Here is a 1,153,433-nt window from a genome sequence, read left to right on the forward strand (position 1 = left end):
TGCCTTTACCCACATTGCTTGAAATAAATAGGGTAGAGGTAGGTGGAACTCAAATTAAAGGTCACCTGTCTCCCTACAAAATAAAATTGACATCTTGAGGCAATGTCCTCTTGGAAGACATAGGAGGGTCTAAAATTTTTATTCAGCCTAAAACTTTTATTCAAAAAAACTTAACTTACTCTTGAGAGCTGCATTATCTCTCTGCAATACTACTTTAATCAGATGGGAAAATAGGTGATTTCCCAGTGTGGGTGATTCCAAGTTTTTAAGGCAAAACACAACTATTTGCATTTGAACCTGAAAACCTCCCAGTGGATCACTGGAACTATAGCAATACTTTACTGAGGCATAGACCACTTACAGACTGCTGTACTCTGAGTACCAGGAAAAAGGCAAAAGAAGTTTTGAGCTGCATAGATAGAGGTCAAGGATTCTACAGAGTAAAACTTATGAAATTTGCCATTAGGACAACCTCTGAACTGCTGTTAACTCTAATTCTACATGCATCTAACACACTTGCTGATATAATGCTTAGGTCACAGAACCTACAACAGAAGCAGAAAAGTTAGAATTAGAAGGTCAAGAAAAGGAAGAACCCAGGGCAGGCACCCTAATAAGAGGTGCCATTTATTTCTTGCATTCCATATGCCTTCATATATATTTTCTGTAATCCTGATAATCCTAAAAGGTAAATGCTATTCTTCCATTTTACATGTGAAAGACATCTGTCCTTAGAGTTTGAGTAACATGCCTGACACTCTACAACACACCCAGACCTGGGTAGGGATCCTCGCTGAGTACAAATCACAGAGGTCAATGTTTACATCTATACATTACAGCATTTTTCTTCCTCCCAAATGGGCTTCTCATCAAAAATTATTTAGAAACAAAATATATAGACAGGGTCTTGAGATAAAAAATATCATGCATTCAATACTTAAATGTTGTGACTCCATAAATTCTAATTACCAAAATAAAAGATATTCATTAAAATGTGTTCATTCTTTCTATCCGAACTTTTTTTGTTGCATCTTCCCTCATAGAAGGAATTCAGAGAAAAGCTATTTAAATAAAGAATCAGATTATTTTAATGAAGCCATGTTTTTAAAAGGCTGCTTTTATTTTAACTAATTAGGTATATTTCAGAATTAGGTCAGAAATAATTCCTCTCCAAAGACAACAAAACTAGAATTTCTAGAGTTCATTAAGGAGAGGGTAACAGCCTCCAGTAAGATGCTTTGGAGAAAAGATAGGTGAGTGGCCCAAGGGGATCTAAGCTTCCTTTGAAAATCCCTCAAACAAGAGCACGCAGGAGTGAGGCACAGGGGAGGGGGTAACATGGAGGGGGGGATGGCTGTGTGGGCTTATTTCTCTTTTTAAGGAAAAAAATTCTCTTTTAGTGGCTATTTTCCTTCCTTGTGTCTCAGGAAACCACTAGTCATTTCTAAGTCCTCTGCTTCCCAAACCCCTTCCCTTCTCCCCATCCTCTTCCTCTCCTCCACCTCCCCTCCCCTTTCCTTCTCTTTCTCCTCCCCTCCTACCTCTTCTAACTTGTTCTTTTCATTCCCTTCCTCCATTCTTTTATTTTTTGTACATTTTTCTCTTCGTTTCTATTTCTTCTTTCCTTTTGTTCCACTGTTTTCTTGACATCTTTATTATTTAAGGAAATACTCCAAAGAACAATGCTTTCCTCCTAAATATCACCTCATCCTAGAGTTTGGCCAGACCTTAAAGAAGGGTCCCTGAGCTGCCTTCTCCTCTCCTCACAGAAATAAGAATTTCATCATGGAACCACAGGTTATCTGCTTTCATCTTATAACAGTCTAGCATAAAATTCATCTTTATCCTTCAAGACTACAGACTGTACATTTCAAATATAATGACCTCCTCTATAAATGTAGCAAATTCAACTCTTGTTTTCGCAAAGAATCTCAAAAGCACAAATAACTAATATATGTAGCTAAATTTCTGTAAGCTCAATGAGGGCAGGGACCATGTTGTTCCTTTTATGTATTTATTTCTCTGACCATTATATATGCAGAGTCTACACTATATCAGGCACGTAGAAGACCATCCATATTTAGGCTAAAAGAATGAATGAGTGCAAAATTCTATAATTTGACCATCTAAAATTCTTAATTCAGACCAAAACACTAAAGAAGTTTTAAACCAGAAGAACTTGGATAATCGTTCTGAAAAGGAATTGATCTTTTGTTTTATTTATTGTTTTTTGCTCTTTATTTTAATGGAAGAATCTAAAGGGTAAAAATTATACATAATAAAATTTTGCTTAACCAGAGAATGGGAATATGTACTTAATTGTACTTTTGGGGGAAAAGAGGAATGTAAAAGACAAAAAGCAAATAGAGAGATATTGAAAAAAAAATCTGAACTCTGAGGAGGTTTTGAAATCAATATGCAAACCAACTCCTACTCCAATATGCATCTATATCCAGAGATCACTGACTAATGCACAGGGAGGTAAAATCTCCATAGCTCCACAGCTAAGTTGCCTGCTCTAAAGAATTTCCCCTTCTCTGCTGTGTGCATGTATGTACATGCACTGCCTTGCTGACTGACTACATGAATATGAGTGTGTCTCTTTGTCAAACGAATATCAAAATCCTCACCTTACATTACCTTTCTCTATTTTAAGAGGGTTTTTCCCCAGCCCTATCTCTCTGAATCCACCCAGAAAAGTACACAAATCTAAAAGAAGAAGATGCTTGCTGGCTGTGAAATCTCCAAGTCAAAGAGAATAATGATCAATATTTCTTTTCTTGTCCTCAGGAATGAACAGAAAACCAGCACAGTGGTATAGTACCTGCTTGCTAGTTTTCATAAAAATAAAATCATAGAGGGAAAAGACACTTGAATCTATCTGCCAATAAGTTCACAAACAGCTACAGAAAAAAGTTACTACAAGTGTTAACATGAAGAAATAAGATAATTTGACTAGGGAAGCAATTGGTTTAAAGGTAAAATAAAAGGACCTCTTGAATTCATAAATACATAAAAATATATTCTTTTTTTCTTTTTAAATCATTAAAGCTAGTACTGTAAACAGAAAAGAGAACAAAGTTTTATTAAAGTTTGCTTTGAATAACACTGCAATGAACATGGAGCAGATATCTCCTTCAGAGAGTGATTTCATTTTTTTCCAATAAATACCCATGATGGGAATTGCTGGATCATATGGTAGTTCTATTCTTAACTTTTTTGAGGAGCCTCCATACTCTTTTCCATAGTGGCTGCACCAATTTACATTCCCACCAACAGTGCACGAGGGTTCCCTTTTCTCCATATCCTTGCCAACACTTGTTATTTGGGTTTTTTCTTTTTTTTTTTTTTTTTTTTTTCATTGGGATTTTGATTTGCATTTCCCTGTTAGTGATGTTGAGCATCTTTTCATGGGTCTGTTGGCCATCTCTATGTCTTTCTTGTTTGGAAAAAGATCTCTTCAGGTCCTCTGCTCATGTTTTCTTCTTTGTTTTTTAAACATCTTTATTGGAGTAAAATTGCCTTACAGTGGTGTGTTAGTTTCTGCTGTATAAGAAAGTGAATCAGCTATACATATACATATATCCCATTATCTCCTCCCTCTTGCATCTCCCTCCAGCCCTCCCCATCCACCAATCTAGATGGACATAAAGCACTGAGCTAATCATCCTGTGCTTTGCAGCTGCTTCCTACTAGCTATCTATTTTATATTTGGTAGTGTATATATATCCATGCAACTGCCACGCTCTCACTTTGTCCCAGCTTACCCTTCCCCCTCCCCATGTCCTCAAATCCATTCATTACATCTGTGTCTTTATTCCTATCCTGCCCTTAGGTTCTTCAGAACCATTTTTTGTTTTGTTTTTAGATTCTGTATATATGTGTTAGCATACGGTACTTGTTTTTCTCTTTCTGACTTACTTCACTCTGTATGACAGACTCTAGGTCCATCTATCTCACTACAAATAACTCAATTTTGTTTCTTTTCTTTTCATTGTTGAGTAATATTCCATTGTATATATGTACCACATCTTCTTAATCCATTCATTTGTTGAGGGACACTTAGGTTGCTTCCATGGCCTGGCTATTCGAAATAGTGCTGTAATGAACATTGTGGTACATGATTCTTTTTGAATTATGGTTTTCTCCAGGTATATGGCAAGTAGTAGGGTTGCTGGGTCATATGGTAGTGCTATTATTAGTTTTTTACGGAACCTTCATACTGTTCTCCATAGTGGCTCTATCAATTTACATTCCCACCATCAGTGCAAGAGGGTTCCCTGTTCTCCACACCCTCTCAAGCATTAATGTTTGTAGATTTTATGATGATGGCCAATCTGACCGGTGTGAGATGATATCTCATTGTAGTTTTGATTTGCATTTCTCTAATGATTAATGATGTTGAGCATTCTTTCATGTGTTTGTTGGCAATCTGTATATCTTCTTTGGAGAAATTTCCATTTAGGTCTTCTGCCCATTTTTGCATTGGGTTGTTTGTTTTTTTGTTATTGAGTGCATGAGTTGCTTATAAATTTTGGAGATTAATCCTTTGTCAGTTGCTTCATTTGCAAATATTTTCTCCCATTCTGAGGGTTGTCTTTTGGTGTTGTTTATGGTATCCTTTGCTGTGCAAAAGCTTTGAAGTTTCATTAGGTCCCATTTGTTTATTTTTATTTTTATTTCCATTTCTCTAGGAGATGGGTCAAAAAGGATCTTGCTGTGATTGATGTCATAGAGTGTTCTGCCTATGTTTTCCTCTAAGAGTTTGATAGTGTCTGGCCTTACATTTAGGTCTTTAACCCATTTTGAGTTTATTTTTGTGTGTGGTGTTAGGGAGTGTTCTAATTTCATACTTTTACATGTAGCTGTCCAGTTTTCCCAGCACCACTTATTGAAGAGGCTGTCTTTTCTCCACTGTATATCCTTCCCTCCTTTATCAAAGATAAGGTGACCATATGTGTGTGGGTTTATCTCTGGGCTTTCTATCCTGTTCCATGGATCTATATTTCTGTTTTTGTGCCAGTACCATACTGTCTTGATTACTGTAGCCTTGTAGTATAGTCTGAAGTCAGGGAGCCTGATTCCTCCAGCTCCATTTTTCATTCTCAAGATTGCTTTGGCTATTGGGGTTCTTTTGTGTTTCCATACAAATTGTGAAATTTTTTGTTCTAGTTCTGTAAAAAATGCCAGTGGTAATTTGATAGGGATAGCATTGAATCTGTAGATTGCTTTGGGTAGTAGAGTCATTTTCACAATGTTGATTCTTCCAATCCAAGAACATGGTATATCTCTCCAGCTATTTGTATCATCTTTAATTTCTATCATCAGTGTCTTATAGTTTTCTGCATACCGGTCTTTTGTCTCCTTAGGTAGGTTTATTCCTAGATATTTTATTCTTTTTGTTGCAATGGTAAATGGGAGTGTTTTCTTCATTTCACTCTCAGATTTTTCATCATTAGTGTATAAGAATGCCAGAGATTTCTGTGCATTAACTTTGTATCCTGCAACTTTACCAACTTCATTGATTAGCTCTAGTAGTTTTCTGGTAGCATCCTTAGTATTCTCTATGTATAGTATCATGTCATCTGCAAACAGTGACAGCTTTACTTCTTCTTTTCCTATTTGGATTCCTTTTATTTCTTTTCCTTCTCTGATTGCTGTGGCTAGAACTTCCAAAACTATGTTGAATAAGAGTGGTGAGAGTGGGCAACCTTGTCTTGTTCCTGATCTTAGTGGAAATGGTTTCAGTTTTTCACCATTGAGAACTATGCTGGCTGTGGGTTTGTCATATATGGCCTTTATTATGTTGAGGAAAGTTCCCTCTATGCCTACTTTCTGCAGGGTTTTTATCATAAATGAGTGTTGAATTTTGTCAAAAGCTTTCTCTGCATCTATTGAGATGATCATATGGTTTTTCTCCTTCAGTTTGTTGATATGGTGTATCACGTTGATTGATTTGCGTATATTGAAGAATCCTTGCATTCCTGGAATAAACCCCACTTAATCATGATGTATGATCCTTTTAATGTGCTGTTGGATTCTGTTTGCTAATATTTTGTTGAGGATTTTTGCATCTATGTTCATCAGTGATATTGGCCTGTAGTTTTCTTTCTTTGTGACATCTTTGTCTGGTTTTGGTATCAGGGTGATGGTGGCCTCGTAGAATGAGTTTGGGAGTGTTCCTCTCTCTGCTATCTTTTGGAAGAGTTTGAGAAGGATTGGTATTAGGTCTTCTCTAAATGTTTGATAGATTTCGCCTGTGAAGCCATCTGGTCCTGGGCTTTTGTTTGTTGGAAGATTTTTAATCACAGTTTCAATTTCAGTGCTTGTGATTGGTCTGTTCGTATTTTCTATTTCTTCCTGGTTCAGTCCCGGCAGGTTGTGCATTTCTAAGAATTTGTCCATTTCTTCCAGGTTGTCCATTTTATTGGCATACAGTTGCTTGTAGCAATCTCTAATAATCTTTTGTATTTCTGCAGTGTCAGTTGTTACATCTCCTTTTTCATTTCTAATTCTATTGATTTGAGTCTTTTCCCTTTTATTCTTGATGAGTCTGGCTAATGGTCTATCAATTTTGTTTATCTTCTCAAAGAACCAGCTTTTAGTTTTATTGATCTTTGCTATTGTTTCCTTCATTTCTTCTTCATTTATTTCTGATCTGATCTTTATGATTTCTTTCCTTCTGCTAAGTTCGGGGGTTTTTTGTTCTTTCTCTAATTGCTTTAAGTGCAAAGTTAGGTTGTTTCTTTGAGATGTTTCCTGTTTCTTAAGGTATGATTGTATTGCTATAAACTTGCCTCTTAAAACTGCTTTTGCTGTATCACATAGGTTTTGGGTCATTATGTCTCCATTGCCATTTGTTTCTAAGTAGTTTTTGATTTCCTCTTTGATTTCTTCAGTGATCACTTCGTTATTAAGTAGTGTATTGTTTAGCCTCCATGTGTTTGTATTTCTTACAGATCTTTTCCTGTAATTGATATCTAGTCTCATAGCGTTGTGGTCGGAAAAGATACTTGATACGATTTCAATCTTCTTAAATTTGCCAAGGCTAGATTTGTGACCCAATATATGATCTATCCTGGAGAATGTTCCATGAGCACTTGAGAAAAATGTGTATTCTGTTGTTTTTGGATGGAATGTCCTATAAATATCAATTAAGTCCATCTTGTGTAATGTATCATTTAAAGCTTGTGTTTCCTTATTTATTTTCATTTTGGATGATCTGTCCATTGGTGAAAGTGGGGTGTTAAAGTCCCCTACTATAATTGTGTTACTGTCGATTTCCCCTTTTAAGGCTGTTGCCTTATGTGTTGAGGTGCTCGTATGTTGGGTGCATAAATATTTACAATTGTTATATCTTCTTCATGGATTGATCCCTTGATGATCATGTAGTGTCCTTCTTTGTCTCTTGTAATAGTTTTTATTTTAAAGTCTATTTTGTCTGATATGAGAATTGCTACTCCAGCTTTCTTCTGATTTCCATTTGCATGGAATATCTTTTTCCATCCTCTTACTTTCAGTCTGTATGTGTCCCTAGGTTTGAAGTGGGTATCTTGTAGACAGCATTTATATGGGTCATGTTTTTGTATCCATTCAGCCAGTCTGTGTCTTTTGGTGGGAGCATTTAATCCATTTACATTTAAGGTAATTATTGATATGTATGTTCCTATTACCATTTACTTAATTGTTTCAGGTTTGGTCTTGTACGTCTTTTCCTTCTCTTGTGTTTCTTGCCTAGGCAAGTTCCTTTAGCATTTCTTGTAAAGCTGGTTTGGTGGTGCTGAACTCTCTCAGCTTTTGCTTGTCTGTAAAGGTTTTAATTTCTCCATCAAATCTGAATGAGATCCTTGCTGGGTAGAGTAATCTTGGTTGTACGTTTTTTTCCTTCATCACTTTAAATATGTCCTGCCACTCCCTTCTGGCTTGTAGAGTTTCTGCTGAAAGATCAGCTGTTAACCTTATGGGGATTCCCTTGTGTGTTATTTGTTGTTTTTCCCTTGCTGCTTTTAATATGTTTTCTTTGTATTTAATTTTTGACAGTTTGATTATTATGTTTCTTGGTGTGTTTATCCTTGGGTTTATCCTGTATGTGACTCTCTGTGCTTCCTGGACTTGGTTGACTATTTCCTTTCCTATATTAGGGAAGTTTTCAACTATAATCTCTTCAAATATTTTCTCAGTCCCTTTCTTTTTCTCTTCTTCTTCTGGGACCCCTATAATTCAAATGTTGGTGTGTTGAATGTTGTCCCAGAGGTCTCTGAGACTGTCCTCAGTTCTTTTCATTCTTTTTTCTTTCTTCTGCTCTGCAGTAGTTATTTCCACTATTTTATCTTCCAGGTCACTTATCCGTCCTTCTGCCCCAGTTATTCTGCTATTGATCCCATCTAGAGTAGTTTTCATTTCATTTATTGTGTTGCTCATCATTGCTTGCTTCCCCTTTATTTTTTCTAGGTCCTTGTTAACTGTTTCTTGCAATTTGTCTATTCTATTTCCAAAATTTTGAATCATCCTTACTATCATTATTTTGAATTCTTTTTCAGGTAGACTGCCTCTTTCCTCTTCATTTGTTAGGTCTGGTGTGTTTTTATCTTGCTCCTTCATCTGCTGTGTGTTTTTCTGTCTTCTCATTTTGCTTATCTTACTGTGTTTGGGGTCTCCTTTTTGCAGGCTGCAGGTTCGTAGTTCCCTCTGTTTTTGGTGGCTGTTCCCAGTGGCTGAGGTTGGTTCAGTGGGTTTAGTCGGTTTCCTGGTTGGGGGGACTAGTGCCTCTGTTCTGGTGGATGAGGCTGGATCTTGTCTTTCTGGTGGGCAGGTCCACGTCTGGTGGTGTGTTTGGGGATGTTGGTAGCCTTATTATGATTTTAGGCAGCCTCTCTGCTAATGGATGGGGCTGTAGACCTGTCTTGCTCTTTGTTGGGGATAGGGTGTCCAGCACTGTTCATTGCTGGTCCTTGAGTGAAGCTGGGTCTTGGTGTTGAGATGGTGATCTCTGGGAGATTTTCGCCGTTTGATATTACATGAGCTGGGAGGTCTCTTGTGGACCAGTGTCCTGAGGTTGGTTCTCCCACCTCAGAGATACAGCCTTGACACCTGGCTGGAGTGCCAAGATCCTTTAATCCACATGGCTCAAAATAAAAGGGAGAAGAAAATAGAAAGGAAAGAAAGGAAGGAAGGAAGGAGGGAGGGAGGGAAGGAAGGGAGGAAGAAGGAAGGAAGGAAGGAAGGAAGGGAGGAAGGAAGGAAGGAAGGTGGAGAGGAAGAAAGGGAGGAAGGAAGAGAGGAAGGGAGGAAGGAAGGGAGGAAAGAAGGGGGGAAAGAAGGAAGAAAGGACGGAAGGAGGGAAGAAAGGAAGGAAGAGATGAAGAAAGAAAGGGAGAAGACAAAATAAAGTAGGATAAAATATCATTATTAAAATAAAAATAATTATTAAGAAGAAAAATTTCTATTAAAAAAAACAGAAAAACGGGTCTGTCTAACCCTAGGACAAATGGTGAAAGCAAAGCTATACAGACAAAATCTCACACAGCAGCACACACATACACACTCACAAAAAGAAAAAAAGGGGAAAATAATAGTATATCTTGTTCCCAAATTCCACCTCCTCAACCTGGGATGATTTGTTGTCTATTCAGGTTTTCCACAGATGCAGGGCACTTAAAGTGAATTGTGGAGCTTTAATCCGCCGCTTCTGAGGCTGCTGGGAGAGAGCTCCCCCTCTCCTCTTTGTTCGCACAGCTCCTGGGGTTCAGCTTTGGACTTGGCTCCGCCTCTGTGTGTAGGCCGTCCGAGGGCGTCTGCCGTTCGCTCAGACAGGACGGGGTTAAAGGAGCAGTTGATTTGGGGTCTCCAGCTCACTCAGGCTAGGGGGAGGGAGTGGCACGGGTGCGGTGCGTGTCCGCGGCAGCAGTGGCCGACGTGACGCTGGACCGGCCCAAGGCACACCGCACGTTCTCCCAGGGAAGCTGTCCCTGAATCCTGGGACCCAGGCATTGGCGGGCTGCACGGGCTCCCGGGAGGGGAGGTGTGGAGAGTGACCTGTGCTCACACACAGGCCTCTTGGTGGTGGCAGCAGCAACCTTAGCGTCCCACACCCGTCTCTACTGTCTGTGCCGACAGCCGCGGCTTGCGCCCGTTTCTGGAGCTCCTTTACGTGGTGCTCTTAATCCCCTCTCCTCGCACCCAAGGAAGCAAAGAGGCAAGAAAAAGTCTCTTGTCTCTTCGGCAGCTCCGCACCCATTTCTGGGACTCCTTTAAGTGGTACACTTAATCCCCTCTCCTCATGCTCCAGGAAGCAAAGAGGGAAGAAAAGGTCTCTTGCCTCTTTGGCAGCTCCAGACTTCTCCCGGACTCCCTCCCCGCCAGCCGTGGCGCACTACACCTTCAGGCTGTTTTCACTCTGCCAACTCCAGACCTTTCCCTGGGATCCGACTGCAGTCCGAGCCTCAGCTCCCGGCCCTCGCCCGCTCCGGCGGGGGAGCAGACAAGCCTCTCGGGCTGGTCAGTGCCGGTCGGCACCTATCCTCTGCGGGAATCTCTGGGCTTTGCCGTCCGCACCCTGTGGCTGCACTGTCCTCCGCGGCTCCGGAGCTTCCCCCCTCCGCCACCCGCAGTCTCTGCCCACGAAGGGGCTTCTAGTGTGTGGGAGTCTTTCCGCCTTCACGGCTCCCTCCCACTGGTGTAGGTCCTGTCCCTATTCTTTGTCTCTGTTTATTCTTTTTTCTTTTGCCCTACCCAGGTATATGGGGAGTTTCTTGCCTTTTGGGAGGTCTGAGGTCTTCTGCCAGCGTTCGGTGGGTGTTCTGTCTTCATTTCTTTTCATTCTTTTTTCTTTATTCTGCTCTGCAGTAGTTATTTCCACTTTTATCTTCCTGGTGACCTATCCCTTCTTCTGCCTCAGTTATTCTGCTATTGACGACTTCTAGAGAATGTTTAATTTCATTTATTGTGTTGTTAATCATTGTTTGTTTGCTCTTTAGTTCTTCTTGGTCCTTATTAAACGTTTCTTGTATTTTCTCCATTCTATTTCCAAAATTTTTGATCATCTTTGCTATCATTACCCTGAATTATTTTTCAGTTTGACTGCCTATTTCTTCTTCATTTGTTTGGTCTGGTGGCTTTTTACATTGCTCCTTCATCTGCTGCATATTTCTTTGTCTTCTCATTTTGTTTAACTTACTGTGTTGGGGGTCCCCTTTTTGCAGGCTATAGGTTCGTAATTACCGTTGTTTATGGTGTCTGCCACCAGTTGGTAAAGTTGTTTCAGTGTGTTGTGTAAGGTTCCTGGTGGAGAGGGCTGGTCCCTGTGTTCTGTGGGATGAGGCTGGATCTTGTCTGTCTGGTGAGCAGGACTGTGTCCAGTGGTGTGTTTTGGGGTGTCTGTGTACTTATTATGATTTTAGGCAGCCTCTCTGCTAATGGGTGGTGTTGTGTTCCTGTCTTGCTCATTGTTTGGCATAGGGTGTCCAGCAATGTAGCTTGCTGGTTGTTGAGTGGTGTTGGGTCTTAGCATTGGAATGGAGATCTCAGGGAGTGCTTTCCCTGTTTGATATTATGTGGGGCCAGGAGGTCTCTGGTGGACCTATGTCCTGAAATTGGCTCTCTCACCTCAGAGTCTCAGGCCTGACACCCAGCTGGGCACCAAGACCCTGTCAGCCACAAGGCTCAGAAGGAAAGGGAGATAAAAAAAAATGAAAGAAAGAAAGAAGAAGAATAAAAGAAAATAAGTTATTAAAATAAAAAATAAAAAAATTATTACAATTTTTAAAAGTAATTTAAAAAATGAAAAAGGGAAAGTAGAGAGCAACCAAACCAAAAATCAAATCCACCAATGATAACTAGCACTAAAAACTATACTAAAAAAAAAGGAAAGAAAAAAATAAAAGACAGACGGAACCCTAGGGTAAATTATAAAAGCGAAGCTATACAGACAAAAGCACAAAAAAGCATACACATACACACTCACAAAAATAGAAAAAGAAAATATATATATATATATAAAGGAAGAGAGCAACCAAATCAATAAACAAATCTACCAATGATAATAAGCTCTAAATACTGAACTACGATAAACATAAAACCAGAACAAATTAGATGCAGAAAGTAAACCCCAAGTCTACAGTTGCTCCCAAAGTCCACTGCCTCAATTTTGGGATAATTCATTGTCTGTTCTGGTATTCCAGATATGCAAGATACATCAGGTTGATTGTGAAGACTTAATCCGCTGCTCCTGAGGCTGCTGGGAGAGATTTCTCTTTCTCTTCTTTGTTCACACAGTTCCTGGGGTTCAGCTTTGGATTTGGCCCTGCCTCTGCGTGTATGTCACCTGAGGGTGTCTGTTCCCACCCAGACAGGATGGGGTTAAAGGAGCAGCTGATTAGGGGGTTCTGTCTTACTCGGGCTGGGGGGAGGGAGGGGTATGGATGTGGGGTGAGCCTGCAGCGGCAGAGGCTGGCATGACATTGCAGCAGCCTCAGGCATGCTGCGCATTCTCCTGGGGAAGTTGTCCCTGGATCACGGGACCCTGGCAGTGGTGGACTGCACAGGCTCTGGGATGGGAGGTATGGATGGTGACCTGTGTTTGCACACAGGCTTCTTGGTGGATGAAGCAGCAGCCTTAGCGTTTCATGCCTCTTGGGTTCACGCTGATAGCTGTGGGTAGTGCCCATCTCTGGAGTACATTTAGGCGGTGCTTTGAATCCCCCATCCTCACGCACCCTGAAACAATGGTCTCTTGCCTCTTAGGCAGTTCCAGACTTTTTTCCAGACTCCCTCCTGGCTAACTGTGGTACACTAGCTCCCTTCAGGCTGTGTTCACGCCACCAACTGCAGTCCTCTCCCTGGGATCTGAACTCTGAAGCCTGAGCCTCAGCTCCCAACCCCCACTCAGACAAGCCTCTCAGGCTGGTGAGTGCTGGCTGGCACTGATCCTCTGTGCAGGAATCTCTCTACTTTTCCTTCTGCACCCCTGTTGCTGCACTCTCCTCCATGGCTCCGAAGCTTCCCCCCCACCCACACCCCATTTCCCCCAGTGAAGAGGCTTCCTAGTGTGTGGAAACTTTTCCTCCTTCACAGCTCCCTCCCAGAGGTGCAGGTCCCATCCTTATTCTTTTGTCTCTGTTTTTCCTTTTTTCTTTTACCCTACCCAGGTACGTGGGGAGTTTCTTGCCTTTTGGGAAGTCTGAGGTCTTCTGCCAGCATTCAATAGGTGTTCTGTAGGCGTTGTTCCACGTGTACATGTGTTTTTGATGTATTTGTGAGGAGGAAGTTGATCTCCACGTCTTACTCCTCCACCATCTTGAAAGTCCCCCTCTGCCTATGTTTTTAATCAGATTGATTTTTAGCTATTGAGTTGTGTGAGTTCCTTATATATTTTGGATATTAACACCTTATCAGATAGATGGTTTGCAGTATATACATGTATCAAATCATCACATTGTACAGCTTAAAATTATACAATGTTACATGTCAATTATATTTTAATAAAGCTGGAAAAAAACAAGAATAAATTTAGGGTGCATAGGCTCTGGAACTCTAGATGCACTCATACGTTTTTAAGTCCATGAAATACTTAATATTTTCTGTTTCAATATCTTTCCCTATAAATATAGATCATCATATTAGCCCATTTAAACAGTTGATCTGAGACCTGGATAAGGAGCCCACTGTGAGGAATCTGAGCCCTTTGAGGCCAGAGAGCTCTTTTCTGTCATTGCCACAGGCAACACCATTTCCTGGTACCATGTTCAGTGTTCTTTCCAAACCTAGTGATTTTGTTTCACTAACTTTAAGGGGAAAGGGCCAAATGAGAATAATCACTTAGCTTTTAAGAGAGCCAATGCAGTCATTTTATTAAAAATTAAACTGTAACCACCTTTACTCAAATTGAGTTCTGTTAGTCATGTATTGAGATGATGTCTTTTCTCTGAGTAACTCAGGAGCTGTGAAAGTGAGCTCCAGAAATGGAATTCAAATTTAGTTTAAAATACAACAGAAGACTGAATGAATGAAAATCAGAGAAGAGGAAGAGGAGTGTAAAAAGTGGAATAGCTGCCTGTTGTGCCCAAGACACCAACACCCAGTATTAAAGGGATTCTGCAGCTCTGGCTAGTCCCTGCTCTGATATAGGGCACTGGATCCCAGATAAAGTCTTCAGGAAGCCTTGTTCTTGGGATTTTAGGACCTGGGACCCACAATATGCAGGAAGTATGTTCCCCTCCTTGGAAAGTATGGTAGTCCTATACCAAGGGCTACCAATAAAAAACCCTCTAAACAGTAAAAGGGCCCCACCACATATTGGAGCTTGCAGCAGAGATTGTCAGTGGCCCCTCAGCCCAGGCTCTCTTTGCTCTGGAGTATTACATTCCCAATTTTTAGTTATACAAATAGCTGTACTGCATAATGATTGTAGTTTTCAGCCTCTTTTCCACCTGCGGGTTGAAATGCAGTGAAATCTTTTGATAAAATTCAGTAATGTGAGGGGGAAAAAAAGGTTTCTAATTTACTAGTTTCTTAGTAAATTAGAAATAAAAAGGAACTTCCTTAATATAACAGAAGGTATCTTTAAAAATAAAATTCCTACAATAAATATTATACTTAAAGGTAAAATTTTTGAATATTTCTCTTTGGGATAAGGAATGAGAAGAGAATGCATGAGAGTACCACTTCTGTTCGATCCTGAACTGGAAGGTCTAGTGATCACTAAAAGGCAAAGCAATAAAAAAATTTTTAAGTTATTCAGGTTGGAAAGGAAGAAACAAAATTACCGCTATTCACAAATGATACATTGATGTGTATAAAAATTCCAAGAATTATGAGGTAAACTATTAATGTTAATAATAGGGCTGGGCAAAGTCCCAGAATTAAAAGTCAGTATATGAAATAAACCATATTTTCAGACAACAGAATCAAACAGAAAATGAAATCTTTAAAAAGATACCATTTATAAGCATATCAACAAATATAAAGTACTGGGAATAAATCTAACAAAAACATGCAAGATTTCTACAGGGGAAATTTTAAAACCTTACTGAAAATACTAAAATAGAATTAAATAAATAGAGAAAATACTTTGTTCATAGAAAGGAAGACAATATTACAAAAGTATAAATTCTTCCCAGATTAATTTATAAATTCAATGCAATCTCAATCCAAATACTAACTACTTGTATGCATGCATGCATGTGTGTATGTATGTGATTTCACAAGTTGTTTTCAAAAAATTTACAAAAATGTAAAAGACCCAAACTAGCCAAAGCACTCCTCAAAATAAATAAAAAAGTGGAAGAATTTGACAGGAAGCTTCCTTATAAAGCTCTGATAATCAAAACAATGTTTATTGATAAGATATAAACAAAAAGATTAATGGAACAGAATAGATACCTGGAAACAGTCCCATGTGAATGTAATTTATAATAGATGTGGCATTCAGAGCACTGAGAAAACGAATTTTTTTAAAAAACTTAATAGACTTTTTTTTAAGCAGCTTTAGGTTTATAGAAAATTGAGCAGAGTGTACAGAACAGAGTTCCCAAATATCCTCACTGCACCCTCCAATTTCCCCTATTATTTACATCTTGTAATTGTAACATTTGTTGCAATTAATGTGACAATACTAATATACTATTAACTAAATTTCACACTTTACATGAGGGCTCACGCTTTGTGTTGCACATTTTTAATGTGTTTTGACAAGTGTATAATGACATGTGTCAATCAATTCTGTATCATACAGAATAGTTTCACTGACTTAAAAATCCCCTGTGCTCTGCCTGTTCATCCTTCCCTCTCTCCTAACCCCAACTCCTGGCAACCACTTGTCTTTTTTCTTAATTGAGGCATAGTTAATTTACAATTTTGTGTTAGTTTCAAATGCACAGCAGTCACTCAGTTATATATATACACATATATATATACATCCTTTTATTTTTCAGATTCTTTTCCATTATAGATTATTACAAGATATTGAGTATAGTTTCCTGTGCTATACAGTAGATCCTTGTTGATTATCTATGTTATATACAGTACTGTATATATGTTAATCCCAAACTCTGAATTTTTCTCACCCCCATCCCCTTTAGTAACTGTTAAGTTTGTTTTCTATGTCTGTGAGTCTATTTTTGTTTTGTAAATAAGTTCATTTGTATCATTTTTTTCAGATTCCATATATAAGTAATATCATATGATATTTGCCTTCTCTGTCTGACTTACTGCACTTCATATGATAATCTCTAAGTCTATCCATGTTGCTACAAACGGCATTATTTCCTTTTTTTTTTTGACTGTGTAATTTTAACCACAGGTCTTTTTAATGAAAAACATACTTTCAAATAAATGGCTTCAGGACAATTAACTATACATAGGTAAAATTTTTTTTAATTCAGTCTTTACCTCACCCCAAATACAAAATCAATCACAGATGGATTAAAAATCTAAATGTATAAGCCAAAACTATAAAGTTTTAGAGAAGAATATAAGAGAATATCTTTATAACCTTGTGGTGTAGATAGACTTCATAAAGAAGATACAAAAGCACCAACTGTAAAGGAAAGCATGATAAATTTGACATTAAAATTAAGACATCTGTTCATCAAATGACATAAAAAGAGTGAAAAGATAAGTCATAAAGTGGGGGAAGAAAAATGTTTGCAGCAATATAACCAAAAAAGAACTACTAACATATATATATAGAAGATATAGAGAGCTATAAATCAATCTCCCAAAAGACAAAAAAAAAAAAAATACACAAAAACGTTCATAGTCACATTTTTCATAGTGGCAAAAAACTAAAAACAATTATAAACCCATTAACAGAATGAATAAATTGTGCTATACTCATACAATGGAGTACTACAACACTAAAAATAAGTTAGGTACAGAGGTCCACAGAAATATGGACGTCTCAAAATATGTTGCAGAAAATCATAAAAGTACATATAGCATAATTCTGTTTATATAAAATCCAGAAACAGGCAAAAGTTAACTCTAAAGTTTAGGAATACATAAAGAAATGGAGAGAAAAGTTTACTATAAAAATCATGGCAGCAGTTATCTTTAAGAGGGGAGTAGATTGTCACTAGGAAAGGATGCACTAAGGGTTTATGGAAAACCATTAGTGATCTATTTCTGGAAGTGTCTGTTCACTTTAGAAACATTTATAAGGTAGTTAATATATGTTTTATACATTTATTTGTATTGTGTTTCATTAAAAATGTTAATATTTAAAATGTGAGTTTAAAATAAAACCACCTAGGATGGAGTCAAGATGACGGACTCGGAGGACACGGAATTCATGTCTACGCTCAACTAGGGCACCTACCAGGCATCAGTGGGGGACCACGGACACCTAATGGGATGGGAGGAACCCGCAGTGACCAGCTTGTGGGATCTTGGTTCCAGGCCAGAGGTCAGGCCCAAGTTCCTGTGGTGTGAGCTCCAAGTCAAAACCACTGGATTAACAGAGAACCTCAGACACCAGGGACTATTAATCAGAGTGAGGCCTCCCAGAGGTCCTATTCTCAGCACCAAGACCCGAATCTATCCAAGTGCCTGCAAACTCCAGTGCTGGACGCCTCAGGCCAAACAACCAGTAAGAAAGGAACACAGCCACACCCATAAAAAAAGAGAGAGAGAGAGAGAAATGACAAAAAAATATGTTACAGAAGAAGGAGCAAGGTAAAAACCTATAAAACCAAATAAATGAAGACGAAATAGGCAACCAACCTGAAAAAGAACTCAGAGTAATAATAGTAAAGATGATCCAAAATCTCGGACACAGAATGGAGAAAATGCAAGAAACATTTAACAAGGATGTAGAAGAGATAAAGGGAAAACAAACAGTGATGAACAACAGAATAACTGAAATTTAAAATACTCTAGAAAGAATCAATAACAGAATAACTGAGGTAGAAGAACAGATAAGTGAGCTGGAAGATAAACTGGTGAAAATAATTGCCAGGGAGCAGAATAAAGAAAAAAGAATGAAAAGAATTGAGGACAGGCTCAGGGACCTCTGGGACAACATTAAATGCACCAACATTTGAATTATAGGGATCCCAGAAGAAGAAGAGAAAAAGAAAGTCTCTGAAAAACTATTTGAAGAGATTATAGTTGAACACTTCCCTAACATGGGAAAAGAAATAGTTACTCCAGTCCACGAAGCACAGAGAGTACCATACAGGATAAACCCAAAGAGAAACACGCTGAGAAACATATTAATCAAACTATCAAAAATTAAATACAAAGAAAAAGTATTAAAAGCAACAAGGGAAAAGCACCAAATAATATACAAGGGAATCCCCATAACGTTAACAGCTGATCTTTCAGCAGAAACTCTGCAAGCCAGAAGGGAGTGGAAGGATATATTTAAAGTGATGAAAGGGAAAAACCTACATCCAAGATTACTCCACCCAACAAGGATCTCATTCAGATTCAAGGAGAAATTAAAACCTTTACAGACAAGCAAAAGTTAAGAGAATTCAGCACCACCAAACCAGCTTTACAACAAATGCCAAAGGAATTTCTCTAGGCAGGAAACACAAGAGAAGGAAAAGATCTACAATAACAAACCCAAAACAATTAAGAAAATGGTAATAGGAACATACATATTGATAATTACCATAAATATAAATGGATTAAATGCTCCAACCAAAAGACATAGACTGGCTGAATGGATACAAAAATAAGACCCATATATATGCTGTCTACAAGAGTCCCACTTCAGTCTAGGGACACATACAGACTGAATGTGAGAGAATGGAAAAAGATATTTCATGCAAATGGAAATCAAAAGAGAGCTGGAGTAGCAACTCTCATATCAGACAAAACAGACTTTAAAATAAAGACTATTACAAGAGACAAAAAAGGACACTACATAATGATCAAGGGATCAATCCAGGATGATACAACATTTGTAAATACTTATGCACCGAACATAGGAGCACCTCATTGCATAGGCAAATGCTAACAGCCATAAAAGGGGAAATTGAGAGTAACACAATCACAGTAGGGGATTTAACACCCCACTTTCACAGATGGACAGATTATCCAAAATGAAAATAAATAAGGAAACACAAGCTTTAAGTGACACATTAAACAAGAATGACTTAATTGCTATTTATAGAACATTACATCCAAAAACAACAGAATACAGTTTCTTCTCAAGTGCTCATGGAACACTCTCCAGGATAGATAATACCTTGGGTCACAAATCTAGCCATGGTAAATCTAAGAAAATTGAAATCTTATCAAGTATCTTTTCCAACCACAATGCTATGAGACTAGATGTCAATTACAGGAAAGAAAATTATAAAAACTACAGTTACAGGGAGGACAAACAATACACTACTGAATAACCAGGAGATAACTGAAGAAATCAAAGAGGAAATTTTAAAATACCTAGAAAGAAATGACCCAAAACCTATGGGATGCAGCAAAAGCAGTTCTAAGAGGGAGGTTTATAGCAATACAATCCCATGTCAAGAAACAAGAAAAATCTCAAATAAACAACCTAACGTTACCCCTAAAGCAATTAGAGAAAGAAGAACAAGAAAACCCCAAAGTTAGCAGAAGGAAAGAAATCATAAAGATCAGATCAGAAATAAATGATAAACAAATGAAGGAAGCCATTGCAAAGAGCAATAAAACTAAAAGCTGTTTCTTTGAGAAGATAAACAAAATGGATAAACCATTCACCAGACTCATCAAGAAAAAAAGGGAGAAGACTCAAATCAACAGAATTAGAAATGAAAAAGGAGAAATAACAACTCACTGCAGAAATATAAAGGATCATGAGAGATTATTACAGGCAACTATATGTCAATAAAAATGACAACCTGGACGAAATGGACAAATTCTTAGAAAAGTACAACCTTCCAAGATTGAACCAGGAAGAAATAGAAAATGTAAACAGACCAATCACAAGCACTGCAATTGTAACTGTGATTAAAGATCTTCCAACAGACAAAAGCCCATGACCAGATGGCTTCACAGGTGAATTCTATCAAACATTTAGAGAAGAACTAACATCTATCCTTCTCAAATTCTTTCAAAGTAGAGTACAGGGAGGAACACTTCCCAACTCATTCTATGAGGCCACCATCACCCTGATACCAAAACCAGACAAAGATGTCACAAAAAAGAAAACTACAAGCCAATATCATTGATGAACAGAGATGCAAAAATCCTCAACACAATACTAGGAAACAGAATCCAGCAGCACATTAAAAGGATCATACACCATGATCAACTGGGGTTTATCCCAGGAATGCAAGGATCCTTCAATATATGTAAATTAACCAATGTGATACATCCTATTAACAAATTGAAGAATGAAAACCATACAATCATCTCAATATATGCAGAAAAAGCTTTCAACAAAATTCTACACCCATTTATGAAAAAAACTCTCCAGAAAGTAGGCATAGAGAGAATTTACCTCAACATAATAAAGGCCATATATGACAAACCCACAGCCAACATTGTTCTCAATGGTGAAAACCTGAAACCATTTCCTCTAAGATCAGGAATAAGACTAGGTTGCCCACTCTCAGCACTATTATTCAACATAGTTTTGGAAGTTTTAGCCACAGGAATCAGAGAAGAAAAAGAAATAAAAGGAACCCAAATCGGAAAAGAAGTAAAACTGGCACTGTTTGCAGATGACATGACTCTATACATAGAGAATCCTAAAGATGCCAGCAGAAAACTGCTAGAGCTAATCAATGAATCTGGTAAAGTAGCAGGACACAAAATTAATTGTACAGAAATCTCTTGCATTCCTATACACTACTGATGAAGAATCTGAAAGAGAAATTAAGGAAACACTCCTATTTACCATTGCAACAAAAAGAATAAAATACCTGGGAATAGACCTACCTAAGGAGACAAAAGAACTGTATGCAGAAAACTATAAGACACTGATGAAAGAAATTAAAGATGATGCATACAGATGGAGAGACATACCATGTTCTTGGATTGGAGGAATCAACATTGTGAAACTGACTATACTATCCAAAGCAATCTACAGATTCAGGGAAATCCCTATCAACCTACCAATATCATTTTTCACAGAACTAGAACAAAAAAGTCCACAATTTGTATGGAAACAAAAGTCACCAAATAAAATGGAGCTGAAGGAATCAGACTCCATGAATTCAGACTATACTACAAAGCTACAATAATCAAGACAATATGGTACTGGCACAAAAACAGAAATATAGATCAATGGAACAGGATAGAAAGCCCAGAGATAAACCCATGCACATATGGTCACCTTATCTTTGATAAAGGAGACAATAGTATACAATGGAGAAAAGACAGTCTCTTCAATAAGTGGTGCTGGGAAAACTGGACAGCTACATGTAAAAGAATGAAATTAAAACATTTCCTAAAACCATACACAAAAATAAACTCAAAATGGTTTAAGACCTAAATGTAAGGCCAGACACTATCAAACTCTTAGAGGAAAACATAGGCAGAACACTCTAGGACATAAATCACAGCAAGATCCTTTTGACCCACCTCCTAGAGAAATGGAAATAAAAACAAAAATAAACAAATGGAACCTAATGAAACTTAAAAGCTTTTGCACAATAAAGCAAACCTTAAACAAGACGAAAAGACAAGCCTCAGAATAGGAGAAATTATTTGCAGATGAAACAACTGACAAAGGATTAATCTCCAAAATATGCAAGCAGCTCATGCAGCTCTATTTCAAAAAAACAAACAATCCAATCTAAAAATGGGCAGAAGACCTAAATAGACATTTCTCCAAAGAAGATATACTGATTGCCAACAAACACATGAAAGGATGCTCAACATCACTAATCATTAGTGAAATGTAAATCAAAACTACAATGAGGTATCACTTCACACCAGTCAGAATGGCCACCATCAAGATATCTACAAACAGTAAATGCTGGAGAGGGTGTGGAGAAAAGGGAACCCTCTTGCACTCTTGGTGGGAAATTAAATTGATAAAGCCACTATGGAGAACAGTATGGAGGTTCCTTTAAAAACTAAAAATAGAACTACCATACGACCCAGCAATCCCACTACTGGGCATATACCCTGAGAAAACCAAAATTCAAAAAACGTCATGTACCACATGTTCACTGCAGCTCTATTTACAATAGCCAGGACATGGAAGCAACCTAACTGTCCACTGACAGATGAATGCATAAAGAAGATGTGGCACATATATACAATGGAATATTACCCAGCCATAAAAAGAAACAAAATTGTGTTATTTGTAGTGAGGTGGATGGACCTAGAGTCTGTCATACAGAGTGAAGTAAGTCAGAACGAGCAAAAACTACCATATGCTAACATGTATATATGGAATCAAAAAAAAAAAAAGTTTCTGATTAACCTAGGGGCAGAACAGGAATAAAGATGCAGATGTAGAGAATGGACTTGAGGACATGGGGAGGGGGATGGGCAAGCTGGGACAAAGTGAGAGGGTAGCATTAACTTATACACACTACCAAATTTAAAATAGATAGCTAGTGGGAAGAAGCTGCATAGCACAAGAAATCAGCTCAGTGCTTTGTGACCACCTAGAGCAGTGGGATAGGGAGGCTGGGAGGGAGACACAAGAGGGATGGGATATGGGGTCATATGTATGCATATGGCTGATTCACTTGTTGTGCAGCAGAAAGTAGCACAACACTGTGAAGCAATTATACTCCAATTAAGATATTTTTAAAAATTAAAAAATAAAAGAATGACACTATGAAAATAAATAAATAAATAAAATAAAGGCATCTAATTCTCACCCTTCTCACTTCACTTCTTTAATACATACATAAATAGGGGACAAGGGATAGCTCTTTTTTTTTTTTTTTCTTTTTTTTTTGCGTTACACGGGCCTCTCACTGTCGCGGCCTCTCCCGTTGCGGAGCACAGGCTCTGGACGCGCAGGCTCAGCGGCCATGGCTCACGGTCCCAGCCGCTCCGCGGCATGTGGGATCCTCCCAGACCGGGGCATGAACCCGTGTCCCCTGCATCAGCAGGCGGACTCTCAACCACTGCGCTACCAGGGAAGCCCAGCGGGATAGCTCTTCTTTAGAACAAAATTCCAATTAATGAATTCAGAAGGGAGAGAGTGATGTCATCGACATGGTTTAATTGTTTTCCATCCCCATCCCTCATAGAAGATCAACTTTGACAATGACCCACAGATCAGTGTGCTTTTGTCAGAGACTGGGTGTCTAGCAGAAACGTTCTAGCACACTGTTGGAGCAAAAAATCCAAGAATGGATGCATTGAATAGGGTAAGAAGAGCAGTTTCATTTTGTGCATGTTACCCCTCCCCTCCAAGGCAGCACTGCCCAGTGTCAAATTCTTCCACAGGGAAAGTGAGAGCATAGTGAGTGACTGTCTGGCTTCCCCGGCCCTGTGGGCCACTCCCCAAGAGGAGTGGCCAACCCAGGACACTGGGTTTCACCCAACCCAGGACGCTGAGGTGATTGGCATGACTGAGGGGTTGGGGGAAGCTTGGAGCACAGCAAGCAGGACTTGGAACTCATTAAAGGGCTGCAGATTCTACTCACCACATTGTAGACTCCATCAGGAAGCCCATTCATAAACCACTTTGGATACCTTTCCTGCAGACTCCTCCAACTGGCCCATAGGCATTCCCAGTGTTCCACATACCTCACCCACACTCATATGGCCAGCTCTCTGCATAAGCCTGCATGGACTGTGAGTATGAGCCTTTGCAGATGGCTTGAAAACACACACACAAAGCCAACACACCTCTGCAGCATTGGGAGAAGGCACACAGACTTGAGCACTTGATGGCACTTCTCCAAGGAAAACAGAAGAGAGGTTCTCAGCATTCAACCTGGCTTTGCAGGATCAAGAGAAGGCATACAGTCTTAAGAATAACCCAAGAGGGAGGGATAGGTGTGGAGTGGGTACATCCCATCCATAGAAAAGTTCTGAAAAACCCTCAGAATCCCTAGTTGGGCTGACTTGTGAAGGTATTTCTCTCCTGAAGTCAGTGAGTAAAAGCTGGAGTAGGTGATTCCTTCTTCAAATTCAAAGACAGCAATGCAAGACTTCAAGGAACACACACACAAAAATAAAGGAAACGTGGTACCATCAAAGGAATAGAATAATTTTCTAGTAGTCCTCCACAAATAAATTGGAGATCTATGAATTTTCTGATCAAGAATTCAAAACAACTGTTTTAAGGAAGCTCAATCAGCTATAAGAAAACACTGACAGTTCAATGAAACCAGGTAAACAATAATGAATAAAATGAGAATTTCAGCAAAGAGAAATCATATAAAAGAACCAAACAGAAATTCTGGACCTGAAGAATACAGTGAATGACATTAAATATAGGCCATTGTGAGTGTCAACACCAGACTTGATCAAGCAGAAGATAGAATCTCTGAACTTAAAGGCAAGTCATTTGAAATAATCCATTCAGAGAAGAAAAAGAAGAATCAAAAGTAATGAAAAAGAGACTATGAAATGTATGGGATACCATCAAGAGATCTGATGTATGAATTATGGGGGTCCCATAAAGAAAAGAGAGAGAAAAAGTGGCAGAAACCTTATTTAAAGAAGTAATGGCTGAGAAGTTCCCAAATCTGGGGAGAGAATTGGACATGAAGATACATGATACTCAAAAATCCCTAAACAGGTTCAACCTAAAAAGGTTTATACTGAGACACATTATTATTTTAAAATTTATTTTATTCAAGTATAGTTGATTACAATGTTATATTAATTTCTACAGCAAAAGATTCATATATATATATATTCTTTTTCATGAGCTTTTCCATTATGGTTTGTGACAGGATATTGAATATAGTTCTCTGTGCTATACAGTTGGACCTTGTTGTTTATCTATTCTCTGTATAATAGTTTGCAGCTGCTAATCCCAAACCCCCAATCCATCCCTCTCCCACCCCCCTCTCCCCCTTGGCAACTACAAGTCTGTTCTCTATGTCTGTGAGTCTGTTTCATAGATAAGTTCATTTGTGTCACATTTTAGATTCCACATATAAGTGATATCATATGGTATTTGTCTTTCTTCTTCTGACTTACTTCACTTAGTATGATAATCTCTAAACCCATCCATGTTGCTACAAATGGCATTTCATTCTATTTTATGGCTGAGTAGTATTCTATTGTATATATGTATGACATCTTCTTTATCCATTCATCTCTTTATGGACACTTAGATTTTTTTCATGTCTTGACTGTTGTGAATAGTACTGCTATGAACATAGGGGCGCATGTTCTTTTTGAATTATAGTTTTGTACAGATATATGCCCAGGAGTGGGATTGCTGGATAATATGGCAACTCTATTTTTAGTTTTTTGAGGAACCTCCATACTGTTTTCCACAGTGGCTGCACTAATTTACATTCCCACAAACAGTGTAGGAGGGTTCCCTGTTCTTCGTACCGTCTCCAGCATTTGTTTTTTGTCTACTTTTCAATGATGGTCCTTCTGACCAGTGTGATGTGGTACTTCATTGTAGTTTTGATTTGCATTTCTCTAATAATTAGCAATGTTGAGCATCTTTTCATGTGCTCGCTGACCATCTGTATGTCTTCTTTGGAGAAATATCTATTTAGGTCTTCTGCCCATTTTTGATTGGGTTATTTGTTTTCTGTTGAATTATATGAGCTGTTTGTATATTTTGGAAATTAAGCCCTTGTCGGTTGCATCGTTTGCAAATATTTTCTCCCAGTCTGTAGGTTGTCTTTTTATTTTGTTCCTGGTTTCTTTTGCTGTACAAAAACTTGTAAGTTTGATTAGGTCCTATTTGTTTGTTTTTGCTTTTATTTCTACTGTCTAGGGAGACTGACCTAAGAAAACATTGGTACGATTTATGTCAGAAAATGTTTTGCCCATGTTCTCTTCTAGGAATTTTATGGTAACATGTCTTATATTTAAGTTATTAAGCCATTTTGAGTTTATTTTTCATACACAAAATATAATGAGAAAGTAGTCAAATCATGCCACTACAGAAAGTCATCAAATCACAAAAGAAGATAGCAAAAGAAGAACAAAGGAACTACAAAAAACTCAGAAAACAATAAGATGGTATTAGTAAGTCCTTACCTATAAATAATTACTTTAAATGTATGATCACTGAAATATTATTTAAAATAGCCAAATATGGAAACAACCTGTGTCCACTGATAGATCAATGGATAAAGAAGTTCTTTTTGATTTAAGGTCATGGAGATATTTTCCTACACCCTCTACCCAATATCCCCAACCCCATCCTGGATGATTTTGAAATAAATCTGAGACATATCATGAAATCCATAAATATTTTAGTATATATCTCCAAAAGAATAAGGAATCTTAAAAAAGATAAATCCACAATACCATTATCAAGCCGAAAAAGGTAAAAATAACTCATTAATATTATCAAGTAAAGCAGCAGCTTATTTCTGAGTAGAAATGATTAGAACCGAATGTGGTAATGGTCTTAAGAAAAGAACTAATGAGCTGTGGGAGTTCAGGGAAGTAGGGGTGGGGGTGGGGTGGGTAGTTTCCAGCATTAAATAACAACTTACCCCAGGGGAAAGGATTATGTTTAGGACATCTTACAACTGTTTGTTTTCAGCTTTTCTCGGAAAAGTGGTTCTGAAATAGTACACAGGGGGAAGTCCCTCTTCTACATCGAATACTTGTGGATATTGTGTTCTTTCCCTTAGTAAGTAGGAAATAACAGAGACAGGGATTCAGTTAACAGCAAGGAAGTTGTATGTTTACAATTTAGACAAATTCTGAGCATTCAAAGCCAAATTCTAATAATTCCAATATGGAGCTTATCTTCATATTCATCTTCCCAGTTGAAAGTATTCTCTTTCCCCTGGTTTAAAATTTTATCTCTAGCCATTGAGGGTATCTTTAAATTGCTTGCTTGAGACAAGGCTGTCTGGAATCATGTATTACCAAAATATACCAAACATTTTCCCATGCCTTCCAGTCTCTCTTTAGTGTTTCCAAAAGATGTATTCAGGTCAGGTCTAGCACTAAAATTTAATATCTAAAGATAGGTGAGAGGATTTTTTTAAATATAATTTTCACCTTTTAGGAAGTCAGAATGCATGAGGTTAGAAAGCAAAATTTTTAAAAAAAACAAATAAAAAACCCATTCCAGTAAATAATGATAGTATTGGATTATAACCTATAGAATAAAAATTCATGAATCCATATTGATATAAATAATCAAGTAAGTAAATAAATGGGGTAGAAGGGAGAGCTCCTCCTTGCAGCAGAATCCCAATGAATAAACATAAAAGGAATGATATAAATAGAAAATCACCTTTAGGTGATCATTATAATAATACTTTTTGCAAAGAAAACCATTGGTAGATGTTAAAATTGTTGGGTGACATAATGAAAAATAGAATATTTGCAGAGTCTCTAAGTATCTCACTGTATATTACTTAATTACAAAGGGAAAAAGAGTAACTTTACAGTGGAGAACCATGGCAGGATTCTGGTTAACCAAGGTTAGCATCATCAATAATAAAATATACTAGCATCATAAACTCTCAACATGATGTTCCTAGAAGGGACAAACATTTCTATGTTATTCTTATTCAAAATATGTAACTTTAAAGAGGGATAGTTTTCAACATACTGACCAATACATCTCAAAATTGTCAAGGTTATGAAAAACAGGAAATACTGAGGAACTATCACAGATTGGAGGAGACCAAGGGCACATGACAGCTAAATGCAACATGAAATCCTGGATTGGATCCTGAAATAATAAAAGAACAGCAGTGAGAAAACTGGGAAATCCGAATAAGGTCTGTATATTAAATGCATCATTGTGCCAATATTAGTTTTCTGGTTTTGATAATTGTACCATAGTTATGTAAGAAGTTAACATTGGGAAAAACTCAATGGGAAGTTTTTGTGCTATTTTTGCAACTTTTCTTTAAATATAAAATTGTTTCAAAATAAAAAGTTAAACATTAAGGGGAAAAAAAACTCTTCCAATAGTACACAAGTATATCCTGGCTTCGGTGAATCCATTTACAAACATCTCACCCTTTGGGTGGCTGGGCTGGGCTGGGCCATATTAGAACAGAGGAAATTTTTTTTTTTTTGATTAACATCTTTATTGGAGTATAATTACTTTACAATGTTGTGTTAGTTTCTGCTGTATAACAAAGTGAATCAGCTATATGTATACATATATCTGTACATGCCCTCCCTCTTACGTCTCCCTCCCACCCTCCCTATCCCACCCCTCTAGGTGGTCACAAAGCACGGAGCTGATCTCCCTGTGCTATGTGGCTGCTTCCCACTAGCTATCTATTTTACATCTGGTAGTGTATATATGTCCATGCCACTCTCTCACTTCGTCCCAGCTTCCCCTTCCCCCTCCCTGTGTCCTCAAGTCCATTCTCTATGTCTGCATCTTTATTCCTGTCCTGCTCCTAGGTTCATCAGAACCTTTTTTTTTTTTAGATTCTATACATACATGTTAGCATAGGGTATTTTTTTGCTCTTTCTTACCTCACTCTGTACGACAGACTCTAGGTCCATCCACCTCACTACGAATAACTCAATTTCATTTCTTTTTATGGCTGAGTAATATTCCATTGTATATATGTGCCACATCTTCTTTATCCCTTCATCTGTTGATGGACCCCTAGGTTGTTTTCATGTCCTGGCTATTGTAAATAGTGCTGCAATGAACATTGTGGTACATGACTCTTTTGGAATTATAGTTTTCTCAGGGTATATGCCCAGTAGTGGGATTGCTGGGTCATATGGTAATTCTATTTTTAGTTTTTTGAGGAACCTCCATACTGTTCTCCATAGTGGCTGTATCAATTTACATTCCCACCAAGAGTGCAAGAGGGTTCCCTTTTCTCCACATCCTCTCCAGCATTTATTGTTTGTAGATTTTTTGGTGATGGCCATACTGGCTGGTGTGAGGTGATACCTCATTGCAGTTTTGATTTGCATTTCTCTAATGATTAGTGATGTTGAGCATCCTTTCATGTGTTTGTTGGCAATCTGTATATCTTCTTTGGAGAAATGTCTATTTAGATCTTCTGCCCATTTTTGGACTGGGTTGTTTGTTTTTTTGATATTGAGCTGCATGAGCTGCTTGTGTATTTTGGAGATTAGTCCTTTGTCAGTTGCTTCATCTGCAAATATTTTGTCCCATTCTGAGGGTTGTCTTGTTTGTGGTTTCCTTTGCTGTGCAAAAGCTTTTAAGTTTCATCAGGTCCCATTTGTTTATTTTTGTTTTTATTTCCATTTCTCTAGGAGGTGGGTCAAAAAAGATCTTGCTGTGATTTATGTCATAGAGTAGAACAGAGGAAATTTGCTCTGCACAGCAAGGCATTTTCTTGGAGATCTCTAACTCACTAAGTGCTATGAAGCCCTCAGAACAAGAAACAGAATAGTAAATGTTGGGAAATGTTTCTTTTATGCTCCACGCAGGGTTTAGAGCACCTCTGGGAGTAGTTTTTGTTTTTTTTCAAATAGTTGGAGACATAAGGAGCCATTCTTAGGCATGACTGTGGACTAGAGGAAGCATTCTATGCCATAGGCAGACTTCTCTTTCTGGTCCCTGACTCTTTTGTTTTCTTTTTAAAAAATTTTTATTGGAGTACAGTTGATTTACAATGTTGTGTTAATTTCAGATATACAGCAGAGTGAATCACTTATACATGTACATATGTCCACTCTTTTTTTTTTAAGATTCCTTCCCGATATAGGCCATTATAGAGTATTGAGTAGAGTTCTCTGTGCTATACAGCAGCTTCTTATTAGTTATCTATCTTAACCTTGAGCATCTTGCTCATCTCTTGCTCTTCCCTCCATCCTACTCTTAAAACACTCCCTGGACACTAACCTCTGAAGTAAAAGTAAAGCAAGCAAAAGTCAGAAAAAAAATCTCATAAAACACACATACATGAGTGTATGCATGTGTGTCTGTAGTTTAGGCAGTTCTAATGCCATCAATATCCAAACTTCTACTTCTGCATCCACAGGGGATCAGCAAAACTGCAGTCATGTAAGTTTGTACCTGCTGCTGTAGTGTCTCCCTTTCTGCCCCTTTTCTCTTTAAATGGCATACAACTCATCTGCCATTTCCATTTTACACAACTAACTCTTCCCTGCTTTGCTTTCACATCCATTGCTAAAGAAGAAAGAGATCCAATAGCTTAATTATATTGACAAAATGTCTGTCACACTAATATAACGTTCCTTTCCTTTCATGGACAGCCTGAATATTTAAGGGCTTGGGAAATTACACTTCAGGCCAAAACTGATGCCAAGCCTTACACTGACCCCCATGAGCAGGAGGAAATACTCCTGACCCCACCAATATATTGAGGTACGGGCATGACTTTCAGGTCGACTGCCTTGGAATGAGACCTCTGACTTAGAAAGTTCATGAGGAAGTCTCCCAACAAAGCTTTGTGCCACCCTGAACCCTCACAGCCATGGTTGAGTCTGGGAGACAATTTGATCTGCTTCTGTGGACTGTCCAATTTAGATGTGTGAATCATCCAAAGAAAGCCCTATATACTCATCCCCACTGCTTTCAGCCTTGTTCACTAGTGCTGTCTCTGGGGATGGCATATGTGGAAACAATATCAGGAGATCCCCCTATCTTACTAATTGATAAAAAGGTATTTGAGAACAAAGACTGAGATTGCTATGACTACTGATTTTTTAATAGTTCAATCTTTATCATGCATTTTTGACCTCCCTACTCTTCTTCCCCCTACCACTGTTGTTACAATAGTATGGTTAATCTACAGTCCTTATTAGAATTTCACCAGTTATCCCATTACTGTCCTTTTCCTATTCCAGAATCGAATCCAGGATCCACATTGGATGTAGTTATGTCTCCTTGGCCTCCTCCAATCTCCAAATACCTTTGAGTGCTCTCTTTCCTTCAACCCCAGCAAGATTGTAATTTACAAAGCTGAGTTTCATTGACTGTTAGCACGGCACGGACCAGTGGAGTCTATACAACAAGCTGCCATGCTGCAGATGAACATGGAGCTGTCATGCTGGACTGCTTTGCTTCTTGCACGTCTCCACTTTGCCTAATAGGAGAGCTCTGAAATCAAGGAGGTCTGGGGACTTAGACCAAAATTTCAAGCTATAAGCACAAGGTAGTTTTGAAGTCTCATGATTAATCTTTAAAGTTTCCAGGGGTTTTATATTTTACTCAAAATTCTGCATATTTATTTTTAATTCAGAAAGAATTCTTCCTTAAATTTTATAACAAAATTAACATGCCAGGAAGTTTTACCATGTTTATTCCCTGACTTGAAATGTTCATTGTTAATCCCTGCATACTTCAGTCTGAGACGCTCAAACAACGTCATTTTACCATTTCAAAAGTATGACTGGATTACACAAGCCATCACAACTAAATGCTGGTGTCCAGCCACCACCTACAACAGTCCCTATAGGCGAATGCCTTCCAAGTTGCAAACAACTGACTTACAAATTTTGGCTCACAATCTACTTATAAGTTGGGAACTGTTTGTTCTAATACAATATCTTTGCCACAGGGTATGTCATCACAACAAATGTTTCTTTTAATTTCTGTGAAAATGCACCACTTCTTCAAGTTATATGTTGATTTTTTTTTTTTCCTCTAGATATCAAATGACCTTCAAGCAGAGTTTCCCAGTATGACTATCTAGTTGGGAAAACAGTCTGACAACAACAAAAAGAAGATACGTGAAAAAGCAAGATTGAACAGATCTCATTTATAAGCAAGGGCCTTTGATTCTGTACTCTGTCCTTCAGCTTCAGAATTCAATTTTCCTACTCAATTTTCTGCTGTTCAAATGATGCAGTCATTTCGTTGCTTGGATATAGATGGTAGGCTCCAGCTCTGAAAGCAACAAAGTTGGTGAAAATCTCACAGGAAGCCAAGCTCTTCTTTGTCTTTTGTCAAGGCCCTTTGTAGTTTCAAAATGATCAAAAACGAGTGCAGGTGAAAAGCAAACACTGCAGTAAGTGAAGCAAAGGGCAAGCCCTGGAAATTTTATTCTCCTTGGAAGACAGGTTTTGCTGAAGGGACAGTTGTGGGGGTGTATTGTACCCTTGAGGTCACTGGAGTTGAATTTTGAACTTCCCAGACTCATTTTAGAATTGGGTCAATGCTGTTCTTGGTTCTTGGCTATGGGAAACTTCTGTCAGAGGGGATGTCTTTTCTTCCCCTTAAATGATTTTTTTTTCTAATCCTGCTGCTTCCCCCTCCTTCAGGTATCATGCTTGAAGAGAGTGACATCATCTCTGTGGCAGTGCTTTCCGGGTTCCTTACAGATGGAGGTAATTGCAGATGGAAAACATACCACAGGAGGAGACTACCGGTGACCATGAGAATTTAAAAGCTGGCATGTGTAGATCATAATGCTCTCTGAAAAATCTGACTTCCTGAGTAACTTTCAGTTCTTTCAAGATGGAATGTTCTCTCTCTTCACTTATGATTTGGGATAATTGGATGCCTTAAGGGAGCCTTGAGACGTATTGTATTGAAAGAGCCTCGCCTGTGTGCCTGACTCATGCCAAAATAGAAGTAGATTAAACTTCATGTCACTGGCATCAAATTTCTAGCCTCTGAGAGTTTATCTTTTATATTAGGGGTCTGCAAACTACAGCCCTTCAGCCAGATCTGGCCCATGGCCTTGTGCGTTTTTTTGTTGTTATTTAGCCTACCGGTTAAGATTTTTTTTAATACTTTTAAATGGTTGCGGAAAAACAAAAGAAGAAAAATATTTTGTGACACATGAAACTTACTTGAAATTCAGATTTAAGTGTACATGAATATAATTTTATTGGAAACACACCCATGCCCATTCACTTACGTATGGCTTTTGGCTGCTTTCGTGTAACAACTTCAGAGTTGAGTAGTTGCAATAGAAACCATGTGGCCTGCAAAACTTAAAATATTAACTATTTGGCCCCTTTTGGGAAAACTTTGTCAACCCTTGTTCCATATCCACTGAGAATTCGCTTTCGCTCAGTGATGTGCAGCAAGAAGGTGGGCATGTCTGGGGCAGGGGACACACATAAGGGAGTGGGGGGCAGGCCAGGGGAAGCATGAGGAGCTTTAGAAGACACGCTTGCCAGTGTCAACGGCTGTCCGCAGCTAAAGCTCCTCTTTGCTTTGCTCTAAAGAATTTTATGCATATTTTTAATAAAGGAACAAAGATCCCAGTAAAAGTTGGATAAATTAGGATACAGAAAAGGAGAGAATAGCTGTCTCTGTACCATAGTCATGTATTTTTCTCACTCTGACTCTTACTGTCTGCCTCACTATCTTTTGTGGTTCCTCTTGAAATGAGAATTGTAAGAGGAGGAAGAGGAAGAGAGACAGAAAGAGAGAAAGAATTTTAGATAAAAGCAGAGGACTCAGGTAATTGAGTAAAGGACAAAGGAGCCATCAAAGTGAGAATGGTAGAGATAAAGATTATGGAGTTGTGAGAAGGGCCTTGCAAAAAAGTTCTGAGCCATGGATGGTGCCATCCTCTATTCCTGCTACAAATTAAGCTTTCTAAGAGGAGGCCATAGAGACCTTATTAATTGATTGATTGACTGGAATAAAGATCAAGAAAATAAGGATGTAGAAAGAGGGTGGAAGTGAGGCATGGCATCAAAAATTAATTTTGCTAGCTGTTTTGTGATAAAAAGCAGGTTTTTTTTAATGTTGCCATTGGACTCTAGATTCAAATAAAAGTTTGTACATGAGCCTACTATATAGATGAGATAAAGATGGACCAGCAGGGACTTAAGCTGGCCTGACCTCCAGCCACGCACACTCCTCTCCCTTCATGAGGGATTTCACGGCGCGTGCGCGCGCGTGTTCTCTCTCTCTCTCCCAAGAATAATCACCACTTTCTCATTTGAGGGTGTGGGAGGGGTCGTGCTGACGTTATGGGAGTCATTTTGAATCTAGTTAACAGGAAGAGGGAGGACATAAACATGCGTTTGCAGTCTTTGTCCACACTGGACTTGTATAACTGCCATAAAGTGGTTTGCAGTTTGGTAATCACGCAGATAAATTCACAGCTCACACATTTTTAAACTATGTTGTAATTTTCCCATGAAACCCAAAAACACTAAGGAAAGGGTTAGCTTATGATGCATATGAAGCAGACGTAGGTTTATTTCATTTGGTGTTGGGCAACTTTTTAGGTCATCAGACACCTAGAAGAAGAGGACCATTAATCCCTAATTTTAAAATAACAGCATTAGCAGCACAGGGACTACCAAGCCCTGGAGTGAACAGGACTCGTTGTAACCTTAATCCATGGCAGATTTAGATTTATAAAGGCATTTGCCATTTGTATTGAACAGGTCAGTGTGAACAATTAAGGATCAATTTGTTGACAAATGTGCCAAGATAACAATTGGTCTTCCTTTTAAGAGTTTTCCATCCTTTTTCATTCTGTGGCACACAGGTCAACTTGTTAGAAGACCAGAAGACATGGAGTTTTCTGCACTCTCCTTGCCATTTACTTGTTCAGACCACACAAACCAACCACATTAGAAAACACACACACATGTGCCAAGAACGCCTCCCTCTCTCTCCATCACATTTGTAGCCACCTTTTCCTAATGGAGCATGGAATTCCATAACCTCAGGGAACATTGGGACTACTTCAAAACACTCCCAAATGTTCTAGAAAATGGATTTGGACCTCGCTTATTATTTTGCCTTGAGAAATGCATTACCAACATTTGTGCTCAAAGAGGTTGTTCTACTACCCTGAAACATTGACTTGGAAATAAATGTACAGTGAGGAACAGACAACTGAAGCCCTCTACCCCTCCAGCCTCACCTCTTCCCTGTGGTTAAAGGAAGCATTATACTTCCCATGAGCTCTACCCCAAAATCAACAGGAAGAAAAACGTTAAGCACAGAATATGAATTATCTACTATTTGTGATTTATGAATTATCTACTATTTACATAATAAGACTCCCCTAAGGATCCCATTAACATTTAATGAATTTCAAAGGACAACCACATGGATAGACAACCACATGGATAGGCAGGCAACCTTCTGGGTAGGCAGATATCTAAATCAACAGATGTTCAAGTGAACATAGGGAATCACAGCCTCATGCTGAAAATAGGACCTCTATAATTCAGCTTCAGTGTGGGCTAAAATCATGGAGTCCACAGAAGGCTCTCCTAAATAATTCAGTCAGGATGATCATTAATGACTTGTAGGGCTTATGGTCTCTGAATAACAGTTCTTTGTGAAAGGCAGAAGTTGGAGGGAAATGTTATTGCTCTTACATAGGTTGTTAAACTTGAACAAAAATATAAGAAGTAATATCAGCATGAAACGACTGTTTTTCTTGTGCAGAAACTCTTATCAAAATCAAAAGCTTACTTTGGAGCAGTAATAAATCTGCTCCTGATTTGCTCCGCCCAGAGTTTGAACAGTTATCAGATGATTATGCCTCAAATAGATTTTCAGAGTTCCATTTCCCTGTACCAAACAGCAAAGAGATATGTCATGCTCCACTACTTAACTGAGCATCCTGTTCCTATATGAAAGCTTAAGAAGGTCGGAGAAATTTAGAAAGATTAAATGCATTATGACTCTGGAAATAAATTGTTAGGGCAGAGAAATGCTTGAAAACCTCATGACTCTTTTGCATTAATGTCTAGTTTAGAGGTTGTATGGGGTAGGAGAGTTGAGTGTTTGAGGAGGAAGAGTTGAATGTGGAGGAAGGAAGAAAGCCATAATGTACAGAGTTTAATGATGGTGGGTTATTACTTGACAGTAAGTTTGAAATGGTTCCAAAGAACAGTAAATGAAAAGGCTAATGTGGGAAAGGTTTGACATTATTAGTGAACATGGTGACTGATTGGAGGCTTCCTCCAGGAGGACCTAGACAATACACTGGCTTTAAAAGCAGACCTGAGTGTTGCACAGATGAAGGGAGCTCAAGCTTAAAGAGGTCTTTACAATTTTCAGTAATTACTAGGCAGAAAGACTCATAATCCACAGGACAATGATATTTTTGTAGCCTGTAGGAGGACAGCAACTCACAGTGCTGTAGCAAGGTAGAAAATGCAGAAAGAGGCTAAGCAAAGTGCAGAAGGCAGCGAATTCAAATTCAAAGTAATCACAACTCCAGTAGCTGTGTGTTGCTCTCTGGTAATGTCTCCAATAGTCAACTGATAGTCAAGTTTTTATGGAATATAAACCATAGACCCACTACAGAGCAAGGTGCTATGAGACAAAAGCCCAAGGGTTTAAGGTCTAGCTCAGAACAGACAGCCATTTAATGAACCAAAATGTATATAATATCAGATTATGTGTATGTGATACTAATAATTTGAAGTTCAGAATAAATATAATAAAGTGTCAATTATTGCTATAGAAAGAAAATGGGCTGAGTTCACCAGGGAAGGCTTTAAGAGAAGTAATTTAGGAGAGATTTCTCAAGAATGGAAGCAGTGGTTCAATACCCCTTCCTTTAATTTTGATTTTGAAACATAATGGTCTTCATTTCTGTTGCCCACATTGTAATAAAAGCCTAACCTAATGGTGTGACTCTAAGAATGGGAACTGCAGACAGTATAAGGATGTAAGCTTTGTGCGGCTGTGAGATAAATATTTCACTTGGATGCAATTTGCAGTTTTTATGCATATAGCTTTCCTGAGAGTGTGATTGAAATTAGAAAATCTAGAAGAGAGAGGGAGAGGTCTATTCTCAGAGAACAAAAAAATTCTAAAATTCTTTTTGTACAGAAAGAATACTGCAGCTTCTTAACCCCTGAATGTCATACATTTTGAATATGTATGACAAAAAAATTAAACATTAATAATGTGCAATGAAAATTAATTTTATAAATGTATTTATTACCTCAAATTCTAGTTTTCTTACTTTAACTGAAGTCATGTTTAATAAAAAGAAAAAAATTTTAATGAAGAAAAATGGAACACCTGATGGTAGTTTGCAAAAGATGGAAAGGAGATTATGATGATAACTTTGGTAATGTTCTAGAAATTATTTTTAATAGACTTGATTTTTTTAAGACTTTATTATTTTAGAACAGTTTTAAGTTCACACAAAATTGAGGAGAAGGTACAGAGATTTCTCATATGTCCTTGCCCTACACCTGCAGAGCCTCCCCACTAAAAACATCCCCCACTGAAGCAGCACATTTGTTACAATTGATGAACCTACATCGACACATCATAATTCCCCAAAGTCCACAGTTTACCTTAGGGCTGTCTTTTGGTGTCACACGTTCTATGGATTTGGACAAATGTATAATGACACATATCTATCATTATAGTACCATACAGAGTATTTTCCTGCCCTAAAAATCCTCCGTGCTTCAGCTATTCACTCTCCTCTCCTCCAACCCCTGATAACCACTGATATTTTTACTGCCTCCATTGTTTTCCCTTTTCTAGGATGTCATATGGTTGGAATCATACAGTATATAGCCTTTTCAGATTGGCTCCTTTTACTTAATAATATGCATTTAAGATTCTTCCATGTCTTTTTAGTACTTAATAGCTCATTTTTTTCAGTAGACTGTGGTGAGTAATAAAATACTGTCACCAGGCAAAATCCTGCAAAACCCACTTCAGGCAGAAAAAAAAAAAAAAGATAGCCTTAATTACCAGAGCTCAGACACAGTCCAGTGTTAGCAATACAGAAAGGATCTACAGTTGAGTCAGTCAGAAGCATCAGCTTTCAATGCAGTAAAAAGAGTCAAATAACAAGTCAAACAAGCTGGCTGATTCCAAGTCCACAGGTGAGGTGACAGACAACATGAAAAAGGAGTGAAGGAATAGAAATGGCAGGCAGATCCTAGTACCCTCTCTTCTAGGAGACCTCACAACTTCTCTGTTGCTTTCATCACTACGCCTTCAAGAGATGGCGTTCATAAGTTCTGCTTTCATTCTGTCCACTGTTCAAATCTCATAATGCCACCTTATCTGTTCCTCTTGTACAACTATCCTGCAACGAAAGAATCACATTCAGGGCATTGGTGGCCAGAACAACTGGTAGAAGACTCCTGTTAAATCCAAGTCTTCCTTGCTCTCCTCTTGACTTTTACAGTAAATGTCCAAACAACTGTCAATACCTCCTATGTGGTTTGTAGAGGTCACACATGGCTGTCCTTCCTATGGATCTGCCTATAGGTTCTCATAAGTCATGACTTCTACTTATATCTCTCAGAGACAAGTTTTTCCTGTCTCATGGCCACCATCTTACATAGATCACTAGGGTAGAGCCCATTAATAACAGGAACTATTTTCTTATTTAAATTTTCATGACAAACATCTAACTGCCCAGAACATAGTAAGTTCTAGATGCCAAATACATGTTTCTTGACTGACTGAATGACGTTTTCTTCTGTTACTTTAGCTTTAAAGAAATCAGTTTTCAGTGGCTTTCTTCTCCAGCTCCATTAACAGCCTTCACACTTAAATAATTAGCTGTTGCCTTGGGTCTTGGGAAGGAGAAACAACTTCCAGACCCTGGCTATTAATTTAGGAGGATTCATATTAGATACAGAATTAGTGTCATGCTTGATTCAGCCTTTCATGTCTTGAAACATGCCTCAGGCCACATCTGAATGCACCCAAATGCAGCAGGAATTCTAGAGCTGTGCTGAATCTTGGTGACGGCCATCAGCAGAGGAGAACACACAAAGTACATAATCTCATGCTAGACACTGTGAGGGTGAACAGAGCACGAAGAAAGCTACACGAAGCCCTTGAAATGTCTATACTCATAGGGATAAGCCAGACATGCAAACATATCGAAAGTTCGAGCAAGGTTTTGAGCTCCCCAAAAGTTTGATAGTCAACTGATCTTAGTTCTATAACTGAATAGGGACAACTATGCAAGTAATAAAGGACCAGCATCTACAGTTGTCCCTACCTTTTCCCTAATATGTTCCCAATCCCTATTCACCCATCCACCTTAAATCATTTTAATTTTTACTATCACCCAACGCACACACATACATACACACTTTCCCCAATTGCCCAACTATATACTAATCTCTCTTGACTAAAGTGTGAAAAAAATTATTTTCTTCTAATTTAGTCAAACTAATGTGAAAGTTTTTAAAAGAAAACTTTATGGGAAAAGAACTAAGTGAACACAAAACAAAACAAAGAGGGTAGAAACAGATGAATTTCACAGAAACATATGTATACGAGCCAAATTTAACTCAGTTTAGTACATTTAACAGGTTAGATTGGCTGGCCCCAATTTCCTTCATTTCATGAGGAGAGAATCCTCCCAGCACCGACCATATTTGCACATCAATAGTAATTTCTTTGACTAGGCCTCACTCAGTGATACAGGCACCCCCATCAATGCTCCCTCCAGAAGATGATTTGCAATGGCTGCATGTCCTCCCATCAAAAACAAAACAAAACAAAAAAACACTGAAAACAAAACAAAAATAAAGTACACATTTTTGTAACTCCATTCACCACCAAACTTCTTGAAAAACAAAGCTAAACTCACTGCCTTCCCTCCATTTGACCCCCTGCCAGTCATCTTTATCCCACTGCACTTTGCCTCCTTCCTCTAGCACTTCTCTAGAGCTGTTCCCAGAAGGTCTGAAGCAACCTCCTGATTGCCAAACCCAATTCCCAGTTCTCTAGACTTGTTGTTTGACCCTGTTGGCCAACTCTTCATTCTTGGACCTCTTTTCCCTCGTTTCTGTAATCGTTCTGGTTAAAATCCTACCAGATAATGTTTGTGTTTGTTAGTTTCAAAATTGACTTGAAATGGCTGATAAATAATATGAGTTTCTATTACATGCTCTCTTTCTACCACTCTGGCCATTCTCTTTGTTTCTTTCTCTGTCTCTCTTTCTGTCTGTCTCTCTCCCTGGTAGTAACTTTGTGTTTACCTATTTCTTAGATGTAGTTATTTATTCTGCTTTTATCTGCACCAGTTCCCCACTTCTCCCACAAAATTTCTTCTACTTCTGTAGCTCCAACTGTCACTTAATGAGCAGAAGCCTTCTTAACTGACCTCATAAACCCTTTATTCTTGCTCCTGTTTCCCACTGTCTGCTGTCTACTGCTACCTTCCCTGATGGGCTTTACCCTTGGCCTGGAGGGGTGAATAGAGAGGGCAGTCTACACACCCCTTTTGCAGCCACAGGTCTTTGCATTTTAAAAGTTTACTGACTCTTTAATGCATACTTTGAATTATACCACTTTGATCTCCTCAGTCAGTATTCATCAGTCCTTCCTATAAAGCATCCTGACCCTGCATTACCCTTGTCTTTTAAGATCTCTCATAGTATGTCATGCAAATTACTAGATTATAAACTCTCTGAAGATGGAAATCAATCTTGAATACTTGTATTTGCTTAGTAAAGTGCCTTGCATTAATTCATTCACAGGTTCACTTAGTTTTAGCAAGTAGTATTCATTGACCACCTATTCATGCGAGAGACATTTTGGGCATTGGAAGTACAGTGGTGGGTAAGACAGATACAGTCCCTACCCTCAAGAGACTAGTTCAAGAAAACAGCCATATAAAGGAAACAGGCTAATTGCCGAGAGTAGCAAGTACTATGAAGAAAAGAATGTAATGAGATAGAGACTGCTGGGACTAACTTTATACATGAAATTCAGGAAGGCTTTCTGACATCCGAGCTGAGATCTAAGTAAGAACAAGCAAGCCACACACACACACACACACACACACACACACACACACACACACACACACACAAATCCTGAGAAATAACATTCCAGATAAAGGGAATAACAAGATTAGAACAGAGAGGTAAGGAGGAGGGAGATTGTGTAGGACTACGTAGTCCTTGAAAAGGATTTTGCATTTATTTTTAATTCAGTGGGAAAATATGAGAGTATTAATCAGAAAAGTGATGTGAATTCCAGTTTTAAAGTTCAGATTTATTTTTAATAAAATGGGAATATATAGGAGGATACAAATCAGAGAAATGATGTGATCTGAATTCCAGTTCTGGTTACTATGTGAGGAGCAAACTGAAGAGTGGACATAGGAGATTAGGTAAGAGGTGACACAGGAGTCCAGGTGAGGAACAATGGTGATTTGTATTAGTTTGGGACTTAGGAGACGGTGGAAATGGTTATATTTGTGATAGATTTTAGAGTTTGCTTTAACAGGATTTGAGTTAAACAAGATGGAGACTGAGAGAATTATCACTCAGTAGTTACTTAATAAAGGTTTGTTGATTGCCTCATGGCTGATGACTTCAAGTACTTCCAAGGTAAATGATCTTCTAAGATCCTACAAGTATGGTTTAACAGTACAAAAGAGAAAAGTTAGCCAGAAATATATATATGATTCCTACCAAGGGAAGAAGTGGTATTTCAATTCCAGCCTAAGTCCAAATGCCACAACCCCTACCCCCATTCCCACCACATTTTTCTATATTTCTCAGGAAAATAATTAAGCTTTTTTAAGTGGATTTAAAGGAAATGTAGAATGAAATCTGTGAATATGTATATGTAGAGCTATCTGCCTTTGTCTTTGGGCAGGTCTTTTTATGTTTCTAAGCACACAAAAGACCTCAGACTCTGTAAATGAATTGACAGTTTAACCTGAATCATTTAAAGGATCATTTGAGGATGATAAGAAGAAACTTTGCTTTGACCAGCTCATAAATGCACTTTTAGTAGTTCTTTAAAGTTGTGAGAGTTTTCTCTACAAATGAACAATTTTTATATAAGTTATTTTAAGAATCTCCTAAATGGCTCCCAGCATGTCTGTTGTCACAAGGATAAAATAAAAATGCTTAGAGGGAAAATTTTAGTGACTTGAAAAAACACTTAAATAAGAGTTCAATCTGTAGTAGTTTTCAAAGCTCACCAGGCCTACAAATATGCTTCTGGCCAAGTTTGCCCTGACTCTTCCTGCAGTAACTAAGCATGCCTCTGTTCTCTTAGGCACCTTCAATTCCAATGATGTATATATGTATCTAAGTATGTATGCATGTAGCTGTCTAACTGACTTTATGGAGTTTTTTAAAAAACAATTTTAGGTTTACAAAAGAATTGCAAAATTTTACAGAATTTCTATATACCATTCCCCCAGTTTTCTCTAATGCTTACATTTTACATAACCATAGAATATTTATGAAAACTAAGGAATTAATCTTGGTATGATTAATAAACAGAGCTAATTGAGATTTTACCAGTTTTTTTTTTTTTTTTCCATTGACTCTCCTTTGTCTATACCGTGGGATCCTAAATTATACTTAAATCAGCAAAACTCCAGCCCCACAGGCCAAATCTGGCCAACTTTCTGGTTTTGTAAATAAAGTTTTTATTGGGATACATCCATGATCATTTATTTCCTTATTATCGCTGTCTACTTTTACACTAAAATGATGGTGATGAATAGATGTAACAAAGACTATATATGGCCTACAAAGCCTAAAATATTTACTATCTGTCTCTCTACAAAAAAGTTTGCCCACCCCTGATTTAGATGTAATGTCTCCTGGTCTCCTCCAATCTATGACAGTATCTTAGTCTTCTCTTATGTTGCATGACCTTGACACCTTTGAAGAGTACTGGTCAATTCTTTTTTTTTTTTTTTTTTTTTTTTTTTTTGCGGTACGCGGGCCTCTCACTGTTGTGGCCCCTCCCGTTGCGGAGCACAGGCTCCGGACGCATAGGCTCAGCGGCCATGGCTCACGGGCCCAGCCTCTCCGTGGCATGTGGGATCTTCCCGGACCAGGGCACAAACCCACGTCCCCTGCATCGGCAGGTGGACTCCCAACCGCTGCGCCACCAGGGAAGCCCTGGTCAATTCTTTTTAAGAATATTCCTCAACTTGGGTTTGTCTAATGTTTCTTATAATTACCTTGAGACTATGTATAATCGGGAAGGCTACCATAGGGGTGATGTGCCCTTCTCAGGGTTTCATATCAGGGATCATGATAGCTATTAATATTGGGGATATTAACCTTGATCATCTGGCTAAGGTGGTAACTTACAAAATAGTAATTTTCCTTTGTAATTACTAAATATTTTGAAAGAGATATTTTGAGATTATGCAAAAAAAACCTGGGTTTTTTTTTTACTTAATAAGAATTTTATTTTGATCTCATTTTATAGGTTGAAGAATGCTTCATCTGATATAAAACAACTGGTTAAAAGTGAAACACACTTGGATATTACTGCTGATCTCAGAAAGAAACTCCATGGGGCTAAGAAAGAAAAATTAGAAATAACAGCTAAGCACAATGCAGAGGTAGAATTTATTTTCTTCTCAAATAATGTTAAAAGTAGGGTTTGATTAGTTTAGATTCATTTCATATTAGAAAATCTTTGTTTTAACATTTATCGCTATAACATTCTTGTGTTTAAAAAGGGAATTATAATAAAACAGATGGTTTTTAAAATACAGTGGAATTGTATAGGAGTATTAAATTAGAAATTTAATCAACTATTATGTTTTTTGGTATGTTGTCTTAATTTTATTTTAATTAGTGTTATACTTGATCAGAAGTGTTAACTGATGAATGCATTTGGTGACTAAGGGATTTGTAAATTAGACATTTTGGACAAAAAATCCTGTTTTGATTAAACCTTAGTCAATAGACTTAAGCAAACATAATGGACTTGCCGACAGCAATTCTTAGTATGCTATTCTAATGGTGATTTTTTTATTTCCTTCATTCCTTTTACATGTATTAATTGTACTTCTTCTGTAAGGAAGAGCTGTCACTTCTAGGTCATTTATTTATTTATATATGTATTAGTATGAACTCATGGATATTTATTTTATTTTATTTATTTTATTCTTTGAGTTATATTTTTTTTTTTACTCAAGCTGTTCTAAATTTGGCCATTGGGAACTTTTTTAGAATTCTAAAACTGTGCCCTTTTGATATGCCGCAATTCTTTTGCACGTGTGTGTGTGTGTGTGTGTGTGTGTGTGTGTGTGCGCGCGCTTCCTTTATTTCAGACACCACAAGATGCTCAAGCTAATCTTGTGTTTTCCCTGACTCAGTCCTGGACTAAACCAGTTTCCCAAGGAGCTCTGGTTGCTTTTATTGGAGAATGACATTTAGAAAATAAGTTCTGGGTGTGAGCTGTGCTCATTGCTACTGGGATATCACTATTCTAGCCACTCTCAGTGGATAAAGCTAATATATTAACTCATTTATTTATTTACCTATTTATCTGTATACATATTTAAAAACAAACATGAGTCCATTTTGATGCCTCTGACACCAATCCACCTCTATAGGGTTTATTCTACTTTCCTCCTCTCCTCATTTGTAACTTCTTTCTCTGAAAGTGAGAAACCTGGCTCTTATTATCTATAACATATACACTTAATTATCAACTGTAGTATTAAAAAAAAGAAGTTTCAGAATTCCCACCTATATCCTTGTGAGAAATAAATTTTCCACCTATAGTGAAATGTTTGTATACACTTATCTTTAGACTTACAGTGTTCAGTCAAAACACTGTTCCCCAAAATTATTTTGGTCAGCTCCTTTCCTTCCATCTCTTTCTTTTGGTTTTGTGATTTATCTGTTGTATTTTGTTGGTTAGAAGCAAGTCACAGGGCTCCCCTGGTGGCGCAGTGGTTGGGAATCTGCCTGCCAGTGCAGGGGACATGGGTTCAAGCCCTGGTCCGGGAAGATTCCACATGCCCCAGAGCAAATAAGCCTGGGTGCCACAACTACTGAGCCTGCGCTCTAGAGCTTGCGCGCCACAACTACTGAGCCCACGAGCCACAACTACTGCAGCCCACGTGCCTGGAGCCGTGCTCCACAGCAAGAGAAGCCAGGACAATGAGAAGCCCACGCACCACAACAAAGAGTAGCCCCCACTCACCTCAACTAGAGAAAGCCCGTGCACAGCAATAAAGACCCAACACAGCCAAATATAAAAACAAATAAATAAATTAATTTAAAAAAAAAAAAAAAAGAAGCAAGTCACAGTTCCCACCCTCTAGGGAATAAGACACCCAAGGACAAAGTGTTTCTTGTGGATTCCTCTAGTTTCCATCCAAATAGCTCCACAGATTTTATTATTAGGTCATGCTTGTGTTTCATTGGTTAATCATTTTTTTAGAAATTTATTCCGCTTGATAATAGAAAATCAAAATGACTGCACTGTAGCACGGACATCCAGTCATTTCAACTCTTTTGACAACTGAGGCATTTCCCTAGACAGTTGCCTTGACTTGGCTAAAACTGACTCAGGAACTTCCATGGAGACAAAGCCCAGGAGGCCATAAGTGTCCTCCTATAGCAGATAAACTCTGCTTAGGTCTTTCCTTTAATATCAATTCCTTCTCAGGTCAAACCGAGAGAAAATAGAAGGCAGGTGTTCTAAGAACAGCTGTCTGATTTTTATGCAGCTTACATTTTTTTCCTGGGCCACATTTGGTTCACTTAGGTATTGGATACATGAACTAAAACTAATTTTTTGTAGTCATAATATATAAGCTAGAACCATGATGAAGTTCAATATGCATACTTTCCACATTATACTTTAGGATAGATGTGGCTGTCCCTAAACTTGTTTGTCTCTCCCAGTCCTTGTAGGAAAACATATGCAAAGCATTTGAGGATTATTGCCAAGTAGAATTGGGACCCTGCTTGAACGAAATGAAGAACAAATCCCCTTAGCGAAGGCAGTAGGCTCACCATGAACCGAGCAAACCAAGGAATCATGCCTTGCCTTGGGGTGGAACAGAAGAGGGAGGAGGTTTATTTGCCCATTAAACCTGAAGTAGGTTTAAATGATTTAGGGGAAGCTATTAAACATCAAGTCTGCCATTAGATAAAAAGCGTCACTGCTATAATTTGCTGCATAGAGACCCAGTAAGGGTAACTCTGAGAGGTCCACTCACTCACTGATCTCACACGAGGCCCGTGACCAACTCTGGGTTCAGCCCTGCACTTTGAAGGGTATGAAAGAAATGTAAGAGAAGACCCTGCCATCAAAGGACTTGGGAGACTCACCATCTACTTTCTTCATGGTCTGCCACCATATGGTGATAAGGAATAACCTTGATTAGAAGGCACAGCCTCTGTGAAAGACCAGCAGGGTTAACTGTAAGTAGAGTCTGAATCTTTGCATATTTTTAAAGTGGAATATACATGGAAATTAAGGTAAGTCAGTGCTGCTTAGGACAGTCAAGATGGCTGAGGCAAAGGAAGAAAAGAAATACAGACAGACCCTTTGACTGCTGACAGTTTTTGAAGGTATATGAACCAAACAGCACATGAACCAAAAGAGCCCTTATGTTCTACTTTCAAGTAGAAACAAATCTGGCACTGAAGTTGAGGCAAGTGAAAATTTCCCAAGATCAAACAGCTGAAAAAGTGGCACTGGATCGAGAGACACTCTGAGTGTTTTTTAATGTATTTTCAGCTGTTTGAATTCTCGATTGGAATGAAAGACACAAGAGTGAAAAATCTTAGAGCTGCAAAAATGCTAAAAGGAGAAAGGAATAATCGGCTGCTACCATCTTCGTCCTTAACATCGCTCACATGGACTCCTACAACAGCCAACTACCTGTACTGTCCATTTTCACTTTTGCAACAATTCACCCTTCACACAGCCTTCAAAACAATCCTTTAAAAACGTACATTTCTCCCTGCTAACAAACTTTCAAATAGCTTTCCATTACACTTTAATGGCTTGTCTTCTTCATCTTCATCTAATTCCATGGCTGTCCTTTCTCATTATGCTCCAGTCACACTGGACTTTTTAATTCATTCCCAGAACACCGAAAGCTTTTTGCTTTACAGTTCCTTCTGTGTGTACCGTTCTCTCTTCAGCTCTTCATACCTGCTCATCTTTTAGCTTAAGTGTTATTTCCAGAGGGAAGGTTTCCTTGCCTAGACTCTAAGTAGCCTCCTCAGGGTACTCTGTACCATAACACCCCATTTATTGACTCCCAGAAAATATTCCAAATTGTAATTATTTAATTTATACATTTTTATATTACATTGTTATCTTTCTCCTCCATTAACCAATGGAGAGGTGCTGCCCAACAGAAGCTGTGACATTTGGTAGAGGAATGCAGCCTCTGTCCCAGCTGAGGCCTGGTAGAAAGGGAACAGGGTGAGTAAATACACCACCACCACCACCCCACTCCTCATTCCTTCTCATCTTTTACCGGTTCCTTTTGACAGCCAGACCAGGGGGCAAGAGAAACTGGCCAATGCAGTCTATAGAGGTTGGCTTTCTGGGACACATAGTGGGACAGAGAAGGGCTGAGGGGCAAATGGAGCTGACTACCCAGCACATAGTCTGAAAATAGAACAAAGTGAATTTAATGGGAATTCAAGAAGAAAAGTATAGAGCATACTGTGCAAAGTCTGTGATCAAAGAAACAACAGGAAAATAAAATATTTCCTGAACTGAAGAAAGATTTGAGTCTATGGATCAAAATACTCATCAAAGAACAGAAATGCAAAGGCTTTAAAAAATGTGCTATCCATACTGAGCCTGTGCTCTAGAGCCTGTGAGCCACAACTACTGAGCCCGTGTGCCGCAACTACTGAAGCCCGCGCACCTAGAGCCCGTGCTCCACAATGAGAGAAGCCACTTCAATGAGAAGCCTGCGCACCGCAGCGAAGAGTAGCCCCCGCTCGCTGCAACTAGAGAAAGCCCACGTGCAGCAACGAAGACCCAACACAGCCAAAAATAAATAAATAAATAAATAATGTGCTATCCAGATACCATCCCTTAAAACATTACTTAAAAATATGCTAGAGGGCTTCCCTGGTGGCGCAGTGGTTGAGAGTCCGCCTGCTGATGCAGGGTTCACTGGTTCGTACCCTGGTCCGGGAAGATCCCGCATGCCGCAGAGCGGCTAGGCCCGTGAGCCACGGCCGCTAAGCCTGCGCGTCCGGAGCCTGCGCTCCACAACGGAGGAGGCCACAACAGTGAGAGGCCCGTGTACGGAAAAAAAAAAAAAAAAAAAAAAAATTGCTAGAGCTATCCAAGAGATGAAATTAAATAAAGAACTCAAGAATGAGGAAAATAAATGAACTGTGGATAAACATTAAAACTCACAAACCAGAGACTTAAAAAATATCAATAAGTCATTTTTAAATTGTTCAAAAATTCCAATGCAAATATTAAAAATAAACTTGTAAAACATAAGAATTTTATCAAATAGATTCTCAATTTGAAATAATAGATGTCAATAAAACTGAGAAATTGAGAGAGGAAGAAAAGAGGAAAATTATTTTACAAATGTGTCATTGGAAACCATTGCATTCTTAGTATTAATAATCACAGAAAAATAGATCTAATTTTTCTAATAAAAATAATTCCAAAGAGGGTATCTTAGAAATCAATTGAATAAAAAGAAAAAAACATAATCAAATACCAGAGTAAAAAATAACCTCTAAGAAGCATTAATGCAGAAAGACATACATAATCCTAAGCAAAACTGGGTTGACACTCTCTATTGAAAAACAAAGACTAATGGGTTTGTCAGATTCCATCTTATGGTCTTTGAAAAGAAAGGCTTAGAAGTGTAACATAAAGATTTAAATTAAAAAGATAGCTTTAGGTAAGTGTAAAAAAATAAGCAAAAAACATTGTGACCATTTTATTATAAGAAACAACCTAGAATTCAAGCCTAAAAGGCTTGATTAAGTGGAGAAATGTCAACACTTTATATTGATTCAAGGTATCCCAAAGAAGAGATTATAATCATGAAACTTTGTGGAGCAAATATCAGGTCATTGAAATATACAAAGAAGTGATTGGAAAAGAGAAGTCCTTGAAAAAATACTTTAGTGGGAGACTTAAGCAGACCACTTTGAAATACAAAGAAAAAATGACATAGTGGATTTAAACAATATAAGTACTAAAGATGCTCTATAAATTAGATTAAATGCTATAATTTGAGAATACATGTTAGAGTAAACATTATTTCTAGTTTAAAAAAGAATTAACAATGTTAATACTAGTTAGCGAATATGAGTTTAGTTCCGTTTCAGGCCAGCCACCATGCCAAGGGTTTTTTGGCATCTATCAATCTCATTTAATCCCCACAATAATACAATGAGATGGACATTATTAAACCTATTTAAAGAGGCAGAAACTGAAGCTTAAAGAAATTATCTAATCTGTGTCCCCAAAATCACTATTGTAGTGGGAAAAACAGAATTCTAACTCCAGCGTGTGTGATTCAGAGCTTCCTCCTAACCACTTTAATATACTCTTTCCCAGAATATTTCATTCTAATTAGAAGACGCTGATCAGGGCATATTCTCTGAGAGAATATGAAAATTAGAAATTAAACTTCAATAAAAGATAGTTTTAAAAGCTCTCTTAATTAATCTTTGTTTGGGTCAAAAAGAAGCCCAGAACAAGCTAATGACTCTGAAAACGCTACATTAAAATAATATATGAGAAGCCCCCAATAAATTTATAGCCTTAAATTATTTTATTCTTAAAAACAAGAGAACAAATAAATGAATTATGCACTTAATTCCAGAATTTAGGAGGAGGAGGAGAAGCAGAAGGGGAGTGCAAAAAACATACCTGAGGACAGAAATTAATTAATTATGAAATAGGGTTTTTTTTGCGGCACGCGGGCCTCTCACTGTTGTGGCCTCTCCCGTTGCGGAGCACAGGCTCCGGACGCGCAGGCTCAGCGGCCATGGCTCACGGGCCCAGCCGCTCCGCTTCACGTGGGATCCTCCCGGACCAGGGCAGGAACCCGTGTTCCTTGCATTGGCAGGCAGACTCCCAACCACTGTGCCACCAGGGAAGCCCAGAAAAGAGTTTTTTAAAGTGAGAGATAATTGATATGAAGTACAAGTGCTGCATACACACACACACACACACACACACACACACACACACAATGAAACAAAATTTTCAGGAAACAAAGTTTAAACTTACTATGTGATACACTCTGATGTTTCCAGTTTCTTTAACAGCTTTGTTGAGGTATAATCAATAAATAATAAACTACACATATTTAAAGTATACAGTTTAATAAGTTCTGAAATATGTGTACCCTTGTGGAGCCATCAACAGAATCAAGATAATGAAAATATCCAATATTATCAAAAGTTTTCTCATGCCCTTTTGTTATCCCTTCCTCTCACCGGCCATCCTTCCCCCCATCCACAGAAAACCACTGATAGGCTTTCTGCCACAACAGATTAGTTTTCATTTTCTAAATTTTTCTAAACATGGACTCATGAAGTATGCACTTTTTGACCTGGCTTCTTTCCCTGCTTATGTAATCATTCTGAGAGTTATCTATGTTGTTGTATATGTCAGTAGTTCAATCTTTTTGTTTTTAATATTCCATTGTATGGATATACCACAATTTGTGTATTCATTAACATGCTGGTATGGATTGGGGTTGTTTCCAGTTTGAGTCAATTACAAATATGGATGACGGCTGGGAGGGGAATTGGAATCAAGAACCGTTTTTCTCCTTAATATAATTGTGACTATATGTCAGGAATGAGTCAGGAGAGAGCAAAAATTAATAGCAGGAGAGAAGGGAGACAGTAATGTCCTGAGTGAGGCGACATGGAATCTTGTGCACGAGAAGGAAGTCTGGCTTTAGTAGGAGTGGGAAATTGATTGATCATGACAGGTGTACGTGGGCAGATGCTGGAAGGTGGATAGGTGTGGTGGCAGCGGTGGTGGAGGTTGGGTCTGTGGTAGCTTTTTTCTGATTACTTCAATTTTCTTGGTGAACTAAGAAGCAAGGTCACAGCTAAAAGAGGATGGAGAAGAGGAGTTGGAGGTTTGAGAGGAGATGAGAGATATGAAATAATGATCTGAAATTGTATGCCCTGGTATATAATTGGTAAGTCATTCTGAATGGGCTCAGACGGGTAGGATAGTAGCATTAGTCAGAAAATTAAACAGCTACAAACTTAAGCATTATTCACCCAGAAAAATACGGGCATGCCTGAACACATTGCTCACAAAACTCAAATCCTGACAGTTCTCCTTTATGACTTAACATCAGACATTGAGTTACACCTGTTCTCTGTGCTTCCCTTTCATTACAACACTTCACTTTGGGGTTGAGAAGTGTTAAGCCAATTTCCTTTTAGCCGCTTGCCATTTTGCTATTAGTTACTGTTTAACAAGACCCATATCAGTCATGTGGCACCTCCAGGGACGGGGTGGATATGTGTGTTTCTGGCAAGATAGGAGCTTGTTTCTTCTGTTTCCTTTTAATTCTTTGTTTTGACCAGGAAAAAAAAGCAACAACCGAAAACCTACGTTTCGCTGCTTCATTTTGGTGATGGTGTATCAAAAGGAGACCATCCACATAAACTGAGATATCTCAGTTTTGTTTCATAGGCACCTTTGCCAAATTAAAATCTGGGTTATTTCCCCTCATGGGTAAAAGAAAAGAAAATGATATTTTCAGGTCTGGCTTACTGCATCCATAACAAGAAGGAGCAATGTTCTTAAAGAACATGAAAGCACCTCTATTCCAGTTGCCACTGTGGAAAAAATAAGAAGGAAATACTGAGCTTTACGGAATTCGTTTTGATCATTCAACATGTTTTCAATATGATGCTAAATTTGATTTTTAAAGAAATAATAAACATGCAATGGCAGGTCCATTGGGCAAAATTTTGGCTTGAACTTGAAGTGGATGATAAGACAGGAATAACAGATGGGGAGAGAACACATGAGCAGAGAAATTTTATAAACTAAATCCTGGGCTCAGTGGTTTTGGGAACTCTCAGTGCTTTGACTATTTAAATATTAACTTCACTTTTCAGTGTCCTATTTTTTGTCTGATAATAACAAGTGGGGGATGAGCAAGTTATTCAACAACATTCTGTTACAGTCCAAAATGCCAGAAAATCCATTCAAGGCTTCCTGTAGTATACAACTATAGGAATAAATGAATAAAACTGAAGAGACCTCTGAGGAGGAAATTGTATGATTGTATCATTGTGCCACCTGACCTATACAACAATACTCTGCTCACATGGCATCAATTTGCTGATGCAAACATGAAATTGTGTATTTTACATGGAAATTGTATATTTTCAACCTCAGGATAGGTACGAGATGCCAATCCTTCAAAGACAACAAATAATTTATATCGTACGGCACATAGGAGACTTTCCATCTGGATGATTCTCTGATTTTTGAATGCTTTTGAAGTGACTATTTCTAGATCCAAATACATTTATCTCAGATATTATCATTATTATAGATTGCTAGCATTATCAGACTAGAAACTTTAGGATGAGTGCAGCGGAGGAAATCAGAGACCTATCACCCAAATACTATTACTTGAATTAGAATTTATAATAAGGAACACTAATTTAAATTTTGTAGGATATAAGCCTTTTTTTAAAGCTTTGGGTGAATTCAGTTGCATTTTTATATATAGTTTACAGCTATCCATTTGTTTTAAATTATGATGTCTTGGTTTTGAGATTTCATCATGGTTTTAAACTTAGATATACCCCCCAACAGGAGCGCAGGACACCCATTCATCAAAGCTATAAACGACATTTTTCTTTTGTTGCCATACATACTCTATTTTAAGGTAGAGGGAGTAATAGACATTTAAGAACGTTTCAGAAGACTTGGCATACCTGATCAACATGTGCAGAGGCTTGCACCCTACACTGCATATAAATTTTTTCAGACTGTGTTTTGGTAGGAGCTTATCAAGATTAGCTATAGAGTAAAAGAATGTTACAGCAGGAAGGAACCCCAGAGAGGGTCTAGGGCTGGAGGCCAACTCACCCTGCTTGTTTTATAAATTCTCCTGGAGAAGTTAAAAGACTTGCCCAATGTTACATTAATGTGTAGCATGGCCCCCATCTTCTATTATGTAGGACATTTAGGAAAGATGTAACATGTGTACATAAAAGTTCAGAATGGGGTCAGACTAACGCACACTAAAATCCCTGCTAAACTGTTAGCTAGCTATGTAACCTTGAGCAAATTACTCATCCTTTCTAAAACCCAGCTTCTGTATCTTAAATTAGAGATAATAAAAAACATAACACATAGGGTTGTAATGTGAATTATGTGAGGTAATCAATTTAATAGGTCATTGCACATAGAAAATAATAACACAGGAAAGATATAAATCCATTATGCTCAAATTCCTGATGGTATTATAATACATAGTGAAAATAATCATTTCTAAATGGCTTAAAAATTAAATTTGACTGGAGTTTTATCAAGAAATTCTTCATACTATTTAAATTATATTCATGAATCTCACTAGTTGCATAGGGTATTATAATGAACCCAGGGCACTTATGCACCCAAAGTGCCTGTATAAAACCAAGACACTTTGAAGGAGGTCTGTGTAAGTGAGAAAGTGGATGATCTTACTTACCCATCTGCAGGGAAAATGAACATATTACAGATACATACATACATGGCTGAAAAATGTAAGTAAACTCGTCCTCTTGATTTATCCTTTTTCATTAATTGCATCTGAATCTGATCATATTAAAATCAGATTTTGACATCCTCAAGGAATAAGTTATCATTTTAAGCAGAGACAAATGTGAGAAAAATTCTATATGATACTCTAATTCTTTAGAATCTGATGGATCCAGTGGTTTGATCTGCATGTAAGAGCTCTGAACCTGATCATCAAACATATTTTTGCAAAGTATAGCCAGTGAGATGCCAATCAACAGTGATGGCCAACTGGCATCGAAGTAACTCTTTTTGGCTGAAAAGCAAATTGTACTTGGGTCAGAGAGAAAGCCAAGTCCCTGAAGATTCTCTCACAGCATTGTAAACAGTAATAGCTCCACTGTTCAGATAAAGGGCATCTTGCTCAAGGCCTCCTTGTAAGTAAGTAACCTAAAACACATTCAGACATCAATGACTCTTGTTGGAACAAATTTTAAGCAGTGCCTAAAAGTTCTTTAAAAATGTACTTAAGGGCTTCCCTGGTGGCACAGTGGTTGAGAGTCCGCCTGCCGATGCAGGGCACACAGGTTCGTGCCCCGGTCCGGGAAGATCCCACATGCCACGGAGCAGCTGGGCCCGTGAGCCATGGCCACTGAGCCTGAGCGTCGGGAGCCTGTGCTCCACAATGGGAGAGGCCACACAGTGAGAGGCCTGCATACCGCAAAAAAAAAAAAAAAAAAAAAAAAGTACTTAAAAGTCAAAAGAACTTTTATCTCTATTGCAAATTGAGGGTCCACTTAATTCAAATGCTGTATCATCTCAAGTTATCTAAGAAGCTGAAGGCAAGATGGAATTGCACCTGTGTAAAGAGAGAAGGAAAGAAGGATGATGATGTATTGAATAGGAAGAGCTTCAGACTATACTACAGCTCTGACACTGCATCATTCAGGTCGATGGGGAGCCACAAAGCAGAGACTGCCCTTTAGAAGAGTCTGGTGTTGGGCAGAAATGGCCCAGCCCTAGTAGCCAGTCACTGGCTGGGTGAAGCCTGAAGAAAGGGTGGCCTTGACATGAACATTATGGCGGATCCAAAGGTTGGGCCTCTGGAGGTTGTCTGCCAACGCCAGTACTTGCACAAAGTTCTCTGGAAGGGAGATCTGAGCATTTCCATGACTGCCACAGATGCCTTCCTAAAATAATATCCACAAGGGTTCTCCAAATGGGTTCCTTAAAAAGACAGGAGGGTTAGATAAGAATGATTGAAACAAGAATTATATGCATTTTACTATATATGACATTATATAGAATGAAATATAGATAATAGCTGGGGTTCAGGTATTAACTTCCATTAACTTCTAGTTTCTGTACATAAGCATTGGTAAAACCTTTGGCCTTGCATGGCTTAAGCAACTGCTTCTGTGGTAAGTTCAGGTTTCCTTATTAACTATTTTATGGCTCAGGTTTCTTTTATCTGAGTTTCATGCAATTCTAGGTTGAAATGGCTTTTCCATCAAATAATTGACCATACTACCAGTATACTAGAAAATGATCAGTCTCAACTGTTCTTTCATTAATTCTGACTTTGTGCACTTTGAATAGCTTAATGACTCTTCTTTATTTCAAAAAACCTAAAAAGTGTTCTTCCTTCTTCGACAGTCATTGTTACGTGGGAATGATAATTTCACATATAAGATCCTTCACAGCGAGAGGAGATTGTTTCAAGATGGTGGAGTAGAAGGACGTGCTCTCACTCCCTCTTGCAAGAGCTCTGGAATCACAACGAACTGCTGAACAATCATTGACAGGAAGACACTGGAACTCACCAAAAAAGATACCCCACATCCAAAGACAAAGGAGAAGCCACAATGAGACGGTAGGAGGGGTGCAATCACAATAAAATCAAATCCCATAACTGCTGGGTGGGTGACTCACAAACTGGAGAACAATTATACACAGAATTCCATCTACTGGAGTGAAGGTTCTGAGCCCCATGTCAGGCTTCCCAACCTGAGGGGTCCAACAATGGGAGGAGCAATTCCTAGAGAATCAGACTTTGAAGGCTAGCAGGATTTGATTACAGGACTTCGACAGGACTGGGGGAAACAGAGACTCCACTCTTGGAGGGCACACACAAAGTAGTGTGTGCATCGCGACCTAGGGGAAGGAGCAGTGACCCCATAGGAGACTGAAACAGACCTACATGCTAGTGTTGGAGGGTTTCCTGCAGAGGTGGGGTGTGGCTATGCCTCACCATGAGGACAAGGACACTGGCAGCAGAAGTTCTGGGAAGTACTCCTTGGCGTGATCCCTCCCAGAGTCCACCATTAGCCCCACCAAAGATCCCGGGTAGGCTTCAGTCTTGGGTCACCTCAGGCCAAACAACCAACAGGGAGAGAGCCCAGCCCCACCCATCAGCAGACAAGCAGATTAAAGTTTTACTCAGCTCTGCCCACCAGAGCAACAGCCAGGTCTAACAACCACCAGTCCCTCCCATCAGGAAACTTACACAAGCCTCTTAGACAGCCTAATCCAAAAGAGGGCAGACAGCAGGAGCAAGAAGAACTACAATCCTGCAGCCTGTGGAACAAAAACCAGATTCACAGAAACATAGACAAGATGAAAAGGCAGAGGGCTATGTACCAGATGAAGGAACAAGATAAAACCCCAGAAAAACAACTAAACAAAGTGGCGATAGGCAACCTTCCAGAAAAAGAATTCAGGATAATGATAGTGAAGATGATCCTGGACCTCGGAAAAAGAATGGAGGCAAACATTCGGAAGATGAAAGAAATGTTTAACAAATACCTAGAAAAATTAAAGAACAAATAGAGATGAACAATAGAATAACTGAAATTAAAAATACACTAGAAGGAATCAATAGCAGAATAACTGAGGCAGAAGAACGGATAAGTGACCTGGAAGAGAGAATAGTGGAATTCACTGCTGCGGAACAGAATAAAGAAAAAAGAATGAAAAGAAATGAAGAAATCCTAAGAGACCTCTGGAACAATATTAAACGCAACAACATTCACATTATAGGGGTCCCAGAAGGAGAAGAGAGAAAGGACCTGAGAAGATATTTGAAGCAATTATAGTCGAAAACTTCCCTAACATGGGAAAGGAAATAGCCATCCAAGTCCAGGATGTGCAGAGAATCCCATACAGGATAAACCCAAGGAGAAACATGCCAAGACACATAGTAATCAAATTGACAAAAATTAAAGAAAAAGAAAAATTATTGAAAGCAGCAAAGGAAAAACAACAAATAATATACAAGGGAACTCCCATAAGGTTAAAAGCTGATTTCTCAGCAGAAACTCTAACGGCAGAAGGGAGTGGCATGATATACTTAAAGTGATGAAAGGGAAGAAGAACCTACAACCAAGATTACTCTACCCAGCAAGGATCTCATTCAGATTCGATGGAGAAATCAAAAGCTTTACAGACAAGCAAAAGCTGAGAGAATTCAGTACCACCAAACCAGCTCTACAACAAGTGCTATAGGAGTTTCTCTAAGTGAGAAACACAAGAGAAGAAAAGTACCTACAAAAACAAACCCAAAACAATTAAGAAAATGGTAATAGGAACATATATATTGATAATTACCTTAAATATGAATGGATTAAATGCTCAAACCAAAAGACACAGGCTCACTGAATGGATACAAAAACAAGACCCATACATATGCTGTCTACAAGAGACCCACTTCAGACCTAGGGACACATACAGAATGAAAGTGAGGGGATGGAAAAAGATATTCCATGCAAATGGAAATCAAAAGAAAGCTGGAGTAGCAATACTCATTTCAGATAAAATAGACTTTAAAATAAAGAATGTTACAAGAGACAAGGAAGGACACTACATAATGATCAAGGGGTCAATCCAAGAAGAAAATATAACAATTTTAAATATATGTGCACCCAGCATAGGAGCACCTCAATACATAAGGCAACTGCTAACAGCTATAAAAGAGGAAATCGACAGTTAACACAATAATAGTGGGGGACTTTAACACCTCACTTACACCAATGGACAGATCATCCAAACAGAAAATTAATAAGGAAGCACAAGTTTTAAATGACACAACAGACCAGATAGATTTAATTGATATTTATAGGACATTCCATCAAAAAGGGCAGATTACACTTTCTTCTCAAGTGTGCATGGTACATTCTCCAGGATAGATCACATCTTGGGTCACAAATCAAGCCTCAGTAAATTTAAGAAAATTGAAATCCTATCAAACATTTCTTCTGACCACATCGCTGTGAGATTAGAAATCAATCACAGGGAAAAAACGTAAAAAACACAAACACATGGAGACTAAACAATACGTTACTAAATAACAAAGAGATCACTGAAGAAATCAAAGAAGAAATAAAAAAATACCTAGAGACAAATGACAATGAAAACATGACAATCCAAAACCTATGAATGCAGCAAAAGTAGTTCTAAGAGGGAAGTTTATAGCAATACAATCCTACCTCAAGAAACAACAAACATTTCAAATAAACAATCTAACCTTACACCTAAAAGAACTAGAGAAAGAAGAACAAACAAAACCCAAAATTAGTAGACAGAAAGAAATCCTAAAGATCAGAGCAGAAATAAATGAAATAAAAACAAAGAAAACAATAGCAGAGATCAATAAAACTAAAAGCTGGTTCTTTGAGTAGATAAACAAAATTGATAAACCATTAGCCAGACTCATCAAGAAAAAGAGGGAGAGCACAGAAATTATTAAAATTAGAAATGAAAAATGAGAAGTTACAGCAGACACCAAAGAAATACAAAGCATCCTAAGAGACTACTACAAGCAACTCTATGCCAATAAAATGGACAACCTGGAAGAACTGGACAAATCCTGAGAAAGGTATAACCTTCCAAGACTGAACCAGGAAGAAATAGAAAATATGAACAGACCAATCACAAGTAATGAAATTGAAACTGTGATTAAAAATCTTCCAACAAACAAAAGTCTAACACCAGATGGCTTCACAGGTGAATTCTATCAAACATTTAGAGAAGCGCTAACACCCATCCTTCTCAAACTCTTGCAAAAAAATGCAGAGGAAGGAACACTTCCAAACTCATTCTATGAGGCCACCATCACCCTGATACCAAAATCAGACAAAGATACTACAAAAAAGAAAATTACAGACCAATATCACTGATGAATATAGATGCAAAAATCCTCAACAAAATACTAGCAAACAGAATCCAACAACAAATTAAAAGGATCATACACCATGATCAAGTGGGATTTGTCCCAGGGATGCAAGGATTCTTCAATATATACAAATCAATCAATGTGATACACCATATTAACAAATTAAAGAAGAAAAACCATATGACCATCTCAACAGATGCAGAAAAAGATTTTGACAAAATTCAACACCCATTTATGATAACATAATAAAGGCCATATACAACAAACCCAGAGCAAACATCATTCTCAATGGTGAAAAACTGAAAGCATTTCCTCTAAGATCAGGAAGAAGACAAGGATGTCCACTGTCACCACTATTATTCAACATAGTTTTGGAAGTCCTAGCCATGGCAGAGAAGAAAAAGAAATAAAAGGAATACAAATTGGAAAAGAAGTAAAATTGTCACTGTTTGTAGATGACATGATACTATACATAGAGAATACTAAAGATGCTACCAGAAAACTACTAGAGCTAATCAATGAATCTGGTAAAGTTGCAGTGTACAAAATTAATGCACAGAAATCTCTTGCATTCCTATACACTAATGATGAAAAATCTGAAAGAGAAATTAAGGAAACACTCCCATTTACCATTGCAACAAAAAGAATAAAATACCTAGGAATAAACCTACCTAGGGAGACAGAAGACCTATATGCAGAAAACTATAAGACACTGATGAACGAAATTAAGGATGATACAAACAGATGGAGAGATATACCATGTTCTTGGATTGGAAGAATCAGTATTGTGAAAATGACTATACTACCCAAAGCAATCTACAGATTCAGTGCAATCCCTATCAAATTACCAATGGCATTTTTTACAGAACTGGAAGAAAAATATCTTCAAATTTATATGGAGACACAAAAGACCCTGAATAGCAAAAGCAGTCTTGAGGGAAAAAAACGGAGCTGGAGGAATCAGGCTCCTGGACTTCAGACTATACTACAAAGCTACAGTAATCAAGACAATATGGTACTGGCACATAAACAGAAATATAGATCAATGGAACAGGATTGAAAGCCCAGAGATAAACCCATGCACCTGTGGTCAACTAATCTATGACAAAGGAAGCAAGGATATACAATGGAGAAAAGACAGTCTCTTCAATAAGTCGTGCTGGGAGAACTGGACAGCTACATGTAAAAGAATGAAATTAGAACACTTCCTAACACCATACAAAAAAGTAAACTCAAAATGGATTAGAGACCTAAATGTAAGACTGAACACTATAAAACTCTTCGAGGAAAACATAGGAAGAACACTCTTTGACATAAATCACAGCAAGATCTTTTTTTTTTTTTTTTTGTGGTACATGGGCCTCTCACTCTTGTGGCCTCTCCTGTTGCGGAGCACAGGCTCCAGACCCTCAGGCTTAGCAGCCATGGTTCACGGGCCCAGCCACTCTGTGGCATGTGGAATCTTCCCGGACTGGGGCACGAACCTGTGTCCCCTGCATCGGCAGGCGGACTCCCAACCACTGTGCAACCAGGGAAGCCCGCAAGATCTTTTTAGATCCACCTCCTAGAGTAATGGAAATAAAAACAAAAATAAACAAATGGGACCTAATGAAACTTAAAAGTTTTTGCACAGCAAAATTAACTACAAACAAAACGAAAAGACAACCTTCAGAATGGGAGAAAATATTTGCAAACGAATCATCGGACAAAGGATTAATCTCCAAAATACATAAACAGCTCATGCAGCTCAATATTAAAAAAACAAACAACCCAATTGAAAAATGGGCAGAAGACCTAAATAGACATTTCTCCAAAGAAGACATGCAGATGGCCAAGAAGCACATGAATAGCTGCTCAACATCACTAATTATTAGAGAAATGCAAATCAAAACTGTAATGTGGTATCACCTCACACTGGCTAGAATGGGCATCATCAGAAAATCTACAAACAACAAATGCTGGAGAAGGTGTGGAGAAAAAGGAACCTTCTTGCACTGTTGGTAGGAATGTAAATTGATAGAGCCACTATGGAGAACAGTATGGAGGTTCCTTAAAAAACTAAAAATAGAATTACCATATGACCCAGCAATCCAATTACTGGGCATATATCCAGAGAAAACCATAATTTAAAAAGACACGTGCACCCCAATGTTCATTGCAACACTATTTAAAATAGCCAGGACATGGAGGCAACCTAAATGCCCATCGTCAGATGAATGGATTAAGAAGATGTGGTACATATGTACAGTGGAATATTACTCAGCCATAAAAAGGAATGAAATTGGGTCATTTGTAGAGATGTGGATCGATCTAGAGACTGTCATACAGATTGAAATAAATCAAAGAGGAAAACAAATACGTATATTAACACATATATATGGAACCTAGAAAAATGGTACACATGAACCAGTTTGCAGGGCAGAAATGGAGACACAGATGCAGAAAACAAACATATGGCCACCAAGGGGGGAAAGTGGTGGGGAGGGGGTGGTGTGATGTGATGAACTGGGAGATTGTGATTGACATATATACACTAATATGTATAAAATGGATAACTAATAAGAACCTGCTGTATAAAAAAATAAATAAAATATAATTCAAAAAAAAAAAAGGGGGGGCTTCCCTGATGGCGCAGTGGTTGAGAGTCCACCTGCCAATGCAAAGGACATGGGTTCATGCCCCGGTCCGGGAAGATCCCACATGCCGCGGAGCGGCTGGGCCCGTGAGCCATGGCTGCTGAGCCTGTGCGTCCGGTGCTGTGCTCCGCAACGGGAGAGGCCACAACAGAGAGAGGCCTGCGTACCGCAAAAAAAAAGATCCTTCACCGCGCTACTCTTTCTGAGCTGCCTCTGTTGTTTTACACTGGGAAGATAGGGCAGCAAGACAGTGGAGTAGGTTTTATGTCTCCGGGTTTTTGGAAGAAAAGTAACTTTACGGATTGAATCTGAGAAGAAACAAACCATTGTCTGTTAGGATTTGCTCTGTACAACACTGCTAAACCTCTCACTGCAATGACCCAGAAGTGTTTCCACCAGTTTCATAACTTCTAAATCTAAACTACACTAACATCATCCCCAGGCCTGACCAGACCAGCCTCTTTTCTGGCATAGTTAGAATTTCTATTTTTAAAAGAATCATCTCCAGCTTCTAACTAAAACCTTTCATTTGGGTAGAAATGTAAGTATCACAAAGCACATCATATGCAGAGCATTCAAGCAGAAAAGCTATCATGTCTTCTTTGAAATCCACCAGGGAGCAAGAATTACAGAGTTTTTCCTTAGTAAATTCTGTGACCAGATAAATTAACAAAGTACAGATTACCTCCTGAGCTAAACTATTTTTCATGATAGCATAATCCAACCTTAACCTAGGATGTGCCAAGAAGTCTAACAACTCCTCCCCAGGAAAGAATGTACGTCTCTCCCCTGACTTGTGCGGAGACCATAATCTGCTGGGCACAGAGATGGAGTGCCAGCACTCAGAAGAAATAAAAGAAACTGATTATAGTGGGAGCTGGAATGAGTGACCAGCCTTATCCCACTGTGAACTCTTCCTTTCTTCAGAATATACAAATAAGTTGGGTCTGTATTAAGCCTACGGGAAGGGAGGCCTTATGGGGATTTTTAACATAACCATCATTCTCTGTGAGTCATTTTTGCTTAGATGGTTTTAAGACCTCTCAAGAAAGTTGGGTTAATAACGATGCCAATTTTTTTTTCCTTTTTTTTTGTTTTACATCTTTATTGGAGTGTAATTGCTTTACAATGTTGTGTTAGTTTTTGCTGTATAACAAAGCGAATCAGCTATATGTATACATATATCCCCATATCTCCTCCCTCTTGCATCTCCCTGTCTCCCTCCCACCCCTCTAGGTGGTCACAAAGCTCCAAGCTGATCTCCCTGTGCTATGGATCTGCTTCCCATTAGCTATCTATTTTACATTTGGTGGTGTATATATGTCAGTGTTACTCTCTCACCAAATTTTAATGTAAACAATTCTTATTGAAAGTAAAACTCTCTAATCTATTGCTTTGTATTGTTAATGGAAGACAGTTTTCAACCTTAGTCTGAGTCAAAAATAGTTGACTTAGTTCGGCTATACTACCTGTTTCTTAAACCAAAGCAGTTGTATTACTTTCACCTTTTAAAAAAATTACAGTTGTCTTTTCTCACTGAAAAAAAATCTAAAAGATCAAAACTATATAAAGACTGAATTTGTGAAAGTTTTAAACTCACTAGAAAATTCAAACAGTACACAATACTTTATGAAATACAGAGTGAATATTCGCCTTTCCCCACTTGCCCTTTCCCATATCCCCTCTCTAGGGGTAACCCAGATCTTTTGCTATGCATTTTTACAAAACTTGGTTCATACTTTAGTTTTCTGCAACTATTTTTATTTAATAATAGATCACTAACAGCAGCCCATATCAATGAAGACTGGTCTATCTCATTCTTTGTATATTTGCATCCCACTACATTGTATAAACTTTTGATTTAATTGATTATACTAAGGAGTATTTTGTCATCAGATTGTCTCTATTGCTATTAAATATGGAATAAATATCGTTGTCCATATGTCTTTTTACTCAGGTAGACGTTACTGTTGGACAATCCCAGAAGTAGAATCGATGGTTCAAAGGGTATGCAGAATTTAAATTTTTATATATGTTGCCAAATTGTCTTTTGAAAATGTTACTAACCATACATGACCATCATTATATGGGAGTGTGCCTTTCCTCATGTACTTGACATTCTAGATGTTATCTCTTTTTTAAATTTAATTTTAATTTTATATTGCGGTATAGTTGACTTACAATGTTTTGTTAGTTTCAGTTGTACAGAAAAGTGGTTAAGTTATACATATACATATATCCATTCTTTTTCAGATTCTTTTCCCATATAGGTTATTATAGAATATTGAGTAGAGTTCTCTGTGCTATACAATAGGTCCTTATTGATTATCTATTTTATCAATCTTTTTGATGTGCTAATTCCCCATTTGGAAATCACTGAAAACGTTATTACCTTCAGAGACAAATTTCCAAATATGGAAATGCGATTTTATTTATTCCAACATTCTAAGTTTGAGAAAGATTTGGATGCATATTTTATATACCAAAAACTAAGAGGTGGAGTAAGTGACTACACTAAGGAGACCTACGCATCAGCAGCTAAGAATCCTTTCTCCCATTTGGTGGTCCCCAAATTGATAAGAATTAAACCAGTGGTGGTGATCCCCAAGTTACTTTCAAGGTTTCAATCTTTCCAACTTTTCAAGATTGAGTGTAATGAGGTGAAATATCATAGGCTTTGAAGTCAGTTAGAACTGAGATCAAATCTCTACTCTCATTCTGAGTAAGTGAATGAATGCTCTCTTGGTTGGGTTTCCTCAAATAAAAAGTGGTGGTATTTGGGCTTATCTCAAGGCAGAGTTAACTATGTAAGGTAATAAATAGCCTGTGATGAGCAAATGGATAAATATGACTATGTAGAAATTAAATGTCTTTTCATAGAAACAATATACCGTTTTACCAAAACAATATACCAAAGTCAAAAGATAAACAATAGAGCTTCCCTGGTGGCGCAGTGGTTGAGAATCCGACTGCCGATGCGGGGGGCGCGGGTTCGTGCCCCGGTCCGGGAAGATCTCACATGCCGTGGAGCGGCTGGGCCCGTGAGCCATGGCCGCTGAGCCTGCGCGTCCGGAGCCTGCGCTCCTTAGCGGGAGAGGCCGCGACAGTGAAAGGCCCGCGTACCGCAAAAAAAAAAAAAAAAAAAAAAAGATAAACAATATAGAATCGTTTTTAAATTGCCTTCGTTCGTATAATTTAGCAAAATTTTGTGAGTTTATAAGTATATACCTCTAAAAGTGGAATTTCTGGGTAAAAGAATACATGCATTTAACACTTTTATCAACATGCCAAATGATCCTGAAAATCGATTTTGCCTATTTACAGTCTTAATCGACATTGAATAAGAATGTCTTTGTCCCCACACCCTAATAGTGCATATTATTAACATGTTTTATCTTTTCCAGTATGATAGATTAAAAAAAAGTTTTTTATTGTTTTGATTTACACTTCTAGCAGTGAATAAATTTGAGCACCTTTTCATATGTTTATAATTATTTTAATTTTTCTATTAATTGTCTCTTCTTAATTATCTTTGAAATGTTTATTTTTCTATTGGGTAATTTGCCTATTTTTTATTTTATTAATTTTTTTTGCGGTACGCGGGCCTCTCACTGTTGTGGCCTCTCCCGTTGCGGAGCACAGGCTCCAGATGCGCAGGCTCAGCAGCCATGGCTCACGGGCCCAGCCGCTCCGCGGCATGTGGGATCCTCCCGGACCGGGGCACGAACCCGTGTGCCCTGCATCGGCAGGCGGACTCTCACCCACTGCGCCACCAGGGAAGCCCTTGTCTATTTTTTTGAAATCAGTTTTTAAGACCTCTTTATAGGTTAATTAAGTCTTTCTTCTGTCTTATCTGTTGCAAATAAATTTTCATTCTATATTCTTTTGTGTTCATTTTTTTACCATGGAAATATGTTATGTTTTAAAATTAAAATTCTAGAATATATGTAAACATATATTACATTATCATGTATCTATATCTGTGTATAATCACTTTCTTCTAATGCAAAATATACATTACCCATAATAAAGCCAGATAGGAAACATGAAATACCAAATTCCTGCCCACGGAGTGAAACTATGTTAACCCAATTTTATCTCACAGTGATCTGCAGCTCAGTTTTGTATCTATATAGAGAGATTAATGAAAATGGGAATATAAGTGAACTTATACTTGGCACACAATCTCCTTCAAAATATGGAATTCTTGGGGAAAACCATAAATTAAGCAACTACTTTGTTTTAAAAATTATAACCACTTAATTCATCCCTGTGAATGTGTAAATAGTTTCTCATAAATTAATTTGTGGCTCATCTTAAATAAATATTTGAATTTTGACAAGACCGTTCTACAAACGAAGCCTTAACCAAAAGAAGAGATTTTGACATTGGAATTGCATGCCCAGAAAGACAAATCTGGGGTACAGCACTGTGAGAAGACAGTGGGGAATTTTATCAGAGAAACTTTGATGACCTTGATTCATGCCACAAAAATTGGGCTGCTGATTCCACCAGTCGTATTATGACCACTTTCAATAACTGAAAGTTACTAATGCTGTTTATTTCTGCAAACTTATTTCTGGAGAGTGCTCTAAAGGGGAAAAAAACAGGCTCTATGTTGCGTTTTGATGATTTTCATTTTGGAATCAACACCCATCAGACATGCAAATGTGGTTTAAAATGTTTATTAACTTTTTCGTGAGTTATAAACATAAGTGAAACAGTCGATGTATTTACAGTAAACCTAATAAACCTCCAGATAAGGCAGTAGTTAGGTCAATCTTTTACTTCAAGTAATCCCATGAAAGCTGAGAATTGTAAATAAATCTCAAATATCTTATTCATTTTGTTTTTTGTTTATCTGGATGGATTTTGCTCAAACCCTGGGACACATAGTTCCACAGATTAAGATTTTTATGAACTGTGAGTGCAATTACAATTTTAAATACCAGCATTCGCACATCTAAGATATTACTAAATTAAAATAACTTTGAACCAAAACTTTCTGTGGTCGCTATGAAATAAATACTTTATGTTCTTACAATTAAATTTTACCAATGCCTTTGAGTTAAAAAGGAGTTAAAGATGAGTGTGAGATTGCCTCTAATTTCTGGCAGCATTTTCCCACTTTGGTATCTGCACATGTATTCTCGGAGGGAAAGAATGTCCCTCAGTCTAGTCTCATACAACATCACTAATACATCATCCAGTCCACTATGTTAAGTCCCTGTATGATGACCTTCAGGAACAACGTCTTGTATGTTTTGGTTTCAGAAGAAAATGCACTTCTAAGCAATTCTTGGCTTTCACCCTATGGAAAGTATACATCTTATAATGGATCACGTTTTCTTATTTCGTATGGTCACAAAGAAACTCAGAGCCAAAACTGTGGCCCACTTCTAGCAAATGAACAGGATGTTATAATATGCATTTCAAGAGCTAACTATCCTTGCCTGTTATCTTAGTTTTATACTCTATTTTTCTTCCATTCCCATTTTCTTGTTTATTTATTCATATTTATGGCTGATATATTTCTCCAGAAGGCACCTCAAATCCTCTTTTAGAAGATGGGGGCTAGGAAAATATTAAACAAATAGATATAAATAAGGCAAATAAATAATAAAATAGATAATAAGGCATATAGACAGAATAAAAACTATTATTATATATAAAAATTATATAATAAATTGAGAGGTATTACCTCATCTCACATCGTACAATGGACGTGTTTCTAGAATGTTGCTTGTGAATCAAATTATTTTAAAGTGAATTATACATTTAATCTACTAGAGGAGCTAGTAGAATGGCATTATGAAATTCCATTCAAGCATTTCATAAAGCACAGAATTTTAGTATCATATGAATACTCAACTTCTGATATAGATGAGGTTTTTGTTATGCAGATTCAGGTTTTATGTTCCCTGATTTAAAAGAAAACTATTTACATGGGGCTTCCCTGGTGGCGCAGTGGTTGGGTGTCTGCCTGCTGATGCAGGGGACACGGGTTCGTGGCCCGGTCCGGGAAGATCCCACATGCCGCGGAGCGGCTGGGCCCGTTAGCCATGGCCGCTGGGCCTGCGCGTCCGGAGCCTGTGGTCCGCAACAGGAGAGGCCACAACAGGGAGAGGCCCACGTACCACACACACACAAAAAAAAAAGGAAAAAAAGAAAAGTATTTACAAATGGAGTATAACCTTTAAAAGTTGTGAATCACTATGTTTTACACACGAAGCATAATATTGTAAATCAACTATACCTCAATTTTAAAAAAAGAAAACTAGAGTGTAAAACTGTAAGAGTCCTTGTTCTTTCATTCCCCCTACTCCCTCCCACTTTCTAAAATTTTTCACTCCATAGAGGATTAAATTAATAATTTAATGTAATTTTTCCATATAATTAAAAAAATTAATATTCATATCAACTATATATTATATATAGAGAGAGATTGGTGGAAAAATTTTAAGTTTTCTGTGGTCTGCTGGTTTAAAAACAGAAGATAGACAAAATGGTTGGTGTGGATAACTGGAGAAGCTGCAGAGGAGTCCCAAGAACGGACTTGACCCAGAAAGGCTCTGGGTTCCCATCCAACTCCTTTAACTATCTAATTGCATGACTTGGTCCAGTTGCTTTACTTCTTTAACCAGCTTCCACACTGATAGAGGATAATCACACCTTCTTCATGGGACTGCGGTGAGGAAAAATTGACATAATTGCTGTGAATGTGCTTGGAATACTCTATGGTGTTAGGAAAACGTAGGAGAAAAAAATTTATGAAGCAAATTTAATTTCAACAGACATTCTGATTTATTATTTGCCTACAACAGTTGAGACCTATTTGACTTAGCTCTCAAATTCTTTTATCCAAGATATTATGAGTTCCTCTGGTTAATACATCTCAGCCTTCACCTGGTTCGGCAAGTGCTGCAGAGGGCCAGTGACCTTGAGTAAAGTTCTGTTACCCTGCAAGCCCTCTCTCTCCTCAAGGAGTTCTCCAGCAGTTCCTCCCCTCACCTGATCTTTCCTGGTTTCACTGGGTAGACAATGGGTGGTAGGCAGGTCTGTTCCTTTCGTATGCAAAGCATTCAGTATTCTTCCTCTTGGGTTTTCATTATGCCCTGGAGAAGTCTGATTAGCAAACTAGATTGATAGTTTATTTAGTAGTTGGAAATACTCTGTGTGCCTAATTTCTATAAAAATTGCTACGAAAAACTTTTTCATACCTGCTCAGATCCCTTTCTCATTCACATCTTTTTTTGCTTTTATAGTTCCACCTCTTTTCAAAATAAAGAGGATAGAAGGAAAGAACCAAGTAATATGTGAAGATAAAAAATAGGAAAGGATTGAATGTGAAAGAAAAGAAGGGATGGAAATGCCCTGATCACGGTAAGCTTGCTAAATTCACTTCCTTGGAGTGTAGGCTGGGTGACAACAGATGGAAGTTGGATCAGAGCTGGGGGCTCCCACCACATCTACTGGACTTCAAGGCTTCTGCCATTTCCATTACTCCAGAACACCTAGTTGGAAGCTCATGGCCCTCCTCTATCTTGTGGTGACCATAGTGGGATTGAATTTGATACTGGGAACAGCAATTTATGAAGGATTTTGATGAACTGTGGTGTATACTAAGGTGGAGGTCCAGCATGGTGTAGGGTCTGGAAACCTCATCACATGAGAAGTAGTGGGAAGACCTGCGTGTGTTTGGCCTGGAGGAGAGGTAACTTACGGTGAGACATGTGGAACGTGTGTCTCGTGAAAAAAAGCAAATTTAAATTTCTAATTTTTCCCTATGTGCTCTAGAGATAGAATCAGCTATAAATAATAGAATAGCAGATTCTGGCTAAAGTACACTTAACAAATGGTGCAGTCACAAAATGGAACTTGGTTCCCAATGAGGGAACTAATGGGTTACTCATCGATATAATTATCCAGACAGAAGCTGGAAGACCATCTATCAGATGCTTTTTAAAAACAAGCTTTTGGGCTTCCCTGGTGGCGCAGTGGTTGAGAGTCCGCCTGCCAATGCAGGGGACGCGGGTTCGTGTCCCAGTCTGGGAAGATCCCACGTGCTGCGAAGCGGCTGGGCCGGTGAGCCATGGCTGCTGAGCCTACGTGTCCGGAGCCTGTGTGCCGCAACAGTGAGAGGCCCACGTAACGCAAAAAAAATAATAAAAACAAGCTTTTGCATTTCGTGGGAGGATAGAGAAAATAATCTCAAAATATTTAAAATTAAAAAAAAAAATTTTTACACTTAAGTCATTTAAAGGGGAACATCCATTCACCAGTCTCTGTTGAGACCTATCTTGTTTGGCTCCTTTCCACCCACTGGCTGCACATGGACGGCATTGCCCAGGTCCTGAGCTTTTCTGGGGGTGGTTCTGAGTCCACTAGAGAGAGTCCAGGCAATCATATTCCTTTTAGTTTTTAAGAGCTCTGAATCGAAGTACCTATTTTTTGAAATTCATAAAATAAATGGTGATTTTAAGTTTAATTCTGGCTCTGGGACCTCCTCATAAGTCTTGGCTAAGACTTTCCAGATCATGAAATAGTTTTTCCCCTGTTGCCTTTCAATAGAGGAAAGAAAAGATAAATACATTCCTCAGCTGTTTTCTTCCCTTCATGATTCCCCTGCCATCCTCTCAACCAAGGCAATTGAGGGTGGGGGCTGGGGACAGGGGTGGGGAGAGTCAAGGGTGCTCTTCCAGGGTGTTCACAGCATCACACGCTCAACTCCACAATATGCTGCTGAGTCCTGGGCAAGGAGGGAATTCCCAGCATTCTTCCACCTGTTACCTGGCTTTCCTGAAACCCTTATCCTGCTAAGTTTCCTTTGAGCAGCACTTCAGTGATTTAGCTATTTATTATGTTTATTATTGTTCACTGTCTCTCCCAAATAGAATGTAAGCCCCATGAGGGCAAGGTCTTTGTGAACATGCCATGTAAGTTTTGTTCCCTGAGGCATCTTACATTCATAGAACAAATCTGTCATGGTGCAGGCTCTTCAACATTTGTCAAAAGAACCCAGTGGATTCAGTGTTAGTTTTCCAAAATCCTTTAAAGTAGGTGTGCTTTATTTCTAGAATCTTACTAATTTTGCCAGTAAATATTGTATTAGTTTGGATCCCCCAGGAAAACAGGACCAATAGGAGTTTGAGAGACTACAGCAGTAATCCAGGTGAAAACTGTGGTGGTTTGGACCAGATGTTAGGCATGGAGGGGTCAGGAAGTGACCCGATTTTGAATGTGGAGTGTGAGAAAATGTGGAGGATGGCAGTTCAGAGCTCTGTATAAAGATCTGGGTTTGAGATACAAATTTGGAAGTTCTACATTTTCATTCACTGTGGTTAAGCATTCATTGGGCATCATACCATTTGCTGGGCACCAACGTAGACATTTGAGGTACAGATACTCAGAATATATAGTGCCTCCCTCAGAGGTCTCATAATTAATGGGAAAAGTAGACATATTAGTAAAAACTGAAATATTTAATACAAGTAGCTATAAAGACCCGTGAGGATGCAGATGCAGGGATAGTTAATTAATTAATTCCACCTTTGGGAAAAGCCAGGCACTAAACGATTGAGCTGGAATTTGAAGGTTAAGGAGAATTTCCCTATATGGTCAAAGTAGGGTATTCCAGGCAGCGGGAAAGAAATGGTAAGTACAGTTTCACATTTCATAAGGTAAATGTACTCTGGCATGCCTTAACTTGTAGTAAATTAGTTAATTCAGTACCTGATACATTTTCCCTCATAATCTGGAAAATATAAAGAGGCAAATACTACTATAGACCTATACATGATCATATATGAGATCAGAGGATCTCTATTCATGGGGCTTAAAAAGGACTGCCTTTCATGTAAGTTGCAAATTTATGTCTGGTTCCATAATTTTTTATATTAACCAATGTTTTCTGTGCATGATGACCTTTCTCCCAAAGACAGAGCAGTCAGCTTCCCTGTCTCACAGAATGAAGGCTCCAGATGAACCCAGAGGAAGAAAGAAGGTAATCTTTCTTTGCTAAGCATGGCCCTGAAATCATCTCAGGCATAAACAATAGAACTTAGAAAATATTTTGTGAGTCCCTCTGGCACCTGCTAGAAGATTCTCTGAGCTTGAGGGTGAGCGGGGCGAGTAAGAATGAGAAGGCACAGAAGGGATATAAAGAAAGAATCTGGCAGTGTCAGAGTCTGAAAGGCCAAACTGGAAGTTCATCTCAGAAGGAGTGGAGTCAACATTCGTGGGCTGCCTGGTCTCCACTCCTGCCAGTGCCGCCCTTTCAGGCAGCCTGGCAGTACTGACCACCCAGCAGGTGTTCTGCCTGCCTGTGCCCTAATCTCTCTTTATGTGGGCAATTCCCCTTTTAAAAACTCCAGACAGGGCTTCCCTGGTGGTGCAGTGGTTGAGAGTCCGCCTACCGATGCAGGGGACGCGGGTCCGTGCCCCGGTCCGGGAGGATCCCACGTGCCGCGGAGCGGCTGGGCCCGTGAGCCGTGGCCGCTGAACCTGTGCATCCGGAGCCTGTGCTCCGCAACGGGAGAGGCCACAACAGTGAGTGGCCCGCGTACCGCAAAAGAAAAACAAAAACAAAACAACTCCAGACATTGGTAAGCACTCCTACTGCTCTAGCAAAGCATGGAACCCCAGAAATCAAGGGATTAGGGGTGGTTCTTAGGGAAAAGAAGCCTCATTATATTTGAGTGGGATACAGCTAGAGCAGGACCAGGTCAAGATCAACACCCATCCTGCCTCCTGCCTCAGGATGGGACAGTGTGGTCCGCACCCCTACTAGAATCCTTCCCCCTCCTTTCATTCTGGGCATCTTTGCCTCGAACAGTTGGGTTGTTGAGCCACAGCTGAGCACCAGAAAACACTGTAGGGAACAGAATTTTCCACTTCTTTGACTCCTTTAAAAAGAAGGGTATCTTATGTGACATCTGCTGCCCGAAGTCTTTGGTACTATGCTGCTTCCTAAGTCTTGGCCTCCCTGTACTATTTTCCATGCCCTAGGGATTTTTTATTCTAGTGCTAAGAAGTTTGGTTTCTTTAAGTTGTTGCTTAAACATTTCTCTCTGGGTATAAATTTGGCTTTGTGTCTGGGAACCCTGTAAAAAAAGGTCATTTAGTAAGCCGAATCTGTTAAATAAATGACGTTACAACTGGCTGTCAGTAATAAAGTAAATAGTGAAAAGATAGCATGATGGGCTGCTCCGTCAGATCTCAGACAACCTGGAACTGGACTTTTGAACTTTCTACTTAGAAAAGCATGTGGTGACTGGGAGTTTGATGCTTTAACAAAATGACAGGCTTATGCAGAACGATACCGACTTTCTGAAGCACTTTGACAGCTTCTTCTCTTTCTTTTCCCTGCAGTGGGATGAGGTGGGCAGGCCCGTATTTGACAGATGTCCAGCGCAAGACGTTTAAAAACCACGTTCCCTAGGTCACACACAAGTACAGTTCTCAGGCCGAGGTCTGTCTGGACACCCTGCTTTCCCTGTGCTCCAGTTTCTGGACATATCCCTATTCTAACATGCCTCGTGTCCTTGGTAAATTACTTCATCTCTCTTGCCTCCTTTTTCTAACCTCTGAAGTAAGGTCCTTTAACTATCTTTTCACCATGCCCCAGGGAGCAGGAGTTTGGAAATTGGTTGCAGGTGTAAAGAGGCAATGTTTGGTTTGCCAATTACGCTTTTCAAGCTGTCTTGTCCGTTTCCCCCCGCCCCCATTCCAGCAGAAAGCTAACCTTTCTGTAAGCGTTCCCTTGAATGTGTTGACTGCATTTAGGTTCTTTTAGGTCCTGCCTTCTTTTTGGGAACAGGGGTGGGCGGAGAGGAAGGAAGTGTCCTGCAACTACCAATATTTTCCTCTAGTAGGAGCCGCGCAGCCCAGATGAGAGTGACACGCACCAACTCCAACTCCTCGCCGGGGAACGCTTCATCCCAGTTCCGCGGAGTGCTCGGCCCGAACTGCGCTCGGCGCCTCCCCAGCGGGGCTCGAACCAACCGCCCTGAGCTCCCGCTTCCCCTGCTGCGGCAGCCCGGGTCCCGAGGGCGGCGGGCCGGGCGCGGTGTGACCCCTAGTGAACGGCGCCCGCCGGTTCTCACCCCTCCCCTCCCCTCCCCTCCCATCTTCCCTTCCCGTTTCACCCCTCCCCTCCCCCTCCCCAAGCCTGACAGCCCGGGAGCTGCCAAGCAGGGCGCAGCCATGGGAAGAGGAGGCGGTCTAGGGAGCGGCGGCGGCGGCAGCGGCGGCTGCTGCAGCGGCGGCGGCGGCAGCTGCTGCTGCTGAGCCGAGGCAGCGGCGAGGACCCCGGGCTGGAGCCGCGCAGGCCGGAGGGCCCCGCGCCCTCGGCCCCAGCGCGGCCGCGAACCGCGCTCTCTCTCCGGAGGCGAGGCTCGGAGGTACTGGAAGGGAGCTCCGAAATCGGGCTCTTATTTTCCCCATGTTGTGTCGGGGGGCCTGGGACGCCAGTTGTTTATGAAAGTGGGGATCTGTCTTATGTATTTACACGGGTAATTTTTGTCCTGGTGACTTGGGGGTTGGCACTGTTCCCCTCCTCTTCACCAAGAAGTTGTTTTCTGCTGGTGGGTAGTTGTAACCCGATCCACGCTCTGGAAGTGTGCGTGTGTGTATGTGTAAGTTGGTGGGGGCGTCAGGGAGTTGGGGGTGACAGGCGAACCATCCCACGCTGGCGCCTGCTCCCACCCGCGTTTGCGGTGCCTGGAGGGGCTTCCTCCGAAGCCAGTTTTGTTAAACTCTTAGAAGTTTTGCGACTGTTTCTGTTTGACATCATCAGCCAGCCGGGCTGGGACAGGAACTGCTGGGGCTTCGCTGCTAAGCGGGAAGAGGTCCCCGGCTGCACCGCGGGAGGAGAGGGGAGGTTGTTCGCTGTGCGCCTCTACACCGCGCGCTCCTTCCCAAAGCGCACCACCCTTGCGCGTTTCTGCGGACTGCAGCCGCGCATTGGCACCGGCGGAGCTGGGGTCAGTTAGAGTCACGGCCACCAGTCCCCATGAGCTGGGGTGGGTGGAGATCGTGGCGAGCCGAACTCCTCCAGCCCTGAACACACTCGTGGTGATGAAATCAACCAGGCTTAAAGTTTTGACAGAACTGCCCGAGGCAAGAGAGCCGCGCGGGTGAGTTGGGGTAGCGACAGGTCTGGGGAGAAGACTCTGGCGGCGCGCAGAGGGTGCTGGGCAGGGTCACCCACTTGCGGGTGCACAGGGAAGTCTGTTTTGGGGTGAGTGCTTTATATATGAGCCGGAGCGGGGGGTACGCCTGCTGGGGCCATGCTGTGGGAGTGGGTGGCCCGGTGCAGGGTCAGTGGGCTGAATGGGTGTACGTGCGCGCGGTCTGTGTGCGCGCGTGTGTGCGCCTGGGGGGGGCGTGTCGGAGCCTGAGCCAGTAGGGTGTGCAGGGGGGTTGAGGGGAGGAGGCCAGAGAGGTGCCGCCCGCCTGTTTGTGCCGCCAGGAGACCTTGGAAGGGACAGGGAAAGGTAACGGGAGGCCAGAGGGTTGGGAAGTCGCAGGAGTTTCTGTACAGGATTTAAGTACCACGGACTTTAAAATACTAATCCCTTTGCCTTCGAAACCCTGGAGGTGGAGGTTTCTGGAGCTCTCAGGAGACCTGCATAGGAGGACGGAGGGTCTAGGAGACGTGTGAATGTGTGGGTCCAGAAGCCCGGAGACACGGACCCAGGTTGGATCCGTGGATCTGAAATTCCCAGGGTACTGTTGTGCACAGCCTCTGGGGTGAATAGACTCCCTTGTGTGTGTGCTTGGGAAGGCACTCATCTTTCCTCACCTGAGCAGGTGGTGTCATCTTGGAAGTCCTCTCTGGGATGCCAGGGTACAGACCTTGGAGGTCTATAGTATTGAAACATTTCCAGAAATTAAAATGCTGGTTAGGAACGAAATAAAATGATTTAGTAGACAGAGTTGTTGGTTCCATCTTTTCTGTGATTGAGGATTCTTTTTCCTCTAGAGAAAAACAAAGCTCAGTGTTCCCAGATTAGATTTCAAGGGGTCTGGCCATTTGTGGTTTCCCTTTAGATGGACTTTAGATGGAGCTGGAAGGATGTGTTTTAAGCCCAGAGATCACTGGAAGACATTTTTTAAAAGTATGTCAATAATGAAAATAACTTCTATATTTTAGTGTGTTCACATGCGTCCATACAAACCGTCACTTTTTCTTCTTAAGAAAGAAAACCCTATAATATCTGTGGTAATGACAAATAATATGAGTATTCAAATCACATAATCACTTTCTGAATCTTGAATTGATAAGAACTGAAGTGTGGGAAGGCTGAAGGTCAGACCTTTGCTAATTGGGTAAACAAGGCAACACAGGATGTCTTTTTGGCAAGTGATTTTTTTCAACCCGGGTCAATATAATGTAAACAATACACCCAATAACATGGTTGATGAGTATGATCACCGACTTTACAGGTAACTCCCCACTGGGGCAAGAACTTCCACTTCAGTAGCCCTCCATGTTAGTGGGCCAGCTTACCTCTCCTTGGAGTAATCAGATGGAAATCTTGCTTCCTCACTAGCCAGTCCATTCTAGGAGAGATTTATGTTTAGACAGTTCTGCTGGTACTGAATCAACATTTTCTTTTGCTTGCTGGCTTAGTATTAAGTGGCTGGAACCACACACAATGAATCTAATCTCTCTTCCCTTTAAGTGCTGTATTGGAAAACAAACAGTATACTCCTTCTTCCTGAACTCTTTTTTTGCCTGTTCTTGGAGCTGTTCCTCACCCACTGAGGGGTGCCACCCTTTTCTGCCCTGACCGGTAGGCCCTCGAGTCCACATTCTCTCCATCCCTCCTAATGTACGTCATTGAAAACATAGATGTGAAATCCTTAGTCCTGGACTTTCTATATCTGTTAAGTCAGCTTAATATTCATGAGCTGTTTTAGCCATCTCATTACACTGTTCACGAATTTCAAACCTGTAAACAACTCATTCTTTTCAGATTATTAATCATCCACAGTCAAAACATTATGATAATAGTTTCAGAACATTTTTTCATGCCTGAACTCCCAATAAATCTGTGGAAAGTATAATACTGTGCAGGTAAATAGAATTCTACATGCAGTGAAGACAGCTACCTAATTTCTTACTATCAAGGAATACCAAGCCCCAGAACAGCAGAAGTAGAATGTTCTGAAGGCAAGCAAATTGCAATTGCATGTTACAGACAGGTAGAGGCTACATTGTGGGGTATTCTTTTCATGGGCCTCATTGTGTCTGCTTCCGCGAGCATGAGTCAGTACTAGCAATCAGCATTTATTGAAGGCTTGTTCTATCCAAGTCCTAGACACTATGCCATCTGGCCCTAAATGAGGTGAGAGTACATCAGACGGAAAGGCTTCTTCAGGCAACTGGGATTTAAGGTATACATACAGGACATGAACTGAGTCAACAACCTCATCTTCCTCTGGAGGTAAATGCTTGCCAATGCTGCAAGGAAGTCTAGAGCAGGTATATCTGGCCATCAGCCCTAAGGGAGTTCCCTGATGCTTCTCACTTACCAAGTCCTCCCTTGGAGTAAGGAAGCAAAGCTGGTATATACAGGACACACAGGGGAGAGGGTGTGGTTCAAAGGCAACCACTTTGGGACGCATCAGAGCTCAGTTTGAGTCTGAGCTTTACCACCAACATGCAAATTAACTCCTCTGAGACTCACTTTTCTCCTCTGTGAGAATTCTGATGCCTACTGCCTGGGGCTGAGGCATTTCCACACAAAGTTTGTAGCATTTATGGCCTGTACTCCGCATTAGACACCTATTTGTTATGATTGATTTCTCTTTTGTGTATCCGTCTGAGGCTTCTTGACTAAATTATGAGTTTCCCAGCCGAGAATCTGACACAGATGAGAATCTTCTGTCTTCCTGCAGGAAATGTTTATGGTTGACATGATGACAGTGTTGTTTATTTCAGCAAGTCTGGATGTGAAAGAGATGACCCTCTCTTCTTGGCAAAGAGAGAAAACCAACCTGTGATATAGACTGACATCTGGGCCTATCAGAAGGCCCTACTGTGTGCACTAACCTTCAGTCAGGACAAGGGGCCAATGAGAGTCCTGTGCTCTTAGATGAAATTGTCCGTGCTGTCCCCCTCGTGTGTGTGTGTATGTGTGTGTGTGTGTGTGTCTGTGTTTGCAGTAAGAGTTGTCACTCATCCCCCTTGCATATTACTTTTGCTTCTTTGCTTTATTCTGTTCTCATATAAAGGGAGGAAATAATCAATGATAAAGTACAGAAATCGATATCACTACTCCCTACCTCATATCCACCCTCCCCCTGCCAAAAAAAAATTATAGTAGACCCACTGATAAGTATTTGGACATATAAGTTCTAAACCAAAGTTCAACTTTGATATAAGAAACCTGCAAGTTAGGATCGCATCATGTGAAATAATAGTAAACTAGGGTGTCAGGAAACCTGGGTCCCCTCTGAGCTCTGCCTCTAACAGGCTTTGTAATTGTTGCAAACTACTGAATTTCTTGGGTTTCATATTTCTTACACATTAATAACAAATAAACAACAACAAAAAAAGAGGAGTAAACAAAATGACCTCTTGGGATTCTTTTCAGGGCTATGTTTGAATCCATCAAATTATTGAATTTCTCTCTTCTCTCAGCTCTTTTGGGGCTTTGCTTGAATGTCTGCGGGAACACCTATTTCATTCATTTTCAGTTTCATGGTGTTTTTACATATCTGTCTTCCTTGCTAGGCTGTGGGTTTTTCAAGAGCAGAAAATAAATTTTATTCATTTTTATATTTTTCCACTCTGCTGAATGCTGTAAACATAGCAGTTGTGGGAAGAGTGTTAATTGAATTAATGTGGGCTGCTTTGGACAGTCAAGCTATAATGTATATCACTTTGTTAACAATACACAACAATTTTGAACATAAGCATCAGGAAATAGTGTTTGCTGATTCTTTTCCTTTACCATTATTATTTTTTTTAATCAATGAAGTAAAACAGATAAAAATGTAATCACATCTGTGCTTCTAGCTCCCATTCTAAACAATAACAGCTCATCATGGTCTGATGCAGGAGGTCTTTCTGAAGTAGTTTCTTTTCTTTTGTTGTTGTTTTTGCTTTGAGCTAAAGAAAATTCCATGATAAGTATCAGACTCTTAAAAGAAGGATGACAGAGAGGGTCATTGTTTAGTCTCAACTTCTTTGTTGGGTGTTTCTCATTACCTTTTAATATAGGTAAATGAAGCCTTAGGTCAGGCACAAATTTCACTTACTCATGATTCATAGGAAGGCAGTGATTTTTGTCAGAAATTGTTGGACTGTGTCTTTTTAATTAGCATCTCAACTTACCTTCAAATATTCCATTCCAAAATCAGTAGGTAATTCCTTCTACAGAGTCCGTAAAACTGCCAGATGTGTTTACTGCTCTGATTAGGGCTTGTGTCTTTTGTTATTGACTAGACCTCAGTCAGTTTTCTTTAGAAGAATATCATTATAATCCCAGTGAATTATTCTTCTTATATTGTGAATTCGTTTAAACATAAACAAGTCTATCCCCAGCTGGCTGGGCTTCTAAGTGGAAAGTGTATCCTAGGGAAAACACTCACTTCATGGAGATTTGGCGCTGGTGGTAGAAGGCACCCTGGTAAATCCCTCAGTCAGCACTAGAACCAAAAGGGCTTTTGCAAATTGAACAGGTGCTTTGATGTATTTATCTATGGTGGACAGCCTGCTCTGCTAGACATTTGCTATAATAACTCCTTGATTGTATCCTCAGTTGTTTATCAAATGAAACATTTAAAGTAGTATATAATTAAAAACCTTAAAAGAGGCGTCCCTCTCTGTTCCTTTTATCATAGTAAGCATCACATCCCTCTTTTTTATCTTTGAGTGGCCATATAAAAAAAAAAGTAGAGTGAGACCATTACAAAACAGAGTCTTACATAGTTCTCTCCCCATGCTGATTAAAATAGAAGATGCTACCGTGATGCAGAAGATAGCTCATCTCAAGTTTGATGACGGCTGATGAGCCTTCAGTCAGACTGCCAATTTTGATTGCTATCGGTGAGGAAATCAGCCTTTGTCCTTGGTCAGGATGATGGCATATGATCTTACTTCACCCCATCAGCTGCTTCTTTGGACATCTTCAAGCTATGTTATCGTTATCCCAGAAAACCTCAATTTGGTAAAGCAAAGTAAAGAAGAGCCTTGAAAAGCATATGTGAAGGAGAAATAGATTCCTAAAAACAAAACCTCTCTACAGTGGCTTCTTCCCAAAGGAGTAGAAGAAAATACCAGAATCCCTGGACAAGATGATGATGACTGAAGAAAAGACACCATTTTTATACCTAGCAAATCTGAAATAGTAAAGAAAGAGCGGCAAAATGAAGAGGAAGGATTTCTTTCCTATCAGCAGTCAGTGTAGTGTCTTATTTCCGATAGGGACATTGGCAAAACAGTACTCTGCTTGTCATAGAATAAACATTCAATAAATATTTTATTAATGACATTAGTATGTAATAAAACACAGAGAAATTGAATTGTTGACAAGAAGTATGTGGAGAGTTGGGGACAAAGGGATGTGGATAGGGTCGGTGATAACTAGGTTCTAAGCTCGTAATGCAAATTTGTTATATTTCTCCTTAGATTAATGATGGCACCCAAACCTGATGACCAAGTTTCCAAAGTGGATCTTGTTCAGGGCCTTGGAAACATCTAGAAGTTTTTAATATTTGAAGCAAGACGGAGACATTTTGAATTTTTCTGTAGGACTCAGTAGGACTGGGGAGACACATCCAGTTTTCCAGCTCAGCATTCCATTGAAGGGATATCCTGTAACCTCCTTTCTCATTGCATAGTCCAGAGTTTTTCTTTAAACCTTCATGATTCCACTGGACCCCGTTCCTGCTTGAACTCCTAATTTGTTGATGAAAATTTGGTGAGGTGAGATTTCTATAATTTTGGGAATTCTCTGTCTTTGATATACATTTTATTTTAAAAAAAACAACTTTTGACTGTGGGAAACTTTACATAAACAAAGTAAAGAAAATAGTATTTTGAGCCTCAGGTACCCATTACTCAGCTTCCAGAGTCATCAGTATTTTGCTAATCTTCTTTCATCTTTCTACCGTGCCCCTGAATATTTTAAAGCAGCCTCAGACATCTTGTCCTTTCCTTTTGTAGATGTAAATATTATACTTCAGGATGCATATCTAACAAGTAAGCCTCCTATTTTTAATAACTGCATGGTCTGTATTTTATGGAGGCTAGAGAGATAATACTTTATGAAAGGACATTATCCTCTTCAGGCCTGACTCTGTGATATGATGGAGGTGTGATTGTGTGTGTGTGTGTACACACGCATTTATACACATACGCATCCATGTAGGACTGGTCCTCTTTTGTAATTCAGGCCCCAGCTCAAATGTCACCTTCTCAAAAGGACTTCTCTGACCCCTAGCTAGAGTAACCTTTCCCCAACTAGGTCATGCTATCGTATAACACTGTTTTAGCACTTACCACTATCTAATATTATCTTATTTATTAATTTCTTTTTCTATTTTTTGTCCATCTCCACCAACAAAAATGTAAGCTCCCTAATAGTAGAGACCTTTTCTGTTCACTTTATATCCCATAGAAAATCCTTCATAAGTTTTGGTTGAATGAATGCATTTTAATAGTTAATGGAAGTTTTGTTAGCATTCTTCCAAAAATTTATTTTTCTTCCACACATCCAAAAATGCATGACTTTCACGTGCCAATTCCTAGTGTATTTATAATTTGGTGAGATTTCCTCATGGTATGGAGTGAGGGACCAAAGATAATCCGGGATAGTTATAATATCTCTCCATAAATCTCCTTAAACTGATATATTCAATAGACACTTCACTTGGTCAGGAAATATAGTTATAAGTAGCATCTCGTTTTGGATTTCTCCCGGAAGAAAACCGTAACACAAGGATTCAGATAAAAGTTTATTTGAGAAAGTGAAAAAAGGAAGCGAAAGGAGACAATAAAGGGTGTGTTATGAAGCAAGTTACCGTCATTGGCAACTGGAGTTTGTCATCTTCCTGGAGAGATTTTGGGAGCCCAGGCAAAACACACACCTGAGCCCTCTCACTCAAGGTTGAAAGAGTTTGAATAATTTACCCACCAACTTCCATCAGTCGCTAATTCCTGGTCACTAACATTCAGGAGGGCAGAGCAATCTCGAGATGCAAGAGAGAACCTTCAGGCAGAGAAATACAGGTGCTGGCAGTTAGAAATTAGGCAATGTGCCCTATTAGGGGTAAGACGGCATGGTTGGGGAAGGGACAGGCATCTTACATTGGATAACACAATATGATTTTTTTAAATAAACCTTTATTTCTCCACTTGCCCATCCCCTATCCTTGGTGCCTTTTGATGGGCATGCAGTCTTTGACAAAACTGTATTATGAAACATGCATGGTATATTTCTTAGTAAGCTGGATTAACTGTCAGCCTTGGATCCTTGGAACATTTTCAGAGCCTAACTAACAATTGTAAAACCTATTATCTTGATATACACATACATTGACCATAAAGCTCATCAGAAAGTTACCCCATGCTCTAATAATAAAGTTTTGATCCAGGGCCAATTATAGGCTTGGAAGCAAAGCACCTCTGTAGAGCAGGCATTGATATCGTGTAATAATTCAAATATTTTATTATTTTATAATGTGTTTAAGTCTGGATAGTTAACCTCCATTTCTCAGTCTTTCCATAGTTACTATCCTTTTTTTTTGCATATTACATGAAGGATATGGAATATTCAGTGAAGTCTTTGACTGATCTTTATACTTTCAGTAGTCCAACTGAAATTACCCTTGGTTGCCTTGGAACTTGGGGCATAAAATTCAGAAGAAATTTTTATAAATTATTCAAGCTTTGACTCTGGGAAGATAAACAACATGGATATCTAGTCTAACCAATGCTTAAATTCCTCTAACCTCTAATTCTAAATTCAGAAAAGAATAGGCCTTAAGGTTTTTTGTTAATTTTTGTTTGGATTACAAGTTGTTGGAAGCTTAGAGTTAGTATCTAATAACACAATCTATGTAAAACACAAATTGTTGGCTCAGAATGAGATCTAACTTCTAAGATACAAAGGGACAATCGTGTAAAAATGGTCTTTGTTTTCTTAGGAGGAATAAACAGGGATTGACTGAAAGGTAATCCCTTCAGATTCTAATGTTTAAAGCATTGCACATTTTTAAAGGAGAAAAAGCATTACCTTTCAGATCACATGTATAAAACTCTTTACTTAAATGGCTCCCTTAGGTTGGCATGGTTTTAAACCATGACCTTCAATCAAATGGTCAAAGGACCATTTGACCTTTGACCTTTGGGTTTGTGATACAGGCACAATCTGTTAATGCAGATTTACAAACTGTGGTCCAGCAAGCCCCCCTCAGGGCCCTTGGTGTGTCCAGAGCAGAGGGCCAAGCTGGCTGCACTGCATGCTTCCCACCTGCAGAGTGCCGTGCTTTCATCTGTTGTATACACAACACTTCTGAGAACATTTAAGTTGAAGGAACAGTCTCTGTTCTTTAAAAAGCAGGCAAACAAAAATATTTAAACCGTTATATATTTCCTTATTTTGTTTAGCCTGCTTTTCTGACCACTTCTCTTTAGGAAGCCCTTGGGTTTCTAGAGGAAAAACTAGCTTTTCTATGTCTAACTTCAGATTTACTTTGGTAACAGTGAGATTGTAAGCTCCTACAGGGCAAAGGACTGTGTATTCTTTACTCGATGGGCACTCAGTAGATTGCTTCACCAATAACTGTTGTATGGGCAACATTAAGGAAGTGCTTACTATTACCAGGGGCTATTCCAAGGCCTCTTTTCATGTTATGTTATTTAATTTCACACAAAACCCCCATGAGCCACCTGATTCTGCATTTGGTGAAACTATGACATAGGGAAGTTAAATTTATGCAAGGACCCACAGCTGTAAGTAGCACAGTCAAGATTCAAACACAGCTCTTCCTAATTCCAAATGTGGCCAACTCCCATGCTTCTAGCCACTGCCTATGTGGTAGTTTTAAAAATGTCCACAAATTCTTTGACACTCTTTCCACCAAGCGGTGGAGTCCAGGTTTCCCTCCCTTGGAGTGGGGGGCTGGACTTAGTGACTCATTTCTAATGAACAGAATAATGTAGAAGTGAAGATGTGCAACTTCAGAGACTAAATCATTCAAAGGCACTGTGGCTTCTGTCTTGGTTGCTCTGTCTTTTGGACCGTTCACGCTGGGGGAAACCAACAGCCATGTTTTGAGCTGCAGTATGGAGAGGCCCACAAGGAAAGAAAGTGAGGGAGTCCCGTGGCCAGTGTGGAATGAAGAGCTCAGGCCCCCAACCCAATAGCCAATGTGAAACCCAATCCTCTTGACAGAAGCCACCATAAGAGTGACCTTGGAGGTGGAGCCTTCAGCACCAGTCCAGCCTCAGAAGGACTGCAGTCCCTTCCCCGCCAACAACTTGACTGCAACCTTGTGAAAGACCCTGAGCCAGAATCACCCAGCGAAGCCTCTTCTAGGTCCCTGCCCCTAGACTGTAAGATAATAAATGCTTGTTGTTTTAAACTGCTAAATTTTGAGTTAACTTGTTATGCAGTAATAGATAGCGAAGGCAGCCTAACACTGCCTTGATCATTAAAAAAATAAATTGTCTTAATTTTATTAAATCTTAAATTTTGAAATACTGATCCAGCAAGGGGAAATTTTCCAGAAAAAAACAGCTGCCGAATATGGGTAGTAAAATATTAATGCCCCGTTAACATAATAGTTATAATGACTTCCCTGGGATTTGGGATTTTGTAATTCAAAGGACAACTGCCTTAAAAGTCCATGATTTAAAAGGAAGAGTATTAATAATAACCACATTGTTGAAGAGAGCATTTTGAACTTTTAAAAAATTCTTATGGGAAAACTCAGGAAGTATTTTGTTTGGTAAGTTATCACTCAAAATCTTAAATTGTCGAGAGCACGCTTGCACTTCACATTATTTAAAGAGGGATATAAAACAAAGTTGAATTTTAACCTCTTCCCTAGTGATTTCACTCAAGTTTTCAAAGGGGGTCCTAAAAGCTCATAGGTCAAGCCGTGTCTTGGTTTGCTCTGCCTGACAAATTGAATTAACTCTGCTTTATGGCCACTTGCAGTTTAATAAATTACTTGGACTTTGATTAATATCTTTTGAGCTTAAGCCCAAGAATTTGTATAAGACTTTGGGACATAGTACTGTAAACTTATTTAAAGATGGACTCTGAGAGCTGGAAGGGATAGGTTAGTGTTGGTTTCAGTACATGTATAGGTTCTGAATTTGGAGCATTTTAAGATCCTTATGGAAGATCCTAAATTATTTGCCTTTTTAAAAAGTATGTGAAAGTGATTTTTTTCTTATGTATCTACAAAGTAAGTGATTTAAGTAAGTTAAGGAATTCATTCATGAAGTGGATATGGCTAGTTCTTGTTTGGTTTTCAGAATGAATATAGATAGAGATACTGGTTTTCCTTCCCTGCGTTGGAGAACACAGATCAGACCCTGCTAGTCCTTCCCTTTCAATGTTTTTTCCTCCATGCAGCCTATACCCTGAAAAAGTATTTAAAAAATACTTTTTATGTTGAACTGGACTTGAAAGTTTATGCTTGACCTTGATTCTGGGTTTGTGCTGCAGGGGAGGATAAAGATGAATATTGATAGCTGAGTATAAAGACCCATCATTACTATAATTCATTCATTCAGTCACTCACAAACCACTCCTTAATTCAGTCTATTCTTTGCCCAGCAGAGCAGGAGACTAGGTGCTAGAATACTATCATATGGTAAGCAACTCAGACATAGCCTCTGCCTCACAGGAGTTCATGGTCTAGAATGGAGGAGGACATTAACCAAATATAATTAAAAACAGTTTTAAGTACTATGGAATAAAAGTATAAGGAGACAAGATTCAGGTTGGGGCTTGGTGGTTAGGGAAGGCTTTCAAAAGAAGATATTTGAAATCTAAAGGAGTAGAAGTAAGAACAACAGTCAGTGTGGCCAGAGCCCAGAGAGCAAGGAGCATGGCCTAAGAAGAGGCCAGAGAAGTAAGCAGGGACTGTATCTCACATGGTCTTGCAGGCCGCATGGTAGTCTCTATCAATAGAAAGGGAAATAGAAAACCATTGAAGGTTTTTGAAGCAAAATAGTGACACAATCAGGTTTGCATTTGAAGGAGGTCACTTTGCTTTATAATGAAGAATGGATAGAGGAGGAGTGGACAGAGGTGTTCAGGGAGATGTATTCTGAATCTGTTGGAGGCCAGAGGTGTTAGTAGCATGGGCCAGAGTGGTGGTGATAAAGATGGGGAGAAGTGGAGAGATTTATTGTTACTTATGGTTAATAGATATACCACTTATTTATGAAGGAAAGTAGACTGGACTTCGCGCTGTCTTGGATATGATTGTGTGAGGGACGCCATGGAAAACTCCCCGGTATTTGGCTTCTTCAGGGGAACGGGGAACACTGGAGGGAGACCAGGCATAGGTTAGGAGAAAGTAGTTTGGTTTGGGGCCATTTTCAGTTGGAGGCCTTTTTAAGACATCGGTAAGGAGATTCCGTGTGGTCTTGGTCCTGGATCAGAGGTGTCTGGAGATATAAATTTGGAAGTCAGGGGTTTAGACATAGTATTGAAGCCACAAAGGTATCACTCTTAGCTCACAGAGTGAAAATGGAGTGAGAGAAGAAAGCATAGCTCTGAGCCATGAGGAATCCCAACATTTAAAAGCCACGTGGGGCTTCCCTGGTGGCGCAGTGGTTGAGAGTCCGCCTGCCGATGCAGGGGACGCGGGTTCGTGCCCCGGTCCGGGAAGATCCCACATGCCGCAGAGCGGCTGGGCCCGTGAGCCATGGTCGCTGAGCCTGCGTGTCCGGAGCCTGTGCTCCGCAACGAGAGAGGCCACAACAGTGAAAGGCCCGCGTACCGCAAAAAAAAAAAAAAAAAAAAAAGAAAAGAAAAAAGATATGCATTAAAAGCCACGTGGAGGAAAAGCTGACAAATAAGAATGAAAAGTGTGACAGAGAAGATGCTAGAGTGTCATCTCAGAGGCCAGGGAAAGAGAATCATTTAAGATGCTGCTGAGGGGTGAAGTAAAAAGGGCCCTGTAAGTGTCCTTTGGGTTAGTAAAATGATGTCTGGAAGGACTTCAGGGAGAGCTGGGCTGGTGTAATGATGGAGCCAGAGGACAGAATGAAGCGTCATGGGGGTGTGGGGAGTGAACAAAGTGACACAGTGGATAGAGATAGCTCAAGACATTTGGCTCTGGAGGGGAACAAAAGGATGGAGCTTTAACTAGAGGAGGAAATAGCATTAAGGGAGAGGTTTCTAAAGTTAGGAGACCCAAGCTTATCTAAGGGTAGATGGGAAAGAGCAATGGGGCGGATGAGGGTTGAAGCAAGAGAAAGGGTGGGTAATCAATCGTGCAGGATTCCCAAGAAGCTAGAAGGGGTTCCACTCTGAGGACAGCTGGAGGAATCAGAGAGGAGAGAGGAGAGAGGATTCCTTCCCTTCTGCACTAGGAGGGAAGAAGGGAAGGGTGCAGATGCCCAGGTGTGGTAGCTGCAAGTTAAAGGCGTCTCTATGAAATGGCTTCTTTGAAAAGTACCTGAATGGGAGAGAGAAAGGGATGGCATCCTGGCAAAGAAAGGAAGTAGTTTCAGATTTTTGAGGCGGACAGAGAAAGCTTGAATATATGAAAGGGAGTAAATTAGTGAAGCTTAGTAGGATCCCTAGTCATTTCTTGAAGGCCCAGTTGAGGCTGATGTTCAGAAATTCATGGTGATACAGTGTTAAAAGAATTATAAAGTATTTGATGCTTACTGGAGGCATTCAGCCATTGCCAAGCACAGGGAAAGTGGGATCATCTAGGCCCTAAGGTTTTGTCAAAGAGCTGTGATGAAAAGATGGCATCAGCAAGGGAGTCTCTGAAATGATCAACCAGGAATCTAAGCTGGTTAAGAAAAATAAGTTAAGACAGGAGAGAGAGAGAGTAGAAGTCAGAGTAGTTGATTAAATGTGATAGAAGAATAAAGGTCAGTGATCCGAACAGGATGCTGCACCCCAGAAGAAAGAAATTTGAATCTTTAAGAGTGGGGCCCATAGATGATTTAAAGCTCAGTGGTGATTCCAGTGCTTTTTTTTTTTTAAGGAATATAAGGATGTAGTGTAAATAAAAACAAAACAGGAATATGACGAAGTGATTGTTATTAAGCCCATAATGATAAAAGATACTAGCAGTGTGAAATCAAGATGAAGACACAATTAGAGAAAGCAGTCAAAAAAAGTGTGCCTTGGGGCTTCCCTGGTGGCGCAGCGGTTGAGAGTCCGCCTGCCGATTCAGGGGACGCGGGTTCGTGCCCCGGTCCGGGAAGATCCCACATGCCGCGGAGCGGCTGGGCCCGTGAGCCATGGCCGCTGAGCCTGCGCGTCCGGAGCCTGTGCTCCGCAACGGGAGAGGCCACAACAGTGAGAGGCCCGTGTACCGCAAAAAAACAAAAAACAAACAAACAAACAAAAAAGTGTGCCTTTAAAATAAAACAAAAACTCTAAAACCATATGCATTTCCTTCTTCACAGATTGAAGTCATAGGTCTTGCCCTCTTGCGCATTCTCTTTGATGTTAGAAGTCCACAGCAAAGAAGGAATAATTATTATAGGGAAGCTAGTACAATTCAGGACAAATTATCTGGTGTTTGGGGATTTGACTGATGAAAACAGGGACTAGAAACATGGTAATTATTTGTTCACTACAGTCTCTTTGGAGGGACAGCACTTTGGCCTACTTGGCATGGGAGGGTGTCAGTCTGGCTGCAGAGGTCTGAATGTGAGGCTTGGGTTCCTATATGGGGCCTGCTTGGCCTTCAGTTAGCCTAGGTCCTTGGACTCAGTGGCTCTATCATGGTGCACTCACCTTGCAATGGTGTCAGAATTTTATTAATTGAAATCACATATGAAAGTATAATACATTCATTTTTTTCCTGGAATTCAGTAATAAGGATCGTCACTGCCACATTTTTTCAGTTCAGACAACTCACTTCTGTTCTCTACATATTAAATAGAATTTTATTAATTGAAATCACATATGAAAGTATAATACATTCATTTTTTTCCTGGAATTCAGTAATAAGGATCGTCACTGCCACATTTTTTCAGTTCAGACAACTCACTTCTGTTCTCTACATATTAAATAGAAGGTAATGGTATAGTTAACGTCTAGCTAATTGGAGTGCTTATGAAATGTACAGGGCTCATAGGCATAACGACTGCCTAAGAAAGCCCAGCAAATCTAGCTAGATACTCCTACCCCCAGCCCATAGCCCTTATCTGTCATTCCATAAATTTCATGTCAAGGGCATTTTCTAGAGAAGATGATCATAAGGAGATTCAGGTAGACCTGAAGTAGGTTGTGAAAACTCTGGCATGTTTCACTACGGTATTAGGGTTCTCTGGGGAAACAGAACAAATAGGATGTGCATGTATATAGGAGATTTATTTCAAGGAATTAGCTCACACAGTTATGGAAGCTAGCGAGTACAAAATTTGCAGGGCAGGCTGGAGCCCAGGAGCAGAGCTGAAGTTGCACTTCAGATTCAAAAGCTGTCTGTTGCAGAATTCCCTCTTAACTCTGGGAAGTCAGTCTTTTGTTTCATTCAGGGCATCAGCTGGTTCGATGAGTCCACCCACCTTCTGGAAGGCAATCTGCTTAAAGTCTACTGATTTAAATGTTAATCTCATCCAAAAACCCTCCGAATAGTGTTTGACCATGTATCTGGGTACCGTGGCCCAGTCAGGTGGACGCATAAAATTAACCTGACACCAAAGCGGATTATAGCACTGTCTTCTCTGGATTCAACAGTAACAAAAAATACTCAATCTAATTAATCATTTGTCAAGTGCTTCATATACGGCAGGTGCTATGTAGAACATAAACATTACACTACAAGCTGGGTTTGGTCTTTGCTGGGAATCAGGAGCATTTTGCTGTATGTATTTTTTGGCACTTCGGTCTTATAACACTTAGCTCTGGGCAGACTAGAAAGCACACAGACTGCTCAATGCCAGTGACAAGAGACTTTATAATGATGTGTTTGAAGCCAAAGCTTTGTGAAGCAAGACACCACAAGCAGTTAATAGATTTCCATTTGACAGTAGCTGTAAACGTTAATCACAAGAATCACTACAGTGGTCAGCTCATACACTGGTTGAAGCAGAAGCCACAGCCGTAGAAGCCCTTACTTAGCCTCCTTTAGCTCCATCTCACCGTTGCCAAAGCATCTTAAATAACTGTTGTTCTGACCACTCATGCTCTCAAAAATCATCTTATTAGCCTAAGGATTGATCTTCAGATTCCTTAGCCTGGTATTCGTAGCCCTGTGATGTTACCCCAGCCTACTTATCCATCTGGATTTTCTGCCGAGCTTCAAGCTGAACTGCTTCTTTGCCCTCAGAATATCTCATTTGTTTCTGCCCAGCAATTTTGTTCATGTTGTTCCTCCACAGTGGCCCTTCTCTCTATTTTTTGCAGCCTCTCATTCTACTCATCCTTTGAGGTGCAGCTCAAAGGCCACAATGTCAAACTCCTGCTCCATTTCCAGCCACAAGCTCCCTTGTCCCTTTTCCCTGGCACTTCATTGGCGTGTTTATTAAGACCCTCACACTTTCTCTCACTTGAGTTTCTCATGGGCATTTCCTTCCTGCATATGGCATGTATTCAGGGTCGAAGTCTGCAGCTTCCCCGGCCGGTAGCCTCACTACAGTGCCTTGCAGATGATGAGCGTTCTGCTCTGTGAGATCTTGTCGAGAAAAATCAAAATAAGGGACCTAATATGTAAAATGTCATTATGATTTACATTAAATTCATCAAGGAAAGAATTTTGGTTGATTTTTTTTTTTTTTGCATATCCTCCACAGCAATGTGCTGGGCCATAGTGGGCATTCAGTAATTAGTAATTGATGGATTTATTCTCTGTGTGATAAAGGTATTTTGGATGCATTCAGACTAAAGTAGAATTGATGATACAGGTTTCAAAAGGTAACATTATTGCTGATGCACATTAAGAGGGCACTATGGTATCTTTTACAGTCCAGCAAATAGAATAATGAGTCAGTCATGAGTCAGAATCATTGATGGCATTATGCCACCATCAAGCTCTAAAGGACTGGCGCTGTTGTTGATAGAAAATACCCCACTCTTGAGAGCACCCAAAGCTAGCTTTCTGTACTGAACTAACAGTGTGAGTGTGTTCTTTTGCTGGGGAAATAGACGTGGTGGTCCAGTCATCGTTGTGGTTTTTAAAATTTTTTTCATTGATAAACTTGATATGACTGTGATTTTCTGTTTCCTCCATCTCTGGTGGTGAGTTTTCTGAAGATATTCTTGATTTCTCCTGATTTAAATCACAGCAAAAGAGACCTAGGTAAATCTCAAGAGAGACTGCCTATGACATCTGACTTGAAAAGTCAATCAACATTGACTTTTATGTCATACATTATGTTGAATAAGGAGGGTCTGACTCAAGCTCAGTGTGGTTTAGAGAAGAGAGCATATTTGTGTTTGTTGGTTTGTTTTCATGTATTTTAAGGTCCTTATTGAGATATAATTGACTAATAACATTGTGCAAGCTTACAGTATACACTGCGATGATCTGATATATGTACACACATTGTGAAATGGTTACCACATGAATGTTAGTTAACACATCCATCACTTCACGTAGTTACTGTTTTGTGTGTGGTGAGAACATTTAAGATCTATTCTCTTAGCAGATTTCAAGTGTACAGTACAGTATTGTTAACTATAGTCACCATGCTGTACCTTAGGTCTCTAGGACGTATGCATCTTATAACTGAAAGTTTACACCCTTTTGACAAATATCTCCCAGTTTCACTCAACTCCGAACCCCTCTAGCCACCATCCTCCTTTGTTTTTATGAGTTCGCTTTCTTTAGATTCTACAGGTAAGTGAGATTGTCCAGTATTTTTCGTTCACGGGAGAGACTCATAATGGAGCAGTTGAAGCCAAAGCACTGATAAGCAGAACAGTCACAAATACCAGTAGGCTCACCGTGAGTGGAGCCCTAGTTGTCACAGGAGGCGGAACCGCCCGGACAACCACTTTTGTCTGCTTATCCGCACAGGTGGGGCAGCAGCGGTCAGTTGAACTCAGCAAACCTGGGTTCCATACTGTGTGCCTGCATGAGCCAGGCACCAGGGAAGCGATGAAGAGCAGACGCGGGCTTTGGCAGCACACAGCCTAGAGGCATTTAATTACATTCACAACTAACCCCATGGGAGGCAGGAGAGGTGGAGGAAACTGAGACCTGTGGTCCCGGAGCCTCAGGGAAGGCTTCTCAGAAGATATGCCTTTTGAGCCCATTCTTGAAAAGCACCCCTCCCCCACCCCGTAGAGAAAAGGGGAAGGGGAGTTCTTAAAGGGACAGCTCATACTCATGGAACTGTAAAAGAAGATGGTGTGTTAGGGAAATTTGAGAAGTGGTTTGAGGTGGCTGAACCAGAGGATATTTGAGGGTAGGTGAAGGGAAATGAGGCTGGAAAAGTCGGTAGGATTCATACGTAGCGTCAGGGATCTTGGACTTTTTCTGGGTCCCAGTAGGTAGCTGCCCTAGAATTTCTTATGTAGGTAAGTGACATGATCAGATTTGTTATTTTAGAAATAAACCCATGGGTAAGCAGTCAGATCCATTCCACCTGCCTTCACTAATCAAGGTTGTTTGAAGACTTGCCTGTCCTCCAAGCGGCACCTAGCCTAAACAGTTAGATGTTTGCCAGAGTTATTTTCCAGGAACTTGGAGTCAGCAACATCTATTTTGAGCTGAGCTGGTTAAGACTGGATCGGACCACCGACCCTGGGCATGCTTAATTGTCTGCTCCGTGACCTTTTGACATCGGAGGACCGAAAAAAAAACGCTACCCTTCAAAGGTGCAGAGACCTGTTGCCTAGTTACGCCCGTGCAGAAGGATGATTCCCGCACCTTTTTCCAATCACCTTCCCCCATGCCTCCCACGCCTCAGACCACTCGGCTTCTTCATTCGTGCCCCATAAATACTCCAAGCCCCCTTGCCTTCAGGGAGGCGGATTTGAGATTTGTTCTCCCATCTCCTCGCTTGGCTGCTTTGTTAATCAACCCTCTCTTTGCTGCAAACCTCTCGTTGCCTCAGCGTTTTGGTTTGCTGTGCGTCGGGGCAAGACGAACCTGGTTCAGTGACAGACAGCTCACTATGAAGAAGAAAGATGGTTGGATTGCACTGACTGACAGGGCAGAGGTGTATTTTTTTAAATAACAAACCAATAACTTGTCTTACTCTTGCACAATGAGTAGGATTTTGCCAGCATCTTCATAGGGTGAAAGGAAGCCTGGTATTTATCACCAAATCTTTTGAGGTAAATATAAAACAATGCTATATTCCATTTTTTGAGGCCAGTTATCCACTACAGTGTGTGAAAAGGAATAAAAGTGCAGACAGACAAGGGATTGCGGTGGTTCTGTGTCAGGGAGTCAAGAAACCAGACAGGATATTTAAGCTATGGCTATTGGAGTTGGCAAGGGTTCAGCTCCAGAAAAAATAAATATTCTGAGTTAGTGGTGGTGATGAAAGTGACGTAAATAGAGTGGTCTGTTCCTTTTTGTGCTGTTTAGGGAAAGGAAGCTTTAAACCTAATGAGATGGGCTCTTGTGAACAGCTTATTCCTTCTGTTTGCAGCTCTTTACTATTTACAGCTCTTTGTCAACAGTGATCTAAGGATCTTCCCCTTAGATAGTTGAGACCTCATAATTTGTTTCCTCTGAAATGTTTCTATCAGTGACATTGCTCTGTAGAAAATTGATTTTTGAGCTTTTAGGGAACTTTATTCCCAATTTATTTGGGAATAGAACTTTGATGAAAATCATGAAGTCGTTTATTGATCAAGTGTTTATGCAGTGGTGAGGGAGGGACTGACCAATCCTTTGCCTTCGTGGAGTTTACAATCCAATGCAAATGTTGCATGATAGTCACTAGACTTCGTTTTTGATGCTGCAGTCCTCTTTCTCCTAACACGTCTCCTGAGGAAGCAGTTGAAACTTTACAGATTATATATATTGGAGCCCAAACTCCGGTTCATTGGCAAAAAAAAGTAGCATTTATATTAGAGTTTTGCTAACAGCATGTTGGTAAAAAACCGTGTTCTTTCTCTCCTGCTAGCTGCAGGTTGCTTTAGTCTTTGGGCCACTATTTCCTCATCTGTAGAATTCATAGGTTAGACCAGATTAGTAGTTTTCAACTCTAGCTGCTGATTAGAATCACCTGAAAGCTTATCCTTGCCCAGGTGAATCAGAATTGCCAATTGGAAGAGGAGGTAGATGTGTATTTTTAAAGCTCCCAGGTGATTCTTTTTTTTTTTTTTTTTTTTTTTTTAATCAGGGCTGAAATTCACCGGATTAGGTTGGAGGTCCCAACTGGAATTCTATAGGTGAGTTTTCTATGCATGTGGGTATGGAGCTTAATAATCTTTTAAATTAGTTGTCAACATAAAAAAACTCCAGTTTGTCTTGGAAAAATGGAAAGATTGGGCAACAGTTGGGCTTAAAATTCTGAGTGGTAAAAATTCAACAAAGTAAACCCCAGTTTCTACGTGGCCCACTTCGTTTATTTGTGTTACCTTCCTGGCCCTTGAAAGACATTTTCATTTGAATTAGATGGTCTCTAAAGTCTCAAATTATTTAAATTGTGTGTTTCCAAAGCAGGGAAACTAGTGCAAATAAATGGCACCTTTATCCATAAGCTGGTTGTTATATTAAATCAAAGGGAACTTAATCTTTGAAGATGGAAAAATCCCAGAGTCCAGTGGAAGGAGAGAGAGTGGCATTCAGGGCAGAACTCTACGTGCTACTATGTACAGGACACCTGCTGGGGGCAAGAGGGAGGGGGAGGAAGGGGATTAATTCACCTTCCTGGGATTTTTAATGAAGCTGTCCCCTTCTTTTTCATTCTTTCTTGTTTGAGAGCTGGTTCATTAGTTGGGATGTGACTGGCACTCCCAAGGGAGCAGAGAGGCAATTATCAGAGATTTTACTCACTTTCCTGTGAGCCTTTTGCTGCAGAAGCCTCTTGAGGATCTCACTCTCCTTTGGCTTCCTTGTGGCTCCTTGCTGTGTCTGCCTGAGAGCAAATACCTGGGCGGAAGGACTGATTTGTATGGCTTATTGGTAGCTGCCTATCGTGAGATTTAAGTGGGTGTATTTGAATTAATAGGATTTTAGTTTTTACAGATTGAAAATATGTACTTGGTTTGTGAAAAACCTCTTGCCCAAACTGAATAATCCTTAAAAAAATTTTTTTTCACTAGGAGTGATGGTGCTTAAGAGTATAAACTGGTAAAGAGAAGTAAATAAGCCATAGAGATCTAATGCACATCACAGTGAATATAGACAATTCTATTGTACTATAATTGTGTAATGTGATAAATATCACTATTAGCAATCATATACAAATATATAAATGTATCAAAGTAATCTGCTGTACACCTATGATATATGTTGTATATGGTGACAGTAATAGAAAGTAGCATTTAACTATCTGCCAGAAGTGTTCCAGGTACTTTTCATAAATATCCAATTTATTCCTCACAACTCTCCTATGAACTAGATGTTGTTATTATTCCTGTTTTATAGATGAGGAACAATGAGGCTCAAAGCCAGTTATTTGATTTCCCATATATCAGAGCTATGTTAAGTGAGATCCATTAACCTGTATAACCAGACGTCTGTTAGCAGTTTTTGGTAAATTCAAATGTGTATTGGTTTTGACAAAGACAAGGCACACTGTTGTATATTAAATATCAAGCAAATTATTTATTATCCACATGACCCTGGGAGACAGTGCCCCAGTCTCCTTGCTAGAAAAAGATGGTAATATATACCTGACCTCAGTCCATAGGGATATTTCCAGGATCAAATGTGATAATGAACGAAATGTATTTCATCAACTCTAGAAATTGCCCATGTGTATTTTAAGTAGGATGTATTCACTGTGATGCAGAATATGAGATGAACATTCTTTTGTTAAAGAATTGTTGATTGTTAAAAACAGCAATCTGTGGAGATTTTTCCATTTGAGGGATTTAATCCCATTAAAGATTTTTATATTGACTAGACAATGACAATTTGTCTCTGAAACCCAGGCTGAAAGTTGATTTTGTTTTCCTACTGGTTGCCTGCGGGGTCCCCTTCCACGCTGTCTAGAGGGAACTGCCGCTAAGCTCTCTTCAGTGTGAATGGGTAATGTGATGGCTTAATTTCTCTTGTTGAAGCCATGTCTATTCTTCGGTGCTGAAAGGTTGCTTGTATGTACTCAATCTCTGCAATAAGTTGACACATGATGTGAATCTGCCCTTTATATAGCTCATGCTTAAGTTGACACATGACGTGACTCTGCCCCTATACAGCTCATACTAACATGTGAGGGAAAGATTAGTTGGGAGCAGGAGGATAATGGGGGCACAATGTCTCTTGTCTATTAAGTAATTTAAATAATAAGTTGAGCCTTTCATTGTTTATGTGTGGTTGTGTGCTTGTCATAACTAATTATCTTGTTGCAAAAATAGCAGCCTTTAAAAGTAAAAAGCTGAAAACGGGTCCATACTCCTAGGTCTCCGTCCCTGTGAGAGTGTGTGCACATATAGTATGTATACGCCTGTGTGTCTATGCATATGCATACATGCATAAAAATATGAATATGTACGTGGTGTGTGTGCGCGTACTTACTATAACTAGTGCTATATATAATTACTGTAGTGAATTCAACAATGACAACAGGAAATATAATCTTCTCCAGTAAATGCTTTAGCTGCCCAAGAAACTTTTTTGTTTTTCATATTGTAGGATAAAATAAACATTTATTTTAAAACAATTTTCTCATAACATTCTGTTTGGCACATACAAAACCAATATTAACTCTGAGTAATCTTATGAAAATAGTGAAGGATAAATGCTGAGTTCTATAATCTCTTCTCTATTTAAAGACTTATAAAAACTCCTAAATTTTTTTTTTTGAAATTAGTATGTTTTGTGAAGTTTATGTTGGTTTCAAGATAATTTTAAGTCTCTTAAAGGTTACTTATTAATACAAGTTTTATCTTGTTTAAACTCAGTTAATGAAAATTTCTGCTTAAAGGAGAGGGATTTTACTTCCAACCTCTTTAGTAATGTCTAACTTGAAAAAAAAAAGCCAAACTAGAAGCTCTATAAACCACACCACCAAATGCCTGTTTTTTGACATTAATAAATTAGGCTTTTGACTATATCCAACATAATAAATTATCTACTTGTTAATACTTCTGTTTCAAAAGCTAAATGCCAGTTGTCATTACTGTGTGTTTTAAAGGTTTTTACTAAACTTTTGCTCCCTGGTGTGAATGTGGACAGGGGAATTGACATAATATTCGTTAAAAATTCCAATAGTTTCATATATTATGAGCCTGTAGGCAAGGTAAAGAAGAAATTGAAAGACTAAGGAGTATGGCAGTAACACAGTGAGATGGATGGACTACTTCTTTGTGTTTGCTGGCTGGGCTAGAGATTGATGAGTAAGTTCCATTGTCTTAACACGCTAATGATGATCTAGCTTTTTGGAGTTCAAACTACTACATCTCCCACTTTGAGAGAACAGCTTGATAAGCAGACCAGTCATGGACGTTTGAGACCTCTATTCAAATCCTACTCTTATCACTTCCTACCCACATGATATGTATGGACTATATGTGTCCCCCCAAAATCCATATGTTGAAGTCCTAATCCCCAGTGTGACTGTATTTGGAAATAGGGCCTGTGTGGAGGTGATAAAGGTCAAATGAGGTCATAAGGGTGGGGCCCTAACCCAATAGGGCTGGTGACCTTATAAGAAGAGGAAGAGACACCAGAGCTCTCTCTCTGACACCTGAGGGACATAGTGGGAAGGCAGCCATCTGCAAGACAGAGTTCTCACCAGGAACAGAATTGGCTAGCACCTTGGCCTTGGACTTCCAGCCTCCAGAACTGTGAGAAATAACTTTCTGTTGTTTAAGCCACCTAGTCTGTGGTATTTTGTGTGGCAGCCAAGCAGACTAAAATACCACCACCATATAAGCAGATACTTAAATTTAGTAGATAGGTAAGTAAGTTACTTAAAATTTCAGATTCTGGCTCTACCATTTACTAGCCATATAAGCACATTACTTTTTTCTTCAACCTTGCAAAATGGTTTTGTTGTGAGGTTTAAGCTTTGTTTGGCTGACAGGCAGGTTGGCTGGATGAATTTTGCCATCTCCCTCATTCTCTCTGTTCACCACATTTGGTGACAGCAACCTTTTTCTAAATTTAGACCTCATTATTTCATTATCTGCATAAAATTCTTTGGTTGTTCCTCAGTGTTCTTAGAATAAATCTTTACCATTTTCCTCCAAGCCATGTGGTCTGGCACCTGTTTACCTCTTCAGCTTCATATTACAACCCTCCTTTTTGGCAGTGGCCACATCTATCTTCTTTCGGGTCCTTAGACTCTGCACCTCACTATGCTCCCCACTGTGTCCCCCTTATGTAATGACTGTCAGTTCAATTGTCATTTCTTTAGGGAGGCCTTTCCTCCGTATCCTTGACTGGCTATATGTTTATCTCTATGATTACTTAATTCACGTTTGTCTTTCCCCCAGCAGCATGAGGGTGGGACTGTGTGTGTCTGGTTCCAACTCTGCCTTCAGCACCTAGCTCAGTGTTGGCGTCATCACCAGAGCTGTCTGAGTATTTATGGAAGGGAACATGAAGAAAGGAAAAGAAATGCATGAAGATCTCATCCAGGGAAAGTGAGGTGCAAACATCAAACCTTAGGGAGGTGGGGTGCTAGCAGAAGAGACTGGTGGGAACCAGCTGAAGAGTGGAAAAGCACAGGCGATGAGTCTTAGCTTCTTCAAGACTTTGCCTCTGGCATACCACCCGCAACTCAGACACCTAAGCGGTTAAAGAAATAATCCTTCTGGTACGCAGGCTTCCTCTTTTTGTCAGAGGCCTGGGACCCAGGGACCAAGAGCTGCCTAATAAGAGGTAAATTCTGATGAAACTGTTCAGGGCCATATTTTGGAAATCAGATCTTAAAAATGAGTGGTTGAGCTTCCCTGGTGGCGCAGTGGTTAAGAATCCGCCTCCCATTGCAAGAGACACGGGTTCGAGCCCTGGTCCGGGAAGATCCCACATGCCACGGAGCAACTAAGCCCGTGCACCACAACTCCTGAGCCTGTGCTCTAGAGCCTGCGAGCCACAACTACTGAGCCTGTGAGCCACAATTGTTGAAGCCTATGCACTTAGAGTCCGTGCTCCACAACAAGAGAAGCCACCACCATGAGAAGCGCACCACGACGAAGAGTAGCCCCCGCTTACCGCAACTAGAGGAAGCCCACACACAGCAACAAAGGCCCAACACAGCGTCCCCCCCCAAAAAAAAAAAGAGTGGTCAGTCTAATGCTCACCTTTCCAATCCAAACACACTGACTTGAACGAAGAAACTGGGAATTACTGTGTATAGGGCTTATTTGAATTGTTGGTTTTCTCTTGTCAGTCTGTTACAGGTCATAGCTCTGTTTCTGTCGTTAGAATGATTTCAGTGTTTCAACCTGGACTCTCTGAGTCATAAGTATTTAGCATGACCATGGGAATTATGAAGTCGCTTACTAAAATGAAGCTAAATTAAAATAATACTTGGTTGGGATTTTTTTTTTTTTTACTTTTGCACCCAATAAAGATGTAAGGGAGGAGACTTTAAATTTTTAATAATTTTATTAATTCAGATATAAATTTAAGCTATTTTGTCATAATATGTAAACTAGTTTCCCCCATAGTAGACCTATTTTCTAATAGGTAATGAGATTCCCAAATATTTGCCTTGTGTAAGGTTACAGTCAATTCCTTATTATTGAGAGCAGGTTTCTTCCTTTGTGTCTGGCTTATTGTGGTTATGAGACTGAGTACTTTGTTTTAGATATTTGACGACAAAAGTGTGTTTAAGAACACATGTGTATATATAGTGAGGCCCTCAAATCCGAAAAGGATAGAAGGGTGAAATGCCAACACTTCCTATTGTATAGTTTTTTGTTAGGGAGGTGTAGCTATTCACAAAACACGTTTCTGAAATGGAAAACTAGAATGTGCTAAACATAGCATCTAACTTAAGCTTTTGAAAAACAAAGAAATTTCCAGAAAATAACTCATGATTACTTAGTTTCAATATTACACTGATAACTGTTTAAAGACTACCTTATAAAAAAGTAAGGGGAAAAGTCATGATTTTAAATGATTTATTTAACCTTTTCCTTATTTAATTTATAATAAAATTACTGTCATCTCTGTAAACATTTATATAATAATGTTTCATTTACTTTTCCATTAAAAATTACTAAAATAGGGGCTTCCCTGGTGGCGCAGTGGTTGCGAGTCCTCCTGCCGTTGCAGGGGACACAGATTAGTGTCCCGGTCCGGGAAGATCCCACAAGCCGCGGAGCGGCTGGGCCCGTGAGCCATGGCCGCTGAGCCTGCGCATCCGGAGCCTGTGCTCCGCAACGGGAGAGGCCACAATAGTGAGAGGCCCGCGTACCGCAAAAAAATAAATAAATAAAAAACAAAAATAAATTACTAAAATAAAGAAGGAGTCCTGGTGAATGAGAGATAAGTATTTCTTGGTAGAAAGCTAATCAAGTCCTGCTATAAATGTATATTTAGAGAGAAGCACAGTAGACAAGCTTAATGACTTAGTCAATGATATGACTTCAGGGAAAATGTTCTTATGCCATATTGGCCATATCTTTTAATACTTGCATTGAAAATAAAATTACATTCCAAGATAATGAGGATTGTAGAATTTGACAATCGTTTTTTTAAATCCTACATTGATTAACAGCAGTATAAACATACATTTTTTGGTTAAATCTGAGCTTTTTCTTAAACTAAAATCTTAGTTTAAACTAAAATATTTTCCTGGAAGTTTTCCACATGGGATAGTCATCTTTCTGGAAATACGAAATAAAGGAGAGGTGGTTGGCTGGAACACAAACCTCTTCAGAGACTTTTCAGCCTATAGCTGTAATTTATATATTTTATCCTATTTATCATAGAGTTTTTAAAGAATATTTTAAAAGTAATTTAGTATTTTTATCCCATTGATTTATTTTTTTAAACAAGGAAAAAATTTGCTCATAGCACATTCAGAGCTAATACTAGATTCCAGGTCTTTGACTTCTGATGCAGTTTGCCTTCATCGTCTGCTACCTGCTGTTGGCTACTTGTCCTCGGAGTTCCTCAGGAATCTGCATTGGTGTTTATTGAGAATTAATGATGTGCCAGCACTGCTGTGGGTGTCCAGGTTCTAATAATGAATAGAGTTGACATTCTGACTCAAATTAGCTTTCTCTCCTTGTTCCAATGGAAACTGCCCCTTTGCTTCATCTGCAGCATTGAGTTGCAAGTTTCTTTTTACTTTGGAAGTTTTAGAGAACGAGAGTGGGGCTCTCATCAGAAACACCTGTGTGAAAAGCTCAGCTGCCTCGTGTGAATGAGGTCTCTGGAAGGTGATAGATGACGCAGGTAAGAATGCAGGTAAAATATGGACCTAGTCAAGAGAAAGGAACAAAGCAAGTGTGAAGCAGAGGGAAAGCAGGAGGGTCATGACCACGTTCTGTGGTTGTGTGCTGACAGGCTGAAGGAAGAGCAGACCAGGGATGTCTCAGCCACGTTGCCTCAGTTTTGCCAAGTGTATGATGGGGTCAAAGAGGGTTGAACTAGGCGATTCCTAGAGTCCTTGGCAGAGGTAATATTCTCAGTTATGAGTGTCTATACACACACACAATGCACTTGCTAATGTCTGTCATTATGAGCATCTTCTGTCTTCTCCACTACAAGTAAAATAATCTGATTTTTCTTTCCAGACTAGAAGTAACTAGGTCATAGTGACCCAAGTGAGTAAATTAAGCAGACTGAAAAGGTACACTAGGTACACTGGGATGTACTTATTTGGGGGAAAATGATGAAAAAATGAAGCAGGAAAAGATTCTCTTTCCAGGAATAATTGTTCCCTGTTGCCAATTGAGCAACTTTGTGACCTTCTTGAAAATAGAGAATTCTGTAAATAGTGCTGGGACAGTAGGTGCTGTGTGACACAGAGCCTAAGTTAGATATGGTGAAAAGGAATGGAATTATGTTGGTTAATAATGAGCACCTGAATTAAAAGCAGAACAGCTGGGTCCAGAGGCAGCTGTCAGGTTGGCAAAGCCAGAGGAGTAACTTTGGACAGTGTTTTTCTTATACTGAATGTAATGATTTTTAGGAACAGGTTTCTTGAAAATATGTCTGTAAATGTTGGATAAGGTAAATTTCAATATGAACTTTTGAAGTCTATAAATGCAATCATTTAATTCTGACTTTATGACAAATTAAATGCTAGTTCCAAATAACTTTGTTCTAGAAAGAGGCCTCTCTTATCCTGGGAAAGGGGCAGTTTTGGAAGTTTGAGACAAGATAAATATTGCCTGTTGTCTTCTAACAAATTACTCTCCCCCTTTTCATTGGGAGAGGTTGGTCCAGGGAACTTATGATAGCCTGATGGGAAGAGTGGGAAAAGGAAGATATTCCATATATGTATGATCTGTGAACGGTTGGTGAAGGAGGTAAGGTGGTGGGAGGGTGTTGTCTTAACCCATTTGGGCTGCTGTCACAGAACCACAGGCCCAGTGGCTTATAAATAATAAACTTCTCACAGTTCTGTAGGCTGGGAAGTCCAAGATCAAGGAGCTGGCAAGTTCTCTTCCTGGTTCCTAGGCAGCCATCTCCTTTCTTTGTCCTCAGGTAGCAGAAGGGGCCAGGGAGCTCTATGGGGTCTCCTTCGTGTGGGCATTGATCCTACTCGTGGGGGTTCCATGCTCCTGACCTTATCACCTCTCAAAGGCCTCGCCCCCAAATACAATCATATTGGGCATTCGGTTTCAGTATTTGAATTTGAGGGGAACACAAACATTCAGTCTGCAGCAGGTGAATTGTACCTGTTGGGATTTTCACGGCAAGCTTTTGAAATGGGAGAGATGGTTAAAATTATCTCTACTTTACAGATAAGGAGATTGAGGCTTAGACCTATTCACGTCTAGTATGGTCTACTTTGACAGACCAATCCATTATCTGTCTCAGCCTATACTGAAGGAGATGCCAGAGAGAGAGAGAGAGAGAGAAAGGAGTCTCACGGTGGCAGGGAAAGGGCCCACGTTCTCCTTGCCAGTACTTCTGCCACCCTTGCCTCTGCCAGCCAGGTCCAAGCACCTTGTCTTAGAGCCTCACGAGACCTTCCCCTCTGGCCAGTATTCAGGCATCTTCCTAGAACCCTCATTCCCCTGACAATAGGAACAGCCAGACTCGCAGGCCCAGTGCAGCACCGAGAGGAGGCTCCCTGGACCCAGAGACCCAGGACATCCTTAGACGTGATTCCTCTGATCTCAGCGTCACCCGCAGAACTGAGAAATAGACCTGTTGGTACCAGAACATAAGCATAAGCTGTGTTTGAGTTCCAAGTTTGGACTTTACCTGGGCTGTTGCTTCATCTTCTAGCTGTTTACAGATTTTTTTTTCAGTGTGAGTTACTTTCTGGAAAGTTCCCAGAAAGTAACTGGGAAAGTATTCAGCGGGGACGAATATTCCTTTTGTCTTTCAGAAAAGCATGTTGAGAGTTAGCCTGTCTCAACAACCTAATAGTCTCACCTCCTAAATGGGGGTGGGGAGGAGTATGTGTGTGTGTGTAAATGCATACATGCGTAAACATATATGCATGTATATTGCTTATTTGCTCAAAACCATGTCTTACAATTAACTGCTCTTTCTTTTCATCTAATATATCAGAAGAATATTTCAATTAGCAAAATATGAGAATCCAGGGCTTCCCTGGTGGCTCAGTGGTTGAGAGTCCGCCTGCCGAGGCAGGGGACACGGGTTCGTGCCCCGGTCCGGGAGGATCCCACGTGCTGCGGAGCGGCTGGGCCCGTGAGCCATGGCCGCTGAGCCTGCGCGTCCGGAGCCTGTGCTCCGCAACGGGAGAGGCCACAATAGAGAGAGGCCCGCGCACCGCAAAAAAAAAGAGAATCCAAATTCATATTTGTATTCCCAACAGATTTCCTTCAGAATCTGGTGGGTCATTCCACCTATAACTGTAGTAGGATGCAGATGTTCTATTTGTATCCCATTGCTGCCTCATTCAAATGAAATGTGAGTTTTGGTCATTCCAAAGCCCATCAGTGCCTTCCTGATGATTAGAGCTAATCACCATACACTCCTTTCAGACCTAAACTTTCTAGAGAGGAAGCCTTAACTTTGAGACGAGTTTGCCACAGACCTTAGTCCTAGACTGAAAGATCTCGCCTTCTGTGAGGTTCATTGTAAAACAGAAACGTCCCCTGCCCCTTAGGGCTCTGGTTTCAAGTAGTTCTGCGTATCTCTTATTCAGCTGAAGGAATACTGAATTCAGTTTGAATCTAAATTTGGAGTAAAAAAATACCACTCAGTAGAGCTGCTTCTGTGACCATTTTGCCTTCCAACTTGCATTTCCTTCTTTGCCTATCACCCCACATTCTTGAGGAGTTTGTTTATAGCTTTTGTGGACTGGCTTTAATTATTTTTCAAAAATTCATTGCATCGAACCTATTAGGATAATGCACTGAGAATATCTATTGAGCTCCAGCAGACTCACTGGGAATGTGTGTGGGGAGAAGCCTGGAGCAAGGTAGCAGGTCCTGAGATTGCTTATTTGTGAGGTTAGGAGTTTCTGTTTATACTTTTGTAAGCTGCCTGCAAATATTTGAGGACCTTTCTGTCCCTACCTTCAACTGGGCCGGTGCTCAGCTCTGGAATAGTCTGCATCTTGATGTTTTTCCTAGGAAATGTGTTTTCCCTTTTCCCTCAGATTCCTGGTGCCCGGTGTAGCCCTTTTTTGATTTGCTCTTGTTCTGGCAATAGGTCAACTGGCTCTCATGGTCCTTAACATTTTGGGTAAATACTTCCAACAGTGGTGACTGGAAGGAATCCAAATCAATTCAAGGCATTTGCATCCACTCTATGTTTAAGGAGTTGGATCTTAGTGATATTTTTTCCGTTGGTTAGTGACTTAAGAAATATGACTGAAAGGAGAAGCTACTATCTGAAGAACTAATGGAAAATCAAGCAAAATTCACTTATTATGTAAGGAGTGTGGTCAGTGACCTTCCTTACTACCCAAATGTTGTGCCGTTGGATCATGTGTAGAGAGTATGGAATTGCAGGTAAGTGCGCATATGGAAGAAGCAGACTGCCTAGGTTCAAAGCCCAGCTCCACCACTTGCTAGCTATACAGTCCCTGGCTGTATTAGTTAACCTTTCTGTCCCTCAGTCTAGTTTTCCTGAGGATTAAATGAATTAATATTTGTTAAGTGCCTGGAACTATGCCTGGTCCATTGTATGTACTCCATGTCTGTGTTTAAATACTTGATGTTGGGATTGTTGTTCAGATGGAGGAGACAAGGGTCTTGAGAGGCTCTCACATGTTTCTAACGTAACAGAGTCAGTCAGTGGTGGAGACAAGAATACTTTCATTGCCCAGTGTCCTAGTGGAGAACTATAGCTCTTAAGAGTGCTGTGGGGAATGAAATACCCTGATGAAAACCAATCAACATTATTAAAGGGAGGGTGGGAGCATGGGAACTAATGATTTATTTATCCAGTGGCTTAGTCAATAAGTAATCATTTAGTGCTTACTATGGGCCTTTGGCACTATGTTAACATTGTGGAGATAATGATACAAATATAAAAGAGATTTATAGAACATTTACTTAACCTGGGCAAGATGTCTTTTTTTTTTTTTTTTAGGGCTGGTGACCATTCCACTGATGACTCTCTTGTCTTAAATTATAGGACAACTTCTGTGTATAGCATGGTACAGAATAGCATTTAGCTATTCTAATGGTATAGCATTTAGCAGAATTTGAAGATGAGTTTGCTGACCTTAGGTTGGAAAACTGCAAAAGGTCAATAGATGGATTATGATGGGATTCCATCCTTTAAACATCTATTGGAAGAGGATCATTGTAAGATGCTTTAACTACTTTTGGAGACATGATATTCTCTTCTTAGAGAACCTAGTTTAAAGAATGTTCTTGTTTTAAATGTAATTGGACATGAGCTTAATTTGAACCAAGAGTTTGGCCTATTCCAAACCCCCCGCATTAGCGCAACTGTGGATTGTACAAATGCTGTTGCACAAAAATAGAGGTATCTGGTACAAATATGCATAGTCAGACCACATCTAGGTTAATGGTTTCAGATATAGGTGAAATGCTTTAAGAAGGATATTGAGGACATTGAGAAGGCGGTGCCAGAAGAGTGAAAGGGCAAGAAACCATGCCAAATGGTTAACAGTATAAAGAGAATTAGCTGCCTCAGTGGAACTTGATATGTTGTTCATAAGGGTTAAAAGGACTGTCATTGTGGAGTAAGAAGAGGAGGGTTATTCTTTTTTTTTAAATTCTACTGAAGTATAGTTGATTTACAGTGTTAATTTGTGCTGTACAGCAAAGTGATTCAGTTATACATATATATATATATTCTTTTCTCATTATCGTTTGCCACAGGATATTTCATATAGTTCCCTGTGCTGTACAGTAGGACCTTGTGGTTTATCCATTCTATGTATAATAGTTTGCCTCTGCTAATCCCAAACTCCCAATCCTTCTCTCCTCCATCCCCCTTCCCCATCCCCTTTGGCGACCACAAGTCTGTTCTCTATGTCTGTGAGCCTGTTACTGTTTCATAGATATGTTCATTTGTGTCATATTTTAGATTCCACATGTAAGTGATATCATATGGTATTTGTCTTTCTCTTTCTGTCTTACTTCACTTAGTATGATAATTTCTAGATCTATCCATGTTGCTGCAAATGGCATTATTTCATTCTTTTTATGGCTGAGTAATGTTCATGTGTATATATATATGTGTATATATATATATATATATATATATATATATATATATATATATATTCCACAGAAGAGGGTTATTCTCGGCTCTTCCAGAGTAGGAGTGATAGATGAGGGACTAAGGCCTAGAAGTGGAAAAATATAAGGAAGATTTTCTGAACATTAAAATCAGACTCCAAGGAAATGGCCTGCCATATAAGCAGGGGATCTCTGAGAGTAGATCTCTTCATTTACAGCCAGACGAACAAGCTTCTGAGCCCTGGGGACTAGAGTTCTACTCCTGTATGGGAGGTTCAACCAGATCACCTCGGAGGTTCTGTACATTCTAAGTATCTGAAATATAAGTGATTTCATGACTCGGATGTCACCTCCAGTGCTGCCCTTACGCTGGTTACTCTGAATACTGTTAAAAGTCAGTGTGTGACTAAAGACTGGATGAATTGCTGTGACCATCAGCATGATTTTTGCCATATAAGCAGTTGAGGCTAAGAGTGAAACAGTTCCTTTAAGCGGGAGAGGTATGAATGTCGTAAAGATCAGATTTCTCTGTGGCTGGAAAGAATTTGCTTTCTGGGTCTTATTGGATACATCGTAGGTCATAACCAGAACCTAATGAGGTGTATTGCACCACGTGCATTCTGAAGATGAGGGCATATTCTTGGGCAGAGCTCAGAAAGCTGGTAAATGGACTAGAATGTTCTACTGAAACATGTCTGCCCACCAGCGTTGCTTCTGAGAGGGCCTGTCTTCTGACTGTGGAAGTGCCTGGTCTAGGGGGCGATGTGCTCCAGCTGCTGTCAGGGAGAGCCAGTCACTTACTGGGTGTAGCCAGGACTGGACCTTTGTAAGACACCTTCTGTGGGAGGTGTTGCAGATAGCCCCGGAAGCAGGCAGAGGTCTTTGGCAAGTTATTTCTGAAGGAAGCATTATTTCTCTGACCTGAGCTGAGAACTGCAATAAAAGATCCTCTTTGAACTTAAGTTCCTGTTTTTTTAAGAGTGAAGTGAATTTTGATCACTAAAGGTAACCTTCTGTGAAGGAGAACATTATGGTAGTATGAACCCTATTGGATGCTCAGACAAGACCATGAAGGAGGTGTGAGTAGTATTTTGAGGGCTGAGATCCTGTATTTTTAGGAACAATATTTTAATTTTCTACAATTTTTTTCACTTTTTGACTTTGATTTATTATTTCTCTTTTGAGAATTTAAGTCTTTCTCAGGGTTAAGGGGAACCAGTAAAGAGAGTTAGGCTTATTCTTGGACTGGAATTTCCCCCTCGGTGGGCTGTAATGCAGGCAGCGGAGATTGAGGGTACGAGCAGGGGCAGGTATGGTGTGATGCTGTAGAAACTGAAGGCTCAGCGCCCCTCACTTGTTGCACAAGCCCCTTCCAAAGTCCTGGGAGGGATCCTAGCAATGTGTTGTCATGGTCGTTTTTTTGGTAAACACTGCAAAATATAATGTATTTCAACCATAATTGATTAAAGTCACTCCCTCCTTCCAATTCAACTTTCCCTCCTTTGTGCTTGCCTTCGGGTGGGTGGCACTGAAGTGATTTGATCATGGGCATTTTTGTATATGTAATTGGGTGTTTTTTTTAAAAAAAAAGGGTCCTCCAAGTTGTGTAAGTTTCAGGCATTACAAGCATGGATCTTCGCCTGGGTTAGGAATGCAGTGAGTAACGAATCAGAAATTACCTCTGTAGCAGAGTTAGCCAAAACGTCAGAGATGTGAGTAAAAGTGAACTGGGATCTGTATTCCTCTCTGACAGTGGGAAACAGAGCTATTTTTCCCTCATCTTTAAGGTCTGTTTTGAATAGGAATGTCCTTTGCATGGTATAATTTTATGTATTTTGGTTAAGAGAAATACATCAGATTAAATATTAAAAATCATGGGCTTCCCTGGTGGCGCAGTGGTTGAGAGTCCGCCTGCCGATGCAGGGGACGCGGGTTTGTGTCCTGGTCCGGGAAGATCCCACATGCCGCGGAGCGGCTGGGCCCGTGAGCCATGGCCGCTGAGCCTGCGCGTCTGGAGCCTGTGCTCCGCAACGGGAGAGGCCACAGCGGTGCATGGCCCGCGTACCGCAAAAAAAAAAAAAAAAAAAAAAAAAAAAAAAAAAAAAAAATTAAAAATCATGAATTCTTAAAAGTAGTGCAAATCGACAATGAGTTAAATATGAAAATAATGAGAAACTGCTGATAGAAGAGAGAAGTTGTTTAACTGTATTCTCCTTTTTCCCCTGCTACTTTACATAATTATAAAACCTTTTCCTAAAGTTCCCATCTGAGGGAGAAATACGGCCAACAGAAATTCAGCCGAAATTGGAGGCAATTTACAGTGCTTCAGGGTACTGTCTCTGATAGGCTGTCAGTGGAATCCTGTGAGGCGAGGGTCTCTTTTCTGGCTGCTTCCTATCTCTCCTCATACACTTGTGGTTCTTGTTAGCATTCATACTTACTCTCTTTTTAATTGTCCGAGTACACAGTTTGCAAATGAGAAGTCTGTCCAAGGAGCCTGAGCTTGGTGAATAAAGGCTCCTTTCAGCCCCATCTGTGAGTTTATGAACTCTGTGAGATCTTAAAGATGTATTTTATTTGGACATGTAAAAAGTTTCTTCATAACATTCAAAATAAATATCTTATTGACAGTGATAAAGATTATTGAGGAAAGGGGTAATCATTCATGATATCAGCTGCTTCCCAAATGATACCTAGTTAATATGTTCGGGAAGGGAACCAAATCTCAAAGTGATGCCCATTTAATGAGGCCAAGTGATGTAGCAAGAACTGGGAAAAACTTACAAACGGAAGGCAGTCTTAGCTGGTGTCTAAAACGGTATCATTAACATAAAGACAGGTCGAGCAGCTGTTTGATCAGTTCACCCAGATCTGAACTCTCAAAATTGAAACACTGCCATTCTGTCAGAGCGCTGTCAGAAAAATGATTAAAAACCAACAATTGTAATTGTTGGCTATATTGTAATCCTGGGCTATATTCCAGGGGTAGGATTTGACTCCGATTTTTATCTTGTGTTTAGAACCGGCAGTGGCTGTCTCTGTGCTCAGCACAGCATAGGTGCTTAATACCTGCCGGCAGCATGTAGGCTGATTAATGGTGGTAAAGGCATATCCTAAACACCCTGCGCTGGGGAGTTCGTGGCCCTTTGGAGTTTTCATGCTGTGGACATCCTTAAAGATCCCAGAAAAGGCATCTTTATAGACAGGTATGTGACTCATTCCATGGGAACTCAGAACTCAGTGAAATGCCGTTCTTTGGACTAAACTTTCAAGACTCCTCATGTACATGGTATACAATTCATTAACTGAAAATATGATTCATACTTCACCTTAAGTAGGGTCACAGGTGTCTACTGTTAGGATGCCCTTTTAGTCTGGTAGTGTGGATGGTTTGCAGAAGTTGTAAAAAAGTGATCAGAAATAAACACTTTGCAGAAGAGGGAGGTTTGATTTTTGTGATTGATCAGCCTGTTGCCTTAGTCCTGGGATCATGAAATCTGATCAGAATGAAAAGATGCTTTCTTTGTGTTCTCTGCCAGAAATACACAGCCTGCTTCTCTTCTGCCTTAAATGTAAACCATGCTGCCCCGAGGAGAGCTCAGAACTGCTTTTAAATTCAAGGGGACAACTGCTTTCTGCTCACTCAGGTCCTCTGAGGCCTGATCCAAGACAGGAAAAGGGTGCTTGGCAGGGGCTCTTTACCAGAGATTCAATATACGAATTTTACTATGAGAATGAAAAGTTGGCCCACTTATAAAAGGTTAATCAAAAGTTCACTGTAGGGTGTTCTTCCTTTCCTCTGATGGAATCAATTTAAATTCTGGCCTCTGAGCAGCAAGGTTTATTTTTCGAAGAGGCAAGCAACGTTCTGCCGAGTGGCCCTAGAAATGCCTGTAATCTCATGGCAGGAATATGGAAAATGGAAAGGTTAGACACTCCGAGGACAATTGACATCCCTGGTTCTTTTACCTTAAAGACAGCCAGGGAGATTTCTGAGATAAGCCTTTACCCAAATTTCAGTATTTATGAACTGTTGATAAAATTACACCATCAAATTTGCCCATTATTTTCAGGCTGCTGAAAGTTGTTCGAAAAACATCAGTCTTAGAGCTAGAAAAAGATCTATCCCTCTGTCATCAATCTAGCATCTGCAAATCCACGCTGGGCTGTTCCATTCCCAGGCTTTCTCACTCTACCTGTATGGTCTCCATCTGTTGAATTTTCTCACTCCTTAGGGTCTAGCTCAACTGCACCTTCAACATGAAGCCTTCCCTGTTGTCCTTGTTTAGAATTAGTTGCTAATTCTTCATTGTTCTTGAAGCATTCTATATATTATCAATACCCTTATCATAGCCTTTACCATAATATGCTGTGTACTTGTATACATATCATTTTCCCCCTGCCTTGTTGTTTGAATAAACGAATGCTAGGTCCAACTTTACAGAAGAGAAAAATGACCTCTGAAGATGTTTCATAACTTGCCCGGGACCACACAGAGTTATGGGTTTCACTGAGTCTGAGTTTTGTTCCAGTATATTTTCTCCCCAATTTTAATGCAGATAAACCTTTTCTCTTTTGCTTAATTTGATTCATTCTATACATACACACATGCATATGTAAATACACATCATGCACACATATATAAAACATATAAACAGTCCCTTTATTATATTAAAGCTGTCTTTCCAGGGCCCTAGCTGGTTATGTGAAGATCAGAATGGAGTTTTACATAGACTCATTATTACCATGTAGGGAAATTACACTTAGAAGCAGCTCACGAGAAGACTGCTAATTCGGAAAGGTATGCTAACTAGCTTCACGTGGGCCTGGTACAACTCAGCTAGCTTTTCACTAATTCCTCACCTCCATCCTACATTCCTCCCTGCAGCTGATCTAACTCGCCAGCCCTGAAGTCCTGGACCCACACTCTTGTTCTCAGCAGATGATGTGGTTTACTGCTTTAACTGAGATGATGTAGGTCAGGGGTTCTCAGACTTTAATATGTTTAAAAATCACATGGTGGGCTTTCTTATAACGTAGCTTCCTGGGCCTTAGCCCCAGAGATTCTGATTCGGTTGGTCAGGGTGGGGCTCCTGAATTTGCTTTTTCTAATAAACTCGCAGGTGCTACCAGAGGACCACACTTTGAGAACCCTGATTTAGTCCATCTTATATGATAGGGTATCTTCTCCAATACAAAACCTCTCTCAATTTTTATCCTTCCTCTGTTCTCCGAATTCTGACCCACAGAAGGTTTATTCTCTTCTCAAGCTGCACCTTTTCCCCACCAGTGTTTATTCCACCTCCTTTTGTCTGTTTCAGGACCTTGCTCCAGCATTTAACCCATCTGTCTTTGTGCATCTTTTACATCATCCACTCCGTTGCCTTTACTCCTCTACTACTTTACTAACAAAACTGCTTAAATTTCCTCTCTCAGGTGTACTGTTTAAGGTACACTCGACCCTTGAACAAAATGGGTTTGAACTATACAGGTCTTCTCATACTCAGATGTTCTTCAATAGTATTGATAGGCACTGCAGTACTACACGATTCATGATTGGTTGAATCCATGGATATGAAGGAACCGCAGACACAGAGTGCCAACTACAAGTTATACTCAGGTTTTCAACTGTGTGCGGAGTCGGCACCCTTAACTCCCACCTTGTTCAAGGATCAGCTGTGCATAGCTGCGTCTAATGATTATAAACAAATTAATATTTCTGTAAGAATACATGACCATTTTAGTTGTCTAGGAACGGTAATTTGGCTGGCAGACAGCAGAATTAAGCCAAGTTTATTTTTTTTAATGGAGGTAGATGGAAGAGACTAATGACACGTCACAAAAGAGAGTGAACTTGAACCTCCCGGTATCCTAATGAAGGATGGTCCCTCTAGGTATTCAAACAGCACACTTGGTTCAGCGACCCGAATTTGCTCCCCTCTGAGGCATTGCGGTACAGGTGTGCCAGGCAGAGGGTCTCCTGCCTCCCGTAAGCAGTTAGAGGTGGGATCACTGAGGACTAAGTGTACTTTGGAAATTTCACAGTGAACTACTTTGCATTCTCATTGTTCTCCTTACTTCAGAACTTTGCTTAAGGATGCTTTGTCCATTCTAACAATCATCACTTACACTTTTCATTTGTGTTATCACTTCGTTAACCTTGACTATGAATTATAAGCATAGCCAGTCATACTTAGGTGACTCATTTCTAGCTGTGTTCTTAATATTAACTCTTTCCTAATTCAATATTGTCGTTCTTTGGAATACTGAGGAATCAGATAAAACATGTATGTAAGACAAGTAAAAGAAATGGAAACTTTTCTGCTTTATTTTCTAAAGCTGGTTATCTTCCTGTAACACATGCAACTTTATTTGTTCATATGTAACTCTACACTATTTTAAATTATCTGAGAGAAACCTAGGGAAACACTGTCTCCTATCTAAGGTGTATATTCCTTGACAGACCATATATTTTATTCCTTTCGGATCCTTAATAATATTTTAATACAGGGCTCTAAACTTAATCAGTGACAGTTGAATGAATGAATGGTAGTCATGAGTGAAATAATGTAAGCCTCCAACTTTATCCTTCAAATGTCTCACTTGTTTTAATTCAAGGGATGCTCTTAAAAAGATGTTTGATGGCACAATAGTGCCCAAATTTTCCCTCTTTTCTCTGCATGGTTTATAAAAGTACTTTGCTTTTATTATTTAATAGTTTGGTGTATTTTTTTTACTCAAAAAGATTGGTTCTAAAGCATCACTTAACAAATCTGCAGAAAGCAGTCTTCTGCTTACTGATATCCTTAACAGGCTTAACAATTCAGGATCAATGTTCTTCTTTTAAATATGCTATTAGTATTGTGACATCGATTTTCTTCAGAAAATTTCATACAGTTAGACTATCATTTTTCATGGTGAATTTCAGTAATCAAAATCCCAAAACTGAACTCTCTTCCCATTGCTCCCTAAAGGGCCAAAGTGATTCTGGATTCTAAGAACTGTGGAAAGGTTCTCTTTCCACAGTGGAGCAGTTTTATCAAGTAGTGGAGCAGTTTTATCAAATAGAAATCATCATGAGTTTTTTAGTGTATTGGTTTATTGTATGGGAAACATTTTCTATGTCTAGTTCATTGGCAATCGACTATGTTATTTTTAACTTAAGACTTGGCGAAGGGATTTAGCCTGAGAAAAGCTCTATCTTCTGTGGTTATTTTGGACATCTAGTTTAATTTCCTTGGACCTCAGTTTCCAAATTGGCTCAATAAAGAATATGCCTACCTGTCACTATGCAGTTCATCAGTAGGATTAAAATGAGTAGAGATCATGAAATACAGCACCAATTAAAAAAAGACCATTATCGGTCAGATTACAAAATTGCTACAAATCAACACAGATGACCCACCATAAGGCCAGATTCCTAGATGTGGGTTCTTGAGACAGTGGGCCAGATTTGTCCCTCACTCTTCCATGACACTCACCCAAAAGACTTGTCAAATAAGAGGCAAATGCCATTTGTCCTTTGGTGTAGGAAGACTCTGAGTTATTTATTCTATCCGTTAACCCGTAGGCAGAATTGTATTTAAAACACTAGTACAGATTTACTGCCTATATAATTTAAGGCCCCTGCAAATGAAGCCTAGACTGTTGATATTTGTCAATGGTTCTGAACACTTGCATATCCTTTTCTGTCAAAATTTAACTTAAAACTTTCTGATTTATCTTGTCCACAGTAGAAATTGAGAACAAATGCTCATCTTTTTTATATAAAATTTTTTAGATATAAATAACATATAACATATTAGTTTCAGGTGTATAACATAATGATTTGATATTTGTATATGTTGTGAAATGATCACCACAATAACTAGCTAACATCCATCACCATATATAGTTACAAAACATTTTTTCTTGGGGTGAAAACTTGTAAGATCTACTCTCTTAGCAACTTTCAAATATACAATGCAGTATTAGCTATATTCACTATGCTGCACACTACATTCCTATGACTTATACCTAGAAGTTTGTGCTTTGTAACCCCCTTCACCATTTTGTGTCTCCCACCCTGCCCTGGCCCCCACCTACTTCTGACAACTGCCAATCTATTCTCTGTATCCATGAGCTCAGGGTTTTTAGTTACTTAGTTTTGTTTTGTTTAGATGCCACATATAAGTGAGATCACATGGTGTTAATCTTTCTCTGTCTGACTCATTTCACTTAGCGTAATGCTCTCAGGATCCATCTGTGTTGTTGCAAGTGGCAAGATTTCATTTTTTATGGCTGAATAATATTCCATCGTGTATATATGTACCACATTTTCTTTATCCGTTCATCTATTAATGGATGCTTAGGTTGCTTCCATATCTTAGCTATTGTAAATAATCCTGCAGTGAACTTGGGGATGCATTTATCTTTCTGAGTTAGTGTTTTAATTTTCTTTGGATATAAATATCCAGAAGTGGAACTGCTGGATCGTATGGTAGCTCTGTTTTTAATTTTTTGAGGAAGCTCCGTAATGGTTTCAGTAGTGGCTGCCCCAATTTACATTCCCACCAACAGTACACGAGGGTTTCCTTTTCTTCACATCCTTGCCAACACTTGTTATTTCTTGTCATTTTGATAATAACCATTCTAACAGCTGTGAGGTGATCTCATTGTAGTTTTGATTTGTGTGTCCCAGCTGATTAGTGATGTTGAGTGCTTTATCATGTACCTGTTGGTCATCTGTAGGTCTTATTTGGAAAAATGTCTATTCAGATCCTCTGCCCATTTTTAAATCGAATTGGTTTGTGCTTTTGTTTTTTTGCTGTTGAGTTGTATGAGTTCTTTATATATTGGGGGTATTGACCCCTTATCAGATATGATTTGCAAATATTTTCTCACATTCAGTAGGTTGTCTTTTCATTTTGTTGATGGTTTCTTTTGCTGTGCAGAAGCTTCTTAATGTGATGTGGTCTTACTTATTTGTTTTTTGCTTTTGTTTCCTTTGCTTTGGTGCCAAATCCAAAAAATCTTCACCAAGACCTGTGTCAAGGAGCTTATCACCTATATTTTCTTGAAGTTTTATGGTTTCAGGTCTTAAACTCATGTCTTTAATCCATGTTGGGTTAATTTTTGCGTATGGTGTAAGATAGTGGTCCTGTTCTATTCTTTGTATTTGGTGTTAGGGAGTGTTCTAATTTCATTCTTCTACATGTACCTGTCCAGTTTTCCCAGCACCATTTATTTAAGAAACTGTCCTTTCCCCAGGGTGCATTCTTGGCTCCTTTGTTGTAAACTAATTAACCATATATATGTGGGTTTATTTCTGGGCTTTCTATTCTGCTCTGTTGATCAGTGTGTCTGTTTTATGCCCATACCATACTGTTTTGATTGCTGCAGCATTGTAATACAGTTTGAAATCAGAGCATGGTGCCTCCAGCCTTGTTCATTCTTCTCAAGAATGCTTTGGCTATTAGGGATCTTTTATGGTTCCATACAAATTTTAGGATCATTTATTCTATTTCTGTGAAAAATGCCATGGAATTTTGATAGAGACTGCATTGTAGCTGTATATTGTTTTGGATAGTAGGGACATTTTGACAATATTCTTCCAATCCGTGAGCGTGGACTATCTTTCTATTGTGTCTTCAGTGTCTTTCATCAGTGTCTTATAGTTTTCTGTGTACAGGTCTGTAAAACCTCCTAATGTGCTTTGATTTCTGCCTCCTACTACCCACCACAATGTGCACAGCCAGTCTACTCACCCGTCTATGAGTCTGCCTATGCTCCGGCTCCTGCCTTCTTTTCTTCAAGCTTTGTTAGCCTAGTTTTATTTGGTTTCCTCATATAAAGTATTCTCTAAATCTACTATGAACTCTAAAGTACTAAACTCAAAGTAATAATGACATCACATTTATCAAAACACCATGCTAAATTTTTTTTTTTTTTTTTTTTTTGTGGTACGCAGGCCTCTCACTGTCGTGGCCTCTCCCGTCGCGGAGCACAGGCTCCGGACGCGCAGGCTCAGCGGCCATGGCTCACGGGCCCAGCCGCTCTGCGGCATGTGGGATCTTCCCGGACCGGGGCACGAACCCGCGTCCCCTGCATCGGCAGGTGGATTCTCAACCACTGCGCCACCAGGGAAGCCCCACCATGCTAAATTTATATGTTCATTTAATCCACATAACAATCTATAAAGTAGGGATTTGGACTCCCCTTTTGTAGGGGGGGAACAGAGGTCCAGAAAACAAGTAACATGTTCAAAGTTACTAATTAGTAAATGGCTTTGCATGGGCCTGGGTTCAAATTCACAGCTATTTTAAAACCTACACTTTTAACTACTGTGCACACAATTACTATATACTCCTATTTGCTCTCCAACTATAATGTAACACCTTATTCACGTTTCATCTCCTTTCTATTCTTTTTTTTTTTAACTTGGCAAAATTTGGGTGTATTGGTTTCTGAGTTCTTTAGTGCAATTAATATTGAAGACCCACCACCTATTTCATATTTTATGTAATAAATCCTTTTGTGTACATATTTTATCTTCCTAATGTAAGTTTGTGGAGGAGAGAAACAACAAGTTGATCATTTGGGGACTCTCCATTGAGCCAAGCACATGCATACCTGACCCAAATTAATCCTCATCTTCTTCATCACTACAGCTAATATTTGGGAGGTGCTCACCAGGTACAAAACATTTGCATGGATTATCTCAGTTAATCCTCAGGATAACCCTGTAAAGTAGATAATTATCCCCAAAGTTAAGAAAACTTGTTCAAGTTCATTCAGTTACTACATGGTAGAGCTTGAGTCTAACACCAAATTCCACATGCTTAACTACCCCATTTCCCTGTTTCTTTCAATGGAATTTGGGGTTCTACCTACTTCCGGTTCCTTCCATCACCATCTGTTCTCTTTGCTTCCTTGTCCTGTCCTCTCTCCTTCTCACTTCTTGTCCTATCCATCACCTCCCATCTGCTCCATCTTCTCCGCCTTCCCCTTCCTTTCTCAAATTTGTTCTTCCTTGGTCCCATCCCACCTGCCCAGTGCCCTCCCAGCACCCTCCCAGCTCATTTACCTGGCCTTCTTTTCATTTTTTTAACCAGCTATCTTTAAAACAAACAAATAACACCTTCAAGCCTGATAATGAACCCTCTACTTCTCTTAGCCATGTCTGATTCTAACCACATAAGATAATTAGCTAGGTGAAAACAGAAGAATATGGGATTGAAATAAAGAAAGATCTCCTTACTTTTTCTGTTAGAAACCTAAATGAGTGACTGTAATGCCTTGATCTCCATAATTTCTAAGTAGCTAAATATAGGGTACCACACACACACACAGATACACACGCAATTGTTTTATGCATTGACTGCCATTTTGCTGAGAAGCATATTTTTGGCAATGCAACAACAAAATAACTTTTGAGTTATCATAGAGAGGCACAGATAGGCTTGCCTCTATTGTGTAGAGAGTTGCTTTGGAAATCATCATGCATTGATATAAATTATCATTGGAGTTTCATTTGGATGTCTGGGCTTAAGCATTTTGCTATTCTCTCCAATTTCAAAAGTTATGGCCATTCGTCCTCATAAATAAGACTTGAAAAATAGGACAAAGCCATAAAATAAACATTTGAGAGCAGTGTTGAATGTGCCCAGCTGAATAAACCGCCCCTCTATTTAGCTTTGAACTCTAAACCTCACTGAGATACCTTCCCCCCCCCCTTTTTTTTTTCCTCTCTAAAGAAGAGAAGACAAAAACTAAGCATACTATAGATTCTAAAGAAAAATATACCAGGAACATTTTGCTAAGAGATAGTTCCACATGGAAAAGTACAAAAAATGGGCAAGTACTTGCAACTGACCAGTAGAACTTGGAAGAGTAAACATGAAATGAACTTCTTAGTCTGTGGAATGGTTTGGAGAAGTTTTGACTACTGAGATGGTCAGAGATCCAGTCTTTACTCAGATACTGGAATGGCTCACGTGGTACCCTGTGGCTTCTACTTTTTTTTCAGAAGGATTAGGTGGTGTGCTTCCTAAGACCACATTTACTCTCAGTAATGGGATCACCACATGAATTATGAGTGCTGTGTACCAATGCATAGAAGGAGCTTACTAATTTCTCAAAATTGCACAGGCTATAACTATAACCCTGGCCTAGAAATCTGAGCTAGCTTGACAAAACTATGTTTTGCCATTGAATCCACCTGGCTATATTTGCATTTGTGATAGCTGGGGTGGCCTTGATTGGCATATGCCACTTTGCCATGCCCAGGGCTCTGAATGCAAAATGCAAGGCCAGCAAAGTTTGGTCAGGTGAGCTGTGCTCCACAGATGTGGCTGCCCTAGCAAACAGCCTTAATCCAGCGCCCAGTATCTTGCCTGGCCATGGTATATCATGGCTATGACAGATTTGTTTCTTTAAAAAAAAAAGTAATCTTCCATGCTTTTGCTTTTTAAGAAATAGAGTGCCCTCCATCCCCTACCAAAAGCAATATGGTAGTATCTATTTGTATCTCATCTTGTAATTGCATAGATTCAAAACTCACAATTACAAACATGTTTCCTGAAATGACTCCAGACTATAAAACGTGATGATACCACAACCTGTAAATCGGGGGGGGGGGGGGGGTGCTACTTTGACTGTGTTTTTTAATCATCAGAAAAATCTAACAATTGAAGAGAAGTGAAGGTTTTAATTTTGAAGTGAGCCTGGCACTTGAGAAGAAACACATAAATTTTTCTTGTGGGGGAAAAATGGAAGTTCCATTTTGGACACTGCAAATGACATTACCAGCTGTTGTCATAATATTTCTAACAGCCAGAAGGATTAATTCCAGGCCCGGCAAGCTCATTGGATGAGCAGAAACAGCCATGGAAGTAAACACTGGTACTTATACTCTGACATCATGAAATTAGGCAGGAGGCCTCTGTGGAATTGGATATCTAGCCAACAGTGGATTATCATGCCTGTGGATCATTGCCTTTATGGATTATCTGCAGAAATTTGAATCCCAAATTGCTTTCTTCTGCCTCTTGGCCCTCTATCTCTATAGTGTTATACTCAGGAAATGCTATCTCATTTGAATGTAACCCTTCCATGAATGTGCATTAAGTACTCAGAGTATAAACTGAGGACACTGAGAGGTGTAAGATACAGGCCTGGTTTTAAAGCATTTACTTTCACTTCAGAAATAGAGGCAATGAGCAGAGTAGGCCTGGATTCATACCCTAGTTCTATTGAAGTGTGACCTTGGGCCCATGACTTCAATTTCCTGAAGCTGTTTCCTTTTCTATAAAATATGGACGTAATACCATGTTGCAGAGTTCTTTTGAGAATTAGAAATGTTTATACAATCCCTAGATCACTACATAGTGGCTGTTTTTCCAGAACAGACATACTTTTTTGTATATATTCTACAAGGGAGAATATGGAAAGTGCTAAATGAGGAGAGTCAGATTTCCCCAGGCCCTTCAGGAGGCAGGAGGCAGGAGGCAGGAGGCATGGATGAGGAGGTCTGCCCTCCAAGGCGTGGGCTCATGCCAGGGCTGGGCATGTGGGTGGGACTTCACTCCCCAGGTGGAGGGAGAGGACATTCCTGGCAGCAGGTGTGGGTCACACTAAGGCATGAAGACAGGAATGCATGTGGTATTTTCAAGACAAAAGATTAGGACGTTTAGGTAAGACTTGAGACCTTGAACAGCAAGCGAACTAGGGCTTCACAGAAGAGTGACCTCCAGCTGCAGGAAAAGAAAAACCACACATCCTCTTTTCTCCCCTGCCTCTCCTCTTGCCCTACAGCATATTCAGGCAATTCTGGCTTTTCCTTGTGCTGTTGCTGTAAGCAATTTTGAAGAAGGCAGAGCTGTAAAAAGGATCACTTTTATGTCTGCAATTGTATGGCCACTGTGAAGCCTGTAGCTTTGCCCTTCAGACTACTGGATGGTGCCTCTGTAATGATCAGGCGAAAGGCGGATTGAGTTTAAAAGACCAGCAAATCCCTGTAGTGGATATTAGTGGGGGGGGGGGGGGGGGAGTGGCTAATACTGAAGAATGGAGGATTAGGGTAGAGAAAAGTGAAATATGGGCAAGGGACTGCTTATGATTCAGGTTTAAGCCATTAAATTGCTCTATTAATCAATATATCTGATGTGTGTAGCTAAAAACTGACTGTGGTCTCTTTCTGTTGTTGGTCCTTCCTGAGACCAGGAGTGCATGTTCAGGGAGATGCAGATGGGCTTTCTGTGCTATAGGCAGAAATAGAGGTGAACCCAAGGAAGGGGCTGTGGAGAGGGCTGTGGCTCTACTTGATGTAAGGTTATGCTTATATGTAGAAGAGTGATTTTAAACAAGTAATTAATGGTAAATTATGAACTAACATTTGCAGATGTTAATTATAATCCGGATTTTCTTTCTGCTGCTCATTTGGAAAAAAAAATCTTTGGAGGAATATATTTGGAGTGGTTATGTATTAGGGAACACATCTTGGTGTCACAGCTTAAAGGTACGGCTTTACACCTGGGGAAATATGAAAAGGCGTATTTTCTGTGCATTCAAATTCAAGATAAGGGAACCAAAAATTCTGTTGCCTGGGTAAAGGTTTTGAGCAGTAAATGGGGATTTGGCAGACAAGGGGCAAAAATTAACTTAAAGCACAGATAAGCCTACACAAGTATTTAAAGGGTGGAGGCATCAAAGAATGTAAGAAATAGTTTAGATCACCACAAATAAAGGGATGGAATGTGTAATGGGAGATCCAATGCCTGCTGTCAGGAAAGTCATGTTATTGTGTAAAAACGCCATTATTTGGTACATTTAAGATAAAAGGGAAATGGTGTTTTCAAAAGGTTAGTGCTCACCCCCCTGCCCTCCATGAGTGCTTGGGGGTTTACTAGTTTGAGTGATTCTGTAAGGCAGAAAACGGGTGTTTGCTGCCAAGTGTGTCAGTGGAGGTGGGGGGATAGAAGACTTACTGTGTTAAATGAAAGCCATCGCTTAGAATAAAGCTGGCCTTTCTTTACAACAGAGAAGGAATTTGGTATATCATATTATTGGGAAAAGTGTTCTTTTAATAGTAGACTCTTAAAATTTTGCTTATCAAGTACATTTTTTAATTTTATTGGAGTATAGTTGATTAACAATGTTGTGTTCGTTTCAGGTTTTCAAGTGTTTTTTTAGATGACTGCCAAAATATTTAAACATTCTCAAGCTCTGATTTAAAAAAAAAAAAAAAAAAAAGACTAGAAACCTGTTTCTTTAGAGGGTTACGTGCCTAAAAATCACTTTTTGTATTTACATGGATTGATAAGCTACATCATTTCAGACCTTTCTATATGACTTTCTAAGAGGACTGTGGTATCTGAAAATGATTTTGTGGTGGGATCTAACTCATAATTAGAAGCATCATGCATTATCTGTTATTACTGAGATGCATGTACAGTGATAGCAGAAAAGAAAGTAACATTTTAGGGTCTACTGGTGCTCATAAATTTAGTGCAAAAGAGATATTTCTAAAAGCGTTGCTTTTGTGTACTACATATGCCCAATTAACAGTTTTACACACACTACATACATGTATTAGGCTTGAACTATTTCTTCCAACTTGCATTTGCCAAGAGACTATGATAATATCAGTAAAAGACAACCAGGGTGGACAAATTTTCATTATCTTGCCTATTGCACAGTCATTCTGGAACTCTTCCATCATGGTTTTTTGGCTGAGGTAGGCCTAGCTCTCTAGAGGTCAACGAACATGGCTTTACGTAATCAACGTGGGGAGGTCATTTAAGAGACTGACACTGAGCTCTCAGAGGGCAGAAAGTGAACCTTCAAGTCTCTTGGGAATATTCCTTACTTCAGCAGGGAATAGGAGCTCTAATGGATGCTTGAGAGACTCTAAGTCCCATAGGACGGCATATACTTAATTCTACTTGTCACGGCCAAACTTGCCACAAACCCTGTAACTGAAGTATTTTAGGAAGTCAAAAGGAACGACACGGACTAAATGGAACATCAAAACCAAGACCGAACCTTAAGGCTCTCTGGCTGACATTCCACTTCTCTTCCTGTTGGAACTATTGGCAACCATGCCGTGGCTGATTGGAAGTGGCAGGATGGTCATTTTCAGGGAGAAGGAAGAGATCATACATAAGCTCTTGCTTCCCGGTTCTCCCTCTTGCTGGGTACTAGTAATGTAGTAATGTAGCTCTATTCAAACTCCTAATATCTAGAAACTGACCCTCATTATTCAAGACTTGTTAGGGGAAAAAAATGTCTCCTTATGTCCTCTCTTGTCTAAAACTCCTCCAGTACCATCGAGCATGGATGGATATACATGAAAGTGGCAGAGTCCAGGAGACATACCATCCACGTAACTAATCTAGAATCGGACACCTTTGCTTGGCACTCCGGCTTCTGGAAATTGGCTGTGAGGCAGTCACAGACATCTCTGTACCTTCAAGCACAGCTTAGCCTGAATGGGGGGATAAGTAAGAAAGCTAACTGACTTGAATATAACTATGTAGAGCAAGCTGATCCTTGGGTAGATGACCTCCTCCCCCAGAACTTCAAAATCTAAAGGAGAATCTTCTTAATGTTGGATATTTATTTCTGCTCACTGTCCTTTATAGACGAGCGAATTACACTGTAAAAATGTGTTTTTTTCTGGAGCGATGCTTGGCTATCAGAGCCAGACATGTAAGTGGTTGGAATTAAGTTTCCGATTTCACATCCCCCTTAGATAGGTGATGGAAGCTCCCATTCCTTCGTGTTTCTGTTTCTGAATATGTGCCGTCTCACAGAGACAATATGCTAGCATCTACATTTTATTGTTTTCACATGTATGGAACTAAGTGACACATTTAACTAAGTCACATGCCTTCCAATTCTGCCCCCCTCCTCCTGCTTTTTTTGAGGAGGACGGAGATGTTTATAAGGTACTTGTTGCTTTTATAGACAAGCAAGAAAGAGAAGGGAAGATAATAGCTAGAAGGAAGGTGTGCCCATGACACATTCAGTTCACTCCATCTACCTCATAAGTATTTATAGAATGTTCTAGGCACCTTGCATGTAATGAGAGATGTGCACACAGAAAAAGAATACAGCAGTAGACTCCTTTGAGAGTGACATGGTATGGCTGAAGAGTAAGAGTTGTCTTCCCTACCCCCCTGAGAGACTTATGTATTAGCTAATTTTTTCCACCAATATTACAGTCATCTTACCTGTTGCTTGCCGGCCTAGTGGGCTATTAATATCGGTTACTCTATTTATTAACATGTTTTCCTTACGTTGTTCATCCTGTATTAAACATAACCACCACCACCACCACCCCGCCCGCCCTGTCACCATCTCTTGTTTTTCCTCTGGACAGCCTTTTGTCACTGCCCTGTTACTGCGAGATCAGAAAAAAAAGTACTGGCCTCAAAATTAGCCCAACCCTGACATATGAGGTAGTATGTTCATTTGGATTGGCGTAGAGAGCTATTCGTGTAGGTAACTGAAGCTTGTGTACGTATCTTCAAATTTCAGGAAGAAACTCTTGCAGTAGAGGAAGCATGAAAGCCTTAGCTTGTAGTGATCTGATGGAGGTGGAGCTCAGGAATCTCGGAGGTAGTTAGCTCTATATGTTTTCATTCTGCTGGAGATGATGGTGAATGTTTCATCTCTTGCTGCAAGTTAGTTTTGGGGCAGAAGCTTTCCTGAAGATGATGTCAATCCTATCCGCGCTCCCCTTCACCACATACCCAGATAAACTCTTGACAGCAGCTCTGCCTGCTAAGTCACCAGTAATTCTATGAATTATGTCGAGTAGCCCTGATCCTTTGGGAACGCCCTTCTTTTTATTAAGGAAAAAACAGAAAGGAAGAAAAAGCTGCCGGAATCTGGCTGGCTGTGACTTAGCCCTTGATAAAGAGATATTGCAGATTGAGAGGGTGCCAGGCTGCTCCTGTGACTCACCTCTTCTCTTGTCAAGACCAGCTGAGGCAACACAGTTGGAAGCCTCCCTGCTTTGTGAAGAGGTACTTTGCGTTGGAAGGGGAAGCATAAGCACAAACATAATTAGGCTTTCTGAGCAGGGGGAATTAGTTCTTTGTGACCAGTGAATGATTTCTGCCATTTCAGGTCAAGAGTATTGTCAGCTAATTGAATATACGGGGCTTTGTCATTTCCAATGCCTTGTTCTCTTTGAAGGTCACCTAGCAAACAAGACCAGTTGTTTGTTTGTTTTCTTAAAGTCTTGATGCAGACCTGATGACATGCAGAAAGCTTAAGGCCGGACACGTTGGATACATCTGTACTGAGATGAAAGGTCTGGAGCTGTGCCTGATTGGGGCATCCAAGTGGAGATCCGTGCGTTGCATTGTAGGTAGGAGCCTAGTTCCCGGAAGTCGAGGTGGTATTTGGTCTGTGGATTTGTGTGGGGTGTGCCTCGTCCAGCAGAATGCTGACTACAATTGCTGAAGGACAGATTGCCTTCAGGACAACTGGCACCTGTGGAGGGCTGAATAGCCAGGGTTACCAGTGCCCTGACCAAAAAAACCGCATATATTCTCATCCGTCATTTTCATCCTTAATTTACCCCTTAGTTGAGTCATTGATCCCAGTGCAGGGCGTATTACTTTTCACATTTCATCTTATTCAACATAGTTTCTTCCTGACTTCACTGATGTCACCTGTCGTGCCGAAAACCCAGGGCTCCATGGCTCAGTGGTAACCTTTCAAAGCAGCTTTCGTTAGACTGGAACTGGGTCATCTAACTGGGCTTAGTGTTCAAGCCAGCTTTTAAGAGCATAAATCTTTAGTTTCACCTCTTAGATGATGGATTGTCCTGGGAATTTTAATCCAAAGCCTTCAATTTTCAGATAGAACTGTTGCGGTCCACAGTGGTTCACTGACCCTCGAGGCTTGCTCAGTGACTAGTTGTGGGCCTGAGATGGAAACCTAGCGCTCTTGGGACAGTCACGTGAACATACCATACGGCCTTTCACTCTGTGTGTATAGACGTTCCATACTTCCCTCCGCTGAGGATTTCCTTCTCACCCTCCAATCCTGAGACCTTTGGGTGTGATTTTTCTTCCTCCTTATGCTTCCTACCCTGAGCTTGTCAGCACGCGTTGGGAAACACTGGAGGGGGTTATAGAGGGTTATACTTCATTGCTGAGAGTATGTGAGTGACATTCAAGAAGTTCATTCATTAAGTAACTAAGTTGCAGGTTATCCCAGCACTTCCCAGGCCTATCTTTTAGGAACAAGAACAGTTTACTCCCCCACTTGAAGTTCCCCTAAACTCTCCCCTTAAGCTTTAAAACGGCTTCGGAAGGAGGAAGAAACTATGCATGTACATGCAGGTGAAATACCAATAAATGTAGAAATTCCTCCTTGCCTGACGTCTTATTTTTAAGCCCTAGAATGTCTTTCCTTCAAACTTTTATAAAGTTCTTGTTATATAAAGTTTTCAACATTTACAAAATTAGGCAGAATAGTTCAGTGAACTTCAAATAGCTATTACCCAGCTTCAATAGTAGCAACTCATGGCAATCTTATTTCATCTCTGCCCCACCTAATTTCCACCTCCCATATTATTTGGAAGCAAATCCAGACATCATTTCGTTTCATTCATTAGTATATATCAGTATACGTCTCTAAAAGATAAGAATTTTTTCCTTTTTCCCCGGATTTATTGAGGTGTAATTGATAAAATTGTGAGAAAGAGTGTGCGTTGTGATAATTTGATATGTGTACCTTGTAAAAGAATTCCTCCATCTAGTTAATTTATCTATCACCTCATTTATTTAAAAGATTGCATTTTAAGGTGTATTCATAATACCATTATTATATTTAAGATTAACAGTAATTCTTTAACTCATTGAATATTCATATACTGTTCAAATTACAATTATCTCACACATGTCATAATTTTTGATAGTTTGAGTCAGGCTCCAAATTACATATTGCAGTTGGTTATAAGTCTTTTAAATCCCTTTTAATCTGTAGGTTCAAAATCTCTCTCCTTCTCTCTCCCCCTGTCTCTATCTGCAATTTATTGGTTGAAGAAACTGAATTGTTTGTTCCAGAGAGTTCACTACAGCCTGGATTTTGCCGACTGCTTCCCTATGGTGTTGTCTTTTGAGATGTTTTTCTCCCCATGGTATCTCTTGAGATGTTTTTCTGTCTTCTTTATTTTCTATAAATTGGTAATTGTATCTGAAAGTTGTATTACATTTTCTCAAGAAAATGGAAAAAATACATACTGACATGCGCTGGAAGGTGGAGTGGAGTTGTTGGTGTGAGGTGCTAGCTTTTGGTATGTGGAGTAGGAATGCTGGGTGAACTCGGGGAAACATGATGGCCGAGAGCATAGATGCTGGAGCCAGACTGTCTGGGTTCCAGTTTCAGCTTTGTTGCGCCTTAGCTGTGTAGCTCTGGAAATATTACTTCTTTGTGACTCAGTTGCCTCATCTTTTCAATGAGAACAATAATAGGACCTACCTCACGGAGTTGAGGATCAAGAAGGTCAACGTGTGTATAAATAACATGCTTAGAACTTTGCCATGATGTAAGTATTTCATAAATGTTGGCTGTTATTTATGAAAGAAGTTTGAATGGAGTTCAGGGCAAGGAGAGTAGTGAAACAAAAGTACATTTCTAGGAGACAGTAACAGCCACAGAAGAGCGAAAAGATCAGCCTTCCTGAAAGCTGTGCCAGGCCTGATGATCCTCCTCTGACTAATTTTTCTCCAGTGCATTCCCTGTTTTCCTCACTTTCTCCACGTCTCACCCCACATAGGTTATTTTCATCATATGAACACTTTGCACATGAGTAAGGAAGAAAGCAGAGCAATGACAGCAGCGCCAAGCGGTGCTGGGACCAGGAGTGAGGGGGCCTCGGAGGTTTGGAGGGCATCTGTTTGGGTCTTGTGTTCTACTCCTGCCTCAACCTCTTACCTCCTATCTGCTGCTTGTCCTACTTTTGTCCTTGCAGAGCCAAAGGCTGAAATTCTTGCTGGTATTTCCCATCTACTCCTAATGGTTCCCTGACCTTTGTATGGAACCCCCATGCTGTAGTCTACAGATTATTTTATGCACTTGAATTTATTTATCTTAACCCTCTGTGCAATCAGATGGTGTTCTCTGCCTTTCCTTATCACAATTTGCATTAATCTTGGAACATTTGAGTCTGTGGCTTTGCATGATAGGCAGTGTCTCATGTTGTGGGAATGTCTGCCTCTGCCCTCTCCTTCCCTTTCCTCTGTTGGTTTTACTTCAAGTCCTCTGGCTTGTTTCAAGGTAATGATTATTGGTGAGAGAGGCTTACGTCTCCCCAAATGTTTCTTCTCTGGTTTTGCATGGTTCCAGTGTCCTTTGAGGCAGAGACTGCCAAACTTTTGGCAAAAAGAGGCCACCTGCTTTTTGAATGTGATTTAATTGGAACACAGCCACGTCCATTCCTTTCCATGTTATCAGTGGCTGGGTTTTCATTACAGCAGCAGAGCTGAGTAGTTGCAACGGAAACCGTATGGACCACAAAGCCGAAAATATTTACACTCTGGCCCTTGCCAATAAAAGTGTGCTGATGTCTGCTTTAGAGAAAAGGAAGTTACCAGACTCAGGTCTGGATGCCAAGAAACTGCTGGTTAGAACGGAGAAACTGTGGAATTCTATAATTTTTTTTCTTTTTTTTTAACATCTTTATTGGAGTATAACTGCTTTACAATGGTGTGTTAGTTTCTGCTGTATAACAAAGTGAATCAGCCACACATATACATATATCCCCATATCCCCTCCTTCTTGTGTCTCCCTCCCACCCTCCCTATCCCACCTCTCTAGGTGGTCACAAAGCACTGAGCTGATCTCCCTGTGCTATGTGGCTACTTCCCGCTAGCTATTGGTTTTACATTTGGTAACGTATATATGTCAGTGCTGCTCTCTCACTTTGTCTCAGCTTACCCTTCCCCCTCCCTATGTCCTCAAGTCCATTCTCTAGTAGATCTGCATCTTTATTCTGGTCCTGCACCTAGGTTCTTCATGACCATTTTGGGTTTTTTTTAGATACCATATATATGTGTTAGCATACGGTGTTTGTTTTTCTCTTTCTGACTTACTTCACTCTGTATGACAGACTCTAGGTCCATCCACCTCACTACAAATAACTCAGTTTCGTTTCTTTCTATTACTGAGTAATATTCCATTGTATATATGTGCCACATCTTCTTTATCCATTCATCTGTCGATGGACACTTAAGGTTGCTTCTATGTCCTGGCTATTGTAAATAGAGCTGCAATGAACATTGTGGTACATGACTCTTTTTTTTTTTTTTTTTTTTTTGCGGTACGCTGGCCTCTCACTGTTGTGGCCTCTCCCGTTGCAGAGCACAGGCTCCGGACGCGCAGGCTCAGTGGCCATGGCTCACGGGCCTAGCCGCTCCGCGGCATGAACCCGTGTCCTCTGCATCGGCAGGCAGACTCTCAACCAGTGCGCCACCAGGGAAGCCCCATGACTCTTTCTGAATTATGGTTTTCTCAGGGTATATGCCCAGTAGTGGGATTGCTGTGTCGTATGGTAGTTCTATTTTTAGTTTTTCAAGGAACCTCCGTACTGTTCTCCATAGTGGCTGTATCAATTTTTATTCCCACCAACAGTGCAAGAGTGTTCCCTTTTCTCCACACCCTCTCCAGCATTTATTGTTTATAGATTTTTTGATGATGGCCATTCTGACCAGTGCGAGGTGATATCTCATTGTAGTTTTGATTTGCATTTCTCTAATGATTAGTGATGTTGAGCATCCTTTCATGTGTTTGTTGGCAATCTGCATATCTTCTTTGGAGAAACATCTATTTAGGTATTCTGCCCATTTCAGTTTTGTTTTTTGGGTTCTTGGTTTTTGATTTTATGGGGATCTTTTTTAAAAAAATTTATTTATTTTTTTATACGGCAGGTTCTTATTAGTCATCCATTTTATACAAATCAGTGTATACATGTCAATCCCAATCTCCTAATTCATCACAACACCCCACCATCCCCCCACCCCCCCACCGCTTTCCCCCCCTTGGTGTCCATACGTTTTTTCTCTACTTCTGTGTCTCAATTTCTGCCCTGCAAACCGGTTCATTTGTACCATTTTCTAGGTTCCACATATATGCATTAATATATGGTATTTGTTTTTCTCTTTCTGACTTACTTCACTCTATATGACAGTCTCTAGATGCATCCACTCTCTACAGATGACCCAATTTTGTTCCTTTTTATGGCTGAGTAATATTCCATTATATATATATATGTACCACATCTTCTTTATCCATTCATCTGTCGGTGGGCATTTAGGTTGCTTCCATGACCTGGCTATTGTAAATAGTGCTGCAGTGAACATTGGAATGCATGTATCTTTTTGAATTATGGTTTTCTCTGGGTATATGCCCAGTAGTGGAATTGCTGGGTCATATGGTAATTCTATTTTTAGTTTTTTAAGGAACCTCCATACTGTTCTCCATAGTGGCAGTATCAATTTACATTCCCACCAACAGTGCAAGAGGGTTCCCTTTTCTCCACACCCTCTCCAGCATTTATTGTTTCTAGATTTTTTTGATGATGGCCATTCTGACTGGTGTGAGGTGATATCTCACTGTAGTTTTGATTTGCATTTCTCCAATGATTAGTGATGTTCAGCATCCTTTCATGTGTTTGTTGGCAATCTGCATTTCTTCCTTGGAGAAATGTCTATTTAGGTCATCTGCCCATTTTTGGATTGGGTTGTTTGTTGATTTGATATTGAGCTGCATGAGCTGCTTGTAAATTTTGGAGATTAATCCTTTGTCAGTTGCTTCATTTGCAAATATTTTCTCCCATTCTGAGGGTTGCCTTTTCGTCTTGTTTATGGTTTCCTTTCCTGTGCAAAAGCTTTGAAGTTTCATTAGGTCCCATTTGTTTATTTTTGTTTTTATTTCCATTTCTCTAGGAGGTGGGTCAAAAAGAATCTTGCTGTGATTTATGTCATAGAGTGTTCTGCCTATGTTTTCCTCTAAAAGTTTTATAGTGTCTGGCCTTACATTTAGGTCTTTAATCCATTTTGAGTTAATTTTTGTGTATGGTGTTAGAGAGTGTTCTAATTTCATTCTTCTATATTTAGCTATCCAGTTTTACCAGCACCACTTATTGAAGAGGCTGTCTTTTCTCCACTGTATATTCTTGCCTCTTTTATCAAAGATAAGATGACCATATGTGTGGGGGTTTATCTCTGGGCTTTCAATCCTGTTCCATGGATCTATATTTCTGTTTTTGTGCCAGTACCATACTGTCTTGATTTCTGTAGCTTTGTAGTATAATCTAAAGTCCAGGAGCCTGATTCCTCCAGCTCCATTTTTCTTTCTCAAGATTGCTTTGGCTCTTCGGGGTCTTTTGTGTTTCCATACAAATTGTGAAGTTTTTTTGTTCTAATTCTGTGAAAAAATGCCACTGCTAGTTTGATAAGGATTGCATTGAATCTGTAGATTGCTTTGGGTAGTATAGTCATTTTCACAATGTTGATTCTTCCAATCCAAGAACATGGTATATCTCTCCATCTGTTTGTATCATCTTTAATTTCTTTCATCAGTGTCTTATAGTTTTTGCATACAGGTCTTTTGTCTCCTTAGGTAGGTTTTATTGCTAGGTATTTTATTCTTTTTGTTGCAGTGGTAAATGGGAGTGTTTTCTTAATTTCACTCTCAGATTTTTCATCATTAGTGTATATGAATGCCAGAGATTTCTGTGCATTAATTTTGTATCCTGCTACTTTACCACATTCATTGATTAGCTCTAGTAGTTTTCTGGTATCATCTTTAGGATTCTCTATGTATAGTATCATGTCATCTGCAAACAGTGACAGCTTTACTTTTTCTTTTCCAATTTGGATTCCTTTTATTTCTTTTTCTTCTCTGATTGCTGTGGCTAAAACTTCCAAAACCATGTTGAATAATACTGGTGGGAGTGGACAACCTTGCCTAGTTCCTGATTTTAGTGGAAATGATTTCAGTTTTTCACCATTGAGGACGATGTTGGCTGTGAGTTTGTCGTATATGGCCTTTATTCTGTTGAGGTAAGTTCCCTCTATGCCTACTTTCTGGAGGGTTTTTTATCATAAATGGGTGTTGAATTTTGTCAAAAGCTTTTTCTGCATCTGTTGAGATCATATGGTTTTTCTCCTTCGATTTGTTAATCTGGTGTATCACATTGATTAATTTGTGTATACTGAAGAATCCTTGCATTCCTGGGATAAACCTCACTTGATCATGGTGTATGATCCTTTTAAAGTGATGTTGGATCCTGTTTGCTAGTGTTTTGTTGAGGATTTTTGCATCTATGTTCATCAGTGATATTGGCCTGTAGTTTTCTTTCTTTGTGACATCTTTGTCTGGTTTTGGTATCAGAGTGATGGTGGCCTCATAGAATGAGAGTGGGAGTGTTTCTCCCTCTACTATATTTTGGAAGATTTTGAGAAGGGTAGGTGTTAGCTCTTCTCTAAATGTTTGATGGAGTTCACCTGTGAAGCCCTCTTGTTCTGGGCTTTTGTTTGCTGGAAAGTTTTTTTTGTTTTGTTTTGGTTTGGTTTGTTTTGGTGGTACGCGGGCCTCTCACTGCTGTGGCCTCTCCCTTTGCGGAGCACAGGCTCCGGACGCGCAGGCTCAGCGGCCATGGCTCACGGGCCCAGCTGCTCCACGGCATGTGGGAACTTCCCGGACCGGGGCACGAACCCGTGTCCCCTGCGTCCGCAGGCGGATTCTCAACCACTGCGCCACCAGGGAAGCCCATGTTGGAAAGTTTTTAATCACAGTTTCACTTTCAGTGCTTGTGATTGGTCTATACATATTTTCTATTTCTTCTCAGAAGGTTGTGCATTTCTAAGAATTTGTCCATTTCTTCCAGGTTGTCCATTTTATTGGCATATAGTTGCTTGTAGTAATCACTCATGATCCTTTGTATTTCTGCAGTGTCAGTTGTTACTTCTTTTTCATTTGATTCTATTGATTGGAGTCTTTTCCCTTTTTTTCTTGTTGAGTCTGGCTAATGTTTTTTCCATTTTGTTTATCCTCTCAAAGAACCAGCTTTTAATTTTATTGATCTTTGCAATCATTTCCTTCATTTCATTTTCATTTATTTCTGATCTGATTGTTATGATTTCTTTCCTTCTGCTAACTTTGGGGTTATTTGTTCTTCTTTCTCTAATTGCTTTAGGTGTAAGGTCAGGTTGTTTATTTGAGTTGATTCTTGTCTCTTAAGGTAGGATTGTATTGATATAAACTTCTCTGTTAGAACTGCTCTTGCTGCATCCCATAGGTTTTCGGTCACTGTGTTTTCATTGTCATTTGTTTCTAGGTATTTTTTGATTTCCTCTTTGATTTCTTCAGTGATCTCTTGGTTATTAAGTAGTGTATTGTTTAGCCTCCATGTGTTTGTATTTTGTACAGATTCTTTCCTGTAATTTATATCTAGTCTCATAGCATTGTGGTCAGAAAAGATACTTGATATGATTTCAGTTTTCTTAAATTTACCAAGTTTTGACTTGTAACCCAAGATATGGTCTATCCTGGAGAATGTTCCATGAGTACTTGAGAAGAAAGTATATTCTGTTGTTTTTGGATGGAATGTCCTATAAATATCAGTTAATTCCTTCTTGTTAAATGTATCATTTAAAGCTTGTGTTTCCTTATTTAATTTCATTTTGGATGCTCTGTCCATTGGTGAAAGTGGGGTGTTAAAGTCCCCTACTATGATTGTGTTACTGTCAATTCTGCCTTTTATCACTGTTAACATTTGCCTTATGTATCGAGGTGCTCTTATGTTGGGTGCATAAATATTTACAATTGTGCTATCTTCTTCTTGGATTGATCCCTTGATCATTATGTACTGTGCTTCTTTGTCTCTTGTAATAGTCTTTGTTTTAAAGTCTATTTTGTCTGATATGAGAATTGATACTCCAGCTTTCTTTTGATTTCCATTTGCATAGAATATCTTTTTCCATCCACTAACTTTCAGTCTGTATGTGTCCCTAGGTCTGACATGGGTCTCTTGTAAACAGCATATATACAGGTCTTGTTTTTGTATACATTCAGCCAGTCTGTGTCTTTTGATTGGAGCATTTAATCCATTTACACTTAAGGTAATTATTGATATGTATGTTCCTATTACCGTTTTCTTAATTGTTTTGGGTTTGTTCTTGTAGGTCTTTTCCTTCTCTTGTGTTTGCTGCCTAAAGAAGTTCCTTTAGCATTTGTTGTAAAGCTGGTTTGGTGGTGCTGAATCCTCTTAGTTTTGCTTGTCTGTAAAGGTTTTAATTTCTCCATCGAATCTGAATGAGATCCTTGCTTGGTAGAGTAATCTTGGTTGTAGGTTTTTCCTTTTCATCACTTTAAATATGTCCTGCCACTCCTTTCTGGCTTGCAGAGTTTCTGCTGAAAGATCAGCTGTTAACCTTATGGGGATTCCCTTATGTGTTATTTGTTGTTTTTCCCTTGGTACTTTAATATTTTTTCTTTGTACTTAATTTTTGATAGTTTGACTAATATGTGTCTTGGCATGTTTCTCCTTGGATTTATCCTGTATGGGATTCTCTGCACTTCCTAGAGTTGATTAACTATTTCCTTTCCCATATTAGGGAAGTTTTCAACTATAATCTCTTCAAATATTTTCTCAGTCTCTTTCTCTTTTACTTCTGGGACCCCTATAATTTGAATGTTTGTGTGTTTAATATTGTTCCAGAGGTCTCTGAGGCTGTCCTCAATTCTTTTCATTCTTTTTTCTTTATTCTGCTCTGCAGTAGTTATTTCTACCATTTTATCTTCCAGGTCACTTCTACGTTCTTCTGCCTCAGTTATTCTGCTAATTGATTCCTTGTAGAGAATTTTTAATTTCATTTATTGTGTTGTTCATCATTGTTTGCTCTTTACTTCTTCTAGGTCCTTATTAAACGTTTCTTGTATTTTCTCCATTCTATTTCCAAGATTTTGGATCATCTTTACTATCATTATTCTGAATTCTTTTTCAGGTAGGCTGCCTATTTCCTCTTCATTTTTTAGGTCAGGTGGGTTTTTATCTTGCTCCTTCATCTGCTATGTGTTTTCCTGTCTTCTGATTTTGCTTATCTTACTATGTTTGGGGTCTCCTTTTTACAGGCTGCAGGTTCGTAGTTCCCACTGTTTTTGGTGTCTGCCCCAAGTGGCTAAGGTTGTTTCAGTGTGTTGTGTAGGCTTCCTGGTGGAAAGGACTAGTGCCTGTGTTCTGGTAGATGAGGCTGGATATTGTCTTTCTGGTGGGCAGTTCCACGTCTCGTGGTGTGTTTTGGGGTGTCTGTGACCTTATTATGATTTTAGGCATCCTCTCTGCCAAGGGGTGGGGCTGTGTTCCTGTCTTGCTAGTTGTTTGGCATAGGGTGTCCAGCACTGTAGCTTGCTGGTCATTGAGTGGAGCTGAGTCTTGGTGTTGAGATGGAGATCTCTGGAAGATTTTCACCATTTGGTTTACATGGAGCTGGGAGGTCTCTGGTGGACCAGTGTCCTGATCTCGGCTCTCCCACCTCAGAGGAACAGGCCTGATGCCTGGTCAGAGCACCAAGACTGTGTCATCAGCACAGCTCATAACAAAAGGGAGAAGAAAAGAAAGAAAGAAAAATAAAGTAAAATAAAGTAATTAAAATAAAAAATAATTATTAAATAATATTTTTTAAGCTATTAAAAAAAAGAAAGAAGAGAGCAACCAAACCAAAAAAGAAATCCACCAATGATAACAAGTGCTAAAAACGATACTAAAAAAACAAAAAGCAAAAAACCAGACAGACAAAACCCTAGGACAAATGGTAAAAGCAAAGCTATACAGACAAAATCACACCCAGAAGCATACACATACACAGTCACAAAAAGAGAAAAAGGAAAAAGTATATATATATATATCATTGCTCCCAAAGTCCACCTCAATTTGGGATGATTTGTTGTCTATTCAGGTATTCCACTGATGCAGGGTACATCAAGTTGATTGTGGAGGTTTAATCCGCTGCTCCTGAGGCTGCTGAGAGAAATTTCCCTTTCTCTTCTTTGTTCGCACAGCTCCCAGGGTACAGCTTTGGGTTTGGGTTTGGCCCTGCCTCTGCGTGTCAGTCCCCTGAGGGTGTCTGCGGGGGGAGGTGTACGGATGTGGGGCGAGCCTGCGGCAGCAGAGGCCAGCATGACGTTGCTCCAGCTTGAGGTGCACCGTGCGTTCTCCCGGGGAAGTTGTCCCTGGATCATGGGATCCTGGCAGTGGCGGACTGCACAGGCTCCTCTGGCACCCCGAAACAGTGCTCTCTTGCCTCTTAGGCAGGTCCAGGCTTTTTCCTGGACTCCCTCCCAGCTAGCCGTGGTGCACTAACCCCTTCAGGCTGTGTTCACGCCACCAGTCCTCTCCCTGGGATCCGACCGAAGCCCGAGCCTCAGCTCCCAGCCCCTGCCCACTCCAGCGGGTGAGCAGACAAGCCTCTCAGGCTGGTGAGTGCTGGTCGGCACTGATCCGCTGTGCGGGAATCTCTCCACTTTGCCCTCTGCACCCCTGTGGCTGTGCTCTCCTCCACGGCTCTGAAGCTCCCCCGCTCCGCCACCCGCAGTCTCCGCCCACGAAGGGGCTTCTAGTGTGTGGGAACCTTTCCTCCTTCACGGCTCCCTCCCACTGGTGCAGGTCCCGTCCCTATTCTTTTGTCTCTGTTTATTCTTTTACTTTTGCCCTACCCAGGTACTTGGGGAGTTTCTTGCCTTTTGGGAGGTCTGAGGTCTTCTGCCAGTGTTCAGGAGGTGTTCTGTAGGAGTTGTTCCACGTGTAGATTTATTTCTGATGTATTTGTGGGGAGGAAGGAGATCTCCGCGTCTTACTCTTCCACCATTTTCAAGCTCCTCTATAATTTTTTGTAAAGTGGAAAACACTGGAAAAGTCACTATTCACTGGTGACTCGCATGCACATCAGTGTCAAAATAATGCATGTGCTTGTAGTTGTGAGGAGGAATGGCAGGTCCCCCCTTGGTGTCAGGTATTCAGGCCCTGAAGTCATAAATGGATTGTTCTTCTTTGCTTTTCCATTTTGCCATGATTTCCTGGGGGACAAATGTCTTGGGCTGTAAGGGGATTTAGGAAACTTCCTTATGGTTGCTGTATCTCAGATACTCTTAGGTTCCCTACTGAGCCAGGCCACACCTTCCCTCTACTTCAGCCTGGCAAGGCCCCATCTGCTACTTACCTTGGTTTCCTGCTACTCACCTTGAAGGGAATCTCATTTGCCTGGAGTTTTGTTTACTCAGTAGTATCTGTGCCAGTTGACACCAAGTCAAATGACACTTCACACTTTATACAGAGGCCCGCTTTGAAAGTGTCAGCCAGTAGCAAGCAAGAATGGCTTACTTTCTCCTTGATTCTGGAGATCTGATTAGAAGGGAGAAAGGAATGATTTATTTGTTGACTGGATTAACCAGTTTATATTAGTTACTGTGAAGCAATTTTGCACACATTATCTCATTTAAATCCCCATAAAGACATTGCAAGGGAAGTAATATAATCCTTCAGAAAACTGAGACTCAGAAAAATTAAGTAAATTGCAAAGTTCCCATGCCAAAAGTATCATAGTCTCTATTAGCAAATAGCATCAGCTTCTTCTAGCTTTCTAATCCATAATCCTTACCATGTTGCCTTCTTCCTCATGCTCACAAAATAGCTGCAGGAGATCCAGGCACCATGTTTCAAAGCAAGAATTTGAAGGGTGAAGGATAGAAGGTAAATGGAGAATCCAGCCAAGGTTGTTATCTTCTTAGATGTCCTACTTGGTGACTTCAACTTATATCTCATTAGTCAGCATCATAAGGCCATTCCTTTCTGCAAGGGAAGAACCTGGAAAATGTGGAGGTTTTTGGTTTGTTTCAAGCTGAGCACATTGACAACCCCATAAAAATGTGTTCTATAGGTACGGAAGTAGGGGAGAATTGTTATTAAATAGGCAATTTACAGTTTCTTTTTCAAGGGGTCATTCTCATGCATGGAAAGGTTGAAAATCTCTGGTCCAAACTCTTACTGATCTTGCTTTCCCTTGTTTCCAGTGAATTTGATAAAAGTTATTATCCCTCTTTAATCTCCTGGTATGAGATAGATCCAGTGGACAGAATGATTTCCTTCTGGCTTCCATGGTAAAACATGGCACATGCCAGTGAGGAGTGGTGACTGCTTGATGTCTTCAGACAACTGTTGGGAAGGGTGGTGACACTCCAGGTCTCCTAGCCACTTACTGTATTGGCAACATGTGTCTCTGTAGACCAGCTAGCAGTTCCTTTGGTAAGGCCCTGGGGAGACCACTAGGAACCACTGGATCACATCAGCTTGGCAGAGACAGCTGTGGCATACGCCGGAGTGCTAGGTGAGGTGGGGAATGTCTGGCACCCCCCAGATGACTACTGTTCAGTCAGCAGTAACCTGTATCTTCCAGTCACCATTCCTGTGGCTCTTTGTTGACTGTCCCCAAGCTCCAAGCCTGGGTGAGGCCTACTGAGGTATAAGGAGAAGGGATAGTGATGCCTCCAAAATGTAGACACTCATGTGGCAGTTTGCACCTTGAAAAGGAAGCAGTTATGAGATGCCTAAGTCCTTGCCCCACACCTGGCTGCCCACACACAAAGTTGGGGGTTTTTTTTGTTTGTTTGTTTGTCTTTGGCTGCCAGGCATAGAGCCTCAAGAGAACAGTGTGTCCTAAAAAACAAGAATTTCAGCTTGCAAAGGAGAACAGAATCCACCCTGCTTGTCAGCTCAGGAGCTGGACTTGCTTTTTGCCCTCTGCAGAGGGGCCTAAAACTTAGCTGAAGAGCTGTGATTGGACCCATTTTCGAGAGGGGATGTTTAAAACAGAATGCCAGAAGCATAATGGAATACAGAGGTCACAAACTTGGAAAGCCTATGGCATCTTGGCAGGTAACAGAAACGTGTGAAGTGCACCAGTTGCTCACAGGCAAGCACATGACCCTTCTAGAAAAATTGTCACCACCCAGGAATACTGGTTCTAACTCCCCCCTCCCTCCATGTCTCTCTCCTCCTTCCTTCCTTTTTTCCTTTCTTCTTCCCTTTTTCCTCTTTTTTATTCCCTTCCCTTCCCTGAGAAGACATAAATTTGGAATTTCATGCACAGAACCCAAATTGTTGACAACCGGGGTTGCCCCTAGCTCCTCTGGCTCCTTTTTCCAAATTAGAAAATGGCATCCCTTCCTTCATGCCGGTGCACATGGCTATGTAAGTCAAGTGGGGCCTGGATTTTGCTTGCCCCATGGCTGAGCCTTTGCGCCAGGCACAAGCTGCCTAACTTCAGACAGCGACTCCAAAGTTACATATGTTATGTGAGTCAAGCAAAACATATCTATGGGCCACACTTAGCCCACAGGCTATCGTTTTGCAGCCTCTGGAGTTGTGGTTAAAACAAAGCTCTGGGGTCAGACTGTCTGGCTTCAAATCTGGGTTCTGTCATTTAGGCAAATTATTCAGTGTCTCTCTGCCTCAGCCTCCCGTGTCCGTGAAATGGGGATAAATACTTGGACCTATATTGTAGGGTTGTTATGAGGATGGAATTAAATAATGCATGAAAAGCACTTAACCACTCAGAGCATGGTTAATAGTCAGCACTTGATTAGTTAATATAAAAAAAATCGTAAAACACTGAGTTTGCACATTTACTGGCTTATCTCTGCAAGTCCAGATTCGTTGGCGAGTTCACAGCCTATGAAATGGGTGAGAGAGTGCATGTCAGACCTTCTTGATTTCTTTCTATTTCTTCAGGAAATGCTCACCCTCTATGTCTGGTGACTTTGAAGGCAGGGAGCTCAAAATAGCAAGCTTCACTTAACTACTAAGGCCATAAGAACTTCAGTGAAGTAAACACTTCGCTTGAACCACTGTTTCTGTCTCAGTGCATAAAGCAATTACAGGGATTAACAACTGACATCCATAACAATGATATCTTAAAACCATTAAGAGAAGATTAAATTAATTGAGGTATCATCTGTTGCAAAAGGCAAAGGTATGTGGGATCATTTTAGAATAATTTACACTGAAAGCAGTTTAAAAGTGGTAGAGCTTAAAGTGGCAAACGCTCAGTTATTGAATTCATCTTCTAAACTGGCTCATGCTCTAGGGGGTGGGACGGCAAAGCCAAGACTCCATCATTAAAAACTGTCCTGGTGGGTGTGCATCCAACATGCATCAGGCTCTGCATAAAAGATTGATTCTCATCCCTGAGACTGTACTGGAGGGAGGGTTAACTCAGCACTTATTGTAGTGAATCTGTGGTTGGCTGCAAGGATTTGGGATGAAGTGAGACTACACCCAAACAGTGTTGCTCTGGGAGTTCCAATCATATCAAAGAGTTAAATCTTTTATAAAGAAGTGGTAACCTGAAGTCAGGGAATCTGATTCCCAGAGAACATCATAATTCCAAAGACACACGCACCCCAGTGTTCACTGCAGCACTGTTTACAATAGCCAGGTCATGGAAGCTACCTACATGCCCATCGACAGACGAGTGGATAAAGAAGATGTGGTACATAGATACAATGGAATATTACTCAGCCATAAAAAGGAATGAAACTGGGTCATTTGTAGAGATGTGGATGGACCTAGAGACTGTCACACAGAGTGAAGTAAGTCAGAAAGAGAAAAACAAATATCGTATATTAACGCATATATGTAGAATCTAGAAAAATGGTACAGATGAACTGGTTTGCAAGGCAGAACTAGAGACACAGATGTAGAGAACAAATGTACGGACACCAAGGGGGAAGAGCAGGGTAGGCAGGTGGTGGGGGGGTGAATTGGGAGATCGGGATTGACATATATACATTATTATGTATAAAATAGATAACTAATAAGAACTTGCTGTTTAAAAAATAAATAAAATTTTTTTTAAAAGTGACAACCTATCAACTTACTTTGAAACATACTCAGGAAAGGGCATCCAGGAAACAATTTAGTGCAGCCTGCTTCTACATTAACTTTTCTCTCACTGCATTAATATCTGAGCTTCCCCTAAACACTCATTTAAGCCCTAAATGAGTATGAAGAATGTCCATGAGACTTGAAAAATAACAAGGGTTGCCCCAAGAATTTAACTCTTACTTGCCTAACTTGGCTGGGCTACCATCCATCTAAAGCTTCTCTCTCTAGACTTGGGTTTCTCCAACTTGGCATTATTGATGTTTTAGGTCAGATACGTCCTTAGTGTGGAGGCTGCTTTGCCTCCATGATAGGACATTTAGCAGTGTCCCTGGTCTTTTCACACTAGATGCCAGCAACACACCTCCCCCCAACATGAGACAACCAAAAATGTCCCTGACCTTGTCAGATGCCACCCAAGGGAGAAAATCTTCCTGGTTGAGAACCACTGCTCTAGACTAAGAAAAGTGGCAAGAATTTGTAAACTCAACAGCTTTTTGTGTGTGGTTTTTAACTGACCAAAAAAAAAAAAAAAAAAAAAAGGCCCTGAAGACAAAGTTTACAAAATAGGGCAAGCTCTACTGACAGAATGCTTCAAGAGGGATCCTGTAATCACCGTGTTTGGCAAATGGGTGATTTTGCTAAGACTCACAGCAGCTTTTCCATATGTCATGTTAATGCTAGCAAACTGACCAGTCTAGAAGGACGTGTCATCATGGACACGTCCTTAAAGTATTTGTCCAGACTTCTTTTTTTTCTTTTTTTTAACATCTTTTTTGGAGTATAATTGCTTCACAATGGTGTGTTAGCCTCTGCCGTACAACAAAGCGAATCAGTTACACACATACATATGTTCCCATATCTCTTCCCTCTTACGTCTCACTCCCTCCCCCCCTCCCTATCCCACCCCTCTAGGTGGTCACAAACCACCGAGCTGATCTCCCTGTGCCATGCGGCTGCTTCCAACTAGCTATCCATTCTACGTTTGGTAGTGTGTATATGTCCATGCCACTCTCTCACTTCATCACAGCTTACCCTTCCCCCTCCCCATATCCTCAAGGCCATGCTCTAGTAAGTCTGTGTTTTATTCCCGTCCTACCCCTAGTCTCTTCATGACATTTTTCCTTTTTTCTTAGATTCCATATATATGTGTTAGCATACAGTATTTGTTTTTCTCCTTCTGAGTTACTTCACTCTGTATGACAGACTCCGGGTCCGTCCACCTCACTACAAATAACTCAGTTTCATTTCTTTTTATGGCTGAGTAATATTCCATTGTATATATGTGCCACATCTTCTTTATCCATTCATCTGTTGATGGACACTTAGGTTGCTTACATGTCCTGGCTATTGTAAATAGAGCTGCAATGAACATTTTGGTACATGATTCTTTTTGAATTATGGTTTTCTCAAGGTATATGCCCAGTAGTGGGATTGCTGGGTCATATGGTAGTTCTATTTTTAGTTTTTTAAGGAACCTCCATACTGTTCTCCATAGTGGCTGTATCAATTTACATTCCCACAGCAGTGCAAGAGTGTTCTCTTTTCTCCACACACTCTCCAGCATTTATTGTTTCTAGATTTTTTGATGATGGCCATTCTGACCGGTGTGAGACGATATCTCATTATAGTTTTGATTTGCATTTCTCTAATGATTAATGATGTTGAGCATTCTTTCATGTGTTTGTTGGCAATCTGCATATCTTCTTTGAAGAAATGTCTGTTTAGGTCTTCTGCCCATTTTTGGATTGGGTCGTTTGGTTTTTTGTTATTGAGCTGCATGAGTTGCTTATAAATTTTGGAGATTAATCCTTTGTCAGTTGCTTCATTTGCAACAATTTTCTCCCATTCTGAGGGTTGTTTTTTGGTTTTGTTTATGGTATCCTTTGCTGTGCAAAGGCTTTTAAGTTTAATTAGGTCCCATTTGTTTATTTTTGTTTTTCTTTCCATTTCTCTAGGAGGTGGGTCAAAAAGGATCTTGCTGTGATTTATGTCATAGAGTGTTCTGCCTATGTTTTCCTCTAAGAGTTTGATAGTGTCTGGCCTTACATTTAGGTCTTTAACCCATTTTGAGTTTATTTTTGTGTGTGGTGTTAGGGAGTGTTCTAATTTCATACTTTTACAGGTAGCTGTCCAGTTTTCCCAGCACCACTTATTGAAGAGGCTGTCTTTTCTCCACTGTATATTCTTGCCTCCTTTATGAAAGATAAGGTGACCATATGTGTGTGGGTTTATCTCTGGGCTTTCTATCCTGTTCCATGGATCTATATTTCTGTTTTTGTGCCAGTACCATACTGTCTTGATTACTGTAGCTATGTAGTATAGTCTGAAGTCAGGGAGCCTGATTCCTCCAGCTCCATTTTTCATTCTCAAGATTGCTTTGGCTCTGCCGGGTCTCTTGTGTTTCCATACAAATTGTGAAATTTTTTGTTCTAGTTCTGTAAAAAATGCCAGTGATAGTTTGATAGGGATTACATTGAATCTGTAGATTGCTTTGGGTAGTAGAGTCATTTTCACAATGCTGATTCTTCCTATCCAAGAACATGGTATATCTCTCCATCTATTTGTATCATCTTTAACTTCTTTCATCAGTGTCTTATAATTTTCTGCATACAGGTCTTTTGTCTCCTTAGGTAGTTTTATTCCTAAGTATTTTATTCTTTTTGTTGCAGTGGTAAATGGGAGTGTTTTCTTAATTTCACTCTCAGATTTTTCATCATTAGTGTATATGAATGCCAGAGATTTCTGTGCATTAATTTGGTATCCTGCTACTTTACCACATTCATTGATTAGCTCTAGTAGTTTTCTGGTAGTATCCTTAGGGTTCTCTATGTATAGTATCATGTCATCTGCAAACAGTGACAGCTTTACTTCTTCTTTTCCAATTTGGATTCCTTTTATTTCTTTTTCTTCTCTGATTGCTGTGGCTAGAACTTCCAAAACTATGTTGTATAAGAGTGGTGAGAGTGGGCAACCTTGTCTTGTTCCTGATCTTAGTGGAAATGGTTTCAGTTTTTCACCATTGAGGATGATGTTGGCTGTGGGTTTGTCATATATGACCTTTATTATGTTGAGGAAAGTTCCCTTTATGCCTACTTTCTGGGGGGTTTTATCATAAATGGGTGTTGAATTTTGTCAATAGCTTTCTCTGCATCTATTGAGATGATCATATGGTTTTTCTCCTTCAGTTTGTTGATATGGTGTATCACGTTGATTGATTTGCATATATTGAAGAATTGCATTCCTGGGATAAACCCCACTTGATCATGGTGTATGATCCTTTTAATGTGCTGTTGGATTCTGTTTCCTAGTATTTTGTTGAGGATTTTTGCATCTGTGTTCATCAGTGATATTGGCCTGTAGTTTTCTTTGTATGTGACTTTTTTGTTTGGTTTTGGTATCAGGGTGATGGTGGCCTCATAGAATGAGTTTGGGAGTGTTCCTCCCTCTGCTATCTTTTGGAAGAGTTTGAGAAGGATAGGTGTTAGCTCTTCTCTAAATGTTTGATAGATTTCGCCTGTGAAGCCATCTGGTCCTGGGCTTTTGTTTGTTGGAAGATTTTTAATCACAGTTTCAATTACAGTGCTTGTGATTGGTCTGTTCATATTTTCTATTTCTTCCTGGTTCAGTCTTGGCAGTTTGTGCATTTGTAAGAATTTGTCCATTTCATCCAGGTTTTCCATTGTATTGGCATACAGTTGCTTGTAGTAATCTCTAATAATCTTTTGTATTTCTACAGTGTCCATTGTTATTTCTCCTTTTTCATATCTAATTCTGTTGATTTGAGTCTTGTCCCTTTTTTTCTTGATGAGTCTAGCTAATGGTTTATCAATTTTATCTTCTCAAAGAACCAGCTTTTAGTTTTGTTGATCTTTGCTATCATTTTCTTCCTTTCTTTTTCATTTATTTCTGATCTGATCTTTATGATTTCTTTCCTTCTGCTAAATTTGGGTTTTCAGACTTCTTACAAACAGGACTGTTGCTTGTCCATTGGTGCATGTGTATAAAAACTCAGCAGGTGGGAGTAAGATTCATAAAAGCAGGATCTCAGATCTTCAAGTCTGCTTCTCATGTTTTATAGGACAAGACACTGAGGTGCTGGGAATAGAGTTTGTAGCAAAATTTATGATAAGTCTCAGTGATTCAGACACTAAGCTGAAATTTTCAACAATGTAGGCACAGAACAATATAGGTGCAAAATTATTACTGAGTAAAATCTCATAATTATACTCTTATGGCAACTTTCAAGATTTTAGGAATAAGTAAGAGAAACCACAGACAAAATTTTAAATGTTTTCCAGTTGAAGGCTCAGAAAATTAAGGATGCCATCAATGTACATTTTGCTTCAGGATTCAGAAGCTTCTATTTCTTTTTATACCACATGATTGCATAATGTCGATCAATTGGAAATGGAGGATTTCCATTAATTTGTGTTCTCATACTTGAACACTATGCCTACTAAATAAATTATTTGAAACTTGAATAATGGTTCATAATTGATTTGTGCTTAAGTCAGACCAAATATTCTCACTATCTCTCTTCCTATCTCCATGCAGCATTATCTTCACCCATATTATAATGTTAACATAAGGTGATATGAATGAATTCATCCCACTGGTACAGGATACCCATCGCTGTATCCAAATTTCTTTTACTAATTGGAGGAGACCGCTAATTGTGTATTTTAAACTCAGGTTTTTTTTTTTTAAACATCTAGCATTCATGTTTTCCACATGTGTTCAGTTCCTGATCTAAGGAAGAAACAGTAAGCCAGGAAAATGATCAGATTCAGGGGGTGTTTAACTGGAAGAGGAGACCATGACAAGAAACATACAGTGTGTTCTGGTACGTGGGAGTTTTGATTACAAGGTGTACCCTTGCTGCTTGGTGTGGTACCTTGGGCTCTGCCTAACTTTAGTTTGTGATTACCAAGGTCTCTGTAACAGAACTCTCCAGGTCAGGTATAGATCTAATATTTCTCATGCCATGTTCCAAGTATCTGCTTGTGCCCAAGCAATAAAAGGAAATCTTCCTACCATGACATGAGTCTAAATGTTATCGAAAGACTTGAGGAAATGCCTTTGACCTTGTTTTGACTCAGGAGGATGGTCTCATTCAGAAATGGATATGGTGTCAAAATATGAAATGTACTGGTATAATAAGCATATGATTTGCTGTAAAAAATAATTGTTTGGATGGCAGAGATACAATCTATTCTAGATTTTTAAGGAGTAAAGTGGCTAAAAGAGATGTATTTTTACCTAAAACATGGTAGACTACACTGTCACATCTTGGCAATGATGTGAAATGAAGACTGTTAATACATTTAACAAATATTTATGGAAAGCCTGTTACTAACAGTGAGTTAGTCACTGTTATAGGTAGCAGAGATTCCACAAAGAACAAAGTGCTTTCTTACATTTAGTGAAGGGAAACAGTAAGTAAACAAATATATGATGTCAGGTAGAGATGAGTGCCAACGGGAAAAACAAAACAGGGTAAGCGGATAGGTGGAGCAGGATAGGGCCAAGGGGTTAGTATTTTATATGGGATAGTCAGGGGAATGCCTCCCTATAAGGTGACATTTGCCCAGTGAACTGAAGGAAACAGAACAGAGCCTTGTGGCTCTCTGGGGGAAGATATCAGAAACTGTTATAAATGTTCCAACAGGAAATTTATTAGGACTGAGAAAGGGCAGGTCTATCTGTGCTTAGAATGAAAGGGAATGCGATAAAAGAAAAGGGGGAGCTTTAGTAAAGCATTATGTCTATGTTAAACATATACACTGAATGTGTACACAGCAGTGATTGGAAAAACCATAAAATTGGATTATGTGTTTGCAAATCTCTTACATGTTTTAAAATGAGACCCATAGCTCTGTTAAACATCATGGTCATTTGTTTTAGCTGAGTTGTAATGAACATGGGATTGTCTTTTGGAGTTACCCTGCAAAGCTTAGACTAAATCAGAAAGCAGTAGTTCGGATACATTGCCCAGGCTGGATGATATTATTAATCTGGGCTGGGAAGTAACACAACCTGTTTGAGGCTGACTACGGGTCCTGTTCCAATTCACTAGATTTTGTGCCCTTTCTTTAGTGGGAAGTGAGCTTGCCTTGCCAGGCAGGAGGGAAGAAGGGGCTCAGTTTCAAGGAGGAAATGCAGAAGAGTTGAATATAGGTAAAGAGCCCATGTTACCTGAGCCTCCTACCCCAGTCTTCAGTATGAGCAATACGTTCTTCTAAAGAATGTGAAATCTCCAGGCCAGGGCAAGGATGCTGAGGACTTCAATTGCAGCACCTTCCCAAGAGAGTCTTTTGGAAATTCTTATCTTATATTCTGGGTCTGTATCTCAAAAGGGCCTTCATCCTCTTTGTTTTTGTTTTTTTTTTAAACTTTTTACTTTATATTGGAGTATAGTTGATTAACAGTGTTGTGTTAGTTTCAGGTGTACAACAAAGTGATTCAGTTATACATATACATGTATCTATTCTTTTTCAAACTCTTTTCCCAATTAGGTTGTTACAGAATATTGAGCAGAGTTCCCTGTGCTATACAATAGGTCCCTGTTGGTTATCCATTTTATTTTTTTTAACTTTTTATTTTATACTGGAGTATAGCCAATTAACAATGTTGTGATAGTTTCAGGTGCACAGCAAAGCAACTCAGCCATACATATACATGTATCCATTCTCCCTCAGACTCCCCTCCCATCCAGGCTGCCACATAACATTGAGCAGAGCTCCCTATAATGTACAGTAGGTCCTTTTTGGTTATCCATTTTAAATATAGCAGTGTGCACCTGTCAATCCCAAACTCCCTAACTATCCCTCCCCACCCTCTGTAACCATAAGTTCATTCTCTAAGCGAGTCTGTTTCTGTTCTATAAATAAGCTCGTTTGTAGCATTTCTTTTAGATTCTGCACCTAAGTGATATATGATATTTCTTTGTCTGATTTACTTCACTCATTATGACAATCTCTAGGTCCATCCATGTTGCTGCAAATGGCGTTATTTCATTCTTTTTATGGCTGAGTAATATTCCATTGTATATATGTATCACATCTTCATTATCCATTCTTCTGTCGATGGACATTTAGGTTGCTTCCATGTCTTGTCTATTGTAAACAGCACTGCAATGAACATTGGGGTGTATGTGTCCTTCTGGACCATGTTTTTCTCTGGGTATATGCCCAGGATTGGGATTGCAGGATCATATGGTAGCTCTCTTTTTAGTTTCTTAGGGAACCTCCATACTGCTCTCCATAGTGGCTGCCCCAATTTACATTCCCACCAACAGTGTAGGAGTGTTCCCTTCTCTCCACACCCTCCCCAGCATTTATTGTTTGTGGATTTTTTGATGATAGCCATTGTGACTGGTGTGAAATAATATCTCATTGTACTTTTGTTTTTCATTTATCTAATAATTAGTGATGTTGAGAATATTTTCATGTGCCTCTTGGCCATCTGTATGTCTTCTTTGGAGAAATGTCTGTTTAGGTCTTTTGCCCAATTTTTGATTGGGTTGTTTGTTTTGATGATATTAAGCTGCATGAGCTGTTTGTAAATTTTGGAGAATAATCCCTTGTTGGTCACATCATTTGCAAATATTTTCTCCCATTCTGTGGGTTGTCTTTTCATTTTGTTTATGGTTTCCTTTGCTGTGCAAAAGGTTTTGAGTTTAATTAGGTCCCATATGCTTATTTTTGTTTTTATTTCCATTGCTCTGGGAGACAGATCGAAAAAGATATTGCTGAGATTTATGTCAGAGAGTGTTCTGCCTATGTTTTTTCTAAGAGTTTTATAGTGTACAGTCTCATATTATCTGAAGAGATGCAGGAAAAGCTTTTGACAGAGCTCAACACTGATTTATGATAAAAACTCTCCAGAAAGTGGGCATAGAGGGAACATATCTCAACATAATAAAGGCCTTATACGACAAACCTACAGCAAACATCATACTCAACAGTGAAAAGCTAAAAGCATTTCCTCTAAGATCAGGAACAAGACAAGGATGTCCACTCTCACCACTTTTAATCAATATAGTTTTGGAAGTCTTAGCTATGGCAATCAGAGAAGAAAAAGAAGTAAAAGGAATCTAAATTAGAAAAGAAGAAGTAAAACTGTCACTGTTTGCAGATGACATGATACTATACACAGAAGATCCTAAAGGTGTTATTAGAAAACTACTAGAGCTCATCAATGAATTTGGTAAAGTTGCATGTTACAAAATTAATACACAGAAATCTTGTGCACTTCTATACACTAACAACAAAAGATCAGAAAGAGAAATTCAAGAAACAATCCCATTTACCATTGCATCAAAAAGAATAAAATTCCTAGGAATAAACCTACCTAAGGAGACCAAAGACTTGTACTCTGAAAACGATAAGATGCTAATGATAGAAATCGAATATGACACAAACAGATGGAAAGATATACCATGTTCTTGGATTGGAAAAATCAATATTGTCAAAATGGTTAAAATACCAGAGGCAATCTACAGATTCAGTGCAATCCCTATCAAATTACCAATGGCATTTTTCACAGAACTAAAACAAAAAATCTTAAAATTAGTATGGAGACACAAAGGACCCCAAATAACCAAAACAATATTGAGAAAGAAAAACGGAGCTGGAGGAATCAGGCTTCCTGACTGCAGACTATACTACAAAGCTATAGTCATCAAAACAGTATGGTGCTGGCACAAAAATAAAAATATAGATCAATGGAACAGGATAGAAAGCCCAGAAGTAAACCCATGCACCTATGGTCAATTAATCCATGACAAAGGAGGCAAGACTATATAATGGAGGAAAGACAATCTCTTCAATAAACAGTGCTGGGAAAACTGGATAGCTTCATGTAAAAAAAAATGAAATTAGAACATTCTTTAACACCATACACAAAAATAAACTCAAAATGGATTCATCCTCTTTAAACATGAAAAGCAAAGAGACATTAGTTAGCCCTGCCCCTTTCAGCTAAGAATTGCTCAGGTTTTTGAATGTTAACATGAAACGGGGTCACCTGTACCAGTTGGAAGAGGTTTCCCTGTTTTCAAGGACAGTCGATTTCACCTATATGCCTCTCAGGCTTTCTCTGCCCTGAGGCATTTTGAGCATGTGTGTTGGGAGTCGTTGACTGTTAAAGAAAGGAGGACTGGTCTTCCCTGGTGGCGCGGTGGTTGGGAGTCCGCCTGCCGATGCAGGGGACACGGATTCGTGCCCCGGTCCAGGAGGATCCCATGTGCTGCGGAGCGGCTGGGCCTGTGAGCCATGGCCGCTGAGCCTGCGCATCCGGAGCCTGTGCTCCGCGGTGGGGGAGGCCACAGCAGTGAGAGGCCCGCGTACCGCAAAAAAAAAAAAAAAAAAAAAAAAAAAAAAAAAAAAAAGATAGGAGGACTTTCTTTAACAGTCAACAGCTGTTGACTAGAAGGAGAAGGAGACCAGCATAGGACCAGCAGGAGAAGATGTGCTAGAATTCTGCTTTTTAGAGCTGATGAGAATTTCTGTTCAAGCCCAATCTTTGGACTGATGAATCAAGAGTGATTAAAAAAGCACAGAAGCATTTTCTAAAAGGGATGACATCCCAGGACAGGTCATTACTTGAGCAATATCATCCACAGTTTGCTCATTTCAAGTACTTCAGTACTTATGGTTTTTTGCTTTTACAAGTCATAATTCTTTTAAAGTGGTGTCATATACTTGGCAAACATCTTTTGAGCGTCTACCCAGAGCTCAGTCTTGTGCCATGCATATTCAAAAGAAATAAGTAACATTGTCCTTGCTCTTGTGGAATTAATAGTTTTGTTAAAAAGGTAAGACTTCCAGCAAAAACAATCCAAGAAGGAGCAAGTGAAAAGCCAAGTAGGAGACATTAGGTCAATGAGAAGAATCCAGACTTTGGAATCAGGCAGCCCTGCGTTTGACTCAGAGCTCTGACTGTGACCAAAAGTGTGCCTCTGTGAGACTCTCTTATCCTGTGTGGTCCTCGGCTTCCTCTTCTGTAAAATGGGACAATAGTACCTATTACACCATTGTGTTGGATTGCTACAGTGACTCAGTAATACTATATATAAAGCAATTAGTGCCTGGAACATAGTAAGCACTTGCTATATTATTATTATTACTATTATTATTATTTTATTAATCGGACAAATAATTAGGTCTGTGTTCTAGTTTTGATTCTGTGGTTATTTAGAGAGCTTTGATAAGTCACTTAACTTTGTCACACCATCTGTATAGATCATCTCTAAAACTAAGGGACTAGTCTCTATACAATATATTTACCTCCAAAATTCATGGTATTTTGAACTGAAATGTAGTGAGCAGAAGCCTCAATGGATGCTTCTCCTTCTTCATACTTATACTAGTGCTAACAATATAACATCCACATTGACTGAGAACTTGCTCTGGAGCAGAAGCCATGACGAGATCTTCATGTTCTTTGTTATTCACTCCATGTGACACATTCAATGAGATGGATAACCTTGTCCTGTTTCCTAGATTCTAAGCCACATTTTATCCAGTTTAATATTTTTGAAGTCAGGATACACTGTGTAATTGATACATATAATTGATACCGTGGTAATGTTTTTCTATTTTTTCTTTCCCAAAGGTCATTTCTAAGTGAGATGTGGCATCTCATAACTGATGAAATCCTTGAAACATGGGAAATGAATATTTTTTCCAATATTTTGGATGATAAAAATGGGGCTTAGCAAAGTTAACTTACATTAATGAAAGTAAGAAAGGCCAAGCTAGCATTTGACTAAGGTTTTTCTGGTTTTGCTCACTCTACCATACTTCTTGGGAGCAAAAGATTAAACAAGTTGCAAATATATAATCCTTTGTTCACCTCATTTTTCATAGAAAAATAATGTTTGATCATCCCTAGATTGAGCCATAGATTGCCTGTTTATTCTAGCCAGACTTCATAGACTGTCTTGTGCAATGTAATGTTGACGTCTGTTGGCTGTTGACATCATTGGTGACATTGGTCAGTCTGAAGAGTTACTTTCCTTTAGATAAGAACCTATTGGACTCATAGATCTTTATAAGAATTCTCACCCTGACCTGAGTTCACCTGGGTGATACCAGCAGATTTTTCCCTAGACTTTCAGGATCCTGGGTCCTTACAAGGAATTGGAGATGTAGTCATTAGTAGTTGATTATTAAGCAAATTCATTGAAAATTAACAGCAGTATTCTTTGACCTCAGCCTTTATAGCCACACTGCTAATCTTCAGTAAATATAAGATTGTATTACTAATCTATTGACTTTTAGCACAAATTAGCTATCAAATGGGCCAGTTGTTACTGTTAACCTTTTTTTTTTTTTGAAGTATATTAAAATTCTTATTTCCGGTGTTTCTTTCTCTGGAACACAATCTTAGGGCCTTTTTTTTTTTTTTTTTTTTTTTTTTTTTGTGGTACGTGGGCCTCTCACTGTTGTGGCCTCTCCCGTTGCGGAGCACAGGCTCCGGACGCGCAGGCTCAGTGGCCATGGCTCACGGGCCCAGCCGCTCCGCGGCATGTGGGATCTTCCCAGACCAGGGCACGAACCCGTGTCCCCTGCATCGGCAGGCAGATTCTCAACCACTGCGCCACCACGGAAGCCCATGGGCCTCTTATTAGGCTAGGAGAACCTCCCAAACAATCTTATTAAGCTGATTAATTATATCAAATCAGCTCTGGCATCAAAATGGTTACTGTTTCAGAGTCACAGTCAATAGAAAAAGACTTCAACAAAAGTGACCACTAGCCTTTGTAAGTATCCTTTGATTTGAGAAGTGAAACTTTTATTGAAAAAAGCAATTTGCAGACGTTTCCCTGTTACCTGTTATGTTATTCTGAGGTTCTTACAGTGGAGTGCTGTCCTACCTTTAACAGGAGATAGGTGTTAGCATATTCACCTAGACTGAATGAATGAATATATTATATGTTTGGGATTTGCCTTTCCTTCCTCTGGTCTAGCAGCTTCAGCACCAAAGTATAGTTGTAAAATTACACATGGTGGAATCTGAAATGATATATGTGTCAGTCTGGGTCCCAGCAAGAAACAGAATCTAACTCAGAAGTTTCAAGAGACTTGGATAAGGGGAGATGCAGGAAGCATGGGTGGGGTTAACGTCACCAACGAGCCATACTGGGTCACTCAGACCCAAGCCACAGGGAGGCTGTTACCACCCCTAGACCTGAAGCAGCAGTGGGAAGAAACTGTATTACTATCATTCTGGGAGGAGGGGCCACATGATAGAAGCAAGGGTCCTGTAGGGACAGGCTCTGCCAGCGAACCGGGATTGTGGGGAAGTCATCCCCAGCCTCTCTTTCAACCTTCTAATCTCTGTTGTTCAAATGCAGTGGGGAGTCAGCCAGGAAGGGAGCCTGGAGATTCAGCCCACAGCAGACCAGCCTCCTGAGGTGCAGGAAAGAGAAAACCTAGAACAGATCCGCTAGGTGAGAGGAACCAAATAGAAAATAACCAGCCCAGATGGGAAATGCTAGTTTAGAGCCCACAAACTGCCAAAAAAGAATGGTATATTCAGGGCTTCCCTGGTGGTGCAGTGGTTAAGAATCTGCCTGCCAAGGCAGGGTACATGGGTTCGAGCTCTGATCCGGGAAGATACCACATGCCGTGGAGCAACTAAGCCCGTGCACCACAACTACTGAGCCTGTGCTCCAGAGCCCATGAACCACAACTACTGAGCCGTGTGCCACAACTACTGAAGCCCACGTGCCTAGAGCCCATGCTCCACAACAAGAGAAGCCACCACAATGAGAAGCCCACACACCACGACGAAGAGTAGCCTTCGCTCACCACAACTAGAGAAAGCCTGTGCGCAGCAATGCAGACCCAACACAGCCAAAAATAAATAAGTAAAATAAATTAAGGAAAAAAAAGGCAGATTCAAGGAATTCAGGGCCCTGACCTCATTTGATCTTGGGTTAGCGTCCGCTTTCTGAAACTTTCTTTCAAATACACTTGGAATCACCTGACAGCAGCCAGAATTGCTGGTCATTTTGGTCTGTCCCAGTCTCATCACTCAGGTCTACATGTGGTTGTAGGATCTAGAGGGCTGGTCCCATAGCTTGCTGATGGAAAATAGGAGAAAAGAGAAAAATGGGAAAGTCATTGAGAATTTCTGCAGGAAATATAATAACTAAAGGATAGAATAGGAGTGGCAAGGAAGCCCGGAGGAGTCATGAGCGTGAAAACGACCTGCAAATGATTCCACAGCCCTTTGGCCACGTTCTGTCCCCATTCTCGCCAGCCTCCACTGTCTTCTGGAGCCCTCGTTGCAGGGCAGGGTTGGTGGACTCTTTATTATAAATAGTGGACCCCAAGAGATGACTGTTCTCAGTACGAATAGTCATATTACCTATCTTACACATCTCCCAACAGAAAGTTAGTGTGTGGAGTTACTGTTGCTTCACCAGCTTGAAAGGGAAAAATAATATTTTAAAAAGAAGGGGCAGAAGATATCACGGTGTGATGAAATGTATATGTGTGCATTGTCATTTGCTATATGACAATTGCTTAAAGCCTATACTGGTTAATTTTCCGCTAGCAGCTGACAAGAAATAAACATCCTTACCCCACGCCTATTCCGCTGCTCTTGCCTTAGGCCTTTCTGGGTCGCTAAAACTAAATGCCACAGACTAGGTGGCTTACAAATGACAGATATGTACTACTCACAGTTCTCAGGCTGGAAGTCTGAGATCAGGGTGCCAGCGTGGTCGGGTGAGAGCCGTCTTCCAGGTCGCAGACTTCCTTCTCGTTGTATCCGCACGTGGTGGAAGGGGCCATGGAACTCTCTGGGGACTCTGTAAGAGCACTAATGCCATTTATGAGGGCTGCACCCTCAGGATCTAATCACCTCCCGTAGGCCCCACTACCTAGTACCATCACCTTTGGGTGTTAAGATTTCAGCATATGAATTTGGTGTGGGAAGCAGGGGACACAAACTTTCAGACCATCGCAGTTTATTATAATCTTTTGTACTTCTCTTGCTTTATCATACTTTTGTCTGGCAACATCCCAGCCCAGACTAAATCTAACTCTCCACCTACACCAGGCCTGTGCCTGAGAGCCAAATATGACTGGAGAAAATGTACACCATGAGGACTGGTTCATATTAAATGCAAGCCACTAACCTCACTGAGCCCTTTGTACAACTGGCAATGCCCCCATTTTCCCTGGTGCATTCACTTTCCTACCCGTCTAAACAACTGTTTCACACCTTCTCCTCTCTCCTCGAGCCCCTCACACTTACTTCTCACATCCTACCTCTGTGCAGATAACCTTTCTTCCTGTTTTCCTGCAAACAGACCCCAGAGGCTCCCACCACATCTACTTACCACCCAGAATCAGTGCCCATAGGCTGTGCCTTCCTCCTGTGTTATCAGAACTTCTGAGACAAACCACTTCACCTGACACCTGCTTTTTCTCCTGCCTTCTACTTACGGACATTACCCCTGCAATTCTCCCTCTTCTCTCTTGTATTTATTTTCTCTCTCCGCTGGATCATTCAATCACCATAAAAGCATGCTGTAACGTCCCAATCTTATTATAAAAGATAAACATGCAGTTGTTGATCCTGTGTCTTTCTTTAGGCACCCCCCTCATTTTTCTATCCTTTTCAACAAAACTCCCTGGGAAAGTTGTCCATACTCCATTGACTGTGGTGGGACAGAATATGGAAACTGTGTTTAGCTGCTGGGACAGTTGCTTGCCCTCTCCCGGTTGCTAAATTCAGTAGCATGTGCTCAATCCTCATCTCCTTTGACCTGTTGGATCACCCACACTTCTCTACTTGGTGTCTAGGGCACTGCAGTTTTCTAGTTTTCCTCACACCTCACAGGTCTTCCTTGTAAACTCTTTGCTATTTTTGCTCATCACCCCAACCCCTGACTGTTAGAATGACCCAGAACCAGGCTTCAGGTCTATTCTTGCACCCCTCTACCACAATAAGTACTCCTCTGCTTCCATTCCAAGAGTCCAAGCTCTTGTGCTAGGAATTAAAAACTAAGTCCAAGGCTTTGTAGATATTGTCCTGTGCTCCAGCTGCAAGTGGGTTGCTGGAAAAATCAATATTTGATGAAAATTTGAATACATTTACTCTGATGGTTTTATATAATATCTGTACACTGAAAAGTTCCAAACTAATCTCCCCTGAGCTTTGGACATGTCTATTTCACTACCTAGTTGAAATCTCCACTTGAATACTTTATAGGCACTCAAAACTGACCTCACCAAAACAGAATTGACCACTGTTTGGTGACCCCTCCATCCTTTAGTTGCTTAGGCTGAAAAATATTGGAATCCTCTTGGCTCCTTTCTTTCCCAAAGCCAACTCATCAGCAAATCCTAAGCATCTCACTCCATCGTCACTGCTACCTTCCTGGTCCAAGGCCCCACCCTCTCTCCCCTGACTGTTGCAAAGGACTCTCACTGGTCTGTCGGCTTCCCACTTGCTCACCCTCTCTCTCGCCATCGCTCCATGGTCTATTTTCAGCGCATCAGGTCATCTCATGCCTCTGCTTAAAGTCCTCCAGTGCCGTCCCATTTCCTGTGTCCTACAAGGCCCTTTGTGATCTGGTTCCCTATAATCCTTGACTTCACCTGGGCAGATGTTTCTGCTATAACAGTATGTGTGTCCTGTAAAACTTCGTGTTCTGCAAAATGTACTAAAAAAAAAAGCAAAAACCAAAAAAACCCCAGGGCTTATGGAAAAGTAGGATTAGAGTGGACCTCTCCTATCTTCTACAACTTAAAAGCCCCTGCACTAACCAGAGATAGCTTGGGAGAGCTGCACGGTTGGGAGGGGGCACATTTCTGGGGAGACAGCACTGGTGCAGGTGTTCATTCTCTCAAATGGAGCTGAAATCACTCCAGCCTGTGCAGCAGCCAACCTGAGGCCTTTCTCCTTTCCTGCTAAGATTAGAATTCTACTCCTGCTATTCTGGCTCCTTTTGCCTAGGGGAAAAAAAAAAACATGTTTCTGTGTTACACCAACATTTATCCTACTGTTTGGCAATAGCCTATGAACTAATTGCTGTTATAGAAACGCACGTTGTAACAGAACAGCTTGTCCTGACTTACTTTCTGTCATCTTGGCTCTTCCTCCAGTGGGTCAGGAAAGCACCCACCTAGAGGCTTTTGAGCTTGTTCTTCTTGTCACCTGGCATGGCCTCCCTCCAAAATGCTCGTGGATTTCTTCATCTCTTTCAAACCTTTAATGTTTCCTTCATAGTGGCAGCTTCCCTGACAGCCCGTTTAAGAGTACAACACCCCTCTCTCCCCACCGCATCCAGCCCCCACATTCTCTCCCGCACGTCATTGTTTATTTTTCTCCTTGATGCTTATCATCTGATATATATGACTCACCTCTTGCCTGATCCACATCCATGAATAGTTAAGCTCTGGGAGGGCAAGGATTGTGGGGTGTTTATTTTATTTGCTTCCTTGGTTTTCCTCTGCTACATCTTCAGTGCCTTGAACACGGGCCAGCGCCAGCGTGTGAAAGCAAGGCATTTCAAAAACGTTGACTGAATGAACGAAATTCGAACTCCTTTAGAATTCATCTGAATTTCCTTCTAGCCTAGACAATAGTCCATCTGACTTTATTTCTTTTCTGATGTTGTTTATGTGCTTGTGTGTGTATATGACAGGGAGAGTGGCTTTTCTCAAACCTGGTTTCATGTGTTCTTTGGTGTGCATCAGACTTGCATGTTGTTTCATACCCACCACAGTGCCCCTAGGGAGGTTCTAACATTTAAAGCTTTGATACTTCAGGAATTTATTATAAGGGGTGTGCTGGAAAAAGTCATGGTGCAGGCTGTATGTATCTTTTTGTACCCCTCTACCAATGGAAGCACTCCTTATCCCCCTTCAGGAGTCCAAGCTCTCATGATAACAATTAAAAATTAAGTTCATAGGTTTTTCAGATATTAGCTAGCCTGTGCTCTAGCTGCTAGTGCATTGCTGTAAAATTAATTTTTGATGGGAATTTGAATCTGTTACCTCTATACCCACTACCAGTCTTGGTGTATGGTTAAAAAAATAGGTCATTCTCATACTCCACAGTGATGGCTGGGGGCACAGGTTTGTGTAAATGTTAAGAAAGGGCAGGGAGATGGTGACTGACTCCCTCTGGTGCTGGGCAAGGCTTCACGAGGGTGGTGATGAGAGCAGGTGCTGGTTGAGGTGAGTTGGGGGGAGGGTAATAAGTGCGGGGGTTCTCAAGGCAGAGAGTGGTGGAGGTGGATCCAGGGATCAACATGTTAAAAGGCACCGAAATGGACAGGTTCCAGTGTGTTCAGGGACTAGTATGGTGAATCATTAGGCATGGGGGGTGGGGGGAGTATAGGAAATGCTGAGGAGAGAGGTAGCCCCATGTGCCATAAAGAGTTTGAACTTGACCCAACTAGGGAGCTATCAAAGTTTTAGGTAATACACCTTCCCATTCCTCACCTTTCCCAACCAATCCGTGGCTTCTCAAAACTGTCAGCTTTAAGCTTATGTTGCTGCGATCTATCAATATTCTGCATTTTTTATAGCAAAACTTAACTATATTCAAATCCTTTAGGACCCTGCACTTGACTAGCAGGTTGCCCATTGAAAACTAGATTATAGGCTATGAATTAATAGAAGTAATGGCACACGTAGACACCCTGTAACATTTTTTTGACTTGGATTAAAAGCTTTGACACATCGTCTTTCTCAGATCTGTCTTAGGTTCCTTCTACCAGCTCTGATCCACTTCTCAACTTGTGGCGGTGTCACCCCCCCGCCCACCACAAACATTTTTGAACACCCTGAAGTTCTTACTTTGGTGTCCTGAACTCATGGCTCTGGGAGAAAAAAAAAAAAAAAATGTTTTAATGATCAAGGAAATAAGGTTGAATTAGATCCTTTGTGAGGTTCATGATGAAAACAATACCCTGCTGTAAGCCGAGCCTCAGATCTGCCATTGACAGGTTGGGTATTACTGACAAGTCCCTCCACATTTCTGAATCTCAGTAGACTTACGTAGCCAAATTTCCATAATGAAATGATTACTAGAGACCTGATGCTTTAACCCCCCCCACCCCCAAAATGTACCCCTTTGGTGAGGTTTCAACTTTGGATGGGTAGTTATTTGGGGGGGAAATGCCCCACTCAGCCTCTTAAGTCATTTTTCCTAAGGCTGGAATGAGAAGTACACAGCTCCCTGTGCAGTCTCCAAATGACTGTGGATTATCCAGCCTCTAGTCCTCTCCCTCCCACATGGAGGCCAGCTATCTTTGGCCACTTCACAGCTTATTAGCGGCCCAACCAGAGGCCAGGGAGAGGAAATGGATGAGATGAAGCTTAAGTGTGTCACATTGGTTCTTTCTTAGCAGCTCTGATAAAAGGCTTAGCAGGATGAGGTTAAAACTTGATTAAAGAGGTTTGGGGATTATCTGTGACATTGGCTTATGTATGTTACCTTCCTCCTTTCCCCTCTTCCCTTTTTCCCTTCCAGTAATTAAGCATGAGTCGGCTGCAAGCATTAATGAGGCCAATATAAAAATTCTTTACTGTAGGCTCTTGAAAAAAATTATTTTTACTTACAGGAAAATCAAAATAAAACTTACTTTGCTCAGAATGTCATTTTTTCCTAGTCAAAATCAGGCAAGTTCTTGAACCAGAACTGTGACTAAATATAGTAAAAGATTTGCTTAAGTCAAAAGATGCACCTTACACCTATGTTTTAAATCCTGCATGCAGAAATTTGACTGCTTACAAGTGGGTTCTGGGTGCAGGTCCCCAAACAAGATTTGTTCTGCAAATTTCCCATGAGCGAGGTCACCTCTTTGGATAGGCAGACCCAGAGATTTCATACGCAGGAGATAAATTCACACTATATTCCTTGGAGGAATCTCTAGCCTTGCCTCTCTGACAACTAGGCCTCTCTTTGCTTCTGTTAGAATTTATGATCCTCAAAAAAGTTTTCTCTGGGTTTATGCAAACTCCCAGCTATCCATGATTATGGACATAAATGGCTCTAGATGCAAGAAGAAAGAAATGATTAAGAAATAGAAGGATACTCTGAGGCCAACATTAGTGAAGAAACCACAGAACCAATTTCTGGATTTAAGAAATAGAGGTCAAAGATTAGGGCACGACCCGGAGGGAGGGCTAGGGCATTGAAAAGCCTGGGATCTCTGGTGAGGTAATGTCCAGGCCTGCCCCTGGAACTCTGCCGTGGTGGGGACATTGGTAAAGATCTGTGGTCATTGCAGAATGAGAAGGAAGGATGGAAGGAAAAGACTGTGGGAGGGTCAGTGGAGGGTCCCCACAGTAGCATGACCCCAGTTCCATTTGATGAAGGAGCTTTGTAAGGTTTCCTGTGTTTCCAACATCTGAAAGAAGATTAGGACTTTAAGGACCAATAAGACACTCCATTTCACTGGGAGTTCGTGACAGCTCAAAGGAGGAAGAGTGATGGGGGCAGGTGATGGGCCAGCGAAGTCTGAAAGCCAACAGTCTCATAAAAGGTGGCCAGGAGAGGGCAGTCACCTTTTATGAAGAGCACAACTGAAGTTGCAAAGAGTGCTACTTCTACCACAAAGTCATAAAGCACGAGGCAGGTTTTCCCAAGATGCAATATCTTACACATTGGTAGGCACTTGATATATGTTTGCTAAATACACACTGGCTGCTGCTTTTCCCAGATCTCATCAGAGTTCCATAGAGACCTTGAACCTGGTTCCTTCCAGAAAACCAAACAATGACACTACAGGGAAATGATTGCAAGTCCAGAAAGCAGTTTTGCCTTCTAGTAAAAACAGTTTTCTTTTCTTTGCAGTTTATTTTGGCATAGGCTAGTGTCTCCTTCATGGCAGATGGCTACTGTTTACAACTGTTGTTATCATGTTTTTCCTTTCTCGTCTTCCAGTATACTCTATTCCTGCTGTTAATACTATCAGTTTACTAATGGAACCCACTTTATAAAGCTGCTGCATTTTTCGTTGTCCATGGGATCAGTGTTATCATGCTCTGTGTTGTCTGTGTAGCATTGGCTTCTAACTAACCAGGGAGTTAGTTGTTCAGAGGAAAGAAGTGTGAAGGTGGACAGAGGCTGAGGACTAACTTAATGATTTCCTCCATTTGGCAGTAAGGCTTAATTAAGATCCCAGTTTCTCTCTGTTGGATTCAGTCTGTGACCTGCTGGAACACAGTCTTGAATTAACACTGGGTGGATATAAAAACAGTAAGCTAAGAAATTTGAGCTTCACTGGACTGTAGCTGTTTGTTTAGCTGGAGAAAATTTAGTGGGTGGTCCAGCCTTCACAACCAGTAAGAACAGAGTTGAGTTGAACCAGCTTTGGTGAAGGAGGGCAGTAGCAGCCCTTCCATTTCTTTCATTTTATCGCAGCCTAGAAATTAGTTCATTAAGTAGGTTGATCTTGTAGGAATTCATATTTTAGCTTTGTCTCCATCAAATTGTTTAGTTTAAACCTAAGAGCTCTGCCCATCGAAAGCTCTTCCTGATCCATGAAATGAATGACAATAATGAATGTTAATAGAAACAAAGGCTTGATTTGGCTTATTTTTGGAGGGGATACAGAGAATAACTGTGACATTATAGAGTAGCTTTTTGTTATTTACTTTTTGATTCTTCATTTGAGTCATGATAACCTCTAACTGGTATTTGTTTCTGACTTTTGTCATTGTGCTTCCCACACGGGAGATGCAAAAGGCCTGAAGTTGGCTCACTTGAGACATAAAACCTTAATAAACCTCCCCATTAATTACCACCTTCATTACTGCCTTTAAAGTGAGGGTTTGTTAGAGCAGCAGAGATTAATTTCTTCTGGATCATTGCTACTCTGCTACTTAGAGCCTGAAAACAGTTCATCTTTATCATCGACACTTAAGCCAAAAATCACTTAAAAGGCAGTATGGCACAGTGGTGGAGGGCTCACATGGGCTAACTGGGATCTTGGTTTGGCTACTTCCAAGCTATGTAACCTTGGGCTTCAGGGACGCTTCTGCTAAGTACAGTGGTTGCAGAGTTTCTTCACAGAGCTGTGAAATGAGGTAATATATGTAAAGAGCTTAGAACAGTGTCTCACTCCGTAGGGAAAATAGGGGAGAAACAGTGAGAGGAAAGGAGACAAGGCAGTGAGGGATGGGGGCGCGGGGAAGAGAAAGTTAAAGAAAAAGTGGAAGAATCTCAAATGTAGGGGCTTCCCTGGTGGCGCAGTGGTTGAAAGTCCGCCTGCCGATGCAGGGGATGAGGGTTCGTGCCCCGGTCTGGGAAGATCCCACATGCCGAGGAGCGGCTGGGCCCGTGAGCCATGGCCGCTGAGCCTGCGCGTCCTGAGCCTGTGCTCCGCAACGGGAGAGGCCACAGCAGTGAGAGGGCCGCATACCGCAAAAAAAAAAAAAAAAAAAAAGAATCTCAAATGTAAAATGGCTGTTTTTTGATTTTTTGCAAGAAGAGATATATAGGTATGTTCATATGACTTTGAAAACCTTGGTGCACATCAGCAAGAGACTGGAGCTTATATTGAAGCAGAGGTGTAGACCTGTGTGACTTACGTCCTGGCCAATTGCCTGGTGTCCCCTGTGGTCAGATTGGTCCCTATTGGCACAAAGGATTTTATGGACAGGTAGTTGGGGCAAACTTTGAAACCTGGTTGTTTGCACTTGTTTGCCAGAATGTGTAATTATTTACTGGTGTTTGCTAAAGATGTCAGTTTAGCTTTTTTGGCAGAGACAGGATTAAGTTTAATATTTGGAAGCATCTTCTTCAGTTGTCCTGGCTTTTGTTACTGCCCTTAGTTTGGCATGTAGCAACCGAACCTACTGGTTAGCTCATTAGACATTAGACATTTGTTATTTAGAAATGTATCTTCTCAAAGCAAAAAAACAACCCTTTATCATGTTCCCTCTAAGAAGACAGTAACTGTGAGTTTCGTATCAATGGACTAATTGGGGGGTTGAGAAAATAAGTTTTGGAAAGACAGTAGTAACTTGAGAATTTTCCTCAGATGGAGGTTTCCTTTTTAAAACCTGAACTGAGCTTTATCAAAACAAGATTTGAACTTTGAAATAAGGTCAGACTACCCAATTAGAATCTCCAGGAGGGCAGGTATGTGTCTGTGCGGTTTATGACTACATCTCTGGGCCTGTATCATTACCCAGGTCATAGTAGGCACTTAATAAAAGCTGAATGAATAAGTACAGTATCTAAATTAGCATGGCTGTCCCTTGGAATAAGGGAATTAAGTCAAAGGGGAATATGTCATTATTCTTTATGGTCAGGGCCTATTTTGTCTGTTCCAATTAAAAGGAGAAAAATGTGATATAAAGGAAACAAAGCCAAATGCTCTATATTTCTATTGCGTTTGACATCTGCAATAAGTTTTAGGTTAATTTCCCAAATCCTGTTGTATCGAGATTGTCATATTTCTTAGTGGTGTATTGTTCATTCCAACTTATAGTGCAATTATTGCTGCCATTCTGAGTCGATATATGTTTTACGTTATTAAAATGGCATGTCTTCTGAGCATTTGTCATGTATTCCAAACACTTGCATAATTTCTCTTGGTGTTGTGCCCTATTGCCATTGCAGAGTCTAAGGACCAAATGAGGTCTGTTCTTTTCCTGATATTCTTTTGACCACTTTTAGAATATGCCAAGTCCATTCACACAGCTAAGTGGCTCAGTGCTCTGTTTTCTCAGATTAGATTATCCACCAGCTGGAAGTTTAGACATTAAAAACAATGGCTGTGATCCTTTCCCTTCTTTGCCTTCCCTTCTCTTTCTTTCCCTAAAATTGGCCTCTTGATTCCATTATACTAATAATTAGTAGTAGTAATAGTCTTATATTAATAAATTGGTAATTATTTTTATAAACAGCCTTATGATAATTAATAGTGTATGTATGTACACACACATATACAGAGGCGAGAGAGTGATTGGTAGATACTTTGGCTATTATATGAAATGCTAAAATTTCTGGTTAAACAAGTTTTGTGGGCGTGTTTGTTGTCATTTGTTCCCTTCGCAACTCAAATAACCTCGTGTTCTTGGGATGCAGAGAAAACATGCTCAGGAAACAGAGCCTCCTTTTCCCCTGTTGGTAGGGAAGACATATGCGAAAGGCGCGAAGGGATGTGTTTTCAGTAGCCAGGGCTCTGCGAGAAATAACACTGGTAGAGAAAAAGGCTCAAAGGGAAGTAAAAGCTTACTTTCTCCTGGCAGAATAGCCTCGTCCTCATCAGCTCTTCCCCTGCCTCGGAGGCACGTTTGGAATGACCCAAGTAGAGCGCCTGGCTTTTCTGCTCAGAGTTAGCTAGCCTTTGGCTTGCCATCTTCCCCTTCCAAGTGTGAGCAGGACATCTCTGACCCTTCCTGCCATTCACACACTCAGCCTAGATGAATAAGTCCCATCTGAGGGGGGCAGGGAGTCTTGGCATTCACAGGGAACCAAAATGATATCTGATCTCCCCACTGGAGAAAAGTGAGAAAAAATAATTCTTTGGGACTCTGAAAATATAAACACAAATAGAAAATTAAAAGTGGAGAATCCACGTGGAGTCGATAAAAAGGGCTAAACTCTCTGTTGGTCATGTGACTTGTTCTTGGCATTCAAGGATCCAGAGGCTCTAGTGGTCTAATCTGGAGAGAGTCACTAACTCGCTGTGTCACCTTGGCAAATTGGTTGGTCTCCTTGTGCTGTAGTCTTCCGTCCAGCTGCTGGAGGGGATGAAAGCAAGACCTCACTGAAACCAGATGCTGCCTCTCTGAAAGGCTTTCAGCAATAAATAATATCATATATACTTTGTTCCTGGCAGCAAGTGCTGAACTGTTGTAACCCCCTGTTTTCACTTGCTTCTAAGATTCTGGAAATTTCTCCTTTGGGCTTGAATTTTTCCATGCTTGTCCTCAGCCCAAAGCTTTTTGGAAAGTTTGACCAAAATTTCACTTAGCTGTTTTTCCTGAATGATGGGAGAATGAGGGCAATGCATTGTTTTTCTTCAGCTCATGAAATAAATTTCCATTTTTGCCTGGTATATGTCAGAAAAATAGCAGAACTGCTCCATTTAAAGTGTTTAGAAAAGAATCATGGGATGGTAAAGAATGCCTGCAGAAGATAGTTTTAGGTTGCTGAGTGTATCCCTTTGTGTTTTAACAAGACCACACATAATCGGGACACACATGAAAAGCTCTAGTTTAGTTTTTTTTTTTTTTTTTTTTTTGGCGGTATGCGGGCCTCTCACTGTTGTGGCCTCTCCCGTTGTGGAGCACAGGCTCCGGACGCGCAGGCTCAGCGGCCACGGCTCACGGGCCCAGCCGCTCTGCGACATGTGGGATCTTCCCGGACCGGGGCACGAACCCGTGTCCCCTGCATCGGCAGGCGGACTCTCAACCACTGCGCCACCAGGGAAGCCCTCTAGTTTAGTTTTAAAGATGGCCGAAGAGGAAGATTATACATATTCTCTCAGTAACCCATCCCCAGTTAATTACCAAGAGGCAGCTGCAGCTACCATCAGTTGTCATCCTTCTTGACCACTTGCTCCATGTCTACGTGGTTCCTAAAGACTTCATGATTATGTACCGGCACTGACCCCCTTGTCTACATTTTGAATAAAGTTGACCGTGTCTTTCAGGTGGGCTTCAAAGACACCTTCTCTGATCATCAAACTGGGTCATGCATTTCTTCATAGCACTTGCAACATAATTACAGACATGTGTAATGACTTCGGTTGTGCTTCCCCACGAGACCCATAGCGCCATTATGGCAGAGCCCACGTCTCTCTTACTCATTGTCTCTGGAGCACTTAGCTTAGTGCCGGGCATATGGTAGACACTCATTGCTGGATGAATTAAATGACTCTGGATACAACTGTTCTTACTGGAACTTGTTCACAGATTTGTCCAAACATGCACGCGTGCATTTGGCAAGCATCGTTATCTACTTTATGCCAAGCATTGCTGGGAATCTGTTTGTCCTTTGGTAGGTAGCACAGGAGTTCTTAAGGATTTATTACTTATACACCAAAACAATTATATTATTTGGGTACCAATACTATACCTGCAATTGGAATATTGGGCTAAAAATGTCCAAGCCGACCCAGGGAATTTATTATTTACTGAGCATCTGTTGTGTGCCAGGCACGGTATTAGGTACTGAAAAGAGAATGATTGGTAAGACACAGTCTCTGCCAGGAAGTCACTTGTAGGTTAACAGTACCAAGAAGACAAATCCTGAAATAACTATTACCCAAGATGGAATATAATAGAGTCAGGTGGGACTTAAAAGCATGAGAGATCACTTTGCCACAAGATACCTTGTGATCTCGTGCATGTCTCCTGAAGAATCAGGAAAAGCTTTTTGGTGTTCCGATATGGCCGGAGGTCCGGTGAGGACAGACAGTTAGTTGCACTTCCTCTCACGGCCACATGCAGCACTGCTTAACTCTACCAGCTTTGCACTCTCTGTGCCTTCAACCATGAGAAACAGGTCCGATCTATCCATACTGAAAAACAAACTGGAATGAAGCTCAGGCTCTTGCCGTCAAGGTCATTATTGTATGCATAAGACCCCCAAGACCTCTTTATGCTTTGTACAAGCCTGGGTACGTTTTTGTGTCTATCTTTCCTTGTTTCACCCCAAGTTTGAAGAACACATGGCAGAGACCTGAGTGTCTGCAGTTATAGGTGATTTGACTTGAGGACAAGCATCTCACTAAGCTCCAGCCACACTGACTTTCCTTACGTTCCCTAACCCACCAAGCTAACTATCCCCTTGTCTGGAACACTTTGCCCTCAGATTTTGGCACTGCTGGCTCCTCTTGTTGTTCTGGTCTCAGCTCAACCGAAAGGTCTTCTGTGATCCCAGTTACATGAGTAACCTCTCCTACCCCTGTTTCCATTTACTCTCTATCACATCATCCTATTATGCTTGTTTTATAGCAGTTACCCCATCTGATGTTTTTTCACTTGTTTACTTTTTTTTTTTTTTAGTTTTTTTTTTTTTTTTTTTAGCGGTACGCAGGCCTCTCACTGCTGTGGCCTCCCTTGTCGCGGAGCACAGGCTCCGGACGCGCAGGCTCAGCGGCCATGGCTCACGGGCCCAGCCGCTCCGCGGCATGTGGGATCCTCTCGGACCGGGGCACGAACCCGTGTCCCCTGCATCGGCAAGCGGACTCCCAACCACTGCGCCACCAGGGAAGCCCCACTTGTTTACTTTTCATTTTAAATTTCCCTCATTAGAATTCTCAATTCCATGAAATAGGAGACTTTTACTGTTGATTTAATGTGTCCTGCAAAGTGTGTGGTATGTTACAGGTAGTCAGACACAACTTATTGAATGACTAATTGAATGCATGAATGGTCAGAGGCTGAGGGAAGTGGTCAAGAGTCCTGTCATGCTCTTTGCCTGAAGAAAACCTCTTGCAAGAATGTCAGCTGATCTTCAGGTGCCTTTGCCTTGGCGCCAATGCAAACCTTCTCTCTACTTGCCCATCAGTAGACACTAGGAACATATATTTCCATCCTTTTCAGATTAAAGGATGGCATCTCTGATATAGGCTCCCTTTGGTCTCTACTGTGAAGCTGCAGTTGCTGAGACCAGTATCTTTCAGAATTTAGTCCGTATTTCTTATTCTAGCCTTTCTGGTCATCTGATGGGCTGGCTTCCAGGTATAATTTAGAATGTTGCTTCAGTGTTGTAAAGCTATTTATGCTATAGATCTTCTCTGAAACTTTTCCAACACATCTTAATAACTTTACAGTTTCTCTTGCTAATGCTTTTTATCTGCCAGAGAGCCTGTCTAGTTAAAAATCAGATCACTGAAGACACCTCGGGCACACGTTTTTCGTAATACTTAGGCTGATTTTGTTTTAAATTGTTTTTGCTTTGCTGCGAAAGCCTAAAGGATGAGGAAAACAAACTGACTTCTCTTTTTTAAAAGAGAAGATGTTATTTGGGTTGAGAGTTCTAGTTATATAAAATGTATTTCTCTAGTTCTTAACTGAATCAAAAATGAAGCAAACAGACAATTTGGGGAAATAGTTCGGGATGAACAGGCTTTGACATATTCATGGGTTCTCTCAGCTATTTTTAAATGATTTTGAAAGACTTATTTGCATTCTACAAATTAAAGATTTTAGCCCAAAGGAAAGACTAACGTCATGATTTTTTTCAGCTTGACCTTTTAGGGTGTTACGCATTTATAAGCAGGAGTTTTCGAAGGGGGAACATAGATGGGACCTTTGTACAAAGTCAGTGGGCCAAAAGAAACACTCCATTGTTCCATAGTTTTGTGTTGCACATGGGAAAGCATCCCAAGCATTATGCCATTAAGGTGACCCAGATTACCAGATTTGTAAGAAAAGGCCAGTGGTCAGTTGAGCCACTTTGTGTGTAAAGGGTGGTGCATGTTGACTGCCAAATTTCTTTCGACACAAGGAAAAAAAAATTCATATATCAAAAAATTATTTTTTCTCATCCATTATGTAAGAAATTTATGCACGTTAGCACTTACCAGAAGAAATGGCACAGATACTTTCTGCTTTCAGCAGTTTGTTGAAATATCTTGATCAAAGGCATTTTCAACTTGAAGCTTGAAAGTGACAATGTAAATACAGATAAGTTCAGTTTTAACAGATGGGTCTTTGCATCACCTTACCACTTTGTTTTTTTTTTTTTTTTTTTTTTTTACTCTGGCGATACTATTAGCCATGGAGATCAACAGAAAACTGCTAAAGGTAAAAACCTTTTTCTCTGATCTTGAAATGACAAGTCAAAAAGCACCCCTCCCAGCACCCCGCCGACCCGCTGCAACTACTCCTAGCTCATCCTGAAGAAGAGCATGGTGTCTAATCATCACTGTTCTCTGCTGCCAGGGTGGGTTGCCATTGTGGGTGCTGGTTGGACCACTTTTCTCACTCATAAGGTTCTTCCTTCTGTTTTAAGAAAGAGTATCAAACCCCAAAGATGCGTGCACCTTGTGATGAAGTGGTTAGCTATGCTTCTATTCAACCAAGGCTCATTAACTAGAGGAGAAAAAGAACATTTTATTAGGGCCTCTAATTTTCCAGGCATTATGCAAGATAATAGAGGAGGCATAGATGAGGTCTTGCTTTTAAAGTCTTAGATCTCTTTCCCTTTGGGCACTGGGGAATGAGAAGGCAGAGCTGAAAAGCTCTGGATGATTTTCAAATTTATTTGGTTCTGTAAAGCAGATGATCACATTTGTCAGGCACCCTTTCCAATATTAAACAGTGTCAGTTTAACACCAAATATATTTACTAAGTCTCTACCGCCCTAAGGAAACTTCTAGTTTGATAAAGAAAAGACCGCTTGCAGCTCACTGTCAGACAGGCTGTGATAAACTGAGTAAAGAGTGACAAAGAAAGTACAGTGGAGCTTCAGAGCACAGAAAGATCCCACCTGATTCAGTGCCTGAGGAAAACTTTCTGAAGGAAGAGACAGGAAAGCTTGGTAAGTCGCATTACAAGGTGAAAAGAGCTGAAATACGGAGAGAAGGGAAAATAGAGGGCACTCCAGGTAGTAGAGAATGTATGGATTAAAAGTTGGGGCATATCCACATAGCAAATTGAATGAAGTTGAGTGTAGAGTGTAACTTGAAAGACAGACCAGGGCCAGTTTGGATGGGGCCCTGATTGCCAGCCAAGGACTCAGAGCCCAAGCATGGGAAGTCATTAAAGAATACTAAACAAGAAAATGTCATGTTCAGAGATGGACTTTGGATTCCTGGCAGCAAAGTGCATGATGGATTGGAGACAAGAGTCAGAAAACAGGGGGACCAATGAGGAGTATGTGGTGGTTAATGGTCTTTAAAATGAGCAGAGGCAGATCCACTCTAGGTTATGATCACAACAAAACCCCTTCACAGAGTAGTGTCTTCCAAAGGGGTAGGATCTGTCTAGGACAAAAATTAAGTGGAACATCCAATGGAGATTCACTGTAATGGGATTTAGTCAGGGTGGTCTAAATGTGGAATTAGGAGCAATATCTAATGATGTTACAGATCAGCCAGCAGATAAATACTGTAAGACATATATCCATCAGTACAAATCTCCCTTTAGTTGTGAAAGTCCTGGCCATCTCATTATTCTCTGCGGCATTAAAGATTTCAGTGCTGTGTGCCTCAACCAGCAGTAAAGGCAGCTTTGGCCCATTTCCCATTGTTCTACAACTGCAAAGAAGTCTGAGTCTGGAAGGTAAATCTGTCCGGCCAGTTTCGAGTTGTGTCAAACTCGAAAAACTGTCAAACTGCATGAAAGTGGATGTTCCACACCATGCACGCCTGAAGCTTGCTGTCTCAGACACAGCTTTAACCCTTCGGTGGGTCACTTAGTTCCTGCTTGGTTGAGGCTTCAGCAGGTTTCAGATCTAGAAATAGCCTACTTGCCTAAGGTGGGCTTTTGAAATATATTTACTCTTGTCATCCCTTCCATCCCTAGGATATAAGATCTATGACTTCTTTTGGATCTATGATTTCTTTTGCATCTATGATTTTTAAATATTCCATTATTAACTAAAAATGGAGACAAAAATCCATTCTTGGGACCAGAAGAAAAATGAACAAATGAAGGGACCGTTCATCTTTCCTAACTTTTATTATGCCAGCCCCGTCTTCTTCATCTGAAACAATTTAAGTGTAGAATTAGCACTAAAGAGAGTGTGTGAACTTGTTCTCTTTTGAACGCTAGCTACAACCTCCAACACAAATTAAAATTCTAATGGAAGAAGAAAAATTGTCATGTAGTTTTTCAGTTTTAGAAATATCTGACAAACTGTGAGGCTTATGAGGAAGACTCAGACAGTCAAACATTCAGGAATGCATGGGAGCACTTAACTCTGAAATTATTGTCCTGAAAGAAAAAGTCCATGACAAAATCATTCACATTGCCAATTTAGTTAAAAGGGCAACATGAGCCATGGGTGGAACTCAGCGGCAACTAGGGTGTTCTCATTCATTGCCTACTCTGCCTTTTTGCTTTAAAGTGGGAATCACAGAAGAACTCAAAGAATAAAAATGTTTTTACATTTTCAAGGGAAGAAAAGTAATTGGAAGTAAACTCATAGGACTTTAAAATTTTCTAGATACTGGTACAACTCAGTCGGGGCTCGGAAATGACTACTAGCACCAAATCTTTTTTTTTTTTTTTTTTTTTTTTTGCTGTACGCAGTCCTCTCACTGTTGTGGCCTCTCCCGTTGCGGAGCACAGGCTCCGGACGCGCAGGCTCAGCGGCCATGGCTCACGGGCCCAGCCGCTCCGCGGCATGTGGGATCCTCCCAGACCGGGGCACGAACCCGTTGTCCCCTGCATCGGCAGGCGGACTCTCAACCACTGCGCCACCAGGGAAGCCCGCACCAAATCTTTTAATGTGCAAGACGTGCCAGTTTTGCAAAAGCTGTGTCATACTCAGCAATAGATTGTTGGCACAAACTAAGTTACCTATTCTCCTGGTTTTTTGCCTCTTTCAATAAGAACAGCTAAATAGAGTTTCTAGAGCTGCAGCTGAAGCTCCTCTGACCAACTTTTTGGAAACATCCTTGTGAAGGGCGCTACCCTAAGACGTGCAGATAAAATATATAAGGGAAACACTTCTGCATCCATCGAAATATACATAGAAGCCTATTGGGGATAATTGTATTATTTCTTAAAAATAAAATCAAGGAAACTAACAACTTTCTTAGGCTATTCTCTGCAGTCATTTGAGGCATCGAGCATGGTATTCTGGTGCATCTGCACTTAGGAGCAGAGATGACCACAGATGTATGAAGTTCACCCTGGATCACTACCTCCTGTACAGGGCTTCTGCCTGTGCTGTCCTTTTATGGTTCCTATATTATTATGATGATGTTTCTCAACCAACTGAATCACATAGTAGTATGTGAAATATTTTGATTCTTGTTTTAATGGGTATTCGCTAGCAAGTTTCCCAATGGTCCACTTGAGTGAAATGAACCAGCCCTTTCAAATAGCCATTAGTTACAATTCAGGGAGACAAAACAAGACCCCCTGTCCAGCTTACTGAGATCTTCTCCTGTATGTGTAACTTCCAGGAAGAGAGATTGAGAACCCTTTATTAATCATTACACCCCTAAATCAGATAGTTTTTCACTGGAGTACTGAAGCACTCAAATGAGCATCCTTCTTGAAGGCTAGTGAGGAATACAGCTTTCTGTGCTTTCATCAGCCTCTGCTGGCACCAGACCTCTCAGAAGCCTTGTGACACAGGACCTGGCCTGTGCAGCGTCACATGTGATTTGCTTTTCTTCTTGGAAGGTCCACTCTGTGGCTTTTCTCTGGAATCTGGGAAGAAAATGTTTCTCAGCCTGGAGACTGGGATTGAGAAAGCTCCCCTTCCTCCTCATACAAGTCGGCTAAGGGGTAAGTGGGATGGATGTGAGGGTGACAGTCATGGGTTCAGTGACTTGAACCTACCTGAGTATTCCAGCCCCCCCCCAGTGTTGTCACAGGGATGGATACCCTTTGTGTGGAAAGTCATCAGAACCTCTCTAGCTTTCCATCTGTGTAATACTTAATGAGCTTGTCACTTTTGACTCTGGGCAGGGATGTAGATTTGGGGCTCTCTGACTTACTTTGTTTTATATTGTTATTTTCTTAATGTACTAGGGATGCTACAGTACATGCCCACGTACCTGCCACCCATCAAATGTAAACATTTTTCCCATACCTGCTTCATAGCTGTTGTTTGTAAAGAAACAAACTGTCCAAGTAAATGTGAAGTCCCCAGTTTTACCTTCCCCAGTCTTACCCTGCTCTCTCCCACTCCACAGGATACAACTGTCATGTATTGGCAGTTGCACAATCCTGTTTTTTATACGTTTAAATTTTACTACACATATGAAACATGTTTATTACATATAATTATGCAAATATTATTATGCAAATATTTATTATTACATATAAATATGCAAATTATTTGCATATTTTTCAAGTACTTTTTTTTTTTTTTTTTTTTTTTTTACTTTAGGGGTGGGATGTGGTACTCTGGCAATTGCTACTTTTACTACCAAACATTTTGTTTTTAGAACTTGTTATAGTACCCTAGTTCGTTTGTTTAAATTGCTGTATGTTACTTCATTCATGAAACTATCGCTATTTATCCATTCTCACACTGATTGGAATTTGAATTGATTCAGTTGTTTTACCGAAATAAGTAATACTGAAATAAATATCCCCTAGGACATCTCCCCTAGGACATATGTGATAGAGCTTTTCTGGAGCACATATCAGTGGGTTTGTCATGTCATAGGGTATGTGCATTTTTGTGTCTGAGATATTGCCAAATTGCTCTCCAAATTGCACAACCAGTTTATACTAGTACCAGCAATATGTGAGAACCCTCACTTGCCCAGGTCCCTGCCAGCACTTGATTATTATCAGATTTATTTGTTAGTGGATGGATATGAATCATTGTTTTAATTTTCATGACTCATTATTTATGAAATTGAACATCATTTTTTACAGGGCCATTTGGATTTCCTCTTCTCTAACTTATCTATTCCTACTCTTTGTCCATTCGTTTGTCTGTTCTCGCCATTGATTTATAGAAACGTGTGTATATGTGTGATCCTAATGTATATGTAGCGTAGTATATGTTTATATTTTATAATATACATTCATATATATGTAACTAATCCTTTGTTGTACATGTGGAAAATTTTGCCTCATCTCTTGATTGCATGGTAATTTTTTAACTTTTTATTTTATATTGGAGTCTAGTTGATTAACAATGTTGTGTTAGTTTCAGGTGTACAGCAAAGTGATTCAGTTATACATATACATGTATGTATTCTTTTTCAAATTCGTTTCCCATTTAGATTGTTACACAATACTGAGCAAAGTTCCCTGTGCTATGCAGCAGGTCCTTGTTGGTTATCCTTTTTAAGTATACCAGCGTGTACATGTCAATCCCAAACTTGACATCTTTTAGCACAAACAACTTTAAATTTTTGATGTAGTTAAATTTCTTTTATTCTGCTTTTTGTGCCTTGCTTAAGAAATCATTTTCTCTTCCATGGTTATATTTTATAATAATTCCTCCTATACTCTAAAGTGTTTTAAATTACTTCTGCAAGTTTTGTTTTACAAATGTAGACTTTTAATTTATGTGGAGTTAATGAGTTAGCGTATGGTGTGAAGCATGAATCTTTTCTTCCCATATGAAAAACTTGTCCCAACAGCATTTACTGAAAAGCCCCATTCTTTCTCCATTGTTTTTACTGTCTTCTCTGTTGTATACTAAGATCCCATGTATGCTTTGGACTTTTCTATATATGCTTTTCTCATATATGCTTTTTTTTCTGTTGATCTCAACTTCCCTATCCTTACAAGATACCATGCCATGTAAATACTATGCCTTTATAATAAGCATTTGTATGTTGTACTTCATTATAGTGAGAGTACTTCAGAAATTTCACTTGAAGTATGCTACTAGGTATAGTTTTGGGGATGACCTATTTTTTTGTCAGATTAAGAGAACTGTTCTCTAAGTCTAGTTTATTAAGAGAATTTATTATAAATAAGTATAAATTATTAATAGTGGTCTTCTGCATGTTAGAGTAACCATTTGATTGCCTCTTTTAGATTATTAATGCTGAAGATCATATTGATCTTTCTGATAATATATTGACCTTTCTGATAATGAACTATCCTTGCATTTCTTACTTTTGTATGTATTACTATGTCTTTTTTGTTTTGTTTTGTTTTTTAAAGTCTTAAAACATATTTTGGTAGACTTGCTTTTTATGGGTATTGATTTAAATAATTACTTTTCAGAAATGTTTCTTTGAAAAGCTAAACATGCAAAGGTTTGCCTTTCATTTTATTTCAAATATAGCCATTACCTAGGAAAAGGGATTCTCCATTGTCTGCCTGTTGAGAATGAAAACATCCCCAGAACATAAGCCTAAAACATCTCCTTTTCCTATTTTTTAAACTCTGTGAAGACTGTCTCTTTTCTAAGAGTTGTGATCAGGCTCAGCTTCTCTCTCCCTTCCTAGGCTCTCTGGTGGGGTGTGACACCCCTCAGCCCTCCCTGGTGTGGGTCCCAGCACCACCCACTGATTTTTTTTGTTGTTTGTTTTTTTGCGGTACGCGGGCCTCTCACTGTTGTGGCCTCTCCCGTTGCGGAGCACAGGCTCCGGACACGCAGGCTCAGCGGCCATGGCTCACGGGCCCAGATGCTTCTCGGCATGTGGGATCTTCCCGGACCGGGGCACGAACCCGTGTCCCCTGCATCGGTAGGCGGACTCTCAACCACTGTGCCACCAGGGAAGCCCAACCCGCTGATTTGTTAAGGCAGCAGAAGCTGCAATGACCACATCGTCAGTGCTCACCACATGCCCCCGTATTCACATACCCCTCAGTCAGGCCGCTCACTCCCGCATCAAGCACCATTAGTGTTCCCATTTCACATGCATCATCTATCCTTCTAACAAAGTAGAAAATCTAGTACATTTTAGTTGTCCTTTGAGATGTCTACTATCTCCCATATCTTTATTGCCTAAATTTATTTTCATCTTTTTTGATCAATAGGAAATGTGGTCAGTATTGTTTTTACAAGCAATATTTAGTTGAATTAGCCATCAGATTTTATCTTTTTTTCTCACCATTTATTTATTTATCTAATAAATCCTTAATGCATGCCCTCTATTGGCCTGCCATGGTTATAGGTACTTGGAGATACAGCAGTGAACAGATAGTCAAAGTCCCTGAACTCATATAGTTGATATTCTAGTAAGAGGAGAGAGAAAAAACATAAACAACTAGTTATATAATAAAGACAAGTGCTATGGAGAAAAATAAGAGCATAAGGGTTATTACTGATGTAGGTTATCAGGAAAGAGCTCACAGATAAAGTGATATTTGAATGGATACTTGAAGGAAGTCTGGGAGGAAAGTACCCTATGACGGGAAAACAGCATATGCTGCCTGGGGGCAGCAAGAAACATCAGAGTCCAGTGTGTTGGAGCAGAATGAGCAAAAAAGTATGGTGGTCAATGGTGGCAGAGATAGTGGGTAAGAGCGGGGGTGAGGGTGGAGGGAAATCCAGTAAGACTTTCAGACCATTGTAAGCTCTTTGGCATTTACTCTAAGTGAGATGGGATACCATCAGAGGGTCTTGAACAAAGAATTGATATGTTCTTGTTTTAGTGAGATCAAGATCTTGTGTTGGTGGCTTATGTATTTGGAGATAAGGAGATTCAAGACCAGAAGCATGTAGACCAATTAAGAAGTTATTATCATAATCCAGATGAGAAATGTTGGTGGCTTGATTGAGGGAGATAAAGATGGGGATGGTAAGAAGTGATCCCATTCTGGATATAATTTGAAGGTATATAGGATTCGTTGATGGATTGATCAGGGGTATGAGTAAAAGGCCTGAGAATCTGGAAGGATGAGGGTGATACTGCTGCAATGACCAAGACTACAGAATGAGCGGGTTAGGAGGGTAAAAACCAGAAGTTTGGTTATAGATTTATAAGTTTGAGATTCCTATCAAACATCCAAGGGTATTATTAGTCATTGGATATATGAGCCTGTAGTTCAAGAAGAGATTTGAATTGAAGTTATGTATTTGGAGAACATAATCATAGATGATGTTAATGTCATAACGTTGAATGAGGTCACCTAGGGAGTAAGTGTAGATAGGGAAAAGAGGAGAGGAGAGGTAGGGAATATACTTAGGGGTATTCCAATGTTATATGGTTGAGAAAATGAAGAGGACACAGCAAAATAGACCAAGATAAAGAGCCCAGTAGGGTGGAAGAATCAATGGAGAATGGTGTCCAAATATCAAACTAAGATAGTATTTCAAAGAGTAGGCCACTGTGTCATATGTTGTTAACAGGTCAAATGACATGGTTAAGAAATAGCTACTAGATTTAGCAATATATAATAGAAGTCATTCGAGACCAGGACACAATGTATTTAATAGGAGTGGTGGGGAATGGAGTCTGATTTCAATGGGCTTAAGAAAATAGACAAAAATGAATTGGAAATAAAAATATAATGCAATTCCTTCAAAAAGTTTTACTTTAAAGGGAAGCAGAGAAATGGGTCAATAGCTACAGTATAACGAGTAATTGGAAGAGGATCTTTTTGTTTTAAGAGACAAAAACTTCAGCATTTATTTAAGATTTTTGTCTTCTTGCAAAATAGCTCCTATGGTAATTATTTAAATTAGAATCTTTAGATAGTAAACTCTCAGTTTTCATACACCTCCTACCGTGTCCCCACCCACACAGAAGACTTAGGGAGAGCTTAGCTGGGTATCAAATTCTGAATAGATGGTTATTTCTCTACCACTTTAAAGGTTTTAATTTGTGTCCTGGCATCTGTTGTTGCTGAGAGAAAATCTTCTACCTGTCCATTTGAGTTTCTTACTAGGTAATCTGCCTCTTATTTAAAGTAACTTTTAAAGATTTTTTCTTTGTCCTGATGCCCTAGAGTGGATTTACTTTTCATTTATACTACTCAATGATTATATTTGCTTTTAATCTGAAAACTCACTTCATTCTTTAATTTTATAAAATTATCCATAATAACCTTTTCCAAAACTTATTTTTTGCAGTTGAGTTAAATTGTCTTGTTCTGGAACTCCCATCATATGTATATTGGAGCTTCTCAATCAGCCCTCCTTGGCTTGTAATTGCTCTTTCACATTTTCCAGTACTACTGTTTTAATTTTAAAAAATAATAAACCTACCATTGAAGTATTTGACACAGAGGAGGAAGTACAAAGTGTAAACTTGCACATTGGCTGCACTCCTGGCCCTTGTTATTTTTTAAAGTTATTTTTAAGGTTAATACACTGTATCATGCAGCTGGTTCAAAATCAAGGATTAAAAGCCTAAGCGTAGTCTGATATCAGCCTGGCAAAATCAAGCTGATTGAAATATTCTCTCCCATTTTCTCTTCTTGCTACACCTTCATCCCTAGAGAATAACTAGGAAGCTTTCCCTTAAAAAAAAAATGTAAAAGAGCAGAAATAAAAAAGGTAGGAGCTCCAACAAAGAAAGGAACTCAATAAAAGGAGGGAGGGCATATATAGATAATTCACATTAAATGTTTCAAAGAATTGACCTCACTCATTTTCAAATAACTGTCAATTAAAACAGTGGAAGATCATTTTTACCCATCAAATTAGCAATGATGGGAGGAAAAGAAAATTTTTGCTGACAATTGTATGCTGATGTAAAAGTTCACTGCTGGTCTAGTCTGAGTCTAAATTAGGACAGTTTGAAAGCACTGAGTGATATCTATCAAAAACCTCATAAATGTTTTACCCCTTTTCATGCAGCAACATTGTTTTGGGGAATCAACCATTAGGCAATACATGGAAATACAGGCCAAATCCCCTCCCTGCCAAGGGATGTTTATTGTACCATTATTTATGATATTTAAAAATTAGAAGCAGTCTATATCAATGGGCTACAAACTTTTTTGACTACTATCCACAGTAAGAAATAATAGGGTCTTCATCGTGAGCCAATAGTCATACACGTACATTAAAAAAATTTCAGGTGACCAAACCACCCATTCCATTCCATTTATCTTAGTCTCTTTGGGCTGCTATAACAGAAATATCATAAACTCAATGGCTTATAAACAACAAAAGTTTATTTCTCACAGTTCTGGAGGCTGGGAAGTCCAAGATCAAGGCGCCAGCAGATTCAGCGTCTGGTGAGAGCCCACTTCCTGGTTCACTGACAGCTGTCTTTCTGCTGTGTCCTCACATGGCGGGAAGGTGGAGAAAGCTCTCTGGAACTATGAGGGCTCTGAGCTAATCACCTCAAGGCCCCCACCTCCATATACCATCGCACTGGGGATTAGATTTCAACATATGAATTTGAGTGGAGGGGGACAAATGTTTGGTCCATAGCACCATTCCATTACATTCACTTAAACAAATTGACGAGCAAAGCTGGATTTAACCCACTAAATTGACTCCACAGTCTAATTATAGGTTAACACTCAGTTTGAAAAGCACTGGCACCTAAATAAGCATATGATGGAATATTATTGAATGCATCCATTACATTTTATGTTCAGTTTTTTATTTTGGTTTTGCTTTGGGGTTGGGTGGGGATTATGCCCTTTCAGCCAGCAACAGAGAGGATGTTTCCATGTAACTCCATCTAATGAGGTCTTACTATAATGATACCAGATCTCTGTTGCTGTGCCCAGTCATCCTCCTGTGTCTCTCTCGCAATACGTCATGGATCCTTCATGGATTCTTCATGATGTCCCCAAGCTCTCCCTCCTCTTACTTGTAACCTTTCCAAGCAGATAGACTCTGCCTGGGTCAGTCACCCAACATTTAATTTCAAGCATTTATTATTGGTCTGCCATTGGTATTGGGACTTCATTCTCAATCTAATCAGTTAATACTGGCTGACCCAGGTTGATTTCATTTGAATCAACAAAGAAGTGCTAAAAGCTGCATTTCCTAGAAAAAGTGGGAATCTAATTGGCAGATATTTGAGACGCTAATGTTAAATGCAAAAAGAAAAATAAAAAGCAACTTTTTTGCATTGGGCCCGTTTTCAACTTTTTTTTTAAGAAACTCTCTTAGAAGGAGAGTGACAGAAAAGGAATCTAGAATTTGTTTTACATTATGTTAATACTTATCAAATTTCTACAAAACAAGTATTGTAGATTTATAATCAGAAAAAATAATCAGAATTGGCTCCGGGGAAAAGGATCATGTTGCAAACCAGCATCATGTACTACTCTTGATTTATCTCATGCTCTTTGTTTAAATATCTAAATATGAAGTCTCTATGAATAAAATTCTGTTTGAAGCAGAAAGCCCCCTGTTTGTCCTACTAACACCATTTCAGAATACATTGCTCAGTTTACAGCCTGGTTTGGGAGGGCTGGGTACAAAGACCTAGAAAGATCCTTTCCCTAAGGCCCTACACTTCCCTACTCTTTATGTAACCGTTATTTATTGCCTGTTTTTATTTATTCAATAAATCCCCCAATAACTTGACATTTGGAAATTTGGTTTGGGATAGGATTGGACAGAGTATCACCTGTTTTCTATAATAGACCAAAATATCATTTGTCTGTTCAGGATGGGCATTTCTGTGGGCCCTAATAATTCCCTAAATAAAACTACTCACAAATTCTAAAGTTCTAAATACTTTTGGTCCTAGCACACTAGGATTCATAACTCTCTTAGAAAAGGAAGGAGTATCTCTTAAGGCCCATAAAAAAAAATCCAGATCAAAATGTCATGTGCTCGGGTAAATTTTCTTTCTTTTTAGGTATTGAGGATAAAATTTCAACTTATGCTATTACATGTCTTGTGTGATTACTCTTTCCCACTTCTTTTCAGTTGAGCCTGAAAAATTAGGTGAAACAAAATGTTGCTTTCAAGAATAAGCTAGAAAGATCTGGGCTGCCTGGTCAAAAAACCACTGACTAGTTGGTCCATTACCAGTGTTTTAAACAAGCTCATTATGTGAGATCCCACTTCATAGTGAGTTCCAGAAATGTTCCACAGATTTAGGTGCCCTCATCCATGTGTTTGGTGATCCAGACCATCAGGCCAGTGGGAGTGGAGAAGGGGAGGAACAAGGCAAGTCATTTGAATGTTTTATTCAGAGGGATGCGATGATCATATTTGTTTCAAAATGTAATTTTTGTGTGAACAATGGATTGGAGGAAGCCCAAGTGAGTGTTAAGAGGCCATTTCTAAGGTCTAAGTGAGAGATCATGGCTAGGACTTGGCAGTAGCAGTAGAGAAGATAAAGGGAGAGGAATGAAGTCAAAAGATACTGAAGGAGGTAAGGCTGATGGATGAAATGGGGGCAGAAGAGGTAGAGAAACTATCCAGGTAACTCCTAGATTTCTGGTTTGTGTTGCAGACTCTAGAGGAAAACAAGGTTTGCGGATGAGTTATCTATGGACCCCTGAGTTTAGCTTTGGAAACATCTGTCAGAGAGGCTGTTTCTACACATCCAAAATAAACCACCAGCTCACAGTCAGTGAGTCTCACATCTAGTCGTTGTTAACTCCTCTGTTCGAATGAACGTTCCCCTGTGAGGGTTCTTTATGTTAAAGGGCTTCGTGTGTGTCGCATGTCACAGAATGGTTCACTGCACACAAACACAGGAAGGCCAGCCAGGCAGAGAGAGTCTTTTAGGCCTTGCTAATTCCTACTGTGGTCATCAATCATGAACAGTCTTCTTTTGTGGGAAGCATGGACAGGACTGTTGGTCACACAGGAGTAATAGTCACGTAGCCCTGTGTGTGTACCGCAGCTCAACCCACACTCAGTGATGGGAATCATTGCGATTGTTCTAACCCGTGAGAAGCTACAAGAAATCTGGTGAAGCTGCAGAGCCAGAGAGCAGTGTTTCTGTTCCTCAGGTTGCTCGCGTATGCAATTTACTAAATGGTTAGTGTTTTGAGCTTTTTCTTTGGTTTGGGGTAATTTTTCTTAGACCTACTTCTCTCTACTACAAGGTAACTAGAAAGAAACAAACCCCACATAATCTAAGTGCTGTGTCCTCCTGCCCGATCTACCAAAATATCCTACAATGAATGTGTAGATGGTGCTAACAGTTTTCTAGTCAACTACTTTGTGCCACTGATACTATGATTAAACATTTAAAGTTAAGTATGTTAGGATTTCCAATGGGCACTAATGTTTTAAAATTCAGTCACTTATCCTTCATTGAACAAATATGCAACCTTCTATACTCTGGGCACTTGAGATACTTCAGTAAGAGACCAGTAAACACTATGATGGGCACCTCTGCCCTCCTGGAGCTTCCCTTCTTGAACTCCTTAGTCGTGGGATTAGATTCAAATAAGCCTGTCACTTTTTTCAGCCCTTCCAGTTCATAGCCTTTGTCAGTTTCTAGCACGTGGCCTTCTCAGCTGGCCTGGCTGGCTCCATGGTGATGGGTCTCATGAGACTCCAGCCCAGGCCTGGCCTTCACTTCAGTTGGCAGAGCCCAGAAAAGCACTGGGCAAAGGTCAGGGGATTCGTTATGTGAGACAGTGGGCTGTGTGTGTGTGTGTGTGTGTGTGTGTGTGTGTGTGTGTGTGAGAGAGAGAGAGAGAGAGAGAGAGAGAGAGAGAGAGAGAGAGAGAGAGAGAGATTGGGAGGGAGGAAATGTAATTGATTTGGGGAGGATTTTGCGAAGGTTTATATAGGAAAGCAGCATGACCAAGAATCTAACGTGCCAAGCGGTAACCAAGAAGCATTTACCGTATTCCTCCTTCACCCCCCACCCTCTCCTCCAGTTTTAACCAAATTAGTACAGTGTGGTCTGCTTGCATACATGACTGAATGAAAAAGGAAATTTTAAAGTTCTTGCCATAAAGCCTGGAGGAAACCATACAAAAATCCAGCCTCTATTTCAGGAATATCTGCCGGACTGATGGCTAGTGTTTCCCTTCTTGTTCACTTTGATTAAAAGGCTGAGAGTCAGGTCTCTCTCTTTTTTTTTTTTTAACCTTCCTTGTGAGCTTTTTAGATGTAAAACTACAACTTGGCTTAGCTGGTTGCTTTCCTTCTCCTCCCACCTCATTCTTTCCTCTTCTGGCTTCATTTCTCCCTGCTCCCTCCTTGCTCTCCTCCTCTGCTCTTCTCCCTCTACTCTGAGCGAAACTTCTTTCTCTTGTCCTGCAGCTTATAAAATACTCTGATTAGGCAAAGTCTCCGACTGCCTTCCTCCCTGTCTGATCACCATTAAGATATAATTTGGCTCTTTGAAGTCCATTTTCTGTGCATATAAGAATCTGGTACATTTTGAGAAAGTCGACAGAGATAATAATTGCACTCAGGAGACATTTCAGGGTTTTAATTCTGGCCTATGTTTTACATTTCAACAGTCAGTTTATATTTTAGAAGAGTATCGTAAAGAAGAAGTGACACCACAATTGCATGTTTGTTTTGCATTTTATTTCAGGTTTTCTAAAGTCTTGGGGATTGTCAGCACATTGAAGAAAAGGAAAATAAGACTTAGTCTTTTTGTATTTTTAGCCGTATATCTTGGCTGGTTTACTCCGATGTTTCGTGTTCCTTCCTGCATACCTGATTAAAGCTATCCCATGGCGCCTGATGTGATGGGAAACATCACTTATTCTATCTCGTTAAAAAGCATTCAGCTGAACTTTCAACAGAAGGACGTGTTCTACTCCCTTAAAACATCGATTTTAAGGTCAAGGGGTCTCTGTTCGTTTCTGCAACAATTCATTTCAAGCTGAGCGTGTTAGGTACTGTGAGGTAGTAGGGGATACAGAGGTGACCCTCAGGGGAGAGATAAGAAAGTAGTGGGCATCTCACGATGCTATGATGGAGGTTTGGCAAGGAGAGAGGAGGGGCACCCAACTGCCCCCGGTAGGGAGTGGAGGTCGTTGCTCGAAACACATTTAAGTTGAAGTGACCTTGAGCTGAGTCTTCGGAAATGAGTGGAAGAGATGTACAAAGTGGGACGAGGACGGGAGGCAGAGGGGCCGAATGTGTGAACAGCCTGGACCCTTCTGAGAAGATTTCTCCATGGACAGAGGAAAGGGGGAGGTTTGGAGAGATGGTGGAAGATAGGCATGGAAAGGTGAAGGAGGCCAGATCAGCTCACACAGGGCTGGAGGCACCTTGTTAAGGGTTTGTCACCTATACTGGACAGTTTGAAACAGAGGCTGCCGAGCTGCAGTTGAAGGAGATAACTGTGGTGTCAGTGTGGAGAATAGATTTTTGCAAGGTTCTAACCAGGATTATTCTCGGAAATTTAGGCTCAGCTTGGTCCAGACTTGAGGGCTGGTTGTGAGTAAATTTCGTTTCTGGGTTATTCCAGGGCTTCTTGTCCTACTTCAGAGAAGGTGGCCAGGGGAGCTCAGCTCCTGTGGCGCTGGGGAAGGCCAGGAGAGCCCGGCCCACCTCATGTCCGCACTTGTTAGGATTTGTCGGTACTGAATGCCTAACGATAAATGACATTAGATGTGACAGCACGTGTGAGCCTTTTTGCTCCTTGAAAATAGAGTGACAGGTTGAAGACGATGGGGAGTACTGAAAAACCCACTGGACTGGGGACGGGAGGCCTGGATGCTTCTCCCAGCTCGGCTGTAACCACCAGTGGAATCTTGTACACGTCACTTCATCCCTCTAGCCTTGGCTCACCTCATCCGTAACGTGAGACCTTTATGGTAACATGGTCATTAGGGCCCCCTCCAGCCGCCGGGCTCTCTGATTGTGATTCTGTCTCCCCAGTGGTCCCCCCCCGACCCCCAACCTCAGGCTTCCAGACATTCTGATTAATAGAGAAACTAGGAAAGCCATTTATTTAAACTACGTTGCAGTTTAAAGAATATCATCCAGTGAGCATGGGAGATAACTTTCGAAGGGAAAAAATTGTGATCCGTGTTTGTCCTATGCAGATGGTAAAAGGGAAGCAGAAAGCCACCTGCACGCAACTTCCTTCTTTTGCTCTTGACTTTTTCTGCTTTGTCCCTCCTGCAAAAGTAGAGAGGAGATTGGCTGGGGATTCTGAGGGGACTGAGGGTAAGACACTGACGGGAAAGGCTGACCTATGGGAACCTGAGTTCTCCTGCCTTCCAGAGCAGCAGTGCAGCCTTTATTTGGCACGAGCAGCCATGCGGGCAGATCCTCGGTAGAATTTTGAGTAACTGTGACCTTCTTTGCCTCTGTGAAAATCTCTTGCACCTGTATCCAGCGCTCTCGGGTTATATAGGCCCATCCCCCAACCTCTAAATTACCCTCTGCTCTCTTTTACCCAAACTAACTTCTCCCAAAGCTGAATGATGATGTGGATGTTCTTGAGGTGGGGAAAGAACTTCTAATGCCTCTGACCTACCTTACACCCACTAATATTCCCTCCCACCCCCTGCCAAACACACACACACACACACACACACACACACACACACTGCACATATCTCTTCACTCATCATATCCTGCAAGGCATTTTGGTGGGAGTGGTCGCGGAGTGATTAAACAGATGAGGAAGGTCTGTGTCTTGCCCTGAGGAGACCGACAGCAGCACAGGCACTGAGGACTCATTTATTCCACATACAGGGATTCGTTACCTTGCGACTTCCGTGTCGGGGCACATTTTATAGCAGAGGAATGAACAAGTCAGTCTCGGGGGAGTGTGGAAGGCTTCATGGAGGTAGTGATATTGGAGCATGCTTTTGTAGAGCAGATAACTTGGGGGCTTGTCCGGCAGCAGCCTTGAAGGTAAAGGAATAGAGGCCACGAAGGAGGATGTTTTAAGTCTAGAGAAGTGCGGTGAGCATTGGGGGAGGAGGAGATGCATTCCAGAGAGAATTCCGAGGTTGGATCACCCCCTCATGGTGACTAGTGACACATGATGGGTTGGGAGTAACAGGTAACCGGGGAGCCCTAATCTCATTAAACACGTTAGAAAATGTATGAGATGAAGCTGTTTGTTCATGCGGTGGGGACTGGGGGCAGGTAGGAGATGTGAGTTCCTTCCGTTTAGACAGGCATTACACGCTTATGGGTATCCAGGTGACTATCTCCCTGTGTCGGAGGCACCTGCCCTCTGGTTCTTAAACATTTACACGATGCTCTGAGTAAGCTGCCACCTTGGCGATTGCCTGTAGCTTCTCTTCTCCATTTGGAAGTAGAGTTTTGACTGGTAACATGATCACACGTGATTGAAAGTGGAAAAATTCATCTGAATCACTTTGCAGTTTGATGGGAAGACGGATGTTTTATAACTGCTCTCCAAGATGTGAAATAACTGATTTCTCTCCAACAGAATGCAGTGAAAAGCATTTTCGTGTCTGTTCCCCTTGACTTCTGCATAGGTGGACAATCTTCTGGAATCAATAGCAGTTCAGGGTTTGGCTCCGCCTGCTTTTTCCAGCCCTCCTCCACCAGCCCACTGATTTAGGAGAAACACGGCCAGGTCACTGAGTTACAGGTTCCAGAGTTATGCTGTGGTGGTCCCTTAGGGTGGTAAACATAAGGCTCCTGGGAATTGAACATTTAATTCAGGAGGACTGAAAACAAGCTCTCCTGAGCCAAGATGTTAGATTTACAGGGAAATGTAAAGGTAGCCCGTCCTTCTCCCTTCCACGTGACCTTTTCCTCCATAAATACATTCTCCTTGTCCTAATCTTCTCCTGACCCTAGTCTTTCATAGATTTTGACCTTGATTTTGATTTACCTTCACATTGACACATTGTCTGTTTTTAATTTCCTGTCTGACCTGAGGTTAAGATGAGAAGCAAGGCCAGCAAACTGATTTAGACAGGATCTCTCAGGCTTTCTCACTTTCCCTGGGATCAACTTGTGTCCAGATTTATGTGTTCGAAAATAAATTGCATCAACTGACCCAGAGGTGATTAGACTCTAGGGGCTCAATTTACACTAGCTCACCTCGTGAGATGGGCCAATATACCAGAATGCCAATACATTTGTTTATTCTCTATTTCAGCTGTGAAGCAGTTTCATTTCAGCTGGTTATTGTATTAGTTTTCCAGAAAGAGAGCCCAGAAAACAAGAATCAGAAGGTCATGTGGCAATTGTAGAGTCGCAGTGCAGGGAACTGTGTGGCCCTCAAGGGAGAGCATCAGCCCGCCCTGAAAGATTATTGTACCTGTCTCTGTATTGGGACATTCTCGTTGGTCCCAAGTAATTGGATGAGACAAAGTCATGAATTATTTTTTTCAGCATTCTTCATCAAACACTAATTGATTAGATTATCTCTTAAGTCCCTTCTGCCTCCAAATTTCTGTGCTCTGCTAAAAATCCCCTCTCCTTATGGCAACATTTCAGTCATGGCTGGATAGTTGTGTTCCCGATTGATGTTTAAGAAGTCAACCTCAGGCTCTATAACAGGCTTTTAAAGACTGTATTCATTTTCTATTGCTTCTAAAACAGATTACCTTAAATTTAGAGACTTATAAAAACCCATTTATTAGCTCACCGTTCTGTAAGTGAGAAGTCTGGACACAGGCTGGTGTAACTGGATTCTCTGCTCAGAGTTCACAAGGCTGAAATCAAACTGTCACTAGGGCTGCATTACCCTCAGGAGGTCCTGGGAATGAATTTGCTTCCAAGTTCATTCAGGTTGTTGACCAAATTCAGTTCCCTGCTGTGGTAGGACTGTCACCCCCATTTCCTTGCTAACTGTCAGCTGGGAGCCCATTTTTGCCCCTGGAGTCTGCCTGCACTGCATCTCATGCTTCCTATATGGCCCCTCCAGCAACAGCAGGATAAGTCCCTCTCGAGTTTCTAACCTCTCTGACTTCCCCTTCTGCACATCTCACTGGCAAACCTCCTCTCCTGCTTTTACAGACTAATGTGATTACATTTAATCACCCAGACAATCCAGAATAATCTCCCTATTTTAAAGTCAGTTGATTAGTAACCTTAATTACATCTGCGAAGTCCCACCAGAGCAATACCTAGGTTAATGTTTGAATAACCAGAGAAGATAATCTGGGGGCAGGGGGGACCTCTTTAGCATTCTGCCTATCCAGTCTCATCAGCAACGTTTTGAAATGATGTCTTGTCTTTATTGGAGCGATCATATCTGTGGATGACTGGTTTCATCTATTTACACATATTCTTTTTATTTGCAATTTCATAGGATAATATATTCTGATCCTACCTTCATATCTCAGCATTTCAACCCCTTGGCTTAGAAGGTTCTGTGTTACAAAAAGTACATTTATTGGTTGGCTAAATGGGGGAGAATGATGTTTTTCTCTCCCCCTCACCCAGCTGAGGCTGCTTGGGGCAGATGGGCTCTATTCTCACAGATTTCAAAATCATAGCAAATTTGATTTGCATTAGGTCCGTGATTCTCAGTTTACCTGTGGTAAAGCCAGGGCATTTGTTTGTAAGGTCTAATACACAACCAAGGCTGAGAACTATTGATATGCTCCCAACACACTATTTTGGAAATAAGGAGGCTGAGGGTGAGAAATGATTCACTTCAAGCCCCATACCTAGTGACAAATCTGGTGCTAGGGTTATGGTTTAATTATTTATAGAGTTCAGTGCTCAGTAATTATATGCAAAATGAGTGTTAAGGTCTGGAAGTCCCTGCTTCTCGCTTCAGTAGCAAAATTCTTTCTAGGACTTTAAGAAACTATTAGACCTTGCAAAATAAGTTTCAAGGTCTCTTCTCAGCGGTTTGGTCTGCTCACGAGCAATAATAAACACAGATACATTCTGCACTAGCCAGGAGCTGGATGCATGGACCTCCCCAGTCTCAGTGTCTCAGAGCTGCACCATCCAATGGGGTGGCCACTCACTGCCCATGGCTCTTGAGCCTTTTAAATGTGGCTGGTGCCAGTTGTGACGTGCTGTGAGTGTGAGATACACAACAGATTCAAAGACTTATTATGAAAAAAGAGTGTATGAAATACTTCAATACTTTTCATACTTACTGCATGATGAAGTGATAATATTTTGTATATATTGAGTTAAATAGGGTGTATAATTAAAATTTATTTCTTAATACGGTTACTGGGAAATTTAAAATTACACATACGACTGGCATCTGTGGCTGGCATTATATTTCGGTGAGACATTTCTCTTCCTGAGAACATGTTCTATTAAAGCAGTTAACAATGTATGGTCCACGCCACGCTATTACACCTTCTGTGATCTTGAAGAGTGAAGTGGTGTATTGTAAACTTCCTGGCGATGAGACGTGACATTGATCTGCCCCGTGTTTGCCATCTATCTGGCAGCCAGTCAGTCTGGCCAAATAGACTTCTTTCTATTTATAATATAGGCTCAAAGGAGGAGAGGGGAGGCCCCCGTGTCATTGAAAGGGCACACTTCATACCTCTTAAGTAATGTACCCGAAAGTAGACCAAGTGCTCTTGGAGGCTCTAAGACAGAGAGATGAATATCCCTTAAACAATTCTGCTCCTAAGGAAACTGCAATGTCAGCATTTATGAATTATCACTGTCCTTGACAGGCCCAAAGTACTGGAAGTACTGTGGTGCCTACCCTTGCCCATAATGCAAATCCAGATTTTCCTCTCTCTCTTTTTCTTGTTCTCTGTAGTTTGGCCTGCCTCACTGGTACTCTACTTGTGTGTTTAGTCGACCCAGTGTAGCATTTTCAAAGAAGCATGGGAAGGCAAAGGCAAAGACAGGCAGGCCTTGGAGATGGTTCCAATCCCGACCCAGAAGTATTCCATCTCAGTTTGCGGGATCCCCTTAACTTCTCAAAGCTCCTCTAAACTTTCATTTCCTCAATTTTAAAATGAGGGTCTCTTGCAAGGAATGAATGAGGTAATAAGGCACTCAGCACACTTATTCCTTGGCAGATTTTGGAGAGGACATCTACTCTGTGCAGCCCAGGGCTAGCTGCTGGGGATAAAAGAGTGAGTGACACACAGCTACTGCCCCCAGTTTGCTCGCAGCTAGAGGAGGAGAAAGACAAGGAGGCCAGCAGCATCAGGACAGGAGAAGTCCTCTCTCCCTGGCAGCTGTTCATTACGTTGCACTGCGCGGGGTTTGGCATATCACGAAAGTCTGGTACGGTGTGTAGGTGAGGGGACAGACCCACAGTCATGAAGTGACTGCCCGAGCCGCCACATCAGGTGATGCTGGGCTGTGTCCAGGGCACAGGATTGCTGACTCCTTCTCTAGCAATGCTTTTCCCAGGAGAGCACATTGCCTCACTCTTGGTTTCCCAACTTGTTTACCCTAAAAGAACAACTTCACCACTTTGGACTTGATAAAAGGAACAAAAGAGTTTCTTCCAACTTTTGCTCGATATATAATCTGGGCATGTGAGTGACTCCTTCAGTACTTGGAGTTATTATAGTAATCATTGTCAGGTTATAATCTCATCAAGATACTGAATGTTTTTGTTACCTGAAAACTTCCTTCTGTGAGATCTTCAACAGCTCATCTATTTCCTGTTAAATCAGGTAAAACAAAGCCTATACTTCCATCTGAGAGTCTTGGAAGAAACTCCAACATCTTCAACTTTGTTTAAGGTACATTCTCCGTGTTCTATGTGATCTGTCACAGTAATAAAATATTAGATCATTTAAAAAAAAAAGAGCCACTTGTGGAAAGAGAGATAGCAGAAATCCAGTAAGAGGTTTGCTTTTTCAAATTCTATTTTGGAAAACAATGACTTGGTAGGTGCAATTCTGTAAGATATAAAAAGGAACAGAACATATTGTTCAAATAAGCACCCACCTATGCAATTGATTTACTCTTCCATGTAAGAGTTACACCTGCATCATGCATCAGTGAATGCACCAGGTGAATCAGGCTGGGTGAGTTTGGTCTAGCTTTGTGGCGAGGTGTTTCAAAGTGCCACTGGGTCCTACTGATTTCAAACAGAATGCCCCATGCACCAAGGAAGGCCCACTCCCAACGGAATGCCCACGCATATACCAAGATAGGAGAAGCACCAAGCATTTGGTGTTGAAATGGGCCTTATTCTTTCACTCCCTGGAAAGGAAGAGGTGGAGACCCAGGCTCCTGTAACCCAGCTGCCTTCTCTGTTCTCACAGGAAGAGTCCTGACTTCAAACCAAGCCTCTTAGTGTTGGAATTTTTCTACCCAATTGTCAGCTCTAGAAACCCACGACTCACGAAACAAGTGATCTGGACCCAGTAACAGCAGCGTATAATTTTCTTACAGTAGATGAGATAGTGATTAGGGGAAAAATCAGCCTCTGGATTATTCCCCCACACTTGGGCCTCCAGGTAGAAAGTGTGCAATTTGCCTGTACAACTAAGCAGAAGTGATCAGCATTCCTGCCTTATCCTGGGAGATGTACACATTACATTATGATGATCCTTCCCCTCCCCTGGACTCTCATGTGATGTAAGTGCTTGATTGAAGAGTGGAGTCTCACGTATTGTGGCTGATTGCTTTACCATGTCCCTAGACTTCCTTTCCAGGACATACAATGAGGGCCCCATTCCCAATCCCATGGAAACCTAAAACGGTCTATTTAATCACTAGTATCAGGAAGTGTAATAAATAGCTAGTATTGATATACGCAGAGGGCAGGCCAAGTGCTTTGAATCAACATCTCATTCAGTTGCCTCCTGATTTTCCCATGAAAAGAGGAATAATATTATCGTCTCCATATTAGAGATGAGTAACCTGAGGTTTGGTAAAGCCAGGATTTGAACCTGATCCACAACTTGTGCCCTGAACCCCTAAGCTCACCCTCTCTATAGGTGAAGAGCAAGAATAACATCTGAGGTAGAGTCTGATGGTAATTTCTATAGACCTGGGAAAGTATCTATCAATGATTATTAACTAAATGTGACCATCTGACAGTGGAACAGATGGCATCAAATGAAATCAAGTGTCCAGGGTTCACTCAGTAGCACTGTCTCCTACCTCTTGTGTCAATGTCAGCAGATTGTTTAATCTTTTACCTGTTACCTCACCTGGAGCCTAGAGAATATCATTTACTTCCCCAGCTGGTGGTGTGCTGGGTCTAGCTCATACTGGCTTGTGAATCCACATTCAGTGATGTCAGTGATCCAGTGAATCCGTGTTAAGTGACTTGGTAGCTTAAAATCAGCCTTGGTGGAGGTATTTATACCACAGAGATTGGCAAATGCTACAAATCACGGCCCTTTTAAAATTATTATTCCAGAGAGACAATTGTTAAATATTAATACACCACTGGCTGTGACTCAAAGAGAGATACAATGTGAATTGTCACATTCTAAAGGTAAACAAAGGCACACTGGGTACCCTAAAAAAAACTTCTATAAATATAGTCTTACCTAAGTCTTCCGTGAATCTTTTATCCCCATCATTCTGCATTTGGGAAGACCTCTGAAAACATAACCATAATGATTTTATATGTCACTACAAATATACAGTTTTATTTTGTGTATTGTTTTTGTTATGAAAACAAATATGCTGCTGTAATAGTCTATTTCTGAACGCAGATACAAACAGATAAGCCATAAAGTGTATATATAAATGTTGTCAATTAGAAATATAAAATATAATGCCATGTATGTAATTTAAAATTCTCTAGTAGTCACATTTTTTAAAAAAGGGGGATATTCATTTTTAATATTTTATTCAGCAACCCCAATTACGATTTTAACGTATAGTCAACATAAACGTTATTGAAATATTTTGCAGCCTTTTTTGTACCAAGCCTTCAAAATACATGTATATTTTATACTTACAGCACATCTCAATTTAGATCCTAACTTTTCATCAGAAATACTTGATCTGTACTTAGATTTTATAAAATGTTCAGCTGAAGAAGTTTTACATACCCAATCTGTTCTTAATATACTTAATTAAATATTTAATTAAAATATTTAGTTAAAATTAAGTAAAATTTAGCTTATTTAATTCCTCAGTTGCACTAACCACGCTTCAAGCACTCAGTAGTTATAGGTGTGACTGGTAGTAGCCGAACTGGTCAGCACAGGTGACCATATATGCTCTATTTTTTGTTTTTTTAGAAAAATGGAGATGTATTATATATACCACTCCCAAAGTTTTTTTTTCCCCTCATACCGTACACATTTAAACTACTTTCCCATCCTATATTCCCCACTGGATCCCTGCGAGGAGAGAAATCTCAGCGAGAGTAATGATATCAATAATGTCTGTGAATTTCTTCTCCCTCACTGCTAGGAAGGAGATAAATTGACCTAAGGCATTTTGTGTCTGACCAATTTTCAAATGACCACCACCAAAAAGTGAATAATAACATGAACTCCAGATACAAACTGTTCAAATAAATGCCTGCAGCTAACTAGATTGGATCATTTCAAATACCCTTTTGGAGAGCCTCTTCCTTTTTCAGTGCTGAGTTCTTAGAAAAGCTTCATCAGGAAATCAATGAGATTCAGTTTTGCAATATTTCATTAGTAATCAACACTAGCATTAGAAAGTACACATTTATTAGGTTATCTACCTGGAGTCTTGGTTTTGCAATATAAACAATTCTGCTTCTGTTGGGGTTTTTAAAATCAGCTCTCTCTCTTTCCATAGCAGAATCACTAGATCAGTAAAACAGACATTTGAGAAAACTTATTTCTGATCAGTTCAGCTGTCATTTTGATATTCTTTGTTACTTGGCCATAACAGAACTACAAGCTCCTAAATCTATTATTTTACTCCTCCCACTTATTAAAATGCTAACAGCATACTTTTAAGGATGCTTTTGACCATTTTCCTTTTAAGTACTTGATACAGAGATCAGAGAATCAGAGGGTGTAGGTGGTTTTGGGTGGTGGTTCGTTTTGTCTCTGACAAATTACTAACCAGATATGATCACATTTTTTCCTGTATGGCTTCATATACTTTTTAATGTTACTTTTTTTTTTTTTCCTTGCGGTACGCGGGCCTCTCACTGTTGTGGCCTCTCCCGTTGCGGAGCACAGGCTCCGGACGCGCAGGCTCAGCGGCCGTGGCTCACGGGCCCAGCCGCTCCGCGGCATGTGGGATCCTCCCGGACCGGGGCACGAACCCACGTCTCCTGTATCGGCAGGCCGGCAGGCAGACTCTCAACCACTGCGCCACCAGGGAAGCCCTAATGTTACTTTTAATAAAGATGACGTGGGGCTCGTCGTTTCTGTGTAGATATCTCTGAAATCCAGTAGTGATTTCTCTCTCAATGGTTTTGATTGCTTTTCTATTCTCCAGTGTGCCTTGTACAGTGCTAGCAGCCACTGGTAGTTCAACAGATACGTGCTAATTTTAAATTAAAGAGAATGGAACCAATGGCTTTCTTTGCCTGGAGTTGGTTTTAACATGTTGGGAAAAAGTAGTGTATTTAATCTCCATCGCTTCTCATGTGTTTATGGACTATTTTATAGCCAAGGAACAAAAGTATATCATTGGCCTCACTGTGATTTGGAGGCCTCCTGTGCTGCGCAGTTTACAGAATTAAAACTCACACCAGCTGGGTCACAGGGCTTTTCAAATGGCTCTCCCTTGAGGAAGGGGGGAGCCGGCAAAATGCCTCAGGCTCGTTGAGATCCCAATGGTGTGAGTTCCCTTCTGCAAAAATAGAAGCTCCTCCTTCCCCCACCCCAGTGAACATCACGCCATGTGGCTATGGCCAAAGAATGCATAAATATCATTAGAAATTTAGAGAGGGATTTTCCCTAGGAAAATGCTGCGAACTTTAAAAACCCAGTAGACTAAGGTACAGTTTAATAGATTCCTCTGAACAATGCCTGCCTCTAGTTAGATTATTATATCAGGAAAAGGAAATAAAGGGATTTTCTCCTGCTCACATCTGGCACATCACTGACAGATTAAAGTTCCAAACTTTGTGTGTTGGCACTCTGTCCTCTCCCAGGGACATTTTATCTCCTCCAGAACCTAATAAAAGAGGACCTTCTCATCTAGAAGCTGCCATGCAGCGCCCTGCATCGTTGAAGGGGAAAGCTTACAGTCAAATCGGCCCAGGCCAATGAACGTTCTGTTCATGTGATGGCACTAAAGAGAGTTCACTATGGGGGTGCAAGGAGAGGGGGGAGTGCGAAGGGGGCCGCTTTCGGAGCCATCCCCACTGAGCCAGCAACAGTGGACTGGGAGTGTTAGTCTCTAAGGAAACCCTTAGCCCTTACTGAATCCAGCCACATTGCTTTATCCTCTTCTCTGTTCGCACCCCTAGTTAGGGCCTTAGAGTTGTGAGTCCCTATGCCCTGCTCTCATTGGCAGTGACTGTTCTCTTCTATGTGGGAGGATGGCCGTTTTAAATACCTCCTTTTCTGCTGTGGGAGTGTGCAAACAGGTTTCTGGTTAATTTTGCTTTGGGGACTCTGATTTGTTTTGGGAGATAGAATGTATTCTGTGGAGATGTGTTTGGCTCATAAAGACACTGTTGCAATAATCAGTTCCTCATTGGGGAGAAGCGAAGTTCATTTGTAGGCAGCAGCTTCCAAAAGATTGGGGATGGGAGGGCGCCAGCTACGATTCATCTGAAGCAAAATTCACTTGTCTCTGGCACCTGCCAAGTCTCTGAGGATTTCGAAGAGGTAACTTCGAAACCAGGGGAAGCACCCTTCTGAGAAATGCAAACCTGTTCAGATCCTTATTCAGCTGGGGAGCATACAGTGTGGCCTGGGAATGGGATTCACTGTTACAACCCAGCATCAGGAGATCCTGTGGCAGAGGAGGGAGGCTTCTTTACCCGACACATGGTGTGTTGAGAGATGGCAAGTCAGTCTAGCACTATGTACAGAATCCAGTTCCTCAGTGCTTTTCCTCCCTAAAAAAATACTTGTAAGACAGAATTTAAAAGGAAATATCCAGTTACCCAGAGGATAGCATTTTCAGCCTGTAACGTATTTGTTTTTAGCCTTTTCATGTATTTCTGCTGTAGACTTCAAACTATGATTACAATGGCCTGTTCACTTAGGCGTAAAGGACCTTGGGAGAGATGCTCAGTGAAAGTAGCTGAGGATGATGCAAGGCCATGAGCCCAGAGCCTTCCAGGTTAAGAATTTAGAACATGGGTGTTATAATAACCACAACTCACGTTAGTGTGAACTCTCACCGTTGGCAAAGTGTGTTCATCTACGCCGTCACACTCAGTCCTATGAATGACCCCATGGGGCGGTGTTACGTGGGGCATCCTCACGCGTGTAGGCTACACCTGGATATTCAGACGCAGGGGGAGAGTCCATTCACCTAGAGATGTCTTCTTAGAATTTTTTAACAACGTTAGAATCATATAGAATTTTTAAAATGATGCATCATCCACTGTCTAGAAATGAAAGTGTGGAGTGTGAGACATTTACTACCTATTCAGAATTACACAACCATTACCCGGACCACAGCGTTCCACTATCCGTGAAAAGAAACATTTGTGTTCATCGTTTCAGTTTGATTAGGGGTAGCAGAAGGGCTACTTGATTATTGTCAAGAATGTACAGTAATAAAAATAAGTCCAATACAGGCACTGGTGGAGCAGCTCCCAGTATGATGAGCAGATTTGCCTGAGTGACTTGTAAAGTACCGTAATTTCATGGAAATATTGCAGCTAAGCTTTAAAGTAGTTGGCGTTAGTCTTCAGATGTAGCAACAGCTCTCCAAAGGGCAGTCTGCTGAGTTCATTTTAAGCCAGCCAAAATGGTCTCTTTAGAGATCCAGGAGGTGGACACCTGGTTTATTTATTCCCAAGAAGCTTCATTTCCTCCAGGTAAAGGTGTGTGCTGGCTGAGGCGTGCTGATCTGCTCCCCCATTCATCAAACCGAAGGCTTCAAGGTGTGGCCACACTTGGGATTCCAAATGGCTAGCCCAGCCACAAACTGACTCTTCTTAGAGTCTGAGGTGTTCACATTCCTGGGCCTTTCAGAGACCACATTCCTTCTGAAACCCGCAGGATACCAGGTGTCCTAGGGGAGGCCACCTAGGAAGCACCAGTGTTTTGTTTTCTTTTGCTTCTCACCCCCTTACTGCTGCCTTCTGGTTAAACCTCCTTAGGATGGCTCATTAGCACAGTGTTTTGAGTGTTAATTGAGCTCTTTTGTTCCCTGGGACACACACTGGAGGAGGTTTTACTACTACTGAAGTGGGTTGTTTTGTTTTCCCTTTTATGGGCAGTCCAGCTCAAGGCCCCTTGCTTGGTGATACTGCTGAAGTTTCTATTTCCAGATCAGATTAAAGGAACCACACTGGCCCTGTTATGGAAGCAATGCCTGGGGGTCATTTCTTGTGTGGTGGTCCTATGGCTGCCGGGCAGGATGTGAAAATCTCCAGTGTCCATGTTATTTCCTGAGGCAGGCACCCAGCGGAAGTAGAATTTATTACAACCTGCTGTTTGCTCTCATGAAAAGTATGACAACGTGAGACTCTAGGGCAGTGAAAGACTTAACAAAGATTCCTTCTAGAGCTGCTGTGCATGTCAACTCATTCATAATTTAGCCAGTCTTTAAACAACTTTTAATGAAAACAGTCTGCTTTTAATTGCTTAGCTTTATCTTATTCCTCTTTGTATGATTGCAGGTCCTACAGGTATGGATCTCTGGCAGCTGCTGTTGACCTTGGCAGTGGCGGGCTCAAGTGATGCTTTTTCTGGGAGTCAAGGTGAGTTCTGCTTTTCCATTCCCACCCGCAGTGTTTTGAAACCACACTGAACTTTTATTTGTTAAATCTAAGTTCTTTGGATGATGTAATTAGAAGAGGTAAGTTTTAAGTAGCAGTAAATAGAAAACCTGTTGTAGCTTTAAAATCACAAACCAGGAGGACGTTTCTGGGGATGTTTTTAGGAGGAAAACAGTAGTCAGCTTTGGCAACTGATGTTTCGACGTCAAAAATAAATGCTGCACATCACGCTGAGGGCATTTCTGGTGAAGGCAAGCTAGGTCTCTTGGTCCTCAGGCTCTGGGAGAGAGACTGAAATTGCACTGAAGGATTATTAACGTACTGGTCACTCAGCTCGTCTGTGACTAAGGATATCATCGCCTTTTTCCAGAGCTCAGAATTAAGTCCTCTTAATCATATTCTCTGAGAGTGGAAATTGCAGATTTCAAATCAATTTTACCTCTTACTCTATGGGTGATTACCATTTGGCTAAATCTGAAGGAGGAAACACCCGAAATAGTTGGATAATATACTCAAAGTCACGAGTTTCCTTGGCCATCTCTGTAATTCTCCCTCCCTCTTTATACCCTCTTCCTATTGGAAGAGTTGCCATATATTCAGACTTAGGTCTCATACAGCAATAACTGGAACAGGAGAGAAATGAAAGGGAATGAAAAGTATTTTTCTGCCCAGAAAGAAAACTGTGCTCGTAACGAGGGTGGGAGACGTTTTAAAATATCATCTTGAGTACTTGATTGTTTTTCTTGCTTGAGCTTGAACAAAGGAAAGAAATCATCATTTCTCCTATTCTGTGATACCACAGTCACTTGTTGCTTTAAGAGCGGCCAACTCCCCTACTTACCAGGCAACTCATCTTGGAAAACACAGTTTAGCAGCAGAAGTAGTGCCTTAAAATGTCCTCCCTGACCTTCGAGCCAAAAATAAATCCCTAGTAGTGAGCTGCTGAGGGCAACCAGAGTAACTGAGAAAACAAAAAGTGTAAAATATGTTATTTTATCTCCTAAAACAATTTTAAAATATTTATAGGAAAGAAGTCATAATTGTTTGAAATATTTTGGGGTCTCTCTGGTGTTATAATGTCAACATTTTGCAAGTCAAACATGGAGGGAATTGCAGGCTCCATGTCAGCAGCTTTTCCCATGGCTGGTTTTAGACCCTGGGTCTGAGCCAAAGAATTACAGCTGAGATCCTCTGCTATTCCAAAGTCATGGTGGTTACGTCTCTACTTTCTTCATTAAGGTGACTTTCACTCCACTGGGCAAGGCTCGAGGAATTTAAAAGACTTGTGAAATGAAAAGTATGGCAAAGGAAATCTTTAAAGAAAATTTAAAATGTATCCCCAGCTAAAAGACTAGAGCTCAAGTTACATTTTTGACCTAGAGAGTCTGCAAAGAGCACCTATTTCAACTGCTTTGACATTTTTAGCAAGCCTTTAACTTCATAGAGGAAACAAAACCATTAGCTGGTTTTATATTTGCTTTTTTTTTTTTTTTTTTTTTGCTTTTTGATAGTTTGTGTTTGCTTTGTTTATTTGGCGGGAGCAGAGCATAAGAAAATGCAACGGTTTATAGTAAATACAAATCACATAGTTTAACATTACTTACACATACTAAGTAATTTAGCAAAGGAAAAAAATTTCTTCTTTTCTTTTTCTTAGTAGGCTAATCAAAATTCCTTTGGAATATGTGGCTACTCCAAAATTCTTACCTTAAAATGGCCTGGGGATTGTTAAGGACGCAGTATGATGTTTATATAAGAAGGTGCAGATGAGCATGTTTGAACACGAGCGTGTGTGTGTGTTTGCTGGCGCTGGCCATTTATCCGATGAGTTCGGCCAGAGTGATCTCCTGATATGACATGGATTGAAGCTCAGATGACATTCATGGGCCATGTGTTTCTTTTTCTGCCAGGTCTGGATTGTACCCAAATCATTTTATTTTTATTTTCTCTCCCATTGTATGAGGCAGACTAAAAATGTTAAGAGAGGACTTAAAAAAAAAAAAAAAAAGATGCTACTGTAGTTTCACCAGCCATTCATTGAATTAAGTTTAGTCAGTGCAAGAGGTGGCACTGCTGAGGAAAGAAACTGGGAAGCATCTCGGGGAGAAAAGCTGCCCAGGAGCTGGGAGGAGATGACAGATCTGCATGCCTGAGGAATGTTGGCACTTGAAGCCTTGAGCAGGGCTCTTCTTGCTTAGGCAGATGAGCAATTTAAAATATGCTGGCCCTAAAAGGATTTTTTTATTAAGTCTAATTGCCCTCTTGGAAATTTAATGAGAACTAAGCATCGAACAGTGCCACCATTGTATTAGCTAAAGTGTTGTAATTGATGCTGTCTGTTTGTCTTTCATCCTTAATATTAATTAGTCTTTACATCTGATCCTCAAGGCAGGTTACATACTCTCAAGGAGAATTTCTTTCTTTTTTCTTTTTTTTCTGGATGTACCACAGTTTATTTAATTTTTTAAATTAAAATATAGTTGATTTACAATATTACATTAGTTTCAGGTGTACAGCCTAGTGACTCGGTACTTTTATAGATTATATTCCATTCCAAGTTATTACAAAATGATGGCTATAATTCCCCATGCTGTAGAATATATCCGTTTGGCTTATCTATTTTATATATAGTAGTTAGTACCTCTTAATCCCATACCCCTATCTTGCCCCTCTTCCCTCCCCTCTCCCCGCTGGTAACTACTATTTCGTTCTCTGTATCTGTGAGTCTGTTTCTCTTTTGCTATATACCTTTGTTTGTTTTATTTTTTAGATTTCACAAATAAGTGATATCACACAGTATTTGTCTTTCTCTGACTTTTTTCATTAAGCATAATACCCTCCAGGTCCATCCACGTTGCTGCAAATGGCAGAATTTCGTTCTTTTTTATGGCTGAGTAATATTCCATTGTGCATATATACCATATCCTTTTTATCAGTTTGTCTGTTGATGGACACTTGGGTTGCTTCCATGTCTTGGCTATTGTAAATAGTGCTGCTATGAACACCGGGGTGCATGTGTCTTTTCAAATTAGTGTTTTCATTTTTTCTGGATATATACCTAGGAGTGGAGTTGATGGATCATACGGTAGTTCTATTTTTAGTTTTTTGAAGAACTGCCATACTGTTTTCCATAGTGGCTTCCCACCAACAGTGTAGAAGTGTTCTCAGGAAGAATTTCTTATTCCAAAATCAGGAATGAGCAACAACGTTTCATTTTCAGAGGGCTTCACAGGGTTGAACTGTCAACTGGTTGCATCAAAACTGCTGCTCCTGGGCTTCCCTGGTAGCACAGTGGTTGGGAATCTGCCTGCCAATGCAGGGGACACGGGTTCAAGCCCTGGTCCGGGAAGATCCCACATGCCGCAGAGCAACTAAGCCCGTGCACCACAGCTACTGAGCCTGGACTCCAGAGCCCAGGAGTCACAACTACTGAGTCCATGAGCCTAGAGCCCGTGCTCCGCAACAAGAGAAGCCACCGCAATGAGAAGCCTGCGCACCACAACGAAGAATAGCCCCCGCTTGCCACAACTAGAGAAAGCCTGTGCGCAGCAACGAAGACCCAATGCAGCCAAGAATGAGTAAAAATAAAAATTAATTAATTAAAAAAGAAACTGCTGCTTCTGCAAAGATAATTTTAATGAGAAATGTGCGTAAAGACTTAATGGATACAAATATTCTTCTGAGGAGCGCCTGTTATACGTTGTTATACCTCTCCTATTTCTGTTGGTCCACAAGTGAGCATCCTCTTTGACCTCAGCAGTGTAAGGTGGGGGGAGGCTAGTCCCGACCTGAAGAAGTTCAGTCTAGTTAGGATATGAGGAACTTCTAGAAATTAATGAGAGACTGTATAGTTTTAAGGTCTAGATTGTGTGATGAATACAGATGGCCAAGATGCTCTAAAAAAGGCTAAATTAAGGTGGCCTGGAATCGTTAATTCAACAAATTCAATGTACAGATATTTCTTTAGAGCTTTCCATTTTTAAAGATTGAAATTACGGCTATGAGGAAAACAGTGATTCTTCCCTCAAGGAATTTATCATGACTTAAGAGATCAGGAATATGTTTAAAGAATTACTGTATGAGGCAGAATGTATTAACTATGGAAATAGTGGCCTGCACTACACTCTTCAAGAGGAGTGAAGAGAGGAGAGTCACCTCAGGGTGTGGTGAAGCAGAGGGAACTTCACAGGGGAGGTTGGTGTTATTCCAGCAGATTTTAGAATACTGGGTTAAGACTTTGAAAGGCCTAAAAGAGCAGGGAGTGGCTGCAGGAATAGCATGTGTGATAAAGGAACAACATAAAAGACGTGCACAGGTGTAGATATGAGGTGTACGCAGAGAACAATTCAGCCAGTCGCTGGGTTTACACTATGTATGGGGCACTGTGCTAGGAGTGAGTGGTTCTATTTCACACACACACAGCATCCAACAGAGGTCTTTTGAGCACTTACTTCGTGGAAGGCGTACAATTAATTTGGCCAGAGTGCATGGTACATGAGCACTGTGTTTGTAATTATTCCCTTTGGATGTAAACTTAGGTCAGTGAACTCGAGTTAAATTACAGAAGGTCTAGAGATGGCAAAAGCTTCATGGAAAAGACAAATCTTGCTGGGTCTTGAAGGATGGGTAGTATTTTGGAGAGGAAGCGAGTCATAGTTCTTAAAGTTGTAGGCCAGGTAAGAGGTTCATGATTGTACTGTGTGTGTGTGTGTGCACGTGTGTGTGTGATATTTATATAAAACATATACAGGGAATTCCCTGGAGGTCTAGTGGTTAGGATTCCGCGCTTTCACTGCCAGGGCCTGGGTCTGATCCCTGGTCGGGGAACCAAGATCCCGCAAGCCACATGGCGCAGCCGAAAAAAAACTATTTGTGTGTAATATATGTGTGTGTGTATACATGGCATGGTTTGCAGGCAAAGCACATAATTAGTATCTTATCACTCTAAATATCATTCCATACCGGTCAAGATAAAAAAATTACACTAGGAGTGAGAGGCCATGTCCCAAAGGAACCAGGATCCCCCAAATAATGTTCTTTGTATACCTTTGAACATTTTTCATAAACTTATGCAAACACACACAGCACTTATGTGAAAGAAAAGACACCTCTATTCTCATTGCTAACAGATAGGAAATAATGACACAGTGGCAGGAACATTTTATTTTTTTTAAATAAACCTTACACTTTCATGCCCCTTTGCTGGTAAAGCTCCACAGAGCCCTAAGAGCTCAGGACATAACAGGATATATTTCAAGCAAGTATTAGAGTCATGGCTGTAGTTGGTAAACAGTGAAGCGTGAGCCTGTTAAAAATGTTCTGAAGCAGGAACAATGCACACTTTCCTTGAACGCACACTGGCAGTGAGGGAGAAAGCCATAGAGCTTACGATTACTGCTGTCTTTACTTCAAGAGGCAAGAAGAAATCTTAGTCTCTTCTAGTGCCATGGACATTAGTAGACCTACATCACCTGGTCTTCCTGGTGTCACAGATGCTATGACGCCAGAGTTCAGGTCATAGCAGGCCAGGCGACGGAGCTTCTGGTCTCGTCTACCTGGATGATGACAATGGAAGATATGCATAGACCTTTGTGTGTGATGAGGACTTTTAGCAAGTTTTTATCGAGCACGTTTATGTTTGTTTTTGTTTTGTTTTGTTTTTTTGCGGTACGCGGGCCTCTCACTGCTGTGGCCTCTCCCGTTGCGGAGCATAGGCTCCAGACGCGCGGGCTCAGCAGCCATGGCTCACGGGCCCAGCCGCTGCGCGGCACGTGGGATCTTCCCGGACCGGGGCACGAACCTGCGGCGTCCCCTGCATCGGCAGGCGGACTCTCAACCACTGCGCCACCAGGGAAGCCCTCGAGCACGTTTATGGATTCAAGGATGAATTTTGAATTTATGTTTCTACCTTTAAGGAGCTCATGGTTTATAGAAGAGAAGACAGATAAGTAAACCTAATTTAATCATGGCTCCCTAAGGTTATTAAAGAGTTTTAAGCAGGGTAATAATACTGTTAGATTGTCTTTTGGAAATACAGCCGGTAATCAAGTCAAAGTGTATTGGAGAGCAATGAATGCGGAGGAAGATGGTTGTAATAGGTTAGGAGAGACGACGCAGGTGTGCCAGTGGTGGCTAAAACAAAATAGATGGACTATAGACAGATGTTGCAAAGTACTCAGAGTCCAATTACATGTGGCTTTTTTCCAGTTACATGTTATCAACATCAGCAGTGACTCACTTTTAATAGAGTGAAGCCCTGGAACACAGCTCAGCCTGTTAGCAGTGAAGTGATACTGGAATGGAGCAGCTCTGTGGAGGGGGAAACACTGAGACTGATGACAGCAGAGTATCTAAGCAAACTTTCTTTCGTGCCATTTCCCAGAACCCCTCCTGCCTGTGCCCAGCCCAGGTCCCACGGCTGTCTGCTCCCCTCTGCAGTGTGTCTGTGCTATGGCTTGGTCACTGTGGCCTGAGGGTCCACAGCGGGGACAAAGGCCTGACTCCATACCGATGTGGTCTCTGCACATTCATGACTCAATCCCGAGACCTTGACATACCCCCAGATATTTGATCCTCCCTAGAATATGTACTTTTCTCATGGAATGCAATAAAATATACGCAGGATGAGTCAAGGGCAGCATAGTTACGCACTGAGCAGAATCTGGGAGGTCGGCGAGGCTTACACAGTAGCTACGTGACTCACCTCTGTGAAGCAGCTGGAAGTGTGAGTGATGAGGTTTGTGCCTCAGCTAATTAGTATTAAAAGGACTGGGACCACCCAAGAATAGCCTGAACCTTGAACGTTCAGGTCACACATGCCAATGATGAGCCATACTTCCAGTCTTCTACCTTAGATTACAGGACAGTCATCCGCCAACCATTACAGGACAAGAGCCCGTCCTGGTGTGCAAAATGTCTCCACACCACTTTGGTTCAGTAGCCTCAACTAGGGCTTCTGTTATGGGAGGATAGGAACGGGGTTGACGGAATGTGTTTGTGTGCTGCCGGCCACCAGCTCTTGTTCATTGACACGCCTGGGTTTCTGCCTCTAGTGGAAGCTAACCCAAGTTTAACTGTGCAGAAGTCCACACTGGCTTGGACTGGCCCGGCCAGCCTCTCCCTGCCTGATAGCCTCCACAACTAGGGCCCCAGGGTCCCTCAATCACCCAGCATCTTTTCCCTAGGAAAACCCTCTCAGGAAGAACCTGTGGGTGGTGGTTTTCTTCTCACCCTGATTTTTTAAGTCCGTGTGTTACTTTGGTTTAGTTTAAACCCTTAACCTTGAACTCGATGATATAGAATTCTAGGCGTTTCAGAGCCACCCGCAAAGGCATCTTCGGGGCCTATCCCCTGCTCCTCGTAACTGCCTGCTAGACATAGTTATGGATGTCTAACTTGTCATCAGGCAGAGTCACCAGCAGCCACAGCCCAAGGACCACCATCAGTTTTCACAAGCAGCAGGCATCAGGGTCCCATTTGGGCTCTTCCAGAAACACTCACAGGCTGTCAGCAGTGTCATCCCTCAGACTCAGAGCGAAGCTTCCTCCTCCTCTGTAGTTAGCAGCATACGGGTGGTGATGATGTGTGACATAAACACACTTTGAAATCGGATGCAACTGATCGTACAGAGAGGATTCCGTGGCGCCCCATCTGGCCGGCACCGCACAGACCGGGAGGCCCAGGGGCCTGGAGCACTTCTTCAACCTCAGCTGCAGATCAGTCTTCTGTGGTCTGTATTTCCCAAATTCGTCCAAAATGAATCCACAATATTTCGTCAGATCCATCTATCAGGAATCTCTTTCTGTTTCTGTCACAACGTACCAGCCTTAAGCCTTAACCTTAACTAATTACAGTGTCTGTGTTACAGCTCCACAGCAGGGTTGCAGGTATTAAGAGTGCGGAGGCGCGTGTCCCAACCACGGAGGGGATATTTCAGGATGTTGTTTGTTGTTTTAGAAGCTTTCCACAAGATGCAGGACACAGGGATGGACAGAAGGGCAACCAGTGGTGGAGGATCAGGAGTTTGGGGAGGTGACACTTGTTTTGTGTCTCTCTTCTAAACGAAGTCATCGTGACGTCTGTGTTTTAAGTCACTAAGCCTGACTTCCTGAAAAGCTCTTATTGAGGAATAGAAAGACCTAGATTAACTTCTGTGCATACCATGGCCATATATGCCTGTCAAACTTGTGTTTATGTAGCCATTATAGGTGTGAAATCCAGACAAATTCTGGATTGAGCTTGAAATATACACAATTTGTTTTCGAACGATTGACAGAATGACCACTGCATACTCTGTGTAATAAATAGTTATGGATTAAAACTCACTAGACCGGGCTTCCCTGGTGGTGCAGTGGTTGGGAGTCCGCCTGCCAATGCAGGGGACACGGGTTCGTGCCCCGGTCCGGGAAGATCCCACATGCCGTGGAGCGGCTGGGCCCGTGAGCCATGGCCGCTGAGCCTGCACATCCGGAGCCTGTGCTCCGCAACGGGAGAGGCCACAAGAGTGAGAGGCCCGTGTACCACACACACACAAAAAATCTCACTAGACCTGAAAATTCATGGAGGATGTTTTGTTCACCCCTGTATCCCCTCCTCTACCATTCTGACACATGGAGTAGATCTTCATTTTATTTAAGGGAATCAACATCTAAATCCTGACCTGGAACTTTCCCAGTAATTGTCTACAATTGTCACTAATGCTCTGTTATGTCCAGCCTTAACCAGGGCAGAGGCTGGATTTGGACCCCCTTCCAGAAGAAAGTGTCTGGAAATAGCTGTGCAACTGTCGAAGCTATTCTCCAAGAAGCCCCAAGTATCCCTGTGCCCTACCTGAAGCCCTGATTTGTGGCCTTTCCCTGTGGATGGAATACTCATTTTCCCGCTATATACTTCAGTTGCACCCAGGGTCAGAACTTTGCCCAACACACCAATGCCTGGGAGCCTGATGCCTTTATAAGTCTTGCCAACCTTTTCCTAGGTGACTGGACTCTGTACCCCATGCACCAGCTACCAGCCAACATTCTGCATTGAATAAACCAGTCACCCGGGGCTTCCCTGGTGGCGCAGTGGTTGAGGGTCCGCCTGCCGATGCGGGGGACGCGGGTTCGTGCCCCGGTCCAGGAGGATCCTGCATGCAGTGGAGCGGCTGGGCCCGTGAGCCATGGCCACTGAGCCTGTGCGTCCGGAGCCTGCGCTTCGCAGCAGGAGGGGCCACAGCGGTGAGAGGCCCGTGTACCACAAAAAAACAAACCAGTCACCCAGCACCTACCCCTGACACCACCTTTATCTGTGCCCCACCTACCTGATTAAATCTCCTCAAATATTGACAGAGAGGTATAATGAGGCCTGCAGATTCCAAATTCAAGTTTTCTCTGCCCCTTCAGACATTGAACTTTAGATTACGAAAGACCATGACTAGGGATCTTATGGAGCTAGATCAGTTTTCCCAGCCTCATCCCTTAAATATCAGATTTTTCCAGTTTCCAATGAGAGCCCATCTTGAAGTATGAAACTCTCAAAATTAAATCAGGTATATGATAACATCCTTAATTTCTTCATCCATGAATATGGAAAAAAGTTGTATTTTGTGTGATCTAATCTTTAGTAAAATCTTGCAAATTTGTAAAAGGAGAAATAACGTTCAGAATATTTGACTTGTGGATAGCTGTGTGTTATTAAGTATTAATAGATTTACATTAGTGGAGATTGAATTGGTGATGTTTACCATGCCTGGCTTCCCCCTAACTGAGAGCTCAGTTTTTTAGGAAAGGACCGTTTTGTGGCTGTGTAACATTCAGGACCAGTCCTCCTTCCTCCGCTACCCAACCAGTGGGCCAGCTGCTTCCTTGTTTGAAGCAAGAAGCACCATGCTTTATTTTTATTTTTTTTATTTTTTATTTTTTTAAAGAGAGCAGGGCAGTCAGGGAAGCGGAGGAACCAGTCAAAGAGCCCTGCCCCATGTCAGGGCACAGTTGGGCCAGATTAGCTTGTGAGGTGGAGAATGCAGTGAAGTACCGAGGTGCTGTGCTCAGACAGCCCAGGCCAAGTTTACGAACTGGTTTGTGATTGTGCCCGGCTTCCCTTGTGAGCCGTGCCAGCACCATAGTCTCTGGGTGTTTGCTCTGAACTTCATAAGCATGGCTGACTAGCTCTCTCTCCCTTTGTAGCTATCACTAAGCCTGACTTCCTGGAAAGCTCTTATCGAGGAATAGAAAGACCTAGATTAACTTCTGTGCATACCATGGCCATATATGCGTGTCAAACTTGTGTTTATATAGCCATTATAGGTGTGAAAGGCAAAAGTGTAGCTACTCCCAAGTGTGACCTGTCTTGTCTTATTTCTATGGATGGGTACTAAAAGCCTGTATTTTTTTTTTTTTTTCCTCAACCACTGCGCCACCAGGGAAGCCCTAAAAGCCTGTATTTTTATGTCTTAAAATCTTACCTGAAGGAAAAAATATTAAAGACAAAAGGATATGTAGCACTTTCATTAACATGAGATGTTTCTAAAATGAAACTATCCCCTAACTGTCAAATTTGGGCAGAGGGTGATTTCTCCAACATGTTGGTTGAGAGTGGGTTGCTACAGACCCAAAGTCAGAAGCCTTTGACGTGGCGGAGAGTCAATGGATGCCTTAAAGCAGAAGGTAGAAGGAAGAGGCTGAAATTCCAGGCTGAAATGAGGGCACCGTGGCCGTCACTGAGCCCACAGTAGGTATTCAATAAATACCATGTAGATTACTGATTGATTTCTGCAGTTAGTTGCTAGGAGCCCAGTTTGATCTGCACTTGATTTGGTTATACACAGTGTCCCTCTGGTTCTGTGATCTTGCCCTTGGCTGTCACTTCTTTGGGGCAGCAGCAATCAGCCAGAGGCTTAGACCATCAGAGGGTAAAGGGGGCCTGTGAAGAAACTCTGGAGGATGAGGAGAGAGGCTGGTCAGATGGCCTTGGCTGGTACTCAGAGAACATACAGAGATGCTTAGGGAGTAGGACCAGTAAGCAAGTCTCTGCACCAGTCATATCTGATTCCTGCTTCCATCTTCTCTGCCATTGTGAGGAGAAGCAGTCTAGATTGGGGATTTTAGAGCATTGATCTTGAACTTTGTCAGAATTGGATTTGGATCCCAGCTCTATCATTAATGAGTTGTGTGATTTTTATTTAGGTCGAGTTCCCCAGAAGCTATATGCTGAGACAAGGGTTCAAATGAAAGTGAATTATTAGAAAAATATTCTGGGGGAAAACTGACAGGGAGTAGGGAAATGAGACAGGGAAAAGGCTGAAAAAGAAAATTAAAAAACAAGCAAGAATGCAATGTCAAGTGCTATCCCACGGCGGGGTGGATGGTGGGGATGGTATCTGGCTTGGTCCCCTCTAGAAGTAGTGCTTCAAGTTGTCCAGAACAGCCTTCAGTTGATGGTTAAGGGCGACCCTTGGAGGTCATAAATTCCTAGACACTATCAGCTCTCCAAGTGCAGGTCAAGATGGTTCCAGGTGCCGACAGAGACACAGGTGCTGGGTGTTGGGAGTGAAAGCACACAGCGTGTCCATGTGCACATAAATGGTTATGGGATCTATATCAGCAGAGCACTGACAGCATGTACTACAAAGGCATTCGTAGTTTCTTACACTTTCTGAGCCTCAGTTTTCTCCTCTGTTAAGTGGGAGGAAAAGAACTTGTTTAAAACCATCAAGGAGGTAACAATAGTAAAGCACCTGCTGAGATGACACAGGAAAAGCGCGTAAGTAGTCAACAACTGGTAACTCTTATTGGCCTCAGGTTGAGTTACTCCAAACCCTGAGGCCTTAAATAAACATGCAAACTAAACAGACATGTAGAATTTGAATTATAACAATATATGCCTAAAAGGAGCAGTTCAGTTGCACAAGAAAGTTTTGGAAGCTAAAGATAATTTTAATAATGACTCCAGAAAACTGTCTAGAGGAGGATTCTAATGTTTAAAATGCTTTCAACAATAGAACTAAGGCGTGATGGCATAAACTTTTAGGAAACAGGACACTGTTCTATATTTATAGTTGTAACAATGAATGCTCAGAGGATAAGTGTGATAAAAACCTTCGTGCTCTAGTTCTTATACTTTTAATAAAATTGAATCTGATCAATCCAGCAAGTGGGTCTGGAGTGAGTTGACTCTGATGCTGGGAGTGACAGTGGGCAAGTCAGTTGAGTTCAACGAGCGTTCTTTGAGCATTTGCCAAATGGCAGACACGAGACCAAGAGGAATGAGGCAGAGTTTCCCAGGTTCGTCCCCAGGTGAACTGGGGATGTAGGGAGAGAGAATTAAAACCAGTTCATTGCAAGAAAAATAGAAGCATTTCAGGGATCCAATTTTAAGTACTTTATACTTGTAACCTTGGTTAATTCCCACAGCAATGGTTAAGAGGAAAGTTCCATTATTACCCTGCTTTAGGTAAGGACACCAAGAATAGTTATGTAACTAGTTTACATAACTAGCGAAGGCCAACGTGAGAGTCCAATCCAGGCAGTCTGACCCCAGAGTGCATGCTACACTGCCTCACGTGTCCTAGGATTTCCGTGGTACCTAACTATGTGTAGTACTCACCTCTGCAGGAATTTCAGCTGAACTCTGGAAGTTGCATTTGTTTCACTTACTCAGCCAAGGTCAAGAATCATAGTTATGTCAAAGCAACAGGAGGTGATTCCATGAACTCCTTCTCTAAATCCTTTGAGATTCACATTCATTAAGTTTAATGTAGTACTTTGACTTTTAATGTTGACCTCATTATTTCATATATCAGTATTGATACTTATATATACTTATATACAAATGTAAAACTTATGATGAGGCATGGGTAGTTTCCTCAAAGAGAATGGGCATCTCTTCCCGAGGTCATATCAGTAGCCAAAGTTTGTGGGGACAGGTGCCATCTCTTCTCCTTCGAAAAAAATCCTTGAAAGGTACATCCTGGGCCACCGGGCAACCCCTTCTGGTACTGTGCAGCCCTGTTATGTGTACAGGACTCTCCCTGCATTGTTCTAAGGAGGTTCAAGAACTGTCTTATGAAATCAACTCTGGGTTTTCTCTTCTGATCACTCCTGGATTCTCCACGAATGCAGAAGCTGTCAAAGTAAAGGAAAGCCAACTACTAACATGCCTAGAGAATTATTCTACTACACACACTCACTATTATAGGATGTACTTTTGCCTGTTTCTAAGATGGTACCTCCTTACCCAAAGCTTTTCCCATCGTCACTGTATTAACATTTCCTATTTTGTACACAGGACTTGTGTTGGTATAACATTGTTCCTATACCATTTTCTGATAAGATTTGTCCATACAAATCAGTGGACGTGAAACCAAGCTTATATGAACAAGAGTCTTCCATTCACTGGAATTTATTTTTGTGTTGCCCTTTTAAGGTAAAGGGGCACATTGTCAGAAAAGAAAACTGTACCAAGAAATTATTTTAAAACAAATTTGGAGAATCTTTCTTGCCATCAGTGATCTCACCTTATGGTGTGATGAGAAAAAAACATCAACCAATCACCAGCTCTGGGTTATGAGTCCAATTGCATCAGTAATCAGTTCTGTGATTATGGGCAAAAGCTGTTAATTTCTATAAACTCAGTTGCTGACATATGAATAAAACTTTTCAGAAAGAAAAAATCAAATCTGTCCCTCTCAACTCCAAAATTATTTTTTCTATTATTTCTTAGATACAGATGTAGTACCCAGCTAGGGATTCCTTCATGCCAAGCCCTGTCTGAAGATCTTTGTGATAGACTTTCTTCTCCTGAGCTTTTTTTTTTTTTTTTTTTTAATTAGTGACTAGAGTGAGGACAAGGAAGGCAGACTCACCAAATCTACAGATGATGCAAAGCCAAAGATAGCTAATGTGCTGAAGCACAGACATAGGATTCAAGATATCCTGACAGCCTCAGTAGTGGGCCAAAAACTGCAAGATAAAATTTGAAAGGGATAAACGTAAAGGCCTGTGTTTAGGTTTTATAAAGTCATAAATGAAGTGACAGTCCTGGCTCACAGCAAGTCCTCTGTAAAAGACTTGAAGTTATTTAGCTCATTGCAAATATATAATTTAACTCACCTGTTACAGTGTAGCTACCAAAGTAAGATAGCTCAGGCTGCCTTAATAGAAACAAGAGGGTCTAGAACAAGTAAACTCTGGACTTGTTCAGAGTCCAACTCTGGACTCTGCACTGGCCACAACATGTCTAGAATAATCTGGTGAGTTCCAGATATCGAGATTTAAGAAAGATATTGGTAAACCAGAACAAAATAATCTTAATGGTGAAAACTCTTGAAATCACACAAAAGGAACTGGAGATGTTTAGTCTGAGGGTGAGGGGCAATGGCAAGGTATTTGTTTTAAAAATGTATCTTGTTGATGAGGGCTTTAATCAACTGTGTTTAGAAAGCATGGAGAAATAATATACCAAAAATGTAGACTTTGGGAACCAAACATGTGCATGAATGAGTTTCAGTTCTGTAAGTTTCAACTCTGTGACTGAGTAATTTCTCAGCGTATCCGTTTCCCATCTTGAAATAGGGGTAATAATATCTTGCTCAGAAAGCCATCCATGAAAGTTAGATGAGCTGGCACGTTAAGTAATCTGGCATAGTTATTGGTAAGAGTTAGGTATTTTTGTGAAGGCTAATCTCTTCTTTGTTTACCTTCCCTTCAAGAGGGGAAGAAGGAGAACAGTTAGGTTGCTTTTCCAGAAAGTATTCTACGCCTACTGCAACTATCCCAAAGTAGGATGAGTTGCTAAGTCAGACAGGGCCGGGGTTACAGTCTGGGAGGACAGCGCTGACCTGCCAAGGCACTCTGGTGCCCTGCTCTTGTCCCCCACTCTCGTCCAAACACAGCTTCGTGTAATAATTTTGATTTTACACAGTAAGTTTCCAGGTATGATTTCGTGTGAATGAATAGTTCAGGAAAATTTTTTAAAGGCAGAGAATCAGTGGATAAGATGATCCCTGAGAAGCCTTTGTTCTCCCTGTTCTCTACACGTCTGTGTTGTTGGGATTGATACTCACTAGAACATGCACAATCCTGCTGGAGATGGAGTTAGAAAAGACCGAGATGTGTTACTCCACTACACTTATGAAGCTAGGGAATCATTTTTGTAGGTTATAGAAAGAAACATAATTCAGTTGTGACAAACAAAACGAATTGCTAGTCCCCTCTTTATAATTCTCTTATCACTGCGGCACTGTGATTTCCTGCTCCAGTGCCCCCCTCCCCACCGGCAAGTCATGTATGATTTTCTCAAAGGCAAAAGGTGGAATTAAGTTGCCAGTATTTCGACACTGGGTTTTCTTTTAAACAGCTGATAATTAAATCCACCTAGCTCTCTCTAGCTATCCTTCTAGGAGCTTTAATCACAAGAAGCAGGCGAACTCATAAATGTTCCAAGACAGCTTAGACAGCAAAATTATTCTTCTTGAAATGCATGAAAGTACCCAGGTGCTTCCAAGCTATGCCCAAGAGCCTTCTCTAAAAGAACATGGTGGGCAAATGAAACGTTCATCCTGGGTCAGCAGTTGGGAATCAAACCACGAACTTGCTATTCCCATACTTTCTGGTTAGTTTGTATATTTTTGAGTAAGGTGACTGAATGCAAGGAGTAGTTTAACGTGGTACACTGAGTGATTTCTTACAGGACATACTTAGTCAGAAAAATATGTCAGACAGGAGCTCACAGAACATAGGGTTACAATAGTTTTAGAGATAGAAGGCCTGGATGAGGGTTTCTCATTCTTGACAATATTGACATTTCAGGTCAGATAAATTTTTATGGTGGAAGCTGTCCTGTGCACTGTAACATGTTAGCAGCATCTGTGACCTCTAGGTACTAGGTGGTACCCTCCACCCTCAGTTGTAAGAAGCAGAACATCTCCAGACATTGCTAAGTGTTCCCTGGGTGAGGGGGCACTGGGGGTGAGAAATGACCCCCAGTTGAGAACCACTGCCCTAGATCTGGTGATTGCATGTTGACCTGACCGTGCCAAGGGTTGCAGGGGTCAAATCAGACAAAGCGTGTTTATAGACTTTTAAAAGTAAAAAAAAAAAAAAAAAATGTATACATATAGTTACTATGCAGCCCTTATCTTTTCACTGGTTCATTTGTTCATTCATTCATGCTAAGATTTTTTTGAACCAGGTGGTGGACGCCCTTAAATAAATAAACCTTGAGAGGCTGAAAGGTGTGCCGAGTAAACAAAGAACTTAGAAGAGAAAGAGCAATCGTGTGAGACATCCCATAGTGAATGTATGCATATAACATGCGCAAAATGTTATGGGAGCCCCAAGGAAGGAAGGGCTGCCTTTGACCCAAACCATAGAAAACCAGTTGGACTACACAGCTGAAGCTCTGTAATAACAATTACCATTTGACTAATTGTGACTAATTCTCCTTCACACAACGACAAATATTCATGCAGCTTTGCCAGGAGTGTCTAAGGTGTGTGCTGACGGTGTTCAGCACTGATTAAGGTATTAATCAATTTTTAGGTCTGCACCTGGGTATGAAATCTGAATGAGCATCTTAATTGAAGTTGTTACAGACACCTGTTATTTTCACCTTTTTTTCATACCTGCTCCAATGATAGCAAACAAACAACAAAATAGACAAAAATTCCAGCCCAGATTTCCTGAAGTAGAGCCACAAATATCTGACCCTAGAGAATAACACAGGAAGCTCAGTCCTGAGTATATTCTTCAAATGGACCTCGATCAGTTCATTTGAGGTCTGTTGATTCAAGAAGAACCATTCCTAGAATCATAAACACCTGTTTAAAGCTCTAAATCTGACATAGCATATTTTAGATAGAAATATGTCTGCCTGAGTAATTACCTGCTAGTACCATGGAGATAGGGTTGACCATTATGAAAGTATCAGAATTTCCAAACTTTGTTCCAGAATGTTCTGCATTAAATATTCATTAACAAGGAAACTCCATATAAAAGCTGGTGTGCCCTCTGGAGCCACATTTACATTAAAGCCTGTCCTGCCTTTACACCTCCCCTGCAATTTTGCCTATTCTGTGTTGCAGATGTACCCACAGGTTGACTAGAGCAAGAGTTGCTAGCTTTAGCATGAGCTGCCCTAATGGTTTTGAGTCACATTTGTTTGGGAAGACCACACTTAAAGCCTGTCACTCGTGCTTGTTTATGGGGAATGCAACAACTTTGCTATCAGCTAACAAATCCCCATGAATGCACAGCTACATCCGAGTGCTTCCGACAAATGCTCCCTGTCAGTTCTCCCTCGACAGCTTCGAGCATTAAAGTCTAGTGAAGTAAACTGGGAGACATCCATGAGCATTTAGTAGTAGAAGCCTGGTGGAGTGTGGGAACTGCAAAGCCAGCTGTTGAAAGCAATGTAATTGGTGTGAGATTACATTTCATCAGCCTTAAGACCTGCCTTTTACCACCAGAGAAATCAGTCTCCACGTTTAAGGTCACATCAATATGGAACATTCTGCATACTGCGCTGTCTGTCACGTGCCTTTAGAATACCCATGCCGTGCTGTTTTTTAAGCATTACAAGCGAAACAAACAGCTGACAGGTGGGTCCTGTGGTACATTCAGAATCCCTGTGAAAACTCCCCCAGCACTGTATCTTTAAATCTCAACTTGATTATATTTATGAGAAAGACATATACTGTGTACAGCATAAGCATGTATCGATAGCCCTTATTTGATGACTCATTGTAAAAACCAAGCCTGTATTATGATTTTTTTTGTGTGTGTGTGTGGTACGCGGGCCTCTCACTGTTGTGGCCTCTCCCGTTGTGGAGCGCAGGCTCCGGACGCACAGGCTCAGCGGCCATGGCTCACGGGCCCAGCCGCTCCGCGGCATGTGGGATCTTCCCGGACCGGGGCACGAACCCGTGTCCCCCGCATCGGCAGGCGGATTCTCAACCACTGCGCCACCAGGGAAGCCCATGTATTATCATTTTTAAATCAGGAATTGATTGGATATATTCATGTCTTATCTCTGGATTGTACTGTCTCTAGCTTCCCTCACTTGAAAAAAACTTGCTTTTCGTAAAATTACCAGGAATTGATTCAACACATATTTTTTATTGTAAATTAACTATACGTCAATGAAAAATGGTTTTAAAAAAACAAATATTTTTGTGCACCTACTATATGCCAGGTACTATTCCAGGTGCCTGGAATGCTTTTGTGAACAAGAAATGTAAAAAAAATCCTGCTGCCATGGAGCTTTCCTTAGCAGGATGTGTATGTGTTTTGAAGAGGCTGTGTGGGTAGGTGAGGCAGATGATAGCCTATAAAAATAATAATTAAATTATTTGAATAATTATAACCACTCCATTTGTTCCTCATCGGAGTGTAACCAAAAGTTGATCTTGAAATATTTGTATCTGAATCGCCTAAGTTTTCAATGTAAGGGGCCAGTTCAAAATAATTTGACACTAAACATGTCCTCATGGTCTGTCTGGAAGCGTCAACACGCACCCTCTCTGTTTACTGATGAGAAAGCCCAGGCCCAGAGAGGGTAAATGACCTTCCCAAAGTCCCAGTAATCTTCAGCAGGGGCAGGGCCGAGATGCAGACTCCTGGTCTGGTGTGCATTCCTCCACAACTCAGCCTTTGACAGCAAGCAACCTGGTTAGCAGAATCTCTTTGTTTCTTTTTTTGTTTGTTTGTTTGTTTTTCTGAACCAGTGATTTTCTTTAATACGACAGGTAGTTCCATTGAGTTAAATATAAAAATCCCGGGCTTCCCTGGTGGCACAGTGGTTGAGAGTCCGCCTGCCGATGCAGGGGGCATGGGTTCGTGCCCCGGTCCGGGAAGATCCCACATGCCGCGGAGCGGCTGGGCCCGTGAGCCATGGCCGCTGAGCCTGCGCGTCCGGAGCCTGTGCTCCGCAACGGGAGAGGCCACGACAGGGAGAGGCCCGCCTACCGCAAAAAAAAAAAAAAAAAATTCCTTTGCCTATTAAATTTTCATATTATATTTCTTCACTGGTCATACATTCGGTATTTATTTTTTTATGGTAATAGAGGTTTTTTTAAACTTTTTATTTTATATGACAGTACAGTTGAGTAACAATGTTGTGTTAGTTTCAGGTGGAATCTATTTGAAAATCTGTTTTGAAATGTCGCAAAAGTTAAAACGTCTTAAGATACATGACAGGGCTTCCCTGGTGGCGCAGTGGTTGAGAATCCGCCTGCCGATGCAGGGGATACGGGTTCGTGCCCCGGTCCGGGAAGATCCCACATGCCGCGGAGCGGCTGGGCCCGTGAGCCATGGCCGCTGAGCCTGCGCATCCGGAGCCTGTGCCCCGCAACGGGAGAGGCCACAACAGTGAGAGGCCCGCATACCACAAAAAAAAAAAAAAGAAAAAAAAAAGATACATGACAAGTGGCAGCCTCACGGCAGAGTGGTCAGTACCAGAAAGGAGATTTTCAGGTGAATGAATTGGGTCGAGACAAGACCCTGATGGAATCACTCTGCTCTCCGCCATGGCAGGCCAGCTGCGGAAGCATAACCTCCGATCCTTGCACCCTCGTTCGTCTCTCTCACTCATAAACCACCACTGCCCATTCTCCTCCTATTTCCTGGAGCACCAGAAGACATGGCTAGGGATGGGTCTCTGGCCTTGCCACCGCAGCTTTCTCTTATTCCTGTCTCCATTCCTGTTCTGCATATACCTTGGACTTGGCCGTCATTCTTAGAGCTCCACTAAATCATTTGTTGAAAAGATTGTTTATAAATCCAGGTTAAGAACAGAATTGAAGAGGCACTGGAAGTAGTCATGTACTGGAATAAACTGAAGTCAGCAGTCATGGCTCCTAGACCTACCATTCTAGGTGGCCTTGCTAGAACTTGGTTTTCCTAACTATACATGGGGTTTTTAAATCTTCCTCTGGACAGGCTTGCTGCGAGGATTAAAAGGTTAAGGGAGATTGTGTCTGTAATAACTCTGAAAACTGTAACTTGCAATCCATATTCTAGCAATTTCAGTTACTTCTGCCCCTTCTTTCTCTGAAGACAAGTTGCTAGAGGGATAGACAATTTTACCATTATTTTGAAGGTTGCTTTGGGTATATTTTATGTTAGTGAAATTAGTCTTCTGAGAGTTGGAAGAGACCTCAGACACCCTTATGAGGCCAACCTTGGCTGTTAGTCAGAATAAGCTAGGTGTTTTTTGCAAAATACAGATTCATAAGCTCCATACCCAGAGATTCTGATGCAGAAGGCTGAGAGTGATGTCCTGGAGTTGTCTGTTTTCATGTTGTGTGTGTGTGTGTGTGTGTGTGTGTGTGTGTGTGTGTGTGTTTTAGGAAAACTCCAAACATGAATCTGAAGATTAGCTGGTTTGGAAAACCTTGCCCCAGCTTCCTCTAACGCTGAGCTCTTTCTCCTTCCGTCCCTGGCTTCACTTAGCAATGGAAAACCACTAATCACTCAGTCTCTCATCTTTTCCACTCAGTTGACTTGCCCCCTTGCAGCCCCCATTACTCGGCACCCCACCTTGACAGCTGCTCTTGCCAAGCTCTGACATTGAGCCATTTGGACGTCCTCTCCCTTCCACCTGCTGCCCTCTAGTGGAGGTGCCGACAAGCAGCGAAATGTTTAAATGGGAGCCACCAGGAGTTGGCCAGTCTGAGCTGGCAAGTCCCCAAGGGGATAAACACAGACCACAGCTATGAGAGGAATCATTAGGATAGCCTCAAGCTCATGGGACACTGTTTGCACATGACTTACATTTAGAGCAGAGCTTTATAAAGATCCTGGCATCTCTTTATGGGTTTCCCCCCACCCCAGGTTTCAGAAATCTACCTGGAACAGATTACCCTTGGGATATTTTTGCTTCCTTGTCCCCCTTTTCTAATATCATTTACCCAAATTCCACCTCTTGCAGAAGAAGTTGGTTCCTCCCTACCTCCCCAAACCTTTGGATTTTTTTAATTTTGCAAAAAATGAAAGGGTATTTTTTTTTAAAAAATCCTTACGCTTTAGAAACTTCTAGTCACCAGATTAAAGGGGCAGACGTGAACTCAGCATTAAGTGTAAGGGACACTTAGGCACTTGTGCACACCTTGCATCCCTCCAGGACCCTGTGAGGTATATGTGGTCATCCTAATTACCCAGGAGGCACTGAGGTTAAGAGAGTTTGAGGGGGTTGTGGTATGTCACCCAGCAAGGGGAAAAGCTAGAACCAGAACCCTGGTCTGGCTGACGGTGTGCACCCATGTGTTCCTTTAATATGCTCGCTACCTCCATGCAGTGATTGCTTAGTCTTCTACTTAGTAACACAGAAATAATAACTTTCATGGTAAATGATATTAAATCTCATGGTACTATGTTCATAGTAAAATCATTCTTTTCCTTTAATGAATGTTTAATAATCAGTGTATCTCTGCACAGTCCTCAGTTCCTCATGTTAATACTCTTGCATCTAGAATTATTTAGGAAAGGAATTTGGCAGGTCGGTGAGTTTGGGTAGGAGATGAGGACAGCAAAAACCATAGAACTGTTGGAAATTTGAGACTGGATATCACAGGGCAGATGCCATAGACCCTTGCAAGCTTTGGTGAAACTAAATAGTTACCTGTATTAACCAGCAGAGCAGAACTCAGACGCCAGACACCGACATAAACTCTGCACGTGTGTGTGTGTGTGTGTGTGTGTGTGTGTGCGTGTGCGCGCGCGTCTCCATCCATCTCCCACAGGACCCTGCGTGATTGCTATAGCAGCATGAATGTACCCTTTTTGTGGTGGGTTTTCACTCTTCTTTTATCCTTGATTGTCAATATATTGGTGAGTGATTTTTTATTAATTTTTTTCTTAAGGAACATAAACAATAGGTTTCACTTGGCTTATTTTTCTTACTATTGTATACCATTATTACTGTAATACTGTCATGCAATCTATTTAACGTCTTAACTGGAATATGTGTACACACACACACACACACACACGCACGCCTGAACTGCCTTTTCCCCTGTAATGATATAAAATACAGCTCTGTGTAGATAAGAGAATTGGTATGAGTCCCAAACCCACCCTTTACTCTGTGTGTGAACAGCATACTATGGAAAGAACAGTGCTTAGGATCTGGATTCCAGTTGCCTACCCTCCTGCCATTTTAAAACTTCGTTACTTTGGCCAGGTGAGTGAAATGAGCCTTGTAAAACCAGGATTATATTACATATAATCAATTGAGCGGGCTCGTCTGAAGGATTCCTCAGGGTCTTTCCAACTGTATGAGCTGTACCTTCATTTGTGCTGTAGTTGAAGCCCCTGAAGGGTTAAATGGAAATCGTGTGAATTAAAATTAAGTAGCCATCGGTTGAATCTGTTTTTCCACCAGCTTGTAAGAATGATGCCTTGCCTTCCCTACTCAGCTAGAGGATTCCTTGGATCTGCTTTTCTCCTTTGTGGTTTTTCTAGTTCATATGTAGCGTACAAGCAAACACTAAACTGGCATAGTCAAAAGGATTATAGGGCTTCCCTGGTGGCGCAGTGGTTGAGAATCCGCCTGCCGATGCAGGGGTCACGGGTTCGTGCCCTGGTCCGGGAAGATCCCACATGCCGCGGAGCAACTAAGCCCGTGAGCCATGGCCGCTGAGCCTGCGTGTCCGGAGCCTGTGCTCCGCAACGGGAGAGGCCACAGCAGTGAGAGGCCCGCGTACCACAAAAAAAAAAAAAAAAAAAAAAAAAAAAAAGGATTATAGATTAAGCCTTTTATAAAACAAATATGTCTCTGTAAATAACGACATCTCCTTTGTAATTGAATTTTATTTTATTGTGAGTTCAGGTTTTCTGGTGGAGGGCACATCTGGCTAGACAGCTGGAGGCTGAGCTCCAGGCAGTGGGTCATCGTCCAAACCCCACCCCTGGAATGTTCCATATGGCTTTCTGTGCTTCCTTCCTACAGCTGAGCACTGATGAGCTGGCAGGGTGTGAGGAGGAAAGCCAACGCACCCTCCTGAACTCATGCTGCACCTTTTCTAGTTTGTTACTGTTCTCATAGCTTGCTTATTGGAGAGCAAAATTTAAAAATAAAAAACTTTATTCCCCAAATTTGGACCCTTTGAAGTTGCAGGATTTCAGGGAAAAACCATGTCTTTATTTTTTGCTGAATAAAATACTAAATAAATGTACAAATGTCATCCCTACAACAAACGTGAAAGAAAAGTGGAAGGTGGTTAATGAGGTTGAAAGAGAGAGGATGCTCTCTCTCTCTAAGCTTGCGGTGCTGACCTGCCCAGTGCCACAGAGGCTGCGTGACACAGAGCCCATCAAACAGAGAGTGGTGCAGAGAACAGAGTGGATTTGAATCCTCCCTCTACCACACGTTGTGTGACCTCAGGGAAGTTACTTTGCCTCTCTGTGCCTCCGTTTTCTCATGTAAGAGAGGATAATAGTACTGCCTAGAATACAGGGCTATCGTGAGCATTAAATAAGTTAATACATGTAAAGAACTGAAAACCTATCTAGCACATAAGCGCCCAATAGACATAAAGTCTTATTGTTATAAAACTAAAGAAAGAGAACCCAGAAGTCATACGGTTTGGTGGGATATTGGTAATGTTTTCCTTTCTTCCTCTTCCTCTTCCTCTGCCTTCTCTGACCCCACTTTCCTCACCTCCCAATCCACCCTGCCTCCTATTTCTCTTCCTCCCAACTTAAGAATTTTTCAGCAAAAATGTTTAGAAGAAAAGAAGATGTGTGTGCTTTGGAGGGCAGGAAGCTTTTTGATAATCAGGTGTACCTTTCAGCTAAAGTGGCTGCATCCAGCAGTAATGGGCTTTATGGCAACAGAAAGCTTATTTCCTAAGAAATGGGTTTAACTTTTTGATTGGCTCAATGACAAAAATAGGACAGCTGGACTCAGGGCTCTAAAGGATGAACATTAAGGACGTGTCACTATGCTTTTAGGAGAGACATTTACTCTGCAAAGCCCACTTCTCTTACTTCACAAGGGTTTGGGTTTCGTTGCTGTATTGTGTACAGGTGATACTCAAGCACTATGAGTATCAAAATCAAAGAGCAGAGTTATCCCTCAGGCTATCAGTGCCTGTGGTGTGTCTCTCCTGAGTCACAGGTCTTCACCCCTCCTCACCAGGGCTCTGCTGACCTCAAAGGGCCCTTCTTACCAGGCCATGAAGTACATCTGAGCCAGAGGGCTGGGATTCTAGCCAAAGCTGAATGAAGGTGCAAAATGTATGACTAAATAAAGCCCAAACATGTGGCACTGGGTATCGCAGATAAGTTTGTTGGAGAAATAGTTTATAAATAACATGGAAAGGGGAAAGGGAAGAGGGTCAAAATATTGAGTTGCTGTCTGATACTTGAGGAACAACATTTCTAATACTGAACCCAAAAGTGATAACACGCTAAAAAAAAAAAAAAAGGGCTCCCTGGATAAATTAACTCCATATGGGCTTCTGTTTTCTTATCAAGATGTTTGTAAGTTTGGCAGTAAGCGTTTTAAAACAGGATTGCTTTTATTCGGAATACATTGGAAAACGTGTATAGTTTCAAAACAATTGAATGAGAACAAGACAAAGCAAGAAAAACAACCCCCATGAAGGCGTCATGCTTTTCTGAGCATGGTCTAAGGCTGGGAAACTGGAATATTTAGGGATCTTATTAAAATGGTTTCCTTCTCCTCCAAATAAAGCAGCATCACAGGAGGATGGATGGACTAAAGACAGAAGGAATGAGGGAAAAAGGAGATCAGTAACTTGGGAAAGTTTTCATTTTCTTTCCCCCCTTCTGTTTTTGGTCTTGTTTTGTTTTTCTCTTGTCAAAGCCAGAAGGGATCCGAATTCTGGTCCAGAACTCCCAAGACCAGAGGGTCAGGGAAAGCGACTCAGCTGCTGGAAGCTGTGATCTTATCACTAGTCTAAACCCCTCCTCCTTCCTCCCTGGGAACCTTGTGCAAACACAACTGCCTGGTCTTCCTGTTTAGTGGCAAAGGTTTTGCTCCCTTCTCTTTTTATTTGGGAATGTGAACTTTGGGGGTTATCCTTTGCTGCTGTTTGTTGGTTTGTTTTTTTTTTTTAAGAAACAGAGACTTGACTTGTTCTTCTCACAGACCCTTTCCCTGGCACAGGAAGACCACAGCTAACTGAAGAACAAGATGAGATGCTTAGACAAATGGGGCCGCATGCCTCCCCCTGGGGCTGGACCATGTTCCCCGCTCACCATCACCTCTTCTCCCCACCTTACCCCACCTCCATCTCCACCATACCTTGTGGTTATGTGTCTACCCCTTACTGTGAGTTATAATCTCCCAGAAGGGTAACCCATTAGCTCAGGGCCAGTCTTCTGAGAAGTGAATGAACTTGTCTTTTTCTCCTTGCCTGGATATCTGCCTTTGCCAGAGAGGACTGAATCAGAGAGAGTAAGATTTTCAGTGTTAAAGTGTGTATTGTTTAAAATTGTATTAATTTGCTGTCTGCTTTGAATCTCGTTTTCAAAATCAAAATGATACCTTGAGTCAGATCCTACTGATGCAGCTTCCAGGGAGTGAGAGAAACTTCTGTAAGAGCACAGGCTTTGCCAGCTGGAGGTCAGGCAGTGATGCAGGCTGCTAAGGAGTGCGCTGTACTTTTGCAAGAGAATTTCCAATTCAAACTTGGTACTTTACCTTTTCTCCAAATTAATTTTGGAGAATTTTAGTTCATTTTAGTCCATTAGTTGAATCTAATGGAGGTCTGGTAGGTTGGAAACCCTGTCCTTCTTTTTTCCTCCGGAACAGAATTACCAATTTTCTTTCAGGACTTAATAAATCCATATGCATGCTCTCCACTTATGGGGATTCTTCTACCAAAGCCTTTATAGCAAAACCAAATCCAAAACCTTGCAACCTACCCATGAAGGTCATGACCCAAGCTATTCAGAATTCTGCAATTCACTTCTTGGGTTATTTGTTTAACCATCAGTGAATTCACTTATTGTTATAATTTTCAGGCTACAGTAATAGATTTTACTCACAACATATCACGAGAGATTGTGTCCCTTGTCTCACTGAAATTGAGAAACATTTGATGAACAACACTCTCCTAAACAACAGTCAGATAATCCTTCTGAAAGGAAATGAAGTACATTTCCTATAATGATTTGTTCTTAGTGAATCCATGCTGGTTCCAAGTGACCCGTGGTTTCCTTTCTGGATACTTAGAAACTAACAGTTCATTCTAGAATGTTGCTGGGGATTGAAGTTAAAGGTATAGGTTAAGAATCTGTCCTTTTAACTTATTTGAATATTGGGATATCTCCTATTATTTTCCTCTGAAAACCCTCAGAAATGAACTCACTGTTAGCTTGGGGATTATGCTTATTGTTCCATTAGCTTTAGACTTCAATTAACTACATTTAGTCTGTACTCTCCAGTCCCTTGACTGAGAAGAAGAAAATTCTATAAGTGTTTCCCTTTCCTTTCCCTTTCTTCTCTCAGTTAAATCATCTGTTCTTGTTGTTTTCATAGTAGTGGGTTGGCCAAAAAGTGTGTTCGGGTTTTTACGTTACCTCTTACGAAAAAACCCGAAGACACTTTTTGACCTACCCAATATTTTAGTTTTGTGAGAAGAGAGAAAATGTATCTCAGTTTAGAGCTTTACCTTTTAAGCGTAAAAGTTCTGAACTATCAATTATTGGATCAGCTTTTTAAAAAAAATGATCGGTAGTCTCCCCCTCTCTCTCTTTATCTGTGTACACATATACGTACAAATATATGTGTATATATATATGTACTTGTGGGGGTTTTTTTTAGTATTAACTTGGCTCTTTCAGTACATCCTGAGTATTTAAAGATCATTTGTGCTGCATGTGAGAGGACTGAGAGTCTACCCATGCATGAGGTGAATTTAAGGTGGAGATGATTCCTTTGAGTTATTATTCCTAGAATAAGTACCAAGTCCCAAAATTATAATCTAAACATAGCAAATCATCAGATTTGGTACCAATAGTTGGCAAGATGCAGTGAAACCCAAGACCATTAAGTTCAGGTGGAGAGGGATGGTGGTGAGAAATTCAGAGCTGGAGAAGGCCAGCTGGAGGGGAAAACACGTGAATGGCTCTGGGCCCCTAGGGGTCAGCAGGAGGTCAGTGGGAAGTTGGGAAAGGGAAAGGCAACATTAACCAGTTATTTCATTCATTCATTTGTCAATGTTTATTGGGAGCATGCCTGGCATCGTCCTAGTTTCCCTGAAAAGGGTGAGGGAGACACAAAATAAGAAAGTGAGAATAATGAGGAACAGTCGCCCTCCGCCTTCGATTACAGCTGGCCAGTCCATAGACGCTTTTCTGTTCTGAACACACAGCCAAGCACTTAAAGTAATAAGCTACAGACAACTTCTACTTTAACACATAATGCTTCAAAATAATGAAAAGGATCCCCGAAGAGTCTATCTGTAACCATTTAAAGAGGCTAAAGATTAAAATCAGAAAGGAAAGAGAGGTGTTTCTGTGAGGAAAGTTTTTAAGACTAGAGTTTTCTACTCAGCTACTAAACACGATGCTTTTTCGTTTTCTTCCTTCCTTTGCATATTGACTTTTAGTGTGGGGAGGACTGCTGTGTTGGCAGCATGATAGAGATGTGATCAGGGAAGTGGAAACACAAATTCAATATTTGAGAGCTACTGTCCCCTGAAAGCAACCACAGAGCATCAGATCTTGCCACATATTCAGATTGCAAACCAACCGCAGAATGCCAAAAAGTTTTCTCCTAGAACCAATTACCCCTGGGTTTTTGCTACTTAAATTCTGTTGTGGGAAATGTAACTATAAACCAGCATTAAAAATAGGTAATCTTGATATTAAGAAACACTGTTACTCATAACAATAAGTACATGCATTGACATTCTAACCAGTGACACCTCATGGGTTTCTAGGATCAGAAACCCAGTATGTATGCCTAGAACTGACCAGGCTGTTCACAGGGAGAATGGGAGTGAAATGAGTCCTTGCCTTCCCTATTGGATTTCTTTATACAGCTGTGTGTGTTTTGCCAGGACTACGGTTGATTTCTCTGCTGTAAGCCTAGCAACTTGTTTTTCAGTTCAGCACAGTAAAATCTGAGCAGAAGAGAACTCCCTGTTGGCCACCCACCTCACAGTCTCTAAAAGGGAACTCTGTGTGGAAGCATTCCACATTAGGCAAATGTACAGTTCTGCAATCAAAATGAAAAACACTTGAGCTGAATCATCTACGTTAGCTATGGCTTCCAACCCTTATTTAAAAGAATGCGGGGAACCCTGCAAATTTAAGGGAATTGGCAGGCGAGGAAACAGCTGTAACATTGTCATAGGTTTTCTGTGGGAGCTGTGCAGGCTATGGACAGCACTTAGGATGCCCAGAAATGGGGCAGACCTTCTGCGTTAGGTCAAAGGAGCGCCAGCAACTCCAGTCAGGAGTGAACTTTTGACCCCATTGGAGGCAAATGGCTCTCGTGGACCTTGTTCTGTCATTTCCCAGACTAGTTTTCTCCTTCAGAACCAGCGGGTAGGATCTTTGGCTTTTGAATCGTTCCACTTTCATCACAAGTTAGAGGTTCTTACAGCTGCAGCTGAAGGGAGGGGTGATGGGGCTTGAGAACTGTGATTTCCCACTATCCCTCAGTGTCTGCCATCTTCCCCCAGGTGGGAAAATCATGTCAAGACTGCTGCACTAAATCTCAGATGTGCTCTCTAGGGAGAACGTGCAGTTGGCAGCGTTGTTTTCGGCGTCTGAATCCTCCACAGCTCTCTTTGAGACTCCCTCTTTCTTGTCTCCTATCCGCCCCATGCCCATCCTACACCCTCCCACTGTCCCTGCCACCAGGACATCCCTCTGCTATCCCTAACAGGCCTGCCCTCCCAAAAGAGCTCCAGACTTTGGCCTTTTTCTCTTCCATCTCGAAACCTATTTACATGTGCCCCCAACCGATGGCCCATGGGAAAATCATAAAATAATTTATGCTGGGATGTTTGACCAGCTGAGTATTCTGAATGTGACAGCTCTCTCAGGGGTATATGCATTTTAATAGGGGGCCATGATTCATCCAGATGCATAAATCTCTAATGGTACAATTTCTATTCTCCAGCACCAGCTGGTATGGACATCTTGGTCACCCAGGGGATTCTTCCCTCAGTCCCTCAGGTCATACTCAGCAAGTGAATACATTACCCAGCTCCCCATATTTTCTTTTTAAAGATATAGAGTTTAGTTGTTATGTCTTTGAAAACATTTATCTCCACTCCTTTGCCAAAATTCATTGAAATCAGTGAAAATTAAAAAGAGGTATTTTACTGCAGTGTATTTCCGGTTGTTAAACCAAGTCTCCAGTTGAACTGAAGATATCCCTTGACACTCTTACCTGTAGATTTGTAAAACTTCAGAAAACTTCTGTTAACCAGATAATTTGAAGCAATGCAAGGTGGATGAATTGGTAGAGAGATTGCTTAGTCTGGTTAGTTAGAAAAGAGCAGGAGTTGCCCTCTAGAAGCCAACAGTCCAAAAGAAATGATTTCCATGATTCTCCATGAAGGCCAAGCAGTTTCCAAGTGGAAAATCTGGCTTCTACCCTTAAACTTCTGCTATAAGCTCCTAGTTTAGAAGCGAAGAATAATGAGGACATCATTATTATGAAGATGCTAGTTAAGTTTGCAAACATTATTTATTGTTACAAAACAATAGATACTGTAAAGACATTTATAGATATGAATATTGGACTTAAATTTTCAGCCGTGTGATTCCATGTTATTTCCTTGGTTGCAAATGCATAGTGTCAGTTACATATCAATCTACATAGCATCTAGCAATGTGCTTTTAAAGTAGGCTTTAGTAAATACTTATTTAATGAGTTGCTACAGTTTTGGTTTTTGTTTTATTTTGCTTTTTTTATTATTTTTTATTGGAGTATAGTTGATTTACAATGTTGTGTTAGTTTCTACTGAACAGCAAAGTGAATCAGTCATACCTATACATACATCTACTCTTTTTTAGACTCTTTTCCCATATAGGTCATTACAGAGTATTGAGTAGAGTTCCCTGTGCTATACAGTAGGTCCTTATTAGTTACCTATTTTATATATAGTAGTATGTATATGTCAATCCCAATCTCCTTCCCCTCCCCTTTCCCCCTTGGTAACCATACATTTGTTTTCTACATCTGTGACTCTACTTCTGTTTTGTAAATAAGTTCATTTGTACCATTTTTTTAGATGCTACATGTAAGTGATATTATATGATGTTTGTCCTTCTCTGTCTGACTTAACTCAGTATGACAATCTTTATTTGCCCTAGGAAGCAGGGTAAAGCCAAGGGAAGCTGTCTCTTAGAAGCTCTTATATATCAATATTGATGTCAAAATAACTACTTTTGCATAAGCAAACACATTCAACTGATTGGGTGAACATTCTGTATCTCTGTGGATATATATTGGTTTATGTATGTGGCCGCGCCTGTATTCAAGGTGCTGAGCACTGGGCAGCTGAAGAAGTCCAAGGCACTCTTCCTTCAATCTTTCTTGCCTAATTGGATCCTGGACTTTACCTTGGTAGAGCTACCTCCTAAGGAGGTCACCTGTGCTTAAAGGGCCGCGAAAGGAGCATCCCTGCCGAGGGTATTTCTGAAGGTGACGTGCTGGCATGTCATGCCTGGGCCTAGAATTTCAAGTGAGGCCCTGAGGAAAGTCACACACATTTTCCACTTGTGGAGGAATTCCTTTTGCTGGAAAGAGAAGGTGATTTCAGAGACTTGATCCAAACCTTGCTTCCTCTTCCGAATTGAGTAGGCTCATTACCATTCTTGAGGCTCTGAAATAGTGACAGATGTTCTTAATTGGGAATTCAGCTGCTGGTTTCTGAAGCAGAGCTTTGAAATTCAGGGTTGAGAAGGGCGCCAGGCAATAGAGAAGCCTAGACCAAGGGGTCGTTTCTCGAGGCCAGCTTTCCTCCTCCCACCACCTCCCAGATTGCACCTGACTCATCCTTAGAAAAACAAACAAACAAAAACCTTGCAGTCCCCAAACGACATGTTTCTATTTAAAACCCTTGCTGCTGGGGAATTTTCCTATGTATCTAACCTAAATTTCTCTTCACGAATGATAAACATTTTTCCAGAATTTTGTCAACCTTTCGTCAGCATCTTGCCATGAAAATATCTTACCTCTATTTATATTCTATCACTTTAGCTTTCTTTCCTTCTAGATCATAAATTGCCAGACTTTTCAAATGTGATCCCCATGTAGTGTCAATTTCTACAGGCCTCACATCTCCACATTACTTATTGAAATATTAGGCAGTCCTTGGAGTTGACATGGATTCTTGGATCCAATTCCCGGGATCACTCTCATTCCCATACAGGTTAATGCCATCCTTAAATAACCCTAAACCTTGTCATCATTTCTTGTAGCTCATCTCTCACGTGCTTTCCTTTCATCTTTTTTAACATGTAAAGACTAACATTGCATATATTGTTAAAGTAATGTCATGACCGGTGCTATCGGATAAGGCTGAAGTTTTCCCCCAAGCCACCTCCGTGGTAGCAATGCCAGCGACGGATTCCCTTTAGAGCAGCGGTCCCCAACCTTTTCGGCACCAGGAACTGGTTTCGTGGAAGACAGGTTTTCCACGGACAGGGGGTGGGGGGTAGTGGGGGGCTGACGGAAGGATGGCTCGGGCGGTAACGCTCGCTCACCCGCAGCTCACCGCCTGCTGTGCGGCCCGGTTGCTAACAGGCTGCGGACTGCTCCTGGCCCGCGGTCCGGGGGTTGGGGACCCCTGCTTTAGAAAGATCACTTTAGTAACAGTAGGTCCTAGAGCACACACATTGTAACTTTATAAACACCTCTCTTTTCTTACTTGGTAACCTACTTAGTAGAACGGCAGTTCCCACAGCTTTGTGTCTCCCGACCCTCCAAATTATTGGACGCCGAAGAGCTTTTGTGTATGGGGTTTTATTGATATTTACTGTGTAAGAAATTAAATCCAAGAAATATTTAAACCACCACATAGCCATTAGAGCGATGATAGCATCACATATCAGGTAGCCTCTGGAAGACTCCACAGTACACTCATGAAAGAGACAAACAATAGTTTAGTATTATTATAATGATAATTTTGACTTTGTGAACCCACCAACATAGGCTATTTTCATGACACATTTCCCTAGAAAATTACAATCTAAGGCCCCAAATAAATACTAAAAAAATGATGCTGAATTCTGATTTAATGAAGCTTCCTGCAGTAATTCTAAATTTAAAAAAAAAGATTACATAGAAGCCAAGATGATTCATTAGCCACTTGGCAGTGCCTACTCGATTATCTTACTACCTGTGCTGGGGAATTGCTTTAGCTGAAGAAGCAGGCCTATGAAATGATTTACTGTAATCTTAGCAATGATGTAGATCACACTGTTCTCTTTTATTATTACCCATTGGACAAATGCTGAATGCTATAGTAAAAACTCTGCTTCTACTCAGAATCTGGTGTATGTTTATCTAATGGCCACTGTAAATCTCACAACTGTGCTTTCTGCTCCGCTTTGGCCACCAGGAAGACAAGAGCTGAAAATCCAACTTATTTACTATTCAGGGCCCTATGGCATTATTACTATATGGAATTTTCCCTGAAATTATCTTATTCCTTAGATCTTGTGTTTGCTTTGCTCTGATTTATTTTTCTTAATATGTTTCATTGTTTATTTGTTTAATTTCCAATGGGAATGAGTGAAAAACTGAGAAAGATGTGGATCCAGTTTAGAGGCACTTTTGGTGTACATAGAGTGAATGCAGACTAAGTAGGGTGAGGGGTTTAAAGTTCCCTTAATGAAATGGATCTTAAGTGGAGCTTAGGAGGAAAAGGAAGTGGGTTGCTGGAGACGCAGGTGTTTTACGTGTGAAATTGTCAGTAAGGAAGATGCAGCTGTAGAATGAGTGAGTGATATCCTGAGGGCAGTAAGGAGACCTGTCTGCCTGTGGTACCAGAGCTGATTGCCTTATTATGTTTTCATTTGATTGAAGAGACAGCTGAGGATTGGAACTGTGGAAAAGTCAAGTAACAGTTTCCTGTTAGGGAAGGATTCTAAAATAAATAAGAAGGTAGAGAATTAAAGGCCAAGAGGCCAATTAAGAGAAAGTTCTGATGGTGTATATATAAAATTAGAAAGGGCTAGCTAAACCTAAGTATGGAAGAAGCAGGTGAGAGTACAAAAAAGAATCAGTGCATTGTAGCCAGCTTTTGTCACCTGGTAGAGTTAACATTAATTCACTACTTATTGACTTCTCACCAGGTCTGCTTTATCCATCACTGTGTACACAGCCTACCACGGTATATAGCACATAGTAGGTGCCTCATAAATGTTCTTAAACGAATGAAGTAGGTCCCTACCTCCAAGGAAAATGAAAGGAAACAGGTGAATAAATAAAGTCAAATATGTCTGAATTGCTCTGAGAAGGTCTTATAAAACAAGGAAAAGCAGCAATCACAGCACAAAGGCTGGAGCAGAAGTCCATGGGGAGAGGGCAGTAGAAGCAGATGTGCAACTCCTGCATTGCCTTTTCACATTCTGGGGCAGCACATACAGTCTTGCAGAGCCCTTGGGCCGTGGGAGGTTGTTTTTTGTGTGTGTTTTTTTTTTTTAACATCTTTATTGGAGTATAATTGCTTTACAATGGTGTGTTAGTTTCTGCTTTACAACAAAGTGAATCAGTTATACATATACATATGTTCCCATATCTCTTCCCTCTTGCGTCTCCCTCCCTCCCACCCTCCCTATCCCACCCCTCTAGGTGGTCACAAACGACCTAGCTGACCTCCCTGTGCTATGAGGCTGCTTCCCACTAGCTATCCGCCCTACGTTTGGTAGTATATATCTGTCCATGCCACTCTCTCACTTCATCACAGCTTACCCTTCCCCCTCCCCATATCCTCAAGGCCATGCTCTAGTAGGTCTGTGTTTTATTCCCGTCCTACCCCTAGTCTCTTCATGACATTTTTTTTCCCTTAGATTCCATATATATGTGTTAGCATACGGTATTTGTTTTTCTCCTTCTGACTTACTTCACTCTGTATGACAGACTCCAGGTCTATCCAACTCATTACAAATAACTCAGTTTCATTTCTTTTTATGGCTGAGTAATATTCCATTATATATATATGTGCCACATCTTCTTGATCCATTCATCTGTCGATGGACACTTAGGTTGCTTCCATGTCCTGGCTATTGTAAATAGAGCTGCAATGAACATTGTGGTCCATGACTCTAAGTCACCTGATGAGTGAAGCACTGGCTCCTCCCCTGGTGTGATCAGGAGCCAGAGTACAGTAGAAATATATGTTGGAACCTTGGCTCCAGCCTAATCCTGCCGGCTTAGTGTTTGTGGCTGCAGGGAGCACTGGCTTCTGTTCTGGCGTGATCAGGTGTCTGAGCTCTAGGCCTTCATGTTGAATAGAACTGATTGCCCTAAGCATCAGGTAAGAACTCTTGCAGAGCTTTGCAGGAAGCCAGCTCCTTTTCTTGGAGGCCAGCTTGCAGGGAGATCAGTCTTGAGCAAATGAGTCCTTCACTCTCAGCTCACCAGCCTGATTGAAAGGGTGGCCTTTAAGCATTGCAGCCCACGCTGCCAGTAACCTGTTCCACTGCAACCTGTAATACTTGTGCGGCTGGTCAGTGACGTCACCGTAGGACACTGTGAAGGACGTTTAGAAAAGGGTGACCACTCCAGGCTGTTAACTGGGCTCAGTCAAGGTAGATTGGCAAGGACTGTTTGCAGTGGAATGCTGATAAATGTTGAACAACTGCTCTTGGTGGTGGGGAAAGAGAGAGAGGGGACACAGTGAACTGTAGTATTTGCTGACTTCTGTGGTGTAAATACTCCTCCCCATGGCCAGTTTCAAGCTACCAGGGTGACCGAAAGTAGCATTGGGAAGAGAGGCACAGCAGTCCGCATTATATAGTATTTCCACCAGACAAATGCGACAGACAAATAACTTCAAGATCATAGAGTGTAATTAAATGTAGTGAACTAATTATGAAGTGATGGGTTTTAAGTCTTGATTACATTTGTTTTCAATATAATTTGTTTAATCTTAAGTTATCATTTAACTTTTAATAGTGCCTGTGTTTAATAACTAGCTCACACAATTCCTGAAAATGTGACTACCAGCTCACTCCCATGAACTGATAAGAGCTGACTCCAGCACACCACTAGGCGAGAACAATCTGGAAGAAGTACTTTGCCCTGCCAAGAGAGGTGTTGACACTGGCATCCATGGTTCCTGTGCAGGGGCGGGGAGAGACGAATAACTCGGTCCTGCAGCACTGCTCCCACGTCTCTTCCAATGGCCAGGGAAACTATCATTCTGTAAGAAGAGTGAGTCGTCCTGAATGGCTTGCTTAGCTTCAGGTCCTGGTATCCGTGGTTGATAGTTTCATTTACTGGATGGTGCAATGCCACGGGTTTGCCAGGAGGCTGGGAGGCCCTGACAGCAGAAGGATGATGTTAGGAGATATTGGAATGATTGCCATAGCCACCTGCGCCATGTCCAGTACTAAGTGGGAAACCTGATGACAGTTCACAACGACTCCACAAAAAAACTTGACACAACCCGGGTAACAGTGTTTTTTTGTTTGTTTTTTTGTTTTATTAATTTACTTATTTGGGGCTGCGTTGGGTCTTCATTGCAGTGCGCGGGCTTCTCATTGCGGTGGCTTCTCTTGTTGCAGAGCACAGGCCCTAGGCACATGGGCTGCAGTAGTTGTGGCTCGCGGGCTCAGTAGTTGTGGCTCGGGGTCTAGAGCGCAGGCTCCGTAGTTGTGGCGCACGGGCTTAGTTGCTCTGCGGCCTGTGGGATCTTCCTGGACTAGGGCTCGAACCCGTGTCCCCTGCATTGGCAGGGGGATTCTTAACCACTGTATCACCAGGGAAGTCCCTGTTTTCTGGGGCATTTTTTTTTTTTTTGAGGGATTTAAGTGTAAGATAGTCAGTGTGCAGAAATGAAGAAGAAATCATTATAGCTCTGAAATGGGTCAAAGAAAAGTAAAGAAGGAAGGTTTGAATAGGGTCTTTAATGGTGACTGGAGAAGACTGATCACTGAAGTGGGAGGGAAAGATTACAGAGTGGGTGTTCTTTGGCAGAGGAAACAAGGCAGACAGAGCCTAGGAATGTGAAGGCACAGAGAGTGTTTCTCTATTGCCCAGGAACCTACTTGGGTACCTGGGCAGGGGGCTGTTGTGGTCTGAATACTTATGTGCCCCTGAAATTCAGATATTGACCTTCAAATCCCCAAGACAATGGTATTAGGACGTGGGCCTTTGGGGGGTGACTAGGTCATGAGGCAGAGCCCTCACGATTGGGATTAATGCCCTTAAGAGAGGCCCCCACAGTGCCCCCTCACCCTGAGTAGAAATAAGAGTGGTCGAGGGGTTCAGGGCCCAGGTGGTCAAGGGCATTTTTATGTCATGCTGAAGAGTTTCAAGTTTTTTCCTTTAGTAATAGAAAGACCTTAGAATAAGCAGAGGACTGAAAGAATTAGGTATGTGTTTTTGAAAGAATTCTGGAGACAGCCTCGGGCACCACTCTGTTACCTGGGGATCATGGGTAAAATTTCCCCAGTCAGTGGACAGGCTGCTGGGTACTGCTGGAGGCTTTCTGTCAGGGCTTGGCCCTAACCTGTTCTTAAAGGGAATGTTTGCTCACTGCCAAAACAGTAGTCTTCATATCTAAAATTATTCTCCTCCTCTCCAAAAGGTAAATTAGAAAAGCAATGTACCTTTAGTCAAGAGAATTAATCTTTCATCATTTAAGTAGCTGTTCACAGCAGCTACTTAAGTTTTAAAGACAATTTGATGCACGTAAATGGCTCTAAGCCCCCGGAGCTCTCTTTATGCTTGCATCTTGAATTTATTGGACCCATCTTCTGCCAGTAATTCTAGAATTTTCTTTGTCCTGTTGTCTTCAAGAAATATATTTCTGTAAATCTGGATTGAAAACTTGGAAAAATACACATAGCTGAAGCCTCTTAAAACCTTTATTTTTTTAAAGAAAAATTACTTGAGTACATCTTAAAAGGAAAAACTTAAGAAAGTAGGTATGTCAACGGAGTGTGCAGACATGAATGTGCAATATGAAAAGTATGTGTAGGCAGGAGCATCTGGAGAGCTCTTCTTCATTTCAAATCAGATTATCTGGCTCAGTTTCAAAGCTCTGGGTTACTCAGTTTTGCAGTTGGAAAAACAATGTAAAGTTGAGTTATGGAGCTGTCTGTGTGACCACTGCCAGGGGCAGTGAATGAAGCTATTCTGTTAAGAGATCAATAGCTTTAGTGCAGACTGGGTCAGTGTCACATTCCTCACTGGACATAGTGACTATCTGAGATGGGTTTTCGGTTAAGCTCCTTGACCCCAGCCTGGTCTTCTGCCTTGGGGCATAAACTGAAGTGTTTCCACATTTCCACAGATGTCAGATCAGGCAGGAATTAGAAAAGCCAGCCAGCCACCAAACATCCTACTGGAGTTGGCCTCCGAGGGTGATGTGGACCAGAGCTTGAATCGCAAAGCCCACAAACTGATGTCCCTAAGCCAGATGTTTTATGTCACCCAGGCAGCATTTCTGTAAAGTCAAATTGGTTGGTATCATTTAAAATCTGGAGGATTAAACAAAAAAAACAATTTTTATTTCTGGCTTTTCTTTGACTAATTGGACAAGTCTGGACCTGCATTGTTAAAACAGTTGTCTGGAACTAAGTAGCCCTTGCCCCTCTCAGCTGGGGCAAACATTCTCTACTTGTCCACCCTACCCACCACCCCCCTTCCTCCAGTCTGCTTGAGACATTTTTGCTACCCACATAGCTTCAATAGGCCAAGGTCATATTTTTAAAAGATTGAATAACAGGTATTACATGGGCGGTCAGATATCAGTCAGAAAGAACCAGGCTTGAGCACCAGGACAGAATCCTAGAACATGACTGTGCTAGGCTGGACACTACCCGTTTAGTAACTGGATCATAAAAAGGTTCAGGAAATCCCAGGGAAGGAACTGGGGAGGCAGTTTGGGGAGTGGGACCCTCAGGAGCTTGTGTTTGTAGCTTTTTACCAACTAGCATGGAAGTACGGCCTGTTTATTAAGAGCACTCCTTAATCAATACCTGTGGAAGAGAGAGAAAGGAAACAAGAACAGCAGAGCAGGAAAGGGGCAGCATGAAGGTCTTTGTGATGACGGAATCTCTATCTTGACTGCAGTGATGGTTACCCGAATCTTCATATGTGACAAAATGACACAGAACTCTACATATACCCTGTACCAATGTCAGTTTCCTGGGTTTGATATTCTCCCATAATTATGTAAGATGTAACTACCTTGGGGGCGTAGGTGAGGGATACAGAGGATCTTTCTGTATTATCTTTGCAACTTCTTGTGAATCCATAATTATTTCAAAAGTTAAAATCAAACAAACAAAAGGGGGAAAAAGGAAGGGGGCAGAGCAGGAAGTTGAGCTGTGGAACAGGCCCAGGGACAGCCTCAGCTGACCCCATGGGGAGCTCAGGAGCTGGATGGCCCTTCATAATTGTTTCCCATGAGGGCAAGATAACCTGTCCTTTCTGCGCCAACACAGATCACTCAGTGAACGTGGGAAGGGTCTTGCCCTTGGTGGAGGCTGCCCTCTACCGCCGAGGCAGTCCCTAGAGGGGCTGAGAACTGAAGGCTGTTGGCCTAGAGCACCTCCAGCACCTGGTCCTTCATTGAAGGGGTCTGGACAGCACTCTGCAGTGGCCCCCATGACCAGCAGCTGTACCAGTGACCACAGATGAATATCAACCCTGCCTCTAGGCACAGGTTGTGACCCTGTCCTACATGGTACCCACGGCTGTGCCTAAGTTCTTTGGACTGATTCAGAATCAAGCAAGTTCTGGCCTAAGAGAGCAGTTTGATGCCATAATACTCTTTACCCCCTTTACTAACTTATCATTTAGTCACTACAGAAATTTTTTCATCTTCACATAGTATTAGATCATCAAACTGTTACCAGTCTGTGTCCAGAAATCTGAATCAACTCTTATTATATCTTATTGTAACCTCAAAAAAGAATGCTTTTTGAGAAGGACCAGAATCTTTCTTCTTTTAATGTCTTCCCTTTTCTCTCCCCCAGACCTCTAACTCTACTGTGTTAACCATACAAGGAATAATCAGATGTCTTTAGCTCTGGTTTGTACAATTGCTGGTGCAGCTTTTTACTTTTATTGATTTCATTTTGATCTATTCATGAAGATTGTTGATCCAGGCATTTGAAAAAACTCACTTCATTGCAAAAGGGATGTTAGGGACCTTGACCCAATAATAGATATATTTTTCTAAGTGGCTCTGAAGCAGTTGCCCCAAAGAACAAATTACAGTCCCAAACACATCATAGGTTTGTTATTTTCCAAAATCTCATTAAAGAGTTAATGCAAGTGGAATTTTCTTACTACTCCCCTACCTTCTCTCATCCCTGATGGGATTAATGTCATTAACTGCTAAAGTCTAATCTGATTTATTACAATTTTGTATTAAAGATACATAATGTAATTGCCCTTAGATGCCAAATACTAAGGAACTTGTTACTATATTTAGTTGTGCTAGTTCTTATCCTTCCTATCTTTCATTCAGCTTTTTATTCCTCTCATGAACATTTAATGAAAACTTACGTGTTAAAGGTGGTTTTTAATAGGATTTGTACCCCCAAAATGTTCTGTTTCTTGTCTTAAATTTTGAAAGAGGGAAAGAAACAAGCAAAGTATAAAAATAAGTCTGGGATTTATTAATAGTTAACTATGTCCTTAAACTCCAACTAGGTGTTCCATATTCTGCTAAGAGCTAGGAAGGATACAGCCATAAAAATGCTTACTCTGAGAGAGTGTACAGTCTAATCAGGAAGAAAAGACTGACACATATAAAAGCAAAATAACAAGGCACCATAATAAGTTGCTGAATGCTACTGTAGTATGTAAGTGATGGTAGAATTCAGAAAACTGAAAGGGGACAGGGTAGATAGGAGTTGGTCAAGAAGACTGCATGGGAGAGAAGGAACTCACTTTGAGTATTAACGAAGGGGGTGGGATGTGGAGAGAGAAATGGAAGAGACTCATTCCAGTATAGTAACACTATTAGAGGCACAGAAAGGTGAAAATAGCAGAGGCTTGATATTGATAAGAACTTACTGTTAACTTTCTCCTAAGAATTTCGAGTGTTGAAAACAACCAACACCTCCGTCTACTTTCAAGATTTCCTAGCAAAGTGAAAGAGGCAAATATTTTTTATTGTTTTACAACTGAGGTTATTGACTTTCTCGATTACAGTTTGGGCTGATTCTAATTACCTGCTTCTAACCTAGAAGAGTCAAGGAATTAGGCGTTCAGCATCAGAAGATGAAAATCTGTATTTTCTGGCAATGTGAACATGAGCAAATTGTTTAATCTGGTGAACCCTGGTTTTCTCACCTAGGAGTGGAAATGAGAGCCTCATTTATAGTTACTGGGTTATTGTGGCTATTAAATTATATCCAAAAGTGTGGAAATTCTTTTTAAACTATTAAACAATACAAATGCTAGTGTTTTTGTTACTCTCTCCACTAGACCACACTTTTATGTCACGGATTTAGATTCTTTTCATTAAAAAGTTAAGCGCAATGTTTTTTGTTTTAAAGATGAATTTGGTTTTTTTTAAAAATTTTGTTCAATTTTTATACAATTTTTGAAGGTTATAATCCATTTACAGTTATTCAAAATATTGGCTATATTCCCCACGTTGTACAATACATCCTATCTTACACCCAATAGTTGGTACTTCCCAACTCCTATATGCCCCTCCCCCCACCCCCACAGGCCACCACTAGTTTGTTCTCTACATCTGTGAGTCTGCTGCTTTTTTGTTATATTCACTAGTTTGTTGTATTTTTTAGATTCCACATATAAGTGATATCATGCAGTATCTGTCATTCTCTAACTTATTTCACTTAGCATAATGCCCTCCAAGTCCATCCGTGTTGCTGCAAATGGCAAAATTTCATTCTTCTTTATGGCTGAGTAGTATTCCATTGTGTATATGTACCACATCTTCTTTATCCATTCATCTGTTGATGGACACTTAGGATGCTTTCATATCTTGGCAATTGTAAATAATGTTACTATGAGCATTGGGGTGCGTGTATCTTTTCAAATTAGTGTTTTTGGTTTTTTGGATATATACCAGGAATGGAATTGCTGGGTCAGATGGTAGTTCTATTTTTAGTTTTTTGAGAAGCCTCCATACTGTTTTCCACAATGGCTGCAACAATTTACATTCCCACCAACAGTATATGAGGGTTCCCTTTTCTCCACATCTTTGCTAACATTTGTTATTTGTGTTCTTTTGCTGATAGCCATTCTGACAGGTGTGATGTGATATCTCATTGTGGTTTTGATTTGCATTTCCCTGTTGATTAGTGATGTTGAGCATATTTTCATGTGCCTGTTGGCCATCATCTGAATTTTCTCTTTGGAAAAATGTCTATTCAGGTCTTCTGCCTTTTAACTGGATTGTTTTTTTGATGTTGAGTTGTATGAGCTGTTTATATATATTGGATATTAATCCATTATCAGTCATATCATTTGCAGATATTTTCCCCCACTTATTAGGTTGTCTTTTTGTTGATGGTTTCCTTTGCTGTGCAAAAGCTTTTAAGTCTAATTAGGGAACATTTGTTTATTTTTGCTTTTATTTACTTTAGGAGATGGAACCAAAAAAATATTGCTGTGTTTTATGTCAGATAGAGTTGTGCCTATGTTTTTCTCTAGGACAATAGTATCTGGTCATACATTTCGGTCTTTAATCCATTTTGAGTTTATTTTTGTATATGCTGTTAGAGAATGTTCTTATTACAGTCTTTTACATGTAGCCATCCAGTTTTCCCAGCACCACTTATTGAAGAGGCTGTCTTTTCTCCATTGTATATTCTTGCCTCCTTTGTCACAGATTAACTGACCATAAGTGCCTGGGTTTATTTCTGGACTCTCTATCCTGTTCCATTGATCTATGTGTCTGTTTTTTTGCCAATGCTGTAGCACAAAAACAGATTACTGTAGCTTTGTAGTATACTCTGAAGTCAGAGGGTGTGATTCCTCCAGCTCTGTTCTTCTTTCTCAAGATGATTTTGGCTATTCGGGGTCTTTTGTGTTTCCATACAAATTTTTTACACTACCAGTAGCAACCGTCAGGCTGCCATGATATTTATTTAGTAAGGCTCAACTAGTATTTTTTTAATTTTATTTATTTTTTTAAACTTTTTATTTTATATTGGAGTATAGTTGATTAACAATGTTCTGTTAGTTTCAGGTGAACAGCAAGGTGATTCAGTTATACACATACATGTATCTATTCTTTTTCAAATTCTTTTCCCATTTAGGTTGCTACATAATATTGAGCAGATTTCCCTGTGCTATACAGTATGTCCTTGTTGGTTATCCATTTTAAATATAGCAGTGTGTACATGTCAGTCCCAAACTCCCTAACTTTTAGGTTGTTACATAATATTGAGCAGATTTCCCTGTGCTATACAGTACGTCCTTGTTGGTTATCCATTTTAAATGTAGCAGGGTGTACATGTCAATCCCAAACTCCCTAACTAGTATTTTTTAATGAAAAAGCATAGAACAGAAGAGTAAGATATATATTGCACTCTTTAGTATGGAAGATTATATAATTTATAGTAATGGTAGATATCATTTAGTGACACACAGAGACATAAGTTATGTATATGTGGGTCAAATGTATATTTGTGGATTGTTGTCAAAAATTGAAAGCCCTAGTTATACTACAGTACTGAAAATACAAAATATTCAGTCCTCATTTTTTTTAAGCGATGTATTTTATTAATTTATTAATTTATTTATTTATTTTTGGCTGTGTTGGGTCTGTTTCTGAGCGAGGGCTTTCTCTAGTTGCGGCAAGCGGGGGCCACTCTTCATCACGGTGTGCGGGCCTCTCACTATCGTGGCCTCTCTTGTTGTGGAGCACAGGCTCCAGATGCGCAGGCTCAGTAGTTGTGACTCACAGGCCTAGTTGCTCTGCGGCATGTGGGATCTTCCCAGACCAGGGCTTGAACCTGCGTCCCCTGCATTGGCAGGCAGAGTCTCAACCACTGTGCCACCAGGGAAGCCCAGTCTCATTTTTTTTTGATTCTTCAAGTTAAACCAAAAAAAATTAGATTTCAGAGATAAGTTACACTATGTAAAGAACATGAGATTATGATGAAATAGAGCGTGGTACTACATATTCTGCATTTTTTCTTACGCCTGTTGCTGAAACTCAAATTCTACCTTCACTTCTTCTACCCAGTATAGAAAGTAAAGGGTTGCTTCATTTGTTTCCATTAAAATCTACATGCCTAGAACCCATCCTGCACTATGTTTTCTGGAAGCTATTTTTTTTTCCTATTCTTTTTCTTTCTTTTTTTTTATTGGAGTAAAATTGCTTAACAATATTGTGTTAGTTTCTGCTGTACAGTGAAGTGAATCAGCTATAAGTATACATATATCCCCTCCCTCTTGGACCTCCATACCCATCTAGGTTATCACAGAGCACTGAGCTGAGCTCCCTGTGCTATACAGCAGGTTCCCACTAGCTAACTATTTTAAACATGGTAGTGTATTTATGTCAAACCTAATCTCCCAATTTGTCACACCCTCCACTTCCCCCCTCCCCGTGTCCACATGTCCATTCTCTACGACTACATCTCTATTCCTGCGCTACAAACAGGTTATCTGTATCATTTTTCTAGATTCCGCATAAATGCATCAATATACGATATTTGTTTTTCTCTCTAACTTACTTCCTCTGTAAGACAGACTCTAAGTCCATCCACATCTCTAAGAATGACCCAATTTCAATCCTTTTTATGGCTGAGTCATATTCCGTTATGTATATGTACCACATCTTCTTTATCCATTCATCTATTGTTGGACATTTAGGTTGTTTCTGTGTCCTGGCTATTGTAAATAGTGCTGCAGTGAACATTGAGGTACATGTGTCCTTTTGAATTATGGTTTTCTCTGGGTATATGCCCACTAGTGAGATTGCTGGTCATATGGTAGTTCTATTTTTAGTTTTATAAGGAACCTCCATACTGTTCTCCATAGTGGCTGTATCAATTTACATTCCCACCAACAGTGCAAAAGGGTTCCCTTTTCTCCACACCTTCTCCAGCATTTATTGTTTGTAGATTTTTTGATGATGGCCATTCCGACAGGTGTGAGGTAATACCTCATTGTAGTTTTGATTTTCATTCCTCTACTAATTAGAGATGTTGAGCATCTTTTTCACGTGCCTCTTAGCCATCTGTAGCCTTCTTTGGTGAAATGTCTATTTAGGTCTTCCGCCCATTTTTTAATTGGGTTGTTTGGTTTTTTTGATATTGAGGTCCATGAGCTGTTTATATATTTTGGAGATTAATCCTTTGTCCATTGCTTCATTTGCTAATATTTTCTTCCATTCTGAGGGTTGTCTTTTCATCTTGTTTATGGTTTCCTTTGCTGTACAAAAGCTTTTAAGCTTAATTAGGTCCCATTTGTTTATTTTTGTTTTTATTTTCATTACTCTGGGAGGTGGGTCAAAAAAGAGCTTGCTGTGGTTTATATCAAAGAGTGTTTTTCCTATGTTTTCCTCTAAGAGTTTTATAGTGTCTGGTCTTACATTTAGGTCTTTAATCCATTTTGAGTTTATTTTTGTGTGTGGTGTTAGGGAGTGTTCTAATTTCATTCTTTTACAGTAGCTGTCCAGTTTTCCCAGCACCACTTACTGAAGAGGCTGTCTTTTCTCCATTGTATGTTCTTGCCTCCTTTGTCATAAATTAGGTGACCATATGTGCATGGGTTTATCTCTGGGCTTTCTATCCTGTAACATTGATCTATATTTCTGTTTTTGTGCCAGTATTATACTGTCTTGATCACTGTAGCTTTGTAGTATAGTGTGAAGTCAGGGAGCCTGATTCCTCCAGCTCCATTTTCGTTCTCAAGATTGCTTTGGCTATTCAGAGTCTTTCGTGTTTCCATACAAAATGTAAAATTTTTTGTTCTAATTCTGTGAAGAGTTCCTTTGGTAGTTTGATAGGTATTGCATTGAATCTGTAGATTGCTTTGGGTAGTAGAGTCATTTTCACAATATTGATTCTTCCAATCCAAGAACATGGTATATTTCTCCATCTGTTTATGTCATTTTTGATTTCTTTCATCAGTCTTTCATAGTTTTCTGAGTACAAGTCTTTTGTCACCTTAGGTAGTTTTATCCTTAGGTATTTTATTCTTTTTGATGTGATGATAAATGGGATTGTTTCCTTAATTTCTCTTTCCGAATTTTTGTTGTTATTGTATCCTTACCAAATTCATTGATTAGTTCTAGTAGTTTTCTGGTGACATCTTTAGGATCTTCTATGTATAGTATCATGTCATCTGCAAACAGTGACAGTTTTACTTCTTCTTTTCCAATTTGTATTCCTTTTATTTCTTTTCCTTCTCTGATTGCCATGGCTAGGACTTCCAAAACTATGTTGAATAATAGTGGTGAGAGTGGACATCCTTGTCTTATTCCTGATCTTAGAGGAAATGCTTTCAGTTTTTCACCATTGAGAATGATGTTTGCTGTGGGTTTGTCATATATGGCCTTTTTTATGTTGAGGTAGGTTCCCTCTGTGCCCATTTTCTAGAGAATTTTTACCATAAATGGGTGTTGAATTTTGTCAAAAGCTTTTTCTGCATCTATTGAGTTGATCATATGGTTTTTATTCCTTAATTTGTTAATATGATGTATCACATTGATTGATTTTCATATATTAAATAATCCTTGCATTCTCGGGATATATCCCAGTTGATCATGGTGTATGATCCTTTTAATGTGCTGTTGGATCCTGTTAGCTAGTATCTTGTTGAGGATTTTTGCGTCTATATTCATCAGTGATATTGGTCTGTAAGTTTCTTTTTTTGCAATGTCTTTGTCTGGTTTTGGTATCAGAGTGATGGTGCCCTTGTAGAACTCCTCAGCAATTTTTTGGAAGAGTTTGAGGAGGATGGGTGTTAGCTCTTCTCTAAATGTTTGATAAAATTCACCTGTGAAGCCATCTGGTCCAGGACTTGTTTGTTGGAAGATTTTTAATTACAGTTTCAATAAATACTTGTTACTTGTTATAGGTCTGTTTATATTTTCTAATCCTTCCTGTTTCAGTCTTGGAAAATTGTACCTTTCCAAGAATTTGTCCATTTCTTCGTGGTTGTCCATTTTATTGGCATATAGTTGTTTGTAGTAGTCTCTTATAATCCTTTGTATTTCTGCGGTGTCAGTTGTGATTTCTCCTTTTTCATTTCTAATTTTATGGATTTGCGTCCTCTCCCTCTTTTTTTTTTTGAGTCTGGCTAATAGTTTATCAATTTTGTTTATCTTTTCAAAGAACCAACTTTTAGTTTTATTGATGTTTGCTATTGTTTTCTTCATTTCTACTTCATTTATTTCTGCTCTGATCTTTATGATTTCTTTCCTTCTACTGACTTTGGGTTTTCTTTGTTCTTCCTTCTCTATTTGCTTCAGGCATAAGGTTGGATTGTTTGAGATTTTTCTTGTTTCTTGAGGTGAGATTGAATTGCTATAAACTTCCCTCTTAGAACTGCTTTTGCTGCATCCCATAGGTTTTGGGTTGTGATGTTTTCATTGTCATTTGTTTCAATGTATTGTTTTATGTCTTCTTTGATTTCTTCAGTGATCTCTTGGTTATTAAGTACTGTATTGTTTAGCCTCCATGTGTTTGTTTTTTTAACAGATTTTTTCCTGTAATTGATATCTAGTCTCATAGCATTGTGATCAGAAATGATACTTGATACGATTTCAATTTTTGTAAATTTACCAAGACTTGATTTATGACCCAAGATATGATCTATCCTGGAGAATGTTCCATGAGCGCTTGAGAAGAAAGTGTATTCTGTTGTTTCTGGATGGAATGTCCTATAAATATCAATTAAGTCCCTCTTGTTTAATGTATCATTTAAAGCTTGTGTTTCCTTTTTTATTTTCATTTTGGGTGATCTGTCCCTTGGTGAAAGTGGAGTGTTTAAGTCCCCTACTATTATTGTGTTACTGTCAATTTCCCCTTTTATGGTTGTTAGCATTTTCCTAACGTATTGAGGTGCTCCTATGTTGGGTGCATAAATATTTACAATTGTTGTATCTTCTTGGATTGATCCCTTGATCATTATGTAGTGTCCTTTCTTGTCTCTTATAACATTCTTTATTTTAAAGTCTACTTTATCTGATATGAGTATTGCTACTCCAGCTTTCTTTTGATTTCCATTTGCATGGAATATCTTTTTCTATCCCTTCACTTTCAGTCTGTATGTGTCCCTAGGTCTGAAGTGGGTCTCTTGTAGACAGCATATATATGGGTCTTGTGTTTGTATCCATTCAGACAGGCTGTGTCTTTTGGTTGGAGCATTTAATCCATTTATATTCAAGGTTATTATCGATATGTATGTTCCTATTACCATTTTCTTAATTGTTTGGGGTTTGTTTTTGTGGGTCTTTTTCTTCTCTTGTGTTTCCTGCCTAGAGAAGTTCCTTTAGCATTTGTTGTAAAGGTGGTTTGGTGGTGCCAAATTCTCTTAGCTTTTGCTTGTCTGTAAAGCTTTTGATTTCTCTGTTGAATGTGAATGAGATCCTTGCTGGGTAGAGTAGTCTTGGTTGTAGGTTTTTCTCTTTCATCACTTTAAGTGTATCTTGCCACTCCCTTCTGGCCTGCAGAATTTCTGCTGCAAATCAGCTGATAACCTTATGGGGATTACTTTATATGTTTTTTTTTGCTTTTCCCTTGCTGCTTTTAATATTTTTTCCTTGAATTTGATTTTTGTTAGTTTGATTAATATGTATCTTGGTGTGTTTCTCCTAGTGTTTTTCCTGTATGGGACTCTCTGCACTTCCTGGACTTGGTTGACTATTTCCTTTCCCACATTAGGGAAGTTTTCCACTATAATCTCTCTGAATATTTTCTCAGACATTTTCTTTTTCTCTTCTTCTTCTGGGACCCCTATAATTCAAATGTTGGTGCTTTTAGTGTTGTGCCAGAGGCCCCTGAGATAGTCTTCAATTCTTTTCATTCTTTTTTTTTTATTTTGCTCCTCGGCAGTTATTTCCACCATTCTATCTTCCAGCTCACTTACTCGTGCTTCTGCCTCAGTTATTTTGTTATTGATTCCTTCTAGTGTATTTTTCATTTCAGTTATTTTGCTGTTCATTTCTGTGTTTGTTCTTTGGTTCTTCTAGATCTTTGTTAAACATTTCTTGTATTTTCTCAATCTGTGCCTCCATTCTGTTTCTGAGATTCTGGATCATCTTTACTATCATTACTCTGAATTCTTTTTCAGGTAGGTTGCTATTTCCTCTTCATTTATTTGGTCTTGTAGGTTTTTACCTTGTTCCTTTATCTGTGACATATTTTTTTGTCATATCTTTGTTTTGTTCTTTTTTTTGGTGGGTGGGATTATGTTTCTGTCTTACTGGGTTTTGGCCTGAGGCTTCCAGCACTGGAGTTTGTAGGCTCTTTGGTAGAGCTGGGTCTTGGTGCTGAGATGAGGACCTCTGAGAGACCTCACTCCGATGAATATTCCCCTGGAGTCTGAGGTTCTCAGTTAGTCCAGTGGTTCGGACTCAGAGCTCCCACTGCAGGAGCTCAGGCCCGACCCCCAGCTGGTGAACCAAGATCCCAGAAGCCATGTTGGGTTCAGAAAAAGAAGAAAAGGAGCAGAACAATAACAAAGAGTAAAAATATAAGATTAGAAAACTAACTGATATGTTAGAAAGAATTAAAAAATAAAAATATAGATGAAACAACAACTGGAAGGTAAACCAGAACCACAATAGTAAAAAAGAGGAGAAAAAAAAAAACCCAAAAAGGCCTTGGCTGTGGGGCAGGGCTTAGGCAGGGGCGGTGTTTCAGCAGTTGTCAGGGCCTATACTTAGGACCCACAGGGCTGGAGAAGGCCCTGGGGGTGGTGGGGGGTGGGGCTTAGGCTCAAGGTAGCAGGACAGGCCCAGGAGTGCCTCTGGCCTTAGAGCATGGAGGACCAGGTCCAGGACCCCAGCAGGCTCACTGGGCCCAAGTGGGCAGGGGATATGCTTGGCATGTCCCCCACCATCCTCCAATCCCAGAGGGCCCCTCCCCATTGGCCTCTCTTCTTCCCCCCACTCCCTCCCTCCTACGCCTCTAGGACCAACACAGCCCATAGGGGGCCTTGGAGGGCAGGGGACCTGGCCTGGGAGCCCAGCAGGCTTTCTGGGGCTGAGTGGGTCAGGGAAATGCCTACCACATCTCCCCTGATTCTCAGATCCTGGAGGGTGCGCCCCCACCATGGCCTCTCCTCCTCTTCCCCCCTCTTCCCTCCCTCCTTCCCATGTTCCTAGGACCCATGAGGCTGGAAGGGGCCCCAGAGGATGGAGGACCAGGCCCAGGAGCCCAGCAGGCTTCCTGGGGCTCAAGTTGGCGGCAGAAACACCCACCGTGCCTCCCCTGATCCTCTGGTCCCAGATGACCCCTCCCACCCACCTCTCTTCTTCTTCCCCTGCCTCCCTCCTATGCCCCTAGGACCAACTTGGCTGGGAGGGGGCCTCGGAGGGTGGGGGACCCAGCCCAGGAGCCCAGCAGGGTTCGCGGGGAGGATTGGGCAGGGCAAATGGTAGGTGCGCTCCCCCTAATCCTCCAAGCCCCCAAGGGTTCCTCCAGGTATGGGAACCCCTCCCCCCTCCCATACACCCCTCAGGGGCTCCAGTCCTATCTAGCCTCCACTTCTCCTCCCCCTCACTCCCCATCACATCCTACATGGTCTCTCAAGGGTTCCTCCCATCTCCTTGGGCATCAAGTTCCCCCACCAGTGTCCAGCAGGCTCCCTAGTTGTGGGGGGACAAGAACTCTGCATCCTCCCCTACCGCCATCTTGACTCTGCCCTCCCAAAAGTGGTTTTTCCATTTTTGGGAAGCTTTTAAGTTGCTTATTTTTGAAAACTCTCAATCAGAATTGTGGAATCAAACAATAAAACTCAGTATATATAGAAATCCATTTTATCAGTCTAGGTCCAGGGAGGAAAGAGATGGCATATGCAAAGAGTCTAACTAGAGATAGTGTAATGATGTGTATCTTTACAAAAGAGTCCACAGAGTTAAAGAAACCAATTCATGGTGAAGGACCCAGAACTAGCAATAGCTGAGAGTTCAATGCAATCCTTTACTGCCCCGTATCTACATGAGCAAGGGGAGAAAACAGCATTCTAGATCCCAGGTGGGACACAGAGTAGTAGGAGAGGAGCCATGTGACCAGAGCTGTCATGGTGGAACACAGTCTTTGCCAGAAACAGAGAGAAACACAGAGGGGGACTTTAAAATTATTTTTGATGCAAATAACAGAATATCCCGTAAATAGTGGCTCCAGCCATATGGACATTTACTGTTTACTTAAATTTAGAAGTGGTCTCGGGTTTGGTTAGGCAGGTTAAGGATGTCATCAGGCTTTTCTTGGGTTTCTGCTCCACCCCTAGTGTGATGGCTTTTTGGCTTCATGATCGTCACTGCCTAATGGCCAGACAATAGCTAAAACTCCAGACATCACATACATATTCAAGGCTTGAAGATAGAAGAGGTAATGGTGTCAGCAAGCTCTTCTTTTGCACCTTGTCCATTTTTTAAGGCATCTAAAGGTTTTCCAGAAGTCTTCAGCCAACTTGCACATAATTCTCTTTAGTCAGAAGTCTTTCACCTGCCACCTCCAGTTGCAAAGGATGTCATAAGTGTGAACATCTGGCAAAGGTGTATGGGATATCTTAACTGGTTTAGACTAATCCCAATAAAGCCATGAGTTGGGGTAATTTGGTTCCTAACTGTTGGGTAACCATCCAATGGTGTCTGCCCACAGGAACTTCTTTTTTTTCACACGTGGCTTGCTGGAATTGTAATTGGATTGCATTGAACCTATAGATCAATTTAGAAAAAATCGATAACAATATTGAGTCTTCCAATTTATGAACATGGAATATCTGTCCATTTACTGAGGTCATCTTTAATTTTTCTCTAGATAAGTTTTATAGTTTTCAGTGTCAAGGTCTTGCACACCTTTCAATAGATTTATTCCTAGGTAATTTAATGTTTTTCATGCAGTTACAAATAGTATTGTGTTTTTTTTTAATTTATGAAATTTATTTTCTTACATAAATTATGTATTTCTCTGGGCAGACAGCCTTCACCTTATTGCACTAATAGCACATCTGTAATACCAAGCTACAGGACAAGTCTTAACAAAGTCTGTATTCAATGCAGCACTTGTCTACCAGGCACTATAGAGGAGGATGAGGAAAAGCCAGGATCCAGCTCAGGTGAAGAAGGGGGAGGGGGCAATGTGTCTCCGCTCTGACAGTTGGTTTTCTCCCGGGAAGGGGAACATTCAAAGTTATGTCTGGATTCTGGAAGTGGGAGGAGATCTTGGAGGCTGAGAAGCCCAATGCAACACTGCAGCTCGGCTCCACAGGAACTTCTTAAAAGAACCCAAGGTAAAGAATAAAGTGCCCTGATTGAGTTCATAGGCACAACAGCTTCTAGATCACAGGTTCAAAGAAGGAAATAAATTAGTAGGTTAGAAGTTCACACAATTGGCCAGATTCATTTCTGTTCTATTGTAAAAACAGTCATTTTTTGCTTTCTCGAGATTAATGCTTTTCAGATAGCATTTGAAATCTCAATCTCCTTTTCTGTAATTCAAAATCACCTTTAACATCTGTGTTTTGTTTAGGCCAGTGACTAAGAAAAACCTTGGAAGACGAAGTGGCCTTAGTGATTGTCACTAAAATACAAACATAGCTTTAAATAGTAAAGCAGGAGGCATGAAAGCTCTTCCAGGGCTCTCAGGAGGGCCCTTGAATGGCAGGAAGTGGAATATTGTAAGTGTGTGATAGGAGTTACTCTTCTTTTTTTATTCATGTGGCAATGGCGGGGAAAGAAAATTCTAAAGCGAGAAGACCAGACATAAATCATAAGAATGTAGAGGAAATGAGAGGACAGCATGTTCAAGGGGAAAATGAAAAGTAAAAGAGCAGTCCTGAATGCCAAGATTAGCTATGTTCTCCCAGCCACTAGGTCCTCCTTGGCAAGCACCCCACTGGCAATGAGGCTAACCTGAGCCTGAACCCCTCTAGTCCTTGAGCCTCACTTTTCATTTCAAAGCTTGACAACCTCTTTACCCGGAGCACACACACCACTCTTAGGAGAAGAAACAAAGCTAAGTGGCTCATAAGCTCATGATACAATGTTTTGGGATCTCTGCAGCAGCTTGCTAGTGGCTGACCGGTTGAAATTTATTTTTCTCAAGCTGTTGTGATTCTGGGAATGTAAGGTTTGGCTGCTCGGTTAGCCTGAGTTTTCTGAGATGCAGACCTTGTGCAAGGGATTTACTGGGAGATTAGATATGCAAGAGATTTATGAGAGGAAATGCTTGTGAGGAAAAAGGGGGAAGGAACTAGAGGGGACTGGGAGAGCTGCAGACTACAATGCAGTTCTGAACCCTGTGAAAAAGAAATACGTGAAGGAAGGAATGAAAAAAGGGAAGGAGGGAGAGAAGGACGAGAGGGAGAGAGGAAGGAAGGGAGGAAAGAAAGAAAAGAGGGAGGAAGGGAGGGAGGGAGGAAAGGCCTTAGACAGCAGTACAAGGCTAGGAAAGTTTTGGCAAAGCCAACACAGGGAGTCTTCAAGCCAAAGCCACCTGACAGAGGAATCCCCCCGTTCCAGAAATGGGCCTGTCATTGCATCTTTGTCGTGCTAAGTCATTGGCTGGATGGGTTTCAGAGCACAGCAACTGAGGGCATAGGCCAGTTATGCTTTCTGCAGTAGATCTGGGAGATGGATTTTTATGGCCACCGAAACCTTTCAGGAGCAACAGGTTGTACAAGCAGAATTTGGAGATGGGTTATCTTTCAGATGAAGAAATACATTGATGAAGGCCCTTTATTAACTATTAGATTCATTTTCAATATCCATATTCAACAGTCATCTCATTTCTTCCCTCAAAGAATTTTCAATGCTTTTTCCTTAGCTTTACATATGTGATCTTATACCCCAGGTTTTCTGAAACAGTCCTTTTACAGATTGTCCCGCTGGCCCAGCATCTAAATAATAAAGTCCAAGTTTCCTTAGCTTGGAGTTCAGTCTCCCAAAATCTAGTCCCAGCCCACCTTCCAACCTTAATTATATACCATTTCACTTTACCTTGTATTTCAACTCTTCTGAAACATTTGCTGTGTCCTAAATGATTCTCGTTTATCCACTGTTATCGCTTTGCTCAAATTATTTTTTCAACTAGAATTTATTCATAGCATATGTTTAGTGTGCCCTTCCCATGGGCTGAGCCCTAGATTTAGAACTAGATATAATGTTAGGGAACAAAACAGGTGTGGTATATACCCTCTTGGAACTTTGAATCTAGTGGAGGAGCAACAGATAATCAGCTCAATAGACAAATACATGCTTGCAAATCATGTAAGAGTGTCAGAAGTAAAAGAACAGGATACTCTGACAGAGAATTAGAGAAGGGTTCTATTTTGATAGAGTGGTCAGAGCAGAGATGGCATTTAAGCTGAAATTTGAATGATGATAAACATGTAGTTACATAAAGAACTTAGTCTTTGTAGGTACAAATTCCATCATCTTCAAGATATTGCCATGGTCTTCATGAAGTCTTTCCTGACCCTCTTCATCAGATTTTTCAACCATTTTAGCCCTTTGTTATGTACATCTTGCATACATTTTATATATATATATATATATATATATATATATATAATATACACATACATTATATATATATAATGTTGTAGGTCATACTATATTTTTATGTTTGCCTCATCTTTCCTATCAGACTATAATAAGCTTTTTGAAGTTTTGAGAACTCATCTGATTTCTTTCTGTCTCTGTATCTAGCATGGTATTTAGGATAACACTTGTTGCAGCCAACAAACACTTCGTGAATGAACGAACAGTGTCCCCCCCCCTTTGCAAGTTTCCCCTTTCTGACATTTATATGAATTCTAAAAGGACATGGAGACTTCATACAGCAGTTGAAAAATGCCCTTCACCTAGTCAGAGAGTTCTGAACTTCAACCAGAAGCAAATCTGTAGCAGTTAAGACCCTTTCTGTTGAGGCAAATGCACTATAGATTCTTTCAGGATAGGATTTTGTAAGTTTATCATTTATTTGAAAATCCATTATTATATACACCAAGTTTTAGAAAGAAAGTCTGGCTAAATAGTAAATCAGTTACTATTTTGAAACAGCTCTTCAGTAGGTAGTTACCACTGGCTGCTAGAATTTAACAGGTTGTTTGAATATATCAACCTACCGTGTGTGTTCAGATACAATCTCACCTTACAAATGAGTAGCCTCTGACTTACAGATCAGTTCATGTAGATATAGATTTTTACCGTTGTTATAATTTTTTCCCTGTCTTCACAGAAACAAAGGATATAAACAAAGAGAAGGAACATGATGTATTTTTGACTGGCTACCATCTCAGATCTTCATTTCAAAGTTTATCTGGAGAAACACTTTTCTTTGTTATGGACCTTTCCCCTGTATGAGGAGTATTTTAATGATGTCATATTCTTTTCCTACAGGAAACTCCAACTATAGGCAAACTTTCATTAAGGCAAGAACTTCAATTTTCACATTGTGCCTTGAAAGTCCAGTATAGAAATGTTCCTCATCCTAAATTCAATGTCATTATATCCAATTTTACTCGCACAAAAGTTGCTTATAGTAGAAAACTTGAAAAGATGTGTGCCAGCATTAACCCAGACCTAGAGAGACCATACATATTATTTTAAAAGGACAAAATGAGTGTCACTCACTCAGCTTCTGTACCGGTTTTTGTCACCTAAATAGTTTCCAGAAACAAGGGTTTAGGACACCTTTGGGGACCAGAAATGAATCAACATCAAATTAACTTTTTTTTCTGCCTCTAAACACTGAATGCATTTTAATACCTGCCAGATTTAAAAAAAAATTTTATTGGAGTATATTTGCTTTACAATGTTGTATTAGTTTCTACTGTACAGCAAAGTGAATCAGCTATATGTATACATATATCCCCTCTTTTTTGGATTTCATTCCCACTTCAGTCACCACAGAGCACTGAGTAGAGTTTCTTGTGCTGTACAGTAGGTTCTCATTAGTTATCTATTACATAGTATCAATAGTGTATATATGTCAACCCCAATCTCCCAATTCATTCCACCCCTCTTGCCCCTTGGTGTCTATATGTTTGTTCTCTACGTCTGTGTTTCTATTTATGCTTTGTAAATAAGATTGTCTATACCAATTTTTTCAGATTCCACATATATGCGTTAATATATGATATTTGTCTTTCTCTGACTTACTTCACTTTGTATGACAGTCTCTAGGTCCATCCATGTCTCTACAAATGACCCAATTTCATTGCTTTTTATGGCTGAGTACTATTCCATTGTATATATGTACCACATCTTCTTTATCCATTCTTCTATTTTTGGACATTTAGGTTGCTTCCATATCCTGGCTATTGTGAATAGTGCTGCAATGAACATTGGGGTACATGTGTCTTTTTGAATTATGGTTTTTGCAGGGTATATGCCCAGTAGTGGAACTGCTGGGTCATATGGTAGTTCTATTTTTAGTTTTTTAAGGAACCTCAATACTGCTCTCCATAGCGGCTGTATCAATTTACATTCCCACCAACAGCGCAAGAGGATTGACCCTATATTTCAAAATCTCCATTCTGTAGTAAATACTAGAAATTCTACCCAGTATGCAACTTTGTTCATCTCCTGGCAAGAGGTACTTGTTGCCACTACTTTTGAACCACTTTGAAATTCATTCCTATCCCTATTACATCACTATCTCCCATTCTCTCAGCTTCAGTCCTCACACACATGCAATTCAAATTGCCTAGGTTAAGGTTATAGTTTTCAGAACAGCGGAAAAAAGTTTCATTTAACCAGTTAGTCCGATACATATGTATATCTGTATCTGTTCCTTCATTTTTACTTGTCATTAAAATGTTATCTATAAAGAGAGAACCTGTAAATGATAGCTTTTTAAGTAGAAAGAAAGCCATTAAAATGAATATATAAAATGTGCACCAGTTTAAATCTGTTGTATTAATTTATAACTCATACTTCTGTTTGTGATTTTGAATATCTCCATGCCCTGAGCCTTGCATGGAACAGAGGAATAACATGGCAGAGGAATGACAGATCAGGAGTCAGTGAGCATGGCACAGTGGAAAGTCCCTTACAGACAAGGCTGGAGACCTAGCTTATATTTTCAGTCCAACTAACTAGTTATGTGGTTTTGAGCAGTCCCTTAACCACTCTGGGACCCAGTTATTTCATCTCTAAAATTATGGCCTATTTAACAGATCCATTCCAACTTCAGCCTTCAGTCCTTTTATTTTGTTTTATTTGTTCCTTTCATTCACTGCTGTCAGATCCTGGTGATGATCCAACTGAAAGAATTCACAGACAAACATTCAAAGAAATACCAGCTAGACCGTGGGGTTTAAGTGTATGAGCTCTAGAGCCTCTGCCTGGCTTGGTTCCGGTAGTTACTACCTTGTGATTTGGGGTGAGTTACTCACCCAACGCTGTGCTTCACTATTCATATCTTTAAAATGATGGTAATAAGAGCACTTGCACCACAGCTTCGTAAGATTGTTTCAGGAATTAAAAGGGATCATTTTTGTAAAGTGTATAACATGGTGCATGGCTCATGGAAAGTGGTTATTAGCTATCAGCTAGTATTATTGTTCCATATTAAATATCTATGTGCCCATGGCACTGTGCAGAGGGAAGCCACAGTATATCCCCATTTCTGCCTATTGTGAATTTAAAATTTCCAAAATGCCAAAGTTCTCATCCAGGGAGGTGATGTGTGGAAATGCAGTAAAGAAATCATTTATTTTTATGATTTTGTTATTTGGCTGAAGGAGGAAATGTTGTACTCAGCTGTCATGAGAAATTATTATCCTGAATGAAGGCTGGAGAACAAGAGCCTAGAGGTAGAGATAAGAATAGTAAAGGAGGCGACAGGAATGGGAAGATACTTTTACTAAGAGTCACAAATGGTGATAATAGTCTCTAAATTCTTAGTGTGTTGGGGTTTTTTTGGCTGCATTGGGTCTTCGTTGCTGTGCACAGGCTTTCTCTGGTTGTGGCGAGCAGGGCTACCCTTCATTGCAGTGCGCGGGCTTCTCACTGTGGTGGCTTCTCTTGTTGTGGAGCACGGGCTCTAGGCACGCAGGCTTCAGTAGTTGTGGCAGGTGGGCTCAGTAGTTGTGGCTCACGGGCTCCAGAGCGCAGGCTCAGTAGTTGTGGTGCACCCTCTTAGTTGCTCCACGGCATGTGGGATCTTCCCGGACCAGGGCTCGAACCCGTGTCCCCTGCATTGGCAGGCAGATTCTTAACCACTGCGCCACCAGGGAAGCCCCAGTGTGTTGGTTTTAATATGGCTATTTCTGAGGTACCAGAGAAACAGTAGCTTATCTGCTTGCTTTTGGACAGGCTGACTGAAAATTCATCAAATTTAGGTATTTAATTTTTTAAAAAGTCTGGGATATGTACGTACAGAATTAGCTCTTCTGCCTCAACAATGAATGAATACCTCTAAGTCTCACTACAAAAACAGTTTTGGAGCAAAACATCAGTATGCGTTTCCATAGTGTTGTGATTTAAGGAAATGCGAAAAAAAATAAATAAATAAGCATTCCACTTGAGTCTCTGGGAAGATGAGCTATGTCATTGAATTGACCTAAAGTCACAGGCGTAATATTTCTCAGAAATGGCCTGCTATGAAAGCCATTTAATTTTGTCATAACATTAATAGTTTTCACAATGATTGGTGATCTGCCACACATGGAGCATAAGTATTAGAAACTCTTTGCAACTGTTTCTGATTCCTTCACAAGACATAGCCCCAAAAGATAAAGATAAAACTCTTTTCTGGCACTGATTTTTAAAAATTTAAAAAGCATTCGTTGGATAGAGGCCAAGCATTTATAATGACTTTGACTTAATTGTGCAGTGTCAGATGGTGATTCCATCAGGCAGTATTAACTGACAAGGAATCATGGGAAGAATGGAAGAGACCATACTGAGGATTCTATTGGCTAACGACTGGGTTCTCGTTTCTGGACCAGGGAATCTCTGAGGTCATGTAATTTATTGCTCAAATATTTTCCTGATGTTAACTGACTAGGTGGTGTTATTTTTGCTATTTGTTTTAGATTTTTAATAGTACTATACAACTTGTGGCCGTTTAAAGTAATTTCAGCTCAAGACATTTGACTGAATGAAGATTCAGGAAGCTGTTTATCCTTAGAACTGCACTTGCTCTCAGAGTAAGAACTGCACCTTCCAGGGGAGATTTCCTTCTGACTCTAGAGTCCAGAGCCTCGCAAACATGTTGTCTGCAGTGGCCCCTAGTCAGAAATTCTTAGCCTATCCAGCATGCAGTGCAGCCCCTGAAGTCTCCCCTACTATTGGTGTAAGATTGGGATCTAGACCTTCTGCAAATTAAGCCTCATTTAGTCACAAAATGCAGGGATTCATTTCCAAATTGTTCTTCCAGAGGAGAAATTAGTTTCTTTAAGTACATAATATGACTATGCCTCTTGGCATTTCTCTTTCTCCAACTTCTACCTAGCCATCCTCCAGGGTCCACTTCAAGTCCTACTTCCTGCATGTAGGTTTCGCAGTTTGTTCCAGCTTTCAGTGGTCTCGACCACATCACTGCTCTGGTTAGTTACTCATCAGGCAACGCTTGGGGAAAGGCCCTCTAGCAATGCTTTGCTAATACTGACTCATCCTTGCTGTTGTTCCACGGTAGGCATGTTCCTATCTGGCTCCTCCAACAAGCTGTAATCTATTCGAGCATATGGGGATTTGTCTAATACTTTTACTTCTCACAGCACTTGCGTCTTATATTGCTAAATCTATGATAACTAATTGGACACATAACAGCCACTTGATAAATGTTTTTAAGAAATGAGCAAACCAAGTATTTCTTGGTAGTACTCTATACCAGGTACCGCTATGGAAAGATATGTAATTTGGAGAGCATCATTTCAAAAGCGGGAAGTTTATCACTCGTAAATAATTTCAGGTATTTGATTTTGACATTATCCTGAAGACATAAAATTGCCTTAAAAACAGCTACTTGAAAGTGGACAAAAGTAGAAATGAATGAATGAGTGAATGACATACCTAAAGGCCATGAAATGTGGAAATGATTTTTTTTTTAAGTTAACCTGATCTGTTTTTCTTCTCTAATCTCGACTGTGGGTGAAGAGTGGGGAAGAATTTTTTTTTTTTTTTTTTCGGTATGCGGGCCTCTCACTGCTGTGGCCTCTCCCATTGCGGAGCACAGGCTCCGGACGTGCAGGCTCAGCGGCCATGACTCACGGGCCCAGCCGCTCTGCGGCATGTGGGATCTTCCCGGACCGGGGCACGAACCCGTGTCCCCTGCATCTGCAGGAGGACTCTCAACCAGTGTGCCACCAGGGAAGCCCAGGAAGAATTTTTAACAGGCAAATATTCCTGATCCTTGGCTCTTAACGTTAGGGACAGTAGGAAGGTAATACCTGCTTGGAAAATAAACTGGCGCTGCAAAGTGTAAATGATTGGGCCAACTGTAAATTTTATAGGCCAGGTAGAATTTTTACAAGTCTAATGATTTTTGAAAACTACTTGTACCCTGGCTCAAAAGACGTTTTTCTTGCTGCCAGTAGTAAGCAGTCAGTAAGCTGTGTTTGGGACCTGGACCAAAATGCTGGCCTTTCATCTCTCAAATTAAAGCTTACTGATCCGAGCTCAGAAGTCCCTCCATACACAATTTAGTAAAATTAGCAGCATAAATATGGAACCAGAACACAAATGTGTCTTGTTCCCTCCAGAAGGAAAATGTGAAGTCTCTTCTCATTGGAAGTCTATTGATTACCTAATCCCAGATGTCGTGACACAGTTTTCATCCAAGTGTTGAAGAAGAGACAGAAGCCCCTTCTAAAAGCTTAATTTTCATTACTCGTTTGGAAGGGATTTTTCAGGGCCTATAAGACATGCAAGGATTATGCCGTGTGTTTGAGAAATGGAAAAGCAAAAAAGGGAGGAAAAATCATTTAGACAAGTGCTTCTCAAACTTTAAGGAGCATATGAATCACCTGCGGAACTTGTTCAAATGCAGATTCTTATTCTGAAGGTCTAGGGTGGGGCCTGAGAATCTGCATTTCGAACAAGCCCCCAGGGGCCCCTGATGCTGCCAGCACACAGACTGCACACTGCTTTGAGTAGCAAGCTCTACAGGACAAAGAGAATGTTTTTTACAAGGAGCACAAATTACAATTCTAGGTTACAATTCCAAGGAATTAATGACTAAAAAATGCTGCCTTTCAACACTCCTGTGACACAACAAGAATGGAAGGTGAACACAAGCCATTTACCATTTCAAATGGGGCAGGAGCATTATTGATGCATTAATCTGTCTTTTGTTCCAGCTCCCATTCCAAAGGCAGCCAAGATTTCTTTTTCTCTTTGCCCCAGGGGATTTTGCAGGTGTAGAACAGGCCTTCTCTTCCTAGGTTTGTTTTACAAATGTTGGAGAGAGAAGTGAGCATCTCTGGAGTTAAGGAGAGTTGGGACCCAAAGACAAGAAAGAGAAAGACAATGCATACTTGTTTTGTAAATGTTTATCTCTGTGTAAGACCTCCAAAGACCCTCCCTTGACCCAGGAGTAGGAAATAGAGCTATTTCCTATAGAAATAGCTGAAATTGAATATCCCGAGAACTTAGTAAGAACTGAGGAGGCCCCGAGTTGGACTCAAATTAGTCTTAGAGAAGTACGGTAATGCGGCATTCTTTGCACCCCAATGACTTTGCCAAAAATTTATACCTGCTTCACATGAAATCTATACCTAGGCAGTTTATAAGAATATGCCCTCATTACAAATAACTCAGTTTCATTTCTTTTTATGGCTGAGTAATATTCCATTGTATATATGTGCCACATCTTGTAATGAGGTGGATAGACCTGGAGTCTGTCATACAGAGTGAAGTAAGTCAGAAGGATAAAAACAAATACTGTATGCTAACACATATATATGGAATCTAAAAAAAAAATGTCATGAAGAGATTAGTGGTAGGATGGGAATAAAACTCAGACCTACTAGAGCATGGGCTTGAGGATATGGGGAGGGGGAAGGGTAAGCTGTGACGATGTGAGAGAGTGGCAGGGACATATACACACTACCAAATGTAAATTAGATAGTTAGTGGGAAGCTGCAGCATAGCACAGGGAGTTCACCTCTGTGCTTTGTGACCACCTAGAGGGGTGGGATAGGGAGGGTGGGAGGGAGGTTGACAAAAGAGGGAAGAGTTATGGGAACATATGTATATGTATAACTGATTCACTTTGTTGTAAGGGAGAAACTAACACACTATTGTAAAACAGTTATACTCAAATAAAGATGTTTAAAAAAAAAAAAGAAGAATATGCCCTTAAGGTTTTGTAAACTCCACAGCAAAATATGCTAACGAGAAAATAAGGATATTTTTGTGCACATACACTGATACAAAGCTGTTAACAGAAATGAATAGAGGAGACAGAAATAACCCACCATGTAAACTTGAACCTTTGCTTGTAGTATGCATTCAGTACATAACGCTGTCACTTTTGATATTTACTTAGGTTAACACATTGCATACTCCCCAGAAACTGTTTTTCCATCCAGCTTACGGCTTTGTTGGTTGAGTTCTACAGGAAAAGGAGATTTAACTGTCTAAGATTTCGTTTATTTTCCAAATTCATTCCCTAGCTTTTTCATATCATAGTCTAATTTCTTCTGCTCATTAAAGAAATTGGACTACTTTTAAAAAGTCATAAAACAGTTATTGTCTTGGGCATTTTTAAGCAGATTGATGCTATTGAGATAGGACAGCCATAGACTATAATCTTCGTGAGGGCAGGGATAGATATTTCAATGTTGTGTCCTTAGAGCTTTGAGTCATGCCAGCCGCATAGTAGATATGAAGTTATCAGTTGTTATTTGCGTTATTTTAGTCCACTGCTGGAAGCACCTCATAAATTTTCAGGTAACTGTACAGATAGCCTCTGAAATATCATTTCGATCAAATATTTTGGTTTTGAATTTCTAAATGTTTTGCCAGAGGCTTTTTGATCGGTGGTTTCTGCAAAGAAGCTAGTAAATGCTGCCCAGTGGGCAGACTTGGGCCTCCTGCTTCCCCTCTGGTCAAAGCAGCCCTACTCTAAAATGAACACACTGAGTCTTTACTGTCAGAACGAGGTTATTCTATGACGTGAAAGTGTCCGAAATCTTCTAGAACCTTTCCAACATGGCATTAAAGGAGCCTTGCCTCAAGAGGAAAGGGGGATTTGACATGGCCAACTTTGCAGGGGGAAGGGAACATTTAATAGAAATTTATTACCATATTTTTATTTCTCAAGAAGTTAAAACTTCTCAAAACAGACATTCATGTTCATTTTTGGACCCTTCTGGGTTTAAAGTCTCAGCTGATATAAATTTTTGATCATTCATGTGTTTTAGTACGTAATGGTCATGAGGGTGGGGGTAGTCCTGAAGAAGAGGTCACTGAACCAAAGGAGGGAAGCAAGGGGGGTGGTCCTTAGGAGACTTGGCAAGAGATGTGGAAAAGGAAACTTTCACATAGAAATCAAGCCATGTAGAGAAAGCCTTATTTTGTCAAGGTCTTCTGAACAAGTAAGAACAATAGAGAATAATGGATATGTTCTCAGTCCCTTCAGAGGTCATTCCTGGGCCATTGCAAGAGCCCCTTGGATTCCCCAATCCCTCAGGCATGCAGCTGAAGAGCCCAGTTTCCTAAAACAGCCCTTTTGTCCTATCACGCTCTAGTTCAAGAATCTTAGTGGTTCACATTGCCAAATGCTTCAAGTCTGTGTTTTGAGGCCATCTGACTCTCTACACTAAATGTCCAACTTTTCCCCCATCTCCTCCCAGACACACTCCCCGTCATGGCTGTATCTGTCCTTCGCAATGCTCCTCTGAGCCAGTCTTGCCCTTTTATCATTGCCCTGGGCATGTTATTTCCCTCACCTGCCCATCTATCTGCATCCTCCATTCTACAAGCCTTCAAAATGAATTCCAGTCCCATCACTGTCATATAAATTATCAAGCTACTCCTCATTGGGCCACTCTCTCACTTCCCAAAGTCCTTGTGCATCAGCAAGTTGTAACCATTTTAGCCCTTAGGAGCCTCAGGCAGCATCTGGTCTGTTAGTTTTGCTCCCGGACCAGAAGAACATTTCTAAGCCCAGGAATTTCAACTACTTTTCCTTAGCGCACAGAACCTAGCAAAGAGCTAGGCATTTAGGCAATGCTCCCTGTAAATGTGTTGACTGAAATGATGATGCATAATCAGTTTGCCATCTCAATATTTTTCATTTTCAAAGAATGGATTTAGGGAAGACATTTTCAGACAATATGGACATGTCATCCGTTACCTTTATAACGTGCTGCCGGTTATGAATAATAAACATTGTGGTTAAGCTCAAGAAATAGAGGAGGTTACCTGTTCACACTGCACTCTAAAAGTAGAAATTTGAAAAAATAAACATATACTTAGTGGGTTTTAATTAAAGAAAATTATGTGATTATCAATTTTAATATGTCTAAAATATACCAGTTTGTGCCAATCTACTGTAAGAAGGTGTCCAAGGAGGGAGAACAATGTAAATTATTTCCAAGAGCTTTGGGTAGATTCTAATTATTGGGAATAAGTGTTACAAATAGTTCACATTCCAGCGTGACTTGAAGAACATGTTTGGAGCCTCCGTGTTCTCTAACGCTGTTATGCTACTCGTTTATCACATACACTTGGGTCACATTTTCCTGTGTGGAGAGATTATCCTAATGATAGTAACTGTATACAAATAGTTTACATTCCATGTTCCTCCTTAGCAGTCTTTTCAAGAAAAATCACTGATGGAGAACGTCAGTGGCCAGTTCAAGGGGAGAGGTGAAATGTCAAAAATTGTCAGAAGGGAGCCAATTATCAAGGAAGGTTTTGGGAAGGAGGGGTGTTCTCGGGGGAGTTGGAGATTTTTGCTTAGGGAGGGAAGGATGGAAACTTTCAGCAGAAGAGGATAAAGAGAAAAAGGTAAAGGAGAAAGAAAAGAGAACACAGGCTGACGATCGTAGGGCCGCCGTCTTGACTGAAGCGTGTTTGCGTTAATAAGTTGTGGGAAAGAAGTTAGAGAAAAGCAGTGCCTTCTGAAGAAACGTTTTGAATGTTGAGCTGCAGAATTTGGACTTAATCCAGTAAGCAAGAGGGTGACATTTGAGTCCATCAGCAGGGGCGAGGCAGGGTGAAAATGGTATTTTAGGAAGATTAATCCAACATTGTGCAAAGAATAGACTGGAATCCCTGCTCAGGGCAGAGATAACAGGAAGCTTTGGAATAAGGCATGGGTGAAGAAATGAGGCTTCGTCAGGGAAGTGGAAGTTGGAAAGAAAGGGAGTAGCCTGGGAAACACATAATGGAAGGAAAGAACCAATGGCATGTTCTGACAACTGGTAGAAAAAATGAGAAATCGTAGACAAATCCAAAATTTTAAGTCCAAGTCCAAGAAAACAGTGATGATGCCATTTCTGGAGACCGGGAAAAGATATTAGCCAATCTTTAGAATACCAACTATTTGCATTCAAAGATTCTGCCTGCTTTTATGCCCTCCTAAGCAAATTAGCAACCATTTATTTGTTGCTAATTGTCAGGAATTTTCATAGGGTTTCCAGGAAAATATTTACAGATACATCTACAGATTTTAAATCTGTTGCAGATAAGGCAACAAGCAAAAAGTAGATAAAGTCCCCATTATTACCGGGACAAGGGGTTCGTTCATGCATTTATCCATTCAACAGATATTTATAAAATGCCTACTCTGTGCTGGGAAAGTAGATCCTTGCTTTTGTCAGGACTTATATTCTAGTGGAGTGAAGATAGGAAAATAGAGAAGAATACAAATAAATGAATTCAACACAAAGATAAATAAAGGCTATGAAGAAAATAAAACATAGTGATGTCCTACAAGTGACTTGGGAATGACTCCTTTCGATTATTTGGTCAGAGAAAGCATCCCTGAGAAGATACCATTTGAGCTGAAGCCTAAGCCAATCACACAAAATCATGTGGGTACTAAGAATAGCGGGAGTTGAGTCTGAATAAGATCAGCAAGTTTCAGGGCTGGGGCATAACGGTAAGAAGACGTTGGCACAAGGAGAAAGAAAGGGAAGCAGGGGCCACTCTTGGAATATACTAGCCAGGATCAGGAGCAAGGGACAGGAAGCATAATGCAAATTGACTTAAGTAATAAAAAAAGTAATTCATATAATTAGAAAAACAGAGTTGGTGCGGGCTGTGGATCGGCTAAATCCAGTGGCTTCAAATTCATTTTCCAAAAGATGTCTTTGCCTGGGGTGGTGGTGTGATGAATTGGGAGATTGGGATTGACGTGTATACACTGATGTGTATAAAATGGATGACTAATAAGAACCTGCTGTATAAAAAATAAATTAAAATTGCCCAAGTTGGTAAAATTCCAAAAAAACCCCGATGTCTTTGCCCTCTCAGTTGTATCAGCTGCATGTTCAGGTTTGGGGTAAAATAGGTAAAGCAAGGAGACTGTGGCATTCTGTAAATTTTTTCCCTTAAATTTTCTAGAATCCCCCCCAGTAAGCTTCCCTTTGGGTCACATCCTCTTTCTTGAACTTCAGAAAAGGATGGGAATAACCCTCTGTCCAATTATACCTACTCTTGGAGCTGGGGTTGGGTTGGCTTCCCTTGAGGCACATGAGCTGCTTGGGGAGGAGTGGTTACCTGAACAAAATCACATTTCTGTTGAGAAGGAAGGAGGAAGGCAGTCTGGGTAGACAACCAGCCGTGTTTACTACACAAGAGATCTTGGTGGTCATTATAAGGAGTTTGGGCTTTAGTCTGATTACATGGGAAATCATGGAGAATTTTAGTGAAGTATCATGATCTGATTTATGCTTTTAAAAGGTCACCCTGTTTAGTGTTTCAATAGTTAATTGAAGGGGGCCAAAAGTAGAAGTAAGAAGACCAGTTAGGAAGCTATTTGATAGTCTAGGCAAGAGGTGTTGGGAACTTGGGCTATAATAATAGCAAAGGAGAAGGAGAGAAGTGAATTGAGATGGAACTGACATAATTTGTCAGTGGGTTAAATAAGGGAATATGAGTGAGGGAGACTGAAGAAATGAAGATGGCCTATAGGGTTTTGGATTAAGTACCAGCGTGGATGGTGAAATAATTTACAGAGATAGTGAAGAGTTGACAAGGAGCGGGTTCATCAGGGATTACTTGAGAGTTGTGTGTTAAGATCGAGATACCTATTGGATATCTAGTGAAGAGGCCAAAGAGGCTGAGTCGAGCCTGGAGTTCAATGGAGAGGTTCAGGCTAAAGATGGAAATTTGGAACCATCAGCATATAGTGATGTTTAAAGCCTTGAGACTTGATGAGATTCCCCTTTCAGGGCGGATGGGGACAGAAAAGCTAGGGGAGTGAAGAGTCTGTGACACTACAATATTTAGGGGAAAAGCAGAGGAAGAGAAGCCAGCAAAGGTGAGCAAGAAAGAACAGCCAGTGAGGTAAAAGGGAAACCAGACAAATTTGGCATCATGGAAGCTAGGCAAAGAGCATGTCTTTAAAAGGCAATGGTCTGCTGAGACAAACGCATCTGAAAAGTTGAGTCATATAAGGAAAGAGGAGAGACCATAGAATTTGAAAAGAAAAGGTTTAGTGGAGGGGAAGGGTCAGAAACACAGCTGAAGAGGATTATTCAAAAGAGAAGAAAATAGGAAGTGGAGTCCATCATTCAGGCAGGGCTTCAAAGATCTGGGAACAGGAAAGATGCTTCTTGGGAGCACAACTCCTAATGACTCAAAAATGAGTGTTGGGCAGATACCCTGAGAAAACCGTAATTCAGAAAGAGTCATGTACCAAAATGTTCATTGCAGCTCTATTTACAATAGCCAGGACATGGAAGCAACCTAAGTGTCCATCGACAGATGAATGGATAAAGAAGATGTGGCACATATATACAATGGAATATTACTCAGTCATAAAAAGAAACGAAACTGAGTTATTTGTAATGAGGTGGATAGACCTGGAGTCTGTCATACAGAGTGAAGTAAGTCAGAAGGAGAAAAACAAATACCGTATGCTAACACATATATATGGAATCTAAGAAAAAAAAATGTCATGAAGAGCCTAGGGGTAGGACGGGAATAAAACACAGACCTACTAGAGCATGGACTTGAGGATATGGGGAGGGGGAAGGGTAAGCTGTGACAAGGTGAGAGAGTGGCATGGACATATATACACTACCAAACGTAGGGTGGATAGCTAGTGGGAAGCAGCTGCATGGCACAGGGAGATCAGCTAGATGGTTTGTGACCACCTAGAGGGGTGGGATAGGGAGGGTGGGAGGGAGGGAGGTGCAAGAGGGAAGAGATATGGGAACATGTGTATATATATAACTGATTCACTTTGTTGTAAAGCAGAAACTAACACACCATTGTAAAACAGTTATACTCCAATAAAGATGTTTAAAAAAAATGAGTGTACTTTCCAGATAAGTTTTTTAAATTGTTTTTTGATGTTATTCTTTAGAAAGAGAAATGTCCTGTTGTAGATTTCATTTGCAATTACATTGGTGGCCCAACCATTTCTGGCTTCTCTAGATCCCTTTTCCCTACATGCTCTTTCCACTGAAAAGAAACTAGGCCATTCAGATTTTTCCAATTTAGAGCAGGGGACTAATAGCAGACAAGACTGAGGTAGGATCTGTATAGCCATACAGATTATTTTGGGTGCTCTTCAGTTTCACTAGCTGCTGCTTAGAAGTTCATTAAATATATATATAAATAAAATGTAAATTAAATATAAATTATATATATTACATACATATAATACATGTTATATATATATTTGCATTTGCTACAGATTTCCTAAACTTGAACTGTATAGAGTCCCAGATCCTCCTTTGTCCCATCTACCCAAAGGTGTCTTTCTCAGCCTTTTTAACTTATATCTACCAGAAAGTAGAGCAGGGCAGAAGTTGTGTGGGAGTCCTGCCCCTCTCCTTCCCCCTCACCTCCTGGCCTCAGCACAGTAAAAACTCTGTGCAGAACTTGGCTCACTGCTGCTTTTCCCACCTTCAATCAGGGAACACTTAAAGCCATACAGTGTCCCTGTCCCGCCAGAAAGCCTATGGGCAGGGCACCCCTTCAGGCTGACACAGAGGCATACTGTGCAAGGAAGAAATTAACACAACATTGTAAATCAACTATACTTTAATAAAATTTAAAAAAAAATTTTTAAGTTAAAAAAAAATCTCTGGCACATAGTGTTTATGAGTACAGTACAGTTAACCGAGAGCAGTTAACGGCATTTATGTATGTCACTCATCGGACAGTTATGTCCTATGCTGATTCTTGCACTATTTAGTTTGTGCTTATATATCTGCCCCCTCAATTAGATTACAAGTCCTTTCAAAGTAGGAACCACATTTTATCCTTTCCAACCCTTTCCATATATGGCCAGAGCAATGGCCACATATGGATGATCAATAAGGCTTTTGATTTTTTTTCTTTATGTCATATTGTCACCACACTACACATAATTCCAGCAAGGAATCAAAGCTTATATTTTAGACTATAAGACTTTGCCTGCTCTGTAGATACAAAGAAATGGATTTCCTTCTCAGTTGAAACATATTCCTTCCAGAAAAATGTCAAAAATTTTTTTCACACCCAGTATAATTTTCTGCTTTAAATTGTTGTTATGTGATTTGATGGACTTTTTTGACTCTAATTTTAACTGTCCATTTTGGAAATTCTGAAGTTAGAGTTAGGGTTAAGATTCAGTGTCCATAAGGGTTGCTTCTCACTGGAGCCAAAACTACAGAAGGCACAACAAAAAGGACAAAGTTCAAAAAAGTAAGCTTCGGGTACCTTTCTGCCAAGGTACGTGTCTAGAGGGTTGTCACCTTATCCATCTCCATTCACTTTTTGGTAGAGCTTCTATTTTCTGCTGCAAAATAATTTTTGGAGCTGGTTGCATGTTAGCTACAGAGTTTCAATAATTTCTTTCCAAAACTGGGCTTCAGAAAGTGAATCTAAAAATTTTGAGTCAAGTATCTGAGAGAAGCTGTGTCAAACTTTTATGTTTCTTTTACCATATAAAATTGTGACAAATATATCTATAAAGTGTGCATGACCTTCCACTAAGAACCTTTGTTAACCAAAAAAACCTGTAATCTCATAGATATCAATCAAAAGGCCAGCTAGCCATCATACTACAGATATTAATGGAGGGCCTAATATGTGCAGAGTTGGGAAGGATAAAATGTGGTTCCTACTTTGAAGGGACTTGTAATCTAATTGAGGGGAACAAATATATAAACACAAACTAAACAGTGCAAGAATCAGCATAGGACATAACTGTCCGATGAGTGACATACATAAATGCCGTTAACTGCTCTCGGTTAACTGTACTGTACTCATAAACGCTATGTGCCAGAGATTTTTTTTTACTTAAAAAAATTTCCTTTAAATTTTATTAAAGTATAGTTGATTTACAAGGTTGTGTTAATTTCTGCTGTACAGCAAAGTGGCTCAGTTATACATATATATATTCTTTTCCATTATGGTTTATCAGAGGATATTGAATACAGGTACCTGTGCTGTACAGTAGGACCTTGTTGTTTATCCATCCTACATATCAGTGGTCCCCAACCTTTTTGGTACCGGGGACCGGTTTCATGGAAGACACTTTTTCCACAGACCGGGGCGGGGGTGTTGGGGGAATGGTTCAGGTGGTAATGCGAGCGATGAAGCTTCACTCGCTGGCCTGCTGCTCCCCTCCTGCTGCGTGGCCCAGTTCCTAACAGGCCACGGACTGGTAGCGGTCCACGGCCCACGGGTTGGGGGACCCGTGCTCTATATACTAGCTTACATCTGCCAATCCCAAACTCCCAATCTTTCCCTCCCCACCGCACCCCACCCCCTTGGCAACCACAAGTCTGTTCTCCATGTCTGTGAGTCTGTTTCTGTTTCATAGACATGTTCATTTGTGTCATAGTTTAGATTCCACATACAAGGGATATCATGTGGTGTTCGCCTGACTCTTTCTGACTTACTTCACTTAGTATGATAACCTCCAGGTACATCCGTATAGCTGCAAATGGTATTATTTAATTCTTTTTTTTTTTATTGTGCCAGACGTTCCGTGAAGTACTTTATATATATATCAGTTTCATTTTCTGAACGATTATCCCCACTCCATAGATGGGAATTACCTCTGATCTTCTCCCCATTCTGGAGAAAACAAGGAGAATGATATAAGGTGAGCAAAGACCTAGAATCAGGAATGTGCCAGATGGCAAACAGATGCATTGGTCAGGGGCTAAGGATCCATTTAGGGGAATAGAGAGAAATGAACCTTGGGCCCTATGGTAGTCTGTTCACCACCATATGCCAATGCCTAGTATAGTGCCTTATGCATAATAGGTGCTTGATAAATATGTCTTGTACAAACGAATGGCCCTCTGGCTTGTGTCTGTAACCCAGACCCAGTACAGTGGGATAAGTGTAATTAGTGCATTAAAGCCATACACCAAAGAGCCTCGGGACCCAATGCCAACACCTCCCAATTCCCAACTGTTACAGTGAAGGATTCAAGTGGGAAGGACACACATGATGAGACAGGTGTGACAGCGATAGTAGCTCCAACTCACTGGGGTCCCTTTCACGGAACCTGACATGGTGACATAGTGAGCAGTCCACACGTCCTTACCATGGCCTGCAAGACAGTGCAAGATCTGGCCCCTGGCACCCCGTGACCTCAAATGCTTCTTCTCGCCTCTCCCTCCCCCTGTTCCTTCTCTCCCCTTGCGCCTCCCACACCGACCTCCTTTCCAGCCCCTGGTCCCACCTTAGGGCCTACACTCTTTCGTGCTGCTTCCAAGTCTCTGATAGCTCCTCTCCCCACATCTCAGTGCCCTCCCCTGCTACCTGGCATCACCCGTTGGCTTACCTGTTTCCCTCTGCACACAGCAGACTGTACACCCGGAAAGGCAGACCTCCTCCACGCTCCTCACCGTTGTATCCCCGGCGTCGAGGACAGCGCCTGGCACCTCAGTGCCTCTCAAATACCTACTTCCCAAGAGAATAGGCTTTTGTTCGAGAAATGTTCCATGGAAATTGATAAGTGGAGCTTGGGAACAAGAGGCAGAGAGGCAGCTCAGACCAACCTGTCTATAAAAGGTGCCTCTGCCCAGAGAGCGGAAGACACAGCTTTAAACCTCTGACGAAGTACATGCCTGCCTAGGACACCTTCACCGTGCTGTGCTTCTGAAACGCTGCCTGGTCTCAACAAGGAGATCCATGAATTTGCCACATCAGCTGATCCCCAGGACTTAAAAGACCTTACTGCCAGCCTCAGCCTAGTAAATGGGCACGGACTACACACCTCGCTCTCAAAACACTGACCCTCTGCTGTAGCCAAAACCAAGCAAATGCATCTATCCAGGTGACAGGAAGGCAGGTGAGGAAGTTGAACGATCCCACGTTCATTAGTTCTTCTCCTCACTGAGCACTATTAAGGGGCTCAATACCATGAAAATGAGTTGAAATGCACTGACTTTGCCTCAAGTTTGAGCATTCACGGTCCCAGCAGGACACTTGTCATCTAATACTTTAGAATCTTCTTTTGTGCCAGTTGAGACTCCAGAGACCACAAAATGCCTGCTAAATTCAAAGCGATATGAGTAAAGTCCTGGTGCCTCACAGCGTTTCTCGAAAGACTTCCCAGTGAGATGCTCAGTAATTCGACACATGTATGTTGAGCACTCAGTATATTGAAGGAGCCGTGCTAATGATGTGGTGGGTCAGAAGGAGGAGACGGGGTCCTTGCCTTCAAACGTCCAGCTTATCATTCATTGGACAGGTCAGAAAACTGAGATACCAGGCAGGGAATAAGAAATGCCATGGTCCAGCTATTGTGTGAAAGCACAAAGGATGGAGAGATGGATCCCATCTGGGAGAACATTTTAAAATGCATCATGGAGGAGAAGACACACTCATCTTGAAAGCTGAATGGAATTTTCACAGACTTAGACGGCAGAAAGCCTTGACTTGGAGCGCTCACCAAATTTTATGGTGTAAGTATTCCCGCTGTGGCTGATTTCAAATTAATGACATCATGTCACTGAACACAGCTGGGAAGAGGTGCCAGCTCCGGCACATCATCTATGAGTCACCATCTGAGCTTTGTTAAAACGTCTGACTCTACTGCTTTAATGAGTGGATTCACAGGTATTAAAAACATCTAAGACAACATTATAGACGAAGAGACACCTCTGCCCTTTTCCCTCCACCTCAGTCTGACCTTTGAATACTCTGTCTCTCCTTCCGGTCCCAGTCCTATCCCTCTGCCTAGCCACCTAGGACTGATAGTGGTCCAGTGCCAACCTGGGTTCTGTTTGCTTCTCTTAGCAGGGCTGTGATTCCCCTGGGCTCCTGCTGTCACATGGCACAGAGGGGTGGCTTTCCGCCTGTTGCCTGGTGTTGACACCCTTGCTGTCCTCCATAATGAGAAGCAGCTTTAAGTGCCGCTAGCTGCGCAGGGTGTTTCACTGTTCTTGTAGCAGTTGGAAGGGAAAGCCAGAGGGATTGCCGGGAAGCTTTGCTGAAGGAAGATGCAAGCCAGCTGAGACCCAGCATGCATATTAACTGCTCCTTTTCGTACTTTTTTTTTTTTAAAGCACCCCCCCCCCGGTGTGTTCTCCTTAAGTCACTGCACCCCTAACTGGCCTTATCACTCAAAGAGCTACGTTTGAAAAGTCAGGCCCTAGTTTCTGTCTTTAATTGCAAGCAGATGTCCTCGGTATGTGCATAAACTTGTGTCAGGAGGATTTTTTTTTTTTTTAACTCACCAAGGAGAGCACTGCCAGACAGGAAAGGAATATGTGAAGCTTCAAGTTGTTAGGAAACTTCCACATTTGTCCACTAAGCCAGAGGTAGACCTGCGGGAAAAGAAGGTCTTTATGATTTCTCATTGCACATTGATTCTTCTTACCTCGAGGCCCAGCTACTCTCTAAAAGCATTTACAGCAAAATATGGCTGCTGCAGATTTAGTTCAGCATCTGCTTCATTTCATGACACCAGTTTCTCCTCCAAAATTGTTGTAGATTGTTTGTGAAGCAGCTTTTTTCGCATTAAAAGGTGTTTGAAACCACCAGCATCATTTCACAGCTCCTTTTTTTGTTTGTTTCAATTATCTTATGTAATGTGCTCTATGATTTACTGTTCAAGTTAGAAGAAACACATTCCCTAGTGGAGATCTGGGGAGGTAATGCTGTCTGAAAGATTCAGAGATTTCCTGTTCAGATTACACAGGCTTCTTTAGAGCTGCCAAGAGCCACAATGTGTAGGAGATAATACATTTTATTTCAGGAGAAACTATGGATGGAAATTCAATTTAGCCAGTGAGCCACAAAAGAAACGAACTTCCAGCTTAGAATTGTCACTGCACTCAGGCCCAGGACTTGGTGTGCCAAGGGGTAGCCATGACCAAGATGACCTCTGCAGCCCCAGGACCTGCTGTGTAGATATCACTCGATGACAGAGCAAAAGGAAGAGGCCTGGCTGCCAGGGTGTTGCAAGTCCTACCTGGTTCCTCGTGAACTGACCCCTGAGGGGTATTTCCGCCCAGAGCCTCAACAACCTGGCCCCATCGGTATAACTTGCCAGAATGTTTGCAGCATTCAAGTAAATCAAGTTGCGCAAGTCATGAACACCAGCTGTGGACACTTAGTGGGGGACCCCCTAGAAGGGGAACCCCACAGAGGACCCAGTGACTGGTCAGAGCAAGAAAGTAGTGGCCAGTGAACAGTTTTCCAAACGTGTCATGTCATAGGCATCACCTGGCTGGGGGATGGAGCGTGCAGGGTAAGCATATAGATTCTCAGGACTTTGCCAACATATAGATTGACCAGGGCCCTAGAGATTCAGATTCTGTAGAGCTGGCGCAGGGCCTTGGGATCTGTATGTTTAACAAATGCCACAGTTAAATCAACTATACTTCAGTAAATGAATGAATGAATGAATGAATGAATGCCACAGTAGGTCTTGATGGTCAGACAAGTTCGGGAAACAGTAGAGTGGGGTGGAGTCAGAATCTGACTCCAGTTCCAATTTGGCCTCTGCCATATAATTGGTGGGTGGCCTCAGGCAAGTTATTTCTTTGAGCCTCAGATCCCTCATTCATACAATGTAACTAATAAGATCCACTTCAGAGGGTTGTTGTGAGAATAAAAATGGAAAAAATCATCAAACGTCCTGAAGTGTGTGCCTGGTACATTTTAAGGGCACAATGAATGTGAGATGTAAACACCTCACACACATTTTTTGACTTTGCTATCAGCCAGCCCCTTCAGAGGCAGCAGGACGCTCTGGGGCATGGCATTCGTATGACCAGACAGTGAGCTTGAACTTCAGCCTTATTGCAAGGAGGCTGCATATCTGGAGGAGATATGGACTTTAAATGGAAGACTCTTCCGTGATGGTGATCATAGTTTGATAGAGAAAAAAGGACAGAAAGAAAAAAGTGGGTCTGGAAAGAGCTTTGAGGTTGAAATCTGAGCTGGGAACATTTTGGAATATGCACAAGGATAAATACACTTCAAAAAGGCAGGAAAAGTAGTCAGGCAAACTTGAGATTTACAAGGAAAGACAATTTGCTGAGAATAAACAATTTTTCTTTGATCCCCTTTTAGTTCGAAAGCCAACGTTTAAAGCATTTGTAATTCATCTACCTCATTTCTTTAGCAAGCCTTATTTTTCTACAAGGTGCCACGCCCTGTGCTTCTAACAGAGGTTACAAAGGTAAAAGCAATACCCATCTCAAGAAACTGGCCGTGTGTCATAGGGCACAGGAAAATAAGCAGTTACAGCAAAGGGTGTAAGAATGGTTTCTAGGGCTGTTGGGTGGAGGACAGCTTACCTGCCTGAGGGAGAAAGCAAAACCTCTCCGTGGAAGACTTTTTTTTCCAGCTTTATTGAGATAAAATTAACATAAAATACTGTGCAAGTTTGTGTACAGCACAATGATTTGATACATGTATATACTGTAAAATGATTACTGCAATCAGAGGAAGTCTTACAATAGAGATTTCATGACAGTTACATCATCATTATCATTATAGGAACCATAAGCTAATAATGATAACAATAGCTGACATTAACCAATGCTTACTTTATGGCAGATGCCCTGTGAGGCCCTTTACGTTATCTCCTGTCATGTAAAATTGTTGCCATATGCAGTATCTTGGTTTACCTACTTGCGTTTGCACTGTGTATTCGTGGCTGGTTCTAATGCCATTACTGCACAGCTGGTAAGTAACAGTACTCACCAGAACATAGATCCTCCCATACTAGCTTTCCTACTGATATAATAGGGAATTCACCAATTTACAAGAACTGGAATTGACGGCATTTAGACCCAGGCAGATTACCATCCCCGATGCCACTGACCCTACTTCCCCAAAGTCCCACTGAACGCATCCAGCCTGTGCAGGAGGACCTGAATAGAGTGGGTCCTGCTGGGCTTAGGGCAGCATCCTGTCCTCATATGTGCAAAGCCCTAAGCTCACAAAGTCTAGTGTAAAAACATTGTCAGATTCTTTGTTGGAAAAGATAGGCTCTTACTTTCAGGGTAGTGGTAGCAATAATAACAGTGACAATAATAATAACAATAAGAATATCTAACATTGGGCTTCCTTGGTGGCGTAGTGGTTGAGAATCCGCCTGCCGATGCAGGGGACACGGGTTCGTGCCCTGATCCGGGAAGATCCCACATGCCGCGGAGCGGCTGGCCCCATGAGCCATGGCCCCACTGAGCCTGCGCGTCCGGGGCCTGTGCTCCGCAACGGGAGAGGCCACAACAGTGAGAGGCCCGCGTACCGTAAAAAAAGAAAAAAAAAAGAATATCTAACATTTACCAAGCACTTAGTATATTGCATATTTAATATATTGCATGTATTAACTGACTTAAACCTCACATGTGTAGATAACTGCACCTGTCCCCACGTTATGGACAGAAACTGAGGTCCAGTTGTGTGCCATAGTTGGGAAGCTGAACACAAGGCTGGAGATAAGTAGGAGAAGATAGATTGCAGTTCGTTCTTAGGCAGGTCCATCATGAGAAGGTCCGCCTCAAGGCACTGCGAAGTACTGCTTCTCCAGTGTTTCAGGATCACAGTTAAGTTCTTTATTTATTTATTTATGTTTGGCTGCACCGTGCAGCATGCGGGATCTTCGTTACACAACCAGGGAGCAAACCCGTGCCCCCTGCAGTGGAAGCGTGGATTCTTAACCTCTGGACCACCACGGAAGTCCCACAATTAAGTTCTTTGGAAAGACCATTCCCAATATGCCCGTGACCTCGCCACACATCCTAGGTCAGCTCTGCTCCACCCGCTCCCTACAGATCATGGCTCTTTACATGCCTCGTTGTGTCTTATCCCTGTCTTTATGCAGTGCTTGCCTTGGCTCCAACTCCCCTTTCCCTTCCTTTTCATTTCTTACTTATCCCAAATTCAGCGCCTGTCCAAGGGGTCACCTTCCCCGGGAAGCTTGTCGGGACTCGTTAAGGGCTACCACATTGCTCCTCCGATGCTGACCAATCCTTCATTCATAGATCCTTGCCCGGAAATAGTGGGCTCACCAAGGCCAGGGGCTGTAGCTAATTCATTTTATAATGCCAGCATTTCAAAGCTCCCACAGGATATACTGGAGCTGTGATTCTCTGCTTATGGTCACCCTTCATGTGTTTTCCTCCATCGCTCGGCACTTCTAGGCAGTGAGGACAGCTTGGACACTAAAATTGACAACAGAGGGTGACATCTCCATCTGCTAAGATGGCACAGTTTTGCTCATTGTGCTTGATTTGTAAGTCAGCACCCTCTCGGCACTGGCGTAAATCTGTGGTTCTTCCCCAAGAATGCCATTTGTTCCTTTTATGCCTTGATTCATCACATACTGTGGAGGGTGTTAGCTGAGTAAGACTTTCTGCTTCATGAACATGTTGCCAAATACACCATAAGGAGGAAAGCACCAGACATCTGTCTGCAAAGAGATCAAAATCCTGGTTTGGGAAGAGTCAGGGGTGGCCAGTGCTCCCCAAGCATTTCCGGGCCTGAGGTTTGGCTCTGTGGGCTCCTTGGGGCCTCATAACTGATGCCCACACTCCATATCGGTCATCATTCTGGAGAAATTCGTCAACTTTCTTGCTGATCTGAGCCTGGAAACTGGTGTCTGTTTACTCACTTTCAAGCTGAAAATTGAGACAAACCTGCTGGATAATTTTGACAAAAATAACACATATGATTGCGTGTCATCCCATGATTGACTTAATTTTCCTCTTTTTTTTTTTGAGCTATCAGAACTTTCTCAAGGCATATACAGTTTTCAGTGAAATAGGTCATTTACAGTTGGAAGTTATACAAACTTGCCAAACCTTGACCAAAAATAACGTTCTGGTGCCCAATTTAGGGCAAGGGTTAATAAAGTGTTCTCTGATTTGTAGTAAGGGATTAAAGGCAGGGGTTGGGGTCTAGACAATGGTAATAATAAAGACTAAGGATATCAAGACAGTGAGTAGACTTGAGAGGATTTTCATAAAATGCAGTTTTCCTTTCTGGTCACGTTAAAATCAATGTGTAGTACATTATATCTACTCTAGGGAAACGTGTATTCCATTTGCTTTCTGTCATAATTCTTTATTGTATTTGGGAGTAAATGAGCTTCTACAGATGAAGTTAATATTAAAATTTAGAGAGAGACTGAAAAGAAACCCTTCCAGAGCTAACAGTCACACAGAATTTAAAATATTAATTCACCAAAGCCCCCCAAACCCAACTTCACTTGGAAGAACATTCTCACTGCTATGCCCACGCTGCAAAAACTTTCAAGCGTTAGAATTCTGCAGCATTTAGTGAAAGGATCTTAACTTCCTCTGTTAGGTTCTGTATTCTGAACTTCAGACCCGACAGCTGCTTCCTAGTGGTTAGCCAGGTGGGAGGAGTTGGTAAAAAAGCACATTAAAAAGTGGATCAGGACAGACGGACAGGATTCACCCTCCCTGAAATTCAGGGAGATGGGTGTGGGCCAGCTCACTGCCCGTGCACCTTCATTTTCTTCCTCTTCCTCTTTTCATAGCAAAGAAAGATTTCTTAGCACTGTTACTGTGGGTTTCTATTGAGGACCAAAAGCATCAGCAGCTTTGCTGCTTTGAGGTAATGCTCTGTGTTTGCTGTGGGCCTGGACCAAACTGCCTCTCTAGTAACCCACGGATAGCCTGATGGGATGGAAAGAATCTTGGAGACACCGCCTTCTCCACCAAGCCCAGATAACAGTTACAATACTTTTGTAGCTGAGGTGTTTACAGTTCAACGCATTTCAACAGTTCAATGATAACGACATTGATCATTTTCCATTTTTCCTGTTTTTAATGCAACGTAATACTAGTACCAATAAAATTAAAACTGCTTTTATAATAGATGACTCATTGCCATCTTGTGTCCTAAAGTTCTGTCCCCCTCTTGTCCAACTTCTCACTTCCCCCTCATTCCTTCCCTATTCCCAGGGTTGCTCAAATGTTTATTTCTAAGAATAAACGCTTTTGACTGAACTGTTTTTAATACTCTTTTTAAAAAGAATTTATGTTCCTCCTTGTTTTCACAAGCAAGACTTAAGTTTGGACTCAAATGTTGTAGGAAGGCAATTTTTCATCCTTCCTGACTGTGTCCAGGCATGAGACCAGAGGCAACTAAGACCAGAAGGTTTCCATTTGCTCTGAACACTTAGGAGTTCTTTATAGAGGGTAGGTGCAATTTTAGTTTGAAAAAGAAAGAAAGAAAAAGGAGAGAATTGTTGTGAGGTTGGGCCTGGTCACATTTTGACATTTGAAAATGAGATTGTAACAAAGTCACATTACACATCAGACCACTTTTTATAGGTCTAACTAATGGTTTTCTTCTCTTTCTGTTCCAGCCACACCAGCTATCCTTGTCAGAACATCTCAGAGTCTGCAGAGAGTTCATCCAGGCCTAGAGACAAGTAAGAATTTCACTCCCTTTTCTGCCTTCAATGATATTGTCCAGGTTTTACTGTAATTCAAGCTACTGTTCTTTCCCTATTTTATTTGGGATATGGTAAATGGATGAATGACTGACTGAAATTGCATGGGCAAACTAACAAAGTTTTTTTTCAGAATTTCTTTTTCAACTTTTCTGCAAGGCTGCTTCTTCCCCCCCCCCCCCGCCTTTTTTTAATTGAACGAAAGATTCTTTAAATTCCAAAGTTCTTTACAATTTTCAAGTTTCATGCAAATGATTTCATATAATCCCATAATAACCCTTTATTTCCTCTACCCCTGTTTTGCCCCTCCCTCCTTCCCTCGCCCCGCTGGTAACCACTAGTTTATTCTCTATATCTGTGAGTCTGCTTCTTTTCTGTTTTATTCATTAGTTTGTTTATTTTTCTGGATTCCACATATAAGTGATATCATACAGTGTTTGTCTTTTGCTGTCTGACTTATTTCACTTAGCATAATATCCTCCAAGTCCATCCATGTTGCTGCAAATGGCAAAATTTCATTCTTTTTATGGCTGAGTAGTATCCCATTGTACATATAACACATCTTCTCTGTCCATTCACCTGTTGACGGACACGTAGGTTGCTTCCATACCTTGGCAATTGTAAACAATGCTGCTGTGAACATTGGGGTGAGTATATCTTTTCAAATTAGTGTTTTTGTTTTTTGCGGATATATACCCAGGAGTGGAATTGCTGGGTCATATGGTAGTCCTAGTTCTGGTTTTTTGAGAAACCTCCATACTGTTTTCCACAGTGGCTGCGCCAATTTACATTCTCACCAACAGTGTAGGAGGATTCCCCTTTCTCAACATCCTCGCCAGCATTTGTTATTTGTGTTCTTTTTGATGTTAGCTATTCTGCCAGGTGTGAGGTGATATCTCATTGTGGTTTTGGTTTGTATTTGCCTGATGATTATCAGTGTTGAGCAATGTTTCATGTGCCTGTTAGCCATCCGCATTTCCTCTTTGGAAGAAAAGACTGCTTCTTTATTTTTCTAATAAGCTTATCCTTAGAGGTTAAGTAAGGCCAAATTAATGCAAAGAAAAAAAGACATAAAATAACATATTGTGGGCCAACAATCAGTTTACTGAGTTTAGGAATCTGTGTTTTTGTTTTATAAGTCCTGTATTGTATTGCATTGTCATTATTATTTTGAGATATTTCTTTACCTGTGATCACATTACCAGACAAATTCAACCAAATCGCCTTGGGCTCTGAAATTCTGTCCACTGCCCCGTGACAGCATTTACCTCACAACATCTCCATGCATGTGTTCATACCATGTGCAGGACTCAGTGAGTTGTGTGCGCTGCACAAATTCATTAATTATGTTGCAATTAATTAAGGCAAAGCCTATGTTTTCTGCTTCTTCTAAATCCCTCACGTGACCTAAAAAAGCTCGTGATCACATAGTAGGCACCTTCAGTTAAATTCTAAGGATGGATTTTCTTTTCCTCAATTGAAGTATATGCTCGAGTCCACATTATAAAACAAAGGAAGGGAATTTAGTGTCACCTGAAAATGGCAGAGTCCTTTTCTTTCTTTTTTTTTTTTTTATAAATTTTAATTTATTTATTTATCTTTGCTGTGTTGGGTCTTCATTTCTGTGCGAGGGCTTTCTCTAGTTGTGGCGAGCGGGGGCCACTCTTCATCGCGGTGCGCGGGCCTCTCACTATCGCGGCCTCTCCTGTTGCAGAGCACAGACTCCAGACGCGCAGGCTCAGTAGTTGTGGCTCACGGGCCCAGTTGTTCCGCGGCATGTGGGATCCTCCCAGACCAGGGCTTGAATGTTCACCGTGTACCCAGCATTAGCAGGCAGATTCTCAACCGCTGAGCCACCAGGGAAGCCCCAAGAGTCCTTTTCTAATAGGCAATGTAAACATCACTTTTCTTGGAGGTGACTGAAAGGGAGGGTTGGTGCTGTTCTTAACAAACGTCATCAATTCATCAGTTGTGCCAGACCGCGAACTCTACAACCCTCCTGTTTTAGAATCAACTGACATGTTAATCTGCTCCCTAATTAATGGGAGGGGTTGTAGAAAGACTAGCTGTTGCTTATGTTTGGGGTATCCCAGCCAGTATATTCCTAAGCCTTCACTCAGCAGATAATGTGACCTACTGCTGCTTTCTGTAAGGAAGTAAGAAGGAATCAGTTAAGAATGGTTTACTAATGGTGCATATGCTCCAGCCCACACTGGAACCCTCCCCAACACGCCGCCACAATACACGGCCCTTCACTTGCCCGCAAAGTGGTGGTAAGATTTCCGCAAGCCATTTTCTTTGTCAAGTCATGGGGTCTGAGGAGCTTAAGCTTTGGGCCTTGTTGAAATAACAACCTCTGAGTATGGCAGATGTGTTGAAAAAATTGCTACCAGTCATTTGGCATATGTTGATTTTCTGTCCTTGTGAAAAACAAGAATAATAGCTATTACCCTTCATCTGTGGCACGTCACACAGACACTGAGGTCCCCACGCAAGGAAGAAACCTATCCTTCCAGCTTCTCCTTATCTGAAGTTACACGCCCTCTGTCTCAGGACTGATTGGATAAAATACCCCACATCAACGGATATGTCTGTATCACGGGGCACCTTCCACAGTGCACTCACTAGGACACATGGCCACCTTTATCATCCAAGCATCTCACTGAGATGCAACAGACCCTAATGCTCCCATAGCCTCACTGTGTCACTGTGGACACAGTCACTGTCTCACAAACGTTTAGCTCCCTGCCATGCACCCAGCACTAGCCAGCTCTACACCTTGAGGAAGAAAGAAATGTGTAAGATATTGTCCTGACCTCAGAGAGGTCATATTCCCCCTAAGGAGATAGTTTTTTACACAAAAAGCTAGTGCTCAAGATCTGTCAATTCACAATTGTAATGTATACATTTCCTGTGTGCACTTTTCTGAATTCTCAGATTCAAAGCGAAACCTTGTGGAAGAAAAATAAACAAACCCTCCCAGAGTGAATCCTAGACAGAACCGTCCAAACGTAAATCAAGGCCACCACCTTTCTGCAGACCACCTTTACTTTACACTTGGGCTACCACAATAACCCTTTAGTAGCTGTCTCGCTCCTCTCTCCTTCCACACCCCACCCTGTCTCTCCTTCCTTGTATCCAGCTTCCTCTGCCAATAAGGATTTTCAGAATCCAACATATCCCTCTGCTCTACATAACCCTAACTATCTTTACTACGTTCCCCACTACCTACATTTTAAACTGCAGTCCTATCCCAAGACACTCAAATCCACCATCTGTCATCTGACCCCAGCTTGTAAGTCTAGACTACCCACTCCTCCCCAGGAACACTATGCTTTCCCTCCTCTGGGACTTTGCTCGTGCCGTCCCATCTTGCAGAACTATCATCCTTCCGCCTCACCCAGCATTCTGGAAATATAAATCCTGCCCATACTTTAAGGTTCAGCCAAAACGCTTTGACCCTTGGCCTGAAGCAGTTCCTCCCTCCTCTGTGTGTGTCTTTGAGAGAGGTCACACGATTTCATATCACTCTGAGGGGTTATATTACACACTGCTTTGGAGTGTGGTTATTTGCATATTTCTCTGATCTCCCTATCTGGATTAGGAGCAGCTGTGTCTCATTCAGACTTGTATAACTCACAGTACCTCAGGTGGTACCTTGAGCATTGTAAGTAATAAATGATATTGCAAATAAATTAAGTAAATGGAAGTATCCTTAATAGCTCCCTGGCTACCCACGCTTTGGCACTCTTATCACGGAGCCTCTTGGCTCGCGGCGGGGGGGGGGGGGGGGGGGGGGGGCATTCGTGGAGGAACAGATCCCACCACCTGTGTTAATTGCCCATTAATCACCTTCAATGTTGCTAAATCATAGGAATCAAATGGTTTATACTCAGAGGATAGCTTCCTTACAGGCAAAGGATACCCTAGGGCAACAGCAGATGAGGGGAGTGCACTGACGGGAGACTGGAGAGCCCAGGTGTAGGCCTCTTCGTCCTCTCCCTGCGCAGACACCCTGTGTCTCCGGGTCTGGAACCACTACCCGTGTGCCTGCCGAGCACCTTGGCACCAGGAAGCCCAAAGTCTGCTCGTGACGGAGTTTCCTAGAGTGGGCTCGTCATGTAGGCGCACCCTAGCTATGTGGACAGTCTTACCATCAGCCCCCAGTTCCACTGAATTTAGGTGCAAATCATAAATTTAATTATATTGCTAAGCAGCATTGACAAGCTGACATATTCTGCCCTGAAACAACTCAGGGACCCGTGACTACAGCACATCATTTATCTTTAGTGAACACAGTCTATACATAGCATTGCCAAGCATCAGTAACTCTGGAAAAAAAAGCACGCGGTCAAACCAGACCAGCTAAAATTAACCCATGCCATGTGCCACCTAACGAATTGCCCATTGGGGCTTCCCTGGTGGCGCAATGGTTGGGAGTCTGCCTGCCGATGCAGGGGACACGGGTTCGTGCCCCGGTCTGGGAAGATCCCACATGCCGCGGAGCGGCTGGGCCCGTGAGCCATGGCCGCTGAGCCTGCGCGTCCGGAGCCTGTGCTCCGCGACAGGAGAGGCCACAGCAGTGAGAGGCCCGCGTACTGAAAAAAAAATAATAATAATAATTGCCCATTGCGCTCATCTCCTTCTCTTGCCCACCAAAAAGTATCTGTCGCAGCTTCTAAGGCCTCGGGGCTTTGCTTTCTGCGTGCTTTTTGCGTGGACCTAATCCATGTGAATAGGTGTTTGTGTGGTAATGGGCACAATATGCCTTCTGCAGAGAACAGGCGTGAGAAATACTTTCTGGAAACAAAGAGCTATTTTTAAAAGTCCCATGAGGACTTTTTAGCCCATATGCGTGGGTAGCAGCATACTTCACCTATTCACAGGCTTAACTATGAGCAAAAACCCACGTATAGGATAAGAAGGATATTGACGGAGTTTACAGTTTAAAGAGGTAGGCATCTTTGTATACTTTAAAGAAGTAATGGTGCAAACTTACTACAAAGAAAGCTGCTTTCAGTTGTGGGAGAGAGTGATTAGGATGGTGAGAATCTTCTAGAGAAAAGCAAAACTGTTAGTTTTGCTAAAAGCAAAATTGTTAGTGCCCCTGAAGAAGGCAGGCTCCTGAGTTAGGCTGCTGTGGTCCCATGTGCCTTGTTTTTCCAGTAATTTCATTTCTCTCTCACAGTTGGTTTTTGGCAGAGGAGTTGATGATCGTATGGGCCAAATACTTAAGACTTACTAAACACATAGAGAAATTATTAAAAGTTTGCACATCATTCTGAGGGGGATTTTTCCTGTCATTTTTTTAAAGCCATACCTTTTCACTGCATTTGTCACGTATTACTATGAAAGTGTAAATTGTGTGATCAATGGCATTTCCACCTCAAAATAAAATGAATATCCAACTGCAGAAAAATACTGAAGTTTCACTGACTGGTGTCTGGAGCATAAATTGGTCCAAGATTTTATGAAAACAGACATCCTAAGCATAAACATCCATGACTGAGGTCAGAATGCAGTTTTGAAAGAATCCCCAAAGATTATCATATTAGATGGGCACAGAAATGAATTGCTTAAATTTTTATAAGTTCACCAACAACTTCCTTTACAATGGTGAGTTACTTTTCAATAAAGACACTTATAGGAGACAAAAATGTAATATAGTAACTGTCACTTTGCTTGTTGGGGGTCCTTACTGCACATTCTTAGCTGGACTCCTGTCCTAGCCTCCTAATTTTTCTTCCCTACCTCCTATTTTTTCCCTTTCCCAAGCCATCCTACCCTGTGCTTCCACATTCATTCTTGCCTACCTTTGATCCAGTGATTCTTCATCATCTTCAGTAGCTCCCCACTGTTTCCTAAAGTATGAATAAACTCATCTCTCTGGCATTTAAGAAGGCCCACAACATGGATCCTATGTACCTTTCTAGCCTCATCTCGCTTATGTACTACGTACACCCATGTTTATGTCCCCTGAATTCTTGCTTCATTATAGCCACTCATAATGACCCCTTTGTCAGAAATTCCCTCTTCTTACCTCCCAGGTGAGAACAATCCTTCAAGGATTTTTGTCTTTAAGGCGTAGTTCAAATATCGCCTTATCCACAAAGCTTTTCCCAGTTCCCCCAAGAGAATGCACAGTTCCATCTTAGAATCTCTGAAGCCCTTTCTTTCTCCCTCTCTAGGAGAGGTAGGATATAGCACAGTACTTGAAGAACTCAGCCTCTGCAGCAAGACAGCTTTGGTTCAAGTCCCAGTTCTATTATTTACTTCCTGCATGACCTTACCTAAGTTTCATGATCTCTCTGTACCTTAGTTCTGTGTTGTTTTGTTTTACTTCTAAAATAAAGATGCTAGGACTTCCCTGGTGGTCCAGCGGTTGAGACTCTGTGCTCCCAATGCAGGGGGCCCGGGTTCGATCCCTGGTCGGGGAACTAGATCCCGCATGCCTCAAAGAAGATCTTACATGTGCCAATGAAGATCCCACGTGTTGCAACTAAGACCTGGCATAGCCAAATAAATAAATAAATAAATAAATAAAATAAAATAAAATAAAGATGCTAATAGTACCTACCTCATAAAATTGTGGTGAGAATTAAAAGTGTTGATACGTTTAAAGTAGTTAGGATAGTACCTGATCCCATGGTGTTTATTGTATTCTCTTGTGGCTCTTATTTATATTCCAACAAGAATTAGAATTGAACTGTATGAAATTTCCCATATTCAACTCTGTTTTGGACCATCATATCATTATGTCATTTGTTTCAACCTAATGGAGACTCTTATGTGCTTTCTATTCCCTCTAATAGACTGTACTATTCCTAAGGATAAGGGCTATATCTTTTACATCCTTGTATCTTAAAGTACCTGGTAAGGACCTGGCAAATGCCGAGCGTTTAACAAACAGTGGATTTTGCATGCACACGAAAAAAATTCAAAAAATAGAAGCCAAGTTTTCCCCCCAGTATCTTAAGTATTCTTTGGCTACCATAGAGTACCTTTATGTCCTCCAGCAGTCATTTATGAAAGGAGAGAGATTAAAATATGCAGCAGGAGACATTTCTCTCGTCCATTACTAATATACTTACAGTCTTTCCCCAAAGCCTTCCACAGAACCTTAGCTTCAGGTCATGGGACCAGTGTCATGGTCTAGTCTTGAGGTGTGTCCCAGCATGTTTCTGCGTCATCACTGTGCTATACTGTGGGCACCTCAGCTGCCAAGGGAATAGTAGCCCCCCTCCTGCCTGTGACCCATCCCTGCCCCTGTAAGAGCCGAATGACCCTCTCAGCTTTAATCATTCTTTTTCATCAGATATTTTCAACCTTAAGGGCTTATTAACTGACAGGACAGCTAAACTAAGCACAAGCTGACTCTACATGTAAAAGAAACACAACATAAGGGAAGTGTGTCCGTGCAGGAATGGCATCTTAGAGAGAACGTGCAGCCTTTATTGGTTACAAAGCACTTGAGCTTTGGACACGCATTAGAGAGCAGTACTGGGAGCTGACATCGAAGCTGACAGTGAATTCTGTACAGTCTGCTGTTTATAAACAACTCAGCAAATGATTCAGTACGTAAACACACATTATTATGATCACTTTTTTTTTTTTTTTTTTTTTTGCGGTACGCGGGCCTCTCACCGCCGTGGCCTCTCCCGTTGCGGAGCACAGGCTCCGGACGCGCGGGCTCAGCGGCCACGGCTCACGGGCCCAGCCGCCCCGCGGCACGTGGGATCTTCCCGGACCGGAGCACGAACCCGTGTCCCCTTCATCGGCAGGTGGACTCTCAACCACTGCGCCACCAGGGAAGCCCGTGATCCCTTTGAAGGAAACGGTACTTATGTTGGCTCCCTCTTGCACCCAAACTAGTGGTAGCCCATCCTGACTCACAGACAGCGCTAATATCCTGATAATGCCAAGCATCCTGCAAAGACTGTTTATCCCCCTTCCTTGCTTCTCTGAGGTTGGAGGAAGACTGGTAGAATTATGCACTTTATATAAGAAGAAACAGAGGTGGAGACAAAACAGCTTTCCTAAGTCTCTTTAACAGACCAACAAGAAAGTAAAGAAGGTACCGTCAGTGCGATCGATGCTTTGTATCTGCTCCTAGATGAGCAAAATAAAGTGTAGATGATACATGTTATTGATGATTCAAATAACAGTGTTTAGTATCTCAAAATAGGGACTTGATAGTGACTTTTTCCAGGCAGAAATACTCAGATAGTGCCTGCTATTAGTTTCCCAGTGGCAGTGCTTCATTATACACTCCCTGCCTTCACATATAATCGTTGGGAGGTAAGGATTCTTTGTAAGATAAATATTAGGTCTTAACTTTTTTATCCTCCTCAACTCCCAGCAATTTGCTGAGCCATAATCAGTGGTGAGTAGATATTTCCCACCGAGTTTATGAGAGACCTGTTCTCTGTGCCTGTGCTCACACCAGCATTAGTGAACGTCTGGAGGGGGGGAGTGAGACCACAGCTCAAGGTCAGCCTCCTCGAGCCCCTGCAGGTCCTTTCTGATTGTCAACGTATGTCAGGGTTGTCTGTTTATTCTGGAACCCAAACAGTAAGAAAAGAGTTAGAAATCTGTGGGCATATACCTCAGAAAGCCTTGACTGTAAAAGTGAGGAACATTTTTTTTTTGAAGTCTGAGAAGGATGGTTAAGCATCTCTCTAAAAATTCCAGTGGGCCTGTGTGTACTCTACATACCCATTTCTAGTATGGTTTCTCTTCCAAAGCATAACACACATTTTTCAGGGGTGAAATCCAAGACAAACATTCTTTCACCCTAGGTGACCCCAGTGGGTGGTGAACTCTTTTTAGTGACTGGGAAGTTAAAGCATCCCGAAGTTGATTGTGACCTTTGAGTTCCAGACTGCAGCCCTGACGGCTTGCTTAGCTCTACAGCTTCAAAACCAACTCTGTAATCACTGCTCTCAAGAGGACTCTGGCTTCTGCACACAGAAGCCTCTCTAGGGAGAGACAGAGGCTAGGCTCTGTCATTCCAGAAAAGCCTAGGCTCTGTCGTTCCAGAAAGGCCTTTGTTCATACCAGCTCCTACTTGTGACACACAATTTTTCAGAAAATGTGCACTTTGGCACTAAGGAAAAAACCTTGAATTCATCATACAGGTGTGCCCTGATTTTAATACAGATTCATCCATGCACTGAGAAAGCAGACTACACACCATATTTATTAAAAGATTTATGGAATTCAAACATAGGTACCATTGAGTAGAAGTTCAAATAACAGTGTACCTTATGGCAAATATATGCAATATATATTTAAACCAAAAATAAGAGATGATGAATTATTAAATAAAGACCTTACACTTAGAAAATAGGTTATACAACTTTCAAAGCGCTTTTAAATATATATAATTTATAGGAAATCGATTTGCATGTAATCCACAATATGATACAAAATCAACTACTTTTTTTTAAGGTCAACAATTGTTTGAACCAGGGGTTGGCAAACTATTGTCCTCAGTTGTTTTGTAAGTAAAGTTTTATTGCAACACAACCAGATCTATTTGTTTCAGATTGTTTATGGCTGCTTGGGGATACAATGTCAGAGCTGGGTAGCTAAAACGTGGGTCCGCAAGCCTGAAATATTTACTATCTGGCCCTTGAAGCAAAAGTATGTCAACCCCTGTTATAAACAGAAAAGGATTGTTTTTATAAAAAAGGTCTTTTATGGAACTAGTCATCATGTTTGTATTGGTTGTTGTCTTTTAATCTCCTATAGAAAATTATTTTCAGTTGGTAACTGACATAAATGAGAATTCAGGATTCACTTTATGAATTTCCTTCACAGTCAACTCTTCTGAAATACATTCTATTGCAAAGTAAGATTAACAGTATCTGCTAATCAGTGTGGACTTGTACATTTTTATTATTATTGGTATTCCACCAAATGAAAGCTGAGCATCTGTAAATGCTTGGTGATGGATTGAACGGGCAATAATTTGCAACTAAACTGTCTGAGATATGTCATCATTATCACATAATATTTATCTTATGAGGAGTTACAGTCAGTGTAACACACAGCTCCAGTCTGAGGGCAGACTTGACTTTACAGGTTTGTGGATCATCCATAAACCAACTGCTGCCACTGAATTCATGCTGAAGAATAAAGACAGAAGACTCTCCTTTTAGGAAATTGTGCACTCATAAACCAGAAACCTCACAACATTGTAGTAGATGTTACCGTTCAGATGAATGGCCTTTGTGTGTCCTCAAGATGTTCTCAAGTAACATTCATGTCTTTACTGCTACAGGTTATATTTTCATTTTCATATGTTATGGAAAAGCAGCCTTTAGCTCTTCTTTTTTCTCACTTAATATTCCTTAGTAAATAGAATTTTAACACTACAAATTTGGATTCATTGGAGAGCAAATATTTGCAGGAGTGGGTCTGTGCACCTGTCACTGTGAAGCTCCTGCCAAGCAAACTCTGGAGAAATGGAGAAACACCTGGATAGCATCCTTACTGCGACAGAAGCTCTTCTTTTTCTGAATTCCAAAAGCGTTTGAAGTTGTGCGTCTTTTGCATTGAAGTCAAGTGGCTTCTGTACATACGGTAGCTTCCTTTCAGTTGTAAATTCTCAGAGGGAGAGGACTTAGTCTTCCCTCATCTTTATATGCTCTCCTCCCTTCCTCCGCAACATAAACAGGGCCTGATACAAAATGGGGGCTTACTGTTGGTTAAATGAATGCCACATGAGTTCCAGGAATGACTTGAGAGCAAATGCAGAAGGGAAGTGGAGGTGCAGGTGGGCGTTAGCTTAGATTTCATGGTGTTTTGAGTTTGACATCCTCTCCACAACACTAAGACTACTACTGAGGAGAATTGTTTCCTGAATCTGAGAGCAGCAGATGCATTTCCTCTTCTGCCATTTTTCTTTCTCATGGGGAAAAGTAGACAAGAAGGTCCTACAAAAAGTATTGGAGGTGTTTGTTCTTATCAGACACTAGTGATTGTGGCAAATTCTGTTATTGGTTTCAGTTGGTGTCCCAGGCTATGTGATGAGGACTTTGGAGTCTGGGGGGCTGGAGACCCTGTGTTGGTCCTGTGTGTGTGCACCTGGCATACAGCTGACATGCTGTGAGCTCTGATTTATCCATTTGTCAGTGGAGATATTAACATCTGTCTCAAATGGTCATTGTGAGGAGCAGATAGGTACATAGGAAAATTCCTGGCACAAAGTAGGTATGGAATAAATATTAGATGCTTGATTATTTTTACTTTTGCTGCTGCTACTACCGCTGTTACTCCTCCTGAAAAAGTAGTAGTAGTCTGGGTTGCTGGAAGCATCCTACCCACGTCCTCAGCCCACTCACCAGAGCTTATCTCCTGTTTATATTTTCTGGGAGGATAAGAAGGATGCTGGATCTAGTCGAATATATCTCATATTTGAGTAGTATATTTTTAAATTAATTTGCATTGGAGTATAGTTGATTTACAATGTGGTGTTAGTTTCTGCTGTACAGCAAAGTGAGTCAGTTATACATATACACATATCCACTCTTTTTTAGATTCTAACCCCATATAGGTCATTACAGAGTGTTGAGTAGAATTTCCTGTGCTATACAGTAGGTTCTTATTAGTTAACCTGTTTTATATATAGTAATGTATTATGTCAATCCCCATCTCCCAATTTATCCCTCCCCTCCCCCTTTCCCCCTTGGTAACCATAAGTTCGTTTTCTACATCTGTGATTCTATTTCTGTTTTGTAAAGAGGTTCATTTGTACCATTTTTTTAGATTCCACATATAAGCAATATCATATGATGTTTGTCTTTCTCTGGCTGACTTACTTCACTCAGTATGACAATCTCTAGGTCCATCCATGTCATTGCAAATGACATTATTTTGTTCTTTTTAATAACTGAGTACTATTGCATTGTATATTTGTGCCACATCTTCTTTATCCATTCCTCCATCGATGGACATTTAGGTTGCTTCCATATCCTGGCTATTGTAAATAGTGCTGCAGGGAAGATTGGGGTACATGTATCTTCTCGAATTATGGTTTTTCTCTGGATATATTCCCAGGAGTGGGATTGCTGGATCATATGGTAGCTCTATTTTGAATAATTTATTTTTTAAGGAAGTAAAATTCTCATAGACTCCAGAGAATGCCTGTACAGACCAGTTTGAGGAAAATTGATTTTAAAAATAAATTGTAATGTTGGAGATATTTCTTTTCGTCGTCACTTATCTCTGCCAAAAGAACAAAACTTAATTTCGTATCCCAAAAGACCCTTGTTTGAGAAGCCCTGCTTTCATGTTCTGCTATAAGCACATCAACCTGGACTATAGGTCAGGCTGGCCCTTTAGAGCTGAGGAAGCAGGGAGCACTTACTGAAAGGGAGGGACTGAGAGGCTTGCCAGACTCCATATGTGCAGAGGATGAGACATGGGTACCAGGCAAGAAAGATGGACGTCGCAACGAGGAGCTGGTAGGCAAGAGGGGGAAGGAGCAGCCTGGAAGCTGACTTCATTGCTTCAGTGTCTTGCCTCAGGGCTGTCCAGAGGCAGCATTAGATCAAATGTTTCCCACAGTACTTGGCACCTAGTAGAATGTTGTTCCCTTTCCTTCCTCTTTCCCCTGAAAAAGACTGTCCTTAGCTATAGAAGCAATGAAGCTGCATAGACAGCTAAAAGGTGTGCCATTAAAACAAACTTTTTCTACTTTTCCAAAGAGCAACTTTACCCCCTACTGGACTAAACTCAGACCCAAGCTTCCTTCTCTGAGCTTTTAGAACATTTAGTGCCTGGGGAGTCATTTGGCAATAATCGAGTACTGTTTTACTGCTAGGATTCTTTTATATGTATACATTTATAAGGCCCTGGAGTCCCTAACTTAAAATTTGTTTTTGCTTCAGAAGTTCGGCTGTAAGGAGGCTCTCCAAATCAAGTGTAACAGCCGCAACAAATAATATATTAACTAGTGGCTAAGTACCCATCTAGGCTGTGATAGCCTGTTTGGCTTGGGTGGTAGGTGAACTGTGGCTGGTTCCTAGAGCTGGGTCAGGAGCTCTGTGGTTTGTACGGTGAAGGAATGTCTCCTTCACCATCTCATCCTGCCCTCACCACCCCTACCCTCTGTCTTCCCCTTCACCACACTTCACCACTTACTGGGTGAAGAACCAGCTAGGGCAAAAATTCTGAAATTTTTCTTTGGTACCTTACGCCAAGTTTAGTTTTTGACTGGATAATCTTGATTAAACCATGAGTGAATAACCTCCTAGACTAGACTAGGGTCTAGTCAGCCTCAGTGTGAGAAGTTGTCAAACCAGAAAACCAGAGTAGCATGCATCAACTCCTTCCTGTCTCGCAAACCTCTCCTTGCGGAGGTATTTTTAGGAGCAGGTGCCTTATTTATTAGTCATTAGATTTGACAGGACTAGAGAGACATCCCCCACTCCTTTTTTTTCTTTTTTTTACATCTTTATTGGAGTATAATTACTTTACATTGTTGTGTTAGTTGTTGCAGTATAACAACAGCAGTGAATAAGTAAATAAGTTATACACATACATATATCCCCATATCTCTTCCCTCTTGTGTCTCCCTCCCACCCTCCCTATCCCACCCTTCTAGGTGGTCACAAAGCACCGAGCTCATCTCCCTGTGCTATGTGGTTGCTTCCCACTAGCTATCTATTTTACATTTGGTAGTGTATATATGTCCACGCCACTCTCTCACTTCCCAGCTTACACTTCCCCATGTCCTTAAGTGCATTCTCTACGTCTGTGTCTTTATTCCTGTTCTGCCCCTAGGTTCTTCACAACCATTTTTTTTTAGATCCCCTATATATGTGTTAGCATACGGTATTTGTTTTTCTCTTTCTAACTTACTTCACTCTGTATGACAGACTCTAGGTCCATCCACCTCACTACAAATAACTCAATTTCGTTTCTTTTTACAGCTGACTAATATTCCATTCTATATATGTGCCACATCTTCTTTATCCATTCATCTGTTGATGGACGCTTAGGTTGCTTCCATGTCCTGGCTATCGTAAATAGAGCTGCAATGAACATTGTGATACATGACTATTTTTGAATTATGGTTTTCTCAGGGTATATGCCCAGTAGTGGGATTGCTGGGTCATATGGTAGTTCTATTTTTAGTTTTTTAAGGAACCTCCATACTGTTCTCCATATTGGCTGTATCAATTTACATTCCCACCAACAGTGCAAGAGGGTTCCCTTTTCTCCACACCCACTCCAGCATTTATTGTTTGTAGATTTTTTGATGATGGCCATACTGACTGGTGTGAGGTGATACCTCATTGTAGTTTTGATTTGCATTTCTCTAATAATTACTGATGATGAGCAGCTTTTCATGTGCTTCTTGGCCATCTGTTTATCTTCTTTGGAAAAATGACTACTTAGGTCTTCTGCCTATTTTTCAATTGGCTTGTTTGCTTTTTTGATGTTGAGCTGAATGAGCTGCTTGTATATTTTGTAGATTAATCCATTGTCAGTTGCTTCACTTGCAAATAGTTTCTCCCATTTGAGGGTTGTCTTTTGGTCTTGTTTATGGTTTCCTTTGCTATGCAAAAGCTTTTCAGTTTCATTAGGTCCCATTTGTTTATTTTTGTTTTTATTTCCATTTCTCTAGGAGGTGGGTCAAAAAGGATCTTGCTGTGATTTATGTCAAAGATGATTCTGCCTTTGTTTGCCTCTAAGAGTTTTATAGTGTCTGGCCTTACGATTAGGTCTTTAATCAATTTTGAGCTTATTTTTGTGTATGGTGTTAAGGAGTGTTCTAATTTCATTTTTTACATGTAGCTGTCCAGTTTTCCCAGCACCACTTATTGAAGAGACTGTGTTTCCTCCATTGTATATCCTTGCCTCCTTTGTCATAGATTATTTGACCATAGGTGCATGGGTTTATCTCTGGGCTTTCTATCTTGTTCCATTGATGGATATTTCTGTTTTTGTTCCAGTACCATATTGTCTTGATTACTGTAGCTTTGCAGTATAGTCTGAAGTCAGGGAGTCTGATTCCTCCAGCTCCGTTTTTTTCCCTCAAGACTGCTTTGGCTATTCGGGGTCTTTTGTGTCTCCATACAAATTTTAAGATTTTTTTTGTTCTAGTTCTGTAAAAAATTCCACTGGTAATTTGATAGGGATTGCGTTGAATCTGTAGATTGCTTTGGGTAGTATAGTCATTTTCACAATGTTGATTCTTCCAATCCAAGAGCATGGTATATCTCTCCATCTGTTTGTATCATCTTTAATTTCTTTCATCAGTGTCTTATACTTTTCTGCATACAGGTCTTTGGTCTCCTTAAGTAGGTTTATTCGTAGGTATTTTATTCTCTTTGTTGCAGTGGTAAATGGGATTGTTTCCTTAATTTCTCTTTCAGATTTTTCAACATTAGTGTATAGGATTGCAAGAAATGTCTCTGCATTAATTTTGTATCCTACAACTTTACCAAACTCATTGATTAGCTCTAGTGGTTTTCTGGTAGCATCTTTAGGATTCTCTATGTATAGTATCATGTCATCTGCAAACAGCGACAGTTTTACTTCTTCTTTTCCAATTTGGATTCCTTTTATTTCTTTTTCATCTCTGATTGCTGTGGCTAAAACTTCCAAAACTATGTTGAATAATAGTGGTGAGAGTGGGCAACCTTGTCATGTTCCTGATCTTAGTGGACATGGTTTCAGTTTTTCACCATTGAGAACAATGTTGGCTGTTGGTTTGTCATATATGGCCTTTATTATGTTGAAGTACGTTCCCTCTGTGCCTACTTTCTGGAGAGTTTTTATCATAAATGGGTGTTCAGTTTTGTCAAAAGCTTTTTCTGCATCTATTGAGCATATCACATGGTTTTTATCCTTCAATTTGTTAATGTGCATCACATTGATTGATTTGTGTATATTGAAGAATCCTTACATTCCTGGGATAAATCCCACTTGATCGTGGTGTATGATCCTTTTAATGTGGCGCTGGATTCTGTTTGCTAGTATTTTGTTGAGGATTTTTGCATCTATTTTCATCAGTGATATTGGCCTGTAGTTTTCTTTTTTTGTGATATCTTCGTCTGGTTTTGGTATCAGAGTGATGGTGGCCTCGTAAAATGAGTTGGGAGTGTTCCTCCCTCTACTATATTTTGTAAGAGTTTGAGAGGATAGGTGTTAACTCTTCTCTAAATGTTTGATAGAATTCACCTGTGAATCCACTGGTCCTGATTCTTTGTTGGAAGATTTTTAATCACAGTTTCAATTTCAATGCTTTTGATTGGTCTGTTTGTATTTTCTATTTCTTCCTGGTTCAGTCTTGGAAGGTTGTGCATTTCTAAGAATTTGTCCATTTCTTCCAGGTTGTCCATTTTATTGGCATATAGTTGCTTGTAGTAATCTCTCATGATCCTTTGTATTTCTGCAGTGTCAGTTGTTACTTCTCCTTTTTCATTGCTAATTCTGTTGATTTTAGTCTTCTCCCTTTTTTTCTTGATGAGTCTGACTAATGGTTTATCAATTTTGTTTATCTTCTCAAAGAACCAGCTTTTAGTTTTATTGATCTTTGCTCTTGTTTCCATCATTTCTTTTTCATTTATTTCTGCTCTAATCTTTATGATTTCTTTCCTCTGCTAACTTTGGGGGGGTTTTGTTCTTCTTCCTCTAATTGCTTTAAGTGTAAGATTAGGTTGTTTATTTGAGATTTTTCTTGTTTCTTGAGATAGGATTTTTCTTGTTTCTTGAGGTAGGATAAACTTCCCTCTTAGAGCTGCTTTTGCTGCATCCCGTAGGTTTGGGGTTATCATTTTTTCATTGTCATTAGTCTCTAGGTATTTTTTGATTTCCTCTTTGATTTCTTCTGTGATCTCTTGGTTATTTAGTAGCATATTGTTTAGCCTCCATGTGTTTGTAATTTTTACAGTTATTTTCCTATAATTGATATCTAGTCTTATAGCCTCGTGGTTGAAAATGGTACTTTTTAATGTGTCATTTAAAGCTTCTGTTTCCTTATTCATTTTCATTTTGTTTGCTCTGTCCATTGGTGAAAGTGGGATGTTAAAGTCCCCTACTATTTTGGTGTTACTGTCGATTTCCCCTTTTATGGCTGTTAACATTTGCCTTATGTACTGAGGTGATCCTATGTTGGGTGCCTAAATATTTACAATTGTTATATCTTCTTCTTGGATTGATCCCTTGATCATTATGTAGTGTTCTTCCTTGTCTCTTATAATATTCTTTATTTTAAAGTCTATTTTGTCTGATATGAGAATTGCTACTCCAGCTTTCTTTTGATTTCCATTTGCATGGAATATCTTTTTCCATCCCCTCACTTTCAGTCTGTATGTGTCCCTAGGTCTGAAGTGGGTCTCTTGTAGACAGCATATGGGTCTTGTTTTTGTATCCATTCAGCCAGTCTATGTCTTTTGGTTGGAGCATTTAATCCATTTACATTTAAGGTAGTTATCAATATGTATGTTCCTATTACCATTTTCTTAATTGTTTTGAGTTTGTTTTTGTAGGTCTTTTCCTTCTCTTGTGTTTCCTGCCTAGAGAAGTTCCTTTAGCATTTGTTGTAAAGGTGGTTTGGTGGTGCTGAATTCTCTTAGCCTTTGCTTGTCTGTAAAGGTTTTAATTTTTCCATCAAATCTGAATGAGATCCTTTCTGGGTAGAGTAATTTTGGTTTTAGGTTTTTCCCTTTCATCACTTTAAATATGTCCTCCCACTCCCTTCTGGCTTGCAGAGTTTCTGCTGCAAGATCAGCTGTTAACCTTATGGGGATTCCCTTGTATGTTATTTGTTGCTTTTCCCTTGCTGCTTTTAATATTTTTTCTTTGGATTTAATTTTTGATAGTTTGCTTAATATGTGTCTTGGTGTGTTTCTCCTTGGATTTATCTCGTATGGGACTCTGTGCTTCTTGGACTTGATTGACTATTTCCTTTCCCATATTAGGAAAGTTTTCAACAATAATCTCTTCAAATATTTTCTCAGTCCCTTTCTTTTTCTCTTCCTCTTCTGGGACCCCTATAATCTAAATGTTGATGCATTTAACATTGTCCCAGAGGTTTCTGAGAATATCCTCAATTCTTTTCATTCTTTCTTCTGCTCTGCGGTAGTTATTTCCACTATTTTATCTTCCATTCTTATTCGTCTTCTTCCTCAGTTATTCTGCTATTGATTCCTTCTAGAGAATTTTTAATTTAATTTATTGTGCTATTCATCATATTTGTTTGCTCTTTGTCTCTTCTAGGTCCTTGTTAAACGTCTCTTGCATTTTCTCCATTTTATTTCCAAGGTTTCGGATATCTTTACTATCATTTCTCTGGATTCTTTTTCAGATAGACTGCATATTTCTTCTTTATTTGTTTGGCCCGGTGGGTTTTTACCTTGCTCATTCATCTGCTGCGTATTTATCTGTCTTCTCATTTTGCTTAACTTACTGTGTTTGGGTCTCCTTTTCGCAGGCTGCAGGTTCATAGTTCCTGTTGTTTTTGGTGTCTGCCCCCAGTGGGTAAGGTTGGTTCAGTGGCTTGTGTAGGCTTCCTGGTGGAAGGGATTGGTGCCTGTGTTCTGGTGGATGAGGCTGGATCTTGTCTTTCTGGTGGGCAGGACCTCATCTGGTGGTGTGTTTTGGGGTGTCTGTGAACTTAGTATGATTTTAGGCATCCTCTCTGCTAATGGGTGGGGTTGTGTTTCTGTCTTGCTAGTTGTTTGGCATGGGGTGTCCAGCCCTGGAGCTTGCTGGTCATTGAGTCGAGCTGGGTCTTAGCATTGAGACGGAGATCTCTGGGAGAGCTCTTGCCAATTGATATTACGTGGGGCCAGGAGGTCTCTGGTGTAATGTGGACAGCTTTGACCTTAATTTATATCCTGCTCAATTGGTTCTAGTAAGGTAGCATCTGCTTCAGAAAAGGGCTTCAGATCAGCACAGACTCTTAGCACTGTGCCTTTATGTTTTCTAGAGAAGACTGTGTGTATTTTTTTTAAGCCATTGGAACATAATCAGAGTCCATGTTAACTTGCTTCCCAAAGAATTTTACCAGGATATGGATAGCCTGGTGTCAGGACTTACTGAAGCTCAAGTTCTTTTGTCTCAACACAGAAGGAATTCAGGGTGAGGCAAAGTGGCAGGCAAAGACTGAGTTCATTAGCACAGGAACCACCACCACCACCCCCACTCCTTTTGGAGAAACTAAGAAGGAAGAAGTACATCACAAACATCCAGGGAGGCTAGACGCTAAAATGAGAACAATTTGGAAAAGAAAGAAGATGTTTTCAGATGAATAGAAGCTGGGGATGAAAGAAGCAGCCTTCTCAGGCAGCTGAGGAAAAGAAGGAAACTGAGTCTGGAAGATTAGAAGTGAATTAGAATGATTTGAAGTTGTAGGAGACCAAGATTTCTCAAGGTATCAAAAGAAAGGAAGCTCAGCCTTGTTCAGGCTGCAAAATGAAAGCTCCCTTCAAGTGAGATCCATATGGCTAATTTGACAAGCACTGATTTTCCTCTCTTCCCTTTGAACCCATAATTACTTCCTTCTACTCACATAGCCTTGACCATCATCACCACCTATAAAAAACTACTTCCAGTTACTACTTAAAGGATAACCCAAAAGCATTTTCTTTAGGACTACTTTCTCTGAAAAACAGACTTGGAGGTAAAGGGCAGGAGGCTTTATTGGTCCATTCAGAGTCACAGCAAGAGGCTAAATCCTATAGGATGTCAATATAACCAGGTCAACCCCAGTGATCCTAAAGTGGTGGTTCTTGGTGTATATGCCCATCAAAATCATCTGTGGACATTTTCAGTAAATACAAATGCCACCTACCTCAGATCTACTGAATCAATCTTCATTGATTCAGGCATATTGTATTCATTTCCTAGGACTGCTATGTAGCAAATTACCATAAGCCTAGTGGCTTAAAACAACAGAAATTTAATCTATCACAGTCATGGAAGCCAGAAGTCAAAAATCAAGGTGATGTTAGTGTTGATAGCTTCTGGGTGCTCTGAGAGAGAATTTGTTCCTGTTTCTCTCCTAGCTTCTGGAAACTGCTAGCAATCGTTGGTGTTCCTTGGTTTGTAGATTTAACACTTCAATCCCTATCTCCATTTTCACATTGCCTTCTTCCTGTGTCTCTGTGTCTGTTCTTCCTTTCTTTTTTCTTTCTCTTATAAGGACACACATCATTGACTTTAGAGCCCTAATCCAGTATAACCTCATCTTGAGATCCTTACCTTAATTACATCTGCAAAGACCTTTTTTCCAACTAAGGGCACATTCAGAGGTACCACAGGTTAGGACTTGGGCATATCTTTGGAGAATATAATTTAACCCAATATAGATATGTATTTTTAATGTTGAAGTATGGTTGAATTACAATATTGTGTTAGTTTCCAGTGTACAGCAAAGTGATTCAGAGATGGATGATAGATAGATAGATATAGAGATATTCTTTTTCAGATTTTTTTCCACTATAGGTTATTGCAAGATATTGAATATAGTTCCCTGTGCTATACAGTAGGACCTTGTTGTTTATTTTATATGAAATAGTTATACATACTTTTTTAAAAATTTCCTCCACAGATATTCTTCACACACCCCTGAAAAGAACTCTGACCTTAACTTTTTAGCCTACCATGTCTCCAGTGCTTGGGAAATGTTGGAACATGCAAAGTTAAACAAGCTTCTTTATCACAGAACCACTCAGAGTCTCTAATCTGTTTGGGTGCATTGTGAATATCCAAGAGAAATAAAAGAACCACAGCAGTTTCTGAAAATAGTTGACCAGGGAACTTCTTTTCAAGGGATTACCTGTTGCTACTCCAGTGGCCACTAGTGTTCAAAGGAGCACAGGTGGCTAGTGATTGTGGCACTTCTGCAGCTGTGCTCAATGCTGAGGGCATGGTGTGGGTCTAGCACGTGAGTCTACCACAGCGTTCAAACATTTAGATTATGGATGTCTGTACTGACCCTCCCCCAAGTATGTGTGAATCCTTTGTTAAATATCCAAAAGGATTTCCCTAGACAATTGGTATATGTGCATGGATTTTTAGAAGTCATCTAGTCTTGAGTCTTGCTTTCAGCCATTTTTATGGAAGGAGCCTGGTAAAATAGTAGGGTGATAGAGTGGAGAAAAGGGGAATGGAAAGGGGAAAGGTAGCCAAGATTACACAGTATGCTTTTTTTTCTGAAAACAGCTCAGAATAGCTGAAAAAAGACGAAATTACTTCATCATTTCTATTCTTATAATTACAGTCCCTTAAAAATGGCATCAAAACATGAATGACGGGCTTCCCTGGTGGCACAGTGGTTGAGAGTCTGCCTGCCAATGCAGGGGACACGAGTTTGTGCCCCAGTCCGGGAAGTTCCCACGTGCCGTGGAGCGGCTGGGCCTGTGAGCCATGGCCGCTGAGCCTGCGCGTCCGGAGCCTGTGCTCCGCAACGGGAGAGGCCACAACAGTGAGAGGCCCGCGTACCACAAAAACAAACAAACAAAAAAAACGTGAATGACATCAGTAAGTTCATAATGATACTTTTTTTTTTTTTTTTTTTTTTTTTTTTTTTTTTGTGGTATGCGGGCCTCACTGTTGTGGCCTCTCCCGTTGTGGAGCACAGGCTCCAGACGCTCAGGCTCAGCGGCCATGGCTCACGGGCCCAGCCGCTCCGCGGCATGTGGGATCTTCCCAGACCGGGGCACGAACCCGTGTCCCCTGCATCGGCAGGCGGATTCTCAACCACTGCGCCACCAGGGAAGCCCCATAATGATACTTTTTAAAAAATGATCACCTTTGGAGGTTACTAGGACCTCTACTCATTATTATAAAAACTGATACATCAGGGAAATAATCAAGCAATTACCTTGAATTTTTGTATGAATTGCATTTCAGGGTGAAGGAAAGTTGTTTTCTTTTGGTTGTTATTGTTCTTTATACAGACATACTTAGCTAATAAATGCAGATGAAATGGCAGGATTAGAGAAATCACCAGTTTAGAAGTCCTAATGACATAGTCATTTAGACAAGATCATCAGTGAATGATAAAAATATGTAGGTATGCTGTATTCTAGGTGAATCAGGCTGACAACATTTTGAACACAGATCAGTCTTGTCATCATATGACATAATATGTCCCTGATACAGCAGTTCATAGCTACCCATGGCCGATTCTTTCCATGAGAGGTGAACAGAATCAAATTAAGCCTCTGGGTCTACTGCCAGTTTATAGGAAATAACAGGTCAAGAGGGATATTTTAAATGACTCTTTGAGAATTCAGTAAGCTAAAGGAAACTATCTTCAACCAAAACAATGATGTAATAAAAAAAAAAAAGGAGAAAGGAAGTATCATGGATTTGGACAGACTTGAGACATTGCATGGACCTAGTTTGTATCCTGATTCAAACAAATAGACAAAAGAAAATATTTGAGCTATTTTGGGAAATTTGAGCATAGACTGGATATTAGATGATATTTATGGATCATTATTAATTTATTAGGTGTGATATTGGATTATTGTTTTAAATGAGAGAGTCCTGGGCTTCCCTGGTGGCTCAGTGGTTGAGAGTCCACCTGCCAATGCAGGGGACACGGGTTCGTGCCCCGGTCTGGGAAGATCCCACATGCCGCGGAGGAGCTAGACCTGTGAGCCATGGCTGCTGAGCCTGCGCGTCCGGAGCCTGTGCTCCGCGATGGGAGAGGCCACAACAGTGAGAGGCCCATGTACCACAAAAAAAAAAAAGAGAGAGAGAGAGAGAGTCCTTAGCTTTTAAAGATACGTATGTATGTAGTTATGGGTAAAAGCAGATGATTAAAAAAAATAGGTTAAGAAAGTACAAAACAGGATAGGTCAAATGCTGATAATTGTTGAAGCTGGGTGAGGAACATATAGTGGTTCATTAAACTGTGCTGTCTGTTTTTGTGTATATTTGCAAATTCCATAATAAATATCGAGTAATCCCTCATGAACAGACGATCTCAGTCCCCACCCCCAGGATAGCACAATTCACATCCCCAATGGAAACCATGAATTAGCTTTACTGGTGACCAGAATTCCATCTATGAAAAGTGGAAAAGTCTTTATATGAACACATTAGTTTAGAAAATTGCTATGGGAAAACCAGAAAATGTGGAGTTCTAACTAACTAGACATGAGTTGTGTTGAAGTGTGTGGTCCTGAACGGTTCATGTTGAAAGATGATACCCTCTTTTCAAGTGGCAAGGAAAACAACTTGTCTAGAATTTAAGACTATGGCTCTAGGTCATATTTGAACTCAATTTGGGCTGAAGATTTCATTGCTGCTGTTACCTACCATGATGAATTTGCTTGCACTCAAGCTCTGCTATAGGTCTAATGTTGGTGCAAGCAATTTCCTAGAACTGAAGTCACATTATAGTGAACAGTGCTGTGTCCCTGTAGAGATTCCAAGATGATGTGACAATGGAGTATTTACATTCTGCCCCCTTGGATTAGCCTCTTACCGCTCCTAAAACAAGAAAGAAAGAAAGAAAGAAAGATAACGAATAGGCTTTTGATTAAATCACAAACCAAAAAGAGAGGACAGAAGAGGGAACCAGTTAGTTGCAATTTTCTAAATGCAGGCTTTTTCTTTTTCTTTTTCTTTTTTTTTTGCGGTACGCGGGCCTCTCACTGTTGTGGCCTCTCCCGTTGCGGAGCACAGGCTCCGGACGCGCAGGCCCAGCGGCCACGGCTCACGGGCCCAGCAGCTCCACGGCACGTGGAATCTTCCCAGACCGGGGCACGAACCCATGTCCCCTGCATCGGCAGGCGGGCTCTCAACCACTGCGCCACCAGGGAAGCCCCCAGGCTTTTTCTTATTTCTACTTCCCAGCTATCTATTCTTGAAGGTCCAACTTTAAGGCTTGCCATTTTCAAGCCTACAGGAAATGTCTGAAATATGGCCACCCCTGTCCTTGTCCATGCCACTCGGCCTACTTCCTCTCCACTCCTGCCCTGCTGTCCCAGGTCAGGGGCTTAGAGGCTGAGAGCACTGCAGAAAGCATAGTCATTCAAGCCCATATAAACAGAAGGAAATCTAAGTGATAACCAGAAATAATGGAATTTCATTTCAAAAACTGTTCAGTTCCCTTAGTGTTGCTGAATGATTTCCAAGAGGCTTGACTTCAGCTGTTGGATGTCTCAGAACCCAGGAGAGGAATCATTTGCACCATAGGCATCTGCTTGTTGGCCTAAAAGCTATCAAAATTGATTCATAATTTAGCTCGCTCTAAAAAGAAAAGGAAACCCCGTATACTTGAGAAGTAATTCCTAAAATATAAACATGAGACACGTACCTAGACATGTCTTCCCACCAGGCCATCCTTTGTGGTTTCCCACAATGTTATCGCCTACTCCTCCTTCCCCCAAGGTTCCATGGAGCAGGAAAAGTCAAAGAATGTCAAGGTTTTATGAAATATTTTCAACCAGAGGCTTTAGGCAAGCCAATGAGAGGTGTACTGGAGATGAAGTATCCATCTCTACCCCATCAATGTCAGAGAGCTGGAGGGTGTTCTCTCTTAGCTGATTACAAATGAACCCAGCACATCTAACCCCAGGCTGTTCCACTCATTTATCATTTCTCTCTTTGCCAGACCGAATACATGCCCATATGTCAAGAAAATGGTGGCTTTCAGTCTATAGTGGACTGGCACTTTGTCATGCAAGCTAATATGGGTGAGTCTACATCACCCAGAGTAAAAGTAAAAGCTTTCTGATACATGCACGCCAGTGATCATAGCAGCACTGTTTACAATAGCCAAGACATGGAAGCAAACTAAGTGTCCGTCAACAGATGAATGGATAAAGAAGATGTGTGGTGTATGTGCATGCGTGTGCGTGCGCACACACACAATGGGATATTCCTCGGCCATAAAAAAGAATGAAATATTGCAGTTTGCAACAATATGGGTGAACGAAGAGATTATCATACTAAATGAAGTAAGTCAGACAGAGAAAGACAAATATTATATGATATCACTTATATGTGTAATCTAAAAAATAATACGAATGAATCTACTTACAAAACAAAAACAGACTCACAAACATAGAGAACAAACTTATGGTTACCAAAGGGGAAGTGGGGGTGGAGGGATAAATTAGGAGTATGGGATTAACAGATACACACCACTGTGTGTAAAATAAACAAGGATTTACTGTATAGCAGAGGGAGCTATAATCAATATCTTGTAGTAGCCTGTAATGTAAAATAATCTGAAAAAAGAATATACATATGTGTGTATACACATATATATTTATATATATATATGTATAACTGAATCACTTTGCTGTACACCTGAAACTAACACAATTTTGTAAATCAACTATAGGTCAATGAAAAAAAAAAAGTAAAAGCTTTCTTTTTATTCACCTGGGTAAATAAGCAAAAGACAGATCTGAAATACATTAGAGTTCCAAGAGAACAGAGATTTCTGCTCTGTTCCTTGCTGTGTACTTGGCACCTGGAACTAGCCCGTAGTGGACATGAATGAAATATCCATCCAGAAAGGAATGGATGGTCCTGCAGGACAGAAGTTCCCTGTGCTTAGATGAGTCATTATCTTACAGGCTCAGAGGCACGATGTCAGTCCTGCAAACTGACCTGAGGTGCATGGGGATGTCCTGCCACAAGGCAGATCAACTGAGGGCATCCTGAGAGCCCACAGTGGCCGCCAGCATGCTAACCTCCATTCCCTTACCCATCCTAGATTTTCAAATGAGGAGTCATTGTGGTAAGCAGACTGGGAATCATGTCTCCCATACTTTCTCATATTGGGGTTTGGGGGCTTCATTTTCTTTTTTGGCTTCTCGGTATCTGAAATTGTTCAGAGAAGCATATTAAACCATGACTCTTCCATTATCATGCATTTCTGTTACCAACAGAGGAGGTAAATGAGTCACTTAAAATGAAACAATTCCATTCTCTTTAGTACGCTATAAACATAGCCTTAGCTTTGTAATTATAGTAGTTGGGTGATGCTGCTGAGAAAATGGTATAATTATAACATTACGGTTGAGAATCATCTGAGTAGAAAACACTGAGCTGCACTGTGCAAAGTTTAAGATGGGATTATGGTCCTTTTTCAATATGAATAAGACTAATTAGCCAACTGCCACTGAGAGCTTTGTAGTGTGATATTAATCGTGTAGTAAAATCAAGAGCCAAAGTAAAACTGAAGGGAAAACCTCATTCTCATATGTTCCTAGGAGTCTTCCATGCAAGTGTAATGCAGAGCAGAGAAGCTCACCAACTGGAAGGAAGCAGAGAGAAAGATCACAGAAAGCTAGCCTAGAAAAATCAGCACTCGAGCTTGTTTTTCCCTTTTCCCTCCTGGCAAAGGGGCCTTACATTAAGGCATATCAAGTACCCCAAAGTTGTATTTCCTTGAATATAGCTTTTAGAGTTTTTACTTTAAAATTTTGAAATATGTTTTATTTCCCTGAGTGTGGCTTTCTTTCCCTTTAATAGACTTGTTCAGTAGTCCTAGATTTTATGCTACCATAAATTAAAGAAGATCAGGTGTTCTGTATCCTAACTGGGGGGGGTTGATGACACTGTGTGCATTTGTCAAATCGTTGAAGTATAAATTTAAATTTGTGTTTTCACTGCGTATAAAGTTTATCTCAATTTTTTTTAATTAAAAAAAATTTTTTTTAAGAACAGAGATTTCCAGCAACAAGAAATATAAACAAGTAGGAAGAGCATAGTCAGAAAACCAGGCCTAGAGTAGCTGCCCCAGCACGTGAAAGTCCTGGACCTCTTGAGGCTCTTACCTTTATTTTCAAAAATAGGAATATTTATATTTAGACTCTCGCCTTTATAGGGGTGTGACTTTATATAGGGTGTGACCACATTGCTTGCAAGTGTTCTAGGACTCTGTAAACCATACGGGTTTCTCAAAGGAGAAGAAATTGTGGGCTGCTCCAAGCAGTGAAACAGGGTGGCAGAGACTCTGTCATGGAACCAGACTCTCCGGTTAATTTCTCCCATGAAGGAGGACATAGCCAGCAGTGCAAGGAGTTTGTGGACATGTGTGTATATGTTTTGGAGGAGGAAAAGGGAAATAATTTGTCTTCCTGGCTTCATGTCTATTCCTGGCTTTTCCTAGAGCCTTATTCCTCTCTTTACCCAAAGCCTCAGAACAGGGACTTTTTTTTTTTTTTTTTTTTTGCGGTATGCGGGCCTCTCACAGCTGCAGCCTCTCCCGTTGCGGAGCACAGGCTCCGGACGCACAGGCTCAGCGGCCATGGCTCACGGGCCCAGCCGCTCCGCGGCATGTGGGATCCTCCCAGACCAGGGCACGAACCCGCGACCCCTGCATCGGCAGGCGGACTCTCAACCACTGCGCCACCAGGGAAGCCCAGAACAGGGACTTTTCACTCTCCTTTGTTAATAAACATCAGAAAGCTGACATTTTGCTTAGCTTTGTCTTACCCTACGTCCTTAGTATGACTGTTCTAAATTAATAATAATAGTAATATTATATCGTATGTACTATACATTATATACTGTGTATATTATAGTGTATATATAGTATATAGTGTATACTATATTATATACTATATACTATAATATATAATAGTAACTATTATTGTTACTATTGTTATTACTGAGAGAAATTAAAATGGTAATAGAAATGGATAGAAATACTTCCCGAACCTGACTGGCAGCTTGTATGGCAACTGGCTACAGATTTGGGTTGTTTCAGACTTTGCTTGTTTTTGTAGCATCCTCAACAAACTTAGGACAACCTGGAATGCCTTTAGCCCTTAAGATCCTGTCTCTTAAACCTGACCAAATATCTTGTTCTTGGAATCAGTAATGATCATCTTTTCCTGAGAGGTTCAGAAAGCACAAGTGATTTTCCTAAAACTTCCATCAAATGAGAGGAGTATTTGAAAAATGAAACTGAAAGGAACGGTCCTCTGAGAAGCCTGCCCAAGCGCTTGGACTCTGAGGCAGGCAGTCGTGGCTGGAATTCTGACACTGCTACTTCCTAGCTGTGGGATTTTGGACAAATCACTTCACCTCTGAGCCTTAAGCTGCTGATCTGTAAACAAAGATAAATGCTACCTGCTTTATAAGCATGCATAAAAATTTCCACTGAACATGATGTTGGTTTCCTTCCTTCTTCTATCCAGCTATGAAAATATGTGGTTTAGGAAGTCATGAACATTTCATTAACACAAGGGAAAAGTATATAAATATACCAAGCCCAAGTTCTGACATCCTTGAGAACATTTTTTTAAAGGGGCGCTAATTTGGAATGTTATCAATGAAATAAGGAATATTTGTAAAATAATAACGGTAATTAATTAAAACAAATAAACAAAATACTTTAATTAATGAATCTGGGAAAAATAAACTGAAGGTAAATATTCAGAAAAAGAGGAAATTATCAAAGCAGTAAGATACAGGGCACCTGATATTTGCAAAGTAATAGAAGCCTTAAAACCCCATTAATGAGTAGACAAAGCCAAAAAGACTGGTTCTCTTTGAAGGGCTTTTGAAAACTAACATCTGGAAAATTATGGTCTACTCCCTGGGCCTTATTTCCCACTCTGGAAAAGCAACCTCCTCCTGCACAAAATGAACAGCCAGGAGATGAAATGATTTATCAGAAGCTGTGAACATAATTAAATCCGAAAAGCATGATCCTGAGCATGGAGTGGAGGTGATTTCTGCAGAGATTTTGAAACTAAAGTAGCTCAATACAAGGATTTGGTTTGACTGCTATAAAGCAGTGTGACAGGTTGAAAAAATGGAGAATGTTCTGAATATCCTGTTTACTTTGGTGGTGAGCCAGCCAGCCATTCAGGGGAGAAACCAGAGTCCTTTTCTTTAAGAAATGTAGGTTTCAGTTGGAAGAAAAAAATAGAAAGGTAGATTCCAGCCTTCAACCTAGTGAATTGGGAATATTAACTGAGCACCTATTATGAGCATAAAACTATCTTAAATGACCTAGGGAGTGAATGTTTAGGGGGCCAGGGGTTAGAAAGAGAGAAGACATGGCCCTTGGACCTGAAGCCTTACAATTTATTTGAGGGCTTTTTGTCCCCATTTTCCTTACACCATGATGTTATTCAAAGTCATACAAGAGGCCACATAAATTTACTGGGGATAATATTACAGAGAGCAACAGTGACACTTAAATGCTTCCATTATATTCACTTCCCCAGTTATCTGTAGTTGCCTGGGGAAATTGCAAGCAAGGACAGGAAAATGCCAGTACCAGCCAGTTCCAGATAATGAAATTATTTGCTCCAAAAACTTTCACTGTATTACTAAATTAGATTGGTTCGGACTAAAACGTAATAGGACTGATTTTATGTGACTCATGAATTAATTTAACTCTAAAGATAATTCCCAAGGAAGAGTTTTAAAAGTCCTTTGAGTAGTAACAACCTCATTGGGATTTATTTAAAACTTCCCAAGGTACTCACTTTTAAAGATAATGTTATTTAAATATATGAATGCCAGCATAATGATTAAAATGGTAAGTTTTATTACTTTGTAATCACATCAAGTGCTAATAGCTGAAATAAAATATGTGAGATTACTGAATGTGATGATAATATATGGAATATAGAAATCTTTTTTATGAAGCACACGATTGCTGTAATTGTAGTTGTCCTTTTGGGACCCTGAACCAGATGCCCCAAGTAAGTGGGTAACATAGCCTTTATCCTGAGCACCTTTCCAAGCATTGTAAATTCGTGAGTGCAGGTAGCCACTGTCAGCCTACAGCTATCAACTCCAAGGTGATTGTAAATGGTTAGAAGTCTTCTTTAGGATGAAATGACTTAGTATCTAACCTGCTCCATAGGGACTTTGCTGGAACAAAGTGGAGTTGTCAAATAGGGGAAAGAGATCAAGGAATAGGGTTTTCCTGATTTCTCCATCCTAGTAAAAAGGGTCCTGCATGGGTAGTAAGGATCCCTAGAGTGATTCTGGGAGACTTTCATGAATGTTGCCAAGGCTTGGGCTTCCTATGCTTGAATCCCAAAGAAACCACACTGCTCACGTGTTCCCCTAAAGTGTGTCTGGTTCACATCTGAGAGGCAAAGTCTCTATTTTATGATGGTTTTGTCCCAAGTAACCTTCAGACTCCACCCAGCCACATCTCTAATCTTTCCATGGCCTTCCATCATCTTGCACACTATAAGAGGGGTTAGTGAACCTCCAGGTTCTCAAGGCTGGACCAGATTTTGAGTGGATACCCTGTGCAGTGTTGAGAGTGAAACAGAAAACTTGGTGCATGGTAGCCTTTTATCAGTAGGGAATTGAGACGAGCTGGCCAGGGGCCCCAAATTAGTAGACACACGTGGACCAAGAGACACACCTCTCTCTCAGCTGGGCCATAGTATATCCTGGAGCTATGAGAAGTGGGAGAGATGTACTCCTTAGAGTGACATGCTGAACTGTTCTGTCTCTCCTTTCTCTTCTCCGTTTCCATTTATTCTCTCTCTCTCAACTGTCCAGCAAATGTGTTTACTCAAAACCTTTTTCTAGACTGATATTATCAAGCCAGAGATGGATGGTAGTTTTGTATTAAAAGGGAAAGTTGTATAAGCTGATTTCATTTGGTGGGACTTCTGCTATATTCTCAACTTAAGCATTATGTCCCAGTAGAAGTATTTTTAAAGTGTGCCTTTCAACCTGATAGTATATTTGCCTCAGCCATGAATTAAAGTCTTGATTTTAAAAGATTAACCCAGGGGCTTCCCTGGTGGCGCAGTGGTTGAGAATCCGCCTGCCGATGCAGGAGACACGGGTTCGTGCCCTGGTCCGGGAAGATCCCACATGCCGCGGAGCAGCTAGGCCCGTGAGCCATGGCCGCTGGGCCTGCGCGTCCGGAGCCTGTGCTCCGCAACGGGAGAGGCCACAACAGTGAGAGGCCCGCATACCGCAAAAAAAAAAAAAAAAGATTAACCCAAAAAACTACAAAAGAAAAAGGCACTGTTTTAAGTTCTATAAATGACCAATATATTTAACTATTTGGAGGCATCATTCAGTTGTGTTTGTTTTTGTTTAGGATCATTGTATAGTGTGCTGATGCACAGCTTTCAAATTACAAGTCATAAACCAAGAATTGTTGGCCAGAGGAAAGTTTAAAAATTAGAATCTGGTCAACTCTCTGCCACAAGAATTAAGTAAAATGTTGCACACATCCCACTCCTTATACCAAACAGACAAGATGAAAGTACTAGATTTTGTAGCACAGGTAGTTGTGACAACTATAGGGAATTCTGAACTTTCAGACTTCAAATTCTGAACTCAAGTTTTTTTACCTTAAAAAATAAAATATGGTCTTTAAAAGTAGGTCTTTAAAAATGATGACACTGCTACAGCATGAATTTTCAAAATTACAGTCTGTGTATGGTGGGTATGGCTACCGTGTCAGATGGGGTCTCTGGTCGAATGAGTGCCTGCTTTTAAAGACCATGTTCTTATTCCTTCTTTTTCTTACCCTATGATTTCACTGACCTAAATGGGTTTTACTACAGTTCATGTCACAGAGGCCAAAATGGGTTATTAAAATGGGTTATTGCGTTAAGAAGAAATTGAGATATTATTTTCGTTCATAAAACACTAGCAAAGTTACTATTTGATGCAGAATTGTAAGGAAGGTTTGTAATCATTGAAAGGAGCCAAAAAAAGAAAAAAACAGATTGTTTACAGTTCCAGTGTTGAAGACATCCATCATCAGACTTACTACCTGGAAACACTTCATTAACAAACACTTTACGTAGTTAAAATCATGAGTAATTCTCATAACAATCCTGCTATTATCCTTAGGTAATGGATGAGGAGACTGCACGGGAGAATAAGTGACTTGCTCGAAGCACGAGAGCTGCGACTCAAACCCAGTCATCCTGACTCAGGCCCCCTTGCTCATGACCACTGTTCTGTGCTGCCTCTGTATATTGTCTTGATGTAGAAGTCTTCTTCTAGAATAACGGGAAGTAGTGATATAAAGAGATTGAGAGTATGGGCTTGGAAATAGGACTTCCTGGGCATGGTGCTTCCCATCTCTGGGTCAAAGTTTTCCTCTCTTTACCATGGGATACCATCAGTCCCCATCTCATAGTACTTGTTGGAAGGATTAAATGAGATAATACACAAAAAGCTCTGAGTACAAGGCCTGACAGATGACCTGTTCAAGAGCTAACAATAAGTATTAGCTCTTGTTATCATAATAAATGTATTAACATCAACCTTAGTATGTGTATTACGGTAGCCAAATTTCCTGGGTGAAAGATGATTAGCATTTATTAAAGAGGCACTTTTTAGAATTTATCTCACAAAAATTCAGTAAGATAACTCTTCCATTCCCATTTCACTGAATTTGAGAACACTCAGACCACAGGAAAATATATTATTTTCTAAAATCAAATAAGCAAGGATTCAAACTCAGAGAACACAGGCCCCAAAGCCTCAGCTCCTTCTACCACCCTTGTCTTGTTCTAAACCCCAGGTTTCTTCAGTCAGTCCTTAACATTGATCAAAAACACCAATGCAGGGCTTCCCTGGTGGCGCAGTGGTTGAGAGTCCGCCTGCCGTTGCAGGGGACACGGGTTCGTGCCCCGGTCTGGGAAGATCCCACATGCCGCGGAGTGGCTGGGCCCGTGAGCCATGGCCGCTGAGCCTGCGCTTCCGGAGCCTGTGCTCTGCAGCGGGAGAGGCCCGCGTACTGCAAAAAAAAAAAAAAAAAAAAAAAAAAAAAAAAAAAAAAAAAAAAAAAACAACACCAATGCAAAACAGAGGCAATAGGAAAACAGAGAAAAGAGAGAAAAATTAATATTACGCTTGTAAAGTTACATCAGGGACATGGTAACAAATGTAGTACAGCTGTATTGGCTCACTGGATAACAACCGTGCTGCTCTGTGCTAAGACCTGTCTGAGCCCATAAATTAAGTTACATAAATAATTACGATATGGTGAGAGACCACCCAGGAAATCTTGGTTGATATAGGAAGTGTCAGCTGTGGCTCCTAATTGAGAGCTATTGCTTCTTGAATCAGTGCCGAACCATTGCTCCAGGGGGATAGTAAGTCTGCTCTGTCCATGGAAGATGTGAAACTCAACAGCTGACCCGAACCTTTGTCAATGTTGACGATCCTGTAAATTTCTCGTAAGACAGGAACTCCACGTTCCAGTTCAAACCAAGTGAATATTTCCTGTTTGTTGACCTACAACTTCAAGAGTGCTAAGTCATCAGTTTAGAGAGATTCCTTTACTCCCCTTTGCTGTAAGGGTTATTACAGTTCTATTAAATGGTCATAGGGAATGCCTGCATATTTCCTTTTCGCCAGATACACTAGTCTTTCCCTCTTTTTTCCTATCTCCTCTATAGTTTTACTTTTTCTCTCATCTGTTTACTAATGGTACCCTGAATTTTAGAACCAGAAGGGTAGTGGCACAAAGGCAGTGGAAAATGTACTGGTTGTGAATTTCAGAGATCTGATGCAAATCCCACCTCTGCGTTATATTAGATGAATGAATTTAGATAAGACTTTTAACCTCTCAAAGTCTTACATTCCCATTTATAAACTGCGGATAATACTGACTGCCTTCTGTGGTTGCCTTGAGCATTAAATGTATGTGTTTCTGGAACATAGTTGTATGCAGTAAGTGTTAGCTGAATCTGTCCTAGTGCCCTTGCCTCCCATGTGGGCAAAGACACATCTCAAAAGACCCCAAAGAGAGTTCCCTCTTCAAAGTGAAGATTTACAGTCTCTCCTTAAATGTAGCCATTCTTGTGTTTCATTTTCTTTATGAGCCAGAAGTGGTCTTGTATCTTACTGAAGTTCATAACATGAATATAATACTGTCTTTGAAAGGAAGGCCCTAAATGACCTCAGGCCAGCAGGAAAACCTCTGATCTTGTCTTTTCTCCCTTTGTGGTTACCAGACAACACATTCTGCCTGAGAGGTGAGACCCAAAAGTACACAAATCAACTAGGGGAATCAAAAATAGTGATTCCTAAGCCCCTCTCAGAGAATTGGTCAAGGGTGGGGCTCTGAAACTTAGATGTTTCTCAAGGTCCCCAGGTGGAGAGCATACTGGTCCCCCAGAGCCACTTTATACCTTCTGCAGCAGGATTTATGCAGACCGTTGATTGCAGCTCCACAAAGAAAAGGGAGCCAACATGGAGAAGACCACTGGGGCCTTGGAAATGCCTCATCTGGGAGGGAAACTCCCCTTGTGTCTGCCCCAGAATGCCAGACGATTTTCTCTGTGACCACATCAACCTTTTATTTCTAAGCCATTCCTCATTCTCCTGTGCAGTTCAAAATACTGAATATATTTTTAGTAATTCTCTTGCTTATGAGAGTTCATTTGACAAGATTAATTATTGGAATAAACAGTTTATCCTGTAGTATCTTTCTGCTCTAATATCTGGGTCCTTCCTTTGCATATAGTTGCATTTTATCTGATGGGCAGATGCCTTCTCTTTAATATTCCTTGTACCTTTGTGCTTCCAACAGAGAATTCTTTAAGGATAAAGGCACTTGGAGAGCTGTAAGAGGATAAGGCCTAGTTGTCTGCCCTGGACCTGTGTACCTAAATGTGTACCTGAGAAGTTAAACCCAAAGAAGGGATGAAAGCAGAATAGAAAGAAATGGAAAGAGTTTGGATATCAAGAATTTAAAAAATTAATGCTGTGTATTAACCTTAGTAGTCCGTAAGCTTCTGGCTTCATTTTGTTCATTCACCTGTAAAGCGATTATGCTCAAGTCATAGGTCACTGAAGTTTGGATTCTGTATCCCATTAGTAAAATAATTTTTGAACAGGCTCACAAAATACATGTCTACATATTTGTAAATTATGTATGTACAGTGTTCTATTTTGTTCTAAAACATACATAAAAATATAAATTTTAAAGTCTTAAGTTAAACCAAGAAATATTATAAAATATTTTAATGTTTGATAGAACAAAATACTTCCCGCAATGTGTTTGAAGAAGTTTACTTCTTCTGGAGGAGGAAGTCTTCATTTAACAGTTTGTGAAACACAGTTTGAAGGTTGGGTCTATGCTACATTTATTTCAATATTTTGTTCTAATGACAATCTCAGTCTCGTATCTGAAAAGTGTGAGATATACACCAAGTTAGATGTTAAAAAAAAATGAAGAGTAGTTGTAGAAGGTGTAAATCTATATTTCAAATAATGTTTAGGATAATTTCCTATTTTGGAAATCAGCTTCCTATCAAATTTGAATAGAGCTATTCCGTGGGTAAGAAAAGCATCAGCTCAGCCATTGCCTTTTTGTTGACTTGGGCTGGCATTATTAGAATTACCTTCAATAAGAGATTTCTTTACATGAATATTTTTTTTCTTCAGTTTTTTTTATTGAAGTAGAGTTGACCTACAATGCTGTGCCAATGTCTGCTGTACAGCAAAGTGACTCAGTTATACACAAAAATAGACATTCTTCTTTTTATATTCTTTTCCATTATGGTTTATCACAGGATATTGAGTATAGTTCCCTGTGCTATACATCGGGACCTTAGTGTTTTTCCATTCTAAATGTAATAGTTTGCATCTACCAACCCCAAACTCCCAAAACATCCCTCTCCCTGCCCCCCACCCCCTGGGCAAACACAAATATGTTCTCTTTGTCCTATGAGTCTGTTTCTGTTTTGTAGATAGGTTCATTTGTGCCATATTTTAGATTCCACACGTAAGTGATGTCATTAACATGAATATTTTAAGTCGTTTGTTTACTACGTCATGATTAAGCCACCATAATATTAGTTTAATCTGTTTATCCACTAAATCAGCCATGTAGAACCTGTAAAAAAGGAAAAAACTGCTCTAACATGTTAAAAGAAGAGACAAGTAAAGGGCCGACTCACCAACTCTCTGAATTGTCCCTGCCCCACTCCTCCTGCAGAATTCCTCTCATAGCAAATGTGACATGTGACTCTGACACAAGCTGAATGAAGGTTCCATGTGACTCTCCATGTTCATTATTAGTAAACCTTAATTTCCATGTTAGATAAACAATGCATATTAATAAAAGCTTTAGTGTGTTCTTTTCATTCCCGATGGATTATTTTACATGGTCCATTTTGAAGACGATAACTTAGAGAATCTTTTAGTCCTCTTGGTGTTATGTAGCCTCTAATTTTTCTTAATTTCAAATACCTCTGCTGCCAGTCTTTATAGCCTGCTTTTGTTAGTAGACATTTCCGTCCTGTGCATCCTAACGGTTATATCCTGCGACATCTCTTCCCAGACCTGTCTTTTCACTACTGTACATCCCCTAGCCTCTGATTATTGCTCTGCCTCTGATGGCCAGAGAAAAGATTCTGGAAATATATAAAATATTGTCCTACCTGGCAAAAGTCAATGGTTGTACAGTTCAACGTTGCAGCAATTCACCACAATTTTTAGCACCCTACTATGTGTAAGAAGGAACCTCGGTGAAAAACATACAAGAACCACAACTTCAAGGATGTTGGAAAGCATGCAGGAGCTTAGTGCTTATGGACTTGCACTTTATTCAGGCAAATTTAGACCCAATCTGTGTGTAGTTTCATTTTGTTTTCAATTTCCTAGTTAACTGACTATAAACCTGGATACCTATTTGCTGCCATCTAGTGTAATAAAGTAGGTTAATTATGCATGGAATTCTGAACTCATTACATGGTTGAATGTTAGTCCTTAAAATACTTCTTCATTTTGGTTCCTTAAAAGCTTTCAAAGTGCCTAATCAGTGACCTATTTTTCTTATCACTGGGACCCTGGACTTGGTCTTAATATTGTCATAGAGTCTAGGGAACAGAATCAAGCTTGGTTCACTCTATAAATGTGACACTTTGAAATTGGGTGGGGCCTCAGAGGTTGGTAGGTGTGAAGGAAATACCTGATAATCGTCATCAGGAGGCCGTCATGTTTAGTGACCATGATTTTTACTTCATGGAGGCAGTGGAACACGTAGCCTGGCTTCTTACCAGCTGTGTGACCTTGGCCAATTCATTTCTCTTCTTTTGAACATCATTTCCTTTGTCTGTAAAGTGAAATGGTGGGCCTAGCTGACTGTCAAGGTCTCTTCCAGCTCTCAGAGTATGTGACTGCATATAAACTATCTTCTATTCGGTATTGTCAAAGTCATGTTCCCAGAATTCTTTTATGTCTGAAATAAATGCTGCTTCTCTAATTCTTCTATATGTTTATCTATCTTTTGGGTTATGGTTAGAAGTGAGTGGAAATCTTGACTTGGAAGAGAGACGGAAGCAAATGTGGACCATGAGTGTATGCCCTTTATTCTCAAGAGTTGCCAATGGAATGTTGTCCACCAGTGGATATACAGATACTCCCCAATATGCATCTAATCTCCTCTCTTACCTCACAATGACAACTTTAGAAGTATAACACTTGTTATAAATGATCAACTTCCTAAACTGCACCCCCATTTTTTCTCTCTCCTTTCCCATCAGAACTTTTCTATGAAGGATTCTAGGTCTTTTGTAACTCATACCAGTCTTACGTTTCTTTATGAAGTTCATTATAGCTACTACAGTATATCCTAAAATGTTTTATTTTTGGACCATTTCATATGTGTAAATCTTATTTCCCCAGCCAGACTGAAAACTTCACAGAGGCAGGGACTATCATTAGTTTCTCATTTCCATGAGGGGATCTGGCACTGCTGTTCAGGGATACATATGGTTCTGATTATAAGGATGCTTTTCCTATTTGCTTTATATAAATGAGGGTAAAGGGTGAAGTACAAGGCCTTCTCAAACCACGTACAGGACAGTTAATCTCTAAGCTGTAGTCTCTACAAGCTATCTAACAGCTCATAGAAGCTGATAAATCTCTAAGCCTAATGCCAAAAAAGCAACCTCACCATAAAGAGAAGACCAAAATAAAACTGAAAGAGACAGTGCAGCATATGAGGAAAACCGTTTTGCAATGAGAAAAATCTGGATTCGGATCCCAGCTGTGCTACTCACTGGTTTGTTTTTTTGGCTGACAATGATTTACCTTTTCTGAAGTTAAGCTTCCTCATCTATAATATGAAGGTTATCATACTCTTATACAACATTCCTCACAGAAGAGTTGTCAAGATGAGACGAGAAACATAGGGCAAGAACTTAGCACATAGTAGGAGCTCAATTAATGGTAGTCAGAAAGAACTTTTATTCATTACGTGAAATGCTTTTTCTTATATACACTAAAAATTATTCAATTTAAATGTAAGTATGCAATTTCAATATAATCAGGGCATTTGTAACTGAGGTGCTAAAATGAGTGGTACATTCCCACAGAGCAGAGGTTCTTACCAGGGATGATTCTCTCTCCCAGGGGACATTTGGCAATAGCTAGAGACATTTTGGTAATCACAGCTGAGCAAGAAGGGAGCGCTGCTGGCATCTAGTGGGTGGAGACTAGCAGTGATGCTGTGCATCCCACGGGGATGCTAAACATCCTGCACAGGATAACCCCCTCAACAAAGAAGTAGCTGGTCCAGAATATCAACAGTGCTGAGGCTGAGAAACCCTGCCGTAGAACCTAGAGAGCCCATTACTTCTGACATAAATTTGGTTTGCATTTGAGACTGCCTGGATGCGTGAATAAGAAGGTAGCTTCCACTTCGGTGGATTCTGCATAGATTTTCCTAGTCCTAAATATCTTTTTGTGTGAACCATTTCGGTGTTTCAGATTCTCATTATGCACCATAATTTTAGGCTAAATCATTACAATGTATAAAGCCCTGTTATATTTCAAAAATGTCCTTGGAACTCAACAGATGAAGGAGTAAGGATCTACTAATCCGCATGAATAAAAACTATGAGAGCTTCGTATGCAATTTTAAATTTGGTGAGTTCGTTCTCTGTAATAATGGTGCTGGTTCTTTGTTGAAAATCAGTCCTGTGCCAGGTACTTTATGTAAATATTCTGATTTAATTTTCAGCAACTGTGTAGGTACTTTGCTTTCATTTTACACATGGGAAAACTGGGGCTTAGAAACTTTATGTAATATTTCTAGCAAGCTGCACATCTGAGATTCAAACCTAAATCCAGCTGGCCTTCAAGCCTGAGCTCTTTGTACTTGCCCCTATCCACCAAGGGTCTAAGATTGGAAACAGGGGTGGGTGTGTTTTAGAGGAAATAAGGTAGGAGAGAAACTTTTATATAGATTAAGGGGCTCTGCACTGGAAGGTTAGATTGGGTCTCCTGCTGAGGGGCCCTTGAGTATCCATGAACTAGGTGAAAACTCCTAGCTTTCTCAGGACCGTGCACCAGAGAGAATGGATTCGTTGAAATGGGGGTTACCTCTATACCTCAATTTATACAATTTGCCAATTTAGCAACTTTTTTTTAGGTCTTTCGTGTTTCAGCCTGATACAGTACATTTTCCAAATTCTTCCTTTTTAACTAAATATGTTTTTCCTTTGCAATCAGTTCTACCATCTAAACAAGTACTGTCAAATAGAAATATGACAGCTACATAGGAAATTTTAAATTTTCTATTAACCATATTAAAAGAGTAAAGAAATAGGTAAAACTGTTTATAATATATCTTATTTAGCCCAATATATTTGAAATATTATAATTTCAACACATAATCAATCTAATAAAAATGGTATTGTGATATTTTACATTATTTTTTCATAATCTTCAAAATCCAGTGTGTATTTTACATTTACAGCACACTTGGGATGCTAAATTTTCAGAGGAATGAAATGTAGTCCTACTGAAACAAAGTTATATTGAAGGAAAAATTTTTTTGCTTTTACTTTTAAATTGAAATTAATTAAAATTGAATAAAATTTAAAACTAGATTTCTTGGTTGCAGTACCCCATTTCAAGTGCTCGATATCCATGTGATGCTAGCGGATACTGTATTGGACAACACCACTAAATTCTTGCCTCTCAGAACGTGGTCACCAGAAGCAGCATTAGTAGCATGTGGGAACTTGTCAAAAGTGCAAAATCTCAGGCCCTACCAACTGAACCTGCATTTGAACAAGATTGCCAGGTGATGTCTATACGTATTAAAGTTTGAAAAGCATCTCTCTGAAAAACCACAGATTGCTCCAACAAAGAGTCCAGAAAGAGGGAATAAATGAAGAGCTATGAGAGCTTAGGAAATTCGCTACAGGAGCAATGCCAGGGCTTCGCATGATGTGTTCTGCTGAGAGGTTGTAGTTTCCCACAAAGGCAGCCATGGCTGTTCTACTGTGTGGACTGACACAGGCCATCCTGGAGCCTGGAGCTGGCTCCGCTCCCAAGATCTATGGCACAGAATCTAACACTAACTTCCATGACTCCCACAATTAAGGCAGCTGTACTCTCAATGCCATATATGCTTAAAACTGCAACTTTAGAGCCCCTGAAACACAGCTGCAAGCATATGTTTCTGCTCTACACAGTGGAATTTACGGCTGGACCTTCTTGGGAGACCCCAGGAGGACCACCCCCAGAGGGGCTTGCGCTGTCTACCACACTGCCACCGCTGAGAGCCAACATAGACACACTCAACAGCCCCATTACTTGGCGGTTGATCTAGTTCCCCTCGGAGACTCAGTGCATGCTGCTTTGCCTCGCTAACCCTTATTTGGTTTGTTTTTCACAGGACTCGGCATTTGAGGGGCCTTTCAATACATTTGCTTAAGGAATTTATTATACTAATCTAACATAGAAGCTCATTCAGTAGTTATCGACCCTGGTTGCCATTAGCACCTGGGGCATTTAAAAAAAATACCAGGGCTTCCCTGGTGGCGCAGTGGTTGAGAATCCGCCTGCCGATGCAGGAGACACGGGTTCGTGCCCTGGTCCGGGAAGATCCCACATGCCGCGGAGCAACTAAGCCCGTGAGCCATGGCCGCTGAGCCTGTGCGTCCGGAGCCTGTGCTCCGCAACGGGAGAGGCCACAACAGTGAGAGGCCCGCATACCGCAAAAAAAATAAAATAAAATAATAAAAAATAAAAAAAATACCAATGCCCAGGCATAATCCGAGTCTTTTTTGTTTTTTTCACTCCATACATTGAGAGTAGTGTTTATTTTTTTCAAAGATATAATTGACATAACACTGTATAGGCATCACCTAATCTAATTAAATTAGATCTCTGGAATTTAGTTTGTTAAAGATCCCAAGGTGATTCTATGTGCAGCCCAAGCTGAGAACCACGGGTCCAATTTGAAAGAGCCCTTAACTGGCAGTCAGGTGCCTTAAGTCAATGCTTCTCAATCTTTAATGTGCCTACGGATAACCTGGGAGCTTGTTAGAATGTAGATTGTGATTCAGCATGTAGGAAGGTAAATAAACCTAACCCTGTGTACGGATGTGTCCCCAGTGGCATTTGGTTGGTGACTATGCTCAGCCGTTTTCCATCGCAGCAAACTAGGATAAGTTCAATCACTCTCTCCTTACTCCTCTTTGAAGCCTTCCTCTATCTCCACCCTCAACTCTTAGTAATCACAACTTTCTTTGATTTCCTAAAGCAGTTATGATCTTTATTTGAGCTCTCTTTTATTGTTAGCTACTTCTCATATGCACATGCATCATTTCCGGTACTACTTACAGTTCTTCAAGGGCAGAATCCATGTGTCATGTTATTTTTATAATTCCCACAACACCTGAAAGAGTGCCTTACACATAATAGGTGCTGCAAATATGCTTCTTGATTAGTGGAATATCTATGTGAAAGTCTCTTAAAAATCCCAAAGGACTTTAAAATGCAAGATGTTTTTCTTTGTGGAGCAGAAAAAAAAAGTTCAGATGGGCAAGGTGATAGAGGAGATTAGAGATTTCAATTTTTGTGTTAGCTTTCTTCATTCTGGCTGCATGTTTGCATTTTGGAGAACTACTTTGTAATTTAATGGTTTTAATTATTTCTTTGGAAGAGGACATTATTCACATCTTAGACCAGGTAATTCTTTGCTCTGGGGACTGTCCTGTGCATTGTGGGATGTTTCACAGCATCTCTGGCCTCTACCTGCTAAACGCCCATGTCATCCCTCCCCGAGCCATGACAATCAAATATGTCTCCAGCAAACAGCTGCCGGGAAGGAAACTCATCCCTGGTTAAGAATCCTTGGTTTAGAAGAATGAAGTATGACACAGCTGCCTTACTGCAGCAGTAAATACCTTTAAAAATTAACACACACACACACACACACACACACACACACACACACACACATACACACAAAAGAGTGACAAGCTGTGTTCCTGAGAAACATGTATAAGTACTTACAGAAAAATGTTTTCTCATTGCATTTTGGAAGCCATGGCTATGTATACCATATTTATCTTTGCATGTGTCATATTAGTCATTCTTTAATGGAAGTAGAAATATATACATGAAACATTTTAAAAATCTGAATATACACTTAAGAATTCAAACATGTGGTGGGAGTAATTTCACCAAGCAAGAAAATGTACACAGAGCAAAAGTTATTAGGAAAGAATGACCAGGCTGATTCTCTCTCAGGGAGCTGGCCCAGCCTCTTCATATAAAATAGTCTGTCTGCTGTGCCATCATCCTTGGACTGAATATACTGTTTCAGCAAGTGATGATGTTAAGCTGAAGCCTGGCACACCAACAGGCGTTCAATGATTGTTTATTGGGCCTCCCTGGTGGTACAGTGGTTAAGAATCCGCCTGCCGATTCAGAGGACACAGGTTCGAACCCTGGTCTGGGAAGATCCCACATGCCACGGAGCAACTAAGCCAGTACACCACAACTACTGAGCTTGTGCTCAAGACCCTGCGAGCCACAACTACTGAGCTGGCTTGCCACAACTACTGAAGCCCACACACCTAGAACCCATGCTCTGCAACAAGAGAAGCCACCTTCATGAGAGGCCTGCGCACTGCAACGAAGAGTTATCCCCCGCTCGCTGCAACTAAAAAGAAAGCCCGTGTGCAGCAACGAGACCCAAGGCAGCCAAAAATACATAAATAAATAAACAAATATGATTGTTTGTTGAATAAATGAACAAATGAATGAATGCATGTTGAATGTGCCTATGAATCTAAAACTAAGAAGCTTTGGCGTGCTTATTACAAAAGACCCTGTTTTGTGGCATTTGAAACTCCAAACCTTAGAAATGAAATTACATAGAAGACTATATCATCATCAGTGAGAATGAAATGGCCTCGACAAAATTACAAGACAAGGAAAATAAAGGCTCATTCATCAGTTGGTTTCTTCTGGCGATAGAAGGCTCCCCTGAGACTTTAGGAGGTTCATGTTTTTCATGACAAAGATTTGACTTCGGCAAACCATGGCTATACTTTTAGGCTTGGATGATAATATCCCCACATGTACTTTTTCCTCCCGTTCCTGGCGAACTTGCATGGGAGACCCAGACAAGAGGCTCCAGTGGTGGGAACAAGCAGGATGCCTTCTGGGCTCAGAGGGGAAACGATGATATAAGTCCGTGGTTCTTGAATTCTGCTATACTTCAAAATCACTGGGGAACTTTGAAAAATCCCATGCCCAGGGAACTAAATTGGTGATTCCATAAATTACCAATGAAAGTAGAATCTCAAAGGCTAGAACTCAGGCATTGGTATTTTTTTCTATTTCCCCAGGAGATTCCAGCATATCATGTGTTAATTTTGTCTAGAGCTCCTCTGCCAGCTACTGATTTTCAGGAATTTGGATCATTTCATTGAAAAGAACCTGACAACATCATTCACAAGTGCTTCGGTTAAGTTTCATTTAGGACATTTTCATATGATGGAGGGAGCCAGTAGTGTCTTTTGTGCAGTGAGTTACAATTCCCTATTCTATGACAGCGGTGTGCCTAAATTAATGAAAGGGATCCTTAAATTGAAAAAGTGACTGTCCAATAGAGGATAAGAAGAAATAAGACTTAAGTTATATGTATAAATTTTAGTGTTAAGTATAATTTCTTGCTTTATACATTTTAGATCATGTTCTTACTGAGATAAAATTCACATAAGATAAAATTTGCCATTTTAACCATTTTAAAGTAGCTTTTAGTGTATTCACAATGTTGTGCAGCCATCACTACTACCTAATTCAAGAATATGTCCATCACTTCTACATAAAACCCTATACCCATTACTAGTGACTCCCAATTTCCCTCCCCCTCATTCCCTAGCAACTACTAATCTACTCTCAATCATAATGGATTTGTCAATGCTGGAAGTTCTATTCAAATGGAATAATATAATATGTGGCCTTTTTTGTCTGGCTTTTTTCACTTAATAAGATATTTTCAAGGTTATAGCATGTATCAATACTTTATTTCTTTTTATGGCTGACAAATATTCTATTACATGATTATACTACATTTTGTGTATTATCCTCTCATCAGGTGATGAACAGTTGGGTTGTTTCCACTTTTTTATTATTATGAATAATGAAGCTATGAATATAATTGTACGAGTTTTTATGTGAGCCTATGTTTTCAATTCTCTTGTGTACCTACCTAGGACCAGAATTGCTGGGTCATGTGGTAACTCTGTGTTTAACTTTTGAGGAATGATTAAACTGTTTTTCTACAGCAGCTCTATCAGTTTACATTCCTACCGGAGGCTCCAATTACTCCACATCTTCTTGCTTTATATTTTAATTATTTGATTATTATCTAGGATGGCCCTTACCTTAACCAAACAGAAAATAAATCTTACTAAATTTAATGCTAATTATTTATTTGACCTCTCAAAACCATGATATACAGAATACTTTTTTCTTGAATAATGAAACTATGGCAGTTCTGTTTCCTGAGTCAGTTATCCTGCAGGGCAGTAAATGCGTGTCTTTGAGGTGATGCTTCTGTTTCCGTCTTCCAGTAGGCTACCCTGTTGGAACTCAGGGCTGCTGGAGCTGCCTTGGTACATCCCCCCTCTAGCCAGAGAAAAGAACACCAAGGAAAATAGTGCCCACACCCTTCCACCCAAGAAGCCCTATTAGTAGTCACAACAGTTTTAAGAGAATTGATGGAAGAAGAGAGAAAAATCTTAGATCAGATAGGAAAGTATATGATCATTCTGTCCAAGAGGATTCAGTGAAATAAAGTGAAAGCACTAAGTAAGCTAAATGCACCAGATAAATGCTGTGGAGAAGAAAGGAAAGATGATTGATTAATGCCCCTGAATGTTCAAAACTAGGATTAATTATGTTCAGCTGCAGCTATTTAAGAAGATAAGTAAATATATTTTATAATGAAAATGTTCCGTGAAAACTTAACTAAAACAACAAATCAAGTTTTGGTGGAAAGATAAATGCTTAAATGCTAATAGAACTGCATGTACAGCTCTATGCACAACATTTCCTGATGTTGCCATACAGATGAGCTATCCATAGAGGCTGCATCAAGTTAAGTTCCCTGCCAGACCACATGTGCTGCAAATGCTCTTCCAAGACACTGCAAAGTTCACTTGATTTGACATTCATCTTAAAGTAACGATGTGTTTACTAAGCCTTTATTTTAGTCAACCTTACAATGTTTTAAATGCACCAAGAATCCATTTTTAAAGCATACTAGAGTTTAATTTAAAATAATAAAAAAGAAAGAAATGAGTAGTTCAGGGGAGATCTTGTGAATTCTTGTTCCCAACTCTAAGCCATTAAGTGCCTAAGCAGAAGATTTTACAGCTCTGCCTTCTTCAATTCCACAGAGAACCATAAAGGAAATCAACTGTGAGGGTGAATTCCTTATATTCAGTATTGTCCAATACAAAATACTTATTAAATTCTTTGCCAATTTCCAACATTAAAGCTTTTTTTGCCAATAGTTTTATGAACTAAGTAGTTGCAGTTTCATAACCACTTGGCAATTCCATAGGTTAAAAAAAATAGCCTACCAGACTTTTAAAAGATGTGTTCTTTGAATATATTATCTATAAGGCAAGTTACTTTTTTTTTTTTTATTTTGCGGTACGCGGGCCTCTCACTGTTGCGGCCTCTCCCGTCGTGGAGCACAGGCTTCGGACGCGCAGGCCCAGCGGCCACGGCCCACGGGCCCAGCCGCTCCGCGGCACGTGGGATCCTCCCAGACCGGGGCACGAACCCACGTCCCCTGCATCAGCAGGCGGGCTCCCAACCACTGCGCCACCAGGGAAGCCCAAGGCAAGTTACTTTTGACAAGGGTGATCAACTAGGAAGTTTACAGATTTCTTTTACCATATTTTGACATGCCAGCATCCATCAAGGACAAGACCTTTGGTGAAAGGGGGTGTAAGATGCTCTAAGGTAAAGGAATCACTGAATTCCTGAAGCTCTTCCAATAGAAAAGTGCTTTGGAAATGACAAGTGTACTTAGGAGGAGGATGCGTGGCCTCAAAGCAGAGCTTCATAAGGGAGGACTCTTCGTAAGGAAGCTGGGCAAGGGGTTCTTGCCCCTCCGCCTAAGTGTTTACAAGCACTGTGCAAACCGCAGTGCCCCTCAGTCCAGAACTTGGTCCCTAGGAAGCCCCAAGAAATATTTAGGCTTTACAAAAAAAATAAAAGGTAGCATTTTAGACATACAGTTCAACCACTTGGCCCATTCCGTTTATTTATTTATGAAGTTCAGTTATCTATTCTATAAAATTGTTTTCTTTAGTATGTCTTTGCAAATTTTAATTCTTAATCCTATTAAGGACTATTGTTTTGTTTTCTTTCCTTTCCTTACTGTTTGTCTGTGCTGCCCAACGCAAAAGGAGATTCTCAACTGGTTGTGTTCAGGTAGACTTTGGTCAGAGGGCAAGGTTGTCTCTTCACAAGGTATTAAGTCCCTAGCCTCTCTGTTCAGGGGTGATAGCAACTGGCCAGGACTGTGGATAGCAGTTGATCCACACGACGGGCTGCAGTGGAAGCTGTACATTTAAGGTCAAATGGCTGCTGAGCGCCTTCCCCTCCACGACCTGGAGCTCTCGGAAGAAGTTGGTCCTTTCCCCGCAAAGACTCCTTTCCTTCCAGCCTTCCCCTCCCACTTCAATTGCTCCTCTTCTTCCTTCTCTTCTAACCCCAAACCCCCAAGCACACGTTGGGAACTTGTATGTGATTTCATTTGGCTTTTGTTTCTGCTTTGTCATGAGTTGAGGATAGAAAAAGCATGACTGGTGAGAGAACTGAGGGTAAGAAGGCAGATGACTATCTCAGTATGTAACAGCTGTTCGACGTCTGTGTACGGCCCGGGAAGATCATGTTCCTCCAAGGGGAGAGCCACTGGGCAGGAAAGGAGGCCCAGCCAATCTGGCTGACAAAATCAGGCACGGTCACTGTCACAGGCGATGTGCTGCGACCAGCGGCACCTCCCAGCACCTGTGATGCTGTCCCTCTGTCGTCGTAGGTTTGAACATAACATCATTCCATTGACTTTTCAAAACTTGAATTTGATAAAACTCTCTTCAAGATTTCTAAATAATAATTTCAGTAGGGGGCTTCCCTGGTGGCGCAGTGGTTGAGAATCCGCCTGTCGATGCAGGGGACACGAGTTCGTGCCCCGGTCCGGGAGGATCCCACATGCCGCGGAGCGGCTGGGCCCGTGAGCCATGGCCGCTGAGCCTGCGCTTCCGGAGCCTGCGCTTCCGGAGCCTGTGCTCCGCAACGGGAGAGGCCACAGCAGTGAGAGGCCCGCGTACAGCAAAAAAAAAAAAAAAAAAAAAAAATTTCAGTAGGAATATCAGTTTAACTTATTCTTAGTTAGTTCATATTACCAGTTTATAGCCCATCAGAAATTTGGGCAGGTTTAGCATTTAGAGGTATCATTTCACACATATATTTAAAATATCTCTTAGTTCTCCAAGCATTCTTCGTGAACAATTATTGTACTCTTTTAAGGTCATAATTAATTCATATCCTTCCCACACCCTTCAGAATCTGGCTCAAAGGAGGTCACTCTTGATCTGCAGCTCTGCTAGAACTGATCAGAGAACCTAATAATGTGGAAAGCTAACTTTGCAGTGCTTACGTATAACTTTATTTCTCTACATCAGCGGCTCTCAACCTGGGCTACCTATTGTTTAAAAAAATCTCAATGCCCAGGCTGCACCCCTGACAGATTGGGTCAAGCCTCTGGGAGTAGACCAAGGCATCAGTATCTTCTTAAAACTCCTCAGTTGATTCCTATGTGCAGTCACAGTTAGGAAATGCTGCTCTTAGGGCTTGCCAGGTTACAGATTTCTGAGAGTTTAGTTAAGAGCACATTTGAGCTTGTTATCTTTCCTTCCTGGGAATTTCTTGAGAAGCAGTAGAGAATTGTCTAACAGAAAGCTACTATTTTTTTTTTTTTTACTAGTGCTAAGAGTTTAGACGAAATCACAAGGATTTGTGTTTTAATCCCACCTCTGCAAACAACAACAATATAAACACAGGCAACTCACTTAACTTCTCTGAACCCTAGTTTCACCCATGTCTAAGTGGAAATAGTACCCACCTTCTAGAACTGTTAGCAGTATTAAAGGAGATTACATAAATATTCAACATGATGTAATAATATGTAGCATGATGTATGAAGCATAGTAATGATAACAAAGTAAATATGTCACTACAATCCTTCTTTTCAAAATGAAAGCTCCAAAGAGAGAATAAACGTGAATCCCAAGGTTATTGTCAAGATTTGTGAATGATGATCAGTGCTAACACATTAACATTTCTTCAGGATGTGGGACCACTTGAATGGAATACTCATTTCTCTTAGAATTACTTTAGGGCCAAAGGTGATTTCTCTTGTCCATTGAAACATTCTTTTAAGAGATGTTTTTAAGAGTGTACTACTCTGTCTGTAGGTTTAGGCTAAAAAAACATCACAAGAGAGTAGGAAGTATTTGTAGTTTGGAAATGACTGTGTGTGGCTCATCAGAGAGGACCTCAGAGTGTATGGTAACCATTTATTGCCTTCATAGTGAGACACAAAACAAGTTTCTACTGGGATTTTCAGATGTAATAGACAGGTGCTCATTTTAAGGTTAGACCAGTACCTCTCAGACTTGGAAAACCTGAGCATGGCTCTAAGGAGCTGGACTTGAGGAAGGTTGAATGTCTTCAGCCACAGTGATAATAGCTAAAGCAGGAGGTGTCTGAGAAAGAGGGAAGCAGCCAGTTGTATTACAGTCCTTCTTGCCTCCACAAGAGAAGTTACCCACTTTCCCACACTCACTGTGACATATCCCATTTGCTAAGAAAAGTGGTTTATGTCATTCTTAAACACTGCTCTGAAGTTCTGCTATATATTGAATTTGTTTATTATATCAATATATCAACAGCATTCAGATATTTACTATGGTTACTATTTTTCCCTATCCATCCTCTAAATTAATCCATCAGCTGGGTCCTCTGCCTCAGATTCTCTCACAAGCCTGCACTCAAAGTGCCAGCGAGGGCCGTGGTCTCATCCAAAGTCTGAAATGGGGAAGGATCGGTTTCCATGCTCACTTTCACGGTTGTTTCCCAGGACTCAGTTCTTGGACGGTTGTTAGACTGAGGGCCTCAACGTCTTGCTGGTTGCGGACCAGAGGCCACCCTCCATTCTTTGCCCTGTGGTTCTCACTAACATGGCAGCTTGCTTCAGCAAAACCAGCAAGAGACTAAGTCAGCTAGCAAGACAGAAGTCACAATCTTTTGTAACCTAATCACAGATGTGACATCCCCTCAATGCTATCATATTCCATAGGTTCGAGGCAAGTTACTCAAGGGGAGGAAACATTCAAGGTTGTGGATAGGGATCCTTCAAGGAGGATTCAAGGAGGCAGGGATCCTTGGGGCCATCTGAGAGGCTGTCTGCTACAGCACCTAGCAGCACATACCCAGCCATAAAAGAAAGAAGGAAGGAAGGAGAGAAGGAGGGTGCAAGGAAGGAGAAAGCAAGGAGGAAGATAGGGAAAGGAAGGCAGGCAACGAAAGACAGACATTAAAAAAGACAAAAAAAGTAGCTTTGCTGCACTGCGCCTACATTGGGATTCCTCTGTGGGCATGTATTTCATCACATTAGCACCACAACCATGAATTTCCTATTTCTTATTTAGAATACAGGATAATATGGGGCTTTCTATATATCTGGAGTTAAAAGGAAACAGAATAAACAAGAATAGTAAGTTTAAGCAAGCGAAATGTGTTTCAAATTAATTCTTTTTAAGTTTTTTTTTTTTCCCCCAGCTAGCAAAGTTTTTTTTTCCCCTTCATGTTTCAACTTTTCAGATTAGGTTTATTATTCTTGCCATTATGTGGCAGGGTTATTTCACAGGGAATATAGGAACCTGGATGGTGTTTGCATTTGGTGTTCTTTGGTGGTTTGGGCTCCAATGCCAAAATTATGTTTTGATTCTGTAGATCGTTATTAGTGGTTGTATATGTCACTTAATTGTAAAAGTGAAGTTGTAAAGTACCTTGGATCTCATCTATTCCAGGCTCTCTATTGAGAAAACTGAGGTCCAAATGACTTGAGAAGTTCAAGGCTAAATAGTGTCAGAGCTGGGACTACATCACAAATCTCTCAATTTGAAATCTGGTGTATTTCCTCTTCTCACATTCTGTGCAAAACAAACCAGAAAGTGCCATCCTCCCCTCAGCCCTGCAGGCGTTAAAACATGTTAGTTGTGGTTTAAATGTGGTTTATTTAGCACTGATTTTCTGGAAGGATCTAAAAGATAGTACTTCCAGTGCTTCAGCTAATAGAAAAAGGAACTTTTCCAGGAACTCTACTGTATAATAGATGCTTGCCTAAAGAAACACACACCTTTTTCATTTGTAATAGATCACACAGGCTCCAGTGCTTCAGTGCCCTGAGTGGGTTCATAAACATTGACCACAGTCTCCAAAATGGCCATGGCAGTCAGAAGAACAATGAAAATTGATACACAGAAATTGGTTTTACCTCAGACCAGCTGCACATTCATTCGTAGATGCAGAGGAGTTTGGCTAATATCCTAACACACAGGAGTCTTTCTCCACTTCCCAAATTAGAATTGACACGTATATATATGCACAAGTTGTTGAAAGTAGGTCTCTACTTAATGATACCTATTTAATGGGTTTACTGGCTGAATCTTTTAAAAGAATGCGACTTTTTCTCAAACATCTGTAAAAAGAGAGAAGCCTCTGTGGTTCTCTGGGGCCCACCTGGTACCAACGCAGCCATCCATGGTGGGCAGCTGCCACCATGCACGTTGCTGGGCACACTTCAGGTGCCTGCCTGGGTTTCTCAGAAGTCGGGTGAGGACCCTCAGCCCCTGTGCAGGTGCAGCCTAGAAGTTCAGTGGCATTAACACCTCCAGGGCAGCCCTCCACCGATGGGAGTTGGTGGATAAATGCCCTGGGCTCCCATCATTGTCGAGGACCCAGGGAAGGCACACTCTTCACAGCTTCTCAGAGGGACCTCTGTGGGGTTGGACCCCCGTCAGCCACTACGGGCACAAGCCGAAGAGCGTACACTTTTTTTTTTTTTTTTTTTTTTTTTTTTTTTGCCGTATGCGGGCCTCTCACTGTTGTGGTCTCTCCCGTTGTGGAGCACAGGCTCCGGACGCGCAGGCTCAGCGGCCATGGCTCACGGGCTTAGTTGCTCCGCGGCACGTGGGATCTTCCCGGACCAGGGCACGAACCCGTGTCTCCTGCATCGGCAGGCGGATTCTCAACCACTGCGCCACCAGGGAAGCCCGAGCGTACACTTTGTTAGCTGTTTTCCACTCCCCACGTCCCTCTTTCCCTTTCCTGGGGTCACCCTCCAAATGAACTACCTGTGCCCAAATCCTCATCTCTAGCTCTGGTTTCTTAAACAGGCCCCAAGAAATAATGTTGGAAATAAAGACAAAACGGTTTGTCGCTGGAATCGGGGCTGACAGAGAAATAACTGGCAAACCGCAGTTCTGTAGCTGTGACCCAGGAAAAAAGCATTTCTAGAAGAAGTGGTTGTTCGTGACCGCTTTAAGTATGTGTTTCATTAGGACCATCGGTTACCCTCCCGATATCACGCCTTGCCTTTTCTTTTTATTCTGCAGATTCTTCCGGGAAGCCTAAATTCACCAAGTGCCGTTCACCTGAACTAGAGACGTTTTCATGCCACTGGACAGATGGGGTTCATCATGGTTTGCAGAGCCCGGGATCCATACAGCTGTTCTATATCAGAAGGTGCAGGCTTCATGCCTTTCTGACTTCTCTCTTCCACGGATTTCTCATTAAAACGTATTGAGTCACATGCAGTGGTAGGATCGGAAATAATCTATTTTGATGACCTAAATCTACTCACCCATTCATTTATTCAAAAATAGTAATTAAGCCCTTACTCTCTGTTGGGTACCATGTTAGGCCCTGGAGATACAGTAGTGATTACAAAAAGATAAAAGTCCCTGGTCTCATGGAGATTTGTTTCCAGTGGGGGAAGACAGACAAAAAAAATTTCTAATTAAAATATTAAATGTCAGCTGGCAACATGGTTAAGAAAAGTAAAGCCAGAGAGAGTGTTAGCACTGTGTAAATATATGCATGTGCTTGAGAGTGTCTGAGGATGAGCGTGTGAAGGTATGAGTGAGCATGTTTGTGAGTGCAAGAATGTGTGTGAGTGTGTAAAAGTGGGTGCAAGTGTGACTGCATGAATGTGGGAAGGTGGGTGAGTATGCACGTGTGATATGTGTGAGAGTGTGGGGGGGTGTGGTTGTGCATGAGTGTCTGTATGTGTAAATGTGCGTGAGCATATGGGAGAGGGAACAAAGTGAGTGTGTGTGTATGTCAGGAGCTCAGGCGACATCTTAAATGAGGAGGTCATCGGAGGCCTCTCTGTGGTGCATTATGGCGGAGACATAAATGAGGTGAGAGAGGCCATGTGAGTATCTGGGGGAAGGACTGTCCAGACCGAGGAAATTGCAAGTGCAAAGGCCCTGAGGCCAATGTGGCAGGTTGGAAGAAAGCAGGAGGCTGGATGGTACAAGGTGGAAGACAGGGAGAGTAATGGGGGAGAAGTCAGGGGGTTAGCAGGGCCAAACTGAGACAAACAAGCCTTGCAGGCCACAGCACAGCCTACTTTCTCTGTGGTGGGAAGCCATAGGGGATTTTTAAACTTTTTTAAAGATGTGTGTTTTGAAAGACTGGTTCCTATGTAGAAAATAGACTGTGTCCCTGTTAAATTAGTTACATTCAGTGAGGGACTGTGATACTTCTCTCTTCCATTTTTACTGGTGGTCCTGTAAAATCGCAGGGGAAGAGTGAAACAAAGATCTTTCAGCATAATCACCACCCGAGTCGTTTATTTCTTACCCCTCACCTGGCACGATTTCCATTTCTGTTTACTCTCATGTTGTACCTTTTTGCTTTTAGAATTTTAGGCTCAAACGCTCTGTCATCTCCTCTTTTCCACCCAACCCCCAGGGAAGGCCTAAGCCAAGATGCAGGATTAGTGGAGACCCCTGATCTGGTGGTGGTGGGCATCAGTCCAAGGATGGTGCTGTCAGTCCCCCAGAGGAGCTGGGAAAGGAAAGGTAGAGGCAGCAGGCAGTTAGGGCATGAGCTCAGGGCCAACCATCTCGCATTTCAGCCTGGCTCTGGCCCTCGCTCACCGCTCACCGAGTGATGGTGGGCAGATTAGCCAGTCTGTCAACAATTCAGCGCCTCATTTGCAAAATGGAGATAACAGGCCTTGCCACATGGCTTCTTGTGAGGGTTCTGTTAACTCAGCCATGAAAAACACTTATCACGGTGCTTGGTGACAAGCATAGTAAGTACTGAATAAATGGTAGCTGCTATTCTTATTATTGGTAGCGTGATAATAATTGAAAATAATTATAGAATTCTAATTGCTGGGCTACAAAAGTGATTTTTGATTCTTTACTGCCTACGACTATTGGTGTGCTCTAAGACCATTTGTAATGCAGAGCTGGATGCTTAATTTGCAAGTAAATACTTCGAATGAGCAACGAGGACTGGCCTTAGTCACCTTCCAGGTGTGTGAGAGGTCTCTCAGGTGTACCCCAAAGGGCACACAAAGATGAGATGGTTGGGCACCAAATGTACTTTTTTTTCCCAGCAAGGCTGATACTGCAGAGAGGTAGGGGCCGGTTGACAAAGCTGATGTGTATACATACGTTTGGACAGGAAGCTAAAATGTCTGGTAACACTTTTGAACATCTTCTCAAATGATTGTTAAATGAAGAGAGCTTTAGTAGGTTCAATTTTCATACTTGTGCTTCAGCAACTTAGAGCTCAATCAAAACAAAATAAGTTATTCATACTGGCACAATTAACTAACATGAAGAGAGAAATAGCAGTTGGGCCCACTTTATGAAAACAGATTTTCACCACCCTAATAGTCACCAGATTTGAACCCGAGCAAAAAGATCCAAAAGGATGCAGGCTTCACAAATATATATTTGTCCCTTACCCTCATCCAGCAGGGCCTCATACCTTTGCCTCCAGGCCTTCTCTGCACAGCCCACGCTTTGCAGCATCCCTAGTCCAGACCCAGCCCTGTGCCAGTAGAGATGCCACTGAAAGTGTGACGAGGTGGGGGGAAAGTCTTGGATCTATTCAGAAAGACATCGTCAATTATTGTCCTAGTAGAGTTTGGGATCCCAGGGGAAGAAACTGTCACATCCTCAAACCCCCTAAGTACAACCTCATAATTAGGGCCCACCAAGCTGGCAAAATCAGTGTTTTGTGTTTTCTCTATAAGCATTTAACTATTTTGAATATCTTAGCCAAAATAACATGAGCGCCCAGCCTGGTTTCTCTGGAAAGGGGAGAATTCAATTAATTAGGAGTATCAGGAATATACATTATCAGGACTGCACCACTTAGAGTACAAATGTGTTGCCTTCATGTTTCCCACTTACGCAAAGAGGAAAATACAAATGCATTTTCTGACTCTTGTCATTGTTTCTTAGAATTCAGTTCCCAGGCAACTCCTGGGACTATAGAATCGTGACTCCCCATCCCTGATACAGAGATGAAACTGTGACATGATGTCATCCAGAACCGGAGCACTGGAGGAGGGGAGGAGCAGGAGGGGGCTGATGCACTCCCGGCCTGGCCTTGGTAGCTAAAGCACAAGGGAGTCTAAACACGTCAGGCCCAGAGGACGGGCCCAGAGGCAGCTGCAGGCTTGGCTGGCTCTGCTCCTGGCCAGGTGAGCTGGGGGAAGAGGCAGCCAATTCAGAACAGTCTGTGCCACCCTGTGATGGAGACCGTGCCCAATTCAGCCTCTGAGCTTGGAGGGGACCCAGCAAGGATGCAAATCACAGGCCTGGCAAAAAGAGGCTCTGGGAGCCTGTCAGCATGCTCTGCTCTCAGCCTTTTGCCTGCAGATGGCTCGTTTGCAAAGAAGTGGGCTTGTGAAGACTCAGTCTCAAAGATTATCTTTCCCCCAACCCCACCAAACCCCCTCCCCAAATTACCCTGGCTTTTGAAAAGAAAGTGTCCTTTCCATGCAAGGTGGTGGGGGAAATTAGAAAGGAGAAAGAGCAGTTTTACTTTCTTTTCTTTTTTTAAAGAAAATGTTTAATTTTAAGCCTAAAACGCATGATCTGGAGATAATGAAAACAGTTGCCCTTAGAACATAAATGATGTTTTTTTTTTTTTTTTTTTTATTTCTCTTCCAAGCATCTCTTCTGCTCTTTATTCTGATTTTTATTGATAGGCTCTTTCTATAGTTCTCACCTCTATGTCACAAGCCAGTCTGGGAGCAAACCTAAAGCACTTAAGTGTGGGGAGTAGCTTCCATAAGCGGGCTTTGGTCATCTGTAGAGAAATTCAGCCCAGTGAAGGCAGTCAACAGAGCATCTGTTTTGCGATTCCATTTGTTTTTTTTTCTCCAAATTTAATAGTTTAAAAAGAAGTGTTAAATAGGTATTTAAAATAAAATTCAACTTCAGTTCATGAGGGAGGGGGCTGCGAGTTGTGTTTTGAACTAGCTCTTCCTGATCCATTGTGCTTAAGATAAGTGCTTTAAGTTGTTTGCTCCGTGGAGCTAATGGGTTGGGGACAATCTAAACAGTGTTTTTCATGCAGTCCCCATGGGGACCAGGGTGCTGACAAGCCAAAGTTGAGAAACTGTGTGAAATACACAGAGCTCACCTCCCTATGACAAATCCAGACCTGCCAAGCACTGGCCTACATCTTTAGAATGTTTTAATACTAACTTTAATACCGTCAGTTATGCTAAATACATTTGATAGGTCCTTTACTATTATATGGAAGCCTCCTTTCCTGGGCAATCTCTTAAACCATTCTCTTTACTATACTCTTATTTTGTTTGAAAGCCACGATCAAATAAACCATACTATAGTTCAGTGACCCACCTATCGATATTTCTTTTTTAACTTTTTCCTATGCTAAACACGTACACACAGTACACACGGTTCTTACTTCTACCCTCTACCCAGTTAATTTTCCCATCGGAGATGAATCTCCCTCTCCTCCAAGGGTATGCAGCTTTGAAGAGTCTCAACCAGAAATTAAGCAACAGTTCACCGTCCATGATAACCCCAAGTTCTTTCCAACAGCTGATGAACAGCTGTCTCAAGGACCCCCTGATATTACACAAGTTTCCTCCTAGTGCCAAACAGACCAGCTTGGGAAACAGCTGTAAAGAAGGAAACATGTGTCTTCTCCCAGCTCTTCATCCTGCCTTCCCACAGCCTGCAGGGTCCTTGTTGCCCACTGCTGCCCAGCACCCGCCCCCTGGGGTGATGCTCACAGACGTCCACAGTCTGGCCCGCCAGCCCCAAGCGCCTCAGCCGACACAAGGTCATTCCTACCCCCTTCTCCCTCAGCCACAGATTACCTGGCTTTATGTCTCCTTGACTTATAAACCCCCTTCTCGGCCGATAGCCTAGTGAAGAGTAAGTAAATAATCAATTACCCCACCTAAGGAGCAATTCTAATTTAAGAAAGTTTTTCCCAATTATTCCATTGCCTTCTGTTCCCTCTCTTCCTTTCCCCATTGCCACCTATTAAACTTTTACCCATCTTCAAGATTGCTAAAAACACCACCTCCACCTTGAAGCCTTCCATGAACAGCCAGAGCAATCATTCCCTCTTCTAACTCCAGTGAGTACTATGTGTAAACACTTAGCCACACTGCTTTGTAATACAGTTTCTCGGTCATTCCCCTGAGGCAGGAGTAATTCACATGAATCCCGCGTAGTATCTGGCACAGCGTTTTATATATAATCAATGCTTATGAAATATTAGCATACTGAATAAAGGAGACAAAAAAAGAAAGTACTCGGATGGTAATTTCTGAGTTGTCTTCTAGCCTGAAGGTAGTGATCAAGTCTTATTAATCATTATAGCCACACAGTGCTAGTGCCAGCTATAATGCTTACATACTGCTTGCATTGGAGACACCCAATGATGGCTTGCTGAATTCACTCATTCAGTCAGGCAAGCAGATGGAAAATGGGAGGAGAGCTGTGTCACATTGTCTCACATGTTTGCTCAGTTCCAGCTGGGATGGACTTGAGTCTGAGCGATCTTTTGATTGCTCTGCATTTTTGTTCAGGTCCCCTTAGCAGCTGATCAGGGAATATCCTTTCCCCAAACTGACGTCCTCCCACAGTGAACTTCCTGGCATCTCTTTTTTCTTCGACACACATCCTGCTGTTGTTCTAAGTCATCTGGGTAAATGATGCTTTCTGTAGAGTGGGATAGAGGTGAATAACTCTATGGTAGCATTTAAATATGGAGATGTAGCTTTCCTGATTTCTTCCGTGTTCTCCATGTATCCATCTATCCTTCATGACTTGTTTTGTTTGTTCTTATCTGATCCAAGATATAGGAAAAGATGAACTTGTTCTCTGTAGAGAAACCAAAAAGGAACTGATAGGCAAACACATTGATTCAGTTCAGCCCATTTTTGTTTTCCTTTTTTTGATATTATAATTAAATGTCCATTTCTATTTACAAAATGGAGAAGCAAAATGCTTTCTCAGTTTGGAGAATTTTTTTTTAAATTTCTGGGTTCGTGGCTTTTGTCTCTTTTATGAGTAGAGGGGAAAATCCTAGGACTTCCCATGTTTCTTAAAGGTTACCTGGATGTCCAGCATGTTTGAAATGTTCCCGTGGCTCTTCATGTAATTAAGGGAAAAAAATCAGGAGAATGGGCGGGAGTTCAAGGCAACAGGAAACCGTCCCCCACAAACAATGGACAGCTCTGGGGAGATGGACACAGGATGCAGCAGTTCAGAGTAGGGCGGTAGCCAGTTTTCCACTTCAGGGCCCCCCAGATCTCAATGTCGCTCAGCCTGCAGAACACCATCAATGTGCTGCCTCAGTTTCTTCCACCATAAGTTGGGGGAATACCCGGGTTTAAAGACTCAGCTATTGGGCTTCCCTGGTGGCGCAGTGGTTGAGAGCCCGCCTGCCGATGCAGGGGACACGGGTTCGTGCCCCGGTCCGGGAAGATCCCACGTGCCGCGGAGCGGCTGGGCCCGTGAGCCATGGCCGCTGAGCCTGCGCGTCCGGAGCCTGTGCTCCGCAACGGGAGAGGCCACAACAGTGAGAGGCCCGCGTACCGCAAGAAAAATAAAAAAATAAAAATAAAAATAAATAAATAAAGACTCAGCTCTTCTCTGGGAATCTCTATAGTTTGGGGGTTGACTCTCTGCAGTATTTTAATAAAGGAACATTTTTAAACCTTTATAAGCCTGAGAACCTTCATCTACAGGATGCGGATAATGAAGCGCCTACCAATAAATCACTTCATTTAGGAGCTTGCACATTATACGCAGTCAGTGAAGGAATGCTGTTAGTATAGGCAGAAGTACCAAATGGCCTTCCATCAGCCTACAGACACTGATCATCAACCCACAGATGTGCTACTTCCTGGAAACGGTGCCACTGAGATACTTGCTTATAACATATCTGTGTCCCAGTTTATTGACTGCCAAGCACCTTGCTTTGGCTTAAGCCGTGGCATGATTTGGGGGAAACAATTCATCCTTTTTTACCCTCCATTTCAGGAGCACTCAAGAATGGACTCAAGAATGGAAGGAATGCCCCGATTACGTCTCTGCTGGAGCAAACAGCTGTTACTTTAATTCATCTTATACCTCCATTTGGATCCCCTACTGTATCAAGCTAACTAGCAATGGTGACCCTGTGGATCAAAAGTGTTTCTCTGTTGAGGAAATAGGTAAATCACAGGTTTGTGTTTTATTTGACATGGCTTTAGATTAAATAAGTGGGGAAGGCTGCAAAGTCCAAGTGTATGCAAATAGGAAGACTGTGTCATTGCACTCTGTGGAGGGATGGAAGTCTCCTTTACAGTGCCTGAGATCAGCTGGTGAACAAGGGAGAGGACAGAGGGGGCTGGGGTGGGCTCTAACATGAAAAAACTCTGGCAGTAAATGTTGTAAAGAAAAGAATAGGAGTCTTATGGAGTCTTTTCCTTGAGAAGGTCTCTAAAGCTGGATTGTAGTCTTGTGTGCCACTGCAAGGGACAAACTAAATGCACTCTTAAGATTCCTTCTCTCCTGATGATTTGGTGTGATTATTATATTCTGACCTACTGAAATACATTGGCCTTGGTCTCTGTCATTGCTATAATAAATGCCTAGATTTTCTTTACCACAAGGCATAATCATTCTGGAACTTTACATTGACAGAACAGCCAAAATCAGTTGAAAGACATGTTTATGAGATCTCAAAACAAACACTGGAGGTAATCAACTCAATGAACGAAGTGAAAGATCCAAGCAGCTTATCCCTTGCTCATCATGTGGACACAGGGGAAATGAAACAAAACAAACAACCATAATTGGAATATTCATGTTTATACTATAATAGTATAAACAGCTAAATAGAAAGAATCAAAGAAGGACCATGAGTAGCTGACATTGGTGCCTCAGATGTATCCACAAAGCTCATTTGTTGCTTATAGGAATTCCTTGGAGCCTCTCTCAGATGTGTCGTTCTTGTGTGTGGTTTCCCAGGCATCAGCAGACCGGAAGAGACAGAGAGAGTGTGGGTAGAAGTTGCGGATGGAAACAAGTAAATCTGATAGCCTGACTTTGAGGGAGAAGATTGAGAAAACTGTACCAAGCAGAAAAGAGAACCCAATTATATTATAGAGGAACTATTCGTACATATGCCCTAACGTCAATAGATGTAGCTGTCTAGTGGCTAAATGGGTAGTAGAAAGACTACTGTGTCAAGACCTGTGTTCTAACCCTGTCCCTGCCAAGAGCCAGCCCCACTCGTTTACCTGGCTGACTTTCACTGAGTGCCTGCCATGAGCCGGGCACTGTGCTGGGTGTGTTGGCTACAGAACGAGTGAGACGCAGTCAAGTAGGGAAACCAGGCAGGTTAACAAGTAACTGTGATACAGCACAATAGGTGCCGGACTCAAGGTGTGTGGGAGGCACAGCAAGCCAAGGTTGCGGCCAGAGGCGTGAATGATTGACTGGGCCTGAGGGATGAGAAAGGGCTGCACAGAGATGGTGACTAGTTCAGTTACTTCTTAAAGCATCAGCAGGAGTCACCAGTTATACAAGATGGACTGTGTCTTCCAACAGCGACTAAGTTCCAGAAGTGACAAACAGCACAGAATGTTCCCAGACTCGGGAGCAGTTTGGCAGGCCTGACTCGCTGGCCAGAGAAATCATCAGTTGATCTTGTGTACCCCACAGAGGAATTTGGACTTTACCTTACTGCCCAGGGGTACATTTGAAGATGCTTAAGCAGGGAAACGACCTCGGGATATTTATTGCTAACACTTACAAAGCATTTCCCATAGATCGGGTAGGATAACTGTGTGGGATAGGTTCTATTATAATCCCCATTTTACAGATGCTGAAACTGATCCGCAAAGCAGGGGATCAATGACTAGCTCAAGGTCAGACAGCTGGTAGGCAGAGCTGAGATTTGAACCTAAGCAGCATAGCTCCAGAGCCCATGCTCTTGACCTCAAAGCCACACAGCGTGGTACTATTGTCTCAGGGAAATTTATCGTGCTGCAGTGTAGAGGGTAGATTGGAACAGCACAGACTAGAGGTACAGGGATTGGAAGACTTTGTGATAATCAAGGCAAAGATGATGACAGGCAGAGTTACCATGAAAGCAGGGAGGGAGGGAGCTGAGAGTGAGAGACAACAAAGAACCGAGGTGAACCTAGATCTGAAGATGACAGTCACAGCCTCAGCTTCCTCATGTATTATGAATGTATTCTACCAGACCTCATACGGCTCGTCTTCGGATTTAAAGTCACATATTACTTAGGCATTTGTCATTCATTCAGTTTATTCAGCCAATCTTTGAGTCTCTTCCTTGGACCACAGGCAGTGTTCTAGGGCCTGGGGACAGAAAACATCTGCCCTAGTGGGACATTTTCCCAGTGAGGGTGGAAGGAGACCATGCTGGGAAGAGAGATAACATCGGGAGGGAGAAAAGCACGCTGGAGAGGTTGCAATGGTAGCGTTATCAGACGTGGCTTCACGGAGACGGCGACACTTGAGTAAAGAAGGAAATGAGAGAACAGTCACATGTCTACCTGAGGGAAGAGGGCACAGGAAGGGTCAAGATCCTGAAGCGGGAGCATGTCTTTGCTCTCTCAAGGGACAGCATGGGGGTAGTGAGGGGAGACACAGAGAGCGAGGAGGAGTGTGGTCATAGACCAGATCCCAGAGGTCAGAGGGTCAAAGCTAAGGTACCCTTTAAGCCATTGTGTGACTTTGGCTTTCATCTGGAGTGAGATAGGAAGCCTTTGGAAGGCTTTAAATGATGAGTGATATGACCACCATGTCCAGAGTATTGAGGGCTGTGTTGAGAATAGACTGAAGGGGGACAAGAGAGGAGACAAGAGACTAGTTGGGAAGCTAATGCAGCAAAAAAAAAAAAAAAGATAATGGCTAGGACCAGGTTAGAGCCATGCAGGTGATGAGAAGTGGGTGGATTGGGGGAATATCTTGAAAGTACAGCTGACAGAATGTGGGATGGTGAAAAAACAGATGAGTCTGGGAAGAGTTGACCATTTTTATCCTGAGCAACTGGAGGAATGGAGTCACCATTAACAGAACCAGGGAAGGTAGAAGAGGAGCAAGCTTCAGGCAGAAGACTTGCCTTTGAATGCATTCAGTTTCAGATGCTTTTCAAACATCTCAGAGTGTTTCTCACACCGTAATGTGTCACCTAGGGAACCTAGAAAAAGGCATAAAAGTAAGGAAGAGGTTATTATTATGCCATAACGGTGGTACTGAGCCTTCTCAAAAAGGACCCTGTTCTATATCCTCTATTTAAAGTAGACAGGAAGATTTGTAAGATGCAACATGAGTAATAAGTTTGAGAAAATTTTGCATTAAAAACATTTTTATAGGGTTTCCCTGGTGGCGCAGTGGTTGAGAGTCCGCCCGCCGATGCAGGGGACACGGGTTCGTGCCCCGGTCCAGGAGGATCCCACGTGCTGCGGAGTGGCTGGGCCCGTGAGCCATGGCCGCTGAGCCTGTGCGTCCAGAGCCTGTGCTCGGCAACGGGATAGGCCACAACAGTGAGAAGCCCGCGTACCACAAAACAAAACACAACAAAACAAAACAAAAAAACATTTTTATAGTTCAGTCATATAAAGGGTTAAGCTTTGGTTTTCAGAATTCGTCAGTCCCCAAGAAATCCAGAAAGATGAGGTATAACTGTCATGATGTGGGTAGCTTAGCTATTTTGCAAATCCCTTCAATTTAATTTCCAAAATGTGGTAATGATTAGTCAAATTGGGACTTTCTCATTTTTTAGAAAGTAGTATCCACTCCACAGTGGTCAGTAGCATGCAGTTAAGTAAAACACAGAAAACACTGATTCATTACCATTTGAGAGAGCAGTGTAGTGCCTTCATTTTATATCTGAAGAAATGATCACATGTGGCTAAGAAGACAAGCTAAGGAGTATTTACTGAGTGTTTGGAAGGACTGTACGTCTGTAGCCGTACAGAAATGGCAAAGACAAGAAATGAGAAAGAAAATAAGAAAGATCTTGCCCCAGGTCACATACAGCTTGGAAGAAAAAAGATTTCTCCACCCCTAGTTCCAAAACAGCAACATGTTTAAATACCATAGATCTTTCTGACTCTCTCTTCCTTCAGTTTTGAGTTAAAGTGAATTCCTTTGCCAAAATCCCGAAGTATTCATCCTATCAGAGCCAAAAGAAGTGTAAAACATGGCAAATCTTTTTTTTATGGCAAATCTTTAAGAATAGCTACAGATCAGATTTTAAACTCAAAAAGAAGTTTTTTATAGGGGCTTTTTTTAAAAGTTAAAAACAGATCATCCTTAATTTAAAAAATGATTCACTTTGTTGTAAAGCAGAAACTAACACAGCATTGTAAACCAATTATACTCCAATAAAGATGTTAAAAAAAAAATGATACTCTCCCATAAAGTAGAAATGTTGGAAGAATTAAGTGTATGAATAATAAAAATGTATAAAGTAACAGTCTCTTCGGAAGAAAGCATTCCACTAATATCGAGCTGTGTCTGTGTACTAATTCTCTGTTGAAATGCCCAGTGCAACCAGATCCACCCATTGGCCTCAACTGGACTTTACTGAACATCAGTTTAACAGGGATTCATGCAGATATCCAAGTGAGATGGGAACCGCCACCAAATGCAGATGTTCAGAAGGGATGGATAGTCCTGGAGTATGAACTGCAATACAAAGAAGTAAATGAGACCCAGTGGAAAATGGTAAGATATCATTACATCTCACACTTAAAAATCCTTTGACTTTTCTTCTTTGTAGTTTAACAACCCCCTCTCATTTATAGACTCCCTTTTGACTTAATACCACATGCCATGCTGTATGCTCTCTAATTTCTTATTTGAGAAAAAGATATAATCAGTAAAATATCATCTTGGAATTCTTTAAGACAGCAAATGCTAACATGGAGTTTTATACAGAAACCTATGGAAGGAAAGGAAAACTATATTTCCCCAGTCATCATTGGTATCCAGTTGAACTTTAGAACAATATCGTGTACTCTAGCCACTTAGCTGCCTTTGAGGATGTGGCTACACATGGCAAGGGTTATGATCAAGGTCAACAGTGAGCTGTAGCTAAATATTCTCCCATGATTTTAGTTGCTACTCTTCACCAGACCCCCATTAAAATAAGTTCTTGAGTGACTCCAGGAGGGAAACAGAGGGGGAGGGAATTGATCCCCTAGAGGTTTCAGAAGGATGTTTTGTTACATACCTCAAGGGAGACTCAAGCTAAGAGGTTTTTATGTAAGCAAGTGGCATGGTACTGGTTGACCTCTGAACCCCACACTTCCTTGCCAAGTGTATGGGAACTGGGCACTCCCATAAAGTCCACATGGCACACAACAAGAAGAAACCAGGATTATCATGCTGCTCCCAATGTAACCAAATCTAAATCAGTCTAGCCACAGCCACAGGCCTGGCCAAGCCAAGTGGTTTCTGGCTGGTCACCAGGTCGTGCCCAGCAGCCCGGCACAGCCTCACTCCCAGAATTTTGAGAAACCGGGCCCTGTCTATTCAGTGAACTGCTGAGAAAGAAGCCAGTTTTGTCATTAGAGGAAAGTTGAGTTTAGAGCAGCTGTGCACAGTTAAATATTGGGCTTTGGGCTTCCCTGGTGGCGCAGTGGTTGGGAGTCTGCCTGCCGATGCGGGGGACACGGGTTTGTGCCCCGGTCCGGGAAGATCCCACATGCCGCGGAGCAGCCGGGCCCGTGAGCCATGGCCACTGAGCCTGCGCGTCCGGGGCCTGTGCTCCGCAACGGGAGAGGCCACAGCAGTGAGAGGCCCGTGTACCGCCAAAAAAAAAAAAAAATATATATATATATATATATATATATATATATATAGGGCTTAAAGGTTCTGTTTGCGGAATCATTTTAATTTAGATATCTGTTCCATAACTTGGTGCAGAAAAGCTTGGCTGGATGCTGAGTCAAACGACGCGTTCTAAATTCAAGCTTCAGTCAAACATTTGTTCAGCAACCAGGTATCAAAATAACTACCGTGCACAAGGCACGGTGCTAGGCACCACGGGGCAGCAGTTCCCAAAGTGTAAACTTTGGACCCCTGAGGGTCCCTGGGTCCCTTTCAGGGAGTCCACAAGCTCAAGACTATTTTCATAATAATACTAGAATGTTCTTTCCTTTTTTCACCGTGTCGAGATTTACACGGATGGTACAAACGCAATGGTGGAAACACTACTGCTACCTTAGCACAAATCAAGGCAATAATTCCAAATCGTACCGACAGTCACTGTTTTCTTTACCACCGTGCACTCACAGTTAAGAGGCGGTGAGCAGGGCTGGGAGGAGGGAGTTTCACATAAGAATGTCCTCGATGACGCTGCATATATTATTAATTTTATTAAATCACGACTTCTGAGTATGTAGCTTTTTAATCTTCTGTGTGACACACGGGAAGTACACGTAAAGCACTGCAGCTGCATACTGAGGTGTGGTTGGTTATCTTGAGAAAAGGCATTTAAACACCTGAGTTGCCTGCTAGAACTAGCTGCTTTTTGCTTGGAATACCATTTTTACTTTGAAAGAATAACTGATAAACAGCAGGATGGTTTTTCATATTTGAGTTGGCAAACACCTGGCAACATTTCTTGAAAAAGTGAACTTAACACTTAAGAAAAACAATTGACAGTATTTGTTGCCAATGAGAAAATTTGAGCTTTCAAGTTTAAATTCGAATTTTGGAAAACTTGCCATCTGCAGCTGTGAGCTTGATAGCTTCCCCAACCTTTGAAGATCTCCTAATGAGATCAATGGTGATACAAGCAAAAGTGAGGTATTTTTAATATTGTACAGTGAAATGTGTGAACATTTAGAAAATCTGCATAACTCAGTGAACAATATTTTCCAAATGACCAGTACATACTGTAACCAAAACCACACATGGGGAAATGTTCCATTCAAAGTACTAGATGGAATGGTGGATTTTAATATAATGAAGTGTGAAAGATTCATTGATAGAGTTTCAGATTCCACATTGCAACTAACCTTTAAGAAAATACCACTTACTGAGTTTTTTTTGTTGGTGTTAAAGAAGAATAGATACAATTATCTGAAAAGAGTATTAAAATATCTCTTCCGTTTCCTCACTATATATATCTGTGAGACCAAGTTTTATTTATGCACCTCAACCAAAACAACACATCCTAGCAGTTTTAATTCAGAGACAGTTGTAAAAATACAGCCATTAAGCCAGATATTAAAGAGATTTACAAAAAATGTAAAACAATGTCATTTTTCTCACTATAATTTTATTGTTTCAGAAAGTACAATAATTTTATTAAAACATGTTAACATAAAATATTATTTTAATTTTGAAATTAGTATTTTTTAAATTCTCATTTTCAGTTTCTAGTATGGTAAATAACCCCAAAAACCAAAATCTTTAGGATTCTCAATCATTTTTAAGAGTGTGGAGGAGACCTAAAACAAAGAAAGTTTGGCAACCTAGAAAAAGCAAAGATGTAAATCAGAACATTAGCACACAAATTGAGTGCTGATAGTTTGAACACAGAAAGTCCAGGGCCTGTAGTTCTGTCCCAGCCGAGGCACCGATAGGAATCGTGCATTCTGAGCCAGGTGCGTGGGAGCATGGGACTCGGTCGACCATTCAGGGCTGCATCCCAACTTGGCTTTGCGGCACTTTTCATTGCACCCCTGCTAAATCTCATCAGATAGTCCAAAGGGGTCAATTAACTTTTACTTTACTTACCTTTTATAAATGAAGTTACAAATTCATGATATTTATAAGTTTGGTAATTTGCAAGGTATCTCAGAATTGTCATGAGTATCAAGGGCCCATCTATAAGAACTGACCTGTCTTGAAGAACTTACATTCTACTTGGTTATGAGAACAAGAGGCATAAGCATAAAAAGAAGAGAGGGTTGTAAGTCAAGGGGGAAAAGGCTAATGTTTGTTGCTTGTATCAGGAATTCATGTTACATTTGACAATATTGAATTTGGTATTACTATGCCCATTTTTAATTTATTAAACACATTTTGAATATAAAAATAATTCTAATGACCATGTAGTTGCTTACAACTATTTACCTGCTAAACCAAGTTAAAAATTTGTTGGTTGTTTTTTTTTTTTTTTCTAAGACTTAATGGGTGGCTTAGAATTATCCACAATGTGTTGGCCATCTCTTGAGTACCCACTATATACCTGGTATTGTGCTGGGCTTTGGAAATGTAAAGAAAGTGAAGGCATCGTTTGCTCCCAGGGAATTTGCAGTATAATATAGAAATTAGAGCAATGAATGAAAAGAAGTAATATGTGTACTACCTGGTAGGATGGAGTAGGGATAATTGCCAGAAGAGGCTTCTTAGAATATCAGCAATACTTGCACTGAGCATTAGGCAAGAATAGGCTTTCCCTCATAGGAAGGTGGCAGGGATCAGGCCAGGTATTAGGAGCCCTGTGAGCAAATTTGAGTTTGGTGTGGCTGGTGTGAAAGGGTGAGGGAAGATGGAGAGGGGGCTATGGGTCGAATGGCCGAGGGTCCCTTTTTGGTTTTGTTATTAATGAAATCTGTAAAGAAATAGTACTGGTGACAGTGACAGAGAAATGAGGGCTTCAAGAATGAAAACATAGGTTTTTTAAAATAGTTTAAGAAAAATAATAAAATGAATTTAATATTCAGAAGCATTTTAGGTGTACAAATATTCCATATATTAAGCATCTATAAAAGATGCAAACTAACCACTCTGTGTACGTAGGAGAAAAAAAGAGGTACTTTGTGAGTAGAAACTAACTGAGGTGAAGGGAAATTTGTTTTAGAAGCTGAAGGCCCAGGCTCTGACTTAATAAAACAAATTATGAGAATCTTATTTATGTGAAAAACCCATGCTGTTGAAGAAGAGAATGTTCCTAATTTTCTATAAACAGGAACAAGATGTTCTACCCAAAAACACAACAAAAGCTCATATTGGATACCTGCTTTGAATATTTGACTTGGAGGAAAACACCATCATTAGTTGTGCCTTACCTCTTTGATAGCAACATGTCTTAAAGGTCTAATAGCCTCACCTACCCTTCCCTGGGAAGGTAAAGGAACATCCTGGCCTTCAGGGTTGTGGAATCCTGATGGCTGTTACCAAAGGCCTCCAGTGACTTTTCTTCACAAATTTTGAATAGCAAACTATTTTGAGGTGACTTTAAGCCTTCTAGAGCAAGCTGATAGAATTGTTTGAAAGTTTAATTAAGACAACTATGATTTTTCTAGGACACTTTCCAATTCTGTGATCATATGAATGACTACCCAGGATTTCCAAAGAACAGATACAGATGTAGGAAATATGTTTGTTTCTTTCTGTTCTGATGTCTTTATGTTAAGAATGTAATATCCCAAAGGGCAGGCAATGTATCTGTAATCTTTATAATTCTGCCATTCACTATAATAATTCTATTATCCTTTGATCTTAGTAGAATATCTGACAGCTTAATGCAAAGATATAGCTGCATTTCTTTAAACAAGTCTATCATATCTTTGTGTTTATACCAAAATAAATTTGAAGACTACTACCCATTTAACAAAATGATTCTTTTTTTTTTAACCATTTTTTAATTGAAGTATAGTTAATTTACAGTGTTGTGTTACTAAGTTATTTGCCTCGATCTTTCTCTAAATAGCAAACTCCACCAGCACATTTTAAAACATTGCCTACTTTACAGAAATTCATTTTGAATACAAATGTAGAAACATCTCATAGAGCTTATTGCATTGAGTTGTTGACTCTCTAACCAGTAAGTTTTCTATTTTGTCTTGAAAGATGGACCCTGTATTGTCAACATCAGTTCCAGTGTACTCATTGAGACTGGATAAGGAGTATGAAGTGCGTGTGAGATCCAGACAACGAAACTCTGAAAAATATGGCGAGTTCAGTGAGGTGCTCTTTGTAACACTTCCTCAGATGAGACCATTTGCATGTGAAGAAGGTAAACCTAAGACATTAAGTTGGAAGCCAACATGGTTTTTGTCAATATACAGGGATTGTTAGGGTGTTGTCCAGGTCAAGATACGTTAGCATCAATTGTCAGGATGAGGGACCTTGAGTTCACTGCCTGTAACAGGTACTCTCCATTACAAAAGAGGAAGGAGGATTTCATTTTTGAATTATTCAGGAAAAGACATGGGGTAGGTGCACGTTAAAGAGCCGAAGATACACTAAGCTATTGATGGAGGGCGTGGGGTGTCTCTGGATAACAGAATTTCAGGTGATTCTTTTCTTCATATCTTTATTTCCTTGTTTCTATATTTCTAATATTTTCTATGAGTTTGTTTTGCACTTATAATCAGAAAAAAAATGTTTTTCAAATACACAGTGAAGAAATTCTGAATCTGGATGGATGGCTATCTATGTGGCATCTTAGAGAATGCCTAATATTGAGTCAGCATAAGTAGTCAATGGCAGGTGTTTATTGGTTTTAGAAAGTTTGGGTGTGGCTTTTACCTGGAGGAGGGCTTAATAAATCGTGTGCTAGATACGCTCAAGAGTGACAAGGAATATTTGAAGATCCTATATAAAAGAAATATAAACATATAGTTTAAAGAAATGAGACCTATGAATTCAGAATAAAAGAATTTAAATTTTTGGATACAGAAATAAAGAAGGCTGCTTAACAATGAATAGTAAGTGTATAGAGTATTGTCACTCCCAAATGGGAACTGGCTATAACTCATCCCCATTAAAAACTGAAGGTTTACAGATGCCACATGAGGGTCTGAGGTTTGTTAACGAAACAATCACAAGCTACAGAAAAATTAAATTTATATTTCTGCACTTACGGTACATGTAGAATCCGTGATACTATATAACACAAATGAAAATGTCTATAGCACCATCTTTTCTAAGCTCTACTCAACAAGCTTGTTTCAAATGATACTTGATACAGTGAAATTCAGGTTAAAAGCACATTTGCCACATGCCCTTTAAGCTTATTGTGACGGCATTTAATTCCTTAACAAAAACATTTTTTAAACAAGGTTTTCCTTCTCTGTTAAAAAAGAAAAAAAAATTAAACTCTCGCTTTATATTACGTTCCTGAGTATCTCATTGATATAAAATTATAGGTACCACAAGATACAAAAAAAACGATATTCTCTCTCCCACTAATTCTTTATAATATGCATAACATCTCCCTTGGGGCTTTTACTAACTGAATAAGAAAATTTTAAAAAGAATATTACAGCATAAAGGCCTACTTTTAATAAAGCAACGTGGGTGCTTCCCTGGTGGCGCAGTGGTTGAGAGTCCGCCTGCCGATGCAGGGGACACGGGTTCGTGCCCCGGTCCGGGAGGATCCCACGTGTCGCGGAGCGGCTGGGCCCGTGAGCCATGGCCGCTGAGCCTGCGCGTCCGGAGCCTGTGCTCCGCAACGGGAGAGGCCACGACAGTGAGAGGCCCCCGTACCGAAAAAAAATAAAATAAATAAAGCAACGTTAAGGTAAATTCCACCTTAAAAGCAGTCAACCTCTGCCACTGTGGCACTTGTGCTTGAGAAATGAAATAGAAGTTTTACAGACTCCCACGAATTTGCTACAAATTATACTAAAATCTAAAGATGGGAGTCTTAGTACTGATCTTCTGTCAAACAATATTTTTTTAAGCAGAAAATGTATGCCCTGCATGTCTAAAAAGTTTCAGTAATGATTCAAAAGTAAAAGTGCCCCCATCTTTTTCATGGATCCTCAATCTGGAGGATAAAAAATATCACCACACCTTTAAAAAAAAAAAGAACCAAGTGGACATTATTTAGGAAAAGTAGTATATTAACAGGCATCAATGTTTCCTAGAGCTGAAGCTTTTTTTTTTTTTTTTTTTTTTTTTCCGGTACGCGGGCCTCTCACTGTTGTGGCCTCTCCCGTTGCGGAGCACAGGCTGCGGACGCGCAGGCTCAGCGGCCATGGCTCACGGGCCCAGCCGCTCCGCGGCACGTGGGATCTTCCCGGACCAGGGCACGAACCCGTATCTCCTGCATCGGCAGGCGGATTCTCAACCACTGCGCCACCAGGGAAGCCCGAGCTGAAGCATTTTAATGACATACCCTGAATACATAAGATGCTTAAAGCAGTTTGTTTGTATAAACATGGATTGTGCTTAAACTGTATGCTGTTTCTTCACTTTGATTTTCTTTTTCTGGTACATGAAAGGATCTGAAGAAGTGGATAGAGGTGTTCTTGGAACAGAAAATACTCCTAAGTCATTGCACTCTATTTCAGTGGTTATCAAATGAAATCACTGACTCTACTAGATGAATACAAATTAGGAAATTTTTTAATGTGGAACAGGAGAGTGAAATGTAAACTTCAACTATTCATAGTTCTGTGAGTGAGATGTTGTTCTTCTGTTTTTCAGATTTCCGGTTTCCATGGTTCTTATTTATTATCTTTGGAATATTTGGACTAATGGTGACATTATTTTTATTCTTATCTTCTAAACAACAAAGGTAACTAAGTGTGATATAACATACTTTGATATGTTTTTGCCAGTTATTTAGCACACATACATGTTTCCATTTATTGTTTGATGTTTCCTTTTGTGAATCATGAGTGAAGTATTTCAACCCAGTGAAACGTTATCTCCAGTTATACATTTAACATTTTGTTGTGTTCATCACAGAGACATCACAGGTCTCAGTTCTACCTGGAAAGTTGCATAGGACATTAAGAGGCTGAGGCTAGTGTCTATACACCTTGTGATATGTACCTCATCAAAGTTCTGAAAAAATTGGCTCATTTATTCCAGGACCGTAAGGCAGCAGTGAGGCTTTGGCTAAGTCTGACACAGTCCTAATGTAAGAGGAAATTTAAGTGGTAAACTAAGGCCACCTAGATAATTCAATCTAATAAAACCTTTTCTGACTTCATATGATGACGATTTTAAGTAAATTTGGGTTTTATTGAAATTGCTTGGATAGTTATGATTTGGTATTTCATCTGCTTTTGTCAACACAGATAAAATTCTAAGCTTGAAGAGATTCCAGTCTGCATTCTCTTGCAGTCAAAAGGCAGGTTCCAGTTACTATTCTGCCACTGCTGTTTAATCTCATTTGAGTCCCTTAACCTCTCTAGGCCTCCATGTTCTCATGGCTAATTTGAGGGTGTTGGATTATATGACCTTTAAATTTCCCTTAAGCTGTAAAGACTAATTATTCTATTTTCATTCTTGAAAGAAACTCAGTACAGACTACAGGAACTTTTAATACAAAACATAGGAAAAGTTACTGGTACTTGTCACCAGTTTTCTTACATTTAGAATATTCTTTTTTTTTTTTTTAACATCTTTAATCGGAGTATAATTGCTTTACAATGGTGTGTTAGTTTCTGCTGTATAACAAAGTGAATCAGCTATACATATGTCCCCATATCCCCTCCCTCTTGCATCTCCCTCCCACCCTCCCTATCCCACCCCTCTAGGTGGTCACAAAGCACTAAGCTGATCTCCCTGTGCTATGCGGCGGCTGCTTCCCACTAGCTATCTGTTTTACATTTGGTAGTGTATATATGTCCATGCCACTCTGTCACTTCGTCCCAGCTTACCCTTCCCCCTCCCCATGTCCTCAAGTCCATTCTCTACGTCTGCATCTTTATTCCTGTCCTGCCCCTAGGTTCTTCAGAACCTTTTTTTTTTTCCTTTTAGATTCCATATATATGTGTTAGCATACGGTATTTGTTTTTCTCCTTCTGACTTACTTCACTCTGTAGGACAGTCTCTAGGTCCATCCACCTCACTACAAATAACTCAATTTTATGTCTTTTATGGCTGAGTAATAGTCCATTGTATATATGTGCCACATTGTCTTTATCCATTCATCTGTTGATGGACACTTAGGTTGCTTCCATGTCCTGGCTATTGTAAATAGAGCTGCAATGAACATTGTGGTACATGACTTTTTTTGAATTATGGTTTTCTCAGGGTATATGCCCAGTAGTGGGATTACTGGGTCATATGGTAGTTTAGAATATTCTTTAAGTCCCAAGGGTTAATCTTGCCCCTTCTCCGAGAATTAGGGTAGCTAACACTCTGTTTGCCTGGGACTTTCCTGGTTTTAGCACTGAAAGTCCTGTGTCCAGGCAAACCAAGACAGTTGGTTACTCTACCTAGAACTAAAGACAAGTCTCCAGGTGAAGCCAAGATGCATCTACAAATCAAAATAGCATCTATGTGAATATATTTTAAAAGCTTTTTAATTTGTATTTTGAAGCTGTATAGCATTTATAAACATCAAAATAGAATTTCAGTAGAGAGAAGAATTCTCAGAATTCTAGAGTTCCAGAGTGTCAAGCATGCTAGAAGTCTCCAAGTGAATATAGGAAGGGTTATTTTAGAAGTTTCATCTCCAATTTTATAATGTAAGCTCAGGAGAAAACAAAATTCGCTCTGTAGAATTTTATTTTCTATCTAACTTTCTAGCAACATTACTATCTTAGAAACACAAGTATTATAAAGCAGGATAACACACTTTTCAATTGGGGGGGTAGTTAGTAAATAAGTAAATAATTGTTTAGGATTTTAAGTAATTTATATATTTAAACAAAGCCAACAGCAAAGGAGCCAAATTATTCTGTTGATTAATTTGAATTCACTGATCTGTACAGTTAGGCGATGGGCTAATTTATGTGTACCTGCAGTAGATAAACCCACTATGTACATAATGGAATTTACTTTTAACATTAGTTGTCAATTTCAAGTCATCATGAAGACCAAGCAAATTTGTTATGTTGCTTAAAATTACATTAGTTAACAATATTTGGAAGAAAAAATAATCCTCCAAACAAGTAGAATTTCAAAGGAAATATATTAACCTTTGTCTAAAAGAGTGTTTTCTATGAATAATGATGTTCTTAACTGTGACGCTTGGTCAAAATCACCAAATTGGGAAACATTTTGGAAATCTATTTGTACTGCCAAATTTCCTGTTCTAAATTAAGTTTTCCATGGAAAACAATTAACCTTTCTTTTTTCATGTACCCATGAAAATCCTTATCATTGTCTAAATTTCCATGTTCTAGTGAAAGTAGGAAAGGAAATGGTAGAAAATAGCTGACAGCAAGTATGGAAAGAACAATTAAAATGAAACTCAAAGAATGGGGTGCTATGCCAGTTTACCCCAGAACTTCAGGACTGTAAAGGACATCAGGTGCTCTTTGTCTTTGCTTGAGGTTTTGTTAGTTCACAAACCAAGCCACTGCTCCCTTTCTTAGTCCAGATCATTAAGTCAACTCTAGCAAAATTTATAGTGTAATTTGGATTTGAATAAAATGATAGAAAACTCAGAAACGTAGTTTCATGCCAGTTTATCTTTATACTCTGTGGCTCCCACCATATGACCTACTCCAGCCTTCAAGCTATGACTAATCTGGGAAGAAATAACTGAATCAACATAAAACAGAAGTGACAGACTGGCAACCTGAAAGCCAAATTCAGCCCGCAGATCCATGTTTTGTTGTTTTATGTTCTTTTGATTTTGGAGTAAAGGTTTTCCTGCAAAGTGTTTGTAAGATAGGGAATTTTCACACAAAAATCCAGATTACTAGATTATCTTTAAAAACAGAGATCTAGTGAAACTGGGCTGATAGTCCTGCATGGCAACATGTGCTGAAGCACAGGACCAACAACCACCCCATTTGCAAAGGGCATATGTTCTCTGTCACCATTCCCATCCCTCCCTGTGACTTTGTACCAGGCCCGCTATATTCAGTTGCATGACTGGCTTGGGTCCTGCAAGCTGCAGGGTCTGCCACCCTGGCCTAAAGTCAACCACAACTCCTAGAAAGCTATCAACAAGTACCTAAATGCATCATCCTCTTCAAAAAAAAAAAAAAAGAGGCACCCATACAAAGACAAAGTAAAGCGTTAGACATTTAGGAAACTTTGCCTCCTGTAACTGGGGTTTTGTTGCATTTTTCTATGTGTTTGAACCTGTGACTATTCATTTAGAAATGCAGAACCAAGTTAACCCATCAGCGTGACAGAAGGCAAAGGGCCCAGGTTTTGGAGTCAGCTGCTTTGGATTTGAGCACCAGCTGAGCCAAGTATTAGTGCGTGATTTGAACATGTTCCTTAAATATCTAAATTTTTCCACAGATAATGTCTTCTGCCTCCCTGGTAGTGGTAAGGATTAAATGAAATGTTTAGTGCAAGGGTTGACAAAGTTGTTTTAAAAATGACCAAACAGTAAATTTTTAGGCTTTCTGGGCTATGCAATCTCTGTCACCACTACTCAGCTCTGCCACTGTAGCATGAAAGCAGCCATAGATTATATGCAAACTATTTTACATAGATAATATGTAAAATGAACATGACCATGTTCCAATAAAACTTTATTTACAAAAACAGAGTGCAGACCACATTTGGCCCATAGACCATAATTTGATGACCCAGAGTTTAGTGCAAGATACATCTCACAGTGGTTTATCAGAAGCATTCAAAAATGGTAGCAGTTATTAATAACATGAATTTTTTCTATAACTTCTATTCATCAGTAACAATTTAACACTGTCCCACAGAGTAAACCTAGTGGAGTCTACTCAAACACAATTTACAAAATGGAATTTGGCTTATTCCTTGGATTATGTAAAAAGGTGGTGGAAACATTCAAAAAATGTTCATTCACACTAAGTAGAATATCAGCTGATACCCAAAAATCAGATTGGAATGGATAATCTCTGAGCTTTATTCCAGAGCCACAATGTTTTTTCCTTTTTTCTTTTAATTGGAGTATAATTGCTTTACAATGTTGTGTTAGTTTCTCCTGTACAGTGAAGTGAATCAGCTCTATGTGTATATATATCCCCCCCCCTTGGACCTCCCACCCATCCAGGTAATCACAGAGCACTGAGCTGAGCTCCCCGTGCTATACAGCAGGCTCCCACTAGCTATCTATTTTACACATAGTAGTATATTTATGTCAAACCTAATCTCCCAATTCATCGCACCCTCCCCTTCCCCACTGTGTCCACACGTCCATTCTCCATGTCTGCCTTTCTATTCCTGCTCTGTAGATAGGTTCATCTGTACCATTTTTCTAGATTCCACTTATATGCATTAATATACATATTTGTTTTTCTCTTTCTGACTTACTTCACTATGTATGACAGACTCTAGGTCCATCCACATCTCTACAAATGACCCAGTTTTGTTCCCTTTTATGGATGAGTAATATTGTATATATGTACCACATCTTCTTTATCCATTTGTCTGTCATTGGACATTTAGGTTGTTTCCATGTCCTGGCTATTGTAAATAGTGCTGCAATGAACATTGTGATACATGAATCTTTTTGAATTATGGTTTTCTCAGGGTATATGCCCAGTAGTGGGATTGCTGGAGCATATGGTTGTTATATTTTTCATTTTTTAAGGAACCTCCATGCTTTTCTCCATAGTGGCTGTACCAATTTACATTCCCACCAACAGTACAAGAGGGTTCCCTTTTCTCCACACCCTCTCCAGCATTTATTGTTTGTAGATATGTGATGATGGCCATTCTTACTGGTGTGAGGTGATACCTCATTGTAGTTTTGATTTGCATTTCTCTAATAATTAGTGATGCTGAGCAGCTTATCATGTGCCTCTTGGCCATCTGTATGTCTTTGCTGAAATGTCTGTTCAGGTCTTCTGCCCATTTTTTGATTGGGTTGTCTTTTTGATATTGAGCTGCATGAGCTGTTTGTATATTTCAGAGATTAATTCTTTGTCCATTGCTTCATTTGCAAATATTTTCTCCCATTCTGTGGGTTGTCTTTTTGTCTTATTTATGGTTTCCTTTTGTGCAAAAGCTTTTAAGTTTCATTAGGTCCCATTTGTTTATTTTTGTTTTTATTTTCATTACCCTAGAAGGTGGGTCATAAAAGATCTTGCTGTGATTTATGTCAAAGAGTGTTCTGCCTGTGTTTTCCTCTAAGGGTTTTATAGTGTCAGGTCTTGCATTTAGGTCTTTAATCCATTTTGAGTTTATTTTTGTGTATGGTGTTAGGGAGTGTTCTTATTTCACTCTCTTTTTACATGTAGTTGTCCAGTTTTCCCAGCACCATTTATTGAAGAGGCTGTCTTGTCTCCATTTTGCCTCCTTTGTCATAGATTAGGTGACCATAGGTGCATGGGTTTATCTCTGGGCTTTCTATCCTGTACCATTGATCTATATTTCTGTTTTTGTGCTAGTACCATACGTCTTGATTACTGTAACTTTGTAGTAGAGTCTGAAGTCAGGGAGCCTGATTCCTCCAGCTCTGTTTTTCATTCTCAATATTGCTTTGGCTAGTCGGGGTCTTTTATGCTTCCACACAAATTGTATAATTTTTTTGTTCTAATTCTGTGAAAAATGCCATTGGTAATTTGACAGAGATTGCACTGAACCTGTAGATTGCTTTGGGTAGTATAGTCATTTTCACAGTATTGATTCTTCCAATCCAGAAGCATGGTATATCTCTCCATCTGTTTGTGTCATCTTTGATTTCTTTCATCAGTGTTTTATAGTAAAATCTGAGCTTTATTCCACAGCCACCATGTTGACTTTAAAACAAAAACTCGTTACACTATTAATGAAATAGATAAATGATTTACTCAAATTTATTCAAGAAATGGTTTATTGAGCACCTTCTTTGTGCCAGGAATTGTTCTAAGTGCTGGGGATACAATCAGGCACAAGACAAGCAGGATAGATATTGAAATGAATTATGGTCAAAAAGTAACTTAAATATTTGGAACAGAAATTTTAAGTGCATCAGACTTGTGTATACAAATCCATACTGATTAGAGATAGTTCAAATTTAGTCTGTCGTAACTGAAATGAACTGTGCAATAACACCCTGGTTAATGAGATTGCCTTGGATAATCTTATAATTCATGTGGATTTGTGGTATGAACTTATACGAACCCACCCCTTTTTAAGGGTACAGATAATGTTGGCTCCACATGGATTGGCTCTTTCTCCTCCCCTTCCCTTCCTCTACAAATTACAGGTGTATATTAAAATTACCTCCCTTATAACTGACATGGAAATTGGCTTCAGATGGAATTAAATTTCTAACTTCCAATACTAAGACTGTCTATCAATAAGACATTATGAAAGAAAAGTTATAAGAAAACTGCATTTTACTTAAATTGGTTTCAGATGAGGGTTTTTTGTTGTTTTTTTGTTTTTTTTTCTTCTATAGTTTTGCCTTGTCATTTACTGCTTAATGCTTTCCTCCTCTTTCTCAGATTATACTTATTCCAAATTTTCTGTTACTTTATATTAGTAATACTGTCAATATTTTATTTCTGTCTCTTGAAATGAGAATGTATAACTGACATCAAAACAAAATTTTGTTTTCAAGGATTAAGATGTTGATTCTACCCCCAGTTCCGGTTCCAAAAATTAAAGGAATTGATCCAGATCTCCTCAAGGTAATTAATAAATTATCTAAGTTATACATAACACTAATTAAATGATACCTGAAGAATAATGTCTTATGTTGAGACCTTTTGCAAGCTATATGTATTACATTTTATTTTTTGTATTCCTTCTGGTAAAAAGTTTTTAAATAATACATCTCAAAATCATGAGAATGTCTTATGTATTTAAAAGTTCTTTACTACTGGACCAAGATGGCAGAGTAGTAGAATGTGAAGCTCACTGCCTCACACAAATACATCAAAAACACATCTACATGTGGAACAATTCTCACAGAATATCTACTGAACGCTGGCAGAAGACATCGGACCTCTAAAAAGGCAAGAAAATCTCTATGTAACCAGGTAGGACAAAAGAAAAAAAAAAAGAAAGGAACTGGGAAGGGACCTGCACCCCTTGGGAGGGAGCTGTGAAAGAGGAAAGATGCTTGCACCCTGGGAAGTCCCCTCACCGTCATGGAGATCAGCCAGGACAGAGTGGGAGTTTTAGAACTCCTACTTAGAATGCAGGAACCTGTTTTGCAGCAGCTAGAATGGAGAGAGACATGCAGACAGTCAGTGCCACCGCTCGGCACTCCCCGGCCGGAGACACACATCCACCAGTGTGGGCAGGGACTGGGTGCTGAAGCTCAGTCTTCAGAGATTAGACCCAGGGAGAGGACTCAGGTGGTGGGCTGTGCAGAAAGAGCCTGAAGGGGCTGAAGTTTTGTGCAACTGCACCAGTGGATGTACACAGAGGAAGCCTGGGCTACCTTAGAGGCCAGGTACCATTGTTTGGGTGGTGTGCGAGAGGAGAGGCAAGGCCTGCCATTGCAGCCTTTCTCCCTGCACGTGCTCTTAGGTGGCGGGACACTGCCTACACAAGCTACAGGAGTGATCACAAGCCACCACCACCCCCAACCCCCATGCTTTAAGAGCTGTCATGAGCTACCACCACCACCCTCGCAGACTCCAGGAGGAGTTGTGAGCCACCTCTGCTCCCACTGTGTGCTCCAGGGATGCGCATGAGCTGCTACCGCCACAGAGAATGCCAGGACCAGGCACCACATCTGCACATGCCCTATCAAGAGAACAACATACTAAAAACAGCCCTTGCACCAAAATATTAAATCCACACAAACTACACAGGGACACTCCCACATATAAATAGCCCTTCAAGACCATAGTAGATCATTGTTTCTCCTAAACTCACAGAATAAGAGAAATATAAGGTAAAATGAAGAAGCAGAGGAACCACTCCGTAAGAAGACCAAGAGAATTCCCCTGAAAGAACAATGAAACAGACCTCTTCACTCTAATAGACACCGATTTCAAAAAGGAGATAATGAAAATACTGAAGGAATTAAGAAATGCTATTGACAGAAATGCAGAGTACTATAAAAAGGAACTATAAACTATAAAAAGGAACCAAAAAAATTTTAAAACTCATTTGCCAAGATGAAAACTGAACTAAAGGCAATGAATAGCAGAATGAATAATACATAAAAATGAGTAAATGACCTGGAAGATAGAATAATGGAAATCACCCAATCAAGACAGCAGACAGAAAGCCAAATGAAAAAAATAATGAAAGCAATATAAGAGACCTATGGGATAATACAAAGCATGCCAATCTATGCCTAATAGAGGCCCCAGAATGGGAAGAAAGAGAAAAGGATATTGAAAATGTATTTGGGAAGCTGCAAAGTTCCCAAACATAAAGAAAGAAACATATCCAGGTACAGGAAGCACAGAGTGTCCCAAACAAGGTAAAACCAAACAGACCTACACCAAGATTATAATTAAAATGCAAAAGTTAAAGAGAGGATTCTAAAGGCAGCAAGAGAAAAAGTTAATTACAAGGGAACCCCCATAAGGCTATCAACTGATTTCTGTACAGAAACTTTGCAGGCAGAAGGAAATGGCAAGATACATTCAAAGTCCTGAAGGGGAAAAAACTGCAACCTAGGGTACTCTACCCAGCAAGATTATTATTTACAATAGAAGGAGCGAGAAAGGATTTCTTAGATAAGCAAAAACTAAAAGAATACAGCAATACTAAAACTATCCTAAAGGAAATATTGAAAGGTCTTCTGTAAATAGAAAAGTAAAAATATATAGGAAAGAGAAAATCACAATTGGAAAGAAAATCACCTAAATAAGCCAGTACACGGATTTTTTTTAAAAATCAAAATAAATTTCTGTGAAATTTATGATAACCACAGTGAACAGCAAAAGGATGAACATGAAGATGTAAAAGAGGACATCAAAATCATATAATGTGGGGGAGAAGAGTAAGAAAGTAGATTTTTTAAATCATTTCCTAGAATGTGTTTGAGCCTATATGATTACCCAGTCTAAGGCAAGTATCAATACCTATAGGATGGGGTTTACATACTTGAGAAACAAGGTAACCACAAATCAAAAACATACAATAGACTCATAAAAACCAAAAAGAAGAGAAGTACAATACAAAAGAAAATCATCAAACCACAAAAGGGAAAAACAAAAAGAAAAAAGGGACAAATAAGAAATAAAAAATCAACAGGAAAGCAAGACTTAAAATAGCAATAAATACATATCTATCAATAATTACCTTAATGTCAATGGACTAAATGCTCCAATCAAAAGACACAGAGAGGAAGATTGGATTAAAAAAACAAGAGCCTACAATATGCTGCCTACAAGAGACCCACTTTAGAGCAAAGGACACAGATTGAAAGTGAGGAGATGGAAAAAGATATTTCATGCAAATGGAAATGACAAAGTGGAGATCGCAATACACATATCAGACAGAACAGACTTTAAAACAAAGGCCATAAAGAAAAATAAAGAAGGACACTTTTACACTCGTCAACATATATGCACCTAATATAGGAGCACCCAAATACATAAAACAAATACTAACAGACATAAAAGGAGAAATTGACAGGAATACAATAATAGTAGGAGACTTTAACACCCCACTCACATCAGTGCACAGATCTTCTAGAAAGAAAATAAGGCAACAAAGATCCTAAATGATACAATAGAACAGTTAGACCTAATTGATATTTTTAGGACATTACATCCAAAAAAACAGAATATACATTCTTTTCGAGTGCACATGGAACATTCTCTAGGATTGACCACATACTAGGGTACAAAACAGACCTCAGCAAACTTAAGAGTATAGAAATTATCTCAAGCATCTTTTCTGACCACAGCAGCATGAAACTAGAAATCAACCACAGAAAAAGAAAATGACTATTAAACAATATGCTACTAAAAAAATGGTTACCAAACAATATGCTACTAAAAAAACAATCAGTCAACAATGAAATCAAAGAGTAAATTTTAAAATACCTTGAGAAAAATTACCATGGAAACACCACTGTACAAAACCTATGGGATGCAGCAAAAGCAGTTCTTAGAGGGGAGTTCATAGTGATACAGGCCTTCCTCAAAAAAACAAGAAAAGTCTCAGATAAACAACCTAATCTACCACTTAAAAGAAGTAGAAAAAGAACAAACAGAACCTAAAATCAGCAGAAGGATGGAAATAATCAAGATCAGAGAGGAAATAAATAAAATAGTGATTAAAAAAATCAATAAAACCAAGAGCTGGTTCTTTGAAAGGGTAAACAAGATTGACAAACCTCTGGCCAGGCTCACCAAGAAGAAAAGAGAGAGAACCCAAGTAAACAAAATAAGAAATGAAAAAGGAGACATAACAACTGATACCACAGTCATACAAAAACCATAAGGGAACACTATGACCAATTACAACTCAACAAATTCAACAACCTAGAAGAAAAGCACAAGTTTCTAGAAATATACAGCCCACCAAAATTGAATCAACAAGAAGTAGATAATTTGAACAGACCAATCATTAGAGGTGAAATAGAATATGTAATTAACTCCCTACAAACAAAAGTCCAGGACCAGATGGCTTCAAAGGCAAATTCTACCAAACATACAAAGAAGAACTCACACCAGTCCTTCTCAAACTCTTCCAAAGAATTGAAGAGGAGGGAACACTCCCAAAGACATTCTATGAAGCCATCATCACCCTGATACCAAAACCAGACAAAGACACCACCAAGAAAGAAAATTACAGGCCAATATCTTTGATGAGTATAAATGCAAAAATTCTCAACAAAATATTAGCAAACAAAATCCAACAACACATCGGGCTTCCCTGGTGGCGCAGTGGTTGAGAATCCGCCTGCCGATGCAGGAGACACGGGTTCGTGCCCTGGTCCGGGAAGATCCCACATGCCGCGGAGCAACTAAGCCCGTGAGCCATGGCCGCTGAGCCTGTGCGTCCGGAGCCTGTGCTCCGCAACGGGAGAGGCCACAACAGTGAGAGGCCCGCATACCGCAAAAAAAAAAAAAAAAAAAAAAAAAAAAAAAAAAAATCCAACAACACATAAAAAAAATCATACACCGTGACCAAGAGTCATCCCAAGTTCACAAGCATGGTTCAGCATACACAAATCAATGTGATACATCACATAAACAAAAAAGACAAAAACCACATGATCATCTCAAAAGATGCAGAAATAGCATTTGACAAAATTCCACATCCATTCATGATAAAAACTCTTACCAAAGTGGATACACAGGGAACATATCTCAACATAATAAAAGATATTTATGACAAACCCACAGCCAATATAATACTCAATGGTGAAAAGCTGAAAGACTTCCCACTAAAATCTGGAACAAGACAAGGATGCCCACTCTTACCTCTTCTATTTAACATAGTATTGGAAGTCCTAGCCACAGCAATCAGACAAGAAATAAAAAGTATCCAAATTGGAAGGGAAGAGGCAAAATTGTCATTACATGCAGATGACATGATACTATATAGACAACCCTAAAGAATCCACACAAAAACTACTAGAAATGATAAATTCAGCAAGGTAGCAGGATACAAGATTAACATATAGAAACTGGTTGCATTTCTTTACACTAACAATGGAATATCAGAAAGGGAATGTAAACATTATTTAAAATCTCACCCCAAAATATAAAATATGCTTAAGACTAAACCTGACTGTGGAGGTAAAAGACTTATATGCTGAGAACTATAAAACATTAATAAAGGAAACTGAAGGTGAGTCAAAGAAATGGAAAGATATCCCATACTCATGGATTGGAAGAATTAACATTGTTAAAATGGTCATACAGCCCAAAGCAAACTACAGATTTAATGCAGTCCCTATCAAATTACCCATGACATTTTTCACAGAACTAGAATAATCCTAAAATTTATATGGAACCATTAAAGACCCAGAACTGCTAAAGCAATCCTGAAGAAAAAGAACAAAGCAGGAGGCATAACCCTCCCAGACTTCAGACAATACTACAAAGCTACACAGGTATTGGCACAAAAACAGACATACAGGTCAATGAAACAGAATAGAGAGCCCAGAAATAAACCCACACACCTATAGTCAATCTTCAACAAAGGAGGCAAGAATATACAATAGGAAAAAGACAGTCTCTTCAAGTGGTGCTGGGAAAGTTGGACAGTCATATGGAAATCAATGAAGTTAGAACATACCCTCTCACCATACATAAAAATAAACTCACAGTGGCTTAAAGACTTAAGACATTATACCACAAAACTCCTATGACAGATCATAGGCAAAACATTCTCTGATATAAATCATACCAATGTTTTCTTAAGTCAGTCTCCCAAAGCAATAGAAATAAAAACAAAATGAAACAAATGGGACCTAATCAAACTTACCAGCTTTTGCACAGCAAAAGAAACCATAAACAAAGAGACAGCCTACAGAATGGGAGAAAGTATTTGCAAACAATGAGACCAATAAGGGCTTTATTTCCAAAATATACAAATAGCTCATACAACTCAACAAAAAAACAGACAACCCAATTGAAAAACGGGCAGAAGACCTAAATGGACATTTCTCCAAAGAAGAAATACAAATGGCCAATAGGCACATGAAAATATGCTCAACATTGCTAATTACTAGAGAAATGCAAATCAAAACTACAATGAGGTACCACCTCACACCAGTCAGAATGGCCATCATTAAAAACTCTACAAATAACAGATGCTGGAGAGGGTGTGGAGAAAGGGGAACACTCCTACACTGTTGGAATGTAAGTTGGTATACAGCCTCTATGGAAAACAGTGTAGAGGTTCCTCAGAAAACTAAAAATAGAATTACCATATGATCCAGCAATCCCACTCCTAGGCATATATCTAGACAAAACTCTAATCCAAAAAGATACATGCACCCCTATGTTCACAGCAGCACTATTCACAATAGCCAAGACATAGAAACAACCTAAATGCCCATCAACAGATGAATGGATAAAGAAGATGTGGTACATATATACAATGGAATACTACTCAGCCATAAAAAAAGAATGAAATAATGCCATTTGCAGCAACATGGATGCAACTAGAGATTATCATACTAAGTGAAGTAAGTCATAAAGAGAAAGACAAATACCATACGGTATCACTTATATGTGGAATCTAAAATATGACACAAATGAACGTATCTACGTATGAAACAAAAACAGACTCACAGACATAGAGAACAGACTTGTGGTTGCTGAGGGGGTTGGGGGAGTGATGGAGTGGGAGGTTGAGGTTAGCAGATATAAGCTATTATATTTGGAATGGATAAACAACAACATCCTGCTGTATAGCATGGAGAACTATGTTTGGTATTCTGTGATGAACCGTAATAGAAAAGAATTTTAAATAAGAAAGAAAGAAAAGTTCTTCACTAATGTATTTGTTATATGGTTTTGTTACTAATTAGTCTCTGAATGTTATTTATTATATCACTTAATTGTTGTGAGTTTCTTTTCATAGATCTTCATTTTCTATTTCCTAGGAAGGAAAATTAGAAGAGGTGAACACAATCTTAGCCATTCATGACAACTATAAACACGAATTCTACAATGATGACTCTTGGGTTGAATTTATTGAGCTAGATATTGATGACCCCGATGAAAAGACTGAAGGATCAGACACAGACAGACTTCTAAACAATGACCATGAAAAATCACTTAATATCCTTGGGGCAAAGGATGACGACTCTGGACGTACCAGCTGTTATGAACCTGACATTCTGGAGACTGATTTCAATGCCAGTGACATGTGTGATGGTACCTCAGAGGTTGCTCAGCCACAAAGGTTAAAAGGGGAAGCAGATCACTTGTGCCTTGACCAGAAGAATCTAAATAACTCACCTTCTAATGATGCTGCCCCTGCTAGCCAGCAGCCCAGTGTTATCCTAGGAGAGGAAAACAAACCAAGATCACTTCTTACTGGCGGAACTGAGTCAACTCATCAAGCTGGCCATACACAGCAGCAGCTCAGCAATCCAAGTTCATTGGCAAACATCGACTTTTATGCCCAGGTAAGTGACATTACACCAGCAGGGAGTGTGGTCCTTTCCCCGGGCCAAAAGAATAAGGCTGGGATCTCCCAGTGTGACATGCATCCAGAAGTGGTCTCACCCTGCCAAGCAAACTTCATCATGGACAACGCCTACTTCTGTGAGGCAGATGCTAAAAAGTGCATCGCCCTGGCCCCTCATGTTGAGGCTGAATCACATGTAGAGCCAAGCTTTAACCAGGAAGACATTTACATCACCACGGAAAGCCTTACCACTACTGCTGGGAGGTCTGGGACAGCAGAACGTGTTCTAAGCCCTGAGATGCCTGTCCCAGACTATACCTCCATTCATATAGTACAGTCTCCACAGGGCCTCGTACTCAATGCAACTGCCCTGCCCTTGCCTGACAAAGAGTTTCTCTCGTCATGTGGCTACGTGAGCACAGACCAACTGAACAAAATCATGCCATAGCTTTTCTTCGATTTCCCATGAGCTACATATTTAATGAGCTACCTATTTACTCTAGCAAAGAGTTGGCTAGGGCATGAATGCTTAAACCAAAACAATGTTTAAACCTTTTTTGGGGGGGTGGGAGTTGAGGGTGGGGGATACGGATTCTAAATGGCTTTTCCTGAAATGTTGAAACATGATATTAAAGAAAAAGAAGAAGAACCCTTCATCAGATAGATATTCTTATTGTGAATTGTAAATATTTTAAAGAATTGTCTCAAAGACTGTTTAGTGGCAGTGATTGTCTTGTTATTGTGGGTGTTAATTTTGTGCTACTAAGCATTGAATGGCTATGTTTTTTAATCTATAGTTAATCATGCTTTTTGAAAAAGCGAAAAATCAGGTGGCTTTTGCAGTTCAGGACGATTGAATGCAAATCACAGCACAGGCTAATTTTTTTTTAATAATTGGGAACTAAAATTATAGGTAAGAAGACAAGAAATAGTTTGGATATGTAAAACATTTATTTTGACATAAAATGGATAAAGCTATTTTTAATAATTTACACTTTAAGCATGGCTGTTTTCTATTACACTGTACACGGTGTACTGTAGCTCATGCTGACCCATCTAAAGAATGTAGTAACTGCAGTCTAAAGCTGGTTTAATGCTTTGGTCAACGCACCTGAAGAAAAACTAGTTTTTTACAAGGCCCTTTTTATACCTCCTAAAACTCTTTAAATGATTCTAAAATGATTGTAGTTAGCTGCATTATTGGAATGTGTTCATCTTATCTGAATTTGTAAACAGATATTTGTTAATTTAGAAAACTTTAAAATGTTTGCACAGGTCAACTTATCAGGAACCAAAAAAAAAAAAAAAACAACCCACACAACACAAATGAACAAAAAGCCTTTTCTTACCCAAGTTTTGGTTCATGTCAGAGCACTGCATACTAAGAGAATAGAAATCATACCTGGTTCCTATTGACCCAGAATGCTTAATCACTGCAGTGCACAGGGAAGGAGTTTCTTAGTGCACTCAGATCATGAGAGTCAAGCCTTAGAACCTCGGCCACAATGTCTCTTAGTTCATATTTACCTAAGGAAGGAATAGGTACAAGAAGCATTTTGTAAGTTGAAGCTGGTCGAAGTAAAGTTAACCAGATCATGGAATAAAAGTTCAAGAAAAAGGTTTCTCTTTCACGGCCTATAGCCAGACACATACTCATTATTCACGGTAGCAAAAAGAGAAAAAACAAGATTTTAAATCCCCAAGATAACTAAAAAATTTATTTAAACCCATAGCAGAAACTTTCTTCCTCACCAAATCTTTTATAGGATTTATGAAGTTTCATCATTTTTTACTTCCCCTCTGAGTGGATTGGCCTTAAAGTGGGTAGTCAGAAGAAAAAGAAGGGGCCTGAGTAAATTATAAGTTATTGTTCAATATCTTAATAACCTAAACATCATTCATAGGAGCATTGGGATTGCTCCTCAAAAGCTTTGTCAAAAAGAGAAGACTCATCTCACTCAAGAATGCTTCTCACTTAAGTATTTTTTAAAGCTTAATAAAACTTTAAAGTTAGCTTTAACTTAAATAGTATTTGCCATACCTTTTTAGGAAACAAGCTTAATGGTTGGTTGGCAATTTTAAATTCCCTCTTTCTTGCAGGAAGGACAGTGAAAAGCTAGAATTGGGTGTTTAAAGTTCAGCATGTTACTTTGTAATAGATGTTTAATAGATTTTCTGCTACCCTGCTGCTACAGTTTTCTCTAAGAGCTACATAATTTAGTTTCGTAGACAGTTCCATCAATGTAGAACCTAATTCAACTTAAAACTGTGTGTTTGGGAAAACTATCTTACTATTTCACAATAGGCTGACAACATTTCTATAGCCAAAAATAGCTAAATACCTCAATCGGTCTCCGAATGTCATTTTGGTACTTTGCTGGCCACACAAGCCATTATTCACTAGTATGACTAGTTGTGTCCTGCAGTTTATATTTAACTTTCTTTATGTCTGTGGATTTTTTTTCCTTCAAAGTTTAATAAATTTATTTTCTTGGATTTGTGATGGTATGCTTCTATTGTCAAACACCCACAGAAAAAGCATCCTAAATCAGACTGCATATTCAGCTCTTCTCCTTGTAAGGGGAGCATAGCACAGTTGGTTTAAACACAGTAGTAATGTATGTAAAGATTTTTGTTCTGTGCTGAAATATAGAGCAGAGGAGACAGCTCCTTCCCCCCCACTTTTTGTTTTTTTTGAATAAACACGAGCCCAGCTCAAAAATATCCTGCTGGCTTGCCTGGACTCTTAGAGCCATATTTTGGATGCATCAAAGCATGCATGATGCATGTGGGGGTGTTTGTGAAGTGGGGAGAGCTTGGGCATGTTGCCTAGAAAGAGGGGAGGGGTAAACAGCTCTCCCTCTACCATTCACACATTACAACAAGTCAGTTTGTCAGACTAGCTCCTTGTCATAATGGGAAGCCAATAAGAAGTCAAGGCTGGGAGGGAAGCTGGTTAGGTAGGTTGTGTAGGAGCCTAAGAGCAGTAAAGCCATGAAGCAGAGATTCCCCCATTGGAGGCTCCAGCTCCAAGAAGGGTGCAATCATGATAAAATCAAATCCCATCCCCACCAGGTGGGCAGCGCACAAACTGGAAAATAATTGTATCACAGAGGTTCTCCTACAGGAGTGAAAGTTGTGAGTCCCACGTCAGGCTACCCAGGCTGGGGGTCTGGCATTGGGAAAAGGAGCCCCAAGAGCACCTGGCTTTGAAGGCCAGCAGGGTTTGACTGCAAGACTTCCACAGAACTGGGGGAGGCAGAAATTCCACGCTTGGAGGGCACACACAAGGTCTCATGAGCACCAGGACACAGGGGGAAAAGAGTGACCTCAAAAGACCCTGGGCCAGACCTACCTGCTGGTATTGGAGGGTCTCCTGCAGAGGGCGGTGTGGGTGTGTGAGGGGGTGGCTGTGACTCACTGTGTGGATAAAGACACTGGTGGCGGTAGTTCTGGGTAGTACTCATTGGCGTAAGCCCTCCTGGAGGCCACCATTTTCTCACCAAGACCTGGCCCCACCCAACAGCCCATAGGTTCTAGTGCTGGGATGCCTCAGACCAAAAGACCAACAGGGTGGGAACACAGCCCCACCCATCAGCAAACAGGCTGCCTAAAGTCTTCCTAAGCCCACAGCTGGCCACTAAACACACCCATTAACACAGCCGTGCCCACAGGAGGGACAAGACACAGCTCCGCCCACCAGTGGGCTGGAACCAGTCCCTCTCACCAGGAAACCAGCAAAAGCCCCTTAGACCAGCCTCATCCACAAGGGGGCAGACAGCAGAAGCAACAAGAACTACAACCCTGCAACCTGTGGAATGGAAACCACAATCACAGAAAGACAAAATGAGACAGGAGAAGACTATATCCGAGAGAAAGGGACAAGATAAAATCCCAGAAGAACTTAGTGGAGACAGGGAATCTACCCAAGAAAGAATTCAGAGTAATGATAGTAAGGATGATGCAAGATCTCAGAAAAAGATAAAGGCAAAGACCAGGAAGATACAAGAAATATTTAATAAAGACCTAAAAGAACTAAAGAACAAACAGATGAACAATACAACAACTGAAATGAAAAATACACTAAAAGTAATCAATAGTAGAATAAATACAGCAGAAGAATGTATAAGTGAACTGGAAGACAAAATGGTGGAAATCACTGCTGTGAAACAGAATAAAGAAGAATGAAAAGAAATGAGGACAATCTAAGAGACCTCTGAGACAACATTAAATGCACCAACATTCACATTATAGGAGTCCCAGAAGGAGAAGGTAGAGAGAAAGAACCTGAGTAAATATTTGAATAGACAATAGCTGAAAAATATCCTAACATGGAAAAGGAAAGTGTAACCCAAGTGCAGGAAGCACAGAGAGTCCCACAGGCAGGATAAACCCAAGGAGGAACATGCTGGGACACAGAGTAATCAAACTGACAAAAATTAAAGACAGAAGCAAGAAGAACTACAATGCTGCAGCCTGTGGAACAAAAACCACATTCACAGAAAGATAGACAAGATAAAATCTCAGAGGGCTATGTACCAGATGAAGGAACAAGATAAAACCCCAGAAAAACAACTAAATGAAGTGGAGATAGGCAACCTTCCAGAAAAAGAATTCAGAATAATGATAGTGAAGATGATCCAGGACCTCGGAAAAAGAATGGAGGCAAAGATTGAGAAGATGCAAGAAATGTTTAACAAAGACCTAGAAGAATTAAAGAACAAACAGAGATGAACAATACAATAACTGAAATGAAAACTACACTAGAAGGAATCAATAGCAGAATAACTGAGGGAGAAGAACAGATAAGTGACCTGGAAGACAGAATGGTGGAATTCACAACTGCGGAACAGAATAAAGAAAAAACAATGAAAAGAAATGAAGACAGCCTAAGAGACCTTTGGGACAATATTAAGCACAACAACATTCACGTTATAGGGGTCCCAGAAGAAGAGAGAGAGAAAGGACCAGAGAAAATATTTGAAGAGATTATAGTTGAAAACTTCCCTAACATGGGAAAGGAAATAGCCACCCAACTCCAGGAAGTGCAGCGAGTCCTATACAGGATAAACCCAAGGAGAAACACACCGAGACACATAGTAATCAAACTGGCAAAAATTAAAGACAGAGAAAAATTACTGAAGGCAGCAAGGGAAAAATGACAAATAACATACAAGGGAACTCCCACATAAGGTTAACAACTGATTTCTCAGCAGACACTCTACAAGCCAGAAGGGAGTGGCATTATATACTTAAAATGATGAAAGGGAAGAACCTACAACCAAGATTACCCTACCCAGCAAGGATCTCATTCAGATTCAATGAAGAAATCAAAAGCTTTACAGAAAAGTAAAAGCTAAGAGAATCCAGCACCACCAAAACAGCTCTACAACAAATGCTAATGGAACTTCTCTAAGTGGGAAACACAAGAGAAGAAAAGGAACAACAAAAACAAACCCAGAACAATTAAGAAAATGGTCATAGGAACATACATATCAATAATAACCTTAAACATGAATGGATTAAATGCTCCCACCAAAATACAGAGGCTTGCTGAATGGATACAAAAACAAGACCCATATATATGCTGTATACAAGAGACCCACTTCTGACCTAGGGACACGTACAGACTGAAAGTGAGGGGATGGAAAAAGATATTCCATGCAAATGGAAATCAAAAGAAAGCTGGAGTAGCAATACTCATATCAGATAAAATAGATTTTAAAATAAAGAATGTTACAAGAGACAAGGAAGGACACTACATAATGATCAAGGGATCAATCCAAGAAGAAGATATAACAATTATAAACATATATGCACCCAACATAGGAGGCCTTCAATACATAAGGCAACTGCTAACAGCTATAAAAGAGAAAATCAACAGTAACACAATAGTGGGAGACTTTAACACCTCACCTACACCAATGGACAGATCATCCAAAATGAAAATAAATAAGGAAACAGAAGCTTTAAATGACACAATAGACCAGATAGATTTAATTGATATTTATAGGACATTGCATCCAAAAACAGCAGATTACACTTTCTTCTCAAGTGCGGACAGAACATTCTCCAGGATAGATCACATCTTGGGTAACAAATCAAGCCTCAGTAAATTTAAGAAAATTGAAATCATATCAAGCATCTTTTCTAACCACAACACTATGAGATTAGAAATGAATTACAGGGAGAAAAACATTAAAAACACAAACACATGGAGGCTAAACAATACATTACTAAATAACCAAGAGATCACTGAAGAAATCAAAGAGGAAATCAAAACATACCTAGAGACAGGGCTTCTCTGGTGGCGCAGTGGTTGGGAGTCCACCTGCCGATGCAGGGGACGCAGGTTCATGCCCCACTCCAGGAGGGTCTCATGTGCCGCAGAGCGGCTGGGCCCATGGGCCATGGCAGCTGAGCCTGCGCATCCAGAGCCTGTGCTCCACAGTGGGAGAGGCCACAGCAGTGAGAGGCCCACATACTGGGGGGAAAAAAAAAAAAAAAAAACTAGAGACAAATGACAATGAAAACACGACGATCCAAAACCTATGGGATGCAGCAAAAGCAGTTCTAAGAGGAAAGTTTATAGCTATACAAGCCTACCTCAAGAAACAAGAAAAATCTAAAATAAACAATCTAACCTTACACCTAAAGGAACTAGAGAAAGAAGAACAAACAAAAAAGTTAGCAGAAGGAAAGAAATCATAAAGATCAGAGCAGAAATAAATGAAATAGAAACAAAGAAAACAATAGCAAAGATCAATGAAACTAAAAGCTGGTTCTTTGAGAAGATAAACAAAATTGATAAACCATTAGCCAGACTCATCAAGAAAAAGAGGGAGAGGACTCAAATCAATAACATTAGAAATGAAAAAGGAGAAGTTACCACAGACACCACAGAAATACAAAGCATCCTAAGAGACTACTACAAGCAACTCTATGCTAATAAAATGGACAACCTGGAAAAAATGGACAAAATCTTAGAAAGGTATAACCTTCAAAGACTGAGCCAGGAAGAAATAGAAAATATGAACAGACCAATCACAAGTAATGAAATTTAAACTGTGATTTAAAATCTTCCAACAAACAACAAAAGTCCAGGAACAGATGGCTTCATGGGTGAATTCTATCAAACATTTAGAGAAGAGCTAACACCTATCCTTCTCAAACTCTTCCAAAAAATTGCAGAGGAATGAACACTCCCAAACTCATTCTATAAGGCCACCATCACTCTGATACCAAATCCAGTCAAAGATACTACAAAAAAAGAAAATTACAGACCAATATCACTGACGAATATAGATGCAAAACTCCTCAACAAAATACTAGCAAACAGAATCCAACAACACATTAAAAGGATCATACACCATGATCAAGTGGGATTTATCCCAGGGATGCAAGTATGCTTCAATATATGCAAATCAATCAATGTGATACACCATATTAACAAAGTGAAGAATAAAAACAATATGATCATCTCAATAGATGCAGAAAAAGCTTTTGACAAAATTCAACATCCATTTATGATAAAAGCTTTCCAGAAAGTGGGCATAGAGGGAAGCTACCTCAACATAATAAAAGCCATATATGACAAACTCACAGCCAACATTCTCAATGATGAAAAACTGAAAGCAGTTCCTCTAAGATCAGAAACAAGACAAGGATGTCCACTCTCACCACTATTATTCAACATAGTTTTGGAAGTCCTAGCCATGGCAATCAGAGAAGAAAAAGAAATAAAAGGAATACAAATTGGAAAAGAAGAAGTAAAACTGTCACTGTTCTCAGATGACATGATACTATACATCGAAAATCCTAAAAAATGCCACCAGAAAACTACTAGAGCTAATCAATGAATTTAGTAAAGTAGCAGGATACAAAATTAACGCACAGAAATCTCTTGCATTCCTATACACTAATGATGGAAAATCTGAAAGAGAAATTAAGGAAACACTCCCATTTACCACTGCAACAAAAAGAATAAAATACCTAGGAATAAACCTACCTAGGGAGACAAAAGATCTGTATGCAGAAAAAAAAAAAAAAAAAGACAAAGTGAAAATACTAAAAGCAACAAAGGAAAAGAAGCAAATAACATACAAGGGAACTTCCATATGGTTATCAGCTGATTTTTCAGCAAAAACATTACAGGCCAGAAAGGAGTGGCACCATATATTTAAAGTGATGAAAGGGAAGAACCTACAACCAAAAATACATTAGCCAGCAAGGCTCTTGTGCAGATTTGATGGAGAAATCAAAAGCTTTACAAAAATGAGAAGCTAAGAGAATTCAACACCACCAGACCAGACTAGCTTTGCAACAAATGCTAAAGGATCTTCTCTAGGTGAAAAAGAAAAGGCCACAACTAAAAACAAGAATATTACAAAAGTAAAAGCTCACCGGTAAAGGCAAATATAAAGGTAGGAAATCATCCACACAAAAAATATGATATCAAAACCAGCAATCATGAGAAGAGGAGAGTACAAATGCAGGATATTGGAAATGCATTTGAAATTAAAAGACTGGCAACATAAAACAATATCCTTTATATATAGACTGCTATATCAAAACCTCATGGTAACCACAAACCAAAAATCTACAATAGATACACAAACAACAAAAGAATAAGGAATAAAAACACAACAGTAAATTTAGCCATCAGATCACAAAAGAGAAGAGAAGAGGAAAGGAAGGGAAAAGACCTACAAAGACAAATACAAAACAATTAACAAAATGGCAATAAGAACATACATATCAATAATTACGTTAAATGTAAATGGATTAAATGCTCCAACCAAAAGTCACAGACTAGCTGAATGGATACAAAAACAAGACCCATTTATATGCTGTCTACAAGAGACCCACTCCAGACCTAAGAACACATACAGACAATGAGAGGGGATGGAAAAAGGTATTCATTACAAATGGAAATCAAAAGAAAGCTGGTGTAACTATACTCATCTCAGACAAAATAGACTTTAAAAACTCTTGCAAGAGACAAAAGACACTATGTAATGATCAAGGGATCAACCCAAGAAGATATAAAAATTGTAAGTATATATGCACCCAACATAGCAGCACCTCAATATATAAGGCAAATACTAACAACCATAAAAGGAGAAATCAACAGTAACACAATAATAGTGGGGGACTTTAAAACCCCACTTTCATCAATAGATCATCCAGACAGAAAATCAATAAGGAAACACAGGCCTTAAAGGACACATTAGACCAGATGGACTTAATATTTATAGAGCATTCCCTCTAAAAGGAGAATACACATTCTTTTCAAGTACACATGGAACATTCTCCAGGATTGATCACATGCTAGGACACAAAACAAGCCTTAGTAAATTTAAGTAAATTGAAATCATATCAACCATCTTTCTGACAACAACACTATGAGATTAGAAATGAACTACAAGAAAAAAACTGTAAAAAACACAAACATGTGGAGGCTAAACAATATGCTACTAAATAACCAATGGCTCACTGAAGAAATCAAAGAGGAAATCAAAAAATACCTACAGACAAATGAAAATGAAAACACAATGATTTAAAACGTATGGGACACAGAAAAAGCAGTTCTAAGACAAAAGTTTACAGCAATACAATCTTACCTCAGGAAGCAAGAAAAATCCCAAATAAACAATCTAATTTAACACCTAAAGGAACTAGAGAAAGAAAAACAAACAAAACCCAAAGTTAGTAGAAGGAAAGAAATCATAAAGAACACAGAATAAATAAATGAAAAACAGACAAGGAAAACAATAGCAAAGATCAATAAAACTAAAATTTTGCTCTTTGAGAAGATAAACAAAATTGATAAACCATTAGCCAGACTCAGAGGGAGAGGATTCAAATCAATAAAATTAGAAATGAAAAAGGAGAAGTTACAACAGACACTGCAGAAATACAAAGCATCACAAGAGAATACTACAAGCAACTCTACGCCAATAAAATGGACAACCTGGAAGAAACTCCTAGAAAGGTATAACGTTCCAAGACTGAACCACGAAGAAATAGAAAATATGAACAGACCAATCACAAGTAATGAAATTGAAACTGTGATTAAAAATCTTCCAACAAACAAAAGTCTAAGACCAGATGGTTTCACAGGTGAATTCTATCAACCATGTACAGAAAAACTAACACCCATCCTCCTCAAACACTTCAAAAATATTTCAGAGGGAGGAATACACCCAAACTCATTCTACAAGGCCACCATCACCCTGATACCAAAGCCAAACAAAGATGTCACAAAAAAGAGAATTACAGACCAATATCATTGATGAATATAGATTCAAAAATCCTCAACAAAATACGAGCAAACAGAAGCCAACAACACATAAAAAGGATCATGCAACATGATCAAGTGAGATTTATCCCAAGATGCAAGGATTCTTCAATATATGCAAATCAATCAATGTGACATTCCATATTAACAAATTGAAGAATAAAAACCATATGATGATCTCAATAGATGCAGAAAAAGCTTTTGACAAAGTTCAACACCTATTTATGATAAAAACTCTCCTGAAATGGGCATAGTGGGAACCTACCTCAACATAACAAAGGCCATATATGACAAACCCATAGCAAACATCATTCTTAATAGTGAAAAACTGAAAGCATTTCTGCTAAGATCAGGAACAAGACAAGGATGTCCATGCTCACCACTATTATTCAACATAGTTTTGGAAGTCATAGTCACAGCAGTTAGAGAAGTAAAAGGAATACAAATTGGAAAAGAAGAAGTAAAGCTGTCACTGCACATGACACGATACTATACATAGAAAATCCTAAAGATGCCACCAGAAAACTACTAAAGCTAATCAATCAATTTGGTAAAGTTGCAGGATACAAAATTAATGCACAGAAATCTCTTGCATTCCTATACACTAATGATGAAAAATCTGAGAGTGAAATTAAGGAAACACTCGCATTTACCATTGCAACAAAAAGAATAAAATACCTAGGGATAAAACTACCTAAGGAGGCAAAAGACCTGTATGCAGAAAACTATAAGATGCTGATGAAAGAAATTGAAGATGATACAAACAGATGGAAAGATATACCATGTTCTTGGATTGGAAGGATCAATACTGTGAAAATGACTATACTACCCAAAGCAACCTACGGATTCAATGCAATCCCTATCAAATTACCAATGGCATTTTTCACAGAACTAGAAAAAAAAAACTTAAAATCTGTATGGAGACACAAAAGATGCCAAATAGCCAAAGCAATATTGAGGGGGAAAAAAAAAAAACCAGAGCTGGAGGAATCAGACTCCCTGACTTAAGATTATACTGCAAAGCTACAGTAATCGAGACAGTACAGAATGGGAACAAAAACAGAAATATAGATCAATGGAACAGGATAGAAAGCTCAGAGATAAACCCATGCAGATATGGTCATCTAATTTATGACAAAGGAGGCAAGAACATAAAATGGAGAAAAGACAGTCTCTTCAATAAGTTGTGCTCAGAAAACTGGACAGCTACATGTAAAAGAATGAAATTAGAACACTCCCTAACCCCATGCACAAAAATAAAATGGATTAAAGACATAAACGTAACACCCAACACTGTAAAACTCTTAGAGGAAAACGTAGGAAGAACACTCTTGGACATAAATCACAGCAAGATCTTATTTGACCCACCTCCTAGAGTAATGAAAATGAAAACAAAAATAAACAAACATGACCTAATGAAAGTTAATAGCTTTTGCACAGCAAAGGAAACCATAAAGAAGATGAAAAGCCAGCCCTCAGAATGGGAGAAAATATTTGCAAACAAAGCAATGGACAAAGGATTAATCTGCAAAATATACAAACAGCTCATGCATCTCAATATTAAAAAAACAAAAACCCAATCAAAACATGGGTAGAAGACCTAAATTGACATTTCTCCAAAGAAGATATACAGATTGCAACAAACACAGGAAAAGATGCTCAACATCACTAATCATTAGAGAAATGCAAATCAAAACCACAATGAGGTATCACCTCACATCAGTCAGAATGGCCATCATCAAAAAATTGACAAACAGTAAATGCTGGAGAGGGTGTGGAGAAAAGGGAACCCTCATACACTGCTGGTGGGAATGTAAGTTGATACAACCACTATGGGGAACAGTATGGAGCTTCTTTAAACAACTAAAAATAGAACTACCATATGACCCAGCAATCCCACTACTGGGCATATACCCTGAGAAAACCATAATTCAATAAGGGTCATGTACCACAATGTTCATTGCAGCACTATTTAGAATAGCCATGACATGGAAGCAACCTAAGTGTCCATCGACAGATGAGTGGATAAAGAAGATGTGGCACATATATACAATGGAATATTACTCAGCCATAAAGAGAAACGAAAGTGAGTTATTTGTAGTGAAGTGGATGGACCTAGAGTGTGTCATACAGAGTGAAGTAAATCTGAAACAGAAAAACAAATACTGTACGCTAACACATATATATGGAATCTAAAAAAAAAAAAAAGGTTCTGAAGAACCTAGGGGCAGGACAGGAATAAAGACACAGACATAGAGAATGGACTTGAGGACACGGGAAGGGAGAAGGGTAAGCTGGGACGAAGTGAGAAAGTAACATTGACATATATATACTACCAAATGTAAAATAGATAGCCAGTGGGAAGCAGCTGCATAGCACAGGGAGGTTAGCTCAGTGCTTTGTGACCACCTAGAGGGGTGGGATAAGGAGGGTAGGAGGGAGATGCAAGAGGCAGGGGATATGGGGATATACATATGCATATAGCTGATTCACTTTGTTATACAGCAGAAACTAACACAACATTGGAAAGCAATTATACTCCAATAAAGATACTAAAAAAAAAAAAAAAATGACACATGCACCCCAATGTCATTGCAACACTATTTACAATAGCCAGGTCATGGAACGAATGCATAAAGAAGATGTGGTACATATATACAGTGGAATATTACTCAGCCATAAAAAGGAATGAAATTGGGTCATTTGTAGACATGTGGATGGACCTAGACACTGTCATACAGAGTGAAGTAAGTCAGAAAGAGAAAAACAAATATCATATATTAATGCATACTTGTGGAATCTAGAGAAATGCTACAGATGAACCGGTGTGCAAGGCAGAAATAGAGACACAGATATAGAGAAAAAAATGTATGGACACTAAGGGAGGAAAGTGGGGGTGATAAATTAGGAGATTGGGACTAACATATATACACTAATATGTATAAAATAGTTAACTAATGAGAACCTGCTGTATAGCACAGGGAAGTCCACTTCTCTGTACAGTAGAAACTAACACAAAATTGTAAAACAACTGTACCCTGATTCAAAAAAAAAAATGAAATAGAGACAAAGAAAACATTAGCAAAGATCAATGAAACTAAAAGCTGGTTCTTTGAAAAAGTAAACAAAATTGATGAACCTTTAGCCAGACTCATCAAGGAAAAAAGGGAGAGGGCTCAAATCAATAAAATTAGAAATGAAAAAGGAGAAATTACAATGGACATTACTGAAGTGCAAAGGATCATAAGAGATTACTACAAGCAAATATATGCCAATAAAATGTACAACACAGAAGAAATGGACAAATTCTTATAATCTCTCAGTAGTGAACCAGGAAGAAATAGAAAATATGAACAATTACCAGTATTGAAATTGAATCAGTGATTTCAAAATTTCCAGCAAATAAAGGTCAAGGACCAGATGGCTTCACAGTTGACTCTATCAAATATTTAGAGAAGAGTAAACACCTATCCTTCTGAAACCTTTCCAAAACTTTGCAGAGAAAGGAACACTCCCAAACTCATTCTATGTGGCAACCATCACCCTGATACCAAAACCAGACAAAGATACCACAAAAAAAGAAAATTATGGGTCAATATCACTGGTGAACATAGACACAAAAATCCTCCACAAAATAGTAGCAAACTAAATCTAACAATACATTAAAATGACCATACACCACGATCAAGTGGAATTTATCCCAGGGATGCAAGGATTTTTCAATATCCCCAAGTAAATCAGTGTGACACACCACATTAACAATTTGACAAATATGACCACATGATCATTTCAGTAGATGCAGAAAAAGCTTTTGACAAAATTCAACACCTATTTATGATAAAAACTCTCCATTAAGTGCACATAGAAGGAACATACCTCAACATAATAAAGGCCATATATGACAGACGTACAGCTAAGATCATACTCAACTGTAAAAAGCTAAAAGGATTTTCTCTAGGATCACGAACAAGCCAAGGATGTCCACCCTTGTCACTGTTATTCAACATAGTTTTGGATGTTCTAGCCACAGCAGTCAGAGAAGAAAAAGAAATAAAAGGAATCCAAATTGGTAAAGAAGAAGTAAAACTGTCACTGTTTGCAGATGACATGATACTATACACAGAGAATCCTAAAGATGCTACCAAAAAACTACTAGAACTCATCAGTGAATTCAGTAAAGTTGTAGGATATGAAATTAATACACAAAAATCTGTTGCATTTCTATACACTAACAATGAAAGGTCAGAAAGAGAAATTAAAGAAACAATCCCATTTACCACTGCATCAAAAAGAATTAAATACCTAGGAATAAAACTACCTAAGGAGGCAAAAGACCTGTATGCAGAAAACTATAAGATGCTGATGAAAGAAATTGAAGATGATGCAGACAGATGGAAAGATATACTGTGTTCTTGGATTGGAAGAATCAATACTGTGAAAATGACTATATTACCCAAAGCAATCTACAGATTCAATGCAATCCCTAGCAAACTACCAATGGCATTTTTCACAGAACTAGAACAGAAAATCATAAAATTTGTATGGAGACCCAAAAGACCCTGAGTAGCAAAAGCAATCTTGAGAAAGAAAAATGCAGCTGGAGGAAAGAAGCTTCCTGAGTTCATGCTATATTACAAAGCTACAGTCATGAAAACAGTATGGTACTGGCACAAAAACAGAAATATAGATCAATAGAACAGGATAGAAACACCAAAAATAAACCCACACACTTATGGCCTATTAATCTACAACAAAGAGGCAAGACTATACAATGGAAAAAAGAGTCTCTTCAATAAATTCTGTGGGGAAAACTGGACAGCTACATGTAAAAGAATGAAATTAGAACTTTCTCTAACACAATACACATAAAATAAACTCAAAATTGATTAAAGACCTAAATGTAAGGCTGCATACTACAAAACTCTTAGAGGAAAACACAGGCAGAACACTCTGACATAAATCACTACAACATCTTTTTCGATCTGTCTCCTACAGTAATGGAAATAAAAACAAAAATAAACAAATGGGACCTAATTAAACTCAAAATCTTTTGCACAACAAAGAAAACTATAAACAAAATGAAAGGACAACCCATGGAATGGGAGAAAATATTTGCAAACGATGCAACTGACAAGGGATTAATCTCCAAAATTTACAAACAGCTCGTGCAGCTCAATATCAAAACAAAAAACAAATAGCCCAATCAAAAAATGGGCAGAAGACCTAAATAGACATTTCTCCAAAGAAGACATACAGATGGCCAAGAGGCATATGAAAAGATTCTCATCATCAATAATTATTAGAGAAATGCAAATCAAAACTACAATGAGGTATCACCTCACACCAGTCAGAATGGCCATAACCAAAAAATCTACAAACAATAAATGCTGGGGAGGGTGTGGAGAAAAGGGAACCCTCCTACACTGTTGGTGGGAATGTAAATTGGTACAGCCACTATGGAGAACAGTATGGAGGCTCCTTAAAAATTTAAAAATAGAGCTACAATATGATCCAGAAATCCCATTACTGAGCATATATCTGGAGAAAACCAAAATCAAAGGGATGCATGCACCTCAATGTTCATTGCAGCACTATTTACAATAGCGAAGACATGGAAGCAACCTAAATGTCCATCAACAGATGAGTAAAGAAGATGTGGTACATATATACAATGGAATATTACTTGGCCATAAAAAAAGAATGAAATAATGCCATTTGAAGCAACATGGATGGGCCTAGAGATTATCATACTCAGTGAAGTAAGTCAGGCAGAGAAAGACAAATATCATATATCACTTATATGCAGAATCTTAAAAAAAATGATACAAATGAACCTATTTACAAAAAAGAAACAGATTCACAGACATAGAAAACATACTTATGGTTACCAAAGGGGAAAGGTAGGGAGGGAGGGATAATTTGGGAGTTTGGGATTGATATATACACACTATTATAATTAAAATTGATAACCAACAAGAACATACTGTGTAGCACAGGGAACTCTGCTCAATATTCTGTAATATCCTAAATGGGAAAATAATTTGAAGAATAATAAATATATGTATATGTACAACTGAATCACTTTGCTGTACACCTGAAACTAACACAACATTGTAAATCAACTATAGTCCAATATAAAATAAAAATTAAAAAACAAAATTTCTCCACCTGCTGCCTTCTGCTCTTTGAGCAGCCATTATCTAAAAGAACCATGGGTGAAGCCTTAGGTTTTCCTACTTCCTTATTTAGAAATATGGTTTGGAAAATCATGTCTCATTTGTCCCTAAGATACTGGAACATATACTGCCTTAACATTTACAAAACAAAAGGTCATATTTGAAGCACCAGATATTTTTTACATGCACAGGACTCAGCCTTATGAGATGACAGGCTTATCATTCACATTGGACGCTTCAAGGATCAGGAGTGAAGGGAAAGGCAGGACTCTTACTTCCATGTATCGGAAAAGCATGATCCTTTCTATTTCAGAAGGTTAATGTCATGTTAATCTTCTGAAAGATTAATCAAGATGGCGACACATGTGTTCCTGTATTTTAAATTCTTAATGGTTCTATCAAAACATGCTAAAACTGAAATCTAGTGTTATAATATTTTCATATTTACAGCATTTTATAACAAAATACTAAATGTCTTTGCATGTTCCCTGTTTAGGGTAAGAAATGGAAAAAGGTAGAAGTTACTCGAATCCAAACTCTAGTTGGAATCCAAGATAATATATCATTTGCCCAATCTCCTTGCTAGCTTAATATTTAAGGGCTGTGTGTAAAGGGCATAGCTTCTGAATAAGAATTTGACCTTTGGTTAAGCTCTGTTCCCTTGGAAATCAAAGAATATTATGTCAACTATGTTACACAAGTAAAATTGCTCATGGTTTAAATGACCTGACTGGTAAATTGCATCTGGGTAAGGAGAAACTCTAGATGTCCAGAGATAAACCATGCTTTGGACTTGAGCATGGTGACTCTTTGAGTACATCCCATATGGGGACACTAAAAGCTATGCCTGTGGAGTTGTAATAAGAGCTATTGGCTCCAGTGGAACATAGAGATTCCAAGCCTGGGGGAACTCCTTTACCTGCCCAATATGAGTTCCCTGCCCTTGCACTTGAGCGTCACTTGGCAGAGGAGAGGAAAGAAAATACTGGACAGCTATGTCAATGATTGTGTAGACTGCTACATGGACTGTTGCTACAACTATGACTGTAAAACAGAAAGCCTGATACTGCCTTGTCTTACAGTCTCATCAGTAGACTGGGGCCAAGTGTGGTCTGTAGTCATCTGGGGAATGTTTACTTGAACTTAAGATCCCCTTGTGGAGGTATCAAGAGACATTTGCCATATAGAATAGAATAGAGTTTGTGCTTTCCCATCTCTATGTTTTTGTTCCTGCCTCTTCCTCCACCTGAAAAGCTCCCATCTACCAACTCTGCCTGTCGAACTTTCCCTCATCCTTCATGGCCCAGCTCAAACAATTCCTTCATGCAGCCCCCTTGATCTCCTCCAGCCTTGAGTGATCATTCCCTCCTCTGAACCACTTCTAATGGTGTTTATTACACTCTAGTTTTTAGCTCACCTAACAACTTGCCTAGGATGGGCTTGCCAACATGTTTTCTGGGGCATACCTGTTTCCTGAAATGTTCTTAAATGAATGATTCTGTAGTCAATTTGGAAAACACTTCATACTACATTTCCCTCTGGGAAAGCCAGAGTACAAACTGACATTTTAAAGCTTCTACTGTTAAAGAAATCTATTTAAATTTAACACATTTTCCAATTTATTCAACAATGGAAAATATAATGGTAAAGGAGTACACATCATTGGGTCTATTAGCACTTGGGGAAAGCTGCTCTAAGAAGAGTAACTAGCAAGCCTAGCACAAAATAAAGTTATAATAAATTTCAGGTAAATGTGAATCTGAACAACGCATATTTGAGGCCATAAAACTTATCAATAAAACTTCCTAAGAAATAAAAGGTTGCAGCTGCATGATTAAAATAACCACAGATCCTTCTCAACTCAGGTACGTTACCTTTTTTCCCATATGAAATGACATTTTTCTAAGGTCTTGGAGGTCTTAGAGCATTCATTGTCTTCTCTGTGGCATTGACTTTCTATCTCCTTGCTGAAAAAGAAGACTGAATTTCCCCCCTTCAGCTGGAAGACTAGCTGAGGAGGATTAACACATGGAACTTACCAACAGTAACAAATTCTCAGTCTCAGTACATTTAGTTTACTGTGAAATCTGAGTGTTAACAACACTGAGTAATGCTTATATCACTCTTCATGAAGAGCATATTTTACTGGGAAGCTACAGAATAATGTGTATATTATTATTTGAACAAAAATAACTCACTCCTTACTTTTATCTTCTGAGTTAAAAAAAAAATAAAAAATCACCCAGACGGAACTTCAAGCACAATAGATTTTTCACATTAAGAGATGTTACCAGCATTTTCTCTAAGGATGAAATAATTTGTCAGGAAATTGTAATGCACTTTGGCTTTTCCAGAAGATTTTCCAAAAGTTCAAAGTAGAAAGATTTTTATTATTAGCTTTCCTTTAGATGATACAATATGATAAAAAAAAATTGCATAGCGTTTTAATTTTATGAAGTACTTTCATATGTATTATTTCATTTAAACATAAATCTGTAAGCAACTCAGACATTATTTCTAACATTTTACACGGCTCAGAAAATCTAAGAGTTTTTCCCAAAGTTAATTAATAAGTGTTGGAGCCAGGACAAAACCATAGACCTTCTGACTAGTCCAGTATTCTAAAAACAGTGTAGGATGTAACATTCCTTGATAGGGCAAAAGCTTCTGATCTTATTAAGTGTGGAGAAATGGAAAAATGTTTTATAGTGTCCATGAATCCAAAGAATCACCTGCTAGAGATAAAAGTTTTTTTCTGATAAACATTTACTAGCACACCACTGCTTAACAACCAGTTCAGGGAGATGAGGGGCGGGGGTAGGAGAGAGTCCAGATTTGTAGTATTTGCAAATTTCTGTGGTGTAAAGATTCCCAATGTAACTGATTTTAAGCCATCAGTGCTTCATCACTGAACACAAAGTCAGAAAGATTGCACAATCAGCTCCCGTGATACAGTTGAAACCAGATCCAGCACACCACTGAGTCTACATAACCTGATAATTCCATCTAATGGACAATATTTTTCATAAAGGATAGACAGAATTTCTAGAATTTATTAAGCACTTATATGCCAGACACTTTTCTAAACACTTTACATACATGAGCTTATTTTATCCTCACAACAATCTGATGATGGAAATTCTATTATTCCCAGCTTAGTGATGTGGAAACTGAGGAATATAGTTCATTAACCATGAAAAAAGTCACAAAATTAATATTAGAGTCAGGATGCAAACACAAGAACTCCAACTCCAGAAAGGAGCTAGAAGAATTAATAGAACTGCCATGTGATCCAGTAGTGCCACTTCTGGAATTAAAAACAGGATCACAAAGAGATATGTGCACTCTCATGTTTATTGCAACATTATTCACTATAACCAAGATATGAAAACAAACCAAGTGTCCATTGATGGATGAATGGATAAAGGAAATGTGGGATAAAGAAACAGATACACAGCAGGCTTGCACTAGATCTAGGACAAACAACAGAGAAAGGGGTACCACCTTGGGCTGTTGCTGAGCAGAACCACGGATGCCTACATAGGCAGTGCCTAGGTCCTCTGTGAACACATAGTCCACAATTCTTTCAGCAACCACCTCTACTGGGGCTGGGCATGCACTCAATGGCAATGGAGCCTGATCAAATCTGACCCTCAAGGTTTCTACCTCAACAGCTGGAGAGCAGACCCCATCCCTGACAGGGCAGGGACAGCCACAATGCAAAGAGAAAACCTTGCCTCACATCCTGCACAGGCTTTAAATCCACCAACACCAATCAAAGGGATAACGGCCAGCACACTCTGAGGAACGATGTGGCTGGCATCCATACCAAAACCAGCCCTCACACCAAAAACACTGAATGCATGCAATCTACATAGGGATGCTACCACATAAAACCACCCTTTTAAGGCCACAGGAGGTAACTGCTTCTCCTAAATCCATAGAGTCAGAGAAAGTAAGTAACCTGAAAAGGCAGAACTACTCCCAATTAAAAGGATAAGAGAAATCACCTGAAAGAATGAAACAGACCTCACCGCCCTACTAGAATCTGAGTTCAAAAAAGGAGGTAATAGAAATACTAAAGGAATTAAGAAAGATTATCAACAGAAATGCAAATTACTGTAACAAGGAACTAGAAGAAAATAAAGGTGAACCAATCTAAAATAGAAAATTCAATTGCCAAAATAAAAATCAGTCTACAAACAATGAATACCAGACTAAATGACGCAGAAGAACAAACAAGTGATCTGGAAGACAGAATAATGGAAATCACCTAAATAGAACAGCAGACAGAAATACAAATGAAAAAACAAAATGAAAGCAACATATGAGATATATGGGGTAATATAAAGCATGTCAACCTATGCATGATAGGGGTTCCCAAAGGAGAGAAGAGAGAGAAGGGAATCTAAAATGTATTTGAAGAAATTATGGCTGAAAACTTCCCAAACCTAAACAAAGAAACAGATATCCAGGTTCATGAAGCACAGAGGGTCCCAAACAAGATGAACCCAAACAGACCAACATCAAGACATATAGTTAAAATGGCAAAAGTTAAAGATAAAGAGCATTCTAAAGGCAGCAAGAGAAAAACAGAGTCAGTTTCAAGGGGACTCCCATAAGGCTATCAGGTGATTTCTCTGCAGAACCTTTATAGGCCAGAAGGGAGTGACATGATATATTCAAAGTCCTGAAAGGGAAAAATCTGCAGCCTAGAAGAGTCTACCCAGCAAGATTATCACTTAGAATAGAAGGAGAGATAAAGAATTTCTCAGACAAGCAAAAACCAAAAGAAATCAGCAAAATTAAAGCTACCCTAAAAGAAATATTGAAGGATCTTCTCTAAATAAAAAAAGGAGCAAGAATTTGTAGGAAAAGGAAAATTACAATAGGAAAGGCAAATATACAAAATGATTGAAAATCACTTAAATAAACTAGTATATAGAATAAACTAGCAATAGAATAAAAAAACAAAAACATTTTATAAAAGCAATGACTACAATTAACAGTAAATGATAAGCATGAAGATGTAAAATAGGACATCAAAATCACGAGATGTGGGAGAGAGGAGTATAAAAATGTAGATCTTTTAGACTGTGTTTGAACTTGTATGACTATCAGTTTAAAGCAAGTAGACATAGTTATGGGTCAACACACTTGAACTCCAGGGTACCCACAAATCAAAAACATACAATAGATTCCGAAAAGCCAAAAAGAAAGGAACTCAAGCATACTACAAAAGAAAATCAAACTATAAAAGAAAAATTTCAAACCACAAAGGGAAAAACACAAAGAAGAAATGAACAAAGAAGAACTACAGAAACAACTGGAAAACAAAGTTTAAAATGGCAATAACTACATACCTATCAATAATCATTTTAAATGTCAATGGACTAAATGCTCCAATCAAAAGACATAGAGTGGCAGATTGGATTAAAAAAAAAAAAAAACAAGGACCTACAATATGCTGCCTAGAAGAGACTCAACTTCAGGGTGAAAGACACACAGACCAAAAGTGAGGGGATGGAAAAATATTTCATGAAAATGGAAACAACAAGAAAGTGGGAGTAGCAATACTCATATCAGACAAAAAGACTTTAAAACAAACACTATAAAGAAGGACAAAGAAGGGCATTATCTAATAATAAAGGGATCAATACAAGAAGAAGATATTACACTTGCGAACATATATGCACCCAATATAGGAGCACCTAAATGCATAAAATAAATACTAACAGACATAAAGGGAGAAATGGACAATAATATAATAATAGTAGGAAACTTTAACACCCCACTGATATCAATGGACAGATCATCCAGAAAATCTATAAGGCAACAGAGATCCTAAATGACACAATAGACAATTTGGACTTGATGTCTACACTACAGTACAACTGAAACAACAGAATACACATTATTATGAAGTATGCATGGAACTTTCTCAAGAAGAGACCACATACCAGGTCACAAAACAAGCCACAACAAATTTAAGACAGAAATTATTTAAAGCAACTTTTCTGACCACAACAGTATGAAATTATAAATCAATCACAGAAAAGAAAGTGGGAAAATAATGAACACATGGAGATGAAACAACATGCTACTAAAAAACCAATGGGTCAATGAAGAAACAAAAGAAGGATTCAGAAAAAATCAAGGCAAACAAAAATGAAAACACAACCTACAAAATCTATGGGATACAGCAAAAGTAGTTGTTAACAGGGAAGTTCACAATGATACGGGCCTTCCTCAATAAAGAAGAAAGATCTCAAACAACATAACCTACTGCCAAAAAGAATTTGAAAAAAAAAAAAAAAAAAAAACCCAGTCAGAAGAAAGGAAATAAAGATCAGAGACAAGATAGAGATGAAAAAAAAAATAATAGAAGAGATCAATAAAACTAAGAGCTGTTTTTTTAAAAAGAAACAAAAATTAACAAACCTCTAGCCAGGCTCACCAAGAAGAAAAGTGAGAGGACCCAAACAAACAAAATAAGAAATGAAAGAGGAGAAACAACAAAAACTGATACCACATAAATACAAAAAAATCATAAGAGAATACTATGAAGTTATGTTCCAACAAGTTGGACAACTTAGAAGAAATGGACAAGTTTCTAGAAACAGAGCCTGCCAAAACAGAGTCAAGAAGAAACAGATAATTTGAACAGACTTGATCACTAGAAGTGAAACAGAATCTGTAATTTTAAAAAACTTCCTCAAAACAGAAGTCCAGGACCAGACAGCTTCACTGTGGAATTCTACCAAACATGTAAAGAACTTATAGGTATCCTGCTCAAACTGTTCCAAAAAATTGAAGAGGTGGGGACACTCCCAAAGACATTCTATAAAGCCACAATCACACTTATACAAAAACAAGACAAAGACACTACAATAAAAGAAAATTACAGGCCACTGTCTTTGATGAACATAGAAGAAAAATCCTTAACAAAATTTAGCAAATCAAATCCAACAATACAAAAAAAGAGCATACACCACGATCAAGCTGAACTGATTACAGAGTTGCAAGGAAGGTTCAATATATGCAAATCAATATGATGCACAACATTAACAAAAAGTAAAGCCACATGATCATTTCAATAGACATAGAAAAGGCATTTGAAAAAATTCAACATTCATTCATGATAAAATGCTCACAAAAGCGAGCATAGAGGTTACATATCTCAACATAACAAAAGCCATCTATAACACACCCACAGCCAACATAATACTCAGTGATGAAAAGCTGAAAGCCTTCCTGATAAATTCAGGAACGAGACAAGGATACTCATTTTCACCACTTCTATTCAACATAGTATTGGAATTCCTAGCCACAGCAGTCAGACAAGAAAAAAAAGGTATACAAATTGGAAGAGGTTAAACTGTCACTATTTGCAGATAATATGATACCTGATATAGAGAACCGTAAAGTCTGCACACAAAAACTGTTGGAATAAATGAATTCAGCAAGATAGCAGGATACAAGATTAATATACAGAAATCTGTTGCACTTCTTTACACCAACAAAATACAAGAAAGTTTTTTTAAAAAATCCCATTTAAAGTTGCATCAAAAAAAAAAAAAAACTAGCAATAAACTTAACCAAGGAGGTGAAAAATCTATGCAGTGAAAACCATAAAACATTGATAAAGGAAATTGAAGATGATTCAAAGAAATGAAAGATATTCCATGCTCTTGGATTGGAAGAATATTGTTAAAATGGCCATAATACTCAAAGCAATCTACAGACTTGATAACCCTATCAAAATACCCATGACATTTTCCAAAAAAATTAGAATAATCCTAAAAATTATATGGAACCACAAAAGATCCAGGATGGCCAAAGCAATACTGAGGATAAAGAACAAAGTTGGAGGCATAACCCTTCCAGAGTTCAGACTATACTACAAAGCTACAGTAATCAAAACAGAATGGTACTGACACAAAAACAGACATATAGATCAATGGTACAGAATAGAGAGCCCAGAAATAAACTCATGCACCTATGGTCAATTAATCTATGACAAAGGAGACAAAGCATACAAGGGAGAAAAGACAGTCTCTTCAACAAGTGGTGTTGGGAAAGCTGAACAGCTACATGTAAATCAACAAAATCTGAACATTCCCTCACACCATATACAAAAATAAACTCCAAATGGTTTGAAGACCTAAATATAAGACATAACACCATAAAACTGCTAGAAGAGAACACAGGTAAAACATTCCTGGACATAAATGTAGCAAAAGAAAAGAAAAAATAAGCAAATGGGATCTAATCAAACTTAAAAGCCTTTGCACAGCAAAGGAAACAAACAACAAAATGAAAAGACAACCTACAGAATGGTAGAAAATATTTGCAAATGATGCAACCAACAAGGGTTAATGTCCAAACTATACAAACAGCTCATACAACTAAACATTTTTTAAAAAATCAGGCTGGAAGAGAGAAGATGGCAGAAGAGTAAGACACGCAGATCACCTTCCTCCTCACAGATACATCAGAAATACATCTACACGTGGAACTTCTCCTATAGAACACCCACTGAATGCTGGCAGAAGACCTCAGACCTCCAAAATGGCAAGAAACACCCCACGTACCTGGGTAGGGCAAAGGAAAAAAGAATAAACAGAGACAAAAGAATAGGGATGGGACCTGCACCAGTGGGAGGGAGCTGGGAAGGAGGAAAGGTCTCCACACACTAGAAGCCCCTTCGTGGGCAGAGACTGCTGGTGGCAGAGATGGAAGCTTCAGAGCCACGGAGGAGAGCGCAGCAACAGGGGTGCAGAGGGCGAAGCAGAGAGATTCCCTCACAGACGATCGGTGCCAACCGGCACTCACCAGCCCGAGAGGCTTGTCTGCTCACCCGCCGGGGCGGGCGGGGCTGGGAACTGAGTCTCGGGCTTCAGTCAGATCCCAGGGAGAAGTCTGGAGTTGGCAGCGTGAAAACAGCCTGAAGGGGTTAGTGCACCATGGCTAGCCAGGAGGGAGTCTGGGAGAAGTCTAGAGCTGCCAAAGAGGCAAGAGACCTCTTCTTCCCTCTTTGCTTCCTGGTGCGTGAGGAGAGGGGTTTAAGTGCACCGCTTAAAGGAGCTCCAGAGACAGGCACGGAGGTGCCGAAGATACAGGAGACTTTTTCTTGCCTCTTGTTTCCTGGTGCGCGAGGAGAGGGGTTTAAGCATGCCACTTAAAGGAACTCCAGAAACGGGCGCGGAGCTGCCGAAGAGACAGAGGACTTTTTCTTGCCTCTTTACTTGCTGGTGCGAGAGGAGAGGGGATTAAGCGCACCACGTAAAGGAGCTCCAGAAATGGGCACGGAGCTGCTAAAGAGACAGGAGACTTTTTCTTGCCTCTATGCTTCCAAGGGGCACGAAGAGAGGGGATTAAGAGCACCGCGAAAAGGAGCTCCAGAAATGGGCGTGAGCCACGGCTCTCGGCGCGGACACCAGAGACGGGTGTGGGACGCTACAGTTGCTGCTGCCGCCACCAAGAGGCCTGTGTGCGAGCACAGGTCACTCTCCACACCTCCCCTCCCGGGAGCCTGTGCAGCCCGCCACTGCCAGGGTCCCGGGATCCAGGGAGAGCTTCCCCGGGAGAACGCACGGCGCACCTCGGGCTGGTGCAGCATCACGCTGGCCTCTGCCGCCACGGGCTTGCCCCACATCCATAAACCTCCCTCCCCCCAGCCTGTGCCAGAATCCCCGAATCAGCTGCTCCTTTAACCTCGTCCTGTCTGAGCAAAGAGCAGACGCCCTTGGATGACCTACGTGCAGAGGCGGGGCTAAGTCCAAAGCTGAACCCCAGGAGCTGTGCAAACAAAGAGGAGTGGGGGAGGTCTCTCCCAGCAGCCTCAGAAGCAGCGGATTAAAGCTCTACAATCAACTTGAAGTGCCCTGCATCTGTGGAAAACCTGAAGAGACAGCGAAATGTCCCAAGGTGAAGAGGTGGATTTTGGGAGCAAGATATACTATTATTTTCCCCTTTTTTTCTTTTTGTGAGTGTGTATGTGTGTGCTGCTGGGTGAGATTTTGTCTGTATAGCTTTGTTTTCACCATTTGTCCTAGGATTCTGACCGACCTGTTTTTTTTTATAAAATTTTTCTTAATAATTATTTTTTATTTTAATAACTATATTTTATCATACTTTATTGTGTCTTCTTCTTTCCTTTCTTCCTTCCTTCCTTTCTTCCCTTTCTTCCTTCCTCCTTCTTTCCTCCCTTCCTTCCTTCCTCCCTTCCTTCCTCTCTTCCTTCCTTCCTTTCTTGCTTTCTTCCTTCCTTCATTTCTTCCTTCCTTCCTCGCTCCCTCCATTCCTTCCTTCATTCCTTTCTTTCTTTCCTTTCTATTTTTTCTCCCTTTTATTTTGAGCCGTGTGGATTAAAGTCTCTTGGCGCTGCAGCCAGGCATCAGGGCTGTGTCTCTGAGGTGGGAAAACCAACCACAGGACAGTAGTCCACAAGAGACCTCCCAGCTCCATGTAATATCAAATTGTAAAAATCTCCCAGAGATCTCCATCTCAACACCAAGACCCAGCTTCACTCAAGGACCAGCAACGTACAGTGCTGGACACCCTATGCACAACAAATAGCAAGATATGACTACAGCCCCATCCATTAGCAGAGAGGCTGCCTAAAATCATAATAAGGCTACCAACATCCCAAAACACACCACCAGAAGTGGACCTGCACACCAGAAAGACAAGATCCAGCCTCATCCACCAGAACATAGGCACTAGTCCCCCCAACCAGGAAACCTACTCAACCCACTGAACCAACCTTAGCCACTGGAGACAGTCACCAAAAACAATGGGAACTACGAACATGCAGACTGAAAATAGGAGACCCCAAACACAGCAAGCAAAATGAAAAGAGAGAAAAACACACAGCAGATGAAGGAGCAAGGTAAAAACACACCAGACCTAACAAATGAAGAGGAAATAGGCAGTCTACCTGAAAAAGAATTCAGAGTAATGATAGTAAAGATGATCCAAAATCTTGGAAATAGAATAGACAAATTACAAGAAACATTTAACAAGGACCTAGAAGAAATAAAGAGGAAGCAAGCAACGATACACAACACAATAAATGAAATTAAAAATACTCTAGATGGGATCAATAGCAGAATAACTGAGGCAGAAGAATGGATAAGTGACCTGGAAGATAAAATAGTGGAAAGAACTACTGCAGAGCAGAATAAAGAAAAAAGAATGAAAAGAACTGAGGACAGGCTCAGAGACCTCTGGGACAACATTTAACGCACCAACATTCGAATTATAGGGGTCCCAGAAGAGGAAGAGAAAAAGAAAGGGACTGAGAAAGTATTTGAAGAGATTCTAGTTGACAACTTCCCTAATATAGGAAAGGAAATAGTCAATCAAGTCCAGGAAGCACAGAGAGTCCCATACAGGATAAACCCAAGGAGAAACATGCCAAGACACATAATAATCAAACTGTCAAAAATTAAATACAAAGAAAACATATTAAAAGCAGCAAGGGAAAAACAACAAATAACACACAAAGGAATCCCCATAAGGTTAACATCTGATCTTTCAGCAGAAACTCTACAAGCCAGAAGGGAGTAGCAGGACATATTTAAAGTGATGAAGGAAGAAAACCTACAATCAAGGTTACTCTACCCAGCAAGGATCTCATTCAGATTTGATGGAGAAATTAAAACCTTTACAGACAAGCAAAAGCTGAGAGAGTCCAGCACCACCAAACGAGCTTGACAACAAATGCTAAAGGAACTTCTCTAGGCAGGAAACACAAGAGAAGGAAAAGACCTACAAGAACAAACCCAAAACAATTAAGTAAATGGTAATAGGAACATACATATCGATAATTACCTAAAATGTAAATGGATTAAATGCTCCCACCAAAAGACACAGACTGGCTGAATGGATACAAAAACAAGAACCATATATATGCTGTCTACAAGAGACCCACTTCAGACCTAGGGACACATACAGACTGAAAGTGAGGGGATGGAAAAAGATATTCCATGCAAATGGAAATCAGAAGAAAGCTGGAGTAGCAATTCTCATATACAAAATAGACTTTAAAAACTATTATAAGAGACAAAGAAAGACACTACATAATGATCAAGGGATCGATCCATGGAGAAGATATAACAATTTAAATATTTATACACCCAACATAGGAGGACCTCAATACATAAGGCAAATACTAACAGCCATAAAAAGGGAAATCGACAGTAACACAATCATAGTAGGGGACTTCAACACCCCACTTTCACCAATGGACAGATCATTCAAAATGAAAATAAATAAGGAAACACAAGCTTTAAATGATACATTACACAAGATGGATTTACTTGATATTTATAGGACAGTCCACCCAAAAACAAACAGAATACACATTTTTCTCAAGTGCTCATGGAACATTCTCCAGGATATATCATATATTGGGTCACCAATCTAGCCTTGGCAAATTTAAGAAAATTGAAATCGTATCAAGTATCTTTTCTGACCACAATGCTATGAGACTAGATATCAATTACAGGAAAAGATCTGTAAAAACTACAAACACATGGAGGCTAAACAATACACTACTTAATAACGAAGTGATCACTGAAGAAATCAAAGAGGAAATAAAAAAAGACTTAGAAACAAATGACAATGGAGACACGACGACCCAAAACCTATGAGATGCAGCAAAAGCAGTTCTAAGAGGGAAGTTTATAGCAATACAATCATACCTTAAGAAACAGGAAACATCTTGAATAAACAACCTAACTTTGCGATTAGAGAAAGAAGAACAAAAAACTAAAGCGATTAGAGAAAGAAGAACAAAAAACCCCCAAATTTAGCAGAAGCAAAGAAATCATAAAGATCACGTCAAAAATAAACGAAAAAGAAATGAAGGAAACGATAGCAAAGATCAATAAAAGTAAAAGCTGGTTCTTTGAGAAGATAAATAAAATTGATAAACCATTAGCCAGACTCAAAGGGAAAAAAGGTAGAAGACTCAAATCAATAGAATTAGAAATGAAAAAGGAGATGTAACAACTGACACTGCAGAAATACAAAAGATTATCAGAGATTATTACAAGCAACTCTATGCCAATAAAATGGACAACCTGGAAGAAATGGACAAATTCTTAGAAATGCACAACCTGCCGAGACTGAACCAGGAAGAAATAGAAAATATGAACAGAACAATCACAAGCACTGAAATTGAAACTGTGATTAAAAATCTTCCAACAAAGAAAAGCCCAGGACCAGATGGCTTCACAGGCAAATTCTATCAAACATTTAGAGAAGAGCTAACACCTATCCTTCTCAAACTCTTGCAAAAGATAGCAGAAGGAGGAACACTCCCAAATTCATTCTATGAGGCCACCATCACCCTGATACCAAAACCAGACAAAGACGTCACAAAGAAAGAAAACTATAGGCCAATATCACTGATGAACATAGATGCAAAAATCCTCAACAAAATACTAGCAAAAGAATCCAACAGCACATTAAAAGGATCATACACCAAGATCAAGTGGGGTTTATCCCAGGAATGCAAGGATTCTTCAATATACACAAATCAATCAATGTGATACACCATATCAACAAACTGAAGGAGAAAAATCATATGATCATCTCAATAGATGCAGAGAAAGCTTTTGACAAAATTCAACACCCATTTATGATAAAAACCCTCCAGAAAGTAGGCATAGAAGGAACTTACCTCAACATAATAAAGGCCATATATGACAAACCCACAGCCAACATCATCCTCAATGGTGAAAAACTGAAACCATTTCCACTAAGATCAGGAACAAGACAAGGTTGCTCACTCTCACCACTCTTATTCAACATAGCTTTGGAAGTTCTAGCCACAGCAATCAGAGAAAAAAAGAAATAAAAGGAATCCAAATGGGAAAAGAAGTAAAGCTGTCACTGTTTGCAGATGACATGATACTATACATAGAGAATACTAAGGATGCTACCAGAAAACTACTAGAGCTAATCAATGAACGTGGTAAAGTAGCAGGATACAAAATTAATGCACAGAAATCTCTGGCATTCTTATACACTAATGAGGAAAAAACTGAGAGTGAAATTAAGAAAACACTCCCATTTACCATTGCAAAAAAATAAATAAAATATCTAGGAATAAACATACCTAAGTAGACAAAAGAACTGTATGCAGAAAACTATAGGACGCTGATGAAAGAAATTACAGATGATACAAATGGGTGGAGAAATATACCACGTTCTTGGATTGGAAGAATCAACATTGTGAAAATGACTCTACTACCCAAAGCAATCTACAGGTTCAATGCAATCCCTGTCAAACTACCACTGGCATTTTTTATAGAACTAGAACAAAAAAATTCACAATTTGTATGGAAACACAAATGACCCCAAATAGCCAAAACAATCTTGAGAAAGAAAAACTGAGCTGGAGGAATCAGGCTCCTCGATTTCAGACTATACTACAAAGCCACAGTAATCAAGACAGTATGGTAATGGCACAACAACAGAAATATAGATCAATGGAACAGGATAGAAAGCCCAGAGATAAACCCACACACATATGGTCACCTTATCTTTGATAAAGGAGGAAAGGATATACAGTGGAGAAAAGACAGCCTCTTCAATAAGTGGTGCTGGGAAAGCTGGACAGCTACATGTAAAAGTATGAAATTAGAACACTCCCTAACACCATACACAAAGATAAACTCAAAATGGGTTAAAGACCTAAATGTAAGGCCAGACACTATCAAACTCTTAGAGGAAAACGTAAGCAGAACAGTCTATGACATAAATCACAGCAAGATCATTTTGACCCACCTCCTACAGAAATGGAAATAAAAACAAAAATAAACAAATGGGACCTAATGAAACTTAAAAGCTTTTGCACAGCAAAGGATACCATAAACAAGACCAAAAGACAACCCTCAGAATGGGAGAAAATATTTGCACATGAAGCAACTGCCAAAGGATTAATATCCCAAATTTATAAGCAACACATGCAGCTCAATAACAAAAAAAGAAACAACCCAATCCAAAAATGGGCAGAAGAACTAAATAGACATTTCTCCAAGGAAGATATACAGATTGCCAACAAACACATGAAAGAATGCTCAACATCATTAATCATTAGAGAAATGCAAATCAAAACTACAATGAGATATCATCTCACACTGGTCAGAACGGCCATCATCAAAAACTCTAGAAACAATATATGCTGGAGAAGGTGTGGAGAAAAGGGAACACTCTTGCACTGCTGGTGGGAATGTAAATTGATAGAGCCACTATGGAGAACAGTATGGAGGTTCCTTAAAAAACTAAAAATACAACTACCATATGACCTCACAATCCCACTACTGGGCATATACCCTGAGAAAACCATAATTCAAAAGGAGTCATGTAAGGCTTTCCTGGTGGCGCAATGGTTGAAAATCTGCCTGCCAATGCAGGAGACATGGGTTCATGCCCTGGTCTGGCAAGATCCCACATGCTGTGGAACAACCAAGCCCGTGAACCACAATTACTGAGCCTGCGTGTCTGGAGCCTGTTCTCCGCAACAAGAAAGGCCGCAATAGTGAGAGGCCCACGCACCGCAATGAAGAGTGGCCCTTGCTTGCGAGAACTAGAGAAAGCCCTCACACAGAAACGAAGACCCAACACAGTTAAAAATAAATAAATAAATAATTTTTTTTTTTTTAAAAAAGGAGTCATGTACCAAAATGTTCATTACAGCTCTATTTACAATAGCCAGGACATGGAAGCAACCTAGGTGTCCATCAACAGATGAATGGATAAAGAAGATGTGGCACATATATACAATGGAATATTACTCAGCCATAAAAAGAAATGAAACTGAGTTATTTGTAATAAGGTGGATATACCTGGAGTCTGTCATACAGAGTGAAGTAAGTCAGAAGGAGAAAAACAAATACCGTATGCTAACACATATATATGGAATCTAAGAAAAAAATGTCATGAAGAGATTAGTGGTAGGACAGGAGTAAAACACAGACCTACTAGAGCATGGACTTAAGTATATGGGGAGGGGGAAGGGTAAGCTGGGACAAAGTGAGAGAGTGGCATGGACATACAAACCCTTCCAAATGTAAAATAGATAGCTAGTGGGAAGCAGCCGCATAGCACAGGGAGATCAGCTCAGTGCTTTGTGACCACATAGAGGGGTGGGATAGGGAGGGTGGGAGGGAGGGAGATGCAAGAGGGAAGAGATATGGGAGCATATGTATATGTATAACTGATTCACTTTGTTGTAAAGCAGAAACTAACACACCATTGTAAAACAGTTATACTCCAATAAAGATGTTAAAAAATATCAAAAAATGGAAAGAACTGGGTTGGACCTTCCTGCTGATCTTGGAGAGTCTGCAGGAGAAGCAGGAGGCAACTGCAGCTCAACCTCAGAACATAGATGCTGTAGGCAGCAGTTGTTGGGAGCTCCTTCTACCACATGGACAATGATACTAGCAAGCACCATTGTGGAATCCTCCTCTAGCTTATTAGCACAAAGACATGGTCCCACCCAACAACCTGTAGGTGCCGGTGCTGGGATGTCTGAGGCCAAGCAACTAATGAGTGGGTTCACAGCCCCACTCATCAGGGACTGGCTGCCTTAAGATCCCCTGAGCCCACAGCCACCTCTAGACATCACCCTGCCACCCACCAGAGGGCCCAGGATACAGCTCCACCCACCAGTGAGCAGGTACCAGTCCAAGAATACCCTGGGCCCAAGCCCTGCCCTTAAGGGAGCCTGTGCTAGCCTCTGGACCAACCTCACCCACCAGGGGGCAGACACCAGCCTCAAGAAACCCAGAATCCTACAGCCTGTGGAATCAGCCTGCCCATCAGCAGGCCAGATTCTGTCCTGAGACTAGCTGGGCCCTGGCCCTGCCTACTAGCAGGCCAACAAGCTTCAGGACACCCTGAACTCCAGACCCAACTGTGTCAGAAACTACCCTGCTCCACTAGCAATCCAACACCAGCTCTGGGGTCCCTGGGTTTTGCAACCAAACTCCAGGACCTGGCTCTAACCCCAGGACTTGGCTTCACCCACCAGTGGGTAGGCAACACCCTGAGTCTTCTAGAACCTGACTCAGCCCAGCAGTGAGCCAGCACAAGACCTGGGGCCCCCTGGGGTTCCATAGTCAGCTTCTTCCTGTCCTGGTCCCACCAACCAGTGGCTGGCAGTCTCTGGATAAGGTAGGGCCTGGCAATCAACCTGACCAGGGGCCAACCAACCCTACCAGAATCCCATATAGTAAGCCCACCACAACATAAAGACCCCTCAAGCCCTCATAGAGGAAGCATCTAGAGCCTATAGTTTGGGCTATGAGTAGGTAATATGCTACTTGGATACACAGTATGTTTCCTACAAAAGACCACTTCTCCAAGGTTCAGAAATATAACCAACCTACCAGATACATAAAAATAAAAACAGCAACTTAGGCAAAATGAGGGGACAGAGAAACAGGTTCCAAACAAAGAAACATGTTCCAAACAAAGGAACAAGATAAAACCCCAGAAGAACTAAGTGAAGTGGAGATAGGCAATCCACCCAAGGAGGAGTTCAGGACAGTGATCATAAAGATGATCAAAGGACTCAGGAGAAGAATGGATGCACAGAGTGAGAAGTTAGTTTTTAACAAAGAGTAGAAAATATAAAGAACAACCAAATGAAGAATACAATAATTGAAATAAAAATACACTAGAAGAAATGAACAGTAAACCAAATGATACAAAGGAGTGGAATAGCTGGAAGACAGCAGTGGAAATCACTAATGTTGAACAGAAAAAAAAAAAGAATGAAAAGAAATGAGGACAGTTTAAAAGACCTCTGGGACAAGAGCCAGCACACTAATATTCACATTATAGGGGTCCCAGAAGGAGAAGTGAAAAAGGTGCTGATAACTTATTTGAAGACATAATAGTTGAAAACTTCCTTAACCTGGAAAAGGAAACAGTCACCCAAGTCCAGGAAGTGCAGAGAGTCCCATGCAGGATTAACCCAGAGAGAAAGAGACCAAGACAAATTATCTTTAATTTTGTCATTTTAATTACACAGAGAGAATATTAAAAGCAGCAAGGCAAAAGCAACAAACAACATACAAGGGAACTCCCATAAGGCTATCAGCTGACTTTTCAACAGAAACGCTGCAGGACAGAAGGGAGTGGCACAATATATTTAAAGTGATGAAAGGGAACAACATACTACCAAGAATATTCTACCCAGCAAAGCTCTCCAGATTTGATGATGAGATCAAAAGCTTTACAAACAAGCAAAAGCTAAACGAGTTCAGCACCACCAAATCAGCTTTACAACAAATGTTAAAGGAACTTTTCTAGGCAAAAAAGAAAAGGACACAACCAAAAACAAGAAAATTACAAAATGAAAAAGCTCACTGGTAAAGATAAACATAGGGTAACAGGTAGGAAATTATCCATGCACAAAACTAGTGGAAGGTTAAAAGACAAAAGTAGTAAAATCATCTATATCCACAATAAGAATTTAAAGGATACACAAAACAATTAGATGTAAAATGTGATATCAAAAATAGTAATCATGAGGGGAGGACAATACAAATGCAGGGTTTTTTAATGCATTGGAAATTAAGAGATCAACAACTTTAAAAAATCACGTATATAAATTGCTATACAAAAACCCCATGGTAACCACAAACCAAAAATCTGTAATATATATAGACACAAAAAGAAAAAGGAATCTAAACATAACACTAAAGATAGTCAACAAAATCACAAGAGAACAAAAGAAGAAAAGGAAAAAAGACCTATAAAAACAATCCCTTAATAAACTGGCAATAAAGGGGCTTCCCTCGTGGCGCAGTGGTTGCGAATCCGCCTGCCGACGCAGGGAACCCGGGTTCGTGCCCCGGTCTGGGAAGATCCCACATGACGTGGAGCGGCTGGGCCCGTGAGCCCATGGCCGCTGAGCCCGTGCATCCGGAGCCTGTGCTCTGAAACGGGAGAGGCCACAACAGTGAGAGGCCCGCGTACCACAAAAAAAAATTTTTTTAAATAAATAAATAAATAAAATAAACTGGCAATAAAAACATACATACAATAAATACCTTCAACATAAATGGAGTTAATGCTCCAATCAAAGGACACAGAGTGGCTGAATGGATACAAAAACAAGACCCATATATATGCTGCTTACAAGAGACTTACTTCAGATCTAAAGATAAACACAGACTGAAAGTGAGAGGATAGGGAAAGGTATTCCATGCAAATGGAAATCAAAAGAAAGCTGAGGTAGCAATACTTATATCAGACAAAATAGACTTTAAAGTAAAGACTGTTACAAGAGACAAAGGAGGATATTATATAATGATGAAGGGATCAACCCAAGAAGAAAATATAATTGTAAATATATATGCACCCAACATAGGAGCACCTAAAAACATAAAGCAAATATTAACAGACATAAAGGGGAAATATACAATAACAAAATAATAGTGGGGGACTTTAACACCCCACTTATGTCAATGGACAAATCATTCAGACAAAAAAATCAATAAAGAAACACTAGCTTTAAATGACACCTTAGACCAAATGGACTTAACTGACATATATAGAGAATTTCATCTGAAAGCAGCAGAATACACATTTCTTTTCAAGTGTACATGGAATGTTCTCCAGGACAGATCACATGTTAGACCACAAAAGAAGCACTGGTAAATTTACTAAAATTGAAATCTTATCAAGCATCTTTTCTGACCACAACTCTGTGAGATTATAAATCAACTACAAGAAAAAAGACTGCAAAAAGCACAAACACATGGAGGCTAACCAATATGCTACTAAACAACTAATGGCTTATGGAAGAAATCAAAGAAGAAATCAAAAAATACCTGGAGATAAAAGAAAATGAAAACACGACAATCCAAAACCTATGAGATGCAGCAAAAGCGGTTCTAAGAGGAAAGATTATAAGTGATACAAGCTTACTTCAGGAAACAAGAAAAATCTCAAATAAACAATCTAACCTTACTCCTAAAGGAACTAAAGAAAGAAGAACAAACAAAACCCAAAATTAGCAGAAGGAAAGAAATCATAAAGATCAGAGCAGAAGTTAATGAAATAGAGACTAAAAGAACAACTGAAAAGGTCAATGAAACTAAAAGATTCTTTGAAAAGATAAACAAAGTTGATAAACCTTTAGCCAGACTCAGCAAGAAAAAAAAAAAAGGAGAGGGCCCAAATCAAAATCAAGAATGAAAAAGGAGGGCTTCCCTGGTGGTGCAGTGGTTGAGAATCCGCCTGCCAATGCAGGGCACACGGGTTCGTGCCCCGGTCCGGGAAGATCCCACATGCCGCGTAGCGGCTGGGCCCGTGAGCCATGGCTGCTGAGCCTGCGCGTCCAGAGCCTGTGCTCCGCAACGGGAGAGGCCACAACAGCGAGAGGCCCGCGTACCACAAAAAAAAAAAAAAAAAAAAAAAAAGAATGAAAAAGGAGAACTTACAATGGACACCACAGAAATACAAAGGATCATAAGAGACTATTAAGAACAACAATACACCAATAAAATGGACAACCTAGTTGTCCAATTACCAGTACTGAAATTGAATCAGTAATTTAAAAACTCCCAACAAACAGAAGTCCAGGACCATATGTCTTCACAGTTGAATTCTACCAAACATTTAGAGAAGAGTTAACACCTATCCTTCTGAAAATCTTCCTAAAAAAATGCAGAAGGAACAATTCTGAAGTCATTCTATGAGGCCACAAACATCCTGATAACAAAACCAGACAGATATCACACAAAAAAAGAACATTACAGGCCAATATCACTGATGAACGTAGATGCAAAAACCCTCAACAAAATACTAGCAAACTAAATCGAACAATACATTACAAGGTTCATATACCATGAATAAGCAGGATTTATCCAAAGGAAGCAAGGATTTTTCAATATCTGCAAACCAATATGATATACCACATCAATAAATTGAAGAATAAAAACCATAAATCATCTCAATAGATGCAGAAAAGCTCTTGACGAAATTCAACATCCATTTAAGATTAAAATTTCCAGAAAATGGACACAGAGGGAGCATACCTCAACATAATAACGACCACATATGACAAACACACAGCTAACATCATACTCAGTGATGAAAAGCTGAAAGCATTCCCTCTAAGATCAGGAACAAGACAAGGATGCCTGCTCTCACCACTTTTATTCAACATAGTATTTGAAGTCCTACCCACAGCAAGCATACAAGAAAAAAATAAAAGGAATTCAAATTAGAAAGAAAGAAGTAAAACTGTCACTGTTTGCAGATGACATGAAACTATACATAGAAAACCCTGAAGATGCCACCAGAAAACTACTAGAGCTCACCAGTGAATTCAGTAATGTTGCAGGATACAAAATTTATACGCAGAAATCTGTTCCATTTCTACACAATAGCAACAAAGTATCAGAAAAAGAAATTAAGGGAAAAAATCCCATTTACCATTGCATCAAAAAGCATAAAATATCTAGGAATAAACGTACCTAAAGAGGTAAAAGACCTGTACTCAAACTATAAGACACTGATGAAAGAAACTGAAAATGACACAAACAGATAGAAAGATATACCATGTTCAGGGATTGGAAGAATTAATATTCTTAAAATGACCATACTACCCTAGGCAATCTACAGATTTAATGCAATCTCTATCAAAATACCAATGGCATTTTCTACAGAATTAGAACAAACAATTTTAAAATTTGCATGGAACACAAAAGACCCTGAATTGTCAAACCAATCTTGAGAAAGAAGGACAGAGCTGAAGGAATCATGCTCCCTGACCTCAGACTATACTACAAAGCTATAGTAATCAAAACAGTATGATACTGGCAAAAAACAGACACATAGATCAATGGAACACAATAGAGAGTCCAGAAATAAACCTACACACTTATGGTCAATCTATGACAAATGAGGCAAGAATATACAATGAAAGAAAAACATTCTCGTCAACAAGTGGTGCTGGGAAAACTTACCAGCTGTATGTAAAAGAATTAAATTAAAACATGCTTTAACACCATATACAAAAATGAACTCAACATGGATTAAACACATAAATGTTAAGACTGGAAGCCATAAAAATCCTAGAAGAAACCATAGGCAGGACACTCTGACCTAAATCTTAGCAATATTTTTTTGGATCTGTCTCCTAAAGCAAAGGAAATAAAAGCAAAATTTAAAAATGTTACCTAATTAGACTTAAAAGCTTTTGCACAGTAAAAGAAACCATTGACAAAACAAAAAGGTAACCTACTTAATGGGAGAAAATATTTGCTAATGAAATGAGTGATAAGGGCTTTATATCCAAAATATATAAACAGCTCATACAGCTCAACATCAAAAAAAAAAACCCAATTAAAAAATGGGCAGAAGACATGAGTAGACATTTTTCCAAATGAAAATGAAACGATGCTCAACATCATTACAATAAATGAAAATCAAAACCACAATAAGATATCACCTCACACCTGGTAGAATGGCTATCATCAAAAAGAACACAAATAACAAACGTTGGTGAGAAGGTAGAGAAAAGGGAACCCTTGTACACTGTTGGTTGGTCCAGCCACTGTGGAAAACAGTATGGCAGTATCTCAAATAACTAAAAATAGAACTACCATAGGACCCAATAATTCCACTCCTGGGTATATATCCAAAATATATATATATAAAACACTAATTCAAAAAGATACATGCACCCCAATGTTCACAGCAGCATTATTTACAATTGCCAAGATATGGAAGCAACCTATATGTCCATCAACTGACAAATGGATAAGGAAAATGTCTGTACATATACATATACACACACACAATGGAATACTACTCAGCCATAAAAACAAGGCTGGAGAGGATGTGGAGAAATAGGAACCCTGGTACACTGTTGGTGGGAGTGTTAATTAGTGTGACCACTGTGAAAACACTATGGAGGTTCCTTAAAAAACTAAAAACAGAGCTACCACATGATCCAGCAATCCCACTCCTGGGTATATGTCTGAAAAAAATGAAAACTCTAATTTGAAAAGATACATGTCCTCCAATGTTCATAGCAGCACTATTTATAATAGCCAAGACATGGAAACAACCCAACTGCCCATTAACTGACAACTGACTTCAGATGTCACACACACACACACACACACACACACACACACACACACACACACAGTGGCATATTACTCAGCCATAAAAAAAGAAATATTGCCATTTGCAGCAACATGGATGGATCTAGAGAATATTATACTTAGTGAAGTTAGACAAAGAAAGACATATATTGTATGATATCACTTATACATGGAATCTAAATAATACAGATGAATCTATATACAAAACAGAAACATAGAGAACAAACTTATGGTTACCAAAGTAGGGGAAGGGTCATATTAGGAGTGTGGGATTAACAGATGCAAACTACTATACACAAAATAGATAATCAACAAGGGTTTAATGTATAACAAAGGGAACTATATTCAATATCTTGCAATAACCTATAATGGAAAAAAGTCTGAAAATACATATTATATATAATATACACATTATACTCATTTTGCCATACATCTGAAACACAATATTGAAAATCAGCTATACTCCAATTAAAAGAAGAAAAACTATGAGGTAGATAGATACATGATAGATATTGATAAATAACACATTGGAATATTACTCAGCCTCAGTAAAGAAATACTGCCAACATGAATGGAGGTGGAAGACATTACACTAAGCAAAGAAAGGCAGACACATAAAGAGAAGTACTGCATGATCTCACTTATATGTAAAATCTAAAATAGTCAAACTCACAGAAGCAGAGAGTCCAGTGGTAGTTTTCCAGGGGTGGGAGGGCAGGAGAAATATGATGATGTTGATGAAAGGATACAAAGTTCCAGTTATGCAAGATGAATAATTTCTGGAGATCTGATATACAGCATAGTGACAATAGTTAATACTATATTGTATACTTGTAATTTGTTGAGGATTAAATCCCCTTCCCACCGCCACACACACAAAATGGTAACTATGTAGACACACACAAAATGGTAACTATGTAGAAGTAATATATATGTTATATATCGACTGAAGAAAAATGCACAACCTAAAAGTTATGAGTTATGTTTTATGCTGGGACCTTACTGAGGACTATAGCTAGGGAGGCAGCCTCTCAGATAGCTCTAAGGAACTGTTCTGGAGAGGTAAGGGAGGAGCCAAGATATATAGGAGTTTTTATTGGGAAAAAAAACAAAAACAAAAAAACATGTAGTCCAACATCAAGAGATTACTACTAATTACAAAAAAAATAAAAACCCAGAAATCTCAAGTTAAGGATTTTAGTACTTTTTTAGGTATGGAAAGATGCAAGATTCTGGGCTCTTGGAAATTATACCTTAGATATGAATCTTATCTGGGGCCAGTATCCTATTTTTCTCCATTGTGAATTCCACTCAGGGTGCACTGTCAGAGGCAGCTGCAGTGGCTGATGGCAGAGGCAACATTTGTTGTTTACTGAAATGACAGGCAACATTTTTTTTGTCCATAATTAGCATGATTGTGGTGATCATTTCATAATGTATATGTATATCAAGACATCAAGCTGTATATCTTAAATATATACAATTTTATATGTCAATGATATCTCAACAAAGCTGTTAAAAAAAATTAAAGGAAATTATTTCAAGGAATCCTGGTCAGACATGTGTTCCCCAGGAATGCAAATATCAGCTATTTTTTGAGAAAAGATAGAAGAACTTGTGACAAGAACTGAAGGTTTCGAAAATGTGATTTTTACTTCAAAATTACAAATAATTCCTATCCCTTTATTCAATCCAAAGTTGCATCCAAGGCCTTTTTGACCCAAATTCCCACCACTTTTCTCTTTCTCCATAAAGAGCAAGCCTATTTAATGTTCTCTCTCTTCCCTCCTTCTCTCCATCAGTGTTTCGGCTGCTTGCTGCCACTGTTACTGTGACATTTGTATTTCTACTTCTTTACTCCACTATATCCCTGAACCACCATCATCTGTGGAGTCTTCCACTTTTCTTCCCTCTATTTTCATATTTATTCCTTAATTTTTTTCCCCTTATACATCCTGTTGATTCTACAGCAGCCTTGGATCTCAATCTCATGCAGAAAATCTGGACTTCAGAGACAGAGCCAGACCACTAGAGTTCCTTCTGCCAGGAAATAACTGTTCAGAATGTAGGGGATATAATTATCAAGAGAGATGACTCGGCTCTTCTTGGCTGTTTCCATGATCGTTCACTGCTCTAAGTTTCTTCTTCACCGTCAGATTTTTTTTTTTACTTGTTTTTTCTGTCTATATTTAGAGTGACTGAAATTTCTTGTAGTAACTGGAACACTAGTTTCTATATAATTTCAGTTTTACTGTAAAAGAAGTGACAGAGGATAAACCCTTGATTAACTAGAATGCCCAAGGAATGGAATGCTTGATTATACTTTTTGTTGAACATTACTAAATATCTTAGCCCACTTCTCTGAAGTCTCATAAAGCATCAAGCTCATTACTCTGGTTTTCAACTTAAATTGTGCTGACTCTATGCTCATAGATGCAAGTGGTCTACTTAACATATGTATCCTGGAAGTCTTATAAATTACTGTCATTTATGACAATACCTAGCATCTAAAGGTGCAAGTTCAAAATTAGCACTTTTTAAAAGAGTATTTGGCAATATGTGTCTCGAGCCTTGACAACATTCATAAACTGTATAGTAATCACACATCTAGGAATTTAATTATAGGACTAATTAGAGATATATCCAAAAATTATGTGCCTAAATGTCACACATATTTTGGAAAATTAGAACATTATCCTCCAACATTAGATATATTTTGATATATCCATAAAATAGAATGCCATACAAACATTAAAATTTATAATTTTAAGGGATAGGAAATGCTCATAAGAGAAAAGGTGAACATATAAAGCAATATAATCATTATGATCTAAATTGGGTAAAATACACATATATGTACATAAGTACTTTTGTGTAGGTATGTGTGCGATATAGAAGATTTATGGTATATACATCAAAATGTTAATAATGGTTATCTCTGGCAGGTAGGAATATGGGTGTTTAAATTCCCTAATTTTTACTTTGATGTAATTTCCTACATTGTCTGTAATCAAATTTTATTATTTTAAGATTATAAAATAATACATAACATTTTCTATTGAAATTTAATCCTATCATCTAACTTTCTCTGAAAGGCAAAATGCAGGGAAATGAACTTGAGTTCTAGCCTGTGGTCTTTTGCTCAATCAACATTTTCACATTTTTTTGTTCCCATTATTTTTTTTTAACTTTCTTTGAAATTTTATATGCACAAGCTTATTTGAATTATTGCCTTCACTTATATGACCAGTGCTTTGAAGGGTAAAAACCAAGTTATTGCACAATTTGGGATTTTTCAGCAGCTTCAGTTATTGGGATTCTCAGGACAATCATTGGCACACAAATCTTTAATTATTCACAATACAGGAAACGTTTATAAAATGAAAATGTCATCAATAGCCCGGCTCAGGAATCAGACCTAGAAGTCTGAAATACCCATTAATCTATTCTTTTATTAGCATACTCAATTCCACTACTTTAGTTCAGGCTCTGGTTATCTCAGTACTTCACTCTCCTAAATTGTCCCACTGTTTACATCCAATTAGGAAAGCTACATTTTACCTAATTTGAAAGAGGATCATTTCTGAAAAAAAAAGGCAGTAAATGGAAAAATAAGTCAAACTTCTTTCCATGGCAAATATTTTATGCTCTTTCATAATAGCAATATACTCAGCCTTTGCTGCATAAAATATCCCTCCAAAACTTAATGGCTTAAAACAATAATCATTTATTAGTTCACAAGTCAGGAGGTTGGGCTTTTTAGCTGGGCCTAGCTGGGCAGTTTTTCTGCCTGTCTCAGCTAGGCTCACTCATCAACTGTCAGCTGATAGATTGGCTAGGGCTGGATGGTCTAAATGGACCTGTTTACCTGTTGGGCAATTGGTAGGCTGTTGGCTGGAGAGCCTCAGTCTCTTCCACATGACCTCTGTAGCAGGGTAGCTGAGGCCTGTTCACATGGTAGAAGTGGAAAAAGATGAGTGAAAGGTACAAAACCTCTTAAAGCCTGGAAAATCTCACATTCCTTCTTCTGCAGTATATGAAGGCCAATCTAAATGAAAAGAATGGGGAAACAGACCTACCTCTTGAAGGCAGGAGCTCCAGTGGATTTTTGGCCATTTTTTATCTACTACACTATGTGATGGATCTTAGTACATACATTAAAAAGTAAGGAAGCAAGAAGCAAAAGAAGTCACATTCTTGGCTACCAAGCCAGGCTCCAACAATGACCCAATAATTTTTATTAACTCTTGTTTTTCCTCAGAGGTATTCATCTAGTGATCCCTCCCCTGTAATCCTGTCCTATTCCTGGAGCTCTGGCTCTCATTATCTATATTCCTCTTTTTACTTCCTGGCACAGCCCAAGAGAAAAGTTCTGATTAGGTTGGGTAGTCTCAATCCATGTAGATCATCCCTATCTGGCAGCATTCTCACACTAGATCATCTCCAGAAGGTGGTGGCCTGTTTAAAATTTTCTGATTCTCAAGGGGGAGAGGAGGAGAGAGTCAGCAAGAACTCCCTGCAAAAAGGGCAAGCCAGAATCACCTGCTGACATCATTTTTTAATTATGCAGCATGAAAATCTCTTACCATCCCTCTACAAGAGGCTCAAACCTATAAGAATTACCTCCACTGTAAAATCTTCTCCAGCTTCCACAGGCAGAATCAGTGGCTCCCACCTCTGTGGTCTTATGTTATCTCAATTTTTGGACTAGTTACATTTTATAGTAATAGTGGACAGAGCACTGGGGAATATAGACACCATTATAGGAACATTTCCAGCAGGCAAAATGGGCTCATACTGAAGTTTCCCAGAAGGTTGCCTCATGCAGTGTTTACCTCTATTAAAAAAAAAAAAAAAAATTCAGGGATTTCCCTGGCAGTCCAGTGGTTAGAACTCCACACTGCCACTGCAGGTGGTGTGGGTTCAATCGCTGGTCAGGGAACTAAGATCCCACATGGCATATGGCATGGCCAAAAAAAAAAAAAAAATTCAACTGAGTAAATTTTAAACAGCTTATTGGCTTTATTCAATGATTCATGAAATAGGCAGCATCCAATCTAGGATACAGAAAGGAGCACTGAGGACCTGTACAGAATGAAAGACTTTTATAGGCAGAAAGCAGCAGGAAAAACGAAGTTATACTAAACATAAAAGAGGGTTGGTTATCACAAGGTTTCTTTCCTTTAGGGGATGGCAGGAGTCTATCAGGCAGGTTACCTAACTAGCGCTCATCAGGCAATTCCTGACTGGTTTAAGATTCGATTTCTGGAGAGCCAAAACTGTAATTAAGTCTGAGTTTGGTAATATGTAGCTTAGCATAAGTGACTATTTTGGGTCTGTGGTTTTTAACACCTCTGAAGGCCTTAAACTATAATTATTGACTAAGCCTCATAGTCCTCATAATGCTGGCAAGAGACAAGTCCTATTACACAGTTAAATTAGTTAAACAAGGAGGCCTTTAGTGGAGCTTCAAGATGGCAGAAGAGTAAGACGTGGAGATCACCTTCCTCCCCACAGATACATCAGAAATACATCTACATGTGGAACAACTCCTACAGAACACCTACTGAACGCTGGCAGAAGACCTCAGACCTCCCAAAAGGAAAGGAAACTCCCCCACGTACCTGGGTAGGGCAGAAGAAAAAAGAAAAAACAGAGACAAAAGAATAGGGAAGGGACCTGCACCAGGGGGAGAGAGCTGTGAAAGAGGAAAGTTCCCACACACTAGAAGTCCATTCCCGGGTGGAGACTGCGGGTGGCAGAGGGGGAAGCTTCAGAGCCACGGAGCAGAGCGCAGCAACAAGGGTGCGGAGGGCAAAACGGAGAGATTCCCACACAGAGGATCGGTGCCGACCAGCACTCACCAGCCCGAGAGGCTTGTCTGCTCACCTGCCGGGACGGGCGGGGTCTGGGAGCTGAGGCTCGGGCTTCGGTCAGAAACCGGGAGAGGACTGGAGTTGGCGGCGTGAACACAGCCTGAAGGGGTTAGTGCACCACGGCTAGCCGGGAGGGAGTCTGGGAAAAAGTCTGGAGCTGCCGAAGACTCAACAGACTTTTTCTTGCCTCTTTGTTTCTTGGTGTGCAAGGAGAGGGGATTAAGAGCGCTGCTTAAAGGAGCTCCAGAGATGGGCGCGAGCTGCAGCTATCGCAGACCCCAGAGACTGGCATAAAATGCTAAGGCTGCTGCCGCAGCCACCAAGAAGCCTGTGTGCAAGCACAGATCACTATCCATGCCTCCCCTCCCGGGAGCCTGTGCAGCCCGCCTCCACCAGGGTCCCGTGATACAGGGACAACTTCCCTGGGAGAACGCACGGCGGCGCCTCAGGCTGGTGCAACGTCACGCTGACCTCTGCCGCCGCAGGCTCGCCCCACATCCATATCCCTCCCTCTGGCCGGCCTGAGTGAGCCAGAGCTCCCGAATCAGCTGCCCCTTTACCCCGTCCTGTCTGAACGAAGAACAGATGCCCTCAGGCGACCTACACACAGAGGCGGGTACAAATCCAAAGCTGAACCCCAGAACCTGTGCAAACAAAGAAGAGAAAGGGAAATCTCTCCCAGCAGCCTCAGGAGCAGGGGATTAAATCTCCACAATCAACGTGATGTACCCTGCATCAGTGGAATACCTGAATAGACAACAAATGATCCCAAACTGAGGAGGTGGACTTTGGGAGCAGCGATATATATATTTTTTCCCTTTTTCTCTTTTTGTGACTGTGTATGTGTATGGTCCTGTGTGTGATTTTGTCTGTATATCTCAGCTTTTACCATTTGCCCTAGGGTTCTATCTGTCCGGGGTTTTTGTTTGTTTGTTTTTAGTATAGTTTTAGCACTTATTATCATTGGCGGACTTGGTTTTTCATTTGGTTACTCTCATCTTTTTTTTTTTTAGTACTTCTTAAACATTTTTTAATAATAATTTTTTATTTTAATAACTTTATTTTATTTTACCTTCTTCTTTCCTTCTTACTTTCTTTCTTTTTCTCCCTTTTATTCTGAGCTGTCTGGATCACAGGCTCTTGGCGCTCCAGCCAGGTGTCAGGGCTGTGCCTCAGAGGTGGGAGAGCCAAGTTCAGGACATTGGTCCACAAGAGACCTCCCAGCTCCACATAATATCAAATGGCAAAAATCTCCCAGAGATCTCCATCTCAACGCCAAGACCCAGCTCCACTCAATGACCAGCAAACTACAGTGCTGGACACCCTATGTCAAACAACTAGCAAGACAGGAACACAACCCCATCCATTAGCAGAGAGGCTGCCTAAAATCATAATAAGGCTGCAAACACACCACCAGACGTGGACCTGCCCACCACAAAGACAAAATCCAGCCTCATCCACCAGAACACAGGCACTAGTCCCCTCCAACAGGAAGCCTACACAACCCACTGAACCAACCTTACCCACTGGGAGAAGACACCATAAACAATGGGAACTACGAACCTGCAGCCTGCAAAGAGGAGACCCCAAACACAGTATGTTAAGCAAAATGAGAAGACAGAGAAACACACAGCAGATGAAGGAGCAAGGTAAAAACCCACCACACCTAACAAATGAAGAGGAAATAGGCAGTCTACCTGAAAAATAATTCAGAATAATGATAGTAAAGATGATCCACAATCTTGGAAAAACAATGGAGAAAATACAAGAAATGTTTAACAAGGACCTAGAAGAACTAAAGGGCAAACAAACAGTGATGAACAACACATTAAATGAAATTTAAAATTCTCTAGAAAGGATGAATAGCAGGATAACTGAGGCAGAAGAACGGATAAGTGACCTGGAAGATGAAACAGTGGAAATAACTACTGTAGAGAAGAATAAAGAAAAAAGAATGAAAAGAATTGAGGAGAGGCTCAGAGACCTCTGGGACAACATTAAATGCACCAATATCCGAATTATAGGGGTCCCACAAGAAGAAGAGAAAAACAAAGGGACTGACAAAATATTTGAAAACATTACAGTTGAAAACTTCCCTAATATGGAAAAGGAAATACTTAATAACTCCAAAGCACATAGTCCCATACAGTATAAATCCAAGGAGAAACACACCAAGAAACATATTAATCAAACTATCAAAAATTAAATACAAGAAAAAATATTAAAAGCAGCAAGGGAAAAACAACACATAAGGGAATCCCCATAAGGTTAACAGCTGATCTTTCAGCAGAAATTCTGCAAGCCAGAAGGGAGTGGCAGGACATATTTAAAGTGATGAAGGGAAAAAACCTACAACCAAATTGCTCTACCCAGCAAGGATCTCATTCAGATTTGACGGAGAAATTAAAACCTTTACAGACAAGCAAAAGCTAAGAGAATTCAGCACCACCAAACCACCTTTACAACAAATGCTAAAGGAACTTCTCTAGGCAAGAAACACAAGAGAAGGAAAAGACCTACAAGAACCCAAAACAATTAAGAAAATGGTAATAGGAACATACATATCAATAACTACCTTAAATGTAAATAGATTAAATGCTCCAACCAAAAGACATACACTGGCTGAATGGTTACCAAAAAAAAAAAAAAAAAAACCCATATATGCTGTCTACAAGAGACCCACTTCAGACCTAGGGAAACATACAGACTGAAAGTGAGGGGATGGAAAAAGATATTCCATGCAAATGGAAATCAAAAGAAAGCTGGAGTAGCAACTCTCATATCAGACAAAATAGACTTTAAAACAAAGACTATTACAAGAGACAAAGAAGGACACTACATAATGATCAAGGGAACAATCCAAGAAGAAGATATAACAACTGTAAATATTTATGTACCCAACATAGGAGCACCTCAATACATTAGGAAAATACTAACAGCTGTAAAAGGGGAAATTGACAGAAACACAGTCATAGTAGAGGACATTAACACCCCACTTTCACCAATGGACAGATCATCCAAAATGAAAATATATAAGGAAACACAAGCTTTAAATGATACATTACACAAGATGGACTTAATTGATATTTATAGGACATTCCATCCCAAAACAACACAATACACTTTCTTCTCAAGTGCTCATGGAACATTCTCTAGGATAGATCACATCTTGGGTCACAAATCAAGCTTGGGTAAATTTAAGAAAACTCAAATTGTATCAAGTATTTTTTCTGACTACAACACTATGAGACTAGATATCAAATACAGGAAAAAATCTGTAAAAAATACAAACACATGGACGCTAAACAATACACTACTTAATAAGCAAGAAATCACTGAAGAAATAAAAGAGGAAATTTAAAAATACTTAGAAAAAAATGACAATGGAGACAAGACAACCCAAAACCTATGGTATGCAGCAAAAGCAGTTCTAAGAGGGAAGTTTATAGCAATACAATCCTACCTTAAGAAACAGGAAACATCTCAAATAAATGACCTAAACTTGCACCTAAAGCAATTTGAGAAATAAGAACAAAAAAACCTCAAAGTTACCAGAAGGAAAGAAATCATAAAGATCAGATCAGAAATAAATGAAAAAGAAATGAAGGAAACGACAGATAAGATCAATAAAACTAAAAGCTGGTTCTTTGAGAAGATAAACAAAATTGATAAACCATTAGCCAGACTCAACAAGAAAAAAAGGGAGAAGACTCAAATCAACAGAATTAGACATGAAAAAGGAGAAGTAACAAATGACACTGCAGAAATACAAAGGATCATGAGATTACTACAAGCAACTCTATGCCAATAAAATGGACAAACTGGAAGAAATGGACAAATTCTTAGAAATGCACACCTGCCAAGACTGAACCAGGAAGAAATAGAAAATATGAACACACCAATCACAAGCACTGAAATTGAAACTGTGATTAAAAATCTTCCAACAAAGAAAAGCCCAGGACCAGATGGCTTCACAGGCAAATTCTATCAAACATTTAGAGAAGAGCTAACAGCTATCCTTCTCAAACTCTTCCAAAAGATAGCAGAGAGGAACACTCCCAAACTCATTCTACGAGGCCACCATCACCCTGATACCAAAACCAGACAAAGATGTTGCAAAGAAAGAAAACTACAGGCCAATATCACTGATGAACATAGATGCAAAAATCCTCAACAAAATACTACCAAACAGAATCCAGCAGCACATTAAAAGGATCATACAACATGATCAAGTGGGGTTTATTCCAGGAATGCAAGGATTCTTCAATATATGCAAATCAATCAACGTGATACAACATATCAACAAACGGAAGGAGAAAAACCATATGATCATCTCAATAGATGCAGAAAAAGCTTTTGACAAAATTCAACACCCATTTATGATAAAAACCCTGCAGAAAGTAGGCATAGAGGGAACTTTCCTCAACATAAAAAGGCCATATATGACAAACCCACAGCCAGCATCGTTCTCAATGGTGAAAAACTGAAACCATTTCCACTAAGATCAGGAACAAGACAAGGTTGCCCACTCTCACCACTCTTATTCAACATAGCTTTGGAAGTTCTAGCCACAGCAATCAGAGAAGAATAAGAAATAAAAGGAATCCAAATCAGAAAAGAAGAAGTAAAGCTGTCACTGTTTTGCAGATGACACGATACTATACATACAGAATCCTAAAGATGCTACCAGAAAACTACTAGAGCTAATCAATGAATGTGGTAAAGTAGCAGGATACAAAATTAATACACAGAAATCTCTGACATTCTTATACACTAATGATGAAAAATCTGAGAGTGAAATTAAGAACACACTCCCATTTACCATTGCAAAAAAAGAATAAAATATCTGGGAATAAAGCTACCTAAGGAGACAAAAGATCTGTATGCAGAAAACTATAAGACGCTGATGAAAGAAATTACAGATGTTACAAATAGATGGAGAGATATACCACGTTCTTGGATTGGAAGAATGAACAGTGTGAAAATGACTCTACTACCCAAAGCAATCTACAGATTCAATGCTATCCCTATCAAACTACCACTGGCATTTTTTATAGAACTAGAACAAAAAATTTCATAATTTGTATGGAAACACAAAAGACCCCGAATAGCCAAAGCAATGTTGAGAAACAAAAACAGAGCTAGAGGAATCAGGCTCCCTGACTTCAGACTATATTACAAGACTACAGTAATCAAGACAGTATGGTACTGGCACAAAAACAGAAATATAGATCCATGGAACAGAATAGAAAGCCCAGAGATAAACCCACACACATATGGTCACCTTGTCCTTGATAAAGGAGGGAAGGATATACAGTGGAGAAAAGACAGCCTCTTCAATAAGTGGTGCTGGGAAAACTGGACAGCTACATGTAAAAGTATGAAATTAGAACACTCCCTAACACCATACACAAAGATAAACTCAGAATAGGTTAAAGACCTAAATGCAAGGCCAGACACTATCAAACTCTTAGAGGAAAACATAGGCAGAACACTCTATGACACAAATCACAGCAAGATCCTTTTTGACCCACCTCCTAAAGAAATGGAAAGGAAAACAAAAATAAACAAATGGGACCTAATGAAACTTCAAAGCTTTTTCACAGCAAAGGAAACCATAAACAAGACCGAAAGACAACCCTCAGAATCTGAGAATATATTTGCAAATGAAGCCACTGACAAAGGATTAATCTCCAAGATTTACAAGCAGCTCATGCAGCTCAATAATAAAAAAAAAAAAAAACCAATCCAAAAATGGGCAGAAGACCTAAATAGAGTTTTCTCCAAAGAAGATACAGATTGCCAACAAACACATGAAAGAATGCTCAACATCATTAATCATTAGAGAAATGCAAATCAAAACTATAATAAGATATCATCTCACACTAGTCAGAATGGCCATCATCAAAAAATCTAGAAACAATAAATGTTGGAGAGGGTGTGGAGAGAAGGGAACCCTCTAGCACTGTTGGTGGGAATGTAAATTGATACAGCCACTATAGAGAACAGTATGGAGGTTCCTTAAAAAACTAAAAACATAACTACCGTGTGACCCAGCAATCCCACTACTAGGCATATACCCTGAGAAAACCATAATTCAAAAAGAGTCATGTACCACAATGTTCATTGCAGCTCTATTTACAATAGCTAGGACATGGAAGCAACCCATGTGTCCAACAACAAATGAATGGATAAAGAAGATGTGGCACATATATACAATGGAATATTACTCAGCCATAAAAAGTAACAAAATCGAGATATTTGCAGTGAGGTGGATGGACCTAGAGTCTGTTATACAGAGTGAAGTAAGTCAGAAATTGAAAAACAAATATCATATGCTAATACATATATAGAGAATCTAAAAATAAAAAAAAAATGGTCATGAAGAGCCTAGGGGCAAGATGGGAATAAAGACGTAGACCTACTAGAGAATGAACTTGAAGCTACGGGAAGGGGGAAGGGTAAGCTGGGACGAAGTGAGAGAGTGGCAAGGACATATATACACTACCAAATGTAAAATAGATAGCTAGCGGGAAGCAGCCGCATAACACAGGGAGATCAGCTCTGTGCTTTGTGACCACCTAGAGGGGTGGGATAGGGAGGGTGGGAGGGAGGGAGGGAGACGGAAAAGAGAAGAGATATGGGGATATATGTATATGTATAACTTTGTTATAAAGCAGAAACTAACACACCATTGTAAACAATTATCCTCCAGTAAAGATGTCAAAAAAAAAATTCATGGCATGTAAGAGAAATAAATAAATGCTGTAATAAAAATGAAAAAAAAAAGGACGCCTTTAGATGACGTGGCTCTAATGCCACAGCAGCCTATGCAAGCAGTCCAAAACCTAAGCCTATAAATGCCTCAAGGTTATAAAATTGTAAGCTATGGACAACCAATCAGAAGTAGCCAAGTAGGCTTTAAGCTTTAGTCAATTTCCTTGCTTTGCTTCTGCCTTTTCTCTGTAAAAGTCTCTCCCCAGCTCTTGTTGATGGAGAACTCCTAACCACCTCCCATCTGGAGCTGCCCAATTTGAACTGATTTTTGCTCACAAACTCTTAAAATTTTTAATATGTCTCGGTTTGTCTTTTTAACAACACCAAAGCAACCTCAGAAGTTAATGATTGCCTAAGGTCACATATAAGGGCAAAGACTTATATCCCAATAAGATATTTCTGAGTGATTCTCAGATGGGCTCAACTGAAAGATGACTTACTAGTCTTTAGTTTCATTATGCTACTATTCTGACTGGCATTCCCACTAAGTCTAAAATAATGGACTACAGACAGTCCCTGACTCAGGATGGTTCAACTTAAGATTCTTGGATTTTCTGATGGTGTAAAACTGATACATATTCCATAAAAACCATTTTTCAAATTTTGTTCTTGTCCCTGGCTAGTGATATGTGGTATGATACCCTCTTATGATGCTGGGCAGAAGAAGCGAGTCACAGCTCCCCGCCACACATGCAATCTCAAGAACAAACAGCCAATACTCTTACAACACTCTAGTTTTTCACTTTCAATACAGTGTTCAATAAATTACACAAGATAGGCAACATATTATAAAATAGGTTTTGTGTTGGATGATTTTGCCCAACTTTAGGCTGATATAAGTGTCTGAGTGCTGTCAACTGAAAAAAACAACGCACAGCACGAGGGTTGTGAGTTAAGTTTTATATGGGACGGAATGAGGACTATAGCCTGGGAGACAGCCTCTCAGATAGCTCTGACAAACTGCTTGGAAGAGGTCGCGGGGGAGATCAGTATACATGTGATTTTAGTGAAGACAGACACGTTCAATCTAGCGCACATTTTGGCAGGATCTTGCTGCTAGCCACAAGAAGCGTGCTGCTAGTCACGAGGAACAGATATCTGTTAACGATTTTAGTGTTTTTCTAGATATGAGAAGATGCAAGAACTTGGGCTCATAAAAATCTTCTCCTGAAGATATCGAACTATCTGAAGGCCTGTTCCGCCACTTCTTCCCAGAGCACAGAGTGTCTCATTCCTGATCTCCACCCTGAACTCCTTTCAGGGTGTACCGAAGGTCAGCAACTGCAGTGGCTAGCGACTTCATTCTTATAGAAAAAGATAGCTAGCGACAATTTTTAGTTGGCAGTGCCCCTCATGGTCATAAATTTGACGATGGCTTGGGAGGCATTTCATGACCATTTTGTCCCACAGTGCATGGAATGTTCACTCCTAGGTCAGGCAAGGATTTCATTGATACCCCTCAATGTGCTGTTACTGGACTAGGCCCTATAACTGTAGCCAAAAGCCTCTGGACCACCTGTCTTACGAGTCCGTTACGGTCCTAGAAATGATTCCCTCTTGTTGCTTCTTCCCATATTGAGTTACTATTACAATCATTGTTCTTATACAGAACTATATGTCTGGTCAACTGCTTCAAGTCACTTAGTCACCATTTTATCAGAGGTTCATTCACACATTTGGTAATATAAGAAACAACAATCTTGTAAAATAAGCAGAATACAAGCAATCTAGCTAGTAGTATTAGTAAGGTCATAAGTAAGAATTGTCGTAAGTAAGAATTTAAGCCAAGAACTTCCATTAGGTGCGACCCAGTATATCTCCAGGTCATTTGACTTAGTCTGTTCTGTACCAATTCTTATCTTTAAGGGAAGTGATATATAGGCTTATTCATAAGGCACCCAGCCCAATTTCCTAGTGTTATTAAGCTGGTAATCCTTAGTATGGTTTAATTGTTCCCAACATAAGGGGGGGTGCTTAAAAATTATAGCCTGATGTTAGCCATATAAATCCAGTGCACAACTGAGGGAAGTTACATTCTTTGGCTGAAAATTTGCTGGTTGCTCTGATTGAATTTGAGTACCTTTAAAAGAAAATTTATATTTTTGGTGATGGTTAGAGCAAGTCTGATTGATTGGCCAAGTGAGGGAGTCCCAGGAAAGAAATACATTTGGTTTGTAAGCAAAAGTGTGAGCAATTATCAAAGTAATTGGTATACAGGCCTGGTCCATCATCTTAGGTAAGCTGTCTACTTCAGATGTAGTCTTCTTCTCAGCCTGGCCTGGTAGTTTCTCCTCTGTTTAAGCATCGCTTTTAAGATGATTTTGAGGTCAGCAGTCCTCTCCATAGGCCAGTCCAATGCAAGGGGTCAATTCCCTTAGTTTTACTGTTAATGAACTGGTTAAAAGTACCTGATATGGGGCTTCCCTGGGGCTTCCCTGGTGGCGCAGTGGTTGAGAATCCGCCTGCCGATGCAGGGGACACGGGTTCGTGCCCCGGTCCGGGAGGATCCCACATGCCGCGGAGCGGCTGGGCCCGTGAGCCATGGCTGCTGAGCCTGCGCGTCCGTCCGGAGCCTGTGCTCCGCAACGGGAGAGGCCACAGCAGTGAGAGGCCCGCATACCGCAAAAAAAAAAAAAAAAAAAAAGTACCTGATAAGGGTCCTTCCATTTAGGTTGGAGATAGTCCTTTAAATGACGTCTTTTCCAGTATGCATAATCTCCTGGTTGCAAGTCATGGGGGCATCTTATCTTTTCTTTGTTTTCCCTTGGGAAGTCAGGATTTATTAAAAGCATCAAGCTCCAGGGCTTTTTTTTTTTTTTTTTTTTTTACCAAATACCTTTAAAAATGTTTTTTTGTATCCCCACAAAAATCCTTATCATTTAAAACCAGATATTCAAATTACATGGCTAACATTTTTAGCTAATCAACTCTTCAGTACTGATCCTAGAAAACACCCTTCAGTGGATCTTTGAATAATGGAGATTCAGCCACTGATACGAGTGGTGTAGGTAGTCACACCTTTAACGTTCAAGCCACAAGCTGTGACGTTTGGAAGGGGTGAGGTCTACTGTCCTGCATTATCAGAATTTGTCATATTTTCAGTGCTACTGGGTTGCACGTTATCTGCGAGGTTGTGTGCATGCTCAAGAAATAAATATTTCAGTGCACTTAATTCCTTAGCAATTTTTTTTTGCTTCCAACCATTCATTCTCTTCCTTGAGCTGATTCACTCTCTGCAGCGTATCCTGCACTCTCTGCTTGCTTTTCAACAGGCTCTTTTTCACCTCCATGTTGTTCCTCTCCCTGCGCTGAAGATACTCGTCACCGTTGTGATCCACGGGCAAACTTTTTTTCCTCTGCTTGCTTGGAGGGACAGCTTTGCCTCCGCCCCCAGGGCCAGCGGGCCCCAGCTGGGGAACCTGCTGTAAACCGCTGGCGTGAGCCTGAGTGTGGATGACACTTATTCCGTTTACTCCCGAGGTACTGTTCTGCTGCGATACCTTGCTCATCTGGGCATGCTCCCTCGACAACACAGAACAAGTAGAAATGAGGACAAGGTGATCAATGGTTTCCACACTAAACTGCCAAGAAATCAGCACATGTACCTGAACCCCTGAGGGTACTGCCCATCTGTGTTGGAAGAACAGATTCTCCTTCCCCTCAAACACGCATTTCCATCCTCTCCATCTAGACACCTCTGCTGGCAATTTTCCTTACTGTGTTCCCTCCAAGCATGCTAAGGAAACACTTTATGTTTTGCCCTCCTCTGTTCTGTTCAGCTCGTGGGTGCCGCACGTTCCTCCAACCTGTGTTCAACAGTCAACGGCGCCTCCAGCCCGCCGGGCCCCCAAGCGGCCTCCACTCCGGGCGGCCCCCCGCGGCGCAGCCCGACCCGACCCAGGCCTCGCAGCCCGCGAGTCAGCAAGGAGGAGTGATGGTTATGAAACAGGCAGCCTCTGCCGGTTCCACAGCCGCCACCCGCTTCCCCTTCCCGCCAGGCCGCGTGCTCCAGGAGCATCTTATCTTCAAAGATAGATTACTGAGGTAAACTTCAGAAACAAACTTAGAGTGTCCTTAAAATAATTCAATTAAACTTTACAATAATGTAACAGCAAGAAGCTACTGGGAAGTGAGTCTTAGTAAATACAGACCTCAACTAACAAAACTATAATGTCCACTGAAACGATCTTTTTCTCTCTAAAATTACCCTCATTTCTACAAAATATAGCCAAAAGAAGACTAATTTGTTTGCAAACTAAGTCTGGTTTCAATAAACTTGGCCTGATGATTTATACAAGTGTAATGGATCACTTGTAATTGTAAAAGCCAATTTTAAAGTTGGCTTGCTGGAACTTTAAGGAATCTCAAATTTTTAAAAGGCCTTTCAAGGGTAGGAAAGTTATGCCAAGGGCTTGTCACGGATTTTGCCTTGGAAAATTTTGAGTGAATCTCTCCCTTTTCAAGGTCCTCAAAATACCTTGAGATTCCTGCACCTGTTAGGAGGTGGCCTTCCTAATTTACCTGATAAACCTGATGGTAATCCAAGAGTTTCCAGTCTCTGGAGGGATCAGGTAGCGAGAAAGGATATGTTTCAATTCTGCTTACAAAGGTATAATTTACTAAATTGATGTAAGTCATAATTAGCTTAAGGGGAAGGGTTTCTTATAGCTGGAAAAATAAAGATTAAAAGCCAATAATATTTCAGACAGAAGCCATAAAAAATTATAACCATATTCACCAGTTCACTCTCTCATGTAACTAATCCTTTTTGTTAAGTTTTATGAATCCAAGAGCTTTTCCATTAGAATTCTTTAATTTCTTACCCATCAGCAGTATAATCTGAAAGTTATCAGAAGCCTGCACTTGTCAAAAAGTGCATATTCTTGCTATGAATATTCTTGAAGAGGAAGCATTTTTGCAAGGCCATCAGAGTAAAACAATAACTGTCTATGATCGACAAGACTTAAGGCGCGGTTAAAGACCTAATTACAATTCCATTGACAAAGAAACTTGGTTACTGCTACGACATAAAACATTTTAAGATAACTAGAATTATGACTGATAATACTTTACCAAGGTCTACTGATTTTTAGGAATTCCATATAGTTTCTAGAATATCTATATTAATAACATTTACCCATACAATATAACCTAAGATTTATTACTCATTTGACAATGCTTCTCATGTAATTTAACGTACCAAATGAACCTAATTAGCTTAATATCTCTCTTTGGGAGGTTTCAGGAACCCTTTTGGCGCATCCCCAAAGTTAGCTAGAGGTCAAAGGAACTTCACTGGAATTTGATTTGGGAAGTTTGTCAAAAAATGTCAGAAAGGTTTTAAAACACTTGGTCAAATAGGACCATAGATCACTGTGAAACAATGCATATTCACTTAAGCAATGTGACAAAAGATTTCAAAGAAAAATACAGATCACTTAAAAGATAAACTTTAAAAGGTAAAGAAACTTAATTTCTGTTATAAAAGCAGCTCAATAGTCTAAAAAAAAACTTTGTTTTCTTAACAGAAAGAAAACTGAACTCCAGTCTTGCATCGGCCTACTTTTAATAACAATTCATTTACTTAATCAAATTTATTCTAAGCTTAGCCAATCCTGACCTTGCACAAAACTCTTTTCTCGGGGTCCCTTTCCACAAACTTTCCATAACTTTCTGTATCAGTATTAGTTTGTCTCTTATTTTTTCCCCATGCAGAAACAACCATCTCTAGGACAAAATTACTTTCTTTTCCCTTAACAAAATGCAATTCTATTCTTCATACCTTCTTTTACTGAAAACCCACATCCTACTTTGCTACTGTATACTGAAATATTTCCCTAAGTATTTCTGGTAGCTTTAATTACATATTTAAACTAGAACACTCAACTCTTCAAAACCTTAATTTCTAGTGAAAACTAAGGAGCAAGCAAATATGAACTGTCTTTTATGTTAGTATTCTGTAGATTGGCAAACATAAATACTAATAATAATTTCTAAAAATAGGTGCTTTCTTATAGAAAATCTCATTGTGGCACCAAACATATTTATTAATAGTCTCAAATATCTTTAGTTTCCCTGTAAATAGAAGCCAATGTTTAGTAATTAGTGTTTCAGTACCTCATTTTATTTGGGAATGACCTAGCTATTCAATAAACTTTCCTCATTTAAATTAGCACAACTCTAAAATGTCAAGTTACCAAATATCTGGAGAGATTATTTTTAAGTAGACATTCCTAAAACATAATTACTCCTAAGACATTTACCCAAAAGCTCTTACCTCATTTACATTTTTTTAAATAAAAATCATACCAAGTTTTTTCTTGCTGACAAATCTGCAACACATATAAGATCTTATTTGACTTCTATTAAACCTAGATAGAGTAAAAGTATTATACTTAATATTGATGATTCTAAAGACATGTCTATACTAATTAAATTGACAAACTTTAATACCAGGTATTAACAATGAATATTTCCCAGTTCATGTGAACCTGAAATTCATTCTGGCAGTTTCCTTTTATATTTCTGAGAATTCATATAAGCACTTAATTTCCTTTAAGCCAATTAAGTAGAGCTCATTTACAGATTAATTTTGATAATACCAACCAAAGGTAAAGACATATTTATAATGCACACGTAGACATAGAAAGACACAAGCAGAGGTCTCAACTTCGCTTTAAAATTTAGTCATGAATTAGGCATTACAATATAAAACTCATTCGTTTATAAATAACATGGAATAAGTTAAATTTGAAAAGCCCTCTTCTCCCCCACCCCTTTATTTCCCTCAGTCTCAGGAATTACAGTAGTCTAGGTAAGTATTCCTGAGAACCCCGGTAGAACATTTACATCTCAAGGCACTGGGAGAGAAAAGCAAGTTTTCCTAGAAGGACTTGTTCCCTCAGGGTCAGAATTCTGGAAAGGTGTTTTATCATGCCGGCTTTCTCTAACAACTGTGTCTGCTATAAAGAGTCCACTTTGGCCATTTTCCGGGCAAAGATTCTCCTTTAAGGCCCAATTAGGTAAGTGCTTGTAAGAGTAAGTTTTGTTTATAAACTTGGCTGGGGTGTTGGTCAGAGGCTGGCTTTCTGACACCCCTTGTCTCTGTTTGAGAGCTCTAGTTCCCATCTTAAAGTTGAATCTGTTGGGGACAGAATCTACTAATGAGATTGTGGGTGGGCCAGCGTGCTGCTTGCGAGCTTAACTCCTCTAGGCGCCACTCTTAGAGTCATCGCAGCCCCCTTATGTCTCGGTTTCTCCCTTTGGTCGTCTAAGACCACCGTTGGTACTCGGGTCATCGAATGGCCAATTCTTATACATAATCCCTGGATGAGCACGTCTTTTAATTAATAGGCAGGTTGCCCTGTGGGACCACTGCACAGTGTGAAGATCCTGCCTCCACCATTCCCATACATTTCTCAGTTTCCTGAGAAAGTCTTAACTGACCGAAAGCAGTCTTATCCTCCTTCTTCAGAGCAAAGCTCTCATGTAATACCTTCACTTTTATCCCGACAAATTCAGTAAGGCAGCCAAATTGAGGAGAGGTGTCAGATCAGCCTTCTACCTAACCACTCAGCCCAGACAGCTCAGTGTCTTTCAACAGGGTGGGTGCCTTCCCTAGTATCTTTCAGCTGGGTGGGCACACCCCTCAACAGTGTCTTTCACCCGAGGGGCCAAGTACTGTTACCTACTGCCAGATAAAGCTCAGGATATCAACCAATGTGGGAGAGCCAAGGGCCAGGGAGGAGAGACTCACCCAAATTCTTCTAGACTCTCTGAGGGAGGTGAATGGGCACAAGAGGCCTCTGCTGGTACCACACTCTGGTTCCTTGTAGAGTTCAGGCGAAGGAGAGAAAGACTGCTCTGGGTCCCTTCATTAGTTGCCAAACTGTTGACTGAAAAAAAAAAAAAAAAAAAAAAAAAAGCAAGCACAACATGAGCTTAAGGTTTATTTGGACAAAATGAGGACTATAGCCCGGGAGACAACCCCTCAGATAGTTCCGAGGAACTGCCCTGGAAGAGGTGGGAGCGTGGTCAGTGTATAATTTTAGTGAAGGGGGATACGTGCAGTCAAGCATACATTCTGGTAGAATGTTGCTAGTCACAAGAAGGTTGCTGCTAGTCGCAAGGGGCAGACGTCTGTTAATGACTTTAGTGTTCTTCTATGTATGAGAAGATGCAAGAATGCGGGCTCATAAAATCTTCTGCTGAAAGTATTTATCAAAAGCCGTGTCCTGCCAGTTTTTCCCAGAGCACAGAGCGCCTCATTCCTCATCTCCCTGAACTCCTTTCAGGGCGTGCTGAAAGGCAGCAACTGCAGTGGCTAGTGACTTGATTCTTAGAACCAGAGTGCAGGTGAAACTTTTTAGCTGTCAGCATCTTTAAGGTAGACTAGGCTAAGCTATGATGTTTAGTAGGTGTGTGAAATGCATTTTCAATTCAGGAATTTGTTTTATTTACAGTGAGTTCATTGGGATATAACCCCACCGTAAGTCGAGGAAGATCTGTATTTTCTTTTAGATCAGTATCAGAAATATAACTCACTGACTTGTAGATAACTCCTTACAAACAAGGAATTTCAGTTTTGATAAACATAGTACCCTTTCTAGAGTCAGAAAATCAATTGTTAGCCTGTTAATACTGTTGGGAAGGAAAACTTTTCCATTCTACCCTTCTAGGTTCTGTGGCTGACTTAAGAACTAAACTGGCATCACAGAAAAACAGGAGAAAAGCACTATTTTAATTATGTACTTACACACAGGAGCATTCCAAAGACGTGAGACTCAAAAGGCAGCCAGACAACTGAGGCTTATATAACATCCTGACCTAATGAAAGTGATAAAGGTCTGCGTTTCAAAGGGAGAGAAGGCAATTCACGGGAAGGTGAAAAGAGGAAATGAAATATTTGCCAAACAAACGTTGCCTTGCCTTGTAGGTAAGCACCTCAGGTGACTGTTATCTCTGGTAATAACTCTGTTCCTAGTACAGGCCCCCTTTCTAATGTAAATTACTCTTACAAAAGGGTAACTTCTACTGGTTTTAGAGCTTCTCCTGTGTCTGCAGTTTCTCAAAATAATCAGCTCAAAATAATCCTTATGCCAAAGCAGCATAATTTGGGGTGGCATATTCTGCTACCCTTCAACGTTTTACTTCCTTTAATAGCGCTGCAGGGAGAAACTAGTTTTTCAAAAATAGAGGAAGTGGAACAAAAAGAATAGAATGTATTTTCCTAAAAACAATTATTTCAATGGTGTGACACAATTCGGTGGTCTTCTCATTGGCATGTTGTAGCTTTTTGAGATTGAGCATTCAAGTAATTTAACATACTTGCATAAAATTAGGTTTTAAAATTCAGTTGAAAAATAGCATGAAGTCTCAGGTTGGGTTCTGCAGGATGCAAAGTTTAGCATGCAGAATATTTATTAGGGAGCGCCCTAGGGACCAGCATCTGTGGCAGGGAGGAGAAGGAAGCAGGAGTGGGCAGAACAAGAAGTGAAGGTTCAATGCAGGCCAAGAAAGCCTCGTCTCCCCTGCCCCCGTCCCCAGAGTTACAGACTAGTCAACAGTGTCCTGAACTGTCCTAAGATATCCAGGCCTTCGTACCCCTGATCGGTTAGGTGAGAGTATAAATTACCATAGCCATCCTAGAGATCAATTTAGCAGTATTTAGTGGAACTGGGTAGGCACACATCCTGCAACTTACCAGTACTACTTGTGTGTTCTTCAGAGAAACTCCTCTATAGGTTTACAAGGGAGGAATGGTATAACAGAGAATTGGAGTCTGTTGTCCATCATCAAGGAACTACGTAAACCAAATGGGGTGGAGGCATATGACAATCCTATTCAGTGGTCAGAAACAATGAACTAGATGATGATAGCAAATATTTAGTTAACTACTAGGGAATGATAATACTAGCTAACATCACTTACTGTTTGCCATGCCCTTTGTTTATCTGCACCACCTTTATTCAACCCAATGCTCCATTGTCGTATTCCTAAATGTGGACACTGAGGTATTGAGAGGTGAAGTAATTTGTTCAAGATCACATAGCTAAAAAGTGGCAGAACCAGGGTTTAAATGGAGAAATCCTAGTTTTGAGAGGTCATGCTTTTACCACTATCTCAAGTGTAGACTTTGGGGACAAAATGTTGAATGTGAAAAAGAGAGAGACAAAACAAGAGCTAGCACATAATACTCTATGTAAATGTAAGGCACACCTAATACATAAATTACACCATATCTTTGAATGATACATACCTTGCCAAGGATTTATGTTAATCACTTTAGAGTAGCAGTCTTTGATGGAAGAAGGGAAATAGAAGCAGGAAGATGAAGGGGAAAAGATATAAAAAGAGGAAAAGGGGGCTTCCCTGGTGGTGCAGTGGTTGAGAGTCTACCTGCCAATGCATGGGACGCGGGTTCGTGCCCCGGTCTGGGAAGATCCCACCTACCGCGGAGCGGCTGGGCCCGTGAGCCATGGCCGCTGAGCCTGCGCGTCCGGAGCCTGTGCTCCGCAACGGGAGAGGCCACAGCAGAGAGAGGCCCGCGTACCGCAAAAAAAAAAAAAAAAAAAAAGAGGAAAAGGGCCTAGCATGCATCACTGATGCTGTGCTATAAACTGATTATGACTAAGAGAACTCCCTTCACTTGGGGCCCAAAGCAAGCAAAAAAGTTACAGTAAAACTTCAGATCTGATCAGGTCTCAATTTACCTGATAAAAAACATGTGTCATTTCTTCTGCGATAACTTACAAAATCCCGTAAAAAGGATACAAGACATAGGTCACTTCCACCTTACTCTCAATGTCCAGCCATATAGTTCCTTGAACACCTTGTGCCTTCCCGGGCCATCTTCCTTCAGCCTGAACGTCTGCTCCTCCCCTCACCAGCTTGGCTACATTCTGCTCATCCTTCAGATCTCAGCTGAAACATGCTTTTTACAGGAAGTTCTTTCCTTGAGCCCCAGACCAGGTTAGCTCTTCACAGCACTTACTTTTATTGTGTAGTTATTTGTGCCGTTCTGTTTTCACGTCTTTCTCCCGCCTAATATGAGGGCATGTGTTTTATTTCCTGTGTTCACTATCTCTAAGCCCAGCAGGGTATTTAGCATGTATTACACACTCAATATTAAATGAATAAATTCAAGTTGTAGTTTATAACAATGGCCACACATTTTTTGATGCTTATCCCTTGAAGAGATAGAAATCTATTTCCATGCTTTGAAACTGGTGGGTTTGTGACTGCTTCAAACAACACTATGTGCTAGAAGTGACACTGTATGGTTTTGAACACTAAGTCACAAAAGGTGATACACCTTCCTCCCAGCTCTCCTGGGACACTCCTTTTGGAAAAGCCCACTACCACATAAGAACTCTGACAACACTGACACCACCGTGCAGGAGACATCATGTGTAGGCACTCTAGACAATAGTAGCAGCTAAGCCCAGCCTTCCAGCCACCACTGTCAGGAAGCCAGAAGAGCAGGGACAGCATCTTTTGCCCTGCACACCAGCCTATCCAACAGTTGGGTACCATGGAATAACTTCAATTGAAGATACAAGAAACAAAAGAATTGCTTGGCCAAGCCCTGTCCAAATTTCTGATCTACTGATTATGTGAACTATACTAAAAGGGTTGGTGTGAGTATCACTAAGTTTGGGGGTAGCTTGTTTTGCAGCAATAGCAACTGGACCATCCAGAAACTGGAGGAGAGATAAAGAAACCCTGAATACTGAGATAGCATGTATACGCCAGGTGAACAGTACAACAAGGTTATACATACACAGTACAGCTGCACATATTCTGGTAATATTTTTAAAAACAAAGAATCCTACAGTTATCCGGGATTTCAGGTATACATCTGTCCCCTGCATTATAGGATGTACCTTTGGTTTCCAGATACTAATTCTAATAAGGTCTTCAGTCATTGCGAAAACCCAAAAACATCCTTACACATTTGAACAATGCACAAATAAGACTGACTTCTCACAGACTCTTCATGAATTAAAGTACATTCCTTCTATAACCACAAACATTTGAAAAAGAAATTACAAGAGCATCACAGGATAGAGTTTTTAGGCCACATTAATCAAAAGCTCTATTCTAGTTTTTGAAACTTTTCAACTTTGTTTTAAAAACTTAGAATTTAAAAATTGTACCAGTGTCCTAGGGGTAGGACGGGAATAAAACACAGACCTACTAGAGCATGGCCTTGAGGATATGGGGAGGGGTGAGGGTAAGCTGTAACGAAGTGAGAGAGTGGCGTGGACATATATACACTACCAAACGTAGGGTGGATAGCTAATGGGAAGCAGCTGCAGAGCACAGGGAGATCAGCTCGGTGGTTTGTGACCACCTAGAGGGGTGGGATAGGGAGGGTGGGAGGGAGGGAGACGCAAGAGGGAAGAGATATGGGAACATATGTATATGTATAACTGATTCACTTTGTTGTAAAGCAGAAACTAACACACCATTGTAAAGCAATTATACTCCAATAAAGATGTTAAAAAAAAAAACTGATCATAAAAGTGAAAAATAAATTGTACCAGCGAAGTTGGGTTTAATCAGTGTATGGGTTCAGAATTACAGGCTCAGGGGGCTCCCTCTGGAAGATGAAGAGGGAGGAAAAAAAATGTCTCCACCATCATTGAGGATTTTTTATGTTTCTGGAGGTCTCAAATCCTGGTAATTTTCCTCTCAACTCAAACTTAGGAAAATATTGCTACTACATAGCTTGGTATTCTAAACTAGTGAGATTACAGAGCCATCAGAAGGTTCTGTAAAGAAAATCTCATTGCCATCACAATGAGGATGGGATGACAGAATTCAAGCTTTTTATCCAAAATTGAGGCAGTCAGCAACTCTGATAGAGTTCTCTACATAGCATTATGCATAGCGTAATAGTTTACATTATCACAGCTTTTATCAGGACTCTTTGTCAGATAATCTGTCTCAGCTATAATCTAGTTATTTAGCTATAAAATATAGCTATATTTTAGTTATTTTAGCCTTATTTAGGGATATTTTCAAATTAACTTTTAATTTTGCTTGATAATTTCAAAAGTTATAATGGACTAGATCTCTAAAGATGGGACTGAAAATGGTGGAAGTTAAAAGGATAAGTATCTTGGTTTATTACTGTCTTACTATGCAGAATGGAGGCCCCCCAAATCCACCCCCATCAGGAATTTTAATAGTTGATTTGCTGATGCTCCCTATATCAAATAATGGCATCAGCAAATATGATGATCCAAGTTACAAAATATCTAAGCCCCAAATGTCCACTCTGACTTCCAGATACCCTCTCCATCACCAAATTCCACCACCAAAATTCAACTTCTACAAAAGGGAACACTCCTACACTGTTGTTGGAAATATAGATTGGTGCAGCCACTATTGAAAACAGTATGAAGATTCCTCAAAAAGCTAAAAATAGGAATACCATATGATCCAGCAATTCTACTCCTGGGTATATATCTGAAGATGAAAACACTAACTCAAAAAGATACATGCACCCCAGTGTTATAGCAGCATTTACTATAGCCAAGACATGGAAGCAACCTAAGTATCCATCAACAGACAAATAAAGATGTGATATATATACACAGTGGAGTGTTACTCAGCCATAAAGAATAAAGTTTTGCCATTTACAATATGGCTAGTCACGGAGGGTTTTATGCTTAGTGAAATAAGTCAGAGAAAGACAAAATACTATAGGTTATCACTTGTATGTGAACTCAAAATGAGTGTATATAATGAAACAGAAATGGACTCACAGATCTAGCAAACAAACTAGTGGTTGCCAGTAGGGAGAGGGAAGAGGGGAGAGGCAAGATAGGGGTAGGGGATTGAGAGGTACAAACTGCTATATATAAAATAGGCTACAAAGATACACTGCAACACAGGGAATATGGCCAACATTTTATAATAACTTTAAGTAGAATATAACCTAAGAATTTGAGTCACTGTGTTGTATAACTAATATTGTAAATCAACTATACTTCAAGTAAAAAAACAATAAGAATTCAACTGCTACATATCCCTTATTTTTTTTGAAGAGTTCAGACTTTTCTTGTCTGATTTCCCAACTTCAACTTCTTCCATAAGTTTTGGCCTCGCCAGAATTATCTTTCTAGAACATAGGTATGATCATGCCAATCCTTTGGCATCCACATGTCTTAACCAAAATTACCGTTATGTTCCTTAGCTTGGTATTCAAAGCTCATCACAAACTTGTCCCAGGCTCTAGACTGTTGCAGAGTTTCAGGTTAGGCATTTCTAATTCTTATCTCAGTCTAGAGCCAACCCCTTAATCAAAACTGAGTTTTAACTTTGGAATATTGATGGCCCATGTGGATTTTATTTTTAATGAATTGACTTAGTGGTCTTTAGTGGTCTTACCCTGCCTTGTGTGCTAACTCTCCCTGACTCCATCAAATCTAACCAACAGAAAGTGTCAGGGGAGGAGGCTTGGCTCTAAACAAAGAAATTTGGAATAACTAAATTCACTGGTATCCTTCTGAAGAGCTCGCTGACAGGCACAGTATTTTCTGAGCTCGTTTTAAAGTATTGTTTACACTGGTCTATGGCTATAAAACTGATTGTGAAACTGATCGTGACAAAGCCCAAGAGAGACTGGAAGATGGCTTGCGTTCCTCCCAGGAGATTGTGCAATGCTTGGAGAAGTCACCAGGGGGCGCTGCACCTCCCTCCACCTCTGCATCTCAAGCATTCCCAGCACACAGCTAGACCCTAAACTTTCAAGACAAAAAAAGAGGAGCTAGAAAAAGGTAAAAATCCCCATGGCAAGAATGCAGGAGTGGAAGGCAGGCCAGCTGCATGGGTGTGTGACCTGTGTACAAGCCCAAGGCTCCACATACAAAAGGGTCTGTCCTTGGTTTAATGCTCTGTTCTGCCTTGAAATTTAGTTTTTGGGCAAGGGCTCCACAATTTATGTAGGCAGTTCTGGTCTGAGGGTTTGGAGGCTGGCACTTCAAGCCATATCTAACCTTCCCTAAGGAAGGATTTGATGTTGGATTTTCTTCAACTTTTTACAACCCAGGTCCAGTCATAAAAACCTATCCCATTTCCCCCTAAAATTGGTTATATGATATTGTTGGGCTGCACCCCACAGGCCTGCAAGCCTTGTTGCCCAGCCTCGAGACCAAGGAAAGAGCCTGGAAACAGCAACACAGACTATCAACAGTTTATTGGATAGAGAATCTTACCAATCTGAAGCAGAAGCTCCTGGAATAATACCCCACTGTGTATGGCAGACACCAGGAAGGACACAGCAGCAATCTTCGCTACTCGGGGAGAAGGAGGATACCGTTTACAGGTGAAATTGAAGTCCGTTTGGCTCATCAGTTACCAAGGAAACCAGCGGCTGGGACAGTGGGCAGTTACTGATTAAGCCCTATAATTAAGAGGATTGGATAGTCTTGTGAGGGATTTATAGAGAGCAAGAGAACAGTCATCGTGAGCGGCCTTACGATACACTCCACCCCTACGTACCCTGCATAACCCTTACAATTTGGCCGGCCCCTCTTCCACGATATCCCTGGGGTCAGGTATGTAGAGGTACACAGCAACAAAATACCACAAATGCAATACAAACAATAGCAGCTACAGAGTATCAAGTGTAAGATACCTAGTATGATAAAAATAGTGATTCTCCAGGAGGTGGGAAAATTCTGGAGCCAGGCACCTGGCATGCAGGACAGGAAAGAGGCGTCTTCAGTCGTCCCCACGTAGTCATATTAGCCGGGTCAATTTTTCATGGCATCTCACTGCTCATCCAGCAATCAGACTCACTTTGCAGCGAGACCACCATTGTCACCTAGTCCTCCAACAGACTAGGGATGGAACGTGAGATGTTGGACAGACACCATACAGGGGAGATCATGACCCTTAAGCCAATTACAAGCAGTAACGGCATTCTGAGAAAATACCACCCCTGCCTCTGGTTTTGTCCTGGCCTGCAGTGCCACACCGCCTGTCCACCCTCAGTCTCCACAGCCGGTGCCGAGGACTGGAGACCACATATGTAAACAGACCACAGTGTTAATGTGATAGTACCTCTCTCCAGTAAGGGACCCAGATCACTTTAGTAGTTTTGGGTGTGGCCAGGTAGAAAGACAAGTGAGATCTGTAAGTCCCTTTCTAATCCTATTCAGCAAACCCAAACCACTGGGCTTTACCTGCCAGTCCCAGGGCCATTTTATAGTGTGTTCCCCTGGCGGGCGGGGGGAGCTGTGGGAGGGATAGTGAGCGGTGTAGATCCTGCAGCAACGGTGAAAGTGAGTTATTGTCCTGACCGATAGTTGACCACCAAAGGACCATTGCCTAGTTGCCTCTGGGTTAACATGGCGTAGCCACTGGCTTGTTCAGTTATAGCTCACAGGGCTTGAATTATCTTCCCCGTCCACACGTGGAGAGAGCAGGTTTCCAACTCGATAGTTGTGTAAGTAGTCCACTCACCCTTTCTGCTAGCCCGGCTGCAGTGGGGATGTAGGGCAGGTGGAAAGGCCAGTGTGTCATCTTTATCGTTCCATGCCTGAACTTCATGGCTGGTAAAGTGGGTTCCTTGGTGGCTATTGAAGTCCATGGGATCCCATACATCACGCACAGCTGTTATAGATCCCCAACTAGTGGTTTTATTGAGTTGCTGGTGACTTGGGTAGGCCTTTTGTAATGTCTGCCAGCTGTTGTAACATTGTAGACCACATGTAGCTGCTGCCCCATCACACTATCTTCACTCTTCCCCCTTCCATAGCTCAGAGCAGAAGCCCAAGGGTACTCTTTTCTTACTTTGCCATTGTCACAGGCCCAAACCAAACCTTTCTGGTTAACTGGCCGCATCCAATTCACAAGCCTGTCCCTGGGTTAATATCCCTAATGCCTGTGTCTGTAATTGTTTAGGTTATGCTTATCTTACCCTACCAGATAACACCCAAGTATTTGATAGATAATCCAAGTCCTTGCATTTTGTCTGTATTCACCAGCCAGCCCCATGCAGTCAGACGAGCCACAAGTGCAGGGCTGCCTTTTATTTATTTATTTATTTTTTTCCGGTACGCTGGCTTCTCACTGCTGTGGCCTCTCCCATTGTGGAGCACACGCTCCGGACGCGCAGGCTCAGCGGCCATGGCTCACGGGCCCAGCCGCTCCGCGGCATGTGGGATCTTCCCAGACCGGGGCACGAACCCATGTCCCCTGCATCAGCAGGCGGACTCTCAACCACTGCGCCACCAGGGAAGCCCAGGGCTGCTACTTTTAAAACTAGAAAGAAACGCTGAGGTTAATGGGATATCATCAATATGGTGGAAGAGAAAGACATCTCTCATGGTAGTCAGCTGCCTCTGCTCTGAAGGGAGCTGCTCTTCATCTCTATCCTGTGGGTTAAGGACCTTTATGACCTCACCCCCATCTTCCTCTTCTTCAGTGCTCTCAGTAGGTCCCACACCTTGGGAGCCCAATTTGGATGGGCCATGACCATCTGGACTCTACACCCCTTCCTCAAGGACAGCCACCACAGGGCCCCACTTGCTAGTGGACAGCCATACCAGGGTTCCCCCTGCAACTTTCCATTCCCCGTTCTTATTTCCTGACATCTTGGTGCTCATGGGGGTCTCTTTGGTCTCCTGGCTGGCTCGTCAGTTGTTGGGCTGCACCTCACAGAACTACAAGCCCTGTAGTTGCCAGACTTGAGACCAAAGAAAAACGCTGGAAATAGCAACAGAAACATCAACAGTTCATTGGATAGGTAATCTTACCAGTTTGAAGCAAAAGGTCACGGAGCTACACTGTGTAGGGCAAGTAACTGCAAGAACATTTACTACTGCAGGGAGGAGGAGGAGGCTACCATTTATAGGGGCAAGTGACGTCAGGTTGGCTCATCAGTTACCAGGGAAACCAGCAGCTGGCATGGGGGCAGGCACGTAGGCAGTTACCGATTAAGCCCTATAATTAAGAAGACTGGATAGTCATGTGAGTGAAGGAGGGTCTGGTCGAGCAGGGAATGCATGGAGAGTAAGAGAAGAGTCATCTTGAATGGCCTGACCATACAGCTATTTTGCCAGTGTTCATTTTATTGTACCACTTGCTAACCCTGGGCAGCTGGTTGTCTGTGATTTTCTGTGCTTCCTTCAGTGACCAAAAGGATCCAGGTGGAATTTACCTCCTTTTATTTCCCATGTGGTTATTTTCCCATTCTTTTCTTTTTTGGGCAATATTATTTTTTAATATTTCTCAGCAGTGATGATGGAATAGGCTTTATTGTTGGGAGCTGGTTTTGAGTGTTTGGGCCTAAAGATTCATATGAAGAGGTTGGTGCCTTCTGCCCAGCAGCTTAGAGGTGCTTAACCCTTCAGCTGAGTCTGTGAGCCCATTACAACTTAGGTTTCTGAGTATTTCTGGTTCCTAAAGCTGAAATGAGTCTTTTTGATTCTCAGTGGTATTTTATTTCCCACTGTTGTCTTATTTGCCCCAAATAAGACAACTTTCTCAAAGCACAAGGCTTTGAGAAAGTTCAACATATTTTGGCAAATAAATAACGCAGCTCCTGATGGAGACCTGATTGCAAAGTGAAATCACACCGTGGGATCCAGAGCAGCCGATAAAGGGGTCAAGGCACAGGTTGTCACTTCTTCCTGTCTGACCTAGATTCTCTCTTTAAAATCCTAATATAAACTCTGTAGGGATTACGATATCAGTTTAAATGGAACTGGAAATCACCTTTCTGCAGCAATGTCATTAAGAAGTGGACACGAAGTGTTCTTAATTCATGCCATGGAGCTGAGGAGACAGTGTCGGGAAGCAAACTGAGAATCATGCAGTGTCATAGGAAGCCAATGGATAAATTAGTTTGTAGGAGATATAATGATATTAAAATACTATATCCCCTTAAATCATTTCAAACTATATGCACAATTGCTTTGCAATCAAATTGTTATTGATGCTTCTTGGTAAAGATGGGAGATAATAAACAGATCACAGAATCTCACCATATTATAAGCTAGTAAGATGAACAACAACAAAAAAGAATAGATGAAGGCAGTCAAAAAGTTCACAACAACAAGAATGAGACAAGAGAAAAGCCATGACCTTGTGTCATAAATTTAGAAGATGACAACCTAGAGAAGAAACAGAGGAGGGTTAGTGAGGGCTCTTCTCCCCGCCCTCCCCTCCTGCAAGCATCACTGTTGAGTCAGAAAAGTCCTGAGACTTCTGCTTCTAACTATGGAGAGAAATAGGCTAATTAAATGTTCTTACTGTCTTGTGATTAGGGAAGGGTGGGGGAGTAGGAAAAGCTACCGAGTAGATGGAGGAAATGGGAAAACCTGGACTGAGCCTCTGGTAGAACACAGGTTCCCAGAGCTCCAGGCCAAGTCTGAGAAAGAATCTATGTCATAAAAATATCTACCATGAAGTAGAAGAAGCTCTTATTAAAGGGGTGAACTCCATTCTAAAGATTTAACACAATCTCAGAGGAGAGAGCAGAGTATTTTTCCAGGAACAGCTGCAAACATTTATCTGAGTTGTTTTCACATTCAAGATACAGGAAAGTGGCTAGACCTCAATTCCCAGTCTTCAGGTAGAATTCAGAGGCAGGGTAGATTAATGACTAATTTAAGGCACAATATGAAATTTATATTTGAATTTACATTAATAGATATAATAGAAATTACTTTTCTTCAACCTCCATAGAGCCAAAAGCCTCTCTCTTAACCTAGCCATGAAATTCAAAGAGTGAAAAGTGCCCTAAAACCCAGGAAGATGAGAACCAACTCCCTTCTCAGTGGTGAGTGCCATGAGGCATTCTGATGGGAGATCCAGAGATCACTGAGAGATTAGTGGAAAAAAAAAAATGTAAGAACACGACAGTGGATCAGGGAGAGTGAGCATTAAGAAGAAAGTGGGCAGAGAAGGAAGGAAGGGAGTGAAATCTCCAAGGAGCCCCATCAAAGGTAGGGCAGGCTCTGCCTGGACCACCACAGCACAGCCAAGTTAAGGGGCGCCAGCTGGGGCAGAGTTTGAGTGCCAATCTATCAGGAAATAGAACAAGATGAAGAAAACCACCCAGAACTCCTCTTCCAGACAACCATGTATGGTTGGAAGAAACGTTTTGATAACTTGTGTCAAAAGATAAACTGAGGCATATTAAAAAGTTTAAGGGTTTATTTGCACAGAAATAGATTCCAATCAAGCATCACCAAACCACAGCGATTAGGAGCGCTCCACCGATGGGAGCCAGGAGAAAGACTTATATAGACCAAGTGTGGAGGCAAAAGAAATTAATTATTTGATTGCCTGTAGCTTAAAGCCTAGTCAGCTGTTTGTGACTGATTGTCCTAAGCATTTTGATTTTGTAACCTTGAGGCATTTACAGGCTTAAATCTTGGTTTGCTTACGTAAGCCCCCGGTACATTGGCGACACATCGGTCTAAGAGCTTCCTTGTTTAATTATTTTAACGCTTGTTTGGGGTGGGGATTGAGAACTCCTAAAAGATGGTCCCAAAGGAGAGGAGGTCAGGTTAAGAGAGTGACTGAATATTTGGGGCCAGGCTGGGAGTGCTCAGGACATACATGGAGGAAAGACAGTGACCTTTTAAGCTAAGAAGTGGCTTTTCACTCTCTCAGCTTAAAAATGAGATTCAAAAGCTTCAGCTGAGATTGCAAATACTTCCTGAACTTCACCAAGAACCTGAAATGCAACTTTGCAGAAAATTAGTAGAGGAGGGTATTTACCACTTGCAAATAAAGAAAAAAAATAACTTCCCAAACTGTATGAAAACATCAGCTGAATACTTATCCAGGGGGATGGCTGAAGACCTGGAAAAAGAATGAGAAAGAATGACTTCCTTCTATCAAGGGCAGATTATCTCTAGTGAGAAAAAACTCAAGAAAAATGGTTGGCAGCTCTGTCAACTGAAAGCTCAAAGAGCTAAGGTGCGGTGGGGTGGGGGATCATAATAGACAAAATTGGTGGAAACAGAGTTTAAATTCCAGCTTTTTCCAAGTGGCCCTTTTGCCCCTGCAGTTCACAAATAGTCCTGGGCAGAGGCCCAAAAGGATCAGGAGAACCGCTGGATAATCAAATCTCAATAAAAAGGGTAACAGTGTGAGGACCCAAGGAGCCAGGGGTCATGCAGGGTTTTTGTTTTGTTTTGTTTTGTTTTATCACCTAGTCTTTATTCTTTTCTTTTTATCATCTTTATTGGAGTATAATTGTTTTATGGTGTGTTAGTTACTGCTGTATAACAGTACTGTATATATACTGTATATGTTAGTACTGCTGTATAACAAAATGAATCAGCTATACGTATACATATATCCCCATATCTCCTCCCTCTTGCGTCTCCCTCCCACCCTCCCTATCCCACCCCTCTAGGTGGTCACAAAGCACCGAGCTGTTCTCCCTGTGCTATATAGCTGCTTCCCACTAGCTATCTATTTGACATTTGGTAGTGTATATAGGACATGCAGGTTTGATTCAGCTTTCACAGAAGGGACCCCTGAACATCCACAGCCACAACAGGGCATCTAACTGTGTTTTCTCTTTTAAAAAATAATTTTATTTCTTTATAGTTTAACTGCGGTTATTTAACTGATGCTAGTTTTGCTTTTATTGAGGTTTGATAGAATTATATTCCCCCCACAAAATGTTTTGTGAGTAATTAATGCTTATGAACATCTTATTTCAACTACCCTGAACACTCTAGAATTTAAATATAATTATAAATATAGGGACTTCCCTAGTGGTCCCGTGGTAAAGAATCTGCCTTCCAATGTAGGGGACGCAGGTTCAACCCCTGGTAAGGGAATTAGGATCCCACATGCTGCAGGGCAACTAAGCCCACGCACCACAACTACTAAGCTCAAGCGCCTCAACTAGAGCCCGTGTGCCACAAACTACAGAGCCCACGTGCCCTGGAGCCTGCGCGCCACAACCAGAAAAGAGAAAACCCCACGCCACAACTAGACAGAAGCCCGCGCACCACAACGAAAGATCCCGCATGCCACAACTAAGACCCAACGCAGACAAAAATAAATAAATAATAAATAAATTTTTTAAAAAATTATAAGTATAATTATGGCATTCTGAATGAATAATCCAAAATTGAAGTTTTATGTGACCAGGTGGAGTCATTTTAAATAATAAAGACCATTTTTATAGGTTATGAGGATGTTATTTAAAATACGTAAAAGTCATTTAATTTACCTCAATAAGTTTCATTACTCTTTTTTTTTTTTTTTTTTTTTTTTTGCGGTATGCGGGCCTCTCACTGTTGTGGCCTCTCCCGTTGCGGAGCACAGGCTCCGGACGCACAGGCTCAGCGGCCATGGCTCACGGGCTTAGTTGCTCCGCGGCATGTGGGATCCTCCCGGACCAGGGCACGAACCCGTGTCTCCTGCATCGGCAGGCGGATTCTCAACCACTGCGCCACCAGGGAAGCCCCAGTTTCATTACTCTTAAAAGCAATATGCACAACCACCACAATACTGGAGCTAAACTTTTTATGGTTTAGCCCTAAATTTACAGATTTAGAGGAGTTGACATTTTGTGAACATTTGCATTTTATTTTGCAATTTCGTTTTAATCTTTGTTATTTTGTTCAGGATACTCTATGTTGTTTAATGTTTCTAAACTTTATGTAGTCAATATGAAAGTTTTCTCTTTAAAAAATTAACCTGGTTACTTGTTTTATATAATATGTACAATTAATGTGTTCCAGAATTTCATTTATAATTCAATCGTTGAGTAGTCTGAATGCATTTTTCAGTAGAAACACTGTCAGATTCCATGATTAAGCATACCTATGCTATATAAGCATACCTATAGCATACCTATACAAGCCTGTTTAAACCTCAGTGCAACTGAAATGCTATACATTCGAGGTGAAGTAGTAGATTCCGTGCACTACCTGGTTAAGAAACTATCTTAAAAGTATCTTTCATCTCATGTTTGACAAGAACATTTACCTAGCAGAGGATGAGGAAGCAGAGGGAGGTTTGTGTGAGAAGGATGAAGAGGACTCCCAGAAAATTCCAAGGGCTTCAGAGTTGGTGGTTCTGGTTCCCAACTTTATATTTTCTTTTTTGTGGGTCACACTGCATTTATTAGCCAAGACTAAGTTCATTTTGGTAACATACAAATGAACCTAAGAGAGAAAGAGAGAGAGAGATGTCTTAAAGTTACTGGGCACAAGTTGAGTATAGTAGAAAGGAGTTGTTAAAGAGACTGTGAGAAGGCAATTATCTGAGGATTTACTGAACCATGACAAATGAAATGGTGAAGAAAAGAGGAGGAATTTTACTGAGGGTTGAGACACATAGAGTAAAATCTTGATTTTTTTCAGACCTGACTAGGCTTCTTTTTCCAGAAGAATGTAATATCTCCAATGTTTATAGTTACCCTGCTTGCCCTATATTGCCTATTTATAGATCTAGTTTCAATTCATTAGTTTTTCGCTTTTTTGTTTTGTTTTTTACTCAAGAATCCTTTCTGGAGATCCTAATGGCAAGGCTGCTAATGACTCCCTTCTTAGAAGGCAGAGGGTGGAGGAAGTCCAAATTAGCTCTGTTTTTGTTTCTTAACATCTTTATTGGAGTATAATTGCTTTACAATGTTGTGTTAGATTCTGCTGTATAACACAGTGAATCAGCTATATGTATACATATATCCCCGTATCCCCATCCTCTTGTGTCTCCCTCCCACCCTCCCTATCCCACCCCTCTAGGTGGTCACAAAGCAACGAGCTGATCTCCCTGTGCTATGCGGCTGCTTCCCACTAGCTATCTATTTTACATTTGGTAGTTTATATATGTCCATGCCACTCTTTCACTTCGTCCCAGCTTACCCTTCCCCCTCCCAGTGTCCTCAAGTCCATTCTCTATGTCTGTGTCTTTATTCCTGTCCTGCCCCTAGGTTCTTCAGAACCTTCTCTTTTTTGTAGATTCCATATATATGGGTTAGCATACGGTTTTTGATTTTCTCTTTCTGATTTACTTCACTCTGTATGACAGACTCTAGGTCCATCTACCTCACTACAAATAACTCAATTTTGCTTCATTTTATGGCTGAGTAATATTCCATTGTATATATGTGCCACATCTTCTTTACCCATTCATCTGTTGATGGACACTTAGGTTGCTTCCATATCCTGGCTATTGTAAAAGTGCTTCAGTGAACATTGTGGTACATGATTCTTTGAATTATGGTTTTCTCAGGGTATGTGCCCAGTAGTGGGATTGCTAGATCATATGGTAATTCTATTTTTAGCTTTTTAAGGAACCTCCATACTATTCTCCATAGTGGCTGTATCAATTTACATTCCCACCAACAGTGCCAAGATGGTCCCCTTTTCTCCACACCCTCTCTAGCATTAATTGTTAGTAGATTTTTTGATGATGGCCATTGTGACTGGTGTGAGGTGATATCTGATTGTAGGGGGGTTTTTTTTGGGGGGGGCGGTATGCAGGCCTCTCACTGTTGTGGCCTCTCCTGTTGCGGAGCACAGGCTCCAGACGCCCAGGCTCAGCGACCATGGCTCATGGGCCCAGCCACTCCGCGGCATGTGGGATCTTCCCGGACCGGGGCACGAACCCGTGTCCCCTGCATCGGCAGGCAGATTCTCAACCACTGCGCCACCAGGGAAGCCCCTGATTGTAGTTTTGATTTGCATTTCTCTGATGATTAGTGGTGTTGAGCATCTTTTCATGTGTTTGTTGGCAATCTGTATATCTTCTTTGGAGAAATATCTGTTTAGGTCTTCTGCCCATTTTTGGATTTGTTTGTTTGTTTTTTTGATATTGAGCCCCATGAGCTGCTTGTATATTTTGGAGATTAATCCTTGGTCAGTTGCTTCATTTGCAAATATTTTCTCCCATTCTGAGGGTTGTCTTTTTGTCTTGTTTATTATTGTTTCCTTTGCTGTGCAAAAGCTTTTAAGTTTCATTGGGTCCCATTTGTTTATTTTTGTTTTTATTTCCATTCCTCAGGAGGTGGGTCAAAAAGGATCTTGCTGTGAGCTGTGTCATAGAGTGTTCTGCCTAAGTTTTCCTCTAAGAGTTTTGTAGCGTCTGACCTTACATTTAGGTCTTTAACCCATTTTGAGTTTATTTTTGTGTATGGAGTTACGAAGTGTTCTCGTTTCATTCTTTTACATGTAGCTGTCCAGTTTTCCCAGCACCACTTATTGAGGAGGCTGTCTTTTCTCCATTGGATATTCTTGCCTCCTTTATCAAAGATAAGGTGACCATATGTGCATGGATTTATCTCTGGGCTTTCTATCCTGTTCCATTGATCTATTTTCTGTTTTTGTGCCATTACCATACTGTCTTGATTACTGTGGCTTTGTAGTATAGTCTGAAGTCGAGGAGCCTGATTCCTCCAGCTCAGTTTTTCTTTCTCAAGATTGTTTTGGCTATTTGGGGTCGTTTGTGTTTCCATGCAAATTGTGAAATTTTATGTTCTAGTTCTGTGAAAACTGCCATTGGTAGTTTGATAGGGATTGCATTGAATCTGTAGAATGCTTTGGGTAGTATACTCATTTGCGCAATGTTGATTCTTCCAATCCAAGAACATGGTATATCTCTCTATCTCTTTGTATCTTCTTTAATTTCTTTCATCAGTGTCTTATAGTTTTCTGCATACAGATCTTTTGTCTCCTTAGGTAGATGTATTCCTAGGTGTTTTATTCTTTTTGTTGCAATGGTAAGTGGGAGTGTTTCCTTAATTTCACTTTCAGATTTTTCATCATTGATGTATAGGAATGCAAAAGATTTCTGTGTATTAATTTTGTATCCTGCTACTTTACCAAATTCACTGATTAGCACTAGTAGTTTTCTGGTAGCATCTTTAGGATTATCTATGTATAGTATCATGTCATCTGCAAACAGTGACAGTTTTACTTCTTCTTTTCTGATTTGGATTCCTTTCATTTCTTTTTCTTCTCTGATTGCAGTGGCTAAAACTTACAAACCTATGTTGAATAATAGCAGTGAGAGTGGGCAACCTTGTCTTGTTCCTGATCTTAGTGGAAATGGTTTCAGTTTTTCACCATTGAGAATGATGTTGGCTGTGGGTTTGTCATATATGGCCTTTATTATGTTGAGGTAGGTTCCCTGTATACCTACTTTCTGGAGAGTTTTTATCATAAATGTGTACTGAATTTTGTCAAAAGCTTTTTCTGCATCTATCGAGATTATCATATGGTTTTTATCTTTCAGTTTGTTAATATGGTGTATCACATTGATTGATTTGTGTATACTGAAGAATCCTTGCATTCCTGGGATAAACCCCACTTGATCATGGTGTATGATCCTTTTAAAGTGCTGTTGGATTCTGTTTGATAGTATTTTGTTGAGGATTTTTGCATCTATGTTCATCAGTGATATTGCTCTGTAGTTTTCTTTTTTTGTGACATCTTCATCTGTTTTTGGTATCAGGCTGATGGTGGCCTTGTAGAATGAGTTTGGGAGTGTTCCTCCCTCTGCTACATTCTGGAAGAGTTTGAGAAGGATCGGTGTTTGCTCTTCTCTAAATGTTTGATACAATTCATCTGTGAAGCCATCTGGTCCTGGGCTTTTGTTTGTTGGAAGATTTTTAATCACAGTTTCAATTTCAGTGCTTGTGACTGGTCTGTTTATATTTTCTATTTCTTCCTGGTTCAGTCTTGGAAAGTTGTGGTTTTCTAAGAATTTGTCCATTTCTTCCAGGTTGTCCATTTTATTGGCATAGAGTTGCTTGTAGTAATCTCTCATGATCCTTTGTATTTCTGTAGTGTCAGTTGTTACTTCTTTTTCATTTCTAATTCTGTTGATTTGAGTCTTCTGCCTTTTTTCTTGATGAGTCTGGCTAATGGTTTATCAATTTTGTTTTTCTTCTCAAAGAACCAGCTTTTAGTTTTATTGATCTTTGCTACTGTTTCCTTCATTTCTTTTTCCTTTATTTCTACTCTGATCTTTATGATTTCTTTCCTTCTGCTAACTTTTGGGGTTTATTGTTCTTCTTTCTCTAATTGTTTTAGGTGTAATGTTAGGTTGTTTACTTGAGATTTTTCTTGTTTCTTGTGGTAGGATTGTATTGCTCTAAACTTCCCTCTTAGAACTGCTTTTGCTGCATCCCATAGGTTTTTGGTCATTGTGTTTTCATTGTCATTTGTTTCTAGGTATTTCCTCTTTGATTTCTTCAGTGATCTCTTTGTTATTTAGTAGCATATTGTTTAGCCTCCATGTGTTTGTAATATATATCTAGTCTCATGGCATTGTGGTTGGAAAAGATACGTGATACAATTTCAATTTCCTTAAATTTACTAAGGCTTGATTTGTGACCCATAATATGATCTATGCACGGCTCTATGTTCCATGAACACTTGAAAAGAAAGTGTATCTGTTGTTTTTGGATGCAATGTCCTATAAATATCAATTGTCTGTCTTGTTTAATGTGTCATTTAAAGCTTGTGTTTCATATTTATTTTCATTTTGGATGATCTGTCCATTGGTGAAAGTGGGGTGTTAAAGTCCCCTACTATGATTGTGTTACTGTCGATTTCCCTTTTTATGGCTGTTAGCATTTGCCTTATGTATTGAGGTACTCCTAGGTTGGGTGCATAAATATTTACAATTGTTATATCTTCTTCTTGGATCGATCCCTTGATCATTATGTAGTATCCTTCTTTGTCTCTTGTAATAGTCTTTATTTTAAAGTCTATTTTGTCTGATATGAGAATTGCTACTCCAGCTTTCTTTTGATTTCCATTTGCATGGAATATCATTTTCCATCCCCTCACTTTCAGTCTGTATGTGTCCATAGGTCTGAAGTGGGTCTCTTGTAGACAGCATATATATGGGTCTTGTTTCTGTATGCATTCAGCCAGTCTTTGTCTTTTGGTTGGAGCATTTAATCCATTTACATTTAAGATAATTCTCGATATGTATGTTCCTATTAACATTTTCTTAATTGTTTTGGGTTTGTTTTTATAGATCTTTTCCTTCTCTTGAACTTCCTGCCTAGAGAAGCTCCTTTAGCATTTGTTGTAAAGCTGGTTTGGTGGTGCTGAATTCTCTTAACTTTTGCTTATCTGTAAAGGTTTTAATTTATCCATCAAATCTGAATGAGATCCTTGCTGGGTAGAGTAATCTTGGTTGTAGGTTTTTCCCTTCATCAGTTTAAATATGTCCTGCCACTCCCTTCTGGCTTGCAGAGTTTCTGCTGAAAAATCAGTTGTTAACTTTATGGGGATTCCCTTGTATGTTATTTGTTGCTTTTCCCTTGCTGCTTCTAATATGTTTTCTTTGTATTTAATTTTTGATAGCTTGATTAATATGTGTCTTGGCATGTTTCTCCTTGGATTTATCCTGTATGGGACTCTCTGCCCTTCCTGGACTTGATTGACTATTTCCTTTCCCATATTAGGGAAGTTTTCAACTATAATCTCTTTGAATATTTTCTTGGACTCTTTCTTTGTCTCTTCTTCTGTGACCCATATAATTTGAATGTTGGTGCATTTATTGTTGTCCCAGAAGTCTCTGAGACTGTCCTCAATTCTTTTCATTCTTTTTTCTTTATTCTGCTCTGTGGTAGTTATTTCCACTATTTTATCTTCCAGGTCACTTATCCCTTCTTCTGCCTCAGTTATTCTGCTATTGATTCCTTCTAGAGAATGTTTAATTTCATTTATTGTGTTGTTCATCATTGTTTGTTTGCTCTTTAATTATTCTAGATCCTTGTTAAATGTTTCTTGTATTTTCTCCATTCTATTTCCAAGATTTTGGATCATCTTTACTATCATTACTCTAAATTCTTTTTCAGGTATACTCCCTTTTTCCTCCTCATTTGTTCAGTCTGGTGGGTTTTTACCTTGCTCCTTTTTTGGCTGCATATTTCTCTGTCTTCTCTTTTTTTTTTTCTTTTGCGGTACACGGGCCTCTCACTGCTGTGGCTTCTCCCACTGCAGAGCACAGGCTCCAGACGCGCAGGCCCAGCGGCCATGGCTCATGGGCCCAGCCGCTCCGTGTCACGTGGGATACTCCCGGACCGGGGCATGAACCCGCATCCCCTGTATCGGCAGGCAGACTCCCAACCACTGCACCACCAGGGAAGCCCTCATTTTGTTTAACTTACTGTGTTTGGGGCCTCCTCTTCACAGCCTGCAGGTTCATAGTTCCCATTGTTTTTGGTGTCTGCTCCTAGTGGGTGAGGTTGGTTCAGTGACTTGTGTAGGCTTCCTGGTGGAGGGGACTGGTGCCTGTGTTCTGGTGAGTGGGGCTGGAAATTATCTTTCTGATGGGTAGGGCCGCATCCGGTGGTGTGTTTTGGGGTGTCTGTGGACTTAGTATGATTTTAGGCAGCCTCTTTGCTAATGGGTGTGGTTGAGTTCCTGTCTTGTTAGTTGTTTGGCATGGGGCATCCAGCACTGGAGTTTGTTGGCTGTTGGGTGGAGCTGGGTGTTAGCATTGAGAAGGAGATGCATGGAAAAGCTCTCACCGATCGATATTATGTGGGGCCGGGAGGTCTCTGGTGGTCCAATGTCCTGAACTCGGCTCTCCCACCTGAGGCTCAGGCCTGACACCAGGCCAGAGCACAATGACCCTGTCAGCCACATGGCTGGATCCACATCAGAGGAGCAAGGAATAGAAGGGGATTCCTCAGAGCTAAAAGCCTCACTGTTGGCCTCCTGGCTGGGTCTCTGCAACACTTAATCCCTTATATCATAAGCTGATGGCAAGTCCAAAGCATTGCTCTCCTCTGACTAGCTTCCTGAGTTGCCATAGTATACCCTGCAACAGCAGCCACCTCGAACCAGAAGCCTAGCTCTGTTTTAAGAATCAACTGAGTCTTCATTTTCTCCATTTCTTTTTAATATTGCTTGATTATTTACAACTGCCTAGGAGGATACTTATGCCCCTTTACCTGGATCAGTTAAACTAGGAGTTACCTCAAAAGACATTTCATTCTGCTAACCACTATTAGAACTAATGACCAAATTTCAATTTTTCTTACACAAAAATCATTTGGCAGATGTCTTCCAAGTTTGGATTTAAACTTGGACTTAAACTTAACTATTATATGCATCAGGCCATGTATCCCCTTTACTTAAGTATGCATTCTACAACTATTTTATTTTGACAGGTATACCTAAAGATAGTTATTGGGTTTTTGGGGGGGGGTTTTGAAAAATGGCTGCAATTATTGCCTTTCCTGTATTCACCCTGTTTGCAACTCCTGCCATCAGGAGGTGGAGTCTGTCCCTTCACCACTTGAATCTGGGTGGTCTTGTAATGAACTTTTCCCAACAAAATGGTGAGGAAGTGGTTGGGGGCAGTGTTGAGCCTCACCTGCTAGAGAGCTTTGCATGCCTCTGCTTCCTCTCTTGAAATCCTGACACTCCCTGAGAACAAGACTGTTCAAGCCTGCTTGAGGATGAGAGACCAAGTGACAGAATGAAAAGCCATCCCAACTCACATCCCAAGATGAGAGAGCTCAATCAAGACCAGCAAAGCCACTTACACCACTTACTTAATCCACAGTTGAACACAGGTACATAAGGGAACCCAGGCAAGACTAGAAAAATTACTCCCTAAGCCAACTCTAAATTTCTGACCTGAAATAGCATTAGCTAAATAAATGGTTGTTTCAAACCACTAAGTTTTAGAGTAGTTTATTACACAACAATAGCTTATTGATTCAGGAACTAACACTGTTCATTGGTTCATTAATCCATTTAACAAATACTTCTGGCATACTCTAAGCCTGCCTTGATAAGATATAATATCTCATTTTAGCTCTTCTACAATCTTCAGAAGTTTGTTCCCATTTGAAAATTATGAAACTAAGGGGAAGAGAGATAAACTGAGTTGCCTAGAATCACACAGCTCATAGGTGTGGATCCAGGATTGAAGCTAGGTATGCCTAAAAGTCTGTTTATTCCCTCTAGCCCCAACCGAGTAATCACTAAGAAGGTATGTTATGAAAAAGTTGATTTCTCTGGGAGCAAAGGAATATTTTAGACCCAAATCATTAAACTCATGCTACATTATGATATCAAAGTAATCATGGATCATTTGTTTATGTACTTGTACAGACTTAAAACTGTATTTTGAGAAAAAATCTGACTTCTCCTGAGAGTACCCCATAGTCACCTCCAAGTAACTATGGAAGACCAAGCCACTAAGACGTGGCTAGATTCCTTAATTTTCATGGAAATATGTCACCCTTACCATAAGCTCACTGTCTAAAGTATACTGACTTCTTCTTAATAAATTAAATAGAATACTTGTACTTTCTGTCCTCAACCAAAAATACAAATTCTGCCCAGTTAGCTATATGATCCTACTTTTAACAGAAGCCTGTTTAGAGATGGAATATTTACATATATAAGGCTGATTGTTTCAAGAAAAGTAGTCCAAGTATTCCATGGTTTAGGATTTATCCTGGGATCGTGTCCAAATTCCTCTCTCTACATGAGGATGGATGGAGGTGAGTCCAACATAGTTTCATAGCGTCATAGACCTGGTGCCCAGGGTATCTTTTACCCAATTACTGCAGGCAATGCTGAGAACCAGGGAGCCACAGAACTGGGACCTGAAGTTGCAACTGAAACCAGGACAATATGGTTCAATAGCAGATATTGAAATAAGGGAATCAGATAAACACAGAGATAAGAGCAGGAAGAAGTGTGCCAAGAGAGCAAGCAGGAGGTTTAAAAAAAAGAAAGAAAAAAAAAAGCAACCCTAGTATTTATCTGTTGCCCACAGCTAACATTTTGATGTACCACTGAGGTCTCGCTTTCACCTTATCTGCTCTGAGACACTTCCAGACCACTATACTTAAAGCAACTCCTGTTCACTTTTTAAATCAACATCATGGATTTTTGTTCCTTTCCTTGCACTTATTATAATTTTTATTTATCCTTTATTTATTTGTTGATTATCTATCTCTGTCTCTACACTGTAGGTCCTCTGGGGTCAGGGACCATGTCTGTTTTGTTCATTTCTAGTGTTCTCACAGATCCCCAAACAAGATTGGTGTTCAACATGTATTTTTTGAATAAATAGATGGGTAAGTGCTGATGGTCTTAAAAAAGCAGTCCTGTGAGACCATAAGCTCCAAAGCAGAAGGAGAATGTCTTATTTGTCTTGCTCTCCTTAGCACCTAGACCCTCAGTAGCTGGTACCTTGCAAGTACTTAAATATTTAGGAATCAATTAATAAATGCTGTTGTTTGTAACCTGGAAAAACATCAATGTATCATTCATCTTAAGATACTTACATACACAAATCAGGGGCTTCTAATTATTTTCAGTTGTGTAGGTGCATATGCGTCTATTTTTCCAAATCAAGGTACTTTTTAATGGATTCTAACATTACTTTCTTTACACTCCCTTTGTTAGTACGGCATAGTAACATAAGTTATTTCTCTTTTACAGTTTTCCAGGCAGTTTCTGAGCAAATGTTCAATGAGTCCATTCTGTTTCTCAATCAGATGGTATTTGATGAATAAAACTGTGAATACAACTGTGAAGACATTCCCTTTTTAAAGATGAAATCATGGGAAGCTCATATAGTTTCTCATTGACAGATATATCTCGAATTCACTAGGATTCTTTCCAAAAAATGCTAACACCTATAAATTGGAAGAGACGCTTATGACTCATTTCAAACTAGAAAACTCAAGCTAAATTTTCATGATTTATTTCTGGTATGTTGATTCATTTATTTATTCTGACTATGCTGGCACTATGGAGAAATACACACACACACACACACACACACACACACACACACAAACACACACACACACGATTTCTTTCTCCAAGGAGCAGATAATGCAACAGGAGAGAAGGAGAGATAAGATAATTCAATTCAAACAGCCCTAACAAATGCCAAAGAAGTCCAGCATGGTCCAAAGTGTAATAAAAGCATAGAGGGCTTCCCTGGTGGCGCAGTGGTTGAGAGTCCTCCTGCTGATGCAGGGGACACGGGTTCATGCACTGGTCCGGGAAGATCCCACATGCCGCGGAGCGGCTGGGCCCGTGAGCCATGGCTGCTGAGCCTGCGCGTCCGGAGCCGGTGCTCCACAACAGGAGAGGCCACAACAGTGAGAGGCCCGCGTACCGCAAAAACAAAAAAAAAAAACAGATATTAAATAAAATAAAAGCATAGAGCAAGGAAAAGTAGGTCATGTTGATTGATATGATCACTGAATGTATCATGGAGAAGGCAGCATTTTAGGTTGATCTTAAAATGCGCTTAAGTAGCCTATTATGATACAAGTGACATAGAACATTATTTATATATATATATATATATATATATACATATATATATACACACTAATTGGATAAAACCAGCAATTTGAAAGGCCATTTTCAATATCCCTATGTGTTGTTACTAATGTCAAGGAAAGCCTCCTTGGGTAGCCAGAAGTTTCATCTCTTGAAAGATCTTTAAAAATTAAATTATGTGTGTGTGTCCGTGTGAATTTTGTGAAATTAATGAGGTAATAAACATGAAAAAATGATATTTTCAAAACGTTTTGATGAGCAATGTCTTATCATAAGACTAGTTTAAAAATCTTAAAATTTTATCTCTGTTATTTAGTCTACCTCTCTTATTTTTAAATGAAAAACAAAAAAAAAGACTTGGGAAGTCCAACCTTCCCAAATTACTAACAGGTTAGCAACATGAAGAGGATTTCCCCCCTCCACCCTGCCACATTTCCCACTTTCATCTAGTTCTCTTGCCACCATGCTAAAATACCTTTCAAATAATAAAGTACAAATTATCCTATTATAGTTTACATTTTTCTGCATGCCAAATTTTGGGTTTCATAGAAAAATCAAATTAAGGAAAATAAATCTCTCATCTCCTACTCAAAAAAAAAAAACAGAAGTAGATAAGGCAAAGTTGGCAGTGGATATACTTTCAAACAGTCATTGAAAAAAATATTTAATTATAATAATTAATATATTTAACACTTACCTTATGCCAGGAAGTGCATTATGCACTTATAAAATGCATCATTTCATTTAAACATTGCAACAGCCCTATGAAGTAGACATTAAATTAATGTCTATTTTACAGGCAAAGAAGCTGAAGCACGTATAATTTAGAACTTGCCCATGATCACCCAGTTGGTAAATAAAAGAGTTGCAGGTTGGATCCACGCAGAACCCATGCCCTTAACCACTAAGCTACCAAGACAAAACTCTGTAGAAGAGAGATCATATCCATTAACTGACTCTGGACTGCACAGAATGCATTGTATCCACGTTTTCATCTCCATCACCTAGCATAGTGTCTGGTACTTTATAAGCCTACTTTATGTTGCTAGAATAAATATGGATTATTATGTATTCAATAGTGCTGACTCATTAATCAAAACTTAACCCAATGTGATTTATTCTTTGCTCAGGAAATAATTATTTATCTGACAGTCACTAAGTGTTGAATCATATTCTAGAAACTACATGAAAATACCTAAGAAGCCCAAGGAGGTAAGGCTGAAGGAGGTGAGGCTGGAGGAGGGGCCCCAGGGCAGAGCACAGGTGGGACCAGGAGAAGGGCGGGCCCATTGTTGGGGGAACCCGCTTCCAGGGGAAGGGACAGTAGTCAGGGGCGGACCAGCACCGGGAGGAAGCTGCGCGGGGGAAGACTGAGGGAACTGTGGGAGACAGCAGGTACGCTCCAGACCTCTCGTGGGCGGGTTCGGAATTCCCTTTTCCGTGAATATTCTTTACTTAACACCTCCTCACAGTCTCCTGGTTCAGAACAGAGTGCTGACCCAGCCATTTCTCCCACGCCTGAGGATGCTGGTCCTGCTGTAGAGTTGGACTCCTAAGGACAGCAGGATGCGAGTGGAGGAAACTGGAATCCCCGGGCCTCAGGACTGAGGGTGAATTCACGCAGGGTGGCGAGGAGCGGGGGTGGGGAGATAACACAAGCCTGTCGTTGGGCTGCTGCGGGCCGGCCTGAGCAGGGTAGGGGCGAGGGTAAGGCGGCGACACAGGAGAAGGGCACGGAAGGAAATGGGGCCGCCACCCACTGTGCCGATGGTTGAATTTGGGGCTGTGGAGGTCACAAGTCAGTCCCTGCTTCTCACCAAGAATTGACGATCCCTGAATCACCAGCTTGTCACCTAGTTCACTGGGCAAGAAGACCATACAGACTGAAAAGATCTTGACCTTGTCCTTCGTACATCGGAGGAGGGGCAATGAAGACACTTAGAAACAATCAGATGGCTTGGCCAGTGTGACAAAAGGAATAGCATGTGATAACAGCCAGTGGAATGTTAATGATGATTTTATAAGGATGGTTTTATAATATTAGTGATGGTTTTAAAACACCTCAAGGGTCTCATTAGCGGGGAGGAGTTGGGAGAAAATCAAGCTCAAATTAAAATACGTTTAGTTCAGGAGCCACGTTCTGAGACAAAACCCTAGTAAAACCTTTTTCATATAAAACGTTAGGAACTACAGGACTTCCCTGGTGGCGCAGTGGTTAAGAATCCGCCTGCTAATGCAGGGGACACGGGTTCAAGCCCTGGTCCGGGAAGATCCCACATGCAGCGGAGCAATTAAGCCTGTGTGTCACAACTACTGAAGTCTGTGCTCCTAGAGCCCCAGCTGCGCAAGGGAAGGCCCCGCTCGCTGCAAGTGTGCAGCAACAAAGACCCAACACAGCCAAAAATAAATAATTTAAAATAAATAAATTTAAAAATAATAGTACAATGTTAGGAACTACAAAGAAGACATACAGATGGCCAGTAGGCACATGAAAAGATGCTCAACATCACTAATTATTAGAGAAATGCAAATCAAAACTTCAGTGAGGTATCACCTCACACCAGTCAGAATGGCCATCATTAAAAAGTCTACAAGTAAAAAATGCTGAAGAGGTTGTGGAGAAAAGGGAACGCTCCTACACTGTTGGAGGGAATGTATGGTGCAGCCACTATGGAAAACAGTGTGGCGGTTCCTCAGAAAACTAAAAACAATTACCATATGATCCAGCAATCCCACTCCTGGACATAAACCCAGACAAAACTATAATTCAAAAAGACACATGCACCCCTATGTTCATTGCAGCACTATTTACAATAGCCAAAACATGGAAACAACCTAAATGTCCATCAACAGATGAATGGATAAAGATGTGGAACATAAATGCAATGGAATGCTACTCAGCCATACAAAAGAACCAAATAATGCCATTTGCAGCAACATGGATGCAACTAGAGATTATCATACTAAGTGAAGGAAGTCAGAAAGAGAAAGATAAATACCATATGATATCACTTGTATGTGGAATCTAAAATATAGCATAAATGAACCTATCTAGAAAACAAAAACAGACTCACAGACATAGAGAACAGACTTGTGGTTGCCAAGAGCGGGGGGCGGGGGGGTAAAATGAAATGTTAAGAACTAAAAAAAAAAGTTGAGAGGGAGGATTTACATCATTAACTACTTCAGATTATCCTATAGATCAAAACAGTATACAGCTCAAAAACAGTATATCAAATCATAATGATTTCTAAACTTTACCCCAAAAGGAATTTTACTGCATTTATCATGGGTTGCTATTACATTTAGTCTCCTGTCTTAAGGATCAAGTTTTAACTATTGAAGAGTTTTACTAGTATATGTGATACAGAGGATAATAATTCAATAAATTGAAAATACACAGCTAAAATTCAGATTGAAAACCACTAATAGTTGTTAATGCAATATAAAAAGAGGAAGGAAATTGTATTTCTTTATGAAGTAACAAATTGTCAAGCAATATCTATGTTTTGGTGTACCTCATTTTAAACAATATATCCCCAAAATTACTTTGAGTAATTACTTTAGGAATTTTACTTACCTTTACTTTGGACTACTTGTCACTGCCACTTTCACACACCAGGCATTGGCACATGCCCTTTCCTCAGTCTAGATTACCTAAATTTCAAATTTGTATTTTCTCCTTCCTCTTTGCTAGAGAAAAGTCTAAAGACAAGTATTTCATACTTTTAGATTATATTAATCCTGATTCTTCTAGACACTCTCCCATCCTCAAATGTAAATACTTACTGTTTTGCAAAAGTCAATTTCTCCATCTTAACTAAATGAGTTTACCTCTGGAATTCTGCAGAATTTCTTGTGATTGGTTCCATAGAACTAAAACTGAAACTCATTCTTCACTTCAACAGTTAGTTGGCTATAACCCAAAGTATTTTTATACAAAATAAGAGAATAGAAATACTTAGTGATTGCTTTGAGCATATTAATTTCCTTATGTCCTTTATTTACCAAACAAGTTACCATATAAAATATGAAAAATATTCAATAATTGTATTGTCTACTCAGGCTGCTATAACAAAATACTATAGCTGAGTGGCTTAAACAAGAGAAATTTATTTTCTCATAGTTCTGGAAGCTGGGAAGTCCAAAATTAAGGTGCCAGCAGGCTTGATAGCTCATGAGGGCTCTCTCCTTGGGTTTCAGACAACCACCATCTCACTGTGTGCTCACAAGGCCTATCCTCAGTGTGAACATGTGGAGAGAGAACAAGAGCACTCTCTCTCTTCCTCTTCTTATAAGGCCATAGTCCCATTAGATTAGGGCCCCACCTTTATGACTTCATTCCTTAATTATCCTTAATTAACCTTAATTATCACCTAAAGATTCTATCTCCAAATACACTCACAGTGGAGTTTAGAGCTTCAACATAGAGACGCAAGAGGGAAGAGATAATGGGAACATATGTATATGTATAACTGATTCACTTTGTTGTAAAGCAGAAACTAACACACCATTGTAAAGCAATTATACTCCAATAAAGAAGTTTAAAAAAAAAAAAGAATTTTGGAGGTGACACAGTTCAATTCGTAGCAACAGGCAGACTACCAAGAAATGCAGCAAAAAATATTTGTGGCATGATAATTAAATATTATAAACATCTTAAATTGAGAATACCTATATTTAAAAGTCATGCATCAGATTTAGTAATGCATCAAATTTTAAGTACAGCCATACTGATGGCAAACAGATGAGTGTTGAACAGTGGCATAATTTGTTTTTTGTGTAATAGGGACAAATAATTTCTACATATGCACATATCATTGCATTAATTTTAGATTGGTTTAGAGAAAACTTGGCTGGTGTGGGTGTGGAGAGGAGTGGAGAAGCCTTAATTCATTTGATCATGGTTCATACTGGGGGTATAATAAAAATTCTCTGAGTGCAATGGAGCTCAAGTAGGTACTCCATGAGTGGAGTACAGAAACTTTAGTATTTGAGCTATTGCCACTATTATATGCTTTGTATATTGTTTGTTTGTTTGTTTTAACACTATCTACTCTTCATTAGTTTAGATATGAATCAAAGCAGTGAAGGATGTATGAAAAAGATTAGCAATGTGAATATTGACAAACTTATAAATGACTTCTCACAGATAGAAAAGGTATGTAATGATATCAAACAGTTGTAGAATATAAGGAAAAGTGGAACAGATTTTGCCAATGGAGGGAGTTGGGAAGAAAAAAAATGTACAAAAAAATAAGCAAGGTAAAAATAATGGAAATGAATTTTGCTAAGACACTCCCTCATTTTTAAAATCTGTATTTAAAATGTTGTTTTGGCTCATTTATACTAATACATCAAAATGTTTTGGGGGCAAGGGAATGAATAATCGATACACTTTTGCTAAACTTAAAGGGGAAATACATGTGTAAGTACCCAGGATGTCCATAAATTCAAGAATGGTTTAGTAAGAATTGAAGTAGACTCAATCCTCAATCTCTTGCCATTATGACTAACTCTTAATTTTTTTAGTCTTTCCTATTTTATTTGTTCACTTTTTCTTCTCTTTTGCCTAAAAGCAGACTTGTTTAAAGTCCCCCTCCCCAACTCTGGACAAATTACATGGAAGACCATACCCACAAGTATATATTAGGCTTTTTCTCTCCTCCTCAGTCTGGGAGAGGAGTAGGAATAGCTGTTGAGAAATGTAGATGGATAAATTAAAGACTTGGGAGGTGGATTTGTGAAACAGGAATAGGAGCGGGAATAATACCTACTTCTATTTTCTCTCCTTTTCTTATCATCCTTCTCTATTCCTTCTTTTCCTCTGTACAATGTAGTACTGCCATAATGAAAGAATTTTCATGACGATGGGTATTTTGAGATAACATGGGCTTTTTTTTCAACAATGAACTTGGGTTTTCTTAACCAAGTGATTCTGACCAAAGTAAGAGAAAGAGAAGGAAATAAGCACTTTGGTGGGAGAGGAATTTGTACAAGGTATTTGAAGATTAATTTGGAATTAGCTCTTATATTCTTAGACATTTTAAATAAGTAATATTGTTCACTTTTTGATGTATAATGGTATTGTGATTGTATTTTTGAGTCATCTCTTAGAGATGCATATAAATGATAATATTTATGGATGGAATAATATAATGTCAAGTAGTTGCTCTGAGATAAATTCAAAAGTGGTGAGACTAGGGGTTGGGTAGAGGTATAGATGATACAGGACAGGTCATGAATTGATGATTTTTGAAGGTGCTTGAAGGATACATGGCAGCTATTACACTATTCACAAAGATATCAAAGAGATATGTTCAAGAATATTTATTCATTGTCTATAATAGCAAAAAAGTGGGAACAGCACAAATTTTCCTCAATAGGGAACTATTTAAATAAATTATATTCATGAATGAAACAATGCAGCTGTTAAAAAGAATGAGGTAGACCTTTATGTGCTTATGTGACATCATCTTCAAGAAAATAGTACTAAGTGGAACATCCAAGGTACAGAACAGAGTATAATATGACGCTTTCCTATAGTTGTATAGTCATAAAATATTTTGGAAAAATTTATAAGGAATTATCATTCGAAGGACTGGAGGTTGAATAGTCGGAAAGAAGGAGGTTCAAATTAGATCATAATTTTACTTTTTATAACTTTTCATAAGTGTTCATCTGTTTTAACTTTTTACCATGTTACTCTTTAAATTGAAGATAAATTAGAAAGTTGGCTTATTTAAAAATATATGCCAGGCTTAATTATTAGACTCTCGGGTATTAAATGGTTTGTATTTTCATTAGTCTTCATATCCTTAGGTTAAAAAAAAAATCAAAACAGCAGCATTGATTTAGTGATAATATGTATTCTGTTTCTTCTATAGAGGATGATAGAAAACAGTGGAAAGAACAATATACTGGATATGCAGTTGGAAAAAGCTAACTGTTTGTTGAAAGTAATGCAAACAAAGGAGGTCGCAATTAAAGAAGGTTAGTTCTTTGCTGCCTACAGAAATAGTAATTCTAATGAGTGTGCTTTTTGCTGTAACAGTGATTTTACATTTGTAAAATATTTTAAATTCACATAGAACTTTCCAGACTATCATTTCATTTTATCCTTAATATAAACCTGAAAGACAGATAGGACTGGTATTACTATTCCACCTCAGTAATGAAGAAACATGAACAAAAGAAGGTAATCTGTCTGAGTCCAGTCAGCTAAGAAATGGCGAATCCAGGGACTTCCCTGCATTTGGCGGTCCAGTGGTTAAGACTTCGCCTTCCAACGCAGGGTGTGCAGGTTCTATCCCTGGTCGGGGAGCTAAGGTCCTACATGCCTCGCAGCCAAAAAACCAAAAACATAAAACAGAAGCAATATTGTAACAAATTCAATAGGCTTTTTAAAAAAATGGTCTACATCAAAAAAACTTAAAAAAAGAAATGGCAAATCCAAGGCTCAGTCCAGGTCTTCAAACACATGGAAAAAGTACAGTTGAATTCCTGCCTCACAATTACACCAGAAGAAATGTCAGATGGGTCAAAAATTTTAGTGTGAAAAATGGGCTGTCCTAGTCTGAAGCTCTCCCCTCGCTTCTTGGACGTCCACACCATGTGCTCTGCTCAGCTCCCAGCAGCCGCCATCCCCACTGCCTCCTTGCTCTACATCTTCTCTGTGCACCCGTTAGCCCTCAGGGAGCCTAGGAGCCTGGGCACCCAGCCTGGCACGGTGCTACTCATTGAGAAAGCGGCATTGCTCTGCGGCACAAAGGTCTGAGACTGCACTCAGATGAACCAGCAGTGGCAACTTTGCCCCAGGCCTGGTAGTGCTGGGCTTCCCATGCAACCAGTTCCAGGCATCCGGAGAACACCAAGTACCAAGAGACCCTGAATTCCCTCAAGCTCATCAGAGATGGTCACGCTTTTCCAGAAGTGTGTGATGAACGGCACGCAGATGCACCTGCTTTGCGCATTCCTGTGGAAGGCCTTGCCCTAGCCCGCTGACAACCACTGTTTTCAACAGATTCCAAGCTCATCACCTGGGCTCTGTGTGTGGCAAAGATGTTGCCTGGAAGTTAGAGAAGTTCCCCAAAGGTGCGTCTGTGCCCAGCATGGAAGCCCTGCTGTCCCAGGAGGCCAGCTGAGCCTAGGGCTCCCCTCCTACCTCTGCTGCTTGCCAGTCACAGCGCTGCCCTCTGTGGGGGTCTCATCCATAAGGTATTTCCTCTACACCTGCGTGCAGAAGCCGCCTGATAACCAGGAAGATCCCCCTAGACGGATGCTAGTCCTTTCCATCCCAGCCTTCCCTTTGCCAGACCGAGGGTCCTTACTAACAAAGAGTTGGGCATCAGAAAAAGAAAAAAAGAAGAAGAAGCTGTATACATATAATTCCTCACTACGTCAACTGAGAGGGCATAAAAATCAGTAGGAACAAACGAACCTAGCACCAAGATCTTGGTTTCTAATACCATCTTATAATAAAAGGAACCAGGGTTCCTTGAAGAAATGGTTGATTCTAAAACTGGGGGAAGAAATATATAAGATGAGCCTAAAGCATCTTGTAGTACCAGAAAATAAGAAAGTGCTCAAAAAGAAAAAAAAAAAAAATTCCACAATGATAGGGGTATGTTAAAGGGATAAAGGACCCAAGTGAAAAAGTTCTCAATAACCAAAGCTGGAACAATTTGAGCAACAAAATAGATAAGGTAGTATTGGATTATAACTCAAAGTATATAATAAATATCCATGAGTACATACTGATAAAAATAAATGATTAAATAAATAAATAAATGGGGGTGAAGAGATAAATCTCTGCAGAATTCCAAATAACTTATATAAGTGTCTTGGCCTCAAGGAAGTATATCATAACACCCCACTCATCAGGTGTGGGCTGTGTATAGTGACTTTCTTCACTATAGGGAAACATACAGAATGGAAAAGGAGGTGGTGGAGAGTTAACTATATAGTGGAAAAATCTGACATACACGACCTAAGGCAAGTAATCAAGGTCAACTTGGTGTAATGTTGATAGTATGTACCTTTGTTATGATGTGATGAAAATGGCACTTCACCTCTATGTTCTTCCCCCCCGTAACTTCATCTAATCATGAGATAAGCATCAGACAGATTCACATAGAGGGACATGCTACAAAATACCTGGCCAGTACTCTGCAAAACTGTTAAGGTCATCAAAAACAAGAAAACTCTGAGAAACTATCACAGCAAAGGACACAAGGACACAAGGAAGACATGACATCTAAATGTAATGTGGTATTGTGGATGAAATCGTAGAACAGAAAAAGGACATTAGGTAAAAATTAAGAAAATCAGAATAAAGAATAGCTTTTAGTTAATAATAGTGTATCAACATTGGTTCATTAATTATAGAAAACATACTGTACTAAAAGTAAGATGTTAATAACAGGGGAAACCAGGTATAGAATATTTGGCAACTCTCTGTAATATCTTCCCAATTTTTCTGTACATATAAAACTGCTCTAAAAAATTAAGTTAACTAAAGGTCAAAATATGAAGCCACAAAAAAAAAACTGGAAGAGAATATAGGGGGTTTTGTTTTTATGTTTTTAAGAACTGAGAAAGTCTTTCCAAGAGTGACATCTATCAGTGGATATCTGGTTAAATAAATTATGGTATGATGGTATGTTTATTTAATGAAATACTATGTAACTGATAAAAAAAAGAAGTACCTTTATATGATATAACATAATCTCCCACATATAGTAAATGAAAGCAACAATGTACACAACAGTATATTATCATTTTTATAAAAATATATCTTAATGCACACACAAACACCCTCTCCCCTATATGTTTGTATATCTCCGGAAAGATAAACAATGTCCCGGTAACAGTGCTTGCTTTGAGGGCAGGGAAACTGTTTAGTTTGGGGTCAGAGATTGGCGAGACAGTCACTTTTCACTAAACTTGTGTTTCATGTGTATGTATTACTTGAAAAACATAATCAAATACTTCTTTAAAATTCAGTTATACTTATTCTAAATCTAATAGCCTTTTTGCTGAATAATATGCAGTAGAAGTGAAAGAACAAGTGAGAATGATATCTTAGAAAGCAAAATGTGTACTAATTCACTTAGAGAGGAAGAACAAACTACATATAATGATTGGACTTGTTCAACAATAAAGAATGATATCTTGATATTTTATTTTCTTCACTTGATACCAGGTAAACAATGTCTTTGCCAGCTCAAGATGGTATAATATCGATATTGAGGATCATATACTATTAAAAAAAACCTTTTCATACATAATTGTATTTAATATTTACAACTGCTTTATGAAATAGATATTAATGCCCAAATTGTTTGTTAATGATAGAGCCTAAATGTGACCTCAAAATAATCACTGACTTACTGAATTATACAGTATAAGCAGTAGCTTAATATTCTGAGCTCTAGTTTTTAAAAATTGGATAGGATAGTATACTTCAAATTACACTGTAAAGTCCAACAGAAATGATAATGCAGGTAAAGATTTGCAAAGAGAATTAAAAGCTATTATTCTAAAATAATGAATGGTATTCTATTGATACCTTTTGAAGAATTCCTTATTGAGCCAGTTTCCTTTGTTTTAAAAAAAAAAGTGTGTTGAGAGAGCCACCTTGTGTTCTAAATTTGAAAATACACATTTTGGGAACATTCAGTATACTTTCAGTTTCAGGGCTCTGTTTTCAATTTGCTGATTACTGAGGTACCATATTTCATAAATGCTGGATTCATGCTTTTTTTTTTTTTTTTTTTTTTTTGTGGTACGCGGGCCTCTCGCTGTTGTGGCATCTCTCGTTGCGGAGCACAGGCTCCAGACGCGCAGGCTCAGCGGCCATGGCTCACGGGCCCAGCCGCTCTGCGGCATGTGGGATCTTCCCGGACCGGGGCATGAACCCGCGTCCCCTGCATCGGCAGGCGGACTCTCAACCACTGCGCCACCAGGGAAGCCCTGGATTCATGCTTTTAAACGCACAAAGACAAGTGATGGCAGGATCTATGCCTCCATTTTTAATTGTAGCAGCTAACACAGTACCATACATGAAGTAGGTAATGTTAGTTGTCACTTAACCATCATTCTATTACTGGGAAACAGCAAGAGAAAAAAAATGGATGATGGTGGGAACTTTGTCTGAGTTGGTGGTGGGGAAGTTAGAGGGGGAATGGGGAGGAGAAGAACCTTATACTTGCATAAAGATTTTAACTTCTACAAAATACTTTCATTTCTATTAGTGTAGTTGAAAAAAGTACATGGAGACTGAGTGCAGGACCTCTAACTGAAAGGTGAAGTTTTGAATTCTCCCCTCACAGTACTGGTTCTTTCACTTAATAAATACAAAAACTATTGAACACCTATGAAATAGTTACCACTTTAGAAGCAAGGAATATCAAAATGAATATCTTTACCTGAAAGAGTTCACTGTCTAGTGGGAGAAACCACAAATAACTAAAATGTAATGTGAACAATGGAGAAAAGCAATATATACAAATTGTTATGGAACACAGAGGAGAGGAATAGTAACAACAACAATAACAATGTTGAATATTTGAGAGTGAATTAGAAAGTATATTTTTTCATTTGTTTGTCAAAACAGTCTAATATTTGAGAATAGTAGCTTAGCCAGAGTGTCATAGCTACAAAGTAAAGAAAACTCTAACCTGGTTCCTCTGATTCCAAATTTCATGGTTTCATCAGCATTTCCTACAATTCCTGAGGAAGTACTGAATTAAGAGCACAGGATTTGAAATGCGAAAAACCTATGTTCAAAACTAGACCTTCCATATACTGTGGAATCTTTGTTAAGTAACCAGACCTCTATGGGTGACTTCCTCCCTTTGCAAAATCACAGTAATTATACCAACTTCTCAATATCAGATGGAATACTGATTATGATGTTTATAATGTACTTAGTGTAGTGCCTGGCAGGGTAAACATTCAATAATAGTACTTTATTATACCTAGACAATTTTTATTGTTAGACACAAATGTGGTATTTAATATTTAACCATCAAAACAGATACCCAACTAAAATGGAAACGAGTCAGTGTGTCACACTAATGCATAGTGCCTGAATATCGGCCGTGGGATTCTAAAACAGAAAGAGCATAAGGTTCAATATTTATTAGCTGTTAAGCCAAGCACATAAGAATGAAATTGCAGGCTTCCCTGGTGGTGCAGTGGTTGGGAGTCCGCCTGCTCATGCAGGGGACGCGGGTCCGTGCCCCGGACCGGGAGGATCCCGCATGCTGCGGAGCGGTTGGGCCCGTGAGCCATGGCCGCTGAGCCTGCGCGTCCGGAGCCTGTGCTCCGCAACGGGAGAGGCCACAACAGTGAGAGGCCCAGGTACCGCAAAAAAAAAAAAAAAAAAAAAAAAAAAAGAATGAAATTGCCCTAATCTTTCTTTTTAAAAATATTGTTATCTTTATGAAGTTTTCATCATTATATAATTAGCTAGTATAATTATAAACTTAAACTAGTACAACCTGGGTTTCTCAAATTTATAGTAAAAATGTGATAGCAATAACTATCACGGAGTCTGTCTCTGGCTCTGTTCTTGCCCTCTTTCCAGGGCCTCCCACCTACTCAACTTACTCTGAAGAAGTGGTCTTGCGCCGGTCTTCTTGGTGGTAGTAAAGTAGTTAGAATCATTGACTTTGGTGCTGGACTGCTGGAGTTCATGTTGTAGCTCTACCATCTACTATTTATAACTCTGGATAATTTGCTAAACTTCTGCGTATCAATTTCCTCATATGTAAAATGAGGCAAATACTGGGACCAATGTCATAGTGTTAAGAGGGTTAAATGATTTAATATTTGCAAAGCACTTTGAATATCAATACAATATTATTTTCACACCACAGTTTCTCCACTTATTCCTTTCTTACTATGATATTGCCTGTCAATAAATCAATCACTTAACAAATATTTATGGAAAGACTATTATGGACCACAACTGTTCTAAGTACTAGGGAGAAATAGTAAACAAAAAAGAAAATAGTCCCTGCTATCCTGGAGCTTACGGCCAAGTGGACTGATTAAAGTTACAGAAGTTTCCACCACTGTTGCTACCATCAGCTGTTGCTGGTGATAACCAAGGGTATACTGAAAGCTTATATGCACATGTCAGGGCACTAATGCTTGCAAAGGAGGTTCCATCTCCCATTATGCAAGAAGACATTGGCACCAAAGTTGCTGATGCCTTGTAACTCAGCACATTGAGTTTTTACTCCTTTTATTGCTACTCCCTTGCTCTAGGACTCAGGCAAAGACGACAGGTTAGAGGACAGTGAGGAAGAAAAGCATTATCTTCTCCCAAATGACACCTCATCAGCTCTATTTTTGAACAGAACTTAATGTTCCTTGACTCTCTTTCCTTAGAATGTTCTTTTATGGAAAATTCACTTGGATACACACCTCATAGTTCTCCAGACATGTCCAAATGTGCCTTACTTCTACGGCAGATGTTGCTAAGTCACATGGTGGGGAATCCCTACAAACTGGGTTTATCGTGCCTTAGAAAACTCATTACTAAATCCTGGAGTGCATTTGACTTAAAGAGTGCTTAAAAAGTATTTATTATATAAATTATTTTGAGATATCTGGTTGCTTTATTAGGTCTCATAATTGTCAATTAAATATTATTTTAAGTATCTCAACTTTGAGATAATAATTCCAAAATGAAAGCAAATAATATTCAAATAAATTTATCTTTTATGTTTTAGAATGTGCTACTCTTCATAATATGATAAAAGGGCTACAACAGACCATTGAATATCAACATAATTTGAAAGGTAAGTTAGAAAAAAAAGTGAAATCTAAAAAAATATGATATATTTAAGCACCTTTAAGAAGAGTTTTGGGCTTCCCTGGTGGCGCAGTGTTGAGAATCCGCCTGCCAATGCAAGGGACACGGGTTCATGCACCGGTCCGGGAAGATCCCACATGCCACGGAGCAGCTGGGCCCGTGAGCCATGGCCACTGAGCCTGTGCGTCCGGAGCCTGTGCTCCGCAATGGGAGAGGCCACAACAGTGAGAGGCCTGCATACCACAAAAAAAAAAAAAAAAAAAAAAAAAATAGAGAGTTTTCATAAACAAAACGAAAAGACAACCCTCAGAATGGGAGGAAATATTTGCAAATGAAGCAACTGACAAAGGATTAATCTCCAAAATTTACAAGCAGCTCGTTGCAGCTCAATATCAAAAAAACAAACAACCCAGTCCAAAAATGGGCAGAAGACCTAAATAGACATTTCTCCAAAGAAGATATCCAGATTGCCAACAAACACATGAAAGAATGCTCAACATCACTAATCATTAGAGAAATGCAAATCAAAACTACAATGAGGTATCACCTCACACCAGTCAAAATATCTAGAAACAATAAATGCTGGAGAGGGTGTGGAGAAAAGGGAACACTCTTGCACTGTTGGTGGGAATGTAAATTGATACAGCCACTATGGAGAACAGTATGGAGGTTCCTTAAAAAACTAAAAACAGAACTACCATACGACCCAGCAATCCCACTACTGGGCATATACCCTGAGAAAAGCATAATTCAAAAAGAGTCATGTACCACAATGTTCATTGCAGCTCTGTTTACAATTGCCTTGACATGGAAGCAATCTAAGTGTCCATCGACAGATGAATGGATAAAGATGTGACACATATATACAATGGAATATTACTCAGCCATAAAAAGAAACAAAATTGAGTTATTTGCAGTGAGGTGAATGGACCTAGAGTCTGTCATACAGAGTGAAGTAAATCAGAAAGAGAAAAACAAATACCGTATGCTAACACATATATAGGGAATCAAAAAAAAAAAGGTTCTGAAGAACCTAGGGGCAGGACAGGAATAAAGACGGATATGTAGAGAAGGGACTTGAGGACGTGGGGAGGGGGAAGGGTAAGCTGGGACGAAGTGAGAGAGTGGCATGGACTTATATATACTACCAAATGTGAAATAGATAGCTAGTGGGAAGCAGCCGCATAGCACAGGGAGATCAGCTCAGTGCTTTGTGACCACCTAGAGGGGTGGGATAGGGAGGGTGGGAGGGAGACACAAGAGGGAGGAGATATGGGGATATATGTATATGTATAGCTGATTCACTTTGTTATGAAGCAGAAACTAACACACCATTGTGAAGCAATTATACTCCAATAAAGATGTTTAAAAAAAAAGAATAGAGTTATTACATCTCTGACAGCAAATTTCTCTTAATTTGGTCTTGTTAAGTTCGTCAGCTAAGGGCTGGACTCCTTACTACTTAATAATACTTCCTAAATAATTGTGAACTAAGAAATGTCATGCTGAACAGAACAATTCAGTCATATCCTGACAAGGACATCAGGGTTTTATAATTGATTATAATAATTCCATTACTTTTGAAAGGTTAGAAGTATATTTATCCTCAGTAGTATTCTTGGTCTAATAACCCTGTGTTCAGTTTTGAAAGATGGGTATTACTAGTAATCACATGATGAGTATTCTATTCAAACTTCAGTGATAGTTTAGTTTACATTTTAATTTTTGTCATAAACTAAGGCTATGTTTGTGTAAATGAAGCCAACACATTCAGCTTATCTTATTTTTGCTAGTCATGCTAACCCAATCAATAGGCCTACCATTTACAAAATGAAGCAACCTAGTGTTTTGTCCTGTTCTGATTTAGCTACAGTGCAGTTTTAGTGGGATGTTCCTCTTCTATATTGGAGTTTAGACTAAATTGCCTCCAAGGTCTCTTCCAACATAAAACTCACATCAAACAGGAATTTTTCATCTTAGTCCTCTGCTTTTATCACAAAGAAACAACTTTACATATGTAGGTGAGATACAGTGGTGATCTTATATGCTATTTATTTGATTTGACATGTTATTCCTTATAGTCTTTATAATATTCTAATTGAGATGTATCTTTTTTAAAGAATTATTATTAGTTCTTACTTTTTCCCCATCGCTCTCCCTTAAAATATTTCCTTAAGTGTTGATGAAACAAATATAGAAATTGTATAAGAAGACTTCACACTTACATTGTCAAACAGCATCTGCAGTACATAAAGGACTCATTTCCATATTAATACATCACTAAAGCTATTCTGGAGATCAAGAAGGGTGATAGGTAGGGAACCATACCATCTCCAATATCTTTTCTTTTGGTTAATTCCTGCAGACGTCTGATCGCCATTTGTCCATTAGATTTTCACTTTACTTGGTTCTAGCATTCTGCTCATTTTTTCCCAGCATTTGATCCCCATCCCACACCTGGTTTGGGCTTTCATTTGTCCATCTCAATGCTGATGGCTCAGAACAACCACTTTTAAAAAACTGTGTATGTTCAAAATCCTTTACAGGATTCAAATGGTATTTAACGCTTTCCAGTATTTTGTTCAAATAAAACATCTACCAGAAATTAATGTTAAATACTTTGAAGTCCCAGAAACTCAATTATAATTCAAAAATGAATATGTTAAATGTTATTTCTTTGTCAGAGGAAATCAAATATCAACCAATGGTCAAGAGCACCATCTTTTCACAGATATGGTAGTACAAATTTTTTAATAACCCATTTCTGAAAATAGATATCCTATGCTGTCTCTCAGGAAGAAATAGCGATTCATTGATTTCTTTTTTCCAGTGTTTCTACAGGCCTTGGTTGGGGCAAAGTGATAGATGAACTACCTGTCTTTCTTCTCTTTCATCCATTTGATTTTCAAGATTGTATGGTTAATTTGCTTATCTAGGCTACAGTGGTTACAAATGTCTGCCTCCCGAGAAAGTATTTCCTCTTCTTAATAAAAACCTGATTTTTTTCTTCTGACATCCATTCTTCATCCACACAATCATATGCCTCAGTGGAAGCTAATTACACCCCAACTCCAACAGAGGGCTACTGGAATAATTTTCCTCTCTTCCAAAAAAATGTTTTCTTCTAGTTGTTGATAAGTCTGCATATAATGCCTGAAATTGTTGCAGACTCTTTGCTTTCAGCTTGAAAATTATGACAGCTTGAGGATAGCAGGAAGAAAAGACTAAAAAGACATGGTTTCTTGACAGCATTATTGAACTAGTGAATCAACTACCCTCTAGGCTTAAGAGTTTCTTCTACCACTGTAAGAGAAATGATACCTCCCTTTACTCTCATCCATCAATCTTTTCAGTAGGGGCTTATGGGCTATGTAAAAGATGATCCATTGAGATGCAGAAAGAAAACAATGAAATTCCTATTTACATTTATTTTTATCTAAAAATCAAGGCAAATAATTTGATGAAAATTTAATAGTGGAATGTTATTCCTTACTCTTTCTGTATGTCAGTTATGCATCATTTATAATGCACAAGATTCCTCTTCTCCCAAGGAGAGTGGGAGTTCTAAAACTAAACAGTTGCATCTTTATTTTTTCTCCAGTCTCAGTGTATTGACATGGAGTACAGTTTACATGTACCTGGTTAAGAGGGTTTATATATTATATTAGCTACTTATGATCAAACTAATCCTTTCAAAATACACAGTAGCTTTAAGAAATAAAACACATTTGACAGTAATACTAATAACACAAACAGTCAAGAATAAGAAAGTAGCAGAGCTGTTACTTGCTACCCTTGTACAAGTTCATCAGACATATTAAAAAGTTAAAAATTATGAAAATCTATCATACCTGATGAAATGTCAGCCAATGGTAGCCAAGTAACTGCCTTTGGGAGAAAATTAATCTATAGCAAGACTGTTTTCAAATGAATATTTGGAAATGGTTCTATCATTAAGTGATTTGGGAGCCGAAAGTGTCAACTTTAAATATTCTCACCTGGGCTTCCCTGGTGGCGCAGTGGTTGAGAATCCGCCTGCCGATGCAGGAGACACGGGTTCGTGCCCGGGTCCGGGAAGATCCCACATGCCGCGGAGCGGCTGGGCCCGTGAGCCATGGCCTCTGAGCCTGTGCGTCGGGAGCCTGTGCTCCGCAACGGGAGAGGCCACAACAGTGAGAGGCCCGCGTACCACAAAAAAAATAAATAAATAAATATTCTCACCTGCATATTAAATTTGGCATAGAAATGCTAAATTCAATAAAAATTTTTCAATGATTCTCAGTGATTTTGAACCCTTTCATTAAATGTTTGTTTGTTTGTTTTTAAAAATCTTTAGAGAGGCTTATAAAAACAACAAAGAAGATGGATTTTGACAAAATTTCAAAAACAATCACTTTTGCATAATTGGTGTTTGGGATTGAAAAACGAATACAGTAGGTCCTCCATATCTGCAGGCCCTGCATCCATGGGTTCAACCAACCTAGGTAGAAAATACTTGAAAAAATAATTCAGAAAGTTCCAAAAAAGCAAAACTTGAATTTGCCAAGGGCTAATAGCTATTTACATAGCATTTACATTGTATTAGGCATTATAAGTAATCTAGAGATAAAAAATATACAGAAGGATATGCATAGGTTATATGCAAATATTATGCCATTTTATATAAGAGATCTGAGTATCCATGAATTTTGGTACCCACAGGGAGTCCTGGAACCAATCCCCCACGGGTACGCAGGAATGACTGTATTGTGATTTAGTAAGCGCAGCCAGTGATGAGTTTATTCCATTAAAACCAAGTATCAAAACAATCTGAATAAGAAAACCAGACTTTGAAGAGTTAAATCAACATTGTAAAAACTATTGATGCATTTTCAGTTCCATTGTTTCACTAAAATGTAAATAATAATAATGATTCAATAATTTTAAAATTTTATAACAGTACTTTAAATAATATTAGAATAAATTAACATTTTTCCTCTTTAGTTCACCTTTTTTACTCCTATTTTATCTGTTTTAAGAGTTATATACAATTAGAAAATAGTATATATATATACACATATATGTTATAAATAACTAAACATGAATTGGGATGTACACGCTCATCTTTTTTTAAATAAATTTATTTAATATTTTTTTCATTTTGGCCTCATTGGGCCTTCGTTGCTGCATGCGGGCTTTCTCTAGTTGTGGCGAGCGGGGCTACTCTTTGTTGCAGTGCATGAGCTTCTCATTGCGGTGGCTTCTCTTGCTGCAGAGCACAGGCTCTAGGTGAGCAGGCTTTGGTAGTTGTGGCACACGGGCTCAGTAGTTGTGGCTCGTGGGCTCTAGAGCACAGGCTCAGTAGTTGTGGTGCACGGGCTTAGTTGCTCTGCGGTATGTGGGATCTTCCGCACCAGGGCTCGAACCTGTGTCTCCTGCATTGTCAGGTGGATTCTTAACCACTGCACCACCAGGGAAGCCCATGCTCGTTATTTTTATTAAGAGGGCATACAATTATAAGAGTTTGGAGACTATTAGTTTAGAACACGTCAGCTGTTTGTCACTACTTTTTAGATTTTGTTATTTATCTTGGTCAGTCTGTTCCCTCCTAACATCCTACCAGTTATATATGACATAGTGGTTGGTCCCCCTTACCTAGGTAGTAAACCTTTTATGGCAATACCATTGGAATTTCATAGCTTAAGGGAAAACGTGAGCCTCTCATTCTCATGAGTGATTGGATGATCAAGTTAAATATATTTTTTGAGATGTTCTCATTGTCAAGGACCAAAGAAGTTCTTCCTTTAATTACTGCTAACCTGACACCAAGAAGGAAAGTCATGAAACAATATTTAGTGAATTGCATCTGATATGCTATCAGGGTGGAGAGAGGCAAAAGCCCATCATGCAGGTTATGCACAAGTGTTGGCAGCCCTTTATACTATGGACTTTTTTTTCTTGTTACTTGATTACCCTATCCTCTGCTCCTCAACTTTAGTCTTTATACCTCAAAGAATGAATTCATCCTATCTTTGAAGTAATACGTGTTTAGAGTTCAGGATATGAACACAGAAATAGACTGATTCATCACAATATATCAAATGATAGGAATATTTCTTATATTATTGTATATTATTCTATATACTGGTTTAGGAAAGAAACTTCCGTAACTCATTATATGAAAGATGGTGACATTATGCCTTTTGATTTATGACCAGTGACTACTAATACCAGGGCAAAAAAAAAAAAGACTTGGAGGTTTTTCTCCATTAGAGGAGAATTATCACCATATAACCAGTCCCAGATCAATTGAATTTCAGGAATTTAAACACATGGGTGGTAAAAAAAGAAGAGAAAAGAGAGAGACACATGAAATCAGCTGCAAATATGGGGCACCTCCAAATTCAGTAGAATTTAAACTTATTTTTGCCAGTTACCTCTAGATAATTTCTTATAACTTAATATTGCTTTTTTCCTATCTAAACTGAGTTTGAATAACTTGAATTTATTTAGGACCTTATACTCTAACAGGTAAGTTTTAAGGAACACACTGTTATGTACAGTGCAACTTACCTATACAAAATTGTACTAAACAAAATGATTTAGTCAAAACTGATCACTGATCAGAATGTTTAAAAAGGGGCAATAGCACATATTTAGTGCTATTCTATAAGAGAATTATCTGAGAAAGTAGGCTAATCCATGATCAGCTACTTCTTAAGAAAAAAGTATTGCTAAAATTAAAAGTAGTTTGAAAAGTGTAGAAATACTTCTTTCAACATAATTGTGAAAAATACATCCTTGGAAAGAATAAAATAGATTCTAGACATAGACCCCAATATTTGCTAGTGTAATGTATGACACAAGGAATATTTCAATTTATTGGAAAAAGAATGGCATTTTAAAGTACGGTGCTGGCCTAACTAGCTTACCATCTGGAAAGCTTTCCCACCACATCAAAAATAAATTCCAGATGGATTAAAAAAAAACTTTAGTGTAAAAACAACAATGAAAACTTAAAAGAAAATCCAGGAAAAATGTACAACCTGGAGCTGAGGGATATCATCTTAACCAATCTGGGAACCTCAGATACCATATAAAGAAAAAAAAGACCTAACAGACTTTCTTAACATCAATGTAACAAAAGCACAGACAACAATGTAAAAAGAACTTTGCTTGTTATTTGTCACACAAAAGTCAAAAAGCCAATAATTTATTTGAAAAAGTATTTTCAAATACCAATGTAGTTTATATCTGCAATACGGAGAGCTCTACAAATTGATTAGCAGAGATAAAGAGAATTTTTAAATGGGCAAAAGATAGGAGTAAAAATATGGAAATGTGTATGTGTGTGCATATGTATGATCCAGAGGTTAAGAACATGGAGAAAAACACAGAAGGTTACACAATTACACCAGGGGTGTGGAGGCAATGGGAAAAAAAGAGGGAGAAGAAGAAGGCAGAAAGAAAGAGAATGGAAGAGTTCCCTAAAAGTATCTCAGCATGTATGATACGACCCTATTTACGTAAAATTATTTAAATGTATGTACAAAAATGCAAAGAAAAATTATAGACTTGAAGGAAGGTCCATTTTTAAGAAATAAGTTTTTTTGCAAAGTAATATATATGGTACAATTTTATACTGTTAAAAACAAATAAAACCAGTACAAATGTGTGGTATGTTTATATATAATGGTATAAACTGGGAGAAAAATAGAGAAGGGATACAGACCAGGCTGTTAACATTGATAGCTTCAGTAAGGTGAGTGGATAGGGGACGTGTATAGAGATGATTAGCTTTCCTTTACAGTTGCTTCACTTACTAAAAGAAGCAAGTATACTTTTATAAATTGGAAAACATCGAATACCTTTTCTTTCATTTTTCAGTGATGGATACTTCAGCAATTCCAATAGATACAAGAGATATTTGTTGCCTAGTTAGCACAATCTCTTTATACTGAATGGTGAGGCACTAGAGGATTTCCCACTAAGATTAGGAACAAGGCAAGGAAATCCTCTCTTACCACTCCTTTTCACCATTGTGTTGGAAGTTCTAGCTAATACACTAAGACAAGAAAAGGAAATAAAAGGCATACAGATTGGGAAGGAAGAAATAAAACTTTTTTCAAAAATGACATCATTATCTACATGGAAAATCTAAAATATTCAACAAAAAAATCTTCTAGAACTAAGTGATTATAGCAAGGTTGTGCTATACAAGATTAATATACAAAAGTCAATTGTTTTCCTATATACTAGCAATGAACAAGTGGAATTTGAAATTTAAAACACAATATTTGGGGCTTCCCTGGTGGTGCAGTGGTTAAGAATCCACCTGCCAGTGCAGGGGACATGGGTTCAAGCCCTGGTCTGGAAAGATCCCACATACCGTGGAGCAACTAAGCCCATGCACCACAACTACTGAGCCTGCACTCTAGAGCCTCTGAGCCACAACTACTGAAGCCTGCATGCCTAGAGCTCATCTCTGCAACAAGAGAAGCCACCGCAATTAGAAGCCCGTGCACCACAACGAAGAGCAGCCCCCGCTCACCACAACTAGAGGAAGCCTGTGCACAGCAATGAAGACCCAACACAGCCAAAAATAAATAAATAAAATAAAGAAATTTTTTAAATTAAAAAATAAAAATAAAACACGATACTATTTACATTAGCACCTCCCAAAATGAAATACTTAGGTATAAATCTAACAAAATATGTATAAGATATATATAAGAAAAACTACAAAACTTTGATACAGTAAGTCAAAGAAGAACAAAATAAATAAAGAGATAGTCCATGTTCATGGATAGGAAGAGTCAATATTGTCAAGATGTCAGTTCTTTCCAACTTGTTCTATAGATTCAAAGTGATTCCAATCAATATCCCAGCAAGTTACTTTGTGAATATGACAAACAGAGTATGAATAATGCAGAACTTGGAATTATTGTTATCCAGGTCTAATGTCTCATTCAGCCCTGTCAGTGATCCCAGTTGGGCACTGAACTCAAGTCCTGACCTCTATCTCACACTGATTCCCAGTTCCAGTCCTGGCTCCAATCCTACTTCTGGCCTAATTTTAGCTCTGAACACCTTTAATGTCTGGCTCAGGTAGAGATCCTGACTCTATTTTGAACTCTCACCACACACTATACCAGGATTGGCTCTTTCCTGATCTAAGTATATCTGATTTTCCTAAAAACACCTAGAGGTTAACAAGAGTGAATACAGAAAACTGGGAAGCACCACTCCTTCTCCATCATCCTTCATCAAGAGAAACATTTTGGTTATATACAAAAAATGTCAATTATGATAGGTGTGAAACAGTAGGACAAATTAAAGATGCAAAACTACATTTTAATTAATTTCATTTTTTCTTATTTAAGTTTCACATGGAAAGGCATTATATAAATACAACTGTGGTACTTAATAATGTTGCTGAAAGCTAAAACCTCCCTTTCTTTCTAGCTTAGGATATCACTCTTCTCTTTTGACAGTAGTTTTGTTTCCCTCACCAACTCTGCAATACAAACTATATTAATCCTCAAATACAGATCAATCCAACCATAAACTGTTTTACTTGCATTGCTACAACTACTGAAGGCTATTGGTGAAAAATCATACACTGCAGACTCCTTTTAATTTTTGAGTCCCAGTATCACTTATACCCCTAATTTATCTTGGCTTTTTAAATTTTCATCCTTTAAGCCCCCAACTTTAAATGTTTCTTTCTCTTTCAACCTACGTTACTTCCTACATCACAGAAAAAATGAAAGCTGTCAGGTATAAACTACCTCATTTCCTGTCATCTACCACCCCTTCTTCCCACTGCACTTCCTCCAACGTATTCATACGCAGGCATATCCTTATTTCCTTCTTCTTTAGCTTAGAAAAAAGAAAATCCTTCTTCTCATCCAAAGTTTATTTCTCCGCATGGGTTTAACTCTCATCTCTCTTCACCTCTCTCTTCTGGGATGTTGCATCTTCGGTTGTCTCTTCTTTTCTCTCTTTCATTTCCCTCTTTCTATTGGCCATTCTACTCAGCACTTAAACAACTCAGATCTCTCCCATCTTTTCAACAAACAAGACAAAGTTTTCTTGACTTTGGGTTTACTCCCTCCAATTACCCTCACTCTTTCCTTTTACAATCGAATCTCAAGGGAATAGTCTGCATTCACTATCTCCATTTCCTGACCTTCACCTAGTCTTCAACTTAGAAAAATTGAACATCTCCCAAAGTTTTCAGATTCAAAGTTCTTTCATTTTATCTTTTTACTGCATATATTGCCATTGATTATAACCCCCTTAAACTCTCTTTTCTTAGTAACACCCTCACCTGCGTCTCTGGACACTTCTTCTTAGTCTTCTTTATAGGATAGTCTTCCTTTGGCCACCTCTAAATGTTGCTCAGCCTACGAGAAATATTCTCCTGGATACCTCAAGCATTTCAAGTTTGGCGTGGTAAAGATCTAGATTCATCACTTCACTCCTAAAAATCTTCCCCTTTTAATTTTTCCCAAACCAATGAACAGTTTTCAACCACTCAAATCAGAAACCTAGAAGGCAAACGTTCCCTTTTCTCTTTTGCCTCTGCTATCCAATCAGTCACTAAGTCTCCTGTTAATTCTATCATCTAAATAGTTATCTTTATTTTCCTTTTGTCTCCTACTGCCAGTGACCTAATTTAGGCTCCTGTTATTTCTTACTTGATCTATTGTTACTGATATCCATTCCTCTGTGGTCAACCCCCACCCCCATTCATCCTCTGCACTGCCGGATAATCTTTTTAACATGTAACTAATCATTTCACTTCACTGTGTTCAAAATTCTTTGATGGTTCTGTAACCTATAAAATAAAATTCAAAGTTATTCATATAGAATATGTCTACCTCCTATTAGGCTACATCTCCAACCTATTTAACACATTCTCCTTACAATTTACACTCCAACAACACTGTATTTGAATTGTAATTTTCCCAAATGTGCTATATTCACTCAAGCCCAAAATCTTCTGTGCAGTTTTCTGTATCTGGAACACATTCCTCATTTAAGTCTCAGCTCAAGTGGTTCCTCTTCTACAAATCCTTTCCTGACTTCAAGCTGACCTAAGCTTTTCTTCCACAACTCCCCACCATATTTCAGACACACTACCATTACAGAGCAATTATCATAGCATATCATAACTATTTACACATCTGTCTCACCACTAGGCTGTAAGTTCTTTTTTACTTTTCGGTACTCGGGCCTCTCACTGTTGTGGCCTCTCCCGTTGCGGAGCACAGGCTCCGGACGCGCAGGCTCAGCGGCCATGGCTCACGGGCCCAGCCGCTCCGCGGCATGTGGGATCCTCCCAGACCGGGGCACAAACCCGTGTCCCCTGCACCGGCAAGCGGATTCTCAACCACTGCACCACCAGGGAAGCCCAAGGCTGTAAGTTCTTTGAGGAGAAATAATATTTTTGTTTCATCATTCCCAATGTCATGCACAGAGCCTGGTGTGTAGTTGATGCTGTATGCATGTGTTGAATACATACGTGAATGGAAACTTGAACTGTTAAACATATTCCCATATTAATTAAAAAGTTCTATATATTAGGATATTCATTGATGTTTTTTACACAGGTGAAAATGAACAACTAAAAAGAAATGCTGATCTTATGAAAGAAAAGTTAAAAACTCATGAACAGGTGAGTTTGTGTGTCTTCATATTCAATCAGATCCCTGTGGAGCATTGTCTTCCCAAATTAGAAAAAAAAAAGTAGTTTTTTTGATTAATAAAGACAGCCAAAATTTTTAGAGTAAATATATATGGGAGTGCCAGAATTTTTAATAAATAAAATTTTTTTAGAAAATACAAGTTTTGAGGACCCTTGGCTTTTTACAGACTATAATGCACTAACATATAACTTGCATTACTTTTTCTTTCTAACAAAAAGGGATGCAATAATTTTGCCATATATTTTTACATTATGTTAATAGACTTTTTACTGTAGAATATACTCAACTAGCACTTTAAAACTTTTTTATAATACAGTGAATGAGTCTTCAATATTTATGATTTGAGTAATTTATTGCAATTTTATTGTACCATCTAAATGAAGACAGCATTTTATGTGGATCACCAATTAATTTTCTCCCAAGGGCTAACATACCCTCTGCTATGTTTTCTTCTCTCCCATAAGAACAGTGCCATGATGGCAATTATAGAACATAAAACACAGTACCTAGAACATAAAAGGTCCTCAGTAAATGTAAGTTCCCACCCCTCTGCCGTTTGGGAAGTTTATTATGCTAATTTTTTCTCATCTCCTAAGAGCCAATATGTCAAACTCTGGCAGATCTAAGATTTCCAAAACTCAGCTTGGATCTGTATACAGCTTAGAACTTCAACTTGAAGGATCATCTCTATTTCAATCTGGTTCTTCACTTGAGGAGCCTTTGAAGAAATACGGGCTAATTCTATAACCCTTCCAGGGCTTCTGGGAAATACTCAGGAGTAATGAATGGCATCTGACTGTGCTCTTGGAAAATTTAGCTTCTCATCACCAATTCTGAAATATCTCTGGATTATATCCCATCCTTTATTTTTCCTTTCCTCTGTTTCCTTTATTTTTCCAACATTTTCATATCTTGCCTCTAGAGTTCAACAATAAATGTGAAGTCAGGGTGTAACTGGGACAGAGCAAAAGGGGGGAGATTTTTGCCTCTTTTCTCTTCTAAAATGCCAAGTCATAGAATACTGCTTTATCTAGAATACTATGAATTTTCAGAGGGATGGGAATTACAGAGAAAACTCCATGATCCAAGATTCTCAACTTATTAATCACTGTCCAAAGCAAACTAAAGATTACCTCAATCCAATGAAAATTCTCTAGTACAAAACCTCCAGGCACATCCAAAACATATGGAGAATCACTCCCTAGAAACAAACTTAGGAGTTACTTAACGGCCATATTTATGGAATATGTTAAGAATTATTAAGTTTTATAAGAACAAGAGTATAACCAGAAGCTGTCCCTTGGAATTTAAAGTTCCCAGAAATCAAATGAAAAGAAGGCAACCAAGAATAACTTGTTGGAACTTTGTCCTCTTAAAAAGAAGAAAGGATTGGACTCCTTGGGGCTGACACAGGCTAAACTAGGGGAGAAGAACCTAATGAGATACAGCCTGGCCCCAGCCCAGACATTTAGGATAGCCTTATGCCTCCAGGCTGCAGTGAAAATCCTGGGGCTTACCAAATTAATGGCAACATTTCAGGTGGCAAAGTCAATGCGGAAAAGATACACAGATTTGTCTCTTGTGGTTTCCCCGGGCAGCAACTGCTTTAATGCAACCATCCGAGTCAGGAGTAGTTTATGAAAGGCACTCTATAGTTGCCCATCTAGAAATCTAGATACAAATACAGCAAAAATAGCAGTTTATGAGATTGACCCCTTTAGTCACCTGCCCAGCTTTAATCAAAGGCAATGGTTGGATATGTTCAGCCATTCCTGCAAGTTGCCTGGCAAAAAAAAGTAGTCCAAGTAGGACTCCTGACTATATCCCCTTGAATTTTTGATAATCTAGAGGAGCTATTCACTGGGTCTAGGCTAAGAACCTCTGGCTTAATTCTTATTTGCACTCTCATTCATTCAAAATATATATATTAAGGGATATACACTAGGAGTTAGGAATACAACCGTGAGTAAAAACAAAGTCCCTGCTTTTATGGTGTTTAGAGAATTTTCTGGGCCTCTTGCCTTGATCGTTGTCTCTTTCTTACTATCCCACCTCACTTTTATTCTTCCTGCTTTCCTTTTCTCCTGCCTGTGAGTGGTTTCTCTATGTAGAAACATACCTCTGGAAAAATTGTAAATTTTATCTTTGGAGGATTTCTCTCTCAATACCTCTCTCAATGCCATTCTCCGTATTAGCATAATAAATCACTTCTATGCTTCAACAACCTAAGAAACTAACCTCAGGAGGCTGTTGAGCACTTCTCAAACCACAAATTCATCCTTCTTTAGCCTCCCCATAAAACTAGCCCTTACCTAGGCAATGCTTAACCTCCTTCTAGGAATTAGGAATGTTTATATAATTTTCAGAAACAGAAATTCAGCCCACATTCAAAGGTATTCATCCTACATTAGGGTAAGCTCACAGGCCATCAAACAGTTTAAAATATAGCTTTGGTGCTTTTTTGACATATTTTAATGCTGTCATGGCATTTATTCATACAATTAAACAAAATATTTTGAGCATCTATGATATGCTCTTAATATAGTGATGAGGATTCAGAGGCAAAGATAAAAAATCATTGTCTCTAGATGGTCTCTATCTACTTGGACCAGAAATTGGTCCTTCTCAAAGCTGAGCATTCAAACAATGAACAATATCTTTCCCCTCTAGATATGATTATATACCAAAAATTAATATAAACTTTGAAAATTTCATCTTTCTAATTAATCAAAAGTTGTCTACACATACTCAAATTGAAGGATGAATGTATATTTTAATCTTTAGGAATATAAGGATAGTATTGCCAAACTTATGAGTGAAATGAAAATCAAAGAGGAGGGACATAAGACAGAACTAACAAAACTTTATCAAGATATGCAGAAAAAAGGTAAGTTTTTTATTTTTAATTTACTGAATTCTAAGATGCCATAGGGCTTCCCTGGTGGCACAGTGGTTGAGAGTCCGCCTGCTGACGCAGGGCACACGGGTTTGTGCCCCGGTCCGGGAAGATCCCACATGCCGCGGAGCGGCTGGGCCCGTGGGCCATGGCCACTGAGCCTGCACGTCCAGAGCCTATGTTCCCCAAGGGGAGAGGCCACAACAGTGAGAGGCCCGCGTACCGGGGAAAAAAAAAAAAAAAAAAAAAAAAGATGCCATAAAACAATTTACACAGATATATATATATTACTTTTTTCAGTAATTGCTAGTATTCTGAATAAACATTGCCTTGACACATTTGAATTTAGTTTTTGTTCCTTTCTATATATTTATGTGATATAAATTATAACATTTAGAAATTGGACTCATGGAGTTTGCACTTAACATTATTTAATGTGAAATAGTTAATATCATTGTAAAATTAATATAAAATGTATAGTTAACTTTGATATTTATATACTCAGCATATTGAATATAATTTCACTAATGAAATATTCTTCCTTCAGCAAAGTCTCATGAAATTATGTTGAGTTAACTGGTTTCATAAAGGTATTAAAAACTTTCTTAATGAGACTAGATGCACACCATATGCAAAAATTAACTTGAAATGGATGATAAGTCTGAATGTAAACCTACATCTATAAGACAACTAGAAGAAAGCATAGAAGATAATCTTTGTGACCCTGAGTTAGCCACAATTTCTTAGAAAGAAACAAAAAATAAAGGAAGAAAGTTCTAAATTGAACTTCTTCAAAACTATTAACTTCTGTCCTTCAACACTGTTAAGAAAATGAAAAGACAGGCCACAGACAGGAAGATAATACTTACAAATGCATAGCTGATAAAGGACTTATGTCCAAAATCTATGAAGAACTCTTATAACTCAATAAGAAGTCAAACAACCCTGTAAGGAAATGGGCAAAATATTTGGACACTTCCCCAGAGAAATACGGATGAAAAGTAAGCACATGAAAACACGTTCAACATAATTGGTTAATAGGGAAATGCAAATTAAAACCACAATAAGATACCACATTGCACCTTTTAGAACTGCTAAAATCTTTTATAAAACTATCAATACCAAGTGTTGGTGAGGATGTGAAGCTATTGTAACCCTCATAAATTACTAGTGGGACTACAGAATTATACAGTCATTTTAGAAAAGAGTTTTGCAGTTTCTTTGGGTTCTCTGAGAAGCAGATGCCTAGACAGAATTAGACATTCAAGAGGTTTGTTAATGCAAACATCTGTGAGGGTAGATAGGGAGGGAACTGGGGGAGATGGGGTTAGCCATGGGTTTATGATACAGGTCTAACCTCTGTGAAGAAGAGAAGAAAGGAAGGTGTGTTGGGCGGGAGAAGTCTTAGACTGTCACACACTTATAAGAAAGTTTCAGCAAAGTTGGGCCAAATTTGCCCATCAACCAAGTTCTGCAACTCTCAGGAACAAGTCTGCCTTAGTGTCCCTGCCAAGTTCAGTCACTGGCTAGGAGCAGCTCTTGGGAATCATGACCTCAGCATAAACATGGTCATGAAGACAATGAGCCAATTATGTTCCCTGAAGTTGGAGATCTGAAAGATGCATTTTCATGGCCACAGCTGTCCCCTCCTTATACTGCACACACCTACTTCTCCATAGGAGTTCGGGTAGCAGGTCCTCCATGGTTCTTGTGGATGTTTCTTCCTCAGGAGAAACCTAGAAGAGGGATTGTTGAAATGTTCTTCCTCCTAGGGACCTAACCATGTCTTTTCAGCCAGCAGGTTCTAGACCAAAAACGTGGTTCAGACTGGGGAACTGAGCAAAGGATAATAATTTTTAACTGGGGCATGTACCCTCAGTCTCCTGTTCCTCCATTTGGATTCTTTTGTACTAGGTGTTAAGCAGCTTGGCTGCTCATCTATTAACTAACTCTACAACTCTCGAAAATCAAGCCCCTTTGGCCGCTCTCTGACCTTCCTGCTCATTATGATAATTGTGGCCTCCTGGTTTTTGGCAGTTAAGCACCATCATCTGGCTTCTACAACTTGGTGGGGGAGGGGGGACACCATCCCCATAGATATTAATAAGCCCAACTTTATACTCACCTCTTCTGTCAGCCCGAGCTTGCAGATGAGAGCGACCATTGAACTTCTTGGTGGTGCTGGTTTTTCTCTCACCAGCACATTCCTTGTGGTCTTGGTTAATAGTGTGTCTTCTGGGCCCTCCTAAGGAACATAATCTTTTGCTGAGTTATCTTGTCTCACATAACGTATCCACTCAAGCATGCCAACTTTTGAGAGCCTCCTTATGCCTTTCTCTACAATCTGCCAAGGCATCTCAGGTATTCCCACTTCACTCAGCTTTGACCAGTGCTTTCTCTAGAGATCTAAGGCTACTCTGTAACAGAGTTTGTCCCATATCCTAGGTCCCTGCTAGGGTATTATGTCCCCTGTCCCTAAGAGTATCTTCAAGTCAATGAATTCTTGCTTACCTAGTCTTACTTTCAGTCTTCTTCTATCCAGCACCCTCAAAGTCCATTCTCAAGGGTATTCACATGGCTCTTTCCAATACAACCTAGCTAATTCTTGCAGCTCTCTGGGGTATAATCACTTTCCCCCCTTATCAGCCCCAGCACTCCCCCAACCAGGTTATACGGCGCTTTAACCCTAGTTATTGGCCTAGCAGCCAAAAGAGGAGGGAAGGGCATCTTCCGAGAGGAGCCTCTGCAGCATCTTTCATCAGCTAGGTTAGTGCTAGTTCTTAATAGGAAAAAGTAGGTCTGAAATTTCTGAGCATTTAGGGGAATTGTCACAGCCAGCATCCTCACAGGTGTTTATCCAGATGCTCCTGTCCTATTTTTCAGGATCTTAGGTGTTCCCAACTAGGACCCTGATCTAGCATAGCAGACCTGTTTTGGCTGAACATTTCAACATCTCTGGAGTTCTGCAACTTTAACGATTAGATTTTCTGTTGCTCAGCTCTACCTGCTCTTCCACTAGAGTTGGTGAGAGCCTGTTTGTAAGCTACCAAAGGGTCCCTCTGGCTCTCACACCTATTCTTTTTGTTTTGTTTTGTTTGTTTTCCTTTTCTCTTTTTTTTTGAATTTTTTTTTATACAGCAGGTTCTTATTAGTTACCTATTTTATACATATTAGTGTATATATCAATCCCAATCTCCCAATTCATCACACCACCACCATCGCCCCCCCGCACCCCTGGTGTCCATACGTTTGTTCTCTACATCTGTGTCTCTATTTCTGCCCTGCAAACCCATTCATCTGTACCATTTTTCTAGATTCCACATATATGCATTAATATACGATATTTGTTTTTCTCTTTCTGACTTAGTTTACTCTTCATGACAGTCTCTAGGTCCATCCACATCTCTGCAAATGCCCCAATTTCGTTCCTTTTTATGGCTGAGTAATATACCATTGTATATATGTACCACATCTTCTTTATCCATTCGTCTGTCAGTGGGCATTTAGGTTGTTTCCATGACCTGGCTATTGTAAATAGTGCTGCAATGAACATTAGGGTGCATGTGTGTTTTTGAATTACGGTTTTCTCTGGGTATATGCCCAGTAGTGGGATTGCTGTGTCATATGGTAATTCTACTTTTAGTTTTTTAAGGAACCTCCATACCGTTCTCCATAGTGGCTGTATCAATTTACATTCCCACCAACAGTGCAAGAGGGTTCCCTTTTCTCCACACCCTCTCCAGCATTTGTTGTTTGTAGATTTTCTGATGATGCCCATTCTAACCGGTGTGAGGTGATACCTCATTGTAGTTATGATTTGCGTTTCTCTAATAATTAGCCACACCTATTCTTTAAATCTTTAAATTCTTGTTAACAGCTGTTTCTCATTATCCCTCAGTAGGACGTCAATTTAATTTAGCAGTAACTCCAACTCTACTGCCTTTGTGGGCATAGTTTCCCTCTATCTTTCAAATGCCTGAACTATTACACCTGCAAGGCATTCACCTCCACCAGGACATTTCCCCCAGATTACTTCTGGTGAAATCTTCAGCAATCAGACCCCCATTGTGTACTAGGAACTACCAGTACTCCATATACCACAAATGATGGCTTCCTCATTTCTTACAAAGCAGTAAGTGCCCCATCATACCTGTTTTCTTGTGCTAGCTCAGGTCCTCCAAGGAGCCGACAAGATGGGAGTAGACAGTCAAAGAAATTTATTGGACAAAATGCTTATGAAGGGAAATGGTGAGGGAGCCAGAAAAAGCTGATGTAGTTCTAGAGTCATCCTGTAATTTGAGGCCCTCTCTAACTAGGAACCCAGGATTTGTGTCCCTCTTTAACCACTAAATCTCCTATTTATTCTCTAGGCATTTAGAGAATATTATTCTCTAGATATTTAAGAGTACAAATTAGTTTATTCATTCAAAAGCATTCAATGGGCAACCTTTGCATCGCAAGCATTTTTCAGGGGCTTGTTAAAAATATATAAAAGCTACCCTGCATGTAAACAGTTTCTAAAATACATGTTTTTATTAATAAATTCTACTTTCTTGTAGATTGTTTAAAATTCAAAAAAAAATCTTTTTAAGATTTTTGAAATGTTAAGATGAATTTATGTTTTTATGCAGTTGAATTAAGTGAAGAAAAGAATAAAGAACTGATAGAGAAAAAGGAGGTGGAAATTTCAGAGTTAAATGCAAAGTTAAGAACTCAAGAAAAGGAAAAACAAAGTGAAATAATCAAACTACAGCTAGAGGTAAGTGTTTAAGGCTCTGCTAGATTTGAGGATGCATCCCTTAGTCTAGGCCATACTTTGGTTATTTGTCATCAGAGTGAGATAAATTTCAGGATTAGAAACAACCCTGTGAGAGGGCTTCACACATGCTCATTCTTCATCCATCACATGCAATGCTTAAACCTTGTACAGTACAACTGTTAGCTACACTGCCTTTCAGCACTTGGCCTCAAGGTGGGACTCTTCAGTCATTCAAAAGGTCCTGATTTCCAGAAAGGGTATTTTCCTCTGACAGCAGAGACAGATAACTCATATTACCTGCATTTTACAGCTGAGTCTATGCAGCCTTTTTAGGACTACCATTCCAGCTGTAGGGAGAGTGTTTCTAATCCTTAACATTACTCTCTCCTCAGCAGAAATTGTGGAACCCTGGTGAACTAACTGGAAATTTCTTTTTCTTTATTTAAAATAAAAAGAGAGGAGACGGCTTAAAGATGGCGGAAGAGTAAGACGCGGAGATCTCCTTCCTCCTCACAGAGACATCAGAAATACATCTACACGTGGAACTTCTCCTATAGAACACCCACCGAACGCTGGCAGAAGACCTCAGACCTCCAAAAAGGCAAGAAACTCCCCACATATCCGGGTAGGGCAAAAGAAAAAAGAATAAACAGGGACAAAAGAATAGGGACGGGACCTACGCCAGTGGGAGGGAGCCGTGAAGGAGGAAAGACTCCCACACACTAGAGGCCCCTTCGCGGGCGGAGACTGCGGGCGCCGGAGGGGGAAGCTCCGGAGCCGCGGAGGAGAGCGCAGCCACAGGGTGCGGAGGGCAAAGCGGAGAGATTCCCGCAGAGGATTGGGTCCGACCGGCACTCACCAGTCCGAGAGGCTTCTCTGCTCGCCTGCCGGGGCGGGCGGGGCCGGGAGCTGAGGCTCGGGCTTCAGTCGGATCCCAGGGAAAGGTCTGGAATTGGCAGAGTGAAGACAGCTTGAAGGGGGCTAGTGTGCCACGGCTGGCCGGGAGGGAGTTCGGGAGAAGTCTGGAGCTGCCGAAGAGGCAAGAGACCTTTTCCTCCCTCTTTGCTGCCTGGGCGCGAGTAGAGGGGATTAAGTGCGCCGCTTGAAGGAGCCCCAGGGGCGGGCGCGGAGCTGCCGAAGAGACAAGAGACTTTTTCTTGCCTCTTTGCTTCCTCGGGTGTGAGGTGAGGGGATTAAGAGCACCGTGTAGAGGAACTCCAGAAACGGGCACGAGCCGCGTCTGTCGGCACGGACAGTAGAGACGGGTGTCGGACGCTAAGGTTGCTGCTGCCACCACCAAGAGGCCTGTGTGCGAGCGCAGGTCACTCTCCACACGGGCCCTCCCGGGAGCCCGTGCAGTCCGCCACTGCCGGGGTCCCGGGATCCAGGGACAGCTTCCCCGGGAGAACGCACGGCGCGCCTTGGGCCTGTGCAGCGTCACGCCGGCCTCTGCCGCCGCGGACTCGCCCCGCCCCCGTGCCACTCCCTCCCCCCAGCCTGAGTGAGCTGGAGCCCCCGAATCAACTGCTCCTTTAACATCGTCCTGTCTGAGCGAAGGGCAGTCGCACTCGGACAACCTACATGCAGAGGCGGGACCAAGTCCAAAGCTGAACCCCAGGAGCTGTGCGAACAGAGAGGAGAGGGGGCGGTCTCTCCCAGCAGCCTCAGAAGCGGTGGATTAAAGCTCCACAATCAACTTTAAGTGCCCTGCAGCTGTTGAAAACCTGAATAGACAACGAATCATCCCAAGTTGAGGAGGTGGACTTTGGGAGCAAGATATACTACTTTTTTCCCTTTTTTTTTCTTTTTGTGAGTGTGTATGTGTGTGCTGCTGTGTGAGATTTTGTCTGTATAGCTTTGCTTTCACCATTTGTCCTAGGGTTAGACCGACCCATTTTTCTGTTTTTTTTTTTTTTTTTTAAGGAAATTTTTCTTCTTAATAATTATTTTTTATTTTAATAACTATACTTTATACTACTCTGTCTTCTACCTTTCTTTCTTCCTTTCTTCCTTCCTTTCTTCCCTCCTTCCCTCCTTTCTCCCTTCCTTCCCCTTCTTTCCTCCCTTCCTCTCTTCCTTCCTCCCTTTCTTCCTCTGCACCTTCCTTCCTTCCTTTCTTGCTTCCTTCCTTCATTTCTTCCTTCCTTTCTTCCTTCCTTCCCTCCCTCCCTCCTTCCTTCCTTTTCTTTCCTTTCTATTTATTCTACCTTTTATTTTGAGCCGTGTGGATTAAAGGCTCTTGGCGCCCCAGCCAGGCACCAGGGCGGTGTCCCTGAGGTGGGAGAACCAACCTCAAGACACTAGTCCACAAGAGACCTCCCAGCTCCACGTAATCTCAGACGGCGAAAATCTCCCAGAGATCTCCATCTCAACACCAAGACCCAGCTTCAATCAAGGACCAGCAAAGAACAGTGCTGGACACCCTATCCCCAACAAAAAGCAAGACAGGTCTACAGCCCCATCCATTAGCAGAGAGGCTGCCTAAAATCATAATAAGGTAACCAACATCCCCAAACACACCACCAGACGAGGACCTGCCCATCAGAAAGACAAGATCCAGCCTCATCCACCAGAACAGAGGCACTAGTCCCCCCAACCAGGGAATCTACTCAACCCACTGAACCAACCTTAGCCACTGGGGACAGCCACCAAAAACAACAGGAACTACGAACCTGCAGCGTGCAAAAAGGAGACCCCAAACACAGTAAGATAAGCGAAATGAGAAGACAGAGAAACACACAACAGATGAAGGAGCAAGATAAAAACATACCAGACCTAACAGATGAAGAGGTAATAGCCAATCTACCTGAAAGAGAATTTAGAATAATGATGGTGAAGATGATGCAAAATCTTGGAAATAGAATGGACAATTTGCAAGAAACAGTTAACAGGGACCTAGAAGAAATAAAGAGGAAGCAAGAAACGATGAGCAACACAATAAATGAAATTAAAAATACTCTAGATGGGATCAATAGCAGAATAACTGAGGCAGAAGGACGGATAAGTGACCTGGAAGATAAAATAGTGGAAATAACTACTGCAGAACAGAAGAAAGAAAAAAGAATGAAAAGAACTGAGGACAGTCTCAGAGACCTCTGGGACAACATTAAACGCACCAACATTCGAATTATAGGGGTCCCAGAAGAAGAAGAGAAAAAGAAAGGGACTGAGAAAATATTTGAAGAGATTATAGTTGAAAACTTCCCTAATATAGGAAAGGAAATAATCAATCAAGTCCAGGAAGCACAGAGAGTTCCATACAGGATAAACCCAAAGAGAAACACGCCAAGACACATAATAATCAAACTGTCAAAAATTAAATACAAAGAAAACATATTAAAAGCAGCAAGGGAAAAACAACAAATAACGCACAAGGGAATCCCCATCAGATTGACATCTGATCTTTCAGCAGAAACTCTACAAGCCAGAAGGGAGTGGCAGGACATATTTAAAGTGATGAAGGAAAAAAACCTACAACCAAGATTACTCTACCCAGCAAGGATCTCATTCAGATTTGATGGAGAAATTAAAACCTTTACAGACAAGCAAAAGCTGAGAGAGTTCAGCACCACCAAACCAGCTCTACAACAAATCCTAAAGGAACTTCTCTAGGCAAGAAACACAAGAGAGGGAAAAGACCTACAAGAACAACCCGAAACAATTAAGTAAATGGCAATAGGAACATACATATCGATAATTACCTTAAATGTAAATGGATTAAATGCTCCCACCAAAAGACACAGACTGGCTGAATGGATACAAAAACAAGACCCATATATATGCTGTCTACAAGAGACCCACTTCACACCTAGGGACACATACAGACTGAAAGTAAGGGGATGGAAAAAGATATTCCATGCAAATGGAAATCAGAAGAAAGCTGGAGTAGCAATTCTCATATCAGACAAAATAGACTTTAAAATAAAGACTATTACAAGAGACAAAGAAGGACACTACATAATGATCAAGGGATCGATCCATGAAGAAGATATAACAATTGTAAATATTTATGCACCCAACATAGGAGCACCTCAATACATAAGGCAAATACTAACAGCCTTAAAAGGGGAAATCGACAGTAACACAATTATAATGGGGGACTTTAACACCCCACTTTCACCAATGGACAGATCATCCAAAATGAAAATAAATAAGGAAACACAAGCTTTAAATGATACATTACACAAGATGGACTTAATTGATATTTATAGGACATTCCATCCAAAAACAACAGAATACACATTTTTCTCAAGTGCTCATGGAACATTCTCCAGGATTGATCATATATTGGGTCACAAATCTAGCCTTGGCAAATTTAAGAAAATTGAAATCATATCAAGTATCTTTTCCGACCACAATGCTATGAGACTAGATATCAATTATAGGAAAAGATCTGTAAAAAATACAAACACATGGAGGCTAAACAATACACTACTTAATAACGAAGTGATCACTGAAGAAATCAAAGAGGAAATCAAAAAATACTTAGAAACAAATGACAATGGAGACACAACGACCCAAAACCTATGGGATACAGCAAAAGCAGTTCTAAGAGGCAAGTTTATAGCAATACAATCATACCTTAAGAAACAGGAAACATCTCGAATAAACAACCTAACTTTGCACTTAAAGCAATTAGAGAAAGAAGAACAAAAAAACCCCAAATTTAGCAGAAGGAAAGAAATCATAAAGATCAGATCAGAAATAAATGAAAAAGAAGTGAAGGAAACAATAGCAAAGATTAATAAAACTAAAAGCTGGTTCTTTGAGAAGATAAATAAAATTGATAAACCATTAGCCAGACTCATCAAGAATAAAAGGGAGAAGACTCAAATCAATAGAATCAGAAATGAGAAAGGAGATGTAACAACTGACACGGCAGAAATACAAAAGATTATTAGAGATTACTACAAGCAACTGTATGCCAATAAAATTGACAACCTGGAAGAAATGGACAAATTCTTAGAAATGCACAACCTGCCGAGACTGAACCAGGAAGAAACAGAAAATATGACCAGACCAATCACAAGCACTGAAATTGAAACTGTGATTAAAAATCTTCCAGCAAACAAAAGCCCAGGACCAGATGGCTTCACAGGCGAATTCTATCAAACATTTAGAGAAGAGCTAACACCTATCCTTCTCAAACTCTTCCAAGAGATAGCAGAGGGAGGAACACTCCCAAACTCATTCTATGAGGCCACCATCACCCTGATACCAAAACCAGACAAAGACGTCACAAAGAAAGAAAACTACAGGCCAATATCACTGATGAACATAGATGCAAAAATCCTCAACAAAATATTAGCAAACAGAATCCAACAGCACATTAAAAGGATCATACACCATGATCAAGTGGGGTTTATCCCAGGAATGCAAGGATTCTTCAATATACGCAAATCAATCAACGTGATACACCATATCAACAAACTGAAGGAGAAAAACCATATGATCATCTCAATAGATGCAGAGAAAGCTTTTGACAAAATTCAACACTCATTTATGATAAAAACCTTGCAGAAAGTAGGCATACAGGGGACTTTCCTCAACATAATAAAGGCCATATATGACAAACCCACAGCTAGCATTGTTCTCAATGGTGAAAAACTGAAACCATTTCCACTAAGATCAGGAACAAGACAAGGTTGCCCACTCTCACCACTCTTATTCAACATAGTTTTGGAAGTTCTAGCCACAGCAATCAGAGAAGAAAAAGAAATAAAAGGAATCCAAATAGGAAAAGAAGAAGTAAAGCTGTCACTGTTTGCAGATGACATGATACTATACATAGAGAATCCTAAGGTTGCTACCAGAAAACTACTAGAGTTAATCAATGAATTTGGTAAAGTTGCAGGATACAAAATTAATGCACAGAAATCTCTGGCATTCTTATACACTAATGATGAAAAATCTGAGAGTGAAATTAAGAAAACACTCCCATTTACCATTGCAACAAAAAGAATAAAATATCTAGGAATAAACCTACCTAAGGAGACAAAAGACTTGTATGCAGAAAACTATAAGACACTGATGAAAGAAATTAAAGATGATACAAATAGGTGGAGAAATATACCATGTTCTTGGATTGGAAGAATCAACATTGTGAAAATGACTATACTACCCAAAGCAATCTACCGATTCAATGCAATCCCTATCAAATTACCACTGGCATTTTTTACAGAACTAGAACAAAAAATTTCACAATTTGTATGGAAACACAAAAGACCCCGAATAGCCAAAGCAATCTTGAGAACGAGAAATGGAGCTGGAGGAATTAGGCTCCCTGACTTCAGACTCTACTACAAGGCTACAGTAATCAAGACAATATGGTACTGGCACAAAAACAGAAATATAGATCAATGGATCAGGATAGAAAGCCCAGAGATAAACCCACACACATATGGTCACCTTATCTTTGATAAAGGAGGGAAGGATATACAGTGGAGAAAAGACAGCCTCTTCAATAAGTGGTGCTGGGAAAACTGGACAGCTACATGTAAAAGTATGAAATTAGAACACTCCCTAACACCACACACAAAAATAAACTCAAAATGGGTTAAAGACCTAAATGTAAGGCCAGACACTATCAAACTCTTAGAGGAAAACGTAGGCAGAACACTATACGACATAAATCACAGCAAGATCCTTTTTGACCCATCTCCTAGAGAAATGGAAATAAAAACACAAATAAACAAATGGGACCTAATGAAACTTAAAAGCTTTTGCACAGCAAAGGATACCATAAACAAGACCAAAAGACAACCCTCAGAATGGGAGAAAATATTTGCAAATGAAGCAACTGACAAAGGATTAATTTCCAAAATTTATAAGCAACTCATGCAGCTCAATAACAAAAAAACAAACAACCCAATCCAAAAATGGGCAGAAGAACTAAATAGACATTTCTCCAAAGAAGATATACAGATTGCTAACAAACACATGAAAGAATGCTCAACCTCATTAATCATTAGAGAAATGCAAATCAAAACTACAATGAGATAGCATCTCACACCGGTCAGATTGGCCATCATCAAAAACTCTAGAAACAATAAATGCTGGAGAGGGTGTGGAGAAAAGGGAACCCTCTTGCACTGCTGGTGGGAATGTAAATTGGTACAGCCACTATGGAGAACAGTATGGAGGTTCCTTAAAAAACTACAAATAGAACTACCATACGACCCAGCAATCCCACTACTGGGCATATACCCTGAGAAAACCATAATTCAGAAAGACTCATGTACCAAAATATTCATTGCAGCTCTATTTACAATAGCCAGGACATGGAAGCAACCTAAGTGTCCATCAACAGATGAATGGATAAAGAAGATGTGGCACATATATACAATGGAATATTACTCAGCCACAAAAAGAAATGAAACTGAGTTATTTATAATGAGGTGGATGGACCTGGAATCTGTCATACAGAGTGAAGTAAGTCAGAAGGAGAAAAACAAATACCGTATGCTAACACATATATATGGACTCTAAGGGGAAAAAATGTCATGAAGAGATTAGTGGTAGGACGGGAATAAAACACAGACTTACTCGAGCATGGACTTGAGGATATGGGGAGGGGGAAGGGTGGGCTGAGACGAAGTGAGAGAGTGGCAGGGACATATACACACTATCAAATGTAAATTAGATAGCTAGTGGGAAGCTGCTGCATAGCACAGGGAGATCACCTCTGTGCTTTGTGACCACCTAGAGGGGTGGGATAGGGAGGGTGGGAGAGAGGGTGATGCAAGAGGGAAGAGATATGGGAACATATGTATATGTATAACTGATTCAGTTTGTTGTAAAGGAAAAACTAACACTATTGTAAGACAATTATACTCCAATAAAGATGTTAAAAAAAAAAAAAAAAAAAAAAAAAAAAGAATGGATAAACAACAAGGTCCTACTGTAGAGCACAGGAAACCATATTCAATATCATGTGATAAACCAATAATGGAAAAGAATATGTATATATGTATAACTGAACCACTTTGCTGTACAGCAGAAATTAGCACATTGTAAATCAACTATACTTTAATTTTTTAAAAAATTCTATTTAAATAAATAAATAAAATTTAAAAAAAAAATAAAAAATAAAAAATAAAAAAATAAAAAATAAATAAATAAAAAAAAAATAAAAGTGATGGATAATTTGTAAAAAAAAAAAAAAAAAAAAAAAAAAAAAAAAAAAATAAAATAAAATAAAAAGAGACTAATTTGTTCCTAATAAATATGTAGAAATATAGAGACAGACAAACCAGATTTTTTTAAAGGGACTTTAAATAGGGCATCTCAAAGGCTAAGGTTCCGGTTCTGGGGTCTAAAGCCTTCTCAGTTGGTTGTTCAATCAGATGTCAGAATCTCAAAGACATTGATATTTTGACAATATATTTGCCCTTTACATTTTTGTCTAGATCCTTCTAATCTCCCTTTCCATCATTCTTCCCTCAGCTTGACTCCCACTTTACCTTACGTTGTTAGAATTCACCCAGTTAGTTAAGATAACCTAGTTTTCATGTTCTTTAAAGTTTGGTAACCTGAGGTGCTTGGTGAGATACAGTGTTGAAGATTCTATAATTATTGAGCAAATGGGGACTGATGTTGACTTTCGAGGCTCTTTGCTGCTGTTCCTGCCTTCTGGTCAAGTGTACCCACAAACCACAGTGAGGGATGGATGGCCAACTGAGACACAATAGACTGTGTTTCAAGATTGGCCATCAACTTCTAATCCACTGATTGGGAATGTGCATTTTGTTTGCCAGCCTAGCCCTGTCATTGGTCTAGCCCAAGTCTGTTGTTTGATATACAGAACTCTTTGCTATTTACCTTCATTATAACTATCCATTTCTCTCCCCAAACCAGAACACAATCTCACATAGTTTATTCTTAGTTCACAGTGAGGCTACACTAAATTCAACCTGAAGGAAAAATTATAATGGAAGATTTTGCAAAAAATATGACTGTAACAATGGCCCATGAGAATTTTTTTAACCCAATTCACTTTAATGCCAAACCAGCAAGAGTTCAAACTAAATCAGTAAAATCATATCCAAATTCTACTATTTAGCCTCAAAGTTTCTGCAGAAGGGTATATGTTTTTCTCCCATGACTGTAGATTATACTACATATTCATTACAAAGTACACTCATAGTAACATGAAAATAGTTTTATCTATCTTTACATTAACTAGATTCTCAACCCTAATTAACTAGATTCTTAATCCTCCATGATAGAATCAACTGATGTCTTGAGAAAAAAATGATGCTGACCCCTCCCCAGAATTTCTAAGGTAGTGTCCAGGTATTTGGTTCTTTAAAAAAATCTCCCCAGGTAATTTTAAAATGCAGCCAGGGTTAATCTTGTTTGGGTATTCCTTGTTCTTTCTTAAAGACTTTTCTATCTTCTGTTATACAGTGAATACACTTGAATTACAGATTATATGTCTAAGGATACAATGGATTATACTTATATTTATAGAAACATTTGTTTCTAACTGTTTAACTAGAATGTTCTTAACTTTCTTTTTAAACTTGATTCAGTTTGATGCCAAACTAGCAAGAGTTCAAACTAAATCAAAATCATATCCAGATTCTACTGTTTTGCCACACAGTATCTACAGAAGGGTATGTAAGTTTTTCTTCCACAGCTGTTGCTTAAAAAAATTAATTCTCTTAGTGTTTCCATAAAGGTTATATTTACTAACAACATACTTAACAGTTTTCCTTAAAATATATCACACAATCAGAAAGATATTAGATTTTTAATAATCTTTATAAGTCTCTTTCAATTTAAACTAGTAAATCTTAGTAGTAAATTAAAACATTAGAGAAGTCCTCTGACTCTTTGGACCATCTAAGGGATTCCATCATGTACTTTGAACTAAGGCTGACTTACTATTCTGAAGTTATTTAGGTACTCAGATAGCAGATTACTTCATGTTCAACTCCTTTATTTATGGTTTATAATTTCAAGCTATATAGGGAGAAGGGAACAAACTAAAACAAATGGTGCTAATGTGTTTTTGTATCCTTGTACCTGTTTTACCCCATTAAATCCCACAAAAGCAAAATTATAGACCTTTCAAAATATGGTATCTTTTTTAATACCTAGTTCTACTTAAACCAGAAGCATAGTTTTTGCTGTTTTGTTGTTCCTTGTACTTAATCTTATTATTTATGAACTGCAATAACAAAATTTTTCTGCTCTATTTAGAAGCTTCAGCATCTTCAAGAAGAAAAAAACAAGGAGATTGCAGTTCTTCGTAATACCATTCACGATTTAGAGCAACGCCTCTCTGTTAGCAAAGATTCTCAATTTAAACTTGCTGGCAAAGATTCTCACTTTAAGCGTAGACGGTTTTGAGTATGGAAGTAAATTCATTAGTTGCTATTTAATTTCTTTAAAAGCAATTGAAAATTCACTTCTATTGTCAATATAACATAGTACCTAAGTAATTACAATGAAAACAAAAAGACAGCTTTAAACTTCATTGAGTTTATTTAAACAAATGCACACTTTTGCCAATCATGTTCTGCATTCTTGCTTAATAGTATTAACCATAAAAAAGTTCAAGTTTATAGGACTTAGTTTACCTATTGAACCATCATTGACTATGGAAATACTTTCTAGGCAATCAAGAGATAGACAACACTCTTTTATCGTTTCCCGTCTATCTTTCAAGACTGGCAATCTTAAATTTTAAAGAGTACGATACAATGCTAGACAAAGAAAGCAAGATACAAAAACTTCATTCATATGTGATAGTAAAAATCAAGATATGAGTCTTGGATGTAAAAAAAAGTATAAATGGATATCTAAGATGTAATCATAGCAAAATATTCATGTATGAGTATTTCTGGATCTGAAAAGACAGAAATCACTTCTTTCTTTAAAGGTTTAATTTGTTAAAAATGTAGGATTAAAAAGACAAAGATAATATTGTTTGAGAAATAAGTAAAGAAAAAAATGGAAAACATGTCTTTGTTGTTCTTCCTCCATTCTAAGTTGCCGACTATCCAACAGAAACCCCTAGGTCATAGTTTATGTTTCTGTTCTCATTAATGCAAGTAGAATGCTGAAGAAAGAAAAAGAAAAACATATTAACCAAATGCTGCAACCACCTTTCAGTTGCCCTGTAATAAAAATATGGTTGGGGGTCAAAATTTTTTGACTTAAATTTTAAAATGTGGAAGCCAATTTCTCCATGTTTACACAAATCCAATTCCTATTTTTGGATCACTATTAATTAGGTAGCTTATAAAAATGCGGGAAATGTAATTGTCTAGACTGACTTGGGCAGTATATCAGATTTTAAAAATTTAATTTGGAGGTCATTTTCACATTTCTGCCTTCTTTTTTCAGCTTCATTTGGTGCTGGCTTCTGTAGGGTGGAGCTGCTGACTTGCCTGGCAGGCAGCTGGAGGCAAACGTCACTGTCAAGATTCAGTGACGAGCTCCTCTGCCAGAAGGCCCTGTCAGCTACATAAAGAGGGGAGGTTTTCTTTACACTGTCAGGTGACTGCAGACCCTGTTTTTTCAAATATCAGATGTCGGCAGTGTCATCATCAGCTACTCAGAGCTGATTCTGAATCTTTGGGAAATTTTCAGAGTAACTGATTTATGCATCCCCTTAGTCAGAGCTTCTTTTGTGGAAGAGGCAGTTGTAATGTATCTCAGTTCTCTGAGTGACCCTGTCGTTGGTGACCCCTGTGCCTATGGTCGCGATGAAGACCTGAAGGAGGGGTATGTTCAGGGTCATCGGGTGCTTCTGGTACTGGATACTCTGAAAGATGACCGTTCTCAAGATGGTGATGGTGATGGTGATGGTGATGAGGCTGTGAAGCCTCGGTTGGTTTTTTCTCAGTAGCCAAAGACACATTTTTACAGAAGCCTTCATCTTCCAGTGTCTGGAATAAATTTATAAATCACTTACCAACAAATTTATAGATTTAGCAGGAATGCGTGAAAAAATGATTTGTAAAGGTAACATATGTGAAATTCAAACTGGTTAATTAGGATTGAACTGGCTTTGTTTTTCCAGCATCATATTAATGAGAAAAAAAATTGATGTCGGTCTCAATACCTAGACTTTTTATTAAAATTTGGTTCCCATCCATACCTAATTATAAACTGCTTCTTGTGCAAAGTTGGCATTTAACCAAAGAATTCTCAAGCATTTTGCAAACGAATCAACATTAAGGTTTTGGGGGTTTTTTTTGCGGTATGCGGGCCTCTCACTGTTGTGGCCTCTCCCGTTGCGGAGCACAGGCTCCGGACGCGCAGGCCTGGCGGCCATGGCTCACGGGCTTAGTTGCTCCGCGGCATGTGGGATCTTCCCGGACCGGGGCACGAACCCATGTCTCCTGCATCGGCAGGCGGATTCTCAACCACTGCGCCACCAGGGAAGCCCAAGGTTTTGAAAATAGATAAAAAAGGATGTAATACAATTAAAGTTTTAACAATTCACCTAAGCTTCTATACTAGTTAAGTCAACAGCAGAATTCAAATTTTCTTTTTCTTATCAAGAGCATTTCCTAAATTTTTAAGAATTCTGAGGAAGAATTTGAGAGATACATAAGGCTTAAAAAGAAAGCCAGACCACTATATTTATATCTGCAGAAGCAAAACTTAATAAGCTGGTTAAAAGAACTTAGGATTGATTGCAGTAAAGTCAAATAAATATCAAATCCGAAAATCAGTTTACCTATATGGAACACCTGTTTCCACAAGGCATCAAAATCTAATATTATATTCTGAAACAAACTAATTCCTCTCTGATAATTCAAAAGTGCCAATATAATAAACTTTGCTCAAAATCAATAGATTTTTATACCTCGGCTTTTTCCAGGAAATGTTTTGAACTTCACCAAAGCTTTGTTAATGTGTTTCTACTGTAGTGCTGTCGGCTGAAAGTAGCAAATCACTGCCCATTTTTGATTGAGCATAATATTCCACTCTGCATGAATGTAGTTCTTTAATTTGCTGAAAGTCTTTCTTCATTGTTTTCTGTGCCCACAAATCATAGGCTCAAAGCTTATAGATATGGCAATGTAATATTAAACCTCAAACTAAAATTATTTGTAAATAAAGTTACAAAATCGACTTTAGCGACCAAACACTCACTAAGTGATATGATTTGGTATTTTGAAGGTTTTGAAAAAAGTTATAAATTCCACTGGATTTTAGCATACAACTAATAAATGGTACATTTTTTTGGTTGTTTCTGAATTACTTTTGAGAACTTAATAGTGTTTAATTAAAAACATAAACAATTTGATATATGTATTGGTTCCAAAAAACCAATTACTATATTTCATTGATTCTACAATGTATTTTTTTCACATTTTAATATCTTTAATATTGGAATGCATCCTACTACTGATCGTGTTATAGTATTGTATCCTACTCTGACAGCAGTTTTTAATAACACATAAATAATGTGTCATATAATTGGTGGCATCAAGGATGCAATGAAATAGAAAAACTCCAATATGATTTGACATATCAGATAATACAATATATTATTTCTATTTACAGATGTTTGTAAACTTTACACATGTTATGAGAATTGTTTCTGCCTTTGTTTCAATATACCTAGGTATATTTACAACTATTAGGCATTTGTGAAAATGCAAAATACTGAAAAAAAGTCCCAAAATATGAGGAATCAATATTGCTAACATTCATTAAGCACTTAGTGTAAGTTAGACATTGAGTTAATACTTTATTTGCATTACTTCAGTCTCCTCATCTGTAAAAGCAGTAAAATAACCCTCACGGTATTATTATGAAGATTAAAATGTGAAAAATGACATAACTAGAGTAATTAAACTGTTGAGCTTCTTAACAACTTAAGTGATTCATTAAAATCTGAATGGCTTTCTTTAGAGTTGGGAAAAATAAAAAGGAAGCAGAGCTTCCTTTATTTTCGAAATAAAAATTCAAAATTATTTTTAAACCTGAGTTCGAATTTTGCCCACTTACTCTGTCAAGGAAACACTGTTTGGAATTATTTTCCTTCTCAACTTGAGAGGAAAAGAAGTTTAGTTAATGTAAGTTAAAATCAATTCCCTGAGTATCTTTTTTATAAACCACTTGAAATATAGTGTCTCTCATGACAAGGAATAAATATTCTCATGGTTGTTAGAGAGAAATATCAGTAATGAGTAAAAAAGTTATTCCATTGTGAAATAAATGCAGTAATTCCAAGTGCACTGTGTAAGGGCTTCACAGAAAAGCTGACAGTTTTACATTCTTGGTAAATTAAGTAGTTATCTGGGCCCCAATTCCACTTCAGGTAATGCCATGGATAATCTCTGCTATCACTATGCTCTTATATGAGCACATTCAGAATATTGCAATAATGTATTTTATGTTGGCTGAATTCTTTAAGCACTTATATTCATGCAATATCATTCGGTGGTAATTGAAACACATAATCTACGTTGATTTTTTTGTTTTCTAAACTTCTTCTAGATAAAAGCAGCAATATGGATCTTGAAAAGACTAAGTTTTAAAGTATATGTTACATAAAAGGAAGCACATGTCCTTATATTAATAAAAATTACTGTTGTAGTTTATTTTTAGTACACCAACAGAAACATTGACTAGCTAATCAGTCATGAAACACTAACTTATTTAAATAGTTCTTAAAAGATTTCCTCTTTTCTCCAAGTAAAAATAATTGAGAAAAATACCTTGAGAGAGCAGTTTCCACATTTACTTTCACAGTAAACAGCCTTAATGGAGTCTTCTACATATGAGAAAGTTAGGAAGGAATAAGGCAAACCAAGATGATATACAAGGCGGCCACATCTGAAAAAAATAATAAAGTTACAATATTTTCTGTATCATGCACCGTCTGGGATAGGTATTGTAGGTTCAATGGTCTTATAACTAAGACCCTTTCATAACTTCAGTAAATTTCCTTGAATGGGGTCTCAAACGACCTCCCTGGCACTGCATACCAGGTCAGGTCATGACAAGACTATAGTGAGTCTGATTTTGAAATGTGAAATAGATATGTCACAACAAACAATGTCAAAACTACACAGTCTAGTTATTGTGACTTGGTCAAATACAATTTTGCAATTGACTTGTAAATTCTATCAACGCTCAAACCACTGACATTATAAATTGGGCTCTGCAAATCACACGATCCTTTCATAACTGCTAAAGTAGCACAAATTCCACACAATAAGAAATCACAGCATAACAAAAAGATCCTCAAGTCTTGGCCAGTAGCCCACTGATTTAAAAAAATATCTGATGCAACAAAAATTTCAGTACAGTGAAAGAAATGGAAATACAACACTTTGCATTTTCAGAAACAGTGGAGTTGAAATGTCCTTCTTACCCCAATTTTAACCTGTATATACAATTTTATATGACTATCAAAGGGTTACACTTTGCAACAGAATAAGAAGTTTGCAATCCTAAAAACATGACATGTAATATTAAAAATATTTAGAGTAAAACCAAGTAGGTCTTAGGCCTTGGCAGAGTCTGGCTTACCATTCCCGAAGAGCCAAAAAAAAAAAAAAAAAAAAAAAAAAAAAACCAGCACCAACTAGAAATGTTGGTGATGTCAAATTTATTTATTTTATTTATGTATTTTTTGGCTGCGTTGGGTCTTCCTTGCTGCGCGCGGGCTTTCTCTAGTTGCGACCAGTGGGGGCTACTCTTCCTTGCGGTGATCAGGCTTCTCATTGCGGTGGCTTCTCTGGTTGCAGAGCACGGGCTCTAGGGATGCGGGCTCAGTAGTTGTGGGTCGTGGGATCTAGAGTGTAGGCTCAGTAGTTGTGGCACACGGGCTTAGTTGCTCCGCGGCATGTGGGATCTTCCCGGACCAGGGCTCGAACCCATGTCCCCTGCACTGGCAGGAGGATTCTTAACCACTGCACCACCAAGGAAGTCCCAGTGATATCAAATAATGTATGCATTGAGGTTCCTTGAAAATACAAGCATTTTACTCATTCATGGAATCAAAAGCAGATTCATGCCGATTATACCTAAATAATTAACATATTTTATAGTTCAGAAATGCAGGCATGTAAACTTAAAATTTAGGAATTAGATTAGAGATAAGCAAGTGGCCTGCAAAGTATGGTTATTCATCTGCAAAATTTTTAAGTTAGAATTGTATGTGAGGTACAAATTGATCCTTCTTTTTATTTAATCAGAATGCTAATTTACAGGGGAAAAAAGTATAGTCAATGTTCTTTGTTTCCCTACTGGAGTGGTGAATTCCCTTGTGTGAAAAGGAGTAATTTCAAAAATAGTAAAACCAAACATTTGAATGGGCTCACTTTGAAACTGAGTATTTGGTAATAAAAGCAGATGTGTTATTTTAAATTACTTATTAAATTAAATACAAAGCGGGTATCTTTTAATTTGGGGGGTGGGTGTGTATGCATATATGTATACATGTGTGTACACGTACACACCTGTCATATATGAGGAAGTCATCTTTCTTTCCATTTAAGAGAGTCCAGACATCTGTTTGGTTTTCTTCTTGTTGGTAAACAGGAATATGCTCTGAAACCTTATTTTTAAGATGCACATATTTTAATCGAGAAGAGATTCCTTGATGATTGACAACAACATAAGAGATGTTCGAATATCCTTCTTTCTCCAGTTTTACTCGCAGGTCTTCCAATCTAAAATATTTGGAAAAAATACAAAAAAAAGGAATACTTTCATTTTAGTGACTTCTCCCTTTTTCCTCACTATTTTCCTAAATGAAACTCTTGTTATTTTTTACTTAACTCATACCTCTTTTTTGCATTGTTTTAAAAGACTAAAACTTTTGTTTTTCTAATTATTTATTGAGCACTTACGCTCAGTTAAAACAATATGCCAGGGCTTCCCTGGTGGCGCAGTGGTTGAGAATCCTCCTGCCGATGCAGGGGACACGGGTTCGTGCCCCGGTCCGGGAAGATCCCACGTGCCGCGGAGCGGCTGGGCCCGTGAGCCATGGCCGCTGGGCCTGCGCGTCCGGAGCCTGTGCTCCGCAACGGCAGAGGCCACAACAGTGAGAAGCCCGCGTACCACAAGAAAAACAAAAACAAAAACAAAACCAATACGCCAAGCGCTTGCACAAACATCAGCTCATTTAGTCCTCAAATTAATCCTATGAAGTGTATATTTTTAATCCATCTCGCAGTTACAGAGAATTGTACCCAATAAATATTTGGCAAATAACCCAACAAATATATATTTATAAATTTGTTAAATGACTCAAGACCTTTGGTGGCAAGTCTAGTGTTCATTCTACTCTAGCAAAGCTCTCGTCTCTGCTTCCTATATTGAAACAACTAATCCATTCCCAACAGTACAATTTAGAACATTTTCATTACACAAGTAATACATATTTAGTAGGGTACTATAAAATACAGGTACACAAAAAGAAGAAAAAGCTTCCATAGCCCCAGGAAAACAACTGTAAACACCCTCCTAGTGTTCTTTCCTCTAACATGTTCTAGGCAAACTTGTATAGTTTTTCAAAAATGCAATTTAATAAAAATATCTTTTCTATTTTTATTTTATTTTATGTATGTATGTATTTAATAGCTATCCCCTTAACAAATGCTAGACCACAGAAAGACTACCTTACCTAGATGCCTGCAGTATGCACAGGTATCAGCTGGCTTGAAGAAGAGCAACCACCGTCACTGAACCATAGGAGTTCAGCATGGGGTCTTGATCCTTTATGCTCCAGGCTGGAGGTTGCTTACAAAAGGAGCTTTGCCCCTGGCTCTCTGTTCCTCCCGTGGGGAGGAGACAAAGAGCCAGGGCCAGCCCCAGGCCTCTCCACATTGCTGGGGCTGTCCTGTAAAAGAGAAAACCTGTCATCTTCACAGTCATAACAAGGAATTTCTATAAACCCAGCAGGTACAATTCTACTTTGTACAAATATCTAGCCAGTGGATTCTGTCTCCATGTTGTTTGGGCCTCTTAGCCCCAAATCTCCCTGTAAAGGGGAAAAGATCAGCCAGAGTCAGGGAAGCTGTCAAAGTACCTCTTAACTATCTGGCTTAGCAAGATACTTCAGTAAGCATGCAATGGAGATCTGCCTGAACAGGCAGCCAAGGACTTCTCTAGTAGAAGATATATGTCTAGGAGGAAATACACGTCTAGGGAAATTTTGAGAATGTGGCCTCTACAATCAAGTAACGTTTTGCGAACATGATTTGATTTTTATTTGAGACACACCAAGTTCTGCCTGCTTCTCTCTATCCTCTACCAATCTAAGAAAGGAAAGGGTAAGTAGGGGATTCTCCACAGAAATGAAAAGACAGCATGGAAAGAGAACCCAGGAAGAAAGAAGGTGGCAGTGAGGGCAGTCTACCAACGTGAAGAGATTCAGATGTTACTGCCTGCCAAAATGTTGCTATCACATCCAAGACAAACACTAACCAATGAAAAAACACCAGACCAGGAAGAAATACTACAAATCACTGGCCCCTGTACCATTTAAGATTCACTGGAATCTACACTCGATTAGTCTACTTATTGGCTACCACTACATTCAGGAAGTTCCTGTGACTAGATGGCACATTCTTGGGTAAAAAAGATGATCCCTCCTCTGAGTAGGAAGTACTCAGACAAGAAATGTACAAGTATTAAATACATGACAAGAAATATTCCCAAAACAAGGGCTAGCGCTCTCTGCAGAGAGGTACAAATAAAACACGTGGGCTTCCCTGGTGGCGCAGTGGTTGAGAGTCCGCCTGCCGATGCAGGGGATACGGGTTCGTGCCCGGGTCCGGGAAGATCCCACATGCTGCGGAGCGTCTGGGCCCGTGAGCCATGGCCGCTGAGCCTGCGCATCCGGAGCCTGTGCTCCGCAACGGGAGAGGCCACAACAGTGAGAGGCCCGCGTACCACAAAAAAAAAAAAAAAAAAACAAATAAAACACGTGATTTGTAGACAGGTGGTGGGAAAAAGAGCATATTCAGCAGAGACGAGCAGAGAAAGAAAAATCCACACTTTTATGCAAACATGATTTAATTTTTATTTAAGACACACTAAGTGAATCAGATAAAGTAATCAGGCTCATTTTGATATGAGTCTGAGGGAGAGAGATCAGGACAAAATTCCAGAACTAGGCAGTTGGCACATTTTCAGGCACTGATCTGGGATTAAAAAAGTAAAAGTACTTGGGCAGGGGGGAGGGTGGGAAGCTACCGATAAGTTACCTAGAGTGGGCCCAGGGTTAAGAAGGGAGTAGGAAGGCTAAAATCAGATTGATTTGGGCTCTAATGCACTGGTAGCTATAGATAGAACTTTTAAAAACCTGCCTATCTTTCACATTATTTGACACCACAAAATTCCTAGCTATATAGAATATCTTGATAAGAGCCTAACTAAAGGAAGAGAAATAAGGGGGGGGGGGGTGTTAAGAGAGGATAAATTAAATAATTTATTAAGGCCATCCCAACTATTCTAATATCTTTAAAATTCCAATACTTAAAAAAAGGAGAGGATGTATCTGGACTAAACCTAGGGAATTTCTTTAGGATAGTATTTATACTGATGATACAATTATCCTTCTTACAGCTACCATTTATTGAGCATTTAGACAACTATTTGCAGGTGGCACAAAGCACTCTTTTTTTTTTTTTTTTGCTGTATGCGGGCCTCTCACTGCTGTGGCCTCTCCCGTTGCGGAGCACAGGCTCCGGACGCGCAGGCTCAGCGGCCATGGCTCACGGGCTTAGTTGCTCCGCGGCATGTGGGATCTTCCCGGACCAGGGCACGAACCCGTGACCCCTGCATCGGCAGGCGGATTCTCAACCACTGCGCCACCAGGGAAGCCCACAAAGCACTCTTTTAATATCATGTCAGTTAATCCTTACAACTATGTGACCATTATGTCCTTTTGCAGTTGAGAAAACTATGGCTAAGTGACAGTTTAGGCATCTTGCCCAAGTCCACACAGGTACTAAGTCACAGGGAAACTGGATTCAAACCGGTTCTACTAATTCCAACACATGACCTCTTAGCTACTGCAATATATTGACCGTTTTTAGCTGGGTCACCTTTAGTAACTGTAGTAGCCAGGATCTGGGTTTTTTCAATGCCCTAAGATGAAAAAGAAAACATCACAATTATTCGAGCTATTTTGTTTCTTACTAGAATGGCTAGATCTTCCCTACTTTCTAGAATATAAATTCAGTAGTTATAGACCCCAGCATAAACTCGGCTCTTGGCGCTCTTACTTTGCATACCATTCCGATTGGCTGAAGAGTGAATACAAATGAAAAGGTTATCTCACCCATTGCTCTCATTTAGTTTTTTGTTGAAAAAATAACAGAAGCCATTGGCAGAGTGGATTACAGAGTTCACACTTTCAGATTTTCCTCTGTTACTATAATCAATAGGCTGTTCAGCTTTGTTTCCTTAAAATCACTTTTTACATAATAAACTTTTGATTAATTACAGTTGTCAGATAACTATAGAAAATAATGTAGATAAATAACAAAACTAGATTTACTGGAAGCTGATGCAATAACCATTAAAATGTAGTTATGAATTTCACTAATCTCACCCCTTGCGATCACAAAACCTAGATTCACTGGCCACAAACAGAGCTACATTTGTTTAAAATTTCCCATCAAAAGGCAAAACATGCAGAAACTTTTTCCACCCTCTTCCCCTGACCTTCAGACCCGCATCTGAGGGTCCCCCCTCATTCTCCTGAAAGCACCCATACCACCTAAACTGTAAAGCATTGCGTTTAATCGCAGACCACCCGATTCTGACATGGGTTTTAACTCTTTCGAGGATGATCATTGGACAAACACAGTGGACCAAACCTGCTCTCCCTTCTTTTTTTTTTTTTTTAACCTTGAAACAGCTCACAATATCCCTGGCCATTTCTACAGCACTGTAGAAAGCCCATATCTCAGTCCCTGCTCTTCAAACCCACAGGTTGTTTTGCCCCTAGAGCTCTCGCTCTGCATTTCGGTAGGAAATATTTAAGCTTGAACATATAATATTGCCTACGTAACATCACAACTTTTTGCAGAGGGAAAGAATTCAATTTCTCCAGCCTCCTCTGCCCCCATCTTCATCCTCAGCTGTGCAGAAAGCAGGGCAAAAATCAGCAAGAATTGTTAGTGTCCCCACTGCACCCGGCGTTTAGACTCTTTTGTTCTTTCTTTTGTATTACTTTTCCTTACCCGTCTCTTCTCCAAATCTATTCTAAGGACAGAAACATTTTATCAAGACTCAAAAATCAAATCAGTTACCAAACTGTCAAGGAATCAAGTTTGGAAAACACGAAGTTTCTACTTACACAACCCCTTCCGACTAGCTTGCTTCCTTTCTCTTGCTCAGCTGGGGCGGCTCCACAAAGCCACAGCCAGAAACTCGGATATTTATAGTCCTTGTTGTCTACCCACCCCTCAGCTATAGTCCAAAGTTCAATGCCCACTCAGGCTGTGACCTGGCTAGCAGAGACAACCTCTGACTGATTATTGCAACCAACTTTAAAAAAGTAGCAAGTGCTGGCAGGCACAAAATGGGGGCCTGGGGAGTTTTTGCAATTACTGATTTATTCCCTATCCTTTTTAGTCACCCCAGTAGCTAGGATTTAATGGTACAGTCGGGGGCGGGAGGAAGGGCTAAGGGTAAAGAAGGCCTCCAAGTTATGCTCTTTTCCAAACTATAATAGGGAAAAACATTTGCTGAGCCAGTGGGGTAAGCTGTCTTTTTAAAAAAAGAAAAAAAAAAAATTTCTTTTACTTTGTAGTGGTCAGGTGCTAGCCTGACCCAAATTGTGTGAACTTTGTTAGAAAAGTCACTTGGTGTTTCAAATCTTTCCCATCACTTGCTGTTACAGACCTGCTTAGATTATTTTGCAGTGGTTAAAACTTGAATCTCTGTGGGATCTCACAGGACTCTGCTCTTATTCTTTTTCATTTAAGGAAAGGAATAAGGAAAGAGACCTCCTATCGGAGAGAAGCCAGGCCTCATTTTTCTCATCACAGAAGTCCCACTCCCTGGAAGACCTAGGTATCCCAGAGAAGCTTTTAACAATCTATTGTGAATTCTTTACAAATTTAAGTACCATACAAATAAGTTAGCTGTGATAGTAGCTGAACATGGAAAAGGATATGGAAATTTCAAAATGTACAAATAAAATGGAAAATTCCTACCCTTTCAGAAAGGGATACATTCCCTCCACTAACTGCTACAGATGAGCACACACATGACGGGTAAGGCAAGCAGCAATTTCAAATGACTTCAGCCCTGGATAGCGATGGTTTTCAAGTAAGCCTCGCTTTCACTACCGATGCATTTTGTCCAAACAAACCTCTATTGATTGCTGTGGGCTGAGTACTGTTATACAAGGTACAGAAAGTACAAAGAGGCTCTGATGTGATCTTTCCTGTAAAGAAATTATCAAAGTAGAAACTTGGACTTCCCTGGTGGTCCAGTGGTTAAGATTCCACACTCCCATTGCAGGGGACACGGGTTCATCCCTGGTCGGGGAACTAAGATTCCACATGCCGCGTGGCGCTGACAAAAAAAAAAAAAAAAAAAAAAAAGAATCCTTCCACACTTGCTTCCATAAAGTGGGTTGGTTCTAAAATCCTCTGCCACTTAAAGCACTATTGAATAAAGCAGGAACTTTCTTTAAAAAAAAAAAAAAAAAAAGGAAAAGCTTGACATTTGAAAGCCAAATTCTATTTACTCACACCAAGCAGTAGGTATTAACCTTTTGGGGTCCCAGATCTCTTTGAGAATCTAGTGAAATGCTTAGTTTTTCTGCAGGAAAAAAAAAAATGCATATATACATACTTGTGTTTTAAAAGAACTGTGTGAAAAAGTTTTGTGTGAAGCAGATAATCCCCCTATAGTTCATTTTCTTCACAAATGTAAAGAGTCACGTTGGGTCTGTCTGCAGCAGGAAACTGAGTATTTCACCATCACCACCTTCCTTTACATGTGGCTTAGCAGCTGCCTCCTGTGCCAGAGAATTCCCTGCCAGTGTGCAGCTAGCTCCAAAGCAAAGTGCCTGGGAGTGTGTGTGTCCAGGCCAGTGTATATCTAAAACCCCCAGATGGCAAAAAGAGATGATGGGGAGCTTTCGATGTTTGAAGGGAATCCATGGGTTTTTTTAATGGAAATATAGTGGATTTACAACACTGTGTTAGTTTCAGATGTACAGCAAAATGATTCAGATATATCTTTTTTAGATTATTTTCCATTAAAGGTTATTACAAGGTATTGAATACAGTTCCCAATTTTTTTTAAAATTTTACCTATTTATTTTTTGTCTGTATTGGGTCTTTGTTGCTGCACGCGAGCTTTCTCTAGCTGTGGCGAGCAGGGGCTACTCTTCATTGCGATACACGGACTTCTCATTGTGGCGGCTTCTCTTGTTGCGAAGCATGGGCTCTAGGCGTGCGGCCTTCAGTAGTTGCAGAATGTGGGCTCAATAGTTGCAGCGAGTGGGCTCAGTAGTTGTGGCGCACTGGCTTAGTTGCTCCCCAGCTTGTGGGATCTTCCCAGACAAGGGATCAAACTGGTGTCTCCTGCACTGGCAGGCAGATTCTTAACCACTGCGCCACCAGGAAGTCCTACAGTTCCCAGTGTTACACAGTAAATCCTTGTTGCTTATCTACTTATGTACAGTTGTTTGTATCTGTTAATCCCATACTCCTAATTTATCCCTCCCCTTCTTTACCCTTTGGTAAACATGTTTGTTTTCTTTGTCTGTGAGTCTATTTCTGTTTTGTATGTAGATTCATTTGTATTATTTTTTATACTCCACATATAAGTGATATCCTATAATATTTGTCTTTGTCTGTCTGACTTACTTCACTTAGTATGACAAATGGCAGTATTTCATTCTTTTTTATAGCCAAGTAATATTCCGTTGTAAATATATACCACATCTTTTTAAACCAATCATCTGTAGGACACTTAGGTTGCTTCCATGTCTTGGCTATTATAAATAGTGCTGCTATGAACATTGGGGTGCGTGTATATTTTCAAATTAGTTATATTTTCAAATTTGCCTTTTCTGGATATATGCCTGGAGTGGGATTGCTGGATCATATGGTAACTCTATTTTTAGTTTTTCAAGAAACCTCCATACTGTTTTCCATAGTGGCTGCACCAATCTACATTCCCACCAACAGTGGAGGAGGGTTTGAAGGGAATCCATTCTTAACAGCCTCTTCTGTGCTGGGCAATCTGGGTCTAGACAGCATACTTAAGAAAGCAGAGTTTTCAAACAAACCTTTACTGACTATTAAATCAAATTACATTAAATTGAACAAAATCAAACATTTATTAGGTGTTATGCTAGACACAATGCTGAGTTCCCTGTTCTTAAGGACCTCAAAATCTAATAGAAGAGACAGACACGTAAGCAGTGAAAACACATTGGAAAGTGAGACAATGTCTAGGATGGCTGTAAGCAAAAGGCTCTGTTGGAACCTTGGAAATGCAAAGAGGAGCGTTTTAACCCAGCCTGGAGATAGGGCCAGCAGGATAGGTTAGCACAAGTTCAACAGGCACTTTATCTTAGGTTTCACACTCTACCTCCAAAGCCCCCAGCAAATCTTATCATAGCGCTGTCTAGAAAAATACTTTGTTTCAACTTTTATGAATGATTAAAATCTCCTGATAGGTTGTTCCAGGCACCACCATACAATGAAGAACCTTAAGATTGCTGACTGTATCCTATCAAATTGAACTTTATCCTAATGATCTCATCTCCCACAACTTCCAACCCTGGAGTAAAGAATCTACCTTTCTCCAGAAGGTTTATGCATCTATTTAATCCATGTTTTTATTTATTTTATTTATTTATTTTTTTTGGTGGTATGCGGGCCCCTCACTGTTGCGGCCTCTCCCATCGCGGAGCGCAGGCTCCGGACGCACAGGCCCAGCGGCCACGGCTCACGGGCCCAGCCGCTCCGCGGCACGCGGGACCCTCCCGGACCGGGGCACGAACCCGTGTCCCCTGCATCGGCAGGCGGACTCCCAACCACTGCGCCACCAGGGAAGCCCTCCATGTTTTTAATAAGCATCCTCAGGTTCTTAGGGGTCGTGGGTGACTTCCATGGAGAATAGGGCCCTAAGAACCTGTGAGTTCATTATATACTTAAAAGAGAAAAAGGCTATGCACTGTGATTTTAGAAATCAGCTTATTCGCTACAGCAGGTGATAATATGACATTGATCCATTAACATTTGTAAAACACTGATGTCTCAAATTATTAAAAAGCATCATTACCATATGAAGGGCCTATATAAAATATTAACCCCCTTAACTTGGTTGTTAGGTGGTGTTTTACATACAAAGGGAAATGAAGACTTTTCCAATATTTGGGGAAATGGACCCTTTGATCTAAATTATTCTTCCTCCCCTTTCATGTACAAGAAGGTGCCCTAGACCTCACCTTATACATTGTACCCTGTATAAGATTGTTTGAGCATCCATGTTTAAAGGTAAGCTATTGAGTATGCAAGGGGTACCCAGGAAAAAAATAAGATGTTTTCAAAGTAAGCAAGCAAACTAAGAACAATGGCCAGAGGATGGCATGGACCAGCAGTTTGGATTAGGTAAGGAGTAATGTGAGCCTTTGAGATTCATATGAAATATGCTTTGAAGGGAGCTCTTCTTCAAGCTCTCAAGTTTACAGATCTGAGAACTGTTTGATATATCAAACATGAATGCAATTAAGGGGGTAACTACACAGAGTGCCAAATTTCATGAGGGACTGAGCACACTCAGAGAGTAACAGATATCAGAAGAATTTTTGTTTGAATTAGGATGTTATTAAATTTTTTTTAATTTCAAAGAAACTTGTCTAAACCACAGCCAGCACCTGCAGCTCCTCACAGGACAGAGAATTGGCACCAACATACAAGAAGCGAGGGGGCATCAAATAGCCTCCAGACGACATGTAAGGGAGGAAAAATAATTTCCCTTTGCCCTTCTAGGTTTTTGGCTGAGACACCCCCTGTAGTACAAGATAGAGCAACAAGAGAAAAACAAACAGGTTTAATAACATGTGTACCTCCTGTATACACGGGAGATACTCAGAAAAACTGAGTAACTCCCAGAAATGGCTCAAGTCACCACCTTAAATACCACCTCCAGCTAAAGGCAAAAGAAGGTGTTGGGAGGTAGTTATGGGAGGCGACTGGGGAAAGCACAGTAAACGAGGGTAAGGTTACTACACAGATTTAGGTCACTGTCTTCTCCATTGATAAGTTTCTAGAGACTCGGTTATCCTCCGCTTCCTGTTACAGAGAGGGAGATACACTTACAGAGTTTTCCCTTATAAATGTAAATATCCCTGACAAAAGAATAACTTCTACTCAGTTTTCAGAGCTTCTCCTGTGTCTGCAGTTTCTCCAAAATACAGCCCAAAGTAATTCTTATTGCCAATGCAGCTCGAGATTATTCATTTCCTCACATATCCTAGACATGGAAAACATAGGTCAGTCTAATGAATTCCTTCTCAACACTAATAATGCCTTAGACTAGCTGCTAAAAACCTTTTACACCCATTTTCCTTAAAACTTACAGAGCTTTCTGTTGTGCGTACACCATGCTATCCATTTTGCAAAGAGGCCAGTTTTGTATAGTTGAAACATTTCAACTATACAAAAAGATAATAAATAAAACATTTCAACTATACAAAAACTGAAATATCTCAGTTAGATGGATATTTCAAGACAACCTACGTTAATTTTCTGGTGGTCTTAATTTGCCACTTCACTTTACATATTACCAAAAAGTCTTCCAGGACTTGTGTTGATGATTTCTCAAATATTAAGAGTTTTATCATAGAATCTGAAAGCAAATATTTTGAATTTTCTGAAAGAATAGTCAAGTAAGTATAATAATTTCAGACCAGGTAGTTTTGTATAATGCTTATTAAAAATAATTCAACTTTTCAAAGAAGGAAACATGGTCTTAATTTGTATCCCATACTGGTAGAAAAGTATGTATGTGCTGGGTATAAATAATTATAGTCATTCTCTATATACTGTTTCACAACTATTTTTTTACAACTATTTTGAATTTAATAATATATCATGGATAGCTTTCCAAGCCATAGACATCTTTCCATGTCAATGTGTGCAAAGTTACCTCATTCTTTTTAAAAATGGCACATTATTTCATTCTATGAATGGTCCATAATATGTACTCCCTTTTAATGTAGGTTTTGTTTCCAGTTTTCAAAATTTAGTTGACCATATTTTTATATGTATCTTTGTGAATGACATATAATTTCTGCTTGAAGTAAAATTGCTGGTGAAAGGGAATGCATATTTCAAATTTTGAATGCTGTTACCAAATTGCCCTTCCAAGCATACCAAATTATACTCCCACCCAAAAGTACATGGCAGTACTTATTTCCACTGTCAAATTATTGTTTAATTTGAGTTTATTTCATTATTTGTAAGTTTATTGATTGTGTTAGTTCGCTAGGGCTGCCATCACAAAGTACCCACACATTGGGCAGCTTAAATAACAGAAATTTATTTCCTCACAGTTCTGGAGGCTAGAAGTCCAAGATCAAGGTGTCAGCAGGGCTGGTTTCATTTGAGGCCTCTCTCCTTGGCTTGTAGATGGCCATTTTCTCTCTGTGTCTTCATATGGTCTTCCTCTATGTGTGCCTCTTTCCTAATCTCCACTTCTTATGAGGACACCAGTCATATCGCACTAGAGACATCCATACGACCTCATTTGACCTTAACTACCTCGTTCAAGGCCCCAACTCCAAATACAGTCACATTCTGAGGTACTGGGGGTTAGGACTTCCACATGCAAATTTGGGAGAACACGATTCAGCCCCTAGCATTGACCATTTGTACTCTCTCATCTGTGAAATGCCAGTTCATGCCATTTGTCTATTTTACTATTAATCTTTTTAAATTTATTACAAACGTTATTTGTAAATTAAGGAACGTATTCTTTCTCTATGTTTTTCTTTGCTGTTTTATGTATCAACATACATGAATGCATCTTTTAAATTCTGGTTTATTAGCAATATAAGGCTAAGTGCAGAAGGGATTTTACTTTTCTCACATCCTTAAATCACCACCTAGAAGCATGACACCTCAGTTTCCCTTGCAATTTTCAGACTAGGTTTTGCTACAACTTATTTTCAATGTAATGCTGATAGCGTGGGACCATCCTAGCTGTTAAAGGCCAGCACTCTTATTTAGTGCTAAATTCTCCTCCTTTATTGCCCCATTATCAACCCTCTAGTGCTGGTACAAGCAGTCATGTCATTCTGAAAAGACATTTTTTAATAAAGCAGTTGTTTTCGGAACCAGCTGTCTTTGTAGACAGGTAAATAATCATCTATATGGTTTAGTTTGAACGGCACAAAAATCACTTCCTCTGTGCCTTAAGTCCTCCCAATAAAATCTTCCTTGTCTCCAGAAAGGCCTGGGATAAAGCAAATGGTTATCAGAGAGAGAAGGGGGCCACTCCCAGTTACTCAGCGCTGCAGCAAGGTTGGCGCCTAAGGAAATGAGGCCCGGAGGGTCAGATGATGAAACTTAGGACTGAGAACTGTGGATAATATAAATACCCAAGTTGTCATCATCACACATTATTTACCATGTACTTATGGGGTGACGTTTTTCACTGATGAGACAAATGGTCCCTGGGCCTGTGGGAATCATCATGTGATGCAGTGAAGAAATTGGGTAGAGAATGTTCCTTCTGGAGGACAGAGAGCAAACAGGAGACATACCCAGTCCTAGTGCTCCCTGGAAGCTGGGACTTTATCACTCTCTGTTCCAGCTTTCTGATCTGTATAACAGTATCTATGGTTCTTTACCGCATTCTAGGAGTCTTGAATCACAAACTGTCAGAGAAGGGAGAGATCACCCCTCTCAAAGATAAACAAGTAAGCAGAGGCCCACCTGACTGCTCTACATGGAGAAGGAAAGTGAGGAAGGCAGAAGCAGAACAAGGTAGGAAAAGGGACGCGTTAGCTCCTTGAAACACTGCTGGCAATTCATCGGGACTTCACGATTACAGCTGGTGATACCCTCACTTTCCCTTTTGAAATGCAACACGGGTTGTATAAATGAGGCATGTTTCAGTTCTAAGGTCTTTTATGTTTATGTAACTCAAATATATACTCAACAAAGCAGCCAATAGTAGGACACAAGCTTTCCTCAATTTGAGGATTAATGGAAAAATGGAAAAATATTTGTTCTTTTTGAAAAATGACTCCATAATAACTTTTTTTTTTTTTTTTTTTGCGGTATGCGGGCCTCTACACTGCTGTGGCCTCTCCCGTTGCGGAGCACAGGCTCCGGACGCGCAGGCCCAGCGGCCATGGCTCACGGGCCCAGCCGCTCCGCGGCATGTGGGATCTTCCCGGACCGGGGCACGAACCCGTGTCCCCTGCATCGGCAGGCGGACTCTCAACCACTGCGCCACCAGGGAAGCCCCCATAATAACTTTTAAAGCAAGTTTTGATCTTTCAGTGCATAGCTTAATCCTGAATGCATACTTGTGCAGGGGTATTTAACCATTAAAGCACATAGTCTAATCTTTGCAAGAAGCATAAAAAGGTGTGAGTGTGCGTATAAGCCTGTGTGTGCATGCGTCTGTGTGCGCATGCCCACATGCCCTGGAACCCTGGACACTGGAGTGTGACTCCAGAGTGACAGTAAACAGAAGGTGAGCACGTGAAAGAAGACTGGGAACATAGAATTAACAGTGGTTCTCCTTTAGTATAAGGGTGTTTTAGTTCTTCTTTGTGCTTATGTGCTTTTTTCTAAGAAGTCTATAGTAATGATGGCGAAGAAGTCTATAGTAGTGGTGGCTAAAAAGTCTACAGTAATGATGGCTAAGAAGTCTACAATAATAGAATGGCTATCATTTATTATGTGCCTGTCACTATTCTAAGTCTTTTCTAGGTAATAGCTCATGTAATCCTCTCAACAGCCTATTACCCTTGCTTTATAGTTGAGAAAACTGAAGCAAATGGAGGTTAAGTAACTCTCCCCAGATTCAGATCTGAAAAGCAGAGGAGCTGGGATTCAAACTCAGCAGTTCCAGTGTTCAAGAGCTTAACATACATGCTGAGGCTTGGTACAGTTAAATAAATGCATAGCACCTGCAGCTGAATTCCATTCTCTTGTTTTTTGGAGAATAGTCATCATAACTATTTTCCAAAATACTTTAACTGCTAGGTTTCTCAATTGGAGAAAGAAGAATCTTGTACTAGGCAGAAGGCAGCTCTGCAATCCCTCCTACTGTTTGGTTGCCACCTGACTCAGGACAGAAGTGCTCTCAGATTACTAAGTGGAGCCTAAAAATCAGATCAGTTTCAGAGCAGCATGCTGTACAGTGATAAAAATGCAGATTTGAAATCCTCAAACTCCATCCTCACGCTCCATACAAGGAACAATTCTGAAACCTCTCTCCTCAGCAGTCTTCTAGCCTCTTCTCAAACATTTCTAGAATGAAGAGCTCACCCCTCCGAGAGCTCACCTCTCCATGTTCTCTCATGGAGCCTCCCACATTGTAAAGTGAAGTCTCCCCACATGAACCTGAACTCTCGCGGTACAAGCTCTGCACTCAGGAACTACACAGAAAAGTACATAGTCTAAAGCTGATGAGGTTACCATTTTGCCCAGCTCCCTCCTTCTGAATTCTACCTTTCTCTTTGGGTTCCCACTCCAGTTACCCTGGGAGATAACACAGGCGAAGCTAATATTTGAAAGTAGTAAGTTCCAATGGAAAACACTTCCCTCTGTGGTGCTCTGGTGCTGTCCTAGTCTGGGGTCATCACATCCTTTTGAATGTTGTGTTTAACTAGAGCAGCTGAAAGCTAGTGCTGAGTAATGTGCCAACAATGTTGCAAAGGTGCAGGAATGGACAAATACTGCCATAAAGTGAATCAGGCCTTAGGTATGTAATAGACCAGGGTTCCAGTTCTTCAATCCTCTGACCCCAAACCATCAGAACCAGACCCTGGCCTCCAGCTCCTATATCTTTAAGACCATTGAGGCATCTGAACCTTCAGAACATGGCCAGACCCAACCTTGGCTGCAGCTTCTCAGCATGTCCCAGCTTCCACCTTGGATTTGCCACAAACTGTGGGCTCTGCCTCTGCCCACATTTGGCATCTCCCAATGTACTGACCCTGGTCATATTCACTGACCTGGATTTTGCCTTCTGGGCAAGGTTTTCACTTCTTGCCAACACTTGCCTATTTATGTCATCATTATTTCAATCTCAGGACTGACGAGGCTCATGACCCTGAAGGCTTAACCAGGCAGACGGAATGAAGCCAAACCACTTCTCTCACCTTATTTGCCACCACTCCTGGGTGCGGCTCCCCTATCCAGCCTTATGGCTTCACCTGCTCCTGGTCCTCCCCCCTTTGTCAACACCATCCCCCTGTCCCAGAGGCCCTTTCCCTCTACTCCCCAGTTCAAATCCTAGCACAGGGTTAAAAATTCAGGCTCTGGGCTTCCCTGTTGGCGCAGTGGTTGAGAGTCCGCCTGCCGACGCAGGGGACACGGGTTCGTGCCCCGGTCCGGGAAGATCCCACGTGCCGCGGAGCGGCTGGGCCCGTGAGCCATGGCCGCTGGGCCTGCGCGTCCGGAGCCTGTGCTCTGCAACGGGAGAGGCCACAGCAGTGAGAGGCCCGCATACCGGAAAAAAAAAAAAAAAAAAAAATTCAGGCTCTGTAATCAGATTGCCTGGGTTTGGGTCCAGTTTCTCTACTTATTAACTAGGTGGCCTTGGGCAACTGTGACTTAACTCTCAATACTGAGGTTTTTTCCATGTGTAAAATGAGAATTTTAGTAGCACCAGCTATGGGGGTACCACTAGCTGCCGATCCAACATCCAGGTCCTTCCTCCCCCTTCAGCTCTGTCCTTAGGCTGCTCTGTGCTCGGACTGACAGAAAGAAACCCAAAAAAGCCTCCATTTCTCAGCCAATCCTGCCACTTGGGTGTCTGTATGACACAGTTCTAAGCAATGAGATGGAGGTTGAAGTCTGAGGTCGGCTGGGGATCCGTAGGGAAGTTTTTCTTTCCATATATAGGCATTCATTGTTTTCTTTATCTTTCTGCTGGGATGCCAATGAACAGCCTGCACTGGATCGGCCCTGTTGCACCATGGGAATAACCACCTCCAGGGCCTGGAGCAAGAAGCTAGAAGCAGCTGGAAACCTGATGATTTCTCAAGCACCCATTATCAGCCCAGACTGCCTACTCCTGGACTTCTTGTATATGAGGAAAAATAAGTCTCCACTTTTTGATGCCACTATGGCCAGTTTTCTGTTGCCTAACAACTTTGTAAAAAGAACTAATGACACATAGCCTTCTGTCTTTCTTATCAAATGATACAATATTTTAACAAGCTACCCTCACCTCAGGAATTGGACTATGAATGACCTAAGGCTGGGAGAGAAAATGCACTGTCCACAGTGACCTCTTCATATCTTGCCTCTTCTTCACGTGCCTAGGCTGGCCTGCATGACCCCCTCCATCCTGGGATTGATGCAGGAACTGGCAGACCAGGAAATCCTTCCCTCCGTAGATCCTTCACAGCACTATTTTGACACCTTCCGCTCTTGGTGTTAAAACCATATTCTGCCTCTACTCCAGCTATTTGTTTAGTTTTTGTCACCCTTCCAGATTATGAACTCCTAGGGGCCCAAAGTGTGTCTTACTCAGTTTGTATCCTCTGCAGCCACCATCCCAATACCTGGCACGTAAAAGTTCCTCAGTAAGTAGCTACTACATTTCATTAAGCTAAATTGCTTTGAAACTGACCAGTAAAAAGGACCAGAAATAATTAGTCAGACACCTGGTTTCCTGTTACTTGTTAGTTGGGTGCAATTTGCTTTCCTTATAGCTCTGTTTACCTAAATAAGATTTGTTTCCCTCTACTATCCAGAAATGGCATTTTTTTGAAGTATGTCAAAAATTCCAGGGAATCCCAAGAAGGGAAGATACCATGTTTGTAGTATCTTGGTCACTGTCCTTACAATGTGTTTTTTGTTCATTCAACAAACAGTTATTGAGTATCCAAGTGCTGACATTGTTCCTATGCACTGGATATACAAGCAAGCAAAAATGAAAAAGGCAGAAGAAAACCCATTCCTACCCTTCTAGAGCTTACAGTCGGATGGCAGAACAAATGTCAAGTGCTCAGTAGCAGAGAGTAGAAAACAGGGAAAGGAGCTGGTCTGCGGGGTTAGCAAAGGCTTCCCCGAGGAGGTAGCAATTGAGCTGCAGTCCGCATGAGGTACAGGAGTGGAGCAGAGACAGCTGGAGGGAGACAGAAGAGCAGTGCAAAGACCCTCAATGGAAGGGAGCGGGCGGAGCTGACGGAAGGAACTGAGTCTGTATAGCCGGAGCAGAGGGTAAGTGATGAAACAGGAGACGTGCACGGGGGCCAGGCCATGCCAGGCTGTGCAGACCTGGGGGAGTTTGTGTGTAGCATGATCAGATCTGGATTTTCAGGGATCACTTTAGTGCACAGTGACTGGAAGGCAGCAAGAGGGGCAGTGTGCAGCCTAGACAGTGCAGAAAAGCTTCTCCAAAGGCCAATCTCTGCCTTTTCAAACAGCAGCCCTCTTCTTGCAGGAGCCCAAGGGGCTCAACAAGGACCTGGGACGGGCCACTGATCCACTTGGCCAGAAAAGTCTGGAAGTGGAAGATGAGTCAAACTCAACTGAAAATGTTGTAAGGTTGTTGCCAGACTCACAGCTACCCTCCTAGCTTTCAAGGGAGACTTAAAACTCACGCCTTGCCATCTTGGTGACCATAATTACATACTGTGTGTGGTTTGTTGTCTTGAGAAAAGGGAGAGTTGTTTTTCCTAAAGTAATGCAATTTAGGGTCACTATGAAAAGTAAAGAAGTGACTGATAAAAGGAGTCAAGAGTCTTAGCAAGATTCTTTGTGTCAGGGAAAGATATTTAAATTAAGGAATTTGTGAGTTGGTGTGACAGCCTGGGGGAAACAGATATATAACTGACTTTCTGGCAGGTTCTCAGCAGGCTCCTATCTTTCTGGGTTTCCACTGGCAGAGCCCAGACACAGCCCCTCAGGCCCGAGGCCAGGTAATCATGTGTTTTGATAAAAGTCAACAGAGCAGTCCTTGGAGCTGAAGAGTTCAGTCAAAACCTTACTTGCATTTACTCCAAGAAAAGCCTGGAGTTTTCTTTTTTTGATCTTAGTCCAAGGGCGAGGTTTTCCGGAAAGTCTGAGAAGAAATTTATGCCTAGCAGTTAGAGGCCTATAGGGAAAGAAAACAATATGTTCCTTTTCTTCTGAAGAAAAGTCCAGCAAACAGCCTTGCAATCAATTTCTCTGGCATTCCTAAGCCCTTGGAGGATGCACATTGGCCATCTTTGTACCTACACACAAAATATCATTTAGTCCCATACTGATACCACAAGAGCTGGGTCTACATACAATCGTAAACGATGCTTACCAGAAACCTGGCTGTATTCCTTCATTCACTTACATGTTTCTAAATAATTGAGCATCAATTAAGTAGCCACACAGTGCTAGATATTGGGAATTGCAGTGGTATGTGCAGCATCTTTGATTTCACTAGGGTGCCACCACGGCAAATGTCTCATGAGTTCTGAGATCTGAGTCCCCACGAGTGAAAGCCTTGTTCTGAGCAATCAGGTTAGAATTCCCATCCTGCAAACTACTGCAAAATATGTGTTGTGGGTCACAACAATGTGAATATACTTAACAATACTGAACTGTACATTTAAATGTGGTTAAAATGGTAAATTTTATATTATTTTCAGACAAAACTATAACTCAAAAAGATACATGCACCCCTATATTCACAGCAGCATTATTTACAATAGCCAAGACATGGGAACAACCTAAATATCCACTGACAGATGAATGGATAAAGAAGTGGTACATGGGCTTCCCTGGTGGCGCAGTGGTTGAGAGTCCGCCTGCCGATGCAGGGGGCATGGGTTCGTGCCCCGGTCCGGGAAGATCCCACATGCCGCGCAGCGACTAGGCTCATGAGCCATGGCCGCTGAGCCTGCGCGTCCGGAGCCTGTGCTCCGCAACGGGAGAGGCCACAACAGTGAGAGGCCCACGTACTGCTAAAAAAAAAAAAAAAAGTGGTATATATATAAATGGAATATTACTCAGCCACAAAAAAGCACAAAATAATGCCATTTGAAGCAACATGGATGGACCTAGAGATTATCGTACTAAGTGAAGGAAGTCAAACAGAGAAGGACAAATACCCTATGATATCACTTAAATGTGGAATCTAAAATATGACACAGGGCTTCCCTGGTGGCGCAGTGGTTAAGAGTCCGCCTGCCAATGCAGGGGACACAGGTTCGAGCCCTGGTCCGGGAGGATCCCACGTGCCGCGGAGCAGCTAAGCCCGTGCGCCACAGCTGCTGAGCCTGTGCTCTGGAGCCCACGAGCCACAACTACTGAAGCCCACGTGCCTAGAGCCCGAGCCCTGCAACAAGAGAAGCCACCACAATGAGAGGCCTGTGCACTGCAACGAGGAGTGGCCCCTGCTCGCTGCAACTAGAGCAACCCAATGCAGCTAAAAAAATAAATAATAAATAAATAAATAATAAATTTTTTTTAAAAAATGACACAAATGAACTTCTCTATGAAACAGAAACACACTCAGACATAGAGAACAGACTTGTGGTTGCCAAAGGCAGGGGAGTTGGAGTGGGAGTTTAGGGTTAGCAGATGTGATTTTATATACAGAATAGATAAACAACAAGGTCCTACTGTATAGCACATAGGGAACTATATTCAATATTCTGTGATAAACCATAATGGAAAAAATATAAAAAGGATATATATATGTGTGTATATATATATACACACTCACACACATATATACATCTGAATATATGAGTGTGTATATATATATATATACATATATATCTGAATATATGTGTATATATATATCTGAATCACTTTCCTGTACAGCAGAAAATTAATACAACATTGTAAATCATATACTTCAATAAAATAAATTTTAAAAATAAACTTAAATATATACAAAAAATAAATAAAATAGCTGTCCAGTTACCCATCACCCCATCTTATTTTAATCCATGGGACAGCTCATACTATATTTGGATTTTTCTAGGTATTTATTTATGTGTTTGTTTATTATCTGTCTCCCCACTAAAATCAGGGATCATGGCTGTCTTATTTACTTCTGTAGCCTCAGTATCTAGGAAAGTGGCTGGCACATAGCAAACACTCAATAAAAATTTGTTCATTAAAATTACTAAATTGCATCGTTATACAAGGCAACATAGCAAATACATTAAAAGCACATATTTTGAGTCCAAACCAATGTTTGGGTTCTATCCCTTCCACATTGCTATTGGCAAAATGAAAATTTAACCTCTTTGTCTGTTTCTACACCCTGAAAACGGGAATAGTAACTACTTCACAAGATTGACATGAGAATTAGATAATGTCTTACCTTTACATGTGTATAATATGTTAGCTATTAATATTACAGAAAATTTAAAAGTAGAAATGACATTTAGCCTAACTATAGCTCCTCCAAATTTACTTCTATTGTTTGCCTAAAGGCTTGCACTCACATATTGTTGTAATTCATATGCACATAAGAAAACTAATTTTTATTGAGAACTGACTATGTACCAGTTACCATTTTAAGCACTTTATAGCTGACTTATTTAACCTCTATTGATCATATGAGAAAGCTACTATTACTATACCCATTTTACAGGTGAGAAAAATTGAAGCCTAGAGGGATTGAGTAATTTGCCCAAAGTTATACAACTAGAAAGTTGGCTCAAACTTGAAAGTTGTGCTCTGTAGACTCTGTTCTTAACCATTATTAGCATGGGCCTCTCCATATTTTGATTAACTTTTTCAAAAACTTAACATTATAAACAGCAAGGTCCTACTCTATAGCACAGGGAACTGTGTGTGTGTGTGTGTGTGTGTGTGTGTGTGTGTGTGTGTGTGTGTATAACTGAATCACTTTGCTATACAGAAGAAATTAACATGTAAATCAACTATAGTTTAAAAAAATAAATTTTAAAAATAAAAAACATTAGTTCATGCCACTATTTTCATATATCAAAAAAGTCAACATGATTGTCATCTTTTAAAAATAGATTATCCAATTGTGATGACGGAAAGCAGTTTTTTAAACTGTTGGTGGATATAAATTATTTTAGTTGATCTTAAAAAAAATACTGTAAGGTCACTATTATTAGCTTCACTTTATATAGGGACTCCAAGGCAGAAGTTTCAATGATTCTCCTAACATCACACAGCAAGTTTAAGAGCCAAGTCTTCAACGTCCAGTTCTAGTACTTTTGGTCCTTTTGTAAGAGCTGCTAACTGTCTACATTAATGGAATATTACATGTTTAATATGGCATACCCTGTTCAGTTTTGTTTTGTTTTTTGTTTTTTGGTTTTTTTTGGTGGTACACGGGCCTCTCACTGCCGTGGCCTCTCCCGCCGCGGAGCACAGGCCCCGGATGCACAGGCCCAGCGGCCACGGCTCACGGGCCCAGCCGCTCCGCAGCATGCAGGATCCTCCCGGACCGGGGCACAAACCCGCGCCCCCTGCATCCACAGGCGGACTCCCAACCACTGCGCCACCAGGGAAGCCCCCCTGTTCAGTTTTGAATTAACAACTGGTGGTCGGAATTTGATATTTGGAGCATAAGTATTTCTTACCCCAACTCTAAAAATCCTCTCAACCTAAATCAAGATCATGCAATGGCATTCTATAAAATCAAAGTTTTCTCCTTTCGGTTTCTGGATGGACTTTAAAAGTTTGGTCAATTTTAAACCATAATGGCCTTCATAGTGACATGGTGGGAGAAATCCTACAAGGATAATGGATCAACAAGAAACCCAGAATTATAGTTTGGCCTATAATTCTGTAAAGAGTAAAGAAAGCTAAAAATCCAGGCCAATCACTCAAAATAAAGCCCAGTCAATGCCATGAAAATGAAAGAAGAGCAGGAGCAAATGTTTGGATCTTTCTGAGGCCTTCTTAAATTAAAGTAACAGTTATTCATTCAGAATTTGAATTTATAAACCTAGCCCGGAGTTGGATCCCCCAGAAGCCTGTTTTATGGGGTTAAAACTCACTTCCTAGAGGGAAAAGTACCAAGTGCAGCAAGTAAAAATGCCTGTTGAGAGTGGAACTGGGACAGGCAGCTGCTAAGCAGGCCCCCATGATCCCTTCCTCCTGGATCTCATGTCCTTGTGTAATTACCTTCCCTTGAGTGCTGGTGGGACAGCAATAAAATATGGCAAAAGTGATGGGATGTTACTTCCAATGTCGGGTTACAAAAAGACTCTGGTTTCCATCTTTCTTCCCTCTCTCACTGGCTCGCTGGCTCTGAGGGAAGCCAGCTGATATGCTGCAAGCTTTCCTATGGAAAAGTCCATATAGCAAGAAACTGGGGGAGACCCTCAGTGCAATGGCCAGCAAAGAACTGAATTCTGCCAACAACTGCGTGAGCCAGCTTGGAACCAGATCCTCCCCCCGTTGAACTTTCAGATGAGGCTGCAGCCCCAGCTGTCACTTTGACTGCAACCTTGAGAGAGACCTTGAGGGAGAGGTATTCACATAAGCTGTTCCCAGATTCCTAACTCCAGAAACTGAGAAAAAATAAATGTTTGTTACGTTAAGTGACCAAGTTTTGGGGTCATTTGTTATATAGCAATATATTTCTAATACAGAAACTTTGCCAAAAGCAAAGACCCCATTATCTGAGTCTCACTCATTTATTCATTTACTTAGTACCTATTTATTGAGCATTACTAGGATAAAGTCATATTAGGGACAAGAAGAGTTCCTTGTCTTCAAGGAGCTACGTTCTAGACAAGTCTACAAATATCTAAGAAAGGCAGCAATATTGAAGGTCCAGTCCAGGAAGGCATTCCCAAAGAAGTGAATTCCCAAAGAGGTTCTTGGCCAGACCTTGCTGGATAGACAGTCCTCAACTGGCAGGCAGAGATGGCGATAGGAAAAGCCAGAGAGTGAAGTGGATGGTGGCAGGCAGGAAGCAGGTCTAGACCTCTGAGAGTCTACAAGCTAGTGGAAAAGGCATGAGGAAAAGCCACAGGGGAGAAAGAACAAGGTTCATTCAGGGTGTCCTTTCTGGCCAGTCACCACCAGCATCAGGGACTCTGGAGAAAGAGCCCATCCTCTGCCTGGTCCTAATACTGTATACACAATTTGTTGATCTTGTCAAAGATGGGGGCAGGGAGTGGAACTTCTTCCCTTCAGTTTGTACCATCTCTGAGGTCATTGCTATACTGTTCCATTGTTCCTAAGCTTGAGTGCACCATTCATCACTGCAAACGACTAGGGGAAAACAAAAGGCATTTTCAGATACAGCAGCCTGAGGATTTATGTCTCATCACTTGGAGGCTAAAAATTTAGCTAAAATGATGCATATGTCTCATGAAATGTGGAAGAAAGAAATTTTGGAGTCACAGATTCAGACCACTAATAAAGATGATTTAATGACGATTGTTGTAGGAGTTTGAATTCCTATTGTATGACAATTGCACATCTGTATTATCATCATTAGACCTTTCTTTGGCTCTTTTTGGAGTCTTTGGAAAAGCCTTATAAGGTTTACTCTAAAAATATTGTTTCACAAATGAAGTATTTGAGTAGAAGACATAGGATACCCTCACACTTCGGCTAATGTTGTTTTCATCACTGGTGTTAATTTAATTTCTTGAGTTATTTAGGTCAAACATTTCTATCATGGAAATTGTTACAAGCTGAACTGTGTAACCCCAAAATTCATATGTTGAAGTCCTAACCTCCAGAACCACAGAATGTGGCTGTGTTGGAAGACAGGGACTTTAAAGGGATAGTTAAAGTAAAATGAGGTGATGTGGGTGATGGGTACTATTTCAGTATGACTGGGGTCTTTATAAGAAGAGGAGATTATGACACACGCACACAGGGGAAAGACCATGTGAAGACACAGGAAGAAGACTGCCGTCTGTTAGCCAAAGACAATGACCCTCAGAAGAAACCAACCCTGCCAATACCCTGATCTCAGACTTCTAGCTTCCAGAACTGTGGGAAAATAAATTTCTATTGTTTAAGGCACCCAGCCTGTGTGGTACGTTGTTATGGAAGCCCTGGCAAACTAATAACTAGAAGTCTTTATAGTTTCATGAAAGGAATAAAGAGAATTCTCCCAAAACTTTTTAATCATCCTTTCACAGTAAATATATTTAACTCATCTATCAACTATTTGGTATTCGGTATAAGTTATTCACTTAAAAAAAAAACTTTCTGTTAAGAAGAGATGTATATTGGAGATAAATTAGAAAATGTACATAAGCAAAATGAAGAAAATAAAAATCATTCATCCTTTATCAACCAATATTATGATTTATCACCAATGATTTATCCTTGCAGATATATATAGTAATGGTTCAAAATATTCTGATGGAGCATGGACTTTTCCCACAGGCCTTTGGTCAAGTTTGGGCAAGCTGGAACCTTCATGAGCTTCCATTTTCTCATCTATAAAATGGGGATAATAAGAACCGCCTTCCTGGGTATTTGTCAGTTGTACAATATATAATAAAGTACAGTATATAAGCACTTAACAAAGTGCCTGGCACATAGTAAACAAACAATAAATGGCCTGTATATTTTATATAGCCTGTATTTTACTATAACAAGTCATTCTGCACATGCTATTTTTACAGTCTGCTTTTTTTTTTTTTCATGCTTGGTATAGTTTCATTACTAGCTGTTTATGAAGTTCTGTTTCTGGGTATTTAAGCACCCCACATATAAGAGTATTGTTTTCTGGTTTCACGGTGTTTTCATTTGAATAGCCTTTCTTCCGGCCTCTTGGTGTAGAATTTCATGCCGCTTTAAGACTCTCGGTCTTTTAGCAGCCTCCTTGCGTTTAGGAAGACCTCCAAAAGCACAGTTGGGGATTGAGAACTCGTTCAAATTTGAGACGGTGCCAGTGGCAAAGAGAAAACAGAACTGTTCCTGCTGACTCTGCACTGCAGCTGCCAGATGCCTTAGTTAACTTACAGAAAGGGAAACAAGATAGAAGGGCGAAACGAAATGTTTTGGAGACGACATGGTGGTGACAGAATAGGGGTTTCTTCCGCTGGTACTGTTAGCAGTGGTTCTAAGGGTCAGAATGCCCCAGGCCCACATGTCTTGAGTCAGAGCCAGGCCACCCCATGATGCACTCAGCCTATAGCCTACAGGCGGGGACTTCAGCCGGACTTCCAAAGGTACTGGAAGTCACCACCTCAGTGCCCCTGTACCGCCACTACCCCCAAAAGCGACCTCCTTCACCTGCAGCTTTGCTCACTGAGGTTGTTAAAGTGCAAAAACTCAGGACAGTATTTAAACCCAAAGTTCTTAGAATGAATGAGTTTCAAGCCCCTACCTAAAGCAGGGGAAAGGTAAACGGCTTGAGAGAATACACAGCTTGTGTGGGTAAGAAAGATATCAGGGCTCCCCTGGTGGCGCAGTGGTTGAGAGTCCGCCTGCCAGTGCAGGGGACACGGGTTCGTGTCCCGGTCCGGGAAGATCCCACATGCCGCGGAGCGGCTAGGCCCGTGAGCCATGGCCACTGAGCCTGCGCGTCCGGAGCCTGTGCTCCACAGCGGGAGAGGCCACAGCAGTGAGAGGCCCACGTACCACAAAAAAAAAAAAAAAAAAAAAGAAAGATATCAATTCCAAAGAGGAGGCTGGAGGCTGAAGTTAAGTCCTGTTTATCTCCAACTGTGCGAGGGTCATCGGAAGCTGTGCAGGGGGATAGGATGGTGCCATAAGTACCCAAGGTCTCTTACAAATACTCTACAGCTATCACGAAGAAAAGATTACATCCTAACCTGGCATCAGGATATTTCCTAAGGACACGCAGGCCAAGGCTGCTTCCATATAGAAAAGAACTGCTTTTATCCATAAAGTGGCACTTTATGGAACAGCCTTGGGCTCTACGGAAAACAGGAAGGGAGGGCGGTGAGCTCCCACCTGTTAGCAGCAGTTCTTTCTTCCAGTAGTTCCATTATCACCTCAAGTCAACTCAAGAAATATTTGCCAGGCATCCAGTGTGAGCAGGACATTGCATTAAGGAGGACGTACCGAATGAAGGCTGCTCCGGGGAGCTGGAGCTTGTTCGGGCAGCAGCTTTGGCACTGGAGGCTGTGAGGAACCCACCCTGCCGCACTCCAAGGTCAACTGCTGGGCTCCCTGCACTGGAAGGGAAGGATCACTATAATACCACCTGCTGGGGCTTCCCTGACAACCAGCTTTTCTAAAGACAAAGTGAGAATCTCTCTAATCAAGATAAACAATTTAACACAGATCTTGGAATCACCCTGAGAAACACATGTGACTGTTCATTTCATAAGAGAGCGATTTTGTGGAAGACCATATTCAGGACTCTGTGTCAATAGCAATATATTGCTGCAGCTGACTATATATATTTTAATGCCTTTTTTTCTGCTGGTTTTTCTACCAGAGTTTGGAAGCACAGGTCACCAACATAAACTCTGTGCTATAAAGATGCCTCAGTAGAACCCCTAAAATGACACAATTCCCAGAGTCTTGTTTACAACTGAGCAATTCCACCCATTTTGGGGGGATGCCTGAGGACACGGGGTCTTCATTTCCTCATGTGAAAAATGAGCATCGTGCTGGCCAGATGAATCACAATGCTTCCCAAGCCTACAGTCACCTTCCAAAGGAAACTGCCACTTGGAGGCCTGTGGAGGAAAATTGCTCCGGGCCCTCAGTCCCAGCTCTGGCTGCACATCAGAATCACTGGAGAGCTTTCAAAACATGCCACTATCCAGGCTCACCCCACAGATTCTAATTTCAGGGTTCCGGTTAATCCTGGATGGTGTCTAATTTCTAAGTCATCACAGCAGATTCTGTTTTGCAGCCTGGGTTGAGAGCCACTGCTTCGGACCATTCCATAAGCTGGAGAGACCAAGCACAACTCCACCCTCCCTCCCCCATATGCAATTAACGGGACCAATGTCGAACTCTTAACCCAAGGACAGCCAAGACCTAAGTTGGCCTGGGTCCTCTGAGGTGGCCCTGCGTTGGGATCCCCAAGGCAATCCCCATATTCAGAGATTTGCTACAGGGACTCATGGGACTCAACACATAGTCGGACTCATGGTTAAGACTTATTACAGCGATGGAGTAAGGATACACGGTCAGATCCTAATGGAAAAGGACAGGCAGAATCTAGAGAAATCCATGCACAGGCTTCCTATGCTCTCTTTCTATGAAGGGACACACCTGAACACATTACTTTCTCCAGCAAGGAAGAATGTGGTAATTATGTGTACAATGTTTCTTCCAGGAAAGCCCAATAGAGACAGAGCATTCAACATGTTTACTGGGGGCTGGTCACATCTGCACTGTCTGCCAGCATGCATCAAAATCCCAGACTCCCAGAAGGAAAGCAGGTGCTCAGCATAAATATCCTTGTTTGCACAGTCTAGGCACAGAGAATCGCCCTTATCAGTTTTGAGAATGGTGGAAACACCCACATTACCAGCCAAAGGCCAGCCCTGCAAACAGGCCTTTCCCAAGAGAGCAGTCTCAGGCCTGCGGTGTTAACTCTTTTCTGCACACGGCCCAGAACAAAGATGCTGATGATCAGTTAGATGGGTAAATTCTGTCTCGGGAATTTGACTTGGGAAATAAGAACAGCCTCGGGAAGTTCTTTTGAGAGGAGAAGCGACCACACACAAAGAGAAGCAAAGATAAGAACAGGACCGAGTCACATGATGGCGAAGCTCCAGTGAAGAGCACAAACTCCAGGGCTGAGGATTCAGCAAGGTAGCTCAGCTATGAGATCTCTGTCGGCTCTTCTGCCTCCCAAATCCTGTTGTTCTTCTTTCCCTGAAACCTGTCACCCCGGCCGTTCCTGGTTTTCCATGAATATTCTGTGGAGCCACTTGATAAGTCTGTCCTCCCTATATGTAGCTTATCCCCGCTCTAAACCTCCATCGCTCAGCCAGAGTTCGTCTTAATATCTTTTAACTAAAAGAGCTCACAAGCTCGCTCATCACACGATACTGACCCAGGACCACCTCAAAGGCAGGCAGAGAAAGAGCAACCAACCACAACGTCAAAAAAAGGAAAAAGGGCATGTGAGTCGTCATCAAGACTAGGCTTCGGGCTTCCCTGGTGGCGCAGTGGTTGAGAATCCGCCTGCCGATGCAGGGGACACGGGTTCGTGCCCCGGTCTGGGAAGATCCCACATACCGTGGAGCAGCGGGGCCCGTGACCCATGGCCGCTGAGCCTGTGCATCCGGAGCCTGTGCTCCGCGACGGGAGAGGCCACAACAGTGAGAGGCCCGCGTACCACAAAAAAAAAAAAAAAAAAAAAAAAAAAGACTAGGCTTCACAAAGCCACAGATATTCTTAGCCACACACCGCCCTCCACATCAAGTGGACTTTTGGCTGAATTGGGTGATACCTTTGCAGAAATGATTACAAAGTTTTGGTGATGGAGACCATGAAGATTTGGTCTTTGTGGTCCAGGAATACAAAACAACTAATGGAGAATTGTGGGAAAGTTCCCAGCTCTATGAAATTCATCCAGTTATAACTTGGTCTCACTCCTTTAATGTTTAGCTGGACATATCTATGGACTTCAAAACCCTTTTAAACAGTGAAATAACCACATAAATATTCAGTTCAGATGCTGTGAAATTCAAACTTTTAGGTTGAAGGATTAAGGCCTTCCTCTATCAAAAGAGCACGAGTTTACTCCTCTCCATTCTACAACCCGTCCTTCCAGTGCTAACACTATCACCGTTACATGTTCTTCCTATCACAATGGTTGTTGACTCAAATAACTCAGAGAATGTTAGAACCGGAAGAGACATTACCAATCACCTGAAATTCAAGCCTCTGGTTTCAGAGATGAGAAGCTATAGGCCCAGCAAGATTTATAGGCTTATCCAAGGTCTCACAGCTGGCTTGAACCAGAGAAGAACTAGAACTCTTAATCTCCTGACTCCCAGGCTAATTTACTGCCACTCCGGGCTCTTCGTGTTGGTCTTTTCCTGTGCAAGAGAATTCAGGCTCCAAAACTGTGGATAACTTCTGACTGCTCTTGCAGCTGTTATCTTTCCAAAGTCTATTATCATTCCCAGAAAATATTAACATTCACAAGGCTGTGGATTTGTGATTGTGTAATAAGTAAATAATATATCGTTCTCAAATGTGCTCATCTTTGCAAACCAAGATCACGTGTTTGTAAATACCAGGAAGCTACACTCAAAATATGTACTTTTGAGTCTCTAAGAACAAGTCAGCACGATGTGTCTTCTGCTACAGTTAAACTTAAAAGAGAGTTTAACCTTCACTCACTCATTTACTTTTAAAACTACGTCACATGACAGTATTCAATTCAAATAAAGGTAAATGTTCCCTGTATAACAACTTTACTCAGACGTTAGGCATCAGTTAATCTATCAGTGATCAATTAAAAAGTAACTTAGTTAAGCATTATTAGAATCCCAGCTGTTTTAGGATTGGGCGTGGTGAAGGGAGACAAAGCAATACAAAGTAAGATACTCTCAGAGCATTTAATGTGCAGAAGACAAAAGGCAGAAAGATATTGAAAATGTGTGCAGAAAAATATTAAAAACAATAAGCACTAGATCATACAGTCTGTCTTACAATCATACCCCAAGAACTCAAGGATGAGAGAGAGAGAATAGCAGAGACAGGATGGGTCCAATTAATAGTTTTCTGACTGGGCATTTGTGATTGGACGTGGTTAAAATAGAGCATTTTTGCTCCGAGGCATAGTAGAAAAGCAGGACGACTTTGGTGTCAATCTGATTTTTATTTCTAATTTTTTCATCCACATAATGAGTATTTATTGAGCACATTTTTATGTGCCTAACACTTTGCTGGCCACTGCAAAGGATCCAACTATGGGAGCATTGCTTAAATTCTCAAGGCCTCAGATTCCTTACCACTGAAATACGAAAAGTGTATCAGATAATATTAGGTCCCTTCTAGGTCTTACTTTCTATGAGTCTAACCTCTCCAAGATGAAGACGGAATTCCTGATAAGCTCTTACAATCTGTTTGAAACAACAAAATTTGTGTGCATGGAAACAGGAATACACAATACCCGATTTTCAGGGGTTCTAAAGTTTTTTGCCCTCCTAACACACAGGAGAGTTACAACACATTTCTTTCAGTGCCTCAGTTAGTACACTTGGAGAACATGCCCCATAGAGGGGAGAATCAAAATGACAGTGGAAAACTAAATAGGCTTGAAAAGTTCTCCCAGGTGATCCAGACATGAGCCCCTCTTCTCAGAGGGGCTCTGCCACCTCTTTGCTCAAGTAAGAATCATTGGATTAAATGTTCAAATGAATGGAATAGTTCTGATGAAATGTGCTGCCATGATAAAGAACAAAAACTTTCTTCTGTCATTCAAGATAAATTCAAATACCTACTGTGTTCCAGTCATTGTGCTAGGTACTACAAATTAAAAATAAAGAAGCAAACCAGAGACCCAGCCCTTAAGGGACTTAGAGCATGGTAGCCTAGGTCAACTACAGGACGCTACAGGCTACCAATATCAGAAAACCTGACAGGCTTAAACACTAAGGACTGTGATTGGATGATGTAGCTGGAATCCTAAAAGTAGGGCAGGCATCACAGTTGGCTTCATCTAGTGATTCAAATTAGTTGGTTTCAAGGAACCTTGGCTTTAAGTCCCAGCTCCTCACTTACTTAGCAACATGACTCCAGCAAGTTGTTCAGTTTCTCTAAATCTCAAGTTCAACAACTGTAGAATAGGAATAATAATTGTTCCTGCCTCACAGCATTGTTATAAGGATTAAATGGGACAATGGTAATGAAGCACTTAGCCTGATGCCTAGAAAAAAGCAAAGGCTCAAAACAGTTATTATCACTATCATAATTAAAGTGGCTGAGTATGTGCAAAAGTGAGACTTAAAAAAAAATACAGAATTTTACAACCCACAGCTAAGCTTGTGAAAAAAGACAAAAAGTTGGTTGAAAAGTGATTTGGGAAGGATAATTTGCAGAATGTAGCAGAAGCCCTTGCGGAGAAAGGAAGATAAAAGGGTGGTAACTGGAGGGAGATCTCAGGATGGAGATAGAACTTGTTATTGGAAGGGAAGAAACCTGGGTATTTTTATAGTCTGCGAGGTGGGATCTAGTAGAGGTGTAGAAACTGAAAATACTAGAGAAAGAGAGAATATTGCAAATTGCAGAGGAGATCGACACCAAACACAGGTGCAGGGATTTGCCTTGAGCAGATGATATGATGACAATTTTTTAATTATTCCATTTTATTAAATGCTTACTATGCCAGGCACCAGCCTAAGTACTACGCATGTTATCTTATTTTAGCCTCACAACAACGTTAAGAAGTAGATACTTTTTATCTCCATTGAGCACCTCTGTTCAAATCTAAAACTGAGGTTTGGAAATTGTTAAATAATACCTAGTAAAAATGGAACACAAATATGAACTTGACTTTCACACCAAAACATGTGTCTTGATACCTAAGTTAAACTGAGGTAAAGAAATGAGAAGAGGTGCATATATTATATATATTAAAACATCTGTAGCTTGGGGACAGCAATTAGTGGGAGTCTGTACCGGACAGAATCCGTATTCTCCAGCAAGTATACAAAATTAACTACTGAGATAGAGGAGTTCAGACAATGTCTAGAAGTCACGAAGGAAGGAAAAAAATTACTGGGGGAGAGGCAATAGTCAATAAGAATTTTCCAGAATCAATGAAAGACTTAAATGTTCAGGTTTAAGAATCACAATGAGGGCTTCCCTGGTGGCGCAGTGTAAGAATCCGCCTGCCGAAGCAGGGGACACGGGTTTGTGCCCTGGTCTGGGAAGATCCCACATGCCGCGGAGCGGCTGGGCCCGTGAGCCATGGCCGCTGGGCCTGCGCGTCCGGAGCCTGTGCTCCGCAACGGGAGAGGTCACAACAGAGAGAGGCCCGCATACCGCAAAAAAGAATCACAATGAATGCTAAGCTAAACAAGTAAAAATTAAGCCACACTTAGATTCACCCGGGTAAGACTGCAGAACACCATTGATAATAAGAAAATTTTAGTATTAAGAACAAAAAAAAACCCAGATTACCTACAAAGTAACAATTAGACTAAAGCAGACTTCTCAACAGGAAAAAACAAAGACCACAAAATAACAGAAAGTGCTGCTAATATCTGCTAATATCATTCAAGAGGAGAGATAAAGTTTGAGTGTGTGTGTTTCAAACAGTCCCTGAAAGAACTACTAAAGAATGTACTTTAGAAAGAGGAAATTTAACAGAAAAGGAATGAGTGGAGAGCAAAAACCAGTATGGATCAAAGAACTTGGTAAATATTGATACTTTGGTAAATATTCATTCACTATTTGAAATAACAACAATAATAATGGCTACTGAAGAGAGGAATTTAAATGAAGTAAAACTAAGATACTTAAAAAATAGAGGAAGGGGAAGGTGATTTAAATTAAAGAATTCTAAAGTCATTATTTTGTACAGAAATAGTGTAGAAATATCAAATTTTGACTTTTTAGAGTATGTATCTTTTTAATGTAAGAGTAACCGTTATCAAATTACAATCTCTAATTTTAAAGGGAGAGAACTTCAAAATCATGGTTTTAGAGTGAACATAGGAATGGGTGTGACTAACTGTAGGTGTAATTAATTTCTATAGAGAAAAGGATCTAAAGGAAATAGGACAAAATGTTAGTATTTGTTATTATCTATTATTTTCTGTATTTTTGAAATATTTTGCAATTAATTTTTTTTCAAAAAGAAGAAGCTTCTGGTGCTTTTAATTGACAGGTTTTGCTTGATCACATATCAAGCCACATCGCTGAAACTTCACTAAATGAAAAAGCTGAACCAGCGAAGCTCATATTTGTCTAGCTAGGGCCTGCAGAAGCGGAAGTAATGATATGTTCCTTTCTGTTTCTGTAAGCAAAGTGTCCCTGTGAAGCATCTGGACTTCAAGTCACATGAGTGACTCGTGAGTCAGGTTCATAGTTACAGCCTGTCTCACCAGGTCACACTGACCTTTGTGATTATCACTTAGATGCTTCTGGAAGGATAATCTTAGTAGTCTTTCAAAGTCCTTTCCAAGTCTCTGTCAGTCTATGTTTATCATTTTCATGGTCTAATTGGGCAGTTTTCATAAATTGATACAAAGTGTCTTCTGCATGAGCACAGTCAAGCTTTGCAGCTGTTGTAAAGAGAGAATCACTCTTACTCTGCCTGGCTAGAGTTGGTTGACTGGTTGGTTTTAATGGGATATGAGTCCTTTAATAGCAGTCTAATCCCTTCAATTTACAAAAAAGTGAGGGCTAGAGAAATCAGTCTTCTTGCCCAATATCTTACAACTAATAAATGAGAAAGCTGAAAATCAAATTTTGGACCCATCACCATCATCATTCTCTAAGATAATGCCTACATTCCTAAGCTGTTACAGGAAGAAGTATGTTACCTGTGAAGATCCTGAAAGTATCGATCACGAAGACATCATGATTTATAGCCACCTGATTTAACCCCAGTGGAACAGCAACGTGCAGTGCCTCTGGCATTCGAGGCCACATCCCTGGGCTATTCATGTCTAGCCTGTGCCTGTCCAGTGCAGCCAGGCTCCTGGGATCTTCAGAGATAAGTCCTCCTGCATGACTCCAAGTTGTGAATCCAAGTTGTGAAGAGTTTGAGGAAGACACATTTGCTGACAACACAACCTTAACAACAGCCATAATGTTGCTAACATGGTTAGACACACCTCACTGGAATGATCAAAACTGCCCAGGTCACCTGCTGTTGGGTTAAAGAACCACTGCCCTGGAGAGGACTCTGAGAAGTCACAAAGGACACCTAGATCTAACCACAGCACTTTTCAAACTTCAATGTGCACATGAAGCATGCAGGTATCTTATGAAAATACAGATTCTGATTGAGTGGGCTGGGGTAGGGCCTGATATTCTGCATTTCTAGCAAACTTCCAGGTGGTACCCATACTGCTGGTCCCACGGGTACCCTTCAAGTAGCCAGGCTTCTCCCCGTGCACAAAATTCTCACAGGGTCTGTGATGAGGAGACTGTGCTTCTCTAAGGCAAGACTTTGGTGGCCAGGGAGGGTTGGAAGCAGGCGGAGTGCGCGAGCAGTAGGCACAGAACTAGTCATGTGCCGCAGGAGTTACGGGGGTGAACACATGACCATGAATGATTAATGAACCTGAAGGAGACATTTCCTGAAGACTTCTGGGAGAGAAAGGTTTCCTTTTTTTGAGAGAGGTTTTGAAAGTGGCTCTTGATGGTTCATTCACCTTCCAGCCAAGATGGAGTAGCCAGGACCAGTACCCTCCTGCTGGAAACTACTGAAACACAGGGTAAAAATATATAAAACAATGATTTTCAGACATTGGACATCAAGTTGTGCAGGATAGTAATCCCTGGGAAAGGGGAAAAACTGAAAAAAAATAAAACAGTGTCAGAGAGCTGTGGAACAACTTCAAGCAACCTAATTTTATGTTATTGGATTAACATTGGGGTGGAGTAGTGATAGAAGAAAACATTGGAATAGATAATGGTTGAAATTTTTCCAAATTTGATTTTAAAAAACAGAAACTCAAGATTTAAGAATCTCAGTGAGCCCCAAGCACAAGAAAAAAGAAGAAAAGAAAGGAAAGAAAGAAAGAGAGAAAGACCAGATCATTATAGTAAAGATAATTTGTCAGTGGTGGAAATCCGTAAAATATTTTCCCTTAAAAGAAGTCTGTATGTTAACCAGTTTTGAAGAACCTGTTTTAAATGAATTGCTGTTCTCCTTTAAGTCAGTACTGCAATGATGATAGTTTGATTTCTGTTTCTGCAGAACTCAAAACTAGCTTGGATATGTGAACAGATCTCATTGTTCTGCTAATGTATTGTTCATCTTGGTCACACGTTCAGGCCAGACCAGGCTCAAAAGGCAGCCACAAATTCTGTGCCCATGAAATTATCCGTTTCACCACAGCTACAAATCCTATATTCCTTTCATGTATGTATTTAGGGGCTAGATTTCCATCCCATTCTTCATTTAGATATACTGAAGGCCGACACGGTCTATGTGACCTCCTGCAAACTACTGTGAGTGAAAATATGATGATGATTTTTTTCTTACTTAATTGTTCCAAGTTTCACATATCCTTCATGTCTGGAATGTCCTCTCAAGCACTGCTTCCTCCCCCTCTCACAATTTCACAATACACACCACTTATCGTCCAAGAGCACACGGAGCGTCCAAGAATCAAATGATGCAAGAGGGAGAGAGAGAACTGGACATTGTCATCAGCCGCCCAGCACCACTGTCACTCTAGGCCCTGCTCCAGCTAAAGACTCCTTGTCCCTGCTCTGGGTTATAGTTCCAAGGTTTCAGCTCTTCCACCCTTTGATGCTTAGCCATTTTTTCTGCAAAGGCTTGAAATCATGCCAGAGTGAATGTGTCATCGAGGAGGGGTTCCTGCCTTCAACACACTCTGCCCTGAAACCAGCCTTCACCCAAAATCCTTAGACCCCTGCACTGAGTCTTGAATCCCTTGTCCTCCTGGTGAGGTCTGCTTTAGGGTCCGTGCTGTCCTTCCCTGTCAGCAGACTCCAGTTCAGCCTAAAGGGTTCTCTAATCTACCTTTAGCAGGTCCAGGGCATTCCCATTTCTTCCTCATAAGAAGGCCTGATCTCTTTATGTAATTGGTCTCCCCTTCTCCGGAACTCTGCATACCAAGCGAAGGGCTTGTATAAGGGCTTGTATCATCAGATACAAAAGGTTCTGTCCCCTTTCTCAGGATATCAGCTCATTTGAGTCTCATCTTTGATCATTAAGAGAAGGCCACTTATCCTTCTCTTAAGGAGGACTTCATGCCTAAAAGTGAAACAAATGTCAATGCTTAGGTGATTTTTTTATCTCTTTCTATAAATATGGAATTTGCTCACACAATATTTTAGAATTCTGCTTCAGCCCCTCACCCCATTATTCAGAATCTCCACCATACTAAGAAAGCTGAAAGAATTCCAAAGGACATATATCTATAGGTGGAAAAGAATCGCACTGCTTTTGTTTGCTTATTTTAATACCAATGATCATTTTTAGACATCAAGACCTTCTAACAGATTCTAATTCCAAGGAATCCCAAGCTCCTATCTTGACTATCTTAACATAAATGAGTCCTCTCCTACCGACTTGGGTACACAAGAATTTCCTTTCCTCCCTGCTCCCAGGCCAGGGCCTCTCCACCAGGGAGTTGTCTCCACTTCTGCCACAAAGGGTAAGCTCAGATGCTCATAGTTTGGAACTCTTCCCTTGCCCTTCCTGGGTGTGACTGAGGAACAAAAACTAGGAAGGAGACATTCCAGACAGTGGATGTTTCTCATTTAGATCTAAAAAACCTCTATCCCAATAAACAAGCCCTTCACAAATGACCAATCAGAAAAACTGTTAGTACCTCTAGCATCTAGCCATTGCCCAGCACATAGTAGGCACCTGTTCGATACTGAATAAATAAATGAACAAATCTATGCCTTTCCATGTGTCTCTGACTGCAGCAAATATCATGAATTTCAATCACTTAATATATTATACTTCTATATTCGCACTTTAACAGGAACCTCCCCAAATCTTAAGGCAAAAGAAATTATTATTGCTCCGAAACACCATGGTTACTCTAATAATAGGATTCCAATATTGGTTATTTTTGCTGTCTGAGGATCATTAACACTAGCTTCTACAACAACCAACCCTAAAACTTCATCAAGCCACAGTTGTTTTGTTTCTAGTCCACTCACATTCTGATGTTGATTGGGTGGCTCTCCCAGGTGGATTTCTTCTAAGCTTTAACTCAGGGATGCAGGCTCCTTCCATATGTGGCTCTGCTTCCTGGAAAGGAAAAAGAAGAGTTGAAGATCTAGGAAACATTAGTGGTTGTATCACTTCTACTAATATTCTATTGTCCAGAACTAGTCCTGTGGTCCCAGCTAGATGCAAGAGCATCTAGTGGGAAATGTGATTTTCTTGTTTGCTCAGGAATTGAATGTATACAGTTTGGTGAACACATTGCACTATCTTTGCCATAGGGGCTAAAGGAGAATTTCATGTTGGGGGGCCAGGACCTCACTAACATTGTAACCTTTACCTTATTTCTCCTATGCCTTTCTCTTTGGTGCAGGTTCATCATGAATATCCCCTCAGTCAGTCACTTAGAATATAAAAGCTTTCACTATGATCTGAAAAATTATAGTAAACACACTATACAAGTAGGGTTGTTCCGTGTAAACAGTTTGGTTTCAAAGTCCATGAGTGTGTTGCTTATGAGAGAAAAATTGTCTAGAGATTCAGCAAATATTTGCTATTGATGGTGAAAGTGACAGCAATGATTTCCTCTGCCTGATCTCTGGCCTTAACCCTTTCCATCTCAAAACTCTCCCTGCGGGGCTTCCCTGGTGGCAAAGTGGTTGAGAGTCCGCCTGCCGATGCAGGGCACGTGGGTTCGAGCCCTGGTCTGGGAAGATCCCACGTGCCGCAGAGCAACTAGGCCTGTGAGCCACAACTACCAAGCCTGCGCGTCTGGAGCTTGTGCCCCGCAACAAGAGAGGCCGCGATAGTGAGAGGCCCGTGCACCGCGATGAAGAGTGGCCCCCGCTTGCCACAACTAGAGAAAGCCCTCGCACAGAAACGAAGACCCAACACAGCAAAAGTAAATTAATTAATTAATTAATTTTTTTAAAAAAAGAAAAAAAATATAGCAATTGAAACCAGTGGAGTTTCAATTTGAAAACGAGCAACAATATTTAGGATGAAACTTCTTGTCCACTCTTGCTGGGCAGGTGCTCCCACAGGGGCCCAGGGAACTGGCAGATCCCCTGGGCTTCTTGGGATCTGCCTTCTGACAGTCACTGCAGGACAGGGGCAACCAGTGCTTGGGTGGGGTGACAGGAGCCCTACCTCACCCACCTCCACATCTACTCCCATCATGATGGAGACGCACTGAGATGAGAAGGGAATTATCTAATGCAGGAGGGAATCCATACAACCACCTAGTTTATCTTCGTTTTCAGTGTTCAAAATCTCATACCACACCACACACACACACACACACACACACACACACGCCCACCCCATGTGTGCCAAACCCACTGAGCTGCGGATTAGGTGCCACAACTTAAGTAGCAGATGTCACGTACGATCTTGCTTCATGGTTTATCACGTGTTGCACAGTTGCAGCTGCTCTGCCCCCTCTGAGCTGACAGGACGTCATGAGCTGCTGTGGCACATGGGTCGGGTGCAGTGGGGGGATGACCCTCCTCCCTTACTACTACGTTATTGAGGACACCTTTTAATGCTTTTAGTACAACAGTTTTTACTGACAAGGAGACCAGGTTGCTGAGTATCTAAGGATCACTGTCTGCATCTCCCTGAGAGGACCCTGTCAGGAAAAAAAAAAAAAAAAAAAGACAACGGTATTACATATCAATATCAGGTTTTTGGTTCAGAGGCTACTGTTGCGTAGAAGCCATATTATATGTAAGGATTCCCACTTCTAGACTCTTTTTGAGCTGTCATTTGATCTTCATCTAGACCGTGATTCTAAGCCAGCACTAGTCTTCATCACGCTCCCCTGGAGTTACTGACTTGCATTCTAGAACGGGGCCGCAGCTCGCCTGTTTCGTATCTGCGGCACCTTGCACACGCAGGGCACACCGCAGGGCGCTGTCACAGGTGTTCTCCGTTCGCCCCACCCTGCTCTGTGCCCGCATCAGGAGGGGTTCCTTGCCTCCAGCTTCTGGATGGATTCCACCCGTGGAGCGCATTGGCAGGGAACTGGACGGAGGGAGGATGCAGTGACAGAGCCCCTTCCAACCAGACTTCAGTCTGGCAGCAGCTACATCCCTCTGCTGAAGCCACAATGGCCACGGGCAGCCTCTCCTTTGGCTGCGGCCCTCACTAGCTCTCACCGACGATTACTCCCTCCCTTTGCCCTGCTGGGCCAGGGTGAAGGCCCCCTCTGCTGCCCGCCTTAGCCAGCACAGGGGGTCTGGGCGGACCTACTCACACAGTATTTGCCAAATCGGGAGTCACTGCGTTCTCACACGCTAAGTGTGTGTGAAGAAATTTCTAGAAGTAGTTCTCAAACAGTGCTCCCAAAGTTCACTGGAAACTGGGGCTGGAAGAAGTCCCTGCTCTTAATTTCTCTTTATTTATTTTACATAGTGGATTTCCAGGTATGATTATAATTGCACCTAATTTTTTTTTTTTTTTTTTTTTTTTGTGGTACGCGGGCCTCTCACTGTTGGGGCTTCTCCCGTTGCGGAGCACAGGCTCCGGACGCGCAGGCTCAGCGGCCATGGCTCACGGGCCCAGCCACTCCACGGCACGTGGGATCTTCCCGGACCGGGGCATGAACCCATGCCCCCTGCATCGGCAGGCAGACTCTCAACCACTGCGCCACCAGGGAAGCCCAATTGCACCTAACTTTTAAATTTTTTAAAAAATATATTGAAAACCACAGATGCATTATGGAATGTAAGTGGTTTGACATCAGAGTACTCGTCTATCTTGTTCACTGAGAACCCCCAAACTCTGGAGGAGGGTGGGCACAGAGTATGATTTTGAGAAATATCTGTTGAAAAAAACCATAGATGAACAATCTGTTAACCCACTGAATCCTCACAACAGCTGTATGTGAAAGATGAGGCGGATATTTTCTCCCACACTTTCCTAGGAGGAAACGCAGCCTCAGAGACTTGACCAAAGGCAAAGTCGCCTGTGCCCACCATGAGTTGGGTCTAGGTGGTTTATTAAGAATAAATATGCCTGTGCATGGGGGCTGTGATGTGTTCACACCCTTTCTCCCAACCATGTTAAAGGGTGCCCAGAAATGAACAAACAGCAAAGATGACAGAAAATTCGAGTATTTTGTGCAGTGGAAGATTAACAAATCTAAAGTTAGTAACTTGGTTTAAAATAAGAAGTCTTTCATCTGACGTGAAGGCACCCTCATGGTTGCCCTCCTCACCCCCTTCACAAGGTCTGGGACACTGGTCCCCTAATTGCAGCGCTGGGACCTCTTTTACCAGATCCTATTGGTCTGATGGATTTCTTCTTTTCTCCCGTACCCTTTCTTCTGCTCTCAGATTCCCAAATATTTAAGATCCAGAATCTACCCTCAGAATGTCCACTCCCTACCTCAGTGAGAACTGCTGAGCCAATCACCTAAGCCCCTAGACCCTGCAGAGCTTCTGTTTCCTCCAGGGCATCACCCTTCCTTTTCCCATGCTTCCTCTTCCTCAGGCCGCAGAGCAGAAGCGGGGGCCCAGGGGTCAGAGCTGAACACGGGAAATGGAGGGGCAGAGGTCTCAGTCCGCAGCAATAAGAGACCGGGAGTCAGTCCAGGGATGGCAGTCTTGGTGAGCAGACCATCAAGCTATTACTTTAAGATGCCTCAGGGCCTGGGCCACCTGCCTCAGGTATAAACCAAAAGGTAACTGAGTTGGGGTGGAGAGGTCCCAGCATCCCTGGGTCTATCCTCTCCTCCCCCTCTGGGAAGCTCACCAGCTCTCCTTAAGCCCAGGACTCATTTTACTCACTCCTGGAGCAGGTGGATGCCCACCTGGTGTGTGATTTCAGAGGAATCAGAAAACCCTCTCAGCCAGAAACCCCACCAACTCGAGGTTCCTTTCGGGTTAATCACCTTCCTTTACAAAGTCTATTATTAAAGAGGAGAAAGAAGTTAACAGGCAACCACATGGTGCTGTACTAACAAGAGTGCAGACAGAGGTAGGCTTTGAATCTGCTGGAAAATTGGGCCTTTGGGTCCTTGCTCAGGAAGAAAGAGGAAAAGAAAGAGCATCTGTCAAATTAGCAATCACATATGCTGACATTCGACCTAAAAACAGTAACAGGAAAACCAAAAAAATTCTCAAGCTACTCCATGATTTGAGGCCCTCCCCTGTTCACCCCACAGAGGAAAACAAAACACATCCAACACAGCAGCCTAACTGGGATGACTTATTTCATCATGTTTCCTTCCTCATGACTGGCTGATACCCACTCACCAAACTGGGGCATGTGGGAGATGGGACAAGAGGTCAGTGTGAAATATGAGTATGAATATGAACGTCTCTCAGTGCATTTGGGACAATACTGACCTCAGATATTCTATGAGAGGGTCCCATTGTACACTATATCTGATCAGAACGTGTGTTTTAACTTTTAGCTAACAAAGCAAGGTCATGATAAATAGCCTTGGGAAGGCAATGTTTTTCTTTCAATCAGGAAAACCGGTTTGCCTTTTACTAGCTGGGTAACTGGGCAACTCAAACGCTGAGCAACAGTTTTCTCAAAAGCAAATGGGGGGGCTTCCCTGGTGGCGCAGTGGTTGAGAATCCGCCTGCCGATGCAGGGGACACGGGTTTGCGCCCCGGTCCGGGAGGATCCCACATGCCGCGGAGCGGCTGGGCCCGTGAGCCATGGCCGCTGAGCCTGCACTCCACAATGGGAGAGGCCAGAGGCCACAGTGGTGAGAGGCCTGTGTACCGCCAAAAAAAAAAAAAAAAAAGCAAATGAGGTAATGCTAGTTGACTCACAGGGTGGTGAGGAATTAATCAAGTTAGATAATGTACTTAAGGCTGCTATTAAAATGCCTGGGACTTACACCTTCAACAAAAGGTAGCTTTGAAATGGAGAGTAATTATCAGTTAGAATCTATTAAACCCGTAACCTGCCTTCACTGATCAAGTTCGCTTTAATTGTCGCTACAAAAAACTTGCAAAAAACTCCAAGTGTCACATAGCCTAAACAATAAGATGTTTGTTTGCCCAAGTTGTTTTTCGGGAACTTGGAATCAACTGTGTCCAATTTGAGCTCGAGCCAGTTAGGACTGGTTAAGACCACCAATCCTCCAACTGGACATTCACAAACCTCCGTTCCATGACCTTTTGACATCAGAGGGCCCAAAACTCACCCTCAGAAGGTGCTAACACCACCACTTTCTGAACATGTAGCCCATGAGAAAAGCCTGTAGCTTAGCTGCACCTGCACAGGACAATGATTACCTCACCTTTTCTTATTTCCAATCACCTTCCCTCACACTCCCCACGCCTCAGCTTTATCCCATAAGTATCCCAAGCTCCTCGCCTTCAGGGAGGCGGATTTGAAATTTGTTTTCCCATTTTCCCACTTGGCTGTCTTATGAATAAACCCTTTTCTCTGCTGCAAACCTCAGCATCTCAGTGTTTGGCTTGTTGCACATGGGGCAAATGAACCTAGTTTGGTAACAGTTTTATTGTTACCTGGGTGTTCAGAGAGCAACCTGTAGGCATGGGACACAGGCTTTGGGAAAAAGTTCTTCTTGGTGAGTTATATGGATGGATGCAGAAAGCTTAGGTACAGGACTTCCTGGGGGCACAGTGGTTAAGAATCTGCCTGCCAATGCAGGGGACACGGGTTCAAGCCCTGGGCCAGGAAGATCTCACATGCCACAGAGCAAATAAGCCTGTGCGCCACAACTACTGAGCCTGGGCTCTAGAGCCCATGAGTCACAGCTACTGAGCCCGCATGCCACAACTACTGAAGCCCACGCGCCTAGAGCCCGTGCTCTGCAACAAGAGAAGCCACCGCAATGAGAAGCCCATGCACTGCAACAAAGAGTAGCCCCTGCTCGTTGCAACTAGAGAAAGCCCACGCCCAGCAACAAAGACCCAGCGCGGCCAAAAATAAAAATAAATCAATTTTTTAAAAAAAGAAAGCTTAGGTACAGGTAAGCCCCTTGCACTGCCAGGAGCGCTGGGAAGAGTGGGAAAAGGACCTTGTTAGCACAGGAACATGAGGTTCCAGGTAGCAGGAGGCTCTGGCTCCCAATGGCAAGTAGGGGAATCCATTTGGGTGGAGGCCAGATCCCAATCAGTTCCTTCCTTCCCCACCTACACCCTGCCCCTGGCATTGTCGACTCCCACATGATGGGTACAGAGGCCTCTGGGGACCTCAGGTCAAGGCCAGGTGCACTAACGGGGAGGAGAAGGACATGGGGAGGGAGTGCCCTGAGGGCTCAGAACAGGGCCTCCAGCTCTCACTCCACCCACTAGAGCCCAAAGGACAACGATCCCTGGAGATTCGCTCAGACTTGTCCCCAGCCTGCGTCAGGCACACATCATTCATCTACACGAGCAGGTTATCTGAGTCTAGCCTGCATCCAAGTCTTCAAGAATGCAGGAAAACCTGGTCAGCCTTCCCTCCACGACTTAATCCTCCGCCTGCCCAGGAGCTTACTGATGCAATGCCTCCTTCCTCCCTGGGTCTAGACTTGGGGGACACCAGAGCCTTGGCACAGCAGGGGCCTGAGATGTGGCTGAACCCCTCACCTTGTAGAGGAGGACGCTGGGGTTCTAAGGGTTGGGACACTTGCCCAGTCACACACCTAAGTGACGGCACCAGCCTGGATCGAAGGCAGTATCTCAGTCGACTCTTAATTACGCTGCGTGCGGGTACTTGTCCTGCAGCCCCCAAGAAATATGATCACTGTGTCCTGCAGGGAACACGCTTCAAAGTCTGGAGTCAAATCCAGGCTCTAATCGCTGAATGATCTTAGAGAAGCCACTGAACCTCACAGAACCTCAGCCTCATCATCCATAAATTAACATAATAATCTGCACCGGTTTCCTTGAGGATTAAATGAGACAGTATCTAACATAGCGAGTGCATGCGCACAACACCAGAGATACTCAGTGCTGCTTACTACTATCATTGATTAAGCTGTGATCAGTCACTGAACTTCAGATTGCTGGAGAAAGCTAGAGGGTCAGGAATCTGGGGAAAGACGACTCTTCTGAGAAGGAGAAAGCAAAGGCCAGTTAGCTTCACGTCTTTGGTAATTCTGAGGCCCGCTAAACTCAAGATCCTACAGGGGAACTGGGTCCAAGGCCAGAGAACAGAGAGCTCAAAACTTTAAGTTTCTCTTGGCTGTTTTATCACGTTCTTTCTCAAGCATTTGACCTTGTAACACAGGGGACTCAGGGTCAGTAGGAAGAGCACCGAAAGTGAGGCACAGTGCAACAGAGCTGTCCTTGGGATGGAAGCAGAATCCCTGGGACGGCGGCGTCCTCATTGGGATGATGTGTCTAATAATCCTCCTCCAATGATTTCAAACTTTAAAAAAAAAAAAGAGAGACAAGAGGAAGAAAATTAACCCTGAAAATTATTCAATATCAAATTACAGCAACTGATTCTTTGTCAACAGCCATAGAGCTAACAAAACAAAACAAAAGCTGCTGAAACAAGATGGTGTCTGCCCCACTGATGAGTTTTATGCTGGAATTCCAGCTGCTGCCTTATTGACCAAGATACATTCACACGTTTTTTGAATTATTATTGTCCTAAATTTAACTACCCAAAATGCAAAAAAAAAAAATCTTTCTTATGGATATTTTTTAAAAGGAGGATTGAAAGGAAAAATACCTCAAATTTTAAGGACCAAAGCCAACTACTTAAAAATCTGAGTGTTTGATCTAGAGAAAGATAACCTGGCTTCACTCTAAAAATTGTGTTTCCCGCTTAGAGAAGTTTCTCTAGTGTTTGTTGTACAGCTGGTTTGGTGGTGCTGAATTCTCTTAGCTTTTGCTTGTCTGAAAAGCTTTTGACTTCTCCATCGAATCTGAGTGAGATCCTTGCTGGGTACGGTAATCTTGGTTGTAGGTTTTTCTCTTTCATCACTTTAAGTATATCCTGCCACTCCCTTCTGGCCTGCAGAGTTTGTGCTTTGCCATAACCTAGAGGGGTGGGATAGGGAGGATGGGAGGGAGGCTCAAGAGGGAGGGGATATGAGGACATGTGTATGCATATGGCTGAATCGCTTTGCTGTGCAACAGAAACTAACACAGTATTGTGATGCAATTATACTCCAATAAATATCTATTAAAATAAATAAAAATCGTGAATTCAACATTTAGCCCTTTCAATGAGAAAGAAAAGATCAGAAAAGGAAGGGAGCACATTTGTTCTAATATTTAGCTCTTCTCAAGGTATAACCCACATCTGGACTCATTAGATGTCAAAAATGAGAAAGCGCTTTGTAGACATGGGCTTAGCAAACTATGTCCTCAGTCCATTCCTGCTCCCAAGTACAAACAGTGTGAGTGTGTATATGTTGAGAGAGAAAGAAGCTGAGGACTGCATTCAGGACTCTTCTGATGTCTTACTTCTCTCTACTGGAGAGAGGCCCGAATATGTGTGTGGTGTGTACATGGCGGGGCTGGAGGTACAGGTGGGAGCATGGGAAGATGCGGGAAGGGAGAGTGTAAAAACGGAAAGACTAAAACTTATCCGTCTCAGCCTTGAAGTAAAGCTTCCTTATGATCTACTGCCGGCTTATGATCAGGCCCCAGCATAGGCAGGAGCAGCAGACAGGTCAACTCTGACCTCACAAAGGGGAACTTCAGTCTAAAAATGCTGATCAAACATTTTCTCTGCAGAATCCTCTGGTAAAGAGTTACCTCCAGCATGGACTCAACTTGACATGAACTCATCTCCCAATGGTCAGGGCCCTCTTTCTAAGACTATTTTATGATCTTAGGTTATAAGATAGTCAGGCATTGGAAGGGTGATAATTTTGAATTACCAGGGCCTTAGCCTTGATTGGCACCAAATGACCCAGGGAGACTTCCAAGAAATAGAAAAGTGATCTAAACCAGTAAGCCTTAATCTGGGGTCTTCAGATACTAAAGACTCCTTGAAAGTAGTAAAAAAAAAAAAAAGTCTGAGAAATTTCTTTAAGACTGTACTTCAAAAAAATGTATCTTTGGATTCCATATATATGTGTTAGCATACAGTATTTGTTTTTCTCTTTCAGACTTACTTTACTCCGTATGACAGACTCTAGGGGCAGGGCAGGAATAAAGACGCAGACGTAGAGAATGGACTTGAGGATACGGGGAAGGGGAAGCTGGGACAAAGTGAGAGAGTGGCATGGACATATATACACTACCAAACGTAAAATAGATTGCTAGTGGGAAGCAGCTGCATAGCACAGGGAGATCAGCTTGGTGCTCTGTGACCACCTAGAGGGGTAGGATAGGGAGGGGATATGGGGATATATGTGTACATATAGCTGATTCACTCTGTTATACAGCAGGAACTGACACAACATTATAAAGCAATTATACTCCAATAAAGATGTAAATACACACACACAAACAAATTTTGATCAGCCATGAAAAAAACAAAACCAAAAACGTATCTTTGGGACTTCCCTGGTGGTCCAGCGGTAGGACTCCGCACTCCCAATGCAGGGGGCCCAGGATCAACCCCTAGTCAAGGATCTAGATCCCGCATGCTGCAACTTAAAGATCCCGCACACAACAACGAAGATTCCACATGTGGCAACAAAGATCCGTCGTGTAGCTACTAAGACCCGGCACAGTCAAATAAATAAATAAATATATATTTTTTAAAAACTGTATCTTCCCATGCCTACTCTAATGCTACACTTACTGGACTCCCAAGGTTTTTTGCTTTTAGCTAAAATTATGTGAATTCATTTCAGTAATAGAGGTACTAACAGTGACTCACCATGTAATCCAATATTTTAAAAATCCAAGCAGAAATTAGAGGGGTTCCTTACATGATAGAAGTATTTCTCACTTCATCAAAATATTCAGTGCTTAAAAATTAGCGTTTGTATATGCATTTCACCTTAACCTTTCAATATACATTGAGTCACAGTAAATTTATAATTACAGTTCTACCAAGTCCCTTGGGAATTGTATTTTCAGTTTAGCTCTGACACAAATATTTTAACTGACAGCTGTTCTGGGAGACTGGCTAGCATCCTTTCTGAATGTTGAAGATTTTAATGAGGATAAAATCTAAATCTGAAACTATCCCATCTCTGCATGAGTAAATGGACATCCTCCTCCTCCTCCTCCTCCATTTTTATAGTGATTTTTAAAACATTTTTACATACAAAAATCTGTGCATAATTAATGTGTACAATTTGCATTTAGAGATAAGCATAGAGACTTTAAACAGTGATAACATGTTGATGAACTCAGAATTTTTTCATGTAGATTTCTATTGCATAAAGTAAGGTATAGCCATAATTTGTAAAGACATGTACAAAGAGGATGAAGGGTATTGATGGAACAGATGTCTTCCCTCCCCTTCTCCCATATGCCCAGGGTAATTGAGATTTGTGGGTGTTTTGTTTTGTTTTTCTTTTGCAGTATGCGGGCCTCTCCACTGTTGTGGCCTCTCCCATTGCGGAGCACAGGCTACGAACGCGCAGGCCCAGCGGCCATGGCTCCCGGGCCCAGCCGCTCCGTGGCATGTGGGATCCTCCAGGACCCGGGCACGAACCCACGTCCGCTGCATCGGCAGGCGGATTCCCAACCACTGCGCCACCAGGGAAGCGAGATTTGTTTTAAAGTCATTCCTCAAGCAATTGGATTCTACATAAAGTTGTAAGGGTTGGTACATGGTCAGCCCAGGAGACGTCAGATTGTTCTTTGTACTTTGTTGACACATCAGCAAGCTGGAAATTGTCCTGAGTAGTAGCTTTGGCATGTTCTAGGTCTGGGCCAATGAGGACCGCAACCAGGGTAAACCCTTCTTGTTTAAATGGCGGTATCTCATTCCCTAATGACCTTGCCTGCCAAAGGGGCTAGAGGCCTTGATCTCTCAAGAGAGAAGATGCTACATATGGCGGATCTAAGCTACTTTCTTTTTCTTGGAGGAAAACCCTTGTGAATTTTGAAACATATAGCTTAGAAAACTCCTGTCCGGGAAGTATTGTTTCCTATTAGCACCTATTACATAGCCTGTTGTAATGTGTTAAGTAAAGGAAATAAGGAAATGATGGTTCTTAATCCAAAAGCACAATAAGACAAAGAATGTATACAATGTTCCACATATTTCATAGAATAGCAAAGAATCCTTGGTCTTTTCTGGGACTTCACAGTTAATTCAACAGGATGATTGCTATATAATTATAAAACCCTGCTGATTTGTTTAGTATTCTCTTGAAATCAGACCTTGAGTTAAGCACTTGGTGTAAGGAGTTTATCTGAGAGGTGATGCCAGAAAGCAGGAACCAGTGATCTGGGAGAGTGAGACAGAGAAGAGTTCAGGTAAGGGTGCATTATCTGTCTCCCTGTCTCTCTCCCCTCCCCTTTTCTCTCTCCTCTTTTAGATCACTCTGCAAACGATGGCCACGTGAGTGAGCTTGGAAGAGGAGTCTCCAATCCCAGTCAAGTCTTCGAGAGCTGCAGCTCCAGCTGACAGCTTGACTGCAACCTCATGACAGACCCTGGGCCAGAACTACCCAGCTAAGCCACTCAAAGGTTCCTGAGATTCAGACACTGTGTGAGCTAATCAACTTTGTTGTTTTAAGCTGCTAAATTCTGGGGTAATTTGTATTGCAGCAATAAGTAATAATACAGTGTTAGTATTAAGTAGAATTTTAAGTGGTAATCAAATATCAGATTTTCAAAGAATACTTGATGACATGAAAAAGTGATGAGTATGTATTAGGTGGAAGCAGCAGGAAGCAGAACCTGTGTAGTGTCGTGTGCTGCATAAATGTTGTTTTTGTCTGATTAGCCCATGTCCATCCCCTCCTTCTTCCACTAACAGAATTTCCCTTTCTCATAGGAAAACAGCTCCACGTGCTTCAAGTGGTGCTGACTCCAGCCCATGTAGGTCAAACAAGTGAATCAGACCAAATTTAAGTTCCTCATTCCCTTGACACCTGGACTTTTTCTTCCTAGAGTCGTTAAGGGAGAGAAGGGCCTTAACTTCCAAAAAAAACTAAAGATGGCAAAGGTAGCAGATGCCCTGGATTGAGTAGCTCTCCAAGTCAGAACCAACCTTAGAATTTTCAGTTAGGAGCCAGTAAGCTCTTTTTGCTTAACTGGGATTGGGGTTCTGTTGTAACATACAATATTAGCCCAAATTTTTATAAAAACAAATAAAATTACTTGCAAACAGAGAAAGTGGTACAATCTACAAAATCAATGAACTTGCTGCACCAGAATTTCTAAAACACAGATTCTCAGGCTTCACACTTGGGAACTTCGACTCAGTAGTTCTGGATTAGAGACCAGAAGTGTGGATTCTTAACAAGCTCTCCGTATAATAATGATCAACAAACAGCAGTGGAAACAACTGAGCCTACAGGACTAGATGATAAATGAATATTTCTTTTCCTCTACACGTATCTTCCAATTTTATAACGAACAAGTATTATGTGTGTAATGAGTACATTTCTTAAAAGGACAACTGTAACTTAATAATGTTTAATTTTTGACCTGAAACTTTTATTGTGAGGAATCAAATACCCCATTGGTTAGTAGATCAGCAGACATAAAATACTCAGACATGCATTCATTGCGATAGTAAATATTTTCTTGTCTCTGATAAAGAGTACGGTCCAGCTATTAGGGCAAAGTATACAGCAGAAGGGAGAGAGAACCCAGGTCCCCAGGGCCTCCCTCATCTCTCAAAAGGTGGATGAGGGTCACACCAGATCAGAGGAGTCTTGAATCTCCTCACCCTCAGGCTTCTATTTCCTGCTAATGCCAGAAGCACATCATTAATATCCTAACTCCAGCCCCTTCCCTACAAGACAAAGAAACTTCCCCATGACTGTCACACAGACTTACTATCCGTCCTGGTCAGATTTCTTCTTTCTAAGAACCCACAAGAGTTCTGCTGCTGCCCAAGGGACTTCCTGCTAAGGGCTGACCAAGGCAGCAGACCTAACCAATGCCCATCTCCACGACGTTTAAATCTGTGTTTTGTCTACATGTTGATTTTAAAAATTGAAAACAAATAAGGAACATTTATATTGTTATGTCTATGTAATATTGATCACTACAGGGCCAAGCAATGTCCTGGGGCTGCAATTTCTTCTCTTACATCCAAATGATCCCGAAGTTTAGATCTAATGGCTTCTCCCTTCTTACAGCCTATTCATTCCTCAAAATCATCAGCATTTTTGTTTGTTTGCTTCAAATTTGGACCTTGGCTTTAGGATGTAGATTTTTTTTTTTTTCCCACAGAGTTTCTAAATACTCTCTTGGTTGATCCAGAGTTCCAGTCTCCCTTGTATCCCATATATTCTGCCTACATGCTTCTCATATCCATTTCCTTCTAGGACATCCTCAAGTAACTTCTCCAGAAATAGTGCATAAGAAAAATGTCTGAGCCACTGAATGTCTGAAAAGTCTTCGGTTTTGTTGACAATGATTCATATTTTGTCTGGCTATAAAAGTATAACTTCAAAATCATTTTACCACTAGTTTTCTCTTGAATAGGAGGACTGACTAAAAGCTCTGTGTATATATAGCAGAGTTTATCCATTAACAAGACTTTAGAAGGAAGGATGAAAAACATAACTGATTACTCAGCCATAAAAAGGAACGAAATTGGGTCATTTGTAGAGATGTGGATGGACCTAGAGACTGTCATGCAATGTGAAGTTGTCAGAGAAAGACAAATATCGTATATTAAAGCATATATGTGGAATCTAGAAAAATGGTACAGATGAACCGGTTTGCAAGGCAGAAATAAAGACACAGAGGTAGAGAACAAAGTATGGACACCAAGGGGGGAAAGCAGGGCTGGGGGATAAACTGGGAGATGGGACTGACATATATACACTACTGATACTATGTATAAAATAAATAACTCATGAGAACCTACAGTATAGCACAAGGAACTCTACTCAATGCTCTGTGGTGACCTAAATGAGAATGAAATCCAAAAACGAGGGGACATATGTATACATATATATGATTCACTTTGCTGTACAGTAGAAACTAACACAATATTGTAAAGCAACTATACTCCAATAAAAAATTTTTTTAAAGAAAAAGAAGAAGAAAAACATAACTGAAAAGCATTGACACACATGTTAGTAGCCCCCAGTTTTCCTTGCATGCTCAAATTCTTCAGGGAAAAAAACCTCCCAGTTTTTATTCAGGACGTAAATTACAGCTACCTGCTCTCAAATGGAGACATAAGAAAGGGAATGGGAAGCCAGCGGGCACAGGCTTTTATAGGCAGACTTTTAAGTAAACACTGTGCTTCAGCACCCCCTTCTCTACCTGCTAACAAGGTCACAACTTTTGGGGATTCCTCTTTCACTGCATTTTCCCACCTTGGGTTGCAAATTCCTCCTCTCTTATCTTTCCCAACTTGCAATAGTAATTGAAATATCTCATCTGTTGATACCTCCCCATTCCCATTATCTTTACTTTTTTTTTTTTTACATAATGCTTGTTGCTTATCTATTTTTTAAAATTTATTTATTTATGGCTGCGTTGGGTCTTCATTGCTGGGCAAGGGCTTTCTCTAGTTGAGGCAAGTGGGGGCTACTCTTCGTTGTGGTGCACGGGTTTCTCATTGCGGCGGCTTCTCTTGTTGAGCAGCACGGGCTCTAGACATGTGGGCTTCACTGGTTGTGGCACGTGACCTCAGTAGTTGTGGCCCACGGGCTCTAGAGTGCAGACTCAGTAGTTGTGGTGCACAGGCTTAGTTGCTCCACAGCATGTGGGATCTTCCCAGCCCAGGGCTTGAACCCGTGTCCCCTGCATTGGCAGATGGATTCTTAACCGCTGCACCACCAGGGAAGTCCCTTTACTTTTATTTATTTGATTTTTTAAATTATTTGTTGGCTATTAGTTTAATGAAGCAATGAAAAGAGACAAACATATATCCTCAGTTTGCCATCTTGAATAAGAATCTGCCTTCTTTAGGAAGAGCTTTTAAGGTTGGCAAGAAATGGAGCAACTACTGTATAGACTCCAGTGACACATCTTTTAACCAAGGGCAAAACTCATTTAGAGCAAAGATGAGACATCCTTTTTAAGATGAAGATGGAGATGAAGACCAGGGATTAGCTAATATCTAGGCTCATACATATCTACTTAAGAGGTGTTAGACAGTTCCAGCTATCCTGGTTTATCTGAGAGCCTGGGGCCTCCCAATTCCAGCTTGGATGACCAACCAGCTATCACACAGACCTCTTTGACTCCTTTAAGAAGGAAGAGGGGGAGTTTAAGATATTTGAGGATTTTCTCTACAGTTTATAAATTATTTCTATTAAAAAATAAACATTATCAGCTTAAAAAAGACTGTTACGTTTTAGATAAGCTTCATGGAAATCACAAAGGAAAAACCTGTAGTATTTGAACAAAAGATAGAGAAAAGGGGGCTTCCCTGGTGGCACAGTGGTTGAGAGTTGGCCTGCCGATGCAGGGGACACGGGTTCGTGCCCCGGTCCGGGAAGATCCCACATGCGGCGGAGCAGCTGGGCCCGTGAGCCATGGCCGCTGAGCCTGTGCGTCCGGAGCCTGTGCTCCGCAACGGGAGAGGCCACAACAGTGAGAGGCCCGCGTACCACAAAAAAAAAAAAAAAAGATAGAGAAAGGAATAAAAGCATACCACCAGGAAAAAAAATCAGCAAATCACAAAGGAAAACAGCAAGAGAGGAAGAAAGAAACAAAAGAACTATCAAATAGTCAGAAAATAATTCATAAAATGACAATAGTAAGTCTTACCTATCAACAATTACTTCAAATGCAAATGGATTAAATTCTCCAACCAAAAGAATAGAATGGCTGAATGGATTTTAAAGACAAGATCCAACTATATGTGCCTATAAGGGACTGACTTCAGCTTTAAGGACACACATAGGCTGAAAGCAAAGAAATGGATAAAGATATACTACACAAACGGTAACCAGAAGAGAGGAGGGGTGGCTATACTTATAGCAGACAAAATAGACTTTAAGTCAAAAACTGTCACAGGAGACAAAGAAGGTCATTATATAATGATAAAGGGGTCAATTCATCAAGAGGGCATAACAATCATAACTGTATACGTACCCAACATAGGAGCACCTAAATGTATGAAGCAAATATTAACAGAAATGAAGAGAGAAATACACAGCAATACAATAATAGTAAGGAACTTCAATAACCCACTTTCAACAATGGATAGATCATCCGGACAGAGAATCAATAAGGCAACAGTGGACTTGAACAACACTACAGACCAAATGGACCTGACAGACACATAAAGAACATTTTACCCAACAGCAGCACAATACACATTCTTCTCAAGTGCAACACAGTACATTCTCTAAGCTAGATCATATGTGTTAGGCCACAAAACAAGTCTTAACAATTTAAGATTGAAATCATATCAAGTATCTTCTCTCACCACCATGCTGAGAAACTAGAAATCAATCACAGGAGGAAAATTGGAAAATTCACAAATTTGTGAAAATTAAACAACATACTCCTGAACAACATATGGATCAACGAAGACATCAAAAGAAAAGTAAAAAAATATCTTGAGACAAACAAAAATGGAAACACAACACATGAAAACTCACGGAATGCAGCAAAAGCAGTTCTAAAAGACAAGTTTATAGCAATGGAAAACAGAATAAAGGTTCCTCAAAAAATTAAAAATAGAACTATTATATGATCCAGCAATCCCACTTCTAGGTATTTATGTAAAGAAATTCAGATTAGGATATTGAAGAGAAACAAACACTTCCATGTTCACTGCAGCATTATTCCAATGACCAAGATATGGATATAACCTAAATGTCCATCAACAGATGAATAAAGAAAATCTGATATATATTATACATATGTGGAACATTATTCAGCCTTAAAAAAAAAAAAAAAAAGAAATCCTGCCATCTGTGACAACATGGATGGACATGGAGGACATTGTGTTAAGTGAAACAAGCCAGACACAGAAAGACAAATGCTCTATGATCTCACTTACTTGTGGAATCCAAAATAGTCAAATTCATAGAAGCAGAGAGTAAAATGGTGGTTGCCGGGTGGAGGGGGGTGGGGGGAATGAGGAGGTGATGGTCAAAGGGTACAGAGTTCCAGTTATATGAGATAAATAAGTTCTTGAGACCTACTAAACAGCATAGTACCTACAGCTAACAATACCATATGGTATGCTTAACATTTGCTAAGAAGGTAAATCTTAAATTATTCTCACCCCCCAAAATAATGATGATAATAATAATAATAATAAAGAGGGCAAGAGAAAACTTTGGGAAGTGATACATATGTTTATAGACTTGATGGTGATGGTTCCACAAATGTACACTTATCCCCAAACACATCAAGTTGTATATATTAAATATGTTTGGATTTTTACATGTTAATCATACCATAATAAAAAATGTTAATACATAAATAGGTAATAAACAAGAGTTTTTGGGGGATTCATCTGTTATGGTTACTGGATCATCTAAAACAAAGGGGATAACTCCAGCCTTGAGGAAGGAGGGTGCAGGGGGTTACATTCCTAAATGAAGTTTTAAAGAGACCTGTGTCTTCAAAAGTCCACCCACTGTTCCCTACTTCTGTGAGCATGTCCAGATTTTAATAATTCTTAAATAGGCATTCTATTCAGTTAAATCACTCGGGATAAAACCAAATGAAGTCCTACTGACTTTGTTTTAGAAAGAAAACTATAACCCCACAAACTGATCTGGGAATAATTCTAGAACTCTAAATAGCAAGCATTTAAGTGTAATTTGTCCTGATGAGATTATCACACCTTAGAGCTGAATTTCCCTCTCATTTTGTTGCCTGAGTTTAATCTTCTTTGGCTGTAATACTGAGTGGTAAACATTAAACACTGTTCACTCATTCAGTATTTTTAGATCACATACACCAAGTGATAACTTCTGATTTTATGCATATGTATTTTATATTCACAAATCAGAGGAAGCTACTTCATGGCGCCATTGTTAGGCAAATTAGTGAAGTATTAGAAGAACATTCCCTTTTTCTAAAATTTTCTTTAATATTTTAATTGGAAAGTAAAGTTTAAAGTTATATATGGAAAATAAAACAAAAAATTCTGAAATACGACATCTGAACTATAAATGGATGCTGCAGATTTTATAGAAAATGCGGATTATAACATTTACATTGTAGGGTTGTTGTAACCTTTAGAAGAATTATAGACGTAAACATGCTTCTTTAATCATAAAGTGTGACACAAATGGAGGACATTACTGTTAACTGCACAGTGATTGGGCTTCTATGGAAGGACCATTTTTGTAACTGACTGTGGTGTACCAAGCGTTGCTGGGTTCAGATGGAGGTAAGAAAGCTAGGGAGAGGCTGAGCAGAGAGACAGCACCCCTAGTTTTGGAGATGAAACCCATTTACCCCTCACTTTTCCCTGGTCTACTCACCTTTGCAAGTAAAACTCATCAAACTCAAAGCCAGTGGGATGGGAAACCACAATCAGGTATCAGAAGGGCTTCCACTGGTTTAATCCATTTCTTGGAGGGGTCAGTCAGGTGGAGAGGTGAAGCACAGGCTACCTATCAATATACAGTAAGAGCCTTCAACAGACTGTTCTCACAAAGGCCAGTTAAGGCTGTGGGCAATGTAAGAACAAAAGCAAATTAAAAATAAGAGGCTTACAATGAGGTTATCACCTCACACCAGTCAGAATGGCCAGCATCAAAAAGTCTACAGACAGTAAATGCTGGAGAGGGTGTGGAGAAAAGGGAACCCTCCTGCACTGCTGGTGGGAATGTAAATTGATACAGCCACTATGGAGAACAGTATGGAGGTTCCTTAAAAAACTACAAATAGAACTACCATATGACCCAGCAATCCCACTACTGGGCATATACCCTGAGAAAACCATAATTCAAAAAGAGTCATGTACCACAATGTTCATTGCAGCACTATTTACAATAGCCAGGTCATGGAAGCAACCTAAGTGTCCATCAACAGATGAATGGATAAAGAAGATGTGGCACATACATACAATGGAATATTACTCAGCCATAAAAAAAGAATGAAAATGCCATTTGCAGCAATTTGGATGGACCTAAGTGAAGTAAGTCAGACAAAGAAAGAAATATATGATATCACTTACAGGTGAAATCTTAAAAAGTGATACAAATTAACTTATTTACAAAACAGAAATAGACTCACAGATATAGAAAACAAACCTATGGTTACCAAAGGGGGTGGAGAGGAGATAAATTAGGAGATTGGGATTAACATATACACACTACTATATATAAAAATAGGTAAATGACAAGGACCTACTGTATAGTACAGGGAACTACACTCAATATCTTGTACTAACCTATAATGGAAAAGAATCTAAAAAAGAATATATGTGTGTGTGTGTGTGTGTGTGTGTGTGTGTGCGTGTGTATAAACTGAATCGCTTTGCTGTACACTTGAAACCAACACATTGTAAATTAACTATACTTCAATAAAAAATATAAAAACAAGAAGCTTAATTCTCCCAGTTGAAAAGAAGGCAAGAGACATCTTCTCCTTCCCTTCTCTTAGAACATTTACTTTAGAAAACTTATCATTGTAAGTTCTTTCTCTGTCTCTTTGTAGTGTGTACAAATTTTTAAAACCTAAATAAGCCTCTTGTCAGTTTTCCGACCCAGGAATGTCTTTCTCAAGGACCTCTTGGAAATGGAAACATCAAGGAAGATAGGGCCCCAGTCCCTGTGAGAAGCTAGGAGCCCAACTTGAGTGGGTGCCTTGCTTTAAATTGTAAAACTTCATGTCATAAAGTTTGTTTCACCTTTAGGTAAAGCCAGTTAGCTAACACAGATGGTCATCCCAATTACCAGGTAAATTTAGGATGAACTGTGTGTGGTAAATGGTGTTAATTCCTCTTTCTGAGGACTAGTGTTATTTTTTTTTTTAATTTAACATCTTTATTGGAGTATAATTGCTTTACAATGTTGGGTTAGTTTCTGCTGTATAACAAGGTGAATCAGGACTACTTATTGTTTATCTAGAAGACATTTATGTAACAAGTTGTATCCACTTGACTTACCCTCTTATATAAGAGGGTAAGATTTCCTTCTGTCTTTACAATCTCTTAGTGGATTGCCTGGGATGGTCACTGCATTCTGGTTTAATGCTTATTCAATAATAAAACTGTTTTCTTTCTCCTCTGCCTTTGTGGAGAGGTTTTCTAGCTTGAAAGAAGATTTTGTTTTTAATTACATTTCGTCAACAGCAATTACGTCTGTACACCTCAGCAGTAATTACTTAGCCCGCCTCAGAGAATCACATAACACAAGATAGCCATTACTATGAACCGCTGAGGCAGAAATTGATCTGGAGAGAATTCAAATGGTGGCATGAGTCTCACAGAGCCACATAAACAAGCTGTAAATGTTATCATGTAGCCAACATGTTATATGATTGTGTTTTCCTCTATCAGATTTCTGTGAAACTTAAGGATAAGGGGCAGGAGATTAAAATGTTTCAGGTAAGTGTGCTATGGAGAATTCATGAAGACCAGAGGGCAGGAGGTTTTTTTTAAGTTACAAATTCTGGGTTGTTCAAGGGGATGGGTTAAATTATAAAAGAACATATTTATTTTAGAAACATTTTGAAAATAGAAAAGGGTCTACTACTCATGGAAAACTGTTGTTAACATTTAGATGCATATCTTTTCAGTCTTTTCTCCTTGCATAGTTTTGAGCTTGTTTTTGTTTTGTTTTTGTTGTATAGTTGCCATCAGACTGTGTATACAAGTATATACCTTGCTCTTCATTTTTCTTAACTACACATTGACATGGGTCTTCTTTCATGTTTCCAAAACTTCATTGTACCTGCTTGAAAATCAATTGAGTGAATGTAGTAATAATTTATTTAACCATTCCCCCATTGGGAACACTCGAGTTATTTTTAATTCTGGAATTTTTGAATACCAGAAATTAAACTGGGAAGAAAATACGCATGCAGAAAGCTAAATCTTAGAATATATTTACAGAAGTCAGGTGCTTTCACCAGCAATTTTCATTCTTTTCTAGTAAAAGGAATGAGTTTAGTATGTTTCTTGTAGTCACGATTTACTCATAAGAGAATGATCATGCATTTCTTGGGTATTGTTCTCCAGGTTCACAAAGCTGACTCTTCACAAATTTGACTTACTAGAGTGACATCTGGCGTTTTGATTTGATTTAACAATTCATTCCAGGGAAATCTTAAAATTTGCTGTCTCCAGTGGATGTCAGCAAAGCCCTAAAGCAGCCTCTCCAACCCTCCAGTGCATGCAAATCACATGGGAATCCTGATAAAATGCAAATTCTAATTCAGTAGGTCCAAGTGTCTAACCAGCTGCCAAGTGATGCCTGTGTTGGTGACCCTGGCTCTAAAGTGGTCCTGCTACCTTGCCTGCTGCATACTGGGATCACCGGGGAGGCTTAGGAATTTTTAAAGCTCCCCTGGATGATTCTACCGTGCAGCCAAGGTTGAGAACCACAGCTCTACTCACACCGCAACTGCAAAATGTATACATCACAGAGCTCCAGCCTGATAAGCAAGCGAGACTTTAGATACTGTCTTGTCCTCCCCAAAATTTCATTTGGTAGGTGAAGAAACTTAGCCCAAAGATGATAACACACTTGATCAAGGTCATACCATGGTTTTAGTTTAGTACAATTTCCACTAAAACATAAGATAACTGGGATATTCTAGTCTCATCCATAGGCTTTAATCATACTCTCTAATGGGATTCTTATGGCTAGGACCTCAGCTGAGGTCAGTCCATGTTAATTTACTTTTCTTGTGGAATGGAGATGTAGAGGGTGTGCTTGAGACTCTCCTCCTTCACAAACAGGACAGAGAAGGTAAAGAGAGAGAGAGCGAGAATAACTCCAGTAGATCCTCCCTTGTTAACCCCATCTTGAGAAGGAAGCACGTGGATGTGTCGTTTGCCCTTGAACTCTCACCGAGAACACAGCCCCACGGCCTGTAACAGTCCATACATCTCAAAAACGACACATCAGCGGCTTAGATTCAGTTTCACCAATAACTGGGGGGGGGGGGGGGGGGGGGGGGCGGAATAACACATGTGGAGCTCCTGAAGGCTGCATGATCAGGCCACCCAATTAGAAATTCACAGTGAAACGTCAGGACACAATGGGGATCTGAAGACCAGCCCAATATGCCCAGAAGAGTTGTTATGTTGGACCCAGTCAATGGGCTCCATTGCTTCTACCCAAGCTAAGTTCTCAGGCAAAAGTCAGTCCCTTCTGAGTGTCCCTGCTGGGAGCAGGGAGCAAGCTCTGTCCTCCAAGCCCTGTATCTTTGCTCTTAAAAATGAATTCTGAAAGCAGAACCACTCTGCAATATCTCTCAACGTTAGCAAGAGAAGATGCCTCCTTAGGCCCTTCCTCCCCCTCCAAGTGCTGCTCCATTTCTCAGCTCACTAGAGGTGTCTATACTTGTATCTTCCCTTCTTTACTTCTCATTGTGGTTTCAACCCACACTGATTTAAGTGTTCACCCCTACCACTTCCCTGAACTTGATCTTGTCCAGAAACCAGTGGTCTCGGTCTTAATTGACCTATTGAAGCATTGCTGAAGCAGATAATCACCCCCCTTCTCTTGAAAACTCTTCAGATATGACCCCTCCTCCTTCTTGCAACATCTCAGGGCTCAGCCTTCAGCTCTCTTAGGTATATGCTTTTCTCCCCTTGGATGGTCTCACTCACATCCAGGACTTTAAATACATCTAGACACTCAAGAATCTCAAATCCACACCTTTATCCCCGGTCTTTCCCCTAAATTCCCAGGCCATATCTCTAGCTGTCTATGTTTGGTGAGCGCCTCACCCTCATCAGCGCCCCCCCTTCCTCATTTCAATAAACATTCCCCCGGTTTGTTAGACTCAAAATATAGGAGACTCTTTTTCTCTTTCTGCCCACATCCTATTCATCAACTTGGATTCAAACTTACAAACCCACCACCTTTCACCACTTCCACTGCCACCATCTAGACCTAAGCAACCACCACTATCCACCTACATCACCGCAATAGTCCTACACCTGGACTCCCTGATTCCTTTTCCACTCCTCAGTGGTCAGGTCTCCAGAGAACAGCCAGAATGCTCTTCCTAGAACATAAATCAGATCTGTCTCACCCCTGCTTCAATGGCCTCTCATAATACTTTAAATAAACCCCAAACACCTTATCACATCCCATAAGGTCTAAAACATCTGGCTCTTGCCTATTTCTCCAGCTGCAACTCCTCTCATTCGCCGCCTCATTCCCTTCAGTTTGGCCAAACTATCCTGCTTGCTTTTCCTAGAACGAGCCAAGGGACTTCCCTGGTGGCGCAGGGGTTAAGAATCCACCTGCCAGGGGCTTCCCTGGTGGCGCAGTGGTTGAGAATCTGCCTGCCAATGCAGGGGACATGGGTTCGAGCCCTGGTCTGGGAAGGTCCCACGTGCCTCGGAGCAACTAGGCCCGTGAGCCACAACTACTGAGCCTGCGTGTCTGGAGCTTGTGCTCCACAACAAGAGAGGCCCACGTACTGCGATGAAGAGTGGCCCCCACTCGCCGCAACTAGAGAAAGCCCTCGCACAGAAACGAAGACCCAACACAGCCAAAAATAAATAAATAAATAAAATTTAAAAAAAAAAAAAAGAATCCACCTGCCAATGCAGGGGACACAGGTTCAAGCCCTGGTCCAGGAAGATCTCACATGCCGCGGAGCAACTAAAGCCCATGAGCCACAACTACTGAGCCTGCGCTCTAGAGCCTGTGAGCCATAACTGCTGAAGCCCACATGCCACAACTACTGAAGCCCACGTGCCTATAGCCCGTGCTCCACAACAAGAGAAGCCACTGCAATGAGAAGCCTGTGTACCACAACAAAGAGTAGCCCCTGCTCACTGCAACTAGAAAAAGCCCACACGCATCAATGAAGACCCAAAGCAGCCAAAAATAAATAAGTAAATAATTTTTTTTTTAATGGCCAAAAAAAAAAGAATGAGCCAAGCTGATTCTTGTGTTGGTTGGCCTTTCTGTCTGGAACATCCTTCTCCCTAGACATTCACAGGATTCATAGTCTCCCATGGTCCCAATCTGCTCAAATGTCACCTTCCCAAAGAGACTGTCCCTAACTCCTCTTTTTTTTTTTTTGCTGTACACGGGCCTCTCACCGTTGTGGCCTCTCCGGTTGCGGAGCACAGGCTCCAGACGCGCAGGCTCAGCAGCCATGGCTCACCGGCCCAGCCGCTCCGCGGCATGTGGGATCTTCCCGGACCGGGGCACAAACCCGTGTCCCCTGCATCAGCAGGCGGACTCTCAACCACTGCGCCACCAGGGAAGCCCCCTAACTCCTCTCTTAAATCACCACCCCCTCTGTCTCCTTACTCTCCATCCCACTTACACGTTTTTACATTCCTTCTTACATATATAATATGTCAGGAAAAGTATTTATTTATTGCTCTTTCTCCCTTGCTAGAATGCAAGCTCCATGAGGGCACAGAGATATTGAACTATGAAATTCTATATGCCCAGCACCTAGAACTGGGCCTGGCACCTAGTACGTGCTCAGTAAGTGTGAGGTGAATGAATGTGTGGAGGGCAGGTGACTTACTGGAAGACTGTCAGCAGGTGAAGGTGGGGACTTGGAAGGTAGGTCCCACGAGAAATGAACTCCCAGGCGACAAGTCTCCATCTCAGGAACTGACCTCCCCCTCTGATTTTCAGACATATTAAGTCCTTTTACTGAAATTTCACTTGGGGATTTCCAGGGACATGTGCATTAAACCAGTCTCTGAATAACGGCCGAAAGCCCAGATTTCACATAACGTTTTCAGAGAAAAACAGAAAGTAGAAGAAGCGGTCAGGCGACCAGCACAGTAGCAAAGGGCATGCGGGAAAGGGGACCTGGTATGTTTCAATGTGAGTTCATCCACGGATTTAACAAAGCAAAGCAATCTGCACCGGAAACTAGCAACAGATCACAAAGAGAAAACAAAAGCCCACTCAGCACGGAGGAACTGTCCCAGAGAGTAATAAATAAAAACAAACCCAAGTCTAATTTTTTTTAAATTTTGGTTTAAATTTTTAAACTTACATTAATATTTTAAGTAGTAAGGCTGACGGCTTTGGGCATCCACGTTTTATGCTGTTGTATGTTATCCACGTGGGGGGTAAGGCTGATTGTTACTGAGCAAAATACGAGGACACAGAATGGTGTCTCTGCTGCTGAACAGTCACAGGTGACATGCTGGCTGCTGCCAACGAGGATGCAAGAGACAGGCCTGCCATCAGAGTGTCTCGGCACAGCCAAGGTGTGAACTAACCCGAATGGAGACCAGACTGTTATGAGGCACTGTCATGACTCGCGACGCTGGATCGGACGCCTCACCTCCAACTCCAGTGACCTCTCCTCACCACGTCCCCTGCCTCTCCCTGCCAGGAACCTCTGCCTTCTGATGTAATATCTAGCCCGTATCTTCCCTCCAATTACCCTGATTTCTTCAATGCCCTGATTCCCCACACAAAGGCACAAAAGTCTCTTTGCTGATTTTTCTTTTTTTTTTTTTTTTTTGTGGTACGCGGGCCTCTCACTGTTGTGGCCTCTCCCATTGCGGAGCGCAGGCTCCGGACGCGCAGGCTCAGCGGCCATGGCTCACGGGCCCAGCCGCTCCGCGGCACGTGGGATCCTCCCGGACCGGGGCACGAACCCGTGTCCCCTGCATCGGCAGGCGGATTCTCAACCACTGCGCCACCAGGGAAGCCCGCTGGTTTTTCTAATAAGATATCTCTTCCGTAAAGTAATGAATACCTCCTGGTCTAGATCTGGGCTGCCCAGTATAGTAACCACTAGCCACATGTGGCTATGTAAATCTGACTTAAATAGAATTTAAAGTGTAGTTCCTCTCGCGGGGGGGGGGGGTGGGGGGGGGGGGTCCCTGGCAGTCCAGTGGTTAGGACTCAGCGCTTTCACTGAGGTGGCCCAGGTTCAATCCCTGGTCGGGGAACTAAGATCTCGCTAGCTGCGCGGCACGGCCAAAAAATAATATAAAATTTTTTTTTTAATATATAGTTCCTCTGTCACACTACCCACATTTCAAGTGCTCACTCTCCATGTATGGCTGGTGGCTACTGTCCTGCACAGACACAGAATATCTCCACCATCTCAGAAACTTCCATTAGACAGCCCTGGTCTGGTTTAAATGGCAGTAAATGTATGGAGTAAAAGGACCAAAAAAATAATAAATTGAAATGTTACTCTGCTACAGTGAGGGATTAAAAAGAACTGAAGGCATTATCCTGAAGAATGCCAGAATTTAAGTAGACCAGAAACCTGACATTAGTGAATGACAAAGGATAGCTAGTGGGGCAGAAAGAAAAGCATGACAATGTGATATCACAGACACCAGGGAAAGAAGACATTTCCAGAAATGTCCCTGTGCCACCAGGGAAGCCCCCTAACTCCTCTCTTAAATCACCACCGCCTCTGTCTCCTTACTCTCCATCCCACTTACACGTTTTTACATTCCTTCTTACATATATAATATGTCAGGAAAAGTATTTATTTATTGCTCTTTCTCCCTTGCTAGAATGCAAGCTCCATGAGGGCACAGAGATATTGAACTATGAAATTCTATATGCCCAGCACCTAGAACTAGGCCTGGCACCTAGTACGTGCTCAGTAAGTGTGAGGTGAATGAATGTGTGGAGGGCAGGTGACTTACTGATATCATTACAAGATAATGATTGAAAAGTAGACGTTGGATACAGTGACTAGGAAAAGATTTTGGTGGCACTGCAAATAGAACTTTCTGAGAAGTTTGGGGGGGTGTAAGCCAGGCTGTAATGGGTAGAAATGCGACTAGGAAAGGGAGAAAAAAGATGAGGGCAAATATAGACAACTATTTTTAAAAACTGGTTATGAATTACAGGAGAAATGGGAAAGTTAGAGGGGGATATGCAGTTCAGAGTAAGTTTTTAAGGAAAGAATGTGAGTATGTTACAAGTTAATGGGAGAACTGTGCTTCTAAGCAGAGCACGGTAAATCTTGCAGGCCAATGTTTCCACCGTAAGAATCGGAAAAAGCTGGAAATGTAAAAATATTTGCAGGGGATTCAGAGCTGTAGAATCGAAGAAAACTACATGAGCTAAAATTCCGGGGAAAAAAGAAGTGTTCTGAGATGAGCTTGTGAGCTCATTGTGTCAGCCACAACCCTCAAAACACACACACTCACACCCCACAGGGAAATTTATCATTTCCAGGTGGAGCAAACAGACTCAATCTTGGCTCAGGCCAAGGGCCTCTACAGGGAAAACAGGAGGACTAAAATGACAAATGGAAAATCTGATGTGCCTCAAATACTTAGGCTTTTCTTTCGAAGTGACAGTTACCAAGTTCTGGGGCTGAACGAGAGGCTGGGGAGTTGGCCAGAAAGCTTCTAAAAGGCAGAATGACTTATGCCATTTAGGCAACGAGACCCGTGAGCAGGGAAGACCATTATCAAGCCCATGGCTACCCTCTCCCTCAAGACATCTGACAGGAGCTGCGCGAAGCAGGGGGCGCTGGAGCAGGGGTGAGAACTTGTGAAGAACAGACCTGGATCTCCCTGTCTTTAGGGCTGCAAATGGAGACGAGCATGCCTCTTAATGTAAGGGACAGAATGGCCTCTTCCGAGAAAATGGGGCACAGACAGACTGCAACCCAGCTTCAATTTTCCTCCAACACTGAAAAGCCCTCATTCCCTCTGCCGAAGAGAGGAGAAGGGGACCCTCTCGGGTGGAGGTTCTACTCACCTTTCTTTTTTCTGTGCTGTTTGGTACACAATCAACTGATATGTAATAAGGCAAGAAAATATCTATAATTAAGTGGAAAAAAAAACACATAATAGAACTAAACCCACAGATGACTAGATATTGATGTTAACAGAAAAAAGGAAAACAGTAAAATCAATATATATCATATTAAATAAATAAGTCCAGTTTGTTTTCATCCCTAGTGTAAACACTAAAAATATATAAATAACGTATGTAATAACCAATATACAATATATAACCAATAATCTGTAATAACCAAAATATAATATATAGCCAACAAGTCAATAAAGAAAATAATGGAAAAATTAAAATATTTGGATATTCCAAAGGAAGATAAGAAACGAAGAGAAATGGAACATAAAACCTATGGGCCAAATAGAAAACAAATACGAAGCTGGTAGATATAAACCTAATTATATCTAATTATGTCAGTTCATCACCAAGGCCTATTTTATGTGTTATACTCGCCTGTGGCTTCTTCTCTACTCCCACCATTATTGCCCAAATTCAAATCTGCATAACCAGTCACCTAGACTATTTCGAGAAGCCCCTAACAACTGTCCATGCTTCTCCTATGGCCTCTTCCAATACACCCCCCTTAGAAACACCACCATAACTTTTCTGATGTGAATGTGACCATGTCCTCCCCCCTTCTGCTTAAAATGTTTCCGTGGTTCCCATCAACTAAAGGAAGACATCACAGATTGAAGATCCCCTGAATATTCTGCCTTTCTAGAAGAAATCAAAGGGTCCAAGAATACTTGTGTTGAATTATTCTGTGACAACAATTTCCCAAAGAATTGTGCTTTTAGAGCAGGGGGTTTCCAGTTTGCTCTTCCCCATTAGTCCCTGTTTCCTGCCTAGCTCGAGAGCCAAATATCAGTTTGCTTTTTAGCATCACCCTTATACAGTTTTTTAGGGCCTATGAATGAGGGGAGAAATATTGCTCTGGATTTCTGTTCCTAATAAAAGTGATAAAAAGAGAGACAGGGCAGTGTGTTTTGAGAACACAGGGAAGAGAACCTATTCCTTCAAAGACCCGTTCCTGCAGGTGTAATGTGTACACTGTCAGCCTGCTTTCCTCCTTGGAAACATTGTCTGCCTGCCCCTATGGGCATGGCTCCTTAATAGAGCTCACAGGCTCTGAGCAACTGGACTTCCACCTCAGTCCCCATCTTTGTCCTCTGCCACACCAAGCCTGGGTCCTTATGCTCCCTAAAATAATGAACTTATCATAGGAGGTCACCTACCCATCCACGTTGCTCTGTTACTTTGTGCCTTTCCCACGCTGTTCTCCTTAATTAAATGATAATCAATTCAGATGTCATCTGCTCCGAGAATCTTCCTTGAGTGTTCTCCCTGAAGCTGGGTCCTTCTCCATCTTCCCCAACATCTATTTAACACTTTGTCTTTATATGTAGCAGAATATACTGTAATCGCCTTTGTGTTTTCTTCCCTGCTGGTTTATGAGTGCCTTGATATCTGTCTCGTCTTTGTAGCTCCAAGGCCCAGCACAGGGAAGGACACTTCATCTTCTAATAAGTGTTATTGAAATGACATGAAAAGAAATCATTTGTACTCAAAATGTTTTGTCCCTGTCTCACCCCACCACAAAACCTAAAGATTTTGAAAGTAGATACTGTCTTAATAACACTCTACTAATTAGTATACTTTTAATTGGAAACATTTTCCAAAGTTTTCTTTTTTTTTTTTTTTTTGCGGTATGCGGGCCTCTCACTGCTGTGGCCTCTCCCGTTGCGGAGCACAGGCTCCGGACACGCAGGCCTAGCGGCCATGGCTCACGGGCTTGGTTGCTCCGCGGCATGTGGGATCTTCCTGGACCAGGGCACGAACCCGTGTCTCCTGCATCGGCAGGCGGATTCTCAACCACTGCGCCACCAGGGAAGCCCCAAAGTTTTCTTATACCAGTTATCTCGAAACGTACACTTGCTATGTTATCCACCCTCCTTACTCAGGGCATTAGGAATCCGGCCTGGTCCAATGGCTCCGCCTGGTGGCAACATCGAGGAACTGTTCGACTGCCTTGAAAGCAGCCACAGAACTCGGGAATGTTACTTGATTTAACTCTTGCCTTCCTCTTCTAGGAAACCATGATCAGCTGCCTTGAAGAAGAATCTGTGGCAAGTGGGCCCTGAACCTCTCCTTACAGGCAAAGAGTGAGGACATTTTTGTTCCCAAGGAAGAAGAGGGAATCCCCATATTGTGGTTTGGGAGCTGGATATATTGGGAAGGTGTGAGTGGATCTTAAGTGGGAAAAATTTTAAGACACAAACTTAAGCATTCTCTTAGATGCCCTCAACTAGCCTCCTTTCTCCTTCTTGGCTGGCATGCCACTTTGGGTCTTGGGTGAAACACAAGCCCACCAAGTATGGAATCTAACATACTGAAAAGCCTGGAAGACTGGGACGAAACAACCCCAGTGCGAGAGAGTTAGCTTCCTGAAAGGGAAAACTTGACCAATGAGAAATGGAGACACCATTCTTTCTTCGGCAGACCATCCAAGGTGTTGTTTCTCCCCACAGTCCAGCCGGAGAAGTCCTAAGCCAAGTCCCCCAACCTGCTGGGTCATCTGCTGTGTGTCTTCCCCACTCCTGGTGAAGGCAGAGGCAGCAATGATAACGTCCCATCACCTTGTTTACTGTCTTCCCTTTCCTCTCTTTCTTTCTTCCCTCATAATCACCAGAGCTTGCACAACCCAAATGAACTGTTGGCGTCTTAATTCTTGCTTCAGCCTCTACTTTCTAGGGAAACCAGGTTAAGACAGTCAGTGTGTTTCTTAACTCTCTGTATCCCTCTCTTTATCTGTAACAGCTTTTTTCTCTTTTACGGTGATATTTACTAAAGAAATTCCATTGTAATTTCCTGTGAAATACTCCACATTCTTCATCTGACTAATTGCCTTCCCAGGGTGCCACTTTCTTAATCAGTAGCTAGACCGGAAGTTGGATTCGACTCACGTTTGAGTTTTTTTGGCAAGAATGCCTAATAAATGGTGCTGCATACACCTATTGTATTACTTCAAGAGGTACATGTGGTCCGGTTGTCCCCTTTGGGTAAAGTTAAAATTGATGATCGGTTTCAGGCCAACCCATTTATTCCAAAGTTCCCCATCAGACTTTCACCTAATGGCTTTAGGAGCTGTTGACTGATATTGTCTAGATCCATTATTGAAAATTACAAAATGGTAATATAGTAATTTTAACATGCCACCTTTACTAGTTGGACTTCTTATAAAAGAAGGAACACTTCCTTATCAACTATATGTTTACCCTGAAATTTGGCTTGTGAAGAAAAATCAGGACAAACATTTATTTACCAGTTTCCTAATAACTATTTGGTGTGTTTAAAAACTTCCAATTTTGTGCAATGAGTTATTTTGTAATATCATTATGAATTTTCACATATTCGATATGTTGCAACCCATTGGCAGGTAGATCAAGAGGAATCAGCGGGGGATATTGAATTGAAGAGTCATCAGCGGGCTTCCCTGGTGGCGCAGTTGTTGAGAGTCCGCCTGCCGATGCAGGGGACACGGGTTCGTGCCCCGGTCTGGGAGGATCCCACGTGCCGCGGAGCGGCTGGGCCCGTGAGCCGTGGCCGCTGAGCCTGCGCGTCCGGAGCCTGTGCTCCGCAACGGGAGAGGCCACAACAGTGAGAGGCCCGCGTACAGCAAAAAAAAAAAAAAAAAAAAAAAAAAGAGTCATCAGAAAGGTCAGGGAAAGCTGGTATACAAATGTTCAGCCAATTGAAAATATTTCAAGGAGGAAAAAGTAAACAGCTGGGTCAAATGCTACAGAGAGGCCAAGTAGGATGAGAACTTGAAGCTGGTAATCATGAACTTAAAGTTGGGTCAGTGAGCATGGTGGTGTGTTTTCCTTCAGGCATTTTTGGCTGTGAAGGTACAGGCATGATTAGAGAGATGAACTTAACCAGGGTCATGGTTTCACCAAGTACAAGATGGTAAAGGGGCAAAGATGTTGAGGGTTTACACGAGAGTGCAGATATAATAATTAACCATGGAATTTAAGTTGGGTAAAGAGAAGACATGAGGGGAGAAAGTAAAAAGGTGTAGAATTAAGAAATTAAAGGCCCTTGTGGGGTCGAAACTGTAGGAGTTCAGGTACTTGAGAAAAACGAGCTGGAAAAACAGAAGGAGATGGCCAGAGGGTGAGATGTTTAAAAGTGAGAGTATGGAAGCATTGAAGTTAGCGAGTCTTAGAAACTGCCAAAGGTATGACTGATACACAATTATGAGAGAAGAGGACATCAAGGAACAGACCAGGTAGATTAGCTTCCAGTTGCTGCTGTGACAAAAAAAAATACCACAAACTTCGTGGCTTAAAACAACACGAATGTATCACCTTATGGTTCTAGAGATCTTAAGTCTTAAATAAAGGTGTCAATGGGGCTGCATTTCTCCTGGAGGCTCTAGGGAAGAATCCGTTTATTTGTTTTTTCCAGTTTCTACAGGTCACCTGCATTCCTTAGCTCATGACCACTTCCCCCATTGTCAAGGCCAACAGCAAGCATCTTCAGATCTCTCTGATCCTTTCAACTTCCTCTTATACGGACTCTTGTGATTACATTGAGCCTACCAGATAATCCAGGATGTTCTATTCTCAAGATCCTTAATGTAATCATATGTACAAAGTCCCTTTTTGCCATGTAAGGTAACATTCACAGGCCCTGAGGATCAGGACATGGACATCTCTGGAGGCCATTATTCTGTCTACCACACGGGGTGTCACAGCTCATGACACATTAATACAGGTAAGACTGCTACACTAGTACTTGTGGAGATAATTCTCTCTCCTGCCCTCCTCCCAAAAGATGCTGCCTGGGTCTAGAATTCTAAATGAAATAAGTTTTATTAATATGGTCTCTGAAATTTCATTTCTGTCAGTACAATTATATACATTTTAAACTATTGATATGGAAAGTTTTTAGACTAGTGAATGTAACTTTTTAAAAACCATTTAATTGAGGTATGATTGACATACAAAAACCAACACATATTTAATATATGCAACTTGATCAGTTTGGAGGTAAGTGTACATTGGTAAAAGCACAATCATGCCACAAATATATCACCTCCAAAAGTTTCCTCTCACTCCCTTATTTTTTGCATGTGACAAGGACACAAAGTAAGTTCTTGCTTAGCAAAATTTTAAGTGTAAACCAGTATTGTTCACTACAAGCACGAGGGAGAACCGGAAGCAGGGATGAGAGAGAAAGGAAAGCAGAAGACACGGGGGCTTCTCAGGGTCCCCCTGAGCTTTGCGTTTTAGTCTAAAATCACTCCCTTCCCCATCAGGGCATTCTAGTTCCTTCTCTCTTTCTCTCTCCCCAGCACCTCTTTTACAGCCGCACCTTTTGAAATCCTCCTTCATATACACTCTTAGCTCCAAAGACTCCAGCCAAAGGCGCATCAAGACTTTGTGGAAAAGAAAGCTTATATAACGGTGGGGGGGGGGGGGGCTTTAAGAAAGACGGGGGAAAAAATCTCAATTTTGCAAATTTTACACTCCCTGAAAGCTAAAGTCTCATGAGCTTCAAGGTGAATCTTCCTCACGCTCCAACCTATGAATGTTAAAGGATCTGAATGTTCCTTTCCCGCGGCATCCTTTTCGGGCGAGGATGGAAAACGCCAAGGAGGGCGATCCGAGAAAGGAACATGCACTGGAAAAGAATAAAGGAGACGGTGGGGAAGGAAGAGGGTGAATATTCCAACCTCTCGCAAAACCTCTCGCAAAACCTCTCGCAAAGCTTAATTTCTGCCGAAAGCCGCCCCCACGAAGAGCTGCCCCTTTCTAGAGAAGCTTCTGCCCTCCGGCTTCACCTGCTCACCCCACCTCAGGTCCGCCGGTGCTCCGACGCTCGCTGTCCACTAGGTGGCCCCTCGTGGCCCCCAATCCCCGGGGATTTGGGGGAATAGCGCGGAGCCACCCCGTCCCCACCCTCGCCCCCCGCACCCTGAGCCAGCGCAGCCCCCGGGGGGCCCCAAAGCGACAGGAACCCCCGCTCTCTTCCTGCGGCGCTACTCTTCCGTGGGCCCGTGGAGGAGAGAGGCCAGCGGCTCCGGCCATCTGGGTGGGTGATAAACGGAAGCCGAGGGAGCGGGGACGGACGAAGAGCGGGAGAAACCAGGAGACGCGCTGCGCTGCGGCGCCGAGTGCGCAGGGGCCGGAGCGGCGGAAACCCAGCCCGCTCCGCGAGCCGCGCGCCCTAGGCGTGCCCAATCCAGAGCGTGGCCCGGCCACCTCCCTGTTCCAGCTGCTCATGGCTAGAGCCCTCTGAGAGGAGGAACTTTTCCGGCCCTTATAGGCCTTTTAGCGTCGGGCCCCCTCACCGACCCCGAAGCTTCCTGCTCCGGTTCCGGGCAGCCACCCCGCGCCCCCAACCACCCCCGCCCCGCATGCCTTCCCCGCCACGCCGGGAGCATGGAGGGCGCCATCCGCCTCCCAGTTACCCGCTGCGGATCCCGGTCTCCCCCCTGTACCCACCGAGAACTTGTGGAGCCTGGGGAAGAGACTGCACCTCATCCTTCCGAGGCCGGCGGGGAGAACACATCACGCATCACCCCAACAACCAAGGTGCAGAGGCGAAAGGAGGCAGCGGCACAGGCCTGCGGCAGGAGCAGCCGCCGGGGCCCCACGCCCGCCCCCTCTCCAGCGCGGAAGGCGCGGTTACAGCAACACAGCCTCAGATTAAGGGTTGGACTCCTAGGTCGGTTCGCTAACGAAAGAAAGAATCATTATTGAATGTGCCTGAGTCCCTACAGGTGGTATCATTTAATCCTCACTAGAAAGAAACTTATTATCCACATGTATCAAGTAAGAAAACCTGCTAGGAGAGGTTAGATTATTTTAATTTACCCAAAGTCCTACAGCTGGTGAGAGGCAGAGTTGGAATTTGCAGGTCTATTTCCAGAAGTTATTTGTTATATTTAACTCATATTAATCCCTGTGGTAACCCTTTTTAGTATTACAAAAATAATATGTACTCATTATGAAAAACATGGAAAATGAAAACAGACTAAAGAAAAAAGTAAATGACCTATAATTTCAACAGGTACTAACACCACTGTTGGTTGACATTTTCATATATTTGTCTCATATATATGAATATTTGTGGAAATGCATGTAATACATAAATATTTAAAAATTAAGCTCATTCTCTATATTTTGTACCATTAGCACTTAACATTAAAGGGTCAGTTTTGATATTTTCCTAGGAATTTTTTATTTCAAATCTACTGACAGTAAATTTATTTCAAATTTAAAAACAGTTGAGACAGACACAAATTCAGTATTCTTTAAAATGTTGATAAGAATAGTCAATGAAAACTGCTCAGTAAGCTAAAGGGTAAAAGTAGGGCTTCCCTGGTGGCACAGTGGTTGAGAACCCGCCTGCCGATGCAGGGGACACAGGTTTGTGCCCCGGTCTGGGAAGATCCCACATGCCGCGGAGCGGCTGGGCCCGTGGGCCATTGCCGCTGAGCCTGTGCATCCGGAGCCTGTGCTCTGCAACGGGAGAGGCCACAGCAGTGAGAGGCCCACGTACCGCAAAAAAAAAAAAAAAAAAAAAAAAAAAAAAAAAAAAAAAAAAAAAAAAAACCACACAAAAAAAAACACAGGTAAATTGGCTTTTCATTATGCAAATTGATCTAGAGGTAAAGAATAAGTAGAAGATGGATAGTTTTAAATGAGTGTTTTTCAGCTATATAAAGGGGTACTGGAGACAAATCTTGGACTGTGTAACCCACATTTTGATTTTTAATTTTCTACTTTTGGTTTTCCCTATGAAAGCAACTCCAGGAATTGCAACTAGTAAGAATGATTCCATAATGGAATGGCCCAATTACCCCCTCAATTCCATCAATTCTGGCATTTTAAAATCAATGTCACCAAAGAGCAATGTCAACACCCCCCATGACAACCCACAAAAACAGTGGAGTAAGTCCAAGGAGAATTCAGGGCTGTGGCTGAAGGGGATCACCCAGCTTGGGGTAATAAGGCAGTGCCCACTGGCCCAGAAGATTCCTGGGATAGGGCTAATGACGCCTGAGGCTCTGCCTCCTCAACTGCAGAATTCCAAGCCCGGTTTCTACAGGAAAAGCACAGCTGTGCCATAGCTTTGTCTCCAGGCCTAAAGCAGCAGTGTGTCTGGGCTAAGAGATAAAATGAAGTTTGTTCCAGGCCTCTTAAAGTGTCAGGAATCAAAAAAGGGCAGAATGGTGGGAAATTGGACCATCCTAGATGATATTTTTCAAAGTTGAATTGACTGTAGTATGGGTTGCAGCAGAAGCAGAGTTGGAAAAAAACTTCAGTAAAGGGCCTGGTAAAGAAAGGTCATTTGGGGGCAATTATTCACAGCTTCTAATCATGCTATAAAGTCTGCTCCAGACTATTCATGGTGTCTACTTCTCATGGCATTTCTTCCAGGTAGCACTTGTCTGATTTTTTGCACGAAGTTCAGTTCACAGTACTAGTTAATGCTGGGCCAAGAGTGGAATTCAAGTCTCCAAGCAGCCTTATTCTAGCAAGAGGGAGCGACCTGGTACTTAGGTTGGGCAGTGGGGAGAGGTAAGAGAAAGGCAGGTGGAAAAACATGAACCCCTCTCTCTCTAAGATGGACTTACATCTACCTATTTTCATTTTCTACTTTTGAACATCCCAATAAAAAGGCACAGATTTTTTTTTTAAGTGCAAGTGAGCAAAATTACAAGATCCTGAGCTCTGGGATTCAAACTATCTGAGTGCAAGTATGGATCCCAGATCTTTCTCAGCTTATGATGGGATTCCATTCTGAGAAACCCATTGCAAGTTGAAAATATTGTAAGTCAAAAATACACTTAATACATCTCACCTACCAAACATCATAGCCTAGCCCAGCCTACTTTAAATGTGCTCAAAACACTTACATTGACTTACAGTTGAGCAAAATCATATAACACAAAGCCTATTTTATAATAAAGTATTGAACAGCTGGTGCAGTCTATTGAATGCTGTACTGAAAGTGAAAAACAGAATGGTTGTGGGCTTCCCTGGTGGCACAGTGGTTGAGAGTCTGCCTGCCGATGCGGGGGACGCGGGTTCGTGCCCCGGTCTGGGAGGATCCCGCGTGCCGCGGAGCGGCTGGGCCCGTGGGCCGTGGCCCCTGGGCCTGCGCGTCCGGAGCCTGCGCTCCGCAATGGGAGAGGCCACAGCAGTGAGAGGCCCGCATACTGCAAAAAAAAAAAAAAAAAAAAAAACAGAATGGTTGTAAGGGTACAGGATGGTTGTAAGTGCATTGGTTGTTCACCCGCGTGACTGCATGACTCGGAGCTGTGCCGCCACTGCCCGGCATCATGAGGGTATCGCGTGGCATACTGCTGTCCCAGCAAAAGATCAAAATTTGACATCTGAAGTGTGGTTTCTAAAGCATGTGTATTGCTTTTGCACCTTTATGAAGTCAAAAAATTGTGTCATACCATCGTAAGTCTGAACCTGCCTCAGAGAGTTAACAGGTAAATTGCTTTCCAAAATGCCAGCTACAAAGAAAGTGCTCAATAAGTATCTTGCCATTTCTTAAGGTAGAAACGTAGGAACAATGAAGAATAAATGCCCCCCAAAAAAGAGTAGCTGTTAAAGAGTTTTAGTGTGTTCTTGCTGTGAAAGGATAATTTTGAGTTTTTAAATCAAATATACCATGAAATTACTTTACAATTCGTATGTTGATAGTTAATTTCTAATCCTCTGCTTTCAGAAACATTGATGGAAACAAATATAGTTTTCCTCTATTTTGTGTATAGATTGACCACACCTTTTTTCCTAATGGACTAATACTGTCCATTAAACATAGTCAAATTCAATTAACAGACATAGAGATTAAAAGACATACAGTATCTACTTTATCCTGGGCACCCAAAAAATGAGTGCAGCCTGGTTCCCATCCTCCTTACACTCCCAGTCTAGTTGGAGAGCCAGGCAAGAAACACCAGGACCCCATAGGGTTGAGTTAAAGACCAAAAAGACCATATTGAATGCTCATGAAATCTTCTATAATGGCTCATATTTCATGATGTGTACTGAGGATGAAATAATAAAAGATGTTTTTTAACCTAAGAATTTAGAGGAAGGAATCCAAGAAGGCAGTTTAGACCCCCACAAAGTGGCAGCAATTAGAAGCTTAGGCAACAGGAGAGGGAGGTGGCCCAAGATGGTGCAGTAGGAAGACCCTGAATTCACCTCCTCCCATGGACACACCAGCATGTCTACTTACAGAGCTGCTATCTATGAGAACAACCTGAAGGCTAATAGAAAAAACCTTTCCAACTAAAGATATAAAGAAGGAACCACAATGAGATGGATAGGAGGCACAGAGACAAGGTATAGTCAGGACCCACACCCCTGCGTCAGCAACCCACAAATGGGAGGATAATTACAATCATAAAGTTCTTCCCCAAGGAGTGAGGGGACCGAGCCCCACATCAGGCTCCCCAGCCCAGGGGTTCTGCACTAACAAGTCCCCCAGGAGGTCTAGCTTTGAAAACCAGTGGGGCTTACATTCAGGAGAACCGGATGGCTAAAGAAGCAGATTCTGCTCTTAAAGGGTGCACACAAAATCTCACATGTTCCAAGTCCCCATGCAGAGGCAGTAATCTGAAAGGTGCCTGGGTCAGACCCACTTGCTGATCTTGAAGAGCCTCCCGGAGAGCCAGGAGGCAACAGGGACTACCCCTGTGGATGGAGAGGCTGGTGGCAACCATTTTGGGGAGCTCCACCAGTGCTAGAAGGCACCATTCCGAATCCTCCCTCTAGCCTATTAGCAATATATTCTTTGACATCAATCTTAGCAATATGTTTTTCGATCTACTCCGGCAAGGGAAATAAAAGCAAGGTTAAACAAATGGAACTCTATTAAACCAAAAAGCTTCTGCAAAGTGAAGGAAACTATCAACAAAATGAAAAGGCCACCTATGAATGGGAGACGTTATTTGCAAATGATATATCTGACAAGGGGTTAATATCCAAAAATATACAAAGAACTCATACCACTCAACATCCAAACAACAATCCAATTTAAAATTGGGCAGAGGGTCTGAATAGACTTTTTTCCAAAGATATATAAATGGCCAACAGACACATGAAAAAATGCTCAACATCACTAATCACCAAGGAAATGCAAATCAAAACCAGAGTGAGGGGGCTTCCCTGGTGGCGCAGTGGTTGAGAATCCGCCTGCCGATGCAGGAGACACGGGTTCGTGCCCTGGTCCGGGAAGATCCCACATGCCGCGGAGCAACTGAGCCCGTGAGCCATGGCCGCTGGGCCTGCGCGTCCGGAGCCTGTGCTCCACAACGGGAGAGGCCACAACGGGAGAGGCCACAACAGTGAGAGGCCCGCATACCGCAAAAAAAAAAAAAAAAAAAAAAAACAGAGTGAGATTCCACTCACACATGTCAGAATGGCAATCATCAGAAAGACAAGAAATAAGTGCTGACAAGGATGTGGAAAAAAGGGAACCCTTGTGCACTGTTGGTGAGATTGTATATTAGTGACCACTGTAGAGAACAGTATGGAGGTTCCTCAAAAAAATTAAAAATAGTTACCATCTGATCCAGCAATTTCACTTCTGGGCATTTACCTGAAGAAAACTAAAGATGTAACAAAAGATACAAGCAAAAAGACCGAGAGGAGCTTCAAGATGGCGGAAGAGTAAGACGCGGAGATCTCCTTCCTCCTCACAGAGACATCAGAAATACATCTACACATGGAACTTCTCCTATAGAACACCCACCGAACGCTGGCAGAAGACCTCAGACCTCCCAAAACGCAAGAAACTCCCCACGTACCTGGGTAGGGCAAAAGAAAAAAAGAATAAACAGAGACAAAAGAATAGGGACGGGACCTGCACCAGTGGGAGGGAGCCGTAAAGGAGGAAAGGTTCCCACACACTAGAAGCCCCTTCGCAGGAGGAGACTGTGGGTGGCTGGATGGAAGCTTCAGAACCGTGGAGGAGAGCGCAGCAACAGGGTGCGGAGGGCAAAGCGCAGAGATTCCCGCAGAGGATCTGTGCCGACCAGCACTCACCAGCCCGAGAGGCTTGTCTGCTCACCCGCAGGGGCGGGCGGGGGCCGGGAGCTGAGGCTCGGGCTTCAGTCGGATCCCAGAGAGAGGACTGGGGTTGGCGGCGTCAACACACCTGAAGGGGGCTAGTGCGCCACGGCTAGCCCGGAGGGAGTCCGGTTGAAGTCTGGAGCTGCCGAAGAGGCGAGAGACCTTTTCTTCCCTCTTTGCTTCCTGGGGCGCGAGGAGAGGGGATTAAGCGCGCCACTTAAAGGAGCTCCAGAAACGGGCGCGGAGCTGCCGAAGAGACGAGAGACTTTTTCTTGCCTCTTTGCTTCCTCAGGCGCGAGGAGAGGGGATTAAGGGCACCGCGTAAAGGAGCTCCAGAAACGGCACGGTCAACAGAGACGGGTGTGGGACGCTAAGGTTGCTGCTGCCGCCACCAAGAGGCCTGTATGCGAGCACAGGTCACTCTCCACACCGCCCCTTCCGGGAGCCCGTGCAGCCCGCCAATGCCGGGGTCCCGGGATCCAGGGACAGCTTCCCCGGGAGAACGCGCGGCACGCCTCGGGCCGGTGCAGCGTCACGCCGGCCTCTGCCGCCGCGGGCTCGCCCCGCATCCGTGCCCCTCCCTCACCGCGGCCTGTGCCAGAGCCCCCGAATCAGCTGCTCCTTTAACTCCGTCCTGTCTGAGCGAAGGGCAGATGCCCTTGAAAGACCAACACGCAGAGACGGGGCCAAGTCCAAAGCTGAACCCCAGGAGCTGTGCGAACAAAGAGGAGAGGGGGAGGTCTCTCCCAGCAGCCTCAGAAGCAGCAGATTAAAGCTCCACAATCAATTTGAAGTGCCCTGCATCTGTGGAAAACCTGAATAGACAACGAATCATCCCAAGTTGAGGAGGTGGACTTTGGGAACAAGATATACTATTATTTTCCCCTTTTCTCTTTCTGTGAGTGTGTATGTGTGTGCTGCTGTGTGAGATTTTGTCTGTATAGCTTTGCTTTCACCATTTGTCCTAGGGTTAGACCGACCTGTTTTTCTTTGTTTTTTTTTAATAGAAATTTTTCTTCTTAATAATTATTTTTTATTTTAATAACTATACTTTATCCTACTTTATTTTGTCTTCTCCCTTTCTTTCTTCCTTTCTTCCTTCCTTTCTTCCCTCCTTCCCTTTCTTCCTTCCTTCCTCCCTTCTTTCCTCCCTTCCTTCCTCTCTTCCTTCCTCCCTTTCTTCCTCTCCTCCTTCCTTCCTTCCTTGCTTCCTTCCTTCCTTCATTTCTTCCTTCCTTCATTTCTTCCTTTCTCCCTTCCGTTCTTCCTTCCTCCCTTCCTTTCTTCCTTCCTCCCTTCCCTTCTTCCTTCCTCCCTTCCCTCCCTCCCTCCTTCCATCCTTCCTTTTCTTTCCTTCTATTTTTTCTCCCTTTTATTTTCAGCCGTGTGTATTAAAAGCTCTTGGCGCTCCAGCCAGGTACCAAGGCTGTGTCTCTGTGGTGGGAGAACCAACCTCAGGACACTGGTCCACAAGAGACCTCCCAGCTCCACGCAATATCAAACAGAGAAAATCTCCCAGAGATCTCCATCTCAACACCAAGACCCAGCTTCACCCAAGGACCAGCAACGAACAGTGCTGGACACCCTATCCCCAACAAAGAGCAAGACAGGTCTACAGCACCATCCATTAGCAGAGAGGCTGCCTAAAATCGTAATAAGGCTACCAACATCCCCATACACACCACCAGACGTGGACCTGCCCACCAGAACGACAAGATCCAGCCTCATCCACCAGAACAGAGGCACTAGAACCCCAACCAGGAAACCTCCTCAACCCACTGAACCAACCTTAGCCACTGGGGACAGCCACCAAAAACAACGGGAACTACGAACCTGCAGCCTGCAAAAAGGAGACCCCAAACACAGTAAGATAAGCAAAATGAGAAGACAGAAAAACACACAGCAGATGAAGGAGCAAGATAAAATCACACCAGACCTAACAAATGAAGAGGAAATAGGCAGTCTACCTGAAAAAGAATTCAGAATAATGATAGTAAAGATGATTCAAAATCTTGGAAATAGAATAGACAAATTGCAAGAAACAGTTAACAAGGACCTAGAAGAAATAAAGAGGAAGCAAGCAATGATGAGCAATACAATAAATGAAATGAAAAATACTCTAGATGGGATCAACAGCAGAATAACTGAGGCAGAAGGACGGATAAGTGACCTGGAAGATAAAATAGTGGAAATAACTACTGCAGAGCAGAAGAAAGAAAAAAGAATGAAAAGAACTGAGGACAGTCTCAGAGACCTCTGGGACAACATTAAACGCACCAACATTTGAATTATAGGGGTCCCAGAAGAATAAGAGAAAAAGAAAGGGACTGAGAAAATATTTCAAGAGATTATAGTTGAAAACTTCCCTAATATAGGAAAGGAAATAGTCAATCAAGTCCAGGAAGCACAGAGAGTCCCATACAGGATAAACCCAAGGATAAACATGCCAAGACACATAATAATCAAACTGTCAAAAATTAAATACAAAGAAAACATATAAAAAGCATCAAGGGAAAAACAACAAATAACACACAAGGGAATCCCCATAAGGTTAACATCTGATCTTTCAGCAGAAACTCTACAAGCCAGAAGGGAGTGGCAGGACATATTTAAAGTGATGAAGGAAAAAAACCTACAACCAAGATTACTCTACCCAGCAAGGATCTCATTCAGATTTGATGGAGAAATTAAAACCTTTACAGACAAGCAAAAGCTGAGAGAGTTCAGCACCACCAAACCAGCTATACAACAAATGCTAAAGGAACTTCTCTAGGCAAGAAACACAGGAGAAGGAAAAGACCTACAAGAACAACCCGAAACAATTAAGTAAATGGTAATAGGAACATACATATCGATAATTACCTAAAATGTAAATGGATTAAATACTCCCACCAAAAGACACAGACTGGCTGAATGGATACAAAAACAAGACCCATATATATGCTGTCTACAAGAGACCCACTTCAGACCTAGGGACACATACAGACTGAAAGTAAGGGGATGGAAAAAGATATTGCATGCAAATGGAAATCAGAAGAAAGCTGGAGTAGCAATTCTCATATCAGACAAAATAGACTTTAATATAAAGACTATTACAAGAGACAAAGAAGGACACTACATAATGATCAAGGGATCGATCCATGAAGAAGATATAACAATTGTAAATATTTATGCACCCAACATAGGAGCACCTCAATACATAAGGCAAATACTAACAGCCATAAAAGGGGAAATCGACAGTAACACAATCATAGTAGGGGACTTTAACACCCCACTTTCACCAATGGACAGATCATCCAAAATGAAAATAAATAAGGAAACACAAGCTTTAAATGATACATTACACAAGAGGGACTTAATTGATATTTATAGGACATTCCATCCAAAAACAACAGAATACACATTTTCTCAAGTGCTCATGAAACACTCTCCAGGATCGATCATATATTGGGTCACCAATCTAGCCTTGGCAAATTTAAGAAAATTGAAATCGTATCAAGTATCTTTTCTGACCACAACGCTATGAGACTAGATGTCAATTACAGGAAAAGATCTGTAAAAAATACAAACACATGGAGGCTAAACAATACACTACTTAATAACGAAGTGATCACTGAAGAAATCAAAGAGGAAATAAAAAAAGACTTAGAAACACATGACAATGGAGACACGACAACCCAAAACCTATGGGATACAGCAAAAGCAGTTCTAAGAGGGAAGTTTATAGCAATACAATCATACCTTAAGAAACAGGAAACATCTCAAATAAACAACCTAACTTTGCACTTAAAGCAATTAGTGAAAGAACAAAAAAACCCAAAATTTAGCAGAAGGAAAGAAATCATAAAGATCAAATCAGAAATAAATGAAAAAGAAATGAAGGAAACAATAGCAAAGATCAATAAAACTAAAAGCTGGTTCTTTGAGAAGATAAATAAAATTGATAAACCATTAGCCAGACTCATCAAGAATAAAAGGGAGAAGACTCAAATCAATAGAATTAGAAATGAAAAAGGAGATGTAACAACTGACTCTGCAGAAATACAAAAGATTATTAGAGATTACTACAAGCAACTCTATGCCAATAAAATGGACAACCTGGAAGAAATGGACAAATTCTTAGAAATGCACAAGCTGCTGAGACTGAACCAGGAAGAAATAGAAAATATGAACAGACCAATCACAAGCACTGGAATTGAAACTGTGATTAAAAATCTTCCAACAAACAAAAGCCCAGGACCAGATGGCTTCACAGGCGAATTCTATCAAACATTTAGAGAAGAGCTAACACCTATCCTTCTCAAACTCTTCCAAAAGATAGCAGAGGGAGGAACACTCCCAAACTCATTCTATGAGGCCACCATCACCCTGATACCAAAACCAGACAAAGACGTCACAAAGAAAGAAAACTGCAGGCCAATATCACTGATGAACATAGATGCAAAAATCCTCAACAAAATATTAGCAAACAGAATCCAACAGCACATTAAAAGGATCATACACCATGATCAAGTGGGGTTTATCCCAGGAATGCAAGGATTCTTCAATATATGCAAATCAATCAACGTGATACACCATGTCAACAAATGGAAGGAGAAAAACCATATGATCATCTCAATAGATGCAGAGAAAGCTTTCAACAAAATTCAACACCCATTTATGATAAAAACCCTGCAGAAAGTAGGCATAGAGGGAACTTTCCTCAACATAATAAAGGCCATATATGACAAACCCACAGCCAGCATCGTTCTCAATGGTGAAAAAATGAAACCATTTCCACTAAGATCAGGAACAAGACAAAGTTGCCCACTCTCACCACTTTTATTCAATCTAGTTTTGGAAGTTCTAGCCACAGTAATCAGAGAAAAAAAAAGAAATAAAAGGAATCCAAATAGGAAAAGAAGAAGTAAAGCTGTCACTGTTTGCAGATGACATGATACTATACATAGAGAATCCTAAGGATGCTACCAGAAAACTACTAGAGCTAATCAATGAATGTGGTAAAGTAGCAGGATACAAAATTAATGCACAGAAATCTCTGGCATTCTTATACACTAATGATGAACAATCTGAGAGTGAAATTGAGAAAACACTCCCATTTACCATTGCAACAAAAAGAATAAAATATCTAGGAATAAACCTACCTAAGGAGACAAAAGACTTGTATGCAGAAAACTATAAGACACTGATGAAAGAAATTAAAGATGATACAAATAGGTGGAGAAATATACCATGTTCTTGGATTGGAAGAATCAACATTGTGAAAATGACTCTACTACCCAAAGCAATCTACAGATTCAATGCAATCCCTATCAAATTACCACTGGCATTTTTTACAGAACTAGAACAAAAAATTTCACAATTTGTATGGAAACACAAAAGACCCCGAATAGCCAAAGCAATCTTGAGAACGAAAAATGGAGCTGGAGGAATCAGGCTCCCTGACTTCAGACTATACTACAAGTCTACAGTAATCAAGACAGTATGGTACTGGCACAAAAACAGAAATATAGATCCATGGAACAGGATAGAAAGTCCAGAGATAAACCCACACACATATGGTCACCTTATCTTTGATAAAGGAGGGAAGGATATACAGTGGAGAAAAGACAGCCTCTTCAATAAGTGGTGCTGGGAAAACTGGACAGCTACCTGTAAAAGTATGAAATTAGAACACTCCCTAACACCACACACAAAAATAAACTCAAAATGGGTTAAAGACCTAAATGTAAGGCCAGACACTATCAAACTCTTAGAGGAAAACATAGGCAGAACACTCTATGACATAAATCACAGCAAGATCCTTTTTGACCCATCTCCTAGAGTAATGGAAATAAAAACAAAAATAAACAAATGGGATCTAATAAAACTTAAAAGCTTTTGCACAGCAAAGGATACCATAAACAAGACCAAAAGACAACCCTCAGAATGGGAGAAAATATTTGCAAATGAAGCAACTGACAAAGGATTAATATCCAAAATTTATAAGCAACTCATGCAGCTCATAACAAAGAAACTAACAACCCAATCCAAAAATGGGCAGAAGACCTAAATAGACATTTCTCCAAAGAAGATATACAGATTGCCAACAAACACATGAAAGAATGCTCGACATCATTAATCATTAGAGAAATGCAAATCAAAACTACAATGAGGGGCTTCCCTGGTGGCACAATGGTTGAGAGTCCGCCTGCCAATGCAGGGGACAAGGGTTCGTGTCCCGGTCCGGGAAGATCCCCCATGCCACGGAGCAGCTGGGCCCGTGAGCCATGGCCGCTGAGCCTGCGCGTCTGAAGCCTGTGCTCCACAACAGTGAGAGGCCCGCATACCGCAAAAAAAAAAAAAAAAAAACTACAATGAGATATCATCTCACACCGGTCAGATTGGCCATCATCAAAAACTCTAGAAACAATAAATGCTGGAGAGGGTGTGGAGAAAAGGGAACCCTCTTGCATTGCTGGTGGGAATGTAAATTGATACAGCCACTATGGAGAACGGTATAGGGGTTCCCTAAAAAACTAAAAATACAACTACCATACGACCCAGCAATCCCACTACTGGGCATATACCCTGAGAAAACCATAATTCAAAAAGAGTCATGTACCAAAATGTTCATTGCAGCTCTATTTACGATAGCCAGGACATGGAAGCAACCTAAGTGTCCATCAACAGATGAATGGATAAAGAAGATGTGGCACATATATACAATGGAATATTACTCAGCCATAAAAAGAAATGAAACTGAGTTATTTGTAATGAGGTGGATAGACCTGGAGTCTGTCATACAGAGTGAAGTAAGTCAGAAGGAGAAAAACAAATACCGTATGCTAACACATATATATGGACTCTAAGAAAAAAAAATGTCATGAAGAAATTAGTGGTAGGACGGGAATAAAACACAGACCTACTAGAGCATGGACTTGAGGATATGGGGAGGGGGAAGGGTAAGCTGTGACAAAGTGAGAGAGTGGCAGGGACATATATACACTACCAAATGTAAATTAGATAGCTAGTGGGAAGCTGCCACATAGCACAGGGAGATCACCTCTGTGCTTTGTGACCACCTAGAGGGGTGGGATAGGGAGGGTGGAAGAGAGAGGGTGATGCAAGAGGGAAGAGATATGGGAACATATGTATATGTATAACTGATTCACTTTGTTGTAAAGGAAAAACTAACACACTATTGTAAAACAGTTATATTCCAATAAAGATGTTAAAAAAAATAAGCAAAAAAACCCAAAAAATATAAGCAAACCAATGTTCATTGCAGTATTATAAAAAATAGCCAAGATATGGAAGCAACCTAAGTGTTCACTGATAAACAGATAAAGATGATGTGATATATCTATATATATATACATATGGAATATCACTCAGTGATTAAAAAATGAAATCTTGCCATTTTCAACAACATGGATGGATCCAGAGGGTGTTATGCTAAGTCAGAGAGAGAGAGACAAATACTGCATGATCTCACTTATATGTGGAATTTTTAAAAACAAAATATATAAACAAAACAAAACCAGACTCAGCCACATAGATACAGAGAACAAACAGGTGTTTGCCAGAGGGTAGATGGGGGAGCGAAATAGGTGAAGGAGATTAAGAGGTACAAACCTCCAGTTATAAAATAAATAAACCATGGGTATGTGATATAAGCGTAAGGAATTTGGTAAGTAATGTTGCAATAACTTTGTATGGGGTCAAATGGTTACTAGACTTATTGTGATGATCATTTCAAAATATATGCAAATGTCAAATCACTATGAAGTACACCTGAAACTAATATTATACATCAACTACATATCAATAAAAATAAAATACAAGTATCTTTAAACATGTAAGAAATCAGAGAAACCATTTGTTGCCAATTAAATTAGAAAAAAATTGTAAAGACTACTATGCAGTGCTGCCCAAACCTGAGCTGAGGTAAGCATTATTACATACTATTGAGGTTATAAATTAATAGAACCTTTCTGGAGAACAATTTGGAAACAGGTATCAAGAGCTCTAAAAAATGCTCACACCCAGTAATTTCAATAAATTGTAAGAAATAATTTGAAATGTGGAAAAATCATTGTACAAACATTTCTCAAAGTTTGCTGTGTTTAAGAAACAATGACCTGGGGCTTCTCTGGTGGCGCAGTGGTTGAAAATCTACTTGATGATGCAGGGGACACGGGTTCGTGCCCCGGTCCGGGAAGATCCCACATGCCGCGGAGCGGCTGGGCCCGTGAGCCATGGCCGCTGAGCCTGCGCGTCCGGAGCCTGTGCTCCGCAGCGGGAGAGGCCACAGCAGTGAGAGGCCCGCGTACCGCAAAAAAAAAAAAGAAAAAAAAAAAGAAAAAAAAAGAAACAATGACCTGGAGATTATCATACTAAGTGAAGTAAGTCAGACAGAGTAATACAAATATCATATGATATTGCTTATATGCGGAATCTAAAAAAAAAAGACACAAATGAACTTATTTATAAAACAGAAACAGACTCACAGACTTAGAGAACAAATTTATAGTTACCGGGGGAAAGGGTGGCGGGAGGGATAGATTGGGAGTTTGGGATTGACTTGTACACACTGCTATACTTAAAATAGATAACGAGGACTTCCCTGGTGGTCCAGTGGTTAAGACTCCTCGCTTCAGCTGCAGAGGATGCAGGTTCATTCCCCAGGAGGGGAAGTTCCACAGGCCGCGTGTGTGGCCAAAAAAAAAAATGATTAGATAACCAACAAGGACCTACTGTATAGCACAAGGAACTCTGCTCAATATTCTGTAATAACCTAAATGGGAAAAGAATTTGAAAAAGAATAGATACACATATATGTATAACTGAATCACTTTGCTGTACACCTGAAACTAACACAACACTGTTAATCAACTATACTTCAATATAAAATAAAAATTCTTTTAAATTAAAAAAAGAAACAACCTGTAAGTCCAGCATTAAGGAAAATGATTAAATAACTTTATAATCCATAAAATAATATATTATGCAGCCACTAAAATATTTGAAACAACCAAATACAATGTGTAACCCTGGATTGGATCCTGGATTAAATATATATATATATATATATATATATATATATATATATAAAATACATATTATATATATAGAGAGAGAAAAAATATATATATACACATACATATTTAGAGCGAGAGAGAGAGAATGAATTGGGGATTAAAAAAAGAAGCTTAGGCAATAGCAGCAGATGGTAGATACAAAGGAAATGGGAACAACAGGCTATTCACACAGCTGAGCTGTGGCTGGGGATGAGATATTTGTGATAAAACAGTTCTGCTGGGGCAGGAGGGGATCATAGAGACCCATGTACAGCAAAATGCAGTCTTGATCACCCAGCCATAGAGATCCTCTCTCCCAAGTAGGTGTGGATACCAAAGGACTGGGTGTATCACAACGCTGGTATATCACTCATCTGAATTCAAGGCCAGGAAGAACCGGGGGTAGCGGGGGTCAGAAAGGGATGGCTATAAACAGAACAAGGTGGCATATCTATCAAATGGTTCAAGGAATAGAGAAGAGGAGCATTAAGAGGAGGAGAAAATAATGAAGAAAGAAGCTAAAAGGGATCATTTATTTAAAAAGGGAAGACAGGCTAGGCCTGGAAGGGAAACCATGCCTAGCCCCATCTCTAGCCAGTTTCCATTTGCCTAAAGACCATTTTCCTTTGGGGCAATGATTTTCGAACTTAGTGGCCATACAAATCACTTTAGGATCTTGTTTAAATGCAGACTGTGATCCAGTAGATCTGGGACCAAAGATTCTGCATTTCTAATGAGCTCCAGGTGAAGGTAATGCTGTTTGTCCTCAACTTTGGCTGCACATTAGAACCACCTGTGCAGTTTTAAAGACAACACCAGTGCTCAGTCCTCACACTAACAATGATTGAATCTTGGAGCATGGTGCCCCGGCATCAATGTTTTAAAAGCTCCCCAGATGATTCTAACCCCAGCTAGAGATGAGAAACACCACTCTAAGGAAATAGAGTGATTCCTGAGTCTCAGTCCATCCAGTAGAAATGTTCACCAACCTCCTTTCTCTTTCTTTACCATTTGTATCTATGCTAGTTCTCCCAGAAGCCCCTCCATCTTCCCCCAAGATTAACCTCTCTCCCTCTGTCTTCAAGCCGTCAAGGTTAGAAACGGGCTGGGAGCCAAGACAGCTGCAGTGCCTTACTGCCTCCTCCACCCCAGGCCTCCCCAACTTCAATGGTTTTAATTAAGCCCCCACCACCTGTCAGGATGACCAGGGATGGGTGCCCAGCGTTGACCTCAGCTCCCAATTTGCTCTTGTATTTCAGGTCCCTCTCCCATCTGCTCCTTGATGGAGGATAAGTGCCGCAGGTAAGTTCCCAATCACTTGAGCCCCAGTCCTAATAACCTGATCTTATTCCAGTTCTTCACCTAATTCCTAAGTTCCTTCCAGGATTTGATTTGGTGCTCAAAGAGTGAGATAATGAGGGCTTCCCTGGTGGCGCAGTGGTTGAGAGTCTGCCTGCCTTTGCAGGGGACGTGGGTTCATGCCCCGGTCCAGGAAAATCCCACATGCCATGCCACGGAGCGGCTAGGCCCGTGAGCCATGGCCGCTGGGCCTGCGCGTCCAGAGCCTGTGCTCTGCAACGGGAGAGGCCACAACAGTGAGAGGCCCACGTACCGTTAAAAAAAAAAAAAAAAAAAAAAAAGAGTGAGATAATGAATGAGCAACAAAGTGGTGTAGTATATACCAAGGATCTAGGGACTTCATCTTCTGCTCGCAATGGAGCCACCAGAAAAATACATTGAAAAAGCATCCTGGTCCCTTTCCAGTTAAGTCCAGATAAATTACAAGGGATGGTAGTTGACAAAAGAGTAAGCTACCAAAGGCCAGAACCGGACTTCCCTCGTGGTGCAGTGGTTCAGAATCCACCTGCCAGTGCAGGGGACACGGGTTCGAGCCTTAGTTTATAGGGCTTGGTTTTAAACATTGTTGCTTTTTAGTGTTATGATTATTATGATAAAAACACAATGTATTCAGGAAAAGAGTAAATACTGAATTTGCATAAAATTTCCAAGTACGACACTTTCTAAGTTTTGACAGATTTGACAGTTATCTAGTATCAGTAAAGTTATATTATAACTCATTCTTGTTGGTAGAGGAAAAAAAACTTTTCATTGAAAAAAAAACTGAATTCACCATGCAAGAATTCTATTTAAGCCACAAAGTGTATTACAAGACCATGGTTCTTGATGTTTCATAACATTACAGAATTAGCCATGGTGACATTCATGGTTCAGAATGTATCCATCCCTACCCCGGCAAGATCTGGGGGCTGGGGTCCAACCAAGCCTTGGTATTTACCAGGATTGATTGCCCTCAACATCATCCCTCCAGGAAGCTAAATTTTTAAAAGAACAAATAAGTCTACACTTGCACAAGCTTCCAATGACTGGAGAAAGGGAACATTTCCCAACTCGTTTTGTAAGGCCAGAATAACTTTGATACAAAAACTGAAAAGGATATTGCAAAAAAGGAAAACCACTAGCCAATTTCATTTACGAAAAATAATGCAAATATTTTAAACAAAGTATCAGGAAATTGAAACCAGCCATATATACATGTGTGTATATATATACACAGACATATATATATGTAATATCAAGACCAAATTGGGTGTATCTTAGGGACAGATTGACCATATAACAGGCATTAAAAGAATAAAAGAAAAAATCTCAACAGATATGGAAAACTCATTTGACAAAAATTCAATATCCATTCACGCTTTTTTTTAATCCATTCATAAGGATCTTTCCATCTGCCTCTGGATTCAACCTCTAAGTCAATCTGTCCAACAAGAATCAAACGATTTTAATCTGTATGTAAAATATCGCAGACCAGCAGTCCCACAGTAATTCTCAAAAACAAAAAGGTAACTGTCCTCACGTTTAGAGCCAGGGGAAGAGGAGGGGAAAGAGGAGAGACATACTGTGGTACTTGTCGCCTGAGGTGTTCCCTTCTCTAGGAGCCGACTCTGGCTTCAGCTGGCTCGGGATCACGCGCGCAGTTCGGCCGCTGCTCAGCAGGAGGCAAACGACCGCGGGGTTCTGGGCTGAGCAGCAAGGCGCCATCCGCGTTCCAGCCGGCGACCGAGGATCGGACGACCTCATCCTCCCCTGCGTCCCCGGGGCCTCTTACAAGGCGCTGGCTCCCAAACTCTCAGAACGCAGTCTTGTAGAGTGCTTTTCGGCTCTCATGTGAACACGAATCACCTGCCAGCGACTTTAAAATGAGCTGCGGATTCGGTACATCGATGTCCCAGGGGATGCCCGCGCCCTTTCTACCGACCGCACTTTGAGCAACAAGGCCGACTACAAATCCCAGCTGACACCCGGCCCAACAGGAGCACAAGGCGGGAAGCGGGGGCGGGGGAAGCCTCTTCTGTTTTCCATTAACCAATCATGCCCTCCTGCTGGCTGCTGCAGCAGCACTGACTTACCTGTGCAAAGGAGAGAAGGAAAGGTCCGCCTCGGGAGGTATGAATGGACGTGTTTTGAGTGTGGCAGTTGGGCATGGGGAGATGGATAATATCTAGGTATAAACAAAGTTCTACACTGTGTCTGCTATGAATCGGTCACAAACACTCATCTTCCAGACTGTGGTCCAGAGACAGCAGTCAGACTGCAAATGCCTCTGAGGTTTTGATGATGTTGGAAAATAAAGAGTTTTATTTTAGGCAGTGAAAACCGGTTTTAGATCTTATGCCGTTACATTTTAGGTTCAATGATCTCTAGAGTGATTAATAATAGATTTTATGAATTACCACTATCTCCTACCCCAGCCATGTTTTAAGTATTTTCTCTATTTTCTAAAACATTTTTTCACAAACCTCAAAATAACTATAAACAATGGGAGATCAAAAGAGTCTTTATCTTTTCACATCTACTGGTAGGAAACCAGAAGAGTAGAATCCACTTGTCCAAATGCTGTCAATTATGAATCAAAATTAAGTAGCTTTATTCCTGAAAGGGAATGCCTTTTCTCCTGTTCCACCCTCTACCTTTATTTTCCCCCCTCTAGTTTTGTCACTCTAAATCAATAAGAAATGTGGGAAGGAAGAGGAGGAAATGTCAGTTTTCCATCACAAATTAGGTCCTTTACCAATAAGATGTAGTGAGAACTCCCTTATGGAATCCGAAAAGATGGGGGAAGGATTGTAGCCAAAGGAGAAGAAGCCAGGCTCTCTCTCTCAATATATACATCATGTAGATAGAAGCTAAACACCTCTGACTATAATTTGTAGATTTTGGTTTGGGAAAAGTTTGAACACTTTAAAAATTGTTTATAATTATGTAAAATAATTCTCAAAATTGAAACCAAAATGAATAAAAAAGATCCTAAATGTGTAACAAGTTGTCATCATAACCACACAAAGCAGAACTGTTTCAAGTGACGTTAAAAGACAGTGATGTTACAATTTCTCTCTAGTGGGATAGACCTAAGATGTGAAAAACTGCCCCCAAATTATAATGATTTGGGTTATCACATTATTGGTGTTGGAATTGTTCGAATAATTGACAAGGCTGTGTGTGCATTGTTTGTGTCGTTGGAAGTGATTGGGTGATAGGAGGGGAGAGAACAGGGAGGAAACTTGTTTCATCTGGAGGAAGTGTCTCTGGTTCAAAATTCTTTCTGTGCTCCCATTCTTTTTTTTTTTTTTAATTTATTTTTTAAGATGTACAACATAATGATTTAACACACTGTATACGTTGTGAAATGATTACCATAATCAAGTTAACACATCCTTCACCTCACAAAGTCTTGTGTGTTTTGAAAATAGTTAAGATCTACCCTCTTTATGTTCCCCATTCTGCTAGGTTTAAGCTTTTTTCCTTTAATAGCTACTAGTCGCTTGCTCATTTTTAATGTGAATGTCTTTTGTTTCTTATCATTACGCAGGTGGGTCACTAGTCTTCTTTTAAGCAAACTTAAATTTGAAATGCAAGCTAATACTTGCAAATACATGTCAGGGCTTAACGTGAAAGGCAAACGATGAGCATTAAGGATTTGCACTTTCCCATCTGAGTTTTTTCTTCTCCTCCTTAACATCTAAACGAATAAATCAACGAAATTACTTACTTTAGGGCTGGGGGGGGTAAATTTTCATTGAAAAACATTCCCTCACAGTCTATAAAACCTGTACGGACAAATCTTGTTCATTATTATTGACCAAATGCGGGTGATTTAAATTCGGAAAACTTTTAAAATATGTAGAAAATGAAGGGCCCCGAAAGAAAATGGCCCCGGCCCTTAAGCCCTCGGATCGCTCGCTGTGAATCCCAGGCTCACGACCTCGCTCAGCTCTGCACCCGCCTTCCAGCCTGCTCCGGGCGTTCCCCACGAGGGGAAATCCCGCAGCGCCTGATGCGGTTCAGGCTGGAGCCCTGAGGCTGCAGAATTCCGCACCTGCTTCAGGCGGGAGAGGGGAAATGGGCCTTAGTTGTCTTTGTATGTGTAGCTCTTTTCATAAAAACTGGCAAAAGGCAGGCTCTCAATTAAGCCTTGTTAAATTAATGATTATGCAAAGTTTATAACACTGGAGAGTAAACTTTGGTCATGGAAGGTGCTAAGTGGAAGGTGGCTATACTTGTTACAATTTTACTGTGGGTCCATATAAGAATGTAAAAATCTATCTAGGGATACTTTTTAAAGCCACTTGTTCTTCATTGGGATTATCCTTCTATCATAATAGTATTGATCAAATAATAATGATTATACCTTTACTAAGGTTATTAATTATATTGTATATTAATTAATTGTATATATAATTATATATTATCTATATAATTTTATGAAATCATCAAAGCTATTTTTTATGTATTTTTAAAAGTTCTTTGGCCAAACCACACAGCATGTGGGATCTTAGTTCCCCAAATCCATGGCCTCTGCATTGGAAGCGTAGAGTCTTAACCACTGCACTACGAGAAAGCCCTAAATAACTTATTTAATTCTTAATTGAAGAGTTTATAAGAAAGGAAAACTAAATTTTTAAGATGAAATATTGAGAAGAACTTGGGGGTTTTGTTTTACATTTCCCTTTTTCTCATCTAAAAATCATGAACAGGGGCTTCCCTGGCGGCAGTGCGGTTAAGAATCCACCTGCCAATGAAGAGGACACGGGTTCGAGCCCTGGTCCAGGAAGATCCCACATGCAGCAGAGCAACTAAGCCCATGTGCCACAACTACTGAGCCTGAGCTCTAGAGCCTCCGAGCCACAACTGCTGAGCCTGCGTGCCACAACTACTGAAGCCCATGTGCCTAGAGCCAGTCTCCACAACAAGAGAAGCCACCACAATGAGAAGCTTGTGCACGGGTACCAGGGGTGGTAGCCCCCGCTCGCAGAAACTAGAGAAATGTACATGCACAGCAACGAAGACCCAACACAGCCAAAAATAAAATTAATTAATTTTTTTTAAAAAACTAACCACCCCATATTTTGGGGCCACTCGCCTTCAAAAATAAATAAATAAATAAATAAAATGAACAATGTCAAACCAATATTCTCAAAATATCCCGAAAACAGGGGAAAAAAACTTTGAATACTTGAATATTTTCTGAGGAAAATCTAGATTCATTCTATCAAGGTCGTTAAAAGGTAAAGAGACTGCAACAAGCTTTCAAAAGTATAAAGTTGAATGTTTTGTCACTGTTGTTTCTTTTTCTGGTGTTTAGCAACAAAAAAAGAATGCACTTAATAGTTTAAGCAGAAAGGGATTTATTAGGAGATAAAGATAACTTAAAATCCAAAAGAAAGGTGAACAGAGATTTTAGACTGAATATCGGAGAATAACTCTCAGAAGCACACTGCAAGCTGATGCACAAAGAGAGACTCTGCCAGAAATCAGAAAAATACTGCTTCTGTGGCCACCAATGCACAGCTTATGCAGCCCCTGGCACATGTTAGAATTTGGGGTCATTCCAAGTGTTTGTGTGGGATGTGTGCATCAAGTAATCCTCATGCACTATTGTTAGAGGGTAAATGCTGCATTCATTCTAAAGAACAACCTGGCAAAAGTCAGTAAAATTAGGTTTATGCATTTTCCATGGCACAATTCTGCTCATGGGTACATATCCTAGAGAAATTTTCTCACAGGTCCTATAAGGGACTATTATACATGGTGATGGTGACTAAGTAGCTATCTGAGCACCCACTGGGGACGGCAGATAGGTAAAGTGGCAGAGACACATCAGAGGCTAACGTGCCAGACTTGGAAGCAGCAGATCAAATGTCCATGTAAAGATCTTGGGAATTTGCAACTGAGTGGGAAATAATAAGTAAAATCACGTGTATAACCTAATACTTTTTACATGAATTGAAAATATAAGCACACAAAAGAATAAATAAGATATTACAAGACTGACACGAGAAGAGACTAAATAAAATATTCATGGGAAGAATTTCAGTGGAAGAAGGGAAAGCATGTAAGGGGAATAAATAAGAATAGAATACACACAATTACATAAAAGAGGATAGGGATCAGCAAAAAACACCTTGAAAATGTGACATCTCAACCCAGTGGCCCTTTAGATTTGAAATTCATAACAATTTTGAATGTTCCTTTGATTGAGGTAATCTAGCGTAGAGAAAAATAGAAAAATTACAATTCTAAGTAGTCATGAGACTTTCCTTTTCCCAACCTAACATAATGATTCCTTTGCTAATTCCCCTGCCTGATACATATGCTTGAAGACCTAGGTTCTCAGTCCAGTGACAGCATGAACTAGCAGCTTTGTGATCTTGAATTATGATCTAACCTCATGGAATCTATTCTCTACAATCAGGCAATGCCTTTCTGATATGGGAAGAAAATTAGTGAGAGTAATTTGTCTAGGCTTGTCTGAAACATGGAGTGGCTTTCTATAGTCTATGGAAATTGTCAATAACTGGACACTTCTCACCCCACTGCTCTACCTCTGCCTGTCAAAACCCACGGAATTTCAGTAGTGACTTCCAGAAGTAAGCTGATCCCTTCTGCTTTATTTTCCTCACTAAGAAAACGGAGTATAATTATGGAACCCACCATATCAATGTTTAATGGCCACACTCCCTTAGGCATACACCTAAGACAATGTAAACTCAAAAATGTTAACTAGAATTTTATTCTAATTGCTCCCTTCTAGAAATTTTGGGGAGTAAGATTTTCACCAGCACTAGTTCTGTGGCTCTTGAAAGTTTACACTTTCTCCCCTGTGAGTTATTCCCTAAACCCTTTGCTCGTCACCTCTTCACTTGCTAAGATACCACACCACCCTTTCCATCATTTCCTGTTGTGAGATTTTCTGGGCCACCTTCACTGGAGCTGAGGCTGTAACTTACTCAGGCCTTTCCATGGAACATTGAAAAAGCATTGTCTGTGTCTATTTGTTGGACCACAGGCTGATATTCTTATTATTTCAATCAATTCTGAGTCCTTCAGTTGGGGTTAGCCTGTGAAACATAAATTATACCACCTGAGAAATTGGGGTATGTCGCAGACACTGCTGTGACTTTACTTAAATACTTCAATTTTTTTGTTTGATCTTTATTTCTAAGAAGTGCACATAAAAAAAGAGAAATTGTTGAAGAGAAAAGATTGCCAGAAATTCTATCTTTACTTTTTTTTTTTAATTAATTAATTTATTTTTGGCTGTGTTGGGTCTTCATTTCTGTGCGAGGGCTTTCTCTAGTTGCGGCAAGCGGGGGCCACTCTTCAGCGCAGTGCGCGGGCCTCACTGTCGCAGCCTCTCATTGTGGAGCACAAGCTCCAGATGCGCAGGCTCAGTAGTTGTGGCTCATGGGCCCAGTTGCTCCGCAGCATGTGGGATCTTCCCAGACCAGGGCTCGAACCCGTGTCCCCTGCATCAGCAGGCAGATTCTCAACCACTGCGCCACCAGGGAAGCCCTATCTTTACTTTTAACTCTACCATTTGTTTCTTTTTTCCAAGCTAATAACTAATCACTGGGAGAGAGGAGATGAAAAGTGAATACATAGTCCCTGAATGTACTTAGAGAGGACAGTATTCTACAATCCTCCTGGCCAACAACACAGAGATTGCAGTACAGTTTCTTAGCAATAGTTCTAAAGTCCAATATAATCTACAATATAATCTTATAATCTACTCTTTGTAGATCACAGTTTGACCCCAAACTATGTGATATCAAAACAGATCTGATCTTAGGTGAATATATATTATGCTCTTTCTTTACTCCAGTTAGCATAAATATTCATTCTTTCCACACCATGAGTATCAATGACATGCTACAGAATGTTTCCCCACATCAGGATGGTCACAGTTATATTATCTCAAGATATGCACCTTCTGGGCTTCCCTGGTGGCACAGTGGTTGAGAGTCTGCCTGCCGATGTAGGGGACACGGGTTCATGCCCAGGTCCGGGAAGATCCCACATGCCGCGGAGCGGCTGGGCCCGTGAGCCATGGCTGCTGAGCCTGCGTGTCTGTAGCCTGTGCTCGGCAATGGGAGAAGCCACAGACAGTGAGAGGCCCGCGTACGGCAAAAAAAAAAAAAAAAAGATATACACCTTCTAATCTGGCTAAAATCCTCTACATTTTGAATCCTAAAGTACATCTACCCTAGTATTTCGTAAAAGATATTGAGGACTTGTATTTTTCCTAGTTACATATTAATATGAAATCATGATATACACATTATTATGTAACTAACTCTCTCCTCTTAATATCCTGGCCAATTTTTTAAATGACTACGTAATAAAATTCTCTCTTTTTCAACAACTACATACACCCTTTTTGGTGGATGTAAAAATATTCTATTTCAAATTTCCTTTATTAGACATTTCCTTGTTTTTACTTTTTGGCTCAAATAATCTCCATCCTATGGAGGTTTTTTTGGTGGTATACATTGCTAGAAGTGAAATTTTTATGTTGTATAACATTCTGTGCATAATAAACTTAACTTATATAATTTAATGTTCTTCAAAGTATAGCAGCCATAATTTCCTACTTGAATTATATGTCTACTGCCCTACTCTCAATAGCAGTGGTTATAACCAACTTAAAATATCTATGGTAAGCAAACTATGTATATCCCAGTTTTTTCCACTTCTTTGATTTTGGAGAATTTGAGCATAGTTTTTAAATTTCTTCATAGGTGCTTTTGCAGCATTAATGGTATTATCTATCACCCTTGAGAATTATGTTGCAACTACATTTTCTTCCTTTGGACTAAACTTTAAAGTGACTTCGTAGCCAGCCTCTAAGGTGACCAACAATGATACCTGCCTCCTGGTATTCACAGCCTTGTGCAGTCCCCTCCCACATTGTTCCAGGGTTGGTCTGTGTGATCCATAGAATAGGGTAGAAATTATAATGTCTCTCCTGAGACCGGGTTACAAAAGATGCTACTGGTTCCATTTTGATCACTACCATGCTGTCTCCTCCCTCTTAGATCATCCCCTCTGGAGGCAGCCAGCTGCCACATCATAAATAGCTCTGTGGGGAGGCCCTTGTGTTAAGCAATTGAGACCTCTTGTCAAGAAGGAGCTTGGAAGGTGATCCTCCAGCCCGAGGCAAAGCTTCAGACTGCACCTTCATGAGGAACTCTGAGCGAGACCACCCAGCTAAGCTATTCCAGATTCCTGGTTCTCAGAAACCGTGAGATAATAAATATTTTTGGTAAGCTGCTAAATTTTGGAGTCGTTTGTTACAGAGCAAGAGATAACTAATTGAATTCGTGGATTTTAAATGTAATTATGTGTCTCCATATATAATTTATATTGAGTGTATGAATGCATTTTAATATATTTAATGGTATGCTGACACATGTCTCTTTCTGTTTAATTTTTCACTAATGATTATAATTTTAAGATTAATCAATGTAGCTATATATATATATAACTTGTTTATTTCATCTAACTGCTGCAGGATATTTTATAGAATGAATACACAGCATTTTACATACACATCATGGATGCCTCCAACTCCCCTTTATCACAAACGTACTGAGATAAACACCATTATGTGTGTACTTTAGGGACCTGTATGAGATGTTTTCTGGGATATAGATGCTGGAGGGGGTTTAGAGGGACAAAGAACAAAAGCCTACATAACCTCCACAGATACTGCCATATTGCTTTTCAGAATTAATAGTAACACCAAGCCTCTTGAGAGGTCAGTTCTCAGCAAATCTTCACCAGCTCTGAATAATCTACATTTCTAATTTTTGTCCTTTTGATGCTTTCATAGTTTTAATTAATATCTACCTTACATATAATGATTTTCAGACTCCATTTAAGTTTTAGACATTCTATGTTGATCAAATACGTATTGCCTGTTGCTACCTTCTTTCACATTTTTCCTCTGGGTTGCCTGCTTTATCATTTTGATTTGTAGAGCTGACATTGCTTGTACATATAGATATTCACTACTTCTGAATTTTAGACTTTGATATTACGGTCTCCCAGTCTGTAATCTAATGAATAGAAATTTTTCTTGTTTCCATGTACTCTCCTTCCTTACAACCATTTTTGGTAGTGTACTATGTCAATATTTTCAGGACATATAACAGTCACATATTAGAGTACCCAGATATCTCTTCATTCCTGCCCTGCTATTATTGTCATATACTTTGCACCTTGTTGGTTGTTGATACTGAGCATCTGCAGACGAACGCCATTGCTGGATCTCAACTGTAGTGACTTCTTCTGGATGTACCCACACCACAAACTAGCTGTGCCTCCCCTCTACCTTGGATTTCAGTTTTGACTATGTTCAAACAATTCTGAGTTGGTCTCATCCTCCATCCACCAAGGCAGAGCTCTTCTATTCTGAGTATCTTTGTCTGAATCTTCACCTCAGCTGCGAGTGTCCTAAATTGCCCTCATAAAACTTTCAGATAGCTAGAGCTTTCAGTCATCTGCCATCTTTACTGTCTGTTCTGTTGTTTGATTTTTCTGTTTTGTTACTTATCATTTATTATTTCTACTATGGTCTTTTCCCCCTTGAAGTTAACAATAAAAATCTGGCTTTCAAAAACAGAAATATAGATCAATGGAACAATATAGAAATCTGAGAAATAAACCCATGCACCTACGGTCAATCAATCTATGACAAAGGAGGCAAAAATATACAATGGAGAAAAGACAGTCTCTTCAATAAATTGTGCTGGGGAAACTGGACAGCGACATGTGAAAGAATGAAATTAGAACATTCTCTAACACCATACACAAAAATAAACTCAAAATGGACTAAAGACCTAAATGTAAGACCAGATACTATAAAACTCTTAAAGGAAAACATAGGCAGAACACTCTTTACATAAATCGCAGCAATATCTTTTTGGATCCACCTCCTAGAGTAATGAAAATAAAAACAAAAATAAACAAATGGGACCTAATTAAACTTAAAAGCTTTTGCACAGTAAAGGGAACCATAAATAAAAGGAAAAGACAACCCACAGAATGGGAGAATATATTTGCAAATGAAGCGGCCAACAAGGGATTAATCTCCAAAACATACAAACAGCTCATGCAGTTCAATATCAAAAACAAAACAAACAAGCAACCCAGTGAAAAAATGGACAGATCTAAATAGACATTTCTCCAAAGAAGACATACAGATGACCAAAAAACACATGAAAAGATGCTCAATATCGCTAATTATTAGAGAAATGCAAATCAAAACTGCATTGAGGTATCACCTCACATTGGTCAGAATGGCCATCATCAAAAAGTCTACAAACAATAAATGCTGGAGAGGGTGTGGAGAAAAGGGAAACTTCCTACACTGTTGGTGGGAATGTAAATTGGTACAGCCACTATGGAGAACAGTATGGAGGTTCCTTAAGAAACTAAAAATAGAATTACCATATGACCCAGCAATCTCACACCTGGGCATAGGTACAGAGAAAACCATACTTTGAAAATATCCATGCACCCCTGTGTTCATTGCAACACTGTTTACACTAGCTAAGACATTGAAGCAACTTAAATATCCATCAACAGACGAATGGATAAAGAAGATGTATATATATACATATATATATATACACAATGGAATACTACTCAACCATAAAAACAAATGAAATAATGCTATTTGTAACAACATGGATGGACCTAGAGATTATCATACTAAGTGAAGTCAGAGAAAGACAAATATCATATGATATCACTGATACGTGAAATCTAAAAAAAATGATACCAATGAACTTCTTTACAAAACAGAAACAGACTCACAGACTTCAAAAACAAACTTATGGGGCATCCCTAGTGGTGGCACAGTGGTTAGGAGTCCATCTGCCAATGCAGGGGACATGGGTTCGGGCCCTGGTCCGGGAGGTTCCCACATGCCACGGATCAACTGAGCCCATGCGCCACAACTATTGAGCCCACGTGCTGCAACTGCTGAAGCCCGTGCACCTAGAGCCAATGCTCTGCAACAAGAGAAGCCACCGCAATGAGAAGCCTGTGCACTGCAAGGAAGAGTAGCCCCTGCTCACCACAACTAGAGGAAGTCCGTGTGAAGCAACGAAGGCCCAACACAGCCAAAAATAAATAAATAAAATAAATTTAAAAAATTTTTTTTAAATTTTAAAATATAAAAACCAAACTTATGGTTACCAAAGGGGAAAGCCTGGAGGGGAGGGATAAATTAGGAGTTTGGGATTACCACATGCACACTACTATACATAAAATTGTATATATTCAACAAGGACCTACTGTATAGGACAGGGAACAAAGAAAATCTGGCTTTGAAGGTAGGCATCACATTTAGAATGTTTCTTTCTGGTCATCAAATCAGCTATGGCAATGCTCATGGACTTGGCTGTATTCTTTCTTTCTTTCTTTCTTTCTTTCTTTCTTTATTTATTTATTTATTTATTTATTTATTTATTTTTGGCTGCGTTGGGTCTTCGTTGCTGAGCGCGGGCTTCCTCCAGTTGTGGTGAGCCGGGGCTACTCCTCCACGTGGTGCTTGGGCTTCTCATTGCGGTGGCTTCTCTTATTGCAGAGCATGGGCTCTAGGTGTGCAAGCTTCAGTAGTTGTGGCGTGCAAGATCAGTAGTTGTGGCTCACGGGCTCTAGAGTGCAGGCTCAGTAGTTGGGTCACAGGGCTTAGTTGCTCCACAGCATGTAGGATCTTCCAGGACCAGAACTCAATCCCTTGTCCCCTACATCGGCAGGCAGATTCTTAACCACTTCGCCACCCGGGAAGTCCCTCTGCTGCATTCTTTTTTTGTTGTTTTTTTTCGTTGCGGAGCACAGGCTCCGGACGCGCAGGCTCAGTGGCCATGGCTCACGGGCCCAGCCGCTCTGCGGCATGTGGGATCCTCCCGGACCGGGGCACGAACCCGTGTCTCCTGCATTGGCAGACAGACTTGCAACCACTGCGCCACCAGGGAAGCCCTGCATTCTTGAATGGTCTCTTGACTGCCATTTTGCTCTCTCATTAAGATGTAAGGACTGAAAACTGTTGCCAGATTTTCATCTTTTTGTGTGTGGCTCCAATCACAGCACCGGGTACAGGGAAGAACATCAAAATGTGCTTCTTAAGTCTTAGGAATGACTATAATTTATCACAGTAAAATAAATTCCTCATCAAGGAAATCTACAATGTATCCACTTATACTTCTCTCAACAGGTTGAAAAGGATGCATTACAGTGCAATACACCATAGATATGATATGCCTAGGAAAAAATCCATTTAGAAGGAAAAAACTCCCCTCAAAAGGCAATGTTTAACATTTATTCTCATTAAGATTGGAATTGTATCCATGATGATATCGTTAATATGATAATGATAATAATTGGGTAAATAAATTTCTGCCAGGTAATCCTATTTACTTTTATTACTGAATACATTCATGAAAGCTGCCTTGTAATGCCTTCCATTTCAGAGGTGACAAAAGGAGGCCCAGAGAGAGGAGATAATCTGCTGAGGGTCACTCATCCAGAGAGGGGTGGAACTGCCCCTCCACCAAGCAGTCCATTTCTGGGGCTTTTTGCCATGACACTGGTCTGAACACAGTCTTAATTCCTTTGAATTGAGCAATTTACCAGGAGAAGACAACATTAGGAGAGTGAAAGTTCAAGTTTAGAATTGGGTCACCACCCTTGCCCTTCTTTAACTTAGAAAATCCGCCTTTGGCATTCTGCCCCCTTCTCCGCCACACCCCTCCCTCTCCCCAAAGTATTCTGCTTGGAGATCTATCTGGGTTTCAGCTTCTGTTCCAAGAAAGCAATTTGGAGCTTTCTACACCCCAGTGTCCGCCCAAACATTTTCCCCCTCCAGTGTGCTAATACTTTTCCTTTTCAACCATAATCTCTATCTTGAAGAGATCTGACCATGAATAATTTTATCCAGATGATTGGTTTTTGTATTAATATTATGAGGTCTTCTGATGCAAGTATCTTGTAGGATTAATGTCACCACCCAAACTCCCCCTATCTGGCCAGGAGGCCAGAAGAGCATAAAAACTCGCGGGCTGGGGGCTTCCGAATCCCAGACACTCGGTATCTCCCGGTGTGAGACCCACGCGATGGCTCAGCCCTTGCCCGGCTGTGGGCGCCGGGGCCCCAGACGCCGCCAGCCCCGAGCTCAGCCGACTCTGCACCCTGGACGCTCCCTTTCTACCCCGCCCCGTGCGAGCTCTCCTGGGAAGGCCCAGACTTCGACTGGGAAATGCTTTCCAGTCCCAGCGGCGGGCTTCTGCGCTGGGACCGTTCGCGAAACGGACACTTTGCTGGAGGCCGAAGCCCTCGAGACGGGACGCAGAGCCACCTGCCCCGGATCAGACGCCCGCGACCTACCCGGACCCAGAGGCGCCCCAGGAGAGGCGGCCGCCGCCCCCGCAGTCTCCCTCGGCGGGTGGCACCGCTTCCCGGACGGACGAGCTGAGCCCGAGAACGCTGATGGCGGGGACCCTACGGAGCGTCGCCCGGCTCCTGCCCCCGGGACCCGCCGCACGTCCCAAGGCTGGTGGCAGCGGATCCGACGCGCAGTGGCCCGGAAGACCCAGGGCTGCCAGGAGCCCCGAGATTTGCGCTGAGTCCCTCATCTCCGCGGACAAATTATGTTACAGCATCGCCTCTGCCTTTGCTCTACAAGGATGGAAGCCCTTTGTCTTCAGAGTCCCTTCCTTTAATTTTCCTTTCCCTAGTCAGTAAAGATGACGAAAAACGATGTCACCGTCTGTTATTCCTCCCGTGAATCCCTGGTTTGTCTATTTGGGAAGACGAGGCTCACGGGCAGCGGTGGCCGCTGCCGGTTCCCGGGCGGGATCCTGGGTCACCGGCTTTGCTGGGCGCCGGCGGATGCTGGGGTCGCCTGTGCATACGGAGCCGGGGATGGTGGAGAATGGCCTCTCGTGTAACTCCCGGATACACGCTGGGGCTCCAAGAACAGCAGAGGGGCCGCCCGCAGCCCCGAGCACTCCACTCGCCCGGGAAGCGTCCCTCCTCCGTGGCCCTGGCCCTTTTTGGCCCCGAGTCCATCTCAGGGCCCTCCAGGCATCTGCAGCCGGCTCTGGCGCCGCCTCCACCGCATTCCCCCCACCGCCTCCCCGAACTTGCCCAGAAGTTCAGGCTTCCTCAGGCGCTAACCAAATCCCAGCAAGTGTCCCTTACCCCTCCGACCCTCCGCAACCCCCTTGCCCGGTGCCTGCCAGCGACTGGCCGAGCTGACCTGCTGTGAGATTGCTGGCGTGGAAGCCAAGGGGATAACGACCCTGGACTAGCGGCCGGGGAGACCAGCCACCCTGCCCTGATAGGATGGACTAAGCGCTCTCGGATTTGGGAGGGGCGTGATCGCTGCAGCCCCCACTCCAACCCAGTGACTTTGCTTAGGTGTGCCTCCCAAGCAGAGAGTGAATGCAAACCACCAGGAATGGGCCTCTCTCCACAGGGACCTTCCTCTCCTCCCATCCCTCTCCTTTAACTCAATCAGCAAAACCACTCGGAATTTCCAAACCCCTCCCAGCAAGATGCAGTTTTCTCCTTAATCTCGCGAGGCTCCCAGGCAATTTGCAAGGCAAATGAGTGTCTATCCCCACTTATCTGGACGTGAGTTTCCCATCGCCTGTACTTGACAGACCCTATAAAAGGCACACTCAGCACGGGGCTGAATCATTCGCCCCTTTGCTTAGACCCGCTACGCGTCTGGCCTGGGAGGAGGCCGAAGCCATGGAGCCTCACGCATACTGCACCTGGGAAGAGCTGTCCTGGAGGAGGGCGCATCCAGAGCCCCACATGCCACCGGGCCTCAACCGAGAACAGGCCTGGGCCTGGGCTCTGGATAACTTCCCTGCGCTGAGCCGCCCCTCCTGCCAAAGCCCCCAGTTCTGCGAGGACGCGCACTACTGCGCGTGTGGGCTGCCGCGGCGCGCTTGTCTCGGACACGCAGACGGTCCCCAGGCGGAGAGCGGCCACAAACGCCGGCGAGACCCCCAAGTCCAGGAGCCGACGGCTACCCCGGGGTGGAGCGACAGTCCCGTCAAGAAGAGGCCGAAGCCACACACCGCAGGGCACAATCGCGCCTGAACAGCCAGGAGATGCCCGCAGCAGCGGAGGCCGACAGACACGCGGCCAGATGGCCTCCAGGAGCCCCGGACGATCTCCATCCCCAACCCCGAAGCTGCGGAAACCCTGTGGAGGCTTGAAACCCTGTGCAAGTCGACAAGGAAAGGAGTCGCAGCCTTCTGTCCGGCCCACGGCACCCCTTCAACCCATGCGCTGGCCTGGAGCCTGAGTCACCCCAGTGGAGGCCTCCTTCTGCCTGGCTGGACGTCTCCCCTGGACCCCGCCTTGCTCTGGGATGAGCCTGGAGGACTCTGGGGGGCAGACCAGTCCTTATTGGTCCCTCCTTTCCTGGATTACTGACAGCTCTCTCAATTAGAAATCTCTCTTCAGGGAATCCTTACTATCTTAAGGAGCTTTCCTGAAGTTGTACTCAGAGTCATTATGCTTCTTATGTTGATTCCAATTATGAGCAATGATTAAAATGTGCCTCTTTATTCTCTGCCTGTGGAATTGATTTGGGTGTGTGGAGTCAGGACTGGAGGCGGTATAGGGGGTTCTGTGGCTGAAAGGGGAGCTGGGACCCGGTCCTGGGCTCCTTAAGATCGAAGAAATGTAAAGTGAAACAATGACATAACGCTGACTACCTTAGTGACCTATATTAAACTTTTTCATTTTATCCAATGTTGGTAAAGTAATAACTCCACAACACAGCTTTTGGGAATGAATCTGAAAGGATCTTTGGAAAGGCAATACTGTATGCAGATACACATCAAGCATTTCAATATGTATACTCTTTGGCCCAGAATTCCACTTCTTACAAGCAAGGGATTATACTTTAAAAAACAAATGTGCTTTTCAGTAAAGGATTGGAAAAAATAAATTATATCTGCAGGAAACCCTCTCCCATTTTAACAACTGCTCCCCACTTCGCCATCCATATGTCTGCAGGAGTAGGCAAGTTAAGGCTTTCTGCTAACTGGGTATTGGTTGATGGTCTAGGTCTTGGCATCTTACCTAAGCCAAGTCAGAAGTCCCTACCATGAAATGTGCAACTGGGACTTAGAATTTGATCTGAACATGTACCCCAGGTGCCAATTTCCCTCCCAATTTCTTGTTATCTTTCTCAAGTCTACGTGTAAAGGGATTTTCTCATGTCTCTTCCTGGATCATTCACACAGCCATTACATCACAGTCCTCACGGTGTCCAGTCCACTATTCCCAGCTCCTGCATAAGAAAACTGCATCACTGCTTCTCTCCCCCTGGATGCCAGGACACGGTCACCCTAATAGCACACTGCTTGCTGTCTGTGCACTGGTACCAAAAAAGGGTTGCTCTGTTTCAGGATGCATTTCCTCTACTGCCCATTCTTTAATCCCACCAAGTATCATCACACAAGGTTGAACAGCTGTATCGATTTTTACAGAAGGATGGAGGTAACTGAAGGAAATTACACATCAAGAGAGAGAAAATTAAACTAAATATTGATTTTCTTTTTAAAGTTATCATTACTGAAAGTACCCTATGACTGACTATAGAAAATGAACCTCTTTAGAATTCATCTACTTACAGGGCACAATTACGGTTCAAAATGGAATCAGAATATTTACTGACCTCGCACACTAAAAAGTGCCAACCAGGTTTCCAAGACTCTCCAGATCATACTGCTCCATTAAATCACGTGGGCCCACAGCTATCACCTACTTGTGTTACTAGGGCTGAAAGACATAACTGGTTCCTCCTTCAGGAGCCTACATTTTGTTTCACTTCTTTCTCAAAAGCATAAAGATTATCAATATACAGGCAGTCAATAGGCAAGGCATCCTCACCCTCAAACTGAAATCCTAACCCGCAAGAAAAGGAACCCACTTTTTGAACCATATACTTAGGATCCCTGGGAATATTTGCCTCACACTAAGACTGTCCCTGACTCTCTCACCAGAAGGCAATCCCTGCCTACAAATGTCCTTGTTAACTCTTCTCACAGATCTATCTATATTCTTTCATGATACCCTTTTCCCTAACAATAGACCAAAACTTATTTTTGGTATAGGTGGGAAAAGAAATGGACTTATTTTATTCTAATGTCCATCTATACATTATTTCACATCCACTTCAATGATTATTTGTGAAATCTATAAAATACTCTTTCTGCCTTCCCTTCTTGAAATCACCTCATTCCTGTCTTGAGAAAATAGCTACCTGGTAGATATCTTGCTATTTCATGTGCCCAGTATTGAAGGGTTAGTTTGCTTCACGCTGGCTTACAGGGTCAGTGGAACTTTCCCATTCTTGATGCTCAGAAAAGTCATCTATGAATGAAACTTTAAAAAACAGGTAGGGGCTTCCCTGGTGGCGCAGTGGTTGAGAATCCGCCTGCCGATGCAGGAGACACGGGTTCGTGCCCTGGTCCGGGAAGATCCCACATGCCGCGGAGCAACTAAGCCCGTGAGCCATGGCCGCTGGGCCTGCGCGTCCGAAGCCTGTGCTCCGCAATGGGAGAGGCCACAACAGTGAGAGGCCCGCATACCGGAAAAAAAAAAAAAAAAAAAAAAAAAAAAAAAAAAAAAAAAAAACAGGTAGGACATAGTACTTGACATACCATTTTCTGCAAAAATTGAAAGGGAAAAAATAAAAGAGAATGGGAATTCTTACAGATTAAAAGAGATATTAAGACATCCCAACTACATGTAATAATGGGTAGACACTGTCTGAAATCAGGTGATCCCCACTTCATTGGTGACTGATATTGACCATCCACAGTCTGACCACATTGCTGGTTCTCACTGTAGTGGCTTCTTGCTCTGCATCTATGACACAGGTTAGCTGTCCCTAACCTCTCTGGGGGAAATTACACGGGGGTTCAAACAACTCTCTGGGAAGGTTCTACACCACCAGAGCTAAATAGCTCCATGTCTTCAAAGGAATAGTGTTGTTGTCCCTCCCTTAAACCTGGCCAGCAGAGCTTTCTGTCTTTATTAGATTCTCCCAAGTCAGATGCAAAAATTCCATGTTGCTCCAACAAACCCCTTCAATTTACCACTGCCTAACTAGAGCTTCCAACCCTCTACTTCTTCTGTTGTCCATACTTTCATCCACTTTCTTTACTTCTCATTTTTTTCACTTTGATTGTCTTCCTTCTTTTCTCTGTTTCCTTTTTCCTCATATTTATCCTACCATTGTCTTTTTTCCTCACCTCATGCAAAAAGACTGTCTTTGGTGGGGTTCATCTCAAACATTAGCATTTTTCTTTGGGGCAGAGAATTAGCTACCATAGGGAACAAGATTTGGCTGTGTCTTCATGGTCTTTTGACTGTGACTGCTCTCCCCTTAAAATACAGCTCTGCCAAAGCAGGAGCCAGTTCTACAGCTCTGTATGTGCAGAAACCATCGCAGCACCTTGCTCGTGGCAGGTTGTCAAAACATGCTTGTTAAAAACTATTTGAGGGCTTCCCTGGTGGCGCAGTGGTTGAGAATCCGCCTGCCGATGCAGGGGACACGGGTTCGTGCCCCGGTCCGGGAATATCCCACATGCCGCGGAATGGCTGGGCCCATGAGCCATGGCTGCTGAGCCTGTGCGTCTGGAGCCTGTGCTCCGCAACAGGAGAGGCCACAACAATGAGAGGCCTGCATACCACCAAAAAAAAAAAAAAAAAAACTATTTGAATTAAACTAACATTGTTACATTGAAGATAAATGACTGATAGAGGAAATCTGTGCTTGTATGCACTGACAAGTTTGCCAACAGAAAGTCTGAAACATCTGAGGAAGGATGTAAAGGGATGAAATTTCACTATAGATCTGACACAAGGAAAAAGCAATCTACTCAGATTAAGCACACACAAAAGGACATTTTGAGTTTGCTATTCATTGATGTTATGTTTAATATCCATGATCATATCACTAAGAATGACAAGGAAAATAATAATAATTGTAAATGAATAACATGTTTTCTGTCAGAGATATCTAATTACTTGACTTTGTTATTTAATTTAATCATAAAAACTACTTTGTAAAATGTTAAAGTTTAGCTATCATCCAGGTAAAAATATGAGGACAAGAGAGGTTAGGTAACTAGCTGAGTCATATAGAAATAATAGAACTTGTACCCAAACAGTCTGCATCTAGGTCCCTAGACCTGACCCCTCCCCTCCTACATGTTGGCTGAAATTCTGAAACTATTTTAACTTATAAATTGACAAATAGAAGACCAGGAAGGGAGTCTGACTTCTGTCACTGACCAGCAGCGTGATTTCATGCAAAGATGACCAACTTTTCATTCTGATCATCTGGGTAGAATCTGATGGTACTTTGCAAGCAGAAGGGCCCTGAGAATCAATGAACTTACAGTTACCTAAATGTGTCAGCCACACAAGATACTTTTCATAAAGGAGTAACCTTCCAGAATAGCTTGTCTTGACAGAGCCCTGTACCTATTGTTCCTTTAAAAACAAACAACACAAAAACTTTGATTCTCTCAATCTACAAAATCAACTTGAGTAACTTTATCGAAGTTATTGATAAATAACTGGATTTATCACTTGACTGATAAATGGATGATTGGATTTTCCCTTAATCTCCTCAGGGCCCGCCTTCTGAAGCAATCTGAAACCTGACAAAACAGCACCACCCATCCTAATATCCTCCGATTGGACAGCTAAAAAGTTGGACGGGAAAGTATAAATTCGCAAGGAAGGGATCCCTGAAAACTTCTCCTCCTCTCAGGGGCTGAAGCGATGGAGCCGAACTTTCCGCGCTGCGTGCGCCAGGCCTGGGATTCCGCAGAGGAGTCCCAGGAACCAGAGATGCTGCAAAGCTTGAGCTTAGCGGACCCTGAGGAATGGCAGCTCCCTTTCTATCCTACGCTGGGCCAACTCTCTGGGGACGACGAGGACTTCAATGGGGCACAACTTGCTACCGCCTGCGGGCGTCTGCACCCACACTGCCCGAAACACGGACCCCGAGCGCAGAGCGCCTGCAGGCTGGGCGCTGGACCGCCCGCCCCGGACACGACGCCGTGGACCCGCCAGGAGCCACAATCGCCCTCAGGAGGTGGGGCTGCTGCCCACCCGCAAAGCTTCCTTGGGCGGGTCTTGGGGCATCGGGGACCCAACATCTGGAACCCGAGACCTCTGACCGCGGGGACTCTTCCGGAGCATCGCCCTCTTCCTGGCCTGGAGAGACACCACCGGATGTCCCAAGGCTGGTGGCCGTGGACCTACACACCGTGGCCAGGAAGACCCTGGGCCGCCTCTCCCGCCGCCTTTGGACCCACGAGCTCTCATCTCCGCTGAGACCCTTCATTGGATGACCCCTTGCGACAGATGTTATTCCAATAACACCTCTCCGTTTAGCAATCATGGAAGAATTCGTCTTCGTAGACATTTGTGAAGCTTTCTTTCGCTTACTTAATAAATTATACCAAATTGCAACGCCTTTCTCTCTCTTACTTTGGCTTTGGGGGGGAGGACCCGACGCAGGGGCGCGGTGGCCGGTGCCCGTTCTCACCAGGGACCCTCGGTCCCCTGATTTGCTGGGCGGGGGCAGGCCGGTGGGGTCTCTTGGGCACACTGGGCGGCCAGGGGTCCAGCACAGGCGTGGCCAAACTGGCTCACACGTGCTGGGCTCCCAGACATCCGGCAAAGAGCGGCCAGCAGCCCGGAGAACTCCACTTCGCCCGATGAACGCTCCTGCGCCCTCGCCGTGGCCCTTCCAGTCCATCTGTGGGGCCGTCCAGTCACCTTCACGTGGCCCCACGGACCCCAGCGCCTGTCGCCGCTCCAAACGCATCTAGAAGCATTGGCCTCGGGGAGCGCAGAGCTTCCGTCTCCCTCGGGCACTCTCCTGGGCGTGTCCCTTCTTCCTGACTCGCCCCAAAGCCCACTTCCAGCCCCCACCTCAGAGCTCACCTGCAGCCGGAGCGCTGGGGCCCCGGACAAGAGAAAACAAGGGATTGTCTTTGGCGGTGGGGCCTTTCTGCGGCCAGATTCTGGAGCGGTCAGGCTCGCGTCACTTCCTAACTCCAACCGGGCGACTTCCCAAGGCGCCTGACTTCTCATTACCATTCGGAGTTGCACTAGAGTGTCCACCCGATCCGGGGTTTGAAATGGGGCCTGACAGAACAATGGCAGGCAAAGTGTACGTGCTTAATAAATGTGAATACAATGATACTGAGAATTTCTCAACTGCTGCGATTTCTCTGGCGGCAAAATCCTTCACTGGGATTAATCTCACAGGAGTCTGAAGGTGGGGACCCCCTGCCTCGGGAGCGGTTTCCTGGAATCCCTTCACCCCATCGCTCTGGTTTCTGGCATCCCACCCAACCTCACCCTTTCTCTCCTTTCCCTGCCAGGATTCCATGGGCCACCTGTGCAGCCTGGATGCTGTGGCTCAACCAGTATGTAACCCTGGCCGGTCCCCAGGGAATGCAAAAAATATTCTTTTCACCCATCTATTAGACCACAGGGTGATATTTTACTTTTTTAGACTCAAACGGAATGTTTTCAGTGAAGCCTGAACATGGGAAACATACAGCTCATAACAAGAGGATGTGATGACATGGGTGTGTGTTGTAGACCCTGCCATGTCTTTATTAATGTACTTTAATTTCCTACTTTGTCCTTTAATTCTTTTTTTTTTTTTTTTTGCCCTTTAATTCTTTTTTTTTTTTTTTTTTTTTTTTGCGGTATGCGGGCCTCTCACTGTTGTGGCCTCTCCCGTTGCGGAGCACAGGCTCCGGACGCGCAGGCCTGGCGGCCATGGCTCACGGGCTTAGTTGCTCCACGGCATGTGGGATCTTCCCGGACCAGGGCACGAACCCGTGTCTCCTGCATCGGCAGGCGGATTCTCAACCACTGCGCCACCAGGGAAGCCCTGCCCTTTAATTCTTAAAGAGTGTATGTGAGAAATGAAATCAGTGAGGACTGGAAATAAAGAAAGAAATTATTTTAAAATTTCATCCTCACTTTTTCAGTAGTCATTTCAAATCTTCAACTCTTAGGCAAATAAATGAAATAGGCCTTGAATTCATGGAAAGACACAGTTCTCTATAAATTCACTTGTCAGGAGTCACTAGCAGGATTTGGAGTACAGTTCTACAGTTCCTTTAGCAATTCTAAAATCCAAAATTTTATGCAGCGTACACTTTTGTGTGTAAATTTCTGTGCAAAACTCATTTGACAGCAAACTATGGCATAGATTGATGTGAGGCCATAGTGTACTCTATCCAAAGTAGCACGAGTATTCATAGGAATGACTGATTACTGGGACTGTCCTAGACTATGCGGCCAGGTACACTCTACCAGGCAAGCTCTTATCATCACTTTATAACTTCTTGCATTTTAAATTATAGCATACATCTAGACCCTAGTATTTTATTAAATATATTAGAATATCTTTAATAAATAAATAGTGTATTTGCAATATGTAAAATTACAAATTTAGGTTGTTTTTGGTTATGAAAATGACAAGCAATGCTGAATGCTACAGAAGTGCCCTTTGCTGGTGGAAAGCTGGATTTATTGCAGTATATGATCATCTATTTCATTGTTAGAGAAAATTCTTTTCTGGCATAGATGGCTGCTGCCTTTACCTGTAAATATTTCCAGTAATGGGGTTTATGTGTTCCTTTTTTTTCATTTTATTTTTCTTTTCTTTTTTTCCTTTTCCTTCTCTTTTATTTTTAACTGTCTTGAACCTGAATGGTCACAGCCACCCCTGCCTGGGCTCCTGTCCTTCCACAACAGCCAAAGCAGGAACCCATGGGATAAAGAAGGATGTTGGAATTTTTGTGGAATTTATTAAGCAAGCAAAAGGAATTTTCAGAAATGTCTATGAGGGCAAAATATCTTGCATGATTGCTAATTCATGTAATTCAATATTGGGAATGTGAAACACCAAGGTATCTACCAGGTAGCTATTTTGTCAAGTCCAGAAATGGAATGATTTCAAGAGGGGAAAGTAGGCAGAGAAAACAAAAGCAAAAATAAACTAGTGGGACTACATCAAACTAAAAACTTCTGCGCTGCCATAGAAACTGTCGTCAAAATGAGAAGGCAGCTGGGACTGCCCTGGTGGTCCAGTGGTTAAGAATCTGCCTTCCAATGCAGGGGACTTGAGTTTGATCCCTGGTTGGGGAACTAAGATCCCACACGCTGCAGCGCAACTAAGCCCCCTGCCCTGCAACTACTGAGCCCACGCACTCTGGAGCCCACCTGCCACAAATAGAGAGAAGGCCGCACACCACAATAAAGAGGCCATGTGCCACAACTAAGACCCGATGCAGCCAAATAAATAAATAACTTTTTTAAAACATGAGAAGGCAACCTACTGAATGAGAGAAGATATTTGCAAATCACATATCCATCAAGGGGTTAATATTCAAAATATATAAAGAACGCATACAACTTGACAACAACAAAACCCCCAAACAAACTGATTTTTCAAATATGCAGAGGACCCAATAGACACATGAAAGATGATCAACATCACTAATTATTAGGGAAATGCAAAGCAAAACCACAATGAGATATCACTTCATACATATTAGAATGGCTATTCTCAAAAAGACAAGAAATAACAGGTGTTGGTGAAAATGTGAAGAAAATTGTACCCTCATACACGGTTGGTGGGAATGTAAATTGGTGCAGCCACTTTGGAAAACAGTATGGAGATTCCTCAAGAAGTTAAGAATAGAACTACCACACAATTCAGCTATTCCACTTCTGGGTATTCATCTGAAGAACACAAGAACACTAACTTGAAAAGATAGATGCACCTCAATGTTCTCAGCAGTGTTATTTACAACAGTTGAGATATGGAAATGAACTCACAGACACAGAGAACAGATTGGTGGTTACCAGAGGGGAAGGGAGCTGGGGGTGGTTGAAATGGATGAAGAGGGTCAAGCGCATGGTGATGTATAGTAACTAAACTTTGGGAGATGATCACTTTGTAATGAACATAGATGCTGAATGATAATGTTATACACCAGAAACTTATAAACCAATTTTACCTCCACAAAAAAAGAAGGAAAGGCAGAAAGGATATTTTATAGATTTCACAAATGACCATTGAAATTGATGTGAAATAAATGTAGATGGATTTTTGAATAAAATAAGCTCCATTTCTTTATCCATTCTTCCCACCTAGAGAGACATATCCAAATGTATGTAGCTAATGAGTGCCCACACAATCTACTCAATTTATTTTTTTCAGTAAAGAAAGATAAAAATGATGTACATTTCCTGTAAGATATGGAGAAAATAATGTGACTTCAAAACAGTCCCCATCTAGTGACAAATCCTGAAAAATAAGCCTCCACACTGCACTTCAGTATCTAAACTAGACAACTGATGAGGAAAAAAATAAATTTCTCTCTATGGCAGGACAAACTAAGTCAGAATTGAAACCCACATAACATGTCCCCATTTGGGATGGGGTTTGCCCAGCTTGCAATGTGCCTCTGCATAATACATTAAGCAGACCTCCTCAAGGCAGGAGGATGCAATCAACCTTTGAGAAAAATGGTCCCTTTTTCTGACACCAGCATTGTAGTTTTTAAGATTACTATTTCTTTCTCCTCCTGCACAGGGGGTCACATTGACCTAACAACTAACTGAATACGTGCACACCTGACCAAAACATCCCTGATGAACTTTATGTATAATGTTAACCTCTCAATATGAGACATAATTATTTGTCTCAAAAATGTATAAAACTGCACATCTAGTTCCTGACACGTGGAACAGTCCTCAGAACTTTTGACATTCTGTCTCCTGGGTTATAATCCTCAGTTTGACTCAAATAAAATGCTCTTTTTTCTTCTTAGCTTGATTATTAACTGAATTTTCATCAACAGAACCAAGAGGTAAATAAATTTACATTAGAAACCAGAATGGGAACACTCTTGAGACCAGAAATGTAAAGCACCTCCATAAGTGGACTCTAGATGTCTAGATGATGCATGCTGAGAGCAGGAACAGGTAACTGGCAAGTGATAATTGGGTAACATCAGCAGTGATCCCCACAAGCTGACTGCAGCATTGCTTTGCCAAGTAGTAGAGATACGTCTGCGTATCTCTTTCTGACTTACTTCACTCGGTATGACAGCCTCTAGGTCCATCCACATCACTGCAAATAACTCAGTTTCATTTCTTTTTTATGGCTGAGTAATATTCCATTGTATATATGTGCCACATCTGCTTTATCCATTCATCTGTCGATGGACACTTAGGTTGCTTCCATGTCCTGGCTATTGTAAACAGAGCTTAAATGGTGCTTTTTCTAATGCTACTAAGAATGCCAACACATTTGCCCCAAGTCTAGTAGGAAGCTCAAAGGCATGACATTACACGATGGCTTTAAATTGAAAATGAGGACTTTTCTTAACCCTAGCAAAGGTTGGTAGCTACGGTGGGGGTGTCCAGACTGCAGGGTTTGATTAAAAGGGATTACCTTGTACCATTTTTGTAGGATGACATTTGTTTTATGATTTCAGAGGCATTTACAAGAAATGCACTAAATTAAGTCTCGCTTATGTTCCTGAAATAGGATAGATTTAGTTTTTCTTAGGGGGCTTAAATACTTTTGCTTGGGGGATTTTCAAGCATGTTCTCTTTTATTTTATCATATTTTATTTTAAAATTTTTTAATTTTAATATTTTATGTGCAACTTTAGGAATTTTAATTTTTACTATTTTATTTCATTTACATTTATTTTTTATTTTATACTGTTATTTTATTTTTTAAATATTTAAAATCCTTACATTTTTTCTTGGTTTATTTGAAGAAAAGAAAAACACTGAATAGAAAATATATATGCACTCCTATGTTCACTGCAGCATTATTCACAACAGCCAAGATATGGAAGCAACCCAAGTGCCTATCAATAGTTGAATGGAAAAAGAAGATTTGGTATAACTATACAATGGAATATTACTCAGAAACAAAAACTGAAATCTTGCCTTTTGGGACAACATGGATGGACCTACAAGATATTGTGCGAAGTGAAATAAGTGAGACAGAGAAAGACAAATATTGTATGATTTCACTTATATGTGGAATCTAAAAAAACAAAGGTAAAAACATAACAAAACAGACCATCTGTATGTCTTCTTTGGAGAAATGTCTATTTAGATCTTCTGCCCATTTTTTGATTGGGTTATTTGGTTTTTTGTTATTGAACTGCATGAGCTATTTGTATATTTTGGAGATTAATCCCCTGTCGGTTGCTTCATTTGCAAATATTTTCTCTCATTCTGTGAGTTGTCTTTTCGTTTTGTTTATGGTTTCCTTTGCTGTGCAAAAGCTTTTAAGTTTAATTAGGTCCCATTAGTTTATTATTGCCTTTATTTTCATTACTCTAGGACAAGGGTGTCCAACCCCTGGGACACGGATAACCGGTCTGTGGCCTATTAGGAACCAGGCTGCACAGCAGGAGGTGAGCAGCAAGCAAAGCTTCATCTGTATTTACAGCCGCTCCCCATCACTGGCATTACTGCCTGAGCTCCACCTCCTGTCAGATCAGCAGAGGCATTAGATTCTCATAGGAGCGGAAACCCTACTGTGAACTGCACATGCAAGGGATCTAGGCTGTGCGCCTCTTATGAGAATCTAATGCCTGATGATCTGAGGTGGAGCTGAGGCAGTGATGCTAGTGCTGGGGAGCAGCTGCAAATACAGATTATCATTAGCAGAAAGACCATAATAAATCAATTGCTTACAGACTCATCAAAACCCTATCAGTTAGTGGCAAGTGACAATTAAGGGGCATCTCATGGCAGGCTTTATAGTGGCAAGTGAGTTGATGTACTTCAACTGTACAGCTGCATCTGGTGGCAGGCTTTAAGTCAGAAACCGACATTTATTTTAGTCCGCGTGTGGCGCGCCTGTTATTTTATTTACCGCTTCCATCCATGCCTCTTTCCCACACTGCACACTTTTCTCAGTCACAGTTTTGGTAAGCCCACAAGCTAACCCTAGCCAAGATGAGTAAAAAACAAACGTTGCTGGAGAGCTTCTTTGAAAGCGGGGAACGACCCAATGATGAGACAACAGAAGACTCTAAGACTGCCAACAAAAAGAAAGTTTTAAGAGGAGGGCTGCTGATGTGTGTTGTGTACACTGATAAGCCTTTATTCTAAAATACTTTCATTTTCTACTTTGGTCTTTGTTTCTTTTGGAAGAAAACCATATTTAAGGATTGTGCACTTGCACAAGCTCAAGGATACCTTGAGAATCTCCTTTATATTGATTCTGTTTTGCTGGAAACCATGACTACTGCAGCTGGTAACCACCGAAGGACCAGAAGAAGAAACCATCTACAGAACTAGCCAAAACCTTAAATCATGTAAGACATAATGATGAAACATGCTGGGTGCATTTGACTTAATTTCTGTGAGAATCAAGGTGCTGGAATCTTCTTAAACATTTAAGGATAAGGACTTAGGTAAATTTCTTTCTGCTTAATCTATTCGTTGTTTGATATATAATTGGGATTCTAGTAAATATTTTAGAGTGTCTTTAATATTTAGTGTGTTAGAGCATACATCATCACAATCATAGGCTCTTTCAATTATGAAGCTGAATAGTAATGCTAGATACTGTAGAAGTGCACTTTGCTCAGTGTAATCCTGGAGTCATTGCAATATTTCATCATCCATTTGACTGTTACAGGAGATTCTTTTCCAGAATAGATCAAGGTTGCCATCACCTACAATTCAACCTCTAGCAGTGAGCCCTTTGTGCTAGACTTTTATATTATTGAGTTTGTGCAAGTGCACAAGTCTGTTAACCAAGAATTCCAAGAACACAGGGGATACATGTATATGTATAGCTGATTCACTTTGTTATAAAGCAGAAACTAACACACCATTGTAAAATAATTATACTCCAATAAATATGTTAAAAAAACTTGTATTGGGGGTTTGTTAGGACTGCAGCAGGGGATGCATAGATTCAAGAAAGCACTTGAATTGTGTTCTGATGAACTACGAAATGGGGGGAGCTTAAAAACAGAGCAAGGTTACATGAATTATTTTTCAATAATTAGGATTGGCCTTGGCAAGAAGTAAGACTGCTTGCCAAGCAGGGTTTGTTTGGTGTTGGAAATCATTACATAGTTGTGAAGGGGAGGAACTTTGAAATTACAAGGTTGGGCTACCAGCTGCTAGCAGGTATTGTTTTGAAAAGGACTGGTGGTGTCCTTGAATTTGATACAGTTCAGAAAGTTCAGGTTCTTAGTGATGCAGAAATGTGCCTGAAACCATATCCACAATGGCCACTTGACTCCATTTTGGAGGCCTGAACCATAGTTACTTCATTTTTATTTTCTAAACGATTATAAATATGTCATCAAGTCCATAAAGATAGTATTCTTCCAAAAGAATTAAATTACATGGTTCTATCCAGAAGAACAAAGGTATCCTCACTTATTCCAATCATCTTCTACAACATAAAGTATTAGGATTTAAATATTTACTCCATGGATGTCACTTATTAATATTGCATTTTTCATTTGAAACTCAAGATCACATAGCTAGCAAGTAGGAAGGGCTTTGAATAAAACCCAGATACATAAGCAAAGACATAGTGGTGGATGAGAATGTAAGAATATTTGAGAGGAGGGTTCATAAAACAGTAATTGCAGAATGTAACTAGTGGATTTTGTCCTAACATTTATATTAGAAGTTGAATGTAGTTTAAAATTTTGTTTGCTTTATTTATAACTAAATTGGCCATTCTTCTTTCACCTACAGTTTTTTGGGAATAGGGTAAAATGAAGTCTATTTAAACATAATCCAAAAAATTAGCTATAAAATACCTGTTGAAAGCATAATGCAATAAAATAGCATGAGCTTCTTTAAAAATAGAGTAAAATGATGTTCAAACTCACCAAAATTTAAAAACAAAATATTAAACAAACACAGAAATTCAAAACATACCTTATTTCACCAATGATCATGACATTGTAGGGCAATATACACTTTCTGTAATGCAATGACAGTACATTTGGTACAGTAATTTAAAGGGAAATATAAAGGTATGAATTAAATTCACAAGGAACATATTCTTGACACATAATATTAACTTTTGGTCACTGTAGTACACACACAAACAAAATTCCCACAAGTTGAGGATGATCAAAGCCAAAACATGGATGCTGGGAAATCTGTAACAATATTAGAAATTTTAAAAATTGAATCCAAAATGGAATATATGCACTTGACAAATGCAATGTTATTATGTAGATGCAAAATATTACGTTAAAAAAGAGCTAGTTACATAATGGTATGTATATCATAATTCTATTTCTGTTTTTCATTTCTATATAACTAGAAAAATTACAGGTCCACAAAGTCACCTCAGAAATTATTTTGGTTGGAATTCAGAATGTGTAAGTCATGAAGTGATAATATGTGCTTGCCCTGCAAGATAGTAACCCTGCCTGTGGGGTCAGGACATTATCCAGTAATCACCCATTCCTATTAATATTCATGTTAACTGGATATAGAGTACACTTTAACCTCTTAGATTAAACTCAAAGGGGTATGTCTGCAGAAAATTTTGGATTTTAGAATTGCTCAAAATAACTGTAGAATTGTACTCCAAATACTACCAGTAATAATGGCAAACAAGTTAATACAGATAAATCACTCCCGTCATGATTCAAGGGATATTTCATTTATTCTCCCCAAATTAAGTATTTTGGAATACTAATTGGAAATGTTGAGGATTAAATGAAAAATTTATTAAATTCAAGAATGTCATTTTTTTCCTGTGCTTTCTGATTTCCTTCCTCATGTATACAAAGGACAGGTAGAAACCCAAAGTATTCAAATAAAGGCCTATCAGTGTCTACAACACACATCAGCAGCCCTCCTGTTAAAGCTGTATGTTCCACAAGCTAGCCCTTACTGGAAAAATTCTTTTTGAGACTGAAAAAGTAAACTATCACCCCGTGGTCCAACAGATTATAAAAATAATATGTTTGCAATTCCCTGTGTACAGGCCAGGGTTTCTGTTAACAGCTGAGTCACAGCACCTACGTCTACAGCGGTGGCACGTGGAATCCTGGCAGGGAAACGGGGGCGGGGGTGCAATTGGGTTGCGGTGCCGGAAACTAGAAAAGCGAGGTGAGAAGATTATAGGGGATAGCTCCCAGGGAAGATAGTACAAATTTTCAGACACCGCCGAGCTCAACCCTCTTGAACTTTGCTGCCCCTGAGAAATCGCAGTAGGAGAACGATAAGGAGAACTGTAGTTAACCTTAACCTAGCGTTTATACCGTGCTGGACATGGTTCTAACTCAGTGCCCCATACCAGCCCCGGACACGGCGTATACTCTAGTTGAATTCCTCTTTTCTTCAGCGAGGTAAGGCTCCTGGCGCCTTGGAAAGTCCCCAAGAAACTGAGAAACTAGCGGTCAGCGGCCGAGTTGGAGGAAGGAACGGTGCAGCCGCCTACCGGACACCCACTGGGTGCAAATTCGCGTTGTGTCAGGAAAACGGCGGCCCGTTTCGCTCCCAGCGAAGAGGCCAACGGAGCGCCAGACGGGCGCGAAACACGGTGCCGCGACGCTGAACCAGCTGGCCACGAACGGAGAGGTGCTAGGACCGAGAAGGAGACGGCACATAGGACCCTGGCCCACGCTAGGGAGAAGAGTTCCCTTTGGCGCCGTGAGGGTGAAGGCCAAAGTGAAAGCGGCCGCTCGGCGCTGCTGGCGAAAGTGCGGCTGAGAAAACACGGACTGGGCGGCAGGAGACGGGCCCCGCGCCGCAGTTGCGGCGCGCGGAACGGGGCGCTGGCGCAGCCGAGGCCCAGCGGCGCTTCTCCGCTCCCGGGAGTAGGCGGCCCAGGGAGCTGCCGCCGAGCGCAGACACACTCAGGACACTCGGTAGAAAGCTACACGTAAATTAAAATACTACAAATGCATAAGAAATCCTAAAATGAAGATACAAGTGAAAACAAAACAACAGAGCAAAACACACCAGAAAAGAATTTTTACAAGCCAACCGTTCAGAGAAAGTAGCCCTACAAGAAACAAACAGCAAAACACCGTTGAGAGGGGCAGTCCTAGGATTAGATGATCGCTGTTACTCTCGCTAAATCGGTGTTTGCCACGCTCCAAAGCGCATTCCCGGGCACACTCCGACAAGCATGCGACTGAAATGGGCAACATAGCTAACGCAGAACTCGCTATTTGAAACCGGCTCAAAGCAAGTGCGTTGCTGCCAGCCACCCGCTGCGAGGGATGGGGAAGGCCGCGCGTCTGCGACCCTGAGAAAGCTCCGGCTGCACTCTAGTGGGAACTATTTCTGAGAAAACGCCGGCCCAGTGCACTTGTCTGGTCCGCGACCGACCAAACACTGACACAGAGCGCCTAAGGGTGCGGGTACCCAGCAAGGCAGGCACAGCGCAGATAGCAGCGTTGTGGCCAAAGTCAAATGCCCGTTTTGGCGCTTTCGAGGGTGCTGCCACCTAGAAACTGCGGACACTGAGAACTGAGCCGTGCTCACACGGGGAAAGATGGGAGTTGCAGGTGATAAGATGATGTGAATGAAGTGGAATGAAATGAAATAAAATAGAACCAGGTTTGAAAACCCCCCTAGCAAACAAAACCGAATAAGCCACGTAAACAAACTAAATCGAGTTTATTTCAAAACATAAAGGAAATTTAACTCAAGCTATTTCTTGTAAATGCCTTTGAAAATCATTTAAAAACAAAAACAAAAACCCCTTGTCTTATTGAAACGGAATAAGATAATCACTTTAACCAATCAATCCCCTGCCCTCTGGAAACCCCCATTGTATTTAATAACCAATCATTGTAAAGGTCAAACAACTTACTCTTGTTTATTTTATAAGCTTCCCGGAGATGTCAAGCCTTCGAGCTTCATACGAGTTTTCAGTTTGAAATTTTCATTTTTGCGAAGTTTGTTTCTTCCTTAATATCCAGTAAAACTCTGAGTTTTCTTTTAACAATTATTGTCGTTAAAAGTAGGATGGGAGCTTCCCTGGTGGCGCAGTGGTTGGGAGTCCGCCTGCCGATGCAGGGGGCGCGGGTTCGTGCCCCGGTCCGGGAGGATCCCACGTGCCGCGGAGCGGCTGGGCCAGTGGGCCGTGGCCGCTGAGCCTGCGCGTCCGGAGCCTGTGCTCCGCAGCGGGAGAGGCCACAGCCACAGCAGTGAGAGGCCCGCGTACAGCAAAAAAAAAAAAAAAAAAAAAAAAAAAAAAGTAGGATGGAAAGACGACCCCTTAAGAATCCGGAGGCTGGTGAGTAACTGGTGGTGGAACCCCTTGTACTCACTGATTTGTGACTGATCTGGGAACCGAGCTCTACTCCCTTTGTGTTGAGCTCTCCAATTATGTTGAGGGACCTTTGTGGAAGCTTCTTGGTAAGTCACCCTGCTCTGTTCAAAAGGGGGAAAACTCGTGATTCCATGTTTTTTGAACCACTGTTGAAAAACGGGCAGAGTTAAGTTGCCTTAGGGAATATAAAGGCAAAGATGGGTTCTACTTGGTCCAAAACGGCAAATACAATCTTGTGCCTTTTGGGAAAATGGGTGAACTATCGGATGATTAAATTTAAACATAAAACTCTCTCTCTCTCTCTCTCTCTCTCCCTTCCTGCACCCCTTTTAGCCTCCTTCCCTCACTAATGTGCATCTGTATCACACATCAACCAGACCTCCTCAAAGATGGGAATGCCTGCTCCACAGCAAAGTTTTTTTTTTTCTTTTTCTGACGCTAGCAATGCAACTTCTTAAAGATTATCATTCTTTCACAACTCTATAGGGGGTCATAGTGACATACCGCTTGCTTTGTGTTTACCTGGACAGTGTATTTTTGGTGAACTTTATGTAAAATGTCAGCATGTCATTTTGTTGTAGGATCCTTTGTCTCGAAAATGTATATGGCTGTGCCTTCTACTAACAGGAGGAACAGTTCTCAGAGCTTCTCAGCGTCTGTCTCCTGCGTTATAATCCCCAGTTTGACTTGAATCAGAATTCTCTTTTGCTTCTTATCTTGCTTGTTAATTGAATTTCCGTCAACATTTGCTTGGCATAGTTGGCAGGATATCAGAGACACCCACCAGTGGAAACCTGGAGTCTACCCCGAACCGGTGCTTGGTACCAGCCCCGGCCCTTGGGGCCCCACAGGCTTCTAGGTATTCTTCAGGTGCTTTGGTGAGTTCTCCTGATGTCCGGACATCACTGCTTTAAATGACATCCTAAATTTTACTCAAGCTATTTTTCTTGGGACTTGGAGTCCCACGGATGTACTGACATTTCCTAGGCAAGGACCTAGGGGGAATTCTAGAGTGAACTGGCTTGGCTGGCTTTTTAAGTTTGGGGCTTAAGTTGGAAAGATTGTGTATAGGTGGTGTATGTGTGTATATGGTGTATAGGTTGTATATACGTTTGCTAGTGAAATGAGAGACTTAGCCTGAAGCTCAGAGGAAAAGGGACCCTTGCTCCTGTGGCCACGGGGCATTCTCAGGCAACTGAGAACCTAGCGAAAGTGTCTGAGGGTCAATCCTCATGACTAGCAGTGGTCCCACAGGGGATCCCACTACAACCATTAAGTAAATTCTGTTCATGGGGATGCACAATAATTATGGCTGATCACCCAGTGCTCCAAGCACTCACGGCAGTTTTAGACTGTCAGAGGGAGAAACCGAGACACATGGAAGAGTGGAACCAACCCCGGGAGAACTCCTTGGGGAGCTAGACTCAGAAGCAGCACACGTGGGATTCATCACACGGCCCTGAGAAATGTGTTCGGGTCATATCTAAATTAGACTACCAAATTAGTAATGGGAAAACATGCTACAGCTCCCTGATGGACAGCCAGCCACTGGAACTCCAGCTGGCTTCATGTACAATTGGAACGAAGACAACACTTGCAATTATTATCTTAACTCTTAAACGGCCAGGATAGAGCTCTTTTGACATTCCAAAACTGTTTTTTCATAAGCAGAGAAAGCCAGCTTGATAAAACATGTTTCCAAAATTCTGACTCAGAGAATAAAAGTATTCCTAGGGGAAAGCTTGTATTTATAATACTTACCATGCCCTTGAAATTTAAACACAGTGCTCATCGCCTGAGACTACAGCTTTGGCTAAATTAGAACTTAAAACTGAGAGAATAAAAGGGACAAGAAACCTTTTTATACTCAAGCAGGGGGCTTCCCTGGTGGCACAGTGGTTGAGAATCTGCCTGCGAATGCAGGGGACACGGGTTCGAGCCCTCATCTGGGGAGATCCCACATGCCCTGGAGCAACTAGACGCGTGAGCCACAACTACTGAGCCTGCGCGTCTGGAGCCTGTGCTCCGCAACAAGAGAGGCCGCAACAAGAGAGGCCGCAACAAGAGAGGCCGCAACAGTGAGAGGCCCGCGCACCGCGATGAAGAGTGGCCCCCACTCACCGCAACTAGAGAAAGCCCTCGCACAGAAACGAAGACCCAACACAGCCAAAAATAATAAATAAGTAAATAAATAAAAATTTAAACTCAAGCAGGAAAACTATGAGATCTCTGTGTCTTTCTGGATATTTATATGTCTGTGTGTATGTTATAAATATAATGTGTCTACCTCCGGATGGTGTTATCGAAATTAATTTGTTAAAGAGCTCTGCTGACTTAAAAATAAGCACTTACGAATCAAATATTTCTAAATGTAACATAAACTAGCCCAAAATTTTTAAAGAATCACATGGTCTAGTATTATTATTATTATTATTTTTTTTGCAGTATGCGGGCTTCTCACTGCCGTGGCCGCTCCCGCTGCGGAGCACAGGCTCTGGACGCGCAGGCTCAGTGGCCATGGCTCACGGGCCCAGCCGCTCCGCGGCACGTGGGCTCCTCCCGGACCGGGGCACGAACCCGTGTCCCCTGCATCGGCAGGCGGACCCCCAACCACTGCGCCACCAGGGAAGCCCTAGGATTAATTTTTAATGAATAAAAATAAGATTAAGTTGATGGTTTAATTGACATAGACATATCCTTAGAGACATCAACATTAAGTACTTTTATTGTACTATACAATATACTATACTAAACCTAGGTTTACTGAAAATCAGTAAGCTCATGTTATCTGTTATAAAATTGGTCAACAATAAAATTAACTTGGTATGATGTTTTCATAAGTAATGAAATAGAGATAAATAAAAGTTTTGGGGTGTGCTCTTTAGAAATAATTATGTTTTATATCTGCCTAAAAACAGTTTCTCCAGGTATCTGGTAACTTGAAGCTTTAGAGTTCTGCTAAATTAAGTGAAATGATGGAAATTCATTGAATGTCTAGATCGTTTTTTGGGGGGGGCCTCGCTTCCCGGCTTGTGGGATCTTGGTTTCCCCACCAGGGATCCAACCCGGGTCCATGGCAGTGAAAGCCAGAGTCTTAACCACTGGACCGCCAGGGAATTCCCTCTAGATCATTTTTTAATAAGAAAATACTGAATATTAATTGCTAAAGGAATTTGTATACCTACTTTTAGCCTCTTATTACCGAGACACAGAATATGTTCCAGACTATTAATAAATATCTTTTCTGCTTTACTGGAAGATTGTGTTATGGAGTGGCGTGTTTGTGGAAATTAATTTAAATCTAAAAAAAAAGAACCCTGGGTAACCCGAAAGTGGCGGCGGCGGGCGTGAGGGGGGTTGGGGGCGGCGCGCTGGAGCCGGCGTGTCAGCCGCAGCCATGGCCCGCGGCTTTCTGTGCTGCGCGCGGGCCCCGGCCGCCTGCGCCTCGCCAGACCACCCGGGCCGCAGCTGACCCGCCGCGGCTCGAAGCGCCACGCCGGCCAGGCCAGCCCCGCTTCGCCCTTCCTGCGCCTCTCCTTACGCTCCTCCTCCTCCTCCTCCTCCTCCTCCTCCTCCTCCTGCCGCAGGGCCGACGGGCTGCAGCCGCCTTGCTTGGCCGCTCGAGGCCGCCCCGATGCCCGAACCGGACGTCAGCATGAACGGCTTTTCGCCGGGAGAGCTGTGCTGGCTCTTCCGCCCGCCCTGCCCGAGCCGCATCGCCGCCAAGCTGGCCTTCCTGCGGCCCGAGCCCACCTACACGGTGCTGTTGCCCGAGCAGCGCGGCCCCCAGCCGGCGCAGCAGCCTAGCCAGCGCAGCAGCAGCCCGAGGAGAGCACAGGGCCCGGCGCTTGCAGCCTGCACCTGAGCTAGCGCGCCGACTGGCAGTACTCGCGGCGCGAACTGGACGCCGTCGAGGTCTCGCGCACTGTCCGGGACAACCGGCTCGGCTGCATGTTCGTGCGCTGCGCGCCCTCCAGCTGCTACACGCAGCTCTTCTCCCTCGGCAGTGCCGTGGACCTGGGCCAGGCGTGTAGCTCCTTTTGATACATCGGCCTCCGCTCGCGCATCAACTGCAACATTTTCTCCTACGACTACTCCGGCCACGGCGCCTCAGCTCGGGCAAGCCCTCTGAGAAGAACCTTTACGCTCATATCGACGCCACGTGGCAGGCGCGGCGCACCTGGATGGCGTAAGTGCTGAGAACATCATCCTGTACGGTCAGAGCATTGGGACCGTCCCCACTGTACACTTGGCCTCCGGGTATGAGTGTGCAGCCGTAACTCTCCGTTCGCCTCTGATGCCTGGATTGCGTGTGGCTTTTCCCAATACCAGGAAAACATAGTGCTTTGATGCTTTCCCCAGCATTGACGAGATATCTAAAGTCACCTCTCCCGTGTTGGTCATTCACGGTACAAAGGACGAGGTCATCGATTTCTCCCATGGCCTGGCCATGTATGAAAGCTGTTCCCGGGCCGTGGAGCCCCTCTGGGTCCAAGACATAATGACATAGAGCTTTATGCACAATACCTAGAAAGACTAAAACAGTTCATGTCTCACGAACTTCGTAATTCCTCAAGATGACTTGATTTTATCTCATCTACAAGAGCCCTCTGTTTTCACATCCTTTAACTGGATAGCTGTCATGGCGTGATAATCACGAGGAAGTGCCCAGCTTTTCAGGCGTCCTAATCGATCAAAGAGCTGAGGACATCTTGGTCTTTTGTATCTAGAGGTTCTACCAACTCACACATGTTAAACTGAACAGTTGTGATTTCCAGCTTCATTGCTTTGCAGAATGGGAATGAGACCTGAGTGGGGGGACCGTTTTCTCGTACTGTAAAATGGATGTTCACACCCCTTTCTCTACCTAATCCATCACAGTAGGATTCATTTATGCAGGACCCAACCTCTCTCCATCCACGTTCTCAGTATTTGACCTGCAGCTCTCTTTCAGCCACTGGATTCAGGGGTCCAATCCACTTTTGAAACTGTGATAATGTAACTGGAAACCATTGTGATGAAAATTCCTTCGTTAATTTTTGTTAACATGCTGCTCTTTCCCCCAAACAAACCAATTAAAGGGTAATTTACTGGAACTGTTGTGAACAACTGGAACCATATAAATATAATATTTTTAATTATTATAAATTATATTCTTAAGAATATTCTGGAATATTCTTAAAAGGAAACTGGGTTTTTTTAATTATTTTATTTTATTTTACTTTATTTTTTTGCTAGGCGGGCCTCTCACTGTTGTGGCCTCTCCCGTTGCGGAGCACAGGCTCCGGACGCACAGGCTCAGTGGCCATGGCTCACGGGCCCAGCCGCTCCGCGGCACGTGGAATCTTCCCGGACCGGGACACGAACTCGTGTCCCCTGCATCGGCGGATTCTCAACCACTGCGCCACCAGGGAAGCCCGGAAACTGTTTTTTTTTTTTAAATAAATTTATTTATTTATTTTTGGCTACGTTGGGTCTTCGTTGCTGCACACAGGCTTTCTCTAGTTGTGGAGAGCGGGGATACTCTTTGTTGCAGAGCATGGGCTCTAAGTGCACAGGCTTCAGTAGTTGTGGCATGTGGGCTCAGTAGTTGTGGCTCACGGGCTCTAGAGCACAGGATCAGCAGTTGTGGCGCACGGGCTTAGCTGCTCCACGGCATGTGGGATCTTCCTGGACCAGGGCTCGAACCTGCGTCTGCTGCATTGGCAGGCGGATTCTTAACCACTGCACCACCAGGGAAGTCCCTGTTAATATGTTTTTATTCCTATGTTTTCTATTAAAAATTTAATAACACTTCCAAGACAAAAAAATTACAAGTTTATGCTTTGAAAAATTTATGTAATTAAAATTTCATTAAACTAATCTTTCTAGTTTAGGAGTTATTTGGGTTTTCACACTGGAGTTGCTCCAGTAAGCATCAGAAGTGTAAGATGCTTAAAACTGCTACACTGCTTGATTGGTTGGGGGTTTGGGTTTGAGGGTTCTTTGGTTTTATTAAAAAATTTTTTTTTCCAAATTTAAAAGCCTTAAATGTACTGTAAGCCTCAGATCGTTGTACAGGCGAATTGCGGTTGGTTGCCAGTTTGTGTACTGTTGCTTGGATGCAGCACAGTGGTTGGTGATGGAATAAAGGATGCATGGATCAGAAAAAAAATTTTAATAAAAGAAATTTTAAAAAATTTTAAAAGGAACCCTGAAAAAAGAGTTTTATGCGTGCTCAGGATGGACTAAGAATAGACTGAATTTAATCAAGTGAATGAATTTTGATAGTAAACTACAAAACTAGAACTTGTTTTTTACTCTGTTAAGAGAAAAAAGTTTTCTTGAAATATTGATCTCTTTTGATAAATAGCTTGTAAAGTTTCTTTGCTAACTCTTAAGCAATCTGTTGTAACTTTCTGTATTTGCCTTTGAAATCTTTTATTGTCACTGACTATGACCCTACTTAGCCAAACGTTTAAAACCTTTTGGTATCTTTGACAAACTTCCTCAAATCAAATTCTAAATGTTCTTTTGACCTCTAGTTAACTTCGGAATGTTTCAGAGGGTCCCTGAACACCTCAAAGAGAGATATTAAACTAATTAGCCTTATTTGGTATGTTAAATTACATGAGAAATATTGTCAAATAAGTAATGATAAACCTTCTAGAACCTTCTAACGTTCTAGAACCTTGAAATGTTGTGGTATGTTCTCAGTCATATTTCTGGTTATTATTTTAAAGTGTTGTATGTCACAGAAATAGCCAAATTTCCTTGACAACTGCATTGTAATCGGGTCTTTAACCATGTTTTTAAAGTCTTTTTTCACTTATAGAGTTGTCTTACTCTGATGCTTTTACAAAAATGTTTGTAGATGACTTGCTTTTATGCTCTAAAACTAAATTTGATTCCGTAGGAAAAGGAATTTCACCTTGTATGAGGGCTATTTCACTCTTACATAAGACTATTGCAGAAATAGCAATGGGGGTATTCTTTATTTATGTTCCACACTCAGTTGAGTCCTTCTAAACTCTCACCACACTCAGCACTTCTATAAACCGACTAGTTTCTTATGAAGTATTGTTGCTTTCTGTAATAACCTTAAGCCTGCAACTTTGCTTCCAGAACTACAGGAAGAAGACAATCACGACTGCATTTTATTAACAGATTATCTTCTTGTTCCCAAGAATGACTGACAAGAAGCTCCTATTGATAAGGCTAATCTAATATGATTCACAGATGGGTTCTACTTAAAGGATAAGCAGGGGCATTATAGAGTTGGATATGCAATTACATTCACAGTGAACATAAGTGAAAGCTCTTATTTACCAGAAAAAGTCAGCACAACAAGCTGAATTAATTGCCCTAACCTTAGCTTTTCAACTTGCTAAAGACCAGCTAGCAAATATTTATACTGACAGTTGCAATGCCTTCTGGAGTGGCACACAACTTTGGAATGCTACGGGAACAATGAGGTTTTTAACCTCTTCAGGACAAACTAAAACACGAAAAACAGATTGTAATTATTAACTGCTATACAACTGCCAAAAAAAACAGTTAGCAATTATTGACACCAGGACATTCCAAATCCTACACTATGGAAGCTGAAGGAAATCAGCTTGCTGATGCTGCAGCCAAACAGGCAGCTTTAAATACTCACTCCATAAAGCCTTGAAATTTTCTGTCCACTGCACTCTCTTAACCCTGCTAATCCAGTAAAAGATGTCATCTATAAGCTCAAGAAATTTCTACTAAAGAAGACAACCAGATACGGTAACAAAAAGGGGGAATTTTGACCCCACCACACAAATATGGTTTGGACCTAATTTTGTTTTAAAAGCTGTAAGGGTCTGTTGGAGCACGATTGTCTATCAGCCCTTGCCAAGCATTCTACTAGCATAACTCCTAAAAAGGAGACAAAGAACTGGGCTAATAAGACTGAGGGACATGATAGATCCAGAGCAAGTAAGCAAAGACCCTGTTATTGGGGGAACAAATATTTGATCACCTAATGCTATCTAAAGATTAATGATCAAAAGGGGAAAGTGAAAAAGGAAATTATATTTTAAGACAGGTAAAGAAAACTTAAGCATAAAATTCTCTCTTCTCTCTTCATTTGCGCCTCCTCCCTCCCTAATGCATCTGCATCACATATTAACCAGACCTCCTCAAAGATGGGAATACCTGCTCCACAGCAAAGATCAATTTGTTCCTTTCTTCCGATGCTAGCAATGTGACTTCTTAACGATTAGCATTCTTTCCAACTCGGTAGGTGGTCCTTGTGACTTACTGCTCAATTCATTTGTGTTTACCTAGACTGTGTATCTTTGGTAAACTTTATGTAAAACGTCAGTATGTCATTTTGATGAAGGATCCTTGGTTTCCAAAATGTAAATGACTGTGTCTTTGCTAACAGTAGGACCAGTTATCAGAGCTTCAGACAGCCTGTCTCCCACGTTATGATCCTCAGTTTGACTCAAATAAAATTGCCTTTTTTCTTCTTAACTTGATTGTTAACTGAATTTTCATCAACAATTGTAATTACTGTGGCCACTTCGGGGAACTTTTACATGGGACCACTTTCAGGGTTCCCAGAAAAACAGAGAATCCCAGAAACTCTGGAGGCAACAGAATTTTCTTTCATTTGTATGCAAAAGCTACTAAAAGACAAAATGATTCCATAAATAGCTTCACTAAAAGAATCTTTATAGTGGGAAAAAAAAAAAAACATTAGTAGAGGGGCTTCCCTGGTGGCGCAGTGGTTGACAGTCCGCCTGCCGATGCAGGGGACACAGGTTCGTGCCCCGGTCTGGGAAGATGCCACATGCCGCGGAGCGGCTGGGCCCGTGAGCCATGGCCGCTGAGCCTGTGCATCCGGAGCCTGTGCTTCGCAACTGGAGAAGCCACAACAGTGAGAGGCCCGCGTACCGGGGGGGAAAAAAAAAAAAATGAGAGAGGGGCTTAGCAAAATGCATTTCCATTATTTTTACCTTGCTTATTTTTTTGTACATTTTTTTCTTCCCAACTCCCTCCATTTAATCTTTTGAGTTTTGTATTATTGCACCTGACACATAGTTAAAAATTTTAAATCTACAATCTGTGTATATCTGTGTAAATCTGTTACTGTGTATCTAAAGGTTTAGGTATATGTAAGTATGTATGTTATGTATGTGTGATATGTTTAAAGATCTCTAATTGGCAAAAGAAAAATAAGTAATTATATAAATTATGTCATAAAAACATAGAACACTGTATGACATAAATCACAGCAAGATCCTTTTTGAACCACCTCCTAGAGAAATGGAAATAAAAACAAAAATAAACAAATGGGACCTAATGAAACTTAAAAGCTTTTGCACAGAAAAAGATACCATAAACAAGACCAAAAGACAACACTCAGAATGGGAGAAAATATTTGCACATGAAGCTACTGACAAAGGATTAATCTCCAAAGTTTACAAGCAACTCATGCAGCTCAATAACAAAAAAACAAACAACCCAATCCAAAAATGGGCAGAAGACCTAAATAGACATTTCTCCAAAGAAGATATACAGATTGCCAACAAACACATGAAACAATGCTCAACATCATTAATCATTAGAGAAATGCAAATCAAAACTACAATGAGATATCATCTCACACCAGTCAGAATGGCCATCATCAAAAAGTCTACAAACAGGGCTTCCCTGGTGGCGCAGTGGTTGAGAATCCGCCTGCCGATGCAGGGGTCACGGGTTCGTGCCCTGGTCCGGGAAGATCCCACATGCCGCGGAGCAACTAAGCCCGTGAGCCATGGCCGCTGCGCCTGCGCGTCCGGAGCCTGTGCTCCGCAACGGGAGAGGCCACAGCAGTGAGAGGCCCGCATACCGCAAAAAAAAAAAAAAAAAAAAAAAAAGTCTACAAACAATAAATGCTGGAGAGGGTGTGGAGAAAAGGGAACCCTCTTGCACTGCTGGTGGGAATGTAAATTGATACAGCCACTATGGAGAACAGTATGGGGGTTCCTTAAAAAACTACAAATAGAACTACCATATGACCCAGCAATCCCACTACTGGGCATATACCCTGAGAAAACCATAATTCAAGAAGAGTCATATACCAAAATGTTCATTGCAGCTCTATTTACAATAGCCAGGACATGGAAGCAACCTAAGTGTCCATCAAGAGATGAATGGATAAAGAAGATGTGGCACATATATACAATGGAATATTACTCAGCCATAAAAAGAAACGAAATTGAGCTATTTGAAGTGAGGTGGATGGACCTGGAGTCTGTCATACAGAGTGATGTAAGTCAGAAGGAGAAAAACAAATACCGTATGCTAACACATATATATGGAATCTAAGGGAAAAAATGTCATGAAGAGCCTAGGGGTAGGATGGGAATAAAACACAGACATGGACTTGAGGATATGGGGAGGGGGAAGGGTAAACTGGGATGAAGTGAGAGAGTGGCATGGACATATATACACTACCAAATGTAGGGTGGATAGCTAGTGGAAAGCAGCCACATGGCACAGGGAGATCAGCTGGGTGCTTTGTGACCACCTAGAGGGCTGGGAGGGAGGGAGACGCAAGAGGGAAGAGATATGGGAACATATGTATATGTATAACTGATTCACTTTGTTGTAAAGCAGAAACTAACACACCATTGTAAAGCAATTATACTCCAATAAAGATGATTTTAAAAATTATGTCATAAACTCTCAGAATTATAGAAACTAACCCAAAAGGTTTTTCAAGTTCATATGTCCTGGAATAATCTTTGGTAAATATAGGCTACTTTAAATTTTTAGGTTTCAATAAAATGCCCATGTCTTCAGAATTGTAAAGATTACTATAAAGCAAACATAAAACTTTATCTACATGAGCTTACTGGTCAAATAAGCTCATGCTATCTCTATCTACCAAAATTTGTCAGCAAGAAAAATAACCTAAGATGACAGTTAAATGTCTAATATCAAATCCAAATATATACATAATACACAGCAATGTAAGGAGCTATAAGTAACATAAATGTTTATACAAAGTTAAATGATGGATGTTCCTTGAATATCTAAATCATTTCCAAATAAGCTAATATACTGAAAATTAATTACTAAATTAATTACTTAAAGGTGTACATAAAACAATACAAAATTTTAAAACTTCAGTACTTTTAATGAAGAGTGGTAAATGAATGTACAATACACCATGCTTCAAAATAACCAGAGCCAACCAAACCATTTAGGCTGCCTAAGCAAAATTAAATCTACGTTATCTCATAAACGTAAGCAACACTTTAATTTATGTTATTTCTTGAAAATGCCTCTGATAGGAATAAAAGAATGTCATTCTTCGGAAATGGGACAAGGTAATCACTTATAATGAAACCGTGCAGTCTGGACACCCCTAAAATAATTACCAAAATTTCAAAGGTTAAAAAAAGGTCCTTATTTTCACCGTAATCACATCTAGGCAAACCAAGTTCTGTGAGAGAAAACCCTCGGGCTCAGAACAACCGCGGAAAGTGCCATCGGGAACAGGGGCTCCGTGCCACCCCCAAGGGATACGACTATGAGATAGGCGTGCGAGGGCGGGGCTGCGGCGGTGCTAGGACCCGGTGCTAGTTAGCTCCTGGCAGAATTTAGGGGTTCTGCAGCGGAGAGCTTCGCCACGCCCCGCACTCCGATGGAACTGGAGGGTGAGAAACCGGCGGTTTCGGTGCAGCTTACCGCTTTTGCCAAGGAAAACACCCGGGGCTGCTCAAGTAGCTGTGCTGCCGGCGAGAAAGAGTCAACCCTCCTGCGCCCTAGAAACACGACCGGGTTTGGCGCGCTCCTTCGGAAACACTTCCGGATGGACGGGGAAACCGCCCTCCCGGTGCACCAATCAGAGACTCGACCCAGAAAACAGCGTCCCCGGACGCTTAAAAGTACCGGGAAGGAGCGAGCGCCCGCAGGAAGCGACTACCGCTGTTGCCAGCCGGCGAGCAATCTCCGGCTCCGCAACACGGCCGGTACTGTCACGGGCAAACGACCAGCTGGGCGAAATAGCGGATATATCAGTATTCTTTTCCCCTGCGCTCGCTGTCCAACAAGCAAGTTGCAAGTGCTAAGCGACCAGAACTGCAAAGAGAAACTCAAGGGAAAAGAGAAGCAAACATTGACAACGAACTCAGAAGTTAGGTCTTACTGCATTTTTATTCCATGTAACAGGGCAGGTTTTGTAACCCAGAATCTTTTCACGGGGCAAGTGCCCAAAACTTCGGCTGCAATCTCAGGATTCCTAGGGGCAGAAGATGGACCTGCAGCAGCCGCAGCTCAAGGTGCGTAGGGTGCGACCAAACCTCTCCAAGCAGCCCGAGAGGAGCCGCTCGTGGCTCCACCAAGCGGGGACCGGAGGAGGGCGGCTCTCAGAAGGGAGCCCGCTGTCAGGAGTCTCGATGTCCTGCTGTCTGTCGCCGCCGGGTCTGGCCGGCCTGGACAAGGGAAGCTGCTGGAGCACGGGGCCGTCGACTTCCTCGGCCGGGTCCCTCTCTCCTGCGGGGGTCAGCTGGGCTGGGCTTTGTTGCAAGGTGCTCGGGGCTCTGGGACCGAGTCTTGTCTTGGCTCCCGTCTGAGCCTAATTCAGCTCCAGCAGAGGAGAGTGCTGCATACAAAGTAGCTGCATGTGACGGGAAAATGCCAGAATTTCCCATTTGGACTCAGAACTATGAGACAGTGCTCACGGAGGCAGGGGTCCTGGAATTCTGTTCTTCTCTGTTCGTAGCTGGGCATGGGAACCCCAGTGCTTCCCCCTCCCACTCAGACCATGCCTTCCAAACCCTGGTGCTACGGCCACCAGCCTGTCCAGAGCTGAGGACCCCATACTATAATGATAATCTCTGGGATGTATTTTCAAAATAATGCATCCATTCTATTTCTAAGGACTGCATAATTTTGGATTGTGCGGATGCATCATGATTTATTTTTCTCAGTCCTTTACTGAAAAACACGTTTGTTTTTAAATATAATTTCTTGCTTATACAAGAAACGAAATTTCCAGTCAAAAGAGTATTGATGTTGAAATGTTTAATGCATGTTGCCATATTACGATTCTAAAGATCCTATCAAATTCATTCCTACCAGTAGTGTTTGGGAGTTACTAGTTCACCAACATTGGTTATAATGAAAAGTTTCACATATTAGCATATATTAGTCTAAATTATATCTCATTGTTTTAATTTGCATTTTTTAAAAATTTAATGAGCCCAGTCTTATTTCTTATTTGTTTGAAAGAGCTTTTTCTATTTATGGAATTTAACCTTTTGTAAAAAATTAAAGTTATTCCCCCACTTCTTCTTTGTCTTTTAACTTTTATTAGGGTTTTTTTTTAAGGGGAGAGAGAGCAAAGATTAACATTTGTGTTCATCTTTTTCTTTTTACGCTCTGAATTTACATTCAGTTTTGTTTGGACAACTGGGAACAGAAGCCCAGGGCAAGGACAACAAGTGGTAAAATGCTAGAAGAATAAGAAAGCCATATCACTAACTTTGAACTCCTGAGGTAGGAGCTGTGCAAAGTACTTCACATCCTCAGTGGGAAACTATGGCTCAGAGAGTTGCCTCATCTATCTTTACAAAGTTGCAAGAAAGTAAGATATGAGGAAATAGAACAAAACATCCTTAAATGACTACAGTGTTGCCTGCCAAACACACAGTTGCCAAATTCCCCCTCCATTCACATTTTTTTCCCTTGACCCATAATGTTTTCAGAGTAAAAATGTTACAAAAAGGACTTCCCTGGTGGCACAGTGGTTAAGAATATGCCTGCTAATGCAGGGGACACGGGTTTGATCCCTGGTCTGGGAAGATCCCACATGCCGCGGAGCAACTAAACCCAGGTGCCACAACTACTGAGCCCATGTGCCACAACTACTGAAGCCCATGGGCCTAGAGCCCGTGCTCCGCAACAAGAGAAGCCACCACAATGAGAAGCCCGAGCACCACAACAAAGAGTAGCCCCCGCTTGCCGCAACTTGAGAAAGCCCGCGAGCAGCAATGAAGACCCAAAGCAGCCAAAAATAAGTAAAATAAAATAAATTTTAAAAACTGTTACAGAATACTTAGAGGTTTTCCTTTTTTTTTTCTCAAGTGGCCATTAGAAAACATGATATTGAGCAACAGAATAATCCTAATCTTTTGTTAAAGACACATTTTCCCAAATGGTGCATACATTTACATTTATTACTTGTTTACAATAATGCATTAAACTGACAAATCTACCACTCAAAAAAAATTAGGAATTGACACAGTCTAATTTTCAACAGTTACCACATCAGAGACACATGATATTCGGTTCCTATTGTTCAATTTCTTTCATCACAGGCTGTGGATGAAAAATGTTGCCTACCCTATTAGCAAACAAAGGATGCTGCGGGCCTCAAGCCATCAGGCACTACAGCCAACCCAGATGGTGAGTCCTGAGGGAACTCAAGATGGGAAAGAACAGGATACTGGCCTTAGATAGCTAAGGGGCATATCAAAGAAATGTTTTCAGTGAGCCCAGACTCTTGGATCTTCCATACATAGAAAAGTGCTAAATTCACTAACTTGAAAAATCTGTTTTCTAAAAATTAACAGTAATCTTGTGATGTTCCGACTACCTGGTTTTCGTTGCAAAACTCATATATCCCGGCTCTTTCCTTACTTCTCTGGAGCAGTCCTTCAGAGCTATTTGAGAGACTGCCTCTCCAGCTTGAAGTCCTCAGAAAGTCCACTGAATCAAACATAATTCTCAACTTTTATGTTGTGCATTTGTTTCAGTCTACAAGCTCCATTTACATGCTATTTTTCTTACCTTCTCCCTGTTCTATACTATTTCCTCTCAACCCTTCTCATTCATATTCTCAAACCTTCCTGTACTCTGATCTTAAATTTAAAATGTTTTTCCTGGAATTTTCTTTCCTTTGTGCTAGCTTGTTCTTGTTCCTAGGATTCCAAAGTTTAGCCTCTGGTTTCTCTTTGTCTGCTGTTTCTATCTATTCCACAAACCTATTCTGTTGAGCCCTCCCATCCCGTGTGAGTAAAACCAGAGGCATTCTCCAATGAATGGTCTCAGCGGAAGTCTCAGGGTTCCTAGGAGCTCAGACAGCGGAGGCACAGGCTCCGCTTCCAGCAGCACTGGGACGGGTGATGGTGGCTCCTTGGGGGCAGGAGCTGAGCTATAAGGCTTGGAAGGGTCAACACCAGGAGACATCTCAGGCTCCTGTGCTCAGCCCCCGGAGCCGGGTGACCCCGCCAGGAGAGGTTCTGAGATCCGTCATCAACGGGTCTCAGCGGCGTCCGCCTCTCCTGGGATCGCCTCTTATGGATCCTTACGCGTCGCAGGGGTCGGCCCCAGGGCGTCTCTGCGCCGCGCCACTGGATGCGCTGCGATCTGGGTCTGTGTCGCCGACAGTTGCAATGCACAAGCCCAGAGACCGGAAAACAATTCTCACTGGAGGTCCCAAGAGAGCTGGCTCACCGTGGGATAGGATCAGAAGCCGAAACGCCAATCCTCCTGGTTCCCACACCCCAGACCATCCTTTAGGCGTCCCCTCCACGACCATTCCCCTGGGCAGGGACCTGCGCTTTAGTCTCTACTCCAGCACTGCTAGCATGGTGCTCTGTGTCCGCTGGTCTGAGAGCTACGTGCTGGAATAGAACTTCCCGGTGGTGTGCAGCGGGCCTGGGGTTGCGCAAAAGAGTCGCCAGCGCCAAAGACGCCCCCAGCCTAAAGATCAACAGATTCTGGACCCCGCCCGAGCCACCTCTCTTGGGATCTCCTGGATTTAAACTGCAAACTGCTTTCCAGTCTCTGCGAGCCTCTGCGTTAGGGTTCAGAAACCAGACCATCTCCAGGCGGGTGGCAGAGCCTCCGGCCCAGGACGGGATGCCCGCGACCCACCAGGAGCCAGAGGAGCCCCCGGGAGAGGTGGCCGCCGATGACGAGGAGCTCCGCAGCCACAGCCAGGCAGCCTCCCCAGCAGGTGACGCTGCTTCCTAGGATGAACGCGTCGAGCCCTAGCACCCTGACGGCGGGGACCCCTGGGAGCGTTGCCCGGCTCCTGCCCCGGGAGCCACCACCGCACGTCCCAATGCTGGTGGCAGCGGATCCGACGAGCTGAGACCTGTAAGAATACGGGCTGCCTCCATCTTCGGCGCCTAGGAGCGTGAGATTTCCGCTGAAACCCTTCACTGGGTGATCCTCCGCTACGGATATTGCAGCAACATCCCTCCGTTTGCTCACACGATGCGTGACATTGTGTCTTCAAAAAATGTGTACCCATTTTTTCCACTCTTTTAATAAAAATTGTCCATAAATGCGAAATTCTTCTTTCTCAGGTCTATTCCTACTTTGACTGTTGGCGATGGAAGAGGTGCAGGGGTGGAGGTGTCTGGTGCTCTCGCTTTCCTGGGCATGAAGAGGGTGGTGCAGTCCCCTGTGCACACGGAGGTGGCCAGGTGGCTGCTTGTCAAATTTGCAGACAGACGTGCACTGGTCGTCTAGGAGATCCGGCAGACAGGGTCTCTGAGGACGTCACTGGGTCTGGGATCTACCCCAACTAAGTCTTCCTGTACCTCCTAGGGTCCTAGCCCTCCTCGGGGGCCTTTCTGAGATCTTCCAGGTGCTCTGGCATCTCTACCTCACTCCTCTGGCTTCTTAATGATTTGCATCCAATTAGTGGTCTGCAAATGGAAAGGGGTAGGGGACAGATCTCTGATCCTGACTTTTGCGAGGGTCATGCTAGCATGGACTTCCAGAAGCTCTTTCCTCCTCTTGGTGTGTGGGCAGGTGCCCTTCCCAGCCCTAGGCTTGGTGTGTGTACGAAGTGGGTGTCCAGAGTGGCAAAGGAGTTCCAGTTGTTGGTCTCAAAGTCAGCCTTCAAATCTGGGACCAAGATGAATGTGGCTCTGGATTCTGGTTCAGCTAGAAACCTTCCTCTTGGATAATTTTTCTTCTGGGTCTAGCTAAGGAGCTGCTTTCCATCTTCAGTCTCAATTCCTCTCCATTCCCTGTGCTCCTCATCTACCACCACTCCTGGGCCCTCCCCATATTCAGACTCCTGATGCCCCAATCACTGGGCTAGCAAAGATCAGAGGAGCTCCTGGCTTTGTCCTGGGATCCTACATTAATTAAAGTAACACATAGAAAAGAAACAAAACGTCATTATTTAAATATTTTATTTATTTCTTGATGGAAATACATGTACAAATGGGAAAACTGTAAAAGTTCAAGATGAAATATTGTGAGGAATTTTTCTTCTTTTTCCATTTTTCTCATTGAAAAATCATGATCATAACAAAACAAACATCCTCAGAACACCCTGAGCGCAGAAAGTAAACTTCAAAAATATATATTTCATGCAGGGCACCTAGATTCCACCAGGAATGGGCCTCTCTCCACAGGGACCTTTCCTCTCCTCCCATCCCTCTCCTTTAACTCAATCAGCAAAACCACTCGGAATTTCCAAACCCCTCCCAGCAAGATGCAGTTTTCTCCTTAATCTCGCGAGGCTCCCAGGCAATTTGCAAGGCAAATGAGTGTCTATCCCCACTTATCTGGACGTGAGTTTCCCATCGCCTGTACTAGACAGACCCTATAAAAGGCACACTCAGCACGGGGCTGAATCATTCGCCCCTTTGCTTAGACCCGCTACGCGTCTGGCCTGGGAGGAGGCCGAAGCCATGGAGCCGCACGCATACTGCACCTGGGAAGAGCTGTCCTGGAGGAGGGCGCATCCAGAGCCCCACATGCCACCGGGCCTCAACCGAGAACAGGCCTGGGCCTGGGCTCTGGATAACTTCCCTGCGCTGAGCCGCCCCTCCTGCCAAAGCCCCCAGTTCTGCGAGGACGCGCACTACTGCGCGTGTGGGCTGCCGCGGCGCGCTTGTCCCGGACACGCAGACGGTCCCCAGGCGGAGAGCGGCCACAAACGCCGGCGAGACCCCCAAGTCCAGGAGCCGACGGCTACCACGGGGTGGAGCGACCGTCCCGTCAAGAAGAGGCCGAAGCCACACACCGCAGGGCACAATCGCGCCTGAACAGCCAGGAGATGCCCGCAGCAGCGGAGGCCGACAGACACGCGGCCAGATGGCCTCCAGGAGCCCCGGACGATCTCCATCCCCAACCCCGAAGCTGCGGAAACCCTGTGGAGGCTTGAAACCCTGTGCAAGTCGACAAGGAAAGGAGTCGCAGCCTTCTGTCCGGCCCACGGCACCCCTTCAACCCATGCGCTGGCCTGGAGCCTGAGTCACCCCAGTGGAGGCCTCCTTCTGCCTGGCTGGACCTCTCCCCTGGGCCCCGCCTTGCTCTGGGATGAGCCTGGAGGACTCTGTGGGGCAGACCAGTCCTTATCGGTCCCTCCTTTCCTGGATTACTGACAGCTCTCTCAATTAGAAATCTCTCTTCAGGGAATCCTTACTATCTTAAGGAGCTTTCCTGCAGTTGTACTCAGAGTCATTATGCTTCTTATGTTGATTCCAATTATGAGCAATGATTAAAATGTGCCTCTTTATTCTCTGCCTGTGGAATTGATTTGGGTGTGTGGAGTCAGGACTGGAGGCGGTATAGGGGGTTCTGTGGCTGAAAGGGGAGCTGGGACCCGGTCCTGGGCTCCTTAAGATCAAAGAAATGTAAAGTGAAACCATTGACATATAACTTTGACTACCACAGTGGTCTCTATTAATCTTTCCCATTTGTTCTAATATTAGTAAAGTAGTAACTCCCCCATGCAGCTTTTGAGAAATGAATTTGAAAGGGTCTTTGGAAAGCCAACATGACAATATGCATTAAGCATTTCAATATGAATACCCTTGGGGACTTCCCTGGTGGTCCAGTGGTTAAGACTCCGAGCTCCCAATGCAGGGGGTCCCCAGGTTCGATCCCTGGTCAGGGAACTAAGATCCCACATGCCACAACTAAGCCCACTCGCTGTGACTAGAGAAACCTGCACACACCAATCAAGAGCCTGCACACCAAAATGAAGACCCAGTGCAGCCTAAATAAATAAATACTTCTCCAAATAAAAAAAAATGAATACTCTTGACCCAGAATTCCACTTCTACAAGCCAGAAATTGTGGTTTAAAAACGGATGTGTTTTCCAATACAGGATAAAAAATATATATAAACAATAGGCATATTTGCACAATCCCAAACTATGCAGCCCTAGAAATAAAATGGAAGGCATGATTTTTTTTTTTTTACTTTTTTTTTTTTTTTTTTTTGCGGTACGCGGGCCTCTCACTGTTGTGGCCTCTCCCGTTGCGGAGCACAGGCTCCGGACAGGCTCAGCGGCCATGGCTCATGGGCCTAGCTCCTCTGCGGCATGTGGGATCTTCCTGGACCCAGGCACGAACTCATGTCCCCTGCATCCTCAGGCGGATTCTCAACCACTGCGCCACCAGGGAAGCCTGGAAGGCATGATTTTGAAAAGATATCCCAGAGAACAAATGTACAGTAGAACACTGGGCAGGAGGTGACTGTAGCAACAGGACTTGAATTCAAGGGGATGGTTCTAACCAAGTTAGAGGGGAAAGCGCTGAGATAGCCAGCAGGTAGGCTTAGAGAGGGCAGAATTCCAGGTCCTTGCCCTGCGGCCACCCTGTGACTACCTGCACCGGGGTTTTGCAGCTTTTCTGGATCCAGGCAGCCACCTGATCTGCCATATTCGGCTTCTCTGGGGCTGAAGTTGGACCAGGCAGGAACCCAAGTGTCAACTCCCAGACAGGCCTTTTCGGGAGCTTCCAAACTACTCATGGCACAGAGAAAGTCTCTGAGTCCTCATTATTTCTCTCCCACACAGTAGGTCCTATCATACCAGAAGTGGAGCGTTCCTCTGAGCCTCTGCTCAGTCCCTGGAGGTTGTCCAGACCCAGCCTTCTACCCAGTGCAGGGAAGGCAGTAGCCAGGCTCCCGCCTCTTGCTTGTAGACAGCCGAACCCTCACAGCAAGACAGATGAAGTTCCAAACCTTCACTCTCTTATACCGTAAAACAGCATGTCTGGGCCAAGAGAGAGGAGCAGGAAGCAGAGATCCTCTAGCCTAGGACCTCTAAGACATCAGAATTAAGATGTTGAAACAGACATTGGTGTTAACCTTCAGTGCACATTGCTTCAGGGTACCAGACCCCCAAGAAGAAGCAAATTAATATCCTCTTCTGAATGACATCTAATAAAACCGAGCTGCATGTGGCTTTGGTCAGATCTGATTGATTGGGTCATCGCAGCATTTGATGCTCACAGCATATTTACCAGCATTTCTGAGAAGCAGCAAGGAAAAACAAACAAATAAATCCTCCCAAGAGTTATTTTTCTCCTTTTCAGTGATATCTGATCTTCCTCTGTTCAGCCTGTGGCTGGAGAATATTTTTTTCTATATTCCTTCCTTCTTCATTCCCAAAGCCTTACTGAGCACCAATATTATACTACATGTATACATGATCCTGGAGCTAAAGCCATCAACCAGCAGACATGGGATCGGCCATAAAGTGTCTGACTTTCCTTTTTTTTAAATTCATTTTTTATTTACTTCTGGCTGTGTTGGGTCTTCGCTGCTGCACATGGGCTTTCTCTAGTTGCGGTGAGCAGGGGCTACTCTTCATTGTGGTGCGTGGGCTTCTCATTGTGGTGGCTTCTCTTGTTGCGAGCATGGGCTCTAGGCCCATTGGCTTCAGTAGTTGTGGCACATGGGCTCAGTAGTTGTGGCACATGGGCTTGGTTGCTCCGCAGCATGTGGGATCTTCCCGGACCAGGGTTCGAACCCGTGTCCCCTGCAATGGCAGGCTGATTCTTAACCACTGTGCCACCTGGGAAGTCCTAAACTGTCTGACTTTCATGGGAGGGACAGACAGTAAACATGCCAACAAATAAGCAAATAGAACTATTTTAGTATCAGTGCTATAAAGAATGTTTTCTAAGTTAATTGAAAGAAGGTAACTGGGAGGGTACTATACTTACCTTGAAGAGTCAAAATAGCATTATTAGTGATATGAGCATGTCCTTTCAACTTAGATCTCAGTAGTGTGATGGAAAATCTAGAGGAAGGAAAATCTCATATCAAGGGAGAACATCCAATTCACAGGCTCAGCCTAGAAAAAGATTAATATGGTCATTGATGGAGGGAAGGCAAATACTGGCTTTCTGTGGCCCTAGTGAGATACATCTGTACCACAGCAGTCTCAGAGTCCTCTGTCTCTGCTAGCATCCAATCATACTTAATAGGTGATTATGATGAAAGATTTAAATTTTGTGTTAGATTTGATTGAATAGTTTAATTGCTGACTTTGACTGCTCAAATCTATGATATTGACCTAATCAGTTATCAGATTGACCATAGATGTAGCCAAGGAATTGATAGGGGAGACCTAACTGATGGTATTTGAAGGTGTGTTCACAATTTCTTCTTCACTGTGTCAGATTATATGACCCCCCCATATATGAGCTGAGCTATTTAGTTTCTATATTATGACACTATTTTCCAGGGTAGATACAAAATAAATAAAGTGGAAGAGAAAAATATTGTGATTATTCAAGAAGCTTTTCCAAGACACTAGAGAACAGTAAAATTTGATTTAAAGTATAACAGTGTAATCTGGAGTGTGTAAATTGAAAATCCCCTAATACATCATCTCCCCTCTTAGTGAGCAGCTTCTGTCTAGGGAAGGTGAAAGGAACTAGTGCCATGATTTGCACAGTTTGGAGGGAGAGAGATGTCAGCTGGAGGGCTGCTCAGTAGGTGTTTGTCTAGGGAATCGGGCTCCCCAATGGGAAACCTCACTCCTCTGTGTGTTACAGCCATCAGGCACCTTCCTTTCTCTACAATGCAAACGTCCATTCACTGTTCACACCTGGACAGACATATCTCTACTACTTAGCACAGCAAAGCTGCAGTCAGCTTCCTGGGGCCACTTCTGAAGTTCCCCCAATAATCACTTGCCATTCGAAGCTGCTCCTGTTGTCAGGATTCACCATCTAGACACCTAGAGTCCACTTACAGAGATGCGTGAAATTTCTGGTTTCAGGAGTTTCCATTCTAGTTTCTAAATAAGGCTCTCTATTTACTAGATTAAATAGTATTTATCTGTTCTTTCTCTAGATTGGATATTGCAGTGCAGGGTGCAGGCTCATTTCTCTGGATTTGTTGCTGGACAGGGACTGTTTTGAAGCCACATTATTTCCCCCAAATCTTCCAGGAAATGTATATTATTTTTATCTTCCCTTCCTGAAAAAAAAGTAAATTGAATAGATTGTGTAGGCATTCATTAGGTATATGACTTTGGATATATCCTGTAGGTGGGAATAGTGGATAGAGAAAGGAAGCTTATTTTATTCCAAAATCCATCTACATTTATTTCACATCAATTTCAATGAGCACTTATGAAATCTATAAAATATTCTTTTTGCCTTTCTTTCTTTTTTATTGAGGTAAAATTGGTATAAAAGTTTCAGGTGTACAGCATTGATTCAACACATGTGTTCATTACAAAGTGATCATCCTCAAAATCTAGTTACCATCCATCACCATATACTTGACCCCCATCACCCATTCCAACCAGCCCCCAACCCCCATCCCTTATGGTAAATACCAATCTGTTCTCTTGTTTTGTTTGTTCAGTTTTTTTGTTTTCGTTTTTTTGGAGGGGGTTGGTTTGGGGTTTCTTTAGATTCCACATATAAGTGGAATCATATAGTTTTTGTCTTTTATCTTTCGATTTATTTCACTTAAGGTAATATCCTCAAGGTCCACATGTTGTCGCAAATGGCAGGATTTCATTCTCTTTATGATTGAGTAGTATTCCATTGTGTATATATACCACATCTTCTTCTTTTAAATTGAAGTACAGTTGATTTACAATATTATATTAGTTTCAGGTATACAACATAGTGATTCAGTATTTTTTCAGATTATATTCCATTATAGGTTATTATAAGATAATGGCTATAATCCCTGTGCTATACAGTATATCCTTGTTGCTTATCTATTTTATACATAACAGTTTGTATATGTTAATCCCGTATCCCTAATTTGTCCCTCACTCTTCCCTCTCCCCTCTGGTAACCACAAGTTTGTTTTCTATATCTGTGAGTCTGTTTCTGTTTTTTTAAAAAATAATTTTATTTATTTTATTTATTTTTTTAATTTTAGGCTGCGTTGGGTCTTTGTTGCTGTGCACACTCTTTCTCTAGTTGTGGCATGCAGTCTTCTCGTTGTGATGGCTTCTCTTGTTGTGGAGAACAGGCTCGAGGAGCACAGGCTTCAGTAGTTGCAGCATGCAGGCTCAGTAGTTGTGGCTCGTGGGCTCTAGAGCACAGGCTCAGTTATTGTAGCACACGGGCTTAGTTGCTCCGCAGTATGTAGGATCTTCCCGGACCAGGGCTCAAACTCGTGACCCCTGCATTGGCAGGCAGATTCCTAACCACTGTGCTACCAGGGAAGCCCTCTGTTTCTGTTTTGCATACACATTCATTTGTATTATTTTTAGATGCCACATATAAGTGATATCATGCACTATTTGTCTCTGACTGGCTTATTTCACTAAGCATAATATTCTCTAGGTCCATCCATGTTGCTGCAAATGGCAAAATTTCATTCCTTTTATGGTTGAGCAATATTCCACTGTATATACTTACCACATCTTAATTCAGTCATCCTTTTTTAGGCACTTGGGTTGCTTCCATGTCTTGGATGTTGTAAATAGGTGCATGTGTCTTTTTGAATTCATGCTTTCGTTTTTTCTGGATGTATACCCAGGAGTGGAAAGCTGGATCCTATGGTATTTCTATTTTTAGATTTTGAAGAATCTCCATACTATTTTCCATAGTAGTTGCACCAACTTAGATTCCCACCAACAGTATATGAATGTTCCCTTTTCTCCACGTTCTCTCCAACACTTGTCATTTACTGTCTTTTGGAGAATAGCCATTCTGACAGGTGGGAGATGATATTTCAGTGTGGTTTTGATGTGCATGTCCCTGATAATTAGTGATGCTGCGCATCTTTCATGGGTCTTTTGGCCATCTGTGTGTCTTCTTTGGAAAAATGTCTGTTGAGGTCCTCTGCCCATTTTTCAATGAGGTTGTTTGCTTTTTCTGGAGTTTAAATCATATAAATTGAGTTGTATAACTTGAGTTAAAACCTTAAGAGGATGTAAGAGTTCTTTGTATATTGTGGATATTGACCCCTTGTCAAATATGTGATTAGATATATCTTCCCTCATTCAGTAGGTTGCCTTCTCAATTTGATGATAGTTTCTTTTGCGGTGCAGAAACTTTTTAGTTTGATGTAGTCCCATTAGTTTATTTTTGCTTTTGTGTACCCTGCCTGCCTTCGCTTCTTGAAATTATCCATTTCTAGGCTTGAGGAAATAACTACATATAGTTACCTTGCTGTTCACATGCCCCATATTGAATTGCATGAATTAGCAATCATGTAAGAAATTTTGACATTGTGTACATTTGTGAAAATTCCTTTCCCTTACTTAAAAATTACACAAAGATATTTCTTTTTTTAAAAAATCTTTTTTTGATAATAAAACCTAACAGCTTAAAAAATTCTCTTTATCCCGTGAGTCATTGCTTTGGCTGTTGGGAAGTACAAAGGGCAGAGTTAGAGGTGGCTAATTCAAGTCAATTAAAAAAAATTTTTTTAAGTAAAAAGAAAAGAAAAAAATGGAGCACACAAACCCCATTACTAGAAATAGTTACAGGTAATGGCAGAAGCAATCTATTCCAGAACAGAGTTTTCTTTAACAATGTTATGGATGATCAAATACTGCAATGACTCTAGCTTTCTACCAGCAAAGGGCACTTCTACAGTATTCAGCACAACTAGGCAGTTTTACAACCAAAAACAACCTAAAATTGTATTTTTAGATATTGCTAGTACATTATTTAATATTAAAGATACTCTAATATATTTATTAAAATACTGGGGTCTAGATGTATGTTATAATTTAAAATGTAAGGAATTATAAAGTGACAATAAGAGCTTGCCTGGTAGAGTGTACCTGTCCACATGGTCTAGGACAGTCCCAGTAATCAATCATTCCTATGAATACTTGTGCTACTTTGGATAGAGAACACTATGGCCTCACATCAATCTATGCCATAGTTTGCTGTCAAATGAATTTTGTACCAAAATTTACACACCAAAGTGTACGCTGCATAAAATTTTGGATTTTAGAATTGCTAAAGGAACTGTAGACCTGTACTCCAAATCCTGCTTAGTGACTCCTGACAAGTGGATTTATAGACAATTGTGTCTTTCCATGAATTCAAGGCCTATTTCATTTATTTGCCTAAGAGGTTAAGTATTTGAAATGACTACTGAAAAAGTGAGGATGAAATTTAAAAGTGATTTCTTTATTTCCAGTTCTCACTGATTTCATTTCTCATATACACTCTTTAAGAAATAAAAGACAAAGTAGGAGGGCTTGCCGATGCAGGGGACGCGGGTTCGTGCCCCGGTCCGGGAAGATCCCACATGCCGCGGAGCGGCTGGGCCCGTGAGCCGTGGCCGCTGAGCCTGCGCGTCTGGAGCCTGTGCTCGGCAACGGGAGAGGCCACAACAGTGAGAGCCCCGCGTACCGAAAAAAAAAAAACCAAAAAACAAAAAACAAAACAAAACAAAAAAAGACAAAGTAGGAAATTAAAGTACATTAATAAAGACATGGCAGGGTCTACAACACACACCCATGTCATCGCATCCTCTTATTATGAGCTGTATATTTCCCATGCTCAGGCCTCAATGGAAAAGTTCTGTTTGAATCTGAAAAAGTAAAATATCACCCTGTGGTCTAATAGATGGGTGAAAAGAATATTTTTTGCATTCCCTGGGGACCGGCCAGGGTTACATACTGGTTGAGCCACAGCATCCAGGCTGCACAGGTGGCCCATGGAATCCTGGCAGGGAAAGGAGAGAAAGGGTGAGGTTGGGTGGGATGCCAGAAACCAGAGCGATGGGGTGAAGGGATTCCAGGAAACCGCTCCCGAGGCAGGGGGTCCCCACCTTCAGACTCCTGTGAGATTAATCCCAGTGAAGGATTTTGCTGCCAGAGAAATCGCAGCAGTTGAGAAATTCTCAGTATAATTGTATTCACATTTATTAAGCACGTACACTTTGCCTGCCATTGTTCTGTCAGGCCCCATTTCAAACCCCGGATCGGGTGGACACTCTAGTGCAACTCCGAATGGTAATGAGAAGTCAGGCGCCTTGGGAAGTCGCCCGGTTGGAGTTAGGAAGTGACGCGAGCCTGACCGCTCCAGAATCTGGCCGCAGAAACGCCCCACCGCCAAAGACAATCCCTTGTTTTCTCTTGTCCGGGGCCCCAGCGCTCCGGCTGCAGGTCAGCTCTGAGGTGGGGGCTGGCAGTGGGCTTTGGGGCGAGTCAGGAAGAAGGGACACGCCCAGGAGAGTGCCCGAGGGAGACGGAAGCTCTGCGCTCCCCGAGGCCAATGCTTCTAGATGCGTTTGGAGCGGCGACAGGCGCTGGGGTCCGTGGGGCCACGTGAAGGTGACTGGACGGCCCCACAGATGGACTGGAAGGGCCACGGCGAGGGCGCAGGAGCGTTCATCGGGCGAAGTGGAGTTCTCCGGGCTGCTGGCCGCTCTTTGCCGGATGTCTGGGAGCCCAGCACGTGTGAGCCAGTTTGGCCACGCCTGTGCTGGACCCCTGGCCGCCCAGTGTGCCCAAGAGACCCCACCGGCCTGCCCCCGCCCAGCAAATCAGGGGACCGAGGGTCCCTGGTGAGAACGGGCACCGGCCACCGCGCCCCTGCGTCGGGTCCTCCCCCCAAAGCCAAAGTAAAAGAGAGAAAGGCGTTGCAATTTGGTATAATTTATTAAGTAAGCGAAAGAAAGCTTCACAAATGTCTACGAAGACGAATTCTTCCATGATTGCTAAACGGAGAGGTGTTATCGGAATAACATCTGTCGCAAGGGGTCATCCAATGAAGGGTCTCAGCGGAGATGAGGGCTCGTGGGTCCAAGGGCGATGGGAGAGGCGGCCCAGGGTCTTCCTGGCCACGGTGTGTAGGTCCACGGCCACCAGCCTTGGGACGTCCGGTGGTGTCTCTCCAGGCCAGGAAGAGGGCGATGCTCCGGAAGGGTCCCCGCGGTCAGAGGTCTCGGGTTCCAGATGTTGGGTCCCCGATGCCCCAAGACCCGCCCAAGGAAGCTTTGCGGGTGGGCAGCAGCCCCACCTCCTGAGGGCGATTGTGGCTCCTGGCGGGTCGCCGGCGTCGTGTCCGGGGCGGGCGGTCCAGCGCCCAGCCTGCAGGCGCTCTGCGCTCGGGGTCCGTGTTTCGGGCAGTGTGGGTGCAGACGCCCGCAGGCGGTAGCAAGTTGTGCCCCATTGAAGTCCTCGTCGTCCCCAGAGAGTTGGCCCAGCGTAGGATAGAAAGGGAGCTGCCATTCCTCAGGGTCCGCTAAGCTCAAGCTTTGCAGCATCTCTGGTTCCTGGGACTCCTCTGCGGAATCCCAGGCCTGGCGCACGCAGCGCGGAAAGTTCGGCTCCATCGCTTCAGCCCCTGAGAGGAGGAGAAGTTTTCAGGGATCCCTTCCTTGCGAATTTATACTTTCCCCGTCCAACTTTTTAGCTGTCCAACCAGAGGATATTAGATTGGGTGGTGTCGTTTTTCTCAGGTTTCTAATTGGTTCCGAAGGCGGGACCTGAGGAGATTAAGGGAAAATCCAATCATCTTGGATGGAGTTATTCGAAGTTGAATCGATTCTGTTGATTTGATAGAATTAAATTTTTGTTGTTGGTTCTTTTTTTTTTTAAAAAATAATTACAGGTGGGGCTTCCCTGGTGGCGCAGTGGTTGAGAGTCCGCCTGCCGATGCAGGAGACACGGGTTCGTGCCCTGGTCCGGGAAGATCCCACATGCCGCGGAGCGGCTGGGCCCGTGAGCCATGGCCGCTGAGCCTGCGCGTCCGGAGCCTGTGCTCCGCAACGGGAGAGGCCACAACAGTGAGAGGCCTGCGTGCCGCAAAAAAAAAAAAAAAAAAAAAAAAAAAAAAAAAAAAAAAAAGAATTACAGGTACAGGGACTCTGCCAAGACGAGCTAACGAGCTCTTTGGAAGGTTACTCTTTTATGAAGTACACTTTTAGTTAACTGTATGTCCATTGATTCTCAGGGCCCTTCTGCTTGGAAAGTACCATCAGATTTTACCCAGATGATCAGAATGAGAAGTTGGCCATCTTTGCATGAAATCACGCTGCTGGTCAGACTGACACTCCGATCTTCAATTCTAAGTTAAAGTTACTTCAGACTTTCAGCCAACATGTAGGAGGGGAGGGCTCAAAGTCTAGAGATCTAGATGCACACGGTTTGGGTACAAGTTCTGTCTATTATTTCTATATGACTCAGCTAGTTACCTAACCTCTCTTATCCTTATGTTTTTACCTGGATGGTAGCTAAAATTTAATGTTTTACAAGGTAACTTTAATGATTAAATTCGATAACAAAGGTCATGTAATTAGATATTCCCAGGCAGAAAATAAATTGTTCAATTACAATTATTATTATTTTCGTTGTCACTTTTAGTGATATGATCATGGATATTAAACATAACATCAATGAATAACAAACTCAAAATGTTGTCTTTTTGTGTGTGTTTAATCTGAATGGATTGCTTTTTCCTTCTTGTGTCAGATCTATAGTGAAATCGTATTCCCTTACATCCTTCCTGAGATGTTTCAGACATTCTGTCCGCAAACATGTCAGTGCCTCTAAGCCTAGACTTCCTTGATCAGTCATTCATCTTCAATGTAACAAAGTCAGTTAAATTCAGAGTTGTTTTTTTTTAATTTTATTATTTATTTATTTTGGTCTGTGTTGGGTCTTCATTTCTGTGCGAGGGTTAGTTGCAGAGAGCAGGGGCCACTCTTCATCATAGTGCATGGGCCTCTCACTGTTGCGGACTCTCTTGTTGTGGAACACAAGCTCCAGGCGCGCAGGCTCGGTAGTTGTGGCTCACGGGCCCAGGCATGTGGGATCTTCCCAGACCAGGGCTCGAACCTGTGTCCCCTGCATTAGCAGGCAGACTCCCAACCACTGCGCCACCAGGGAAGCCCTAAATTCATAGTTTTTAACAAGCATGTTTTGACAACATGCCACAGGCAAGCTGCTGTGATGGTGCTGCACATACAGAGTTGTAGAATGGGTCCAGCTTTGGCAGAGCTGAATTTTAAGGGGAGAGCAAAGTCACAGTTAAGAGACCATGAGGACACAGCTAAAACTTGTTCCTTATGGAAGGTGATTCTCTGCCAGGAAGGAAAACTCTAACGTTTAAGATGACTCCCAGCAAAGCCAGTGTTTTGCATGAGCTGAGATAAAAAGAAATGGTATCAATAAAAATGAGAAATAAGGGGACTTCCATGGTGATGCAGTGGTTAAGAATCCGCCTGCCAATGCAGGGGACATGTGCTTGAGCCCTGGTCCGGGAAGATCCCATGTGCCGTGGAGCAACTAAGCCGGTGCACCACAACTACAGAGCCCGCGCTCTAGAGCCCGCGAGCCACAGCTACTGAGCCCACGTGCCACAACTACTGAAGCCCATGTGCCTAGAGCCCATGCTCCGCAACAAGAGAAGCCACTACAATGAGAAGCCCGTGCACCACAACAAAGGGTAGCCCCTGCTTGCCGCAACTAGAGAAAGCCTGCGCACAGCAACAAAGACCAAATGCAGCCAAAGTTAATTAATTAATTTTAAAAAGAGAGAAATAAGGAAACAGAGAAAAGAGGGAAGCGAATCAAAACCAAAAATGAGAAATAAGGAAATAAAGAAGATGAAAGTATAGACAATGCAAGAGGCAGAGGGTTGGAAGTTCTGGTCAAGGCAGCCAATAGTGGTAAGTTGAAGGGGTTCATTAGGCCAGCATGCAATGGCTGTAACTGACTTGGGGGAATCTAATAAAGATATTCAAGACACAAAGCTCTGCTTGGCCGGGTTTAAGGGAAGGACAACAACACTGTTTCCTTTGAAGGCTCAACATGGCGCTAATAGGCCCTGATGGTGTAGAACCTTCTCAGAAAGTTGTTTGAACACCGGTGACATTTGGTTTTCCCCACAGAGGTTAGGAGCAGCTAGCGTGTGATATACACGCAGCAGAAAGAAGCCACTACAGTGATAACCAGCAATGTGGTCAGAATGCAGGTGATCAATATCAGTCACCAACAAAGTGGGGAACAACTGATTTCAGTTAAAGTCTACCCATTACATGTAGTTGGGATGTCTTAATACTTCTTTTAATCTGTAGGATTTCCCCAACTCTTCTATTTTTTTCCTTTTTATTTTTTGAAGAAAAGAGTATGTCAAGTACAATGTCTCACCTATTTTTTTAAAGTTTCATTCATAAACAACCTTTCTGAGCATCAAAAATAGGAAAGTTCCACCGACCGTATAGACCAGCACAGAGCAAACTCATCCTTCAATACTGGGCACGTGAAATAGCAAGATATCTACCGGGTAGCTATTTTCTCAAGACAGGAATGAGGTGATTTCAAGAAGGGAAGGCAGAAAGAGTATTTTATAGATTCCACAAATAATCATTGAAATGGATGTGAAATAAAGTAGATGGATTTTAGGATAAAATAAGTCCATTTCTTTTTTCACCTATACCAAAAATAAGTTTTGGTCTATTGTTAGGGAAAAGGGTGTCATGAAAGAACATAGATAGATCTGTGAGAAGAGTTAACAAGGACATGTATAGGTGGGGATTGCCTTCTGGTGAGAGAGTCAGGGACAGTCTTAGTGTGGGGAAAATATTCTCATGGATCCTAACTACATGGTTCAAAAAGTGGGTTCCTTTTCCTGCAGGTTGGGATTCCAGTTTTGGAGTGAGGAGGTCTTGCCTATGGATTGTCTTCTTTTTTTTTTTTTTTTTTTTTTTTTCCGGTATGCGGGCCTCTCACTGCCGTGGCCTCTCCCGTTGCGGAGCACAGGCTCCGGACGCGCAGGCCCAGCGGCCATGGCTCACGGGCCCAGCCGCTCCGCGGCACGTGGGATCTTCCCGGACCAGGGCACGAACCCGTGTCTCCTGCATCGGCAGGCGGACTCTCAACCACTGCGCCACCAGGGAAGCCCTGGATTGTCTTCTTATTGCTAATCTTTTTGCTTTTGAGAAAGAAGTGAAACAAAATGCAGGCTCCTAAGAGGAAAACCACAGTGCTATCTCTCAGCCCTAGCAGCACAATTAGGTGACAGCTACAGGTCCACATTTTTTAAGGGAGAGCTGTGGTCTGGAGAGTCTGGGAAACCTGGATGGCACTGTTTATTGCACAGGGTCAGTAAACATTCTGATTCTCCTTGGAACCATTATTGTGCCCTGTAAGGAAACTAATTCTAAAGAGGTTCATTTTCTATAGTAGGTCATAAGGTACTCTCAGTAATGATAACTTTTAAAAATTTCAATAATTAGTTTAAATTTTTCCCTTCTGCTGTGTAATTTCCTTCAGTTATCCAATCCTTCGATAAAAACTGATACAGCCATTCAACCTTGTGTCATGATACTTCGTGGGATTAAAGAATGGGCACTAGAGGAAATGCATCCTGAAACAGCAATCTTTTTTTGGAACCAGTGCACAGACAGCAGTGTGCTATTGGTGACCATGTCCTGGCATCCAGGGGGAGACCGGCAGTGATGCAAAGTTTTCTTATAGAGGAGCTGGGAATATCCGGGTGGACTGCAGTGGGGACTGTGTGGCTGTATGTCAATCCAGGAAGAGACATGACAAAATCCCTTTACACGTAGACTTGAGACAGGTAACAAGAAATTGGGAGGCAACTTGATGCTTGACGTACATATTATGATCAAATTCTAAGTCTCAGTTGCAAGTTCCCAAGGTAGGCACTTGTGGAAGGAACTGCAGCAGAGTGTTTACATAGGCAAGGCTCTGGAAACCCTGCCCTCTCTCAGCCTAATGGGTGGCTGTGCCTTAGTGCTTTCCCTTCCAACTTGCTTAGAACCACCCTTAGTTGCTACAGTCACAAGCTGTCCAGGGCTCAGCCTGGTACATTCAGCCTCCGGGTATCTTTTCAAAGTCATGCCTTCCATTTTACCTCTAAGAGCAGCATAGTTTGGAACTGTGCAAATATGACTATCATTTATTTTTAATCTTATAGTGGAAAATCGCCTGTTAACCACAATTTCTGGCTTGTAGAAGTGGAATTCTGGGTCAAGAGTATTCATATATACTTTTTTGTGATTGATTGATTGATTGATTGATTGATTATCCCGTGCTGAGTGTGCCTTTTATAGGGTCTGTCTAGTACAGGCGATGGGAAACTCACGTCCAGATAAGTGGGGATAGACACTCATTTGCCTTGCAAATTGCCTGGGAGCCTCGCGAGATTAAGGAGAAAACTGCATCTTGCTGGGAGGGGTTTGGAAATTCCGAGTGGTTTTGCTGATTGAGTTAAAGGAGAGGGATGGGAGGAGAGGAAGGTCCCTGTGGAGAGAGGCCCATTCCTGGTGGTTTGCATTCACTCTCTGCTTGGGAGGCACACCTAAGCAAAGTCACTGGGTTGGAGTGGGGGCTGCAGCGATCACGCCCCTCCCAAATCCGAGAGCGCTTAGTCCATCCTATCAGGGCAGGGTGGCTGGTCTCCCCGGCCGCTAGTCCAGGGTCGTTATCCCCTTGGCTTCCACGCCAGCAATCTCACAGCAGGTCAGCTCGGCCAGTCGCTGGCAGGCACCGGGCAAGGGGGTTGCGGAGGGTCGGAGGGGTAAGGGACACTTGCTGGGATTTGGTTAGCGCCTGAGGAAGCCTGAACTTCTGGGCAAGTTCGGGGAGGCGGTGGGGGGAATGCGGTGGAGGCGGCGCCAGAGCCGCCTGAAGATGCCTGGAGGGCCCTGAGATGGACTCGGGGCCAAAAAGGGCCAGGGCCACGGAGGAGGGACTCTTCCCGGGCGAGTGGAGTCCTCGGGGCTGCGGGCGGCCCCTCTGCTGTTCTTGGAGCCCCAGCGTGTATCCGGGAGTTACACGAGAGGCCACTCTCCACCATCCCCGGCTCCGTATGCACAGGCGACCCCAGCATCCGCCGGCGCCCAGCAAAGCCGGTGACCCAGGATCCCGCCCGGGAACCGGCAGCGGCCACCGCTGCCCGTGAGCCTCGTCTTCCCAAATAGACAAACCAGGGATTCACGGGAGGAATAACAGACGGTGACATCGTTTTTCGTCATCTTTACTGACTAGCGAAAGGAAAATTAAAGGAAAGGACTCTGAAGACAAAGGGCTTCCATCCTTGTGGAGCAAAGGCAGAGGCGATGCTGTAACATAATTTGTCCGCGGAGTTGAGGGACTCAGCGCAAATCTCGGGGCTCCTGGCAGCCCTGGGTCTTCCGGGCCACTGCGCGTCGGATCCGCTGCCACCAGCCTTGGGACGTGCGGCGGGTCCCGGGGGCAGGAGCCGGGCGACGCTCCGTAGGGTCCCCGCCGTCAGCGTTCTCGGGCTCAGCTCGTCCGTCCGGGAAGCGGTGCCACCCGCCGAGGGAGGCTGCGGGAGCGGCGGCCGCCTCTCCTGGGGCGCCTCTGGGTCCGGGTGGGTCGCGGGCGTCTGGTCCGGGGCAGGTGGCTCTGCGTCCCGTCTCGAGGGCTTCGGCCTCCAGCAAAGTGTCCGTTTCGCGAACGGTCCCAGCGCAGAAGCCCGCCGCAGGGACTGGAAAGCATTTCCCAGTCGAAGTCTGGGCCTTCCCAGGAGAGCTCGCACGGGGCGGGGTAGAAAGGGAGCGTCCAGGGCGCAGAGTCGGCTGAGCTCGGGGCTGGCGGCGTCTGGGGCCCCGGCGCCCACAGCCGGGCAAGGGCTGCGCCATCGCGTGGGTCTCACACCGGGCGATACCGAGTGTCTGGGATTCGGAAGCCCCCAGCCCGCGAGTTTTTATGCTCTTCTGGCCTCCTGGCCAGATGGGGGAGTTTGGGTGGTGACATTAATCCTACAAGATACTTGCATCAGAAGACCTCATAATATTAATACAAAAACCAATCATCTGGATAAAGTAATTCAGGGTCAAATCTCTTCATGATAGATGGGATTAGGGTTGAAAAGGAAGAGTACTAGTACACCCGAGGGGGATAAACTGTTTTGGGGGACAATGGGGTGTAGAAGGCCCCAAATCATACTGCTAGTGTTGGAACAGACTTGGAAACCCAGATCTCCAAGCAAAGGAATGCCTGTAAGGGTAGGGGAATGCCAAAGGAAGATATGTGATGTAAAGGAGGGCCAAGGGTGGTGACCTAATTCTCAAATTGGACTTTCTGACTTTCCCAGTTTTGTCCTCTCCTAGTGAATTGCTCAATTCAAAGAACTTCAAATTGTGTTTGGACCAGAGGCACGACAAGAAGCTCCAGAAACTGAACTGCTTGGGTGCGGGGGCAGTTCCACCCCTCTCTGGATGAGTGACCCTCAGCAGATTATCTCCTGTCTCTAGGCCTCCTTTTGTCACCTCTGAAATGGAAAGCAAATAAACAAGGCAGCTTTCATGAATGCATTCAATAATAAAAATGAATATTTAGGACTACCTGGAAGAAATTAACGTGCTCAAGTATTATTATCATTATCAGTATCATCATGGATAGAATAATTTAATGAGAACAAATGTTAAACACTGCCTTTTGAGGGGAGGTTTTTTTCCCTCTAAATGGATTTTTTTCCTTAACATAACATATCCATGGTGTATTGCATTGTAATATATCCTTCTTCATCTCTGTCAACCTGTTGACAAAAGCATCAGTGGCTACATTATTGATGTCCTTGACTAGACATTTATTTTACTGTGATAAAGTATAGTCATTCCCAACACTTAGGAAGCACATTTTGATGTCCTTCCGTGTTCCAGGTGCTGTGATTGGAGCCACACACAGAGATGAAAATCTGGCTACAGCTTTCAGTCCTTACATCTTAATGAGAGAGCAAAGCGGCAGTCAAGAGACCATTCAGAATACAGCCAAGTCCATGAGCATTGCCATAGCTGATTTGCTGACCAGAAAGAAACGTTCTAAATGTGATGTCTCCTTTCAAAGCCCGATTTTTATTGTTTTTTTTTTTAACATCTTTACTGGAGTATAACTGCTTTACAATGGTGTGTTAGTTTCTGCTTTATAACAAAGTGAATCAGCTATACATATACATCTATCCCCATATCTCCTCCCTCTTGAGTCTCCCTCCCTCCCACCCTCCCTATCCCACCCCTCTAGGTGGACACAAAGCACGAGCTGATCTCCCTGTGCCATGTGGCTGCTTCCCACTAGCTATCTATTTTACATCTGGTAGTGTATATATGTCAGTGCCACTCTCACTTTGTCACAGCTTACCCTTCCCCCTCCCCATATCCTCAAGTCCATGCTCTAGTAGTTCTGTGTTTTATTCCCGTCCTACCCCTAGTCTCTTCATGACATTTTTTTCCTTAGATTCCATATATATATGTGTTAGCATACGGTATTTGTTTTTCTCCTTCTGACTTACTTCACTCTGTATGACAGACTCCAGGTCTATCCACCTCATTACAAATAACTCAATTTCGTTTCCTTTTATGGCTGAGTGATATTCCATTGTATATATGTGCCACATCTTCTTTATCCATTCATCTGTTGATGGACACTTAGGTTGCTTCCATGTCCTGGCTATTGTAAACAGAGCTTCAATGAACATTTTGGTACATGACTCTTTTTGAATTATGGTTTTCTCAGGGTATATGCCCAGTAGTGGGATTGCTGGGTCGTATGGTAGTTCTATTTGTAGTTTTTTAAGAAACCTCCGTAATGTTCTCCATAGTGGCTGTATCAATTTACATTCCCACCAGCAGTGCAGATTTTTATTGTTTGCTTAACTGCAGGGAGGAGGGAAGAGCATGGTAAAATAATAAATGATAAATAACAAAACAGAAAAATCTAACAACAGGGCAGTAAAGATGGCAGGTGATTGAAAGCTCAACTAGTTGCAAGGTTTACGGGGGCAATTTAGGACACTCACAGCTGAGGTGAAGATTTCCACAAAGATACCCAGAAGAGAATAGCTCTGCCTGAGTGGATGGAGGTCGAGGCCAGCTCAGAATTGTTTGAACCCAGTCACAGCTGAAATTCAAGGAGGAGGGGAGGCACCGCAAGCAGGTGATGTGGGTGCACAAGGAAGAAGTCACTTCGGTGAGATCCAGCAGTGGGGTCCGTCTGCATATGCTTAGCAACAATCACCAACAAGCTGCACAACAGATGACTATAATAGCAGGGCAGGAACAAAGAGGTATTTTGGCCCCTGTAGTTGAGTGTGCAACATCTCCCTTTGGATTATCTAAAGCTCTGAAGTTCAGATAGAATCCTGATGCATAACACCAGCACATTCATATTAGAATTAGTCTACCCCTTTGCCTGGCAGAAACTGTCTGATCTGCATAGTGGTCTGACAGCTTTCCTTCATTCTTTTTACCTTTCATAGGTATTACTCTTCAATAAACATTTGCATGCCTAACTCCATCCCTGCATCTTCTAGAACCTGACCAGAGAGAGTGTTTAAATAAATTCTACTCATTATTTTATTTGATATTCAAGTTTTGTTATCTTTGGTCAATGACAGCCCTGTAATCTCACTCTTTTGTCTTTGGTGGCATATGATCTCATAGTCTTTTACAGTTTCCTTGTTTTCTGGTGCAATGAATTGTCCCAGGTGCAGCTTTTACTTTCCTTGCCCCAGACCTGCAGTCAGTCTTTTCTCCAAGGAAACTAGGTTCCTTTCACTGGTAACTGGTACATGAAAACCACAATTTTTAAATTGATGTGCTAAATACTATTTTGTTGATAACTGCACCTAGTACTTTCAAGCAGATAAGTCTAAAAAGCACAATTTTTTAGGAAAAAAATCATGAATTTATTCTTACCTTCAAGTTTAAAGTTACAGATTGCTTTGAGCATAGAAGAACTCCAGGGTAAGAAAATATAGAAATTATTAGAGAAGCTTCCGGGTAAGAATCATGCTTCAGTATAAGCTTCCTTTTATGAATTATGTAGAAAAATTAAACAATGGGACAACAGTTGCTAAAAGTATGTCATTGTTGTATGCCCTGGAAACAATGACACAGCACACTCTCCAAAATGGGATGACAAACATAATATATAGAAAGAACTATTTCTATACCATGAAGGACACATGGGTAAAACTGATTGATGACAACTAGGAAAAGAAATTTTCAAAGTCTAAAGTTCACAAGTTATTATATCTATATACATATAACCTCTGCAAATTAAATGATAAGGCAGGAAACTCAAAGGAAAATGTTCAGAAGATATGAATAGGCAATTCACAAAAGAATAGTATAATACAGGGACTTCCCTGGTGGTCCAGTAGGTAAGACTCCGCTCCCAGTGCTGGGGGCCCAGGTTCGATCCCTGGTCAGGGAACTAGATCCCGCATGCATGCCTGCAACTAAAAAGTCCACACACTGCAATGAAGATCCTGAGTGCTGCAACTGAGACCCGGAGCAGCCAAAATAAATAAACAAATATTTAAAAAGTAATAATATAATACATATTGGCTAAAGAGTGTGTGAAGAGAGGCTCAAAATCATTATAGATAAATAAATGTTAGCTTTTTCTGCGGCACAGCACTTGTGGCCTCTTTCAGTTTTGAAGACAGCATGGGACACTCTTGACAATAGTACTCCAACCCATTTAGTCAGTGACTCAGAAGGCTCTGAATGCTAAATGGGGCCCAGAGGAAGAGAGGGATCATGTCCAAAGGAGGACAAGGCAGCAGAAAAAGCCAACTTGCCACTTAGGCCTTATGACTCAATATATCCAATACTGGGCACCAAGTGACTATGCATACGTTTATTAGATCCACTAAGCCATAAAGTTGAGCAGCATCCATTATATGCTGCATTCAGAATTGAGCTCCCACCACGTTAAATTCTCTCTGGCAGTTTATAGCATATATTAGTTCCCTGCACCTGCTGTAACAAATGACCACTAACTGGGTCACTTAAAACAACAGAAATTTATTCTGTCTGAGTTCTGGAGGCTAAAAGTCTGAAATCTATGTGTCAGCAGTAATTACCCCCTCTGAAAGCTCTAGGGGAGAAATCTTTCTTTGTCTCTTGCAGCTTCTGGTGGCTGTCAGCATCCCTTGACTTGTGGCCGAACTACTCCAATTTCTGCCACCATGGTCCATCGCTTCCACCTGTGTCAAAACCTCTCACTGCCTCACTCCTAAAAGGGCACTAGTCATTGGGTTTGAGACCCACCTGGATAGTCCAGGACAATCTCCTCATCTCAAGATCCTTAATTTAATTATATTTGCAAAGACTTTTCCCAAATAAGGTTAATTTCATAGGTTCTGGGGATTAGGACAAGGACGTATCTTTTGGGAGGCGACCCTTCAACCCACTACAAACACTATGTCATATCTTTATGTATACAATTTCTTCTGTGTATTTTCTTTAAAAGGAACATCAAATAAACACATCTGTCTATTCCTATAATATTCAGAATCCAGGCAGGTGACAGAAACCACACCAGTTATTTGAGCAGAAATTAAAATATAGAATTGGAAACTATGTAGAAAGCTATCAATTATGTAACTGAAAGGGTAAAAAGAGAAAAAAGAGAAATCTAAGATATCACAGAGATAGCAACTGCAAGGGCAGCTGGGGAAACAGAAGCAAGAGACCGGATTATTAAACTTTGAAGTGTAAAGAACAGGTGTTGCTGAGCTGAGCCCAGACTGGGGAGGCAGGGACAGCACTGGGCTGCCGCTATTTCTCTGAGCTCACAGGGGCTGTGTGGCTGGGACCCAGATCTTTGATGAGAGGGTGAGCTGATGTGGTGTTTCCAGGGGGAAAACATGAAGCTATATGTGTTAGGAAAAACAGCAGATTGGGTTCAGCTGTTGCTTTGAAAAGGCTAACTACACCTCTAGAGAGAAAAATGCTGCTTTTTTGGGAACCAACAGGAAATCCTCAGGAAGCAGCCAGGAAGAAACAAGTGCTTTCTCTTTCCTCCAGTCTAGCCATCTCCCTCCAGCTTCTTACGAACAGGGAACCTACTCTGGAGCTAGGTGACAAAGTGGAAATGTGACTTGCAGAGTCCCAGCTCAGCATTACAATACAAGAGCACAGAAAAGTGGGTTTGGGGTCCAGAGAAAAATACTTTAATAACTCACATATTTCCATATGTCAATTTCATTAATTCCCTGAAGGCTACTCCATATTATCCTACAAATTGATCTTGGCAGGAAAAGGTAGATGAAGAATTGTGCAAAAAGTAAAGAGACGGCTTCATTTTCCAATCCATAAATTTTTAAAATATATTTTTAAAATTAATTTATTTTTGGCTGTGTTGGGTCTTCATTGCTGCGTGCGGACTACCTCTAGTTGCGGCGAGCGGGGGCTACTCTTGGTTGCGGTGCGCAGGCTTCTCATTGCGGTGGCTTGTTGCGGAGCATGGGCTCTAGAGCACAGGCTCAGTAGTTGTGGTGCACGGGCTTAGTTGCTCCGTGGCATGTGGGATCTTCCCGAACCAGGGCTCGAACCGGTGTCCCCTGTACTGGCAGGCGGATTCTTAACCACTGTACCACCAGAGAAGCCCCAATCCATACATTTTTTTAAAACACCATTTTTTTTTTAATCTAGAAAATTCAAACTAATCTATATAGACAGAAGCAGGTCAGTGGTAGCCTGGGGGAGGGAGCAGGGGACAGTGTGGAGGGAGTACAAAGTGGCACAAGACAACTTGATTGTGGTGATAATTTCACAAATTGTACACCTTAAATTATATACTGTAAATTATACACTTTATATGTATACACTATGGTGTCAATTACACCTCAATAAAGCTTTAAAAAAACTCATCCAGTTTTCTACCTTGTCAGGACTTCAAAAGCAGGGGGCAACACTACTGGGCATATACCCTGAGAAAACCATAATTCAAGAAGAGTCACGTACCACAGTGTTCACTGCAGCACTATTTACAATAGGCAGGACATGGAAGCAACCTAAGTGTCCATCAATAGACGAATGGATAAAGAAGATGTGGCATATATATACAATGGAATATTACTCAGCCATAAAAAGAAACGAAATTGGGTCATTTGTAGTGAGGTGGATGGACCTAAAATCTGTCATACAGAGTGAAGTAAGTCAGAAAGAGAAAAACAAATACCGTATGCTAACACATCTATATGGAATCTAAAAAAAAAGAAATGGTCATGAAGAACCTAGGGGCAAGATGGGAATAAAGATGCAGGCCTACCAGAGAATGGACTTGAGCATATGGAGAGGGGGAAGGGTAAGCTGGGACGAAGTGAGAGAGTGGCATGGACATATATACACTACCAAATGTAAAATAGCTAGTGGGAAGCAGCCGCATAGCACAGGGAGATCAGCTCGTGCTTTGTGTCCACCTAGAGGAGTGGGAAAGGGAGGATGGGAGGGAGGGAGATGCAAGAGGGAAGAGATATGGGAACATATGTATACGTATAGCTGATTCACTTTGTTATAAAGCAGAAACTAACACACCATTGTAAAGCAATTATACTCCAATAAAGATGTTAAAAAAAAAAAGCAGGGGGCAAGGGGCAGGGAGGGCAGTGGGCCTCCTAAAAATGGAAGGAGGTAGAAAGGGGGATAGGAGATAGTGCAAAGGGAAGAAAATCAAAAAGTAGTATTTGGCGCCCAGAAAATTTTAGAGGCCTCAGATCATGGAATTTTCCCCCAAAGTCTTAAGTCAACCCGTCCCACTCCCTCCACAACTCACACATACACCAATACCCTCCCTCCTGCACAGGGGCTTTTGCAGGCACTTCACATAAAAATGACCACTCTGGAGCACCAACCCCTCAGCCTCAGTTCTTGGAAAGAGGAACTCTGACATCCTGCTCAACAGGAACATGAAGAATCTAGAAAGTCCAGAGAATCACCTTTCTACATTTGGAAGGAAATCACCAGGTCCAGGCCACACTGGAGAGAAAGAGATTATAAGAGGGACACGAAGACTAGGAGGTGGGGATAATGGGGGGCCATTGCAAAGGCTCCCTACCCACTGGGAGAGAAGAGCACCCATCCCAGGGGAACAACAGGCTTTAGGTCCAGGGGTTTGGGAGGGAGTGGGAGTGCCAGAAGATTGGACATTGGTTACATGCAGAGGGACTATAAGCCTTTCTAAAATTTTATTTTAATATATGGAGAGTCAGGGCATGTCTCACAGATGGTGGTGTTTGTATTCTATGGGATACTGAAGCTTCCATATTGTGCAGAGTTGTTTTAAGTCTCAGTGTTGTGTTCCATTGGTCCGTCAGTCTATCCCTTATAAGGCATTTGTTTCACTGACTCTTCTGTGACAATGGACTCGAGTGTATCTGTGAGAGGCAGAGACAAATGATGAGGAGAATTAGGGTGAACTGGGGCTCATTTTAAACACATCTGCATTTATGCCACACCCCTCAAAGGCCACAACGGTCTTGGTTTTAGGCTTGGAAAAGATGACGGTGGTGCAGAGGCTCAGAGCTATCAGAGCAGGGGAACCTAGGGAGAAAAATAAGTTGGAAGAAAGAAGAAAAGTGAGAGGGAAGGAAACTTTGGGTCAAAAATCCTGTAGAATTGAGAAGGAAAACAAACTGCGATGGAGATGTAAAGTTTTGCCTGCTAGAGTCGCCCCCTCCAAAACCAACGGTCACCAAAATTCATTTGCAAAAGCTAAGCAAAACAAAACAACAAAAACTAACAAACAAAAAAGCCCAGACAGTTTAGATCTGGGTCCCTGCCAGAAGATCCACTCTGTTCACTTTCTGTGTCATGTTCGTTTTGCATCCCTGCAAGCAGGGGAATAGTGCTGACTAGGTAAGGGCTCCTGTCCTGCCCTTCAGTTGAGGGACTCCATCTCAGCCCACCCTTCCAGTGCTGGGCCTGATGATTCCTGCTGACTGATTCAATTATTTGGGGGAGGTTTGAGGGGAGGAGATGAACTGTGGGTGGTTTCAATAGTCCAGCCAGGTTCAGCCTTTGTTAACCTCCAGGCTGGAAGTTTGGGGCCCCCTCAGGCTGGAAGAAAAGCAGTGGGGCCTTTGCCGCCCACTCACCATAGGGGGCAGCAGCACGCCAGGCTCTACCGTGACACTGTGGTTCAGGGGCAAACCTGGAACCTGCAGTGGCCTAACTCTGCGCACTTGGTCTGAGAGGATGGATCAACGTTACCGTTTTAAATTCAGCCACCAGGGGGCGGTGCTGCTTTCTTCAAAAAACATTTTGGTTTTTTTTTCTTCCCCCAGTTTTTTTGATATAATTGACATATCGTATTGTGTAAGTTTAAGGTGTACAATGTGTTGATTTAATACACTTATATACTGTGAAAGAATGACTACTGTAGCATTAGTTAACACCTTCATCACCTCACATAATTATTTCTTTTTCTGATGAGAGTATTTATCTACTCTGTTCACAACTTTAAAGTATACAATGCAGTATTGTTGACCATAGTCTCCATGCTGTGCATTAGATCCCCCAGACCTTATTCATCTTCTAACTGGAGTTTGTGCCCTTTGAGATCTCTGCATTTCCCCTGCACCCCAGCCCTGGCAACTATCATTCTACTCTCTGTTTCTACAAGTTCAGCTTTTTTAGACCCCACCTGTAAGTGAGACTGTACGGTATTTGTCTTTCTCTGTCTGACTTATTTCAGTTAGCATAATGCCCTCAAGGTCCATCCATGTTGTTGCAAATGGCAGGATTTCTTTCTTTCTCATGGTTGAGTAGTATTCCATTTAGTATATATACCACATCTTCTTTAGCCATTTGTCTGTTGACTGACACTTAGGTTGTTTCCATGTCTTGGCTATTGTGAATAATACTGCAGTGAACATGGGAATGAAGATATCTCATCAAGATCTTGATTTCATTTTCTTTGGATATATACCCAGAAATGGGATGGATGGATCATATGATCATTCCATTTTTAATTTTTTGAGGAACCTCCATACTATTTTCCATAATGGCTGCACCAATTTACATTCCCATCAACAGTGTACATTCACATCCTCACCAACACTTGTTACTTCTTGTCTTTTTGGTGATGGCCATTCTAAAAAGCGTGAAGTTTTATCCCATTTTGGTTTTGGTTTACATTTCCCTCACGATTAGTGATGTTGGTATATTTTTTTGTACCTGTTGGCCATTTGTATGTCTTCTTTAGAAAAGAATGTCTATTCAGTTCCTCTGACCATTTCTTAGTTTTTTTTTTTTTTTTGCTATTGTGTTATGAATTCTTTATGTATTCGGATATTAGCCATTTGTAAGCTGTATGATTTACGAATATTTTCTCACATTCTACAGGTTACCTTTCCATTTTGTTGATTGTTTCCTTTGCTATACAGAAGTGTTTTATTTAATATAACCCCACTTATTAATTTTTGCTTTTGTTGCTTGGGCTTTTGTGTCATATCCAAAAAATCTTTGGCAAGACCAACATTAAGGAGATTTCCCCTATGTTTCCTCTAGAAATTTTAAGGTTTCAGGTTTTATGTTTAAGTCTTTAATCCATGTCAGGTTAATTTTTGAGAGTGGTGTAAGATAAGGATCCAATTTCACTTTTCTTAGAGTGGTTATCTAGTTTTCCCAACACCATTTATTGAAGAGACTATCCTTTCCCCATTGAGTATTTTTGGCTCCCTTGTCACATATTTGTTGACTGTACATGCTTGAGTTTATTTCTGCGCTCTCAATTCTGTTCGACTGGTCTACTTTTATGCCAGTATCATGCTGTTCTGATTGCTATATCTTTTGTAGTATAGTTTGAAATCAGGAGGTGTGATGCCTTCAGCTTTGTTCTTCTTTCTCAGGATTGCTTTGATATTTGGGTCTTTTATGATTCCATACAAATTTTAGGATTATTTTTCTATTTCTGTGAAAAGTGTCAATGAATTTTGTTAGGGGTTGCACTGAATCTGTAGAAGGCTTTAGATAGCGTGGACATTTTAACTATATTGATTCTTCTGATGCATGAACATAGGCTATTTTACATTTATTTGTGTCTTTTTCAATTTCTTTCATCAGTATCTTATAATTTTCAGTGTACAGATCTTTCACAGCCTTAGTTAAATTTATTCCTAAATATTTTGTTTTTGATGCTACAGTTAATGGGTTTCCTTTCTTTTTTTTCTTATTTCTTTCTTTTTCTTTTTCAGATAATCTGTTGTTAATATATAGAAACACAATTGATTTCTGTATGTTGATTTTTAATCCTGTGACTTTGCTGAATTTGTAGGTTAGTTCTAACAATTTTTTGGTGGAGTCTTTGGGATTATATAAAATCATACCATCTGCAAAGACAATATTACTTCTAGTGTTCCTGGTGGATGTTTTTTGCTGTTGTTGTTTTTGTCTTGCCTGATCGTTGTGGCTAGGACTTCCAGCACTATGTTTATGGGAGTGGTGAAAGTTGGCACCTTGTCTTTTTCCTAATCTTACAGGAAAAGCTTTCTACCTTTCATCATTAAGTATTATATTAGCATGGCTTGCCATAGATGACCTTTATTATGTTGATGTATGCTCCTTCTATACCAAACTTGTTAAGAGTTTTTATCATATTTTGTATTTTGTCAAATTACTTTTATGAATCTATTAAATTATCTAATAATTTTTATCTTTTCTTCTTTTAATGTGGTGTGTCACATTTTTTAATTTGTGTATGTTGAACCATCCTTGTACCCCAGGGTTAAAACCTATGTGATCATAGTGTAGGATCCTTTTAATGTGCTGCTGAATTCAGTTTGCTAGAATTTTGTTGAGAATTTTTACATTTGCATTCATCAGAAATATTGGCCTATAGTTTTCTTTTCTTACAGTGTCCTTATCTGGCTTGGGTATCAGGGTAAAACTGACCTCATAAAATAAGTTTGAGAGCGTTTCCTTCTCTTCGATTTTTTTGGAAGAGTTATGAAGGATTTGTGTTAATTATTCTTTAAGTATTTGGTAGAACTCACCAGTAAAACCATCTGGTCCTATGCTTTTCTTTTTGGGCAGATTTTTGATTACTGATTTAATCTTCTTACTCATTATTGATCTGTTCAGATTTTCTATTTTTTCATGATTCATTCTTGGTAGGTTGTATGTTTCTAGGAATTTTCTATTTCTTCTAGGATATACAGATTTTTGGTGTTCATAGTAATTTCTTATTATCATTTGTATTTCTGTGGTATCAGTTGTAATGTCTCCTCTACCATTTCTGATTTTTAAATTTTATTCTTCTGTCATTTTTTTCTTAGTCTGATTAAAAGTCTGTCAATTTTGTTTATCTCTTCATAAAACAGCTCCTAGTTCCCTTGATCTTTTCTATTGTTTTTTGTGGTCTCTCTTTCATTCTTTCTGCTGTTCTTTATTTCTTTTCTTTGCTAACTTTAGGCTTAATTTGTTCTTTTTTTCCTAGTTCCTTAAGCTTTAAAGTTAGATTGCTCATTTGAGATTTTTTTTTTCTTAATATAGGCATTTATCACTATAAACTTTCCTCTTAGAACTTCTTTTGCTGTATTCCATATATTTTGGTATATTGTGTTTCCATTTTGGTTTGTTTCAAGATATTTTTTATTTCTTCTTTTATTTCTTCTTTGACACGTTTTTTTGTTCAGGAGTGTGTTGCTTAGTTTCCACATATTTTTAACTGTCCATTTGTCATCCTGTTATTGATATCTAGTTTTATACCACTGTGGTCAGGAGATACTTGGTATGATGTCAGTCTTCTTAAATTGGTTAACACTTGTACTGTGACCTATGATGTGGTCTGTCCTGGATAATGTCCCAGATAGAAGGATGTGTTGGATAGAGTGCTCTTTACGTGTCCGTTAGCTTCATTCAGTATAAAGTATAGTTCAAGTCTACTGTTTCTTTGCTGATTTTCTCTCTGGAGGATCGCTCCATTGTTGAAAGTGAAGTATTGAAGACTTCTACTATTACTGAATTGTTGTCCATTTCTCCTTTCAGATCTGTTAGTATTTGAATAACATGTTTAGGTGGGTATATGTTGATTGTTATATCTTCTTTGTTAATTGACTTCTCTATGATTACATAACGACCCTCTTTGTCTCTCGTTATCATTTATGGCTTAACATCTATTTTGTTTGATACAAGTATAGCTAGCCTCGCTCTCTTTTGGTTTCCACTTGTATCAAATATCTTTTTCCATCCTTCACTTTGAGCTTATGTGTGTTATTTAATCTGAAGTCAGTCTCTTGTAGACAGCATATAGTTGGTTCTTGTTTTTTTAATCCATCCAGCCACTCTATGCCTTTTGATTGGAGAATTTAATCTGTTTCCAAATAGAGAATTATTAATAGGTAAGAACTTGCTAATGCAATATAATTAATTGTTTTATGGCTGTTTTATAGTTCCCTTTTTCCTTTCTTCCTCTCTTGCTGCCTTGCTTGGTGAATTGCTGATTTTCTGTAGTGGTATGCATTGATTCACTTCTCTTTATCTTTTGAGAATCTACCATAGCTTTTTGCTTTGTGATTAACAGACAGCTTACATAAAACATCTTATAGATAGAACAGTATTTTATGCTGATAATCACATAACTGATTGCATAGAAAAACTACCCTTTTACTACATCTTTTTGATGTCACAATTTACCTCTTTTATACTATATATTCATACAAATTATTGTAACTATAGTTATTTTTAACACTCATATCCTTTAACATTTATACTAGAGTTAAGTGGTTAACACCACCATATTAGAATGTTAGAGTATTTGACTATATACCTGCCTTTCCCAGTGTGTTGTATGCTTTCATGTTTTCATGTTACTCCTTGACTTTTCATGTTCCTTGAAGTTTTGCATCGTCTTCTCATTTGAAATAGCAGTCACCTCCTTCAGGCTTTACTAACTGCCTTTGGGAGAGAAATGTCTTCTGTCAGTCCTCCTAGAGATTCTGAGGCTATCTCAGACTGGCTATAGGTACACCTCCTCCACTCTTCTTGCTCTGTCTTGTGGCAGAATTCTTAGCTTGTATGCCTTCTCTGGATTCTGCAATGAACCTGGCCTAGGGATGACCGCCTCTCTTGTTTTCCCAAAGATGGCACTCAATCTCAAGTTTAGGCACACTCTGGCTTGCAGAGTTGGGCAGGCTTTATGCACATGCTCACTAGCCATCTACCAAAGCTCACTCCTGCTACCACAGTGGGAGAGGGCCTCTTTGTCAGCATCTTGCAGAGCTGGGGAAGCAGTGTATCTTAATATAAGGAAGATCATAGACCAAGAAAACCTCTCATGGCCTTACTGTGCTGCTTTGGGGGAGGGGTGATGCAAGTAAAGTCAAGCTGTTTTTTTACACCCTTGATGGCATCTAAACTCGTGTGTGTGTATATTTTTCCCTCCAGTGATGTGCTAGAACTTCTCTGGAAACCTGGACTTCCACAAAAGGATCTTGTCATCCATTGGTGATTTTCTAAAATGGTCCTTTCCAGGGGCTCCTGGGCCACAACCAAGGGAAGCTGGAGATGGATCACGGACCACCGTAGTATCCATAGGCAGGATCAAGGTCTAAATGCATATTACCTGATGCACAGGTGGGCAAGACTTCTCCTGGGTCCCTTGGCATATGGTACGAGATCCCATAGCTCCTACAAAGGCACCTCTGTCCATAAACAGATGGCAAATTAATGTTGTTGACGGGGAAGACAAAAACAAGGGACATCGTATTCCACCATGATGCTGATGTCACTTTTCTGAAAACTCCTTTTGTACCATTCTTCCTAAAAGTATCTGCTGGGAGAGGTGAAAGGAAAGAATAGAAGGCAAAGCTTTGTAAAGTTGAGCAGAAGAAAAATCAAGAGCTAGGGATGACTTGTGCAGGTATGGCCACTGCTGACCCTTTTAGCCAAAGGTGGTCTAAAGGAAGGGATGAAGATTATATTAAAATATGACACAATCCAGGAAGAGCAAGAAATGGAATTCTAATACATGTATCCCTTTTCATTTTATTTTTTACATTATAAAGATTCATTTTAAATGATTTATTAAGCATCTGCTATATGTAAGACACTGTTCTGGGCACTTCAGATACATAAGGGAACTAAAAAAATGTATCTGTCTTCATGGAGCTTACCTTTAATAATAGCACATGCTTGGTGCAAAACATTTAGAAAATACTGAATCTTGTAAGGAAGAAAAGAAAAACAGACTATTACTCCACCAACAAAAGATAGTGAGTTTTTAGAAAATGGACTTGAGGACATGGGGAGGGGAAGGGTAAGTTGGGACAAAGTGAGAGAGTGGCATGGACATACATACACTACCAAATGTAAAATAGATAGCTAGTGGGAAGCAGCTGCATGGCACAGGGAGATCAGCCTGGTGCTTTGTGACCACCTAGAGGGGTGGGATAGGGAGGGTGGGAGGGAAGGAGATGCAAGAGGGAAGAGATATGGGAATATACATATATGTATAGCTGATTCACTTTGTTGTAAAGCAGAAACTAATACACCATTGTAAAGCAATTATACTCTGATAAAGATGTTAAAAAAAAATTCCAGATAGTTAGGAGACTAGAAAATGGAATTATCTAGCACAATTATCCTCCACAGAAGATGAGTTGATAAGTTTCTGGAAAAACACATTATTTAGTGATATGGACATAGTCAGCAAAATAATTAAAATTTAAAAAATTTTAAATTTAAATGTTTCAGTCTGGGAATGGGATAAGAGTGTGGAAAAATTAAAACTGAAAGGACATTTTTAAAAATTCACTTATTTTTATTTAAAAAAAAGAGTGAGTTTTAACATTTTGATGCATTTTTTAGTTCACTTTTTGCTATGCCTATACTCACACATCTATATAGTTTTAAAATTTTGGATTTTATTGTACCCTTGATTTACATAACACTATACAATTTTTAAAAGGATATGAAACTGTCAAGCCTCCGTCATAAAAGTTGCCAAATGGCTTTCCAGAAATTTTGTTAGTCAACAGTCTGAGAGTTATTAGGGGCTTAAAATCAACAGAACTTGGTAATACATTGATTAGATGTATGTGTGTGTGAGAGAGATAGAAAAGTGGGAGACAAAAAGAAAAGGGATACTTCTCAGATTTATGACCTGTTCTACTAATGGACAGATGTAGGTATCAATAAACAAGAATAAAATTCATTAAAAGGAGTAAATTTGATATGCAGAAGATGTGTTTTGAGGTACCCCAGGGGCAGCATCCCAACACAGCCACCAGCCTGGAGCTGAACTTTAATGTCTGAGCTGGAGATATGGGTCTGTATTGTATATTAAGCAAGGCCAAGGGTGAGATCACCTAGTTAGAGTATACAGAATAACAAGAAGATAGAAGCTGAGTTTCAGGGAACTTGCACTGTCCCAGAGACTTAGCCTTGGCCTTCCCAGTCTGGGGGAGCCTGGGATGGTTGGGATATTTCTAGGAAAGTCTAAAGTTTTCATCTACTCTGGCATTCACTATACATGGCTCTAGAGTTCCCTGATTGAGTTATCCCTCAGGTTTATCCCTAATCAAATTGGCTTATGGGGACAGAAGTTGAGGCATAGATTTTCTGTTTACTTCCTTCTCCCTCTACACACTCACACATTCCTTGAGTTTAGATTAGATTTCTCCATATAAGAATTTGTAATCATGCTAGGAAATCACGTGGGACAATTATACACTGGAAGTTCTAGTAACATCACTGCAAAGTCTTGAAATTATGTGTAAAACAGAACCTTGGGAGTCCTACCAATGGAATATAAAACTCATATTTTAGTATCCTAACTTTCAGAAGTCAAATAAGTCATTCTAAAGAAAGAGTTTAGTCTAAAAATGAATTTCAGGGCTTCCCTGGTGGCACAGTGGTTAAGAATCAACCTGCCAATGCAGGGAACAAGGGTTCAAGCCCTGGTCCAGGAAGTTCCCACATGCCATGGAGCAACGAAGCCCGTGCATCACAACTACTAAGCCTGTGCTCTAGAGCCTGCAAGTCACAACTATGGAAGCCCGCATGCCTAGAGCCCATGCTCCGCAACAAGAAAAGCTAACGCAATGAGAAGCCCATGCACCGCGACAAAGAGTAGCTCTCACTCGCCACAACTAGAGAAAGCATGCACGCAGCAAGGAAGACCCAATGCTGCCAAAACTAAAAAAAAAAAAAAAAAAAAAAGAATTTCATTCTTTTTTATGCCTGAGTGATAGTCCATATATATGTACAACATCTTCTTTATCCATTCCTGTGTTGATGGACATTTATGTTGCTTCCATGTCCCGGCTATTGTAAATAGTGCTGCAATGAACACTGGGGTGCATGTATCTTTTCGAATTATGGTTCTCTCCGGCTATATGCCCAGGAGTGGAATTGCTGGATCGTATCGTAGCTCTATTTTTGTTTTTTTAATGAACCTCCATACTGTTCTCCATAGGGGCTATGCCAATTTACATTCCCATCAACAGTGTAGGAGGGTTCCTTTTCCTCCACACCCTCTCCAGCATTTTTTGTTTGTAGATTTTTTTAAAAATTTATTTATTTTATTATTTTTGGCTGCCTTGGGTCTTGGTTGCTGCGCGCGGGCGGCATGTGGGATCTTCCTGGACCAGGACTCGAACCCGTGTCCTCTGCATTGGCAGGCGGACTATTAACCACTGCACCACCAGGGAAGCCCTGTTTGTAGATTTTTTGATGATGGCCATTCTGACCAGTGTGAGGTGAGTGATGTTGAGCATATTTTCATGTGTTTGTTGGCAATCTGTATGTCTTTTTTGGAGAAATGTTTATTTAGATCTTCTGCCCATATTTTTTTTTAGAAATTTATTTATTTACTTTTGGCTGCATTGGGTCTTCGTTGCTGCGGACAGGCTTTCTCTAGTTGTGGTGAGTGGGGGCTACTCTTTGTTGTGGTGTGTGTCCTTCTCATTGTGGTGGCTTCTCTTGTTGCGGAGCACAGGCTCTAGGCACACAGGCTTCAGTAGTTGTGGCACGAGGGCTCAGTAGTTGTGGCTCGTGGGCTCTAGCATGCAAGCTCAGTAGTTGTAGCATACAGGCTTAGTTGTTCCTCGGCATGTGGGATCTTCCCAGACCAGGGATCGAAACCATGTCCCGTGCAATGGCAGGCAGATTCTTAACAACTGTGCCACCAGGGAGGTCCCAAGGTCTTCTGCCCATTTTTTGATTGGGCTGTTTGTTTTTTTGATATTGAGCTGCATGAACTGTTTGTATATTTTGGGGATTAATCCCTTGTTGGTTGCTTCATTTGCAAATATTTTCTCCCATTCTGAGGGTTGTCTTTTCGTTTTATGGTTTCCTTTGCTGTGCAAAAGCTTTTAAGTTTAATTAGGTCTCATTTGTTTATTTTTGTTTTTATTTTCTTTAGGAGGTGGATCAAAAAAGATCTTGATGTGATTTATGTCAAAGACTGTTCTGCCTATGTTTTCCTCTAAGAGTTTTATAGTATCCAGCCTTACATTTAGGTCTTTAATACATTTTGAGTTTATTTTTGTATATGGTGTTAGGAAGTATTCTAATTTCATTTGTTTACATGTAGCTGTCCAGTTTTCCCAGCACCATTTATTGAAGAGACTGTATTTTCTCCATTGTACATTCTTGCCTCCTTTGTCATAGATTATATGACCATAGGTGTGTGGGTTTCTATCTGGACTTTTTATCCTGTTTCATTGATCTATATTTCTGTCTTTGTGCCACTACCATATTATTTTGATTACTATCGCTTTGTAGTATAGTCTGAAGTCAGGGAGCCTGATGCCTCCAGCTTCGTTTTTCTTTCTCAAGATTGCTTTGGCTATTCATGGTCTTTTGTGTTTCCATACAAACTACTCAGCCATAAAAAAGAATGAAATAATGCCATTTGCAGCAACATGGATGGGCCTAAAGATTGTCATACTGAGTGAAGTAAGTCAGACAGAGAAAGACAAATATCATATGATATTGCTTATATGTGGAATCTAAAAAAAGGGTACAAATGAACTAATCTACAAAACAGAAATAGAGTTACATACATAGAAAACAAACTTATGGTTACCAGGGGGTGGGGGGGGAGGGACAGACTGGGAGATTGGGATTGACATATACACACTACTATATATAAAATAGATAACTAATAAGGACCTACTGTATAGCACAGAGAACTCTACTCAATACTCTGTAATGGCTTATATGGGAAAAGAATCTAAAGAAGAGTAGATATATGTATATGTATAACTGATTCAATTTGCTATACACCTGAAACTAACACAACATTGTAAATCAAGTATACTCCAGTAAAAATTTAAATAAAAACCATTATAAGACCCAGAAAAAATAAAATAAAATAAATTAAGAATAAATAAAAACAAATTTCAACAAACGTTTGTTGAATGTCTGCTATGAACCAGCCACTGTGCTAAGCTCCTGGTACAAAGATGAATAAGACCAGGGCCAATGCAAGAGTTGGAGCCAGAGGAGGCAGGAGGCCCATTTGAATAAAGACGTCATATACTTGAAAGGCCTCAGAAACAGAGCTACAGTGACAGGAATGCAAGGGGGTAATTCTATAACTTTAACTTTTTGTGCCTGTTTGGCACTATTAAGTATCTTCTTTTTAAAAATCCTGCCATTGTTTTTGGAAAAGCGTAACTATATTATATTATACTTTAATTTGTGAAAAAGCAGAAATTTATTAAATCAGAATTTTTAAACAGCCTACAATTTTTGGAAAATTGTTTCAGGATTTCTCGGTGTTTTAATATGTGAGGAACTTCCAAAAATGAGAGAGACCCCTAAGAGACCACAAACAAGACATAGCCTCAATCCTCAAGAAACTTGCAATCTAAGGGAAGAGAGACACACATCAACAGGCCATTTCAGTTTTGTGTGAACCTGAAGCTTTCTTAAGCCCTATGCAAGAATCTTTCAAGACAAACCAGTATCAACAACAACAACAACAACAACAGTTTGGCCAGAAACAGATACTAAATTGAAGTACTTAGTGGTGACAGGGAAAATGCTAAATTTTTTCACTCCATTTATTCTTCAGTTTTCAACTAATTCCATGTCCCATTCTGCTATTCCTATCATTTCATTTCAATAAAGGTTCAAAATGTATTGAACAAGTTACTTTGCCTCTTTTCATCTAGTTAATGTCATCTTATGAAGTGAGATTATGAGCTATCTCTCTTTCAGGGGAAGACAAATTATTTGGTTGGAAGTCTATTCAAATTAAGAGTCTGCACTAAGACTATCCCAGGTCTCCTCCCCACTACAGGTTATAAACAGACTGTTCATACAGCACAATCCTCAGTGTCTTTCTTTATACCCACTATAATGTTACTTTTCTTTTTTGACTGACATCAACTGCAGAACTCTGTTTGCTTGATCCTCAGGGGAAAAAACAAAACAAAACAGGAGTTTAAAAGATTCAGAAGATAGAGCATGGACTTGAGGATATGGGGACGGGGAAGGGTAAGCTGTGACGAAGTGAGAGAGTGGCATGGACATATATACACTACAAAACATAAAATAGATACCTAGTGGGAAGCTGCTGCATAGCACAGGGAAATCAGCTCAGTGCTTTGTGACCACCTAGAGGGGTGGGATAGGGAGGGTGGGAGGAGGGAGGGAGACACAAGAGGGAGGGGATACGGGAACATATGTATAACTGATTCACTTTGTTATAAAGCAGAAACTAACACACCATTGTAAAGCAATTATACTCCAATAAAGATATATTTTTAAAAAGATTCAGAAGAAACCAGTGAACATATAAGAAAGTGCTACCTTCGTCAATAAAAATAATGTTCTGGGCTCTAAAGCTTACACAAAAGGGAGTACATCTGGTGGTGAGAGAGGGATCCTCACACTAAACCCATGTGCCCTCACACTCTATCTCAGTGGTTTTCCTTAGACCTGAAAAACTCTTTATTTATCACTATCACCTCAGGCTAGCCAGGGTATGGGCACTACTTCCCCTTTAACTCTATGTGGCCCAAGTAAGAACAAAATATTGATTACCAGCATAGATAATTATGGAACATTATAACATTCCAGAAACAGACAATGAGAACAAATCCAAACAATATTAACAAAGAAGAGGCTTTGATGTGGGTTAAGAACCTATACCCTAGGATTAAAGGAGAACAAGAAGTATATTGTTTCTCAAAGGGCAAGAAGTTAATCTTTGAGTCACCTCTATTTCTGACATTGGATAAGGTTATCCCAATTACCAATGTCCCTAGCTGCCTGCCAAAAGCAAAAGTAAATCCTCTGTGGAGGCACGCCACGAATCACAACTAGACAGCCTGTGCAGCACAACTACTGAGCCTGCGCACTCTGGAGCTCGCATGCCACAATTAGAGAGCCCGCGCACCGCCCAAGAGCCCATGCGTCGCAACAAAAGATCCCTTGTGCTGTAACTAAGACCTGACAGCCAAATAAATAAATAGATTTTTTAAAAAAATCCTTTATGGAGGAAGATAAAGTCATCCTAGGCCTCAAATTATTTATAAAAATATTCACACATAATGTCCAACATTCAATAAAAAAACTAAGAAATAAGGAGATAAAACAACATGATAAAAAAAATCGAGAAGCAACAAAGAAACAGTCTCCAGATAATGAGACATAGACTGTAAAATAACCACTGTTAATGTGCACAAGAAAATTAAAGACAAGATTGAGAAACTTAGAGAATTTGAAATGATAACAAAAAGGTAAAAATAACTAAAATATATAGCAGTCAAATTAGGAACTCAATAAATTAACAGATTAGACACACCTGAGGAGAGAATCGGTGCGCTGCAGAATCAGAAGAAAATGTCCATGTGAAAGCAGGGAGAAAAGGCAAGAGATGGAAAAGACATAGAGAATGCAAGTAGAAAGTCTAATACACAGGCATTTGGAATCTCAAAAGCAGATAGCAAATGGAACAGAAGGAATATGAAAAATATTATGCCACATCCCTCTGACATTCTGGCTTCTGATGAGAAACCTACAGTCATTTGAATTGTATTTCCCTATAGGTAAGTTTTAATTTTTTTTTTTTCTGGCTGCTTTCAAGAATTTGTCTTTAGGCTTCGTAAGTTTAATTACGATGTATCTTGATTTTGATTGTGACTTATCCTGTTTGGAGTTTGCTCATCATCTTGAATCCATAGCTTTAATCTCTTATCAAATTTGGGAAGTTTTCAGCCATTATTACTTCAAGTACTTCTTCAGCCTCACTCTTTCTCCTTTCCTTTTGGGTCTCTGATGACATGAATGTTAAATCTCATAGATTCCTGAGGCTCTGTTCTCTTTCTCTCTCTTTTTTTTTTAAGTCTATTTTTCTCTCTGTTCTTCAAATTGAGTTAGTTTTTGATTCTTCCATTTTCGAGTTCTCTGATTCTTCCCTCTGTACCCTTCATTCTTCTGCTGGACCCATCCACTGAGCTTTTTATTTCAGTTATTGAATTTTTAATTCTCAAATTTCCATTCAGTTCTTCTTTATATCTTCTATCACTTTGCTGAGGCTTTGTATTTTTTCATTTGTTTCAAACATGTTCGTAACTGCTCCTTGAAGCATTTTTACCATGGATAATAATTGTCTACTCATTCTCACGTCTCTGTCCTCTTTTTGTTGGCATCTATTGATGGAAAATAGTTTGAGATCTTTTGGTTCTTGCTTGGTAGGATAAGTGATTTTTTTTTTCCCCTTAGAATGAATGACTTTTTAAATTGAAACTTGGATATTTCACATGAGACTCTGGATTTTATTTAAACCCTCTGTTTTGACTGGGTTTTTTATAACACTGCTCCTGCAGAGGAAAGAAGCATCTTATTACTGCCCGATGGAGGTAGAACTCCAGGTTCCCCACGTGGCCTCCACTGACACCCAAGGAAGAGGTTGATCATCATCATTACTGACAGGAGTGGATGTTCTGGCTTCCCACATGGTATTCACTGACACTGCAGTGGAATTGGCCTCTTACTGCTGAATAATGGTGAGTGTCCTGAGGCTGATGTTACTAGGCCTCCTGTAACATCACCCCAGGGGGAGAAAGAAGGGAACCTTGTTACTGCTGGGTCTGGATTAAAATCTGGGTTCCTACCTGGCCCTCTGTGACACCACCCCAGGAGAGGAGAGGGATTGCGATGTGTCATTACAACCTGGAGAGGGCAAACGTTTAGAGTCCTCACTCAGCTTTGCTGCCATGGGTAGCAGTGGGACCACATTCTTCTCTCTGGTGTTTGGCCTCAGTAGAGCAGTTTCTGTCTAAAAGTTTTATGTCTTGTGAGGCTGCCCCTTTCTTGGTCCTTTGACTAGAGAGAGCAGGCTATTGTAGGGTTGTTTTTTTTTTTTTTCCTGTGTTCATTGGCACCTCTGACTTGCTGGCTTCTTTGCCTACAAATCTGGAATACATAAGCCAAAAGAAAACTCAAGGAAGTTACCACTGTGTTGTTCCTCGGGTTCTGAGGTCCTAGTCAGTCTTTCTTCTATCTTTCAGAGTCTTCTTATGTTTGTTTTTTACAAAAAGTGTCAGGTTTTTAGTTGTGCTTAGTGAGTGAAATAGTGAAAAGTACATCTACTCTATCCTCCTGGCAGTAGAGGTCTTGCATTCATTTTGTTTCTAAAACCATCATATAAGAAAATTATTTATCTTGATTTCTGAGTTTTGACCCCCTCTTAAATTTGGCAAATCAGGTAAGTGCCTCCCTCACCTTACCCTAATTCCAGTCCTATTTAGAAGTCATCTTAGTCAAATCAGAAATAAATGAAAAAGAAATAAAGGAAACAATAGCAAAGATCAATAAAACTAAAAGCTGGTTCTTTGAGAAGATAAATAACATTGATAAACCATTAGCCAGACTCATCAAGAATAAAAGGGAGAAGACTCAAATCAATAGAATTAGAAATGAAAAAGGAGACGTAACAACTGACACTAAAGAAATACAAAAGATTATTAGAGACTACTACAAGCAACTCTATGCCAATAAAATGGACAACCTGGAAGACATGGACAAATTCTTAGAAATGCACAAGCTGCCGAGACTGAACCAGGAAGAAATAGAAAATATGAACAGACCAATCACAAGCACTGAAATTGAAACTGTGATTAAAAATCTTCCAACAAATAAAAGCCCAGGACCAGATGGCTTCACAGGTGAATTCTATCAAACATTTAGAGAAGAGCTAACACCTATCCTTCTCAAACTCTTCCAAAAGACAGCAGAGGGAGGAACACTCCCAAACTCATTCTATGAGGCCACCATCACCCTGATACCAAAACCAGACAAAGACGTCACAAAGAAAGAAAACTGCAGGCCAATATCACTGATGAACATAGATGCAAAAATCCTCAACAAAATATTAGCAAACAGAATCCAACAGCACATTAAAAGGATCATACACCATGATCAAGTGGGGTTTATTCCAGGAATGCAAGGATTCTTCAATATATGCAAATCAATCAACGTGATACACCATATCAACAAACAGAAGGAGAAAAACCATATGATCATCTCAATAGATGCAGAGAAAGCTTTTGACAAAATTCAACACCCATTTATGACAAAAACCCTGCAGAAAGTAGGCATAGAGGGAACTTTCCTCAACATAATAAAGGCCATATATGACAAACCCACAGCCAGCATTGTTCTCAATGGTGAAAAACTGAAACCGTTTCCACTAAGATCAGGAACAAGACAAGGCTGCCCACTCTCACCACTCTTATTCAACCTAGTTTTGGAAGTTCTAGCCACAGCAATCAGATTAAAAAAAGAAATAAAAGGAATCCAAATAAGAAAAGAAGAAATAAAGCTGTCACTGTTTGCAGATGACATGATACTATACATAGAGAATACTAAGAATGCTACCAGAAAACTACTAGAGCTAATCAATGAATTTGGTAAAGTAGCAGGATACAAAATTAATGCACAGAAATCTCTGGCATTCTTATACACTAATGATGAAAAATCTGAGAGTGAAATGAAGAAAACACTCCCATTTACCACTGCAACAAAAAGAATAAAATATCTAGGAATAGACCTACCTAAGGAGACAAAAGACTTGTATGCAGAAAACTATAAGACACTGATGAAAGAAATTAAAGATGATACAAATAGGTGGAGAGATATACCATGTTCTTGGATTGAAAGAATCAACATTGTGAAAATGACTCTACTACCCAAAGCAATCTACAGATTCAATGCAATCCCTATCAAATTACCACTGGCATTTTTTACAGAACTAGAACAAAGAATTTCACAATTTGTATGGAAACACAAAAGACCCCGAATAGCCAAAGCAATCTTGAGAACGAAAAATGGAGCTGGAGGAATCAGGCTCCCTGACTTCAGACTCTACTACAAGGCCACAGTAATCAAGACAGTATGGTACTGGCACAAAAACAGAAATATAGATCCATGGAACAGGATAGAAAGCCCAGAGATAAACCCACACACATATGGTCACCTTATTTTTGATAAAGGAGGGAAGGAAATAGAGTGGAGAAAAGACAGCCTCTTCAATAAGTGGCGCTGGGAAAACTGGACAGCTACCTGTAAAAGTACGAAATTAGAACACTCCCTAACACCACACACAAAAATAAACTCAAAATGGGTTAAAGACCTAAATGTAAGGCCAGACACTATCAAACTCTTAGAGGAAAACATAGGCAGAACACTCTATGACATAAATCACAGCAAGATCCTTTTTGACCCATCTCCTAGAGAAATGGAAATAAAAACAAAAATAAACAAATGGGATCTAATGAAACTTAAAAGCTTTTGCACAGCAAAGGATACCATAAACAACACCAAAAGACAACCCTCAGAATGGGAGAAAATATTTGCAAATGAAGCAACTGACAAAGGATTAATCTCCAAAATTTATAAGTAACTCAGGCAGCTCAATAACAAAAAAACAAACAACCCAATCCAAAAATGGGCAGAAGACCTAAATAGACATTTCTCCAAGGAAGATATACAGATTGCCAACAAACACATGAAAGAATGCTCAACATCATTAATCATTAGAGAAATGCAAATCAAAACTACAATGAGATATCATCTCACACCAGTCAGATTGGCCATCATCAAAAACTCTAGAAACAATAAATGCTGGAGAGGGTGTGGAGAAAAGGGAACCCTCTTGCACTGCTGGTGGGAATGTAAATTGATACAGCCACTATGGAGAACGGTATGGGGGTTCCTTAAAAAACTACAAATAGGGCTTCCCTGGTGGCGCAGTGGTTGAGGGTCCGCCTGCCGATGCGGGGGACGCGGGTTCGTGCCCCAGTCCGGGAGGATCCCGCGTGCCGCGGGGCGGCTGGGCCCGTGGGCCGTGGCCGCTGGGCCTGCGCGTCCGGAGCCTGTGCTCCGCAGCCGGAGGGGCCGTGGCAGTGAGAGGCCCGCGTACCGCAAAAAAAAAAAAAAAAAAAAAAAAAAAAAACTACAAATAGAACTACCATATGACCCCGCAATCCCACTACTGGGCATATACCCTGAGAAAACCATAATTCAAAAAGAGTCATGTACCAAAATGTTTATTGTAGCTCTATTTACGATAGCCAGGACATGGAAGCAACCTAAATGTCCATCAAGAGATGAATGGATAAAGAAGATGTGGCACATATATACAATGGAATATTACTCAGCCATAAAAAGAAATGAAACTGAGTTATTTGTAATGAGGTGGATAGACTTGGAGTCTGTCATACAGAGTGAAGTAAGTCAGAAGGAGGAAAACAAATACCGTATGCTAACACATATATATGGAATCTAAGAAAAAAAAATGTCATGAAGAGATTAGTGGTAGGACGGGAATAAAACACAGACCTATTAGAACATGGACTTGAGGATATGGGGAGGGGGAAGGGTAAGCGGTGATGATGTGAGAGAGTGGCAGGGACATATACACACTACCAAATGTAAATTAGATAGCTAGTGGGAAGCTGCCACATAGCACAGGGAGTTCACCTCTGTGCTTTGTGACCACCTAGAGAGGTGGGATAGGGAGGGTGGGAGGGAGGGTGACGCAAGAGGGAAGAGATATGGGAACATATGTATATGTATAACTGATTCACTTTGTTGTAAAGGAGAAACTAACACACTATTGTAAAACAGTTATACTCAAATAAAGATGTAAAAAAAAAAAAAAAAAAAAAGTCATCTTAGAAGCCAAAAAAAAAAAGATCCAAAATAAGGCAAGAAATGAGAAATAACACAGAACAGTAAGACAAATAGAAAACAAATGTTAACAAAATAGATTTAATCTCAAATATATTAGAATTACAATAAAATTAATGGGGGGGGCACATGAACATTGAGAAGTTAAGGAAAACAGGGATATCCAGAGAGACCAAGGAGAGTTCAGTGAGTATCATGTTTGCAATAAAAATTTAACAACAGGGCTTCCCTGGTGGTGCAGTGGTTGAGAGTCTGCCTGCTGATGCATGGGACACGGGTTCGTGCCCCGGTCCAGGAGGAGCCCACATGCCGCAGAGCGGCTGGGCCCGTGAGCCATGGCTGCTGAGCCTGCACATCCAGAGCCTGTGCTCCGCAGCGGGAGAGGCCACAACAGTGAGAGGCCCACGTACCGAAAGAAAAAAAAAATTTAACAATAAAAGCGGAGTGCATGGATCCTAAAGGACCCTTTGACAGTATCAGCATTCGTGAGTTTCTCCAACTTCCCAGAGAATAGTAACCACTTCCACACCTGGGTGTTATTACATTTCATATTGTTGTTATGCCAAGATGGGACCAGAGCTGAACTTGAACACTCAAGATTTAGCAGCCACTTGGGGCAACAATGCTGAAAAGAAACTTCTAGGTCTGGTGTGTCATCCCCTGCTTAACTTGCTGTCTTCTGTGATTTCTGCTAACTGGCTGCTGTCCTGCCTTCCTCAGCTCCCCAGGAATGATTGAGTACTCTCCTAATTTGGAGTTTCCAAGCCAACATTAAAGTTTGACTAGTAAAAGAATAAAGGTCACCATCTACAAGTTGGGAAGCAACTAAGTAACTGTCCTCAAGCACATACATCCTGGTTCCATCACGTTGCCTGAAGGAAGAAAAGGAGGAAATAACCCTAATAATTTGGTCAGTTTCTTACTTGTGGCATATGTAAAATATTATGTGCTGCTCAGAAAAATCTGGACTTATTATGATCCCTTTTTTAGCTTGCTGTACCTGTGGGCTCACTGGGGACATCCTGGATTTTTAGTTTCTTTGGGCAAACACAAGAATATTTCTGGTTTTCTTTTTCTTTCCCTTTTTTTTTTCTTTTTTTTTTTGCCATGCCATGCAGCTTGTGGGATCTTTGTTCCCTGATCAGGGATTGAACCCAGGCCTCAGCAGTGAAAGCACTGAGTCCTAACCACTGGACCACCAGGGAATTCCCAAAGATTTCATTTTTTGACCCATAAATAGCTTTTTAAAAATTTTAGCAGGTAGCAAACAGTATATAAACCTTATACTGGGGCATAACAATGAAGACCATGTAATGAAAGCTTACTACGTATCAGGTACGAATGTAGGTGCTTCCCATGTATTATCTCATTTGCTTCCCCTAACAACACTGTTTTAAAGAGGAGGAAATGGGGCTTCCCTGGCGGTGCAGTGGTTGAGAGTCCGCCTGCTGATGCAGCGGACATGGGTTCACACCCCGGTCCAGGAAGATCCCACATGCTGCAGAGTGGCTGGGCCCGTGAGCCATGGCCGCTGAGCCTGCACATCCGGAGGCTGTGCTCCACAATGGGAGAGGCCACAACTGTGAGAGGCCCATGTACCGTAAAAAAAAAAAAAAAAAAAGAGGAAATGGAAGGTAAATGAAGTTAAACAATTTGCCCAAAGTCACCCCACTATTAAGTTGAACTAAGACTTCAGCCCAGGCTATCTTTCAAACCAAACTCTTAACCACAAGGCTATCTCCTTCCCAATGTTGCCTTAAATCATATACAGTAATATGGTGGCCAGAACTACCCTTAGTTTGTCAACCCCCCTTAAGTTTGAACAATCCATTTTAACTCCAGAGAACATCTATAAACCTGGTTATTATTAACTGACACAAAATCTGCACCACAGAGAACTGTGTTTTAACACTAACTTCATTCTTATGTCCTCATCCTTATTATCCTTCTAGGTACCTGATTACTAAATGCTTCTGGAGGAAATCACGATGTCTAACAGACTGCTATCACAGAAATTCGAGGTCACCAAATTCTACCAGATCCTGTTGATGCTACTGTGATATTATTATGTTCAAGATCCATTTGAACTCTTTCCATTCTGTGGTAGGCAGCTTCTAAGATTGCTCCCAAAGATCATGCCTCCTAGGACAAGCATACCGCACTTTTAAAAAATTTATTTATTTTTGGCTGCGTTGGGTCTTTGCTGCAGTGCATGGGCTTCTCACTGTGGTGGCTTCTCTTGTTGCGGAGCACAGGCTCTAGGAGTGCGGGCTTCAGTACCTGTGGCATGTGGGCTCAGTAGTTGTGGCTCATGGGCTGTAGAGCGCAGGCTCAGTAGTTGTGACGCACGGGCTTAGTTGCTCCGTGGCATGTGGGATCTTCCCAGACCAGGACTCGAACCCATGTCCCCTGCATTGGCAGGCGGATTCTTAACCACTGTGCCACCAGGGAAGCCCTGCACTTTTGTTTTATTGCACTTCGCAGATATTGTGTTTTTTAAATAAATTGAAGGTTTGTGGCAACCCTGTGTTGTCAGATGATGGTTAGTATTTTTTAAGTAATAAAGTTATTTTTTAATTAAGGTATGTACATTGTTTTCTTAGACATAATGCTATTGCACACTTAGTAGACTACAGTATAGTGTAAACATAACTTTTGTTTGCATTGGAAAAGCAAAAAATTCACGTGACTTACTTTATTGTGATATTCACTTAATTGCGGTAGTCTAGAACGGAATCTGCAATATCTCCAAGGTGTGCCTGTAGTTCCACCACTGTATGATTACTTTCCTTTGACTGTAGGCTGCACCTGGTAACTTGCTCCTAACAAATAGAATACAGAAAAGGGATGGAATGTCACTTCTGAGATTAGGTTACAAAAAGACTTTGGCTTCAGGCTTCCCTGGTGGCACAGTGGTTAAGAATCCACCTGTCAATGCAGGCGACATGGGTTCGAGCCTTGGTCCGGGAAGATCCCACATGCCACGGAGCAACTAAGCCTGTGCACCACAACTGCTGAGCCTGCACTCTAGAGCCCGCGAGCCACAACTACTGAGCCCATGTGCCACAACTACTGAAGCCTGCGTGCCTAGAGCCTGTGCTCCGCAACAGGAAAAGCCACTGCAATGAGAAGCCCGCATACCACCACGAAGAGTAGCCCCTGCTCAGCGCTACTAGAGAAAGCCCACCTGCAGCAATGAAGACCTAATGCAGCCAAAAATAAATAAATAATATATTTTTAAAAATCTATTAAAAAAAAAAAAAGACTTTGGCTTCTGTCTTGCTTGTTCTCTCTTGCTCTGATGGAATCTAGCTGTCAGTCCCTATTGTGAGCCCCAAATGGAGGGAGGTGGTATAAAGAAAATTGAAGTCCTCAGTCTAATAGCCCAGGGGAAACTGACCTCTATCAACAACCACCAAAGAGTACTTGGAAGCAGATCCTGCCCTAGCCAAGCGTTGAGATGAGAGCAGCCCCAGCAAACATCTTGATTAGAAACTTGTGAGAGACCCAGAAAATCCAGCTAAGTGATATCCTCAGACCCACGGAAATTGTTAAATAACAATATTGTTTTAAGCCACTACATTTTGGGGCAATTTGTTACACAGACTTAAATAACTAATACATCTCCCAATCTCAAACTTTTCCTCCCCAACATACACACACACACACACACACACACACACACACACACACAAACACACACACACACCTTTCTTCTCCTAATCTTGGCTTTTAGCAGATGACCTGGCCACCTATTTCATAGAGAAAATAGAGGTTTTCAGTTAGACAGGAATTTTCTCAACCTCCTGGAAGCAAATCTACACTCCTAAGAACACCAAATCTATTAATCCTTCCAGTGCTAACAGATGTTCTTCTTCTTATCTAAAGCTGATTCATTCACCTATCCTCTCAACTTCATCTTCTTCAGTCTCTTCCTCTCTTGCACAATTAGCCCCTTTTCCTCCTGTATTTTTATCATCTTCCACTGCTGGATTCTTCTCTATCAGCATTTTAGTTGTTTAAATCTCTCCCACACCAAAACACAAAAACTAAAACTGTCGACTTATCACCCTCTACAGGTACTTTCTTTCCTCCCTTATCTTTTATTTTTATTTTTCGGTACGCGGGCCTCTCACTGTTGTGGCCTCTCCCGTTGCAGAGCACAGGCTCCAGATGCGCAGGCTCAGTGGCCATGGCTCATGGGCCTAGCCGCTCTGCGGCATGTGGGATCCTCCCGGACCGGGGCATGAACCTGTGTCCCCTGCATCGGCAGACGGACTCTCAACCACTGCGCCACCAGGGAAGCCCTCCTCCCTTATTTTTTAATGAGAGTTCTGTCATTGTCAACTCATTTTCCTAATTATTCCTTAACCTACTTATTTATTCCTAGACTCCCCTACCCCCCATGGAACATTCCTAATCTTTATTTAACTTGAGCACTTTGGAGCATTTGGCATTGCTGATCATACCCTGTCTTTTGAAACACTGACCTCCTTGAAGTCATACTCCTCTGGTTTTCCTCCTTTCTCTAGCTGCCATATTGCCCTTTCAGGTTCTTTTTTTCCTACTAAACCCATAAACGTTGATACTTCTCAGGGATAAAGTCCTACACCTTCTTCCATTCTGACCCTGTAAGGCCAAAAGCATCCAAATTCAAATGCTTTAAGAAAAAGGCAAGTAAAAATGAATGATATGCACTGGGTCTAAGACACTAAAAAGTGATGGGGGCTATGGTGAACTAGATAGCTCAAATCCCATGTAGAGACGGCAATCTCTATTTGGCTTAATCCAATTGTTATTTTATAGGAAAGTAGCCGTACAGACTGGAATTTCCAAAATGCCTATTTCTAGGTGCAATTTCTTCGTCTTAAAAACATGCTATGGGAGGAGAGGGGTTAAGAGCAACACGTAAAGGACCTCCAGAAACGGGCGCGAGCCGCGGCTGTCGGCACGGACAGTAGAGACGGGTGTGGGACGCTAGGGCTGCTGCTGCCTCCACCAAGAGGCCTGTATGCGAGCACAAGTCACTCTCTACACCACCTCTTCCGGGAGCCCATGCAGCCCACCACCGCCAGGGTCCCGGGATCCAGGGACTGCTTCCCCGGGAGAACGCGCGGCGCGCCTAGGGCCGGTGCAGTGTCATGCTGGCCTCTGCTGCCCCAGGCTCACCCCGCATCCGTGCCCCTCCCTCCCCCGGCTTGTGCCAGAGCCCCCGAATCAGCTGCTCCTTTAACTCCGTCCTGTCTGAGCGAAGGGCAGACGCCCTTGAACGACCAACATGCAGAGACGGGGCCAACCCCAAAGCTGAACCCCAGGAGCTGTGCGAACAAAGAGGAGAGGGGGAGGTCTCTCCCAGCAGCCTCAGAAGCAGCAGATTAAAGCTCCACAATCAATTTGAAGTGCCCTGCATCTGTGGAAAACCTGAATAGACAACGAATCATCCCAAGTTGAGGAGGTGGACTTTGGGAACAAGATATACTATTATTTTCCCCTTTTCTCTTTCTGTGAGTGTGTATGTGTGTGCTGCTGTGTGAGATTTTGTCTGTATAGCTTTGCTTTCACCATTTGTCCTAGGGTTAGACTGACCTGTTTTTCTTTTTTTTTTTTTTAATAGAAATTTTTCTTCTTAATAATTATTTTTTATTTTAATAACTATACTTTATCCTACTTTATTTTGTCTTCTCCCTTTCTTTCTTCCTTCCTTTCTTCCCTCCTTCCCTTTCTTCCTTCCTTCCTCCCTTCTTTCCTCCCTTCCTTCCTCCCTTTCTTCCTCTCCTCCTTCCTTCCTTCCTTGCTTTCTTCCTTCCTTCATTTCTTCCTTCCTCCCTTCCTTTCTTCGTTCCTTCCTTCCCTCCCCCCTTCCTTCCTTCCTTCCTTTTCTTTCCTTTCTATTTTTTCTCCCTTTTATTTTGAGCCGTGTGGATTAAAGGCTCTTGGCGCTCCAGCCAGGCACCAGGGCTGGGTCTCTGAGGTGGGAGAACCAACCTCAGGACACTGGTACACAAGAGACCTCCCAGCTCCACGCAATATCAAACGGTGAAAATCTCCCAGAGATCTCCATCTCAACACCAAGACCCAGCTTCACCCAAGGACCAGCAACGAACACTGCTGGACACCCTATCCCCAACAAAGAGCAAGACAAGTCTACAGCCCCATCCATTAGCAGAGAGGCTGCCTAAAATCATAAGGCTACCAACATCCCCAAACACACCACCAGACGTGGACCTGCCCACCAGAAAGACAAGATCCAGCCTCATCCACCAGAACAGAGGCACTAGTTCCCCCAACCAGGAAACCTACTCAACCCACTGAACCAACCTTAGCCACTGGGGACAGTCACCAAAAACAACGGGAACTACGAACCTGCAGCCTGCAAAAAGGAGACCCCAAACACAGTAAGGTAAGCAAAATGGGAAGACAGAAAAACACACAGCAGATGAAGGAGCAAGATAAAAACACACCAGGCCTAACAAATGAAGAGGTAACAGCCAGTCCACCTGAAAAAGAATTCAGAATAATGATAGTAAAGATGATTCAAAATCTTGGAAATAGAATAGACAAATTGCAAGAAACAGTTAACAAGGACCTAGAAGAAATAAAGAGGAAGCAAGCAACGATGAGCAACACAATAAATGAAATTAAAAATACTCTAGATGGGATCAATAGCAGAATAACTGAGGCAGAAGGACGGATAAGTGACCTGGAAGATAAAGTAGTGGAAATAACTACTGCAGAATAGAATAAAGAAAAAAGAATGAAAAGAACTGAGGACAGTCTCAGAGACCTCTGGGACAACATTCAATGCACCAACATTCGAATTATAGGGGTCCCAGAAGAAGAAGAGAAAAAGAAAGGGACTGAGAAAATATTTCAAGAGATTATAGTTGAAAACTTCCCTAATATAGGAAAGGAAATAGTCAATCAAGTCCAGGAAGCACACAGAGTCCCATACAGGATAAATCCAAGGATAAACACGCCAAGACACATAATAATCAAACTGTCAAAAATTAAATACAAAGAAAACATATTAAAAGCAGCAAGGGAAAAACAACAAATAACACACAACGGAATCCCCATAAGGTTAACATCTGATCTTTCAGCAGAAACTCTACAAGCCAGAAGGGAGTGGCAGGACATTTTTAAAGTGATGAAGGAAAAAAACGTACAACCAAGATTACTCTACCCAGCAAGGATCTCATTCAGATTTGATGGAGAAGTTGAAACCTTTACAGACAAGCAAAAGCTGAGAGAGTTCAGCACCACCAAACCAGCTTTACAACAAATGCTAAAGGAACTTCTCTAAGCAAGAAACACAAGAGAAGGAAAAGACCTACAAGAAAAACCCGAAACAATTAAGTAAATGGTAATAGGAACATACATATCGATAATTACCTAAAATGTAAATGGATTAAATGCTCCCACCAAAAGACACAGACTGGCTGAATGGATACAAAAACAAGACTCATATATATGCTCTCTACAAGAGGCCCACTTCAGACCTAGGGACACATACAGACTGAAAGTAAGGGGATGGAAAAAGATATTGCATGCAAATGGAAATCAGAAGAAAGCTGGAGTAGCAATTCTCATATCAGACAAAATAGACTTCAAAATAAAGACTATTACAAGAGACAAAGAAGGACAGTATATAATGATCAAGGGATCGATCCATGAAGAAGATATAACAATTGTAAATATTTATGCACCCAACATAGGAGCACCTCAATACATAAGGCAAATACTAACAGCCATAAAAGGGGAAATCAACGGTAACACAATCATAGTAGGGGACTTAAACACCCCACTTTCACCAATGGACAGATCATCCAAAATGAAAATAAATAAGGAAACACAAGCCTTAAATGATACATTACACAAGATGGACTTAACTGATATTTATAGGACATTCCAACCAAAAACAACAGAATACACATTTTTCTCAAGTGCTCATGGAACATTCTCCAGAATCAATCATATATTGGGTCACCAATCTAGCCTTGGCAAATTTAAGAATATGGAAATCGTATCAAGTATCTTTTCCAACCACAACGCTATGAGACTAGATATCAATTACAGGAAAAGATCTGTAAAAAATACAAACACATGGAGGCTAAACAATACACTACTTGATAACGAAGTGATCACTGAAGAAATCAAAGAGGAAATAAAAAAAGACTTAGAAACAAATGACAATGGAGACACGACGACCCAAAACCTATGGGATACAGCAAAAGCAGTTCTAAGAGGCAAGTTTATAGCAATACAATCATACCTTAAGAAACAGGAAACATCTCGAATAAACAACCTAACTTTGCACTTAAAGCAATTAGAGAAAGAAGAACAAAAAATCCCAAATTTAGCAGAAGGAAAGAAATCATAAAGATCAGATCAGAAATAAATGAAAAAGAAATGAAGGAATCAATAGCAAAGATCAATAAAACTAAAAGCTGGTTCTTTGAGAAGATAAATAAAATTGATAAACCATTAGCCAGACTCATCAAGAATAAAAGGGAGAAGACTCAAATCAATAGAATTAGAAATGAAAAAGGAGATGTAACAACTGACTCTGCAGAAATACAAAAGATTATTAGAGATTACTACAAGCAACTGTATGCCAATAAAATGGACAACCTGGAAGACATGGACAAATTCTTAGAAATGCACAACCTGCCGAGACTGAACCAGGAAGAAATAGAAAATATGAACAGACCAATCACAAGCACAGAAATTGAAACTGTGATTAAAAATCTTCCAACAAACAAAAGCCCAGGACCAGATGGCTTCACAGGTGAATTCTATCTGTTCTATCTGTTAGCTCTTAGAGAAGAGCTAACACCTATCTTTCTCAAACTCTTCCAAAAGATAGCAGAGGGAGGAACACTCCCAAACTCATTCTATGAGGCCACCATCACCCTGATACCAAAACCAGACAAAGACATCACAAGGAAAGAAATCTACAGGCCAATATCACTGATGAACATAGATGCAAAAATCCTCAACAAAATATTAGCAAACAGAATCCAACAGCACATTAAAAGGATCATACATCATGATCAAGTGGGGTTTATTCCAGGAATGCAAGGATTCTTCAATATACGCAAATCAATCAACGTGATACATCATATCAACAAACAGAAAGAGAAAAACCATATGATCATCTCAATAGATGCAGAGAAAGCTTTTGACAAAATTCAACACCCATTTATGACAAAAACCCTGCAGAAAGTAGGCATAGAGGGAACTTTCCTCAACATAATAAAGGCCATATATGACAAACCCACAGCCAGCATTGTTCTCAATGGTGAAAAACTGAAACCGTTTCCACTAAGATCAGGAACAAGACAAGGCTGCCCACTCTCACCACTCTTATTCAACCTAGTTTTGGAAGTTCTAGCCACAGCAATCAGATTAAAAAAAGAAATAAAAGGAATCCAAATAGGAAAAGAAGAAGTAAAGCTGTCACTGTTTGCAGATGACATGATACTATACATAGAGAATACTAAGAATGCTACCAGAAAACTACTAGAACTAATCAATGAACTTGGTAAAGTAGCAGGATACAAAATTAATGCACAGAAATCTCTGGCATTCTTATACACTAATGATGAAAAATCTGAGAGTGAAATGAAGAAAACACTCCCATTTACCACTGCAACAAAAAGAATAAAATATCTAGGAATAGACCTACCTAAGGAGACAAAAGACTTGTATGCAGAAAACTATAAGACACTGATGAAAGAAATTAAAGATGATACAAATAGGTGGAGAGATATACCATGTTCTTGGATTGAAAGAATCAACATTGTGAAAATGACTCTACTACCCAAAGCAATCTACAGATTCAATGTGATCCCTATCAAATTACCACCGGCATTTTTACAGAACTAGAACAAAAAATTTCACAATTTGTATGGAAACACAAAAGACCCCGAATAGCCAAAGCAATGTTGAGAAACAGAAACAGAGCTAGAGGAATCAGGCTCCCTGACTTCAGACTATATTACAAGACTACAGTAATCAAGACAGTATGCTACTGGCACAAAAACAGAAATATAGATCAATGGAACAGGATAGAAAGCCCAGAGATAAACCCACACACATATGGTCACCTTATCTTTGATAAAGGAGGGAAGGATATACAGTGGAGAAAAGACAGCCTCTTCAATAAGTGGTGCTGGGAAAACTGGACAGCTACATGTAAAAGTATGAAATTAGAACACTCCCTAACATCACACACAAAAATAAACTCAAAATGGGTTAAAGACCTAAATGTAAGGCCAGACACTATCAAACTCTTAGAGGAAAACATAGGCAGAACACTCTATGACATAAATCACAGCAAGATCCTTTTTGACCCACCTCCTAGAGAAATGGTAATAAAAATAAACAAATGGACCTAATGAAACTTAAAAGCTTTTGCACAGCAAAGGATACCATAAACAACACCAAAAGACAACCCTCAGAATGGGAGAAAATATTTGCAAATGAAGCAACTGACAAAGGATTAATCTCCAAAATTTATAAGCAACTCATGCACTCAATAACAAAAAAACAAACAACCCAATCCAAAAATGGGCAGAAGACCTAAATGGACATTTCTCCAAAGAAGATATACAGATTGCCAACAAACACATGAAAGAATGCTCAACATCATTAATCATTAGAGAAATGCAAATCAAAACTACAATGAGATATCATCTCACACCGGTCAGATTGGCCATCATCAAAAACTCTAGAAACAATAAATGCTGGAGAGGGTGTGGAGAAAAGGGAACCCTCTTGCACTGCTGGTGGGAATGTAAATTGATACAGCCACTATGGAGAACGGTATGGGGGTTCCCTAAAAAACTAAAAATACAACTACCATACGACCCAGCAATCCCACTACTGGGCGTATACCCTGAGAAAACCATAATTCAAAAAGAGTCATGTACCAAAATGTTCACTGCAGCTCTATTTATGATAGCCAGGACATGGAAGCAACCTAAGTGTCCATCAACAGATGAATGGATATATATTCCATATATACAATGGAATATTACTCAGCCATAAAAAGAAATAAAATTGAGTTATTTGTAATGAGGTGGATAGACCTGGAGTGTCTCATACAGAGTGAAGTAAGTCAGAAGGAGAAAAACAAATACCGTATGCTAACACATGTATATGGACTCTAAGAAAAAAAAATGTCATGAAGAGATTAGTGGTAGGACGGGAATAAAACACAGACCTAGAGCATGGACTTGAGCATAAGGGGAGGGGGAAGGGTAAGCTGTGACGAAGTGAGAGAGTGGCAGGGACATATACACACTACAAAATGTAAATCAGATAGCTAGTGGGAAGCTGCTGCATAGCACAGGGAGATCACCTCTGTGCTTTGTGACCACCTAGAGGGGTGGAATAAGGACGGTGGGAGAGAGGGTGACGCAAGAGGGAAGAGATATGGGAACATATGTATATGTATAACTGGTTCATTTTGTTGTAAAGGAAAAACTAACACACTTTTGTAAAACAGTTATATTCCAATAAAGATGTTAAAAAACAAAACAAAACAAAACAAAAAACACCCTATGAATAATAATGATAATTTTTTTTTTTTTTAAATAATGATAATATTAAACCACTAGCAGTCCAATTTAACCTACAAGCTGCTGGTCTCTCATCCCTGCAGATTCTCCTAAAACAATCTCATCTATTTCCATGGGTTCAATATCCACTTTATGCTAAATTTTTCCAAATCTCTAAGGTTAGCTCTCTTCTCCATGCTCTATACGAGTCCATGTATAGTTGCTTTTTTTTTTTTTTGACTGCACCACACGGCTTGCAGGATCTTAGTTCCCTCGACCAGGGACTGGTCGACCCCTGCAGCAGAAGCGCAGAGTCCTAACCACTGGACCACCAGGCAATTACCTCTATCAGTTTTCTAATCCTATTCGCCACCATGGTTTCATCTAGATTACTAACAGCCTCCCAACTGGTCTCTACTTCTATTTTGTCCCATTTAATCTATAGATTAAATTCTCTTTAAATCTCTTTAAATTAGAATTCTCTTTAAAAAGGAAAATTTATGACGTCACTATCCTGTTCAACCTCTAAGACTTCCCTTTGTGATTATAAGAAAATCTAACATCTTTAACACTGTTTCCAAGGCCCCCGTGGGTCTGCCCAGCAACATTCCTTCAGTTCCCGGAATGCTATAATCTTGGTGCCTCTGCATGTTCTTGGCTAAGAACACTAAGACTTCATATTGCTTCTTATAGGTCACTCGTTTTCCTTGACCTCCACATTATCTTGTTCTTCACATCTCATAACACTCAGCAGTCAGCACCCAGTCAATTCACTGTTCAGAATGTCTATTTACTCCATCATACTAAGACTGGGAAAGCAGAAACCACATATGCCTTGTTCACCATCGGAATTCCCAGTCCCTTAAACAGCGAGCGCCTAGCAAGACGCTGGCTCTCAGTAAATGTCGGTTGAAATAATGATTACATTTACTCTTGCAGACAACTATTTAAATCCTTCCCTAATCGCTAATCCTAATCTTTCTTTTGAGAGAAAAGAATAAGTAAGTCTTGACTATCTCATTCTCAAAAAGCCAGTTTCAGAGGAATGAATGAATGACCCAGTCACGTGAGGCTGATTATGGGTCACTGGCCACTTTAAGCGTGGGGGTTGGGGAATGGAGAGCTGCAGTAACAGCACCATGCGTAAATAATCAAGCAGCTACAGGTCCTAAGCCTAGCAAACACGTGCTGCCCGCCGAGCACGGAGAGGGCGGGCACCCGGGAGGAAGATCCTAGGCGGCCGGAACGTGCTCGCGCCCGTGGCCGCCGCCGCCCGCGCCGCGGCCGTCCGGGTCTCGGAGCGAGCGCACGTGCGCCGGCCCGAACCAAGCAGAGGGAGCGCCCGGGGAATTCGCGAGGAAATGGCGGGCGAGGCGCTGTTCAGGGTTAGGGAAAAGTGTGGGGCGAGTTACGCCCCGAGAGGGGAGAGTAGAGAAGGTAAGGCTTTCGGGACGGAAAGGAGAAAGGGAGGATTATGAGCTAGGTAAGGCGGCCCGACCTAGGCCTTGGGAGGAAAGGGGGCGGGGGTGGGGGCAGCGGTATAAAGGTACACCTGAAACTGGCTGCGAGTTTATCCTAAGGTCCGGGTCGGAAATGCTCACACCTGGAGTCTGGCGCGGGTGGGTGGAAGGTGGAGCCCCACCCCGACAAAGCCAGGACCTCAGCCGGCCCAACCTCACCACAGCCCACTTCCTCCTGCCAGGGCGGGCGGCCTGGCCTTCTCGAGCGCCAAATCCCCTCGGTTAGCTCCGCCCCGCCACTATTGGAGGGCGGGTGGGGGCGTGGCCCGCCCACTCCCTCGTCTGCGCTCAGTCGGCGTCCGCGTCAGCCGGAGCCCGACGCGGTGACGCGGCACGTCGACGTAAGTGACGCGCAGGCCCGGGCCGCTCCTCCTTCCTTGAGTGAGTGCCGGCCCGGTCCGGGCGGGGGAGAAGAGGGAGGGAGGGGGAGGGAGAGGCGACCCGGGAGTCGTAGTGGGCCGCGGGCCGGACCGGGTCCCGGGGCGGCGGGAGCCAGGGCCGGGCCGAAGGGCTTGGCGGGCCGTTAGAGGGCCGCGGCAGCTGTCGGGTCTTCTCCCTTGCCGGATTTGCGCGCCCCGGAGCCCGGAGCCTCCGGCGCTGTGCCCACCCCGCTCCAGCTCGCGTCTCCCGACTCCAATTAGGTCAGGTTCGGAGTCCCGCGGCCGCGGCTCCGGCCCCCAACGCGCGGCGGGCGCCCGGCTCGCCTTTCTTCCCTCTCCTTCCTCTCCTCTTGTCTCACCCTCCCCCCTTCTGTTCACGTTGCTGGGGTTTTGTTTTTTTGTTGTTTTATGCTTTAGGGGTTTTGTTCCTTAGCCCGAGCTCATGGGTGTACGTTATCATGCTCCTCTTTTGTAGAACAGCCCGACGGCCATGGAGGCCGAAGAGACGATGGAATGCCTTCAGGAGTTCCCTGAACATCATAAAATGATCCTGGACCGATTGAATGAACAGCGAGAGCAGGACCGGTTTACTGACATCACCCTGATTGTCGACGGTGGGTAGCGTGGTGGGCCGAGGAGCGAATTTGTGGCTTCAGATCTTCTCTCCCCTTCCCCCATCCGCCTTTTTTATCCACCTTCTATGGACTCCCTATCGAAAGTCTGCGGACGGTGTACTCTGGAACCCGAGGACGCTTATCAGTGTCCCTTCACGTAGACCATGCTGCAGAAGGATAGTCACGCTTTCAACATAATCATGGCATTTTAACTTCTTGCAGCCTTTTAAAGTGTTCGCATTGTACACTTGAGTGCAAGGTGGCGGAGATAGGATGTCTCTAAATGTTTGGTTCGTAGATTTCTGCTGCTAAGCTGCTTTGAGCAGTCTTTCACAGGAGTCATTTGGGAAGTGTTCCTTCTAGTTTCCCAAATGGTCTTGGAGGGAAAATGTGAGAGATTCCTTTGTAGCACTGGTACCCCCTTTGGTAACCCCCAAAATATAATGTGATCTTTACCAGTCTTAGGAGTAGTCATTATAATGGATGCAAACCCAGCTTGGGTATCTTTTCTGTGTAGTGAAATTAGACTTTTTGAGGCAAGCTATTCTTTATTATAGCCTACAACAGGTCTGCTGTAGGTTGAGTTTCCAAATATTAGGCATACTAAAATGTTTTCCATAGCAAACACATCCAGCTTAGTGCTTATTCTGTGGCTTTTTCTTCTCTTTTCAAATGACTATAACCTTTTGGGTTGTGTTTACATTTAGCAGTTTCAACTGAATAGGATATGCCTTTGACTTAAGTGGTACTTCCTAAAATGTTGTAAGGTGGCCTTTATAAAGCTGACTTAATAAGGCCCTTGAGGTAAAGATCCTGCTTCATGTCTAATTGAGATTTAAATTTGTCAAGATAAACTGCCTAGAATATAGTTTTATAATTATATTATGAAAGACCTATTTTACTTTAATTTCTTAACTTGTTTTATAGTTTTATATTTGATTTTTGTGAATATGATGATTTTATTTTGTTTCTTCTCTAGGACACCATTTTAAGGCCCACAAGGCTGTTTTGGCTGCTTGCAGCAAGTTCTTTTACAAATTCTTTCAGGAGTTTACTCAGGAACCTTTGGTGGAGATAGAAGGTAAATGCTTGTTTTAAATACAGTACTTAGCAAGCATTATAATTTGATGAAGAAGTTTTAGGCAGTTAATTTAGCCAGATACCATGGTAAACAGGCATCAATGGTTTCTATTCCTTGACTGGATAAATTGTTCTTTTGACACCTGAGAATTCTTACTTTTAGTAACGTGCTTTGTAAAATGATATTCCAGGAAAAACTCTTACGTTAAACGGTTGGTCTCTTAAAGGAGTCTTTTTCACTGCTAATGCCAGTGATCACTGTCTTTTGAAAACATGTATTAAAAGTTAATTTCCATCTTATTTAGAGGGCTTATGTTTCAGACTGGTCCAGATGCTGCAGGCCTCTGTATTAGCAGCATGACATGCACAGTGTGAAGTGGGCTGTCATAATATGGAAAAGGCTAGGAAAGATTAACTGAAGTAGCTTTCAGAAGAAGTTCTAGTGGCTGTAAAAAGTCTAGGATAGAAGGGGGTCATCTGTTAGATACTGTCTTAAAGTAGAAATTTTTATACTTGTTTGACTTTTTGTCATAATAGCCCACCAAGTGCCAGGTATTATGCTGTGTAGTTTGTGTGCATTTTCTGAGGTTCACAGCAGTGCTTTGAAGTAAGTGGTTTTATTTCCAATTTACATATCAGGGAGCAGGCTCTAAAAGGTTACTTGACTGAGGTTGCCCAGCTAGCAAGGGATTCAGTTTGTGCTATTAATTATGCTGCTACAATACCTAGCCCTCTACTCCTCAATCCAAAACTGTAGGAAATAAATCAGCTTACCTGCATAAATACAGGGTTCTTGAGTTTGGGTTTTGTATCTCTCTCAGTGTGTATATATTCTCTGTTATGAATGGGTTGCCTAGAAACAGTATTCTCTTGGAAAAATTTGGTGTCTAGGGGAGTAAAGAAAACATAGAGTTAAGAGTATTCTCTTATTTTGATAGTTCCAGCTTACCTAGCATTCTGGCTGGTATCCAGAGATAGATTATCTTTGATTATCTGTGATGGACAGAGCACAGGCATGAAGGAAATCCTCAAAGCTTACTAAAGTGAGAATCCATCAGCCTAGATGGTGTTTCTGTTACAAGGCAAAGTTTTGTCCATTTATTCACCTGAGCTACTGAGACCCCAGGCAGGTTACTTTATCTCAATTTCATATTTGCCTCTTCATCTGAAAAGTGGGTTAATAGGCTTGTACTAATGATTAATTGAAATAGCATCTGCAGAGCTCCTGGCATAGGGTTTGGTGCACTGTCAAAGCTTAATAGATTGGGGCTGTTTATCAGATTTAATACCTATTATAATATACCGTGCCAGACCCAGGAAATGAGAAATTGATTAATAAGACAGCCCTTAGAGAATTTGCAAATTTAATCATGGATAAGCAACAGTTAAGGAGTGCAAAAAATGTTGCAGAGAATTTTGTTGCAGAATGGTGTCACTAAGGAGGGAGGATGAGTGGTTTAGTTTACTTTAGAGAGAAGAAGGATTTCAAAGATGAGTCAACTTCTTGGCAGAATCTTAAGTCAAAAAATAAGTGACCCAGGCTAGAATATGCATTGCTGGTGAAGTGTGGAGTACTGACCTACCTGGAGACATAGGGTCTTTTCTTCTGAAGACTAATCACCTTGGGATTATCTCTTATACTTCTGATGTGCTATGTCCATTATAGTACAGGACACACAACTTTCAGTATTTAAAACTATAGAAAGTAAGAAAGAAAAATGTAAAAACATTCTTTCTGTTTTTGTTATTTGCCAGATTCAGGTTGAAAGAATCATTTTGGCTCAATGTCTTCTTAAGCCCTTAACTTTGGAATTGCTGTACTATCTGGCCAGGGCACCTGGCTCTAGAGAAAGCCCTGGGCATGCGCTTAGAAAACCTGACTTAGAGTCCCAGCTTTACTGTTTGTCAGTTGTGTAACATTGGACACCTTAGCTTCCTTTTTCCTCTTTTAATCTGCAGAATATGTCAAATAATTTTGGATTATGTCATGGGCATTATTTTTTCCTTTTTTTTTTTTTATTTGGTGTGCGTCAGGTTGTTGAGGCATGCAGGATCTTTCGTTACAGTGCAAGGTTTCTTTGTTGCGTGTTTGGGCTTCTCTCTAGTTGTAGCATGCGGGTTTTTCTTTCTTTAGTTGTGGCACATGGGCTTTGTAGTTTGCAGCACGTGGGCTTAGTAGCCCCACAGCATGTGGGATCTTAGTTCCCCAACCAGGGATGGAACCCGCATCCCCTGCATTGGAAGGCAGATTCTTTACCACTGAACCACAAGGGAAGTCCCTGTCATGGGCATTTTGAATATTATGTTTTGACACTCTACGTGCTGTTAGAATCCTCTGGAGAATGTTTTTAGTTTTTGTTGTTGTTTTGATTTTGTTTTGTTTTAGCAGACAATCAACCTGATTAGATTCAGACTGCCTTGTGTGGACTGTGGATCCAATTCCAATTTAGTTTTCAGAACCTTTGTTGTTCTGTTCAGGTCCCAGGTGTGCCGACCTGGGTGGTAGTCCACACCACGGTGTAATTCTCAAAGCCTTTGCTGTGCTGCCTCATGTCATTTTTGCACACGTGCAGCTGGGTGGTGAGCTCCAGACTGCATACACAGATTTAAAGGACCTTTCTCCAGCTCCCCCTCCTGATTATCTCTGTACTTTAGCTCCCCTGAGCTCCCTTTCCTGGTCCTCTGGCTGGAAAACTAGGAGTTTAGCTTCCCTGTGCTGTCGTACATTTTCTGCAGTGGAATCCATTTCCTGGATAATAACATGGTGAGAGAAGAAAATAACAAGAATTCTCTCCATGCTCTTCAGATGATAATCTCTTTCCTAGTTCTCAGCCAGAGAGAACTTTCTCTTAGAGTTGAGTTGCCTGCTTGGTGGCAACTAGCCATAGATGTGCAGCGCCAGAGTGGGGGCTTGTCTTAAGGGAGGGCTGAGAGAGGAATAAAAGCCAGCTATTTTCCCCCACCCCCTCCACACTCTCCATCCCGTTTGCTGGTTCTCTAGCCGGAAAGAGTTTCTCTTGGAGCTTTTTCTGTCTGCACCTGCTACCTAGTTATGGGAGTTGGGCTGTCCTCAAGCTGGGTTATGTGGGAGGGAAAATATAAAACCAGGAAACTTATTGCTGTTCTTTGAGTTTTGATTCCTCTCCCCAGTCTCTTTGTTTCTGTTTTTTCTTCGGAGTCCTTGTATATTTGCTTTATGTATTCTTTTCAGGATTTTTAGTTGTAATCAATGGACAAGATAGCGTGGAGTATGCGTTCTTCATCCTAGCTAGAACTAGAACTCCTATCTGTAAAATAAGGATGGTTCGTGTCTTTAGCCGCTCATTAGAAGCACCAGGGGAGCTTTTGCAAGAACTAATACTCAGGCTTTTTCCTCCAGATTAATTAAATCGGTCTTTGAGGGGTGAGATCCAAGCATCTGTATTTAAAAGTTCTCTAGGTCCTTGTTTTTCAAGGTGTGGTCTGAGGATCAGTAATGCATGGGCATCACCTGTGAGCTTGTTAGAACTGTAGACTCTCAGGCTCCACCCTGAGACCTACTGAATTCAGACCTACTGAATCAGAACAGAATCCTCAAGTGATTCCTTTGTACAGCAAAGTTAGGGCAGCACTGCCCTAGGATAAGTCCAGTATGCAGCCACTGTTGAGAACCACTGCCTTATAGAGTTTTGTAAAAGCAAATGTATGTAAAGAGAATTTAAATTGTAATATGCCCTATGAGTATAAACTGTCATTAGATGCAAGCTGAGCCAGCTCTCTCCCTGTTTTCTGGGTCCCTGGTAAAGTAAGTTACCTTTGATTAGGACTGCAGGTTCACCTTTGATTTAAGTCAAAATTGTTGTCCTTGAAGTCAGTTGCATCCCAGCTCAGCTCTGTGACTTGGATTCACACCATATAAAATCTTCAGCAGACATTCACTCCCTTGTTCAGAACACAACAGGCTTCTCCTAACCCGAGCCTCCAATTTTCCAAATCCATTCTTTACTTCTCCTGAAACCACAGATCCATAAGCACCTAGTTTCTCTCAAACAGTAACTCTACCATCACGTCCAAAATCTTAGCCCCTAATATCAAGGACAAAACATTCAAGCACATATTCATACATCCTATTTGAGTAGGAGTTTTCCACCAGTTGAGGAATTCTGTAAGACTAGAGAAATTCCAGAATGCCCACCCCCCTCCCTTTTGCCTCTTCCTAAGGGGAAAAATGACTCAGGTTAAGGTGTTTAAATTAACATTTTTCTTAGATACTTCCTTAGAAAAATTGTATGTTATGAAAGGAGTAAGGAATTGAGAAAATGGGCTGAAATTTGAAAGTTACTAGACTAGTCCTGATAGAGTATAAAATATTTTTGCAGCTGTACATCATCTACCAACCCTTGACTTACCTGGGCAGGTGTTATAAGTTTGGTTCCTGTTAGCTAATTAGGTCAGTGGCTTATTCCTAGGACCAGTGTTGGACTGTCCACATAAGAAGCACTTAGGGTGGGCTTCCCTGGTGGCTCAGCGGTTAAGAATCAGCCTGCCAATGCAGGGGACAAAGGATCGATCCCTGATCTGGGAAGATCCCCAATGCCGTGGAGCAGCTAAGCCTGTGTGCTACAACTACTGAGCCTGCGCTCTAGAGCCCGCGAGCCACAACTACTGAGCCGGCGCGCCTAGAGCCTGTGCTCTGCAAGAAGAGAAGCCACCACAGTGAGAAGCCCGTGTACTGCCACGGAGAGTAGCCCCTGCCTGCCGCAATTAGAGAAAGCCTGTGCACAGCAATGAAGACCCAGCACAGCCAAAAATAAAACAAATAAATAAATTTATTTTAAAAAAAGAAGCACTTAGGGTGCTTATAAAAAACAGTTCCCTGTTCCAGTTTTGATTCTGGAGATCAGGAACCCATGCTTAAGTCTACAGGTGATTCTGATTAACCAAGATTGGGAACTAAGTCCACAAATTCTTGGAGGCCAGTTGCTTCTTGGAATTACTAATTTTTAGAATTTTCTATGGTAATCCACTGTGTATATTACATAATACCCCCATTGGGGTCTGGGGCAATATCCTATAACCAAATAATCTGTATTATTAATAAGCAGCATAGCTTATTAATATTTACTCTAAGTGGGATAAAGATTATAAATAGCCTCATGTCAGTTCAGATCAAATTTTGCTGCCAAATTTATGGGAAAACTTCTGGTTTTAAGAAATTTAGGGGACTTTGGAAATATGAGTAAAAGATTGCAGTCCTATAGTGAATGAGACCTGGGTATTCAAACTCTTCCAAGCAGGAATGTTTCCTACCATCATCCTATTTAAAAATCTTTATCATGGACTTTGGAGTCGGGCCATCTGGGTTTGATTCTAGTATTATCACTTAATAACTATGTGCCTTTCGCAAGTTACTTAACTTCTCTGTGCCTCAATTTCCTCATCCATAAAATGGGGATTATAATAGTACTTCATAGGGTTGTCAGGAGGATTAAGTCAGTTGATGATTTGTAAAGTGTTTAGAGTCATGCCTGATATGTATAGTAGGCATACATATGTGTGTTTGATTAAAAATAAAAATCTCATTCTGCTTCAGGAAAAATTTACACATTGTTTTTAGGAAAGATTTCTGTTGCACTTTTAAATGTTTGGTCAGAACACCTTAAAAAAAACAGCAAAATCTAGTTGTCTGTTCCTCAGGCTACTCTCATATAATAAAGAACATGGTTAAAAGACAACCAGGAGAAAAAAGATTAGGGGACCCAATAAATTAGCCATTAATGAATCCAGTTATTTTTAGTTTGCTTATTTGGTAGCATGTAAGTTGGTCATATTACATTATATTTTATGGTGCTTCTCAATATTCAGATTGTTTTCAGGCATTTTGAAAATGAGTTTTCTGAGGCTCAGAGGTTCTGACTTGCCCCAGATTGCACAGGTCATGGAGAGACTGAACTGAAACTTGAAAGTTGGCTTCCTGAATGATATTTTTTCCTAACAAATAGAAGATGGTGGATATTCCACCAGTATTCTTACTGTTGTCCTGAAAGCCACATTCAGGTGTATAAAGTACATGGGAAGAACATAAAAATATTTTTTCTTTTTCTTTTTTTTTTTTTTTTTTTTTTTTTTTCTTTTTTGGCCACCCGGAGTGGCTTGTGGAATCTTATTTCCCCAACCAGGTATTGAACCAACGCCCTTGGCAGTGAAAGCGTGGGGTCCTAACCACTGGACTGCCAGGAAATTCCTGTTTTGTATTGGTAATTGTGCATATTGTGTGCAGCTTGGTCTTGGGCATTTCTTAGCATAAAAAAAAAATCTATAAAAACAAGTTTTCTCTTTGTTCCTGTCAATAGCTTTTCATAGTCTTGCATTAGCAGACTGAAACAATATTATATAGCATTGAAGAGCACAAAGAAGTAGAGTATCATTTGGGGCCAAAATTTAAATAGAAACTTGCAAAGAAAGCTTGGAATTGTGGAAGCTTAATTCTGAAAGTGACTTTAGCCTTTATCCATTTATACTTACTTTGTGTGCCTGCATTTTAGGAAGCATTGTGTTAGATACTGTGAGGTGGGTGTAGAGGCAAATTTCCATAAAGTAGCTTACAGTCAAGAGTTATCCATGAATTTTAACTATAAGACTAGGTACAGGGTTCAGCCTGAGGGAACTATTAAAGAGGTTCATTAAAGATGTGGCATTAAAATTGGTCCTTCAAGGGTGGTAGGATTTGTCTAGGTAAGGTGATTAAGCATTCAGGATGGAGGGTGTTAAGGCAAGGAAATTCTTAGAAAATGAAGGGTTTGTTTGAGGATCAGAATATAGTGTGGGTTTGATATAGTTTAAAATTTGGAAGGAAAAACAGTGGTAAGTAGAAAAATAATATGAAGGACCTTGAAATAAAGGCAGAATGGTACGGAACTTTATTTGCTAAGCTTTTGAAAGCTATTGATGATTTTGGAGCTGAGTTGACACAGAGCTCCCTGGCAGGCAGCATAGCGTGTCTGATGTAATAGCCCATTCGTGTATTTGAGTGATAGATTTTACTGTTCTGTAAGAGCCTTAGGAAGTCTTTGGGAAAGATCTTAAAGTAGTTTGCTAGTTAGTGCTGAACTTGGCTACAAAATTATTATACTGTAAATGAGAATTCTGCCAGGAAATTATCTTCCAAAATGACAAATACTAATCATTTTCCTAACACTGGGCTTCTATTTTTTTCTTTACTAAATGTTATAAGATTTGAATCAATGTGAATACATGTTAATGCATGTCTATTTTTTTAAACAGGTGTTAGTAAAATGGCCTTTCGTCATTTGATTGAGTTCACATATACAGCAAAATTAATGATACAAGGAGAAGAAGAAGCCAACGATGTATGGAAAGCAGCAGAGTTTCTACAAATGCTAGAAGCTATCAAAGCCCTTGAAGTCAGGTAATTATTTCCTTAATGAGGAACAAATAGTTATATTCAGTCATATTCACCCTGACTGCTAGTCAAGAATTTATTATGTCACGCCATAAGGAACTGATTTCCTTAGAGAGGCAGAGATAGTTATATTCAGTCATGTTCACCCTGTTAGTCAAGAATGTATTGTATGTATCATGCCATAAAGAACTGATGTTTTGAAATTAAGAATATGTATTTAAGGATCTATAAAGTTCTACTGGTTATAATTGTTCTTTCCCGCACACTTGATTTCTTGTCCTTATGTAAAAACTGTGCTGATATTAACTCACGTAGCATCTTTTGTTTCTAATAAAATAAGGAGGACTAGGCATCTTTTTAGGAGTTCTCTGGGTTCCTATAAACTATTCTGTGGATTGAAGTTGTTAATTGTACCAAGACTTACTCTAAAAACAGTTTGGCTTACAAAGATTAATACGGTACTGTTTAAAAATAAGTGAGGAAATCGTTGAAGATATAAGAAATAGGCCAGGTGGAAGTGATAATCAGTGAAGTTAGAAATGTGATGGCCAAAATGCATGCTGTTAAAGTCTGTACACTTGCTAGATGGGCTGAGTCTAGCTCTGAGTTCTGAAGTACCTAGCACAAAGAAAAAGGGGAAAAAAACACCTCAGTTACATTATTTATAATAAGATGAGAACAAATAAATTACTTAGGAGCCATTCTTCGTATTAAAATGCACAATTTCTCATAGGAAGTTATTAGGAAAACATTAAGTGATATAATGAATAAAGACTTCAACATCTTACATAATGAATAGTGGCATGGTAGTGTCTAAGAACAAGAGCTCTGGAGTCAGACTGCCTCGGTCTGCTAACAGCTGCTCAGTTTCCTTGTCTGTCAAATGGGGATAAAAATGGTACTTTCTACATAGGATTATTTGTGAGGGTTAAATGAATGAATGTAAAGTGGTTAGCATGGAGTCTGGCACGGGGGTTGTTACTATCTCCTGGCTTTGTTTCTTGTGACCCTCAATGTAGGTCATTGGTGTAACACTAATGTGCAATTTGATAAAAATCAGTTTCACATGGGACAGAATTATCTAGTCTGACTCACTGATGTGGTTCAGTCAAAAGATATAACTTAGAATAACTAAGAAATTGAACTGTAGTCATCCAAAAATACTGTTTCTCCTAATGAGCTTTTAATTAGCTTGGTGACAGAGTTCAAGATTAGACTTTTCTGACAAGAGCGCGGTGTGTATATTTTCTCTGATGACTAGTGCTTGGCACATAGTAGGTGTGCAGTAAACATTTATGAATGGATGGATGGTGCATGCGCAGTAAAACCAAGCCAGTATTCTCCTGCAGAGAGAGCTAAGACACGGATAGCAAAATAGAGGTGTGTTGAGGATATATACCTGATTAGGTCATACCTTCTCAATATGGAGGTAGACTAGGGGAATATATATGCATGGGGCAACATCAGATTTGTGGTTAAATCCTGTATGAGAACTTTTTGAAAACATGTTCTGTGTGGTCCCTTTGCTGCTCATGGTAGCGAGTAGCATCTTACCACAGGGAATGTCCTGAGTAACAGAACATTGGAATATATTCTGTGACAACGGCCCAGGTTGGATTTGGTAGGCATTTAATTGAGTTCATGTGTCTAGTCATTGGTTAAGAACAGCTGGATACAGCTGTTTTACTAGGCCTATTTAGAACCTTTTAGAAGGTTTATTATTATAAGACTGAGATCCTTATAATAATTATTAACCATCAGCGCTTTACAATATAAATATAGTAGCATGTTGAATTGTTTCATGAACCAGTTAGGCATGCAGTATACTCTGAAGAATTCTTCAGAAAGATGGCAGTATTACATATTGGCTGTTTATAATTGGCTGTGTATAATGTTATACAATTTAGGAATAAAAATTACATAATGTAGTTGTGTTTAAATTAACCAGTGAAGGCAACTCTATGTTGAGTAGACTATTGTATAACTGTTTTGCAGGTATGGAAGGTGAATAAGGCTCTTCTAACATTTGCATATGCAAGTATTTTTGGAATATAGTGTACACTTTTTGAATGGCACTGAAAAAAAAATACTAGGACCTTATTTTGCTGAAATTGCATCATTGTTTATTTAAAACTGTAGGAGAAGGTTCCTGTTATTTGTTAGGAAGAAGCATTTGCCTTACAGATTTTTTTCTCTCCAGCCTTTTAAGATGTAATTTACATATAATACAATTCACCCATTTTAATGTAGAGTTTGAATTTTGTTAATTGTACACAGTGGTGTAACCACCACCACAATCAAGACATAAAAACATTCCCATGTTTTCTTATGACCCTGCAGTCGACCCTGATCCCCAGCCCCAGGCAACCAGTGATCTGATCTTTATCACTGTGGCTTTATCTTATTTAGAATGTCATATAAATGGATTCCTAAGGCGTGTAGTCTTTCGTCTTTGACTTTCTTCACTTAGCATCATGTTTTAGAGGTTTGTCCATGTTGTTGTGGGCTCCTTTTTATTGCCGATTATTATTACACTGTATGGATATACCATCTGTTATGGACATTTAGGTTGTTTCCAGTTTTTGACTATTACAAATAAAGTGGCTACGAATGTTTGTGTGTAGGTCTTTGGACATATGGTTTTATTTCTCTCAGTAAATACCTAGTATTGTAATAGCTAGGTTGTATGGTAGATGTATTTAATTTTTTTTTTTAAGAAACTGCCAAACTGTTTTCCAAAGTGATACATTCCACCTTGCAGTGTATGAGAGTTGCAACTGCTCCACAGCCTTGCTAACACTTGGTATGATCATACTTTTTCATTTTAGCCAAGTTGGTAGGTATATAGTGGTTTCAATTTGCATTTCCCTAATGACTAAGGATGTTGAGCATTTTTTCATGTGCTTTTTTGCCATCTGTTTATCTTTTTTGGTGAAGTATCTTTTGCCCATTTTTAAAATTGGGATATTGTCAAGAACTGTGACAGGTGGAAGACTTTATCCTATTTGCAAGCTAATAAGTTGGCCTGCCACATTTTTATGGATGCTGGCAGAAAACATGAAACTCATGAGTCAGAAAGGACTTTATTTCTCTCACAGCATATGGAGCAGCATGAGTTTCATGTTCATATCAAAATGAAGCTCATGCTGCCCCCCGCCCCACCCTGAGTCCAGTGGGGAATGATGCAGTGGCCTCGGTGTGTACCCTGCTCACAGTGGTTTACATCACAGTTGAGGAACTCTGGGCTTTAGGAAACTCAAATCTTCTATAATGAGCTGTAAGCAAACCTGCCCAGCTTTTGCCCCAGAGGGGCTGTTATCTTTATTATTCTGGATAATAAACGAACCTGCCCTCCCCTCTGGTGGAAGACAGGCTCTATTTTCTAAGGCAATTTGCTGTACAGACAACCTTGAAAAGATAGAACAAAAGACTGCCAGTGTGTTTGTGTATAAGATATGCAGAAACATGAGGGATTCATGGAGAGTTTTCTTCTACACTGTTTTAGCTTCTGGTGAATTTTCCCATGAGCACACTACTCCGTGACCACTCTGATTAATCTGACAAATAGGGGACTGGGACCTAATCCTTTCAGTTTTTCTTACACTGAATTTAATTAAGACAACTATCAGCAGCACTCCAAGTAGCAGGATGTGGCCACTCTGCAGTGCTAAGCTTAAGTGTGCACCTACCCCCACTAAGGTCCTGCACTCAACCAACTGAACAAATCCCTAGAAAGCAAGGTGGCTTTTTCCTTTAGTTTATGTATTGACTTTTCCACTTAGCCCTAAGCATTAATCTAAGTATAGCAAGATGTTTTAGCAATTGCACAGTCTGAGCATTGGTCCACAGGGAGGAAGTCTAGGGCACGTCTAGCCTCCGTAATAACCCTGGCCAGTGATTTGAGGCTGACATGAATACCTCCCAGAGCCCAAGTGGTGTCATTGATCACATTGTCTTGAGTCAGGCACAAATTTTGTACCACCTTTTTATTTGGATGACTCCCATTGTAGAGAAAACTGCCCGTAGGGCTTGCATAAATACGTCAGTTATTCCTCCAGGACGCTCCCCCAAGTAACCAAGGGTAGCCTCACTTTTCTTCTTTTGGCCACCCAGGCGGCATGTGGGATCTTAGCTACCCGACCAGGGATTGAACCCGTGCCCCCTGCATTGGAAGTGTGGAGTCTTAACCAGTGGATTGCCAGGGAAGTGCCAAGGGTAGCCTCATTTTGGAGAGACCTCCATGGTCATCTGAGAACTAAAGTGATCTATCAGTGGTGTTTCCCTAAACACTGGATGGTCCCTTCTTCCCACCTCAGAGTTGCAAGGCATATTTTTGGGAGGGAAGGAAGTTAGTACCTGGCTTCCATACAGGAAGTATAGTTGTTTGTGCCCCCAAAGGGGGACCTTCATCAGTCAGGGGCACAGGTTGACATTGTCACCAACGTGGTCTCCCTCTTTCCCAGCTCGGAATGATTGGGTCTAGGCCTTGTTTTTGGACTGACTGTCTGAGGGCAACCAGTTCGGTCTGTTCTGTTTATCCTGAGCACCTGGATGCCAGCTGGATGGCAGCCAGCCACCTCGCGAACCGAGCCTCAGCTTTGGGAATGGTAGTGGGCCAACATCTTGTGTTTTGCATGGGGCATGCAGGACGCTTGGCCATCCCCTGCTGTTTGCAAAATATTTCTCGGTAAAGTTAAGGGAGATGGTGATCCAGTTGTCAGCCCTCTGGCGTGGGATGGGAGATCCAGCACGTTGCAACAGTTGGGGAGAGCTGCATGAGAGCCTCTTCCTACCTGAGGAAGGCTCTAAGAGTGGTTCTGAAGAACAAAGATTTTTGATGTCCCTTCTTCCCCCATACCTCCTGGAGTCTAAGAGGTTCTCTCTCCAGGTTCCAGGTGGTGGTTCTCCCTCCACCTCCACAAAATCAGTGTATCCCATTCTAGTGGCTGTAACTTAATCCCTTTTCCAGCATCTCCTGCTCTTACCCAGACCTTTCACCTGTAATGGTCAGGGACAAGAATGTTTTATAAAACTTAAGAGACCCGTTGTGTTTCCCACTTTGGCTCCCAAGGGCCAATCTGATTGTGCTTGGCAAGCAGTGCATTCAACCAAGTGGTCATTATTCTTAGGATCTAAGATGATGTCCATTCAATAAGAGAATCCAGATGGTTGAACTTAACTAGGTTTTTATCTACTAGGCCCACTTTTGACCAGGCTGTCACCTGAAAGTGGTGCCAACCAGGCTGTCCCAGGGTTGCCATTAGGCAGAAGGAAAAAGATCGTGTCTGAGAATGGTCGGGACAGATCCTGAACTTCCATTTCGGTTTATGTAACTTCCCACCCCATTAGGCTTGATCATTACCCAGGAGGCAGCTAAAAACAGATGGTCCTTTTCTGGGGAGAGCTGAGTTTGATGACCACACTGCCTTAATAGGACGTTTGGACAAAGAGGAAGTGAGGGAAGTAGAGTCTGAAATCTTTTTGAGTCAGTAATTGAGGAAACTATTGTAATTCTCTGCAATATCAATATCTGTGGATGGCAGCGAGCTTGGAAGTTTTAACAATACCTTGACTAACAGCCAATTGAATAGCTTTTGGTGCATCATTATCAGACTGCAGATGGTCCAGAAAGCTAAACATATGACACAGCTTAGTTTCAAGAGCCATCTGGTATGGCCAGAACCAACTGCTCAGACTGGAACAGCAACAGCGTAACTTGAAAAAGTGTCAGTAGTTGTGAGGCATCAGGGATAGCCCTGAGATGGGGTGAAAGGTCTAGTGTAGTCAGTCTGCCAGGAACAGTTGGACACAATGCCCTGTATGACTTGGCCTCATTCACCATGAGACAAACAGGCCGACTTTGGCAGGTGTCACAAGTCTGACATGCGGTAGCAACTTCTCCATCAGAAGCCTAGGGTCTTTGACTTTCTGCTCAGTCTCTGATGGTGGATGTGTCACCATGTTCAGAATAATGTTGGGCCTAGGTGGCAGCGATGGAAGTCTGGGCAGTGTAGGTTGATGAGCAACTTGATTCCAGTTGGTATCAGAGAACAGGCTTTTACCATGAGCGTCTAATCAGTTATCCAGAGAGTTGAATCAATAGCTGCTCTTCGTTTCCACAGTTGTGGAAAGATGGGTGTCCAAGACTTCCAGGTCTCCCAGACAGCTAGGCCATTGCAGCAGCCCAAGAGTCAGTAAAAATACAACAAGTCTCATAGTGGAGAGTGTCGTCCAGAGCGACGAGGACAGCCTTGAGTTCTGCCTTCTGAGCAGAGCAGCCATGTCCACTTTTGGTTTTGCAAAGTTGGTGCTAAGGCTGAGCATCCGCAGCAGCCCAGTGAATACCATCGGCCTTCAGCTTAGCCAAACCATTAGTGAATCAAAGACCCCATCGATCTAGTGGCTTTCTTTGGGCAGCAGCGTGGGGGAGCTACCATTTTCTCATGTAAAGCCGAAAGACCAACCGCTTTCTTGACTGTCACTATTTCTTTATGACCAGTGAGACTTGTTGGGCACATCTTACCTTGCTAGTCATGAAGTCTTAGTTAACACACTCCCAAACGGCAGTATCAGGCTAGAGAGCCTCAAAGTTTCCATGGATCAGGCATCACTTTTAACAAGAGTCCAATAGCAAGCTAATCCTTTCTTGTCAAAGGGAGTGTACCTAGTAGCCATGTTAGGGAATTGGCAAGTCCAAAATCCAGGGAATACCTTGGGGTGGAGACGACCTCCCTTTGCCAGAAGCTCTAATCTGCAAAAAGCGTCAGTCTCAGAGACTTACAGCTCAAAGAGGTCGTTAGGGTTTTGGGGCCCATAGGTAGAGATTGTGCCACAGCTTGATGGAAACTTCCAATGCAGCCTGTTGGTTGGAGCCCCACTTAAAAGACGCTGTTTTGCAGATTGATAGAACGAAGAAAGAATGCGCAGGTGCGGCACATGTTGTCTGTAGGACCTAAAACACCCAGTAAGATGCTGGGCTTCATCTTTGGTGGGAAGAGGGAGGAGGTGAAAATCCAGTTTCTCTCTTACCGTGGCAGCGGCGGGGATTGAGTGCTGTGAATCTGCCTGTCTAGTCCCAAGGAACTTGACCTGGTGAGCAGTCCTCTGAATTTCGTTGGGATCTATCAGCAACCTCTGCTGGTAGAGGTGTCATAACACTACGGTCAGGGCCTTTGAGACTGAGACTTCTGGCTTGCCAGTCAGCAGGATGTCAACAGTCTAGTACAAGTTTTAGATATCAAAAGATAGGTAAGACACTTGCAGCTCCTGGTGGCTAACGTTAGGGGAGTTTGTTCCAGTAGCTCTTCTCTACATCTGGCTCTTCTCAATTGGGATGTTCCATCTCTGGTACTTATGGGATGAGAAGTGGTAAATGCACATGCCATACCAGTCCCTGCTGTGCATTCAGATGTCAAAGCAACAACAGCATGTAGAATCAGGCCCACCCACAGGGTCAGGACAGCCTCCCTTTCCTGCTGTGAACCTTGCCCAAGCCCCATCAGTTGAATGCAAGTGCCTCGTCTCTGTGGAACCAGGTGGGATGGTGAGTTGGACACCTGCTGGGTAAAACAGAGCCATGGAAGTTTGAGTCTCTCCCATTCTTGAGTTTTCCTCAGCATACTTGGATGCATATATGGTGTGTTCACTGTTTACCCTTGGGAACAAGGAGACCTTGGCTTCAGCCCTAATTATCTTTCTCCAAGCTGGTGAGGTCAAGATAGAGGCCACGGAAAGGTAGAAGTGGGGGAAGTGGTGTGGAGGGAGAAAGTGATTCTCTGCCAGTGAGCAAGGCACATTTTTGTTTCAAGCAGCACTGGAGCTGCATGTGGCTCAGCCAAACAAACCTCCAGTGTTTTCAGCCCACTCAAAGCCCTCTATCAGGCAGCAAAGTCATCACTACTGACACTGTCAGTGTCAGTTTGGGGGACCCCTTGATTCAGTAGCCCCATCCACATTGATTTCTAGTTGGGGCCATGTGGTTTATGCCTTTTAGCTGACTCAGACTTGACTTCCGCAGTGGTGGCTTTTTTTCAAGAGTGTAGCTTAATCTTGGACATTTGCTGCCCCACTGTCATGATAACATCTCTTTCACTTTTTCCTGGTCTAACATACAAGGGGGCTTTTCAGCAGGCCTGACCAGAGAATTTTATATTACTTTGGATCCTTTTTTCATTCCCCAGTGACTCATCTTCATCAGCATTATAAATCCAGTTGGGCAGGAAGACTCTTACTAGTCAATGCCTCGTCGTAGGAATTTGCTTCAGAGAAGTCTCTCCAAGAGCATCCACAGCACCCTTATGGCAGCCAGGACCCGCTGCAAAAAAAAACTCAAACCTTTTACAGTCACCTCCAAATAGATCTCAGGTGGACATGACAAACTGCAGGAGGAGCCGAGCCCTGAGGTGGCCCAGGTGTGGCAGTTCTTCCTTGCTCTACAAGCATTATGTTGCCCCCTCATCTCCCATGTGGACCAGCCAAAGTTCTAATGACTCAACTGGTTTCTGCTCATAGCAGTGGGGAATTTCCCTCCTGGCACACTTGGTTTAGGTACATGTGACAGTAACTTGTCTATAAAGGGGAAGAACCTCCTGTCTCCACCCTCCTACTCCCTTTGAATCTTAGTGTTAATTGTTACTATGGGCAGACTCCAGGATGACCACCCAATTGGCAGGGAAGTCCTCCGCTGCCTCCCCCACTCCTAGCAAGTTTGCAGCAACTGGGACACCATTCCAGCAGCTGTCCTTAAACTTACTGCCCAGTACTCATCCTGTAACCACCTTCTCAGTTTTTCCTCATTAATAGGTGTTTTCATTTCCTGGGGCTACCATAACAAAGTACCATGAATTGCATGTCTTAAAACAACACGAATGTATTGTGTCACAGTTCTCGAGGCTAGAAGTCGTAAATCAAAGTGTTGGTAGGGCCATGTTCCCTCAAAAGCCTCTAGGGGAGAATCCTTCCTTGCCCTTTCTAGTTTCTGGTAGCCCCAGGTGTTCCTTGGCTTGTGGCAGCATACCTCCAATCTCTACCTGTATCTTCATGTTGCCGTCTTCCTTCAGTGTTTTCATATGGCCTTCTCTTCTTTGGGTCCACGTGTCCCTCTTCTTATAAAGACTTAGTTAGAGTAGGGCCTGCTCTAATGACCTCATCTTAACTTGATTGCATTTGCAAAGACAATTCTAAAATAAGGTCGCATTCACAGGTATCAGAGGTCAGGACTTCATCATATCTTTTAGGGGCACACAGTTGAACTCAGAGCAATAGGCAAATAAGTAGAGGACCATTTATTGCCCAGTTGACCATACAATTTGGTAAACAGGTTTACTGCCAGCTCTAGTAGACTTCCTCAAATTCCATCTGCTCTGTGAGGTCTCATCCTTCCTGTTCCAGAAAGCCTTGTCTTTTTCAGCATCCTGTTCTTGGTTGCCAAACTTTGGCAAGATCTGTGAGGGATCTGAGTTTTTATCCTACTTGCAAGCCAAGAAATTATCCTGCCATGGTTTCATGGATGCTGATAGAAGATAACAGGACTCGTAGGTCAGAAAGAAGGACTTTATTATTCTCTGCACAGCAGGCAGCATGAGTTTTCTATTTGTGCCACTTTTCCCTTCCTCAAGTCCCACAGGGGTAACATAGAGTGGCCCAGGTGAATGCTCTGCATGTGGTCGTTTTTCATCACAGCTAAAGGATCTCTAGCTTAGGAAACCAAAATCTTTTAGAATGGGCTGCAAACAAACCTGCCTGACCTTTATCCCACAGTGGGGGACATTATTATATTGGACAGTAAGTAAAGGTGTCCTGTTCTCTAGTGGGAGCCTCTCTATCTTCCCAAGCTGTTGGCTCTTCCTCAAACATCCTTGAAAACTAGTCTAGAACCAAAGCTGTCAATTCACAAGATATGCAGAAACACAAGGGACTCATGGGGAATTGTCTCCCAACAGTTGTCTTAAGCCGTTGAGTTCATTGAATTGTACGAATTCTTTTTGTATTCTCTATATAAGACCTTTGACAGATATATGTTTACAAATATTTTCTCCTGGTCTATGGCTTGCCTTTCTGTTAACTGTATTTCAAAGGACCAAGTTTTTAATTTGATGAAATCCATTTTATCAATGTTTGCTGAAGGTCTCTGCTTTCTGTGTGCTATTTAAGAAATCTTTCAATGTTGCAAAGATTTTTATCCTGTTTTCTTCTAGAAGTGTAATAGTTTTAATTCTTACATTGTAAGTCTATGATCCATTTTTAATTTTTTTGTGTATAATATGAGAGTAAGGGTCAAGGTTTATTTTTCCCATATAGATACCAGTTGTTCCAACACCACTGTTTTATATTTTCTCCATTAAATTACTTTGGAACCTTTTTTCAGAAGTCAGTTGACTATATATATGTAGATCTATTTCTGGACTTTATTCTCTTCCTTTAATCTCCATGTGTATCCTTTCACCAATATCACATTGTCTTAATTTTGTAGCTTTATAGTAAGTCTTGAAATCAGGTAGTATAAGTCTTGCAGTCTTGTTTTCTGCCTTTCCATACAAATTTTATTATCAGTTTATCAATTCTTCCAAAAAGCCTGGTAGGATTTTGATTGATCTTATAGATTTTTTTTAATCCATACATTGTGTATTTCAGGAACAAAGAAAACTCAGCTCCACTAGAGGAAACTACCACAGGAAAAAGTGAAGCAAAAAAAAGAAAGATTGCAGAAACTTCAAATGTTATCACTGAGTCATTGCCGTCTGCAGAATCTGAACCTGTTGAAATAGAGGTGGAGATTGCTGAAGGCACAATCGAAGTGGAAGATGAAGGCATTGAAACGTTAGAGGATGTGGCAACTGCCAGGCAGTCCATAAAGTATATTCAGAGCACAGGTTCCTCTGATGATTCCGCTCTGGCATTATTGGCAGATATCACCAGCAAGTACCGTCAAGGTGATAGAAAAGGGCAGATTAAAGTTGAAGATGGCTGTGCCTCTGACCCCACAAGCAAACAGGTAGAAGGTATTGAAATTGTGGAACTTCAGCTGTCACATGTGAAGGACTTGTTCCATTGTGAGAAATGTAACCGTTCATTCAAATTGTTTTACCATTTTAAGGAACACATGAAATCACACTCCACTGAGAGTTTCAAGTGTGAAATATGCAATAAAAGGTATCTTCGGGAGAGCGCATGGAAACAGCACCTCAATTGTTACCACCTTGAAGAAGGTGGAGTCAGTAAGAAGCAAAGAACTGGGAAAAAAATTCACATATGTCAGTACTGTGAGAAACAGTTTGACCACTTTGGACATTTTAAAGAGCATCTTCGAAAGCATACAGGTAATTAGCAAATACTTTATGTTAAAAGTATAGATTTTCCACATTCACTTGAAGCTAAGTGTCTAAATCCTTTTTTCTTTTTTTAATTAGCACCACAGGAACCACTTCCTGTGTTCCCTAATGTGCCGGCTGAGCACACGGTGTTTTTATAATATTAGTTGAAATATTTGTGCTTTCAAAGCAAAGTCAGTACTAACTTTGAAAGTAATTTTCATTCTTACATCTTGCCAACTTTTATATGTTTTTAAAAAATACATAAAACGGTTTGTGATTCTTTATTAAGGGTTATAGATTATGAGATTTTTAATTACAGTGAAACTTCACTGTTACTGTTTTTACTTTCCCTGACTTAACACATTACATAGATGGGTACATTTGCAAACAATCCCAAATATGTTTATACCTTTGCATACATTTGGTTATCTGTTTTGACGTGGCAGATAGGAAGGCAGTATTTGTCCATCTCCTTCGTCTCTCCAAGGGCAAACATGTCAGGACTGGTGCACAGCCAGGGAGATGAAAAGGGTAAGGTCTCTGTACTCTCCTAAGAGCCATCCTAGACATGAGGGAGATGTCCAGGGAGTCTACCTTAGAACCTCTGGCCCTTATAGTTCTGCATCCATCCCTGAGCCTATTTTTCTCCCTGTCAGATTCCCTGTCCTTGGTCCCACACCTGCTAGGTCTCCTGTGCCATACACAGGAGTTACCACCATGAATGACTTGGAATTCTTGGGGAGTCCCTAAACCCACTGTGACAAAAGTTTGGGGAAAGCAGTTGCTGCAGAGTGCTAAGTGTCAGGCTTCTGGACACTTGTTTCCAAGTTCTTACTATGTGAGATGGTTAAGGCTGTTGAGACTATTAATACAGTGAATACAATATAGTTATCCCACACTATTCAGAATCTTTCTCTTTGATGCTAGAGTTTGGAGAACTTTGGATGAAATTTTTTCTTACATCCCTTGCTGTCTGGAGTTGCTTGCTGCATACTCCTTGAAACTGAGAAAACAGATAGATTCAAATAGTGTGGGATCCCTCACTATTCAAACCCTTGGTAGTAATACTCAGGAACTGGATAAATAAGTGAACAGCAAGGGAATCTCCTAATTTACTTAAAGGCTCACTATGAATTTAGAAGGCTTTAAGGTAACTAATTTGGGGTAACTAATGGGCATTCATGAAATCTTTGGGGGAAATGCTTTCTGGTTTTACAAACATTATATGTAAAGACCGGTTGTATATTTGGAAACTGCCTAAAGGTATAGTTTTTGGTCCTTAAAAAACAAATAAGCACCTATGTTAATGGTCTTCTGATGAACATGTTTGTGGTAACTGCGGATTAGTTTTGCAAAAGCATTGGTGTACCTGCAGCACAGCTTAGTAAATAAATATTACTTGGTAACTAGCACACTTGGATAGGAGTTTCCAGTACCCCAACAGATAATCACTTTTATATTATTTCCTATCAGTGTGGAAGTAGAAACAATTGTCTCTTTCACCCAAAACATTACCTGTTTGAAAATAGGACAACATAGACCATTTTGGAAGTTTTTAAATATGCTTTCCAAGTCCTGCACATTGTATTTTGGATTGAACAGAAAAGTATAGAGCTAAATCACATTATGTTTTTTAAAAAATTTATTTTATCAATTTTTGGCTGCATTGGGTCTTCATTGCTGCACACGGTCCTTCTCTAGTTGTGGCGAGCCGGGGGCTACTCTTCATTGCGGTGCGTGGGCTTCTCATTGCGGTGGCTTCTCTTGTTGCAGAGCAGGGGCTCTAGGCGCACGGGCTTCAGTAGTTGCAGCACACAGGCTCAGTAGTGGCTTGCAGGCTCAGTAGTTGTGGTGCATGGGCTTAGTTGCTCCGTGGCATGTGGTATCTTCCTGGACCAGGGCTTGAACCCATGTGCCCTGCATTGGCAGGCAGATTTTCAACCACTGCGCCACCAGGGAAGCCCCACATTATGTTTTATGTCTGTTTCCCTTCAAAATGATGTGAGATAACTTAAGTACCTTAGTTAAGTAGTTGTTACAAATTACAGAACCAGATGCCCTTTGAAGGAACAGTTTAGTATGTAGAGCAAACTGAACTTTGTCTTTTTTAACCTCGATCAATTATTGTACTAGGAATTAGTGACAAGACAGTAGCATATGTGATCAGTGATTTAGTAAATTCAAGAGGAACATAAGTAAACAGTTTTTAATTGTGTTTGTGTTAATAAAGGGTGGAGCATTTTTCACTTATAACAAACTAAGTGTAAAGATAAATGGTCCCGTTCCTGTTTCCTACTCTCAACATATACATAATACACCACCCTCAATTTCATATTTTGCATTCTTTCATTAGTTTAGTGCTTTGGTTTCTTGTATGTTCTTAAAGCATGCACAGTAATCCACGCTTGATTTGCAAAATTTTGGCTGTTACTTGTCCTGAATTACTTTGTTTCTGTTTGGAAAATAGTGATGATAATGCCAGCCTGCTAGGTCATGGAGATAAATTTTAGAGTCCCTGCCTTCAAGGAGTTCAAAGTTACATTAGGGGAGACAAGCAGGCACAATCAGCTAAGTGCTGATAGAGGTAAGCAGAAAATCTTACGGGAATGCCTGCTGTGCTGTTTATGATGAAAGAGACAAGGATGGCTTCCTAGAGGGTTTACCCTGTGACTCCCAAAGGAAAAGGAGTTAGCCAGGAGATGAGCATTCCAGACAAAAGAAATTAAGTGTACACAGACATAGAGGAGAGATAAGTCACTCATTTGGAGTACTTGCTAGCAGGTGGTTATGACTGGAGGATTGGGTCTGAATGCCAGGAGATGCAGCTAACGAGTTTGGAGGGCTGACCATGTGGCGTGCACTTAGGCATCATGGACGATCTCCCAGTGGTTCAAGGACGAGAGAGAAAGTGATGGGAGATGAGGCTAAGATCATGTAGTCATTTTCATTTAAGGGCTCTAAATGAGTTTGGATTTTTATCTTGAAAGACTCTGGGTCACTTTAAAGAAATTTAAGCCAGGGAGTTTTCTGATTAAATTTATCCTTTAGAGAGAGAGAACTGGCAGGACAGATTGGAGTGGGTGAAGCCTACTGAGTCTGATTCGAAGGCTGTTGTAGTAATCTAAACAAGGATGGGGGATTGAATAAAGGCAGTAATAGTGAAAAAGGGTTGGAGATACTAACATTAAGTAGGCAGAATGAACAGGGTTTGGTGATTGGTGAGATGTAGGGGTAAAAGAGAAGGTGACTCCTAGCTTTCTGATTAGCGTGGCTACATGATTGGAAGTTTATTAATTTAGAAAGAAAAATATAGAAGGGTAAGATTTGTGGGTGGGGGGAGAGAGCAGATATATTGACAGATATGCCTGTGGGACACCACATGTGAAAGAATCCAAAGATGACCTGTAACCATGTTTTCAAATAATTGTTCCCTAGTTGCCCAGAGATAGTGTGGAATTGTAGAAAAAAATCTGGGTCTGGAAACCATAATTAGATTCAGGCTCCAGGTTTTTTTTGTTTGTTTGTTTTTGGCCACACCGCGCAGCTCGCGGGATCTTAGTTCCCTGACCAGGGATTGAACCCTGGCCCTGGCAGTGAAATTGCTGAGTCCTAACCACTGGACCACCAGGGAATTCCCAGGCTCCAGTTCTGACATTTGTCAGCTTGATGAACTTTATCTTTGGGCCTCTTTCCTTGTCTGTGTAAATAAGAATAATGATGCCTACTTTACAGGGTTGTGACAAATAAGAGAAAATTATAAAAGCACTTGTAAGACTGTACTTTCTACACATCTAAAGTATAATTAATCTCTTATAATTCCTAGATTTTATTGGGCTTATTAAACTAATTTTTTAAATAGCAGAAGCTCAAATGATGTGCACTGTAAAGTGAATCTCTTTGCTACTTAAATAGATCTCCCCAGAAGCAGTTACTGACATCGTTTTCTTATTTATCCTTCCAGATATATTCTTTGCATTTTCAAGTAACCATAAACAGACACACACAGAACTTTTGAAACAAACAAACGAGGAGCATGCAATACAGTGTTATGCCATTTAATTATCTTGAACTCTTTTTAATGTGTGAAACATTCATGAATCTACTTAATTTTTTTCACTGTGCCTAATGGTATTTCAGTGTATGGGTATGCCATAATTTACTTAACCACTCCTGTTGATACACTTTTAGGTTGTTGCTTGTCTTACTGTTACACACTGCAATGCAATAAACACACCTGTACATAATCTTTGTGTGCATGTTCAAGTAACTTAATTTTTGACAGCAGAATTGCCAAGTCACAGAATATGTGCATTTTAAATCTTGGCAAATATTATCAAATTGCCCTTTAAAGAGGTTATGGCAATTTTATCTGTAGACTTCATTTATAGTGAAAAATTAAACACTATTAAAGCAAAACTATTCTAGTTAGCAGTATCTCCCAACGTTTGGGGAGTTGTAAAAGAGTTTCTATACCAACAATAATTCTAGGTGATTAGGTCTTCTCTCTCAAATTAATTTTTTTCATCTCATGAAAATTATGTAAAAAATAAGCTATAATTGTTTTGTCAGGGATAAAACACAGCTCATAGTTACTTGACTGTGTCCGTTCCACATGAGTATGAGGGTCATGTCTAGGACCAGATCATCACTGAGGCTCCACCTCTGAAATCTTAGTCCTGTTCTCTACAAGTATCATCCTGTCTCTTGAATTCTCACTGCTTTCCTAACTTTGACTGTGGGAGACTACCTCATTTAGCCTTCCTGTCTTTCCATACCCCTTTCCACCTAGTTTATTGCCCCGTTTCTGATGTTACCTTGTCCTCATTGTATATATCTTGAGTCACTTTTTCTTGTACTCTAAGCATATTCCCTTTGGCTTTTTTTTTCCACATTCAGTATTTTTATTTAATTTTTTAGCTGACAATTTACATACCTCCCCAACCCCTTTAAGTTAGTGTGACAGTTTTCCATAATAAACTACTTAAAGAGAAGCTTTGGTCAAGAATGGAATGAAATAGCAAAACAAAAAAACAAAACCCAAATCACTGCTGCTTTTAAAAAACCAACACTTTCACCAATTATCCTCAAACAGAACACACAGCAAGGTTTGCGCCATATGTGTCTTCAGTGTTTCCTGGCGGCCGGCTCTCCTGCCCATCATGCAAATGGCGCAGCTGCCCGGCGCAGCCTGTCCGTCCTCATGCTGGATCTGGGCGGCTCGCTCAGCTTCACATTATCCGAAGGCCCTGGATAGAAGACTCTAAGGTCTTGAAATCCCAAATGGTCATGGCTCCATTGATGCCAGTAGTGCAAAATTTGCGACAGTCTTGCTTGTCCACCTCATAAATAGACACTTGAGTGACGCTGTTCTGGTGCAGCGTCTTCAGGGCCGCGTTGCGGTCCTCGGTCGTGGCCCGCTTGTCCATGTTGCGGAAGCGCTCCATGGCCGACATGTTGCGCTGGATGCTCTGTTTCGGGATGTCTAGCTTGGAGACAAAGGTCAAGCAGCCGCGGTCGGCGCAGCTATAGAGCATGCAGCAGCAGTCACGGCCAGCGGCCACGACGCTTTTCTCCAAGACGAAGCGCACACTCGGGAGGGGCAGAAACTCTGTCTTCAGAGTTGAGATCTGCATGCTTTTTGAGGCATGGGTAACGGACATGGTGCTGTCGTGGCTGACCCAGTACAGGCGGCTCCCGCTGGCGGCGAAGCTGACCCCGTGCACCCAGCCGCCAGTGCCACGGCCACCAAACTCTGACATCAGCTGACCAAAAGGCATCTTGCTGCCCCAAGGTGTACTGGCTGGCTTCTCATCCACTTCTTTAATGTAGGCAGGAAACACTCTGCATTTGAAATCACAGGATCCTGCTGCCAGCAGGACGTTGTTGGGATGTCAGTCCAAGCTGAGGACCGTGGAGCGCGAGTGGGTTTTTTAATGTGCTTGCTTACCCACCAGTCATTTTCGGACTCGAAGTAACAAACAGAAATGAGTCGTGCTCTGCTGCCCACAGCAAATTTGTTCTCTAGTGGGGACCACTTGACAAAAGCGGCTGCACGGTTAATTCTCAGGATCACCAGGGTCGGCGTCCAGACACCATCTTTCTGACTCCACACACAGGCATTACGGTCAGCCCCACAAGTGGCGATGCGGTCACTCTTGGGAGCCCAGTCGATACCTGTGATGTGTCTGTTGTGCTCCTTGAGTTCACGAGCTTTCACCCACTGGCTCCCGTTCTTCTCATAGATGTGGACTTCGTGGTCATTGGGGCTAAGGGCAGTCTGGGTGCGATCCCAGTTCCAGGCATGACAGGTGATTGGCTCTAGTAAAAACTGACGCAGGGACATCATTCTTTGTTGTCTTCAAAGGACAGAAAGCTGGGAGTCGGGGCCGTCCGAACGGGCTCAGAGCGTTGAATTTGCGGACTCTGGTCAGTCAACAGGGGGCCGGCGGGTGCGGGCAGAGGACCGAGGCCCTGTTCCCTTTGGCTTTTGAACCCTACATCCTGGAATTAATTATTGCAGTCATTTACTTCTGCTCCCTGCTGAGCACTGCTGGAGAAAATTCATATCAGACCTTAAGTTAGGCCTCTTGGTGTCTGATTTATATCCTTCCTTTACTAATTGGCATTCTAGACCTTCAGTGTAGCACTCAAGACCTCTGCCCATACCCCACCCCAGCAGGTCACATGTCTATCTGACTCCCTGCCCCCCAGCTTAGCTGTGGGGTAAACTATGTGGTTCCTCGTCTCCTTCTCTTTTATTACAGAGAAAGATATTTCCCTTTTCTTCAAGGCCAATCCTGAATCCCAAACCTTGATGTCTCCTCCAAGACTACGTTTCATCTGTCATTCCTACTACTGTCTCCTTCTCCACTGGTTCCTTCTCCTTCAGCAAATAAGTAATGACTCTCTTCTGGCTTAGAGAACCTCTTATTGACATGTCCCCCTCTAGCCACGTCTCCTCTTTACTTCCAAGCCTTCTTGAAAGAATTTCTGTACTGACAGTTTCCATTAACTTGCCTCACTCATGCTCCCTTATCCCACTGTCGTGTGGCTTCTGACTCCACCATACCACTCACAGTGTTTTGCTACTGTTATTCCAGTCCCCTCTTGTTACCCTACCTGATCTTTCTGTTCCGTTTGGTGCTATTACCTCCTCATCCTGAAATTTCTTCCTTAATTTTCCTCAGTGTTCTTTCCTTCTACTTTGTTTTCTTTGCTTGCTTCAGCTACCTGCTGTTTTAACTGGATATTTTATTGGATTCTGTATCTGTATGTCAGTCCGCCCTCTGTTTAGCTCCAGATTTGTCTATGTAGCTGTCTACCAGATTTTCCACTTTGCTCTGAGTACCTCAGACTCACCGACTCAAAAAAGAATTTATAATCTTCCCTAGCACATCCCACTCCAAACCTACTTGGACTTCTCTGTTCTTTATTCTGGTTGGTATTCTAAGCCAGAGATCTGGGAGTCAGTATGACACCTCCCTCCTTACTCCTCACCTGCCATGCTGTTTTACACTTCTGTGCCTCTGCCCAGAATAACCTACTTCTTTCCTGTCCTCCTCGCATTCCCTTCCAGGCAGAACTCATCGCCCTCCTCCTCTGTACTGCTGCAGTCCCATTTCCCGTTGCCCTCTTCTCTGTAACAGGCCTCCTGTGGCGCACTGCATTTGGTTATGTTCATGTATTTCACCTTCCTGAAATACTCTGGCCTATGACATGAAGTTTTTAAAAACAAGGACAGTTTATCTTCATTACCTAGTACATGGCCTGGCAACACAATAATTGCTGAAAACATGCTTGTGGAATGGAGAGGGGTGCATGTCCCCAAAAAGGAAATTGACCTTGATTTTTATCTAAGGGAAAATATACAATTTTTTAAGGAATGCAAAAACATGGAACAACATTCAGATCCAAATTTTATTTCTTTGCCAGAGCACAGATACAATTTATAAGAATCATTAAAAATTTACTATTTCCACCTCTTAGAATAGTCTTTTGGATGTGGTGGAAACATCTGAGTTATAAATTCTGATCCTTCTTTCAAGAAGGTGCTATTAGAGGGCTTCCCTGGTGGTGCAGTGGTTGAGAGTCCACCTGCCGATGCAGGGGACGCGGGTTCGGGACACGCGTTCGTGCCCCGGTCCGGGAAGATCCCACATGCTGCGGAGCGGCTGGGCCCATGAGCCATGGCCGCTGAGCCTGCATGTCCACAACGGGAGAGACCACAACAGCGAGAGGCCCGCGTACCGCCAAAAAAAAAGAAGATGCTATTAGAATTAACCACAAAGAAAATACTTTTTGCATTTTCTGTTTTTCTTAATTTGTCAATATGATTTTTTTCTATTCTAACAGGTGAAAAACCTTTTGAATGTCCAAATTGTCATGAACGATTTGCTAGAAATAGCACCCTCAAATGTCACCTGACTGCATGCCAAACTGGAGTGGGGGCAAAAAAGGGAAGAAAGAAGCTTTATGAATGTCAGGTATGTGTGGGTATACTCCGTCCTTAACAAAGGAGTCTGCGTTTGAAATCATTAGAAGTGAAGGGTGACAGACCTAGAGCAAGGGTATAGAGCTGACAAGTTTAGAAAGAAATGAGAGTAAAGAACATCATTGTCTTGCTTTCATAAGGGGGAATAGTAGTAGTAGTTGTTGTTTTTACCCAACCCTAGATGATACCAATGTCAATAAAATTATGTCCTAAGTAACATAGTCTGAAACTATGGTTATTCTTAACCATAGAACAATCATTAGAATTCAGGCATGGGGTGGAGGAGGCAGACCAGCTATAATTGGCTCTTCTTCCATGATTAGTGTGTATTTATCCCACATGGTGAAATTGTTCTTAATGTTGATATCATGGAAGAAATTATAATAGTGTTACTTTATGGTCCTTTAATATAGGCAATATTAAAATGTTTCCCCCAAAGGATTTAAGTTGTTAGCTAATCAGGTAAAAGATCAAATAAACAAAAGAATTGTGAAATTCCCTTAGACTCTGTTACAGATGTCATATTTATAACATTTTCAGAAAAATCCTCAACTTTTTTCTCACAGAGAATAAATGCATCCATATTTCCTTCAGTTTGAATATAAGTGTTAACACCAAATGTTTGGTTATTTCAGGTCTGTAATAGTGTGTTTAACAGCTGGGACCAGTTCAAAGATCACTTGGTAATACACACTGGAGATAAACCCAACCATTGTACTTTGTGTGACTTGTGGTTTATGCAAGGAAATGAATTAAGGAGGCATCTCAGTGATGCTCATAATATTTCAGAGCGTCTAGTAACTGAAGAAGTTCTTTCAGTAGAAACACGTTTGCAAACTGAACCTGTGACATCAATGACTATTATAGAACAAGTTGGGAAGGTGCACGTGTTACCATTGCTTCAGGTTCAGGTGGATTCAGCACAAGTGACTGTGGAACAGGTTCACCCAGATCTGCTCCAGGACAGCCAAGTGCACGATTCACATATGAATGAGCTTCCAGAACAGGTCCAGGTAAGTTATCTAGAAGTGGGTCGAATTCAGACTGAAGAAGGTACCGAAGTCCATGTAGAGGAGCTGCACGTTGAACGGGTAAATCAGATGCCAATGGAAGTACAAACTGAGCTTCTAGAAGCAGACTTGGATCAAGTGACCCCTGAAATCATGAACCAAGAGGAGAGAGAGCCTACCCAAGCAGATGCTCCTGAGGCGGCCAGAGAACATCACGAAGATGCTGAGGGTTTAGAGACCAAATCAACAGTGGATTCCCAAGCCGAAAAGCCAGGAAATGAGAACAGAACACCTATGCCAGTTTTAGAATGAAATAACAAATGAATATATTTTTAAATTTATGTGTTGAGTTTTTGAACTGATGATGGGCAGTGTGACTGTCCTTAAGCTAACAGACATGTGGACCAAAGTTAAGCTCTTTCCTGTTGTGCTGAACTGTTTCTATTGAAACAAACTGATTTTCCCCCACTTGATGCCACAGAGGAGGGATCTTTCCTAGAAGTGAATGGGAAGCTTTGAGAAGTATATTTCTGGAAAACTGAAATGGATTATATTCTTATTATATAGTTGGGTACGAATGTATCTATTTTCATTGTGGTAAGGGTTCTCCCTTCTGTCTTTGCCCAGTCATGTCCTTCCTCAAGTTTTTTTTCCCCCATATTGTAAAATCAAACGTAAAATCATTAGAATACAAGTTTATGTATTCTAATGCATGTTAGAACATTTGAATATATATAGGAAACACAAGGCTGCATGAAGAAACGTGCATTATTACTGTGCAGTTAAATTTTGGCTTCTGGCTTTCTTTAGCTTGAACAACACTCTTGTCTACCCTGACAGTCACAGATGTCATCTCTGCAACAGAAACGGTGGTGGTGGCGGCAAATTTCTAGAATGTTTAAAAACCAACCACACCCATGTGCCTTTTCAAACTCAACGAAACTTCTGTAAAGCGCCTCTGGTTCTTTCAGAGTTTGTGTTGCAAGGAGCAATGTAGGTCATGCTATAGCACTCTATATTTTCCTTACAATGACAGCTACCAGTTCTTTTTCACTTCAGTTAGACTGAGAAATTTCATTTAATGGCAGCTGAAAGGCCATTTTTAATTGGGAAAATTCACTTATATCTGTGGTAAACTTTATTTTGATGAAAAGTTGCACTAGTATTTTACCACCAGATGAAAAAAAGATGAGCATCACTTAAAAATTAATGTATTTAAAATAAAGTACAGAGAAAAACATGTATATAATATATCAGGCTTTGTTTTGAATGAATCATTTTCCCCAATCCTTAATGTAAAGATCTTGTGCTATAACTTTTAAAGCCATACAAATAAGAGTGCTAAACTGTGGACTTAAAAGTAGGTGTGTAAATATTTTTAATCAGTATTACTTGGAAAATAAAATATAACAACCACATACACCAATATGCTATTTTCTTTACCTGTTAAATATTGGGAGATATTTACATTTTTAAAGTAAACTTTAAAATTATGTGTTCACGACTCTTTTTTCACCTTACCAGTGTGGAAGTTGGTTTGTGGTCAGAGATGTCTTCTCATCTGTATTAACATGACTGATACACGAATTGAGATATAAAATTCTCAGTACACATCTCCAGTCCCCAAAAATCAGTTCAAAAGAAAGGAAGGAGGAAGAGGTTGATATTTGCTCTTCTATATGGTGGAACACAATAGCCAATGGAATTTTAGTACAGCCTATTTTAAAAATACTTTCTCTACTTACTAGTGTGTTAAATTTAAAAGATCAATTCAACATGACTTTTAGTAATGCTGATGTTAAATGGTATCACATTTATGAAATATACTGAAGAGGATGGCTTCCCACAACTGGAGAAGTCATGGATTTAAAGATAATAGGAATTAGAAGGTTGTTTTTATTTTAGGATCAAAGTGTATGAACATTTCCAAGTCTTTTCTCTTTGGCAGTTGGGTATCTGCTACAAAGCTTATATTTTTATATATATATATTTAAAAACTATATATATACATTCCTTTTTTGAAGTCAGAAAATACTAATGATAGAATTATATCATACTGAATTTTTCAGTTTGCCTTAAGATGTCCACGTTCCTGAGTTATAGTTTAAAGAAATGTTTAAATTCCTGACAGATACAGTGGTCTCAAGTATATAAATTACTAGTTAGTATCTAGTGAATTTTGAATGCTGAAAATAGCTCATGCTGTGCCCTTAAGCCAAGGTATGAAACAAGGTTTATTTTTAAACATAATCTTTCAAGAGCCCTGACCACAAGGTAGAGATCCAGGGACAAAGGCACAGCAAAGCATTAAAATTATCATTTGAGTTTTTAGATTTGGCAAGGCCATTCAGAACAGGTTTGAGGGACAGGTATAGTTCATTTTATTTTTCCCAAAAGGTGTGAAGGCTGTATCAGTGTGCTCCAAATGCCAGTAAATTTGATTGCAGAAGAGAGAAAGCTACCCACTGGTGGTAAACCTTAGGTTGACTAGGACTTTGCAGTTCATAAAGCATTTTACGGTAACAGCTGTTAAAAACCATGATGTATATTGAAGTACTGAACTGGATATTTTGTTCCTCTCACTTTACTCCTAGTGGAGTTTCTAGCTAGGTCTACAGTGTGACACCTGGGCAATAGTGCCAGACACTGGTCATCATAGGAGTCCCAGGAGCACTGGAGAATGATAGGAGAGTCTCTTCTATCTCCCCTACTCCACTGTTCAACAGCAGTTCTTTGATTATCTGACACCAGCTGGGTTTCCTTCAATTCTGACAGTACCAAGAGTTAACGTAGATTTCAGAAGTTAGAAGTACCACAAGGTTGCCCCTACTTCAGACACCAGCCGACAATAGTACCCGGAGTACACACACTTCTGCCTGGCCAACTACAAATTAGGTGTTCCCACCCCCTCCCAGGTTCAGTAATGTGTTAGAATGACCCAGAATTCAGGAAGGCACTGTACTTAGGAGTGTAGTTTTATTATAAAGGATACAAACCAGGAACAGCTGGGAGGAAGGACATGCATAGTGCAAAGTGGGGGGAGAAGTGTGCAGCACTTGCCTGCCCTGTCCTGGTGCTCCACCGTCCCAGCACGTGGATGTGTTTACCCAGATGCTCCTTTAACATTGTTTACTTAAGTTTCATTACCTAGACATGATTAAGTTATCGTCCATTGATTATTGAACTCTCTCCAGCCCCTCCTACTTCCCTGGAGATCTTGGGGGTGGGGCTGATAGTTCTAGCCCTCTAATTCGTATGGTTGATTCCTCTGGTGACCAGAGCCTAGAGTCACCTCATTACATAAACTCAGGCATGGGCTTGTTAGGAATAACAAAAGACATAACTCAGGAAATTGCAATGGTTCTAGGAGCTTAGTGCCAGGAACCAGGGACAAAGAATGAATACATATTTTCTTATTATATTGTATGTATCATCTGAGATTCAAAGGAAAATTAACTGAACCCTAATGTCAATACATTTAAAATCTAGAAGTCTTTTGGATATGTACAAAAACAGAGGGATCTTACAGTCTTACCATTTTAAAAGGCTGCCATCCTCATCCTACTGTTGAAAGTAGAATTATTTTCATGGAAAGGTAAGTCCTTTCCGTTTTTTTTTTTTTTTTTTTTTTGCGGTACGCGGGCTTCTCACTGTTGTGGCCTCTCCCGTTGTGGAGCACAGGCTCCGGACGCGCAGGCTCAGCGGCCATGCCTCACGGGCCCAGCTGCTCCGTGGCATGTGGGATCTTCCCGGACGGGGGCACGAACCCGTGTCCCCTGCATCGGCAGGCAGACTCTCAACCACTGTGCATGAGAGTCTTCTAGACTACCCACTTTATACTTTGAATAAGCAAACAGTATTGACTGAGGCCTAGATGTAGATAAAAAGTGTCAACCAGTAAGTCAAGTGGATTTTAATGCACATCTTCAACATGGGTTGATTGTTCTAAACAAACAAATGAACAATTAAAGACCAAACGGTCTTTAAAGTGTCCACATGGAAACAGTTTTATAACTGTCATGTAAAATTACAAGTAAATGACCTCTTAAAAAGTTTAGCCTGATTTTGTTGGAGGTAACATAATAGCTTTGAATTTATTAACACTGACCACTGTGTTTGTTATATCAGGAGAGAGAAACCGAAGCTGAATGTTTTTCGTGTGTAATGTGCCGAGCTGTGCCATGGCTCTTAAAGATTTGTCATAAAGGATTCAAGTGAGGAGCAGAGGAATTAAAACTATCACCACCAATTACTGAGATCCATTATATTTGGAGGCCTAGAAGTGTATTGCTTTAAAACCATAAATGTAGAGGCTGTCATTATCATAAATGTATGCTGAATTTACAGGATATCTTAAAACTACACCATGTTCTATAAATGTTACTTCATTAATCCTGTTGACATGGTATGTAGGAAGGCAGCATGTGAATTCATAATTTTTTTCTCAACTTTCCCACAACCTAATAATGACACTAAATATGACACATAATTATACAACTGAAGTGATGCCCACCTTGATATTTGTACCAAAATACGGCCTAGGAGAGAAAAATCTTGTAACAGAATAGCATCATTTATGAATCACTTATTATATGCCAAGCACTTCACATTTAATCATCTCAATGACCTCATGAGGTAATTAACATTATTAGCTATCATTTTACAAATAGAGGAAACTAAGAGGAGGAGATGAGAAATAGCTGGTAGAAAGTGGAGCCAATATTTGAAACCAGGGAGTTAGACTCCACAGACTACACCCTTAATCACTAAAATACAGTTACCTCTGTATGAGATCTCTTTGTGGCTGACAATATTGGATTGCACAGAGCATAAGTAAAACACCCATTTTCCATTTGTATTTACATCAGCCCTTGATGGGGTTGGGGTGGGGGAACAGGAGATCAGAAAAGGTGGCAAAACACTCGGAGCAAATTGCCTTTTGGTAGCTCCTTGCCAGTCTCCTTGCCTTGAGGCCACACCATCTAGGCAATGGTTCTGCAACAAGAGCGTGCATCAGCATTTTGTTAAAACGCACAAATTGGTCTGGGTTAGGACACAATTTGCATTCCTAACCTTTCCAGATAATACACTGGATTTTGTCCTGGAACCACACCTGGAGAATGGCTGACACAGAGTACTTAAAGGAAGCACAAATGACTAGCCAGTGGCACTAACTTGTTTTAAGGGTCTCTTCTTTCTTTGTAGCATAGTCAGGTGCTACTCAAAATATCTTGTTACCTGTTGTTCATGTTTACTATTCATGTAATGGACTGGACTAAGACAACAGTCTTGGATTTTTTTGTTTCAAGAGCATTCTACGTATTCTCAGTAATGAATTGCCTTTATAATGTTTCTGAAATGAAAATGCCACAAAGAAATGAAATGTTAGAGAATACTATAAGAAATTACAAACTGGAAAAATCACAATAATTGAATAATTTTGCTTCCACTGGGTAACTCAAATATACTTTAGAGACAAAACGACAGCTAATTATCTGCTGAGGAGCAAATGTCAATGTATGAATTCACCTAAGAGAAGAGCTAGATCATTAACTGGTTGGGGGTTTGGTAGACCACCCATATTGGAGCAGTAACTGTGTCCCCTGAAATAATAGTTATCAATTAGATACAGCTGTGAAACACTATGGAGGGAATAATAGGGGTTCAGAACCCTAGTCCAGTTGAAATGGTGCTTATGAAGAACAAAAGACAAAAATCAAACAAAAGTTACTATTTGATTCTGACAACTTTTCATGAGATAATTTCACTACAGGATCAATGGGCCCAGAGCCTTCATCTGTTCACTGTCCATCTGTAAATAATACCCAAGTGTTGATTATAAGAGAATATCACACTTATTGCTATACTTGGCTACATAGTCAAGAAAAGTTTGGAGTATAGTTGCTACTATAGTGGGAATCAGCAACTCAAATTTTTTAATGAAAATTACTTTTTTTTTTTTTTTTTTTTTTTTTTTTTTTTTTTTTGCGGTATGCGGGCCTCTCACTGTTGTGGCCTCTCCCGTTGCGGAGCACAGGCTCCGGACGCGCAGGCGCAGCGGCCATGGCTCACGGGCTTAGTTGCTCCGCGGCACGTGGGATCTTCCCGGACCAGGGCACGAACCCGTGTCTCCTGCATCGGCAGGCGGACTCTCAACCACTGCGCCACCAGGGAAGCCCTGAAAATTACTTTTATAATGAAAACTTTTTATATGAAAATGTCTCAAGATCACAATTTGGGGTTTCTTCTCTCCCCCTCTCCCCCCCACCTCTCTCCCTCTCTTTTCTCTGTTGTACTTTACCTTTAGGAAGAAAGCTCAATATTGAACATTAATGACTAAATGATGAGGCAGGAAAGTCTAAAGTGAATTAAAGTACCCAGTATATCAATAGAATTTAAGCTGGCAGAAGTAGTGGCACCTCACTCAGCTGCTGAAATTTATAACTTTTTCTCCTTTGTTGTTGTTGTTAAATTATACTTGCTCAAGTAGAAGATTCACCTATTTTAGAAAAATAAGAAAGTCAAAAATTACTCCAAGACCCATTAATCGGAAATAACTATTGTTAACATTACATGAATATCTGTCCATATACATATGCACGAGAGAGAGAGAACTTTTAAAAACGGAATTGCCATGCTAGTCTTAATTCTTTTGGTTTAATTTTGCTTGAATTTAACGAAATAAGAAGGGAAGCAGAATATATGGATAAACCTCAGATAAATGTTTCTTTACTACTAGTCCTTTAAAGTTTCCTATAAAATTAAGGAAAAATGGATTTTAATAAATACTAATTGTCAGTGATTCAATTTGATTTTCTAATTATATTTGCATTGTCAAGGCTTATAAAGTCAGTGTGCAGATTAAACAGCTGATTAATTACAGCACAGAGAGAATTTGTGAAATAGAAGATAGAGCTAAAGAAATTACCCAGAATGTGAAAGAAGGTAAACAGAAGGTAAAAATCTGGAAAATACGAAAAAAGGCATGAGATAGAATGAGGGGGTCTGACACACATAATGTTCAATTGGAAAACCTGAAAGAAAGGTAAACATGGGACAGGGATCATTTTCAAAGAGATATTGTCGGAGAATGTTTCTGAATTGTCTGTAAGACATGAAGTCTCAGACTCAGGTAGCACACAGAACCTTAACAGCATAAATAAAACAAATTTTCCTGGAACAGGATATACCTTTTGAGTTACAGGTTCAACTCTACAGCAATATACAGTCTTAGAAAACTTTTGCTCTGTGTCGGCTCCCAAGATATGTCAAATATCCCTACCAGGAGAGAGGAAGGAGAGTGGCGGTAGGAAAACCCCATGAATAGCCCAGGTTCACATTCAATAGGGATGCTATGTATCAGGTAACTTAATGACCAGAAAATTAGAGTAGAATGTCAGTATATGCCCTAGAACAGCACTAAAGGTGGAAAGATCCCTCAAAACCTGAAATAAAAATAATAGCTACCATTTATTAGGCATTTATTAGAGGAGGTTCTGACGTTTGGGCCCCAACTACTTAGAGACTGTGATGAAAGGAGTAGACAGATACATTGTAAATGGGGAATCCTCCTGCCTACCACCTGAGCCCATGGACTCCAGATTAAGAAAACCTAGTTTACTGTTTTCCAGAAACTTTGTCTCAATTCTCACAACTCCCAGATTACAGGTGAGGAAACAGAATAGAAGGTGCTTGAAACCAGAGTGTCATATAAGTAGTAAGTAACAGAGCTAGGAGTCAAGGTGTAGCTTTATGACTCAAAAATCTAAACTTTTAGCCACTGTCAATGTTACTCAAAGTATAGAACAAGGACCTCCTGCATTAGAGTCAGTTGTTCCTACGAATGTATTTGACTTCATTTCCACCAACACAGAGAGCAGGGTTTAGCAAACTAAATTTGAATGAGCTCTGCAATAACATGAAACTGTCTATACTGTCTTTATAGGTCTTACAGTTTCATCAATTCTTTTTTTTTTTTTTTTTTTTTTTTTTTTTTTTTTTTTTTGCGGTATGCGGGCCTCTCACTGTTGTGGCCTCTCCCATTGCGGAGCACAGGCTCCGGACGCGCAGGCCCAGCGGCCATGGCTCACGGGCTTAGTTGCTCCACGGCATGTGGGATCTTCCCGGACCAGGGCACGAACCCGTGTCTCCTGCATCGGCAGGCGGATTCTCAACCACTGCGCCACCAGGGAAGCCCGTCATCAATTCTTTTGGAAAATAATATTTTTCTGACATTAAAATTTTTTTCTGACATATACACCCATTGTAGAAAATGCAAACAACGCTGGAAAGTATTAAGATCATTTAAATCACCTGAGATTCTGCCACGTAACCAAAACCATTTCCAATGTCTGGTGTAGTTCTTCTAGTTATATATATCACAAATTTGGGTCATTGTGTTTTGTAACTTTTGCTTTCACTTAACATGTTGAAAATATTTCCCCATACTATTCAAAACAAGAAATTTTAACCTCTATATATTACTGTTACATTGTAATCAACCTATTGTTGAATGGCCCTTTCTAGGAGAAAAACAACGCTTTTTTCAAGTGAAGGGAATTGAACCATGAGGTTAGCCCTGTATGGCTGGGTATCCTGGGACTCCCAAGGGAAGGGAAGGAAGGGTTTATGATTTGAAAGGGAGCAGGCCCTAGCAGCATGTCTGCAAGAGAAATTGGGGTATAGGGGGCTCCTGGAATGGAATCTGGCCAATGGACTTTAAGAGAAGTGGTTTCTGATGCTGAGTTTTAAGTTTTCCTTTTCTATGGTAGCCTAAAGTTTTCAGTAACTTCTTAATTCTCTAGAATCGAGCATCGGCTTTGCCCTCCGGTGCTCTATAGGTACACGGTGGGAGGGCCTATGACAGAGTACATGTCAGGTTGGGAGTTTGAGGCTCTTGGTATCTAGGCAGTTTCTTTATGAAATCCTGTTCTGTGTATTGTCATGTTGTAGGATTCAAGGAGTATTTTATATTTTTAAAATATGCAATGATTTATCCTGTATTTTATTGTTTTAGAGAGACTGACGGCATGTATTAAGATTACTCCTTTAAAAAAAAAGTCCTTTTGTCTTTTGAGGAGAAGTCCTCCCTTTAAAGTCACACTTTTCTCACAGAGAACCTTTATCCTACACAGGTAGATGACCACTCTTACAAAACAAGGAAGCAATTATTCTAGGTTCTCTTGGTTTTCCTGCCAATCTCAATGGTCAGTCTGTGGAGCTGTCCAAGGTTTTATTTCTTGTCTTTCCTGTTCTGGTCCCTTTAATCATCATACAAAGAGGCAGCAGAGGGTGGTAAGGAAGAGCTGCAGACTCCAGTCAGACTGCCAGGTTTGAATCCCAGCTCCAGCACTGGACAGCTGTGTGACCTTGAGCAAGTCAAATAACGTCTCTGGGCCTCAGTTTCCTCATCTATCAAAACAGGGATGGTAATAAGAGCACCTAACTAAAAAGGTTATTGTGAGGATTTAATTGGTTACTCTTTGTGAAAGTGTCACAGTTCCTGGAAAGTAGTGAAAAAAGGAATCTTTGGATACCCTAATTTCTACCGTAAAAGGGTTTTAAACTTAGGTTATTTTTCTCCTCAGCTCTTTCGATTTTGTAAATACACCCTGGTAATCATGAACTGAGGATGCCTCAACAGGAGGAGGAGGAAAGAGTGTTCACTGAGCTGTGACTTAGGGCCCCTAATCATGGCTCTGCCATTAACTAGCTGTGTGGCCCTTGTTAAGTTAATTGACCTCTCCGACTTCGATTTCTTCCTCTGTAGAATGAAGGATTTGAACTTCAACAAATCATCACTATGCTTCAGTATTCGGTGAATCGCATTACTTCCTTGTTTGTAGACTGGAAAAATATTTGGCACCTACCATTAGGCAGAGAGTCATAGCTGCGGAGTACACAGGAAATTAGGGGTCCACTGCCTAAGTGGCACCAAAGGAACAGGGCCTAATATATGCAAGGACTCCTCACTGAGGGTGGCATTAGCGATTATTTCTGCAGAGCCTAAACCCTGCCAGACTCACCTGAAGGAGCCGTCACTGTGGTTTGCTAGAAAACCCCGTTCTGTTAGGAAGATTACTGGGTCGCTGTCTCCCAAGGACACGGAAACCTTTTTTATCCAGAGGCTGGAGCGGCTCAGTAAGAAGCGTGAGTTGATGGGAGCTGTGTCAACCCTCTTTCGCTGTGTGGCCACTTCGCATCCGTGCTCTAGGAGGCGTCCTCTCTGCGGTAGGGCCAAACCCCCTCCTCGAGTGTCTGCGACGGGTGTCCCCGCGCCGCGCGCCCCTCTCCCTGCAGCCCCTCCCTCCTGGCTGCCATAGAAACCGACCTACGAGGGCCAGGCCCGCGTCCCGGTACTCCGCGGGCCTCCCCTTCCCCCGCTCCGCCGGGCCAGCCCCCCGCTCCGGATTGGTCCTTCGGGAAACGCTGCGGGGCGACTGGGTCCCCTCGGAGGAGCCCGGGCCGGGCCGGTGGGCGGGGTTTGACGCGGCCGCCGTCCGTCAGGTCGGCCACCCCTGACAGCTCCGGGAACCTACAGCGCGGCCGCGGCCCCCCGACACCCACGCACCGCCCGCGCCCGCGCCAACCACCGGGAGCGCCTGGCCAGGCGCCGCGCAGCCGACCCCGCGAGAGGAGCTCGCCACCAAGGTAAGCGAGGGCCGCGGAGCTCGCAGCCAGCACCCCACCCGGCAGCCCCTTCCTCCGCCAGGCTGCCGACCTGGGTGCTGAGGAGGGACGCCTCTCCTCCCTGTGACCCGAGGGGAAAGAAAGACACAACTCCTGGCGGGGGTGGGCGACTTGGGGCTAGGAGAAGGCGAGGTGCTTTTTAGGGGCGCGCCTGGGAGGAGAGCGCGTTGGAGTCGGAGACCGGGGTGTGCCGGCGCGTGGGGCCCGTGCCCGGGGCCGTGTGCGCCTGTGTCCCGGAGTCCCGGCTTGGTGCGGGCACCCGTGTCTGGGGGCGCGCCCTGAGCCTCGCCCCGCGCACACCAGCTGCGCGCCACCAGCGCTCCCGGGCGCAAGCCCAGAGCTCGAGAGTTTGTATCGAGGGCCGGGGACCTGGGTGACCCCGGCTGGCAGTGGGCAGTGGAGGGAACTGACAGTGAACGGCTGTGGCCCAGAGGAAGGAAGCCTCCACCACCCCCAACGCCACGACGCGCTCTAAAGAAAAACGCTCCTTTTGAAAGACTGTACAAGTAAGGAAGAACCTGTCTCCTCTTCCCTGAGGTCCCTTCAGGAATATTAGGAGCTCGAGGATTGGGCCATGCGACCTAGAGAGGATCGCAACAGGGTCTTTAAAATGCCGTCTCCGATCAGCTTTGTGTGCCTGACACAATATCGGAGCGAATGGAGAGGTCCAGGCAACAGATAAAGGTGCTCCTAGCCCGAATAAGGGTAGCGGAGGTTCAGCCCTCTGCACTTTTTTTCCTTCCCTTCTCTCTCTCCCTCCTCCGCCGTCCCTCCCGGCCTGTCTCCCCACCCCCTCCCCGTTTTCGTCCTCCCGACTTTATTAGACAAGAGGGCTCTCTGTTAGACCCACCCTCCCCCACCCCATTCCTCACCCCGTTTCAAACCGAGAGCGAAGGAACCACATTCTAAGCTCTCACCCGTGCAATTTCAGACAAGTTTGGAAGTTAAACAAATCGCCTTTGCACTCTAGGCCGCGGGAAGCCAAAAGGGAAACAAACAAAACCAGACCGAAAAATCGATTCCAAGTTAAGTCAAGATTGCAAAGGGGAATCTAAAACGAGTATTTGTTCATGGCGATATTTTTTTTAATGTTTGAAAAATATGTATCACTCAAGTTTGCATCATCAGTATTCAATTTGATTCACAGAAGAGCTTCAAAAGATGGTTTCTGTTAGTGTTGCAAAAGCACTTCTAATTTTGGTTGCCATGGTAACTGAAGAAGTCGCCCGGCACTGTTGAGAGGCTGCCTGGCTGGATCCAGGAACTGTTCTTGAGGAGATCTCCTCACGTCGCCTCATGTTACCATGGTAATAATAATCGAGCCTGTAAGATACTTGTTTCTTTAAAGTACTAAAAGCCCAAGGCATGTCGTTGTTGTTTAATTTTACCTTTTCAGAGTGTGCAATTTGTGAAACAGATCTTCCCTCTCAGACAACTGAGAGTAAACACTGCCCTCCAGCCAATCAGTCCCGCTGGCCCAGCTCCCTTCCCACAGCTCTCTACACTAAGGACGGAGGCTGAGGAGAGTGTTTGATGCTACAGGAATCCTGGCCTGTGACCAGATCTCTCTCCCCATTAAGCGTTAAATTTGGAATCCTAATTAGCTTTCTAATTAGAAGAGGGGGGAATGTGAGTGGGAGGCCCAGAAAGAGGCTAATAGGGAAAAAGCTAAGTCCAGTTCTCCATGGGCTGGTGTTTTGTGTGCTGTTGAATTGCCTAGTAAAGTCCTCATAGGTTTATTTTTGGCTTGACCACTGTTAAGTGGTAAGCCTGTAAAAACCTTCAGAGGCCTCATTCTGTGCTAGGAAAAAAATGTGGATTGATATTTAGTTTGAGGTGTGTGCTTTTTTCTAATAACAACTGCATTTAAAATAAAGACAGTTTTGTGTGAAATCTCAATTTCCCAGTAATAACTACAGATAGGCCATAGAGCCCTTTATGCTCTTGGTTTGGCCTTAAGTTTTCAGTTAAAAAGGCTTAATTTGGGCGGAGCAATGGTCCCATTCAAATACTTTTATTAGTAAGTGTTGATGTCTTTAAAGGACCATAATTTTTTACACATTCACAATTCCTGAGCATTGAATCCTATAAATTAAATTTACATATTGATAGCATATGACTGGGAAATTTGAAAGCCCCCAGACTTACAGTTAAAAAAAAAAGAATTTGTCTTAGTAGGTTAATGTTTTCAGCCAAGTATCTAGTTCCATTTTAAGAAACTTAAAAACTAAAATATAATGTAAAATCCAACTGCATTCTTTGAATCTCATTACAGTATTTCTCTAGGGACTAAAGAGCCTTAATTCATTGGCTGATTTTCTTTCAGTTGTTGAAAGGACAAACTGTTTATAAAATTAGTCTCATTCTATGGTTGTCACTTCCTATGGTCATTCTAGAAAAAGTTCTCTAGAATTGAAGTTATAAATTTCAAGAAAAGAAGAAAATATTCAAATTTCTTATGAAGACAATAGTCTACAATTTGAATTAATCAGATCACTGTTCTTAATTTACGTTTTTCTCAAGAACTTCAAAGATAGCTCAACCATTATCATACAGTATACTGAGGAATATTAACCAGTTTTATGGATGGGCATGTCCTGTTCTAAAGACTCAAGTCATCTCAGCTAACTACTTGGAAAATTAAGAGATGAAAACTAAAATCACCTGGCATGTCTATGAACATGAGTATCAGGTAGGACTTAGAGAAAATCTAGGTGAGAAGAGAGACAAGGTAGAGTGGCAGGAAGAATTTAAGATTATGAGAAAAATAAAACAGTAGGGAAAAAGTCTTAAGTGAGAAGAAAACTCACAGATTAAAGGAAAGGGAGTAAAAAGAAAAAATTGAGTGTAAAGAGAGTTGCACAGAAAAACAAAAACAAGTTGGAGAACAGGAAGCTAAAAAGAACTCTACTCTTCATCTTCCATGGAGAACAGGGAATCTGATGCTTTTCCAGAAAGCCCCCACTATCCTATTTAGCAAAATCCTCCAACTTAGAGGATCTCTGGGAGGCCTGAGTGGTGGACCAAAAATCTCTCCGGGTCACTGCTTCCTCTCAGTAGTATGGGCTGAGGCAGCCTTCCCATCTGCTCGCTAGACCTCCTTCTTCCCAATCCTTAAGCCACTAAGAAAGCTTTCTACATTTACACTTGTTGGGATCATTTAGTTGGGATAATTTGTAGACACACTTGATTACGTAATTGCAATTTTTAAACTTTAAATTGCAAGTTTCACTTTTGAAAATTGCTTAAATTGTTATCAAAGTAAGGCATTCATCTAATTTTGTGAATTAGAGCATGTGAAAAGATTCTCACAAAACAACAGTTCCCCTCCTTGGGAGACTCTGCTCTTAGCTGTTTGATCACATACCTCCCCGTTTCCAAATAATTCACTTATGTGGCTGGTCCTTGAGTTACCAGTTTTAGACAGAATCTATGTACTTTCTCTTATTATAGGGGAAGATATAGCTCTCTTACTCCACCCATCCAACTTCCCCTTCCTCCATTTTTGCAACATAGTTGGTGGAAGAAATCAGCCAGACCACCATTAGTATAACCCTTTATTTGCAAATACCAGGCAGGGGAGAGCTCCTTAGAGCATCAGGCTTAGGGAAGGAGGACTAAATGTTTCCTAGGACTTTAGCCAGAGAAGCCAAAGTTCTGCTAATTTCAGAAATAGTTGGTCAAGGATAGAAAAGGGAGAAATTGCTCTTTTGGATTAGTAGTCACTGTTTGAGTAATTTGGATTTTATACAGGGGAATGGGGAGGAAGATTCAGGGGCTAATGTCTTGTGCTAGGACACTGAGGAGGAAGAGTGCCGGAGACAAGGACTTGCACACCTCTCTGTGGAAGATCCTGCCCTATAGTGCTTCTCACAGGTGACATTGCAATGTTAATTAAATCAACATTGTGTTTGCATTGCTATGACTGTGTGATTATTGTTCACTGCAGGGCCAAATCGTGAACTATGGTTGTATTTCTTTTTTTCTACAACTTTTTTTTTTTTTACGGTACGCGGGCCTCTCACTGTTGTGGCCTCTCCCGCTGCGGAAGCACAGGCTCCGGACGCGCAGGCTCAGCGGCCATGGCTCACGGGCCCAGCCGCTCCGCGGCATGTGGGATCTTCTCAGACCGGGGCACGAACCCGTGTCCCCTGCATCGGCAGGCGGACTCTCAACCACTGCGCCACCAGGGAAGCCCTCTACAACTATTTTGAGGAAAATAGTTTTTCATTTGTTTACTTTTTAGACCCTATCACCATTTCTTGTAGTGGCTCTTTAAAATGCCTCTCCTGGGTATTTTCCACACAATGAAATGCATCGGCCAATCGTCTTCTTTCTGGGACCCACTCCAGCCCTCCAAAACGGACCTCTCAGTTCTCCAGTCTGAACCAGTTTTCTGATGGCCCTGACACACACTGGCATTCCAAGATTTCTCTTTACCTTCCTTCTGTGCTGGTTCCCTGTTCCCCCTGTTCTCTTGTTTTCTTCTTTCTTGGTTTATGCTTTCATTTTAAGGAGCATCCATTTTGCTAGCTTCTTAAGAAAGGGTACAGGAAGACCTTGCATGTCTGGAAAGGTCTATTTCACTCTCACACTTAATTGATGGGTTGCCTAGGTATAGGATTCTAGACTGGCAATTCATTCCTGCAAATTTCCAAAGACTGGTTTATTGTTTTCCAGCTTCCAATGTTTCTGAAAGTTCATTGCCATTCTGATGCTTGATTCTTGGCGTGAAATCTGTTTTTTCTCTTTGGAACCTTGTAGCATTCTCTCATTGTTTTATGAAATTTCAGTAAGTATGGATTCACTTTCTATGGATTATGTTCATACACTTGGTAGAGCCAGGAAACTCATGTCCTGCAGTTACGGGGAATTAATAATGTAGGCATACTTGGGAAATTATTCCATTTTATTGCTTTCTTTTCCTTGTCATGTATTGATTATTGTTAATTGTATCAACTCAGGATTTTTAGCTTTGAATAAATTAGTTGCTGCCCTTTGGAATCATGCATGCTGCCAGACCAGTTTCTCTTTTCTCACCACTTTTGGTCTTTTAAAAACTGACCTCTACTCTCATTCATATAGGATCATATCCTTAGCTCTACTAATAGTTTTGGTACTCTTTGGGCATTTGCGTTACAGTACATATTGTTTTGAAGATGTTAATCTAAGCACAAAGACAGCAAATTTGCTACAGACTAATCAATGATGTGAAGGCCAAGCCTAAAACGATGGTGCAGGTTTCATGACCTTTCATGTCAACTGTTGGTAACCTGCAGAGTAAAATATCTCTCTAGAATATAGACTTGTTCACCTTCACATTTTACAGTGGAGGAAACCAATCCTGAGATGTTAAGTGTGGAGTCATTTCTCCTGACTCCTTTCTAAACCATTATTCTTTCACCTTGTCTCCTCTCTCTGCTTGGCTACCTTGTCTTATTTCTTTTTCTTTTCATTTCTTAATCTTCTTTTCTTTAGTATAAAGAAATATTATAGTTCTTTACTGTATGACATATTATATTTATACATAAAGTATATATTCTAAAATAGTACATATTCCAGAGGCAGCAAGAAGTAGGGGTTAAGTCTAATTCTGCAACAGCTTGCTGAGTTTGAATCCTGGCTCTGTGACTCACCTACAACGTGACCTTGGGCACATTATTTTACCTCTTTGTACCTCAATCTTGGGGGTCTATACTAATGGTACCTACCTTCTAGGATAGTTGCGAGAATTAAATGAGTTGTTTCATGTAAAGCTCTTAGAACGGTGCCTGGCATACAATAAATATCAATGTCACTAGTATTCTTGTCAGAAGTACAGAAACAAATGTTAAAATGAAAAAAATAATCTTTTTTTTTGAAATAATTATCTTTAATTCTGTCTCTACTACCATCTATAATCCCAACTAGAGAGATGACCATGGTTAACATTTCCGAGGGTTGTTTCTTGGTAGTTAAAAATAAAGCAAAAAAAAAAAAAAAAGACATATTGTACATACAGTTTTAATGTTGCTTTTTCCACTTTATAGTTTAAGCTTGACTGTTCAATATTCTTCTGTGTGGTATATTTGCTTCCTGTATTGGCCCTAACACAGAGCCTTGCATATTAGGTTCTTCATAAGTACTAACTGACTGGAAAGCCAACTCTTCCTTCTGGACCCTTTGGGTTTGGAACAGGTGTAAAGAGGTCTTCCTGTCATGACTTCGAGAAGACTCAGTTACAGTTAAGACAGTCCTTATCTTTCTCTAGACAATGAAAGCATTCTGGCATCTGAAGAATCTGGAGATGGCATCTGAAACATGAGGGGATACTCACATGAAAAGATGATGGAGAAGGAGAGGGAGGGCTGGGTGAGAACCAGAATGAAAGTGGTGGGGTGGGCCTCAGTGACACCATTAAGCATGTGGGGAGGTGTGGGTCTCTCCGCCCACATGGCAGAGATCACATGGAATGTGGATCTGATATTTTGATTTTTTTCCTTGGAACCTCAGCAATTAAGTGAGGCTGGGAAGCCAGTGAAAAGGCTTTTGTGTGCAGACACATCCTGAAAGCTGAGGCTGCTTTGATCTCCTGGGAGATCCGACATGATTTTGCCCTTCCCCAGTGCATGACAGTCACCAGCCTGCTTCACTCACACAGGACCTATGTAGCCAGAAGCAGTTGACTTAGCAATGTTTCCAGAGTTCTGGAATTAAGCCTGGAGCAGCCCCAGTGAAGATTCATGCCTCTTGAGAGCACTCCATGTAACACTGAGACAAATTTATGTTAGTGGGTTTGTGTTCTGTCATGTTGCACGTGCTAGAGAATTACTGTCTTCTCGGGAAGCAGAGAAGTTCTTCAGAGGCTTGTGGTCTGGGTGGTGGATTTTGGATGGAGGTATATAGAAGGTGATGCAGAAGGTGAGGAGGAACGCTTCTGTCTTGCCTAAACTCAGGCTTCCTTAAGAGTCACCCTCTCTGTATAGTACATCACATCCATGTGAGAACTAGTCTGTGTGGTTTGGTGACTACTGTCTGCCGAGAGAAGTAAAAAAGATTTACAACAGTAAAACAGGTGACATAGTTCATAGCTCTGGGCAACAGGATGCACCGTTTTTTTAAAGGTTAGTATATAGCAGTGCTAAGTTAGTAGACTCTGGGTTTAAAGCTGTTTGTCTCATTGATGGAATGTTCAGTGATAGTTGAAATTTGGTGACTTAAACCTTTTTTGTTCAATGCTAGATTAATTGGTGAAAGTTGCCCATCAGAACAGAGACTAAGATGCAAATACTATTACTCCCATTCTTGGCTAATAAAATACACTCTGATCATATATAATTATGAAGGTTTTTTAAAAAGCCTTTTAAACTTTTCTGAACTTCTAGTTTAGACAAATACCCTTTGGACATAATCAACAGCACTAGTTCTTGTAGCAGACAATGAGGTACAGATTTTCCTACCCTTTACATTGCCTCACATTCAATGGCCATTAAAAAAAATAACAACCCACATTTCACTTTCTTTTTTTCCTTTTTTTTTTTTTTTTTTTTCACATTTCACTTTCTGTTTCCCTGACCTACATTTCCTTATCTTAGCACTTGCTTAATCACAGGGGCAAATTCTTTCAGGTTTCATCTCATTCAGGAAGTTCTCCCTGAACATTGACCATACCCCACGTGTTCTCTGGGTGCCCACCCTACCTGTACATATGTCTGGCCCAGTGCTTTGAACGTTATATTTAAATTGTCTGTTTAGGTGTCTACCTTGCCCCACTAGCTGATGATTTAATCGTACCTATGTGGCTCCTGGGGAGGACCTCGTACCCACTGGCTTAAAGTAGGCAGGCACTTAAAAATAGTCTGCTGAGGGCTTCCCTGGTGGCGCAGTGGTTGAGAGTCCGCCTGCCGATGCAGGGGACACGGGTTCGTGCCCCGGTCCGGGAGGATCCCACGTGCCGCGGAGCGGCTGGGCCCGTGAGCCATGGCCGCTGGGCCTGTGCGTCCGGACCCTGTGCTCCGCAACGGGAGAGGCCACAACAGTGAGAGGCCCGCGTACCACAAAAAAAAAAAAAAAAAAAAAATAGTCTGCTGAACTGGATATTTCATCTTGTTATTGGAGGAGTATCCCACAGCCCTAGCTCTGAGGGAGGAAGAGAAACAGGGCTTTCCAGCCCCTACAGCAGAAGAAGGCAAGGAAGGGAGAGTTAATAAAGATGTTGAGTGAGCCAGCCTATGGTGACTGCCACACCATCACTGATTGATAGGGTGACCATGTGTCCCAGTTCATCAGGGAAGGCTCTGGATTACATCTATTGTCCCAGTGTGATTATTAATAACACCCCCTTCTACTCTCAAAAGTGTCTTGGTTTGAGTGACAAATTCTGTGTTCACCCTACTTACTGAGCACTTGCTATTTATTGTAGCCTCTCATTAAACAGTAGCTATTAATAAGGGAGATAGACCACAACCATAAAATAAATAACAAGCCAAGATTACATGTGGTGGTCTAACAGCTCCTCGTAGGTCTAACCGTTTTGACACAGTCTATGGCTGTGTTGATCTTCAGCTCCACTCCTCCCACTCCCATGTTTCCTACTGAAACAGGAGGGAAGGGGACAGGGCACAACCTTTAAAATAATGACATAGCCATAAGACATGACAAAACTGGTTAGAACCAACTAGGTCCAAGATGGAAGATTTGACTTCCAGTGGCTCTTTAGCCTCATTATACACTTATTGTAATATATTAGCATCTAAATGACACACCTACCAGTGCCATGACAGTTCTGAGACTAACCATAAAAGGCAAAAAAGTGGGTGGTGGCCCAATTCCTGGAAATCCCCGCCACTTCCCTGAAATATTTGGAATAATCCTTCCACTTATCAGCCTATGAAATTACCTAGCCCATAACAACTAACCACCCCAGATTTTGGCACCTCTCGCCTTCTGAGATGGCCCACACTCCATCTGTGGAGTATGTTTCTCTCTAAATAAATCCACTTCTTACCTATCACTTTGTCTCTCACTGAATTCTTTCTGCAACATCAAGAACCTGAGCTTCATTAAATCCTGAGACCAGGTGTGTAATCTCCGTTAAAAGACCATAGGTTCAGGGACTTCCCTGGTGGCACAGTGGTTAAGAATCCGCCTGCCAATGCAGGGGACACGGGTTCGATCTCTGGTTCAGGAAGATCCCGCATGCCATGGAGCAACTAAGCCGTGTGCCACAACTACTGAGCCCGTGCTCTAGAGCCTGTGAGCCACAACTACTGAAGCCCGCACTCCTAGAGCCCGTGCTCTGCAACAAGAGAAGCCACGGTAGTGAGAAGCCTGTGCACCGCAACAAAGAGTAGACCCTGCTCGCCACAACTAGAGAAAGCCCGCGCACGGCAGCAAAGACCCAACGCACCCAAAAAAGAAAAAAAAAAAAATGACCATGGGTTCAAGTCCTAATCTGAGTTGCACGGTTTCACTATGACCTCCTTTCTAAAGGACATCTCTTATGTTTTGCAACATGATTTTCCTATCACTTTTATTTTTGAAACCAAAGACTTAGAATCTAGAAAATTTGCATGTTCAATCATCCCAACTAGTTTTTGTTTAGATTTTCCCTTGGGAAATCATGTTATCAAATAGCTGAATATATTAGTATTCCAATGTCACACTGCCACATTAAGGAGTAACCATGTTATAGATTTTGACATTTCAGTTGCCTATTGAAATGGTGATGCTGGACTAATGTCTTAAAGGTACCGAGAGCTCCTATTCCTGACCCATTCCAGGCTCCCACCTCTGACCACCCTTAATGTGGTTTATAATTATTTTGGAATTTTTCTTCCTTGGAAGTGCTCACCTCTACCTCCTCTGCTAACCTCTCTTCCCCATTCTTAAAAACACATTTATTTTTATGAAATCTTCCTTAGGTAAGATTTTCATTTCCTCAACTTTTCACTTGTCAGAAGATAGAATCATCTGCTGAGCACTTCCTGATTGAGCTAACTGACGGAAATGTTGAAAAAGGTGCCTCCCCCGTTTTATGCCCAGGACAACTCATTGGCTTTTTGGAAAGTTGCTTAAAACCCTACACTTCTGTGGCTGTTCTAAATGACTCATGTTAACAGTTTTACTCATACGTCTTTCAGAAGGCATGAAGATGTTTGCCATCCTGAAATTTGGAGTTGAGAGCAGGTGTACCAATCTAAAGAATGAAATTGGAACAAGCCTGTTCCATGTGTTATGGAATACAAGACTAAATGTGCCATTTTAAGCATACTCATACACAAAAACAAAAAACAATTGAGATTTCAATAGAAATTCACTAAGTTTGTATATTCATTTGGGGAAGAGTTTACATCTTTATGATATTGAGTATTCTCTTATTAAACATGGTATTTTTTTCCATGTATTAGTTCTTCTTTTATGTTCTCCAATAAGCTTTCATAATTTTCATGATTTATGTCTCTCTCATCTCCTTTGTTGGATTTATTCTTAGGTATCTCATGAATTTTTATTGCCACTCATATGAATGGAATATGTTTTATTATTGTTGTATTTTCGTATTATTGCCAGATTATTATTGGTGAATACAAATGTTATTGAATTTGCATGAATTTTGTCTTCAGCAACATTGTTAAACTTACTAATTAGTTTTAATCGTTTGTGAGTAAAGTCTCTAGGATTTTCAATGTTTAAAATTCTTTGTCAGCAAATCAGAACAGTTTTGTTTCTTTTCACTGTTTAGTTCTTGTCTTCTTTCATTGGCCAGAGGCTCCAATAAATATTTAATAGAAGCAGTGTTAGCAGGCAGCCTTGTCTTCTTCCTGATTTTGTAGAGAATGCTTCTACTATTTCACCATTTAAAAAGATATCTGCTGTAGGTTTTTGGCAGATAGACTTAACTTGGTTGAGCAGGTTCCCCTCTATACCTAGTTTGCTAACATTTTTAGTAATAATGAGTGTACAGTTTTTTGGTTTTTAAATTTCATTTTATTATTTATTTTTTATACAGCAGTTCTTATTAGTTACCTATTTTATACATATAAGTGTATATATGTCAATCCCAATCTCCCAGTTTATCCCACCACCACCACCCCTCCTCCCACATCCCCCTTAGTGTCCATACGTTTGTTCTCTATATCTGTGTCTCTATTTCTGCCTTGCAAACAACTTCATCTGTACCATTTATCTAGATTCCACATATATGTGTTAATATACGATATTTCTGACTTACTTCACTCTGTATGACAGTCTCTAGGTCCATCCACATCTCTACAAATGACCCGATTTTGTTCCATTTTATGGCTTATATTCCATTGTAGATATGTAATACATCTTCTTTATCCATTTCTCTGTCGATGGGCATTTAGGTTGCTTCCATGACCTGGCTATTGTAAATGGTGCTGCAATGAACATTGGGGTGCATGTGTCTTTTTTTTTGGGGGGGGCTGTGTTAGGTCTTCATTGCTGTGCATGGGCTTTCTCTAGTTGCAGTGTGCAGGGGGCTACTCTTCGTTGCAGTGTGTGGGCTTCTCATTGTGGTGGCTTCTCTTGTTGCAGATCACGGGCTCTAGGCAGGAGGGCTTCAGTAGTTGTGGCACGTGGGCTCAATAGTTGTGGCTTATGGGCTTAAAGTATAGGCTCAGTAGTTGTGGCACATGGGCTTAGTTGCTCCGTGGCATTTGGGATCTTCCCAGACCACAGCTCGAACCCATGTCCCCTGCACTGGCAGGTGGATTTTTAACCACTGCACCACCAGGGAAGTCCGCATGTGTCTTTTTGAATTACAGTTTTCTCTGGGTATATGCCCAGTAGTGGGATTGCTGGGTCATATGGTAATTCTATTTTTAGTTTTTTAAGGAACCTCCATACTGTTCTCATAATGGCTGTATCAATTTACATTCCCATCAACAGTGCAGGAGGGTTCCCTTTTCTCCACACCCTCTCCAGCATTTATTGTTTGTAGATTTTCTGATGATACCCATTCTAACTGGTGTGAGGTGATACCTCCCTGTAGTTTTGATTTGCATTTCTCTAATAATTAGTGATGTTGAGCAGCTTTTCATGTGCCTCTTGGCCATCTGTATGTCTTCTTAGGAGAAACGTCTATTTAGGTCTTCTGCCCATTTTTGGTTGGATTGTTTGCTTTTTAAATATTGAGCTGCATGAGCTGTTTATATATTTTGGAGATTAATCCTTTGTCTGTTGATTCGTTTGCAAATATTTTCTCCCATTCTGAGGGTTGTCTTTTCATCTTGTTTATAGTTTCCTTTGTTGTGCAAAAGCTTTTAAGTTTCATTAGGTCCTATTTGTTTATTTTTGTTTTTATTTCCATTACTTTAAGAGGTGGGTCAAAAAAGATCTCGCTGTGATTTATGTCAAAGAGTGTTCTCCCTATATTTTCCTCTAAGAGTTTTAGAGTGTCCGGTCTTACATTTGGGTCTTTATTCCATTTTGAGTTTATTTTTGTATATGGTGTTAGAGAATGTTCTAATTTCATTCTATTACATGTAGCTGTCCAGTTTTCCCAGCACCACTTATTGAAGAGACTGTCTTTTCTCCATTATATATCCTTGCCTCCTTTGTCATAGATTAGTTGATCATAGGTGCATGGGTTTACCTCTGGGATTTCTATCCTGTTCCACTGATCTATATTTCTGTTTTTGTGCCAGTACCATACTGTCTTGATTACTGTAGCTTTGTAGTATAGCCTGAAATCAGGGAGTCTGATTTGTCCAGCTCTGTTTATTTCCCTCAAGATTGCTTTGGCTATTCGGGGTCTTTTGTGTCTCCATACAGATTTTAAGAATTTTTGTTCTAGTTCTGTAAAAAATGCCATTGGTAATTTGATAGGGATTGCATTGAATCAGTAGATTGCTTTGGGTAGTATAGTCATTTTCACAATATTGATTCTTCCAATCCACGAACATGGTATATCTCTCCATCTGTTTGTGTCATCTTTGATTTCTTTCACCAGTGTCTTATAGTTTTCTGAGTACAGGTCTTTTACCTCCTTAGGTAGGTTTATTCCTAGGTATTTTATTCTTTTTGTTGCAATGGTAAATGGGAGTGTTTCCTTAATTTCTCTTTCTGATCTTTCATCGTTAGTGTATAGGAATGCAAGAGATTTCTGTGCATTAATTTTGTATCCTGCAACTTTACCAAATTCATTGATTAGCTCTAGTAGTTTTCTGGTGGCATCTTTAGGATTTTTCTATGTATAGTATCATGTCATCTGCAAACAGTTACAGCTTTACTTCTTCTTTTCCAATTTGTATTTCTTTTTCTTCTCTGATTGCTGTGGCTAGGTCTTCCAAAACTATGTTGAATAAGAGTGGTGAGAGTGGACATCCTTGTCTTTTCCTGATCTTAGAGGAAATGGTTTCAGTTTTTCACCATTGAGAATGATGTTTACTGTGGGTTTGTCGTATATGGCCTTTATTATATTGTGGTAGTTTCCCTCTATGCCTACTCTCTGGAGAGTTTTTATCATAAATGGGTTTTGAATTTTTTCAAAAGCCTTTTCTGCACCTATTGAGATGGTCATATGGTTTTTATTCTTCAATTTGTTAATATGGTGTATCACATTGATTGATTTGTGTATATTAAAGAATCCTTGCATCCCTGGGATAAATACCACTTGATCATGGTGTATGATCCTTTTAACGTGCTGTTGAATTCTGTTTGCTAGTATTTTGTTGAGGATTTTTGCATCTATAGTCATCAGTGATATTGGTCTGTAATTTTCTTTTTTTGTAGTATCTTTGTCTGGTTTTGGTATCAGGGTGATGGTGGCCTCATAGAATGAGTTTGGGAGTGTTCCTTCCTATGCAATTTTTTGGAAGACTTTGAGAAGGATGGGTGTTAGCTCTTCTCTAAATGTTTGATAGAATTCACCTGTGAAGCCGTCTGGTCCCGGACTTTTGTATGTTGGAAGATTTTAATCACAGTTTCAATTTTATTACTTGTGATTGGTCTGTTCATATTTTCTATTTCTTCCTGGTTCAGTCTTGGAAGGTTATACCCTTCTAAAAATTTGTCCATTTCTCCCAGGTTATCCACTTTATTGGCATAGAGTTGCTTGTAGTAGTCGCTTATGATGCTTTGTATTTCTGCAGTGTCTGTTGTAAGTTGTAAAGTAGCTTTTAGTGTACCTTCTCTGTCATATTGAATAAAATGCTAGTAAAACTATGCTAACACCAACTAAAAGCATGACTGCTTGCAGTCGTCCTTCCAAAGGCGATGTTAGTTTGTAGTTTATAGGTTTATGTTACTTCACCTTTCGTATATTGTTTTAATTCTTTATTTTAAAACAAATATGTTTTTGGTGCCTACCATATCCTAGGACTAGATGCTGGGGGATATTAAGGATACAAGGTAAACAAGCAGCTGAGGTCAGTCTAGAAAGGCCAAACATAATTAGAATATGAGCTGATAGGTTATGAGATAGCAAGAAAGAATATCAGGACAGGTTCTGAGAATATCAAGAATTGAATTTCAGTGGGAGTGATTAGTGTGGAACGGCTAACTCTGTCTGGTCTGACACCAAGAAGGTGATACTTCAGCAGGGTCTTGAAGGCTGAGAGAGACAAGGAGCAAGTGTGCTCCAGTCAGGGCAAGTTGTGTATGTCAGGCTACCTGGGCATGAAAGGATATTTTACGATAGGGATGGTAAAACTTTAGGAATAAATTGCATAATAGATTCAGATCTCATAATTCCTTTCAGGGCTGCATATTTAACTGTGAGTCTTTGAGCTTGGGACAAGGGACGAGGGATGCCTTGGAATCCTGGGTAAACACTGATCCTCTAGTGTCCTAGTGGTAGGATTTAATTCACCACTAATTAGTGTTGGTTTTGGCTCCCATGGGGAAGTGTAAACACAAAGAAGGCAAGGATTAGGGAGAAGGGCAAAGGCAAGTGCATGGGTGTGTATATTTGCAGAACCATTTGGAGGAACTGAGGAGTGCAGAGAAGGTCTTGAAAATAGAGCAGGGATTATTTCTCATGCTTTAAAACACAGCAAAATCTGCTGGAGGCTACTAATGTGTCACACCCTTAAAATAAAAACAGAGGGAAACGGAGCCTTCTTTACTTGTACTGTGATCATTTTAACCTCAGTAACCTTCCAAAGGGAAACCATAATCGGGTTGTTTTTATTGTCTGTGGGCCGGAGCAAGCGTTGGTCTGTAAGCATTGGATGCTTCCAACTCAAATAACCTTCTTAGGAATGTCTGCCCACATTGGAGGTGTGCTTCACTGGGAACATTAGAGTGCTGTACAAAAGCAGTAGGGCATCTCCTCAAACTCACAAGGTTTCAGAAATTTTCCAGCCAGAGGTGCTCGGGTGAGGGGAACTTGTAACAAACCTGCCCTTGTTTTAGGAGACAGTACTTGATAGAGTTTTGGTTTTAGTTTGGTTGTCTTTTTTAGATTTTTGCCTTTTCTTCTTCATCATACAACAGTTGTCTGTGGTGGGTTTTTTTGTTTTTTCAGCCAGAGAAGGATGTCTGTGAGAGAAATATCTGTATCTTCCAAGATCTACACTACCTTTTAAAGTATCTGTACGATTCAAGTCAATTCAGCCAGCATTTATGTATTCCTCCTGGGTACTGGGTGCCCAGAATCCTGAAATTAATAAGATTGAGGAGCTGCCCCATAGAAACCCACATTCCAGTCAGGAGGACAAATATGTACCCAAGTAACTCAAACACCAGACAGGATTTGAAGATGTTGAAAGAAAATGTTGGAGTTCATGGGGGAAAACCAGAGGAGGAGCTAAATACTTGCGAGGGGTATCAGAAGGAAAACAGAAGGGAAGGGAAAGGAAGGGAAGGAAAGGAACGAGAATGGAATGTAGTCTTAATTTGAATACGTAGAATTTCAACCATTAGGTGACTGAAATTAAGAAAAGGAATGGACTTGAGGATATGGGGTGGGGGAAGGGTAAGCTGTGATGAAGTGAGAGAGTGGTATGGACATATATACACTACCAAATGTAAAATAGATAGCTGGTGAGAAACAACGACATAGCACAGGGAGATCAGCTCGGTGCTTTGTGACCACCTAGAGGGGTGGGATAGGGAGGGTGGGAGGGAGGGAGACGCAAGAGGGAAGAGATATGGGAACATATGTATATGTATAACGGATTCACTTTGTTGTAAAGCAGAAACTAACACACCATTGTAAAGCAATTATACTCCAATAAAGATGTTTTAAAAAAAGAAAAGGAATGAAATTAATCTCTTGTAAAACAAGAATTTAAAATAATTTTTCTGCTTACCAACAAAATAAACCTGTTTTTAATTCATTGATTAATTCATCTACTCCATAAACATGCATTGAGTACCTATGATGTGCCAGGCACTGTTCAGAGATAGAAGAGGAATAGAACATCTCTGCTCTCAGTTACTTCATTGTCTAAATGGGTAGACAGAGATGTGCCCACAAACAGTGACACCACAGAGAGGCAGTTATACTCAGAGGGATGCATGAAATACTCTGAGAGCCCCGTGGGTGTAAGAGAGTCAAGGAAAACTTCACGGACGGATAGAGTTTTGGAGGTTTGATGGTGAATGGGTCATGGAAACAGTCCATGTAGAGGGCATGTCATGTACGAAGGCAGAGAAGCATGAAGCAGCCTGGGATGTTTATGAGACCTCAGGTGTTTTGATATGTCTCAAATATAGGGTTATAAGGAATGAAAAGTTTGGCTGGGTCTGGAAATTAAACTGACAAGAACAGATTAACAAAAGGATACAAATTTATTTAATATACATCTTATGTGACATGGGAGCCTTCATAAAGAAATGAAGACCCAAAGACACAGGCCCGAGTGTTTTACACTGGGTTTGATGAAGAATGGACAGTCATGGAGGAATATGATAGGCTAAGGAGTACAAGTTGAGTGTAGTCAACTGGTAGAAACTTAGCAAAGCCTCTTTGTTAGGATTCTTCTCTATGACCCTTTGTCTTCAGAGATAAGGCTGCTCCTTTCCTCCAGGTATAGGGAGAGCCCATCTCACCTGAGGGTTGTATAACATGTTTCGGGGAAGAAGGGCCAGGGGAGAAGAAAGTCAGAGTGACTCTTCTGCTTAAAATACTATGGGGTCATATTTTGGGGTAGCATGTCCTGAACCCCATCAGGGTATATGGAGGGCGCAAATGAGAGGGAGCGGGGGAGATGAGAAATGAAGCTAGAAATAAAATCAAGAGCCAGATCTTGAAGAGCTTTCTAGACCATGCAATGGAAACTGAATTTTATCCTGTAGTCTTTTTTTTTTTTTTTTTTTTTTTGCCGGGAGATTCTTTTTTATTCATTTTATCCTTAGAGAAAAGAAATTTAACTTACAAAGACCCGAAGTAACAATTTGTCAAGATAAGTAACCCATCCAGGGTTTACAGACACCAAAGGCAAGAAAAGTGGATTCCAGCGTAAAGCATGACGTGACTCCCAGCTGAAGCCAAACCGAGATGCCGGGGTCTGGACCTCAGGGCAGCGCTAGCCCCCCAGGGTGGCGGCCACAGCAGCACCTACCGCGCTATAAGGCTCCGGGGAGGATCCACTAGGAGGCCACTTCCTCCCTCTGGCCCTGAAGGGCTCAGCCCCTCCTCCTCACAGCTGTGATCTGCTTTGTGGAGAATTTACAAGATGAGGATGACCTACAGAAACCGTAGGAACTGACCGTACATCCTTTCTTATAACTATCTGTGTTCAGTGTCCCACCATAGAAAAGTTCGTATCCAGAGAGAGCAGGTGCGCCACGTGGAAGGGGGTCTGCGCTAGGAAGACAGTCGGGAGGGCGGGGCAGGGAAAATGCCGAGACCGGGACCTGCGTGGAAACCGTACGTGATGTCAGTGGATCCAAGTGGAGGTTGGAGAGCTTCCCTCGCTGTGCTGCGGCAGCTGCCCCTTCCCTCCCGGTCCTGCCGCCTGCAGGCGTGGGGCTCCTACCATCCATCCGCCCGTGGCGCTGGGCTGGCAGGGGCGGCGTGGGGGCGGGGGGAGGAAGGGAGGGAGAAGTTCCCTGTCCTCGCCGCTCGGGGGCCGCCCGCCCGGAGCTGAGATCCTCCGACCTTCAGACCGTGATGGAGTACTGAGGTGTATAGTTTCCTGGGAAGTTTGAGGAACGGAATCAATAACGTGCTCGTCGTGGGGCCCGACGGCGCGGGGAGCACTCGGGCGGCTTCCCAGCTGCTGCTGCGGGTCGAGCGAGAACTTCCACTGCTGGGACAGCGCCGGGCGGCACACCTGCACGCTCAGGCCGCCGTTCTGGGCCCCCGTCCGGGCTGCCCAGGCACAGGGTGCTGCCCACGTGCTGCAGCTTGGAATTGCCCTCCAACTGCTCCCATTCCTGGTCTCAGGACTTAAGGAAGCTCAGGTTCTTAGTGTCTCATCGCAGAAAGAATTCAGCGAGACACAAAGTGATAGGTGAGAAGTGGATTTATTTAGAGAGAAAGGCACTCCACAGACAGAGTGTGGGCCATCTCAGAAGGTGAGAGTGGCCTCCTGCAGTCATTTTAATGAAGGATTTTAAGTGGGAAAGTAATATCTACATTTTATTTTTTTTTATTTTTTTTTTTTTTGCGGTATGCGGGCCTCTCACTGTTGTGGCCTCTCCCGTTGCGGAGCACAGGCTCCAGACACGCAGGCCTAGCGGCCATGGCTCACGGGCTTAGTTGCTCCGCGGCATGTGGGATCTTCCCGGACCAGGGCACGAACCCGTGTCTCCTGCATCGGCAGGCGGATTCTCAACCATTGCGCCACCAGGGAAGCCCAATATCTACATTTTAGAAAGATCCTGCAGGTGGTCTCCTGGAGAATAAAGTTGAACTGGGCAAGACAGGAAGTAGAAAAGCCTGCTAGAAGGCTGTTTCAGCCAACTAGGTACCGGGTGGGATTGAGACCTTTAGAGACCATCACCTTCATCATCCCCCACATGCAATTCAAAATTTAAGCAAAGCTAACCGTAAAATAAGAATAATAGAACCCAGGTTCTGATTTTTCTTATGATGATTGTTTAGGTGCATTGAAAAAAATTATGTCAAATATCAAGATATTTTAAAACTTCTATTGCCTCTTCTCTTTGGTGCCCTGGTCTGCTGGTGCCCTAAAGCATGTGCATCGCTACGTCTTGTGGGATCCAGCTTGCCCAGTACAGGCTTGTGGTCAGGATGATGGGTAAAAAGACTGGGGTGGTTTGAAGTGGGAGAATCAACAGGACTGAGTGATGGGTGAGGGGAAGAGAGAAGCCAGGGACGGCGCCGAGACCTCTGACTTGGGTGGCAGGGCCATGCCCTGCCTTTGGATTTCTACTGCACATCATTGCTGACATTTGGCCGTGGCCCCTCCCAGTCAGGCACCCTTCCAGCGTCTGTTACCTCTGCAGAGTGCCTCCATCCTTTGCACTTAGTCCAGGCTCCAACGGGTATTTTAAAATGCCCTCATCCGAGGGCCCCCAATAAATCCCTCACCGACTTTAAAATCCTCAGGACCAGATTCAGCCTCTGACATAACCACCGTTTCAGCACAGCTCCTTCATGAGACTCCTGACACAACCTTGGCTCAGATAGGAGGGCTCAGCAGGGCTCCCCATTCCTTTCACCCATCTCTCATCCTCCCCTTGTAGGTGGCTCCTCTGTGCAAAGGTAACCCGGTCCCCTTACTTACTCTGGAACTGTGGCTCAGTGACAAAAGGAGAAGATGCAGCCTGTGGCGACACAGCTTTATCCCGATGACATGCATCATGTCATCACCCACTGCCAGCCCCCAAATCTGTCTGGGAACAAAAGGCCCCAGGCAGCAGCTAAATATATCTCTGGGATTGTTTCTGAATATTCTGAAATATCCATAACTCAACTGGGAAGAGAATTCCCCCCATGATCCTGGGACTAGAGTTCATTACACTGTTTTCTGCGCGATTCCCAAAGCCCTAACTTTGAGAGAAACAAAAACAACTGCAGAGTGCACACCAGCGAATATTCTCCATGAGGGCTTTAACTCCCTCTTCGTGTTCCTCCAGGCCTGGTGTCAGCTACAGGCACCATAGTGCCATGTATTGTATTGTATTGTTTTCATCTCCAATATTGGAGCACCCCCTTCTGCCTGGGGGTGTATTCTACAGTCAGTTGGTAATTATGTGACCATCTCAACCACTTGACACTGAGTGCCAGATTTCATTTCTTTCCAAGTCACCCTACTTCTGAGCTCACAACTGTGGAAAATCTCAGCTTTGGAATGCTGGACTAGACCATGCCAGGTGGGTAGGCCAGTTTATTGTATCAGAGATGAGTTACTTTTACATACACAGTCACCAGAGAGAGGCCACCTTCCCCAGAAATCGGTGGAGGTAAACGTATATTTTTAGTCCTTAAGCCAAGGAAATCGCTGTCATAATCATAAATAGTCCAAATAGCAACAACAACAAAAGCGCACACTGAAGTATACAGGGTGAAATGTGAAAGAGCTTCTTGAATTCTCCACCTCCTCCCCTATTTCATTTCCCTCCTCCTTGGCAACAGTCGGGTACTACGCATCCAGAACTTCTTCCTGCACTTTGTAGGTATCTTTCCTTATGTGTGCATAGATCGCCACTTAAATGAAGTGACTGTTATCACGAAGCTCTCAGAGATGTGCCCATTTCATAGATCCGTGCATACCCCTTATCTTTACAATGATAAATAATTCATAAAATTCAAACGAAAGTAGTACAGGGCAGGGAGGAGGGGGAGTGTGGGCTGAGAATCACAGCAGAAATCTTCCAGATGCATAATTCAGAATCTTCACGTGTTCAGTCTGTGATCTTTTTGCAGTTTTACACATTCGAATAATAATAATACCTGGTCTCTAGAGCTCATGCTCTGTTCGTGGGCTGCCCCATGAGATGAGATCCTTGTTATCTACTTTCACTCACCTTCCTTGGGGAAATATTTTCAGCCTGAAATACCGGGTCAATTCGCAAGCACCATGGAACAGTATGTAATTCTCAGAACTGGCTCCAGAAGCCTCCTGGCTCCCTGGTGGGTACCCCTTAAACTGCCTTGCCAACACTGTGTAATCACTTCTTCTTCAACCAGCCCCAGATTGTTCCCACTCTGGGGAAGAAAGCGTCTCTAATTACATTTGCCTTTCTCTTCCTCAGTCGCCAAGGTTCTCTGTGCAGACGCCTGTGCTCAGCAGTTCCTGGAGCAGCAAAGGCGCAGCCAGGCAGGAGGGCCCTTCCTCTCCTTTTAGAGAGCAGTGAATTTTGCTTTTCCAAACCAGGTAGGCCTGCGTGATCTTTGACTTCATGACTCATGTTCTTTAATGGATTTACATTATTATTTACTATGTTACTCCCTTCACATGGAAGGCCAGTTTGGTATTAATGTATTTTCTCTTCATGTAAAATCCAGAATGACTGCTTATACCTACATGATTTATGAATTTCCTGCCTCCCTAGAGGATATTCTATTTCTCATCAAGATGAATATTTATTTGATTTTAAAAAACAACTAATCTTTCATCCTGGTATACCTACAGGTATCGACCTATAAAGATATGTAAATACCCTTTATTACCATTTTCTTTCCTGAGAGCATTTAAAAATGTGGAGATGCTATATTTTCTGTGGGCTAAATTGCTCTTTACTGAAGACCTCAGGAATGGTTTTCTGTGAAATGACTTGAGGGAATGTCCTTTATGGAAACCGGGTGGGGGGGTTTTCCCTGTGTTTGCTCCTGGTTGGTTTGAGGCCAGCCTCCTATGAATTTTATTTTATTTTATTGAAGTTTATTTTTTTTTTACAGCAGGTTCTTATTAGTTATCTATTTTATACATATGAGTGTATACATGTCAATCCCAATCTCCCAGTTCATCCCCCCCCCCACTTTCCCCCCTTGCTGTCCATACTCCTATGAATTTTAAATTGTTCATGACAACAGAAGAAGAAAAAGCTACAGCAGCTGAGACGTCAGATATAGTAGCCATGGAGATAAAAGCACTGCTTTTTTCCCTCTGGGATGCAAAATTTGTGTTTAAATGTGAATGACATCTTGAGATCAATGCATTTGGTACAGTTCAGTAGTACAATAAAGAATAGTGTCAGAGATTGGGTAGAAAGATAAGGAAGTGTTCACTTAATGAATGAAGACTTTTTGGAAGAGGTGGGCCAAAGGCAAAGTATTTTGGGAACTAGGGACAAGTCATATAATCTCTCTGGCCCTTGTCTCCTAAGCCCTAAAGTGAAAGGGTGGGAGGGGAGGAGCACTGAAGTGTCCTCCATTTCTAACATTCTGTAATTCTTTGTTCTAGCCATTTTGGACAGTGTAGGCAAAGAACAGCAGGCAAGATCTAAATAAAAGTCTGAAAGGGGAGATAGCTGTTAAGAATGCAAGCTGGAGGGACTTCCCTGGTGGTCCAGTAGTTAAGACTCTGCACTCTTCCACTGCAGGGGGTGCAGGTTCAATCTCAGGTCTGGGAACTAAGGTCCCACGTGCCATGGGGTGCAGCCAAAAAACAGAAAGTGAGCTGGGATGGAAGATGTGTGCAGAAATGTGAATGGCAGACAGGGAACATGAATGGCCTGGAATCAGAAGGTTGTATTTAATCCAAAAATATGGTCAAGGTAGTAGGAAAAAGATATGAAGGCAGCTGGCTGGGTAGTTTGCATTAAGTGAATATTTTCTAGTGTAACATTTTAATTCCCTTAATTGTTTCAAATGTATTTTAACAGCTTTATTAAGATGTAATTCAAATACCATACAATTGACTCATTTAAAGTATACAATTCAATGACTTTTAGTACATTCACAGAGCTGTGCATATTTACATCACCACAATCAGTTTTAGAATATTTCCATTACCCTAAAAAGAAATGTTGCTCTGCTAAGCCAGTATTCCCAACTCCTCCCTCTAAACCGTAGCCAACCACTAATCTACTTTCTGTTGCTATAGATTTGCCTGCTCTGAACACTTCATGTAAATGGGATCATACAATATACGGTCCTTTATGACTGCTTCTTTCACCTAGCAGAATGTTTTCAAGGTTTGTCCTCGCTGTACATATGTCAGTACTTCATTTCTTTTTATTGATGAATAATAGCCACTGTATGATATGCCACACTTTATTTATCCATTCATCAGTTGATGGATATTTGGGTTGTTTCTACTTTTTAGCTATTATGAATTATGCTGCTATGAACATTTGTATATAAGTTTTTGTGTGGACATGTTTTCATTTCTCTAAGGTATATACCTGGGAGAGGAATTGCTAGTTTATGAGATAACTATATTCAACTGTTTTAAAAACTGACAGATTGTTTTTCAAGGCTCTGCACCACTTCACATTCCTACCAGCAGTGTATGAAGTTTCCAGTTCCTCCACATCCTCTCTAACGCTTGTTATTACCTTTTTTATTCTAGCCATCCTGGTGGGTGTGAAGTGGGAGCTCATTGTGGTTTTGCATTCCCTGATGGCTCATGCGTTGAGCACCTTTATATGTTTTCACTGGCCATCTGTATATCTTCTTTTTTTTTTTTTTTTTTTTTTTTTTGCGGTATGCGGGCCTCTCACTGCTGTGGCCTCTCCCGTTGCGGAGCACAGGCTCCGGACGCGCAGGCTCAGCGGCCATGGCTCACGGGCTTAGTTGCTCCGCGGCATGTGGGATCCTCCCGGACCGGGGCACGAACCCGTGTCTCCTGCATCGGCAGGCGGATTCTCAACCACTGCGCCACCAGGGAAGCCCCATCTGTATATCTTCTTTGGAGAAATGTCTATTTAGATCCTTTGCCCATTTTTAATTGAGTTATTTGTCTTTTTATTTGAGTTATTTTTTGTGTTAGCTTTTTATTTTTAATTGAGTTATTTTGTTTATAGATTCTCGATACAAATCTTAACACTAGACCACCAGGGAACTCCCAGAACCTAGTTTAAATTTTTTTTTTAAATTTAATTAATTTATTTATTATCTTCGGCTGCGTTGGGTCTTTGTTGCTGCACATGGGGTTTCTCTAGTTGCGGCGAGTGGGAGCTACTCTTCGTTGCAGTGCACGTGCTTCTCATTGTGGTGGCTTCTCCTGTTGTGGAGCACGGGCTCTAGGTGCGTGGGCTTCATTAGTTGCGGCATGCGGCCTCAGTAGTTGTGGTGCACGGGCTTAGTGGCTCCGTGGCATGTGGGATCTTCCTGGACCAGGGCTCAAACCCGTGTCCCGTGCATTGGCAGGCGGATTCTTAACCACTGCGCCACCAGGGAAGCCGCTAGTTTAAATTTATACTAACTCAATTTTAGTGAAATCAAGAAACTTCACTCCTTTATAGCTCCATTCCCTCCTCCTCTTTGTTATACTATTTTTGTTATAACTATTGTATCTTTATATGTTAAAAATAAAACAACATATTGTTATAATTATTCATTTATATGATTTAATGTCTTTTAAAGAAGCTGAGAGAAGAAAGGATAGCAAGTGTAGATAGACTTGAGGATTATTACAAACCCCTTGAGTGAAGAAATCCTCTCTACTTTGCTTCATTATCATATCCCCTGCACCTAGAACAGTGTTTGTCACATAGTAGATGCTCATTTAATATATAAATGAATGACTAATGATCTCCATACAGACAATCAATGAAGTCCCAGAGAGAGACAGTCCCAATAAGATGTAGAGATGAGTAAGGAAGAGATTAAGATTAAGAGAATAAGGTTGCGTGAGTTGTGTGTATTGCGGGAGAGGTAATAATCATAGTGAGAAAAAGTGAGAGTGTATTTCTCATTCAGTGCCATATGTGTCTGAGGCTTAACATGGTGTTGGCATATAGCAGATGTTCAATAAATGTTGAATGAATGAATGAATGATGCATCCTATGGCTGGTACAGATCTTGGAGGATGAGGCAAGAGAGTTTCAGTCTTAGAAGTCCCTGTGTTGGGACTTCCCTGGTGGTCCACTGGATAAGACTCTGTGCTCCAAATGCAGGGGGCCCAGGTTCAATCCCTGGTCAGGGAACTAGATCCCGCTTGCTGCAACTAAGATCCGGCCTGCCGCACCTAAGACCTGGTGCAGCCAAATAAATAAATACATAAAATATTTTTTTTTTTAAAAAAAAGAAGAAGTCCCTGTGTTCCCTAAATGAACACAATCTCTGTCTCTTCTTAGTGCCTCTGGCTCTAAACTGGTGCTTCTCCTGGGGTCTCACCTTGTGTCCCACATCCCCACTGGACTGCCTGGACCACCTGCTCCCTTTGGGGGTCCTAAGCAGGATGTCCAGTTACTGAAGGATGAGAAGTGCAGGCCTATTGATTAAGACTTCTTCCCTCTATTGGGAAAGAAGAAAATTATTAGTGATTGGCGGAGAGAAACCTGTGAGAAACTGAACTGAGAGAAAACCTGTGATCGTCTACATTTATATACTCATTCATTCACCCACAACATTTATTGAAAGCTTGCATAGAGCAAAGTGTTCAGCTTTCCTCATGCCAAATATTAAATCCTAGACATAAAAAATTACTGTATTGTAAAAACATTCTGGAAATAACTATATAGCCCGCTGTGGTGGTGAAGATGAGCCCTGAGACTGGAGCCTCCCTGCCTGGGCTTGAATCCTGGATGGGTGGAGTCGCCTGGCCTCCCTTTCTGTAAAACCAAGAATTCATGTAAGGATTAAATGGTTAATACACATAAAGCACCTAGAATAGTGCCCACCCCATCGTATGTATTATATTATGTAAGAGCTAGCTATTATTATTGATGTAATAATTGTTATTAAACAAAGACTAGAATAGTTGAGATTATCAGTAAATTTCAATAAAATTTTAGACTTCCCATTTTCCATACTACATATCTATCTAGGCTTCTCCTTAGTAGCAGCCAATTATGTATATATGTATTTATTTATTTTACAGCTTGAGCGAATGAGAAGCAACAACTCTCTTCTTATATATATTTATTTCATTTTATTGTGTGGTTACTATGGTAAAGAGCTGTTTTCTACCTTTGAAAACCCAGCTTTACTCCAGAGGTTACCAGAACAGAGAGGAGCCCCCTGGATGGATAATTCAGAGGGCAATAAAGCAGTTGCCTTTCTTTCAAATTAGGTTGATCTGAATAAATTCCTGCCTGAGATTTCAAAGCTATGGCAGATCAATGGACTCAGGAATCAAAGACACCAAAGGTGATGTTTCTAATGTAAATGTATGAACCATTCAAAACACTAATTAATGACTGTTCCTAGCTGGTTGTATCGTGTAAAAGAGCAGCATCATGAAAGATTCTTTTTTAAGGTTTAAAAAAAAAAAATCTTTAGATTGGAAAGATACAGTAGAAAGGTTGGATGTTTATTTCCATCGCTGAATGCAAGAACCGCCCCTCCCCCCACGACTACCCTATTCCCCATAAGTGTTCCATAACCCACTTGCATTGCTTGGACCCTTAAAGTTCACTTGTACAATTAAGATGTGTCTTACTGTAGAACTGCAGGGTCCCTTCCAGTCGATTTTCTCAGTTGAAGCATAGAAAGCACTTCAGACACTGGACATTGGTACCGAATGTGCTTATCTCAGCAGCAGATCGCCTATTTTAAGTCATGCAAACACAGTGAGTGTCCAGGTCGTTGGAGCCTTAGTAAACTCATCATGTGGAGAGGGGGTTTTTGGCACATAATAGGTGTTTAATAAATGTTTACTAAATGAATGAATGATGGTGGTGATGGTGAGCTGAAAATACATTTATCATGAATAGGAGTCTTATCTAGATTTTTCACCCTGAATGATCCCAGGCAAGTCATTTAACCGAATCATTTCATGCCTTGGTTTCCATGTCTTTAAAAGAAAGTATTGAGGGCTTCCCTGGTGGCGCAGTGGTTGAGAGTCCACCTGCCGATGCAGGGGACATGGGTTCGTGCCCCGGTCCGGGAGGATCCCACATGTCGCGGAGCAGCTGGGCCCGTGAGCCATGGCCGCTGAGCCTGCGCGCCCGGAGCCTGTGCTCCGCAGCGGGAGAGGCCGCGACAGTGAGAGGCCCGCGTAACGTAAAAAAAAAAAAAAAAAAGAAAGTATTGATATAATTAGTCGTTTTAGGAGTAGACTAGAGCCATATTAATTGAAAATAATTACACTGAAGACTTCTACTGCCAAACTCACCTGGTTACAGCAAGGAGCAGGGAAGTAATCTAAACATCAGGTTATACATTTGTCAACACAGTCTTACACTGGTCGTCAGGAAAGTGAGCACTCGCTCTTATTTGGCCTGAGGTGCCTTCCAGGGAGGGATGCTATCAGGTAAAACAAATAACACAGTGGATATGCAGCTACACAATTATCTATCCTCATTAACTATCCAAAGTAAGAGGAAGAAATAACACATTTAAGTAAAATGATCACATTATATATCATCCAAACAATGACACTTCTGAGAATAAAAAAAGGAGGTAATATTAATCACATTGGGAAACGCATGGACAGTATTAAGCGGACCAGGATGTACAGTCAGCCTAGGTCTATGCCATGTCCAGAAGCAGCCTCAAGTGTGCAGCCTCAATTTTGCCCTTTTTACCTGACTAAAAATTTTCCCTTCCTGACCTCACCGTTTGCCTGTGATAGAACTCTCAATGCTCTTTTTTTTTTTTTGCGGTGCGTGGACCTCTCACCGTTGTGGCCTCTCCCGTTGTGGAGTACAGGCTCCAGATGCGCAGGCTCAGCGGCCGTGGCTCACGGGCCCAGCCACTCTGTGGCATGTGGGATCTTCCCTGATCGGGGCACGAACCCGTGTCCCCTGCATCGGCAGGCGGAGTTCCAACCACTGCGCCACCAGGGAAGCCCTCAATGCTCTTAAGATCTACGGTAGATCACTTGTAGCTTCAGCTTTATTTGCTAGTTATAGCATCTGTGTTTCTCATTATAAAATCATTAGCATTACCTAGGCAACTAGGAATGAGGCATATGCTTTCTGCTCCATTTGGTGAAATTCTTCCTCTGTTTTTAGCTAATTCCCTTATGTGAGTGTTCTACTGTTATTCACACCTTATTTTGTCCGATTTTCTACAGGTCCTGGTGCCCTGTACACATTCTCCTAAATTTGCTGACAACACATTTCAGTTATACCAGTGAATCTTGATAACTTTTCTTCCTCCTCTAAGATAGATTTCCCCTCTAACTACCACTGCCCACTCAATAGTCGTAGGATATTGACACCTCAGCTGGCTGTACCCGCTAGAATATCCATGTATTCTGGTGGAAAAGAGCCAGGTCTTTTATACATTTGCTCAACAAATATTTAATTGAGCTCTTATTGTGTGCCAAATACTGTTTAGAGTCCTGGATATATAATCTAGTCTGTGATCTGTCTTCTGGTTTTATTAGTGGTATCTTTTGATACCTGTAAATTTTAAATGCTGATGAAGTCAAGCTTATCAAAATTGTTTTCCCTCTTACTGTTTGTGCTTTTTGTATCCAGTCCAAAAAACTTGCCCTCCTTCAAAGTTGTGGAGATATACTTCTAGAAGCTTTATGGTGTTAGATTTTATATTTAAGTCAATGACATATCTCAGATTAATATCTGTGCATGGTGTAGGATAAAGGTCAAGGTTCAACTTTTATTTACACAGACATCCAGTAGATCCAGCACCATTTGTTAAAAAAGACTTGCCTTACCCCACTGAATTGGCTTGGCGCCTTGGTGGAAAATCAGTTGACTGTATATATGGGTCAATTCCTGGACTCTCTTTTGATTTTTTGGTCTATCCTTAACACACTGTCTCAATTACTGTAGCTCTTATGAATATAGTCCATATAAGTCAAATATGATCACTACCCTGAAGGAGCTTACAATCTGATTTATGAGAGAGACAGTCAACATAGAAGTCATAATAGTACAAAGAGGTGGAGAAAATCACAGTGCTAGCCACAGATGTTTGGAAGTACAAAAGAGGACTCCACCTGGTTTAGGTGTGTAGGTACACAAGCTACCTGAAAGAGGTAACACCTAAAATGATCCTTAAGGGATCAGTAGGAATTTGCAGAGGAGTAGGCCTGGTGCCCTCCAGTAAGAGTGAGGAGACCAGTGTGTCTGGGTGGAGTGAGTGAGGTAGAGATTGGAAAAGATGGCATCAAAGAAGAAGGGGACCACATTGGTCAGAGATGTGAACGCCATTTTAAGTGTCTTAGCTTTTACTCTGAGTGAGAAGGGAAACCATCCAAGGGTTTTGAGTAGAGAAGTGACATGATCTGACTCCTGGATGCTCTGTTTGAAACAGACGATGTCTGAGCTGGTCTCAGAGCTTCTATCTTACCTGGCTGGTGGGTGCCAGATAAAACAGAAGCTCTGAGGCCAGCTGCAGAGACTGTGTAACTATAATCCAGTCAAAAACTGATGGTGCCTTGGACTCAATGGTAATACGGGGATGACTGTGGTTTGGGTAATAATGGGATAAAGGGATTGTGTTCTGGACATATTTTGAAAATAGAGCCAATGAGATCTGCTGACAGATTGAACACGAGATGTAAGGTAAAAAGAGGAGTCCAGGTTTTCGGCTTCAGCTAGAAGGACCTGTTGCCAGTCACCAATGTGTGAGAGCAAGTCTGGAGAAGAAAATCAGAAGCTTGGTTTTCCTACTTCAGAGTAAATATACCCAAAGTACAAGCCATTTCCCCTCCAGAGAAACCAGGTGGAGATAAAGTCATCATGTGAGTCGTCAAGCCCAGTGTGAGCAGCACTGTCCTAGGTGATGGGGAATCTAGGGGAATGGACTTGACCCCTGCACGTGGACCCTGCTCTAGAGGAGAGCTGCGAGGAGGCCTGATTCACACAAATGAAATGGAAGAAATGTGAAGTCAAGGACCAGATTGTTGATACAGATCTCAGGTGCCACAGGATAGTGGCAGTGTGGTCAGGAGTACTTAAAGTATGCTTCTAGAAGGAAATGGGAAAGGAGCCATCTTCACAGGTTGGGGAAAAGTTAGAGAGGAAAAGGCAAAACTGTGGTACTAAGCAGGAACCACTAGAGACACAGATTTTCTAGGCCTGGCTGGAAGGCTTGTCAGAAGGATTTTAAAAATTTGGCTCCTGGCACATAGTAGGCACTTGAGAAAGGATAGCTAGTAGTAGGTGTTATATGGGGGAATCATGGAGATAAAATTGTGAGTCAAACTGTCCTGAGTTCAGCCCCACCCCCATGTCAACACCTACTCCTTTGATGCCCTTTGCCCTTTCTCCTTTCCTAGGTTGTCTTCTAATACCTCTATTAGAAACCTTCAAATCTGGCTTTCTAAATTGTTTGTGAGGGGAAAAGGGAATTCGACTATCCTATTTCAGCAGGTTCATGCAGGCTTATGGGTTTTTAATCACCTCACTTGTGTGAAGACTGCAAAGGTCCAGAAGGGGGCAATGTGACTCTTGGACTTCAGGAGGGCTTTTTTTTTTCCTACAAATGCTTTGGAATTCATCCCCTTGTCCCCTGCCACCAGCACCCCCTCACTTACCTCCACTGCTGGGTAACTATTTAAGAATCCTCAGATGTGTTTCTTATAGCATGTAAAGGGATCACTTATGATGGATGGGAGGATCTTAGTAAAGGTTTCAAATTTTACTTGAAATTTGAATTTTTTTATGATGGTGAAAGTAAGAGCTTTTATTCTGAAATGCTGTTCTCTTCCATGACCGTAGCACTCCAGCCCTCCTGCCATGATAGACTTTCTTGAGTTCTGCTCAAACAGAAAAAAATGTTTTTTCTAGCATCCCCTATGGCCATCACTCAAACGTTGTTCCTGCTTCTTAGTGAACACACTACATTAGAGTTGAAGAAAGTTATAAGGCAGCAAAAGAGCAGTGTCTGTTTTGACTTGCAAATATTTTTAATCCCTGAAAAATAAACCATGAGCTGCAAATAGGCATGAGTGTTCCTGTACTGTGTTTCCTAAATTAGTTATTCCTGAGGAGATGTAGAATACATTTTGTTTTTCTGCTCAGGGCCACCTGCTTGTGATTCAACCCATGGTTTCATTCTGTACCTTCATGCCATTCCTTATTTGTATGGAGGCAACCATGCTCCCTCCGAAGAACTGCGAAGATCTGTGTTCTGGAAATGAATTATAACTGAGATTCATATCTTTATGGGGAAGGGCCTGAGTTTCTGCCATGTTGCTTCTGGAACTTGACCCCATTCTCTTCCTCATGTGTTTGAAATTCCTGGTTTCACATGTTGTAAGGTTAACTGAAATATACAATCTCCACGCTCTTGGAGCTACAGTCAGGACATTAAGGGCAACTTTCTTCATTTCAGTTGGCCTTAGTTTCGTTTTTCGTTTTAATCTGTGAAAAGGAAGTGACAGTACCTTACCTCACAGGGTTGTCAGGTCATTTCATCCATTCATCCACTTCTTCGTGCATTTCACTGTTGTCTGTTGTAAAATACCTAGCATTATAAAATTACAAATATTGGGGCTTCCCTGGTGGCGCAGTGGTTGAGAGTCCGCCTGCCGGTGCAGGGGACACGGGTTCGTGCCTCGGTCCAGGAAGATCCCACATGCCGCGGCACGGCTGGGCCCGTGAGCCATGGCCGCTGAGCCTCCGCGTCTGGAGCCTGTGCTCCGCAACGGGAGAGGCCACAAACAGTGAGAGGCCCGCATACCGCAAATAAATAAATAAAATAAAAATTAAATTACAAATATTATATTTTTTGATCTAGTAGATTTTAACAAGTTTAAAAATTGCATTATAGAAAAATTTAATACAGATACAAAAATGGTGCAAAGAATGTTATAAACCTCCATGTGCTCATCACCCAGCTTCAAAAATGATCAATTCATGGGTCAGTCTTGTTTCATTTAAATTCCCATCATTTTCTCCACTCATTATTTTGAAACAAATTCCAGACATATTATTTTATCTAACAGTCATTTTTAAAGATTAATGTTTATTCTATTAAAAACCTAATTAAATCTTTTTTAGCATTTTAAACTGCCTTTATAATTTAATCTATTTCATTTCCTTTCAAAGTACTTTATTTGATTAGCAAAAATAACTTTCAGAATACTAATAATTCTTATAATGATAAGCATACAAACTGGGTAAACCTTAAGTTCTCTTAAATATGTTCCAATGCTACGTACAAACAGTAAAATTTCTATTTGAAACCACCAAAGTCAATTATTCAATTCTTCATTTTAGAGTCACAGAACTATTTTGTTACTTTATTATGCCAATTTTCTTCACATTACAAGTATATAAAATACAAGTTTCGTACAGGTTCATCAAAACAAAAATATTAAAAGGGCTTCCCTGGTGGCGCAATGGTTGAGAGTCCATCTGCCGATGCAGGGGACACGGGTTCGTGCCCCGGTCAGGGAAGATCCCACATGCCGCGGAGCGGCTGGGCCCGTGAGCCATGGCCGCTGAACCTGCGCGTCCGGAGCCTGTGCTCCGCAACAGGAGAGGCCACGACAGTGAGAGGCCCATGTACCGCAAAAAAAAAAATAATAATAATAATATGGGATTTGAGTCTCTTAAACATTTCTGGTTTTGCTGCTAAATCTTCCCAAGGTTAAAAGATACTTAATTGAAGGGAGTTCCCTGGCAGCCTGGTGGTTAGGATTACAGGCTTTCACTGCCCTGGCCTGGTCCGGGTTCAATCCCTGGTTGGGGAACTGAGATCCTGGTTTAATCCCTGGTGTAGGAACTGAGATCCTGCAAGCCACGTGGTATGGTAGAAGAACAAAAAACAAACATAAAAAACCTTAATCTCTAAGAAACTACTATGTCATCCTAGACCTCACAGAGGTGGGCCCTTCCCACCCAGCTGGCTACATTTGTGGATTAAACTCCACTACTCTGTTTTCTGTTTCATTCTATACTGAATTGTTTTCATAATCTTCCTTTGGGGACCCAAATTCTTACATCTATTTAACTGACAGTTAATTGAGGATTTTATAGCTTTATCTAACTCTGAAGTCAGAGTTGTAAGAAAATGCCAGAAAAAGATTTGTAAGAATGAATTCGATGGTGGGACTTCCCTAGTGGCACAGTGGTTAAGAATCTGCCTGCCAATGCAGGGGACACAGGTTTGAGCCCTGATCTGGGAAGATCCCACATGCCATAGAGTGACTAAGCCTGTGCGCCACAACTACTGAGCCTGCTCTCTAGAGTCTGAGAGCCACAACTACTGAAGCCCGCAAACCTAGAGCCCGTGCTCTGCAACAAGAGAAGCCAATACAATGAGAAGCCCGTGCACCGCAAAGAAGAGTAGCCCCCTGCTCACCACAACTAGAGAAAGCCCGCGCCCAGCAATGAAAAAACCAACGCAGCCAAAAAATGAAGAAAGAAATTTATTAGAAAAAAAAGAAGAATGAACTCGATGGTCAAATAAAGTTGGAGAACACTGAATTAAACAACCAAACAAAAAACAGATTTTATTTGTGTGTGTGTTCTAAGCACCAGAAGATCATAAGGTACTACTAATACAAATATCTAAGAAGGGTGTAATATGTACCATTCCCAGATGTATTTGACTATGGACCTATGGACTGCTATCCCCTTTTTTTCTGATGATGTTCCTATAAAACCTAGAGCAGAATTGGCAAATAAGCAACCTGACGGCCAAATCTGGCCTGAAGGTTCAGTTTCACTAGGCCACACAGTGTTTTTAAAATATTTAAGCCACCATTTAAAAATTGACAGAGTTGGGCTTCCCTGGTGGCGCAGTGGTTGAGGGTCCGCCTGCCGATGCAGGGGACGCGGGTTCGTGCCCCGGTCCGGGAAGATCCCACGTGCCGCGGAGCGGCCATGGCCGCTGAGCCTGCGCGTCCGGAGCCTGTGCCCCGCAACGGGAGAGGCTGCAGCGGTGAGAGGCCCGTGTACCGCAATCAATAAATAAATTAAATTAAAAAATAAAAATCGAGAGAGTTGACCAAAAATTTATTGATTTCCAGTTGCCTTTAAATAATTAAAAGGTTTGGAAAAAGTAAGCCTGCCTTCCAGCATGGCTACCCAGGCTGTTGCTGAGCCTGGGCTGCCTCGTCATGCTGGGCATGGGGGCTCCACTAAGCCCCATTGAACACCCGCACGGCCCTCCTGGGCATTTGTGTCTGTGACCTTGAAGGTCAAGAGAACCTCAAGTGAGGTAGAGCTCAGTGAGGGAAGAGCTGATGTAAGCCCCATCAGCCTGGGTGGACTGGCCATGGATGTGAGTGTAAGCGGAATGCGGAGACCCCAGCCTCTTGGCTGGGAAAGTAGCTTGTGAGATCAAGTGTGGCAAGAGGGAGTGTCAGGAGCCGCGCCGCTGTTCATCACTAGGGCAGAACCAGTTCACATTCATTTTCCATTTGCTTCAAAGTTTCCCAACTGCCAGCACCCCCAACTCCCCTCCCATTGGGATCCTGACAAATATGCCGAGGAATAAAAAGCTAGGGCCAAAAGCTAATATGGTGCAAATAATTTTTAAATGTTAAAATAGATTTTCAAATGAAGCATGTTTGCTAATGAGCTTCCCTGAGGGCCCACCGTGTCTGAGGAGGATTACGTGGGCTTTGGCTGTCCTCGCATTCTGTTGTCACACATAGAGAAAACCCAGCTATTTTCTAAGCAACCCAGTGCCTGACCTTGCCAACCAAGGAAGAGGTTGTCTGAGAGCCTTGCCCAGGAGTTTTGTAATTTAAACTCAGACAAAGAGAACAAAGACGAAATGGTTTTCTTTGATATTATTTTCACAGTGGGTTGAGAGTCAAGAAAATAAATTACCAAGTAAGCTCCGTTTTCTTTAATCTTATTTAATGCATTGCTATGCAGCCACAGTAAGCTGATAATTAAGGACCATTCTGCCTCCTCAGAGGCTTTGATCTATAATGACACGACTCTATATTTTTGGCTGGTTGGGTTTCTAAGCTCTCATTAATGTCCATAAAAATTGGTCAAAATCAAAAGGGCAGAGAGTAAAATGACAGCAAACCATGCTTGCATCTAAGAAAAGGGAGGATTTTGTCTGCAATTAGGTATGTCATAATTTCCATTATTGCTTATTTTCAACATGATATAGCTTGATATTTTAGGACACTACTAGAAAGCAGTCCAAATATAAACTATTTATAGCAATTCCACAACCTATAATCAGGATTTCTGTTTCCAGACATCTAAGCAAAGTCTTTAGGAAAAAAAATCCTGTAAAATAGAAATGACTATTCACAGCTAAACAGGATTTATCTTTCTAGTTTGATTTTTTCTTTTACTTTTTTTATTCTGTTGGACTATGTGAGAATCTGGAGTTTTTCCTCACTCATTAGTAATTTTGAAATTTCTGAGATTTGTTGGCAATTCAAGTACAGTAGAAACCGTATGTCTTTGTTTATTGGGACCACAATAGTGTGAGTCTGGGAATTCTAATAATTAGATGTTGGACTTCATGAATTGATTACCCACTTTTCTTATCTTTTCTTCTCTATTGTTCATCTCTTCTAGATTTTTTTAAACAACTCTTTGACTGAATTCCTTAATTTATATTTCTAATAGAGCTCTTTCTTGTTTTCTGAAGTTTTTTGTTTTGTTTTGTTTTGGTTTTGGAAGTTTGTTCTTGTTTTATGGATGCAGTATTTTGTCTTTTGTCTTCTGCTTCCTGCAATGCTTTCTGTTTCCTTCAAGTTCCTTTCGGTCACTACTGTTTTGGCTGGGTATGCTTGCTTTCTTTTCTTTCTTTTTTTTTTTAACATCTTTATTGGAATATAATTGCTTTACAATGGTGTGTTAGTTTCTGGTGTATAACAAAGTGAATTAGCTATACATATACATATATCCCTATATCACCTCCCTCCTGCGTCTCCCTCCCACCCTCCCTCTAGGTGGTCACAAAGCACTGAGCTGATCTCCCTGTGCTATGTGGCTGCTTCCCACTAGCTATCTACTTTACATTTGGTAGTGTATATACGTCCATGTCATTCTCTCACTTCGTCCCAGCTTACCCGTGTCCTCAAGTCCATTCTCTACATCTGCATCTTTATTCCTGTCCTGCCCCTAGGTTCTTGAGAACCATTTTTTGTTTTTTTTAAGATTCCATATGTATGTGTTAGCATACAGTATTTGTTTTTCTCTTTCTGACTTACTTCACTCTGTATGACAGTCTCTAGGTCCCTCCACCTCACTTCAAATAACTCAATTTCGTTTCTATTTATGGCTGAGTAATATTCCATTATATATATGTGCCACATCTTCTTTATCCATTCATCTGATGGTGGACACTTAGGTTGCTTCCATGTCCTGGCTATTGTAAATAGAGCTGCAATGAACATTTTGGTACATGACTCTTTTTGAATTATGGTTTTCTCAGGGCATATGCCCAGTAGTGGGATTGCTGGGTTGTATGGTAGTTCTATTTTTAGTTTTTCTAGGAACCTCCATACTGTTCTCCATAGTGGCTGTATCAATTTACATTCCCACCAACAGTGCAAGAGGGTTCCTTTTTCTCCACACCCTCTCCAGCATTTATTGTTTCTAGATTTTTTGATGATGGTCATTCTGACTGGTGTGAGATGATATCTCATTGTAGTTTTGATTTGCATTTCTCTAATGATTAATGATGTTGAGCATTCTTTCATGTGTTTGTTGGCAATCTGTATATCTTCTTTGGAGAAATGTCTGTTTAGGTCTTCTACCCATTTTTGGATTGGGTTTTTGTTTTTTTGTTATTGAGCTGCATGAGCTGCTTGTATATATTGGACATTAATCCTTTGTCAGTTACTTCGTTTGCAAATATTTTCTCCCATTCTGAGGGTTGTCTTTTCGTTTTGTTTATGGTTTCCTTTGCTGTGCAAAAGCTTTTAAGTTTCATTAGGTCCCATTGTTTATTTTTGTTTTTATTACCATTTCTCTAGGAGGTGGGTCAAAAAGGATCTTGCTGTGATTTATGTCATAGAATGTGCTGCCTATGTTTTCCTCTAAGAGTTTTATAGTATCTGGCCTTACATTTAGGTCTTTAATTCATTTTGAGTATATTTTTGTGTATGGTGTTAGGGAGTGTTCTAATTTCATTCTTTTACATGTAGCTGTCTGGTTTTCCCAGCACTGCTTATGGAAAAGAGGCTGTCTTTTCTCCATTGTATATTCTTGCCTCCTTTATCAAAGATAAGGTAACCATATGTGCGTGGGTTTATCTCTGGGCTTTCTATCCTGTTCCATTGATCTATATTTCTGTTTTTGTGCCAGTACCATACTGTCTTGATTACTGTAGCTTTGTAGTATAGCCTGAAGTCAGGGAGCCTGATTCCTCTAGCTCTGTTTTTGTTTCTCAAGATTGCTTTGGCTATTCGGGCTCTTTTGTATTTCCATAAAAATTGTGAAATTTTTTGTTCTAGTTCTGTGAAAAATGCCATTGGTAGTTTGATAGGGATTGCATTGAATCTGTAGGTTGCTTTGGGTAGTATAGTCACTTTCACAATGTTGATTCTTCCAATCCACGAACGTGGTATATCTCTCCATCTGTTTGTGTCATATTTAATTTCTTTCATCAGTGTCTTATAGTTTTCTGCATACAGGTCTTTTGTCTCCTTAGGTAGGTTTATTCCTAGGTATTTTATTCTTTTTGTTGCAATGGTAAATGGCAGTGTTTTCTCAATTTCACTTTCAGATTTTTCATCATTAGTGTATAGGAATGCTAGAGAGTTCTATGCATTAATTTTGTATCCTGCTACTTTACCAGATTCATTGATTAGCTCTAGTAGTTTTCTGGTAGCATCTTGAGGATTCTCTATGTATAGTATCCTGTCATTTGCAAACAGTGACAGCTTTACTTCTTCTTTTCCAATTTGTATTCCTTTTATTTCTTTTTCTTCTCTGATTTCTGTGGCTAAAACTTCCAAAACTAGGTTGAATAACAGTGGTGAGAGTGGGCAACCTTGTCTTATTCCTGATCTTAGTTGAAATGGTTTCAGTTTTTCACCATTGAGAACGATGCTGGCTGTGGGTTTGTCATATATGGCCTTTATTATGTTGAGGTAAGTTCCCCCTGTGCCTACTTTCTGGAGGGCTTTTATCATAAATGGGTGTTGAATTTTGTCAAAAGCTTTTTCTGCATCTATTGAGATGATCATATGGTTTTTAATCTTCAATTTGTTAATATGGTGTATCACATTGATTGATTTGAGTATATTAAAGAATCCTTGCATCCCTGGATTAAATCCCACTTGATCATGGTGTATGATCCTTTTAATGTTCTGTTGGATTCTGTTTACTAGTATTTTGTTGAGGATTTTTGCATCTATGTTCATCAGTGATATTGGTCTGTAGTTTTCTTTCTTTGTGACATCTTTGTCTGGTTTTGGTATCAGGGTGATGGTGGCCTCATAGAATGAAAGTGGGAGTGTTCCTCTCTCTGCTATATTTTGGAAGACTTTGAGAAGGATAGGTGTTAACTCTTCTCTAAATGTTTGATAGAATTCACCTGTGAAGCCATCTGTTCCTGGACTTTTGTTTGTTGGAAGATTTTTAATCAGAGTTTCAATTTCAGTGTTTGTTATTGGTCTGTTCATATTTTCTATTTCTTCCTGGTTCAGTCTTGGAAGGTTGTACTTTTCTAAGAATTTGTCCATTTCTTCCAGTTGGTCCATTTTATTGGCATAGAGTTGCTTGTAGTAATCTCTCATGATCCTTTGCATTTCTGCAGTGTCAGTTGTTACTTCTCCTTTTTCATTTCTAATTCTATTGATTTGAGTCTTCTTCCTTTTTTTCTTGATGAGTCTGGCTAATGGTTTATCAATTTCATTTATCTTCTCAAAGAACCAGCTTTTAGTTTTATTGATCTTTGCTATTTTTCCTTCATTTCATTTTCATTTATTTCTGATCTGATCTTTATGATTTCTTTCCTTCTGCTAACTTTGGGGTTTTTTTTGTTCTTCTTTCTCTAATTGCTTTAGGTATAAATTTAGGCTGTCTATTTGATCTGTGTCTTGTTTCTTGAGGTAGGGTTGTATTACTATAAACTTCCCTCTTAGAACTGCTTTTGTTGCATCCCATAGGTTTTGGGTCATCGTGTTTTCATTGTCATTTGTTTCTAGGTATTTTTTGATTTCCTCTTTGATTTCATCAGTGATCTCTTGGTATTTAGTAGTGTATTGGTTACCCTCCATGTGTTTGTATTTTTTACAGATTTTTTTCCTGTAATTGATATCTAGTCTCATAGCATAGTGGTCAGAAAAGGTACTTGATGTGATTTCAATTTTCTTAAATTTACTAAGGCTTGATTTGTGACCCAAGATATGATCTATCCTGGAGAATATTCCCTGAGCACTTGAGAAGAAAGTGTAATCTGCTGTTGTTGGATGGTATGTCCTATAAATATCAATTAATTCCATCTTCTTTAATGTATCATTTAAAGCTTGTGTTTCCTTATTTATTTTCATTTTGGATGATCTGTCCATTGGTGAAAGTGGGGTGTTAAAGTCCCCTACTATGATTGTGTTACTGTTGATTTCCCCTTTTATGGCTGTTAGCATTTGCCTTATGTATTGAGGTGCCCCTAGGTTAGGTGCATAAATATTTACAATTGTTATATCTTCTTCATGGATCGATCCCTTGATCATTATGTAGTGTTCTTCTTTGTCTCTTGTAATAGTCTTTATTTTAAAGTCTATTTTGTCTGATATGAGAATTGCTACTCCAGCTTTGTTTTGATTTCCATCTGCATGGAATATCTTTTTCCATCCCCTCACTTTCAGTCTGTATGTGACCCTAGGTCTGAAGTGGGTCTCTTGTAGACAGCATATATACAGGTCTTGTTTTTGTATCCATTCAGCCAGTCTATGTCTTTTAGTTGGAGCATTTAATCCATTTACATTTAAGGTAGATATAGATATGTATGTTCCTATCACCATTTTCTTAATTGTTTTGGATTTGTTATTGTAAGTCTTTTCCTTCTCATGTGTTTCCTGCCTAGAGAAGTTCCTTTAGCATTTGTTGTAGAGCTGGTTTGGTCGTGCTGAATTCTCTTAGCTGTTGCTTGTCTGTAAAGGTTTTAATTTCTCCGTCGAATCTGAATGAGATCCTTGCTGGGTAGAGTAATCTTGGTTGTAGGTTTTTCTCCTTCATCACTTTAAATATGTCCTGCCACTCCCTTCTGACTTGCAGAGTTTCTGTTGAAAGATCAGCTATTAACCTTATGGGGATTCCCTTGTATGTTAATTGTTGCTTCTCCCTTGCTGTTTTTAATATTTTTTCTTTGTACATAATTTTTGATAGTTTGATTAATATGTGTCTTGGCATGTTTCTCCTTGGATTTATGCTGTATGGGACTCTGTGTGCTTCCTGGAGTTGACTGACTATTTCCTTACCCATATTAGGGAAGTTTTCAACTATAATTTCTTCAAATATTTTCTCAGTCTCTTTTTTTTTCTCTTCTTCTTTTGGGACCCCTATAATTCGAATGTTGGTGTGTTTAATGTTGTCCCAGAGGTCTCTGAGACTGTCCTCAATTCTTTTCATTCTTTTGTCTTTATTCTGCTCTGTGGTAGTTATTTCTACTACTTTATCTTCCAGGTCACTTATCCATTCTTCTGCCTCAGTTATTCTTCTATTGATTCCTTTTAGAGAATTTTTAATTTCATTTATTGTGTTGTTCATCATTGTTTGTTTGCTCTTTAGTTCTTCTAGGTCCTTGTTAAACATTCCTTGTATTTTCTCCATTCTATTTCCAAGATTTTGGATCATCTTTACTATCATTACTCTGAATTCTTTTTCAAGTAGACTGCCTATTTCCTCTTCATTTGTTTGGTCTGCTGGGTTTTTTTACCTTTCTCCTTCATCTGCTCTGTATTTCTCTGTGTTCTCATTTTGCTTAACTTACTGTGTTTGGCGTCTCCTTTTTGCAGGCCACAGATTCATAGTTCCTGTTGTTTTTGGTGTCTGCTCCCAGTGGGTAAGGTTGGTTCAGTGGCTTGTGTAGGCTTCCTGGTGGAGGGGACTAGTGCCTGTGTTCTGGTGGATGAGGCCTGATCTTGTCTTTTTGGTGGGCAGGACCACGTCCAGTGGTGTGTTTTGTGGTCTGTGAACTTATTATGATTTTAGGCAGCCTCTCTGCTAATGGGTGGGGTTGTTCCTCTCTTGCTAGTTGTTTGGCATAAGGTATCCAGCACTGTAGCTTGCTGGTCATTGAGTGGATCTGGGTCTTAGCGTTGAGAAGGAGATCTCTGGGAGAGCTTTTGCCGTTTGATATTACGTGGGGCTGGGAGGTCTCTGGTGGACCAATGTCCTGAACTCAGCTCTCCCACCTCAGAGGCTCAGGCCTGACACGTGGCCAGAGCACCAAGACCCTGTCAGCCACACGGAACCCCTGCCTCACCCCACAGGTGAGCGGCCAAGGTGGGTAGGTATGCTTTCTTCCTTTCACTGTGGAACCTTTCCTCAGGTGTCTGGCGCCTCTTGGCTGGACATTCATTCTAAGCAGAAGGCACTTAAATCTGATTGGAAGCTCCTTGCCTGCAAGTGATACTGGCACCTGGAGGACTGCACAGTAGGTGGTCAGGTGGGTTTTGGGTTGGAGAACCTCCGAATATGGGTTTCAGGAGGTCTTTTCTCTTTAACCAAAAGACGAATCCCCTGCCTGGCAGATTATATACATGTTTCCCTTTATTCTGGAAGCTCAAGGGGTTAGGGGTGCAGAGAGAAGAGGGAAACAGTGATCCCATAACTGGATCTGAGCTAATGGGCTGTCCTGTGCCATGTGCTCCTGAGCTGGCCTGGGAGTGGGCAAAGAGAGTAGCAAACTGGCCCTGAGGAGGAAAGGGGCTGGGGCTCTCACTGCTCTACATTCAAACAATCTCCATTTTTGGTCTGCTTCAATCCTCCAAACTTTGAGGCAGTTGGTCTCTTATAGTTTGAAGTCTCTTCAGCGTTCAGAAAGGTATATCTCATTGGCGTGTCCAGATTTGCAGTTTTCTTCACTGTCTTTGCAGAGTCATTAACTACTCCTCAATTTGCTTTCCATCTCCCCCAGATGTGTTGGTATCTTACATCTGCTATTACCTTTCTTACTTTGTTTGTCCATATGGGTTTATGCCTTTTCCCCCTCCTATTCCTACTGTGGGGTTTTGGAAGGAAACAGAGATAAATGAAAGCATAAAATTCTGTATTTAACTAGAAGTCCCTAATTATCTTTTGATTTTAAAAGCAGTCCATTAGTATTAGACAATCAGGTGTGGCAATCTCCCTGTATAAGCAAAAGTAAAGCAAACTTTCTGTACACCAATTGTGTAAGATGGCAACATATTACGTATTTTAAATTTTCTCTTTAAAGGTAAATACATGCACATGAAAAAAAGGTAACTCATGTAAAAAGAGTAAATAGTGAAAAATACACACCTTTTTCTCATTCTAGTTCCCAGTCCAACAACTCCCCTCCTCAAATGCAGCAAATATTGCCAGTTTCTCAGGTATACCCTCCTCTTTCTTATACTTCTGATATCACATTATGTAAACTCTACTGACCTCTTAACAATGTATCTGGTATGTCATAACTCATTCTTTTTCACAAGTACAATGAATTATTTCATAAATAATCCACTATTTTTGTATATGTATGTATTGTAACTTATTTAACTTGTCCCTACTGATGGACATTTAATTAATTAATGTCTAGTTTTTTCCTACAAAACAATGCAGCAGTGAATATCTATCTAGCCATCTTTTTTTTTTAATTTTTATTTATTTACTTTTGGCTGTGTTGGGTCTTCGTTTCTGTGCGAGGGCTTTCTCTAGTTGCGGCGAGCGGGGGCCACTCTTCATCACGGTGCGCAGGCCTCTCACTATCGCGGCCTCTCTTGTTGCAAGCACAAGCTCCAGACGTGCAGGCTCAGTAGTTGTGGCTCACGGGACTAGCTGCTCCGCGGCATGTGGGATCCTCCCAGACCAGGGTTCGAACCCATGTCCCCCGCATTAGCAGGCAGATTCTCAACCACTGCGCCACTAGGGAAGCCCCTAGCCATCTTTATATTAGAAATATGTATACCTTTGTGAATGTACATGCAGGATAAATTCAAGTGGAATAGCTGAGGCAAAGGTTACATACACTTGTACTTTAATACCTATAGCCAATTGTTCTCCAAGCAATTGTACCAATTTATACCCTCTAACAATGAATGAGAGCTCCTGTTTCCCTCTCTAACCAGTGCATTATAATTTGGAGACTTTGGATTTCTAAGCAGTACTGTAGCAATTTGCATTTCTAAGCAGTACTGTAGCAATTTTGGATTTCTGAGCAGTACTGTAGCAAGGATACGTACACTTGTACTTTAATACCTATAGCCAGTTGTTCTCCAAGCACTTGTACCAATTTATACCCTCTAACAATGAATGAGAGCTCCTGTTTCCCTCTCTAACCAGTGCATTATAATTTGAAGACTTTGGCTTTCTAAGCAGTACTGTAGCAATTCTCAGTTGGATGGTGGAATTCAGACTAAGCTTTCACCTACACAAAAAGGCGGGGCCAGGAATACTATTGGCCAGTAGAAGGTAGCCCAGGCCTTGGAAATGTGGACTGAAATAAGCTTTCTGAGATAATTCAAGTAAATGTTGGATTAGTGTTATGTGTCTATAAATAAAATATTTACCTCTACTCAATAGATCATACCTGATGTCACGATCAATCAGTTGGTAAGTCAATTCATTCCTTCTTCAACAAATGCTTATCATACAACTAGGCACTGGGCTGAGCCCTGGGAGTTCAAAGAATAAGGTGCAGGTTCCTGCCCTCCAGGTGCTTATCTAGTTGGGGTTGGTAATGACAGCACTGTGGCGAGGCACTGGGAGAGAGGCAAGCCTGGAGTCCTGAGCAAGGCCCAGGAAGGACACAGAGCCAAGAAGTTCTGGAACCTGCAGGAACACAAGGCCATCGAGCACTGCATCCTGTCGAAAGGCCTTACTCTCTTTGCACAGGTGAAGCCAGAGTTTCTTTCAAAATTAAAATTGTTATACCACTTCTTGTCTGCGTGGTTCCTTTCTGCCAGGGATCTGAGGAGATCTTTGTAGAGCTTCTTAATCTGCAGTACAGGGATGGGTCTCAGAGGGTCTGTGAACCCCCTAAAACTGGATGCAGATTAGGTGTGCATGCTTTTTCCTGGGGATAGGGTCACAGGCTTCATCAGAATCTCAAAGGAGTGTGCAATTCCAGGAGGCTTAAGAACCAGTGGCTTAGCTTTTCCTCAAGCTAATTCAGGCTCTTTTACCTTAAAATGTCTTTTAAAACACCCTACTCAGGGGCTTCCCTGGTGGCGCAGTGGTTGAGAGTCCGCCTGCCGATGCAGGGGATGCGGGTTCGTGCCCCGGTACGGGAAGATCCCACATGCCGCGGAGCGGCTGGGCCCGTGAGCCATGGTCTCTGAGCCTGCGCGTCCGGAGCCTGAGCTCCGCAACGGGAGAGGCCACAACAGTGAGAGGCCCGTGTACCGCAAAAAAAAAAAATAAAAAAAAAAATAAAACACCCTACTCAGACTCTAGCCTAGAGATGTGTGTGGTTACTAACACCTGGCCCCTTTTAAACCTCTGTCCTTTATCCTTCATCCAGCTTCCCCTCCCCCATGCAGAAAAAGGCACAGTGATGGGTAGCCTCCCACTACTCCTCTCTCCTGTCCTTGTTTCTCTTTATTCAGCAACCCCATACTTACACACAATTACAATGTAAGCAATCCTGTACCTAACTGTAATAATGTGACATCATCCAACAGAATTGGGAATTCCCATTTCCAAGGCAGTCTCTCATGTTTTCGCTCAGGTTTTTTTGGTTTGGAATTGCTCAAGTCCAAAAATCGAGATCAACACACATTTAGCAAACACTTTCTTTATTTAGGACCTCATGCTCCGTGCTGAGGGAGAGGGGAGGAGAGCAGGATATAGAGATGAATTAAACGTGGTTCCCACCTTCGGGGAGAGGAGACCTGTTGGAAATTGTACAGAGTGCTGTGGGGATCCAGGGAGGAAGTGATTATTTCTTACTGGAGGCCGCATGGAAGGAAGTCACGAAGATATTCTAGCTGAGCACTATTTCTCATCACTGAGGAGGCCATAGACTTTTGCCCTCCAGTAACATTACCCTGTTTCTGAACCTTCAAAATGAGCTGCCGGGCCTGGAGGCTGACACCTGATTAGCAATACCTAGAAAATAAGCCTAGAAGAAAAATTAGCTGGTGTATGAGAACATACAGTGTAAAGGAAATATAACACATTGTTTTTTGAATCAGTGTACGAACTCTTGAAAACTGATAGGAAATCTTTGTCATTATGATGATCGTATTATCATTTTATTTCAAAATTTGACATTGTGGTCACTTTATTTTATAAATGGTGCGACCAGAAAAGCTGACAGATTTTACTAAAGACATTTCCACTCTACCTACCAATTCCTTTTTTTTTTGGCCGTGCCACGTGGCTCGTGGGATCAAACCCTGGCCCCCGGCAGTGGAAGTGTGGAGTCCTAACCACTGGACCGCCAGGGAATTCCCTACTGTATTATAATTTTAAAAATCTGGCTTCAAAGCAAGCCAGAAACAGAAGTAGAAAAATTATTTTGCTAGAAATATTTACAGGCTGTGAGGGCTTTTCTGAAATGTAGATTGAGGAGTGTATGTGCGTACACTTTCTTCTTACCAAATCATCCGATCAAGCATTTCCTACTGATATGAGTCATAACTGAAGTTTGTAGGGTGCTTTTAGACTGGTGCTTACGAAGCAGTTTCACATTCATTATAAATCCCGTACTGTACATTAGCATGGACTAATACATTTCCTTATTCTCTGTTCTTAGGATGAAGTAGCACCCGCCAAATTTTTGAGACAGCTCACGGCTTAGAGGAAGGCTCATCTAAATAAAGGCCGGCTAAAGTGACATTGCAGGGATTTAATCCTCCTCCGGCTGCCCGTGTGACCAGAAGGCTGATTTGCAAGTTTCTTCTTTCCTGGGGTCCAGATTATCAGATCTCCGGGGCCCTGCAACTTGACAGCAAAAGTGCAAAATGAAGAAGATCGGAGATACGTGCCAGCAGCAGGGACCTGAGGGCCTCTGCAGGGCTTTTACACACCAGAGCAAAAGATTCTCTGGCCATCAAAGGAAATAGCAAACTGGAGCCTTTGTTTTGGGACACAGCCACCTACCACAGAGCACCAGCGCGGCCAGCCAGAAAGTTCTTGGAGCCTGATCAGGGAAGCGGCTCTGGTACCTGGACGTGCGCCTGATGGTCCAGTTAGAGCTGGGAAGTTCAACGTGAAGGAAGGTCTCGAGTGAGGGCGGCTTCGGGCTTGGCTGGTAGGCGGTTCTGGCATTGGCCTCTGCCCTCCCCCTGAAGCTGAGAAGGGGGTTTGCACATTGGAGAGTCTTTGCCCGGCTCTCAAGGACACAGGGCTCTGGCAGTCAACCCCCGTCTCCCACCTGCCGGGCCCCTTGGGCTCCTCCCCAGCCTGCCCCACCCCCCACCCCCCCGCGATCGGTGCCTCTGCTGAGATGGAAACGTGGGCCTGCGGAGGACGATGACTGCCGTGTATGTGAATGGAGGCGGCCTGGAGAACACCCACTACGCCAGGTGGGACCGGCGAGAGAGCGTGGAGAGTGGCGGTCAGACAGAGTGCACCAAGGAGGACGGAGAGGGACAGCCTCGCCAGCTGACACCCTTCGAGAAGCTGACCCAGGACATGTCCCAAGACCAGAAGGTGGTGAGGGAGATCACTCTGGGGAAGCGGATCGGCTTTTACCGCATCCGAGGGGAAATCGGAAGTGGGAACTTTTCCCAGGTCAAGCTCGGGATTCACTCCCTAACCAAAGGTAGGATCCACCGTCCACGGGTGATGCCCAGGGTGCTGGGGACTGGTTGGGGGTCGGGTTAGGAGTCCAGGGCCAAGGAGGCAGGTGAGGGGGTCATCACTGAGCCCCTGCTAAGTGCAAGTCCTATGCCAGTCTCCGCCCATTGTTGCCGCAGTTCATTTTCACAGCCATGGTGTGAGCTCAGTATTTTTATTTCACTTTATAGACAAGGAAACTGAGATCCAAAGATGTCAAATGTGGCTTTAGCGGTTTAATCTTAGATGATTTTGACTCCAAAAACTCTCCCACTATAGCATGCAGGTGAACTCACTCAAACATTGAGGGCAGTCTGTCCTCTCCAGTTACACCTTGGAGAAGCAGAGGGGAGTGTGGCTTGGTTCCAAGGCCACTCGTATTCCGGGTCCTTATTTGTAACTTCTGTTTGTGTTTGTTTGTCAATACCAGTGGCACAGGGGACCTCCCGGATGGTCAGTGGATAGCGGGGTCCAGCCTCTCCTCCTTACCAGAGGCTGCTGCTTCTGTTAGGTTTGGGGAAAAGGGACTTGATCTCAAGATCAAGTCTGCTCTGTACTAGTTCTCATCGTTGTTAGCTCCTCGCTTGCTACCAAATAGCCACGCTTGCTTGGTTACTGGTCACTCTGGATTCTAGACCAGCAGTGCCCACTGCTCTGGCCTCAGAGAGGAGCTGTGTGGAGAGACCAGCAGCCCTTTGCTGCCCAACCCATGTGGGCATTTCTCCAAGTTACCTCTAACTTAGCTAACTAAGCCTGGAGATAGTCATAATGGAGTCAAAGGACAGAGAAAGAATGCCTGCAACTCGGTATAATCTACAGACTTCCTAAAGCCCATGGGCTCTGCCCTCTCCCTGAGAGTCCCATACTGACATTTATTCTCCTTGCACTCAGGCTGCCACCACGTCTCCAGGGCTGCTCTTTCTTGTGTCAGAGTTTTGTTTTCTTTTCTTCTCCAACCCCCAACCCCATTCCCTGCTCATCCTTGTTTGGCCCCTATGGAGAAAGTACCACAACCTCCTCTACCCGCCCCCCCACACACGTACGCACATACGTGCACACACGCCCAAGTCACTGGAGCTCCAAGTCCCCTTCTATCTTGCTCTGAGCCCGAGTGTCTGGGTTCACACCTACTCACCTTACCTACCTGGGGACATTACAGCGCTCCTGTGAGCCCTCAGCTTCCTCGCTGACAAAATGCAGCCAGTAGCATTGATTACGTTACTCATAAAAGCAGCTCTAGGGCTGCGATTCACATCTAATTGGGAAAGATGTTGCTTTTCAATAGTCTAGAGCAAGAGTGAAAGACAACATAAAACACATAAGGAGGTGAGGGGCCAGAAACTGAGAGGAAGACATGATCAGGAAGAGGAGAGGAGAAGTTGCATAAAGGCAAACCAGGAGAGGAATTCAGAAGGGGGAGAGTGTCCATTGTGGCAGAGAGGTCAGAGGGGCTAAAGTCTGAGCAAAGCCTGTTGGAACTGCTTCCCGAGTGTAGGTTCAGATATTAGATTCTAGTGGAGAGGATAGGATAGGGGAAAGAACATGTGCTTCAGAATCAGACAAATCTGTTCAAATCCTCGTTCAGTCACTTACTAGGTATCTGACTTCATGCATATTACTTAGCCTTTTTGGTCCTCAGTTGCCGCAGCTGTAAAACAGAGATAATGATTCTTATCTTAGAATTGTTGGGGAAATTAGGAATAATATATATGAAGTACATGGCACAGAGTAGCCACTCAGTAAATGGTAGCTATCATTGTGCAAGTCTATTTTTTACTTAAACTTATTTCAGAAGGAAATGTGATATTAAAGTCATGAAAACCCATGAATAGAAGGTAGTGGTAAAAATAAATACAATGCACACAAATTTCAAAGTTCCATTTATTTATTTTTCCAGCTTTATTGAGATGTAATTGACATATAATATCGTGTAAGTTTAAGGCGTACAATGTTCTGATTTTATATATATATTATGAAATGATTACCGCAATAAGGTTATTTAACACACTCACCACCTCATCTAGTTACAATTTCGTATGTGTGTGGTGAGAACTTTGAAAATCTATTCTCTTAGCAACTTGCAAAAAATTTTAAAGGGGGACTTCCCTGGCAGTCCAGTGGTTAGGACTCCACACTTCCACGGCAGGGGGCATGGGTTTGATCCCTGGTCGGGGAATTAAGATCCTGCAAGCCGCACAGCCTGGCCAAAAAATATATATATATATTTTTAAGGAGACTTATGAAGTGACTGAAAGTAATTTAAAACATGCCAAAAACCCATCTGTGAGTTTCTCTTTACCTTACTTAGGAGAGTGAAGGGAGAACCGATACCGAAATAACATTTTTATGCTGTGATTCAGTGCTATTTAAGGCTGTTTTCATGCACTAAAATCACTGCATGCCCCATGAGTGTTCAAGGTTCCACTTCGGGAAACACTGACCTCATCTAGCCCTCCTGAATTTTACAAATGGGGAGACGGAGGCTCAGAAGTGGCTGTCCCGAGGTCACGGCAGAGACAGGGTTAGAACCCAGCTTCCTTTTCGCTGCAAGCTACCTCGGGATTTTGGTGCCGGGTGGAGGGGACAGCTCTTTCGCACACCGCCCTGGACAAGCCGACCAAGTGGGCTGCCACTGCCCTCTTCAGCCCCAGACCCCCGCCAGACCCCACCCTGCTCCCCACCTGGCGGCTGGACTGCCGAGGAGTGATCCTGCCCTCCAACGCCTGCAGCAGGGAAGCAGGGGATAATGAACAAGTCATAGGGCGTATAACCAAGACTCAGAAGCAGCACCTACCCTCTGCCCGCACTCCCTGTTCAGACAGTGTGTAAGAGAGAGAGGCACCTTGTCTTGAAGGTGGCAGAAGGTAGTGCAATATTTTGGAAGGATATCAGCTTTGGAGTCAACCAGACCTGTGTGGAATTCCAGTTCTTTTTTTTCCTCTAGCTATGTGTCCCCCGAACAAGTTATTTTACCATGCTATGCCACAACTTCCTTATGTATACATGAAGAAGATATATCAGCTGCCTAGGATTGCTAGGAGGAGCGAATTTTAAAAAGATATAATATACTGAATATTTACCACGTACCTAGACAGAGCATGTAGCAAGTATTCATTAAGTGCCAGTATTAATCTGCTTTCAAAAGAGTCCAGGTCCTTTAGGCCTGCGTGAGTCACACGTCATTCGTTTCATGGGACAGAAGCCGACTCAGTTGAGCTCACGCTGACAGGGTGACTTGTGTGCAGGGGAATTTTGTGGCCCCTCAGCAGGGAGGGAGGTAGAGCCATGTTTCAAGGATGGGGGTTACCCTCTCCATCTCCCCTTTCTCTGGGGCTGTGCGGCTTCTCATTTCTACTCCGTACTCCTTTCTGCGGGGTGGCCTTCTCTGCTTAATTATCCAAAGGCATATGGCCAAGAACGATTGTCTCCAGTTCCATATCTACATAACCTCTCAGCTTTAGCCCATCTCCATCCCACTAGTTTCATTCTATTTCAGCTCAGATTTTGAAAAGAGAATATAATCGCTCACTGACCAGACGGCGATGGGCCACCGCTGAGTTCAGGGCCTGCCTATGTCAAGTCAGCTGCAGCCTTTCGGGTCACACGACCCACTGCACTGTCAGCAGGGCCCGAGGTCCAAAGTAGCGTCTCTGAGACGGGAGAGTGGAGAGCACAGTAAATTGATGGACATATCATCACCGCAACAATAACCAGCTAAGCAGGGAAACCACCACAAGCCAGGAGCAGGAGAGCGTCTAATTCCGTAGACAGGCTGTTATGTGAGGAGGACAGAAGAAAGAGGAAGGACCACACCTGGTGTTTACATAGTGACTTTCTTCTTGAGTGCCAAAGGCTTCTTGCCTGTCGTATTACAGAGTTAACTTAATTCTAGCCCCTTGAGTTTCCGAGAATGCGGTGTTTTCCTGCTGTGTGGATGGGGTCCTCAGTGGCTTCACTATCATGCCCTCCTCACTCCTAAACCGCCACAGAGTAGCGCTGTTGTCAAACGCTCAATGTCAGCCTCTGCTTATGGGATGGGGTGGGTGCACAAAAGGAGAGGAAGGCCAAAAGCACAGGCAGAGGAAAAATCGGTTCAACACGCACGTTTAAAGAAGCCAGAAGGGTTTCCCTGGTGGCGCAGTGGTTGAGAATCCGCCTGCCGATGCAGGGGACACGGGTTCGTGCCCCGGTCCGGGAGGATCCCACGTGCCGCGGAGCGGCTGGGCCCGTGAGCCATGGCCGCTGAGCCTGCGCGTCCGGAGCCTGCGCTCCGCAACGGGAGAGGCCACAACAGTGCGAGGCCCGCGTACCGCAAAAATAAATAAATAAATAAATAAATAAATAAAAATAAAGAAGCCAGAAAATGTTAACAGCAGGTCACTGTGAACATTGCACTGATGCAACAGAAAAATGAATCCCAGACTTCGCCTCCCAACTTGCAGTCTTATCCCGTGATGGCCTCGTCCTGGTACCGAGCTCATCTCCCTTCTGGGTTCTATCAGGAGTGAGCCCAGGAAAGAGTAGAAAGGTGAGGACAAAAGGAACTGCGAGTGTGAAGGAGGGGAGACCCAGATGTGAATCGACGTAGAGATGAAGAAAGAGACGGGCGGTGTAGGTACTAGGAAGGGAGAACTCTGGGCGGATGACAGAGGCAAGACTGGAAGATTGTGACTTATGAAAAGAGGGAGGACTTAGGCTACCGGGAGCGGACTGGGATGGAAAGACAGGAGGACATTCCTCTAAAACCTTTACCTCTACAATGGAAGGAGATTTACCAGGGAGTGGTTTAGCCTTGCTGGGAATTACAAATACCCTGTCCCATTACCAGGCCATGTCAGATGACATAGTTTGAATAGTGATTTGTATAAATACGGTTCGCATACAAGGCCAGCTTGCCCAGAATTGTCATTAGGTTTTCTAGGAAATATGGACAACCTGGATAAGATAATGAGGAGGACATTAGATAGGAGGAGATAAGATAACGGAGGAGATTCCCAGGGAAGCGCAGGGTTTCTGTGCCAGGGGCAGCTCCCAAGACAGTAGTTTAAAAAAAGACACCAGCTGCTCTGGATCCCTAAAGAGAAGGCTCCAGTATAGGCCCCTGCTGGCTGGAGTTTATTTTTGTAGCTAATGGCTCAGATTCTCTTGGGCCTTGCAAGCTGATAGGGCAGGCTGAAGCCATCATGAGTCCCCTTTTAGGCTGATTAGAAATTTCTCAAAAGAAATGACGCACTCAGCTTCTGAATATTTTATATCCCATCTGTTGCCTCAAACAAAAGTAAAAGAGGCCATGGGTGCCTGTCCCTTTCTCTGTTGTTGTCCTTTCTGACCCCTTCATCCCTGGTCTTCTCTGTTACTCTAGTCTCATGTTTCTAGAAGCCTTTCTTCATCTCTCTCGATTTATTTATGCATCGGTTCATTCATTCTTTTTTTAAAAATATAATAAACTCTCTTGTGCCTTACAGAGATGAATAAGATACAGCTCTTGCCTGATAGGAACTCGAAGTAGGTAATGGAGACAGACAGGAAACAATTGATAAGTGCTGTTACAGGGTGAGGTTACAAAGGGTGTGCTTGACTGCGGCTGAAATCAGGAAAGGGTCAACTGATCAGGAAAGGCTTGCATTAGGTCTTGAGGTTTGTGGAGAAATAATGCAGGACACAGAGGAAAGGGAATTCCAGTCAGAGAGAGAGGATGTAAAGTGATTGGAGGTATGAGCCAGGGTGCGGAGTGTTTGGAGATTTAAGAGTAATTCAATGAGGCTAGTGCATGACTTGAGTAGTAGTGGGAGATATGGTGGGTGATGTAGGCAGGGACTAGATCATGGAGAATCTTCTTGCATATTTGGATTTTGTCATTTACGTATCAGGAAGTCATTGAAGAGCTTTAAGCAAGCAGTTAATAAAATGACTATTAATTATTTCAGTGAGGAAAGTGAATTGAAGTTGGGACATGACAGAGAGTCAGGCATGTCAGAATAAAATATTAGTCTAATGATCCAGAGGAATGGTGATGTCCACCTCAACTAAGGAAGTGACAGTGAGGATGGAGAGAAGGGGATGCCTTTGAAAACTATTTTAGAGTATTGGAAAACCTGTGGTCAGCTGCATGGGGGAAAGCAGGAGAGGACAGGGAGGGGAAGATGTAAAGATGACTCCCAGGTTTCCAGCCTTAATGACTTAGCAGTGAATAGTGAATACAGGAGAAGAAGTGGATTTGAGAGTGCAGGTCTGGAAGCACTGACTTGGAGGTCCATGGAGGTCAAGTAAAGGAGCCCAATGACCATCTCGGACCCCAAGAGAAAGTATGCATGAGAAATAAAGATTTGGGGCCTAACAAATCTGGGGTAGAGTGAAAGTCTTATATGTCCTGGTCATAGGCTCCTTGGTGTCAGACATTGTATCACATTGATCCTCAGACTTCCCCCACATTCATTATAACTAATAAATATTCAACAAATACCTGGTGAATGAAGTTAGTATAATAACTTCCCCGGAAAATCCAGTAGTGGTGGGAAGAGATTTGGGAGGGAGCAATGCATGGCAGTACTCTCTGGTGGGTTCTTCATGCTATAATCTCCTAGAAGGACAGGGCTGGGGGACTCACACAGGCTCTAGTAAAGCTTAACCGAGAAGGCCCAGTGGTTTTGAAAAAGGGGTCCCTCCTCTTGAGTACATTCATTAAAACAGCAATTTAAAATTATGTTTTCTGGATGCAACTAGAGATTATCATACTAAGTGAAGTAAGGCAGAAGAAAGACAAATACCATATGATATCACTTAGATGTGGAATCTAAAATATGTCACAAATGAACATATCTATGAAATAGAAACAGACTCACAGACGTAGAGAACAGACTTGCAGTTGCCAAGGGGAAGGGGGTATGGGGGAGGAATGGACTGGGAGTTTGGTGTTCGTAAATGCAAACTATTATGTATAGAGTGGATAAACAAGGTCCTACTGTATAGCACAGGAGACTATATTCAATATCCTGGGATAAACCATAATGGAAAAGAATATAAAAAAGACTTTGCTATACAGCAGAAATTAATGCAATATTATAAATCAACTATACTTCAATAAAAAAGTAAATTAAAAATAAATAAATTTATGTTTTCTTACTTTAAGGATGGTTACTTAGTGGCTTTGGTGAATCCATCCTAAAAATAAATTCAGTATTACTATAACAATAAAAAAGTTCCCTAGGGGCTTCCCTGGTGGCGCAGTGGTTGAGAATCCGCCTGCCGATGCAGGGGACACGGGTTCGTGCCCCGGTCCGGGAGGATCCCACATGCCGCGGAGCGGCTGGGCCCGTGAGCCATGGCCGCTGAGCCTGTGCGTCCGGAGCCTATGTTCTGCAACGGGAGAGGCCACAACAGTGAGAGGCCCGTTTACCGCAAAAAAAAAAAAAAAAAAAAAAAAAAAAGTTCCCTATTTATAATGCAAAGGACTCCAAATAATTTATATGCTCCAATGATGCAGGAATGCTCAAGGATATTAAAGCTTATGCACTTGGATGGAAGTCACACAGCCATTAAAAATCACAACTGTGGAGAGTCTGTGGTAACACGGAGGATGTGTGGGGCACGATAATAAATGAAAAAGCAAGGCGCAAACTTGAGTTACACTGCAATGGGGATGCTTATCCTGGGCTCTTGTGAGCATTAAGTGAGATCATTTATTCAACAAATACTTGTTGATCACCTCCCGTGTAACAGGGACTGTTCTAGGGACTGGAGATACAGAAGTGAACAAAATAGACAACAATCGGTCCTGTGGAGCTTATGTTCTAGCGGGGAGAGACAGACAAAAGGAAGCCAGTAAAATATTCATTATGCTCCGTAGTGATAAGTGACAGGAAGGAAGATAGAGCAGAGGGGAGGGGAGGGAGCATTGGGGGCTGCAGTTTTAGACAAAATGTCCAGGGACAGCCTCCCTGAGGAGGTGATCATTGAACTAAAGGGAATAAGGAAACTGGCCTTGGAGTCCGTGGGGGAACGCGGTCAGGCAGAGGGGACAGCAAGCAGAAGAGCTCCAAGGTGGGAGAGAGGCGTGTGACAGCAGAGAGTGTCAGGGACCAGATCACATAAGGTTAATGTGCAATATGGCAAAGTCAGGACTTTGGCTTTTCCTATGAGGGAAACCCGAGCCCTTTGAGGGAGCAGAGAAGTGACGCGCAGACCTGGCTTATGCTTAATAGGATCACCTTGGCTGCTCTGTTGAAAATAGGCTGCGAGGGGTCAAAGGCAGAAAAGGAGAGATCAGCTAGGAGCCTATCAGAATAATCCAGGCAAGAGAGAATGGGGGCTTGGACCAGGAAGGGAGCCGTGAAAGGCTGAGAAGTGGCTGGATTCTGGCTGTATTTAGAAGCAGGGATAACAGGATCTGCTGACAGATTGAAAGTGGAGTGTAAAAGAGAAGAGTCAAATACTCAAGGTTTTTGTTCTGGATGACTGCAAGAATAGAGTTTCCATTTACTGAAACTGTCAAGACTGTAGAAGGAACAGGTTTGGGGCGGAGGAGATCAGTATTGGACGTGTTATGCCGGGTGGGCCTGTTACACATGCATAGCAGAGGCTGTTGGTGCCTCGCCCGTGTCTCCTTGGGCCTTACCATTTCAGTGCATGCAGGCCAGACCTTCAAATGCCAGTCTCTCCATCTCTTTGCCTCTGGGCTTTCTCTAGCTGCTGGAGCTGCTCTTCCTGCATGCGTGGGAAACAGAGGGGAATTAAAGTCTGCCGGGAACAGCCAACCACTAGTTACTGGCAGTAGTTGACGTACAAATACCCCAGCTCTCTCACTCTTCTCATGATGAAACTCAAACAATAACTCACAGCAGGATCGTTGGAAGATGGAGGGAACAAAAGATGCCCATCGAACTGAGAAGTCATCTTGAGACTGAAAAATGAGGCAGGCAGCTCCATATACTCAATGGGTCAGTTTATTGTAGGGTACCTTACAAGGTGGGATCAGGATCGGGCCGACAAAGATCTGGAAGCATTCGCAGCTATACTCTGCACCGCCCGAAAGGCCACTGGGGCAATTTTATAGCTAACCTAGGGTATGGGAGTACCCTTGAAAACGGGAAGTACATTCTTAAGTCAAGATGATTGAATGGGTAACTAGTCTCGTGGGTACCAGGAAAATGTCAGCGAAGGTCTTCATCATAATTTGGAGACTAACAGAGCATAGAGGCCACCTGGACCTACCGATCATTAAACAATATCTGTTAACTACAAAGCCCTTGACAGAGAAGTGATTTGCCACATAATGCTGTCCTGGGTAGGGTCAGTGGAAGGACAGGAGGAATTGTATGAGCCCAAGATGATGTCAGTTATGCTAACAGACATGCAGGATTAACTGGTAACTTGCTTAGTAACACATCCTTAATTGGCTGCCTTTCCTCATTCTTCTACCAGTGTTTCCTGGGTACCACCTCCTTCATCAACTACGTGCACCTGAATCGCTGTCTCATGCTCTGCTTCTGTAAGAAGCCAACCTGAGACAACCAAGTGGAGAGGTCTTGTAGGCAGGTGTATTTATGCATCTGGAATTGTTGAGGAAATTGTAGGGATGTCCAAGGACTAAACCTTCAGGTGTCGAACATTTAGAGGCTGGGAAGACGAAAAGAACACAGCAAAGGAGCCTTAGAAGAAGTGGCAAGAGGTAGGAGAAAAACCAGGAGCGTGTGTTTTCCTAGAAACCAAGTGACAAAGGTGTTTCTAGGAGGAAGGGTGAAGCCTGAAAACTGGCCATTGGTTTTAGCAACTTGGAGGTCATCGGTGACCCTGAGAGGAGCTTTTCTGGTAGCAGTATCTCTTAGGTTCAAGACATAATGAGGGGAGGACTGGAGACAGTGACATAGAACCAGCTCTTTAAGAGAGTTTTCCTACAAAGAGAATGAGAAGAAGAGTCTGATGCTAGAGGGGGAAGTGGGGTCGAGAGAGGTTTTTTGTGGTTTCTCAAAAACTTTTTAAAATGTTTAACATACATAAATACAAAAAGAAGTATGAAAATCACAAATATGCAGTTAAATGAATTTTCCAAAATCAAAAGACCCATATAACCACCAAGTTCAAAAAAGAGAACATTCCCAGTACTTTAGAGGCTCCCCTATCCCCCCCGTTCTATTTACTACATCCCCAAGTATAGCCACTACCCTGACTTCTAACATCACAGATTGTGTTTGCCTGTAAAATTTCATATAAATGGCATCATACAATATGTCTTCTTTTGTCTTATTTCATTTGCTCCATATTAAACTTGTGAAAGCTGGGGACTTCCCTGGTGGTCCAGTGGTTAGGACTTGCTCTCTCACTGCCGGAGCCCCGAGTTCGATCCCTGGTACAAGCCGCAAAGCACAGCCCAAAAAATAAAATAAAATAAAATGGGGGAAAACCATCCATACTATTTTATGTAGTTTAGATGCTTCATTCTTATTGCTATATAGCAGCCCGTTGTACAAATATACTACAATTTATTTATCCATTCTACTGTTGATGAACATGAGGATAGTTTCCAATTTGGGGCTGTTATGAATAATGTTACTATGAACATTCTAGTACAAGTCTTTTGGTAACATGTCTGCATTTTTGTGGGGAAGCCTTTTTTTTTTTTCTAGATGGGTAAATAGCACAAATGTATGCAGATGGGAAAGATTCAGTAGAAAGGTTTACACTTATGACGCAGGAGAGGAGGAAGAAATTTTGGATGCCTGTTCTTGAGTAGAGGAGAGTAGATGGAAGCTATTCAACATGCAGAGGGGTCTTAGCTAGGCCTTAGATAGGAGCAGGGACCATTTATCCAGAGAAACAGGAAGGAAGACAGAGTTTATGGGCACAGATTCAGGTAGGCTAGAAGAAGTGGCAGAAGGAACTTGAAGAAATTCCCTTCTATGGCTTTCATTACTCGATAAAATAGAAATCAAACTCATCAGCTATGAGTGAGGAGAGAGAGAAGGTATTAGAAATTTGATGGGAGAAGAGAAACCATGAAAGCGTCATCTAAAAGTGTAGGGGCACTATTGGACCGGGGAAATATAGTGTGTCTGCCAGGAGCAATAAAGACGCACCTGAGGTTATAGATCATGAACTCCAAGTGAGACAAGCCATCATGGTCACTGCATGGGTGTAGGCAGAGAGTAGGTGGGAGGTTGGATTTAACCAGGGTGTGGTTCAGCTGAGAAAACACGATGAGAGAGACCAGAGATGTTGAGGGAGTACACAGAGCCATGACAACAACAATAAAGATGCTCCTCCAGGACTTCCCGGGTGGCGCAGTGGTTAAGAATCCGCCTGCCAATGCAGGGGACACGGGTTTGAGCCCTGGTCCAGGAAGATTCCCACATGCCGCGGAGCAACTAAGCCCATGAGCCACAACTACTGAGCCTGCGCTGTAGAGCCCGTGAGCCACACTCCTGAAGCCCTCACACCTAGAGCCCGTGCTCTGCAACAAGAGAAGCCGCCACAGTGAGAAGCCCGCACACCGCAACAAAGAGTAGCCCCCTGCTCGCCGCAACTAGAGAAAGCCCGTGCGCAGCGATGAAGACCCAATGCAGCCAAAAATAAATAAGTTTTTTTAAAAAAGAAAAAAAGATGCCCCTCCAGTGCACGCCACCAACCCTCCCCATTCCTCAACCCAGAACCTTTACCTCTTCTTCAACCCTAACCCTTGGCTGAACCCCAAGTGCTATTGATGCTCCCTTCTAAATATCTCACCCTTTCCTAGTTGTATTAAATTGCTGTAATCTGTCTCCCTCATCCATATTTATCTCATCCTCTGCACTGCAGCCAGAATGGTCTTTTAGAAAATGCAAGCCTGGTCATGTAGCTCGCCCTCTGCTTGAAACTTTCTAGTGGTTTCTCTTGGTTACCAGAGGGGAAGGGTGCAGGCAAGGGATAGTTAGGGAGTTTGGGACTGACATGTACCCACTGCTATATTTAAAATGGATAAGCAACAAGGACCTACTGTATAGCACAGGGAGCTCTGCTCAATATTATGTAACAACCTCAATGGGAAAAGAATTTGAAAAAGAATGGATACATGTATACGTATAACTGAATCACTTTGCTGTTCACCTGAAACTAACACAACATTATTAATCAACTATACCCCAATATAAAATAAAATAAAGAAAAGAAAAAGAAACTCTCCAGTGGTTTCTCTGCCTTTCATCTGAGGTCCAGAATATGACTCATGGACTTTGGCCCTGACTGACTCTCCAGCCTCATCTTAGCTTATGTTTTCCTTCATTCCCCATGTGCCAGCTCCACTCTCTTCTTTCAGTTCCTCAAAGGCAGTGGTCTCCAAAGTGGGGTGCACATACCCATGGGGGTGCCCACTGGGATGAGGGAAGAAAATATTAGAACTTCTTTTCTATATTTATTTGTAATTACATGTTTTTAATTTCCATGATTACATACATTTAAAATGTATATTAGTAGTGCATGCATATAATTTATAAATAAATATACATAGAGAGCAATGCTCAAAAATGTTTTATTAATAAAGGAAGCTAATCAAATAAGTGTATAGACCATTACCCTAAGGTATTAGGGTCTTTCCTGCCTCAAGATCTTCTCTCCTATACAACCCTACTATTAGAATCTCTCCTTACTGCTTCTCCCCTACTTTCCTCTAGTTAACACTTAGACTCCAGGGAAAGTGTTAAAAATATTCCCTGACCCTCTGACTCGGGGTACATCCCCTTGTTTTTTGCTCCACTGCATACCGCTCTCTTACCCTCCTAGCCTACTGTGCTGGACATCCTCCATCTGCTTCCCCAGATCCATTTTCCACCCTTCATTTTGCTCTCTGTCCCAGACTACATCATGTCTCTTTAGTCCTATGGGTTCCAGTTGGCTTTGGCTTGTAGGGAGCCCTTGAATTGGATCAAAGGAAGGAGAGGGTGAGCCTGAGATCTGTCCACCCAGCCTGACTGTGAGGTTGATTCAGGCCAGCTGTATGACTGGAAGGATGTCTCAGATCCCCTCAAGGTAGCTTTCTCTACACAACACCCTCTAGGCTCTAAGATCTGCTCCCTCCCCCTGTCCCTTTGGTCCCAAAGACAGATTTTGCTTGGTCCACTCTAGGTTTGAAATTTTGAATTAGTTGCTGACACTTAATGATTAGAATGATTGCATTACAATTCAGATGTCTCTTGAAAAAAATTAGACTTGATAACACTGAGTCTACATCCCAAACAGTGACAATTGTCTGGAGTTGAGTAGCAGCTGCCCCTTTGCTCTGGGGCATGTACTTCTCAGGACTCCACAGTCCCCACTACTCCCTATTGCCTTACAATAAGCTTTCCACCCTATTTCCACCCTGGCCTCTAGAGACATTTGAGTTTGCAAGTCCTGGTTTAAGGAAATGTGTCAGTCTCTTCATGAAATTTGGAGAAAGGGGAGGTTTACCTCTCAAATTTCTCTACTTCTCTCTCTCTCTCCACTCCGTCACTACCGCCGTTGCTATCATCACCTCCAAAACCACCACCCTGACCTCAGGTGTGCTCTGCTCATATCCCTTTCCCACACTGCAGCTAGAGTACCCATTCTAAAGTGGATATCTGGTTATGACAATCCCTTAAAACCGTGTAGTGTCTTCCTGCTGCCCTAAAAATAAAGGCTACTTAAAAAAAAATTGAAGTATGATTAACTTACAATACTATATTACTCTCAGGTGTACAACATAGTGATCCAATCTTTTTATACATTACAAAATGATCGCCATGGTAAGCCATCTGTCACCATACAGAGTTATTACAATGTCACTGACTCTATTCCCTGAACTATACATTACATCCCTGTGACTTATTTTATAACTGGAAGTTTGTACCTCAATCTCCATCATTATGTCAACTGAAAAAAGAATGCACAACCTAAAAGTTGAGAATTATCTTTTATTCAGGGTTTCCCTGGTGGCGCAGTGGTTGAGACTCCGCCTGCCAATGCAGGGAATACCGGTTCGTGCCCCAGTCCGGGAAGATCCCACGTGCCACGGAGCGGCTGGGCCCGTGAGCCATGGCCGCTGAGCCTGCGCGTCCGGAGCCTGTGCTCCGCAAGGGAGAGGCCACAACAGTGAGAGGCCCGCGTACCGCAAAAAAACAAACAAACAACAAAAAAAAATTATCTTTTATTCAGCAGACAAAACTGAGGACTTAAGCTGGGGACACAGTCTCTCAGATGGCTCTGAAGAGGTGAGGGGGAGCCAGGGTATATAGGAGCTTTTGCAACAAAGACCAGGTAGTCAGAACTTCAGAAGATTACTGTTAATTAAAGAAAACCAGATATCGCAAGTTAAGGAATTCAGCACTTTTCTGTGTATGGGAAGATGCAAGAGTCTGGGCTCGTTGAAATCATTCCTTTGATATGCACCTCAGCTCCCTGGGGCCAGTATCCCATGCTTTCTCATTCTGAGTCACGTCAGGGTGCAGGGGGGGTCGGGTGGCTGCAGGGCTGACTGCTTGATGGCTGGCATCCCATTTCTATCCTGAGTTCCCTCAGGGCTCACCTTGAGCGGCTGTAATGTGAAGGCTTAATGGCTGCAACATCCTTTGTTTACTGATATGTCCGGCAAAATCTTTTTTTCTCTGAGAGAGTATTTCTTCATCTTCCCACCGCCAAGACTACATTTCCTGAAATAATTTCCAGGTCTCTGGCTAATGTGACGCCGGCCTACGCTGCAGGCTGGTTTGGGACGCCTTCCCCCCCCAGCCTGCCAATTCTCCATGCCCAGTGGAGTGGGCTGCTCTTAGATCCTCAAACACAAACGTGACATCTTGCCCAGACCCGGCACACTGTCGCCTCCCCACGGCCAGGTATTGGGCCTCCCTCCTCACCTCCTGTTCACAAGGCAAGTGTCATTTCTCAGGGGGTCTCTCTGTTCTCCTATGTGCGCCCCTTCCTAACGCGTGCCATGCTTGTGATGAGGGTTTTTTCCAAAGTCTCTCTGTCTCACTGGACTGTAGGAACGTGTCTGTCTTTTTCACAGTCTGGTGCGGAGTAGGTACTGCCTGAACATTTGTTGAAAGGGTGGACCTAGAGACCTAGTTCTTCACGAACCGGCGATTTCTACCCCTTAGTGACAATTCAGAACATCAGGGCTTTTCCAAATGTTTCATATGATTATACACTTACGTTATGCGGCATGACTATCATCGGATTTAACGCAAAGTGGAGGAAACAGGCTGGGACGCCCAGGGTGTAGAATTTCAGAACGCATTTCCTTCCTCAAACCTTCTCCTGCCTCACTCTGGTCCCGGCCGTGGGAGGGCAGCCTTTCCTAAGAAGCGCTCAAATAGAAAACCGAAAATCTGTAACTAGGATTGTCCTAAAGGGAGGTTTGAGACAGCGGCCTGGACGCGCGCGCCAGCCGGGTTCTTGGGCGGTCGCAGGGCGAGCAGCGCGCGTGCAGCTGCGGCGGCCGAGGGGGCGGCCGAGAGGGACCCGCACCCAAGCAGAAGCCTGGCCCGCGCTTGGGAGGACCGGCCGGAGCAGCGGCCTCTTCCGCAGGCAGGCTGCCGGGCTGAAGGACGGAGTTCATTATTCTAGCCCTTGGAATAACAGCTCGCCTACCAGGCTACCCAAAACCAGAGTTTCAGTTTCAGGTAAACAGCGGCGGGGAATCTTAACCCTAAAGCCTCCACAGTAGAAAGGACGCGAGCAGCGGGGCGAGAATGACCCCGGGGACCGGCCGTGGCGCTCCATCCGTCTGCCGGGAGGATGGCCTGCGGAGGTCGCGGGCGCCCCGAGGGTCCTGTTCCGTAGAGCTTCCCTCCTCCTTCCGCACCGAGCAAGCGCGACCACCTCAGGCACCAGCGAACCCTGCTTCTTCGTCTTCCAGGAGTCCTAATGGACCTACTTTATTTTTATTTATTTTTATTTTTTTCTTTTTTTTTTGCGGTATGCGGGCCTCTCACTGTCGTGACCTCTCCCGTTGCGGAGCACAGGCTCCGGACGCGCAGGCTTAGCGGCCATGGCTCACGGGCTTAGTTGCTCCGCAGCATGTGGGATCTTCCCGGACCAGGGCACGAACCCGTGTCTCCTGAATCGGCAGGCGGACTCTCAACCACTGCGCCACCAGGGAAGCCCTGGACCTACTTTAATAAACCGATAACACTCCTATTGTAAACTAGCAGCTTCTATTTTCATGCCCATAACCACTGTGCCCAAGTTCCTCAAACCAGCTGTTTTGCAAGTGGGTCAAACAGGCGCCCTGCCATCCCGTTCTCCCTGTTTATTTGCCTGGAAAATGCTTTCTTATCTAATAGAAAGTCTGGTCCAGTTTGAACCAAAAAATGAATGAAGTGTAACTTTAGAGTAGAGATTCATTCATTTTTCAAACATTAACCATTTTTATTACACGATCTATGTTAATTGTATAATTAATTGTAGGAAAATTAGAAAACACAGATAAGTAAAAAAAAGAAAAAGGAAAACCATCCATTAGTGGGGGGTAAACTGGTAGATTGGGACTGACATATATACATTACTATAAAATAGATTAATAATAACCTGCTGTATAGCACAGGGAACTCTACTCAATACTCTGTAATGGTCTACATGGGAAAAGAATCTTAAAAAAAAAAAAAGAGTGGATATATATACGTATCACTGATTCACTTTGCTGTACACCTGAAACTAACACAACATTGTAAATCAACTATACTACTCCGATAAAAGATTTTAAAAAAGAAAACCATCCATGATCCCCCTATTAATAAAATAACTATTCTAAACATTTTGGTGTGTATCTTGCCCGATTTTTTTCTATGCGAATGCCTATTTGTGTTTTTCCTCACTCGTTCTATACTGAGCAATTTTCCATGTTCATAAATAAAGATCAGCGTGATTATTTTGATAGCTGCGAGGTGTACCATTAGAGAGATAGATGAACCACACTTTAACCATCTTTCTTGCTGGACACTTAAGCTGTTCCCAGTGTTACAGAAGTCTTCTTACACAAGCAATCTTGTACATGTGTCAGATTATTTCTTTAAGATTAACTGCCAAAAGTGAAAAGGGTGGGTCAAAGGGTGTGACCATTTTTAAGACTCTCAAGACGTAATACCAAACTACAGTCCAGAACCATCTTACCAACTGGTCCTCCCACCAGCAGCACCTTGCAGTGCCCGACTCTTCATGGCTTTCCAACAATCCAGACACACTGAGCACTGGTGCTTCCTGTACTGGTACATGGTGTGCCAGGCACCGGCAAAGTCAAATCAGATCAAACAGCCCACGCAAGGAAGGGGGTAGGAGGAAGAAACAGATGAGGAGTCAATATTTATAGGTAAATGTGCTGAGATTATCGTACAGAGAATACACAGAAAATGGATGTCATCATCTTCCTGGGACAGGTGTCATAGAAGCCTTCCTGGAAGAGGTTGGTTCTGAGGCTGGCCTTGAAGACTCATCTGGCATTAACTGAGTAAAGAACAGGAAGGACTGATGAGCCAGAGAGAGGAAATAATCCAGGTAGATCCAGGTAGAGGAAAGATCCCAGGAATGAATGTCCTGTACCTTTTCAGTGAACAGCAAAAGGTTCTGTAACGTTCGACTACAGGGTGCATGGGTGGTGGTTAGGAGCGGTGGGCCATGAGGCTGAAGAGGTAGCTTGGGCCTGATCAAGAGGGGCTCTGTCGGCTAAATAAAGGTGCTTTAACTTTATCCAGAAAACTGGATTAAGCTCACCAAACTGAAACCTCCTTGGGAGGCAGGAGTTGGCATTAAAACCTGTACATGGTAGAGTCACACTGATCTAAGGGACCAGCATGGATGCTGAACTCAAAAATTGCTGTTTGTCATTACTGCTGAGGAGCTTTCTGAGCTGGAAATAGCCACTTAACCTCTGTGTCTAGTGAAATAGAGGGGCTAGGTTCCTTCCAGTTCTAAATAGCTATGAACTCAGGCACATCCTTTGACTTTTTTTTTTTTTTTTTTTTCCAGAAAAGGTCGCCATTAAGATCCTGGACAAGACCAAGTTAGACCAGAAAACCCAAAGGCTCCTATCCCGTGAAATCTCCAGCATGGAAAAACTGCACCATCCAAACATCATCCGCCTCTATGAAGTCGTGGAGACTCTATCCAAGCTCCACTTGGTGATGGAGTATGCAGGGGGTGGGGAGCTCTTTGGGAAAATCAGCACCGAAGGGAAGTTGTCAGAACCAGAAAGCAAGCTCATCTTCTCCCAGATTGTGTCTGCCGTGAAGCACATGGTGAGCGGGGCGAGGAGGGAGAGCCTTGCTCCCGTTCTACCCACCATGGGGGCACGGGGCTTTAGTTTACCATCACCTAAGCATCCCCGAAGGCTTTAGTCCTACAAGGGCCGACAGCAGTCCCTTCTGAGAGAGTCAGATGTCGGGCTGGGACTGTGCTCCCTGCCTCCGAAGCAACGCCCAGGGATCTCCAGTGACACGGCAGCCTCCTGGCCTCTGCAGAAGTTGGCAGGAGTCACTCTGAGCAGCCGGATGACCATCACCCACTCCTTGGCCACACCCATTCCTCCAGCCCCGTCTTCCACCACTCGGAGAGCTGGCTTCTCACTGCTTCTTGGCCTTGCCTCCCTAATTCTGTGTCTAGGATGCCCTCTCCCCTCTTTTCACATCTCACATCCCAAATCCCATCCACACTTTGTGACCCAGCTCAGTTCTGTCTCTCTCTGTGAAACTTTCTTCAGTCTTGGGTCAGCCCATGCTGATGTTCATGCCTTCGGTGAACCCCACTAGCTCTTGCTGCCTCTGTGCTCAACACTTTAACACTTGCTTGTGTCATTCTTACTTTAGTTCTCTGATTATGTCTTTAGATGAATCTGGACTCCGTAAGCGTACTCCCCAGTTCCTCCATGAGCTGGTTCTCCTGTGCCCTCCCGGTTGTTGGTTGTACTGCTGGACACACAGGAGGAATCTGACTTGCAGACCCGATGACCACTTGTACCACTCTGTTAGTGCAAAGGTTTTGGCTGCCCTCTTTGCCCAGCTCTCAGTCCAACTGGCAGGAAGAGACACTTGTCTGGTGTCTATATTAGTTGAGAGGCTGTTTCTGGTTTGCTCCTCTGTTCGGAGGTCGTGAGACAAGAACTGGGATGGATCAGTGAGCTCCTGGCCAAATTATTAGCAGGTTGCTCGTGACCTAAGGGGCCCAAGATAGCAGCTGGGAGGGAGCGGGGAGGGAAAAGAAGTGAGCGGGGAGAACCTGAGTGTGATGGTAGTGGCTGTTTCAGACCTGTGGTTGTCATCTAAGTGGCCCAGTGCTGGGGGGCACTTTCCCTGGGCCAGGGAATAAGCCAGAGCCATACCAAGCGATGGAGCAGATGGGTGGAGTTTTGCACATTCTACTTGGGAGAGAGATCTGGTGGGAGAGCAGAAGAGCATCCAGCGGTAGAGGATGCAGACTGAGTCCTCTGAGGCTCCACACCCTGACCTTTCTCCTAGCTCTCTGGTCTCCAAAAAGAGGAAGGGTGAATGCTAGACATAGATCCAGATTTTATCGGGTTTGTTTGCTATGTGCCAAGACCATGCTGAATGCTAGAGATACAGCATCACATACAGTCCTCACAACAGCCTTATGAGGCGGTTCTCAGTGTCCCATTTTACAAAGAAGGAAGGCGACACTCACATACACAGCTGGTATACTTGAATCTAGAATGAACCAGGATGTCAGGCTCCAAAGGCTGGATTCTTGCCCCAGGAGATCCAGCCGGAAAAGTGACATTAAACCATTTCCCAAGAGCCCTTGGCATTAAACTGGTCAAGGGTCTTCAAGGTTGTCTGGATCCAGAATTCAAGGGTAGGGATTGGATCTGCTGCCAGAACCTTACCCAACATAGCATCCTCCCTTCTGTTGAATTCTATCGCGATAAAGGAGCCCACCCAAAGGAGCAGGGGTGTGGAGTTGGGGGAGGGCTCCTCACCCTCTTGGAGTTGGCCCTACTCAGAGATTGCTCAGCCAGAAAAACCCATACATGGTCTCAGAAATGAAGGATTACTGTTTCTCTGTGTTTCACAAGATCTGGGTCTTACTTCTGGCCCTAATTCCCGAGTCCACGTGTGTGGGGGACAGACTCCAACCCTCACCGCACAGAACAGAACCACTGGTCTGCTTGGAGGGTGTGGGCTTTACCGTGGGGTAACGGTTACGACAGGGCAGCTCTCAGGATCTGAGGTTTGACGTGACTTAAGTTGATCTCCATTGAATTTCTGTTGTTACCCCATTATCACCTCATTGTTTCAGAGCAACTGATGCATCTTTAATGTTGGTGTTTTACTTTGAAAATGGTGACTTTGTTCCCTTTTGTCTTCTTTCCACAGCATGAAAACCAGATCATTCACAGAGATCTGAAAGCAGAAAATGTGTTCTATACCAATAATACTTGTGTGAAGGTGGGTGACTTTGGGTTCAGCACAGTAAGTAAAAAAGGTGAAATGCTGAACACTTTCTGTGGGTCTCCTCCCTACGCGGCGCCCGAACTTTTTCGAGACGAGCACTACGTTGGCGTTTATGTGGATATCTGGGCCTTGGGGGTGCTTCTGTACTTCATGGTGACGGGCACCATGCCATTTCGGGCAGAGACCGTGGCCAAACTGAAGAAGAGCATCCTGGAGGGCACGTACAGTGAGCCTCCGCACGTGTCAGAGCCCTGCCTCCGGCTCATCCGGGGGGTCCTCCAGCAGGTACCCGCCGAGAGGTACGGAATCGACTCGATCATGAACAACGAGTGGATGCAAGGGGTGCCGTACCCCACCCCTTTGGAGCCTTTCCAACTGGATCCGAAACATTTGTCAGAAACCAGCACCCTCAAAGAAGAAGAAAATGAGGTGAAAAGCACTTTAGAACACCTGGGCATTACGGAAGAGCATATTCGAAATAACCAAGGGAGAGATGCCCGAAGCTCCATCACAGGCGTGTATCGAATCATTTTGCATAGAGTCCAAAAGAAAAAGGCTTTGGAAAGTGTCCCAATAATGATACTACCAGACCCTAAAGAGAGGGACCTAAAGAAAGGGTCCCGTGTCTACAGAGGCATAAGACACACATCCAAATTTTGTTCAATTTTATAAATTGCATTAGACTGCTGGTAATTAACCAAGATCATTGTTGCTGCTTTCAAATTTTTTCACCAACTTGAGTGGAGACTTTTTTGTAATTTTTAAATAAATTTAAATTTAAGACATGCATTTCCCCTCTGCCCCCCCCCCCACCAAAAAAAAAAAAAGTCTATTAGCTCAGATTCTGGCTTGGTTTGCAACCTCATCTTGTTTTCAAACTCTAGCATTCACTCAGTTAATCGAGAAATACTTAAAACGCAGTGCCTACCATGTGCCAGGCACTGTTTAAGGTGCTGCAAAATAAAAAAATAGGCCAGGTCCTTCCTCTCCTGTGCAGGATAATCTAGTCATTACTGCAGTTTGTCCTGAGGCTGTAACTGGACTCATACCTTCCTAACTCCATCAACCACTGTAAATTTCCTTCACCTTTGGCCAGCATTTCGGCTGGTCTAGATTGGGTGGTATGACCCAGACCTTTATCATCAAAGGATCTGAACCCTTAGATGCCTTGCTTTTGTTGGCTCATGGTTGCTGCAATTGCCTCTTCACCATTAGTATGAGGCTCTAAAGTAACACTCTTGCGTTCAGACATACTCCTCTTTAGCTCCTTATGAAAATCAGGGTCAGTAATTCCCACCACTATAATAGCTCCTTTCTTTGCCTACTTGTCACCTGGCATGGGGATCCCAAAGTGACCATGTGGTAGCCATAGATCTCAATTCACTGGACCCCTACCGGGTCTCCCGGTAGAAGAATTCTCCTGCCCCCAGGGTCGAAAACCTCTAATCTAGACAAGCTGAGACTGTAGGAAAGAGAAGTACAAATTCTTCAAGTGGGTCCCTGATTGTGATGGTAAGAAAAGTCAACCATGCTTCTACCCAGTGGTTCCCAGACCTGTGTATTTTAACAGCAGGGAACACGTATCTATGAGCCATTGTTAAATCATGTACACTGAATCCTGGGGGATTGCACCCCAGCCCTGCAGGGTGCTGCCCTATAACCGGTACCTTAGCTGAGCCACTCCATCCATCTATGCTGGCTGCTTCTGGTGTTGAGGTATATAGTAAGAGGGGTACATCCCATGGTCATGTGCCCGTTGCCCACACAGCTTTTACCAAAACTGTGGTCCTGGAGGCAATGTTATGTAATATACATGATAATGGTTGGACCAGGTATTCTCTAGGACCTAGCATGATTGTATTGGAGGATTCACTGAAGGCAGGAAAGGTGAACCCATATCCTGAGTAGATGTCAATTCCATAAGGATGAATCACTGCTGTGTTCGTCTGAATTTATGACTCTGTGGATCTGATAATGCCCAGCTCAGGAGGAGACAGTTCCATTTGCTTGGTCCCTCAGTGACCCATAATCAGGTGCTCAGTCTCTCCTAGAGCCTAGAAACACACCAAGATCCTGAGCAGTTCTCTGCTGCAGAAAGCATGGCCTCACTCCAGGACCCTGCAGGGCTGTGCTGTAACCTTCTACAGCGGTTGCCAAAGACTCCACACCATATTCTTAAGCACCACGTAGACAGTCAGGGTAGCAATGCAGTTTGCACCGAAGCCTGAAACTGCTGTAGATTTTTTTTCTGTGGCATCCACTTGAAACCAGCAGTCCCGACAAATGGGTTAGAGGAATATGCCAAGTATAATACATGTGCTTCCAAAACCCAGATAGGCCTACTAAACCCTGTGCCTCTATCTCAGCGCTAAGGGGTACAAGGTGCAACATATGTAGGCGTCCCTCAGGTCACTGGTTCTCTAAACACTTCATCAGTGTGGCCAGACCCCTGAATCTTCATGGAGCTTATCACCCACACTCTGGCACACATGTCTTAGTAGGGCATCTGGAGGACTCACCACTTCCTGATGCCACATCCACCTAGCATGCTGTCTCATGGACCAGCATATGTTCTGCAGAACATCAAGATGATGAAAGTCCTTTTAGACTATCTTGTGACATAGAGCAGGAGACTTAACATCGCCTGGGGCAATAGAGTAAATGAGAATCTCTGTCTATCCCCCCAAACCGCGAACTGCTTTTAATCCTCCTTTCTGGTGGAAAATGAGTATGAATTTTCCCCCCAAAATAGCTGCATATCAATGCCAGAGTCTTTGCGTAAAGAGCCACATCCGGCATGGAGACAAACACTGGTCCACCAACATCCTCCTTTAGCCATCTACTCTTTTAAGGAGCCTGATGGGTAAATTAAGGTAAGTTAAATGAGGTTATGACGGAGCCCATTACCTCTGTGTCCGCTCATGATTTATTAACATGGCTGGGGACAGGGTACACTTTCAGAGGTTTCCACATGCCTCCTCCTCCCAAAGCGGCTCTTACTCCACTTTAGGGGTCTAAATGTATTTATCCCAAATAGGTACTTGGAGATGAGGGAAAGGACCCCAAGGTGACATCCCCATTGTGAGACAGACTTTGGCCAGAACGCCATCCATCACCTGGTTTCCATAGGCCACCCCCGCCCATCTACACATAGGGCCGTAATGGTACTCAGGGTTCTCTGGTGTCCATTTCAGTTTACACTTTTTATCCAAAAGTCCTTGAACATTCTGGGTATGCATATCATATATACTTGTGGCAGCAGGGCCTTCCATATCATATATACTTGTGGCAGCAGGGCCTTCCTTCCAGAAGCCCTGGCCTCCCCCTCACGGTGCACTGGATCTGCAAAGTAGCTCAGATCTGGAACCATAATTTTCTCATTGTGACAGGCTACCCCAGCCTTCTGCACACCAGCTTGCCTCTTTTCTTTTTTCTGGCTATACAAGTAACACTCTAGCAAACTGTCCCTCAGGACTCTGTGGTGATCTATTAGCCACTGTCACAAAGCCCTGCAAATCAAGGCACCCTGACCCCCACTCCAGCCTTACCGTCCATTATATTATGTCCACCTCGCCTCTGACATTTAAGTAACAACACATGGCCTCTGCCACTCTGGAATCCCATTATCCCTGCATGCCCAGTTCCATGACGGCATTTCTTACTGTCACCCCCTGCCTGCAGAGGGCAGGAGTCACTGAGCTTGTTGGAGATGCTGGCGCCCCCTCCCCAGTGCATTTTTTTAAAAAATATAAATTTATTTATTTATTTTTGGCTGTGTTGGGTCTTCGTTGCTGCTCGCGGGCTTTCTCTAGTTGCGGCCAGCAGGGGCTGCTCTTCGTTGTGATACATGGGCTTCTCAATGCAGTGGCTTCATCTTGTTGCGGAGCACGGGCTCTAGGCGCACGGGCTTCAGTAGTTGTGGCACGTGGGTTCAGTGGTTGTGGCTCACGGGCTCTAGAGCGCAGGCTCAGTAGTTGTGGCTCGCGGGCTCTAGAGCACAGGCTCAGTAGTTGTGGCGCACGGGCTTAGTTGCTCCGCGGCATGTGGGATCTTCCCGGACCAGGGCTCGAACCCATGTCCCCTGCATTGGCAGATGGATTCTTAACCACTGCGCCACCAAGGAAGCCCCACCAGTGCAGTCTTTATTACCTGTGTGAAAGCAGTGTCCTCCTGGGAACTTAGGTGGTTCTTCAGACTCACATAATGAATCCATTCTAACATTCACACCTCCTGGAATTTTCTGACCCTTTCCTTAATCCTATGGCACAGCAGTCCCCTCATCTCCACCTCATTTGTACGCCAGACTCATGTCCAAACCTCAGTAGCTATCTCAGCAGTAATATTAGGACCAGCTTCAGGTGTCCTTCACTCCCAGTCACAGGTAAATGCTCCCATAATAAACTCTCCGTTATCCTGCCTCACAGCCTTTCCTCCACCTCCATCCCTGGCTCACTACCCTCAAGAGCCACTCACACACGTTTCCCCTGGTTCCTGACGGTAGCATATTAGACAGGTTCTGCAATTACTTCAGTGCCGTATTTCCTCCCTGACAGCAGTTCAGGCTGTGTTGAGGCATGACTGGTTCCTGGCTTGGAGAGTAAGGGTGTTGGAAGCACATCTTGAGGAGCTCAAGCATCCTCCTCCTCAGGCATCTGCCTCACCAGAGGCCTTGGCAGGCTCTTCAGGAAAGAAAGTACGAGCTGCTCCTGCCAGCCCCTCACTCGCGGAATCCTGGTGTTCAGCATTTGCAGCCTCCTCCACCCTGTTTACGCTGCCCTGTCCCACTCTCTTGCTGTGGAGGCCCTGACTTTGATAAAGGAGAATTGTCAGGACTGAATATTTTATCTCCTTTGCAGCTCAGCCAGCCTTTACAATGAGATCCTGCACCTGCTCTAGGTAGTTTTCTCTCTGCTGCAGGAGAGAAGCCTCTCCTTAACTGTTACTACAAAGGCCCTTGGGCTTTCGGTGTGCCTTGAGCTGATAGTTGGCTGATTTAAACCTGTCATTTCTTCCCCTCAGGCTTCCAAGAGAGTTCACAAAAGCTAGCCGAATCCAGAAGCTTTATCATCGCCCCATCCCGTTCAGGTGCCGCAGCAGCTGCCGCAGGGTCCAGTATTTCACCTCCCCCCTACACCTCTAGATGACAGCCTCGGTCGGCAAGCCAGGCGTTGTCCACACCCTCTTACCAACAGCACATTAGTGTTCTATTGATCTCTCAACAAATTACCACAAATGTAGTGCCTTAAAACACCACAAATTTATTATCTGACAGTTCTGTGAGATAGAAGTCCATCGTGGGTCTCATTGGGCCAAAATCAAGGTGGCATCAGGGCTGGGTTCCTTTCTGGAGAGTTAGGGGAGAACCCATTTCCTTGCTTGTACCTGCTTCTAGAGGTGGCCCATATTCCTTGGCTCGTGGGTCCCCTTCCTCCATCTTCAAAGCCAGCAATGGGCCATCTTCTTTGCTCACCCTTGTATAGTGACACCTCCCTCTGACCACAGCCCGGAAAGGCTCTCTGCTTTTAAGGGCTCCTGTGATTAGGTTGGGCCTATCCAATCTCCCCACCTCAAGGCCCTCAAGCTTAATCACATCTGTTTTTGCCATGTAACGTAACACATTCACACGTCCCAGAGGTAATCAGAGGTGGGAATCATTCTGCCTGCTACAAACAGCAATGGGGTTTTTGCCATGACTGGTCAGTAAACCCACTCCAACCACCTATCCTAAGGGTCTGCTTTATAGGGCTGTTCTGGGTACCAATTGTTATTAGCCTGGATTCTCCAAAAGAACAGAGCCTGAGACAAGAGCTTGCATGTAAGTCATTTATTTAGGAAATGATCCCACGATGCAGGAGTGAAAAATAAGAGGCAAGCCAATATAAGGATGTGTTGCCAAATTGGCTGTAGGCAACTGGTAGTTGATTCAGCAGGATCTTCTGAGGCACCTTCTGGAATGCTTCTCAGAACTGTCTGCCCAGGGGAATAAAAAGAGGAAGCACTTATCTACCAGCAAGTAAGGGTCCACTGTTGTTAAGGGTGGCCCCATGGGAACTTAACTTCTCTGCACTTCTGGGCCATGATATTATGAGTTCCGAATGACTTCTATGGGCACCCCGCAACACAGAGACCGAAATGAGGGGTGTGTAGCAGGAATCGGAGGGAGGTACTATTATAGTCTCTGAGATCCTGGTCAAAGACTGCATGGAAGCAATTGCCACAAATGTGGCTAGAATAGAAGGCAGGGCAAAGAAGGCCTCAAGTGGGCCCAAGGTTTCTGATGCATAGATCAAAGGCTCTAAGGCTGGAATAAACTTGGCATGTTTGAGGAACGGAGAAGGCAGGGTGGATGAAAACATAGTAGGCCTTGGTGGGTGTGGTACTGAGTTGAAGTAGGCAGGGGCCAGATCCCTCAGGACTTTGCAAGCTTGAATAAGGAATTTGATACATAGGGTGAGAAGTGCTTACTACTAAGGGAGTCCAGGCAGCCTTCAGGGAGGAAGCAGATCTTGAGCTTCTTGACCCCAAAGATCAACAAGGTTTTGCTAAGATGGGTCGGAGGTGCTAGTTTAATAGCATGTAAAAAACACCTGGAGGCAAAGGGAAGCTTTTGCAAAATTAGATAAAAACTTCATTATTTTCACTGTAGATGCCTGCACAATGATGAAATAAGACCAAAAAAGTAAAAGGTCAATTCCTTGTTTTTCACTTCTAAACATTTAAAATGAAAATGCATTTTTTATAATTATAAGCTAGAACCCCAATATGTAAACTTCCTGAGGATTGGTATTCATAATCTTCATCTCCACAGTACCACGTTTGTAACAGTTTGAGGAGAAAAAAAAAAAAAAAATCACAGGTCAACTATTTCCTTCCACCACCAATTAGGAAAAAAATAGGAACCTATGATTAATTAAGAGCAGTTGATAGAAATTTAAAAGAAAAGTGTTCACTTTTATGTCAAGATTATATAGCTGTAAATTCTTTAAAGATCTTGTTACATTCCTTGCTCTCTTCACTTCCACTTTAGTGTGCCAGGACATTTCAAACAGCAGACAAGAGATAAAGTGTTTCAACTAAGTCACAGGCGGATCACAAGGAGCGCTGCATCTGTTTGAGTTGTCTAGCATTAACCTTAAACATACTCATCACTGTTCATGAAATCAATGAAACCCAGAAGGTGAAAAAAAAAAAGTTAAGTGCACAAATTCCAAAAAGGAGGAGGGGAAGGATACAATTCTGAAAGCCATATTAATCAGGATCCTAGAATTTGCAGAATTAGAAAACATGGGCCTCATCTTCTAAATGACCCAGAGATATTGAAGACTGGCCCAGAAAATAAAAGAAATGATTACTAAATATTGAATCTAGACATGACAGCATTATAAAATAGCTGATCAGTACTAGAAAGTAATCTGGTTTAATTCCCAATTCATACAGTCCTAAGAGTTCACAGGGATTGAGATTATCTAGTCCAATATTACTGCCAATGCAGAAATTCTGTCTGTAAAACCTCTGGGAGCGCCAGCAACCTGAGACCCTCAGGCTGGAGGCTCTAGATGGCAGTTCTATATTGGCTGTAAAATGTGATTTTAGTGTTTAATTGCCAACCCTTAATCTTACCTTGTTTTTAGGAAAACACAGTAACTCTCTTCATAAATATTTATAGCGAAATACACACATGCTTAGCACCCAATTTGGGAGTTAATTTCTTTGTTTGAAGTATAAGAATGATAAACCGGGCTTCCCTGGTGGCGCAGTGGTTGAGAGTCCGCCTGCCAATGCGGGGGATACGGGTTCGTGCCCCGGTCCGGGAGGATCCCACGTGACGCGGAGCGGCTGGGCCCGTGAGCCGTGGCCGCTGAGCCTGCGCATCCGGAGCCTGCGCTCCGCAGCGGGAGAGGCCACAACAGTGAGAGGCCCGCGTACCACCAAAAAAAAAAAGAATGATAAACCATCAGTATAAATTCCTCCATACTAGACAAATAGCTCCTTGAAGGCAAGACCATATGTCTTGTCAATCTTTATTTCTGATGGAAGCAGAGTACCTTGCTTATACCAGGTCTGCACATTTTTTGAATAATGAATAAATGAGTTAGTGAATTAATGGACTGAAATGAAACGAATGACTGTATTTTAAAATAGCATATTAGCTGATTTCTTGCCTGAAGTATTAGTTCAGGAGGGAAAAAAGAATACTCAAATATCTGAAATATTTCTCTAAAACTTTATTCAAAGTTACTCACCTCACTGTTAATAAGGTGTACAGTTTATGCTCTGTGCCAGTATTAGTAGACCTGCCCATTGCCGGCAATGGACTTTGAGAAAACCCATTTCCTGACACCCCAAAAGTTAAATTACTCTTTTCAAAACATACCGAGCTCCCAATACTTGCAGAAGTATTACATGCACCATTTTCCCATCAATCTTTAAATCTGAAGTTAAATTAATCTACATCCGTGGATGTTAAAATGAAGTCATTTTAACAAATTATGACTGTACAAATCAAAACACTGCTAGTTAATATTAGACAAAGAGTATTTTACAAACACTACATTACATATTACCTTGCAATCTGAAACTTACATTTTATATTTGTGTAAGTTTATTTTAGATAACTGAAATGTCACAGAATTCAATGGTAAAGTTTAAAAAATTTAGTTCTGTACATTAGTTCCAACTATCTCTATTTTACAATCTATAAGGCTCATGTCATAGTTCAGCACCAAAAAGATCTACAAAACTGTCTAACCAGTCTTCTTATTTATTCCATATGATGGATTTTGTTGGGGTTTTTTTTTTTAAAGGTGAAAGTCTGAGAAAATGCTTTATATATCCTACTTCCAGACCTTGAGAAGTCGGATACTTTTTGGCTGGTCATACTATGTAAAAACTTCGGTTGTACCTTTTAATTTTCATTGAACAGATACAAAAACCAAAAAGGATACTTACAACATGAGTTTAGGTTGTCAGTCTTTAAGTTGAATTTATAACACTGAAGCATCAGAAATAACCTAATAATAATGCCCTTCCCCTATCCTTCCTTTTTGTTTTAAATTTTTAAAAGGCAGCCATAAAAATGTTTTATTTATTCTTCAAAATAAGGTGCAAAGAAGGATTGCAACCACCAACTTCCTCATACACAACTCCAATAACATCTCAATGTTGTTCCGCAAAATACACCTTGAACTGAGTCAGGAGCAGACCTAGAGCTACATCCATGTTTTCTATACCAGATGTCTGCTCAATGCCAGCATCTCTCTGTTCACAGAGGTCATTACAGTAACGTGTCACTGCTGGCCTGGATTTAAAGCAATGGTTTTTAGAACTAGTGTTAACTGTCCCAACTCTTCTCCTTCTTTAGGATTCATAAATTCTAGAAAAAGAGTATGTCTGTCTTGCCATTTTCAAACAGGGTTTGTGCATATCTCATTAAGACCACATTCCCTAAACCAGAAACTTTTTTTTCAAAATCACAGGAACTTTCAGTAATCTTGTTTGTTCAAAGTATAAAATTCTTACATGTTTAAAAAAATTAAAATTGGAGACTAGTACCGCTGCTTTCTTCACCAGAAGTGCACTATTCATCACACTACATTTAAAAACTAAGCTTCATGCATACAAATGGCCAGAGGGGTATGAAGTTTTACAGAGCCCTTAACATCATTCGAGTACATTAAGCATTGGCTAGACCACAACAGGAAGCATGTTAGGAAACTGAGCAAAGAGACTTTCCCAAGAACACGGTAATTTTCCAGGCTCCATGTCAGTCACATAAAAATTTAAGCAACGTGTAATCCTTTAAAATTGTCCCCAGACAACCCATTCCCCCAACAGTTCCCATACATACCCCCCACCCCACCCTGAAGTCCTCCACCTCACAGAAGTATCTTAATGCTCCCCGTTGCTGATGACAGCTGCTTCAGGTTCTGCTGCTGTTGCAGGGAGTCTTGGCACTTTCTTAGCAGGGCTTGGAATATGCTAAAATCAGAAGAAAAAAGTTGCTGCCTCTTAGAGTTTTTTTTAAGGAAGAGTCAAGTTGCTAATTAAAGTTCTAACAGGAAAAGTGATAGAGGGCAACTTTGGAGGGGCTTATGCTCAATATATATTCTATATAACTTTTCATGGAGGGAGCTAAATATCCATTCTTTACCTTATGGTGAATTTATTATTCAATTATCCGTGTAGCAAGAGAGAGGAAGGCCATGGAGATCCACCATACCCAGCATTTCACTTGTCACATCCTGCCTTTGCAACTCAAACACTTGTGGCTTGACTTGCTACCTCAAGGAGCAAGACTATGCATTTAGCAAATTTGTGATGAGTGGATAAGATTAATAACTTCAAAGTTTTTAAAGTCCTCAGTTTAAAGCCTGGCTCTGATCCTGGTTAAGTCATTTAATTTTTTTCAGTCTCATCTCTAAAATGGGCACAGTATCATTTAAGTCAAGCGGGTTCTTATAAGAATTAAATTTAAAAATTAAATTAGGGGCTTCCCTGGTGGAGCAGTGGTTGAGAGTCCACCTGCTGATGCAGGGGACACAGGTTCAAGCCCTGGTCTAGGGAAGATCCCACATGCCGTGGAGCAACTGGGCCCGTGAGCCACAACTACTGAGCCTGCACGTCTGGAGCCTGTGCTCCACAACAAGAGAGGCCGAGACAGTGAGAGGCCCGCGCACCGCGATGAAGAGAGGCCCCCACTTGCCGCAACTAGAGAAAGCCCTCGCACAGAAACGAAGACCCCAAACGAAGACCCTAGTCAAAAATAAATAAATAAATAAATAAATAAATAAATATTTTTTAAAAAGAAAAAAAAATTAAATTAATTAGAAAATGAAAAAAGTGGTTAGCATGTAATAGGAATTCAAATCATAGCTATTTCTGTTCCTTCTTGACAACTGGAGACAGATTAGACAATGGGCTGAGAGAAGGGGTGTGAGGAACTCAACACCCTGCCCCTACTTCATCTCTCACCAAGACACGTACCACGGGTAAGCCTTCACTCTAGAGCAGTTTTCCTTTAAATTCTGGTATTGCTAACAAAACCTCATATTTACTGTGTACTTAAAAATGCTAATAATTTAACTGCAAAGCACTTTATACAACTGGAAAATGGCATAGCTAGAATCCAATACCACAGCCCTGGCTCTGAATCACTCTGCTTTATTGACATTCCTTTAAGTTGCTAAATCTCAGTTAGATCCCCTAAGCCCTGAGATCTGGGGATGGAAATTTCTTACCCTGCCAAAGCCCAAGACCAAACACAATGAGCTTTCTTTACCTCAGTTGCTGTGCTTGAATGCACAAGCCCTACGCCTTCATCCAAAGTGTCATCATTTGGAGAGGGGCGCCGGGCATAAGTTCTTCTGTGCTTCTCATCTACTCGAACTAGGTACCATGTTCCTTCAAAGAGTGAGTCTATTGAACTCTGGGGAATATAGCTGACTAAAGGAAATGCGGAGAAGGTGAAAAATTAGTTATGACGTACAGCTCATCTGGTAATAAAACTAAAGATAAAAGTTGCTATTTCCCCGTAATTTTCACCAACATCAGGTATGTACCGAATACTGCCTAGATATCTGGACATACTAATCCGATACGTAACATGTCTAATGTTATTAGAGCCCTCCAACAGGCTTCTGGGTATGTATTAACAATTTAATATTTTTACCCAAGTGATGAGTGTCCTCTCGGAGCTTCATGTTTTCAGCAAAGACATCTGGTGCCACACAAGTTCTTGAGTCAAGCCTTGATTTAAGATCACATAAACTTGCTATTATTTTATCAAGAGCAGACCCTAAAATAGCAAATAATTCCAACATTAAAAGACTAAAAATAGCATTCCCCAAAGCCTGAACAAAATGTTGCCAAACGAAAAAAACAACTTTGCATTTCTTTCAGAACTACTGGCTATTGTTTAGTTAAAAGATAAGCTGTTATTTATATGGCATAGCTTCTGTTGACCTCTGACTAAATGTTTGCTCCGTATCAGCCTGTAGACAAGCTAGGAAATAGGTGGGATTTGAAACTATAAATAACTTGTCTACAGTCAACCTACAGTACAGTTTTAGAGTAATGCCAAGTCTTCCATCAGTTTTTCTCCATATTTTTGCTCCTCCCTGCTCAGGGAAGGCACAAACGTGTCCTTAAATACAGCTAAGACAGCTAAGACCATACTCTTATAAACATTAGACAACTCAGTAAACCAACCAACAAGAAATGACCTGGTATTATTCACTCATATGTTCGGACTCAATCATTGGTGTGAAGACTCAAAAGCCACCCGCCTTAAATAGGTATGCTTCCCTTTCTCTACCTATGTCCCCTGGCTACATATCCTATAAAAATGAGATAAAAGAGAAAATAAAGTTACTTGCCAAAGAAGGAAAAGTCACATTATGCCATTAAAACAAAAAACGTTTCAGCTGATTATACATTTTTTTCTGACTTGGAAAGAAGGAAAGATACTCTGCCTCAGACATAATCCTGCCCTTTACCCAGTTAAGGCAGATTTTTGGAGAGTATGTTGAAAGAAGTAGTGAAGATTAAAATGTCATAATGATCTACGGGACAGATTCAAGCACTAACTTGAGAAGCCTGCTAAGTCAACCTTACCACAGTAGGTTCTCAAGACATTCTTGTTGAAAGACTCAGCATTTACCTGGTGTGGCATCTTGTGTAACTCTGAGGGAGTACAGAGTGGCAGCTAAACCAGAACCGTAAGAGAACACACCAATCCTTTCTCCTGCCAGCTGCTGAGGTGAGTACCTGTGTAGGAGGGAAAAAACCCATTAAAAAGTTTAATTGATCCAGCTACAATGGGTGGAAAACCACGAGTTGGAATAAAATTCATCCTAAGCCTAGGGATCTAACCTAAAGCTTTACTATTACAGTAAGCAGACTGAAAACAAGAATTCTCATCTCTCTGGGAATGATGGGGTTTTTGAAAGTTATCATGTCCTAATATAAGTTATTTGCCAACTGGGGTTCAACTGTAGGTCAAGAATAATAAAACCGGGACTTCCCTGGTGGCGCAGTGGTTAAGAATTCACCTGCCAATGCAGGGGACACGGGTTCAAGCCCTGGTCTGGGAAGATCCCACATGCTGCAGAGCAACTAAGCTCATGTGCCACAACTACTGAGACTGTGCTCTAGAGCCCATGAGCCACAACTACTGAGCCCACATGCCAGAACTACTAACGCCCACGCTCCACAACAAGAGAAGCCACCACAATGAGAAGCCTGTGCACTGCAACGAAGAGTAGCTTCCGCTCACCGCAACTAGAGAAAGCCCGCATGCAGCAACAAAGACCCAACGCAGCCCCCCCAAAAAATAATAAATAAATAAATTTAGTTTAAAAAAAAAGAATAATAAGGCCATGAGAACAATAGCCTGGAAAGCAAGTATGAAATTAAATACTCTGGAATAATTGTAGCCTCATCCCATATCTCCTTCAAGTCAATAGACAATAGGCTAGAGAGCCTGGAAATAAAATACCATTCTGCGACCTGCCACCAACATGCCTGACACCAGATCTGGCCTTAGAAATCTAACATCTCCGAACGAGGGGAGTGAATCAGCAGAAATTTATACTTACTGTGCAAGAACAGAAGCAAGGGAGCCATACACTGAAGATGTGTACATATTTCCATTTTGATTTGACACAAGCAAAGATGCCTTTGTTTTCTGATTGAAGAGTTCCGAACTAGCCTTCATAAATGCCTTTTCCACATCTCTATCGAAGTAGGTATCTTCTAACTTAACATCCCTGAAAGATTTAGGAAAAAGAAGATCTTACAGTAGTCAAAGATTGTATTTTTATCATATTACTTAGTGGAACTAACTATAACTGTGTATGATTCTGATTTCCCATTTATTAAAAACCAGGTAGCAGTATGCTAATTGCTAGGTAAGATATAACAGTTGTACATACATGGTCCTTTTTCTGAAAGGTTTTTGTTTTTTTTTTAAATCAAATTAAAACAACATAATTCTAATGGGTTAATAACCCACTAAAGCTGTCATCACCAAACAGAATATACTACTATTTCAAGTCCATAATAATGTCCACGTGGTTAGAAAAGTCACATTATAGGAGCCAAGTCTTAAAAAGTTGAATAGAATTTTATCAGAGGGAGAAGAGACACAGGAAAGGAGAAACAGAATGGGTTTAACAGGTATAGCATACTAGGAGGCCCTAGAAGAGGGGAAGATGTGGAAGGAGTGTTTTGAAAGCAGACGTCAGCAGTGGCTGTGTGCAGGATGAATGTGGACACAGCGGCTCGGGAGAGGCAGGGAGAAGAGTTAAGAGGCTGCTGTATAAATACAGGCACTTGTGGGGCTATATTATCATGGTGACAGTGGCAACAGATCTGAAAGGAGGAAATCAGAAAATCTGAGTAAAAATGACTAAGAATTCGTGTAGGTAAGCGACCACCTCTCTGGGACTCAGCTCCTTCATTGATTACATAAATAGGTTAGACAAGACGACTTCTTTTGACTAAAATTTTCATGTCTGTACAAATACTGGTTTAACAGATATAAAAAATACTCTCACATAGAAGGGAAAAAAAAATCATAATTCCTCTTACCCAAAAGCTTCCAGGCCACTATAGATACTATTTTTATCTCTGTTCTGGTCATTAAGGAAGTCGTTCAGCAACATCCGAGCTACAGATTTCTGAACCAGTTTACAATAGGGTGAGTGGAAGATCATGAAACCAAAATCATTCAAGGTGAAATCTCTATCATTTCCCTCTGAAAGAGAAATCCAAAGAAATTATGAAATTCATTTAAGCCACTAACTTTTGAAGTTTGATTTTAGAACAGGGCTGGGATGTTTTTATATCTTTAAGCAGCAACCAAAAATACACTGTATAATGAAATATCTCTATAGTTTAAAATGTTTATCAAAAAGACATCTAGAAATAGAACAATATACACTACTATATTACTGGTTTTCAGACTGAACTATCACAACCCATTAGTGGGTTGTGTAATCAATTTAGTGGGTCAGGGCCAGTATTTTTTTTTTAACCTTAATAATTAAGAAGTTTTTGTTTGTTTGTTTGTTTTTGTTTTGTTTTTAATGAAACAGACTAGAGTAGAAAATAGCAAACTGTATAACCCGCAGCATGGGCAGGAAATTTCATGACATTTTAGTTTCCATTTAACTGCACATACAATGTATACTTTTTACTGTGGGTCCTAATAAAAAGTTAGAAAATCACTGTATTGTTAAATACTGGCAAACAGTATGATATTTTACATACTTCAAGAATGCTTCTTATCCAAAGCCACTATGTCACTTAATATCTGTTATTGAATATTATTTTTACCCGTCTCTCACAAACCCTATAAAGCAAAGTTGGACTATGGAAAAAGCATACTTTATATGATATTGTGTGTTTTAATAGCATTAATTCGAATACTGTCCTTCTCGGTACCTCAAGAACTTTCTCAGGGTTAAAGATGGAGATTGATGATGACACTAAAAAAGCAAGTATGAATTCACAGGTCAAGTGCACAGACTACGTGGGCAAGGGATCACTTCGGATTTATTTTCATTAGAGTTTTGTTCGGATCACAGTTGCAAACTAAAACCTTGTGAGAATACCTCTCTCAGAATATGTACAAAATTCAAGTTACTTTCTTTTACCCTACTTTTGATTTTTTTACTGTGGGTAAGTCATCCTAAGTATCTTTACAGAAATACACTCCATTTGGAAAGTTTACCTGTTCTCTTAAATTACACATTCCCAGAAACTATGGGAAAACTATGCTATTTGGTGGGTGAGAAAGAAATGGTTTAAGGAGACACTAATGAAGGATGCCCAAGAAGTAGTTTCTCACTATAGACAGTCACCACGTTATACTGCCCTCAACAGATACCAAAACCAAGGAAAATAGATAAAGCCCACCTTTCTGCCACTGGGCATAGATCTTTTTGCGGTAGACAGAATAGCAGCGGTCTAATGCACTGAGGTAGCACTGAATGGATAGTTTTCCATCTACTATAGGATATTCAGAAAGCATATCAGGCTTGTAAAAGTCATAGGCATGTTGCATATGTGTCCCACGAAGTCCTATTAGAACAAAAAAGAAAGAGGTCCATGTATCTCTGCTTTCTGATGTCTGTTAGTAAGCATACTGCATCATCTGGGAACTTCCCGTTAATCTAGTCAACTCATCACTACTCACAGAATAGAAGTCACAAGGTGAAACCAATATGTAATTCAAATGAAACATAACAATATCCATGGACAGGCCTAAGACTCTTTTGATATACAACATTTTATGCAAGTTTCATATGCCTAACCAGGAGATCATAACTGCTCTACTGAACTGAAAACAAATTATTGTATGACTATGGGTAAGTTACGTCTCCCAGTTATTACTTAAACCCTACTTAAACCCATTTTACTCCTCTGTAAAGTGGGGATGACATCACTTACCTCATACAATTGCAATGAAGACTAAATATGATAATACACATAAAGCACTTAGCAGGTAGTGCCTGCATTTAATGAACACCAAGTACTAGCTTCTATTTTTATTTTCAAATTTCTCAGCATATTGTACAAGTTAAAAAAAAAATGCTTTCCCAGACACTCACCTCGTTCAAAAATTAAAGGAGCATTAGGCCCAATTAGCATAGCAACGGCTCCAACTCCACCTGTAGGTCTAGCATTTCCTGTGGCATATACAGCAATATCCCCTGCAACTACCATGGCATACCGTCCTGAAAAATGTTTTGTATTAGTATACAAGAATGTGATCAACACTCTAAATATCATACATATAAACTGAGTCTGTTATATTTTCCCAGAATATCCTTTCCCCACCTTTGGTAAAGAAAAAAAATATTCCGACTAAATTTTGATAGATAATTTTGTCCTACATGATAAAGGTAACCAATTCATAATTCAGATAAGCTGAAAGTCATAGCTATCTTTCTGAACATGTTCAAACAAGCATAACTGGTAGGTTTGCATATGGCATTAATTAAAGGTCATTTGGGCATTTTCATCCTTAAGGAGAGTTTCTTTGGAATAACATGTAACATACCATCCCAAGAGCTGGACTCAATCCAGTTAACAGCATTGAAGACAGCAGCTGTGCCTCCATAGCACGCATTAGTTGTGTCTATTCCTTCTATATCTGTATTCCCAGACTCTTCAAAGAGCTGCATCAAATTCGTCTTCACTGACTTTGATTTGTCGATGATTGTCTCTGTTCCAACTTCTAGCCGCCCAATGCAATCATAAGAAAGGCTATTTCTCTCCATAAGATTCTGGACCACAGTCATGCAAAGAGAGTTGATATCTTCTCTGTCTGTGCAGAAGCCCATCTTGGCCTGGCCCAGGCCAATAGTATACTTTCCAGCATCTACACCATCATATTTTTCCAACTCTGCTTGATCAACATATTGAGAAGGAAAATAGATCTCAAGGGCAACAATCCCCACATCTTTTGGCCAGCAGGCTTCTGCATTCAAAGGAAGTGAGCCAGGCATGGTGAAAGAACTTTAGAAAGAAAAACAGAAAAAACATTGTTGTAGATTATAGGTTGCAGATTGTCAAGTTCAAACTTAAGAAATCAACATTGAAACTTTCATTATCACCTAAAATATTAATTTCTAAGTTTAGTTTACTTAGGGAGTCAATTTTAATATGTGGAAGTAGTAATTATAGTATGAATGGAGTTATTATTAACTCCATTATTATTTAAAAGTATCATCTTTTAGGGGCTTCCCGGGTGGTCCAGTGGTTAAGACTCTGTGCTTCCACCACAGGGGGCACGGGTTCAATCCCTGGTCGGGGAAGTAAGATCCTGCATGCCGCAGGGCCAGGCCAAACATAACAAAAAAAATTATCATCTTTTAGAAAGGTTTGCACTTTATTCAGAGCTGGATATATTTAGATTTAAAATATGATTATTAGAGGTAAAGAAAACTCAAATAAGATTCTTCTATGTTGTAAAGAACTATAAGATAGGGCTTCCCTGGTGGCGCAGTGGTTGAGAATCTGCCTGCCAATGCAGGGGACGCGGGTTTGAGCCCGGGTCTGGGAAGATGCCACATGCCACGGAGCAACTAGGCCTGTGAGCCACAACTACTGAGCCTGCACGTCTGGAGCCTGTGCTCCGCAACAAGAGAGGTTGCAACAGTGAGAGGCCCGCGCACTGCGATGAAGGGTAGCCCCCGCTCGCTACAACTAGAGAAAGCCCTCGCACAGAAACGAAGACCCAACACACCCAAAAATAAATAAATAAATAAATTTAAAAAAAAAACAAAAAAACTATAAGATAAAATACAATGACAATTTAGTAATATGGCCCACAAATCAGAAGTCAAGTATCTGATCTATTCCTGGCCCCTCAAAAGGTTTAAAAAGTCATTCATTTATCATAGGTATACTGATTATTCATAGCTATTGACTTTATGGGACTTTAAAACTGTTAGATCAAACAATATTGCAGTCTTTATTGATCTAAACAATACCAGTAAGTAGAAAAGCCACACTGTCAAGTCTACCATAGCAATCTTCTCAAGGCCCCTGCTATTATAATCCCAGCTTTCCAAAGAAGCCTCCACCCAGAACCCAAATGATTAAAATTTAAAGCAAAGACAAGTTCCTGGACCCATAACAGGTCAAAACTCAATATCCTATACTTTCTACAGCTGGTGTATAGGCAATAAATGATCATAAAATCACAAGGTTATCACTTAGCTTCTAAATCAGGCAAAAAAACCCCAAAACAGATTCAAATTTGAAAACTGATAATCCACACATTTGTGTGGCATCTTAGATAACACCTCTTAAAACAACCCTTTCTGTTTTAAAAAGGGCCTTAAAAAGTTGGACTCTTGCCACACTGTAAACTAGTGTCTAGATTTATTTACCAACAATTAAAAAAAAATGTGCTAGCTACTCAAGAGTGTTGCTATGGCCTATGGGTACGTCACATAACCTATCAGAGCCTCAATTTCTTTAGAGGTTGTATCAATCAGAAAAAGCAATTATTCTAGATATTTCTAACAGAGGAGGATTTAATACAAGTTGGAAATGGTTACCAACTTGTTGGCAGGGCTAGAGGAGCAAAGGGGAGGAAGGTGGTTACTCTTCAGACCCCATGAGTTCACATTCCTACTAAGGCTGCCAGAGCTCCTGGTCCCAGCATCTCTGCTGCTGAGTTAGAGCCAAAGCCCCACACTCTTGCTGCTGCTGCCACTGACAAAAGGCAAATCCTCTATTATGTCATTTGTCCTCTGCCACTCTGCCAACTCAGGTGTAGCATTAGGGATAATGAAATTACAGACTACTGCCACAGTGCGTTGCTAATTATTGAAATCTTGAGAAAACATCTAAAGCAGAGAAGCTGTCCTTAAATCATGAGATCTATGCTTAGCCCATAGGTTATCAAGGTATGAGTACATTAAAACCTGAAAAATAAGCGCCTGGAAATATAATCACAAGATCTAAGTCAAAGGTCTTAAGAAAATCTTCCTTCTAAATACAAGAATTTTTCATGAAAATTTTGTTTCAATTATTCACACATATCCTGGGTTACAGTTGTGGATTCCTTACTGACGGTCATAGTCAGAAAAGTTTGAGAGTCACCATTTTACACAGTCACTGGTGCTCTGTGGAGAATGGATCTGAGTTAGGAAGCTGATATAGAAGCCCAATGAGATGTAGGTCATGAACTAGATCAATTACTACATGAAGAGTAAAGGAACATTTTCAAAAAAATATGGAAGCAGAAAATTGGCAGAAATTGTGACTGACTACATAGTAGGAAAAGGATGAAGTACTGAGGATGACTTCAGATTTCTAGCCTCCACTGTTTTATTTCTTGACAGAATCACTCACCGTCAGATACACAAGTGAACAGAGAAGCACCTCTCCACTTTGTCCCATCTTTCCCCTGTTCCATGCAAACCCATCAATTTTATAATCTAAACTCTGCTACACTGATGTTGAAATGAAGACATAAAGGGACTATCTAATATGTCATGAGGCAGATTCTAAGTTTATAGTAAAATAACTTGAAGTCCTCTGCATAGTCCACAGAAAAAAACTCAACTAGTGTTAAAAACAAAAACACAGTCCATAAACTTATAGAAGAACCCCTCCTATATGCTACCCTTTAAGTCACCAAAGCAGAGGCAGTAGAATTAACTACCTTCCCAGCCTTTCCCACAAGGTTAACCTTTAGATTCTTTTCAACTCTTCAAACCGCTCTAAACATGCTGAGGACAGTATAAGTTTCCCTGCCCAGCCTGCAGTGCTGTTGGAAATAAAACGGACAAATATATATATAATCTTCTGAAGATATAAACCAGTTTATGAAAAGCCAGAAAGAAGGCTTTAATTCCAGAATTACTCAATATTTACCATAATCTAACTAGCTCTGATCAGTCACTGCTATATGGTACTTACTAAATAAGGTGTAACTCTGTTTTTAAGCCTCCTAGAGTTAAATAAGTGACTTGTTTCATTTGGGGGAAAAAAAAAAGGTAGCTAAACTAAAATAACCCATACCCATCAAAGCGACTCATGAAAGCAAATCATGACTCTGATCTTGATGTGGAAAAAATTTGTACACTGTCTAACTCAGTCAATATTGCTCGTTCTCTGAGGATTTTTGACAACCAACGTGTTTTCATTACATTCCTGGTAAAACACCATCTAATTTGAAATATTTACCTTTTGGTTGAAATTGAAGGAGAGTGAGACAAGTAGATAAAAAGAAGGAAATTAATACAGGGAGTAATTGCCTTCATGGCATTTTTTTTTTTTTTTTTTTTTCGGTATGTGGGCCTCTCACTGTTGTGGCCTCTCCCGTCGCGGAGCACAGGCTCCGGACGCACAGGCTCAGCCGCTCCGCGACACGTGGGATCCTCCCGGACCGGGGCACGGACCCGCATCCCCTGCATCAGCAGGCAGACTCAACCACTGCGCCACCAGGGAAGCCCAACCTTCATGGCATTTTGAACAACAAAAAGATTGATATAGTTTAGGGTCTATAATCTTTACTTTTAACTATCCTGTTGTGTGCTCTTATGTTGTGCTCTCAAATGCTCTCTGAAGTAGGCCAGAAAAATTAGAAAAAGAGAAAAAAAAAAAAGAAAAAAAGGCTAGCTAAAGACCTGGTATGTTCACATTATAGCATTAACTTTAGTCAAAGAATGGGATATTGTGTTTAATTCACTATTCTAAATATCACAAAAATTTTCTAAATAGAATACAGTTTAAACATCTGACAGTTTAAAAAATTACCTCCATGTATTCTTAATCTTTTGCTGATAAAAAAAGGTACCTCATGATTTTTCAGAGCATTGTGTTCACAATTTTTAAAAAATCTAAGCATGATAACGGGGATTCTGTATTTCCAATAAAAAGGTAAATATTCTTTTTAAATTTCATCTTTAAAAAGGAGAAGAAAGGTACACTTTTACCACAGAACTCTGTAAACCTTCCAAAGCTATCTTCCAACAAGTACCAACAGAAGACTCCCAAGTCTGTTCTCCTAAAGTGAAGGCTCACCCACACTGGTGGACAAAAGGAGCTCCAGGTCCTACTTCCAGAGTTGGCAAAGCAAGATAGTATAGAAACCTTGCCTTGTTAACAATTTCTGAATGCTTCCTGCATAGGAGGACACAAAAGGGACCAATATGATCCCCTGAGAATCTTTTAAATCTGTGAATGAAAGACAGCTGGAGAAGGAAAAGGATACAGAGAAAAAAAAGGCAAAAAAAGCAGAGAAATCAGCTGAGGATGCTGATGCAAGGGCAGCCCTTACCTAGCTCCTCAGGGCTCATCAGGGAGGGACTTTGGCATCAGTCCCCAGAGCCTCCTAACTGAGCTCTCTGCCTCTATCTCTCCCCTGTCCTACGCTAACCTTTCTAAAATGCACATCTGAGCTTTGATAAGATGCTATTTAAAACTATTCCAAGCTTATGCTCTATTATTTAAAGTCAGCCTCCTCGCACTAGAAAGGCGCTTCTAGAAAGCAAGAAATGTACCCGTTCGTCTTTGTGTCCCTAATACCCAGCCCAATGCTTGGCATATGATGGAAGCTGGATATTGCATAAATGAGACCCTACTAGGCTTCTAATCTAAAATTACCAACAACCATAGGAAATCATAAAACTGAAGCATGAAAAAAGACTCATAAGAGAGGAGCTCCACGGTAATACAAGAAAGCAATAGCTGCAAATTAGATTATTGGTTCAAACACATTTGTAACCACTGTCCAATCTTACATAAACATTCAATCTACAGCCCTGATGGATATCTTTCGAGGCTGTAATTCAGAAAGCACTATTGGCACACATGCTTACCTGTGACTGTTTCTGACTAAGCAGTTTATATGGTTACATTTTATTATCTAGATTTTTTTTCTCTTATGAGTGAACACTAATTTTTAAAATTAGTTTCTAGATTTTAAACATTAGTCTAATAAACACAAAATCAGACAGTCTCCTGAAGCATTATGGCATTAACTAATATTTAAAGACAAGGTATAATCCTATAATGGGTTTTAAGAATGTGTGGTGTACACAAATGGTTATTTGTCTTCGGATAAAAATGAAATTTCCCCCTTCCATTAGAAAGGAACACTTTCCTTTAGCAGCATGACAGGATGCCATACCTGTGTGAGGGATAGAGAACGGCAGTCTCCAGGTCTGTCACTCTGTTTCCTCCTTCAGGCACTAGGAATTTCAAATAAGAACCTCTTTTAAAGTCATAAATCACCACACAAATTCAAATAATGACTCCAATTCAAAGTGAGTTAAAATAAACATTTCCTTGTCCAATTACATTATGTAGAACAGAGTTTGACTTTGCTTAGAAAAAATGGTGCTGAAAGCTTATAAAACTTTTTTCTCCTTATCTCATTAGCTCTTACAGTGGTAGGTTCAGTCCTGGTGATGAGCTGGCATGAGTAGTTCATATCACTGATTCAGGCTTTAAACCAAATATGATGCTGGGAGAGTTGTAGTCTTCTTTACTAAATTAGGGTTTTCAAGAATTGGGGGAAAGGAATATAAATGAGTTGCACTAGCCTAACAAATTTCTGGAGTAGAGAGGCTTACACATTCAAGAGCTTGCTCTGCACTTGGAAGTTTGTGACTTGAACAATTTGTGCCTCTTTGAGCTTCAATTTCCTCATCTGTAAAATGGAGCTAATACCTGCCCTCCCGGTTCACTGTGAAGGATGGTTGAGAAGATAAAATATGTGAATAATATAAAGCATTTACTATTATCCTAGTTCTTAGTATTTTTCAAAATATGTATCTTTCTAGCAAGACCTAATTATCTTCATTTATTTAATATTACGCTCCTAATTTTCAACATGGTCGCTTTCACCTGCCCCAACCTTTTAGAAAGTGATTTTCCCCTTAGTGCTTGGTTAAAAAGGTAGGTAGGTATTTGATATCAAAACCAAGAAGCATTAAGCCTTATCATCATTTAAATTATGTGGAAACAAAATTATGTGGAAACAAAATGCTTTGGAGCATTTTCCTCAGTCCACCTGTTTTGAAGGGTTGTTACTTGAGACAACAGTTCCTGTTTAAAGCAATTAATTACCTTTGTTCTCTATTTAATTGTTGGTGAATATAGCATCCGCCCTTGCTTGATTAACTGGAGACTACCCTCAGCTGCTGTTTAGTAAAGCTTTACTTCTTTTACACAATTAGATGATTTAAGAGCTTAGAGACTTAGTTCCTTTCCCTTCATTAAGTTTACCCCCCTATCCCATAAATCGATCCTGAGGTTTGTGGGAAAAGATAAGACTTCTATATTCCAAAAAACCTCTGATTCCAGGATGATATACACATTTTGAGAAAATAACTTTTTGTTCCTTATTCTCTCAAATTATCCCTTTGTAATCTGCAAATTAAGCATTCCATGGGGACTAGTTCTCACTGGTGGAGGGGGGCAGAGACATGATTCCTTCTTAAGTGTTGAGACTATTTAAATAACTTAATATTTCTTCTTGAAACCACATTTGCATATGCATTTGACACTATTTTCATCAAGGACATTTCTCCTGAACTGCCAATATTCTCTCTTTCAATTTTGATTATTTAAATTGGGGAGGGAGGTTAGGTGGGAAGGCAGAGAGAGCAGGAGGGAGAAGGGAGAAAGAGAACGCCAGCGCACAAAAGAAAGCAAAGAACGACAGAAGAAGAAAGAAGATTCACAGAGGACTGCCATGCTACTTAAGCTGTCAGGAGAAAGAGTGGCCTGGAGTCCAGGAAAGGAAATGGAGCAATAAATGCCACTTTGGGGAAGAGTCAATCAGAAAGGGATTAGGCTTTCCATTCTCTTCTGCAATTGCTAGGAGCATTCTCTATCCTGACTAAAACAGCAGTGCCAAAGTCTCAAGCAGGTCATCAGCTGGTATTTTCAGAGCAAGTGATAGAGGGAAGCATCGCGGCTCAGAAAGCAGTTTATGAATCACAAGCGGCTGGGCAGGTTATCACAAAGCATGTTTGGAGGAGACTCCTGAGCTGAAATATAGGCGTTTCGAGTTTGGCAAAGATTAAAAGTGAAGAATGATAAGACTGCCTAGGGCCAACCAACTTTCTCCTGGGGTTTATTCAGTGTTCTGAATTCCTCCTTCTGGCTCCCTCATTAGCCTCGATTCAAACAAATGGTCAGAGAAGTTCACCCAGTACACATTTTGGTCCACGATAAACCACAAGCAGTTACCTGCTCATCTTTTTCACTATTACAGGAGAGAAATCCAGGAATCCTTTTTAACTGAGAATGAGCCTTTCCTCCTCAGGAGCAAGCAAGCAAAACTACTGTTAGGAAAGCCTTGCCCATGCCTGTACAACTCTGGTCTAGTTCCCTAAGTAAAAATCACAGACACCCTGCAGCCCCCCAGAGGGACTGGTCTGCTTATCAGAGATTCTACTCATATTTCAAGGTCCTGTTCTAAGCTCCCTCTTCCAGGAAGGTTTCCTAGAGCTTTCTAATCAGGGCCCTGCACTCCTACAGCAGGTGTGTCATTCACACCCACACTGAAGCCTTCTATTCGACTCTCAGTGGAAAACTAGTTATTGGCAGTCTTCTTAAGAATACTGGATACTTAGATGCCTATTGGGAGAAGGGCTATATTTTGATTCTTTTGAAATCCCTTTTAGACCTTGGAGTAAAGGGCACACAGAACTGCTATTTTTTGAGGGACTGAATTTGGAGTTATAATTAGGGGAAAAATCTTTTAGACTCAAGTACTCAATAGCAGCAGCCCTCATTAGTGAGTTCTTTTCACTGTCACTTTTAAGATGAGATGCAGCACCAAACAGTGTCCAGAAGTTTAAGAAAAATTGGCTTTCTACTGCTGCTGTTCCAAGCAAATGGTAGGTTTCAATTATTCCTTGAAAAACGTAAGGAGTTCAAATGGAATCAGAAGAGAACCTTTGTCAGTCTTACAATCATTCCCAAATGCACACACCCCCAACCGTGAACCCTGCAAAGATGAAGCCTGTGAGCTTTGCAAGATTAGCTTCTCCTCTACTGCTCCTACTACACTCAGTTAACAGCAAGTGGACATCACCACAAGCTAAGCATTAGGGTGACTAAATTATTAAAAATTGAGTCCTACCACCCTCCCATTAGGTTGGGTAACATGTTTTTAATCCAACATTTTTTTATCTTTATGTCTTGAGAAACAAAAATATCGCACCCTTCTATGATATTTGGTTTTTTAATAACCCAGCATAAAATTATGACTCTATAATTCCTTTCCAAATGAAACTAAATAGAGATTCTGATATATAGCCCATCAAGCTCCTCCATCCACAACCCCAATGCGTCTCCCTGCATTCAGTTCCACTGACTTACTACTGTTTTAAATAATGCTAGAGTACCCAGGAAACACACATTACACCAATATCAGGGTTTTGCATTTCCTGTGAGAAAAGCTATCTAAAATCTCAATCAAAAAAATCTCAAAATCAATCCCACAGTTAAGGGAAACAAGATGTAAAAGCACCCTGGAGGAATATTTAAGAAAAAAACAAAATGAAAAACAAGGCCCAGGATTAGTCTAACAGATAACACGGCCTTCTATGGCCCCAAACATAATACCATTTAGCTCTCCCCGACGGAAACACCTTCTGAGAACTAGGGTTACTGACTAAACTAGAATTGAACTGAACTAAAGTGGAACTGATTTACGGGCAAACTTACAAACTTAGGAGAGAGACCTACAAAGTTTAGACACACAGAAAAGAAAGTCTTTCTCCTTTCCCATAAGATAGGCTATCCCTGCCCTCCGTATCCACAGAAAAATAACTGAAATTTTAAACATAAAGAACATAAACTGCTTAGATGTCTCAAGCTGCAAAGAACCATTTGGCACAAGTACAGGTTAAGGACTTTCAATTAGCCTTCTAACAAATCTGTGCAATAAAAGTCCAAACTCCACCTCAGAAGGAAAAATCTGCTAACTATACGGGCACTTCCATTTGTCTCAATCTTGTCATTTACCATTGTTTTTCATGATTCATCCCTGAAATAGAGCAAATGTTACTCAGTAGCAGCCAGAACACATCATCCACTGCAGCAGTTTGGCAAGAGCATCAGCAGGAGGGAAGAGTTGCAGCAGAGGTGAGCAAAGAAGCCTGTGATGCGCTAAACCAACGCCACAGGGCAAGCATGACCAGCAGGGCCAGCCTCACTTTACCTCACGTCCAAATCTCTCTCTCCTCCAGGGTGGGTCAGAGTAATTCTTTCTCTACCACTGGTCAAGGCAGGACACACGTTTTTCAAAGACTCCATATACCAAGCTTTGAAATGTCCTTGGTTCAACCCAAACCTGTTGTGGGTGAAGACCCTGTGCTTGCCTGCCTATTACATCATCATAGCAAGTCCGGCTGGTCCTGAGGCTACTGGCAGGAGGGAGATACGGAATTTCAAAACACCGAGGAAACCTATATATATATATATATATCTTAACGGGCATTAAAAATATGGAGGCGGGAAGGTGAGAAGCAGGAATCTGTGATATCTGAAGCAAGCACAGACCGAAGTAGTCAAGGGTTCAAAGTACTCAACCAGGTTAAACCACGGTTGTGATGCTTTCTCGCACCTGAGCTAGGGACGAAGAGTAATGCTGCCCATCTCCCTTTCTCCCAGCAACTCTCTACCTGTGGCAGGAGGACACACCCCCTGCCAACCTACAAGCCTCCATCTAAGCGTGATCTTCCCCATCCTTCGGCGTCCACCCCTAAGCCAAGGCTCCGGGAACACCCTGACAGTCCAACTCCTTTCTCGTCCCCCTCATGTGGGCCCCCCCATCCCCTCAAGGCGGTCACAGACACTCCCCTGGCACCTCCAGCTCCTATGTCATCGAAGCCTAGCCCTCAATGCCCTCTCTCCTTCACCCCTCTGCGACTCGCCTGCCCACATCAGTGGCCCCGGCCCCTCCTAGGACCCACCGCGGTCGGCCCCAGGTCCCTGACAGGGGAGACCCTGCGCGGCCCCCGCTCACGTGCCCCATCCTCCCGGGCTAGGTCCACGCCTCAGCCCAGACCCTGACGGAGCCGGAGCTCCTTCGGGCCTAGTCAAGGACACGGATCCGCTGGGCCCTCACCCTGCTCGCAGGGCCTCAGCAACCCAGGTTTCTTCCTGCACTCGGGACACTCACCGAAATGTGAGCTGGCGGTGGCCGTAGAGGAACGACCAACGAAGATACAGTCCACGGCGCCTCCCCTCCGCCACCAGCTTTATAGCCGCCGACCCACCAGACTCCGGCACGGCCCGGAGTCGGTGGGAGGCGGGACCGTGGCCACAGCAGCCAATCGTGGCCGGCAGAGTAGGCCGGTAGCGCCCGCCTCCCAGTCCGGTTTCAACCAATCCGAAGGAAACTATAGGCGGGCACTCGCTGGGGTTTTCCCTCGTGGCTGGAAGGGCGGGGGAAGGGGCGGGGTCAAAGCCGGAGGCCGAGGAAGTGGGGTGAGAGAGTGACGTGTGGTGGCCCGAGAGCCGGCCTACCAATGACAGAGCAGCGAGAGACGGCGAGAGCCAACGGGAGCGGAGTGAGAGGTTCTCCGGCCAATTGGAGCACAGTGAGAGGAGATGTGAGCCAATGAGGCCTCCACGTCCCACCACTGGGGAGAGATGGTCAAGTGTGGAAGGCAAGTTGGTCCCTGCTGGAGAGTCTGTCAGGTTGCCTAGCAACCAGAGCTAGGCTTCACCTGTAAGATTTCTGAAATACTTGACTTGAATTCAATCTTAACGTTTTCTAGTTTTCCAGAGCATCCAAGTGTGCCTGCATGACAAATTGGAGCAGAATACGTCACCAAGAATTTGTAATATTGTAAATATTCTAAATACCAGATTTGCAGATACTCAATATTGTCACCTCTATACAAACTAACTAAACCTAAAACAGGATGGTTTGGGATTAGACACCAGTGAGGAGAGTAAAGGGCCTTGCCTAAGCAGAGAGTTGGTCCTGATTCTAGGATTTTTGCTAGGAAGGGGTTCCATATGGCCGTAGAAGGGCTCCACATATGGCCCACTCCCCACTGTATTTTCTGAGCTTAATACGCTGTAGTTGCCTGATAAAAGGTTGTTGAAAGAAGGAAAGAGTCCCATAATTCTCAGTATAGCAAATCCACAGTCTAAGCACTGCCTAGTTCCCCCAGAAGATAGAGAGGAGCAATTCAAGCTGGAGGAAATCACTGAAACACTGTTTGGGAGAATCCAAAGGAGGATAATTATGGCCTTAAATTAGACTCTGCGTCATCTTCTCAAATAGAGAAACTGTAGCACTTAGCTTTGGTGGGAGATCATGAGAGGTTCAGAGTTGTTTGTATCTCTCTCCCCTTCAGTTTCATTATGACCCAGGAACGCTGTTGATAAGGGGTCACTGATGATTCTATGCATCACAGAACTACTTTTATGTGAAATTCATTATCCACTATAGATACTAACCTAGTTAGAGACATTCTCAGCTGGGAAGTGGCCAATCATATCGGCAATGGAACCACTGTGAATTGGTGGCATAAGTTACTTGGGAGAGAGGACTACTCAATAATAGTTATACTCCACAATGTAGCTAATGACATTCATTCTGTTCCAGAATCAGTGTCATTTATACCTTCATAAAGTAACTAGGTGACAAAGAGAAAGAAACCCTGCTTGATTGTGACCAACAGCAATTGTGAGGGGGGATTTAAACATTCTTGGCATATTAGATTGCATTGAAAGGCAGTAAGGATAAACATAAGAAAGAAGATATAGCTTTGTCCTTAGAAAAAGATAGCAAATAGTTCCAACTCCAGGAGTACACAACAGGAAATAATTAGCTAGATAGTCTTGAGGAAGATCATTTTGCACAACAGGAAATTCCCACAAGGTGAAGACTGTCTTTTTGATCAGATTAATCTCCAGGGCTTCCCTGGTGGCACAGTGGTTGAGAGTCCACCTGCCGATGAAGGGGACACGGGTTCATGCCCTGGTCCGGGAAGATCCCACATGCCGCGGAGCGGGTAGGCCCATGAGCCATGGCCGCTGAGCCTGTGCGTCCAGAGCCTGTGCTCCGCAATGAGAGAGGCCACAACAGTGAGAGGCCCACGTACCGCAAAAAAAAACAAAAAAAACAAGCCTCTGTGATACTGTGAAATATAATGGTATATTATACCAGGTTACACATATGTTAGCTCTCCATGCAATTGAGGACAAAATACATATATTTATTTTGGTAGGGGCTGCAAGCATTTTTGAGCTACAATCTGACATAAGCAAGTCATACTTGAATGTGCATTTTTAAGACATGTTAATATATATGTTTTATTACATTGTTTCTAAATTTAATTCCAAGTAGTATTAGTAAAGCACTGTAGATGATGTACATCAAAGGGAAAGTATAATTTATTGTTGTGCCCTACTTGGAAAGGAGCAAAAGTTTCTTAAGAAGCAGGAAGATGTAATGATAACATTTAGTATTATAAATTCATCCATTGAACAACCATCTTCTTTTTACTCTGTGACAGGGATTGTGCTAGACCTATGCTGTCCAATAAGGCAAGTGCTAGCTGTAAATGGCTCTTGAGCACTTGAAGTGTGGCTAGTCCAAAGTGAGCTATACCGTAAGTGTAAAATACACACCAAATTTTAAAGACAGTACAAAAAAGGAACTATCTCCTTAATAATTTTTATATTGATTACTTGTAACAATAATATTTTAGTTATATTGGGTTAAATAAAATATGTTATTAAATTAACTTCACCTGTTCCTTTCTAGTTCTTAGTGTGGCTGCTAGAAAATGTAAAACTACATATACAGCTCCCATTTGTGGCTCCCATTTGAGCTAGACAGTGGGAAGACACAGTTGAAAGACAGACTCTGTCCTTAAAGAGTTCATAGTCTAAAGAGTGGAGGAGAGAAAAATGAATATAGCAAAGGGCTGGCTTTCCAGCCACTATCTCACTAGATAAAGGGTAGGAGAGGGTGAGGTAGGAGGAACCTTCAAATTTGTCAGTTAGGGCTTCCCTCGTGGCGCAGTGGTTAAGAATCCGCCTGCCAGTGCAGGGGACACAGGTTCGAACCCTGGTCTGGGAAGATCCCACATGCCGAGGAGCAACTAAGCCCGTACGCCACAACTACTGAGCCTGCGCTCTAGAGCCTGTGAGCCACAACTACTGAAGCCCGTGCACCTAGAGCTTGTGCTCTGCAACAAGAGAAGCCACCACAATGAGAAGCCTGCGCCCCTCAACAAAGAGTAGCCCCTGCTCACTGCAACTAGAGAAAGCCCGCATGCAGCAGTGAAGACCTAATGCAGCCAAAAATTCAATAAATGAATAAATAAATTTTTTAAAAATGAGAGGTAAGAGAAATTATTTTAAAAATTTGTCAGTTAAAGGTATTTCTATCTCTTCGGGTTTAAACAGCTTTATTTTGCTTAAATATTCTGTCCGTTCAAAGTTTAGTTCCGTATCAGAGCTATTTCTCCTGAAGTCCTTTTTCTTGGCAAGATGGCAATGGGCAGAGCATACTGGGTTGTTGTTACATCTGAAGAGGGGCCGCAGCCCCTAGTTTTGGGGTCTTGCACTGGCCTCCCTTTGCTGACTAGGATTTGGCCTTGGCCTTGGTGCTCTCTTGTGCTGCAGAATCCCAAAGCTCACTTTCACTTGATGTCCTACCCAGTAGTCTGCACTCAGCAGCCCAACAGAGCCCACTATTAGGCTCACTCAGCCCCTTTTGCAGCAAAACCCTTCCATGCTGCCAGCCAGAGTTTCAGCTGTCTTCCTTCCTCTGCATGACATAAGGAACTCCTGTAGGACTTCCCTGGTGGTGCAGTGGTTAAGAATCCACCTGCCAGTGCAGGCAACACGTGTTCGATCCCTGGTCCAGGAAGATCCCACGTCCGCAGAGCAACTAAGCCCATGCACCACAACTACTGAGCCCATGTGCTGCAACTACTGAAGCCCGTGCACTTAGAGCCTGTGCTTTGCAACAAGAGAAGCTGCTGCACTGAGAAGCCTATGCACTGTAGCCCCCGCTCGCCACAACTAGAGAAAGCCCACGCAGAGCAACAAAGACCCAACACAGCCAAAAAATAAAAATAATTTAAAAAAATAAAAACATAAATTCTCTACATAGAATCTAAAAAAAAAAAAAAGGAACTTGAGGGAGGCTCAGGGCCCAGTCCCTACCTGACTGCAGACTGATGCTAGTACAACTCTACTGCTACACTCTAAAGTAGGTCTGTGGTTCCCAGGGAGAGATTCTCCTCTCTCCAGAACCACTTTACCACCCCTAATGAGAACTTGATTGAAAACCCTACTGATTTTGTACTCCCACCCCAACAAGCCACCATTGTTTCCAGCACTACTTCCCTCTAGGGTTTTACCTCTTACCCTTCTCATCCCTGAAAGGGTTACTACCATTTGAGGATAGGCATTTTTAAAAATAGCACAATTAATGATTACAATACAGTTCAAGGGCTACATGAAGAAGCATGCCCAAAAGACAATGGAAGTTCAAAGGAGGAGTATCTAGTCCATCCTGGTGGTTAAGGCAGGCTTTCCAGAGCAGGTGATATTCATTCATTTATCACATTCAGGAGTCTTTACTAAGCACTACTGTGTTCCAGGCACTGTTCTAGGCTCAGGGGGGTTCTGTGTGGTAAACAAGACAGACACAATTTCTGATCCAGTCAAGCTTAGTTGGTGAAGACTAAACATTATGTAAGAAAATAAGTTGAGGTATCTTCAGGTAGTGATAATACTACAAAGAAGATAATGCAGAGTAATGAGACAGACACTTACTGTGGGATGGGTAAGCACTCGAGGTGGTTAGGAAAGGTCTCTCTGAAACAGTGACACTTGAAGGATGAGAAGGATCCAGTCTATGAAGCTCTGGGAGCAGAGTGATGCAGGGGGAGGAACAGGCCTCAAAACAGGAAACAAAAGGCCCATATGTCCAAGGTGAGTTTTGAAGGACTAAGAAGTCATCTGGGTTGTGCACCAGAGGACAGGAAGAAGAGGAGGGGGACGGGGAGTCATTTCAGGAAAAGGGATCCATCAACTGTATATGTGGGAACTGCAGCTTTAATCAAGAATGATAAAATAAGTTGAGATTACGGTAACAGTGAAATCTCCTTTGTGCTAGGTTTTTCAGGTAAAAGGAATGTTAATGGAGCAGGGTGCAAGATTTTCTCTGTAATTTTGAGGGGAAAAGGAATGGGTTCAATGGAATGTCCTTCCCAAAATGTGATCCGGAGAGCAATCTATGGCTCACTTGTCGACATCTGTAAAGAGAGTTTACTGAGCATCTACTATCAATATTTTTAGGAATTCTAATAAGTGTCTTATACACATTATCCTTCCAGTTAACCCCACTGGATAAACCCCAATTTACAAATGTGGAAACTGAGGCACTGAGAGGTTAAGTAACTTGTTCCAAGTTCATTACAAAGTAGCAAAGCTGGGTTTAAAGCGCAGGTCTACCGATGTCAAAACTCATATTCCTTCCACTATTCTATATAGAGAAACATAGATGCGCTCAAAGATAGGGTGGACTGGAGTGAGGTGGTAGATGTCAAATAAGGGAAGGTAGGTAGCTTCTTCCAAGCAGCCTCAGAGGATAGCACTATTACCCTTGAGGAATCGTACCATAGAACAGGTTTGGTGCTTGGCTCATGGGCTCAGCACACCTCTTTCATCATCTTGCTTGTAGCAAGTCCATCTCTGAGGGGTGCAATACATTAATCAAGTTTATGATGCATAAAATCAGAATGCCAGCCTACTATTTATAATACAAAAGGGAGCACAACCCTCAAGGTCTACATGACTCAACCTCTAGATTAATTACACAGGAAATCAAGTCATCCTCAGAACATTGATTGGTAAACATGGAATTGGGAAGACATTGGAAAGACAGCCCTTTCATGCTATTGTGTTAAGATAACATGATGTATCCATTTCTCAATAGGATGGTCTTCCCAATAGGAGTGGAGATACGCCAAGGCCATAAGCCATCGATAGCCTTCACCCAGGCCCCTTTAAGACTGGCTTTGCTAATGAGACTAGAATACTTGAAATTTACTCCTAAGCTCTCTTTTTCTGTGGACTGTGCTTAACTGGACACTGTTTGCATTTGTATCTATGAATCCCCTTTTCATGAGTCCATGGCTCACCATTTCCACTTCCAGTGCTCAATTCTCTAAACAAGTCAGTCTAATCAGTCAGGTTAATGTCTAGTCTTGATTGCCTGAGTGACATTTGGTTTCTTTCAAGTAACTGTTTCTATCTCTGCTCCAGTATGTGTCAAGTTCTTTAGGCTTATTCCTCAGCAGATGATCTTGTTTCCATATCCTTAGGGGGCACTGCACGGTAGACTCTACCTACTGAGAGCCCACAATGCCCTCACTCTCCCTCACAGTAGTGTATGGAAGGAATGTATTAAGACAGCATCCAGCCCACAAACAGCCTGAATTAAGCACTGTGGTTAGAAGTGAGTCACCCTAGATGGGAGCACACAGGCAAGCATGAACATAGAGGCCCAAAGCCGAGGTACAAGATATGAGGTATTAAATACCTGACACTCTGAAAAGAACAGAGCTGGGACCAGATACATTCCTACAAAGGGCTTTTGTTTTTTAATAAATTTATTTATTTATTTATGTATTTATGGCTGCACTGGGTCTTCATTGCTGCTCACGGGCTTTCTCTAGTTGCGGCGAGCGGGGGCTACTCTTCGTTGTCGTGCGTGGGCGTCTCACTGCGGTGGCTTCTCTTACTGTGGAGCACGGGCTCCATGCATGTGGGCTTCAGTACTCCTACAAAGGGCTTTTGAATTGGTGAAAGAAAAATCTTTCTAAAATCAACCACCACTTGCTTTACCTTCACAACCTAAAAGAAGGTGCGATGGGGGGGGATAGGAAGAGAGGGAGGTCAAGAGTCATCAGCCCTGGGAGGAGTCCAGTATTTTGGGGAGAGGGTAATTTCTTCCTGCCCTGTGGAGGAAGGGAGGGTAGTTCTTCCTCTATTCCTCTCCCCCAGGTTAAATCCAGGTTTGGGGTTGTTGATAAGAATCAAGCATTATGGGGGAATATAATTATCATAATTAGTTTTAGCCTTCCCTAAAAAAAAATTTGGATTCTGTTCCTAAGGAGGATGGAGCAAAGGGCTGAAGATAGGCAGGAACTGTATCTGCCACGCTGGAGAGTCTCCAGCTGGAGCTTTTCCACTTGAGCAGCCCACTTCCTATGTGTGGGCTGCCTGGAGGCCAAGCAATCACAGGACTCTGCCAGCTAGGCTTGCGGTTTTATGACAGTTCATTCCTTTTAAACCCTAATTGGATGCTGGTTGATCCAATTTGGAGATTCTATCTGTTGGTGTGTTAGTCACTGTTCTGGTTGCAAAGAACAGAAACTAACACATACTAACCTAATCAATTGGATCAGGTAAGGAAAAATGCAGGCGGTTGGTTTTGTCTCAAGGATAATTGGATCCAAGAAGTCAGTTGATGTCTTTTACTATTATTGTGGTCTCCATCTTTCAAGAATGATTTCCTTGGTGTTGGCATTTTTCTCTGAAAATCTCCTTCCTTGCCCAAGATTTCCATCCTATGAGGTTAGCAGTTGGAAACAAGACAGGACAAAGTCTTGTTCCTGCAGGGCTTACTTTCTAGTGGAGTAGTCTAAGGAAAACACACACTGTGTATCTCCTCCACTCTCAATACTCTGCTACAACACAGCTTCACTTCTGAAACCAGACCTGGGTTTTATACACATCAAGCAAGTCTTTGACACCATCTGGGTGTCCTACAATTTAACTCAATTCTACAGGTTAAGGGTCCAGTCCCACAAGACTGCTCCCCAACCCAACCCACTTCAGACACCAATCACATGTTTAGGTTGTTACCTGCACTTCTGACCCACCAGCTATAAATCAGAAATTCCCATAGCCCCCTCCTCAGGTTCAGTTACTTTGCTAGAGCGGCTCACAGAACTCAGGAGAACAGTTTACTTACTAGATTACTAGCTTATTAGCAAGGTTAGTAAAGTATACGAACCGATAGCCAGGTGAAGAAATGCATAGGGCGAGGTTCAGAAGGGTCTCAAATACAGAAGCATCTGTCTCCGTGGAGTTTGGCGTGTGCCACCCTCCCAGCATGTGGACATGTTCTTGTTCACCAGTCTAGAACCCGTCCAAACCCTGTCCTTTTGGGTCTTTGGGGAGACTTCATTTTTTGGGCAGGGTTGAATAAATCACTGACCACTAGTAATTGAATTCAATATCCAGCCCCTCTCCTCTCCCCAGAGGTGTTAAGGGTGAGTACTGAAAGTTCCAACCTTCTAATCACCTGGTTGGTTCCCTTGGCAACCAGCCCCTATCCTTAGGTGCTTTTTAAAATTCACCTTATTAACATAAACTCAGGTATGGTTGAAACTCAGGGTTTGTTACTGAATAACGAGATACCTCTATCACTTTTTTGTTGTTGTTTGTTTCTTTGTTTTGTTTTTTGCGGTACGTGGGCCTCCCACTGTTGTGGTCTCTCCCGTTGCTGAGCACAGGCTCCGGACGCTTAGGCTCAGCAGCCATGGCTCACGGGCCCAGCCGCTCCGCGGCATGTGGGATCTTCCCGGCCCGGGGCACGAACCCGTGTCCCCTGCATCGGCAGGCGGACTCTCAACCACTGTGCCACCAGGGAATCCCCTCTATCACTTTTATGACTTAGGACATTCCAAGGGTTTTAGGAACTCTGTACCAGAAGCAGAATAAAGATCAAAAATATATTTCTAATTATAAATCACAATATCGAAGGTGGGGAGGGGCCAGAGAAATATATAAACAAATATATAAATAAATCCATAAATAAGATGAAATATTTCCATATTGAATATTATTAAGAAAATCAACCAGGATAATAAGATAGAATATGATTGGCTGGGCTGAAGATGGTGATACATGAGGTGGTTAGAAAAAAAATTAATTTCTGTGACAGTTGAGCCAAGAAATCACTGACGAGAAGAAGCCAGCTATATGAGGCTCTGGGTGTTGCAAGAACAGCAGGTACAAAGGTTCTGAGATAGAAATAAACTCTGCCTGTTTGAAGAATGGACAAAAGGCAAGTGTGACTGAGTTGAGTTTTGAAGAACTAAAAGGAATTAGTCAGACTTGGAGATGGAACCATACCTTCAACCAAAAGAGAGAAATTTCTCTTAAAAGTAACAATGGACCATGAGAATAGGGGGAAATGTGGAAGTTATAGTCAGTAGCATAAAAATCCTTCCGTGTGCTGGGTTTTTCCTCTGTTCCAGTCTGGGCAAAAAGAGTGAGTTCAGTGGCATACTCCTTCCTCACTGTGATTCTAGGAGTTACCTGCTAATCACTTGAAAATGTTTTAATACTAGCTACCATTTATTGAGCATCTACTATTTTCTAGGCATTGTAATAGGCAGCTTAGGTACATTATCCTACCCACCAAGCTAGAAGTAGATATTATTCCCAATTTACAAGTGAGGAATTGAGCTGCAGACCGTTTAAGTAGTTTGCCCACAGTAAATGACAAAGTTGGGATTCAAATCCAGGTCTCCTGTGCCAAAACTCATGTTCCTTCCACTATTCTGTGTACCCCTCAAAATCACAGTTGTGTCCAAGGACAGAGAGAGGTGGTAGACATTGGAAAGAAGGAAGGTGGGTCGCTTCTCCAGATAGGCCACTGAGGCCAGTTCTCATTTCTTTGAGGAACTGAACATGCTCAAGGATTTGGAACTCGGCCCTGTGGGCTCAGAAGCCAGCGTGTAGTAAAAGGCACACAGGTAAACTCATATCAACCAAATTTATGGTGTGTATTATAATTAGAATGCCAGTTTCAGAGACAGTTGCCTGGCAAAGCACAGACAAAATATGTAATCAAGAATATGAAATGTCAGTTAACAAATGTTTAAAAAAACCACTTTTTTGAAAGTATCTTTGATGCATGCAGGTGTGTCCTGTCCAGGATGGATGTGTTTCCTTTCTGTGGGAAAAGTGCAGGGAGCTCTAAACTCTCATGGCTTCCAACCTAGCAAACGAGATGTTACTCTGCAAAAGTTATTTTCTAATACTGTTTGTATTCCCTTATAACCTTACTCTGAAAATGAGAGTCCCAAATTGTAGCAACTGTTAGGATAATTGGGATAATTAAGGAACAATGTGCCCAGAACAGTTATCAACATAATTACCAAATCTGAATACTTAAGAAAAAGACAGGAAGGGAAAAAAATGAGAGTTTGGTTGCCATTTTTGAATACTGGCCTGAGGCTCACCTTCTGAAATGAGAAAAGGATGTTAAAGCACTGTCCCCACATACTGAATACTTCCAGTTGAAAAACTAATAAAAACGTATGATATAATAAACATAGAACTATTAATATTTCTTGGTTTACATATTTTCTTGATTCCTAGTTGGGATGCAGATAAACATTTATTGCTGTATTAATTTTTTGTCTTATGGACTTTAATTCTTTAAAAGTCACACTTTGTGGGAGTTCCCTGACAGTCCAGTGGTTAGGACTCGGCGCATTCACTGCTGTGGCCCTGGGTTCAGTCCCTGGTTGGGGAACTAAGATTCCGCAAGCCTCAGGCCAAAAATAAAAATAAATAAATAAATAAGTAAGTAAATAAAATAAAATAAAATTCACTGTGTATTTTTTTTTAAGTCACACTTTTATTTCATCTCTCTGGTGATCATAAAGGTACTACAGAATACAAAATTGTGGGTTTAAGCATGACCTATTTTAATTCATGCAAACATTTGGTTATTTGCACTAATGCCAAAAATGACAATGCCCATTTGTCATTCGTTTCTCTTGACTTCTTAGCATGTGGACCTTTTTCCTATATTTGGGGAATTCCCCATGAATGTCTCTTTATGTCTTCCTAAAGATGAGAACAGCAGATAATCACTTTCCCAGAACACGTAAGAGCTAGGGAGAAAGCAATCTGTCAGATGCATCCACCTGGGACTTTGAAGCTAGTGTGGCAAAGAAGCAAGGAAGTGGAGAATTCATTTTGATAGTGGCTGCACCATCCATTTTCCAAGGGCAAAGCCCAAAAGTGTGTTCACAATCACCTCCTGACTGACATGACTCCGGCTGCTGTGCTGACTGGCTGGCCTCCCTTCTTTGGAAGATTGCCCATCTTCCAATCCTGGTTTTAAGGAATTTCTCTGAAATTCCCCAAGATGCCCAATACCATTTCAGTAAATCCCTTTTCTATTCAAATCAGCCAGAATTGGTGTCTGATACAATGGCTAACTTCCTATGTTTGCACCTTGCTGAAGTTATTATACTGAATTTTATGATTTAAAAAAAAGAACCCTGAATTTACTTCATTCTCCATATTGGTATTGGGAGATTATGAACATGGGATTTTAACTGATATGTGTTATAATCCAACCGTGCCTGTGTCTTTCTTAAATTGGTCCTTGTGAAACCCAGAAAAATCATCACATAAAAATGGCATAGACCTTGTTGGGGTGGTGAGGGGGAGGCATGTGGAGTGTATGACTGTATAATCCTCCTGGCCTCTCCATACCACTGTCTCCCCCCTCCCCTGGGAAAAAAGGAGCAATTTACCTAATTAGAGGCTTTGGAAGAAGACACTAGGTAGGTGTTGGGAGGGGTTGGTTGGCCTGCAGAGAGGGGATGCTCTCAGTTGCTGTCTACCATGCCGTATCAGCCTGGCCCTTCTGAAGGAGGCCTGCCCTCATCCACCACTGCCTATGCCTGGGAGGGTGAGTCTATGATTCTGGGGCACAGTATTGGGAAGCCCATAGACACCACACACCTAGACCACGTCCCTTACCTTGGCTTTCATCAGTAATAAAGGCAATACTTAAATCTCAACCACAGTTGTTTCAGAACTTGACAATTCTGAAAGAGAGTCCAGAAGAGGACTGCTTTTATTTAAGCCCCCTGAGATTCTAAGAGGTCTATACAAATTGTTCCATGTGTACTTTCAGAGTAAACATTTTTTTTTGGGGGGGGGGCTCACCACTCAGCATGGGGGTTCCTAGTTTCCTAACCGGGATCGAACGTGTGCCCCCTGCATTGGAAGCACAGAGTCTTAACCACTGGACAGCCAGGGAAGTCCCTGAGTAAACTTTCAAAGTTTAATATTTGTCTATTTGGCTATTTTTCCCTCTGACATCAGTCTGGATCCAGTCAGGAAAGAGAAAATGCACAGTAGTTTAGACAGGAAAATTTTAATAGAAAGAATTATTACTAAATGATATGATTGGTCTAAGAGGGATCGGCTAGTCCAGAAGTAAAGGAAACTCTAAAGCATACAGGCATAGCAGAGAGGAAGAACAGCCAGCAAACCCAGGGCTGAGAGAGAGCACGGAAGGGAAGCGCCGCTCCACCAGACTGAGATCCACTTTGTTGGCGAGAGCTTAGCTATGGCTCGTGGAATGGCAGAGAAGTCACTTTATAATTTGCTGGAAATTTGCCCTCTGGGGTGCTGGGGAAGTAGCTGGGGCTCACCAGAGGCACTGGGCTACATAACTGCTGAGGATCAGGGAGCAAGTATAGGGAAGGGGGACAGCTGCTGGCCTCTGGGTGCCACCCACCCCTACCACCCCAGGCACCGTGTCCTGCAGGAGCCTTTTTCCTCTTACAGTGTCTTTGTAGCAGCCCCTGTAGCAGCCCCTCTACCGACAAAGCTCAACACCATGCCAGCCGGCAAAGGAAAAATATTTAAAGGTACCAGAACTGTTTTCACAGAGCAGGCAAAAATGGTGAATTTGGAGCTAAGAAGCAGCAAATCCATAACCAGTACACCTAGATATGGATTTGATTGTATTTCGTAGTGACATCAAGTCAATTGTATTTTCTGACACTCTTAACTGCTTTTTAAAACTCGGGGTAACCCGCTACTAAAGTAGTAAATATCTGTGTTTATCCAAAGGCATCTGAGAATTTGGAGTTAAGCATTTGCATTCTCTGTTGTTCCCTGTAAAGGAATACTGAGAATTTTTCTTCTCTTCAAATAGCTGGTTATGTGTTCAGATGATACTGATAGCTTTTGCTGTTTTTTGTTTGTTTGTTGTAACCACTGCTTTACTTCCTTCCCAACTAAAGTTTGTTCCTGTTCCTTCTTTTTCTAAGCTTCCTACCTTTATAGATTTATGGCTTTATAGTAAATCCGTGTATGATCACTTTAGTCAGTTTTCACTGGAAGCTAATGTCAATGTGTGTTTAATTCATGTCCTCCCTTGGAAGTCTCCGTCCTGGTTTTAATAGCTCCTTGGCTGAAGGACAGAGCCCACCAACTCTCATCCTCAGCAGTTGTTACCAGCCTGTGCTGCCCCACACTTCAGGGAACACATGTTAAACTCTCAGTGGGCCCATCGAAGTCCCAACTAACTTGAGGAGGAAATCAAAGCACACCTCCCTCCAAAGTAACTTTGCTCACTGTATTATCTCTTAAGCTGTCCTCTGTCAATCTCCAATACCCTTTGTATGAGTCAGCGTTCAACCAGAGATACAGAACTAATAGGAGATGTATATTAAGAGATTTATTGCAAGGAATTAACTTATGTGATTGTGGAAGCAAATCCATAGGGCAGGCCTTCCCAGAGGGCAGGCTGGAACTCGCCGGCAAGAGTTGAAGCTGCATCTACAGGTGGATTGTTTTTCTTCAGTGAAGCCTCAGCTGTGCTCTTAAAGCCTTTCAGCTAATTGAATTAGGCCCACCCAGATTATTAAAATAATCTCCCTTAAAGTCAACTGACTTTGGATTTTAATTGCATCTACAAAGTACCTGCTCAGTAACACCTAATTAGTGTTTGATTGAATAACTGGGGGCTGTGGCCTAGCTAAACTGACACATAAAACTGGCCATCACACCCTTATTATGGTTGAATGTCTTTATAATTGTTAAACTAGTGCTTTAGTATGTCCTTTGAAAAGCTGCATCTTATTCCAGCACTCACTTTGGAATTTTCTATTACATCAGTTTAATTTCCTTATATACCCCCTTGATGCCCAGCATAAGAGAACAGTCCAGACTGATGAGCCTCTTATTTGTAGTTTCCTGAACCTCCTAGCCTCACCTTCATCTTATTCCATAGCTCACTTCTCAGGACATCTCTTGGTCTCCCTGGTTCTTAAACTGGCCTCAAGTTTTATCTGTCCTTACTCTGATGCATGTGCCTTTCCTCCTGGCTCATGCATTTTCCTGGCTATGCTTGAGTTGCCCTACTTAAGCCCCATATCCTCATAGGACACTCTGGTTCCCCGGCTGTTCCCGCCTCATTCAAGGGACATGCCTTCCCCCAGTCCATCTTATGGTCTGCTTCCACACTGGGGATAAGCATGCCTCTGACCTTCTTACCACTCTGCAGTGAAGCCACGTAAGATGCCAAGCCAAGCCAGGTAAGATGCCCCATCTCCCCTACCAGCGGCACAAATCAGGCACTCCTCGCTACACACAGAATTAAATACCAAGCCACAATCATTCAAAGCCCTCTGTAATAGTATACTGGCCTATTGCAGAATTCTCTCCCCAAACCAGGTAATTTGCTCTTCCTCCAGTGCAGTCTGTACTTTCCCACATTTCTGACTTGGCTTGTGCTCTTCTTCTGCCTAGAATTTCTCCCCCACCACCATGTCTACCCATCAAAATCTCACCCATCCTCCAAAGTCCACCAGGAATGATACCCCCACCATGAATCCTTTCTTTTTTTTTTTTCTGGTACGCGGGCCTCTCACTGCTGTGGCCTCTCCCGTTGCGGAGCACAGGCTCCGGACGCGCAGGCTCAGCGGCCATGGCTCACGGGCCCAGCCGCTCCGCGGCACGTGGGATCCTCCCGGACCGGGGCACGAACCCGTGTCCCCTGCATCGGCAGGCGGACTCTCAACCACTGCGCCACCAGGGAAGCCCATGAATCCTTTCTTGATATCCTTAACTGGATGTCAGGCCTCTTTACTACCTTATCCCTCTTATGGCACACATATACTCTTGCTTACATTACAGTTATTCCACATGCTGCTGTTATTTTCCATCCATCCCTAGACTGGAAGCTCCTTGAGGACAAATACTGTTCTAGCTCATGTTTCTATTACCTCTAACATCAAGCACAATGCTTTGCCCAAAGTAGATCCTTAGTAACTATTTTCTCATATGAATACAGTTGATCTGGGTCATTACTTCCCCAAACGTTTTGTGTAGTGAACTGTACATACGATCTCTGAATCTGGGAAGCCAGCTTTGTGCTTACCCTTGTCAACCTTATCTTTTCTGGCCCTCATTCTCTTCATCTTTAAAATGAGAGGTTTCAGCCAGAGGATTTTCAGAGTCCCTGCCGTGTTCTTAAATTCTAAGATTTTTTAAATGCCTAACATGAGAATGCTGGCTTGTTTTCACAGTGCCTCAAAGAAATGGCCTTTGCTCTGATAAGAAAAATATGCTTTTTAAGGTGACAAAGTTTGAGGTGTTGACATGACAGTAAGTCAGCAGTCCTGACCTGCCCTATCTTATCCAGCCTGGGACATCATCCTATGCACACCCACCAGTCCAGGAGCTGGAAACCTGGTCAGATGTACTAGCATGACAGCAGGAAACACGGGAACAAATGAAGGGTAATAAGAGAAATTGAGGGCACCATCTCAAAGACAGGTGGGTGAACTAGGACTTGAGGAATGAGAGGGAAGAGATATGAATGAGTGAAACCAAGCTAAAAAGCTTTTTGGGAAAAGTGAGGATTTAGTTAAGAAAATCTACTCTTCTAATTTTTAAAATACACTTTTAGATTAATTTTACATTTATAGAAAAGTTGCAACTTTCGTACAGAAGAGCTCCCCTATACACCACAACCAGATTCCTCTATTGTTAATTCCTACATATGATACATTTGTCACAACTAATGGACCAATATTGACACTTTATCATTAACTAATTTAGATTCTCAGCCTTTACCTAATGTTCTTTTCTTGTTTGTGATCCCATCCAGGATACCACATTATATTAAGTTGTTATGTCACCTTGGGCTGTGACAGTTTCTCAGACTTCCCTGCTGTAGTTCTGTTATTGTTCTGCTTTTTTGAAAAAATTTATTTATTTAATTTATTTTTGGCTATGTTGGGTCTTTGTTTCTGCACGCGGACTTTCTCTAGTTGTGGCTAGCTGGGGCTACTCTTCGTTGCGGTGTGCTGGCTTCTCATTATGGTGGCTTCTCTTGTTGCAGAGCACAGGCTCTAGAGCGCAGGCTCAGTAGTTGTGGCGCAGGGGCTTAGCTGCTCTGCGGCATGTGGGATCTTCCCGGACCAGGGCTCGAGCCCGTGTCCCCTGCATTGGCAGGCGGATTCTTAACCACTGCGCCACCAGGGAAGCCCTGTTGTTCTGCTTTTAGTTATTTTTCTTTCAGTTTTATTGAGATATAATTGAGATATAGCACTGTATAAGTTTAAGGTGTACAGCATAATGACTTGATTTACATATATTGTGAAATGATCACCACAAGTTAGTTAACATCCATCATCTCATACAGACGCCAAAAAAAGATAAATGTTTTTTTCCTTGTGATGGGAACTTTTAGGATTTACCTTCCTAGCAACTTTCTAACATAGAATAGGGCAGTGTTAACAAGAGTCATCATGTTGTACATTACATCCTCAGTACCTATTTATCTTAAAACTGGGAGTTTGTACCTTTTGACCACCTTCTTTCAGTTCCTCTACTCCTCAGACTTTCCCTGTTTTTGACAGTTTTGAGAAATGTTGGTCAACCATTTTGTAGAATGTTCCTCATTTGGGGTTTGTCTGATGTTTTTTCTCACGGTTATTCTGGGGTTATGTGTTTCTTGGAAGATGATCAGAGGTCAAAGTGCTATTCTCATCAGATCATATCAAGGTTACTTACTATCAAGGTGACTTATCACTGTTGATGTTGACCTTGATCACCTAGCTCAGGTAGTGTTTGTCAGGTTTCTCCACAGTGAAGTTACTCTTTTCCTCCCCTCCATACTGTACATTTTGGAAGAAGTTTCTTTGTGCAGCCCCTTCTTAAGGGGTGATACTGAAACCAAGCTAGACCCTGCGGGGCCCTCTCAGGTACAAAAACCCCTCTGTGTCCCACGTTTATTGTTTGTGGGAAAAGGCTTTAGTCTCCTAGGCCTTCCCTGAGTTCCAAAGAGCAGACAGAGGCAGTTACTAACTAGGGAAGTGAGGGAATGCAGAAACAAAGGAAAAGCAGTCAAGAAACAATAAATAGTACAGCGATATCCTTGAGTTGTTCTGCAGGAACTAAGACCCCTACCCAGTTGGAAGATGGTGACTACATGCTGACCACAAGAACAAAGACCCCAGACTGGTTGGATCCAGAAAGTTGGTTATGAAGATTCCTGAAACACCACCCAAATGTTACCTTTAAAAACTCTTCCCTGGGCTTCCCTGGTGGCGCAGTGGTTGAGAGTCCGCCTGCCGATGCAGGGGACGCGGGTTCGTGCCCCGGTCCGGGAAGATCCCACATGCCGCGGAGCCATGGGCGCTGAGCCTGCGCGTCCGGAGCCTGTGCTCCGCAGCGGGAGAGGCCACAACAGTGAGAGGCCCGCGTACCGCAACAAACACACAAAACAAACAAACAAAATAAAACTCTTCCCTGAAAGCCATCAGGGAGTTTGGGTCTTCTGAGAATGAGCTGTCCTTTCTCATTGCAGGGCACCTGCGATAAATGCTGTCCTTCACCACAACTTGGTGTCAGTAAATTGGCTTTGCTGTTCTGCAGGTTAGCAGGTCCAAGTTTGGTTCTATAATAATACTCTTCTGATTTTATTTTCTCTTATCCATCAGATTTATCTTGTTGTTCTCATAGCCTCATTGTCACTCTGGCCCCATCACCTCTTTTCTTCTCCTCCATTCCTTGATGTAGCAGAATTGCTCCTGTGACAGATCCCTATGAATCCCCACAAAAAGAGTATTCCTTTCTCTCTACCTCCTTTCCACAGAAATATGGTGCATTAGTCAACTAGTACTGATAACAAATCACCCCAAAACTCAGTGATTTAAAACAGCAATCATTTATTTGCTCACGTGTCTGAGTGTTAGCCAAGGATCAGCTGATTCAGCCTGGGTTCAGCAGAAACAGCTCTGTTCAAGCTCTGGTTCTGGCCAGCTCATATCTCTTCTCTGTGTGTTTTTACCCTGGGACCCAGAATGGAGGGAAAAACTACCCAAAGTGGAGGATTCTTCTTCAATGATAGAATGCAAGAGGGCCAGCCCTACCCCAAAAGCACTTTTTAAGCTCCTATTGTATCACACTTGCTAACCTGCCAAGGTAAATTATGGGGTCAAGGGGAGGGGAATATACTCTGCTTTTGTTGGAGGAGCTGCAAAGTCACATGGCAAAGGGTGTGGCCACAGGGAAGGACAAGAATTGGGGCCAGTAATTCAATATACCATGGATGATCATAGTAGACACCAGTTTCAGCACAGGAAAGAGCCACTTCTTTGACGCCACTCCTGACATGGACATAGGAAAGGGGTTAAGAGTTACTGTCATTGATTTGCAGCTATGGCATTAGGGAAGTAGTCTTGGTGGCAAGTAGAAACAGAGGGAAAACAAAAACAAAAACAAGAACACTATGAAGCTCCCCACATCTTGCCCTTATCTCAGAGAGCTATAGCTATAGTTGGCCCTCTGTATCCACAGTTTCCTCATCTGAGGATTCAACCAGTATTTTGAGGTTCAAAAACATTCGGAAAAAAGAAAATTCCAGAAAGTTTAAGGAGCAAAACTTGAATTCGCCACACACTGGCAACTATTTACATAGCATTTACATTGTATTGTAAGTAATCTAGGGATTATTTAAAGTATATGGGGCTTCTCTGGTGGTGCAGTGATTGAGAGTCCGCCTGCCAATGCAGGGGACACGGGTTCGTGCCCCGGTCCGGGAAGATCCCACATGCCGCGGAGCGGCTGGGCCCGTGAGCCATGGCCACTGAGCCTGCGCGTCCGGAGCCTGTGCTCCGCAACGGGAGAGGCCACAGCGGTGAGAGGCCCGCATACAGTAAAAAAAATTTTTAAATAAATAAAAAATAAAAATAAAGTATATGGGAGGATGTGTGTAGGTAATATTGCAAATACTGCGCCATTTTATATAAAGGACTTGAGCATCCATGAATTTTGGTATACGTGGGAGTCCTGGACACAATCCCACCCCCACCGAGGATACCAGGAGACAGCTGTATACTTTATCCTTTTCTCTTGTGTTCTCCAGTTCCCTCCCATCCAGGTCTCAGAGGTTCCAGATAAAGAAAGGGCCAAGGGGGCTTCCCTGGTGGCGCAGTGGTTAAGAATCTGCCTGCCAGTGCAGAGGACATGGGTTTGATCCCTGGTCCAGGAAGATTCCCACATGCCGCGGAGCAACTAAGCCCGTGCGCCACAACTACTGAGCCTGTGCTCTAGAGCCCATGAGCCACAACTACTGAGCCCATGTGCCGCAACTAATAAAGCCCACGCACCTAGAGCCCATGCTCCTCAACAAGAGAAGCCACTGCAGTGAGAAGCCCATGCACCGCAATGAAGGGTAGCCCCTGCTTGCCACAACTAGAGAAACCCCATGTGCAGCAACAAAGACCCAACGCAGCTGAAGATAATAAATAAATAAAATTTAAAAAAAAAAAAAAGGGGGCTTCCCTGGTGGCGCAGTGGTTGAGAATCCGCCTGCCGATGCAGGAGACACGGGTTCGTGCCCTGGTCCGGGAAGATCCCACATGCCGCGGAGCAACTAAGCCCGTGAGCCATGGCCGCTAGGCCTGCGTGTCCGGAGCCTGTGCTCCGCAACGGGAGAGGCCACAACAGTGAGAGGCCCGCATACCGCAAAAAACAAAAAAAAACAAACAAAAAAAACCAAAAAAAACCAAAAAACAAAACAAAACGAAACAAAAAGGGCCAAGGGAGGGTAAGCTATGATATTTTCTCAGATTTCTCCCCAATCCAACCCAAATCAACGAAACAAAAGCTATTTCCGTGCTGTGAAACAAATAACACATATGACTAAAAGATCAGGACACGTTATTTTGATGCCCAATTAGGATACTTTGTAATCCCACCCACGAAATGGTCAGATTTTGCCTTTCTTCCATGTGACCCACAGGGCCCAGAGGGTATTGTCCCACCTGTGCTCAGCGACAGGTGATTTGTGTGCTTTTCCTCCAGCCTTGCTTCTGCTGCCCGGTTGCTGCCTCAGCTACCAATGACCCATGTGAGGTTGCTGCTCTTAGGGGCACAGACGTCATCTGTTCTGTTAGTAACAGCTCCCATGTCACCACTCTGGCCTTGTGAAGTCACCGCTTTCCCCTTAGTTATTCTTCCTGAAGCACAAAGCAGATCTTTCCCCAATTCTCTATGGCATGACTGACGCCAGGTTATAATGTCTAACAGGTGCTCAAGTACTAGGAATCAGAAAGTGTAAGTCAGGTTGGAGAGAATACCTTCACTTTCCAAGGTTTTTCTCACTTAAACAAACCAGAATGTAGTCTTCCTCAAAAACGAACAAATAGTTCCTAAGTACCTCTTATGTAGCCAGCACTATACTTTACATTAAATCCCCACACCAATTTTTTTAAATGCCGTAAATCAACAGAAATTTATTGTCTTAAAGTTCTGGAGGTCCAAAGTCTGAAGTCAGTCTCACTGGGCAAAATGCAAGGTGTCTGCAGGACTGCATTCTTTCTGGAGGCTCTAGGGGAACATTCATTTCATTTCTTGCCTTTCCAGCTTCTAGAGGCTGCTCACATTCATGGACTGTGGTCCTCCCCCTCCATCTTCTAAGGCAACCATGGTGGCTTAGAATTTCTCACAACATACAATTCTTCTTAGAGACAGATTATCCTTCTGTTATCACATCGCCTTGTCTGACTATAGAACAATCTTTAGAGGCTGGTTTTATTATCTCCATTTGTAAATAAACAAACCAACATTCTATGTAAGGATTCCAATCAAGGCCTGTCTGACCAAAACAACCCAGTGCTTTTTCTACCACATAATGCTACACAAACAAACAAAAAAATCAAATGTCAACATTAGCTTTTTAAAAATTATATTCATTTTATCCAAGTATTTTTGGAGAAATTTCTTTAGGTAAAAAACTGTTCTACTTCACTTAAAATACAGTTCAATTTATAAAAATAAATTGAGGGCTTCCCTGGTGGCGCAGTGGTTAAAAATCTGCCTGCCAATGCAAGGGATATGGGTTTGAGCCCTGGCCTGGGAAGAGCCCACATGCTGCCGAGCAACTAAGCCTGTGTGCTACAACTACTGAGCCTGAGCTCTAGAGCCCACAAGCCACAACTACTGAGCCCACGTGCCACAACTACTGAAGCCTGTGTGCCTAGAGCCCGTGCTCCACAACGAGAAGCCACGACAATGAGAAGCCTGTGCACCACAACGAAGAGTAGCCCCCACTCACCACAACTAAAGAAAGCTTGTGGGCTTGCCTGGTGGCGCAGTGGTTGAGAGTCCGCCTGCCGATGCAGGGGACACGGGTTCGTGCCCCCGTCCGGGAAGATCCCACATGACGCGGAGCCACTGGGCCCATGAGCCATGGCTGCTGAGCCTGCGCGTCCGGAGCCTGTGCTCTGCTACCGGAGAGGCCACAACAGTGAGATGCCCGCGTAATGCAAAAAAAAAAAAAAAAAAAAAAAAAACAGAAAACAAAAGAAAGCTTGTGCACAGCAACAAAGACCCAACACAGCCAAAAATAAAATAAATTAATTAATTTTTTTAAATAAATAAATACATAAATTTAATTATGACATAGTTTTGGAGAATTTTTGATTTATAAAAAAAAAATTCACATATAGTTTCTAAGTTTTGTGTGTGTTTTTATCGTGTTTCTTTCTTTTTTTTTTTTTTGGTAGTATGCGGGCCTCTCACTGTTGTGGCCTCTCCCGTTGCGGAGCACAGGCTCCGGACGCGCAGGCTCAGCGGTCATGGCTCATGGGCCCAGTCGCTCCGCGGCATGTGGGATCTTCCCGGACGGGGGCACGAACCCATGTCCCCTGCATCGGCAGGCAGACTCCCAACCACTGCGCCACCAGGGAAGCCCCTGTGTGTGTTTTTAAAATAGCAATTGCCAACACCACAAAACTCAAGTAGGATTATTAAAACTAATATTTTATTTGAATTATTTACATAGCTATCATTATGAGTATATGAGCTCCAAATAATATAAAACATCTGCTCCATCTTCAATGCCTCTGATTTCTCTATCTGAAATATGGGGAAATTGGCCTGATTATGAGGTTTGGTTGGGGGAGCTAGAAATGTCAAGTTTCTCCTTTACCACTGGAAAGTAACTTGAGCCCATTTTGGATCAAGGAGCTATTTCTAACAAAAAAATTGATGTGTTTATGTTGCAGGAAAGAGAGTGGGGCCGTAGAGGATGGTCATGTCCCAGGTCTCAGGCGTATCTGGGACCGCCGCCAAGTGTGGGTTCTTGGCTTCGCGCAGGAAAGAATTCAAGATCGAGCCATAGTAAAGAGAAAGGAGGTTTATTCAGGGAGAAACACACTCCATAGACAGAGTGTGGGCCATCTTGGAAGGTGAGAGAGACAAGAGACCCCACGGTATGGGGTTGTCAGTCTTTACAGGGCTGGGTAATTTCATAGGCTAGTGAGTGGGTGGATTTTTCCAACTATTTTGGGGAAGGGGTGGGGATTTCCGGTAATTGGACCCCACCCACTTTTTGGCCTTTTGTGGTCAGCCTTGGAACTGTCATGGCACTTGTGGGTGTGTCATTTAGCATGGTGAGGAATTACAATGAGCTATACTGAGGCTCAAGGTCTAGTGGAAGTTGACTTGTCCACCATCTTGGACCTAGCTGGTTCTAACCAGTTTATGTCGTGTCCTCAATGGCTGTCATTCTTTTAAATGTTGTGCCCTGCCCCCTTCCTTTCTCATTTATATTAAGGGTTACACCCAGTTGAAATAAACCTTGTTCAGGCCTGTCCTTTCGGCTAATCAGAACCTTGCAATTGGCACCTGTGTTCTACAAGATTTAGATATCTGAAATAATATCTTATGCAACCGATAAGACTTGCTCCACTGGCTTGGGATGTATAAATAGAGTCACATTTCTTTTATTCTTCCAATCAATTGATTGCAAATCAATTTACGTTAATTCACAAGAACTAGAGTATTTCCTTCTCAAGGACACTCTATCTCCTCTACCTGAATAGTCTAAGAATTCAGTTCAAAGTGAGGCACGCCTGCTTTCCAAACACCAGGTAGAGAGATTGGAGTCTACAGTTGGTGTGGTTGCTACCATAGGGTGTTGTTACTGAATTCTGGATCCTGGATCCTTTATTAGGATGTTTTATGCTCAGATATTCACTGAGCATCTGCTATGTACCAGTCTCTGCACTGGACACCAAGGATGTAGCTGAGAACATACTAGACATGGCTTCTATCCTCATGAGACTTTCTCAATACCATGGTCTAGAGGATGATGCCTAACTGGATCAGACACATGTGCCAGCTTAGGGAGATGCTCCATGCTTAGTTCCACAATTGCAGCTCTCCTGGGTCACACACAGGCTCAGACAATATACCAAGTGGCCAGGTTCTGAGAGCTTTGACTGTCAACCACACACTGAGGTAGAAAGAATATACCTTGGTGCCCAAATACCGAGCCCCTGGTTTCAAGCCTGAGTCATCAGCTGAGAAGAATACTTCCGTTCAGGTGAGGTTGCCTTAGTGGCAACTGGTGCCTTGCCTGCCAGCAGACCTTGGGAAATTACCGTGACATTAACTCCCATCTCAGCAGTTAAGGTTAGACTGTTGGTCCCTTTTCCCAGATGCTCTGGTCTCCTTGTTCAAATCGTACACGCATTCCCCAGAATTTTAGAAGAAACTGCTCCTAAGCCATAAAGGAGGAGGGAGATCTTACTGTGACATTTGCCTACGTCCACTGACCTTACATTTATGCAGCAAAAGGAAGCCACTCAGGAAACCCTTCACAGGAAAATTGAGCCTAGCAAATCACCATCCCAAGGTGACTTTCTGTCTGCTTAGAAAGAAAGAGGCTAAGACCATTGAAACCATTACAGCACTGCTTTACCTGTCTCCGTCTTTGGGGAGAAGGAGAGGGATGAAAGTTTCTCTGCTTAACTCCAGAGAATTCTTATTTATAGACTTCATTTTCTAATAAACATTGTGGGTTTTTTTTAAACTGAGATATAATCGACATAAAACATTATATTAGTTTTAAGTGTACAAAGATGATGATTTGACATACATATATATTGCAAAACGATCACCACAACACAGTTAAAATGCATCATCACACACAGTTACAGTTTTTTTTCCTGTGACGAGAACTTTCAGGGTAATACTTTCTCAGCAAATTTCTTTTTTTTTTTTTGGTGTGTGTGGTACGCGGGCCTCTCACTGCTGTGGCCTCTCCCATTGCGGAGCACAGGCTCCGGACGCACAGGCTCAGCGGCCATGGCTCATGGGCCCAGCTGCTCCGCGGCATGTGGGATCTTCCCAGACTAGGGCACGAACCCGTGTCCCCTGCATCGGCAGGCGGACTCTCAACCACTGCGCCACCAGGGAAGCCCGCAAATTTCAAATATACGATAAAGTATTGTTCACTGTAGTCACCATGCTATATATTACTTCCTCAGGACTTATTTATCTTATTATTGGAAGCTTGTACCTTTTGATCACCTTCACCCATTTTGCCCACTGCCCCAACCCCGCCTCTGGCAACCACCAATTTGCTCTCCATTTTTACGAATTTGGGTTTTTTTTTAGTTTCCACATAGGAGAGATCATATTTGATTATTTTTTAACTAGAGCAACACAGAGCAAAGTGATGCCTTGGGGGTGGAGGTGGGGAGGCAAGAAAGAAAGGATAGTGTTTCAGGAAAGAAAGTGGGACACGAGAAGATGCTCATGTCCCAGGTCTCGGGCGAGTCCCTGAGACGGCCAAGTGTGGGATCTTGGCTTAGCGCAGAAAGAATTCAAGAGCGAGCCATAGTAAAGTGAAAGAAGGTTTATTCAGGGAGATACACACTCCACAGACAGAGTGTGGGCCATCTCGAAGGCGAGAGACACCAGGGTATGGGGTTGTCAGTTTTTACAGGGCTGGGTAATTTCACAGGCTAATGAGTGGGAGGAGTATTCCAGCTATTTTGGGGAAGGGGTGGGGATTTCCAGGAACTGGGCCCCGCCCACTTTTTGACCTTTAAGGTTGGCCTTGGAACTGTCATGGCACCTGTGGATGTGTCATTTAGCATGCTGATGTGTTACAGTGAGCGTATACTGAGGCTCAAAGTCTAGTGGAAGTTGACTTGTCTGCCATTTTGGACCTAGTTGGTTCTAACCAGTTTATGTCATGTCCTCAACGGCTGCCATTCTTTTAAAGGTTGTGCCCTGCCCCCTTCCTGTCTCAATAGTAGTTTTCCACAAAAGCAAAATGTGTGTGTGTGTGTGTGTGTGTGTGTGTGTGTGTGTGTGTGGTACATGTGTGTGCACCTATGCGTGCATGTGTATTGTGTAGAGTGTTATATGTATATAATCTTTTATATATTTATGCCATTGTGTATCTGTATATGAAATTTTGGTTTCCTGTCACTTTGCTAACCCATGAAGTCTAGAAATGGGCATTTCTGATGTCTCCCATACAAATCTTCAAGTCACCGACCAGAACGGAGGCTGAAGTGAGCTGAAATTGAGCAGTTACCAGTAAGGCAGGCATGCTGAGAGCTGCTGGCCAGTGTTCAGGATGCGGTGGGTGTGGTGAAATTCATCAGGCTTCAGCACCAGACAAAATCCTCAGCTGGATTCCAGGCTCCAGCTTTTAATAGGTTCAGCTTTGGGCAAGTTGCTTAATCTCTCTGAGCCTGGGTTTCCTTTTTTGAAATACGTGGGGAAAAAATATAAACTTTTCAGAGTTATTGTGAGAACTAAATATAACATTTCTGGTATGGTAGGTAGTACTCAAAGAGTAATTATCAGTGCACTTTGGAGGAAGACGTTAGCTCTCTGCTTCCTAAGATTTTTGCAAACTGTAATGTATTTAAAGCTACTCGTGGCCCTGATATCCATCCTCCCATTCTTCCTCTAATAACAGTTTTAGCTGAGCATGTGACCTTCAGCAAGAAACTATATTTCCTTTTTCTTTTGAAGTTGGGTGTTCATGGGGCTCATTCCTGGCTGAAGGATTCGAGGGAGTGTTATATACAACCTCTGGGTAATGCACTTAAAAGAAAAGAGCATTTCCTCCCTCATTCCCACCTCACTCATGCACCCTCTTCTGGGCTGAATTGTGCTCCCTGCCCCCAAATTCTTACATTGAAATCCTAGTCACCCAGTACCCCAGGATGTGACTTGTTTAGAAATAGGGTTCTTGTACAAATGGGATCTAATGAAACTTACAAGCTTTTGCACAGCAAAGGATACCATAAACAAGACCAAAAGACAGCCCTCAGAATGGGAGAAAATAGTTGCAAATGAAGCAACTAACAAAGGATTAATCTCCAAAATTTATAAGCAACTCATGCAGCTCAATAAAAAAAAAAACAACCCAATCCAAAAATGGGCAGAAGACCTAAATAGACATTTCTCCAAAGAAGATATACAGATTGCCAACAAACACATGAAACAATGCTCAACATCATTAATCATTAGAGAAATGCAAATCAAAACTACAATGAGATATTATCATCTCACACCGGTCAGAATGCCATCATCAAAAACTCTAGAAACAATAAATGCTGGAGAGGGTGTGGAGAAAAGGGAACACTCTTGCACTGCTGGTGGGAATGTAAATTGATACAGCCGCTATGGAGAACAGTATGGAGGTTCCTTAAAAAACTACAAATAGAACTACCATATGACCCAGCAATCCCACTACTGGGCATATACCCTGAGAAAACCGTAATTCAAAAAGAGTCATGTACCACAATGTTCATTGCAGCTCTATTTACAATAGCCAGGACGTGGAAGCAACCTAAGTGTCCATCGACAGATGAATGGATAAAGAAGATGTGGCACATATATACAATGGAATATTACTCAGCCATAAAAAGAAATGAAACTGAGTTATTTGTAATGAGGTGGATAGACCTGGAGTCTGTCATACAGAGTGAAGTAAGTCAGAAGGAGAAAAACAAATACCGCATGCTAACACATATATATGGAATGTAAGAAAAAAAATGTCATGAAGAGAGTAGGGGTAGGACGGGAATAAAACATAGACCTACTAGAGCATGGCTTTGAGGATATGGGGAGGGGGAAGGGTAAGCTGTGATGAAGTGAGAGAGTGACACGGACGCATATACAGTACCAAACGTAGGGTGGATAGCTAGTGGGAAGCAGCTGCATGGCACAGGGAGATCAGCTCGTGCTTTGTGACCACCTAGAGGAGTGGGATAGGGAGGGTGGGAGGGAGGGAGATGCAAGAGGGAAGAGATATGGGAACATATGTATATGTATAACTGATTCACTTTGTTGTAAAGCAGAAACTAACACACCATTGTAAAATAGTTATACTCCAATAAAGATGTTAGAAAAAAAAAGAAATAGGGTTGTTGTAGATGTAATTAGTTAAGATGAGGTCATTAGGGTGGGCCCTAATGCAGTATAACTGGTGTCCTTATACAAGGGGGAAATTTGGGCACAGAAATAGTCACATGTAGAGAAAAGATGATGGGGAGAGACACAGAGAGAAGAGGACCACAGACAAGCCAAGGAGACTGCCGGGAGCTGCTCCTTCCCTCACAGACCTCAGAGAGCCCCAAGACTGCCAACACCTTGATCTCAGACTTCTAGCCTCCAGAACATCGAGAAAATAAATTCCTGTTGTTTACATCATCCTGTTTCTAGTACTTTGTTATGACAGCCCTAGCTAACTAAGGCGCTCTTACTGCAGCCTGGGGTGGCCCCAGCACACGTGGTGGTGAGCCGTGTTTGATCATGTGGACAAGAGGACAGCAGAGAAACAAGGCAAAAGGCAGCACGGAGCCACTGTTTCAGCCCTGGACTGTTTACACTCGGAGTGCTATGTGAGGAGAGAGAAGTAAACTTGTGTCTGGTTTGGACTACTTTTTGCTTCAGAATCTGGACCAGAGTCCTAACTAAAACAAACAATGGTTAATAAACAGCCTGTTCACCGGAGGAGGCTGTCTGAGGCAGCATTCAGTGTAACTCTTAGCTAAGTGGAATGTTCTATTTTGGATGGAAGATATTTATAATTTGGGGTTGGAGGAAGGGAGGAAATGGGCACACTCACTCCTGTGCATGAAATACAACCATTCAAAGGCACAAAGTCAAAATCAGTGAACTGTTCTCAGGGCATTATGTGGTTGAAAAAAATGATCTTGTCTAGTTTTCTTCAGAAAACTGGTTCTCTTGCTACTCAAATTAGTTCCTATACTAATTACTATTATTATTGCATCTACTAATTATTATCCTCCTCCCCATTAGAGCATTTACTTCCTTGTAAGTGTATTGTTTTTTAACATTTTGTCCTCTGGTTTGGGCTTTGAACTTCCTGGGGAACTGCAATGAATAAGGCTTCTTTGATCAGCAGATTTTAGGCTGAGTCTGACTGAAAACAAAATCAGATATTTATCAGGGTTTTAAAAAATTCAGATGTATGGGACTTCCCTGGTGGCGCAGTGGTTAAGAATCCGCCTGCCAACGCAGGGGACATGGGTTCGAGCCCTGGTCCAGGAAAATCCCACATGCCGCGGAGCAACTAAGCCCGTGTGCCACAGCTACTGAGACAGCGCTCTAGAGCCTGTGAGCTACAACTGCTGAGACTGCATGCCACAACTACTGAAGCCCGCGCGCCTAGAGCCTGAGCTCCACAACAAGGGAAGCCACCACAACGAGAAGCCCATGCACCTCAACGAAGAGTAGCCCCCGCTCACCGCAACTAGAGAAAAGCCCGCACACAGCAACAAAGACCCAATGAAGCCCAAAATAAATTAATTAATTAATTTTAAAAATTCAGATGTATGGCACCGTGTCAATTACAATGAAAGATATTTGATTCTAGTATTTGGCTTTTATATAGTCAGAAATGGGATCTTCTCAAATTATTAAATAAGAAACAATTCCTCTTATTCGTCAGTGTCTTTTCTGACATCTCACGATAATGTCAGTTTCAAACCCAAGCATTCCTCTCATTCTCACTCCGTTTGGCTTCAGATATCCTGCCACTTAGGTTACGGCCAGCCTTCGAATATCTGTGTTTGAAGTTAAGCTCTTCCTTTTTCCTCAGCTTCTCTTTGCCTTTTATGTCTATAGCTCTCACTGTCAGCCATATTTTCTATTCATATATTTAAAAGAAGCTAACTCAGAACTTCCCTGGTGGTCCAGTGTAAGACTCCATGCTCCCAATGCAGGGGGCTCAGTTTCAATCCCTAGTAAGAGAACTAGATCCCACATGCCTGCCGCAACTGAGACCCGGCACAGCCAAAATAAATAAGTAAGTAAATAAATAAATATTTTTAAAAGTACAATAAGAAAAAAGAAGCTACCTCATCTGATTCCCAATCCTCAGTGTGTGTTCTTTAATTGCAGAATTAAATTAAAGAAAAGCCACTTTTGCTTTTCTTTGATTACACTATCTCTTTATATTCATTATCTATTGCCGCATAACCAATTGCCTCAAAATTTATGGCTTAAAACAACACACCTTTATTATCTTACAATATTTGTGCGTCAGTAAGCCAGGTACAGCTTAGCTTGGTGCTTTGCTTCAGACGCTCTCCAAAGGCTCAATCAAGGGCCTCTTGACTTCGGAGATGACCACACTCTGACGAGTGTGTTTCTCCCTTGGGCGCTCTCACTACACACAACCCCATGCCCTGGGGCTGCTCTAGCCTTTTGAGACGGACTGCATTCTGTCTATGGAATGCGTACGTATCTCTCTAAATAAATCCACTTCATCACTTTGTCCATCACTGAATTCTTTCTGCAATGAGACATCAAGAACCTGAGCTTCATTAAGTCCTGAGACCAGGGCAGTTTAATTTTGGCCCAGAGCTTCCAAATGTGCATATCCACACCCATACGGATGTGTTTCCTGGACCACCCTAAAATGAGAGGTACTAGAGACTCGGAAATATAGTATACTGAAACCCCCACCAGCTGGGAGAAGTTAACGGTACGCTGCTCACCAGCATGTAGACCCCAGACCAGCTGGAACTAGAAGGTGGATGATGCTGACTTCCATTTACCTCACCACCAACCAATCAGAAGAATGTCCACGAGTTGATCACACCCTCTTTGAACCACTACTCTAAAACTTCTCACTACTCCCTCCAGGTTGGGACACACAGTTTTGAGGGCATCAGCTTGCTGTGGCCCCCTTTGCCTGACAAAGCAATAAAGCTATTCTTTTCTACTTCACCCCCCCCCCAAAAAAAAGGGCTCAATCAAAATGTCAGCCCAGGACCTCTCACAAGCTGTCATCAAGGTGTTGGTCAGGGCTGTAGTCATCTCAAGACTCAACTGGGGAAGGATCCGCTTCCAAGCTCACGCACATGGCTGTTGGCTGGATTCAGTTCTTCACAGGCCACTGGACTCTGATACTCAATGGCTATTGGCTAGAGGTCACCCTCAGTTCCTTGCCAAGTGGGCCTTTCTCACATGGCAACTTGCTTCATTAAGACAAGTGTCAAGGGCTTTCCTGGTGGCGCAGTGGTTGAGAGTCCGCCTGCTGATGCAGGGAACACAGGTTTGTGCCCCGGTCTGGGAAGATCCCACATGCCGCGGAGTGGCTAGGCCCGTGAGCCATGGCTGCTGAGCCTGCGTGTCCGCAGCGGGAGAGGCCACAACAGTGAGAGGTCCGCGTACCACAAAAAAAAAAAAAAAAAAAAAGACAAGTGTCAAGTGTTTAATTGTGTGCCACAAATTCATATGTTGAAGTCCCAACCCCCTATGTGTCAGAATGTGACCTTATTTCTAAATAGGATCATCACAGATGTAATCAGTTAACATGAAGTCGTTAAGGTAGGCCCCTATCTAATATGGACTGATGTCTCTATAAAAGGGGGAAATCTGAACATAGATATATGCACACAGAAAGAACACCCTGCAAAGATGAAGGCAGGGATCAGGCTCCTGTTTAGACAAGTCAAGGAATGCGAATTGCCAGCAAACCACTAGGGGAAAGGCATGGAACAGATCTTCCTCACAGCCCTCAGAAGGAACCAACCCTTCCTACACCTTGATTTCTAGACTCCAGAGCTGTGAAACAATACATTTCTATTGTTTAAGCCACCCAGTTTGTGGTACTTTATTAGGACAGCCCTAGGAAAATAATACAGCAAGTAAGCCAAGAACACGAGAGAGAGTGCCAGCAAGAGGAGGATCACAAAGCATTCTACCAACACTCAGATAAGCAAGGAACCGAGGAGTCCTGCCAACAGCCAAGTGAGCAGGTCACCTTAGAAGAGGGTCCTCCTGCCCCAGTCAAGCCGTCAGATGCCTGCAGCCCCTGCCAACTTTTTGTCTGCAACCTCATGAGAGACCCTGAGCCAGAATCATCCAGCTAAGCCACTTTAAGCACTAAGTTTTGGATTAATTTGTTACATATCAATAGATAAATAATACTGGCTCCTTTGTGTCTGATCAATATACGTGTGACATACATCCATGTTGATGCTTGAGTTATAGGTTGTCATTTCTCATTGATGGATGCTATTTCATTTTATGAATGTAAATTATTTTTTTTTACTGAATTATAGTTGAGTTACAATGTTGTGTTAGTTTCTGGTGTACAACAAAGTGACTCAGATCTTTTTCAGATCATTTTCCATTATAGTTTATTAAAAGATATTGAATATAGTTCCCTGTGCTATACAGTAGGACCTTGTTATTTATCTGTTTTATATACAAGTAGTTCATATCTGCTAATCCCAAACTCCTAATTTATCCCTCCCCAGCACTTCCCCTTTGGTCACCATAAGTTTGTTTTCTGTGTCCATGAGTCTGTTTCTCTTTTGTAAATAAGTTCATTTGTATCATTTTATAGATCCCACATATAAGTGATATCATATGGTATTTGTCTTTCTCTTTCTGACTTACTTCACTTAGTATGATAATTTCTAGGTCCATCCATATTTCTGCAAATGGCATTATTTCATGCTTTTTTATGGCTGAGTAGTATTCCATTCCATTCAAATCTTCTTTATCCATTCATCTGTCAATGGACATTTAGGTTGCTTCCATGTCTTGGCTATTGTACATAGTGCTGCTATGAACATTGAGGTGCATGTATCTTTTCAAGTTAGAGTTTTGTCTGGATATATGTCCAAGAGTGGAATTGCTAGATCATATGGTAACTCTATTTTCAGTTTTTTAAAGAAAAGTCCTTTTTAAAGAAAAGTCCATACTGTTTTCCATAGTGGCTGCACCAATTTACATTCTCACAAACAGTGTAGGAGGGTTCCATTTTCTCCATACCCTCTCCAGTAATGAGCGTAACATTTAAAATCTATCCATTCTACTGTTGATGGGCACTTAGGTAGTTGTAACTTGGGGGGTGCTATGAACATTCTTATGCATGTGTTTTGGTGGACATATTCACTTAACCAGATATTGCTTAAGTGTGGAATTTCTGGGTCATAAGGTAGGTATCTGGCTTTAGTGGATACTACTGAACAGTTTCCCAAAGTGATTTTTATGAGTTTACATCCCCACCAGCACACATAAGGGGTCCCAATTACCCCATATCCTCACCAACACTTGGTATCTTCACCTTTTTTTTTTTTTCGGCTGCATTGGGTCCTTTGCTGCATGCAGGCTTTCCCTAGTTGCGGAGAGCGGGGGCTACTCTTGGTTGCAGTGCGCAGGCTTCTCGTTGTGGTGGCTTCTCTTGTTGCAGAGCACAGGCTCTAGGCATGTGGGACTCAGTAGTTGTGGCACACGGGCTCAGTAGTTGTGGCTCGCGGGCTCCAGTGCGCAGGCTCAGCAGTCGTGGTGCACGGGCTTAGTTGCTCCATGGCATGTGGGATCTTCCTGGAGCAGGGCTCGAACCCGTGTCTGCAACATTGGCAGGTAGATTCTTAACCACTGCACCACCAGGGAAGTCCTCTCTGTCTTTTTAATTTTAGCCATTTTGGTGGGTCCAGGGTAACTCTGAAAGTTGAGAATCGAATAGGGAGTCACCTCTTTTCTTCACCCTTTATAATCCCCAAGACCCCTATCACCCCACTTCTTCCTAAACCTAGGTTTTCTCGCAGATTGTACAATTTGCCTTCACTATGATCTGGGTTTAGCAGAATCAATCTGCCAGAAGCTGTTTCTTCTGCCCTACCTCCTCTGCAAAGAAAGTTCTGTAATTCCCTGATACAGATGATTGTGCCCTGGGAGAAAGATAATCAGAAATGAAGATAAAGTCCATGTTATGAACAGGCTGGAGTCAGAGATGTAGGGAGGAGGTAAAAAAACATGAAAACTCTGAGATTAAGAAAAGCTTGAAGACAATGGAGCCCAGTCATCCTGGGTTTAGTGAGTGAACTCTCCCAGGCCAGGACCTTGCAGAATTTAACCCTTGGTATCCCTCTCACTCTTCAGTAGAGGCTGGTCATTACAGGAATGCAGGACTCTTCTGCGGTGTCTTATTCTCATTGGAATTGGCCAAGCAAGAGGTCAGTTGCCTACAAATGTTTTCTCAGTAAATATTTATTTGAGTGCCTACTATGTGCTAAACGCTGAATGAAAGAAGGAGATGTCTACTTTCTCAGTAGTTTCTGCTGTGGTAGAATGGCAACAAGATGGAGAGACTACAATATACCAGTTGATCAAATTATCTGTCAGTGAATTATAAGGAAGAGCATAATCACAGCATTGGGGGTGAGATGGGATGAACTTGGAGTTCTCTTCTATTTACCACAGGGAAAGCATGATTTTATAAAAATAAAATAATAAGAAGAAAATTGCTACAATTGTCAAAAGAGCATCAAACTGGTTATATAAATTGTGAAACACATCAGATTTCCCTTTGTTCATGGATAATATAAAAATCCAGAGCTCACAGGGAGACCTGGCTACTCCTGAGAAAGAAGCAAAATACCTAAACCACACAAATAATGTAGAAAGCAGTCATGTTTCATTAGGCTCAAGTTGCCTGAATAGTGAATTATACACAGTTCATTGTTAGAGAAGGATATTAAACTCCAGCACACTACTTGGCCTGGCAGCGAACAATACTTACATAGTCAGGATGGTAAATAAAAGCGCCATTTATTGGTTGTGTTAATTTCCTATTGCTGCATAACAAAGTACCATGAATTTAACCACTTAAAACCACACCCGTTTATTAGCTCACTGTCTGTACACCAGAAGTCCAGACGTGGTGTGACTGGGTTCTCTGCTTAGGGTTTCAGAAGGCTGAAATCTTCTAGATTTCAAATCTTTCAAATCTTCAAGATATTGGCTGGACTACATTCCCTCTGGAGGCTCCACAGGAGAATCTGCTGCAGGGCTCATTCTTGTTCCCGGCTGAATGAGGTTCCTTATAGTTGTGGGACTGAGGTGCACGTTTCTTTGCTATCTGTCAGCCTGGGGCCTCTCTCAGCACCTATGGGCCATCCACATTCCTTGGGGCTTGGTCCTCCTGTTTTCAAAGCCAGGTATGGCATGTTGAATTCTTCTCATGTTTTGAAACTCTCTGACTACCCTATCTTTGACCTCTAGACCCAGACTTACAGGGCTCCTGTTATTAAGTCATTCCCACCCAGATAATCTCCCTATCTTTTTTTTAAAAAAAATATTTATCTATTTGGCTGCGCTGGGTCTTAGTTACAGCACATGGGATCTAGTTCCCTGACCAGGGATCAAACCCAGGCTCCCTGCACTGGGAGCATAGAGTCTTAACCACTGGACCCCCAGGGAAGTCCCTCCCTATCTTAAGGTCAACTGATTTGTGACCTTAAAAATTTTTGCTGCAATACCTAGATTAGTATTTGGGAGAAGGTGTGTGTCAGGGCAGGGAATTTGGGGGATCATTTTAGAAAATTTCCAGCAATATAGTTTTCAATTTTAGAACCTACCTTAGATTCTAGACTAGTGATTTCCAACGAGGGTTGGGAGTAATTTTACTCCTCTCTCCTAGGAGATAGTTGGCAATATCTGGAGACATTTCTGAATGTCACGTAGTAGGTAGGGGGCAGAGATACTGCTAATCCACCTATGACGTATAGGAGAGTCCCCACAGTAAAGAATTACCCAGCCCAAGACGTCAGTAGTGCTAGAGTTGAGAGACCCTGCCTTAAAGCATGAAAGATGATTATTATTATAGTACAGAATTATAGTTACATAAATGTAAAAATACAGCTGATATGACACAAGATGCAAGATGGAAGGATAGGAGGAAAAGAAAAGGAGAATGGGGTATTATCTACATCTTACATAAATAGGAGACTGAAATTCTAGGATTAACAGACTAATAAATGGAAGTGGGTATATTGTAAGTTATAAAGATAAGGAAAAACAATAGTGATAAAACTATCAAGATGAGGAGGGAGAAGGGAAGGGAAATAGGAGGTAATGAGGAGGCAACAGAGATTGCCTAAAATTGATAAACAAATAAATAATATTTTAAGCATTTCACTTGAAATTATGGAGGTAACCACTGATAGGGTTCTGTACACACCACCCCAAAATACGGCACCTTGAATATTGAATATTTGAGGCTGAAGGAGTTTGAGAAAACAGCAGAAGCAAGAAGGTCACTTTGACCTTCCCCCACCCTTCCTCCCTGAAACAGGTCATAAAACCCTCAGGTGAGATGGGCTCTCCCTATACATGGAGGAGAGGAGCAGCCTTATTTGTGAGGACAAAGGGACATAGAAAAGAATCCTAACAGGTCTTGCTAAGTTTCCCCCAGTTGACTACAGTGCCTTCATATTCTTCGACCTATCACATCCCTCTGACTATCCACTCACCATCAAACTCAGCATAAAAACACTCAGGTCTGTTTCTCTGGGTCTGCATTTCCCTTTGAAGGCTCCCATGTCACATAAAATGTATATTAAATAAATGTGTATGTTTTCTCTTGTTAATCTGTCTTTGTCAGTTTAGTTTGCAGACCCAGCCAGGGGCAATAAGAAGGAGAAAAACTTTTTCCTCCCCTACACCTCCAGATGAATGAAAACTTGTAAAAAGGTTAAGAGGGTGCCTCAAAGACGCAGGTCTGTGAAGAGGGAGGACAGAGTGAGAGGATGTTGTTTTTCATAATAAATTCTGCTGCACTTTTTCTTTTTAATTTTTCACTACACACTTGCATTATTTTAATAAAAATGTAATCTAAAAAAAAAACCCTTGGTTAACCTGGGTGATATATTCATAGTGCAGTATTGGTGACACAGTAATGTTTTAATAAGCACATGTGATGGCCTGTAAAATGTAATTTCTTTAAGAAGCTGTTCTCCCAGGCATGTAGTCCTTATACAAAGCTTTACTTATTGGCATTGCAGTAAAATCAAAATTTTAAAATATCGCATAAAACTTTCTGTCCTCATATCTACAAAAAATTGTGTAGAATTCTGCATCTGGACTGGAAGGGAGACAAAATTGAAAATAATTCAAGTTGTTGGTTGAGAGGATTAGAGACCAATGTTTTTATTTTAATTTTTCATTAATGTTGTCTGTTATGATTAATTAATTGTAAAACTTGTGATTGACTTTAAGTTACTCTCATATTATTATCTTATTTTATTAATTATTTTTAATTTAATGTCACTTTCTTCAGAATTTAGAACCTGCAATTTGATGACATTGGATGATAGGACTACAAGGTCAAAAGGGAATATTTAGCGCGATGGTCTGAATGTTTGTGTCCCCCTAAAACTCATATGTTGATATCTTAACCCCCAAAGTTGATGGTATCAGTAGACGGGGTGTTTGGGAGGTGCTTTTGTCATGAGCATAGAACCCTCATGAATGGGGTTAGTTGCCCTGTGACAGAGGTTCCAGAGAGCTCCCTAGTCCTTTCCACCTTGTGAGGACACAGAATCAAGTCAGCAGTCTCCAACCCAGAACAGAGCCCTCACCAAACACCGAATCTGCCAACACTGTGATCCTGGACTTCCCAGCCTCCAGGATTGTGAGAAATAAAGGTTTGTTTATTAGTCACCCAATCTGCGGTATTAGATTTTGTTATCGCAGCTGGAACGGACTAAGACATTTAGGAATTGTTTTCCTCAGGATTACCTGCTTTATCATATTATCATATTAAAAAGCATGATGGAGTTGAGTGGAAGCATGCCTCATTTTCTGACAAAATCTGTCTTTAAGTTGAAAAGAAGCAGCTCGTGAGGGAGATTTTGCAGAACAAAGGCCATAAATAGTGTGCAATTTCCTTCACTGCCTAAGAGTGCAAAACTCAATAAAATCATGTTGGGGGGCTTCCCTGGTGGCACAGTGGTTGAGAGTCCGCCTGCCGATGCAGGGGACACGGGTTCATGCCCTGGTCTGGGAGGATCCCACATGCCACGGAGCGGCTGGGCCCGTGAGCCATGGCTGCTGAGCCTGCGCGTCCGGAGCCTGTGCTCCGCAACGGAAGAGGCCACAGCAGTGAGAGGCCCGCGTACCGCCAAAAAAAAAAAAAAAAAAAAAAATCATGTTGGGGCCTGTTCTAATCTCTGAAGACGTTTTTAGCCAGTATTAGCACCAATGCCAGTAGCAACATGTCTTAATTCTAGACCCAAGCAAAACTGTCAGCAGGCACCCCTGGCCCTTTGTGGAGCACCTGATGCCCAGATCTTTACCTGAATTCCTCCTCTTCTGCCCCACTTCCATGTCCACACCTTCTAGGCTCGACTGCTGGGGCTGATGGGAGAACAGGAAACGTCTGGAGACCTGGGTACAAGGCTTTCTCTGCCACTTACTGTGTGCCCTTGGGCAAGTCATTTTACCCCATGAGCTTTTGGTTTCCTCATCCATAAAGTGGAAACATCAATACAAAACTCGCAGGCTTGATGGTAAGAATGAATAAATCACATGCTAAATTAGTGTCATTGAGGAGTATTAGACAGTCATTTGGTGATATTTTTAACCTACACTAGGTTCAGCATCTCCGTGTGCTTCATTAACACCTCCAAGTCATGCTGGCAACACCAGTGCCAGAGAGTGGCCGGCAGCGACTCAGACGCCTGACACTTGGCTGAGTGGACCCTGTGCTCCTGCCCTCTGGTGGCTGTTTGTGAAAACTACCTCTTACTCTACATCCTGAAGCCTCTGCGAGCAAGGAGGCCAAAAGAGCAGCCGAGCCTTGGGGAATCAACCCACAAGGCGTGGGATAGGTGGGTTAGGAATGAAAGAATGTAGGCTCCTTGTTTAGGAAACCATAAAATCATCCCTCACAGGACCCAACTCTGGACCGCTTACAAGCGCCAAGAACTGACTCTAGGAGGCAGATGGCCCCCAGAGCAACGCAGGCGTTTTTTTCAGCATCCGAATTTGTCAGTCCAAATAACAGCAGATACTCAAACTAGTACATGTTTTAAGGTGATATTCAGCTAAAAGTTTTCTATGTAGAAAATGAACTCTAATGTTCATGAACTCTAAATGGTGCAATAAGAAATATACCAATTCACAAAGGAAGCATTCTTACCAAAAAATATTAAATCTGAACATGATCCTGAGGAAAGAGAGAAACCCAGAATGTAGAACAGGTTCTGGCCTACACTCTGTTTTTTTTTTTTTTAAAGTTCATGCCATGGGAAGAAAGAAAGAAAAAAAGCAGAGGGACTTTCTTAGATGAAGAGATACTAAAGAAATATATAGAGACGTGGGTGGATCTAGAGACTGTCATACAAAGTGAAGTTAAGTCAGAAAGAGAAAAATAAGTATCATATTCACACATATATGTGGAACCTAGAAAAATGGTACAGATGAACCGGTTTGCAGGGCAGAAATTGAGACAGAGATGTAGAGAACAAACGTATGGACACCAAGGGGGGAAAACGGCTGGGGGGTGGTGCTGTGATGAATTGGGAGATTGGGATTGACATGTATACACTAATATGTATAAAATGGATAACTAATAAGAACCCGCTGTATAAAAAAAATAAATAAAATTCAAAAATTCCCCCCAAAAAGAAATATAACAATTGCAATATGTGAACCTTGATTAATCGGTTGAAAAAAAATCTATGCTCTGGAGATAGTTGGGGAAATTTGAATGTGGAATATGAACATGTATATTATATCATATATATGATGAAATTGTTGCTAGGTGTAAAGCTGATTATGCAATTATATAGAGACTGTCTTTATTCTTGAGGGAAGCCAAGTTGTAACACTAAAAAGAGTTTAGGAATGAAGTGTCATGATGTTTGTAAATTATTTTCAAATGGTTAATAGTTCAGCAAAAAAAATATATCTTTATGTATATAATGTTTTATATATACGTGTACAAGGAGAGAAGAGAGAGAACAAAACAAATGTGGCAGAATATTACCAAGGATTATTCTAGGTAAAGGCATACAGATGTTCGCGGTACCATTCTTTCCACTTCTCTGTAGGTTTGGAAAACATCATAATAAAAAAGTTGGAGAAATTCGATTTGTATGGTGTGCTTAAAATATGATGTGAAGATAAGTATTCTCTCTTCATTTCATTTTTCAGTTGAGTATATTATTGGCTACATTTGCATCTGTATAACTGTTCCTTTAAAAAAATATATTTTGCTTTGCCCTGTTCCCTGTTGGAACATCCACATGATATATTTATAGCCAGCCATGGCCAAGTTCACTCAGGACTCATCTGTGTAGCTTCATCTGTACTCTCTCTAATAAGGAGTTTTATGGCCATGTGTTTGATGCCTCCCCTGATATGCCCCTTTACTGTTCCTCCTGCTGTGGTGTTTCTTCTTACGGCAAATGTTGCCTTTAGCATCTTTTTTGGCTGCTGCTTGTTCTTTCATCCACTGCTTAATAACTTGATTGTGTGGGCTGACACAGATTCTTCGGCGCTTGATGTGAAGGCTGCCAAGAAGGGAAGAAAAAAAAAAATCACTGATAGAAAGTACAAGTCAGTAAAAACTTAGTGAACGTATAGGCAGTTCCCACTTTGGGACAGTGTATCTTTGGACATAGACTGAATCCTAAAGCTGAGGACCACAAGGATGAATCTTTACTATGGTGCTGCCTGTGGTTCCTCAGGCACCTGCAGAAAATACTAAAAGGAGAAGGAGAAGGAGAAGGAATTGGAGGGGGAGGGGAGGGGGAGGGGGGAGGGGGGAGGGGAGGGGAGGGGGGAGGGGAGGGGAGGGGGAGGGGAGGAGGAGGGGAGGGGAGGGGAGGAGGAGGGGAGGGGAGGGGAGGAGGAGGGGAGGGGAGGAGGAGGGGAGGGGAGGGGAGGGGGAGGGGAGGGGAGGGGAGGAGGAGGGGAGGGGAGGGGAGGGGGAGGGGAGGGGAGGGGAGGGGAGGAGGAGGGGAGGGGAGGGGAGGGGGAGGGGAGGGGAGGGGAGGGGGAGGGGAGGGGAGGGGAGGGGAGAGGAGGGGAGGGGGAGGGGAGGGGAGGGGAGGGGGAGGGAAGGAGAGAAACCATGTGAAAACAATTCTCTTTCCTGACCCCAAGCACCCAACAAAACCAATTACTTCCTCACTGACCATCTTAAACACATCCTCCTCCTTAAGGTTTTTCTAGATCCTCTCAGCTAAATGCCCTCTTTTTTCCTTTGAATCTCCGGGGCGCTTGTTACCTCTCTTCTGGCACTTGGTTTACTCCACCTTTTATCTGAGTACTTGTCTCAGACTCTCTCCTTTTCCTGTGGAGCCTCGAAGGAGGAATAGTTTGGAAGTGTCTTGAAAAGGCCTTGACCAGAGCAGGAATACAGTAATTAGTTGTAGATATGAAGTGAAAATTGTTCCAAATAAGGGCAATCTGGTTTTGTTTCAACAAAACAATCAACTGAAATGTTCTAGACATTTATTAACATTTTAATATAATATAGATCTATACCATGTCTCAGAATTTGTTTTCGTTTTCATTTTTCTGTATGAAATGTTGACATTGGGGTGGGAGACTCCTGGAGCACCAGTCTCAATTTCTGGTAACTAGAAGAATTTCTTGTTACAAAAGATATTGTGACTTTTAATACCTCATCAGATGCCATCCAGCTTTTTATTAAATGTTGCAGATCCTGCTGGCTCTACATATACAATATTTCTGTATCTGGATAAATTGAAACGCCCTACCCTTTGGGGGGGAAAAAACCACGATAGAGAGTAGGCTGCCATCTCTCCAGATGATCCAAGAGGAATCTTCAGCTAATGTGGGGACTCCTAAAATGGGAGGAAAAGTTGGGAAGGACTTGAAGGCACTTGAGCATAATAAAGCCAGCATGTGGGATTGTTAAGTTGAAAGAAGTGAGGCATCTTAATAGGAGGACAACACATTCTCTAAGTGTAGTAGATTGAGAGGTCTTCAAAAGAGAAGCTACTTCTCACTATGGCCAGTTGGTTTGCCTTAAGCTATTAGAGGAGAAAACATGGCTATAGCATTTATGTGGAGGAAAAAACAACAAACAAGAAAGAGCTGAAGCTCCTACCCTTTCCAAAGGACTAAATTCTCTCCTCTCCCTGTGGTGTCAGCAAAAACCTGAGCAGACATCCAGTGGGGAAAGACTCCACCGACACCCAGATAAGCCCACTGGTTACACAGGAGGGAACTAGGACTCAACGCCACTATTTCTGGGGGAGCCTCAGGGAGGGGCACTGGCTCTGGGGCTGCAGGAGAGACCTGGATGGGGGAATACAGACAGAGGATCCAGGGAGGAAGAAAGCCACAGGAACACAGGCAACACCTGCCATGTGGGACCCTTTTCAAAGGCCTACCCATTGGGGCCTCAACCTCTCAGTGTAATACAAAGGGAAAAAATCAGCTGCCAGAACACAGCTCCCACTGCGGTACCCGGGCCTCTCACTGTTGTGGCCTCTCCCTTTGCAGAGCACAGGCTCCGGGTCCATGGCGAACGGGCCCAGCCGCTCTGCGTCGCAGCATGTGGGATCTTCCCAGACCGGGGCACGAACCCGTGTCCCCTGCATCGGCAGGCAGATTCTCAACCACTGCGCCACCAGGGAAGCCCTGGATGAAGTATTTTTAGATCCAAGTGATGGGCTTCAGAGTTTCCCTTTAATTAATATTGAGTCCTTTTTAAAATGAAGAATCATGTTTTTGATCATATTTTCCCTTATCGAAGTGAGGATTGGCAATATTTCTGCACCTATACCTTTTATTTTTTAATCTTTATTTACTGTTTTATTCATTTATTTATTTATTTTGGCTGCACTGGGTCTTAGTTGTGGCGTGTGGGATCTTTAGTTGTGGCATGTGGGATCTTTAGTTGTGGCATGCGGACTTTTTAGTGCAGCATGCGGGCTTCTTAGCTCTGGCGTGGGGAATCTAGTTCCCCAACCAGGGATCGAACCCAGGGCCCCTGCACTGGGAGCATGGAGTCTTACCCACTGGACCACCAGGGAAGTCCCTGTACCTATACCTTTTAGATCTCTATCTCACACCTGCTTAACCCAAAGAAACTTCTCTGAAAATTCTGAGAATAGTGTTCCCTGAGAGTCCCCAGCATCTATCTCTTACTCATATACACACAGACACCTCCTCTGGTTCTTTCTCTGTGGCTTTCTGGGAGTCCCACGGGAGCCCTTACAAGTTCTGAAGCCTTTTTTAGTCTGAGGTGACATATGCCAGTGAGGTGGAGGGAATTGAAAGCTGAGAATCTAGCATTTCTGAGAGCAGCCTCAGGCAGATTTACTTCGGCTAGGTAGGGCTGACACAAATACCCAGGTGTTTCCAATCTTCCAGAGCATTGCCTATCTGTGAACTGCCTATGAATTTTCACTCTCCAACTATTACCAGCACTATTTATTTAGATTAAATAAAAACTGATGGGATCTTGGCCAGGCATATACTATGGGAGCTTTTCAAGCCCGTTGGGAACGTGAAGCAACCCCTCGGAAGGGAGCTCGTCAGTTAGTATTTATTCCCCGGATTGCTATGGGAGTCACTGGTTCCGCCCACTAACCCTCCTGAGCTGACATGGCCAGTGAGGGGGCGTGATCTGAGGGGACACTGAGAGAATTTCCAGTCCTCTGGCTTCTCCCCCACAGACACCCGTGCTTATTAAAAGTTTGGGTCAGGAACTGTCTTCCTCCGTACCTCTAACCCCAAGTGTGATATTTAAACTTTGTTGGATGTGAGATCCTTTTGAGGAGCTTGTAAATTCTATGGACCTTCTCCCTGAGAAAATGCTCACACATTCATACCCACAGATTTCAGGGAATTCACAGCCCCCTGACCTGAAGAAAGTCTATCCATGGACAGCTTACAAACTCTTCCTCTGAACTTCTGAGAATCTTTTCTTGGAGAAGTGTTTCTCAAGGATGAGTAATGGATGGATTCCTTTGAAAGGGGGGAAAATGTATCTTAAATCTCAGAGAATGGTCTGCAGGACCCCGTTGGATAGAGTCTCCTGGGGACTGCAGGAGGGCAGAGTCTGTTTTGTTACTGCTCTGTCGTTGCACGTAGAGGGGTACTTGGTACATAATCGCTAATCAATATATATTTGTTGAATTCACTCAATTAATAAAGACCTTCCCCAGTGACTCAGGAACTCAGGCATCAGCATTGGGCTTATTTGTAGCCCAAAGGGCTTATTTGTGTCACCTGGAGCCACAAGTGGTATTAAAACCAGCACTCCTGGGAGATGCTTCATGTGCCCTTGTTATGATTTAACGGTGCCAAATGCTTTGGAGTTCGGGAGAACATTTTTTTTTTTTTTTTTGTGGTACGCGGGCCTCTCACTGCTGTGGCCTCTCCCGTTGCGGAGCACAGGCTCCGAACGCACAGGCTCAGCGGCCATGGCTCACGGACCCAGCCGCTCCGCGGCACGTGGGATCTTCCCGGACCGGGGCACGAACCCGCGTCCCCTGCATCGGCAGGCGGACTCTCAACCACTGCGCCACCAGGGAAGCCCTCGGGAGAACATTTTATGGGTAGTCCCACCGCCGTTTTGAGAGACCTTGGAATATCGTGTTCTGAACGAAGAGACCTGGGTTCTCATCCATTTCTGCCTCACTGGCTATCTGTCACCAGGTGAGCTATGTCATCTGCTCGGTGACAGCATTCTCCTGTGTGACATGGATATGATTTATGCCTTCCTCACAGCATTATTGTCAGAACCCTGATTTGCTAAGTACCAATGCATGATTCTAAAGTCTCTGTGGAGACGTTGAGTACATATATAAGTCCAGAGTTTTGAATAGCTGAGCCACGGGTGGAGGTAGGAGGGGTGAGAGCATTCACCAAGAGCCAATAGCCCAGAATCAAAAGCAAAGAGGAACATTTGAACTTGATTGCATGTAGCACTTGTGACAGGTATGGACACCTCCACGCTTCTGTGTGAATCTCACATACACTTCTGATGAATTCAGAGGGGAAAAATGACAGCAGCCCATTATTTGCAGGGAAAAATTATAGTGAAAGGCATGAAATTGAATAGAGTCACCTTCTGTTTTAATTTTTGTTTTTGCTTTTGTTTTCACTCCGAATGTCCCTTGTTTGGCTGAGGAAAGTCGTGCACATTGTCTGGTGAGTAAAGGCATTTCCCTCTCAGCACAGCAGTAAAGTGCAGGGAACGAAGGGTTAGCATGTGCCTCTGGACATCCTGGCACATAGAGAGTGAGCATTCATGCCACCCTCCCCTCCCTTGTTCAACTAATTATTTGTATGCTGTGTAGCAGGCAAAGTCTCCCCAACCTATTGTTCACTAGATGAGAAATGATCACTCTGCAGGTTTAGACCTCCCTGCCCAAGAACACTCACATGATAGCAGCCAAGTCACAATCCCCGTCAGCTCTCTGAATGCTACACGTAGTCACTCTTTCCAGAAGCCTTCTGGAAATATGATGTGAAACCTCAGTGCAGCAGCTGGAGGCAATGGGAAGTATGGCTAAAAGAGGAGAAGAAAGAAATGTGAACTCTTACAGTTTACCGAACACTGGCCTGGCTCTTATCTTGAACACTCTAGAGAAACAGAATGTTCACCCACTGGTGGAAGAGGCAAACACTTACTGGGGGCTTTGTGCATGCAGACTGCAGGGCAGGACACGTCTCTACCTTCCAGAACTTACACTGTATTGGCGGGGGGGAGATAAAACTAAGCACAAGCAAAGACACAAAACAAGGCAGGAGTTGAGAAACAGCTTCAGATGATGTTACTGGGGTTGCAACCGTACTTGCTTCAAGAGGTGAGGTTGACAAAGCGTCCCGTGAGCTCAGAAGGGAGCAACCACATGGGTCCCTGGAGCAGGTTTGAAATGGACCCACCAGGGAAGCTCTTACCTGAATCTTTAAGAACTTGGATGGGTGGAGGAAAATGGAGAAAACTTGTCCAGGCCAAAGGAAGTGCATGGTCAAGAGTTCTGAGATAGGAAAGCCCAGGGCACGTTTAGAGAATAGAGAAAAATAGACCACTTGGTCTGAACTGAACGGCTGGGAAGCTGAGTAATGGGAGGTATGTTCAAAGCATAGACTGAGGTCACACCCCCCATTGAATGTCAGTCTAAGGAGGTTGATCTTTTATGAAATGGAGTCCATTAAAGATTTGAGAAAGGAGAAGGGTTTTAGGAAAATTTGTCTTGCAGTGGTGAGCAAGTGGGGATAAGATAAGTGAAGAGTGACCGGGGCAGGAAGTCAGGTTAGGAGGAGCTTATGTTACCCAGATACAAGGAGAAAAGGGCAACACAAATATTCAAGGAAACCTAATCTCCTACTAAAATGTGTATCTGCAAATTCCTACATGCCACATGCACACAGTATTCTATACTCCCCATTCTTCCAAGTGGGTAATACATTTTTTTAAAAAAAAAAAATTAGAAATTATAGTCAACAGTGGCTGCAGGTGGCAGTCTCATAATAACAGACAGAAGTTAGCCCCTGAATTAGAGGTTAAAAGAAATGAGTAAAACTCCTCAGTGGTGTCAGCTCTAAGCCATAGAGGTCCCTGCTCTTGGGACAAGGAGAGATTATAAGTGAAAGAAGCCAGATTCAAAAAGCCACATATTGTATGATCCCATTTATGTGAAATGTTCAGAATAGGTAAATCCATAAAGACAGAAAGCAGATTCGTGGTTGCCGGGGGGTGGGGGGGAGAAGGAGTAGGAGGGAATGGGAAATGACTGCTAATAGGTACAGTGTCTCTCTTTGGGTTGATGAAACAGGCTGAAATTAGATAGTGGTAATGGTCGTACAATTCTGTGAATATACTAAAAATCACTGAATTGTACCCCTTTTTGGTTTGTTTTTGGTTTTGGGGTTTTTTTTAGCCACATCCCACAGCTTGCGGGATCTCAGTTCCCTGACCAGGGATTGAACCAGGGCCGTGACAGTGAAAGCCTGGAATCCTAACCACTAGGCCACCAGGGAACTCCCCGAATTATATGCTTTTTTTGGTGGGGAGGGCGTGCTGAGCTTCAAACCCAGGCCCACAGCAGCAAAGCGCCAAGTCCTAACCACTGGACCACCAGGGAATTCCTTATTTCAATTTTTTTAAACGTATGATGGGAGAAGGACACTGGTTGGCCTCACGTTTATTAATGCATTGATTTCCTTAAACTAATTGTTTCTTTCTTTAGCTACGTTGTGCTTCCTATTCTCCAAGTCAAACTGTTTTACTATCCCAAACAAGGTTTTGGGTTTATTCATGTAACCATTCATTCATTCACCCATCTTACTATATAAGAAGAATTACTATGTGAATTCTTATAAATGAAATACTATCTATATTTACGTCTACGAGCTCTTTTACAGTGAATCACTATGCTGGACCCTGGGGGTAGAAAGATGAAGAGATACTACTATACATACTTCTGTTATTAGTTGTAACCCAGGCAACTATAAAATATGAAATGGACTTTCAGAAGCATTGTGGGAATTAAGAATCACAGGCAAACCTATGTGCTTAAGAATTTGAGTTTTCGGAGTGCTGACATCAATTCAAAGCACAGTTTTAAGCCAGAAAAGCACTCAGGACCTATATGTTTAATAAACTGAATTATATTTCTAGATATAAAGGTAGGCTGGGCTCACCTGGAGATCACTTAACCTAAGACAGATTAACTATCAAAAGGCAAGGGGCAGGCCAGCATTTATCATATGTTCACAGATGTGACTGGTGCCCTAGTGAGGCAGCTGGAAATATAAAAGGCCAAGAAAGATGGAATCCCCTGAAGCGTGCACAAGGAGTTAAGCAATGAAGAATCTTAACAGGGTGGTTTGGACTAGGGCAAACGTAAGATTCTTTTAGATAACATCGCCCCCTAGAGGTTTTCTAGAGCGCAGCTTCCTATCAGTATTTCCATTTTTAAAGAACCACCAGGAACTCCTCTGATTTCGATGATAAATATAAAAACATATTTTTATTTTTGCATTTTTATATTTTTGCATCTATGTTCATAAAAAAGATTAGTCCATACTTTTATCCCCTGATATCATCCTTGAGTGTTCTGAGTGTTAATGTTATATTAATCTCAACAATGCATTGGGTAGCTTTCTCTGTTTTTCTATTATTTGAAAAAGTTTGTGTAAGAGAAGGATTATCTGTCCCTCCAATGTTTGGTAAAACCTCTAAAACCATCTAGGCCTGCTGTCTGTCTGAAGAAAAGATGTTCAATTCTGACTTAACTTCCTTAGTAGTTGCATGTTTATTTAGATTTTCTGTAACTTCTCCAGTCAATTCTGATATCTTAGCTTTCTAAGAAATTGTACATTTCATCTACAATTTCTAATGTTTTGTCACTGAAAGAGTTCAGAACACGCCACCCCAAAATATGCCACTCTGGCATGTTGATGATTTTAAGTTAAAGCCACTTAAAAAACCAATAGATGCAGAGATGGTACTCTGACCTTCCTAAAAGCAGAAGAGAAAACTTCCACGTAAAAGGTACTCTCCCAACACCTGGGGAAGAAAGAAATTTTTAGCAGCAGAGGGTGGTACCACCCCACCTTCTGGGTGAAGTGAGATGGTATCTCCACCCCACAGGAAGCTGAAGCCAAGGAAAATCTGTACACACGAACCACAAATGAACCTTGTTAAACTAAGCCTTATGTTCCTAGTCATTTTCCATGCTTAACTGCTTTAGCCCAAGTTCCTTTGTCTTCTCACGTTTTCACAATTACCACTCTTTGTCTAACTTAATATATAAGTCGTAATGTTACCGAACCCAGGTCCAGCTGTTCGCCGCTCAAAAGCCAATAAAGAGGCCAGGTTGGTGGAAAGGAAAGTTTGCTTTATTTTGGATGCCGGCAACCAGGGTGGGGGGCAGGGTATGGAGGGCAGACTCCTGTCCAAAGGCCGACTCCCCCCCTGACAATCAGGGGGCGAGAGCTTTTATAGACAGAGGGAGGGGGCTACGTACAGAAACAATAGTCAGCTCTGACAGTCATCGGTGGTCTGACCAGCGTCACATGGATTGTTTTAGGTACAGTTAATCTTCAGTTCCGGGATTGGTTTGTTCCCATTTCTTTCTAGGCCAATTCTTGGAACTGTGGCAGCTTATGTACAGCTCACTGGATATGGCTCAGAATATTATCTATAGCCCTTAAGGAGAAACTAAAAGTCCTTGACTTTGCTTAATGACTCAACTATTATAATTTGGTCTCCTTTGACTGTTTTCCTGTTTCTGCATTTTCTCACTTCTCTGATGAAACAGATAAAAGGCAGGCTGAGGACATGGGGGCTGGGGGGAAGGACCATAGGGTCCTGCTCCATTTCAGTAACTCCAAATGCTTCCTTGGGTCTTCATTTCCTCGTGAAGGTGATTTCGGACGCACGCAGCAGTAAGCGGCAGCTTGCAGCAAGCAGCAGTGAACAGTAGCTGGAAGCAAGATCTTAGTTCCCTGACCGGGAGTCCTAACCGCTAGACCGCAGAGGCCAGCGGCTAGGGTCTAAACCCCCAGTTCTTGCCTGCCTTGTCAGGAAAGAATTCAGGCGAGGAGGCAGAAGGTAAAGAGAAAAGTAAAAAGTTTTTTGGAAAAGCAGAGTACATGCGGAAAGACGCACAGGCAAACTCCGAGAGAGAGGGTCGCACCCTTGGGAAGTTTAAATCCTTTATGAGGGGGCAGTTTTCTGGGTCCTCGTCTCCCTTCTGGCCAATCATCTTGCTTTGTCCCCCTAGGCTAATTTGTCTCAGGACCCTCCCCGTAGGTGCACACGCACTTCTCAGCTAAGATGGATCTCAACACAAAGGATTGCGGGAAGCAAGACTCATCATGGCCTGGCGTTCTTCCCTGACTTTTGACTCCCAAGGAGACTTTCTGTGCATGTTTAGTGTCTCCCTTGCCCCAAGGAGGGGGAGGGACGGAGATCCCTTGATCCTTTACTCAAAACAAGGTTTTGCCTCTCTTTGTTCTTGCCATAACTGTTATCTTAAGGCATCCACAAGAGACAAAGCTTGGCTACTTACCCTGTCCCTGTTATAGCTTCCATTCTGGAGAGTAAACAGGAGGCTAATTTTAAGTGTCTAACCTGGAGCCCATCTAACTCCAGTCTCAGGAAATGCAAACAGGAGGCTAGTTGTAAGGGTCCAGCCTGAAGCCCACTTTTTTCCTGCCCCAAGACATGTAAATGGGAGGCCAGTTGTAAATGCCTGGCTTGGGGCCCATCTATCTCCTGCCTCAAAGGCACCCATTAAATAAATTTGTATGCTTTTCTCTTGTTAATCTGTGTTTTGTTACAGGGGTCCTAGTACAGAACCTTAGAAGGGTAGAAGGAAAAAATTTTTTTCCTTCCCTACATCACAGCACTATCTTACCGTATCTTTAGTTGAGTTCTTTTTTAGTATATAGTGTTTGAAGAGGCAGTTCCTGTGCAAAGTAACCGTTTAAAAATCTGGGTCTAAATAATAAAGAAAATATATTTATAAATTTACAAAAATCATTTGCTTAGAACCTAAAAAAATGCATTGAACTCATTGGTTAAAAGTGAAATCACGAAATATTTATTCTGGAAAACAGCGGAGGTGCTATTTATTATAACAAGTAGGATACAGCTAAATTTAGCCTAAGTGCATTTATTTAAAACACAAACACGATAAAATAAAGGGTTCAACTCGAGACCCTAGAAAAGGAAAATCAGAGGAAACTAAATAAAACGAAGGTGGGAAAAAGACACCAGCACGACGCTGCGGCGCTTTACGGCTGTCGCGCTACACCTATCTGTAGGCAAGGCGGCCGTGGATCGGGAGACTAGGTGCTGAAGCCGAAGCCCCCGCCCAAAGAAGGGGAGGAGGAGGAGTGCGGGGCGACCAGCGGGTGGTGCTTGTCGTCGCTTGTCTGGGCCACGTCCCGCCGCTTTTCCGGTCTCTGCGCCTGTGCAACGTGCTGGGTGCCAACAGTCAAGGTGGGCCTGCTTTTCGCTCAGCGGGTGTTTGGTGCGTGTGGCGCAGGGAGGGCGCGGGAGCGGAAACGCGGGCAAGTATAAAGAGTGCGCCTCACGCGACCGGCGTGGTGGCTCACGCGCCCACGGATGTCCGCCAGCGCGAGCCTCCCCCGCCGCAACCCTGGAACCGCAGGCACCTGCGCCCGCCGCCCGGACCTCCCCGAGCGGAAGCGCGAGTCCCGCCTCTGCCCGGCGGCTCCTGAGGACGCGCTCTGGCGGTGCGGGAGAGCCTGGCCGGGGCGTGCAGGGCCGGCCTGGCCTACCGCGGGCTGTCCTTGCTGGAGCTGTGGGCCAAAGTCAGTTGCGCTGGGCACGTCTTTCCTACCTCCGTTAGTATTTGGGGTGCTTGATCTATCCGTTTCTGATGCACATAGATAAGAAATCTTACACTGTTGTTGAGATTGTCAGATTTTTTTTTTTCCTTGCCAGTCTGTCTGCTTTTACAATACATCGCTTGGGGTTATATTTTCAAACGCGTACAAGAGTACCCTTCCGGTATGCAGCCGGGATTGGAGTAGAAGCACTAGCCTCGGTTGCCAAATTTATAGGGGCGCCAAAAAACTCAGTAACGAAGACAAGTCACACTTTAATGCAGCATTTTTAAAAATAAGAATTAATACAAAGACATATATGATGAATGAAATACTGCAATTTTAAATGAAAACAAAATTCGACCCTGCGCTTGCACGACTCACCTCGGTCACATCATTTCCCCACCCTGTTCTCAGCCTTGGATGAACCTTCTTGGTGGATTGATTGTATTTATCCTTCCCTTAGATTCCTCTAGTGCTATTACAGACTTATGCTTAAATTCTGTTTTTCCGATATTAATAGCGTGACACTAAACTTTTGGTTAAATTTATTTATCCATCTTATTTTGTATTCTCAGTCATCTTTTTTCTTTGCTTTTTTCCCCTTCGGTTGGATTGATAAGTTTAATACATTTCCTTCAAAAATTTTTTTAATGAAAACTTAGTCTTGGTTAGGTCAAGAAAAAACTTCCCTGGGAGAAGAGCAACAATATCTCATACAAATCTTTTTGAGTTTGAATCGTTTAAGTATTATTTTACTATTGAAGGTAATTGCCACATCAGTACAATTCAGCAGCTTTTATTGAGCGCCTACCTTGTGTCAGTCATTGTTCCAGGGACTAAGTATACAAAAATTAGTGAGTCACTGTACCTGAACTCAGAGTCCCTACCCTAGCAATTTCCTAATATCTTAGAAGACCTCCTTGCTGCATGTGACATTTTTACCCTTTCCTTCCTAGAAATTTTCCATATCCCTGATTTTCAAGACACTAAATTCCTCATTCCCCTAATACAGCCATTCCTCTGTATCTGAGGACGTTGTCTCCTGCCACTTTAAACTTACTCCTTTTCATTTTCTCATCTCATTTAACCATCGTTTACAGTTACCCAAGCCAGAAACCCTGTGTCGTTCCATCCTCCTGCACTCCATAGCCAGTCACAAATACCTGTAAATTTTACTCCCTGGACGTTTCTCAGATTTGTCTCCCCCTTTTCGTCCCTGTTACCACTGCCCAAGTTCCAAACCTCATCAGTTTGCTCCTGGCCAACTGACCCTCCCAGTTGCCTCCGTTTTCCCAGTCTTGCTCTTTCCCCACATGGATCTGAGGTCTCACAACGCCCTGTGCTTTTCTGTCTTTACCATATATAAAATTAAGCGTTTATACGACTGCCTTTTGACTGTGAACTCCCTCAGCATATCTTTATACCCACACCACATAGCACAGGGCCTGGCATTAGTGCTGAATGTCTCTTGAGCTGATCTAAACTCTGTTGTAGTCTTATATCATGTTTCATTTTATCTTGTTTTAAGGCTTTTAAATATTTTTCCTTTAAAAAAATAAGATTATCATTTTTTTGATCAAGGTCTTATGTCCCAAGTGTCCTAAAATTACACAGTGCTTTTCAGAAACATACCATTCCCCCACCCTCAAGTAATTAGGGGTCAATTCAGTATGATGAATCATTTGTCCATTATATTTAATTTTATATAATTAAATATTATATAATTTTATATAATTAAATATTATATTTAATATTTAAAGATGATGTTATTAGTATCACTAAAAGCATTATCTTGTCTTATTATCGTGTTATTGCCGTTGATTCTGTTGGTTTTGGGTTGTCATCATTGTTTCCAGTATTAAGTGTCAGAGTTGGATGGTTAATGGGAATGTCTGTACCTGATTTGATTTTATGTCTATGATACACTTTTAGTCACTAACTAGAAGGCTTTAAAGATTTCCCTGCTCAAGACCTTTTAAGACCAGCACTAAAACACTGCACATCAAATTTGGATATAAAGATTAGACTCTGGGTTTTAAGGAAAGGATTCTGTTAATGTACAGAAGTGACCCAGTTTCCTCTCTTCCTTAGATGGATGGCTAAGTACGGTTCCCAGAGCTGCAGTATGGTTGTCCCTTGGGGTCTTATTAGAAATGCAGTTTGAAAAGCACCAGTACAAAGAATACTTTATGGAACACAGCAGAATGGAAACAGAGCGAAGGTACATGCCATTGTTAGAGAAATATTCCCAGGATAAAGATAAAAATGATAAAGATTCACTTGGCTGCTGTCAGTATCTCAAGTCTATAAGTGTAACTTAAGAATGGCAATAGGTACAAAAAATTTTTTTTTAATTAAAGAAAGAATGATAGTAGTTAAATAAATGTTCCAAATATGGTTGGGGACACATTTCCCCTTCCAGTGAACTTCACACCTTAATGGAGCCACGTCACACTGTGAATGCCTACAGGCAAAGGTGTCCACTGCTGTCACCATATAGGGAAGAAGGAGTCACGAAGATATGATGCATTAAACTTCTGTGCCCAAATAAAGTTCACCCAGAGACTTCTTGGAGCCCTGAGATAATGTTTGTGTAATGGAGAGTGAATGAGGGTTTTTCTTTAGTTAATCTGAACAGATTTGGTCACCAGTACTTCTTACATCATGGACACTGGAGTGCTCAGCGGGTAGTCTTGAAGGGGGTTAGATAATTTTTTGCCATAGAGACATGCTGACAGGCATTACTGCATAGTCATTAGGTGTGTGGAGACAGACTACCAGGTTCAAGCCCTGGCTCTGCCACTTACTAGCTGATGTTGGGTGAGTTACTTAATACTGTGTGTCTCAGTTTCTTTATCTGCAATATGGAGATGGTAATAACACCTACCTCATAGGGTTGTGAGGATTGTATGAGTTTATACATTTAAGTGCTTAGAACAGAAGTGACAAATAGTAAACAATAAATGGAAACAAAAAAAGACATCATCTGTAGGTCAACATACAGCACAGTGCCAGCTCCATAGTAGGTATCCAGGTGTCTGAGTATTTGTGGAATGTGTCCATTGTCAATGTATTGCCTTAGCTTCAGGTTCACCCTTAATGGCCTATTTTATGAAATTAAGATGGGCTCTTGTGGTTTAAGCACCTGAAAGTCACCTTTTTTGATTGTAATGTAAGTGCTTGACATTAAGCTTTTGATTGCCAAGGCATCCATTTCAAAGGCATCCACAGAATAAATATTGTCAGCTGCACAACTAAAGAGCCAGACTGCCCCATCCTTGGCCCCCTCTCCCTCCAGTGAGACACCTCCCTGTTCCCCTGCAAACTGGAGGGCAGACCGGGTGAGGTTTTTTTGCCATTCAGTGAGCATGGCTGTGCCTCTTGGTCTCAGCTGGGCAGGGAAGGGGTGCAGGATCTCTTCCTTGAGTACTCTATTTTGTCCTGGGAAAATTTGCTATTCCTGTATGCTTTAGTGTCCTCTTTCTAGCCTATCTCTTGTTATAGTTGATAATTTGTTGTATTAAACTTTTGCTGTTCAAATTATTGTCTGGTTTGTGTCTCTCTCTCTCTTTTTTTTTTTCCTTCGGTACGCGGGCCTCACACTGTTGTGGCCTCTCCCATTGCGGAGCACAGGCTCCGGACGCGCAGGCTCAGCGGCCATGGCTCACGGGCCCAGCCGCTCCGCGGCATGTGGGACCCTCCCGGACCGGGGCGTGAACCTGCGTCCCCTGCCTCAGCAGGCGGACTCACAACCACTGCGCCACCAGGGAAGCCCAGGACTCTTGATTGATAATTAATGAATGAAACTTTAATGTTCCAAGAAGTTTATTTGTTGTCTGTTAAGATGAATGATGCAGACTTTTAAGAAATGACTATGTGTGTTGTACAGATATGCTGTTACCTATGATTAAGTGGGAAAAATATATAAAGCAGTATGTAGATAGTGTTCTGTGATTTTGTGATTTATAAGAAATATTTATATTTGGACATTCAGACAACCAAAATACAGGTCATTCACATGACCAAAATATATTTCTCAGATATATTTGATCTTCAAATATATGTGAGTTCCTGGCTCACAGCTCCCAAAACACTTGGAATTGCCTTGTAATAAGAGCAATGGGAGCATCTTTTGTTAAAATATTTGGTTTTCTTGTCCTCAGTTCCTGAAAACGCTTCAAACCATAAAGGTGAAATGAGTGTCTGGTCATTATTGATAATAAGCCCTTTCCACCACAACTGGGTTCATGTTAATGAAGGTAACTTTTGCAAAGCACCTAAGGATGTGGGCTGGTTAGGGTGGGAGCTTTTAGTTCCACCCCGATTTACAGGGAGGAGAGAGGGGCTGGAGGTTGAATCAGTCACCAGTGGCTGGGAATTCCCTGGCAGTCCAGTGGTTAGGACTCCTCGCTTTCACTGCTGAGGGCTCGGGTTCTATCCCTGGTCGGGGAACTAAGATACCACAGGCTGCACAGCATGGCCAAAAATAAATAAAAATCACCAATGGCCAATAAGTTAATCAATCATGCCTATGTAATAAAGCCTCCATAAAAGCAAAAAAAAAAGGAGGGGGTTTGGAGAGCTTCTATGTTGGGGAACCAAAATGCTTCCATGTGCCGCCATGCTGGGCCTGAAGCTCCACAAGGACAGAAGCTCCTTTGTTCGGGACCTCACCCTATGTATCTCTTCATCCAGCTGTTGATTTGTAACCTTTGATATCCTTTGTAATAAATCAGTAATCTGGTGAGTAACCAGGTTTTCCTAAGTTCTATGAGCCCTCTAACAAATTAATCAAACCCAAGGAGGGAGATCATTGGAACCACCCATTTGTAGCCAGTTGGTCAGAAGCACAGGTAACAATGTGGGCTTGGAATTGGTACCTGAAGTGGAGGGCAGCCGTGTGGGGCTGAGCCCTTTGCCTGTGGAATCTGATTCTATCTCTGGGTAGATAGTGTCAGAATTGAGAGGAGTTCAGTGTTGTTCGTTGGTCTGGGGAAACCTACACACATGTTGGAATTGGGTACAGGAACGTTTTCATGGTCCTATTTAAGGTTTTGAAAAATCTGTGTGGCAATGCATGGTTAAGCAATTCCCCAAGTTCATGTAGTTAGAATTCTGACCTGGCGTTTTGGAGTCCAAAGCTCACACTCTTCCCAGAATGCCAGCATTTCTTAAACTGGGTTTCATAGACCTCTGGGGATGTGTTCTCAGGATCTGTGAGCTCTCCAGACAATGCCTAAATTTAATATTTCATCTCATTGATAATCTTTAAATAGACATATTCCGGACCTTCTGGAAGACCATCTTAAAGGAGCACTTGCAGGACATTTGAATTTTGCTTTAAGTTTATGCTAGTGTTGTTACCAAGTCAGATACTATCTTAATTGTCCTAGGCCAATAAGAAGAGAACAAAGTGGAATTTCAAAATGGGTTCATGCTAAGGGAGGGGTAAATTATACTATCAGGGTTCAAACAGAAAAAGATGGTGGGGAAAAAAACACTTCTTATTCTGAACAGAGTCGTTTTATGCACATGAAACTCAAAGCCTGCACCTCAAGTATCAGTGCTATATTCATGTTTGGAATAGCGATTTTCGTTTTGGCCAAACATTAACTATTACGTTAAATTAATATTGTTACATTTAAATCTTCTTGGCTTTGTAGTTGTGTTTTTATTTAAATTTTAAATTTATTTTGGTTTTACAATTGCAGAAGATATATATACACATATATATGGGGTTTATACCTAGTTATATGTTTATACATCAAGCGATGTAGTAAAATAAATTAAAAAGTCATCATTGAGAATAAAGAGAATGTTTTTCTTTAAAGGGGCCCATATATGACTGAAATTTGAGAAGATTGCTATTATAAGAAGCCAGTCTGCTTCTCTAGATATAGAAAAGGACATTAAAAAAAAAAACCTGAACTACATTATAGAGATGATTGGGTTTTTTTTAACCAAATCTAGATGCTAAATCCAATAATGTTATTGAACTCAGGGAAATCAGACCTATTGTTTTAACTAAAGGGCACACTTGGAGAGAAACTGAAGGGCAGATTTACTGGGCACGTCCTGTCTGGCTTCTCAGGAACCACTCCTGGTGAAACAGAGAGTCCCAACTGTTCAGAACAACTTTCAAGCACAAATGTATATTCTTCCAACCCTCCTTAGTGAGTCTTCTATGATTAAAACAAACAAAAGATAAAGTTTTCTTTTAGGATGCAAGCAGCAAGTCCCTAGCAAATATCTCTAATCAGGAGCCATCCTACACTGAGAAAGTAGGTTGTCACAGGAAGTCGGAAGAAAGCCAATTTGGGACTCAAGCAAAATCCCCCAACTTGTATCTGCTGGACAGAGTGGACCCTTAGTGTTTAACGCACAATAAAAACAGCAAGGCCCACAAAACCCTAGATTGTGGCTTTAAATAATCTGGCTCTTGGCCACGGGATTATAGACATTTTTATGGAGTCGGAATTGAGTTCTGGGAGCCAGCAGCCACGTGAGCAGGTGTGGAGTATGCTCTATCTTTGAGGAGAATCCAGGGCTTCTAATTATGAGTAAGTCAACTGCTCCCTGATTTATGCAGAATATTTTGGGGATGCCAGTTACTGAGCCGTCACATCAAGATGGACACTTCAGGCACCATTAAGATAATGGAACATTTAATGCCTCAAAAAACAAAATGTCAAAGTCCCACACTGGCACGGGCCACTTACCTATCCCCTCCCTCAGCCTGAGACAATTGCCAGGGCCATGTATACTTCCTTCCCTGTGCTGCTCAGTACTCACTTTCCTTCCTCCTTCCCTCCCCCCTCCCCCTCCCCCTCCCCCTCCCCCCTCTCCCTCCCTCCCTCCCTCCCTCCCAACCTGACCTTCCTCCCAGCCTGAATTCATTACAACCTCCTACAGGGCACCTGAGACACACAGACACTTGAATGGACGTTTGGCAGGGAAAGCAGTGGGCTTGCCCCTCAGTTCCACAACTGTTCTCAGGCCTACTCTCATGTATTTTAACCGCGACATCACTTATTTGTAAATTGCAGAAAGCTGGAGCTTCTCAGACCATGTGATTTTCCTGTGACCCAACTGCCTTAGGAAGAAGCCCCAAGACTAACCCAGAAAGTTACTGTTGGGTCTCCTCAGCTCTTTCTTACCATCGCCAACTGTTCCTTTTCAAACACCTCTGTGTTTTGTGGTCCCGCCCTCTCTGCCAGAGCTCATTCCCATGCAGACGTTGACCTTGGGTCTGGCAGGGCTTCCCTCATTACCCTGCCCCCTCCCCCGGCACCTCCCTCCCTCCCTCCTCTCCTGGAGGACGGCTGTGGCTGTGGCTGCAGCCGAGGCCGGGCCGGGGAGGAGGGGGGAGCTAGAAACAGGCCCGGAAGCTGAAGGGGGAGTTGTATACACTTTTATTTCAAAGCTTTATGTGAGAAAAAAAAATTGCATTGCCAAAACTAGGAATAAAGCCTTAGCTGGTAGACTTTTGTTTAACAATGGGGGTGAGTCCTAAAATTTCAGTGGTGAAATTTTCTGAAAAATTTACAGAAACATAAACTGAAAACCTTTTTGTTTTGCCAAGATAAATGGCTAGAGATGAAGAACTGTGCTCAGTAATAATGCTCAGTAGATTGGGGCATATATTGGGAGTCCCTAAGCAAATGCCTCCAGGCTACTCCAGAGTAGGACAGAGGCTGGTCTGCTCTAGATAGTTCTTGCCGGGGAATGTGGAACCATTGTTGCCAGATCTGATTTTTCAAGAGAAGCTCTAGAATCTAATTCGTATGTGTGTATATATGAGTATGTGTATTTGAAATCTGTCAGTTTGAAAACGTTGGCTCGGGACTTCCCTGGTGGTCCAGGGGTTAAGACTCTGCACTTCCACTGCAGGGGGCACCCACTCGATCCCTGGTCAGGGAACTAAGATCCCACAGGCCGCTGGGTACGGCCAAAAATAAATAAATAAAATTTTTTAAAATTAAAAAAATAATAATAAAAATGTTGGCTTAATTTTTCAAAAAGCAGACCAAACAAAACTTACATTTCACCTCTTCTGAATTTAGAGACTCTATTCAGGGTAAAGTTTCAGAAAAGAAGACAGTGGAAGAGTCAAATCAGTCAAATATTAAATACCTATATTTAGGGTTTCCTAAATACAGTAGAAAAGATTGCCTCCAGTCCAGACGCAGTTATAATCTCCATATATATGCTAGCAAATCACAATAGAAGTTCTCTTTGATATAATTTGTATGGTTCAATCATTTCCTTTATCCTGTGTCCCTTTTTGAAGATCAGACTGAAGTTTTGGTTTTCAGTAACCACAGGGCTGACTTTGATCAGAAAGCTTGCAAGTTACCAAAACATAAACCAGAGGTCAAGTCTATCTTTCTTCCAGGAATATGCACACTTGTATTCAGACAGTTTAGCAGGTCAGGGTAGGGGGGAAGACAGTTGAGAGTAATAGGGGCTTTCCTCCAGCCTCCACCCAGGGATTCTCTTAAGATACTATAATCAGAAAAGAAAGCACCGCTCAAAGTTGTACCGGTGGCAAATTACTGATATTTAAGTTCAAATGAGGTTCCTTCATGAAATTGTCTCTTGAAGATGAGGAATTTAAACCTATGCCACTCTCATATAGATCATTGAAAATTCCGGCCCCTAATTGCTGGAGTACCTCACTCCTTCCAGCTCCGTCTTGGAAGGCAGCCCCCCTCCTTCCCCTGGAGGCTTAGATAGCCAGCCGGCCACTCACCTTCCAAGGGGCGAAGAGCCACCCAGGCAGCCAAGGCCACGAGAGCGAGTCCTGTCCGCTGCATTCCTGCCTGCCCCAGCAGCTCGACAGCACCGCAGGTGAGGCTGTGAAGATCAGGAAATGAGGCTAAAAGTGCCCTTGGGTGCAGAGAAAGAGTGCGGAGGAAAGCAAGCCAGAAAGCTCCACCCTGGTAGGTGCTAGGGTACCTCTTCTCATGTTTCTTTCCTTGAAACCGGGCTCTTAAGACCAGACCTGTGTTCAACCACCTGAGGGATCAGGTGATGTCTGTGGTGATCTGACCTCTGATGAGATTGTTGTGAGTTTGGAGGTGTGCATCAGAATTTGGGGGCCATTAAAAATAGCTACCTACATGAATTCCTCCACAGTTATAAATCCGAATTTTGGAGTAAAGGACCAGTAATTTGAAGTTTTAAAAAGCTCCGTAGGTGATTCTGATGGATACCTCTATTGAGAACCACTGCATAAAGGAATCAGTTTTTTAGTAGCTTATTGAAACTGAGTTTCTAGGGACAAAGGTGGCAAGTCATAAAAAACATTATCTGGTGGAAAGATGGGAAAATTCAACACCATTCTGGTCTTGGTTTGCAGCCAAAGTGTTTCCAGTGAGGCTGTTAGTGTATTTAGGAGAAAGGTAATAAGACAGGTAGAGGGGCTATGCCTGGTAAAAAAGAGCCCCAGAGCAGGTGTGAGCAGGCATGAGGAGGTGTGGGCTTTAGTCCAGCTTTGTCACTATCAGCTTTGTGAATAAAACTATAGGGTAGGCTGAGGGTAGTTGGCTTCTAATCCTGCCTTTTCTACTAACTGGTTACATAACCTTAGCAAATGTTCTTAACTTTAAATAAGAAGTCAGGCTGGATGACCTCCAAAGTCCCGCCATGCTTCCTCTAACTGCACTGTCTCATGCAGTAGCTTCTTGTCCATACGTGGTCCTTTAGCATTTGAAATGTGCTAGTCCAAATTCACATGTGCTGTAAGTGTAAAATATACACCGAATTTCAAAGACTTGGTACAAAGAAATATATCTCGTTAATAATTTTTGTATTGATTATATGCTGAAATGATATTTGGATATATTGAGTTTCACAAGCTATATTATTAAAATTATTCACCTGCTTTTTTACTTTTTTTAATGTGACTACTCAGAAAATTCTAAATTACTTATGTAGCTTACACTATATTTGCATTGGGCAGTGCTAATTTATAAGGTCAAGAGCTCAAGGTCAGAATTGTCCCCCAGCTGTCAAGTTGTGGTACTTAACCAAGCTCTAATTTCACTATCAAGAACTGGAGTTATAATAAAATAGGAAATGGGAGCTTTGTGGGCACAGGGCTAGGCCAAGAATGGGAAGACCTAGTCATGCAGAGCAGCCGTTCCAGACTCTGCCACTAAGCAAAGGTCTTAAGACTCTTGCCGAAGGTCTCGGAAATAGAGCACAGAGAGCCTGCAGAGGTGACTGTCAAGGCCCATGAAGCTATACGCGCCCACCACAACTGCGCAGCCTCTGGACCTAGCAGAGGACCAAGTGCTCTGAAGGTGAGTCAGGGAAGCTGCACAAAAGTTATGTTCTGAAACAGCCACAGTTAAGAAATTATTTTGATTTACAGAAACAACACAGGTGCATAAACATTCAGTCACCAGCCTGCCACTGTGCCTGAAATTCCTGCCCTAAGAGGCCTTCTTGAGGGTGGCTTCTGTGCAGTAGAAAAAAGCCTCTGTTCAGATGAAATGAAGGATGACTAGGGTAATAGGAGTGATTTTAATCCAACAGGAAGGCTGGGCTCGGTTTTGATGAACCTGGGATTAGACAGACCCTGTGTCCGTTTTCGAGAACTCTTACTTGTTTCTCTATTTAACAGGAAAGCTTCCCTTTCACTGTGTGCCTGTCTCCTCTGCTAGGAAATGTCACCATGGGCCTTCCAGGAAAAAGACCTAGGGACAGAATCCGGACTTGGAGAGCACAGGGGCCCCTCCTTGAGTGTCACAGGTTATTAGTACTTTCCCTCTCCTTCCTGGGGGTCACTGCTGAGATGGTAGCTTGGGTAGTGGTAACCTGAAGACAGTTGGTGTGGCTCGTGGAACCAAAAGCGTTAAAGCTTGTACTTGTGAAATTACCACCTTTAGAATGGCAGCCTTGGGGCAAGGCATTAAGTCAGCCTGGTGTTAAAAAGCAAACCTGACATCCACCAGAAGATCAGTTTGACTGGGGTGAGGGCAAAATTGGGATGGGACTTTGTCTGGAGAGAACATGGTGCGAACTGTAATTATGGGGTGTGTATGTCTGTGTGTGACAGGGTGTTCACTAGGCAGATGTGGACCAGAATTAACTGGGATGGAGCTTCAAGAGTGGTATCAGAACAACTTTGATTATTTAAATATTGTTATCTGGGCTCAGGGCTTCTACAAAACCAAATGAAGAGGAGCCTGGGAAACATATGCCTTTAGGACCTAGGGGAAAGATAGTTGGAGGGTAGAGCAATAGAATGAAACAGTTTGAGTACAATCTAAAACTGTATGGTTTTGTGTTTTCCATTGTCCTTGGCGAAGAATAACAGGCTGCAAACTTTAAAAAAATTTTATGTATACACACTCTCTCACACACACACACACACACACACACACACACACACACACGCACATACATATATTTTACTTTACCCGGAAAAAAACAAATCGTTTTCACTTTAAAGAGAAGTGAAGTGTGAACCTCCGACTGTCATAAAAATACTTGAAGCCATCCAGGCCCTAGGTAAAATGGCCAGTTTGAGTTAGGGAGATGAAGATTTCTAAACAGTAGCTTTCACAAAATAAAATTAATTTCCCTTGAAGATTTGTCTTGAAATAAGGATATAGATTGATATTTTGAAAATCTTGTCAACTTTCATTTTTATTTTATTTTTTATTTTTATTTTTCGGTCACGTCACATGGCATGCGGGATCTTAGTTCCCCGACCAGGGATCGAACCCCTGTCCCCTGCAGTGGAAGTGTGGAGTTCTAACCACTGGACTGCCAGAGAAGTCCCCATCCAACTTTTAAATGTCCTAGAAGAACTTACAATTTAATGGGCTCCTCCGTTAATCTTTTGGTGATGAAAATAATCACCTTTTAACCTCTGTGGTATGAAGAGCCAAACAGGGGTCTCTGTTTCAAAACTGAGCTTCAAATACTTTATGGTAGGCTCTGAGTTACCATTTTTGAATATAGTATGTTGTTCTCTTCTGATTATAAAATTATATTGGGTCCACTGTAAAAAAATTGGAATATGTAAAAAAATATAAAGAAGGAAAATGTTTAAATATCCAGAAATAAAGTTTCTTAACCTTTGGTGCATATTCCTCCAGTCTTATTTCTGTGCATATTCATTCATTGAATAAACCTTTATTAGGGATCTACTCTTATCTATGCCAGATGTTGTGTTAACCAACGGTGAGCAAAGAGGCCATAGCCCCTACTGCAGGGAGGACAGACAATTCAGCAAGCTTTAACAGTACAGTCTGGTAAGTGCCAAGACAGGAAAGAGCAGTGCTTAGGACACTCGTAGCAGGGGCATTTCACCCAGTCTTTTAAACTGCTGCTTGGTTTAGTATCTTGTAACATGGAAGTATTGTACTTTATTGAACCCACCTCTTAATACTGAACTTTTAAATTGTGGATTTCTTTTCATTATTATAAATAATTCTGCAGTGAATCACTTATATAATGCAAACCTTGTTCATTCTTTACAATAAATTTTGAAAAGCAGAACTGCAAAGTTAAAGGGCATAATTACTTGAAAGGCTTTTGATATATATTCAGGCTGGTCAGCTGAAAAATTTACCCACATTTTTTATCTTTAACACGCTGCAATTCTCTAGCGTCCTACAATGATGGCTCTAATTATATAAAGCAAATCGCATGCTTTAAAATGGCTCTGGAGAGCACATGGCAGGGCCCTTCCAGCCTCTGAAGATCTATTTGCCAAGTCAGGTTTAAAGACTCGCTTGTGCGGGGCCCTCAGTGTACCTTGTGTGAATAGAAAACACTGTCCCTCGCTGGGTGGACACAGCCTCAGGACCCACAGCTTGACAAGCAGAAGGTGCTGATAGGAACAAAAGGCCCCTTTTCTCTATTAAAAATGTGGGATGGGCTTCCCTGGTGGCGCAGTGGTTGAGAGCCCACCTGCCGATGCAGGGGATGCGGGTTCGTGCCCCGGTCCAGGAAGATCCCACATGCCGCAGAGCGGCTGGGCCCGTGAGCCATGGCCAATGAGCCTGCACATCCAGAGCCTGTGCTCCGCAATGGGAGAGGCCACAGCAGTGAGAGGCCCGCGTACCGCAAAAAAAGTGGGATGAGGTGGGGCCCCTTCCTCTGGGAAGATGCAACCAGTAAGTAAGACTCGGCAAGCGAAGCTCAGCCTACATTTTTGCCCCCACTCCTTCCTCAACAGGTAGCCTTCTGCAGTGCACAAACCGTGCAACTGTCCACAGCAGACCTGGTCTTCCTGTGTCTTCTCTGATCTTGTTGCCCTTGTCTGGACCATCTTCCAAACCGTTCCCATGCCATCTGGAAAATTCCTACTCCCTCTTTAAGGCCTAGCTCCAGTGTCACTCTGCATCTCCCTGCCCTCCTTTGCTTCCTCACCCACAGCCTTCCAGGCTGCTCCTTGAGAGCAGCAAACTCCTCTAGTTAGCTTTACCTGCCCCAAGTGGATCCCAGGCCAGACACACAGAAGGTGCTTCACTCATATTTGTGAAAGAATGCCTCCTCTTATGTTTTCATAAACTTTTGTTCTGACTGAAAAGAAAAAAAAGCATGCTCTTTGTAAAGTATTTATATGAATATAAAATATACTATATTAATATATATCAGAATACTGTATATTATATGAAAATTAAAAATAATTTATAGCCAAATAGCCAGTCAAATGTGAACTCTTTAACATTTGGATGTTTATCTTTTTGATTTTTTATCTGTAAGTATAGTTTATTCTTACAAAAATAGAGTCATATAACACTTCCTGTTTTGTGACTTCTTAAAAAAATTGAAGTGTAGTTGATTTAGAATATTATAGTAGTTTCAGGTATACAGTATATAGTGATTCAGCATTTTTACAGATTACTCTCCATTAAAAGTTATTACTAGATAATGGCTATAATTCCCTGTGCTATGCAAAATACCCTTGTTGCTTATCTATTTTATACATAGTAGTTTGTATCTATTAATCCCACACCCCTATTTTGCCCCTCCCCCCTCTGTTTTGTGACTTTATATTAATCAGGAATAGCTCTCCATAGCCAAACCTATGGATCTGTATTGTTGGGTTTTAAAAAAAATAAATTTATTTATTTATTTATGGCTAAGCTGGGTCTTTGTTGCTGCGTGCCGGCTTTCTCTAGTTGCAGAGAAAGGGGGCTACTCTTCATTTCGGTGCGCGGGCTTCTCATTGCGGTGCCTTCTCGTCGCAGAACGCGGGCTCTAGGCGCGCGGGCTTTAGTAGTTGTGGCTCGCGGGCTCTAGAGCACAGGCTCAGTAGTTGTGGTGCACGGGCTTACTTGCTCCACGGCATGTGGAATCTTCCCAGACCAGGGCTCAAACCCATGTCCCCTGTATTGGCAGGTGGACTCCCAAACACTGCACTACCAGGGAAGCCCTGTATTGTTTTTTTATCTTGCAAGGGTTTAATAGTATTCAATCACATGGTTTTGCCATAGTTTATTTACTATATTCTACTTAGTTGCTGTATATTTAGGTAGTTTGGTTTTTTCCTTTTCTGGTATTTATTACTATTACAGAAATGCTATGATAATCAGTTCTATACATTTTGTTCATTCATCTCAAAATTTTCTTAAATAAATTCTTAGAAATGGAACTTCTCAAAGGGTATGACCATTTAAGTCACTTTTTAATGTATATTGCCAACTGATCTCACACTGTCGTATATATGTGTGTGTCTCTGCCCTCCAATAGAGTGGGGCTCAGTGAGGACAGGGCCTGTATCTTACTCATCATTATACCCTCTGTGCCTCACTCAATGCTCAGCAAATACTAGAGGCTTAGTGTTGAATGAACAAGAAATTAGATTATTCGAACAAGCCTTCACTATATGGGCAAAATCTTGCCAATGTGGTCACAGATGTTCACGGCTGGTTCTTGTGGCCTCTTCTGAATATCTATAGTCTAATTGGTAATCATATTTCAAGTGTTCATTTCTCAGGAGTTGTTTTTTATACCACACAGAAAACAAAAAAATTATGCATTGAGTTTTCCTTAGCATGGAGGACGGTTAGTTGTAAAAATATATATCACCAGGGAATTTGTAGGCTTGAAACAAGGGTCAAGGGTGGGTGATTGAGTGAGTGAGAGAGTGAGTATGTGATATTTCAGAAATTTGCATTCTTTAGAAATGAGAACATCTTTCAGCTGAGATGGCTTTTAGGAGAGCCATGCTAGGTCTCTTTCAGTGCCACAGTTTCTGATTTATACTCTTAACTAAATGTTTGATGGGGCTGGGTATCAGGTATGCCAAAGTAAACAGAGCAAAGAATGCAGGACTAAGTGGAAACAGTATAATCTGAGAGCCTCAGTAGGGAATTTCCCTCTCACTGGTTTTCTTATTCCTGGTTAACACTGTAGTTTCTGTTCCAGACTTAAATGTATACCTTTTCTTTTTTAGCATTCATGCTTTCCATATATATAAATAATCCAGATTCAGTCCAGTATCATCAGTTTTTTATGATGGTGAGGTACAGAAATATAGTGACTTGCCTAAGATTAGTCAATAAATTGGGAATCAAAGCAGAATAGTACCTCAAGCTAATAAAAACAAAAAGAATCTGCTCAGGAAAATCTGAAAAAGAAGAGCTGTGAGTGATGACTAGTCTTTCTGGATGTTAAAATATATTGTAAATCTACTATCATTAAAAGAGTTACAGTAGACACAAGACACCAGTGCATAAATCCAGAAAATATAATGTGTGAATTTACTACATAGTAAAGTTAGCATTTTACATCAGGGAAAACTGGATTATTCAATGAATTGTTTGAAACAACTGGTTAACCATGTGAAAAAAAACTTGAAGCTTTGAATTCCAGATGTATTACATATTTAATGTAAATAAAAGATAAAGGTATCCAAAGGAAATATGAACTTAAAAAAATAGAAACAACTTCTTAAGCATAAAACAAGACTCAGAAGTCATAAGGAAAAGAATGAAAAATTTGACTGTACAAAAAAGTGAAATTCTGTCATGGAAAAATAAAACTCTATAAAAGACAAATGGCATAAAGTTGCATGTGGAGGGAGTTGACATTGGTAAGACAACAGACAAAGGGCTATTGTATAAAGAGATCTTGTATATCAATAAGGAAGAGGCCAGTGACTTAATGGAAAATTTGGCTATGGATATGAACATATAGTTCACAAAAATAAGGCTTATAAACATTATTCAACATTCAAAACTATGTAAACAAATAAAAAGAAAACAAAGTGAGATACATTTTTCACCTATGAGAGTGGCAAAGGTCAAAGTGTGTTAGCAAGTATCTATTTATCACAAGTGGTTAGAAGGAGTGTGATTTGGTGCAAAGTCTTAGGACATTAGTTTGGCAATACCTACCACCTTAAAATGGAGACGTCAGAGTTTGACTATTGGAGTTTATACTACAGACACATGTATGCAAAGATGTAAGCCTAAGAATCTCATTGTAGCATTTTTTAATAGCAAACTATTAAAGACAACCTGCATACCTATCAGTAGGGTGCTAGAAAAATAAATCGTGGCATACAACACGATGGACTGTACTGTAGCAGTAAAGATAAGGTGTTGTAAGAAATGATCTCTGGTCCGTAAGTGAAAGGAAAAGAAAAGTGGAAAGCAGTGGATAAAGTCTTTCTTCTCTACATTGGCAAACTAATGCCCAACCCCATCACACATTTAATTACGGAGTGTAAATCATGAAACCACCTAAGCACTTAAGAGGACCTATCCTGTCTCTCCTAAAAGCCATTTCAGCTGGAAGATGTTCTATATTGTTTCTAAAGAATACAGATTTCTGAGATAACACACTCACTCACTGCCCTTGGCCCAATTTGAATTTTTACTAATTATATTTGTTTTTATTGCTGAATAACATTAGTACAAACTTAGTGACTTAAAACAACATCTGTTTATTTATTGGCTCACAGTTTCCACGGGTCAGGAGTCAAGTATGATTTCTTACCTGGATCCTCTGCTCAGCATCTCACAAGCTGCAGTCAAAGTGTCAGCCGGGGTTGCAGTTTCTCCCGAGGCTGGGGGTCCTTTCCAAGTTCCTGTGGTAGTTAGCTTTCATTTCCTCACAGTTGTTGAACTCCTGGTGGCTGGCTTCTTCCAGGCCAGCAAGAGAGTCTGGACTATCTCTAGATCCTCTTTTAAAGAGCTCTTTTTAAAGAGCTTACCTGATTAGGTGAGGTCCTCCCAGGATAATCTCCCTTTTGATTCACTTAAAGTCAGTTTTAGAGACTTTAATTACATCTATTGACTAGAAGCAAGTGACAGGATTCCACGAAGCAGGAGTTACCGGGGGTTTTAGAATTCTGCCGAACACGCCAAAATTACCAACTATGAGACCACCATCGCCACCACAGCAATATCCAGTCCTTATGTAGAGCTTATTTCGTAGTGGACGTAGTTCCAAACACTTTGCACATATTAAGTCACCTAATGATTAGCACCATCCTTTGAAGTAGGAACTATTATTACCTTCATTTTATAGATAAGGAAACAGGCATGAGGTTAAGTGATTTACCCAAGGTTGCAAGCTAGTAAGTATTAGAGCTAGCATTGGAACCCAGGCATTCTATGTTCAGAGTTCTGTGTTCCTTACTACACTCTGTATACATTTTTCAAATACAGTGGTAAAAAAATTTTTGACTGAGGCTGCATAACAAATATGCCAACACTTGTGGCTTAAAAAAAAATAACCCCACAACATTGGGGAATTCCCTGGTGGACCAGTGGTCAGGACTCCATGCTTCCACTGCAGGGGGCACGGGTTCGATCCCTGGTCGGGCAACTAAGATCTCCTGCATGCCACGTGGGGTGGAAAAAAAAAATCAGCGTTTATTTTGCTCATGAATCTGCACTTGAGGCAGTGGATGACGCACATCTGCTCCACTCAGCATCACCTGGAGTAATTTGAAGGCTGGGAGCCTGAATCATCTGGAGGGCTCACTCCCATGTCTGGCAGTTCATGCTGGCTGTCAGCTGGGGACCTCTGTTGGTCTCTGCATGGGCCTCTCCACGTGACTAGTTTGTCTTCCTCACAGCCTGGTGGCTGGCTTCCAAGGAGTATCCCATGAGCGAGAGAGTGAGCCAGGTGGAAGTTAGATGGCCTTCTATGACTTGTCTTGGAAACTTATGCAGGTTCATTTCTATTGCATTCGATTAGCTGGGGCAGTCACAAAGTTCTACACAGGTTGAAAGGAAGGAGAAATAGACTTTACCTCTCGATGGAAAGTGGCAAGGCTCTGGAAAACCATGAGAACCTGAAATATTGCTGTGAACTGCCTCTAAACGGGTGATTAATGTATTCCTCTATCTCAGAGCTAGCTTGTACCCAAACCACCCCAATAATTTAGCAATTCTTTTTTTTTTTTTTTGTGGTATGCGGGCCTCTCACTGTTGTGGCCTCTCCCGTTGCGGAGCGCAGGCTCAGCGGCCGTGGCTCACGGGCCCAGCCGCTCCACGGCATGTGGGATCTTCCTGGACCTGGGCACGAACCCGTGTCCCCTGCATCGGCAGGCGGACTCCCAACCACTGCGCCACCAGGGAAGCCCTAGCAATTCTTTAAAAGCATCAAAACAAAGGCCCCACAATCTTAAATAATAAAACATCAAAGTAATGTCCATCTTTCTTTTTCCTGTGTTTGTACTCGTAGGTCACCTTTCCCCTTGCATTTCCCTTAGGGTGGAGAACAAATGAAATTTTAAGCTCCCACCAGGTCTTTGCTGCTGGCTTTGAACCTGAATAATTATATTTTCCTTTTTTTGGCTGACATTTCAGGAAAGAGTTCTGAGTTAGGACTGTCAAGGACATGTCAGCGCTTATCTTCTAAGAAAATAGGGAAGGGTGAAATAGATATAACCATTCAGTCATTCATTTAACAAAAATGTATAGGCATACCTTGGAGACACTGTGGGTTCTGTTCCAGACTCCACAATAGAGCAAATACAACAATAAGGTGAGTCAAGCGAATTCTTTGGTTTCCCGGTGCATATAAAAGTTATGTTTAAACTATAGTCTAGTCTATTAAGTGTGCAATAGCATTATGTCTAAAAAAACAATGTACATACCTTTATTTTTAAATACTTTATTGCTGGGCTTCCCTGGTGGCGCAGTGGTTGAGAGTCCGCCTGCCGATGCAGGGGACATGGGTTCGTGCCCCGGTCCAGGAAGATCCCACGTGCCGTGGAGCGGCTGGGCCCGTGAGCCATGGCCGCTGAGCCTGAACATCCGGAGGCTGGGCTCCGCAACGGGAGAGGCCACAACAGTGAGAGGCCCGCGTAACGTAAAAAAAAAAAAAAAAAAAAAAAAAAAAATTATTGCTAAAAAATGCTAACCATTATTGGAGCATTCAGGGAGTCATAGTAACAACAAAGGTCACGGATCACAGGCCACCGTAACATATAATAATGATGAAAAAGTTTGAAATATTGCGAGAATTACCAAAATGTGACATAGAGACACATGGATTGAGCAAATGCTGGTGGGAAGATGGCACCAATAGACGTGCTCAACACAGGGTTGCCGCAAATCTTCAATCTGTAAAAAATGCAGTACACATCCGCAAAGTGCAATAAAGGGAGGTGTGCCTGTATTGAGTCCCCACCTTGTGTTGAGCACAGCTCTAGGGAAAGAGTAAGAGGTGCAGACAGTGTGTTTGCCCTCAAGGAATCCTTGCTGGTGGAGGGAGAGTGAAAGAAAATCAAAAATTTCAATGTTAATTCCTGTGATAGGTTCTGTCCTATTCTGTTCCTCAGGGTGAGCCCTAGGTTACTCTGAAGTGGGGAAAATCAAAACAAGCACCCTTACAGGTCTTCGGTGAATCTTTGTCTTGTCTGGGATTGATGCTTCCTAGAACCCAAGTCCTCAAAAAGAAGGCTGCTATTGCATTGGTAATGTAGTTCCCAAACTGTGTGCTGAGGCCCACCCAGGTGCTGAAACGAACTCTTAGAGGTGCTGTGGGATATTCTAAATTATTGAGAGACGTACAAGGACAACTGTCAGATGCCACACAACTACCACTATTAAGTCATTTGGATCCAACCAAATAACAGGCACTATTTGGTATTTCTTTTGGCCTAGTGGTATGTTGAAAAAAATTACCGAGACATTAAGAACATCAACTGTAAACCAAGAAAGTTTGGGAACCTTGAGTACCTCATCTATCAATTTTCCTGATACTTCCTGATATTTTTCTCCACAGTGAACACATTGTTTGAGCCATTCCTTCTCAGGGGCAAGGCTTATCACCTGGGCCTCCTTCAGGGCCTTCTTCCTGGGCCTTCAGAGGGCATCCTCATTTCCCACCTCAGTGCTCCGTTTCCCTCCCAGCAGCCCTCTCCCCTCAGCAATCTGCCATTTCACGGTCCTCCGCACAGGTGCTGGCACCTTCCTATGGAAATAATCAAGTCTCTGTCCTCACCAGTGCCTTGAGACTTGCAGGTTTTGCATCCCTGTCCTTTCCTCCTCTGCCCAGTTACTGCTGCCCAGCAAAGGTGAGTGTGGGGGAGAAGTTGTGCAGGGTTAGGGTTGGTTCAACACCCCAAGATTAATTCCCATGCGAACCCCTGGTGAGATGAGAAAGTCCTAACCCTTTCATTAACATATCTCTGAACTGGTTTCTTGTTAATTAATATCCTGGGGCTGCTATACTAAGATAGCATTCACCTTGCCAAGCATCCTGCATTGGTAACAAAGGGTGCACATCCAGATCTGTTCTAGTTACAAGACTTCTCCTCTGGACTTTGTAGTGGTGGTGGTGAGGAGGAGTAGCTGAATAAGGGTATAGGACAAGAAAAGCATTTCGCCTGCATCATAGTGTGATAACCACAAAACAGAGAGATGCAGAACCCTTTACTGAAGTGGAGCCCTAGCTCAACCTTGGAGGCTGAATTGAGAGCACTTAAATGATTTACTGACAGGACACACTTGTGGTGAGTCTTGAAGGGAGAGTCAGAGCTACCCTGACGCCTAAGTGAGGAAGGAAATGGTTTCCAGTACAGCATGTGCGCAAAGGTGTCACGGAGCATGGTTCATTCCAGGCACCGCAGAGAGTCCAGTGCTCCATGTAAAGGGGCCAGACCTGAACCAAACAGCTGTAATCAGCGGGAGAGGGACCACATCCCTGGTTTGCTTAAGGTAGGGGTGATTTTGCTTACATAGTATTTCTAGTGTTTTAGTCTTAGATTATGAGTAGCCAGATTCAGAGGCAAGTGGCACCGAGAACATAGGCTTCTTATTGCTGTTATGCCTCTAACCTCCAAAGTTCTTCATGGAAAGGCCGCATGATTATGTGACAGCGGTTAAAACGCAGGAGCTCTTGGGTTGAGCTCCCAATTAGAGTCTCCAGGAAAAAAGGCAAACCTGATCATGCCAACCTCAGGCTTAAACCTTTCAATGCTTCCACACTGCCCTCAGCATAAATTCTCAACTCCTTAACAGGTAGACAAGTTTTCCAGGCCCTAGTCATGGTCAGCTGACTGCCATCAACCCTCACCACTCTCCCACTTCAAACACCCTACTCCAGCAATGCTGAATTACCTGCAATCTGGAGTCTCTCCAGGCTTTTGTAAACACTGTTCCTCTGCCTGTGGGTATCGTCCTACCCGCCTCCCATCACCTCACTCTCACCTTCACTGGAGCTCTCCTGCTTTTCTTTCAGTTTCAGGGAACCCCTCTTTCTTCCCTAGTGGGACCTCAGAGGCCCTGCACTTGCTTATTGTAGCACGTACACGCTGTACTAAAATGTGCTGTCTCTTGTATGTCCCCACTACTAGCCTAGCTGTTCTTTTAATGTAGAGATTGTCATTTTCACCGTTAGAACATTAGTTTTTAATTGAAAGCCTGCAACACAGCAGGAATACATTAAACATTTGTTTCAGAGCTGACTGAACCGGTGTTATGTGAGGGTAGGTATTGTGTTCATTTTCACCCAAAGGAATGCTGAGTGTTTTACTGGCTAAGAATTTTATGAATTTAAATATTTTTTTTTCCCATGGAGAATAGAGAAAGGGTATGTATGAAGATTCAGTAGTTCCACATGGAAAAAATAAAGAGAAATAACAACCAAAGGTGTTACTAGCAGGGGAGAAAAGGACATTATTATCCCAAGGTTAAACTTAACTCTGACAAGTTGGAGGTCGTTTCCCCAGAAACTGAGGATCCCTATTACTAGGACAAGGAGATGAAGATTATAGAAAGAGCAGGAAGGGAGTCTTGGAAAGCACCTGGCTTATTCCTGATTGGCTTAAAAGAAGACGAATGACTTGTTCAAAGACACCAGGGCTAGAATCAAAGGGTAAGCAGAATAATGGCCCCCAAAATCTCTACATCCTAATCTCTGGAACCTGTGAAATGTTACCTTACACAGCAAAAGAGGCTTTGCAAATGTGATTAAGAACCTTGAGATGAGGAGTTTATCCTGTATTAGTCAGATGGACCCAATCTAATCACATGGGCCCTTAGAGCGGAGAATCTTCCCTAGCTGTGGTCAGAGGGAGACGTGACTATGGATGGAGGATCAGAAAGATGCAATGTGAAAAGGAGCTGACCTGCCATTGCCGGCTTTGAAGAATGGAATAAAGGCACCACGAGCCAAGGAGTGCAGGTGGCAACTAGAAGATGAAAGAGGCAAGGAGGCTGATCCTCCCCTAGAGCCTCCAGGTGGAAGGCATCCCTGCTGATGTCTTGATTTTAGCCCAGTGAGAACTGTGTGGGATTTCTGACATACACAACAGTAAGATAATACATTTGTTTCAAACCACTGAGTTACAGTCATTTGTTACAGCATCAAGAGAAGAGTAATGTAGGCTACACACATCGTAAGCAGGCCAAATAGGCAGGCTTCCCATCTTTTGTCCATAATTTCTTCTCACTCTTCTGTAGTATTCTTACCCTTTAGAGATGTTGTGGGGGTTATCTTATCCTATCTCACTTGGGTTGATATGTTGAGGTGGGAACAGAGGGCTTGCGGAGTGATTTGCTCTGGGCCTCACACCCTAGAAATGGCAGATCCCTTTCCAGAAAGATTGGCCTGGGGCTCGTGCAACCTTTTGAGAGTCCACGTTGACCAAAGGCAGCCTTGTGCCAATCAGTTTAGAATCTAGAGAAAAGACACAGTCTTTGCTGGCCGTGGAACAGGCCTAACAACTGAGAGACTATTGTTATTGACTCTGGGCAGACAGCCACGGAGCTCCAGGAAGAGGGAAGTATGGTATTTACACATGGCTTTCCAAGAGCAGGGCCTCTGCCGCATACATTGTGGTCCTGATAGGATCTCTTATGAAACTTTAAAAAGCTCCAATTACTCCCTGCAATTGCATGAAATAGCTCAGGTAGCGAGGTATGACCACTGTCATTTAGATATGCCACCCCTGTATGCCGTCTGTTATGTAACCACTATACCACATTTTTACACTTTATTTAACATCACCCAGACATTTATGGAAAATTTTCTCTGACTTCCACTTTATGTGCATGGTATCAATATTGCTAATCTGAGAACCTGGACAATGCTTAAATTAAGTCAAATGAATACTGAATGAGTAAGGATGTGTGAATTCAGATGGGTGCTTTCTTTGTGAGCTCACACAGGTATTTGAGGAATATTAGAGTGTTAGAGCCCTAATCTGACATTCCCTTCCTGTGCAGGCAATCATGGGGCTGATGGAATTGGAAGGCTGCCCAAACCTTGAAGCAGCGTTAATTAGTGCTGCTGGGTATATAAGCCAAATAACTCCTTGCAAGATCAGTCAAAAGGGTAATATGCTTCAGAAACCCTTTGATTATTATCATGATCCCTGGGAAGTAAAGAAATGCCAAGGGACGTATGTGGCAATGCTTTGGATTTATGCAAAGTGCAAAGTAACTGTGGAGATTGATTATTAACAAGAGTTTCTCAGGTCAGTGGAATGCTGTGAGCTTCCTGGCTTGTGGCCGGATCTAACATGGGCAGATATTCTGAGGCTTGGCTTGCCTAGTACAATATTTGGGAAAAAATTGTTTGGTAGCGAGCAAAGTATTATTAAGTACCCAGTCGAAGTTAGATAGTATGAATTGTAGTAGGCCAAGTCAGCATGGATCCATAACTACTTTAAAGACATGTGATTTAAAGGAGAACTGGGGAAAGCAGGCTATGGATTATTCTGGGTTGGCTAATTGGATAGCACACAAGGAAGTCTGGGGTATTCGGGTATTGACATAGTAACTTACGCACTGCATATGTGGAGCCAGGACAGAATTAAATGTACCCAGCAGTGGGCTGGTGGACCTTCTGACAAAGGAAGGTTAAGAAAAATTAAACATATCAGTAAGGCAAAGAGTTGGCTCAATGAAGAGAAGGGAGGGGAGAAAAATGAAGTTAAACAGGATGGGTCTAGAGCAGTGGCTCTTAAAGGATGGTTCCTGAACAGCAGCATCAAAATCAATTGGGAACTTGTTGGAAATGTAAATTCTCAGGACATACCAAGTCAAAATTCTGGGGTGGGCCTCAAGCAATCCCTGTTTTAACAAGCCGTATAGGTGATTCTGATGTATGTCAGTTTGAGAACTACTGGTTTAGAACAAGGAAACAAAGTTGGAGCTCTCCTAGATGAGCAGTGTCACCTAAAAAGGAGGTACAGAGGCCTACTGTGCTGGTGGATGGCTGATATGATGTGGTGATGAGAGTTAGTGGTATAGAAGAAGAGGGGATACTGAAGTCCAGATTTCAGGTGAGTCATCTGATGACTGAGGATAAAAATCAAGGGTTAGAATAAAAGGAAAAAAGTGATCCAGTTGCTCATATCATCAAAGAAGGTGAAACTGAGTCTTAGAGGGTAGTATGTGAGGGTGAGGAGGAATTGGAATGAATAATGAGATACCAAAGGAAGAAGACAGAATTGTGATGGATAAATGGTTTAGCTGTGACAGTGGTGAGCAAGTACCAGAATAGCCCCTATTCCTCTCCCCTTCAGTTGGGAAAAATGGGAAAAACCAAGTAATTATTCCACCAGCCAAAAGAGAAAGGAGCCAAGAAGTATGTGTCTGATTGGGAGAAAGAGGGTGGTTGCCTGGGAGAAGAGAGGTCTAAGTTAAAGAAAGGAGGTGAGGATAAATGGGAGTTTTAACCCATACAGAACTGGGGTTCTTAGCCCACCACTAAAAGAAAATAGGCTTGGGATGAGTAGAAAATAGTTCAGTGGTGGAAGTTCTCCTGAGTAGCCAGCATAATGAACGTGGCTCAAGAAAACAGTAGATTGGGAGGGCAGATCGGTGAAACAGCCAAGAGAGAACACTAAGTGAAAGGAGGACATCTGGAGAATGGAGAAAACACACACGTGCAAAGAAGATACAATCCAACTTTCAACAAAAGTTGTATTGAAGCAAACTCTTTCTCTAAGAAAAGGGACAAAATGGCGGCATGGGAAGTTAGTTACTATATCTCTAGAGGTTACAACTACAGCTTTCAGAGACCACTTAGAGGACAAGGAACATTTCTGATGAGTTAGGAACAAATATAAAGATAAACCCACACTTAAAATTTGCAGTTATTGTTTAAGCAAGGACTCATGGTCAAAGTGAGTTCCCATTCTATTAAAGTTAGGACAACCCCCAAAATGTCAATGTGACATTCTAAAATAAGGTCTTATATTTTTATGATATTCATTTGTTTAATACAGAGAAAGAAAAAAAGGGAGAGTTTTGTGATTTAGTCAGAAAGAGTTACACAACATATATGCTTTATTTCCAGAGATTTCTAAAATCATATGCTTTTTAAAAATCTCTACCTTAATCAAATTTACCCCACTATATAATGTTTACTATTAAACCAACTAAAGTGACAATAATTGCTCTCGAAAGACAATAGCACATTGTAAGAGCTAATAAATTATAAAATATAACAGATTGCAACCAATTGGTTAACAACAAAAAGTAAAGAGCCTGACCCTTTATAACAATTTATAGAACTCTGTTTAACTTAATAAGAAAAATCTGCTTTGGATAAGGCACTGTTTCATCACTTCTCAGAGATTAAGGCACACAGTCACCAGCATTACAAACACAAATGTGTAAGAAAATCTGAAGACAGCAGCTGGTACAAATGCTACAAAATAACAGGTGCCTTTGGGGCACTGATTGTTATATCAAAGTATATTAAACTGTGCAAATGTAAAATTTATAGCAACTCAATTTTCCTTCTCTAATAAAGGTTAATCATTTTTAACAGAAGATCAACCTGAAAGAACAAAGGAAAGAGCCAATTTCCTAAAACTACTTTTTTGAAAAAAAATTGTTTTGTCTCTTAGTATCAGGCAAATTTTTAAAAAATGATTTAACTGGTATAATATTTTAGAATAGTATGTAAACAAATTGATAGCAACTAAAACAATTTTAATGGCACATTCAAGAGTTTACATTTGAAATGACATTATTGGTTAGGTCCTTTTTTGTGAACTTTATGTTTATGAGTCAAGTATCAATATTTTGTTAATGTTAATTTTAAACAAATATTTTGTTAAATTTAGTTATGTTTTTCAAAACAGTTAAAACTCCAACACATGAGATTAGAGGGCAAAGATAATGAAAAAAATACTACTTTGGTAGAATGTTACTACAGTCAACATATTATAATAATTATTTCCTAAAGTTATTTCTGAAACAATAACCTAGGTCTAATGTTACTGTCTTTTAAGAATATTATAACATAAGCACACAAAAGCAGTTTCTGCCAGTTATCACAACTCACTAAAGCACTTGGCAAATTAAACTTCAGTCAGGATCAAAATATATGAAATAAAGAAATGTTAGCATTCATTATACATCTTACAATTAATATAAGTGCCTAACATGTTTTTAAAATTCACTTTAATGTTGGCTGTCATTATCTCAACCATTGGTTCTTTAAGACTGCCATATGGTTATCTCAGACATCAATATGAGTTCCATGTTTTGAAGACATCACTTGGCTGGTCCCTGTGAAATACATAACAAATGAACAGATGTGAGGTAAAGATGATGTGATTATTACATAAAGCCAAAATGGCAAAGGAGAAGTTTCTCCAAATGGGCATATCCACAAGCCATGGCGAATTCCATCTCGAACATGGTGTGAGGTCCAGGATATAAATAACATCCAGGGAAGAAAGCACCATGAATCTTTGACCTTGAAAAGGTGCATCGTAAACTTCAGTGTCAGAACCACAGCGGGTATCACAGTAGAACAGTGAAGGAAAGGTCTTCGTGGAAGAGTAGTAGCAGCCTGCACAGGGAAAGCGGTAGCTAGTATCATTTCCTTCTTGGCAAACAAAATTTTATAGCTGCTTCCTAATATTGTAACCATCTGTTTTCCTGCAGGCTATTGGAAATGCAAAGGAAACATTTGCTACACCACCTCCTCCAAAAACACTTTGCACTAAAAATGAAATCATGATCTCAGGAACATGTGATTAATTTTTAAAAGCTTCCTATTATTTACTTAGAAAAGTCACAATACAAACAATTTATATCCTAAATGTATTATGGTTAGTGTAAATTTGTAGTTTTAAAGAATTGTCTGGGACTTCTAAGAGCATTGAAAAAGTCTCACAACTGAATAAGATATTCTTCAATTAAACGTTTTAAAATTGAAGTATAATTGATTTATGTTACATTAGTTTCAGGTGTACAACATATTTTTATTGATTATACTCCATTTAATGTTATTATAAAATACTGGTTATATTCCCTGTGCTGTATGTTACATCCTTGCATCTTAATTATTTTATACCTAATAGTCTGTACCTCTTAATCTCCTTCCCCTATCTTGTCCCTCCCCCCACCCTATTCTTCAATTAATAAATGCATAAAAGGTGAGGGTTTTTTAAAAATTTATTTTTGGCTGCATTGGGTCTGTTGTTGTGCACAGGCTTTCTGCAGTTGTGGTGAGCAGGGGCTCCTCTTCGTTGTGGTGCGCAGGCTTCTCATTGTGGTGGCTTCTCTTGTTGCGGAGCATGGGCTCTAGGCGCGCAGACTTAGCTGCTCCTTGGCATGTGGGACCTTCCCAGACCAGGGATCGAACCCGTGTCCCCTGCATTGGCAGGTGGATTCTTAACCACTGTGCCACCAAGGAATTCTCCAAAGGTGAGTATTTTTGTTGTAACCATTTATATTAGCCTTGAATACTTTCAGAATTTATTTATAACAACATTTAGAGGCAGTATATTATTTTAAACAAGTATTTTAAAGTTGAGTTAAATAAACCAATAGCATTTCTAAACCACTGTAAAAATGTAATCAATATCTAAACAAATGAAAATTTCAGGCTTAACACCTGAATGATCCATGAGTAAGGTTTCATTCTCACACATTCTAAAGGCTAATTTCCAACTAGATAATTTCCAATAAAAATAAAGCTGAAGATAGAGAAGATCGCCTTATTTGGAATCTCCCCACACATCTTCAAAAACACTACAGAACAACAACAAATAAAACTATACCAAGCCCCACTTAGCATAGCCAGAAGTCAGAGAATGCCCAAACTTCAATTACTCTAAAGTATTAAACACCAAGTCAGTGAGTGCTCTCTCACACTCCCCCCTCAAGCCAGAAAAAAATGCATTGAAGAAAGATGAGGGGAAATCTAAGATTGATCTAAAGATACCACTAGAAAGAGAAAGTTCAACCCAAGTGTGGGGTCCTGGTACATAAGAGCACTAACTACACAGAAAGGACTTAAAAGTGGGCATGATTCACGGCTCTGAAAAGCATTCGTTTTCCAGGAGAAGATGGTACAAAGGAAGAGAGAAGTAGCCTTTGGAGACTGGGGTGGTAAAGGGAAAAAAGAAGTAGTAAAGGCAAAAAGTCAGGTTCCTATTTCTTAAAAAATAGAGGACACAACCTTCCCACCACATTAAAAAAAATCATCCATTAAAGAGACTGTACCTTGCAACACTGTCAAATCAGACCAACCTTAAAGTGGGTATCTTGTAAAGCCACTCCTTAAACCAGTGTTCTTTAATTCCCACCTACCCGCTGATCATCAAAGAGTTTATTTATTCTACATTCCTAATTCCCTCTCCCTACTCCTCCACATTTTTAGTTGTTTTATTTTTACTTTGTCAGAACACATAACCATTTCTGTATTATGCCATTTTAGCCTCCACCTTTGTTTTTAAGTTATATACCCACAATATATCATGCTCCTCAATAGCAGCGTGGGATGGGGGGAGGGATGGGCTACAGTAATCAGTACTTGGAGGAGAGCAATAGCCTTATGTTGAGATGATTAGCAGTTGTGCTCTGGATGTGTGGAGGGATATTGACTATTCACACTTCCATTTGTGAAGTCTATTTATATTAATAGTTGCTAAGGAAGAAACAAGAAGTTTCTGTTGCTTGCCTAATTTCTAAAATATTCATGGAAATGTTTCATTCATAGATAAATAATAAAACAAAGACATATGATAAAATTATACAAGAAAAAATAGATATCTTAAAAATAGAAATAGCTACCCTCCACCAGTCCCTCCCATCAAGAAGCTTGCACGAGCCTCTTAGATAGCATCATCCACCAGAGGGCAGACAGCAGAAGCAAGGAGAACTACAATTCTGCAGCCTGTGGAAGGAAAGCCACATTCACAGAAAGATAGACAAAATGAAAAGGCAGACAACCTTGTATCAGATGAAGGAACAAGATGAAACAGCAGGAAAACAACTAAATGATGTGGAGATAGGCAACCTCCCAGAAAAAGAATTCAGAATAATGACACTGAAGATGATCCAGGACCTCGGAAAAAGAATGGAGGCAAAGATTGAGAGGATGCAAGAAATGTTTAACAAAGACTAGAAGAATTAAAGAACAAACAGAGATGAACAATACAATAACTGAAGTGAAAGATACACTAGAAGGAATCAATAGCAGCATAACCGAGGCAGAAGAATGGATAAGTGACCTGGAAGACAGAATGGTAGAATTCATTGCTGTGGAACAGAATAAAGAAAATAAGAATGAAAAGAGGGCTTCTCTGGTGGCGCAGCGGTTGAGAGTCTGCCTGCCGATGCAGGAGACACGGGTTCGTGCCCCGGTCTGGGAAGATCCCACATGCTGCGGAGCGGCTGGGCCCGTGAACCATGGCAGCTGAGCCTGCACGTCCAGAGCCTGTGCTCTGCAACGGGAGAGGCCACAACAGTGAGAGGCCCATGTACCGCAAAAAAAAAAAAAAAAAAAAAAAAAAAAGAAGAATGAAAAGAAATGAAGACAGCCTAAGAGACCTCTGGGACAACATTAAATGCAACAACATTCACATTATAGGGGTCCCAGAAGGAGAAGAGAGACAGAAAGGACCCAAGAAAATATTTGAAGAGAATATTGTCGAAAACTTCCCTAACATGGGAAAGGAAATAGCCACCCAAGTCCAGGAAGCACAGAGAGTCCCAGGCAATATAAACCCAAGGAGAAACATGCTGAGACACATAGTAATCAAATTGACAAAAATTAAAGAAAAATTATTAAAAGCAACAAGGGAAAAATGACAAATAACATACAAGGGAACTCCCATAAGGTTAACAGCTGATTTTTCAGCAGAAACTCTACAAGCCAGAAGGGAGTGGCACAATATATAAAAGTGATGGAAGGGAAGAACCTACAGCCAAGATTACTCTAACTGGCAAGGATCTCATTCAGATTTGACAGAGAAATCAAAAGCTTTAAAGACAAGCAAAAGCTAAGAGAATTCAGCACCACCAAACCAGCTCTACAACAAATGCTAAAGAAACTTCTCTAAGTGGGAAACACAAGATAAGAAAAGAACCTAAAAAACAAACCCATGACAACTAAGAAGATGGTAATAGGAACATACATATCTATAATTACCTTAAACGTAAATGGATTAAATGCTGCAACCAAAAGACAGAGGCTCGCTGAATGGATACAAAAACAAGACTGATATATATGCTGTCTACAAAAGACCCACTTCACCTAGGGACACATACAAACTGAAAGTGAGGGAATGGAAAAAGATATTCCATGCAAATAGAAATCAAAAGAAAGCTGGAGTAGCAATACTCATATCAGATAAAATAGACTTTAAAATAAAGGATGTTACAAGAGACAAGGAAGTACACTACATAATGATCAAGGGATCAATCCAAGAAGAAGATATAACAATTATAAATATATATGCACCCAACATAGGAGCACCTCAATACATAAGGCAACTGCTAACAGCTATAAGAGGAAATCAAGAGTAACACAATAATAGTGGGAGACTTCAAAATCTCACTTACACCAATGGACAGAAAATTAATACAGAAACACAAGCTTTAAATGACACAATAGACCAGATAGATTTAATTGATATTTATAGGACATTCCATCCAAAAACAGCAGATTACACTTTCTTCTCAAGTGCACACGGAATATTCTCCAGAATTGATCACATCTTGGGTCACAAATCAAGCCTCAGTATATTTAAGAAAATTGAAATCATATCAAGCATCTTTCCGACCACAACACTATGAGATTGGAAATAAATTACAAAAACATAAAAAACACAAACATATGGAGGCTAAACAATACGTTACTAAATAACCAAGAGATCACTGAAGAAATCAAAGAGGAAATCAAAAAATACCTAGAGACAAATGACAGTGAAAACACGATGATCCAAAACCTATGGGGTGCAGCAAAAGCAGTTCTAAGAGGTAAGTTTATAGCAATACAACCCTACCTCAAGAAACAAGAAAAATATCAGCTAAACAATCTAACCTTACACCTAAAGGAACTAGAAAGAAGAACAAACAAAACCCAAAGTTAGTAGAAGGAAAGAAATCATAAAGATCAGAGGAGAAATAAATGAAATAGGGCTTCCCTGGTGGCACAGTGGTCAAGAATCCGCCTGCCAATGCAGGGGACACAGATTCGAGCCCTGGCCCGGGAAGATCCCACATTCCATGGAGCAACTAAGCCCACATGCCACAACTACTGAGCCTGAGCTCTAGAGCCCACAAGCCACAACTACTGAGCCCACGTGCCAAAACTACTGAATCCTGTGGCCTAGAGCCTGTGCTCTGCAACAAGAGAAGCCACAACAATGAGAAGCCCACACACTGCAACAAAGAGTAGCCCCCACTCACCACAACTAGAGAAAGCCCGCACAGCAATGAAGACCCAACACAGCCATAAATGAATGAATGAATAAATATATAAATAAAAGAAATGTAATAGAAACAAATAAAACAATACCAAAGATAAATAAAACTAAAAGCTGGTTCTTTGAGAAGATAAATAAAATTGATAAACCTTTAGCCAGACTCATCAAGAAAAAGAGGGAGAGGACTCAAATAAATAATATTAGAAATGAAAAAGGAGAAGTTACAACAGACACTGCAGAAATACAAAGCAGCATAAGAGACTACTACAAGCAACTCTATGCCAATAAAACCTGGAAGAAATGGACAAATCCTTAGAAAGGTAAAAGCTTCTAAGACTGAACCAGGAAGAAATAGAAAATATGAACAGATCAATCACAGGTAATGAAATAGAAAATATGAACAGATCAATCACAGGTAATGAAATTGAAATCATGATTAAAAATCTTCCAACAAACGACAGTCCAGGACCAGATGGCTTCACAGGTGAATTCTATCAAACATTTAGAGAAGTGCTAACACCCATCCTTCTCAAACCTTCAAAAAAATTGCAGAGAAAGGAACACTCCCAAACTCATTCTATGAGGCCACCATCACCCTGATACCAAAACCAGACAAAGATACTACAAAAAAAGAAAATTACGGACCAATATCACTGATGAATATAGATGCAAAAATCCTCAACAGAATACTAGCAAACAGAATCCAACAACACATTAAAAGGATCATACACCATGATCAAGTAGCGTTTATCCCAGGAATGCAAGGATTCTTCAATATATGCAAATCAATCAATGTGATACACCATATTAACAAACTGAAGGATAAAAACCATATGATCATCTCAACAGATGCAGAAAAAGCTTTTGACAAAATTCAACACCGATTTATGATAAAAACCCTCCAGAAAGTGGGCATAGAGGGAACCTACCTCAACATAATAAAGGCCATATACGACAAACCCACAGCAAACTTCATTCTCAATGGCAAAAAGCTGAAAGCATTTCCTCTAAGATCAGGAACAAGACAAGGATGTCCACTCTTGCCACTATTATTCAACATAGTTTTGGAAGTCCTAGCCATGGCAATCAGAGAAGAAAAAGAAAATACAAATTGGAAAAGAAGTAAAACTGTCACTGTTTCCAGATGACATGATACTACACATAAAGAATCCTAAAGATGCCACCAGAAAACTACTAGAGCTAATCAATGAATCTGGTAAAGTTGCAGGATACAAAGTTAATGCACAGAAATCTCTTGCATTCCTATACACTAACAACGAAGGATCAGAAACAGAAATTAAGGAAACACTCCCATTCACCATTGCAACAAAAAGAATAAAATACCTAGGAATAAACCTACCTAGGGAGACAAAAGACCTGTACTCAGAAAACTATAAGACACTGATGAAAGAAATCAAAGATGACACAAACAGATGGAGAGATATACCATGTTCTTGGACTGGAAGAATCAATATTGTGAAAATGACTATACTACCCAAAGCAATCTACAGATCCAATGCAATCCCTATCAAGTTACCAATGGCATATTTTACAGAACTAGAACAAAAAAATCTTAAAATTTGTATGGAGACACAAAAGATCCTGAATAGCCAAAGCAGTATTGAGGGAAAAAAACAGAGCTGGAGGAATCAGACTCTCTGACTTCAGACTATACTACAAAGCTACAGTAATCAAGACAATATGGTACTGGCACAAAAACAGCAATATAGATCAGTGGAACTAGATAGAAAGCCCAGAGATAAACCCATGCACCTATGGTCAACTAATCTATGACAAAGGAGGCAAGGATATACAATGGAGAAAAGAAAGTCTCTTCAATAAGTGGTGCTGGGAAAACTGGACAGCTACATGTAATAGAATGAAATTAGAACATTCCCTAACACCACACACAAAAATAAACTCAAAATGGATTAGAGACCTAAATGTAAGACTGGACACGATGAAACTCTTAGAGGAAAACATAGAAAGAACACTCTTTTACATAAATCACAGCATGATCTTTTTTGATCCACCTCCTAGAGTAATGGAAATAAAAACAAAAATAAACAAATGGGACCTAATGAAACTTAAAAGCTTTTGCACAGCAAAGGAAACTACAAACAAGGGAAAAGGACAACGCTCAGAATGGGAGAAAATATTTGCAAATGAATCAACAGACAAAGGATTAATCTCCAAAATATATAAACAGCTCATGCAGCTCAATATTTAAAAAAAAAAAACAATCAAAAAATGGGCAGAAGACCTAAATAGACATTTCTCCAAAGAAGACACACAGATGGCCAAGAAGCACATGAACAGCTGCTCAACATCACTAATTATTAGAGAAATGCAAATCAAAACTACAATGAGGGGCTTCCCTGGTGGTGAAGTGGTTGAGAATCCGCCTGCTGATGCAGGGGACATGGGTTTGTGCCCCGGTCTGGGAAGATCCCACATGCCGCAGAGCGGCTGGGCCTGTGAGCCACGGCCACTGAGCCTGTGTGTCCGGAGCCTGTGCTTCACAACGGGAGAGGCCACAACAGTGACTGGCCTGCGTACCACAAAAAAAAAAAAAAAAAAAAAAAAAAAAAAAAAAAAAAAACCTACAATGAGGTATCACTTCACACCGATGAGAATGGCCATCATCAGAAAATCTACAAACAATAAATGCTGGAGAGGCTGTGGAGAAAAGGGAACCCTCTTGCACTGTTGGTGGAAATGTAAATTGATACAGCCACTATGGAGAACAGTATGGAGGTTCCTTTAAAAACTAAAAATAGAACTACCATAGGACCCAGCAATCCCACTACTGGGCATAAACCCTGAGAAAACCATAATTCAAAAAGTCATGTACCACAATGTTCATTGCAGCCTATTTACAATAGCCAGGACATGGAAGCAACCTAAGTGTCAATCGACAGATGAATGGATAAAGAAGATGTGGTGTATATATACAATGGACTATTACTCAAACATAAAAAGAAATGAAATTCAGTTATTTGTAGTGGGGTGGATGGACCTAGAGTTTGTCATACAGAGTGAAGTAAGTCAGAAAGAGAAAAATACTGTATGCTAACACATATATTTTGAATCTAAAAAAAAAAGTTCTGAAGAACCCTGGGGGCAGGACAGGAATAAAGATGCAGACATAGAGAGTGGACTTAAGGACACAGGGACAGGGAATGGTAAGCTGGGACGAAGTGAGAGAGTTGCATTGACATATATACACTATGAAATGTAAAATAGATAGCTAGTGGGAAGCAGCTGCATAGCACAGGGAGATCAGCACGGTGCTTTGTGATCACCTAGAGGGGTGGGATAGGGAGGGTTGGAGGGAGACGCAAGAGGGAGGGGATATGGGGATATGGGTATACATATAGCCGATTCACTTTTTAATACAACAAAAACTAACACAACATTGTAAAGCAATTATACTCCAATAAAGGTGTTAGAAAATATAAGGATCAATACATGCACTATGCTATACTTTATGTACAGTATCTCATTTAATCCTAGAAATAGCCCTATGAGTTAGGGATTATTTTATAGAGGAGGAAACTGGGACTTAGAGAGACTAAGTAACTTTCCCACAGTGTGCAGTTATCAAGTGGCAGAGTTGGAATCTAATACTGGATTTGCCTGACTTTATGGCTTATATTCTTAACACTACTGCTTATCAATGAATCAAGGAATAAATACAGTATACAGCCTAAATGTTTTTTAAGAATTTCAAAAGAAATACTTAAATTCTAGATGAATGCATTTATAAATTACACTTTTTCTTTGTTTCTAATTGAAGTACAGTTGATTTACAATATTGTGTTAGCTTCAGGTATACAGGAAAGTGATTCAGTTATACACATATATTTATTCATTTTCAGATTATTTTCCATTATATGTTATTATAAGATATTGAATATAGTTCCCTGTGCTATACAGTAGGTCTTTGTTGTCTATCTATTCAATATTTTCTATATAGTAGTGTGTATCTGTTAATCCCAAACTCCTAATTTATCCCTTCCTCCCCCACCTTTCCCCTTTGATAACCATAAGTTGGTTTTCTATGACTGTGAGTCTATTTCTGTTTTGTAAATAAGATCATATCATTTTTTTAAGATTCCACATATAAGTGATGTCATATATTTGCCTTTCTCTGTCTGACTTCACTTGTTATGATAATCTCTAGATCCATCCATACTGCTGCAAATGACATATTCCATTGTGTGTGTGTGTGTGTGTGTATACACACACACACACACACACACATACATACACCACATCTTCTTTACCTATTCTTCTGTTGATGGACATTTAGGTTGCTTCCATGTCTGGGCTATTGTAAATACTGCTACTATGAACATTGAGGTGCATATATCTTTTCAAATTAGAGTTTTCATCTTTTCTGGATATATGCCCAGGAGTGGGATTGCAGGATCATGTGGTAGATCTATTTTTAGTTTTTAATGGAATCTTCATACTGTTCTCCATAGTGGCTACACAATTTACACTCTCACCAACAGTGTATGAGGGTTCCCTTTTCTCCACATCATCACCAACATTTGTTATTCGTAACCTTTTTCATGATATTAATTCTAACAGGTGTGAGGTGATATCTCACTGTGGTTTTGATTTGCATTTCCCTGATGGTTAGCAATGTTGATCATCTTTTCGTGTGCCTATTGGCCATCTGCATTTCCTCATTGAAAAAGTGTCTATTCAGTTCTTCTGCTCATTTTTTGATTGGGTTGTTTGTTTTTTTGATATTGAGCTATATGAGCTATTTGTACATTTTGGAAATTAATCCCTTGTAAGTTGCATTGTTTGCAAATATTTTCTTATTCCATAGGTTGTTTTTTCATTTTGTTTACAATTTCCTTTGCTGTATGAAAGTTTTTAAGTTTAATTAGGTCCAATTTGTTTATCTTTGCTTTTATTTCCACTACTCTAGGAGACAGATCCAAAAAAATACTGGTGTGATTTAATGTCAAAGAGTGTTCTGCCTATGTTTTCCTCTAGGAGTTTTATAGTATTTGGTCTTATGTTTAGGTCTTTAATCCATTTTGGGTTTATTTTTGTATATGGTGTTAGAAAATGTTCTAATTTCATTCTTTCACATGTAGCTGTCAAGTTTTCCCAGCACCACTTACTGAAAAGACTGCCTTTTCTCCATTGTATATTCTTGCCTCCTTTGTGGTAGATTAATTGACCATAAGTGCATGGGTTTATTTCTGGGCTTGCTATCCTGTTCCATTGATCTATGTGTCTGTTTTTGTGTCAGTACCATACTGTTTTGATTACTGTAGTTTGTAGTATAGGCTGAAGTCATGGAGTCTGATGCCTCCACCTCTGTTCTTCTTTCTCAAAACTGTCTTGGCTAATCGGGGTCTTTTGTATTTCCAGACAAATTTTAAAATTATTTGTTCTAGTTATGTGAAAAATGCCATTGGTATTTTATGGGGATTGCATTGAATCTGTAGATTGCCTTGGACAGTATGGTCATTTTAACATTATTGATTTTGTAATCCAAGAACATGGCATATCTTTCCATCTGTGTCATCTTCAGTTTATTTCATCAGGGTCTCATAATTTTCTGAGTACAGGTCTTTTGCCTTTTTAGATAGGTTTATTCCTAGGTATTTTATTCTTTTTGATGTGATCGTAAATGGAATTGTTTCTTTTATTCCTCTTTTTTATATTTCATTGTTAGTGTATAGAAATGCAACATATTTCTGTATATTAATTTTGTATCCTGCAACTTTACTGAATTCATTGACGAGCTTTAGTACTTTTCTGGTGGCATGTTTAGGAATTTCTATGTATAGTACCATGTTATCTGCACACACTGACAGTTTTACTTCTTTCCAATTTGGATTCCTTTTATTTCCTTTTCTTCTCTGATTGCTGTGGTTAGGATTTCCAAAACTATGTTGAATAAAAGTAGCAAGAGTGGACATCCTTGTCTTATTCCTGACCTTAAAGGAAATGCTTTCAGCTTTTCAGAGTTGACTATGATGTTAGCTGCGGGTTTGTCATATATGGCCTTTATTATGTTGAGGTATGTTCCCTCTATGCCCACTTCGTGGAGAATTTTTTAATAATATATATAGAATTTTATCAATAGCTTATTCTGCACCTATTGAGATGATCATATGGTTTTTATTTTTCAGTTTGTTAATGTGGTGTATCACACTGATTAATTTGTGGATATTGAAAAATCATTGCATCCCTAGGATAAATCCACTTGATCATGGTGTATGGTCCTTCTAATGCATTGTTGGAGTCAGTTTGCTAGTATTTTGTTGAGGATTTTTGCATCTATGTTCATCAGTGATAGTGGCCTGTAATTTTCTTTTTTTGTGGTATATTTGTCTGGTTTTGGTATCAGGGTGATGGTGGCCTCATAGAATGGGTTTGGAAGTATTCTTTCCTCTGCAATTTTTTGGAACAGTTTCAGAAGGATAGGTGTTAACTTTTCTCTATTTGTTTGGTAGAATTAACCTGTGAAGCCAACTAATCCTGGACTTTTGTTTGTTGGGAGTTTTGGTTTTTTAAAATTAATTAATTAATTTAGGCTGCGCCGGGTCATAGTTGCGGCACACGGGATCTTCGCTGCAGCATACGGGATCTTTAGTTGCAGCATGTGGGATCTTTTAGTTGCAGCATGCAGGCTCGGGCTTCTTAGTTGTGGCATGTGGCCTTCTTAGTTGAGGCATGTGGACTCTTAGTTGTGGCATGCAGACTTAGTTGCAGCATGCGAACTTTTATTTGCGGCATGCATGCGGGATATCTAGTTCCCCAACTACGAACCCGGGCCCCCGGCATTGGGAGCATGGAGACTTACCCACTGGACCACCAGGGAAGTCCCTTGTTGGAAGTTTTAAAATTACTGATTAAATTTCAGGACTGGTAATTGGTCTGTTCATATTTTCTATTTCTTCCTGGTTCAGTCTTGGGAGACTGTACCTTTCCAAGAATTTGTCCATCTCTTAGAGGTTGTCCATTTTATTTGCATATAGTTCCTCATAGTAGTCTGTTATGATCCTTTGTATTTCCGTGGTGTCGGTTGTAACTTCTCATTTTTCCTTTCTAATTTGATTGATTTGGGCCCTCTCTCTTTTTTTCTTGATGAGTCTGGCTAAAGGTTTATCAATTTTGTTTACCTTTTCAAAGAACCAGCTTTTAGTTTCATTGATCATTTCTATTGTTTTCTTCATGTCTATTTCATTGATTTCTGCTCTGATCTTTATGATTTCTTTCCTTCTACTAACTTTGGGTTTTGTTTTTTCTTCTTTCTCTAGTTCCTTTAGGTGTAGAGTTAGGTTATTTATTTGAGATTTTTCTTGTTTCTGAAGGTAAGCTTATATCGCTATAAACATCCCTCTTAGAACTGCTTTTACTGCATCCCATAAGTTTTGGCTCATCATGTTTTTGTTATCATTTGTTTCTAGGTATTTTTTTATTTCCTCTGATTTCTTCAGTGATTCATTTGTTGTTTAGTAGCATACTGTTTAGCCTCCACATGTTTGTGTTTCTTGCAGTTTTTTTCCGTGTAGTTGATTTCTAGTCTCACAGTGTTTTGGTTGGAAAAGATGCTTGATATGACTTCAGTTTTCTTAAATTTACCGAGGCTTGTTTTGTGGCCTAGCATGTGATCTGTCCTGGAAAATGTTCCAACTTGAAAAGAATGTGTATTCTGCTGCTTTCGGATTGAATGCTCTCTATATATCAATTAAGTTCATTTGGTCTAACGTGTTATTTAAGGCTGTGTTTCCTTATTGATTTCTGTCTGGATGATTTGTCCATTGATGTAAGTGGGGTGTTAAAGTCCCCTACTATTATTGTGTTATTGTTGATTTCTCCTTTTGTAGCTGTTAATATTTGCCTTATATATTGAGGTGCTTCTAAGTTGGGTGCATATATTTATAATTGTTATATCTTCTTCTTGGATTCATCCCTTGATCATTGTGTAGTGTCCTTCTTCATCTCTGGTAACAGTCTTTATTTTAACATCTATTTTGTTTGATATAAGTATTGCTATTTTGGTTTTCTTTTGATTTCTATTTGCATGGAATACTCTTTTCTATACTCTTGCTTTCAGTCTGTATGTGTCTCTGGATCTGAAGTGAGTCACTTGTAGGCAGAATATATACAGGTCTTATTTTCGTATCCATTCAGGCACCCTATGTCTTTTGCTTGGAGCATTTAGTCCATTTACATTTAAGGTAATTATCTATATGTATGTTCTTATTCTCATTTTGTTAATTGTTTTGGATTTGTTTTTGTATGTGTTTTCCCCCCTTCTTTTGTTCTCTTGTGATTTGATGACTATCTTTGGTGTTAATGTTTGGATTCCTTTTTCTTTTTGTTTGTATATCTATTAGAGATTTTTGGTTTGCAATTACCATGAGGTTTTTGTAACAGAGTGTCTCTCTCTTTCTCTCTCTCTCTCTCTCTCTCTCTATATATATATATATATACATATATATATGTATGTATGTATGTATGTGATTGTTTTAAGTTGTTGATCTCTTAATTTCAAATGCATTTTAGATACCCTGCATCTGTACTCTCCTGCCCTCACGATTATGGTTTTTGATTTTTTTTTTTTTTTTGGCAATACGCAGGCCTCTAACTGTTGTGGCCTCTCCCGCTGTGGAGCACAGGCTCCAGACACGCAGGCTCAGCAGCCATGGCTCACGGGCCTAGCCACTCCACGGCACGTGGGATCTTCCTGGACCAGGGCATGAACCCGTGTCTCCTGCATCGGCAGGCAGACTCTCAACCACTGCGCCACCAGGGAAGCCCTTGATGTCATATTTTACATCTAATTGTTCTGTGTATCTCTTAACCACTTATTGTGGATACAGATGACTTTTATTACTTTTGTCTTTTAACCTCCCTACTAGCTTTGTGTTTGGATGATTTCTTACCTTTACTGTAGGTTTGCCTTTAACATGAGTTTTTCCTTTCATAATTTTCTTGTTGCTAGTTGCAGACTTTTCTTTTTGGCCTAGAGAATTTCCTTTAACATTTATTGTAAAACTGGGTTGGTGGTGCTAAATTCTTTTAGCTTTTGCTTGTCTATAAAGCTTTTGCTTTCTCCCTGAAATCTGAACAAGAGCCTTGCTGGGTGGAGTGTTCTTGGTTGTAGGTTTTCCCCCTTCATCACTTTAAATATATCCTGCCACTCCCTTCTGGCCTGCAGAGTTTCTGCTGAAAAATCAGCTGATAGCCTCATGGGAGTTCCCGTGTATGTTATTTGTTGCTTTTCCCTTGCTACTTTTAATATTCTCTCTTTATCTTTAATTTTTGTCATTTTGATTACAGTGTGTCTTGGTGTCTTTCTCTTTGGGTTAATCCTGCATGGGACTCTACAATTCCTGGACTTGTGTAACGATTTCTTTTCCCCACGTTAGGGAAGTTTTCAGCTGTTATCTCTTCAATATTTTCTCAGGGCCTTTGTCTCTCTCTTCCCCTTCTGGGACCACTACAATGTAAACATTAGTGCATTTGATGTTGTCCCAGAGGTCTCTTAAACTGTCCTTATTTCTTTTCATTCTTTTTTTCTGTTCAGCAGCAGTGATTTCCAGTACTCTGTCTTTCAGCTCACTGATCCATTCTTCTGTATCATTAAGTCTACTATTGATCCCTTCTAGTGCATTTTTCATTTGTTATTGTATTCTTCATTTCTGTTTGGTTTTTCTTTATATTTTCTAACTCTTTGTTAAAAACTTCTAACTTTTCACTCTGTGCATCCATTCTCCTCCTGAGTTCTTTGATCATCTTTACAATCATTACTCTGAACTTTCTCAGGTAGATAGCCTACTCAACTTCACTTAATTCTTTTGGGTTTTTATCTTGTTCCTTCGTCTGAAACATATTCCTCTGCTGCTTCATTCTGTCATAGGTTGCTATTTCTATTCTTGTGTATGTGGTAGGTTAGTTACATTTCTCAACTTTGGAGAAGTAGCCTTTTGTAGGAGACATCCTATGCATACTTAGCAGTGCACTCCCCTCTCATCACCCAAGCTATATGGTCTAGAGGTCCCCCTAAGAGGGCTGTGTGGGTCCTTCTTTTGTGTTGGGCTGACTATGTGGGTGGCCTGGTAGGCTTGGTTGGCTCTTAGTCCAGTTGGTTGCCAGGCCCTGTTTTGTGTGGATGCTGTTGGCTGCTGTTTAGTGGGGCCTGGTTATGAGGCAGCTGGTTGCAGAATTCTATGGGGCCCCATGGCTAGTGTTGGCTTCCTGCTGAGCGGGGTCAGGGTCCCAAAGACTCTGGGGCTATTGCCTACCCACTGGCAGGTGAAGCTAGATCCTGAGGTTAGTGCTGGAGTACTGGCAGGCAGAGCTCATTCCTGGTCTGACTGCAGGGCCCAGGGATCCCAAAGCTCGTTTCATATCATTGGTTGGTGGGGGGGTGGGGGGCAGTTCCTGACACAGTTGGATATAGTGTGTGGAGTGTCCCAAAGATTGTGTTGGCATGCTAGTGGGCAGGGCCAGGGCCCGGGCCCAGCTTGTCTCAGGGTCAGGTCTGGCTTGCTGTTGGCAGGCTTGGTCTGCAGGCTGAAGGACTGTATTTTTCTGCTACTGGTGTCTGCCCCCTGGTGGGTGAGGCTAGTCTAGAGACTAGTATAGGCTTCCTGGTGGGAAGGGCTGGTGCCTGCCCACTGGTGGTTAGGGTCTTGGCTCTCTGGTGGGAAGGGCCATGTCTAGGGGTGTGTCTGGGTCAGAAATCTTTAGGCAGACTTTGCTAATGGGTGGGGCTATTCCCCACCCAGTTAGTTGTTTGGCCTGAGGCATCATTGGCGCCTACAGGCTGTTGGGTGGGGCCAGGTTTTGGCACTAATGAGCTAAGATGGCAGCCCCCAGCAGCAGTATTTACATATTTGAATATTTCCCAATATCTCTGCCACCAATGTCTATGTCTCCAGGTTGAGCCATAGCTGCCCTGTCTCTCCAGGAGACTCTCCAACACCAGCAAGTAGGTCTGGCCCAGGCTTCTATCAAATTAATGTTTTTGCTCTGGGTCCCAGTGCACATGGGATTTTGTGTGCACCCTTTAAGTGTGAAGTCTCCCTCCCCCAGTCTTGTAAGGCTCCTGCAATTAAACCCTGCTGGCGTCAAAGCCAAATGCTCTGGGGGCTTGTCTTCCCGGTGCCAGACCTCCAGGCTGAGAAGACTGCCGTGGGGTTCAGAACTCTTACTCCTGTGGGAGAACCTCTGCAGTATAACTATTCTCCAGTTTGTGGGTCACCCACCCAGGGGGTATGGGATTTGATTGTATCAGGAGTCTGCCTCTCCTGCCCATCTCATTGTGGTTCCTTCTGTATGTCTTTAGCTGTAGAAGATCTTTTCTGGTAAGTTCCAGTCTTTTTCGCTGATGGTTGTTCTGCAGATAGTTGTGATTTTGGTGTGCTCGTGAGAGGTGAGTTCAGGGTCTTTCTACTCCACCATCTTGGCAGCTCTCCTAAATCACACTTTTTACCAACTATTTGCCAGGGAGTGTCACTTAACATACTCATTTAATCCTCACAACAACCCTATGAGGGAAGTAACGTTACAATCCACATTTTAGAGATGACAAAATTGAGACTTAAGGAAGAAAAGTGCTCTGCTGAGACCATATACTAGGATTTAAACTCTGGTCTTCTGATTCCAATCTTAAACATCAATGTTATGCTGCCTTCACTTATAGCAAAAAAAAAAGTTAAAATTTGTCTTTAATCAGGAATTACTGATTCCTTACTGATTAAATTTCTAAATAAGTGAGACAACCTCTGAGAAGTACCTGGTACGGGACTTGACACATACTAGGAAGAACAAAAGATCATTTCTTATTCATTCAACACGTTTACTGAACACCTACTAGGTGAGCCAGACAACGTTCTAGCCAGTGGTGAACAAAGCTAAGTCCTTGCTCTACAGGTCTTTATTTCTTTCCTGAAGTGTTTATAGATCATAACTACACAAACAGTAGGTAAATCTGTTGACACTTAGAAAATATTATCTGAACTGCCATTTTAGGCTTAGTGCATTTTCAATACTAATAGGTCACTGTATAAGCTATACCCCTAAAGCCTCAATGAAATTCCTCAATTTCTCCACCAGGGACTGTGTCCTGATCAGCCTGCTGAAATGCACACCTTGGCCTCAAGAGGGACTTGAGGAATGAATGAATCCATTACAGTCATTCCCCAGGCCTAGGAATCATCTTAAAGCTATTCAGCTGTTATGGAGCACATAGGAGCTTAATATTAACTGTTAAACATGAAGAATAGGGGAAAATTTTAAGTGTGTCCTAAAGAAAGAACCCTGATACAAAAAGGACTAGGATGGCCTTGAGAATGACCCCCATTACTTTAAAGCAGTTAGCTAATCTTTCCTTCAAGACTTGGGTAATGGATAAACAACAATATCCTACTATATAGCACAGGGAACTCTATTCAATATCCTATGATAAACCATAATGGAAAAATATATTAGAAAAAAGAATGTACATATAACTGAACCACTTTGCTGTACAGCAGAAATTAATACAACATTGTAAATTAACTATACTTCAATTAAAAAAAAAAAAAAAGACTTGGCTAAACACATCCTCTGTAAAGCCAGAATGGAACTCCTTAGGTACAATTAGTGAGCCCTTGCTCTGGGTGCATCACGGCACTTTGTGATGCCATATAATGTGGTCAGCAACATGTCTGTGCCCTCAGGGAAGTAGTCGGTGCTCAAAAAAGTTGAAAGAATGGGCTTTCCTGTTTTAAAATAAGGCTAATCCTCTCTAGCTCTAAGTAGAATGATGCTGTGAAGATAAATAAAATGATGTTAAAAAAAATGAAAGACCAGAAAAATTAAACATATAGGTTTCTTACCTTTAAAGATAGAGATCCAGCTAGAAAAAAGTGGTCTATATCAATAACAGAGGCTAAAAATCCAGCTAAAACGATTTCTCCAATGTCAGTCTTCTTCTTGATTCCAATGACTATTGCCCATGACCACATGCCAATCATGCAATGTACTGAATTATCTGAGAGTGCACGAAGCCAGTCATTTTGTTGAATTATGGAAAACTGAAGAAGTCTGTCAGCTACTAGGCAGAAAATGCCCAGACCAAGGCTGGAAATAAGAGATTCGGTGCTACAAGACTGGAGTAAAACATGGGTCTTCTCAGTCTCGGATGCCATCACAAATGGTATGTCAGTATATGCTAAAAGCCATCAGGAAACAAACAGCTTATTCTTGTTTACATTCCCAGTCACCCTAAAATAGAAAGCAGAGAAAATGAAGATTATGGGCTGCCATATAATATATAAACAAAACAATATCGAGAATAATTTTACAACTATAAAACCAAGTTGTAAAAACTGGTATTTCTTTTTTTCTTTAACTGTTATCAGTAATTTCATTTTATTTTTTCCAGCTTTATTGAGATATAACTGGTACATAGCACTGTGTAAGTTTATCTTACACAACATGATGATTTGATAGACATGTATTGTGAAATGATCACCACAATAAGGTTAGTTAACACATTCATGACTTTACATGGTTACCTTTGTGTGAGTGTGATGAGAACATTTACAATATACTCTCTTAGCAACTTTCAAGTATTAAAACAAATGGTATTTCTTACATTTATATATAAAATGCCATGTGGCCCAAAGAGAACAGCTTAGCTTTGTAGGAACAACAGTTTAGATGGTAGCATGTATCAAGGGAAATTTAAGAAAGCCCACTGACTAATCTACTACTTTGAGGTCATCAAATAGTTCTTTCTTTCATCAATGTGTACTGCATATTAGTGGGGATCCATTGCATCTGTGTACCCAGCAACTGCTTTCCATACCTTTTCTGATAACAGCATCCACTTCCTTTGGGAAAACTGCTCATCAAAATACCCAAACTCTGGAGCTGACCAATTAAAATTCCCTGTGTCCCTTATTAATAGTAGTGATTAACAAGCAATTACTAATTAGTAATAATTTTATAGTAGTGATTAGCAGTGATTACTCTGCTTATGAAGGTGACCCCAGCTGGGCCAATCAGACTCCTTTCCAGAATTTTTCCTAGTGGAGCTGATGGGGAAAGTTTTTTCTTCTTACAGACCATGGACTCCACTACATGGAATAGCCTAGGAAAAAAGAATCATAAGGACATCAAGTCCTCAGGTCCAATTTCTAAGGTTCTCAGAGCTGCCCTGGTTCCTGCAGCTCACCTTTCACCTTCCATGAGCTACCTCAGGATTTTCCCAATAAGTCCCCTTTTCCTTTCTGTTACCTCTAACCAAAGAACCTTAACTGACATAAAAAGGCAATCATAATTCTGAGTGCCTGCCTGGCATAGATTTATTGAAATCACTTATCTAGTTAAAGTTATCAACATTGTGTGATACCTGAAGTTTCTGTATTGTTTTGTTTTAGTTCTGAGACTTAAAGAATAACTAAATGATTTATTGAGAATGATTCAACCTCCATTATGTAATAAAAACTATACATAGCTCATTGTATATATCCTAAAATTTAAAGGGAAATGCAAAAGACCTAGAATAGGAAAACACCTTTAAAAAAGAACTAAGTTGAAGGACTTACACCATCTGATTACAAGTCTTATTATAAAGCTACAGTAATGAAGAATGTGGTATCGTTATGAAGATGGGCAAATATATCAATGCAACAGAATAGAGAGTGGGATCACAAACAGATCCACACATAGTGGTCAACTGATTATTTGACGAACATGCAAAGGGAAGTCAATGGAGAAAAGATATTCCTTTCAACAAATGGTGCTGGAACAATTGGATAGCCATATGCAAAAATAATGAACCTCAATCCATACCTTCCTCCCTATACAAAAATTAACTCAAAATGGATCACAGACCTAAAAGTAAAACAAAACTGTAAAACTTCTGGAAGAAAACACAGGAGAATATTTTTGTCCTTGGGTTATACAAAGAGTTCTTAGTGTCAGTATCAAAAGCTCCATCTGTTTTAAAAGTTGATATACTGAACTTCATCAAAGTTAAGAACTTCTGCTCTTTGAAAGACAATGTTAAGACAATGAAAAGACAAGACACAGACTGGGAGAAAATATTTGCATATCTCATATTTGATAAAGGATTTGTACACAGAACAAAGAATTCTCAAAACATGATAACAGAAAAGCCGACTGATAAAAAGTTGGGTGAAAGATCTGAAAAGGTACTTTACAAAGATGATATACAGGTGGTCAAGAAGCACATGAAATATGTTCAACATCATTCATTATTAGGGAAATGGAAACTAAAACCACAATGAGATTCCAAACATAACTATTAGAACTGCTAAAATTTAAGACTGACCATTCCAAATGTTGACAAGATGTGGAGCAACCAGAACTCTCATACCTGCTGGTGGAAATGTAAAATGATACAACTTTCCAGTTTCTGAAAAAATTGAACATACTCCTACCATATGACTCAGTCATTCCATTCCTAGGTATTTACCTATGAGAAATGAGAGCAAACATCTGCACAAAGACATGCACATCAATCAATGCTCATAGCAGCTTTCTTTACATTAGCTCCAAACTGGAAACAACCCAACTGGATAAACAAAATGTGGAAAAAAAGAAAACGTGAACCATACAAAAACATGAATGAACCTTAAAATAACACTAAACCAGACCAAAAAAAAAAAAAAAAGATTACAGTTAAAACCCATAGAACTGTATAACAGAAAGAATGAACCCTAATGTAAACTATGGACTTTAGTCAATAATAATGTATCAATATTGGTTCATTAATTGTAACAAATGTGCCACACTCATGCAAAAAGTTAATAGGGAGAAATGTGTGCAAAGGTAGAAGGAATATATGGGAACACTCTCTACTCTGCTCCATTTTCCTGTAAACCTAAAACTGCTATATATATATATATATAAAATTAAGTCTATTTTTAAAAAGTAAATAATTGAAGCAAGTATATGAAAATGTTATAATTGTTAAATTTAGATAATGGATATACTTTAGTTCATTATACTCCTTTTTTTTTTTTTTTTTTTTTTTTTTTTTTTTTTTTTTTTTTTTTTTTGTGGTACGCGGGCCTCTCACTGTTGTGGCCTCTCCTGTTGCGGAGCACAGGCTCCGGACGCGCAGGCTCAGCGGCCATGGCTCACAGGCCTAGCCGCTCTGCGGCATGTGGGATCTTCCCGGACCGGGGCACGAACCCGTGTCCCCTGCATCGGCAGACAGACTCTCAACCACTGCGCCACCAGGGAAGCCCCCATTATACTCCTTTTATGTTTGAAATTTTCATTTAGAAATATTTTTTTAAAAGAGTACATAGTATGTTTCCATTTATATACAATTCTAGAAAATACAAACTAATCTAAGTGACAGAAAGCAGATCAGTGGTTGCATGGAAACCGGAGGGGCAAGAAGGATTAAAAAGGAGTATAAGGAAACTGGAGGGACAGATACGTTCATTATCTTGATTGTGGTTTAACAGTTTCAGGGTTTAGAGTCTCATAACCACATCAAAACATATCAAATCGCATACTTTAAATATGTACAGTTTATTACATGCCAATTATACTCCAATAAGGATGTTAAAAAGTTAGGGAAAATATTTTATTGTCGGTAACAGTAGCAGCCTTTCATGTAAAAGGAGCAATCTGAAAACAAGAAAGAGATTATGGGGATAAAAAACCTGATGGCCCAAATAAAAGAGTAAATAGAAGCAATGCATAGTAAAATGAATGCTTCAAAAAACACAATTAGTGAGTAAAAATACTTTCAAAGAATTTTCCCAAAGCTTGAGGGAGAAAAAAAGGACAAAGAGTTGGGTATTGAAAGAAAAAACAAATTCAAAAAGTAAAAAGAAAATCCTTAAGAGTTTCCACGTCCAAAAAAAACATCATCATCAACAACAATGGTTATCTGCAAAAGAAAGAGAATGTGATTAACACCAACACCAAATATTGTGGGACAACAATTACAGAGCTCTGGGAGAACAGGACTATGACAATAGGGTTCTAAACAACTAAATTATGGCCCCTATGTGACAACTGCAAATTTTAAGATTTTTGCCTTAGAAATTATAACACTTTTATATATGATTTCTGGGGAAAAAATAAGGAGCAGCACTTCTAAATTTCTAGGGGAAGAAGAGAGGAATACAGAAAACTTGCTCAATATAGCAAAACAGAAGAGGAAAAAAATGAAGAAGAAAACTTTACTCCCACTCCCACCCACCAAAAAAATAAAAAAGGAAACAAACACATCAAACACAAATACTATAATATATGTGAATGTATTAAATTTCTCTATAAAGAGACAGATTGGAACAGAAGTCAACATCTCCCAAGTTACTGTTCATAAGAAAACATCTCAAACAAAAAGTCTCAGCAATACGGAAAATAAAGAGATGAGAAAATACATACCTAGAAAACACAAACAAAATTAAGCAGCTGTGGTAATCCTACCATCAAACACAATTTATGGGGGCTTCCCTGGTGGCACAGTGGTTAAGAGTCCGCCTGCCAGTGCAGGGGACACGGGTTCGTGCCCCGGTCCAGGAAGATCCAACATGCCACAGAGCGGCTAGGCCCATGAGCCACAACTACCGAGCCTGCGCATCTGGAGCCTGTGCTCCGCAACGGGAGAGGCCACAACAGTGAGAGGCCCGCACACCGTGATGAAGAGTGGCCCCCGCTTGCCGCAACTGGAGAAAGCCCACGCACAGAAATGAAGACCCAACGCAGCCATAAATAAATAAATAAATAAATAAATGTAATTTTAAAAATCCTACAATTTATGGAAAAAGACTTAGTGGGACTAAAAGGGATAAAGTATTCAAGTCATAGTAAAGTTATATAAGAAGATGCTTACATGTCAAATTGTGCTTCATGAATTAGGTCAAGTAGCAAAAAAAAGATAGATAGTCTGAATAATTTAATTACAAATTTTATTTCATATACAGGTCTAAAACTGTGTATATTACATAGAATACACATTATTTCCAAGTGTCTCTGGCTCATTTATAAAATTTAATTACACATTTACTCATTCACAAGAAAAACTTCAACAAAATCTAAAAAGTGGAAATGTTCAGGCCAAATTCTCTGACCACAATGCAATATATAATTCATCACTTTTAAACTGCTTAAAAGAAAAATAGTGACCTACTTAGCTCGAAGAAACTAAGCTTAAATGGTGGTGAAAATAATTCTGTTAGAGCCAAAAGACTTGCCTACTTTTCAAGTGTTTATGCTCTGTAAACATTTCAGGAAAGAAAGCAAAAGCTCAGAGAGCAGACTTTGTCTATCTGTTCACCACTATCTTTTAGCACATAGTGGATGCTCAACAAGTATTTATTGAATGAATTAAATAAAAATCATCATACACTGTATCTGTTATCCACCAGGTATTGCCTATTAAATGATTAAATGGCATTTAGTAAAATGTAGCATGTGTTCCTGGAAATCTCCATTTTTAGCAAGTGCGAATACCAGGTAATTCTTATGTTCACTAAACATTAAGAACTGCTAGGTTATAAGAAACCAAAATGAATGAAAACCAAGAAACATTACCTTTAAAGTCAAAAACAGTACAGCTATTATAATATTGTTCTGGCAGTTTTATTAATCAATGTAATGAGGCAAGGAAGGGATAGAGGGAGGGAGAGAGAAAATGTATCATTACCTTATCAGGAAGAAAACAATTACATTAGTTTGTAAGTGAAATGACTGCCTTTCCAAGAGAATAAATTGAAAATTATTAGAATTTAAGTTGCAAAAGGCGGCTAATTCGAGATAAATTATTAATATACCAGCAATAATCATAAGGGGAAAATACAGGAAAATGAACGTTCACAACAGCAATAAAAATTCAAATATCAAGGAAAAAACTAAATAGGTAATGCATGTGAAGAAAATGACAAAACTGTACTTTATCAATCAGCTATTTAGAGCTCTGGTGGCTTTGTGCTATGTTAACGCAGCTAAGTTGGAAGGACATTTCCCAGAATCCCCTTCCTTTTATAGTTCTTTGTAGTGCTGGCTACAGGAGACACTGTACATGGGACTTGGGAGGCAGAAGTGAAGCAGCAGCCACATTTTTTAACTCTAAAGGTTGGCGCCAGACGCACCATGGAGCTCGCACTTCTTGCTGCTGATCTGTCAGCTCACCTTGCTGGCATGAGCAAGCAGCTAGGCCTGCAGCTCCTTCAGCCTTCACCATATCTTCCTTCAGCTTCTCCAAATCCTGGGCCTGCATGTGCAGCCCCAATGTCAAGAGTGCCAGCCTCTCCTGCAGGTCACCCACAGCATCAAAACTGGATTTGGTGAGAGGCCAGTGCAGGTTCCATTCTGTCCTTGTTCTCATCCACATCTACCTTCCCCTCCCGACTTGCTGCAGCTTCAGGTTCAAAAACAGACTCAGAGGCAACGGTCTGCAGCGCCTGCCCTCCGAGCCCCATGATTACAGCAGGTCTAAACTTCTTATTCCTTAGCACGCAAAGTAGTTCTGCTCCTTTGATGGAACTTTACTGATCCAAGAGCCAGACCATTTTACTGAGGAAGAAGACAACATGGATGGTATTATCCTACTCAAATTAATCTATAAATTTAATGTAACTCTCATCAAAATCATAAATGGGATTTTCTTTTAGCAACTTCACAAAACATGTTCAGATTGGCTTTTTTTTTTTTTTTTTTTTGGGGGGGTGGTTTTTTTGTGGTACGCGGGCCTCTCCCATTGCGGAGCACAGGCTCCGGACGCGCAGGCTCCGCAGGCTCAGCGGCCATGGCTCACGGGCCCAGCCGCTCCGCGGCATGTGGGATCTTCCCAGACCGGGGCACGAACCCGTGTCCCCTGCATCGGCAGGCGGATTCTCAACCACTGCACCACCAGGGAAGCCCCAGATTGGCATTTGAAAGAGTAAATGCCAATAAACTTGCAAAAGCAGAGTAATATGAGTACTGAAAGGTAAATGCAAAGTCTGAGACAGGTCAAGTGTGTGTTTGGGGAAGGCAGAAATGTATGTATAATTCCAAATTGGTAAGGAACAATTATTTCACTCAGATCCTGTGTCAGGGTTCTTAAGTGCACGGAAGAGAAAGCACTCTAAGCAAAAGCAAAAACCATTAAAAGGATATTGGGAAATCACAGACTTGCCAGGTTTCAAGAACCAGGCTTCAAACTCTGCCTCAAGCACCTCAGTGAAAATGACACCAGACACCTGTGGTGAAGACCTCTGCCCTTGAGCCCAGCTTACACTGCCTGACCCATCACCAGATATTATCATTGGCATTGCTGCTAGGACTGCCCTATCTGCTGCTGTCATAAAAGATTCTTGGCGTATTTGTTTCTTTGCTCTCAAAATTTGGAGTTGGGCATTGGCTGGGCCTAGGTCACATGCCTGTTCCCTAGTTGCAAGGGAGGTTGGAAAAGATAGTATTTGGCCTTTTCAGCCTACATAGTAGAAGGTGGGCTCCTTTCTCCTTTTAGATGCATTAGATGAGGAATCTCGCAAATATACTATACTGAGCAGGATGACCAGTCCACAATGGTAATCGGTCTGTTACAAAAGGGTTTAATTGCTTATTACTGGAGAGTCAATCATAAGAAACCTGAGATTGGATCATCTGTGCAATGCTCAGTTTTATATGGTTGAGTTGTTAAATCAAACAATTTTACATTTCAAAATGTCACATTCCCATGGATTAGTTTTGTAATGCAGACCGTTTCTCTGGTTTAATTAAGAAAGGGAAGGGCTTCCCTGGTGGCGCAGTGGTTGAGAGTCTGCCTGCCGATGCAGGGGACACGGGTTCGTGCCCCGGTCCGGGAAGATCCCCCATACCGCAGAGCGGCTGGGCCCGTGAGCCATGGCCGCTGAGCCCGCGCGTCCGGAGCCTGTGCTCCGCAACAGGAGAGGCCACAAGAGAGACAGGCCCGCGTACCGCAAAAAAAAAAAAGGGGGGGAATCAGTTTCATTGACTAGATGCCTGAAAATTTTCCATGGTCAGATAGTGTTTGTAATCAGTTTGGTTATCAAATTTGGGATATTTATATGAATTTGTAAACAGACTTCTACATAGTCCAGCTAGCTAGACTTTTAGAGAGGAGCTCAAAATTATTTAAAAATACCGATAGACGTGACTATATAAAAATGTAGACTTCTGCATGTCAAAATTAAATACTAATAAATGGAGGAAATTTTGAACATTTATGATGGAAAAGATTAGAAGCCCTACTTTACTAAGGGCTTTTAAAACTAACAAAAAGAAAAAATACGTATCCCAATAATAACATGGCAATGTCTACGAAAAGGCAATTTGGAAAAGGAAGAAATACAAACGGTCAAAGAAAACTATTAAAAGATTTCAACTTTATTGGTAATCAATTGAATTTAATTTAAAACAATGAGATTTCAATGTAAGATCGACGAAAGATTGCTAATGATTTGTTTGTGGTGGGGAAACGATCACTCAGAGTATACTCTTCTAGCAGACAATTTGACAATATGTATCAAAAATGATTAATAAATTAGCAAACACTTGACTCAGGATTTCCAATTCTAGGAAATTATCCTAAGAAACTAATTAGATAAATACAAAGAGTTACACATGAATGTTCAGCACAGCATTGTTTATAATAAGGAAAAATTAGAAACTATGTGTCCAAAATACAGGACTAGTGAAATAAATTCCATACAATTATGCAGTCATTAAAAAAATACTTATTCCCATATTTGTTGACATAGGAAATGCTCAATAGATATTAAAATTTAAAAGGTAGCCTAAAAAATAATATGTAAAATATTACATTTTTGTTAAAAATATGTACATATGCATAAAAAATCTGGAAGTCTGTTCATTTGGCTTGTCTCTCACTGGTGGGCTTACATGTGATCATTACTTTTTTTCCCTTTTCTTTGATTTCATAAAAATTTTTAATGTCTTACTATCATGAAAACAAACCCAATAAAGCTCCTTTGAAAAGTCAGAAGTAATTAATAACTCAGACCATGACGCTAAACTTAGCTTCTTAAAAGTATAATTTTTAAAAATGTAGAAACATATTTATAAAATTATAAATATTAATAAAATATTAGAATATATAACATTAATAAACTTAATAAAATTGTATGCAAATCTCACAAGTCAAATTTATAGTAAAATATAAAAATAATGTATTTACATTTATGTATTAGTTGGTACATGAAAAGCCTATATGAAAGATTTCTTTATCTCCAGATTAAATAAACTTATGCAGGTTCCTTTAAGTTTTTTTATTAGTGTGAAGAATACTTGCTTTGCAGAGAACAACTATTTTGTTAATGACAATGGAATCTAAAACCATCCTCAAATTCTTAGTCATCTGGAAAAATGAAAATTGTTCTCTAAAGCACTAAGATTGAGTTATATAGTCTACAGATTCTTCCAGGATTAGGAAATAATGAGTTCAAGATACTTTCAACCAAGAGATATGACCAAAATGTAAAAGAAACCTCCAAGGTCATGAATCCTTTCCATATACCTTAGGATGTACAGTTCCACACATCATGAATCAGGTCTCTGCTTTGCAAAGTAAACATCTGACACCTGAATGGATAAAGAAGTCAATTTGTTTAAAGGCTCAGTGCATATAATTTTAAAGTTTATAAAATATTCCTTTGAACCAAAAATAATATCATTATCCACTTAGCTGGATGAGAACTGGGACACAGAAAGCTTGCATTAATGACCAAGCCAGAGAGGTAGAGCCGCAGAGCAATATCCCCTCCTTTGGTAAGCCGTGGCCTGTAAATTAGCCCTAAGAAGAAAGAAGGCCAGTCAGGTAGATGAGTTGTGAGGAGAATGTAGGCTGGGCACAGTAATACACAGAGGCCTAATAGAAAAGCTCTTTGACACTCAAACTAATGCTTCTATATGCATTTAATTGCAAATTTATTGTCAAGTCTCATCCTAGAAAGCAGACAAAAGGTCATTATACACGTAACTGCAAATTGCATGATGTCTCTATATAGCCATTTCATTACATCCATCTTCTTTTACTCACTAAACAATTTTTGTCATCACTAAATATATTTAAATGTACTCACCTAATGTTTTACTCTATGAGTTCAGATACAAAAAGGATCGAGTAGCTAATGAAGTGTCATGAGCAAAGTGAAACATGAAAAGATCACTTAAAGTATTTAAATGATGATCAAATTTAAAGCGACGTGAAAAAGAAAAACTTACTGTCTTCCAAATGTCTATATACTGTAGTAGTTTATGAATAGGAACAGATACACATAATGGGGCAGCACAAAATGCATTTTAAATGGAAAGTTTAAACAGCTTGCTTGATGAGAGAGGAACAAAAAGCTCACCTGAGCGAACTCAGAAGCAGATCCTTTCAGCCCTAGTCAAGCCTGCAGATGCCTGCAGCACTGCCAACATCTGGACTACAACTTCATGAGACCCTGAGCAGAACCATCCAGCTACGCCTCTTCCAAAAGTTCTGGCCCAAAGGTACAGTGAGATAATTACTGTTTACTGTTTCAAGCCTCTAAGTTTTGGGGTACAGTAATTTGTTATGCAGCATGGATAGCTAAAACAGTAGTTTCTCTTTTCAAGAAAGGTATAATTATGGTCCCAGAAACACACAGTTCCGACATCTATTCCACTCCAACTACTGATGCAGATATTTAGAGTAGATTCTGAGTATGAGAAAGTAATTTAATAGGTGTACTTCCTCTTATTTATTGTCTCTGACTAGAACACCTAAGTGTCCCATTTTTCTTCTCTCTGCTTCCTTTTTCCACTTCCTGCTCCTCCCGCATAAACAGAATGGACTCCAGAACCTCTTAAACTGTAAAATCCTTTATTTTACATATTCACTTTTGTTGGGCAAGTTCATTAAGAGCAGTAAATACAATTTTCTTAAACTTGTCATGAATGAAGTTAATGTGCTCAAGGTGTTTAATATTTCATTATACTAATACAGGGGGTAAGCAGGTTAGCAATCTTCAGCCTGTGAACTGAAGATATTATTTGGAATGATTTCTGCCATAACAGCCAGTTACCCAGATCATAAATGTCTCTCTCTGACTTGCGGGAGCCATTTTCGGCAATGGCTAAACTCTGCCACGCACCATTCCCATAATACTATGCCATTAACTATGGGGTCTTCAAAGTATACCTAGTAGTAATCCTACCTTTCCTTAACTCCACAAACACATACTTAGCCAGTTACTTTACACACTGTTGTGCATTGTTTGTTAATAATCTCTGACGTTATTTCTACCAAAAAATAAGACGTAGCAAATTCCCAACAGAAATGCCCTTTTCTGCTTCACCCCCTTCTCCCCACCGCAAACCCCATCACAAATATTTACAAAAAACTGAGGAAAAAGCACCGTCTAAAATCCGAAAACTGCCTTTATTATGCTTTACAAATAAGTCCTCTTCAATGATCTGTAGTTGCTGTGCAACTTAATATATATTTACTTTCTTTAATGCTATAGTACTCAAAAGCAGATGCCAAATCTAATTCAGCTAATTTGCAAAGAAAGGAAACACAAATCTTGCTCACTTTCACGGACACTTTTCGTAACCTGCTTATAAAATGTTTCTTTCCTATGACCATTACAAATACATACGATTCTGAATTTCAACATGTTTCAAGTCTTAGCAAATTCCCAAAGTTATTCTTTCTTAAGGTTGGCATGATTCAATAATTTTTAAAATGTCGATTAAGAAAATAGGTGAAAAGCCCTGGCGTCTGCAGGGAAGGGAGCAAGTTACAATCTCCACAATCACGCCTCTCGGGGGCCTGGGCGCCTTAAGGGCCCTCGTGGCTGGTAAGGTGGCAATGGGCAAGTCTGGCAAGATCCCTGGCACCCCGCCCAGAGCCAGGGAAACGCCAGGGGCGCGAAGCCTAGACGAGGGCTTGACGCCCATGGGATCTATAAGGCGCGACGAAGCAGGAAGGCCGTGCAGGGATCGCGCAGATCCCGGAGACACCGGCCAGTGTCTGTCGAGCACACCCCGCCTGCTCTCGGGTCCCACGCGACTGCCGCCCCTCCACGCCTTCCCCATCGGGAACCTGGATCTTCTAGGTGGTCCCCGCCTCCGGCCTGCCACCTCAGGACGCAGTTTCGCGGCGTCCACACAGTCCCCCTCCCGCTCGGTCCCTCGCTGAGGATCAGCTGCACCCACCGTCTGCTCCCCCAGCTGAAGCAAGCCAGGCGTGCGAACGGCGGCCCCGCCCCTCTACTCCCTCTTCTGTCGGTGCCATAGAGACGCCGGCCGCGGGCCTGAGCGGCTCCAGCCCGCGACGCCAGCCGAGAGGACGCCGGGATACTGGTTCCACTCTGACCGGCCAGGAACGCGGCTTGAGGGCTCTTAAGCCGAGGGGTTGGGTACCTCGAGTTCCCCTACCGTCGTGCTCCCCAAAAGGACACATTTGGGACGACGGGTGGTAAGTGAAAAGTGCCTTGTTGGTTTCCCTCTCTCGACCCCGAGGATTCATTCTCGGCTTAGCCGGCGCTGTCCACAGCGCACCCACGCGGCGGTGGGAAGCCGGGGACGCGAATTAACCTCACCGAATATGGGACGCGCGGGCTTCTGCCCAGAGGTGCCGCCGGCTGTCCCGGAGATGTAGAGATGTTTCCGACTTCTGCACGGGATCCCTTAGGGTGGGCGTAGGAGAGAGTTTTTCACTCCGCAAGACCCGGCGACTTTGCGGACCTGACGCTCCAGTGTGGCGCTCCACCGCCCCCTTGGGGAGCTCTTGATAATTACTCTTGGTGCTGTGCGGTGTACTTTGGGGGCAGCTTTTTCTTGTGGACAGCAGTGAGAAGGCTAGAACGCTTAATCATGACTACTGAATGCCCAAGAGTCGAAAAAAGAGACAACATAAAAGGAGGCTTGACTCTTATTAACTGGACTGACAAGGTGCAGCTTGTTTGGTGGGTCTGTGGCCAGTTCCCATCCCGACTCCCTGCCTCAGAGTGGTGGCTGCTCTGTGAGTACCAAGGAGACATCGAGCTTGACATGTGGCTCTAGTAAGCACTGGGCGAAAAGCGGGGGCTCAAAGAGGAAAATTTCTTTCTCCTTCCTACCTGGTTTCTCAAAACAAGTGTTGGATATAATGCAGGGCCGGCAATGGGATTATATTAAGTACACAGTTGAAGGAGACCACAGAAAATCCGAATCTTCAATTTCAAGCAAACTTGTAGGTCTTTCACGGAACCTTAAAGTGTGGCTTAGTTTCTGTTACAGAACTTTTCATTGATTGTCACACTCTTGGTTCTTGGCCAACGGGAAAGACTCAACTGAGGGAGGAAATTATACGTATTTTACCTGCACAGCTTAAAAGCTTATTAAAAATATTACTGAACACATTAACCACAATATTGGGTGCTTTTAGTCATGTTAAAAACAATTTTTTTCTGTCTGAATGCAGTAACAGTTTGGCATTACCCTTATGGCAGCATGGGTGCATTTCTTATAGTCTAGGCTTTCTAGAGTTATTTACGGACAACGTAGGTGGTTTCCTGCAACCAAAACGGAACTTAGTTTCTCTGTGGACAGTCTGCAGCCCACAGGGACTGTTCATTACACAATACATACTGAGTGCTCTCAATATTCCAGGCACTATGCTTGGTAATAAGACTATAAAATAACTTTATGGAGCTCAAGTTCTAGTGGAGGATATAGACCACAAAGAAGTTGGATGTTTGAAATATGTGCTCTAAAGGAAGTAAACATGGTGATGTAATAGTAACTGGGGGAGGCCCCTCTGAGGCAGGGAATGTTTGTGCTGAGACTTAAGGTGGCAGGGAGCCCATTGTGAGAGGAGCCCATTCAAATTGCTTACATTACCTCTCCTAACCTACTACACTCAGCTTGCTTTGCTCTCTCTATTTTTCTCGTTGTTTCCTCTGTTGCTTCTTCTCTTTTATGTGAAGAGACTGGTCTTTTCAAGGAATCAAAAGTTAATTTGAACATTTCTGATTATATCTGGTATAATCTTTAAGTCTTTTTATTTGTTTGTTTGGTTTTTTTTTTTTTTTTTTTTTTTTTTTTTTGCGGTACACGGGCCTCTCACTATTGTGGCCCCTCCCGCTGCGGAGCACAGGCTCCGGACGCGCAGGCTCAGCGGCCACGGCTCACGGGGCCCAGCCGCCCCGTGACACGTGGGATCTTCCCGGACCGGGGCACGAACCCGCGTCCCCTGTATCAGCAGGCGGACTCTCAACCGCTGCGCCACCAGGGAAGCCCAAGTCTTTTTAGATGTATGGTTTTGTTCTTTCCCAAGAGACAGCTGTAATACATATAGCACTTTTGGTGAGCTCATTCCTGTTTTGGTTTCATACACTTTGTAGCATAAATCTTTGGAGATGTTCAAAACAAATGAAAATATGTGGTACATGAGATAGTCCAGATAAAATTTAGTCTTAGCTAAAGTGCTCGATTCTTAGCTTGAAGCAATATTGCCCACATTAAGGTTTTTCATTTTGTTATTTTTTTAAAATTTTTTAATTTTATTTATTTATTTTTTTAACATCTTTGAGTATAACTGTTTTACAATAGTGTGTTAGTTTCTCCTTTACAACAAAGTGAATCAGTTATACATATACATATGTTCCCATATCTCTTCCCTCTTGCATCACCCTCCCTCCCACCCTCCCTATCCCACCCCTCTATGTGGTCACAAAGCACAGAGGTGAACTCCCTGTGCTATGCAGCAGCTTCCCACTAGCTATCTAATTTACATTTGGTAGTGTGTATATGTCCCTGCCACTCTCTCACATCGTCACTGCTTACCCTTCCCCCTCCCCATATCCTCAAGTACATGCTCTAGTCTGTGTTTTATTCCCCTCCTACCACTAATCTCTTCATGACATTTTTTTTTCTTAGATTCCATATATATGTGTTAGCATACGGTATTTGTTTTTCTCCTTCTGACTTACTTCACTATGTATGACAGACTCCAGGTCCATCCACCTCATTACAAATAACTCAGTTTCATTTCTTTTTATGGCTGAGTAATATTCCATTGTATATATGTGCCACATCTTCTTTATCCATTCATCTGTTGATGGACACTTAGGTTGCTTCCATGTCCTGGCTATTGTAAATAGAGCTGCAATGAACATTTTGGTACATGAGTCTTTCTGAATTATGGTTTTCTCAGGGTATATGCCCAGTAGTGGGATTGCTGGGTCGTATGGTAGTTCTATTTGTTGTTTTTTAAGGAACCTCCATACTGTTCTCCATAGCGGCTGTATCAATTTACATTCCCACCAGCAGTGCAAGAGGGTTCCCTTTTCTCCACACCCTCTCCAGCATTTATTGTTTCTAGAGTTTTTGATGATGGCCAATCTGACCGGTGTGAGATGATATCTCATTGTAGTTTTGATTTGCATTTCTCTAATGATTAATGATGTTGAGCATTCTTTCATGTGTTTGTTGGCAATCTGTGTATCTTCTTTGGAGAAATGTCTATTTAGTTCTTCTGCCCATTTTTGGATTGGGTTGTTTGTTTTTTTGTTATTGAGCTGCTTGAGTTGCTTATAAATTTTGGATATTAATCCTTTGTCAGTTGCTTCATTTGCAAGTATTTTCTCCCATTCTGAGGGTTGTCTTTTGGTCTTGTTTATGGTATCCTTTGCTGTGCAAAAGCTTTTAAGTTTCATTAGATCCCATTTGTTTATTTTTGTTTTTATTTCCATTTCTCTAGGAGATGGGTCAAAAAGGATCTTGCTGTGACTTATGTCATAGAGTGTTCTGCCTATGTTTTCCTCTAACAGTTTGATAGTGTCTGGCCTTACATTTAGGTCTTTAACACATTTTGAGTTTATTTTTGTGTGTGGTGTTAGGGAGTGTTCTAATTTCATACTTTCACATGTAGCTGTCCAGTTTTCCCAGCACCACTTATTGAAGAGGCTGTCTTTTCTCCACTGTATATCCTTCCCTCCTTTATCAAAGATAAGGTGACCATATGTGTGTGGGTTTATCTCTGGGCTTTCTATCCTGTTCCACTGATCTATATTTGTTTTTGTGCCAGTACCATATTGTCTTGATTACTGTGGCCTTGTAGTAGAGTCTGAAGTCAGGGAGCTGATTCCTCCAGCTCCATTTTTTCGTTCTCAAGACTGCTTTGGCTATTCGGGGTCTTCTGTGTTTCCATACAAATTGTGAAATTTTTTGTTCTAGTTCTGTAAAAAATGCCAGTGGTAATTTGATAGGGATTGCATTGAATCTGTAGATTGCTTTGGGTAATAGAGTCATTTTCACAATGTTGATTCTTCCAATCCAAGAACATGGTATATCTCTCCACCTATTTGTATCATCTTTAATTTCTTTCATCAGTGTCTTATAGTTTTCTGCATACAGGTCTTTTGTCTCCTTAGGTAGGTTTATTCCTAGATATTTTATTCTTTTTGTTGCAGTGGTAAATGGGAGTGTTTTCTTCATTTCACTCTCAGATTTTTCATCATTAGTGTATAAGAATGCCAGAGATTTCTGTGCATTAATTTTGTATCCTGCTACTTTACCAAATTCATTGATTAGTTCTAGTAGTTTTCTGGTAGCATCCTTAGTATTCTCTATGTATAGTATCACGTCATCTGCAAATAGTGACAGCTTTACTTCTTCTTTTCCTATTTGGATTCCTTTTATTTATTTTCTCTGATTGCTGTGGAACTTCCAAAACTATGTTGAATAAGAGTGGTGAGAGTGGGCAACCTTGTCTTGTTCCTGATCTTAGTGGAAATGGTTTCAGTTTTTCACCATTGAGAACAATGCTGGCTGTGGGTTTGTCATATATGGCCTTTATTATGTTGAGGAAAGTTCCCTCTATGCCTCCTTTCTGCAGGGTTTTTATCATAAATGGGTGTTGAATTTTGTCAAAAGCTTTCTCTGCATCTATTGAGATGATCATATGGTTTTTCTCCTTCCGTGTTGATATGGTGTATCACGTTGATTGATTTGCATATATTGAAGAATCCTTGCATTCCTGGAATAAACCCCACTTGATCATGGTGTATGATCCTTTTAATGTGCTGTTGGAGTCTGTTTGCTAGTATTTTGTTGAGAATTTTTGCATCTATGTTCATCAGTGATATTGGCCTGTAGTTTTCTTTCTTTGTGACGTCTTTGTCTGGTTTTGGTATCAGGGTGATGGTGGCCTCATAGAATGAGTTTGGGAGTGTTCCTCCCTCTGCTATCTTTTGGAAGACTTTGAGAAGGATAGGTGTTAGCTCTTCTCTAAATGTTTGATAGAATTCACCTGTGAAGCCATCTGGTCCTGGGCTTTTGTTTGTTGGAAGATTTTTAATCACAGTTTCAATTTCAGTGCTTGTGATTGGTCTGTTCATATTTTCTATTTCTTCCTGGTTCAGTATCGGCAGCTTGTGCATTTCTAAGAATTTGTCCATTTCTTCCAGGTTGTGCATTTTATTGGCATAGAGTTGCTTGTAGTAATCTCTAATAATCTTTTGTATTTCTGCAGTGTCAGTTGTTACATCTCCTTTTTCATTTCTAATTCTATTGATTTGAGTCTTCTCCCTTTTTTTCTTGATGAGTCTGGCTAATGGTTTATCAATTTTGTTTATCTTCTCAAAGAAGCAGCTTTTACTTTTATTGATCTTTGCTATTGTTTCCTTCATTTCTTTTTCATTTATTTCTGATCTGATCTTTATGATTTCTTTCCTTCTGCTAAATTTGGGGTTTTTTTGTTCTTCCTTCTCTAATTGCTTTAGGTGCAAAGTTAGGTTGTTTATTTGAGATGTTTCCTCTTTTTTTTTTTTGGTGGTACGCGGGCCTCTCACTGTTGCGGCCTCTCCCGTTGCGGAGCACAGGCTCTGGACGCGCAGGCTCAGCGGCCATCGCTCACAGGCCCAGCCGCTCCGCGGCATGTGGGATCCTCCCAGACCGGGGCATGAACCCATGTCCCTTGCATCGGCACACGGACTCTCAACCACTGCGCCACCCGGGAAGCCCTTCCTGTTTCTTAAGGTATGATTGTATTGCTATAAACTTCCCTCTTAGGACTGCTTTTGCTGTATCCCATAGGTTTTGGGTCATCGTGTCTCCATTGTCATTTGTTTCTAAGTACTTTTTGATTTCCTCTTTGATTTCTTCAGTGATCACTTCGTTATTAAGTAGTGTATTGTTTAGCCTCCATGTGTTTGTATTTTTTACAGATCTTTTCCTGTAATTGGTATCTAGTCTCATAGCGTTGTGGTCAGAAAAGATAATTGATACAATTTCAATTTTCTTAAATTTGCCAAGGCTAGATTTGTGACCCAAGATATGATCTATCCTGGAGAATGTTCCATGAGCACTTGAGAAAAATGTGTATTCTGTTATTTTTGGGTGGAATGTCCTATAAATATCAAGTAAATCCATCTTTTGCAATGTATCATTTAAAGCTTGTGTTTCCTTATTTATTTTCATTTTGGATGATCTGTCCATTGGTGACAGTGGGGTGTTAAAGTCCCCTACTATGATTGTGTTACTGTCGATTTCCCCTTTTATGGCTGTTAGTATTTGCCTTATGTACTGAGGTGCTCCTATATTGGGTGCATAAATATTTACAATTGTTATAGCTTCTTCATGGATTGATCCCTTGATGATTATGTAGTGTCCTTCTTTGTCTCTTGTAATAGTCTTTATTTTAAAGTATATTTTGTCTGATATGAGAATTGCTACTCCAGCTTTCTTCTGATTTCCATTTGCATGGAATATCTTTTTCCATCCCCTTACTTTCAGTCTGTAAGTGTCCCTAGGTCTGAAGTGGGTTTCTTGTAGACAGCATATATATGGGTCCTGTTTTTGTATCCATTCAGCCAGTCTGTGTCTTTTGGTGGGAGCATTTAATCCATTTACATTTAAGGTAATTATCGATATGTATGTTCCTATTACCATTTACTTAATTGTTTTGGGTTGTTCTTGTAGGTCTTTTCCTTCTCTTGTGTTTCTTGCTTAGAGAAGTTCCTTTAGCATTTGTTGTAGAGCTGGTTTGGTTGTGCTGAATTCTCTCAGCTTTTGCTTGTCTGTAAAGGTTTTAATTTCTCCATCAAATCTGAATGAGATCCTTGCTGGGTAGAGTAATCTTGGTTGTAGGTTTTTTTCCTTCATCACTTTAAATATGTCCTGCCACTCCCTTCTGGCTTGTAGAGTTTCTGCTAAAAGATCAGATGTTAACCTTATGGGGATTCCCTTGTGTGTTATTTGTTGTTTATCCCTTGCTGCTTTTAATATGTTTTCTTTGTATTTAATTTTTGACAGTTTGATTATTATGTGTCTTGGCGTGTTTATCCTTGGGTTTATCCTGTATGGGACTCTGTGTGCTTCCTGGACTTGATTGACTATTTCCTTTCCTATATTAGGGAAGTTTTCAACTATAATCTCTTCAAATATTTTCTCAGTCCGTTTCTTTTTCTCTTCTTCTTCTGGGACCCCTATAATTCGAATGTTGGTGCGTTTAATGTTGTCCCAGAGGTCTCTGAGACTGTCCTCAGTTCTTTTCATTCTTTTTTCTTTCTTCTGCTCTGCAGTAGTTATTTCCACTATTTTATCTTCCAGGTCACTTATCCGTCCTTCTGTCTCAGTTATTCTGCTATTGATCCCATCTAGAGTATTTTTCATTTCATTTATTGTGTTGCTCATCGTTACTTGTTTCCTCTTTATTTCTTCTAGGTCCTTGTTAACTGTTTCTTGCAATTTGTGTATTCTATTTCCAAGATTTTGAATCATCTTTACTATCATTATTCTGAATTCTTTTTCAGGTAGACTGGCTATTACCTCTTCATTTGTTAGGTCTGGTGTGTTTTTATCTTGCTTCCTCATCTGCTGTGTGTTTTTCTGTCTTCTCATTCTGCTTATCTTACTGTGTTTGGGATCTCCTTTTTGCAGGCTGCTGGTTCGTAGTTTCCTCTGTATTTGGTGGCTGTCCCCAGTGGCTGAAGTTGGTTCAGTGGGTTGAGCAGGTTTCCTGGTTGGGGGGGCTAGTGCCTCTGTTCTGGTGGATGAGACTGGATCTTGTCTTTTTGGTGGGCAGGTCCACGTCTGGTGGTGTGTATCGGGATGTTGGTAGCCTTATTATGATTTTAGGCAGTCTCTCTGCTAATGGATGGGGCTGTAGACCTGTCTTGCTCTTTGTTGGGGATAGGGTGTCCAGCACTGTTCGTTGCTGGTCCTTGGGTGAAGCTGGGTCTTGGTGTTGAGATGGAGGTCTCTGGGAGATTTTTGCCGTTTGATATTACGTGGAGCTGGGAGGTCTCTTGTGGACCAGTGTCCTGAGGTTGGTTCTCCCACCTCAGAGACACAGCCTTGACACCTGGCTGGAGTGCCAAGAGCTTTAATCCACACGGCTCAAAATAAAAGGGAGAAAAAAAATAGAAAGGAAAGAAAGGAAGGAAGGAGGAAGGGTGGGAAGGAAGGGAGAAAGGAAGGAAGGAAGAAAGGAAGGAAGGGAGGAAGGAAAGAAGGAAGGAGGGAAGTAGGAAAGAAAGGAGGGAAGAAAGAAAGGGAGAAGACAAAATAAAGTAGGATAAAATATAGTTATTAAAATAAAAAATAATTATTAAGAAGAAAAATTTCTATTAAAGAACCCCCCCCCCCCAAAAAAAAAGGGTTGGTTCTAACCCTAGGACAAATGGTGAAAACAAAGCTATACAGACAAAATCTCACTCAGCAGCACCCACATACACACTCACAAAAAGAAAAAAGGGGAAAATAATAGTATATCTTGCTCCCAAAGTCCACCTCCTCAACTTGGGATATTTCGCTGTCTATTCAGGTTTTCCACAGATGCAGGGCACTTCAAGTTGGGTGTGGAGCTTTAATTCGCTGCTTCTGAGGCTGCTGGGAGAGACCTCCCCCTCTCTTTGTTCGCACAGCTCCTGGGGTTCAGCTTTGGACTTGGCCCCGCCTCTGCACGTAGGTCGTCCGAGGACGTTTGCCCTTCGCTCAGTCAGGACGGGGTTAAAGGAGCAGCTGATTCGGGGGCTCTGGCTCACTCAGGCCAGGGGGAGGGAGGGGTACGGATGCGGGGCGAGCCTGCGACGTCAGAGGCCGGCGTGACGCTGCACTGGCCCGAGGCGCGCCGCGCGTTCTCCTGGGGAAGCTGTCCCTGGATCCCGCGACCCCGGAAGTGGCGGGCTGCACAGGCTCCCTGGAGGGGCGGTGTGGAGAGTGACCTGTGGTCGCACACAGGCCTCTTGGTGGCGGCAGTAGCAACCCTAGCCTCCCACACCCGTCTCTACTGTCCGTGCCGACAGCCGCAGCTCGCGCCCGTTTCTGGAGCTCCTTTACGCGGTGCACTTAATCCCCTCTCCTCGCGCCCCAGGAAGCAAAGAGGCAAGAAAAAGCCTCTTGTCTCTTCGGCAGCTCCGCGCCCGTTTCTGGAGCTCCTTAAAGCGGTGTGCTTAAACCCTTCTCCTCGCGCACCAGGAGGCAAAGAGGGAAGAAAAGGTCTCTTGCCTCTTCGGCAGCTCCAGACTTTTTCCGCCCCCCCGAACTCCCTCCCGGCCAGCCGTGGTGCACTAACCCCTTCAGGCTGTTTTCACTCTGCCAACTCCAGACCTTTCCCTGGGATCTGCCCGAGCCTCAGCTCCTGGCCCCCGCCCGCCCGGCGGGTGAGCAGACAAGCCTCTCGGACTGGTGAGTGCTGTTCGGCACCGATCCTGTGTGGAATCTCCCCGCTTTGCCCTCCTCACCCTGTTGCTGCGCTCTCCTCCGTGGCTCCCCATTTTGTTATTTTAAGATCTAATTCTCTTTTCATGGTTCTACTGAAAATTCCTTGGAGTAGAAAGACTAAATATCAAATGATCAATGTACACAATTCTGCATAAGTAAAATGAAAAAAACTTGATTAATAGTGAATGCTCTATAAGACAAAAGAGCAACAACTACAGTTTTATAAAATTTTTTCTCAAATCTGAGATAAGAAATTGTTCAAATTTTTAAAATAGTTCTTTATTAATAAAATACATATTTTAAAATTTACAAGTTAGGTAAAATACCTCCAAAGTTAAATGTCATTTCTCATATAATCATTGTACAGAAGTCATATATATAATTTCTTGGCTTTCTAGTAATTTTCTACCAGTCACTTGAAATAACATCCTCAAGGTTTAATAATATATTGTAATAATTCCATATTTCACCTTTTAGAGTTTGATAGAAGACAGTCAATATCCTGAAGGATTTCAGAGGTTTTTTTCAGTGCCACTGATACACTCTTTTCATTAACTTCTTTTAGCAAGGTTTCTGAAGATTTTGGTTTACAATGATCGAAAGACTGTTCATTTTTCTTGTTAGAAATCTGGCTTAGGACACCACTGTTCTCCAATAATACTAAGTTGCTTAGTTAAGGAGCTTTTTCCCCATGTTTTTCATTATAATTGTTTTTAATTCAGAAAGCCTAGCCTTCATATTAAAATATTATTTCTCCATTGGGAGGAAGATCTCTTGGATTCATAATAGAGTTGGGACTTCAGAATTTATCAAATCTATCCCTTATAGATGAAGAAACTAGTTAAGACTATAAGAGGGGGAAAGGAAAAGAGAGTATGTATGTCTGTATTTGGATGGAAGTTTGGTGACAGGGAAGAAATAAAAATTAAAACCTCAGTAACATTTCTTTAAATGAAGAAGTGATATGGGAATAAAAGGGAACCAAAGTAGGAGTAAGAGGAATATAAACAATCTGTGTAGGGCATTTTTAACTTAAAGCATCTAGAGTGAAAAGAATCTGTCCTCTGTTGCAGAGCTACTTTATTATTTGAATAGGATTATGGAAAAATAACAGGATAAAAGAAATTTAGATGAGTGGGAGAGGAATGTACAGAACAAAAGGTTTAATAAGAAAAAGAAGTAAGAGTCCAGTCCAAGCTGGTGATGTCGGAGGTTACTGAACTCGCCTCTTCCCACAAATGTGACACTGAATCTACAGATACACACGGAGAAATTCTCGCTGTCAGAAATCCAGGAGCTACCCGAGTGACTCCTATACACTGAGTGAATAAGAAAATATCCACAATTAAATGGGTAAGAAAGGTTGAGACACACTTTCACTATAAACCCTACCCTTAGCACAATAGGGGGGAACTCACAATTCCCAGCTTCTCCCTGAGGAGTAAACGGTTTGACCCAAGATCTAATGCTCCAACTTTTAAGACTTCTAAGTGTGGGACAGGCCCCTAAAACTCCTAGCTCTGAGTAGACAGAAACACCCATCTCCCAGTCTTTCCCTCAAAGAGGGCTATTTGCATACTTTAAAAGCTGCTGCCTGAGGTATGCCTATTTGCATGTTTTAAAAGCTTCTAATTTAGCAGGTACCTAGGGGCTGAATGTGATCCTCCCTGGAGACTCAGGAGGCCAGCAGATGATATCTCCACATTCTTTCTCTGGCCTACTCAAGGTTGCTGCTATCTCCCTGGAAGGAGCTTATACACAAAAGAAAGTATCAATGAAACAAAGAGCTGGGTTTTTTTTGCAAAGATAAAATAGACAAACTTTTAGCTAGACTTATCAAGAAAAAAAGAGAACTCAAATAAAATTAGAAATGAAAGAGGAGAAATCACAACCAGTACCACACAATACAAAGGATCATAAGAGACTACTATGAACAATTATAGGCCAACATATTGGACAACCTAAAAGAAATTGATAGATTCCTAGAAACATACTGAATCCAGACTGATTACTAGTAAGGAAATTGAATCAGTAATCAAATACCTCCCAACACAAATGGTTTCACTGGTGAATTCTACTAAATATTTAAACAAGAATTAATACCAATCCTTCTCAAACTCTTCCAAAAAATGGAACAGGAGAGAATACTTCAAAACTAATTTTACACGGCCAGGGTTACCCTGACAACCAGAACCAGATAAAGACACTACAAGAAAAGAAAATTACAGGCCAATATCTCTGATGAACATAGATGCAAAAGTCCTCAACAAAATATTAGCAAACAAATTCAACAATATATTAAAATGGTCATACACCATGATCAAGCAGGATTTATTCCAGGGATACAAGGATGGTTAAACATATGAAAATGTGGTACACCACATTAACAAAATGAAGGATAGAAATCATATGGCAATAGATGCAGAAAAACACTCAACAAATTGGGTATAGAGGGAACATACCTGAACATAATAAAGGCCATATATGATTAGCCCACAGCTAATATCATATTCAACAGTGAAAAGCTGAAAGCTTTTCTTCTAAAATAAGAAACAAGACAGTAATGCTCACTCTCAACCCCTTTTATTCAATATAGTACTGGAAGTCCCAGCCAGAGCACTTAGACAAAAAAAAAGAAATAAAAGGCATACAGATCAGAAGGGAAGAAGTAAAGCTGTCTCTATTTGCAGATGATATGATATTATATATAGACTATGCTAAAGTCTCCACCAACAACCTGGTAGAACTAATAAATTTAGTAAAGTTGCAGGATACAAAATGAATATTAAAAAATAAGCTGCATTTCTATACATTAATAATGAATTATCTGGGCTTTCCTGGTGGCACAGTGGTTAAGAATCCGCCTGCCAATGCAGGGTACATGGGTTCGAGCCCTGGTTCGGGAAGATCCCACGTGCCATGGAGCAACTAAGCCAGTGTACCACAACTACTGAGCCTGAGCTCTAGAGCCCATGAACCACAACTACTGAGCGCACGTGCCACAGCTACTGAAGCCTGTGTGCCTAGAGCCCATGCTCTGCAACAAGAGAAGCCACTGCAGCGAGAGGCCTGCACACCGCAACGAAGAGCAGCCCCTGCTCAACGCAACTAGAGAAAGCCCGTGCGCAGCAACGAAGACCCAACACAGCCAAAAATAAATAAATTTTAAAAATAAATTTATAAAAATAAATAAATAATGAATTATCAGAAAAAGTAATTAGGCAAACAACTCCATTTACAATTACATCGAAAAGAATAAAATACCTAGGAATAAATTTAAGCAGAAAGGTGAAAGATCTGTACATTGAAAACTATAAGACATTAGATGAAACATAATAAGACACAAATAAATGGAAAGATATTCTGTACTCATGAATTGGAAGAATTAATATTGTTAAAATGTCCATACTACACAAAGCAATCTACAGATTCAATACAATATTCAATGTATTGAACAATACAAAATTCCAATGACATTTTTCACAGAAATAGAACAAACAGTACTGAAATTTGTATGGAACAAAAAAAGACCTCAAATAGCCAAAGCAAACTTGAGAAAGAAGAACAACGCTGTAAGTTTTCTGATTTCAAACTATAGTAATCAAAACAGTATGACATTGGCAAAACCCAGAAATATAGATCAATGGAACAGAATAAAGAGTCCAGAAATAAAGTCACGTATGTATGTAATGGTCAATTAATTTACAAAAAACAGCCAAAAATATACAATGGAGAAAGGATAGACTCTTCAATAAATGAAGTTGGGAAAACTGGACCTCTACCTTACACCATACACAAAAGTCAACTCAAAATGGATTAAAGACTTCAATGTAAGACCTGAGACCATAAAGCCCCTAGAAGAAAACATAGGGTATAATAAACTCCTTGACATCAGTCTTGGCAATGACTTTTTGACACCAAAAGCAAAGAAAACAAAAGCAAAAATAAACAAGCGGTACTTGTCAAACTAAAAGGCTTTTTTGCACAGCAAAGGACACCTTCAACAAAATGAAAAGGTAACCTATGGAATGGAAGAAAATATTGCAAATTATATATCTGATAAGAGGTTAATATCCAAGATATTCAAACAACTCATACAACTCAATAGCAAAAAAAAAAAAAAAAATTGATTAAAAAATGAGCAGAGGAACTGAATAGGTACTTTTCCAAAGACATACAGATGGCCAACAGGTACGTGAAAAGGTGCTCAACATCACTAATCATCATGGGAAATGCAAATCAAAACCAATGAGATATCACCTCACACCTGTTAGAATAGCTATCATCAAAAAGATAAGACATAACAAGTGTTGGTGAGGATATGGAGAAAAGAGAGCCCTTGTGTACCTTGGTAGAACTATAAATTAGTACAGCCACTGTGGAAAACAGTATGAAAGTTTCCTCAAAAAATTACAAATAGAACTGCCATATGATCCAGCAATCTTACTTCTGGGTATATATCCAAAAGAAATGAAAACAGTCTATTGAAGAGACAGCTGTACTCTTATGTTCACTGCAGCATTTTTCACAATAGCCAAGATATGGAGACAACCTAAGTGTCCACTGTTGGATGAATGGATAAAGAAGATGTGGTACATATACATACACACAATGGAATACTACTCAGCCATGAGAAAGAAGGAAATTCTGCCATTTGCAACAACACGGATGGACCTTGGGGGCATTTTGCTAAGTGAACTAAGCTAGACAGAGAAAGACAAATACTACGTGGTGTCACTCATATGTGGAAGTTTTTAAAAAGTCAAACTCATGGAAACAGAATGTAGACTGGTGGTTGCCAGGGGCTGGGGGTGAGGAAAGAGGGAGAGGTTGGTAAAAGCATATGAACTTTCAGCTATAAGATGAATAAGGTCTGAGGATCTAATGTATAACATGGTGACTGTAGTTGATAACACTGTTGTATGACTGAGGTTTGTTGGGAGGGTGGAAATCAGATGTTCTCAACCCCCACCCCTGGGAGGGGTGGTGAGATAGAGGAGAGGAGGAAGATAGATATGTGAAGTGATATATGTGTTAATTAACAAGATAGGGTGATCCTTTCACAATATGTATGTGTGTCAGGCCACTATGATATACTATTTAAGTATCTTACAATTTTTTCAATTATATCTCAATAAAGCTGAAATTTTTTACAAACAATAGTATATAAAAATCCTACAAATTTTAAAAAAGAAAGAAGTCAGAGATAGTTCTCAGTTATAATTTAGAATATAATTATATGTGTGAAAGTCTCCATAGGATATCTTAACCCTAGTTCACTGTCCTTTGCTGAGTTAAACCCAATGAAAAGTACAAATGCTAACATGATGTACCTCCTACAGACAAGATACATCTTAAATTACAATCTTAAATATTATTCAATAAAGCTCTGTAATATATAAGTATGGATTAATGTAAAGTACAGAGTCATGAATTAAGCCTACAATGGAAAGGGAGAAATTATGCAGGACAATACCTTCTGTTTAAAGGATACAGTTAAACTTCTGTATCTTTTCAAGTTCAGAAGCCACAGACCTGTGCAAAAAAAAAAAACTCATGTTAGTTGTCTGATTCTTTTATATACACAATATTTCAAATGAGCATACTTAATTTTTTTTTCATAAAGGTTAGAATTTTTGACATAAGAACCTAGAGGTTAAGAATTCTCTTTATATTGGCTTTATTTAGCAACAAATCACCTTGACTCAACTGATGCTTACTGAGTGCCTTTCATGAGTAAGGCAAGTGGATAAAAGTCCTCCACCTCCAGGACTTTTGAATTAAGTATTGCGGTTTGAAGGTAATGGGCCTTCCTGCTACAACTCAGTACTGACGTGGCATATCTTCTACTTTCGTCCTCAAGGTTTCCTAAAACTTTAAAAACCTACTAAAATCTCATCCTTCTATGAAAGAAATACTCTCTCCTTTGAATTCCTACAGCAGTATGTTCATTAATCATAAACTTCTTTGTCATGATTTCTCTTGAACTATTTAATTTTCTGATCTTCATACCTAGATAGTTTCTTTGGAGGAGAAGGGATCTTACACATATAGTAAGACCTCATTTATATGGAACTCTTAGGGTATGGATGGTCTCCAGGGCCAACTTTTTATACAACTGAATTAGGTGTCAAAACATAATAACTATTTTCTATTAAATTTCTTCTGGAATAGACTACCTAATCATTTCATTGTTTTCTTAAGCACAGTATACTAAACATTCTCTTCTTGACTTGAAGGGTTAATATATGAACATTAGCCCTTACCATGTTCCACAGAAACAGATATTGGGGCAACTGGTATGGGATAGAAGGCTAAATGTACACAAATCCAGCAGAACCTCTTATGTGTGTGTTCTTTGTGTTTTCCCTCATCACTAGATGAAATATGAGCAGTGGCACACAACTAGAAAATAGTGTTAACTGGAGTAGCTCTGCAAAATTAATGAGGACATTCATGCTAAAACATCTCTTTATTCAAGTCACTAGAAAAGTCTTTTCACAGCTCACAATAGGGTATACGACTTGTCTGCTTTACTGGCAGACAATGGACCACACGCAATGGACCACATGCACCTCATCAGCCTGCACTCTTTCCTTGTACTCCAGCCTATGAACGGAGAATAAAAGAGATCTTTCATCATTTTAAGCATCTGTAGTAAAAACCTGGATGTGACTTACTCCAAAACCCACCGACTCTTCATCATTGCAAAACACACTCCCCCCGCCTTTTTTAAACATGAGACACTTTCTGGGTACACCCAGCCATACAAACTACCTTTAATGCTGTCACTCATATGATAAACCAACGTCTTATGAAATATCTCCTGTGCTATTTTTTGACAAGCATCCCTATTAAAAAGTTGAACAAGTAAGCTAATAATATAAGGTGAGTTGGAAATAAAATATTGAAATACAATTTAGGTAGCTGTTTATTATGCAATCTCTTCTCTCCCTTCAACCTATCCACTTTGACAAGAAAATAAGAATCACAGTGGAGATGTCTTAGGCTTTGGGAGGGGAATGGAGCTGTTCAAGTGCTGTATCTCACCTCCCCACTGCTCAATTCCTTTGTCTCCCCTCCGCTCCGCGTTGCTTCCACCCATAGCTGCTTTCACCAATCTGTACTTCTCTTAACCCCCTCACTTCTCAGTTTGTCTTGACAGTTATCCTCTTCTAAGCTTTCACATAAAAAGGCTAGCATTTTACAAACTTTGCCAGCTGAGCAATGATGAAGTAACCAATTTTACAGCCATGTACAATTTCCCTTTCTTCCCAACTATGTTTTTTGCTAGCTATTAAAGCAACTTTTCCGCTCCCAAACTGTAGTTGAAGAGAGGGACCTGGAAAGCTGAATCCTTAAGATATCTGAATATTCAAATAACATCTACTGATTTGATTGTACCTCTTTCTCTATGTAACTTAGGAAAAGGTGACAAGAATCAAGCTTATTGTTTATATATTTTTTCACCATGCACTAAGACACCTTACAGTTTAAGCTGTAAGGTGACACCTTACAGCTTATTTATTTATTTGGCTGTGCCAGGTCTTAGTTGCGGCATGCAGGATCTTTAGTTGCAGCATGTGGGCTCTTAGTTACGACATGTGGGATCTAGGTCCCTGACCAGGGATCCAATCTGGGCCCCCTGCATTGAGAGTTCGGCGTCTTAACAGCCGGACCACCAGGTTAAGTCCTCTTACAACTTACTTTAATTTAAAGCTTCCTAAATTGTTCCTGATATCCTTCTTTTCCAATATAATCAGATTATACTCTTGCAGTGACACTAACCTTCCTAAGGCTCTTTCTTCCTGTCATTTTCCCATATAGGAACTTGTAATTCTATGAAGTCTGAATTCCTCTATTGATTACAAGATCTATTCCTATCCATCAAAGTCACACTACACCCAAGCAGGTAAGTGTCTGCTCCATAAAAACTAACTTCTTACTATCTCCACAAGCCAAAATACCCTTTTTTACCTCTGCCCTTGCTTCCTCCCTAAAATGTCTTAATTTCCCTAAATATTCCTTCGAAGCCCAGTTCGAGTCCCCTACACACTGAAAGGCACACAGGAGGGACTGAAATCTTGCTTTATTTGTTGATTTATCAGTTAATTTGGGGGAGGCAATTAATATAATAGAAATTATTTAAAAATCAACTTTTTCTGAAAGCTTGTTATGTTAGTCAACATTTTATTTCCTTTAATATTAATAAAAAAAAATCCTCTAAATTTTTCCATAAAGTTTTCAGGATGAATTTATTACACTAAAAGAGTCACCCATTTTGATATGAAGTTTTCAAATCTTCAGATGAAATATACTATGATGAAATATAATAAATGAGATGTCCAATTAAAGATAAATTATTTCCAAGATTTAAGCTTTCAAAACATTATAGGAGGGCCTCCCTGGTGGCACAGTGGTTGAGAGTCTGCCTGCCGATGCAGGGGATACGGGTTCGTGCCCCGATCCGGGAGGATCCCACATGCCGCGGAGCGGCTGGGCCCGTGAGCCATGGCCGCTGAACCTGCGCGTCTGGAGCCTGTGCTCCACAATGGGAAAGGCCACAACAGTGAGAGGCCTGTGTACCGCAAAACATTATAGGAGTTAAATATATTTAACTAAGAGAAAGTTTTTTTGGGAAAAAGAGTCAGTTTATCTTTTAACATTTTAATTTTTGAGGATTACTTGACTCTTCTACACAGATTAAGTTTAAAATAAATACAAATACCAGTTTTCTTCCGGAACAGAAGATGAAGGATGTGTAGGCATTTCTTTCTGACTAGTCTGGGTCAGTCTTCTGCACCATGATATTACTGTTGTCACATATCTAGATTGAATACATTAAGACAGATATTTGAAAAACGAACTTGTAGAATATTTATAAAATCATTTAAAAATTAGAAAAATCATTAAGACGGTTTGGGAAAGAGAATAAAGAAAAAATTCGAAAGTAGGGCAATTTTAAAAATCGTTTTCATTGGAAAAAGAAAAAGCAAGTTTTTCTCATTCATCAGGAATAAAATGATTTACTCACATTCATGATTAATAAAGATGAGATTTAAGAATCAGAACACAGGTTAACACTTGGATTTCATTCTAAGTTCAAATGTCTAAATTCTCCTTTTAGTCTTTCAAAGTAAAATGAATTTCATTAAATTTTATCATGAAAATGTCTTTACACACAAGACTAAGTGAGCATTTGCTTTTTACAATTTAAACCAGAACACACTATTAATGCACACACACATCCAGAATTACATCAAACACACAAAATAAGTATCAAGTTCAATAAAATGAACGATTTGGAGTGACTGGCTGAAATAGTTAATGTTTGCTAAATAGACACTATCTTTTGAGGCAAATTATTCAAACTAGCAATGAATGTTGGAACATTTAAACCAAAATGCAATAAATCCCAACAGAAAAATAAATTCAAGAGGTAAAAAAAGCAATTGTTTTGTGAACATCCTCAAGTAAAATTACTAACATGTCAAGAACATCACAAGGAGAATGATTAGTATAACAAATTACATAAGCCAAAAGAGAAAAAGCATATTCCTAAAAAGCTGATTTCAAGAATCTTCTCCATTTTAAGAATAATCATTAGCTAGTTTGTTTTATTTCACTTTACAGAAATATACATAAGTTTAGTTATTTGTGGCTGTAAGCCTTAGTTTAAATTGGTTAGGGGATTAATTAGTTAACTGGTTCATATAACACAGCTGACCACAGTCCAACCTCCACAGCAAGCCAGTTATATCTATAACACATTTCTTTTGAAAAATCACTAGAATACAAATGGAAATGATTAAAGCTGACCTGATCTATTTAGTTATGCTAGAGACCAATAAAACTGTAAACCCTGAAACCTGCTGAGGAATTCCCTGGAGGTCCAGTGGTTAAGACTCCGCACTTCCACTACAGGGGGCGCGAGTTGGATCCCCAGTCGGGGAACTAAGATCCCACAAGCCACGTGGTGTGGCCAAAAAAACAAAAACAGTGCAGCTACTGAAAGCTGCTGAAATGACTTTATGCACATTTTCCACATGGAAAAACTAAAAATATATACAACATTTAAATAATGTTTTTATGCTTCCTCTCTGTCTAAAAGGAAGTGTTTACTAACATGAAATTATTTTTTAATTGCTTTCCAGTACCTTTCATATGGTCCAGGGTGTTGAATCTGAATTAACTCATTTTGTCCATCAGGAAAAGTTAACTTACACCAGCCTAAACTGAGACCTTGATTTACCTTAAGAAGCAAGGAGGAAAGGTAAGTTTTAGTATTCCAGAGCTGAAAAACAAAACCTTCTTTTTAATTAATTTTCAGTAAAAAAAAAAAAAAAAAAAAAAAAAAAAAAAGTAGATGAATCATTAAAACTTTATTTTGACTAACTTAAAAGTTTTATTTTACATGGGATATGGGTATTATTTAACCTTATATAGATAATCAACCTTATATAGATAATTATCAAAAGAACAAAAATACTAGTCCCTCTCTCAGTTACCTTTATAAAAATGACAATTTGTCACACCTTTCTGATTTCTGCTAGGAAATCCAATGAGATCAGTAAAGCCTCTTGACAGATTTTATACTTCAAAAAACAGAGATACTGTGGTACTTCATTTTCTTTGTACTATTTCCACAGATTAAAAATAAATTAAAAAAATAGATTTCAGTCTGAAGTATAATTACCTGTCTCTTTTCAATAAGAGAGCTGAAATTCCAATTCAGGGTTAGAGTAATACCATCTAAAAAGACAGCATGTACTTTGTTATCAGAGTATGCAAGAAATCTTCCCACATTGGGTATGAATGATTCTCTCAAAAGCAAAGGCAGTATATTGCTATCATTTATACCAGGTACCTAAAACCAGAAAATAAAAATAGCAGGAAAGAGAGTTATCCACTAATAAGATTGAAATGATTAATGAACACTTAGGCAACTTCAGATTCTCACTCAGAAGCTGAATATTGTAGAATCCTTATGGGTTTTGACTTTTCCAGAAGTGGCTACCCAAAAGAGTCTATTGTAAGCAGATTAAGTACTAATACCTTTGAAAAGACACCATTCTGCTGAACTTTACATAGAAAATAGACAAAGATTAGGAACTACAGCAACATATAGGTTTATAATCAAAGCAGTATAGATATAGAAATCAAGGTCTGAGAATCACTTCCTACAAGTCAGCATTAAAAAAAATTTACTTTTACAGTTATGGAAATAGAATGAATACTGTAATATGTTTCAAAATAACTACTTTTCACATACTTCAAATCCAATCAATTCCCCTGCCCTCCCCCTCTAAGAAAAAAGAAACAACAAACTATATACAGTAAAAGTATAACATAAAAGCCCAATTTTGCAGTTTATCTATTAAATGGATTTTTAAAATAAACCAGTATTAATATTACAAAGACTTTCTCACATGACTTAGATGAAAGTAATTTGAACTTATATGTATGTATACAAATCATAAAGCAATTAAAATATCTTGCTTTTAAAATAAGATACCATTTTCCAGCAGCATATATGATAGTTATGGCTTAAAGAAAGCTTCATCTTGGCACAATGCTGAAGAATTCTGTGAACAAGAAAAATACTACTTAAACATTTTCAAATAATGTCATTTTCCAATTCTAGCAACCCATTCTCACTGCTATACAACATTTCAGGCAAGTAACTCATTTCCACAAAAATACGTTTGGACCTCTTTCTTCCTTAAGCCCCTAGAAGGGAACTACTACTGTTGCTTCCCTTTGTGCTAATCTTACATAGTTAAGGTTATTCCTCTAATTTTTAGCAATGAAATGACTCCAAATGGAGAGGATTTTCAGAATTTGCTCCTTCTTAAGAAGTGACAGATTCACAGCACCTGAAAGGTTTAGCATAGTCTAAGAGTGGTGGGGATGTGAATCAACTGTCCCTAGAAAATCAAATGACCAGTTCTGCTCCTTCAAATCTACTTTAGAAGTTGCTTAAACATAAGTTAATAAAACAAATAATTCAACAATCCAATTTCATTCCTCTCAGTGCCACAGACTGATTAATGAATTAAAAAACATGAACCAAAGAACCAAACTACAGTTCGCCTTCTGTTCATTCTCAGAAATCGTTATTACTCCTAGGATAATAAAGAAGTATGAAAATTCAAATGTATCATCAAATCTTCAACTTGATTCCAAGGAACAATAATGATGCCACATTTACCTAGAGAAAAGGCACTTACTTCCTTCCAGCAGTTGCTTGCCACATGCGGATATTTCTCCATATTTAACTTCAAATTTCAAAGCCAGAAGTACTTTTTTTTTTTTTTTTTTTTTGTGGTACACGGGCCTCTCACTGTTGTGGCCTCTCCCGATGCGGAGCACAGGCTCCGGACGCGCAGGCTCCGCGGCCATGGCTCACGGGCCCAGCCGCTCCACGGCATGTGGGATCTTCCCGGACCGGGGCACAAACCCGTGTCCCCTGCATCGGCAGGCGGATTCTCAACCACTGCGCCACCAGGGAAGCCCCCAGAAGTACTTTTTAAAAAAAAATTAATTGGGTTTTTTGTTGTTGCTGTTGTTGTTTTAATCTTTATTTATTTATTTGGCTGTGCCAGGTCTTAGTTGTGGCACAAGGGAATTTCGTTGTGGTATGTGGGATCTTTAGCTGTGGCATGCAGGATCTTTTAGTTGTGGCATGCGAACTCTTAGTTGCAACACGTGGGATCTAGTTCCCTGACCAGGGATCGAACCTGGGCCCCCCCTGCATTGAGAGCATGGTAGCTACTGGACCACCAGGGAAGTGCCAAGAAGTACTCTTATAATGACATTGTGATAACTTTATTTTATAAATGATGAGACCAGAAAAGTTGACAGATTTTACTAAAGACATTTCCACTGTACCCACCAGTTCTTAATCTTATCCTAACCACTAGAAAATGTATCAAGTTTCTCAGACACATAACACTTGATTCAGTTGAACATGAAGCACTTACCTGGTTGCCTGTTTAATTAGAGAACAAACAGAAAATGTACTTCCTGGTCTATCTGGAGGAAGGTTATTTACTGAATAAGTTTTCTCTTCTCTCTGAAAATTAGTTTAAAATTTAAAAAAAGATTCAATAATAAATTTTGGCCATTATTACTTAGCTATTTTTTTTCCTTAAAATATGTATTTATACAGTGAAAAGGCAAGCAGTTATTTTAAGTTAATCAACAGCCCATAAAAGGTAACTTTAAAAGGTATTTTATGATGCTTTTCCATTTTCCCTTTTTTTTTTTAAGTCTAGAATTCCTGCTATTAAAAGTTATCCGGGGCTTCCCTGGTGGTGCAGTGGTTGAGAGTCCGCCTGCCGATGCGGGGGACGCGGGTTCGTGCCCCGGTCCGGGAGGATCCCGCGTGCCGCGCAGCGGCTGGGCCCGTGAGCCATGGCCGCTGGGCCTGTGCGTCCGGAGCCTGTGCTCCGCAACGGGAGAGGCCACAACAGTGAGAGGCCCGCGTACCACCAAAAAAAAAAAAAAAAAAAGTTATCCTACTCAAAAATTATATTCTAAGAGCCTATAACTTACTGCTCAATTTAAATCTTGGCTGTACTCAAATTAACAAACTAATTTCCCTGTGCATTAACAGGAAACCCTACCATAAGCCCCTTTTTCCCTTTAGACAGAAGAAGAAAAGGTGGTGGCAGCAGCGGCTAAATAAGCTTAAAAAACCGTTTTAATTACTATTTTAATTGAATGACTATATCTTTTTTTTTTTCGCGGTATGCGGGCCTCTCACTGTTGTGGCCTCTCCCGTTGCGGAGCACAGGCTCCGGACGCGCAGGCTCAGCGGCCATGGCTCACGGGCCCAGCCGCTCCGCGGCATGTGGGATCCTCCCGGACCAGGGCACGAACCCGCGTCTCCTGCACCGGCAGGCGGACTCCCAACCACTGCGCCACCAGGGAAGCCCATTTTGTTATATTTTATTAATGGAAGAACAACTGCTAGTTTGTGTAAGACAATATTATTATTTACAAGCTCAACTTCTTTTTTTTTTTTTTTTTTTTTTTTTTTTGTGATACGCGGGCCTCTCACTGTTGTGGCCTCTCCCGTTGCGGAGCACAGGCTCCGGACGCGCAGGCTCAGTGGCCATGGTTCACTGGCCTAGCTGCTCCGCGGCATGTGGGATCTTCCCGTACCGGGGCACAAACCCGTGTCCCCTGCATTGGCAGGCGGATTCTCAACTACTGCGCCACCAGGGGAGCCCGAGAATACAGCAAAAATAAGGTGGTTAGTAATTACTGTGCCAATGCTGGCAGTAAGATTATATTAATTCTCTAGACTAAGAAGTAGTAGCAAGAAATTTTATAAAAGACCAAATTTCCCATATATATATATATATATATATTCAGAATTATTTAGAAACAGCTATGTACCAAAAATTTTCCTGAGCTGAGACCTCATTGTCAACTTACCGCTTCTGATCCTTCTTGAATGGAATAATATATAAAATAGTTTCCCAAATAAGCTCCTTCTGATTTGAAAACAGATCCATCTCCAGGATAAACCTCTATTGAGTTCATATTTTTGTGGGTAAGTCTAAGGAAAAGAAATAATCATTAAAAATTTTTCTCATTGAGATTAACATATAGATGATGGCAATCATATTTAAAAAAAAGGTAGTATGAGGGGTTTTTTTGCCTATCTTAAAAAAATGGATAATTTCATACTCTGCACATCAACCAGCTAAATTAATTTTTTTGCAAAAAATAAACAGAACACCCAGAATTGGTTAATGTATCTATTTCAACTAAGCTCAACTTCTAGAAGTCAGGCATCTTGTCTTATCATCCTGGTATCCCACTGCTACTCACAGTGGCTGGTAGATTATAGTCATCAAAGCAATGCCCACTGCACAGGAGTTAAATATGACAACTCCAGAACGTAAAAATAATATTATTCTGTAAAAATGAAACTGGTTGAATCAAAACCTGATGGATGAGGTTAGCCATGTGTAAAAGGAGCCACCCCTAAGAGAAGGTGACTGTACCTGGAACAGCCAGGTACAGTCAAGGTATTGGGTATATAATATATAAAAACTTAAGCCAAGTCAATTTTATCGAAACGTATATGAAGAACATATTGTCAGAAGAGGGTGGGTTTAGGTCTCATCTGTTTGTTTTTATTTCCATTACTCTAGGAGACAGATCCAAAAAGATACTGCTGCAACTTATCTTTTGAACACTCTTTGGAGTGTTCTGCCTATATTTTCCTCTAGGAGTTTTATGGTTTCCAGTCTTACATTTAAGTCTTTAATCCATTTTGAGTTTATTTTTGTATATGGTGTTAGAGAATGTTCTAATTTCATTCTTTTACATGTAGCTGTCCAGTTTTCCCAGCACCACTTATTGAAGAGACTGTCTTTTCTCCATTGTATAGTCTTGCCTCCTTTGTCATAGATTAATTGACCAGAGGTGCATGGATTTATTTCTGTGCTTTCTATCCTATTCCATTGATCTATATGTCTGTTTTTGTGCCAGTACCATACTGCTTTGATTACTGTAGCTTTGTAGTATAGTCTGAAGCCAGGGAGCCTGATTCTTCCAGCTCCATTTTTCTTTCTCAAGATTACTTTGGCTATTTTGGGTCTTTTGTGTCTCCATACAAATTTTAAGATTTTTTTGTTCAAGTTCCGTGAAAAATGCCATTGGTAATTTGATAGGGATTGCAATGAATCTGTAGATTGCCTTGGATAGTATAGTCATCTTAACAATGTCGATGTTTCCAATCCAAGAACACGGTATATCTTTCTATCTGTTTATGTCATCTTCAATTTCTTTCATCAGTGTCTTACAGTTTTTGGAGTACAGGTCTCTTGTCCTTAGGTAGGTTTATTCCTAGGTATTTTATTCTTTTTGATGTGATGGTAAATGGAATTGTTTCTTTAATTTATATAAGTTTCTCTAAACCTAATTAAACTTAAAAGCTTTTGCATAGCAAAGGAAACCATAAACAAAATGAAAAGGCAACCTATGGACTGGGAGAATATATCTGCAAACTACGCTACTGACCAGGGATTAATTTCCAAAATATATAAACAGCTCACACAGCTCAATATCAAAAAAAAACAAACAACCCAATTTAAAAATGGGCAGAAGATCTAAATAGACATTTCTCCAAAGAAGACATACAGATGGCCAACAGGCATATGAAAAAATGCTCAACATTGCTAATTATTAGAGAATTGCAAGTCAAAACTACAATGAGGTATCACCTCACACCAGTCAGAATGGCCATCATCAAAAAGATCACAAATAACTAATGTTGGTGAGGATGTGGAGAAAAGGGAACCCTCCTACACTGTTGGTGGGAATGTAAATTGGTGTAGCCACTATGGAGAAGAGTATGGAGATTCCTTAAAAAACTAAAAATAGAGTGACCATATGATCCAGCAGTCCCACTCCTGGGTACATATCCAGAAAAGACGAAATCTCTAATTCGAAAAGATACATGCACCCCAATGTTCATAGCAGCACTATTTACAATAGCCAAGACACAGAAGCAACCTAAATGTCCATTGACAGATGAATGGATAAAGATGATGTGGTATAATATACAATGGAATACCACTTGGCCTTAAAAAAGAATGAAATAATGCCAATGCAGCAACATGAATGGACCCAGAGATTATCATACTAAGTGAAGTAAGCCAGACAGAGAAAGACAGGTATCATATGATATCACTTACATGTGGAATCTTAAAAAACAAAACAAAACAAATGAACTTATTTGTAAAACGGAAATAGACCCACAGACATAGAAAACAAACTTGTGGTTACCAAAGGGGAAAGGGCAGGAGGGATAAATTGCGAGTTTGGTATTAACATATACACACTACTATATATAAAATAGATAACCAACAGGGACCTACTGTATAGCACAGAGAACTATACCCAATATTTTGTAACAATCTCTAAGGGAAAAGAATAAGAAAAAGAATATATGTATATACACATACATATATATATATACACACACCTACATATATATGTATAACTGAATCACTTTGCTGTACACCTGAAACTAACACAACATTGTAAATCAACTATACTTCAATAAAAAAATTTTTTAAATAAAAGTAAAAAATGAAAACAAAAAAAAAAAGAGAAAGGGGTGGTTTTCGTGTAGGAAAAGGAGACCCCAAAGAACAAAAATTTCACAAATTTCTTCTAGCATTATTTACAGAAGTGAAACTCTGAATCTAGCCAACACTAGTATTCCAGTCACTAGAGAGGTGTACTTTGTGGTAGAATAGGGATAATTCAATAGAATAGTTCAGACACAGAGGAGACATTCAGTGAATATTTGTGGCATGAATGGTGGCTGAAATCTCTCCTAGGCTAGCTAACTTCTCCTCTAATTCCATGCTCAACAGGCATCCTTCTGATGTGACTAATTCAGATGACTAGATCCCCTATTGCTTGGAAGGGGTTTCCTAAGTAACTGGCAAAATATTTCATTCACAAGCAAAACTAATCCCTCATTGGCTTTGGAGTTGTCACAAAAATCTTGTGAATATGGTTAATGTGAATTAGTCACAAGACATCTATGTAGACTAATAAAATTATTAATTAAATTTTATTCAGTTTTAATTTAATTTAAATTAAATTTTATTAGTACACATAGAGATCTGTAAAACTCAGGGCCAAACATAGGAGAATGGTGGCCCCGGGCAAAACTGTCCTCATGGGGGAGTCTATCCACAAGGCTAGTCCTATACCCTCTGTGACATTGCTAAATAGCTCCAAATGCAACACAAGTGCCTTACCTGTAGGTAATACCCTTGTACCAAACCACTTTCACTAGTTCAGGATAGGAATATTCTTCTTCACCAAACTGTCTCTGTGAAAGTGAATCACAAAAATTCCACCTGTGAAGGACAAAACACAAGCTATTAATTCTGGTTGCCTAACATAATTACCTTTAGAAGTGAGCAGAACAGTGCTGCTGTAGTAAGATTTATTTCTTGCTTAAGTCATTAGATCAAAGAAAAGTAAAAATTAATATGAAAGTGCATTAATGAAATTTAAAACTACAGTTGACCCTTGAACAACATGGGGGTTGGGGACACTAACCCCAGTGCAGTAGAAAACGGAGTGCCATTATCTCTGCCTCAAAAACAAAGGAGTTTACAAATGACTCACCCAAGGGTAGGAAGCTGAAACAGTTTGGATAAAATCAGGACTCAAACCCTAGTTCTGTTGATTCCCTAAATTGTGATCTCTAATCGAACACAAACTTTCCCCCACCACAGATTTTTCAGATCTTTTTAAAGATCTAAAATACAGGCACTATATTTATTGAAAAAAACCTGCGTATAAGTGGACCCACACAGTTCAAATCTGTGTTGTCCAAGAGTCAACTGTAATCTTATTTTTCCATGTATTTTTCTTAGTATTTTTAATAATCTTAGTATTTTTAATAATCTCATTATTGAATCTCAGCATAAATACATAAATTAAGTTTCACTAACCTTTAAAATTTAGGATTCAAACAATAGATATTTACTGAAATATCTATGGTGAGCCAGGCACTGTGCAATACACACTATGGATATGACACCCAAGAAAGCAGACATGGTCCCTGCCCTCAATGGAGATTCTATCTAGCAGGGACATAAAGTAGTAGATACTGAACATAAAGAAAAGAGAATTACTGTATGCTATGGGATTGTATAGAGCCTAATCCAATCTAGGGACTTCAGAATAATGACCTTAAGGAAAAAAGCCTTATTTATGCTTAGACTTGGAAATGAGCATAAGTTAGCGAGCTGAGAGAGATAAAGGGAGTGTTCCTGGCATGGAAAGAGTAGGTGCCACGGTAAAAGAAAGCTTGGGCAAGAATTCTGTGGACCGCAAGAAGTCCAGTTTAGCAAGAGTAAAGAAAGCAAGGGCAAGAGTGGTGAGGATTACAGACCCTTGAAGAGACCACATAACAAGGCCTGTTAAGCCATGCCTAAGGCTAATGGATTTCAATCAAAGCCAGTGGCAAGTTATTGAAAAACTGTTAATTTAGAAGCATAAATCTCTTTTGATGTGTACTTATAATACTGGAATTCCCAATTCTAACTACATAATCATGACAAGGCTAAAAATCATTCCCATTTTTTGTTTCCAATGACAAATATGTACTCAGAAGACTATCTGGGATCATATCCCAATTCTACAAGCACTAGGTGTGAGACTGTGCTTGGGTTATTTAACATTTCTGTGTCTCAAGTTCCTCTACAAAATGGGGTTGATAATAGTACTTACCTCATGGGGTTACTATGAGGACAAAATAGGTAAAGTATAACCATGCCTGGCACAACGTAAGTGCTGTGTGTTAGCTATTACCATCATCATTACACTACTTATACAGAGTTCATGTTACAAATCTATAACCATTAGGCTATTCATTTCTAAGTGAAGGTAAAAGGTTTGTACCTAGCCAACCGGAAGCCTCTCCATGTTTATCCCTGTTGAAGATGGACCTATTTACAGTCAGTTAACCAAAGACAAGGGTGTCCTCTGAGGCTATGTATGAAAGAAAGAACCCATGATCACACACTTGGCAGGTCCATGCTCCAGCAACAGAACTAACAGGTTCCGCTGAGCAGCAGCGGATGCTTCCCAGGGCTCGCTCCCACAGAGCTCTGTGCTATCACTTACCACACTTTAATAATCTTTTCAGTGATAGTGACCCTTACTAGACTCTAAGCTCCTAGAAAGCAGGGACTCTTACTCATCTCTACAGTCGCCATGCTTAACAAAGCACCTAGTGTCGTCAGCCTTCCACCAACGTCCAATGCGTGGATGTAAAGTAAGAAATATAAGCAACACATTAGCCGGGGACATTATTTACTATCCGTTACAAGCGAAGTTTTAGACCAACTGAACTTTCCTTATGAATGGTATCAGATGATTCAGAAACAAAAATGATCCTTAGGTAAGGTCTGGTTCTGACAAAAGCATTAGGACAAATAAGTCATTCTTCCATTACCTGTGCATGTGTGGAACAGGACAGCTTAGTAACAGGGCCCTGGGAAGAACAGAAACTTCTTTTCCTCTTTCCTCAGAAACGTCAGAAGTTAAAATTCTCTTCTGGGTGATATCTGCATCAGTTCCAGACATATTGCTGATTTTATTATGAAAACGAAGTGCTAAAGACAAAGGATATTCCCATTCCTCCGGACAGGAGGCCACACACCAGCACTGCTTTACCCACGTGTATACACACGTGTCTTTTGTCCCAGGTGAAGACAGTGCCTCCCTCCCTTCAGTTCCATTTACACAACTCTTCTCTAAAGGTTCTTTGGATTTCGTGATCTGATAATAAAGTTCATTTTCTTTATTCTTCAGTCTCTGTCCTGATAAACTTCCATATGTACAGATTTTGCCAGCTTTTTCAAGTAGTTTGTCCTTTTTGGCTTTATTATTTTTTTCTGACAGTACTATAGATGAGTCTGGCTTCTGGCTTACTTTACACAAAAAATGTACTGTAAATTCATGCTGAGATTTGGGCAGGCAAAGGTATGCGTGGCCATCTAAAGATGATACCTTCACGGTGCCACTCTGCATACACATCATGCCATCATCAGTATCAAGACCGGGCCATCTCACTTCTGAGATGTCAATGAAGATGTGCTGAGTTGAGGGGAGAAAAAGGGATGGTATTTTCTGTTAACAGTCCAATTTTTCCATACATTTGATACTTACATATTACTTAAGAGAGCTCTTAAAGTTTTGTGTTCTACTACCTAGAAAGAATGAAAACTGTCAGCCTATATATGGTTTTCCAGAGAACGTTTGATATTGTTAAGATTATTTCTCAGAAAAGTAGACGTAAAACACACACACATACTCTCTGACAAAAAGGACAGAAAAGAAGAAAAAATAATCATCTTGGTTATATTTAATGTTAAACGTATTTTGATTTAAAGTGTACAATGAATCAGAGATAAATAGATTTGCAGCCCCTCCCCAAAAGTCTGTGCTGAAAAAGAATATAAATGAGGGAAGACCAGCACTACTGTATGAAAAGCAATCATAACCTAAATGGTATGGAACCAGCATAAAAATCACTGACAGAACAATTTAGAGAACACAGAAACAGACTCAACCGGATCTCAAAATGTTACATAAGATAACATAAGTTTTCAAAACAAGGGGGGAAAGGGGGAATTACATATTTAATAAATGGAACTGAAATTATTGAACAGCATTTGGGAAATGCTATCTCAAAGGATTATCACATGGACTAAATAGGATAACATGTATAAGGTACTCGTCCTACATAGCACCAGGTACAGCACACACTAAAATAAATTCCGGGTGCCTTAAAGGGTAACATTTTAAAAAATAGAATTACTCAAAGGTAAACTGATCTGGACCAACAGCAAACAGATTCATAACAGGTAACAGTGCCTGTTGCATCTTTTCATATAAGATAAAAACGGCAAGTGTCACATAACAGTCTTTTAATCAGTTAAGCTTGCCACATTACACATTTCACCTTCCATTTATATAAAACCTTAGATTTATGAAAACTGCTGTCAAGAAAGACTCGTAAATTTACAGTGCTATCTATGTGTACAGATGTTAGTGTGCTAAAATTAAGGGAAGTATTCATACCATTTGCAGCAACATGGATACAACTAGAGATTACTGTACTAAGTGAAGTAAGTCAGAAAGGGAAAGACAAATACCATATGATATCACATATATGTGGAATCTAAAATGTAGCACAGGGTTTCCCAGGTGGTGCAGTGGTTAAGAATCTGCCTGCCAACGCAGGGGACACGGGTTCGAGCCCTGGTTTGGAAAGATCCCACATGCCGCGGAGCAACTAAGCCCGTGTGCCACAACTATTGAAGCCCGCGCGCCTAGGGCCTGTGCTCCGCAACAAGAGAAGCCACCCCAATGAGACGCCCACACACCACAATGAAGAGTAGCCCCTGCTCACCGCAGCTAGAGAGAGCCTGCGCACAGCAACCAAGACCCAACACAGCCAAAAATAAAACAAATAAATAAATAAATATAAATAAATAAAATGTGGCACAAATGAACCTATCTACAAAACAGAAACAGACTCACAGACATAGAGATCAGACTTGTGGTTGCCAAGGGGGTGGGGGGGGGGAGGGAGAGGGATGGACTGGGAATTTGGGGTTGGTAGATGCAAACTATTACATTTAGAATGGATAAACAAGAAGGTCTACTGTACAGCACAGGGAACTATATCCAATCTCCTGGGATAAACCATAATGGAAAAGAATATTTAAAAAAAGAATGTCTATATGTGTATAACTGAGTCACTTTGCTGTACAGCAGATTGGCATGACATTGTAAATCAACTATACTTCAATTTAAAAAATTATTTTAAAAAGTTAAGGGCAGTATTCATTGATGGTAAAGCTGCTTTATAAGGATAGTCAGTTCAGACAATTCTTTTTTCTAGAATTAGACTACCTAATGATCCTACTGCAGCATCAGCAGCAAGTTACGTAGTTTCAATGAATACTACGTAACCACTCAAAAGATACAGTGGTTGGACTTTCCCGGTGGTGCAGTGGTTAGGAATCCGCCTGTGATATAGGGGACATGGGTTTGATCCCTGGTCCGGGAAAATCCCACATGCCATGGAGCAACTAAGCCCGTGTGCCACAACTATTGAGCCTGCGCTGTAGAGCCTGTGCGCCACAACTACTGAAGCCCGTGCACCACAACTACTGTGCGCCACAACTACTGAAGCTCGTGTGCCCTAGAGCCTATACACTGCAAATACTGAGGCCACACACCGCAACTACTGAAGCCCACGTGCCTAGAGCCCATGCTCCCCAACAAGAGAAGCCACCGCAATGAGAAGCCTGCGTACCGCAACGAACAGTAGCCCCCACTCGCCGCAACTAGAGAAAGCCTGAGTGCAGCAACAAAGACCCAATGCAGATGGGGGGAAAAAAAAAGATACAATGGAAAAAATGGCCTTGTAAACTAAGTTATTAGCTTACAATTTTTCTTGACTCCTTTGCCATGAGACAATACAACAGAAAATTACTCAGTAAGCAGGCAAGCGTCATGACTGTAGCAGAAAGTGATTAAGAGACACAGTCTTCAGAGTCAGATAGACTGGGTTCAGATACTGACTTGGCCACTTAGAAAATTTTCATGGACAAATTAGGTAAACTCTCTGAGATTTAGTTCCCTCACCTGTAAAAAGGGGGTTGGTAGGTAGCCAATACACCTGGTTTTGATTGTTTGGACACCCATTTTGATCAACAGGTACCCATGCCATACTGGTGTTATTAAATATTTTTAATACTATTCCTACTTCTTGGCACATAGTAAACCCTCAAGAAATGATGGTTATTATCACTCCTAAAAGTTCAAAATAGAATAAAAGAATAAAATGTGTATACCCATAAGTAATTACACATCTCTACTACACATTAACAAATAACTACACATAAGCTACTTAAAATGGCCACAAAATTTGTTAATTTTGACACCTCTGAGAATCAAAAAGTCACCAATCTGTAAAGTTCTGAGTATAATCCTCTTCTACAAAAAAAAAAAAGGCAGAGAGTCATCAAAAAATCTAGAAACAATAAATGCTGGAGAGGGTGTGGAGAAAAGGGAACCCTCTTGCACTGTTGCTGGGAATGTAAATTGATACAGCCACTATGGAGGTTCCTTAAAAAAACTAAAAATACAACTACCATATGACCCAGCAATCCCACTACTGGCCATATGCCCTGAGAAAACCATAATTCAAAGAGTCATGTGGGCTTCCCTGGTGGCGCAGTGGTTAAGAATCCGCCTGCCAATGCAGGGGACACGGGTTCAAGCCCTGGTCTGGGAAGATCCCACATGCTGCGGAGCAACTAAGCCCACGTGCCACAACTACTGAGCCTGTGTTCTAGAGCCCGTGAGCCACAACTACTGAGCCTGCATGCCACAACTACTGAAGCCCATGTGCCTAGAGCCTGTGCTCTGCAACAAGAGAAGCCACCGCAATGAGAAGCCTGTGCACCACAACAAAAAGTAGCTCCCACTCGCCACAACTAGAGAAAGTCCGTACGCAGCAATGAAGACCCAATGCAGCCAAAAATAAAATAAATTAAATAAATTTAAAAAAAAAAAAGAGTCATGTACCCCAAGGTTCATGGCAGCACTATTTACAATAGTCAGGACATGGAAGCAACCTAAGTATCCATCGACATATGAATGGATAAAGAAGATGTGGTATATATATACAATGGAATATTACTCAGCCATAAAAAGAAACGAAATTGAGTTATTTGTAGTGGGGTGGATGGACCTAGAGTCGGTCATACAGAGTGAAGTCAGAAAGAGAAAAACAAATACCATATACTAACACATATATATGGAATATATATGGAATCTAACACATATATATGCTAACACATATAAATGGTTCTGAAGAACCCAGGGGCAGGACAGGAATAAAGACGCAGACATAGAGAATGGACTTGAGGACATGGGAAGGGGGAAGGGTAAGCTGGGATGAAGTGAGAGAGTGGCATGGACTTATGTATACTACCAAATGTAAAACAGATAGCCGCATATCACAGGGAGATCAGCTCAGTGCTTTGTGACCACCTAGAGGGGTGGGATAGGGAGGGTGGGAGGGAGATGCAAAAGGGAGCAGATATGGGGATATATGTGTATGTATAGCTGATTCACTTTGTTATACAGCAGAAACTAACACAACATTATAAAGCAATTATACTCCAATAAAGATGTTAAAGGAAAAAAAAGGCAGAGAGATAAACTATATAACTTCTGTGTCTCAATGTACAAAATATCAAAACACCCTAGTCTGTGGAAATATATAGGCCTAAGTGTTCTATAGCAACATGTCTATGCTCAAACTGTCATGAAGAAAAAGACTAAATATTAAACTACCTGTTTGTAATGACTTGTCCTCAAATATTTCTTTTAAAAATGAAGTTTAAAAAATATTACCTTTTTCCTTTCAGAAGGTATGATGCTTTCAGATAAAAAAGGGCAAGTAGCAAAGGAGTTACGGAAATCTAGGGCTCGCTGTAGCTGCTCCTACAAAAAGAAATACAAAGTAATTTTAAAAAATGATTTGAAAATCAATTTAGAATGACAGTAATCTGGAATACTAACTACTTTCCATATTCTGGCCACCTCAACAATATTTTAGTATTAAAAAGAGTAGTTTTTGTGTCATCTTTACTTACTCGGTACGTGCTAATAACAAAGTGAGTCCTTTGGCGAATTCTTTCTGGTTGTTGTAAAGGATGTGCTGAAATAGGAGGTGCTTTTTCAAATAAAAATTCAGAGCCACAGGGAGAAAGCTGCAATCTGGAACCATCAACATATTGTACTTGCACCGAGTCATCTTCATAAAGTACTATTTGCACTTCAGCCGCCATTATTGTGACTATGGCTAAAATGTCCTTCCAAGGCAAATGCTGAGGAAATAAGAAATACAGTAGCACCAAATAGTTCTCTTCATGTACAAAAGTTCTATCAAAGTAAGTGGATGAGGCTTCCCTGGTGGCGCAGTGGTTGAGAGCCCACCTGCAGATGAGGGGACATGGGTTCGTGCCCCGGTCCGGGAAGATCCCACATGCCACAGAGCGGCTGGGCCCTTGAGCCATGGCCGCTGAGCCTGCGCGTCTGGAGCCTGTGCTCCACAACGGGAGAAGCCACAGCAGTGAGAGGCCCGCGTACCGCAAAAAAAAAGTGGATGAACATAAACAAAACACAAAATTGCGATTGCATTTACTTTTGTTGAATGAAAAGTGATTATCTTGCTAAACACGCTTATGTGATCTGAATGCCTTCATTAACCGCAAGGGCTCTACTTCAGTGTGGAAGATGAGAGGGAGATGGCCCACCAAGTTATAAATGCCCTTATCATTTTAGTAGCTTTACTTCTGAAGTTTAACTTCTGAAAATTGTATGCTCAGTATCTCATTTCAAATAACAAGCAAATTCCATCTTTGCAAAAAGAATACAACAAATCATTTGCAGGACATGTAAAAGGCAGGCCAAAAGTAACTATTAGGCCTAAGGGAAATGAACATCTGGATTCTTGCCCCTAGCCTGGCATTAAGGAAGTAGATCCATGTCACGACTCAGAAAGCTAATTAACCACCTAGTGTCTTAGATTCATCCTTATTTCATTGTATTCAATTTCCTCTTCTTTACCTCTGAAATGTCTCTGTATTTTCACTTATGCTTTCCATATAGGTATGACAGAAGGGGAATGGAGGGCTGGGTTCCAACTCCACTAGCTCATAGCTATAAACCACAGGTTGGCTGGGTTGGTTGTTTCCTTATTTGTAAAATGGGGGTAACAGGATCATTGTGAGGATTAAATGAGACAACATGTATGACAGTGCCAGTAGTGTGAATGTTGCCTTGCAGGAGCTCAGTAAATTTTATGATTCTTTCTAAAGCTAACTCCATCCCCTCCTAGGACATCATCTCCTTCTGTTACTCAGGTGATAAAGTTTCACCTGTCAGAAAAAAAACCTTTCCATAGATACCACTTTCCCCAGTTTACCTCTATTTCCTACCAATAAACTTCTCAGGTATAGTGTCCACTCAGTGTCAGCTTTCTCTCCCAACAATCTTCGATGAATTGCAATCCAGCTTTCTCCTCCACCTCTCTACTGAAATTGTTTCACAACGGTCACCAGTATCTTCCTATACCCAATGACTTCAGTCTTCACCCTACTAAACTGGTCAACATGTGACAATGTTGTCTATCTTCTCTTGCACCAAACTTCCTCTTCCTCTGCCTTTTATTTTAAAAAAGGGGGGGGACATGGTCCCTCTTCCACCACCCCCTCTATCTCTATTGCTTTTTAGTTTAATCATTCCTTTTCTTCACCATTCTCTCAAATCAAGGATTCATCAGCACCTGACCTTAGTCCTCATTTCATCTCTTCTTACTAGATAAACTCATGTGGCTTTTATGCCCACCCTTGCTTTTTAAAAAAAAATCTTACCCCTTTTCAATGTATATAATTAGCTACATATGATATAGCCTGTAATCTTTTGCAGAATATGTCAGCATATAAGTAAATATTAAACCAATATTAAATGATCTCTCCTGAGGAAATTCACAAAACTTTAATCATTTTCTTTCTCTAGAGAACTTCCAAATCTACCTGACCTCTCCCAGAGCTTCCAGTTGCCTGCAGGACCTCTCTTCATGTCCCTGTTCCACAGATACATCAAACTCCACATGACTAAAATGGAACTTAATCACTCCCACCAAAAGCAGACTTCTGTAATACCCCCTAATTCACTTTCACTCTTAACTCCCTGGAGGCCAGTCTACAAACAGTAGCTAGAGAGACATTTTAAAATAAAAATGAGATCTAACCCTTCTTGACTTACAACCCAACATTTGCACTTAGATAAAACCTGAATTCTTCTCTTAAAAAATTAATTAATTTTATTTATTTATTTTTGGCTGCATTGGGTCTTCTTTGCTGTGCACGGGCTTTCTCTAGTTGCAGTGAGCGGGGGTTACTCTTTGTTGTGGTGCGCAGGCTTCTCACTGTGGTGGCTTCTCTTGTTGCGGAGCACAGGCTCTAGGCGCATGGGCTTCAGCAGTTGTGGCACGCCGGCTCAGTAATTGCGGCTCGCGGGCTCTACAGCACAGGCTCAGTAGTTGCGGTGCATGGGCTTAGTTGCTCCTTGGCATGTGGGATCTTCCCAAACCAGGGCTTGAACCTGTGTCCCCTGCATTGGCAGGTGTATTCTTAACCACTGCACCACCAGGGAAGCCCAAAACTCAAATTCTTAACCACAGCCTATAAAAGCCATACAACCTGCCCCCATCTACCTCTCCAATGTCATCTCCTACCTCTCCAATGTCATCTCCTAACCCTCTCCTTCTTGTTCAGGACAACTTAGCTACGTTGGCCTTTTTAATGTTTTTTTTAAGGAAGCTGTATCACATGTCAGAACCTTTGCACTGTTCCTGCCGCCTAGCATGTCCTTTCCCTGGCTCATCACGTGGCTGGTTCTTTGGCACCATTAATGTCTCAGCGCAAATATCTAACTTCCTCAAAGGCCTAACTTGACCAGTTAAAGTTGTCCCCAACCATCTCCCAATCATTTTTTATCCATTTCATCGTTTTTCTTCATAATATCTATTACTATCAAAACTGTTCTATTTATTTACTTGCTTTTAGTCTTTTCCCACTAGGACATAAACTCAATCAGAGCAGGGCCCTCATCTGTCTTACAGTTCTATCCCTGGCATCTGAAACAATACTTGGCCAATAATAAGGGTGCAATAAATTTTTTTAAATGATAAATATATAAGTGAATTTTAAAATTCTTGCTCCTCCTGAATTTGCAATTTGAGTTAATGGCATCTCAATGTTAGCAATATTTGATTTCTCAGTGTTTCCCTTTACATCCTTGTAACAAGCCCTGTTGATTTTGTCAGTCTCTCCCATAAATCTGGCTCCTCCTTTTCTATTTCAGGCCTCAACTTGCCCCTCCATTCCTGTAAACTGGGACCTTTTTCCAATTTTTCCCTCTCCAATCCATTTCCAGTACTGCCCTCACAACTTTCCACAACCCGACCATACCAACCGCTTTACACCACTTGTTTACATACTTGTTAAACGGCAACAAATATTCATAGCAATAAATATATTTATATTGCAGCTATACGTATCGTATCATATATATGTATGATATCAACTTGCTATTTCTGAAAAAAACAACAAGTGCAGATACACCGTTGGAAAACATATTTTCTGATAACAATTGGAAAAAGGTCTTTATCTTTAGCCAAGTTTTATTTTTTAACAGCTTACTGAGGTATAATTGTTGTTCAGATTATTTAAATAATCAAGCATACACAAGAAACTGTCGAATGTCTAAAGTTCCTGGCATCATAAAAAAAGTAATCCAGCTCCGACCTAAATTTCCACCCTCATCTCTACTGTCTTACTTCTGTTTGTGTTTTCACCACCCAGCACATTATGTCCGAGTTTATTTAACGATCAAAAAGCCACAAGTTTGTTCTTGACATAAACGGGAACCTCATTTTTCAAAATGCGCTATCTAGTTACAGAAAAAGCCTCATCAAAACAACCACCGTCTTAAACTCACACAGCAAGCAGTTCTGAGCTGAAAAGTCGTGGAAATGAGGACAATCAACGGCCTTGTGCTTTTAATTTGCCAAAATGGTCGGAGTAGAAACGTCTGCGCCTGCCCACGACTGCTTCTCGAGTAATCTGTCTTGAGTTTAACAAATTACCGGCAAATTACGTTTCTCGATGAAAGAAAACAATCATAACCGAGAGGAGTAAGGCCACAGGGAGAGTATTTGGCGGGCTTTCGTCGAGTCCGAGTAGCGGAGGAGCAGCGGCAGCAGCAGCGACAGCTCTGACCCCGGAGAGGAGGCGAAGTCAAAAAGCTGCGATTCAAACCTTCCCGCACCGTAGAAAAGCCGCCCCACTTTACGCACGAAGACCGGAAGTCCCGACCTGACCGCGCCCTCCGCTAGCACCGGGGGGCGGGACCGGAAGTAGAGGGGGCGGGGGCTCCCAGTCCGGAAGCTGGTCAGCTTCTCTCCGTTTTTTACTTCCGGTACCCCTCAAGGAACTGGTCTGACTTGGTTGTTTCAAAGCTGGTTGGGAATTTCATTCTGATGGTCTATCCGAGATAGCTACAGAGGTGTAATTTAGTGGAATAATGCTTATGAAATAATCTAAGCAATTATACGTCAATAAAAACGTTAAAAAAATTGGGCAAAGATAGAGACCTTCTTTTCCTAGTTTGGTATCAGAAAATGTCTTTCAGCAGTTTCTCTGCACCTTTTAAATCTTTTTCTACAATGGCAAGTGGACGCGTGTGCTATATTTATTTATTTCCATTAAAACAAATATTTATGGAGAGCCTTTTACGTGCTGGGTGTGCTGGGGATAAAGGAACAAATGAGACCCAGGGTTGAGGATGGGGGCTAGAGATTAACTGGAAAGAAACGACTGGACAATAATTTGATCACAGTTGTGATATGTGTTCCTAAGATAAAATACAGAGGTCTGTGGGAGTATATAGTGGGCAGACCTAACCGAGACTGAGGAAATATTTTCACTGAAATCCAAAGGCTAAGTAGGTGTTAGCCAAGTAGAGGGGGAAAGTGTTTCAAGCAGAGGTAACAGACTTGTGTTAAGGCTCTGAGGTCCAAAGGAAAGATCTGGCCCCTTAAAGGGGCTGAAAAAAAAGCCAGTTTGGTTTAAGAATGATTAAAGAGAAGAGAGAGGCTCTTCTTAGGGGAGAGAAGACTGAAATTGGGCTATAGAGGTAGGTAGTACAGATTTATGAATTATGGACTTTATCTTAATAGCAGTGGTAAACTATTACAAGGGCTTTAAGCAAAAGGTGGCAGCACTAAGGGATTGGAATATAGCTCCTTAAATTCATCTCCATTTTTTAAAGTCTGATATGCAAATTGACCTCAATCTTATGTAAAGTGTAATAAGGGCATCCTCAGACAGCCATGTTTTTCATTGATCTGTAACATCACTTTTATTACACAGTGCTTAGGTCCTATCCAATTCCCACCTTTTCCCCCTCCAGTGTATAAGAACCTATATAAAAATTCTGTCTACTACAGAGGGGTTTTGTGGTGCTTTTTGTACTTTAGAAAAATTCCTGGAACTGCTGAATAGAGAGTGGATTGTAGGATATGAGAACAGACGTGTGGAGCCCAGTAAAAGGCTTTTGAAAGAGCAACAGGAGAGATGATGGCAGTTCAGACTCAAGACTGGACAGTGAGAATGGAGAGCATAGCTCCTAGAAATATTTAGGAGATCAACTCTTTGGTCTTGGGGATGATTTAAGAGTAGGAGTTAAAAACAATTCCAGGGCTTCCCTGGTGGCGCAGTGGTTGAGAGTCCGCCTGCCGATGCAGGGGACACGGGTTCGTGCCCCGGTCCGGGAAGATCCCACATGCCGCGGAGCGGCTGGGCCCGTGAGTCATGGCCGCTGAGCCTGCGCGTCCGGAGCCTGTGCTCCGCAATGGGAGAGGCCACAACAGTGAGAGGCCCGCGTACCGAAAAAAAACCAAAAACAAACAACAAAACAACCATTTCCAGGGGTTTCTGACTGGGGAAAGTGAGTAGGTGTCAGTGCCATCAATGAGAGGGGAATGTAAGAAGAGTAAATTTAGGGAATAGTATGACAAATTTTGTGAGCCCTCCCAGTGGAAACCAGTAAAGGTCTAGAATCAGGAGATTAGAAATAAATATGGAGGTCAATGGTGATAGATGTTAACCGAAGCTTCAGGAGAAGATGAAATAGTCCAAGGATATTGTGACATGAGAAAAGAATGCTTAGGACTGAGCTTTGAGGAACACCAGTTCTTACAGATTAAGTAAGGGAAAAGAATCCCCCCAAACACTGAGAAACAGCACAAAAGCTAGAAATCAAGCTGTTGTATTCTAGATGCCTGGGTATATTCAATTTTGGTGTCTTGCCTAGAGAACAAGCTAAAGAATGTTTATTCAACTTAATGACATGGACATCATTGTTGATTAATGAGGTCTGTTGTATATAGTGGTGGCAGAAGCTATAGTGGGTTTGAAGAGCAAATGGGTAAGGAAATGGAAAAAAAAAGGGAAAACACTTGAGAAGTCTGACTAGGAAGCAAAGATAGGACTGTAATTGGACAGAAATGTAAGGGCCAGATTTCTTTGTAAGGGCCAGATTTCTTTTGATGAGAGGAATGGCATGTTCAACAGCTCATGCAAAGGGCCAATGGAGAAAGTTTTTTAAAAAAATTAGACCAAGTAACAAGAGTTCATGCGAGTGAGAGGGCATGGGATTCAAGCACATGTTGATAACTGGTTTTTAATAGGTGGAGGGATACTTCTTATACAGGAAGAGGAGGGATGAAGTACATGCAGATGCATTAGTGTGCATTTGTGTATATTTGTCTGGTGGCTTTTTCTTTTTTTCCAGTGAAGCAAGTCTTTAGGGAATAAAGGGGCAGGCAGAGTAGAGAGGGTTTGAATTAAACAAGAGAATGAAGAAATCCGAAAGATTACAGGCAGCACTGACAGCCTAAATGAAGGTGGTGACTATGAATTTATAGCAGTACAAACCTACCAGAAACATGACCTCCAGATGCTTGGATGCAGCAGCAGTGTCCAGTTCATCCAGGGCTGGCATTTTGCTAGGCTTACACAACACAGCAGTAGCATACATGACCTTAAATTATTTACATTTGCTAAAGTCTAGTCAGCCAAAGACCACCAGGCTCAAGCCTGTAGTCTGACAAAATATTTGACATGTATGCAAGGAAGCACACTTCAGAGGAAACACAAATGGTGCTCTCCACAGGGGCAAGGGAGCGTCATCGTTGTAAGGTTTGGGTTTCTGCTGAAGAATTCTGAGGAAGCTCTAAGGGAAGAGAGACCACTTCCTGGTTGGATGCTGTTTCTGCACAGGATTAGAAGCAGGGTTTAACTGAGGGAATGGCTGTTATCATGAGGCGGGGGCAGTTTAGAAATTGGGTATCCCCAGTAAAAGATGGGTGAGGATAGCAAAGCAGGTCTGGAGGCATCATTGTTAACAGAGCAGTGGTCACACAAAGAGGTGGTCATGACCTTGGGGAAAAATGTTTCCTGTTAAATTTGCAGCTGGCTTTACCTGTTTCTGTCCTCCCAGACTGATGAATAGGCAGGGCTACTTCCTTCTTTTTCAGTTTGAGCTAATTTTCAGTCCTTCAGTCCTGGACAGGTGTTTACTCGTTTACACCAAGCATCCTCTCTTGGTAAATGTGATGATTTTTTAATTAAACAAATTACAACTTAATCCATACTCTACTGTCCTCCCTATGGGTAAGATTGAATGAAATACTTAAATCATAGAATCGCCGCCCCTGCTTTCTGACAGCATCCAAGCTACAGTGTACCTCCGGTTTCTTAGGCCCTCTCCCAAATTATCCAACCAAAGCCCAAATCCTATAAGTTCTTTTGAACACCCTCTTACTGACATACCCCACAGTTCCCCATGGTGTATATGCTGCCTCACGACAACAAGTACTAAACCCAGCACATTCAGGTACAGGCGTGGTCCTGGTAGTCTCTGGCTGAAGAGCATTGACAATACAGACAGAGGGTCTGAGTTGATGACACAACTGCCAGGTTCAGACTAATATTTGCATTTTGTTACCAGACACGAGACTAACGTTCACGGGCACCTTTGTGTCCTTGCTCATTAAAGATTTGTACTAATAGTCCCTGTTACAAAAGACTTACTGATCCATATTGCTGTTGAAGATATGGCAATCCTAAAGGCCAACTATCGTGGCACACAGCCAACTCTTCCTTTCAGTATGTACTGTTGCAGTTTTAAAGCATGTCCACACGTTCTTTGAAGGCCTTCTATCTGATACAGCTTTATAGCAAGCATCTCACTTAGAACCAAGACACTGTAGCAGAAGTAATGCTGCATGCAGCTTCCAAGGCAGCTTCTTCCAGGTCTTTTGCAATGCCCCCTCAACACCCAGCTGCCGTGTTGCAAGAAGCCCAAGCCATGTGGACAGGCCTTGTGTAGGTGCGTCTGGTCGAGTGATGGCTTCAAGTCATCTCAGCCCGGTCATCAGCCGTGTGAGTGAAGACGACTCCAGATGATTAGAGCCACCAGCTGTTGGAGCCACCCCTCGTCCTTAGTTTTCCCAGCCGAGGCCTCAAAACACTGCAGGATAGAGAAAAGCCACCCCTATTGCACCCTGTCCAAATTCCTGAGCCACAGAAGCATGAGCATAATAAAACGCTTATTGTCTGAAGACACTAAGTTAGGGTGGTTACCTAAGTAGAACTAGTAATTGGAACATACTGATCCTGTTGGTGGCTGTTGTGAGTACAGCAGGAGTTGGTGACAATGAGCTAGCAGATAAAACTGGGTGGTTATGCACAGAGCGACTCGGCAAAGTTTAAAGTATATTCAGTTAGCATATTCTTGGCCCCAGTCTGATGTCGGGCCCCTTCCCTACACCCGCTTCCCCCTATCCCTCAGACTTACAGTGAGCACAGTCTTTAGAGAACTGCAGATTGAACTACTAGCCACCATGTTAGGAGCCATTCTGAAAAAAAGAATTCTGACTATAACAATTTCCCAAAACCCCAATTACATATATATGTCCCTTTTACAATAAGGACGCTAAAGAGTTTTAATGTTTTGTAATTGCTGTTTTTTTCCGAGTAGATGTATATGTTATTGAAACTCTTGTTCAAAGAATATCTTCTATCCTAGTATAGTTTCTCTGATTTCAAATCTGAACTTTATGATGTCATGTAAAAAAGTTCAACAGAAACTCTTTAAAATACCAGGATACCACTCCAAAAATTTAGAGGAAACAAAACTATTTAAATTTTATTTTTAAAGTCTAATTTTAATCCAGACCAAACAAACAAGCAGAAAAGTGAGAAAGCTGATTGTATAGGCAGACACAGATGTACCAAATGTGAAACAGTGGGTTATTAACAGAACTATTTACATGCATATTTACAAGCAATCCTTTTGTACATTAAGTTTTACTTTTAGTTAGTTGGAAAAAGATTTTTGACATTGGTAAAAATATTAATTAGGTAGGGCAGAGTTGGTACCACATTATAGTAATAAAAGTATTAGAAAAGTGATTCTCAAGGTATAGCAATTATAAAGCAGATGAAAACTTGAGTGACAAAGATCTAGTAAAATTCTCTAGTAAAAAAGTCAATGCAACTCATGCTATAAAACAAAAATGAGAAAGTCATATAAATAAAGCAAAATAATGTTCCAGGCTTTAGGGTAGTGAGGTTAGGTGAAAAAAACCAATTCTAGAATTGCAATAAATCCTCAGTGAAGAATCTTGGTTGTTTAGTTGGGAGTTCTTAGTGTTTTTTTCATGCCATTTTAAAAGCCCTTGGTCTCAAATAGCATCTGGATATGTAAATCAGTTGTTAATGATATATTCTAAGACTTCAGTGCTAAAGATATTCATGATTCTGATTCATATTTGAAACTCATTTCATTTGAGACACTAAATGTAAAACTAAGTGAAAGCTATAATACTCATATCTAAAAAAGGATGCTACATTTTGCAGTAATATGTATTTCCAGGCTAAGAATTTTTCCCTCAAGAAAAGTAGAATTTAAAGGATAAGCTTCTAACCAGCTAGCAAAATTTACTTTCGACATTTTTCATTTTTTTCAAAATCGATTTTATTGCAGCCAAAACAGTGGAATTAACTGTACATAATAAACTATTATATATATATACACATTTTAAGTTATAGGGAATAAAGTTTATTTTGGCAGAGAGTGTTAAACAAAATTAAAGTTGCATACATTAGTAATATAACTCAACATCCTTAATTTGGTATAAGTGTGACACATTTTCTTGCTTTCCTGTGTTCTGCTAAATCACCATAACCTAAACTGCTTTATAAAACTGATATGCTGAAATTTAATTTTACTGTTTTCGCTTACGCTCTGATTCCAAACAAAACTTTTCATAAGCTTCTTCTATCTCTGGGTCCATCTCATCATCAATATCATCCAAGTATCTGTGAAAGAAGCATATATGACAAGTTTAATGTTTTTTAATTCAGAAAACGTCTAAGATACTACACCATGAAAGTTAAGTATGTGTCTCCCTACCCCCCCATGACCCTTTCTACCAACATGTGACAAAACTATCTTACCAATCCTACCAATTGCTGATGGGTCTTTCTCCTTCTTCCTCCCCCATTTCTAGTACAAGGCCATATGTTGAGATGCCACAAGTTCATTAGGGCAAAGAGAATATAATGCTTACCAAACAAAACTTTAGAGGATAACCTGAAATTCAATGCCAAGGACAACTTTAATTTCCAGTAGTATACTCTCGGCAGGACTGAACCTTTCTAATTGTGCTTGGAAGCACATCCCTGTATTTTTTTCTATTAAACTAGTACATAAAAGTATGTTAACATTAGAAAATCTTACACTGACTTACAATTAAAATGTTACTACTTGGAGACAGAATAAAGGTGGTTCATTTTTTTCTTTTAAACCTATAACACATGAGATGGGATAAGAAAAACTGAAGTCGCAGACTTAATTTATTTCCACCTTCCACTTACGAAGAGGAGAATCCAAGTAGCCTGTCCAAATTCACATGAATTGTTAACAGAACTGGAACTAACCTCACAAGTTCTTGGTCCTTCCATATACAAAATGCAGTACACTCTAACGAGAAATGAGTAATATAGTAACAGTTTATTTTATTACAAAGAATGGCGGATGAAGATTGAGAGATGAGAACAGGACTATAATTTATATGTCTATCAGTCCAAACATTTTTATATAGTTGTGTTTTAATTTTAATTGTTTAACAGCTAAGCTTTGAGCCTTTTACTATGTGCCAGGGGGCTGTTTCAAGTATTTATGTATCTCATTTAGTTCTCAAAAAAACTCAAGGAGGGGTCTACTATTCCTATTTAATAGATGGAGAAACAGGCACAGAACTTAGCCAAGATGTTACAGCATTAGAGTTACTTATTTAAAGTCTTAGGTATAATAATAGTATTTTTTAATAAAAACTAATTGTTTGAATATGCTACATTAGTAGTTTTTCCACCTTAACTATATTTAATCTTCAGAACCATAGTGTTTTCTCTAATACGATTTTCTGAAAAATTTTGGTAAATAACTACTACATATATACCACTATAACACCATTAAATCAAAATGCACATTATTTCATCATCTTTTCTAGTCTAAACTCCATCTACAAACTGTGGCCACAGAAATTTCACCAAGAAAGCAGCTAAAGATGAGAATTCCCTGGTAGTCCAGTGGTTAGGACGCCACACTTCCACTGCAGGAGGGGCCGGGTTCAATCCCTGGTTGGGGAGCTAAGATCATGCTGGCAAGCTGCACGGCATGGCCAAACAAAGCAAAACAAACCTCCCCCCGCAAAAAACCCCCAAAACAACCCAAAACAACCCAAAAAAGAAAGCAGATAAACAGAACTTACGGATCACCACCCCCTGATAAATCTGTCCCATTTTCTTCATAATCTGGAAAAAAGTCTTCTCTTTCAAGTAACTCTTGATATTTCTCTTGGTAATCTACAAAAAATAAAAAATTTTAATGCTGAAAAATATTCATATGAAATGGCCAGTTAGCCCTAAAAATTTTTTTAGTATTATGGCTTTTCATTTAAGCAGATACACTTAAGTAACAGTAAAGTTCCAATTATGTACTTAAGAATATCTTTTATAAAACTTATATTCGAATTGGCTTGCTGTATCTCTCCCCGCCCCCAAAATATGCTCATAAATTATACAGTTGGCCCTTGAGGGTCACTGACCCTCCACACAATCGAAAATCCACATGTAACTTAGTCTGCCCTCCTTACACACGTTTCCTTTGTATTTGCGATTCAACCACCCCTGCATAAGTACTGTAGCACACATTTAGTGAAAAAATCCACATATAAACAGACCTGTGCAGTTCAAACCTGTGTTGTTCAGGGGTCAACTATATATTTAATATTCCTCTAAATATAAGATGGAAATCAAAGCCACTATGAACATAACAGAGTACATTTCACACCCAGTGTGCATGCTGTTTACATTTTCTGCTGCTTCTTTCCATCAGACAAGATACTGTCCTAACTTGTTGGGGAAGAACATGTTTCTTCCATACTACTGTTTTTCCTTCCACAAGGAGGGATTTCAATCACACCTCCTAGTTTCTGGTTCCCCCATTACTCCTTCCCAAGGAGGTAAAGTGAGCTACTTGGCTAGCAGGTAAGAGCCATCATTGCTTGAAGTTTCTCAATCAGAGGAGGCTAACCCAGCAAATGCTCTGAGCACAGGAGATTTTCTTTTCTTCCCTCTCCTTAGAGACAGCTGGAACGTAGATACCTGATATATGTTTCAGCTATACTAACTTTCCCTTGGTTGGGCTCTTCTAAGGCAATACCAGGTGATATTATAGCTCTCCATCTGCCAACTGTCTTAGGCAGAGTTACCGAGTATCTTTTAAGATTAGCATGTGTGTATGAACTCCTTACCTCTGAATAATAAAATGGGTCAGTGTATATTAAAACTAGTTATCTTACAATTAGTTTCTTGTGAACAACAGCTACCTCCAATTTCGAGAGGATAATGTAATTACATTTAACTCGATAGAGACCATGTTTTTCCAAGATTGTCAGTCTCTATAAAACTCTAATTCTAGCTTAAAGGCTTAGTGATATTTTGATACCCAATCTTGGCAATTTGGAGACAATTTTAACTATAAAACCTTCCTGCAACAAATACTTAAGGCAACAGATAAAACATTCTTTTAAATGTATGAATGAGTTCACACACACACACACACACACACACACACACACACACACACACACACACACACAATCAAGTCACCAAATGACAGAAACAAGAAGGGAACTGGAAGCCATACATTAACTACTGCAGCTGGGAGGCTGACAGACCAGGTGGTCTTAAGAACAAAGGGCTTGGATTTTAAAATCCACAGAAGGTCAGAAAGCAAGGCCTTGAGTCCATGTGAAACAGAGAGATGGAATTCATGCCCCAAGTCCATCTTACCAACACAAAGGCTGAACATTCAAAGAACTGGTATTTCAAGCAAAAGGTGAACCAAGGAAAAATGAAAAACACCTCGGTGGCAAAGGGAGATGGCAAAGAAACTTGGTTGTCTCTGCCTGGGTTTGGAGTGAGGACAGAAGTACTCTGAAGAAACTGGTTCCCCAGAGAATTTCTAACAATGGGCCTGCACTTCAAATTTCTATTGTCCACATAAAGAATCCCTACGACAAGAAAATAGAAACTAGTTCCAAGCCAGTATTACCCCTGTGGCTCCTGGCACAAGCAAATATAAACCCCCCTTTGGAGAGATGTTCCTACAATCCAAGCCACAAGTTTTCATAAACAAAAACAAACAGGCAGTTAAAATGCTGGAGCAGTTAGGAAGGGCCATAGTATATGCAACTTAACTTCAAATGATTTAGAAAAAAAAAGTGAGTGTGGAGAGAACAAATGATAAATGGAGTAAACTGTTGAAGGTACATCTGAGTAAAAGGTAGATGGATGTTCTTTGCACAGTTTTTACTTTTATAACTTTACTGTAAGTTTGAAATCACTTCCACAAAAAAAGTTTAAGAAAGACAGTTAAATATGAGATTGCAAAAAAGATCACAACATAAATCATTTTGTATATGACAATTAGAAATAACAGTAGGGTTAGAATTAAAAGAAAACAAAAATATGAAGCAAAAATAAGCATGTTTAGAATGATGAGAAAAAAAGGACTCAAAACTTTAAGATCAAGATACTTTGAACAAAATGCAGAAACAAAATTCAGTTTGAAAACCAAACTGAATTTCTATAAATAGAAATTTTATTTATTTTATTTAAATAAATATTTTATTTAAATAAATTTTATTTATTTTACTTAAATAAATCTTCATCTTTGTCCAATCTGTTTTTCCTACCTATTTCTAGTGACTAGAGTCACTAGAAATAGGTAGGAAAAACAGATTGGACAAAGATGAAGGTCGAAGAACCAAAATGAATTAAGGTAGCCTCAAAGAATAAGGGAAGAAGGAAAATTTGTCTCACCAGACATAGCAAGATTTACAGTAGGTAAGAATAATTAAGAATGCAGTATTGGTGTCAAGACAAACAAGAAGAAAGATCCACATTCATGGACGCAGGAATAAGACACAAATCTGTGTACATAGGGAGTTACATGGTACACAGAGGGACGTTTTATCCAAGAGAGGAGGGATGACCTGTTGCTGAGATGAGTAACTATAGAATATCTAAGTCCTACCATTCACCACATATAAAAACTAGCCAGGTGGATTAAACACCTAAATATAAAAAGCAACAAGGTTTAGAAGACAATGGAATTTGATCATAGTACGGAAACTAAGTCACAGAGAGCACAACCAAGACTTTAACACTCAAAGCTTCTATGTGACAAGACATAAAATGGAAAGACAGCACATACTGGGAGAAACTAAGGATCACTTTCCAGGCCATGTAAGTAATTACAAATCAGTAAGAAAGACAAATGATCCAATCGAAATACAGGCAAAGGACACAAACAGGTGATTCTCAAAGAAATTAAGAGGTCAATAGAAACATGAAAAGAAATTCACTACCACTAGTAGGGAAATAAAAGTTTACAATTTCATACAATCAGACTGACAGAAAAATAGGTCTGGTAACAATAAGTGTTGCCCACAATGGGAAACAGGAACTTTCACATGTTGCTGGTGGGAATAGTAAGTGGTATAATCATGATGGAAAGCAGTTTAGCAACATTTAGTGACGTTGAAGATGCATATAGCCTATAATGTAACAATTCTACTTCCTTACCCTAAAGAAATTCCTGCATTCGCACAAAGATTCTTAAAGATGTTTGCACAGCACTGTGGGTAGTAACACGTGTGAACCAACCAACCATCCACAAGTGGGAGAGGATCTATAAACTGTGGTTTACTCTGAGTACGTTATTATTTGGCATTTAAAATGAATGAACTAAAGCTATATATATATCAATCAACATGAATACCAAAAATACTGAATAAAAAATAAGTTGCAAAAAGATGTGCACGATAAGGCACCATTTAGGTTAAGACTGCTGTGTATGGTAATACTGATCATTTACAGCCATATATGAAGTAAAAAGACAGCACAGGGGCACCAATGTCAGGACAGTAATTACCTCTGAGCGGTAGGAGGAGTTATGGAAGGACTGGACTTGAAGGTGAGGTATCAATTATAGAAACAGAGAATGGTTATTACTATCTATAAAGGGTTTTATTTCTTTGAAAAGACCCAAAGTATATATTGATAAGTGAAATTGGTTCAATCTTTTTTTTTTAGATGTTGGGGGTAGGAGTTTATTAATTAATTTATTTAGTTTTGCTGTGTTGGGTCTCTGTTTCTGTGGGAGGGCTTTCTCTAGTTGCGGTGAGCAGGGGCCACTCTCCATCGTGGTGCACGGGCCTCTCACTATCGCGGCCTCTCTTGTTGTGGAGCACAGGCTCCAAATGCGCAGGCTCAGGAGTAGTGTCTCACGGGCCCAGCTGCTCCACGGCATGTGGGATCCTCCCAGACCAGGGCTCGAACCCGTGTCCCCTGAATTGGCAGGCAGATTCTCAACCACTGCGCCACCAGGGAAGCCCCGAAATTGGTTCAATCTTGACAGTGAATCAATTTGCCCTTTTTTGTGTGTGGTTTTTATATTTTTGAATATTTCATAATTTAAAATTGATACGTTAAGCAGTTCTTCTTTCTACCCCTTTGGGCTAGAGGCATAGGACAGTCAGTGCCTGCTATCCAGAGGAAACAAATGGGAAAATTCTGATAAGCTGGTTGTAAGTTTGTTCAAAGTGGGGAAATGTTCTCTTGCTCACAGTGCAGGTCTGTTTATCACAATTAAAGCACTCATTCTATAAACGGCTCTTTTCTGGGAAGGAAAGTGTGAAGAGATTTAGATTTTAATTAACTGACCCAAATGTTAATAAGATCCACAATTCTTAGTATCTGCAAGTATTAACCTGTACCAATGAAAGTTGCTGACTATATAGTGAACTACAACCATCTTTCCCTTCCGCTGTAACTACCTGAAAGTTTAGAGTATAAAAACAAAATATTAGAGAAAATATAAAATAAAAATGCTTGCATCTAATTGAGGGACTCTTCCAATCCTTCATTGTTAGGGTGACAAGATACTATATACTGAATCAAATGTTTCACCTGAAATGGTTCCAAGTGGTAACTGTAAGAATACTCTAGTGAGACAAACCTTTACCCTATATTTTAGAACGATGTGAACTCTTCAAAAAGCTACAACTTTGTGCCAGTGAGGGTATGGTTTTCTGTAATTTACTATCACCAAAAAATGGTCGGAAAAGACTGAGACAACATACCTGGATCAGCTGCAGTGAAAGGAACACCATCAGACGTATAAAAGGTTGGCTCATTCTAGGAGGAATCAGAGCAATTAAAACATGTTATCATTTCAGAATTGATTTTTTAAAGCACATTAATTGAGCATGGCTGATTTTATTCATCTGTACCTGATAATACAAAAACAAGCAAAAAACTAAATTCCTAGCAGCCATTTTCATTTCACTGGGAAAGTCTATGGTCTTCAGATTACTATGCTATTATCTCAAGTTCTTGTGGGTCTAACCCCACCGTCTGCCGCCTGTCACACCCTTGGTGACCTGGTGTGTTGTGCACTGTGATTTCGTGTCAGCTGATTTTTAGTTGTGGTTCCCACTCCCTGCAACCATTTTTTTCTTTAAGTATTTCCAAGACTGGATTGTAAGAGCATTCCTCCATAGTTTCTTTCTGTTTGATCCTGTTGAGAGCTTCAGGGCATCACTGGCCTGGTAACCATTTTCATTTTCTAAATTTACTTTACTACAAAACGCCAAGTAGGGGCTTCCCTGGTGGCGCAGTGGTTGAGAATCCGCCTGCCGATGCAGGAGACACGGGTTCGTGCCCTGGTCCGGGAGGATCCCACATGCCGTGGAGCGGCTGAGCCCGTGAGCCATGGCCGCTGAGCCTGTGCGTCCGGAGCCTGTGCTCCGCGACGGGAGAGGCCACAACAGTGAGAGGCCCGCATACCGCAAAAAAAAAAAAAAAAAAACGCCAAGTAAAAGTTTGAAATGCAGGCCTTTGATCATGAATTCTCTGGAAAAACTGCTTTGAGGAATCCCTACACTCACCCAAGTCCAAGTCAAGCCTTATTCATTTCCCTTGCCATTGAATGGCTCTTTGTCTAGTCTACCCTTTCACTGAGGATACCTTCTATGGCTGCCATGTGACTCTAAGCCAGTGAAAAGAGTTATTAGGTATTAAATTCTGAGATAAGTTTATGTAACTTATCTACAAATTGCCAAAATTGAATTCAAGCAATAACCAAATTTAAAATGCAAACACTGGCATACCATAAAATAATTAGGATCATTTTCAGGTGTTGCTTCCCTGTATGTTGAAGTTGCATGGACTCTACCCCAGTTACTTGACCGGAGTTCTACAAGCTTCAAGAGCATCTGTTTTACATCTCTGCAGACAAAAGTTGAAAATGTGTTAAAACGAGCAAGTGTTATCGTGCTCTAATATATCACAGATGCCTAAAACCTTGTTTCAAAAATTTAACATGCTTTGATATTCTAGACATTTCCTATAATAATACAGATTTATCTTTTTTAAAAAATGCACATCACTCCTTTACTGATCTGGAAAAAAAGGATTTAGTACAGTTATGCTCAATGCGTACTGGGCCCAAGTGGCAGGCCAAGCAACTGGAACATGATTCAGAAATCTGGCACAGTGAAAGACACGCTTGGATGTGATCAAGAGGCATTTCACTGCCATAAAATAATAAGGCAGTGGAGGGATTCTAACACACATGAGAGGATGAACTCCTACACCTTAGAAGTCAAGGAGCTTATCCCATGTTGGTGTAAGGAATAGCTTATTTTCTGATGACCACATGTGGGAATATTTCAACAGTCATCAGAAACCCCAGAAGGTTTTTTTAAATTATATAATTTTTAAATCTACAAACGATAAATGCTGGAGAGGGTGTGGAGAAAAAGGAACCCTCCTGCACTGTTGGTGGGAATGTAAATTGATACAGCCACTATGGAGAACAGTATGGAGGTTCCTTAAAAAACTAAAAATAGAATTACCCTATGACCCAGCAATCCCACTACTGGGCATATACCCAGAGAAAACCATAATTCAAAAAGAGTCATGTACCACAGTGTTCATTGCAGCACTATTTACAATAGCCAGGACGTGGAAGCAATCTAAGTGTCCACTGACAGATGAATGGATAAAGAAGATGTGGCACATATATACAATGGAATATTACTCAGCCATAAAAAGAAACGAAATTGAGTTATTTGTAGTGAGGTGGATGGACCTAGAGTCTATCATACAGAGTGAAGTAAGTCAGAAAGAGAAAAGCATATGTTAACACATATATGTGGAATCTAAAAAAAAAAAGTTCTGAAGAAGCTAGGGGCAGGACAGGAATAAAGACGCAGACGTAGAGAATGGACTTGAGGACACGGGGAGGGGGAAGGGTAAGCTGGGACAAAGTGAGAGAGTGGCATGGACATATATACACTACCAAATGTAAAATAGATAGCTAGTGGGAAGCAGCCGCATAGCACAGGGAGATCAGCTCGGTGCTTTGTGACCACCTAGAGGGGTGGGATAGGGAGGGTGGGAGACGCAAGAGGGAGGGGTTATGGGGATATATGTATATGTATAGCTGACTCACTTTGTAATACAGCAGAAACTAACACACCATTGTAAAGCAATTATACTCCAATAAAGATGTTAAAAATTAAAAGAAAAATTATATACCTTTTTGTAAAAGTAAATACAACACATAAACATCCAGGATTGATCCCAGTCTTCTGGAACCAGGGAGGAAATATTTGTTTGAATTGCCATGCATATTACATTCATTCTCCACTGGAATGACTAGAGCCACCCAGTCACCTGACTACAGAATAATACAGGACCGGCCCCTGGGAACATAAATAGGCTCTCTTGTTTTTCCCTCATTGGTCACGCCTTAACATGGTTCCCCCCATCCCTTACTCAAGCAGGTCCTTAGCAATAGACAAAGCATTAGCAAAGCCCCCTGAATTACTTCCTGTGCACCCTCTTGGACAAGTCTTCCCGTGCTTGGACTGACAACCCCGCCCCAGAGGTGCCATTCTGATGAGACTGCGTGAAGGGAGTGGGCGCAAGAGAAGAAAATGGCTAATATGAAATTGGGAGCCACTGGTCCCCATCTGGAGCTACAACTTACAGATGTGGTCAGCTTGCTATGTGTAGGGGAGAAGTGCAGAGGAATGGGATGGGCAGGGAGGGTGTCCTTGCGAGTAGTTTGCTGCTCCCCTCCCTTCTTGGCCTTGCCCTGGGCAGCCACAGCGTCCACGGCTTTGCACACAGTCTCCTCATCTCCTAGCAACTGCACAGGCTTGATGGGCTTCACGTTCTTGTCCAATTCATAGTCAGCAGGCTCAGCTCCATGAGAACCTCTTCAGAGACCCTCTCTGCTTGACAATGCCCCTGAAGGTTGGTGCCATGGGCTACAGCCAATACCCCTTTCCCCTCCTTGATCTGGGGAACTACTTCTTCCTTCCAAAAGGGCAGAGCTCTGGTAATAGTATCCTTCAGACTCTCACAGGAGGGTAGCTAATCTCCAGTGAGGTCTCCATGCCTTTGATTCTCACTGATGTTGCTGTGCAAGGGATGACTGGGCTCCACTGGAGGTAGTGGGACTTCAGAGGAGCGCCTTCAGATCTTCACTGGGCCTCGCTGGGCTTGGCAGTGGTTTCTGTTTTACTGAGGCCAGACCCCTCACTGCCGCCCACTGAGGAGCCAGTCCTCGCCTCGGAGAGCCACATTTGGTCAACGGTACCCAGCACTGTCCAGAGGGTCTGAAGTGCTCTCTTATGCACTGAGGTGAAGTCTACATGCTCGCACCCACTGCCTGGCTCCTGCTGTCTTTTTTTTTTTTTTTAAAGACAGGCTTGAAATTTATTCCATGTAACTGTGGCTATATATGGTTCTTAAAGGCAGTGTGATCCTGCTAACACTTCTATGCCTCCAACTGGACTTATAGTAGTGCTTTTCCCAAATATTTATTGAGCTTAAAAGTATTAATCATTTTACTATTTAATGGACTCATATTCCCACAGGAATATCTTAACCTCTTCCATTCATAAGCATAGTTGAAGAAAAGTGGCGAGGTGAGCAGAAGCCATAGGTAAAAAAAAAAATTTCTGTAGATCTATAAAGAGTATTCTGATAAAGCACAACAGATTAAAAACAACCCCAAAGAAAAAGCAAGGAATTGAGATCTACTGGCTATCTATATTACTTCTTTTCCTACCTGCTGCAATTTGCATCTAGGACAACATTTTCAATTCTCTGAACAACCTCTTCCATATCAGTCTTCCCTTTTTCCTTCCAGGCATCTTCTAAAACTGACCCTGTCAACTAAAAAAGCAAGTATCAGTAAAATAAAGAATTCAATAAAATACAGAAATTATAAAAAGATATTAGTAGCAGTTCAAGCATTCTTTAAAGAAGATGAATTTAGCAAGTTAAGTATTCCTAATTATTCTCTACCATCTAATATTCAGGAATCGCTATACTTTTTCTTGACAGGGAAAAGGAATGAACTATAGCAGAAGTTTAATCATACGCTTTATATGCCAAGGACTGTATGGCATGTTTGCTATATGACCAAGGCTATAAAATTTTAATCAACATATCACTTTTTGAAATATGCAACATCCAACAAGTATAGCAACCTAGAATTTAAAAAACACAATCAGGAAAAAATGAGTTAAGGATATAAGCAGGTAATTCACAGAAACTAAAAAAATGGCTTACAAACAAAAAAAGGCTTAAATTCACTAGTGATTTTAGTCACAGAAATGCAAATTAAAATGAGGTTTTTGTTTTTACTCATCATGATGACAAAATAAAACCTAGGATTGATTGTATCCATCACTGATAAGGATATGGGAAAAGAGGTATACTCATTCACTGCTCGTGGGAACACACTCTGGGTTCAGCATTTGGAAGGGAAATTTGGCATTGCTTATCAAATTAAGGTGTACATGCTCACTGAGCCACCAAATCTATGGGTAAGAATTTAAGTTACATAAACAACTGCATATATAAAGATACAATGAAAGATTACTGACAGTGCTACAGTGGCTAAACTGAAAATAACTGTTCAAGGATGGAATGGATAAACAATGTGCATGTATACAATGGAACACTGGGAAGCTACTGAAGAAAGAGCCATGCAAAAATCCAAGATCTTCATTTGGTGGTAAAAAAGCAAGTCACAACAGAGTAAGATCTTATGAGAGCACACATGCAGATAGAGGAAAGGAAAGGGACTTTACATATGGGGTGGAGTGAAGAACTTCCATTTTTCACTTTTAAATTCTGCTTCTTATATTAATAAGTATATATTGCCTTTCCAATATTAAATTCGAGAGTAAAGTAAAATGTCAATATTTAACTTAAATAACTTACTCTTGGATCTATTTGTGTATTATATGTACTTCCTTCCTTTAAATTATACACTAAAGGGATGAAACAGTTACATTTTAAGAAAAGAAATAAGTAAAACCTACCTTCAGTAATTTTACTGCACAAATTAAGTTGTCATCCATAGGATTAGAAAAGAGGGCATTCAGCAACTCCCGAAGACCGACCTGAAGAATGTCTGCCCTTGTAACCTGTCCATTTGTTCCTTTGATCTTTTGGGGAAAAGAAAATGAAAAGCAACTATGTCAAAATATAACACAGATATACAAATGGTCTAACAAAGTGCTGGCAAAATAAGTGTTTTAAGTTAAACAATACAAAACATATGGTCAGGGACTTCCCTGGTGGCGCTGTGGTTAAGAATCTGCCTGCCAATGCAGAGGACACAGGTTTGAGCCCTGGTCTGGGAAGATCCCACATGCCATGGAGCAACTAAGCCCGTGTGCCACAACTACTGAGCCTGCGCTCTAGAGCCCGCAAGCCACAACTACTGAGCCTGTGTGCCAGAACTACTGAAGCCCACAGGCCTAGAGCCTGTGCTCTGCAACAAGAGAAGCCACGACAATGAGAAGCCCGTGCACTGCAACGAAGAGTAGCCCCTGCTCGCCGCAATTAGAGAAAGCCCACGCACAGCAACAAACACCCAACACAGCCAAAAAATAATAAATAAATAAATTTATAAAAACAAAAACATATGGTCAGGATAATTTAAGCCTCCTTCAATATTACTGCTTCATAAAGCAGTCTCTAGCCTATTAACACCTTTTTGGGAACACAGAGCCTTTTTCTGCTTTTTATATTATTTAAAAATACTCTAACTTGCATCAGAATGGAATATGTATCTCAGCTCTCTGGCTTGAAGAACTGTAGGTTCAGGAGCCATGCCTTATCTTTATAACTCCCACCACACATAATCATCATGACTTCTACATAGGAAGTTCAACTGCGTTCTTGACAATTCATTTAAGGTACATTTTATATTGATGCTCTTATCTGGCTTATACAAAAATAAACTGAGAAAGATTAAGGCATGAGATTTTTTTAAAAATTAAGGCCATCTGTGGTAAAAAGGGATAGTAAATTAGGCACGAGACTGGACAAAGACCTTTTAGATGGATTGACTGAGATGTACATTTGACGGTGGATTCGTGTGTCTTTTCAGTGGTATTTACAATACTAAGTCCTCAAATCAGAGTTTAAGAAGGTATACCAATATCTGGGACTAACTAGTCCAAAAAAAAAAAAAAAAATCAAGCAAATCCATTACAAAGTAATATTCAGCACTTATGTTGCCTACCAACAAGCATATACTCAAGTATACCACCAATTTAGCTGTAGACTTTGTACAAATACATTCTATATAGAAGATTAATATATAAAACAGGACCAAAAAGAACTACTGTAGGTGAATTAGGTGAAAAGAAACCAAACAAAAAACACAGAAACTCTAGTCTCTCCCCTCTTCAAAGTTTTATGCTCTGTAGGGCAAGTTGCTTTTCGGTCACCATCTGAAAGTCAACATACTAAATGTGCTAATATTTATTTATTTATTTATTTATTTATTTTAATGTGCTAATATTTATGATACAAGGATTCAAAAAGGTGTGACTGTCTGTATTCCAAAAGCTTGAAATCACATGTAAACCATGGCTTTCCAAAAGTACATAAAGACTTTAAAATGCTTAGTAACTATCTCCCAACACTGCCCATGAACAGGAAGACAAAATGGTACATATGTGGCATTTGAGGACAGATACTACCATGAGTAGGTACTGAGACTCTTTTCTTTATCTCCCATTTCACTCTTAATGTTATAAAAGAGTAAACACAAATCCCTTATTGAGATCAATTTATATTCTCAGGTTTTGTCAGTACTAAAAAGAAAAATTACTCCTCACCTCCAGGTTAAGATAAAGTTCTCCCAGAAAGAGTACAAATGCATGGAATCGTTTCCGAGTCACTTCATCCCCTTTTGCAGCTTGATCTTTAACTTCATATTCAGTCCGACATCTAATAAAGACATACCTTTTGTAATCTCACATTGCTTTGTTTTTTAAATAGTCAAACAAGATGACCATTTGTCAGTTTGGTTTTCACAAGCAATACAGAGGCAAGTACAATGCACCAACACTCTGATTTTCTGTAATAAAAAGTGTTCCTGTCTATTGTGGCGATCAGAATATTATTATCTGTTCATACAAAGATTCCTAGTTTTAAGAAACTGATAAGAATAGTTGAACATAAACCTATTACTAGAATAAATTGTAACAAGTTACAGCTAAATAGATTTCATGAGGTTCGTTGTATATTGGCACTAAAAAACAAAACAAAAATCCTCACTGCCTCACCTTATTTATTGTCTCATAGGCTTTTTATGAAAGCACTGCTTTTATACAAAGTATCTCTAAAATATTCTGCTCTTGCTGAAATACAAACTTTGAACAGAGCTTTAAAATATATACATAAATACAGACGACGTCCAACTAAGCTGAAAATGAATTCTTATTAAGCCCATTATTCTTATAATTTCTATTATACAAATCAGAGAAGTGAAGTAAGAGAAGTCCCCAATTGAAACCACACAGAAACATAGAAGGCAATTAATTTGGTCTTTGTTTGGGTCTTTGTTTCTAATAGACTAAAGGAGTCAATTTATTTTCCCTTGTTTGATTTCTCCCTGACTTGGTGCATTCACCTTAGAGCTTACATAGTTCTTATTATGTAAAATAATCATAATAAGCCCGTCATTGTCTATAGCAATGAATTATGGTATCAGCTACTGTTACTAAAATGGATTTTTAAAATGTACTTTTAATGTTCACCATTTTGGTGTTAAAGATTTTTAAATTTTTATTGATAAGGTGTAAGAACATTCTAGAAAAGTCATGTGTTTTATAAAAATCATTTTGGTAGTTCTCCTTTTAAAGACCAAGGGAGCAGCTTATGAAGGCTTAATGGCTTTCATACCTGAGGTACCAATTTAAAAAAATTTTCAAAAAGAACCTAAAGAAAAAAGCCATTTCTTGTCCAAGAATTTACCTTGGTTCAGTTTATGTATCAATCATAAACCCAGCTTAGCTTATTGTGCCAATGCTTATAAGCTATATTAAATGAGCAACATCTGCTGTTTGAGTCAGACATGGAAAGATATTGGTTATTTTCTCATACCTATTAAGTTAATTCCTCATCAGAAAAAAAGTTGGGATATATATAAATAGAACACTGGTTAATAATGGAAAGGATCAGTTAATTAATGCCAATTCAGTTATCCAAGCACCTTGTTGGCTGCTTTCCTTTCTGTCCTTCCTTTTATGACTTTTCAGGTAAGAGCTCCTATGAAATGACCTTTTTGTTTTATCAATACCATTACTATTAGATTATATATTAATATATGTTAATGTATGTACAAATGCAAATCCCTACCCTTGTACATGGTTGATTATCTAGGTGAGAGGAAAGAGGAAAGACTCTAGAACTTTAAGCTAAAGATTTTCAATTATAAGAGCAATACATGGCTATTTCAAAAAGGTTAAAACAGAAAAATATAAAGAATAAAGACACTGCAGCCCAGAAATAACTGCTGTGAAGGTAACATATCTGTTTCAAAGTATTCTACATTTTTAAGTTAACAGAATTATGACCTTTTCACTTGTTATATGATTAGTGTTTTTCCATGTTGATAGCTTTGACAGTATCCTAGTACTAGAGAACCACACACAGGGGACACAGAGTCAAAAGAGCCAGAAGAGTGATTCTCAACCATGACTACATAGTAGAATCACTTGGGGAGATTTTATAAACCATGCCCACGCTCTCCTTCAGTCTAATTATATCAGAATTTCCAAGACTGGGGGCTTAGGCCCATTTTAAGTCTCTAGGTAACTCTAAGGCAGAGCCAGGGGTGAGTAGCACAAGGGAAGATAAGCAAGCCTTTCTACCATCCTACCTCCTCAAAGTGCCAACTTTCACATCTTTCCAAAAGCTATAATTTGTACTTCAATTATTAGGTAAGGTTAGATATTTTTGTAACTTTGTCATTTATTTTTCCAAACTGCACCTATCCAGAGTCATTCCAAATACTTCTATTAAAAATAGAAATATTTCTGGCCTTTTTCTTACTCATTCCTAAGAGGCCCCTCTTTTCATATTAAATAAATGAGCTCACTACCATGTGTTACAAATGTCCCTATTTTTACTTCACTTCTTATAAATTTACGACCCCTCCAATATTATAATCTATATGAAATTAAGTTTAATCTCTTGTTTTAGGGCCTGTAGATATCATATCTTGCTTTAAAAGGCTTTACCAACCTAATATTTTTGTTTGTTATTTTTTCCCCTAGTATGTACTGTTTCAGTTTTATATTTGAAATACATTTTGGTGTAAAGAATGAGACAGGAACCCATCTTTGTTTTTTTCCCCCCAAACGACTAGCCAGTTATGTCAGCAGCACAATTTGTCTTTTACTTATGTATCTGAAGTGTCACCTTCGTTAAAAGCTTAATTTTCAAGTGTCTCTGGAGTGTACTTTTGGAATCTTTACTCTGTTCCAGTGCACTTTAACCACACAATGGAATACTTTGCAACCATTAAAAGTATGTTTAAAGAACTAACAGGAAAACTCTAATAAACTCAAAGACAACCTTGTTATTGAATAAAAGAACTCAGATATAATAAAATTCATTTCCCTACATTAGTTCATTCCAAAACATAAATAATAACAACATTTGTGCAATTTCACACGCTGATTCTGAAGTTCAGAGAAAATAAGCATGCAAGAATAGCAAAGAAGACTACACACACACACACACACACACACACACACACACACACACACACACACGAATGGGGAACTAACTAGACTAGTTGTGAAAAAATGAGAGTTTTTTAATAGCCTGGTAATAAAACAGGAAGAGAACAAGTAATGAATGGAATATAATGAAAGTCCAGAATCAATGCAAATATAAGGATGTAGTGTGATAAAGGCAGCAGTTCTAATAAGGAATGCATCATTCAAAAAAGTGGTATGGGAAAAATTGGTTAAACATGTGGCAATAAATGAAATTAGATCCTTACTCAAGCCAAAAGTACTAAAAAATATGTAAACTGACCATTTTTAAGATCTTGGAAAAGGAAAAGGCCTTTCTAGGCACAAAATCAAAGGCTGAGACCATTATAAGAAAAAGGCATATATATGACTATAAACTTAATACTATACAAATAAGAATGGTCTGCCCTTGGACTTCGCCGGTGGCGCAGCGGTTAAGAATCCACCTGCCAGGCTTCCCTGGTGGCTCAGTGGTTAAGAATCCACCTGCCAATGCAGGGGACACGGGTTCGACCCCTGGTCCAGGAAGATCCCACATGCCGCGGAGCAACTAAGCCTGTGCACCACAACTACTGAGCCTACGCTCTAGAGCCTGCGAGCCACAACTACTGAGCCCGCGAGCTGCAACTACTGAAGCCTGTATGCCTAGAGCCCATGCTCCACAACAAGAGAAGCCACTGCAATGAGAAGCCCGCTCACCACAATGAAAAGTAGCCCCTGCTCGCTGCAACTAGAGAAAGCCCCTGCACAGCAACGAAGACCCAATGCAGCCAAAAATAAATAAATTTTTAAAAGAAAAAAAGAAAAAAGAATGGTTTGCCCTATTCTCCACTGCAACTTTCTATAAAGAACAGTCTTCAGCAAAGAATGGTCAAATTCTAGTACATTTAGAAGTAGTTTTCCTTTAATTTCATATATACACACTAACCTTTGAAGTAGCAATTGGCGGAAGTTGCCACTCTGTGGGCTAATTGTCAGATGATGGGACAGGTAATTACAGAGGCGAGCTCCCATGTAAGAGAAATTTGGGATAGATGTGGCCTTTCAAAAAGAAAAAAGTTTTATATGACACAGACACATCAAGTTATTAATGCAAACACTTAACAGCAATATTCTAAAGAGGAAAAACATTCCTGCCCCCAGAATGGTATAGAAAAATGTACAAGTCATTTGTAACTGTTAGGCATAAGGATATTAACTCTCCCTCCCAACCTTACACCAAGAACCAGAATAAGTACAAAGAAAAACATTAAGGTAAGCTCTCCCCACCATTTACCCGAGGTTAGCAGAAAGCAAAGAGATAAATCCTCTTTACACCAACTAATTTTTGCACAAAATATGTACATGTACCCAGTTGCATAGTGCCAATTATGAAGTATATTTGCCAAATTAATGATCTGTGGCATTTCTCAGGAATAGGATGTCACCAACTTTGGCATCTAGCAGTCCAGAACAAGAATCCCAGGCCTGTTTTGTGACCCTGGATATCTCTAAACGTCCCTGAGCTTCAGTTTCTTGATTCCTAAAGAGGTAATTAATGGTACCTGATGCAAAAGATTAACACTTCAACAACACTCCAAACACTTGGGGTAATAAAAGAGGAAATCAAAAGAAATAAGCTATTTTCAATAAGAAGACAGTGGAAAAACAATGAGTATCAAAGACTGTGACATAGCCCAAGAAGTACTCAGGAAGTTTAACTTTCACTGCAGTTTTTAAAGAACAGTAGAACACACACATTAAGAGGTTAAGGGACTTGGCCAATCTCAAAAAAGGTAGTAGTTAACCAGAGTCTAGATCTAACAAATGGCCTGATGCCCCTCCAATCCTATGTTGGGTCTAGTTACTCATGTGCAACCTTAGACAAGACATTTAACCTCTGTTAAGCTATGTATAAAATGGGGATAAGAGTAATATCTGGCAACCACTGAGGATTAAATGAGTTAACTACAGGTCAAGTGTTTAGCATTGCCTGGCATGGAGTAAGTACTTTATAATTGTAACTTTTTATTTCTAATTATTTCCTTGCTCACACAGGACCCTGTACATTTCTCAGCAAGGAAGAAAGACTGATTTCTCCTGACATTCATGTGTATCTGGTACCCCAAAAGACTCGAAACTCAAAATTTATACTTTTCCCATTATTGGCATTGCCCGTTTTCCTTTCCTCTTAAAATTTAAAGTAAATTTAAAGACAACAAGTCTGGTCATTAAAGTTTCCTGCTTCCCTGCTATACCTCAATTTTACTTCCACCGACAACCACTTTCAATTCTTTCAGCTGAAAAGGTTTTAACCTCCGTGTCTCCATGCTCCATGATTTGAGTTTAGCCATTTCTTACTAGCTCCCCACGAAGGAAGATGAGCATTTACTTTTCACCCTGTTTAACCTTACTTCATTCCACTATGGTATAACTGTAGATACACCGTGATTTTTAAAATTAGTTTTGTGTTTCCCTTTACAGCTCTACCACATATTATATGCTGATTTCTCCTCTCCTGCACAACCTTGTTTTCCCTAGACTTAATTTTTTCTACTTTTAAAATATATTTCTCACTGACTTCTCATTAGTTTGTTCTTCTTACTATCTTCAAACATAAGGGAGTGTGCTCATCTTACCAGGGAAGTCTTTCCTGGAGCATTCTGCCCGATTCCAGTGAAGCCTTGTACCTCTAGGCCTACTATGTGCATGGCTACTATCTTGGGATCTCCCTTCACCATCATCTGGATGATTCACTTAGCCTCTCCTGTAAAATTCCCTGTTTCCTAGTTCCCATGTCTTCATCCTTAAATCGTCCTTTTGGTGAAGTACCTCCTTCAATAACTTCAAGAAGGATTATGATAAAACTTCAAACTGGTTATTCAGTGCAAAAAGATCTAGACAGTCTAATTTTTTTAGATTTTCAAGCAATCTTTTTAGCCTCATTCCACCCTTAACCTAGAACCTTTTTGGAGATTCTGCATCATAAATCAGGGCGATTCTCGACTTTCCCCATTGGCTTGGAATTCAACTTTATAAAAAATCCGCCAGGTCAGTTACCACTCAGCCATCTGCGTTCTTGTCTCCAAAATGGGTACTTCTATCTCCTTTCGCTGTATAAGTCCTTATGGGCTTTTGGTGTTTTAAAGTCCCCACACTGTCATTTTAGTAGTGTTTGGTGAGAAATCAAAATTGAATATGTACGTTTAATCTGCCTTTTTTTTTTTTTAAACAATAGGTCTTCTCTCGTTAGTTGCTATGAGTAAACTCCCTCAATGAAACTTAAGAACTGTTGGTAAATCTATATCACTGACCACGGAATGTTAGAACTTAAAATAATACTAAGTACATATTTGAAGCATTGGCTTTGAAACAATCACAGAAATTGTAGTTTGTTAGGTTAAAGCCTTTCTAACCAATCCTGATATAATATAAGCATAATAAGAACTATAATAATATAATTCTGATATAATAACTATAATCAAGCAGCCTATTGAAGAGCTGAAACTAAATAGAGCCAGAAAAGCAAAAAGAAAAAAGTAAAATACTTCCATTTTCTTATCTAATATTCCTTTTTAATCCATTTAGATGGCAAAAGTAGGAATCAGAACAAATAGAGCTATCTTCCTAAAACCTCAGGCATTTTCAGAAATCTAAGAGTTGGCCAGGTAATACTGGGGTCCAGTAACAATCCAGAACAAACTTGGAAAGTAGGCAAATGAAACACTAGGTAGGATTAAGAAAACACACAAAAAAACAACCTGCTATCATAAGTCACCCTTACATATATTCCAAGTTTGAGCTGCTCTTTCAGCAATGACTGAAACAGAAATATAACCTTTGGTGGCGTTTATTTCCTACTCTGTTTTTGGCCAGTCTCCTCACTGACCTTAAATTTTTCTTCAAAATTGAGTGTTGTCGATTTCTTCCCCCTTAAAATGCATCAATGTGTCAATGACCAATATGCTAGAATTAAAACTAAACTTTGTGTGAACACCCTAGGCTGACATTAGATTTTTTAAAGGAATTGAGATGTAAATCCTTGAAATTTTTAAAGACAAGCAGAAATGTTAAGACTCAAATCAAGGTGTTTTGTGGTCCTTTTTTTAAAAAAAATAAAGAATCATTTATGAGGCAAAAAAGTTCTCCCATGACTTTTTTTCTCCCCTACTCCAATAATGGCAGATCCTTATAAAACAGGGGTTTGGAAAAAAGGCATGATACTCATGTAGTGTCCTCAGAAGTGTCCAAAGCTCCTTCCAACTGCCTATACAGAGCCTTGGCTACACAGGAAAATTTGCAGTCTGGCTCTAGTCCTGGATCCCTAACTACAGAAATTCTGTACAACAGAGACTTAAAAGCTCTCATGAACCATAAAGAGTCAAGGAGTGTGGAGGCTGGTGAACACGTACCTGGCCCCCCTCAAGGAGCAGCCACCACCTTCGGGCATCAAGGAAGCTATCCAGTGATTGCCCCATGCTATTTGCCAACCTACCTGTTGATAGATGAGTTCCACAAGTTCTTGCAAAGCATCATCTGTTGTAACCCAGCCATTCAGTGTCTCTGCAAACTGTTCAATTTCAGTTTCAAAACTGCCAGGCTGCTCTGTAAGATGATTCAAAAAATCCTGAACATATTCTGACAAAGTGGGATAATCCTCACAACCATCCTCATAGGATTCCTATAGATCAAAAGGTTAAAAAAAATTAATCAATGCAACTGGCTAAGAAAAACAAGAAGCAGCTTTGAGTTGGGATGTCTCTAGCTCAAATGATATTTTTAAGAATCCTTAACCTGATAAAATGTGTTATTTTCTTCAAAAAGTTAAGTCCACTTCTTCCTTGCCCAATAGCCAAAATGTTATAATAGAAGGGCTTCATCTAGCTGGGTAGAGAATTGTCTTCTCACCTCTGGTAGATTTACAAGATGCCTGAGAAATAAAGTTTAAACCAATATTTCATTATAATACCAAGATCAAAATTAAGATTTATAGATATAATAAGATCCAGGATTTGTTTCAAAATGGGAGGGGGAGAGGGACCAGAGATATAGAAACAAGAATGGCCACTGTAGCTAACTACTGAGGCCGTGAGCATTCATTATACCATTGTCTATCCTTGTAGACATTTGACAATTTCTATATTTAAAAAAAAGTTTGTCATCTGTCAACCCCCAAGGACATGGAAATAAATATATAGTTAAGTGACTATAAAATATCATAGTGTACAGTGGTAGGAGACTTGCTATGTCCAAGTTTCCAGCCAATTTTGATAGTAGCAACAGTTTCCAATTAACATCTATCACTATCACCCCAATGTTCATAGCAACATTATTTACAATAGCCAAGATATGGAAGCAACCTAAATGTCCATCGACAGATGAATGGATAAAAAAGATGTGGTACTTATATACAGTGGAATATTACTCAGTCATAAAAAGAATGAAATAATGCTACTTGCAGCAACATGGATGGACCCAGAGATTATCATAGTAAGTGAAGTCAGACAAAGACAAAATCATATGATATCACTTACATGTGGAATCTAAAAAAATGACACAAATGAACTTATTTATAAAACAGAAATGGAATCACAGATGTAGAAAACAAACTTATGGCTACCAGGGGGGAAAGGAGGGAGAAGGGATAAACTGGGAGAATGGGACTGACATATACACACTACTATATATAAAACAGATAATAAGGACCTACTGTACAGCAAAAGGAACTCTACTCAGTACTCTGTAATGACCTACATAGGAAAAGAATCTAAAAAAGAGTGGATATATGTATATGTATAACAGATTCACTTTGCTGAAACTAACACAACACTGTAAATTAACTATACTCCAATAAAATTTTTTAAAAAATATACCACTAACACCTTTAAGTAGTTCCCAACCTTTTAATTAAAAGAACACAGAACCATATTTTAGTATTATTTAATTTTCAGAGAGACAGCCAATAAAAATTTCTGGGAAGATAGGCAAGGGATAATAGTAGTTACATGTGGAGTGAGGAAACACTTATGTTATAAATACCGACACTTTATTATGAAATTATGAAAGCAGTTAAGCATTATAAATGCATGTATTTTAAATAATTACTTAATGTTAACCACAAACGTGTGAATTTTACAATTAAAAACTAGTTTAAGTTTCTGATATACAGTTTAGAGTTTTACAGATTTGTAGTATCCTACTATTAATGACAATGAAAAGCAGGAAGTCCACAGGTCCCAGTTGATGGTACTGATTTCCTAACTGTTCCTATCAAACGTCACTCATTGTGGCAAAATGCAGTTTAGAACACTGATTTCAGTCTTTTTTTTTTTCCCAAATAAGCATAACTCTTTTAAGAGAATTTGAAGTGTGAAAGTAAAAGAGGAAAGTAGAGCTGTTCTGAATAAAGCTGAAAAGAGGATTCAGAGCCTGTTGTTTCAAGCAAAGAGGGAGACAGAGTATTCTGAACAGATGAGCACTCCAATGTGTTTGAATTAAAGCTTGTATTGGTTCTCTATTATCAGATTTTTTAAAGTATACATTTCTTCAGTCTTCAATGTGAAGTCAAATGGCTTCCAAGCAGAGGAATATTTAAGTTTTATTTTTCTTAGCGTTCTGTGACAAGAGGTTAGGAGGGACATCAACTAGAAGACTCACTTCTGCGGGGAGGCGGTGCATATGGGGGGATAGGGGTATATGGGAACTCTCTGTACTCTCCAATCAGCTGTGCTGTGAATCTAAAGCTGCTCTAAAAAATAGTCTATTAATTTTTAAAAAACTAAAACAACAACAAAAAAGAAAACTCACTTCCCAGTAGGTACTTTGAATACATTGTCAAGAGATGAGAGGGCTTCCCTGGTGGCGCAGTGGCTGAGAATCCGCCTGCCGATGCAGGGGACACCGCGTTCGTGCCCCGGTCCGGGAAGATCCCACATGCCGCGGAGCAGCTGGGGCCGTGAGCCATGGCCGCTGAGCCTGCGCGTCCGGAGCCTGTGCTCCGCAACGGGAGAGGCCACAACAGTGAGAGGCCCGCGTAACGCAAAAAAAAAAAAAAAAAAAAAAAAAAAAAAAAAAAGAGAGAGATGAGAACCTAATCCAAAGCAGTGGGGATAAAAGGAAGTGATCACTTAGGTGAAATAGTCGAGACTATTTTAGTTAACTTGATTGAAAGTTGGTAAGAGTGTGAAAGAGGAAAATGAGTCAATACACCATAAGCTTTTAGCCTGAGCAGCTAGTTAGAATATAAAAGTATAAGAAGAGCTTTGCAAAAGATAAATTCTTTTTCGTTCTTGAGTTTGAATGTGAGATCCTTAGAAGAGGTCAAGACAAATGGAAACACAAGCCTGGAGTTAAGAGGAAGAATTAGATTCCAGAGTTATCAACAGGCAGGTTGGTGATGGTCAGATTCTAGGGGATTCTAGTTTCACTAAGGGAGGTAATAAAACAGACAAAAGACAGAACCTCAGAGCCTGCAGTCTGAGGGAAGGAGGAATGGTCTCAAAGTTGGGAGGATGAAGTACTGCCACAGAAGCCAAAGGAAAAGGTAAATGAGGAGAGGTGCTCATAATAGCAAATGCTACAGAATAATTTCTTTGGTTAAAAATCTGAGAGAATGATGGTTGCAGTCTTAGGAATCAGAACTATGCACACAGAGAAAAAAACTGAGAAAATTAGGATCTTAAATATTCAGTTTTTATAAAAAGGAGGAAATCCTGAAAGACTGAAAAGGTACCGTTGGCACCTAGAACAGGACCCACACCAGGAATTAAACCTTACAGATCATACTGTGGTCAACAAAGTCTATTTAGATGAGGTTTAAGAGGACGAAAGATTTTAAAACCCAAACAACATCAGCACCTGTCACAAAAATAATATCAGTACAATTAAGAGGATCAGTCTGCAGAGGTTTGAACGGTCAGTGAGAAGAAAAGTAGTACCAACAGTGAATAATTTTTCATTTTGGAGAATATCACTATTGAAAGGCAGAAGAAAAACTGGGCAGTAAGTTGAAGGAGGATATTCTTAGCAAAAGCTGAGATTCTTTTGTGCACATGGGGGTGGGGTGGGGGGGTTGTCTCTTAATAAATGCTTTATCAACTCCTATGTGGAATTTTTGGTTCTCGTAAGTGAACCGTGATTAAATATTCAAGATGTAATGGCTTACCTGAGAAGAAGCAATGGCCAGGAATAGGTGGATATAGCAACTCATTGGTAAGAAGGCATGTTAAGCAGTACAATTCTAGCAGTGGGATTAGAGGAAGGATTGAAGATAAAAGGGCTTGGAGTTTTAGAAGGGTTATGAAAGCACAGCAAAAGACTATTAGAAAAAATTTAAAAAGAATGCATTCTTGAGAGCAGATCCAGCTCAATGATACCAGGCAATAGCTTCTCATGTGTATAACAAAAGCAGACTCAAGGAATTTCTAGAAACCCAGCTAGGAGACCACTAGAATAGAGGCTCTACAAAGACAAGAATTTTTGTCCATTTTATCCACTGCTGTATCCCCAGCCCTTGACTCATGGTAAGCATTCAACTTTTTTTTTTGGCTGCGTTGGGTCTTCATTGCTGCACACAGGCTTTCTCTAGCTGCGGCAAACAGGGATTACTCTTCGTTGCAGTGTGTGGGCTTCTCATTGTGGAGGCTTCTCTTTGTTTCCCAGCATGGGCTCTAGGCGCGCAGGCTTCAGTAGTTGTGGCTCACAGGCTCTGGAGCACAGGCTCAGTAGTTGTGGCGCATGGGCTTAGTTACTCCACAGCATGTGGGATCTTCCCGGACCAGGGCTCAAACCCACATCCCTTGCATTGGCAGGCAGATTCTTAACGGCTGCACCACCAGGGAAGCCCTCAACTATTTCTTAATGAGTGAGTGACCTTGGATTACGGTTACTACAAGGAAAAGTTTCTCTCATAACTAGATTTTATCCCAAGACTCGGGAAAAACAAGGATTTTGCTGTTCTGTGACTAACTGGATTGAGAAAAACTCCTAGCTTTGACAGAGGGTAAAAAGGGTAAGGCCCAAAAGTATATCAGGGCAGGGGTAGCAAGCTTGAATGCCTATAGAATCCAGGTGGATTACAGGCAAATGAAGTAAGCCAGTGAGCAAATTAGAGGTTACACATTCCATATAAAGGGGCGGCTGCCTTTATTCAGCTCCAGCCAACTCTGCTCTATCAAAACAGCAGTCCAGAATGGCCAGATCTCATGGATTTCAAGAGAAACCAAAAAATTCAGATTTGCAATATCTAATTTAAGTACTGGTAAATTATAAAGCCCCTCTTAAAAAAAACTCAGGGCCAAAAAAGACACACCTGCAGGGTACACATGAGCCACAAGCTTCCAGTCTGCAATCTTTTCTGGCAAAATGAGTGCAGCAGGAGCTGAGGAGACCAAGGAGCACCTAAAAGATGGCAGTGGTTCAAAGGAAGTGGACTAACATGGCTCAACACATTGCTCTCAGGAATCACCTGAACTATGTATAAAACTAGCTGGTAAAGAACTACAAAACAAAAATTGCATCCCTCCCACCATAAGACAGCCCAAATCAACAGGAAGACAAACAAATGAGGAACCATTTGTGGTTCTTAAGGTAAGTATCCTTAAACGTTATTCAACTACTCATAGCTCTCCAATGGTTCCTTTCTTCTCTAAGTCAAATACAGTTTGGGAGCAAGAATCCAGCTGCTCTCATTTCTACTTTACCTGATTGATGGTCCTTTCCACCCCAAATCAATTGCTCTTCCTACTATGCCTATATTTTCCCCTCTCCAGCCCCAAAGTTCTTCTTAATGCAGTCTAAGATGCATGAAGTTTCTAAAATATGGAATAAAGCTTTCCCATGCTTTCTATCAAATATGAAAGTCAAGTTCCCCCACTCTCGCCCCAAAAGTAACAAAAAAAGGTGTGCCACCATTAGTTGATCAGGTACATTCAAATTAAAAAACTAACACCCATCCACCAGAATGGCTAAACTTAAATAGCAAATACATAGTGCTGACAAGGAATTAAAGCGACTGGAAACCAAACAGTACTCAACGCATACATTGGAACAGTCTCTTTGGAAAAATATTTGGCAGTCTCTGCTAAAGCTGGCTACCTTAAGTCCCAGCAACTCCACTCCTAGGTATATACCAAACAGAAACAAGAACAAATGTCCACCAAGGCATGGACAAGAATAGCAGCCCTAATCGTAAAAGCCCAAAAGTGAAAGCTACCCAAATGCTCATCAACAAATATTCACACATGCTATGAGAATTAGTCACCTCCAATTACATGCTTCAGTATTAGGATTACTTTTGATATTGAATGAAAGAAAAATATATTTTATATGACTCCATTTATATGAACTTTGAACAGAGGCAAAACTATCGTTCAAGCAAAATAGCGGTTACCTTTGGAGAGCAGTAATGATTAGAAGGGGACAGAGCAGGCTTTGGGGATGTTGATAACTTAATGTACACTATTCTGTATATTACATGTCAAAAAATGAAGACAGAAAAAAATAGAACTTATGCTAAAGTATTATCATTTCTTCAATCCAGAATGGTCCCTGACCTACTTACCTACAATTAATTATATGCATTTACACAGCACAACAAATTCCTTTCTATATATCCCAATCGTGCTTGGCGTTTTTTCCTGCCATTTAAGTGTGATCAATTTCTAAAATTCTTACGTTATTGACAAAGATGACTCTGAAAGTTTAAAACACTTTATCAAAAGTTTAAAACACTTCATCAAAACTCCCCACATTTCTACATAACTGTTAATTAGAACCAGAAACACTTCTACTTTAACATAACAGAGCCCAGATGTGTATTTCTCAACATTCAAAAAACTAACTTAATTAGTCTGCAGCAAAACCACTGATAATTTACCCTAAAGGTACCAATGAGTATTCAGCTGTCCTGCTAAAATCAAAAATTAACCTTGCCAGGTCACTATTCTATAGGTTGTCCATAAAGTCAGGACACAGACTTTAGTCTTATAGACTGAAGATGTCCTTGACCACCTTAAATTTACTAGCCTAGAGATAGTCTATAGATGCTGGACATACGGCAGTGAACAAAATAGACAAGATTGTCTACTCTCAAGCTTACATTCTGATATCTTGAATATAATAACTACAAAATACATTCTTGAATCAGTTTTGTTTCATGATTTCAATAAATTCATAAACTGTTTTATGTGTGGTACAGAAAGCACACCAGTATACTGATAAATGATGCAATAACCATATTATTCCAATAATAACCTAGGGTTGCAGTAAAAGTGTACTTACTGTATAATTAGGAGAATAACTTGATGGGTAAAATTCAGGGGCGTTCACAGACAGCTTAGACATTAACACAGGAGCTGCAACCACCTGGGGTTTAGCCATTGTTGACTCCGAATTCTGCTGTGGGCTATTATCCTGCGAACTAGGTGGAGCTCTCGGGGGCCTCGTTTGTTCTGAGAAAGGAAAAAAAATCGGTATTAGATGCGTTCATTCCCTTGTATAACAACTTACTGTACACTGAGAAGCCATCTGAGCAGGGATGGTTTTTAAGTCAAACAAGAACCCTCACGAAATTTAAGGTTATCGCCAGGATATGCGCAGAGAGCCTACAAAAAGGAACAATAGACTTGCTTTAGCTCATTTATGAACAGACCTGCTTCCTGAATAAACACTTGAGAGCTTATTTTTCCTTTTTTTTCTTTTTTTAAAAAGTCGGTTGAAAAGAGATGGTTGCCCGCCTAAGGCCTCCCTCTTGGGGGCTGGGGAGGGGGAGGCGATTTTTACTTCCTCCCGGGACAACAGAACTCGTGAGACCGCGCACCGGACCCCTCCCCCAGCCCGGGCGCACAAAGGATTCCAGCGGCCACCTTCCAAACCCCGTTCTGGGCCCATCCCCACCCCGTAACAACCGGGCCCCTCGGGGAATGCTTTCGGGGAACCGGGAGTAAAGAGGAGACAGAGCGCCGCCCTCGGGCTCGCGCGGAGGGCCGTGGGGAAGCGTTTGGCCCAGGAGGACGGGGTCCCCTAGAGCGGCTCCGTACCTGGGAGCGCCCCAGGCCGGGGAGGCCTCTGGGGGCCGGCGGGGACCTCGCACTGGGCCCCTGGCGGCGGGGCCGTCCTGGGCTGGCGCAGCGGCGGCGGCTGCAGGAAGCCCGGGGCTTTGGGCTGCGGCGGCGGCGGGTGCCGCGGCCGCTCAGCAGGCCCAGCTCCGCTCGGAAAACCGCCGCCCTCAGGCCCGCCCCCTCCGCGGCCCAGGCCCAGGCCCCGGCTCCGGCCCCGACCAGCACCTGGGGCCCGATCGAAACCGTCCGACATGCTCCTCCTCCTCCTCCTGCGGGGGCCACCGCCGCTGCGCTCGGAAGAGGACGCCGGGAGAGGCGTCGCAGGCCGGCTCTCGCCGCCGAGCTCACTGGGGCCTCATGGAGGAGGAGGGCGGCGGGCCCCTGCTCGGCTCCTCCACGCTTCGGCGGAGCGGACAGCACCTGGAGCACCCGCCAAAGACGCCGCACCGGAGCGCCCGGCCCCCACGGCTACCCTCCGCTTTCTGATTCTGCCCCAAAACCCAGCTCCCCCGCCTTCGGCGCGTCGGGGGCGAAGGCGGGTCACAGCGGCCCCCCGCGGCCCGGAGGCCCTGTTCGCGGCGGGCCGGCAGCCGCGGCCCTGCAGGCCGCCGAGAGAGGGGCAGCTAAACCGCTGGACAGCCCTGCTCGCCTCGGGCCGGGCGAGGGCACGTCGGTTCCCGGGGCCGGGCTCGAGGCAGAGGGGGTCGCTTACCCCTGGTGGGCCCGGCCTACACGAGGTTCTATGGAGAGAAGTCAAGACACTGACGGTTGATGCCAGGAAAATAAAATTACGGAGGGAGGGGGCGTGGAGCCAGAGCCACGCGCACCTCCGTGGGCGCGCAGGTGTGTTCAATGACCCGGCGCCGGCGAGACCGAAGGACTGATTGGGAAGGGGGCTCTGGAAGCTGCTCTGCCACCTGCTACGTTAGCCGCGGGGAGGGGAGTAGGAACAGAATCAAAAATGCCCCCCACCCCGGCCCATCTCAATTCACTGTAGATATTTATCACAGTATCACACTGTGACCAAGCTTTACTCTCTTCCCTTTTCTCTTACCCTCCAGAAATTTTAAGAAAATACCCTACCTTTCAATGAAACTCTCCTCCTTTTCATCTTCTACCAGTGCTGTCCAATCAAAATATAATGCGAACCACAAATGCAAGCCACTTATGTAATTATAAATTTTCTAGAAGGCACATTACGCGAGTGAAAAGAAACAGGTGAAATTAATTTTCATAATGTAGTTTACTTAACCCACTAGATCCCAAATGGTATCATTCCAACATGTAATTAATATAAAGATATTAATGAGATTTTCTCTCTTTTCATACTAATCAAAATCCAAAGTGTATTTTACATTTTCTGCATATCTCACTGGGGATTAGGCCCATTTCAGGTGCTCAATAGCCCCCTGTGGCTAGTGGCTACCGCATTGCACAACAAAGTTCTAGACATTATTAATGTAAATTATTGTTTTAATCAGTCCTGACGGTGCTAAAGCCAAATGAAGGATGAATATAAGTAATGAAAAGGAGGGGGGGAAATGATTTCTTTACTGTCAGATTGAAACATCTCCACAAATTAATTGTAGCCCTGTATTTTAAGCAAGCCTTAATGTTTTTCACCATTATCATCTTGAGAATCATTTCAGTTAAGAAAACTCTTTTTAACCATTTTCTCTTCTTGCTAATGAAGAAAACACATCTTCACCTAAGTGAAAGAGGAAAATGGCTCTAATGAAGGCAATCGTGAATAAATGACTCATGCTGTTGATTGTTGGCAAAAATAATGAAGTCAGGGAAGGAAGCCAGCAAAAAGTGTGGTTCCTTGGTGTTGAGAAAGAATGTAGGGTTCAAAGTAGGCCAGAGCTTCGGTTTGGATCCTGGCCTAGACCCTTAATGCCTGTGTGGTTTTGGGTAAGTAAGGGATTTAGCTTCCCTGGGCCTCAGTTTCCTCATATGTAAAGTAAGTATGTTGTAGCACTGAGCATATATTACAAAGACAAGATTAAAGTTTAAAAATTAGATGAGGTAATGCCAATAACATAAAAATCCAGTTTTTTAGGTAGTCGTCAGTCACTTTTTGCCCAGTCTTTTCTATTGCATAGGAAAGCCCCACAAACTGTACACTCAACAACAGTTATCCTATATGTTCCACTAGAACAGATGCTCCAATCCTGAGGCTTTTGTTTGCATTCACCACCCTTTACTTCCCCTTAGAACTTTTTTTGCCTCTCACCGTTGTGGCCTCTCCCGCTGCGGAGCACAGGCTCCGGACGCACAGGCCCAGCGGCCATGGCTCACGGGCCCAGCCGCTCCGCGGCACGTGGGATCTTCCCAGACCGGGGCACGAACCCGTGTCCCCTGCATTGGCAGGCGGACTCTCAACCACTGCGCCACCAGGGAAGCCCTCCCCTTAGAACTTTTATGATGGCTAGCTCCTTTTCCTTACCTAAGACTTTCTTATCTGAGGATGAGGCTATTCTGCACCGATGGTGACATCAGGGTATCTTTACAGTCCCTTTTGTTAGATAAGTTAGATGATTGAGATCTTGTCCTTTGCCTCTCCCTATTTACTGTTATATAACTTTAGCCCTATTCTCATGACATATGAAAAGTGGACTTGCAGACAACATGGATGAATTTTTTTACACTGCTTCTCTGATTCTCAGGCCTTCAGATTCAGACTAGAACTACACTACTAGCTTTCCTGGGTTTCCAGCTTGCAGACCTTAAATCATGGAACTTCGCAGCCTCCTTGAGCACGTAAGCTAATTCCTCATAGTAAATCATATACATATATATTATATATATGTTATATATATTAGTTCTCTTTCTCTGAAGAACCCTAAGAAAGAATCTGATACTCAGAAGTGGGGTGCAGCTGTAACAAATACCTTAAAAATAGGGAAGAGGCTTTTGAACTCGTTAATGGGTATAGGCTGGTAGTGGTTTTTGACGCATGCTAGAAAAAGTCGACATTGCCATGAAGGGGTTGTTGATGGTAATGCTGGTCAGGGCTGAGAAAGGAAAAGAGGAGAGCTGTAGAGAAAGCTTCCATCTTCTTAGAGTATACAAATAATCATGTACAGAATGTTGTTAGAAATATGGACACTACAGGTGATTCTGATGAGGTATCAGACAGAAATGAAGATGTTTTTGGACAGCGGAGAACAGGCAATCCTTATTATAAAGTGGCGAAGATCCTCTCCTGCTGTGAACCTGTGAAACCAGCTAAGTGACGTGCTTCCACCCAGTCTGTGGTATTTTTGTTAAAGCAGCCAAAATTAGGCATTTATTCCAGAGAAATGAAGATTTATGTTCATACAAAAACCTGTACGCAAATTTTTATAACAGGTTTGTTCATAATAGCCCAAACGGGGAACAACATAAATTCTTTAACGGGTGAATGGTTTAACTGTGGTATTCATACCATAAAATACTACTCAGCAAGAAAACCACTGATAAATGCAGCTTTGATGGCTCTCAAGGGAATTATGCTGAGTTAAAAGAAAGTAATCTCAAAAGGTTATTGTATGATTCCATTTATACATGACAAAATTATAAAGGTGACAAAATTATAAAGATGGAGAACAGTTTAGTGGTTACCAGGGATTAAGGAGGGGGTGGGGTTTGGAGAGAAGTAGGTGCGGCTATTAAAAGTAGGTACTATGAAGAATCCTTGCGATGGAACTATTCCGGTCTTAACTGGTGGTGATCATATGAATCTACACATGTGATTAAATTGCATAGAACTAACTACATGTGTGCACACACACACAAATGCATGCATGTAAAACTAAGGTGGGTGTATTGTATGTTGTCAGTTTCCTGGATGTGATATTGTATTATAGTAATGCATGGTTATGTAAGATATTACCATCAGAGGAAACTGGGTAAAGGGGAAATGAAATCTCTCTGTATTGTTTCTTACAACTGCATGTAAATGTACAATTGTCTCCAAGTAAAAAGTTTAAAAAATAAGCCTTATTTCATTCTATTCCATCACTCCCAACTGTTCACTTTTCCCTGCCCAAATCATCATGGCAACTTATATTTCATTTTAAATTAATGGGGGCTTCATTAACAGAGAGAAGAATTAGCTGATGTGTTTGTTCTCTTGGGTCTCATTTGTGTGAATTATCTTCCTCTCCTAGTCTCTTGGGCCTGCTATGAAATGTAGCCCCAGCCAGTCAGCACTTGACTCCCATCTGGATCAAGGTTGCAATCCATCTTCGAGAGCCAGGAAACTGCCTGGGATTTCCCCAACATCTAGTGCACACATTGGTTTAATGTTGGTCTCTTAGCTGGACTATAACTCCATGAGGATAGGAATTCATTTATTTGTTCCTTCAGTAAATATTTATTGCATGTCTACTAAATGCCAGACACTGTTCTAGGTGTGAGGATACTCAGAGGTGTGAGATTAGTAGCTGTGAAGTGTATGAAACTAGAAGCAGGAAGGCCTGTTTGATGGCTGTAGCAGAAATTCCAGCGAGAAGTGATAATGGCTACTAAGGTAATGGTTGTGGGGTTGGAGAGAAGGACCAAATGCAAGAGATGTTAGAAAGAAGCTGACAGATGTGTATAAGGCATTAATGAGAAGCCAGAGATAAGGATGACTCCCAGGTTTCTGGCTTTGGTGCCTCAGTCCCAAAGAGTGAGAAAACCAGAGGAAAGCAGACTCTCACCGAACAGGGGCCTCTCACTAATTCCATTTTGGACATTTCATCTGGCACCCGGAGCATCCAAGTGGAATTGTTCAGTCAACAGTTCAGTCATGGACTTGGAGTTCAGAGGGATGTTGCCTAGAGTTAGAGATTTGATAGCTGAAGCCACAGAAAGAAATGAGATAACTTAGGAAAAAGTATATAGAGGCAGAAGAGGAAAGAGAAGCACCAAACTGAATGGCTAGGTTGAAGAAGAGGAATCTGTTTACATAGGACAAAAACTGAGAGAAGACAGGAATAGAAGATGAAAGAGGGAAAGCCCAAGAGTGTCAAATTGTGCGGGGATGTCAAACAAAAGTAGGATTCTAAAGAATCCAGGAAAGCACACCCATTCCCTGAGTTTGAGCCTCGAAGTCATTACAGAGGGGAATGAACAACTGCCTCTGGGAACCACACCCTCCTTCACGGAGCCATCCTCTGACTACAATTTGACTATCTGGATAAATTTGCATTTTGAGAGGAAAAATAACAACAATAATAGCTAATATTTAGCACCAACTCTGTTCCAAGTACACTTTACATGGATTATCTCATTTAATCTTCAAAACAACCCTCTGAGGTAGGTTCTCCTACTTACCCCATTTTATAGATAAAAACACTGAGATTCAGAGACGTTAACTAACTTGCCTAAGATCACATAGTTAATGAGCAACTCAGTTTTATTAAGTCAAGAGTCCACAAACTGAGACAATATGCTATACTTTATCTCCAGAATACGTGGATGACACTGATACAAACTTTCTATTCTGTTTGGGTTATATTTCTCACTATAAATTCATAAATAGGCATTCCAATGATATTAGCAATTGGAATAATATAGATTTGTGAGTGATTTGGGTGCAAGCAATTGCCAGTATCAGGAAGTACAGACAGCTCTGAGCTTGACTGTGAAATAAAGGGGAGAGATATGAGAAGTTTGAAAGACAAGTGTATTAAGGACGTTTTTGTTGCTATTATGGGTTAGTTTTGTTTTGTTTTGTTTTAATGGGAGAAAGATTAGTTTGTTAGAAATGTTACAACGAGGTAAGGGAACAACACATCAGGGAAATGGGGGGGGGGGAAATTGAGAGATTAAAAGACCAGAGGAGGTAGCAGTTCATAAACTCAAAGTACAGGCAGCAGGAATAATTTGAGATGGGAGAAAAGCTATGTCATTAAGAAATGGAAGCAAATGCAGATAAACTGCAGGAAAGGGAAGGTGCTGGAAACTTCAGACGGTCTCCATGTTCTCAGCAAAAAAAAGAAGGAAAAGTCTTTACTTTGAAGGTGGGAGACATAAAAGAAGGGACTTGAGGAGAGTGGCAACAGTTGCAAAAGCTGCTCTGGGAGAAGAAGCTGATGAGGAAGGGGGAGTGCTCACAGGAAGACAGCTGGGTGGTGCCCAAAGTCCCCCTGAGGTTGGAGACCAGGGACTTGTAGGGGCAACACTCTGAACAATTTCGTGACTTTTCTCTAGCAGTTCTTCCCAACCTGATGTGGAAACTGAGAAGCCTGTTAGTGGGAGTGTAATTTCATGATGCAGTTAAGGCAGAGGAATAAAGGCATAAGGGGCTGACAGGCTGTTCATGGTTTCAGCTAGCTAGAGGAAGGGTTGAAGATGAGGGTGATAGATTGGAAGGAAAAGGGGGATCAAAAGAAAGAAAGAAAGGAGTTGGAAAGAAAATGGTGGTCCGAGCATGAGATACGAGAGTTAAAAATTTTAGAGGGAGTTCTGATGAATTGTTACAACATACAATATTCTACTAATTGTCCAATTCAACTAACTGAACTGAAGTGCTTGCTGGCCAGCAGGAAGGTAATGTAATAGCTGGAAATGCTATTTTCAGTGTTGAAATTTGGCATTCAAAAGACAATTAGGAATGTCAATGTTTAGTGTACAAATGTCAAGTATGAGGCATGTTCTGCTTCCCTATCTCTGGCACAGTGTATTCATTGCCCTTTCTGTTGGCACCTAGATTCTATCATTAATATTTTACTACACCTGCCAGCCTTATTTTTAAAATTAAATATTTTATTTTGAGATAATTGTTGATTCACATGCAGTTGTAAAAAATAATACAAAGAATATTTGTACTGTTTACCTAGTTCTCCCTAATGGTAGCATTTTGCAAAACTATAGTATATTGTCACAACCAGGATATTGACATTGATACAGTCAAGATACAGGACATCTTCATCATCATAAGGATCTCTCCTGTTGCCCTTTTATAGTCACATCCACCCTCCTTCTTAACTCTAGAAACTTCTAATCTGTTCTCTATTTCCATAATTTTGTTATTTCAAGAATGTTTTATAAATGGCATCATACAGGTATGTATCCTTTTGAGACTGACTTTTTTTCTCTCAACATAATTCTCTGGAGATTCATCTAAGCTGTTGTGTGTATCAATACTTCGTTCCTTTTCATTGATGAAAAGCATTCCATTGTAAGGATATACAACAGTCTGTTCAACCTGTTGAAGGACATTTGGGTTGTTTCCAGTTTTGGACTATTATGAATAAAGCTACTATGAACATTGATGTACAGCTTTTTGTGTGAACATAAATTTTCATTTCTCTGGGATAAATGCCCAGCAGTATAATTTCTGGGTCATATGCTAGTTGCAAGTTTAGTTTTTTAAGAAACCACTGAACTGTTTTCCAGTGATGAGTACCATTTTACATTGTCATTAATGATGTGTGAGTGATCCAGCTTCTCCCCATCATTTGGTATTGTCACTATCTTTTTTTTTTTTTTTTTTTTAGACATTCATATAGATGTGTAGTGATGTCTCATTGTGGTTTTAATTTTCATTTCCTTAATGGCTAATGATGTTAAACATCTTTTCATGTACTTATATCCCTCTTTGGTGAAATTTTTTTAATGCCTTTTGCTCATTTTCTATTTGGATTTTTTTAACTGTCGTGTTTTGAGACGTTCTTTATATATTCTAAATACAAGTCCTTTGTAGATCAGGAGGGAATTTTCTCATATTGAGTTTAAGATATATGTGGATATCTCATTGGAAATGACCAGCAGGCAGTTGGCTGCATGAGTCTGGAGGTTAGGAGAGAGATTGGGGCTGGACATTAAGCTCTGGGAGTTGTGATAGCACAGTTGACATTAAACTGGAAGGAAGACAATATTAGAGTTAAAAGGAAAGAGGGCCAAGAGAACATTTGCAGATTTAAGCAGTGAAAGAACTGAGAAAGAATGGTTAAAGAAGTAGGAGCAGATAAGAAACTGGTAAGATGAAAACCAATGAAAAACAAAATCTGGTTTTTGCTTTTTTGTTATGGGTAACATCTAGAATTAAAAAGAGATCTACAAAGAGATTATGTTCAAAACAGCTTAAAAAGTATTTGAACTAGTTTTCATCAAATGCAACATTTAAAAAGTTAAGTAATAAAAACCCTCCAGAAAGTAGGCATAGAGGGAACTTACCTCAACATAATAAAGGCCATATATGACAAACCCACAGCCAACATCGTTCTCAATGGTGAAAAACTGAAACCATTTCCTCTAAGATCAGGAAGAAGACAAGGTTGACAGTTTTGGAAGTTTTAGCCACAGCAATCAGAGAAGAAAAAGAAATAAAAGGAATACAAATTGGAAAAGAAGAAGTAAAACTGTCACTGTTGGCAGATGACATGATATTATACATAGGGAATCCTAAAGATGTTAACAGAAAACTACTAGAGGTAATCAATGAATCTGGTAAAGTAGCAGGATACAAAATTAATGCACAGAAATCTCTTGCATTCCTATTCCCTAAGGATGAAAAATCTGAAAGAGAAATGAAGGAAACACTCCCATTTACTATTGCACCAAAAAGAATAAAATACCTAGGAATAAATCTAACTAAGGAGACAAAAGACTTGTATGCAGAAAACTATGAGACACTGATGAAAGAAATTAAAGATGATACAAACAGATGAAGAGATATACCATGTTCTTGGATTGGAAGAATCAATATTGTGAAAATGACTATACTACCCAAAGCAATCTACAGATTCCATGCAAACCCTATCAAACTACCAATGGAATTTTTCACAGAACTAGAACAAAAAATTTCACACTTTGTATGGAAACACAAAAGACCCCGAATAGCCAAAGCAATCTAGAGAAAGAAAAATGGAGCTGGAGGACTCAGACTCCCTGACTTCAGACTATACTACAAAGCTACAGTAATCAAGAGAGTATGGTACTGGCACATAAACAGAAATATAGATCAATGGAACAGGATAGAAAGCCCAGAGATAAACCCACACACATATGGTCACCTTATCTTTGATAAAGGAGGCAAGAATATACATTGGAGAAAAGACAACCACTTCAATAAGTGGCATTGGGAAAACTGGACAACAACATGTAAAAGAATGAAATTAGAACACTCCCTAATACCATACACAGAAATAAACTCAAAATGGATTAAAGACCTAAATGTAAGGCCAGACACTACAAAACTCTTAGAGGAAAACATAGGCAGAACACTCTATGACATAAATCACAGCAAGATCCTTTTTGACTCACCTCCTAGAGTAATGGAAATAAAAACAAAAATAAACAAATGGGGCTTCCCTGGTGGCGCAGTGGTTGAGAATCTGCCTGCCAATGCAGGGGACACGGGTTCGAGCCCTTGTCTGGGAAGACCCCACATGCCGCAGAGCAACTGGGCTCATGAGCCACAACTACTGAGCCTGCGCGTCTGGAGCCTGTGCTCCACAACAAGAGAGGCCGTGACAGTGAGAGGCCCACGCACCGCGATGAAGAGTGGCTCCCGCTCGCCACAACTAGAGAAGGCCCTCGCACAGAAACGAAGACCCAACACAGCCAAAAATAAATAAATAAAAATAAATAAATTTATTAAAAAAATAAACAAATGGGACCTAATGAAACTTAAAAGCTTTTGCACAGCAAAGGAAAACATAAACAAGATGAAAAGACAACCCTCAGAATGGGAGAAAATATTTGCAAATGAAGCATCTGACAGAGGATTAATCTCCAAAATATACAAGCAGCTAATGCAGTTCAATATCAAAAAAACAAACAACCCAATCCAAAAATGGACAGAAGACCTAAATAGACATTTCTCCAAAGAAGATATACAGATGCCAACAAACACATTAAAGGATGCTCAGCATTACTAATCATTAGAGAAATGCAAATCAAAACTACAATGAGGTATCACCTCACACCAGTCAGAATGGCCATCATCAAAAAATCTACAAACAATAAATGCTGGAGATGGTGTGGAGAAAAGGGAACCCTATTGTGCTGTTGGTGGGAATGTAAATTGATAGAGCCACTATGGAGAACAGTATGGAGGTTCCTTAAAAAACTAACAATAGAATTACCCTATGACCCAGCAATCCCACTACTGGGCATATACCCTGAGAAAACCATAATTCAAAAAGAATCATGTACCACAATGTTCATTGCAGCTCTATTTACGATAGCCAGGACATGGAAGCAACCTAAGTGTCCACTGACAGATGAATGGATAAAGAAGATGTGGCACATATATACAATGGAATATTACTCAGCCATAAAAAGAAATGAAATTGAGTTATTTGTAGTGAGATGGATGAACCTAAAGTCTGTCATACAGAGTGAAGTAAGTCAGAAAGAGAAAAACAAATACTGTATGCTAACACATATATATGGAATCTAAAAAAAAAATTGTTCTGAAGAAGCTAGGGGCAGGACAGGAATAAAGACGCAGACGTAGAGAATGGACTTGAGGACATGGGGAGGGGGAAGGGTAAGATGGGACGAAGTGAGAGAGTGGCATGGACATATATACACTACCAAATGTAAAATAGATAGCTAGTGGGAAGCAGCCACATATCACAGGGAGATCAGCTCAGTGCTTTGTGACCACCTAGAGGGGTGGGATAGGGAGGGCGGGAGGGAGACGCAAGAGGGAGGAGATATGGGGATGTATGTATATGTATAGCTGACTCACTTTGTTATAAAGCAGAAACTAACACACCACTGTAAAGTAATTATACTCCAATAAAGATGTTAAAAAATAAAAAATAAAAAGTTAAGTATAAACATGTTAACTGCTATTGTGGAGTTTATAATCAAGTAGTTTGACAATGGTAACTATGTAATATATAGTTATGTGTTTTGAAAAATTCAATTAGCTTGAGTCTTTATTAAAAAAGCAAACAAGTTTATAGGAAAATTCTTCTAGTTATTAATACAAAACAACTTTCACCTGAATTTCCCCCAAATAATTTGAACTTTCACTTTAAACTCAAGAGCTAGTAAATCTATCCATGTTAAAAAAACAACAAAAACCCGTATTTACATTTTGTACCCTTAAACACACAGACTGCCCCTGTAGTGGGTTGAACAGTGTCTCCCCAAAATTTGTGACTACGCTTATTTGAAAGTACAGTCTTTGCAGATGTAATTGGTTAAGGATCTCATCCTGGATTTAGGGTGGGTCTTAAATCCACTGACTGATGTTTTCATAAGAGGAAGAAGAGGGAGATTTGGGCACAGCGAGACACACAGAGAAGGCAGCAATGTGAAGAGGAGGCAGAGATTGGAGTGATGTGTCTACAAGCCAAGGAACACCTGGGATTGCTGACAACCAGAAGTTTTCTCCACAAGCTAGGAGAGAGGTACGGGATATTTTCTCCCTCAGAACCTCCAGGGGAATCAACCCTGCTGACACTTTGATTTCACACTTCTGGCCTCCAGAACTGTGAGAGAGTATATTTCTGTCATTTTTAAGACACCCAGGTTGTGGTAATTTGTTACAGCAGACCTCGGATATTAATATAGCTCCTATCCCTCACCATTTTCCCAGGCCCCCAAAGATATCATTAAATAATTTTTTGTATTCATTAAAAAAAGTAGATTTTTATTATTGACACTTACTACATGGAGAGAACAAAGGTGTGCTTAGAGCTGATATTTTAGATGCTACTGTTCTAAATGCAAACTTGTTTTACTTAACTTAAATTGCCAATTATTTAACTTTGTGCTGGCTGCTTATTGTCAGTTCTCCTCTATCCTCTTCCAATTAATGTTGATTAGTGTTAAGTTCATTCAGTCAGTTAATATTTGCTTCATACAACCAAACACACTTTTGATTGGTCTGCCTGAGAGAAGAGGGCTGAGACTGAGGTTAGTGATGGTTGCTTCAAAACCTGTCAAGTGTCTGTATAATTAAAAATCCCCAGAGTCTAAGCATATTATCTCATTGGAATTGTTTACTTTGCTAATAATTACTTATAAAAGGGAAGCTTGAAAAAACAAACTGCTCATAACTGTTTAAAGTAATAACCACAATGAAAACACATTAAATTGACCTGTTCTCTGGCCTGGTTTTAACTAGATGCAGGGTTTTGGTAACATGTTATCTTTAGAGTTTGGTTTCTGATCACACATTTTCTCAGGCTTAGCCTACATTTTGATTTTTGGCTATTGGGCACCTCTGTGGTGTGAGGCTTCAAAGCTGACTCTAATGGTGTGTTACACTCTTCTAAAGATTTAAATCTTTTTTGCTTTGGATAGATTAGGACTAAATATTAAATAATATCTTTAAGCATTTGTGGGTACAAATTCTCCTAAATTTTAGAGGGTTTAAGTTTTGATGTGTATCTTGATTTAAAAATATATTTAAAATTTAAATATCTAATCGCAGAGCAATCTGTAATGAAAACTTGCAGGGCTTCCCTGGTGGCGCAGTGCTTGCGAGTACGCCTGCCGATGCAGGGGACATGGGTTCGTGCCCCGGTCCGGGAAGATCCCACATGCCGCGGAGCGGCTGGGCCGTGGGCCATGGTTGCTGAGCCTGCGCGTCCAAAGCCTGTGCTCCGCAACGGGAGAGCCCACAACAGTGAGAGGCCCGCGTACCGGAAAAAAAAAAAAAAAAAAAAAAAAACACAACAACTTGCATATATGTGAGAAGTACTGTTCTAAGTGGGGTTGAAGGCTGAGAAGGCCAAGGAGGAAGGAGCAGATATCAAAATGGACAAAGTCCTCACCACCTAATAGGGGTTACAAAATCTTTGCAAAAATTTTATACAAGACAGTGTCTAAGATTCAGAAGCAACTAACTTAAAACAAACTTTTGGAAATATTCCTATTTTCTTTGGTAATTCCTATGACTATATTGTAATTATTATGTAGGAGCTTAAAGCCTAAAACAGAATCCTCCAAATGACAAATGTTTTCATCTGGAGCAATGCACTCAAATTATGTTGGACAAATGAGCAGAATGAATTTTTTTTTTTTTTTGGGGGGGGGCGGTACACAGGCCTCTCACCGCTGTGGCCTCTCCCGATGCGGAGCACAGGCTCCGTACGCGCAGGCTCAGTGGCCATGGCTCACGGGCCCAGCCGCTCTGCGGCATGTGGGATCTTCCCGGACCGGGGCACGAACCCACGTCCCCTGCATCGGCAGGTGGACTCTCAACCACTGCGCCACCGGGGAAGCCCCAGAATGAATTTTTTAAAAAATTTATTTATTTATTATCTTTGGCCACGTTGGGTCTTCGTTGCTGCGCATGGGCTTTCTCTAGTTGCGGCGAGCGGGGGCTACTCTTCGTTGCAGTGCATGGGCTTCTCATTGAGGTGGCTTCTCTTGTTGCAGAGCATGGGTTCTAGGCGCACAGGCTTCAGTAGTTGTGGCACACGGGCTCAGTAGTTGTGGCTCACGGGCTCTAGAGCACAGGCTCCAGTAGTTGTGGCTCGGGGGCTCAGTTGCTCCGTGGCATGGAGGATCTTCCAGGACCAGGGCTCAAACCCGTGTGCCCTGCATTGGCAGGCGGATTCTTAACCACCGTGCCACCAGGGAAGCCCAGTATATGGCAATTTTAAAAATTCATTCTGCTTGGGCTTCCCTGGTGGCGCGGTGGTTAAGAATCCGCCTGCCAATGCAGGGCACACGGGTTTGAGCCCTGGTCCTGGAAGATCCTCCATGCCACGGAGCAACTGAGCCCCCGAGCCACAACTACTGAAGCCCGCGTGCCTAGAGCCCGTGCTCCACAGCTAGAGAAGCCACTGCAATGAGAAGCCCACACACCGCAATGAAGAGTAGCCCCCGCTTGCTGCAACTAGAGAAAACCCGCACGCAGCAACAAAGACCCAATGCAGCCAAAAATAAATAAAATAAAATAAGTAAGTTTATGAAAAAAAATAAAATTACCATATACTTACTATTTAACAGAAAAAGTGAAAATCGATATATCATCTGTGGATTTGCTCTCCCGTCATATAATCACAAATTAAATCAAATTAAATAAGCCATTGAGCATTTATTTAAGCCAGGGTTTCTCAGTCTTAGCACTGTTGATTTTTGGGGCCAGATAATTCTTTGTTGTAAGAGGCTACCGTGTGTAATATATGGTATTTAGCAGGATCCCTGCCCTCTACCCATTAGATGCCTCCCCTTTCTAGTTGTGACGACCAAAATGTCTCCTGACACTGTGGGATAAAATTGTCCCCAGCTGGGAACCACTGTTTAAGACTTGGGAGAGAAAAGAAGCAAACCCCTGCTCTATCCTCCAACACGTGTTTTAAACCTACCTTAGTTTTTTTCCCAGTTTTATTGAGATATAGTTGACACATAGCAATGGCGTACACCATAATGATTTGACTTACATATATTGTGAAAGCTTAGTTTTAATCCTTATCAACTACTCCTGCCTTACTGTACTTGCAGTATCTTGAAATTGTTTCTAGGGTTGCACTTATCACCTTTCATTATTATTTTAAAACATGAGGCTGTGTCCTTTCCTGTCTGTGAATTCCTCCAGGACAGGAACAGTGTTTTTACCTCGTCTGGATGCAGTGGAAGTCCTCAAGTTGTATGACCTTTTGTGTTGGTTAAAGACAAGAAAAGTTCTCAAAATAAGGGTTTCCCTGTAGTTTATTTCTTTTTAAGGATATGGAATATCTGTTTGCCTCATGCCTTTGAGATTCATAATTTTTAACTCATCTTAGATATTTCAATTAAAGTAAAAATGCAGTGACCATACTGACACTTCGTGATGATTCAGTTTTGGGGTAAGTGAACCAATTTATACTATTATTCCCACTTTTAATCAGAAGACACCTGCAGACTAAGTAACACAAGTCATTACGTTTCAGCGTCCTTTAGTTATTCTGCCGAAATCAGCCTAGGCCTGGTCAGGACACTTAACGTCCACCAAGGGCGCTCTCCAGCCCCTGGATATTAACACGAACAGAAGCACACGACTTTCTGTGGGCGTGCCGTAGGAAGACCAGTCAGCAGATGTGTGTTAATTTTGGGGCCTTGACTTCTTTTCAGAGGAATTTAACTCCACCCCTCCGTCCGGAATGGAAAAACAACGCCCCCATTCCCGCCCTTCACCACCTCCTGGCCTCCTCCCACTTGTCTTTTGGTCTTCTGTTTTAGAAGTTCTGATTTTTCCTAGACAGCTAGAGGAAAGTCAGGTACCAAAAGTGGAGTTCTGTTATTTCATTTGTTCTGGTGGGACACTGGAGACGCGATCACACTTTGTAACTGGGTCTCCAGGAGAGGACCAATGTAGCCCTGGAAACTTCAGCGCCTGCGTTGGGCTCCAGGTTTGATTGACAAGGACGGGCACAGGGAAAGCGCGGGGGGGTGGCGGGGGGCCGCAGGTCGAGCCCGGGACAAAGAGGTTTTTAGCTGCCACCAAGGAGAGGGAAGGGCTCCTTGGGGTAACTGGCCTTTGTGCGCTAAGGGGCATTTCGTGAGGTCGTTTTCTCATTCGGAGAGAGGGCTGGCGGGCGGGCGGGCGGGCTGGTGGAGGAGGCCGGGCGGGAAGAAGGGCCCGGCGAGGAGAGTGCGCTGGGCCGGGGTGGGGGCTGTGCAGTCGTCACGTGGCCTCAGCACCACCGGCTTGGGGCTGTTCTTCCGGGTTGGAGGCGCCGCGCCGCGGGGCTGGAGCCCGCGTCTGCCAGCGCGGCGTCCCCTCGCAACCCGCGGCCGCCCGGCCTCCCTGCCAAGGTGAGCGTCAAGGCGCGGGCAGCCCGGGCGTGCTCCTGGGGCGCAGCTGGGGAAGGGGCGCGGGGCTGGTCCAGAAGATCCTGGCGCCTGCGGAGAAGGAGACCTGTCAAGGAGCCGAAGGGGGCGGGGTCGGCAGTGACCCCGGCACATGGTGTGGACCCTCGGGAGCCTTGGGCCGGGAAGGAGAACCGTGCCTCGAGGGCCCCCTTTCGTGTCTAGAGCGGGGGAGACGTGGAAGCAAGTGGGGGATGGTGGATTCGAAAACTGCGTCTTCGCTGAGTGCAGGGAACGAGGTGTCAGCTGTGCAGGTGCAGATTTTGGAGCTTTGTGGGGCGGCGGGATTTGTACGGGGTTGTTTCAGGTTACAGGATGGAAGAAGGGAAGGAGGTCATAGAGGACTCTTGGTGCGGGGTACACCCGGAGAGGTGGCACCTGGACGCCCCGAAATTGTGCTTGAACCCGGAGGGAATTTGGGGTGGGTGACTGGCTGGAGACATAGTTGGTGTCGAAAGTTGTGAGTGTATGTCGGAGGCGGGCTGGTGGTGGTCGGGGCATGCCTCTATTGGGCCGAGAGTGGGGCCGGAGCTGGCAATGCGGGAGAGACAGCGGAGGGGGCAGAGCTGATTCGAACTCCGGAGGCGGAATGACTATTACACGCCGCCTCGGCCAATCGGCTTCCGGGGAAGGTTATAAATAGCGGTCTCGGGCAGATGCCAGCAGGGTGGCAGTTTAGTTGCAGAGGGAGGAGCTGAACCCGTGGCTTTGGGCGACGTCACGCTGCCTGCCAGTCTAAGCTTTTGTAGGGTATTGTGTCCTTGGTTGGTATGTCTCGTTTTAGAAGTGTAACTTGTTTATTAAAGTTGCAGGCGTCCTTTATTCGCCCTCTGGTGCAGGGAAGTCCTTCAGGAATCTGTAAGGAGTCTTGTAGGACAGGCTCTGTTAGGAACGGTGAGGCTTGTGTGCTTTAATTTAAAATATTTCGCTCTTCTCCAGGGCACCCCTTTTACTTGGAAACTTTGGCTTTTTTTTTTTTTTTAATTGAATGGGCAGTTTAGGATTGCTTTCTTATCAGCAAGTGTGCTCACGCTGCTTAGCTTTGCTGATGGAATCACTTTTCCACAAAGCTATATAGCATTTAATTTTAAAAGGAAATTTCCTGAAGCTCCTTGGAGAATGTGTTCATAGATCCCCAGCCTTCAGGTTACCTTGCTCTAGTTATTCATTCACTCAGTCAAACAATACTTGTTGATTTCCTCTATTTTGTGCAAGGCACTGGGCCAGAGGTAATACCAAAGTGAACACTGATAGCAATAAAGATACTGTGTCCTTTTAATCCTCACAATAACCCTATATGATAGGTGCCATTATTATTGTCCCCATTTTAAAGGTGGTGAAATCAGACACAAAGAAGTGACTTGCCAGGGTGACACAGCTAACGCGTTGCAGAGTGGGGCCTTCCAACCAGGAGTTCACCCTCTTAGCCTCAATGCTATCCTCTCAGGTGCTTGCCTCCAAGGATTTTAATCTTAGGGGAGATATTTACCAAAATAACTTACGTTAAACGGCTGTATGAATGCCATACTAAAAAAAAAACAGGTTTTTTTTCAGTTTTGAGTTGTAAAGTTTTTCTCCATTGCTTAAAAGCCATAGAAGACATGGATAATAAAACAGCAGAGAGCTTTAAAGCGAAAATAGGGGAAAATGTGAAAATTAAGATGGAATACAGTTGGCTCTTGAATAAGGGCCCTCTGTATCTGAGGATTCAGCCAACCACGGACTGTGTATATTGTAGTATTGTTAATATTTACTATTGAAAAATAGCCACCTAGGAGTGGACCCATGCAGTTCAAACCCCTGTTGTTCAAGGGTCAACTGTACTATCTTTGACGTAAACAAGTACTAGGCTGTGATAGCATGGTTCAAATATTCTCTGAATATCTTTCAGGGTAATTTTTATTTGATTTAGGCTTCGTGACATTTTCAAATAGGCAGGGCTAATTTTCCAGGTTCTAGGCCATGAAATAGGACTTCAGCTTTAAAGCATTGCAAATCTAATCATAAAACTTCTAGAGCCTAATGGGGTCCTACAAAGGAGCTTTTCCTGTGCTCCTTTTATAGATGAGCAGACTGAAGTGCTGAGAGATTCAGGTCAAACAGCGAGTGAGTGGCAGACTTAGACTATACCCGGCCTAGCCAGCTTTGTTCTTTTGCTGATGAGGTCTGGCTAAGCCTGACCAGTGAGATCGATGGTTGTTGGGGAGCTGGGATGATCCAAGAAGAGAAACTAGGGTAAGTGGGGAAGTTGGGATAGGACTAGGTCCTTGGTAATGGTAGTTCAAAATCTCCCTCAAGACAAGAATTATCTTTTTTTAAAAATTTTTAAATTAAATTAAATTTATTTTTTTATACAGCAGGTCCTTATTAGTCATCAGTTTTATACATCAGTGTATACATGTCAATCCCAATCTCCCACTTCATCATACCACCACCCTGACCCCCATGCTGCTTACCCCGCTTGGTATCCATATGTTTGTTCTCTATATCTGTGTCTCAGTTTCTGCCCTGCAAACCGGTTCATCTGTACCATTTTTCTAGGTTCCACATATATGCATTACTATACGATATTTGTTTTTCTCTTTCTGACTTACTTCACTCTGTATGACAGACTCTAGATCCATCCACGTCTCAACAAATGACCTGATTTCGTTTCTTTTTATGGCTGAGTACTATTCCATTGTATATATATACCACATCTTCCTTATCCATTCATCTGTCAATGGGCATTTAGGTTGCTTCCATGACCTGGCTATTGTAAATAGTACTGCAATGAACATTGGGGTGCATGTGTCTTTTTGAATTATGGTTTTCTCTGGGTATGTGCACAGTAGCGGGATTGCTGGGTCATATGGTAATTCTATTTGTAGTTTTTTAAGGAACCTCCATACTATTCTCCATAGTGGCTGTATCAATTTACATTCCCACCAACAGTGCAAGAGGGCTCCCTTTTCTCCACACCCTCTCCAGCATTTGTTGTTTGTAGATTTTCTGATGATGCCCATTCTAACTGGTGTGAGGTGACACCTCATTGTAGTTTTGATTTGCATTTCTCTAATAATTAGTGATGTTGAGCAGCTTTTGATGTGTTTGTTGGCCATCTGTATGTCTTCTTTGAAGAAATGTCTATTTAGGTCTTCTGCCCATTTTTGAATTGGGTTGTTTTTTAAATATTGAGCTGCATGAGTTGTTTATATATTTTGGAGATTAATCCTTTGTCCATTGATTTGTTTGCAAATATTTTCTGCCATTCTGAGAGTTGTCTTTTCATCTTGTTTATGGTTTTCTTTGCTGTGCAAAAGCTTTTAAGTTTAATTAGGTCCCATTTGTTTATTTTTGTTTTTATTTCCATTACTCTAGGAGGTGGATCAAAAAAGCTCATGCTGTGATTTATGTCAAAGAGTGTTTTTCCTATGTTTGCCTCTAAGAGTTTTATAGTGTCCGGTCTTACATTTAGGTCTCTAATCCATTTTGAGTTTATTTTTGTGTATGGTGTTAGAGAGTGTTCTGATTTCATTCTTTTACATGTAGCTGTCCAGTTTTCCCAGCACCACTTATTGAAGAGACTGTCTTTTCTCCATTGTATATCCTTGCCTCCTTTGTCATAGATTAGTTGACCATAGGTGTGTGGGTTTACCTCTGGACTTTCTATCTTGTTCCATTGATCTATGTTTCTGTTTTTGTGCCAGTACCATATTGTCTTGATTACTGTAGCTTTATAGTATAGTCTGAAGTCAGAGAGTCTGATTCCTCCAGCTCCGTTTTTTTCCCTCAAGACTGCTTTGGCTATTCGGGGTCTTTGGTGTCTCCATACAAATTTTAAGATTTTTTTTGTTCTAGTTCCGTAAAAAGTGCCATTGGTAATTTGATAGGGATTGCACTGAATCTGTAGATTGCTTTGGGTAGTATAGTCATTTTCACAATATTGATTCTTCCAATCCAAGAACATGGTATATCTCTCCATCTGTTGGTATCATCTTTAATTTCTTTCATCAGTGTCTTATAGTTTTCTGCATACAGGTATTTTGTCTCCCTAGGTATGTTTATTCCTAGGTATGTTATTCTTTTTGGTGCAGTGGTAAATGGGAGTGTTTCCTTCATTTCTCTTTCAGATTTTTCATCCTTAGGGAATAGGAATGCAAGAGATTTCTGTGCATTAATTTTGTATCCTGAAACTTTACCAAATTCATTGATTATCTAGTAGTTTTCTGGTGGCATTTTTAGGATTCTCTATGTAGCGTATCATGTCATCTGCAAACAGTGACAGTTTTACTTCTTCTTTTCCAATTTGTATTCCTTTTATTTCTTTTTCTTCTCTGATTGCCATGGCTAGGACTTCCAAAACTATGTTGAAAAATAGTGGCGAGAGTGGACATCCTTGTCTCGTTCCTCATCTTAGAGGAAATGCTTTCAGTTTTTCACCATTGAGAATGATGTTTGCTGTGGGTTTGTCATATATGGCCTTTATTATGTTGAGGTAGGTTCCCTTTATGCCCACTTTCTGGATAGTTTTTATCATAAATGTGTGCTGAATTTTGTCAAAAGCTTTTTCTGCATCTATTCAGATGATCATATGGTTTTTATTCTTAAAGTTGTCAATATGATGTATCACATTGATTGATTTTTGTATATTGAAGAATCCTTGCATCCCTGGGATAAATCCCACTTGATCATGGTGTATGATCCTTTTAATGTGTTGTTGGATTCAGTTTGCTAGTATTCTGTTGAGGATTTTTTCATCTATGTTCATCAGGGATATTGGTCTGTAATTTTCTTTTTTTATAGTATCTTTGTCTGGTTTTGGTATCAGGGTGATAGTGGCCTCATAGAATGAGTTTGGGAGTGTTCCTTCCTTTGCAATGTTTTGGAAGACTTTGAGAAGGATGGGTGTTAGCTCTTCTCTAAATGTTTGATAGAATTCACCTGTGAAGCCATCTGGTCGTGGACTTTTGTTTGTTGGAAGATTTTTAATCACAGTTTCAATTTCATCACTTGTGATTGGTCTGTTCATATTTTCTATTTCTTCCTGGTTCAATCTTGGAAGATTATACCTTTCTAAGAACTTGTCCATTTCTTCCAGGTTGTCCATTTAACTGGCAGAGTTGCTTGTAGTAGTCTCTTATGCTGTTTTGTATTTCTGCGGTGTCTGTTGTAACTTCTCCTTTTTCATTTCTAATTTTATTGATTTGAGTCCTCTCTCTCCCTCTTTTTCTTGATGAGTCTGGCTAATGGCTTATCAATTTTGTTTATCTTCTCAAAGAACCAGCTTTTAGTTTTATTGATCTTTTCTATTGTTTTCTTTGTTTCTATTTCATTTATTTCTGCTCTTTATGATTTCTTTCCTTCTGCTAACTTTAGGGTTTGTTTGTTCTTCTTTCTCTAGTTCCTTCAGGTATAAGGTTAGATTGTTTGAGATTTTTCTTGTTTCTTCTTTTTTTTTTTTAAATGGAAATGCATTTCTTTTATTTATTTATTTTACTTTACTTTTGGTTGTGTTGGGTCTTCATTTCTGTGCGAGGGCTTTCTCTAGTTGTGGCAAGCGGGAGCGACGCTTCATCGCGGTGCACGGGCCTCTCACTATCGCGGCCTCTCTTGTTGTGGACCACAAGCTCCATACGCGCAGGTTCATGAGTTGTGGCTCAAGGGCCTAGTTGCTCCGCGGCATGTGAGGTCTTCCCAGACCAGGTCTCGAACCCATGTCCCCTGCATTAGCAGGCAGATTCTCAACCACTGCACCACCAGGGAAGCCCTAAAAATTATTTTATTTATTTATTTTTGGCTGCTTTGTGTCTTTGTTGTGGTGCATGGGCTTCTCACCAAGGTGGCCCCTCCCGCTGCGGAGCACAGGCTCCAGGCTCGTGGACCTCGTTCATTGTGGCGCACACGCCCAGCTGCTCCACGGCATGTAGGATCCTCCTGGACCAGGACTCGAACCCGTGTCCCCTGCACTGGCAGGCAGATTCCCAACCACTGCACCACCAGGGAAGCCCTTTTCTTGTTTCTTGAGGTAGGCTTGTATAGCTATAAACTTCCCTCTTAGAACTGCTTTTGTTGTTTTGGATCGTCGTGTTTTCATTGTCATTTGTCTCTAGGTATTTTTTGATTTCCTGTTTGATTTCTTCAGTGAGCTCTTGGTTATTTAGTAACATATTGTTTAGCCTCCATGTGTTTGTGTTTTTTACATTATTTTCCCTGTAATTGATCTCTAATCTCGTAGCATTGTGGTCGGAAAAGGTGCTTGATATGATTTCAGTTTTCTTAAATTTACTGAGGCTTGATTTGTGACCCACGATGTGATCTATCCTGGAGAATGTTCCGTGCACACTTGAGAAGAAAGTGTAATCTGCTGTTTTTGGATGGAATGTCCTATAAATATCAATTAAATCTATCTGGTCTGTTGTGTCATTTAGAGCTTCTGTTTCCTTATTTATTTGCATTTTGGATGATCTGTCCATTGGTGTAAGTGAGGTGTTGAAGTCCCTTACTATTATTGTGTTACTGTCGATTTCCTCTTTTATAGCTGTTAGCAGTTGCCTTATGTATTGAGGTGGTCCTATGTTGGTTGCATGTATATTTATAATTGTTATATCTTCTTCTTGGATTGATCCCCTGATCATTATGTGGTGTCCTTCCTTGTTTCTTTTAACATTCTTTATTTTAAAGTCTATTTTATCTGATATGAGTGTTACCATTCCAGCTTTCTTTTGATTTCCATTTGCATGGAATATCTTTTTCTATCCCCTCACTTTCAGTCTGAATGTATCCCTAGGTCTGAAGTGGGTCTCTTGTACACAGCATATATATGGGTCTTGTTTTTGTATCCATTCTGCAAGCCTGTGTCTTTTGGTTGGAGCATTTAATCCATTCACGTTTAAGGTAATTATTGATATGTATGTTCCTATGACCATTTTCTTAATTGTTTTAGGTTTGTTTTTGTAGGTCCTTTTCTTGTGTTTTCCACTTAGAGAAGTTCCTGTAGCATTTGTTGTAGAGCTGGTTTGGTGGTGCTGAATTCCCTTAGCTTTTGCTTGTCTGTAAAGCTTTTGATTTCTCCATCAAATCTGAATGAGATTCTTGTCAGGTAGAGTAATCTTAGTTGTAGGTTCTTCCCTTTTATCACTTGAAGTATATCATGCCACTCCCTTCTGGGTTGTAGAGTTTCTGCTGAGAAATCAGCTGTTAACCTTTTGGGAGTTCCCTTGTATGTTATTTGTCATTTTTCCCTTGCTGCTTTTAATAATTTTTCTTTGTCTTTAATTTTTGCCAATTTGATTACTATATGTCTTGGCGTGTTTCTCCTTGTGTTTACCTGTGTGGGACTCTCTTCACTTCCTGGACTTGGGTGGCTATTACCTTTCCCATGTTAGGGAAGTTTTTGACTATAATCTCTTCAGATATTTTCTCTGCTTCTTTCTCTCTCTCTTCTCCTTCTGGGACCCCTATAATGCGAATGTTGTCGTGTTTAATGTTGTCCCAGAGTTCTCTTAGGCTGTCTTCATTTCTTTTCATTCTTTTTTCTTTATTCTGTTCTGCAGCAGTGAATTCCACCATTCTGTCTTCCAGGTCACTTATCTGTTCTTCTCCCTCAGTTATTCTGCTATTGATTCCTTCTAGTGTAGTTTTCATTTCAGTTATTGTATTGTTCATCTCTGTTTGTTTGTTCTTTAATTCTTCTAGGTCTTTGTTAAACATTTCTTGGATCTTCTCGATCTTTGCCTCCATTCTTTTTCCGAGGTTCTGGATCATCTTCCCTATCGTTATTCTGAATTCTTTTAATGGAAGGTTGCCTACCTCCACTTCATTTAGTTGTTTTTCTGGGGTTTTATCTTGTTCCTTCATGTGGTCCATTGCCTTCTGCCTTTTCATCTTGTCTGTCTTTCTGTGAATGTGATTTTTGTTCCACAGCCTGCAGGATTGTAGTTCTTGTTTCTGCTGTCTACCCTCTGGTGGATGAGGCTATCTAAGAGGCTTATGCAAGTTTACTGATGGGAGGGACTGGTGATGGGTAGAGCTGACTGTTGCTCTCGTAGGTGGAACTCAGTAAAAGTTTAATCCGCTTGACTGCTGATGGGTGGGGCTGGGTTCGCTCCCTGTTGCTTGTTTGGCCTGAGGCAACCCAACACTGGAGCCTCCCTGGGCTCTTTTGAGGGGTAATGGTGGACGCTGGGAGGGCTCATGCCAAGGAGTACTTTCTAGAACTTCTGCTCCCAGTGTCCTTGTTACCACGGTGAGCCACAGCCACCCCCCGCCTCTGCAGGAGACCCTCCAACACTAGCAGGTAGGTCTGGTTCAGTCTCCCCTGGGGTCACTGCTCCTTCCCCTGGGTCCCTATGTGCACACTACTTTGTGTGTGCCCTCCAAGAGTGGAGTCTCTGTTTCCCCCTGTTCTGTCAAAGTCCTGCAGTCAAATCCTGCTGGCCTTCAAAGTCTGATTTTCTAGGAATTCCTCCTCCCGTTGCCGGACCCTCAGGTTGAGCAGCCTGATGTGGGGCTCAGAACCTTCACTCCAGTCGGTGGACTTCTGTGGTATAATTGTTCTCCAGTTTGTGAGTCACCCACCCACCAGTTATGGGATTTGATTTTACTGTGATTGCGCCCATCCTACCATCTCACTGTGGCTTCTCCTTTGTCTTTGGATGTGGGGTATCTTTTTTGGTGAGTTCCAGTGTCTTCCTGTTGATGATTGTCCAGCAGCTAGTTGTGATTCTGGTGTTCTCGCAAGAGGGAGTGAGAGCACGTCCTTCTACTCCACCATCTTGGTTCCCAAATCCAAGAATTATTTTATATATATTTGTATCTCCCTCAGTTCTTGGCATAGATTCAGTGAATGTTTCCAATGGGTGGCTGAATTCTGAACTTATTTGCTCTCCGTTCTCAGGCATGAATAACCCTAGAAGTGACCTATGAATGAATGAGGAAGGTATTTATTGACTCAGGAATGCTTTAGGACTGTGATGAAATGACATATATGGACATGCTGTGAAAATATAAAACCTTCTATTTGAACGCAAAGTATTATTCACATTTTTGATATCATGCCTGAACACGTCTTGCATGCTCCCTCTTCCTTAGCTTTTTTCATAGTTTTCTCTCCTTCTCAAATGCCTTTCCCTTCCGATTCTTAACCTTGTAGGAGGACATGATCTTCTTTGATGCCTGGAACTTTGGATTTGTGTTACTCTGCTTTCTGTGCCCTCAGTGCATGTTTGTTGAATTAAAGGACATCTTAAGAATAAGCCCTACCTGGATCGAGCACTTCTTTTCCCATTGTTGCTTTCTGGTGTTTGTAGGAAGTTGCTTCAGGGAGTTGTGGCAGTAGTTATGACATAAAAAATGAGTTAGACCCTTCTTCCTCTGGAGGCAGGAAGTATGTTTATGGAGTCTGCTGGGTTTGGGTGTTGGGCCCCAGGAGGGCCTGCATGATGGGGCAGAGCCTAAAGGCATAGTTAGTGAGGTTAGCTGAGGTTGATTGATGGAGTTCCAGGTCCTCTACTTCTTCCCATTTTTAAAGGAAAGAGAGCATTGGGAGTCAGGGGTATGGTGGGAGTGCCTTCCATGTACCCCTGGGGATCTGCCATGGAGGGTGGTGGAGGTAGCCACTGAAGCCTCAGAAACAGCAAAGGTCAATGATACTTCACCTAGCTCAGTTAGAGCTGGCAAAAACTGGCCACTTGTGGGAACCACTGAGAGAATTCCTAGTTATGCCCACATCTGCAAGCACAAACCTATGTGATAAGGTTAACCATGGAATTTTTCTTTCTTTTTAAAAATTGGAGTCATATTCCATGCATGTTTAATTTTCTTGCGATGTACACCTAACAAACATGAATCTCTCATTCACTCAGTCAGTCTGGGTTTGGGGGGGTATCTCACAGGATGAATATCCTGCTGCACTGAAAAATATGCAGGTGTTTTCTGTATAGCGCGGTGGCTAAACAAGTACTACTGTATTGTATAGTATTTTAGACAATCTAAGGGAAATTATTGGTAATTTTGATTTTATGCAATTTTTGCTGGACAAGCTGACTTAGACAGTAACTTTCATGTAAGATGTGACTGGACTTTATAGCATTTTTTTAAAACTTTCTAGCTACATTAAGGATCAATTAGACTTATGTGACCTAGGCTTGGAATTGAATAGTGAGTTTATAACTACAATTTAAGTGGGAAAACGGATTCCAAATTTTAAATACCTGAATTGGAAACAAACTTTTGAAGCATCTTCTGTAAGTAAAGGACTTGGCAAATAAATTCATTGTAGATGCCCACATTTAACTGTTATTTTCCAACCTCTTTGAATTAGCTTTTTTTAAAAAAATGTTTTTGATGTACAAAAGGCAAAGTATGTTTTTCTCAGCACATAAATGTTTCGTTTTCTTTCCTTTAGTGATTTGCCCTCAAGGAAATTGGGGATTCAGAAAGTTGGGAGCTCCTGTGAACATGGCAAACCTATTGAAAACAGTGGTGACTGGCTGTTCCTGCCCTTTCCGTAGCAATTTGGGGTCCTGTAAGGTTCTACCTAGGAAGAAGGATTTTTTACGAACATTTCACACTCATCAGGCGCTGTGGTGTAAAGCCTCTGTAAAACCAGGTAAAGTCTCACTTCACGTCATAGGGGCCAATAGATCTCCTGTTGATAGATAAAGTAAGGCATGCAGTTTTACAGTCCTGTGTTTGCCAGTGATCATTTTGAGTAAAAAACGAAATGAGTGCTTTCTTATATTTTCCATGTATGGAAGTTCCTAACTATCAGTGCTAACAGAAAAGAAAATATAATAGAAAAAAAATGTCAAATCAGTTGAGTTGTACCCAGGAAACTATTGCTCATAGTATCCATTTCTCCTAGCAGCTCTTCCTCTTTCCTGGTCGGTGTTGGGGAATTGTACATATATGGCTCAGCTATGCTCAGGAATTAGGAACTAGGTGTATTAATTGATCTGCATTAATGTTTCTTGATTTAGTAAATGGCAACTTCAGCTCAGTTGCTCAGGTCAGAAACCTTGGAGACATTCCAGATCTGCATAATAGGTATAGGTCAGCTCTACCTTTTATCTAGAATCTCTCCTCTTTTTATCATCACCACTGTTATCATCCTGGTCCAAGCTACTATCATCTGTCACCTGGATTATTGCATTAGTCTTATAAGTGGTCTCTGTGCTTTCTACTTCTGTCCCCGACAGCAGTCTGTTCTGTACATGCCAATGAGAATAATCTTTTTTAAAATGAAAGATCATGTCACTCTTCTATTCAAAATTTGCAACTAGCTTCCTAGGTCACACAGAGTAAGAGCTGAAGTCTTCTAGTGGCCTACAAGGCCTTCCTTGCTAGGACCCCCACTTGCTTCTGTTCTGGAGTGCAAGCCAGAAGGAGGAGAGTGTCAAAGGGGAACCTTCTAAGCTGAGTCAGATCCCTTTAAGCATCTTGCCCAGAGACCCTTCTAGCACTCTGTCTACACCTCATTGGCCAGAGCTCAGACAGGTGGCAATATGTAGCTCTAAGGGAGACTTGGCCATTTAGTTTTCTATTCTACACGGCAACATACTCAAATAAAAATAGCATTCTGTTATTTTTAGGGGAGGAACAGCATGGTTATTTGAGAGAAACCAGAAGTCTTTGCCATATAGAATAATTCCCTTTTTGTTTGTAGGACTATTTGTGCATTAAGGATGCCTAAACTGCTCTGTTTTTTGAGTTCTTATGTCTGCCTTTTGTAGACTTCACAGCTCTTTTCTTATTCTCTCATGACAAGTCACTATTGGCAGGGTACCTGCCTTTGAGAGCCCTCTACCTTATCTTCAGATTTTTTTAAAGTGTTCTGAAAAGCCAGATTATCCAGTGTGATAAAATTGTGTATAAAGTAAAAGCCAATAACTACAGTGAGCACATGGGAATTGTCCTTGTTAGTGAAAGAATGGACTTCAAGATCTCTATATCAACTATGCATAAGACTTCTTTTGTTTGTTTAATTTCTGGCTCTTGACTGTTTCCTAGATAATTATTTTTTAACTCTAAAAGATGAGGGTCCTATTTATTCCTTAATATAACCACACTTTCATTACCACATTGAAAAGCATGAAAAGTAATTTCAGTTAGTATTCATATTTTCTCAATTTTTTCTTTCCTTTTCTTTCTTTTTCTTTTTCTTTTTCTTTTTTAACAGTTGCCTTGTTCAAATGGTGATCCAAACAGGGTCCATGTGTTGTATTTGCTTGCTTGTCTCTTAGGTCTCTTTTGATCTGTATGTTCCTCTCCTCTGTTTTCTTTTTTTTTTTGTGGTACGCGGGCCTCTCACTGCAGTGGCCTCTCCCGTTGCGGAGCACAGGCTCCGGACGCGCAGGCTCAGCGGCCATGGCTCACGGGCCCAGCCGCTCCGCGGCATGTGGGATCTTCCCGGACCGGGGCACGAACCCGTATCCCCTGCATCGGCAGGCGGATTCTCAACCACTGCGCCACCAGGGAAGCCCTCCTCTGTTTTCTTTTTAATTTATTTGTTGAAGAATTTAGTTGTCCTGTAGAATTTCTCACATTCTATCTAGGTTTAGCTTATTGAATTCCCTTGGTATTATTTAACCAGTTTCTCTGTCCCTTGTATTTTCGGTAACATTTAGCTAGAGCTAGAGGCTTGATCAGACTCAGGTTTGCTTTTTTTGGCAAGTGTACTTCATGGGTGATGCTGTGTACTGTCTGTTGCAGCACATCAGGAAGATTAATCTGAGTTTAGATGCTGTCAGTGTGATCCATCTATTGTGAAGTTCCCATCAGTTTTTCACTCAAAGGCTGTAGCAGTCATTTGATTGATGATCATTAAGTAAATCCGTGATTTTATCAGGGGCTTTAAAATGGTGATATTCTATCATTTTTATCTTCATTTATTGGTAGAATTTTTCTATTAAAAAATCTTTCCCTGTATTATGTCATCCCTTGGTATCCATGGGGAATTGGTTCCAGGACTTCCCGTGGATACCAAAATCTGCGGATGCTCAAGTCCCTTATATAAAATGGTGTAGTATTTGCATATAAGCTACACACATCCTCCTGTACACTTTATTTATTTATTTGTTTGTTTGTTTGTTTGTTTATTTTGCGGTATGCGGGCCTCTCACTGTTGTGGCCCCTCCCGTTGTAGAGCACAGGCTCTGGACGTGCAGGCTTAGCGGCCATGGCTCACGGGCCCAGCTGTTCCGCGGCATGTGGGATCTTCCCGGACTGGGGCACGAACCTGTATCCCCTGCATCGGCAGGCAGACTCTCAACCACTGTGCCACCAGGGAAGCCCCTCTTTTTTTTTTTCCTGTATACTTTAAATCATCTTAGCCTAATACAATCAAGTTTTGCTTTTCAGAACTTTCTGGAATTTTTTTTCTTTTTAATATTTTTGATCTGTGATTGGTTGAATCTGTGGATACAGAGGGCCAACTCTATTTAGTTACTCTGAGATTGTACTGGAAGGGTGGGTAGATGTTTGATTATTTTCCATTATTTACTAGTTTTGCTAATCAGCTGGTTTTCTTATGTATACATTTTCTACTTCTGCTGTAACAGATGATCACAAACTTACTGGCTTCATATAATAGAAATTTATTATTTTACACTTATGGAGGCCAAAGTCTGAAATGGTTCTCACTTCCAGAGGCCCTAGGGGAGAATCTGTTCCCTTGCCTTTTCCAGCTTCTGGGGACTGCCTGCATTCCTTGTCTCATGGCCTCTTCCTCTGCCTTCCAATCCAGCAGGATAGCATCTTCAAATTATTCTTTGACTCTGACTCTTCTGCTCCTTTCTTCCACATTTAAGGACCCATGTGATTACATTGGGCCCACCCAAATAATCCATGATATTCTCCCTGTTTCAAGGTCAGCTGATTAACAACCTTAATTCCATCTGCTACCTTAATTCTCCTTTGCCATGTATTGGATTCTGAGGATTAGGACATGGTTATATTTGGGAAACCACGATTCTGCCTACCACACCTTAGTTTCTCCAGAGTTGACCAATGAAGCTTTTAGAAAATATTTATTTTTTGAATTTTGAAATATTTATTATTATCCTGAACTCATGGATTTTAACATCTTTAGATGTATTTTACTACATTGCAATTAATTATCTTTTTGATGCTCAAATTGGCTCATATTTGGCCAGCAGAAGCCCTTTGAGGTTGGATCCTAAATCCTTTTGATATGACTTCATTTGTCTTTGGTAGCTTCATTGGCTTATATGTAGGACCTAGATAATTTGAGGTTGTCAGATAAGTGAACTCCAGATAAGTTTATGTAATTTAATTTTGCACATTAATTCAAGATATTTGCCGGCTTTCAATTATTTTCCTCCCTCTCTTTTAAGTAGAGAGCAAGATTGAGCATATGTTTGCCTTTGGCTTACTATCAATTATTACTGCTTAAACAGTGTGGGATCTAAGACTGTATGTCCAAATGTAGCTATTTTAGGTTGATTTAGTCTCTCTAAGGTCTCAATAAATTACTCTGTAGAGATAATTTGATTTATTTTTTTATTATATATATTCAGAGTTTAGATTGCTAGAGTGGGTTTTCTAAACTTTAGTAAAACTTATATAGAAGCAGATGCTCTTCATTAAAAAAAAATCTGCTTGTGTCCATATATTGAGTAAAACAACAGAAGAAACAAGTCTACTTTAGCTAAGTCTGGTCTGAACCATATATAAATAATTTAACTCTTGTGTTATACAGGTTCTTTTGTGTTGCAGGCAACACAGTCACATCAGGTTATATTTTGTGATGAGGGTTTATTTTTATTTTATGGATTCTTGGGAAGTATGGGAGTGCAGGAAACCCTTCATCTACTTCTTGGAAAAGTGGGATGTTATTCTGGATTTCATAGCCATGACTCCTCTGCATGTCCACTACTGTTCTTTCTACTACTGTGGCTGCTGACCTCCCTTTGATTATCTCATGGCTGTGTTTATGAATAGCTGCTGCACCATTCTACTCTCTTTGTCCTTTTCGGTGGGTCTTGCACCCAAACTCCCTTTGAGAGAAACTGATTGGGTTGGATAGTCATTGGCCAACATGGAGTGTCCTTGGGCAAAGTTCCTGTATAAGTCATCTCATGGGCTGCTGGTTTTCCTTAGGTCTGGCCTGTAGACTGTTATCTCTGACCCAGCTGCCCACCCCTGGTCTAATCAGTTGTGGCCAAGAATGGAAGGTCTTAAGATACAACACTTGGAAATCTATGAGGAATCGCCTGTGGCCAAATTGCCAAGAAAAGGACTTTGGGTCTGGTAGTCCATCAAAGTGTCTAGTGTAGGATTGTTTTTCAAAATAGTTAATTACTTCTGTCTTCCTTAAAGGTAAAGACCAGGAGACCATAAACCTGAGAGGGTTAGTTAGATGAGTGTGGTTAGCCTGTTGAGTGGCCTTTCAACGTATTTTTCCCTAAGAATAAACTAAGCTAGTTATAGGCCTTGAAGAGAGCCATTTGGTTAAATAAAATATTTAGGATTTTCAGGAGAGTGGGTATAAAAATTTCCAGTCATCTTATCAAAAAAAGTCAAAAAATTATGAGTATGAATCAGGAACATCATTTTGAACAGCAACCTGTATGTGCAGTGTATTTTGAACAGACTGCCCATTTCTGTTTTCTGAACTGTATTATTAAAACACTGACTTTTGGTGTTGTTACTTACCAAATTTTTTTTTTGTCTTTGTTGTAGGAGTTCCCTATAAGCAACTGACTATTGGGGTCCCCAAAGAGATTTTCCAAAATGAGAAGCGAGTGGCATTGTCTCCTGCTGGCGTTCAGGCCTTGGTCAAGCAGGGTTTTAATATTGTTGTGGAATCGGGTGCTGGTGAAGCTTCCAAGTTCTCAGATGATCACTACAGAGCAGCAGGTGCCCAGATCCAAGGGGTGAAGGAAGTGCTGGCTTCTGATTTGGTGGTCAAAGTAATTATTCCTTTCCCCCCTCCATTTATGGCATGCTGATTTTTCTAAATCTTCTTGTAGAAAGATTAAATTATCTCTTCTATGCTTATAGTTTTTCATACTTTCAAATGATGCTGTTTTTCTCAATGAAATGGTTGCATGTTGTGAATATTCTTCATGTTCCGGTAGAACTTTTATCAGGCAATGTGACCTATACTTAACCATGAGAAAAGAAGAAGTGATCTTTCTTTTTACATTTGCTATGTGGAAATTCCCTTTATTGCCTAGGAAAAATTTTCAGTGCATGTTTCCTATATGTCCACAGTACCCTCAGGTGAGTGTTTAACTGCTTCTAGAATGGAAAGGAGGCATGGAACTCTTCCTGGGACCGAATGTAGAATGATCTTCTGATACCTTGAAGGAACAGTGATTTAACTGACATAGGTACTATTTCTAGAGAGGGAGGACTATTCTGGAAAAAGCAGTGTTGGGCTTAGAGCAGCCTTACCTGCTTTAGTAAAAGGTCCTAAGGTAATGTGTAATAGAGTTCCACATGCTAAGGAGCTTTGCAAATAAAATCTTAAGTAAAAAATCATGTAGAGAAAACAGAGACTGTATCTGAACATTAACTTAAATCCTAAGCCTTCTGTAACCAAGGCAAGTAAGGAAGTATGGATTAAATAAGCATGATTATCTGGTTAAAATAAGCTTCTTACTTTTTCAGGATAGACCCACTTTTTTTCTACATTAATTTCTAAGGGGAAATCAATCATATAGTTTTTTTTTACATACAGTCCACTGAATAACTTGATAGGGTCTTAAATCATGCTTTTTGCAGAGATACAAAACTTTTCTTCTATGGAAAATTAATAACAATATGATATGGAGATAAATAGTAATTCAGTTTAAGTTTTTAAGTGTTTAGGTATACTGATACTTGGTAATGTATCTTGGTATAGTAAAAGAGCTTAGAGAAAATAGAAAAATGAGTATAATCCATTCTAATGTCTGTTCTAGGGACCAAAACCTTTTGAGATGTTCCACAAAAAAGGATTAGTAGGGTGCACATAAGTTTTAGAAATGCTCTGTGTTCCTTTTAGGGATTCACAGTGTGTATGAGCATGTTAAATGCACTGAGAAATTCTATAATATAAAAACTTAAGTAACCTTATACTTGTACTAATAAACTACTTGATCTTAGGGTCTCTTTTTTGAGTCAAGTCTGTTAATATCCTGAGGAACTAGAGACCCAAAAAGCACCTTCAGGGAAACGTTCTAGTGGCTTAACTCACTCAGATATCAACAGTCTCAGCTGAGCATTTGATAGGGGCCAGGAGAATTAATTCAAATTTGTCCTCTAATTTTTATTAAATCTATATTATAGATTCTCACTGAGGAAAAATAGACCTTGTCAGAGAGTCTTAATTAAAGTCCAGAACCTAAAATCACATGCATCACCAGATCAACAACTGAAATGGGAATAACAGATAAAGGTGTCTCATAGGTAAATTGAGATGAAATGCTGTGAAATGACAGTATTGACCCAGTGTTTGTGTTTCTGTTTCCTTTTAAAACATAAGTCTCAGAGCTATTTTTTTTTTTTTTTCCCGTGCTTACTATCCTAAAAGCACTACTGCTGCAAATTGGGAACTGATGAAATGATATACTTTAAGACTGATTTTAAACAGGGATGTGAAACACATTTTGAAACACCTTTTTAAATGGAATTTTAAAGAAATTTGGCTTGAAAAGGTGGACGTTTGAAACTTTCAAGCATGTGCAGTGTGTGTTCATTGACTGATACGTAACAGAATATATTGTAGCTTTTTGCTTAAACCCAATTCAGTAAGGCTACTAGTTTGAGTTGTGTTCACCTATAAATATTCTTCTGGAATTTTAAGGTGACAAATTGATACATATTACCATGGATATTTTAGTTTATGTTGTTCTTAACTTCTCACCACTCCAAATGTTTGTGCTTGCCAAAATTAACAGGAGTTGAATCTTTGAACACACAACAAAAACTTCCTGCCTGTTTATTCGAATATGCCTTAATTTTACCAGAGTAATAGATTTTGGGAGAACAGGTTTGTTGTAGAACCTACATATTTTTTTACTGCTCTACCTGTCATTATCAAACCTGTCCCAACACTATTTCCAGGTATGTGTGCTCCTTACTCAGACCAGCTCATAGGTTCAGAGAGATGATAGGTGGCATAGATCTTTGTGTGCTTTATTTTGTTTAGGAATTGAGTCAGAAATTTATTGCTGAGAGATTACTTCTGGAGTGTTATTTCAGTCATGGCATATTATTTTAATTGTTTTGTTTACTTAAAAATATTATAAAGGCATTTACATTTTTAATTGGTGATGACTTTTTTCTTAGGTGCGAGCCCCTATGCTTAACCCAACGTTAGGTGTTCATGAAGTTGACCTGTTAAAAACATCGGGAACACTGATTAGTTTTATTTACCCAACCCAAAATCCAGACTTGCTAAATAAACTTTCCAAAAGGAAAACTACCGTTCTGGCGATGGACCAGGTTCCAAGAGTCACAATTGCTCAGGGATACGATGCGCTAAGCTCCATGGCCAACATTGCTGGGTAGGTTGATTCTTTTCCATTCCAGCTGAACAAAAGCACAATGGTACTATAGAAACACTCTCACTGTAGCTCTTCTCTCTTACAGTGATTTTACTTGTAATGATTGTTGGAGATTGCAGCCTTCTGAGAGTGCACTTAAATTATTTTTAAGACTTGTATTGTTTCACAGTCATCAGTGGGAAATGGCTCTTCACTTTGCATGCTATTGTACACTACTTTTTAATCTTCATGGGGAGAAGGGAAGTAGTATTTCCTTCCACCAAAGGAAATGACTTTTTTTAAAAAAATGAAATGCAATATCTTAATATCTGTTTTCATGAAAAACTGTATGGTAAGTAAACCTTAGTGTTAGTAATTTCTAATTATCCAAAAACCTTAATATAGTAAACTCATATTTTACTGAAGTCGATAGCAAGGGTAGTGATAACAATTTAGAATAAATGATTTAAAATTCACATGGATCTAGTACTGTTTTTTAGACTGTTAGTTATAAAGGATGAGAAAGGGAAAGCGTGCAATGTAGAAAGTCTTATTTTTAGTTTACTAATTATAAGGCTTCTGAGTCTATGCTAAGAAAGTACTTCTGACTTCTGAATACATAATGTCCCAAATTTTGTTCTTTGGAATTTATCTGTACTTTAACAGAGATACACTGTATTTCATGTGTGTGTGTATATATGTGTATATTTATGTATATATTAGGTTGAAATTACTATTTTTTTTCCTCAGTTTTATTACAGTATGACTGACATAGAACATTGTGTAAGTTTAAGGTGTAAACAATGATTTGCTATATATATATATAATATTGTGAAATTATTACCACAGTAAGTTTAGTTAACATAAATTGCTGTTGTCATAGGGTCAGAAATGGTTGGATATTAGCAGTTTCATATGGTTCGATCTAATATATACATATTGGTAGATTTACCATTTTAATTAGGTTTTACATAGGTAAATTCATAAAATATTTAATGAATAGGGAAAATGCGTGCACTTGAGGAAGTTTCATCTGGCGTCAAAACCCATATTGATAACTGAAGGCTAACTATGGCCAAGATGGCAATAAACTTCATTCGCCCACCAGCGCTAATGCATTCCCCATTGATTGCCTGGACCACTGGGTATAAAAGAATTCCAAGGCCCAATCAGCTCAGAGGAATATGGCTCTGACTGAGTAACCATGCCTGCCTCCGGGAAGGGATAGGAAAAACTATGTGAGTACAGCGTATTGCTGACTCTGCCTGGAGAGTGGGAAAAATCTGGAAGAAGCCTGTTGAATTAGATTTTAAGCATGAAAACTATTAGTTGTGACAACTTGCTAATATGAATGAGGCACCGACAAATGAAAATGTTTAAAAAATAAAACGGCGCATGAAAAAAGACTAACCTGAATAGACTCTTAAAGCTAACACGTGAACTGAAAGTTTTCTTAGGTTTCATATCTTAGATGTAGCATATCAAATGTGCCACAGATTCTACTTTGGGTTTCAACTTGTTCACATTTGATATAAATGAGATGCAGTAAACAAAAATGACAAGTTAACACCACATTTTGTTGTCCTTATGTAATATAGCAAATGGTTGGTTTGAAGATATTTCTTGTGATGTGAATTAATACTAAGGGACAAAATAAACTTTTGTCATATTTATTTAGTTTCTGGAAGAGTTATGCAATGTGGGACTTAAAATTTTATACAGGAAATGTACAATGTAAAGTTTTAAGGGTGCTGTTGACTTTTGTCATGTGAAATGCACGTGTGTGAAAGGTTATCCCAACCAGTAGCTCTAGATCAGTGGTTTTCTGCTGCAGAATCTTTTGAGCAAATGAAATATGACGCAGTATAAACAAATCCAATGAGAACAGAGTGGTGTTCATTGAATTGAGGAGTGGAAGGGTGTCTAGAAACATTCTCTCTCTGTTCTCCATCCCAGCCACAATGGCCCCAGAGTTGGCTGAAATTTGAATTTTTGGGGATCCAGGGACACAGTTTAAAGAATCACTGTCTTACGTCCTGAGCTGGTATATGCAAAAGGCATAGTCTGAGATGAATCACCTAGTATGCTTGCCCATACAATGTGTGATAAATCATCATCTAACTCACACACACAGCTGTATTACCGTGAAGACGCGCCCCTTTTAGTTCACTGATGTTCGTCCCGAGCATTTTTGCTTTCATCAAAAAAAGGCCCACTATTATAACCTTCTCCCACTATCAACGTTTTCTTGTACATTTCCTGTGTAATCAGTCTCGTTTTTGTTTTTTTCCAGTATAACAACTGAATCTTTTTTTCTTTTTTTTTGGTACGCGGGCCCCTCACTGTTGTGGCCTCTCCCGTTGCGGAGCGCAGGCTCAGCGGCCATGGCTCACGGGTCCAGCCGCTCCGCGGCATGTGGGATCTTCCCAGACGGGGGCATGAACCCGTGTCCCCTGCATCGGCAGGCGGACTCTCAACCACTGCGCCACCAGGGAAGCCCACAACGGAATCTTTTAAAACGTTAATTCCAAAATTAATTCCTTATAGTGGCCTTTGAATCTTTATCATGTTTGCTCTCTGAAAATTTCTATCACTTGGATTCAAAACTAACAAATAATGTAATCATTAAAATATTTTTCTGCTCTAATATGATTTAACTTAAAGTAATAGTGGTAACTGTTCCATGCTTTTGCATTAATTATTATATCAAGTATTATTTTACAAAAATATGACCAGGGAAAGGTTTTTTTTTGTCCACTTAGCAGGTGGATCTTATCATTATAACATTTGCATTATGATATTAATCTTTGTATCATAATGTTAAGGTAGAGTGTGTGTTACTGAGAGTGTGCAAAAGTGCCTTTTAAGTATAAAATAATATGACAATGAAATTAATGTAATAGGAAATGAAATTAGTGTAATAAAAATATCCTATTAAAGAAAAGGTGGTATAAATTACTAGTTTTTGATTCATAGAGCATTTCTTTAGCTAAAAACATACTTACCAAGCACTTATTGTAACAGGTGTTATGATAAGGGCTTTACCTGCATTATCTCATTTAGTCCTCACAACACTAAGAGACTCTTTTTGTTCCCATTTTAGAGGTGAGAAAACCAAGGATTAGAGAACTAAAGAAATTTGCCCAAGTTCACAAGGCTAGTTAGTGATCGAACTTGGACTTGAACTGAGGTCACTCTGTCTCAGAATCCCATGGTTTCAACCATTAGAGATCGGGAAGTGTTTTTTGTTGTGAGGTTAGAATTTTATTATGTACAAGCATATAGCCAATCTGATTTTTTTAATTGGAAAGATTTTTTCCTCTATTATATAAAGACTACACAGTAAACGAGGAAAATTTGGACAATAAAGTAAAACAAAGTTTGAAGTGTCTGTAGTCCCAGCTGCCAAAGAAAACCATTGTTAGCGTTTTCTTGTCTTCCCTTCTTTTTTTTTTATCCCAGCTGAGCTTCTGTAGTGCTCATTACAAAGAGGTCAGAGGGCGTCACGGGTAAGAGTGTGCCTCTGTAGGCAACATGCCAGGGTCAGACATCTGGCTCTGCCATTTACTAGCTGAGAGACGTCGGTCAAGTCTCTTCACCTCTGTGTGTCTGTTTCCTCACCTATAAAATGAAGATAATAGTTATATTTATCCATAGGATTGTTGTGAAGATTAGGAGTAAGCATATATACAGCACTTAGAACTGTTTTTGACAGACAGTAGTCACTGTAAACATGTTAGCTATTATTCTTATTCTTTAAGAATTTCTCCTATATAAACTTAACTTATTTAATTTTATAGAATTATTTATCCATTTATTTTTCTATTTTCTTAAGTTACAAGGCTGTTGTACTAGCAGCAAATCATTTTGGACGTTTTTTTACTGGTCAGATCACAGCTGCTGGAAAAGTTCCTCCAGCTAAGGTAGGTAAAACTTTAATATTTCTTCATACTATGAATTAGGCAAGGGTATTATAGTTTATAGTTATTTAAAAATTTTTTGTTTGCAAATGATGACGTTCGTGTCATATACAAATAAATGGCAGAGCCTCAAAGCTACTTAAGGTTACTTGAAAACAATGAATTTTGACATTTCTGGAAGTTCAATTTTTTTTCTGTTTTTCACTTTCTAACTTGAATTCTTAAAGGGATTTTGGATGACTTGTTTATTAGTAATTGTTTAAAAAGCCTCGTGATACATTCAGCAAATTCTCAGCTTCCCAATGATTGTGACACATTGGCTCAGGAAAGACTTGGTTTTCTCACTTTTTGCCAAATTTTGGGTCTAGAGGACAGGAAATAGTAGGTGGTATAATCAGGGTGTTTGGCAGGGGGAAAGGGTGCAGTTTCTTTAATCTATATTGAGAGCAGAGAAGAGCAGTTGATGAGAGGTGGTGGTGGCTAAGTGAAAGAATCGATTATGCTGTGACCCTTTGAGGCCACGGACCCTAAATAATAGTGTAAGCCTTTCAGCAAAGTATAGGAAACAAGACCTTAAACGTTGTCATCTATCTGCAGAGTATACTCTGTAGGGTACAGATTTACTTGGTGCTTCCTGCTCTTAATTACTTTGTTATATCAACCCAGAGCTCTCACACAAAATATATCTCCTAGAAAAAATGAAAAAAAGACAATAGAAGCTTTGAGAAATCTAGTTATACATGGCTTTAAAAACAGACCAGATGAAGGTGGTGGCACATGGTTCAAGTGGAGGCCAGAATACTTAACAAGAGAGTATGAGCAAACAACACAGAGGTGTGATACGTAAAGTGATTACATCTGGCTTCTTTCTCAGGCTCATGAGAAAAGGTCTGGCCCTCATGGTGGCCAGAAGTTGGCTGCTGTTCTTAGACTGGCTGAATGCTTTGATGCACAAATCCACTACTCAGTTTTGGTTAGAATCTGTCTGGAAGGTGAGAGGAAAGCTGTTAATATAAGGGATTAAAAAGTGAAACAGAAGACAAGAGGTATAAAGGAAGGAGAATCGGTCAGCTGATTAAAAGGTGGAAAAGTGACTCTCTTTACTGAAAATTTAAATTGCAGCTTAAGGGATTTTAGTTACATGTCAGAAACACTTTCCTGATATTGAAGAATTGGATAGTAGATGGACTTATCAAGGTAGATTGCTTAGGGACTTCCCTGGCAGTCCAATGGTTAAGACTCTGTGCTTCCACTGCAGGGGGCAGTGGGTTCGATCTCTGGTTGGGGAACTAAGATCCTGCATGCTGTGCAGCATGGCCAAAAAAAAAAAAAAAAGATAGCTTGCATAATATTTTATTTGGGTTTCCTTTAAACATGGAATGTTCTTACATGTCTAGAATGAGTTAAAAATCAATCAGTTGATGGCTTTTGATGTGCCAGGCACTGTTCTAGTAGCTGGGGATATGGCATGAACAAGGCAAAAAAATCCCTGCTACAGAAATTTACACATAGTAGGGACCACAGTGAGGAGATAAATAGACCATCAAACACATATGGGAGATCATTTTAGATGTAAAAGAAAGGAACAGCATGATATGGTGGTGAGTTGTAGGAGCAAGCTACTGTAGTTAGGGTGATGGGGAAGGCGCCTTTGACATTTGATTGGGACCTAAAGGATGGGAAGAAAGAAAGTGGGGTTCAGGATTCTAGGCCAAGGGAATAGCACACATAAAGGTGCTGTGATGGGAAAGAATTCAGTGTTTCTAGGAGAGTAAAGAAGGCCATTGGTCTTCGAGTGTGGTGAGCAAGGTGGAGAGTGATCTGAGATGATGTTGGAAAGGTAGGTCGGGGCTGGATGATGTGGAGCCTTTCTTATAGGTCATGTTACAGAGTTCAGATCCTCTTTTTTTAAAAAATTATTTATTTCTTTATTTATGGTTGTGTTCCGTCTTCATTGCTGTGCACGGGCTTTTCTCTAGTTTTGGTGAGCGGGAGCTACTCTTCATTGCGGTGCGCGGCCTTCTCATTGTGGTGGCTTCTCTTGTGGCAGAGCACCGGCTCTAGGCGCTTGGGCTTCAGTAGTTGTGGCATGTGAGCTCCGTAGTTGTGGCTCACGGGCTCTAGAGCGCAGGCTCAGTAGTTGTGGCGCACGGGCTTAGTTGCTCCGCGGAATGTGGGATCTTCCCGGACCAGGGCTCAAACCCATGGTCCCCTGCACCAGGCGGATTCTTAACCACTGCGCCACCAGGGAAGTCCCAGACCCTCTTGCAGATGAGAGAATGTCTGATTTAGGATTGTTTAGGAAAAACTCCACTCTTGCTCCTGTGTCTCTCCTTAACTTTCACATAGAACACTTCACTTCTGATACTTCCAGTCACCAAATGTGTGGGGATTTTCCCCACACCAGGCAATTCTGTGACACCAGCTGGGTGCCCTACAATTTCACTTAATTCTGAAACTGTCCGCGTGGAGATAGCATCAGATCTCACAGGTTAAGGACTCAGGCCCACAGGACTGTCCCCACCCCCCTTCAGATGCCAGTCATAAGTCTAGGTTGTCACCTGTGCTTCTGACAGGTTGGCCGTAAGTCGCCTTGGGTTCAGTTAATTTGCTAGAGGTGCTCACAGAACTCAGGAAAACAGTTTACTTCCTATTTACCAGTTTATTATGAAGGACTATGATAAAGGATGCAGATGAACATCCTGTTGAGAGAGATGACTAGGGAAAGGTATGTGGGATGGGGTGTGGGGCTTCCATGCCCTCTTTGGACACCATTCCTGGAAACTTCCGGAACCTCCTGGAACCCTGTACTTTTGTGATTTTTATGGAGCTTCAGAACGTAGGCATGATGGATCATTAACTCCATTTCCAACCCCTCTTCCCTTTTTGAAGAATGGATTCTGTCTCTTAAATTATGGGGTCTTTTGTTATTTCTTGATTCAGGATAACTTGGCCCAGTCCTATGACTTTTACTTATTTTAATTTCATTTTTTTTTTTTTTTTTTTAGTGGTGGTGGGACTTCGGTGTGTGCAGTGGGGATTGGTGCCTTGGAGCCCAGCAGCGTCTTGTTCCCTCTGGTCGCTCTTTGTCCCCTTTCTTATAGACCCCCCCAGAGGAAGCATTCCCATTAAGGTCAATTCACATGATCTCTGAGACACTGCCCAGGGGTCACCAGAGCACAGTTCCACTAGCCTAGTCTTCTTAAAGAGGCAGAAGAAGTGGGCATGATGGGTGGGTGGGAATTTATAAGCTTCACTGTTTCTGTGGGTGGCTTTTTTTTTTTTTTTTTTTTTGGCTGCGAAGTATAATAGGTCTTTTCTCTGGAAGGCCCATTCCAGATTACATTGTTCTTTGTTTCTTAGAAGGCAGGGAGATTCTTGTTTCTGAGGAGTTCTATGATTTTCTTGGCTCTGATCCTTCCTTGGTTAGGGAGATTAGTTACATTGCTTTGGATTTCAGGTGCAGTTCATTGAAAGTGGATCAAAATTAGGTGGTTGGTTACCTGCTGTTCCTTTTATTTTATTTATTTATTTATTTAATTTAATTTATTTTTGGCTGCATTGGGTCTTTGTTGCTGCATGCAGGCTCTCTCTAGTTGCGGTGAGCAGGGGCCACTCTTCACTGCAGTGCGTGAGCTCTGTTGTGGAGCACGGGCTCTAGGCACGCGGGCTCAGTCGTTGTGGCACACAGGCTTAGCTGCTCCATGGCATGTGGGATCTTCCCAGACCAGGACTCGAGCCTGTATCCCCTGCATTGGCAGGCGGACTCCCAACCACTGCGCCACCAGGGAAGCCCCTGCTGTTCCTTTTAGAAGCTCAAAATAGGAGTAGGTGTTTCACCAAAGTTGTACCCATCTTTGAAACTTATTTTGATATTTTATGAACATAGAAAACCTTAAAATTTGAGAGGGGAGAGGGAGCTAGAATACTATAATATATAGTATTAGTAGAAGTAGCGTTGACAGTGTGGGAAAGAACTTGTCAGTCTTTAACATATGTAACACTGATGGTGCTGTATGTAGCTTTTACACTGAGATGCTGAGAGTCACACTAGTTTTAGTGAAGTTTTTGGCCTTTGCCATCAGCTTTAATAAACTTTTTAAAACAGTGGTGGTCCGGGGGAATTCCTTGGTGGTCCAGTGGTTAAGAATCCACCTTCCAAAAAAAAAAAAAAAAGAATCCACCTTCCAATGCAAGGGTCTTGGGGGTTCGATCCCTGGTTGGGGAACTAAGATCCCACATGCCGCGGGGCAGCCAAGACCCCGCACGGCAACTACTGAGCCCGCGAACCACATCTAGAGAACCCGCATGCTGCAAATATGGAGCATGCCGACCACGACTAGAGAGAAGCCCCTGCGCTGCAACAAAGAGCCCGTGTGCCGCAACAAAAGGTTCCACATGCCGCAAGGAAGATTCCGTGTGCTGCAACTAAGAAAGAAAAAACCCGAAAAACAGCGGCGGTCCAGGTACAGAGTAGCCTATCCACACAGTACATTTATTCAGGGCTGATCATCACTACCAGCACTACCTGGTGTATGACTATGTGCTGACTGTGTACCTGGCCCTGAGAGTTACTAGCGGATGATTTTACATAATCAGTTGATCATGAACTTTATTTAAAACATACGGCTTCTGCCTTCTTTCCTAGATTCTGATAGTCGGTGGCGGTGTGGCAGGGCTGGCCTCTGCAGGTGCAGCAAAGTCGATGGGTGCGATTGTTCGGGGATTTGACACAAGGTGAGGGCTTTACTAGCTATTGCTGTTAAGGTAAAAACGTTTTGTTTTAGGTGGATGTTATGCTTTCCTTTTGCAAATTGATGTGGCACGCTGAAACTGCTCTGTAAGCTCTTCATTTAAAAGTGTATCCATCTGTTCAAAGTTAACTCAAAGTGAAAATGTATTACTTAGTGGAAAAAAAAAAGTTTAAGGACTCAGGCCCAGTAAGGCAGAAATAATTTCAAAAACTTGCAAATGAACTGCCCACACTCAGTCTTGTATTTTCATGTAGATTAGCAGTGGGACCAGAGTACTCTGTATCCTGACTTTCTAACATGTTGCTCTACTGTGTTTTATTTCTGCTCAGAACACGTTTAGTCACTAGGTAGGGCATGAACAGAGATGTTTGTGAGTGTGAAGAAGGGGAGTAATATGGGAGACATCTTGGAGAGCAGACTGGGGTGGGGGGCGAGGGATGTGCTTGGCATCCAACAGACGGAAGCAGGTAAAGCTGATTGAGCAGCAGTAGAGCCACCAGGTGAAAGTACTTGATTATGTTCATTGCATATTTCTTTAAAGCAGACGTATCAACATTTTCCTGGAATTTCTTTAAAGAGAAGTTCAATTAAAATTGTTCTTCATTTCAGAAGACACTAGATACTAGCTTTTATTACGTGCTTATTGAGTATTGTTATCATTTATGTGTTCCAATACTTTTTTCAGGTTGAAACATGTAGTTAGTTATTATCAGTTGAAGTCAGTAGAGGGAAAATACCATTGCTAATCTTGAATACAGAATGATGAAAAAGAAATGCAACCATTCAAAGTTAAAAAGAATATGACATTTCAGAGTAAAGACTGTTCCAATAGAATATGGTTTATAGTGCTTACCGGGAGTTTAGAGGGGTGATGTGCTGATAAAATGCTGTCTTGCTGAAATGAGGAAAGGCATTTCTGAAGTAACCAGGACGCAAGCCAGGGATAGCCACAGTTAAGCATGTCATTAGTCCTAGCTTTTAATTTTTAATGTTTGCAGATGTGAAGTTATTGAAGACCCCCCAAATCTGGCAAAAGTAGGTTGTTCAGGTTTTCATTGTAGTGGACAATACTCTTAAAGTGGAAGTGTATATATTTGACTTGGAGATGATGTGAAACTCAGTGTTGGGTTAACTACTGAGAATTTATAAAAGTTATGTTGATGTCTTTGGTTTAGATTATGTAGAGAGTAGACAGCTAGAATATAGCTGTTGCTTAACTTCATTTTTATTTACAGTTTATTAAGATAAGTATACAGTGAAGAAAGATGTGGCTGATCTGATGTAATGCTTTTCTTATAATTATAGCTCATTAGTTAATCTAATCACTATTTTGAGACTGGGGGTTAGGGTCATGTTATAAATGTGAAATCTAAATATATTGGAAAACACACTTGATTATAAATTCTTGTTGGAAAACTGAATGGTATTATTTTCAGTTAAACATCCTAAAAACTTAAGGACAATTCATTGCCTAGCGATATTATATGGGTGTGATTTTCTAAATTCTTTCAGACAATAACTAGGAAATTCCACTCATTGCCTATTGTCTCTATTACAAAGTTTATAAAGTCTTTACTTTCCTTTTTTGGTGTGTACTCCAAAAAGCTTTATTTGCAAAAACAAGAGCTTTAGTTTTCAGATACCTGTACTAAATGCTTACTCTCTCCCAGGCATTGTGCTCTATGCTTTATTTTATTTGTTCTTTATTGTAAGTATATGAAATAGGAATAAATAACCCTATTTTACATAATGTTAAAAGAAATATAAATCAGTTTAATAACTTACCCAGTTTACTTTCTTTCTGATTGTAAAAATGCTTATTCTCCCAATTCAGAAAAATACAAAAAAGCATAAAAAGTGAAAATAAAATACCCTACAACCCTGCTAGAGATAACTATTAACATTTTACTATATATGTTCCCTTTTCTACACATTAATTAAAAATGTAATTTTACTCATAGTACTATTTAACTTACTTTTTAACTTTTTTTAAACTTAGCAGGTCATGAAGCTCTTTACTTATCTGCAAATATATTTAATGGCTGCACAAGATTCATTGTATAGAAATACAGTGACTTGGGGCCTCCCTGGTGGCGCAGTGGCTAAGAGTCCTCCTGCCAATGCAGGGGACACGGGTTTGATCCGTGTCCGGGAAGATTCCACATGCTGGGGAGCAACTAAGCCTGTGTGCCACAACTACTGAGCCTGCGCTCTAGAGCCCGCGAGCCACAACTACTGAGCCCATGTGCCACAACTACTGAAGCCAGCACGCTCTAGGGCCCGCATGCCGCAACTAGTGAGCCTGCATGCTGCAACTACTGAGCCTGCACGCCTAGAGCCCGTGCTCCACAACAAGAGAAGCCACCACAATGAGAAGCCCGTGCACTGCAATGAAGAGTAGCCCCTGCTCGCCACAACTAGAGAAAGCCTGCATGCAGCAATGAAAACCCAACGCAGCCAAAAATAAATAAATAAATAAATTAAAAAAATAGTAGACATTTCTAAAACTTTTTAAACCTGTATCCCTTTGGATAACACCAACTCAAATTGGCCTAAACTATAAGAAAATGTGTTATCTCTCCAAAGTGAAAATCCATGGAAAGGACTCCCTTTTCACACTAGAGGCAGCCGCTGGTCCGTGCCATCCAGGACCAGGTTCCTTCTGTCTCTCCTCTCTGCTGTCCTCAGCTCTGGCTGATTCCCCCTGTGGTCACAAGTTGACCTCCACAGGCAATCTGTGTTACAAGCTTCCTTGTTCAAGTCAGCAGAAACGGAGAGAAGCCCTTGTTCATCCATGCCTTACCTTTTCTGCCCTTCCTTCTGTATCCTACCTTTGTGTCTGCTCCCTGACCATGACAGTTGCCAGGGGACTGATGGGCTCAGTCCACTGTTTCCCAAACTTCCGTTATGGCAAGAATTACTTACAGCTCTTGCTAAAAATAGAGCTCCTGGCCCCTCTGCTGGAGATTGTAATTCAGTGGGTCTCGGAAGGGGCCTGGGAATTTGAATTTTTTTTTTTTTTTTGCGGTATGCTGGCCTCTCACTGTTGTGGCTCCTCCTGTTCCGGGGCACAGGCTCCGGACGCGCAGGCTCAGCGGCCATGGCTCACGGGCCCAGCCGCTCTGCGGCATGTGGGATCTTCCCGGACCGGGGCACGAACCCGTGTCCCCTGCATTGGCAGGCGGACTCTCAACCACTGCACCACCAGGGAATCCCGGAATTTGAATTTTTAACAAGTGCCTGGAGCGATTGTTGTCCTTAGGGAGGTTTGGGATTCACTGTAGTGGGATGGATGTTGGTGAGTTAAACACTGTCTGCCACAGAGCTGAGAGCTTTGTTGGCTCTGGTTTCCCAACTAGTACACAGAACTTGGCTAGCATTTATTTATTTATTTTAAAACTGAATGTATTTTTATATAAGTTAAATGTATTGGCTCTTCACATTTTGCCATTTATGCCATTTATAGATTGCTTTTCTCAAACACAATTTAATGAGGGCTAGGGGCAAAAATCACTTTGTAACAATATTTCTAAGTAAAAGAGTCATTTATGTGGGAAAAGTCCCCGTAAGTCAGAACATTTACAAGTGAAAACCTCAACTTGAGTGATTTGAATGATGTCAAATCGGAATGTAGGTCAGATCTCACATCATCAACAGTGGGACCACTGTCAAGAAACTCTAACTGATGACTAGAGATGGCAGTAGTGAAATTCCTTTTGTAACTTAACTAAGTAAGAGTTGGAATTTCCTATAGTTTTTTTTTTTTTTTCCAGAAAAAAATATTATCATAAGGGTGTTACCTGCCTTTAGAAAAAAATTCAAACGGTCTGGTCAGAGACCTCAAAAGAAAGTTTCTGCTTTTGAATATGTAGAGTTTTCTTAAAAACGTGTATGTAAATGATGATCTTGATTTCTGTATTAAGGACCTGAAATAACCACTGCTTTCCCTTCAATAATCACCAGGGCCGCAGCTTTGGAGCAGTTCAAGTCTCTGGGTGCTGAGCCCTTAGAGGTAGACTTGAAGGAATCTGGTGAGGGACACGGAGGATATGCAAAGGAGATGTCCAAAGAGTTCATTGAGGCTGAAATGAAGCTATTTGCTCAGCAGTGCAAGGAGGTGGATATCCTTATCAGCACAGCACTTATTCCAGGTGTGTCATTATGTCAGTGGTTATCGATAAAGCACTTTTACTAATGATACTTTAAAATGAGGGTGAGTAATTGTTTAACGTTTGCATTTCTTTAAGTAAAGATTGATTTACTTTCTAGAGAATGAGAAAGCACATGAAAGGCAGAAAAGACAAAATCACTGTGGCCCCTGGACAAAAATCATCATTAATAATTTGTATATTTTCTTCCAGTCTTTTTTCTATGTATTTTTATCTATGTTCATAGATCATATTCTGTGTACGGTATTATATTTGTAAGCAGTTTGCTTTGTTTGCACCCTTGATAGTTGTTTTTTAATTTATTTCTGTTCTCTTTGTTAAGATACTACATTTCTATCGTAGGAAATCCAAACAGCACTGAAAAATATGAGGGGAAAAAAGTACAGATTGGAAGTTCTACCAGAGTGACCATTATTAATATATATTTTAAAAAATTTATTACTTTTTAAAATTTATTTATTTATTTATTTATCTTTGGCTGTGTTGGGTCTTCCTTGCTGCGCGTGGGCTTTCTCTAGCTGCGGCAAGCCGGGGCTACTCTTCGTTGTGGTACACGGCCTTCTCATTGCGGTGGCTTCTCTTATTGCAGAATATGGGTTCTAGGCGCACAGGCTTCAGTAGTTGTGACTTGTGGGCTCCAGAGCACAGGCTCAGTAGTTGTGCACAGGCTTAGTTGCTCTGCAGCATGTGGGATTTTCCCAGACCAGGGCTCGAAGCCGTGTCCCCTGCATTGGCAGGCAGATTCTTAACCACTGCACCACCAGGGAAGTCCCATTATTAATATTTTGATGATCATTTTTTTATACATGAGAAAGAGAGGGGGACTTTGTGTGTGTGTATATGTATTTATGGAATTTCCTGTGTATATTTTTTTACTAAAGGTTATGATACTTTGTTACTTTGTAATTACTTCCTTTGACTTGTTTGGTCTTTGCAATCAAATCTTGAGCTCTTTGATGGCAGGAATTACTTTTTAGTCTTTTACAACATCTTCTTCTAAAGAATAGATGCTTGATGTCAAACCAGCCAGCATTTATTAATCAGTAATAAACAGTAAACAGTAGCTTGATCTAGCAAGATTTGGGAGTGAAGAAACTCTCTACCTTTTATATTCCTATCTCCTCTCCTGTCCTTTGCTTCTGTTATTGAAGAATGAATACCATGCTGACTCTAATTTTTTTCACTTTCTAAAAGAAAGTGGGCCAGATAATGAGAACTTACAGGGGTCGGGTTACTTGTGTTCGATCCTCCTAAAGGAGCCTTGCCTTCTCTAGGGGACCGTGGAAAATTAGGAGAAGCTGCTTTGTTATGAGGTTCTGGGAAAGGAGAAGTTCTCTTCTGGCACCCCCTTCCCCCAATCTGGCTAATATACACCCAGGGGCAGGAAGCTGATTGGCAGCATATCTGTGAGCTTGTGGGGGAAAATGTGCCTTTGAGGCTCTTCGTTTTGTCCTCTGTTTACCCAGTGGGTGAGCTCTTCTCTCCAGACACCCCTATCCCACCGGAGCTGGCTAGATGAAGCAGACAGCGGGAGAGTGACATGGGCTCAGCCCATAGAAGAGTCTGTTTGTGTGGAAATAAGGCTGGGGTTGTTTACTGGAGGTGGGTGCAGATCAGGCAACGCAGGGGCCACAGGTGGTGTTTGTGAGATCTGCCAGCAACTACAGTAGGACTCATGGACAGGTGGTGGCAGGAGAGCACTTCAGGATTCATCCTTTCCTTTTGTGGCGGTGGCTTCTGGCTCAGCTGTTGCAGGTGGCTTTGAAGGAAGGATGGGGTGGCTTTTGCTGTAGCCACCATTTGACCTTTGAAAGGTAGTTGCCTGTTGGGGAGATGAGTTGGGAACTGACTGGATGTAACGAGTGGCCAGTAGAGGGTGCTAAAGCATTTACTCATGCGGTAAATGATGAAGCCCTGAAGCTAGTAGTTTTAAATCATTCTATTCATAAAGAACTGAGTAGATCCACAGACATAGAAAACAAACTTATGGTTACCAAAGGCGAAAAGGGTAGAGGGATAAATTAGGAGTTTAGGATTAACATATACACACTACTATATATAAAATAGATAACCAACAAGGACTTACTGTATAGCACGGGGAACTCTACTCAGTATTTTGTAATGACCTATGAGGGAAAAAGTCTGAAAAAGAATATCTATATCTATATATAAAAACTGAATCACTTTGGTCTACACCTGAAACTAACACAACATTGTAAATCAACTAAACTTCAATAAAAAAATAATTAAAAAAAGAAAAATAAAGTCTATGTCACTAGGTTAAAAAAAAGAACTGAGTATACTTTGGATATAGTATATAGAATTATTATTGATGGTAAATCTTAAAGTAAGTTCTAGAACTCAAGACTTCTTATATAAAACATATATGGACTTTTAGGACCTACCCCCGATAGTATCATTTTTTTTTTTTGAACAAAAAATGGGCATGTGAACAGTTGACTAAACTTTAACCTCTTATTTTTTATAAGTAGTTTACAGTAAGTATACCTTAGCAGCAGTTCAAATTATATGATAGTGTTAAAGAGGACTTGTTGAAGAAGTTTTACGAGTCTGTTCTGCTGAGCCTTTCCTGTTTTCAGTCTTTTCTGAAGCCATCTGGTCAAAGCACTTTAAACTTGCACAAAGTCCCTGACCAGTGGATTGACCCAGAGTTCACACTCACAAGGCTGGCCTGAAAAGCACCTTTCTGTTACTTTTTCGGTAAGCCCCCCCAAAAGAGAAAAGCGAATTTAATATAATAAGGAAGAAGATGATCTTTCTAAAGATCTTTCATATGCCCTAGGGGACTGAAACCTGAAAACCTGTGAGCATTAAAAAAAAAAAAAAAAGATTGAAAAGATTATATAAAGGTACACATGCCCTTTGAAAAACAGTGTCCTTGGCATTGTATCCTTACTGGTGTTTGTCCCGGGCCTTTGCATAGGTCACCTGATGGTGTGTCTTGCTCCTGAAAGACTCCTGGGGCAGAAGTTGTTCTACAGTTTTCCTTGAGTGGATCCAAAAGGGATTAAGTTAAATGTCAAAAGTTCTCCAAGTTGCAGTTCCTTAGACCGAGATCCTCACGGCTGTACTGAAGACCTGGAGTGGATAAGAACATTGAGAGAGGAACATGGGCGATGGGCTTGCTTCAGGTAGCAATCCTGTGGAGTTGGTAAATTTTCATTCCTCCTAGGCACACGTCAGTCAGTGGGCTTGGACACACAATAACGTTGTACTTATGAGGATGCTAGGTAAAATGAAACGTTTCCGTAGCTAGCTACTTACCATGCTGCCTGGTATCTTGTACCATTGTCTAGACCCCCTCAGTTGGGTTGGGCGATGGATGCAGGGCTAGAATTTCACTTAGTGGAGGTAACTTCAAGAGAGGGCCTAGCAGACAGTCTCATTTCGTGGTGCTGTGCCCACGAGGGAAAGCTCCCAACCTTCCTGTCCAGCTCCGTGACCTTTAGGGTTACCACTGAAAAGTTCAGCAGCCCCCCCCTCTCTGAGAACGTTCAGGCTGTGCTCATAATCTTTTCCAGTAAACCTTTTGAGACACAGGAGATTTTTTTCAGCATTCTTATTGTTCTGAAACCCTTTTAGAGAGACTTCTCATAGACTTGGAAGGTTTAATCAGGAAGAAACTGAATCAGGTTGAAAATCTGATTCGTAAATTAGGGATTATGGGGGGCTGATGAGGAATCACAGGGGTTTAGCAGTGACTGTGTGTTAGGCCCATTTTGCCTGAATTCCTGTGAGAATTAGGAGTACTGTGGGGCACACGCTAAATCTACCTTGACGGGGACAACCTTCTCCACTTTCTCCATTTAGAACGTTTCCTGATGACGCCTAGTTAAAAATCATAAGCATCATAGGGTCATCTGGCTTTCCTGCTCTCCCCTTCCCCACCTCAGGTCCTGCCCTCGTTTCGTAAGTGAACCATAGCTACCGGAAAGCCTGGGGTTTTGTTTAGTAATGACAGTAACTTGGACCACTCAAGTTGCCAGCATCATTAGGTAAAGGCATCTAAAGTCCTCAAGATTGGATCACCTCCCCTCCCTCCCCACCCCACCCTTACCTGTGCTCTAAATTTTGCACCCTTTGGTAAGGTATTTCTTGCCTTTCAGTTTCTAGTCCTGATTGAGCTTTTGGATCTCACGTGAAACTCATGTCTTGCTCCCTGGGCCCGATTTCAGTCACGCTGGCTGCTATTATCTCCACAAGGAGGCCAAGGACCTTCAGGCCTTGCACATGTTGTTCCTTCTCTTTGGAATGCTGTCCCTGCCCTTCCCTGCCTTTTTTTTTTTTTTTTTTTAACATCTTTATTGGAGTATATTTGCTTTACAATGGTGAGTTAGTTTCTGCTTTACAACAAAGTGAATCAGTTATACATATACATATGTTCCCGTATCTCTTTTTTTTTTTTTTTTTTTAACATCTTTATTTGAGTATAACTGTTTTACAGTAGTGTGTTAGTTTCTCTTTTACAACAAAGTGAATCAGTTATACATATACATATGTTCCCATAACTCTTCCCTCTTTTGTCACCCTCCCTCCCACCCTCCCTATCCCACCCCTCTAGGTGGTCACTAAGTACAGAGGTGAACTCCCTGTGCTATGCTGTAGCTTCCCACTAGCTATCTAATTTACATTTGGTAGTGTGTATATGTCCCTGCCACTCTCTCACATCGTCACAGCTTACCCTTCCCCCTCCCCATATCCTCAAGTCCATGCTCTAGTAGGTCTGTGTTTTATTCCCTCCTACCACTAATCTCTTCATGACATTTTTTTTTTTTTAGATTCCATATATATGTGTTAGCATACGGTATTTGTTTTTGTCCTTCTGACTTACTTCACTCTGTATGACAGATTCCAGGTCTATCCACCTCATTACAAATAACTCAGTTTCATTTCTTTTTATGGCTGAGTAATATTCCATTGTATATATGATGTTCCCGTATCTCTTCTCTCTTGCGTCTCCCTCCCTCCCACCCTCCCTATCCCACCCCTCTAGGTGGTCACAAAGCACTGAGCTCATCTCCCTGTGCTATTTTCCTGCTTCCCACTAGCTATTTTACATTTACTTACAGTATATATAAGTCCATGCTGCTCTCTCACTTCGTCCCAGCTTACCCTTCCCCCTCCCCGTGTCCTCAAGTCCATTCTCTAGTAGGTCTGTGTCTTTCTTCCCTGCCTTTTGAAGTCCTCCTGAGCTCAGTAGTTTCTCCAGAGTTCCTGCCGTCTCCTGCTCCGTAGTAAACACTCTTTTTTCATGCATTCATAGCATTTGCTCGTGCCTCAAATTCCAGTAGTTCTCAGTCTCACTGCCCTTTAGTTGCCCTGGCTCATCTCTGCTACGAGGCTACTTACCAGGGAGCCTTGTGTACAGCTGGGGCTCAGCAGATGTTCCTGAGCTAATGTGGGTTCCTTCCTTAGTTCTCAGTTGGTACAACCCCTTTTATTTTTCCGGTGCTATGCAAGGAAAGAAAGAGCACTCTTGGATAGGAATACTGCAGAGGCTAATTTAAGACTGGGAAGCTAGCTTTCTTAAATTTTCAAAAGTAGGACACTTGCCACGTTTGCAGTTTGAGGTGTTGAGCTAGGCCTCTCAGGAGATAGAATTAGGAAGTAGTGGGAAGGTCTGTTCAGGAGTTAGAAAGTGTCCTATCAGCCAGCAGGGAAGATATTCATTGTTTGATTATAAATTATGATCCCTTAGGCCACATATCCTTGGACCTCTTTTTAGGTATGATCCAGATTAGGGTAACAGTCCTTTTTATTTTTATCTATATCGGATAGCATCTGTAGGATACACCCATCAAAGGAGCTTTGTGGCAATTTTGCATGACTCTGGAGAATTGGGAGGGGGTGTTTTCCCTTGATATACAAGGGCCTTACACATATGAGACCAAACCGGAGGGATCTCACAGTCTCCTGGAAAATCAACATTGGTTCTCCATTGGATGCTGCCTGTCTCTTTGAAGCTTTCATATGGAGTAGAAATATAGTACAAAAGAGTAACTTTCCATAGTAATTTTCACACTTGTTCTTTTAGGCAAGAGAATAATTGATACGGCAGTATACTCTTCGTTTGTGAAATTCCACAGAGATAATATTGTTTTGATGACTACACAAGGTCTTTCCCTAAAGTAAAGCTTTATTTTTCAGATTGTTCTTTTCATTCTGTAAACATTGTGGTCTTACAGGACAGTGATAGATCAGGGATTTTCAACTTTTTTTGAATTATTTAACTTTCTTTTACGGAGTAATCTGATTCATCTACCATCCTCTCCTCCTTTAAATGCGTTGTATGATTGTATGGAATTTTAAAATATTTCTTGTACAGAGTTTTCATTTGTTTTGAGAATTTTGAAAGACAGAGAAAAATACTTAAATGTTGCAACATCAAGGGTTGGTAATCACAGGCTGTCTGTACACCTCTTGGTAGCTTTCAACAGAGACAGGGCAACTTGTCATCAAGAGGAAGATGCCAAAACTGTGGAGTTTTCCTTCGTCATTTATCAATCTTGACTAGCTAGAGTGTGTTTGAGCACATTTAGTGAGCGACTGGGCCGAATTTAACAAATGTCCTGGTAGGAAGATTTATGGCACAGAATTACCTTCTGGTTTGGTCTGTTATTTCTCCCAAAGTATGTTGCAAGATTGGAAAGCACTGTGCTTCCCTCCGTGGCAGTCTCTGAGTTGAAAAGGATTGGGAGGCTGAGGCTGTCCTGTCTCTGGTGAAACAGCACCCGATAGATAGAGTTACAGCTACAACCAGCACTTTCCACCATGGGCATTGCTGTTCTTCCTTATTTCCACTTTCTGTATACCTTCTTATGTCTCAGTATTAGGACGGTCTAGATGCTAAAACAAATTCATGCAAAAGCTCAGACATTATAGAAATTTACTTCTCGCTCAGTTAACAGTACTAGGTGGTTGACACATTGGGGGGCAGCGCTCTTTCAGGCGGTCCTCTGGGGACTCAGGTGCCACAGTGTTGCCGTCAGTGCTGCAAGGCTGTGAAGGTCACTCAGGTCACTTCCAGCCAGCTAGAAGTAAAGGGCCATGGAGGAGTGAGCATGAGATGCCCATAAGTGGTACACACCACCCCTGCTCACATTTCTTCTGCTAAAGACCTAGTCACGTGGCCAAACCTAACTGTGAAGGAAGCTGGGAATTGTTGTCTAACTGTGCCCCCAGGAATAAGAGAACATTGTATTAGTATGCTAAGGGTGCCGTAACAAAATCTCACAGACTGGGGAGCCTAAACGACAGAAATTTATTTCCTCACAGTCTGGAGCCTAGAAGTCCAAGATCAAGGTGTGGGCAGGTTTGGCTTCTTTTGAGGCTTCTCTCCTGGGCTTGTAGAGGGCCGTGTCCTCACATGGTCTTGGTGTCTTTTTTGTGTCCACATTTTCTCTTGTTTTAAGGGTACCAGTCAGATTGGATTAGGGCCCACCCTGATGGCCTCATTTCATGTGATCATCTCTTTAAAGACTCTTTCTCCAAATATAGTCTTATTCTGAGTTACCGGGGGTTAGGGTTTCAACATGTGAATTTTTCTGGGGACACAATTCAGCCCCTAACAAATGTGGATTTTGATGAGGAGCTAAAAGCTTCTTTCCTCTTCCCCAGTTTTAATTTTATCTGCTTATGTTTAATCCCTTCTTTGGCAATCAGATCATGGATTTAGAACCAGATAGAGTAGATTCAAATTCCAGTTCCACTGCTTAACAGCTGTGGCTCTCTGAACCTCAGATTCCTCATTTCTGAAAAGGAGGTAAACCTTTTTATCTTGCAGAGTTGTTTTGAGGACTACACAAAGAAAAAAGCCCAGTGTAGGGCCTGGCACATAGAGCATTAGCATAATCACCTTTCTTCCACTGGTGATGCTTGGTCTTGCAAATGGTATCCAGACTGAAAAGCTTATTGACTGTTGCAATAGAAAGTCCAGACATTCTTGAGCATTATGTGGCATGTCAAAGATGTTCTCTGAAATCATCAGGCTTATGGACATACTTATGAAGTTACAGAAGCATTGCCATTAGATGGCAATCTAACATGGATTTCGCTTTGGAAAACCCTGGCTTAACTTGCTTTTTATCTGACTTTTCTGAAGATATCCATTTCATTAAGGCTTTGTTGTCAATCTCATTCTGACCTAAGGTTTTTTTTTTTTTTAATTTTGGCTGCGTTGGGTCTTTGTTGCTGCGCATGGGCTTTCTCTAGTTGCGGTGAGCAGGGGCTACTCTTTGTTGTGGTGCATGTGTTCTCATTGCGGTGGCTTCTCGTTGCAGAGCACAGGCTCTAGGCATGTGGGCTTCAGTAGTTGTGGCACACAGGCTCAGTAGTTGTGGCTCACAGGCTCTAGAGCGCAGGCTCAGTCATTGTGGCGCATGGGCTTAGTTGCTTCCTGGCATGTGGGATCTTCCTGGACTAGGGATCGAACCGGTGTCTCCTGCATTGGCAGGCGGATTCGTGTGTGTGTGTGTGTGTGTGTGTGTGTGTGTGTGTGTGTGTTACGCGGGCCTCTCACTGTTGTGGCCTCTCCCGTTCCGGAGCACAGGCTCCGGACGCACAGACTCAGCGGCCATGGCTCACGGGCCCAGCTGCTCCGTGGCATGTGGGATCTTCCCAGACTGGGGCACGAACCCGTGTCCCCTGCATAGGCAGGCGGACCCTCAACCACTGTGCCACCAGGGGAGCCCTGTTTATTTATTTTTATAAAAATAGTATGTGACTTTTGTTGGAAATGCAGTCAGGTACAAAGTGGAAAATAAAGATCATTTGTGATACTTCTACTCAGTGAAAAATACTCTTAACATTTTACCATTTTCTTTCAGCCTTTTTTCCATGAATTTTTATCATGTTAGATGAAGATAAAATATCTTTCTTACTTTCTCCACTTAATATTATTATTATTTTTAACATCTCTATTGGAGTATAATTGCTTTACAATGGTGTGTTAGTTTCTGCTTTACAACAAAGTGAATCAGTTATACATATACATATGTTCCCATATCTCTTCCCTCTTGTGCACTTAATATTATTATATCATAAGTTTTCTCTCTTCACATAAGTCATTAAGAACTCTTCACAAATATATTTTAATGGTTTTGTGGAATTTTCTTGTTTGAATGTGCTGTATTTTATTTAACTGTTCTCCCAAAGTTAACCTTTTCATTTATTTCCAGTTTTTGTCAATTAAAAATAATGTTCTAACATTTTTTTTCTGCTTTATTCTTGTATCTGTATTTTCATTTATTTCTCTAGGATTAATCAAACCTTACAAGTAGAATTACCGGATGAACGAATGTCAATATTTTTGGCTTGTTGATACACACTTGATCTACTATGCTTTGTTGAAAGATTATAGAGTTCATAATCTCATTAGTAGATTTTCCAGCTAATTGTTTCATTTCAGAAGTATTTGGATTTTGTTGACTTTCAGTTTGAGGGCAAAAATGTATCTCACTCTTTGTACTCACATTTCTTTCAGTCTTACTGAGGGTGAACTTTTTTCATTTGGTTGTTACTGTTCTCTTTGAATTGGCCATTTGTATTTGCTGTTCATTTATGCATTAGGATCTTAGTGTTTTGTTTTTATTTAAATTTCTGTGAGATTTTTATATTAATTTTTTGTCATGTTTATTTTTTTTTGAGGATGGTAATACATACCTTTTTCATATTAAGCCTATTGACATTTTCCTTTGTAACTTTTCCCATTGCTGTAAATTTAGGAAGTACTTTTCAATCCAAAGACAGGAGAGATATTCACCAAGTTTTTCCTTTTTTTTCTTTTCTTTATGGGTTGATTTTTATCTTTTATAATTAATTCTGACCGATAGAGTTCAGAGTTTAGTTTGAAGTAAGATATTAGGTTTGGGTAGTTTTTTCCCCCAAAACCTAGCTAATCATCTTATTCCTTTTGATCCTTCCATTTTGTGATGCCACACTTACCTTACATTACATTTTTATCATGGTAGGGCATCAGGGTAAGATAGTATTTTGAAATTTCCTTCTCAGTCTTTCCCTCCCTTGACCTAATCTTTTGAGGGTTTGCTCATTTGGAACTTTATGTGCTACTCTGCTCCTCTTTTGGCTCCCTTTCTTCCCCTCTTCTGTTTTTAATTTGCATTTCTGCACTTTTCAGAATTTTCAAAAAATTAATCCACATGTGATTTCTTAAAGGCAGCTGCACTGTTACATTCATCATTGTATTCCCTGTAGCCCTTATTGAATTTTAAAAAGTATAACATTAAAACAAGCTCTTCTAGAACACTTGGGAGATAAGAAAAAGCACAAAGAAGGAAATAAATTATTTTTAGTCTTACTACTCAAAGACATCCTGATATTGTTAAACATTATACTCTATAGAATTTGCTAGGAACTATATAGTATATGTAATATTTTTTTTTGTGTGTATATATCTATATACACACACACACACATACTTGAAACATTCATATATATGTATATGTAAATTTTTGTTTACTGAATGGGAATGTCCTATACATACTGTTTTGTTGTGTGCTTTTACTTGTAATAATTCCATGTCTTTTAAACATTCCTCTGTAACTTAAGTATATTTTTTTAACTTACCCTCCAGTTATTTGGCTATGTACTAAGTAAAATACTGTTATGTGAAAGAAAATGCTATCCTTTCAAAAGTGGTTGAATTTCAGAGTGATAATATGGACGGAACACCTGTTATCTCTGTTATGACACAAATGTGTGTGTGTGTGTGTGTGTGTGTGTGTGTGTGTATTTAAAGTTGTGTCAGCCACTGCAAAATTGTTTTGTGAAGGTTGAATAAGTAAAGTCAAAGAAGAGAAATAGGTGGTACATCAGATGTTTTCTAGGGAGCCTAAATGGTTTTGGCGACTTGACGTCTTATAAAGTGGGCAGCATTACAGATGCAGGGTCTGATCTGTAGCTATAGATATCTCAGAAGGAAGAAGGAATCCAGAATTTCTAGGGCAGGAGAAATTAGTTAGATGCCAAATCAAATTTGTGAGGTTGATGGTCGTGAAGTTGGTGTGGTTAGAATTCAAAGGGGTTGCACCTGGATCCAAATTGGTTCTAGCCAAAAGAGTAGCTTAAGGCACATCAACCTAAGACTGGAGGGTACAAGTAAGGTGGGAGGAAAGGCTTTGACAAACGAGAGTCTGGTTAATAACGAAGAGGCTCTGGACAGGGGCTGGGGGTGGGTGGTGATGACAGTAAATACCTGCAAAGTACAGGTTAGCCCTTTAAATTTGCCACTTTATGTGGATGCAGCCACGTCATCCAGAGCTTTAAATCACTGCCATGCTGGTCGGCATGACCTTTATTTTGGGACGAGTCCTCAGATGTATGTTGTTTGCATCCCCAAGTTCTCATGCTCGAGTAAAGTTTAAGAATTCAAGATACCTTTAGTGGACTACAGTGCGGGAGGGTAGAGGAAAGGAATACGTAATTCCAGAGAATTTTGAGAAGTGGAGAAACTACCAGGACTAAAGGGTGTTGTTTTTGGGAAAAGATCTCCTCATTCTTACTCTTCTTCATGGAGACTCAGAAGAGAGAACCAGAGCTTCTCTAACAAACCCTTGTGGCTGGAGCAGGTGGTCCAGTGGGGCAGTAGTGAGAAGAAATGCTAAGAAGAGTGCTTCAGCTCGGGGAGAAAGGCCTTGGGTAATAGGAGGCTTAGGAGTTGGGCTTGATCTTGGAAGTATAAGGTTTGCATTGAGAAAGGAGGTACACCCACGTGTATCTTTACAACTTTTTTTTTCACATGTGCTACCAGAAAAGGTTATTTTTCTTTTTTGAATCATATATATTCCAGTCAAGTAGATTGAAAAGCAGATTATTATCATGCAGATTTTACTTTGAATTGATTTCCATGTATAAAACTGACAGTGCTTTTACTAAAATTCTGTAGACACAGAGTTGAAAACTTTCGAAAGAAGAAAAAAAGATAATTAGGCTATTAATTCTCTGCTTTCCTGTGGCCAGTCTCACAAGTTTATTTCCTTTTTCTTTCAGCTTAGATATTTACACTGTTTTATGAAACTTGAACAAGATATTATACCCACAGTGTTGGACCCCTGTTGAACATATTAATTTATGTTAGCTTGAAAAATCCTTATGTTTGGTGCTTTATCCTCTATGTAAGAATTAGTAAACGATTTATTATAAAATGTGAAGTATCTCACGAGGGGCAGGCTCCATAAGAACATGGATCTTTTCTGTTTATCTACCAGTAAATTCCCAGCCCCAGGCATGGAGCCTGACTCACCAGAGGTGCAGAATAAATAGTTGTTGAGTGGGAATAAAAATGTATAAGTGGTTCCTAAGATTTTTTTGGAGTTGTGGTATCCTACTGTTTTCATTTTGTGGCACTTCCCTGTCTCTCCTCGAAGTTATCCTGTGTTAAATTAAGGTAGATTAATATAGCATGCGGGAAAATCTGGTGACATTGGTTAAGATGATTGGAAATACTGTATTTTGTAATTCATAGATTACTATTGAATGTTTCCTTGACATTTGTGATCTTTATGAATCGTCCAATTTGGGTGCACATAGTTTCCTTACTGGCTTATTTATTATGTATTTTTTAAAAAACAGGCAAAATGTTGATCTCTTCATGAGTGGTACTGAGTGTAAACCAGTTGGGAAGAGCAGTGCTAGCTGAAATTTCCATGCTTAGCAAATGACAAGCCTTGCTCTCTGGCTAAGCGGCTCCCTCCCACCCACTGGCTTTGCAGTTCACACTCATCCTATTTCTTCCTTAGGAGACTGACCAGTCTCACCTGTGTTATGAACTTTAGGGGGTCTCTTTGAAAGAGTTAAATTTTCAGATGTTAAATTCCTGGGTACCCAGAGACTACTGTAATAATTAGAATATAAAGTTTTAAGAGATTACCATGTAATTTGTACTGTTTTCTTTGGTTTTATTAGGTAAAAAAGCTCCCGTTTTGTTTAATAAAGAAATGATCGAGTCCATGAAGGAAGGTTCAGTTGTTGTGGATTTAGCTGCTGAGGCTGGCGGAAACTTTGAAACCACCAAGCCAGGAGAGCTTTATGTTCATAAGGTACAGCACAAAGCTTCCTCTATCTATGAACCTGTTCTTATATCTTTAGTGATTTGTGAGAGGGTGTTTATTGCTTTAAATATTTAGAGAAACTGAGGCCTGAAATTTTCTAAACTTAAAAATAGTCACATTTAAAGCTCCTCTGGAAATATGTATTTGTGAGTGTGTGTGTATATTTATAAAGATTTGTAATTTCAGAACTTAGCCTTGACTGAGAACTGTCCTAGAAAGAATATGGGCATTTAGTAACAGACCTTTCTGACTGTATTTTTGTTTGTTTAGGGGATTACTCACATAGGCTACACAGACCTTCCCAGCCGAATGGCCACTCAGGCCAGCACCCTGTATTCCAACAACATCACCAAGCTCCTGAAGGCCATCAGCTCTGACAAAGACAATTTTTATTTTGAAGTGAAAGATGACTTTGACTTTGGTACAATGGGTCACGTCATTAGAGGAACTGTAGTGATGAAGGTAAGTCAAGAGATCTGTTTCTCCTGTGTTTTCATTATACATTTGTTTTAGGATTTTTGTTTATGGAACAGTCCTATTTTGGAATTGGGATATATTCTAATAAAGTATCGATGTGTTGGGTTTATAGCAATAAAAATTGTTTAAAAATGTAGAACAGTTTAAAGAAAAATGTTGCAAGATTTATATACATGTGTGACTCACCTAAAATATGCATTGCTTTTGAAAATCAGAAAGAAAAAAACAGACAAAAAACCCGGAATTGAATAAAGTAAAAATTAAATATCCCCCCCCCACCTATCTGCTTTTAAGTTTGTTCTGTATTTTTCCTTATATGTTTTATACACATACTAATTGTACATCTATGTGTGTATGCATGACACAGACATTATATATTTATATACATGTGTGTTATATATTTATATAGTGATATTATAAAGTATGTGAATTTCTATATTTATTTAAAATTATTTTTCAAAGAAGAGTTTTTCCCCAACACTGAATTGACTGAATGCTGGATTGACTTTAAAAAGTGCTATTTTTCTAATTTCTGTTAGGATGGCGAAGTGATCTTCCCCGCTCCTACACCGAAAAATATTCCTCAAGGTGCCCCAGTAAAACAGAGGACAGTGGCTGAGCTGGAGGCTGAAAAAGCAGCTACTGTCACACCCTTCAGGAAGACGATGACATCAGCTTCTGTATATACAGCAGGTGAGGGTCCCATCTATGAAGATTTAGTCCAAATTCTTTTAATTTTGTGAGTAATATATTAATTGTCAAAATTAGTAAATGAAATGCTGTTGTCCTTTGTTGAATTCCACCAGGACTTGGGTCTGTTAGAAGCAATTTTCACATACGTGTCATCTGTCCCACCTCTGTGGACGTGGAGACTGCATTGTGTACCCTCAGAGATGCAGGCACTGGGATAAATGCTGGATTGAATGAGTGTGAATAATACATGGGCTGTTAATACTTTTCTTTTATAGAAAACATTTAAAATATAATCGTTAATATTTTTATATATATCAAATATAATGAGTATCGATGTATGTCAGATTGTGTTGGTGTTAAGTGCATGTAAATGTGGTTATTGGTTTATTTTTTCTGGTTTATAAAACATCACTGGTGATTATCTGCACCTCTGGGTAAGACTGGGGAAGCAAATATTTGCATTGAAGAATAAACAGTAAGTTATTCACCTAGTAAAAAAAAATTCAATTTTTAAAATTTTCTCTTTCTTTACAATTTAACATAGATTCTTTGTTTTCTAATTCACCTTCATGAAGGCAGTAAAGAATTATCGTAAAATAATGATAAATATTCATTCTGGCTATGAACTGTTAGAGTCTGAAATATGGATATTTGATTTTAAATTGGTTTCTGTCTCATGGAATGAAAATGTTTAGATTTGCTTAGAGCCAAAATAAAAACAAAACAAAAGCAAACTATAAAGAATAAGGACCAGTACAAAGCACACAGAATTCTTGTAGCCTCAGCATTCTCCAAATTCCCATGTGAGTCCAGATGTTTTAAAGCTAAATATGTAACTCTCCTTGAATAAAAGAGCAAGTCTCAGCAAAATGACTGAAAAAGCCTTTAGTTGCGAACATTGTGAATAGATGGAGCAGTGTCCCTATTTGCTCTTACTTGTTAAAAAAAAAGAAACCATGGAGAGTATTGTCAGCAGGGTTGTAAATTTCCATTTCTCTTTACAATTCATAAGGAAATGTAGTGAGGCATGAATGATGATTTATTTTTCTAGGTTTCTCCTGTTCATTGAGTCAAGGTTCATTGCATTTTAATAGATATGACATTGGCATATTCCAGTGAATAAAAGGATGGCCTTATATTTATTTTTCTGTACCCTAAAACTTCTTCCTTTATAATGAAACCAAGTGTTTTTCTTGTGTATATGTTAGGAATCTATTTGACTAGCATTCTTCAAAGAATGTGATTTGCTTTTTTTCCCTTTTCTTTTTTTCTCTGTTTTTCTTTTCTTTTTCCTCTGTTATACAAACTAAATATAGCACATTTGACATTACTGAACATATTATAGAAAAGGCTTTAGTTTATTAAATAGTTAATAAGAAAACCTGGGGCTTCCCTGGTGGCACAGTGGTTAAGAATCCGCCTGCCAATGCAGGGGACACAGGTTCGATCCATGTCCGGGAAGATCCCACATGCTGCGGAGCAACTAAACCCGCGTACCACAACTACTGAGCCTGCTCTCTAGAGCCCACAAGCCGCAACTACTGAGCCTGTGCGCCACAACTACTGAAGCCCACGTGCCTAGAGCCCGTGCTCCGCAACAAGAGAAGTCACTGCAATGAGAAGCCCACGCTCCGCAACAAAGAGTAGGCCCTGTTCACCGCAACTAGAGAAAGCCCTCACGCAGCAACAAAAACACAACGCAGCCAAAAATAAATAAATTAAATAAATAAGTTTATTAAGAAAAAAAGAAAAGAAAACCTTCAGAGGTGGGATTTCTACCTTAGACGCCCAACACAGTTGACTGCAGGTTATGGTAATTTTGTGCTTCTGAACTAGTGTGGGCATTTAATGAGTGCTAAGCATTGTGCTAAAACACTTCACGTGGCTTAGCTCATTTATTCCTTTACTTAGTAAAGTGGGCATATTATTATTTTCTTTTTCCAGATGAAGACAGAGAGGGTTAGTGATTTTACAGATGAGGGTACTGGAGCACAGAGAGGTTAAGTAACTTGCCTGAGATCACACAGCTGACAAGCAGTAGAGCCAGGATTTGAGCCAGGCAGTCTGGCTTAAGAAAACACGTCCTTAAATATAACCCTGCACAGCCCTTCTCTGATGTTTAACTGAAACACAAAACAATATTCTGTCTAACTCTCCCTCCAGATGGTTAACAGGCCATCCATTGGAACCCTGGAAATCTTGTATGTGGGTAGGAAAATAAAAATTAAAACTACAGAGACTTCCCTGGTGGTCCAGTGGTTAAGACTGCGTGCTTCCACTGCAGGGGGCACTGGTTCAGTCCCTGGTTGGGGAACTAAAATCTCACATGCTGTGTGGGGCACTGAAAAAAATTAAAAATTAAAAAAAAATTTAAAACTACAGTCTTATTGACTGATGTAAAGTAAAATGAATGTCAACTGCTAATGTTCCAGCTATGCCACTTATAAAGAAATAGTTTATACCAAGGGATAAAAGTACCTTATTCAAAAAAGTTAAATTCCAGCTTCGTGGTCACCCATTATCATTTGGTTTTCACTGACCACTAGGTAACCCTTTCCTCTGTTGCAGAACAGCCATCCACATGTTTGCTATTAGGAAAGGCGATAATTAAAGATGTATGTTGAGAGCTGACTGTTTGTATTCTGCACATTCTTAATTTAATTCGTATTTTTTTTTCTTTTCTTTGTAAAATCCTGTTTGCTGACTTAGTGTTGAGGCTGGAGCTGACTGCACTGGCCAGCAGTCCAGTCCAGATTCAGGAGCAATTGCAAAACTTCTGTCCCTGGTGGGTGGAAGCCATATGTTCTGGGGAGGTGCTGGAGTGAATGAAATCCTTCCTACTCTCTTAAAATCCTTCTTCCTCAGCCAAATCTGAGAATGACATGAACTTGGCCTCACAGAAGTCTGTCTTATAAAGGTTGTGTGTTGCCCAAGTAGAAAATGCTTTGGTAGATCCTTTATAGGCCTATAATTCTGGAATAAAAACACTTGTATAAACACATGTGGCACTGTCAGTGAAAGTTAAAACGGGGAAGAGGACAAGTTATACAGAGGAAAATGTGCAAATTGTTATTAAGGTGACTCATAAATTTTACTAGATGTTTAAAATTTATTTTATTTTGGGGAGTGGTGGTCAGGAAGTTGAATTTTGTTCGCAATACCTTTAACTCCCTTTCACCACCCCCCTTTCCAGTCATGGAACATCTCAAAAAAAATCTCATTATTGGCAAGGGTGTGGAATTTTAAAGCATTGACTGTCCCACGTTTGTGTGTGGGTCGTGTGTGCTTTTAATCCTCCCAAGATAATTGGATGTGAACTCACACTCTTTCCTCTCTTTCTCCAGGTCTCACTGGGATACTGGGTTTGGGCATTGCGGCTCCCAATTTAGCCTTTTCCCAGATGGTGACCACTTTTGGCTTGGCTGGCATTGTGGGCTACCACACTGTCTGGGGAGTGACCCCCGCTCTCCACTCACCACTGATGTCTGTGACTAATGCAATCTCAGGTTTGTTCGCCTCTTGTTTTCCCTCAATTTAGGTTTTCAAGGGCTTATTCAACTCTAGGAGTGCTTTCCATGAGGTTTATAAAGTCTGTGTTTTCCAAATTGTAGGGCTTGGCATCTTGGTGGTTGCGGTGACTCGGGCTCCCAGAGGGTGCAGAGGTGGGGTTGGAAATGAGAGGCCAGTGGAGTGTGTCATACCTTTGGGCTGCTTCCATTGCAAGCAGTGCAGGGCTACTGTTCCTTCTTTCAGTTATGGTTTCCTTTAAAGAAGGGATTCCTCTGATAAAATTTGGAGGAAACAGTGTTTCACAGCAGCAGCATGGTCCATGCAGAGTCCACACAGCTATGTGGAGAGATGTGGGAGCTGCTCTGGCTTGGAAACCTCATGGCCCCAGTGGGCATCTCTTGCACAGGCATGGCCGTCAGGATCTCCACCGGGAACAGGTCCAATTCCAAGAAGTACTATGCTCAGGAAAGCCCAAAGCTATGGGCTTTCACTATCATGTATTTATAGTTCATGCATAGTATTTTCCAGTTGTGTAACCACCAGAGGTCCCTTTGCACCATAAACAAGGTTGTCTAATAACATTGTTGATTTATATCTTTATCGGGGGAACAGAGCTAGCAAGTAAAGGTTAAAATTCTTATGCAAAAGGAGAAAATGTTTTGGTAACTCTTTGCCCACAAAAGTACTTCAGTGAGAATGTGTGTGAGAGCTTTCTCCTTTATGATGCATGTGCCTGGGAGGTCTTTCAGCTATGACATTTGATCTGGCAGCATGACTGTTAGCTACTGTTTACTATATCCATGCTTTCTTCCCAGGGCTGACCGCAGTTGGTGGGTTGGTGCTGATGGGAGGACATTTGTATCCTTCCACAACTTCTCAGGGCCTTGCTGCTCTTGCTGCATTCATATCCTCAGTCAACATTGCAGGTATGAGGACGGTGAAAGAACCCAGAGGGCGATTTTTAGTGGAGGCACGAGAAGCAAATATAAATCAATATAAAACAAACATTCTGATTTTAAGAATTTAATCATGCCTCTAAAAAATGTTTCACTCAGATTATAAATGCTCTGTGTGAAGGAAAATTAGTTATTTTGCCCATTGGTAAGTTTTAGAAACTATTTGATAAGAGAACACCCGTCCCCCTGAATGCCCCAAAGTTTAGCTACAATGCTTACAGGTTAACTGGAAAGTTATTTAATGCATAGCTTTGAATTAAGCTGACTTAGAGCTGTCACCATAGCATCTTTAAATGGGTATAATTTTAGATAAAACTTTAGCCTTTTGCCTTATCCTGGCCTATGTTCCTGGAAACTGAAAGCCTAGCACATCACTTGTATATGAAACTCAGTCGATGATATTTTGTAGCTATAAATTCTTTAATATGTCCAAACAGACCTGGTGCCAGCTGATATGGTATTTTTTTTTTATCACTTATTATAGGGTTTAACAAACAGAATAACCTTTTAGAAGAAAAACACTGGCCTTTGATCTTTTGCATTCCCGAACTGTTTGAATGGCTGTTTATTTTTAGTCAGGCAGAAATAGTTGGTTTTTCTTCCTAAATGTATTAAGGGTTCCTCCCTTCAATGTAACTGGCTTGAGTAATAGAATAACTTCTAATTTCAAGGTTCTAAAATGTTACTTAAAATGATATTTATTCCTAGATGATAAAGATGTGCTTAAAATAGAAAAATTGTAGCCCTTTAAAAATTATGTTGCTCAATGAGATACCTCTTTCTGTTTTATATTTACTTTGATAAGGTGGCTTTCTGGTGACTCAGAGAATGCTGGACATGTTCAAACGTCCCACCGACCCCCCAGAATACAATTACCTGTATCTGCTTCCTGCTGGTACCTTTGTTGGAGGATATTTAGCTGCCCTCTACAGTGGTTATAATATTGAACAAGTAAGAGTCTCTCTCTTTTTTTTTTTTTTTTTTGGCGGTACGCGGGCCCCTCTCTGTTGTGGCCTCTCCCGTTGCGGAGCACAGGCTCCGGACGCGCAGGCTCAGTGGCCACGGCTCACGGGCCCAGCCACCCGGCAGCATGTGGGATCTTCCCGGACCGGGGCACGAACCCGTGTCCCCTGCATCGGCAGGTGGACTCTCAACTACTGCGCCACCAGGGAAGCCCGAGTCTCTTTTGAAAGCTTTTATTTTTGTACTGTGTCTTTATCCCAAGTAGACTTAACATTATCATTACCAAAATTCAAATTCTGTCAAGCAAATATGACAATAACTTTTGAAACATCTTGGTCAAATAGAGCATTCTCATCCTCTAAGAATTAGGACCTTGGATTCTAGAGACAGATTTGCCTGCTAAGTCTGCAAGGATGGGTTTACCTGTTTGTCCCTAAGTTTTTCCACATGTAGAAAGAGGCAAGAAGTTTATTAGTACCCTTTTTACGTATCTGGCTGGATTGTTGTAGGGATACAATGAAATAATCAGTAAAAAGTTGAAAAAAATTTTTATTATTAGATATTATTAGTCCTTTTCTTACTTACCTTCTTCCCCTGTGGATCCAGGAGATGTTATGCCAGTGCATTTTAAAAAGCTAATTTAAAAATGCATGCTGTATAGAGAAACAAATAATCAAGTTGAACTTTGAAAGTTCCATGTCTAAATATAATTTATAATAGAGACTCAACTTTGTTCCAAACTCAGTCATACCTTTCTTTTCAATGACTATTTCAGCCTCTCTGACAGCTGAAAAATCATGTCTCCTTTGGTTTCTGCTGTTTCTAACATGTAGTATTTGTTGAATGAACACAATCTTTTTTGAGAAGAGTTAGAACAGTGAGTCAGGGAGACTTATGTCTGCATCCCGTATTTGCTATTTACTGATCGTTTGCCCTTAGAAAAATTATGTAGCCTCTTTAAGCATTAGTTTTCTCTTTTATAAAATGAGGATGATGATTCTTTCCTCCTGTGACTCTCGTGAGACTGAGTTACAGCATAAGTAAAGTGTACAGCATGGTCTCTGGCACTTACAACCTCAGGGGTTGGCTCCCTTATAGCATTAGGTCAGGTCTAGATCCCATAATAACGCCATTTAAATGTAGGTACTTTTATATGCATTTGTATGCTATCAAGTCCAGAAGAAGCCAATGTACATAAATGGTATAATTGCAAGTACAATTTAAAGTATTTAATATGACAGTATCCTTAATGGATAGGAAATATACATTGAAATATTTTTAAAAAGAGCTCATATTGGTCCTTCTATTGTCTGAATTTAAAATTGTCCGTAGAGAATCATGTTTCCTCAAGACGAGTTCTCCTTAAGCTAGTAGATTGAAGGTTTTGATAATCTCTTTCTCTTCCCTTTCCTTTGAAAAGATTGTGTACCTGGGCTCCGGGCTGTGCTGTGTTGGTGCCCTGGCCGGGCTTTCCACCCAGGGAACTGCGCGTCTTGGCAATGCATTGGGCATGATTGGGGTGGCTGGAGGCCTGGCAGCCACGCTTGGAGGCCTAAAACCATGCCCAGAATTGTTGGCTCAGATGTCTGGAGCAATGGCTTTGGGCGGTACCATTGGTAAGCACTTGTGGGTTTCTGCCTTTGTGTAAGTCCATGCCCTTTGAACACCTGACGGCAGTTAGGCTCAGAGATTTAAGAATACTTTTTTAGGAGTAAGAACTTTTAAATTGCAATTCAGTTTCTGAATACACATATTTCTGTTTGAGGTCCATATTGATGAAGGAATTAAATTGCCTTAATGGAAGTTGCTTCAGTAAATATTCTTTTGGCAAAAAGTCATCACAGTTGGTGTAATTCTCATTCAGAAGTCAACGTTTTAAAACACTGAGTGATATCAACTGTGTCAAAAGAGTGGGCTGAGAAATGCCTTGTGCTTGGCTCTTGTCTTCCTTTATTGACTCTGTCCAGTTAGCTGATAACAGAACAGGCAATTGGAATACTTATATGTGTACTATCTATAGGCTCATCTTTTATTCTGCTGGGTATAAATAACAGCAGAAGATTCTGCTTCAGAGACCTGTTAAAAATGTGAAAAGCACGTGCCAGCAGAAAAAACACTCTTTTAGTCTTATTCAGTGGTGTGCTGGGGTTGGTTGTTAAATTTTCAAGAATTTTTCGAGCTGGTTATTAAACACAGCTATTATCAAAAGTTAAATTATATAAACTTAATATTAAATAAATTAGAAACAAAGGTAGTAATCCTAAACACTTATGACTTTCTAATGAATTCACTAGCTTTTATTATTCTGCTTTGGAGATTATCCATGTGTCTTGCGTCTGTGTGGTAGAAATACTATGTAATGATGGGCTTCTGTACATCTCTTCCTGAACCCATATTTAATGACATCATGTTGGTAGCTTGAGAGCAGCCATGGCACTTGTAGTTACACCATGGAAGTCAACGAATCTGTGTTTCATTTATTGTTTTGTTCATTGTCCAGACCTAATAAAGTGATGGAGAAAATATTAATAATGCAAGCTTAAACTTAAAAGTGTGTTTTGTCATTACACTTTGAATTGCGCAAAAAAATTGAGCAAATATTCTTCCAGTACTTGGAAACTGTTATCAGATTCAGCAAAATTGCCACTCACGTGGTTGACAGCGAGTGAAGTTCTTACATACATCTCGTTGTTTCACTCTCATCTTACTCGTTAGAGTAAACAAAAATCTCAACCAACATTCATGTGGGAACCACACTCATTCATCAGTTGCAAACACTAGGTTGGCCACATATACCAGAGTTTGGTAAGATTCTGTGAGTCAGTTGGCTATATGAAACTTACAGTAAAGAGTATTGTATATATTTTTATTGTTTGAAAATTGTGTGCTACATACATTTTTATGAGTACAAACTCATGTATGTATTTACACACGCACGTTTTTATTCTGAGGGGCTGGTGGTTAAATACTTACAAGCACAGCATTAGCTTTACATCTCCTTTTATACTTATCTGGGAAAGCTGTGCATCCTTTCCTGACAGTCTCCGGAAAAGCACTTGAAGGAAAATGCTTGTGCTGTAGGTTCATGGCAGGACAACCTTTAGGCATGACCTTTGCAAATGTTGTGAGCCCCAGTCCTTCTATTCCCCCTACCTGTAGCCAGGCAACTCCTTCAGAGTCTCCTGATTTGGTTGTTTACTACTCATATATTTGCATTTCATTACCTTTGGACTTGGCTCCCATCCACTCACCTGAAAACCTAGACCTTCTTCATAGTCCAACTGTGCCTTGTATGCTCAGGGACAAATGTTGGCTGATAGGGAAGAGAGCCTGGGTTATTCATGCAGTGGGGGGAATTTAAGGGGTTTAGTTGGAGCTTTAAGTAATCTGAAGACGCGTCCGTCCGGGAGAGCGTTCACAGGTTGTAAGGAACGTTGATGCTATGTGTTTGGGTTCTTTGGAGTTGGGCATTGGTGAGGTGTGTTGAAAGAACCTGCTATTTGAAAGGGTATTTAAGCCAGTGTTCTTGCCTGAATAGTCCCTGTAAGAGAATATTTTGCCAGGAAGCAGGTAAATACTTATTAATGACAATGATGAATAACCTTAAGAGGCCTTTTTAAAAATTGAGGTATAACTGACATATAATATTATACTAGTTTTAGATGTACATAATAATTTGATATTTATATATATAGATTGCAAAGTGACCACCACAATAAGTCTAGTTAACATTCGTCACCATACACAGTTAAAATTTTTTGTCTCGTGATGAGAACTTTTAAGATCTACTCTCTTAGCAACTTTCAAATATGCAATACAGCTTTATTAACTATAGTCACCATGCTGTACTTTCCATCTCCAGGACTATTTATTTTATAACGGGAAGTTTGTACCTTCTGACCCCCTTCACCCGTTTTGCCCACCCCCCGCCCCACCTCCTGCCTCTGGCAACCACCAATCTGTTCTCTGTATCTATGAGCTTGTTTCTTTGTTTTTTCAGATTCCACATATAAGTGAGATCCTATTGTATTTCTTTCTCTGTCTGACTTACTTCACTTAGCATAATGCCCTCAAGGTCCATTCATGTCAAGATTTCCTTTTTTTTTAATGGCTGAGTAATATTCAAGTGTGGTCTTTATTGGGTTGTTTCTCAAATGTCTGTCAAGTTTTAATTTGTCTTTGACTTTCACTTTCCAACAGGATTGACAATTGCGAAGCGCATCCAGATTTCTGATTTACCTCAGTTAGTTGCTGCTTTCCACAGTTTAGTGGGCTTGGCAGCTGTGCTTACGTGCATAGCTGAGTACATTGTAGAATATCCACATTTCGCTACGGATGCAGCAGCCAATCTTACCAAGACCGTGGCCTACCTCGGTACTTACATCGGTGGTGTCACGTTTAGTGGGTCTCTTGTTGCCTATGGAAAATTGCAGGGTAAGTGATTCAGTATAACATAGAGGTAAATATCTATTATTTAGGGTGTTTAGGGGTCCATTTTAATTTCAGAAAATAGCTTAGTAGTAGAACCTGTTAGGCGAAGAGTATGATACAATGAAAGTTTTTTTTCTCCATAAAGATGGCTTCCCTTTATTATTTATTTATTTATTTTTACATTAAAAATTTTTTTATTTTATATTGGAGTATAGTTGAGGCTTCCCTTTATTGATCCTTACAAATCTCACAAAGCTTTGAAGCCATGTCTTCTGCAGACAGCTAGTGAAGGAAACTAATGCACAGAAATTCACATAGAGGGACTAGTTGACATTTGATAATATGTATGAACAAAATAACGTCTTTATAATCCTTGGTCAGAGATGCCGGTGTAGCGTTCACAGAAATGATTTATACATTTTCCAGAATAGAGAGAGGCTTATTGAATAAATTTGTGTGATTAGTATACAGTACTTACTTTTAAAACAAATACACATTTTAGGGGGCTAGCCTGGCAGCTTTTGCTACCACTAAAGCCAATCATGAAAATAGAAGTGGAGGGGAAAACCTCACATAGCTGCTTTCAGTGTTTTCATGAAAAAGCAAGTCTCTAGAGAAACTAGTTTCTGATTTAAAAACCTGGTCTTGTCTCTCAGTAATCAAGTCATTAGAATTAAGTGCGGAACTTCCATGAAACTTAAAAATCACAAAAGAATTTAAAGCCTACGATATTCTTGTCTCACGCTTTGTCTTTATTATTTTATTTTTTTATGGAGCTTATATTCTTGGGGAGGAGACAGTCAAAAAGGAAGGTAAACCAAAAAATAAATAAAACAGTAGTGGCAACTTTTACAAAAGAAACAAAAAGGGGCTAAGAAAAGGAGAAGATGTACCATAAGTAAGATGTTAGTTCATGCTTTGTCTTTAGAACCAACTAGCAAACAAGGACCCTTTTCCCTTGGGCTCAGTTGATAGAATCAGAAAGGCTAATGTTCTAGGACTCTGTTTTGACATTTTCAATAAATAAAACAACACTTAACTTCTGTATTGGTCATACGGGGAAAAAAAAAATCACTTTTCATGATTCCATGACAAAGAGTAAGGAAATTGTTGTGCGATCAAAGTAAAGGACAATTAAGTCGAGCCCTACTTTTACTACTTCTATTAATATTCATGTGTAAGAACTCTAATTTACTTTTATGTTTCAGGAGCTGGTTATATAAAGTGATATTTTAAGTAGCATGTTTTTAATCCTAATGTTAAATTTTGGTGGTTTAGGGTTAAATGACACACACTTAAGAGTGTGTGTGTGTGAGGGAGTTTCTTGTGACACGTTCTAGGTTCTGATTCCCACATGCTTGGCCCTAGGTATCCTGAAATCCGCCCCTCTCCTGCTCCCTGGGAGGCACCTACTCAATGCTGGCCTGCTGGCTGCTAGCGTGGGTGGAATCATCCCGTTCATGATGGACCCCAGCTTCACCACTGGCATTACCTGTCTGGGCTCTGTGTCAGCTCTCTCTGCTGTCATGGTAAGAGGTCAGAGATGGAAAGCACATTCTTAGCGAGGAACTAAGTATTTTGTTAGGTTACAGTCCAATCTTCTTTCTATCTCTTCAAGACCCCTGATGGAATAAAAATGTTTCAAAATGCTGTTATGTATTCATCTTTGGAGAGTCTGGGAAATATAGAAAAGTGTAAGGAGAAAATTACTCTTTCTCTTCACTTACTGTCAGAGTTGTCACATGTGACATCTTTTTTGCTCTGGGGTCTTTTCACTGGATTAGTGTGTTGGTGAATAGGAATTTAAAAAGCCAAGGGTTTCATTTCTGTTCATTAGGTGCCTGCTGTGTGACAAGCCCTATAAAAGAAGTGTCAGAGAGTCCCTGCCCGTTAGGTGCTCTCACATTTGCTGGAAGCTCTGATACCAAATCAAATAATCGTATGAAATGAAATGCTTTTAATAAACCCTGTGTGTTCAGCGAGGGAGTACAACCTATCCTTTCAGGATAGGTTGGCCCTCCTCTTCTCTAGTTACTGCTTTAGTATATGGATACATACAGTATTCTTTAGGTGTCTGTATGTCACAGTTTAGCATTCTATTTATAGCAGTGTATGGTGCTGCTGTATATAGCTCTGTGCCATTCACTGATTACTTCATGTTTGTCTAGTATACTCTTAGTATATACTTTATAGACAAAGTTTATGTTTAAAAATTTTTAAATCATCTACAGTGCTTAGCACAAAGTTAGACATACAGTAATTGCTTAGTCACCCTAAACCCTATCCTCAGATTTTCAAGCTAGTAAGACTGGGCTTATATTTTAGTTCTAGCTGCTTCACTTGGCACCAACAGGACCCTCCTCATCAGCTAAAGTCATAAACACTGTGACATTTACTCAGTGCTGTTACTTTTTTCCAAGTGTAGACCCCTCTCCGATTTTTGCCTGCTCTTCATCACTACCTTTTAGGGATTTAGGGATTTTTTTGCACAGGGGTTGTGATTCAGTGTTCGCACTTGTTATATCTGTAGGAGAGTTGGTCCGATAGGGGGTCACTCGGTCATTACCAGGTGTGGAACTTACATTAATGGGAAAACCGGAATGATTACGAACCATGATGCTCAGTGTCAGAGGTTTCTTTCCATTGCATGAATTTTGAGTTCCGCTCTGGTTTTTGTGCTAGGGTGTGACTTTGACGGCTGCCATTGGGGGTGCTGACATGCCCGTGGTCATCACTGTGCTGAACAGCTATTCAGGCTGGGCCCTGTGTGCAGAGGGCTTCCTGCTCAACAACAGTCTGCTGACCGTCGTGGGTGCGCTCATCGGCTCCTCCGGTGCGATACTGTCCTACATCATGTGTGTGGTAAGGAAACAGCCAATGGAGGAAAAGGAAATGCTGTTCTGAAAATGAGGACCTGTTTGTCATTTCTTTTATTTGCAGTAAAAATGATTGTGTTGGTTCTTTTTCTCTCCAGCAGAAATATCAGTGTTTCGTTTGAATAAATTTGCCATACTGCGTTTTAAAAATATATATATATATTTTTAAAAAATTTTTTATTTATTTATTTATGGCTGTGTTGGGTCTTCGTTTCTGTGTGAGGGCTTTCTCTAGTTGTGGCGAGCGGAGGACACTCTTCATCACGGTGCGCGGGCCTCTCACTATTGTGGCCTCTCTTGTTGCGGAGCACAGGCTCCAGACGCACAGGCTCAGTAGTTGTGGCTCTCGGGCCTCGTTGCTCTGCAGCATGTGGGATCTTCCCAGACCAGGGCTCGAACCTGTGTCCCCTGCATTGGCAGGCAGATTCTCAACCACTGCGCCACCAGGGAAGCCCTGCTATACTGCTTTTAAAGTACACAAGTGTAGATAATTTGGAAAATTAAATATCAGATAAAAATCTTCTAACTCCCTCCATCTGGTGGTAAACACTTAAGATTTTATTTCCTTCTATTCTTTTTCTTTGTGTATTACATATCTGTGTGTTTACTTATCTGATCATATTGTACACTGTTTTACGTTGAATTTTTTTAAGCTTCCAAATTATAGTCTTGCCACTTTCTTATCATTAAAAATGCTTTTAAAATATGATTTTAAGGGTCTTCATACTAATCTAGAATATGAATATTCAAGATTTATTTAATTTTCCCTAATGCTGTACTTTAAGGTTGTTTGATTTTTCTTTCTCTTTGTACCTAAATACATTTTGGCACTTCTGATTTTTGTCTTAGGACGATTCCTAGAAGTGAAAGGGTGTGCTCATTTTTGGGGCTCTGCCTACTTATTGCTGTGTGGTTTCCAGAAAGCTTGCTCCAATTTACACTCCCACTCGTCATCTGTGAGAGTGCCTGTCTTGAAGTTTTGTGGTCAGCATGATTTAAAAAAAAAAAAATGAACAAGACACATACTTCCTAGCTTCCTTTTTGTTTCTAATTCTCTTCTTAATGGCAAGAAGATATCCTGCAAATAAAGTTTTGACTAAAACACTTTTTCAAATTATAGATATTATTCTCTACATAATAGTTTTGAATGGCTTTGAAAGGACAAGCATGAAACTGGGTGAAGTTAGAATGTGACTTTATGCTGATTAATAACTCAGGAAGAAAAATAACTTCACCTTCATTCTTTTATTACAATTTTAAAAATACCTTATTTTACAACTCAGAATTCCTCTTCTGTCTTTAAATGAAAAATCGCATTGTAAATTGAATGCTGAAGTTATCTTTTCATAATAAAAAATTAGTTTGCTTTGGCTATATTGTAAAAAACAAAAATTTGAAAGCTTAAGTTCAAAACAAGCTGAGAGTTTTTAAATTAAATCCCCCAAGTTCAAGGAGTTTGGACAGGTGTTTCCTACTGGAAAAGTGTCAGGATTTGGAGTTTTTATTTATTTATTTTAAAATACATTTATTTATTTTAAAATTTATTTTTATTTTTGGTTGTGTTGGGTCTTCATTGCTGCGCGTGGGCTTCTTGTTGTGGTGCGCGGGCTTCTCATTGAGGTGGCTTCTCGTTGCAGAGCACGGGCTCTAGGTGCACGGGCTTCAGTAGTTGTGGTTCGCGGGCTCTAGAGCGCGGGCTCAGCAGCTGTGGCGCAGGGGCTTAGTTGCTCCGCGACATGTGGGATCTTCCTGGACCAGGGCTCGAACCCATATCCCCTGCATTGGCAGGTGGAGTCTCAACCACAGCGCCACCAGGTAAGCCCGTGGATGTGGAGTTTTAAAAAACGAATGTTTATGAAGGAGAACAATTTATTCAGTTGTATTAGAAATAGTTTTCTCTAAAAATGAACTTTTAACCCTTAGACTTTGCTTCCTTTGGTGAATTTCAATGACCAGCAGGGGGCAGCAGATTGTCATTAATACTTAAACTTAACTGTTTGTCAAATACTGATTTTAAAATTAAATGGGCGTATTTGTATTTTTACAAGACCAGTGGGCATACTTATGGGGAGAGGAAGTCGGGGCTTGTATATAGTTCTTGGAGTGTCAGCATGGGTACCTTCTTATCTTTATCCTTTTTCTCTTAAATGGTTTTCTTTAGGTTCTTAGATTTATCAACAGTATTTCCCAAATTTCTGTCTGTGTCTTTTTTTCCCTCTCCTTTCCCTTCTTTATTTAGTTTCTTTTATTGTTGGTTATAGAAACTATAGTAACCTTTGCAGTAGCATTAACTAGAATAAGGTATAAAAGGCACTTGCTGAAAGTACTCTTTTCTACATGTGCTTCTGTAATTATACCATCTTTCTCTTAATTTTTATCCATTCTTTCATATTTCTTGATCTGTTTTTTCTAGTTCTTCTGTTTCTTTTCTTTCTGTTTCCACTGCCTCAGGCATGCCATTCCACTGTCAGCACACCTCAGATATTTTTTATTCCTATATTGTATGTAAGGCTAACAAGGTCTCATAGCTGTCTGTGACCATAAGTATCACACTGGGTCAGATATTTTGTTTGTAATAGCAAATTGTAGTAATTTGGATTCGAGAGCAGTTGAAGCTTTAATTTTTAAAAAGTATTACTCAGTTGCAAAAATAAAAGATGTTTAATGAAACATCTTTCATTAAGGAAATAGAAAAAGATAAATAAGGATATAAAATAATCTATAATCCCATTACCACTTAACTGTTAACACTTAATATTCTAATTCTTGTCTTTTTTCATATGTATATATTTGAATACATTCTATGTTAACGTTTACTTTTCTAACCAATAAATTTTAGTGTCTACATGTTATATCACAAACATATACCATAATTTATTTATCCAAGTCCATAATATTAGTTGTTCTTAACTTTTTTTTTCTGCAGTATTCTTCCTTGTGTGTTGTTGATTATTTTCTTAGGTCAAATTTCTATAAGTACAATTACTTGGTTAAATGGAGTAAGATCTTTTTGTTGGCTGTAGATATTGATAAATTGATCTCCAAAGGACTCTGCAGTCAAAGCTCCCACCAGTGATGTGCAGAGTGCTTATTTTACTGCTCATGTTCTACTCCTATGACTTATTACGAAACAGACAAGACAACAACAAAAACACACCTGCATAGTTTTCAATTTCAAAGATAGAAATTTCCTTTTCTTCGAAGTTTTCCTGCTCTCTGACTTTTCACATTAATACTCACTGACTCTTATCTTTATTATAAGAAATTGTTTATTTCTTATAATAAACTGTTTATTATAAGAAACTGTCTCTCCATGGCTTGTGCTTAGCAGCTCAGAGTGGTTCATAATAATAATAAAAGTGAAATAGCTGCTCGTAATTGGGCATAGTAGAATATGCTGGGTGCTTTACAAATATTAACTCTTTTAATCCCCAAACTAATTCTGGAGGTAGGAAATATTCTCACTTTACAAGATATTTTAAGACACCATTTATTTATTATTTTAAAAAATATATTTGTTATTTTATTGTATTTTTTGGCTGCGTTGGGTCTTCGTTGCTGCACGTGGGCTTTCTCTAGTTTTGGCGATCGGGGGGCTACTCTTTGTTGTGGTGCACAGGCTCCTCATTGCAGTGGCTTCTCTTGTTGCAGAGCACGGGCTCTAGGCACGTGGACTTCAGTAGTTGCGGCACGCGGGCTCAGTAGTTGTGGCTCGCGGGCTCTAGAGCGCAGGCTCAGTAGCTGTGGCGCATGGGCTTAGTTGCTCCATGGCATGTGGGATCTTCCTGGACCAGGGCTCAAACCCATGTTCCCTGCATTGGCAGGCGATTCCACTGCGCCACCAGAGAAGGCTTCTAAGACACCATTTATTATTCACCTTTGTGTTTATGGAGCCTGCCCTAGCACCTGGCACATTCAAATGAATATAATAATGGTTAAATGAACATTCGATGAATATTCTATTTGTTAGCTCATTTCACATTTTGGAATCCTCCCCAGATAGGTTATGGTAGCAGAAATACTACCACATACCAAATATCTATTAATATTACTAGTATGTTTACCTTCATTATTTTATTATTTATTGAAGGAAACATGCAAGTCCAAACCAGCACAGAATGGTTTTATTATGTGAGAGGGAATGGAATGCACCCTAAGTGTAATCAGTATCCCGAAAATTGAATTTTTGTTCTGACAAAGAATTCTTTTGGGTATCCTCTGAGCCTAATGCTTGGTTACACAACACCCAATATTATAAAAGCTGAAAAATGTTGACAGTGTCAAGCAGCCGGCTCACATGAATGATTTGCTTTATATCCAGATGTCGTATAGACATTAAACTCTTTATGATTTTGCAGTCCATTTACTTGAGATAGTATCCAGATTGCCTGGGATATAGAAGGCTTACAAAAATGCAACAGCATTCTCAGAGCAAATTTTCCGATTTTTGCACTTTGCTGCTTGTTTCCAAATGGAAAGAAAACAGAATGAAGTAGATCAAAGCCAAACCAAAAATAACTTTTTTTTGCCTTGCAATCAACTAATTAGCACCTACAAAGCATTGAACTGAGAGATGCTAGTCAATGGTGTACATGTTGTTATTGCTTTGTCTATTTTATGACCTTTCCTTTGTTTTCATATTTATTTCTTAGTTTGTTTGCAATTATGTGAATTAAGGATCTCTTTAATGTAGCATACAATTTTCATTACAGGACTTAATAACTTGAAAGGAACAGTCTTGGACAGTGTTGCAAATACTTCGTCTTGGAAGTTGGCAACTCCTCAATTTGTGGCTCAGTGGTCACAGGATAGTCTCATTAATCACTTAAGCAAGCAAAAAAAAAAAGGAAACAAAACAAAGCCCTAAATCCTAAACATTTGTTGGAACTGTGATGTTGCAATGGTAAATTCAGAGATGAAAATTAATTTAGTTTAGTTTTTAAGAGACCACATGGAATTAGCTTAATGGTGATATGATTGTGGATATATATTTAACAAGTTGACTTTGATTGTTAAACTACTGTGTGGTTCCCTAATTTCTCTTTGTAAGATACCACCAGAAGTGGGTACACATTAATTAAATGTCCTCAGAAATTCTTTCCTTCTCCTCCATTCAGTTTTATAGGAAGAAAAGGAGGGTTCCTTTTAAGCCAGGTTAAAGTGGTCATATTCTTCTATATCCTGTGCCTCTGTCATCTCTTCCTTTATACAGGACTGTGTGATGCAGGTGATGGAGCCTCTTTGTACATTTCACTTTTTTTTTTTTTTTAAAGTTATCTATGGCAGAAGTATCTCAGTGTCTGAAATTGGCCTTTGAATCAGTTTTTAAGGGCAAGAATTTGGTAGAATGTATTTCTGGTAATTTTGTTTCAGAATCCTGTGATTTAAGACTAGAAAGGATTTATCAAAATCAGCAAATGTTGAATGTTTGGGAAGAGTCAGGTATGGCTATTTGGATTTTCATTCAACCTTGGATTTAAGTATAGGAGGTTATGTTCAGAATTTAAAACTCCATAGTGGGAAGCTGCCACATAGCACAGGGAGTTCACCTATGTGCTTTGTGACCACCTAGAGGGGTGGGATAGGGAGGGTGGGAGGGAGGGTGATGCAAGAGGGAAGAGATATGGGAACATATGTATATGTATAACTGATTCACTTTGTTGTAAAGGAGAAACTAAAACACTATTGTAAAACAGTTATACTCAAAGATATTAAAAAAAAAAGAATTTAAAACTCCATGTTGGATTGGGATGAAGAACTTAATTAAAAGCATCACTTTAGTTTTTCTCTGACACTCTTATCTGTTAGTAATATGCATAAAGATACTCTGAACTTTATTTTATATGTAAGAAACTTAGACAAATCCACCAGACTCTGCGCTTTGTGAAATGTGAATGTTATATCTGCTAAATGGGGTTAGGTCAAAAGAACAATTTTAAAAATTCTGACAACATTTTGATCCACATCTTTGAAACTTATCAAATGTCAAGTGTGGCTCTTGTTCGTCTTCTTTGCTCTTTTCTTCCCTGACTTTGCCTCTGTCCCACTTCAGCAATATATGTAAATCTCTCTCCTAAGGTGGTAGCAGGCTTGCCTATCTTTGGATGAGTGGTCATGTTTTTTTTTCTCTGATGTGTTCCTTATCACTGAAAATCTCCAGGTGCTTTTTGCTCTTTAATAATAAAGCGTTGTCTTTTTTTTTAAAGTATAGGTTGACACTTATATAGCTTTAAAATAGTATAACTGATGGATCAATGATATGTTTATTACAACTCTTAAAATAGGATTTAATTTTTTGGAATTCTTTATGAAGTGATACATTCAGTTATGATCATTTAGAATGACTACTTTGATCACATAGTGATTTGAATTCTTAAAATGTTTTTTTTTTTTTTTTTTTTTTTTTTTTTTGCGGTATGCGGGCCTCTCACCGTTGTGGCCTCTCCCGCCGCGGAGCACAGGCTCCGGACGCGCAGGCCCAGCGGCCATGGCTCACGGGCCCAGCCGCTCCGCGGCATGTGGGATCCTCCCGGACCAGGGCACGAACCCATGTCTCCCGCATCGGCAGGCGGACTCTCAACCACTGCGCCACCAGGGAAGCCCCTTAAAATGTTTTTGATTACTCAAAACATCTAGCTTCCTGTCTTTTTTTTTTTTTTTTTTTTTAAACTACCACACCTCTAGAGGTCTGCAAACAGTTTTCAAAACCAGATCCGTTATGGTCACATATTCCAGCCGTGGTGTTTGTATGGTACTTTGTTGGATGATTGTAAATGAGCGTGCAATAAATGCCTTCCTTTTACTTTTTCCTGACATTATTTTTCTAGTTAAAAGGTGGGTGTAAATTTTAGCGAAGCAGTGTATAAACTAACTCATTTACCTTTTTTGGAAGTGAAATAGTTTAGAAGGCTAATGATGAATCCAGTCACTTCTGTTATTGCTTCATGGAGCTGTAGTTGATTTGGAAAATAAGACAGTATCAACTCCCACATTTCCATTTTTCCTATGACAGAGGGCAGCCGACTTCTAAATGATAGGGATCCATCCCTATCCTTTGATTCCTCCCTGTTGCCTCTTGACAGCTTGCAGCTGGTATCAGAATTCACCTGAGATCTGTAGAGTCAAATTTGTAAAATTTGACTTGTAAAATTTCTTATAGCTATCATTCTCTTTTACTCTGGTGAAATACATGTCAATATGGAGGTAGAACTTGCTCAATCAGTACACAGATAATAATGACTAGATCTGAGTTTTTCACATATATGTCAATATCACTGGTAATTTTCCATTAAATTTTTAAAAATTTATTTTGACTGAAAAGATATCAGTGTACACTTGATTTTATAGAAAAAGGTGATGTGATTTCCCAGATGTCTTCTTATCATTTAAAATTTTGAAATAATTTTCAGAAGCTAGATCAAATTGATTTGGTTAAAATGTTTTAGGTGATCAAATAAGCCTCTTTAAATGATTCTGAATACCATATACACAGGATTCATACCATTTTCAAAAGTTATGTGGATTAAACTCTCACAGCTACAATTTTACTCGACAGGCAATGAATCGCTCCCTGGCTAATGTGATTCTTGGAGGCTACGGTACCACTTCAACAGCTGGTGGAAAACCCATGGAAATTTCTGGCACACATACAGAAATCAACCTTGACAATGCAATTGACATGATTCGAGAAGCTAGTAGCATTATTATTACTCCAGGTAAAAAACCAAAACCCCAAAGCAAACAAACAACCTGTAATAGCTGTTGTAATTGATTACATTAAAATAATTTCTTGTAATAGGGAAAAAAAATCAAAGTGGAACATCTTCACTTTTGAAAACTTAATGGAAATTTAGAAGCAGCCCTGTGATTACTAAGTGAAAAGTACTGAGAATTCTTGACTTATGTTAATATTTTGGGAATCACATAGAGATTCTATAAATTGAGGTAGTGGATTCTACCTGTGTCTTTTTGTGGTTCTGTACAAATGTTTAAATCATCTTTGAGTCTTGGTTATTTTTTTTCTCATTGGTAAATTTTGGGCCTATGTCAGTATTAAATTAGTATATGAAAGTGTCTAACTTACTTGTTGGACTCAGTAAAGGTTGGTAAATGTTAATATCTTTCTTTTCAAAAGTAAATATTTAGAAAATCATTGAGAATCATGTGGTTTCCAAGCAGATGAGGTAACAAGGCCCAGTAGAAAGGACTTCATCTAGGAGTCATAGCACCTTACTTCTGTTTTTAATTTTGCCTCTAACAATTGACATAGGTGGACCAAGTCAGTTCATCTCTCCAGGCCTCAATTTCCCAATTTTCTGGGGTTTAGCCCAGTACTTCTTTACTCATCACAGAATGCCATTGTATTTATTACAGGCAATACATTGATTCCAGATTAGGATTTTTAACTCTATCATGCTATCATAGAAGTTTTCTATAAAGAAAATCAATTGATTTGACATGTGGGTAGTTTGCTGGTTGGTTATATACTAAGATGTAAATAAATAACAAACCTTAGCAGGATTGAATATTCAGGTGCAAGCCTTCTCCAGTGGGGGCAATATCATTTTCTAGGGGCGTTTGAAACATGTGGGTTTGGGGTTTTGGTTGCCTCCAAGATGGGGCTGCTCCTGTCAGCTGGTGTGTGGGAGCAGGTAAACTCAATATTCTGTAAAGCCTGGGACATTCCTGCAGCATGGATTGTCCCAGCCAGAGCGCTTTGCCATTACCTGTTGAGAAACGCTGTGCTGGAGTGTGAAGGGGGAAGAGTAAGAGACAACACTCTTTTCCCTTCAGGCATTTTCCATCTAGTGGAGAAGTCAGATAGATACATAATGCACGGTGGGTTATGGTAAGGGCTGAATTTTCTATCATGGGAAACCCAAGGAGGATTGTTGGGAAGTGAGGCTTTGTGTGGGGCCCCAGAGGATGGATGGCACGGGGCAGGGTCACAGGGAGTGCCTTGAGCAGAGACTTGCTCTTTGGAAAAATGAGGGTAGGAAAGCGGGGCCAGATGTGAGATTCATTGCACAGGAAGGAGGGACAGAACACAGGGGTTCAAGAGGAAGGGAGATGACTGACGTTTTTGGTCATACCTATTAGGACCATCAGAAATATGGAGCACTTTATTCATTTATTTATTTTTTGGCAGAGGGGGAAGGTTTTAAGTTCTTATTTGGAGACGTTAAGTTTGTGGTGGAGCTGGGACAGCGGACAGGCTGAACTCGAGCTCAGTGACGGGCTGAGCCTGGAGACAGGTTGGGAGCCGTCAGGTGGTTGTTGAAGCCGTAGGATGGGCCGAGATTTTTCCAAAGAGAGAATGAGGTGCAAAGTTAAAGCCCTGGGGAGGTTCATCATTTAAGGGTGGGGGCACAGAAGGAGAAGATCCGTTTCAAGGAAATCGAGGAAGAGTAGTGACAAAGTCAGGAGGGGCACCAGGGGACTGTAATGTTATCAAAGCCAAGTAGGGAGACAGTTTGAAAATGTTTATGTGAGAGAGAGTGAGAGCCTGTGCACCAGTGTGTGTGTGTGTGTGTGTGTGTGTGTGTGTGTGTGTGTGTGTGTGTGAGTGTGTGTGTATGTGAGATGTGTGATATGTGAGGGAGTGCCTAGCAGTGTCAGACACTGTACGAGACTGAGAAGGGACCATGAGAATTTGAATTTGAAATTTAGGCCAATATTTTTAAAAGTCCATATTGTAAGGTTTTTGTTTTCGCTTCTAGTCCTGTTAACTGATTGCCCTTTTTGGCATAAAAATATGTTTCAATCAAGAGAGAAATTGTAGATCATAAAATCGAAATAAAACCACATTCTTCTGTGTTCTTAATGTTCCTTGTAGGCTACGGTCTCTGTGCAGCCAAAGCTCAGTACCCCATTGCTGATTTGGTAAAGATGCTCTCCGAACAGGGCAAAAAAGTCAGGTAAGTGCTTGCAGTTCGTGTTTGAAAGGAAAGGAAAATAGATGACTTCCTTTAGGTGACTGTTTCTTCAAGTGGAGTTTTACCTGTGAATACTAGGTAGAGAAACTATTATAAGTTGTAAAAGACTCTATTCTAGCCTTAGTCTTACCTGTTAGGTGTCGCTATCTCTAATAGCCTCGAACCTAAATATAGTCTCATTTTAGAAAAGGAAATTTTATTGTACTAAATTCCAGGATAGTTATCAGTAGGGAAAAATAGAAACCTGGTTTCTCTGTGGTTTGATTTGGGGAAGGAGGTCAAGCAAGGCATCTGAATCACGTCAAGTTGTGTATTTTTCGTGTCTGTTGTTTACGCTGAAGAAAAACATCTCAAACGAGTGGTCTCTGAAGGGTGAGACCCGGTGGTGAAACTGTGGCTGGTTAATAGTTGACTGATAAAGCTCTCACACTCAGGCTGGAAAAGACTGCAGAAAAATTTCTTTTCCTATATATAAAATAGGTAATCAATAAAGCCATACACTTTTTGAATTGTGGATTAGAATGGCAGCTGTTCCTGCTACTTGCCATTTGGGCACTGGACTCTGCGCTTGGGCGGATATTAAGCAGAATGGCAAAGTCAAGGACTCTGCGTTTCTAGATTATTCCCCATGACCTTGGATAAAGGGTTTTGTGGGGTGTAAAAATGGGGCAGGGGGTGGTGAACCCTTGCAGTACTTTGCATATGTTCTGCGCACCTTTGGATCCATGTTCTGGAACGCCGCTGTTAGGAAGCAGCGAAGAAGGGACCGTCTGGAGTTGTCCCTGGAGCATAGCTGTGTCGTGTTGTGTGGGGAGACGGGTTCCCTAGCAGTTTCACTGACATGGTACCGTAAGTCAGAGTGACAAGATAACTTTCTTGTTAAATACAATTAGTTTGTTCACCAGGATGTTAATGTATGTTGACAAAACAGTTAATGTCTGTTAATAAAAATTCCTTTGAGCTGTCAAGCTTACACTTTTGTCTGGAGGCAGATGATAAGAAAATAAGCCACAGTGTGCCTAGAACTAGTCAGACTATCTGTGCCAGACTGGATGCAGAGTCCTAAGCTTCAGCTTGAATGTCCCAACTATTAATAGCGGTAAAAGAGACTTAGATGAGGAAATCAGAGGGTTATCTAAAATATTTTAGTGTCAGCTACATTTTATTTCTTCCTTTCTTCTCACCCTTTTTTTTTCTTCCTTCTTCAGTCCTTTTTTTTTTTTTTTTTGCGGTACGCGGGCCTCTCACTGCTGTGGCCTCTCCAGTTGCGGAGCACAGTCTCTGGATGCGCAGGCCCAGCGGCCATGGCTCATGGGCCCAGCAGCTCCGCGGCATGTGGGATATGGGATCCTCCTGGACGGGGGCATGAACCCGCGTCCCCTGCATCGGCAGGCGGACTCTCAACCACTGCGCCACCAGGGAAGCCCCTTCTTCAGTCCTTTTCTTGCTCTTGTCCTTCTGTGATCTATACTGAGTCTGTGCTTTTCAAATACACAGAATCAAAATACTGTTTCATGATAGGACCATCGTTTCTGTGATGTAGATGGTTTCCACTTTGGTAAAATCTTAGATGAACTGAAGATAGAAAATGAGAAAAGGCATCCTCTTTGTTTTCTAATTTTCACATAAGAGGTCTCATTTTAGTAACTTATTCCTGTTTTCATAGAGGGTGTTAAACAGTGCTTCCCCTTTAGTCATCGTCTTGCCACTTAAAGCATTTGCAGACCTGAAAGTGGGAAGGATGTGTTACAGAATCTTTCATGATTTTCCTAAAAGGAAATTGTTTCTCTTTATTCAATCCACATGTGAAAAATTCTAATGTATTAGTAATGCCTTCTATCACCACATAACTGTTTAGGAGATGAGTGGCAATCATAATAAGACAGAGAAAGATGGCTTTCATGTCTTAGTTATCCTTGGGGAAGGGAATGATTAATTTGACATACCTCTCTTACTACCCACTGGTCAGTCCAGGTTGTGGGTGCAGGTTGAGCAGCTTGACGGAAGGCAGGATGTGAAAGGAAAGGAATTCAGAGGGAAGGAAAAAAAAATCATCTGAAAAGAAAAGGGGTTAGACAAATGAAATTTTAGTTTCGGACCTGATTAAAATTTCAGTTTTATCCATGAGGACATAATATAAACTGCTGTTTTAGGAGGAGGATTTCTATCCCACTGCATTGGAAAAGTAATTATTTGACTTAAGATTTATAGCAGATATTTAATTAAACATATATGAAGAGTTTCTCAGTTATAATTTGTTTTTTATTGAAGTAATTTTGTGGCCAGAACATCGGGCTTTTCATGAGAGCTTTTGTTTCATATAATCATCACCAGTTTTTCAAATAACTTATGAATAATAAATTTGTTAATAATTTATTATGTAGGATCAGCATAAAATTATTGGTCAGCCTAGTCTCTACTTGTGAGTTAGGAAGAGTAAGCCATTTTATTGATCTCTCTATTTCATATCAAAGATGAAATATATATTAATATGTCCAAGGGTTTTTTTTGGACTATAATATGTTGAATTTTCAACGTGGGCTTTGTAATAAGTTATGTAAATCTCACATTTGAATTAAATGGAAGAGAACTATTCTTGCTAACATGATGAGAGTATATTATCATATTTTTCCTTCCTAGCATCCGTGTGGGGATTTTTTTTAAGGGAATATAGCAACTTTGTTGATTTTGCTTTATTTGTGTCATCTTTCCATAGGAGAGATGCAGATTTTCTTTATGAAGTTAGGACTGTGTATATACATGGATGCTAGCTTTTTCTTAAGAGGCAAATGTCTGTTTGAACAAGAGATGGCTGCAGCGGTTACCTCGTATTTTAATGAAATAAATCTGTATTTACAGTTTGTGGTAATTTAGTCCTTTCATCACTCTGTGGAGCTCCCACGGTGTTCATTGAGCACAGCTGCTGGGCCTCTGCTGTCAGTAGATCATTGTGCCTCCGGACCCCAGCATGCCTAGCATCCAGATGTGGTGACATATTAGCACACATTCCCCATGGAAATGTGCCAGTGTGGACATACGATTGTCATCAATTAGTTATGCCCAAGTGGTGCCAAGAAAAATTGCATCTGTCATACAGTCTGTCTGGCTTCATGGCCCATGGTTGATTTAGAGACACTCCTGTTTTCCTTTACACTGGCCATAGTCATAACATGCTCACAGAGAGTTGAGATTATCTAATGAAGCACATGACATTTCATGACAAGAGCTCATTTCAGAATGTCATGGAAGTGCACTGACTTAGCTGTTCTTTAGTGGCCAGGATATTGTTGCTTCCCGGGCACCCAGAACACCTAATTTATGCTTGATCTCTCAAAGCATTTTATTACAAAAATCTTATGATACAAGAGCACAGACATTTTTTTCTCTTTATTTCCCAATCTTTGGATTGATGTGATAGGCTTTTCATTGTAAAGCTGAGATAGTCTTTCCAAGGAATAATTCTTAGAAAGAGGTATATATTTTTTTCTTTTTGCAGTTAATCACTGCTTGATTTTCTTTGTATAAAGGCATTATTGCTTTTAAGTTTGTGAAACCACCTTTCAACTTCTTTGATTGACTATCTGATGTTATATATTGCTTTCATGTTAATGTTCAACTCTATCTTTCTATTAATAATTTATTGATAGAAACTTATTACTAGGTACTGAGAATACAAGAATGTGTAAGCCCAGTTCCCACTCTCAAAAGTTTATAGATATAAAGAGAACAAAGTGATAAACAAATGAATCAGTGAATGAAGTCCATTTAATGTGATAGTATGCTAAGAAGAGTAGAGTAGAAGGAAGGTAGGAATGCAAGAGAGAAGAGTAGATAAGTGTCCGGGGGATATTTTAAACTTTTTATACTACTCATAACATGACATTTTTTTTTGCAGGTTTTAAAAAATAAATATTTATTTTTTCATCCTCTGTCTAAACACATCTAGCTGCCAATGGTATTTGCAGTTTAATAGTGTTTTACAGTCTTGTGTGACCTGGCTGTAAGTTTAAATATATGTTATTTTTGCTAGGAAACCCATTCTTTGGAGATAGTTGAAGATGAAATATTTTGTTGATCTAACTGGATTTTCCGGTTTTTCATGGATTAAATGTAATCTAAATAAACAAGAGTTCAGCCGTCTTGGATTTTGTTGTGTTTTGGAGTACAGGAAGAGCTAGGACATGCAAATTTATTAAATAATAAAGTTACATGCGTCTGAGAGTAGAAGTTAGGCCAGATAAAAGATCCAGTGTAGTAGTTAAATAAAGAAATAGATATTATTTATGAGTTTCTTACCAGCTTTGCAATACTTTCTTATCAGCCATGACTATTCATGTTAATGACAATTCACTGTATGAATAATTATATAGTACATGTGCCAGGCACTGTTCTAGGTCCTGAGAATACATCAGTGAATACAAAGATCAAAATTCCTGACGCTGTGGAGTTTTACATTTGCTGGGAACTTAGGTAATAGGTGTTAAGATATTCTGAATTGAAGACGCTTATAACCTCATTGTGTTTCCAATTCAGATGCTAGTTGAAATGATGAAGAACAGCAAGAGCATAGGTCATTATATCTGAATTTCAGAGTTACAGCTGGCACCATTTGGTGATGAATTAGCCAGTGCTTCTGGTTTTCTGAAAGAATATGGTGTGTTTCTTTGTACTGAGCCTGCCTTCTTGTAAAACATGGTGACAGGTGGGTGGGTGTGATGGGAGATATTTGTGTAATTAGTCAAATGAGTGAAACTTTTGGAAGAAGAGAGGGAAGCTAAAGAGCACGTGTGTATTCACTTACATCTCTATATTCAATCTAATTGATTTCTAATCTCAGTGTTGTGGTTGGAAAAGATACTTGATATGATTTCAATTTTCTTATGATTTCAATTTTCTTTCAATTTTTTCAATTTATTTTAACATCTTTATTGGAGTAACACACAATGGTGTGTTAGTTTCTGCTGTATAACAAAGTGAATCAGCTATACATATACATACATCCCCATATCTCCTCCCTCTTGCGTCTCTCTCCCACCCTCCCTATCCCACCCCTCTAGGTGGACCCAAAACACTGAGCTGATCTCCCTGTGCTATGTGGCTGCTTCCCACTAGCTATCTGTTTTACATTTGGTAGTGTATATATGTCCATGCCACTCTGTCACTTCGTCCCAGCTTACCCTTCCCCCTCCCCGTGTCCTCAAGTCCATTCTCTACGTCTGCATCTTTATTCCTGTCCTGCCTCTAGGTTCTTCAGAACCAATTTTTTTTTTTTTTTAGATTCCATGTATATATGTTAGCATACAGTATTTGTTTTTCTCTTTCTGATCGAATTTTATTGATTTGAGTCCTGTCCCTCTTTTTCTTGATGAGTCTGGCTAAAGGTTTATCAATTTTGTTTATATTCTTAGAGAACCAGCTGTTAGTTTTATTGATCTATGCTATTGTTTTCTTTCTTTCTATTTCATTTATTTCTGCTCTGATCTTTATGATTTCTTTCCTTCTACTAACCTTGGTTTTGTTTGTTCTTCTTTCTCTAGTTCCTTTATGTGTAAAGTCAGATTGTTTATTTGAGATTTTTCTTGTTTCTTGAGGTAGGATTGTATTGCTGGGTACTTCTCTCTTAGAACTGCTTTTGCTGCATCCCATAGGTTTTGGATCATCGTGTTTTGGTTGTTATTTGTCTCTAGGTATTTTTTGATTTCCTCTTTGGTTTCTTCAGTGATCTCTTGGTTATTTAGTAATATATTGTTTAGCCTCCATGTGTTTGTGTTTTTTACGTTTTTTTCCCTCTGTAATTGATTTCTAATCTCATAGCGTTGTGGTTGGAAAAGATGCTTGATATGATTTCAACTTTCTTAAATTTACCATGGCTTGATTTGTGACCCAAGATGTAATCTATCCTGGAGAGTGTTCCACGTGCACTCAAGAGGAAAGTGTAATCTGCTGTTTTCGGATGGAATGTCCTATAAATATCACTTAAATCTATCTGGTCTATTTTGTCATTTAAAACTTGTGTTTCCTTATTAATTTTCTGTCTGGATGATCTGTCCGTTGGTGTAAGTGAGGTGTTAAAATCCCACACTATTATTGTGTTACTGTCGATTTCCTCTTTTACAGCTGTTAGCATTTGCCTTATATATTGAGGTGCTCCTATGTTGGGTGCATATATATTTATAATTGTTATATCTTCTTCTTGGATCGATCCCTTGATCATTATGTAGTGTACTTCCTTGTCTCTTGTAACATTATTTTAAAGTCTATTTTATCTGATATGAGTATTGCTACTCCAGCTTTCTTTTGATTTCCATTTGCATGGAATATCTTTTTCCATCCCCTCACTTTCAGTCTGTATGTGTCTCTCGGGTCTGAAGTGGGTCTCTTGTAGACAGCACATAAGATGGGTCTTGTTTTTGTTTCCACTCAGCGAGCCTGTGTCTTTTGGTTGGAGCATTTAATCCATTTACATTTAAGGTAATTATCGATATGTATGTTCCTATGACCATTTTCTTAATTGTTTTGGGTTTGTTTTTGTAGGTCGTTTTGTTCTCTTGTGTTTCCCACTTAGAGAAGTTCCTTTAGCATTTGTTGTAGAGCTGGTTTGGTGGTGCTGAATCCCCTTAGCTTTTGCTTGTCTGTAAAGCTTTCGTTTTCTCCATTGACTCTGAATGAGATCTTTGCTGGGTAGAGTAATCTTGGTTTTAGTTTCTTCTCTTTCATCACTTTAAATATATCATGCCACTCCCCTCTGGCTTGTAGAGTTTCTGCTGAGAAATCAGCTGTTAACCTTATGGGAGTTCCCTTGTACGTTATTTGTCGTTTTTCCCTTGTTGCTTTTAATAACTTATCTTTGTCTTTAATTTTTATCAATTTCATTTCTATGTGTCTCAGCGTCTTTCTCCTTGGGTTTATCCTGCCTGGGACTCTCTGCACTTCCTGGACTTGGGTGGCTATTTCCTTTCCCATGTTAGGGAAGTTTTCAACTATAATCTCTTCAAACATTTTCTTGTGTCCTTTCTTTCTCTCTTCTCCTTCTGGGACCCCTATAATGTGAATGTTGGTGTGTTTAATGTTGTCCCAGAGGTCTCTTAGGCTGTCTTCATTTCTTTTCATTCTTTTTTCTTTGTTCTGTTCCACGGCAGTGAATTCCACCGTTCTGTCTTCCAGGTCATTTATCTGTTCTTCTGCCTCAGTTATTCTGCTATTGATTCCTTCTAGTGTATTTTTCATTTCAGTTATTGTATTGTTCATATCTATTTGTTTGTTCGTTAATTCTTCTAGGTCTTTGTTAAACATTTCTTGCATCTTCTCGATCTTTGCCTCCATTCTTTTTCCGAGGTCCTGGATCATCTTCATTATCATTATTCTGAATTCTTTTTCTGGAAGGTTGCCTATCTCCATTTCATTTAGTTGTTTTTCTGCAGTTTTATCTTATTCGTCCTCTGCCTTTTCATCTTGTCTGTCTTTCTGTGAATGTGGTTTTCGTTTCACAGGCTGCAGGATGGTAGTTCTTCTGCTCTCTGCCCTCTGGTGAATGAGGCTATCTTAGAAGCTTGTGCAGGTTTCCTCATGGGAGGGACTCGTGGTGGGTAGAGCTGGGTGTTGCTCTGGTGGGCAGAGCTCAGTCAAACTTTAATCTGCTTGACTGCTGATGGGTGGGGCTGGGTTCCCTCCCTGTTGGTTGTTTGGCCTGAGGCGACCCAGTGCTGGTGCCTACCAGCTCTCTGGTGGGGCTAATGGCAGACTCTGGGAGGGCCCATGCCAAGGAATACTTCCCAGAACTTCTGTTGTCAGTGTCCTTGTCCCCACGGTGAGCCACAGCCACCCTCTGCCTCTGCAGGAGACCCTCCAACAGTAGCAGGTAGGTCTGGTTCAGTCTCCTACGGGGTCACTGCTACTTCCCCCTAGGTCGTCATGTGCGCACTACTTTGTGTGTGCCCTCCAAGAGTGGAGTCTCTGTTTCCCCTAGCCCTGTCGAAGTCCTGCAGTCAAATACTGCTAGCCTTCAAAGGCTGATTCTCTGGGAATTCCTCCTCCTGTTGCTGGATGACTCCCAGGTTGAGAAGCCTGATGTGGGGCTCAGAACCTTCAGTGGGTGGACTTCTGTGGTATAAGTGTTCTCCAGTTTGTGAGTCACCCACCCAGCAGTTATGGGATATGATTTTATTGTAATTGCGCCCTTCCTACTATCTCATTGCGGCTTCCCCTTTGTGTTTGGATGTGGGATGTCTTTTTTGGTGAGTTCCAGTGTCTTCCTGTCGATGAGTATTCAGCAGTTAGTTGTGATTCTGGTGCTCTTGCAAGAGGGAGTGAGAGCACGTTCTTCTACTCTGCCTTCTTGAACCAATCTCGAAAACAGTACTTTTTTGCCTTAATAGTTATATATAGAAAGGTTAAATGTGGCCTTTTGAAATTTGACACTGTTCGACACTTGATTATAACTACGACCAAGTTGCCAATGTGTGCACTGTTGGCAATTATTGGCCTCAGTCTGTATTGACTATATAATTTCTCTAGTTTTTTTTTGTGTAGTTGCAAGTACAAAGAATTTCTGGCTTTCTTTGGACCATATTGATATTTAGTGGGATTTCAAGGTAAAAATTAGAAAATTAATTCAGAAATGTTGGCAACCAACCACATTTGTTTTAGCCTAAAAATTTGTGTTTTTTTAATGTAAATGATCATTAAAAATGTGCATTTCTTTGAACAATACAGATGAGCATTTATATCACAAAATGTATTTCAATAGACTATTAGAGTTTCAGGTTACATTTATTAAGGGCTTATGTATGCCAGGCATTGGTCTAAAGTATAAAAAGCTCTTTACATGAACTGTCTCCCTTAAATCTCACAATAATCCTCTGAAGAGGGTTTATTATGAATCCCACTGTACACATGAGGAAAGTGAGGCACACAGGTAAATTGTCCAAATGTTTTGAACACAGGCAGTGGCACTCTAGAGCTTTTAACTGCTACTCTTTACTACTTCCCTGAAATCTTTCTCTAAAAAGAGGTAATAGAAAGTTTGAGTCAGTGTACTTTATTGGGCACACTATGTTCCTTAAAACCCTTTCCTTCCCTCCCTTTATTTGAGTCGCTCTAATAGAGTGCCAGCCAGGTACTGTGGGAACTGATAAATAAGACACAGTTCCTATTCTCTAGTCGCTCCCAGTTTGGAGAGCACAGTCTTCAGCCAGTTACTATGATGCAGTGCATCGTAAGGAGGAGGAGCATAAAGAAAGAGTTCTGGGAGCATGGAAGATTTTCCCGTGATCGCATTTTAGTAGTTATTCCTCTTCTGTAGAATTACATTATGGACAAGTACAGCTGATCCTGTTTTGTTAAGCATGTATACAATAAAGATAATTTTCATGGTTCATAGGGAAGAACCAAAAGGCTGGTAGGCTTTGCATTTTGAAATTCTGGATATTCTTCATGTAATGATGGATTGTTGATGAGCTTTGGCCCTTAGTTCCTGGAAATTGCTGGTCATGGGCAACCAATGTCTGATATAATTAACTTTAAACCATACTTTGAAAATTAGCCAGTTGCATGGGCCAGAATTGTTGTAAATTCACATTGACTCATCAGCCTGCACATATATATTGCCACAAATTTAGTGTGTTGTCATTTCTCTCAAAACATTGGCGTTCTCTCATAATAGCCTGGCATGTGTTTCTTTCCAACTTTAGATTCTTAAAGTTTACTATAACAAATTATTATGCAAGCAGATATAAAGTGATCTGTCCTTTGGGATATTCAGCATAACATGTTAAGTTAGCTTTATGATTATTTACCCTTCACAACTAGCTCAACAGAAACATTGTCTTTATGCAGTCTGCAGCAAATCAAATATTACAATAATAACAAATACATTTGGAAGTCTTTAATTTCTAATTTGGACCAAGACACCTCAGTTAAAGCATAAAGATGATTGCCAGATAGATTAATTTAAAGATAAGCAAAGGCAGTATTAAAAACAAATAAAAATTTTTTAAAATTACTGGAATCAAGGAGGGATACAGAATTGAAATACAAAAGTAAATCACAAAGTGTGTATTGGTTTACTCAGCTAAAACAGAATCTCTAGTTCATGGAATTTTAGGACTGGAAAGGGAGTTTGTGGTAGGCTGAATAATGGCCCCAAAGATACCCACCTCCGAAGCTCCCAAACCTGTGAATATGTTACCTTCTATGGCAAAAGAAACTGTAGATTCAGTGAAGATTCTGAGCTGGAGAGATGATTCTGAATTGTTTGGGTGGGCCCATGTGATCACTAGGGTTCTTACAAGAGCGAGGAAGGAGGGTCAGAATCAGAGAAGGAGGTGTGACAATGGAAGCTGAAGTCAGAGTGATGTAGCCTCAAGCCACGGAATGGGGGCCTCCAGAAGCTGGAAAAGGCAAGGGACAGATTTTTCTCCTAGAGCCTCTAAGAGAAATGTAGCCCTGCCGACACCTTGATTTTTAGCACAGAGAAACTGATTTTGGATGTCAGACCTCTATAATCAGTTTGTGTTGTTTTAAGCTGCTAAAATTGTGGTGATTTGCTATATCAGCAATAGGAAGCTAGTACAGACCCTAAATGTCATGTAGCACAGAGACTCTTAGTCTTTCTTAAGCCTCACCAGTCAGGTTTTGGGGAGAGGAAGGGAGCTGGGGGAAACAGGAAGCACTTGTTGATGCTCAGAAGGATTGGGAGATTAGGAGAAATTTTTGGTGTCCAAGATTTACTATGAAGATCTCAAAAGAGCACATTCATTGCAGTTAGTAGTATAGGACTGAGGTAGAGCAATGTCTTGCAGTTGTTCTGGGAATCCTCAGTTCCACCAAAGCTGCTGCTCTCTCTTACTAGTAGCTTTTATTCCTCCTCTTCCTCCCATAAATGAAGAGCTGTCTCAGCTATCATAACTGCCTTGACTATATCCACTGCCAGCCGACCATCCTTTACATTTATTTGTGAAATCCCCTTGAATCCATTTTGTACTGAATTGGTGGTTTGTATGTCAGCTCAGATTAATGAACCTGTCTCTGCCTGATACACAGAAAAGAAGCCTGAAACTTTCCCTAACTAGGAAATTTGTTCTAAATTGTTGACGGAAAGTATTTTTTTTAAGTTAATTGCAACTCTTTCTTTTGCATTTGAAGACTGTTCTCTTTTCTTCTGTTTAATGAAAATGAGGACTATTTGGTCAACTTCTCTTTTATTTGGTCTGCTTGAAAATCAGTTTTGCCTTTTTTTTCTAGCCAGTTTATCTTTTTTCACTTAGAGGATGTTATTTTCTAAGTTGTTAGGTATTTTGTGTTTCTCTTGAACCTTATCCAAGTGCCCTCTGATCCTTTTAAGCTGCAACTCCCTGAATGAAATCTAGTTATTTAGTTTTATCACTGGATCTAGTCAGTGGTAGAAGATAGAGTACCTTTTCCTGACGTGCGAAAACAACCCTGCATTAATTTTGAATGTTGACTTGAAATTGACAGTTGAAATACAGATTGACATTAACTTTGAATACAAATCAGCTGATTAATGCAATTTGATATGTTAACTATATTACTAAGAACCTCCATAAAGTGAAATGACCTTTTCAAACTAGAATTTTTGACTTTAAGATGTGTTCTTTTGGAAATTATTTTGTTTCATCATTATTAAAAAATAATGACACATGAGGGTCCCCGAATTTAATTATAGAATCTCTGCCTTTGATGGGGCACATTCTTTGTGCCTTTAGTTCTTTCACTTGATATTTACTTGTTTTGTGTTTGTTTTTGTAGGTCCTTTTCTTCTCTTATGTTTCCCACGTAGAGAAGTTCCTTTAGCATTTGTTGTAGAGCTGGTTTGGTGGTGCTGAATTCCCTTAGCTTTTGCTTGTCTGTAAAGCTTTTGATTTCTCATGGAATCTGAATGAGATCCTTGCTGGGTAGAGTAATCTTAGTTGTAGGTTCTTCCCTTCCATCACTTTAAGTATATCATGCCACTCCCTTCTGGCTTGTAGAGTTTCTGCTGAGAAATCAGCTGTTAACCTTATGGGAGTTCCCTTGTATGTTATTTGTCATTTTTCCCTTGCTGCTTTCAACATTTTTTCTTTGTCTTTAATTTTTGCCAATTTGATTACTATGTGTCTCGGCATGTTTCTCCTTGGTTTTATCCTGTATGGGACTCTCTGTGCTTCCTGGACTTGGGTGGCTAGTTCCTTTCCCGTGTTAGGAAAGTTTTCAACTATAATCTCTTCAAATATTTTCTCAGGTCCTTTCTGTCTCTCTTCTCCTTCTGGGACCCCCATAATGTGAATGTTGTTGCATTTAATATTATCCTAGAGGTCTCTTAGGCTGTCTTCATTTCTTTTCATTCTTTTTTCTTTGTTCTGTTCCACAGCAGTGAATTCCACCATTCTGTTTTCCAGGTTACTTATCCGTTCTTCTGCCTCAGTTATTCTGCTATTGATTCCTTCTAGTGTAGTTTTCATTTCAGTTATTGTATTGTTCATCTCTGTTTGTTTGTTCTTTAATTCTTCTAGGTCTTTGTTAAACATTTCTTGCATCTTCTCGATCTTTGCCTCCATTCTTTTTCTGAGGTCCTGGATCATCTTCACTATCATTATTCTGAATTCTTTTTCTGGAAGGTTGCCTATCTCCACTTCATTTAGTTGTTTTTCTGCAGTTTTATCTTATTCCTTCATTTGGTACATAGTCCTCTGCCTTTTCATCTTGTCTGTCTTTCTGTGAATGTGGTTTTCGTTTCACAAGCTGCAGGATGGCAGTTCTTCTGCTTTCTGCCCTCTGGTGGATGAGGCTATACGTAGAGGCTTGTGCAGGTTTCCTCATGGGAGGGACTCGTGGTGGGTAGAGCTGGCTGTTGCTCCCACTTGATATTTAAAGAACATAAAGTTAAAATATTCTGTACACCAAATGTTTTGTGTATAACAAACACTGCCTTAAAATACACAATAAATTAGTTTCAATTTAAGTTCTTCTTGGCTGAGATTTGTTTTGTTAATCTTGGTAATTTATTTTATTAGGTATTATAAGGAACTATTAGCTGGGGAGAAAAAGAAATACAGACTCTGTCCACTTAACCAAATGCCCATTGAGCAAAGTATCCAGATGTACTAACAACTACTTATTATTGATCAGTTTCAATAAAGTAGCTGTCAGAGAAAGCACTGAAAGTCTTTACTGATTTTTTTTTTTCCTTTCTCTGTTGAGCTCTCTTTAAGACCTTGCAAAATCCTCTCCTCATTCAAGCTTTACTCCTTAGATTGAGCATGTGCTGCTGCTGATTTTTATCTGAACCAAACTTTATTATGATGGTGGTAAAATGGTGGTTTTATAACCCCAGTACATTTATCAGTTGATGGTCTACCACTATAGGGGAGAGCGTTCCCACCCTTCCTTCCTTCCTTCCTTCCTTTCTTCCTTTCCTTATTGACTTATGAATCTGTTATCGGTCTTGACTCATGTATTCCCACTTTCCACAGTGGGTTATAATCCATGACTATCCTTATTTATTTTGATGTTCATATTACTTTATACACCTTAGCGTCATACATGCCTTTAAAGACACATGTCCATGTCATTCTTTCATGTGCATTTATTTTGCTTTGTGCTCTGCCTTCTTTCTCACTTTTTGTAAGGATTACACAAATTCAGTCTTTCCTCTTTTTAAAAATTCAATTGTTTATTACATATAAGTGAGCTTTACCTTCTCTGAGTCTGTTATTGTCTTTTTCTTACTGCTTCTGTTATTTCCTGTGAACCTAAGGGATTGTTCATCCCTCCCCATCATTGAAGAAAGGTTTAAAGGTCCTGAACTGGAGACTGTGATGCTTGTTTACAAAATCAAGCACCTCTGAAACTTCATTCATCATCCCTTTTCTTTTTCTACATTCATGTAATCAGCAGGCGTAGGAGTATATTTTTGTTATTTCAATATACTGCATTTTTCTATTTTTTATATTCATGCTTAAAATTCTATATTATTGTTAAAATATTAAAATGACATTCATGTTCAGGATTGAGGGTTGGTATTAATAACTACCATTTAATGAACATATAGTTTGGTGCCTGGAAAAATTATTTTTTCAAATGTTTTATCTTATTGCCATTGTAAAGGTATTAACATTTTAAAGTTGACATCTCAACCCAAGAGCCTGTGTAACATTTTGGAAATGCTTTCTCTGAGGCAGTTTGAAAATAGCTGCAGTAGTGCTGAATATAGTTTGTATTACTACATGAAGAGTATGAACATGAATTGTCAGTATTTTGCCTCATTACTTTTGTTTTCAGGAGTGATTAAAAACCCTGGTTTGGAACAGACAATGACATTAGGATAGCAATGTCTAGCCCCCCCCCCCCCAAATCTTGTTTTTAGAGAACATTTAAAAATTTTTACTCAACTGTTGAACTGTTACATTTCCAAAAAATGATTAATTTTATTTATTTATTAATTTTATTCTCACCAAAATAAAGTAGTAAATCAACTATATTTCAATTAAAAAAATAAAACTGTAGGCAGCCCACTGAGGGAAGAGATGATAAATGCCTTTTAAAAGAGTCTTACATATACACACCACTATATATAAAATAGAAAACTAATAAGGACCTACTGTATAGCACAGGGAATTCTACTCAGTACTCTGTAATGGCCTGTTTGGGGAAAGAATCTAAAAAAGAGTGGAGGGACTTCCCTGGTGGCGCAGTGGTTAAGAATCTGCCTGCCAGTGCAGGGGACACAGTTTCGAGCCCTGGTCCAGGAAGATCCCACATGCTGCGGAGCAGCTAAGCCCGTGAGCCAGAACTACTGAGCCTGTGCTCTAGAGCCCATGAGCCACAACTGCTGAGCCCGTGTGCTACAACTACTGTAGCCCATGCACCTAGAGCCCGTGCTCCGCAACAAGAGAAGCTACCGCAATGAGAAGACCGTGCACTGCAACAAAGAGTAACCCCCGCTCATCACAACTAGAGAAAGCCCACACGCAGCAACGAAGACCCAATGCAGCCAAAAATAAATATAAATAAATTAAAAAATAAAAAAATAAAAAAGAGTGGATATATATATATGTATAACTGATTCACTTTGCTGTACAGCAGAAACTAAGACAACATTTTAAATCAACTATGCTCCAATAAAAAAATTTTAAAAGTCTTAGATTATTAATAGTCCATTCTATACAGTTCATTCTACCTCCTACCTCTAGTAATTTTTCAGAACCTACTTCCCCAGCATTTAAGATGTGCTGGTAAATGTTTTGCATTGTCGCAGGTACTTTGTGTACTAAGAGACATTTTTTTCTCCTATGTCCATGCAAATACTTAATTAAATTAAAAAATTTATAGCTTATAGTATTGTTTGAAACTTTCTGGGTGCTCAGTTTTTCTCAACACTGTAAATTGGATTCTTAGAACTCCTTATTTCACCCATTCAAGCAGAAATAAATAGGTATTTCTCAAACCTCTTCTACAGAGTTTAATATAGTCCTTGGCATGATGTGGACTTGTAATAACAGCTGGTTAGTACTCTATGGGAAAATTGAGAGAGAGGGAGCTATTAAGTAACTTACTGAACGTCATGTAACTAGTTAACTTGAGCTACTAACTAAACAAAAATACCTCTTACATGCTTGACTATACTGCCTATATTGTATAGCAGTGAAAAGACTCTTGAGGCAGAAAGACCCGAGTTCGACTTACAGGTTAGCTATACTAAAAAAGTTGTGCAAATTGTATAGCATATCTCAAAGAGTCAGTATTAGCCATTATGCCAAAATATATGCCAGCAGCCCCTCTTATATATATTCTTGCTCTCTTTTTTAAGGTACAGGAATGTAGCTCTAAAGCCCAGTTTATTTAATTAAGTCCTGGATTTGAATCAGCTGCTCTAAATTCTAATTCTTGATGGAGATTATTAAAGATGATTAAGGATAGAATGAAATAATATATAAAAAATTTGTAAATTATATCACAATATAAAAGCATGAAGTATTAATTTATTTTAAATGAAGTTAATTTTTTCCCACCATAAAATTGTTCATTCTCATAGAAAATTTGGAAAACATTTTTAAATAGAGGAGAAGTAAAATGATTATCTGTTGTACAACCACCTAGAGATAACTGTTTTGTTTCCTTTTAGCCCTGAGTTTCTGTTTTTTAAACATAAGTTGATTATTTAGGAACTGCAGTGGTCCCAGAATGAAGATTATATAAAAGAGAATTTGAGAGACTTCCCTGATTGTGCAGTGGTTAAGAATCCGCCTGCCAGTGCAGGGGACATGGGTTTGATCCCTGGTCCAGGAAGATCCCACATGCCGTGGAGCAACTAAGCCTGTGCACCACAACTACTGAGCCTGTGCTCTAGAGCCCGCGAACCACAACTACTGAGCCCAGACACCACAAGTACTGAAGCCCACTCTCTCTAGGGCCTGTGTGCCGCAACTGCTGAGCCCACGTGCTGCGTTTAGTGAAGCCCTTGTGCCTAGAGCCCATGCTCTGCAGCAAGAATAGCCACTGCAATGAGAAGCCCACACACCGCAATGAAGAGTAGCCCCAGCTCTCCGCAACTAGAGAAAGCCCACACGTAGCAATGAAGACCCAGGGCGGCCAAAAATAAATTAAAAAAAAAATTGATTAAAGAGAACCTGTCATTTGATATCTTGTTTTCCAATTACGAGCTCCCCAGTAATTTAGGGTCTTCGTTATCAGATTATCTTCATTTTCTTCATTTAAATATGTAGAAAACCATATATCAGTTATTTGGACAATATAAATAGCCATTTTATAGCTCTTTTTCAGGTCTGCTTTGGGGAAGGGTCAATTCCTATGCTTTTTTATTTTACTTATTTATTTATTTATTTATTTTTGTGGTACGCGGGCCTCTCACTGTCGCGGCCTCTCCCGTTGCGGAGCACAGGCTCCGGACGCGCAGGTTCACCGGCCATGGCTCACGGGCCCAGCCGCTCCGCGGCTTGTGGGATCTTCCCGGACCGTGGCACGAACCCATGACCGCTGCATCAGCAGGCGGATTCTCAACCACTGCGCCATCAGGGAAGCCCCCCCCTATGCTTTTTTAATCTGTTCCTAACAGGGACTGTGTTATGAGTGGGGAGGCCTGGCTTGGCAGCAGTTCCTGTGAAAAGTAACAGGGCATCTTTTTTTTTTTTTTTGCAGTATAACTGCTTTACAATGGTGTGTTAGTTTCTGCTGTACAGCAAAGTGAGTCAGGCACACGTATACATATATCCCTTCTTCCTTGGATTTCTTTCCCAATTAGGTCACCACAGAGCACTGAGTAGAGTTCCAATAGGGCATCTTAAATAACTGTCAGTGATAAAAACCAGCAGTGTGGTGTGGTAGCTGTCACAGACTTAGGCTTCTGAAAGGGGCCTGAGGGTATGACTTTCTTGCTGTGCCTTGTGCATCTAGATCATATCCAGCATATTGTATTTACGGTGGGGGACTGAGGTTTGAGCTGGACAGTGACAATATAGGAACAAGTGACTAGGACAGCAGTGAGTCTAGAAGTCCTGTCAGTCATTGAACAGTTGAAAGAATTGAAGATGTTTGCTTAATAGGCATCCTAGGTTAGCTCAGAGGAATCCACATGTGAAAGAGGGAGTAGACCCTCAAACTACAGACCTTGGAAAGCAATGAGTGGGAGATTCTTTTTGGTTTAATATAACGAGCATGTGTGTGTGTGATATGAGATATATATATACATATATATATATATATAGTTATTGGGATTTTCTAGTAATGGAATAGAGCTAGAATGGAGTTAGTTTCTGGTCACTGAAGGTATTTAAGCTGAGGTTGGATGGATCCCTCCCTAGAGGTAGTATAAAATGCATTTCTTCACTGGATTCATTCATTCATTCACTCACTCACTCACTTTTTATTTGGTCCTGCCTGTGTGCCAGGGACTGTGCCCAGTGCTGAGGAGACAGAGATCAGTACTGTGGGCAAGGGGTTGGATTACATGACTTCACAGATCCCATTACGGCTGTGGTTGAATGACATTGCTTGATGCTTCAGTTTCTTTTGCCTTAATAAAAGAGCGGATATCTGATTTGTGTATTACCCTGCCTTTTAAACACTCCAGCATGTTACTATCACATTTCTTCTGTGATGTGGAGTAATGCTTCATATTACTCACTGAAAGTAGGCCTTTAACTTATGTGCATGACAGTTGTTTTTCATGGCAAACGTTTAATTCCATGCTGACTTCAGAAAGATTCAAAAATTATCATAAAGTATCATGAGAGAACATAATGCTTATTAAATGTAAGGTGATATTATTAATGTTGTTCGGAGTTCACTGAACTTAAAACATATATGGAAGAGTCAGGTTCTAAAGTCACACTTATTTTTCTGTGAGGAGTTGCAGTTTGTATATACTGAGGCCTTGAATCTCCAAACCTTACTATTTGTAGATTGACCGTATATCTAGACGAATTCTATTCCTGCTTGTAGAGATCAGATAGTACCAGGAGAAGCAGAGGTGCCAAGAACAAAGTGTGCAGATTTGGAGGTGAAATTGGGGTCTCTGTACATTTCGGCGCATCAAGTAAGGCCAGCTGTTCATTTGTTTCATATCTAGGTTTGGAATTCACCCAGTTGCAGGCCGGATGCCTGGTCAGCTTAATGTGCTGCTGGCTGAGGCTGGGGTGCCATATGATATTGTGTTGGAGATGGATGAGATCAACCATGATTTCCCAGGTAAGTGATGGGGATAATGGTAAAGTTTAGGTGTTCTTAGTATGAATAGAGTGATGCCAGTCTTAGGGCATAAATTGTGGGATTACTGAAGACCTACTAGTCAGATGAAGAGTAACCTGTTCCTAGTAAGTATGCAGTCGAAATTAAATAAGCAAAAGACAATACTGAAAAAGGTGCAACAGATTTGTAAGCAGCATGGGTAGTTTTCTCCCTCTGAGAAGATCTGAAGGATGGTGAAAATATTGGGAGGCTGTGCAGTGGACTGCATTGCAGAGAGATTTGGAATAGACCTGGCTTTGGAATCCAGGTCCTGAGTCTCATTTGCTTGTGGCCTTAAACTAGGTACTCAACCTCAGGTTCCTCATTTATAAAATTGCTTCTGCTGATGATTTAGTGTCTGATTCTTGCCAGTGTCTGAGATTTTACTGGTTTGCAGTTGTACCAACTCATGCAGTAAGTAGTTTTCTGTTTTCTTTAAAGTTCTAGGACTTTACTAGATAAGGTGTTGGACTTTGTAGCTGTCACTGGGTAGATGTTGAATGCTAATGACATTTGGCCCAAGATCATGTTTGTTAAAATTAAACCAGTTCCCTCTGGCACGTATCCACTGTAAATTTAAAAAGTACTGTTTATTAGAGAAAAATAATGAAATTGTATGTATGTCTAGATTCACATGATATTTTTGGCAGAGTTCTAAGGTACCTTATATTATGATCCTTAAAGAGGGAATTTAGACCATTTTAATTTTATGCCCCCTTTCAGATTTTACTGTTGCTAAATTATGTGTGAAACCTGCCAGTTCCAGGAATTATGGACACAGCTTTAATATAGTACAGACTCTTAGACCATTTTCTTTTAGACATCGAATTGCATATTAAGTAGTCATTTTAAAAGTTGAAAATGGAATGCAGATCTTTTTTTTTTTAACATCTTTATTGGAGTATAACTGCTTTACAATGGTGTGTTAGTTGCTGCTATATAACAAAGTGAATCAGCTACACATATACATATATCCCCATATCTCCTCCCTCTTGCATCTCCCTCCCACCCTCCCTATCCCACCCCTCTAGGTGGACACAAAGAACCGAGCTGATCTCCCTGTGCTATGTAGCTGCTTCCCACTAGCTATCTATTTTACATTTGGTAGGATATATATATATGTCCATGCCACTCTTTCACTTCGTCCTCACTTACCTTTCCCACTCCCCGTGTCCTCAAGTCCATTCCTTATGTTTGCGTCTTTATTCCTGTCCTGCCCCTAGGTTCTTCAGAACCTTTTTTTTTTTTTTTTTAGATTTCATGTATATGTGTTAGCATACAGTATTTGTTTTTCTCTTTCTGACTGACTTCACTCTGTATGACAGACTCTAGGTCCATCCACCTCACTACAAATAACTCAATTTCATTTCTTTTTATGGCTGAGTAATATTCCATTGTATATATGTGCCACATCTTTTTTATCCATGTCACAAAGAAAGAAAACTACAGACCAATATCACTGATGAACATAGATGCAAAAATCCTCAACAAAATACTAGCAGACAGAATCCAACAACACATTAAAAGGATCGTACACCATGATCAAGTGTGATTTATCCCAGGAATGCGAGAATTCTTCAGTATATGCAAATCAATCAATGTGATACACCATATTAACAAATTGAAGGAGGAAAAACCATATGATCATCTTAATAGATGCAGAAAAAGCTTTTGACAAAATTCAACACCCACTTATGGGAATGCAGATCTTTAATGTTACTGGCAAGATCATTTTGGGATCGTAAAAGAGCTATAAAGTCAGATTAGGTAGATCCATTGAGGGGAGGGAAAGCATAATAATAATGCAAGCTCCAGTTAGGGTACTCAGGTTCAGATGGAGGACCTATTGCTTTTAAGCTGTGTGACATTGGCTAAGTTACTGAACCTCTCTGATAAAGCTGTTTGTACAGTGCCTGGCACAAGTGTTTGTCCTATAAATATTAGCTTCTGTTGTTGTTGTTATAAACTCAGGTCACCATAATTTGCCTGAAAGTAAAAGTGACCCTTTTAATTTTTATATTTTCTTTTATTATGTAGACACTGATTTGGTCCTTGTAATTGGAGCTAATGACACTGTTAATTCAGCGGCTCAAGAAGACCCCAACTCTATTATTGCAGGCATGCCAGTCCTCGAGGTCTGGAAATCAAAGCAGGTAAAGTTTCAGACTTGTGTTTCATTCTAATAATTAAAGGTCTCTTAAAATACATACACAGAACTTTCCTTGGTCACTTGATGAGAAATGATGATGCCTTTTAGGAGTCTCAGGAGTTAGAGTAGATTTAGGGTCCAGCTCTCTATATCTAGCTTCTGTCTGTTCTGTGGTCACCAGAGAACCTGAGTGAATGCCCTGATCTCGATTAGAACTAAAAGAGATTATCTGGATGGATTAGCACAATCTGTAACCACAGCTGAAAAAGGACCTGTGAGCTTTTGGGATGAGTCTGGCTCAGTTCCAGGCCGAGTCCAGTGAAGCAAAGGGCTTCCCTCCAGGACAGTGAGTCAGTATCATCACCTTCACGTATGAAGATGAGCACATTTTTTTATTTACTTTTTTTGAAAGGGAATTTGTATGTTATGGAGTGTGCAGAAGAAAGGTGATTTAGAAAACCAAACAGTGACATGGAAGGAAGCAAGCCCTGCTCACAGCACATTGCTTCTGAAAAGGCTAATTTCTACATTGTAGAGAATGCAAACACTTATAAATTTTCCTCTGCCCTGACTGTGGGCAAGTCTCTTTACCACTCTCAAGTCATATCTGCATTTTAAGAATCATTATAATGTAACGTATATTTTCCCTTTAATTTGTCTCTCTTTATTGTAAATGTGTGAGTTTTAAACATAGTATTTGTGGTGAGTGAGTAGATATGCATTTGTTCATGTGTATATGGACAGTTGCATTGATCACCAATATTTGAGTTTGTAGGGTACATTACTGTATTAATGGTATATGGAACATGAATAAATTTGCTCTGCTTCCATTTTTGAATAGACTGCGTGTCCTAAAAGACCATAGAAAGGCTTTTCATTTCATGAAGAATTGACTTGATATTCAACAGGACAGCAACATCCACAATCCGTGTAATTGTAAATGTCTAGCACACATCAGTATTAGAGATGGATGGACTCACCCCTTCATTTTTCTTCGTGGAAGCATTCTATTAGTCATTAGCTCTGTTCTGTGACACACTAGATTGCTCTTTGGGCTCTTGTCTTATATCCTTTCTTTCTGATATCCTTTACTTTAAAGCAATGGACTAAGAATCATACCATTTTCCCACTCAACTACATTTATCTTAGGATGGATAGTAGAAGCTTATGCACTAAATTTGTTCTCTTTAGCCCATTCAGAGAAAGATGCTTATTTTTCTGACTAGAAAATGTTATACATAGTCTTTATAGAGAAAAGCACTGAGAAAAAAAATCACTTATCAGATATATTATTGTTAACATGACCTTTTCTCTAATGGATATAAGAGTATGGGCACATTTAAAGAATTAAAGTTAATACAAAGTAAGCATGCATTTAAAACTACTCCTTGTGTATTTTAAGTCTTTGTAGTAAAGAGTTAGTAGTGGTACCTGCTTTGTTCAAAGTCAGGGCAGGGCAATATTTGTTTGTCGAAGAAGTCCTGGCCAGGTCTGTTAAATACACAGTCTCACTTAATCTTTGGTTCTTAGGTCATTGTTATGAAGAGGTCGTTAGGTGTTGGCTATGCTGCAGTGGACAATCCAATCTTCTACAAACCTAACACAGCCATGCTTCTAGGCGATGCCAAGAAGACGTGTGATGCCCTGCAGGCGAAAGTTAGAGAATCCTACCAGAAGTAAAACATAAAGATCAAGCTGTTGTCTAACAAAGCCACCTCTTCACTTGTGGGAACAGGCAAATAAATTATTAACATATACAGCTGATACACATCTATATCAGAGCTCTTGAAAGAAAAGGAACACCCTGAAGAAAGCAAAGCAAATACAGGGAAAATTTTCAAGAGCAGCAGTCCCTCAATTTTAAAAAAGTATTGACAAGTCTAAATGTCTTCCTGTGCATATTTTTTGTGTTATGAATTCCAAAAGTATTTTACACAAGGAGAAGGAACAGCCTCATTTTAGATATAATCCATTTGGATTTTCCTCAATAGTCAGCAGTGTTTTAAGAAATTAAGTCTTTATGATTTTTTAGGACTTACATTATACATAGATTTGAAAAAATCTGATGCAGTGTAAACATTACAGCCACCTGCATTTATGTTTTTTCAACAAATGTGACTAATTTGAAACTTTAATCAACTCTTGAACTGTCCTCTTACCATTTAACCATAATCTGAATTAAACATATCAAATTAGTTTCAATTTTTAAAACTGTACTTCTGATTCTATATTTCAGGGGTGTATTTTCTCACTTCTATTTTAATACATTAAAGGACTAGATAATCTTTCAGAGATGCTGGAAACAAATCATTTGCTTTGTATGTTTCATTAGAACACCAATGAAACATATAATTTGAAATCAGTATTAGTTGTATTTTTTAAACCCCATTTCCAATTGGAGATCTCTCTAATTTCAATCAATTTATAATGTGTAGTACTGTATTAAGTGCACTTGAATGGAATTCAACTATTTGACTAATAAAATGAGTTCATCTTGTTTGCTTAGTGATGTAGCAATTGTCTCTGGTGACGAAAGGCTAAAATCAAGTAATTCTGCCTGTTATTAATATCTGAGGAAGATTTTCTACCATGAAATAGATGAGATTAATCTGTCTTAACTGCTTGGAAGAATACTTTTTTTCCCAAATCAGAGTGTGTTTTAAGGTGTTATGTAAATGATAACATTTGAGAGAAGTGGTGGCACTTTTTAGCTACCTCTTTGTTTAAGCGCCAGTAAAGATTATGTCTTTTTAGCACCAGTAAAGATTATGTCTTTTGCAGTAATAGTGTAGATTTTCTTCATGACTTTGCCATTATGCCAAAAGCTCTGTATAGATTGAATGTGTGAAGAATATTTGAAATATCTATCTCTATATGTAATTAATTTGGCATTAAGTTTCTTGAAACAATTATTAACATGTAAAAAGTATCTCTAAATCAGAAAAAGGAATAACTGGTGTGAAATTTTTTACTATAATACTCATGTTTATTGAGTTTAAAACTCATAGTATTTGTTGGTTTGGTAATCAATTTCTTTTTTGCTGTGCCTGAGATTAAGATCTGTTTGTGTGTGCATGTGTTTTAAATCAGGAAAGACTCCTTTTTAATTTTTAAGCGGTAAATGCAATTTGTTAATGGATCACAGGTCATTTGTAACCTCAAGACTGAATTATATCATGAAAGTTCTATTAGAAGAAAGTAAATAGTATCTTGAGTCATGCCCTTTTCCTTTTCTCAAAGTAGTTGTAGGTATATCTCGGAAGCAGCAACTTGGATTTTTTTTTTGAGATAATTCCTGCATTCAATTTAAATTAAAATAATTATACTTGGATTTATTAATTTATTTCCATCATTTATAGTAAATATTTTTCTGTATTTTAAAAATTTAGGATGATCTCATTTCTTTGATACTTGCTAATCCTTTGTCATTCAGTTGTGTTAATGAAAATTCATGCTCTGGTTGGTTTTATTTTACTTTATTGTTTAAGTGATTTAAGGGATTTTTGTATATTTAATTTCTTAAAGTAATACTCCAAAAGATTGTTGATCTTGGGTTATTAATTATGGCGAGGTCTAAAAGCAACAAAAATAATTTTTGTTCATCTTATTTTATTATTCCTCCCTTTCTGATAAGTCATATAACCGGTAAATATGACTTATTTTTATTCTGTATTGATCTGTTGTTCACTATGTCTTTTTGAAATTCAACTAGAAATAATTTTTTTAAAATCCATTATACCCTACAGTCTGTTACCAAAAAAAAAGAATTAGGCAGTAAAGTGCTAACATTGATTTGTCTTTTTGGCCTTATTAACCATCCTTTATTTTCTCATGTTTGTCTTAATTTGGGAGTTTGTGTTTTAGTTACGCATCCAACTAAGGAATAGTATATAGTAAATGTATAAGTTTTTATACATTCTATCTATCTATTGATTTATCTATCTAACTTTGGACAGTTTTCTGGTACATAAATCTCTTTATCATTCTATATACTCTTCTTTCTAGGGTTGTAATAGAGAGACTAATAGGACTAATCTGTTCATGCAGTAGACTTTCAGTTTTTCCTGAGCCAGTGAATATTAGTTAAGTATCTGGTAATGAATCTGGAAGGTGAGCCTTGGCCTTTCTGATTCCATTTAAGTCATTACCCTCACTTTCAGATTTTACTGTTTTCCTGTCCAACACAAATATGGGATATATTATGTATCATTCAGCTTTAGGGTTTAATTCAATTTATCTGATCCCAAAACCTTAGTCTGTATAATTAATAACTTATAACCCATATGTTCATCTGACTTGGAGGCAAATTTTCTAGTCCCCTAAGGGATAAATCTTGTTAATTAAAGCATTTTAGTACTGGAAAGTTGGACAGCTCTTTTGTATAGATAGGGGAGAATAGTTCAGATATCTAATTTATAGCTCTTGCCAGGTTTTTTTTTTTTTTTTTTGCGGTCCGTGGGCCTCTCACTGTTGTGGCCTCTCCTGTTGCGGAGCACAGACTCCGGACGCGCAGGCTCAGCGGCCATGGCTCACGCACGGGTCCAACCGCTCCGTGACATGTGGGATCTTCCTAGACCGGGGCACGAACCCGTGTCCCCCACATCGGCAGGCGGACTCTTAACCACTGCGCCACCAGGGAAGCCCATCTTGCCAGTTTTTGAGAGTCTTTGCCAACAGATATTACTGGGGCAGAATGGTTAAAAAACAAAAACAAACCCAAACCCAAAACTTCACTCCAGTGGCAGCAACTTTCATAATTCAGCTGCTCTTTAGATTCTCAAGGGAAAGAAGAATTAGGTTAATTAACAAGGAGAAAAAAAAAAAACCTTTGTTAAGTGAAATTTTTAAAGTGTTGATTTACTAAGGCAGCAAAAATAGTAACATTTGAATTTCAAAGCACTCAAGATTGCTGTTCTTAAACTCTTATTTCTTAGATTTATGTATTGGGCTGAGGAATTGAACTATTTTCTTCACTATTTAAGTAATTATAGACATTTAACATGGTATGTACTGTAAGTCTGGATGGAGATCTTTTGGATGCTGGTAAAATAGTGATATAGATGATGAGACAGTAATTAGAATGACCAATATTTGAAACTGTTACATATAATGATTAAGATAGTGGTAGGAAAAAACAGTTGGATCATAGTAGATAATTCATTTGGGGGAAGAGTGGAAAACCATATTGGATCTCGGTCATGTTGATTGTCAAAGCATATGACTGCCTTGTTCTATACGAAATATTTGTACTTCATATTCTTGCCAAAGATTACAACCTTGAACTCTGCTTATCAGTTCTTTCCAAAAGCCATTTGTGAAGAATAATACTAATGGAAAGATTGCTTAAGTGATATGGAGTCCAGTTTAACCATGGATATTTCAAATTTCACTCATAGACCAACTTCTTCAGAGAACTGGGTGCTTGGGCTGCATTGTCTGGGTCACTGTGAATAACAAAGACATGAAGGCACTGGAATGGAGAGGGTGCTGGTGAGTTCAGGGGGGACTCCGTGTGGCAGCAGTGGACTGGCAGGGACCAGAAGTGGTTGTCACGGACTTTGAGAAGAATTGAGGGGATGTGGATTTGGAGTATGCAGGTGACACCTGAGGCGATGGTGGCTAGTTCCTTCCCCTCGCATCGGAGAGAAGTGAAAAGGGAAGTGAGAAATCAGCAGGGGGCCAAGGGTGCTCCTGTTTCCTCTACTATAAAGATGGAAGAGGAATAGCTAATAAACTTTTTCTCATTCTCCTTCCTGTTGCATTTGGGAAGATGAAAAACAGCAGCAATGTGATCTGATGTATGGGATAGTAAAAACCCATGGAATGAATCATTTAGGAATTGAAATAAGGCCATTCTTTCCCCCATCCTCCTACTTTGTTTTTGGTTTACAGTAGGAAAAGCAGAACTTGGAAACTTCTACAGTAAGGTATAGGACTACATTTAGCCTGTGAACTTTGATTTAAACCAGTCCTTTCCTGGAACGATTTTCCAAATGCCAATGAGTTGCTATCCACCAGCCTTGGTTTTTTTTCTTGCTTCTTTCTCCCAGTTAGGGAGTGTGCTTTCTGAAGTATAATAATGGTGGCTAAACCAGTACAACAGAGTCTTGTGTTGGTTAATTCTATTCAGACCTTGTGATTCTAGTCCTCTACTGCACACACAGGGTTAGAACTGAAAGGTCACATCTAAACCTCTCCAGAGAAATGGGAGAAAGTGTGACTAAATACATAACTCCTTTGAATTATGTCAGCAGGGTGATGATTTTTTCCCCAGAGGAATGAAACAGAATGTCCGTCCTGGCTTTATCTTTAGAATGTTTCGTCACTACTCTCCAAGTTTACTGGAATGCTATGCTTCAGAAATCATGCCTTCTAGAAAAGGCCTTTGAAAGCTTTCAGGGCTTTACTGATTCATGGAAAATTTTATTCTTGCAAATCATAGTTTGCTCTGTGGTTTTGTCCCATTGGAATATATATGAGCATGGAAGCTTAGGCATACTTCAGGTCCACACCCTTGTGTCTGGGGATAACTGCTTCATTAGTGTTGGGTAGAATTATAGTAACTTGGAAACATGGTCTCATAAAGATTAGAATGATCATTGTAAATGAGACCAATAGAACATTTAAAGACTATGGCAAGAAATCTTATGAGGATACTGTATACATAAGAATTTCACCGTATCTATACTGGCTTTGGTCCTTGCTGTAATGCGTCTCACCCAGAATACCGTCCGTGAAAGTAGCAACAAAGGTGGATTTTAGTGATGAACCCAGGTTGACTAGTTGTATAGTAGTGTCACTGTGAAAGATGTTACTGTTTTCTACATAATGAATCACTTTTGGTCATGCTTACACTTCTGGAGTGTATCACCTTTTGGTAAATTAAGCCATTTTAATAGATATATTACCATGCAGGCAGAAAGAGGGAGGGGAGTGCATTTTTATGTGTGTTACAGTTGACTTCTCTTCAGTATTTAGGACTCATTATCTTGAAGTTTATCTTAGCTTTTACAAAAAAATTCTAGATAGCAAGACTCTGCCTTATAGTTCACTTTAGTAGTGGGTAATAGTAACAGTAGCTATTAGTAGCTACTAGTAACAGTAGCTATTAGTTAATGATGCTCATTTTGTGCTAGACAACCTCCTATCAACATCCTGAGGCTTTTCAGTGCACTCTGCCATGTGGTAGAGTGGGACTTAAACCCAGATCTGGCTGATAGCCAGCAGGTCCACTACCCACCCTGTTGATGTTTGTTAAACAAAAATAGCTGAAGGAAAGGATAGCACTCATGAAAGGGAAGATCCACATCATTAGAAACTATTTAAATACTTTTTAAAAAAACCCAGTTAAAATTTCAGCAAGAAGGTGCCAACCACTTATAGGAAGAAATGTGAAACAAGTGCCTGCTCTCTTTATACAGCATTACAGAAGTTGCTGGTTATCCAGTCAGGATTTGTCCTTCCATTCATTCTCTCTTTTTGCCTCATACACAAAAGCCTAAATCCTGAGGATGCTTCCTATTCGGGAGCAGAATAAAGGAGACTGGAGTAGGTGCTCCACTTTTCAGGGTTTTGCTTTCCAGGACCATACCTGCTATACTTCCTTGCCTGCTTTGACCTCCGACACCTTCCCACCTGACAGCTAGTCAGGCCAAAGTTTTTTGCTGGGAATTTTCACAAACTGGCTTTATTTTTCTATAAATGAACTTAATTCCTCAGACCTCCCACGTTTGCTGGTGGTGGAAACTTGACCTTAATTCAGGGCGTTTCGTCCTCCTACTCCTGGGGGCACATCTTCATTCAGAAGCAAAGAGGGGTGGGAGTCTGGCATCTTTTGAAATATATATTGTCTTGCGTAGTCCTGGTTACTAATATATTTGCATAATGACATCCTCTATTAAATGAAATCAAAGAAGTTACAAGATTTTTTAAAGCAATGTGGAATGGGGAGGAAGAAATACATAAGGTGAAGGATATGATAATCTCAACATATTTTGGCAAATTTCTCCTATTACTATTTATATTGGGGGTGAAACTTTAAAAATAAAATACGGTTTATATTTGGGGATAAACTTTTTCTCCTTTGTGTGAAAATGGAATATTAATGTTATTTCCACAAAGAAAGGAGTAGGTGCTCTATTGTTTAAATAATTTGAAATGGAATTGATCCAAATGATTCCAGCAAAGAAGTTTTAAGGAGGAGTCATTTAATTATTCTCCTGAGAAAACCTGAATTGCTTCAGAAATCAGTATTTTTAAAAATTTAGTGAGACATTGAGTTGTTTTGGGGAAGGGTTTTTTGTTTTTTTGTTTTTCCTCCCTGCCCTGTGAGGAATGTAAAGTGCTCTATCATCTCCTTTCTGTTAGTTTATCAGCAGTGCTTTGGTGTTAAATCTATAGCCAAAAGTTGAAACATTCATTCATAGTCAGAGTACATCTGAAACAAAGCAAGGTCAAAACACAATTCAAAGAGCACTCATTCTTGCATGTGGGAATCAATCCTTCTTTGACTCTGCTTTGGGCAGTGGGGCATTAACGAGCGACATGCAGACAGAGTCTTGCTCTTTTGATAATTAGTGTCTTTTTAAGGATACAGGTTAGCTTTTCTATCCCAACTAATTTTTTTTGTCCTGATGAAATAGTTTTTTTAAAATAGTGATTTCTGTGTATGTTATTAATTGTAATTTTCAACTGGTGAAATTGGAAAACAGCATCGCAGTCTTCACGTTGTTACCCTGTGGCAGATGGAACAACAAGAGCCATATCTTCTTTCAATTAACTATTTTTTTCTCAAATTATGGGTGCTTGGTTGTTTCAGTAATGTTATGGTTCCTATTTTATGCATAAGCTTTTTGCAACTCTGGAATAGTATTTCCCCCCCATGGAATTGCAGGAAATTGAGCAAAACAAAGAAGATATTAAATCATGGCTATTTAAAGCTGCCATGATTTTGTATTTTCATGCTACCACTTGCAATAGACTACAAGGGAGAACATGGGGCAATAAGGAGGAGCTTAGCATAATAGGTGTTCCCAAAGTACCTGAGCCTGAGGATGAGAGTGGCTTGTCAAGGTGGAACAGAGCGTGAAAAGAGTGAGGTCACTGAGCATGGGAGACCACTTACTTCTGTGATATGGGGAGGAAAAACCCCTGGAAAGAGAGAGACCAAAGGAGCATTTCAGGAGATGGGTGAAAGCCAAACTACTGTCATTCCAAATATGGAGGTAAGGAGTGTCAAAGGAGAGAAGAATCAGTCATTGGCGTGATATTTTTGGAAGGGATGTGGAGTAAGGAGTTGCAATTCAAAGTAAAAGAAGCCATAGAAAGAGCTAATGGTAGCAGTAATGACATTTTCTAGGTTAGAAGATGAAGTGAGAAATTGCTTATGCTTGAAATGTTCTGAATTCTGTCCCCTCCACCATTGACTTGGTTTGGCCTCTTCTCTGTAAGTATAAGTTATGGAGGTAGCTTATAGAAGAGAATCATTGCCTGGGGAAGAGTAGGAAATTCTATGGTGCATTTGCAGAGAAGTGTTCTGGAAGATAAATGAGAGATTGATTAGGCACACAGGGAAGGAACAGGTAAATATTTAAATGGAGAAGAAAGCATGTGAAAATTAACTGAATCAAGAAAATTCAAAGGTAGTAATTCTCTTCCAATGTGGATCACAATATAATTTTTTTATTAAGTGCTGTTAATGTTTTAAATAAAACTTGTGCTAGAGGACTGCTATTTTCTAGGTTATTGTGAGGAGGAGGCTGGGGGTCATGACTGTTGAAATAGTCACTTTTTTTTTTTTACTCCCTTTCAATAGCCATTTGTCAATTTTGCTTTCCTTATGCTGCTTTCAAGCAAAATAAAAATAACATTCCTAGGATTTTTCACAATATGCTCCTTACATAAGTCATTGAAGTTATGATGATCAAAACATCTCATTTAATGACTGCAACCATTTCTCCTAACAAATATTAAAATTAGGTGAATCAGATTTCACCACCTTTACAAACAGATTGAATGGTAGATTCAGTTAGTGATTCTCCTAATAAATGATGCCTTTTTCCAGAGGACATCATTTACCACCATGGGGGATTTAAAACACTTGTAAAATCTGTCTTCTTTGAGGCAGAGAGTAGGGGTGTGTGGGGAGAATGTTTAAACATTTGATAAAAACAGAAGGCTAAATATTTTTAGTGATGCTTTGGTGTAGTATATGCTCACATACAGAGAAATACAACATTTTTAGGAATTCAAAGAGCACTCATTCTTGCACGTGGGGATCAATCCTTTGACTCTGCTTTGGGCAGCGGGGCATTAACGAGCGACATGCAGACAGAGTCTTGATAAATGCCTGTGTCTTGGGGCTTGGCCTTTTGGAAAGTTCCCTCCTGGGAGCCTGTTGCCTTGCTATAAAGAAGCTGGGCTGAATCGTGAGAGGCAAAGTAGAGTCTTGGAGGACTGGGGTTGTCTTGGACTTACCAGCTGAAGGCAGCTGCATGAGCTACATCCATGGAGCAGGAGAACCGCCAGCTGAACCTTGCCAGAATGTCTAACGAACAGAATTCTGTGAAATAACAAATTGTTGTTTGGGAGTGGTTGGTTACACTGCAGTGGAACGCTGAAACAAGCTATGACAGAGCATTAATAGCAAACTTGGTTCCTTTTTTTTTTTTTTTTAAACTATGCATTAACTTAGTTCTGACTATTCCTTTTTCTACCCCTTGCTTGGATTCCTTCTTATTTCTTTCCGTTGTCTCCACTTCCCCTTTTCCTGTGGAAGCATGGATGGTCATTCTTCTAGGCAGCATGAGTTGGGAGACACTTGGAAACCCTGCTTACCCCAGAATATCTTCCTTATCAGTCTGTCCTGGTGCTTGAATCTTCAACATTATTTAAATAATGATTTTCCCCCTAAGCTAAGAATTTACATCTCCAATGATGAACATGCAACTGTCTGGACACATAACATTATTCTTTGTCATTCACTATTGAGCCAGGATTAGTGTGTTAGTTTGCTTTTCCAAGAAAGGGCTAAAGGAAAGCGACTGCTACCAGGCCCTTGCTTGCCAGAGGACCTTGCCCACATGTTTACTCCTGCCTGCTAGGCTCTCCCCTGATTTTGCCATCCAGTTAACTATGACTCTTCCTTCAGCTCTCGACTCCATTAATACTTTCTTAGGGAAGTGTCCCAGAACCCCCAATTAAATCAGTTCTCATGTTATATGTCCGCATAGAACCAAATATCTCTTCTTGAGAGAAATTTTAATTCAACTTTTTAAACTATGTAATTATATTTGTACCTCCTGGAACTATAAACTCCAAAGGGATAGAGATCTTGTCTATTTTTGCCCACTGTAGTATCATCAATACTTAGCATATATTCTGACATCTGGAACATATTCAATACATATTTGTTGAATGAATGAATGAATGAACTGAGATTCTGAACAATTAAATCTTCTCTTACCTTTGTACTTTAGAAATTTTTGTGCCTGGACTTGGTGTTTCGTTACTATTGTGGGCAAGAAAGCAGGCACATGGCATTCTAAAAGCTCTATGAGATATTTCAAGAGGGGAAGTAAAAGCTAAGAGCGCTACGCTGAAACTAAGACTTATTAGAGCAATGTGGACTCCATTACAATGCCTCTTCAGTTAAATTCTAACCTATGGATAAAAACATTCCCAGAAGCAAGAAAACTAAGAGCTGACATGAGTACTAGAATGCATTGTAAAAGCATCACTGGGCTGTCATAAAAATTATTTCTGTTTTCCCATGCAATAATAGTTAAAAGCTTCCTTTTCTTTTTTCTTTTATTATTTTATTTTTTTGTGGTTCGCGGGCCTCTCACTGTTGGCCTTTCCCATTGCGGAGCACAGGCTCTGGAAGCACAGGCTCAGCGGCCATGGCTCACGGGCCCAGCCACTCCGCGGCACGTGGGATCTTCCCGGCACGTGGGATCTTCACGGACCGGGGCACGAACCCGTGTCCCCTGCATCGGCAGGTGGACTCGCAACCACTGCACCACCAGGGAAGCCCGCCTTTTTTTTTTTTTTTTTATAATTAAACAGTTTTAGATTTATTTATTTTTTTATTTGTTTTTAATTTTTGTGTGTGTGTGTGGTACGCGGGCCTCTCACTGTTGTGGCCTTTCCCATTGCGGAGCACAGGCTCCGGACGCGCGGGCTCAGCGGCCATGGCTCACGGGCCCAGCTGTGGGATCTTCACGGACCGGGGCACGAACCCGTGTCCCCTGCATCGGCAGGCGGATTCTCAACCACCGCGCCACCAGGGAAGCCCCAGTTTTGGATTTATGAAGGAAGAACTATAATGCTTTTTTTATTGAGGTATAATTGCCATATAACATTAGTTTCAGGTGTACCACATAATGATTCTATATCTGTATACACTGTGAAATGATCACCACAATAAGTCAGAACTGTAATGCTTTAATGCACTTTTCAGTTCTCAGATTTATCTTCATTAAAGTCTGTAATAATTAAGTTGAACAGAAAAAATGCTTAGAGTGGGCTTACTAATATGAGCAGAAAAAGGAAGTATTGGAGCTTTATGTTTTATTTTAACATTGCTATTCTGACTTTGAATGGGTTGAGCAAGAATAGCAATCATGTTTTAACCAATATTCCACTTTTGAATAGCATTTTTATAATTCTCTGAGGGTTGTGAGTCAAAAGCCTCCACTTTTATTTCTTTAGGGATAACTGCTGTTTGTTCTTCAATTTAGAATACTTGGGAAGTAATTGACCAGGAGAAGCATTTCCCAAAATGTGATGGGAATGGCAGGTAAGAGAAAAATAGGTTCTATGGTTACAGAAGTTTAGAAATGCTGGATTAAACAAAATTCAATGGTATTTTTCTCTTTTTAATCACAGGGCTGATAATATGTGCTGTAAATCTCCAAGAAGAAAGGATATAATATACAGCATTTCCCATTGTCATCTGATCACTGAATTTTTTAATTTAATTAAGCATTTTTATTTATTTATTTTTTGCTTAACATGCTCTTTGGAATTTAAATGTATTCTGCTAAACACTTTGGGAGATGTAACCCAGAGAGAAGTCTCCTCTTACACGTATGGGAAGGTATAGAAATTTACCAAACCCCTGGTGACATATTTCTCTCCTGTCCTTTCCCTTAACCACAGCCCTATGAGCCTCCTGTTCTAGGAACTACTTAACTGTGTTTCTGTTCCTACAACTGTGCTAATTATAATAACAGCTAACACTCATTGAATACTCCCTATGTGCCCGGCATGATTCTAAAGATTTTCAATGTAATAACTCATTAATCACAACAGAACAATCCTTTCAGTAGGTATACCATTTTACAGATGTGGGAGCTCAGAGTTCAATTAATTACGTAGGTGGTGGAGTCAGGATTTGAACCTGGGCTGTCTGGCTCCACTCTGAACCACAGTACTATGCTGTCATAGAACTGATTTGCCAACTAACTTTTTTCTTATAAATGTATTTATTTTATTTATTTATTTTTGGCTGCGTTGGGTCTTCGTTGCCGCGTGAGGGCTTTCTCTAGTTGTGGTGAGCAAGGGCTACTCTGTTGCGGTGCGTAGGCTTCTCATTGCGGTGGCTTCTCTCGTTGTGGAGCACAGGTTCTAGGCGCGCGGGCTTCAGTAGTTGTGGCACATGGGCTCAGTAGTTGTGGCTCATGGGCTCTAGAGCGCAGGCTCAGTAGATGTGGTGCACGGGCTTAGTTACTCCGTGGCCTGTGGGATCTTCCTGGACTAGGGCTCGAACCTGTGTCCCCTGCATTGGCAGGCGGATTCTTAACCACTGCGCCACCAGGAAAGCCCATTTGCCAACTAACTTTTAGAAAACAACTTCTTGGTAAGTTGGGAACTATTTGTAATTTGTGAACTCTGGGATTCTAAACAAAGAAGCAAAGAAGTACAGTTTAATGTACCAGTTTGACATTCGCTTAACATCATGCATGTGTTTGGCAGAGTCAATTTTTCCGAAAGATTTCTTCACCTTTTAGAACTACAGAATCTGTCATTTTGACATGGTGGCATGAGAAGGATCACTGCTAGAATATGAACTACTTGTTTTTAAGTGCAGGCTGCTCTTGAGTTTTCCTTTTCTTTCTTCCTCCCTCCCTCCCTCCCTCCCTCCCTTCCTTCCTTCCTTTCTCTTTCTTTCTCTTTTTCTTTCTCTCTCTCTCTCTCTGTTTCTTTCTAATACTGTAGCTGTAGATCTTGTTATGTACTTATGCATACATATCCATACAACAGGCTACAAATAATTCGACTACAAAAGCACATTGTGGTTCTGGTGTTAACTACTTCTTCTTTACTGGAAAGTTATGAAAGCTGTTGTCTAGTCTGGTTTGGGCAGATTCTCTGTCCTGCTTCTATTTCTGGCTCTCCTTTTTGTTATTATCTGAGTTCTCCATTATCTTTTGAACTTCTTTATTTCAAGCTAGTACATGTTTCCTGTAGAGGTTGATGCTTTACAGTAGAGCTGATCAAATTTTTGCAGAAAATTGCCTTTCCATCCACAGTTTAGACTCCTCCTTTCTTTATACTAGCCCAATAATTCTGCTAAACTATTTTCTAGTTCCTCTTTATTACCTTAGAACTAGTCTTTCTGATATGCTTATTTATATAATACATGTAAAATTAAAATAAGATACAAAACCATATGGATTATTAGAGGCAGAGCATAGCTGAAGCTGTATATATAATAATCTAAGGAAACTAATATTGCTTCTTAGTTTTAATTATAGTTTTGGTTTTTGCTCACAATTGCATAAAATTAGCAAAGTTCTCTAAAGCAAGAGAACATTAATCCAATACTCGTTTATCTTCTCTACTTAAATGCTATTTTCTTTCCTTTACCAATCAGGCTCTCAAGTGGGTAGTTTACTTTTGCTCATACTCTCTTTCGGCCTCAAAAACCTTTGTTGTTGGTTCCTACCCTAATTATTTAGCAGAAATTACTCTATTGAAAGTCAACAATGATGTCCTTATCACCAAATGTAAACCTCAGAACTCATTTTCTTGGACATCTCTAACATTTGACACCACTGACCAGCCAGTATGGAAAATGTCTCCTTTTTTAGGGTCCTACTACTGTAACTACTGTAATTAATTTAGCCTGTGAGCACATTACCTCTTTGACACTTATTTTTATTATATTGAACTTAACTAAATCCTTAACTCTTTCCTTACACAGGCTGCTGATAATTAATTTCTCTCCCATTTACACTTCTTTTCTTTCTCTTTTTAACTTGACTTATTTGGGCCTATTTAAACTTAAGTAATTAATTTATTTTGGGCTGCATTGGGTCTTTGTTGCTGTGCACGGGCTTTCTCTAGTTGCGGCGAGCAGGGGCTACTTGTTGTTTTGGTGTGTGGGCTTCTCATTACGGTGGCTTCTCTTTGTCGCAGAGCACGGGCTCTAGGCATGCAGGCTTCAGTAGCTGTGGCACTCGGGCTTAGTAGTTGTGGCTCGTGGGCTCAGCTGCTCTGCGGCACGTGGGATCTTCCTGGACCAGGGCTCGAACCCATGTCCCCTGCATTGGCAGGCGGATTATTAACCACTGTACCACCAGGGAAGTCCCTGGGCCTATTTTCTGTCCTTGGGGATCAGGAACTTGAGTCTGCCATTCAAAGGGTTGACTGTTCCTTCTAACTTTGTGTCACCTGCAAGTATGGCATCAATATTCTTATCGAATTCATTGAGAAGAAAAATATTTTCCTTATTTTGTAGGACTAGGACGAAACAGGACAACACATGCTACACACTCTTCTCCAAGGCTGACTTTGATTTGTTAATCAGGACATTTTAAGTACAAACAACAATAAATCTATTGAACTCACATTTCTTCACTTTTTGTCCAGAAGGGTATCATTAAAAGCTTTGTCAAATGTTTTCCAAAAATACAGAGAAATAGGAAACTGACTAACCTAATAAACATACAAAACCAGTAATGGGTTAGTTTTGGTAGGGTTTGTTTCCTACGAACTAATCATGATTCACACTCAACACTGTTCCCTTTTTAGATGCTTATAGCCTGAGATTTTAATAATTTGTTCTAGAATGTTGTTGAGGACAGTTAGTATATTTCCAGTCCATCATTTTCAGTATCAACTTCTTGCCATTTCTGGAATGTAAGGAATATATTTTCCCATGATCAGTCTTGTAGCATTTTTCCTGCTTGTCTTGATTCCTCAAAGATGGCTGACGACAGAGTCATCAATCTCAAGGTGTGTTCTGAATTTATACTTGGATATAGTATGTACAAGTCCCATTTGGGCACATTGTAGAGAAGTTAGGAGGTTCTTTATAAAGTCTCTTTTCCACCTTTTCCAGCTAAAGTTGAATATACTTTACACAGAAGAATGGAAAATAGGATTCGAGGAGATCAGCTTTGCCTGTGCTCCTTGTTATTATGGCATCAGCTACCGTGGTTCGAAGACTTTCACCTCTCATGCTGTTGTTTTTTATCTAAATATAATTTAAAGAGCCTAGCTTATTGTTCTATTGTCCCACAATCTTGAGCTCATGTTATATTTTACCTTCTTTGACAACTTTCTTATACCTCTGTGCCACTTTTAAAATACTGTTCTTGATTATGAATCCTTTTATGATGTTTACTTCCTTTTAAAGTTTGAGATCCTAGGTATGCCGTGCATTGTCTTTCTTGCATAAAATATACCCATAAGTATCAGCTAAGATTTCCAGGTTTTTTAACAAATTACGGCAAGAATCTAAAAACATCTTCAAACCAATTTGAATGCAGAATTCTTCCAGAATGTTGTTTCCCCACAATCATCTACACTTGTCTAACTCCTACCTAATTTGACACCAGTTTTCGAACTTATATTTGATTGATTGATGTAGTAATTATTTAAGTTGTGTAGTTAATATTGTGTAACTACTACTAAAACTGGCATAAACGTATTTTGGAACAAAATCCAAGTGCCTCTTGTTAAGCATCCAACTCAGCTGGTAGGAACAGATGTTCATGAGTGTTTAGAAAGCCTTCTAGCCCTAAGCATTCACTGTGCAGTGAGTATGAGTCAATATATTTTATAGACGTAATGGAGAGCTTTGGTTAATGTGGTGAGTTGGTTAAATGGAGGTTGATTACGAGAGCATCTACTGTAGAATAAGATGTGTTCCTTGCCTTCTGAGGAAATTGCAAAATGGAAGCCAATTCTTTCTGACCCTTCTGATTAGAATTGATTAATTGTAGTGTAGTGATTCTACACTACATTATACTCTATCATAACACCTGTAATACTTTGTTTTCCTAAAGTCTGTACTTACTGGACTATGAACTCGTGGAGGGCAGATATTGTCCTTGATAAATGATTAGGTGAATGTATTTAAGAAATTATAATGTGATACGTGAAAAGAAGGAGGAAAAAAGCAGAACATGAGCTGATATGGAAGAACGTATTTCAGAAACCATCCAGGGTTATTGGTACTGTAAAATGTGCCATTTAAAATGCTGTCTAAGGACATATAGTCAACAGTAGCAGAAAGGCCAATGGAGTTGGAAATACAAAGCAAGCTAATTCTAATTTCTAAAAATTTAAAACAATAAGAAAGCTTGAAATACATGTTTTAAACCTTAGCTGTAATGTTTGCATTTAACAAATCTTCTGTTTGAGAACAGTGATATAAAATGGTGCTGACTTAGGCTTTATTAGTACAGATTAAATCCTGTTCGCCAGGAAGAATCATTCTGTAGTTATTCTGTTTCTTCACTAGATGGTGCTTATGAGCTAATGAGAAAAAAGATGAGTTCATGGTTTATTCATTTAAGGGGAAACACAAACTTGTGAATTAAATAGAATAAGACAATAAAAATTAGAAAAATTTAAGACAGCTCTTTACAGTTGTTAGACTACTCGGAGAAAAATCTCATCTTCCTTTCTGGTAAAAATGTTAAGCTCTAGGGAGAAAAAAATTGTGCATTAAGATCATTAAATCACCAAATTCTGAATGTTCTGTGGGCTAATTGTCCAAGTCTAGGGAACTAAAAAATTCTCTTTACTCTCCTTAAAATACAACATTAATCTTTGGCTGGAAGTAAAATCATTTAAATTGTTATATGATGACAGTATCATTTAATTTCATAATGTTATTTTGTGAAATGTGTTGCTGACTAGATTTTAAGTGGTGTCTGATAGGCAATATTCCTTTACTTCCATTTAGAGGTATTAGAAGTTAAAAGTGTAGCAGTTAAAAGGGAAGGCTCTGGATTCATACTGCTTGAGTTTAAACCCCAGATCTGCCACTTACTAGCTGTGTGATCTTGGTACTTTACTTCTCTAACCTTCCTTTTCCTCATCTTGCAAAACGAGGGTGCCATGGTTTCCATTTCATAAGATTGCTGTGACTTAATACATGTAAAAGACTTAGAACAGTGCCTGGGACATAGTAAACCCTCAAAAAATGTTAACTTTCATGACATTTCTTATCATTTTTCACTTACTAATGAAGACTGATAAGTTCCCAGTCACAAAACAATTCGGGGAAATACCAATTTAATTACATGAACACCCTTTCCTTCCTTTCTCTCATTCTGGTATTCGAACCTATTCCTCCTCTGCCTCTATCTATGAAACTGACTTATATTTTACCAAATTACTGACTTAGGGAGCAGACTGTCGCTTAAAGTTCAATAGAGGCATTTATATTCTAATGTGTGGTGTTGGGGATAGCTCAACTTCTGAATTTCAGGAAAAGATGGCTTTATTTCCTTATTATAGTTTCTGAGACTGAACAATTGCAGTGACTGATAGCAAACTTTTCCTAGTGGAGCATCTGTTGCTGACAGGTATCTGAAGGTTGCCCAGTATCATGGCAAAGAGACAAATATATGAGGAAGAAATTATTCAAAAGAAATATGTATATATTGTCAAAATAGTGGCAATACAGATGTGAGAAAAACCATGGAAGGACAAACATTCGAATAGATATATTAAAACTGAAGAAAGGCTATGTCCACTTTTAGGAAGAATCATGAACAAATTCATGAGTCAGAGTTTTTGTTTATAGTTCTATTTTTAGTGTGTATGGACCCCAGTGCCCCAATTCACAGTTATTAACATGTGATATGTTTGATAGGACCTGTGTCCTTGGCTCTCAAATGTAGGAGATGATATATGAACATAAGGTGATGGCCGCAGGCATCTGGTATTTACCAAAGAGTTACTCTGTACTGGGTGTGGTGGTAGGAATTCTACCTGAAGTATTACATTGAATGCTCACTGCAACTCCTCTAAGTAGTTACCATCCTCATTCTAGAGTTGATGAAATTGGCATTTGGAGAAGTTAAATAGCTTTTCCTAGATTACATAGTCAGTGAACAGTGGTGCTGGTATTCAAGCCCAATTCTGTGTGACTCCAGAGCCTCAGCATTTACTGAGATGTCAGTTCAAACAAAGACATTGTTTGAGTTGATTCTGGAGGTATAGACAGCACCCTAAATGACACATTTCCTAATTGGTCTTCCTGCTGGGACATTAACTTGTCGACACAGGGCATTATGCTTCATTAGTTCTCCGCATGCTTAATCAGTTAAAGAATCAAATTGTCCTTCATCATTTGAAGATGATACCACCGCATGTGAGGCTGTGGCTGAGAAAAACCAACATCTGACAAGCAGTTCTTTCCACATCATGTATACATGCAGATTGCTCTTTGGTTTGTGGCTCAAGCTCTGTCGGCAGAGCCTCACTTCTGTATTTCGTTATGCCAAAGTGTGGTTAGCTGAAGCTTAGTTTGAACAAGACTGCACTCTCAATGATGCTGTATACTCATCAGGGCGTTCTCTGTTTTTGTCCCCAGCCATTTTTAGCTTTGCCACACCCTCCTTTGGGTTGAAAGTTCATCAGAAGTCTTTAAGCCTCCCAGATTTTATATGCAAGACCTGTTTAAATAGTGTGCTATGGTCCCTTTTAAAAACAGGTCTGGTCCACCAGATCTGAGTTGTAATGGTTCACTCTTTCCAGGCTGGTGGACCAAATGAACTGCCAACCTTGGTTACTGGGTCTTGCCATTTATCGCTCTCAGGCCTGAGACACGTGTTCACAGGATAGGGGATGGTGGCTGTGTGTCAGAGTTAAAGGGAGGTTTGATTACTCTCTCTGTTTTTATAAAACTTCACTGTGGTCTGGTGCTTGACTGCTCTTCCAGAGCCCACCCGTTTGTACTTCTTATCTAGTCACCCTATGACCAATTGTCCATGTAGATAGACAGCTGGTGGCTGAGATTAGGGACTGCACTTGATGACAGCAGGTCACGATGGCTTGGCATCCACCATAACAGAAAACAGCTGCGGTGAACTCATCTCCTTTGTGCAGCACCATCCCTCCTCCGGCTCTTCCTCCTCCTTCTCTTCTGGGAAACATTTATTGAATGCATACTGTAAGCCAGGCATTAGGCTAAGTCAGGGAAACTCAACTTCCGCACCTTTCATATTTTGGTCCAAAAAAGCCTTTGTGGTGGGGGGCTGTCCAGTCCAGTGCATTGTACGATATTAAGCAGCATCCCTGACCTTTACCTACTAGATGCCAGTCGCAGCCTCCCCTCTTCCCGTAGTCATAACAATAAAAATATCTCCAGACACATTACTAAATGTCCCTGGGCGGGGGGCAAAATTACCAGTTGAGAACCACTGGTCTAAGGATATTATCTAATTTAATCCTCATAACAACTCTATGAAATGGGTAGAATTACTTATTATTTCCCATGCTTTTCCTTCTACCTAGATTAACTTTGCTTCCACTCTCCATCTAGGGAAACATCTTTTTTTTTTTTTTGTGGTATGCGGGCCTCTCACTGCTGTGGCCTCTCCCGTTGCGGAGCACAGGCTCCGGACGCACAGGCTCAGCGGCCATGGCTCACGGGCTTAGTTGCTCCACGGCATGTGGGATCTTCCTGGACCGGGGCACGAACCCGTGTCGCCTGCATCGGCAGGCGGATTCTCAACCACTGCGCCACCAGGGAAGCCCAGGGAAACATCTTAATCTTGAGAGCCTGAGCTCTAATGTCTTCTCTTCTATGATGTGAGAGTTAGTTGGTCACAGCTCATATACCTACCACTCCCACTCCAACGAGGTGCCAGAGCATTTTGTATTTATAGGTAGAACATGAATGTAACAGTAAGTGACCTTCTAAAACTATGAAAAGGAAAGAAATAAGACTGTATTCTGAGTTAAAGTGTGTAATAAATGCATACTATAACATAGACTTACAAAGTTACCTTAAAGAGACCAAATTGTTCTGTGGCTTAAAAGATTTGACTATTTCCTGTAAAAGAATTACTGTATTCAAAGAAAAAGCTTTGTCCATTAGAACAGGGCTTATATTCATAGAAATAAAGTCAGAAGCAACCATTGATGGGTAAAGTAGGTCCTGTCAGGCCAATGTAGCACCCAGTTAGTCTGCTGGTTATATCTACTGTGGAGATTGGGCCATCAGAGTAGTAGAGCCTGACTTTGTTAGGTGTTTGATCATCCTTTAAACTATTGTCTCCCAAAGGATGGAGCACATACCACTGGGCATAGTCAAGGTGATGTAGGTAAGGTATGTACGTTCGTAAATAATGTAGACTTGTGTGGTGAGAATGTTATCCACTTAAAATTTCTACCAGATGTTCTGATACAACAAGCAGAAAGTTTAATTTTGGGACTAGTATGTCTTTAATGCCTGATACTAATCTTCCTTTTAAGTATAGAGAGAGCAGGCCTCAGGCTTAGATCCCTTCACAGGTAGTAATAGTTTCTAGTTAAATTTAATATTATTGCTTAGTTTCCATTTACTTTTATTTCTATATTTTCTTGAATTGATCAAAGGCAAATGATGTTAGTTTTCTACTTCAGGCAGTGATTTAAAGTTTCTTTTAAAAGTAATAAGAAAACAAAACGAACCCATTTCAAGAAAAAATTAGGGCTTCCCTGGTGGTGCAGTGGTTGGGAGTCCGCCTACCGATGCAGGGGACACGGGTTCGTGCCCCGGTCCGGGAGGATCCCACATGCTGCAGCTGGGCCCGTGAGCCATGGCCTCAGAGCCTGTGCTCTGCAATGGGAGAGGCTACAACAGTGAGAGGCCCGCGTACCAAAAAAAAAGAAAAAAGAAAAAAGAAAACATTAAATAAATAATCATATAGGTGTGGTAAGCAGATATGGTGAAGTCAGGTAGGATTAGGGTGACCAACTCATCCTCACTGGAAAACAGAAAGTACTGAATCCCACCTCAGTTCTACTTAAATTGAGACCCTAGGTCACCCTAAGTAGAATATGAGAATGCTTGGTGTTTCAGAAATGCTCTATCACTCATTCAAATGGCAGGAAATGCAATTCAGCTCAGATAATTCTAATGAAGAGACTTACAGAGGTGTGAACAGGTTGAGAGATCAGACAGTGTATACTGAGGTGGTCCACAGAGACTAGAACAACTGGAAATTATTACCTACCTGGAGGAGGAAGTGGTGTTTCCAGGCTCAGAGCCCAGAGAGAGTGGAGCTGGACCACAGATGCTGAGATTCTCAGTGGCAGTTGTGGTGTTGAGGGATGAGAATCCTGCCAGATAAATGGAACCAAGCAAGGAGGGAGCAAGGAAGAGACATCCCAACTCTTCCTTTTCCCACTCTCTGATTTCATGCTGGTGCCTTTGAGTAGCTGAATCCAAACAGAAGCCTCTGGCCAGGAGGGTAGGGGCGTGTGTACAGGCCATGGGGGCCAGCCTCTCTGGATATCGTGCAAAGCAAAGAAGGGCAGAAAAATGGATCTGGAGTAAGGGAAGGGAGCAGAGAAAAACCACATAAATTCCAAGTTCATTAGATCATCTTCTGGTACGGCTTCTGATGTAGGTACACGGAGAGAATACGCTGGTCGGCCTGACCCGTGAGTGTTTTTCCTCATTAAATATTGATGAATCAGCATGTTGGTTTTCTAAACCGGGATTTTGTAAGCGTTGTCAGAGTAAATTTCCCTGAGTCTGATGAACTCTGGGAACCTCTTGGGGTAGTGCCCTGGAGAAACAACAAGATTCTGGGCCTGGAGAATTCACCATAATGCTGCCTTGTGCTAGATTGTGTGAGCAGTCAACGGGCCTCCCTCAGGCAGAAAAGAAATACTCCAACCACTTCACAGTTGAATGAGCTGTACTTCTTTGATTAAAGTTTTACAGTTATTATCTCAACTTCAACACTCTTTGAGTTATCCAGTTGCCACAGGGAATGAATTTCTCACCCATGAACCTACCTTGTTCAAGAACTAGATTGTACTTCTTATACCTAACCCATCATGGTGGTTAAATCCAGAGTCTTTAGTGTGTCACATAAAGTTCTTCAAAATTTGGCTCTTGATTTCCTCTTTAGTTTTTGCATGGTGTACCTTTTTGGGATAATTTTACTTTCAACTTTTCTATGCCCTTCTGTTTTTGATATGTTACTTGGAAATAGTTCATTGCTTGATTTCATTGTTAAAAATCGAGCCTTTTACATACACGCACGTATATACACACAATCACACACATATTTATAATTATATTTATTTCTCTTTCTCTATATATTGAAAACCATAAATTCACACCAATATTCCATCCCCATTCTAGTGGGGTTCTATTTTTCTCTCTTTCCATATTTGTAACTCAATAATGAGAAAACTTGCTCCCATTACCCTAAATATATTTACTAACGTGACCAGTCCCGCTCTAAGTATCCAGGTTCCTAATGCTGCGGGTGTGCCGTCCCAGGGGACGCTCTTTTTACCACACTGGTTCTCCAATATGTCATTCGCACCCGCTTCACTTATGTGAATGCTCTCCTCACCGCGCTTGGGCTTTGACACCCACAGCTAGCTGCCTGCCTGCATGGAACCCTCTTCTGTTCAGATCCTTATTTCCCCCTGCTGGGCTACCTCTGTGTGTGGACATCCTCCTCATCCTGCTTACGTTTTGACCTCTGCACTTGGTCACTCACCTGTATGGACGCACTCTAGTGTCCAGACAGTAGTAGTAGTTTGGATATCCTTCTTGCCTCACTTGGGCTCTGATACTCCCTGGCCACTTTCCCTTGTGAAGGTCCTCCTCCCCCTGTTCGGTCTCTTGAACCTAATGCCTTATCCCTGGCCATCCCCTCCACACCCATGTGGACTCCTTCCTCATCTTGCATAGGACACCTCTCTGTTGGACACCCCGTATCAGACCACCCTATTGCATGGATGTCCTTCTCACCCTCTTTGAGCTAAGACTGCTCTCCCACATTGATCCTCTCTTTACGCTGCTTGGCCCATGATTCCCTACCCCGGGCCACCCCTGTCTATGGAGGTCCTCCTCCCCTCAGTCCTCCCCTCAGTAAGGCTCTGACTCCCCACCACAGGAAGCCCTCCTATGTGGACACTACTTATTGCACTCAAGGCTATGACACTCTGTTCTGAGCTACCATAGCTCCCCCAACTAGGGGGAGCCTACCTTGCTTTGCTTTTCCTAATGGCTTTTGGACACAATTTCTAGGGATGGGAAGATAACGAAGGAAAGAAAGGGGAAGGGAAATAGGAAGAGCTGACTTATATTTTTAAAAAGATCAGTCTGCTTTTCTGTTGAGAGCAGACTGAAGAGGACCCGAGGCAGAAGCAGGGATCTCAGCTGGGAGGCTAGTCATCTCTCAGTAAAATGTCGGTGATTCTAGTTAGTATGTTAACAGTGGCAGTGAACAGTGGTCACATTCTAAACTTATTGTTAAGATAGTGCCAATAAGATTTGCTGATAGAGTGAAAAGAGTTAAGGATTACTTTCAAGTTTTTGGCCTGAAGAAGAAGAAAGATGGTGTTGCCATTTATTGGAATGAGAACAATTCGGAGTGGAGTAAGTTTTGGGGTCAGAATTCAAAAGTTCAGTTTTGGACATATTAAATTTGAGATGCCTTTAATCATCTAGATGGAAATGCTGTATATAAGAGGCAGGAGTTTAGGGAGAAATTGGGATTGAGGGTCATAAGGGTATAGATGGAATTGATAGACTTGAGCTCATCTTCGAGTGAGTATAGAGAACAGAAGAGGTCTTAGTACTCTAGCATTTAAAGTTTTGGAAGATAAGGAACAATCAGCAAAGGAGACTGAGTAAGAGTGGTCGTTGAAGTAGAAAAAGAACCAAGAGGGAGTGACGTCTCAAGCCAAGAGAAGGAAGTGTTTCAAAAGAATGAAATAATATTGCAGATCCAACGGAGAGGAAAACTGGTGATGCAGGAGCAACTGCAGAAGCCATGACCTCGATTAAGTGAGAGCAGACGAGAACCATGGAAACATGGAAGAGTTGGTCCTTGCGAGGAGTGTGGGCAGTTCACCGATTCTAACAGGCAGGGAGGCAGGGTATGCACAGTAGTAGGTGCGGTGGGGGGCACACATGGAACTTACTCTTCATTTTTTGTTTTAGAAATTTCTTTATTTCTAATCTAGTCGTATATTCTCTTTACAGCTTCCTCTTCAGATTTTTTTTTTTTAAGATGTTGGGGTAGGAGTTTATTAGTTAATTTATTTATTTTTGCTGTGTTGCGTCTTCGTTTCTGTGCGAGGGCTTTCTCTAGTTGTGGCGAACGGGGGCCACTCTTCATCGCGGTGCGCGGGCCTCTCACTATCGTGGCCTCTGCCGTTGTGGAGCACAGGCTCCAGATGCTCAGGCTCAGTAGTTGTGGCTCACGGGCCTAGTTGCTCCGCGGCATGTGGGATCCTCCCAGACCAGGGCTTGAACCCGTGTCCCCTGCACTAGCAGGCAGAGTGTCAACCACTGTGCCACCAGGGAAGCCCGGAACATACTCTTCTTTTTTTTGTGTGTGTGTGATAAGCGGGCCTCTCACTACTGTGGCCTCTCCCGTTGCAGAGCACAGGCTCCGGACGCACAGGCCCAGCGGCCACGGCTCACAGGCCCAGCCGCTCCGCGGCACGTGGGATCCTCCCGGACCGGGGCACGAACCCGCGTTCCCTGCATCGGCAGGCGGACTCTCAACCACTGAGCCACCAGGGAAGCCCGGAACTTACTCTTCTGATGGCTTCTATTTTCTCAGTAAAATAGGAACTAAAGCCCAGAGCTGAGGGGGAGGAGGCAGAGGAGGTATTTGCAGTTTGACTAGAGACGTGTGAAATAGATTTCTGGGCAAGTAGGACAGTGAATGGACCAGGGAAATGAGAGTTGCCAGGCAGTAAGAAGAGTCCTTTTTACGTTGCTGGAAATAAGTGTAAAGTGACAACCATTGTATGGTGGTTTGCTTTTCTCTAGCCACATTGAGTTTCTCAGGCTATACACAGAGTAGGCAGAAAGTTGGATTTTTAGTACAACTAGGAATTTATGAGAGGGGCAAGGGAGTTGACTCTGAAGTACCTAAAAAATGCTAGACTACTGAAATATTGCTCATGTAAAGTTCTCAGGGGTTTTGTATTAAATTAATAAATCAGAATGTTTAAAAAAATTAATATGTTAGTCTGTTGGTAAATGGGAAATACTAAATTCTCCAGTTGGTTAAACAAAACAAAGCAAAATCTAACAACTTTACTGAAAATTTTACATTTCTGTTTGATATCAGTTGATTTATTCATTCATCAAAGATTGGTTGTTTATATATGTGCCAGGGTCTAGTTTAAAGCACTGGGGACACACAGAAGAATGAGACACGATCTTTACTGGCTTGGAGCTTGTATTTTTATTATTTGATAAATAAAATTAAGAGCTTATACAGTAATTACAAAATAAAAAATAAAATAAAATGAGGGCTTCCCGGGTGGCGCAGTGGTTGAGACTCCGCCTGCCAATGCAGGGGACACGGGTTCGTGCCCCGGTCCGGGAAGATCCCACATGCCGCGGAGCGGCTGGGCCCGTGAGCCATGGCCGCTGAGCCTGCGCGTCCAGAGCCTGTGCTCCGCAGCGGGAGAGGCAACAGCAGTGAGAGGCCCGCGTACTGAAAATAAATAAATAAAATAAAAATAAAATAAAATGAAATGAAAACTATTCAACAAGTTAAAAAAAAATCCCCCAAAAATAAGGACTCTGTGCTTCCCCTGCAGGGTTTGATCCCTGGTCGGGAAAATACCTTGTATTTTCCATTTAATATAGTTTGAAGTTATCCCCTGTATCTTTGGGAAGATATTATGTTGATCAACTTTTAGATTTTATCCAGCCTTATGAGTGGTAAATGGTATGCTGTAGTTTTGATTTATATTTCTCTTATTATGGGTGAGGTTGAGCAGATATTCATATGTTTAAGGGTCATTTGCATTTCATTTTCTGTAAACCATTGTTTCTCAACTGCAGGTGATTTTGCCCCCCAGGGGACATTTGGCAATATCTGGAAACATTTTTGTTTGTCACAACTGGAGGGTAGTGCTACTGGCATCTCATGGATAGATGCCAGAGGTGCTGTTAAACATCTTATAATTTACGAGGCAGCACTCCCACAATGAAAGGTTATCTGGCTGAAAATGTCAGTAGTGCCAAGTTTGAAAAACCCTACTGGAAATGTGTCTATTGATCATTTCTCATATAGAGTTGTATTTCTTTATTTTTTCCTCATTGCTAGAAATTCTTTGTAGGGTTTGTTATCACTGTTCATGAAGATTTATACTCTCACCTATAGAATCCAGCATCTCCATGAGACTTGCTTTGGCCAATAAAATGAGAACTGAAGCGCTTTCTCTGTAGATGCTTGAAGAAGCAGCCCATGGTCAGGCATGCCCTTTTCCCTCTGTCTCTGCTATTGCGGAAGCATGTGTTGAGATGAAGCCTCCATTAGTTTGGGTCCCTGAGGCAAAATGATTATAGCGCTCCCTGCTGACGAAAAAGGACACAAAGCGTAAGTGAGAAATAATGTTTTATGCCCCTGAAGCGTTTCAGGTTGTTTGTTACTACAGCAAAATCTAACCTATTGTGATGGCTATATTCCTTTTATATTAAGGGTGTTAACCTTTTGTCTGTGATGTAAATTTCAAATAATCTTCCCAGTTTGTCATTTGTGTTTTTACCTAGCTTATGAAATTTTTTGCCTTATAAAATTATTATTTTTAAATTTGTATAAATGTAGTCAAATATATCAGTCTTTGCGCTTATTGCTTCTGGGTTTTGAGTTCTGGTTAGGAAAGTTTTTCTTACTCTCAGATCATTCAGAAATTTGGTTATGCTTGTGTCTAGTACTTTCGTGGTTTTATACATTTAGATCCCTAATTTACTTGGTATGAAAGCTGACTTTCATATGACTCTTTAGTTGTCTCCAAACCACTTATTAAGAACTCATTTCCCCCAATTATTTGTGATGCTTTGTTTATTATGTATTAAATTTCTGTATGTACTTCGGTCTATTTCTAGATTTTCTATTTCATTGGTCTGTCAATATCATACAATTTTAAGTACTGGGGCTTTAAAATATATTAAATGTCTGTAAGACCACCCCTTCGCATTGTTCTTGTTTTAAGACTTTTGCTTACTGTTATTGCTTATCTCTTTTTCCAGACTTTATAACCAACTTGTCTAGTTTTTGAAAATAATTATGAGAGCTATTTTTATTTGGATTTAATTAATTTATAAATAAATGTAGGGAGAGATGACATCTATACGATGTAGAGTTCTCTTTAAGGACATGGTAGTTATTTCCATTTGTTCTGCTTTTGTGAGTTTCAGAGAATTTTATAAATTTTCTCAAATAGGTTTTGGATATTTCTTTTAATCTGCTTTAAAAGTATGCTTTGGATCATTGCTGTTTTGATAAGGCATGAAATACTCCCTATTGGTTTTTTAAATCAGTGGAAAATCTGAGTCCTTACTCTACTGCAAATTGGCTACAACACTCTAGACTATCCACCAATTAATCTGTAACCTAATTTTCTTTTTTGGAATAAAGGGAACAGGTCTTGTCTGAGATCTCAGATTGTGGGATGAGAGGAGCTATAAAATGCAAGCTAGTGGTAAGGTATTCTTCAACTCATCATTGTTAGTTTATGTATTTTATAAACAGTTCTCCTTAACATTTTCCTCTCTCAAAGCATATAATCTCTTTTTCAATTCCTGCCTCATTTTATATTGCATGATACAAATTCCCCGCAGTACAGAACATTCTGAAAATTTGCTATAAAATAATAGATAGTAGAAATACTGAGCTCATATATTCTTAATTACATACAATCAAATGTATATACAACACAAACCTAGCCTAATTTTGTTTGCACAACTTGGGGTAAAGGAAATCCTATCGGAATTTACCACAGATGACTAGGCTTATAAATGGATGTTCCTGTGAAAGAGAACCACTTTCTGGGACAGGTTGTTAAATTATCAATGAAAGTGCAATTATCATTGGCAAATAGTTGTGGTGTAACCTAAATCCAGGATTTAAGCATTAATATTTTACTTGTTCTTTTCTTCCCCTCAAGCTAGGTTTTGCTAAAGTGGTAGATATGCTTTAAAACAGAAATAGTCGTTCCATTTTGTTGCTATTCCATTTTTAATTGAAAGTGTTTACAAATAGCTTTTTTTAATTAAAAAGAAAAAGTTGGGGCTCGCCTGGTGGTGCAGTGGTTGAGAGTCCGCCTGCCGATGCAGGGGACACGGGTTCGTGCCCCGGTCCGGGAAGCTCCCACATGCCGCGGAGCGGCTGGGCCCGTGAGCCATGGCCACTGAGCCTGCGCATCCGGAGCCTGTGCTCCTCAACGGGAAAGGCCACAACAGTGAGAGGCCCGCGTACCGTAAAAAAGAAAAAAAAAAAAAAAAAAGTTGTGATAAGATTTTGCTCTCCCCAGACTGTCAGAGGCAAGTGGCATAAGGGCAGCATAGTTGTGGTTATAAGCGTGGACCCCAGAGTCACTCTGCTAGAGTCAAATCCTGGGATGGCTAGTCTCTGGCTATGTGATGTGGACAAATCAATTAACAAATTAATCATTAAGTAGCTTTGACCTAATAGTGTTGATGTGAAGATTAAATCAGATAACATTCTAAACGCTTAGAGCCTCCGATAACATTTTAAACGCAACGTCTGACAAATAGTAAGCTATGTAACTCTTCGATGAATTAAGAACAAAAAGAACGTACTTCACTTTATTGTCTTTGTCAGCATCTTGTTTCAGATGAAGTTAAGTCAAAATGAACATCAAAGTTGCCTTTAGGTAGGGGTAGGGACAAAGGGAGAAAGCTCAAGCCAGGAAAGGCATGACTCTGCTTCACTTGTGATAATAACGGTGGAGGGATTCACAGGCTGATTGTTTTCATATGACCTGTGTCTCTCCACCATCTGGTAAACCTACCTCCTTCCATCCACTGGGAAATTTCTCTGAGTCTGCCCAGTATAGGAAATAGGATCCCACAAAGCTTGTGGTGGAGGCAATCAGCTAAATTTGCTGCCTCTGAAGGAAAGCCCTGGGAGCAGAAACAACAGTAAAATCATGACAAGTCAGCAGATAGACTGTTCTATTAAAACGAGTTAGAGCTAACCCTGTCTACTCATATTCTGCTTAATAGAATCCTCAACCACTTCCCATTTCATAGAATGCTCATCCCATACTAGTTAACTAGCTCTTTTTACTGAAACTCAAATCCATGTACAAACTATGAATATCTGAAATAGGAGATAATGGGAATGTCTGCCTTTTGAATTGTATTGTATTGGACTCAAAGGAAAATAGGAAACAATACAACTCAGCATTTCCCGTTATTCCTTTTCATATAACTCCCCAAAGTGAAACAGAACACCTCTCACGTGTAGGGATATTTTTCTCTCCAGTGTTGTCATTGGTCTCCACTAATAACTCTGCATTCATGCTCGGGGAGACCACAAAGAATGAAATTAAATGGAAACTCAGGCAACTGTGTGCAATAGTACAAATGACATAATGAATCCTTAGGGCCATACATAATTGCCTACTTTCACAGAAAATTTTAACTGTCTAGGCTTGTGGAGAAGATTTAGTAACATAAAGTATTAATACAAGATGAAGCATATGCTGGAGCCAATTCAGGCAAAATTCCTCCAAGTACGACTCTCCTAAAAGACTCCAAGTCTACATGTATGGTATCTATCTCATACTGTTACCTTTCTAACTCTTTTGAGTCACTGATTTGTTCATTCATTTATGCAACAGAAATTACTTAGCACCTACTACATGCTATGCACTGTTCTAGGTTTTGGGGATACTGTGGAGGACAAGGCATGGAGCTTACATTCTAATGGAGGAAAAGAAATAATTACAGAATGACGTGACATGGGCTTTCCTGGTGGCACAGTGGTTAAGAATCCGCCTGCCAGTGATGGGGACACGGGTTCCAGCCCTGGCCCAGGAAGATCTCATGTGCTGTGGAGCAACTAAGCCCCTGCGCCACAACTACTGAGCCTGCGCTCTAGAGCCCGTGAGCCACAGCTACGGAAGCCCGCCCACCCAGAGCCCGTGCTCTGCCACAAGAGAAGCCACCACTATGAGAAGCCCGCGCACTGCAAGGAAGAGTAGCCGTGGCTCGCTGCAACTAGAGAAAGCCCGCGCGCAGCAGTGAAGACCCAACGCAGCCAAAAAAAAAAAAAAAAGTCAGGAAGTGATCAGGGATTCAAAGACAAAAATAGCAAGGTAAGAGGCTATTTAAAATATGATAATTAGGGAAGGCTTCTCTGATAAGAGGATATTTAAGCAGAAGATGAATAAAGTGAAGGACCTCTGAGGAAGTGGTTTCAGGTATCTTGAACAGCAGGTGCAAAGATGGGTACTTGGAGGGTTCTTGGTGCAGTTGAGGAACAGAAGAAAGGAAATTTGGTTAGCGGGTTGAGTGTGGGGAGGGTGTCAGCTGATGAGGTTGGGAAGACGGCCAAGGACCAGACCACGGAGGACTTGTTGGCTGTGGACTCCATTTTTTGTGTGAATGGAAGATGTTGGAAGGTCCTGAGCAAAGGAACGATTCATTATTTTCACAGTTCACCCGCTGCTGTGTGAAGAATGGAATGCAGAAGGGCAAGGGTGGAAGTAGAGAGACCAGCTGGGAACCACTGCACATTTTATGTGGTGACAGGGGATTGAAGGGGGACAAAGAATAGAAAGGGTGTATGTATAGTCCCTCTTTGATGTTCTATTTGGAGTAAGGCTTGCGTACTCTCTTAGCTATACAGATTAAGCTTTTACATATATCCCCACTGTGCTTTACTTCTAATTGCCAAGAACCGTTTTAAGTGGGAAAAGATAGGAAATGCATTCCTTTTAAACAACCATTAAAAGGAATAAGCTAAATTAATCCTTGGAGAGATTTCCATGGTATATTTTTAAGTGAGAAAAATATATATGTATGTATGTATGTATGTAGCCTTATTCTTGACAGTCAAAGAAAATTCCTAACATGTATGTTAGTATATATATCAAATTATGTATATACACATACCTATGTAATATATGTGTGTATATACATGAACATATGAGCATGCAGAAGAGTATAAAATATACACACAGGTTGTTAACAGATTGTTAACATTGGTTACTTGGCTGAGGGCAGATAGGACTTTAAGCACTTAAGTAGCATCTGTGAACTTTGATGGGGCGAACACTGAAGTAATGATACATCCCAGTGCAAACCAGGTGGAATAAGCCTAGTGTGGGATACAGAAAAGAGGATCTAGAATGGTACCAGAATTATTCTCTTAGCCACAGTAATTAAGGGTTATTACCAGTTCCATAGGGAGAAGGAATTGGATAGCAAAACCTAATGTGTATCTTTTATGTGTAGTTTTATACAGTTATGTGTGGTAAAGTATACAAAGTTCTCACTTAAAAATGTTTTGGACATAAATTAATCTAAGAAAATATTTAATTCACAGTCCTTTGCAGTTTTAAGACACAAATGATGTAAATGTCCTTCCGAGCATGTTAAAGAATGAAATAGTCAGACAATGACTCCAAAATGGTGTGTGTGTGTTCAACACTTTTGAATGACCAAGTAGAAAAAAAAGATGTATAGTTTGCTATGGACAGACTTACAGATTTCATCCATTTGGTTTGGCACTGCTCAGGAAAGAGGTGTGACCATACTAGGCTGAGATTTCTTAAGCCAACATCATATACCTTATCTTTGGAGAACTTTTCTCCTCTGTATTTTTAAACTTTGGCCAACACTTTAATGAAACCTGTGTTTAAGCAAGAACATTTGGTTTCTGTAGTAACATTTGGGAAGTAAAGCAATTCCTGTATTTGAAACTTTTTCAGTGTGAGGAAGACTACACATAAGAAGAATTCTGGGAAGAGGAGTGATTTCTTCACCTCCTGAACTCTAGTACGTGACCATCATTGAGTTACTTCTCATTCTGGCTAGGATGGCTTGGCCTATATAGTTCCAAGCTGGAAATTTGGCAGATTAGCTCACCAGTGACCAAAAGGTCCTTTTAACAAATTCTGTTGGTCACTGAGCCATATTTCTTCATCTGCTTTGAGTCTCAAAGTGATAATATGTGAGTAGTATCTCATGGGGGATTGAGGAAAAGGAAGTTTTTTACCTTTTGGAAAGATTGTTCATTCAGTTTTTAAAAAATTGCCAGAAAACATCATTGTTTACAAATTTTTCCATTGTGTTCTGTTTATTTGCCAAGAAAAATCTTGCACCATACCAACTTGTTTTAGTAAAACAAATGGCTCCTTTCACAATACAGCTCAGCATATTTGTATATTTACATGAGTTTTCCAGCACTGCTTTGGGATGAAAGATTCATCTACATTCGCACATGTTCTGTTTTCCCTTGTGTGTTAAGCTTTGACCTCCCGAACTAGCTCCCAAGAACCCACAGGCCATGGATTAGTTGTAGGCATTTTACTAAGCCCTCAGTTGGATAGTTTTGCTGGGATTCTTGAAACAAATATAGGGTGTGTTCAGGGAGCTTGCACTAGTTTGAGTATCTGGGTGGATCATGAACGAAGGAATGACTGTGGACTATGCCCCGTGGGCCCCACCTTCCCAGGAAGACCTGAAGGTTACTACACTTAGTTGGCCATTATTTAATTTGTGTAGGTTAACAAATAGCAACTTGCAACAGACTCATAAACATAGTACCAGCAAGCTATTCAGCTTGCCTGGCCTGGAGGCAGATCTTGTGTTGTCCATGGGGCCTTCTATGCTTCATTAATTATATTTCCTAATAATTTCATTGTTGGTCTATAAATAGTGTGGAAAAATTTTCATACTTTTCAGATAATTTGTAATTTATATGGTATATGTCTCCGAGGAGTTGAAAGAAATTTTCATTAGCCTCACACTTTTAAAATCTTAGCGCTTGTTAGTTGGGTGATCTTGGACAAATTACTTCATTTCTCTAACTTTTGATTTCCTCCTCTGCAAACCAAGGGTAATAAAAGCAATTTCATAAACCCATTGTGAAGGCCAAATGAAATGACATAATAAAACATCTAGTATGGTGCCAGGTATATCAGTAGGCCTTCTGTAAATGGGAACTGTTGCTATTATTATTGGTGTTTTGATGATGGTAGGATGATGTAGGTTATTTCTACTTCCATGGATACAGGGATAGATGAGTAAATCTGGGTAGGAGTGAGAGAGCACATAGGTAGGTTGTTATTTTGCCCCTGATACATGAAAGAGGCCTCTGGAAATGAAAGTGGAGGTTCTGGAGGCATGCTTCAACACTTCTTAACCTCCCAATAACCAGTGTTTCATTCGTAGCAAGGAGAATTTGGCCATCTTCTGTGACATATTTTAACTTTGGGCTGGAACCAATCTTGAAGAAGTTTTGGAAATCTCAATTCCGTACTGTGAAGTGAAGCATTATGTTTCCAAGGACACTTCTCAGCATGTTGATGTTCATTGGAGCTTCACCAGACCTCACCACACTGGTGCCAAGGAAAAGGCTCATACAAGCCACCTGTACCTTAAGATGAAAATTTTAACATTAGCTTAAAATGTTGCCAGTGTTTTGGCCAGTACAGAAAAGTCTATGATGTCATTGAAGGATAGAGTAGCATAAGAGACTCAAGAAGCATTTAAAACCAGTTGAATTTCTCTTTATGTCCAGTTTTCACATGTCCAGTTGGCAATAGAGAAAGCAGAAATGGAGGAGGAACCAGTGCAGTTCTCAAGTCTTTGCTTCTTGGGGGGGAAAGCGAAAGACAGTCACTAGTGATTTTGAAAAATCACCCTACCACATCAGAGCACCTGTCATGCACAGGATTCTTGAATAGAATGATTCTGTGAACAGTGATTTGGTTTTCTAGGTGCCAACTTCACCATGCAGAGCAATAATTCATCCAAAACCATGGAGGACTGCTCTTTTGGGAAAGGGAGTAATTTCCCCCTGCTTAATCTGGTGGTGAATTTTCTTCCACAGGTGTGCAAGAAACTGTTCTTGAGTCGACAGAGAGCTGGATCCAAATTGCATGGGTGATTAGGTGATGCCACAGTTCATCTATCATTGCCATGAAATACTAGGATATCAGCTTTCAGGATGCAAATCATGAATACTTCTGTATGTGGAAAATTTCAGGCCATGGTCCCTAACACATAAATATAAACTCACAGTAAAGCTATATTTCAGGTTAGCTTTAATACTTAGGAACTTGGGGACTAAAACTGCAGCAGAGCATCTCAGTCATGGCATATGCATGTTTACTTTCAAAGTAAAATGAGGTAATCTGTTAGTGACACCAATGTCTGTCCTACAAAGAATTCTACAATCTTCATTTCAAGTACAACTTTTACAGCTCTTGAATTCTATATTCTCCTTCTACAAGCAGTACTTTTGTTACTTGTGGATTTATTATTTAATTAGTAATTAATAAGAATAATCTGTGACATACCTTTAGCAAAGCAAAGGCCATACCATAAATTTTATTTACTGAACTCCTTTTTCCCTCTCACTTTCCATCTCCTGAATTTTCCTTTGATATTTTTCCATATGTATTTTAGAGTTATTTTAACTTGCTGTATTTTATATTTCTTTTGAAGCTGCTTTAAATCTTTTCTGGAATAAGTCACACTACCAACAAACAAATAAAAAATAAATATTCATTTGTAATAATTGGACCACCCAGTTGAAATATGCTGGTAGTTTTTATCCTTGAAAGAGTAATAGCATTGTTTTTATTTCATCATTCCCTCTTACTTTCTTTGAAACCATTATCCTGTGGCTTTGAAAATTCCCATGCAGGAACAAATAGTCCATTTTCTTCTAGAATTGCCAGCAAGCTCATAAGGAAATTCTATCAGAGGTAACTTGTATAAAAAAACCAAAAATGCAACATTTGCCCTCCCCCTCCCCCCCATTTTCTGGCTTTCCTGAAGTCTATAGGCTGAGGCCTTGGCCAAATCTTACAAGGTACTACTATGGTCAAGGAATTAGCTGTTGGGCAAGCTCTTCATCCTTCCATGAATGATGCCACAGCTCATCATGTCAAACGGGGAGGAGGCCCATGTCAGAATGTGGAACGGGTCACAAAATGATGAAAACAATACACCAGCTTGGCAAATTTCAGCAAATAGCAGAAATTACCATGTGATCTTATTTTATTAACTATTTTAACATTCAGTTACATTCAAGGAGAAGAAGGGGAAAAATGATTTAAGTACCAGACAGTGGGGTTATAGAATGAAAATGGAAATTGCAGAGGCTTCTCTCTTAGTTCATCTGCCAAACACCTGTAGAATTAAATTTCAATGTGTCTGGGTCAGGTAGGAACTGACTGGTTTCTGACAATAGCTTTTCGGATGGGACATCACCAAGGAGGCAAGATGCACAAGAGGCTAATGTTCATTTCCTATAAAAGGAACTGAGGATGTCAAAGTAAATTGGAAAGGATAGAATCTGGGAAGGCATCTGGGGCTTTGGCTCACGCGTCAGGAAAATGTTGTGTCTAGTGATCGCCCACAATTACAAAAAAGCAGAGGAAGGGGGCCCCACTTAACAACCATTGAATTTCAATAAATTTTGTTGTTGAACCAACATCAGGAGATGGGTTTACTTTTAAAAAGTTCTCAATAAAGGTCAAGTATTCACTGAATTCATTATTTTACAGACATCTGCATTTGAAAAATACTTAAAATTCTTCTCATATCAATGGATTTAAATGTTATTCACTAGTAATTCTTTGGGTCTTTGAAGCTTTCAGCTAAAGTTTTGGTTTATGACTCAGTGTTACCTTATGTTATCAACTATCTGTTGCCATCTCTCATGTCAAGAAGTTCTTCATCTACTGAAACTATTTGTTTAGATATGCCATGCATTCCTCTCAAGAGAAAAATTATTTTAATATGCTTTGTTTCAACTAGGCTTGTTTGTATTCCTTTTAGCATTCTTCTTTGAATCACCATAAGAGGCGGGTAATATATGTAGTACAAACAATTAAACTAAGTGAAATATTGAGATATACATTTATTTTGATTTTTCTTATATTTCTTTCCAAATGAAATCTACTTTCTTTATGAATAATGATAAATACTTATAACAATTTTTGAAACAGAAGTACAGGTATTGGCTTTAGAAGTTCTCATGTTTAAGGAAATATTTTATTCTTTCTGGATTGGGGGTTATTTTTGGTAAATATTTAAAAGAAGAGTCAAATTATTCTCTAATAATTTATTTAATAATTTAATAATTTCCCAAATAATTTAGCAATTATTTGGGATAAAATTAAATATTTTTTCCCCTCTTTCAGAGCATTCCCTAGACCGAATGTGAACTGCATACTGTTTAAATACCAGCATAGTCAGACTTCTGGGAAATCAAAACAGTGAGTCCTTTTCATTAGAGACACTGGTGATTAATGCTATATATTACTTTCTGATCGTGTGTTAGACTAACTCACCTGTGTGAGTATAGCAATTTAACAGTCTCAGTAGTTTCATTCTACATGGAGAAGCTTGATTCTTAGTCTTGTTGCCTTAATGATGAATGTAGTCTGGTGTTGCTGACACCAGCATCTGTACTTTTCATCACTCTGACTTCCTCAATGGAGATGGAGAAAGGGTTTTATAAATAGAAGTGTTTTATAGATCTTTAACCCTTAGAATGATCCATATGTTCACTAGCATTCCCCCCCAAAGTTGCAAAGCAATGATGTTTGAAAAAAAGACTTTAAAAAAATACACTTATGTCTCTTGTATTTTGCTTTTGTCTCATCCATCTTAGAATATTTCTTTTGGTCTGTTTAAATCCCAAGTTGTGGAAACATTGAAATCTCCATGAGTTCTGTAGAAGATGGAAGTATTTAAAGAAAACTTGTAATTTGGGGGGTATGATATTTATACCACCCTATGAATATTGCTTTTACTGTATATTTAAACAATGTATTAAGGATGAGTGAACTGACCTACAGAGTGTCAGCCTGACACAAACCAGAGGCAGATGGAATGAGGGGCCCGGGCATTATGTCTTTCACTGGAATATTGTACCATTTGCAAAAACACTGCGTATTTCACTATTCACACAGTGAATGACCAGTGGTGAACCCTGAGGCAGAAATAATTTAGAGATGTTGTGTAGAGGTATTACTAAAACTTAATGTAAAGACCTAAGTCTTACACATTCAGGAATTTCACCTTTGATGTTAAGATTGGAATGAACTGTGGAAGAATGTAGCAAGATTTCAAAACTGTCTTAAATCTATGAGGGTGAAATACTTGATGGTTATATAATGCCAATTCCCTAAAAGAATTAACTTTTTCTTTCTTGTAAGAGCGACACTTTAGGGTGCAGAACAATTAAAACCTGACTGACTCTAACAAGTCCTTACACGTGTGGCTAGGGTACCTTCCTTGAATCATTAAAAAAAAAAAAACCTTAACTTTATAAACTGGTAGAATTGTTTGCCAAAAAAAATACAGTTTTTAGTCAAGTCTCTCCTCACATCATTTTAACTATAACTCTTTTTTGAAATGATCAACTGAGGTCCATTTCTTTTTCCTTCTTGATGTGGAAACTGATGGAGAATATGCCTAGGCCTCTCATTTCTTCATTACATTGAAGAAATTCCTGAAGCGTTCCATGATGTCTTCTAAGTTAGCATCTGGACTTGGTGGTAAGCATGAACAAATGTTAAGTCAGGAAGGAGGAGGGACAGGGAAAGCGGATCTGAGGGAAAGGTTGATTAATGAGAATTTTAGGGATAAATTGGAGGTTAGAACCTCAAAGTTTAGCCCAAGCTGGACTTTTTTGGATTTTGAGAAGACAGTTTGGGGTGGACATTCAGAGGTTCAAACAGCAGAAGTTATAGATAAGTCCATGGTTAGAGGATGCAGAAATCTGTGTCTGCAGCAGCCTGGTGGAACAGGGAACGCAGATTTGTATTCAGGGATCCCAGACAAGGTTTAGTACAGAGGTTTAGGTGCAGTAGCTGGGCATAGGCAAGAGTAGGATTTTAACCTGGGGCATTAGCCAGGCATAAGGAAAAAGACAGGACCCAGAAGATGAAGGAAATTTTCTCAAACCCTGAACAGTTAAGTGGGTTCATACAATAACACATTCACCTCAGGATGGGGATGATCTCTCTTTTATTGTTCAAAAAGAGTTTTTTCTTAGAGTGAGACTAATTAAATCCTTTGTTGGGACCTCTTGTTTTAGTAATTCCTTTTTTTTTTTTTCTGTACAAGGTAAAAGAGGAATAAAGGATATGTAAAAGTTGCTGCAATTTGTTCATGAAAAACTTGCACCTAATCAAGGTTGGGGGTTCTGGGAGACGACTGGACTTGTTACACCAGACCCAAGATTCATCTTCTGGTGTTGATACCTAAATTTGCCTAGGAGAAGAGATGCTCCTCCTGGATTACCCCAGAGCTAAACTCCTGCTTTCTTTTGCTTGGTCCTCTGTTGGTGGAACATGATCCTGCTTGAAAAGGTAGAACTCAAACAAGGAGGCATGGAAGATGGGTTGAATCTTGAGGGACCTTGGTAAGCTTGGGTGCCATGTGTGTTTGTTGAATAATAATGAAAGATCTCTGGTATAGGTATAGAGTTTGATAGATGAAAAATAGTTTTTTAGAGACAGTTACATCTTTTACCCCACAGAAAACCATGTTCTACTCAACAGTAATACTTGGCCTGGTCAACAGAAACTTGTTTTATTTTCTTCTGTTTATGAGCCAATATAAAATGGATCTTTGTACTGTTTGTTATATAATGAGTGATGGAAGGATCACAAAAGGGCCTGGGTATGGTAGCATAGGTTTGGTGGAGAAAACTGGTTTAAGAATAAGGAATCCCAGGGATAGATTTGTGTGGAATAAAGTTGTAGTAAGAAGGCTAGCAGTTGTTTTGATAGTTTGCATTCTAAGAAGAATCGTAGGTACTAATGTAGTCTATGCTTTTCACTTTTCTCATGTTCATTTTGTTCACTATAGGCTTTGGAATGGTAGATAGTAACTTCTAGAAGGATAAGGAAATCTTGCAGACTAGGAGTATAAGGTGAAGTTGGAAACGATCTCTATTAGAAAGCAGTATGTTTAAGCAAAAATGAATTCAGAATCATTTTATTTTTAGGAAAATATGCTTGAAAACATGGCTAGTGATGACCTTCTCAAAGAACTATGGGGAAAGATTTGACAATTTAGAATAAATGGTTTCATAGGGAACTGAGGATACCTTGCTCATTGGTGTGAACAAGCACATGACCTGGAGGTCTGAGGTTTTCTATTCCAGAATCATTCACTTTCTAGCACAAGATATTTCAGCTGAAGAGTTAAAGAGTTGAAATTCCACAGTAATTTTATTTCATGTATTTATCTTACTGATCTTGGCTGGAAACTGGAGGCCTTTGAAGTACCTTTCATTTTCTTCTATGTGCTTCTTATGGATGTGGTATCTTTCATGGTTCAGCAGCTATAAATTGAGCTTCTTAAAAGGTATCTTCTTTATATCTTTCCTCAGGTGGTTCCATTGTTTCTCACTAATGTGAATTTTTTTCTCTTGGCTCTGAATTTTATGACTATTACATTTCTTTTTCTTTCTTTCTTTCTTTTTTTTTTTTTTTTTTTTTGTATTATTTGAATGATGATCTCTTGGTCCAGAAAACCAAGATGGAATTTGTATTTTTAGGGTTTCTTATAATACAGTTGCTTTGGTAGGAAGCAAAGATGATCATGGGTTACTTGAGGCCTAATCAAGTATGTGAATCCGTAGGCATGTAATTCAGGGTCCTGATCAGCAATGCTTTGTCATTGTGTCCCATTTCTACCTTTTTGAATTTCTTCTGGAAACTTGCTTCTGATTTCAAACTTCTTTGGTTTCTCCAACTGGTCTAACATGGACAAAGTATCTGGTGTATGCAGGGCCCAATGTTAACAGACCAAAGACATGGAAAAGTTCCTTGTGATGGGAGTAAGATCAAATATAAAAGCAGGTCTCATAGTGTGTTAGAAAAAAGTGAATAAGAATAAGGATAATCTAAGAAAAGAGACCTTTGCCAAGAAACCAAAACAAAAGTAAAGGATGGCAAGAAAGAGCTCAATACCAATTGGCAT

At 40.8% G+C, this 1,153,433-nt stretch overlaps 13 protein-coding genes, 5 long non-coding RNA genes and 4 pseudogenes across 69 annotated transcripts; 11 read left to right on the forward strand and 11 right to left on the reverse strand.

The window, feature by feature from the left end:
• The first annotated feature begins 32,250 nt into the window (after positions 1–32,250).
• On the forward strand, positions 32,251–56,332 carry LOC131754869 (uncharacterized). Its single transcript, XR_009335360.2, has 3 exons — positions 32,251–32,316; positions 43,118–43,253; positions 55,040–56,332. It is a non-coding gene; the product is annotated as an uncharacterized lncRNA (long non-coding RNA).
• Positions 56,333–73,063: 16,731 nt separating this feature from the next.
• GHR (growth hormone receptor) lies at positions 73,064–363,771 on the forward strand. Of its 11 annotated transcripts, none has more exons than XM_067030930.1 (12): positions 73,065–73,590; positions 93,666–93,714; positions 100,748–100,846; positions 196,209–196,289; positions 275,522–275,587; positions 327,532–327,661; positions 334,483–334,655; positions 339,011–339,189; positions 344,275–344,440; positions 346,861–346,951; positions 353,825–353,894; positions 360,746–363,771. In XM_067030930.1, the coding sequence occupies exons 4-12, from the start codon at positions 196,220–196,222 to the stop codon at positions 361,721–361,723; spliced, it is 1,923 nt and encodes a 640-aa protein (XP_066887031.1). In that variant the 5' UTR covers positions 73,065–73,590; positions 93,666–93,714; positions 100,748–100,846; positions 196,209–196,219; the 3' UTR covers positions 361,724–363,771. The 11 variants fall into 11 exon arrangements, with proteins under 11 accessions (XP_066887028.1, XP_066887031.1, XP_066887032.1 ...); XM_067030931.1 differs by lacking the exon at positions 100,748–100,846 and adding an exon at positions 167,927–167,955; XM_067030927.1 differs by lacking the exons at positions 93,666–93,714; positions 100,748–100,846 and adding an exon at positions 267,526–268,628 and having other exon boundaries at positions 73,064–73,590.
• A 3,806-nt stretch (positions 363,772–367,577) lies between these two features.
• Positions 367,578–477,505, reverse strand: LOC136793988 (uncharacterized). 2 transcript variants are annotated; one of them, XR_010840121.1, is made up of 6 exons: positions 477,390–477,505; positions 476,930–477,000; positions 436,541–436,719; positions 428,785–428,972; positions 421,314–421,452; positions 367,578–367,759 (listed from the first exon to the last, which is right to left on the reverse strand). It is a non-coding gene; the product is annotated as an uncharacterized lncRNA (long non-coding RNA). The 2 variants fall into 2 exon arrangements; XR_010840120.1 differs by lacking the exon at positions 367,578–367,759 and having other exon boundaries at positions 420,226–421,452.
• Positions 416,419–417,641, reverse strand: LOC131754864 (CCAAT/enhancer-binding protein gamma-like; annotated as a pseudogene).
• CCDC152 (coiled-coil domain containing 152) lies at positions 448,179–490,972 on the forward strand. Of its 3 annotated transcripts, none has more exons than XM_067030936.1 (9): positions 448,179–448,242; positions 451,915–452,008; positions 453,735–453,840; positions 460,593–460,661; positions 472,273–472,337; positions 475,153–475,255; positions 479,896–480,023; positions 489,557–489,640; positions 490,230–490,972. In XM_067030936.1, exons 2-9 carry the CDS (start codon positions 451,922–451,924, stop codon positions 490,377–490,379), a joined length of 792 nt encoding a protein of 263 aa, XP_066887037.1. In that variant the 5' UTR covers positions 448,179–448,242; positions 451,915–451,921; the 3' UTR covers positions 490,380–490,972. The 3 variants fall into 3 exon arrangements, with proteins under 3 accessions (XP_066887037.1, XP_058916909.1, XP_066887038.1); XM_059060926.2 differs by lacking the exon at positions 448,179–448,242 and adding an exon at positions 448,323–448,457; XM_067030937.1 differs by lacking the exon at positions 448,179–448,242 and adding an exon at positions 448,323–448,457 and having other exon boundaries at positions 451,920–452,008.
• On the reverse strand, positions 490,496–567,386 carry SELENOP (selenoprotein P). Of its 2 annotated transcripts, XM_059060924.2 has the most exons (6): positions 567,279–567,386; positions 532,913–533,003; positions 497,632–497,847; positions 496,463–496,675; positions 494,714–494,831; positions 491,582–491,923 (listed from the first exon to the last, which is right to left on the reverse strand). In XM_059060924.2, coding segments are annotated over exons 2-6 (891 nt in total). In that variant the 5' UTR covers positions 532,915–533,003; positions 567,279–567,386. The 2 variants fall into 2 exon arrangements, with proteins under 2 accessions (XP_066887036.1, XP_058916907.1); XM_067030935.1 differs by lacking the exons at positions 491,582–491,923; positions 532,913–533,003; positions 567,279–567,386 and adding exons at positions 490,496–491,091; positions 501,319–501,413.
• Positions 567,387–604,135: 36,749 nt separating this feature from the next.
• Positions 604,136–604,693, forward strand: LOC131755661 (annexin-2 receptor). The gene has a single exon (XM_059062335.1). The coding sequence runs from the start codon at positions 604,136–604,138 to the stop codon at positions 604,691–604,693; it is 558 nt and encodes a 185-aa protein (XP_058918318.1).
• A 15,650-nt stretch (positions 604,694–620,343) lies between these two features.
• Positions 620,344–621,290, forward strand: LOC131755662 (alpha/beta hydrolase domain-containing protein 17C-like; annotated as a pseudogene).
• A 22,360-nt stretch (positions 621,291–643,650) lies between these two features.
• On the reverse strand, positions 643,651–644,208 carry LOC136794130 (annexin-2 receptor-like). Its single transcript, XM_067033295.1, has one exon. The coding sequence runs from the start codon at positions 644,206–644,208 to the stop codon at positions 643,651–643,653; it is 558 nt and encodes a 185-aa protein (XP_066889396.1).
• A 45,356-nt stretch (positions 644,209–689,564) lies between these two features.
• On the forward strand, positions 689,565–721,679 carry ZNF131 (zinc finger protein 131). Of its 15 annotated transcripts, none has more exons than XM_067030942.1 (8): positions 689,586–689,810; positions 690,749–690,887; positions 691,867–691,968; positions 699,231–699,375; positions 710,002–710,362; positions 710,465–710,687; positions 719,034–719,164; positions 719,808–721,678. In XM_067030942.1, exons 2-8 carry the CDS (start codon positions 690,764–690,766, stop codon positions 720,492–720,494), a joined length of 1,773 nt encoding a protein of 590 aa, XP_066887043.1. In that variant the 5' UTR covers positions 689,586–689,810; positions 690,749–690,763; the 3' UTR covers positions 720,495–721,678. The 15 variants fall into 15 exon arrangements, with proteins under 15 accessions (XP_058916873.1, XP_066887043.1, XP_058916875.1 ...); XM_067030943.1 differs by having other exon boundaries at positions 689,648–689,856; XM_067030946.1 differs by having other exon boundaries at positions 689,648–689,856; positions 690,754–690,887.
• LOC131754856 (actin-related protein 2/3 complex subunit 1A pseudogene) lies at positions 715,647–730,375 on the reverse strand (annotated as a pseudogene).
• Positions 730,376–730,393: 18 nt separating this feature from the next.
• Positions 730,394–798,772, forward strand: NIM1K (NIM1 serine/threonine protein kinase). Of its 4 annotated transcripts, none has more exons than XM_067030948.1 (6): positions 730,394–730,412; positions 730,723–730,832; positions 751,986–752,107; positions 776,578–777,588; positions 795,552–795,820; positions 797,912–798,772. In XM_067030948.1, the coding sequence occupies exons 4-6, from the start codon at positions 777,297–777,299 to the stop codon at positions 798,659–798,661; spliced, it is 1,311 nt and encodes a 436-aa protein (XP_066887049.1). In that variant the 5' UTR covers positions 730,394–730,412; positions 730,723–730,832; positions 751,986–752,107; positions 776,578–777,296; the 3' UTR covers positions 798,662–798,772. The 4 variants fall into 4 exon arrangements, with proteins under 4 accessions (XP_066887049.1, XP_066887050.1, XP_066887048.1 ...); XM_067030947.1 differs by lacking the exon at positions 730,394–730,412 and adding an exon at positions 732,019–732,178 and having other exon boundaries at positions 730,668–730,832; XM_067030949.1 differs by lacking the exon at positions 730,723–730,832.
• A 7,427-nt stretch (positions 798,773–806,199) lies between these two features.
• On the reverse strand, positions 806,200–825,870 carry HMGCS1 (3-hydroxy-3-methylglutaryl-CoA synthase 1). Of its 5 annotated transcripts, none has more exons than XM_059060899.2 (11): positions 825,660–825,804; positions 820,647–820,707; positions 815,055–815,512; positions 814,603–814,728; positions 813,908–814,072; positions 812,579–812,744; positions 811,585–811,755; positions 810,648–810,754; positions 809,658–809,783; positions 809,268–809,431; positions 806,200–807,967 (listed from the first exon to the last, which is right to left on the reverse strand). In XM_059060899.2, the coding sequence occupies exons 3-11, from the start codon at positions 815,500–815,502 to the stop codon at positions 807,878–807,880; spliced, it is 1,563 nt and encodes a 520-aa protein (XP_058916882.1). In that variant the 5' UTR covers positions 815,503–815,512; positions 820,647–820,707; positions 825,660–825,804; the 3' UTR covers positions 806,200–807,877. The 5 variants fall into 5 exon arrangements, with proteins under 5 accessions (XP_058916882.1, XP_058916884.1, XP_066887051.1 ...); XM_059060901.2 differs by having other exon boundaries at positions 825,606–825,769; XM_067030950.1 differs by lacking the exon at positions 809,268–809,431 and having other exon boundaries at positions 825,660–825,870.
• Positions 825,871–865,277: 39,407 nt separating this feature from the next.
• CCL28 (C-C motif chemokine ligand 28) lies at positions 865,278–885,078 on the reverse strand. The gene is made up of 3 exons (XM_059060931.2): positions 885,012–885,078; positions 870,332–870,458; positions 865,278–865,473 (listed from the first exon to the last, which is right to left on the reverse strand). Exons 1-3 carry the CDS (start codon positions 885,073–885,075, stop codon positions 865,278–865,280), a joined length of 387 nt encoding a protein of 128 aa, XP_058916914.1. The 5' UTR covers positions 885,076–885,078.
• On the forward strand, positions 875,696–972,858 carry LOC131754868 (uncharacterized). Of its 3 annotated transcripts, none has more exons than XR_010840122.1 (4): positions 875,696–875,906; positions 950,889–950,973; positions 953,216–953,344; positions 970,137–972,858. It is a non-coding gene; the product is annotated as an uncharacterized lncRNA (long non-coding RNA). The 3 variants fall into 3 exon arrangements; XR_009335359.2 differs by lacking the exon at positions 970,137–972,858 and adding an exon at positions 963,149–963,423 and having other exon boundaries at positions 875,707–875,906; positions 953,216–953,334; XR_010840123.1 differs by lacking the exon at positions 875,696–875,906 and adding an exon at positions 933,646–933,828.
• On the reverse strand, positions 903,099–933,612 carry TMEM267 (transmembrane protein 267). The gene is made up of 6 exons (XM_067030959.1): positions 933,567–933,612; positions 930,898–930,962; positions 927,546–927,929; positions 923,863–923,961; positions 921,254–921,641; positions 903,099–903,511 (listed from the first exon to the last, which is right to left on the reverse strand). Exons 5-6 carry the CDS (start codon positions 921,563–921,565, stop codon positions 903,176–903,178), a joined length of 648 nt encoding a protein of 215 aa, XP_066887060.1. The 5' UTR covers positions 921,566–921,641; positions 923,863–923,961; positions 927,546–927,929; positions 930,898–930,962; positions 933,567–933,612; the 3' UTR covers positions 903,099–903,175.
• On the reverse strand, positions 943,322–972,585 carry C4H5orf34 (chromosome 4 C5orf34 homolog). The gene is made up of 13 exons (XM_059060888.2): positions 972,213–972,585; positions 968,300–968,533; positions 968,058–968,147; positions 963,073–963,716; positions 960,860–960,961; positions 957,507–957,630; positions 956,045–956,136; positions 954,577–954,646; positions 953,758–953,928; positions 953,219–953,313; positions 951,790–951,888; positions 948,556–948,596; positions 943,322–943,721 (listed from the first exon to the last, which is right to left on the reverse strand). Exons 2-13 carry the CDS (start codon positions 968,492–968,494, stop codon positions 943,528–943,530), a joined length of 1,917 nt encoding a protein of 638 aa, XP_058916871.1. The 5' UTR covers positions 968,495–968,533; positions 972,213–972,585; the 3' UTR covers positions 943,322–943,527.
• Positions 972,859–974,527: 1,669 nt separating the features above from the next.
• Positions 974,528–1,008,479, reverse strand: PAIP1 (poly(A) binding protein interacting protein 1). 11 transcript variants are annotated; one of them, XM_059060903.2, is made up of 13 exons: positions 1,007,331–1,007,622; positions 1,006,327–1,006,496; positions 999,542–999,727; positions 995,996–996,108; positions 992,137–992,248; positions 990,325–990,450; positions 989,061–989,167; positions 986,086–986,203; positions 985,057–985,111; positions 980,116–980,209; positions 978,585–978,661; positions 977,136–977,196; positions 974,528–976,808 (listed from the first exon to the last, which is right to left on the reverse strand). In XM_059060903.2, exons 1-12 carry the CDS (start codon positions 1,007,356–1,007,358, stop codon positions 977,150–977,152), a joined length of 1,233 nt encoding a protein of 410 aa, XP_058916886.1. In that variant the 5' UTR covers positions 1,007,359–1,007,622; the 3' UTR covers positions 974,528–976,808; positions 977,136–977,149. The 11 variants fall into 11 exon arrangements, with proteins under 11 accessions (XP_058916886.1, XP_066887053.1, XP_058916888.1 ...); XM_067030952.1 differs by having other exon boundaries at positions 1,007,085–1,007,613; XM_059060905.2 differs by lacking the exon at positions 977,136–977,196 and having other exon boundaries at positions 1,007,331–1,007,703.
• Positions 986,369–988,887, reverse strand: LOC131754756 (phosphoglycerate mutase 1-like; annotated as a pseudogene).
• Positions 1,008,480–1,022,044: 13,565 nt separating the features above from the next.
• NNT (nicotinamide nucleotide transhydrogenase) lies at positions 1,022,045–1,115,192 on the forward strand. Of its 5 annotated transcripts, none has more exons than XM_059060879.2 (22): positions 1,022,045–1,022,254; positions 1,033,234–1,033,437; positions 1,038,531–1,038,760; positions 1,041,126–1,041,343; positions 1,045,158–1,045,245; positions 1,049,891–1,049,979; positions 1,053,960–1,054,147; positions 1,067,108–1,067,241; positions 1,067,524–1,067,715; positions 1,068,270–1,068,423; positions 1,071,768–1,071,929; positions 1,072,749–1,072,859; positions 1,073,695–1,073,840; positions 1,075,273–1,075,468; positions 1,078,053–1,078,286; positions 1,079,652–1,079,812; positions 1,080,966–1,081,145; positions 1,088,715–1,088,874; positions 1,090,995–1,091,076; positions 1,109,678–1,109,796; positions 1,111,873–1,111,988; positions 1,113,515–1,115,192. In XM_059060879.2, the coding sequence occupies exons 2-22, from the start codon at positions 1,033,287–1,033,289 to the stop codon at positions 1,113,662–1,113,664; spliced, it is 3,261 nt and encodes a 1,086-aa protein (XP_058916862.1). In that variant the 5' UTR covers positions 1,022,045–1,022,254; positions 1,033,234–1,033,286; the 3' UTR covers positions 1,113,665–1,115,192. The 5 variants fall into 5 exon arrangements, with proteins under 5 accessions (XP_058916862.1, XP_058916860.1, XP_058916861.1 ...); XM_059060877.2 differs by having other exon boundaries at positions 1,022,170–1,022,386; XM_059060878.2 differs by lacking the exon at positions 1,022,045–1,022,254 and adding an exon at positions 1,022,663–1,022,792.
• A 9,031-nt stretch (positions 1,115,193–1,124,223) lies between these two features.
• On the forward strand, positions 1,124,224–1,126,519 carry LOC136793990 (uncharacterized). Its single transcript, XR_010840124.1, has 3 exons — positions 1,124,224–1,124,326; positions 1,124,725–1,124,783; positions 1,124,873–1,126,519. It is a non-coding gene; the product is annotated as an uncharacterized lncRNA (long non-coding RNA).
• A 16,989-nt stretch (positions 1,126,520–1,143,508) lies between these two features.
• LOC136793991 (uncharacterized) lies at positions 1,143,509–1,147,577 on the forward strand. The gene is made up of 3 exons (XR_010840125.1): positions 1,143,509–1,143,568; positions 1,145,186–1,145,252; positions 1,147,312–1,147,577. It is a non-coding gene; the product is annotated as an uncharacterized lncRNA (long non-coding RNA).
• The last annotated feature ends 5,856 nt before the right edge of the window (positions 1,147,578–1,153,433 follow it).

Source organism: Kogia breviceps, chromosome 4 (genome assembly GCF_026419965.1).
Source record: "Kogia breviceps isolate mKogBre1 chromosome 4, mKogBre1 haplotype 1, whole genome shotgun sequence".
In the NCBI taxonomy this organism is placed as follows: domain Eukaryota; kingdom Metazoa; phylum Chordata; class Mammalia; order Artiodactyla; family Physeteridae; genus Kogia; species Kogia breviceps.

Coding starts and splice junctions, on each gene's coding strand:
- GHR (XM_059060882.2), top strand. CDS start 171,549: ATGTTTCTCAGCCTGGAGACTGGGATTGAGAAAGCTCCCCTTCCTCCT. Junction 344,441..346,860: donor ACCATTTGCATGTGAAGAAG/GTAAACCTAAGA, acceptor TCTGTTTTTCAG/ATTTCCGGTTTCCATGGTTC. Junction 353,895..360,745: donor TTGATCCAGATCTCCTCAAG/GTAATTAATAAA, acceptor TCTATTTCCTAG/GAAGGAAAATTAGAAGAGGT.
- CCDC152 (XM_067030936.1), top strand. CDS start 451,922: ATGAATCAAAGCAGTGAAGGATGTATGAAAAAGATTAGCAATGTGAAT. Junction 460,662..472,272: donor ATATCAACATAATTTGAAAG/GTAAGTTAGAAA, acceptor TTTTTTACACAG/GTGAAAATGAACAACTAAAA. Junction 480,024..489,556: donor TAATCAAACTACAGCTAGAG/GTAAGTGTTTAA, acceptor AACTTGATTCAG/TTTGATGCCAAACTAGCAAG.
- LOC131755661 (XM_059062335.1), top strand. CDS start 604,136: ATGGAGCCGAACTTTCCGCGCTGCGTGCGCCAGGCCTGGGATTCCGCA.
- LOC136794130 (XM_067033295.1), bottom strand. CDS start 644,208: ATGGAGCCGAACTTTCCGCGCTGCGTGCGCCAGGCCTGGGATTCCGCA.
- ZNF131 (XM_059060890.2), top strand. CDS start 690,764: ATGGAGGCCGAAGAGACGATGGAATGCCTTCAGGAGTTCCCTGAACAT. Junction 710,688..719,033: donor GCATCTTCGAAAGCATACAG/GTAATTAGCAAA, acceptor CTATTCTAACAG/GTGAAAAACCTTTTGAATGT. Junction 719,165..719,807: donor AGAAGCTTTATGAATGTCAG/GTATGTGTGGGT, acceptor TGGTTATTTCAG/GTCTGTAATAGTGTGTTTAA.
- NIM1K (XM_067030948.1), top strand. CDS start 777,297: ATGACTGCCGTGTATGTGAATGGAGGCGGCCTGGAGAACACCCACTAC. Junction 777,589..795,551: donor GATTCACTCCCTAACCAAAG/GTAGGATCCACC, acceptor TTTTTTTTCCAG/AAAAGGTCGCCATTAAGATC. Junction 795,821..797,911: donor TGTCTGCCGTGAAGCACATG/GTGAGCGGGGCG, acceptor TTCTTTCCACAG/CATGAAAACCAGATCATTCA.
- HMGCS1 (XM_059060899.2), bottom strand. CDS start 815,502: ATGCCTGGCTCACTTCCTTTGAATGCAGAAGCCTGCTGGCCAAAAGAT. Junction 814,073..814,602: donor TCCTTTAATTTTTGAACGAG/GTGAGTGTCTGG, acceptor TTGTTCTAATAG/GACTTCGTGGGACACATATG. Junction 811,756..812,578: donor AGTGGCCTGGAAGCTTTTGG/GTAAGAGGAATT, acceptor TAAATCTTTCAG/GGATGTTAAGTTAGAAGATA.
- CCL28 (XM_059060931.2), bottom strand. CDS start 885,075: ATGCAGCGGACAGGACTCGCTCTCGTGGCCTTGGCTGCCTGGGTGGCT. Junction 870,459..885,011: donor GGCTCTTCGCCCCTTGGAAG/GTGAGTGGCCGG, acceptor CTCCTCTTTTAG/CCATACTTCCCATTGCCTCC. Junction 865,474..870,331: donor TGTGACTTGGCTGCTATCAT/GTGAGTGTTCTT, acceptor CCTTCTTGGCAG/CCTTCACATCAAGCGCCGAA.
- TMEM267 (XM_067030959.1), bottom strand. CDS start 921,565: ATGGCATCCGAGACTGAGAAGACCCATGTTTTACTCCAGTCTTGTAGC. Junction 903,512..921,253: donor CTGGATCTCTATCTTTAAAG/GTAAGAAACCTA, acceptor TTCCCTGTGCAG/GCTGCTACTACTCTTCCACG.
- C4H5orf34 (XM_059060888.2), bottom strand. CDS start 968,494: ATGGCGGCTGAAGTGCAAATAGTACTTTATGAAGATGACTCGGTGCAA. Junction 951,889..953,218: donor CACCCTGGACCATATGAAAG/GTACTGGAAAGC, acceptor TATTCAATCTAG/ATATGTGACAACAGTAATAT. Junction 943,722..948,555: donor AAAGATACAGAAGTTTAACT/GTATCCTTTAAA, acceptor TAAGCAACTTAG/TATTATTGGAGAACAGTGGT.
- PAIP1 (XM_067030952.1), bottom strand. CDS start 1,007,358: ATGTCGGACGGTTTCGATCGGGCCCCAGGTGCTGGTCGGGGCCGGAGC. Junction 985,112..986,085: donor ATGATCCTAATTATTTTATG/GTATGCCAGTGT, acceptor GATTCCTCCTAG/AATGAGCCAACCTTTTATAC. Junction 980,210..985,056: donor TTTCACTGCAGCTGATCCAG/GTATGTTGTCTC, acceptor TATTTTTTGTAG/ATTACCAAGAGAAATATCAA.
- NNT (XM_059060876.2), top strand. CDS start 1,022,941: ATGGTGTGGACCCTCGGGAGCCTTGGGCCGGGAAGGAGAACCGTGCCT. Junction 1,041,344..1,045,157: donor TCCATGGCCAACATTGCTGG/GTAGGTTGATTC, acceptor TATTTTCTTAAG/TTACAAGGCTGTTGTACTAG. Junction 1,067,716..1,068,269: donor GAGGAACTGTAGTGATGAAG/GTAAGTCAAGAG, acceptor AATTTCTGTTAG/GATGGCGAAGTGATCTTCCC.